This window comes from Dromiciops gliroides, chromosome 5 (assembly GCF_019393635.1).
Source record: "Dromiciops gliroides isolate mDroGli1 chromosome 5, mDroGli1.pri, whole genome shotgun sequence".
NCBI classification, from domain to species: domain Eukaryota; kingdom Metazoa; phylum Chordata; class Mammalia; order Microbiotheria; family Microbiotheriidae; genus Dromiciops; species Dromiciops gliroides.
In genome coordinates, this window is record NC_057865.1 from 189558576 (window position 1) to 190700747 (window position 1142172).

At 39.0% G+C, this 1142172-nt stretch overlaps 3 protein-coding genes across 4 annotated transcripts; 1 reads left to right on the forward strand and 2 right to left on the reverse strand.

Moving 5' to 3' along the window:
- The first annotated feature begins 316 nt into the window (after positions 1-316).
- Positions 317-152284, forward strand: NTF3 (neurotrophin 3). 2 transcript variants are annotated; one of them, XM_043968159.1, is made up of 2 exons: positions 317-532; positions 151174-152284. In XM_043968159.1, the coding sequence occupies exons 1-2, from the start codon at positions 515-517 to the stop codon at positions 151960-151962; spliced, it is 807 nt and encodes a 268-aa protein (XP_043824094.1). In that variant the 5' UTR covers positions 317-514; the 3' UTR covers positions 151963-152284. The 2 variants fall into 2 exon arrangements, with proteins under 2 accessions (XP_043824094.1, XP_043824095.1); XM_043968160.1 differs by lacking the exon at positions 317-532 and adding an exon at positions 6625-6726.
- Positions 152285-247078: 94794 nt separating this feature from the next.
- Positions 247079-765614, reverse strand: ANO2 (anoctamin 2). Its single transcript, XM_043967816.1, has 24 exons — positions 765594-765614; positions 764484-764825; positions 669656-669754; positions 637982-638133; positions 622295-622349; positions 617289-617340; positions 598458-598513; positions 591953-591994; positions 580346-580410; positions 501502-501636; positions 485265-485425; positions 480989-481071; positions 476538-476645; positions 391280-391354; positions 376323-376518; positions 350351-350462; positions 344397-344454; positions 343806-343906; positions 321814-321959; positions 283047-283199; positions 281178-281230; positions 278755-278936; positions 254166-254271; positions 247079-247518 (listed from the first exon to the last, which is right to left on the reverse strand). Exons 1-24 carry the CDS (start codon positions 765612-765614, stop codon positions 247246-247248), a joined length of 2826 nt encoding a protein of 941 aa, XP_043823751.1. The 3' UTR covers positions 247079-247245.
- A 57762-nt stretch (positions 765615-823376) lies between these two features.
- VWF (von Willebrand factor) lies at positions 823377-1037095 on the reverse strand. Its single transcript, XM_043968561.1, has 52 exons — positions 1036975-1037095; positions 1031423-1031480; positions 1030035-1030205; positions 1027140-1027242; positions 1024244-1024452; positions 1016792-1016916; positions 977372-977588; positions 973191-973313; positions 972199-972310; positions 970258-970304; positions 960327-960463; positions 958964-959102; positions 957504-957604; positions 952874-953069; positions 951137-951358; positions 941380-941620; positions 938315-938409; positions 933380-933540; positions 921323-921426; positions 918378-918516; positions 916297-916431; positions 912349-912495; positions 910788-910928; positions 910465-910578; positions 907325-907481; positions 902109-902267; positions 901113-901248; positions 891811-893186; positions 890085-890201; positions 889824-889964; positions 887210-887353; positions 884289-884453; positions 882798-882841; positions 881529-881706; positions 870516-870736; positions 868045-868237; positions 867157-867498; positions 864244-864443; positions 857240-857342; positions 856213-856287; positions 853366-853470; positions 849660-849865; positions 847011-847160; positions 841497-841607; positions 838336-838519; positions 837020-837060; positions 835962-836078; positions 831490-831588; positions 830780-830908; positions 829205-829244; positions 824286-824383; positions 823377-823708 (listed from the first exon to the last, which is right to left on the reverse strand). The coding sequence occupies exons 2-52, from the start codon at positions 1031478-1031480 to the stop codon at positions 823520-823522; spliced, it is 8457 nt and encodes a 2818-aa protein (XP_043824496.1). The 5' UTR covers positions 1036975-1037095; the 3' UTR covers positions 823377-823519.
- Between the last annotated feature and the right edge of the window lie 105077 nt (positions 1037096-1142172).

Genomic DNA, 1142172 nt, shown 5'->3' on the forward strand with positions numbered 1-1142172 from the left:
TTCTAATTTGGGGGTTTGAGAGAAATAAGAGAAACGAGGAGGCGCCTCTCTCTGCCCAGCCCACCCCCAGCAAACAAAGAAAAACAAAAGCACCTTGCGCCATTTCCGACTTAGCCTCCAGAAGCCCAGGGCCGGGTGCGCCTGCGGCTGGTGGGGGGCTGAGAAGGGGCGCAGCGTGGGCTGGAGGTGAGGCAGCGCGGGAAGGCTGCGCCGCGGCGCCTAAAGGGTTACTGCGCTGAGCACGGAGCCATCTGGCTGGGTTGGCTGGTTATAACCGCGCAGATTATGTTCTCGGGACTCAGAGTTGAAGGATCCTCTCTCCCAAATCGAGGAGCTACGCGCGCAGTCCCCGGGAGAGACCCGCACAACTATTTTTTTTTTTTAATTTTTTGAGTGGTGGTGGTGGTGATCTGTAGCTGTGGCAGCGGCGGCGGGGTGGGGGAGACTGAATGAACCCGCTCGTTTCCACTTTTCTCTTCATGTCGACTTCTCTGAAAACATTCACACGGATGCCATGGTTACTCCTGCCACGGTAAGGGACGGGAAGGAGGGTGGGCAAAGTGGGGGTTAAAGAGGAGGAAAGGGGTCCAGTCTCTTGGGGGAGATTGGGAGATTCCAGAGTGAAGTGTTGTCGGATGAGCTCAGCTGCTTGCTACCTCCAAGCAATTTGCCGACGCTTCTGTCCTCAACTCTGTACCCCCTTTCCCCCCAGTAACTCCGGTCTCTCCGAGCTCTTGGCTTCACTCGAGGGAAGTTTGGGTTTCGATATTTGGAGTTGTAAGGGGGATCACCCTCTCTCTGCCTCCCCCGCACACCCCTGTTACTTTCCACTTTCCTGAGTCCCAAGAAAACTGGTCATAAATCTGGGAAAGTGATCAGATTTAAGGGACCTGGATTGGAAGGGGTCTGGGGATGGTATGAGAGGAAGGGGATAATCCAGAAACACCCCTGTCCTTTTACTCCAGAGAAGTCTCTGCAGCATCCTGTTTAACAAAAGGTTTTTTTTTTTAAAGCAAATCTCAATAGCAGAGTAGGAGAAGCCGCTCTCCCACCCCCCACATACACACATGTACAATCCACTAAATCCCCTCCCCCCATGTGGCCCCATAACACCTCCCTCCTCCCCTCTATCTGGGATGGGGGAGGGGAGCAGTCTGTCTTTGACAAGTACAGTCATTTCCCAGTTTGGAGAAATAGACCTTCCTTTTCCTTAGTACCTGTAACTAATAACTCAGCCCTTCCTTCCCCTGAACACTTTCTCTCTTTGTGACCTTTGCTCCCAACAAACCTTGCAAGAATCTCTCTCTCTCTCTCTCTCTCTCTCTCTCTCTCTCTCTCTCTCTCTCTCTCTCTCTCTCTCTCTCTCTCTCTCCCCCCTCTCTCTCTCACTCACACATGCACCCACCTTTTATCAAACAGCCCCCACCTATCTTCTCCACCATACCCATGAAATTCCTCTTTTGGTCACTCACTCTACATTACCAACTCCTTGAACCCCACATCTGGGTCCCAGGTTTAGAAGATCCAGTCTGATTTCTGGAGAGTAGAAGGGCACTTGGGCCAAGGCATCCAGGACATCCAGGATGGTTACCATTACTGGTTCTCAAAGTCCTTCTAGGAAACTCGAGGCACTGTTCCTTATGTGGGAAGACTGGCAGACCCAAAGGCCCTGAAGGGATCAAGAAGGTTGAGGGGAGAGTAAAATAAATTGTACCTTATCCCAAAAACCAAAACCTCTAGTCATCCAAAAATTTGAGAGCTACTTCTGGATTGTAGGGAGAAGTAAAAGGAGCCACAGTATAGAGTAGGTGGAGTGGGGGAAGGGAACTGTGAGTGCCTTCAGTTTGGGCTGGGGGTAGACTGATCTGTAGAAGTTACTAAATGGTTCAGATAGTTTTGCTGAGCCATTTCATAAGTTGCCTTTAAAATAAAGGGACCTAAGGAATACTGTTTGGACAGAGGAGATGGGAGCGGTTGACTAAAAAAGGCTTTTTTTTTGGTCGGATCTGTGGGTATTCCAGATGGAGGGAACTGGGAAAAGGAAGACTGTTCTCTTTACCTCTGGTGCCTGGGCTTCTGGTCAGCGGTCAGCGACTGGGTAGAGAGAGCTTGGGACCTGGATGACACACTTACTCTTGGAGAGGAGAAATCTTCATGTGTTGGAAGTATGATTTGGGGTTAGGCTTTGGGGAAAAGGCAGGCTGCCCTCTCTCTGTGGAGAAAGAGGAGAAAGAGTTTCAGGGGTGGTGGTGGAGGGAACATGTGCTTTTCAGTAAAGATCTGTCTCCCACTCTGCAAGGATAGCAGGGGAGAGAACATCCACTTGTCCATTGAGGACAGAATTGGAAAGTTTCAACAGTTTTACTTCCACCCCTTTCCGAATCCCTACAGAAAAAACACTTAAACTTGCACCTTATTCAATTCCTTTGTGACTTACAACACAAAGAAAGCTGAGGGATAAAGTTTGGAGAAGGATCCAACTTCTACCTTGTTCTTTAACATATGAACCCATGTGAGGAGAGGAAATATAGGTATGTATAAATAAAATGTTGGGAAGCAGCAATGAATGTTCCTAGGGAATATCCATTAAGATTGTTGCCATTAGAATTTTGCGTGAGCACAGCTAGAGGATCTGGAAATGAACTGAGTGTGTAGGATCTATACGTAGAGAAGTGTTTGTGTGTCTATACAAGCTGTGTTAAGTGTGGGGAAGCTTATGGGGATAAAAGTACAAATTAGTTGAGTGAGTTATATGGGTAGGGAGAATCAGATATACATTAAGACTGGTATGTGTGTGTACATACTTCCTGGCACATAGTTAGAACTAATTCTAATGCTATTTGACTGTGTTTTGGAGGTGTTTGTAGGATGAACACATGTATAAAGAGAGGGAAAGCCAGAGTATATGGGACTGTAGGTGTAGGCCAAGGAAAAGGCTGTTTATCTTCAGGGAGAAAGGGGGGAGCAAGGAGAGCGAGAATTTGGAGCAAAGGGATAGGTTGTATCTGTCTGCCCAGAGAGGTTGTATTAATGTGGTGTGGGAGTAATGTGTGAGGGAAAAGTGGGCTTGGGTGCAGGGTTGTTTGTCTGAGGATTACCAAGGGGATGTGTGTAGGGGGTGGGGAAAGATTATGAGAAGAGCAGGTTGTAAACTTTATATGGAAGATGTGGATGATGTGTGGGGGTCTGGGTATTGGAGAATTTGGCAGGAATGGCATTGAGGCATTTGAGGGGTGGTAAATTGTGAACTGAGACAGATTCCTCTTGGAATCATGGAGGACTTAGCTGGGAAAGGAAGCTATGTTTCCAGTGAGATGACTCTTGGTTAGGATTAGGATGAGGGGCTCACATATAAGAGAAGGTTGTGCGGAACTACATAATAGACCATTTTGTGGAGGAGTTTGGGGAGAGGGAATAGTAAGAAATCTATATGTAAGATGTGAGTGGAAGAAGAGAGTTCATTTTCTTTTAGAAGAGATGCATGTATGTATAAGGAATGCTTATGAGTGCCCCACCATTAATGGCTATTCTTCAGATTTAACATATATCCAGTGCTTGCTGGGTAGATAGCAAAGTGTTAGAGGCTCTGAACATAACACAGTGTACCAGAGGCATTGTCTTTGGGGAATAATTTGACTACTACAGCTTTACCAAGAGGCCTAAGGATGGCTAGGTGACATATTGAAGGTTTTTTTCACTTTATAATTCTTTTTCTTTGAGGTGTTTCTGGTTATATGTACTAGGAGAACAAATTTTTGGCTTTGTGAAAAGAGCACTGTATCTGTTTCTCAAGATTCTGATGATAAGCATCTCTGTTTTGTTAAAGGAGCAAGGGTGGTAGCATTTCTTATGTGGGGAGAAGTAGGTATTTGTAATTTGGATGGCTGAGTACCTAGGCTGAAGAGAAGGTCTGGGATGTTTGGGACTAGTGTGTGGTGCCTCTTTTGGGGGGGTGGGGGAGTGGGGGTGGAGGCTAAAGAGGAGAAGAAGCAAAGTAAAAATAAGTGAGCTCAGAAAATGTTGATTTGAGATGAGTAGAATCTGTATTTGTGTGTTTGTTTGTGTCTGTGTGTGTGGGGGTTGTCCAGAGGTATATATGTGTGAACATTGATTGGGGTGATAAAAATAGGAGTGAATATTTTACCCAGACAGTTGTAAAGTGGGACTAAATTCTCATAAAGGAAACAGGGATGCTGTGTTTCTTTGGGGACTAAATTTGCTTTTGTTATGTTGTATAAGATGAGGTGTTGGTTAGATGAGGCAAGGTACAGTAATGGAAGGAACACTTCTTTAGGAAAATAGATTGTTAGCCCTGGAGTTCAGTCCCCAAAGTGGAGGAAGGGAGTGAGGCTGGTAAGGAGCATGGCACTGGGATAGCTAATGAGGTGGAAATCAGAAGAATGGGATGATAAATGTAAAAATGTATCCATGTCAAGGTATGTGATAAAGTATGTTTTTATGATTGCATATACCTGTGGTACCAAAAGTTGCTGGTAGTGGGAAAGAACCTGTGTTACCAGGTAACTTAAGCTATGCCAAGCCCTGATTGTATGTCTATCATGTATGTATCATGTGTATGTATTTGTATGTAGAAAGAGGAATGGAAGAGAGATGTGATGTCAAAAATGTATGATGTGTTTGAATGTGTGTAATAATAACCCTGTTACAGTGGAATTCTGGTGAATTTCTTTTTGAAAGCTTGAGGTTGCCTTCATACTCTCCCCTCCAGAAACATTGGATTTGGGCAGAAAAGTCTATCCCTCCTTTCCTTTAATAAAGATTTCCTGGATTAAGAGCACAAATCTTTTGTACCAAAAGGTGAAAAATGAAAGATGTGGAATAACACGGCAATCAATCCTAGCCAGTTAGAAGTGATTGAGCTCCTTTTATAATCCACACTGACAATAAAGTCTGGGTACCCATCCCATTTCCACTATTAATTCATTAACCTTGGGCAGATATTTTATTAAATTTTTCATGACTGCATAAAATTGTAATAAGCTAATCCTAGTTTAGTCAGTGACTTAATACACATTTATTAAGCCCCTACTACATGCTAAATACAATGGCTAAGCACATGGCATACAAAAAGAGGCAAAAAACCAGTCCTACTCTCAAGGAGCTCACAATCTAATGGAGACAGTAAGCAAACATGTTTACAAGATATATACAAATACAAATAAGTTATAGATACAATAAATAGGAAGTAAGTAAAAGAAGGTAAAAGAATTAAGAGGGATTGGGAAAGACTTCAGGGAAGTCAGTAGGCAGATACAAAGAGGGAGAGCATTCCAGGCATGGGGGACAGTCAGAGAAAATTGCTAGAACTAAGAGATGGCGTGTCTTGTTCACAGGACAGCAAGAAGATTAGTGTCACCACATCAAAGAGTGCATGGAAAGGATTGAAGTGTTTAAGAGGTCCTAAGGTTCCATATTCATGGAAACTTTTTGAGATTGTCAGAGGAAAGGTTTTATGAGTTGCCAGAATTGAGGTTCATTCAAAAGGCAGTGGAGAGTCACATGGTGGGGGGGAGGTGGCATGAGTAGGTTTTAATATATCACTAATAAGGAATTGTACTAGAGAAGCAACATAAAAGATTTAAGCAAAGATATATAACCAGAAAAAGAAGCACTGATTATGGAGGGAAGGGTTTCTAGGCTCCAGCATCATCCCCACCAAGTCAAGAGTTCTAGGAGAAGGTACCGGCACATTGAGTGAACCCCTTTGAAGGATTTATGGCTGGACGGAGATGAAACTCACACAGACTATACAGGCATGATGAGTTCCCATCTCTACTTGTAGAGGGAGTACCCATATTGGTGACATCACAGGGGCATTGAAGTATCAAAGGAAATTAAAGGCCATTACAGGAAATAACTTATTAGAGGAAAGATATTTCCCCCCTGTAAGTGCATAGACAATAATGCACCCCCCCCCAAAAAAAAAGTGACTTTGGGAGCATGAGAATGCTCTCTTGTAGTAGACCTATTTTGAATAAGAGAAGAGCCTATTCAGCTGTATCTAGTTGCTATTATTTTTTGTTTTTCCCTAAGGTCTGGTTGCTTGATAGGCAAAGTTTTGGCTGGTGAGAAGCATTGTGGGTGTCAGGTGTTGAATTGACCAATGAGTCATCTCTAATGAAGTGGGGGTAGGTACAACCTCTTCTCCTGTTGAAGTACTGGAGTCCTGGACCCTGCATTAGGGCCTAGCCTGCTGGTCCCTGAGGCAGTCCCTTGTGCTCAATGACCATAAATAGGCTTGAGCTGAGCTATATCCAGAAGGCACTAAACCAATTCTCTTGCTTTTCTTGGCGAGGTTGGGCCAATTAAATTGATTGGAAGAGGTCACTACTGATGGGTCTTACTTCCCCCCCTGGGCAAGATAGGCCAGCAGAGTTTAATTACATAACATTTCCCATCTCTGCGTTTTCATTCCCATATGTATTCAATGAACTGGCTTCTTCTCCTCCCCTACTTCCAGGATGGTTAATTGTAATTGAGCAGCCTGCTTTTTTCTGCAGACTTTTCTGCAGCTCTTTTTCTCGAGCTGTGCTGGGCTCCCTCCCGCCTGAGGATCTGGAGGGAACGTAAATCCACATGTTGGCTAGAAGTGAGAGAGGGGATCCAGGCTAACTCCCAAGATTTTTAAAACCCACCAACCTGCTCCAAGACGTTACCAGCTGCTGTTTTACTCATTAATGAGACAGGCAATTTCTCTGGCATCTGGTAAGTTGAACTAATGACCGCGGTTAGGGTTTTAGATTTAGTTTTATTTAAAATTGAGTTTGTTGGAGTAGAACCAAAACTTCCAGTGGAGGGAAGCTGAAGGCAGTGTGTAGTTGTACTGATAAGGTCTGTGCATGCATCATCTACGGGGATGGACACGTGTGGGGAACACTGGAAATTAAAGCATATTTATTTGTTAGTGGAGACAAGACAGAAGAAAAGGGGTGTGCAGTGAGATGGCATTTGGGTGTCTCAGTTTTAGTCACAGGGTGTGTGAGTGGGTGCTTGGTATAAGGTGAATTGTGTGGTTGTGTGTATTTTACAAGATACCTCAGTTGGGGAAAAAAGATATAATTATATGTAGATACACAGATATACACACATATATGTATACATGTTCACACATACATATACATACACACATGGCTGGAGGTAGGGTGAACATTGTGACAAGTTTTGGAAGCTAATTTCTTTTTTTAAACTGAAAAATAGTTAGCTTGATTCCTCTTTTGCCTTTATATCTTCCCTGTAAAGTCCCCAGGGGGTATTCCTCTCTCTTTCTTTCCCCTTGGCTGAATCCTCTCTTCTAAGAAAGGGAAAATTTAGACAAAAATGATAGAAACAAAACAAAATCCAACAGCATGTACTGCATTTTACATCTCTAGTCCCTCACCTTTCTGCTGAGAGGAGGGAAGGAAGTTTGTTTTAACAGCAGTTTTCTGGGTTTGGCATCAAGTATTACATTTAATCAGTTTGATTCCCTTTTTGAATCGATTCCTTTTGTTTTTCTATTCTCTACATTTCCCAACATAACATTCCCCACCTTATTCCTGTCCCATATAACAAAAAAATATAAAAGGAAAAAAGTTCAGCAAAACTAACCAGTGATTTCAAAAAGTCTGACATTATCTACAGCCTTCCATAGTCATAGTTTCCCACCCCACCTCCAGCTCTGTTAAAAAAGAAAAAGTGGGGAGGTGCCTTCTCCTGTCTCTTCTTTGAGGCCCAGCTTGGTCATAATTTCACGACATTCAGTTTCAACTGCTTTGTTGTTGTTCTTTCCATTTACACTGGTGTAGTCATTGTGTATATCCTTTGCCTAATTATGCTTACTTCCCTGTGTATTAGTTCATATATAACTTCCTATTCTTCCTCATAGCACAATAATATTCTATTACATTGTTTAATTGTTCGGCATTTAGTTTGTTTCCACTTCTTTGTACTACAAAAAGTTTTGCTAAAAATATTTTGGCGTATATGTGGTCTTTTTAACACTGACTTCTTTGGGCTATATGTCTAGCATTAGGATCTTTGGTTCAAAGAATATGAACATTTTAGTAATCTTTGCATAATTTCAAATTGATTTCCAGGTGCTTGGCCTAGTTCATAGGTCCAAAAGGGCCTTAGCAAGCCTGTTTTCCAAACATCCCCTTTAGCATGTATTTTTCCCATCTGTTGTTATATCTGATAGATTACCGTCATTGAGATAAAACCTCAAGGTTGTTTTGATTTGAATTTCTATTAGTGGTATTTTGGAGCAGTCTTTCATAGGATTGTTAATAGTTTTTCAATTCTTATTTTTGAGGATTATTTGTTTATATCCTTTTACCAATTATCTATTTGGAATTATTTTAATTCTTATATTTTTTTGTGTCAAACCCTTATATCAGAGATATTTGATGTAAAGTTGTTTTTTAAACTGCCTTTTATTGTTTTCATTTATGTTATTGTAATCATTGTATATGGTTTCCTGGATCTATCTTTGCTGTGAATCACTTAAAAGAAGTCTTAATAGTTATCTTAATTCCTTGTATCTTTCATTTCTTATGGACGAATAATCTATTAACATTTACATACCACACTTTGTTCAGTCAATCCCCAATTTACACTCGTGTTTCTAGTGTTTTACCTCAAGAACAAATGTTGCTGTAACTATTTTTATCATGTGAATCCTTTATAAGCTTATTTCCATGATGCATATATTAAAAGGCTAGTGTGTGTAAGAATTGTGGGAAGCTGCTTCTTGATATAATAGAAGAAATCCCTGTCTTGGGACAAGGAATTAGTGTTTTATAGGGAACAGAACACTGGGCTTGGAGGCAAAGAACCAAATCCAAGTATTTACTTTGAGACTTATTAGCTTTATGATAATGAGGAAGTTACTTACCTTCTCAGCTTCAGTCTTCTCATCCATAAAATGGGAATAATAGTACCTATGCTACATAATTCACAAGATCATGAGAAAAGTGCTTTGTAAACAGTCAAACACTATTTTTTAAGCAAATGTTTTGATTTGGGGGACTAGTATGTGAAGTTTGTGATCACTATATGACTGGATTCTGTGGGTGTCTGTCTAGTACCAGAGCAAAATGAAAGTTCTACCTTCTTAAAGAAGTCTATCCTGGGGGCAGCTAGGTGGCACAGTGGATAGAGCACAGGCCCTGGAGTCAGGAGGACCTGAGTTCAAATCCAGCCTCAGACACTTAACACTTACTAGCTGTGTGACCCTGGGCAAGTCACTTAACCCCAATTGCCTCACTAAAAAAACTAAAAAAAAAAAAAGTCTATCCTGATCCCCTTTAATGCTAGCCTCTTCCATCTCTTGGTCTCCTTTTTATCTTGTCTATATCTTGTTCATAAATATTTCCATGTTGTCTCCCCCTGTGAACTCTTTGAGAGCAGGGACTGTATTTTGCCTTTCATTGTGTATCCCAGTGCTTAGCACAGTGTGTGGCACATACTAGGTGCTTAATAAATGTAGTTGACTGACTTTAGTAAATACTAGTTGATTGACTTTAACTTTAAAACTGGACCCTACTGAACTCAACAACCAAGATAGAAAAGGAAAATCCTTTCAAATATTATAACTGACTTTACATAGTGCCTTAAGTATGTTATCTCAAAGGAGTCTTTCATTTAAAAGCCTTTGGAACCATATGCACATGCCCTTGATCTTGAACGAAAGCCTTTTCTTCTATTAAAAGATTATTTTTTTCTCACATGGTAGAATAGGGATTTCAGGTAGTCTACCTTCTGCCAAGAGTTGTTAGAAAGTTTATGGTGTTTTCTGGCTCTATCATCTCCAAACAATATAGATTGATGATCTGTCATTCTATCAAGGAAAATCCTTGGAAGCTTTTTATTAAAACTTGCCTATTTATAGCCAAAGTTCAACTAGGGAAGAGATAAAGGTTTTGTATAGGAATTTGGTGTTACCTATTGTGAGCCTTACTCATCCTTCAGGAGATTTGGCTCCCTAGAGCACTATGGCTAAATATTTTTTTTTCCTTGAATCCAGACTCCTTGAAGAATATGTTTCGTTAGAGTATGATTGAACTATATTCCCCTTGCTGTAGGCAGAGAGAAGGTGGTGGTCAAGTACTGGTTGTACTCACCAGTCCATTAGATAGGGAATTGACTGTAGGTCACTTCTTTTAGTACCTCAGTTTCCTATTCATGAAAGGTCATGGCCAAAAAGAAGTACATGAGACTGAAATAGTCAAACTTTGCATCTTCGTCCCATTTTGGCTACTAACCAGCAGTGTGACCGTGGGCAAGTCAACCTCAGTTACCTCATTTGTGAAATGGTGACAAGCTAGTTTATCTCTGTGGTCCATCCCAGCTCAGACATTTCATGAGTCTGCTGTTCTCCTAACCCTCCCTCCCAGAAAACGTGAATATGTCTTGTTCAGCACACCTCTTGGCACACCTGGAATTGGCCTCATTTCTTACCTTTGGGGAATGACTGAATCAAAGGAAGACAGGCATGAAAAGAATTTGCAGTGGTATTTATCTTGGGCCAAGAACGCTCACAACTTTGGCTCTGCCTGCAAAGTTTGCATGTGTACAGAGCTGAGAGGAGAAGGGTTTGGCCTTCTGGTAGTGAGTGGTGCTCACTGTCTTGCTCCTGTGTTTATCTTCTCTTTTCAGCACCAGTGTCCTCTTCCCAGGCCAGGCTTCCTGCCTTGTGGTAGTAGCTGTGTTGGCTTCTCTCAGCAGGCCAGTAGCTGACCCAGATTTACTCACAGGTCTCTCAAGTCCTGCTCCAGTCATAGTTCTCAAGCTCTTTTGCTTAAGGACTGTCACTCAAAAAGAAGAGCAATTCTCCTTTTACAGCAGGATAACCTGTTCCATCGGTGTGTTCCTTTTTAGTGTGCAAGAAAAATATTTATATTCTGTGGCTGCCTGCTGGCTGGCATGTGTCAGACCTGACTTAACTTCCTTTTCTTCTCTACTTCTCATTTTCCCCTCCCGTTGACAAGGGAAGCTGCCCTTTGTTTCCAATAGGGTTTATTGATTTAAGTCACAATTCTCTCCTTGTACTGCTAAAGATTTGGAGTGGGGCTTCTGGTTTTGATCTATGCTACTTCTAAGAGGTGTCAAGTCCCAGCATTCCCTAGGTCATTAGATGACATTCAACAGAATTTATGCGAGCACATATATGGTAACCCTGCAGTCTGTCTTTCCAGAATCCAAGAAAGAGGTTTTCTTTATCTATACTGCCTAGGTTTCCCCACAAACGGTTATCACAAGCAAAACATGGGGTGCTTATGGATCAGTTTTATAAAGTACTGGGAAAGTCCTCTGTAGGAGCAAGATCCATGTAATCATTGCAGCTGTGAGATCTAAGCAGCCTAGGTATTTGTGCACTCCCAATATGGCCTGGGAACATCAGAAATGCTGAACCAAAAAGAGGTTATGGTGATGCCCCAATTCCTAAGGTGTTCATAATGTTATGACCATTGGCTGCTATACCCGATTCCTTCTTCCACACTCTAATTGTGCCCCAGCTCCCCTTCCCCATCAATGCCATATGTAATTTGGAATCTTGCCTTTTTTGAAAGTAGAGGTATCCACATGATAGTGAATAGAGAGCTGGCCTCAGAGACAGAAGATTTATCTTCAAGTCTTGCTTTTAACATATACTGGTTGTTAAATGACAAGTTCTAGGGTGCTCCTTAAGACTAGATACTTCAGAGAAGATCGTGATCCATATTGGTAGAGGGAGTCTCCTCATCCAAGATTCCCTGTATCAATGCAGTCATAGGTTCAGTCTCTATTCCTGATTTGAAAGAGCATAATGCTGTAGAATTTCCATGCAATGAAGTTTTTCTCCCCCTTTACAACCAGAGATGCAGCCTGATGGATGACTTCAGAGTTGGCCATGTAGGAAGGATTCATCTGGTGTGGGTCTGGTTCTGTCTCACTTAACTACACTTTGTGCTTTGAATTTCCTCCATCAGTCACACTCAGAGCTAGGAGTTCATGCCAGGGCTACCACCTCCATTTTTAGCCTACGGTTCACCCTGATTCTTGGCCTCCCCTTTCCCTATTTCTGGCTCTTAATCCCCATCCCCCACCTTGGAATATATACAAATACATTCACCCAAGGTCTCTATATTATTTCTTATGTTCATGTTTGAAGTCCCTAAGCCAGCATACTTCTACCCCTTCTAACTAGCCCATTGCCAATAACATATGCTCAACATGATCGGTACCACTGGTCATACCCCTGATGTAGCCTTACTCCTCTAGTGTTATAAGACATATTTCTTGCACCTGTTTGGTAAAAGATGACTTGTTCATTTCCCAGCAAATCTCCAATCTAGTGGGGAAGAGAACTAGGTTTTCTTAAAAATCCAGCCCAACTAATGCAAACCATAATCTTGCCCTGGAAAGACAGCACATTAGCCGTGTGATCTTGGACAAATCGTCTTGCTTCTTTGAAATTGGTACTCCTCATTTATTTGTTTGTTTGTTTATCTATCTGTCTGTTTATCTATCTATCTATTTATTTTTGTGGGGCATTGAGAGTTAAGTGACTTGCTCAGGGTCACACAGCTAGTAAGTGTCAAGTGGCTGAGACTGAATTTGAACTCGGGTCCTCCTGAATCCTGGGCCAGTGTTTTATCCACTGTGCCACCTAGCTGCCCCCTGAGATTCCTTATTTATGAAATGATGTGATTAGACTAGATAAGCTCTATGGTGCTTTTCCGTTGTGAAATTATATTATCCTATGAAATCCTAAGACTTTAGGAAATTGGAGACCTCAGTGGTCAAGGGATTTATCCAAGATCAAACAGGTGGATGTATGAGAGCCTGGATTTGAACCCAAACTCTAGTTCTACTTCCAGTGCCCCTTCCATGGCAGCACACTGTCTTTCTCTAGTCTTAATTTGTTTAAATATAATTTGCCAGTTTAGCTCATCCTTATCCGTTCTCCCCCCCCCCCTCAGCCCCTCCCCGGCCCCCAGCCCTCTGATTTCTTCCCTACAGGAAAAAGCATATTTCCCTCTTATTGGCTATTGTGGTCTTAGACCAGCACAGCATTGCTAGGACTTAGTTGTCCAATTAGGAAAATGGGGCTACAATTTCTGCAGGATATACCTCGTATGATTGGAGTACTACCTTTCTAGGGATATTGTGCAGATCAAAAAATATCTCCAAAAGCCTTAGTAGTAAACCTTAAAGCCCTGTCCTAGGCATAGCTTAAAACTTCACTAAGACTTTTGGAATACCTAGTATAAATGCTAGCTCTTACTATTTTATTATTTATTATTAGAGGCCTTTGTTTCATAGATGATACCCCTGGCTTTCAGGAGGACATGAAGGAGAGGACCCTCATGGATGGGTTTACATTCGTTGGAGGGAACTTCCAAAATGTTCAGCTCACATGACCATCTGAGTGCCTAGATTAAAATATTTCCTGAAGTCTTTCCCATTTCCAAGATCATGAACCCAAAATAGAGAAACCAGTCACTGATTTTTTCATGCTGCTGGTACTTGGAAGCTAATCTGTTTGCCTCACATTGACCAGTTTGCCTCAGTTGACCTTCATTCTGCCAACTTTGCCAAACTCTCATTTCCATTCACTATCTGACATGTAGATGTATAGAAAGGAGGCAAAGTCCCCAGGATCATAAGAGTACATTCATCTCTCTCGGCAGTATCTTCAGGACTTCTCTGATATTTTCCTTTAGAGCAGTGGTGTCAGGCAGCATATTGACTTCGAAAACCACAAATTGACATTAGGTTGTATTGTATTTTTCTTTATTTTGTTAAACATTTACATTTTAATATGGTTTGGATATACTTGCTTTACCTCTACTGTTAGACTTTCAAAGTAAGCAACATTGACATTTCCTTTGGTGGATTTGGTGGGAAATGTTAAAAATGATTTAAATTCTGTCAGGTCAAGAACTTTATCTTTTTCTCTAACACATTTGGTTTTGGGAAAATCTATCATTTTGTATTTTATCCTAGGAAAATAATGTTCTCTTGCAACAATGACAATTAAGTTTTAGTTCAGTTTGTGTGTGTGTGTGCATGCGTGTGTTGTGTTAAAGAAATTTGAGATTTGTGTTTATAGGGTGAGGGAGAATTAAATCAATCTATATAACTTTTTATTATGGTACTATAATATTGGATGGAAAGACAAAAGTCATACATTGAAAAATCTATTTAGATTAATGATGTCTTCAAATACTTACATTGGGCTGGAGTGGTAGGTGTGTATATAAAGCCAAGAATGTTTCTGGACAGTGGAAATGTGTTTTGATTAAAGAGTGCTCATAGACCTACCTGAGTGGCAGTAGTCCATAAACTCTCTATATAAAGGTCTTAAACTCTATATAGAGAGAGTTTAAGGAGAAAATTTGATTTCATGTGTATTATATGTGTATGAGGTTAGAGTATGACTAGTGATATCAGATGGTTTGGACAGGATGGTGATATGAGGCAAAGGTTGTGAATATGCTCACAAATAGAGCAGTATCCTTTTCTCATTTCTCTGGCCAGAGTCTCCATGTCCTGTCCTAACTAGCTATTTGACCAATGTATGTCCTTTGTCATAATCAAGCAATAATAAAACTTCCTACCATGTACTACACACATGGGGATTAAGAAAATACAAAGATGGGGCAATGTTTTCATCCAGGGAGATTACATTCCAGTAGAGAGATAGAACATGTTTACAAATAAGTAAATACAGGATAAAAAGAAAGTAAATATAAAATTATTTGGTGATGCTGACAGCTGGAGGAATGAGGGAATGCCTCTTGAAGGAGGTGCTAAACCTTGATGGGAGCTAAGGGTATCAGGAGTCAGGGGAGAGAAAGGAAAGCACTCCAGGGAGGGAGTATATGGAGAGAATCCTGTGCAAAGGCACAAATGCAAGAGTGGAATGTTGTGTTTAGGGAACAGCAAGTGTGACAATATGACTACAGTGTAAAATATGAGGACTAATGATGTATCATCAATTTGGAAAATAGGCTGAAGTCAGATTATGAAAAACTTTAAATGTAAAACAGAGAAATTTCTATTTTCATCCTAAATGCACAAGGGAGCCACAATAGCCCCTCAAGAAGGGAATGAAATGGTCAGACTTGTAAATTAAGAATATCCCATTGTCTTATAGGGGAAGGATGATTTTATACTCTATTTTGGGGGAAGAGGGAAGAGACTGGATTTGAGCATGGCCCATTGGAGGTTGTTGCAATGGCCTAAGCAAGGAGTGATGAGGGCTTTTGAAGTAGGATGGTTGTGGTAGAAGGGAACAGGTTCAGAGACAGAAGTGTCAGAGATTGAGGAGGTAGACTGAATAAGACATGGCAGTTTATTAGATATGAGAATGAGTAAGAGTTGAGAGCTGAAGGTGGGGGTGACTCCTAGGATACAAACTTGGCTGAGTAGAAGAATGATGGTGCCCTTGATGGAAAATAGAAATTAATGAGATTAACAAAGCAGAAAAGAAAGTGCAGGATAGAATTTTGGGCATATACCCACACATAGATGGCAGAACATAGTTGGTGGTCCTGCAAAGGAGTCTGAGAAAGAACCATCAGATCAGGTACATAGGAAGAGAACCATGATAGAGCAGTGTCATGAAAACCCAAGGAGGAGAAAGCATCTAGGAGGAGAGGACTAGTAATAATGTCACGTTAACTAGAGAGGGCCAGAAGGATGACAAACCATTGGATTCAGCAATAAAGAAATCATTGACCTTGAAGAGATTAATTTAGAGTGGTGGGGATAGAAGCCAAATTCCAAGAGGATTAGAAAATAGAGGCAATAGCTTTTTCTAGGAGTTTGACTGTTGAAGGGAGAAGAGAAGGAGGATGAGAGCTTGAAGGAATGGCAGGATCAAGTATAGGGTTTTATTTATTTATTTTAATAGAGAAGAGCTAGGCTTGTTTGTAAGTAGCAGGAAAGGATCTAGTGGATAAGGAGAAATGAAAAATTAGGAAGAGAGAGAGAATAATTAAATGGGTAAACTTCCAAGGGAGATGGGGGGAGGGTGGTATTGACTGAATGAGAAACATTGATATTGATAGGAAAGGGCACCTTTTAGTCAGAGAGTGGGATAAACTAGGAGAGAGAAGTGGGAGGTGGTGAGGCTTCTACAGAGAGAGAGGTTGAAGGTGGCTTGAGAAGAAAAGGTTTGGAATGGCTGCTGTAAGGAATATGGTAGACAGTCAATCAGGGAAGAATACCACGATTGATGGGCCCAGTGGAAAATGGAAAAGGCATTTGTAGTGGACCTGGTCAGCTCAGTTGTTAACTTCCTTTGGTGTTCTGCAGCATGGTTGCAGCATTGGTGAAGACCAAGATTTCAGAGATCTAGCTCTGAGAAGGAACCTTAGAGATAATCTAGTCCAACCATCTCATTTTACAGCTTAGGAAGTTTAGAACCACGGAGTTGAAGTGACAGGGACCAAGATCACATGGCTAGTTAGCATCAGAGAAGGAATTTGAATTCCATCTCCCCAATTCCAAAGAGAGTGTTTGTTCAGGGTTAGTGTTTAGAGGTTACATCAGATGACAAGAGTCCTACGGGTAGAGAAAAATGTAAATTGGAACTAGTTAACTAAGGAGTCAATATTTTTAAGGGAGGAAGGTAAGCAGAGCAGGAGTAATGGTGTAGGAAAGCAGGGAGGAAAAATAAAAAGGAAAGCAGAGAGGAAAGTAGAGTGATGGGACATTATGGCGAGGATGGAGGATAGTGTGAGAAATAAGTATTAATAATCAGTATAGGGGCAGCTAGGTGTCACAGTGGATAAAGCACTGGCCCTGGATTCAGGGGGTCCCAAGTTCAAATCTGACCTCCGACACTTGACACTTACTAGCTGTGTGACCTTGGGCAAGTCACTTAACCCTCATTACCCCACAAAAACAAAACAAAAATAATCAATACATTGGGGGACCCAGAGATCTCCCCTTCTTTCTTAGCCCTTTTCCCCTCTACCCAAGGGCTAAGTTTTTCTTGAAAGTAAGATTAATCTGGGTCTAACCAGACCCAAGGTCACGAAAAGAATCTTGGGTGGCGATAGATCCTTTTGTCTAGATAGCCTAAGTATGATTACTGGTGAGATTAAACCACATCTATAAGGAAACTATTTTGCCGTGATCAGCTTGAGGCGGGGGTGGGGGTTGCATTCTGGGGTCTTATATTTTGTCTCTGATGTCATTCCTGGACTTTATTTTAATATAAACCACCTCTAGTCATGTCAACTAGTTAGACTTGAATGATGTCAACCAATTAGATTTAATTGCTATGTGATGAACCTTTTACAGTGGGAAGGGTCTTTGATCTGAGAGAGCTGATCATAGACTTCCTTTTATTAATAACCCACTGGCCTTATTAATAAAATTATTAAAATACCCAGAAACTATGCTTCCCATGTTTTTAATTGTAACTATAGGTTTAGGAGAGATGGCAGTGTAAGTTAGACCTAAGTGGGACTGGCTGAGAGTATGGCATATATAGTGGACAAAACATTGGCCTTAATGTTGGAAGACCTGGATTTGAGCATCAGCCTACTACATACTTACTACCTATGGAACATTAAAGAAGTCCCGAGCCTGGGTTTCCTCATGGACAGGGGGAAGGAGATTGCATAATGATCAGATGAGATGGTATGTTTTGTTACCATAAGTACCATATAAATAGAAATAGCCATTATTGTTATTATTACCATCTATTGATAAAACAGCTAAAAACTCATGCTCTGTGGAGAATGGAGATCCCAAGATGCACATGTTAAAATCAGAAAAGGAAAAAAATAGTGAGACTGAGAGGCTGTTTCCCTTTGAATTTGAGTTATTTACTGAGAAAAAGAATATTAAGTAGAATTGGTATGTTTAGCAGATTCTCTGAACAAGGCTAGATGTACATGTGTATATCCTATAGAACTGTAACAAAAGAGAAAACGTAATCAATAACCCGAAGACTAAAGGGATGTGCATTCAGCAATGCCCCATCACAGTATCGCTGCCGCTGAGTTTTCCTCATCAGTGTCCTCCTCTCATATGCTGGGAATGTCCATTTTTGAGTCAGTTACAGACTGCCATCTACTGTCCACTTCTGTCCAATGAGTCCCTCTTCCTCAATGTACTGCAATCTTATTCCACCATTGTTAAAACACACACACACACACACACACACACACACACACACATATTAATTGGTCCAAGAGATCATGCTAAAAACATCTGGGTCTTATTTATTTTGGAGGGTTTTTTAAAAATAATAAAACCTTTTGATTTTCTTTTACTCTGCAAAGAGAAGTCATTGAAAATGCATCTCTTTGTTTCCAAATGGTTTTTAAAGACGTAATGATTTCTTAAATCTTTTTTCTTCTTTAATATTACTATTTTCAAGACACTTGTTAGTTCTTATGGTGAATACAGAATTCAGTAATATATGATCTGTGACCACCAGGAGCTTACAGTCTAATTGAGGAGACAGACTGGCTGCATAGACATAGATGTAAATTCAAGAAACACTGGGTACTTAATAAAAGTACCCATTTAAGTGCAAGGCATTTATTATATACCTAATGTTTGTGAAGTGCTTTCCTCATAATAACTCTATGAAGCTGATTTATTGTATAAGTATTATTTTCATTTTTACAGAGATTCAGAGGTGAAGAGCCTCTTCCAGCTTCACCTAACTCTTTTCATGTAAAGGCAGGAATGAGAACTTAGGTTCAAGTCTTTCCCTCCTTGTTACTGCCCCCCCTCCCCCAATTCCCTTCAACAGGAGGTTTTTCCCATTTCCTCTTAATACTATTTCTATTGATTATTTCCAATTTATCCTGTATATAGCTTATTTGTATATAGCTGTATGCATGTTGTCTCCTGTGTTAGACAGTTAACTCTTTAAGAGTAGAGTCTATCTTTTCCCCAGCACTTAGCATAGTGCAGCTGTGATTTAGTATTAGTAATTAAATATTAGTAATTGTCTGAGCCCAGATTTGAATTCAGGTTTTCCCAATTCCAGTGTAACACTGGCACATAGTAGGTGTTTAATAAATGTATATTGACAGGCTGCCTCCAATCCTCATTCCACCATGCCATGCTTCTTCCTCCAAAGAGAGACAGACTTTAATTTAATACACAGGATCATGTACTTAGATCTCATTTTCTAGATGAAGAAAATGAGGCCCAGAGAAGGAAAGCAATTTGCTCAAGGTCACACAGGTAGTACATGAAAGAGCTGCAATTTGAAACCAAGTCCTTGAAATCAAAATCTAGTGTTCTTTCCTACTTTGCTGCTTCCAGGAAAACATGATTGATATAGATCAGTGGTGTTAAACATGAATAGAAAGCGCAAGTGGGGTATTGACTTGGAAAACAACAAATTAGTATTATTTGTGTAATATTTCATTTTATTAAACATTATGTTTTATGTTTATTATAATTATATTTTATTAAGCATTTCCTAATAACATTTAATCCAGTTTCACACTGAGCTGAGAGTTTGACATCTTTGGTATAGATGACAGATATATAGGAGTTTAGAACTGGGGTTAGCAAAATTCCTTGAGCAATCTGTTTGTTTGCTTTATGGTACATGATCTAAGAATGGGCTTATGTTTTTAAATAAAGTTTCCTTTAAAAAAAATTAAATGCCTGCACCCTACAGAAACAAATAGGCAGAAACCTATTTGCTGATTCCTGCTTTGGAAGATGAGAAGATCACTGAGCCACAGTAATCCGAGAAAGAAAGTTTTACCAGAAGACATGGGATTTGGTCTTATTTTCAAGATTGTTGTGTTTGCTAAGAGACTGGGATAGTATCTTTACAGTAATAAGCTTGTATCTGCTTTTCAATGGACCATTTTGACTACCAAAGCTTCTACTTTTGCTAGTCATTTTGTGAAATGATAATGCTCATAGCAGATCTTGAATTTCGGAGCACTTGGCTTCTGAACCCTCTCAGAAATTCCTTAGCTTGGCATTTAAGGCCCGTCATAATCCGGCTCCAGACTTATTTCACATTACTCCCTTTCACACATACTCTACATTCCAGACAAACTAGACTACTAGCTGTTCCCTGATCTCATCTTGACATCTTCTGCCTCTCTCTTCCTGCAGGTCTCCCGCCATGCCTTAAATGTATTCTTCCTTCTCTGCCTATTGAAATCCCTCAATTGTTTGAAATGCTACCTTCTTCATGAAAGCTTTCCCGATTCCCAAATACTTCAAATGAAATTGATTTCTCTTTTGACAGATGTTATGAGAATGTTTTGTTTAGATCTCTCCTTTGTCCTTGTTATATTTTACTTTGTATTATATACATGCCATATTGCCCTATATTAGATTGTAAGTTCCTTAAAGATAAGAAGTATTATTTCTCTTCTTTTTATCTCTGTTTTTTTTAAAGACCTTGGACATAATAGGCACTTAATAAATATTTGTTGAATTGAACTGGATTTTCTGTTATTAGTGCATACCCCATATAATAATAATATAATAGCTGGTATTCGTATAGCACCTAATATGTGCCATGTACTAAGCTAAACACTTTACAGACATTGTCTCATTTCCCTCCTCACAACAACTCTGGGAGCTAGGTGCTAATTATTATCCCCATTTTATAGTTGAGGAAACAGAGGCAAACAGAGGTGAAGTGATCTACTCAAGGTCACATAGCTAGTAATTGTCTGAGGCCAGATTTGAATTCAAGTTTTCCTTGTTCCAGGCCCAACCCTATCCCCTACACCAGCTGGCTACCGAGATCCTGCTCTGTGGATGTAGGAGAGGTAGTAGAGCGAGGCAGCCGTTGATTTTGCTGTTTCTTCTATTTGTACTTGGCCTTTTAAGATATCACAGGATGTACCCTGTGGTACCTGGATCAGAAACAGTTACAAAATTGTCTTTGGATGAATGAAATTCAAGTGGAGAGCAGGTGGAAAAGGTGGATTTTTGGGGTATTTCTTTCTACCTCTTTCTTTTTCCTAAATCGTTAAACTCCTGGAGGAGAGTATTTTATTGATCAAAAATATGTTGAATGACTTATGTTCCCCTATGCCTAGCATAGTACATTGCACATGATAGGTTGTTGTTAAATGATTGATGATTGATAGTAAAAGCTTAATAAACATTTGTTGAATGAATTATTCTTAGTTCCCTGTTTGTTTTGGGATGCTGCCATTCATGGGGTAGATTTAAGCAGATAATTTCACATCTCCAGGATTCTGTTTTTTCATCTGTGACACGAAGCTCTTAGACTGTATGATTTCTAATACTCCTTCCAGCACTAAATCCTATAATGAACATTATTTGAATTGACAAGTTCAAATAATTTAAACCTGAAAGGTATATTGGCAGTCAACTAGTTCAAATTCTCCATTTTATAGTTAAAGTAATTGACAGCTAGATTCATGAAGTGGCTGCCCAAATTCACATAGGCAGTTACCAAGAGAAACAGATTTTGAACCTAGGTTCTTGGACACCAAATACAGTGTAGTTTTGACTGAACCTTACTAACTAAATTTAGTCAATAGGACCATAGGATAATAATTTAAATGGGAAAGGACCTTATTATGTCATCTAGTCCAATTTTCCCATTTCATAGCTAATGAAAATGAGAGTTAGAGAAGGTAAGTGAATTGTGCCTTGGCCCCACAGGTCATGAGAGATTGGAAATTTGAACTCTGATCCTCTAAAGCATTGCTTTATGCTGCTTCATGTATTTATTAAGTGCTTGCTATGTACAGAATTTCCTTATAGATATGGGTTTAGTGTCTGACATAACTCACCCCAGGCTTCATGGTATCACAGAATTTTAGCAATGGAGTGGGACATTAGCAGCCATCTGCTCTTACCCATACCTGAAAAAGAATTACCACAATAGATTGCCTGAGAAGTAGTCAGTCATTAGCCTATGCTTGAAGACTTCTAGTGAGAAGGTACCATTCCCATCCATTCAATTTTTAGGTTACTTTTGTTTTTACATGTAATTTGAGAAAAAAAAAGTAAAATTCTAAATAAATGGAAAAAAAATGAAGGATGGACAACAACAAAAAGAACTTTAAAATATCATTTTTTAGGTTACTGTTAGGAAGTTTTTCCTGACTTCAATGCTAATTTAGCCTCTTTGTAACTGTAACAAGGCAGGAGGATTCATTCTCATGTTCGTGTATTTCCTCCTTAATTAATAAAAAACTTTATCATATCTCTCAACTAATCAACTGAACCAAGAGCTGCAGCCCACATTCATCAAATATTATTTTTTTAAAAATGCAGAGAAATTCCTTTCCCCAACGGTTGCTACTCATTTCTCTATAATCTCCTTAATCTCTCAGGATTAATAAAAGAAGTTACTGAATATATAATTTATTAATAATATAGCCAATAATAAAAACAGACATAATTATTTACAATATTTTAGCCATTTACCTAACATCTTCATTGTAACTGAAGATGGCTTCTCTTCATTTTTGAGTACATAGTCCCCCATCATTTATTTCATCCAAGATAATAAAGACTCCCCTTAGAAAAATGAAATTTACAGTGATTTCACAAAGAAGACATCACAATCTTCTCTGACTTCTCTAGCTTATGTCCAGGCAGGAAAATAACTTGTTAAGCTTTTCTCAAGTCACTAGTCTTAAAAAAAAATGTTTAATATTTTTTTCTGAAATATACCAAAGAAAATGAGAATTTCTATATAGATTGTAACACATATGAAGGGGATTGCACACATGAAACTATGAATCTCTATTATGTAGAGCTTGCTTTTCTCTTTAAGTACATAATAAATTCATCGTGTAACTTTCAATGCTATCCTGTCAAGCCATCACTCAACAGTATTTCTTTAGACTCCTCATAAAGTTCTCTTTATGAAATTTCTTCATAAAATAACAGTTGACAGTTCTAACAAGAAAGAAATTTCTCCTTGCATTCTTTCTATCTGGTTTCTCCATAGTTTATCGCACAGATCTTCATAGATTTAAATTAAGCCCACACATTTTCCTTCACTCTATAGGGAGAAGCCTCTCCTAAAATGATAGTTTAAAACATTTCCAGATCTACATGGCTATATTAGACCATAATTCTCCATATTGTCTACAAGTATAGCTTGAGACACTGTCAAATAAAATCGAATTCTAATATAATAATCCATGACCTACCAGTTTAGTAGCCATGTTCAAAAAGGAATTAGAAACCGTTATGCTAGATGAAGACCACTTTAGCTTTCTTTTCTAAATATCCACAAGCTACTCTTTAAAATAATTAATTTAATATTTAATTTTGTATTTAATAATTTTAATATTTAATAAAATTATCTCGAGAATTTTGCCAGGAAGATAAGTCAGTTTTCCTGGTTTACAATCTGAAGACTTTACTCTCCCCCCCCCTCCAATCAAGATATTAGCTCTTCTCCTTTTCTGCTGCACCTCTCCCATTCTCCACACTTTTTCAAAGTTACTTAATAATAGTGGCTCAGCAGGATCATAGGATAGCTATCGAGTTGTTGTTATTGTGTTATATATATATATATAAATAAACCTGGCATATAGGTAAATTCTTGCATGCTTGGAGCTAAGCTTTAACTCATCAAAAGCAGCTGAGTATTCTCTTGGTAAATCCTTGTTTGGATTTCAATTGCATATTACCATTTTTTATCTTATCTTTCCCATAAAAAATATCTTTTTGATAGGGGAAACAGAAGTAAAGTAAGAATTGAGTACTTCTACATTCTCTCATTTACTTTTATCTCTGTCCTAATGGTCTCAATACTGGTAGTTAGAAGAAGAAAGATAATACCTTACCATGTGTCATATCATAAAATTTGCAAAGCATGTTCACATACATCGCTCATTTGATTCAGTCTACGATAGTGCTTACGTAGGCTTATCTTGCTGGGTCTTCTTGATGTGGGGGGTTTACAGGGGCTAGAAAAAGCTTTTTCTTTTCCCCCATAGCTCAGGCTTTTCTTTTATATTTACCAGCATGAAAATCCCTCGTGTATATATTTTTATGCGCCTGTCTTTCAATGCCTCTCTCTATGTGGGTGTTATTTTGGATTGTGGTCTATTAGTGAGTCTAAGAAATCAAGTTTCAGTTGGGTTGGATTACTGGTGGGAAGACCTCAGCCAGGCATTCTAATCTTCTAACATTTCCCTTGTCTTTTTTGCTTTTGTAAAAATCAAGATTCATCTACCCACTCCAACCCAGTGATGTTTATTCCCCCTTTGGGGGGCTACTGTATAAGGTTACACTGTCTGCAGTAAGTTTCATGAGTATTCTAGAGGGCTACATGTCAGAGGCACAGTTGAGGATGGAGTTATTAAGACAGCTTTAAAAGTTTTTAATTTGGAAGACAAATAGTTCACATTTATATAGTGCTTTAAGATTGATAAAGCACTTTTCTCACAATAAACCTATGAGGTAGAGAAGTAGCAACATTCCTACCTTACAGATGAAGAAATTGAAGTTCAAAGACATTGTGTGATTTATCTAAATTCAAATAAACACTAAATGCCACAGGCAAGATTTTTTTGGTGGGGTGAGGTAGTTGGGGTTAAATGACTTGCCCAGGGTCACACAGCTAGTAAGTGTTAAGTGTCTGAGGCCAGATTTGAACTCAGGTCCTCCTGAATCCAGGACTGGTGCTCTATCCACTGCGCCACCTAGCTGCCCCCACAGGCAAGATTTTGAACCCGGGTTTTCGCTTCTTCCAAATTCAGCAGTTTTTACAATTCTACTATGAATTGTTTTATCATATGCTGTTTAGTGGTATAAGGAGAGACCTCAGAGATACTCTAACCTGACCACCTTATTTTATTTCAAACACAATTATGATTCCTTTTGCTTCTTATATTGGGCATATTTTCCCATTCTTCACCCTTCACAACTACTTTCTTATTGAATCATTCATTTATACCCATGAAAAATGATAAAGAAAAATGTTCAGTAAAATGACCTTTCCCATAACCTTCCCCTTCTTTCCTCCACTTCTGTACTGATAGGAAGAAAGTATATTTGTGTAGGATTAAGATTGGTCTTTGCGGGGCAGCTAGGTGGTGCAGTGGATAAAGCACCAGCCCTGGATTCAGGAGGACCTGATTTCAAATCCTGCCTCAGACACTTGACCCTTACTAGCTGCGTGACCCTGGGCAAGTCACTTAACACCCATTGCCCCTCGCAAAAAACAAAGAAACAAAAAGATTGGTCTTTGCAATTTATCAGAGTTCACATGCCTTTTATTACTTGTTTTAATTTACATTTTTGTAGTCCTTAGGTATAGCTAGGTGATACAGTAGATAGAGTGCTAGGCCTGAAGTCAGGAGAACTCTTCTTCCTGAGTTGACACTTACTAGGTGTGTGACCATGGGAAAGTCACTTAATGCTGCTTGCCTCAGTTTCCTCACCTATAAAATAAGCTGGGGAAGAAAAAAGCAAACCACCTAGTTGCCAAGAAAACTTCAAAGGGGGTCACAGAGTCAGGTATGACTGAATGATTAAACAAGTTCTTAGGCATATTCATCCCCTGGTTCTACTTTCTTTGTTCTGTGTCAGTTCATATAATTCTTCCTATAATTTTTAGAATTCCTCATATCCCTTATTAATTATACTATAATAATATTATTTTATATTCATTTGCCAAAATGCCACTTTGTCTCTAGGTTTTTACTGTCACAAAAAGTAATGTTATAACTATTTTGGTGTATATAAAATTTCCTTATTTTACACGAGAGGCCCAAGGACTCTCAGTGACTTTCAGGGCTATGAATGAATCTAAAACAAATCTGCTTGGCATGCATATGGCTACCAAACAACAAATGGAGGAGTAAGATAAGAATGATTTGTGTCCTCTTCTTTTCTTTCCCTGGGATCTTTAACTAATTGAAATAATACAAAACATGGGGTCAGAAGACGAGGTTCAGCTGAGCCTTTACAAAATACATTTTCCCAAAAATAGTTGAGCAAAATGCCTACTGAAGTGATCACAATTGATACTCTAGTACATATAATTGATTTTGGGTTTGGGGGTTGCTTTTTTTTGGTGAGGCAATTGGGGTTAAGTGACTTTCCAAGGGTCACACAGCTAGTAAGTGTCAAGGGTCTGAGGTCGGATTTGAACTCAGGTCCTCCTGAATCCAGGGCCGGTGCTCTATCCACTGCGCCACCTAGCTGCCCCCTCATATAATTGGTTTTTAAAACATTTTTGTTGCTTACCTATTCTTAATCCTAGGGATACATGTTTTCTTTAATCATTTAGTACCAACATTATCTTTTGATTTTGACCTGGTTTTTATTAAATGTTAAGTACTAGGGGAGGGAGGAGAACAAGCATTTATTAAGCACCAGTCATGGTTGGAAACTGGGACAAACAGCAAATAAATGACTTGCCCAGGGGCTACATAGCTAATAAATATCTGAGGCTATATTTGAACTCTTGTCTTCTTGGCTCCAGATCCAGTGTTCTATCCACTGCGTTATCTAGCTGCCTCATTTTGCCTTTATTTATATTATTGTATCACCTTATATATCATTCTTTTGGGAGCATTTTCTTTACCACATTATTTCATGTGAAGCTTCCCATGTTTCTCTTAAATATTCATAATCATTATTCCTTATGATGCAATAATAATTCATAGCTTTCATTTATCAGAATTCATTCTGCAATTTTACAATCAGTGAGTATTTTATAGTTTTTACTTATTGCATATATATATATATAATATTGCTATGAATATTTTGGATATATAGAACATGGGTTACAGAGTCATTGATAAGAGATAAAAGGAATTTTAAAGATTATCTAGTACAACTCCATCATTTTATGGATGAAAAACTGATCCCCAAAGCAATAAAGTGATTAGTATAAATTCACATAGCTACTAAGTAAAAAGAACAAGATTCAGGGGCATCTAGGTGGTGTAGTGGAGAAAGCACAGGCCCTGGATTCAGGAGGACCTGAGTTCAAATTTGACTTCAGAAAGTTGACATGTACTAGCTGTGTGATCCTGTGTTAACCCTCATTTCCCCACCAAAAAAACAAAAAAAGAAGAAAATTCAAACACGTTATCAAACTTAAAATCCAGTGTTCTTTCCACAACTCTACATTGCTTTTTCTTTTCTTGCTCTTATTAACCTCCTTGAGGTACCAAACTGGTAGTATAATATTTGCATAATTCCATATTCTTTTTCTGGAATTTGAACAAATTCACAGTTCTACCAGCAGTAGATTAATATCTGTCTAAGCTCCTGAAAAGTTGAATCCCTATTTCTTTCCATCTTTTAAAATTTGATGAGTATAAGATAACTTAGAGTTCTAATTTGAATTTCTCTGATTATGTGGTTTTTGAACAGTTTTACACATGATCATTGATACTTTGCATTTCTCTGGGAAAATCCATGTCCTTTTGCCACTTTGTATTGAGGAATAATTCAAAATTTAATTTAAAAAATTGTCAATTTAATATATTTTGCACGTCAGACTTTTAGCGGAGAGATTTATTGCAAAGCTGCACTGATTTTCTGTGTGCAAAAGGTTTTAATTTTGGTATAATCAAAATGTTCAGTTATCTCTTAATTTCTTTCAACTATATCAAAATGTGAATTCCTTCACAACTCCAAAGTTGTAAGAGATAGTTGTATTGTTTTTCTATCTCTATATTTCCTTTCTTTTCCTCCAAGTTATTCACTTGGCATAAAATGTGGCATATGTGGTTCAAATATTGGTATATATCTATTTTCTGCAAAAATTATTTCCTTTTCTCCAAATAATATTTATCAAATTAAAATTCCCTCCTTCATGGATTTAAATCCATAGATTATTTATGGAATATTCATGTACAATTGTAAGCCTTGCTTACCTAATCTACTTCAATTATGTAATATATACAAACATACATAAATATATGCACATATCACACATACAATATGTAATTTATATTTACAATATCTAATTTAATGTGGTACCGACGACATAGTTTTTGATGATTAATGATTTAAAAATATAACTGTTTATCAATGGCAACCTTCATTTCCTTGTTATTTTGTATTGCATTCTAGATGCATTAATTTTGTTTGTGCAAAAGCTCTTCCTTTCTCCTTTTTCATTTTCAAAATTTGTACCTTTGTGTTTATGTAGGAGTTACCAATTTGTTGATTCATTTTAGCTTTCTAAATTGTATCCTCAGGCAGTTGGTTGGTACAGTGTTACATCAGACCTGGAATCGGGAAGATTCATCTTCCTGAGTTGGAATGTGACTTCAGACACTTGCTACCCCTGTGACTCTGGGCAAGTCACTTAATCTTGGTTGTCTCAGTTTCCTAATCTGTAAAATGAGTTGGAGAAGGAAATGGCAAACCACTCCAGTATCTCTGCCAAGAAAACTCCAAAAATGAGGTTATGAAGAATCAGACATGACTAAATGACAAAATTTTATGTTCAACTTATTGTCTATCTTTTCCACTTTGGGGTTAATATGAAAGTTCAGAAAGAAATTTTCCTTTAAGGACTGTTTTATCTGCATACAGTAAATGTGTATGATTTGGTAGCTATGTTCTATAAAGTGGCTGCTAACACCGAATTAGTGAATACTGAACCATTACTCCTAGGGGAAATATAAGGTTAGGTTCTTATGAGCCTCTGGTCACAACATTTACTTTAGCATTTTCTGGAGCAACCTCATGTTCATCAGTGAATTTCCTCTTCCTTTTTCTGAATGTACCATATTGTTGATTCATTAACATTGAACTCATGGCCAACAGCACGATAACTCATGCCTGAACAAAGTTTTTCTTACACATGTATTTTCTCTGACAGGCAATTCATAAACTTCTTTGTGCTTAGGAACACTAGACCACACTTCAGCACTATGCTTGGGGGTGGGGAGGCATTTTAAACACTGAAATCACCAACAAAGAACGCCAAAATGCAAAAATTGTGGCACTAGATAGACCATGAAGTGGACACTTGTTTATAGTGTGGAAGCTGAAACAAGAGAGCAGAGCATCACCTTGTTTGACCTCAGTTGGGAACAAACACCTGAGGTGACTCCATTTTTTGCCACTCTGTGCATATCTTATGACTGACCATGACAGTGCTACAAACTGAATTTTGGTGTTACAAAGAAATTTTAGTGAACGGGTGAATTCACAAATATGGAATCTGTGAAAAATGAGAATCAAGTGCAATTTGATACATTGTCTTTACCATTATTTTATTTATTAAATATAATTATTTCTGTAATGTGTTTTTGATTAATTATTTGGGATATTGTTATTCTTCATTACATATTCATATTCTCCTTAATTAGGACAATTTTTATTTTCGATAGCCTACAAAGGATGACTTTAGTTTCTGGGCTTTTCCCATTTATTTGTATGCCTTTTTTATCCTAAAATATGATTTCTTTTTGTCAAGGTGACATTTGAGTAAGAATACTCTTTCAGTTTTACAAATTTATCCTGTGTCAGATCTAGTTTTTCCAACATTTCATTCGTAGCCATAATTTCATTCTTTAGTTTTGTGTTGATTTATCATTGTATGAAAGGGTATTGTATTGTCAAACTACAATAATTATTATTGTCAAAATATTTTAAATTTAATTTATCTTTTTATATACCTTTTAGATGCCATTGTACTTAATACATACATATTTAACAAAAATATTGTTTTGTTAGCCACGATTTTACACATAATATAGGTCCCATATTTTAGCCTTCTTGATAGTGTCTAGTTTTTAATGTTGTCTAATCCAAAATCATGTTGTTGTTTTTGTTTTTTTTGGTTTACTTCCTTGGATTTATGTGAAATTGAATAAATTTTATTTTGGTTATATGTCTTATTTTTAATATGCCTTTATTACTTAAATTTCGTTCTTGTATATTGTAAAAATTGCTGGGCTTTATTTTCAGTTTCTTTTTATACTTTCTATGTGAAAGTTTAAGTCATTAACATTCAAGGTAATAATCATTAAGTTTTATTTTCTTCCAAATCTTTTTACATTACCTTAAAAACATCAGTACTAGGTGTTTGTGCCTTGTATTGTTTGAAACACAGACATATTTACTCCTCTCTCTTTACTCCTCCCTTCCCCAAACCAAAACCCTTCTCTTTAGGAAAATCACTTTAGTGACTTTGGTTTTGATGGATTGGAGTGAGGAGAGACTGGAGGCAGGCAGATCCACTAGCAGGTTATTGTAACAGTCTAGGAGGGAGGTGATGAGGGCCTGCCCCAGAGTGGTGGCAGTATGAGAGGAGAGAAGCATATCTGAGAGATGTTGCAAGAAGAAATCAATAAGCCTTGATAACAGGTTGGATGTAGGCATGAGAGATAGTGAGGAGTCAAGCCTCTCATCTAGGTTGCAAGCCTGATCAACTAGAAGGATCATGTTGCCCTCAACAGTAATAGGTGATTAGGAGTGGAGGGAAGTTTTAGGGGGAAAGATAATGAGTTCTGTTTTGTACATGTGTAAAGTTGTCTAATGGGCATACAGTTCAACATAACTGAAAGGAAGCTGGATGTCAACCCAGAGACTGGGGCAGCTGGGTAGATTTAAGGATCATTAGCATAAGTAATTATATTAATGGGAGCTAATGAGATCACTAAATGAAGTAGTATACAGGGAGAAGAAGAGGACCCAACATAGAACTCTGTGGGATACCTCTAGTTAGAGAGGGTGGATGAGGATCTGGCAAAGGAGACTGAGAAAGAGTGCTTAGATAGGAAGGAGAAACAAGAGTGATGTTTTGAAAACCTAAAGTGAAGAGAGTATCAAGGAAGAGAGGGTGATCAACACTATCAAAGTTGCAGACAGGGCAAGGAGAATGAGGATGATGGGGTTGGGCTGGGTGATTTCCAAAAGTCCCTTCTACATCTGTCATTCCATGGTGCTGATACTAATTAAAGGTGAATTCCTCAGTCAAGAACTCAAAAAGACCACTGGATTTGACAACTAAGTGATCATTGGTAAGTTTGGAGAAAATAATTCCAGTGGAATGATAAAGGCTGGAAGCTGGATTTTTAGGGGTTAAGAAGAGAGGGAGAAGAAAGTGGGGTCACTTATGGTAGCTGGCTTTTCAAGGGGTTTAGACACAAAGGGTAAAGGAGACGTAGAATGATAGTGGGGGCAGTAGTGGATGCTTTTCAGATTGTGGAAGACATAGGCATGTAGTTTGTACATGGATTTGTAGGTGGTAGGGAATAAGCCAGTAGATAAGGGAGAGTGTGAAAATGAGTGATAGAGTAGGAATGAGAGAGGGGATAATCTATTGGAGGAGATGGAAAGGGATAGGATTGCTTTAGCAGGTAGGGAGAGAATATGAGGAAGGCTACTTCATCGTGTGAGATGGGATAAAGGAGAAGATTTTGGGAGAAATCAGTTATATGAGATTCAAATGGGAGAGGGGCGGAAAGAAATACCACTCCTGACCAACTTTCCCCTTCCTCTTCCCTCAAGGGACAGGTGCAGTAGAAGATGGAAGACCTGAGGTTAAAGGCAAGGTTGCTCCTATTGGACAGGAGATTCTTCATATCCCATTTGGTAGATTGGGCAGGCAGCAAGAGGTGGAAATTGCTTAGTGCTAGCGCAGATGGAAATTTTGCTTTGGGTCAGATGGGAGTTGCTTGGTCTGGCCTCTTGCCACCTTCTCTCAGGGGACACACTGTGCCCACAAGGAGACAGAAGGTATAAGGTCAGAGGAAGATTTGTCTCATTTTCTCACCCAAGAAAGCTGGAAATCTGTTTGTAGCTAGAAGTGGTAGACTTTATGCATAGGGGGTGAGAAATCTTAGGAGAATGAGGTTGATAACCTGGGAAACTGCAAGGATGGTACACTGCAAGAAACAGAGACATTTAGAAGAGGGTTGGGTTTGGGGAGAAAAGAGAATGGAGTATGATTGGCATCTGTAATACCAATTATAACTCATCTATTCCTGCTTATCCTGTTCTTCTCACTTTTTTCCATTGAGATATGAGAAGTGTGACTCTTCTACTCACCAGCCATTACCCTGGACTCCTATTATAACCAGGAAGAGATCTGGTGGGCAGGTCCCTGGGGAGCAGGGGGTAGAGATTTCAGGGTGGACCCAGGGGTGAATTTTGCCTGTGCAACTGCTGCTGGTACCTGGGACCTGATAGGTTATAACTACCCTGAGAGGACAATTGCTAGGGATAAGGGAAAGTAGTCAGAGAATTTTGAGCTATAATGAGTGAAAGGGGTTGGTGTGATTGTGTTGGAGATACATCCACAATTAGTTATAGAGGGAGGGTGAGATGCAAACCATTTCCCCACACTGTCATGGTTGATCACTTACTACTTGTCCTCAGGCTCCCCACTTTGTAGAACTTTTCCCAAGGAAAGGGTTGGGTTTCTTTTTTTAACAGCATTGTTAGGGAGGTTTTCCTTATATTGAGCTGAAATCCTTCCCCTCCCCCATTGACTTCTGCTGATTCCTAGTGTTTCCCTCTGGCACTAAGCAGAATAAGTCAAGTCCCTCTCTCTCATGATAACTTTTCAAATATCTGAAGACTTCTACTGGGAGACCATGACATTATTTCTTAAATTCTTACCTTCTGCTCTCCCACCTTGAGATGCCCATTAGCTTGTAGGTACACCTCTCAAATATAGCACACAGCATTGGAAATTATATGCTAAATGTGGCCTGACCTATACAGAGTACAGTCAAAGGAGAACTTCTTTCACTCTTAACATTCTGCTTCTATAAATGAAGCTCCAGGAATATTTGTAAAACACTATGATTTTTAGCATCCTCTGTCCCTTTTTCCTGAATGTAATTAAAGGTATCTTTAAAAAAAATATTTCCTGTCCTTTTTTTCAGATACATTTAAAAATCCCTTTGAAATCTTCATATCCTTAGGGATTCATTTTTTAAGTTAAAAATCCTTACTAGCATATAATGAACAGTAGTCTACATTATTCGAGTGGTTTACACATTGTTATTCTTTATTATCAATATAGATATAATTTAATTCCACAAAACACTGTTTAGCTGAATTTACTAATGGAAGCTTTATCAGGTTTTCAGAGTATAAATGGCCATGACTACAGATTTTAGCTGTGGTTCTCCATGCCAGCAGGAGGCAGTGTGGTAGAGTGGAAAGAGCAATGGCCTTGAGAATCAAGAGGCCTTGAGACAGCTTAGGTGAATAAAACACCAGCCCTGGATTCAGGAGGACCTAAGTTCAAATCCAGCCTCAGACACTTGTCTAGCTGTGTGACTCTGGGCAAGTCATTTAACCCCCATTGTCCTGCCCCCCTCAAAATAATAATAATAATAACAATAACAATAATAATAAAAGCTCATAGGTTCTGAGGTTGAAAGGAACCTGAGAATCAAGAGGCCTCTGGTTCTTCTACCTTTTCTACCACTACCTAGGTGTGTGCTCTTAGGTGAATCACCTCATCTCTATGGCCTTCAGTTGGCGAAGCTATAAAATGATGGGGTTGGGCTAGGTGATTTCCAAATGTCCCTTCTATGTCTGCCATTCCATGGTGGTGATACTAAATAAAAGTGAATTACTCGATCAGCAACCCAAAAAGCCTATAGAGAGCCAGGACTTAGATATAACCTGCTACATGGTCCAGATACAAACATGATCCAAGAACTCTAGAAAGCAAACACAGATTTCTTGAGCTGTGAAGAGTCAAATATTGGAGTGCTAAGAGAAATATGATCAGAGGGGACATCATTAGAGCCAATTGGGGTTCCTGAAAGACTGTTTCTGGAAGGATATCAGTTTTAGTTTGGTCATGTCCATTGGCATGGCCACTTTTATCAATGCACAGACCCGTGATCTGTGGGTATATGCTGAAACTAATGTAATTAGGGATACATTTTTCCTCCCCACTGGTAACATTTACTCAAGGGGTGGAGAGGTACGTGGATGAATTTGTTTAAGCATAGATCAATTTGTTTAACCTCTTAGCATCCAGTTAAGACAGGAAAGGGCCACATCTTTCTTCAAGGTGATTGTCCTTGCTGGACTGTAGGAGATGGCTCAAAACATGTCACTGACTATCCTAGGTCTTTTATCTTCGAGTAACAATTTTATCAGGGCTTTTACCCAAGGAGACAAGCATGAAATGAATTCTGCATAGTAGTTTACTGAAGGCTTGGCCTCCCATTAAGTTTGGTAGGGTAATTCCTTTCATTCACACATGATCTTGTATCTGTGGATCTAGAACTTATTTTCTTTTATATGAAAATCAGATAACCCAATTGCCCCTGCTTTCACACCTTCCTGACTATTATTTTATTTTGTTTGTAAAAAGTTTGTTACTTTTTCCCATTCTTTGGCTTCCTTAATCTCTTATTGACAAAAGTGAGTGGTCCCCATAGTGGTTCCTGATGTACTTGTGTGGTCAGCCCACTTTCTAATGTTCTATTAAAAAAAAAAACCTGAAAGTATATGGCAGCAAATGAAGGCATTTGGTCTCTGAAATGACAAACATGATTTCACAAATTTTGATGTGACAATTCCTCCTAAATCAATATGGGTGGCAATTCCCCATCTAGAAAATCAGAGGATTGGACAACATGATCTCTAAGGTCCCATCTGGCTTTGGATTCTATTATTTTCCTTACTCTGGATTTATTTTCTAGATTTATTTTAATGGTGGTCATGAAGCTGTGACCTGCAGGCAAATGTCAATGTTAGAGTAAGTCTTTAAAGACTAAAAGGACAAGATATTGTGTACAAATGAAGTTCCATTATATTAGTAATGCAACAGAAACACATTTTTATGCCCAGAATGAAATTCCAAGTATGTAATGAAATCCCCATCCGTAACAAATCTTTAGCTATGTCTGTATGATACCAGATGCATAGTCATAGAATTTTGGAGTTGAAAAGGGACCTCCTCAGAAACCATTAATCTACCTCCTGGAATTGATGTGTAGAACAAATGAGAGAATGGGTATGATGCACTTTGTGGAGGCGAAAGTGCTATGTAAGTGTGACAAGTGGTTGTTTTACGCTGTTATCACTGTTTGGAATGTTTTCTCCTTCTATTCCACTTCCTCTATTTAGCCCTTTCAAAATTTGACCATTCCCCAAAGAAGGTTGCCTTGATCATGCCAGACCAGAGTGATCTTTCCATCCTCTTAAAACACTTAGCTTATACCACTCATATGCCAATTGCCACACATGTACATGTTTTTATATATAGCTCCATACTAGATTATAATCATTTTGAAGTTGTAGACATTGAAGGTAGCTAGTTGATACAGTGGAACGATGGACCTAGAGTCAGAAATAGATGAGTTCAAATCCAGTCTCAAATGCTTACTACCTGTGTGACCTTAGTTTCCTCATCTGTGAAATGGGTGTAATAATAACATTTACTCCTCTTATGTTGTGATCAGTATAAAGTGAGATGATATTTATAAAGAGCATTGCAAACCTCAAAGTGCTATTTAAATGCTAGTTGTTCATCATCATTAATAATATGATTTCATTTCTTAGGATTCCCTGTATGGTCCAGCATAGTGCTCTGCTTATTAATAAACTAATCAAAAAAAAGGGAAGGGGCAGCTAGGTGGTGCAGTGGATAAAGCACTGGCCCTGGATTCAGGAGTACCTGAGTTCAAATCTGTCCTCAGACACTTGACACGTACTAGCTGTGTGGCCCTGGGCAAGTCACTTAACCCCCATTGCCCCGTAAAAAAAAAAATAAATAAATGAGCTAATCAGTGCTTAATGTTTGCGGAATTAATAGTCAATAAAGGTGATAAGTGCCCTAAGGTTTTTGTTACTTTATCAGCAAACTGTCCACCTTTCTGGGATGGAAGGGATAAGAGGAGAAAATGATTATTGTGTGATAGATGCATGGGTGTGGGGAAGAGTAGAAGTTGTATGGATAAAAAGTTATTGTCTCATTGGAGCCTGGTAACCAACAGTGTTATTGTGGCCAGAGAAAAGCAAGTTGTTTGGTTACTTGTTGATACATAAAGCATGAAATCCTGTAGGGAAAAGAATGTTAAAGTGATGACAGAGACCCTAGACCTGACTTTAATGTTACTGAGAAGCATAACACACTCGCTTAGCAATATTTATTTTAAAAAATAATTATGTAATGGATAATGGGGCAAAGTGTGGCATAGTGGGAAAAAAGGCAAGCCTTGGAGTCAGGAATATCTGGGTTGAGTTGTACTTTTGGCTAAAATGAGCTATATGACCTTGGGCAAGTAACTTAACCTTTAAGTGTCCAAAGTAACTCATTAAGATTGTAGATGACTTCAAAAGAGTTACAGCTCTGCATTAGTAGGGGAAATTTCCATACTGAAGAGGGTCTTCCCTTATGCAGTCCCAGGTCCAGTCTCTCTTCTCCCCTCCTGCAATAGTGTTATTTGACACTTATTAAGTGCATACTAGGGAAAAGGAATAAGCCTTTATATAGCACCTACAGTGGCCTTAACACATTATCTTATTAAATTCTCACAACAACCCTGTGAGGTAGGCACTATTGTTATCTTTATTTTACAAATGAGGAAATGATACAAATAGGGTTAAGTAACTTTCCCAGCTTCAAATAACTATTAGGTATCTAAGGCTGGATTTGAACTCAGGTCTTCCTGACTTCAGACCCAGTATACAGTGCCACCTAGTTGCCTATATTATACTATGTTCTAAGCATAATATTAGACAATAAAAACATGAAAAATGATACAATTCCTACCCTTAAGGGACTTATATCAATCCAAGTCTAATAGAAGGATAAAATATGAAGACAAGTAGCCATAATAAAAGTTACAGTGTTGTTAAGTGCATAGGAAATACAGAGTGTCGTGTTGCTTGAAATTTTTAAGATCACTCCTAGATGGAAGTATAAGAGAAAGCCTCATGGACAAGTGAGTCCCTGAGTACAAGCTCCTGAAAAGAGGAAATATTTCAGAGGCTGGGATGAGAAATCAGTCAATGAAGTGAGGGAAACTTTGTGCAAATATGCAGAAGTAGTGGGAGAGAGCAGAATTGATAGGGAAGCAGTGAGTGGTTCAGTTTGGAAGGCAAAATGCATAAAAAGCTGGATTAAATTAAATCTGAAAGATAGGTTGAAAGGCTTTGAATGCCATTTTAAGGAGTTTGTATTTTTTTCTAGTAGGCAATGAAGGTTTTGTCCAGCAGTGGAGCAATATGATCAGAGCAGTGCATTAACTGTGTTTTCTGTTTTGTACAATGATAACTCAATTAATTAATTAAGTTTGATAACCAAGTTTAAATAAAGTATCATCCTTATCCTCAAGTAGCTTAAAATCAAGTAGCTTGGAACCTTGGATGGTCTCTGGAACCCTCTAGGCTCTGATAGATGAGTTTTTGCCTTATCTTACCCAGGAGGCTTTTACTTCTTGGCCATTTCCAAAGCTAATGCACTTCTACTTCCATTGCTCTTTCTAGCTCCCAGTTATATGTGGTCTTCCTCTATGAGAATGTGAGCTCCTTGAGGACAGGGCTTGTCTCGTTTTCTTTGATTTGTGTTCCCATTGTTTAACACACTGCTGAGCACATGGAAACACCCAATAAAAATAATGAATTAATGATAAATAATTATTCATTCATTCTGTGCAGGCATATTTGGCTTCTACCACAGTTAGCACAATGCCATATACATACATACATACATGTGTATGCCTGTGCATACACATACATAAATGTGTATGTATATATAATGTGATAAGTGTTTTTTGAACTAGTGAGTACTTCCCCTTCCCCCCCAAACCTGGGGTAGGGTGATATATGATTTTCTTTCCAACAATCATGAACACTGGAACTTCTTTCCTATCTTTTTTCTGCAAGTTGTCATCATGACAGCCATTACAGGTATTAGGCAGGGCTATTCAATTTCTGCTTAGCAGGCCAGGTAAATTCCCATTATGCCAAGCCACTGGATGAGGCTTCTGGAGGTTGGAACTTTGAGAACAAATTATTAAGCTTGAGAGAGGTTAAAATGACTTCTTGCCCAGGGTCAGACAGATACTAGGTAACTGAGGCAAGATTTGAACTCAGATCTGCTTAACTGATCTTGATTAAAGCACTTAGGCCCATTGGGTTACAGTTTCCTCATCTGTAAAATTATCATAATTATCAGCAGTAGGATCTCTGTGGATAAGTGTGTGTGTGTGTGTGTGTGTGTGTGTGTGTGTGCATATGCGTGTCTGTCCCAGCTGAGTTTGCCTGTAGATAGCAGCTAAAAGCAGGATAGCTCTGTCCTTTGGACTGGCATTTAGGCTGGTCTTTTATAATATGGTGTTGGGGTTGTATGTTTTAGAAGGAAGAAGAGAGTGTGTGGTGAAACCTGTTTGTAGCTAAACTGTACAACTCCAGGGAGACTGGTTACTTGGATGGCTTTTCCTGTGTGACCCTGTTCAAGTTCCCTGTATTTTCTGTGGCCCTGGGGAAAGTTTTGCTTATTAGGTTGTTCCATAAGCTTCTTGAAGTTTTAGATGCGTGCACCAAAGGCCTGGGCAGTGGTGATTGTCACAAGAGTAGTAGTCATTGCATTCTTGACAGCAACCCATTCTCTTACATGTGTCCAAGTTTAAGGTTGTGAGACCCTGAGACAACTGAACCTAACTCTTACCTACCCCTTGTCAGTCAACTCCCATTTATTAAATACCTAAAATGTGGCAGAGGCTGTGCTAAGTACTGAGAACACAAAGAAAAGAACAAAAGAAAAAAAAATGCACACCAAAAAACAAAAAAACCCAAAAAGCAGTCCTTGCTTTTCAAAGAGCTCACAGTCTAATGGGATATGGAACATGCAAACAATTATGTACAAAGACTGTGGATATCTAAATAAACAAACGTGTCTGTATAGCCTTTGTACATATAGACAAAGACAGAGATGGATGCAGAGACACAGAGATGACAGGAAGAGACAGGATAAATTGGGGGTAGCCTCAGAGGCAAAGCACTAAGATTGTTTATCAGGAGCTTATAATCTGATTAGAATGATAAAAATAAGTATACAATAACTATAATGTATAACAATTTACAAAGAACTGTAATGCAAGAGAATATGTGTGCTATATGAAGGCTATAGAGTTCCATACGGGGCGGCTAGGTGGCACAGTGGATAAAGCACTGCCCCTGGATTCAGGAGGACCTGAGTTCAAATATGGCCTCAGACACTAGCTGTGTGACCCTGGTCAAGTCACTTAACCCTCATTGCCCTGCCAAAAAAAAAAAAAAGAGTTCCATAGGATTTGGGGGAGACAATGTGATCAATGTGATTCACTGAATTTGGAGTCAAGGATGTAGATTCAAATCCTAGCTCTCTCACTCTCTATGTGACCTTAGGCAAGTCACTTCACCTCCTTCTGAAGCCTCAGTTTCCTCATCTGTAAAATTAGGGTATTGGGCTGGATGGCCTCGGAGGTTCCTTTCAGTTCTAGATCTAGGGCTTATGGCTGATTCTTTGGACTTCAGGTTCATCCTGTGTAAAGTTAGGGGGTTGGAATGGACGGTCTCCTGAGGTCCCTTCCACCTCTAAATATATGACCTTGTGATTTGAAGAGTTAAGCAGGAGAGAGAATTTCTGCCTCAGTTAATGAGGAAGATGAAAGCTGAGATGCTACTTAATGTTTCACTAGTAGGGAAGATTTGGGAACCCCTGAGCTCTGACAATAGGAAACTATTTCCTCTAGGGGAAACACTTTTCCTTTCCACTTTTCTGTTTTCTCCTTCCCATCCCTTACCTCTGAGTGTTGTCTGAACGTCTTGAAACCCACTCTGGGTCTAACTCCTTGGGGCTTTCCTTTGTGTCTTTTCTTACAGCCTGTTTGGGGAGAGAGGTTGCTGAGTTCTGGGTTTTGCTTTTCTAAAGGCTTTTTTCCTTATTTAGTATTTCATGTGTTTCACTGTCTGGGAGCCTTCCTACACCTCCCTCTGCTCCTCCCCCACCCCTGAGGGCCCCATCATTTTTGTCCTCTCAGTGGCTGAAGCAGAAATGGTAATTTTGAAAGAACCCAGGAACTGATATCCAGGTCTCTGGGCTTCTTACCTTGAGTCAGAGCAGGTGTTACAGAAAGACCTCATAAATTTTAGGGCCCTTAGACCTCAGCTAAACTGTATTTTAAAGAGAAAAGTAAAAGGACTAGAAACCCACCCCTTTTGCTGTCAAATGAAAATAAAATTCCTCCTCATTCTTTCCTAGGAACACTAAAAATAAGTCGCTAGTTTCTAGTCCTTGGCATTTCTCATCTGATTGAATTCTTAAGTAAGTTTCAAACATAAAATTGTAGCATTTCAGAGATGGAAGGTATTTCAGACATCATCTAGTCCATCGACCTCATTCTATAAATGAAGAAACCAAGGCCTAGATACCTGAAATGACTTGTCCAAGATCACATAACTCTTGAAAGACAGGTTTTATCAGAATTATAAGTAACTTAAGTGGTTGTTGATAATGATCACTGGCATTGTTGGTTTTTTGGTTTTTGGTTTTGGCAAGGGATTAAGTGACTTAACTAGGGCCACACAGTTGGTAGGTGTCAAGTGGTTGGGGCCAGATTTGAACTCAAGTCCTCCTGATTCCAGGGCCAGTGCTCTATCCACTGTACCACCTACCTGCTCCTGGCATTGTTTTTTAAAGCTCTAAAGTTTACAAAGGATTTTGCATAGCTCTCATTTGGTCCTCACAGAAACCCCACAAGGAAAGTAAAACAAGTAGTATCATCCCATTTTATAGATGTGGATTGAGGCTAAGTGATTTGTCCAGGTCGCAGAACCAGTAAATGCCAGAAGGAATATCCAAACCTAAATATTCCTTAACTCCGAGTTCAAGATTCTATCTACTTTGCTACTCTGCCTCTCTCATCCAGCTTTTCCTTGTGGCATAAATCCCATCTAAAAATCTGTGGCAAGTGGTTAAAAAATCCAACTGAATATTTCTAGTGATAGGAAATTGAATAGCTCACAAGTGTGGGCATTCCATTTGGGGACTGCTTTAATTGTCGGAAGTTCTTCCTTGTACTGAATCAAAATCTGACTGCCTTTATTTCCCTGTAATTGGTTCTAGTTCTGACCTTTGGAGGCAAGTAGATTTCAAACTGTTTCTGTGAAGGAGAAGTAGGGGCCCATGAACTGATATTCTTTGGGGGAAGTCAGTTCACATTTGAAAGGAAACTTAAAAGAATGAGATTCTCAAGATAAAAGAGAAGCCATTCTGATGGGGAAGAAAAGAAGCCATCTAAAGAAACCAGTGCAGTCAGTCAATAAACATTTGTTAGGTGTCTACTGAATGCCAAGCACTGTGCTAAGTGCTGGGGATATGAAGAAGGTTAAAGTCAGTTCCAGCTCTCAGGGAGCTCTCGGTCTAATAAGACAGCATGCAAACAACTGTCTATAAACAGGTTACCTAGAGGATAAATTGTAAGTAATCAGCAGAAGGCAGGCACTGGAATAAAAGGGGATTTGGAAAGATTTTCTTTAGAAGGTGGTAAGGAAGCCAGGAAGCAGTTGAGGAGGGAGAACAATCCAGGTATGGGGAACATTAGTGAAAATGCCTAGCATCAGGATATGGAATATCTTGTTGGAGGAACAGCCAGGAAGGTAATGTTACTGGATCTCAGAATCAATGGTAGAGGGTAGGGCATAAGATAAAGGAAGAAATGAAAGGTGAAAGGGGGCAGGTTATGAAGGGCTGTGAATACCAAACAGGATTCTGGAAGGGAAGTGGGTTTAAAGGAAAAAGATATGTGTCATTTCGAGATACCTAGAGGACACCATGTTCTAAATATCCAATAGGCAATTGGTGATAGAGGGCTAAGCAGAAAAGAGGGTATGAAAGGTTTTTGTTTGTTTTTTGTGGGGCAATGAGGGATAAGTGACTTTCCCAAGTTCACACAGCTAGTGTCAAGAGTCTGAGACTGGATTTGAACTCAGGTCTTCCTGAATCCAGGGCCCATGCTTTATCCACTATGCTACCTAGCTGCCCCCAGTATGAAAGTTTTAAATATAAATCTGGGATTCATCTCCATAGAGATGACACTTGAACCAATGGGAGCCTATGAAGTCCCCAAGTTAGATAGTATAAAGATAGAAGAATGTCCAGGACAGAACCTTGGTAATGGGGATCGTGACATGTGTGATACAAAGGCATACTGATAGGAGAACCAAGAAAGAATAGGATTGTGTACTCACAGAGTGGAGAGCCTATCCAAGAAGAGAAGGTAGTAGTCTAGAGTATCAAATTCTTCAGAGACTGAGAAAGATTAAGAGATCTGGCAACTTAAGTAATCATCAGTAACTATGGAGAGGGTTTCCCCCCTCCCATTTAGTATTTGGTGTGTTTCCTAGCCTGTTTCAGTTGAGTGATGTTTGGAAGCCAGATTACAGAGGGTTGAGAAGACTGTGAGAAAGGGGGAAGTAGAAGAAACAGAATGGAGGTATGTTTTCCAATGAGGTTGGCTGAGAAGAGGTTGAAGAATATAGAATGATAAGATGAGAAAGACTTGAGAATGTTTATAAGCAACAGAGAAAGGGGGAGGGGAAGGTAAGGCAGAGGAGAAAGCACCAGACCAACAGAGACAAAAGAAAGACAGAAACGGAAACAAAGGGGAAGAGAGGAAGAACTTGTTAGTGGGGGAGATCTACTGGAGAAAATAGAAGAGGATGGGATAAAAGGATGGATTTTGATGAGAAGGGCATCCTTTTCATGTGAGATTGGAATAAAGGAGGAAATAGCAGAGGATGGGGTCAAGGGAGTTTTGGATAAGTAAATAGTCTTGATATTCCCAGTAAATTATGAGAAGAGGTCCTCAATTTAGGGTAGGAGAAGGAGGTGCCATGGAAGCTTACGGAGAGAAGAACAGATGTTGAGTAGGGAAGAGAATAGATTTGGAGTAAATGCATTTCCTGACTGCAGTGAGGGTCCAGTTGAGATTAGATAAAAACTTTGTCCATCCAGTCAATACAGGTGACTTCCTAAATACACAATCATGATACTGTCTTATAACAATAATGTCAAGAGAGCTAAAGCTCAGAATGAGATGTTTAATGAGGAAAGGTAAGGATTATAAAGGGTGCGTGCATGTGTATGCATATTGTTAGAGGTCTTAAAGAAAGAGTAACTGGTGGCATCCAGAAGGTAGAACTTTCCAAATCTTATTACATTCCTTTTTTTAATGACAAGAAGAATGATCTTTGGAGTGTAAAGGAAGAAACAAAACTGACTAATTGTGAGCTGATCCACAAGATAAGAAAAAAACATAGTAAGAAATCACTAAGGAACCTTTGATTAGTTCATGAAACCTGGTCCAAATGAACTACAAATTTAAGTACTGCATGAATGAGCAGATGTGCTTGTTGTACCATTGTCAGTGGTCTTTGAAAGATCATGGAGAACTAGATAGATACTGCAGAATTGGAGAAGAGCAGATGTCTACATTTTCAAAAGAGAGGAAAATACAGTCTGCAAACTATAGACCAATATGCTTGAAATCAATTTGAGGCAGAATTCAAGAACATACTGCATTTTAAAAGGAATGATTAGTGATCAATTAGAAAAGTAGTCAGTGATTACAGTCAGGATGGTTTTTATCAAGAACAGGTCATGCCAGGCTAACCTCATTTCTGTTATTGACAGGGTTACTAGAGTGATTGATCAGGGCAATGCCATAGACATTGTTTACATTAATTTTAGTGAAGCATTTGACAAAGTTGTACATGTGAAAAATGTGGAGATATACAAGCTAGACAGCAATGCAATTATATCAGTTCACAACTGGTTAAATTGCTATATTCCAAGAGTATTTTTTTTGGTCACCTTGGTAGGAGTTCTCTAGTGGGTGCATCAAGGAGAACTTGGTCTTGTGCTCCTTTAATAGTTCCCTCAATGATCAGGAGAAAGATATAAATGCCACATTTATCAGATTTCCAGATGACACAAAGCTGAAAGAGATAGCTATCATGGTGGATGGCAGGATCTGAATAGAAAATTTCCTGGCACAGTCTACACTATTTGATTGAATCCTGTAAGATGAAATTTCATAGGAATTAATGCAAAGTCTTATACTTGGGTTCAAAAATTATCTTCCCAAGTACAAGGTGGCAGAAGGTATAGTTTGAAAAAATATGGGGGTGTTAATGGTCTTCAAGTTCAGTGTAAGTCAACTATGTAATATTGAGATATTTTCAAGAAAAGTAATACAGTCTTAAGCTCTATTGAGAGACCTGGTGACTAAAATAGGAGAGGTATTGATTTCCACTTTGTCCTGATAAGACCATATCTGGAGTCTTGTTTTAACTTATGGGAATAACATTTTGGAAAGGGCTTTAATAATTTGAAGAGTGTTGGAGGGGAGGGCAATCAGGATTGTAAAGGGATGATGGAGTCTATTTTCATATGAGGGTCAACGGAAGAAACTGGGGATATTATCCTGTAGAAGAGAAAATGTAGGTGGAAAATGACAATGGTCTTTAAGAATTAGAAGGCTAGTCACATGAGAAAAGGATTAGACTTGGTCTGTTTATCCTGAGAACTAGGAACAATGAGTAGAAGTTGTAAAAATTTAATGCAGTCTTGGTGTAGTAAATTACTCCTAACAATTATTGTTCAGTCTCTTTTCAGTCATGTCAGACTCTTCATACCCCATTTGGGGTTTTCTTGACAAAGATACTGGATAGTTTTCCATTTTCTTCTCCAGCTCATTTTATAGATGGGGAACTGAGGCAAACAGGCTTAAGTGATTTACCCAGGGTCATTAAGTGTCTGAGGCTATATTTGAACTCAGAAAGATGAGTCTTCCTGACTCCAGGCCAGGTGCTCTATTGACCGTACCACCTAGCTGCCCCAATTCTTAACAACTAGAGTAATTCAAAGGTGGAATTGGCCAACTTGAGAGATAGTGGGTTCTCCCTCAGTAAGGGACCACTTATCAGTTATGTAATGGAAGAAATCTTATCTGGAGTGTGAATTGGATTAGATGGGTCTTTAAATCCCCTTTGAACTTGATTCTATGAAATTCACCTAACTGTACAAACATCTATCTCAAATCATTCCATTATATTTACAAGGACAGCAAGGCTTTTTCAAGTTCTTTGCTGAAATCTAGTTATATTTTGTCTCCAGTATTCCACCTGACCCGCAGTCCTTCTGGCCTGCCAAAGAAAAGGAAATTCAGTTGGTCTGGTATGATCTGATTTTGATAAAGCCATACTGGCTTTTATAGATAACTGTCTCCCTTTATAGATGCTCAAATACTATCCCTTTAATATCATGTTCAAAAAATTTTCTCTATCGATGAGTCATTCCCACTTGGTTATAGTTTGCAACAGTGGTGGCAAACTCAAATAGAACCAGGGACCACTAACCTATACATAAAGATCTCTGTGGGCCTCATGTTGACTTAGTTTTAAAATGTAATATTATCTGTGTTTTATTGAATTCTTATTTATTTTGGTAATCATTTCCCGATGAAATTTTAATCTGGTTCGGGCTGCACTCTGGAGTGTTGTGAGCCACATGTGGTCTGTGGGGCATGTGTTGGACATCTCTGGTTTATGGAATCAGACTTTTCTTTTTTGAAAACTGAATCATACATTTTGTGGTACCTGTTAAATTTTCCACAATCTTTTGTTCCCTCCGTCTTCCCTTATTATTTTTATTGTTGTTGTTGTTGTTGTTGTTATTGTTATTTTTGTGGGGCAATGAGAGTTAAGTGACTTGCCCAAGGTCACACAGCTAGTAAGTGCCAAGTGTCTGAGACTGGATTTGAACTCAGGTCCTCCTGAATCCAGGGCCGGTGCTTTATCCACTGCGCCACGTAGCTACCTCCTTCCCTTATTAAACAATATTAGTTCCCTTCACCAGCATATGTATGACATAGTGTTGAGTCCTCTAACCATTCTATGTACTCTCCTCTAGGCCTAGTTCATTCAGCTTCTCAACTTCTTCCAGAGTATATTGTTTGGAGTTTAGGACTAACCAAGACTATAACCAGGACATTATCTTTCCTACTATTGATGCAATCTAAGATTTAACCCACATTGAGCTTTCAATCCAGTGAAACCACTGATCCTTTAAACATGAGTTGCTTTCAAGCTATTCTCTCTTCCATCCTGTATGTGCATTTAAAAAAGAAAGCTACATATTGGCCTTTAAATTTTATCATTGCATTTCTTCTCTTTCCACTGAAGTCCTTCCCATACATCATCATGGCACAGAGTTCTCAGTTATAACTTGGTATTCCATCAATCTGAAGTGTTAGCAAAGCCTGGGAGGGCCCTGACGACGGGTCATTAGTCCTGTAGATTGTCTGTTTTCCAAGGACAAATCTAGATGTGTTTGAAGAGGTTAATTAGCAGAAAGTTGATTTCTAAATGATGAAGATTTTTCCTCTCCCCGTGGCAACCTTCAAAAATCATCTTCTAAGGAAGGAAGGAAACAAACATTTATTAAGCACCTACTCCATATTCAGGCACCATGATAAGTGCTTTATAAATATTATCTTATTATTTGTTCTTCACAATAACCCTAGGAGATAGGAACTATTATTATCCCCATTTTTACAGTTGAAGAAACTGAAGCAGGAAGAGGTTAAATGACTTGCGTAGGGTCATACAGCTAATATATATCTGAGGTCAAACTAGGATTCATATCTTCTTTTTTTGTGTGGGGCAATGTGGGTTAAGTTACTTGCCCAGGGTCACACAGCTAGTGTCAAGTGTCTAAGGGTGTATTTGAACTCAGATCCTCCTGAATCCAGGGCCAGTGCTCTATCCATTGCACCACCTAGCTGCCTCGGATTCATATCTTCTTAACTACAGGCTCAGTACTCTTAACCATTGTACCACCTCACTCTATAGGGTATGAAAAGAATATACCACCTGTTTGAATTTAGGAAATGCTTATATTTAGTCAACAATAAATATTTATTAATTCTTAATATTTGACAAGCACTCAAGATGAGGGTTCCTGAAATGCTGATGTATATTTTATTCTTGTTAATTTCAAGCATAGTTTCAGCCCCTCCATGTAGTTTTAAATTTAGACTGATTCCTCATCCAGCGGCCTTCTAGAAAATGAGGCTGAGTTGGATCCATAGTTCAGGTCCAAGTTTTCCAAGCTGGGGACCAAGAAAAGGCTCCAAACTGTGACGTTTTGGCAGAATCTGGGGTCAGAAGCTGTGCTCGGCAAGCTAAAAGTGGTCACTGGTATACAGGATAGGTGATGTAGTGCCAGGGTTAGAATGTTTAGTGGTGTCTAGAACAGAAACAGAGTCAGCTGGATAAGTGAGAAGAGAGTAGAGATATATGAGCCAGGGTCAATCTACAGAGTTAAACAATAGTGATAAAAATCTGATAAAGGGCTTACTCAAGTCCTTGCATTCAACAGCCTTTGGATCTTGACATGCTCAGCTTAAAGTGGGTAGTGCTCACCTGATTCCCCTGATATCACTGCTAAATAGCTCCAGCTGCCCCCTACATTATAACTCATGGCAATTGCCTGCCCACTCTAAGTGGCTTTGTGCAAAGATGGCCTCAATTCTTTTGTTCTATTTACTACTTATGCCTCTCACCTTTCTTGCAATTGCACATTTGAAAAGTATGTCATCTATGCTTTTGCCCAAATTGCTTATAAAAAAAATAATGAATTAGAATGAGGACAAAGCCCAGAGCCATGTAGCACCAAACTAGAAGTCTATGACAAAGCTGACATTGATTTGTTAATGATATTCTGGGTCTGGTTGTTCAAGTAATTTGGAATCCACTTAACATTATTGTAATCTATATTATCCCATCTTGTCCACAGGTATATATTGACAAATTTTGTCAAATGCCTTGCTGAAATAAGGGTATGTTGTGTATTATGCATTCCCTTCAATCTCTACACACTCTTTGTACCATTTTATTGAGCCTTACCATCGGTCTCCTTAGATGCAAGATGGTAAAATAACAGCAATAATAATAGCTAGTGTTATTATAGTATTTTACAAATATTCTTTCATTTTATGCTCACAACAGCCCTATGAAGTAGGTGCTGTTATGATTCCCATTTAACAATGAGGATGCCGAGGCAGACAGAAGTGAAGTGATTTTCCCATAGTCAGATAGCTAAGAAATGTCAGGAGGTAGATTTAAACTTGTGTCTTCCTAACTCCAGGTTCGGTGTTCTGGGCCACCAAAAATTGAAGGTTTATGTTTCTTCCTGCTTAATGTATGGGGAATTTTATATTCCATTCTGGCCAGCTAGGTTGCCATTTCACTTGGATGTCAATTAGACCCCAGCCCAGTAATCTGTGGGGAAATTTGTATTTTCTAAGTGAACCAGCGGTAACCCCTGCAAATTCAACTCAGTGGTTTGACTTACCTTTGAATCCTTATGGAGTATTATAACAGCAATATGGTATGCAACTTGGCTTCAACAGACCAAAGGAATGAAATTTTTTGAACCTCAACAAGTCTTATGACATTCTCCTACTCCCCCAGTCCCTAGTCACTCTAGGAAAAGGGTGGGCTTACAGACAGGCCTGGAAGGACCTCCCTTCTAGAGGTTCATTTCAGGTTCTCACCTGGCTTTTTTGGCTGTCAGAGTTACAGAGGGTCTGAGATGTAATTTTTGTCTTAGAGAGATGGGAGAAATAGAAAATCGATGGAAAAGCAAGGATATTGATAATACAGCTGATAGCTTGTAATTTTTTCAAACCATATCTAGCTGATGAGAAACCAAAGATTCTACCTTCATCACTATAGTAGAGTCAGTGAGTAAAGAGTTCTCTTAACTTTCTGTGGTATTTCACAGGGTGTAAAAACATCCATCTCATAGTTGCCACCTTTGAGAATCTAGCTAACCTGCCTGTAGTGTATATGTTGGATAAATTCCAACTTATACAATTTCCACTTATTATTGCCAGATTGAGCCCACCACCATGCTTGTGCTTTCATTTTGAATATTGCAAATACTTTTCAATCCCAGATGAGTGAATGTGAATATGACTTTTTAAATCTCTTCCCAATAAATCAATTTCTTCCCCCTTTCTACTTTTATCCCCTTGTCCAAGTCCTTTCATAATTTCTGGCATAATGACTTTGATGTGTCTTTCTGTATCTTGAAGGTGAGATCTCATAAGTTAACTCTTTTGTTCTGTAATCTGCATTTCTAAACGTATATAGCCTTAGATGCCATCGACTCACGCTGTCTTTTCCAATGTGTCTTCGTATTTGTTTCCACTTTAATCATAAGTAATAGGCAGCCCAGAGCTCATTGATTTCATCAAAAACCCACTGCATATGGTAGTATTTGAGCTGTAGTAATTTCAGGATTTCCTTAGTTGAAGGTAGGTAATAATTATAATAGCTGACACCCATCGGATACTTTTTCATGCATTATCACAGGTTATCTTTATAACAAGGCCAGGAGGAAGCTACTGCTGGCTTCATTATTTCCATTTTATCAATGAGAAAACTCAGATTAAATTACTTGTCCATTGTCACTCAGCCAGTAAGTGTCAGAAGTGGAATCTAATCTCAGATCTTCCAGACATTCTCCACTAGAGCACATTACCTCTCATAAATCCAAGTAAGTGCTTCCCAGCTATCTGGGTGGTGAGATAATGAAACAACTAGAGGTGTTGTTGGAAGCTTGTAAGGGACGGGAGGGGGGTGTGGGAGATGTGTAGAGACACATAATCTTAGAACTTGAAGCAGTTGAATTTGAGACTTGAACAGACTCTTAGAATTGAAAGGGAACCTAAAAGACCATTCAGTTCAACTTCCCATCCAATACAGAAATTTTCACAATAACATCTTTTTTTTTTTTTTTTTGTGAGGCAATTGGGGTTAAGTGACTTGCCCAGGGTCACACAGCTAGTAAGTGTCAAGTGTCTGAGGCCGGATTTGAACTCAGGTCCTCCTGACTCCAGGGCCGGTGCTCTATCTACTGCGCCACCTAGCTGCTCCCCCCTTCATTTTTGAAGACAATGATCACGTCATTCTTATCTAGGTTAAGCAATATTCATTAATATGATTTTCAGTCTCCTTCATGATCCTAGTTACCTTCCTTTAGATTTGCTCAGGCTAGTCGGTGTCCTTCCTAAAATGTGGAGACCAGAACTGAACACATTTGACTAAGGCAAAAAAAAAACAGGATTCTCCCTTTCTTTCTTCTTTATACTATAGACTTCTGTTAATGTAGATGATGGTCATATTAACTTTTGTGGCAATCATATTTTGCTGTTGAACCATATGAAACTAGGAGTTAGCAAACCTCTGAGCTCTTCATATGAACTACTTTCTGGACACATCTCTCCCATTCTATGGGGGTAGGTTTAAAAAAAAAAAAACTAATATGGATCCTAATAGAGAGATTTTGTATTTGTCATTATTAAATTTTATCTTGTTTCAGCACTATTTTTCTAGCCTCCTAGGATAAATTTTGAAACCTGATTCCATCATCCTACATTAGGTATCTCACTCTGCTTTGTGTAACCTTTAAATTGAATATGCATCTCCATCTACACCCAGGTTAGTGATTTCATGTGTCTCTCAAATGAGATTTGGCCAAGGACAGAGACCCATAACAAATCATGGTTGATTTTTTTTTTTTCAGGTTGACACGGTAGGAAGGGAATAATCACTGTTTTCCTGGGCAGTATTAGATTTTGGGTTCCCACCAATGAGCTAGAGAAGGATGAGAAAGTTTCTGAAGATTCTGTCCAAGTTTCAAAACTTACTATTCTTGAATGTTAATGTAATTAGTGCCAAACCAGAAAGACCGATGATTGGTCATTTCCAATAAGACTTGGTTATAGTCTGGTTATTGTCTGGTTGTCATGGGGGCATTGGAAAGTATAAAAAGGTCTTACAACATCCCCTCCCACCCAAAAAGAAAAAAAAAGCAAGCAACTTTAAGGTACACCTACTGGGTGCAATGGAAGGAGTGATATAACATTGTTTTGAAGGTATCTTCAAATTTTGTCCTTTTTTAAAAAAACCCTAACTTTTCTAATTATACTTCCTTAATTTGACTAATGGTTAATTTCTTCTTCCTCTTTAAACACTGAAGTGTAAAATTTTGCAAAGAGGTTCAATTCATATTTGTTTCCCTTGGTAGGCTGCAAAATTGAAACTGCTGCACGCACAATTAGTAGCATGGTGTCACTATCAAAACCTTCCCTTATTCCCTAATCCCCTCTCCTGTACTCTCCCCTACCTCACCTCCTTAGCATTTTCCCACCCTCCTACTCTTTCTTATTCTCCAGGGATTCCCAGAATTCTACAGAATATAGTCTCTCCTCCAGCTTCCAAATCCTTTCACATTTGTACATTTCCCCTCCTCCTCCCCTCCCTTGGTCGCCTTTCCTTTATCAATTTATGTTTTCCAGTTAGGAAAATCCTAGATCCTGCCTGGCAGCTATTCCACTTGGATTTATCTATGCGCTATATTGTAAAACTGTTCTCTCTGTAATGTAGAAATCTCTTTGATCCTTGCTCAGCTATATTTGTTCTCTCCAGCAGATGTTTTGAGTAGTTAGAGGGTTTTCTTCTTTCCATTTGCATGGTCTTATGCCCTTTCAAGCTTCTTACTTGCTCAGGATCTTTCTCCCAGCTGACCACAGGCCATGGACATCTGTCACAGATGTTTACCCAGCACCAGTATCACTGCTACCACAGCCCCACTCTTGTCTTAAATACATCATTTACATGGATAAATAAATGCAGTATGAATTTATCCTTCTGGTAGCCCTGGTATTATATGGTTAGTGAAAGGCAATGTGTTCTCTCCCATTTCTACACACGAAGGAATGGGGGTACGGAAGCAGCAGGGCCTACTGTTTGGGGTGCTGTTCAGGTTAAATTACAGAAAAAAATGATCCATTGGCGTCTTTTGAGAATTGTGCTATTGTTCTTTGGCATATAACTGCTATATGACATAGTAGAAGAGGAGGTGGGTTTGGAGTAAGTGGAGGTCTTTTCCTTATTACCGCTGAAACTTGGGGCAGATCATTTCGCCCCTTGTCTGCTCCTTGGTTTCTTCATCTTTACATTGATTTTGAACAATCGTTAAGATCCCTCTGGTTTTAAATACTACTGTCTTCTTCAAAATCGCCTTCTATCAAACCTATTTAAAATAGATCAGAGTGCTCAGGGGCCGTAGAAGATAGACACCAGCAAGAGTTAAGATGAAATTTTATACAATTTTCAGAGTATAAAACTCTTCATGATTTTACATAGGTTTTATATCCTCTAATCCAGTGTACTAAACTTTATCACGATTGAAGTGGGATTACAGTATGTGTGTATGTGTATGTTTATGTATGTGTATACACATATTTACAAATGTATTTGTTTATTTATATGAGTATTTATATAAATACAGTATTTATATGTTCATGCGCCATTGAGGAGGAACCAGCCAAGCAGGCAAGGATCCTTCTCTGGTTCAGTTCAGTCTTTTGTTTGTTTGCTACTTACCTCTGTCTCACTTACTCCTCAACAAACATTCTAGTTCTTGAACACAGTCCTAAGGAAGTTTAGAAAGGAGAGTACTCTAGAATGAATGAAAGAGACAGGACAATTGGGGAAGATGAAGGAAAGGGTGAAGTAGGTTGTACAGGGAAGGCTTTTGATAAATAGGGAGCTCTTTGTCACCTCTGCTCCCATTCTTACTTCACATTTCCAGAAACCGTGGGCAGACATCCTCATGCTTTAGCAAGAACATATTCTGAGCAGGTTTGCCTATTCCCATGTTGACATGAGTCTTCTCATCTGGTATAATTCCTTAAACTCTGCTCCTTATTTCTCTTTTGTACCCCTGTCTTTTTCCACATGTGAGCATGCTACTCCTTTTTTTCATGATTTCCATGCCTTGTAGGCTGCATGACATCTGTCTTCTCTCTCTTTTGGGTATGGAAGTACATGCCAAGTTACTCAGATGTGTCCCATGACTGAGCCAGGAGGCAGTGCCAAGAGGGAGAGCCCCTGGTCCAGACTCTAATCCTTTCTCCAATAACATTGTTAAAATGGTGCTGATAACACCCTAGTGTGGCAGAGTGGGGAAAGTCTTGTATTTGAAGTCAGATTACTTAGAGTCTAGTTTTGGCTCCTGACACTTGCTTAACTCCGTGACTATTATTCTCTGATCCTTGTTTAAGTTTCTTGATCTATAAAACAAGGATTTTCCCCCCTATCTCCTTTACAGAGTTTGCGGTAAGGAATTGCTTTGTAAATCTTTAAGTGTTAGAGAAATATAGGATTCTTCTGCTACTTATCTGCCACCTCACCACCAGAGTCTCACTTGTCATATCACACTCAATTCATTTCAAAAAAGCATTCATTAAACATCTACCATATGCAAGGGCTAAACTGGAGATACAAAAATAAAATGAAAAACAGCGTCAGCCCTCAAGAAGCAACTTTCTACCACAAACATTTCTGTGGATGAATAAATACATTATGAACTTATCTTTCAAATAGCCTTGAATACCGATCTCCCTGTCTTCCTTTAAGTCCCAACTAAAATCTTATCCTGTAAAGGAATCCTTCCCTAACTCCTCTTAATTTCAGTGCTTTTCCTCATTTAATTATTTCCTATTTATCTTATCTATAGCTTCCTTTGTATATATTTCTTTGACTTGTCTGCCCCATTGCTCTTTGAGGACAGGGACTGTCTTTTGCCTCTTTTTGTATCTCCAGAACTTAGCACAGTACCTGGGACATAGTATGTGCTTAATAAATGTTTATTGATGTAATTGATTTTACATCAGGACAGAAAAAGGAGGGAGGGAATAAGAATTCCTTAAGTACTTACCATGTGCCAGGCACTGTGATAAGCACGTTAGGCATATTACCTCATTTCATCCTCACAACAACCCTGGGAGGTAGATACTATTATTATCCCAATTTTACCGTTGAGAAAACAGAGGTGGAGCTTAACTGATTTGCTGAGAGTCACACATTTAATAAGTGTCTGAGTCTGGATTTGAACTCAGGTCTTCTGACTAGAGGCCCACTGCTCTACCCCCTGGGCTACTAGATGTCTCAGAAAAAAGAAGAGAGGGTGAGCAGAAAGATGATAGGGCTATACTTTTTTGGGGGGGGCGGGGCAATTGGGGTTAAGTGACTTGCCCAGGGTCACGCAGCTAGTAAGTGTTAAGTGTCTGAGGTTGGATTTGAACTCAGGTCCTCCTGAATCCAGGACTGGTGCTCTATCCACTGTGCCACCTAGCTGCCCAGGCTATACTTTTAATGTCAATAGAATGTGATGCTTGATTTATCAGTAATTTTTTAATCACTAGTGTTTGGAAACCCTACCTCAAAATCTTCAGTTTGGAAATCCCTGAGAACAGAAGATTTTCCCTGAAAAGTATAATTTTTTTTTGGACTGAAAGAGACATTACCACAATCATTTTACACATGCCTGTGGTAAGAACTGTACGTAACCCCCCCTGGACAGTCCTGGCACTTGCCTATCTGGAAAACTCTGGTAGCAAAGTTGATATCACAACTTCCATCCATCATTTAATTGAAGCTTCAGCAACTGCTTTGTCAACCTCATATGCTGGTTACATTGAGTTTACTGTGTGTCTGACTGGAGGGCAGGCTTTGCCTGAGATTCCTATTCAGCATCTCAGATGAGGGAGAATGATGAAGGCCAGATTTAGTTCCTGAGCACAAATACTTGCCAAAAGTTTTACCAGACTTTCTGAAACAGATGAAGACACAGCTGCCTCCCTAAGGGCCAAGTGATTTGGGTCCAGTTTACCCTAGGGCATGGCTGCTTAATCTGGGTTCTGTCCTGGACCCCTTTGGCAGTGTGGTGAAGGCTATGGAGCCCTTCTCAGAATAACCTTTTCAAATGCATACAATAAAGCACATAGGCGCAAAGCTTCTTACTTGTTAAGGATCTTTCTCCCCCCAATATAATTCTCCCAATTATATTGAAGTAGAATTAGCAAAATATATAGTTTTATCATCATTACAAATTATTACATATAAATATATGCATATATATATATATACATATACACATATATTTAAGTTCACAGACACCAGGTTAAGACTCAAGGGAGTTTTTTTTTCTTGTTTTTTTTTTTTTAAGTGAGGCAATTGGGGTTAAGTGACTTGCCCAGGGTCACACAGCTAGTAAGTGTTAAGTGTCTGAGGCCGGATTTGAACTCACGTACTCCTGACTCCAGGGCCGGTGCTCTAACCACTGCGCCACCTAGCTGCCCCTCAAGGGAGTTTTTGAATGACTGCTTTATCATTACTAATTCATTCCTACCTATTTTCTTTTTTTTTTCTTTTTCTTTTTTTTTTTTTAGTGAGGCAATTGGGGTTAAGTGACTTGCCCAGGGTAACACAGCTAGTAAGTGTTAAGTGTCTGAGGTCTGATTTGAACTCAGGTCCTTCTGAATCCAGGGCCAGTGCTCTATCCACTGCGCCACCTACCTGCCCCTCATTCCTACTTATTTTCCATGGAGGTCTGCCTCCATAGTTTAAAGCAGTGACCTCCAATTTTTTTCAGTCACTCCTAACTATCAGTAGAAATGTTTGAGCATGTACCCTCAGTATGTGTGCATATGTTTATTTATAAATCTCTAAGAGTCATAAAAATAAGGATAAGGACTAGACTTTATTTAGTGATTTCAGTAGTATTTTGTTTGTTCTTCATTCTCAAAGAGGACCATGACAAATGTCATGACTTGCACTGAATTGGATTTTAAGTGAGGGAGGGCTCCTCCAGAGCTATCTGCATCCAGTAACAGGATATATATCAGCATTAATGGAGATGGTGCTGGATTTTTAAGGTAAGTGGGGTTAAGTCACAGAGCTAGTAGGTCTCTGAGATGAGATTGAAACTCCAGGTCCTCCTGACTCCAGGAACAGTGCTTTGTCTACTGCACCACATAGCTGCCTGCCCCCTTTCAGTAGCATGGAGATCTCCCTGATGAAGATACTTCTTCTACCAGTGCAGGGCAGCACCTTCTTTGTAACTTATACTCTTAGAGAGTATTCAGATAAGATTTTAAAATTATTTATTGTATTTTACTTAGTAATGATTTGAAAAACCATTCTACTCTCATTAAAATTATTACTGATAATAGTAGGGGGCAGCTAGGTGGTGCAGTAGATAAAGCACTGGGCCTGGAGTCAGGAGTACCTGAGTTCAAATCCGGCCTCAGACACTTGACACTTACTAGCTGCGTGAACCTGGGCAAGTCACTTAACCCCCATTACCCCGTCCCCCCAAAAAATTATTACTGATATTTTTAGTTAGAGGAATGTGACTTTGAAAATGCATAATTATTTTTGAAAATATTTGTTTACCACTTTTTGATATAAGAATACATCGCAATTTTCTGAAAGCAAATGAACAAGGGTACTGTTAAGGGCTAAAATTCTTGCTAGTCTGTCTAAAATATCTAATGAGTGGTCGCCAATCAATTACAAGCTTTAGCAAGAGTTAGACTTTTAAGCATTTATTAAGGAGAATAAGAATTTGGTAAAGAGAGAGAGAAAGGCCTAGATTCCTATCTATTAAAGGGAGAGCACATTTCTAGCTCCCTTCTCCGCCAGCGTCCTCAGGAAAGAGACCCAGAGTCAGCGCCAGTCTCTTCCTTCCTCCTCCCACTAGTCTGCGTCACTTCCTCCCCGCCAAAGAAAAGACTCCTGGTCTTGCCCTCAAAGACCTTCGCTTCACGGGCAGAACTCTTCTACAGTAAGTATCCAGCAGGTGGCGTCATTCCAATCGTTACAGTCCCCCCTGTTGTTCCTCAAGAAACAAAATGTTTCCTTGACGGAACAGTAAAAACAATATAATAACTATTGCTAACTAATAATATGTGAACAACAATATAGAAAAGGAAGAGAGGAAAGTTTTGTCCAGAGGGGCGATTTTTTTTTGTCCTCATGAACCGACGCTTTGACATTAGTCCTGCAAAGGGAGGGCCTCTGCAGAGAATACATGTTACAGATGGTGTATATTATAACAGAAAGAGAAAAAAAAACAACAAATCAAAACTGTTCATTTAAAGTCTCTGAAAGTCTTTTCTCAGATGTCCTCTAGGTGTAGTCATGGAATGGAAGTCTTTTCAGGGGTTGATGTGTGGATGCTGGTAATCAGCCAGGAAAATTTCCTACAAAATTGAGCTTAACACAACTTTAAAATAGCTTTGTCAATAATCAAATCAAACAATGAAAGTTCTCAAAAACATGTCTAAGGGAATTCAGAATCTTAGTTGTTACACATGAAACATATAATAAAACAAAAATTGAACCATTCTTTAAAATTATAATATTACTATAGTCCCCCCCTTATGGAGGGTAATTGAGAAGACAATTGCTGCGATATTAATTATTAAAAATAAGTTTTTATCTTTGTTTCATCACTTTTTGCATCATCTGCCTAATTATCCTCATGCCATTATGAGAAATTCAAAAATCTAATATAATTGGTAACAGGTGTCAAGGCCAAATTCAACACTGTATTTATCATGACACCTGAGATAATTATGGGGGTTACCATAAAAGAACAGAGAAATGATGGGATGTGAGCATTCTCACACTTGAGCAATATGTACTGCCCATACAGTATGCCAGACTTAAAATAGGTGGATGGAATATATGTCCATGGCACCGAACATATTGGAGGAAACTGAGTCAGACTTAATCAGATGCATGGGATTGAGATGTCCATGGCATCAGGCATATAGGAGGGAGCATAGAAGCCAGGTGTAGAAGTGAGATGGGTGGGATGAATACTTCCAGCCATCTGTACAATATTGTGGGGAAAAAGAGAATAAAATATTAAACCAAGAGAATCCAACCTCAACATTAGTCAAAAGCCGTTCCCTCGGCCATACCTTGACTTCATGCATGTCTCCCCTCATGTGACAGTTCAGTGTCTGCTCTTGCATGTATTCCTCTTGTGATTGGATGGCATCTTGGCCAACTGGCATCTGATAACTCAGAATAAAGGCAATTAGTATCTTAAATGATAAGTTCCCATAATCCAAGTCTCATATGGATTTAAAAATTGAGGATAATAAATGATTGCAAAAAATGTGAATACATCTTGACTCAGAATATAATATATAATTATGCAACAATTTCAAATAATACCTTTTTTTACTTAGTATACAATTACTTTTGTGAAAAATCTGAACATATTTAAATATAAGTTAAAGCACAACAGAATCTCAAAGAAAACTTTTTTTTTTGAAAAAAAGAAAACTTTTACAAATGTTCCCCTCTTTTTTTTTTTTTGGAATATGCTTATCAAAAATAATACTTCTAGAATCAATTTATACTTGCCATGGCAACCAATTTGCCAGGGAAATGCTTTAAAGAGTTTGATCAAATAATCAGTTGAGAAAAAATAACAAAAACAAACAACTCAGAATATGGGAGCACAATACTCCTAGAATTAACAATGTATTATGAAATCAAAACCATGTTTCAAAATTAGATAGATGAATGAATAGAAGAAGATACACGTGGAACAATAAAAGACAATGAAATTCAAACTAGGGAAATCTAAATGAATATGAACTTAATATCAATAAGAGTATTATAAAATATAAACTGGACCACATGACTATAAAAAGCTTTTACAAATATTCTCTTTGTTTTAGAAACTAAGTATAAAACACAATCTCAAATGCATGAAAATCTCTACGAAAATAAACCCATACCATTAATTTAAAAATGTATATATAATAGCATAGAAATCCTATGTAACCTCTGAACTGATACTATTACTCTGAGTGAATTCAGAACACTTTTGATTCCGATATCTAAAATCCCCAATACTCATATCAATACCTTGCTGCTTACTTCTACATTTCTGTAAAATATATACCCTTCCATGGCAAAAGAATCGGAGTCTTGAACTATGTTGATGATTGTCATTCTTATTCGGCTTAAGTTTTTCTTCTTTAACCCCTCTATATTGTCTGTCAGCCTTTTCACCATACAAATGCTTTATAAGATTACTAATTAAAGACAAAAGCAGGTTAGCAAAATTAAGAACAAAACGAGCATATCTGGAATTTAAAGGGTTTTCTAAGGTTGTTTCAGAAGCACAGCCAGGCTGGGGAAGGGCTGAGCCTGAAGCAGCAAATGTAGTTAGAGAAAGTTGAGCATGCGCATTAGATCTTTGGACTTCCCGGGCCAGGGAAGCAATGGGCTTGGCCATGGGAGGAGTAGAGGGTGGGGTCTGGAGAGGAGGGGAGGGACCAGCACAATTTGAATCAGACTTGATTTTGAACTCAGGCCTGGATTCCTCTTCCCCCACTTTGCCTCCAGGTGCTAGGGGATTAAAAGCTTCTAGAGGGTGGGTCATTGCCTCCAGGCATGCAAAATTAGAGCAACAATTAGTGTTAGAACTGGGGAAAGCTGCCGGAATCTCTTCAGGTTTCTCTGAAAAAGCATGGTTGGGAGAGGGAGAGATATTTCCTTGTGTGAGTAAGTTGCTGGCTCTTTTAACAAAAATAAAAAGAAAAATAGAAAATCCACAAAAACAAAGCATTAACATGATCTTATCCCCCATTTGTCTGGTTAAACAGACTAAAATCAAAAATAGGGTAATTAGGGAGTTTAAAAGGTCCATTTGAAAAAATTTAAAGGGAAAACACAGCCAGTACACCAGTACTTAGCAGTTAAAGGGAGAGGGAGGGGAAATTTCTTACCCAACCAGAAGATCAGAAGAAGACTGAGGGTTAGCTTTCCTCTTCGTGGTCAGCCATCTGTTAAGGGCTAAAATTCTTGCTAGTCTGTCTAAAATATCTAATGAGTGGTCGCCAATCAATTACAAGCTTTAGCAAGAGTTAGACTTTTAAGCATTTATTAAGGAGAATAAGAATTTGGTAAAGAGAGAGAGAAAGGCCTAGATTCCTATCTATTAAAGGGAGAGCACATTTCTAGCTCCCTTCTCCGCCAGCGTCCTCAGGAAAGAGACCCAGAGTCAGCGCCAGTCTCTTCCTTCCTCCTCCCACTAGTCTGCGTCACTTCCTCCCCGCCAAAGAAAAGACTCCTGGTCTTGCCCTCAAAGACCTTCGCTTCATGGGCAGAACTCTTCTACAGTAAGTATCCAGCAGGTGGCATCATTCCAATCGTTACAGTACCTCTATGCATTCTTTTGTGTTATGGAATTCCCACTCTTCCCTCAGGTTGCCTCATGTATTTTAAGTGACATGAGACTTGTTGGACCAAATAAAGCTTAATTTCTTTCTTTTTATTTTAGCTGCATAAATAATTTATACTTCCTACATGCATGAAGTCACCAGTCATACCTTTATTTTGTCATATCCTGTTAATCAGCAACACTTAATTTGCTATGAACAAAGGGGGGAAGGGGACTGGGTGGAGCCTAGATCTTACTGATGTTAGATGAGTATAGGGTGTGTATGGTGTAATGATTGGAATAACGCCATCTGCTGGAGACTTACTGTAGAAGAGTTCTGCCCATGAAGTGAAGGTCTTTGAGGGCAAGACCAGGAGTCTTTTCTTTGGCGTCAGGAAGTGACGCAGGCTAGTGGGAGGAGGAAGGAAGAGACTGGCGCTCGGTCTCGCTCTCTTTCCTGAGGACGCTGGTGGAGAGTGGAGCTAGAAATGCGCTCTCCCTTTAATAGATAGAAATCTAGGCCTTTCTCTCTCTCTTTACCAAATTCTTATTTTCCTTAATAAATGCTTAAAAGTCTAACTCTTGCTAAAGCTTATGATTTATTGGCGATCACTCATTAGATATTTTAGACAGTTTAGCTAGAATTTTAGCCCTTAACAGATGCATGTTATATAGATGGTGTATATTATAACAATAGCAACATTATTCTCCTTTGAAGAAATTGGGTTATTAAAATCCTAAGATAGAAAGGGTGAGTGATTGGAATGAGCCTCTTTAATTTATTACATTAATTGTCAGAAAGACATCATTAGGCAAACTGTAGCTAATCATGCTGGATCCCTAATCTGGGTTGGGTTTAGAATTCATTTTACCTGGAAGATTGCCTTGTTCTGTGTATATGTCTTTACCCCCCCCCCCCATAAGTAATGAAACAACTATAGTTCATCAGGCACTTCGTTGGTTACTCAGATTCCAAACTCTTTTCTTAAGTCACAGGGAGTTTTGCAGGAACATTTTTCTCCTGGGTTTCTGAGATGCCTGAGCTGTTAGAGTATTGTTATCCTCTTCTTTTATAGGAGCATCTAAATTTAGTAGCAGATTTAATTCTTCATCCAGATGGCACACAGTTGGCTACAATGGGAGAGTGATTTTTCTGACAAGCCTCCAAAAACATGGCCCAAGTCCCATCTTTACCTGTGGGCAATGGATGACTGGCACTATTAGAGCTCACATCAGATCTCCTCTGCATACCCTACCCCTCACTGTCTTCCATTTCCTTTGGTTTCATTTGTGGCAGTTCTGGAGGAGCTGTAGAGCTGTAGCCTGCACTAACACAGCAGCCACATTTAGCTGGAATGATAGAGATAGTCCTTGAAGGGCTCGGATGAATTCCTCACAGTCCACAGAAGGGTAAGATCCAATTAGGAGGTGAAGCTTTGATACTCTACTCATTTTCCTCCACAAAATGGATCTGTAAGGAGTCACCTGCAGATCTAAATGATCACTCTCATCAGTCTTGCTTTGTGATTTCCTACCTTCATTTTCTGCCTCTTTCTCATTTGTCTCGAAATCTATTCCAGAAGCAATCTTTCTTTTGGAATAATTTCCCATTTATCCTTCTTTTTTTTCATAAGTTTCTGCATTGATGCCCTCTATTTGGCATTTCAAACTTTTGCAACTTTGCATCATCCTTATTACATTGTGCTTCTTGATATATGTCACTGTCTCTCTGGGTTTTAGCATTCAGCATCTTCCTTGCCTCTTTATTTATGCCCTCTTTATTTCTGCCTTACACAATTTTTTGTTTCCTTTAAAGCTCAATTCAAGTGCCACATTCTCTATGAGACCTTTACTGAAATTCTTGGTTGTTGATGCCTCCCCCTCCCTGAATTATCTTGTATAGAAATTTTATGAACCTATATATTTACATGTTGTGTACCCCTAATAATTATAGACTCCTTGATAGCACAGACTGTTTCTCTTGTTTTTGTGACCCCAACATAATGCTTTCTGGCACATAATAGGTGAATTATAGCTGGCTGATGATTGTCACCTTTCCAGTGGGCTTAGTGCCCTGACCTGGCCAATAGGATTAAAATGACATTTTTACCCAAATTAATTTATATATTCAACACCTTCCCAATTAAATTACAAAAATTATTTTACTGAATTAGAAAAAATAACAAGATTAATTTGGAACAATAAAAAGTCAAGAATATCAAAGGAAATGATGAAAAATGTAAAGGAAGGAAGGTTAGCAGTACTAGATCTTAAACTATGTTATAAGGCAGTAATTATCAAGATTATCTGGTACTGTCTAGGAATAGAAAGGTAGACATACAATTTACAGCAGCAAATAAATATAATAACATTGTGTTTGACATGTAAAGACAGGATTTAGGGATAAGAATTCATTATTTTGTTAGAAAAATGTTGGGAAAACTGGAAAGCAGTATAGCAGAAGGTGGGCATAGACCAATACCTTACACCATTTAGTCCCCAAAGCTTTTCCATGTGTCCCCCCAGCCCTTCACCCATGCTGCTGTTGCTCCCTCCACTTCTGTCTTTGCCATCTTCGCCATCTTCATTATAGCTGTTAAATGTATATTTTTTATCACAAAAGTATTTTATTATTTTCCAGTTATATATATAGTTTTCAACACTTGTTTTTTATAACATTTTGAGTTCCAACTTTTTCTCCCTCCCTCCCTTCCCTCCCCACTCTCCAAGACAGAAAGAAATCTAATATGGGTTATATATGTACAATCACATTAAACATTTTTCTGCATTAGTCATGTTGCGAAAGAAGAATCAGAACAAAAGGGGAAAATCTCCAAAAAGAAAAAAAACAACAACAACAAAAGTAGAAACAGTATGGTTCAGTCTGAATTCAGATTCCACAGTTTTTTCCTGGATGTGGAGAGCATTTTTCTTCATGAGTCTTTTGGAATTGTCTTAGATCATTGTATTGTTGGAAAGAGCTAGATCTATCACAGATGATTATCTCACAATGTTGCTGTTACTGTGTACAATGTTTTCCTGGTTCTGCTCACTTCATTCAGCATCAGTTCATGTAAGTCTTTCCAGGTTTTTCTGAAATCTGCCTGCTCATCATTTCTTACAGCACAATAGTATTCCATTACATTCATATACCACAACTTGTTCAGCCATTCCCCAATTGATAGGCATCCCCTTGATTTCCAATTCCTTCGCTACTCTAAATATTTTTGTACATGTGGGTCCTTTTCCCTTTTTTATAACCTCTTTAGGATACAGACCTAGTAGTGGTATTACTGGGTCAAAAGGTATGCACAACCCCATAGCCCTTTGGGCATAGTTCCAAATTGCTCTCTGGAATGGTTGGATCAGTTCACAATTCCACAAACAATGCATCAGTGTTCCAATTTTTCCACAGCTTCTCCAACATAAAATGAATATTCTTAAAGCACAGCGCTGACCAGGTCATTTCTCTGCACGTTGAAGATGCAGTGCCTCTCTATCACCTCGGGATGAAAATACAGATGCCTCAGCTTGGCATGTCAAGCTGTCCATCACAATTTGGCTCCAGCCTTTCTTTACAAGATTAGAGCACATTATTCCCTTCCTGTACTTTCTCTTCCAGCCAAACTGGCTTGCTTGTTGTTTCCCTTTCAGAACATTCCATCTTCACGCTACATGCCTTCACATACATAGGCTTGCTCTGCCTGGAATGCCCTCCCTTTTCACCTCTGCATCCTAGAATCCCTAGCTCCCTGCAAGGCTTGTTATTCAAGTTCTGGCTCCTCCTTAAGGCTGATCTAGTTCCCCTCGGTGCTCATGCTCTCCTTCCTCCACCCTAAGAAAATCATGCTTTACCTATTTTACATTCTTCTTTCTATGTAGGCTTTTTGAAGGCAAGGATTTTTTAATTTTTATCCTTTTATCCCCACATCCTACCTTTCTGTCCTGTAGTGATTAGCATGTAAGAGGTATTTATTAAGTATTTCTTGAATGAATGAACTTTATAAGGATGGCAAGGCATGCTAGAGTTGGGTTCCTGCATTTTTTTTGTTACTTGTTTGTTCATAGTTAAGTTACTTCCCCTTGCTAGATCTCAGTTTTCCTTATCTGGAAAATGAGAGGGTTTGATTGGATGATTTTTGAGGTCCCTTCTAATCAACATTTATTAAACACTTAATTTGTTCAAGATCCCATGGTAGATAGATAATTCTGGCTCCAAATCCTATGATTTAGGAAATGGAAAAATTTGAAAAGTATGCCAGGCTGAAACATATACCTGTAGGCATGCATGTATGCCAAATTCTTCTTCTCCTTCACAGGAGTTTTATTTTATTTTCAATTTGGAGATCCTTTTACTAGCATGGCTGGCTTAGGGCTTTGAGGGGACTCTAGAACTCTATGGGAATCAGTATATTAGTTTCTAGCTATCTGGGGAGGCAGATTTCTTTTTTTTAAATAATGAACATTTTTCTTTGAAGTTTTGAGTTCCAAATTTTAGCCTTCCTTCCCTCTCTCCCCTTCCCTAAAGTAGTTAGCAATCAGATATAGGTTATACATGTGAATTATGTAAAACATTACCATATTAATCATTTTCTTATGAAAACTTGAATTAAAAAAAGAAAGTAAGTGAAAAAAATAGCATGCTTCAGTCTGGGTTCAGTCAATATTAGTTCTTTCTTTGGAGGTGGATAGTATGCTTCATCATTAATTCTTTGGGATTGTCTTGGATTATATTGCTGAGAATAGTTGAGTCATTCACAGTTTTTCATCAAACCATATTGCTGTCACTATGCACAATGTTCTCCTAGTTCTGCTCACTTCACTATACATCAGTCCATATAAGTCTTTCCAGGCCTTTCTGAAGTCTTCCTGCTTGTTATTTCTTATAGCACAATAATATTCCATCCCCATCATCTACCACAGCTTGTATAGCTATTTGCCAATTAATGGGCATTGCTTTAATTTCCAATTCTTAACCACCACAAAAAGAGCTGCTATAAATATTTTTTTGTACAAATAGGTCTTTTTCTTTTTCGGGGGATGTCTTTGGGATATAAACCTAGCAGTGGTATTGCTAGATCAAAGGGTATGCTCAGTTCTATAACCCTTTGGCCATAGTTCCAAATTGCTCTCCAGAATGGTTGGATCTTTTCACAACTCCACCAACAGTAGATTTGTGCCTCAGCTTTCCCACATACCTTCCAATATCTAATATTTTCCATTGTTTATATTTGCCACTCTGATAGATGTGAGATGAAACCTCAGGGTTGTTTTAATTTGTATGATGAGTAGTGATCTAGAAAGAAATAAAATCTTGGGGACTTCTGGAGTGGAGCCAAGATAGTGGAAGAAAGGCTGTGAGCCCTTGAACTCATGACACGATCGCTCAAATAAAAACTTCGAAATAATGCCATAGGACAATACCTGGAGCAGCAAAACCCACAGAAGAATTTGCTGAAATCATCTTCTAACCAAGAACAGCTTGGAAGGTTAGAAGGAGGGAGCTGCTGTGCTGATACAGGAGTTGAGACCAACCCCAAAGTCACCCTGACACAGATCCAGTCCCAGGAAGTCCTCACCAGAGAAGGAGACCCCCAGAGCCTCTGAATCAGCTGAAGCACTAGTGTTGTCTGGAACTAAGCTTATAGTCTTCTGAGAGGGCTGAGCCCTGGGCAAGGGGGAGACTACAGGGGTCTATGCTGGTGCTGAGGCAGAACTTGGGTTTTTCACCCCTGCAGGGAACCAGGAGGTAGGCTTGAGTAGCAGTGGCACAGGTTGGGGAGGGTCACAGGCTTGTCAGAGCTAACAACCATAACACACAAAGCTGGGCTGGGATCATCTATGGACCAGGGAAAAGGGCAGGGAACAGAGCAGGCAAATGAAGAACCTGATCCTCCTTAAATCATACCACCTGGGACTTCTGAAGCTTGGGATACTGCAGCCTGGAAATAGTACCCCAATTTAAGGAGCTAAAAGTCAAGTAAAAGAAAGGCAAGATGAGCAGACAGAGAAAGGTGAGGACCCTAAAAAGTTTCTTCAAAGACAAGGAAGATCATGGTGCACCCTCAGAGGAAGATGTCAGTGTCAGGGCCCCTATATCTAAAGCTTCCAAGAAAAATGTTAATTGGTCTCAGGCCATAGAGGAACTCAAAAAGAACTTTGAAGATAAAGTTAGGTAGGTAGAGGAAAAAATGGAAAGAGAAATGAGGGCAATGCAGGAAAGACATGAGAAAAATTCAACAGCTTGAAAAGTCAAATGGAAAAGGAGGTACAAAAGCTCTTTGATGAAAATAATTGCCTAAGAATTAGGATTGAACAAATGGAAGCTAGTGACTTTATGAGAAACCAAGACACAATAAAGCAAATCCAAATGAATAAAAAAAATAGAGGGCAATGTGAAATATCTTCTTGGAAAACCTGCTGACCTGGAAAATAGGTCCAGGAGACATAATTTGAAAATTATTGATCTACCTTAAAACCATGATCAAGGCAAAAGCTTAGACATCATCTTCCAAGAAATTGTCAGGGACAATTGCCCTGATATTCTAGAAGCAAAAGGCAAACTAGAAATTGGAAGAATACACCAATCACATCCAGAAAGAGATCCCAAAAGGAAAACTCCTAGGAATATTATAGCCAAATTCCAGAGCTCTCAGGTCAAGGAGAAAATACTCCAAGCTTTCAAAAAGAAAGAATTCAAGTACTATGGAGCCCCAGTCAGGATAGCACAAGATCTAGCAGCTTCTACATTAAAGGACCAGAGGGCATGGAATATGATATTCCAGAGGGCAAAGGAAATGGGATTACAACCAAGAATCCCCTACCCAGCAAAACTGTGCATAGTCTTTCAGAGGAAAAATGGGACTTTAATGAAAAAGTGGACTTTCAGGTATTCATGATGAAAAGACCTGAACAGCAAAATTGACTTTCAAATACAAGACGCTAGAGAAGCATAAAAAATTGGATTTGGGGGACATACCTGGGGTCGTTCTGTGGGTAACTGTCTTGTGTCTGAGGCTGGGTTTTGGCTGGGATCCCCTGGGTCCAGGGTGGATGCTTTGTCCACTGTGTCACCTAGCTGTGCCATGATGACATCTTTAGGGATAAATTGAAGGGTGAGAGGAATGCACTTGGGGAGGGGAAGGGCAGAGGTGAAATCCTACATGAAAGAAACAGGAAAGGGCTTATGGAGTGGGGGAAGAGATGGGGGAGGAGCAGGGCAGTAAATGAATTTTATACTCATCAGAAAAGGTTCAAAGACCTTAAACTCATCAGAGTTGCCTCAAGGAGGGATTAACATGCATACCAAATTGGGTGGAGTAATCTATTTAATCTGAGCAGTAAATGAGCCTAACACTCATCAGAATTGGCTCAAAGACCTCAATCTCATCAGAATTGAGGGAAGGAAGGAATAACATACACACTCAATTGGGTGGAGTAATCTCTTTAACCCTGCAGGAAAATAAGAGGGGAAGCGAATAAAGAGAGAGGGGCAAAAGAAGGAAGGGCAGATTAGAGGAGGGGACAGACAGAAACAAATCCCTTTTGAAGAAGGATAGGATGAAAGAAGATGGGTAATAGAATAAATATCATTGGGAAGGGAATAGGATGGAAGGGAAACAGTTAACAATAGTAATCATGAAAAAGAAAAGGGGGAAAAATTGAACAAAAAATAATTATAGCAAATCTTTTTGGTGGTTAAGAATTGAGAATCAAGGGAATATCCATCAATTGAAGAATGACAGAAGAAGCTGTGGTATATGAGTGTAGTGGAATGCTATCGTGCTATAGGAAATGACAAACAGGTTGATCCCAGAAAAACCTGGAAAGACTCATGAACTGATGTATAGTGAAGTGAGCAGAACTGGGAGGACATTGTGCAAAGTGACAGCAGTATTATTCAGTGAGTAATTGTGAATGACTTAACTACTCTCAGCAATACAGTGATCCAAGGCAATCCCAAGGGATAGATGATGAAGCATACTATCCACCCCCATTGAAAAGACTGATAATAAGAGCACTTGTGGATTGTAACCTCGTTGCTCTCTTGTGGAGGGAGGAGGGAAGGGAAGGAGGGAGAAAAAATTGGAACTCTAAATCCTATGAAAATGAATGTTGAAAACTAAAGAAATAAATTCTCTTCATACTGAAAAAAATAGTGATGTAGAGAATATTTCATATAACTATAGATAGCTGTGATTTCTTTGTATGAAAACTACCTCTTGATATCCTTTGATCATTAAGCATTTGGGGAATGACTTGTATTTTTATAAATTTGACTCAGTTCTCTATATATTTGTGAAATTAGGCCTTTATCAGAGATACATGTTTCAAAAATACTTTCCCAGTTTTCTGCTTCCCTTATAATCTTGGTTACATTAATTTTGTTTTTGAAAAAAGTTTTTATTTAATATAATCAAAATTATATATTTTATATTTTATATTTATCTGTATATCTTATTTGTTCCTAAATTCTTTCTCTGCCCATAAATCTGATAGATAAAATATTCCATGCTCCCTTAATTTGCTTATGGTATTATCCTTTATGTGTAAATCATGTACCCATTTGACCTTATTTTAGCATATGGTGCGAAATGTTGGCCCATACCTAGTTTCTGCCATACTGTTTTCCAGCTTTCCTATCAGTTTTTGTCATATAATGAGGTTTCCACCCCCGCCCCCCCCAAAGCTTGGAACAATGGGTTTATCATATACTAGTTTACTGTAGTCATTTACTAGAGTGTAATTTGTACCTATTCTATTCTACTGATCCACTTTTCTATTTCTTAGCCATGATTTGGGAGGCAGATTTCATGGTGACAAAAGGAAGCTTGGTAGTTTGGGAGTTGTCCTTTTGTATTTTCTATCTAAATTCTACTTTTTATTCATTCCTTAATTCAATAGGTACAAAGCAAGCTATATCAGGATAAATTGCAAATAATCAAAAGAGGGAAAGCACTGCAATTAAGAAGGATGAGGGAAGACTTCTGTACAAGGTGAAATTTTAGTTGGGACTTGAAGCCAGGCATGTCAGTATTCAGAGTGGAGGAGGGAGACCATTCCAGGCATTGGAGGGGGCAGGGGGGCAGCCAGAGAAAATATCCAGAGCTGTGAGTGATGGAGGGTCTTGTTCATGGAATAGTCATGAGGCCACTGTTACTGGATAGAAGAATACATATTGGAGAGTAAGGTATAAGAAGACAAGTGTCTGAGGCCGCATTTGAACTCAGGTCTACCTGATTCCAAGGCAGGTGCTTTATCCACTGCACCACCTACCTGCCCCCTCTTCTTCCAGTTCCAACATTCAGTCATAAGATCATAGAAAGCATGGTCTAGTTCCTTAATTTTGCAGATATGGAAACTGAGACATAAAGTGGGGAAGTGAATTTTTTATGATACCATGGAGGGAGTATAGAATGTCATATAAACCAAGAAGACTGACACTGACAAATACTGTCTGTTCTATGGACAAGTCACTTAACTTCTCAGTGTTCTTGGCAACTCTCTAAGAAAGATAGTCATCAGAATTGATTGGCAGATCTTATTTGGAGTATTTTTTTCAGTTCTGAAACCATATAGAAATAAACTTTTGAAAGCCAGATAGCATCCAGAAAAGGACAGCCAGGACTCACTTGATATGAGAATCAATTAAAGGAATGGGAGATGTTTGGTTTGGAGAAGTTAAGATTTAGTGAGGTATATGACAGCTGTCTTCAAGTATACTGCTTGAAAGTTCATCATATGAAAGAGGGATTAGTCTTGTTTTACTTGGCAACTGAGAGCAGAAGTAGGAACAACAGTTCAGAGTTTCAAAGAGACCATTGTAGACTTAATGTAAAGAAAGACTCTAAAAATTGGGAATTGATGGATTCTTCCTCCCTGACAGTTTTCAAGAAAACATGGGATAACAGTGTTTCTGTAAGTACTCTGAGGTCCCTTCCAACTCTGAGATCTCCTGATTCCAGGTTAGCACATCAGCGTTCACCCCAGATTCTTTTGGGAATTTGTCCCAGAGGGTCCTATTTCTGCCATCCCCAGACATTACAGCAATCCTGAGGACCTCATGGAAATGGAACATATCTTCCTGACTTTCTTGATCTACATACTTTCTGTCTTCAGGGAAGTCAAGAAGCATCTCCTATGGTGGTATGCTGGTGCTAACCTTGATTTCCCTGGACATTTCTAACATGGGAAGAGCAGGGAACTTGGAATCAGATGGCCTAGTTTCAAGTCTCACATTTACCACTTGATACTTTGCAATTGTTGGAAAGTTGTTCAACTCTCTGAGAATGAGTTTCCTCATTGGATTAGGATTGTACTCCTAACCTCTATGGGTGGTTGTGAGGAAAGTGCTTTAGAGTTTACAAAGTTTTCATAAATCTGAGTTTCTGTTGCTTCCTTCAAAAGAGTTTAACAAACATTTATTCATGAGGACACAAATACGAAAGGAAAAATAGTACCTGTCATCAATGAGTCTGTATTATATTGAGGGATCCAGTTTGTAGATAGGTAAGTAAATACAAGATAATTTGAGAAGATAGAGTACATCAACAGTTGGAGGATTAGAAAAGGTTTCTTATTGGAGATAGTATCTAAGAAGCTGAAGATGCTAAGCTGCAGAGGCAGAGAGGAAGTCTGTTCCAAGTAGGGGAGATAACCAATGCAAAAGCATGATGGTAGGTGATGGAGCACTGAATTCAGCAACAAGGGGCCTAGTTTGATCAGTTTTTCAGTTTTTTCAGTCATGTCTGACTCCTTGTGATCCATTTGGGGTTTTCTTGGCAAAAACACTGGAGTGATTTGCCATTTCCTTCTACTGCTCCTTTTATTGATGAGAAAACTGAGACAAATAGGGTTAAAATGACTTGCCCAGGTCACAAAACTGGTATGTCTGAGGCCAGTTTTGAACTCAGGAAGATAAGTCTTTTGACTCTAAGCCCAGAGCTCTATTCACTGCACCACCTAACTGTAATAGTTTGATTAGTGTGGAGTAAATGAAGAGAACTAGTATGCAGGAATCTTGAAGAGAGAGACTGGAACCAGATCTTGGGGGACTTTAAATACCAAGCAGAGGGGTTTGTATTTCATCTTAAAGAAAATAGGAAGCCATTGGAGCTTCTTGAACAGGGAAGTGATATTGTCAGAACTGTGCTTTATAGGAATGTTAATTTTAAGTGAAGGATGAATTAGGAGGAGGAGACACTGGAAACCAATGGGCCATTTAAGGATTCTGTTGTTATTTTCCAAGAAAGGGCTTTAATTGTGTTTAATAGTCACCAAGTGAGTGAATAGAATATGATGGATTTGAAAGTGTTGTGGAGGTAGAATCTAAAGATTTGCCAACTTGTTGGATATGATGATGGGTAAGAAAGAAAAGAGAAGTAGGGGGTGATTTCAAAATTAGGAACTTGTGTGATTTGATAATGTAATTGAATTCCTTCCATGACCTGGGGAGTTTACTTGGCCAAGGACTACGCTCCCATAGCAGTCTCCCAGTCATTCTCCATGGGAGCTTTCTTCCTTATTCATCTCACTCCGAAATTGATAGAATAACAGCTGACCTTTATATAGCACTGTTATGGTGTGTGAAGCGCTCTTTTCCCACTAGTCCTCTGAAGCAGATGGGAAAGAATATGTTGTACCTACAACTGTGACTCAAAGACCTTATGTGACTTAGAATGGTCACATAGTTTCAGAGATTGGCTTTGAATTCAGGGATGCTGACTGGAATTATAATAACCAACAGCCAACCCTCTGAGAGCATATCATCTCATGTTACTATCAAATCCTAGTGAGCAATTTCAGTCGTTGGCAAAAAGGGAGAGGGAGGGAAGAAGAGAGGGGTGGTGGTAGTATTGAACTTATTTTTGTTTTTCTACTTGTAACACATGGAAGAGGGAGGGGGAGGATATTTACCATTTATATACTGCCTACTTCATGGCAGACACTGTGCTAACTACTTTACAAATATCTGTTTTGATCCTCACAACTGTGGGGGGTAGGTGCTATTATTATCCCTATTTTACTGAGGAGGGAACTAAGGCAAACAGAATTTGTGACTTGCCCAGGGTCACACAGCTAGGTAATGCCTGTGGCTGCATTTGTTTTTGTTTTTGTTTTTTAATTTAGTGAGGCAATTGGGGTTAAGTGACTTGCCCAGGGTCACACAGCTAGTAAGTGTTAAGTGTCTGAGGCCGGATTTGAACTCAGGTACTCCTGACTCCAGGGCCGGTGCTCTAACCACTGCGCCACCTAGCTGCCCCCTGTGTCTGCATTTGAACTCAGATCAACTTCAGGCACAGCGCTATATCCACTGGGCCACCTAGCTGCCCCCACCACTGGAGTTTGAGCAAGGGAATAACATGGTGCTTTAGGAATATTAATTTTGCACTGGGAATAAAGAGAGGAAAGACTCGAGGCAGAGAGACCCACATGAGAGATGATGAGGGCTTGAACTTAGGGTAGGAGCAGAGTAAGTAGAGAAAAAGTAAAGAAATCAAGTGATATTGTGGAGGCAGAATCAATAAGACTTGATAATTGATTGGATTCATGGGGTGAGAAAGTGAGGTCACACACTTATTTTAGATCATTAATGTGACATAAAACAAAAAAATACTTGTAACTCATTTTGTAATTTCTATTTAGAACTTGAATGGAAAATGTAGGCCATTTAGTTCAACCAACTCATCCCATAGATGGGGAAACTCAGGACAGAGGGATCTCAAAGGTAGGAAAGTGGAATGAACCAGTGTTCAAATCCTTGATCTGACACTTACTACCTCTGTGACCTTGGGCAAGTCATTCTATCCCTGTTGGCTTCTGTTTGGACCAAATTGTCCTGTAAGGTTCCTTCCAGAATCCTACAAGATGGAAATGGGCCTTGAAGTAGTCCAGTGGATAGAATGCTGGTCTTGGAGTCAGGATAAACCTGCTTTTTAATCCTGCCTCAGCTACTTAGCAGCTGTGTGACACTGGGCAAGTTAGTTAACCCCTCTCAGCCTTAGTTTCCTCACTTGTAAAAAGAGAAAGTTGACCTAAGAGCTCTTTTCCAACTTTAAAACCGTGGTCTTAGTAGCTTTCTACTCCAGCGAGACCTAGTGCTTTTTTCCACCTTACTCGCAACCTCTTTCTTTAATCTTTTCTCATAGCCTCAGCTCTTTCTGAACTTTAAAACCCTTTACACTATTCTTACAGGACTGCTTACAACAGCCCTTCAGCATTCATCATCCATTACCTATTTCTCCATCTTCTCTATATGTCTCTTTCTTTTAAGCCTAAGTTGTTTATCCATAACATTTTCTTTAGAAAATTTCATTTTCTTCCTCATCAGAATTTTTAAACTTTGCATTAACTAGAATTTCATTCTTGAGAGGTTTCTATCCTTCTTAGAATGACTTCCCCTATAAAATCTTACTCCATGTAACCCTTTCCTTTAGCCACTTGAAACTTGCTTTTCTAAACTTTACAGTAGGTAAATGAAAGTCTAGCCCTGGATTTTCTTTTCATCTTAGAATGTGTCACTCTCTCAACAACTCCATTTTTTCTGCTTCAGCATCCAGTTCCCCCTCATTGATGGTGAGAACCAGATCCAGAATAGAAGTTCCCCTTATTGATTCTTCCACATTTTGAAGGGAAATATCATTAAGTCAAGCCAGGAAATTTCCTTTACAGTGACTGACCTTGGTCTAATCTAGGGAGGCCCATACACACTTTCCATCCTACTGTGCTTCAGTTGAACAAGTGGACTGTGCAGAGGGTGGGAATTTAAGGGAGAAATATCCTTCTGTATTAATCACATAAGGAAGTCATTATTGCTTCAGGACATGCGAACTGTAAAGATTTTTTTAAAGTTCTGATTGTCCCAATGTGTCTTTTGTGGGGTTGCTGCTCTGTTCATGACCTTTTTGCCATCTAGGGGACTCAACTCTAGTCTGATATTAGTTTAATCACTTTAAAGAGAAATTAGGATGTGATTCAGTTTTTCCTGGTTCTCAGCTGTGGTCAGTCCTGCATGACACAGGATACCCAGATGACTTAGAATGATTAAAACAATGAAATTAAAATGTGGAAGAGACTTTTTTTTTCTTTGATTGATTGCACATTTCACTAAATCACATTAGGTCGAGTGGATCAATGATCATTAAGCTAGTTCTCTGACTCGGTGAGCATACCTCCAGCATGTAAGTCACTGGACCCACCACTCCCTTCTACAACATCATCCCTCTCCCAAGCTTCATCCCTCTACCACTTTCTCCCCACACACCAAAAGCAGTTCTTACTTCATCAGCCTGAGGCCCTGGGGCCCATAAGGATAATTGAACAAACATTCAGTTTAACAATATTTATTAAGTGCCCACTAAGTTCCAGAGATAGAGACAAGCAACACAGCCTGTGCCCACAAGGAGCTTCAGAGTTACACAAATAAGTTTGGCACAAGGAAAATTAAGGGTAAAGAAGTACCAAAGGGCAGCATCAGTTTATGCCCGATAGAGGTGGTAACAACTGAATTGAAGTTTAGAGGGAGACAAGTTTTCTGAAGGAGAAAACGCAGGGAAATGATCATTCCAGATATGGAGAGCAGCTTATATAAAAGCTCTAATGTGGGAATATTTATGTTAGGTTCAGGGAAGGGCTAGTAGGACAGTTAGACTGGCATGCAGAGTTTGAAAGGGTAAGAGTATAAACTAAGAATGGAATTGAGTACAACTCAATAAGCATTAAGCACCTACTATCTACAGAAAAGACCAACTATGAAAGAGTCACAAAAACAAAACAGTCCCCACAGAGGAAGATCCAAGTGTCAGAGGCAGCACATTTCCTTCATTCATTTTCTTTTTCTTTTCTTTTCTCTGCTCCTCTTCTCTCCTCTACCTTTTTTCTCTTTTCTTTCTTTTCTGTTTTTTTTTTTTTTTGGTAGGCAATGAGGGTTAAGTGACTTGCCCAGGGTTGAACAGTTAGTGTCAAGTGTTTGATGTCAGATTTGAACTCAGGTCCTCCTGAATTCAGGGCTGGTGCTTTATCCACTTTGCCACCTAGCTGCCCCCATTCATTTTTTTTCTGATAAAAGTATTTTATTTTTTTCCAGTTACATGTAAAAATAGTTCTCAACATTTGTTTATACAAGCTTTCCAATTTCAGATTTTTCTCCCTCCCTCCCCTCCCTGCCCCCTCCCCATGACAGCAGGTAATCTGATATAGGGATATAGGTTACATATATGTGTGTGTGTGTGTGTGTGTGTGTGTATGTGTGTGTGTATACACACATAATAACATTAAATGTATTTCTGCATTAGTCATGTCATAAGAGAAGAATCAGAGCAATGAGGAAAAACCTCAAAATAGAAAAACAACAGCACCAAAAGCAAAAGAAATAGTATGGTTCAATCAGCATCTATACTCCACAGTTCTTTTTTTTTTTTCTGGATTTGGAGATCCCCTTCCATCATGGGTCCCCTGGAATTCTTCTGTACCATTGCATTGGTGAGAAGAATCTAGTCCATCACAGTAGATCAACACACAATGTTGATGATACTGTGTACAATGTTCTTCTGGTTCTGCTCATCTCACTCATCATCGGTTCATGCAAGTCCTTCCAGGTTTCTCTGAACTCCTCCTGCTCATTGTTTCTTTCTTTCTTTCTTTTTTTGGTGAGGCAATTGGGGTTAAGTGACTTGCCCAGGATCACACAGCTAGTAAGTGTCAAGTGTCTGAGGCTGGATTTGAGCTCAGGTCCTCCTGAATCCAGGGCCAGTGCTCTATCTACTGCACCACCTAGCTGCCCCCTGCTCATTGTTTCTTGCAGCACAATAGAATTCCATTACATTCATATACCACAACTTGTTCAGACATTCCCCAATTGATGGGCAACCCCTCAATTTCCAATTCCTTGCCACCACAAAAAGAGCAGCTATAAATATTTTTGTACATGTGGGTCCTTTTCCCTTTTTTATGATCTCTTTGTGGAAAAGACCCAAAAGTGGTATTTCTGGGTCAAAGGGTATGCACAGCTTTATAGCCCTTTGGGCATAATTCCAGATTGCTCTCCAGAATGGCTCGATCAGTTCACAGCTCCACCAACAATGCATTAGTGTTCCAATTTTCCCACATGTTTCTCCAACATTTATTATTTTCCTTTTTTGTCATATTAGCCAATCTGATAAGTGTCAGGTGGTATCTCAGAGTTGTTTTAATTTGCATCTCTCTAATCAATAGTGATTTAGAGCATTTTTTTTCATATGGGAATAGATAGCTTTGGTTTCTTCATCAGAAAACTGCCTATTCATATCCTTTGACCATTTCTCAATTGGAGAATTACTTGGATTCATATAAATTTGATTTAGTTCCCTATATATTTTAGAAATGAGACCTTTATCAGAAGTACTGGCCATAAAAATTGTTTCCCATCTTTCTGCATCCCTTCTAATTTTGGATGCATTGCTTCTGTTTGTACAAAACCTTTTTAATTTAATGTAATCAAAATCATCCATTTTGCATTTTATAATATTCTCTATCTCTTGTTTGGTCATAAACTGTTCTCCTTTCCAAAGATCTGATAGGTAGACTATTCCTTTCTCTCCTAATTTACCTATGGTATCACCTTTTATGTCTAAATCATGTATCCATTTTGACCTTATTTTAGTATAAGGTGTAAGATGTTGGTCTATGCCTAATTTCTGCCATACTATCTTCCAGTTTTCCCAGCAGTTTTTGTCAAATACTGAATTCCTATCCTAGAAGCTCGAGTCTTTGGGTTTATCAAACACTGCATTACTAATGTCATTTGCTATTGTGTCTCCTGTGCCTAGCCTATTCCATTGATCCTCCACTCTATTTCTTAGCCAGCACCAGATAGTTTTGATGACTGCCGCTTTATAGTAAAGCTCCAGATTTGGTACAGCTAACCCACCTTTCTGTGCGTTTTTTTTTCATGATTTCCCTTGATATTCTTGACTTTTTGTTTTTCCAGATGAATTTTGTTATTATTTTTTCTAGATCTATAAAATAACTTTTTAGGTAGTCCGATTGGTATGGTGCTGGATAGGTAAATTAATTTAGGTAAAATTGTCATTTTTACTATACTAGCTCTGCCTACCTATGAGCAATTGATATCTTTCAAATTATATAGATCTGATTTGATATGTGTGAAAAGTGTTTGGTAATTGTGTTCATCGAGTTTCTGGGTTTTTCTTGGCAAGTAGACTCCAAAGTATTTTATATTATCTACCGTTACTTTAAATGGAATTTCTCTTTCTATCTCTTGCTGCTGGACTTTGTTGGTCATGTATAGAAATGCTGATGATTAATGTGGATTTATTTTATATCCTGCTACTTTGCTAAAGTTGTTAATTGTTTCAAGTAATTTTTGAGTTGATTCTCTAGGATTCTCTAAGTATACCATCATATCATGTGCAAAGAGTGATAGTTTTGTTTCCTCCTTGCCTATTCTGATTCCTTTAAGTCCTTTTTCTTCTCTGATTGCTAATGCTAACATTTCTAGTACAATATTGAATAATAGAGGTGATAATGGACATCCCTGTTTTACCCCTGATCTTATTGGGAAGGCCTCTAACTTATCTCCATTACATATAATACTTGGGGATGGTTTTAGGTAGATACTATTTACTATTTTAAGGAAAGCTCCACATTTTCCTAATCTCTCTAGTGTTTTTATTAGGAATAGGCACTGTATTTTGTCAAAAGCTTTCTCTACTTCTGTTGAGATAATCATATGATTTTAGTTAGTTTTCTTATTGATGTTGTTGATTATGTTGATAATTTTCCTAATGTTCAACCAGCCCTGCATTCCTGGTATAAATCCCACCTGGTCATAGTGTATTATCCTGGTGATCACTTGCTGTAATCTCCTTGCTAATATCTTGTTTAAGATTTTAGCATCAATATTCATTAGGGAAATTGGTCTATAATTTTCTTTCTCTGTTTTGGTCTGCCTGGTTTTGGTATCACCACCATATTTGTGTCATAAAACGAATTTGGTAGAACTCCTTATTCACCTATTTTTCCACATAATTTGTATAATATTGGAATTAATTGTTCTTTAAAAGTTTGGTAGAATTCACCTGTAAACCCATCCAGCCCTGAGGAATTTTTCTTAGGGAGTTCATTAATGGCTTGTTCAATTTCTTTTTCTAATATGGGCTTATTTAAGGATTTTATTTCCTCTTCAGTTAACCTGGGCAGTTTGTATTTTTGTAAATATTTATCCATTTGATTTAGATTGTCAAATTTATTGCCATACATTTGGGCAAAATAATTCCTAATTATTGATTTAATTTCCACTTCATTGGTGGTAACATCACCCCTTTCATTTTTGATACTGGTAATTTGTTTTTCTTCTTTCTTTTTTTAAATCAAATTAACCAATATTTTATATACTTTATTGTTTTTTCATAAAACCAGCTCTTAGTTTTATTGATTAATTCTATAGTTTTCTTGCTTTCAAATTTTTTTTTTTGGCAGGGCAATGAGGGTTAAGTGACTTGCCCAGGGTCACACAGCTAGTGTAAAATATCTGAGGCTGGATTTGAACTCAGGTACTCCTGAATTCAGGGTCAGTGCTTTATCCACTGAGCCACTTAGCTGCCCCTCTTGCTTTCAATTTTATTAATTTCTCCTTTAATTTTCAGGATTTCTGGTTTAGTATCTAATTGGGGATTTCTAATTTGTTCTCTTTCTAGCTTTTTAAGTTTCATGCCCAATTCATTGATCTCCTCTTTCTCTTTTTTATTCATGTAAGCAGTTAGAGCTATAAATTTACCCCTAAGCACTGCTTTGGCTACATCCCATAGATTTTGGTATGTTGTCTCATTATTGTCATTCTCTTGAACAAAGTTATTGATTGTTTCTATAATTTTTCATTTGACCCATTCATCCTTTAGAATGAAATTATTTGGTTTCCAATTGATTTTCAATCTACTTTTTCATGCCTCTTTCTTACATGTAATTTTTATTGAATAATGATCTGAGAAGGATGCATTTACTATTTCTGCCTTTCTACATTTGACTATGATGTTTTGTGCCCTAATATATGGTCAATTTTTGAAAATGTGCCATGTACTGCTGAGAAAAAAGTATATTCCTTTCCCCATTCAATTTTCTCCAGGCATCTATCATGTCTAACTTTTCTAGTATTCTATTCACCTCTTTCACTTCTTTCTTATTTATTTTGTGGCTAGATTTATCTAATTCTGAGAGGGGAAGATTCAGATCCCCAACTAGTATAGTACTACTGTCTAATTCCTCTTGTAACTCATTTAACTTCTCCTCTAAGAATTTGGATGCTATACCAATTGGCGCATACATATTTAATATTGATATTGCTTCATTATCTATAGTGCCTTTTAGCAAGATGTAGTTTCCTTCTTTATCTCTTTTAATGAGATCTATTTTTGCCTGTGCTCTGAGATAAGGATTGCTACCCCTGCTTTTTTTACTTTAGCTGAAGCATAATAAATTCTGCTCCAGCCTTTTACCTTTACTCTTTGTGTATCTCTCTGCTTCAATTATGTTTCTTGTAAACATATTATAGGATTCTGGCTTTTAATCCACTCTGCAATTTGCTTCCATTTTATAGCAGAGTTCATCCCATTCACATTCACAGTTATTATTACTAACTGTCTATTCCCCTCCATTCTATTAACCCCCTTTGTACTTCCCTACTTCTTTCACCCTATTCCTCTTCACCAACGTTTTGCTTCTTACCCCTGCCTCCCCCAATCTGCCCTCCCTTTTTATCACCCCCCTTCCCTTTTCTTTTCCCTTTTCTCCCTAGTCTTGTATGTTAAAATCGAATTTTCTATTCAGTTCTGGTCTTTTCCTCAGGAAGCCTTGAAAGTCCCCAGTGTCATTGAATATCCATCTTTTTCCCTTTAAGAGAATGCTCAGTTTTGCTGGGTAATAGCTTCTTGGCTGTAGTCCAAGCGCCTTTGTCTTCTGGAATATATTCCAAGCCTTGCAGTCCTTTAATGTTGAAGCTGCCAGGTCCTGAGCAATCCTGACTGTGGCTCCATGATATTTAAATTGCTTCTTTCTGGCTGCTTGGAGTATTTTCTCCTTCACCTGATAATTCTGGAATTTGGCTATGATATTCCTTCGAGTTTTCCTTTTTTTTCTCTTTCAAGAGGTGTTTGGTGGATTCTTTCAATGATAATTTTACCCTCTGATTCTGTAATATCAGGGCAGTTCTCTCTAATAATTTCCTGGAATATGGTGTCTAGGCTCTTTTTCTGATCATGGCTTTCAGGCAGCCCAATGATTCTCAGTTTGTCTCTCCTGTATCTGTTTTCCAGATCAGTTGTCTTTCCAATAAGGTATTTCACTTTTTCTTCTATTTTTTTTATTCTTTTGATTCTGCTTGACTGATCCCTGGTCTCTCATGGATTTCTTATCTTCTAACTGTCCAATTTTAATTTTTAAGGCATTGTTTTCTTCAATGAGATTATGCTCTTTTTTTTCGATTTGGCCAAATGAATTTTTTAAGGCATCATTTTCTTCATTGAGGTTATGCACCTTTTTTTTTCCATTTGGTCAGATGAATTTTTTAAGGAATTGTTTTCTTCAGTTAATCTTTGTGCTTCCTTTTCCAAGCTGCTGATTCTTTTTTCATAATTTTCTTGTGTTGCTTTCATTTCTCTCAATTGATTTTTTTTTTAGTGAGGCAATTGGGGTTAAGTGACTTGCCCAGGGTCACACAGCTAGTAAGTGTTAAGTGTCTGAGGCCAGATTTGAACTCAGGTACTCCTGACTCCAGGGCCAGTGCTCTATCCACTGTGCCACCTAGCCGCCCCCTCAATTGATTTTTAAAATCCTTTTTGAGCTCCTCCCAGAAAGCTTTTTGTTCTTGATACCAATTCATCTTCCCTCTTGAGGCTTCACATGTAGGCAATTTGGGAGTATTATCCTCATCTGAATTTGTGTTTGCCTCTTCCCTGTCAACACAGAAACTCTCAATGGTGAGAGTTCTTTTTTGTTTTTTACTCATAATGCAGCTTATTTTATTTTTTATTTTTTTAAAGTTGAGGTCTCCTCTGGGGGCACCAGGGTCCCTGTTTCAAGCTTCTTGTGCTGGGATATAGGGGCTGTGTCACCACCCTGGGCTTCTTGTCCAAGCACACTGGGATCAGTAGCCCTTCTGGCACCTGTCCTGTGGGTATCCCTCCAGCTGCCAACCTGCCCTCTCAGCTGGTGCAGGTGGGTTTCGCCACTCTTCTGCTGCACCACCGGCTTGTTGTGCCAGGATCCAAGGGCCTCAGTTGCTTGGCTGTGTCCCACAGCTTCCTGCTGACTTGCCCACCCCCCCCACCCCCCCACCCCCGCCCACGCTGCGCTGCAGTGAGCTGAGCCTCCCTTCTGCCCGAGTGAGACCGACCTTTCCTGAAGTCTTCTAAATTATCTCTGGTTGGAAGACTGTGTCTCTCTGTCTCTTTGTAGTTTCTGTAGTTTCAGAATCTGTTTAGAGGCTTGATTTAATGTTCTTTTTGAGGGAACAGAAGGAGAGCTCATGCAATTTGCTGGCTATTCTCTGCCATCTTGGCCACACCCCTCTGCCCCCATTCATTTTCAAAAGGCTTCCTGCTCCCCCCACCCTCCAAAAAAAAAAAATCCTTGAGGCAATTCAGAAGGTCTTTAAAAGAGTAGTTACTCTAGTTTATGCTCATCATCTGCAGAAAGTCGACCATAAGAGAAAACCTTCCTAAATCAGCTTCTGCTTGATGCTGAGATTGTTCTTGGACCCAGTTCTATGTTTCATGTATCAAAAGAAATATGGGGAACTTGGATAAGAAAGTAAAGAAATGCCATAGGAGAAATCGCATTATATAGGAGTACCTGGGTTCAAATATTGGAACTATTAAATGACATTAAGTCACTTAATGTATCTCAGACTTGGCTGCTTCTACTGTAAAATGAAGTACGTGCCCATTGGCCCAGTACTATTGCTACTGGTATTATACCCTAAGAAGACCAAAAACAGAAAGGGAAGTCCCCATATTCTAGCATATTCATAGCAACTTTCATGATGGGAAAAAAAGAAGCAGGAAACAAAATCATATTTTTGGCTAATTGCTGAAAAAAAAGTTTTATATGAATTTAATGGAATATCCCTTGAGAATGGGGATTATTTCACTCTCTTTGTCTCATCTGGTCCTTAGGAGAAGCTTAACAAATGCTTACAGAAAAATTGATTAGTGCAGTATAAGAAAAAAAAAATATGGAGAATTCAGTGACATTTGGGAAGATTTTTATAATTCCATGCATAACCTAGTAAGTAGAATTAAGCTAACGATATTCACAATGTACTCCAATGCAAAGGAAGACACCATTAAAATGTGCCGGAATTCAGATCAATACAGTGACTAATGTGGAGTATAAAGAATTATTCATAGTTTTGGTAGACTCCTGGTGCAATATGAGCTACATGCTGTTATAGATGGGGACTGGAACTTTCCAGGTGAGGAAATGCCCTCTGATCAGTCAGATTGCCACTTTCCCTGCAATTTAGAGTCTTAAAGAGTTACCTGAAACTCCCAAGGGCAGCAAGGTGGTGCAGTGGATAGAGTGCCAGGCTTCCTGAGTTTACATCTGTCTTCAGACACTTACTAGCTGAGTGGCCCTGGGCAAGTCACTTCATCTTGTTTACCTCAGTTTCTTCATCTGTAAAAATGAATCAGAGAAGGAAATGGCAAACTACTCCAGTATAATTGCCAAAAAAAACCCAATTTAGTTATGAAGATGTGGACACAACTGAAAAATGACTGAACAACAAAAAACATCCAAAGATTAAATGACTTGTCTAGAATTCAGGGTTACACAGCCAATATATGTCAATGTTAACATACATTGTTATGCACGCTCAGCATGTTGTTTTTCTTCCCCGTATTTCTTTTTTAAAAGAGATAGTTCTGTTGTTGAGGAGAAAGCTTACTGGGAAGAGACAACAATGTTAAATATCAGTAAAACATTTTAAAAATAATAAAATGAGATTACATTAGGTAGTCTCCCAGGCTTCTTCCTGCCCTAAATGTTGTGGATCTAAGTAAAATGATGATAGGGTTGAGATGTAGGGAACATGTGCAAGATATAAGGAAACACTTTGAAGAAATTGGATTATGATGAATCTTTAATGTAAAGCATTTCCCCTTCTACAGTTTCAGTTGTATTGAAGGCTGCATCATACCTTTTGGTAACATTCTTCTCTTCTGTGTAGGTTATAACATGATGGTTATTCTTATCACCCACTCAGCTACTTTGGGGTTTTTTAGGATGGTTTTGTTACAAGTGTTTGGAATGTGGGATTGTAACAAGAAAGAGCAGAGTGACTAAATGTTCTCCATCCGTTTCCACTGAGGTTAGGAAAAAGAACAAAAACATTTAATATGGAGCAGAAAGCACTGAAATCAGAGATAAGGAAGAACTTATTGACTTGAGAGATTTGAGATTCCATGGGGGGCAGAGCGGGGTGGTGGGGATAGTTCTTAGAATCAGAGACGCCTCTTCCCCTGAGATATTTAAGAATGAAATGGACCTCTTTGTTTGGGATAGTTTAGAGGCTGTCTATCCTGCCGACAAGGGAGTTGAAATCCAAACAGCTGTATGATCTTATCTGTGTCCATCATGAAGGATGGTTCTCTTTAACCAGTTCCCATAATTATACTGTTATCTACACAGTCATGATCTCTTCATTTAAATTGTTTTTTAGTTTCATGTAATCTTCCCCCTCCTGAAAAATTTGTTGTTGTTGGGCCATTTCAGTCTTGTCCAACTCTTTTGGACCCTCTTACACAAAGCCTAAGAATTCTGGGGTGTGCTGGAGCCATATTGAATAGGCTTTATTGTTCCATTTTCCAAATAAATATTTATACCTTGGAAGTCAACAACAGTACAAATCTGGCTCAGGTTTATTTATTTATTTTGGTGTTGATTGTCTAGACTTATAAAAGTGTTAATAACTAGCACAGATTCAATTTAACAGTGTGTAATCCTGGTTATTAAACATTTACTAGCATATCTCTTCCCAGGATCTATGTGGAAGGAAAGCTGACTATAAATAGGAGTTGAGGGCAACTTATAATTTAAATGAAAATAGCAGTTCTGAATTTTTCTCTACTGTTTAACATATTTTCACTACTGCTACTGTTGCTGCTGCTGTTACTGCTGTTGTTGCTGCTACTACTACTACTACTACCACCACTACCACCACCACCACCACTACTACTACAACATAGCTAACATTCATATAGCACTTTCTATGTGCCAAATATTATCAAATATTATTTCCTTTAATCCTCACAGCAACCCTGCAAGGTAGCTACTATTATTGTCCCCATTTTACGGTTGAGGAAAGTAAGGAGAGCAGAAGTTGAGACTTATTTGGACTCGGGTCTTTCCTAACTATCCATTATGTCACCAGTTGCTATTATTCTTACTACTGCTGTCAGTCCTACCTTCTTGAAGAAGACCAGTGACACCTTGGGGTGATGTCTTGATTTGGTTGTGGATTGGATTTAAATGAGGCAAAGTTGACAAAAATATCAGTCAGGGAGGGGATGTCCTTCAGAGTTTCTAGCCAGAAAGAAAACAAATACTATTTACACTCATTCTAAGCCATCACCTAAACCTAAACAATAAGCCACCTAGGCTTGGACTGGGAGCTATTATTGGCCATTCAATAAGAATAGAAGTGATGTGGGTTTGAAATGCAATGTTAGTATACTATTACTACTAATACTGTTAACCACTGTTACTACCACTGTAGTTATGTACGATTATTATTACTCCTATTGTTGCTATTACTGTTATCATGAATATAATTGCTATTACTTCTATTGCTATTGCTTCAGAGAGACCTTGAAAGTGTCCTTTTATCACTTCTTCTGACTACCACGTGAGTGCCTTCCTTGTGTGAGTTCTCAGTAAAATATTTTTTTAGGCAAGCATATGTTTGGCATTTGAACAACGAGGCGAGCCCATCAGAGCAGTGCTCTCTACAGTAGAGTTTGATTGCTTGACAAGTCAACTGGAGAAAGGACCTTGGTGTCTGCTACCTTATCTTTCCAGGTGATCTTAAGAATCTTCCTAAGACAATTCAAATGGAAGTGATTCAGTTCCTGGCATTTGGAATTGATTGCATGACATGGGAGATGCTGGTAAAGGACCACCCAGAGTGGTGTGCCCACATCAAAGAAAGCGCTGTGCTCTATGAGCAAAGCAGAAATGCAGTAGCTGAAAAGAAACGTGAGAGATGCAAATTTAGAGAATCCACCCCAAATGTTCATATGGAATATTTGTGCCTGATCTGTGTTAGAACATTCCAAGCTTATACTGGTCTGACCAGCCACAATTGGACACATTGTAACTTGACTCTAATATACTGATGTCATTTTGGTCCACTTTGAGAACAGAGAACAACCCATTACTACCACTGTTGCTTACTGCTTCTATTACCCCCACCATTACCATTATAGTTCAAAAGAACATTTCATATTGGAGTGGGGAAGGAGAGGAGGACAGATTTCACATTCTACTAGAATACTCTACTGGTGGCAGCTGCAAAGAGCTATTGAGAGAAGTGTGGGTTGAGAGAAGCAAAGCAAATTGCCAAGGCTCTGGTCAGTAGTTCCTTTTAAAGGCACTCACAGTGATTGCTACATAACCAATCAAAAGGCTTCTTTTTACACATAGTCAGCAAACTAAAACCAGTTACAGAATATTTACCAATACTACCAAATCAATCCAAAGCACTTTTATTTCAAGTCATTCTCCCAGAAACAGACTTTCTAGGCTCTTCCACTTGGGGAGTAACATCAGAGGTGTTCTGCACATATGGCAGTCTACCATTATCATTGTATGTTGATTTTAAAGATAAGAAAATTGAGGCTCTGAGATGTCACATGACTTATTTTAAAGACACACACCTAGGAAGTAACAGGATTGAGATCATCAGAATCTAGAGATGAGTCCTTAATGGTCATTCAATCCAACTCCCTCATTTTATAGATAAGAAAATGTATCAAGACAAGCTATTTAAATTAATTTCTTAAGATCACACTGATAATAACTAAGCTGGTATTGTAACCCAATTCCTTTAGCTAGTGCTCTATACCACACTGTTGCATAAGAATAAATGAGTCACAAGACATAGAGTGAGTGTTTTTTAGCATCTTTTAGGAAAAGCTTGGATTATAGTTAGATTGCAGGGGCAGGTAGGTGGTGAAGTGGATAGAGCACTAGCCCTGAATTCAAATCTCACCTCAGACACTAACTGTGTGACCCTGGGCAAGTCACTTAACCTCAATTGCCTTAAACATCCGGGGCCATCTCCAGTTGTCCTTACCACTGCAACCAGATGGCCCTGGAGAAGAGAGTAAGGTTGATGACCTTGCACAACCCTCCCTCACTTAAATCCAATTCAGTGCAAGTCATGACATTGCCTGATATCATGGCACTCTTCTGGAATGAAGGACAAACAACAAAGGTTTCCCCAAGAGAGTGGTTATAGCTAATGCTCCATTGTGATCTTAACTAGGAAAAAGCCTTCCTTTAATTTTGTGGAGTATTCTCTCTAGCTTGATTAATGATCTGGCATATACAGAGTAGGGTAACATGGGCTCCTTCAGGGCTCAGACCACTTCATTTTTCATTTCTGTGTCCCCAACACCTGGTATAAAGTTTGCATATAGTAGGCACTGAATAAATTATGACTTTGAATTTTATATTGGGGTCTTCAAGATGAAAATTTTAGACTTATCTATAATGTTTTAGGACTTTGAAATAATAATAAATAGTACCTAGGATTTTCAAGATGTGTGCTTGGGGAAAGGTCCCTCAGGTTAGCATGAAGTCACTGCAGGCTACATGTGGGATTCTCAGTTATGAGGTTGAGCCACAGCTGTGTGTAGTGTAGACTGGTTTAGGAGTCGGGAATTCTGATTTTTGCTGTCTTTTTCCCCATGGGGGTTGGCTAAATGCCAAGATTCTTCCAGTTTACTCCCTTTATTCTTTCCTCCCCACTCCCTGCCCCCACCATAAATGGATGCATCTAAAAAGATTCTTTTGATGCATTCAACTAGGGCCATCTATTAATCTTTTTTTTTTTAAGCCTCTAAATAGTGAACACACATCTCTGAATTCTGGCAGTTAGCGATGAGGTATGTTTCACTGTTCATTTACCAAATCAGAGTAAATGCATTTCCCAATTCACTACAGTGTGGAGACAAATGGTTTAAATCCTTGCCAGTCTTCTTTCTGTCATCCTCCTCCTTCCCCTCATCTCTCTTTGTCCTGCCATTCTTTCTCTCCCCCACTGGATTTATCACCTTCTATAACTCGCGCACCCTGAGAAGTAGACAGATGAATAATTTTTTTCCTCCTCTCTCAAATGCTGTCTTGCAGTCATTTGTTTTTGCTTCACTTCACCGCGCCCCCCCCCCCCCTCCTGCAACTTTTCTCTGATGAGATTTCCTCTCTGAGGGGATATTTTTGTCCTGTTCCCTGTTCACAAACAAATTCCCTTGGCCTTTTAAATCTGGTTTCAATCAGCTTAATCACAGCCTATTTAGTGATATCAACTCTGCCTTGATTTGTTCTCCTTATACACACTGAATGCTAAGTCTCCAGTACACTACAACATAGGAACATAGTTCCAGACCTTAGAGGTCATTTATTTAGTCAAACCTCCTCATTTTACAATTGAGGAAACCGTGACGCAGATGGGTTCAATGTCCAAGGTTACAGAAGTAGGAATGCATGTGTTTGATATGGAACTAGGTAAAACAGGCAACTGTGTGTCTACGTTTGTATAATGATCACTTATTTAGAACTGGAAAAAACCTTAGCGATCATATAATTTACACCCTTCTTTTTAAGGTTGAGGAAATGGAGATCCAGAGAGGTGGTCTAACTTTGGCCATGTCACATAGATAGTAAGTAATAGACCTGGGCTTTGAACCCAGTTCCTCCAATTCCAACACTTTTGCCACTCTACCATGTGGCCTCAAAATGTGTAGCAGGCAGATATGTGTGTGCATGTGTGCATACATATATCTATATAGAGAGTATTTTTAAACTTGTGATTTCAGAGTAATAAAGGTGTCAAACACTCGCCAACACCATGCTACCTCCCATGAGTATGTGTATATAGGGAGTGATTTAGCATTGACTAATCTCATGTGTAGTGTTTAAAGAGTAGTCAGTTTTCATCCTGGTACTTAATATAATATCTTACTCATACACACCTTCCTGAGTTTTAAGGTAATCTGTTTGTACATTTGGATATTTCATTATTAACTACTAAAATTGCAACCTCTCGTTAATTATTGGTTTTTAACACCCATCCCATTTCATTAAATAATACTGATTAATCGTATATTGTTTATTCATGACTGAAGAGAGAATGAGCAAGGCATTGAGAAAGGATGAAGAGAACTTTTTGGATACATATATGTATATGTTTGTTTATGTGTGTATGGAGAAAGAGGAGAGAGAGACCTTGGAGATCTAATATCCTCCCCAAGGTAAGAATGCCCACTATGCCATTTCTGACAGGTGGTCAAGTAGTTGTACTTAAATATTTCTAAAGATGGGGAAAGCAAGGAGTAAAGACTGAAGATCTGAATTCTGACAAGTATGGCGGAGGGGGGCATTTTGTTATTAACATGCAGAAAATGAGCTGTTTTGGTTTTCTGTCATGGCCAAGTCATTGTTAGCTAAGCTTAAAGTCCCAGCTTGTCTCTTCCATATAAGAAAAAAAGCAAATAGGCTCAAGTAATGTTCCTTATTCTCTAAGTTAAATGGTCCTTTTAAGAATGGAGGAAGGTTTTAATGTGAAAAAAAAGAAGAAAAATAAATGGGAGATGCAGAGGAGAATCCTGGACCTATGCTGGGATTTGGAGGGTTGAAGAATGTTACATGGGAAAGGAAAGACCACTAAATACTTAGAGCTAAGAAATAAGCACAATATGTTTCCTAATAAGAAAGGAGCTGGACTGTCCAAGGAAAAAGATAACAGTCCTCTGAGGAATGATATTATAGGTGCACTGGTATTTTCAGCTAAGAGATCATTCAGTATGGGTGGGAGAAAGAAGAGATAGGGGGAACTGGATGACTCCCTGTTCAGAGGTACTAAGATATATTTGTTGACATGATAGAAAAGTCTGTTTGCTGTCTGTGATAAAGAACTTCTCAAGATTTGTTAAACTCAAAGGCCAATACTTAATTCTATTGATTCACATAATAGCTAGTATTTATTCATACACTGCTTTATGGTTTACAGTGCATCTCACACATGTCATCTCATTTGATCCTCTCACCAACTATGAGAGGTAGATGCTATTATTATCCTTCTTTTACAAATGAGGACACTGAGGTTGAGAGAGATTGAATGACTTGCCCAGGGTCACACAGCTTAGGAAGTGTCTGAGGCAAGATTCAAACTCAGGTCTTCCTTATTCTAAATCCTGTGTTCCATCTACTCTGTTATCTAGTTGTCTGGATTCACCTAGGCACAATTAGAACCTGCAGAAAGAATTTAAGAGACATTGCTTAGCTGAAGCTATAGGGGCTCTTCACCTTCATCCATCCCTTTGTGCTGTGCCTGCCCTTATGCTTTGCCCAGGTTCAGATCAGAAAGTCTGATGTATCACTAGGAGGAAAAAGGTTCTTTATTCTCATAGTCCATTTGCCTATCCTCACAACTCTAGGGACAGTTTTTTGTGGAACTCTAGTCTAAGGTTTCTTATTAAATTAAAGGCACATATATGTTCATGTAAACATATATATACATGTTCATATACATAATGCATACATACATAAGTATGATTCTTTGACCTACCTTTATCTTTTTATCCGTACATCAACCCTTCCCAAAGTGCCTGAGCAGTAGCATTCAGTTAATACATTCTGGTAGACTAATTGACTAGTGTCAATATTATTTTCCATTTTGCTGTGAGGAGGTAGGATACCCAGAGTACAGGTACAAAATAAGTAGTTTTATTCCCACACATTAAAAAAAGGAAAGGAAAATGAAGCACTAAAGAATCATAAAACTATTAGAACAGAATCCAGTAATTTATCATTCTTGGTCTTTTTGTGAAGGCTGTTCATTAGCCATTTTATATTTCATCTCCACTGAGCACAGTCCAATCAACACCACATGGGCTCTTTCTGGTGCTCATTCTCTGGTGTGTGTGTGTGTGTGTGTGTGTGTGCGCGCGCGCGCGCGCCCGAGAAGCCACTTTCTCTTTTGACCTGTCTTCTACAATTACAGCAGTAGCCACTGCCCTGCTAATTAGGTTCCTAGTCTAAGAGGTCACATCTTGCAGCCTGGTGGGGAGAAGTGCACCACTACCACCACCTAAGTCTCTGGACAGCTCAGAGAGTTGTCCTTACACTTGCATACCTGCAGAAAGAGAGGTCTAAGGGCCAAAGATTACTCCTTTAGTGTCTTCACAGAGATCCAATTTAGCAGCCAATTAAAAGACTTGTTGTCACACAATACAACCTTTGAGTCATCATGGTCTAGACAAAGCAGTCAGAGTACATCTACATATATTTGAAGTAGGGAGCAACGGGCCTTTATCTTGGGCCTTTGTCTTGGCCAGTGACAGTCAGAACCCACCCTCAGCTTCCGTGAACTTATTTGAGATAACAACTAAGCATCCCCTAAAAGGGAACCTGGGGTGATGGGAGGGAGGGGACTGATGAGCAACACTATGATTTTATATAAAATCTTGGGCTAGAAACTGAGGACAAACCAAGAAACATCTTCAGAAAAAAAAAAGAGTTAAAAATGAATAGATGTCAAGGGGGCAGCTAGGTGGCACAGTGGATAGAGCACCGGCCCTGGAGTCAGGAGTACCTGAGTTCAAATCCGGCCTCAGACACTTAACACTTACTAGCTGTGTGACCCTGGGCAAGTCACTTAACCCCAATTGCCTCACTTAAAAAGAAAAGAAAAATGAATAGATGTCTTTCACACCATGACTAATGCAGAAATATGTTTAATATCATTGTACATATATAACCTATATTAGATTGCTTTCTGTCTTGGGGAGGGGGAGGGAAGGGAAGGAGGGAGAAAAATTTGGAACTAAAAATCTTATGAAAACAAATGTTGAAAACTATCTTTATATGTGACTGGAAAATAATAAAACACTTTTATGATTTAAAAAAAAATGACAGATGGCTTTGAAAATTGTTTCTGAAAGTGAAATTTGTACTCCAGGATCATGGCTCAAAGTAAGGGCTCCAGGCTAGAAAAAATGTGAGTGTACCTAGCAAGGACTGATAACAATATATTTTATAGGAGTGTTACAAGTCTAATCAAAGGGCTTTGCATCAAAAGGGATAGGAAAGGCAAATCACCAAAAACAAAACACTACTCAGGTATATCCAACAATCTAAATAATATGGGAAATAAGCTGAAACGTAGCATTAGCAGTGCCCAGAAATGAATTCACCAGAGTCAAATTCCACTAAAGGAGTGAGTAATAAAATCCATGGTCTCAGATATCTAACCAAAAAAAGCACAGAATATTACTAGTGAGGAAGATAAACTAGAGAACCTGACTCCTAAAGAAAAATTGACCTCCCAGGTATCACCAAGACTTGCTGGGATGAAGCTCATTATTGGAATGTGGCTCTGAAAAGTATATACCTTATCTAAAAGGAATAAGATAGGTGAAAGGGCTGGGGAGTGTGATACCACTTTATTTGAACAAACTGTACATATGTGAAGAAATCCAAGGACCAGAGGGAAAAAGCATCCATAGTGGAGAGCATTTGAGTGAATGTTGGCAGAAATAGAAACAGAACTGAAAATATCATTAGAATATACTATAGAACACCCAGACAAGGAGAGGAAAGAGTTTGGAGATTGGACCGTAAGTCTGGCATAAAGCAATGGGAAGTAGGCTTCAGTTGTCAGCTATCTGCCACTATTCCCTGTGTACCAAAATCTGAATAGCTAATAATTTCTTGATTTGCCTGAGTAATAATTTCATCCTTCAAAAGATGAAAGAAGCAGGAAAGGTGTCTTGTCTTCTGTAACTGATTCTCATCAACAAAGAGAACCTGATTGTTACATGGAAATAATTGGAACATTGGGGGAAGTGATGTACCATCTTGGAATTTATGATGGAGAGGAAAGCAGAATAGAATGACATGTACACTGGGGTTTGGGGAGAATATATGTCAAATAGTTCAGAATAAGTCATATCCTAATCTCTCTCCTGAGGTTGAGCTCACCATAACCAATTGCCTGTTGACATTTCCATCTACATGTCCTGGAAGCATCACAAATTCAACATGTCTAAAATAGAATTCATTATCTTCTCTCCTAAATTCCCTAAACCTTCAAACTTTCCTGGTCCCTACTGAGGGTGCACTATCATTACAGCTCTCCAACTTTCAGCATCATATTCAGCTCTTCTTTATCCCACCAATCTAATGAGTGGCTAGATCTTGTCAATTCTACCTAAATATGAGTTCTCACAGGCTTTCCCTTCTCTTTAACCAGAGACACCCTCATTTCTGTCATATTGTTGCAATAGCTTCTTGGCTTCTTAGTCTCTCTCCTCTTCAAGCTCTTCTCCATACAACTCCCAATACAATAACTCTGTTCCTCTTTAGCTCATGAACCTTTGGTGGCTCCCTATTGCTTTTATGATAAAGTGAAAAAACAAACAAACCCCTTCTGTTTTGCATTTGAAGCCCTCCAAAATCTGTCTTCAGTCTACTTTTCCAGGTTTGTCACATTATTCCCTTTCACACATTGTTTTGAGCCAAAATGGCATGTTTGCTTTTTCTTTACTCAGCATTCCATTTCTTACTTTCCAACCCCTTAATTTCTTAGTGCTCTATCCATCCTCAAGTAATTTTGTACATATACTTATCCATTTACTTGCCATATCTTCCCAGTACAATGTAAGTTCCATGAGAGCAGGTACAGTTTATCATTTTGACTTCGTAGCCACAACACAGCCCTCTGCCTTTTTCTCCCAACCCCCATTTTTTTGTTTGCATCTGTGATTTTGTGGAATATAGGGAATCTTCATCCATTAAAGCAATTCATCTACAGATGATAGTAATAAACAATTTCTTGGGGAACTGAGAAGTTCTGTGACTTACTCATCATATTCACACAGCTAGTATGTTTCAGAAGCAGGGCTTGAATATGAATCCAAAGCTTCCTGACTCCAAGACTGGCTCTCAATTCACTATGCCATGTTGTTGCTCAACATTGCTACTATGTAGTAGATATTTTTTAAGTGCTTAGTGGGATTAAAATTCCATTGGGCAAATAAATCCAGGTGGGATAAGAAGTTCTCAAGGAAGAAATTCTGAAGATACAAAAAGAAAGAATCTGGATGAAGAGAAAAAGAGAGTTATCTAAAAAGACTCATATGGATTCATTGGATACTCATAGCCCATATTCCATTTAAAATGATATGTACAAAGGATTGAAGCTAGAGTAAAAAATGGGGATGACAACTGAAGCATGGTGAAGCCTCATAAAAAAGCAATAGTTTTTAATAAACTTCAGAATGACATGAAGCTTGTGAAGAAAGCTTAGGACCAAAAAAAAAAGAAACTCAAATCTATATTGAACAAAAGATAATCAAAGAAAGGATAAAGCCTTTGCTTAGGGTGATGGGAAAAATAACTGATCATGGAGAAGTGATAGAGCTCTCTATGTCTAATGACCTTTGGTTTGTAAAGAACAGAACAAAGGTGATTAATAAGAAGGTGAAATTCAAGACAATTGGAGACATAGTATAAGATCACCTAAATGCTCTTGAGGTGATCTTCTGATAATGAAATAACTGGAAGATGGGATTATGATACCCTACTGATTGTGATGTTTGAAAGATAATACAGCAAGGGAGATATACTATGACAAATATGTCAATTTTTTAAAAAAAAAGGATCTATAAACTTTAGGTACTGAGCTTTACCTTTTAATTCTGTCAAAATTCTAGAATTAAAAGAATGGTCAGATAATCTTTAGAAAAGGAAGGATCCCCAAAAGCCAGGATGTCATTGTTTTGTTTTGTTTTATATATTTTTTTTTGGTGAGGCAATTGGGGTTAAGTGACTTGCCTAGGGTCATACAGCTAGTAATTGTTAAGTGTCTGAGACTGGATTAGAACTCAGGTCCTCCTGAATCCAGGTCCGGTGCTCTATCCACTGAGCCACCTACCTGCCCCGTTTTATTTTATTTTTAATTCAAACCCAGGTCATGGTAGATTACTTTTATTTATTTATTTTATTTATTTATTTATTTTTACCATTTTGTTGGTAGCCTGGTAGAACAAGGGACTGATATAGATATAGATACATTTTGCCTAGCAAGGCATTTGACAATTTTGTTTAGCAAGGCATTTGACAATTATGACATTTTTGTGAACAAAATGGAGAGGTACTCTAGACCAGAGGTGTCAACTACTCAGCCCACAATACTTCCAAAGTGCAGCCCAAACCATATCAAAACAAGTAAAAATGCAGCAGGACATAGATAATATTAATATGTGGTTTTCTAAGTCAATATGCAACCTGCAGGTATCCTTATTTATGGTTTAGTAGCCCTCATTTGTATTTGATCTGACACCACTTGGCTAAACAAAACCAGCAGTTAAACAGAATCAGAACCTGTTGAATAATCAGACCCAAATAGTAGCCGTTAATGGGACTTCAGTGGAGTACCCAAAGGATCTGTGCTTGAACTTATGCAGCTTAACATTCAAAGACTTGAATAAAGATATAAGGAGAATTTTTAGCTCATGACGTGACACCAAGCTAGTAAGTATCTAGAAAAAAGAATCAGGAACCAAAAAGATCTCATCTGGCTATAATTATTAGTTCAAATCTAGTAAGATGGAATGTATTAAGGATAAATGTAAAATCTTCTCTTAGCTTAAAAAAAAATCAAGTTGACAAGTACACAGTGGGCCAGGTTTGGCTACACAACAATTCATCTGGGGGGAGAGGAAGAGACCTAGGGTTTTAGTGGACTTCAGCCTCAATAAGCCTCAACAGTACATTAAGGCAATCAAAAACGTAAATCCATTCTTAGACAAGGTTAAGATGGCTAAGGAGGCCATAGTCCCACTACGCTCAATTATAGTCATATCATATTGGAAGAACAAGACTCAGTTCTGGATGTCACACTTTTGGAAGGATATTGATAAGATGATGAGCTTACAGGAGAGGGGAACATTGGTAGTCAAGGATCTCAGGCTCATGCCATACGGTCTCTTCCAGCCAAATCTATGATCCTATACACTGAAATGCAAATTCATATTTTTACTTTTGTTCACTTAACATTTTGTTTCTATCTCTGGTGCATGGCACATGGTAGGCCTGATAGTTTTCTTCCAGGATTTAAAAGGGTTTTATGTGGAAGAAAAAAATAATACTTGTTCTATTTGTCCCCAGAGGGCAAAAAAAAAAAAAAAGAATGATGAATGAAATTCCAAAAAGGCAGTTTTTGGTTTGATCTAAGGAAGAACTGCCGAACAATTAGACCTATCACAAGACTGAATGAACTGCCTTGGGAAGTAATGTGTTCACCCTCATCAGACAAAAGTAAAATGACCACTTGTTGATCATGATGTAGAAAGAATTTCTGTTGATGTGTAAGACCAGATAGCCTCTAAAGTCCCTTCCAGCTCTATGGTTCTCAATCGACTTCCTCTTTCTCCTTCTCCCCCTCTCCTATCTCTTCCTGTACCTCATCATTAATGGCTAACGTTTATGTAGTGCTTGAGTGTTTGAAAAGTGTTTTACAAATAATATCTCATTTTATTTTTACCACAACCTTGGGAGATGATCATAGTCATAGTCAACTATTCTTTATTCTCCCCATTTTATAGATGAGGTAACCGAGGGAGACAGATTACTTTCTAGGGGTCATACAGTTAATAAGTATCTGAGATTCAATTTGAGGTCAGATCTTAGTGATTCCAGGTCCAGGATTTTATCCATTGCCTTATGCTATGTTTCTCTCCCAAATCTTAGTACAATGTTCCTTCTTCTCACATATAGCTATATGTCAGCTGACTTTGGGGAAGGGGTGGAAACCCCCTCTTGTTGAACGTTAGTTAGTGCTTTAAGGTTGCCCTTTCCCTCTAAAGAGGAGATAAACCTTACCAAGACTGTCAGGATTCTGTGGTATAATTGGAGGGTCCTTCAGTAATAGTGACAGAATGGTGGTGGGGGCAGGGGGGAGGTCAGTATGTACATCTACAGAGAATTAACCAGTCTTAGAATTGGAATGGGACATAAAATAATCTATTCCAGTCTCTTTACCCAGTCTTGAGGTTTATTCAAAACAAAACAAAACAGCAATACTGGCAAACCTCCCCCTATTTCTTTAAGACCTACATAAGTGTAGCAGACTGTCCTCAGCCCTCCAAGTTGTTCCTGGTATTCTATAAACAGAACCAGTCTTTGTGTAGGTGAAGTAAATTAATTATGTGCTTGGCATACAGTCTGGGAGCAGAGTTTGGCTATGTGAGAGCTTATATGTATATGCCTACAACTGACTGATTGTTCATCTGTGAACACAATCCCAAACAAAATAAAAATTATATTTTTCATTATCTAGTTTGGGGTCTTTGTGTATATATTTAAATTAACAATGCCTTTGATTTTCGTTGTTTGCCCATGGAGAGCTTCCTGAGCCTTTCTATTAATTTCTGAAAAGGGAAGTGATCCTTAATTTACAAGTTCACATTTAAAAAAAAAAAAACTTTTCCTTAGCATACCCCCAAACAGGGAGCCACAGGGACCAGGATTCCGGAAGGAAAAACAATTTTCTCCTCCCTGTGATGTTCAAATACATATTTGAGCAAGTTGCCTACTCTTGGGGGACATTCCATAGCATAGTGTAATACCAAAAAATTAGAAAGTTAAGCTAAATGACTGCCCCAAGGGCCCAACTCTGAAAATTTCTATTGTTTGATAAATGAGTCCAATGAAATGCAGTAAAAAAGGGTTTTTTTTGTTTGTTTGTTTAATATTGAGCAGGCATTCAGAAGCACTAGAAAGAATCCTGGACCAGAAATTAGGGAGGCCTAGATTCTCAGTTCAAGTCCTGTCAGCAACCTGCTTTCCCTTTTCTAGATTTCTGCCTAGTCTGTCTGTAGTTTTCTTCAACTGGCATTGCGTTCTGAACACCATACCCTGGAGATGGTGTGACCTGGATATTCTGTGTGTGTGTGTGTGTGTGTGTGTGTGTGTAGATTCATGTGTGTGTATTAAGACACACAAACATACCTAATGTAGAACAACAACTGTTTCCTGGGGAACGGGGGGGGGGAACAGTATTTATTCAGGGAAAGACTTATATCCAGCTTTTCCAAACTCTGAGATCTGTTCTCTATGCACATTTACTGAATATAGCAGGATTGTCATCTTATTCCCAGAAGCCTTGCTTCTCTTAATGCTACCGAAGATCCCTTTTCTTTCCTTTTTTTTTTTTTGCTGTAACATCATACCATTAACTCATTGAGATTGTAGTCCCCTAAAAAAACATAAAAATAAAATAAAGCAAACCAAAAAACCATATTTTTTCCCCAGGCAAAATACTGTCTTATCTCCTGTTGTCTTGTACCTGTGAAGTCAATTTTTGAACCTAAGTATAAGATTTTACATTTATTCCTATTGAATAAAATCTCATTAGTTCAGACTTATGTTCTAGCCTAATGGCGGCAAACTCAAATAGAAACAAATTCCTGCAGGCTACATATTGACTTAGAAAAACACAAATTAACATTGTCAATGTTGCATTTTGTTTTTCTTTATTTTGTAAAATATATCCCATTACATTGTAATGTAGTTTGGGCCTACTTGGGAGTTTTGGGGGCCGAGTGTTTTGACACCTCCAGTCTAGCCTGTGAGATCTTTTTGAATCCATGATGTTAGGTCTCAATGCCCTGCCAGTCACCTGCCACTTGGGGCTCTATGTTCAACGGTTTTTTGCCCAAGATTTTGTAGTCTTAAGAAACAGCTTCTACATTCCGTCTCCTAAGAGTAGGTGTTTGTCATCTGTTTTGAGAAGTCTAGGAAAGTGGTCGGTTACATCTTAGATTCATGTGCCAAGGAGGCAGGATTACATAATGGATAGATTGCTGGCCAACAGAGGTCCAAATCCTGCCTAAAATACTGGCCAGTTGTGTGATGCTGTGCCAGTCCCTTGATCTCTCTGTGTCTCAGTTTCTTCATCTGTAAAATGAAGGTGGGTGGACTGGATGACCCTTTAACAAATTGCTGCTCTGTCCCCTGGAGCCAGAACCTTGTTAGATGATCTCTCACTTGATTATTTCTCTGGCTCCATTTCATGATACCTTGGAGAATAATCAGCTGCTTCCTCCTCAAATGCTTCAGCCCCTCCTCTTCAGGAAGAGCCTTAGGTTTTTGTTGTTTTTTACTTCAAATATACAGCGTCCCTTTTCTCCCCTTTCCTTTGCTCTATGCAATTCTATTCAACAACTTTGGGATACAGTTCAAGTTTTCCCCTTGCCACTGTAGATCATTTTCTTTTCAACCTTTTTAAACTGGAAAGCTGATTTCCATGTTTTTATTTGTAAGAACATTTTATTGACCTTGATAACATTAATCCTTTTTTGCCTCCAGGAGGGAAGTTACTCTGCATTTGGAACATAGATAGCACAGTCACTTGGCTGTGGCAGAAACACAGATACCTCATATGCAGTACAAATCATTACAAACTTTTCCATTCTCTCCATATTGAGTGAGATCCTCAGCTGTGTATTTTAAGCTGCTTGTGGATTTTTACACATCATTGCCTAACCACTGTATATACATACATGCATATATGTGTGTGTTCATAACTATACATATATATTATATTGCATTCATACAGAAATCCCATTATGCCACTAATCCCTCTAAATCTCTGTACCCTCTTTAATATTCTTTTAAATTGACAACCACCACCCAATTGCCTTTCCTGCCTCTCAAGGAATTCCTTTTCCTCTCTAGCATCTTCTTTTACCAATTTAGTTTACATACCTCTCTCTCTCTCTCTCTCTCTCTCTCTCTCTCTCTCTCTCTCTCTCTCTCCCTCTCTCCCTCTCTCTCTCTCTCTTTTTTTTCCTGTGGAGCAATGAGGGGTTAAGTGACTTGCCCAGGGTCACATACAGCTAATAAGTGTCAAGTGTCTGAGGCCAGATTTGAACTCAGATCCTCCTGAATCCAGGGCCAGTGCTTTATCCACTGTACCACCTAGCTGCCCCTACATACATCTTTCTTACTTATTTTTCAATAACAACTACCTTTTCCTCCTTGAATCATTCCTTTTCTTCGGGTCAATCTTTTATTATTTTATTGATTGGTGAGCACTTTAACATTTGTTAAGCACTTTACAGAGATCTCATTTGATCCTCACAACTCAAGATGGTAGGTGCTATCTGGTGTCTTTTGGAGATGAATAAACAGAAACAAATCAATGTTAAGTGACTTGCTCAGGGTTACCCTGGGATAGTAAGTGTTTTGAACTGATTTGAACTCGGGTCTTCCTGACTAGCTCTAGCACTGTGACACCTCAATACCTTCTTTTATATTAAGGCATTTTTAATTTGAGTTCTTCAATTTTTCCTTATTTTCCCAAATGTCCCTCCCTAAATTCAATCTCTAACCTTCTTTACAAGTTTAAAGCCATCAAAATCACCTCCACAGACTATCTCCTTATTCATCTTGAGGACTTCTCTCTTTTCCTATTCCTTATCCTACTACTTTTTCACATGGAAACTAAAAGCAGAATCTTCCTAATCTATGGTCCTTTGTATTATACTACACTGGCTCCGAATTTACCCTCTCTTGGCCTTTCCTCATTATTTAGCTGGGAATAAGTTGAGTTGAAGATCTAATCAGAGAACAAATATGAAAGTGCTTTGAGTGATATACAAATGTAAAGCTGTACAACCATGTTGATTCTGTTTCTACTCTGAAGTGATAATAGAGGAAATGCTGTGCAGTCCAGCAGACATTTATTCCACACCTACATTATGTAAGGCAGTATTCTAAGTGCTATAGATACAGTTTTGAAAATGAAACAGTTCTTAAATTCAAGGAGTTTATATTTTATGTTGGGGGTAGGTGGGTAGGGATACACATACACATAAAATTACACAGGTAATTTTAGGGGGCAGCTGAGGAAGATTAGGAAATGCAGAAGTGACACCTGAACTTATCTTTGAAGAAAGATAAAGATTCTGAGAGGTATAAGTTTGAAGAGGGAATGTATTTGGGGGATGACTAGTGCAAATGCACCAAGGGAAGAGATGGCATGCCAAGTTCAGATAAGAGTCAATAGCCTACTTTGGGTAAAACTATAGCATAAGAAGATGAGTAATGTGCAATAAAACTTTTAAAAATAGATTGGAGCCAGATAATAGAAGACTTTCAATTCCATGCTAAGAAATTTGTATTTTATCTTGGAGGAAATAGGTGGCTGCATGGTCATATCCATACAAAAGACCTGTGCTTTCGGGAGATCGTTTTGACATGTGGAGGGGTGAGGGGAGCTTGGACATAAGAGAGACTGGGAAGAAGCAGTTTAATTTAGGAGGCTCTTAAATAGTCTAGGCAATAAGTGATGTGGACAAGAAATAAAATAATCTGTACAAGTAAAGAGAAGAGAAGAGATGGAAGGTACGTTATGGAAGTCCAGTTAACAGAACTGATTAAATAGGTAACGGAGAAGGAAAAGTAAAGGATCAATCTGTGATTACAAATTTTGAGTGACCAGGAAGATGGCAGTTCCCTCAGCAGAAATAAAGAAGTTTTGAGTTGAGACAGGTTTATGGGGTGGGGGGAATGGTGAATTTCATTTTGTATGTGTAATGATGTTAAGTTGGAAATGATTTGAAGACAACCTATAACCAAACTTTATAGACTTGTTAGGTTCAAGCCTGTGAAGAAAGAAAAGTGAAGCTAGAGTAAGAAGTAATGAATTGAAGTGTTGGGGAGAGGGATTGAAGAATTGGCAATCGCAATGAAAATGAATAATAGATTTAGGAAGGATGAGTAAGAGGGGGAAATGTCAAAATAGGAGATTATCATCAGGAAGGGACACTTCAGAATTCAAGATTCAGGAAGTAGTACACCTATGAATGATATTGAGATCTAAGCTATGACAACCCTTGTGGAGGAGTGAATTTGTAGGTATGGGGAAATGAAGAAGTCAAAGACTTGAAAGTCTAATGTACAAGGAGACATAGTTGTGTTCATTGAAGTCCAAAGAATGAAGTGGGCAAATTGAACCAGATGCTGAGCTCCTTAAGAAAGTAGTGTTCTTCAGGAGAATATCATAGAACAACAAGGACCTAGGGGAGGTAATATTCAGGAACCTTAAAGGTGGACCTTAAAGGAGAACAGGGTGATGGTGACAAAAGGATGGTCTGGGACAGGTAGGAAGAAGTAGCGAACAAGTTTTCTTCTATTGGTTTATGTGACAAGGGACACCAAAGAAGGAGCAACCTGTATGGGAGAGGGTAAGCCAGGGATGTGTTGTCTTCTGAAGAACTAGGTTTCTGTGGGTGTCAGAAGATGGAGAGAATGTGAGATGAAGATCTTAGGATGAAGAAGACTGTAACAATAGATAGCACAAAAAAATAGCAGGACAGCAAAGGATATGGACTGTGGAATGGCAGGTCTGAGGTAAATTGGGACCAGTACATACAACTAAAAATTCTGCCACTAACAGGAAAAAAAAAAATAAAGGTTGAATACTGATGACCATAGTGGTGAATTTCAAAAATCACTGGTTGGGGAATCACAAGATCTGATTCAAATGTCTATTTGTATGACCTTAAGCAAGTCACTTCTCCCTGGGCCATAGTCTGATCATCTGTAAAAGGAGAGGATTAGATTATATGGCTTCTAAAATCTCTTGCAGCTTTAAATCTTATTCAGGTCATCAAAGAAGTTTATGAACCTTCCCTTAATAAGCAACTACATATTGTATTGCTGACTGGACATCAAATACATATCCATTTACCTCTCTTTGGGTGATTAATTTAGGTGTAGCATTTCTTGGAGACAAGAAATCTGTGATGAATGAATAAAAATGTCCATATATGCCCCCTGCTAGATCTTCAGTTAGAATACCTAATAGAGTAACTTGCCTGTTCAAAGGGAATGGAGGTCGAACAGTGTCCTGGGAATTTGTCCCAATAGCAAATGTGTATATAGTGCTTTAAAGTTAGCAAAGTACTTTACATATGTTATCTCATTTTATTCTCACAACAATCTTAGGAGGTAAGTGGTTTTATCCACAGAGGCAGACAGGTTAGTTAAGTGAGTTGCTCTTATTCACATAGCCAGTAAATGTCTGAGGCAAGATTTGAACTTGGGTCTTCCTGACTCCAAGTCCATCATTCTGTCCAGTGTACCACCTCACTATCTCATCAGATCCTGATCTTGAGGATCCAGCGAAAGCAATAAAATGGCTAGAGGAAGGAAGGTATAAACACATATATTCAATGCATATTTTGTATTTCTTGCAAGCAAAATGCTTTTGCAAAATTCATTGAAAGGCTGATTTAGTCTGTACCTCCTTCTGGAAGTGGGAGGGAATTATACTCAATCTTTGGGAATCCTTTTATCCCAATTGGAGGGCTCTAATAGAGTCCAAGTTCTTAATTCTGATAGTCATGTGGATAATATTAAAAAATATTCCTGTAGAAAACCAGCTTTTACTGATTTAAGACTAGTCTATAAGCACCATCAGAGCAGGTATCCAGCCTTTCCTAAACTGTTATCTTCCCTCAGCAGCTAGCATTTAGTTCCTTGAAAGTTCTATACTTATCGAATCATTTCTAAGTGAAAGAATGAATGTGAATGTTGGTCGCATGGAAGGAACTTGTTATTCTTATTGGAAAGTCACTTGACCATTCCTACACAAGGTGAGTTGATTCGAGGGATATTTAAGACTAGGGGAATTCCATGTAGAAAACACTTTGGTGCTTCATAGCCTATGAAACTTTAGAAGGAAATAATTATATTGAGCAAATATTAAATTCCTATTCTGTATAGAACCATCTCCTGAAAGATATACAAAGTTTAAATAAATCATGACCCCCCCCAATCTAATGGGACTGTTTAATTCAATTGAGTTGAAAGCATATTTATTGGACATATAGTATTATGCACTATGCTACCACCGAAGAGCTTGTTTTTCCTTCCTTGTACTTTATTGTGGCTTAGTTTGTTTTTCTCATTCTTCTCTATTCTACCCCATTCTCAGTTCTCAGTTCAGTTCACTCACTAGGCAGAGTTTCCAAGGGCAAGCAAGCTTGCTAATAGTTCTTCTTGCAGCCCTCATGCAAACTCACCCCACCTCTGTAGCAGAGTAACTACAAGTTATTAAGTTTGGGCACTCCCTCTTCTGGAGTTATTTAACTTGAGTCCAAGGTATGATTCTCAGAGAATCAAGATGAGAAGAGTATGAGGAATAAGTGAAAATGGCAAATATGGCAAGTGTTATAAATGAGCAAGTTTTGGTGATTTTTGAATATTATGATGAAAAAGACAAGTACAGAAGAGACCTAGAAGATTCCACCAGATTTTCAGAAACAAAATACTTAATTATTCAGATTATAGGCAGCTGGACTTAATGGCTGAAGTTCTAGAATGGATTATTAAAATAATGATTAGTAAAAAAAATAATGATTGGTAAGCAATTAGAAATGGTCCATTGAGAACAGGTAATACCAGAATAACCTCATTTCTTTTTTTTTTAAGTGTGGTTAAACTTAGAGATGAGAGATGTGCAACAGACATATAGTATACCTGGGAGTTAGCAAGATATTTGGGAAAGTCTCTCATGCTATCCTTGTGGATTAATTGATATAGTTAGATAGATTTCGAATGGATTGACCATAACTAGAAATATTTATCAAGCTTAACCCTTCCAAATGTGCCCTCAATTCATCCCATCAAGTCTTTTCCAGCAGATTTCCCCCCAAATCTTCAGCCATTCTCTACTTTTTCCTTTCCTGCTGCCTTCAAACATGCCTATAGCTCTCCCATAATTTAAAATTAAGAAAAGAAACCTTCACCACATTAAAAAATCCAATTAAATTTTCTCCTGCTATAACTTTCTTTCTCAGCAAAACTCCTAGAAAATGTCCTCATTTATTGTTTCTTTATTCGATCCACAGCCCTTTGCAATCTAACTCCCACCCTCATCACTCAACCGAAATTACTCTTTCCAAAGTTACCAATCATTCCTTAATTGACAAGTCTTATGGTATTTTTTCAATCCTCGTCTTCCTTGACCTCTCTGCAGCATTTGACGTTGCTAACCATGGTCTCCTCTCTGGGTTTTCAAGATACTGCACCTTCTTAGCTTTCTTTTTGTTTTTCTGGAATGGAGGATTCTGGGGACACTATTCTTGGCCCTTTATCTTTTCCCTTTTTCCATATCAAAATGTGAAGACAGACAGAATGCTTATCAGCTTTTCATGTGACCCATCTAAGAGGAGTAAGTGAAGGAATTGGAAACAGTGTCATACAAGGACCATTTGAAAAAACTGGGAATGCTTAACCTTAAGAAGACTTGGGAAGTATTTGTAGTGCTATCATTTGGAAGAGGGTATAGACTTATTCTTATGGGCAACTTGGAGCAGTAGGTGAGCCTAAACTCTCATCTGATGAATGGATGGGTGCAGAATCTCCTAGTCCATTATATCTAGGGTAGCTGGCCTCAGATCAGGACTATGCTTCATGCTCTATCCAGCTGTCTACTGAAGCCATCTTGCCATCTGTACTGTTACCCTATTAGTGCCTTTCCCTACTGCCTCCTCCCCTGTTTTGTGCATAGTAATCAAATGAATACTACCATTGCTTCTGCAGAGGTTATGCCATGTGACTGACTACCCTATGACTCCACTCACCATTCTTGTTGATTCCTCAGTTCCTCAGACCAGAATTCCTTCCCAGACATTGGAATATAAGATCTGTCATGATTTTCTATTTGTGTCCCCATTTTGAGCACAATCCTTGACACATAAATGCTTCATAAATTTACTATTATTATTAATTAGCAATTACAGAAGCAAATTTCAGGCCCATACACAGAAAAGCTCTTTGTGACACTCAGACCTCTCTAGAAATAGGATGAGCTATCTTACAGTGAGTTTCATATTACAAGAGATCTTCACATAGAGATTAGATGATCATTTTATGGGAGTATTTTAGCTCTATCTATAGTCAGTCAACTATAATTTATTGAGCACCTACTTTATGCCAGACACTATACTAAGGGATACAAAGGAAGACAAAGACATCTTTGCTATCAAAAAATTCACAGTCTAATGATGGATTCAGCATGCAAACAAAACATGATACACACAGGATAAATAGGGGGTTATCTCAGAGGGAAGGCATTGAGGATGACTGGGAAAGGCTTCTTGTAGAAGGGAAGAATTTAGTTGAGACTTGAATGAAGCAGAAGTGAGATGGGAAAGAGTACCAGGCTTCAGGGACAAAGGCATAAAATGATTGGTGTCAGGAGGACTGCAGAGTGGGGGATAGTGTCACTGGATGCCAGAGGATGCAGAGTAGAGTAAGGGAAAGCTAGGAAGGGGTGAGCTTGTGAAGAGTTTTAAAAGACAAGCAGAGAATGTCGTATCTGATCTTGGAGGTAATCAATCACAAATGACACAAGATGATCTATAATTTCCCTTCCCTCCCCTGGAAGAAGGAGATGCAGAGCATATAGTAGGAAAGAAGGACTGTGCTGCTAGTCATAAAGGAAGTTATAGAGACTGACTTGTCAGTAGTTGTGATCCAAAATAAGTCTTATATGCTTTCTGTTCTGAGGATCCTAAACACTAGAATTATCTAAGCCTCATACTGATTCATTTTATTTGAAGGTTATTTATTCAGTGAATTCTTCAAGGACAAGGTAATTCTTTTGGGAACTTGGACAGACTTTGAGAGATAGTGGAAGATAGAAGGGCTTGGCATATGATGGTCCATAGGATCACAAAGAGTCGGACATGAATAAGCAACAACAATTCTTTTGGGAAATATTCTCGTTTTACCTCCTCCCTTAACCACTTTTCATGTGTACGTTTGTGTGTGTATGTGTGTGTGTGTGTGTGTGTGTGTGTGTGCATGCATGTCCCCACCCAAAATAACTGCACTTCCAATGTAAGTGATCTAGCAGAAAGATACTTTCCTCATTCTACTACCCCTAGTCCTGAATCTAAGCCATGGGCATATAATGTTCTCTCATTCTAGCATTGCAATTTAAGAACCCTTTTCTTTTTCTTTTTCTTTTTCTTTTGTTTCTTCCTCCATGGAACCTTGAAATCTTCCAGGAGAGAAGAGAACTGAAGTTGAACTGAACATTTTGGCCCAGTCGAACCTCATCAGAGTTTTGTACCAAACTAGGCCTTAATATCCTAGTAATTTCTTTTCTTTTCTTTTCTCTTCTTTTTTTTTTTGAAGGCAATTGGGGTTAAGTGACTTGCCCAAGGTCACACAGCTAATAAGTGTTAAGTATCTGAGGCCAGATTTGAACTCAGGTCCTCCTGACTCCAGGGCCAGTGCTTTTTCCACTGTGCTACCTAGCTGCCCTCTTTTCTTTTCTTTTCTTTTCTTTTCTTTTCTTTTCTTTTCTTTTCTTTTCTTTTCTTTTCTTTTCTTTTCTTTTCTTTTCTTTTCTTTTCTTTTCTTTTCTTTTCTTTTCTTTTCTTTTCTTTTCTTTTCTCCTAGTAATTTCTATATTTGACCTCAAGACCCTTGTGAAATTTCACAAATTCTTTGTCTGTTAATCTCTGGTTGTCTTCATGTCTTGCCCCATAACCAAGCAAAAATGGAAGTTTCCATTTTATTCCCTCCAGCCCTGAGTTATTTTTATTCTCCCCTAGGAATTTCATCTTCTCTTTCATTCCATTGATGGTTGGGGTATGGTATAGAAAAAGAGCCTATAACTTATAGTCAGTAGTCATAGGTTTAGATTTCAGCTCTGACACTTGGTAGTTATATGACCCTGAACAAGTCACCAAATCTCTGTTTCCCTCTCTATGAAATGGAATTATTAATGCATACATTACCTTCTTCGTTAGGTTGTTATAAGGAAATTACTCTGTGAATCTCAAAGCACCTTAGAAATATGTTAAGCTGATATTACCCAAAAAGTCATACTTGGGAATGTACATAGACTACATAAAAAGTCATACTTGGGAAATGTGTATAGATTACAAGAGAGCCAAAACAAATTTTAGCCCTAGCTCTATTTCTGAAGGGGAAGACATAGGTGACACTATAGATCACTGAAACTAAAGTCAGTTTGAACCTGGGTTCAAATCCAGCCTCAGACACCTACATAGATGACTCTCAGCAAGTTCCTTTACCTCTTGGTTTTAGTTTCTTCATATGTAAAGTAAGGATAATAGTGCTAGATATCTCGCAGTGTTGTGAGGAGAAAATAAGATAATATTTGTTAAGTGGATTGCAATCACTAAAGCACTGTATAAATGCCAGCTATTATTAGTATACACTGGGAAACCATCTTTCCTTCTTGGTCCAGTAGACCTACTCCATAAAAAGGAAAAGGAATCAGACATATTCTATTTAGCATTAGAGAGCAGAATTAGAATCAATGGGTGGAAGTTACAAGGATATGGATTTCAGTTCAATATGAGAAGCTTAACAATTGGGATCACGATCATATATTTAGAGCTGGTAAGGACCTTAGAATCTTACAGATTAGGACATTGGCTCAAAGAGATTTAGAAATTTGACCAAGATCATAGAGCTAATAAACGAATTATATTAGAATTAATTTCTTTTAAGACTTAAGTCCATAAGCAAAATTGGTATTTGAATCAGGGTTCTCTGGCTCCAAATCTAGAGTTTTCCCTGAACTGCTGTCCAAATGTGGACTAGGCTACCTTGGAAAATAGGGAATTCTTTGTCCCTGGAAATCTTTAAGCAAAGGTTTAATGTTCACTTATCAAAGATGTCATAGTCAAAATTCAAGTTCTTGGTGGTGAGGTGTTGGGTGGGGATTATAGATGCAGTTAAGCTACATGGTTTGCCTTCAGGTAAGGCCCTTCCCACTAGAATTTTGAGGATTCTGTAACCATGAGGGTTAAGTGTATAAATTTTAGGTGATGTGCCTTTGTGACTTATTTTACTTTGTTATCTGAATTTCGTTTTCTGATATTGTCATTCTGCCCACCAGATCCTACCCTTAAAATCAGTGGGACCTAAAGAAAAATTGTTCAAGAAATTCATACATCTTTTTTTTCCCCCTTCCTGATTTCCAAGAAAAAAAAATTACCCTTAACTCTAAACAATAATAAAAAAGATCAGTGTTTAGTGGGACCACCACAAAAACAAACAAAGGAAAATCTGGCTAAGTGGATTCCTCTTCTCAGTTTCTAGTTTGCTAGAGATCTCTATCTCTTCCTTCATGGTACCTTTTTCTTTTTCTTTTCTTTCTTTCTTTTTTTTTTTTTTGGCAGGACAATTAAGTTTAAGTGACTTGCCCAGGGTCACAAAGCTAGTAAGTGTCAAGTGTTTGAGGCTGGATTTGAACTCAGGTCCTCCTGATTCCAGGGCCAGTGCTTTATCCACTGAGCCACCTACCTGCTCCTTGATACCTTTGAAGAAGCTGGGAATGCTCTTATTAAGTAGAGAACCTGCTCCAAAGTTGTTTGGGACAGCAGAAAGCAGAGAGGAGAGAGGAGTACCTGGCAAAGGACAGATTTACTTAACTTTCTTTTTCCTTTCTGCAAGCCCTTTGGGGGAAAAAAAAAAGAAAAACTCTAGGAATTGTACAAACAAAGTAATCACATATTTGAAGAGCTAATAAAAAATTTAAAAGGTCAGTAATCAATGCTTATTGAGTCACATTTAACCCAGTTCTTGGCGCGTAGTAAATGCTTGTTGACTAGGATTTACTTCCTTTCGTGAGGAATCTACCCTCAGTGTTCACCACAAGGGAGGTCTTTATCTGTAGGACAACGATACATAGATATATCCATATGTAGGTATGTACATATATAGGTACACAAATGTGTGTATGGGTATACGGCTTATTTTAAGCAAAGCCTTTACTTCATATGAAAGTTTAGATTTATGCAAAAATATGTTGGGGCCTGGAAATTGTCTTTACAAAAGTTTCACTATAGGATTCCTTTAAACAACAAAATCTCATCCTCTATTTGAAATATGAAAATTCTCTTCCCCTTTCCCCTCCCCTGCCCACTGCCTTGAAAAGATGAATTCACATATGGCATGGTGGAAAGGAGAGAACACCAAACTCAGTGTGAGAACATCTGGGTGTGAATTCTGCCTCTGACACTTGTATATGACCTTGGATGAGTTCCTTCATCTTATATCTTAGAGACCTCATTGTTGCAATTACTAAAACTGGAATCATAATGCTTTTCCTGTTGACCTCTGAGGATGTTGGGAGGAACGATGCTATGATGTGTGTGAGAGTAATTTATATATGGTAAAACACCAAGAAGAAAAAATTATATCAACTGTATAAATACAGATTCATGGAGGCGTGGAGGGGAAAACAATGTGAAAAGGATCTGAGAATTTTAATGTTCCTTGAACTGGGCTATTTCATTTTCTGACAGTGGGCATTTTCATTGGCTGTCTCCCCACTTTCATGTCTAGAACTTTCTCTTCATCTCCTGCCTTCCCTGGCTTCCTTCATGCCTTAGATATAATCCCACCTTCTACAGGAAACCTGTCCCAATTCCCCTAATTCTAGTGCTTTCTCTGTGTTGATTATCTCCATTTTGTCCTGTATAGAGCTTGTTTGTACATAGTGCTTTGCTTGTGGTGTCTCCTATTTGATTATAATCTCCTTGAGATCAGGGATTGTGTTTTACCTTTCTTTGTATCCCTAGTGCATAGCAGTGTCTGGTGCATTATGGGTACTTAGTAAATGCTTGTTGACTGATTGTTAGTGGATTGTAAATTTGATATAAGTCAATTGGGTGACATGTTTCATCAAATCTACAACCTTATAGAATCCTTCTGTAGGTACAGATCCACATCTTTATCCTGTACAATTCTTACCCATGCTTTTCTATCATTTATCCTAAAAAGAATTACAGAAGTGTGACACAGCAACCAGAAAACCGAACATAATCTTAAATTACATTAATTACAAAAGGATGGAGTCAGTAGTACTATTGTAGGTAGCTCTGGGTGGACCATATCTAGAGGATGCTTCCAGTTCTATGCATCTGATTTTAGGGATAACATTGACAAACTGGAGTGTATACAAAAGAAAGTGAATGGGTTAGGGAGAGAACTGAAATTCATGCTATCTGAAAACTGAAGAGATTGGACAAGTTGACCTCTAGGGGTGCTTGCTAGTTCTAAATACTGTGATCATAGGAGAATATTTGAAGGATCTGAGGATATGGAGCCTGAAGAAAGGCGGTGCGGGGTGGGGGGGGGGAGGGGGGCGGCTAGGTGGCACAGTGGATAAAGCACTGGCCCTGGATTCAGGAGGACCTGAGTTCAAATCCAGCCTCAGGTAGGTACTTGACACTTACTAGCTGTGTGACCCTTGGCAAGTCACTTAACCCTCATTGCCCTGCCCCCCCCCAAAAAAAAAAGGTATCAGGAAGCTATATTTGAAGTCTTCAAATACTTGAAGGGTTGTTATGTGGGAAGGGTTCAATTAACAACTGGAGCTGTCTAAAAGTGGGATGGGCCACTTTCCCCCTCTTGGAAGCCTTGAAGAGATGACTAGGTGACCACTTGTTGGGGATGATATACAAGGGATTCTTGTCCAGGTGTAGGTTGGTTGGGTTGGGATATGTTAGATTAGGATCCATGAAATTAACACTATAAAATGTGCCAAATAATATTTGCATTGCCTAAAGACTTGTGAGGAAAGTACTTTGGGAATCATAAAGCACCATCCAAATAAATGAACTTTGATTATTCAGAAGAACATTTGAGGAAATGTTTTACATAATTTTACATGTCTAACCTATATCTGATTGTTGACTGCCTCCAGGAGGGAGGACTGAGGAAAAGAATTTGAAACTCAAAACTTTACATAAAAATGTTCATTGAAAAAAAAGAACATTTGATTTGGAGTTGGTAAACGCATTTCAAATTCTTATTCTTTGTAATCTCAAAGTAGTCATTTAGGAAATCGAGGTATACAATGGTTAAGTGGGATGGGGGGAGGGAAACTAAATGATTTCTAAGGTTTCTTCCAGCCTCAAATCCTATAACCCTGTGACTATTGCCATTCGTGTGTAAAAGATGCATTATTAATGTAACTTTTTAATCCATTGAGTCCAGTCCTGATAAGTTCTAATAATGTGGGTACCATCCAAACATCTTGCATAATCTTCAATTGTTGATCAAGATTAAAATATATACATACGTAACCATATACACATACACAGACATATCAGGATACTATTGCCCAAAATTTCACCAACTTGAATTCATGCCAGAAGATGAATTCTCAGTTTCCTAAGATGTTTGAGTACTACCCCTAACAAAATAGTTGGCTCTACTTGGATGTCCCAAAACTCCACCTATGTTTCATTATCTGCCGTTGAATAAACTTTAAAACAAGCATGGAGTTTGTTTGACATTTAATTTAAAAAAAAACAAAAACAAACCATCTCTGGACCCTACAGACTTTCATATCTTCTTGAGGTTCTTGAATTGTTTCTGTTTCACTGAAATGTTAAATTCAAATAAACCCTATGCTTCCATTGCAAGTGGTTTCTGTAGCAGAGTCTGTATTCATAGGAACATAGCTTCAGAGCTGGCAGAGACCTCAGAGAGCATCTAGTCAAACACTCTCATTTTATGAATGAGGAAACAGGCCTAGGGAGATTCATAACTTATTAATCAGGTTAGCCATGCTCTAATCCTAAATATCCATTTCAACTGGAAAAAAGTCTTTACAGTAAGTGTTTCTAATGTGGTGTAGTGGAAGAAGGACTGAGTTTGGAAGCCAGAGGATGCCAGCTCTGTTCATATCTCATCTCCATTGCTCACTACCTGTTTCAACTTGGCCAAGTTAATTCCCCCCTGGGCCAGTTTCCTTACTGTAAAATAAATAGATTAGATGAGATGGTTCCTAAGGTTCCTTCCAGCTCTGTTTTCCTTTCTATCCAGCACTATGGTGGGCATATTTTTGCATGTTCTTGGGTTCAGATCTACCCCAAGGTGTTAAAATCCATTCATTAGTGCAGTGTTGCTGAGTAACTGCTAATATGCAACCTTGGCCTTGGTGCCACAGCAGGGTAGCACATCTCCCAATTATATCACATCAGTTGGCTCGTTAGTGGCCCATACATCATCAACACCTATCACCAAGAATGTTTTCCTTTAGCATATCCTTATTATTTTTTCCTTAATGCCATGATCGTTGATGTACATTTTAAAGCTCCTTCTTTGCTTAGCTCCTAGGCTTATGTTCAAGAACAAATGAAATCCTCAATTGCAGAATTGAACTGCCAGTGTGGTGGGGGAGTGGGTAGCTACCTTGGATGCTATTCTGCATTTTTATATCTCTGTATAGAATGCACAGGGCAAGATGTCTAGAAATGTAAGTTCTGGTTTTTGGCTTTGTCAGTAACTCTTTGGGCTGTAGTTTTTCAAATGTAAAATTAGGAAAGTACCCAGAAGTTAACTCAGCAAACTAAAATGGCTCCTTGTTATTTCTAGGATCAAATACAAAATCCTCTAATTGGCTTTTAAAGCTCTTCACAGCCTGGTGCTTTCATATCTTTCCAGTCTTCTTACACATTGTTCTCCTCCATGGATTCTACAATTCAGCAGCATTAGTTTGTTGTTGTTGTTGTTGTTGTTGTTTGTTCTTCCTCAAACTCAGTACACTGTCTCCTGATTCCATGCCTTTCCACTGGCTGTCCTCCATGCTTGGTATGGTCTTCTTCTTCATCTCTGCCATCTTGGTTCAAATACTACTTTGTGCAAGAAGCCTTTCCTAGTCTCCCCCAATACCAATGCCTTCCTTTTGAGATTACCTCAAAAATCATCTCTACATATCTTGAATACTTGTTTGCTTATGGCTTCCTTATTGGAATTGAGCTCCCTGAGGGTAGTCCTTAAGGGACTTGGTTTTTGCCTTTCTTTGTATCCCTAATGCTTAGCTCAGTGTCTTATAGTAAGCAGTTAATAAATGGTTATTGACTCAACAAAAGTCCTTTCTAACTCTCTGATGCTGCCCAATAGAAGGCCTGTGGATTGCTGCACATATCAATGCTGTCTCTCATTTTTCCTCTAGTTTTACTTCTACTATGTGTGAAAGAGGGATTTTAAGCATTGCTGGGTACTACTACTGTCCATATACCCATCCCCTCAATTCTATGTATTACTACTTCTTTCTGAGTTATAATAGCAACAGCCATAAAGTGGAGGACATGGGAAATTATTATAGTTCTTTAGCCGTTGTTGGTGAGTGTCTTGATGGGCAAGAATGCATTTTGATTGTAAAAAGGGCTTGGCACAATCCAGCTGAAATGCTTCTCTCTAGGTCTCTATCTGCTAATCCTTCTGCCTCAGTAGTTGAGTGCCTGCCAAAATAACCAGTGTCCTTCAGTATCCTCAGTGCTTAGCACAGGGCTTAGCACATACTAACTGTTTAATAATTTTTTTTCATTTCATTCATTCTGATTATGCTACATAGCTACAAATTATGGAAGCACAGTCTTTGGAGAATCAAAACTGGAGGTAATACAAAGGACAGTGGAGAGACATATGGTAGGTAGTGGTAGGCATATTGAGGACAGTACAAGAAATGGAATGAGAGATGTCATCTAGAAAAACATTTATAATCTAATCAGAAAGTATGTCTGTTTTGTATAGAGAATGAGAAATGGCAGTTCAGTGTCCTAAATGCTGCCCCAGTTCTCAAAAAGCCCTCCAGGGTGTTAGGGAGATCCTCAGTGGAAGATTTTATTGGAGGAAGGACCTAGATAAAATCACATAGAAGGAAAAGGTATGGATAGATTGTGTTCTCCTTTAGAGGGAGGACTTAAATCCATGAGATAATGGATTCTTTGAAATTTTGAGGAGTTAATAATCATGGCAGGGGAGAGTAGTATATTAAACAAACTACAACAAAAACTGTTTATTGGATTGGGTTGGATTATATAGCAGATAGAGAACTGGCTTCCAGTGTTATCAAGACCCTCTCTGGCAAATACTGATGAACCTAATGACCCTAGGCAAGTCATTTCAACTCTCTTAATCCTATCAATTACTGAGTGAGTAAATGTTGAGATCTGCATTGATAAGGGAATTCTTCACCCAGAGCTCCCTACATTGATGAAAACACAGACCTGGTTAGTTATAGTACTATTTTTAGCACCTTAATGTATCTGCATAAATGGTCTTCCCATAAATTTCTACTTCACTTGATCTTAACAATCCTATGAAGTCGGTACTACAGGAATCATTTCATTGTCTTGCCCACAGTCAAACAAATAATTATGTCAGAAGCAGAGATTGAACACAGGTGACTGACTAATGGAGAGAGTCCACTTTTTTTTTTCAGGGCAATGAGGGTTAAGTGACTTGCTTAGGGTCACACAGCTAGTTAGTGTCTGAGGCCAACTTCATGTAAATTGGAGATATTTGTTACACTAGGAGCTTAAATTAAAAATCAATTTCACAACTATGGAACCCTCCCTACTAACTCCCTCTTTCCTTATTTTATCCTTCTTGTTCTTTTCCTCTAAGACCAGATTTAGAGATGGCTGGCTAAACTAGGTTTTTGTGATTTCCAGGCTAGTAGCCAGCCTATACGAAGAGGAGAGGCTCATGGTAGAATGAATAATAAGCTGATTTGAGATCAGAAGACCTGTGTACGAATCCTTGCTTTGTTATTTACCTTTGGGATCTTGAACAGGTTACAACCTCTCTGGACCTTAGTATCTTCATCTGAAAAATGAGGTTCTTTCTAGTGCTGAATTTTGTGATGTTGATGAGAAGGAGCCTCTGATGCTGGCAACTAGACCATCAGAGACTGGCTTATAACGTAATAGAAGAATTTGCAACTGGGAATCAAAGATACAACTTTCCATCCTAGCTATGCAATTAATTGCACAGACCTTTATCAAAGCATTCACCTTGCCTGTTTCCCCAACTTTTCTGGTTGCAAAATAAGACTTCTTGGAAGAGGAATGGGAGCTGTAGCTGATAGTTCATAAACCCTTTCAGGATCTTAATAAAATAAGCCCCACTACTGATTATGGGTTTGGCAGGAACTGTGATCTGTGGGTGAGTCAACAGATAGGCCACAGCTAGTTCATGGTCAGAAGATGTGGGAGAGTTAGTTCCTTGAAGTAAAGTGGGTTGGCAATAAGACTGAGGATGAAAGATGGTGGTCCTACACCTTCCCACTACACTAATTTACCATCATAATATTTCCCTTCTTCCTGAAACAAATCTCTTTTGTATACCACCAAAATGAGACCTTTGAGGGTCCATATTTTGTTAAATCATTGAAGGTTTTTGATAGTATGTCTTAACACCTGTACTAAAATGATCAATTAAAGTTTTTCAATTACAGAGATTGGAAAATTTATAGACAAGGTTTTAAAAATACTTTTCTGGAAGAAAGAATATGGTTATGACATAGCCAAAGTTCTCTAAGGGTAGAAAGGTCATCTGGTCTATTGCACTGCATCTCAAATATCCCAGATAGATGACTTTCTATCCTTTCTTTCACTTGTGACATTTTTTTCCCTCCAGAAAAATTTTAATTTCCTTTCTGCTGTAGCTGGTCCTAGCATTTTAAAGAAATTTCTTCCTAGTGGTCAGAAAAGTTCTTACTCTTGTCTAATTGGGTTGCTTCTACCATAGCAAAAACCCATTCTCTTATGATCATAGGCAAGCTAGTAGAAACTAACATGGCCCTATAGAAAGGCTAAGAGGCATCAAAGGTTGTGTTGGGGAGGAAAAAGGGGGGGGGTGGGGAGGAGGAAGAGGAATGTCTGTGTTGTAGGGAGAAGCATTGGAAGTTAAAATGGAAAATTTTCTTCAGCTTTTACCACAGTGGGTAGCCCTAGGAGGAGAGGGGGAGCTGGAGAGAGGGGGATCCGAGGGGGGAGGAAAGACAATAGAATGCTGTGTTGCCTTGTGTGGTAAAAGCCGACTCTAAAGCAAACACTGTAACAAGCTTAGTCAGAGCACAGCTCAATTAGCCGCACTACTTAAAGAAGGGTCTCCCTCCCTGCAGCTGTTGGGAGGGGAAGGAAGGTTCATTGTGGGGAAGGAGGAGGCCGACCTGTGGGAACATTAAGGGAGAATTTACCAGCAAGGGACAGCACCTCTAACCCCATCCACATTAGGATTTCTTCAGATGAGGACAGAGACTTGGTTGGACTTTTGTGAGTTAGGGGAAAGGGTGGGGTGACCGGTAAAGAGGCGACCCCCAAACTGGAGTGCACACATTTCATGCAGAGGGTGACTGACATATGGAATATGTTACTGGGAAGGGTTACAGGCTAGAGGAGTGTCAAGGGGGGGGGGGGCGTGGGGAGAGACTCCAGAAACGACACAAGGCGGTTTCTAAACAAAAGGAACTTGAGACGGGTTGGAGAAATAATGAGAAATGCAAACTTGACCTAGAATCTCTCTCTTCTATCATTCAGGTTTTTTCACCCACCTGCCTGCCCCTACATGTTTCCATTTCACAGGGGACAGATCATGCTTAGCAAAGGAGCAGAGGCCATTGGAACTATGTGCTAAGCCTTGTAAATGAGAGGTGGGGGTAAACAGTACATCAGAGGCCTCCTCCCTCAATTATTGTGTTCTTGAAGGTCAAGGATGGATTGAGAATACCAATAGAAATGGAACCAGCGACTGAGAACTGGAAGAATTTTTTCCAATGAAGGGAAGGGAAAGGAAGGAAATCGGTATTTATTAAGCAACTACTCTTTATTAGGCAGTGTGCCAAACATTTTACAATTATCTCATCTGATCCTCACAACTTTGGACGTAGGTACTATTATTATTCCCATTTTATAGTTGAGGAAACTAAGGCAATCAGATTAACTGACTTGACGAGGGTCACACTTCATATAACATCAATCAACAAGAAGTTATTAAGTAACTACTGTGTGCAGACGCTAAGAGGCACTGGGGGGGGGCAGGTAGAAAGAACAAAATGGACCGGTCCCTTCAAAGATTAGTTGATTGATAAAAGGTGGAGTTTAAGCTTAGTCTTTTTTTTTTTAGCTTAGTCTTAAAGGGATCCTGTGAAGCAAAGGAGAGAAAACGGTGCTTTCAAGCATTGGGGACAGCCAGTGTTAAAGGCGCTGAGACAGGAGATATGGTATCATATGTGAGAAATAACAAGGTTGGTTTGGCTGGACCACAGTGCTGGAAAGGAAGTCATATAGAATAGCTGGAAAAGGAAGATCAGGGCTGGGTTGTGAAAGGATTTAAAAGCCAAAGAGAGGACTTTAAATTTTATCCTAGAGGCACTAGAGTGCTAATGGAGTTCTTTGAGTTAAGGGAGTGATGTGGTAAGACCTCTGTTTAAGGAAAATCTCTTTGGCAGCTGTGTGGTAGATGGAATTGGGGCCGGGGGTGGGTGGAGAGATGAAGCCAAAAGACCAATTAGAAGGCTGTTGTAAAAGTTTAGGTGAGAGGGGATCAACCTGTGAACTAAGGTGATGGCAATTTTAGTAGTGAGAAACTGAGGCCCAGAGAGTTGACTTATCAAAGATCACATAGGTAGTTAATGATATACTTAAGCTTAGTTAGAATGCATACATCCTAATTTGGGTGAGGAGCCCAGGGCTCTTTCCACTACACCATACTTCCTCCCACAGAAATTCCCAAAGTAAAGACCCTATCCTCAGCCCACTCCTCCCTAAACCATTGTTACCAAAGAGTAATGTGTAGTGGATTTTTTTTCCCTTCTTTTCTCTCAACCTTTTCTTTGGTGTTCATGCTAAGGAGTTAATTCCATGGCCTAAATTTGGGGAAAGAAGAAAGGGGAAGAATAGTTTTTTGGTTTTTTTTTAATCCGTTACTCATTAGCTGTGTGACCTTAGGCAGGTCACCTTCCTTTCCAGCATCTCATTTCAGTTCTCTGATCTCTGAAGTCTAAAGTTCAATAGTAATTTGTGAAGTCATTTTTTTCAGTCATGTCTGATTCTATGTGACCCTATTTTGAGTTTTTCTTGGCAAAGAGATTGGAGTGGTTTGCCATTTTTACAGATGAGGACACTGAGGCAAACAAGCTTAAGTGACTTGCCCAGGGTCACACAGCCAATAAGTGTCTGAGGTCAGATTTGAACTTCAGTCTTCCTGACTCCAGGCCCAGCGCTCTATCCACTGTGCCATCTAGCTGCCCATTATCTCGTCTTCTCCCTTTATTTTATAGATGAGGAAAGAATCTCTTCCTCATGAATACATTGATCATTATTATCAATAATGCTTGTTGTTGACTTGAAATTATTAGAGTTTTAAGGACAAGGAATATACCCTGTGTCATCTTTGTATACCCTTGTGTCTCATACTCAGTGTATAAATATGAATTAGATTGAATTTTTGTTATGTGACTTGCCTGGATTTTATCTAAAAAGTAATTCCTCAATAGTACCTTCCTCACTACAGTCCTGTAGTCCATGCAAATCTTATTATCTCCATTGTATAGATGAGGAAGCTCGAGGCACAAATTTCAGGGGACCTCTTCGACTAATAAGTACTGCAACCAGATTGTAAACCCTGGCCTTTCGGCTCCAAGACCAGTGTAAATGTGCACTTAATTCAAATTTGTATTGTTTTATGACTTCTCCTGTGCCACCGGGTGAGTTTGTGCCACAACATTGTCTTATTGGATCTAACATATGACTAAAATTAGATTTCACTGTTAGTGATAATGTTAATTATTTTGTCATTCTCTCACAAACCTAAAACATCCCTCTTCTGTTCTTCAGGCTTCCCCTCCCTTCTATTTTCCCAAACTCATCTCTTCTTTCTTTTCTTTGCTGGTTTGTTTACAAGTTTTGTGTAGCAACCAAGCTCAACCCAGTGTACAGGGACCCTTTAAGCATATAACCATAGCATCTGCATCCTGGAAGGGATCTGGTGAGATCAAAAGAGAGGATACATGTAAAATAACTTTGGAAACTGAAATGCAGAGTATAATGATGGGGATATTGCATCCCCATTACAAGGTAACTAGCAAGGTGTTCCTGGAAGTGATACTAGTAGATCAAGGTTTGAATCCCCATTCTGACACTTAGAAGTGAGATAGTACAGTGTAGTGTGATGGGAAAAGTTCAGTGAATTTAAAGTCATAGTGAGATAGTGCAATGTAGTGTGATGGGAAAAGTTCCATGGATTTAAAATCATGGGACCTGGGTTCAAATCTCACGTCTGCCACTTACTACCTTCTCTTACCTTTGGTGGGTCACTTAAGTCTTTTTGGACCTCATTTATAAACAAGGAAACTTAGACTAGATGGTGTCTAAGTCCCTTTCCAGCTACAAAGCATTAGAACCTATGATCCTGTGAGCTATGGCACCTTGGGCAGGAAGAATCCTTCAACTCTCTGAAACCTCAGTTTCCTCATCTGTAAATACTCAAGGGTTCTGTGATTTCATTGGAATAGGAATTCCCTCCACCAACGAAAATCAGAATCCATGTATAGCTTATTGTCATGGTCATGCCTCAGCTTTCTTCCCTCTAGGACCACCAGTCTATCCACTAAGGAATGTCGCTTTGTCTGTAAAACAGAGATAATAATACTATGGTTGTCTTTGTCTTACTTCTATAGTAAACTATAAGCTTCAGGATTGATAAGCTTAACTTCCTTCTCCTCCAGCACAGTGTTCTGCACCCTGGAGTTGATCGATAAATATCTATGAAATTAATGAATAAAAGAGTTAGGATTGTTGTGAGGTGAACTATTATCATCGCTATCATATTGAAGGAGGCGGTTGTTTGTCAACACAACATAAAGAAGAGAGATCTTTTTTCTTTCTGGGGTGTGCAGTCAGGTTGTAAGAGAATTTGTCCAGACTTGTCAGACCTGAAGACTCCTGCTGATTCTTGTGGGGACAAATGATACTACCAGAAGGAAAGCATTGCAAGGGATTATGAAGTCCTGGTCTAGAAACTTAAGCTTTAGGGGCATACATGGTATTTTAATCACTGCTGCCAATTGAAGGTAGGGAATTCAGAAGAAAGAGGTGGATTTGGGAAGTGAACAACTGGTTAAGAAGTTGGTGTCTGAGAATAAGCTTTGGAATGGAAAAATTCATGTAAAGTACTTTGTAAACTGTGAAGCATTATATAAATGTCAGGTTTTTTATTAATATTTTTCTTTCTGGACCATGACTTAAAATATAGGAATGACTAGGCTCTTAGCCAGGGATAGAGTGTGTCTAATGAAGACTGGCAAAAAACATTTGCCTGGAGTCTTGTGTATATGATCAAGAAGTCTTGAAAAGGGAAAGGGAGGGATAACATTGACCATATATATATATACTAAGCCAGAAACCAGAGAGAGTAGCAAGTACAGCATAGGAAGAATAATAGCAGAAGAGAGAAGCAGTAATTCACAAGGGACGGTCATCCAAGAAAACACATGGCCTCAGATGTCTATACCCAAGTGCACAAAGTAGAGATAATAACCAAGATGAACTAAAGATACTCACAGGAGGCAAGTTGAGCCTCAGATATCACTGCGATTTGGTAGGATTGGCTCATGCCTGGAAGGGTATACCATTAGACTCTGGGGATGCCCAAGTTGAAATGCAAACAGCTGTGCAAGAAAGGCAGCAGAGAATGCAGCTGCCTGCAGCTGTTACTTAGGCTCACAAATTCCCCTGCTGTTTAGGCAGTGTCATGGCGAGTGAACGTATGTTTCATGTGGTGGTAGGAAACTTAGCCACGAGGTGTTTGTGATGGGGTGTGTCAAGAGCAAAGTATTAAGTGTGTGGGGAACTTGAGCACGGGCACAGTTAGACTTGTGGTCACAGTGATTGAGTTATTAGTTGTTTGAGTCATAGAGTGAGAGGATATATAGCATGAATAGGAATCAGGGTGGTGTCTATAAGGAAGAGTGAAAATAAGATATGGCAGGGTGTGGAACGTGAGATGTAGAACACAGAATGCTAATGTCTGCTGAGTGAATTTAGATTTTGGAAGCAGAGGGATAGTGGCTGTGAGGCAAGGTGGAGGCTGGTGTGCTTTTAAGCACTGATTTAATTATCTCCAAGTCTAATGACCTCCAACATAGCCATTCAACTGGAGAATTTGAGGGAAAGATGATGGAAGAACCCTTTCAGCTGTCAGAGCTGAAGGGTACAGTTCCAAGACACTAGGTATCTTTGTACCTAGAAAAAGGGTGTTTGTTGTTGTGGTGGGGAGAGGGTACTAACCAGCAGAAGTCACATAAGATGACATAAAACTTAATGAATTATTGGAAACAGTGGAAATGAGTCCATAACATATGCCTCATTCAAAAGGAACAAAATGGGTAAAAAAAATGAAGAATATATAAATATATAAAAATATATAATTATTATATAAATAAATACATGTATAGAAATATATATACACATATACCTGTGTGAATACATATGTGTATATATTTTTCTATGTATACATACACATATTTTACATATGTGAAAATACAGAGTGTGTGTGTGTGTGTGTATATGTGTGTGTTCTAAGGAAATCCAGGAAGGAGGGATGAATCAGTTGTACTAGAGAGAATGGAGGGCAAAAGGGAAACAATTTTATTATGGGAGTGTACTGTAGACCATCTGGACAGAAGGGAGTAAGAGATGAGAAGTTCAGGAAAGAGGTCAAAAACTGGGCATGAAGACATCTATCTGGATACCTGCTGAAGCTCCTTCTGCCAAAAGCAGAGTGGTTTGTAAAATTTTAACTTAACCTGATAATAATTTCCAATTGAGATGGACAAAAGAAGCTACCAGAATATATCTTCTATTCTGGACATGATTCAGACTAGCTGAAGTAGAAACAATTGGAGCATTGAGGGACAGTTCCTATTCTATGTTGGAATTAATAAGAGAGAATGAAAGGAAGGCTAGGCACTGTCTGATTACACTGTAGATTTTGGGAGAGTGGATTTCAAAGGGTTCAGGAAAAAGGTAGATAAGATCATCAGGGCTAAAATTCTATAGGGCAAGTCAGTTCAAAAGAGGTGGAAAGCTCTCAAGAATGACATTCTGTAAACTCAAAGAGAAACAATTCTGCTAAGGAAGAAAAGAGTCTAAAGAGATTAATGTGATTGCAGAGGGAACTCATTGACTAGATTTTCGGAAGCAAAGTCAGATAACTAAGGATTAGTACAAAAGACTGGCATAGTTTTTAATAATAAAGTCACAAAAGTGTAAGTTAAGAAGGAGCCTTTGCCTTGTTATGAATACCAAGGACAATTAAACAGAGCTTTTTAAGCCATTTTGAGCATGAGAAGAAGATCAAAGAAGTGATATGACCATAGATTGAGGTGGATGGGATGATGATAACAGAGAAAGAACTACTTAACTCTTATTTTGCTTTTGTTTTCTTTGCCAAAGAGAATCATCTATAGACTGGGGAGAATGGAACAAAAATGGTTAGCAGGGAGTTTAAACCAAAGATAAGTAAAGTGATTATAAAAGACCTCCTTATTTACTGCCTTCTATGTGTTCAAGTCTCCAGAGCCAGAAAAACTAAATAGCAGGGTACTACTGAAAGAAATGGTGAATGGAATTGCTGAGCCACTGTCAGTGATCTATGAAAGATTTTGGAGAACAGGAAGTGGACCACAGGGCTGGAGAAGGGCAAGTGATTTCAAAAAAGGGAAGAAGGAAGAGGTCTGTCTGTACACTGTCAACTGGTGAGCTCATCTTCAATTTTTAGAAAATTTCTAGGATACAATACTGAAGATATGGGTCCTGGGCATTAAGAAAGTAAAGCAATGATCATTGAAAGCCAGCTTGGTATTATAAAAAACAAAACACCCCAGATTACAGTGATTTCACTTTTTTATAGGGTCAATAGATTAACAGAACAGAGATATGCTGTAGACATGCCTAGGTTTTTACAAGCATCAGATAAATTTTTTTTTGCTATACTTATTGATAAAATGGATGAAAAATAGACCAGATGTTGATAAAGTTTGGTAAATTCAGAACTAACCAAAGCCAAGGAGTCTACTAATGGTCTGATGTCAGCTTGGATGGAATCCATTAGTGTAATGTCCCAAAGATCAGTCCTTGGCTTTGTGCTTTAGAGAACTGATACCAGTGATTTGGAAAAACCTACAGTGGCTTCAGATTGGCAAATGTCCCCAAAAAAGAAAGACATAAGTGACAAATTGGATAATGTAGTGAAGATCCAAAAAAGTTATTGATGGGCCAGATCTAAAAAGATGAAATTTAATAGAGATAAACATAGCTAGGGGGAAAAATCGCCTTCACAAATAAAGGCAACATGATATTATGAAAAGATTGCTGGTTTGGGAGTTAAGGGAGCTGGTTTGAATCCCTGTTACTTGGTACTTCTGTAACCTCATGAAGATCCCTTAACCTCTCTAGGCTTCAGTTTCTTTACTTGTAGAGTGAGGGGGTTGGTATGAATGAGTTTCTTTCCAACACTCAGTTGATGAGCCTAATATAAAGAATGTGAGGTTAGCCTACCATTCATATTTCAAAAATATGACATATATTATTTAGTGAACTGGGAGTCCAACTGTTTACAAAGGTAAAGCCAATTGGATGAAGATTGTTATCCAGATTATAGTTTTCAGTTGATTTGTCTACCCATAGAGCCTGTCTCTTTATAGCTATATCATGAACAGAGACTGAATGTGTGGTGAACAAAGCTCAAAATAGAATAGGAGGAGGAGACATCAGTAGGACCTGGGGCCAAATCCTGGCTTTATTACTTGGACCTGCTGGACTTGTCTTACTGCCTTGAACCTCAGTTTTATCATTTTCATCAATTAATATTTATTAAGTGCCTACTATGTGCCAGACATTGTGCTAAATTCTGGGGATATGAAGAGGCAAAAGACAGTCCCTGCCTTCAGGGAGTTTACGGTCTAACAGGGGATACAACATACAAAACAAATATATACAAAGCAAGCTATGTATAGGATAAATGGAAAATAATGAACAAAGGGAAAACACTGGAATCAAAAGGGATTTGGGGAAGCTTCATGTAGAAAGCGAAATGTTAGTTGAGATTTGAAGGAAGGCAGGGAGGTCGGTAGTTGGAGTGTAGAAATACGAACATTCCTGGAATGGGGGACAGCCAGAGAAAATACCCAGAGCTGAGAGATGGAGTGTCATGTTCATGGTATAGCCAGGGGGTCAGTGTCACTGGATCAAAGAGTTTGTAAGAGTAAGGTATAAGAAGATTAGAAAGGTAGGAGGGGACTAGCTAATGAAGATCTTTGAATGTCAATCAGAAAATTTTGTCTTTGCTCCTGAATTTAATAGGAAGCCACCTGAGTCTCTTGACTTGGGACTGGGGGAGGGGGGGCGCGGCGGGGAACATGATTGCACCTGTGTTTTAGGAAAATCACTTTAGTGGCTCAATGGAGGATGGATTGAAATGGGGAGATACTTGAGGGAAATTTGGAGACTCCTTCTAGCTCTAAATCTATGATCTCATAATTCTATAATTAGGATTCTTCAAGTGACTATATATGAAGAATTAAAATTGCAGGTCACCCAAAGGGCATGGTGGCCTGCAGCATTTTACCAGTGAAGAGCTGCAAAGGGAAAGCAGATACAGGACCCTATCAAAGAAATATGCCTAGGAAAGGAAATGCATCTGTGATGTAGCAAGAACAGGGATTAACCAATGGAAAATTTATGTATTTCATTGGTATTATGCAATGGTGATAGACCTAGAGGGAGGCCTCCAGCGCATTGGACAGACCCACCTGCCATGTTGATGGGATGACATGGAGGTGAACATGATGAGAAAAACTATGGATCACAGTCTTGTGCTTTTAGAATACTCACATGAATGTAATCATGGATCCATAAAAGTATGGAAAGGTTAATACAAGTCAGCATATTAACATGCCAATCACCAAAAGTTAACGAATTGTTAGGCTGCTTTAAGAGACCCATCATCTCCAAAACATGGGATATGAGAGTCCTCTTGTACTCAGGTAGCTAGATGCCACAGTGGATACAATGTTGGACCTGGAGTTAGAAAGAACTAAGTTCATTTTTCATTTCAGAATTTTACTTTTCCAAATTACATGTAAAAACAAATTTTGATGTCAATTTAAAAAAAAAAACTTTGTGTTCCAACTTCTCTTCCTCCCTCTCTCCCCACCCCCCCCAAAAGTCCAGCAATTCAATATGTTATACATGAGTAGTCATGCAAAACAGCTGCACATTACCCAAGACCTAAGTTCAAATCTGGCCTCCAATATTTACTAGTTTATGTGATTCTGAGCAAATCATTTACTCTCTGCCTCAGTTTTTTTTTTTTTAATCTGTAAAGCAAGCACAATAATACCACCTACCTCTTAGGGTTATTATCAGGATACAATGAGATAATATCTCTAAAGTTCTTTGTAAAACTTAAATATATAGAGAGAGATATAAATGTGTGTATGTGTGTGTGTGTTACACACACACATACATACATACACACACACCAGTAGTCATCATCATTTGTTGTCATTGTTGACGTTGACTCTGTCCTGGTCATACCTGGGGTATTGTATTTAATTCTGAGTGCTGCAGTTTAGGAAGGATGTTGAGAAGCTAAATCATTTCCAGAAGAGGGAGACAAGATGTTAAGGTCATCATACCATATGAAGCTTGACCGAAGGAATGAAAGAAGTTGGGCTAAAAGAGAAGACTTCCAGGAGAGAGGATAGCATAGGACATAATAGCCACCATCTAGTGTTTGAAGGGCTGTCATGTCGAAGAGGAATTACTTATTCTACTTAGTCCCGGGATCCCAGACAATTGCAATAATTAGAGAAATAGATGAAAGTTGTAGCAAGGTAAATGAAGGTGCCAAATCAGGAAAGAATTGAAATGTTAGAGCTGTCCCAAATTCGAATGGACTGTCTTAGGAAATAGGTGGGTCTCCATCATTGGAGGTCTTCAAGAGGAGGCTTTTTTTTTTTTTGGTGAGGCAATTGGGGTTAAGTGACTTGCCCAGGGTCACACAGCTAGTAAGCATCAAGTGCCTGAGGCCAGATTTGAACTCGGGTACTCCTGACTCCAGGGCTGGTGCTCAATCCACTAGCTGCCCCAAGAGGAGGCTTAAAAAAAAAGTTACATAATAACTGTATTATATATTTAAAAGGAATAGTGTTATACACAATAGATTTGCAGTTTCATGTAAAAATATTTTTCTATTTTTCTAGATTGTGGAAATACTTGTTTTATTTCTTAAGTTCAGAATAAAATAAAGTTTAAATTATTTTAAAAAGAGGAGGCTTTGCCAAAGATGTTATAATGGTGATTTTGGTTTGCATGTGGATTGATCTAGATCAGGCATTTTGAGTCATTTTTGTGTCGTGAGCCCTTGGGGATTCTAGTGAATCCTATGGAACCTTTGTCAGAAGAATGTTTTTAAATGCACAGAATAAAAGACATAAGATAACAAAGGAAACCAATTATACTGAAATGCAATTATCAAAATATTTTTTAAGACATTTTATGGACCTCAGATTAAGAACTCCTGGATGAAACAGTCTTTGTCATCCCCCTAAATTTTGCAATTCTGTTCTTCTGGATTAAAGAAATGTAATATTAACCCATCTCTGTATGCTCATAGTCGATTTTTCTCCCCCTTTTTAAAGCTATACAGAAAGAAGAACTGTTAAGCTCCTCATATTATTCATATCCACAACCGTTGCTGTAATGAAGTTATTCTCTACATATAAAACCTCGCTCAGTGACTTACACCTATTAGGCCCATGACCAGTACTTGCTGACTTGAATGAAGGGCAATTACTTGTACTGGGGTCCAGCACTCTGGCATCATTAAATTGAAAAAGGGGAAACATGGGAAGGAGCAAACTGGGAAAACATAGACTCAGATAGGGTCAGTAGGAGATAAAGAAGAGGTTACAGCAAAATTCAACCTTGGACAAAGAACACAGTTGCAGGCCATATGTCTGTGAGGAAATGGTCTACAAGGCATCTGTTTTTGTTTTCTCTGTAGCTGGAACAATTAAATTTCAGCAGGAGGGATTTAAGTTAGATGAAGTTAGATATTGTGGAGGACTCCTTTAGTGTCTGCTTTTCCTGGAAAGCTTCTGGCAAGGGAATACTTAGGAAAGAGGCGGACAACAATCTCTATGGGGCTTTTATATTGCAATCCTTCCCAGAGGTAAGGAAATCGTCTAGGTGACATCTTTCTTTTAAAAATACAATTATCCACATATTTTATTTTATATTGCCCATATTTCCTAATATATTCCTTGATTCTTCCCTTCCCAGAGAGCTAAACCTTATAACAAAGAATAAAAATAAGAGAAAACAATTCAGCAAAACTCACCAACACATCAACTAAGTTGAACATTTTATAGAGTATTCCATAACCTGTAGACTCCTACCTCTGCAAAAAAAAAAAAAAAAAAAGGTGGAAATTGTCTTTTCACATCTCTTCTCTGAGGCCCAGCTTGGTCATTATAATATTATAGCATTCAGTTTTGATTTTTGCTGTTTGAAGTTCCATCTTCATTTCCATAGTCGCTATATGTATTTTCCAAGTTCTGCTTTCTTCATTTTGTATCAGTCCATATACAGTCTTCTCATGCTTTTCTGAATGATATTTTGGTACATTTGGGACCTTTTCTGTTGTCTGGGTGGCATCTCGGTGGCCCTTGAAGTCTGAGAATTCTGGGAAAGAACTATGGCTGATCCTAGAATGAAAGGGCATTGCTCTTGTTGTAGGATTCCAGAACTAGGGAGCACCTACTCAGGTCCTTCTTGGTCTGGAACTCTAGGAATCTTTGTTCTCTTATGGTGGGTCTAGTCCCTCAACTGTTCTGCTTCTCTACAAAGACATGCTCTTACTCTCCCTGCTAAGCCGCCTCAATAGAATTCTAGAATCTTAAAGTCAGAAAGGAGCCTTGAAATCATGTAGTCCATTCCCTAACTGCAGTAGCAAATTGTATGTTTCCAGTTTTGGAGGGGATTTCATGAACTGAATTTAATGTTAAATCAGAAATTATGAGCTCTTCTTTAGTCTATTAGAAATAATTCAGATTTTTGGCACTATTTCTACCCAGAGCAAGTCTTTTCATAGACTAGAGTAAGCTGATGGAAAACAAAGCAAAACAAAACAAAACAAACCTCTGTGTATGCATGTGTATTTGGAGTTTGTTTATTTAACACATCCAAAAACTAGAATAGTGTCAAGTACTTGATGTACCATTATAATTGGGTTACATTTTTTAATTGGCTTAGGTTACTACTTCAGTAGATTTCTACAGTACTCTAACTGATGGTTCATTACAGTTGCAGACAGTGCACTCACGGACTTGTAAGAGAGGAGCAGAAATAAACTAAAATCCATGCTGTGAATCATTTTATACTGGAACCTCCTGCTAGATTCCCATAAAGATATGTTTCCTATACTGAGTTCTCTTGTGCAAGAAAAAAAGGTGTCATCAGAGGTGCCAACAGGCAAATAAAACAGAATATTGCTGCAGTAATATTCATGAATTATTCTACAGTTTATGTTGTAATCATTTATTCATGTTATTTGGAGCCTCTTGGCTTTATATTTTGAGTTATTGTTGTGAATAATTCTGTATACATATATATACCTAAATATGCATACACACAAGCATACATGTAAATGTATGTGTACACACATATTTTATTAGATAAATAGAGCAAACTTAATGACATTCTGCCTTTCATCACAGGTTGTCATTCTATGTTACCTCCTCATCCCCAAGTACTTGTGTTCTTCCTCCCACTTCACCTCCAACTCTTAGAATAGCTCTTTTTAATGCTTAATTCAAGCATTATCTCCTTTTTTTTCCCCTTTTTTTTGGGGGGGGGCAGGCAATGAGGGTTAAGTGACTTATCCAGGGTCACAGAGCTAGTAAGTGTTAAGTGCCTGAGGCCAAATTTGAACTCGGGTCCTCCTGAATTCAGGGCCAGTGCTTTATCCACTGTGCCACCTAGCTGCCGCCAAGCATTATCTCCTAAATGAACTCTTACTAAGTCCTCCAGTTGTTACTGTCCCTACCCCTTACTTCCCCATATATTTGTCTGTTTACATGTTAATTTCCCCCCAGTAGAATGAAGGCTCCATGATAATAGAGACTAGTTTATTTGTTTTTGTATCTAGAGTATTTTTTTTTATCTAGATTATCTTTTTTTTTTTTTTTTTTTAGTGAGGCAATTGGGGTTAAGTGACTTGCCCAGGATCACACAGCTAGTAAGTGTCAAGTGTCTGAGGCCGGATTTGAACTCAGGTACTCCTGACTCTAGGGTCAGTGCTCTATCCACTGCACCACCTAGCTGCCCCATAGACTATCCTTTTTTAAGGGGAAGAGGGACCTCTGGACCTTATTACTATAAGGAATTTCCAGTAAGGAAACCTCTTCCACTGATGCAGAGGAGCACCTGTTGTCTTAAAGGGTTGCCTGGGTCACTAAGTGGTTAAGTGACTTGCCCAGTATCATACAGCTAGTATGTCACGGGCTAGACTTAAACTTACACCTTCCTAATTTCAGTGTCAGCTCTCTATCTATTGTGCCATGCTGCCTGTTATCCAGCACGTAGTTGTCCCTAACATATTTGCTGAGTTGAATTATTGGACAGCTCTAAATATTAGGTACTTCTTCCTCATGGTGAGCCAAAATTTGTCTGTGGATAGCTTCTCCCCATTCATCTTATCTCTCATACCTCTGGAGCCAAGTAGAGTAAGTTTATTTACACCTTCTGGATAGGAACCCCTTTGGGCTTTGGATTATTGGAAACTCCAAGGTCTTATCTCTATCCTCTAGACTTCCCAGCCCAATTAGCCAGTTTAGTTGAGGCTACAACCCACTCCAATTACTTACAGGATTTTTCTTGGCCTACAGTTGCAGTCAGGGATTTATAACCACTTCTCTGTTTCTAAATGTCAAGGTAGGGCAAGAATACCTCAAACTATTTATCTTTCCCCCCCAATTAATTTTGGGGTACAATTGATTCAGCTTTCTTACTGAAAAGCTATATATCATTCCAGTTGCCATTCTCTCTAGCCTTTCTGTTTCTTCATCAGTCATGGCTGGGTGGACAAATTAACATACAGAGCCTTGGGTAAAGGGATAATCTGTGCCAAACCTAACCTCTGACAGCATAAAGTTGAATTCAGGATTGGGCAGCAAAGATGGTAACAGAACCATTCTTTAGACATTTCCATGTGTTAAATCCCCACTTATCCACTGCTGTAGTTACTCATGAGCAGATTCTGACCAGGATAACTATTGACTAGTCCTTCTGAAAGTCAGTCTCTCACTGAGGAAAGCATGGTCTGGCTGACGGGCTGACCTTAGGTTCAGGACGGATGCCACATTTCTAGTCCCCTAACCGTGTCACATTATTAGGATGTTAGAGCTGGAAGGGACCAAAGAGACCATATAGACAGTCCCTTCTAGAGCTATGCAAACTGAGGCCCCAGAGAGGTAAAGATGTTTGCCTCTGGTCATACAATTGCTTGAATGTGTTTGACTCTCCCCAGCTATAAAGTAGACATGATTCACCTCCTCCAGGAAAAGCCCCCTTTGACTCATCACACTAATAAACAACCCTCAGTAGCTATACCCTTGTTCATATATTTCCTTCTGTTCCCTTGCATCACCTTCTTGCATGTGTGACCTAACTCTCCTAGTAGATTGCAAGGGGTCAAGTAGTATGAAATAAAGAAGAGGACTCGGGCAACAAGGAGTCAAGAACCCTGGATATTATTCCTGGCTCTGTCTCTCAATGTGTGACTTTAAAGAAGTCACTTCCCCTCTCTACTTCCTCTTCTGTTGAATGAGTGGCTTGGACCTAAAGATCTCTGAGGTCTTTCCAGCTCAGCTGTGTTTCTCTACAGAGCCTGGTGCAGATAGGACTTTGCACATACAGATAGCGTGCCTAGCTTGATGCTGATCACCAGTTGGGTAGAAGTAATTTAGAAAACTCTATTCTAGTAATTTTAATGTTGCCAATATTCATGAACAACACACTCCTCCAACAATTATCTGCCTGATTCTTATGCAAGACTCAGTTACCTGGGGCAGCTAGGCGGTGCAATGGAGAGTGTACTGGCCCTGGATTCAGGAGGACCTGAGTTCAAATCCAGTCTCAGACACTTGAAACTCACTGGCTGTGTGACTCTGGGCAAGTCACTTAACCTTCATTGCCCTGCAAAAAATAAAAATTAAAAAATTAAAAACTCAGTTACCTGGCTTCCATTTTAAAGGCACTAGTGACTCCTTATTGTCTGTAGGATCAGCCAATTAACAGGCATTGATTAAATGCGTGCTATATACAAACACTGTTCTACACACTGGAGATTGAAAGACAAAAAATAATAAAATAATCTCTTTTCTAAAGGAGCTCACATTTGACTAGGGTAAGATAAAATACCAATTTACCTAGTCCCTACCTTTCCAATCTTAATCTCCTTCTTGTACTCTAGAAAGCAACAAAGCTGTTCTACCTTACTGCTCCTCCCACACAACACTTCATATCTCCTGACTCCATAACTTTTCACTGACTCTCCTGCATGTCTAGAATGCCTTTATTTCTTTTCTTTGTCTTGTGGCTTCCTTCAGATGTTGTCCCAAATCCCACCTTCTACAAGAAGACTTTCCCAATCCCCTCCAAGTCTAATGCCTTCCCTCTGAGTTTATCTCCAATTTATCTTCTATATATCTTCTATGTTCGTAGTTGTTTGCATGTTGTCTCCCCTGTGAGAATATGAGCTCCTTCAGGGCAGGCGTCTCTTTGTATCATCAATGCTTATCATAGTTCCTGACACGTAATAAGCACTAAATAAATACTTGTTGTTGTTGTCCTCTGGCATTTTTTCCAGGCTTATTACATATTACTTTCCTTCACATATTCAACCTTTCAACCCAAGTGACTTTCCCTTCTCGATGGTCCTTGTATCCAACATTCTATCTCCCCTCCCTGTTCCTTATTGCCTAGAATTCATTCTCTCATCTCTTCCATCTCTTAGAATCTGTAGCCTGCTTCAAAGATGGATGAATTTAAGTGCCACCTTTGACATCAAACCTTTTCTGACCTGCCCTCTCCTTTGTTCTATATATTGTGCATTTACTTGTTTGTGTACACATTGTCTCCCTGATAGAATGTAATCTCTTTGAGAGAGCTTATTATACCTTGCCCATAAGTAAGTAGTTAAGAAATGCTCATTGACGACTTGAGGGCAGCTCTATTTTATCTTTGTCTTTTTATCCATAGTAGCTTCCTAATAAATGTTTTTTTATTGATTTGGTTGATTAATTGATTGATTGATTAATGATTATTGTCGAGGAAGGTCAGAGGAAGCTATGGAAATAATAGTAAAAATGATACCTATGATTTTAAACAAGTTTATGGAGGTTGAGGTAATTTAGTGTAGAGAAGAGATGACTGGATCTCAAAGTAATGGAGGCAGGAAACATTTATTAAAGACTGAAAGGTACCATGCTGAACCCTGGGAATACAAAGATGAAGTATGGCATGATCCCTACCCTCAAGAATCTATTGAGGGGCAGCTAGGTGATACAGTGGATAGAGCACCAGCCCTGGATTCAGGAGGACCTGAGTTCAAATCTGGCCTCAGGCACCTGACACTAGCTATGTGACCTTGGGCAAGTCACTTAACCCCCCCCCCAAAAATAATAAGCGATTGAAAATTTACCAAGTTTTTGTTGCTTTTTTATACCCTTTCTAGTATTCCCTTTCTTCCTCTCCCCCATCCCTGTGAATGCACACACGCAAAGACACATACATATCTCTAACTTAGGTTCTCTTATGATCCCTTGTCTTGACATAGTGGTGTTCCTGGGTTCTCAAAAGCTATGTTAGTATAGGAAAAGTTCTGGCAGATTCTCCACATTTGGAAAGGTTTCCAAATATAGGACTGTTAATAGCCTGTGTGTCTATGTGACTTTGGTGGTATATTTGTCTACTAGCTAGCCTAGTCAAATTTGCAGAAGCTTAGCACTAAAGTGGTGGCCACTGAGTTATGAATTTACTTCTGCAATGTCCATTCACAAAGACTATCTGCTGAAAAGTAGAGGGGTTGTGACTTGTTTTGGAGAAGGTGAACCCACACAAGGTGTAATCATAGCTCCTTAAGTATTAAAGTGCATTGTATACATACATGCATTTGTGTACACATGCACACAAAACACAAATACATCCACACACTTTCAAATTACTAAGAGGTAATACTCTGTATGATTGAAAGAGCTCTGGATTTGGAGTTAGGGAAGTTTGTGTATCACTGCCATTACTTCTGACTTCTGTGATTCTGAGAAGTTAGCCTCCCTTGACCTTGATTTCCTGATTAGCAACTTAAACTGATCTCTAAGGTCTCTTCCAGTTCTAGATTTCATTCTGGGGTTGTGGGCCTACCTTCTCATTAGATTATAAAGCAATACTCTCTTTCTCCAGCCCCCAACCCCTTTTGCATCTGGGGAGTTAGAAGCACAAAGTACTGAAGCAGCCTGTTTAATATTGCATAGAAGAAGGAAAGTTAGAGCATCACTATGGCTTGGACTGTGGCTGTAGCTTAGTTTGAGCATCAGAATAATGCACACAGAGGTTCCTAACCTGGGATCCATGGCTACATTCCAGGGAGGTCTCTGGACTTAAATGAGGAATAAGTTACGTCTTTATTTCAATACTTTATACGTTTAAAACATTCTGAGGAGTCTATAGGCTTTATCAAAATGCCAAAGAAGTCCATGGCTCCCCAAAAGGTTAAGAATACCTCCTTCTAGAACTTGACAAAACAATAACAAAATCCATCTGGAAGAAGAAAAGGCCTACAATAGGAACTCTTAAACTGGGTCCATCAACTTGGGTTTTTAAAAACTATTTTGATAACTGGCTTTCTTTTTTTAAATATTTTCCCCATCATATATTAAAACAATTTTTCAACATTTAAAAAAAAAGTTTTGAGTTCCAAATTCTATACTTCCTTTCCTTCCTCTCCACTTTCTGATAACTAGATTTTGGTATAACAGGTTTCTTGATAATCCTATGTATTTTATTTCATGCTCTTAAAACACTATTCTGCGTAGGAGTTCATAAGCTTCACCAGATTGCCAAACAGGTTAATATGGCCCATTTTAGACTGATTTGGGGTTATCAAGTCACTAAATATTCCTTCCTAAGTATTAGTGGGATCAAAAGTCCAGTCATCCTGTGGGGCACAAAGATGGCTCTGCCTTCTCAAAATCTAAATTAGTGAAGCTGAAACATCGACACACCTTATCAGGCTGAAAAGAATTTGAGTGTGGGCTGAGTTTGTTGTGTGAAGGAAGACATGGCTATACCTTGACTTTATCTCTTCAAGAAGATCATGCACCAAGATGTGAGGTCATTTTGATCCACATGAGTGGAGGGAGTACTCACACAAATAAATCACAGAGCCTTAGAGGATTGAAATGGGAAGAGTGTTGGACTTGTTTAAAGATTAAAGATCTGGTTTAGAAACTCAGGCCTTTCACTGATTATTTATATGACCTTGGATAACCTCTCTGAGCCTCAGTTTCCTCATCTGTAAAATGGAGGTGATAATATTTGTATTACCTAGGTCACTGGGGTGTTTTGAGAATCACATTAATGAAGTTGTTTGTGAAACTATTTCATAACAATAAAGTACCAAATGAAACTATGATTATTGTTGTCAGCATGGTAAAGTAGATAGAGAAAGGCTTCAAAATCTGAAAGACCTGGGTTCAAGTGTTACCTCTGACATATTGGCTGTATAACCCTTGGCAAGTTGAGTATATACTTATATACCTGGGATTGCATAAAATTTCTTGGGTGAAAAGCCAGTTCTGCTTACCAAAAGTGGCCCACTAGGTACTCGCATTCCATGCCCGGCTCCAAGCCAGCGAGCCGGGCTTCTTACCCATTGAAAGTTTGAGAATAGGTTGAGATCGTTTTGGCCCCAAGACCTCTAATCATTCGCTTGACCGGATAAAACTAGTGGAAAAAGTTGAAAAAGCCCTTAAAGACTGTAATTTGTAGAGAAAGATACTGACCTAAATTGATAGGAGGAAGTTTCCTCATGTAGGAATTCCCTATTCCATTGAAATCATAGCTTGTATCCCTGTCTCCATCCCCTCTTATTATTGTGTGCCTAGTTTTTAATGTGTTGTTAACCTTATTCCAATCTCAGCTTTGCCTCTGATGTGCAAGGAACCCTTAATGAGACACATTTTTCTTTTGTGCATAGATGCATACATATGTGGTGTATTGGATAGAGTGTCTAGCCAGAAGGCATGAAGACCTGAGTTAAGATTTGATCTCAGACACTTACTAGATGTTTGACCCTGGGCAAGTTACTTAACCTTGTTTACCTCAGCTTCCTCATCTGTAAAACAAACTGGAGAAGGAAATGGCAAACCTCTCTAATACCTTTGCCAAGAAAACTCGAAAGGGTCACAAAGTCAGACACAACTGAAAACAACTAAATAACAATAGTTGTATATTTTTATGTGAGATGGTAGAAGAGAAAAACTCACCCAGATCCTGTGAGAGGAAACCAGGAAAAGAAAGCAGAGCATTATTAAAGCTCTCAGATAGCGTTCCTCTCCAGCATCACCTGATAGGGCAGTTTCCTGGAGAGCATGCTTCAGGCCTGGAACAAAAACAGACCAGTTGCCAATACTTTCCTCTTATGAATGGAGGTTGATGCAGAGTAGGCCTGGGAATGAAGAGAGCCAGAGGTAGACTATGTTTGGCAAAGAGCTTCATTCCAGGAGCTAGGATCTAGGGTAGCCTCAGCCATTTGACTACACTTTCTATGCCCAACTCTCTTTTGGGCCAAACCCACATGGTTATAGTTGGTTCAGAGCCATACTGACGATGATGCTATGGCAAAGGCTGAGGAGAGGGCTTGGGTGTTGCCAAACCATCTGTGGTCTTGGTTTGGGAGGAATAGCTGGGATCAGGATGGAAGCCACGTTTAGGCTTGTGGGATTCCCTCTAGTTTGTAAAGCTAAAGATGAAATCCAGCATTCTTCCTTACTTCACACGGAGTCCTCTCTGGTCTGGCAAGGGAACAGTCTGTTATTACTTATATTATTGTTATTAATTAGTAGGCCTATCCCAATGCCTCACTGTGGCATGGGACTAAGCCGGGTTTTTCAAAGGCTAGAGCACAGTCTCACAAAGGTCCTACTAAGCTAGAAAAACTTGGACTTAGGTGGCTGTCGTTCAAGGCCCAACCTAGCTAAATTAAGAGAGCACCATCCTCAGCTGTACCAAATGATGACTGCTTTTGGTCATAGCTGCTCACAAGCTTATCTATTAAAATGTGGAGGGTTTATTATCTGCATTGGTTATGGAAGTGTTACATTGATCACATTTTACAATCTTGGAAGCATATATATGATACTATACAGTTACAAAGTTATACCTAGCAAACTAGGTGGTACAGTGGAGCACTAGACTTGGAGTCAGGAAGACCTGAGTTCAAATCCAGCCTCATTCATTAAAAATGGGGATGATACCCACCGCTCAGGATTGTTGTAAGGATAAAATAAATGTAAGACACTTTACAAACCTAAAAGTACTGACTACATAAATGCTAGCTGTCGTTTATGACTTTATACATGATTTATGTTGATGCTCACAACAATCCTGTGTGATATATAATACAAGCATTATTCTTATTTGCCCATGAAGAAGCTGAGACATAATAGTCTTGCCCAAGGTAAAATAGTGGAGACAGAACTTTAAGCCAGGTTGTTGGACTCTAACTTCCAGTGTTCTTTCCCCAGTGTTATGGAAACCATAGCATTGTAAAGCTTTTAAAGAGACTTTGGGGATCAACCAACATAACCTCTTCATGTTGTAGACCAGAAGAGGTAAAATGACTTTTCTGTTCTCATGCAGTTAGTGAGAGTGCTAAGACTAGAACCCGAGCCTCCTGACTCCCACTTGGGTTCCCAGTTATTCCCATAACTAAACAGCCTGATCTGAAGCTCTTGGGAGATGAATTCGATCAGAGCAGCTACACCTGTGAAGTTATAGACCCACATATAGAACATATCAGTGTTCAGAGACATGAATCAATGTTCAAAGCCCCAGTCATAAAAGCAGACATTATCTTGCACATACATGCGTGAACACACATTCAAAACTGGAGGCAGAAATGCAAACCTAGCATCTTTGCAATGAAACAGCTCTTTGAGAGGAATTTGAATTCTTTCCATGTGACCTGAAACAAATCACTCTATTTCCTTTCTTTGCTTTGTAAAATAGAGTCCAAGCAGAGACCAGAAATGGTACCCAATTCATTAGCGATGTTCTTCACTAGCCAACAGAGTAATAGCTCACAGTTGTACAGTCCTTTTCAACTTACAGAGCTCTTCTCTCACAACAACCTTGAGCGGTAGGTAGTTTGTATGGTATTATACCATTTTTAGATGAGGAAACTGAGGGCTAGAGGCATGAAGTTACTTGTCCAAATCCACACGGCTGAAGTAGTATAAGTGGGATTCAATCTGGTTTTTTTTCTTTTTTCTTTTTCTATAAATGCAGTATGTTTTCAATTACACAACAGTGCCTTTCAGACTGAGGTTTTGAAAGGTTAAGTGACTTGCCCAAAGTTATACAGTAAATAAACAAAGCTTTATGAAGTAAAACATAAATGAATATAATCCCAGAGTGAGAAGAAAGCTTAGAGATCTTCTACTTTGACCCTTACCAGAAGCAAGAGTCCTGTCTGTTACATCCCCAAGAGAAGTCATGCAAACTCTACATTGCCTTCCAGCTATCAATTATGTGGTGTTGTCTCCCTGGATGAAATGTAGATTCCTTGAGGATGGATGCTCTTTTCATTTTTTCTTTGTATTATAGGCATAGTGCCTAGCTAATAGAGTAGGCACAGAGCAAGTGTTTGGTGATTTATCTATTTTTATTATTTGATTTAATTTCATTCTAGTTCATTTTAAATTTCAGAAGATAAACTCTTGAGGGAATATGAAGGACCTGGACAGGGGAAACATGCTGGAGAACTTTTGAGTGAAGCCTAGAGAAGAATCAGAAGGGCCGATTTGGCCCCTGAACTAGAGATAGGAAAGGCAACCAGTACAACAGTGAGGGGCCTAAATCACATGCCACTCAATGGAGAGGATGGGCTCTGAGAAGACATCACAGCAGAGATAATAATTACCTTCAAAAATGAGAAGGGTAGGGGCAGCTAGATAGTGCAGTGGATAAAGCACCAGCCTTGGATTCAGGAGGATCTGAGTTCAAATTTGGCCTCAGACACTTGACACTTATTAGCTGTGTAACCCTGGGCAAGTCACTTAACCCTCATTGCCCCACCAAAAAAATGCAAAGGGTTATATCATAGAGAAGAGGAATCAGGCCTCTTCTTTTTTTTTTTTTTTTTAATAATTCGTTGCACCTCTAACTGTAGACCTCATTCTACACATTTTGTGTATCACACCTACACTGAAAAGCAGGAGACATATTCCATCATCAAATCCTCTGAAGTCATGATTATCAGAGTCCTGAAGTCTTTCTTTATTTTTCTTTTTTTTTGTGAGGCAATTGGGGTTGAGTGACTTCCCTAGGGTCACACAGCTAGTAAGTGTTAAGTGTCTGAGGCCAGATTTGAACTCAGGTCCTCCTGAATCCAGGGCCAGTGCTCTATCCACTGGGCCACCTAGCTGCCCCAATCAGGCCTCTTCTGCTTGACTCCAGAGGGTGTGAGGAACAGTGGCCAAAAATGGCGCCAGTCTCTTCCTTCCTCCTCCCACTAGCCCGCGTCAGGAAGTGACGCCAAAGAAAAGACTCCTGGTCTTGCCCTCAAAGACCTTCGCTTCATGGGTGAAACTCTTCTACAGTAAGTCTCCAGCAGGTGGCGTCATTCCAATCGTTACAGAAGAATATTTATTCTTGATATAAAGAATAATGTGTTAACAGTTCAAGCCACCTAAAAGGAGGATAGGCTACTTTGGGAAGCAAAGAATTTTTAGAATTACTAGAATATTTCAAGTAAAGGTTGGATGTTGAAGGAGGGGTTCTTTTTCTCAGACATCTAACTGAGCTTTTGTGATTCTTTGACTCGCCCTGCTTATTCCTAGGAGTTATAACCAGGACCAATTAGCAGATGTTACCGGAAAGCGGCTTTTGGCACCACATAAAGCAAAACTTCATAAAAGTTAGAGCTGCCCCAAAGTAGACTGGGTTCTCTTGCTAGATAATAAGTTCCTTGTCACCAGAGGTGTTCAGAGAGAGATTAAACGGCCCTTCTTAGGAATATGACAAACAGGGCTCATGCTTCCAGTAAAGATCAAACTCAATGTGTTCTAAGCTGCTTTCCAATTCCGGGATCATGTGTGTCTATGATTTACTTTGGAATCAAGTCCAGTAGCTCTTCTGGGAAGCAGTGCTTCAAATACTCCAAGAGATGGACCACATCTCCCTGAGTCATCTTTTCTCCAGGTTAAATATTCCCAGATCCTTCTGCCTTTGCATCGTAGCGAATGGTTTCAAGTACCCGCAACCTCTTGAAGGTGGAAAAGATGGTGACTGATCTCCATCACTTATAAAATGTGCCACCTAAAACTGAACACAATCCTGAATGCTTGATCTGACGAGAGGCTATCACTCACCTAGTTATGGACAACATTTCTCTTAATGGGGCATTAGATCGCATTGGAAATGGCAGAAGTTGCATTTGTGTAGCGTATTCCCAACTCCCTCAGTTATAGGAGGACAGAGAAATGCTAAAGCATAATCCTTTGATAATCCAAAGACTTTATTGGGCCAGTAGCTTCATTATCTTCTTCAGCTTTTCTCTCCTGACCCTTTCACTGTCTATCCTTAGAGAGATATAATATGCAGGTGGAGAAGGTTGGCACAGGAGGGAGGGGGGTATAGATTTGAGTTGGCTAGTGTGATATCTCAAAACCAAGCCCTATCCGCTTTTCTTTGTCAGGGCAGGATACCTGCTTAAGCAGGGACTAGGGTTTCTGGGGCCTCTGGGGATCTCAACACTAACCTCTTTCGCAAGGCTATTAGTTAACATAGCTTTGACATGTGCCATACCTTCCCCTTCTCATTGCCTCAGGGACAGAGGTGGGTAATGTTTCCAATAACATGAAATTCTTCTCCTAAGAGCAGCGCACTACAAGGTCACTGCCTTCAATCTCTTTCCCATTTCAGACTACAGATCACACAGTGGCTTTCCGGTCACTTGGCCAGGAAGGGATATTCTGGTCATCCCGTCCATATCTCGACTTCCAAATACCACCATTTGTCAAACAGACAGAGAGACAGAGAGAGTATATACAGGGGTATAGGCAGAGGTAAAGAAGACCCTCCTGTGATTCAATAGTGAGAGCACTGGGCCTAAGTTTGAATCCTAATTGCCACTTATCCTCTTTTTATTCTCTTTTTTGTGCATCATTTATCTTTCCTATAAAATCAGGAAAATGGCCTAGATTATATCCAAAATCCCTTCTAGCTCCCAATTCTCTGATCCTAGGATTGTCCCTAAATCTGCTTTCTTAGGCAGCTCCAGGAAAAGGCATTGCAGTAGAGCGGGGACTTGTCACACAAAGGTGAAAACAACTTGCAAGGAGAGAGACCCCTTAATATGATGTTTTATAAACAAGCTGGGTAAAACTCGGACTCAAGTGCTACATCTGACACATATTGGCCATGTAACCCTGGCTAGGTCATTTAAGTATTCTGAACAACTTTCTAAGATTGTAAGTTGCAAAGAAGTCACAGGTCTAATTTCTATCTGTAAAAGCATCCATATTTTAATGCTAAAAATCCCCTTCCCTGTGAATAGGCCAAGTGCCATGTATTACAATTGTAGCTCACATTTCAGTTGGGCCCCTGATTATCTAGAAGACTTCTTTCAATAATAATTCCAATGCTTCATACAGTCTCCCAGGGTTTCCCTCAGAATATCTAACATCAGTTTAGATCTAGAAGGGATTTTAGACTCCATCAAGACCCTCTACCCATTTTACAGATGAGGAAACTGAGTCACAGGGATATTTGGGGGGGGCAGGGCAATGAGGGTTAAGTGACTTGCCCAGGGTCACACAGCTAGTAAGTGTCAAGTGTCTGAGGCTGGATTTTAACTCAGGTACTCCTGAATCCAGGGCTGGTGCTTTATCCACTGTGCCACCTCGCTGCCCCTGATTTTTTTAAAAGTGATTTTTCCCCCCAGAGTCATATAGTCTGCATACATCAGAGGAGGGAATTGAAACTTCATCTTCTTTATTCTGAGGCTACTTCTCTGCCCTGTCCCTTTGAGGACCATTATTTTTTTCTGATGCAAGATGTTGATATACATTTTATTTAATCTGACCTCCCCTGCTCCTCCAAAAAAATCCAAGATGCTTTTACTTATGTCCTTAAAGAAGCAGGAAAACTCATTTCCCCTACTCTGGAAGGCATTTAACAACCTTGATTTCTTGAAGTCTCAGTTTCCTCATCCATGAAATGGGAATAATAATAGCACCTTACCTCACAAGGTGGTTGCGAGGATCAGATGAGATCACAGGTAACAAGTATTTGCCAACCTTAAAAGCACAATATAAATGTGAGCTATCATAGTAGGTCACAACTTCTCTGTGGACCTATATTTGGAATCCACATGAATGAATACCAAACAAGGCCTAAGTCCAGTTTTATCCTCGATGCTACAGATTCCTGTTGTGAAAATTCTTCTTGCCCTTTTAGTCCATTTGGCTTTCTCTTCATGGCTGTGTGAGTGTGGACATTTCCATCTTAACTTCCACTTTCCCTCATCAGACCTCTAACTCACCTCTTCCTCCCCCTCTTTTTTTGTTTCTTTCTCTGTCTCCTTCTGCTGTTGCTCCCTAGGTGCATGGATTTGCCTGGAGAAACTGCACGTCATAACGGCTCCTCTCTGTGGGTCCGTGGCCTATCCTGGATCTCTCCGTCTCTTTTCTCTACATTTCTGCATCTTCAAGCACCCTCTCCTTCAGGAGGATCTTTCCTCTCTAACCTCACCTCTTCTCTGAGTCTGTATGACCCTCTCTGTCTCCTCCTAGAGGCCACTTTCAAAGGTCAGCTCTGTTGTATGACCGCCATCCTGGCATTGGTGCTACAACTTCAAAGCTATGAACTTGACAATGAGAATTCACACCACATCCAGGGGATCTTTAAGAGCAGGAAATGAGCTTCCAACCTTCTTGTTCTTGGTATGGTGAAAAGAATGATAAATTTGGAGGTAGATGACCTGAGTTTGAATTCTGCCTTTAAATAGCTGAGTGACCTCAAGCAAGTGATGTAACTTCTCTGGGTGTTAGGTTCTGCACCTATAAAATTAGGGGTTTGGATTAGCTCTCCTCTAAAGTTCCTTCTAATTCTATAACTATACTCCGATCATCTTTATCTTCCACTTAATCTTCTCCCCACTTTTTTTGACCAACATACCTGTAGCCCTGTCTAGTATCAGGAAGAGGGGCTTACTGACCTTCAAAGGTTCTCTTCCAATTTGAGAAATATTTGATTGCAAACTTGTCCATTGCAACCCAATGAGAGGGTTATGATTCACATTTGCTTGGCTCTTTAAGGTCGACAAAGCACTTTCCTTTCAATAATCCATTGAGAGAAATTATCCCCATTTTTTAAATGAGAAAACTAAGACTCAGCTTAACCAATTGGTCCAAGGTCAGTGTCATAAATGGGACTGGAACTCATCTCTTTTTTGACTTGAAGACCAGTATTCTTTTCACTATACCAGGCTGCATTCACTCTCCCAACACCTCTGTTTCTTTGGATTATCTTTAGCATGGAACCAAGGTGGTAATGTTTCTCATGCCGAGAATCAACATGTTGTAGAGGAAAGAATATGGTCCTGGCAGTCAGAAAAACTAGGTTCAAAATTTGACCTTGAAATAAATTAGCTATAGGACTCTGGACTGACCACATCTCTTACCTTCACCTTAGTTTCTTATGTTTAAGATGGAGATAATAATACTTGTACTACCTAATTCACAGAGCTGTTTGTAGGGGAATATCTCTGTGCATGTGATTATTATTGTTGTTATTATTAATCACGTTGTTATTGTTGTTGTCATCTAGTCTTGGGCTTACTATATGACCTTGGTTTAATCACTTGTCCCTCTGGTTTAATCTTTTTGTAAACTCAGTAAGAGAGAAACACTAATACTTGCCACCACACCAGAGGTGTTATATGATTGAGAGAGATGACTTTTTAAAAGCACTTCATGCTCTTGGGAAAGGATGGTGCTATGGAAACATATAGCATTATTCATGAAAGTTCATATTCAGTTTGCTATTTGTTGCATTCCCAAGTCTCTTCCTCCCTTTATCCTTTGGTAAGTGTTTCCCTCCATGTTGGTTTTGGATTCATCTTGCCCCAGTGGATTAACCTACGTGTTTCTAGTTTGGATTTCACTGCGTTATTTCCATGCTTCTAACCCCCTATGGCTGCCCCAGTCTGATTGGTCTGTCCTCACAGATGTTTGCAACACCTTCCCATTGAGCATCATCTGTACATTTTAATTAATCTGCTGTTTTCTTCCCTCCCCTGCTTCCGGATCATTAATAAAGAGATTAACCAAAACCAGACCAATTCCCAGCAGACACACCACCAGGAAATCTCTCCCAACGCACAACATCTTGTCTTTTGTCAGGGCATCACATTTATGAAGTCCCATTAACTAGTTTCCAGCTTTCAGAATCTATGCTCAAAGCAAAGGTAATTTGAATTAATTCTGCAATTAACATCAGGAGGAAGAAACTTAGTTGGTTCTGTACAAAAGCCTAGATATATTTGATACATTCCTTTTTTGTGATGTGTGTATATGTGTATAAAGACATATATGTGTGTATGTATAATATATGTTATATATTATATATACATACTATACACACACACATACTATCTTTCTACACCTTCTGATTTAAAGCTTTGATATAGACCTATTCAAGCAAATGTTGGCACATAGTAAGAGCTTAATAAATATTGAGTGACTTCTGGATAACTAAAATGCTGATGATTTTTTTCAGGTGATCCCTCCACACCCTGTCCTTTTTTGGAAGTTTGTTTTTTAAACTTGTTCAGAGCTTTACATTTATACCTATTAAATTTCATCAGATTTGGCCCATCGTTCCAGCATGTCAAGATCTTCTTGGATCTGGACTGTATCATCCAGCATGTTTAGCTATCCCTCCCAACTTGGTGTCATTTACAGATTTGACAAGCATGTTTTCTATTAATTCATCCAAGGCATTGATAAAAAAAATGTTGAATGGCACAACACCAAGAATAGATCTCTAGGGCCCTCTCTTAGAGACTCTCCTTCCCCTCCAAAATTATTTCGACCCACTAATGACGTTACTCTTTGGGTTACTCCTATCACTAAGCCAATGAATACTCTCCTACCTAAGAATCCTCATCCTATCCCCATCCCTCTCTCTTGTTTACAATATACAATGCAAAACTTGCTTTACTTTGATTCAGCCAAGTATTCTACAACATATATAGCATTACCCTGATCTGTTAATCCTATCATTCGTCAAAAAAAATTACATTAATTTAGTATAGTCTGGTCTCAATGAGGCCATACTAGATGTAATTTCCCTTTTCCCTTTCTAAATGTTCACTAACCACCCCTTTAATAGTATCGAGTTTAAGGATTTCTAAAAACTTCTATAGCTTCAACATTCTGTGAATCCTTTCAATCCTTAGCATTCTTTTGAGGCCATATCCCTGCTTTTTAATTTTTTTCAAAGGATTTGACCCTCCCAGGTACAACTGGGTGTGTCTTCAGTGTCCAAAGAACACTCATTTTGGAGTTAGAGCACTTGCCATCATCATATCCTGACTTGGTGCATGCCATCTTCAACAGTTTTGAATTTATCCACTTTGGATTTCCATTTCCTAGTTTGTAAAATTAAAGGGATGGTTTCTTTGAGAAGTGCCGGGAATTAGCTAGACTTTGTACCTTCCTCAATACTAAACACAGTCTTCTATACACAATAGACACTTAATATTTGTTGAGTGGATTAATTTTTATGATATATATTCAGAATCCTGTTAATATTAAGAGATGAAAAATGGCAAGTCTTATCCTTCAAGGAGCTTACAACCTAATGGGAAGAGAATGAAGCATGTACACAGATGAATATAACTCAATTAGAAAATGTTCCAGCGAATAGGAAAGGTCAGAGAGACCTGAGAGATTTAAAGAGGAAGGGGTTATTTCTAGTTGGAAGGCTTTCTGGAGGTGATGTCACTGGGGCTGGATCTTGAAGGAGGAGAATTTCACGAAGTGGAAATTGGCTGGGGTGAGGTTCTGTTCTAAATGTTGAAGGGCTGTCATTTGGAAAAAGGATTAGATGTCTTCTGCTTGGCTCTAGAGGATTGAACTAGGAGCAGTTGGTGAAGCAGCAGAGAAGCAAATTGTGGCTTAATATGAGGGTGGATTTCCTAACCATTAGCACTAGCCAGAAGTGCAATGGAGGAAGTGAGAGACCTGCTGAGAAGGAGGAGGGTTCTGCTTGATGAAGACTTTTACTTACCAGGATTGGTATTCCGAGATGCCTCACCTCTGCTGGGCTCCTCTCAAATCTGAGCCTTGGTGATTCTCTTTAGAGATTTCTGGGGTCCATTCCAGCTCTGAGATTCAGCACCTGATTCTCTCACCTCTGTGAGGCTAGAGATGAAAAGAGGATATATAGTAGCACTTCCTTTATGGAGCAATCAGTGACTGAGGATAGGATTAACCTTCACCTTGTATACCTTCATGAGAGAGGGTATAGTGAGGTGGCTTGAAACCCTTAAAAGTCGTCTAGTGACCTGCCATCATGGAAGCTTGCCCCACCTGCGGACGTGATTATATTTCTATCCTGGAGCTAAGTACTAGTACAGCCTCTGGAAATAAAAATCTCGGTGAAATTTGACAATGCTGAAGACGAGCCAAATGCGGTTTTTTGGGGGGTTTTTTGAGGCCCTCTCAAACCTCCCTTCCTCCTTCTCCCTTCTAGTGCTTGCAATTGACTGGGATAAATTCTACTCCATCCTATTGAATCTAGGAAAAGATTTAGGTGTGTAGTTTGGACCCAAAAGCTATTATAGGAGAAGAGATGCTTAGGAGTATGTGTCCCATCTTTCTCATAATAACAATTCACATTCTTATGACTCAGTAGGGTTTCCAGAGCACTTTCCTCACAACAATGTGGAGCAGATTATTGTGGGGTTAGTATCCATTTTACAGAGGGGAAAACTGAGACTCGGGGGTAAATGAGTCCTCTGAAATCACAGTGCTAGGAAGTAGAAAAGCTAGGACCCAAGTCCAGAGCTTATGGTCTCAAGACCAATAGCAATACTTTTTAATAGCATAGACTCAGGCTACACAGACACAACACATACCAACTTTGTGCCTCTTTATGCCTTTTTTTTCTTTCAACCACCTGAACTGCTCTTTCAGGAAACCTACATGTATAGACCAAGCCAAGGAAGGATCAAAAATTGCTCTCTGGGGGTTATTTTAAGAGGTGGTTAAACCTTGTGTAGGAAGAAACAATGTGTAGGAAAACATTCTAATGTGGATAGAGTAGCATATGAGCATTGGTCAAGGTCTTAGAAAACCCAGAACAGGAGAAGTGGGCATTAGGGAGAATGTAAAGGGATTTTACTGGAGTCTTTAATGGGTCTTTATCCAATAATAGCCAAGAAAACTTGAGTAATGTTTTTTTTGTTTTTGTTTTTTGTTTCTGTTTTTGCTTGTGCCATACAAGAAAAAGACAAGGTTTATTAACCTTCACAAATCAGCCTATGAAAAGCCCATGATACCAGACAAGTAAGCAGAGTGGTCAATGATGCAGGATCCCTTCAGGTTCCTGCCTATCTTGAATTTATATGTAAGTGCTCCACGTAAAGGTTACCTACATGTGTCTTTGGGGAACTAACTAATTCTCCTCTGGGGTAATCCCACCTTTGAAGAAACATAGTAGAAATGTAAAAAAAAAAAATTGATGAATTAAGAGATTGAAAACAAAACACCCTGAGGTATCTTTTAAAAATCCAACTCAATGGCTACTTCCTCCAAAGAGCTTCCTACACCACCCAACCCCTGGGAAATTGGTTAGCAAGCATTTACTAAGTACCTACTGTGTGCTAGCTGAGCCCAAGCACAGGTGCCTGTGTGTGTGTATGCGTATATGCGTGTGTGTGTGTGTGTGTGTGTGTGTGTGTGTGTGTGTGTAACAACTTGGCTTCTCCAATTCCAGGCAGTATTTCAGGGCTCAAAGTACTTGGCATGTTCCTAGGCTCAAACAAGATATGCTAAGGGAACATTGCTGTGGTTTCTGGCCTACACAGACTTGCACAAGAGTTCAGATAGGAAGCTCCTGATTGCATTACTGATCCTAGGCTCTTTTCAGCAGTGACATTTGCACTGCCTGGAGCTCAGGCAAGGACCATTTTAATTCCCTACTTGGAAGACCGCCTTGTTAAAAGGAATGTTGCAAAGAAGTATCTGGGTTCAAGGCCCCATCCCTGCTTTTTTTTTTTTTTTTGATGAGGCAATTGGGGTTAAGTGACTTGCCCAGGGTTACACAGCTAGTAAGTGTCAAGTGTCTGAGGCCGAATTTGAACTCAAGTCCTCCTGAATCCAGGGCTGGTGCTCTATCCACTGCACCACCTAGCTGCCCCACCATCCCTGCTAAAGTCAACCATATGACTTTAGGTTAATGTTTCTGAGACTCAGTTTCCTTATCAATAAAATAAGGGAATTTAACTAGATTATTTCTAAAGTTGCTTCTACTGTGATATTCTGTCATTTCTACCACCAATTATTAGCAGAACCAGTCAAGTTTTGAGAAGATATTTTATCTTGGATTTGGTTCTGTCACACATTTGTTAAGTGACTTTTGGATGAGTCACTTCACCTCAACCAGGTGGCACAGGAGATAGAGCACTAGGTCTAGTCAGGAAGGCCTGAGTTCAAATCTGACCTCAGATATTTACTAGTTGTGTTATCCTGGGAAAGTTATTTAACCTCTGCCTCAGATTCCTCATCTATAAAATTGGGATAGGAATAGTCTCTCCCTCACTAATTTATTGTGAGGATCAAATGATGAAATATTTCTAAAGTGTTTCACACAGTGCCTGTTACAAAACCCCATTTGGGGTTTTCTTGGCAAAGATACTGGAGTGGTTTCCCATTACTTTCTCTAGTTCATTTTATAGCTGAGCAAACTTAGGCAAACAGGGTTAAGTGACTTGTCCAGAGTCACACAGCTAATAAGTGTTTGATGCTGAATTTGAACTCAGGTCTTCTTGACTCCAGGACCAGCACTCTATCTACTCCACCACTGATATGTCCTCCTTCACATAGCTAGTGCTTAACCAAATACTTGTTTGCTTTCCCTTCCCTGACCTTTAAATGTTTGGGCATCCCCACTTACAAAAGGAATGGACTGAAGGCTTAAGGTCCCTTCTCTCTTGGTTCTGTATAATGTTTCTCTAATATTTCAAGATTCTCTAATGGGCACTATTCATAAATTTCTGTTTGGGAAAAGAAAATGCCAGAATGGCAGGATGGATTCTCTGGGAATTTTATTGTCTCAACTCAACCTTGAGGAGAGTTCACAAACATTTAATTTCCTGCAAAATGGTACCCACACAACTAACAAATTACTGTGTTGTGATATTTTTTCCTGTGGAATGTCAGGAACACCATAGGCCTAAGGAAAGGAATATACACACATATGAGTGTGCACTTGTGCTCACTCATGCTCTCATTCCTCCCCCCCCCCAAAAAAAAATCTAATCATAGACAAAATAGCGGTGGAACAAGGCAAAATGTGGTAAGTGTATGAAAAAAATATAGAAACCAAGTTTCATCTGTGGGAATCACAGAAGGTTTCATGGAGGTAATATTTAAGATGGGTCTAGAAGAAGAGGTAAGATTTCAAAAAGGGTGGGGGCAGATGGACAGGAAAAAGAAAGAGTTGTGCCTCTTCTTTCAGTTGAGCAGGGCTTACTGTGATTCAGAACTCTGCCATCTTTGTGTAGGTTTCAGGTCTTTTCCCCTGATTGACCCACAGCATGGAAAATATCTTCCCTTCTACCCCCATACCCCCTCCCTCCCTCCTTTAATTGTAGCCCAAGCCTATCTCCTCCCTGAAGCTTTCCCTGATTCAGTGTTTCCATTCCCCAACTCTATAGTACCATATGGGGTGGGTCACCACTAGCAACCCAGTGTTACAATCACCTTTCTCTTATAATTACCGTATTTACGTGTATGCCATCTGTTGTTTGTGCTGTCTCCCCTGTTAGCCTTTAAGAGATTGTACCATGTGTATTCTTAATTCTATACCCAAAGCATTTAGCAAAGTAACCATGAAATTTGGCAGGTTCTCCATACATTTGTGCTCACAGACTCTCTGTCTAGGATAACTTATTTAGTTCTAATCCCGTCTGAAAGCAGCATGGATAAATGACTTTTCTAGGTCAACCCAAATTCTGTCAGGCAAGAACTCTCAGACCCTATCTCTAATGTGCCCTTGCTTTACCTGTTGAATTTCTTACACAACTTTCATAGCCCAACTCAAGGGCCACCTCTTCTAGGAGGTTTTCTCCAATTTCCTGCTGTTCATAACCTTTTCTCCTGCTGACCTTATATAGTACTTCACCCCACCCCACCACCTCTCTAATGCTCATAATTAACTTCATTTTATATCTTTTCCCCCTACTGTGCCCTAAGCTCTGTGAAATTAAGGGGTATCTTCTCTAAACTTTGTGTTATCCCCAGGACCTAATGCCATGTTGTGCATCCAGTGAGTATTTAATAAATGTCTGCTCAATTAATGAGTTAATGAATCTCTGAGTCAAACATAACCAACAAGATGGCAGGATTAGTGAGAGTTAAATTGGAGAGCACAGAACTGTGCTTATTGAGACTTTCACAAATGGTAGAATGAGCAACAAAGACCTTATTGATGGTTTTCATTTTTTACTTACTATTTGCATCTCCAGGTTGGTCATGTGTCTATCCATTCCAGTGTGATATAAGAAGGATCAAGAAGAACAGCACCTTGCTTCCATTCTATGACAAAATTAAGTGGGGTATACAGATTCAGAGAAAGGAGCAATATCTTTCTATCAAAAGGAATTGGGTCAGAAAAATAGGGTTTGGCTGCAAACTTTGCCACTGGGATATTTGCTTTGAGAAGATTACCTAACCTCTCCATTCTTCAGTTTCCAATATGATTTTGTTTAAATAATTGAAATTTGTTTTTTTTTCTTTCCTTCCCCTTTATGTCCCTACTCCCCTAAAAAATAGATAACAAAAATCTGTCCATCCCAAATCTCACAAGTGTGTTATATGGTCATAGAATTTAAATTGTATAGGACCTTACAGATTATTTAGTCCAGCCCTCTGATATTCAGATGAAGAGAGAAGGGAAGGGTACACACATTTATTAAGTGCCTACTATTTCCCAGACACTGTGCTAATAAGCACTTTACAAATATTATCTCATTTGATGAAGAAACTCAGAGCAAGACTGGTGAAGTGACTTGTGTGAAGTCACACAGGTGGTAAGTGAAAGCCAGGATCAGAGCCCAGGTCTTCTTATTCCAGATGCAGAAGGAGTGATGGCATTCAGAACTCTTGGAAAGAGAAAAGATTCTAATGTTTTAAGTTATCATCAAGATGATTTTTAGAAAAGTCTTCTGCAGAAGTTGGGGAGAGGGGATGAATGAGATGATTTCTTGGGGCATTTCTAGCCTCAAGAGCCCGCATCAGTTAAAATCCTTGCTTGGTACAGCTGTACCTTTGGACCCACCACACTCAGTCACTATAGACTCCATTAATCCTTGTGTTTTCCTTTTTTCAGATCTTACAGGTGAACAAGGTGATGTCCATCTTGTTTTATGTGATATTTCTCGCTTATCTCCGTGGCATCCAAGCTAACAACATGGAGCAGAGGAGTGTGCCAGAAGATTCGCTAAACTCCCTCATCATCAAGTTGATCCAGGCAGACATTTTGAAAAACAAGCTCTCCAAGCAGATGGTAGATGTTAAGGAAAACTTCCAGAGCACCCTGTCGAAAACCCCCCAGGGCCCAGAGGAGGGAGAACCCTTGAAATCAGACTTCCAGCCAATGGTTGCAATGGATACAGAATTGTTGCGCCAACAGAGACGCTACAACTCTCCCCGGGTCCTGTTGAGTGATAGTACCCCTTTGGAACCCCCACCCTTGTACCTTATGGAGGATTTTGTGGGTAACCAAGTGGTGGTGAACAGAACTTCCCGACGAAAAAGGTACGCTGAGCACAAGAGTCATCGTGGGGAGTATTCTGTGTGTGACAGTGAGAGTTTGTGGGTGACAGACAAGTCATCTGCCATCGACATTCGGGGACACCAGGTAACTGTGCTGGGAGAGATCAAAACCGGCAACTCTCCTGTCAAACAGTATTTTTATGAAACCAGATGTAAAGAAGCCAGACCTGTCAAAAACGGCTGCAGGGGGATTGATGACAAACACTGGAACTCTCAGTGCAAAACTTCGCAGACCTATGTCCGAGCACTGACTTCAGAGAACAACAAACTTGTGGGCTGGAGATGGATAAGGATAGACACATCCTGTGTTTGTGCCTTGTCAAGGAAAATCGGAAGAACATAAGTTGGCATCTTTCCCCATATATAAATTATTACATTAAATTATATGATATGCATGTAGCATATAAATGTTTATATTGTTTTTATATATTATAATTTGACCTTTATTTATTAAACTTCAGCGACTCTACAGTATATACTCTTTTCTCCCCAATAAAATCAGTGTGCTTGTCTCCCTTCAGGCCTCTACCATCTGTTAGACTGTGTTTTGTGCTCTTGCTCTCAGTAGCCTCTCTGTAAAATCTGTGTACACCAGTATTTTGCATTCAGTATTGTCAATGCCATGACTGTCATTTTAGTAAACATGTTAAAATCCAATGATTCCAGAGTTGTGTATAGACATACCCCTTATATACTTTTTCATGTTTAATTAAAAGAATTGTTATCTTCTCCACTGAAAGTGATGATAACCTTTAGCCTCCCAAGAAAAACTTCCATTCCAATTCTCCAGTTCACTGTCAAGGTCACATTTGTATATGTGTGCTGGGTCTCTTTTGCCAGGTAGAATCACCACTCTTTTCTGTGTTATGGCCCTGGGACCACAACAGGCAGCCTGGTGATTTTCATTTTAGGAGTTTTCTTCCCGAGCACGGTTGTTGTTTTGGGTTTTGTGTTGCCATTTTCGGTTTTGTTCTGTGACTGGTCTTCATGATTGCATTTCCTTTTAGAGTTTTAGGGGGAAAAAGAAATTAAACTGTTTTTTAATAGTCCTTTTGTTTTTGTGGCTGCTAGGTAGCAAGGCAAAGGAGCTTATGAGTATAATATATAAAAATAATTTAATCATAAAATATTATTTATTTGTGATCAGCTGACTTCCACCTACTGTTGCTCTCTTTTCAGTTCAACTTTACAATCACTTTGTAATCATCTGCTTTGTGATAGGCTCTGAGGATCCAAAGATAAAAAAATAATGGAGCAATCCCTGTCCCCTGGGAGCTTACATTGTTATTGGGGGGGGGGCAGGGGAATGTTCACAGATAAGTAAACATAAATATATCTATATCCCCTTCCTTCTAGATAATCTGTAGTCTTTGGCAACATCCGTATGTAGCTCATTTCTCCTTTGGGAATTTGAAGAGTAGGAACTCTCTGGGTGTTTGCTAAGCTATAGCACAGAGCCCTGCCCAACTTAGGAAGCAAACAGTGAGGTGAGAGTGGTACCGAACATCACTTAACAAATTTGGTGAAAGAAAATACACACAGAGATGGTGAAAGATCCTAAGTGCTACACTTGTAGATAGTGAAATCATGCTCTATTTTCTGTTTACAAGTGTGACTAGCTCTGGTGTTTCATGGTAGTTATGCAGTCTACCTGTGAGTGGAGAACTATAGAAGGCATAAAATCTCTGTGTATAATTCAGGAAGCAGGCTTGTTCCTTTACATCTCTTTTCTGTGTTATTGCCTGGATTCTATCATTATAATTTGCGGTTGTTTCAACTAAAGTCTTCCTTGTGATGTGAAGGTGATCCTGGGTTCACAGACTATGTCATGAAGAGCATAAGCTCTGGAAGTTCTTACTAAGAAGGAAAGACTTCATGTATGTGTACAGTAGCTTTACTTTCTAAGGACTAGGTCAGCTAGCTTCATAGAGGCTGATCACCAAAATATTGACAACCAAGTGATAATTTGATTGGGGGCTAGGGCCACTGCAAACCATGAAGACAATCTACTAAAGCATGGAACAGTTGTCATTTGTACCACACCAAGAAAATCAGAGGTCCTTGAACTAACCCTTACTACTTTAAGGTCTCTAATTTGCTATCTATACACAGCAGCATATATCATACATGGTTTATTTATAGCATATGACAGTGTAACGTACTGTTTGATAGGAATCTTTTAAAATTGGTTTGGGATGTAGCTTTGGCCTTAAGAATTTCAATGCTTGGGGGCAGCTAGGTGGCGCAGTGGATAAAGCACCAGCCCTGGATTCAGGAGGACCTGAGTTCAAATCCTGTCTCATACACTTGACACTTACTAGCTGTGACAATGGGCAAGTCACTTAACCCTCATTACCCCACAAGAAAGAAAGAGAGAAAAGAGAATTTCAATGTTTCCTCCACCTACCACCTAGTTAGTCTAAAACAGTATATGTTGGACTTCTCTTTTCCTGCATCACCCTTTAATGTCCCCCCTCCACTCCCCACCCCCACTACCCTATTGGGTAACAGTGCTTTTCAGGATTAGAATTAAGGTTCTGAGAATAAAAAACAGGCAGCATAACTTATCCAAATGAAAACCTTTTGCAATTATTTCTTCCACTCTATATTTCTTTAAGGCTACAAAGAGCTAGTATAAAGGGGAACAAAAGCAGAATCAAGATCTGAATTGATACACTTGCTGTTGACCAAAGCTATGTTTGCAGGTTTCTGTTGTGAGGATGGAGCAAGGGATTATGAGAGCTTTGATATGAAGGTGGCAAAGATTGGCTTTTACCAGGGCCTTCAGCTGGAGACAGCCTGTGTTTTTGGATGCTTCCTTGAGCCTGATGAATAGTAGTAGGATGCATGGAGAGGACGGCCTTGAGCACTCCCAAGAGCAGGTTTTGTGGCCTTTGGGCATGAACTGTGGAAAATTCAAGACTTGTGATCTTGTTTAGTCCAGGTGTCTTCAAGACAGCAGGATCCTGGACAAGTTTTAAAAAGGGCATCTGAGTTCTCCCTCTGGGGCCACCTCTGTCGTTACACAGCAGTCCATTAACCAGCATTCCTGCCCTATCCCCCACCATCATTTCCACCACTTAACATAAGTGGGAGGCAGGGCAGAACAGTGGCATTTAGGCTATTCCAGGGATGGCTCTCCAACCAGGCACTTTTCACATATTGTACCTAAAAATTTGTGTAAATTTTCTCCTTGGGACCAAGGCCCCACTGTCTGCCCAAGCATTTGACTTTAGACCCAAAACAAAGCTCAGACCCTATAAAACCCGTCCCCAGCAGCATTTCCCATGGGGGAAAGGGTGTGGATATCTTAAGCCCAACATGTCTAAAGCTGAATTCATTCTCTTTCCTCCCAAACCGTCCTTATTTCTAACTTCCCCATTACTGTTAAGGGTACCAACCATCCTTCCAGTTACCCAGGCTCACAATAAGTCTCATCCTCAAAGCCTCACTCTCTGGACCCCTTTTTTCTGATCAGTTACCAAGTCGATACATTCTACCTTCTTACATCTCTTTTATACGTCCCCTTCTCTCCTCCGACACTTCTACCACCCTAAAGTAGATCTTTCATCTGTCCTTAGCCTGTTAGTTGGTCTCATCGCCACAAGTCTCTTCCATACTCCAGTCTATCCTCTTCTCAGAAGTTTAGTTTATTTTCCTAAAGTGTGGGTTTGACCATGCTGAATTCAATAGACTTCATTTGCTCCCTATTACCATCAAGGTCAAATATAAAATCCTATTCGGCTTTCAGAGCCTTTCATTACCTGATTTCTTCTTACTTTTCCAATCTTCTTGCACTTTACTCTTCTCCCTGTACTTTTTGATCCAGTGAATCTCATCTTTGATGTTCCTTGAACACAACAATCCATGTCCTGACTATTTTCATGGCTAGTCCCTCATGCCTGGAATTCTCTTCTTCCTCATCTCTGCCTCCTGACTTCTTTCAAGTGCCTGCTAAAATCCTAGCTTCTTTAAGAAGCCTTTCCTGGTCCTCCATAACCTTGACATCTTCCCTTTGGGACTACATACAATTTATCCTGTATATAGCTGGTTTTGTATATATTTGTTTGCATGTTGTCTCCCCCATTAGACTGTGAGCTCCTTAAGAGCAGGGATGGTTTTTGCCTTTCTTTGTAGCACAGTGCCCGACAAATAGTAGGTACTTAATAAATGCTTCTTAACTAACTTGACTTGTATATTTCCCACCAAGATGAGAATTTGAATCAATATCCTACCTATGTGAGGGTTTTATAATGAGAAGGGATGAAAATGTTGAAGGCTCTTGAAAAGAACACAGAGAATTCAGTCTGGGGCAGGGAAATGAAGTGTTACCAGTTCCATTTCAGTGACTTTATTGGCACATCAAGGTATTCCAGCATTGCCAAAGTCAACATAATAAGCCTGCAGGTCCGGAGCAGTAGTTTTCCCAGCCCTTTAATGGGGCTTTTCTATCTACTGGTCCCATGGGCTACTTTTCTATGGGGAAGAAGTTAACTTCACTTCTGGTATACAAGGGAATCCAAGGTATCCAAGTTGGAAGTCTTCATCATTGCCCCTCTCCAACCCTCATTACTTAATGAGAGCTGCCCTTTAACACCTTCTTGGGATACTAAAGGAGGGTAAATGTGGGGCTATGGAAAGATCACTGAACCAAGAATCAGAAAGGCCTGTCTTGTGTTGCCTTCCACTCTGGGGGTTAGGATGAAATTATTACTGAGGTCCCTTTCATCTCCAAAGTTCTATAAATCTAGGAGTGTTTTGGAACAGGGAACAGTGTAAGTAGTACAGATGTTTGGACACAACAATCTATTAATCCTTAAGGTTCCTATATTTTACTTCACTGAAGTCTGGTTTTCTGATAAGGCCTTGTCATCTCCATAGCACTGGCTGGCCCAGTGCCCTGTGTTACCACCCCAGGTAAGGACTTAATCATAATGGAAATGTATCACTTGCCAACGAAGCAGGAGGTTAAAACACCTTAGCTGCCCTAAGGAGGGATCTACTCTTACCAAACCACCAGCCTGGACCCTTGTGGCTAACTTTTAATCCTACTCAATTGACACGTAGGAGAAGGTATTTCTAACCACTTCCCAATGGCGAAACCTAATATTTTGCTAGCAGTTTTGCCTAGGTGTTTTTCTGTTGTGGTTTTCTTTTTTTCACTCCTTACAAAAATTTATGGAAGAATGTTAGTAGGACGGCTTTACTTTTCTTAGTGTCCAACAATGTTTTCTCCAGGTTAGTATGTTGAGGTTTGATTTTTGAAAGGATTTTTTAGTCCCTTCCTCTTCCCTTTCCCATTTGTGTATGTGTGTGTGTGAGTGAGTGTTTTATAGTCCGTTTAGTCAATGTAAAAACCCTCCACTGAGGTTTTGAGAAACCATCTGCATTTATTTTATCACCTTTGAACATATGTTCAGGAATGAGATCTGTATAGCCAGTTTACAGCTACCTGGAGATTTGTCTGGCTTTACCAGGAAGACATATCCACCAGGTTGTACATTCTATGGGTGTGGGTGAGCATGCATGTACACACGTGCACATACATGAACATGTAAATGGGGACTGACAGTCTTAGAATCATTTTTACAGCTTTGCCATTCTGGGTTCTAGCTCTCCTTGAAATGAAGGCTATCTCTTTCAGAGGGAAATGTAGATTTTTCTAGAAGTCTAGAGAGAATGAGGAGTGGTCTGTAAGTCAATTCCCAATTCCCAGCCCTCCCTGCCCTCCCAGCGTTGGGGCTGTCAATGTGTTTTGTTCCAGGAGACTAAAAATATGCTAGGACCTCCAAATGACAATTTAAAAAACTGGAATCTCCCTCCTGTGCCCTCCTCTCCCCAATAACCCTTCCCCCACACCTAACTAAGCCCAAACCCGTTCCACAAACCCCACTCAAATTACAGCAGGCATTTAGAGTTTAATAGCTACTTTGGACATTTCAAAGAGCACCCGCATTGAACACCAGTTGAAATGGAAAACATCCGCTCTGAGGACTCAAAATTCTGAGCTTTTGTTGAGATCCAGATGGAGGCCTTCCAGGCAGGCAGGCAGGCAGGCAGGCAGGCAGAGAGAGAGAGAGAGAGAGAGAGAGAGAGAGAGAGAGAGAGAGAGAGAGAGAGAGAGAGAGAGAGAGAGAAAGGGGGGGGGAGAGAGAGAGATGGTGAAATCCATTTTGAAGAGCTGCAGGGTTTGTTTCCTATAGTATTTATCCTGTATTTGGTTACAGCCTATAGTGGGAGAATGAAAGAAGCCCAGATGTTGTGGGATGAGAGGAGGATGAGAGGGGCGGAGAAGTCAAATAGCTCAGAGATATCAAAAAACCATTTCTTTAGGAGTTACCTACTGCTTAAGGCTGATGAGTTTGGCTGACTTAGGTTGCTTGAGAGTTCAGGATGGATTCCCCATTTAATTATTCAAATCTCTGTGGCCAAAAAGATATACATATGTATATGAGTTTATAGCAAAGTTGGGAAACCCAAAAAAATAAGTTAGATTTTTTTTAAACTACAGAAATGTAGACGAGTGTTTCTGTATGTGCAACTGTGAATTTGTGTGCATTCATGTACACACATGGTGAGTATTGGTGAGTTTTTTGTTTCTTGTTTTGGGGGGATTTTTGTAGTTGCTTTGATATCCTAACCACTGGTGTGTTGCATTTTTTTGAGGAAAGGTAATGCTTTCAAAGAAAGCTCTCAAACACATTTAACCCTTAGGAGACTGAGTTGGTAGCCAGCTGGGGAGCATATGGAAAACAAACATTCTTGGGACTAGGATAGTCTGCTGGTCAGGGTTGAGGATTTAAGGAGGGGGGAAGGCAGCAGATGAATTCCACCAGTCAAGGGAATGAGAAGGGTTTCTTATGATTCTAATGAAGGATATGGGAAACCACCAGGTGGTAATGGAGCTTGGAGGGGAGTGGGGAGAGAGAGAGAGAAGAATGGCAAGGTCAAGCCTGGGAAGAGAAGATGAGAAGCTGAGGAACTAGGGAGGCTCTGACAGGGAACTGGCATTGGACTAAGGAGCCCCAGACTCCCTCTGAGTACCCTCTCATTGTGTAGGAGTCAGCCACACTGTGAAATCACATTTGGGTTTTTGCAGAGGGGAAGGAGGTAGTAAGCTGCATACAGGGGACTCATAGGTTTCCAGTTGGAAAGACATCAGAGGTCATCGAGTCCAACCCCCTCAATTTGCAGATGTAGAAAATGGGGCCCAAAGAGTAACCTAGGTCACACAGCAAGAAGCAGGGCTGGGATTATAACCTAGGTGTTCTACCTCTAAATCCCAAAGTTTTTTGACTCTCGTGAAAGCAATGGAAATACATTTATCTGGTAGAAATTCACAAGATCACAGACCTAGAGGTGAAAAGCAAGAAGGGAAAATGCTTTTTAAGCACCTACTGTGTGCCAGTAACTATGGTAAGTACTTTAAAAATATTATCTCATTTGATTTACAACAACCTGTAAGGTAGGTGCCATTATTATCTTCATTTTATAGTTGAGGAAACTGAGACCTAATGAAACTGACAGAGGTTAAGTGATTTACCTGGATCACACAGCTAGTGTCTGAGGCTGGATTTGAACTAGGGTCTTTCTGACTTCATGCCCAGCACTCTATGCTCTATTGAGATCCAGGGAAGTCAAATGCTCTGTCCAGGGTCACATGACAGGATGATAACCTAGATCCTCTGCCACCAGAGAAAGCACTATGTATTCTATTGTAACACACTGCACCCTCAGCATGATAGTAACAGACAATAGTAACAAAGTCAGAATTACTAAACTTTTATTTTGTTTTGTTTTGTTTTCTGTCAAGGAGTATGTTCTTTGAACTGGTAGGGATAGAATAAAAATCACTTTCAGACCTTTGAAATAATAAAAAAATTTCTCTCAATGAGTTCAAGTCATCAAGCAAGGACAAATTAGGCTACTTAAGAAAACTGGTAACTATGATTAATAAGAATCATTAACCATCTTTCAAAGTGGTCCTGCAGAAAGTGAAGGTCCATGGATTTAGAATATTTCATAAATCAATTTTTTATGTTATTTACTTTAAATTTTTTTCTCTTCCCTTTTTTCCTTTTCCTTTTCCTTTTTTCCTTTTTTTTCTTTTTCTTTTTCTTTTTTTTTTTGCTATAAGGTATGGTCCAGTGGTTAGAGTGTCAGACCTGTAGTTAGGAAGGCCTGAATTCAAATCTGACCTTACACTATTTTTGAACTGTGTGACCCTAGGCAAGTAACTTAACCCACTTCACCTCAGTTTTCTCGTCTGTAAAAGGAGCTGGAGAAGGAAATGGCAAACCACTCTAGAAACTTTGTCAAGAATATCCCCCCCCCCCCCCCGCAAAAAGGAATATCCAAAAATGGGGTCATGAAGAGTTGGACAAGACCAAAATGGCTGAATACCAAATGACTTTGGGAGAAGGGAAAGGGAGGAATATAGGGGGAAATAGAGGCTAAGTTATATCAATAAAAATCTGTTTTTTAAGAAGTGTTACAGCACTTGTCAAGTCGCAAAATAATGTAGAAAGAACATTTTATTATATTCACTACATTACATTTTATACATTCAGAGGACTTAGGTCCAAATCCCAACTGCATCACTTGCTACCTTTGTGATTTTGAATGAGGCACAAGCTCTTGGGTTCTCACTTTCCTTCTCTGAAAAATGATAAGGTTAGACTAGATTGCCAATGAAGCCCTTTCCACCTCTAAGAATCGTCTTGTGTCTGGAGAAGAGCTAAAGACCAAAATTTCAAAAGAGAGAAGAAAATTAAGTCATACAAACTCTAGGACCATGAGCTCAACTTGTATTCTCAGGAAAATCCCAGGACACAGTAAATGTGATTTGGGAGCATTTAGAATAGGTTAATTTCTGCATCGTTGGCCATCCCTTCCAGTCTCATATGTACCTTCTCCCATGACTTCTTTTTTTTTTTTTTTTAGTGAGGCAATTGGGGTTAAGTGACTTGCCCAGGGTCACACAGCTAGTAAGTGTTATGTGTCTGAGGCCAGATTTGAACTCAGGTACTCCTGACTCCAGAGCCAGTGCTCTATCCACTGCGCCACCTAGCTGCCCCCTCCCATGACTTCTAATATACTTGACCTGAAGTATCAGTTAGCCTGTCCTCCATTGGTACTTCCAGAACATCACTCATCACTCTAGCTTCCTTTGAGATTCATTCCATTCAGATAGATCTCCCTATCCAGATTCTAATGGTGAGTTATCTGCCCTTTCCCAATACCAATATTCAGTACCTAAGTTCATTTTGTTTCCATCCCCACTGTTATACTAGGGAGCTTCATTCCATATGTTAACATTCACTCAAGTATCCCATCCTCCTAATTCATCAGCCGCCATAATTCTCATGACTTACACCTTCACATCACCTCAGCCATACACAGGCAAGGTCACAACCATGCTCTTGGAATGACTTAGAAATGTTCTACTTCTGTTGTGATGAACAACTGTGAAATTCTTCTATCAGACATCATTTCATCTCTCCTTGTGCCTTATTCAAATTTTTTCCAAGATGAGTTCTTTCTGATCATCCATTGAACTCTGGCTGTACTTTCCTTTCTTCTCTTCCCTATTTTAACCCCTTTGTCCTGTCACTGCCCATTCCTTGCTAGCTTCAAAGCCTGGGTTGTCAGCACCCTCTACCTTCTCCTTTGTTATTTATGTACTACTGAATTGTGCTGCAGGAAGTCCCATAACTCTGTTTATTGGAGCCACTACAAATTTGTTATTTAAAGTTAATTGGGCTCTTACTGCCCCAAGGTAATCCTTTTATTTTCCCCTAAATGACTCTATTATATTCCTTACGATGGTTGTTCCAAACTTTTTCTTTTTTACATGTCTGTGTATATATATTTTTCCCTTCATAGAATACAAGTTCCATGAGGGTAGGCATTATTTTTATACAACACATACAGCAGTGTTTGGCACATACAGTGCTTGGCACAAGAGCTTAATAAATGCCTTTTGATTGATTTCCTTTTGGGGGGGGGGCAAGTTAACTAGACTGGTAGATCAAGGAATGCTGCAGACAGTAAACCTAGATTTTAGATTTTAACAAAGTACTTCACCAAGCTTCCCCTGTTATGTTTATGGACAAACAAGATGGAGATGTGGCCTAGGTGGAGGCAGAACTGGTGGAGTAGTCATCATTCATTGGTCTATATCAATTTGGATAGAGGCCTCTAATGAACTGTCCCAAGAATGTGTCTTTGGCTCTGTGATATTCAACATTTTCATTGGTGATTTAGATAAAAGCCATAGGAGGTATAGCTATCAAATTTGCAGATGAGATAAAACTGGGAGGAGTAGTTAATGCCAAGGGTATTATGAGACTCGAATGAGATAATAGATATAACTCATTTTGCTTTAAAACTAAATCAATTCTGGGGGTAGCTAGGTGGTGCAGTGGATGAGGCACTGACCCTGGAGTCAGGAGGAACTGTGTTCAAATCTCACCTCAGATACTACCTGTGTGACCCTGGGCAAGTCACTGGACCCCAATTGCCTTAAACATCTGGAGCCATCTCCAATCATCCTGATGTATATCTTACCACTGGATCCAGATGACTCTGGAAGAGAGAATTAAGTTGGTGACCTTGCACAGCCCTCCATCACTTAAATCCAATTCAGTACAAGTATTGAAATTACCCTCGAGAATAATGGACAAAGGACAAACAACAATAACAATGGAATAGTAGCAACTTTTTCATGTTCTCATTCCAATGATACTGAATAGAACATCAGTATCTACATAACAGAGTAGAAATGATCAAAGATTCTTTAAGACATTACCTGGAAGGTGAATAGCTTTGACATATAGGTCAGCCCATTGAACATGAGTTTTCTTTACTAGACATTATCAAGCAGAATCTGGATGACCACTGTTGGTGAGGCCAGATTTGAACTACTACTAATAAATAGTTAATATTTATACAGTAGCTACTATGTACTTGACACTATGCTAAGCACTTTTTTAAAAAAGCAAATATTGTTTTTATCACGTCCTTATAACAACTCTGTGAGGTATTATTATTATTATCTCTACTTTACAATTAAGGAAACTGAGCCAAACAGAGGTTAAGTGACTTACCTAGGATTACACAGCTAGTAAGTGACAGGCAGAATTTGAACTCAGGTCTTCCTGACTCCAAGTCTAGTGTTCTGACCACTGAATCAGCTTCCATCGAATCAACTTACTTAGCCTAGTAATAGATTTTGCTGTTCCAGAGGAAAATACAAATTAGAAGAAAGCTTTGATCTTGAATCCAGAGGTCAAATAAAAAGAAGCAATAGGCAGAGGCAACACTTATAAATACTTTGGTCTTCTCCAGGTAAAAAGCAAAGTGATCAAGGAGAAAGCCATAGTTATGCATATAGAGACAGATTTACTGGCATACTCAAATCAAAACTCAGTGGGAAGAATGCATCTAGAGCAATTAACACATTCATTATACCAGTCTCGATGTATACTCTTGGCATAGTCAAATGGATTTTAATGGGTTTGGAAAGTATCCAAACAAAAACCCATACAAAATTAACAAAGAATAGGGCCCACACAATTATGGAAAGACAGATTCTACAAGTACTGATAGACATTCTCAGATCACATGATAAACAGGCTGAAACAGGCCACTCCTAGAAATACCTCCAAGACAAACAGCCACTATTTTATATGCTCATGAGTGTAGAGTTGGATCCTAGGAACCTTAGGAATCATCAAGTCTAACCTTCCTATTTTATAGATGATAAAATGGAGGCCCAGAGAGCTCAAATGACTTTCCTGGGGTCACACAGCTAGTCAGTGTCTCAGAAGAGATTCGAACACAGTTCTTCCTGACTCGGGTCCAGTGCTCTCACCAGTAAACATTGCTACCTCTATAGCAACAATATAAACTGGCAATAGGCATGTCATGCACCTTAGGGAATATACCAATACATCCTTTAAATTCAAATGGAGGTCTTATGAAACATCTAAAACTCGAGTGGAACCAAAACCCCCTCCATCAGCCACACCCTAATGAATTTAACCAATTTGAGGACAAATTAACATTGAAGAAATGGCTTAGTTGTGGATTTCTTTATAAAATTTGGGTTTTATAATAGAGATACAAGATCAGATCATTACTACTAAAAATTATAAAAAGGTCATGATTAAGGAGCCAAGACTTACTAATTGATTCAAAGATACCATAGAAACTGTTCCAACCTATTATTATCACAGGTGGAAAAAAAAAAAAAACTTAGCATCTGCCAAATACCTAGAAAGAAATGATCAAATAGCTAGAAAGAATTGTACAAAACTATACAGCTAGCTATCCTTCATAATCTAACAAATGACAAATCCTATATTACAGTTACAAATCCCAAAATATTCTCAATAATTCAACAAATAGGGGCAGCTAGGTGGTGCAGTGGATAAAGCACTGGCCTTGGATTTAGGAGGACCTGAGTTCAAATCCAGCCTCAGACACTTGACACTAGCTGTGTGACCCTGGACAAGTTACTTAACCCTCATTGCCCCACAAAACAAAAACAAAAATAATTCAACAAATAAATTATACTGGAAATATAGTAACATCACAGGCAAAGGTTTCACCCACAATTACCTGGATATAGCATTAAGCAAAACATTTTTAATAGATGTTGTCATATTGAATACTCATAACCTCCAAACTATATTGAATGAAAAGCTCTCAAAATAGAGAGACCTAGTGGAAGAAGGGTAGCTAGACATCTTCCTGAATTCAAATCTTGCCTCAGATACCTAACAGCTGTATGACCCTGGTAAGTAACTTAACCCTGCTTGCCTCAGTTTGTCATCTGTAAAATGAGCTGGAAAAAGAAATGGCAAACTATTCTAATATCTTTGCCAAGAAAGCCCCAATTGGGGTCATGGAGAATTGTACATGATTGAAAAATGACTGAACAACAACAAGTGAAAGAAATCAGAACCATGGGGAAATGGGATGAAGTATATATTCCTGTGATCCTGACTGCTCCAGAAGCTGTCTTGAAAATATTTTCAGTGAGCCTGATGAAGGTAAACATATCCCAACACTCATATTTAGTTCCAAAAAGCAGCCATTTAATCAATCTATGCATTTCACATGGAAAACTGAACATTTCACATGGAAAAAAATAGTGACAAAGCAACTTGACCCAAAACTTCATAAAATTAGAAGAATAAATGAATAAATAAAAAAGCATTTATCAAGCTTTTACTATAAGGCAAGTCACGATCTACTCTCAAGGAGCTTACATTCTTATAGGGGAAGACAACACATTAAGAGAGTGGTGACCATACAGAAGTGTTTTGGTTTAGAAAGTCCCAGGGACAATGATAGGAGTCCATACAACAATTGATTGACACATCCTTTCCAGGAATTGCAGTGTTTATTTTATTATTATTCCAAGAGCTGCAGTTGCAAGGAGAGAAATTGGGCAGAAGAGTACATGAATGGCAGCATAGCAAGGAGACAGGCAGAAAGTGGAGCATTGGATCTCAATCAGGGGTAGGTAGGGTGAATCTTCACCAATCAGAAGTTTGTTTCTGGTAGGAAGAGGAGCATGGAATACAGAAACTTGGAATATTGAAAAATCATTATAATTGTCATTATAATTATTATTCTATGCCTTTCGTATGCATATCCAATTACATCAGATGACTCTAACTTGATTCTCTACTCAAGACAGCTCAGGAATATACCACAACTTTTATTCCCCTTGCAATTCTCCTTCTGATTACTTCCATTCTCTTCTGCAAGTTTACATCCCTTCATGCAATCCCTACATACAAGTCACCACAGGATTATAAATTAACAGTATCTCTTTTGTCTCAGGCATTGTGAGCACTTTCATGTGAGTCAAAAGTCTTCTACTAAATATGTAATCTGTGGCATTTAAAAGGTTCAAGAAACATAAGTTCTGGTTAGTCATTTTATTAATAATGCTAGCATTTTAATAAAAGAGGTCAGTGGCATTATCAAGTGCCAAAGATAATCATGGTGGCAAGCTTATATGCCCTTGGAAAAGCAGATGTTCCAGAGGATGTTATGATCAACTCTGACTGATTAACAAATAATGAGAGAGAATGAATATTACAATGAGGGGCAGGATCTATTTTAATGAACTTTGATTATGTCATTTACTTCTAAATTATCCCCAGACCTGGTCAAGCTAATCAAAGAATTTATCTGCCCAAACCTGAGTATAACACAATGGGCAAGAATTCACCTTAGATTAGACTCATTGTAAGATTGGATGGGGTCTGACCACTTTGAGGAGAAAGTTAGTTTAACCTTCAGAGACTGAGATTTTAAAATGAGCCCTTTAGAGAAATGGGGTACTCTGGATCTCCCCAAGTCATTAGTTTGTGTGTGTGTGGGGGGGGGGGGGGTTTGGTGTGGGATTTTTTTTTTTTTTGCGGGGCAATTGGGATTAAGTGACTTACCCAGGGTCACACAGCTAGTACGTGTCTGAGGCCAGATTTGAACTCAGGTCCTCCTGAATCCAGGGCCAGTACTCTATCCACTGTGCCACCTAGCTACCCCAGTCATTAGTTATTAATAAACATTTCTCTAACTTCTCTATTCAATTTACACACACCTAACCACTGTATAAACTTCATAAAAATCACTAGAATATAATTGTCAACTATTATCCACTGTTCATCACAGCAATGCATTTTAATGCTAATTCCCACTGTTATGGGGTATGGGATCCTTTGAGTTCTGGCAGGAAGTAACCAGGAAAGGTTAGAGAATAAATGGAGAAGGGGTTAAGATGTTTAAGTTTTAGGGTGGCTTCATCCCTTGAGTGTGCCTATCATATGGATACCTATATAATCCAAAGTTGTAGCAAAATATGATGGCTAATTCATATTCCTGTGTTAGGTTTCAATGAAAGATCACCTATGAGTCATAATTCCCTTGACATTAGGGAAGAAAATACATCTGATCTCTAGCTGGCAACATATCAGCAAAGTTGGTGTCTACATTGAGCTCAACCATCCTTCCCTGTGGAAATTGTCTGGCGCTCTATGTGACCTCCTTTTGTTGCTTGAGCATATGGTCTTCCTCCACCTCCTGCACCACAGTATCCATTTTCCATAACTGGTTAGTTCTCATTACTTTTTTAGTGTCCAAGTACTCCTTTTCCCAAAGGAGTCAGGGTTACTCTTGAGGATTTTAGGAAATCAAGCAAACATATATTAAATACCTACTATGTGCCAGTGACTGCACTAAGTATGATGGATTTAAAGGAAAAAAGTAAGACTGAGCAGGACAGCCCTGAAGGAGCTTATATTCTAATAAGGGATATAAAATGTATGTATATAAGTAGACACATAATATATATGTAATATGAGTTGTCCAGGGACATTTTGCCTGCTGTTTCTTAGTCATGATTTAAATTTGGTGGAGAGGATTCCAGACTACTTAAGGGGCAGAACTTTCAAGGGTTTGCTTTGAAAAGAGAGATATTCTTCATCATTCCTGCATCAAGAGAGGATACATACATGCATGCACGTGAGCTTGCATGTGCACGTATGTACATACATACATACATATATACAATTCCAGACTCTCTTTAGGGAGAGACCCATGTAAAGAGAGAACACACTTCTAAAGGCAGACATAGAGGGGAAAAGTCAGTTCATCAACAAATACATCATTTCCAGATTGCTGCTATGGGGACTTTGGGAAAATTTCCTCTTGGGTGAGATCAGGGACTCTCTTGATTAAGCTAAGTTATCTTTCTCCCAATAGGAAAGCTTCTTCACTTTGTGTCTAATTTAGTATATTCTAATCAGCTTAATTTCTCTGATTTCTGTTTACTATCAGTTTGGCTAAATGGATTTACACACTAGTCATTATTTATTGTAGTCTTTTGTATAGCAACCAACTATTGAGAAATATAAGCTTCGTGTACCCCTTCCCTTTTAAGGGATCGCAACCAGAACAATGGGCTTAAACCTATTTTTTTCTTCTAGACTAACAATATTAAGCATACCAGATAGATATCTTTTTAGGGTGGTAATGCTATCAGAGGAGAATAGTAGAGGCAGTCTTAAGGCAACTTTCAATCAGGAAATACAGTCTTCCATGAAGAGAGGCAGATAAGATTCTAGAGATATCTATTTATGCCTCTCTACAAGCTGCATTTAAACAACTCATATGAACATATGCATAATCTAGATGGGCAATACATACACCATTCCCATAAAAATATGTTAAAATATTTATGTGGTTACCTATCCTCATAGACTAAAGGCTGTAAATGGATACCAAAATATAACTGAGCATTAGACTTCAGTGATCCACACTAGTGAATCTGAGTCATCTCCTCTCAGATCTGGTCCAGGAGATACCTTTTTTGGCCAGAGGGTTCTTTCACTTTAGAATGCTTATTAAATTTTTCCAGATCATCAAACCCCAGCTGAAGGCATTGAGCCTTCTGTAGTTTCCTGGCAAGGATGAGGAAAGAGAGAGAATGATTGAAGGAAAAGATTGAAGCTCCCAGAAGAGACAAGAGGGGATTCAAATCAATTCAGGAGGCATTTATTTAATGCTTATCTCTGTGTCAGGCATTATACTAAGTGCTCAGAATAAAAAGGAGAGACTGGAAATTCTATGCCTTCAAGAAGTTTACATGTGATAGTAAAAACATGTATGTCAGGTGGACAAGTGGAGGGGTTAGTCTTGTCAAGGAGAAAATCTAGCTCTTCATCAGAAACTGAATCAAAAGAAGAAAGAATCAGAATGATAATAGGTTTGGAAGTATGGAATAGGGAAGAACAGAGAACTCACAAAGAGGGAACTCTATTTGCTTAATAAACGGGAGGTAAGGACATCAACTGAGAAGAAAAAGAGAAGAGGTTGTATAAAAGATTTGGAAAAAACAGGACAAGGTTGGGAATAGTGCTGTGGAGAGTATGATAAAGTCATTGGGGGAAGAATAAATAATTTGTGCTGTTCTAGGCAATAGCTGAGCTATGATGCATACAACAAACGACCCTAATTCTGTAGTTCTGTAGTTTGGAAGGGGGCTAATATGAAGTGTAGTTTTTCCAGTGACAAAAAGGGAGTGAAGGATCATAGGAGGCAGAAGTCTAGAAGAATAGGGTAAGTTCAGGACTTTTTGTTCTTGGCAGAGAGAAGGGCAAAACCTACGTACTGTGCTGGATGCAGGGTGAAGTTATCCCCTTTCCACTTTCTCCCCTGATTCATTACAGCCTAGTGAACTGACATTGCTACCCTCCAGGGCTCAGAGAGTCATCTCACCTTCAGGATAGCAGAAAAGAGGTCTGAGGGTAGGTCTGCTCCTTTAGTGTATTCATGGAGTTTGGGCCCAACAGGTAATTAAAAGGATCATCATGGCCAACAACAGGAAGTGATTTTAGTCTATGTATAACCTGAGTGGGAAAAGTACACCTCCATACACATTCCCAAGTAAGAACAAAAATATACAATAATCAAAGATGAATGATCAAATATTTTCAATTAACTGTCAGATAATAGCACATGATACCCCATTAACTTTTTCTTTTGATGCCTCATTGGACTTTGGAAGTAACCCAGAATTTTTGAAGGCTATGCCAGTGAAACCCAAATTCTGCAATGCCCTACCAAGCCAGAGAGATCTGACAACAGACCGTTCATCTGTCATTTGAAAACTACCCTTGTTGAGTTTGGAGAATCTCATTACCAGAAGATTGGCTAAAAGATCACAGAATCATGGATTTTAGAGCTGGAAAGACCCTTCTCAGTCACCCAGCCCACATTTTATAGAGGAGGAAACAGGCAAAGAAAGCAAAATGACTGGCCCAGGATCACAATAAGTGTCTGAGGGCCGCAGAAATAGAGATCTGGCTCCAGATCGATCACTCTACCTATCCATTTATCTATTTTGAGAGAACCACAATTCAAGAAATCATGAAGGCATGCATCATCAATCTCCATACATGGAACAAAGTACCAAAGAACTCTAAGGAAATCTTTGAAGCAATGCAAGGCAAAAATATTAGAGTATGCAAAACCAACCTCTGTGGGGAGAGAGAGAGAGAGAGAGAGAGAGAGAGAGAGAGAGAGAGAGAGAGAGAGAGAGAGAGAGAGAGAGAGGTCGAAAGGTCATTGCAGACTTGGGATTAAGGTGCTTCCTAGAAGAGGGAACATTTGATTTGGCATTTCAAGGATAGGTAAGGATGCCCCAAGGGGGTGGTGTTAGTATCACCACAGGAAGCGAATAATGACAAACCATTAAAGGTAGCAGCTGACATTTCTATAACACCTCAAGGTTCCCAAAGTGCTTTCTGTACACTATCTCATTTGATCTACAGCATCTCTTTGAGGGGGATGTGGAATAATTTCTAGAAGAGGAAGCTGAGGCAAGGTTAAATAAATGGCCAAGAATCACCTAGCTAGTAAGTGTCAGACTCAAACACTGTGTCCCCCTGACTCCATAGCTAGCTAAACTGAACTAGCTAGTACTCTTTCCACTATACCACACCACCTTTCTAGTGAACACATTCAGGCACAAGTTACTGTTATAGGATCTACATGGGATACAAAGAAGTATTAGTATGGTCTCCCCTACTTCCTTCAAAATTGGAAAACAGATAATCATGCCAGGTGAGCAGTTAGGTGGCACAGTGGATAGAGTGCCAGGCCTGGAGTCAGGAATATTTATCTTCCTGAGTTCAAATTTGTTCTCACTTGCTAACTGTGTGACCTTGGGCAAGTCATTTTAACTTTTCCTCAGTTTCCTCATCTGTAAAATGAGCTGGAGAAGGAAATGGCAAAACACTCCAGGATCTTTGCCAAGAGAACCCCAAATGGGGTCACAAAGTGCCAGACATGACTGAAAAACAACTGTACAACAAAAAAATCATTACAGATAGTGTATGTTAGGTGCCAAATGAGTGGCACAGACAGTAGAGTACTGGTATAGTTAACAGATGGCTCTTCAGAAAAATGTACCAATAGCATTTTTAAGATTAATGTGCATCATTAACATATTTCCATTACTTTCTTAAGTCTAGAAAGTCAACAAACCAACAAATCAAGTCCTGATTTGTAATGTTTGCCTATTTCCAAAGTATAAATACTCACAGGAAAATTCAACAATTGGCTTTCCTGATGGGTGGAGTTCAAAAGGAGAAATTACTCCAGGCAGAAGTGTCAGCAAATGGCTCATGGAGGAGGGGGTCTTAAGATGAGCTCTTATGGATGGAAAGAAATCAAATAGGGAGAGAGGAGGATAGTCCAAGTGAGGAGACTAGCACACACAAACATAGACAGGTAAAAATGTACTTATCATGTTAGGAAGAAATTAGATAGATGGAGTAGAAGATTCATGAAGATTGAAGCAGCCCAAAGGCAGCCTGGAGGGACAGGAGAACACTTGTGCCAGGGAAATCAAAGCACTGCCACCACCTTGATCATCATCTCTTCTCATACTTCTATGGAGACAACCCATGACCCTGAACCCAAGAATCCTAAGTATCTCAGTGCCCCCCTTCCCCTCTGCTTATAGTCCTGCCCGGCAACCATCATTCAGAAAAACAAACCTCATGTAGATGTGATCCAACATGGTTGTTGTTTATTTGTTGTTCATCCTTCATTCTCGACCAATAACATCAGGAGGGTGATGTCTTGCAAGAGGATTAGATTGAAGTGAAACAGGGCTGTGCAAAGTTATCAGCCTCACTCTTACCTCTAGAATCATCAGGGTCCAGCAGCAAGACATAGGTCAAGACGGCTGGTGGTGTCCCCCCGTGACCTGACAATTGCTTCTGCAGACACTGCAACTCTTGCCTCTGGAATAGTCACAAATAATGAAGGCCATAGAAAAGAAAGCTCTTGCCACCAAATTCCTTAGCAATGTCCAACATAAGAAGTGGATATGGTTTTTATTAGTGGAAGCAACATTTTTAATTGAATCTTATTTTTTCAATTAACAAGAATTTATTTTCTGTCCATCACACCTCCCATCTCACTGGAGAAAAGAAAAACAAACTCCTTCACAAAGAGCCACAGTCAAGCACAAAATATCCCCTCCATCGTTCACGTCCAAAGTTATGTGTCACATCCTGCATATTGAATCCATCCCCTTTCTGTCAGGAGATGGATAGCATTATTCATCATTAGTCCTCTGAAATCATGATTGATCATTGCATAGGTCTGAGTTCTTAAGCCTCTCAAAACTGTTCATTTTAACAATGTATAAATTGTGCTCCTGCTTCTCCCCAGCGGGAGTAGCATAAAAGAAGATGCATTACCATCTGTTTTACTGCTAACCCCAAAGGACTGTGGGATGGAGCCCTTCCATCTGACTTGTAGCTGAAATCTGTATGTGCTATCTCTCTCTCTATCAGAATGTTAGCCCTTTGAGAGCAGGGATTGTCTTTCTTTTCTATTTGTATTTCCTGGACTTAACAAAGTGCTTGGACCATAGCACTTGAAGGGATTTTTTTCATTCATTCATTCATTCATCTGACCCCTGCTTATAGTCCCACTTCTATCCCACCTCGTTACCATTTTCCTGGGTTAGTACATTTCCCTCCATTCCTTTGTCTCCCTTTCTTTCCATTCTTCAAATCAATTCTCAACTAAGCCTCTTACACATATAGTTATGCCACTCTTCAAGATGAAGAGGTTTGAAATCATCTACATAAAGTTCCAATCAGGGATGTGCTGAAGCCAGGTCACACTGTCTCAGGAGGATCCATTTTGAACCTTTATCCCGCAGAAGTTGGCCAGGTACAAATTAGGTCTTGATTTAGAGTTTTTTCAATTGTTTAGCCTTCAGAAAGTAATGGAGAAAATGTTAATAATTCAGATTAAATGTAATATTTTTTCCCTGGAGAGATGGTTATTAAATATTTACTAAGGCACCCCCAGTTCCAATTCCTTTGCCTGGCATTCAAGGCCCTCCACAAAATATTGACCCCTCTTCAGTCTGATTTTGTATTACATTTTCTTTGTGCATTCTGTAGTGGTGTAGAAGCAGGGCCAGATTAGAAACTCACAGATTATAAACCTGGTTCTAAGACCAAGATCACTTCAATAGGGTCTTCCTCCTCTTCTTCCTCCTCTTCCTCTTTCTTCTCTCTCCATCTTTATCAGCACCAGCAAGGAGAAGGAAGCTCTTAGTAATTAAGCCCATTTCTCTTGCTGCATTAATATTCCCTTTTCCCTTGAATAATCAAGATGCTACTCCTCCTTGCAGTCCCTGAGCAATCAAATCTGAGGAATAAAAAAGTTTTGATGTCTTAACAACACAAGATCAGAACTCCTGGTATTCTTATCATTCATGGACTCATCTGATTTAGAACTTGAAGGTGTGTCACAGGTCATCCAAGCTGACTACCTCATTTTACAAAAGGGAAAAATAGAGGTCCTGAGAGGCAAAAGTAAAGTATTGATGAATTTATTGCTAAGAAGTGTGCCAGGTCCCAAGGCCTGTGGTATGGGTTCCTAGGTCTCCTAGTGAGTGTCGGGAAGGGTCTGACTTCATCAGGGCTGGCAATCATCCTGACATGAAGCAGGGGTCTGTGTCAAAAGTTCAGGAGGAAGCAAAACAGGATAACAGGGAAAGGAAGCAATCTAGTCGGCCTCAATTATCCTAAGAATGAGACCTAGCATCTGGCTTCCAGGCTGCAAGAGGCCAGAAAGGGCAGTGTCCAGAGCCAGCCCACCAAAACAGTCATCCTGTTGGGGAATCTGGGGCAAGAAAATGCCCAGGGGGCTGCACTGAGCACTTGGCCAAAATCAGAGCAAATAAGGGGAAAGAGGGAACAGGTCTTGTGGGCCCTTGAGTCAGGATGGTTAGCTGAGCCAGAATTAATGATACAGTATGCTCACAGAAGCCAATAGGAGGAAAGGCAAGGCTTAAGTATATTTCTTCCTAGAGGCAGGTGGGTGGATAAGATGACTTATCAAGGACTTCCTGGAGATCCATGTATTCTTTATAACATTTCTCTTAGCAAGAAGAGGGAATAAGGTCTTTAATATACTATGTAGAAAATCTTGGGATGGACTGGCTTAGATGGAACTTGGTAGACAAGAATGCATCAATAAGAATAGAGTAGATTCAAAGTAAAGGCAGATCAATATCTAGAGAGAAATGAAAAAAATGTAAGCAGAACTATAATCTTAATCAGTAATACTAGACAGCTTGGTGGCCTAGTGAATAGCATGCTGGACTTAGAATCAAAGAGACCTGAGTTAAAATACTATCTCATGTCTTTACTATTTGTGTGAATCTGGCCAAGTAACTTGACCACTTTTAGTCTCAATTTCTTCATCTATAAAATAGGAATAATGATAAACTCCTACTCACAGGGTGGTCATAAGATGCTATTGTGAGGCTAAAATGAGATGATACATTTCATATGTTTTTCAAACCTTAAATCCAGTTATTGACTTTTATGTGATTATATAAAAAAATTAAGGGGTGGAAAAAAGGAGTATGCAGAGAGAAGAGGAAAGAGGAAATGGAATGGGGTAAATTACATCACATGAAGAGGCACAAAAAACCTATTACAATAGAGGGAAAGAAGGGAGGGGTTAGCATTATTTAAACCTCACTCTTATTGGATTTGGATCAAAGAGGAAATAGCATACACTTATCCTGAAATATACCTTACCCTGTAGGGAAGTTGAAAGGTAAGGGGAAAGGGGGGCACTGATAGAAGGAAGGACAGAAGCAGGAGAGGAAAGGGGAAAGAAAAGGGAAGCAGGGCTGATAAAAGGGAGGGCAGATTGAGGGAGGCAGTGATCAGAAGCAAAATTAAGTTGTATTTTACTTTATATGTCTATTGTATATACTTATATGTATACATGTTATTTCCTCCACAGAATGCAATCTTCCTGAAGCCAGGGACTATTTTCTTTTTCTTTGAGTAACAGAGGGTCTAGCCCAGAATGGATATTTAACAAATGCTTGTTGATTGATTGATGGGGCTGGCCATGGATGATGAACATAAAAAGGAAATCTAGAAGGATTTATTCAGTAGGTAGAAAGGGAAAGTTGAGAAAGAGGAAATCCAGAAAGTAAAAGATATGCAGAAGGAGTGGGTGTCAATAATGTCAAATGCTGCAGAGAGATGGGAAAGAATGGGGTTATAGAAAATGTCATTGGATTTGGCAATAAAGAGGTCAGTGGTGACCTTGGAGGTAATGGCTTCAATTAAGTGGTAAGGACAGAAACCAAAATCAAGAGTTTGAGAAATGAAGGAGAGTTGAAAAAGCTGAAACAAAAATGGTTTTTTTCAAGGAGTTTGGATATCAAAGAGAGGACATGTGAAGGACAACATCTTAGGGGATTGGTAAAGTCATGTTGTATTTTTGTTGTTATTGCTGTTGTTTACTTGTTTTTAAGAATTGGGGGAGACATGGGAATATTTGTTGGCATCAAAGGAGGAAGTGGTAGCCAAGAAGAGGTTTAAAGTTAGGGAGAAAATGTCGAGATGGCAGACTAGGGGCTACCAACCCAGCTGAACTTTCCCAACATTCCCCTCCAAACAACTTTAAAGTAACACCTCAGATCAAATTTTGAAGTGGCAGAGCCAATAAAAAGTCAGGGTAAGTTATTTTTATGGCCTAAGAGAACCTAAGAAGTTGGTAAGAGAAGTCTGTAACACTGGGATGGAGGTCTGGTGGAGATCTATTGTGAACCCACATATGTGGCAGCCATAGTAGCAGCAGCTTTGGGAGCTCTAAGCTCAGAGACATTGATGGGGTTAGACAACTACTCAGGAAGAAATGATAGGGGACTCTTTGCTGGCACTGGATACAACTGGCACTAATTGGTATTTCTATTGCCCATACACAGTTATGGGTTGCAGTTCCAGGGCAGAGAAGTGCTAGTGGTCAGTCACAAGAGAGCAGGGCCCCTGCTCATAGTACCAAAGCAGAAAGAAAGGCTAATGCATGCAACTTCAGGGGACCATGGACCCTTCCTCAGCAAAGACCAAAGCATAGACCAGGAGAGTAATGACCATAACACTCCACCAATCATGTCACCTTGAAAGCACTTGTTTTTTTAATAAACACTTTACTAAATTTTTGAGTTCCAAATTCTATCCTTCCTTTCCTACTTCCCCTACTCTCTCCCTGAGGTGGTAAGCAATCAGATCTAGGTTATACATGTGCAATTATGTAAAACATTAATATGTTAGTCATTTTGTATAAGAAAACTCAAAAGAAACATGAATGAAAGAAAGTGAAAAATAGCATTCTTTAGTTTGTGTTTAAACAATATCAGTTCTTTCTTTGGAGGTGGATAGTATGCTTCATCATTATTCCTTTGGGACTATATTGTATCATTGTATTGTTGAGAATAGTTGTCATTCAGTTTTTCATCAAACGATATTGCTGTCACTGTGTATATTCTCCTGGTTTTCTATATACTAGCTCATATAAGTCTTTCCAGGCCTTTCTAAAACCATCCTTCATGCCATTTCCTTTTTTAAAATCATAAAAGTATTTTATTTTCCAGTTACATGTAAAAAATAGTTTTCAACATTTGTTTTCATAAGATTTTTAGTTCTAAATTTTTCTTATTTCTCCCTTATCTCCTACCATCCAAGACAGAAAGCAATCTGATATAGGTTATATATGTACAATCACATTAAACATTTCCGCATTAGTCATATTGTGAAAGAAGAATCACAACACAAGGGAAAAACCTCAAAAAAGGAAAATAACAGCCCCAAAGTAGAAACAGTATGGTTCAATCTGCATTCAGAATCCACAGTTCTTTTTTCTGGATGTGGAGAACATTTTCTATCATGAGTTCTTTGGAATTATCTTGGATCATTGCATTGCTGAGAAAAGCCAAGTCTATCACAGTTGATCATCACACAACATTTCTGTTACTGTGTACAGTGTCCTCCTGGTTCTGCTCACTTCACTCAGCATCAGTCCACTTAAATCCTTCCTGGCTTTTTTCTGAAATCTGCCTGCTTATCATTTCTTACAGCAAAATAGTATTCCATTACATTCATATACCACAACTTGTTGAGTGATCAACTGGGGAGTTGATAGGAATTCCCTTGATTTCCAATTCTTTGCCACCACAGAGAGAGCTGCTATAAATATTTTGTACAGGTGTATCTTTTTTTTTTTTTTTTTAGTGAGGCAATTGGGGTTAAGTGACTTGCCCAGGGTCACACAGCTAGTAAGTGTTAAGTGTCTGAGGCCGGATTTGAACTCAGGTACTCCTGACTCCAGGGCCGGTGCTCTATCCACTGCGCCACCTAGCTGCCCCTGTACATGTGTATCTTTTCCCTTTTCTATGATCTCTTTGGGATAGAGACCTAGTAGTGGTCAAAGGGTATGCACAGTCCCATAGCCCTTTGGGCACTGTTCCAAATTGCTCTCCAGAATGGCTGAATCAGTTCATAATTCCACCAACAATTGCATGTCATTTCTTATAGCACAATAATATTCTATTATAATCATGTACTACAGCTTGTTTGGCCGTTCCCCAATTGATGGGCATTCCTTTGATTTCCAATTCTTAGCCGCCACAAAAAGAGCTCCTATAAATATTTTTGTACAAATAGGTCTTTTTCTCTTTTTGGAGATGTCTTTGTGATATAAACCTAACAGTGGTACTGTTATATCAAAGGGTGTATACAATTTTATGGCCCTTTTGGCATAGTTCCAAATGAAAGCACTTAAAACTTGCACACCCCCAGAACTAGCTCTAAAAACAGCAGTAAAAAAGCTTAAAGCCTTCCATTCCCACATGAGTAGAGTCCAACTTTAATATAAAGTTCAAAGTCAAGAAATAGGCTGGAAAAATAAACATACAACAAAAAAGATTTTGACAACCACAACAAAGCTACTATGGTGGCTGGAAGACAAAGACATAAACTCCAGAAGAAGACAACAGTGGTGAAAACCGGCTACCCAAAAGCCTTAAAGAAAAGTGCTCATTAGACCCAAGCCCAATAAGAATTCATAAAAGGGTTAATGTAAGAGGTGAGTGGTAAAGGGAAAATTGGTAAAGAAATGAGGTAATGAAAGACAATTATGAAAAGATAATTAACAGCTTGGTGAATGAGGTACAAAAAAATTACTAATGAAAATAACACCTTAAAAATAGATTGCCTAGTGGTAAGAGAGTGGTAGAAAAGAATTCTAAAAAAAACAGAATAGGACAAATAGAAAAAGAGATTACACAAAGCTCACTGAAGAAAATACTTCTTTAAAATTAAGCATTGGGTAAGAGGAAGCTAATGACTCCATGAGACATCAAGAAACAATAAAACAAAGACAAAAGAATGAAAAAGAGAAGAAAATTTGAAATATTTCATTGTAAAAACAACCTGAAATATAGATTGAGGAGAGATAATTTAAGAATTATTGGACTACCTGAAAGCCATGATCAAAGAAAAAGCCTAGATATCATATTTCTAGAAGTTATCAAGGAAAACTGATCCAATACCTTAGATCATGAGAATAAAATGGAAATGGAAAGAATCCACTAATCACCTCCTGAAAGAGACCCTAAAATGAAAATTTCAGTAATATTACAGCCAAATTCCAGAGCTCCAATTCAAAGCAGCCAGAAAGAAACCATTCAAATATTGTAGAGCATGAGTCAGGATCATACAAGATTTAGTGGCTTCCATGTAAAAGGGTTGGAATATGATATTCTAGAAGTCAAAGCAGTAGGATTAAAACCATGAATACCCTACCCAGCAAAAATGAGTATATTTTTTTCAAGGTAAAAACTGGAATTTAATGAAATAGAGAACTTTCGAGTATTCCTGATGAAAAGACCAGAGCTGAATTGAATATTTGACATTCAAACAGAAGATTCAAGAGAAGCATAAAAAGGTAAATATGAAAGAGTAATCATGAGAAACTCAATAAAGTTAAACTATTTACATTCCTATAGGGAAAAATAATACATATAACTCCTAAAAGGTATATCATTATTAGGGCAGTTAAAGGAGTTTTGCATAGGCAGAGGGCATGAATATGAATCAATTATGTTCGATGCTATCCCCACTTCAAAAAAAAATGGAAGAGGTGAGAAAGAGGAATGCACGTGGAAGGTTCATGGAGAGGTAAAATAAGGAAGATATCTCAACATAAAAGAGGTATCAGACTTGGATTATGCCCAAAGGGCGATAAAACTGTGCATACCCTTTGACCCAGCAATACCACTATTGCGCCTTTTTCCCAAAGAGATCATAACAAAAGGGAAAAAGGACCCACATGTACAAAAATATTTATTGCTGCTCTTTTTTTGGGTGGCAAGGAATTGAAATTGAGGGCTGCCCATCTATTGAGGAATGGCTGAAAGAGTTGTAGTATATGAAAGTAATGGAATTCTATTGTGCTGTAAGAAACGATGAGCAGGTGGATTTCAGAGAAACCTGGAAGGACTTGCATGAACTGATGATGAGTGAGATGAGAAGAACCAGGAGAACATTGCATGCAGTATCATCAACATTATGTGTTGATCAACTATGATAATCTTGATTCTTCTCAGCAATACAATGGTACAAGATAGTTCCAAAGGACTCATTATGGAAAAGGCTATCCAAATGCAGAAAAAAGAACTGTGGAATATGGATACAGACTGAACCATACTATTTCTTTTGTTTTTGGTGCTGTTGTTTTTCTTTTTTGAGGTTTTTCCTTTTTGCTCTGATTCTTCTCTTATAACATGACTAATGCAGAAATGTGTTTAATGTTATTGGACATATATAAGCTATATCAGATTACTTGCTATCTTGGGGAGGGTGGAGGGAGGGGAGGGAGGGAAAAATTTGAAACTAGAAATCTTATAAAAACAAATGTTGAAAACTATCTCTACATGTAACTGGAAAATAAAATACTTTCATAATTAAAAAAGAGGTATGCTAGGTAAAGCTTTTATAATGAAGGGAAATGGGAGGCATGGCAGACAATGCTTGATCCTCATTGGAATTGGAATTGGCATAAAGAAGGAAGAATGTGTGTGTGTGTGTGTGTGTGTGTGTGTGTGTGTGTGTGTGTGTACTCTCAATTTTTTATAGAAATGTGACTTACCTATTAGAGAAATAGGAGGCATAGGGGATAAGAGAAAGAGGTGGAAGTGATAAAGGGAAGGGCAGATTAAAGGAGGCAGTGGTTAGAAGCAAAATAGATTTTTGAGGAGGGACAGGATAAAGAGAGGGGAGAGAGAGAAAGAGAGACAGAGAGAGAGAGACAGAGAGACAGATGGACAGAGAGAGAGAGAGAGAGAGAGAGAGAGAGAGAGAGAGAGAGAGAGAGAGAGAGAGAGAGAGAAGAAAGTGGGATGGGGGAATCCATAGTAATCATAACTATGAATGTGAATGGGATGAGCTCACCTACAAAGTGGACATAGAGAGCAAAATGAATTATAAACCAGAATCCAACAACATATTGTTTATAAGAGATATACTTGAAACACAAAGACATAGAGAGTTAAAATAAGGGGCTAAAGCAGAATTTTAATATGGTTAAACTTTAATATGCTTAAACTAGAAAAAGGCAGGAGTAACAAGATCTCAGATAAAGCAAAAATACACCCAATTAAAAAATAATCAGGGAAATGACATTTTGCTAAAATGTACCATAAACAACAAAGTAATATTAAAAAAAAATTAAAGGCAAGTTTCTCAGAAAAAGACTTAATTTCTCAAATAAATACTGAGAACAGAACTGAATCAAATTTATAAAAATAAGAGCCATTCCTCAATTTATAAATGGTCAAAGGATATGAACAGGAAGTTTTCAGAAGAATAAATCAAAACTATCTATAGTCATATGAAAAAAATGCTCTAAATCACTATCGATTAGACAAATGTTAATTAAAACAACTCTGAAGTGCCACGTCATACCTATCAAAAGTAAAAAATGCTGGAAGGGATGAGGGAAACATTATGTACTTACATTAATGAAGCATAGGTGGAGTTGGGAACTAGTCCAGCCATTTTGGAAAACTTCAGAACTATGTCCAAATGGTTATAAAACTGTGCATGCACTTTGATCCAGCAATACCACTACTAGGTCTGTCTCCCAAAGAGAACAAAGAAAATTGAAAGGGACCTCTAAGTACAAACATATTTATAGCAGATATTTTCTTGGTGGTAAAGAACTAGAAACCAAGGGCATGCTCATCAATTGGGATGGCTAAGCAAGTTGTGGCATATGATTGTGATGGAGTACTATTGTGCTATAAGAAATGATGAGAGGGATGATTTTAAAAAACATGGCAAGAGCTATATGAACTCATGGAAGGTGAAGTGAGAAGAACCAAGATATCATTGTGCACATAAGAGAAATTTTGTAACAATGATCAACTGAAAGACTGGGCTATTCTGATCAATACTGTAACAATTGGAATGACGCCACCTGCTGGAGACTTACTGTAGAAGAGTTCCACCCATGAAGCGAAGGTCTTTAAGGGCAAGACCAGGAGTCTTTTCTTTGGCGTCAGGAAGTGACGCAGGCTAGTGGGAGGAGGAAGGAAGTGACTGGCGCTCGCTCTAACTCTATTTCCTGGGATGCTGGTGGAAAAGGCAGCTAGAAATGCGCTCTTCCTTTAATAGATAGGAATCTAGGCTTTTCATTCTCTCTTTACCAAATTCTTATTCTCCTTAATAAATGCCTAAAAGTCTAACTCTTGATAAAGCTTATAATTTATTGGTGACCACTCATTAGATATTTTAGACAGTTTAGCTAGAATTTTAGCCCTTAACAATATAATGATTCAAGACAATTCCAAAGGATTCATGGTGAAAAAATCCTATCCACCTCCAAAGAGAGAATGGATGAAATCTGAGTGCAGATTGAAGTATGATTTTCTCACTTTCTGTTTCTTGCTTTTAAAAAAGGCTAATATGGAAATATGCTTTGCATGATTTCATATGTATAATTGATATCATGTTGCTCACCTTCTCAGTGGGTGGGAGAGGGGTGGGAGGAAGAAAGAGAATTTGGAACTCAACATTTCAAAAGAAAAGAATGTTATAAATAAATAAATAAATAAATAAATAAATAAATAAATAACAAATTGGAAAAAACCCAAAAAAAGTTAGGGAGAGAGAGAGGGGATAATTGAAGGAACAAATTCCTAGAGGAAATGAGTGGATGGGATCAAGGGCACAATTAGGGAAGCTAGCAAGTAGAAGGGTAATCTCTTCTTCAGAGACTAGAATAAAAGAGAGAATGGTGGATAATGTAGTGATTATATAAAGTGTTAAACTGGGGAGTTTGCCATAAGGTGGCTTCAACTTTTTTTTTTTTTAGTGAAATATAAAGCCACATCCTCTGACTGGATGGAGGAGGAAGGCTATTGGAAAGTGACATATGGCTTTAGAAGAGAAAAGGTTGAGAGCAGCCTTTGTGGAGACTATAATAGAGGTTCAGTCATAAAACAGTCAAAGGATTGCATTGTAGTACTGATGTTCTGTTAAGATTAGACAATGTAAATTTGGAGTGGACTCAGTACAGTTGCGTGACTTTCTCCATCTTCATTCAGCAACATGGAAGCAGAGTCAGAGAAGACTAATAGTAAGAGTAATGCAGTGTTGGATTGTAGAATTTTTTTTTGGTGAGGCAATTGGGGTTAAGTGACTTGACCAGGGTCACACAGCTAGTAAGTGTCAAGTGTTTGAGGCCTGATTTGAACTCAGGTCCTCCTGAATCCAGGGCCGGTGCTCTATCCACTGTGCCACTTACCTGCCCTTGCATTGTAGAAATTAATGGAGGTCAAAAGGATAACATGGGAAAGAATGTCTAGAGAAGAATTGTTTTCAGAGAAAAGCTAAATTTCTATAATTACCAGGATGACAGAAGAGGTCTAACAAGGGTATATTGTTAAAAATAAAATAGGATAGGTGTTCCACCAAGCATAATGAATGGAAGGGGAAAAGTTAGATAAGAACTGGGTATGGATAGGGATGGTGGTGATGGTGATGGTGATGGTGATGGTGATGATGATGAGGAGGAGGAGGAGGAGTGCATATGAAGGAAGGGAATATGGTGGTCTGAGAAGGAAGTCTTTGTCTAGGCTACCTACAACTTGGAATCACAGTAATTTTTAGTGGATTCATGGTGAAGGAGATGTCATAACTTTTTCTGTAGTAAATATTATGTTGATTAGTTTGTTATTTTCTAGATAAAAAATAGAAATTGTGGCTGTCCATGCCCAGGGTAGGCAGAGGTAACCTGATGGAATGGCTGGATGGGGTGAATGTTGGTCTGCATTGACTTAAGTGACACAGTGGATAGAGCATTGAGCCTGCAGTCAGAAAGATGAGTTCAAATCTGGTATCAATATTCCTAGCAGTATAACAGTGGGCACCTAATCTTTCTCTTGATTTCTTTAACTATAAAATGGGAATAATAATGCAGCCATCTCCCTGTGTTCTTATGAGGATGATATGAGGCAATATTTGTAAAGCACTTAGCACAGTAACCAGCACACTGTAGGTGTTATATACATGCTACCTATAGTTGTTATTTAGAAATAGAAGGGTTAGGTGAGGTTTTACTCACTGATCCTTCAATCAGAACCTAGGAAAGCTCTGCACTAGAGTCAATCCCAGAGATGAGTGATTCTGTCCCAGTAAGGTGGGGTCTCTGAATGTCCAAAGGGTTGCTGCTCTAGGTGGTGAATTGGAAAGGGGGCCAGACAGATGGCAAGAATACCATGTCCTGTGAAAAAACCTGGTTTCAGATCCAGTGCAGCTCTTTATTACTTGTGTGACCACTGACAAGTTATTTTACCTCTCTGGGACTTAGGTTTCCCGTCTGTACAATGAGGGGATTAGACTATATGATCTTTAAAGTCCCTTCTAGCTCTTAAATAATACTTTGGTTCTATGCTCCCAATTTTCCTCACCTTGCTTCTCTCCATTGATGGATCCAAAGAGGAATATGAGCCAATCAATTCCTTGAACTAGGGCCTCATTATGTGGAGAATCCTGCATTGGTTGCCAAGGAGTGACACAGAGATAACGCAATGTAGTCCCTGAATTTAAGTAGTGGACAGAACACACACACATATAAAAAATCCAAAGATCTAGAATTGAGAAATTTTAAAACTGAAAGAGCTTGTCCAACCTCTTCATTTTATAGGTCAAGACACTGAGACAAGATCAGTGAAGTGACCTATTCAAGATTACAGAACTCTGAAGTACTAGAGCTATTGCTGGAACTCAAGTCTGCTGAGGCTTTCTACTGTATCCATAAATGAGGAAAATCTATGGGACATGTGGGTATTATTTAATGTAATGGAAATAGTAATGTACTGGAAGCCATGAGACCTGGGTTCTAACCTCCAACAGCAGAAATTGAGTTTATTGTGCTTCCCCCTGGACAAACTGGTAGAAGTGAGAGAAGAGTTGAATTATTAAATTATCCAAAAATGTGTTTATAAGGTTCATAGAGCTGATAAGGACCTTGAAAACTCATAAGTGGTTAGAGTGGAACAACCCCTTCAACTTTTAGGTAAGGTAACTGAGGCCCAGAGAACTTAAATGATTTGTCCAAGGTCACATGACTAACTAGTTATAGAGCTGGGACTGAAATCCAGATTTCCTTAACTCCTAATCCAGGGGTCTTCCTAGTTTACAATAGTGCCATTCAATGAAATGGAAATGATAGTCATGTGAGAGTAAGGTGCGCCCTTTCTCATCATGTACTTCTACCCATTGAGATTTGTGGCTATATCAAGGGACAGTAAGTGAGATCTCCATGGTGAGGGTGAGGCAATTGGGGGTAAGTGAAATGGGGAGGAGAGTAAAATCCAGGAAGCTAACAGCAAACATGTGCTCATTCTGTTCTTTATTTGCAAGAAGAGCAAGCAAGACTAAGATGTAAGCAGGGTCTTAACACCAGCTTATTGCAGCTTGCAGGACATTTAATGTTGTCTAAACATAATTTGGGGTGTTTACATGGGAGTAGCTACTGTGCCGCATATAGCTCTTGGAGTGTTCCATTCTGTGTCTCCTGAACTATGGAGGAAAAGCTGCTGGGATTGATTAAGAGTAAGCCATTTCAGACAGGAAATGTTGGAACTGTTTAGCTCTTTTCCTCCCTTCTGGCTGAAGTGAACCATGGGGCTCCTTCCCCTGTAGTAAATAGTAGAAAGAGTTTTGGTTTTGGATTCATGAGCTCTATGTTTGAATCCTTTCTACCTGTATGTATGACTGTGGTAAATGTCATCAAGTATGCAACATGGATAATTTTATTTGTACTATATACAACAAATTGTTGTTGTGAGAAAAGTATCAAAAAAACCCTATAGAAATGTGAGTGCCAGCATGGGTGGGGCACCATAGGAACCCTAGACAAGGTTAATGTCTACTGGTGGGCCACTTGGTGGTTTCCTGGAGAAGTTTCCAAGAAAAGCAATAGCAGTTAACACTTTGGGTCTAGCTGGCTTTGGTCTGTTTCTCTGCTCCAATACTACCTCCTACTCTTACCTGCCTTTTTTGACATGGATGTTAGACTAGTAACTTCTAGATTCCTACTCCAATGATTTATCATGGCATCAGGGTGATCCTGAGTTGTTAAAGGCTATGCTAGTGGAGCATGAACTGAAGTTGATTCTAACAAGATGGGAAGACCTTGAATATAAGCCTGGTGAAACCCTATGTTGTTGCTTAAGGATTAGCTTAATTTAATACAGAGAGGATCATCAACATTAGGTTGGCCCTTAGGTAAATTTTTATAGCTATGACAGTTATGATCTAAAGAAAAATACAAAATTAATTTTAGTCCCATATAGCCTTTCCCTGCACCCCCTCCACTCCCATTGGCAAGAGTTGCTGAGAATTGCATTAAAATGTTCACATTCTAAATGTGACTGATAACCAGTGAGTTGGTATGCTACTAGAAGAACTGAACCACACCAATATTGACATTATAACTCTACATGGAACTGGAAGACCTAAGGAAGTTTAAACTAAATGGATGGACGGCTCATAGGTTCTTCTTCGATGGGCAAATAAAGAGATTGACAAAGTTGTTTTTATCATATGTCCAAGGGCAAAAAGAAACATTATAATCTCCTTGAGAACAGGGACTCTTCTTTCATTTTTGTGTTCATTTCCCAGTGATTAATATAGTACTTAAAACTAGTGGAGACTTAAGAAATGTTTGTTGATTAACCAATTCCATGAAACAAAGTCATCTCATCTTGCAATCTAGTGGAAACTTAAGAAATGCTTATTTGTTAATTAATTCCATGGAACAGAATCATCTCATCTTGCAATCAGGGCTTATGATGACCATAAACAAAAAGATCATCATGAAGATTACAAAATTTGTTTCAGAGGATAAAGAAGCAGAAAAATTCTGCAAAGAATTTGCATAATCTTCCAGACTAAGGGAAAAATATGTATATCTATATCTATCTATCTATCCATATGTATCTTTTCATTTAAAGACTTCAATATGAAGGTATGGAAAGGGGGAGAATAGAAGAAAATATGTTGGAAAATATGACCTAGGTTTAAGAAATGAAAGTGTTCCCAGCCTAGTAGATTGATTACACAAAAAGCTCGGGCCTATAAACCATGAATACTTTGGTCAAGAAGAGCGTCAGAAGGTTCTGGTCAGGGTAAGCACTAAACAATTCATAAGAACTGAAACTAATTATATTCTGACAGAGAGGAAGTATTTATTGATGTGTGGATAATTCAGAATCAGCTGTTCTTGTATGGTGTACAAGCAGATCATCAGATAACAGGAGAAAATATCAAAGTCCGTAACAAAATGGAAAGATAAAGATGAGAAGACTATACTGCTTGCACCTAGCTACACACCCTAGCTCTGACTTGATCTATTCAAAAAAGTATTCATACTGAAAAATTGGAATATGGATAGAATGCAGGCATTGAATTCGTATTACCAGTATCTTTTTTTGTTTGTTTGTGGGGCAATGAGGGTTAAGTGACTTGCCCAGGGTCACACATACTAGTAAGTGTCAAGTGTTTGCGGCTGGTTTGAACTCAGGTCTGAATCCAGGCCAGTGCTTTATCTACGTACGCCCCTAGCTGCCCCTCACTATATCTTTTTTATTATATTTTATTATTTTTCCAGTTACATATTACATATAAGAATAGTTTTCAACATTTGTGTTTACACAGATTTTAGTTCCAAATTTTTCTTTTTCTCCCCCGCACTTCCCTCCCTTCTCCCCAAGAAGGAAAGCAGTCTGATATAGGTCGCATATGTACAGTCACATCAAACATATTTTTCTTTAGTCATCCTTGTGAAAGAAGAAGAGAACAAAGGAAAATCTCAAACAAGAAGGAAAAAAAAACTGTCCAAAAGTAGAAAGAGTATGATTCAATCTGCATTTTTAATTCACAGTTCTTTTTTCTGCACATTGAAAATATTTTCTATCATGAGTTCTTTTAAACTGTTTTGGATTGTTGCACTGCTGAGAAGAGCCAAGTCTATCCCCATTGTTCATCAAACAATATTGCTGTTATTGCATACAATGTTCTCCTGGTTCTGCTCCTCTCAGTCAGAATCAGTTTATGTAAGTCCTTCCAGGTTTCTCTGAACTCCTTCTCATTGTTTCTTACAGCACAATAGAATTCCATTACATTCATATACCACAATTTGTTTAGCCATTCCCCTATTGATGGCATTCCCTCAATTTCCAAGTCTTTGCCAAGACAAAGAGAGATCCTATATTATTTTTGTACATGTGTGGTCTTTCCCTTTTCTATGGTCTCTTTGGGATTCAGACCTAGCAGTGGTACCACTTGGTCAAAGGGTATGGACAGTCCCATAGCCCTTTGGGCATAGTTCCAAATTGCTCTTCAGAATGGTTGGATCACTTCACAGCTCCACCAACAATGCATTAGTGTTCCAATTTTTCCACAACTTCTCCAACATTTATTATTTTCTTTTTTTTTGTCATAGGTGTGAGGTGGTACCTCAAAGTTGTTTTAATTTGCATTTCTCTGATCAATAGTAATTTAGAGCATTTTTTCATATGGCAAAGATAGCTTTGACTTCTTCATCAGAAAACTGCCTGTTTGGAGGCAGCTAGGTGGCACAGTGAATAAAGCACTGGCCCTGGATTCAGGAGGACCTGAGTTCAAATCTGGCCTGCGTGACCCTGGGCAAGTCACTTAACCTTCATTGCTCTACAAACAAAAGAGAAAAGAAAAAAAGAAAACTGCCTGTTAATATGCTTTGACCATTTCTCAATTGCAGAATGACTTGGATTCTTATAAATTTTGATTTAGTTCCTGATATATTTAGAGATGAGGCCTTTATCAGAAATTCTGGCTGTAAAATAGTTTCCCAGTTTTCTGCCCTCCCTTCTAATTTTGGCTGCATTGCTTCCATTTGTATAAAAGCTTTTTAATTTAATGTATCAAAGTCTTCCATCTCGCTTTTCATAATATCTCTATCTCTTGTTGGACATACATTGTTTTCCTCTCCATAGATCTGAGAGGTAAACTATTCCTGCCTGTCCTAATTTATCTATGGTACTCACCCTTTATGTCTAACCCTTTAAGGTCAAACCCATTTTGACCTTATATTTTGTAAAGGTTTAAGATTTTGGTCTATTCCTAGTTTCTGCCATACTGTCTTCCAGTTTTTCCAAGCAGTTTTGTCAAAAGACTGAGTTCCTTTCCCAGAAGGGGGAGTCTTGGGTTTTACCAAATAGTAGATTACTATATTCATTTACAACTGTGTGTCCTGAGCCTAACTATTCTATTGATCTACCATTCTATTTTTAGCCAGCACCACATAGGTTTGATGAACTGCCACTTTATAGTATAGCTTCAAATTTGGTATAGCTAGCCTACCTTCCTGTGTGTTTTTTTTTTCACTAATTCCCCTGATATTCTTGACTTTTTGTTTTTCCAGATGAATTTTGTTATTTTTTCTAACTCTATAAAATAAGTTTTGGTAGTCTGATTGGTAAGGCACTGAATAGGTAAATTAATTTAGGCAGAATTGTCATTTTTATTATATTAGCTTGGCCTATCCATGATGACAATTTATATTTTTACAATTACAGAGATCTGATTTTAGTGTGTGTAAAAGTGTTTTGTAATTGTGTTCATAGGAGTTCCTGGGTTTGTCTTGGCAGGATAGACTCCCAGTATTTTATATTGTCTACTATTACTTTAAATGAAATTTCTCTTTCTATCTCTTGCTGCTGAGCTTTGTTGGTCATCTATAGAAATGCTGATGATTTATGTGGGTTTATTTTATATCCTGCAACTTTGCTAAAGTTGTTAATTGTTTCAAGCAGTTTTTAGTTGATTCTTTAGGATTCTCTAAGTATACCATCATATCATCTGCAAAGAATGAAAGTTTTGTTTCCTCCTTGCCTATTCTAATTCCTTTAATTCACTTTTCTTCTCTTATTGCTATAGCTAACATTTCTAATACAATATTAAATAATAGAGGTGATAATGAGCAGCCCTGTTCACCCCCTGATCTTATTGGGAATGCCTCTAACTTTTCCCCTTTACATATAATGTTTGCTGATGGTTTTAGATGGATACTGCTTATTATTTTAAGGAAAACTCCACCTATCCCTATGCTGTCTAGTGTTTTTAATAGGAATGAGTGTTGTATTTTGTCAAATGCTTTCTCTGCATCTATTGAAATAATCATATGATTTTGGTTAGTTTTGTTATTGATGTGGTTGATTATATTAACAGTTTTTCTAATGTTGAACCAGCCTTGCATTCTTGGTATAAATCCCACCTGGTCATTGTGTATTATCCTGGTGATTATTTGCTGCAATCTCCTTGCTAACATTTTATTTAAGATTTTTGCATCAATATTCATTAGGGATACTGGTCTGTAATTTTCTTTCTCTGTTTTGGCTCTGCCTGGTTTAGGCATCAACACCATATTTGTGTCATAATAGGAGTTTGGTAGAACTCCTTCACTTATTTTTCCATATAGTTTGTATAATATTGGAATTAATTGTTCTTTAAATGTTAGGCAAAATTCACTTGTAAACCCATCTGGGCCTGGAGATTTTTTCTTAGGGAGTTCATTGATGGCTTGTTCAATTATTTTTTCTGAAATGGGTCTATTTAAGGATTTTATTTCCTCTTCAGTTAACTTGGGCAATTTGTATTTTTTAAAATATTCATCCATTTCATTTAGATTGCCAAATTTATTGGCATACAATTGGGCGAAATAGCTCCTAATTATTCCTTTAATTTCCACTTCATTGGTGTTGAAATCACCCCTTTCATTTTTGATATTAGTAATTCGGTTTTCTTCTTACTTTTTTATATCAAATTATCCAAAGGTTTATCTAATTTACTGGTTTTTTCATAGAACCAGCTCTTAGGTTTATTGAGTAGTTCTATAGTTTTCTTGCTTTCAATTTTATTAATTTCTTCATTGATTTTCAGGATTTCTCATTTAGTATTTTGTTGGGGATTTTTAATTTGTTCTTTTTCTAGCTTTGTTAGTTGCATGCCCAATTCATTTATCTCCTCTTTCTCTTTTTTATTGATGTAAGCATTTAGAGATATAAAATTTCCCCTAAGCACTGCTTTGGTTGCATCCCATAGATTTTGGTATGTTATCTCATTATTGTCATTCTCTTGGAGGAAGTTATTGATTGTTTCTATAATTTGTTGATTGACTCACTCATTCTTTAGGATGAGATGGTTTAGTTTCCAATTAATTTCCAGTCTACCTTTCCATGGCTCTTTATTACATGTGATTTTTATTGCATCATGATCTGAGAAGGATGCATTTACTATTTCTGCCTTTCTACATTTGACTATGAGGTTTCTGTGCTCTAATACATGGTCAATTTTTGAGTATGTGCCATGTACTGCTAAGAAGAAGGCATATTCCTTTCTATCCCCATTCATTTTTCTCCAGACATCTATCATATCTAACTTTTCTAATATTCTATTCACCTCTTTAACTTCTTTCTTATTTATTTTGCAGTTAGATTTATCTAATTCTGAGAAGAGAAGATTCAGATCCCCTACTAGTATAGTTTTGCTGTCTATTTCCTCTCATAACTCATTTAACTTCTCCCCGAAGAATTTGGATACTATACCACTTGGTGCATACATGTTTAGTATTGCTATTACTTCATTATCTATAGTACATTTTAGCAAGATGTAGTTTCCTTCTTTATCTCTTTTTTTAAAATGGAAAGTTTAGTTTACATAAAGCATGCATTGTAGTGGCAAATAAGAGTTAGTCAGTACAACATCCTAAAGTAACTAATTTCCCCTCACCCCAGTTGATGAAATTGTAGTAACTATAAGGGGCTGGTAACAGAGACAATATGGTGTTAAGAATTTAAGAGTAAAGTGTTGACAATGTCCTACCTCCTTTAAGAGATGTGAAAAAGTCCTTTGATCAAATTTGATGGAATTGGAGTCCTCAGCTATGGCCCCCATGGCCTTTTCAATAGCCAGACATGTTCCCAAGGGGCATGAGGAGTTGAGAGAAGAGACAGCTCCCAGTAGTGTGAGCTCTTACAGTGGAGAAGGGAGCCAGCTAAGAAAGAGGAATGTAGCCCTTGAGAGGAAATCATTCTTCACTTCTTGGAGGGCTGGAGGAAAGGGATTTCTTTTTTATCTCTACCTCCATTAACCATGGAAACTTGTAGGGGAGCTACTTTTGCAGTAAGAGACATGCATAATATTCCATCAGGGTACAGGCATAGGAGCCACTGGAGGGATATGTCCAGCAGAAGTGCTGTGCCTAGGTGGAGCACTGTGATCATGCCACTATCAGAAGGAAGAAGAGGGAAAAGGAATAAACATTTAGTGTTTACTATATACCAGGCACTGTGCTAAGGGTTTTAGAAATCTCATTTCATTTGATCCTCCCAATAACCTTCCGAGGTAAGTGCTATTGTTATCTCCATTTTGCAATTGAGGAAATTGAGGTAGAGACAGGGTAAATTCTTTCCATTGACAAGAATATATGTAGATATAGAAGGCTACAACCCAGGTTTATGGGGAGAATTATTTTGTGGCTACTCCTTACCTATCATCTCAATGAAAGCCTTTGCTTTGTGTCCTCTGGCTGAATATACAAGGGACTTGTAGGCATTTGTAGGGACTTATAGGCTTTAGTTGGTTTTTTTGTGTGTGTTTGTTTTGTTTTGTTTTACTCGGCAATGAAGGTTAAGTGACTTGCCCAGGGTCACACAGCTAGTGTCAAGTGTCTGAGGCTGGATTTGAACTCAGGTACTCCTGAATCCAGGGCCGGTGCTTTATCCACTGCGCCACCTAGCTGCCCCCATGGACTTTAGTTTTAAGAGTGTGGCTCCACAGAGTATCTAGAATATGTGTTGATGGTACACTGGAGGGTGGTGATTGGAGAACTAGTGAGGGAGGAGCTGGATGGAGGATGGTGCACCATGATGACCAAAAAAGACAGATGGAATCACAACCATAGAATGTTCACTCTTCTAAACAATCAGAGAGTTAGCAGCTAGAAGCAACAGTGTTTATGTGTGTAGACTCATTTGTAAAACATAGCAGAATGGCATAAGATTATGAGTAGTATCAACTTTCAAAAAAATGAAAGGCAGTGCAGGAAAAAAAAATCGACAAGACCCAATGCTGTTATTGTTCTAGCTGAAGTTGATAATAGCATTTAATATTTACTTTAAAAATCATTTTTATCTCACTAGATTCTCACAGCAGTGCTGATATAGGTAAACAAAATATTATCTTATCAATTTCACAAATGAGGAAACTGAGGGCCAGAGAAGCTAAATGACTTGCGCAGGGTCATAGAGGTAGCCTTAATCTAATAGCATATATAAATGAAAATGCAAAGAAAAAAATAGATGGCAAATGAACCTAATTTGTCAGTATTTTTATCATGGATTGTTTTTATCATCCATGACAGTGTGACTGTCATTTTTGAGCTCTAACACCTCAGTACCCTGTGTGACATATGAAAAAATAGAAATGGTCCATAAGAAAATGAAGTTAGAAATAGTGAGTTGACCTTAACATGACATTGGAAGATTTGAGGAACTAATTTTTAAATTATCTCAAAAATGGGAAGATGCCAAAAGATTGAAAAAGTCAAGGCTGGCATTGTTGCCATCCCCCCAAAAGATGATTGAGATAACAACCACATTATGAATCCATCTGCCTACTTCATCTCTAAAAAATCTTTATGAGACTATCACAAACATACACACACATCCCTACAGAGTATCTGTGATGAAAAAATGAGAAATAGGCAAGCATTCATGGAAAATTATTTATAGCAGAATATATTTTCGTAGCCATATAACCAGGAAAGTATAAAGATACCACTGTTTATGGTTTGTTGATTATAAAAATGCATTTGACTTGAGACCCAAACTAAGCCTTGAAGACTGTTCTCCAACAAGATGCCTCCCACAAACACATTAACATCATGAGAAATCCATTTACACAAGCAACCACAATCACTCCATTCTTTAATGAGCCTCTGATGATCACTGTCAAGTGAGACTTAAAATGGGGAATTTGTCCTCACCAAAGTTTTTTGTCACTGTCATGGAAGATGTCCTGTGCAGCATCCAATGGAAGATACATTTCCCAGGGATGGTGAGGCCCTCCAGATGCTCTTGTTTATGGGTAACATTGAGTTGATTGTATCCAGCCTCAGATTATCATGGGGCCACTATCACTAATGAGATCCAGGGCCATTAAAAAGAGAATACCCTAACTACCCACAGACCAAAAACTACATTGATGAAAAATGCCTATTACATACTTAGATGGCAGTCTATTGAGTTAGTACAGAAGTACCTATATTTTGGACATCTACAATAATTGACCTAAATAGCATTCTTTAAATTATGCAGTGCTTTTAACTATCCCAAGTTGCTCTTGGACACAAAAACCCATCTTTTTTAATCCAATATTCTGCCAGTGATATACATATACACATATATAAACACAAATTTCTAAAAAATATATAAAAATTGAACAAATTATAGAAGCAGAATGATAGTAGGCATAAGTAGACTACAAAATATTACATGGCACAGATGTACAGGTATATAGGGTTCAGGGAGGACTAGAACCTCTGGTGTAAGGGCTTGCTGAAACCTTCTCAGTGCTACTTATTCACCTTTGGTGTTCACCTTCATCCAACTCTCATCTGTGGCTCCAAAAAACTATAGAATGTGCAGTGGCCACACTCTGGTAAACTCTTCCAGATGATGAGCTAATCCAGGTTAAAAGTGACTGATAGGCCTCAAACCTATTGATGAGTTAGGGGGTTGTCTACCCCATCCATGAGAAGTCTTCCCCTCAACAGAAAGGACAGATGAGAACAAATATTTTTTTTTCAATGGCCATTAATGCAGCTGAAGCAGGCACTGTGGAGCACACAGTACTTGGTCTGGCATCAAAGATGCCAAGGTTATACACTGCAACCTTGGCCATTACCAATCATCGACTTTGTCTTGCTACTGGATTTTGATGACTCAGGAAGAGAGAGTGAGGCTGACAACTTTGTGAAACTCTGTTTCACGTAAATCCAATTTATATGGAAGTCAAGAAATCACATGTAATATCACTGCTCCTTTTTGAAAATGAAGGACAAGCAATAACAAGATGGAACATTTATAAAAATTGACTATGTATGAGGGCATAAAGGCCTCACAAATACAGAAAAGCATAAATGTTAAATACACACATTTCAGACCATAATTCAATAAAATTACATTTAATAAATGACCATGAAAGCATAAATTAAAAGTTAAGTGGAAACTAAACAATCTAATCCTAAAAAAAATGACTGAGTCAAAGAAGAGATCATAAAACCAATAAATAATTTCACTAAAGAGAATGACAACAATAAAACAACATTCCAAAATTTGTGGGATGCAGCCAAAGCAGTACTTATGGGATTTTTTTTTCTAAATACATCAAAAAAAAAAGAGAGAGAGAAAGAGAAGATCAATGAACTGGGCATGCTACTAAAAAAAATTGAAAAAGAACAAGTTAAAAATTCCTAATAAAATGCTCACATGAAAATCCTATCAGAGATTTAAAAAAATGAAAGTAAAAAAATAATTGAATTAATATATAAAATTAGGTAGGAGCTGTTTTTGGTGGATAAAAACAATAAAATATATAAACCATTGGTTAATTTGATTTTAAAAAATAAATTAGAAAACAAAAATGAAAAAAAGGTGAATGTACCACCAATGAAGATGAAATTAAATCAATTATTAGGAGTTATTTTGTCCAATTATATGCCAGTAAAACTGATAATCTAATAAAATGGATAAAAATATAAACTCCCTAGATTTTTTTTTTGCGGGGCCATGGGGGTTAAGTGACTTACCCAGGGTCACACAGCTAATAAGTGTCAAATGTCTGAGGCCGGATTTGAACCCAGGTACTCCTGAATCCAGGGCCAGTGCTTTATCCATTGCACCACCTAGCTGCCCCCAACTCCCTAGATTAATAGAAGAGAAAATAGAATTTAAATAACCCTATTTTAGGAAAAGAAATTAAACAAGCCATCAATTACATACCTAAGAAAAAATCCCCCAAACCAGATGGACTTATAAATCTACCAAACATTTAAGGAACAATTAATTCTACTATATAAACTATTTTTAAAAATAGGTAAAGAAGGGGCTCCAAATCACTACTGACTAGAGAAATGCAAATCAAAACAACTCTGAGATAATACCTCACACCTATCAGATTGGTTAACATGACAGAAAAGGGAAATTAAAAATGTTTAAGGGGATGTAGCAAAATACTAGTACATTGTTGGTAGAATTTTGAAGTAGTCCAACCATTTTGGAGAACAATTTGAAACTATGTCCGAAGGGCTATAAAACTCTGCATAGCATTTGGCCCAGCAATACTATCACTAGGTCTGTGTCCTGAAGAGATCAAAGACATGGTGAAAAAAAGCAAAGGAAGGTGGCCTAGGCACAACCAGATCTAAAACTATATTATAAAGCAGCAATCATCAAAACTATTTTGTACTGCCTAAGAAATAAAGTGGAGGTTCAGTGGAATAAGTTAGGTACATAAGACACAGTAGTAAATGACTATGATAATCTATTGTTTGATAAATCCAAAGACTCCAACTTCTGGGATCCGGACTCACTATTTAACAAAAGCTGCTGGGAAAATGGGAAAGAGTGTGGCAGAAACTAGGCATAAAACAACATCTCACACTGTATAGTGTATAGTGGGAATATAAGGTCAAAATACCCTTTCCTACTAAAAATACTAGAAAACATTGGAATCAATGTAATTTTTCTTAAAATGATAGGTGGCATCAATCTAAAACAAAAAGCTTTTTTCTGCATTTATTGATATAATAATTTGATTTCTGTTTATCTTGTTATTGATATGGTTAGTTATTCTGATAGTTTTCCTAATATTGAACCAGCCCCAAATTTTTGGTATAGATCCCACTTGGTCATAATGTATATTTTTTTGGCATATTGCTGTAATCTCCTTACTAATATATATATATTTGGTGGGGGCAATGAGGGTTAAGTGACTTGTCCAGGGTCACACAGCTAATAAATGTCAAGTGTTGGAGACCAGATTTGAACTCAGGTCCTCCTGAATCCAGGGCCAGTGTTTTATCCACTGTGCCACCTAGCTGCGCTGGTTTCTTGTCTTCTTTCTATAGTTAGCATTTCTACTATAATATTGAATAAGTACTGGTGATAATAGACATCCTTGCTTTACTCCTGATCCTATTGGGAAGGATTCAAGTTTATCCCCATTACAGATAATGCTTGCTTTTTGTTGGAAAATCAAAACAAATATATATATATATATGTATGTATGTATATATGTATATATATATATATATCAGATCTTTTGTGATGGTAAAGAATTGGAGGACATTGAGGGTATGCCCATCAATTGGGAAATGGCTGCAAGTTGTAATATATAATTATGATGGAATACTATTCTACTATAAGAAACGAGGAGCAGGATGCTTTCAGAAGTACCTGGGATGACTTATATGAACTCATGCAAACTGAAGAGAGCAGAACCAGAACATTGTACATCGTAACAGCATTAGTGTAAGGATGATCAACTGTGAAAGACTTAGCTACTCCGATTAAGACAATGATCCAAGAAAATTCCAAGAGACCCATGATGAAAAATGCTATCTACCTCCAGATAGAGAACTGATGAACTCTGAATACAGATTGAACATACTTTTTTTAAAAAAAATTCTTTATTTTCCTTGCTTTATTTTCTTTGTGTTTTCTTTTGTAACTTGGCTTATAAGGAAATAGGTTTTGGACAACTTCACATGTATAACTGATATCAAATTGCTTGCTTCCAAGGAGGGAGGAGGGAAGGTGAGAATTGGGAACTCAATTTAAAAAAAAAGTTCATTAATTTTTTCACACTTATTTGAGAAATATTTAATTAAATAAAAATAATTTAGAAGAGTTAACAATTTGGTAAAAGAGGCAGAAAATACTGAAGAACACTAAAATTTTTGTTGGTCTTTTAAAATAACAAGCTTTTTGTTTTATTTATCATTTCAATACCTTTTTTGTTTTCTAGTTTATTTATTTCTATAATTTTAATATACTTTTTCTTTTCTGTTCATTTTACTTTGTTTATTTTTTGTTTTTCTATTTTGGTTTAATACATGGTTCCTGAGAGGGAGCTGCTTGTGTTAGTCTATATGTTCCAACTTCCCTCAGCCACTGGCTAGCTCAATGTTTCAAACATGGGATGGGAAAACCTTTAATGATTTGCCTAGTAGAGGAATGTTGAAATCACAATGCCTCGTAACAGAATTTTCTTTCAGCACTGTATCTGTGATTCCTCACATCAACACATATTTATCATGTCAACAAACTTTTAAGTATTTGTTATGTGCCAGACACTGTTCTAAATGTCAGGCATACAAATATGAAAAAAAAAAAAGAGAGACAATCTCTGTCCTCAAGACTCTTACATCCTAATGGGGAAAGACAAAAAAGGAGAGAAGGAAAAACTTGCATGAGGACATTATGACCAAGTAAAGAGAATAAAGAATGACTGGTCTGAGTTCTTTCTCAAAAGAAAGGAAAACACAGTGCCAGAGGGAACTGACAAAGTCCAAAGAGTAATAGCATGGCTGCTCTGAGATCTTCTTCAAAATGGAGGTTCCAGGAAAAGCTACCCAGTGGAAGAAGAGGGATCTTGGGATAGAGGGGGAAGGCTGCTGGTGTATATGGATAAAGTCTGGAGAGAATCAATATCCTGCACACAAGGGGGTGAATCTCCACAGTCTATATTGTACTGTGGAGCAATGAACTTGGGGAGTTGGGAGAGGGGAAAAAGTACTTATGTGAGGGAAAGGTAGAAATGTCTGAAGACCCAGGAGAAGAGGCAGGAGAGAAGTAGTATGAATGGGGGAAAGTTCTTGTTAAAGGTAGAAACCAAGAATAACTGAAGTTGGGGCAGCTAGATGGCTCAGTGGATAAAACAACAGCCCTGGATTCAGGAGGACCTGAGTTCAAATCGAACTTCAGACACTTGACAGTTACTAGCTGATCACACAGCAAGTCACTTAACCCTCATTGCCCCCACAAAAAAAACAAAATAAAACAAAAAACAACCTCCCCCCCACACACACACAAAAAAGAATAACTGAAGTCTAACACTGACATTAACAGGTAAAGTTCTTGTTAATACAGGCAGGAGTGGGAAATTCCAAAATACAAGATCTTTCCTCTGTGTCCATTTTCCTTCTATCTCTTGTTTTTTGTCTTGGGTGTTTCTGTTTTATGTTCTTCTCTTACAAGACCACACTCCAAGTTATTGCTGCACAAATGATGCAATCCCTGATTCCAGGACCCAAGGATGATAGGTTATATGGGCAAATTTATCCTCTCTATTACATTGACATGAACCATAACAGCATCCAACAGCAGTAGAAGCAGCAGCATCAAGAATGTAATAATTATAGGAGACTTTAATTATCCTTTTTCAGAGTTATGGCAACTTTTGCATGGGAATATTAAAGAATATTCACATTCTTAGCATCAAACTATACTTTAGAAAAAAGACTACATGCAAAAATATAAAATTTTACATTTTAAAATTCAAATCACCTTTTAGATAACTTAAAACCATAAATAAATATCAAAGAGATACAAATATTAATTATGTCCTTTACAGATTCTTGTGCAATAAAATGGTATTTAAGGAAACAAAGATAAATGGACAAATTTATGTGTATATATGTGCATATGTGCACAGAAACACAGTATATATGTATGTATGTATGTATACACACACAAAATACCTAAATGGACAGTAATAAAGTACAGTAATAAAGGAGGGGTAGACTAGAAAAAGGTAAAGCAAAGGATAGAAGTGAGCAAAGGTAAAGTTGGCTTCCTATGCTATTTTCATACCATATAGCATTTGCTGTCCAGATAAGGGTTTGATTTTGTAAGACTAGTCTATATTGTACTCTTCTCCCTAGACGCTCCTGATATCTACACAGAATGGTACTTAATCATTTCTTTATGGACAAACCAACTAAGATTATTTAGAGGAAAGACACAGACAGACAACAGAGCCAAAAACAGAAATAGAGACAGAAACAAAGACAGAAACAGAGACAGCTACACACAATGCCCCCCCCCCCCCCGCCTGAAACAGAGAGATGGGGAAAGACAAAGAGAGACAAAGATACACAAAGAGAAGAAGGATATGGTATACAATACAGATATTCATTTTTTATAGCACACTCTTTAAAAAATAAAATTTAACTAGTTACTGAAAAGAATTAAAGAAAGGTAAAATTTATAGGAAGATTTAAGAGATACAATATCTAAATAGAGAGGTGGTGTAGCATATAACTGGAGAGCTAGTCTCAGAGTCCCAAATACCTGGATTCAAGATTGGCTTTTCCCATATAACTGTGTGATTCTGGGTAGGGTATTTAACCCCTCAGCATTCTAAGGAATCTCTCTAAAACTACATTGCAGAACAATTGCTCATCTATATAGGTAAAAGATTTATCTCACTGGGAATCCCCTAATACCAATGAAGTTACAGGTTATTTTATTTTATTTTATTTATTTTATTTTTGGTGAGGCAATTTGGGTTAAGTGACTTGCCTAGGGTCACACAATTAGTAAGTGTTAAGTGTCTGAGGCCAGATTTGAACTCAGGTCCTCCTGAATCCAGGGCCAGTGCTCTATCCACTGCACCACATAGCTGCCCCCCAGGTTATTTTTTTTTAAAGAAAAATTTAGTTCTTTCTTATTTAAAGTCAATTTTTCATTCTAAACATGGTAATTTTTTTTCATCTTAAAAAGAAAAACATGAAGAAAAAGAGCATACCATCAAACTTTTCAGCCTGGCATTTAAAGCCCCCTATAATCCAGCTCCTCACCACATCTTTTCAGGCTTGCTGACCAATTTCCTTATACATACCATAGCCTATAGTCAAAGTAGATTATTGTTCATCAAACATGCCTATTGCTTCTTCATCTCAGTGTCTTTGCTTGTGCTATTCCCTTCATTTTCTTCTGTATTTCTCATATTGGTCACTTTCTCTAGGATATTTTTCCTTCTCTCATTTGTCTATCTGTATTCTACTTATTCTTGAAGGTTCCATCTCTTCCATAAAGCCTTCTTCTACTACTTTAGCCCTCATTGACCTCTCTCTTGTCTTACCTGAATCATCTATAGCACAATGATTAGCTTAGTTATCCTGTATACTGTCTTGTATGTTTTCAAATTTTTCCAGGTTGTTAGGGGCACTCTTTAGTTCAGGTTCCAACTTGGGATGAAATAAGGTCCTCATAGGACATTCAACATTTAATAAAAACATTAATTTGTCAGAAAGGATATTCAACAAGGATACTCCATCACTTAATTTAGGCAGATGGGTGCTATCATCTCCATATGGAAACATTCTGGTCAGCAAAGCAGGATGTGGTGACTCACATGGTCTTTGGACATCCACAAAGTCTGAAAGGCCCTGATCTCACCAGGGTGGACTTTTTAATGCTCTTAAATGACCAGGAGGCCATGTTGACATGGCCATGACATGACCAGGAATTTGTATCCAGGGAAGAACAGCTTTAGTCTTGGCTCCTTGAGGCCAATCAAGTGGTGGGGACAGCTTTGTTCTCTTTTAGGGAAAATTAGCCATAACTTCATGAGGGGGAGAAGGGAGGTGTATTACAAACTGGAAGATAGGGACAGCTAGGTGGCTCAGTAGATAAAGCACCAGCCCTGGATTCAGGAGGGCCTGACTTCAAATCTGGCCTCAGACACTTACTAGCTATGTGACCCTGGGCAAGTCATTTAACCCTCATTGCCCCACAAAACCAAAGCAAAAACAAAACAAAACAAAACAAACAAACAAACAAAAAACAACTGGTAGATAGTGGTGTTCTTGTCTTTACAACTAGACCATGGACTCCTGAAAGGTAGGACCATTTCATGTTTCCATATTCCTCATAGCTACTCATGGTCACATGGTGGTAGGTATGTGGTAAGCCATTACTTGTCAATTAATTTCTGCAATGATACATCTCATTATGAATAGGGTCCCTGTCCAAAGTATCCCATCAGGGTCCTAGGAGAGGGGATTGCAGCTGATAAGCTAATAACCTGCTATATCTCTTGACTGACTCCCGGCAACTGAGTCCTCTTGGCCCCCAGAGGTGGGTCTGGAGCACAGATGCCTTTGCATTTCTGGCCTTCAGATAAGATTAGAAGCTCTTTCTGTTTAGCCAGGCCAGCTCACCCTAAATGAGTGTTCTGAGAAATGCAGATGTAGGCTGGATGCTTTTTTGGTTTCAACCATTGTCTTCCAATTTAAAGACTTGGGGGGAAGGGAGAAAAAGGCCTCCAGAGAGATTTTTTAAAAAATTTCTCGCTCCCCCTTCATTACCTGATCCCCCAATATTCATATATACACCGAATGCTATCCCTGCCTTTCCTCTGCCTTCTAGACCCAGATAAGCAGGATTCTTGTTACTAAATCTGAATCTACCTTCCCAAGAGCTTTGGAGAGCTCTAATTCAGGTTGGACCACCCAAGATTCAGGTTGTGAGAAATGCTCAAAGCCAAATTATAGATTTCAAGCCAGAAGAGAGTTCAGACGTCATCTAGTACACCTTCATCCTTTTATGGATAAGAAGAGCGAGGTCCAAGGAATGGCCAAGGATGCTCAGTTAATAAATGCCAGACATGGAATCTGAACCTAGAGCCTCTGAATCTAAAGACAGTCCTCTTTCCACTATAATGCAATGCACAATTGAGAGCAAGGAAGCATGGGCTCTGGTCCATGATCCACCACAAGTTGTTTCACCTTAGATCTAAGTTACTTACCCTCTCTGACCTTTTCAATGATCTCTAAGTTCCCTTCAGGCTTCAGAGATTTCTGATTTGTTCAGTAGAGTGGGTAAAAACAAAAGAAAAGAAACAGTGATTACAACAACAACAAAAAAGAAAACGCCAGATGTGGAGTCTTAAAGATCTAAGTTCAAGGTACAACTCTGGTACTTACTGCTTGGTGACCTTGGGCAAGTCACTTGCTTCAGTTTTCTCATCCTTAAAATGGGCATTGTCATTTTTGAATCATGTCCAACTCTTCATGACTCCATTTGGGGTTTTCCTGGAAAAGGTACTATATTAATGACTCTTCGTGACTCCAAGCCTTGCTCTCTATCCACCGGGCCACTGAGCTGCCCTATAAAATGGGGATACTACTTACATACTCACTGTAAAGGGTTATTGCAGGGATCAGAATGAATTATGCTTGTGTCTAAAGTGCTCTGTAAGCCGTGATTCCATGACTGCAGATCACAATTCCCTCTTTGTTCATTATCAGCCAAACAAACCATCACCAGGTGACTAAGTTGCTGGATAATGATGTGAGCTTCTCTATCAACAGAACAGAGTAGGTACATGTGTAGTAGGTGGCCTGATAGGAATATTGATAATAATGATAACTAGAATAATACATATTATAATATATTATGTAAGATATTATATATATATATATATCATTTGTATATAGCAGTTTTTATTTTGCCTCACTATTAGACTGTGAACTCCTTGAATGTAGGAACTGTATTTTTTTAGTTTTTGTGTTTCTTTGTATCCCCAGTGCTTAGTACAGTGCCCAACACATAGTAGGTGCTTCATAAATTGACTTGCAAAATGCTTTACAGATATAATTTTAGTTTATCCTCACAACAACCCTGGGAGGTAGGTGCTATTATTATCCCCATTGTACAAATGAAGAAACTCAGACAAGCAGAGGTTAAGTGACCTGTTGGAGGAGACTGATAGTAAGTATCTGAGGCAGTATTTGAAATCAAGACTTCCTGACTGGAAGAAACCTGCTTATCTAAGTCCAAAGCAGAAGAGGGAAGGCAGGGGAGAATATTCTTCTGTCCAGCGCTCATTTACCTGTGCCATATCCATGTTGTTCAGTCATTTTCAATTGTTTCCAATTTTCTATGACCCCATTTGTTTTTGTTTTTTTCTTTTTTTGGTAAGACTACTAGAGTGGTTTCTCATTTCCTTTTCCAATTCATTTAACAGATGAGGAAACTGAGGTAAACAGAGTTAAGACACATAGCTAGTGTCTGAGGCTAGATTTGAATCCAGGAAAATGAGTCCTTCTGACTCCAGTGCCACCATTCTATCCACTTAGCAGCCCTCCATATCCATAGCAGTGAGTAATATAAGTGCTTTGATTGCTTTTGCTGTTATTATTCAGTCATTTCATTCATGTCCAACTCTTCATGTGGGAATAATCAGGGACAGAAATAGGAGTACAGAGACTGAGTTCTGGTCTCTGATCTATAATTAATTGTATTTAGGCAATGGTGATGCAGCTTGGGTAAAACACAGTAAGCCTAGGACAGGAAGAGGAACATCGTGGTGGAGAAACAGGCCTGTGGGGACACTGAGGACAGTGCATTGAATGCTTCACATAGTCATGGAGCAGTCTGGTTTGTAAATGAGACTGTTCTTTCAAAATACTAGTCATGCTATGAAGCAGTCTGCTGAAATATGCTATAGTTGTTAACACTGAGCAGCCCAATCTGTAGGGCCCTCTTTGAATGAAATAGACAGCATAGCTTCAGTCTACTTGGAAAAAGATGTTGAGAGGAGCATGAGTGACAATGTTGTACCTCCTCCAGGTAGGACTCATTGTGTACTTGTGTACAAAAGAAATTAGGAAAGATGACTGCACTTTTGGGAGATCCCCTTGGCAGGGCATGCTGGAATAAATTTTCAACATGTGCTTTACATCTCAGAAATCAGCAAACACTCCAAATTAGGACTTGAGTTATAGTTTTGTTGATTGTCAAGAAACAAGAAAGTGCTGGAGAAAATGTTAATGATGCTGATTAAACTTAGAAAGGTCACATGGGTACAGTGGTCCACACCATTGCCTGAGGGCCTAATGTTCAGACTTCAGGAAAAGGTTCTGAACTTTCACACAAGCCATCCACCATTCTTGGAGTGAATTCTCTCCTCAACTCTGCTTTTACAGAAATCTTCTGAGACTCATGTCAGGTGCTGCCTCCTCTATGATGTAATTATAAAGACTCAAATCACCTTGTGGATGATTTAGAATCCCCTCCTTACATATGAATAACTGATGTTTCTAAGAGGAATCATAAAAACATTTGGAGACTGGGGTCTTATTTAAAAAGCACAATCCATTTGGCAGGGAGAATTTGGAGAACTGTGACCTTGAAAGGGAAAGGTGAGTCACTGAGAGTCAGAAGGACCTTGTTTAATTGGATATAGGAACCTGAGTGAAAAACCAGACATAGGAACTCCAGAAGACTCGAAGACACACTTTTCTGGCAAAAAAGCTGCCTTGCCAAAGTGGTGACTATTAGATTTAGTCAGTTAGCAGAAGACTAGATAAGTGATTCCTGTTTAGAGAGAGAGAATTGACTTAATTGGCCAGGAGTTTCAGTGACAGCTATTGTCCTTCAGTGTCCCTTAAAGTTGGAGAGAGATAAAGGCTAACTAAAAGGGTCTGTTTCTCTCTGCTCCAGCAGGAGAAGGAGAAGCTGAGGGGAGGTAACAGCTGCTTTGTATTTCCTTGGGTTGATTGGTTCATTTGCCTGGCATGGAGTCAACCTGAACTGTGTTTCTGGCAGTCCTGTTCTGATTGGAGAATACAATGTCCAGGTGAGTGAGTAACTGGTTGGGCTGGTCTTTATAGCCCAGAGATAGCCTTTGAAGTGCTCTGGCTTAAAGGGAGGTGATATTCACATATTTAAAAAGCCCTTTGAAGGATGATTCTCAGTAGAGGAGAGGATTTGCCTAGGTGAAGAGTGGTGAGAAACAATAGACAAGCAGAGAAGCAGTTTTGTGTAGTGCCAGATGTTCCTGAATAGACCAATGAAAGCCTGAAGTCCAATTTGTAAGTTACCTTAAACTTATAGATTTTCTTCCCTCATGTGCTTCCCTGCCACTTTCCCATAAGTGTGTCCATTTCCCCATTAAATACTGAGTGTATTGGTTTATACATAGATTTTTGAGGAAGTTTACTGTTCATGCACTTTTTTGAATATATAAAGCATCTACGACATTATTATTCATTTGCCTAATCCTTAACTAAATTATTATTTTGACAACTTTTAAATGTTGTTATTGTGAATGGTTGGTTATGCAAATATCACATACCATAAATATCCATTTTAAGTGTCTGGTTGAATGAGCTGGAAATAGACTGGTAGGGGCTCAAGAGCTAGAAAACTTTTGGGATCTTGACACCAAGGGCTGAATGTATGACAGGAGTAACATTTACTATTTTTTTTCAGGGTAATGAGGGTTAAGTGACTTACCCAGGGTCAAACATTTACTATTAATACTGGGATTCATGACAGGCTTAGCTTCACAACTGGAAATGTTGCCTGCATTTTTATCTGAATATAACTTAGAACTAAGGAACAATTAAACTGGAAGGTCCCTGCCATATAGGCTACTTTTTGCCTAAAATAATAATAAAATGATCCTTGATATTGTGGAATATTAAAATATATAGTTGATTTTTGCCTGTCTCCTATGAACAGATGAGAAATTCATATTTAATCTTTCCTACAAAATTAATAAACAGATCAGAGAAATTATAATATATTTTATCTCCTACAATTTGTTTCCATATCTGTTCTCCTATAAAACAGATCAGAGAAATTAATCTCCTACTAACCAGATCAGAGAACGTGGCTACAAATCACATCAGAGACAGACAAAAATCATAATATCAATCTAATTGTTGTCCCAAGAAGAAATATAGCATGATCATGCTGGAGACCCCCTCCTCAGAAGGGAGCTCAGAGACTCCTTCTTTTTGAGGGTATATAAGGTGTTTTTGTCCACTGATTACAGGGTGTTGTTAGTTTCAATAGTACGATACAAAAATCAACCCAGAAGCAAAAAGCAGTTTGTCAATTTCAGTTATAACAAGTATGGAGGAAAAACAGAAGCATCATGATAAAATTACAGGATTTCAAAAAAGGGTTTGGCAAGGATGAGGATGCCCAGATGTCACCATAAGATAACAACTTACTATTCTGAGGGAAAAGAAGTCACTAGGTAAGGTCTTTTATCTGTTAGCTATCTGGGTTCAGTTTGGAGTTCAGTTGAAGAACATTTTGTTCCTATTAATCCAGAGTTTCATAAAAATACTTTTGGATAAGAAGGCATTTCCATCAAATCCAGGTGATTCATATATTCATATTAACAATATCTAATTAGTCCAGAGCACTAAGGATTGAAACTTTGCTATAACTAGCTCTTTTCCTAATTTATAGCTGAGCACACAAGTAGCCAGGAATCCTCAGGCTTGACATATTTCCCTGCTGCCCTTCAAATCTTCTACCCTTCTGGGGATTTGAGAGCTGAGAGGAGCTGTGTGCAAAAGCATGAGATTTAAAGTTGGAAGAAAAGATCTTGGTAATTCAGAAAAACTTGGAAAGACTTATATGAACTGATGTATAGTGAAGTGGGCAGAACCAGGATAATGTGCATAGTGACAACAATATTGATCAAAGAAGAACTTTGAATCACTTATTCTCCTCAATACAATGATCCAAGACAATCCCAAACCACTAATACTATTCACCTCCAAAGAACAAACTGATGTTGATTGAACACAGACTGAGGCATGCTATTTTTCACTCTTTCATTTTTTTTCTCTTGAGTTTTCTTATACAAAATGACTAATATGGTTATGTCTTACATAATTGCATATGTATAACCTATATCTGATTACTTACTGCCTCGGAGCAGAGAGAGGGAAGGAAGAATAGATTTTGGAACTCAAAACTTTAAATATAAATGTATTTTAAATAAAAAATATTTTTTGTCACGTGGTAACTTGGACTGGCACAACTCAGGCTAATCCAGTCATTCAGGTTTTGGATTGGAATGAGATGCTCATAGAACTTATGACAATTAACAAGAGAAACTTAATCAATAATATGGCAATTATAATGAAATATTATGGGAATACCCCAAAGAGATAAAAAAAAGAAAATGGCCCATATGTACTGAAACATTTATAGCTGCTTTGTGGAGACAAAGATGTGGAAATTTAACAGGTGTTCATCAATTTGGGAATAGCTAAACAAATTATGACAAATGTATTCTGATACTATTATGTCATAAGAAATCATGAATAGTAAATTTTCTGAGACTTGCATACACTCATACAGAGTGAAGTAAGAAGAATCAGGTGAAGAATTTATAAAGCAGTAACGATATTTTAAAGAAAAACAGCAAAACTTCAGAACTCTAGTCAATGCAATGACCAGAATACTCCTGAGGACTGTTGATGAAATATACTCCCACCTCATAATAGAAGAGTTATAGAAATGACATAATTGTCCAAGAATTCATTGAGAAGTATGATGCCAATCATACTTTTGAACATGCAGAGACATTTTAATAACAAATTTTGGGGTCCGTGCTAAGCATATAATAATATATAAAACTAGTGGGTGCCAGCTTCATTTTTAGTAACCTCATATAGATTTTTGGTTCATCACCAGGAAGGACATAATGGAATTTTACAGAGGGCAGAAGGGGAAAGTAAAGATTTACACATCAAAGAATATATAGCCTGGGCAGCTAGGTGGTGCAGTGGATAGAGCACCAGCCCTGGAGTCAGGAGTACCTGAGTTCAAATCCAGCCAAAGACACTTAACATTTACTAGCTGTATGACCCTGGGCAAGTCACTTAACCCCAATTGCCTCACACACATGCAAAAAACGAATATATAGCAGAAGGGGAAAAACACTAGGGGAAAAGCTGGATTTTACAGACTAAGTAGAACTCCACACTTAGTTATTTGACATGCTCATTTAAAGTGAATAAAGGTAATAGAGCTGAGCCAGAAATTCTCTTATCACTAACCAGTTTATCACCTGAGCTAAAGTTTGGTGTGTCAGCTAAATTCTGCAGGCTCTAGCTGGTGATATGAATTGCTTTCTCAAGCAAATGGCAGCAATATTCCCCTATGACAGATTTTTTCCTTTTTTAAAATAGTATTTTATTTTATTTCTTCCAATTATATATAAAGAGTTTCCAACATTCTTTTTTGTAAGATTTTGAGTTCCAACTTTTTCTCCCACCCTCTTTTCCCTCCCTGCTCCTGAAGCCAGCAAGCAATCTGATATAGGTTATACATTACAATCTGGTTAAACATATTTTCACATTAGTCATGTTGTGGGAGAAGAATCAAAACAAAAGGAAAAAAAAAAGAAGACAACAACAACTACAACAAAAAAACAACAAAAGTGAAAATAAGTATGGTTCAATCTGCATTCAAACTCTATAGTTATTTTTCTGGATGTGGAGGGAGCATTTTCCACCGTGAGTTTTTTGGCATTGTCTTGGAATGTTGTATTGCTGAGAAAAGTTAAGTCTACCTATGACAGAATTAAGGTGCAGAATTAGACATGCTTTTTTTTTTAACATGACAGTGTGTAGATTTTTTTGCTTGACTATGGTTATTGGCTAGAAGGATTGTTTTTTAGGGGTAGTGGTAGGAAAGGGAAACTGGGTTACTTAAGCATTGATTTTATTCACACAAGAGTTCAGAAGGAAAGAAACAGTATAGCTTTGTAAGTAATACTGAATTTGTTATATACTTTTTAAAAAAACAAGCTATAGATAATATTTATATCCTCTTTTTCTCTTCTATTTTGCATTTTAATATATTCTCTTTTGGGGGTATTCACTAATTTCAATTTTTTTAAAAAGCAATAAAACAATTCACACCCCATCTTCCACAGGGGTCCTTTCCTGGTGTCCTAATGATATGACCTTTTGTCTACTTTGCCTATATATTTTATGTACCCAGTCATTTATATCTTCTCTCTTTCTCCCTTTCCTTCTATCTCTCCCTTTGAACTCTAAGGTTTATTCTGGAGTCTATGATTCTATGGGAAAGACTTCTTGGAAAAGATACAATTTGGAGGAAAAAAGGGTGAGAAGGAACATGGTTTACCATGAGAGGTACTTGAGGAGATATTGTGCTTGGTATAGGGAGGTTAGAAAGGAACATTTAAAAAAAATTAGCTCTTTAAAATAGAAGTGTTATTCATGTCCCTTTACTGTGATATTCACTTATATTAAACCTTCCATTTAAGCAAAAAAATTAAAGCAAAACCAAGAGACAATCACTGTGTCTCGCTGTGTATGTCACATACCAGATCTTTAGCTCCCCACCTCTCCTCTGGGAGGAAGTAAATATGTTGGTCATTATAATTAATAAGTTGGGATTTTTGTTTTGTTTTGTTTTCTGGTGAGGCAATTGGGGTTAAGTGACTTGCCCAGAGTCACACAGCCAGTAAGTGTTAAGTGTCTGAGGCCAGATTTGAACTCAGGTCCTCCTGACTCCAGGTGCTCCATCCACTGCACCACCTAGCTGCCCCCATAATTAATAAGTTTGATTGAAAGATTGTGGTATTTTAGTTTACATCACTATGTACTATTTTCCTGGGTCTTCTTGCCTTTCTCTGCATTAATTCATATAAATCTTCCCATATATTTTTTTTCAAATTCCTCACACATTCTTATTCATATCCCACATTACATTCATATCCCACAACATGTTTGGCTGTTTCCCATTGGATGGGCATGTCTTCTACCTCCAGCTTTTTGCTACTACACAAAATACTACTGAGGATATTTTTTTATAGAACCTTTCTATTTTTTACCTCCTTGACATTAACACTCATTAGTGGGATCATTTAGTCAAAGATAATGAAAAATTAAGTGATTTTTCTCACCTAAATGCTCATTGGTTTCCACAATAGTTAGACTAATTCCTCCAACAACATTATATTATTATGCCAATTTCCTCCCAGCCCCTCCAACACTGATTGTTTAAGTCTTTATCATCTTTGGAAAGACTGAGAGGAACAGCAGCACTCTTCTCCTTCCCTAGGCTACTGGATTACTATGTCAGATGGGTCGTTCTCCCTTCTTTTCTCATTGTATTCTCAAAATACACTCCAAAAAGAAAAAAAAAAGATTGCCTCATTACTGATACTGCAAAATAATAAGATGTCCTGGAATCTTGTCTCTAATCACATTGCTAATCTTGTTGGACAATTCTACTGGAAACTCTAAATGTTTGGGGCAGAAGAACTGCAGCTGAGTAAAGGCAGACCCACTTCTGTGTTGTCTTGGAGTTTGTCAGCTGCTGTGTGGACTGGATCTTCAGGCATTTAGTTCAGTGCTGGAGCTGGGCCAATCTTACTGACTTGGGAAGATCAAGAACTGTCAGGATTCTGAGCTATGTGAAGTCACAGTCTTTTGCCCTTGAACTCATACCCTAGAGCCTAATTGTTATGAATTAGGCCTGAAATATTCCTCTTGTGTCTTTCCTTCATACTTAATTCAATCCAAACTTGTTACAGAACCTGAACAGGATGCCTTGGAAGGTGACCCTCAAGAAATGGGTCTGTGGAAATAATGTTGTTGTTGTTCAGTCATGTCCAACTCTTCATGACCCCATTTGGAATTTTCTTGGCAAAAATGCTTAAGTGATTTGCCATTTTCTTCTTGAGTTCATTTTATAGGAGAGGTAACTGAGGAAAACAGGGTCAAGTGCCTTGCTCAGCATCAAGCTGCTGGTATGCATCTGAGGCCAGATTTGAATTTGGGTTTTCTTGACTTGAGGCCCAGAACTCTATGCACTGTGCCACCTAGCTGTCTTGTGACAATGATATTTAGCCCTAAAACTTGGCTACACCTTTCTCCTCTTTTCTCCTCTTGCCCTGTTAATCTCTGTCCTTGGAGCCCCCATAACTGACTAGATGGTATCCTGTGATGGAGTTTCCTGTCCTAGAAATCATTTTGAATTAGATATATCAATTTCATAAATGAATTCTAACCCACCTTTACTCTCACCACAGGAATTCCTGTACTTGCCAAGGTCAGACTATCATTGTTTCCTAAGGAAGTTTAAGGTATAAATCAGTCCTCACAAAGAGGAAACCAAAAGAACCTAGAAACTACCTCAGCCAGCAAACATTTGATCTTGCCAAGAAAAGAGATGACATCCAAGGATAACACAGATTTAGATTATAAATTCATTTGTAAAATCTTACACAGGAGGATAATGGAAGATTATGAGCAGTACCACTTCATAATACCACAAGTAGTCATGTAGGGAATCCAAGCCAACAAGCATTTGTTAATCAACAACTGGAAAAAGGAAAAACAATCAAATGAAAATGGACTTTTTAACATCATAGTTTCTGATGTGCTCCATAGGGAAGTGGAAATGGCATAAGAGAAAATAAGAAAGGAAAGAAATAAGTATGCAGGAGAAAGTCTGTATTTTCCCCATTCTTGAAAAATACTTTTAATATATTTTGTATTTTATTAGCTATATGCATGCCATTGCCACTAGTAGAATGTAAGTTTTTCAAAGACAAGCTCCCCCTCATTTTTATCTTTGTATTTGCCAATCGGTTCAACTGTTTTTATATAGTCCCATTCAGGACAATGACATTCCTGTGTCTTTTAGTTCTTGGTGTTTCTTAAAGGACTTGTCTCTACATATCAGAGTGCACAGAGCTGGGGAAAAACTGGAGAAATGTAAAGGAAAGACCTACTTTTATAGCAGGGACCACATAAAAACAGTACAAAGAATGCAATTAAAAAGGGATATAAATGGAAAAAGAGGCAGGCCATTCATATATCGAAGACAAAGCAGAAGAGAAAGATAAGACAAATATGAGGTCCATTGGTATCCCAGCCAAGAGACTTAGAAGACATCCCTGAACATAGTGAGTGGAACATCTATGGGAAGACATGGTTAAGAGTTTTAGAGAATGGGGCAGCTAGGTGGCACAGTGGATAGAGCACTGGCCCTGGAGTCAGGAGGACCTGAGTTCAAATCTGGCCTCAAGACACTTGACGCTTACTAGCTGTGTGGCCGTGGGCAAGTCACTTAACCCCAATTGCCTCACCAAAAAAATAAAATAAAATAAAATAAAGTTTAAAAAAAAGAAAAGCTAGATCTATTTTCTCTTTTGAGATTGGGTTATTTAAGATCTCTTCCTGAACTTCTGATGCTTTGAGTATTATATTTTTGAAGCTATTTCTCTATTTCTTTTGAGTTCTTAGTTTTGTTAGCATATAATTGCACATATAGTATAGCATAATAGCATATAATATATTCAGATTTTTAAAATTCCCCTGGTTTTTCTGTGATTTCACTTTGTTTATTTACTATTTTTAGACTTATTTGTTGGTTTTTCAAATTGTTTTAATGCATATTACATATTCAGTTGATTCTCTTTCTGTTTTGTTAATGTATGTTTGTAAAACCAGCAATTTTGTTTTCTTTCCAAAAATGTTTAAAACTCTTTATCATTGAACATTTATCTTTTTTCATATATACTTAAACTCATATTTGCAGAGTAGATCACCCTTATCTGCCTCCTGAGATCCATTACTTTTCAGAACACATTATTCCATTTCCTTCTATGTTTTCTAGTAGGTACAGAATAGTCTTACATCATTCAAATGTCCTTTCCTTTATATTTGAAGATCTTTCACCTGACTGCTTGCAGAACTTATTTCTCACTTTAATTGTTAAGTTTAACCATTATGTGTCTGTAGTCTTCTGTTTGGCAGTCTTGTTTCTTTTTTTTCCTGGAATTTATTATGAATTTTCTATTGATATTTAATTCTTTTTGTTCAGAATTTCTGGGCAGTTCCCTTCAATTATTTCCTTCATTTTGTTAAGAGGTTGTTTTTTTTTTTTTCCCCTCCTTTCACGTTCTTCTGGGAGACCTATGATCCCTAGGTTGTCTCTACAACCTGTTTTCAAGACCAGCATGTTTTACTTGCAGCAGAAGCATATTTTCTTTTAATGGTATTTTTTCTTCTCTTCTTCTAGATTGTCCTTCATTTCTTTATAATTAAATGCCCTATCTGTTGTTCTCTTTTGTTTCTTTGGTGAGACTTGTAATCATAGATCACAGTTTTTATATTCTGCCCATTACGTTTGCTATAGAGGACATAAATTCTACTCTTTTTATTTTCATTTCTCTTTGAATCACTTAGGAATATCACATTATGATTACATGTTCTTCTCACATTCCACACAGTCTTCTGTTTCATTAAGAGTTGGATCATTTTCCTTTGTTTTGCTTTATTTTTTAATAGATGCCTGAACTCATTTACCAAATCTGAATGCCACATTTCCTTCTATTGTTACTGTTTTTCCTATTGAAATCTTAGATAATTTGTCTTTTTTTTTTCATCCTTACTTTCTCTATCACTCACTTTCTGATGCTTTCTGCTCTGATTGGGCATCTAGGCTTCCTCCCACACTGAACAGTTCATGGTCCACTAGCCTAGGTCTCTGCCCCAAGTGACCTTTTGTTTGGTCAGAACTGTATCCAGCTGGATGTTGTGCTCTTTCCCTCATTCTTAGTAAAGTACTGAACAAGTTATATACACAGTGTCCTGTCCTGGTTCCATGCTGCTCCTCAATGTCTTAGTTGTCTGGCCTGTCACAAACCTTTGCAGCACTGTTGCTACAGGTTTGTAGCCCGTGGGTAACTTTTGCTCCTGAGAGGCTCTATTTTCCTGGTAAATTTTCAAAGCCTGGATATGGAGTCTCCATGGTATTAGAGAGAGTGAGGGAGGAGAGCAAAATCTGGGGGATTTGTTATGAATCTGTGTTGTGTCCTTGGATCTGCCAATGTAGCTTTGCTTCTCAGTATTGTGGCAGTTGGGAGAGTGAGCTCAGCATCAGGAAGGATCAGTTCATGGTTTGGGGATGATGGTGGTATTTTACCTTCTTTTGGATTCTGGATTCCTATGCCATGGAAACAACTCTGGTTGCTTTATATATGGTACATAAATTTTGTTTTGGAAAGGTTTGAGAGGTCATGGGGGTCAGAGAAAATGTTCTACCTTGTTACTCACATGACCTTGAAGCTGTTTCTTTCCTGATACTATCATTCATGAGGCCTTATTGGTCTGCTTTGTTTATCATTTGATATTAGAGTACCAGACTTAATTAGCTTCTAGAACTGTGAATTTATTAAGGTTACATAGTAAGAACAATTGGTGTAAACATTGCCCCAAATTGGGGGCATGATCTCATAAAAGTACATACAAATCCCAGGGAAAGGTGATTTAAGCTTAGGGAGCACATGTGGCAAAGGGGTTACTCTAACTCCTTGTTTCTATTCCCTCCTTCATGAAGACACAAAGTTTCCCATAGTCATGGTATTCCTTTCTGCTGTCCCTTGTAGAATTCCAAAGCTGTTTTTACTCTGTGTGTCTAGTTTATCCTTAGCCTTCAATGAAAACACTTCCATCAGCTATTCTGGAGACACTGCTAGCATGCTCATGGAAATTTCCAAATATCTTAACCTTCTGGAGTTTACAAAGTCAGTCTCTGGTGGGGGCAAAGGTAGGAAAACAGAGCATGTGCTCCTTGCTCCCTCTCTCTCCAAGTAATATCCTGTCAGGGAAAAGGAAATAACTATACGGGGAGAGGAAGGAAATTTCCCCTTAATTGGTTGGACTGCTCTCTCTCTTGAGAGAGCCTGGACCACCATTCACAGAGTGTGACTGAGTCTTTTCACCCAATAACAGTATACTTTCTGTATAGCCTCATTTCATTTCATCTAATAGCTTTCACACCCTCCAGATTGATTAAGGACCTCGTTTAAGGCCATTGATTTATTGATTCAAAAGGAATGTTCTATCTGATAAGGAAAGCTAGAACATCATATTGGTTATTTTAATTGGGGTGAGGCATTGGATTAATTTGCTCAGTTGATTCCCTCTTATATTTGGAACAGTTTCTGTGCAGAGGAGATAACAGGTTTCAATGAGAGCTTTTGAATATTCAAATTCACCATATAAGTATTAAGAAAACAACAAGTTACCTTCAGCATGTATGTGTCTTAGTCACTTACAGGTTGTTGGAAAACCCCCATTTGGCTCAGAGTAAAAGCTCATTAGTGGCATAATAAGGATGGAGAATCCATAAAGCTTCTGGGATTCCATGAAGGGCTGGGATGTGACTCATACATTTCCTCAGGATCAGATTAGCCATGATAATTACTTTTCCCTGTAGGAAAAGGTTAGGGTGTTGGGATATCAAAGGGTAGGGAATTGTTGAAGAACATGGGGCAAAAACAACAACAACAAAATTGTCATGATTGGGACAATGCCAGGAAGTCTGAAATTCTCCATAAGTTGTAACGATTGGAATGACCCCACCTACTGGAGACTTACTGTAGCAAAGCTACACCATGAGGAGAAGGCCTCTGAGGGCAAGCCATGTGGTCAAGGTCCTTAGCATCAGGAAGTGATGTTTGTTCATAGGTACTGTCTATCAAGGCTACCAACCAATCAACTTGAGGAGCCTCCCATTTCTGGGAGGAGGACATGAAGTAGGAAGCGGACATGGATTCCTGACCTCACCATGGTGGGTTGGATGATAGGGTCTCTTAGAAATACTTAGATTTTTACCTTTCTCTCTGATCCTAATGTTCTGTAATAAATATTTAAACACTTAAATACTCTTGCTAAAGCTTATAATTTATTAGTGACCACTCATTAGATTTTAGATAGTATAGCTAGAATTTTAGCCCTTACAAAGCTATCTAGAAGAGAAGTCAATTTCATTTGGATTCCAAGTTTTCTGACCTTGGATCAGGGTTGAGTGCTCTATATCAAGTCAAAATTAGGCCACATTGCTGATTTCTTTGAAATGATCTCTTATTGGTTAGTGCTATATAAGGCTACTTTTGGGACTCAACCTAAATGATAATCCTGAACAGAAGGCTGAACAAATTTCCATTAACTTGAGTTTCTACAGTGATTGTACTTTAGAAATCAGGGTATGCAGAGATTGTCAACAATTTATGTGATGACACTGCTTTGTTTGAATTGAGTAAGATTAAGATAGAGTTTGATGGCTTGCCATTCATGTTTCCCATAATCCTCTGCTCAAAAATATGAGCAAATGCCTAAAATTCATCTAGGATGTCCAACCCTACTTTGAAGCCTATTAATACCAGAATTCTGGGTGGCAATCATTCATAGATTTCAGGTTAAGAGACTGGGACTGGGGTATATGGGACAAGACTTGTAATTTAAAGCATAGTCCCAGAAGTTAGCAGAGGATAGAAGCCAGTGCTCAAGTGGTTAGGAATCCAGATACAGGTGACCTAAGTGTTCACAACCAAATACTAAAAGTAAGCGCAAGAACAAAGTAATAGATGTAACCTAAATTCCAAAGGTTTGGTATTCTCTTTTCATTAGTGGAGATCAATGTCATGCACAGTGGGATAGAGTGTAGAAACAGGAGAGGATCAGCCTCTTCAAACTTTCTTTGAGTCCTGCCATAAATATTGTCGAGTATATGGGAAAATATCTTCTTGTTGATGGCTTCCTTGGTTTATTTTATTTTAAAAAAATTTTATTTATTTTATTTTAAATTTATGAAATAAAATAAGCATTTTCATAACATAGTAGGATAATAAAAAAGATGATTGCAACTGAAACTGCAAATCTATTATGTACAGTTTGCTATTCCTTTTAAATGTATAATAAATTTATCATGTAAATCTTCCTCCCCCCCCACTACTTTAAAGATGGCTACCATTAGACACAAATAGGTGTGTGTATACACATTCATACACAGGTATATACATGTGTGTATATGCTATTTGCCTCTAGAGAGAGAACTGATAGATGTAAAGAATAATTATACAGGGGAAGCTAGATGGCACAGTGGATAAAGCATGGTCCCTGGAGTCGGGAGGACCTCAGTTCAAATCTGGCCTCAGACACTTGACACTTACTATCCATGTGACCCTGGGCAAGTCACATAACCCCAATTGCCTCACAAAAAAAGAATAATTATACAAACACATACATACACGTGTGTATGTATAATCATTCTATATATGTATTTATCAGTTCTTTCTCTGGATGCAGATAGCATCTTCCTTCATATGTCCTTTATAGTCAATTTGGGTATTTAGAATAGTCAAAATGACTTAGTTGTTCAAGGTTGTTCTTAAACAATATTGCTGTTACTACATACAATGTTTTCTTGGTTCTGCTCATTTTGCTCTTCATTATTTCATGTAAGTCTTTCCATGTTCTTTCTAAAATCAATGAGTTTATCATTTCTTATAGTACAGTCACATACCACAACTTGTTCATCCATTCCCCAACTGATGGGCATCCCCACAATTTCCAGTTCTCTATCACCACAGCAAGCTTCTATGAATATTTTAGAACATATAGGTCCTTTTCTGTTTCCCCTAATCATCTTTGGAAATAAACCTAGTAGTAGCATTGCTGAGTCAAAGGGTATAGATAATTTAGTAACTCTTTGGGCATAATTCCAAATTGTTCTCCAAAATGGTTGGATTACTTCATGTCAACAGTGAATTAATGTCCTAATTTTTCCCCAACCCCTCCAACATTTGGTGCTCTCCCCTTCAATCATTTTAGCCAACCTGATAGGCATAAAATGGTATGTCAATGCTATTTTAATTTTCATTTCTCTAATCAATAATAATTTGGAGAATTTTCTATGACTATCAATTGTTTTAATTTCTTTATTAGATAACTTTATATCCTTTGACTCAGGATTGGGTCAAATTAGGGAATGACATTCTTAGAGAGTTAACAAAGTTCTTTATATATTTAACATTTGAGACCTTTATGTAAGAATCTGTCTACAAAATGTTTTCCCAGTTTTCTTCTTTAAATCTTACTTCATTTATTTTATTTGTACAACTCCTTTTTATTTTTATGTAATTGAAATTATTCATTTTATACCTCACTCTGCTATGTTTATTCATAAATTGTTTGCCTATCCACAAGTCTGATAAGTAATATGTTCTATGTTCTTCAAATTTTCTTATATCTATATCTAGGTCATATATACATTTTTACTTTATCTTGGTAAACGGTGTAAGATAAGTCTATGCCCAGTTTTCCCAACAATTTTTACCAAACCTGTCAAATACAAGGTTACTATATTTATTTCCTACTATAAATTGTATGTCTGCTTTGTTCCATTGATCTACCTTTCTATTTCCTAGCTAGTGCCAGGTAATTTTAATAACTACTGCACCTGGTACTACTAAGCTTCCTTCATTTATATTTTTAATTAGTTTCTTTGATATTCTTGACTTTTTGTTCTTCCACATGATTTTTGCCATTTTTTTCTAATTAAGTAAAATATTTTTTGGCAAATTAATTTGAATGGCATTGAATATATAAATTAGTTTAGGTAAAATTATTTTCATTATATTGGCCCTGCCTACACATGGACAATGAGTTTCTCCAATTATTTAAATCGAATATCATTTCTATAATTTTTTTCTTAATTTTGTTTATATAGTTGATGGCTTTGTTTTGGCAAGTTCACTCCCAGATATTTTATAATGTCTAGAGTTATTTAAATGTGGTATCTCTTATCTAGCCTTGCAGGGGTTTGTTTGTGATATATAGAAATGTTGATGATTTATGTGGATTCACTTTATATCTTGCTACATTGCTAAAATTATTGTTTCAACTAACTTTTTAGTTGTCTTTGAGATTTTCCAAATGTATCAATCATGTTGTCTGCAAAAAGAGTTTTATTACTTCATTCCCTATTCTGATTCCTTCTCTTTCTTTTTCCTCTCTTATTGTTATTGCTAAGATTTTAAGTATAATATTGAATAATATTCATGACAGTAGGCACCCTTAATTCCCACCTGATCTTACTGGGAAGGCTTCTGGCTTATCTCCATTATAAATAATGCTTACTGATGATGTTAGATACTTTTTTATCAATTTAAGGAAAAATCCATTTATACCTATACTTTCAAGTGTTTTCTATAGAAATGAGTATTGCATTTTATCAAAATCCTTTTGTGCATCTACTGATATAATCATGTTTTTTAAACTTTAATTATTTATGTAATTAATTATGTTAATAGTTTTCCTTATGTTAAACTAACCCTGTATTCCTGGTATAAATCCCACTTGGTCATAATGTGTACTCTTTGTGATATAGTGTTGTAATATTTTAGCTAGTATTTTATTTAGAATTTTTTCATTCTTATTCATTAATGAAATTGGTCTATAATATTCTTTCTCTGTTTTTACTCTTCCTGCTTGAGGTATTAGTATCATATTTGTTTCATAAAGAGAGTTTGGTAGGAGCCCTACTTTGCCTTTTATTCCAAATAATTTACTTAATATTGGAATTAATTGGGCTTTAAATGTTTGATAAAATTCACTTGTAAATCTGTCTGGTGCTAATGCTTTTTTCTTAGGAAGTTCATTTATGGCCTGTTCAATTTCTTTTTCTAAATATTCTATTTATATATTCTATATTCTCTTCTGATAATCTAGACCATTTATATTTTTATAAATATCCTTCCATTTCACTTTAATTGCTTTATAAGCCCAGTAATGGTGTTTCTGTTTCAAAGAGTATAGACATTTTATTTGAATAATTCCAAATACATTTCCAAAATGATTGTTCCATTGCACAGCTCCACTGATGGTATATTATTCTACCTATCTTCCCACAATCCCTGTAACATTGACTATTTTTAAAAATATTTTTGCCAATGTGTAGCATGTGAGATAAAACCTCAGGTTTATTTTGAGTTTCATTTCTCTTATTAGTGATTTGGAGCAGTCTTTTATGTGGTGGTGATTGTGAATGTTTTGCAATTCTTCTTTGAGAACTATTCATATCCCTTGACCACTTATATATTGGAGAATTATTATTAATCTTATTTATATTTATTAATTGTTTACATATTTTGGATGCCAAACTCTTATTAAAGAAATTCTATACAAAGGTGTGTTTTTTTTTTCCCATCCGACCACCTCTCTTTTTATCCTTAGGGCATCAAGTTATCTAATTTATGTTTTGTTATTGCCTTTATCCCTTCTTAAGTTAAGGATCCATCTTCTACTCATTTCTGTGAAATGTATATGGTCTGTTTCTTGTCTAATTTTTTGTGGTACTGTTTTTAATGTTAAGGTTGTGTATGCCTATAGAATGTATTGTGAAATATGGTAAAAGGTGTTAGTCTAAACCTAATTTCTGCCAGAATATTTTCCATTTTTCCCAGGAGTCTTTTTTTTTAATCCAAAAAGGATTTTCCCCCCTAGAAACTTTTTTCCTAGGAAAGTGGTAGTTTTACCCTTTATCAAAAGCTGTTATTGAGTTATATTGTTACTGATTCTCCCTTGCATAATCTGTTGGATTATTCTATTTTTAATCAATACTAATTAAATGAGTTTGGTGACCACTGCTTTATAATATAGTTTGAGATCTGAAAGTTATTTCTCCATCATTATTTGTTTTCATCATTTCTCCTTATATTCTAGATTTTATTGTCTTTTTAATTCAATTTTATTTTATTTTACAAATTTTCTCCTTGTACCCATCGAAAAGACAAGAAATAGGAAAGCCATAACAAATATGAAGTTATGCAAAACATATCTGCTTTACCATATTCAGAAAAAAAAAACAAGAAAAATAAAGGGAAAACAATACAATTCATTCTGCCCTCCAAGATCATCAGTTCTTTTTCTGGATTTATAGAGTGTATAGTATTTTTTTTACTATGAGTCCTTTGAAATTGCTATGGATTATTGTATTTATGAGAGTTGCTACATTTTTCATAGTTGACTATCTTGCTTACTATTTTGCTATTACTGTGTAAATTTTTTTCTCCTGGTTTTGCTCACTTCATTCTACATCAATTTATATGTCTTTCCAGGTTTTCCATAAATACACCTTCTCATTATTTCTTACAGCACAATAGTATTCCATTACATTCATATACCACAACTTGTTCAGTCATTTCCCAATGGATAGGCATCCCCTCAATTTCTAATTCTTTGCCACCACAACAAGAGCCATTATAAATATTTTTGAACATGTAGGTCCTTTTCTCTTTCTATGATCTCTTTAGGATACAAACTTAGTAGTGGTATTGTTGGATCAAAGGGTATGCACATTTTGATTGCCCTTTGGGCATAGTTCCAAATTGATCTCCAGAATGGTTGGGTCATTTCACAACTCTATTAATATAGCATTAGTAATTCTCTTTTCCCATAACTTCTCTAACATTTATTTTCCTTTTCTGTCATATTAGCCAATCTGATAGGTATGAGGTAGTACCTCAGTCATTTATATTTGCTTTCCTCTAATCAGTAGTGATTTAGAGAATTTTTAGGTGAGTATTGATAAACATTTATTTCTTCATCTAAAAGCTGCTTGTTCATATCCTTTGACCATGTATCAATTGGTGAATGGCTTGTATTCTTATAAATTTGATTCAGTTCTCTATAGATCTGAGAAATGAAGCCTTTATTAGAGAAACTTGCTGTAAAGATTGTTGCTCATATTTCTGCTTTTCTTTTAATTTTGGTTGCATTGATTTGTTTGTGCAAAACTTTTAAAATTTAATGTAATAAAAATTATCCATTTTACATTTTGTAATGCTATCTCTTTTTTGGTTACAAATTCTCCCCTTCTCCATAAATTCGATGAGCAAACTCTCCCATGCTCTCCTAATTCACTTATTCTATCACTCTTTATGTCTAAATAATGTACCCATTTTGATCTTATCTTGGTATACAGTGTGAAATATTGGTCTATAACCAGTTTCTGCCACATTTCCAGTTTTCCTAGCAGTTTTTGTCAAATAGTGAGTTCTTATCCAAAGTCTGAGATCTTGGGGTTTATCAAAGACTAGGTTAAAATTGTCATTTAATACTGTGATAAAAAGTTTTAACAGTCGGTTAGATAATGGAGAGATGCCAGTTTTTTTTTTTTTTAGGACCACCCTTTTGGGGTGGAGACCAACAGCAAGAGCTACGCAGACCAGTCCGCCTGCAATGCATGCCAGATTGCCTGCTGAGCACTCGACTTCCGGGGTGCGAGCTTAAAAGGCAAGGAGAGAATGGAAGTGGGGCTTTTTTTCCTGCTCCGCTGGTCTCCTGGCTGCGCTACACAGACAGACGCGGACTGGAGTTTGACTCAACCTGGCTCTCGGTTAACAGCATGTGCTTGACTCGGTCTCCCGTCCCAAAGGTGGCCTTCTGCTTTTGGTGAGTTTTATATGGAATATAGACTTAAGATGATTTGTATTGTATTTCTACTTTCCTGTCCTTCTAATCAACATTACCTTGTGACTACCATACAATAAAAGCTCTATCTAGAAAACCAGAAGCTTCTTCCATTTACTAGTCTGGGAGATAAATTAAGGAAAAGGTTAAGTAGGGTAGATTTATGATCTAATATCCAATTTTAATCTCACAATACTGTCTTGTGTACCTAATCTATTCTCTGATCCACCACTCTATTTCTTAGCCAATACCAGATAGTTTTGATAGTTACCACTTTAAAATATGATTTGAGATATGGTATGGCTAGACCACCTTTCTTTTTATCTTCTTCCACTGATTCCCTTGGTATGCTTGATCTTTTGTTCTTCCAGATGGATTTTGTTATGTTTTCTAGCTCTATGAAATAATTTCTTTTAGTTTAATTTGTATAGCATGAAATAAGAAAATTGATTTAGGCAGAATTGTCATTTTTATTATATTGGCTCAGCGTACTTTTGAATAATTGATATCTTTCCAGTTTTGATTTGACTTTATTTGTGTGAAGTCTTTTGTAATTATGTTCATCTGGTTTCTGGGTTTGTCTTGGTAGGGAGACGCCAAAATATTTTATATTGTATATGGTTATTTTAAATGGAATTTCACTTTCAATCTTTTGCTGCTGGGCTTTGTTGATAATATATAGAAATGTCAATGAATTATATGGGTTCATTTTATATCCTATAATTTTGCTAATGGTATTAATATTTAAAATAGTTTTTTTTATTAAGGAGGTTATTTATAGCTTCTTCAATTTGTTTTTCTAAGATAGGGTTATTTAAGTATCCTACTTACTATTCTGTGAATTTAGGCGATTTATATTTTTGTAAATATTCATCCATTTCCTTTAGATTGTCAGTTTTATTGGCAAATAATTGGACAAAATAATTCCCAATTATTAATTTGATCTTCCTTGATTCTAAATTCCCCCTTGTCATTTGGGGGGAGGATACTGGTAATCTATTTTACTTTTCTTTTTAAAAAATCATATTAGACAGTGTTTTATCAATTTTTTCATAAAACTAGCTTCTGGTTTTATTTTTATTTCAATGGTTATTTTACTTTTAATTTCATTAACTTCTTTTGGGGGTGGGGCAGGGTAATGAGAGTTAAGTGACTTGCCCAGGGTCACACAGCTAGTAAGTGTCAAGTGTCTGAGGCTGGATTTGAACTTGGGTCCTCCTGAATCCAGGGTCAGTACTTTATCCACTGTGCCAACCAGCTGCCCCCAATTTCATTAACTTTGTTGATTTTTCAGGGTTTCTAGTTTGGTGTTTAATTAGGAGTTTTTAATTTGTTATTTTTTTTCTGGTTTTTGTAGTTTTATGGCTAATTTGTTGATCTTTCCCTTTTCTTTAATTGATCTGTTTGGAGATGTAAATTTTTCCCAGGTACAACTTTGTATAAGTGTTAGCTTTTATGAGAATGATGAATGTCATCCCATAAATTTTGCTATGTTGTCTTATTGTTATTATCTTCAGTAACATTTTTGTTTCTATGATTGCTCTTTGACCCACTCATTATTAAAGATTATATTATTGGAATGATTGGAATGATGCCACCTACTGGAGACTTACTATAGGAAAGCTCCACCATGAGGAGAATGCCTCAGAAGGCAAGGCCATGTGGCTTTTCCTTGGCGTCAGGAAGTAACGTTTGCGTATGGGTACTGTCTATCAAGGCTACCAGCCAATCAACTTTTGAGGAGCCTCCCATTTTCTGGGAGGGGACAGGAAGGAGGAAGGAGGGCCTGTGCGGAGAGGTCTGTCTCTTTTTGGTTCCTGACTTCATGTTGGTGGTGGTGGCAGCAGAGGACTTCACAGGAAAATTAAGGAAAGATAGGATTGCCATGCTGTTGGAATTCTGTTCTCAATCTTTCTCTTTCTATCTTTCAATAAACCCTTAAAAACCTAAACTTGTCTTATCAGTGATTTTAGTCAGTTTCCCCCAAAACTGGGGGAACAGATTAGAACCCACATTTAGAATCTTAAATTACACAATTTGGCTGACCACGAAGAGGAAAACCGAATGTTCATCTTCTGCTCTGTTCATCTTCTGCTCTGTTCATCTTCTGCTCTGTTCATCTTCTGCTCTGTTCATCTTCTGCTCTGTTCATCTTCTGCTCTGTTCATCTTCTGATCTTCTGATTGGGTGAGATTTCCCCTCCCCTGTCCCCTTAAATTGGAAAGTACTGCCAAGTATCGGCTGTTTTGAATTTCAAATGGATTTTTTAAACATCCCAAGTACCCCTTTTCTAGCTTTACCTTCACTAATCAGAGAATGTTGGCCAGTTTGAATTTTTTTTTATTTTTATTCCTCTTTTTGGTTTTGTGGGGCTTTGTGGTGTGGTATGGAGAATTTGGCATGCTCTGGATAATATTAGGATAAAGATGATTCCCTGGTATTCCCCCTTAGTTAAGCTACTTATGGATTGGAATGAGGGAAAACTTAGACTAGATACAACCATGACCAGAGGAGGGCTTATCTGACTGTGTTTTATGTGGCATGAGGAATTATAGGAAGAATGGCCCAAATATGGGTCATTTGATCCTCAAACATTGAGGCATTTGCAAAGAACCCTAAGTAGATGTCCACCTGAACATTGACTTTATTGGGAAATCTGGGCCAGAGCAAGCGAAAATTATCATACTAAAAATATAAGACGAAGAAAATCCAGGCCCCAGCTTACATCTGAGTCTGCTTCCCAAACTGAAATAATAAATGATCTGACTCAATACAGACCCCAAATTGAAGACAAGGACTCTCAAACTGAAACAATTAACTGGCAGAAATTTCTAAGTCTACTTCAGGAGACTAATGAAAGACCAAATAGATTTTACAATAGACTTTGCGAGGCTGCGAGACAGTACACCAGATTGGATCTAGTAGACTTAAGAGATTCTCATACTGTTCTCAACACATTTGTTTTTAATTCACTTCCAGAAATCTGTAGATACTTTTTTATGATGCCCAAACTGGAGGACTCTCACAATAGACAGGATTAAAGAACTTGTGAATTATGTCTTTGACTCGCGTGAGGAAAGGCCAAATGGCCCTAAACAGAGTATCCTGGCACCTGCACTTCCTGGTCATGATTTGAATCATTCCAAGCCTAAGCTTGAAGACATGGCCTCCCAAACTGATACACCCAATAATACAACTCAATCCAAACCCGAGATTGAATGCAAGGCCGTTCAGACTGAAATTCCAAATGACCCAACTCTTATTCCCTCTCCCTCTACTTCCTCCATGCCAAAGAAAGAAAGAAAGAAAGAAAGAAATGATTCCCCTGTAGAGGAGACAGAGAAAGTAAAAATTTTGCCCCTTCAAGAGATCCTCACCCATGGTCAAAAGGGTACTATACATAAGCTCAGACAATACACACCTTTTACACCCAAGGATTTGGTTTTATGGGGACAAAGTACTTCTAAATTTGATGAGGATCCCACAGCAGTTATCAGGCAGTTTAGGGCAATTTTTAGAGCATATCAGCCCACTTGGAATGATGTTACTGACCTTATGGAAACAATATTGTCCCCAGGGGAAAGAGCAGATATAGTAGCTGCAGCAAACGGCCTGGAAGCCACGGGAAAGGTTGATATTGGGTGGCCTATTCAAGACTCTGACTGGGACCCCAATAACCCTAGGCATTTTGATATGTTGAAAGATGCAAGAGAAACATTGCTGAAGGCAATAGAATCCTGCATTAGACTGATAACTGGAAAAAATTTATAGATACAGTTCAGGGACCTGATGAGAGACCTAATAGATTCTATGACAGGCTGGGTAAGCATGCCAGGCAATATGCTGGACTAGACCCATTAGACGGTAGAGATGCCCATATTATCTGCTCTCATTTTGTAAACCAGTCCTTACCAGAAATTCAGAAATATTTTAAAAAGCAATGTACTGGCTGGAATAGTTTGAGTCCTGACAGACTTAAAGAAATAGCAACATATATTTATGAAGGAAATGAGAGAAGAAAGGAACAGACAGGACATTTTAGCTCCAGTACAGGAAACAACAAGGCAGCAAAACTGGACAATTGAAAATCGCTATCAACCCCCTAAACTTTGTGAATACTGCAAAAAACAAGGACACTTGAGAGAATGTAGGACTAGAAAACAAGAACTTAAGAGGGCAATGACTGAGAGCCTTTGGGAATTCTTTGGGGGAAGTTGAAATAATTTTGGAAACTTTTATCAGAAAGGAAACAACCGGGGTAATTATAGGCCTTATTACAGGCAGAATCAAAATGGATATAAATCTTTTCAGGGGGATACAGAGAGACAGTAATTGTGTAATTTAAGATTCTAAATGTGGGTTCTAATCTGTTCCCCCAGTTTTGGGGGAAACTGACTAAAATCACTGATAAAACAAGTTTAGGATTTAAGGGTTTATTGAAAGATAGAAAGAGAAAGATTGAGAACAGAATTCCAACAGCATGGCAATCCTATCTTTCCTTAATTTTCCTGTGAAGTCCACTGCCACCACCACCACCACCACCATGAAGTCAGGAACCAAAAAGAGACAGACCTCTCTGCGCAGGCCTTCCTTCCTCCTTCCTGTCCCCTCCCAGAAAATGGGAGGCTCCTCAAAAGTTGATTGGCTGGTAGCCTTGATAGACAGTACCCATACGCAAACGTTACTTCCTGACGCCAAGGAAAAGCCACATGGCCTTGCCCTCTGTGGTAAAAAGTTTTAACAGTCTGTTAGTGATAACACAGAGACGCCAGTTTTTTTAAGGACCACCCTTTTGGGGAGGAGACCAACGGCATGAGATATACATGCCAGTCCGCCTGCTAAGCAACTCCACTTCTGGGGTGCGAGCTTAAAAGGCAAGGAGAGAACAGAAGTGGGAGCTCTTTCCTGCTCTGCTGGTCCCCTGGCTGTACTGCACAGACAGACGCTGACTGGAGTTCGACTTGGCCCGGCTCGCGGTTAGCAGCACGCGCTTGACTCGGTCTCTCTCTCTCTCTCCCCAAAGGTGGCCTTGGGCTTTTGGTGAGTTTTATATGGAATATAGACTACGCTTAGACTTAAGACTATTTGTTTTGTATTTCTACTTTCCTATCCCTCTGATCAACATCACCTGGTAACTACCACACAATAAAAGCTCTAACTAGAAAATCAGAAGTTTCTTCCATTTACTAGTCTGGGAGATAAATTAAGGGAAAGGTTAAAGAGGGGAGATTTATGATCTAATATCCAATTTTAAATCTCACACCTCTGAGGCATTCTCCTCATGGTGGAGCTTTCCTATAGTAAGTCTCCAGTAGGTGGCGTCATTCCAATCATTACAGTATGTAGCTTTAAGTTGATTTTAATCAGTTTCAAAGGCCCTTTGTAGAATGCAGTCTGTATTACTTTATGATTTGAAAAGGATGAATTTAATTTATGCATTTATTTGTTATGTCTTTGTGCCCTAATTTTTCCATGCACAGCTGAGAAATAAGTATGCTCCTTTCTATTCCCATTCAATATTCTCCAGCAATCTATCATATCTAACTTTTCTAAAATTCTATTCATCTTATGTTCTCTCTTATTTTATTATTAGATCTAGGTTTGAGAAGGGTATAAGAAAGTCCCACATTAGTATATTTTATTTTACTTGTTTGGGTTTTTTGGAGAGGTATTGGAGATAAGTGACTTGTCCAGGGTCACACAGCTAGTAAGTGTCATGTGTCTGAGGCCGGATTTGAACTCGGGTCCTCCTGACTCCAGGGCCAGTGCTCTATCCACTGCACCACCTAGCTGTCCCCACATTAGTATATTTTTAATGTATAATTTATCATATATCTCATTTAACTTTTCCTACAAGAATTTGAGTGCTGTAATATTTGGTGGATATAAATTTAACATTGATATTAATTCATTATCCTTGAAACCTTTTAGTAAAATATAGTTTTCCTGATTATATCTTTTAGTTAGGTCTAGTTTTACTTTTTTTTTTTTTGGTAGGGCAGTGGGAGTTAAGTAACTTGCCCAGGGTCACACAGCTAGTAAGTGTCAAGTGTCTGAGGCCGGATTTGAACTCGGGTCCTCCTGAATCCAGGGCCGGTGCTTTATCCATTGAGCCACCTAGCTTCCCCTAGTTTTACTTTTGCTTGGTCTGAGATCATGATTGCTATCCCTACCATTCTTTTTTATTATTATTAAAATTTTAATTTTATTTAGAATGTTCCTCGTTACATGTAAAAAAATTTAAAGAAAACAAATTTTTTTCATATTGATTTTTTAAAACTTTGCATTCCAAATTCTCTTCCTCCCTCCCTCTTCAACATTCCCTATGAAATCAAGTAATTCAATATGTCATACATGTGCAGTTATGCAAAACATCTTCACATTAGTCAGGATGAGAAAGAAAATAGACAAAATAACTTTAGAAAGCAGAGCTAACAAATACAATTTTAGTTCAATCTGTATTCAGATACCATCAATTCTTCCTCTGTTGATGGTTTGCATTTTTCATACATCCTTTTAATATCATTCTGCTCTTCATTTCTTTCACAGTTACTATTGCTAACTGTATTACCCTCCATCCTATTCCCTCCCCTTGATATTTACTCTATTTTCTATCTTCCTTCACCCCATTCCTCCTCAAAAGTATTTTGCTTTTTATTGCCCCTTCCCCCAATCTGCCCTCCCTTCCTTAACTTCAACCCCACCATCCCCTCCCCCTCCCACTTTCCCTCAGGGCAAAATATATTACTATACTCACTTGAGTGTGTATTTTATTCCCTCTTTGAGCCAATTCTGATGAAAGTAAGGTTCACTCACTCCCCCACTACTTCCCCATCTTTCCCTCCACTCCATAAGCTTTTTCATGGTTCTTTTATGAGAGCTAATTTTCCCCAGTCCACCTCTCCCTTTTCCTTTCTTCCAGTGCATCTCCATGGGTCACAAAGTGTCAGACATGACTGAACAACTGAACAAAAACAACTTGCCTTCTTCAATCTATCTTCCCTTTTATTCCTTTCACAATTTTCTTAGTTCCTTCCCCTCTTATTTTCCTGTGGGATAAGATGAATATCTGAACCCAGTGCTCTCTCTCACTCTCGCTTTCACTCTCTCTCACTCTCGGTGTGTGTGTGTGTGTGTGTGTGTGTGTGTGTGTGTGTGTGTGTGTGTGTGTGTTTCATCCTTAAACCAGTTTACATTAGTGGAGGTCAAGCATTGCCCTTTCTACCCCTTTCCCCCCTCCATTGTACAAACTCTTCCCTGAACTCTCCTTTTAAGTGAGATCATTTTCACCATGTCTCCTTTCCCCTCCAATTTTAAATGAATCCTTCTTTCTCACTCTTCCATTATATTTTCAGGTCATCCCAATATAATAGAATCACACAAAGCCCTCTAAATAAACTCACTCTAAGATCGCTGTTGATAATAGAGTTCTAAAGGTTACATGTTATCATCTTCCAATAAAAAAATGTAAACAGTTTAAACTTCTTTAGTCTCTTATGATTTCTCATGTATGTTCACCTTTTCCAGCATCCCTTGATTCTTGGGTTTGAATGTCAAATTATCTATTCAGCTTTGATATTTTCATCAGGAATTCTTGAATGTCTTTTATTTCATTAAACATCTATTTTTTTCTCCAATGGGATTATACTTAGTTTTCCCGGATTGGTTATTCTTGGTTGTAATCCTAGACCCTTCACCTTCCAGAATATTATATTCCAAGTCCTTTTACAGTGGTTGATGCCGATCTTGTGTGAGGCTGACTATAACACAGTCTTTGAATCAAGTGTTGGATCATTTTCCTTTGTTTTGTAATATTCATAGATGCTTCAACACATACACTAGATCTGGAGGCCATCTTCCTTCTGTTTTTCTTGTAGAATTATGTGCTTCTATTTCACATCCTTTTAGGGTTTTTTTTTTCTTCCTGAGACACTTGGTGATTTTAGTCTCTTTTTCCTGTTTTTCCTCTAGTCACTTTCTGACTTCCTCACCTCTGATTGTGTTTTCCTTTGGGGATGGATCTCAAAGTGTCTCAGCCTTCTCCCATGATTATGAATTCATAGTTCACCAGCCTAGGTCTCTGCCCCAAATGACTTTTTTGGTGGTTAGAACAGATCCTATCTGGATGTTGTACTATTTCTCTCAGGTTTAGTGAAGTACCATACAGCTCACCCCTCTCCCCATATACATTGTCCTTTTCTTTGCCACTCTGTTTTTTCAGTTCTTTGGCCCAATGTCAGCAATGCAGAGCTTTGCAATGCTGGTTAGCTATGAGGTTGTAGCTCCTGCCACATTTTTTCTCCTAAGGTGCTGCAGCCACCTGGCTATCATAACAGGGCAACATTCCACAGCCTGGAGCTGGGTTCTCCATAATAATGGAAAGGTGTGGTGGGAAAGCATCATGTGAGGATAGGTTTTTTAGTAATCTTATGCATCAAGTCTTTGATTCTCCTAATGCAGCCTTGATGTTGGCAGCATGGGATGTAAGGAAAGGATGTTGAGTAAGCTCAGATTACATGAGCCTGAGTTTGAATTGTTTCTTTTTTGTTGTTTTGGATTTTTAAAAATTTAATTTAATCCTGTTTTTTGTTTGTTTATGTTTTTATTTGTTTGTTTTGCAGGGTAATGAGGGTTAAATGACTTACCCAGGGTCACACAGCTAATAAGTGTCAAGTGTCTGAGGTCAGATTTGAACTCAGGCCCTCCTGAATCCAGGGCTGGTGCTTTATCTACTGTGCCACCTAGCTGCCCCCTGTTGTTTTGTTTTATGTCATTTTGTTTTATCTTCTTTTGGATTCTCGATATGCTAGAGCATGGAGACTGTTGAAGTTACTTTATCTTTGGCACATCAATTTGTTTCAGAGAGATTTGAGAGGTCATGGGTAGCTTTTGTATCCCAGAAGACCTCGTCCAGCTCTTTATATGTTAGTTCTGTGTTCTCAGACTATGTACTGTTCTGCTACACGATAAATCTTTGTTATGTTAATGCACCATCCTTAGCCAGAAATGAAAGTCATCATGAATAGGAAGTATGTGTTGTGGATAAGAGGGTGGATGGAGCCAGAATCTGCCATTTTGAACCCTAAGTCATGAACACTCTTCTATATATTTGACTTAAAGAAAAGCATAACAGTTACTCCTGAGTGGACTCATTCTTCATGACAGAAAATTTCACTCCAGAATCACAATGAGCCTTGCTTTCTTTGGTCAATATTTATGAGGCACAATTCAAGGAAACCACAGAAACCATGAAAAATTAGTTTAGATTAATGTGTTTTCTCAAAATCATTGCCTAGTCACTGAAACTAATATTGGGTATCACTTGATATGTTTTTGATGGATCCCATTCAAAGTTTTAAACAAAAAAAAAACTACATAGTTATTCAATGTCAAAGAAAACTATTTGTTGTAAAAGCCAAGGCATGTTAGCTGAAGAGGAAAACGACAATGAAAATGAAAAACCTATTAAGTATTCAGTGAAATTAAGATCTCCCTAATGTATTTCTCATCAGGAATCCCACTTCCCAAATGGAATTTATCAAATATTTGCATTGATTTTAAGACTATCAGGAGGGCAAGACTGTGTTCTGTAAAAAGTTATCTAGCACAGAAATACTTTAGTTATGCATAAAGTTGTTGTGAGGAAATCATTTTGTAAATTTTAGCATTCATAGAAACAAGTTATTTTTGATGATAATAACTGGTTCTCTTCCTTTACTTCTTCCATAGCACTGAACTTCTGGGTTTAGGCTAGTCTGTAGAAGTCATGACAAAGCCACCAAGATAGGTGCTTCAGTGAAGTTTGGGAATGTCAGGGTGGGATGATATTTTCCTATTGAATGGGGGCTCAGAGCTGATTCTTATGGAGTAAATAAATACACATTAGCCACACTCACTTAGACTTTGCTGTCCTGGTTCTGCTCATTTCACTTTACCTCAGTTCATTCAAATCTTTCCGGACCTTTCTGAAATCTCCCTGTTTATCATTTCTTATAGCACAAAAATATTCTATCACCATCATATACCACAGGTTATTTAGCTATTCCCCAATTGATGGGCATTCCTTTGATTTCCAATTCTTAGCTACCACAAAAAAAAGCTGCTATAAATATTTTTGTACAAATGGGTCTTTTTCTCTTTTATGGGGGATGTCTTTGGGATATGAAGCTAGCAGTGATATTGCGGGCTCAAAGGGTATGCACAGTTTTAAAGCCCTTTAGATCTGTTCACAATTCCACCCACAGTCAATTAGCAGTTTTCCCATATCCCCTCCGACATCCAACATTTTCCTTTTTTTGTTATAGCCACTCTCAGTGTGAAGTGATAACTGAATTGTTTTAATTTGCATTTCTCTGATCAATAGTGATTAAATGCATTTTCATATGACTATAGATATTGATTTTTGTCCTGAAAATTGCCTTGATCATTTATCAATTGGACAATGACTTGCATTTTTATAAATTTGATTCAGTTCTCTATATATTTGAGAAATGAGGCCTTTATCAAATACTTGTTTCAAAAAATTCTTTCCTACTTTTATGCTTCCCTTATAATCTTGGTTACATTAGTTGTTTGTGCAAAAGCTTTTTAATTTTATATAATCAAAATTATCTGTTCTATATTTTGTATTGCTATCTGTCTCCTTTGATCCTAAATTCTTCCTCTGTCCATAAATCTGACAGATAAAACTAGTCCATGCTCTTTTAATTTGCTGATGGTCTCACCCTTTATGTATAAATCATGTACCTATTTTGACCTTATTTTAGTATATCATGTGAGATGTTGGTCTATACCTAGTTTCTGCCATACTGTTTTCCAGTTTTCCTAGCAGTTTTTGTCAAATAATGAGGTTTTGTTCAACTCCTTGCATCTTTGGGTTTATCATACACTATATTATGATAGTCATTTACTATAGTGTAATTTGTACATATTTTATTTCACTGATCCACCTCTTTATTTCTTAGCCAGTACCAGACTGTCTTGATAATGTCTACTTTATAATATAGTTTGAAATCTTGTACTGCTAGAACTCCTTCTTTCACATTTTTTTTTTATTGTTTAGATCTGACTTTATTTGTGTGAAAAGTGTTTTATACTTCTGGTAATACAGTTCTTGGGTTTGTCTTGGCAGGTATACTCCCAAGTACTTTATATTTTCTTCAGTTATTTTTTATCTTGCAAATTTGCTAAAATTGTTAATAATTTCAAGTAGTTTCTCTAGGATTTTCTAACTATAACATTATCTCATCTGCAAAGAGTGATAGTTTTGTTTCCTCATTCCCTATTCTAATTTTTTAAATTTATTTTTCTTTTCTTATTGCTAAAGCTAACATTTCTAGTACAATATTAAATAATAGAAGTAATAATGGGCATCCTTGCTTTACCCCTGATTGTATGGGGAAGACTTCTAGCTTATCTCTAATATGCTTGCTCATGGTTTTAGATAAATATTACTTATTTTTTTAAGGTAAGCCCCATTTATTCCTATGCTCTCTAGAGTTTTTAATAGGAATGGGTGTTGTATTTTGTCAAAAGCTTTTTCTGCATATATTGAGATAATTGTATGATTTCTGTTAGTTTCGTTATTTATATGGTCAATTATGCTGATAGTTTTTCTAATCTTGAACCAGCCCTGCATTCCTGGTATAAATCCCACCTGGTCATTGTATATGATACTTGTGATATATTGCTATAATCTCTTTGCTAGTATTATATTTAAAACTTTTGCATCAATATTCATTAGGGAAATTAGTGTATAATTTTTTCCTCTGTTATGGATCTCCCTGATTAGGGTATCAGCACCACATTTGTATCATAAAAGGAATTTGGTAGGATTCCTTTACTTATTTTCCCAAATAGTTTATATAGTATTGGGATTGACATAAGAACCTGTGTTCTCAATAGCAGAATAAAGCACACAACCACCAAAGTGAGCATGGGATTCACATTCCAGGATATCAGGGCAGTTATTCTTGATAATTTCCTGGGATATGATGTCTAGACTCTTTTTTTTTTTTCATGACTTTCAGGATGTCGAATAATTCTTAAATTATCTCTGCTAGATCTATTTTCCAGGTCAGTTGTCTTTCCAATGATGTGTTTCACATTTTCTTCTATTTTTTCATTCTTTTGGTTCTGTTTGACCAATTCCTGGTGTTTCATACAGTCATTAGCTTTGACCAAATCTAATTTTTAAGGTATAATTTTCTTCAATAAGCTTTTGTACCTCCTTTTCCATTTGGCCAATTTTACTTTTGACGGAGTTGATTTCTTTATTGGGTTTTTTCCCATTTGGACAACTGTATTTTTTAAGGAATTATTTTCTTCAGTCAATTTTTGTGATTACTTTTCCAAGCTGTTTACTCTTTTTTCCTAATTTTCTTACATAACTCTCATTTTTCTCCCCATTTTTTCCTTCTACCTCTTTTATTTGATTTTTTAAAATCCTTTTTGAGCTCTTCCAAGAAGGCTTTTTGGTCTTGAGACCAATTCATCTTACCTCTTGATATCAAAATGTAGGCATTTTGACAGTGAGTTTGTGTTTTGTTCTTTCCTGTTGCCATAGAAGCTCTCTATGCTAAAGGTCCTTTTCTGTTTCTTACTCATATTTTAGCCTATTTTGTGGCTTGTAAAGTTGAGGTGTACTTCTGAGGCACAGGGGCCACTCTTGAAAGCTACCTGTGCCGGGGGATAGGGTTCTGATCACTGGCTTTCTACTCTGAGGCCTCTGGGGCTTGCATATTCCTCACCTCTCTGGGCTTGCTCTCTGTGCTTGGATAGATTGGCCTAGTCTTGCCTGCCCTGTGGATGATTCTCTTGCTGGCAGTTTGCCCTCTTAGTTGGAGTTGGGGTGGGGGGGGTGTCTCACAGTTGGCCTGCTGAACCAGAACCAAGGGGCCTCAGATGCTGATCTGTGCTGTGGTGAAGAGCCTCCTGCTGACTTGCCTAGATACCTTTCATGCATGCTGAGCTGAGCTGTGCACTCCTTTTATCCAAGTGAAACAGACCTTTCCTGAATTCTTCTCAATTATCTCAAGTTGGAAGATTGTCTCTCTGTCTTCTTGTAGGTCCTATAGCTCCAGAATCTGTTTAGAGGCTTGATTTAATGTTATTTTTGAGGAAAACAGGGGAGCTCAGGTAACTTCCTGGCTTCCCTCCACCATCTTGGCTCCACTGGATTCCAATATTCTGATCCTTCTTCTTAAATAGGATCAAGTTAGTGGCTATCAGCAACATCTTGTGGTTACAATAATAATGAATAAGCTATCTGAATTTTAATCTACTGGATTATAAATTCCATTAGGGCAGGAGCCAATTTCATCTAAATTTACATCTCTCCTACCACCTGGAACTGTGCCTTCTATGCATTGTGCAACTAATTAGTATTTGTTGAATAAGTAAATTCTTTATTCTGTTTTATAAATCTTCCCTGCACAAGTGACTTCCTAATGTGGTGTTCTTCCCTCCTTCCCCACTCAAGGTACTCATTTACTAATAGGGGAGTATGAGATTTAATCCACAGAATATTAATTCAGTTCTTCCTCCTTCTTTCCTCTTACTTGTTATGATACCTTTAAATTTTAACCCTTTAGATTCTTTTAAAAATAGGATTTAGAATGAGAATAGACCCTAAAATCATCTAATCTGACCCTTCATGTAACAGATGGGGAAAATGATATGAAAAGAGGGTATATGACTTTTTTAAAAGTCACACCAGTTGAAAATGGGAATCAGAATTTAAAGCCAAGGCCTCAGAATACACATCCAGTATTTTTTTTATTCTTCCACATTGCCTTACTTGATGATTCCTTTTCATTCATTCCTTTCTCCCTTAATCCATTTTTCTCATTTTAAAAAAAATAGAGATTGATTTTTATTAATCAGTCTTCTTTTTAAAAGTTACTTTTTTCCCTATTTTTGAGACAGTTTCCTTATCTTTTCAGACTGGACGTGCAGCAGCCACTCAGAGGCCACACTCCACTGCTGATCTTCACGGAAGCTTTGCTCCACTGCTTCCAGCCTGGGCTGGTTTGTCCCTTCTTACCCAGCCTAGTCAAGCCCTGTTGCAGAAGCCTCATCATACTGGTTCCAGACTTAGGACAGTTTATCAACTTTAGCCCTACTGTAGCTAAAGACTTCTGAGCTTATTCAGTCCATCAGCCTCAGACTTCTATAGTAGCAGAAATTGTAGATGTGTTACCACACCCAGCTTAATCACTATTTTCTTCTTGTTCATTTGTTCAATCATATCCAACTGTTAATGACCTTGTAGACCATAGTATGCCAATTCTGTCCGTGGGGTTTTCTTGGCAAAGATACTGAAGATACTTATCATTTCCTTCTCCAGTGGATTAAGGCAAACAGAGGTCAAGTCATTTTCCCAGGGTCACACAGCTAGTAAGTGTCTGAGGCCAGATTTGAACTCGAGTCTTCTTAACTACAGGTCCATTGCTCTATTCCCTGAGCTGCTTCCGGCACATAGTAGGCATTTAACAAATGCTTGCTCCTTCCCTTTATTGATGATTAGATTCTGTTTTGTTAAATTTGTTATGTTGCATTGTAATTTAAGTTCCTTTGATTTCTGGAATTTTGTTCAATTTTTCTTCTCTAATTTCTAGTGCCTAGTGAGTAACCTTGGATTATTTGGAGTGTGGTTCAGGTGATCATTTATCTAGAACTAGAAAAGACCTGGAACTACACAGTTCAACTTCATCATTTAATAGTTGAGGAAACTAAGGTCCAGGAGGTTGTGACTTGACTAAAATCATACAATTATTAAACATTGAAGGCAGGGTTTGAATGCATGTCCTCTGAATACAGAGCTGGTGACTTTTCTATTGTACCATTCCTTAGATTGTGCCATTTGTAGATGAAGGCCCTGGCTTTTCCCAGGATTTGTTGTTTAGTCCTGAAATTCTGAAATGTAAAGGAATGTGATTTTGAGTTTCAAAAAGTAACTTTTTTCAGGAGGCAAATTATGGAGTCAGGAAGTATTTTGTCTTTCTATGTTCCAAAGTTATGCATTTTTTATTATAGTATTTCCTTCAGTGATATATACAATTTGTCATTCCCTTTCATAAACTATCTACCCCCCCCCTTTTTGTGGGGCAATTAGGGTTAAGTGACTTGCCCAGGGTCACACAGCTAGTGTCAAGTGTCTCAGGCTGTATTTGAACTCAGGTCCTCCTGAATCCAGGGCTGATGCTTTACCCACTGTACCACCTAGCTGTCTTATTTTCCTCCATTCTTAAGCTATCTTTGAGAATTCTGTCTTCCACATTGGTCACTGGCTTACATGAGATCCATGAGTTCAATTAAAAATATTGCCTTTTGCCTCTTGTTGCCATATTTTCTTCCACTTTGGAGTTTTAAGTATGCCATTCTCTTTTTCATAGCCTAGACTACTTTGGAGAGTTCTCTCTATCATGTGTTCTAAGTTGTCTTCGCTATTGCTTGTCTTCATTAATTTTGCTTTGAGAATTCTGATCGTTGACCTAGTTTCTATCCTAATATTTTCTTTCATAGAAGGTTTAGTTCATAATGGATATGGTGCTTTAGGGTTTGCAAAGAACTTTACATATATTATCTCATTCTATTCTTATAACAACTCTATGAAGTAGGTGCTGTTATTATCTGTTTTACAGTAGAAGAAATGAAAGCTGTGAAAGGTTAAGTGACTTGCCCAGGGTCACATAGCAAATGTGTTTGAGGTAGAATTCAAACTCAGATCCTTCTAAATCTAAGTCCTACCCTCTATCCACTATACCTGAGGTATGAAACTTGCAGCCCAAAGGCTATTGAAATAGAATTTGGAAAGATTTAACAGAGTAAGTAAAAATACAACAAAACATAGATAACATTACATTTTGAAACCGTCAATATATGGCCTGTAGAGATCCTTATGTTTGATTCAGTAGACCCATTTCTATTTGAGTTTAATACCACTGCATTGTAGCACTTTGCTGAAATATTTTTGAACCATTCTGTAATTTCTTGTTCCATGATCTTAGACAATTTGCAGAATTCCTTTTCTTAATGAGAATTTTGGTTCATTTCCCTTGGTGGTACATTTATTCTTTGTGTTATAGATGGGCTTAACATTTTAATTCATTTTTCTGATGTCTCATTATTTGCCTGGAAGCTAAACTTATAACTAGCCCTTGTCTCTTGGACATTTAGCCTTTTTCTTATATTTCCAGTTGCTTGCCTCTGGCTTTCTCCCTCTTAGTCCCTTCCCCTCTTCTACTGCTGTGGTGCATGCTTTTCTCCCACACAGAGCCCAAGGCTTGGGATCCTTAGCCCTCTTGATATAGGAGATATGGAGGCCTGGGTGTTTCTCTGGCCAGAGTAAACTCTAAAGAAAAATCTTTTCTATTTCCCTTCCCTCTAGACATGAAAGTTCTTTCCCTTTTAGATGGCCCCAAGTTGCTGCATCTTCCATTACCATGCCTGATACAGTTGTGCTCCCTTTATAGAAGGTCTTCTATCCCTTAAGGCACTTATGGAGGGTTCAGCCCAAGATGATATGATGGAAGGACTTTGAAACACACACCTGTGAGCTTTCTCGTATTGCCTTGATTTTCATGAACTGTGGGTAGGTGGTATAACTAGAAGCTGTACTTATTTGAGCTCTGTTATTCACACAGTTCTTACCTTGTGTTTCTCTCTTGTGGATTCAGCTTTAGTTTCTATAGATTTGATATATACTTTTGTTGTTTTTATGTTTGGGAGGAAGTCAAGGTGTTTATTACGTACTTACTATGTGCTGGGTGCAATGTTAAGTGCTGAGAATACAAATATAAGCAAGAAGAAAGACAATTCCTGCCCTACAGGTGTTCCCATTATAAGGGAGAGAGACAACAAATAAAAGAAAACTGAAAGGAGGGGAGGGGGAAGGGAGATAAAGTAGTCAGGGCACCTGAACACCCTCCTTAAATGGAGGTTTGGGAAGAGCCATCCACGGAGGGAGGGAGGGAGGGAGAGAGAGAGAGAGAGAGGGGGGGGGGGAGAGGGGGGGGGAGAGGGGGGGGGGAGAGGGGGGGGGGAGAGGGGGGGGGGAGAACACAGGGTAAAGTGTGAATTACAGGGCTAGAGTGACCTATCAGGAGGAAGAGTTTTCTGGGCATTGATAGAAAAATTCCACAGTGCAACCTGGAGAGGAATGAGACCTGGTTGGCCTGGGCACCCTCCTTAAATTCTGCCATCTTATTGATCACTTGCTCATTTGATATTGCTGCCCTCACTCTCCTCCCCACACACCCAACTAAGATATTTCATCAAATGCCTTTACTTTGAACTAAATGTGTTCTCCATCTGACTAAGGAAAGATAAGTACACTGGTGGGGGCTCATGGGATATGGTTTTGAGTTCATGTGGACTCACACAGTAAATTGAGCCTGGAACAGCCATGTCTAGGAAACCCACTATTCAGGTTGGTAGGGTGTTACTTCCTGGGGTTACAATAACAACAGTGAGTATTTCTTTTGCCTTTTATGGTTTACAAAATACTTTCAAAAAGTCTGTGAGGGGCAGCTAGATGGTGCAGTAGATAGAGCACCGGCCCTGGAGTCAGGAGTACCTGAGTTCAAATCCGGCCTCAGACACTTAACACTTACTAGTTGTGTGACCCTGGGCAAGTCACTTAACCCCAATTGCCTCACCAAAAAAAAAAAAATGTCTGTGAGGTAGACATAAAAAATTATTATTCCCATTTTACATTTAAAAAACAACAACTAAATGACTTGCCTAAGGTTACACAGCTATTAACATGTCCAAGGCAGAACTTGGAGTTCTCTTTTTAATACACTACACTGCTTCTCACTGAAAAGAATGAGGACCTGTGGTTATGGTGTTGAGTAATACAGAGGCCTGCGTTCAGAGCTCCATATCTGTTTTCCAACTGGCAACTTCATTTGGACTTTAGCATATGTGGCTCCTGATAGAAACTGACACATGTTTTCTCTGAGAAATATGCCACAGGCCAAGTGGAGTCCATTCTGCTGCAATCCAACTACAATGGGATGATGTGGGATGTGGGATCCAAGGTATGTCTCCATGTCAAGAAAATGCCTCTTTGCCTTAAGGGTTTGTGGCTTCCCTGCTAATGGAGACAGACATTCTGGCTGAGAAACTTCAGTCTTTTTGCTCCTTGATCTACCGAGGCCTACAGAATAGCAGAGGAAGGCAGAGGCAATAAAATTGTAAGGTTCCTGAAAGTCATGTGGCATACAGGGAAGCAGGCTCATTAAAAGTCAGGCCTGGTTTTAGCGCTGCTTTCTAGATGTTTAAGGCATCCTGAGGCGTGAACCCAAAGAAGAAGCAGGTTCCTTGACTGGGGTCTTGCTGGAAATCTCTTTCCACCAGGTTTAGGGGGCTGAGGGATAGGGAAGTGTACATCAGGGTGGACCAAGCATGAAAGACTTCTGTTTAAATCTTCCATCCACTCCTTCTGAGGTCTTCTCTGTATTCTAACTGCCTGGGTTTGTAGAAAGGAGGGGTGGGTGTTGGGGGCAAAGGAGGGAGGGAGAGAGGATGCAGGAGGTTTGCCAGATGTGTGAGCATGGTCCCATCCTGAGGAAACATCTGCTTTCCTTTGTGAAACACATGGCACATCCTGGATTATGGACCTTGCTCTCTGGCTCCCTCTGCTGGCACTCATCATTTCCAGAGCTCTGATGGGCAGTGGGAAGATCCCGGTGATGCTAGAAGGAGTCCCCCATGTCTTGGAGAATAATGACCATGGCAACTTTTGATTACGTTGCCTGCACTTCTCCCCTTCTTGACCTGGGATATGAATTAGAAGGAAAAATGAGACTGATATCACTGGACACTATAGCCCTGGGTTCGCTTGTCAATTTGACAAGGGAAAAGGATAAGAGGAAAGGGGCAAGAATTGCAGCATAAGGAGTATAAGTTAGAAATGGTAAAGGTAGGGACAGGATGCGAGTGGAGGGGGTAATGAAATGTTCTGTGAAAGCCTCTATCTGACTGGGTTGAGTTAGTTTCCATGCCTGTGGAGGCAAGGCATTTGACTCTCTGAAGTTCCTTCAGCATTAGGTTCCATCATCCTTTAAGATGAGATTAGGATTTGATGGTCAGCCACATAGCCACCATCTCCAAAAGTGATCTGCAGAGCAGCTAGGTGGCATAGTGGATAGAGCACCAGCCCTGGATTCAGGAGGACCCGAGTTCAAATTTGGCCTCAAACACTTGATACTTACTAGCGGTGTGACCCTGGGCAAGTCACTTAACCCCAATTGCCTTAAAAAACAAACAAACAAGCAAAAGTGCTGGGGAGATCAAGGGTACTAGTTGTGGTTTTAACATTCACAATCTGTGTGACTTTTAGATGAGTCCTTTGTACTCTGTGTTTCACTTTTCTAATCTGTCAAGTTAGATGGTCGAATTGGGTGTTTTCTGGGGTCCCTTCCAGCTCTAATAGTCTTGGTGGCTAAACCCTAGTCACTTCCCAGCAACAGGAGAAGATCTGATCAGCGTCTTTATACCAAAGGGCTAGTGATTTATAGTAGGAACCTCAGTCCAGGGTTATAGCTAAAGGCCTGGGTTGGAATCTCAGCTAATTATGTAACCATGAAAAAGTCACTTTGGCCTCTCTGAGTCTGTTTCCTCATCTGTGAAAAAGGAATTCTAATGCTTGTATTGCCTAAATAGAATATGATAAGAAAAGTATAATGTAAATTTGGATTTTTATTTATGTTTACCTCATAGGATTATAGCTCTTGGGTTTAATTTCAGAATTGTTGTTCCTTTCCTAGTTGCCCTTATATCATATCACACAAACAACTGTTATCTTTACCTAGGTGTATGGTTAATTATGAGCATTGCACTGAATATCCCTCATCCTTCCCTAAAAGTCCTAAAGCATAGTTCTCTACCCTACTCCTCACACTGATAACATATCCAAGTAGTCCTCTGGAGCTAGGCTGATACCTGCACCTAGCCTAGGGTAGCTCTGTACAGAGCATGGCTGCTAAGGAGTCTTCCCATTTTCAGTCAACTTGCTGAGCAGAGTCCCTAGTTTCTCAAGTCATTGCCTTTCCTTCTCTTTTCCTAGATCCTTAGGGAAGGGATTGGGTGGTAGAAAAAAAAAAACAATGTTTCATCACTCAACCAAAAAGCATTTCATAAGGACATGCTATATACCAGGCATTGGGAATCCAAAGTTAAAAATATAATAGTCCCTGTCTTCAAGGAACTTATATTTTATGGAGGGAAACATACACATATATAGTCACATGCCTCCAGGTAAATACCTCTGTTTTCTGGTCCGATGCTTGTGGTTACTTGGATATTCTCCTGCCAGTTGGAGAGCAGGAATCTCATAGAACTGTAGTGAGGTGGAGATGGAGGCTAAACTTTGCAGGGGATATAAAATCTGAGAAAGGAATCAGTGGGCATGTAGGATTGGAAAAAAGAGAGTGTAGCAAGCAAGGGAGGAAGTTAGTAAATATATGTTGGTAATCTTCAGTGACCAGAGAATGACAACTTGATCCCAGCCCTTATTTGAACTATCCAAGATCAATTTGGGAATGTAGAAACAGAAGGAAAACAGTCCAATCCCTGAAATTTTTTTTTCATTTCTCCTGTCATTGGTTCGACCCTCCCACCCCACCCCACCCAAAAAATCATACCTGTTCACTCATTCACTCTGATTTCTGTTCTGATAGGGAAGAGGAGAGGATAACAACCATTTCATCTCTGAATTGATGATAGAGGAAAGGAAAGTTGAATATGGTTTAATGAGCACCCTAGATATTGGGAAAACAGATTCCAGAAATATCAGAGAAATAGTAGGTAGGATCTCATGCTTTAGGGGAATTTGACCCAGCACAAGAGGAATAAGAAAAATGTTCTCAAGAAAGAAATTCTGAAACATGAATAGAAATTGAGTAAAGAAAAAGAGAGAGAGCCATCTAAAATACTAGTGTGGATGTTCAGGGAAATGACACTCATACGGAAGAAAGAAATAAGAGCAAGTAACTGAGGATAAGTAAAAACAAAAACCAAAAATCATAGCATGGTCCTTTAATAACAATGTGAGAAATTCTGAAGCTCTGAATGACCTATGTGACCAAGAGTACTGAAGATAAGAAAAAGGACTTTGTAAATTATGCTGGGGAAAATATGATCAACAAAGAAATAGGCACCACCCACTGATAGATGGGCGCAGTGATAGCAAATTATATGAGAAGGCAGAACTACTAGGTACATAATTTGCTCTTGTTTATTCTTTAAAGGAAAATAGAAGAAAAAAGTTTACAAGGATTTGAAAACCAAGATGAGTGAGGAGATAAGGAATACTTAACTGCATTTGAAGGGCTCTCCTACTTCATTCAGATGGCCTACATCACAGGGCCCTGAAAGAATTGGCATATGTATTTACTGATCCGCTGTTACTGATCATTGAGACTGTGGAGAATGGGAGAGGTGCCACAAAAAAAGAACATGTTGTTCTAATTTTCAAAAAAGAGGAAAAAGTCTGCAAATTGTAGGGCAGGGAGCTTGACTTTTATTATTAGCAAAATTCGAGGAGATGTTATCAAAAGGATGGTTTCTGAAACCAAAGGGAAGTGGTAATCACTAAGAGCCAACATTGTTTCATCCAGAAGAGGTCATGCCAGACATCTCATTTCCCTGCTTTACTAATTTGCTATGATGGTTAATTGGAGGGTTTGCCTAAATTTCAGCAAAGTATTTGAAATGTTATCCCTGTAGATTAGGTAGAGAGATTTTGACCAGATAATAATGTAATTAAATGGATTTGGAACTAGTTGAATGATTAGACCAAAAGTGTCACCATTTATGAATGGATATCAAAGGAAAATCAGTGTGTCCATGAAGTAGCTTAGGAATAGAAAGCCTACTCTGAGAGGGGCATCCATCCATCAAAGGAACCGACACTAGAGTAACAGAGGTGTTAGAATGACTGCACTCTTTGGGATTGACTAGCTGGGCTAACATGAACAATACCTTAACTTCTCAGTGTCTCAAACAACTCTCCAATGTGACAAGTTACGGACCAGATGTCAACCTGCATTGGTGGAAGGAGTTTCCACACATTTAAAGGTCTTTCACCAATGCAATCATATATTCAGACAAGAACAAAACAAAACTTAACCCAAAGTACCTGCTTCAAAGGGTTATTGTGATCATAAGTTTTATGAACTGTGCAGTTTATTTTAATGCAAACTGTAAGTATGATCACATGGGCAGGTCTAGAGGAGAGAATAGATTTGACTATGAATATATATCCTGTGGGACATGACATTCCATCCTCTCAATCCGTGTGCTTTTACTGGTTGTCTCCCATGCATGAAATGTTCTCCCTCTTATTCTTCACCTATTGCCCTCCCTCAAGGCTCAGTTAAAATTCTACCTTTTGTAAGAAGGCTTTTCAAGTCCCCCTCAATGCTAGTGCCTTTGTGATTATCTTTGATTTATCCTGTGAATATCTTGTCTGTACGTAAATGTTTGCATGTTTTCTCTCCCCATTAGAATATGGACTCCTTGAGGGCAGAGACTGGTTTTTTGTTGGTTTGTTTGTTTCTTTGTATCTTTCATGCTTAGTACAGTACAATGCCTAGTCCGTAGTAGATGCTTAAGAATTGCTTGGGGATGAATTCAATACATATTTATACCCTAAAGTTAAATACACATGACTGGTCTCTACCCTCATTTTGGCTACAGAGGGCAGAAAAGGGACCAAGGGGTAGAAGATTCAAGGATGTTCAACAAGTACTTCTGTGGCCTTTTAAGGCCATCCAGGAATTTTTCCTCCACATATGTGGCCACTTGTGTTCTAGGTATGCATAACCCTCCATGTAGCTTTGCATGCGGGGATAGAAGGGGGTGGGTGGTAGTGTCAGTATTGCGATCATATTTATATTACAAATTAGAAATGTTCTTGGTATTTATAGGTATGCAAATGGACGTATATGGTATGCTACATATCCATATTTATATGTATATATGTGTAAATGTAAAATATTTGAGGGAAAATGTTTTAGGTTTAGGAGGAATGCTTTAGCACTACTTCTCTTGGTATGCTTTTTATTGAAATTTCTTTGATGTATGTCCTATGGTGAAAAAGAGTAAACACATTGGTGGAGAGGTATGAGCAATGGTGGTTGTTGTGGTTTTTTTTCTTTTGTGTAACTGCAGATGCCCAGCATACTTTGACTGTGTGGGCTAACTCTCTCCAAGGGGCTCCAGAAGCTACTACTGTGATGGGAGTCACTCTACCAGAAGCTGGAGTACCTCCAATAATAAAGAAGATGTCAAGGAGTAAGTAGTTTTAACTTGTAAGTTCCCTTCTAACTCCTCAATTTATTATGAGCCGTCTATATTTCCATTTTCCCTTCAACATGTCCTGCTTGCTCAAACCTGTGTTATTTCTCAATAACAATAATTCATAATTTTATCATACATTGGAGCTGCCAACTCACTTTAACAACCTGGTGTAGGTGTTTTCATCCCTGTGTTGCTGTTCAGTCGTATTCGACTCTTTGTGACCCTATTTGGGGTCTTCTTAGTGGAGACACTGGAGTGGTTTCCCATTTCCTTCCCCAGGTCATTTTACAGATTGGGAAACTGAGGCAAACTGGGTGAAGTGACTTGCCCAGAGTCACACAGATAGTAAAAGTCTGAGGTGGGAATTGGATTCAGCTCTTCCTGACTTCAGGCCTGGTAGTCTATTCACTGTACCACCTAGCTGCCTATCCCCATTTTGCAGATGAGGAAGATCAGAGAAATTAATCAATGTCTATGATTAAACTATCAAGAAATGATGCAGCTGGGATTTAAACTTCAGAATCTCTAAGTTTGAAGGGACTTCCAATGTCATTTAGTCCAACTCCTGTCTACACAGGACCCTTCACTGCAGCATTCTCCTCCCACCCCCCAAGTAGTCATTTAGTACCTGAAGCAACTCATCCTACTTTAGGATAGCTCTGTCAGACAGTTTTTCAGCCAAATGAAACCTCAATCTGCTTGTGTGGATCTCCTAATGAGGGCTCTTCTAATTCCAAGTCCACTGTAGCATGTCATTTCTCTAAGACCATTAACCCTTTATGTACTTTAGTATACATAAAGTAGAGTAAACTTCCACTAGGATGTTATTCCACCAACAGCCCTCTTTCTGGCTTTTCACTTTCACGTGTTTTCTTGTTTTCTCCTTAATGTATTTTTGTTGAGCCAGTTAGAGACATTAGGTGAGGTGTGCCTGTATTTTTTTTTTTAACCTAAAGGAAGCAGGTACAGAAGAGACACATACACATCTTTTATGAAGACTTTTGTTTTATTATTTTCAACCTGTACCATAAGATAATAGTTTATCAGACAATTTGGAGAATCTCAATGAAATGGCTTTGCATTCTCACCTCCTCATGTCTAGGCTACCCGTAACAGTAAGACCCATAATGATTGCAGTGGATGAGGGGGAGACAAGGAAAGTTGAGTGTGACAGTGATTTGCTTGGGATGCTGGTACAAGACAAAGGGGAGGTCTGGGCAGTGCCATCAAGCTTTTACTGCTCTTCTTTCATGGCCTCGTCGTCTTCAGGGCTCCTGCTAAGCAAAAAAGGTTTTGGTATCTGAGAGAGGACTGGGGGGAAAAGGCTTCTATTATCTTAGAACTCTGGGCCTTATGGGGGAGATCCTTGCTGTTAGACTGATAAAAATGGACCAGTCTCAAGAGGGTCTGAAAGAAATCTAAGCTTCATGTTTCTGAGAAGCAGCAGGTTTGTCTCTCCTTTTCCCTCTCGGGTTTCCTCTTTCTTTTCAGTTTCAAGATCCTATAAGACAGGAAAAATATGGGCAGATGCACACATCCACCCCACACACCTCTATGTAGAAAATATGTGTGCTCTGATATGTATGTGTGTGTGTCTGTGAGTCTCTAGCTGTGGGTCCTCCACATTTGCGTCTGCCCCTGGTGTCTCTGAGCATCACACATCAGTGTGCTGGGAGGCAGAGGAAGCATAACTGCCCCTCTGACTCCTGCTGGACTGTCGAAAGCTAGCAGCCCGACTCTTGCGAGTGCTTCGATCTTCCCCGCTCTGAACCCTCTGGGAAGAGTCCATCAGCTTTAGTTTCTCATGCTCCTCCTTCAGGAAAAAGTCTACCAGCAGGCTCTTTTCCTTTTTGATCTGGTCACTGATGTCCTTCGGGATGTCTGGGATCATCCAGTCCACAAGGACACTGAGAAACATCACAAGGTTCTGCCCAAGACAAAAAAGGAGTTGGGGAAAAACAGACTTAGCATAAGGTGAATACTGGAGGGGCTTAAGGGGTGTGATAGAAAAGGCAAATTGGACCTTAGGTCTGACATTCCCAAGCTGTGTGACCCGCAGATGAAGCACTTTCCCTCTCTGGGCTTGTTTCCTCCTCCTTGCTGTCTGTGCCCCTGTTATTGGGCATGTGCACAGATGTATTTCTCTCACCCCTCTAGGATGGCCCTCCATTGACCTCTGATTCTAACTGTGGTCTCTGAGGATCACCATCTACTGTAGGTGGTTCCCTTGTGTCCTCTTATCTCCCACATTACCTTGGCCTGGTACCAGCTACTCTAGTCAATCCAGATTTTTTGCAGCTTTCCATTAATCTTCCTTCTCCACTATCCCTTAACCTCAGCATAGGATGTCATCTGGAACAATCTCCCACCTCCAGATTTCTTCAAATCTTTAGAGGGAAAGCTTTCTAACAAAAATAACAATGCTTACACTGCTGTAGAGTTTATAAAGCACTTTCATTTTATCTTCAACCCAACCATTTCAATTAGGTAGGATGGGTATTAATCCCACTTTATAGATAAGAAAACTGAGGCTCCAAGAGAATTGCTCATGGTCACAAAGCTAAGCAAAGATTTGAATGCAGGTCTTGAGACTCTAAGGCCAGTGTCCTTTACACTATACTTTTTTACCCTTCATTAACCCATCCTTGTGTCAGTATAATCCTGTACTCACCTTTCACCCCAAATACAGAGCAATAATCATAATAACTTTCACTTCTGTAGTTCTTAAAATATTCTGACCCTTCCTGTCTCTGTGACCTTTGAACACTCTAGATTCTTACCACACTAAGAAATTCAGTTACAGAGCAGGCACAGAACTGAATTGATATGATATTACCTCAGGAGGACTTCCCAAAACCAAATAATCATAGGTCCAAGTAAAAAACAGAAAATTTTTCTAAAATTAATTCTATGAAACACATTTCTCTGTCTTGTCTTCCTTACTGAACAATGATGAAAGGCAGCAATGGAGTCTCAAATTCTGTTAACTTAGGACATTTTTCTATGTTTAAAAATGCTATGTCTTATGTTTCTAGTCTTTTTCCTATGCAGTCACAAGAAGAAACCCCAAAGACCAGTTTGACTATAAGGGGAGCTCATCAACCAAGTCTGAGTTTAAAAAAATAAATGGGTATAGGGAATGGAAGCAAAGGTAAGTTACTGGTCCTTTAAGAAAAGGATCATCACTGATTCAACTATGAATGAGCTAAGTTTGATGGATACTAAAGCCAAAACAAGAGGATTTTTTAAAAGCTATTTTGGAGAAAATTATAATGTACAAAGGTGAGAAGGCAGAACTATTCAACACTTATTTTTGCTTCTCTTTTCTCTTCCAGGGAGAATGTAGACCAAAAATTGTTATTAAAGAGTAGAAATTCACTGTAAGGCACCATTTGATTTTCTTGATGGTCATCATGCCTAAACCAGTTACATGCTCAGGTACTGAAATAAAAGGTCAAATATCATAATTTTCAAAACAGGGGAGAAGTCTAGAAACTATGGGCCAATGAATAGAATGGTGAGTCCTCAGAAAATTGCAGAGCACACCACTCAAAGGACTGATTTGTGAACCTTTAGAAAGGCAAGCAGTATTCACCAGAATTCAGCACTACTTCTTCAAGAGCAGGACATATCATACAGGTCTTATTTCTATTTTTTAATGTCATTACTTGTCTGGTAGTTAAAAGAAATGATATAAACAGAATATTTTTAGATTTCATCTTTTTTACTAGAACATGAGGTTCTCTATGACATGCTTTGCTAAAATCTAAATTTGATGATAGTAAAGTTAGGTGGATCCAGAAGTAGTTGAAGGACTAGACCCACAAAAGAGTCCTTGAGTTGAAATGAATCAACAGTGAGACATGGAAGCTGAAAAAGCTAATGCCTTGTTCTAAAAGGGCATATTCTAATAAAAAAGGAACCACTTAGTTCTGGCATTGTATATTGCAATTATATATTCAAGCAAGAAAATCTAGTAACCATCATATTCATGGGAGGAGCTTATAGACCAACTGGATGGACATTAGAAATAAACAATCCTGGGGGCAGCTATGTGACACAGTGGATAAAGCACTGGCCCTGGATTCAGGAGGACCTTAGTTCAAATCTGGCCTCAGACACTTGACACTGACTAGCTGTGTGACCCTGGGCAAGTCACTTAACCCTCATTGCCCCACAAAAATAACCAAACAAACAAAAAAGAAATAAACAATCCTGGTCTAGGCATAGAATTATGACATAGTTTAATTTGTTGCTGTTTGGTTATTTCTCACTTGTTTGTGTCCAACTCTTTGTGGCCCCATTTGGGGTTTTCTTTGCAAAGATGTTGGAGTGGTTTACCATTTCCTTATCCAGCTCATTTTATGGATGAGGAACTGAGGCAAACAGGGTGAAGTGACTTGCCCAGGGTCACATAGCTAGTAAGCTTCTAAGACCAGATTTGAACTCATGAAAATGAGTCTTCCTGATTCCAAGCCCAGTGCTCTATCTACTGTACCACTTAGCTGCCCTACTTTAATAGTGGATTTCAATTATCCAGAAATAAGCTGGAATTCCTACTCTGTTCAAAACAAGAGCAACTAACACATTCTGGATATCTTGATGATAATTTCATCAAAAGTGGAGGAAGTGATAAGGGAAATTGCTATTTTAGATTTAATTTGGACCATCAGGGAAGAAGTACTTGGTGAAGTAGTAATAACATAAACATTAGGAATGCTACACCTTTAGAATTAATGGTAAAGGAGGTAAAACCATGAAATAGTTTGATGTGTACCACAGGTATTTTTAAGAAAAAAATCTCAAAAGGTCTGAGAGTCTCAAAGGATGCATGGGAAATTAGCTTGAGAGATAGAATGCTCCCAAGAATTGAATTTTGCATAATTATTATTATGAAAATCTCAGAAGCAATTTCAATGAAGAAAAAAGGGTAAACTTGTAACTGTCTGAATAGGTTAATATAAATGCAAAATCAACTAATTAGGATTGAAATAAGGCAAGCATATGTCAGAATCCAAGGCAAGGAACATATAATTAATTGAGTAGCATAGTACTATGAGAATAGTATAGAGATCAAAATGAGTTTGAGGTAGGTAATGAACAAAAAAGACATTTTTAAGTTCTTTGAGGCAGAAGGAAGATCAAAGAAGGAACATGACTTCTGCTGCTGGTGAAGAAAATATTGATAAGCACAGGAAGGCAGAACTACTCAATGCTTATTTTGCTTCTGTGCTTTCTGTCATGAATAGAGATCTTTCGATTAAAAAGAACAAAATAAAAATGGTCAGAGTTGACACCCAGTATAAGCAAGAAGATAGTAACAGACCCTGATGAGTTGTTCCACAACACCTAAGTTACTGAAAGAACTGGCAGACGTAATAAAATTGATAAGCTACAGTTAGTGATCATTGAAGGATTAGAGGACTGGACACGCATAAATCTTGTCTTATTTTTTAATAACAGAATAGAACTTGAAAAATATAGGCCAATGAGCTCGGCATTGGTCCTTCCAGATTTATAAAATGTAAAAAAATGTAAAGTTAAAGGGATATGAAACATTTAGAAAATGTGGTCATCTCTCAGAGAAAGTTTTATCAAGATAGGTCATACAAGACTAACCTCATTTCAGGGAAATGCAGTAAATATAACTGACTTGAGTGCATCAGAACATCTGATAGTCCCTCATGGTATCCTTATAGAAAAGATGGGGGCAATATGGGTGATGTAATAGTACATTTATATCTAGATTTGGACATGGTTAAATGACTGGACCTAAAGAATTCCATTAATGGGTAAATGTAAATTTGGAAGAAAATCTCTAATAGAATGTTGTAGGGATCTATCTTTGGTTTTGTTCTGTTGCTCAACATTTTTATCAGTGATTTGGACAAAGGTATGGATGACATGTAATCAAGTGATACAAAACTCAAAAGAATAGCTAACTTTTTTTTTTTTAAGTGAGGCAATTGGGGTTAAGTGACTTGCCCAGGGTCACACAGCTAGTAAGTGTCAAGTGTCTGAGGTCGGATTTGAACTCAGGTCCTCGTGAATCCAGGGCCAGTGCTCTATCCGCTGTGCCACCTAGCTGCCCCGAAGAATAGCTAACATTTTTGACAAAAGTGTTAGGAATCAAAAACGCTCTTCAAGGGCTAAAATTATGGGTCACATCTGGAGAAGATAAAATTTAATTTAAACTTAATAAAAACATAAAATTTGGGGGCAGCTAGATGGTGCAGTGGATAAAGCACCGGCCCTGGATTCAAGAGTACCTGTGTTCAAATCTGGCCTCAGACACTTGGCACTTACTAGCTGTGTGACCCTGGGCAAGTCACTTAACCCCCATTGTCCAACAAAACAAAACAAAACAAAATGTTTTAGGGGCAGCTAGGTGGCGCAGTGGATATAGCACCCTGGAGTCAGGAATACCTGAGTTCAAATCCAGCCTCAGATACTTAACCCTTACTAGCTGTGTGACCCTGGGCAAGTCACTTAACCCCAATTGCCTCACAAAAAAAAAATCACAAAAAACATAAAATTTGACAGAGATAAATGTAAAATTCTAAGAGGCAGGTGGTATAGTGGCTAGAAGGTTAGCCTCCAAGCCAGGAAGACATTCTGATACTAGCTATATGACCCTGGAGAAGTCACCTGAGCTCTAGGCAATGGTCTGAGGTTCTTGGTTGGAAAAAAGGTGCTAACTTGCATTGTAGAGGGAATTTCCTCACTTGGAAGTTTCCTATACCAATGAAATCACAGGTATGGTCCCTATCCCCACCCCAAATATAAAGTTCTATACTTGTGTTCAAAAACTAAACTTTACATACAGAATTAGACATATGACTAAATAATCATTCATCTGAAAAAGTTATGGGGGTTTTAGTGGACTTACAGATTAACATAAAACAAGTATGTCATACTGCCACCAAAGATTCTAATGTTAATTTCAACTTCATTAGAGGAGGCCATAGTGTCTAAACATGGGGCAGTTCCACTACACACTGTCCTGGTCAGAGTGGATTATATTAATTCCTGGAAACCACATTTTGGGAAGAATATGAATAAGATGGCAAGAGACCTGAAAGCCATACCATACAAAGACTTGGTGTTTAGCCTAGAGAAGAAAAGGAGGAGGAGGGGACTGAAGAACAGGATCGGACATGATTATTATATTCAATAGTTGAAGGGCTGCCATGGGGAAGAAGGATCAGACTTTTTGTTTCTAGCTACAGGGCAGGGTAGATCTAAGGGCACTGGATGGAAGTGACACAGAGGAAGATTGAGGCTTGATACACAGGAAAACTCCCTGATGATCAGAAATGTCTAAAAGTAGAATGGGCTGCCTTAGGGTTACCTAATGGGTTCCCTTTCACAGAAAATCTTTAATAAGAGGCTGAATAATCAGTGGTGGAAAGGTTGTATTAGATGGTTTGTTTTCAGCGTGGATCAGACATGAAGACCTCTCTGAGGCATCCTTCCAATCCTGAGACTTGGGGATTCTCTGAATTCAGTGAATTCTTGTACATGTATCTGTTTGAGAAGTTTTTAGGCATCCGGGGATGCACTAGATAAATATTATTTCACAGTCTGACTTTAAATCAGCTTGTAGCATAAGAGAAATATAACATTGGCAAAATTAGGAGTATCTTGGGGGCAGGGTGGACTGAGCAATTTTTCAAATATATCTCACCATCTCTTAATGGAAAGAATGGTGATCTTCTCTGAGTGAAAGACTAGCTCCTCTGGTTGCTGGGATATTGACGGGGGAGCACTGTGGGATACCTTAGAGCCCTCCAGAGACCCCTCTTCAGGGAGCACAAAAGCCTGGGGGAGTCAAAGGGAAAAAAAGGATCTGCCCTCTTGTACTCCTCCTTGCTTGTCAGATGCTGTGGATCCGAGTGGGAATCTGGGGCCCTCTGGCTCAGGGAAATTTCAACATTGCAACTGGAGCCATAGCTATTGTCAGAGATAAGGGATCAGGGGCTCAGATTTGCTATTCAGCCAAAATCTGGGCTTTCACAGCCCCTTCCTACCAGATGTCTCAGAGAGTAAAACAATACCAAAAGGAAGGAATGAGACAAAAGTGAAGAAAGAGTCAGGAACATAGCTTCTTTCTCAGGTTAGTGGGAGAGAGCGGTAATTTGTCTGAGTTGAGTTAGGAATCTTTTTCTCCCCTACTCCCCATTTTTAGCTCTCCCCTGTGTTAAGTGGGAAACCATCATTTCCCACCAGGCCACATCTGCCTAATTACTTGGCCTTTTACCTTCCTTCTTTTTTTCTGGGAAGTCCATTTCCTTCTGAAAAGCCTCCCTGATACTTCCTTATCTCCTCTGACTAAGGAGACATAAGACATTTCACTTGTGACCCAGAGCCCAGCATGGATGTGAAAAAGGAGGTAGTCAACACTGCTTTTCTTTATACTGGTTGCTGAATTTCCACTTGGCCAGTCTAAATTCATGTGAAACTCTGGGTCTTCATGGGGGAAGGGTGGGAGAGAAGACAGGGGAAGGGGGAGGCTTGTGTGTATGTGGTGGTGGTGGGGAACAAGGTTACATTTGATCCACCCAACTGACTTACCTGGAAGATGATGACAAAAGCCAAGCGGGCAGACAAGACAGACCAGTACTGTTTTGAAAATTCATATTGGTTTGGGGCCCATGGTGGCTCTCGGTAATCCTTAAATCTGTCCAGGGAGAAAGGTGAGGATTAACTCTGGAACAAGAATTGGGTGGAGGATAAATTCAGTGCAGTATTTCTCTGCATAAAACCCCCATGTAGAGACAGTGATGAGGCACTTTAGGAACACTTGCCTTTAATGAGCAATAATAATAGTTCACATTTATGGAGCACTATATCCCCAATAACCCTGTAAGGGAGGTAGTGGGGATATACTTCTTCCTATTTTATACATAGCCCCGGGCTCCCAGACTGCTGCCTGGAGAGGATTGCCATAGAGATGTCAAACTCCAGAAAGAAAGAATGGTCTCTATCCCTAGAAGATCTTCCTTTTGTGTGTCACATGGAAAGAAGGAAAACAGGTAGGGCTGAGCATGTGTATCAGATCTCTCAGACTCTCCTTCCTCTAGGACTTGTGTAGATTGTGGTTGCAGGATGGTAACAATGAGATCAGCTACTGGCCTGGCCTGGCCCCATCCTTCTTCCTCCTCAGGAGAGGAAAAGACCATGAAGAGACCGAGGTCTGACCCAGTTGCTAGCCCAAATTGGCCAGATCTTACTGATGTTGTTTCCTTCCTAATAGGGTCCCTCCCTGGTGTTATCATTAACAAATCTCTGGTAATCACTTAGATCCCTGTTGCAAATGGAGCTATGGGAAGAGGTCTAATCCCTTCTAAGAAAAGGGCAACATCTCTACTTCAGCATGTGGGAGGGAAGAGGACTAGACACTGACCCCATTTGGATTCCCCACCAACAAGAAAGATATAACCACACTCTTAAGAAAATGCAATTTCCTGATAAGCAAGGGAGTCTATAAGCATATACCATAATTTACATACTCCTATATCTAACACAGATCAACCTCTGAGGCAAAGGTTTTTCATGAGGATAAACCTGATGAAGGGAGCATTCCATGCCAATATCTCTTTGACCAACTTCATGTAGAGAGGTATTGGGGAATCATCTTAAATGTGAGCCTCTTATTTTCCCTTAAATCACCTTAAATGTGAGCCTCTTATTTTCCCTTCAATCACCATTTATTGTTATTACAAGGACTTTATGATCTAACATCTATTACAACCCTCCATCCACATAACCTCCAAGGGACCATTATCACATACGGATGAAGAAACAGAGTCTTGGAAACACTTATTTGCCTATGGTCAAACGCAACTATAAGAACTGGAGCTAGGATTTGAAAGCCACTTTCCTGACTCATTCTGCTGGGTACCTGTCAGGGAAAGAAAGTAGCATTCTAGTCCCAGTCTTCCTTGGGTATAAAGGAAGTACCTGGGTGGAACACTGGATAAAGTGCTGCCAAGAAGACTTGAGTTCAAATCCAGATTCAGACATTTATGCACGGAACCTGGACAAAACACTTAACCTGTCCCAGTCTTAGTTTTGTCATTTGTAAAATGGAGTTAATGGCATCTATTTTTCAGAGTTGGTGTAACAAAAAAATGACATATTTGTGAAGTGTTTTGCAAACCTAAAGTGCAATATAAATTTTGTTACCAATTAATATCATTATATACATTCTATCACATTCTCTTCCAGGACCCTCGGTAGGCTCCACCTCTCCCCGTTGCCTTGCCAAGGCCTGCACAGTAAGAAGAAAACAGTTGCTGGAGAAAGAATATCCTATCCCTGATGCCCTTGGGGTCACTATGAGGTGAAACCCTTAGAACAAAACCTACCTGAATTAACTCCTCAGTGATTAACAAATGTCTATCCCATCATCCCATCACCATCCTAGTGATTCTAAAGCCCTGAGTAACAATGTGATTCCCTTTCCAGCATTGGTTACACTGGTTCACCCATACCCTTGTTTGAATGCTCATGGTGGAGTAGTTGAAATATCCCTAGCATCCAATGCTTCTTCAAGACTTTTCCTCTACCATTATCACTTCATCCCTTCTCCTTTGAGGTCCATTCAATCCATATTTACCATGCATTCCAGATTCTAGTAGCTGTTATCTACTAACCACCTGCTTTCACTCACAAGTCTGTCTCTCAGTTTTTCTCTCCTCCCCAATTTCTCCTCTCATACTAGGAGACTTCAAAATACAGATTGATTCTCCCTCAAACACTCTAACCTTCTAGTCCCACAATGTACTCACTTCCCAGGATCTACTCCTCTACCTTACCTCAGCTGCAAACACATAGTCCCTTTATATTGCCATTATGTACAAACATTGCATTTCCATGTTTATGAACTGTATTCTTTTTATCAGTTCTATCCCCAGAACTTAGCATAGTCTGGCACGTAGTAGGTACTTAATAAATGTTTAGCAGATTGGATGAACTCTAAAATTCCCTTGTCTGAACACAATCTGTTTTCATTACATCTCCCCCTCTGCCTTGCAACCTGTAACCCTACTCTTAGTCATCACTGCAAACTCCAGTCTCTCCACTACTTGATTCTCTTTTAGGCCATCAGCCCCAAGCTAGCTGCATTCTCCTCTTTGCCCTATCTTGGTCCTTTGGTGAAACTAGTTCAACTTTACACTGTTCTTTTTTCTAGAGTTCCCTGTCCTCTTATTGCCATACTTGCCCTGCCAAGCTTTAGCCTTGGATTACATGTACTATCTACTGTCTTTACCCTTATCTACATGCTGCTGCTTTTCAATGAAACAGGAGAAATTCACAAAACTGCTGACTAGGTCCATTACAAATTTATATTACATACTCTCAAGTGGGCCCTCACTACAGTAAGGCAATCCTTTTACACTGCCCTAATTGATTCCCTATCCTACTCACCACAGTTTTTTGTCCAAATATTTTCTCCCTCCTCAAACCTCCTGTGGCCCTCCCTCCCCACCATCCTTTTAAGTGAGAACTTTGCCTCATATTTCACTGAAAAAATTGAGAACATTTCCTGAGAGCTCCATGTCCTCCTCTCTTCTTCAATGCACATCATTCAGATGGTTTCTGTCACCTTCTCCTCCTTCACCCTTTTCTCACATGAAGAGGTGGTCTTCCTTGCCAAGGCAAACCTGATACCATGAACAATTGATCTCATTGCATCTCACTGGCTCCATGAAGCTTTCCTCTAACTTTCCCATTCATGCTATTCTTTAATCTCTCCCTGTTGGCTGCTTCCTTATCACCTATAAACACACCCATGTCTCCTCATCCTCAAAGAATTCTCATTTAATTGATTACCACTAAATATTGCCTATATTTCTACTGGTTTTTGTAACTAAACTCTTAGAGAAGGCCATCTATAAGTGCTACCACTTCCTTTCCTTTCACTCTTTTTAAAATTTTGTTTTTAATGTTATCAAATAAAACAAGAATTTTTGTAGCATGGTACAATAAAAAGACAATTGTACATAAAACTACAAATCTACTATGCACAACTTGCTATTCCTTTCAAATATACAACACAATTATTATGTAATTTAAAAAAATCCTCCCCCCCCACCAGATAGCTACCCTTAGACATAAACAGGTATATACATATACAAATATATGTAAAATTATTCTATACATACTCCTATTAATTATTTCTCTGAATTCAGATAGCAGCTTTCTTCATATGTCCTTTATAGTTCATTTGGGTACTTATGATTGACCTTGAGTGAATAAGTTTTTTTTTTCTTTCTTAAAACAATATTAAGAAAAACCAACATTGCTGTTACTGTATAAAATGTTCTCTTGGTTCTGCTCATTTAACTCTTTATTATTTCCTGCAAGTCTTTCTATGTTTTTCTAAAATCATTGTGCTCACAATAGTATTCCATCACAATCCTTGTCTTCTTCCCTCATCAATCAACAGAAGCTACTCTCTCCAAAGTTACCAGTGGTCTCTTCATTTCCAAAGCTAATGCCCCTTTCTTAATCTTTACCATACTTGATCTTTTTGCAGCCTTTGATGCTGTTGATCACCCTCTTCTTGACATGATTTTCTAAAACTAATCTCTTCCGTTTCTCCTCCTACTTTTCAGTCATGGTTGACTCTTTGTGAACCTATTTTGTCAGTTCCCTTTGCTGAATCTTCAGGTGATGTCCACCTACTGTAGGTGCCCTCCAAGGCTCTGTCCTAGGCCCTCTCTATTCCTCTATGTTATTACAGTTGGTGATCTTACCAGCCTCCATAGATCCAATTATCATCTCTATGATGATGATTCTCAGCTCTACTTATCTGGCCTTAACCTCTCTTCTGACTTCCAGTCTCTAATCTCCAATTGATGAGTGGAAATCTTTAATTGGATACCCTGCAGATGTCTCAGCTCCACACATCCAAAACTAGATGAATGCGTATGCCTTCCCTCTGTTGTATATCTTCAAATTATTCTGTCTATATCTTTTTATACATAGTTGCTTGCATGTTTTTTTTACCCCATCAAATTATAAGGTCTTTGAGAGGAGGGACTTTTTTTGCCTTTCTTTGAATCCCCAGAGCTTAATACAGTGTCAGACAAAGAGTAGGCATTCAATAAATGGTTATCGACTTAATGTATATGAATTATTTTCATTAAGCCAAGGTGGAAAGGGGCCACCAAGTCAACCAACAAAAGTTTAGGAGCTAAAATAGCTAAAAGTCTGATGCCCCACCATGGTACTCCTGGGTTCTTGGAGTCTTTGCCAGTGGATCCAAATCCCCAGCAAGTTGTACCAAGCAGAAAAACATTTGAATAGAGATTTTGCCAGTGATAGAGAAGTCTAGTTACATAGAGAGAAGTTCATTACCACAAAGTTGATTATCAGGTGATGATTTTTTGTTTGTTTGTTTGCCACAGAAGTTCATGAAATTACCTAAGAGTTAGAGAGGCTGTAATCTGTTTTTGTGGAAAAAGCACCAACATAAATGACATAATGAGTCTTCTGAAATCTTAAAATTGAAGAAGTAGTAGAAAGACTTCTCAGATGTCCTGGGCTCTGCCATTTACTAACTGTGACCCTGAGCAGTTATTCTCGACATTCAATTTATTTCACTCCTAGTTTCTTCACCTATAAAATAAGGTCCTTGAAATAGTTGATTTTTAAGGTCACTTACAACTCCAAAATTATACATTATATGCCTTTAAGATTTTCTACTTCCAAACAAAGCTCTTAACCCAGAAATCTCTTTTCCAAATTCTTCCCTAGTATCTTAGAGACATAGTAGTGATCTGTTGTGTACTAAAGGACAGCAGGTACTATTGTGTTTGTAATCACCTTGGAAAATACAAAACCCATTTATCTTCTTTCCCCCTGTAAATTTGGAAGCTTCCTGACAACAGGGTTAATGTTTGTCTTTCATTCTGTGCACTTAGTACAATGTTCTATACCTTATGCTCTTTGTGATAGTTTACAAAGCATTTTTTAAGAGTAACCCTGAGAATTTAGTGCAAGTATTGTTATTCCTAGGGCAGTTAGGTACATAGAGCACTGGGCTTGTAATCAGGAAGACTCCTCTTCATGAGTTCAAATATGGCCACAGACAAGCTGTGTGACTTTGGACAAGTCACTTAACCCTGTTTGCATCAATTCCACATTTGTAAAATAAGCTGGAGAAGGAAATGGCAAACCACTCTAATATCTTTGCCAAGAAAATCCCAAATGGAGCCATAATCAGGCAGAAATGAAAAATGACTCATTGTTATTTCCATTTTTCTAAATAAGAAAAAGAGATTCAAAGAAAGTGACCCCACCCCAGAATGAATATTTAAATAAATTGATTGCCACAATTCATGACAACTAGATTTTTAACATGGTGACAATACCAGGGCTAGATTGGCATCTTGGATTCTTCTGGACCGCAGCCGCCTTCTCAGGCTATAGAGCGAGACTTCTCAACCAAAAGAAAGGTTGACCAATCAAGCTATGGAGTGCTGATTGAGAGTCAGCCACATTTGAATAACCACATTTCATAGGTTGTATACCAGAGTATAAAAGTACATACGGATAGGAGATCTAAGAGGTGTAATGAGAACAAAAGTACTGACAACAGAAGTGTCTGTCTTTGCCTTCTTCCCAGGACCCTTTAAGAGGGTTTGGGTCATTTTTATCTTTGGCTTGCAACCCACAATTCTTATGACTCATATTAAAACTGACCCATTTTCCCAGAAAACAGCCCTGTCAAATGCCTGAACTCACATATTTCTGAACTTCTTATCTTGAAATAATGACAAGTTTTGGGACCAGAAAAACTATACTAGTTCATGAAACTATTCTTGCCATGCAGTTCAACATGTTGCCAGTGCTCAGTAAAGGATAAATGATTCCCTAGAGGAAGAAGGGGTGGAGTGAAATGGGGTCACTGGTAGACCAATGCTTTGGGAGGAAATGACAAGTAGAAAGAGTACTGGACTTGGTTAGAAATCTAAATCACTTCACCTGCTATGTCCTCAGTTAGTCCCTCCATAAAATGGAGAAACTAGATGAGAATCAAGGCTGCTTAACTCTGTGTGTGTGTGTGTGTGTGTGTGTTGTGGTTATAGTAGCACGCTAGGGAAGCCCTTCTCAGAATTTTTTTTAACATACAAATAACATTCTCTGCATCCAGAGAAAGAACTGATAAATAGATGCATAGAATGATTTTATGAACACACATATTTATATCTAATTGTAGTCATCTTGAGGTAGGGAGAGGGAGCGATTTACATCTTAACCTACTTAGATATTTAAAAGGATTAGCAATAGAGTTGCAGTTTTGTACAATCATCATTTTTTGTTTTACTGTGTTATAGAAATGCTTGTTTTATGAATAAGTTAAAAATAAATGTACAAAATAAAACATAAAATTAGAAAGGAAAGTCATTATATTGAAATAATTATCAAAATATATATATTTTTAAAAGTTCATGAACCCCAGTTTTTAGAACCTTTTATCTAGGTGGCTCCTAAAATGCCTTTCAGTTCTCAAATTCTGTGATTCTGAGTTGCTAAGGAAGGCAGAGTACATTACAGCCCCAGAGTTTCACAGACTACAGATTAGGAAGTAATAGTGACTGACTTTTGCATGTGGTTTGGGTGGAGGCCTTCAAGAATGAGAACTAGCCCTAATATTTTCTCTCCTCTGAAGGATCCAGTTGTTGATTCCAGATCAGGATAAAAGCATAGGGACCTCCAGGCATCAGGGAAAGGGTAGAAGACACGGGGAGTGGGAGAAAGAGAGAGAGCCAGAGGTGGGGAAGAGATCATCTGTGTATGCACAGGGATATGGATGGGGGCCAAGGATTTGAGAGCTGTCACCCCGCCCCCCCCCCAATCCCTCCTCTCCTAGCAGCTGATTGCAGCTGTTGGTTAGCAAGCTTGGTCTGATACCCAGATGGAAAAAAGAAGCTTACTATAGCCAAGTCAAACACCATGGGATTCAGTCATGTCCATCTACTTCTGAGGGCAGAAATGCATTCAGCTCTGGACAGTCCTTGTTAACAAGGAGAGAGCATGGATAAATGAGTCATGGAATATTAAAGCTAGAGGGAACTCACCTCATTGATCTCCTAGCTCTAGACAGGTCCACATTTAAGCAATCTGAGGCAGAGAGGATGCTGTTTTCAAGAACCCTGGACAAGAGAATTCTACAAACCCCACCCCCCAACTTCTCCCAGGTTACTCCTACCCATCAGAACACTTTTTACTATACGGAAATCCTTGCTCAGATCTCTTCTCCTGCACCTAAAGTCTACTTCCTTTTATTCTCCATTACTCCTAAAGAAAGAACAGCTGGTCATTGACCTCAGTATTGTAGATATCTCTCTGTCCTGGCTTTTCCATGCTGAAAAAGAATCCATAAATAATCCAATTCTGGTCCCACCTCTCATGCTAATGTACCGCAGCCTTTGGCAAGCTACTTTGCCCACCCTGAGAATCTGAGAAATGTTCAGAATCTGAAAGATGTATCATAAGGCCTTGGGGGGGGGGGGCGGGTAACAGCACAATTTACCAGAAAGATCTACAAGAAAATAATACCATGCCAATGGGTTTACTCTGGGTTAAGGATTTATACGTTATGATTAAACATCAAACCTGGTAGCAAGGAAGAATAAGTAGCAAAGTCACAGATTATGTTTCTGTTTGCATTCTATTAGCAAAGTGAGTTGTTTGTCCAAGGACAACTTCTTCTCTGATCCCAGTACTTGGGAAATTAAAATTTTCACATGTAAATATCAATTTCACAATTAAAATTAACCCAGTGTCAGATTTATCAAATCTGTTCATGTTAATAATTCTAATCAAGTCAGAGAAACACACTCCCACAATTAATTTTGAGGCTATAATTCTACATAGATGAAAACATGACTAATGGATTTCTTTTTTTCACTCCTTTTAATAAGCAGGATTAATATTTTAGCTTAAGGTATATGTTATGGATAAATAGCTAGGAAGTGACTACCTTCTGGTAACAAATCAGAGAATTGGCCACAGGCTTCCTTGCCCCTCAAGGCTTGTTATTTTTCAAAACCAATTTATAAGCACACAAATGGGGCCACTTCAGGTCCTCCATGCTGCTAGCTGACAAGAGTAGAGTAATTCTCCCAACTTTGTAGACCGGAGTGCCTCTAAACTGTCCACAGACTGAGGCCATTCTTTTGAAAACTACAGAGATGACAGTAGCCTGTGTGGATTTCTAAAGTTCCTGTCTATCTATAATGGACAAACCTGATTGTCCCCTCTTGGTTGAGGGTCAGTATTGGAACAAAATGAGAAGCCCTACTTAGCTCTACTAGATCAAAGATTCTTAAATTGTGGGTGGAGACCCCATATGAGATCACATAACTGAATGTGGGGGTCGTGAAAAATTTGGCAACAGTAAAAGTTTATGTATACCTATTTTATATACCTATATACCCAGGGCCATGTAAAAATTTCTTAGGGGAAAAGGGGTTACCAGTGTAAAAAGTTTGAAGCCCTGCACTAAATAAGGCACCATTCATACCGCCCCCCCCCAAAAAAATTACCTGTCATCCGAGCAACATATCATGACTTCTTGACTTGCATGGTCATGGCACATCAGTTAAAACTGAAAGGACTTTTTATGCCTTTAGGTAACTAGAAAACCACATAAATATATCCAGAAGACCCCCAGGAAGCTGAGTCAATGAGACAGCCTCAACCTATCAAAGCTTATCCATGTTTCCTTGTCTTTTAGGGGGAAGGCCTATCCTAACCTATATGGGGGATAAGAGAGGGAGAAGAGTCTTGGTAGATAGTGATCCTATCACACCATTCCATTCCTCATTTACTCTCGCTTTTCAAGGGTGGTACTAGCAATCCATCACCTAGACATTCACCTACCCCTCTCCCCAGTAGCTCCTAGAACTCTTCTATGATGAGAGTAAATATAGCCCTTGCCATGGGCTCAGTCTGCCCCATTTTCACTTACATCTTGCTAAAAAGAACCATAGACAAGAAGTAATATCAATACTAAACATTCATACACCAAATGGCTTAGCATCAAAATTCTTAAAGAAAAAGTTAAATGTATTTCAGGAGGAAATAGACAGTAAAACTAGTAGATCTCAACTGTCCTCTCAGAGTTAGATAAATCTAACCATATACATAATACATGAATACATATAGATACATGCGTGTGTGTATACATGTGTATTCATGTATATGAAGTCAAGGAGATTAATATAATTTTAGAAAAGTTAGCTATGATAGATATCTATATAGAAAACTGGGAATAGAAAAGAGTGTACCCTTTTCTCAGTTGGATATAGCACCTTCATAATAATTGGCCATGTATTAGGGCATTAAAAAATTCCTAACCAAATGCAGAAAAGCTTGGACATTAAATGCACCTTTATCAGAATAATAATTACATTTAATAACAAGTAGATTAAGCATATAGAAGCATAGATTAGAGGGCAAATGGAAACTAAATAATCTAAAGCCTAGGGAATTAGTGGGTGAAAGAAGAAATCATATAAACAATGAATAATTTCATTAAAGAGAATTACAATAAGAAAATTTTATATCACTAAATGCACACATTAGTAAAAGAGAAAAAGAGGATAAGGAATGAAATAAGGATATCCACTATCATCAATATTATTCAATAATGTAGTGGAAATGCTACCTATATTAATAACACAAGAAAAAATCAAAGGAATAAAAGAAACCTAGAGAATCATTTGAAAACCTAGTTGAAACAATAACCAGAAAAATTGAAAGATATAAAATAAATCCATACAAATCATCAGCATTTCTATATACTACCAACAAACCCCAGCAGCAACAAAGAAAAAAATCCATTTAAAATAACTATAGACAATATAAAATACTTGTGAGTCTGCTTGCCAAGACAAACCCAGGGGCTATGTGAACAAAATTTCAAAACACTTTTTTTGGGGGGGGGCAATCGGGGTTAAGTGACTTTCCCAAGGTCACACAGCTAGTAAGTGTCAAGTGTCTGAGGCCGGATTTGAACTCAGGTACTCCTGAATCCAGGGCCGGTGCTTTATCCACTGCACCACCTAGCCACCCCCAAAACACTTTTTATACAAATAAAGTCAGATTTAATTAAGTGGAAAAATATTAATTGCTCATGGCTCAAGCCAATATAATAAAACTGACAATTCTACCCAAATTAATCTACTTATTGAGTTCCATACCAAACAAACAAAAATTATTTTATAGTTAGAAATAATAATAACATTTATATGGAAGAACAAGAATATCAAGGAAATCAATTAAATCAAATCTTAAGGAAGGCAGCCTACCAGTTCCAAATTTCAAACTATATTACAAAATGGTAATCATCAAAACAGTTTGGTACTAAGAAATAGAATGGTGGATCAGTGGATTGGTACACAATACACAGTAGTAAATGATCATAGTAATTTAGTATTTGATAAAACCAAAGATTCAAGCTTTTGGAGTAAGAACTAACTATTTAACAAAAATTCCTGGAAAAACTGGAAAGTAGTTTGGCAGAAATTAGTCATAAACCAACTTCTCACACTGTACATCAAGATAAAGTCAAAATGGATGAACGACTTAGACATCAAGGGGGATATCATAAGTAAATTAGAGGAGCATGGAAAAAGATACCTGTCAAATATATAGATAAGTGAAGAGTAAGAGTTTATGACATCACAGGATATAAAATAGATCATTTTGATTACATTAAATTAAAAAGATTTTGCACAAACAAAACTAATATAGCCAAAATTAGAAAGAAAACAGAAACCTAGGAAAAAATTATAGCAAGTTCTCTGATAGAGGTTTCAATTCTCAAATATATAGGGAACTGAGTCAGTTTTGTTAAAATTGGAGCCATTGCCCAATTGATAAATGGTCAAATGACATAAATAGGTAGTTTTCAAAAAAAGAAATCAAAGCACACAATAGTCACATTTTAAAATGTTCTCAATCTCTACTGGTTAGAAAAATGCAAATTGAAACCACTCTGAGATAATACCTCACAACTATCATATTGGCTAATATGATAGAAAAGGAAAAGGACAAATGCTGTAGGGGATGTGGAAAATTGGTATACTAATTCACTATTGGAGGAGTGGTAAACTAGTCTAATCATTCTGGAGAACAATTTGGAACTATACCCAAAGGACTATAAAACTGTGCATACCCTTTCACATAGTAGTATCACCACCAGGTCAAAGAAAAGAGAAAAGGGCTTATTTGCACAAAAACAATTTTTTTGCAATGGCTAAGAATTAGAAATTGAATGAATGCCCATCAATCAGGGAATGGCTAAACAAGTTGTGGTATATGATTATGATGGAATACCATTGTACTATAAAAAATGATGAGCCGTATGGGTTCCAAAAAACTGGAAAGACAATTGTGAACTCATGCGAAGTGAAGTGAGAATAACTTGGATATCATTACACATGTAATGAACACATTAACAGCAATATTATATGAATGGTCAACTTAGCTAATTTGATCAAGATAATGATTCAAGACAATTCCAAGAACTCATGATGAAAAACGCTAAACACCTCCAAAGAGAGAACTAATGATTGAAACATACTTTTTAACTTTTTAAAATTTGTATTTTTGTATTTTATTTACAACATGGCTAATATAAAAATGTTTTCCATGACTTCACATGTATAGTAAACAGCAAATTGCTTACCTTCTCAAGAAACAGTGGTGGGCAGGAGAGAGGAAGAGAATTTGAAACTAAAAATTTCTAAAAAATGATTGTTAAAAAAACTTTTTACATGAAATTGGGAAATAGTTAATGAAATAAATAAAAGTAATTTTAAAAAAAGACTATTGTGTTTCATGTATGGAATCACAACACTGACTCAGTATTAAAAAGAAAGGATTTATGAGCAGCTAGGTGGCATAGTGGATAAAGTACTGGTCCTGGTGAATCTAGGACCTGAGTTCAAATCTGGCCTCAGACACTTGACACTTACTAGCTGTGTGACCCTGGGGAAGTCACTTAACCCTCATTCACCCACAAAAAAAAGATAGGCTTTTGTTTCTAAGAGAAGGGTACAGTTAAGGAGCTTTGCAATTTCCTAAAGTTAATCCAGCTCACTCTTCTCCCCCTCTTTAATTCCATTCTAGGACCAAATCACTGCCCGTTTCTTCTATCCTGGGTGAAATATTGTGGAACAAATTTTAAAGTTGTTCATGAACTGAATGTAAGAGAGTTGGCTCTTGTATTCTCTATACCATTTAGTCAATTATTTAAGTGTAAAAATCAGTGTTTCCTTAAATGAAACTCAAATCGATCTTGTCTTTTATTTCTACCCATTCCTCCCAATTCTTCTTCCTTGGACTAAAAAGAACAAGTCCAATCCCTTTTTCACATAGCAGCCCTTCAAATATTTGAAGATAGCTATTATGTCTCTTTCTAAGTCTTTTCTAAGATAAAGGTCATCATTCAGCAGTGGTCACAAGAAGAAAAGAAAGGTTGTGGTAGGGTAATTCATGACGTTATGTCATCTGATATGAACATTAGGAAGGTGCACTATCTTCCTAGGATGTATAGCTAGTATACAAAGAATTAACAAGCCTGTGACTTGTTAATTTTTTAATGATATATTATAAACTTAATATGTCAAACAACAATACCACCAATTGAATGTACTTTGCAACTAGATTTAATAAGTGAATTTCAAATGATAAAATGCCATAATTTCTCAGTCACTCCCTTTATATCTTCATCAGGATACTTTTTATTTTCATTTATTACCTTTCATTTCTCACCTTCCATGGTCATTCCTTGTTGTGCATACTTTTGTTCTCTTTCCATTAGTCATCCATATTTTACTATGTTCCTCATACTTGTCAATCATAGTGGAATATATTACATCAATGGCATACATTAATGGAGTATAATCTATTTCCTCATTGTGGGGCAGTTAGGTTGCCTCCAGGTTTGTTTTATTAAGAACAATCACTATGATAAAGCTCAGAATAAGTTGAAGGCTTTTAAAAAACTATGCTGCGGGAGGCAGTTAGGTGGCACAGTGGATAAAGCACCAGCACTGGATTCAGGAAGACCTGAGTTCAAATCCAGCCTCAGACACTTGATACTTACTGGCTGTGTGACCCTGGGCAAGTCACTTAACCCCCATTGCCCCGTAAAAACAAAACAAAACAAACAAAAAGTAGAAACAGTATGGTTCAATCTGCATTCAGAATCCACAAACAAAAACAACAACAACAACAAAACAAAACCTTAAAAAAAATGCTGGGGAGAAGAAATCAAAGTAGGGATCAAAGATGGGATGATAAGAATGGACCAAGAAAAATTATCTAATGATTTAGAAGGCTAGAACAAAAATGGTTGAAAGGACATTTAAACACGAAGAGATTGTTAGGAGATAGCAAAGGACCCCCTAACTACCCTCAATAAGTCTTAGTGACCAGATAAACTGAAAGATAAGGTAGATATGACTGCTGAGTTAAAGACTTGGCAATCTTCAAAAAATCATAAATAATTGAAAAAATACTGCTTAACTCAAAGATAGCATATGACATATTCATTTTCAAATGAAAAGGAAGCAGATGGATGATAGGTAGGTACGTAGATAAGATAGAGATACACTGGGTGTAGCTAGGTGGTGCAATGGATAATGTACCAGCTTTGGAGTTAGGAGGACCTGAGTTCAAATCCGACCTAACACTTGACACTTACTAGCTATGTGATCTTGGGCAAGTCACTTAACCCCTCATTGTCCCACAAAAAAAAAGAGAGAGAGATACATGTACACATACATACATGTGTGTGCATATATATATATATATATGCCTGTATATTGTGAGGGCCAAAATTTGATATATGGAGCGTTATTTGGGTGACTCACCTTAATATTGGGGTCCCGGAAATATGAAGGACCCTTTTAGGTTTAACCTCCCCTCTGAACTGCCTTTTTTTGATATTTCTCCCAGGCCAATAAGAAAGGAGCCTCTAAGCTTTAGTTCACAAAAGGACCAGATTTTATTACTTGGGAATTAATTAAACAACAAAGGTGAAACTAATAAAAATCAAAGATAAGGAAATAGGAAAATAGAAATACAGAGAAATGCTCTTAACTCTAAACTTAGCCTATTAGGGTTTTCTGTAATTAAACTCACCAAACACCTGAACAGCCCACCAGTATAAGGTTGGTCACGAGCCACCGGGACTGCTGTCGCCACACCAAGAGCACAAACAGGCACCACCTGCGCAAGGGCCCAGAAGGAAAAAAAAAAAGACCGAGTCTTCTGGAAGCAGCCTGCCTTCCTTCAGCAAGTGTTCAATCTCCCCTCCCCCAAAAGGGGAGATCCTTCAAAAGCTGCCTTTCTTAGCTCAGTAGCATATGTAACCTCAGGGTGGGCCAGGTGTGGGCCCTCCCAAATGAGTTATCTTTACCACAAATAACTTTTTACCACAGCATGTATGTGTTGTATACACATATATACATGTATATATGTATGTATATATATTATATATATATAATACACACACGCATACACACATATTCTTGACTTCTTTTTCTAGAAAAAATAGAGCACATTATTGAATTGGTTGGTTGTTAGCATTTAGAAAATGAAGTCTCTATAAAAGCCAGTATGATTTCAACAGGAACAGATGAGACTGGAGTAATTTTCTTTGTTTGCTTGGCTACTAGTGTGGAAGATCAGGAAAATGCCAAAAGCATGACATACCTGGATGATAGCAAAGTATTAGAAAAAATCTCTTATGATACTCATGGACAAGTTGGGAGATATATGAGTTAGATGATATTAGGTAGATGAAGAATTGGTTGAATGATGTGACATAGAGTAACAGTATATCATGGATGCTAAGCTGTAAGGAGATCTATAATGATCTGACCTAGGGACCTATGGGGGACCTTTTCTGTTCAGCATTTTTTAATCAGTGACTTAGATAAAATCATAAAGTAAAATAAAACAGCTAATATATGAAACAACATAAAGTACCAAAATTGGCTTGATAGGCTGAGTCTGCTGAAATAAAGCTTAACTTTTAAGATTTGTCCTTTAAGATAAAGGAATAAATTTGTTGTTATTGTCATTGTTTTTGGTTTTTTTTGGGGGGGGGCAATGAGGGTTAATTGACTTGCCCAGGGCCACACAGCTAGTGTCAAGTGTCTGAGGCTAGATTTGAACTCAGGTCCTCCTGAATCCAGGACCAGTACTTTATCTACTGTGCCACCTAGCTGCCCCCAAGGAATAAATTTAGTATGCTAAACTTGAGTCCTTCCTTCTTCCCACCTTCTCCCTCTCCCTCTCTCTCTTCTTGCCCTTCTTTGTATCCACCATTCCTGGCATATAGTACTTAATACATGTTTATTGACTGATGTCAAAGTCAAGAAGGATAAAAATTCTTAAGGCAATACTAACAGAAGCACAGTGTTCAGAATGAGAGAGATTCTGCCCTAGTTAGAACACATTTGTACAATCATTGGCAAACTGGAGCGCATCTAGAATGAGAGAATGGATAACCACATCATAGAAATTGTTAAAACAACTGAAGATGATGAGCCTGAAGAAGACAAGACTAAGGGAAGACATGATAGCAGTTTTTAAGTCTTGAAGGAACTAAAAGGCTCTCATATGAGGGAAAAATAAAATATTCGAATTCTCCTCAGCCTGAGAGCAGAATTGAGAGTAATAAATTAGACGTGACAAGAAAACAGATTTCTCAATATAAGGAAGAATTTACTAATAGTTAGATCTGAACAAAAACAGAATGACTTTTGTGGGGAAGTAGTAGGTTGCCTCTAAGTGGAGGTAATCAAACATGTTCAAATTTTATATACTGTTAGTGAAACCCTAGAAGGGATTCCTCTGTAGTTACAGGTTAGACTAGATGAAGTGTGAAGTAGTTTGGAGATTCTGAGATTAGAGAATCTCTAAGGTCATTTATAGGTCTAGGATTGTTAAGAGAATCTGTGGTATAGTAAACAAAACACTGGACCTAGGGTCAGGAAACACAAGTTAAATGTTCTGGGCATGGGGCAGCTAGGTGGCACAGTGGATAGAACACCGGCCCTGGAGTCAGGAGTGCCTGGGTTCAAATCCGGCCTCAGACACTTAACACTTACTAGCTGTGTGACCCTGGGCAAGTCACTTAACCCCAATTGCCTCACTAAAAAAAAAAAAAAAGTTCTGGGCTTGACATGTACTTGCTGTTTCAGTTTCCTGATCTGGAAAAAAAGGGGACAAACTCCAGGTTCTGCTTAAGACCTCCAATGAAGTAGAACTCACCACCTCCCAAGGCAGCTCCTTTTGGAGAGTACTCAATTGTTAGGAAGTTTTTTTCCCCCTGAAATCCATCTTAAATTGACCTCTGCAACTTCCTTTTGCTCCTTGTTCTGTCCTCTGGGGCCAATGGAAGATTTTTAATCTCCCCTATACATGAAGATAAATATTATGTCCCCCTCTGCATCTTCTTCAGGCTAAAGAACCCAGTTGCTTCAACCCAATCCTCATAGGACACTCACAGTCCTTCACCATTCCATTTATACTATCTGGTTTTCACATGGTACTTATAAATTTTCCCTTCTTTCCTTCCCACCAACCTTGGTATTATTCAAGCCCAGAAGTCTTCCCTTCCATTTTTTCCAGTGCCTAAAATATTCGTTTCAAGGGGGAATCAAAGCCTACTTAGTCTATCGATATTGTAGTCACCTGGCAAAGGCCTCTCATGTAATCAATCCTGAGTCTGCCCTTGAAGCATTCAAAAGGCTCCTTCAAGAGGATAAAACATTTATTCTATGAACCAAAAACTCACAGAGTGATAGAATGGGATTGTGGTCTTACCCATAAGATCATATATTTAGAGGAGGAAGAGACCTAGGGACCAGCTCTAGCTTAATCCCCTCATTTCACAAATAGGTCAACTACGGCCCAGAGAAATGAAATGAGAAACTATCCAGTCTTGGGACAATGTAGTTCTATTTAATGAGCTTATTGGTAGACTAGGGAAAATATGCGAGAGATCCTGCGAGAAAGTGATTTTTATAATAATAATAATTTTATATAGCACTTTAAAGTTTGCAAAGCATTTTCCATATGTAAGTGTGTGCCCCTTTTAGACTTCAGCTAAGCTGAAGGCCCTCAGGGGCAAAAATAGAGACTGAAATATTGGGGTGAGGCTCTTTCAGGTGCAAATGAAGCATTCTGCACCTTATGAGATTCTTAGACTTTGAGTAATAATGCACATGAAAAGACCAGTAGAATCAATGAATGTGAACTTGCCTTCAGTGCCTTTGTCCTCAACCCCTCATTTTGATTAAGACCTATCAGAAATCTGGGAAAAAAATGGTTGGTCACCATAAATTGAGGTGTGGTAATTCACTGAGGAAACACAGCTCTGAACCAAGAAAATTGTCAAATAGTGGAGGCAGACAGACCTCAGAGCCCAGGCTCTAACCCTCACAGAATTATTTTATTTTTGCATTGTTCTTCAGTTCTGTCTCTTAATGATCCCATTTGAGGTTTCTTGACAAAGATACTGGAATGGCTTTCCAATTTCTTTCTTCAGCTCATTTAACAGATAAGGAAACAGAGACAAACTAGGTTAAGTGACTTGCCCAGGGTCACACAGTAAGTGTCTGAGGCTAGATTTAAACTCAGGTCTTCATGCCTCTAGGCAGAGCACTTTATTCCCTGTGCCACCTAAGTAAGCTACCTGATCCTCAGAGAGGAATCTGACAATGTTTGCCCTTCATGGAAGAGCACAGTGCAGTAGCACTTCAATCAAAAAAAAACACCTTAGATGAAAGAGCAGAGAAATACTGGACACTGGAGTTAGAAACAGCAACAGCCCACTTAAAAGGGAGTCCAATTGGGCTTTGAGAGGAGCTAACTCAGTATTACCACTCATCTGCCTATAGAAAGATAGTCCAGTCTAGCAACAGATTTTGGGCAGCTAGGTGGTATGACGGATTTGTCTTCCTGAGTTGAAATCAGGCCCCAAAGTGAGTCTGGGCAAGTCACTTAACCCTGTTTGCCTCAGTTCTTCATCTGTAAAATGAGCTTGAGAAGGAAATGGAAAACCATTCTGGTATCCTTGCCAAAAAAAAAAAAATACACAAATGGAGTCACGAAGAGTCAGACATGACTGAAAAGACTGAACAAAAGCAGCAGTTCCTTGTGATCACTGACACAGCTTTATGGGGACTCTGAGAAAAGAACATTGTGTAGTGCTGGAGGTTTTAGTTGCCTTGTTCATATGTCCTCCCTATACACGTGCCTCACTGCTATTGTACTTTAAGTTCATCCTTACTCTCTGTATCTTGGTGAAGAGAGTAGATCCCAGGCTTTTGAGGGGAATACTATGGTTCTTGCTATGCCATTTGAGTAAATTCCTTTTCTAAGAGCTAATTGAGTCCACTAATTGGTTATTAATAAGAAGTACATTGATAGGTGCAGCTAGGTGGTGCAGTGGATAGAGCACCGGCCCTGGAGTCAGGAGTACCTGAGTTCAAATCTGGCCTCAGACACTTAGCACTTAACTAGCTGTGTGACCCTGGGCAAGTCACTTAACCCCAATTGCCTCACTAAAAAAAAAAAGAAGAAGAAGTACATTGATAAGGATTCATGAACTACACTGTTAGGAATAGTTACCTATAGAATATGAGTTTTCAGTCACCCATATGGGTACCCAGATCTGCCCATATTAGTGCAAGTTGAGAGGGTTATTGAAGGGTGCCACACATCCATTATCTCACGGTATTACCAAAAAAATTGTAAGATTTGAGGCTCATAGTAATTTACCCATGATTATATAGCTAGTAGGGTTTAGAAGTAGGATATGAACACAGGTGTTACTGAATATAAATCCAACATATTACCTTTCTCTATTTAAAGGTGAGGATTGGAAGGATCATACAATAGTTTTAGATCTAGAATGGGACTTTTATATATAAACCTCCCCAATCCACCCAAACAACCCCACTAATCTTATGAACAAGGAAGACGGAGTAAGATCTATGCCATGTGCAATCATTAAACATTATTTTTAATAACATTTCAACTGAACTGTGAGCCAATTTAGGGGGTCTGTCTGCCTCATATGCTAAAAGCATGTGGTAGCTTAAAAATCATTTGAAGGGCCTCATTGCTATGGGAATTAATGCCATATTAATGTTAAATATAATCAGCTCCAATGATTTTAAACCATGTGAGCTTCTTTAAAAATTGTCTTCTGAAATTGGTCTTTAACAAGAAAAAGACAGTATGGGCAATTAGAAATTAATGAGAACTGTGTCAATCTGGCGGCCGATAAAGATCAGGAAAGAGAACACTAGGAAAAGCTAAATCTGTACATTTCAACAGGGAGCAGATGATCGGCAGCTCCAGGCTTGAAGAGAATATGGAAGCACTTAGGCAATGCAAAGAAACAGCCACCACCCAAAGTCTTCTTTCAGAATGGTGGAGCTCTGCTCGCCACCTCCAAACAGATGGGTGACAGTGTCTCTGGGGCCCTGTCTGGCTCAGAATCTGAGCTTATCCACTAGTGCAGGATAAAGGGGCCCATAAAAGGGACACGAAGCCCAGTTCCCCAGGGGACATCTCTCATCCAGCCTCCCTGGCGACACTGAGGTCCTTTGGCCTCATCAGATGCTAATCACGTCCTGTGTATTGACGTCACAGGACTGTTTATGGAGCATCTTTGCCAGCACACTCTGACTGCCACAGAAAATACTGTTCCAAATATGTTGGAATGCATCCTGCAGGATTAGTCAGAGAGTTTTCTATGTTGTTCTGCTATCTTAAAGATACCTTTATACCTGGTAAAGCTCAGTTAGAGCCCTGGAGGAACTTTTATTTGACCATGTTGATCACCAATAATAAGAAGAGTCAACACTTATCAAAACTTTTTGCTAAGGGCAAGCTTTTCATTTAGGTTGGATCTTAGAGAACTGGGGAAGGACAACCTATCTCCAGGCTATAGAAAGTTTTTCTCTTTCATTTTTGCATCATTTCTTGCTCTAAGACTATCCCAACAACATTCCAGGGAATTCAGTTCTGTCTTAATTACAATCCTCCTATGTATGTGATAGGGTAACTGAGGTACAGAGTTGGTAATTTTCTCCACCATTGCTAGAATATCTAATATTTAGATTAAATGCTAAAAGCACAAATCATAGACTCATTTAAACTTATAACATTGGAAGAAGAAGAAACCTTACAGGTCATCTAGTCTAATCTTTTTATTTCACAGACAAGAAAGCACCAGAGAGGGAAGATCATTTGTCCAAGATCACACAGAAGTGAATAATACAATCTCATTTGATCTTCCCAATAGCCCTCTGCTGAATTCCACTACCACCACTCTTTAGCACTCTCTGACCTGTAGCAGAACTAGAACTTGGGTGAGGCAGATTGGCTAAATAGAGCTTTGTCCAAGGTGCCCAAATACAGAGGAGGCATTTCCTCCCCTACATGGAGCTCCCAAAGAGATTTAACTCATAGTAGCAGATGTAAAAACAGACCACCATGATCATTGTCTTTCTCTATCCTACATCACTTGTCTAATATGGATATAACTTCCATCTGTCTGACCCTCATGTCTATTCTGAATACCCATAAAACTCTTTACCCCTCTGTAGTAGCACATTTTTTTTATAAAAATGTTTTTTTAATTTAAAAAATTACACAAAAATCTTGCAGAAAAGGTTTTTGAAACCCAAGGCTCTGTATATAGAGTCACATCTCTATTGCTAGTAATTTCCCTAAAAATTCAACTAATTCCAAAGTTTACTGCTCCATTCATGTTTTTTTCAGGAATTTACAAGTGAATTGAAGAGTGGAGAGGCACTACCTAGGAGTAGAAATCACTATTCTTAAGGCATGACATTATTTCCAGCAAAGTCAAACTTTATAGCTAAACCTAGCTTCCCTAAGAAACTCCCCAGCAAAGTTTTAAAAGGATGAGAAATAGAGCAGTGGTCAATAAATTGAAAACAAAATACAAGTAAGCTTCTTCATACAGCCCAGTACTATAGAAGAACATGGCTAGGAGCCCATGGTCTCTCTGGTCAGGGATGTGCCAAGGGGACCTGAAGTGAGATAAATCTCCAATAAATATGGCCGGAAACCAGCTGGAACTTAGCCTTGTGGTATTGGAGCCATCACAGAGGACAAAGGTAGGTCAGTGAACAAGGAAATAGAGGCAGCTCTATCCATGCTCAGTGTAAGACTTTGAGATCCTACAATTCAGTTCAGTCACTGACAGTAGTCAGAACTGCATCAGAATACAAAGCCAAATCATGGCAGGTCCCTGGCAGTCAGCCAATAAACATTTATTAAACATCTACCATGTGCTAGACACTGTGCTGAATACTGGGGATAAGAAAAAGAGGAAAAAAAAAAAACAAAAGAGACCCTGCCCTCAATGAATTCACAATCTAACAAAAGATACAAATAGCAAACAAATATGTGCAAACAAGATACACAGGATAAATAGGAAATAATTAAAAGTGGGAAGACACTAGAACTAAGAATGATTGGGAAAGGCTTCCTGCAGAAGATGAGATTTTAGTTGGATATGAAAGAAGCCAGTAAGTGGAGAGAAAGAGAGAGAGCATGGGACCGTGGGTAACAGTTAGATAAAAGCCCCGGAGCTGAGAGATGGAGTGTCTTGTTCTAGGATCAGCAAGGAAACCAGTGTCAATGGATTGAAATGTCTGTGACTGAGGATAAAGTGCAAATGGAAAGGGGTGGAGCATAGGTTATGAAGGGCTTTGGACAACAAACAGATTATGCATTTAATCCTGAAGGCAATAGAGAAGTTTATTGAATGTGTGTGTGGTGGGGGGAAGCGGGGGGAGGCATGATCTCTACTTTTGGCAGATCACTTTAGTGGTTCAATGAAAGTTGGATTTGAGTGGTGAGAGGCTCGACGCAGACAGATTCAACAGCGGACTATTTAATTCATCCAAATGTAAGTTGATGAAGACTTACATACATCAGGACGGTGTAAGAATCAGAGGAGAGGGGGCAGTTAGGTGTCCCAGTGGATAAAGCACGGGCCCTGGATTCAGGAGGACCTGAGTTCAAAGTTGGCCTCAGAGACTTGACACGTACTAGCTGTGTGACCCTGGGTAAGTCACTTAACCCTCATTGCCCCATCGAAAAATAGCTAGGTGACACAGCGGATAGAGTACTGGCTCTGAAGTTGAGAGGACCTAAATTCAAATATGACCTCAGACATTTACTTAGCTGTGTGACTCTGGGTAAATCACAACACCAATTGCCTTTTAAAAAAATCTGGGGCCATCTCCAGTCATCCTGACAATATATCTTGCCACTGGACTCAGATGGCTCTGGAGGAGGGAGTGAGGCTGATGTCTTTGTACAGCCCTTCCTCACTTAAATCCAATTCATTGCTAGTCATGACATGTTATGATCCTCTTCAAGAGTAAAGTACAAACAACAAAACAAATGACAACATGATACATCACTAAAGTCTCCTGCTCAAATACATGCAATGCCTTCCTATTCCTGATTATATCAAGTCTTAACTCCTATGCCTGTATTTCCAGGTCTCCCTAATTTGGTGCCAACTAAACTCTCCAGTTTTATCCCCCAACACCAAACTGCCACTTTCATATAGTGAAAATATATAAATATAGAGAGAAAATATATAATATATAGTTATAAAAATATAGAGGAAAAAATATAAATATACACATGTATATACACACGGGCATGTATAAATATATGTGGATAAGGCAGTTAGGTGGCACAGTAGATAAAGTGCTAGTCCTAGAGTCAGGAAGACCCAAATCCAGCCACAGACACTTAACTGTTTTCTTAAGTTTCCCCATCTGTAAAATGAGCTAGAGAAGGAAATGTATCTTTACAAGAAAACCTTAAACATGGTGACAAAGAATCAAATACAACTTAAATGAATTAACAATAACAAAAATATGGAGAGAAAATATACAATTTTTTTCTCCCTTATCCATTGATGTCATGCCATTTCTCATCTACAAGATTTGACTCTGGTTATCATGCTACTCCACCTGCCTGAAATGCCCTCTCCTTTTTGTGGGGATTGACCTGCTCTTACAACTTTGGGTTCCTAGAAATTCTGAGGACAGTGGTGGTCTGTCTCATGGTAAGCACTCAATTGATAGCTGCTGAATTTATTGAAACTGGGTTGTTTTAGGGAATGGCATTTCGTGTAGCTTTTCAACATTTTTTATTTGTTTATTTATTTAGAAGTTTTCCCCACCGTGCATATAAAAACAAATTGTAACATTGATTTTTAAAACTTTGTGTTCCAAATTCTCATCCTTCCTCCCTATTCCCCCTTAAGAACTCAAGCAATTCAATATAAGCTATACATGTACAGTCATGGAAAACATAGCAAACAAAAAAAAAACTTTAGAAAAAGGAACTAAGAACAACAAAAAATATACTTCCGTCTGTATTCAGGTACCATCAGTTCTTTCTCTGTAGTTGGATTGCATTTTTCATAAGTCTTTCAGAGATGTCTTGGATCATTGCATTGCTGAAAATAACTAAGTCATTCGCAGCAGATCATCTCACAATATTGCTGTTATTTTGTATACAGTACATTTCACTTTGCATCAGCTCATGTAAGTCTTTCCAGGTTTTTCTGATAGCATCCTGCTCATCATTTTTTAATAGTAAACTACACTTGCATAGTACTTTAAAGGGAGATTTCCTTGCAAAACAGCCATGAGGTTAATTATTACAACAACAATAGCTAACATTTATATAGTACCTTATACCTGACAAAAAAATGTTCTTCACAATAGCCCAGCAAAGCATCATCATCATCATCATTGTCATCCTTGTCTTACATTGCTGTGCTTCAAATTTTTTCCCAGTTACTATTGCTAACTTTGTTTCCCTCTATCCTATTCACTGCCCATGATATTTACTCTATTTTCTATCTTTTTTTTACACTATCCCTCCTCAAAAGTGTTTTGCTTCTGACTGCCCCTCCCCCAATCTGTCCTCCCTTCCTTCTCCTCTTTCCCAGATCGTCATGGTACTAGGGTCACCAGTTCTCTGAAGTCCCACCCACCTCCCTTATTCTCCCATCATCTACTTTGATCAAGAAGAACATTACCTGCAGAAAAGAACCTCCTGGTCAAACTGTGAGTTCTCTGGCTGTGTACCTTCCTTCAGCTGGCTGACATTGAAATAGGACAGAGTATGGTTGATGAAGCCATGAAGGGTTCCGTTGTGACTATAGGAGTATTGGTACACAAGGCGAGGAATGAAGTCGGAGGTAACAGCAATGACAAAGGCCTAAGAGACAAAACCAACTTGCTGTTGAATGATGATCTGGGATGTAGACAGAGGTATGTGACCTAGGATGACACTTGATTGCTTTGCTTCAGCAAACACACATTTCTAGGAACTCCATCTTGGGATTATTAGAACAATTCATGTTATAATTAATGTGAAGTGATTTATAAAATGTAAAATGGAGAGCATTACAGTGTTAAGAGTTGAGTGATAATGTTAAGTAATTTATATTAGGGGGTTGAGGAGTTAATGAACATTTAAGAAATTTGTGGTAGCATCACTCTTATTTCCTCAGTACTAATTTCCTGTGTATCTTTGAGAGGGAGCTTGGTGGACTGGAGTCAGAAAGACCCAGATTGAGATCTTGTCTCTGATATATGATCATGGTCACTCACTTAACTTCTCTAGACCTCAGTTTCTTCATCTGTAAAATGAAGGGGTTGGACCAGATGACTTAAAAAAGTCCTTTCCAGTTCAAAATCTTTGATGCTAGGGGGCAGCTAGCTGGCGCAGTGGATAAAGCAAAGGCCCTGGATTCAGGAGTACTCGAGTTCAAATCTTGCCTCAGACACTTGACACTTACTTGCTGTGTGACCCTGGGCAAGTCATTTAATCCCCATTGCCCTGCAAAAACAAAAAAAAAAAAACCAAAAAAACCCCAAACAAACAAACAAAAACACCTTTGTTGCTGTGGCCCTTTAATTTTTTTGAAATATGGGATTAAGAACAAAATAACATCTTATGTTCAGTATTTATTAGTTTATATAAGTACAGCCAATATTAGAATCAGCCTATGATGTTGGAATGCTCCTGTGTAATATATAGTAAATAGAAGTATTCGTTTTCTCATGGGAGCCAAGGGTACCAATGATACCATTCTTTAGTTTCTTTGTTGTATTCCTTCTTTATTTCTTAATTATTTTCATTTCTTCTCAAAATACTTTACCTACATTATCTCATGATAGATGTCATTCTGCCCATCTAATTTGGAAGAAATTGAGGCAGAAAGAAGGTAGGGGTTGGGTATGTACTAGATTTTGAAAACAAGGACTGTATCCTGCATCGGTGTTTAGCACACCATCTCAAATAAATACAATTGCTGCTTGATTGATCTTGAATGAATGAATGAATAAATGAACATGTATGAGAATATGTGTGAAAATATCTGCTAGGCAGACAAGTACTTCATTGCCCTCTTTCTTGCCAATAATAATGGGTTTTTTGCTGAAAGAATTTAGAAGGCATCTAGGTGGTGGCACAGTAAACAGATCATTGGACCTGAAGTCAGGAAGATTTGAATTCAAACACAACCTCAGATACTTCCTAGCTATGTGACCCTCAGTAAGTCATTTAATCTCTGATACCTCAGTTTCCTCATCTGTAAAATGGGAATAATAATAATAGTACTTACCTCCCAAAGTTATTGTGAGGATCAAATGAGATATTTGTAATATACTTTGTAAACCTTAAAGTGCTATGTGTTTAAATGCTAATTATTATTATTGTTGTTATTATTATTATTATTATAGGCTAGATGCACCCCCCAAAGTAGATTCCAATTCATTTTCTGTTATTTTATTCCAGTGAGCCAATGTAGATGCTTCTTAAATTCAACCTATTAGCAGCAAAGCTCAGAAAAGAACTGAGTGGTCTTCCATCTTCCATTTTCTGCACTTTTATGAAAAAATAGAACCAGAAACCAAAGAAATTTATGCTCTTGGGAAGGAAAATGAGCAAAGAGCTTTTAGTTTTGTTTTCTGAGCTAAGCTGTCTTTCCATTAAACTGGACAAGCAGGTTATAGATGCCATGGTCAGTAAGGAAACAGAAAAGAAGAAAGAAGTTTTTCAATCATAAAATAATAATGGCTGACATTGAGATGGTTCTTTTAGGTTTGTGAGTTAACTCACTTGATACTCTCAACAACTATATCATGTAGGCACGACAAGTATTATCTCTATTTCAGACATAGAGAAACAGCCTCAGAGATGTTAACTGATGTCCATATTGAGTGATATCCATAGTCACACACCCAGTGCATGTTAGAGACCTGCCAGAATTGATCTAGTGCACTTTCTGCAACCTCACACTGTCTCTCCTTATGTGACATATGATTCTAAATGAAGCTATGTTTACAGTTAGATAGGGAGGAAATATGGGCTGTTTCTGTTGCTGGAAAGACCTGTACTTTTCTGGAAGGCACTCGAAGGAAGGTCAAAGGTGTCATCCATTTATACACTTACATTGATAATAACGGAGAACTTTCCAATCCCTGAAAGAATGTCAAACCAAATTCCTGCAAGAAAGAAAGGGAAGATGCCAGGTAATTCTCATTGCTGGGTTGCTCTTTCTACATGTAGTATAATAGTAATTGGTATGAAAATGGTGCTGTTTAAGATCATGACTTACAGCTAATTCAATTAAAACAGACATTCATTTAATATCTTTACCTTGTGCCAGGCACTGTGCTAGTCGAAAGGGAGATACAGAGACAGAAACGAGCCTGACCCTATCTTCTCAACAAGTTTACATCTTATTGCATTGGGGGAGGTGGTTTGGAGAGGGGAGAAGAGGAAGGATAATTGCATGGATAACTGTCCTACATGGGAGAATGAGGTGCAAGGAAGAAAACTAGGAAAAATACTATAAGAAATCTGAAGGAGATAACACTTTCAACTGGGAGTGGGATGGTCAGGGAAGGCTTAGTGGGTCATAGGATCTATATTTAGATCTGGAAGGGAACGTAAGGTACTTCTCAGTGCCATGGGCAACTCTAAGGTTATAAATTGCATAGAAGGTGGCAATCTGCATTTTAGTGGGTGTTTCCTCACCTGGGATTTTCCTATGTCAGTGAAACCACAGCTCCCACCCCTATCCCTATCCCAGTGTTATAAAAAGAAGTATAGATATTGTCATGTTAGAAAATGTTTGTACTGCAAGAATTTAGTCTGTTGACCACCCAGAAGAATTGGTTCTGCATAGCATCTGAATCACAATTAACTTATTTGTAAGATGCAAAAGGTAATGTAGTCCAACCTCCTGCTTTTAGCAATGAGGAACTAAGGCAAAGAGGTGAAGGGATTGGCTCAAAGTCATACAGGTAGCGGGACAGGTAGGTGGTACAGTGGATAAAGCACCAGCCCTGGATTCAGGAGGACCTGAGTTCAAATCCAGCCTCAGACACTTGGCATTTACTAGCTGTGTGACCCTGGGCAAGTCACTTAACCCTCATTGCTCTGAAAAACAAAACAAACAAAAACAGAGTCATATGGGTAGGAAGCATCTTAGATGTGGGATCTGAACCCAGGTCTTTTCCTGATTCCTGTTTCACCTCTCTACCTACTATACTACACTGTCTCTAAGGAGGTGGTATGTCAGCAAGGCCTTGAAGGAACTTCAAAGGCAGATACCTGTCTGGGGTAGTCCATACTAGGGAAGGAAGATGTAATAAAGAAAGCTACAGGGGAACAGCTAGGTGGTGCAGTGGATAAAGCACCAGCCCTGGATTCAGGAGGACCCGAGTTCAAATCCAGCCTCAGATACTTGACACTTACTAGCTTTGTGACCCTGGGCAACTCACTTAAGCCTCATTGCCTGGCCAAAAACAAAAACAAAAAACAAACAAAACAAACAAAAAAAAAAGAAAGAAAGCTACAGAGACAAGATCAGAGTGGAAGTAGGGATTGAGAATAACCTGCACTGACTCGATTACTGAATATATAATGGGGAGAGATGAGGATGGAGAGGGAGCTTTGAGCTAGAATATGCACCAGAAATTTTCATTCAATCTTGTTAGAATTTGAGACCACACAGAAACACCTAAGAATGGGGGAGATAGGGGCAGCTAGGTGGCGCAGTGGATAGAGCACTGGTCCTGGAGTCAGGAGTACCTGAGCTCAAATCCAGCCTCAGACACTTAACACTTATTAGCTATGTGACCCTGGGCAAGTCACTTAACCCCAATTGCCTCACTTAAAAAAAAAAGAATGGGGGAGATAGATTTAAAAGCAAGGAGAGAGGTGGAGAGAATAGTCTTTGAACCACAGGAGGCAGAAGCTGTGCTAGTGGTGGGGAAAAGGAAAGATATCACACCTCATAGCTTGGTGACATACCTATGTCTTTGGTTCTCACGGCATCGGGACGTCTCAGCTCTGTGACGAACTTCTTGGCATCAAGCCTGACTTCAATAACATTGTTGAGAAGGGCAAACACTGGAGCCAGAGGAAAGGAGGCCACAAACAGGGTGACAAATCCAAATTGGATAACTGGGAGGGGAAAAAACAAACAAACCACAGCATCAGTTTTAAGCAGAAAACAAACAGCAATAATGATTTTATCCAAATATTATCTGGGTATGCTATGCCTCAAACCAATGGTTGTCCATCTATTCCTTCCTCTTATAATAATAATAATAATAATAATAATAATAATAATAATAATAATAATAATAATAAAAACAACTGACGTGTGTATAGATAAGTAGATGATTCAGTGATAAAGTGCTGGACCTAAAGTCAGGAAAACCTGAGTTCAAAATCTGGTCTCACACACATACTAGCTTTGTGATCCTAGGCAAGTCACTTAACATCTGTTTCTGCATCTATAAAACAGGGATGAAGATTAAATAAGATAATATTTGTAAAGCATCTTGTAAACCTTAAAGCACTACATACATCTAGCTACTATCATACAGCATTTTGTGGTTACAATAGACTATAAAGTATTGTCTCAATTGATTTGTAGAACGATCTTACAAAGTAAGAAGTACAAGAATATTCTCTCTACCATTCTTTGCATGACCAAATTAAGGCTCAGGAAGTTCAATGTCTAGCCTAAAGGTCTCATGGATGGCTGATGGCAGGGGTAGGTCTCAAATCCTTCTTCCTTTGAGTCCAAAGTCTGTGGCTCTTTCCACTACACACAGTAAGACTCCCTGTTTCCATGCTACACTTCCTCCCATACTAGGAAGCCACAAAGCCAAGTAACTTCAGGTCAGCCAATGGCACTTTCATTTGAATTCAACTCAACAAACATTTATCTTATGCTTACTTTGTGTAAGGGTCCAAACCAAACCGTGGGGATATAAATATGAACAGTGCCATAGTTCCTATCCTCAAGATACTTGCTGCCCACTAAGAAGGATACAAGGGAAAGTAGAAATAAGGAAATTTGAAATCCAGACAAAATAATCTTGGAAAATCTAAGGGAACAGGGAATGCATTCCATGCAAAGCCTTATATGTGATATGAGGAGATCTATTCATAGGACCTTCCCCCAGAAAGGTTATGACCTAATGGAGGATTATAGGGTTTCTGTCTGTCCTTCCAAATTATATAAGTACACTTACAAAAGATTGGCTCTGCATGAACATATGAATACTGGATGCAAGCCGTGAAGAACTCGGAAGTGGGTGGGAGTAATCAGAGAAGGAATCCCAGAAGCCCTAACTCTTCCTTTTGGGATATTCCAGGCTGTTTCCTAGGTTTTATAACTACAAGGGACCTTGGAAATCAATCAATCAACAGGCATTTATTAGGGACCTACCACATGCCAGGTGCAGAGGTACAAAGACAAAAATAAAAAATAAATAAAAACAATCCTTGCCCACAAGTGGCTAACATTCTATCACAGAAACAATAGGTACGCATATCAAATATATCCTAGTTCAAACTCTCATTTTGTAGATGAGCAAATTAAGGCCTAGCAAAGTGGTGACTTATCTGAGGTCACACAGATAATAGGTAGTAGAGTCAAGATTTGAAACTGACTCCTAAGCCTATAGGCAGCTAGATGGGGCCAGCCCTGGAGTCAGAAGGACCTGAGTTTAGATCCAACCTCAGACATATACTGGCTGTGTGACCCTGGACAAGTCACTTACCCCTGTTTGTCTCAGTTCTTCATCTGTAAAATAAGCTGGAGAAGTAAATGGCAAACTACTCCAGTGTCTTTGCCAAAGCCCAAATGGGGCCACATAGAGTCAGATATGACTAAAACAATTCAACAACAACAACAACAACAACCTGCACAATCCCAGCCTACAATCCCTCCTCAAGGATTGTATCTCCCAGCCAAGAAAAGAATGACCCTGTTTCCCTGAGACTGAAGAATGAATAGACACTCTGGAGCTCTTTACAACAATCCTGTGGATAGGCCAGAGGCATGAAGGCACAGGAAGTAGAATGTGTTGAGACATGACAGAAATGATATATAATAGGGGTGCTAGATATGAAGTGAGAGAGAAGCCCGGCTTTCCTTGTTGACATCAACTTATAAAATCAAACATGAAACCTTGTAGAGTGGGGTCAAACAATACACCAAAGCCCTGCCCATAGGTGGTTGGGGGTGGTGGTATTATTAAGTCATTTCAGTTGTGTCTTTGTGAACCCATTTGGGGGTTTTCTTGGCAAAGATACTAGAGTATTTGCCTTTTTTTTTTCCCTCCAGCTCATTTTATAGATGAGAACTGTGGCAAACAGGCATAAGTGACTTGTCCAGGGTCATACAGCTAATAAGTGTCCCAAGCTGGATTTGAACTCAGATCTTCCTGATTCAAAGCATATTTCTTTATCTATTGTGCCACCTAGCTGCCCCCTGGCAGCCTGAAAGGAGTAGAGAGGAATCATTTAGGGAAACTGACAATAGAGGAAAAATTCAGATCCTCTAGGTGGTTCGGGTAAAATACAGGCTGAAACAAGTGAGCATGTAGAAGGCTGGAGAATGAGATGCAGTGGGAAGAGGGAGACATCACCCTGACGGGGCACTCTGCCTTTAGTAGCCACACAGGCTTCTGACAAATGTGATTGCCAACCTCGGAATAGGGAACTGTGGATTTATTTGAATCCTGGCTTCGACATTTTCCAGCTGTGTGACCCTCTAGATGAGTCACTTCATTTCTCCAAACCACAGTTCTTTATCTGCAAAATGTAAATAAAAATACTTTTGCTATCTACCTCCTAGGATTTTTGTGCAAAAAGTACTTTATAAACCTTCAAGTGTTACATAGAGTTATTATTACTAATACCTGCCTTCACACAACAATGATGTGGTGTTAAATGTCTTAGCAGAGTCCTAAGGCTAACCCCTGCTCTGTGAGGGAAAGGGTTCTTTTACATTTCCATACTCCCTTAACAGAGCTGCAAGCACTCTCAAGCCCCGCTCCCCTCAGATGGTAAGTTCTGGGAATGGACTGTCTAGTTCTCTGATACTGAAAATATGGAATAACAATAACCTGCATAGAGAGGCATTGGGCAGCGGAGAAGTATCTAGACTTCTCATGAAGTGATCTGGGTTTGAATCCTACCTCACCTATTAGTTGTGTGCAGAGGGACTAGTTACTTATTCTCTCTAAGCTTCAACATCCTTTTCTGAAAGACAGTCATAATAATACTGAAACTGTGAACTACTGTGATATTATCATGAGAAAAGTACTTTGCAAATCATAAAACGACATAATTTTTTCTGAGTGTGTAGGGGGACTTCCGGTGAGGAATTTTATTTTTCGGATTCAGCTTCATGATTATTTCACAATTTAGAGCTTTAAATAACTGTTTCAGGACATTGAGAGGCTAAGTGACTATCCCAGGATTATACAGCCAGTCTATCCAGACCTTTGTCCAAGATCAGCTCTCAACGACTCCACCTGCTTCTCGTATTATTATGATATGGGCTAACAACTGGGCTTCAGTTTTTGTTTAAATAATTAAATAGAGATATACAGAATGCACAGTCACTAATCCTGTGCTCCATGGCGTGTGAAGAGGTGGTCTAAGCTTGGGATTCTGCCCACAAAAGCTTTGCCAGAGGAAGTATCATGTGGAAAGGCTCTTGGAACTATGAGGTGTGACAGAGACGGTCTGTCTAGATTGTAGGGGCTGGTATGACTTCAAAAGCGTAAGGTGGTCAGAGAGGATAGACTAGATGACCTCTAAGGACTCTTCTAGTGCTAACACAGGGCAGCTAGATAGAGTGCAGGGCCTGGAGTGAGGAAGACTTGAATTCAAATCCAGCCTCAGATACTTACTAGCTGTGTGACCCTGGGCAAGTCACTTAACCCTGTTGGCCTCAGTTTCCTCATCTGTAAAATGAGTGGGAGAAGGAAATGGAAAACCACTCCGGTATCTTTGTCAAGAAAATCCCAAATGGGGTTATGGAGAGTAGGAAACGACTGAAAAATGACTGAAAAAATGTCTTCCAAAAGGGCCATATGGTCAAATGGGTTAGCCTAGATGATTCCTAAGGACTCTTCTAGTACTAACATTCTATGATTCCCAAACCCCCTGGGCTATCCCTTCACCCCCCTGTCAGGGGTTCTGGGAGAAATTAAAGAAACCACAAATCCCTATTCCCTCCTCCTCTCCCCTGCCCCGCCCAGCCCCGCCCTTCAAAATGCTAGGATCCTCAAACTCTAAGAGGGAACATAGAGTGGGACAAAAGCCACTATATACTCACATATTTTATTCATACAAAGAAAATTGAAAGACAAAACCTAAAACAAGCAATTCTTTTTAATTACAGACATGAACTGAACACATTCTTCAACCATTCAGTGATTTTTGTCTTTTGTGTCTGTAGAACACATGTTCCCCCAAATTGTAATGTGCTTCATCACTAATGCTCTCATCAGTTGGGCAAAAGGGGCAGGTCCTTGGGTTCTCCTGCTGTGCAAGGGGCCCCCTGGCCTGGAACCATAAGGACCAAGTGCAGTGCAGCAGTCAGACTCCCCTTTATTTCATTGATCCATCTTATAGACCTGTGCTTACATACCCACCACCTCAGCAGCCCTAAAGAGCTATGATTTTGTTGGTGTGAATTACCCCTCTATGCCTTAACGGACAGTTCACAGGGAGGCAGCATTGTGTAGTAGATAAAATGGCATACTTTAGGTCAGAAAGACCTGAATTCAAATTTAGCCTCACACACTGGCTAGCTTGGCAAATCCAGCCTCACACTTGACTTCACTCAGCCTGAGTGCAAAATGAGGATAATAATCGCCCCTACCTACTAGGGTTGATTTGAGGATCAAGGGAGATAATATCTGTGAAACACTTTGCAAAGATATGGAAATGCTCAGTATTATTATTATGAGTTGCTATGGCTGAAAAATTCACCACCCTAAATCCAATCTGCTGATGAGTCTTTCCAGACTTGGCTAGGCTGATCTTCAGATGACAGACACACAATATTATCACCAGCTGTCCTTTCCTACTTGGTAGGACCTATCAGAGCTCATTCTCTGCTGTCATAACCTTTGAGAACCCCGAGTGATCTATACCCCATAATGACACATCAGAGTAAGACTTCACTGAAAGATATACACACTGACAAAAATTACTGTCACATCCACCACTCAACAGAGTTCATCTTGGTAGGCAGATCATGAAGGGTCTCGAGGACCTTTCCAGTAGAGAACATGCAGCTTCTGGAGGGCCACCTAGTAAAGTGCAATAGTTTTGAGTATGTGTACAGACTAAAGGGTGGGTCTGGCTAATTTCAGAGAGACTCATCAAAAGGTCAGTCACTATGTCCCAGACTTATTTTAGACCAAAACTCATTTAAAAAAAAGGTGTGGAGAGGAAGTGATCCTTTTGGTGGAAGAGAGCATTCATAGTGGTGAAATGAACAGATCCTCAAAGTATTGAAGACCTTAGGATACGTGGGTGATACCACCACAGAGGCACTCTCTGACCTCAAGTATGATGGGGGTTGTTTTTTTGTTGTTGTTTTTTGGTTTTTGGTTTTTTTAGTGAGGCAATTGGAGTTAAGTGACTTGCCCAGGGTCACACAGCTAGTAAGTGTTAAGTGTCTGAGGTTGGATTTGAACTCAGGTACTCCTGACTCCAGGGCCGGTGCTCTATCTACTGCGCCACCTAGCTGCCCCTCAAGTATGATGTTTTAGCTACTTACACAGTGCTGTGCCTCCCTGAGAACTGTCTATTAGGGCACAGAGTGGTCATTCACACCAACACATAAGTCACATGGTCTCTGCTGCCCTTACCAGCCCTTGGGACAGACTTGTTCTGAGACCATACTTCCTTGTTGGGGTGGGGGGGGGGATCTTCTGTAATCAATGGCACACATTGATGAGATGCCTGGCAGAAGTAGGAATGCAATTTTTCATTGGATAAACTGCATTAGCTCTTAGCACTAACTCTGGCCTGCTCAGAAGCACTGGTGCCTCTTGAGATTCTTTGATGGATAGTGGACTTTGCTGATATGAAACATACTGACAACCACAAGTCTAGCCACCACCATCTCCTACCACTGCCATTAAACAACTAACAAGCATTTATTAATAACCACCATAACTATTATATGACAGGTAGTTCAGTTATAAAGACAAAAATGAAAGTCCTTACCCTTGGGGCTTTATAATCTATTGAGGAAGACAAAATGAACAGAATATATACAAAATAAGTACAGGGTAATTTGGGGGGCTGGAGAATGGAAGAATGGTGCTACCTCTGATGAACAACTTGTGATAAATTATCTATAATGAAAACTGATGCTAAGCTATACAGATGTTTATACTGCAATATTGTAAAGAAACAACTCTGAAAGCTTTAAGAACTCTGGTTATTGCAATGACCACCTACAATTCCAGAAAATTGGTCCTGAAGTTTCTACCCACTTCCTGACAGAGAGGTAAGAGACTCGGTGCAGAGTAAGACATACATTTTGGACACAGCCAGTGGGGGAATACTTTTTGCTTGACTATGCATATTTGTTACAAGTGTTCTGATGGGGGAGGAGGGAGAAGATGGGAGGGATAGAAGATAAGTGCACGTTATTTGAAAAAATAAAAGAATCTGTGAACAGATATGTGCTATTATGATGCGACTTGTCTTCTCCTTTGTGACTGCCCAACTTCATCTTGGATTACATTTGCCAGACTTTAATTAAGAACCTATTATGGGTCAGGCACTCTGCTAGGTATCAGGAATAAACAAAGTCAATCTCTGTCCCCCAGGATCTTATACAGGCAGTAAACAAAATGAACACAGAGAAGGAAATACAAAATATATCCTTAGCAAATACAAAGTAATTTCCAGGGGAAGTGTAGGGAGAGTACTCAATAGCTAAGGGGCTCCAAAGAGATCTTGTACAGGAGGTGGCATTTGAACTGAGCTTGGAAGGAATATAGAGACTCTAAAAGGCAAAAATGAAGAAGGCTGCATCTGGGCATGGAGCAAAGCCCACGAAAAGAAATGGAAATGGGAAATGAAATGTCATATCCAGGGAATTGCAAGAAGGTCATTTTGACTAGAATTGAGAATGCATAAAAAATAAAAACAGACCAAATATGGGACAGACCCAGGTTGGGAAGGCTTTTAAATGCCAAACGGGGAACTTTATATTCTATCCTAGTGGCAATTGGGATTCTGCTCGAGCTTCTTGAGCAAGGGAGCAATGTGTGTTTTAGGAATAATATCAATGTGGCCGTGATGAGGAGGATGAACTTGAGAGGGGAGACATTAGTAGGAGGGAAAGTAAGTAGGAGGCTGTTGCAGTAGTGCAGATGAAACATGATGATGGCCAGAACTAGGTTGTTGGCTACGTGGGTGGAAAGAAGGGGAGGAAAGCAAGACATATGGAAGCAGAATCATCAATACGGGGCAGCTAGGTGGCACAGTGGATAAAGCACTGGCCCTGGATTCAGGAGAACCTGAGTTCAAATGTAGGCTCAGACACTTGACACTTACTAGTTGTGTGACCCTGGACAAGTCACTTAACCCTCATTGCCCCACAAAATAAAACAAAAAAACAAAAAACAAAACAAAACAAAAGAATCATCAATACTAGCCAACTAATTAGATATTTAGGGGCAGGCATGTGGTACAGTGGATAGAATGCTGGGTCTGGAATCAGGAAGACCTGAGTTCAAATCTGAACTCACTTACTAGGTATGTAACCCTGGGCAAATCACATAACTGTTTGCCTCAGTTTCCTGTAAAATGAGCTGGAGAAGCATATTATAAATCACTCCATTATCTTTGCCAAGAAAACCCCAAACAGGATCACGAAGAGTCAGACATGACTGAAAGTAACTGAACAACAACCACAAAGACCGAGACCTTCCCCAGACTCCTCAGGCTTAGTGCCTTCTCTCTGAAGTTATTTTCATATTTACTAAGTGTCACCCCATTTAGAATGTGAGCTCCAGGAGAACATTTACATTGGTAGAATTTCCAAACAAAAGCCAAACAAATAAAAGTGGGGTGAGTCATGATAATGGTCAAAATAAGAGAAGGGACAGAGAAATATAACTCAATGATATAACATTTATCCATAAACTTCCCCCAAAAGCCCAAATCAAAACAATTAACCTTCTGATGAAGGAGCATGTGGTTTTTTGGGTGGGTTTTTTTTGGTTTGTTTGTTTTCTTTACCTGCTGTGGCTCAGTAAGGGTAACAGACTCTACTGGTATGGATCAGAAACTGGAGATAGTGAATTCTCCATCTTGAACTACTAACAGTGTAAGGCAATAAATGAAGCTGATAAGCTCCTTACCATGAACTTTGAATTTCTTTCATTTGGGGGTAAGTTGCTGAAAGGAGACTGCTATAAACAGCCCATTAATAAAAATACAAGTAAAAACCCAGTAAGAGAGGATAAACAGAGTTTATTTAATCAGCCAGACTTTCAACTCCTGGGCTTTGCCTTCTAATTACGGGCAAGGAAAACCAAATGTGCTCAACAGTTACAGGACTGCATGAAGGCCTGACATGAAAAAAAATGTTCTAAAGTGCTAAATGACCCCATAAACAGGGAGCAGTCAAGGCTTTGACAAGATCCTCAGCAGGGACTCACAACTTCAGAAAGTTAGAGAGGACTTTGCAAGGGTCTGGAGAAAAGTTCATTAGCAAGCCAGAGAGCAATCTGGGAAATATTCCCCTAAGCAAAAGACCAGGGATTTTTTTAATCTTGGAGAAGAGAAGGCTGAGGGGGAATAGAAGAAGGACTCTAAAAATCATGGATGTGAAGATAGCATCGTGAGTCTAGAGGAGAAAGTACTATCACATATATAAAATAGCATTGTGTATCTAGAGAAGGGACCTCATGGGCTACTGAGTCCAATCTCTGATTTTATAGATGAGAAAAACAAGTCCAAGAGATTTTCAATCAATAAATATTTATTAAGCACACACTATATGCCAGACATTGTGCAAAGTACTAAGGATACTCAAGGTACTGATGACAGAGGAGAGATTCAAACTCAGGTTCTATAACTCCTGATTGCCTTCTATATATTGACACAGGGTTGGAGCAGGAAGGGATCTTAGAGATTGTCTAATCCATCCTCTCCTTTTAAGGACAAGAAAACTGAGGCACAGAAAGATAAGTAACTATACTATAGTCACACTGGGATCAAGAATCAGACCCAAAATTCAAACTCTGGGTTCTTTTCCTCTTCTTTTGTTTTAAACTATCCATTCTCCAAATGAACTGAAATTGAAATCATAATTTACTGAAGGTCTTGGAAGAGTCATTAAAAAGACTAGAATGTCTTCCTCAAAGCTCCTTTAAGAATAAGAGGGAGTTTCTCCATCAATCCTCTAAATTCCCCTACAAACACACACACAAACACACATACACACACACACCTTCCAACAATGGCATACATAAAAATATACACACATATATGTATACTGTATGTATATGTGTAAATGTGTATATGCGTAATCTTGACTACAGTTATGAAACTGAGCTTTCAGCTAGTCCAGAAATTCAAAGCTTTGCATCATAATGTGATATAATAATATTATACAATTTTATCTGTTCAGCCCAATTCTTTACCCACCTAATGGAATATGGCTGCATTGGGAAATGCTGCCAATTTTGACACAGAAGAGTAGGAGAATTCAGTATGGAGAATTCTTGGTTGTCTCTTCCAGACACAGAGCTTCCAGGCACAAATAATAAATTTTCCCTTTTGAAGTTACAGAAATAAGCTTGCCTCAGCTGCTCTGGGTAGGGGATAAGTGCTTCCTGGATTCACCAAAAGTTAGAGAAGGTTAGGAACTGGGAGATCTCTTCAGTCTTAACACTCCAACAACTTTTTCCTTCTATACTTATAGAATACCCTAAAGTTCATATATGTTGTTGTTGTTTAGTAGTTTCAGCCATCTTGGACTCTTTGTGACCCCATTTGGGTTTTTTGTTTTGTTTTGGCAAAGATACTGCAGTGGTTTGCCATTTCTTTCTCTAGGTCATTTTACATATGAGGCAACTGAGGCAAACAGAGTTAAGTGACTTGCTCAGCATCATATTGCTGGTAAGTGCCTGTGCCTGGATTTGAACTCTGGTCTTACTGACTCCAGACCTGGTGCTCTATCAACTCTGCCACCTAGCTGCCCTTTACCACGTAAGTAAAAAGATCATTCCAGATGATATAAGGGAAAAAAACCAAATCACTGAACTGGGAGTCAGAAGGCCTAGATTTTAATCCTACCTCTCCTACTACCTGAGTTACCTTGGGCAGGTCACTTCAACCTTTTGGGTCTCAGTTTCCTCCTTTTTCAAATGAAGTCTTTAGACTAGACGATGTCCAAGGTGCCTACTAGCTTTAAATCTTCATGATTCTCTGACTAGATGATCTCTTCTAACCACAAAATTCTATCTCCTACATTCCTAAGCTTTCTGAGGATCTTCCCTCCTTGAACTGATACCACTATAACCTCATCTTCATGCTTTGGAAATTAGTAAGAGGCAAAGTGCTGTGTGAAGTGGGGGTCAGCCTTGAAATCAGGAGGTCTTAGATTCAAGTCTTGCTCTGACAAATAGTAGCTACACTTCCCCGAGCAAGCCCCTTAATTCTCAGCCCTACGTAAATCTCTACCTCTCCAAGTTAAAGAAGAGTTCTTTATTTGCTTCAGTGGAGGGAGCTCACAGAGCCGTGAAATCACAAGTGCAGGACAAAAAAAAAAAAAAAGCAGTATTATCTTTAATCATGTATGTACTTTCCAAAGCATCTTCACAAATGCTAGTTGATCTCAAGAGTCAGTGTCTGGGGGCAGCTAGTTGGCACAGTGGATAAAGCACCGGCCCTGGATTCAAGAGGACCTGAGTTCAAATTCGGTCTCAAACACTTGACACTGGCTGTGTGACCCTGAGCAAGTCACTTAAACCCCATTAACCCACCAAAAAAAAAAAAAGTCAGTGGGGGGGGGGGCGGCGGTAGAGCTAGACCTATCAGATTATTACTTATTTCCAAGGTCTATGGCTATTGCTTTAGAGAATGTCAGTTATTATGTCCAATATTATGGTTTAAGACTAATATCTTGGGACAGCCAGGTGGTGCAGTGGATAAAGCACCGGCCCTGGAGTCAGGAGGACCTGAGTTCAAATCCGACCTCAGACATTTAACACTTACTAGCTGTGTGACCCTAGGCAAGTCACTTACCCCCCATTGCCTCACCAAAAATTAAAAAGAAAAATGAAGACTAATATCTTCCAGTCGACCTTTTAGTTTGCTTATCAGTTTAATCAAATAAGGGGTTCTTCATGTAAATTAATTTCGGTGGCACTGTCATTTGTAGTATATTGACTCTACCCAGTCATGAGCCATGAATATCCCTCCAGCTATTTAAGGTGTTCTTTATTTCTTTAAGGAAGACTTCATAATGGAATCTGGACACATATTTTGTGGGATTTGGTTGATTGAGCTCCAGATATTTCATACATTTTGTGGTTATTTGGAATGGACTTTTTATTATGCCTCCTGGATTTTTTCATTATTATAGAGAAACATTGATCTTTGAGGGTTTATTCTTAGTCTATGAATTTACTGAAGTTATTGCTTCAATTAGCATCTTTGCTGATTTCCTAAATTGTTTTATCTTCTCTTTATATAATTTATTATTATATTTATATTAATATAGTATATATAGTATATAATATATTAATGTATTAATTATATTTATATAATTTCTCTTGTTTTACCACTATTGCTAATACCTCCTGAGAAAATAATAGTGTGGGGAGTATGCATTCTTTTTTTACTCCTGTATTCACTGGGAAAACTATGGAGCTAATATGCATATCACATTACATATAATGTTTTTTTTCTGGTTTTAGACAGATATTATTTATGATATTAAAAAGGTCACTCTGTGTCTACTCCTTTCAGGGATTTTAGCAAAAATGTATGGTACTTTCTCAAATACTTTTTCTGCATATATTGAAATTATCATATACTTTTAGATGTTTTTGTTTTTAATATGGTTATTTTGACTTTCCTATTAATGTTGAACTATCTTTTCATCCCTGCTATCAATCCAACTGGATCATGATAAATGATTTTTTGGATCCACTCTATAGTCAGTTCTATAGAATTTTATTTTTAAAAATTTGAATTGATATTCATTAACAATATTGGCCTAAAATTCTCCTGTTCTTTATCCTTCCCTGGCATGGGTATTAGGATTATATTTGAAACCCAAGTTAACAATGTCCAAGAAAAAATGCTACAAATCAATTATATAGAAAACATACATTAAAAAAAAAACTTTGAGGTTCTACCTTACACCCCTTCCAATGGGCAAAATGGCAAAAAATAAAAGGAAAATGACATCATAGGGGATGTGGGAAAACAGGAATATTAATTCACAACTGGTAGAGCTGTGCATTGGTTTATGAATCCTGGAAAACAATTTGGAACTATGTCCCTTCCACCAATGTGCTTGTACTTTGACATTGAGATACCTAGTTCTATATGTCAAAGAGCTAAGAGTAAAGAAAGGTACCTACAGGTACAAATGTATTTATAGCAGCTCTTTTTTCATACTGGCAAAGAAAGGGTATCTAAAGGGGTTACCACCAATTGTGGAATGGCTGAATCAATTATATGAATATTTCTCCATAAGAAATAAAGAAGGATGGTTTCAGAGAAAGCTTGTAAGACTTATATGACCTGATGCAGAGTGAAGTTAGCAGAACCAGGAGAACAATTTAGATAGTAACAGTAGTATCCTGAAGAAAAACAACTTTGAAAGATTTAAGAATTTTCATCAGTGCAATTACTAACAATGATTTCATAAGATTGATGATAAAGAATGCTACTAATGCCCTAGCAGAGAAGTGATAAAAACAGGATGCTGGGGGCAGCTAGGTGGCGCAGTGGATAGAGCACCGGCCCTGGAGTCAGGAGGACCTGAGTTCAAATCCAGGATCAGACACTTAATACTTATTGGCCATGTGACCCTGGGCAAGTCACTTAACCCCAATTGCCTCACCAAAAAAAACCAAAACAAAACAAACCAAAACAAAAAACCAGGATGCTGAATGAAATGTACGTTTTTACATAGCCAGTGTGGAGATTTATTTTGCTTGATTATGCATATTGCTTAAAAAGATTTTGTTTTTCTTTTTTCCAGGGCGAGAGAGGTGAGAAGAGAAAATAAATGCTGAATTGAAAATATAAATAAATAAAAATCAAGAGGTTAGAGTAGAGACTGTCAGTTCACTATGAGTGACTAGTCGTATAGTTTGGCAACCAAAAATAGCCAACATGATCTTAGGTTTCTTTAAAAGAATACCAATGTATTACACAGATCTTGAATTGTGCTCTTGTCAGACCTCAAGTGGAATGTTAAGTTTTGTTTTGGATGCCACATTTTAAGAAGGACACTGATAATCTAGAGAATGTTGAAATGAAATGATCAATTGTTGAAGGGCCCTGAAATTATACCATAAGAAGACTGGTAGAAAGAACTGGACTGTTCAGCTCCAAGATTTAGCAAGGGCAGGGGCAGCTAGGTGGCACAGTGGATAGAGCACCGGCCCTGGATTCAGGAGGACCTGAGTTCAAATCTGGCCTCAGACACTTAACACTTACTAGCTGTGTGACCCTGGGCAAGTCACTTAACCCCAATTGCCTCCCTAAAAAAAAAAAAAAAAAAAAAAAAAAAAAGATTTAGCAAGGGCAGCTAGGTGGCAAAGTAGATAAAGCATGGGTCCTGGATTCAAGAGGACCTGCGTTCAAATATGACCTCAGACACTTGACACTAACTGTGTGACCCTGGGAAAGTAATTTAACCCTCATTGCCTCGCAAAAAAAAAAAAATAAAAGAAAGAAAGAAAGAAAGAAGAGATTTAGTGAGAATATATCTGTTTTCAAGTATTTGAAGGGCTGTTATGTAGAAAAGAGATTAGACTTGTTCTCTTTGACACCAAAGGCAGAAATAGAAGTAACAGGTTCAAATATAAATAATTAAAAATACCAATAATAAAATAATGTTCAAATCAGAACATTTAGGCTTAATTTTGGGATGGGAGAGAAAATAAACTTTGTAACCATTAGAATTATCCACAAATCAAAGTGCCATAGAAGGTAGTGATTTTTCCCTCAATGGAAGTTTTTAAATGATTGATGCCCATTTGTAAGGCCTGAACAAGGAAGCTGGAAGGGATTTGCTAATAATTGGGCCCAGACACTATGTACAAGTACAAGACCAGGAGGCATGACTGGATAGCAGATTGTAAAACACATATTTGTAATTCATATTATTGCATGTCCTTCCCTCAAAGGAGATTTTATTTGTGTGTGTGTGTATATATATATACACACACACATGTATGTATGTATACATGTATGTATATATATTAATAGCTATATGCATGCATATACCATATATATATGCATACACACATATTCAAATCTTGAAACATTATTTAGATTTTAATTAAGATGATGATGATGTTTCACAGACTGATCTTGAAGAAAACTGAGCCACATCTGTCCAGATATATTAGTACATATGACCACTGTACAATGAATTTACCCTAAGAATACACTGGCATCTTCAGTAGCTATATGGATTACCCCAGCCCCTATGAATTTGCAACTTGGATTCCTCAGGGTTGAGGTATTAAATATCCTGCCTGGAGGGTCCAGAACCAGATGAAAATGTAATTGGGAAATATTTAACAAAATAAATAAAAGTGTGATAGAACATACATAGTTAGTATGCAGTTTTCTAAATCGATATGCAGCAGCAGGTATCCTCATTTGTAGTTTAGTGACCCTGTCTCTATTTGAGCTTGCCACTACTGGTCCAGCGCATGACTGTTCCAGGTTCAAGGTATTTGATAAGTTCACAATTCTTTATTATTATTTTATTTATTTGTTTTTTGTTTGGGCAATGAGGGTTAAGTGACTTGCCCAAGGTCACACAACTAGTAAGTGTCAAGTGTCTGAGACTGGATTTGAACTCAGTTCCTCCAGAATCCAGGGCAGGTGCTCTATCCACTGCAACACTTAGCTGCCCTGAGTTCACAATTCTAAACCTATAGTTGATGAGTTTTTCTGCTGCAATGCTCTTGCCTCTGGTCAGTAGGAGGATACAGTTAGCTCAAAGCAAAGGCATATTAGCACCATTAGCCACAAAATGCATCCCCCCACAAACCTGAGGCTCCTTCTTGAATCAATAAATGCACATGGTGCTGTCAGTAGAAAGAGTAGACACAGGAAGAGAGGCACAAAAATAGACACCCCAAGACATGTGTGAGAAGGGACAATTTACACCTCCCCTACTACAGAGCTGCAGAGTCCCACATGTCCTCACCTGTTTCCACTGGCCCTTCTCTCTCCATTCCCATAGCACTGGATTCAGCTCTGAGCTCTACTCTGCCACATTCTACTACTTTTCTACTTGGTTCTAATCATTACCACCCTCAGTTTCAGTTTCAACTACATTATGGCCTAGAGTACTGTTGTGCGCTTGTGGAATGAAGTGGACAAGAGAAGCATTTACATATCATCCCCTGTGTTCCAGGAATTGCATTCAGCACTTTACAAGCATCCCTCAAGAACCCTGGGAGGTGGTGCTATTATTACACTCATTTTGCAGTTGAAGCAACTGAGGCAGGTAGAGGTTAAATGATTTGACCAGGGTCATGAAGTAACTGTCTGAAGATGCATTTGAACTCAGGCCCACGCCTACCCACTGTGCCTTTGATAATGACTTGGAGGGGCAGCTAGGTGGCGCAGTGGATGGAGTACCGGCCTTGGATTCAGGAGGACCTGAGTTCAAATCCGGCCTCAGACACTTAACACTTACTAGCTGTGTGACCTTGGGCAAGTCACTTAACCCCAATTGCCTCACCAAAAACAAAACAAAACTAAACTAAACAATAATGACTTGGAGCCAGATGAAGTCTTGGCTCTGGGACCTTTCAACTTCTGAGGAAAAAACTGGCTCCAAACTCTGCACTCGCTACTCTACTCACTGACTTGAACTGATCTGCAGCTGGACTCCCCTCTTGGGCTTCCACTGCAAGATGCTTTTGATAATCGACAGTGGAGAAGGGAGCAAAATTCCTCCCCCATCCCTTCCTGCTACTTTGCTATATTCTTTTGGTTGTTGAGTTGTTTTAGGTGTGTTCAACTCCCCATGATCCCATTTGGGCTTTTCTTGGCAAAGATATTGAAGTTGTTTGCCGTTTCCTGATCCAAATCATTTTACAGATGAAGAACTGAGTCAAACAGGGCTAAGTGACTTGCCTGGCTGAACTCAGATTTGAACTCAGGTCTTTCTGACCCCAGGGCTGGCACTCTATCCACTGTACCACCTAGCTGCATTCACCAGGAGAGAAAAGGCACTGAAAAGGGGCATTCTTTCTCTATAGCTGGCTCTCTTCTTAATTGTCTCAGAGTGTAGTCAGTATTCCTTTTAGTTCCTGCCCTCAAATAGATTACATTTTTTTTAAGTGAGGCAATTGGGGTTAAGTGACTTGCCCAGGGTCACACAGCTAGTAAGTGTTAAGTGTCTGAGGCCAGATTTGAACTCAGGTACTCCTAACTCCAGGGCCGGTGCTCTATCCATTGCACCACCTAGCTGCCCCCAATTTCCTTTTAAACACCACAAGGGGCATAGCTGAACCTCAGCCTGTCACCTTTATTCAATGACTCGTTCTAACTTACTGAAGGTTTTCAAAAAGAAGCTGGCTGACTGCTTCTCTGGTATGTTGAGGTGGAGATTCATCTTCTATGGAGGTTGGGCTGGATGGTTCAGGTCCCTTTCACTTCCAAGATTCAATAATTCTTCTTTCATCTAGATGTTTACACTCACTTTTCAGTTTGTTCAAGTCAAGTCAATAAGCATTTATTAAGCATTTACTATATGCCAGGCACTGTGCTGTTTTTTTTTATATTCAGTCATATCTGAGTGTTTGAGAGCCCATTTGGGTTTTATTGGCCAAGGTACTGTCATGGTTTCCCATTTCCTTCTCATTGTACAGATAAGGAAACTGAGGCAATGGTGTCAAGTAACTTGCCCAGTGTTACACAGCTAGTAAGTGTCTGAGGTTGGATTTGAGCTCAGGAAGATTAGTCTTCCTCACTTCCTGATCTAATGCTCTATCCACTGAGCCACCTAGTTCCCCTAAGTTGTTAGGGATAGGAATGGGGGGGGGCGGTAATGGAAAGAAAGGACTCCTCATCCTGAAAGTTCACACACTTCTAGATTCCTCATGTTAGAAGTATACTCTGGGGACAGCTAGGTAGCTCAGTGGATAAAGTACCTGCCCTGGATTCAGGAGGACCTGAGTTCAAATCTGGCCTCAGACACTTGACACTTACTAGCTGTATGACCCTGGGCAAGTCACTTAACCCTCATTGCCCTTCAAAAAACAACAACAACAGCAAAACATATTAGAGGGGGCAGCTAGGTGTCACAGTGGGTAAAGCAGTGGCTCTGGATTTAGGAGGACCTGAGTTCAAATCCGGCCTCAAACACTTGACACTTACTAGCTTTGTGACCCTGGGCAAGTCACTTAACCCTCATTGCCCCACCAAAAAAGAAGAAGAAAGAAGAAGAAGGAAGAAGGAAGAAGGAAGAAGGAAGAAGAAGAAGAAGAAGAAGAAGAAGAAGAAGAAGAAGAAGAAGTAGTAGTAGTAGTAGTAGTAGTAGTAGTAGTAGTAGTAGTAGTAGTAGTAGTAGTAGTAGTAGTAGTACTACAGTCTGTCTCTGCAGGTGGGCCACTTGCTCTGATTGACTGGTTCTTCCCATATACTCCACTTTATAGAAAGTGCACAGGCCAGCTAGGTCTTCATTCCTTTCCAGGCTCTACTTGTGACTCTTTGGACTTTCCCTTGCCTTTCTTCCCTTCCCCCTTTCCCCCTTCAGCTTCTTTTTCTGTATTATCTTCTCTCAAAAAATGTAAGCTCTGTGTGTGTGTGTGTGTGTGTGTGTGTGTGTGTGTGTGTGTGTGTGTGTGTAGAATCAAGGTGGGGTTGTCTGTATTTGGATTCTTAGGACTTAACACAGTGCTTAGCACATAGTAAGTGCTTAATAAATGCTTATTGATGAAAAAACAGTTCCTACTTTCAAGGAGCTATACCTCCTTTATACTTCCTTACATGGTTATTTAGGGAATTTCATAATTTTATTCAAGATTGTTGATCTACCTCCTTTATACATCTTTGGGGATCCCACATTTAATCAGACGAACCTCATATCTACAGTGACATCCTGCCACATATATAGCTCTGTTGTTTCTCAACTCAGGTAGGTCTCCTAATTTCTGGAGAGTGACTTTTTGCTTGGCCTCTGACCTCCTCATAAAAACATCTTGCAAACATCTGCATTCTAGGAGGTCATGGTTGGGACAGTTGGATGACTGCATTCACTTTAAGGTAAGGGGAAACAGAAAACCAAGTCAGTTATTCAGACAATTTAACCAAAGTCTCCTTCACCCTTAGTGAGCGGTAGATAAAGGGAGAGAGAGAACCATCATGATGGGAAATGAATCATCTTTTTCCCAAAATTGTTCAAGAATAGGAGACCTGACTTACAGTTCTGGTTCTGCCACCAATGAGCTCTCTGAGATTGGGTAAGTTCACTCACCTCTCTGGACCTCTCTTTCCTCATGTCAAATGGATCAAGTGGATTAGATGACCTTCAAATGACTCTCATTCAGTCCCAATGCTCTGTCTACAATTATATCCTTTCACTTATTTGCCATTAAAGACATGTTATTACAAATAACTATAGAATCATTTGTTGTTATTCATTTGTTTTTCATGTCTGACTCTTCATGTCTCCATTTGGGGTTCTACTGGCAAAGATACTAGAGTGGTTTGCCCTTTTCTTCCCCAGCTCATTTAAAGATGAGGAAACTGAGGCAAACAGGGTCAAGGTGACAGCTAATAAATGTCTGAGGCCAGATTTGAACTCAGAAAGATGAGTCTTCTTGACTTCAGACCTGGAATTCTATCTACTGCATCACCTGGCTGCCCTATATAGAATCAAAGTATAATAGAAATCATATAAGACTTAAAGTGATGATGATAATGTGATGGGATAAATAATAATAACTCAAATTTGTACAAGCCTTTAACATTTGCAAAGTTCTTTCCCTTTAACAATCTTGTGAATTAGGCAGTGCAAATAATGCCTATCTCATAAATGAAGAAACTGGGTCTTCAAAAAGTTAAGTGACGCATCCACCATCATACTGGTTTCTGATATTTATTAGCTATTCAAATCTATTCAAGTCATTGTTCACCCCTCTAAGTCTTAGTGTCAACAATAACAAAAAATAGGATTAAACCAACAATCATCCATTATTTACTAAATACTTATTATATGCCAAGCACTGTGAAAGGTACTGGGGATTCAAAGGGAAATGTGAAATATTCTCTGTTGTCATGGAGCTTATATTCAACCTGGTAGAGACTCTCTCTTTCTATCCACATACACACCTATATCATGTTTATATATCAATATATGCATATATCACATATAAATACATGCATATATACATTTACATGCATATATCATATTTATATATAACACATACACACATATATCATTTATATATCAACACATATACACACATCATATTTATATATCAATACATACATGCACATACATGCATACATATATACATTTGAGTGTGTGTATGTATACACACATGGACATACTTAAAAAATTCAAAACAGATGCAAAGTCATCTTGGAGGAAGGAAGCAATGGAAAGGGGGAGGCAGAGCCAAGAAACACCATGTGGAAGACAGTTCTTGAACTGATTCTTGAAGGAAACTAAGTATTCCGATGAGTAGAGGTGGGCAGGAAGTGCTCATACGAAGCCCCAGAGATGAGAGATGCAGCATCCCATATGAAGAACATCAAGAAAGACTGATTGAGGGGTGGCTAGGTGGTGCAGTGGATAGAGCACCGGCTCTGGAGTCAGGAGTACCTGAGTTCAAATCCGGCCTCAGACACTTAACACTTACTAGCTGTGTGACCTTGGGCAAGTCACTTAAGCCCAATTGCCTCACTAAAAAAAAAAAAAAAAGATTGATTGACTGGACCATAGAGTGAATAGAAGCCAAATAATATGGAAGAAAGTTAGAAAGGTAAGATAGAGGCAAGCTGTGTAAAACTTTAAACACCCAGAAGAGGAGTTTAGTTTATAGTTGATACAAGAAATAGCAGGGAATGACTGGAGTTTATATAGTAGGGGATGGAAAAATCACTTTGACAGGTATGTGAAAGATGGATTGCAATGGAGAGATTTTAGGCAGGGAGACCAAATAATACCTGTGGGAGGGGATGACGAACAAAATGGTGGCTGTATGAACGTAGAAAGTGACATAGATGCAAAATATGTTGTAATAGTAGAAATGGTCATTCATTTTCTCTATGCGCTTTCACTAAAAGGAAGTCCTGCTGCATCTAGGGGATAATGCCTGCCCTAGTTGAAACAGAATTTAAATAAGTTTGTAAAATGGCTATAATCCAATTATAAATAAAGAATCAGACACACAACCTGACATTTCTTTTCTTTTTCTTTTTCTTTTTCTCTTTTCTTTTCTTTTCTTTTTTTTTTTTGCGGGACAATGAGGGTTAAGTGACTTGCCCAGGGTCACACAGCTAGTAAGTGTCAAGTGTCTGAATCCAGATTTGAACTCAGGTCCTCCTAAATCCAGGGCCAGTGCTCTATCCACTGAACCACCTACCTGCCCTGGAAATTTCCTTTTGCAAAGGACTCAGGGACAATTAAGTTTCTTAACCTCTAATCTGTGATGTATTTCTGTGGGACTCCTTATAGTGTGCTTTGTGGTACCACTGCCACTGAAGCCACTTGGATGAGGTCCAAGAAGGGTCCACTTTGAACTAGTTCAAATTCTGCCCTTTAGCAAACAATTTATAATGCTGAATTTCAGAGGAGAGGACACACTTTGTGACAACACAATAGAAGAATTTCTTTTTTTGGCAGGCCTGGAAGAAGACATCACACCCTAGCAATAAATAGGATTTTGTAGCAGTCTCACCTCTGCCTCCAACTCCTTGTGTGATCTGGGGTAAGACACTTCTCTCTAGGCCTTCATTGATAAAATGGTAGTGGGTTGAATTAGATGAACTCTAATACTCTTTCTCCCATTCTAATAGTCTAGAAAAGTGTTGTGAAAGCCAGAATCTTATCAATGCTGATAATGATGCTTATTATTTAAGTATGTCTAGGGATCCTGGATCTCGGTCTCTCAGCCAAAGAGGATGAGAAACCTTGCTTACTTCATAATAAGTTTGTTGGAAAAGAGGGCTAACTTTGGAGATTCCCTTGTGTCTTCCCCCTTCAGGTCTACCAGACTAATTCTTTCCTTTCATGTTTCCTTCTGGCCAGTGAACCTAGTTCCCCATGCCACTGCAAACGTCCCTTGCATGATCCATTGAAGCCTCTCCCTTTGGTGCTACCTTAAGATTATAACCTGCCCTCCTCCCTTCTCCTTTCCAGCCAGGATCTCTCCGCTCCCCTGCCCCTGGTACTTGTGTTCCAGCTCAATTTAGAAAAAATGTAAATATAATACTCTTCTCCTTGCTTCCTTGCCTAGCCTCATGCCTTGTGGGGCCACTCAGGCTGACAGGTTCAGAGCCGAACAACTCAGCACGCTTCCTGTCCACATGGGTGGTCCAGATTGCTTAGCGAGGAAGCTGACAGCTGAGAGGGGAACACTGTCGGATCATGGTGTCAGGCACAGCCGAGGGAGCAGACAGCTTCGGTTTCACTGGGCTTGTCTTTGTTTGTGGCTTAGGCTTGAGGTTGGGAGGTCTACCCTGATCGAAGGAGGGAGGACCAGCATTGTCCCCCATTCTCCCTGCTCCATGTTATTTCTGTAGGCATCTTCACCTTGGAGACCTGAGTTCTTTTCTCAGCTCTATCCGTGGCTTCCTGGGTGACTTCAGAGAAGTGACTTTACCTCTCTGGCTTCCGACTGCCCAGCACTTGACTTCAATAATATAGAGATCTTTGTTTTCTACCCTCTTCACTTTATCAATGAGATAGTGGAGGTACACAGAAGTGATTTTCCTAAGGTCACACAGCAATTTAGTGGTAGATCTTGGACTAGCCCCAAAGCCTCCTGACTCCTCCAAAGCCTTTTCCACAGTATGTCAAACTGAGGTCACAAGCAAATCAAGATAGAGGCTGGAATATAACTGGCAAAATTCTGATTTCTGGACTAAGACATTTTTCGCCTTCAAATAGTCACCTCTGAATTCAAAGGATGCTTGGTGAGTAGGCAGATGTCTGAAGGAAGCAAAGGATGAAGAGAATGGGCAATTATCCATAATGCATCCCTCTTCAGGAGAGTATAGAGAAGTAAGCTTTTACTTAGGAAGTGTGAGCCCAGGCTTGATGAACTTCTACTGAGCTAGAGGGTAGGTCTAAAGGGCACTGTTCCTAATTGGAGTTCAGGTTAAATCCATGCCTCAGCAGGCAAACTAATTCTGTGATTCACTTCTACCAAAGACTTGAAGGATGGAGGAATTTAACAGACAGGAAAAGCTTTGCTTGGAAAGCCATTGTAGCCATTGAAAGTACCTCCAATTCTCTGAATGTAGAGAAATACATCTGATTCATTTTGTATACTCCCCAGTACCCTACACACAGTAGGCATGCAATAAGTGCTTGTTGAATCCAGTGGATCAATGAATGAATATATCTCTGGTGCAGAAGGAGGCCCCAATTATACAGGGTAAAGGAAAGTCAACATATTTTCTCATCTTTAAAATAGGAATTGTTGAAAGTGATTCCATGATTATCAGGGGATGTGGATACCAGGGGTTCAGATAGAATCAGATTTAAAGAATGCTAGAGCTGATGGAACCTTAAAGAAAATCTCTTCTCTTCAAAGTCTCTTATTTTACATTTAGATAATATGAGATGATGGTGACAAGAGTCAGAGTACTTGAGTTCAAATTCTGCCTTGCAAATGTACTGCCCATGTGACTTTAGCTAAGTCATATAATTTTGTTGGAGTTCAGTCTCTTCATTTGTGAAATGAAAGAACCTAGCTGAGCTTGTAGATCCTTCCTCCACTATGTCTACAGTATGATCTAGACTTTAAATCAGTAGGCCAGACAGGTAGAGTACAGTGGTGTTGGAGAAAAAGATAAAAAGCTAAGCCTGAAATAAGATAAGAAAGAAAAGATTCTCACTTATGGTTGAGCAACAAATCAGAAGCAATCCACTCAGTTCCAGAAGTTCTATAAACCCTAGGTTCTTAAACAGTGGGCTGCAACCTCATATGGGCTCATGTAACTGAATGTGAGGGTAGTGAAAAAATTGACAACAATAAAATGATATGTATACCTATTTCATATACTAAAACATCTCAGGAAAAAAGGGGTCACAAGTAGAAAGAGTTTAAGAAGTCCTGGTATAAACGAGCAAGAGACTTGGGGCTGCATTAAAATGTAAGACAGTGGAGAGGGTATCTCATGTCAGTGACCCTCTTCCTGAAAATGAGTTCAAACTTTCTGCCAAACGAGTTCTCCTAATTTCAGAACATGTGAAGCATTGGAAGGGTGTATGTGGGTGGCATGTCTATTTGACCACTTTCAGATATGTCCCTAAATCAGTTCAGAGACATGACTTCTGATGCCCAACCCTAACAATCCTCTTGTCCATGCAAGAAAAGGGACTAGGTGAAATTTCATCTTACCTGGGCATCACAACAAGATCTATGAAGAAGGATTCGATTTCCTTTCACTGTGTATATGCTAATGAGGGAATCCTTTTAATTACCCATATTGACACTAAGGTTCCAATGTTTGGGGTTGTTTCATAAGACTCAAGAGGAAAGCTAGAAAGGGGATGACTGGCATACACAGGGCAGGAAGACTGCTCCCCTTGCCCATCTCCTGGCCTGGTCTGCCTTTAGGGATAGGAGATAATTGCTATAACACGGCTCTTTCCAATGATCCCATTGTCTGAGCTGTCTAACCCTGAGAATATATCACCTTGAAGCTGCCCCCAGTGATGTTAATAACCTTCCTGAATTCATTCAGCAATGATTAACAAACTACCCCCCCCAAGTCACAACCCCATGCTCCTGAAACCCCAACTGTCTGTCTCATAAACTCCATTCTTTATCCCCTCCCACCCACTCCCATATTCCTGCCCCTCAATTCACTACCACCTCCCTACATCCCACTTTAAAGTTAGTCACCCCTCCCATGGTGCTCTCTGGAAAAAGTGCTCCACAGATAACACAATTTCTTTCATCTTAAATGTTTTCCTTTCTGACACCTTTCAACTTCTGTTAGTAAATGTTGGCTTCTTCCTAATGACACAACCTGACTAGCCACCACTTCCAGTAATAGTTTTCACTTTTACTCATACCCCCAGCCTCACTAGTCAAGTTGAGATAGTATTTTCTCCACATTGCTATTTCCAGACTCTTCCTCGGCTGTTTGCATATTATATCCCCTCCAGTAGACTATGGGTCAAGAGATAGAGCGTCAGGCCTGGAGACATGAAGACTTCCTGAGTTCAAATCTGGCCTCAGACAGTTACTAGCTATGTGACCCTGGGCAAATCACTTTACTCTGTTTGCCTCAGTTTCCTCATCTGTAAAATGAGCTAGAAAAGGAAATGGCAAACCACTGTAGTATCTTTGCCAAAAAATCCTCCAAAGGGGCCACAAAGAGTCAGACATGACTGCAAAACAACTGAACAACCACCACCACAAATAGACTGAGCTTCTTGAGAGCAGGGACTGTCGTTTTTCTTTCTATTGCTAGTGCTTAACATAGTGCTTGGCAAACAGGAGGCATTGAACAGATCCTTATGACTGATTATTCCCACTTCTAAATTCTTGTATTGCTAAATCCCACCTCCTAGTATTTTTTCATGTCAGTTTCTATGGAATGGATTTGCCCACCCCCCCCCTTCAATAAGCTATTGGTTGAAATCTCTTCTTTCTTTTCTAATCCAAGCTTTCCTTGAACCCTGAACCCAACTGAAAACGATTTTTCCTTCCTCAAATTTTTCATAGCAATTACAGCTTACACCTACTAGCTGTGTGACTCTGGACAAGTCACTTAACCTTGTTTGCCTCAGTTCTTCATCTATAAAATGAGCCGGAGAAGGAAATAACAAACCACTTCCCTCTCTTTTCCAAGAAAACCTTAAATGGGCTCATGGAATCCAACAAGATTGAAACAATGCAACAACAGTCTACCAAGGATTGACCTAACAAAATCCCTGTGAGGAAGGTGGTACAATTGTTACTCAGTCAGTCACCCAACCAGTATTTATTAATCTCCTATGTGCCAGACCCTGTGATAAGCCTGAGTGTACAAAGACAAAAGTGAACCCTGGAGGAGTTTACATTCTACAAAGGGAATATATAAAAACTATTCAAAAATAAATAAATACAGGGGCAGCTAGGTGGTACAGTGGATAAAGCACTGGCCCTGGATTCAGGAGGACCTGAGTTCAAATTTGGCCTCAGACACTTGACACTTACTGGCTGTGTGACCCTGGGCAAGTCATTTAACCCCCATTGCCCCGCAACGATAGATAGATAGATAGATAGATAGATAGATAGATAGATGATAGATAGATAGATAGATAGATAGATAGATAGATAGATAGATAGATAGATAGATAGATAGATAGATGATAGAAGGTAATTGGTAGGGAGAACTCTAGTAGCTGGGGTGGGGGGGGATAAAGGAATCAACTGATACTTGAGCTAAGCCTTAAAGGAATAAGGACTTCTTAGAGGTAAAGGTGAGAAGAGAGTGCATTCTGAGAAGCCTATACAAAGGCACAGAGATGGGGGATTACATGTTACATGAATGGAAGTACAAGAAAGTCAGTTTGATTGGCCCAGTGTTCACAAAGGGGAATCATGTAGAATACATCTGGAAAGGTAGGTTGAGATGGAGTGGAGTGGCAAGAGACAAGAGGCGGGTAGACTAATTAGGAGGTTACTTCAAACTTCCAGATGGAACCAGATGATATGGGGCCGAAGCAGTGTGGTGACCGCTGGAGAAGGGGAAAGATGTGATAAGGAGAAATGAAAAAAATCTGAGAATTGGATTAATATGTGTGTGGGGAGGGAGAGTGGAAAACTGAAGATGACTCTGAAGTGGCAAACTTAGGTGGCTAGAAGCCCTCATGAGAAAAAAGTAATTTTGGAATAGAGACACGTTTTGAGAAAGGGATGATTTATGTTTTGGAAGTGTTGACTCAGAGTCCCCCATGGTTATTCAATTTGTAGCATTCAATGGGCAGTTGATGATGTAGGAATCAGATCAGGAGTGAGACTAGGAATGGCTATCTCATAGGGGTGATAATTGAACCCAAGGGAAGTAATGAGATTACCAAGACAGAGAATGCAGAGGAAGAAGAGAATATGGTCCTGAAAAGAGCCTTGGGAGAACACCCACACTTAAGGGTGGGATATGCATGATGATCCAGCAAAGGAGATGCCAGAGATCTCAGAGAGATAAAAGAACTAACTATGAGAGAGAAGTGTCATAAAAACTCAACAGTCAACTGTTTCAGAAAGGTTAAGAAGGATAAAGATTTTTTTAAAATGTCAGGAGATTAGGCAGAGGAGATTGGAGAATGCAGTTTCTGTAAAAGCCAAATTGCAGCTGGGAAGTGAACGAGAAAAGGAGTGGAGAGAGTGAGTTAGAGGACAAATCACCAAATCGCTGAGGGTCAGTTTTCTTATCTATAAGTAAAATACAAATAGTAAATGCAGTTTTCAGGTTTAGAGTGATTAGGAGAAAAGAACTTTAGAAATCTTAATGGGCTAGAGAAATGGGTTGTTATTACTGACTGTGCAATCCTGGGAATGTTATTTAACCTAACAACAACAACAACAATAAACACAATAGCTAACATAACAGAATTTATAAAATGCTTTATGGTATGCCAAACATTTTATAATTGTCACTTTATCTGCACAACAACCCAGGGAAGTTGGTGCAATTATTTTCCCATTTCACAGATGACGGAACTGAGGCAGTCAGAGGTTAAGTGACTTGCTCATAGTCAATCATCTAGTAAGGGTATGAGGGTCACATCCTCCTGAATCCAAATCTAGTGCTCTACCCACTGGTCCAAATGAGACAAATATTCAGAGAAGTAACTTGAACAAAGTCATGCTTCCTCCCAGTCTCCCAGTTTTGTCACTTAATACGTCATTCTGGACTCTTCACTGTCTCTCACACCCCAAATCCAATGTTTTTAAGGCTTTTGCTTTTACCTTTGCAATATTTTTTGAATACGTACTCTTCTTTACTCTAATACAGCCATCACCCTGGTGCAGCCTGCTCCTGGGAATGTCTTGCCTCCTCAAGTCTCTCCCTAATCTAGTCCATCCTCCATTCATCCACCAGTTTCTAAAGTATTGTTCTCACCATGTTATTCTCATATTGAAAAAAAAAACAAAACCACTGGGTCTCTTTAACATCCAGGAAAAAATATAAAATCCTGTTTGGTGTTCTCATCCCTTTATGTCCTACCACTTTGGCCATTCCCCCATACAAACACACAGCTCTCCAGTCTTCTTACACGCTATACCCCTGACCTCCTATACTCTTTTAAAATAATTAAATAATTAATTAGTTACTTAAGAATTTTCCCCTCCTTACATGTAAAAACAAATTGTAACATTAATTTTTATAACTTTGTGTTCCAAATTATCTTGCTCCCTCCGAACCTCCTTAAGAACCCAAGCAATTTAACATAAGCTATACATGTGCAGTTGTGCAAAACATATCAAACAAACAAAAAAAACCCTTTAGAAATAGGAACTAACAACAAGAACAAAATATACTTCTATCTGTATTCAGATACCATCAGTTCTTTCTATGTAAATCAATTGCATTTTTTTCATAAATCCTTCAGAGTTGTTTTGGATCATGGCACCACTGAGGATAACTAAGTCATTCACAGCATATCATGCTATAATATTGCTGTTATTTTGTATACAGTACATTTCACTTTGTTTCAGCTCATGTAAGTCTTTCCAGGTTTTTTTTCTGATAGCATCCTGTTCATCTTATTTTTTTAATAGTAGACTACATTTATATAGTACTTTAAAGGGAGATTTCCTTACCAAACACCCATGAGGATGATTTTCGTAACAATGATTATAGCCAACATCTATATAGTACCTTATACCTGACAAACAATTTTCTTCACAATAGCCCAGCAAAGTAAGTACCATCATAATCATCATCCTCATCCTTATCTTACATTGTTCTTGCCTTTGCTTCAAAATTTTTTCCCCAGTTACTATTGCTAACTGTGTTTTCCTCCATCCTATTCGCACCCCATGATATTCATTCCATTTTCTATCTTCTTTTTCCCTATCCCTTCTCAAAAGGGTTTTGCTTCTGATTGCCCCTCCCCCAATATGCCTTCCCTTCCTTCACCCCTCCCCCCTTGTTCCCTTTCTTTTCCCACTTTCCTGCAGGGCAAGATACATTTCTATACCCACTTGAGTGTATATGTTATTCCCTCTTTGAGCCAATTCTGATAAATGTAAGGCTCATTCACTCCTCTGCTCCTCCCCCAAATTTCCCTCCACTCCATAAGCTTTTTCTTGCTTCTTTTATGTGAGATATTTTACCCTATATTACCTCTCCCTTTCCCTTTCAATACTCTCACCCCTCAATTTTATTTTAAAGATGTCATCATGGGGCAGCTAGGTGACACAGTGGACAAAGTATACTCCCTGGACCGAGGAGAACCCAAGCCCAAATCCAGCCTCAGACATAAGACGCTCACCAACTGAGCAACTGTGGACATGACACCCACCTCTGAATGCCCCACAAAATAAAATGATAAATAAAAGATAAATGCTTTACATATATCATCCCTTCATAATCAATTCCCCCCTGTGCCCTCTGTCTAAATAAATGTATTCCTGTCATCTGCCCTAATACTGAGAAATTCTTATGTGTCAGACGTATCATCTTCTCATGTATGAATGTAAACAGTTTAACCTTTTAACATCGCTCATGATTTCTTTTTCATATTTGCCTTTTTATGTTTCTCTAGGGTCTTGTGTTTGAAAGTCAAATTTTCTATTCAGTTCAGGTCACGAATTCCTGAAAGTCCTCTTTTTCATTGAAGTCCCATTTTCCCCATGAGAGATTATACTCAGTTTTTATAGGTAGATGATTCTTGGTTGTAATCCCAATTCTTTTGCCCTCCAGAATACCATATTCCATGTGCTTTTATCTTTTAATGTAAAAGCTTGAGCTATCCTGACTGTGGCTCCACAGTATTTGAATTGTTTCTTTCTGGCTGCTTGTAATATTTTCTCCTTGAACTGGGAGCTCTGGAATTTGGCTATAATATTCCTGGAAATTTTCATTTGGGGATATCTTTCAGGAGGTGAATGATGGATTCTTTCAATTTCTATTTACCTTTTGCTTCTAGAATATCAGGGAAATTTCCCTGATAATCTCTTGGAAAATGATGTCTAAGCTCTTATTTTGATCATGGTTTTCAGGTAGTCCAATAATTTTCAAATTATCTCTCTTGGATTTATTTTCAGTTGTTTTCCCAAGTAGATATTTTACTTTACCCTCTATTTTTTCATTCATTTGGTTTTGCTTTCTCATAAAGTCATTAGCTTCCATTTGTTCAATCCTAATTCTTAGGCAATTATTTTCTTCAGAGAGCTTTTCCATTTGGCTTTTCAACCTGCTGACTTTTTTTTTCCCATGAATTTCCTGTATCACTCATTTCTCTTTCCACTTTTTCCTCTACCTCTCTTACTTTATCTTCAAAGTCCTTTTTGAGTGCTTCTCTGGCTTGAGACCAATTCCTATTTTTCCTAGAAGCTTTGGATGTAGGAGCCCTGATGTTGCTATCCTTTTCTGAGGGTGTACCTCTATCTAACTTGTCACCAAAGAAACATATGGTCCACATCTTTTTTTGCTTCTTCATCTTGCCAGGCTATTTCTTGACTTTTAACTCCTTCTTAAAGTGGGGCACTGCTTCCAGGATGCACTGTCCCAAGCTTCAGGGGTTCCCAGGTGGATCAATTTAAGGAGAGGTAGGTTGTTCACTTGCCTGGCCTGTTCTCTGGTCTGTAAATAACCCCAGGCCTACTTGCTCTCCAACCAGGAAACAAAATTTGGTTTCACTAAGGTTGAAAGAGTTCTGGCAAGCCTTCACCCCTCCCCCACTGGGGTCACCACCACCACCACTCAACACTGCTTCCTTTTTCCTTGCATGGGTCAGCGCCAGCAAAGACACCTGCAATCTCTCCCCCTGGTCAACCTCTCAGCCCTCTCACCAGACCATGAGCTTAGTTTCAGAAGACACCAGCACTGCAGCCAATTCAGAGGCTCTGGTGGGGGTGGTGGGGTCTCTCTCTCTGGCATGGCCTGCCTGAGGCTGGATCTGTGTAGGCACTGCCCAGCTCTGGGTGACCAGCCTGGGGCTGGATTTGTGCACTGTGGCCTGGGTCTGGGTCTGTGTCAGCTCAACTGTGGGGTTGAGCTCCACTCCCACCCCGGTACAGCATCCCTTTACTTCTGACCTTCTAAGCCATATTTGGCTGGATGATAATCTCACCCTGTCCTTTTGTGGGTTCTGCTACCCCAGGAATTGTCCTATGGCATTATTTGGAGGTTTTTGGCTTGATCATGTGGGGAGGTCTGAGAGCTTACTGCCTTTTCTCTGCCATCTTGGCTCTACCTTCCCTCATGTACTCTTTGATCCAGTGACACTGGCATCTCTACTGTTCCATGAACAAAACATTCCATTTCTCTGTTCCAGGCATTTTCTTTCATTGTCTCCTATATCTAGAAGTCCTAATCTCTACCTCCTGACTTCCTCGGCTTCAAGTCCTAGCTAAAATCTTATCTTCTACAGGAAGCCTTTCCCAACGCCTCTTAATTTCAGTGCCTCCCTTCTGCTGTTTTATATCTATCCTGCATATATCTTGTTTGTAGATATTTACTTTCCTCTTTTCTCCCCCTGGTACTCCCCCCACCTTAGATTGTGATCTCAATGACTATCTTTTCCTTTTCTTTGCACCCCCAGCACTTAGCACAATGCCTAGAACATAGTAGGAGTTCAATTAATGCTTACTAACAATAATAATATTCTAATGGTCCTTTTAGAGATCACAGGATCACCAATTTTGAGGATTGTAAAGTGCTGTCTCAGACTTAAGTCTCTGTCTTAGTCTTCCTGCAGGATGATGATACACTGAGATATTTTTCCCTCAATATTTTTGTCAGTTGTGGAGGCTTTCTGGAGCCTTCTTAAATATAAATTGAGAAGACCCATTAAAGCAGTCCATCCCCAACAGTGTATGACTGATGTTCTTGCTATCTCCTTGTAGAGAGAGGAAGTCAATACAAACAAGTACCAAGGCCTTACTAGTACTTCTATTCTCCAGGTAAGCAACATGAATTGCTAAAACTTTTGTTTGCACACAATGGGTCTAAGTTTCACACTTCTTGGTGCTATCAATGTCCCTCTTGGACTGGTGATAACGCTTCTTCATCTCAAGTCCTGTATTAACTCCTATGTCCAAAATCATCTGTAGAACTTCATGGTCACAGAGTGGCATGTCTTGGGTAGCACCAATTGTTTCCTGGTATCAGAAGTAGGATTAGTAACAGTTCAGTGTAATACTCCATTAAACAGCTCCAACTTCTGCCATTGTCTCTGTAGGAAAATACTTGCAAATGACTAGCACATGAGTGCTTTGCCATCACCACCACACTTCTCAGCTTCATGTGTGTTGTTCAGTCATGTCTGGCAGTCTGTGACCCCATGGACCCATCGCATGCCAATGCTGCCCTTGGGGTTTTCTTGACAAAGATACCGGAATAGTTTGCTATTTCCTTCTCTGGTAAATTAAGGCAAATAGAAGTTAAATGACTTGCCCAGGGTCACACAGTTAGTGTCTGAGACCAGATTCGAACTCAGGTTTTTGTGACTCCAGACTCAGCAATCTGTCCACTGAGCTACCAGCTGCTTCATTAATCACCTGCTCTCTTGGCCAGTCATGTACAGAAACCTGAAGCAAAGAAAGTTGGTTCAATGGAGTGAAATTCACAAATGCTAATGGCATGCTGTATGGTGGAAGTCCCAGGCTCCCAGCTGTATTGCATCTACTTGCAGTCCAGTCCTTTGGTAATTGTATATAGCTTTTGCTCCTTCTTTAGGCATTACCATACCTTTGATGCCTTGTGGTCTTCTAAACAGTGCATCTGCATCCTAAACATTAGTATTTCCTGAATGGTAGTGAATGCTCCATGAATAGTGGGTGCTACCAGCAATCTATCATCCAGCTTGGGAATTATGAAAATATGTCAATGGATTATTTTCAGTCCACATTTGCATTTTGCTCCATACACAGTCTCAGTGACAGCCTACTTCAAAGCAAAAGACTTTGGCTTGTGGATGGAGTATACTGCAGGCTGCTCAGTCATGCTAGCAAATGCAACTGGTTTCATGTGGTTATCACTCTGTTTTTTGAAATTTTATAATTTATTATTCTACTAAGAAAAGTATAAAGTAGGAAGTTAGTGTCTTATAGAAATCAGTTCAGAGATTAGAAAAAGTGTCATGCGGCAGATTTCATTTTTAGCACCTTTGAATACCTGAAGTATTGAAGAGTTAATACAAAATAACAATACTGGATGTCAATTTATGGTAAACAAAGTGAAGTATGCAGCCCATGTAACAATGGTGCCATTTTGGACTTTTTTCCTAAAATCTTTTAAAAGTTTGCTGAATTTGCAGTATATAGATAGACCATGGAATGGAAATGGTTGAAAAACATGAGGAGGCTATATGATTCTAAGAAAGTTAAATTGACAGTCCAAAGGCATTGACTATACAGCACATGGTCTTATTCTCTCATGTCACAGTGTAGCCTCCATTGCTGGTATTATCCCAAAATCAAGAGCTTGCTGTATGCAACCCAATTCCATTCTTCTGCATAACAATACAGGTTATAATGTACCCTCTTGGTAAAGGATTGCTCCCAAGCCCTCCAGGCTGGTATCCGTATGAGGGCCAAATGTCTTGTTTGGGTCAGCATAGGCCAACAATGGTACATATGTGAGGCAGCTGACCAAGACTTTAAAAGCGTATTCACATCTGTCTATCCAATGGTCCTCAAAGTGCTTTGTTGGTTTGAGTGTGTGTGTGTGTGGGGATCTTTCTGGTTTTTTGTCTTTCTGCATCTTTGCCTCTTCAATCATATATGCTTCAGTGAGGTCATTCAGTAGGTCAGCACAGCAGCATAGGTTTTTTAACAAATTTTTGGTAGCATCTACTAAATCCAAGAAGTCCTCATATCTAATGACTCTTTAATAGCCAAGTCAAGAGTGGCTCTATCTTCTCTGAGTCCATGCTCACATCTGGTTGTGTTACAATGTAACCCACATCCTTGATAGGGGTTAGAACTTGTCAGATTAAATATTTAGACCATATTCTTTTAGGCAATACAACACTTCCTTAATATTTCTTTATGTTCTTCTAGGGTCTTCCTAAAGATGACAATGTTATTAATGTATACCAACACTTGAAGGTAATTCATGTCTCCATCTACTTTCTCTATCAATCTTTGGAAGGTGGCATGTGTTCCTGGGGCCTTGGTGCATATACCTGGACTGGTAAAACTCAGCTTGATGGATGAAAGCAGTTTTTATTAACTTTCTTTTAAGATAGGAATCTGGTAATAGTCACTGCACAAATCCAACCCAGATAAAAATATGGGCTTCCTGACAGATAATTGAGGGCTTTTTGAACCATTCAGATGATATATTGGTGCGCTCTGTTCCTCTTGTTCAAAGTCTAGTAGTCTAGACACATATTATCTTTCTATTCTTTTTTGGTACCATAACGATGGGAGATGCAGTCACCAGCATGTTCTTGAGATGTTCTCTGAGGTCATCCATCACAAAGCGTCCTTTCTAGATCTTTCCTCAAATGGTTATGAGTCAGTGAACTGGATCTTGTGACTTGTTATCTGTGTGCGTCCCACAACGCATTTAAAAACACACCTGTACTCTTGCTGACCTTCCACTTAAGTTGCTCCTTCTAAATCTGTGGCATGAAGAAATCTCCAAAATCAAATGTCTTAGGGTCAACTTCAGTGGTTGAAGACATAGAGGTGCCCTGGTGATGCTATTTGACTCTATCCTCCTTTACACCTCCTTGAAAGCTGCATAGATGGTCAAGATATAGATACCAGATCCCAGCTTAATGTTTGTTGTGTGCTTCTGGTGTTCAGAACAGATTGGAATTGTTTCCAATTGAAGCTCTCACTCTAATATCATATAAAAAATCTGACAAACCAGAACCATAAAGTCCATAACTTTGTTGACACCAGTGATATCTTTAGGAAAATTCCAAGATCATTTCAATGTATCCCAAGCTTGGGTACATTTGGGCTATATCAGTCAGTGCACTCAATCCTTCAAAGCCAAAATCTACAAGAGACCATATAAATATTTTCTTTAAACGTTTCTCATGAAATGACTGGAACATAGTGGTCCATTGTGCTCCACTGTCTGGGACAACAATTCAATCCACATTCTCAGTTTTCAGTCACCTCTGTGCAAGGTCCTAGGATTGTGGGTAGAAAAGAGCTACTTGGAATTGTGGATGAGGACATTGTAAGTGTTGGTAAGGAATGGGGTAACCTCTTTGCTTGACCTTACTTACTATTATCTGAAACTAGTCCTGTAGTCTTTGATAGTTTCTGAAGTACCAAGGTCCCATATTCTGTTCACAAACACATTTAGCCCATCTGAGCTGTAACAGAGATCAAGTCTACCCCCCCCCCGATCCTCCCCAGATGATTTTACTGTTTTACAATATTATATGTATGTAATTTATATATATATATATACATATAATAACAATAAATTTATAATCTGATGATATATTTTGTAATTTCAGATTAGGATACACCCAGCAGTATTTGAGCAGTATTTGGGCAGTTAGGTGGGACAGTGGATAGAGTTCTGGTCCTGGTGTCAGGAGGACCTGAGTTAAAATTTGGCCTCAGATGCTTACTAGATGTGTGACCCTGGGCAAGACACTTAACCCTGTTTGCCTCAGTTTCCTCATCTGTAAAATGAGCTGGAGAAGGAAATGCCAAACCATTCCAGTATCTCTGCCAAGAAACCCCTAAATGGGATCACAAAGAATTAGACACAACTGAAGCAAATGGAAAAATAAGAAGTCAAACTTTTTATATATATATTTGAGGCCTGTGTGCACTTACTCCAACTTGACATCATCCCTCATCCCAGCCATTACTGCCCCAGTTCTATTAATTTCTATAATTTAATATTCACACAAAGCACAGTCCAATGGCTTTGTACTTCTGTGCTGATATGTAAATGAAACAAATGTGAAATATGCATGACTTGGTGTTTGACTATCCCCAAAGCATTTTTTAAAAAGATTTCTGTAAGCACTTTTGCCATATCATTTTGGAATCTTGGAATCAGACCTCCCAAAAGTATAAAAGCATTTCCATTGAGGCATCTCATAAGCCAGTCCCTCTGAACTATGTTAGAGGCCTTCCAACCATATAGTGTCACCGACTCCCATGTAATTCAGGTTTCCATTTTTGTTCCCAGAAAGGGTATTGGGCCTCTTCTGAGAAAGTTCCTAAGTTGGTCCAGACGTGTTTCTCTTCCAAGATTTACTTTGTCTTATGCCTGCCACCAAGCAGAGCTTTTCTGCCTGATCTAGTTGGCCTTTCCTCCTTTTCACTTTGAGAAGAGGGAATTGGTTTTGTTCCAACACCGCCCTCCATGAGGTTCCATTGATTTGTCTTCCTGGAATCTAATGGGCCTGTCATTGAATTGTGTGTCTGATGTGACACTGACATCAGTCTCAAGGGAGATATCCTGCCTTGGACATCTAGACATAAGTAGAGGAACTCTTTGCCTGATGGAATATAGCCTCACCATCAATAGCATATGTGTTGTCTGTTGCAGTCAGCCAAGAATTTTCCTTAACCTCTTGAACAGATGAGAATCCAAATGTCTTTTCAAGCTTGATCCTCAACTGCTTTATTTTACTGCCCCCTTTGCTCACAAAAGTCATCATTTTATTAAAAGCCTCCTCTGCCTCCCATGAGTGGGGGAGGGAGGTCACAAAACAATGTCCAGTAACTATTCACTATCTGAATGTTTCTTTGGTAACTTGTTACATTCACATGACAGACAATTCATACAACACATCTGTAAGTAGTTAATTTATAGTCTTCTTGTTGAGAAAAGTCTCATGGGAATTAGTCCTTTTTAGTTCCTACTGTCATTACCAGGTAAAGTAATAGAAAAGAGGTTTCTTTTGTAATATTTAGAATGAGGGCATTTTTGGCAAGTAGAGGAAGCATAGTGCAGTAGGAAAAGTGCAGGATCATGCAGGATCAAAGAATCCAGGTTCACTACCACTATCCACCTACTCCTTGCCCATAAAAATAGGCCCTGCATTTTAACAAGCGATTATAGTGAGGCAAAACAAATGTATACACTGGCCATGTCTGAAAATGAATATTTCATTTCACACCTCTAGTATATAATAATTTCCCTGCCAAGTGGTAGGGGAAATAAATGTTTCATCAACAATTTTCTGGAGTCACAATTGGTCAATTCATTGATACAAGTTCCAAAGTCTGCCAAAATTTACATTACTGTGATTATTGCATAAATTGTTCATGTTCTGCCCATTTCACTCTGCATCAATCCATACATAACTGTTATTTCTCATGACACAACACTATTTCATTATATTATTTATCATAATTTATTCAGCCATTTCCAATTGATTGTCACCCACTTTGTTTCCAGGTTTGTTCATCTTTTGTGAAGATGGAAAGCTCTGCTATAAGTATTTTTCTGATATTTGGCTCCTTGTTCTCTTTCTCTGACTTCTTTGGGCCCTTGTAGTGATATTGCTTGATGAAGAGGCACATGAAGTTGAGTATCATTTTTGGTGTAGGTCCAAGGTATTTTCCAGAATGATTGGATCAATCATACTTCCACCCACAGTGAATTAGTGTGCCAGTCCTTCCATAGCTCTTTCAGCAATTTTCCTTTTCCTTTTATGTCATCTTTGCCAATCTGATGGGCATGAGGTAGAACCTCAGTTATTTTAATTAGCATTTCTCTTGTTATTAGTGATATGAAATTTTTTCACATAGGTGTTGACAATGTGCCTTTCTTCTTTTGAAAACTGTCTGCATATATACTTTGACCATTTATCTTGTGAATTATACACAAATACATCATGTATTCATACATGTACACATATGCTATATATTCATATGTACACATGAGTGTATATATATATATATATATATATGTATACACACACACATACATACTGGAATCAGGCATTTATAAGAAAAATTTGCTGTGAAATTTTCCCCCAACTAATTTTCTACCTTCAGATTCTGACTGGATTTTTGTCAAAACATTTTCAACATTGTGGAATAAAAATTGTCTTTTGCACCTATTATGATTATTTTTGTTCCTTGCTTGATCAAAAACTCTTCCCATGTCAATTATTATATGTTTTCTCCTTCCCTTCTCCCCTAATTTGTATATGTATGACTTTTTTTTTTAGGCATTTGGGGTTAAGTGACTTTCCCAGGGTCACAAAGCTAGTAAGTGTTAAGTGTCTGAGGTAAAATTTGAAATCAGGTCCTCCTGAATCCAGGGCCGGTGTTCTATCCACTGTGACACCTAGCTGCCCCTGTATGACCTTTTTATACTTATGTTATGTATCTATCCAACATAACCCACAAGTAGTCATGTAGTTTTTGCCTGCAGACCTCCAATATAGGGGAATCCCATTATCACCCTAGGCAGTCCATTGTACTTCTCAATATTTATGATTGTTAGTAAGATCTTCTTCTTGACATCAAACTAAAATTTGTTTTTTTTCTCAACTTCTACCCATTACTGTTAGTTCTGTCTTCTATATAAGGGTCCTTCAAACACTTAAAAAGCATATTTCCCAGACACTTTCTCCATACTAAGCATCCCCAGTTCCTGCATCTGTTCCTTGTATGACATGGACTTAAATCCTATCTTGGATTCCCTCCTTTGTACAGAGTCCATCTTATCAGTGTCCTTCCTAAAATGTGGCTCCCAGAATTGAACACAATATTCCAAATATAATCTGACCAGGGTGAAGTAGAGCAAGGCAATCATTTCTTCATCCCTGAAAGTTATATTTCTCAATGAAGCCCAAGATTGCATTAGGGTTTTTGGTTTGTTTTGGCTTTTATATCCCATTACTGATATATGATGAGTTTGAATAACAATGATCATAGAAAACATAGAATGGTAAAGCTACAAGAAACCAGAGAGATCATTAAACCAACCCCTCATTTTAAATGAGGAAACAGACCAAGAGATGAAGGGACTTGTCCATAGTCACACAGCTAGTTGGTAGCAGACCTGGTCCTTGATCCTGTTTTATTGCTTGAAGTTCAGAGTTCTTTTACGAATGGAATATGTGATCCTGAATGGGACTAAATACATTTGTGAACCTGAGCCTAATGAGTTATTTTCCTAGTTCCCACCCATGTTTTACCCATAGTAGGTGTATTCTTACTCATTTCCATATATTCAGGAGTCAATCCAGTATATGGCTCCAAGCTATAGTCCAGGTCCCACTGCTCAGGGTGCTTTGATTGTGCAGAGTCAGTTTCTCCGGGCTCTGTCTCATCCTTCAGCTTTCGGAATAGTTTCTTGAGTTTCCTGAGAAGAGAAATGGGCCTGTTACCTAAGGCTACATGTAAGAATAACAATTCATGTTTATATGGTGTTTTAAGGTCTGCAAGCTGGTTTCCTTACACAAACCCCATAAAAGGAAGGCAGAGCAAGCATTATTATCCCCATTTTGTAGGAGAGGAAACCAAAACTCTGAGGGGATAAGTGGTAATAAGTATTAGAGTCAAACTCTGAACTATCTGATTCTCTTTTCACTACATCTCACCGGGGCAGGGAGAGCCCTGACAGGATTTCTTTTTTTCCCATTTCACAGGAGAAAAAAAAAAAAAGGAAGGTGATTTAAGAGCTTTCATCATAGGAAAGATAGAAATGAATCCAAAGGCTGCCTTTAAAAAAAGAAGAAGAAAAAGGAATAGTGGGTGGGGATTGTCTTTAGCAAGGTAGAGATGTTCAGTCAGCAGTGCTTCAATTTTAAATGGTGGCCTAATAGAGTTGATGCAGGCTCTTTATATAAAACCCAAATATGGCATAAAGGACCTTCCTATCCAGATAGGAATTTAACTGGAAGACCTCTGAAATCTCTCCCAACTCTGACAGTCTATAAAACTGTTCCTTAGGAAGATTGTTCTAGCAAAGGCTGGAGTTAAGTTTAAGGTTGATTTCAATCTGCCTTGTGTGACTGTATATATACTTTGATCACTTTGTTTTTAAACTAGAACCTAGAAATTCACTTTTTCTCCTGTCTACTGCCTACTTTTGTCACCATCCCACCATATGACTTTGAATAGCAGGGTCCACTAATCAATCAATCCATCAAAAAGTATTTATCATGTTATTAATGTGTCAGACTGTGCTTTCTGGACACACAAGACAATAACAAACCCTTCCTTCAAGGAGCTTGCATTTAATGGGGATGGGGTGTTGGAAAAATACAAATACAAACCTAAGCATTGGATACAGAATTACTTGAGTCTCATTTAAGCTCTACCTGTTTTAAAAATATCAAAGAAAGGAGATGAGGGAACCTAGAAAAAAGGCTAAGAGGTGACTTGGTCATTCACGGAGTTGTGATGCAATCCATAGAGTCACAGGATGTGGGTTCAAATCCTGCCTCCGCTAATTACTACAACTGTAATCATGGGCAAGTAATTGAACCCCTCAGGGCCTCTGTTAACTCCTCTGCAAAATGAGGGGCTAGGATTACTTAATTATTAATATTCCTTTAAACTTTGAATACTATAATTTTATGATTCTACTGAGGATGATGAACTACTGAAAATGTTTGAACTCCAACCTCTGCAAACCACCTTCTTTTCTTTTCTCCTGCTCCCAGAGCCATAGCCCAGAAATCTAACCTTCAGCAGTAGAGATTTAAATTAAGCATAAATAAAAACTTTTTAATAGCAGTGTACACTAGATATGGGCAATTGCCTCCATCATATTTATCTTTCCTACCATTGCTAGACTTATTTCCATGATGTTGTATATGTTGTAATCCCCACCTTGCCCCCATCAGATCATAAGATTCTTGAGGGCAAGAATTGCATCATTTCATCTTTGCATCTCTAGCACCTAGCATACTTGTACAAAGCAGACATTTAAAAATATATGGTAAATCAATGTTTTGTTGAATGGTTTTCTCCAAAGGCAAGAAAGTTGCATGAGGGTAGGGACCCCATTTTATCTAAACTTTGTAGTTCATGGGGCAAGCACAGAACTCTGCATATAGTAGTTATTGTATGTATGTATGCATGCAAGCATGTACACACACACATATATACATGTGTGTGTATGTGGATTAAATTTATTTAAATGAAACCTAACTGAAAATTAAGAAGTTTCATTCCTGGTAGTCTTCAAAAATGGAAGAAAGTTTTTTTTGTTTGTTTTGTTTTTGTTTTCAAAAGGAGGCAGGAAAGTTGTGATATCAGCATTCCTTCCAAATGATAAGACTCTGTCATTCTTTAGTCTTCCAACACATTCAAAAATGAGTAGATATGGTGCTGGGGTCCTTTTCCCAGGCTCCTAGATTGGCTATACCATGCTAGGACCTGTTGTACTTAGGCAAATGAGCAGAATACTGAGCCCAATAGCTCTGCAGCATTGCCCCAGCCACTTGGCGTGTGTGTATGTGGGGGGGCAACACTAGCCTTCTTCCCTATGTGTGTGCCCTCCCTGTGTGGACCCTAACCACATGGTTTCCTAGAATTTTGGTTCATCTGTGTTCCCTGGTCATACATGTTCTCTCATACTTATGGGTAAGTGTATCGTGTGTGTGTGTGTGTGTGTGTGTGTGTGTGTATACAAATATGTAGTATATGGGGGTGGGGGAGGAATCTCTCCTGGTTCTCCTTTAAGCCTTCTGACCACTACTTCTCTGTCTCTTTTGTTGGATTTTTGCCCTTATTGTGCCCATTCAACGTAAGTGTCTTCCAAAGTTCTATTATTATTTTTACATTTTTTCCAATTACATGTAAAGATATTTTTTTGAGTTCCAAATTTTTCTCTCACCCTTCCTTCCCTCCCCCCTCCCAAGGCCAGCAAGCAATCAGATATGTCTTATACATTATAATCATGTTAAACATATGTCTACATTAGTCATGTTGTAAGAGAAGGATTAGAACAAAAAGAAAAAATGCAAGAGAGAATAAACAGGAACAATAACAAAAAAGCAACAACAAAGTTAAAATAGTATGCTTCAATCTGCATCCCACAGTTCTTTTAATGGATGTGGAAGGTATTTTCCACCAGTAAATCTTTTTGGCATTGTCTTGTATTGCTGAGAAGAGTTAAGTCTGTCATAGTTGATCATCCCAAAATGTTATTGATACTATGTACAATATTCTCTTGGTTCTGCTCATTTCACTTAACATCAATTCATATAAGTCCAAGTTTTTCTGAAATCCATTTACTTATCATTTCTCATAGAACAATAGTATTCCATTACATTCATATACCACAATTTGTTTAACCATTCCCCGACTGATGGGCATCCCCTAAATTTCCAATTCTTTGCTACCACAAAGAGAGCAGCTATAATATTTTTATACATGTGGGTCTTTCCCCCTTTTTTATTGATTTCTTTTGTCCGCTAAGGTTTCTGTCCCAGCCTATCTTTTCATCTTCTTTTATGCTGGTTCATTTGGGAATCTCATCAGCTCTCATGGATTCTAATATCATCCTTTCTGCAGGTGGATACTCAGATCTCCTTGTCTAGCTTTAGCCTCCCTCTTGACCTCCAGTTTTGCATCTCCAACTGCTTAGTTGGACCTCTGAACTGGGTGCTCCACAGACATGTTAATCTTAGCATGTCTAAAACTAAATCTCCCCATCTCCCAAATCAGTCTTTTTTTTTTTTGCTAATTTTCCTCTTACTATTAACAATACCACTCTCCTCCCAGTCATTTCAGCTTACAACCAAGGTGTTATCCTCAACTTCTCACTGTCTTTTCCTCATTCTCTATATCCAATCTGTTACTGAGAGCTTTCCTACTTTTCTAGTCTGCTTACATTTTATTTTCCCCCATGTGTTTTTTATGACCTTTTTTTCTGATCTTCAAATAAGATTCTAATATCCCAACTCTAAAACTTGGGATTTTGTTACCTTGTTTTTTCAATAAAGAAGATCAAATAATCCCTCTGATTAGAACTACTGATTCTCAGTTCAAAGAGGCCCAAAATTCCATCCATCCCAACCTTTATGGGAACAAGAATTTTCTCTCTAACAGCTGCCAAGTGGTTCTCATACCCACTAGGACTCTTGCCTATAGAGTCCTATACATTTTGTCTCTCTTAAAGCAGGCCAAGATTTTATTACCTTTTTGGCTGCCATATAACAATGTTAACTCATCCTGAGATGCAGTATACAAAAATCTCTCAGATACTTAGCCATACCTCTACCACTGAGTGCTTGTACAGTTGATTTTTGAGGCCTAAAGCATAAGACTTCACATTTATTTCTATTATTTTGTCTTCTAGATTTGGATAAATGGTTCTAGCCTACAAAGGAACTTTATGAATCCTGGTTCTTTCATCCATTGTGTTTGCTATCCCAGTTTGTCATAAAAGACAGGTGAAGGAGAAATGCAGTGAGTTCCAGGGACAGGCCTCAGGTCATAAAGTTAGTAAATGACAAAAGCCGAGACCAGGATCCAAGTCTCCCGACTTCAAATTGCCTCTATTTTTCATATTAATAATTACTTTGGGCTATAATCTGGGAAAGAGCCATATTTCCTTTATGACATATCACCTTTCTATTCTCTCTGCTTTGAGGAGCTGCCTAACAGGATGAGTCACTTAATTATGCAACTTTAAAAAGATAAATTCAACTCTTGTTTGCAAATAAAAAAAAAAAATCTTGGCTCCTTGGAGAAAAGAGCTATTCAAAAGTGGTACGAACTGTTTTTATGAGGTGTGGTTTTCCCATCATTAAGTCTTCCAACAGAGGCCCTATTGACCACTTGCCAGGGTACAATGAAGAGGGGATTCCTGCCCTTGTATGAATTGTTCTGCATCACCTCTGAATTCTCTTCCAGCTCTGAGATTCCATGATTCCAGGAACATGCTCCTTTTCAAGTGTGTTCTAGCAAAGGCTGGACCTGAGTTTGTAAAGACTTCACCTGTGGGAATTATGTGCATGCCAGGTATTGAGGCTACCTACAAGAGCTTTCTAAAGCTGGTCTGGCCAATAAAAGGGTTGTTCTAAGGGTAGCATTACAATCTGTACTCAAAACCTATTGTGCTTCAACCAGATATTAGAGCAACAATAATCAGATGTACAAGCACATGGAAAAGCAGCAAAAACAATTAGCCCAAGTTGTAAATAGCACAAGATTTGGTTCCTCCATTCTGCTTACCATACCCAAAGACTTCTCTAAAACATTCTGCCAATATATATTAGGCTCTGACCCCGAGCCTAATGGTCTGAAGCCCATGATGTTTACAATTATCTGACTGTCTGGACAGCATCTGCTACAGTTGTTTAAGGACATGAAACCAGGAAGATGCGTGAGTGGGGATAGTCTGTGAAGATTGGACACACCAGTAAGTTTTAGCTATTATTATATTCTCATTAGCTGAAGAGCTGCACTCATAGCACTTAATGACCCCAGGTTTATTGCCTCCCCTGGAACATTTTATTTTTCCATTTGGAGTTGAAAGTGGCAGCCACCATCTTCCCAGGCATCACAAGAACCAGACTCAGAACAGGCATGAAGACAGAGTGGACTAATGAAGAACTTCCCCAGAATGGGCATTGTGACTCTGCTAAAAACATAATCCCTAGTGGGCCAGGTTTGATGAGGGGCCATGGGGAGAAATAGAGGAGGGCAGATGAGATCGCTTCTCAAGGCTACAAAACCCTTCAATTTTAAATGGTGGTCTAAGAGAGTTAATACACCTTCTCAATGTTGACCTAGGAGGGTTCTAGTGAAGTGCTTTGGAACTTTGCCTTTGGAGATAGATAGATAGATAGATAGATAGATAGATAGATAGATAGATAGATAGATAGATAGATAGATAGAAAGAAAGAAAGAAAGAAAGAAAGAAAGAAAGAAAGAAAGAAAGAAAGAAAGAAAGAAAGAAAGAAAGGAAAGAAGGAAGGAAGGAAGGAAGGAAGAAAGAAGGATGGATGGATGGATGAGTAGATAGATATGTATATGCAAATATACACATATATTCTTTATTTATATGTATGTACACATTATTTGTGTATGTGTGTATATATGTATGTATGCATGTATAATATTTTCAATTAATGCCTTGGAGGAAAATATTTAATGAACCTTTAAGTGCTATATAAATAGTTGTTATTGTTGCTCACCATTCACCTGGGGGCATAAGTCTTGATATTTTCCTCAGAAATCAATCTCTTTATATTATTGTTATCTCTTGCATCTCTTTATGAACTTGTTCCTGTTTATACCTCATAGATTAGATTCAGTTAATAAGATTTAGAGCCCAACTGTGAATAAAATTCTGTCAGGTATAAGGTACTGTATAAATGTCATCTGTTATGGTTGTTTCAAGAATCAACCTCATGCATTTATTGTAAGGAAATCTCTCTTTAATGTAATATATAAATGTAGTTTACTATTTTAAAAAATGATGAACAGAATGCTATCAGAAAAACCCACAAAGACATACATGAGCTGATGCAACGTGAAATGTACTGTATACAAAATTACAGCAATACTGCAAGATGATCTGCTGTGAATGACTTGATTATAGCAATGCAATGATCCAAGACATACTCTGAAGGTCTTATGGAAAATGCAGTTCATCTACAGAGAGAGAACTGATGGTGTCTGAATACAGATTGAAGCATAATTGTTTTTTGTTTGTTCCTTTATCTGAAGTTTTATTTTTGTCTGTTTCTTTCACAACCTGGCTAATGTGGAAATGTTTTACATGACTGCTCATGTATAGCTTATATTGAATCACTTGAGTTGTTGAGGGGGAGGGAGAGAGGGAGGAAGAGAATTTGGAACACAAAGTTTTTTAAAAAATGATGTAAAAAATTTTTATTTACATGTAATTTGGGAAAAATAAAATTCTAAATATATAAAATTAAACAAAATATTCAGATCCCAAATTGACATTAGAAGTCATCAAGTGCAACTCATTTTACATATGCAGAAAAATAAGTAGAGGCAGTGAAGGGGACATGTTCCAAATCACACAGCTAATAAGTGTCAAGGGGTAAGCTGAAAACCAAGGTTTCCACTTTAAGGTCCAATGTTCTTTCCAGTACCCCACACATTACACCCTAGTGTATGTAGTGTATGCATGCAATAGCAGTAGTTCCAAAGTAAGGAGAATAGAAGAACACAGAAGTCCAGTGAAGATGTTTTATTTGTCTGATTTCATGTCTTCTACCTTTCCTGCTTGCTCTTTTTCATAAGGAATGACTTTGTTTCTCTCAAACTTATTATATAGGAAACAGGGAAGCAAAACAGAAAGGGGACAAAGGCCAATCTCCTATCAGGCTGCAAAGAATGACCAAGCAGGTAACCCTTCTTGCATGCCTGCTGTAGTGAAGCAGAAGAGGATAGGGTTGATGGGGAGAAAGTCTGGAAGCAAAACAAAGAAGCATGACCCCAAGCATCATCTTCAAACACACTGTCCTGACTTTGTAAATAGAGTCCACTGAACATAACAACCTGTTCCTGACAACTTAAAACATTATTATGAACATCTGCTATTATTTTACTCTATAATACGAGAAACTTTCAGGGCCCACTGAAGTGGGCAGGGATACTTTGCCCCTCCATTAAATGGCCTCAAACCATTGTTTTGAGATCTTGTGTCCAGTACTTATGGTTTTTCTGTCTCTTTCTCTGCTCTCAAGACTGTCCAGCACTACTCACTACCACCTAAAACAGCCTCACTTCCCCCTTTCAATTTCTTTATTTTCCATTCAACTCAATAAACACTTAATAAGCATCTCCAATGCTCAAGGCACCATGTGCCTCCTAATTTTGCGTAGGCTTGGCAATCAAGATAACATGCGCTTTAAAAGTACATGTAAAATGAGTGTAAACAAGCTGTGAGTATGGGGCCTGAGGGACTCCCTTATGAATAAAATTCATGAGTTTTTGGAATATACTTTGTGACATTTATTTTGTCCATCCAAGACCATTTTCCCCCTAGATCTTGAATGTGTCTACATAGATAAATTTGCAAGTTAGTGGAATTCAAGAGTCTCACTCCTCAGTACTTGTCAATTTGATTTCTGACCATATTACTCAAATAAAACTGCCTTCTCTAAAGTATAAAAAACAAAAATAATCTATCGACATATTCACTGCTCTTTATTTTTTCTCCTTCGGGATCTCTTTGTAACATCTGGTACCATTGACCACCCTCATTATCCTAGATAGTCTCTCCTTGCTAGGTTTTGGTGACACGTTTTATCTTGGTTCTTCTCAATCCAATTGGCCATTCTTTCAGTCTCATTTTCTTGATCCCTATCATTCATATCCCACCACCTAATTATGTTTGTGTCCTCAAAACTCTAGCCTTGACTTCTCTCTCTCTATTCTATCTCTTAATGACCTTACCAGAGCTTAATGACTTCCAGATCCCTATATCCACACCTGGTCTTTATTCTGATCTCCAGGACCACATCACTAACTAGTCATTGTCAATCCAGTGGTCCCACAGTTCAACATATCCAAAATAGAGCTGCTCATCATTTTTTTTTCTTCCCGAACCCAATCCTCTTCGAAAGTTCTCTGTTTCTGTCAGAGGTACTATTATCCTTGCAATCATCCAGCTTACAAACCTGTGGCATTCTCAAATACTTAGGTTCCTTCTCCACACATATCTGATCAGTTGCTAATCTTGGTTCTCTCTCTACAAACCTTTCTCAATATCATCCCTGGCTTTCACTCTCACCCCTGTTCAAGTTTCTCACCTCTTTGCTCAACTATCACAATAGCCTCCTAACAGCTGCAAGAGGTAAGGGGTAAGAAGCTAGGGTAGAAATCATAAAGAGGCAAATTAAACTTGCTATCAGGAAAAACTTGTAACAGTAGGGTCCAAAAAGTCCAAGGGGCTGCCTTGAGACTTGAGGATGTTCCCTCCTTGGAGTTTTTCAAGCAGAGGCTGGATGACCACTTCTTGGCTATATTATAGCATGCATTACTTTCTATATTGGTTGGACTTACTGGCCACTGAAATCCATTCTGACTCTGAATTCTGTGATTCCATGATCTCCTTGCTTCAGTTCTCTCCCTACTCCGATAAATTTTCTACACAGCTTCCAAAGTGATTTTTAAAAAAAAAAACCTTATATCTTTTGTTCTAATCATTTATTCTATCTGTTCTATTGTTCCCTTACTCAATTAACTCAGTGGCTCCTTACTTCTTCAAGCATCAAATACAAATTTCTCTGGTTGGCATTTTGAGCCCTTTGCAACCTGGACTCAATCTCCTTTTCTAGTCTTATTACATATTTATGTAATACAGTTTAATTTATGTAATACAGTTTAAACAACTGGTCTACTTACTATTCTTCCTACAGAATACTGTATCTCCCACCACCATTGCCTTTGCTTTAGCTATTTCCCACATGTGGAATTTAACCCCTCCTCACTGCTGCCTTTAGGATACTGAGTATAGGATTCCCTACTTCCTTGCAAGGCTCATTTCCAATGCCACCCTTGTACATGAACCTCCTGATCACCAACAGCTATTTCTTCCTTCCTGAATTTTCCCTGTAACCACTTTGTTATCTAACTATATATGTACATGTCTCCCCTCACTAAATTATAAATTCCTGAAGGGCAGAAATTATTTCACTTTTATCTCTATATCACCTAAAACCTAGTACCTAGTAAGCACTTAATAACCATGGGGTTTTATTGACTTTTACATAACTTATCTGTTTTAGGGGTGACCCTAGATCTGCAACAAGAAATGAAAGCAATGATCTTAGCTTTAATGATCTATAGACCCACCAATCCAAGTCTACCCTCTGTAATTTCAATAATAGTGGAGGATATTATCTAAATAGAAACCTAGAAGATGGCAAATTGTTTTTTCCTTTTTTTTTGTTTGTTGGGTTTTTTGGAGGGCAATGAGGATTAAGTGACTTGCCCAAGGTTTACATAGCTAATAAGTGTGAAGTGTCTGAGGCTGGATTTGAACTCAGGTCCTCCTGAATCCAGGGCCAGTGCTTTATCCACCGCGCCACCTAGCTGCCCCAGCAAATTGGTTTTTACTACAAGTTCAAAAGTCATTCTCCTCATTTATATGTGTTTTTCTGCTCAGATTACAACTGAAATTGGGGGTAAGACACCTTGTGGTCACAAGTGACAGTAACTAATTTAGATTTATGGGATAGAAAAGACTCAAAGTGTCCAGGTTAGAAGAGACTTTAGTAATAATTTAGTTCAATCACTTCTCTCTCTCTCTCTCTCTCTCTCATATATATATATATATATATATATATATATATATATACACACACACACACACACACACACATACACATATATATACACATATACATATATATATGGAAATTAAGAACTCAAAAGATAAAATAAGATGTCAAGTGTTGGGTAGCATATAATTCTACTTCTTTTTCAATATTCTAAAAATTACAAATTTTAAAATCTACAAATATACAAACTGTTAGTTAATAGTGGCTGTAGGCTTTAAATGAGCCTCAGGCGCCCGAAGCAGAGCTTCCCCTCCCCTCAGTTTCAGCTGGGATGGGGGGGAGGGGGCCTCTGAACCAGGCTAAACTGCACACAGGAAAAACAGGAGAGATGCCTTTGCTTTGTCTGCTCCCCGCCCCCCCCTCCCAGCTTGCAGCAGAAAGCATGGGGCTGGGCAGGCCCTGGGGGCAGCTAGCTCTGGTTTCACCTGAGAGAGAAAGTTAACAAAAAGGACACTAGAGACGCTAAGGGGAGCGACTGACAGAGCAAGTAGAGAAGATGCAGGGGGACCAACAAAGTGAAGGGGCTTGCAGTTAGAAGAGAGGGAGTGGAGCAGTGAAAGCACAGGGGAGCTGGAGTGAAGGAGAAAAAAGAGTGAAAGTTGGAATGGACTGGGGGCAAACCAGTCCAAGCAGCATACCCTCAGGCAAGAGGCATCAATGGCCCTTATTATATTAAAAGCAGACTGATAGTATACTTTGCATTTCTTTACCCTATCTTTTACATTGATTTTTATAAATAAACTCTGCTTTATTTAATTAAGAGGCTTCTTAATCTTTTGCTTATCAATTGGGAGGAGCATAGTGTGGGGGATTTTTATAAGCATCCCATATTAAATTAATAGCAGTCAGATAGCCAGACAATCAAACACCTACAGATTAGGCCCCCAGTCAGAATTAAGTCATTAAAAATATTTTTACATTTGAATGGTGACCCAGATGGCCCAATTATAATTTTTCTAAACTTGTACATTTCATATAGTTTATAATTTTTTCAGATTAATTATAGTTATAGTTTCTTGTTGTTGTTTTTTGCAGCACAGACTCTTAGATCTGGAAGAGATGTCAGAAGCCATTTAATATAATTCATATCTTCATAAGAATCCCTTCTATATAGCACCCCCCAGTGGTCAACACAGGAAACATACACAATAGTAGTTACCTCAAAAAATACCCATTTCACCTTGGGGTAACCTCTAGTTGCTAGGTAGTTTTATTCTTAAATTGATTGGAGCTTTGCCTTCCACTCCTTCAATCCACTGCTCCTAGTCCCACCTTTTATATTCAAGCAGAACAAGTATAATTCTTCTTCCCAAATGCTTGAAGATAACTATTATCCCTCTCATAAGACTTCCCTAATCCAGGCTAAACCTCCTCATTCCTTTAAATAAAACTAGTTGGCATGGTCTCCATTTTCCTCACCCGTCCTGGTCACTCTCCTTTCCATGCTCTATTACTTATGAATGTCCTTACCAAAAATGTGGTGCCTGAAACTGATTCTCAGACTTCCAGATGTGGTCTGACCAAGGATGTTCATCTCCCTCAAGCTGGACCTTACACTCAATATAGCCCCAAATCACATGATCTTTTCTGGCTATATCCCATGACTGGGACTTTCTCCCTTCTCATCTCCATTGCCTAGATTCCTTCAAACCTCAACTCAAGAAGCCTTCCCACTCCTCCTAATCTAGCACTTTCACTCAAAGACTACTCCTAATTTATCTTTTTTATATCTTGTTTGCATGTTGTCTTCTATTAGACCTATTAGCTCCTCAAGGGCAGGAAATGTTTTTGTTTTTGGTTTTGTTTTGGTGTTTTTTTTTTTTTTTGGCTTTCTTTGTATCCCCCAGCACTGAACATAGCATCTGGCACATTATAGGGTGTTTCAAATAATGCTAGTTGATTGACTAACTGACTGGATAAAATATTAAGCTTGTAGTCTATTTTAAAATCCAGTTCTTCTTCTAGACTACTAATTCCCTACTCTACCATCTTGTATTTAACTAGATTCAGGGTTTTTTTTAATTATTATTATTATTTCTTTTAGTGAGGCAATTGGGGTTAAGTGACTTGCCCAGGGTCACACAGCTAGTAAGTGTTAAGTGTCTGAGGCTGGATTTGAACTCAGGTACTCCTGACTCCAGGGCCCGTGCTCCATCACTGCGCCATCTAGCTGCCCCAGATTCAGTTTTTAACTCAGTGTTTCTACATTCAATTTCATTTTATTAGATTGGAAACAACTTTCCAACTTGTTGAACTATTGTAACGATTGGAATGATGCCACCTGCTGGAGACTTACTGTAGCAAAACTCCACCATGAGGAGAAGGCGTCTGAGGGCATGACGTGTGGCTCTTTGGCATCAGAAAGTGACGTTTGCTTATGGGAGGAAGAGGGGGCGAGGCTGGCGCTATCGCTCCTCTTTTGTCAGGACTCTGGTGGAGAAGGGAGCTAGAAATGCGCTCTCCCTTTAATAGATAGATGAATCTAGACCTTTCTCTTCACCAAATTTCTCCTTAATAAGTGCTTAAAAAGCCTAACTCTTGCTAAAGTTTACAATTTATTGGTGACCACTCATTAGATATTTAAGACAGACTAGCTAGGATTTTAGCCCCCTATACTATTTCTGGGTCCTCCTCTTAGCAGGGTGTCTTTACACTTAAGTAGACACCATATTTAATGCTTACTGGCTGACTGCCTCTGTCATCCAATGAGTTAACAATCTCTGCAATGTTAGTTTCAAAGTTAATAGAACTCTTGATGATCTAATCTAACTGATACCTAAGTGGGATCTCTTTTAAAACATCCTTAACAAGGGATCATCCAGGTTCTACCTGCACATCTCCAACGATGCATACATTGCCTGACTCATTATGCCTGTTATTTTTTTATGTTTGTTTCAAATCAGGAATTATCCATCTTAGATTTCATATTCTAGAGGATAGGGACCATCTGTTAGACTTGCTTTGTTTAATCATGATCAGACAATTTCTATCAGGGAAGGAAAATTTCTGACCGTAGGAGAGCGGGGGCAGATATTTTTATGTGTTATAGTTGCTGTCATTGGTGACTTTCTGTATGATATAATTTAAGTCCAGAAGAGGGTAACAAAGATGGTGCGGGAACTAAAGGCTCTATTGTATGATCAGAGGATCAGAGATGTGAAAGTTAGAAGGGATGTTGGAAGCCTTATAGTCCAACTACCTCTTACAAATGAAAAAATTAAGACCCAAAGAGCTGAATTGACTTTCAAGATGACAAATGTAATGAATATCAGGCATGGGATTTGATTCCATCAGGCCCTCTGATTCCAAATTTGGTGCTCTTTCTTCCATATAATGAAAGAAATGGGGATATTTGGGCTAGAAAAGAGAAGACAACTTAGGGAGGCTACTAAGCTATCCTCCAACACTGAAATATGAAAAATAGATTAAACCTTTTCTGGTTTTAGTAAGATACTTAGATATTTAGGAAACAGGAAAAGGACAGATTTTGGCTTGCTGTAAAGAAAATTTTCTTATTGGTTGGTGCTGTCCAAAAGTGAAATGGGCTGCTTCAGAGCAAATCTCAGGGCAGCTAGGTGGCACAGTGAATGGAGCACTGGCCTGGATTCAGGAGTGACCTGGATTCTAATCCGACCTCAGACACTTAACACTTACTAGCTGTGTGACCCTAGGCAAGTCACTTAACCCCAGTTGCCTAAAAAAAAAAAAAAGAGCAAATCTCATTGTGAGAGGTATCCGACTGGGTGACCAATTGACCAATTGTGGATGGAGGTAGAATGGTTCAGTGAGAAAAAAGCATGGCTTTGGAATCAGTCGGACCATCTCTGACATGGACAATATATATGACCTTGGGCAGGTCAAAACCTCCCTGGATTTCAGTCGCATCATCTGTTCAATTCAGTCAGTAAGTGTCTGAGGCCAGATTTGAACTCAGGAAGATGAGTCTTTCTGACTCCAAGCCCGGTTAGCTGCCATACTAACAATGAAACATAGATAATATTAATTTATGGTCTTCCAAGGCAATATGCATCCCATAGTGATATAGATGACCTAGGGTCATCTACACCAGTGAAAAAAGTTGAAGAAACCCTGGACTAGAGGACCTCCAAGATTGCTTCTAGCTCTTAGATTCTGTAACTCTGTTGGGCAAGTCTGTGTTAAGGTAGAGGCAGAGCTCAGTAGCCAAAAAGTAACCCTCCTCTGTTCTGGGAACAGCAGGAGATCTGAATGAATCATCAGGAAAACCCATAATATTCTTACTAAAATACCTGTTTCCCCACTATAGAGGAGTTGACTGCTTTCAGTTGCTGACGATGATGATAATGACAAGGACAAGGACAAGAATGACAAGATTTTCCTCTGGGACTTAAGAAGAGCATTCATTCTCTTTGGCTCTTTTCTGAGCCTGGAAGAGTGATTTAATTTCTTGAAGGGGAGAGGGATGTTCTATCACAATCCTATACCATGACTTGTTTAGCCATTCCCCAATTGATGGGCATCCAGGCAATTTCCAATTCTTTGCTATCACAAAGAGAAATGCTATAAAACGTTTTAGAACACATAGGGTTGTTTCTTTTTTCCCTAACAATCTTTGTAATAGACCTAGCAGCAGTATTGGCTGGGTCAAAGGGTATATAGGCTTGTGATAGAATGCTACTGTGCTATAAGAAATTATGAACTCAATGATGTTAGAAAAAACATGGAAAGGCTTGCATGAAATAATGAGAAGCAAAATGAGAAGAACCAGAGTAATATAGTAACAGCAATAGTTTTAAGAATGACTTTGAGCAAGTAAGTCATTGTGACTTTTATGAATACCCAAATTAACTATAAAGGGACATATGAAAAAAGATGCTATCTGTATCCAGAGAAAGAACTGACATAGATAGATGGAAAAGAATAAGTTTACACACACATACACACACACACATCTTTTGGTCTAATGGTAGCCATTTGTGGGGGAGGGGGGGGAGGAAGAAAAATAAATTTACATGATAATTTTATTTTGTAGTTTAAAAAGAATAGCAAGTTATACATAACAGATTTGTAGTTTCATGTGCAATCATCATTTTATTATACTGTTATGGAAATGCTTGTTTTATTCCATAAATGAAAAAAATAAAAATAATTTTTAATAAAAGAAAAAAAAATAAGGGGGAGAGCAGTGTTGATTAGGGAACTCTTCCTCAGGAAGTTCACCTAAATTGTGCTTTCATGCTGTATTGATTTTTGAGGGAGACCACAAAGACTCTTTTATATGATACATTTTGGAATGCACCAGTCTGGGGTAGCTCAAGCATAATCCAGTGTGGATTGAGCTGGTCCCCTTTGCCTTCTTAGAATATCGTCCTTATATACAAATCTGGTCATTTTAGTACTATCCCCCAAGCCCTTCACTGATTCTTATTTCACATATGTAATCTTATCAACTGTCGAGAGGGCAGAGTGCTTAATAAGATACTGGATTTGTTCTGCCCTTGATTTGTCCTATAGCCTTGGTTATATTTTCAATGTATATTTTCAATTCATATATATTTTCAATGATTCTTCTCTTCCTGCTCTGCCCCCTCCTCTCCCTCATGTAACTGGTGAGTTTAGGCTAATTTCAGAAAATGGCCTCAGTCTATACCTCTGGGACCATGCTTGGATCTTTCACGTATGACCTGTGGCTCCTACAGACCTCTCATTTCTGTATCAGAATATTCTATTACGCTAGACCCTATGAGACCTTCAGCAGTCATGTGACTCTGTTGGATAATGGGGATTGCAAATGTGGCCCTGGAGTCACATCACAGTGTATACCATTGAAATAATAGTGAATTAGAGAAATGTTTTCTTCTGGCTGACCTCAATATATTTTGTTGTAGTTTAGCTCACTTTCCCTTAAGATGAATTGCAATTGCTCTCTATCCCCTTGGTCATAACCCTTGAACACTTTGACTAAATCATTATTTCAATCTTCCCTTTTCTCTAAAGCACTTCATCCCTAACAGGTGCCAAGAAACTAACTTCCATAGAAAACTGATATTTTTTGGGAAAAATTTCCTTGTTTCCTTAATTCAAAACAATTGCCAAAATGCAGTCGACTTGGGCATGAAATATTCCAGAAATGCTACACCATTTAAATAGCCTCATTTCTTCCCTTCATTTAAATGTTAACAAGTTCAGTGAGACATGAAAAGATGGTGGCGTGACATAAACCAGGCCAAAGGAAATTAATCCCTGTCACATCTGTGTTTAGTCATACCCTGTGGGTCATGATATTAGGCCATATCCCTTTAAGACCTGGGAGATCCAAGATATTTGTCTCAATGACTCCAAATCAGCCAACCCATGTAAGAGAGAACATTTCTATACCGTGTTCTTTTAGCCCTTGATGGTGTTGGAAAAGTTCATCTCAAGGACCCTGCCCACTGGCTTGCCAGAGAGCAGATCAAATTGCTCAATCTATATCCAAGGTGGGCTGCTTTTCAACACTCGGGGATCAAGCTGTATTCCATCAATAGTTTCTCAAGTCTCAGGGGAAATCAAGGCTAAGCTCATATAAGAAGAGTGCCACTTTTATGTCTCTTGGGGCAACATGCAACAAGAACTATAATATTCATTGAATGGTACCCTGATCTTTTGCTATTAGCCTTTGCCAATGACATGCCTTTATTGACTTTTTGGCTTTCTTAAACCGAGTTTTTATTGTATCCTGCATAAAGAATGCTGAATTGGCTGTCAGATGCCTAGGGTGCAAATCCCACCATCTTGGATCCTGGATTCTCAGAATTTTAGGATTCTTACCAATCAAGTAGGAATAATATTTGTATTATTGTTGTGATGGAAGTAGTTCATAAACATAAAGGATTAAATAAAATGAGCTATGATTATCATTATAACTGGCTCTCTGGTGCTAGATTTCCTCTCTGCAAAAGCGTCTTGTATTAGATAAACTCAAGATCTTAAGAGAATAAGGTTCAGGAGAAAGAGTGATGGACTGGGACCTAGGTTCAAGGTTCAACTCTTACTATCTCTGTGATGTGAAGAAATCATTTCATCTCTGTGGGACTCAGTTTTTGTTGTTGTTGTTCGGTTGTTTTCCATCATGTCTGATACTTCGTGACACCATTTGGAATTTTCTTGGCAGAGAAACTGGAGTGGTTTGCCATTTCCTTCTCCAGCTCATTTTACAGATGAGGAAACTGAGGCAAAAAGGGTTAAGTGACACAGCTAGTAAGTGTCTGAAGCCAGATTTGACTCAGATTTTCCTGACTCCAGGCCCAGTACTCTATCCACTGTGCCACCCCATGCCTCAATTTTCATTTTTATAATGAGGAAATACTAGATTATCCCTAAAGATAATCAGATGCTTTCCAGCTCTGAAATTTGATGGCTCCATGAATCTTATTTGTACCTTCTCAGAGCTATGACATATATTCTCTAGCCTTACCCATTTCAGTAGGCTATAAGTAAACACTGACTAGGGTACATTAAATATACATACTCTTTTAGATGTGGTTAAGGTATATATTTGGGTAAAATCTAGAAAGATATGCTTATGGAAAGAGCACTAGATTGAAATTTGAATTGTAGGTCTGCCACAATAGCCGTGTGACCTTGGGCAACTCACAACCCATCTGGGGCTTAGTTTTCTCATTTGTAAAGTAAGGAAGTTGGCATACATGACCTCTTAGGTGACTTCTAGTTTTAACATTCCATGATTTTACTTCTACACCCTCTCTGTGGTAGACTGGCCATGATTCTACTGTCATATCCCACTAGTAGGTAGCAGAATGTTCAATAACTAGCAGCAGCTACTAGGTCATAAGAAAGAACTAGCATATGGCAAATATAGCTCTGACACAGAACAGAAAATATTTATGTAGATTTACTATGTGCCAGGCACTGTGCTTTACAAATATTATCACATCAACCCTGGGAGGTAGGTGTTATTATTATTACCATTTTACAAACGACGAAACTGAAGCCAAAAGAGGTTAAGTGATTTCTTCAGAGTCATACAGCTAGTAAGTATCTGAAGCCAGATTTGAACTCAGGCTCAAACTCCAGACCCAATATTCTATCCACTGCACCACCTAGCTGTCTGTTACAAATAAGCAAATGCCCCCCTATCGAGTCAGGCCATCTATCTCCTCTCCCCCCTACCCCCAGGGTCCTGTTGATGTGGTATGTTTCTAGAAGTCATCTTCCTCCCTCCCTCCTTCTATTGCTATGCCTTCCTTGCCTATTTCTTCCTTTAACCCCTACCTCCTTTAAGGCATCATGGAGGTCTGATATCAGTTGTGAACTTTGGCATAGGGATTTGGCCAGATTTGTGGGGGAAAAGGTCACCCTCTCTATTGATATAACTACATCTGATTTAGTAAACTATCCTAACATCATAAGATTATAGGTGTAGAGTTGGAATGAACCTTAGAGGTCATCTACATCAATGTCCTCAATATACAGAGAAGTTATGGGATTGATTAAAGGTAACCAAGTATGTGTGGTGGAGCAGGGTTTGGAACCCTCTGAGAGCTCAGTTATACCATGCTACTCACATCTTTTATAGCATTTCTGATCACAGAAAAAGCTCGGAGTCTCTTCCAACGTGGGGTTTTGTGTCTCTAGGTTTGTCTCATGTCCCTATAATCTTGCTCCAGATGCTGGAATTGCCAGCTACAGCTCTTTCTACATGAGACAAATTATTATTTTCTGTTATATTAACAGCCTATTATTAAATTAGGATTAAGGCTTTTAAAATTCTTTTTTCAGGGACCAGTCACTCTCTAAAGAACAAGGATGAGAGATGAAATTGTCCTAACCTAACTAGAAGACCCTACTTTTGTTTAGAGTATAAACAGAATCTAATCTAGATACATTCCAGCCCTAAAGCATTAAGCCCATGTCCCTGTACTCCTCCAGTGGATTTTAGGGTAACCCAGCTCAAGGAAAAAACCAGAACAGTCTGAGATTAATTTCTTTGTCCAGATTGCTGGAGGCAGCTGAGTCTCATGCTCAAGACTTGTTCTCAACAGGAGCTGAAGACTTGTAGCTCACCTCCTTATTACCAAGTATACCCCCTTGTTAATTATTCACCAATCAGGGTTGATTTTTCCTGTCAGGGATATTCCCTTTTCTAAAAATATTGTAGGCAGAAGGAAAGGAAAAAAAATTGAAAGTCAGAATTGGAAAGAGAGTTGAAATTGAGGTCATAGGACCAAACTCAGGTAAAATCAAGACAGAACAGTTGGGAAGAAGATATAGGAATGCCAAAGCTAGATGGGTGAGAGGGCAATCAGAAGAGACACCAAGAGGAGGCAAAAATGAGATAAGGCCAAATGCCAGTGGAACAGTTGAGTTAGGAAGGGTTTTGGACAATCACAGTATAAAATATGAGGAAAACAGAGTATAAATGAAAGGGCAATATATTTTCACAGATTCACAGAATCAGAGTTAGAGGGAAACTCAGAAGAAAATGACACTAAGCCCCAATTAGAAAAGAATCCCACCACAGGATACCTAACAAGTAATAATCTTTTTACTTAAAGATCTCCAAATAAAGAGAAGCCCACTACTTTTTAAGGAAGTCCAACCCATTTTTGTATAGCCCCAGACTGATTGGAGTGGGGAGAAACTTGAGACAGGCAGGCCCACCAAGAGGGTATTGTAATAGTGCAGGCAAGAGGTGATGAGGGCACACACCAGGGTGGTGGTAGTGTAAGAGGAGAGAAGGGGATGTTGTAAAGAAATATTGCAAGGCTGATATTGATAGACTTTGACAACAGATTGAATATTGGGGGGGGTATGACAGAGAGAGAGAGAGAGAGAGAGAGAGAGAGAGAGAGAGAGAGAGAGAGAGAGAGAGAGAGAGAGAGAGAGAGAGAATGAGGAATCAAGGATGACACCAAGGTTATGAGTGTTAAGGAGCAAGGGGATGGTGTTACCCTCTACAGTTACAAAAGAGGTAACAAGGTGGAAGGATTTGGCGGGACAAATAACGAATTTTGTCTTTGACACATCTATCTTCCAACTCAGGACACTTTTCTTGCCTGGAATTCTCTCCCTCTTCATGACTGCCTTCTGTCTTCCCTAAAAGCCTTCAAGTCTGACATCCCCTTAATACTAGTTTGTCTCTGTTGATTATCCCCAATTTATCCTGTATATATCTGATTTGTACATAGTGGTTTACATGCTATTTCTTCTATTAGATTTAAACTCCTTGAGAGCAAGGGCTGGTTTTTGCCTTTCTCATTAATCCTAATGTCCAGGATAGTACTGGGGAAGAGCTGAGGCATTGGAAAAGCCCCTGGTATTGGGAAACATGAACTTAGACAGATTTTGAGAGATAGTGGAGGATAGAAGGACCTTGAATCCTATGGTCCAAAAAGTCATTGAAGAGTCAGACACAACTGAATGACTGAACAACAAAAAAGCACTTAACACAGTGCCTGGCACAAAGTTGGCAACTGTTGATTGACTGACCTTCTTTCTACCTCAATCCAACCAAGAGAAGTCATACCTTAGTTATCACCATCACCCATAACTATTCTGTGTCTAAGGTCCAGAACTGAAATTTCTTTCTCTCATCACAACTTCCTATTCTATTATCTTAGCCCTTTAAAAATTCCTAGAAAAAGCCATGCGAGCTCATTGCCTTCATTTTCTCACCTCCTACTCATTTGTCTTTGTTTACTCAATGCCTAACATAATGCTGTGCATTTAGTAGGCACTTAAAATGCTTGTTGGTTTGAATAACACTTTTTGCTCTATTGTTTCTTGGTACCTCCACCATTCTACAATTTACAAATATCCCAAGTCTATTACGAATTTTGTTGACCTGGTAATCCAGAACACAGGAAGGTAGGGCTGGGGAGAGAGTAGAACTCCCTCAGGGAGCTAAGGATACTTCTCCTGTGACTGTGTGGATTAACCTCCACATTCTTTTAAAAGAAAGGAAGGAGCAGCGACAGCTTGAAGAGGTCCTGAAAATTCCCTAGTGCTCCAGCATCTTGATAATTAATCTTCCTTATGCACAAATCTGGTCATGTCAGTGCCTTGTCCTTAAACCTTCAATGCTTCCTGGTAAAAATGAGTTAGCCAGGCATTCAAGGACTTTCAAAATCTGCTTGTGTAGCTTCATATCACATTCTACTTTATACCACAGACTTTATACAACAATAATGCATACTGGATTATTCACTGTCCCAGTAAATACATCCTGCACTTTTCCACTTTTGTATCTTTGCTCAGGAGTGTGAAATGCTCTCCTTCTTACCTTATCACTGCCTGGTGTAATTCAAACTAAAAGAATAACAGATCACATTTATTTAACAATTTAAGGGTCTTACCAATGACTCTGTGAATTTGGTAGTCTGTGCATTAGTCCCATTTTATAAATGAGAAAATAGAGTCAGAGAGTTAAATGACTTGCCCAGAGTCATTTAACAACCAAGAAGTGTCCAACCAAGGACTGGATCCCAGGTCTATGGACTCTAATTCCAGTGCTCTTAATGCTATAAATATAATGATGCTTTTTGCCCACCTGTTAAGACCCAGATCAAATGCCACTTCCTCTATAATATTCCCTGATCTTTACCCTACCCAAGTTAGAAACAATTACTTTGGTTTTTCTGATTTAACAGAGCACTTTCTGTCCCTCTTAATCTCTTGCCAGGTCCTACATTGTTTACTAATTATTTATATGTCTTATTCAGCCTCTCCCATCCAGAATAATTTTCTTGGTTCTTCACCATTTTAAGTTTTCTGAGGGCAGGGACCATGTCTCATTTAATCTCTGTATCTCCCCTATTAGTCTCTGCATATAGTAGGCAATCAGTAAATATTATGAAAGGGAATCTGTTCAGCTTATTCTGTGGGTGGTCATCTCACCCCACAAAGATGTTGGAAAGACATGAGCTGAAAGGGTTGATACTTACGGGACACCAATCTCAAAGATGTTGTTCTGGATGAGTTGCTTCCCCAACATGATGATGCTGAGTTGAATGCAGAGCTCCATGAGGCAGCCCCCTGGAGCGCACTGTGAGGGGATACAAAGGAAGGTTTATGGAATAGGAGGTATAGAAACATAACTTCAGAGGGATGAGGAGGTCCTGCATTCCCTGGATATCTCCATGCATTCTGTGTGCACTCCACTAGGGCCATGGTCTCCACTCCCTGCCCAAATAAGCTAGGACTCCACCCTGGATCTGGACAGGATTTGCTCTAGGCTTTCACAGCCCCTTCTGGAACTCTCTAGCCATATCCCAGTAAGGGTCCCATACCTTAATCCACACTCCCCCCACCCACCCCTTCCCAGCTTCCCTTTATGCTTTATATTCCCCTTTTAGAATGTAAACTCTTTGAAAACAGGGACTATCTTTTGGTTTTAATTTATATTCCTAGCGCTGAGCATACCTGGCACATATTAAGTACTTGATAAAATATTCTTTCTTTCTTTCTATCTATCTATCTATCACCTATCTATCTACCTTTCTATCTATATGGAACGTCAGAGTAATGACACTTGCCTCTTCCATTCGGTAACCATCAAACACATAAACATAACTCCCAGGCCTCCCAACAAACCTGAAATTAAGAAGCAAAGGAATAGTTAGGGAAGGGAGAGGATAACCATATTATTATAAGGTATGATTCATATGTGAAATGACCTCCCTCCAATGTCAGTTTAAATATCCATGGGTAGAAGAGGGTAAGTATAGACCAATCTCAATAATAAGTAGATTAATCTGGGGGCCAGGAAGCTTTGGTGTGGTGCTGAAAGCACAAGACTTGAGGGTTGAAAGACTTGGGCTTGAGTACTGGCTCTGCTACTGGTTCCTCTACTTACAAGATGCATGACCTTAGGGTGAAGCATAATAAGAAAAATACTGGCTCTGGAGTCAGAGGTCATGAATTCAAACCTTGCCACCTTTGGCAAGTCACTTTCCAAGAGAACTTTCCTGTTCTTGGGTTCCTGAGCTATAAAGTGAACGGGTAGATTTGATGATCTATGAGATCCCTTCCAACTCTATATCCTATGAACTCTCTAAGACCAGCAAGCAGATCAGCTTGGAGTACCCGAATGGGGGAGGAGAGATGGGTGGGGGTGGTAACTGATGATGTGTAGTATGCTGGAAACAATAGGGAGCCATTACAACTTCTTGAACAAGAAAGTGGCATAGACAGATAGCTTTAGAAGGATTATTCTGGTGATTGTATGGAAAGAAGGGAGAATGGAGGCAAACCAAGAGTTCAACCTTTCAAGTGAGAGGTGATAAGGACCTGAACTGGAGTGGTGGTCATGGGAGGAACATATGGGAAGCTGCCCAATTAACTCTCCCCATGTAAAATTTGGCCCTTAAAGCCCTTATATCTCAATTCCTTCCGAAGGTATCAAGTACATGAAAATTTGAAGGTAGGGGTACAAACATCACAGGTAAGGGTATGTGACAAAGAGTTAACATAACTTTCAAGCACAAGTATGGTCATATAACTTCTTAATATGCTTCAGCAACTCTCCATTGCTCTTAGTATAGAATTCAAATTCCTCTATTTGGAATTAAAGAGTTTTACAATTTGGTTCCAGCATAGCATTCCAGGATGATAGCACATTACTCTCCCCTATGCATGCTATGAGGCATTTAGGTAGTTCAGTAGATAGAGTGCTGGGTCTGGAGTTAGGAAGACCTCAGTTCAATATGACTCTGAGCAAATCACTTAATCTTTGTTTGCCTTAATCCCTTGGAGAATAAAATGGCAAAAACCACTCTAGTATCTTTGCCAAGAAAACTCCATGGACAGTACTGGGAGGCTGTGGTTCATGGGATCACAAAGAGTTAGACACCACAGAATGACTGAATGATGCATGTGATTATAATCAATATTCTACCTCTCATCTCCCATTTCCATGTTTTGGCACAAGCCACGTCCCATGCCTGGGAGATTCTCCTTCTTTATTATGACTTCTTACAACCACAGCTCCCTATAAAGGCTATGCCTAGTTGCTACATGCTTAAAGAAGCCTTTCCTGATTTTCCCACTGGTTAGCCCCTCGCCCACAAATCACCATATATTGTTTTGTTTTGTTTTGTTTTTGGTGGGGCAATGAGGGTTAAGTGACTTGACAAAGGTCACATAGCTAGGAAATGTCAAGTGTCTGAGGCCAGGTTTGAATTCAGGTCCTCCTGAATCCAGGGCCAGTGCTTTATCCACTGTGTCACCTAACTGCCCCCTACCATGTATTGTTTTGTATAAATCCTGTACTGTATAATACCTGTACTATTCTCCCTAGTAGAATCTGAAGGGTAGGTCTGTCTCCCTTAGATATTCCCACATACTCAGTGCCTAACAGTCCTAGACACACTGGAGGTGCTTAATAGCAATAACAACTAACATTTATATATATATATATATATATATATATATATATATATATATATATATATATATATATATATATATAAAGAGAGAGAGAGAGAGAGAGAGAGAGAGAGAGAGAGGGCTTTAAGATTTGCAAAGAACTTTACATATTATCTCATTTGATTCTCACAACCACCATGTGAAGTAGGTGCTATTATTACTCTCATTTTTGCTGTTGTTGTTCTTTAGTCAATTAGTCATGTTTAACTCTTCATGAGCCCTTTGGGGATTTTCTTGATAAAGATACTAGAGTTGTTTGGTATTACCTTCTTCAGCTCATTTGACAGATGAGGAAACTAAGACAGAGTTAAGTGACTTGCCCAGGGTCAAACAGTAAGTGTCTGAGGACAGATTTGAACTCGGGTCCATCTGACTCCAGGCCCAGCACTCTATCCACTATGCCACCTAGCTGCTTATTCTCACTTTAGAGATGAAGAAACTGAAGCCTTGAAAGATTATGTGACTTGCCCAGAATCAATGTGTCTAAGGGAGGAATTGAACTCGAGTCTTTCTGACTCCAAAACTCCTATCTACAACAACACCTAGGTGCTCCATAAATGTTTGTTGACTGATTAATCTAAGGTCTTTTTCAACTTTGAGTTTAGGTGATTCTATCATCTCTCCAGGATTATTTTATTTCATTAATACATAAAACTAGTATGTATTCATTCCCAGACTACCACCCCTACCTCTGCAGCTTCCTCAACATTTTGACTCTTGTTTGAATCACTGAAGCCACCAAATATTTATTCTGTGCCTATTCTATGCAAGGCTCCATGCTTGGGACTACGGATGCAAAAACAAAATAAAAAGAGATCCAATCCAATCAAATCAAACTTACTGTACTGGGCTGGGAATAGAATACACAAGCAAGTAAATTCAAAGCAATTAAAGGAAGGAGAGAGTTAATAATGTTCAGGCTCAGTTTTCATGAAAAGCAGCATTTATTCCATCCCTCCTTAACTATGTTAACCAATAAGCTTTGTGGATCCTCTTTATTTAGGTTCTTTCCCTCACCTTAGCACCTAAGCTGCCTTTGTGGGACAACCCTAGGTTGATATTCCTAGTCAAGGTAGTGAGCCCTTTGAATTCTCCCATGGTCTGCCCTGCTTGTGCCTCTTCTTCCCTTAGTTACTAAAGTGAACCATGAAAATACTATCACTCTTGGCTGGAAAAATCAATTTCTGAGGGGGAAAAAAGGTAGGGGAAGTATCTGAAGTTCAACCTAGAAATTCCTAGAATCAGAATGAAAAACTGCAGTTCCTTATTTCTTATAGTATCTTCCTTCTATGTAATACAAAAGCTGGATGAGGAAGGTTTTATTCACTTTTCTGAACATGATCTTAAGTTTTTGGAAGAAAAGCTGGGCAGAGAGAGAGAAAGCATGGCCAGGATACAAAAGGACTGAGTTGGTGTTTTCTTTGCTTTGCATCAATGTCGGATGGAATGTAGACATTTTGGTCTCAAGCTCCATTCACAATGACTTGTCTGGCCTCCTAACTTTGTTGCCTTTGTGACATCCTGCCTTTAATTGGGGCCTGATTTTCAGCTTCCTACCTGAATCTTGATTTAGACTGTCTATTTCTCTCTCTCTCTCTCTCTATCTCAATCTCTCTCTCTCTCTCTCATATACACATACACACACACACACACACACACACACACACACACACACACACACACACACACGCACACATCCCAGTCTCCTCACAGAAACTGAGTCCCAACAGAAGAAAATGGTGCAAAAACCAGATCACTTGGGACCAATTGGGGAATAAGAGAAGTCTCATCTGTTAATGTAGCAGAACCCCAACACAGTTATTAAGTAAATGTTTGTCAAACAGATTAATATTCCTCATCCAGGCAGCCTTCTTTGTGTTGACATCTGGGGGCAGCAGAGGATAGAGGCCCTAGGAAGTGAAATTTGATTTCAGGCTGTCAGTGAATCACAAAGCAATGCAAAGATATCTGAACATTAGAATAAGCAAATGTATAGATAGAGGAGAGGGCCAACTGAAAATATGGGATGGAGAGTAGTTCAGTTTGACTGGAACTTAGAATAGATGAAGGGGAGCAATATGAGATAGATAATGGTGCAAAAGCAGGTTTCAGCCAGATTGAAGAGGGCCATGAATGTCAGGATCAGCAATTTATACTTGATTCACCAGACAATGCAGAATGAAAGTTTTCAAGTGTACAAATGAAGTGATCAGGAAAGTGCATTAAGAAGACAACTCAGACAACTGTGTGAAGGATTAGCTCAAGAAGGCAGGGAGGAAAGGCAGAACATCCATTAGGAGAACATTATAACCATCGAAACAAGAAAACAAACAGGATTAAACTACAGAGGTTGCATTAAAGAATGAAAAGGATAATTCTTGTTAGAGTAGAATAATAAAAACAGCTGACATTTTTATAGCTCTTTGATGTTTGTAACTATCAAAGCACTTTCTATACATTATCTAATTTGATCCATTATGAGGACCATCCTTTTTTTACAAATAAAGAATCTTACTGGAAGAGCAGTGGGGAAAATAGGTACATTAGTGCCATTTTGCCTATAAAGGTAACAATTTGCACAAATTTGTGTGTATACCCAGCTATCCTACTACTTGGTCTATACCCCCAAGGAAATCAAAGGAAGAGAAAAAGGATCTATAATGCACGAGAATATTTAGAGCAATTCTTTTTGTGGTAGCCCAAAATTGGACACTTAAGGGGCTTTCCTCCTGGTGAGGAATGGTTAAATGAATTGTGTTTTTTTGAGTTTAATGGAAATATTATTATGACATAAGAAATGAGGAAACAGACAATGTTTAACAATGATAACATGAAAGTAAACAACTTTGAAAGACTTTAGAATTCTGAGAAATACAATTAAAAGTTTGCATCCAAATCAGTGAATAGGAAACACTCACCTTACTGACAGAGAGATGATAAAATGCAGAAATAGATTTTTGGCCATAAAACTAGATGGCACATTGGATAAAGCACTAAGCCTGGAGTCAGAAAGGCCCAAGCTCAAATCTGGCCTCAGGTGCTTACTACCTATATAACCCTGGGCAAGTCCCTGAGCTCTATTTATCTCAGTTTCTTCATCTGTAAAATGAGTTGAAGTAGGAGAAGGTAAACCATTCCAGTATTTTTGCTAAGAAAACCCCAGATTGTTTCACAAAGAGTCAGACATGAAACAATTGAATAATAACAAAAAAGGGGGAGAACTTGTTGTGCCGGACTATGTGGCTATATAATGAAAATTTTTTTTAAAAACCTATTTAATTGTCAGGGTAGTGGTAATGATAGGCTAATAAAAATATTTGTTATTTTAAAAAGAAAAAAATTAAAAGGGAAAATTGAAACAGAGATTCAGTAACTTTTCCATGGTCACCGTCCAGGACAAATCAGAGGCAGGAGTTAAACCCAGGTCTTTCCTGACTTAAAAATCCATACTTTCCATTATGCTTCCTTTAAGTGGAACTGACACTATTTGTCATATTTGTCAACTGATTGGGTGTTGGAGGTGAGAGAGAAAAAAAGTCAAGGGTGATTCTTCAGTTTCAAGGCTGGCTGATGGGGAGAATGTTGGTGCCCTCTACAGAAACAAAGAGAACATTGTCTTACTTGAATCTGGGCAGTTCAGATATGACTATTCCCACTTCAAAGGTTAAGAAATTTAAGTGGTAGGCAGCTAGGTAGTGCAGTGGATAAAGCACTGGCCCTGGATTCAGAAGGACCTGAGTTCAAATTTGGCCTCAGACACTTGACACTTACTAGTTGTGTGACCCTGGACAAGTCACTTAACCCTCATCGCCTTAAAAAAAAGAAAAAAGAAAAAAGCAGGAAAGAAATTTAAGTGGTAAAGATTCACCACACCTTACTGTCTCTGCCCCAGAGAAATCAAGCAGCCATTTCAATACAACTTCGTATGATGAGGAAGACAGAATGGTAGGAAGATGGGCTGTCTCCACTCCTAAAGAGGTGGATGTACAGTCTGGTGGAGAAGTAAGGTGGACCACATTGGAAAATACTGGAAAAACATTTCTCTTCACCCTACAATGCCTACCTCCCTTTGAAAAAGGCCACGTAGAAAATTGGGGAATAGGCATTGACGAACTTCAGCAGGAAAGCTTTGAGGATGAGTCGCTCCTCGAAGGTCTGTTCTGTTTTCGGTACCTCTGTAAGAAAAGAACAAACATGAATGGGGTGGTAAGACCAAAGGGATACCCATTTCCTCTCTCTTTCTCTCTCAAACCCATAAGACAGCAAGATACAGAGGGAAGAAGGCTAAAGTCAGACTGGGGAGCTCAGTTTGAATCCTAGCTCAAAAAACTTTACCTATTTAAGCCTGTTTCCTCATCTGTAGCATGGGGTCACGATATAGCTCAAGAGATTCTTTTGAGGGAATATATGTATATATGTTTGTGTGTCTATGCATATATATGTGTGTGTGTATATATACATACATACATATATATGTATGTGGGTGTTTGTATTTATATACAAATGAAAAGAAATACTAAAAATTATGTTAACAAATGTTGTGCTCAAACCTGACTGAAATAACCTGTTCATGCTGAAAAATAGGGAATGGATAAAAGAAAAACAAAGAAAAGAAAATGACTAGTTATCAGCACATAATAAGCACTTGTTGATTTACTAAGGAAGGTTAATTGATATAAATCAATCACAACAATGAGGGGGATCAAGCGTTTAAAAACTGTCCCATCTAGCAAACTCTTAATCATCTTACCAAGTGAGTGGATTCAATAGCTAAGGGCAACACTGGTTTAGAGTGTAAACTTGTTTGTAATATCTTACTGAGGAGGATGGTGAAAAATTATGAAAAAATAGCCCCTCACAAAAATGAAGTGGAGGGGGAAATGTATGAAATATGAGTAACATAAAAAGTTATTGGGGTAGCTAAGTGGTAGAGTGCATAGAGTACTGAGAGTTAGGAAGACTCATCTCCCTGAGTTAAAATCTGGCCTCAGACACTTTTTGGCTGTGTGACCCTGGGCAAATCACTTAACTCTGCCTCAGTTTTCTCACCTGTAAAGTGAGCTAGAGAAGGAAATGGCAAATCACTCCAGTATCTTTGTCAAGAAAACTCCAAAAAGGGTCAAAGAGAGTCAGATACAACTGAAAACAACCAGACCAAAAATAAGTAACAAACAACATAAACTAGAGAGTTTTACCCAAAGGGACAAATTTTATCTCACACGTATTGTTAAGATTTGGTAGGATGAAGCCTATTACCAGAATACTTCTTGAATGACTATATTGAAGTAGGATAGGCAAAAGGGTAGCAACGTATATTAGGAAGGCATATACACTCAATCTCCCCCTCCCAGCCAGGAAATCAAAGGAGAAGCATTTGGCTGAAGAGATAACAATTAGGTGTTTTGAAACAAATCACATGCCTTCTACTGAGGCATGATAGAGAAGTGATGGAGAACTTCAATTAATACAGACATCTGCTAGAGTTATCCCTCTGCCAAAAGCAGGGCAATGAATAATTTCTTGACATGCTTTAATGATAATTTCTTCCTTTAAAAGGTAGAGGGAGCAACAAGATGAAATGCTATTCTGGATCTAATTTAGACCAGTAGTGAGGAACTGGTTACTATGGTAGAAATAATGGAACCCTAAGGGAAAGTGATTACTCCATGTTAAAGTTTGTGATAGAGGAGAGAAAAACTTTGCAGTGTGATAGATATGCTAGATTTGAGAGAACATATTTCAGAGGTGAAGAGAAAATATAAATAGGATCCAATCACCTAAAATTCTACAGAACTCAGCTCAGTAAGAATGGGATGCTCTTAAGAGTGAACTTCCAGGGCTGCTAGATGGTGCAGTGGATAGAGCACAGGGCCTAGATTCAGGAGGACCTGAGTTCAAATTCAGCCTCAAACACTTAACACTTACTAACTGTGTGACCCTGGGCAAGGCACTTAACCCCAATTGCCTCACAAAGAAAAGAAAAAAAAGAATGAACTTCCAAGGCAGGGGTTTAACCTTTTGGGGTCCTGTTAGTCTGTCTTTGGCAGTCTGATTAAAACTAAAGACCCCTTCTCAGAATGATATTTAAGCCCACAATAAAATACAGAGGAGTACAACAGAAGCAATTATATTGAAATAATTATCAAAATAGTTTGTTTTTAAGTTCAAGGACCCTATGCTAAAAACCTCTGTTCTTAGAATACAAAGAGGAAAAGAGGGGCATTTGAAAAATCTACTTTATAGATGTACAGGGAACTCACTAGTTAATTTGAATTTGAAGACAACATCTAAAGAAGATGAAAAGGACAGGTGATAGAGGTAAGTTAAAAAGAGAATGACTCGTGCCATGGCATGACCTTGTAAGAATAGCATTAAGAGTGCTAAAGATGAAAGGAGGGCAAGATGGCGGAGAGGAAGCAGCAAGCTGCCTGAGCTCTCCTTCTGTTCCCTCAAAACGAACATTAAATCAAGCCTCTGGACGGATTCTGAAACTACAGAACCTGCAAAGAGACAGAGAGACACAGTCCTCCAACCAGAGATAATTTAGAAGACTTCAGGAAAAGGTCGGTCTGACTCGGGCAAAAGGGAGGCCCAGCGCAGGGCAGCAACCCAGCGCCGAGGGGGTCGGGGCAAATCAGCAGGAGCTGCGGGCCACAGCCGAACAACTGAGGCTCCCGGAACCTGGTTCAAAAATCTGGTGGCCAAGAAGGACAGTGGAAAAACTTACCTGCACCGGCCGAGAGGGCCACGAACGGCGGGATCAGACGCCGGGGTCTGGCGCCTGGCTGGCCGAGCACAATCAGACAGGAAGTGCAGGACGGGGGAATTCCACACACCATAAAGGCCTCAGAGTAAAAGCCCGGTCACACAGCACCTATACACCTGCACAAGAAGCCCAAAACAGGGACCCTGGTGCCCCCAGAGCAGACCTCAACTTAAAGAATAAATAAATAAGCTGCAATAATGAGTAAGAAGCAAAAAAGAGCCCTCTCCATTGAGAGCTTCTGTATCAATAGGGAAGAAGCCAACACAAACTCAGATGAGGACAATAGCCTCAAATTGTCTACATCTGAAGCCTCACAAGGGAAGGTGAATTGGTCGCAAGAACAAAAAGCCTTCCTGGAAGAGCTCAAAAAGGATTTTAAAAATCAATTGCAAGAGGTAGAAGAAAAAATGGGGAGAGAAATGAAAGCAAAACAAAAAAACTATGAAAAAAGAATCAGCAGCTTAGAAAAGGAAGCTGAAGAAAACAAAGCCTTAAAAAATTCATTTGGCCAAATGGAAAAAAAGCTGCATAATCTCACTGAAGAAAACAATACCTTAAAAAATTCACTTAGCCAAATGGAAAAAAAAGGTACATAATCTCACTGAAGAAAACAATACCTTAAAAAATTCACTTAGCCAAATGGAAAAAAAGGTGCATAATCTCACTGAAGAAAACAATGCCTTAAAAATTAAAGTGGGACAGTTGGAAGAAAAGGAATCCATGAGACAACAAGAATCAGTCAAGCAGAATTAAAAAAATGAAAAAATAGAAGAAAATGTGAAATACCTCATTGGAAAGACAACTGATCTGGAAAACAGATCGAGGAGAGACAATTTGAGAATCATTGGACTGCCTGAAAGCCATGACCAGAAAAAGAATCTAGATACCATATTCCAGGAAATTATTAAGGAGAACTGCCCTGATATCATAGAATCAGAGGATAAAATCATCATTGAAAGAATCCATCGATCACCTCCTGAAAGAGACCCCAAAAGGAAAACTCCAAGGAATATTGTAGCCAAATTCCAGAATTATCAGGTGAAGGAGAAAATACTCCAAGCAGCCAGAAAGAAGCAATTTAAATATCATGGAGCCACAGTCAGGATTGCTCAGGACCTGGCAGCTTCAACATTAAAGGACCGCAAGGCTTGGAATATGATATTCCGGAAGGCAAAGGAGATTGGATTGCAGCCGAGAATCTATTACCCAGCAAAAATGTGCATTTTCTTTCAGGGGAAAAGATGGACATTTAATGACATTGGGGACTTTCAATCTTTCCTGTTGAAAAGACCAGAACTGAATAGAAAATTTGATCTCAACATACAAGACTCAAGAAAAGTTTAAAAAGGTAAACAGAGGGGGAAAAAAAAAAGTTACCCTATTAGGTTAAACTGTTTATATCCCTACACAGGAAGATAATACTCATAACTCTTAAGAACTGTAAATGTATTTGGGCAGAGAGAAGGACTTTATATAGAGGGTATAAATATAAATTGTCTTTGATGTGATGATACAAAAGAATTAAGGGGATAAAAAGGGAGTCTATGGGGAGGAGAGGAAAGGGGAGGTGGAATGGGATGAATTATATCATATGAAGAGGTGGAAAAAAACCTATTATAATAGAGGGAAAGAAAGGAGGGGGGAACATGGTTTCAACCCTATTCTCATTAGATTTGACTCAAAGAGGGAATAACATATACGTTCATTGGGATAAAGAAACTTAACTCACTCTTTTAGGGAAACAAAAGGGGAAGGGAAAGGGGGGTACTGAGAAGGGAGGACAAAAGCAAGGGAGAAAAGGGTAAAGAAAAGAGAGGGGGGTGATAAAAAGGGAGGGCAGATTGGGGGAGGCAGGGGTAAGAAGTAAAACGTCGGTGAGGAGGAATAGGGTGAAAGAAGTGGGGAAAAGTACAAAGGGGGTAAATAGAATGGAGGGGAATAGACAGTCAGTAATAATAACTGTGAATGTGAATGGGATGAACTCTGCTATAAAACGGAAGCGAATTGCAGAGTGGATTAAAAACCAGAACCCTACAATATGCTGTTTACAAGAAACACATTTGAAGCAGAGAGATACACACAGAGTAAAGGTAAAAGGCTGGAGCAGAATATATTATGCCTCAGCTAAAGTAAAAAAAGCAGGGGTAGCAATCCTTATCTCAGACAAAGTGCAGGCAAAAATAGATCTCATTAAAAGAGATAAGGAAGGAAATTACATCTTACTTAAAGGTACTATAGATAATGAAGTAATATCAATATTGAATATGTATGCGCCAAGTGGTATAGCATCCAAGTTCTTAGAGGAGAAGTTAAATGAGTTACAAGAGGAATTAGATAGTAATACTATACTAGTGGTGGATCTGAATCTCCCCCTCTCAGAATTAGATAAATCTAGCCACAAAATAAATAAGAAAGAAGTGAAAGAGGTGAATAGATTACTAGAAAAGTTAGACATGATAGATGTCTGGAGAAAATTGAATGGGGATAGAAAGGAATATACCTTTTTCTCAGCAGTACATGGCACATTTTCAAAAATTGACCATGTATTAGGGCACAAAAACATCATAGTCAAATGTAGAAAGGCAGAAATAGTAAATGCATCCTTCTCAGATCATGATGCAATAAAAATTACATGTAAGAAAGAGCCAGGGAAAAGTAGAATGAAAATCAATTGGAAACTAAATAATTTCATTCTAAAGAATGAATGGGCCAAACAAGAAATCATAGAAACAATCAATAACTTTATCCAAGAGAATGACAATAATGAGACAACATACCAAAATCTATGGGATGCAGCCAAAGCAGTGCTTAGGGGAAAATTTATAGCTCTAAATGCTTACATGAATAAGAAAGAGAAAGAGGAGATTAATGAATTGGGCATGCAACTTAAAAAGCTAGAAAAAGAACAAATTAGAAATCCCCAATTAGACACTAAATTAGAGATCCTGAAAATTAAAGGAGAAATCAATAAGATTGAAAGCAAAAAAACTATAGAATTAATCAATAAAACTAAGAGCTGGTTTTATGAAAAAACCAATAAAATAGATAAAATACTGGTTAATTTGATTAAAAAAAAGAAAGAAGAAAACCAAATTACCAGTATCAAAAATGAAAAGGGTGATGTTACCACCAATGAAGTGGAAATTAAAGCAATAATTAGGAAATATTTTGCCCAACTGTATGCCAATAAATTTGACAATCTAAATGAAATGGATGAATATTTACAAAAATACAAACTGCCCAGGTTAACTGAAGAGGAAATAAAATCCTTAAATAAACCCATATTAGAAAAAGAAATTGAACAAGCTATTAATGAACTCCCTAAGAAAAAATCCCCAGGGCCAGATGGGTTTACGGGTGAATTTTACCAAACATTTAAAGAACAATTAATTCCAATATTATACAAATTATTTGGAAAAATAGGTGAAGAAGGAGTTCTACCAAATTCGTTTTATGACACAAATATGGTGGTGATACCAAAACCAGGCAAAGCAAAAACAGAGAAAGAAAATTATAGACCAATCTCCCTAATGAATATTGATGCTAAAATCTTAAATAAGATATTAGCAAGGAGATTACAGCAAGTGATCACCAGGATAATACACTACGACCAGGTGGGATTTATACCAGGAATGCAGGGCTGGTTCAACATTAGGAAAACTATTAACATAATCAACCACATCAATAAGAAAACCAACCAAAATCATATGATTATCTCAATAGATGCAGAGAAAGCTTTTGACAAAGTACAGCACCCATTCCTAATAAAAACACTAGAGAGTTTAGGAATAGGGGGAGCTTTCCTTAGAATAATAAACAGTATCTACCTAAAGCCATCAGCAAGTATTATATGCAATGGAGATAAATTAGAGGCCTTCCCAATAAGATCAGGGGTGAAACAGGGATGTCCATTATCACCCCTATTATTTAATATTGTCCTAGAAATGTTAGCTTTAGCAATCAGAGAAGAGAAAGGAATTAAAGGAATTAGAATAGGCAAGGAGGAAACAAAACTATCACTCTTTGCAGATGATATGATGGTATACTTAAGGAATCCTCGAGAATCAAGTCAAAAATTACTTGAAACAATTAACAACTTTAGCAAAGTAGCAGGATATAAAATAAATCCACATAAATCATCAGCATTTCTATACATGACCAACAAAGTCCAGCAGCAAGAGATAGAAAGAGAAATTCCATTTAAAGTAACAGTAGGTAATATAAAATACTTGGGAGTCTACTTGCCAAGACAAACCCAGGAACTCTATGAACACAACTACCAAACACTCTTCACACAAATCAAATCAGATCTAAATAATTGGAAAGATATCAATTGCTCATGGATAGGCAGAGCTAATATAGTAAAAATGACAATACTGCCTAAATTAATTTACTTATTCAGTGCCATACCAATCAGGCTACCTAAAAATTATTTTATACAGCTAGAAAAAATAATAACAAAATTCATCTGGAAAAACAAAAAATCAAGAATCTCCAGGGAAATAATGAAAAAAAATTCACAGGAAGGTGGGTTAGCGGTACCAAACCTGGAGCTTTACTATAAAGCGGCAGTCATCAAAACTATCTGGTACTGGCTAAAAAATAGAGTGGTAGATCAATGGAATAGGCTAGGCTCAGGAAATGCAGTAGTAAATGACACTAGTAATGTAGTGTTTGATAAACCCAAAGACTCCAGCTTCTGGGATAGGAACTCAGTATTTGACAAAAACTGCTGGGAAAACTGGAAGATAGTATGGCAGAAATTAGGCTTAGACCAACATCTTACACCTTATACTAAAATAAGGTCAAAATGGATACATGATTTAGACATAAGAGGTGATACCATAGGTAAATTAGGAGAGAAAGGAATAGTGTACCTATCAGATCTTTGGAAAGGAGAACAGTTTTTGACCAAACATGAGATAGAGTATATTATAAAATGCAAAGTGGATGATTTTGATTATATTAAATTAAAAAATTTTTGTACAAACAGAAGCAATGCATCCAAAATTAGAAGGGAGGCAGAAAGCTGGGAAACAATTTTTGAGGCCAGTGCTTCTGATAAAGGCCTCATCTCTAAAATATATAGGGAATTAAATCAAATTTATAAGAATCCAAGTCATTCCCCAATTGAGAAATGGTCAAGGGATATGAACAGGCAGTTTTCTGATGAAGAAACCAAAGCTATCTATTCCCATATGAAAAAATGCTCTAAATCTCTAATGATTAGAGAGATGCAAATTAAAACAACTCTGAGGTACCCCCTGACACCTATCAGATTGGCTAAAATGACAAAAAAGGAAGATAATAAATGTTGGAGAGGCTGTGGGAAAATTGGAACACTAATGCATTGTTGGTGGAGCTGTGAGCTGATCCAACCATTCTGGAGAGCAATTTGGAATTATGCCCAAAGGGCGATAAAGCTGTGCATACCCTTTGACCCAGCAATCCCACTTTTAGGTCTTTTGCCCAAAGAAATCATGGAAGGGGGAAAGGGACCCACATGTACAAAAATATTTATAGCGGCTCTTTACGTGGTAGCAAGGAATTGGAAGTTGAGGGGGTGCCCATCAATTGGGGAATGGCTGGACAAGTTGTGGTATATGAATACAATGGAATACTATTGTGCTGTAAGAAATGATGAGCAGGAAGAGTTCAGAGAAACCTGGAGGGTCTTACGTGAGCTGATGATGAGTGAGATGAGCAGAACCAGAAGAACATTGTACACAGTATCATCAACATTGAGTGTTGAACTACTGTGATGGACTATATTCTTCTCACCAATGCAATGGTACAGAAGAGTTCCAGGGAACTCATGATAGAAGAGGATCTCCAAATCCAAGAAAAAAAAAAAAAGAAAGAAAGAACTGTGGAGTATAGATGCTGATTGAACCATATTATTTCTTTTGTTTTGGGTGCTGTTGTTTTTTTTTTTCTATTTTGAGGTTCTGCATCACTGCTCTGATTCTTTCTCTTGTAACAGGATTAATGCAGAAATAGGATTAATGTTATTATGTGTATATATATATGTGTGTGTATATATATATATGTATATGTATAGATATATATAGATATAACCTATATCAGATTACCTGCTGTCTAGGGGAGGGGGGAGGGAGGGGAGGGAGGGAGAAAAATCTGAAATTGTAAAGCATGTATAAACAAAAGTTGAGAACTATCTTTACATGTAACGGAAAAAATAAAATATCTCAAAAAAAAAAAGAGTGCTAAAGATGCTGGCAAAGAAGCTAAGGATAAAAAAAAAATGGTGGAAAGGTTGTAATTTTATTGGGGAAATAGGATAGGGCCAGAGAGCGTTAGCACTGTTGCTTGGGGGGAATGGAATAATAATAATAATCAATGACACAGAGAAAGCAGAGTAGTAGCTCAGTTCTGATTGTGCCTCAATTTTTTCTGCCGATGAGGATTATCTTTGAACTCTGATGGGCAGAACATATATGATTAATAGGGAGGTTATTCCTAAGAGAAGCAAGGAGATAATAAGAAAACACATTGTCCTTGAAAACTGTAAAACACTTTGAAGCAAAGGAACAATATTTTCAGGTACTGAAAGAACCCACAGATCTCATAGCTTTGCTGAAAGATTGTGAAAAGAGGAGATGTACCACATGTGTGGGAAAAGGACAAGTGACTTGATTTTTTAAGGGGAAGAGAATGATGTTTGACAATAAAAGCCAGTGAGTTTAAACTTTATTCTAAACATATACATTTTCAGAAGGTAGGTTAGCAAACATTTAGAAGAAGCGGTAATCACAAAGAGCCAGCCTCGCTTGAGCTAGAGCAAGTAATTTGAGATAAAACCTTCTCTTTTTTTCAGGATTACGGAATCATTAATATAAAGCTGTGAGGCACCTTCAAGGCTGTCCCATCTACCAACCTTCTCATTTTACAGATGAGAAAACTGAAGCCCAGTGAAGCTAATTAACTGGCCCAAGGTCACATAGGAAGTAAGCATCAGAGGTGGGATTTGAAACCAGACCTCAAATTTCAGAATCAATATTCTTCTCACTATGTCCCACCAGGAACTACTACGAGTATAATTTTCTTAGATTTTAGCTAATAAAGTCTTTCAGTATAGTTTTGTGGAAAAGAGACAGAGATGTAGTCTAGGCAATTAAATAGATTTGGAACTGTTTGAATAGCTGAATCCAGACTTATAGCAGTTATTAAATGTTTATTTGGAGGCCTCCAACAGAGCGCCTCAGGAAACTATCCCTGTGCCATTCATCAAAATAATTAATGTCTTTGGATACACACACGTGTATATAAACCTCTGCAAAATTATAAGCAGGACATATAGATGTATATATATCTATATCTATAGATAGATATAGATATATGTATATATATACACACACACATACATATTGCGTATGTGTGTATGTATATATACTCAGATGCATGTGTGTATAGATGTATATACACATAGATGTATATGTATATATAGGATGTATATGTGTATGAGATATATGTACATATAAAAACACACATACTCATTTTATAGCTGAGGACAAAGTGGCCTAGTTGAGATTTAAACCCAGGTCCCCTGACTAAATCTTTAGATGATCTCTAAATCTCCTTCACGATTATGTGATTCAAAGACTAAAACTTTGACTTAGTCTTTTAGGCTCCCATTCCCCTTCATGTCTTTCCCTACCTGAATTGCATTATTCTGGTGTTGCCAGACTTACAGGTTTGTTTTTTTTTCCAACAGATAAGTGCCCATGTCCCTCCCAGTGTTTTTAAAGCATTGCCTAGATTGTCCTGTGAATACAACCACTCCACTTCAGCTGACCACACTACTGATCTCATGCCACCTCATGGCTCTCCAAGTTCAGCAACATCACTGTGAATTGAAAATCTCTATCTTAGGGGTCTTTCTTGGGTCTATGAGCCCAGCCCTCTGTTTAACAGTGAGTATAGTTGATAGGCGACACAACTGGCATTACTTGAGTCAAATAGGTAAAAAAAAAAAATCCATACTCCTTCCATGAAATTCCCCAGTCTGAACTATGTAAGGATCTCCAAGCTGCTTAGCTAAGAAGAGCCATATGGATTGTAAGAGTAGGGGTGGAAAGTAGGGAGGTGAGGGGAATTAGGATATGACTACATCATTGTAATTCTATAGGAAATGAACTCAGAATCTTACAAAAATGAATGTTGAAAGCTATCTTTACATGAAACTGGAAAAAATACTATTAAGTGAAAAAATAAAATAAATTCTATAGGAAATAAAGTTGGGAAAAGTCCACAGTGGATTTATTGACATCCCTCAGCTTTGCAGTTATTTTCCTTCCTGACACACCCACGATAGGCTCATGAGATAGGAGAGCAAAGGCGGTCGATACCTCAGGATACTACAAATCTTGGCATCAAATGACTAAATTCAAACTAATGCTCATAACCACAATGTTTTTTCAAATAATCATTTGGGGTGATTATTTTATCTTAATAATTAACAGTTTGTCCCACTCTAGTTAACTGCTCCTCTCTGTTTACTTAGGTTACCAAAAGATCTAAGCCTTTTCCCCTCCCTATCTTCAAGTCCTGACCCGACAACCTCCCATCTGACTGATTTATGCTTAACTCATCAGACTTTCACTGGGCTGAGGACCCACAATGCCCTACAAAAGCTTGGTTACCCACTCATCTGGAGAAAAAGAACCTGCGTCCCAAGTGTCTACTGTTCAAAGACTTGGAAAAGCTAGCCATTGATCCCAAAGACCCTGTCCTGTCTTATGATTCTAAACTCAATTTCCCCCTTTGTTCAAAATGCGTGAAAAATCATCCCCTAAATGAATAAGGCAGGGGAGATGGCATCTTCTGGGTGGCCCTCAGCTACTGCCAGATGTGTTCAGAATTGCCAGATGTTCTCTACTATGTATGGCCACTGAATGAATGAATTTGCAAGATTTCTGGTATGGCTTGTATCATTCAGGTCCAAATGCTTAGCAACATCTGTCTACTGGTTTTACATGATTAATGTGGGGGACATTAGAATATTTAACCAAATTTATGTTGGTGACTAAGAATCTGGCCTGAGGGACTAAGTTATAAATGACTAAGCCCTGTGAATGGTCTTAGATTCAAAGGGTAGAGACTGGGGCATGGGGGTAGTGGCTACATTTTATTTCCTCCCATGATCCTATTCAAACTGGTCAGACCTAGATTTCCCAATTATTGCAGAGCAATAGGGAAAGAATTTCCAAACAGTTCTTTGAGAAGAGCATCTGGTTCTTTCAGAATGATTGTTCCAACTGGAAATCATGCCCTCCCACTCTGTGCTGATAAATCAAGGGGCTGCTTATTATTTATTGGTTTCATTTCTAAAAATCAAACGAGCTTAAGGCCCACAAAAGACATAAATAATGGGCATTGCCAATAAATAATCCAAATCCCCGTGACATACCACTAAATCAGAGGCATGCCCCACCTCATACAGAGGAACTCCTGTGTTTTGGGGGGAACTCCATGCCCATAGCCTTTGTTGGGCTCTCTGGGGAAGAAGGAAGGTTCAAGCTTTCCTAACATGGTGTGGGAAAATGGGGCTGCAGTCTGGGTTCCCTGTACTGTGGAAGAGAGGGAGGCATAGGCTTTTATAAGGAATATGGACAAAATTGCCTAGAGCTTTATAGAGCACTGTAGATCCCTAGACCTCCTCCATTATGATCCTACTCCAAGAGAACAGAAATCAGAAGTGAGGGAATGAGCAAAACATGATTGTACTGGCTGTCAGCACCTACTTAGTATAGGGTGAATTTTTTTGGACAACCTTTGCTCCATACCATTGGGTGGCATTCCTAAGAGTATCCAAGCCTGGTTCTGCAAAACAATACAGGTGATTTCAAAGACCAAGAGATATATATCCTATATCTTTCTGGAGAGACGCTAAAACTAGGCCCACTAGAGGAAATGGCCCACAGCTTTCTCCAATGTAAATACATTGTATTTACAGTCGTTATACATCGTAATTATACATTATATTTACAGTCATTTCAGTCATGTCTGATTCTCCAGGACACCATTTGGGGTTTTCTTGGCAAAGATACTGGAGCTCATTTTACAGATGAGGGAACTGAGATAAACAGGGTTAAGTGACTTGCCCAGGGTCACACAACTAACAAGTGTCTGAGGGTAGATTTAAATTCAAGAAGATCAATCTTCCTGACTTCAGGGCCAGCAATTGCTTTCCTGATAGATCTCCACTATTAGGGTGATAAAAAGAAGAGATGATCAGTTGCAAGGAAGAAAGGGCAGGATAACTAGGTGGTATAGTAGATAGGGCACTGAGCCTGGAATCAGGAAAACCTGAGTTCAAATTCAGCCTCAGATACTTACTATCTGTGTGACCCTGGGCAAGTCACTTAACCTCTATTTGCCCAGTTTCATCATCTATAAAATGAGAATGATAATAGCATTTACCTCCTAAGGATCAAATGAGATGATAATTATAAAGCACTTAGAAAAATAATAAGCACTATATATATGTTACTGATAATTATGATGAAGAGATGACTAGGAGCCTGGAGGAAAGGGCAGGATAACTAGGTGGCACAGTAGATAGAACACTGGACCTGGAGTCAGAAAGACTCAAGTCCAAATCCAGCCTCAGACACTAGTTCTGTGACCCTGGGCAAGTCACTTAACCTCTGTTTACCTCAGATTCCTCAACCACAAAGTGGGAGAATAATAGCATGTACTTCTCATGGTTGTTGTGAGGGGAAAAAAATTAAATATTTTTAAAATGCTTATCAGAGTGCCTGGTATATAGTAGGTGGTTAATAAATGTTTGTTTCCTCCCTTCCTATTAATAAAACCAATCAATCAACCAATCTCTCTCTCTCTCTCTCTCTCTCTCTCTCTCTCTCTCTCTCTGGTGGGGCAATGAGGGTTAAGTGATTTATCCAGGGTCACACAACTAGTAAGTGTAAAGTATTTGAGGCCAGATTTGAACTCAGGTCCTCCTGAATCCAGGGCCAGTGCTTTATCTACTGTGCCACCTAGATGTCCCCCAGGAAATCTTTCTTGACCCTTCCCTTTCTATACTATTCCTCTAGTAGGCCTCCACCAGTCACAGATGACGATGGATCAGCACCTTGAAGAGCCACAGGCCACAGTGTGGCAGTCGCAGCTCCTGAGTCGCAGCTCCTGAGTGACTTGTAACTGATAACTGCCGCATCCTGTGTTGTATCTACCCCATGAGGAGTAGCTGGAGTGTCCTCTCCAGGGTGCTGGCCTGGGAAGATCAATATGGAAAACAAGCTGTTGCCCATGCAGCAGGTTTTCCTTCTCCACGACATTGGTGGATCCAAAGGAGAGGCAGAGCCAATACAGTTTGGCACCAGTGCCACCGCAGGAGTTGCCAGAGGGATGTGATGTCCAACATCCAACTGCCTAAGGGACTCTGACTCCTGATTTTTCCTTGGGGTTAACTCCCAAAGCCTTTCCCATATATGGGTATAGCTGCAAGGCAGCGGAGGTTTAAAATCAGGGTTTCCTTCCCCTATTCCTCTAATTAGTGTCATATCAGGAAAGTCAGGTGGAAATGAAATACAAATCACTATTTCCCTCCTAAAATTATGTACACCAAATATGAATCCATGTGACGCACGTGGGCAGCTTTTGAAAAATTTCACATTCCAAAGAGACTGAACCCATGCTGATCCCTGGGTGATAAATACCTTAAGGCATCTCCTGCTTCCATAGAAACACCACTGCCACAAGGACAGAAGAAGCATTCCTTGCAATACATTCAGAACTTTGGAGGAGGGTTGTATCAATGAATTTAATAGATCAATAGAACAGTCAGGGTCCTTTTCCAAGTCCATATTCTAACTAATATCAGACCCAGGCTGTCCCTGGGGAGCAAGGTGAAGAAGACTCCTCTTGCCAGTGGCATATTCTAGGCATGCCTGGGTGGCTTTGGAGGAACCTGAACTGGAACCGAGTGGGAAGTCTGAACCTGTGTGGGTGAGTCAGTCAAAGAGCATGAGGTGCTAGCTCCCTTCCCTGAGGGCAGATCAAGCTTTCACAAACAGCAATGTTTCCTGACAGCGCTAAGGGCAGCCATCTGGTCTTATTTCTGTTTTTCTCTCTGTGTACGCTTGGGGGGGTGGGGCAGAGGAGGGAGAACCCACCACCCCTTTTCTCTCCCTATAATGTTGTTGTCTTGTTTGTGCTGTGGGGAGGGAAACATCCAGGCAGGAGCCAGAGAGCCAGCTGTGTAACCAGACAGCCAGCTGTGGGAATGGGGGACAGAGGGGAGGGTTTAAGGGTTCTCTTTCCACCCCCTCAGTTACTCTCTTCTTCCACCAGAAAATAGAGAAGAGACTCAGTCAAGAGGGGGTGGGAACTTAATACGTTTGGGTGTTTCTGGGACACACCTGTCAGGCCCAGCTGTTCTGAAGGGCTTCCTAACTGGAGGGAATCCATGGTCCCAAGGGCTGGGAGATGGGAGACCTGAACCTACTAGCACCCTGGCTGAATGCCAGGATTCCCAAAGCCTTCTGCTTAAACCACCCTGAGGCACCTGGCTTGTGAAGAAATGGGCTTAAACTGCAAAGGGATAGATTTAGGTTAAATCTAAAGAGGAATATATTTGCAGGCTAATGAACAGGAAAGAAGATGCTACCTCCTTACCCAAAGGGCTTTAAAAAATCTTTCAGAGACATCCAACCAGGAAGCCTAGGTCCTTCTCAAGTGAGCCAGTCCAAAACTACAATAAATGTAAGAAAGAAAACCCCCTAAAAACCTTAGTAGTGATCCATTAAGTTAAAGATTCACAGGTTACATGAGCCAGCCCTTTGCCCCTTCCATAGTCACAGGCTACCTTGACTCTGGAACATCCTACACAAGCTTTGACAGGTGAGATGAATTTATCCTGACTCAAAAAGCAGCCCAAATCTCCTGAGATCATCAGAGCACATGAAAGCAGGCATCCTTCTCCAAAGTACCTAAAGGCAGTCTAACAGAATGAGTCTTGTTTTGGATTTCTGGTGACACTATTGTGGCAAGGAACAGAAGGGATTGAGATTGGCTTTCATGGACCTGCCTTGAGCCAGACCAAGTATCTAGTCCAGCAAATTCATTTAATGGCAAGCTTAGAGCTCTTGGCTTATGCTGGCTTTCACTCCCTGTGCCATTTCACCTCCTGACTAACCCAGGCTACACCTCCTGACACCTTCTCTTGCATGGAGATTCTACTCTTTCTAACTTTCTGGTAGGAATGTTTGCCTAGACTCTATCGAACACATTAGTAGAATCATACAACACAAATCTTCCAGCTAGAAAGGACCTTAAGAGTACAACTAGTTCAATACCTTCAATTGATGGATGAGGAAGCTGGACTGGTTTTGTCTGACCCAGAGAGAAAAATTGAGAGCAAAGGGTGGACATTGCAAAAACACAGATTTGAGTGATGTAAGAAAAATATCTCTAACAATTAGAACTATACAAAAATGGAATAAGCTACCTGAAAAGGTAAAGGTTTGCCCCTCCCTGGATATCTTCATCCATTATTAAGAAAAAAATATTAATTAAGCACACACTAGGTGCAAGGCACTGTGCCAAGTGCTTTTTACAAACATTATTTCATTTGATCCTCACAACAACCCTGGAAGGTGGCTGCTTTTGTTATTGCATGTCCCCATTTTACAGATGAGGAAACTGAGGCAGACAAAGGTCAAGTAATTTGCCCAGAGTCGAACAGCTAGTAAGTGTCTGAGCCCAGACTTGAACTCAAGACTTCCCAGTCCCAAGTCCATGGCTTTATCTACTGTGCCACATAGCTGCCTCTAAGAAATGTTAGATTACCAGTAGTTTGGCATGTTGTAGATGCAATTTATGTTCAAGTTTGGGTTAGTTTGGATGCCATCATGTCTGCCCCTTCTGGTTCTGAAATTCTGTGAGGTAGAGTAACTTGACTATGTTTGGAGGTAGCCACTGGGATTTGCTGTTCCTCTGCTTTCTGGTTCTTATGTCCAACATCTTCTCCTAATTCTACCATCCCCTAGAACAGTTATATAAAACTCAAAAACAAGAGTCTCACTGTTGGCTGCAACCTGACTTAGAAAACTACAAATTAACATTATCTATGTTGCATTCTATTTTTATTTATTTTGTTAAACATTTCCCAATGGTATTGTAATCTGGTTTGACCAGCACTGGGGATATGACCCTGTGTTTGACACCTCTGCCTCAGAACATGCCTTTTTTTCTTTCAAAAGTCCTGTTTCTCAAAACAACTTCCAGTTTACCCAAATTTATTCTCCCTTCTCCGAGGGAAAGCAGGATGGTCCCACATGTGGGCTTCCTCAGGATGTATGTTCTTGATCAGACTGGGGCTATAATGAATATGGCTCCTTTTGTCCCCAGTGCTCTGAGTCCAATAAAACCTGGGCCACATTCAGACAAACACTTTCACCCTTCATTCTAAAAACACATATTGTCCATATTTGGAGGAAAATTAGATCCATTCATTTACACCCAGAGCCTTGAAACATTATTCTTGAAAAAGCTATTTGATGTCCCAGAAGCCACTTGTGTCTTTGGTATTAATTCTGCCTCCCACCCCCTATTTCTCTACTTATTAGTATTAACATAACATATTACTTTCTGCAATGAGTAGAAAATAAATCATATCCATGCCAGAAGACTAACACTGATTGATACTCTTAGAGCAATTCAGATGCCCTTGTTATCCCAGCAATTTTCAGCCAGAGAAAACCTAAGCATTGGGTTTAGAGCTCCCAAACCTGAGTTCTAGTCCAAAACTAGTTCAGATTTTGACTTTATTCACTGTATTATGACCTCAATTTTCCATACATATAGCTTTCTACTACAGGTTCGTGATATCTACAATTCCCTCCCTTATGACAAAACCCTGCTCAAAATCCACCTCCTGCAAGAAACCTTCTAGACATGAGCCTCCTGGACACTGGACATGTTTATATACTCAGTCACTTGTACTTATTGGTGTGGTACATTTTAAATGCTCTTCAGCTTTTTCTTGTGCTTTCTGCTTTATTGACTAAATTGTGAGTTCTTCGTGAGGATCACAGCTCACACTTCTTGAATGTTTTCTTAGAGACCATGCAGTGGGGGCACTCAGTGGAAGTTAAATTACTACTGTTTGAGCAACAGTGCTGATTAACCGTTCTGTTGCCACAAGCAAGGAGTCATATGTTCAGGATTCTACTCCACGGTTCTGTTCCTTGAGTATCTGTGTGACCTTAGGGAAGGTATTTAAACCCTCCCTGAGCCTCAATTCCTTTGCTTTTCCTGATGGAACTGTTTTAACCTTTATGTGTCCAAAGAGAATGAAAACTATCATTGTCTCTCTAAGAAAGAGTTGATAGCTTCTCTATAGCTTCCTTAGGAGAAGCCTTTAAAAAGGGGTTATAAAATAAGGGGGTGATCTGGATGAGAACTCTAAGATTCATAGGATGATATAGAGCTGGAAGGGACCTTAGAAATCATGGGAATCCAATGTCCTTATTTCTCAGATGAGGAAGATGAAGCACAGAGAGGCTAACTTGCCCAGAGACTGTAAAACATGACTAGCTAACATTTAACCCATCTTCCTGACTCCACTGATGTAGTCGTTCCTCTATGCCATTTTACGACTGTAATGGCCTATGAGTCTATATATTTGTATCAAATATTAAACATTGAGGTATTACTGTACAGTTATATCTGCAGTAGATTAACTTAAGCTTATTAATTTCTATTGCTTATAATTTCTATAAGCTTATTAGTTTCTATTGACATGGAGTCTTATAGTCATTAAGGTATTTTTACATACATAGATTCATAGGAACATTGATTCAGAGTGGGTAAGGGACCTTAAAAAGCCATCTAGTTCAGCCTCCTTCCCTTAACAGATGAGGAAGTGAAGCCTGGAAAGGATGATAGACTTGCTCATGGTCAAAAATGCACAGAAATACCAAGAGAAGGATTGAAGCCAAGATTTAGAACTCTAAATCTAACATATTTTCCATTATATTATTGGTCCCTTTTTCTTCATCATCATCTTTCATGACCTTTCTCCAGGTTCGAAATTATTGATCATGCTCTTCTCCTTGATACTTTGTTCTCTCTAGGTTTTCATGACACTTTCTCTTTCCTCCTAATTGTCTGACTGCTCCTTAGTTTTCCTTTGCTAGATCTTCACACAGATATCCCCCAACACGCTGTCCTGGCATCTCCTTTGTTTTCCCTCTATACATTTTGTTGGTGATATAATTAGCTCCCATGGATTCAGTCATCACTTGCTCAAAACTTACTTATCTAGTCCTAACTTTTCTCCTGACCTCCAGTCTTACATCTTCCACTGTCAATTGGACATCTTGAACTGGATGTCCTGAGACTTTTAAACACTCAACCTGTCCCAAACTGAACATATGCTCATTTTCCACAAGCCATCCCTATTACTGCCCTCTTACTGTCAAGGGAAACACAATCTTCTTTATCACCCTCACCCTAGTGTCATCCTAGAGTCCTCACATCTTCTCACTATCCATATTCAGTTATATCCATAACCAATTACAAAGTCCTGTTAAATTTACCTTCACAATATCCTTTTATATCAGCCCCCTTCTATCCTCTGACATCACTCCTGGAACAGGTCCTCATTACTATATGCCTAGAACATTCAAGGAAGGATTGATTTACCACCATCATACTAGAGGTTTGTATTAAAGATTGTGACAGTGTAATTATCACCGTTGGGTCAATGAGACATTGGTGATATTTTTCCCATAGACAATGGAGAATACTTTATACCAAACAGAAGATAAAGAGGAATCATGGGGAAGTAAAATGGATACTTTTGATTACATGAAACTGAAAGGGTTTTACACAAATAAAACCAATGCAGCCAAAATTAGAAGGAAAACAAAACACTGGGTGGGGGTGGGGGGAATTTTACAAGTTTCTCTGATAAAGGACCCCACAAATATATAGGCAACTGAGTCAAATTTATAGAAAAAAAATGTGAGCCATTCCCCAATTAATAAATAATCAAAATATTTGAATAGGGAAGTTCAGAAGAAATCAAAGCTATCAATATCACATGAAAAAATGCTCTAAATCACTATTAATTAGAGAAAATTCAAATCAAAAACAACTTAAGATACCACTTCAGACATATTAGATTGGTAAACATGATAGAAAAGGAAAATGTGAAATGCAGAAAGAGATGTGGAAAATTGGGACACTAATGCACTGGTGGTGGAGTTATGAACTAGTCCAACCATTCTGGAGAACAATTTGGAATTGCACCCATAGGGCTATAAAACTGTATACCCTTTGACCCAGCAATATCACTACTAGGTCTGTATCCCAAAAAGATTTTTAAAGAGAGAAAAGGACTTATTTGTATAAACAAACTTAAAGCAACTCTTTTTGTGGTGGCAAAGAAATGGAATTGAGAAGATGCTCAACAATTGGGGAATGGCTGAACAAGTTATGTTATATGATTATGATGGAATACTATTGTGCCATAAAAAGGAAGAGCAGGATGATTTCAGAAAAACCTGGAAAGACTTTTATGAATTGATGCAAAGTAAAGTGAGCAGAGCCAGGAGAACACTGTACACAGCAACAGCAATATTATAAAAGATGATTAACTGTGAAAGACAGCTATTCTCAGCAATACTCTGATCAAGACAATGATTCAAGACATTCTAATGAACCCATGAGGAAAATACTGTCTACCATCAGAGAACTGATGAACTCTGAGTGCAGATTGAGGCATACTTAAATTGTTTTCTTGTGTATGTTTTATTTTGCAACATGGCTTACATACAAGTATGATTTGTGTGACTTCACATGTATAATTGATATCATATTGATTGCCTTCTCAAGGGGGTGGTTGAGGATGAGGAGGGAAAGAATTTGAAACTCAAAATTATAAAAATGAATGTTAATTTTTTTGCATGTAACTGGAAAATATTTAATGAAAAAAATATATTAAAAAGAGAACAGCTTGTGGATAAGGAGGATGGAGGAAAGGAAGGGAGGGGAGGAAGGAGGGAGAGAGGGAAGGAGGGAGAGAGGGACAGAATATATTGAGAGAAAATAAAAACCTTAAAAAACAGAATTAGCCAAAATGGGGGGGAAAGTGTCCCATAACTGAGCTTTGTAAGAACAGCTCCAACAGCCATCTGATTTTCCTCCCAAAAACCTTGGCCTATCCTTTAAGGACCATTTTAATCTGACTCCAAACAACATTTTCAACTTTTTCTCACATTGCTCCTCAGGCATCATTTAACCAATCATCTATTGTTAAGACAATCTAGACTACTTAATCTCCCTGAACATGCACATTCTTTTTCACCTCTTTCTTTTTACCTCTTGTATTCATATTATTCCCTTTCTCATGCTGTTTCCCTGAGATATCCTACCCCAACACTGGGAGGCAATCTACTATGTTGGAGAACAGGAAGGGCATGGACATGAATCTCACCCTTAATACTTTTATAATCTTGGTTTTTAGTCACGTCTGGAGCATTCTGCATAATACTCTTCTAATTGGTGGAAAGGGTGCTGATACAAAAATGTATGCCTTTAGGGGGGCAAAATTGGTGAGAGAACTGTGAAAAAGAGAGACAGTCTACTTTTTCTCTTCCTTAAGAGAAGACACACATGGGTTCAGATTCTCTTTAAGACTAACTCCAGAATTGTGAGGAGAGAGCAAAAGCAAGAGTAAGAGAATGATTTTAGAAACTTGTAGACATGTAGGAGTAACTGTATCCTCACATGTCTCTAATTTCTAGCTTGCCTCCTTAGAAACTTCATGGAATTTTCCCCTTGGGTGAGATAGGGGTTTCTTTGATTTTGGTTTTTTTTGGTTTTTTTTGTAGGGCAATGAGGGTTAAGTGACTTGCCCAGGGTCACCACAGCTAGTTCTGTCAAGTGTCTGAGGCTGGATTTGAACTCAGGTCCTCCTGAATCCAAGGCCAGTGCTTTATTCACTGCACCACCTAGCTGCCCCCTTTTGTTGTTGGTTTTTTGTTTGTTTGTTTGGGCTTTCTCTCTTTGAAATGAGATATCTCATGCCCAGAAGGAGATCTCATTCATCCTCTGAATTTTTTTTCATATGTTCTCATCTATATAACTTCTATGATTTCTGTTTGCTACTTGCTTGGATAAACAGGTTTTCTCTCTCTTCACTATTGTGATGGTCTTTTTTGTAACCAGCATTTATAGGAAGGAATCAAATTGGAGCATGAAAGCTAAGGGCTTTTCTCCCCATTTTAAGGTGGTGGCAACAGAGAAACTAGTGGCTTTTCTTAACCAGTATATCCCAAGACCAGGGGATGGATATAATTCCAATTCCCCTCTCAGAGTTCAAGAATAGAGTAGCTAACCTTGAAGGTCTTCCCTTGCTCTCTTGAAGGCAATTATACAAGGTGACCTTGGTGAGGTGAGCAGGATTTCAGAGATGTCTATCAATGCCTTCCTAGGAGTTAGTATATGTACACATATTTAGACAACCCATGTAGGCAACACATTTTACATTGACATTTACACACCTTATCCCTTAGTATGGAGCCAGTCAATTAACATCTTTAAACTTCAGGTTCCTCATTATACAATGGTGATAATAATATCTCTAGTAACTACCTCTCACAATTTTTGATTGTCTCAAAAGAGATAATTGTGACAATACTTTGCAAGCCTTAAAGTCAGCTATTAGTATCTCTTCTTAATTCCTTCCTAGCATTCAAGCCCAACTTAATGGAGGATGTAGAGTCAGAGGATTTAAGTTCTGAGGAAGTTACTCAAGCCACTTAAATTCTATAGTCTTAGTTCTCTCATCTATAAAAATGAGAGGTTATGATAGATAATCTCTATGACTGTGTATCATATCTTTCTCCTCTGAATGCTTAGAACATTCTATACTTCTAAATACTTATCATTCTAATTGTAGTATATATATTTGCACAAAGGTCATATTTTTCCCTTCTAGATTATGAATAATTGAGAACAAGTAATATGTACTACTACTACTAATAATACTAATAGCTAGCATTTCTATATTGCTTACTATATGTCAGGCACTGTGCAAAAGTGCTTTACAAACATGATCTCATTTTAACCTAGATAGTGTTTTGTATATAATAAAACACTTAGTAATGGATGTTGAATGGGGTTGTAGAATGAATTCCTTCTCAAGGGGTGGTTGGGGGGCAAGAGGGAGGGATAATTTCTTCCATACAGAAGCAGGGTAGTGACCGAGTTACCATGAGAATTCTCTAACCCCGTATTTCTAGGTAGGTGTGAGCTCTTGATAGAAACAGACTGACTAGTTTTTTTTCTACTTGTATCCATAGTAGTTGGCATACAGTATGCACTTAATAAATGCTTTTTCCTTCAAATAATTTCAAAAAGGTTTCTTCAACACTTAAGTGTGCATGGCATTGTATCAAGAATGAAATAAAGTTCAACCCCTTGTAGATTTGGGTAGATAACACAAATCCATAACAGGCTGGGCAAAGCCAAGACACACAAGAGAAAATTTATGTCCTGAAAGCTTTCAAGAGTATGTGTAGTTCAGGAAAGATTTCAAGCATAGAAAATGTAATGAGAAGAACATTAGATATGAAGTCCAAAGGACTTGGTTTCTAATCCTGACTCTGCCATTTACTATAGTTGGTAAAATGTAAAGTCTCTAAGGGCAAAAACCTTAGTACTTAGCATGTTGCCTGGCATAGAGTAGGTATTTAATCAATACTCATTAAATTGAATTAAATTACTACTTGTGCAACCTTGGGTAAGTCACTTAACCTCTTCAGGATTTTTATTCCTTCGGCTATAAAATTGTGGGGGTTCAAATTAAACTTGCCATGATCACAATCAATAGTTAGCCTCAAAATCTTTTGGTTGCAAGTACAATGTTTTTTTTTGGCTTAACTAATCTCCAGAAGATTTAAAAATGGAACAAAATATTCCTTTGAACAAATGGAAAATGTATTTAATAATATACATTGAGGAAGGAGAGAATACAAGCAACATTCTATATGCCAAGGATTTTTCTGTATACCAAGGATTTGAAAACCCCTACTCCAAGCTATCTAAAGAACAGGTAGCACAGAATGGTAGTCTAAAAACAACAGTTCCAAACTCAAATGGTCTGTTAGGGAATCATGGCATTAACATCGGCTCATTTGCTAAAATCTGGGGAGGGTAACAGGTCTCTAGAATATTAGAAAGTGTGGATTTTGCGAATTGTTTTCTATTGAATGTGTTATGGAGAAGAACCTGTTGTAAGTGGCATAAGAGTCAAACACACAACTAACAAACAACCAATACTTGAAGTGGGATAAGATTAAATGGAACCTGCATTGTATTTCACATGCTATGGTAGAATGAGCACTAGACTCAGGAGTCAGGAGATCTGGTTTCTAATCACAGTCCTGCCAGTAAGTAGCTATGTAAGACCTATGTAAGTCATTTCACAATGGAATGCTAGCTCTTGACCTCCAGTGGCCATCTATTCAACCATCTCATTTTATGGATGAGGAAACTGAGAGGTTCACTAAGGCCCCAAGTCACACAAGTAGTGAGTTTCAGAAGTAGGGCTTGAACCCAGGACCTCTAACTCATCAGCACTCTTTCTTTTGGACCACTGTACACTGCCAATGCTTTGGACTCAGAATCCTTGATTATAAGAAATGAAACCATTTAAACTGAAATTATCTTGAAGGTATCTGTAAGTTCTATTACTTTTGCTGCTAAGCCACTTAATCACTTGTAAAATTGAGTATGTGATGCTGTAATGAGGTCCAAGCCAGAGGTCCCTGGCTGTCCATGCTGGTGGTTTCTCAAGTCCCTTCCGACTCCAGTCCATCCTTCACTAAGCAATCTTCCTAAAGCACAGGTTTCACTATGTCACCCCTACTATTCAATAACCTCCAGCTGCTCCCCATCACCTCCAAGATCAAGTAAAAAATCCTCTTGTTTGGTATTCAAAATCCTTTATAATCTGCTCCACTTCCCCACCTTTCCAGGGTTCTTTAACCTTACATATGTGATCCAATGACACTGGCCTCACTGTTCCTCACACAAGGACACTCCATCTCCTGATTCTGGGCATTTATACTGGCTGACTCCAAGCCCAGAAATGCTCTCTCTTCTCTCTGCTTCTTGATTTTCTTCGTCTCAGTTAAAATTCCACTTTCTACAGAAAGTCTCTCCTGATTCCTCTTATTTCTAGTGACTACCCTCAGTCAATTATTTCTCATTCATCCTGTATATACCTTGTTTATATATAACTTGGCATATTTTATCCCCTATAAGACTGTTCTCCCTGAAATGGGATCCATCTTTTACCATTCTTTGTATCTTCAGTGCTTAAATGCAGTACTTGACACATAGTTGCTACTTAATAGATGTTTATTGACTAAGTGAAACCATGCATGTAAAGAATTACATGCTACTTCTACCACTATGGTTACATCAGGATATGAAATTATCTTGTTTACTTCCAATTAGCAGTGTCCTAAAAGAACCAAGTCTCAGATCAACCATCCTATTTCCTTATATCTTTCTCTAAAATGTAAGGCATAGGGTCAGATAGGTGGTACAGTGGTTAAAGCACTGGCTTTGCTGTCTTGAGGACCCTTAGTTCAAATCTCATCTCAGACACTTAGTAACTGTGTGACCCTGGGCAAGTCACTTAGCCCCAATTTCTTTAAACTGGATATGGGGTCATCTCCAGTCACCCTGATGAATATCCTGCCACTGGTCCAGTGGAGGAGAGAATGAGGTTGGTGACCTCCCATCCGTCCCTCATTTAAATACAATTCATTGCAAGTCATGGTATTTGTCATGGTCTTCAATAACAAAGGACAACCACCAACAACAAACAGTATGGTGGAAAGACTGCTCCACTGAGAATTAGTAAACTTGACTTTGAAAACTGCTGCGGGGCAAAACACTGTATTTGAAGTCAGAGTAACTGGGCTTAAATACTGAATTTATTAAGTAGTTTTATGAAAATGACCAAATCACCTTCCCTAAGCACCATTTTTCTCATTTCTAAGTCAAGTGGTTCTCTTGAGCTCAGTGTTCTTTAGTTCTAACAATAATTCTTTTGGATGATTTGATAGATATCATCAGAATTTAAGAACCTTAACTGGCACTAGCTATTAGTACTCAAAGTGGGTCAGGATAAAGTAGGATCACATCATGGGAGCATTAGTGAGAGTAAACTTTCCAATCACTGAGTTTAGTGACACAATACCAATTTTGGTGAGCCATTTGGCTACAGCGCCATAGATCTCATCCAGGATGAGGATGACAACCAGGTTGATGATGACTGCTGTTGCTGTCACTGTCGCCCGGACATTGGAACGGGTAGCTTTGTTGAGAGACAGGGCAGCTGCGGTTGTAATTCGGTATACAATCACCCCAAAGACAATGGAGAATGTCAGTGCAATCTGTCAAGAAGAAAAACAGAAAGGATTACTCAAACGCTAGTTCTGCTATTTACGAACTATTGTAAACGTGGAGTTTCATATGGAAAATAAGAAGGTTGAAGTCGATAATATCTTAGGTCACTTCTAGTATTAACATTCTGAGAGTCTATGAGTAGGGTGTTAGGCATGGATAGAGTGGAGTGTGCACCAATGGATAGCTCAACCACACTGATGAGATAAATGATCACTGATGCATAAATAGGAATAAGAAAATGTGTAATTAATATGGAATTAATTATAAGATTGTCTTTCAGGCAGTTAGCCTGTATAAGTTCAGAGTTGGAGAAATCAATAGAAGCTGAAGTGATCATTCAAGTATTAACAAAAGAGTTAGGAATTAAAACTGGACTTTCAAAAATTTCAGAATTTAAAGAAGAAAGCAGAAGGCATTTTAGGCATAGAATAAACAATTTGAATAGAAATATAAAAGTAAGAAAAGCAGATTTTATTAAAGGGGGAGAAGGAATGGAGGTAAACCTAATTGAAGTAGGGATATAGGTTGGAAAGTAATAGGACATGTTTTGTTAAACAGGGTGAGTCCATATCATTAGACTTGAAACTTTTAAGATAGGAATAGGGAGCCATGGAAAGTTTTTGAGCTGGGGAGTAAAATAGGAGTGGGAAATTTGGAGGGAGGGACAGGGTTAGTCAGGGAAGAAAAAAGAAGGAAGCAGAATTTGTTTCTCCAGTTTTGTTCTTCAGTTTAAACAAAGGAGTACTTTGAGATTTCTCCTCCAAGAAACTATTTGAAATGAAGAGCTCAGATTTCTCCATTTGGTGCAGAAATCTCTTGCCGTGACGCTGACTTAAAGCTGCTGTTTTGAGAAGGGAAATTTTACCAGCCACTTGACCTCTGGGTGCCCTGTACTTCCTCTCTCTGGAAATTAAGAATAATAAGGGGCTCTCCCTGCCTGGTACCCCTCCCCCCAAAGCACACTCCCTCCCATCCCAAGGAAAAGTCATTACTATGTGTCAAGCACTGGAAAATGAGGAAAAGAAAGATGCCTCTGGACAGGACTAGTCTGAATCAGGATCCAATTTCTTAGCAAGCAAAAAATTACCCTGTGTCTGAGTTGCCCTGAACTAGATTAGATTTTCAATTTGCATCAGTCTAAAAAAGTTTTCTTCCTTGTGATACAGCTCCTTCTTTGAAAGGAACCTGTTCTAAGTCATACCTCTTTCCTTTAAGAGAATGATGGTGAAAAGCTAAATGGAAGACATTGGCCAAAGGAAAAGGGGAAGGGGCAACTGTTACTATCATTCTATTATTGTGGACCAAACAGGGGAGAAGAAGGAAAGAGATATGGTCCCTGGTGTGAAAGGCCATAGGGGATGAAGGGGGCACTTTACTGGGTGGTTAGAAATCATTCTGTCTATAACCAGGAAAGACAACAAAAGATTAGATGCAAAAAACATGGTTTTGGGAAGCCATTCTATGCTGATGAACTACTAGGGGTGGGAGAGAAATTAAAGATGGTAAACAGCCTTGAGGGTTAAGAAATAACTGCTATGTAAGTAGAAAAACCAGGATATGACATCACCACTCTCCAACAATGTAGACATTTTCACTTCCAATTCCTTTGGGGTTGTCACTGCCAGACAGTGAAGGCCTGGAAAATGTGGTATGAGATTATTTTCCCCCAAAATCACTTTTGCAGTGATGGTTCACGGTGGTTCTGATGAAGCAAGGGGGAGAGAAGAGGCTTATAATGGTGCAGGGTGATGTGGATCTGGGTCAGACAACAATGGCAGAAATATCGTTTTTGCCATGGGGATCTGGAGATCCCTAACAAGAGCAGAGATGGATTGACCTACATGCTGCTTTGCCTATAGCTTTTCCATTTTCTGAAAGTACACAGAAAGGACTAAGCTCTGCTCAGAAAAGCAAGACATTACATTTTATTTATTGGTGTGGTCCTCCCACGCCAATTCTTTGCTCCCTGTATATACTATCTATATTCCACCACTACCATCCCCCCCAAATAATTTGCTCTAAGATCTCCTAAAGCTCTCATTTTCTATACTTCTCATTTAGCATTTCATATATGCTGCTTTGGAACCACAGAATCCCAGTGTTGAAGAGGCTTAAAGAACATTCCCATCACTTAGAAGAACTTCATCTCAATTCTGGCTGTCATTAACTACATGCATGAAGTCTTGTCAGTTATATGTTCTAATTTAACTTCTATGAGCCTTCTGTTTTCCAAAATAAAATGAATAATGATACTTATACCATTTAATCTATGTCACAGGAATTTTTGTCAAGATCAAATAAGATTACATATATAACATAAAGACTCCATATAGAGTATATATAATGTAAAGATAGAGTGCTGGGCTTGGTGTCCGGAAGACTCATCTTTCTGAGTTGATATCTGTCCTCAGACACTTAGTACCTTTATATGACCCTAGGCAAGTCACTTATAACCCTGTTTGCCTCAGTTTCCTCATTTATAAAAATGTTCTGGAGAAAGAAATGGCAAACCACTCCATTATCATTGCCAAGAAAACTCCAAATAGGGTCATAAAGAATAAGACACAACTATACTACTGAATAACATATAAAATGTGAAGTACTTTGTATTCATTAAGTGCTATATAAGATCAACTATTATTTTTAAGGGACATTAATACAGCACAATTTCATCCCAAATTCTAACACCATTTTCAGATGGAAAAAAACCCCAAAATTTGCTTGAGTTTCTATAGCTTCTTAGGGACAAATTGGGATTTGAACCCAACTCTTTTTTATATCTTTGATAGTATTTTATTTAATTTTTTGCCAATTACATGCAAAGATAGTTTTCAACATTCATTTTTGTAAGATTTTGAGTTCCAATTTTTTCTCCCTCCCCTATCCTGAAGCCCGCAAGCAATCTGATATAGGTTATACATTATATTCATGTTAAACATATTTCCACATTAATCATGTTGTGAGAAAAGAATAAGAACAAAAGGAAAAAAAAACAAGAAAGAAGAAGCATGGGGCAGCTTGGTGGCACAGTGGATAGAGCACTGACCCTGGAGTCAGGAGGACCTGAGTTCAAATCTGGCCTCAGACACTTAACACTTACTAGCTGTGTGAACCTGGGCAAGTCACTTAACCCCAATTAGAAGAAGGAGGAGGAGAAGGAGGAGGAGGAGAGGGAGAGGGAGAGGGAGAGGGAGAGGGAGAGGAAGAGGGAGAGGAAGATGGAGAGGAAGAGGGAAAGGGAGGAGGAGGAGGAGAAGAAGAAGAAGCAGCAGCAGCAGCAGCAGGAGCAGCAGCAAGAACAAAAAAAATCCAACAAAAATGAAAATAGTATGCTTCAATCTGTATTCAGACTCCATAGTTCTTTTTCTGAATGTGGAGAATTTTTTTTCATCATGAGTCTTTTGGCATTGTCTTAAATCATTGTATTGCTGAGAAGAGCTAAGTATATCACAGCTGATCATCACACAATGTTACTGTTATTATGTTCAATGTTTTCTTGGTTCTGCTCATTTCACTCAGTATCAATTTATGTAAGTCTTTCCAGGTTTTTCTGAAATCTGTCTGCTCATAATTTCTTAGAGCACAATAGAATTCCATTACATTCATATACCACAACTTGTTTAGCCATTACCCAATTGATGGGCATCCCCTTAATTTCCAATTCTTTGTCACCACAAAAAGAGCAGTTATAAATATTTTTATATGTGGGTCCTTTCCCCTTTCTTATGATTTCTTTGGGATATAGACCTTGTAGTGGTATTGTTGGGGTCAAAGGTTATATACAGTTTTATTGCCTTTGAGGCATGGTTACAAATTTCTCTCCATAATGGTTGGATCAGTTCACAATTCCACCAACAATGCATTAGTTGAACCCAACTCTTTTGACTCCCAGTCCTGTGCTCTAATACTTCTGATCAATTTTTATACTGTTCTAATTTAAAATTAGACTAGGAACACCTTGTATGCCAGAATTATGACTTATATGCCTTTGTATTGTCCATTATATATAGTAAAGTTCATTGAAAAAAGCAGACAGTTTATGTTTATTGATAATAATCTCTCTTCCATCATGTAGTGACTTGCATCAACAACCACTAACAAAAGTATGGTGAAAAAGAACACAAGTACGAGATGGGAAGATCACATCTAGAAAGCAGGAATTGTAAGCTGGATACATATAAATAGCATGATATAGCAGTCAAAAAAGGTAATATCACTTTAGGCTACATAAAGAGAGGCATTGTATTTAGGAATAAAGAGTTGATACTCCCATTGTACTGTAGCCTGTTCAGAAGACATTTGAAATACTTTATTAAGTTCTGGGTCCCACATTTTATAAAGGCTATTGAAAAGCTGATGAGAATTCAGAAAATGGTCACCAAGATGGCAGATCACAAGATCATATCATATACACATTGACGGTGTGTTTAGCCTTGAGAAGAGAAGACTTAGGAAAGACATAATGACTGCTTTGTATTTGAGGGATTGTCAATTGTAATATGGATTATACTTGGTATGAGAGGGTAGAACTAGGAACTATAGCTACTACAAAAAGATTTTGAATGAACATAAAGGAAAACATTTCTAAGTATCAGAGTCATGTATTAGTGAATTAGGCTACTTAGGAGATAGTTGTTCCCCCTACCCCCCTCCCTGGAGGCAATCAAGAAACAGGTGGGTATCCACTTGTCTGGCATGTAATAGGAAGGTTTTTTTTTTTAAAGATATGGTTTGTATTTTCTAACATCTGAGCACCCTTTTGACTCTGATATTCTATGTGATTTTATTTGGAATTGAGGTACTAATATTGTTGCATCTAATTCATAGAGTTATGAGAAAATTGCTTTACAAATATTTGTGCTCTTTATAAAAGTGAATTCCTATCAGTATAACCAGAATTTCATACCACGATCTCATTCCTATGATGAGCAAATGATGAGGCAATAAAAATTTATATTTACATGGCACTTTAAGATTTGAAAAGCGCTTTTCTCACAATACACTTGTGTAAGTACTATTGTTCCCATTTTCCACATGACAAAACTGAGGAGGCATGAGATTTCCTCATTCTTACATAGCTAGTATCTGAGGCAGCACTTGAACCAATTCATTAATTCAACAAGTATTCATGAACTGTACTATGCACTGAGGATACAATAACAAACAAAAATAGTCCCCTAACTCAAGAAGCTTATATCCTATTAGGAGAAAACAAATTGGACTCATATAAGTTAACACAAAGTATTAAATTTGCAACTGAGAGGATCAGGAAAGGTGCCATGAAAGAGATAGTACTTGAGCTGAGCCTTGTTAAGGATTTTAATAAGTTGAAGTGAGGCCATAACACTTTCTTGACAAGGGGTAGAGTATTTGCAAAGGCATGGAGGTAGGAGATGAAACACTATTTATAGGAAACAGGAGTAGTGTTGTTTTGTTGTAGCATAAAGTAAGTTAAAGAGAGTAATGTATGGCAAGTCTAGAAAAATAAGATTAGGTCAAGTTGTTAATGTAAATGTCAAACATAGGATATATAGCTAAGGACTCCAGTTAAGATAGTGGCAAGAAAGGTTATGGAGGAGCTTAGTTCTCTCTTATATATTCCAACAATGAACTAAAAATGGGACAGATAAAATAATGATTAAGAAATCCAAAAGATTAATAGCAGTAAGCTCCTTCATCCGGCCTAGGACTACACCAAAAGATAGCCAGAAGCCATGAGTACTGCAAGAGGCATCCAGCCAGGAATGCCAACTGTAGCTCAGGGGAATAAGCAGAGCCTCAGAGGGGAAAAGAAATGGCTTAGTCACAAGGATTAAAAGATTACTGGGGGGAAATGAAGCAAGAGAATTAAAAAATATATATAAATATTATATAAAATACAATTAAATAATAGCTCTGGAAGAAAGAATTAGGAATATATATATATATATATATATATATATATATATATATATATATATATATATATATATATATATCAGAACAGAAAGTAGAAAACCTTACCCAACAAATAGACTTTCTGAAAATTAGGATAGCACAAATAGAACTTAATGGCACCAGAAGACAATAATTATTAGGACAAAATCAAATGAATGGAAAAACTGAAAGAAAATGCAAGGTATCTGCCATCAAGAACAATTGACCTGGGGCAGCTAGGTGGTGCAGTGGATAAAGCACCAGTCCTGGATTCAGGAGTACCTGAGTTCAAATCCAGCCTCAGACACTTGATACTTACTAGCTGTGTGACCCTGGACAAGTCACTTAACCCCCATTGCCCTGCAAGAAAGAAAGAAAGAAAGAAAGAAAGAAAGAAAGGAAGGAAGGAAGGAAGGAAGGAAGGAAGGAAGGAAGGAAGGAAGGAAGGAAGGAAGGAAGGAAGGAAGGAAGGAAGAAAGAAAGAAAGAAAGAAAGAAAGAAAGAAAGAAAGAAAGAAAGAAAGAAAGAAAGAAAGAAAGAAAGAAAGAAAGAAAGAAAGAAAGAAAGAAAGAAAGAAAGAAAGAAAGAAAGAAAGAAAGAAAGAACAATTGACCTGGGCAATGAGTTAGAAAAAGATGACTTAAGAATCATCAAACTCCCTTAAAACTATTACTAGGGGAGAAAAGCCTAGATACTTTATTTCAAGAAATCATAAATTAAAACAGCCTAGATTTAATAGAACCAAAGGATGAAATAAAAATAGAAAGAAGGCACCAGGAAATTTCTGAAAGAAATTCCAAAATGAAAACTCCTAAGTATACTAGAGTTCAAATGCAAAGATTTCAGGTCAAAGAAAAAAAAATACTGAACTATTAATCCCAATACTATAAAATATTTCAGAAAATAAGTGGAGTCCTACCAAATTCCTTTTATGAGACAAATATGGTGCTGATACTCAAACCAGGAAGAGACAAAACAGAAAAAGAAAATTATAGACCAATCACCCTAATGAATATTTATACAAAACATTTAAATAAAATACTAGCAAAAAGATTACAGCAATATATCATGAAGATCATACACTATGACCAGGTAGGATTTATACCAAGAATGCAGGGCTGGTTCAATTATTAGGAAAACTATCAGGATAATTGACCATATCAATAACAAAAGCAACAGAAAGCATATGATTATCTTGATAGATGCAAAAAAGGCCTTTGACAAAATACAGCATCCATTCTTATTAAAAACACTAGAAAACATATGAATAAAAGGAGCTTACCATACAATGAAAAGTATTATTTATCTAAAACCATCAGTGTTATCTGTAATGGGGATAAGGCAGAAGCCTTCCCAATACAATCAGGGGTGAAACAAGGATGCCCATTATCACCTCTATTATTTAATATTGTAATAGAAATGTTAGCTCTAGCAATAAGAGAAGAAAGAGAAATTAAAGAAAATAATTAATAAGGAAACAAAATGATACCTCTTTGCAGATGATATGTTATACTTAGAAAATCCTAGAGAACCAACTAAAAAGTTACACAAAATTATTAACAACTTTAGCAAAATTGGAGGATACAAAATAAACCCACATAAATCATCAGCATTCCTGTATATTACCAACAAAGTCCAGCAACAACAACTAGGAAGAAAAATCCCATTTAAAATAACTGTGGACAGTATAAAATACTTGGGAGTCTATCTGTCAAGAAAATTCCAGGAACCATATGAACAGAACTATAAAACACTTTTCACACAAAGTCAGATCTAAAAATTGAAAAAATATTAATTGCTCATGGGTAGGCCTAGCCAATATAATAAAAATGACAACCCTACCTATTAGTTAATGTATTTCATGCTATAGCAACCAAACTATCAAAAATATTTTATATATCTAGAAAAAATAATAAATTCATATGGAAAAACAAAAGCTCAAGGATATCACAGGAATCAATGAAACAAATGCAAAAGAAGGTAGTCTAGCAGTACCGGATTTCAAAATATATTATAAAGCAGTAATTATCAAAACACTGGCTAAGAAACAGAAAGGTGGATCAGTAGAATAGAATAGGTACAAATTACACTATAGTAATCTAGTATATGATAAACCCAAAGATAGAAGCTTTTAGAACAAAAACTCATTATTTGACAAAAACTGCTGGGAAAACTGGAAAACAGTATGGCAGAAACTAGGTATAGGCCAACATTTCACACCATATACTAAAATAAGGTCAAAATGGGTGCATGATTTACGCAAAAAAGATGATACCATAAGCAAATTAAGAGAGTACAGAATTGTTTATTTGTCAGATTTATGGGCAGATAAATAATTTAGGACCAAAAAAGATATAGAGACCAAAACAAAATGTAAATCATTTTGATTATATAAAATTAAAAAGCTTTTGCACGAACAAAACTAATGTAACCAATATTATAAGGAAAGCATAAAACTGGGAAAGAATGTTTAAAACAAGTATCTCTGATAAAGGTCTCATTTCTCAATTATATAGAAACCAAGTCAAATTTATAAAATACAAGTCATTTCCCAGTTGATAAATGGTCAAGGGATATGAACACCAGTTTTCAGACAAAGAAATCGAAGCTATCTATAATCACATGAAAAAATGCTCTAGATCACTACTGAGCAGGGAAATGCAAATTAAAACAACTCTGAGGTATCACCTCACATCTATCAGAGTGGCAAATATAACAAAAACAGAAAATATTGGATGTTGGAGAGGATGTGGAAAAACTGGGGTGCTAAGCCACTGTTGGTGGAGTTTTGAAAAGATTCAAACATTCTGGAGAACACTTTGGAACTATGCCCAAAGGGCTATAAAAGTATGTATACCCTTTGATTTAACAATTCCATTGCTAGGCTTATATGCCAAAGACATCCCCCCAAAGAGAAAAAGACCTATGTGTATAAAAATATTTATAGCAACTCTTTTTGTAGTGGCTAAGAATTGGAAATCAAAGGAATACCCATCAATTGGGGAATGGCTAAACAAATTGTGGTATATGATGGTGATGGACTGTTATTATGATATAAGAAATGACAAGCAGGAAGATTTCAGAAAGGCCTGGAAAGACTTGTAAGAACTGATGTATAGCGAAGTAAGCAGAACCAGGAGAATGCTGTGCACAGAGACAGCAATATTATTTGATGAAGAACTTTGAATGACTTAACTATTCTTAGCAATAAAATGATCCAAGACAATCCAAAAGGACTAATGATTAAAATACTATACACCTCCAAAGAAAGAACTTGATTGAACACAGACTTGATTGATTGAATACAGACTGAAGCATGCTATTTTTCACTTTTATTTTTTCTCCTTTATTCAAGTTTCCTTGTACAAAATGACTAATATGGTAATGTTTTACATAATTTCACATGTATAACCCATGTCTGATTAATGTTTCAGGAAGGGGAGAGGGGAGAGAAGGAAAGGAGGATAAAATTTGGAAATCAAAACTATAAAGAAAAATGCTTATTATTTAAAAGAAAGAAAAAATACTATAAGCAGATAGAAACAATTCAAAATCCAAGAACCATAGTCTGAATCACAGGAGACTTTGGGGCATCTACTATAGGGTAGGGGAAAGCCCCAAAATATTGCTATTCCAAAAGGCAAAAGATAAAGGCTATAAAATATAGAGCTGAATAGGAACATTAGAAGCCTTTTCAATAAGGTCAGGGATGGCTATTACTATCAATATTGTTTGGTCTAAATCTAGACATACTAGCTACACCAATAAGACCAGAAAATATATGTTGAAAGAATAAGGAGGAAAAAACTTAATGAAGCTTTCAGATGAGATTATAATCCATTTTAAAGAATTGTAGTGATAAAACTCAGATTAATTTGAACAACTAACAACTTCAACAAATTAGAATATAAAATATACCCTCCTAAATCATCAACCTTTCTGAACAATTCCAACAAAACCCAGCAAGAAGAAATAGAAAAATAAAATCTATTCAATATAACCACAAATGAACTTCAATAATTGGAAATGTATTCATTGCTCATGGTTAGACCATGCCAAAACAGTAAAAATGAGAATACTCTCTAAATGAACCTACTAATTCAGTGCTATAGCAAATTACCAAAAGATAACTTTATAAAGTTAGAAATAATAAAATTCATCTGGAGGAGTAAAACATCAAGAATCTCAAGGGAAAATATAAAAATAGAGGGAAATAAGGAGGCCTAGCTGTACCAGATCTTAAACTATAATACAATGCAGTACTCTAAAAACCTATATAGTGCTAATTAAAAATAGAAAAAAAATGCAGGGCAGCTAGGTGGTGCAGTGGATAGAGCATCGTCCTTGGATTCAGGAGGACCTGAGTTCAAATCCAGCCTCAGACACTTGACATTTACTAGCTGTGTGACCCTGGGCAAGTCACTTAACCCCAACTGCCTCACCAAAAAGAAAAAGAAAAAGAAAAATGGTCAGTGTGACATATTAGGAACCAAAATATAAAAGCAAATGAACATGGTAGCATAGGAAAGACCCTAATGAACAGGATAGCATATGGAAGAACCTAACCCCTGGGGTATAAAGATTCAACATTCAGCAAAAACTACTCAGAAGAATGGAAAGTGGTCTATCAGAAATTAGGTTTTATCAGCACTGTATACCACAATAAGCTCCAAATGAATTCATAACCTACACATTAAAGCTCACATCATTTGAAGTACAAATATGATGATTCAATAGTCCAAGAGAAATTAATGAAGTTTTCATATGACATTATAATCTATCTTAAAGAACTATAGAGACAAAATTAAAATTAATTGAAACAATTGATAACTTCAGCAAATTAGAAGCATATAAAATATACCCTCCTAAATCATCAACCTTTTTGAACAATTCCAACAAAGCCCAGCAAGAAGAAATAGAAAAATAAAATCTATTCAAAAGAACTACAAATGAACCTCAATAATTCTCCTTTTGTTCCAAATACCAAACTCCTGGAGTAAACTCAACATCTACCTTCTCTGCTTCCGCTCAAGTGCCCCAGTGGAACCCTACTGGAGGAAGAAACAGAAGTTTATTGACTATTCCATTCCCCACAATGGTTTTTTCAGAGCTTTTTTTTTCTTTATCTTCCTACATTATTCTCTCTACCTCTTTCTTAGAAGATAATCTTCCCTCAAATTTCATTAGGGGAAAAAGCCATCCATAATCCATCTCTGACTCTTTGACCTCCTTCCTCCTTTCAAGGCTCAGGTAAAATGCCATCTCCTTTAAGTGAATCTTGATGCAGTCATTCTTGGTGACTTAGTCCAAAATCATTCTATTTATTTTATTTATTGCACATTTCTGTTCTTGCCCAGGAGATCAAGACACTTGGAAGTAGATGCCTGGTGGTTTAGAGGGCAGTATATGCCATTTCTGATTCCTGCTGAAGAGTTTGTCTTGACCATATAACTGACTGGCTGGACTTTGACTAACAAGCTAGCCTCTCTCATCTTGAGAGATTGTAGAGAAGTAGAGGAGCACAGCAAAAAGGGATATCCAGAGGCAGCACCGTGATATCAGCAGTGATAGATTCCAAGACTGGTTCTCTGAGAGTGGACTATGCATGAAGCTTATGACGGTGGTTGGTTCATAGTCAGACCCCCCACAGGACTGTAGAAGCCAAGATGGTAAGGCTTTATTTCCTAAAATTTTCTACTTTGTCTCTTAATTTGGCAATTGTGACAAAAGGGATTATATATGATTCTGTATTGTATTTCTAATGCAGAGGAGGGAGGCAATCCTGGATCCCTCAAGAGAGAATTAAAATGGTGGAACTTTTTTTTTTTCACCAGGAACTCATTAGCAGCACAGAGAGAGGAAATTTATATAGACCCCTCTAGGTGATGAAAGAATGAGTCAAGAGTGGGCTGAACTAGACTGATATTGGAGGAGAGGTCTAACTATATTCTTTCCTATTAATTGCAATGGCTCTGTTTGAAAGGAAAACCACACCTTAGAAAAAGGAGGGACCAAGGAAGCACCTAAAAGAAAAAAAATTAGGCCCAAAGGTGCACTGGGCTCTACTCATGCAAATCTGGGGAAAGGCACATAAGAAGGAATGACATCCTTGTTCATCAGTGCAGAATAACAATACAACAACACATCACTACTATACCTATAAGTCCCGTACTTCTCTGTCAACTTGTACTCTTGCCCTGAATCAGGACTATCTAAGACATCCATCTGAGTCCTCCAATAAGTAAGCAAAGAACTGTAACCACAGTTCCCTTGGTATGCTCAACCCAAACTTCCCATAGGGCTGATCATCAAGCAAAATGTAAAAATTCTGTACCAAACATCTTAGCTCATAACTTGAGAGGTAGAAAACAGAATCTGATGCTGAATTGAACTCAGAAAGTTTGGTGATTTATCTGATTCCTAGAGAAGACCTGCGACCTGTGACCTCTTATGGTAACAGCATATCATAAAGCACATTAGTGGAATGAGCTGGCATTGTGGGAAAGAATCATTGTTACCATTGTACTTTTCATTCCCTGCACATGTGCCCCCCTTTGCACACTTTAAATCTGAGCTCCAAGTTCTGCTATTACTCTGCTATGTCACATCCTGCCTCTCTTTCCCTCCTCTAATATGACTGAGGCTTTAGGTATGGGAGAAGAAAGGTATAGAAGAAGAAAGAGACTTCCGGGTCTTGGAAAGTAGAAAGATTACAGCCACATTGGATAATGTTTATGCCTTATATTGTGAATTGTGCTCTTTAGTTATTAAGTCCTATTTGTTTACCTATCGAGTCCATTAAAAATAAACATGCTATGTACAGTACTACCATATTGACACCACTTTGGGGGAAAACCAATTCCATTAAGCCAAGCATAAACTTATTTAATGTTTATGCACGCACGCACACACACACACACACACACACACACCCTAGACCAACAAGTGGCACCCATAGAGAGAGGAGAATAAAGAAATAGAAATTTGTAATTCAGATAAATATTAAAAATTTGGCATTCAATATTGCCCCAGTGGTGTATGCCCCCAATAGTGACTATGGGACAATCAGCACCACCTGCTGGTTAGATGAGCATTTAGCTAAAGCCTGAACTTTAGTAGGGAAAATTGAAGAGAAGAAAACAAAGTTAGGTTCAAAATGATCATTTAAAATACAACCACACACACACACACACACAAGTTGACAATGAACTTTGCCACCTTTCTTCTATACTACCTTCTTGCCCCATGCTCCTAACCCCAATGATGCTCCAGGGAATGGGGGTAGTCCTAGACCTAGTAGAAACTGAAACTATTGAACTAAAATAGAACCTAGTCACTCAATAGTGTAGCTTTCTGAGTTACACATTTTCTTTTGCCATTTGCCTTTATTTTTTATCATTATATTTTCTTCAACTTTAAAAAAATTTCTTTTAGCTAAGTTTCTTAGTATATGTAACAGTTGTGAACATGTATTGCAAACCTTCCAATTTCCTTCTATTCCCACCAGTCTGACTTCCTTTAAGGAGATTCCTAGTAAGCAAATTTTAAAATCAAGCATCTTAACCAGAGTCTACTCTATAAATTTGTACCAACTCAATTCCTTTTAATTAGATTCATTTAATGTAGTATATATGCTTAGTACTGAGCTGAATTCCATAAGGGTAACAACAAAGTATATGACATTGTTTTTGTTCTCAAGTTGCATGAGGTGGGGAAGTCATGTCCACTCTGAACTCTTTATCTTATCTAGCACCTAGTAGCTATACTATATGTTTAATGTTTGCTGGTAAATAGATGAATGGATAATAATGTTGATAATGATGACAAGATGAAAATTCTAAGTCACAGCTGATGTAAGGTAGCAAAATTTTCTTAATGCCAGAATCCATTCTTTGAATGAGAAACCCTGCCTTCTTTTATTCTCTCCCCTCCTCCCCAGAAACTTCTTCAGGTTAACCTTTGTTAGCAGTTCCCTAACAAAGTTTACCATTCCCATTTCTATGCCTTTTCCCCAGGTCAATCACATACAGAAAATGGACTTCTTCATCATATGCCTTATTAAAATCCTTCTTGAAAATAAAAAAGGGTACATTCCTTAAGAAGCTTTCTTCAATTCTCCTAATGTGTTTATTTTCTAATATTTATTTGGCATACCTTGCCTGAATTTCTTGTCTGAATCATTTCATGCCTCAGAGAATCATGCAATTTTATTTCAAAAAGGCCTTTAGCAATCTGGTTAAAAAATCCTCATGGCATAAAACCTAGTTATTGCATTGGGTGATTATGACCCCAAGATGCTTCCTAACATGAAAATATAGTTGTTGTTTTAAATACCAGTTTCTCCTGGTGATGCTATATCATTGCAAACCATAATCTCTGAAGACTCAAATCAGTGACCTAAAAGAAACTGCAGAAATGCATGCTGCAACATATTCCAGTGATAACCTACTGTGGCAAAAGGTAACAAAGTAGCATTCAAGACTATATATGATGGGGAAAATGAATGGAAGGGGCAGTCATTTAGCAGTAAGGAGAAATAACAGATGGGCAACCTACGTACTTCAGTGGTACCTATGTAATGTAAAAATAATTAAGGAATTCTAGCACATTAGGTAGAGCCTCTATAGAAGATTTATGAGAAGAAAACAAAGATAAAGAAGGATGAAAAGGATGGACTATGATCTGTACTAATAGAGAAAGTACCTCTAAGTCTCCAGAGTGTTTAATATAATATTTTGCAGATAGTAGGTAAATAATAAAAGTATATTTTTAACTGAATTGGATTAGATTAAATTTTGTCTTCTTGAGAATGCAAAAATTCAAAGACATTACCATGAACATGATTGAAGCAAAATTCATCAAGTACCCAGGGAACCGGTCTTTCCAAGTCAACTTGTCATCATCGTCCTACAAGGAGATATAAAAATTAAGACAAACATCAGCAAACAAATCTGTGTGACCTGTTCACCCACATGTTAACAATTTTGAATTTAAAAATTATCTTGCATATAATTGTTATTTTACTAATTTCTTAGGTTTAATTTTTTTATTATGAACTTAACAAACTTGTACATCTAGCCCATCACCTCTCTATCAAGAGTTGTAAGGATGCTTCATCTCTATATTGTGAAGTCATGTTTGGTCATTACATCGATCAGATTTCTGAATTCTTTTAGAAGAAAGTTATTTCCCTTTTTATTATTGTAGTCATTGCATAAACTGTTCTGTTGGTTCTGCTCACTTCACTATGCAAAAGTTCATACAAATCTTCACATTTCTCTTAATCTATTTATTTCATCACACTTAAGATAATATTCCATTATATTTATATACCATAATTTGTTCCACTATTCCCCAAACGTTAGACACCTATTTTGTTTCCCAATATTTGCTGAAATGAAAAGTGTCACTGAATATTTTTGTACACATGGCTTTTTTTGTCTTTGACCTCCACTGGATAAATATCTACTAGTAACATCACTGAATTAAAGGGTATAACCCTTTGGTAATATAACTGATATGGCACTTAATCTACAAATTAATTCAGGTTGTTTTATTATATTGATACTTACCAATGAAATTAGTAATTACTTCTTCAATTATTTAAGATCACTTATTTTAGTAAGGAGTATTTTGTAGTTATATAATTATTTTATGTCTTGGTAAGTATGCTCCCAGATATTTGTATATTCTCTAGTTATTTTGAATGGAATTTCTTTTACTATCTCTTTTTTGTGATATATAAAAACATAATGATCTTTGTGAACTTATTTTATAACTTGCTACTTTATTGGTTATCAATTGTTTAAATTAAGTTTAGTTGAACCTCTAGGGTTTTCCAAGTAAAATGTCAACTTAATAGCAATATTTTTGTTTCTTATACCCATCTGCTTATTTCTATAATTCTATTACTTGTTTTATTTCTATAGCTAAAATTTCTAGAACCATATCAAATAAAAATGATAATAGATATCATTGCTTTATCCAAATTTTATTGGAAAAGTCTTTAGCATTTTTCAATTACAGATAATGGAGTTCTAGGTCTTGGTTTTACATCATATTACAGAAAATTACATTTATCCCTATATTTATACACACACACACACACACACACACACACACACTCAAATATATATCTTCTTTGGGTTCCAAGAATTTTATATTGCATTTAATTTAATTAAAAAAAAATTTCTGGGTTGAATTTTATCTTATTTATATTTGTCTATTTTGTTGGTTAAAATGGTTAGAGATATACAGTTTCCCCTAATTACCTCTTTGGCTGCATGCTAAAAGTTTTGGCATGTTGTCAGATCATTGTTATTTTCTTTAACGAAATTATATATTCTTTGTATGATTTCTTCTTTTGAGCCACATATTCTTTAGGATTATATTCAATTTTTCCATTTAGGTTCGAATATTTCCAATACCTTTTTAAAAATTATGTTTGTTACTTCACTGTAGTTAGTAAATGATGTGTTAAATATTTCTCCTTTTCTGTTGGTTTATGAATTTTTAATGCCCAAACACATGCTCAATTTTTGTAAAGGTATAATACAAGTCTCAGATATACACACACACTCTTCATTTTCATTCTGTAATCACCAGAGGTCTGCCATATCCAATTTTTCTAAAATTCTATTCAAGGACCTAACTTTTTCTTATATAGTATTTACTAGGTTTAAGATGTAAAATGGGAAATTAAAGACTCCAACTATTATAGTTTTGTGTATGTATTTTTCCTTGTAATCCAATTAACTTTTCCTTTAAGTATTTAGATACTACACCATTCGGTCCATATAAATATTGATAATAATTTTGTACATATGGAGCCTTTATGGATAATATAGTTTCCCTGTTTATCTTTTTTAACCATTTTTGTTTTTAACGCTGCCTGACATGAAATCAGGATTTTCCCCCACCCCTTTTTAAAAATTTGCCTGAGGTATAAACATTTTTACTTCAACCCCTCCTTTAAAATAACAGTATCACTCTTTCTAAACCATTCTGCTACCTGCCTCTATTTTCTGAGTTTATTCCAGTTTCATTAATGGTTATGATTACTAATTGTACTTTTTTCTTCCATAACATTCTCATAATATTTCTGTTCATGCTTTCCTTTACAAAGAATAAGGTCAGTAAAGAAAAGTAATGAAATTGACATAGTAATCTATACTTTAAGTTTATATAACTCTACTTCTCTGCCACATTATGTTTCACAACATTCACACCTTGATTACTGTTCTTACACTATCCTTGGAAGATGATATATGTGTTGAGCACTGTGTTAGATCCTGGGGCTATAAAGATAAAAATAAAACAATTCCTTGCTCATAAGAATTTTACATTCTATCAGAGTAGAAAAAATGTATAAATGTAAATAGAATAAAAAAAACATAAATGTAGTAGTAGTTTAGAGAAGAAAGGCATTAGCACTCGGGGGATAACCTTCAGGTAGTAGAAAGTTCAAAGGGGGGCCTTTTAAAAAATAGAAGTGTTACACTATGCACAATGGAAAGATAAGATATAGTTGGATATGGGGTGTTTAGAGGTAGTGTGTTGTTGTTGGATGAGGGAGTAGGGAGTTGTCCTATGGAGGGAAGTTTTGGAAGCTCCATCTACCTTATTGGTCTAATGTAGATAAGAGGAAGGAAAAACATGTGAATTCTAAGAGTGATTCTTGGAGGAAATGGGATTTGGGAAGGGATAAATTGGAAAGTATAGTTGAGAAATCAGAAGGGAAAAAAAATCCATTTGAGTTTCTTTTATGCACAGCCAAACTCCAAGACCATGAAAGCCCAGAGGTCTATGTGAGTTGGAGGCAGCATGAAGTGGTAAAAAGGACACTGCATATGGACTCAAAAGACCAGAAAATGAAATTCAGCTTTGACCTTGAACAATTCACTTTAGCTCTATAAGCTCCAGTTCTCATATGTATAAAATGGAGATAATACTACTTGTTGTAGGAGTACTATTTCTTAGTGTACTTATAAGGATCAAAAAAGATAATGAATGTAAAAGGGCTCTTGTAAAACTTAAAGCACTATATAAATGTCAATTGATATTAGGATGGCAGAGCCTTCTGACAAAGTGTTCCAGAAATCAGCACCATGAGTAATGAGCCTAATGCATTTTTTTAGTCCAGATGCAGCCTTTGTGTGCATAAATTACTCTGGGTGTGGGGACTGTAATTTAAGGTGGAGTTAAATAATTCAGGTTGTAGGGCCCTGTAAATTAACACACCTGCTGGGATGGAGGAGGGTGGAGGTATGAGCAAAGAGTCTTTGGATGTTTTATGCATTTCTGAAAGAGAGCTGATGCTTTTAAAACAAAGTCTGCTATGAGAACTTAGCTTTGAAAGCACAGCGTCAGAGCACCCCAAAATGTAAAGGCTGGAAAGAAACTCAGAAACAAACACAGATCAGAAATTGTCTCTTCAATACACTCCATACAATCAGTGTTGTAGGTTTGTGCTAATTAAGACCTCCATGGGTAGCATCCACTATCCTTCACAGTTGTCTATTCTAGTTTTAGATAGCTTTAATTATTAGAAAATTTGAGAAATTTGACTTCCTCCAACTTCTATCGACTGTTCCTAGTTCTTAGTGTCAACTTTATTCCCTTGATTCTAAATAAGGACACAATCACAGAATTTGGGAGTTGGATGAGAATCCAGTGGCTTCCTGGTCCAACCTATACATAAAAGAAATCTTCACTATGACCTGAAAAGTAGTCATCCAGTTCCTCCTTGAAGACATTCAAGGAGAAGAAACTCATTACCCTCTAAAACAGCCCATTCCACTGCTGGGCAACTCAGATTTTTAGAAAGTTTTTCTTACATGTGAAACCTAAATTTCCTTCTTTTTTTGCCACTTGCAACTTGTTCCTGATTCATCTAATCCCTTTTCCTTATGATAGCTATTCAAATCCTGAAGAGAGCTATCATGTATCATGTTTCCTGTTTTCTCTTTTCTAGAAGAAATATCCCCAGTTTCTTCAACTTAGCTTCCTGTAACATGATCTAGATGTCCTTTGCCATCCTGAATGCTCACCTGTAAACACTCCCCAGCTATCAATATCCTGCTAAAATTGTGACCCTGACAAATGAACACAAACAGTACCAGTATGATCTGATGATGGCTGAGTATGAGACTCTCCCCTCTCCATATACTTTGAATCTACTTCCTTGAATATATCCTGGGGCTACTGTAGCATTGGGGAGCCCCAATTTCTGAGTTGTTTTGAGCTTGCAGTCTACTAGAAAACCTTCAGGTCATTTTGGGACAACTTGCCATTTAACTTTGGCTTCTTTAACCTGTATATGGGAAGTTTATTGTTTGGACATGAATATAAGACTTTACTATTACCTTTAATAGATTTCATCTTATTTAGGGTCAACTACCCTGTTGAGATCTTTTTAGATACTGACTCTGACATCTGATAAATTAGCTATCTCTCCAAGTTTTATATCATCTATAAATATGCATCAGCAATACCATGCAATCTATGCCTTTCTCCAAGTCATTGAAAAATATGTTAAACAGCATATGGTTAAGCACAGACTTCTGGGGTACTCTACTGAATACCTTCTCCCACATGGACACTGAACAACTATCCAATGCATTACTACTTTTTGTGTTGTAGTAGAATGAGCACCAGTTCTGGATTCAAAGAACCATGGTACAAATCCAACTTCTTAACCTTACTACCTGTATTACCTTGGACAAGTCACTTGACCGAAGTCTCAGTATTCTCATCTGTAAAATGAATGGGTTGAATTACATGGCCTTTAAAGTCCCTTCCAGCTTTGCCTAGATCTATAGTCTTATATATTTGAAGAAAGTTATAATATATCTTCTAAGTCTTTTCTTCTTTTCATCCCAAGCCTATACTACCAATCTTCCAGTCCTTTCATCTTTCACCATCTCAATTATTCTTTCATAGGAATATTTCAGCCTGAGCTATGTCCCTCTTAAAGTATGCTTAATACTCAATACAGAACTCCCCAAATAGCCTCACTAGGGTAGAGCATAGGAGAACTATTATTTCTCTCATTCTGGATACTACTACTATTTTTAAAGCAGATTGGGGTCACATTAGCTTGCTTTGGCACATCTTTGCAAGTCCAGTAGGCAAAGTAAAATCCTTCCTCATGAAGAGGCTATCTTTTTCGTAAGAATTGCTATCTACACCTTCACGATTCTGTTGACTTTTCAAGTCCAAGTGTAATTTCAATTGAATATTCAATTTCATTTTATTTGATCCAGCCTATTGTCCAACCTGACAAAAGCAGTTTATCTGTCAACTGCCATCCAACATGTTAGCTTTTTTCTTATCTTTATGCCACCTACAAACATGAGAAACATGTTTGCTTTCTATGCTATCATCTAAGGTCATAATAAAAATGTTGGCTAACTCAGGGCCAAAGACAGCACCATGAGAACACCAACCAAGTCTCTCCTCCAAGTTGGCATTTACTCATTTGTGACTCCGCTGTCATCCAACTAACTGTAACTCTGGCTAACTATACCGACACATAGCCCATATTTTTTAACATGATGTACAAACATATTAAGAGGCTTCCAAATCATTTGCTGAAATTCACAGATCTATCAATTGATTACCTTGTCAAAAAAAAAAAGAAGAAAATAAAGGTAGTCTGGCATTATCTATTCCTGTTGAAGCCAGTAATTTTCATCTGACTAGGAAGGGAGAAGGATCATTCTAGGTGCTTTAACTGCAGATAGCTAGTGCTAATGTCATGTTTCACCTTTACTTTTCCTTATGTAAGAAATAGACTATGAAGGGTCATAAATCTATGACATCCTAATAAGGTCCATGATATCAAGGAGAAGGAATTAGGATTCCTCTGGTTTCCCCCATAGGACAAAAGTAGACACAATGTAAGGAGTTAAATTTTTAGGTTTCATGTCAAGAAGAAACTTCCTAACAGAGCTATCCCAAAGCAAAGTGTGCCACTTTGGAAGGTAATGAATTTTCCTTTACTGGAAATCTCAAGAAGAAAATAGATGACTACTTTTCAAGTATGTAATAGTAGAGGTTCCTTCAGGTAGGAGTTGGATTAGAAGGGTTTTGAGAGCCCTTATAAATCTCAGACCCTGTGATTCTGACCAAGCTTACTTAATATGCTTCACTTAAAATGGGAGAACTGATTAATCACATATCCAAATGAATGTCATCGATGAAGTGTCTATCGTGTTTGCACTGAATGTCATTTTAATATATGTTAATGTATATCACAAATCCTTACATATCACATTTCATTGATGTGAATTTAGTGTTGCTATGTATATGCTAGCATCCAGTGTTTTGCATTTATCACTGATAATTGCTTTCATGTCATGAATTCTAGTATTTCAACTTATGTATGCACTATTATTATATGCTTATGACATCTGTTTTTGTATGAACTATGTATTTATATACATATATATACCATATGTCATTTTGTATGCCATTGATATTTGTATTATATTTCATCAAATTCATGAGACATATTTTGATATGCAAAATTGACTTACATGATGTGATTATATGACCTGATGCATTGAATATGTTGCTTAAGTTAATAGTTAGTGGCATGCAATGCCATTGTGAATGTCATGTGTTAAGCACGTGAGTGTTTGCACCAAACCTGTGTTAACTGTGTTAACTGCATTAACCATGTGATTTGTCCATTTTGGGATGCTCCTGTGTATAATCACTGACATTTTTATGTGTTTCACGTGATTTGTAGAAACTGGAAATTTTTCACATATGGGAGGATGTGGTGATGAGTTAAAAGTTCTTTTAGGCTTAGCTAATCATTTCTTCATAAAAACCTAAGAATGTGGCTAAACAGGTAGAAGGGTTCTACTCCCTTGTCCTCCTCTGTGGCATCTCCCCAACCCTCAAGCCATCCCAGAAATCATCTTACTGCTTGACTGCTCACATAGCATGGATGAGAAGGAAGTCACCAACTTCATCCCTTTATCTCCCCTCCTCTCTCCCTCCCTTCTTCCTTTCCTCTTTCCCCTTTCTCCCTCTTTGCCTCCCTCCCTATCTTCTTCCTTCTCTCCTTCCATTTCTTCTGCCCGTTCTTCTTCATGAGAAAATCGGAGGGGTTTGGAATTGAAATAATTTAGCAGGCCTGGATCCCACAGTTGTTTGATGATAGTTGAGTGAATAACCCCTATATAGGTAATCATTAGGCATATACCAAGAGATATAAACCTAGTGGGAGATCAAATTCATTAATATAAGGGAAAGTTCACCCTAAGCTTTCCTTTGTGAGGGTTCTGATAGCCAAACTCTGACAGCCAAGAATTAGTACAAAAATTATTAAGCCTAAGAAAATCTATGTTTGTTTGTTTGTTTGTTTTGGGGCATGGCAATGAGGATTAAGTGATTTGCCCAGGGTCACACAGCTAGTAAGTGTCAAGTGTCTGAGGCCACATTTGAACTCAGGTCTTCCTGAATCCAGGGCTGGTGCTTTATCCACTGTGCCACCTAGCTGCCCAAGCCCAAGCCCAAGGAAATATGAATTCTATTCTTCATCCTAATGAGTTGGTGTCTTTTTGGCAGGGAGACAGACAAAAGGTAAATGGGGGGGGGGAGAGAGAGAGAGAGAGAGAGAGAGAGAGAGAGTGAGAGAGAGAGAGAGAGAGAAAGTTATTCTCTGGAGATGAAATGCCTTCTAAATAAGGCCATAGCAAAGAGAAAGAGGTTGGCCACTCCATAAAGGAAAGTAAAAAAAAAGTCAAGAAAGTTCTTCCCCTGCAGTGCTCTTACTGGTTTTCAAGCTGGACAGGGGCAATTATTCTTTTGGAAGGATTATAGGGGGCAGAAATGGATTTGTAAACTAAAAGAGTAGGGTGGACCATTTTTTCTCATGAGGATAACCCTTTAGCCATATTCAGCTGAAGTCAGAAGCTTAAAGCATTGAAAAGCTCCAGAGCCACCTGTCCATAGGAGCTACGCCCTGGCAGTGCAGTATCAGCACATGCCCAGTGAAGGAGCATCCAGCCAATTAGCATTCAGCTAAACAGAATCTAGCAGAAGAGTGACTGGTAGAGATATATCTGGTGGAACAGTGTCCAATAGAGATGATTCATGAGACTAGCAGGGGGCAGGCTCTATGAAAGAAGCATCATGATATCCCTAAAAGACATTAATGGCTTTGCAGCATCCAAATCATGAGATGTCTCTATATTTGTGTTTTGCAGCATACACTTGTCCCACTGTGCATGGACCATGGTCATTCCTACTGCCCACATATGGACCCCTTCAAGGCATACTTTACCTACATATTTTCTCTTTCAAACATTTGCTTTAGCTACATGTGTTCCCAACATGTGTGCCTTTCTGTGCATCTGTTCTGGATACATGTGTTCCCTATGTGTTTGCCTCTCTGTGCATATGTGTTGGCCATATGAGTTCCCAATGTGTGTGGTTCTCCACATGTTCCCCATGTATAATTATATTTCAGAGTGATGTGTGCATATATGTTTATGTGTACATGTGTGAATTTGTAACAGATTGTGCCTCAGGTTTTTGAAAGAAGCCTTTTATTGATACTTTACTTACCATGCCATTTCATTAAATTCTTTTGCTTTGAATGACATTGGTGGGGGCTCATGAGCTATGATTTTAGTAGTGACAGACTCACAGACCTTGAAGCTGGGATAGGTTTCTCTGGGGGACCTGCTTTATGATTTGGGGTGTTGACTCCAGATACTATAAGTGTCAGCTATCATCATCATCATACCATGACATCATGCAATTTCTCTTCTGTATTAGTCCACAAGATATAGGATAAGCTTTGTACAGACTGTAGATAGATTTTGAATGACTGGACTGAAAGAAGTATCCTGAAACAGGAAGTGTGCAGTGAAGGTTATTCAGATCAACAGCAATTGTTGAAGATAACCCAGAAATGCATGCATGAAGGAAGCTTTTAAAAAGTATTTTACCCTACCAAGGCAAATGTACAAATGTACAATCACTCTCTCTCTCAACTTAATTGTCATAGAGTTGCCAAGAATAATGAGAAGGTAAGAAATTTGCTCAGGGTGACAACTAATACAGGTGAGATCGAATCTGGGTTTTCCTAGTTTTGAGCTCGGCTTTCTCTATGATGCTATGCTGCTTCTCACTAATAATTATTGTAACACATTTAGATTTAGTGCTTTGTGCTTTTCAAAGTGCTTTCTTCACAACAACATTGTAAGATAGATAGGACATGCACATATACATGTGACAAATTAGATATGTGACATTTCCAGAAAATATCCCACTCTTGTGCTTCTGTATACATTACCTTGGCTTAGAATGTCCTGCACTCCTAAAATTTTACCTTTCAAAACCCTATCCACTGATTGGAGTCAGTTTAAATGCTACCTCCTCCTTTTAGCCTTCTCTGATGCCTCTGGTTTGAAGTGATGTTATTCTACTTTGAAACCTAACATTTCATTTGCATGTTTCTTAATACATTCTATCCTTTATGTTAGTTATTTCAGTTCCTGAGGTCAAGTATCTAAATTATCTTTATACCATCTCCTAGAACAGTGGGATATACTAAATGCACCACAACACATACAACACAATAGATTTTTGTTCTAATACATACCTGTTGAACATGTGAGTCAATGAATAAATGGTAAAAATTCTTGAACAAAATTGTAAAGTTTGTGTATAGGGCATGCATCTTTTGCAAACCACAAGAGAATTCCCGTTCAAATCCCAAAGGAGTGAACTAGGCTCTCATCCCATATCTTTACCTAAGGGGACAACACAATCACAACTAACACATAAACACATCAACCCTCTCCTCATATATCCCTGGGAAATCTCGCTCAGTCAGTCATAGTTGACAGAACTTAATAGCTCCTGGCAAAGAGCACTGTCTCAAATATAGCAAATGGCTGGCACATGGCCCCCTTGGATGGAGCCATATGTTGGCTGTGCCGGCTACCTCTCCTTAGAATAGAGCCCCCTAGGAAGAAAGTCAAGCCCTTATGGGCCAATATGCCCACCTACACATTAGCTGTCTCTAATGCCCTATGAAGAGGAAAAAGCCCCAGGACCTCCAGCAAGGTCAGTGTGCAAACAGAACAAAGAAATATGTAATTAATGGCTGAAAATCTCTAACAGGTCCCTATCCCATGAGGGATCAGGTATAGACAGATCTGTTAAGTTTCTGCAGTTTGTAATAATTTTACTTCTCTTTTTTGTGTTTCCTTGTTTTGGGCCTGGATTTGTGATTTTATCTATTCGTGTAGATATGCTACACCTCAGTAACTAACAGGAACAATACAGAAACAACATATTTAACCCAAGGGCTCTTAAATATATCTCTGAACTGAACTAGCATCTGGATTTCCCAAATGGTAGGAGAGAGAAAAACCCTGAAAAGCCTTGAAGAGGAAAGAAGGACCTTTATACTCTTTTTACCCCTGGCATATCGATATTGTTGCATGGTGATGCAAGTTGATTTGTAGGGATTCCTTCTTTTTTTTTTTAAATAAAGTATTTTTTTCCCGTTACATGTAAAGATAGTTCTCAACTTTTGTTTATATAAGCTTTCCAATTTTAGATTTTTCTCCCTCCCTCTCCTCCCTCCCCCCTCCCCTAGATAGAAGGTAATCTGATATAGGTTTTATATATATATATATATATATATATATATATATATATATATATATATACCCATAATAACAGTAAACCTATTTCTGCATTAGTCATGTTATAAGAGAAAAATCAGAGCAATGACGAAAAACCTCAAAATAGAAAAACAGCATCGAAAACAAAAGAAATAGTATGGTTCATTCAGCATCTCTATTCCACAGTTCTTTTTGTTTCCCCCTGGATTTGGAGATCCTCTGCTATCATGAGTTCCCTGGAACTCTTCTGTACCATTGTATTGGTGAGAAGAATATAGTCCATCACAGAAGATCAACACACAATGTTGATGATACTGTGTACAATGTTCTTCTGGTTCTGCTCATCTCACTCATCATCAGCCCACACAAGACCCTCCAAGTTTCTCTGAACTCCTCCTGCTCATCGTTTCTACACAACACAATAGTATTCCATTGCATTCCATATACCACACCTTGTCCAGCCATTCCCCAATTGATGGGCATCCCCTCAACTGCCAATTCCTTGCACCACCAATACAGAGCAGCTATGAATATTTTTGTACATGTAGGTCCCTCTCTGCAGGGATTCCTTCTTGAAACACAAAGGGGTCCTTGAGAGACAGATTAAGGGATTTCTAGAAAAGGAAGTAATTTTCTCAGGTATACACATCAGAAGCAAGACTAAAAGCCTAGTTTCTTTCCACCAAACCACATATACATACTCTCTCTTACTCTGTTTTTCTCTCTCTTCTTATCCCTCTCCCCCTCTTTTAATACTTTGAAATAGAAATCTTCAGCCCAATCCAGGACAATCTCAGAAAATCATAGATTTAGAGCTGAAAAAGGACTTAGAGAACATTTAGTCCAAACCCTACATTTTACAAATGAGAAAACCAGGCTCCAGAGAGGTTAAATTATTTGCTTGTCATACTACTAATAAGTTGGTAGAGGCAGGATTCAAACTCAGGCCCTCTGGCTCCAAATCCAATATTCTGTAATGATTGGAATGACGCCACCTACTGGAGACTTGCTGTGGAGAGCTCCACCATGAGGAAAATGCCTCAGAGGCATTGTGGCTTTTCCTTGGCGTCAGGAAATGACGTTTGCTCATGGGTGCTGTCTATCAAGTCTACCAGCCAATCAACTGGAGGAGCCTCCTATGGTCTGGGAGGAGACAGGAAGGAGGAAAGGGAGCCTGCGCAGAGAGGGTTGGCCTTTTGGGCTTCCGGACTTGATGGTGGTGGCGGCAGAGGACTTCACAGGAGATTTGAGGAAAGATAGGAATGCCAGGCTGTTAGAATTCTGTTCTCAATCTTTTTCTTTCTATTTTCCAATAAACCCTTAAAAACCTAAACTCGTTTTATCAGTGATTTTTAGTCAGTTTCCCCCAAACTGGGGGAACACATTAGAATCCACATTTAGAATCTTAAATTACACAATTCTAATCATAACACCATGCTGCTTCACTTAGTCCAATACCATAATTTTAGAGGTAGGAAACTGAGGCCTAAAATAGTTAAGTGACCTATACAAGTTCTCACAGTTAGAAAACCATACAATAATATGTCTTATACTTTCTAGAAACAGCTTTTCACAGGTTTGAGGGTCTAACAAAAATATTTATTTGCATTGGAGAACATTATAATAATACCTAACTAGGGGGAAAGACTGTACTAATTAATACAAGAACCTGAAAATTTTCAAATGTATTTGTGCATGTTCTTTCCAAAGATGTTTAATGCAAACCTAGTCATGCCTGCTCATCCTGGGAATTCTTCTTCATGTATTACCACAAGGTTACTACCAGGTTGCACAGGGACTCACCTAACATTCTGGTGGCCTTCTTGGCTTTTATTTGGGGGGCGGGGATAATATCACAAGGAGAATAGTGCCTAGTTGTATAATGGATATCTCTCACTTTTACCACATGACCAGTCCATTTTTTTTAATCATACATGTCATTGATGATATTCTTTATTCCAGGTCAACATAGTTCCTTATTTATTATGTGCTGTAGCTTACTCAGACTCTCTGGATTTCTCTCTGTTGCCCTCTGAGAGATCCTTATTTCAATTCTTTGGAGACTGTAATGTTCTATGATTTACAGTCAAGCAGCAATACCAAGAGAATATTGATATTAAAAAGATGTGATTTTTATCTCTGAAAGTTTGGAGTCATTAAAAAAGTTTGCAGGGCAGCTAGGTGGCACAGTGGATAGAGCACTGGCCCTGGAGTCAGGAGTACCTGGGTTCAAATCCGGCATCAGACACTTAACACTTACTAGCTGTGTGACCCTGGGCAAGTCACTTGACCCCAATTGCCTCACTAAAAAAACAAACAAAAAAAAAACAAAAAAAAAAAAGGTTTGCAATTTCCCAAAGTCAATTTAGCCTATTTTCCTACTATTTAGTTCTAGGCCCAACTCCTTTTCCATTTCTACTATTTGTCTAGGTTTTATACAGTTTCAATGGGTTATTGATTTAACTGGATTTAATATACTGGAAAATAGGCATTTCTCATTCATTTGATTTTCCATTGTTCTCTCCACATACCATGTTCATTTCTTCTATGTTCATTATCTCATTCCTAAAACCCATTCCTCACTCTCCTCCAGTCTTTCTAGATCCTAACTATCAAGTGCTAACTCTTCCCAAAGCCTTAAAAGCCTAACAACTCTTTCATAACAATATCTTCCTTCACTAATTTCTTTTATCAGAATGTAAACCATAGAAAGTATGGCAAACAGGGGGATCAAGGGGAGGGACTAAGATGGCGGAATGAAGCTGGAAATTTTGCTGAGCTCTTTCAACACACCTCCTCTACAACAATTAAAAAACACTAAAAATAAAGTCAGAAGAGGAAAGTGAACAAAAAGACATAGTGATAGCCCAGGATGACTTAGAAAGAAAAAAAAGAGGTACAGACCCTGGGATGGGGGCCGACCAGGAGTACAGTATGGCACAGGAGGCACTATCCGTGGCCTGTGGGGCTGAGGATTGACTACCCAGTCAGAAAAAAAAGATTATATAGAATCCCTGAACCAGAACTGAGAGCAGGAATTGTTGCCACTTTGCAGTTCTGTCACGCACTCTAAGTTGCACCTTCAGAGCAGAAAGGAATAGTTAAAGTCATAAAAGATCATTTGATCTACCTGTGTGAGAACTAGATCACAGACCATGAGAGCAGTGTCTCCCTGGATCACGTGACTTTGAAAGCCCTGAAGACTTATAAGCCAGCCTAGTGAGTTGTGAAAGCAGCAGAATAATATAAAAAATAAGCTTATGGAAGACATCCCTCCTACCCCCAAAGGTGAATAGAGGCCAACTCTAACATAAGTTCCAAATTCAAGAAATAGGCTGGAAAAGTGAGCAAACAACAATAAAAAGAACTTTACCATTTAAAAAAAAAATTACTGGGTCAGCTAGGTGGCACAGTGGATAGAGCACTGTCCCTGGAGTCAGGAGTACCTGAGTTCAAATCCGGCCTCAGACCCTTAATACTTACTAGCTGTGTGACCCTGGGCAAGTCACTTAACCCCAATTGCCTCACTAAAAAAATAAAAAAACAAAAAATACTATTACTGTGACAGAGAAGCTCAAGACATAAACTCAGAAGAAGATAATGAGTTAACAACATCTATGACATAGACTCAAAGCAAAAATACACACTGGACACAAAACCAACAAGAATTCCTAGGACTGAAGAAAGATTTTTAAAAAAAGCAAAAAAAAGTTTTTAAATCAAAGAAAAGGGGTAGAGGAAAAATTGGGGAAAGAAATGAAAGCAATACAAGAAAATTATGAAAAGAGAATTAATAGCTTGGTAAAAGAGAAAAAAAATAGTGAAGAAAATAACTCCTTAAAATCATAATTGACCAGAAGAAGAGATATAAAATCTTACTGAAGAAGGTAATTCCTTAAAAAATATAATTGTTCAAGTGGGAGCTAATAACTTCATTAGACATCAAGAAACAATAAAACAAAGTCAAAATCAAAAAATACAATGAAAAGTAGAAGAAAAATGTGAAATATTTGATAGGAAAAATAATTGGGCTGGAAAATAAACTGAGGAGAGATAATTTAAGAATTATTGGACTTTCAGAAAACCATGATCAAATAAAAGAGCCTAGACACCATATTTTAAGAAATTATCAAGGAAAACTGCCCAGATATTTTAGAATCAGAGGAAAAAATAGAAATTGAAAGAATTACTTCCTGAAATCCAAATTGTAAACTTCCAGGAATACTGTAGCCAAATTCCAGAGCTCCCAGGTCAAGAAGAAAATACTACAAGCAGCAGAAAGAAGTAACTCAAGTATCATAGAGCCATAGTCAGAATGACGCAAGATTTAAGAGCTACCACTTAAAGTAATGGAGAAATATGGTATTCTGGAAGTCAAGGGAGCAAGGGATTATAACAAATAACAACAGAACTTGCAAAAATGGGCATATTCATACAGAGGATAGATGAACATTTCATGAAATAGAGAACTTTCAATCATTCCTGATGAAAAGACCAGAAATGAATAGAAAATTTGACACTCAAACACAAGACTTAAGGGAAACACAAAACGGTAAATATGAGTGAGAAATCAAAAGAGATTTAACAAGGTTAAAATATTTATATTCCTGTATGAGAAGATCATACATATAACCCCCAAGAATTTTATTATCATTGGAACAATGAGAAGAGTCTACTTAGAGGGCATGGGTATGAGTCTATTATGTTGGAATGATCTCAAAATAAGAATAAAAAACTGAGAAACAGGTATGCACTGGGAAAGAGGGAAGGTGAGGAAAAATGGGGGAAATGTTGTGATATAAATATTATGATATGGCATGAAAAGAAGTGTTTTTACAATGGAAGGGAAAATGAGGACGGGAAATGGGCAATGCTTGGAACTTTCTCTGCTGAACTGGTTCAAGGAGGAAGAAATGTGTGCGTGTGTTTGTGTGTGTGTGTGTGTGTGTGTGTGTGTGTGTCCATAAACACACATAAATATACAGTGTTGGATATAGCAATTCATCTTACCCAACAGGGAAAGAAGAAGAGGAGTTAAGAGACAAGAAGCAGAGTAGATTAGGGAGGTTAATGGTCAGAAGCAAAACAGACTTGAGGAGGAGACAGGGTTAAAAAAGAGAATGGTAAATAGAAAATAATAGAATGAAGGGAAATATACAATTAGGAATCATTACCATGAATGTCAATGGAATGAACTCATTCATAAAATGGGAAAGGATAGCAGATGGATTAGAAACCAGAATTGAACAATATGCGATTTACAAGAAACACTCTTGGAACCAAAATTGCACACAGAGTTAAAATAAGGGGTTGGAATAAAATCTATTACACTTCAGCTGAAATTTAAAAAAATCAGGAGTAGCAGTCATGATCTGAACATTGTCTGAACAAAGCAAAACCAAAAATAAACCTGATTATAAGAGATGATCAGGGAAATTGCATTTTGTTAAGAGGTACCATAGATAATGAATTAATATCAATATTGAACATATATTCACCAAATGGCATAGCATCCAAATTCTTGAAGGAAAAGTTCAAGGAGTTACATATAATAAAACTATACTATTGGGGGAAATCAATTTAATCCCTCTCATAGACAAATCTAACCATAAAATAAACAAGAAATAAGATAAGGTGATTAATAGAATTTTAGAAATATTAGATAAGATAGACCTCTGGAGAATATCAAATGGAAATAAAAAGGAGTATACTTATTTCTAAGTTCTTCATGATCCCTTTAATCCAATGCTATAAACGTTTATTAAGTGCCTACTATGAGCCTTTTTAAAGAACATAGACTATGTATTATGGCACGAAACCTCACAGACAAATACAGAAAAGCAGAAATATTAAATGTACCCTTTTTATACCATAATGCAATTAAAATTACATTCAATAAAAAGCCTTTCAAGCACAGATTAAAAATGGATTGGAAACTAAATAATATAATCCTAGGGGAAGCTAGGTGGCTGGAGTCAGGAGTACCTGAGTTCAAATCCGGCATCAGACACTTAACACTTACTAGCTGTGTGACCCTGGGCAAGTCACTTAACCCCAATTGCCTCACTAAAAAAAATAAAATAAATACATAATATAATCCTAATGAATGTTGGGCAGTGGATAGAACACCAGCCCTGGATTCAGGAGGACCTGAGTTCAAATCTGACCTCAGACATTTGACACTTACTAGCTGTGTGACCCTGGGCAACTCACTTAACCCCAATTGCCTCACCAAAAAAAAAAAAAAAAAAAAAAAAGATTGAATAAGTCAAAGGAAGATCAGGAATGAGAAGACCTGGGTTTTCCAGGTCCTGCCATTTCCTATTTATGTGATATTATATAAGCCACTTTCCCACACAGGATGTAAGATTCTTACATGAAATGTTCGAACTAGTTTACATAGGAAGTCTCTTTTAGCTTAAGCACTCTGTTAAGTTACTTAATGGTTTCCTAATTTATAAAGTGGGTTTCATGATAGTTATGCTACCCTCAGGGTAAAATACGGCTTTAAATTAGTTATTACTCTTATCATGCAATTTAGCACTTTATATTATATTACTCTGCATTGTTAAGTTGTTGTATGTGCCTTGTTATTCTAGAATACAAGACTTGTGGGGGTAGGAGTATCATCTTAAATTATTTTATGCCCCTCACAGGACTTAACCTAGTTTTTGACATATAATAGTCATTAAATATTTGTTGATTGATTTTTTTTTCATTAAAATGATTTGCCTAATGTCACACATGAAGTAAATGATAGGGTCAGCATTCAAAACCAAGTTCTCTGACTCCAAATCCAGAGTTCTATCTACTGTCCCAGACCATGGCATTTAGTTTAATTCTAATGTTTTGTTTTGTTTTGTTTTGTTTTTTAGTGAGGCAATTGGGGTTAAGTGATTTGCCCAGGGTCACACAGCTGGTAAGTGTTAAGTGTCTGAGGCCAGATTTGAACTCAGGTACTCCTGAATCCAGGGCTGGTGCTTTATCCACTGTGCCACCTAGCCGCCGCCCCCCCCCTTTAGCTTTTTAAAAGCCGGATTTGAACTCAGGTACTCCTGACTCCAGGGCCAGTGCTCTATCCACTGTGCCATCTAGCTGCCCCTAATTCTAATGTAAATAACTTAATTTAGCCTTTCACACAAGAATGCTTAAGAGGTAGAATTGATGGGTTATTTAATTAATAAGTTATTTAACATAAAGACTTGAAAAAGATGTGCAAAGTATCAAGGTATTTTAGGCCCAAGGTTAATATTCTCATAAATATATTCTAATATTTGCAATAGTAAACAATGAGAAAAAAATCCCCAATCTCCTGAATGAATTAACTCTATCCATATGTTAATCTATTTCCAAGAAAATTAAGATAATTTGAAATAACTCCTTGGATGTTTATCTTTGGAAGATTTTGAAATGATTCTTCATAATTGTATTCATTTTTAAGCATCCAGCTGGCTAGATCTAGTTGGCTCCTTCCTTTATACCTACAAACATGATTAGCTCTCCCAAGACCTACATTTAAAAAACGAACCTTTCACCAACCTTTCTCATCCTTCAAGTTACTGTCTCATGTTTTTCTTCTCCTTCACTGTCAGACTTCTGGAATAAGCAGTCCACCCATTGCTTCCACTTCCCTTGCAAGTTGATTTATAAACTTCTAATTACACTTACTTGAAGCTGTTACCTCTAATGTCATAAATGACCTCCTACAATGATTTCTCTGTCTCCATCTTCTTTTGCCTGTCTGCAACATCAAGTACTGGTAACCACTCCCTCCTTTTTATAACATTGCAATCATGGTCTTATACCTCTGGACACTTCTTCCCCTTCACTGGTTTCACTTCCTTTTTCCATTTCTACAATGTAGGTAGTCCCAATTTTAATCTTAGCTATCTTTAAACTCTCTGATTTGGTAAACTAATATGCTCCTGTGGCTTCAAATAGAGGTGATTCTATCTACATGACTACTAGAGCTATATCTTTAGTTCAAGTCTCTTTCCAGAGGGCAAGAACCACATTTTCATTTGTATATCAAATATTTCCCTGAAACAAATGCCATCTTTTAAATACCAATATTCCTCTAGGAATATTCTCCAAAGGGTAATGGAGGCACATGATGAATATGAGAAGTCTACAGCACAAACCAAACTGTACATAGGAAAAGCATTCTAAAGAATGTAAACAAAGAACTGTATGCTAAAGAAAGATGAGTGAGGGATAAACTAGTGGATAATCTATATATACCATGTCATTCTGTGATGTCAAGAGGAGACAGAAAATAAATTAATGCATGGGTTGGGTCAAAATCAACACAGAAAGGGCAGGATGAGTTATTTAGCTACATCATCAGAAGGAATACTCACATCAGTGAGATCACAGACTTATTGGAGAAATGGAGTACTAGACAGTTTCATTTCAGTGGTTCATTAGCATCAAAAACTCCACATATCCAAAACAGAGTTCGATATCTCTTCCTTAAATCAACACATCTTCCTGAATTTGCCAATTTTCCTAGTCACCCAATCTCAATATCTTGGAATCTTTTTTGACTTATATATCTTGGGAGGCTTTGGGAGCTACCTAGTCCAACCTCCTTTTCTTCAGATGAAGAAACAGAGGTCAGTGGAGGTTAAGTGATTAATTCAGTACCGTAGAGGTAGTAAAAGTCAAAAGTGGGGTTTGAATTCAGATCCTCTGACTCCGGAGCTAATTCTTTTTCCACTGGCTCATGCATAATATCTCATATGATGAAGAGTACTGATTTGAGTCATTTTTAAGATGAATTACTGTGTGCAGTCAGCATAAGTCAAGACAAAACTAGGATAACAAAGATAAGAAGACACTGCATGAAATTACAAAATATCTAGTCTGACTTGTTCTCTATATATTTAAAAATATTATTTTTATTGCTAGTATTTTTACCTCAATATTTCTAAATATATTTCTTCCTATCCTTGGAAGCTTTGGATGTAGGAGCTTTGTCTTTGTTATCTTCTTCTGAGTGTGCACCTCTATCTTCCTTGTTACAAAGGAAACTTTCTATGGTCCACATTTTTAATGTCTGTTCATTTTGCTAGCCTATTTCTTGACTTTTAACTCCTTCTTAAAGTGTGGCATTGCTTCCAGGATGCACTGTCCCAAGCTTCAGGGAGGACCCAGGTGGTACTATTTAAGGAGAGGCAGGTTCTCCACTCACCTGGCCTATGCTCTGGTCTGTATCTCCAGGCCTACTTGCTCTTTAACACAGAAACAAAATTCAGTTTCACTTTGGTTGCAAGTTCTGGGAAAGCTTGTGCCCTTTCCTGACTTGGACCTGCTACTCAAGACTGCTTCCTGGTTCCCAGAAAGGGCAAGACAACCGAGTTCAGCCTCAGCACCAGCAAAGACCTCTGTTATCTCAGCCCAGCCAGCCCCTAAGCCCTCTCACCAGACTGTGAGCTGAATTCCAGTAGAAGCTGCTGCCATAGGGCCTGCCCAGGGTTGGATCTGTGTTGGTATAGCCACAGAGCTGGACTCCACTTCCACCCCAGTACAGCAGACCTTTCCTGCCATCCTTCTAAGCTGTCTTTGGATGGAAAATGTCACCTCATCCTTTTGTGGGTTCTTCTGTTCCAGGAATTGTCTTATGATATTATTTGGAGGTTTTTGGAGTGATCGTGTTGGATGCTCTGACTGCCTTTCCTTGCCATCTTGGCTCCACCCCCCCCCCCAACCAATGCCTATTTCTCCTTATCCTAACTAGAGACTTTGAACTTTACTCAGAAATTAATGAATTGCCAAATCCCATCAATTCTACCTCTTAAACACTTCTCACATCCATCCCCTCCTTACCATTTGCATTACTGCCACTGTAGTTAAAGTCCTTATCATCCTTTGCTTTTGCTGTTGAATTAGCCTGTTAGTTAGCTTCCCTTCTATTCTTCCTCCTCTTTAACAGGAACAAAATTTTAATCTTTGCTCCCATGCAAGTTAGGCTAGTTGTGCCTTTAAAAAGTATTGAGAATGGGGGCAGCTAGATGGCACAGTGGATAAAGCACTGGCCTTGGATTCAGGAGGACCTGAGTTCAAATCTGACCTCAGACACTTGACACTAGCTGTTTGACCCTGGGCAAGTCACTTAACCCTCAAAATCACTTGCCCCACAAAAAAAAAATTTTTTTTAAAGTATTGAGACCATCCTTGAGACTTGGTTTAGTCAAAGGACTAGAAACTAAGGTTGTTGATACCACTTCTTGGTCATATAAGTACAAAGCAGCTACAAGAAGTTCCAGGACATCCTGAGTTGTGGATCCCATTGGGCAACTGAGGCAAGGGAATTTGGCTCAGCTGAATCATCTTGAAATGTCCTCCTTGCCAATACTTTTAGAATACCCTTCTTCAATGACTAAGTAAATCTCATTTTTATTAACTGTTGAATGACCTGAAGTGTCACTGGACTGAGGCAAGTCCAGTCCAGAACATTCTCTAATTCACTCATTCAATTAAAAAACCACATATTAAATATCTACTATGTGTACTTGCAGTTTAGTCATTTTTCAATTGTGTGTCTGACTCTTTGTGACCTTATTTGGGGTTTTTTGGGGCAAAGTTACTGGAGTGGTTTTCTATTTCCTCCTCTGGCTCATTTTATAGTTGAGGAATTGAAACAAATAGGGTTAAGTGACTTGCTAGTGAGTGTGTGAAGCCAGATTTGAACTCAGGAAGATGAGTCTTCCTGAATGCAGGCTCCACACTCTTGTCTCCTGTGCCATCTACCTGCCATGGGGCATTACACTATGTGCATAACACTGTACTAGTAGACATACAAAATGTAGATAAAGTATATTGCATTTTCTTGGTTCTTACTATAATAGGGAAACAAATCACAAATACAGAAAGTATAATATGCAATAATACATGTGAAGTACATGAAAACAAAGTGTCATATGAAGAGGAAGATCGTTATCATCAGGTGAATTAGGGAAGACTTCATGAAGTCAATGTATTTTGAGCTGTACTTTAAAGGCATTCCATTTTGGGAAAGCATGAGCAAGGCATGGGCAGCTAGGTGGTACAGGAGATAAAGTACTGGGTCTAGAGTCAGGAAGACTTGCCTTCCTGAGTTCAAATCTGGTCTTATTAGCTGTGTGACCCTGGGAAGGTTACTCAACCCTTTTTGCTTTAGTTTCCTCGTCTATAAAATGAGCTGGAGAAGGAATTGGCAAACCACTTCACTATCTTTACTAAGAAAACCCTAAATGGGGTCATAAAGAGTCAGATACAACTGAAAGTGACTGAACAATGAATTAGCAAGGCACAGTGGTGGGCAAGTACAGTGTGTTTTAGGACGTGATTTCCAATGGTCTAGCCTAGTGGTAATTAGGGCCAGTTCTAGGGTGGTGGTAGTGGGAATAGAGAGACTGAAGATCAAAGAGATGTTGTGGAGATGATAGTCAAATAGATATGAGAACTGAAGCAAAGGGGAAAGGCATAACTAACTTCAAGATTATAAATATGGAAGACTGGGTAAATGATGACACCCCAGTCATAAATAATGAAATCACAAGGATCAAATTTAGGAGCAAAGCTAAATTTTGTACATTTTGAGTTTGAGGTACCAGTGTGATGTATAGGTAAGGATGTCCTGTACATAGTTAGGGCAATGGGTATGTAGTCAAACATAGCTTTAGAGATAATCTTCAGAGAGGTGGTAGTTGAAGCCTAAGAGACATGGAGAATATCTGAAGGAGAGAAGAGAGAAGAAATAGGGGAGAGAGAGAGAGAGAGAGAGAGAGAGAGAGAGAGAGAGAGAGAGAGAGAGAGAGAGAGAGAGAGAGAGAAGACAGGAACCTAGAACAAACACTTAAGGAACATCAATATTTATGGCTAGAGAAAGAAAATAATGAAGGGGCCAAAAAAGGAAAAGTCAGAGAGGTAGAAGAAGTAGAAATATGTAGTGTTGATATCTGTGCAGATCCCTGTTGCATTCATCTAATGCATTCTGATTCACAATCTTTTCTTTCTCAAGCCATTCACAGCCTGGCTAACAGTCTTTTACTCTACCTCCAAAGTTACCTTTCATACTCTAGAACTTCAATACACACAATATCTTATTATCTACAGTTTTACTCTACCTTAGCATTTAGATGGTCATATTTTAACCTCCAATTATCATTTCCTTATAAACACTCTCAGATCTCTATTTCCAACCTAAATTTCTCTCCTGAACTCCAATATCACATTAATTGCATTTTGGACAACTTCAGTTGGATATTCTACCAGTTTCTTAATCTCCAAAATGGAACTCATTCTCACTATAACCCCAGCCAATCACTCCTTCAAATTTCCTGATTTCTGTATGCTGTAATACCATCCTATACTAATCATTGCAGTTTTATAACCTCAAAGGCATTCTTTTTTTTTTTTACATCTTTTTTTTTTTTTTTTTAGTGAGGCAATTGGGGTTAAGTGACTTGCCCAGGGTCACACAGCTAATAAGTGTGTGTTAAGTGTCTGAGGCCGGATTTGAACTCAGGTACTCCTGACTCCAGGGCCGGTGCTCTATCCACTGTGCCACCTAGCTGCCCCCTCAAAGGCATTCTTGACTCTCCCTTCTCCCTCATCCCCAAATTAAGTTAATTACCATGTATTGCCAATTTTATTTCCACTATATCTCTTCCATATACCAATCTACCCTGGACTGCTGCAATGACCTCATCATTGGTCACCCTGTTTCTTGCCTCACCCTTTCCAATCTATCTTTGACACAGCTGTCAAATTAATTTAAGACACAAGTCTGACCATGTCATTTCCCTGCTCAAACATTTTTAGTAGATCCCATTATATTGGGGATAAAAACTCTAGTCTGAGATTTAAGACCCTTTACAATGTGGTTCAAACAAACTTTTATACATGTTTCATACTACTTTCCTCCACACACTCTGTCTTACAATCAATCTGGTGTACTCGAGGTTCCCCAAAGTCAGTATTCCATCTTCTGTCTGCATGCCTTTTTGGTGATTCTATCCATGAACAGAAAACACTCCCTGCTCTCCTGAGTGTTCAACTTTCTTCAAAGTCAAACTCAGGTATCACCTCTTCTATAAAACCTTTCCTGAACCTTTTCTTTTTTTTCTTTTTTTTTTAGTGAGGCAATTGGGGTTAAGTGATTTCTAAGGCCAGATTTGAACTCAGGTACTCCTGAATCCAGGGCTGGTGCTCTATTTCCTGAACCTTTTCATCCAGCTTTGAGTACTCAAACACCTTACCAGCTCCCTCAGCTGATTGCAGGGCTGGAGAATAGAGCACTAAACACCTCCCAAAGTATTCCTTTAAAGAGAGCTGGCCTGAACTCTCCAGCAAACTCCAGTTTCCACCTACATTTCTGCTTGGTTTGAACTTCAACGATGATGTGGGGCAGCTTAGTGGTGCAGTGGGACAGGCCCTGGAGTCAGGAGGACCTGAGTTCAAACCTGGCCCCAGACACTTGACACTTACTAGCTGGGTGACCCTGGGTAAGTAATTTAATCCCAATTGCCTCACACACAGCCACAAAAACAAAAAACAAACAAACAAAAAAAACCTCAACAAGACAATGAACATGATGCCCCCAGGCTGGGTATCCCCTGACACACCCTGCTTCTAACTTCCTTTAGTACATAGACTTCCTCCATTAGATTACAAATTCTTTGAGGGGAGTCTTTCGTTTTCTTATTTGTATCCCTAAATCTTAGCACAGTGCCTACCACATAATAGGTACTTAATAAATATTTATTGAATTGAGTTAAATCCTGCCCTCTCTCCTTCCCCACCCTGTGTTAATGTTAGTTCCCTGATCAAATTACCTTGCATTCACTTCTATTTTCCCCCCTCTCTCTGGACCCCCATTGCATCCACTGATAAATAATTTTACATATGTGTGTGTGTATACATATACATTTGTGATTAATGGTAGCCATTTCTATGGCAGGGGGAAGAAAAAAAAAGAAATGTGCATGATAACTTTATTATATATTTAAAAGTAATAACAAGTTGTACATAATAGATTTGCAGTTTCATGTGCAATCACCTTTTTTATTATACTATGATATGGGAATTCTTGTTGTATTCCATAAAATAGAAATAAAATAACCATTAAAAATAAGAATGTAACTTCCTTGAGAGCAAGGTGTACTTCATTTTTTTGAAACTGTACCTCTAGTGTGTAGCACTTAATCAATGTTTGATGAGTTGAGTTAAAGCCAAATGAAGAATGAGTATCCTTTCAGTAGTAGGAAGCTGTTAATAGTGTCAAAATCTAAAGAGAGGCAAAGGAGTCTGAGGGAATGGCTGTGTCAAACAGAAATAATGAAATCATGAGGAAGGACAGGGTTGGCTTGGTTCTGGCAGGTTGACTTTGAAGATTAAACTCCTCAGGGGGCATGTGTTTGTCAGAAAATTTTAAAAAGCACACTCTAGTTTCCCTTTCATGGAGAGGTTTTTGTTTCTTGTGAAAAGAAAAAGGAGCCTCTTTTCCTTTTGAGGAGATCCACCCTCTCCACTCTTTGCTTTTAGCTCTCTATAGTCTGACACTTCTAGAATTTTATGGGGGGCAAAGGACAAAGGGAGCAAGAGAAATATTTCAGAATGATGTGGGGAAGAAAGGGAAAGGGAGGTGGTTCTAAAAATAAATCAGCAGAATTTGGACAAGATACACAAGAGGGAAGGTGAGATGGAGGTAGGAGAGGAAACAGAACCCAGGGGAGAGAGAGAATATGTATACACACTTCTTTCATTCCATAAACAATCAATCCCCTTAGCCCCTGACCCATCAAGGCCCCTTTACTATGAGTTCCACTTTTTAGCCATGGTTAGGAAGGGCCTACAGATGGCCTGGCTGTCTGGGTAATCTAAGCTGGCAGGATTTGACATGTAGTTTTAAGGGGTGGCCTTGAAGATATCCCTGATGTTAATCTAGAAAGACTCTAGGTTTGGAACATTAGCTGAATATATTAATCTCCCACCCCACTTCCCTAGGCCTCCCACCCTCTACCTCATGGATGTGACAAGCTAATTTAACTGAAGAATTCTGAGGGTCTGTCTACCCAAAGCATGGGCCTAACACTTGGCAGATGGCTCCAAACTTGCCCTTGAGTGTGAGAGGATAAGAGAAGGAAAGGGAAAGAGATGATTTGGGGGGTTGTGGTATTAGAGAGTGAATCAGTCATTTCTGTCACAGGACAGAGGTTGGCTTGCCTATTGATCTCTTAAAGAGAAAAGGGAAAAAATATAAAGAAATGGATTTAGAGATAAGAAATAACTTCCTGAAGAGGGGGAAGAAACCATTGTGAGTCTATGGAATGAACTACTAGAATAAGTCGGGATACATATACACAATAATAGGGTAGGTGAAGATTATCTGAGATAGAATTTGTCTACAACTTAGGACTCTTAGAGCCCTTGCCAGTCCAAGAATTCCACCATGTCTGTGTCAGTGGTAAATGGAACACTGCCCATTCAGTTACAGACATAATGTACCTTAGTATTAATATGCTCTGTTGCAGATGACAACATCAGGGTCTAGCCTGGTTCATCCAATCATCCGACTGGAGTATGACCCATATGCTTTTATGCAGACTTGACTGTACAGTCATACAATAATGCCTTTTCCTCCAACCTTTCCATCATTTATACCATGCTATTCCTCAAGTCTGGTTAACTCTTATTTTGGGTGGTGGGGGCAGGACAATGAGGGTTAAGTGACTTGCACAGGGTCACACGGCTATTAAGTGTCAAGTGTTTGAGGATGGTTTGAGGTCCTCCTGAATCCAGGGCCAGTGCTTTATCCACTGTGCCACCTAGCTGCCCCCTGGTTAACTCTTACCATCTGTCTCTTCTACTGACATGTTTAAGCTGCAAAACATTGTTAGAAGAAATCTCAAATTCAAGTTGATCAGATTTGCTAAAATTTTGCTAGCTAACTTTAACTGAGCCCATAAAGCTATACTGCAATCCTGATTCTTCTATTAACTTTTTGTCACATTTCTTATAGCATCTGATGGAATTTTTTTTTCCTATAGCCTCCAAATCAATTCCCAACTTCCTCACTCTTAGAAGGTGACATTATATTTTGCATGACTTCATAATGGGTATTCTTTTTCTTGCCTTCTCAATGGACAGGGGAGGAATAGAGGGAGGGAGAGAAACTGAAACTGAAAATAAAATAAAATTGAATTTTAAAAAAGAGGACTGAGACCATTCAATGAAGACTCTCTCAACTGCCCTCTTCTAAATTCTTTCCTGTTTCCTTTCAAATCTCAGAAGGAATTTTAAAATTGTTTGTTAAATTTTATTTTAAAATAGCCCTCTTTGTTGAATTACCAACCACTTACAGCCTTAGTTAATCAATTATCCTTTCTCCATCTACCCATAAACTTCCTCTATCAATTATCCATCTCATGTATCTTTATGATTCTCTCCAATTGTTTTTTTGCTTTCAGCCTATAAACATATTTAGGTCCCCCCATCTTAAAAATAAAGACAAACCCACATTTATCCTGACACCTCTTGAATTTAACACCCCTAATCCCAGCTCAATCCTTTCCTTCAATACCAAATACTGGAAAGAATACTCTATACTTGTTATCTTCACTCTATTACCATTCACTCACTCCTCAATCCCCTGTAAATAGGCTTCTATCTCCACCATTCTAAGGAAACAGTACTTACTGGCCACCAACTTCATTAACAAATCCAATTCCTCCTTTTTAAAAAAAAAATTAAATATTTTCCTTTAAAATTTTGAGTTCCAAATTCTATCCTTCCTTCTTTCCCTATCTCCTCCCCCCGCCCCCACAATAAGCAATCAGATACAGGTTATACATGTGCACTTATGTAAAACATTACCATATTAATAATTTTATATAAGAAAACTTGAATAAAAAAAGAAAGTGAAAAATAGCATGCTTCAGTCTGTGTTCAGTCAATATTAGTTCTTTCTTTGGAGGTGGATAGTATTAGTCATTAGTCCTTTGGGATTGTCTTGGATCATTGTATTGCTGTAAATAGTTAAGTAGTTAAGTCATTCACACTTCTTCATCAAACAATATTACTGTCACTATGCACAGTGTTCTCCTGGTTCTGCTCCTTTCACTATATATCAGTTCATATAGGTCTTTCCAGGTCTTTCTGAAATCATCCTGCTTTTCATTTCTTATAACACAATAATATTTCATTATAATCATATACCACAGTTTGTTTAGCCATTCTCCAATTGTTGAGCATTCCTTTGGTTTCCAATTCTTAGCCACCACAAAAAAAAGCTTTTATGATTTGTACAAATATGTCTTTTACTCTTTATTATATAACCTAGCAGTGGTATTGCTGGATCACAGGATATTTATGGTTCTATAGCCCTTTGAGCATAGTTCCAAATTGCTCTCCAGAATGGTTGAATCCATTCACAACTCTAGCAACAGTGGATTAGCATCCAAGTTTTCCTACAGACTCTCCAACATCCAACTTTTTTCCTTTTCTGTTATATTTGTCACTCTGATAGGTGTGAGGTGGTACCTCAAAGTTGCTTTAATTTGCATTTCTCTGATCAATAGTGATTTAGAGCATTTTTTCATTTGACTATAGATATTTACTTCTTTGTCTGAAAACTGCCTGTTATATCTTTGAACATTTATCAATTGGGGAATGACTTGTATTTTTATAAATTTGACTCACTTTTTCCATATATTTGAGAAATGAGGCCTTTATCAGAGATATATGTTGCAAAAATTCTTTCCTAGTTTTCTGTTTTCCATATACTTTTGTTTGCACTGGTTTTGTTTGTGGAAAAGCTTTTTAATTTTATATAATCAAGATTGCCTATTTTATATGTTGTGATGTTCTCTAGATCTTTTTTCTTCCTAAATTCTTCCCCTATCCATAAATCTGACAGATAAACTATTCCATGCTCTCTTAATTTGCTTTTGTTATCACCCTTTATGTATGATTGGAATTGGAAGAATTGGAAACCAAAGGAATATCCATTTTGACCTTGTTTCAGTATATGTTGTGAGATGTCGATATGGTGTATGTAACGATTGGAATGATGCCACCTGCTGGACACTTACTGTAGAAGAGCTCCACCATGAGGTAAAGGTCTCTGAGGGCAAGACCATGCGTCTTTTCTTTGGCGTCAGTTTGCTTGTGGGAGGAAGAAGGGGGAGCCTGGCGCTCTGACTCAGGCTCTTTCCTGTGGACTCTGGCGGTGAGCGGAGCTAGAAATGTGCTCTCCCTTTAATAGATAGATTTATGTAGGCCTTTCTCTCTCTCTTTACCAAATTCTTATTCTCCTTAATAAATGCTTAAAAACCTAACTTGTGCTAAAGCTTATAATTTATTGGTGACTATTCATTAGATATTTTAGACAGACTAGCCAGAATTTTAGCCCTTAACAGATGGCTGACCACGAAGAGGAAAGCTGACCCTCACTCTTCTGATGTTCTGGTTGGGGAAGAAATTTCCCCTACCCTGTCCCTTTAAACTGCTAAGTACTGGTGTACTGACTGTTTCTTCAACTCCCTAATTACCCTAATTTTTATTTTAGTCTGTTTAACCAGACAAATAGGAGATAAGATCATGTTAATGCTTTGTTTTTGTGGATTTTTTATTTTTATTTTTGTTAGAAGAGCCAGCAAGGTGCTCACACAAGGGAATATAAATATCCCCCCCCTCTCCCAGCCATACGTTTTCAGAGAAACCTCAGATTCCAACACTTTTTTCAAATTCTAATGCTAAGAGATTCTGTAATTTTGCATGCCTGGAGGCTAGGAACCAACCTCTAGAAGCCTTTAATCCCCTAGCAGTGGAGGAAGTGGGAGAAGAGGAACCCAGGCCTGAGTTCAAAATCAAGTCTGATTCAAATTGCCCTGGTCCCTCTCCTCCTCTCCAGACCCCACCTTCTACTCCTCCTGTGGCCAAGCCCATTGCTTCCCCTGCAGGGAAGTCTAGAGATCTAATGCGCATGCACAGCGTTCTCTACCTACATTTGCAGCTTCAGGCTCAGTCCTTCTCCAGCCTGGCTGTGCTTCTGACTCGACCTTAGAAAACCCTTGAAATTCCAGATATGCTCATTTTGTTCATAATTTTGCTAACCTGCTTTTGTCTTTAATTAATAACCTTACAAAGCATTTGTATGGTGAAAGGAATGACAGACAATATAGAGGGGTTAAAGAAGAAAAACTTAAGCTGAATAAGAATGACAATCATAGCTCAAGACTCCGCTTCTTTTGCCATGGAAGGGTACATATGTTACAGAAATGTAGAAGTAAGCAGCAAGATATTGATATGAGTATTGGGGATTTTAGATACCAGAATCAAAAGTGTTCTGAATTCACTCAGAGTAATAGTAAAAGTTCAGAGGTTACATAGTATTTCTATGCTATTATATCTACATTTTGAAATTAATGGTATGGGTTTATTTTCATAGAGATTTTCATGCTTTTGAGATTGTGTTTTATACTTAGGTTATTTTTTTAAAAAGAGAATATTTGTAAAAGCTTTTTATAGTCATGTGATCAAGTTTATATTTTATAATACTCTTATTAATACTAAGCTCATATTCATTTAGACTTCCCTAGTTTGAATTTCATTGTCTTTTATTTTTCCATGTGTATTTTCTTCTATTCATTCATCTATCTAATTTTGAAACATTGCAAGATGGTTTTGATTTCATAATACAATATTAATTCTGCGAGTATTATGCTCCCATATTCTGAGTTGTTGGTTTTTGTTATTTTTTCTCAACTGATTATTTGATCAAACTCATTAAAGAATTTCCCTGGCAAATTGGTTGCCATGGCAAGTGTAAATTGATTCTAGAAGTATTATTTTTGATAAGCATATTCCAAAAAAAAAAGGGGGGGGGAACATTTGTAAAAGTTTTCTTTTTTCAAAAAAAAAGTTTTCTTTGAGATTGTGTTGTGCTTTAACTTGTATTTAAATATGTTCTGATTTTTCACAAAAATAATTGTATACTTAGTATTAAAAAAGGTATTATTTGAAATTGTTGCATAATTGTATATTATATTGAGTCAAGGTACATTCACATTTTTTGCGATCATTTATTATCCTCAATTTTTAAATCCATATGGGACATGGATTATGGGAATTTATAATTTAAGACATGAATTGCCTTTATTCTGAGTTATCAGATGCCTGTTGGCCAAGATGCCATCCAATCACAAGAGGAATACATGAAAGAGCAGACATTGAACTGTCACATGAGGGGAGACATGCATGAAGTCAAGGTATAGCCAAGGGAATGGCTTTTGACAAATGTTAAGGTTGGATTCTCTTGGTTTAATATTTTATTTTATTTTTCCTGACAATACTGTATAGATGGCTGGAGGTTTTGATCCCACCCATCTCATTCTTCACCTGGCTTCTATGCCCCCTCCTATATGCCTGATGCCATGGACATCTCAATCCCATGCATCTGATTAAGTCTGACTCAGTTTCCTCCAATATGTTCAGAGGCATGGACATATATTCCACCCACCTATTTCAAGCCTGGCATACTGCATGGGCAATATATATTGCTCAAGTGTGGGAATGCTCATATCCCATCATTTTTCTGTTCTTTTATGGTAACCTCCATAATTATCTCAGGTGTCATGATAAATACGGTGTTGAATTTGGCCTTGACATCTGTTACCAATTATATTAGATTTCTAAATTTCTCATAATGGCATGAGGATAATTAGGCAGATGATGCAAAAAGTGATGAAACAAAGATAAAAATTATTTTTAAAAATTAATATCGCAGCAATTGTCTTCTCAATTTACCCTCCATAAGGGGGGACTATAGTAATATTTTTAAAGAATGCTTCAATTTTTGTTTTATTATATGTTTCATGTGTAACAACTAAGATTATGAATTCCCTTAGACATGTTTTTGAGAACTTTCATTGTTTGATTTGATTATTGACAAAGCTATTTTAAAGTTGTGTTAAGCTCAATTTTGTACGAAATTTTCCTGGCTGATTACCAGCATCCACATATCAACCTCTGAAAAGACTTTCATTCCACGACTACACCTAGAGGACATCTGAGAAAAGGCTCAGAGACTTTAAATGAACAGTTTTGTTTTGTTGTTGTTGTTGTTTTTTCTTTTCTCCTTTACACCATCTGTAACATGTACTCTCTGCAGAGGCCCTCCCTTTGCAAGACCAATGTCAAAGCGCCAGTTCATGAGGACAAAAAAAAACGCCCCCTGGACAAAACTTTCCTCTCTCCCTTTTCTATATTGTTATTAACATATTGTTAGTTAGCATAGATTATTATATTCTGTTATTTTTTACTGTTTCATCAAGGAAATGCCCCGTTTCTTGAAGAAACAAGGCAGGTACTGTAACGATTGGAATGATGGCACCTGCTGGACACTTACTGTAGAAGAGCTCCGCCCATGAGGTGAAGGTCTTTGAGGGCAAGACCATGTGTCTTTTCTTTGGCGTCAGGAAGTGACATTTGCTTGTGGGAGGAAGAAGGGGGAGCCTGGTGCTCTGACTTAGGCTCTTTCCTGTGGACTCTGGTGGAGAGCGGAGCTAGAAATGCGCTGTCCCTTTAATAGATAGATGAATGTAGGCCTTTCTCTCTCTCTTTACCAAATTCTTATTCTCCTTAATAAATGCTTAAAAACCTACCCTTTAGGGGTGGCTAGGTGGCGCAGTGGATAAAGCACCCGCCCTGGAGTCAGGAGTACCTGAGTTCAAATCCGGCCTCAGACACTTGACACTTACTACCTGTGTGACCCTGGGCAAGTCACTTAACCCCCATTGCCCCGCCAAAAAAAACCCCAAAAAACCCTACCTCTTGCTAAAGCTTATAATTTATTGGCAACCACTCATTAGATATTTTAGACAGACTAGCTAGAATTTTAGCCCTTAACATGTGAGAAACTAGATACCTAGTTTCTGCCATACTGTTTTCCATTTTTCCAAGCAGTTTTTGTGAAATAATGCTTTGATCTTTGAGATTATCATATACTAGGTTACTAGTCATTTAATATAGTGTAATTCATACCTATTCTATTTCACTGATCCACTGCTCTATTTTATAACCAATACCAGAGTTTTTCTTCTTTTTTTTAAATTGGGGGAGGGGGGGGCAATATGTGTTAAGTGACTTGCCCAGGGTCACACAGCTAGTAAGTGTCAAGTGTCTGAGGACGGATTTGAACTCAGGTTCTCCTGAATCCAGGGCCAGTCTTTTATCCACTGCACCACCTAGCTGCCCCTAGATTGTTTTGATAATTACCACTTCATAATACAGTTTGAGATCTGGTACTGCTAGACCACCTTCTTTTGATTTTTTTCTTTGATTCCCTTGATAACTTTGAGCTTTTGTTCTTCTAGATAAATTTTGTTATTATTTTTCATCTCTATGTGATTTTTTTTAGCTCTATGAGATATTTTTTGATAGTTTGATTGGTGTGGCACTAAATAATACATTAATTTAGGTACAATTGTTATTTTTATTATATTGGCTTGGTCTACCCATGACCAATTAATATTTCTCCAGTTTTTTAGACCTGACTTTATTTGTGTGAGAACTATTTTATAGTTGTGTTTGCATAGTTCCTGGGTTTTTCTTGGTAGGTAGACCTCCCAGTATTTTATATTGTCTATAATTATTTTAAATAGAATTTCTTTTTCTATATGTTACTGCTAGACTTTGTTGGTTATATATAGAAATGCTGATGATTTATGTAGGTGTATTTCATATCCTGTAACTTTGTTAAAATTGTTAATAATGTCAAGTAGTTTTTTAGCTGATTTTCTAGGATTCTCTTCCTATATCCAATTCTTGGCCTGCTGTTCTATAACTCAATGACTTTCCTTAAGTCATTGTCCATTCTTAAAATAAACCCTCTCCCTTCGCAAGCCTGGCACATAAGTAATACAGCAATGGACAACTTAAGTTATCCAAATTTATTCTTATTCTTATTCTTCTCCCCCACCCTTTCTCTCTCCTTCTCTCTCTTCCTTGGTCTTTCTATCTGCCTGTCTCTCATCCCTCCCTCTTCCTGCTTCCCTTTTCCTCTCTTCCTCCTTCTCTCCTTTTGGCCCTCCCTCTCTTGCCTCTCTGCCAAATGCAGATTAATCTAATAACTCCTTACCTTACCTTGATGATAACTTCATCTATTACTATAGACTCCAATAAGGGAAAATTCTACCCCCCCAAAAAAAATGTCTGATTTGAACAAAAAAGAATTAGTTACTGGAATGGAAATAGTAAGAATCCCAAGAAAAATTACCTTTCTTAGAGTTTGTGATAGAGGAGAATTAAGCTGGGCATTCTGATATACAGCCTAACTTTTAGAATGATAAGCTTCAAAGGGTAAGGATACATACTCTTCTGTGGACTAAAAGTCTATAGGAGAAATCAGTTAAGGAAAGATGGAAAACTCTCAAGAATAAAATTTTGAAAACAAAAAGTGAAATAAGAGTTGTCTTAAAGGAGCAATATGGATACACAGGGAACTTGTCAATAGGCATAGATTTGTTGTTCTCCTTCATTCTCTCTCTCTCTCTCTCTCTCTCTCTCTCTCTCTCTCTCTCTCTCTTTTTAGTGAGGCAATTGGGGTTAAGTGACTTGCCCAGAGTCACACAGCTAGTAAGTGTTTAAGTGTCTGAGACCGGATTCAAACTCAGGTACTTCTGACTCCTGGGCCAGTGCACTATCCACTGCGCCATCTAGCTACCCCTCCTTCATTCTCAAGAGGGACTAACACGGCATCACTATGTTAGAATCAAGTTATAGTATGTCCAGTTGTGGCTCATCAGACCAGTACAATCTCAGAATGCTCTGGCATCAACAAGCAGGGTCAAAAAGCAAAACACAAATACAGATACTTGGCACAGTACTAAAGGAATGACGTGAGGAGTGTTGGAGCTCAAAATAGGGTGAGAGTAATAAGGAAAGCTAAGGTAAAAAATAATTTTTATTTGTTTGTTTAAAACTATATTGGACAGTGCAGCTAGGTGGCACAGTGGATAGAGCACTGGCCCAGGAGTCAGAAGGACCTGAGTTCAAATCCAGTCTCAGAACTTAACACTTACTGGCTGTGTAACCCTGGGCAAGCCACTTAACCCCAATTGCCTCACCCAAAATAAATAAATAAGCAAATAAACAAACAAATAAATAAATAATTTTTAAAAGCTACATTGGAAAAAAGGGAAGGACCGAAGAAGGACTTTGGTTTGGGGAGGAGGGAAAAATGATAATTTTCAATAGATGGAAGATAGAACCATTCAATTGTTAGTTTTTGTTTTTCTCTGCCAAGAAGAATGACCTTTGCATTGAAGAGTACAGAACAGAAATAGTAGGGTTTGGTTTTTTTTTCTTTTTTTTTTTTAATGATCACCTAAGTAGGTAAGGAGAGAATAACAGCACATAACTGCTCTTACTTAAAGCCACCTGACCCAAGTGAACTATATACTTGGACATAATGAAAGAACTGGCACATGCAATTAGTGAGTGACTGAATAACTTTTTTTTTTTTTGGTGGGGCAACGAGGGTTAAGTGACTTGCCAGGGTCACACAGCTAGTAAGTGTCAAGTGTCTGAGGCCATATTTGAACTCAGGTCCTCCTGAATCCGGGGCTAGTGCTTTATCTACTGTGCCATCTAGCTGCCCTCACTGAATAACTCTTAATGGTATACCATGGAGAACAAAATGGGTGATGCAGGACTGGAGAATGCAGGGGACAAGGAAGCAGAATTTTTTAAGTGCATACTATGGTACAAAGCACTATGCTAAGAGCTTTACAAATATCTCATTTATCCTCACAAAAACCCTGTGAGGTAGGTGCTATTAATATCTCCATTTTCATATTTGAGGAATCTGAGACAGACAAATAAAGTGATTTGCCCATGACCATAGAGCTAAGACATTCCTAAGGGCAAAATTAAGGCCTGACTCCAGGCCTACCACTCCACTTAGATGCATTGTCCTAATTTTCTAAGAAGAGAAGAGAATTCAATCTGTAAACTAGCAAAGTCAGTAAGTTTGACTTTGTTGGGAAAATTCTAAATTGAATCAATAATGCAATTGTTGATGGATATTTAGATATGGAAACTGATTACAAAGAGTTAGTCTAGCTTCATCTATTTAAAGTCATCCTATACTAATGTAATTAATATTCTTTTCTGCCAGCATTACTGTTTTTGACTGGTTGTTTCTGAATCAGTTGTCTGACAATTCATGACCCAATTTGGGGTTTTCGTGGCAAAGATACTGGAGTGGTTTGCTATTTTTTTTTCTTCAGATGAGGAAACTACAACAAGCAGGGTTAAGTGACTTGTCCAGGGTCACATAGCTAGTAAGTGTCTGAAGCTTGATTTGAACTCATGAAGATGACTCTTCCTGATTCCAAGCCCAGTGCCTAGATTTTTAGCAAAACAATTTCATACTATTCTTGCATAAAGACATGGGATATCTAACAATATAACCAGATGGGTTCAAAATTCGTCTGACAGTCACAACAAAAGATCAATTTAGAAGTTGTTGAATGGATAATCTCAAAGAGTAGATGTTAATGGCAAGATGCTAGCTTGGCAAGAGGTGTTAAGCTGAATGCTTGGCACTGCTGTGTTAAACTTTTTTTAATGACTTGGATAAAGGCATAAATAGAATGATCATTAAAGCTGCAGTGGAAATAACACATATCCTTGCCCTTAGTCAAGAGATAATATATACATGGGACCAAAAAAGCCTTATAATGAAAAGATAAATGCTTAATAAATATATAACTCATTAAAATAATAGCAATTTCAACTGGGTGGGGCATGAGGAGGAAGAGGGAGGGGAGTGAATTTCACTTCCCGTATCTTATTTCCTGTTTTAAAAATTCCCTCTTCTATGACACCTACATACTGGTGTAAAAGCCTCAGTTGCCCTCTATGCCAGGTCTTTGAACTTGTGACAAAAGGCAGTTCCTATACTTAGCTAGACAGTATTTTTATCATTTAGGGAATGGTGCCTAAATTAAGATCATCCTCTTCTTTTGCTACACAAATAAAAAAGGGTGGCTCAAGAACATTGGTGGGTGGTAGGGGAAAGAGGGAGGAAAGGAGGAGGGAGGAGGGAGGTAGGGAGGGGAAGGAGGGAAAGGAAGAAGGGAGGAAGAGCGGAAGGAAGGAAAGAAGGCAGGCAGGCAGGAAGGAAGGAAGGAAAGGGGAGGGATGGGGAGGGGAAGGGAGGAAAGGGAAAAGAAAAGAATTGGGGTATAGATATAAGCTTCTAAGAAAGGGAAGGTCAGAATTGTTGTTTTAACTATTACAGACAATATCAAGTTCTTTCATTCTAAGATATGTTTTCACTTGATTTTTTTTTGGGGGGGGGATGGAACAATAAGGGTTAAGTGACTTGCCCCAGGGTCACACAGCTAGTAAGTGTCAAGTGTCTGAAGCCGGATTTGAACTCAGGTCTTCCTGAATCTAGGGCCAGTGCTTTATCTGCTGTGTCACCTAGCTGCCGCCTCTAAGATATGTTTTAAGAATTACTAGGTTAGATACAAAATTGAGCCTTCAGATTATGAAAGTGTAGAGCATTAGAATAAGAGGACATGGAGGGCAGCTATGTGGCACAGTAGATAAGGCACCAGCCCTGGATTCAGGAGGACCTGAGTTCAGATGTGGTCTCAGACACTTGACACTTACTAGCTGTGTGACCCTGGGTAAGTCACTTAACCCTCATTGCCCCATGCAAAAAAAAAAGAAAAAAGAAAAAGAATAAGAAGACATGAAGAAGCTTTCTCTGAAGATCAGTAAAATAATCAGTAAATGTTGAATAATAATAATACATTTATATAGAGCTTTAAGTAAGAGGGACAGTGAGGTGAGTCTTGCCATTCCTAGGATCACTCATATAGTTAATTATCTCCTTTCACTAGTCCTAGATGAATGGAAAACATTCATGCCTCCTGGAGCCTTCTCTCTACCTCTGTGTTCAGTAGCCTGATCCAGAAGTCTGAGAACTGTGTCTCAGCATACATTATTCAGTGTTATAGGTGTGAGCGGGGGCATGTGCCACACACAACCTCCCACCTCCAGGAGGGACTCCTGAATCAGCACTTTCCAGCAAAAGCCCCAGAGGGATAGGCACAGCAGATGTGTTACCCAGACCTGTTCTGTGCTCTGGGCAACACAATGACATTTAAAGTCACAGTTCTTAGAAGCTTATGAGTGGCACTACTTAACAGATGTTAAGTGGGATAGCCCATCCAGGACAAGTTCCATCAAATATCTCAAATATTTAATAGGTCAGGGCCATGTCTAAGGTGGCCAAAATCCCTTTTAGGGTTTACCAGTGGAAGCTAGGCTCTGGCAGAATTGGGCTCAATCTTTGAGGGTAGTCTTGGTGCTGAGAATTCTTGAATGCAACATGAATACCCTACTTAAAGAAGTCACTGCTTCATGAAGCATCCTTTCCCACCAATGGCAAATACCTTTTTCCTATCTACTTTTTAATACCATGATTAAAAACAAACAAAAAAGACAAAAATACTTCTTCAAAGAAGCTTTCTTGAGCCCCCTCACTATATATAGTCAAAATGTATAGTATACTATATGTATCTGCTCATTTATATATGTATTTGTATGAATTTCTGATGTTTTCATCTACGGCTACCTTCTATCCTCATTTAGCTAATAGGTGCCAGAAATTGGGAACTGTGTTCCTATTGAGTAGTCAGTGTGCATTACACAATGTTGTTATAATATGATGATAGCTCCCTTCTTGCCTTTCTTGTAACATCTTATGCCATTATACTTTTCATTTTAGACTTTGTCTCAGAATTCTTTGCATATTTTTGTCACCATCCTGCCCCTAACTCCATTAGTTTTAGGGGTTTTTGCTTGCTTGTTTGTTGTTTGTGTTGCAGCAATGAGGGTTAAGTGACTTGCCCACAGTCACACAGCTAGTAAGGGTCAAGTGTCTGGGGTTGGATTGGAACTCAGATCCTCCTGAATCCAGGGCTGGTGCTTTATCTACTGTGCCACCTGGCTGCCCCCTGAGCTGTATTGTCAAAGGGAGTTTCTTCACCTGAGAGTTTCCTATATTAATATTAATGAAATCACAGGTCTATTTCCTACATTATATTTGGAGTCCTTCCAATTGTCATTCTTTTATTCTTCATTTAATGCTTCCAGAACTCTTTGATAAATAAAAACCAAAAACCTACCATGTGTATAATATTGTGTAAACCATAAACCTGAGTTACATATTTTTAAATAGCTGGGATTCAATGTGTTCTTGTTGGTACTATCTAATATTTGTTATCTGGACTTCTTGCCTGATTTATAAAGCATTTCCTCCAATATATTTGTGTTTCCAGTCCCATTCTAACTCAGGCTTTTGAGGGTCATCATCTAGGATCTGATTTCTCATCCTATCGCTGGGACGTGCTCCCACAGTCATAACTAGCATGATAGAAAGCAGGATGATTTCTACTATATCAAGAACAATAGTGACAAAAAGGGTCAGGTTAAGGATGGGAGAAGGAGGTGAAGTCTGGGCCATAGAAATATTCTGGGATTCTTTCCTCTGCAGCTCAGCTCAGGAAGTGAAGTCTATTTTACCTACTAAATTCTTCCTACCCTTCTGGCAAATAATTGCTCATGTCTTATTTGAAAACAATCATATCCATGGCAATAAAGCAACAATAAGCTGATTTTTTTTTTGTTAGATGTTGACAATAGCCAGGCTTTCCTGGCTAATATCAGCCTTGGGTATTGTGTCTTTAGCTGTGACATGTTTAAGTTAAGAGTTCACATGAAGAAATAGACAGCAAGGAGTACAGTCTGTTTTAAAGTTGTTCAGCTTGGATAAAGAGGTTTTTCTCTGGGGCTCAGTACCTCAATTGAGGTAAATCATTCGAGAGGACTTCCACTGGCTAGCCCATATCATGAATGGAGAAACTAAGGCAGTAAGTGGATAGGTGCCAAGGTTTTTCCCTTTCTTTGTTCTCCAATAATCAAAAATGTGAAATTAAAACCTTGGATCCCAGGATACTAACAGATATAAATAAATAATGTTAATTAATCAAAGGGGAAAGATCAGATAATTTTCAGTAATGTCAGAATGGGGAATCCATAGTTATCACCTACAATGGATCTCTTGCAGCAGGAGTTAGCAAGAGCTCTTGGACAAGTTGGTGTTAACAACCCTTGGTCAGCCCTATGGATTCCTGAAAGTTTGCTTCCCTAGCTCTATGTTATCCTTAAACCCTTAGCTCCTGTTCTATTTAGTTTCTGGTCGAAGGCATCTTTCAGGGAGCCCTGTCAGTTCTATTAGACTATAGGTTGCATGGTTTTAGAATGGGGCTTTTTCCAGAACCAGATGATCTCAACTTTCTTTCTATTCTAGACACATGGGTGTCACCCAGGGTGATTGAGGGCCCCTATCTTCTATTGGCCCTAGTTGGTGAGGAATAACTCTCATTGGGCAGGGCTCAAGAGCTAAGGCTTCAAGGCTATTTCCATCTGTGCCTTCATTTCCTCATTTGTCTACAGGGTAAAGGCAGAATTCTTGCATTTCTCTCAATTCTAATTACAGACTAAATCTCAAGGAACTAAGGTAGCAAAGCAATCTTAAATGTCATCTCACTGTAGATAAGTAAATTGTTGGGTTATTTGGACATGCCAAGTCCCTCACTGCAAATAGTCAAAAACTTGTCAGTGCCTGGGGAAATCAAGGACTCTGTAACATCCCAGGGAAAATCCATTTAAAGATACTGAAACAGTGAAACAGAGCACAGTGATGTGTCTCAATAGATACATGCATAAAATTTCTGCCAGGAGTAGAGCAGCTAGCCACATCTTATCTTGGAGGCTCTGGATGTAAAGGAAATGCTAGGAATATAAAGAAAATTAGACAGTGTACCTAAGTGTATAAGTAAGGTCTTCCTTCCTATTTCTTTTTTTGTTAGGAAATGGAATTGGATAGCCTTTCCACTTGAAAAAAGATTCAACAAGCAGAAGCTTTGCTGTTCAATTCAGTAGCAGCTTTTGGCTGAATCTGACCTTAGCTTATTCTATGATTTATCCAATTCTGGTCCAAGCAGTGTGTGTGTTCTGGAGAAGCATAAGTCAGGCACCTAGACTGTTATAGATATCCATGAGTCCTGTTATCTCCCAGTCTTTGCCAGTCATCATTCACTTTTCACTCCTCGCATTTTCACTATATACTTTCCTCTTACTCTTCTTAAATGTTTTATTGATATCTTTCTTATATAGTATGCATATCATGATATATAACTACTGCCACCACCACCACTCCCACCATAAAACCTTCCATTGTAACAATGGAAAACAGCTAAGCAAAACTGACTCATAAAGCAACTGTGTTTGACAGAATATACAACATTCTGTTCCCCAAATTTCCTATCCCACTAAGAAGATGAAATACATTTCATTATGTTTTCTAGGACCAATATTTCATCACCCACATTCCTATCACTATTTTGATTCATGTGATTTAATCCAGGACATACCTGCCCCCTTCTTCCCTTTATCTAGTTTCTTTAAACACTGCAGCAAAAATACAGTATTGTCACCTTCCACTTAATTCAATTTTCCTTTCTATCATCAAGAATCTAAAAATGCAGCATAGGACCTGCACCCTCTTCCACTTAGAGTTCTGTAAACTCATATATTCCCAACTGTCTGACATACAAGGTCATGTTAGATTCTTTGGGTTCCCACTCATTAAGGAACGAAAAAAGGTCAAACAATATTTTGGAATCTTATTGTCAAGCTATAAGTGAAAGCAAACAAAAGATATCTTTGAAGGGCTTTGAATCAAGCAGGGCTGAATCTGTATCAAAACAAACCTTTGTGTTCCCATATATTCCTGCGATATGTTCTAAGTACCATGGACCAGCCCTATGACTTAGCCAAATTCCATCTCTAGTGATTACCATCTGCTAATCCAGAGCATTTCTGTGGTTTCCAGTGCATAAGATACTGTGGTCCTGCCCTGCAGTTGTGATGCAATGCCAAAACTCATTGCAATAGCATTAGGGTTTTTCACTATGGAATATTAATATCTTAGAAAAATTGGAAGGAGGCAAATGATATCAGGAGTAAGAGTATGTTAGGATGTACCTTAGCTAGAATGTCTTGTTATTTAAGGGATGGGGAGAAAGGTTACCACAAACACTGATCCCATATAACCCATATCCACAATGAAATTGCAGTGACACTGCTAAGAACATAAATCCTGAGGATGGCATCTTGTGAAAGGATGTCTTATTCTTCATATCCTTTGACTGTGAGCTAGGTAGTCAGTGGAGCATAAAAATACACTGGACATGAAGTCAGACCTTTATGGTTCTTAATCCTGACACTGACACTTTTAGTTGAATGATCTTAGACAACTTCCTTGAATTCTCTACAGTCATATTACTCATCTGTAGGTGGGGTCATACTACATGTTATTAATGTCCTTTTAATTACATATTGTCCAGACAGGGGGTAGGTAAAGAGAAAGGAAAAAAAAGGTTCTTCTTAACTTGGTGGCCCCAAAACAAGTACAGTCAATTCCACATTTGATTTTCAGGATGTCAAGCATTCTCACGATTTTATTACAACCTCGTTTTCACTTTTGCATGAGAGACATAATATCCTCAAGTTTGTAGAGTGGCTGATATCCTACTAGACCCTTCATTGGTCTTGTTTGCCCTATCCTTGTAGAGTAAAGAGTGCCCTGTGCATTCATTGCATAGTTTCATTTTTTGCCATTAAAACTCAAGTTTTGGGTACCATTATGACCCCAACACATAGTGGAAGTCCTTTGAACTCTAAGCCTAAGTGTACAAGGTCAATTGATATGGTTTAGTAAGAAAATAAACATATTAGATAAACTTCATATCTGAATGTCTGCAGCTGCTGCCAGCAGCAAGTTTGGTGTTAACAAGAATCCACAAAAAAACCGAGAAAAGTATTTCAAGCTGATGTGTTCTTTACAATCTCCACCAGCTTTTAAAGACAGAATTTCAGAGGTGAAGCTAAGACCTCACCAGTCTCACACTAACAGCAAACTTCCAAAAATCTTAACCTTGGTTTTCAGAGAGTGTCTACAGTGGAAAGGTTTATAGCAGTATAGTATACAGTACTATATCCTCAAACCATCATCTGAGACAGTAGAACTAAGATTCTGATTAAAAATGTTTTAGTTTTAAGAATTGTATTTGCTGTAAAGTATTTATAGTACTGCAGATTTCACGTATTATAAAAAGTGAATATTGTATGAAATCAAAGGTTTTTTATTGATATGTCAGCACAAAAAATCACAGAATTCTAGGGAATTATGATCAAGAAAAATGTTTTGGACTTTACCACTTTTATTTTGTGTACTCTATTTTATGGGTTATTTTATGGTTACTGTGTTAGGAGAAATGTTTAATATTTGAATTAATTTATTATAAAGAGTTATATGCAAAAATTGTATTTTCAGTGGTCTCTAGAAAAGATTAGAGTTTTTGATGGTGACAGAAACCTAACTTCCTATTTCCCATCAACATTCATGTTTGGGGGGTAGGGTTTGCACCATTTTCTATGAATGTTAACATCACTAAAATTGAGGATTTGATCAAGGTAACCCATTACTTCTGTCTTCCTTATAACATTAAGTTTAGCATTTCTTTTCTTTTTTAAAAATTTTTTTAAAATTTAATTTAATTTTTTTTTTTAGTGAGGCAATTGGGGTCAAGTGACTTGCCCAGGGTCACACAGCTAGTAAATATCAAGTGTTTGAGGCTGGATCCAAACTCAGGTACTCCTGACTCCAGGGCCGGTGCTCTATCCACTGCGCCATCTAGCTGCCCCTAATTTAAGTTTTTTTTAAGTTTTTTTTTTTTTTCAATTTTAGAATTTCTAAGGCACTTTCTGCTACTTAGGGAAACATTAGCTTTATTCAAGGTAATCTACAAATAATTTAGAATGATAAAATATTACAATAGAATAAGAGGGATATTAGAGGTTATTTATTATAACAGACTCCCCAATGAAAAGATTCCCTTTACGACATCCATGATGAGTGGTCATCCAGCTTTAATGGCTCCAATATTGCATAATTTATTATCCCATCATTATCATCATCATTGCTAGAACATTTATACAGAGCTTTAAGGTTCACTAATAACTTTACATATGATATCTCATTTGATCTTCACAACAACCCAATGAAGTAGGTGCTATTATCACCTTCATTTTACAAATGAGGAAACTGTAACTCAAAGACTCTAAATTACTTATCTATCATAACACAATTGTTTCCCAAGAAGATTTGAATTTGAGTCTTCCAGACACCACAAGCATTGCCACATTCTACATTCTAAGGTAGCCTATTGTTGGAAAGCACTAATTGTTAGAGATTTCTTCTTGACAATAAAATGAAATCTGCTCCAAACTGAAACTTCTTCATTCTATCCTTTAAATGCTGAATACATATTCCTCTTTTGCATGACAACTACTGTTTTCCTTTCTCCCAAATCTTCTTCAGACTAACAAACAACAACAATTTCAACTGCTGACCAAATAATATGGTTTCTAGATCCGTCAATACCCCTCATTCTTTCTCCCCTGGAAATACTCTAATTTTAAAATACAGTACCCAGAACATGACACAATATTATATGATCAAGAAAGAGTACAATAAGACTATCACTATCCTTATTCAGGATACTTTCCTTCTATTAATATAGACACAGATCACAATAGCTTTTGAAAGCAACTATATCACTTTGTTAGCTCATATTGTGCCTGACATCAACTAAAACTCCTATTTCAGTTTCTAAATTAATTTAGTGAAGATTAAATAAACAGTTCTATCCATGTACAAGAAACTGTCAACTTATGAATGATTTTTCAACCAAAAGTTCAGTAAGAAGATATTTATTTATAAGGAAAATTCCAACAATTTCCAAGAAGAAAATTGGGTACCATTATGACCCCAACACATAGTGGAAATCCTTTGAACTCTAAGCCCAAGTGTACAAGGTCGATTGATATGATGAAGAAAAATGGATGTTGTCTATAGTAACTGGTGTGAATACATAGGAAAATGACCAAAAAGGCTTTGAATTTTTTTTTAAATGTACAGAAGATGGAAGCAATGATAGATCATAGGAAATGAATGAAAAAATGTGACACAATACTATTAAAATGGTGTCAGACTACTTAAACTCAGAATAAGTTCATGCTGATGATAAAAGGTAAGGACAAGCAACCAATTAAGGAAGAGACCAAGCCAAGATGTAAGAGTAACAGGAAGAAGTATAGCTCTTCACAATACAAGTTGCCAATACAACTGGTCAACAAAAATGTAGAAAATCCAAGGGGAAAAAAATCACAGTAAGTCATATTTCTGCCCAGGTCAGACTAGAGGAGAGATGGAGATATCTGGGGAAACTATAGATGGATTAGGAGCAGAAACATACTGCATAGAGCATTTCAGTCACAGGGACTGAAAGAATACTGGAAGTGTGCTCCAGAGAAAGAAGGATCAGACTCATTCAGGGGAGACATGGGGCATGACTTTGTGACAGATGTGGGAACAGGTGCCAACTGGCAGTTCTATTATTCATTAGATCTGAGTCCAGACATGGTGTTCAAGGGTGAAGATTGGTTATGAGCCCTAGATGTACAAAGGACAAGTTCAGGAGCAAATAATAACTATGAGACTCTGACTTTAGGAGCATAATGAGGCCTCAATTCCAGCATGCAGCCTAGAACGAAGTATTTATTTTCAATTAAAGGAATTCAGACCAGGAGGGTAGGTATCAGACTTTTCCCTGAATCAGACCATTTAAGGAGCCCTGAAAGCTTAAAGGTACCCAACTTGAGCTATTGCTGATATCATAAATTAACACAATTTTCAATACTTCAAGAAAGCAGCAGAGGACCTTAGAGGAGAAATCCAGTCTAAACATTCTCCCCCAAAATACATAGAGTCTAGCATGAACTCAAAGTCCAAAATTAGGAAGCCGGAATAGTAAGCAAACAAAATCTCATCAGAGATGCTCATGACACAACTATAAAAGAAGGTAATGACCCCAAAATATGTACAAGTAAAACCTCAAAGACAAACACAACTTGGCTATAAGTAAAACCAGAATTCTTGGAAGAAAAGAAGTAAGATATTTTATTTAAGAGCTAAATATCACTTTAAAATCAAATTAGATTGCTAGTGGAAAACCTGGGGAAACAAGTGAGAGCTACGGAAGAAAGATTTGGAAAGAGAATTAACAGCTTGAAAAAAGAAGCATAAAATATTAACTAATCAACAAACTCCCTAAAAACTAGAATTAATGAAATAGAAGATAATAATTATATGAGATATTGAGAAATAATAAAACTTTTTTTAAAAACTGAAAAAAATAGAAGGAAATGTAAGGTATAGGTATCTCACAGAAAAAGAAACTAGTTTGGAAAACAGATGAGAAGAGAAAATTTAAGAATCACTGGAATACCTGAAAGCCATGACCAAGAAAAGAGAATACATATCTTATTTCAAGGAATCATGAAAGAAAACCATCCAGATCTTTTAAAGTAAGAAGGCAAAGTAGAAGAAAGAATCCATTGGATACCTCCTAAGAAAACCCAAAAGTGAAAAACTTCCAGGAATATTGTAGCCCAAATCTGAAACTTACAGGTCAAAGGAAAGAATACTACAAGCTGTTGGAAAGAAAGATTTCAAGTACTTACAGGCAACAGTCAGGATCACACAAGATTAGCAATTACTACTCTAAAAAACTTGGAATTTTGTATTCAAGAAGATAAAAGAAATAGACTTACAACCAAAATTAACTTCCCAGAAAAATTAAGTATAATCCTACGGTGGAGGTGTGTGTGTGTGGGGAGGGCGGAGCGGGAAATGGATCTTTAATAAAACAGAAGACTTGGAAGCTTTTCTAATGAAAAGACTAAAGCTATGTAAAATTTTGAAGTTCAAACAGGAATTAAGAAGGACACAAAAATATAAATATAAGTAAACAATGACATAAAGAAATAAACAAATATATATTTATTACATTCAAATGTGGGAAAACAATATTGTGTTTCCTATTTACTCTATGATCATCAGATGAATAGTAGTTCTGTCATTTTGTTTTTATTCTGAAAAAAAAAAGAGAATGGGAAAAAAAAAAGACTACACTGAATGGGAAAAGGAAGAAGGATGATAAAATGCATTTTACATAAATGAGCTGTTTAAGTAGAAGTTCATAGAAATAAGGAGGAAAAGATGGGAAGAGTGGTTGACACTTGATCCCCACCATCATCCAAATTGGTCAAAAGAGAGAAAAATACACACATGCACAAACAGGTGGGGACAAAAATACATTTTGCTTAACAGAGAAATAGGAAAATAAAGAATGGAAGTGGGGAATGGGAGGGAGGATGAATTTTTTTTTGTTGTTGTTGTTTTGTTTTTTTTTTTTTTGCAGGGCAATGAGGGTTAAGTGACTTGCTCAGGGTCACACAGCTAGTAAGTGTCAAGTGTCTGAGGCTGGATTTGAACTCAGGTACTCCTGAATCCAGGGCCGGTGCTTTACCAGAGGATGAATTTTTAAAATTTTTTTCAAACAGAACAAACTCTAACTAAAGAAGTCATATTTCAAAGATAGGATTAAAAGAAAAGAAAGGGTAAGAACATGTTATTGGCTCTTGGTGAGGGAAAGAGAAGAAAAGGAGGGGAAGAGAAGCAAATTACACCAAAACCAAAGAACTGGTGATAAAGGCTCATTTCCTCTCTCTTACCACCCTCTTTCTTATAAAAAGGTATCAGGAGAAAAAAAGAGAGAAGCAAAAAATATGATAGGATGGAGGGAAATATACAATTAACAATCATAACCGAATGTAAATGGGATATATTCACCCATAAAATGGAAGAGGATAGCATAATGGATTAGGAATCTAACAATATGTTGTTTATGAGAACATACTTGAAACAACAAAGTGTACATATTTAAAATAAGGGGCTGAAGTAAAACTTATTGTGCATCAGTAGAAATGAATAATTCAGGGGTACTAATTGTGATCTTTGACTAGGTAATAGCAAAAATAATATTAATTAGGGGAGATAAAAATGGAAACTACATTTTGCTGAAAGATACCATAGACAACAAATTAATATTGATTCAGATCATATATGTACCAAATAGAATAGCATTTAAATACTTAAATGAAAAGTTAAATTAGTTACCATAATAATGGAGGACTTCAACTTACTGCCTCTCAAACCTAGATAAATCAAAACAAAAACAAAAAAGAAGTGAAGGATCTGAATAGAATTTTAGAAAAAGGTAGATATGATAGACTCCTTGAGATTTAATTGGAATAGAAAAGAATATAAATATCACTAAGCTATGCATGGCACTTTCAAAAGAAAATTGACTCTGTAATAGTACATAAGAACCTCACAAACAAATGGAAAAATATTTTATGAACCAAAATGCAATAAAATTATATTTAACAGAACATTGCTGATGGAATGATAAATTAATTGGAAAATAAATGTTCAATCATTCCAGTTATGTCTGACTCTTTGTGACCCCACTGGAGTTTTCTTGGCAAAGATACTGAAGTAGTTTGACCTTTTGGACTATAGTATGCCTTTTACTTTATTAAAAAAGGCATTCAGGGGCAGCTAGGTGGCACAGCGGATAGAGCACCAGCCCTGGAGTCAGGAGTACCTGAGTTCAAATCCAGCCTCAGACATTTAACACTTACTAGCTATGTGACCCTGGGCAAGTTACTTAACCTTCATCACCCAGCAAAACAAACAAACAAACAAACTATATATCTATGTATGTATATGTATACATGTATATGTATATATATGCATGTATATGTATGTACATGTATGTGTATGTGTATATGTATATGTATACATGTATATGTATCTAGGTATGTGTATGTATCTATGTACATGCATATGTATGTGTGTATATGTATATGTATATGTATGTGTATGAGTATGTGTATATGTGTGTATGTGTATGTGTATATGTATATGCATATGCATATGTATATGTATATGCATATGTATATGTATATGTATATATAAAACAAACAAAAGGGCAGAGAGATGGCTTCCAGGATTTTGATCTACCTCTTAGTTTCTCAACCCACCCAGTGACTGACTACTCTGCCCAGCATGATTGTTACTGAAGGGGCTTCCCTCATGTCTTTTGGCTATTCTTAATCTTTAAATGAGAAATCTCTACCCTAGGATGGATTTAAACTAGTAAGACATATTTTAATGCAACTTGTGAAGAATAATAGTAACCTAACCCTAATCTGTGATTAATAAAATTTTGCTATTTGAGGGACAGTAATTGATATTATCCTGAGTTTGTTTTCAGGAATGATTGTCAGAAACCTCATTTCACCAATAATCAAGCCAGTCGGTGGAAGTGAGATCTGTGAACTACTTCTGGTGGATATCTGTCCCTAGGGAATAGTTGAGGTAAACTGAGAGACAATAGTTATGAATTTGTTAGGCTAGCAGTAAACAATAAATTGGGTCAATGGCATCTCTATATGACCAAAAATTCTGAGTGAGGGTCTTTTAACCCTAGGAATGTCTTCTGATTGGTCTTACAGTACATAATTCAGACAACTTCTTGTAAAGGTAAGACAATTCCAATTAGTAGACATTTTAACCAGAAGGTGGGTTGAGTCAACTCAGTTCCTCCCCATTACTTCTTCATTGGGGTAAATGAGTAAATCCTCAGGTGATAGGATTAGTCTGCAGATATGGGTGTAGTCTGCAAACAGCTTAGATTGAATCAATTTGAGGGTGGTGGGTGAGGTTACAAAGGAACTTGCATTTAAATTTTTTTTAAAGTGCTGGGTGAGGTTTCAAAGTTGAACAATAGCAGGGTGGAGATACAAATTAAAATAATATTACTGAGATTCAAACAATAAGAGATTACCTGAGTAAAGGGTGGAGGTAATTAGAAGACAAAAGTTTGACCTTTAGGCAAGTTTCTCCAGAATTTGGGTGAAGGTTAAATAACAAGTGTAGCTCTCACCATGTGGGAAAGTACTAAGCCTATGCTAGCTTGACCATGTCATAAAAACAGAACTAAAATCTATTTTCAATTTTGCAATTCACCCTCTTTGATTTTTAAGATCCTCCCATGAATCACTTAGCCTGATTAAAGCTAGAAATCAGATTATGGTAAAAACCAACCAACCAAACAAACAAACAAAACCCCAGTATGTCTATCAATCAATAATGTTTAATAAAACTGAAGCAATGCTTTAAAAAGGAAAAATGCTGTGAAAAGGGGGCTAGTTTTTCTACTTCTTCTAATTCTGTAAGCCCTGTTTATGAGAAAAGGGACAAAAAAATTTCATCACAGATATTCTACTTAAATAGGACTAACTTGAAAGGAAATGGACCCCAAACCATCAATCTTAATCTTATAACCCTTCACGACTTGATCTTAGAGTAACTGATGAATTGGCAATAAATCTATAGTGTAGTATAGCAGTAAATTTAAATGAAATTGAAGGAATACACATAGCAAGCAGGAAATAAAATTAACACTTCTTGTAAATGATATGGTGATTTACATAGGAAATCCTGCAGAAAACTAAAAAAACAACAACTAAAAACAATGAAGAACTTTAGCAAAACTGTATAATATAAAATAAATCCACATAAATCATCAGCATTTATGCATATTACCAACAGGATCCAACAGAAAGTTCTAGAAAGATAAAACCCATTTAAAATAACCACAGACAGTATAAAATACTTGGTAGTCTACCAACCAAGATACACATGGGAACTATGTGAAGACAATTACAGAATACTTTTTATACAAATGAAGATCTAAATAATTGGGGAAATATTCATTGCTCATGAGTAGACTGACTCAATATAATAAAAATAACAATACTACATAAACTAATTTACTCATGCAGTGTCATACTATCAAGCTACCAAAATTTTACTTTATAGAGCTAGAAAAAAATAACAAAATTCATCTGGAGAAAGAAGTTAAGAATATCAAATAATTCCCTTATTAATGAGAAATGAGAAGGAAAAAGGTCTAGCAATACCAGATTTCAAACCATACTGATGTGGGATGGAATTTGGGGTCAAATTGATTGTGAGTTGTCCCAAAAAAATTAAAAACTCAGTGACTCAGTTTCCCAAGTTTCATTGCAATACTGTGGGTGACCACAGGGAGAGAACCAGAATAGTGGAAAGGTATCTTGAGAATAGTGAAAAGAAAGACAGTTATATTTATAGTATGGATAAATTGATTATCATTCTCATTAAAATAATCTCTACCTTAGGGAGGTACAGGGGAGGGCCTATTCTAATTTGGAGTTCTTGGGGTCCTAAGCCAACCCCCGAGGCGGGAACCTTTTTCAGTGGAGGTATGTTTTGGGGGGTTGTACGTCATAAGGTGAATCTGGGGACAAATCTGGCTTTTTCTGCACATGTCTCTTTCTGGTTCCCATGGCTAGTTTCAAAATATCTTCATTTTTCATTTATTTCTAGTCTAAGTTTCTATAACCTGTCAATTCCTTTATTGTTATAGTCTTAAGCCTTCATGGCCTAGCTCCCTCTGTTCCATTATGGGCACTGATTTCTGTGGGCAAGAGAACCTAGCATCATAACTTGTAAGTTATCCATTAACTGGGGTCTAACTAGCTTTTGGAGCTAATACCTGAATTAAAGCTTGGGCTTGGGGTTTTTCTATTAACCCTTTTTTTGCCTCCTACATCAATACTACAAGCCATAATCAGTAACACAATCTAATTCTGGGTAAAAAATGGAGAGGTTGTTCAGTGGAACAGATCAGGGACACAATACAAAGAAAAATACAAGCACAGTAGTATAGTGTTTGATATCACAAAGATCCCAATTATTAGGATAAGAAGTAGCTATTCAACAAAACTTCTGAGAAACTTAAAAAGTAGTCTGGCATATACTAAGTATAGACCAACATGACAAACCACAAAACAAGAAAAGCTTCAAATAGATACATGATTTAAATATATAGTGATATCATGAACAAATTAGAGGAGCACAGATGAAACAACCTATCAGATCTATAGAGAGGGGAAGAATTCTTGACCAAAAAAAGACTGAAAGTCTCAAAGGAGGCAAAGTGGGCAAGTTGGATTATATAAAGTTAATGCATTTTACACATTAAAAAGTAATGTAGGGGCAGCTAGGTGGCGCAGTGGATAGAGCACCGGCCCTGGAGTCAGGAGTACCTGAGTTCAAATCCGGCCTCAGACACTTAACACTTACTAGCTGTGTGACCCTGGGCAAGTCACTTAACCCCAATTGCCTCACTAAAAAAAACAAACAAAAAAACTAATGTAGATTAAATCACAAGAGAAGCAGGAAATTGGGCAAAATATTTCCAAATTCCTTTGATTTATGTCACATTTCTAAGATACATAGGAAACTACAATAAATATTAAATTAAAACCCCATTTCCTGGTTGATAAATGGTGAAATGTGAACAGATGGTTTTCAGAGGAGGAAATCCCACCTATCAATAGCTACATGGAAAAAAAAAAGGTCTAAATCACTAATAATTCAAAAAGTGCAAATCAAAACACCTCTTAAGTACCACTTTAAACCTATCAGATTGGTAAAATTGACAAAAATGGAGAATGCTAAATGCTATAAAGAAACTTTGGGAAAACAAGTACTTTAATGTACTATTTGTGGGCTGTGAATTAGTCCAGTGATTCAAGAAAGCTATTTGGAACTATACCCACAAAAGTTATTTAACTGGGCATACCCTTTAATCCAGGGATGTTACTACTAAGTCTGTATTTCAGAGATCAAAGAAAGAGAAAAATGGACCATATGTCCAGAGATATTTATAGCAGCTTTGTTTGAAGTAGCAAAGAATTAGAAACTGAGGGGTGTCCATCAACTGGGGAATGGCTGAACAAGTTTTGTTATATAAAGGTAATACTATTGTGCCATAAAATAATAAAGGCAATAATATTGTGCCATAAAAATGATGATGAAGATGGTTTTAAAGAAACATAGGAAGACTGAACTGATGCCTAGTCAAGTGAGAAGAACCAGGAGAAGAAATTATACAATAATAGTAACATATTATAAAGAAAAGTAACTATGGAAAGCTCTGGAAATTGAATCAAAATTACCAACTATGATTCCAAAGGATTCATATCTATCTACCTCCTGAAAGAAAGGTGATGGATTCAGAGTATGTACTGAGACATTATATTCATTTTGTACATGGACAATGAGGGATATGTCTTATTTGTTACATATTTGTGACAAGGATTTTGTTTTCTTGCTTTCCCAATGTGTATCGGGGCAAATGGGAAGATAGGAGAGAGGGAAGTCAGATCTTTGGAAAAAAACTAAAAAGGAAAGAAGATAAAATACAGATTCGAGGATATAGGAAATGTTAAAAACAAACAATTTTTGCACACTATGAAATTCTGAATTTTACCAAAATAGAAGAATTTTCCAGCTACTCTTCAGGGAAGATGTCTACAAAGACATGGAACTTTTGGAAGAAAAAGAGATCCCTCCTAATAATATGTTCTATTTTAAGGGCACCAAGAAACTGGCACAGATTTGGAAAATTTGACTAGAATATAATTTGCCTCAAGCAAGTGATGACTTTGAAAGATGAATGTGTGGTTGTGTGTGTGTGTGTGTGTGTGTATGCATACATGTATAAAGATACATATGTGTGACTCTTATTATTATTTATTCATACTTAGTGTATTAGTAATTAATATGTTCCTGACTCCTACTCAGGAACATGTGAGTTCAAATTCCAATTCTGACAATTATAAAATGTGTGACCTGGAGAAGTGCCTTAAACTCTATGACTCAGTCTCCTCATCTGTAAGCAAGCAAGTGAATAAATGAAAGAGTAAAGGAATGAATGTATAAATGAATGAATGTCATACACATGTATTATCTACTTCCAAGGATTGTGTGAGGCTCAGATGAGGTAGTGTATGTCAAGGACTTTGCAAACTTTAAAGTGCTAAAACATGTAGAAAGAGAGTGTGATGTAGCAGATAGAGACCTAACCAAAAAGAATTGGGTCCAAATCCTGCTTCTGAGACCTTAGGCAAACCATTTAACTTCCCAGTGACTCAGACAATTCTCTATGAGTTTAAGTTGTAAAGTAGCAGCCAATTTACAACCATAGATGGAATTTCCAATGCTAATGAGATCACAGAACTGGTGCAAGATAAAATAACAAAACTGTGTGCAAAATTCACAAAATACCTGTGAGCACATTCAAAGATTTGTACACATACAACTGAAAATGTCCTTTAAGTAAATAATTGTTTGAATAATTGGAAAGACATTCAGGGCTTATGGCTGAGCAGTGGCAATATATAAAAATGACAAACATGACTAAATTAATGCACATTTTTTTTTGTTATGACACTTATAGGAGGATACTTTATAGACCTAGATAAAATAGCAAATTTCATTTGCAGGAACAAAAAATCTAGACTATCCAGGGAAATGATTATGTGTGTGTGTGTGTGTGTGTGTGTGTGTGTGTGTGTGTGTGTGTGTGTGTGTGTGTATGTGTGTGTGTATATATATATATATATATATATATATATATATATATATATATGTATATACAAAAGGAGAGAAAATAATTATTAATAATGGATTTCTAGGGGAGACCCAGAGGTCAGTTTCAATCCTTTCTACCCCCACCCCAGAAAGTTCAGCTCCAGCAAATCTTGTTTGAGACAAACCCAAGGGAACAAAAGGAATATGGATTGATTCTTTTGTTTAACTCAGTGAGCTGATTAAACCACACCTAGGTACCAGGATCTTTGCCTTTGTCTCCAGCTAGGGTCTGTCTTATTAGGTCATATGGTAGAGTTCGTTTTAATATGGACCACCCTCAAGTCATGTCAACCAATGGAATTGAATGATGCTAACCAATTAGCTTTGATCAGTGTATAATGACTCACCTCTCTCAAAAGAGGATAAAAGCTTTGGCCAAGAGAGGCTTCCTTTCTCTTGGCTTCCTGGACCTGCTCCCATTGTTCAGAATGTTGTTGTTTGTTGTGCGCTGTCCCTCTTAGGAGAGTATAGGTTGTGTAGGTCTTCTGAACTCTCCTGGAGACCACATGCTGTCTCTCTGAGAGATAGCATCAGTCTTCTGGGGCTTTTCTCCAGCTTGTGCTAACTGCCATGCAGTCAATTCTTTACTGATATATATGATATTAATTAATAATAAATGCTTATTGCCAAAATGGGTGCAATAGCCATTAATATATAAATAACAATTTTTTTTAAGTTTAGCACAATCATTTTCTAAAAACACATTAATAATCATGAAAATTATTTGGGGCAGACTAAATAATAGAAAAGTAAAACACTGGAATGAAAGACAAATACTCTTCATAACTCTGAGTTTGGTGAATCTGCAAGCATAGCTAAGAGCCCCCTATTTGACAAGAATCTCAAGGAAAACTAGAAAGAAGTCTGGGAAAAATTGGTTTTAGACCAACATATTGTTTTCTAGGTTATATATGTACAATCATGTTAAACATATTTAAACATATTTCCACATTAATCATGTTGTGAAAGAAGAATCAGAACAAAAGGGAAAAGCCACAAGAAAGAAAAAGAAAAGCCAACAAAATTTTTTTAAAGTATGCTTTGATCTGCATTCAGACTACACAGTACTTTTTTTCTGGATGTGGAGAGAATTTTCCATCCTTTGGAATTGTATTGATTATTGTATTGCTGGGAATAGCCAGTAAAACAACATCTTAAACTATAAGCCACAATTAAAATGGATGTTACCTATGAACATCTTACTTTAAAAAATTAGATAACTAGATCTGGCATCTCTCACAGCCATTTTTGCCAATAAGTTCTTAACAAAGGATAGAGATGATTGTAAAGCATAAGAGAAAATTATAATTATGTGAAATTAAAATACTTCCACAAAAAAAATAATTCAACTAGGATAAAGACAGAAAGAAGTAGACTGGGAAGAAATATTTGTTTCAAATATTACCCTTAAGTACCTGTTAGCCAAGATATATAGAAACTAATGGAAATATATAAGAATATAACCATTTTTGTATAGATAAGTGGTAAGATGATATGAAAAAGTAGTTCTTGAAAGAACTGCAAACTATTAGCAACTATGGGGGGTAAAACTATTCCAAATCACTAATATAATAAAAGAAATAAAATCTGACTCACTTTACACTCAGGAAATTGTCAAAGATAACAAAAGGTGGAAAGAGTCAATTTTGGAGGGGCTGTGGAAGAATAGATAGACTAGGGCATTGTTGGTGGGACAATGAAATGACCCCCACCATTCTGGAAAGCAATTTGGAATAATGCTAAGAAAGTAATTAATGTGTCCAATATTCTTTGATTGAGAGATCCCACTCTTAGGAATATAACTCAAGGAAGTTGATGATAAAAAATCTCACATACTCCAAAATATTCATAGAAATATTTCTTGTAGTAAGAAAGAATTGAAAATAGAGTAGATGCCCAAAGATTAGGGAATGACTAAACAAGTTTGATACATATATGTAACAGAATATCAATGTGCACTAAGAAAAAATGGATATAATATATAGAGAGAAACATAGGAAGATGTATATGAACTGATGATACAAATTGAAGTTAGCAGTACTAGGAAAACAATATGCAGGATGACAACAATGGAAATAACAGCAACAACAAAAAAATCAAAACAGAGTGCTAGGAAATTATAATGACCAATTTTGGCCCCAAAGAAAATATATAAGGTGTTACTTCCTTGACTCTTTGCAGAAGTAGGAGATTATGGGTTTGGAATATTGCATTTAATATCACATTTTTTGACCTGTTTGTTTTTCTCAACATTTTTCTTTTATTATAAGACATGGGTAGGGCAGGGGGAAGAATATATTGGGAAATAAAGGTGGTATAAAAATAAAAGACATCAATAAAAAATGTATTTTAAAATAAATATACCAGACAGATGATAATCCATTGTGTTTCCAAAGACCTTCAGAGTGATGTAGGACACAAAAAAAAGAGTTAATAGAAAAACCTAAGACCCAAGCTCTAATTCAGATATGAGCTCTAAAAGAGATTCAGACCCCGGTTAATGGATAACTTAAGATTTGGGAAACAAGTTAGGGCCTGGGTTCTCTTACCCACATAAATCAGTACCCATAACAAGAACATACAGAGGCAGGTCAAAAATACCATAACAACAACAATGATATGTTGACAGGCTACAGAAATTAAAACTAGAAATAAATGAAAAATGAAGTGTTTTGAAACTAAGCATGGGAATCAGAAAGTGACATGCTCAGAAAAGGCCAAATTTGTTCCCAGATTCACCTTATGATGAGTAAACCCTCAAAACACACCTCCACTGAAAAAGATACCCACCTTGGGGTTGGCTTAGGCCCCCAGAACGCCAAATTAGGATAGGCCCTCCCCTGTACCTCCCTAAGGTGGAGATTATTATAATGAAACTGATCATCAATTTATCCATACTATAAATATACCTGTCTTTTCTTTCACTATTTGAGAGATACCTTTCCACTATTCTGGTTCATCTCCCTGTGATGACTCATAGTATTGCAATAAAACTTGGAAACTGAGTCACTGAGTCTTGTAATTCTTTTGGGATGAGTCATGATCAATTTGACCCCAATTCCATCCCACATCAAAGAGAACAATTCCACTAGATTTTTATTCTGGGAAACATTTGTACATAAGATACATCTACAGAAATTTACCCCGTCATCTGATTTTTTTTTCCCCTTTGGAAATATAAGGGACTAGGCAAAAGCTGGGCCAAGAACACCTGCGCTTTCTTTGGTTGTGCTAAAGAACCACAGACCTCTATCAAGGCCATGATCTGCACTTCGAGAAATTTCATGGTGGGTGGAAGAATAACCTTTCCTAAAGATTTTAAGGACATAGGAGGTATTGTCTAACATGTTTTTGGTGTGTTTGGAATTCAGACAAGAGAATGAAGTAAGGAACTTTAGAGTTTTCTTCTGCCCTAACAGCATTTTAACTTTAAGGCTTGCACAGAGGTGAGGAGAATTCTTCAATTGAAAAGGAACAATTTTAAGCTTTTTTGTGGGGAGAGGGAGAATGCAAAATATCTTAATAAAAGAACAAGGATTTGGGACTTCCAGACACTGATGTGGGTTTTCAGGCAATTATTCCCAGCTTAGGCCATAGCAGGACAATTTAACTCTTCTCCTCCCAGTTCTAGTTATTGGCAACCTTTCCATATAGAATAAGGAGCCTGGGCACCATCCAAGCCAAGCTGCTAACATCTGGAGAAAGGGGTGGAGAGGAGGAAGTGTGGGGAAAAAAAGGGAAATAGTAAAGGCAGAGTAAAAAGCAGAGGATGAAGAAAGCATAGCTGAATAGTTTGGTGTGAGTGGGAAGGAATCTTCCAAAGGTTGTACATTTGCAGCTGCTTGATTCACACTTAATACTACATATATAATTAGGATTTTCTTGTAAACTCTGGCTCTATTGTTGTTGGCCTTCCGGCTGCTTCCTACAAGGGTACTAATGGAATTTTAGAAAGTGCACCATAACTTTGGTTTTTCCTCTTCAATTCTAATAGCTTTTATTCCTCTAGTCCAGCCCTTTGCAATCTGTCTTAATTTAGGATTGTTTCTACTATCCAAGCCTCTTTAATTGCTATGGGGATATTCCATCTCTCTTCTTTCTGGCATTTAAGGTTCTGAGATCCCTTAGCTCCTTCCAAGAGCCAAATAGTACTAGGTCAATGAAGTGTCACATAGTTCTCTGAACCAAGAGCTGTTTCTCAACCATCATATTTTTCCTTCACAAGCTAAGAATGACGGGGATTCCCTCCCATCCCCTATAACCTCCTGTTTATCAAGAGCGATTAAGTTCCAAACGATCAATAAACATTAAGTAACCTACTATGTGCTAGGTCCTGGGTGTGTGGAATATAAATACAAAGAATGAAGTATCTTCCTACTTATAAAAGCACTCAGTCCAATGAAGGAAATTAGGAAGAGTCCTGAACTGAGTAAGAAGGTCACTCTCCAGACCTGACTTCTAGAACAACTTAACGGAACCGATCTAGGGCTTTCACTTTTCTGGACCAGTTTCATTATTGTGGAAAATGAAGGGATTGTATTAGATAATTTCTAAATTCCCTTTCAGCTCAAAGATACTATGATTTTGTACTGACAGTAATCCCAAGGTCTGGGTTCCTCATGTATTTTTCCCCTTCCTCAGAAAGATAGAGAAGTTTGTGAGAACATTCAATTCTATCCTTTTCTTTGTCTGTTCAAATCCTACTCTTTTAAAATGTCACATCTATTCTGTGAGTATTCTCTGACTATTAAATTCTACATGTGTTCTCTCTTCCTTGTGAATGATCTTATAGAGCATTTAGTGGCTCAGTGCTAGGCATGTAGACATTCAATAAGCTTCCTCTCTACCCTTACCTTTTCTTCTTTTTTATCCTTACTTTTTTCATGAATTCATTCATTTTGCAGGTTTAGCTACCTATAGTAATCTTTAATATCCATAACTCGAGCCCAGAACTTTTAACCATACTTTTATTTCTATGTTTCTAGATGCCTATAGAAATGTAGATTTTCAGAGTTGAGAGACCTCATGTCACCACAAAACTGGGTCTGAAAATATTCCTCTTTCAAAGAATTAGTTCACACACATGATCCAATTAAAAATTTAAGTAAGTTTTTATTTATTTGGCATGCAGAGGTAGGGCCAGGAGAAGAAGTCTAAACTTTATCTCCCAGGGAGGAACAGATTTATGGCATGTTCTTCAATCAGCGAGCACATAGAGGTATGGCTGGGAGAAGAGGTCTAAACTTCAACTCCCTGAACAAAGGAGAGGTAATAGTTTTATAGAGGAAAGAAGGGGGTGGGGGAAGAGACTCAGGACTGAAAGTTACAGCAGTTTGGAAAATGATGATGTTAGCCATTTGGGGAGTAGGATAAATAAAGTAATAAATATGCCACATTCCTAACTTGAGATTATCTGTCACTACCTGATCCTAATCCATATCATCATGCTGGCTCCCAACTAAGTTCATGTTATAAATTTCAAAGTGCTCAGCTTTCTGGGTATCTGTGACACATCTGCTTTGTTATCTGTTTGAACTAAGCAGTGTCTGGTGTAATTAACTCTTTTGCTTTTCCCAGGAAAGAGTAATCTCTAACTAAACCCCAGCAAGTTGATCAACCATATTTCTCCATGGTCAGAGTGTCTCCCTTAGGGTCAGAGTACCTGTAAACTGGACCCAGCCACTAGGCTGCTCCTATACCTCAGAAGACATCTGACATTCCAGGGTCACTGATGGTTCACTACCTAACCCAACAGGAAAAATGTAAATTTCACTCATAGGCCAGACCAATGGACCTGGAAGTTGGATGACCTAAATTCAAATCCAGCCTCAGATACATACTAGCTGTGTGACCCTGAATGAGTCACTTAATCTGTCTGCCTCAGTTTTGCTAACGTATAAAATAATAACACCTACCTTCCCCCAGGGTTAGTGTAAGGATTAAATGAGATAAACATATGTAAAGCATTTTGCAAACTTTATAGTGCCATATAAATGCTAGTTCTTCTTGTTGTTGTTATTATTATTACATAAAACCTAAATTTTTCCTCTTTGCAACTATTTCCTCTTATTTCTGCTCTCTAGGTTCAAAAAGAAGCAAGGTTCAGGTCCTATTCCATGTGATAGTCTTTCAAATACTTAGAAACAGTTATCATGTATCTCTCCCCCTTCCACCACCTTCACTCAGTTTCTTTTCTTTAGGTTAATATTCTCAGTTTCTTCATACAAATCGTTATATGGCATAAAGTCAGTATGGTACAAAGGAAAAGATGAACTGACTCTCCTCTGGACAAACGATAGCTTATGAAGGTCCTTCCCCCCAGATAGTAGGTGTCCTAGAACTGAAAACAATACTCCAAATGCAGCCTAAGGTAGAGAATGGTTGAATTGTTTTTACATATAATTTGGAAAATAAAATTCTAAACAAAAAATAACTTAATCTAACCATTCAGCTAGATATGAATCATTCTCATTTTACTATCATCTACCCAACATCTCTCCATATAAAAAACACAGAACCCATTTATGTTTTTTAAAGCCCCTAAGAACCATAGGGATGGAAATCCCCTCCTTTAATATTATCAGAAGTATCTAAAAGGAAAAGGTAATTTTTATCTACAATGGTAAAATACTTGAAGTTTATCCAATTGAACTTGTCCAGGTCCACAACACAGCTAACAAATATCTGAGCTGGATTTGAACTCAAGAAGAGGAGTTATCCTGACTCCAGGCCCAGTACTCTATCCAATGAACTGTAATGATTGGAATGATGCCACCTGCTGGAGACTTACTGTAGCAAAGCTCCGCCAGGAGGAGAAGGACTCTGAGGGCAAGCCATGTGGTCAAGGTCCTTAGCGTCAGGAAGTGACATTTGCTCAGTGTTCTAGCAAGGCTACCAGTCAATCAACTTGAGGAGCCTCCCATTTCTGGGAGGGGACCACGAAGTAGGGAAGCAGATGCTAGCAAGGGGTTTCTGTCTCTTTTTAGTTCCTGACCTCCGCCCATGGTGGTCGATGATAGGGTCTCTTAGAAATAGTTAGATTTTTACCTTTCTCTCTCATCCTAATGCTCTTATAATTACTTAAACATTTAAATACTCTTGCTAAAGCTTATAATTTATTGGCAACCACTCATTAGATTTTAGATAGTTTAGCTTAGAATTTTTAGCCCCTAACAAACCACCTAGCTGCCTAACAACACAACAACAACAGGGATTAAGCATGGATGCCCTCTTTTCTCACTAGTATTTACATACTTCTTTCTTTTTTTGGTGGGGCAATGAGGGTTAAGTGACTTGTCCAGGGTCACACAGCTAGTAAGTGTCAACGTGTCTGAGGCTGGATTTGAACTCAGGTCCTCCTGAATCCAGAGCTGGTGCTTTATCAACATTTTACATATGTCCAGAAATGCTAGATATAGCAATAAAAGGAGATAAGTAAAAAGCACAAATTATGGCAAGTACAAAATTATCCCTACCTGAAAAAAATGATTTTTAATTTAGATAACCCAGGGAATCAGAAAATTAATCTAGATAATGATTTTTTAAAATAATATTTTATTTTCCAGAGGCAGCTAGGTGGTGCAGTGGATAAAGCACTGGCCCTGGATTCAGGAGGACCTAATATTCAAATTCAGACCTCAGACACTTGACACTTACTAGCTGTGGGACCCTGAGCAACTCACTTAACCCTCATTGCCCCACATATACATATATATATATATATATATATATATAATATATATATTATATTATACACACACACACACAGATGTATTTATGTATTATGTATGTGTGTGTGTGTATTCCCCCAATAGATGATGACACTTGCTACATTAAGTAGCAAGATGCAAAAACAAAAAAAAAATCCATTGAAATCATTAGCATCTCTATAAAGCACTAACAAAAATTAGGAGCTGAAGACAAAAAAATAAATCATTTATAATATTGCAAAATGCATAAAGTATCAGAGAGTTAACCTTCCAGGAAAAAATTAGGACTTTTATCAATACAACTCAGTGAAGATAGGTGGGCCCAGTGGATAAAGCATCTGGCCTGGAGTCAGGAAAACACCTCTTCCTGAGTTCAAATCTGACCTTAGACATGTGTTAGCTATGTGACCCTGGGCAAGTCACTTAATTCTGTTTGCCTCAGTTTCCTCATCTGTAAAAAGATCTGAAGAAGGAAAGAGCAAACTACTTTAGTATCTTTGCCAAGAAAACTGCAAACAGTCATAAAGTGACCTAAAAATTTTTCTGAACAACAATAACAGAAACACAACTACAAAGAAATCTTTACAGAAATATAAGAAAAAGTAATGGAGAAAAATTAACATTACTCATGGGTAAGCTACAGCAATCATGACAATTAGTACATGACCTAAATTAAATAGCATTTAATTATACCAATCAAACTGGTAAGGGTTGCTTTTAGAACTAGAAAAAAAATAATAACATTCTTATAGATAAACAAAAGATCCAGAAATCTCAATGGAAAAATAAAGAGATAAAGCAGAAATTAAGGAGACATAGCATCCTTGTAGCTCAAATGATACTATGAAGCAGAAGTCACCAATGCTATTTGTTACTAGCTAAAAGAAAAAGAAAAAAATATCAGTGGTAAAGACTGGGTAATCATATCTAGAAGCAATTGAACATAGTAGAACAGTGTTCAATAACTCCAAATACACAAAAACCTAATTGGGAAAGTACTCTGAACTCCAAAAGAACTGTTAGAGAAAATAAAAGAATAGTTTGGGCAATAATTAAATATAGACTGGAAATCTTAAACAATGTACCACAATAAGCTTCAAATGCGCAAGCAATTTAAATATACATTTCTTTTAAGTTTAGAAGAAAATGGAAAGTTGATCACTTTTACCATGGTTGATGAAATTTTTAATCAAACAATGGATGGAAGAGGTCATAAAAGATAAAAAGAATTATAATTATATAACATTAAAAAGCTTGGTGTGTGAATGAAAATAATGCACCTAGAATAACAACAGAACCTTCCAAGTAGGAAAAAGCCTTTTTATCAAATATCTCTAATAAAAGTCTAATAGCTAAGTTATATAGAAAATTGACACGCATGTATAAGACAGTGAATAGTAGATAAGGAGTAAGAATATGAAAAAAGCTTTCAAAAGAAACATTGAAAATAATCAGCAATCATATGAAATATTGAATGCCAGTCACTGTAACTTAGTTCATTAGAATATAGTGCCCCTGAATAAGACTGGAGGAAGGTACAGGGAGTATGATGACAGGAAAAGGGGAGAGGAAGGATTGGTGGGCCAATTATAACCCTAAGGCATATGTAGTACCAGAGATCTGGGGTTTGAAGACTAGGAAGAGGGTAAAAGAAGAACCAGAGGGCTGGGTGAAGAGACAGTCAAATGGTGCCAAACTGAGTGATTCATGAGACTAAGTGATTTCTGCTACCGATTCTGAATCCTAAAGTAGAAAAGAACCCGAGAGAGTTCATCTCATTAGATACATAATCCGAACCATGAACCCCCTCAACAACATGTCCCCTAAATGGTCATCTAGTCTCTATTTAAACATCTCTAATGATAGAGAACTCACTCCTTTCCAAATCAGTCTGGAAAATCAGTAGGAAATTTTTCTTGATAATGAGCCAAAACTCACTTCCCTTGTAATGTCCCGTCATTGCTCCTAGTTCTCCCAGTGAGTTAAATTCACTACAGTGGGCTGGTTCTCTGCAGCATGGTCCTAAAAATTATATACCTATTCAATGGACCATATAATAGTGTGGATATAGCATTAGAGAAAGAAGAAACTCAAAGGCTAGGACCCTAGTGTAGGGAGGTTTAATGGGGAAAAAACCAAATAAAACACATCAGGTTCAAGATCTGGTTTTGCTTCGTACTAACAGTACCACTTGTTCAATTTCACTTCATCTCTTTAGACTTGAACTCTCTCATCTGTAAAATGAAATTGTTTGTTACACTAAATCTGGAATTCTTAACCTGGAATACAAAGACAAAGGAAAGTCAATAGATTTCAGGGGATCTGTAAAATTGGATGGGAAGAGATTTACAGCTTTATTTCACTATAATTGGCTTTCTTTGTAATCTCACATATTTTATGCATTTAAAAAACATTATTCTGAGAAGTAATCCAGAGGCTTTCCTAGCCTGCAAAGAAGACACTAAGAAGGCTAACAGCTCCTGTATTGGATAATCTCTAAGGTACTTTGCAATTCAAGCTTTCTCTGCTGCTATGACTAATATAAAAAACTCATATTATAAAGCACTTTGTGGGTTTACAGAGCATATACAAAACCCCTGTGAAGTAGGTGGTACAAGTATCATCATCTCCACTTTCTGATGAAACTCAGGCCAAATAGTAAAGTTAACTTGGGCGAAAATCATTCAGCTAGCAAACATCATACTTAGATTTAAGGTGTAAGCATAATGTTATTTCTATTATACCACAGCTTGTTTCCAGATATGCCTAAATAGGTTCCAAACTTCAGTAGGTGATCACAACAGAGAGGATAATAGAATCATAGATTTAAAAGCTGAAAAATGGCTAAATGTCTTATAGGCCACCCAGCATCCCCCCCCATCATTTTATAAACAAGGAAACTGAGGCCTCAAGAGATACAGTGACCTGCCTAAGGTCACATATGTGGTAAGTATGGGAGACAGGAATTTGAACCCAGGTCGTCTGAATCCAAATCCAGTAATCTTTCCACTGTGTCATGTTACTAGTTTTAAAACAATGGCAGTAAAGAAAACTTCTGCCTCCCAAGTATTTCCCATGTCCAACACAAGCAGACAGAAGTAGATATCCTTAAGCCTCCCTGGAAATACTATGCCCAGTACCAAGAGCAGTTTGCCTCTGTCTCGCCTCTGAAATGACTGCTTCATTTTGGAGATTCCAATACATTGGAATCAACCTGTTACTTATGTAAGGAGTGGAGGGAAGTGAGTGGAAAGGGTCTAATTCAAGGAAGAAATAAAAAAGGTGAAGAAACCATTGGTAAGTTCTTCCACTGCTTCCATAGAGAGTCTCTCCTGTAGACACAAAGACCAGAACACTTACACCATATACCTTGGAGCAACAGGAGTTAAATTTTTTGCCAAGTTCTTTCTATAAGGTCTTTAATAGAAAACTTTGAAGGGTTCTATCTCTCCATCTCAGGAGAAGAGGTATAAGTCTTTTTTTTTTTTTTTTAGTGAGGCAATTGGGGTTAAGTGACTTCCCCAGGGTCACACAGCTAGTAAGTGTTAAGTGTCTGAGGCCGGATTTGAACTCAGTACTCCTGACTCCAGGGCCGGTGCTCTATCCACTGGCACCACCTAGCTGCCCCGGTAAGTCTTTAAGATAAAAAAGTCTGAGGTGAGATGAGTTCAAAGAAGACTTGCAAAGGACCTTAAAAAAAGAAAGGCACCTCCTATAAAACTGACCAGCTTGGAAGTTAAATTCTCATTTGAGACCAATAAATGTGGGTCAAATTCTGGTTCTTCTCCTCACTTGATTGAGTGACTTAGATCAAGTCACTTTATGTCTCTGGTCTCCAATTCCCTATTGGTAAAGGAAAGGTTTGGACAAGTGGTCTCTAAGGCACCTTTCAGTTCTATATCCTGTGATCCTACATCTGAACCAGCATAGGCAGATAAAGCATGTTTCCTTTATAATCTGTTCCATTGATTAGTAGTTCCCAGAATATAGTCATTCTAAAGTTCTCCTGGAGAGAAAGGAAGGCTATTTCTTCTAGTTCAATTCTTAAAGGGGATAACTATTTTAAAAATTATATTTACAAAGATTCTTTTTGGTACCAAGTGCTGTTAATGCTTCCAACCAAGAATACTCAACATGAAGATCTTCACCTGAAACTAAATCACAAGCAGGTAGGTGGACTGGTTTCCTCTAAGGCACCCAATTCTGTACTTCATCTTATCTAATTAACTAGTGGTTGCAATGTATAGTCTTGGAGGGTGGGAGAACAAATGAGGTAAAGTATATAGGACTTCCTTGAAGAGAATCTCTGCGAAGTAAGATACGACAGAGAAAGGAACAGGGGGTCCTGGGTATCTTTGAGAATTGGGAACACCCTAGAGAGTTGACAGCATTTCTGTCCCCCTAACCCCTCTGGCATGACTCACACTGGCAGCCAGACCGCTTTGCTAATTCCAAGTTAACCAAATTCCTCTGTTGGACCTGGCCCATGAAAAAACACAAGCTGAATCCCTTTTCCACCATCAACTAGCTGGGGTCCAGGCTGGAAAAGTTCAAGAACTTTCACAACTCCTTCCTTCCCTTCAGGGCTCAGTTAGGCCCCCATTATTCCTGGGCCCCCTCTCAGACCATCCCTTTTCTTTTCCAGGTCTCTTTCTCTTGCCAGAGAAAGAAGCATAAGATGCTGAAACTGATGGAAATGAACTCAATTATTTTGACTAGATTGTCATGTGGATCAGTGCCCATTTTTTAATAACTCCATTTCCCTGGGCCTGCCTTCTTTTCTCTTTGCATTCCTTTTCTATCCTAAGTATTTTAGGGAAAGAATAGGGTGCTGTTCAGCCCAGAGGCAAAGAATGCACTAACTGAGCAATATGCAGGAAATCCCACTTCAACATTTCCCTGGCTCTGAGTACAATTGAATCAAATGTCAGAGAATTTCATCAATACTTCTGCTAGAGCAGGGGTTCTTAACCACAGATCCATGAACTTATTTTTTTCTAATAGCTTGACAATTGCATTTCAATATAATTAGTTAATTCTGTAATCTGATGCGTTTTGTTTTATGAATTTAAAATTATTTTGAAAAGGAATCCAAAGGCCAAGGGGGGTCTATGAAACAAAAAAAGGTTAAGAATCCCTCTGCAGAGTATTTACAGGGTTATTTTAGATCAACTTCTAGCATGTGGTGAGCAGAGTGTGAGGTAAAACAGGTTATAGAGTAAGGGAAAGTCGGCTAGATTTTTTTTAACCAGGAATGTAGCTTCAGGGAATAAATGAACTTTAAGAAGGAATGAATGTATGAAGGAAGGACTTTTTTTTTTTTAGGAAGGACTTTTTAAAGCCATTTATTAAGATCTGACTATATGTAAGCACTGTGTTAAACATTGGAGATACAAATAAAAATGTAAAACTATCCCATTTGTGAAGGAGCCTGTAGTATAATGGAGGAGATAGCATATATTGGGGAATATGATAGTCATCTTTTAGTATTTGAAAGACTGTCATGGGAAATGTGACAAAGAGGAAAGCCATGTGATACAGAGGAAGGCCTTCTGTATTTGGTTTCAGGGGATCAGAGTTCAATGACTCTGTCGCTTGGGTAAATTTGGGCAAGTCTCTGGGTCAGTAAGTCAACAAGTATTTATTAAGTACTTACTGTGTGCAAAGAACTGTGATAAACCCAGAGCAAAGACAGTCCCTGACCTCAAGGAGTTCACAGACTAAGGAGGAATACAAAATGCAAACAACTACATAAATAAATATAAGATACATACAGGGTAAAATTGGAGGTAATCTCAGAGGGGAGATAATCACTAGTAGTTTGAGGAAGCATGAAAGTAGATCTGCTTTGAGCTGAGTCTTGAAGGAAAGCAGGTAAGCCAGAAGGTGGCGACAAGGAGAGAGAGCATTCCAGGCTTGGGAAACAACAGCCTGTGAAAAATCACAGTTAGAAGATGAAGTGTTACATTCTTGGAACAGCAAGAAGGCCAGTGCTGCTGGATCATTGAGTATGTGTAGGGAAGTAAAGTGTAAGAAGACTGATGGGTGAAAAGGGGACAACTGGGGAAGGTATTTAAAAGCCAGACAGAGAATTTTTTATTTGATCCAGGAGGTAATAGGGAGCCACCGGAGTTTATTGAGTATAACTGTTCCCTTGCCAACTGAGATAGAGTGTTTTTCAAAAGCATTTTAAGAAAACCTGTTTTATTTATTTTTTTTAAACCTGTTTTAAATATGTGTGTATAAATATGGGTATATGTATGTATATATACATATATGTATGTGTGTATATGTATACACACACACATATATATGTATAAATGGCAAAAAGTGGTATAGTAGAAACTGGGCCAGGAACACTCAGGTTCAAAGACCACCTATTGAGTGTGTAATCCTGAGCAAAATTACTTAAACTATCAGGGCTCTAGGTACTCTCTAAAATTACAAAGTTCAGATATCCTGCATTAGATAGAAGGAATTTCCTATAACAATGAGATCATTGGTACAGTACCTATACATAGATAGATATTGTATGTATGTGTGTATGTATGTATACATACACATACACATGTACACACAAAATATATACACACACACAGAGAGACATATAAATGTATACATTTGTATACATGTAAAGGTATATAGATATGTCTATCTATCTATACATATACATATGAAATGATAGAATTAGCAGTCTTGACAGTTAGGATTCTAGGGTCCTATTCAAAATTTTAGAGCTAGTTACTTTGCCTCATATTTCCTAGAGGACAATACTGCTGATGTCTATGAATGTCACAAAGCCTAAAAATTATAAGGAGAAAAAAATTATTTGCCTGCTTGGGAGATGGGTTGACCCTAGTTTGCTCTATAAATTGCTTCCAGAAGAGAAAGTTATCAGAGAGACTTTCATAACTTTGCTGTTTGATCACTCCCTAACCTGGGACATATTCTTGGTTGGAGCTTAAAAAAAATGTTAAAAAAAGTTCATTTGTTCCACTGGATAAATGTTTGTTGAATTAAATTGGATGATTCCTACTCCTCAAACCAATTTTTATCCAAGAGATGAATTTCCTCATAGAAGAAGAGTTTATGGTCCATTCATTGCCCAAGAACCATTTTTTCCACATACGTAACTAGTTCAGAAGACCAAAAAGTGAATAAATCAGGGACAGAACCAAGGACCTTTAGTCTAATGTTCTCTCAACTGAACTGTTTCAACCTCCCACTGAAATACTAAAGTGATGGATTTAAAACATGTCGATGGATATGTAAGATGATAAATACAACCTACCCATCTCTACAGTGAGGTGAAGAGTCTCCTGGTCCACACTTGGCACATAGAACTAAAATAATGACCCCAGTGGTAAAGCGCTTTCATTAGATACATATTCAAGTATAGCAAAGGTCCCCGATTCTCTCAAATAAGCCAGAGAGAATGCCAAAGGGGGGCATGCCCAGAAATGCGAAATGGGTATAATATTATTGATATAAACTAAAACTGGAATAACCTACTACCATTTCTGCACCTAGAGGCAACTAGGTGATGCAGTGGATAGAGTAGTGGGATGACAGTGAGGAAGACTTGAGTTCAAATCCAGCCTCAGACACTCACTACGTGTGTGATCCTGGACAAATCATTTAACTTCTGTTTGCCCCAGTTTTTTCACCTGCAAAATGGTGGATAATAATAGCCCTTACCTCCCAGGGTTGTGAGAATCAAATCAGATACTTGTAAAAGCTTAGCATGGAACACTATATTAAATGTTAATGTTCACGTGGGTGATGGTGGTAGTGATAATGGTACCTACTCCTGGAGTATTTTAGCAATTCTGGAGGCCTCTGTTTATTGTTAATTTGCATAGGGTAGAGAGACCAGTCATTCACGCTGAGACCTCATGGAAAGAGCACTGGATTATAAGTGGAGACCAAGTTTGAAGTTCACTCTTTCACTAATGAATTGTGTAAAATTTGAACAAATCCCTTTCGTTCATGGTCTTAATTTTCTTTATCTATAAAATGAGGGGGCTGAACTAGGTGGGGCTGGCCAGGAAATTATCATCAAATTAAGAGACTTGGTGCATTTTTCAGGAGATAGTGGACCATTTCTACTCCTTCCATCCATAAACAAATGTAGATTTTCCCACAAGCCTCTATGTGTATTCAAATCCCTAATTCCTCTAGAACAAAGCAATCTGTGGTGATGCTTACTCTGGTTTTTCAGGGGAGGATAGTAACTGCAATGTAGAAAATAATCTACTCATAAAATGCCCACTTGCAAAATGAAAAGAGTTATAAAGAAGCTAAGACACTTGTTCTAGTACGGGCCCACAGAAAAACTATGTAGGGAGAAGAGGTGATGGAAGTGGTCAGGGCAGAGCAGATGTAAATCAGGCATTAGGGGTTCAACCGCATCATGATTTGTCTTTTGGGATGTATAGGTTGAAGTGGTATTGAGACAGTCACTGCCAATGACACTTCTCCTATGGAAAGAAGATGTTAAAACAAAGTGTCAAGTGTGACATTTGTATGTTAAAATAGACTTCTTTCTTCTTCACTCCTAAAACATACTTCAATTGAATTCTACAAGTACATATTGAGTATCTACTATGTGTAAGCCCTGTGCAAAATATTTGGAATATATAAACAAATAAAAATAGCCCCTTTCTTGAATTTAAATCCCTAACTTAAACATTAATGTATTATAGAATTGCCCAATGGTAGGGCTATAAGGAGCCTTATTTTTCAGTCATGTCTGAGACCCATTTGGGGTTTTCTTAGCAAATATACTGGAGTGGTTTGCTATTTCCTCCCCCAGTTCATTTTAAAGATGAGGAAACTGTCGGGGCAGCTAGGTGGCGCAGTGGATAGAGCACTGGCCCTGGAGTCAGGAGGACCTGAGTTCAAATCCAGCCTCAGACACTTAACACTTACTAGGTGTGTGACCCTGGGCAACCCCAATTGCCTCACTAAAAACAAACGAACAAAAAAAACAAAACAAAAAAAGATGAGGAAACTGAGGTGAACAGGGTTCAGTGACTTATCCAGGGTCACACAACTAATAAATGTCTTAGGCCATATTTGAGCTCAGGAAAAGGAATCTTTCTGACTTCAGGCTTGCACTCTATCCACTGTGGCCACTTTGCTACCCTTTAAAGGAACTTTAGGCATTTTCTATCTAGTCCAATCTCTATATTTTACAAAGATATTCAATGACTTTCCCAGGATCACAATAGTTGGGTTACATTTCTTGGCTTTGGATCCAGTGTTCTTTCTATTTTTGTTCCATACCAAAGGAAATGACTTTTAATGATACTGTAGAGTAGTATCAATGAAAGATATCTAGATACTATCTAGATTAATCTTTCATTTTAGAGACGAGAAAACCGAGACCCAGAATGGGATGCTAGCTTCCCATTTAGTAGCAAGTTAGTAGCAGAGACTAAAATCCAAGTTTCCTGATTCCCAATGTAGATATCATCACATATGGAGTGAAGGTGGGGACTAAACTTGAAACTTCTAACTTGCCTTCTTAATGGAGAAGGGCCCTTCCTGAGAAAGGAAATGGAAAACAGGATTTAGCTTTTCTAATCTGCTGTCTGCTCTACATTCCTTTGAGCCTAGCAATGTATCTATAAACCTTACTCTTAATCATGTTGCAAAATTTTTATATTAATACGTGTTGCTATTGATGCTTTGTTGTTGTTAAAAAGAATCTATTTTTTTTAATAAAAAGCACACATACATAGAAAAAATATGCTGTACTTTGCTTCTTGGACAATGATGCTTATGGGAAACCATTCAAATTTAGGCAGAGGAGAGGAAATAGCAAACCACTCTAATACTCCTGATACTATGACACATTTGGGGGCAACTCTCCCAAATTTCAAACATAATACCTAAATCATCTTTGCAAACCTGAACCAATAAAGTTTATACCAACCACCATTTTGTTTAAGTTCAGGGTTCTCAACCTGAGGCACATGAATTTTAATAAATAAATAAATATATATATATATATATACACATATATATGTATATATATATACACACACATATATATATGTGTGTGTGTATGTGTATATATAAGTGTATGTGTGTGTGTGTGTGTGTGTGTATATGTATATTCTGGAGGGCAGCACCAGCCCTGGATTCAGGAAGACCTGAGTTCAACTCCAGGTTCAGACACTTGACACTTACTAGCTATGTGACCCTGGGCAAGTCACTTATCCCTCATTGCCCCGCAAAATATATATGTGTGTGTGTATTCTGATAATTGGTTTCCTTTATGATTCTATGTATTTTATGTATTTAAAAACATTATTCTGACAAGGGGTTCATGATACAAAAAAGATTAAGCAGCCCTGTCTTCGATTTTAAGCCCTTATTCAGCAAGGACTTTGTCCATAAACTTTTGGGGTGTATAGAACATAAGCACAATTAAATTATGTAATTTATAATGGCTTTCAGAAATAGTGATCATTGATGATGGAATGATGGATGATGTTAGACTAATAATGACATAGATACCTGTCAGTCAAGTCCGATGCTCCACTCCTGTTGGACTGGTTACCAATTCATGACCCACTCCAGAAGGGACAGGACAGAGAATTGCCTGATGTTTCCATTCGAGATACCACAGTCCAAACTCCCAAACAATACTCATGTTCTTTCCCTGACTCATTGCAGGTCTTTGGCCTGGTCACTTCATAGTCCCACGCCTTTAAATAATCCAGATGGCAAATGGCTTATGGCAGTGTTGAGAGCATTAATTCATTCATGTTTATAAAAAAAAGCTAACTGCAATTCTTGGATGGGAACTGCTATATGCTAGAAGTGCAAATATTTGGCTGAGTACTTTGCCAGGGCAAATTTCCTGACATGAAAGATCTAAACTAAATGCAGATGCCCAAATTCATGATGATATTTATGGAAGTTGGCCTGGTAGACTGTGTGCCATTATAATAAAAATGAATTTAATGTCAAATTTCTACAGCACCAAAATTCTACCAACCTGAAATCAGACTCCCAGAATAAAAGAATCATAGGACCTGAGAGTAAGAAGAGACCTCAGAAACCCACCTGAAAATACTGTGGCAAGTGGTCATCCAACCTCTTCTTAAACACCTCGAAAGAAGTTATCATTTCCTATACAATTCTTCTCTTGTCCAGACTAAGCCTCCCCAGTTCTTTCATATGATCACATGGGATGGTGTCAAGACCCTTCGCCATCCTAGTTGCCATCATTTGGATGTTTTTCAAATTATTAGCATCTCTGCTAAACTGTTAACCAAAATTGAAAACAGTATACCAGATGTATTCTTAATAGGGCAGAGGACAAGGGGACTTTCATTAACTTTCATGGATAGGAAAGATCATAGGTTTCTCCTTACTAGAAGTCTTCAAGTGGATGTTGAAGAGTTTGTCAAGGAACTCTCACTCAGCTTTGCATTTTGTGCTTCTTTCTGAAAATGGAATTCCATTTTCTATAACTTACAGATAGGGGGGAAAAGCACTGAGAAAGAAGAGCAGAAGATGGTGGAAGTCTCCCTAAGGTCTCCCAAATTTTTCCTCCAAATACTTTAAATAATGTCTTAAAAAGAAATTCTGGAGTAGAAGAACCACAAAAGAATAGGATAAAACAATTGTCAGACCAAAGACAACCTAGAAACTTGGCAGGAAAGGTCTGTACACACCAGGGGTGAGAGTGGAATGGAGTGCAGTCTGTGCAGAATACATCCCAGCAAGATAACAGGAGGTTGGGATTCAGCAAGACTCCAGCAGGCCATGGGGATAACTGAAGTGTCATCAGCAGCTTTAACAGCTCTCAGCCCATAAAGAGTATTTGTGTCAGACAATTAATCAGAAGGAGATTACAAGGGTCCCATTCCTAGCAATGGGTGCAAGACTATTGTATTGCCTATACAAAGATCTGGGTCACAATCCTGGGGCAAAGAGAACTACTAGCAGATCAGAGCTTGAAGCTGGAGTGGGGATGCTAATGAAAGTTCCAGGGTAGGAGAGAGTGCTTATGGTCATGCACAGGCCAGGAGAGTAGTAAACACATCTCTACTTAGATCAAAGCACCTTAGAAGAACTTTAAAATTACTAGCTCTACCCCAGAAGTAGCTCTGAAAACAGCTACACAAAAAACCCTGAGCAGAACCCAACTTCAACATAACATTAAAAGTTAAGAGATAGGTTAGGAAAATGAGCAAAAAACAACAAAAAAAGAATCTAATCATAGAAAGTTACTATGGTGACAGAGAAGCTCAAAACACAAATTCAGAAGACAACAAAGTCAAAACTGCTAAATTTAAAGCCTCAAAGAAAAATATGAATTGATCTTAGGCTTCCCCTTCTCCCCAAAAAAAATTCTGAAAGAAATTAAAAAAGAGTTTCAAAAATAAAATAAGTGAGACAGAGAAAAATTGGGGAAATGAAAGCAATGTAAGAAAATTATGAAATAAAAGTAAACACTTTGGCAAAGGAGACACAAAAATACTGAAGAAAATGCATTAAAATACTGAAGAAAATAACATCTTAAAGAAACAGAAATCTACTGGGAAAAAAAGAACTTAAAAAAGAAGAATTAGACAAATGGAAATATTGTAGAGACATAGTCAGGATGATACCAGATTCAGAAGCTTCTTCTTTAAAAGGAACAGAGGGCTCGGAATATCATATTCCAGAGGGCAGAAATTACAACCAAGAATCACCTACCCAGCAAACTGAGTATAATCCTTCAAGGGAAAAATGCATATTCAAAGAAATAAAGGACTTTTAAAATGTTCCCCATGAAAAGACCAGAGCTGAATAGAAAATTTGATTTTTCAAATGCAAGACTCAAGAGAAGTATAAAAAGGTAAACAGGAAGGAGAAATAATAAGGGATTCAGTAAGATTAAATGGTTTATGTTCCTACATGGGAATATGATACTTGTAATTCCTAAGAACTTTATCATTATAGGGCAGTTAGAAAGAGTATATACAAACAGGTAATATGGGTGTAGTTGAATATGGTGGGATGATATCTAAAAATATAATATTAAGGAATGAGAAAAAGGAATGCACTGGGATAAGTGGAAAGAGAGTGGTAGAATGGGGGAAATTATCAGACACAAAAGAGGCATGAAAGAAAGAGCTTTTACAGTGAAGGTGAAAATTAATCCTTTTACATAAAGTTCAAATGGATTATTTATTTAAATTATATATGGATTACGATTATATAAAGTCAAAAGAGGGATTCTCCCATTGATGATAAGATCTAGAACAGGGTTTCTTAATCTGGGATCCAAGGGTTCCCAAAGGATCTGTGGATAGATTTCAGAGTGTCTTTGGGACTTTCATGGGAAATAAATTACATCTTTATTTTCATAAACCTTTGGTTTCCTGTCTAATCTTATGTATTTTATTCAATTAAAAGCATTATTTTATAAAAGGTCCTTGGCCTTCATCAGACTGCCAAAGGAATCCATTTCAAAAAATGGTCAAGAACCCCTCTTTCAGAAGCCCTTGTCTGCAGATGGCATTGAACTTATTGCATCAAACAGCATATGTAGAATACTATAGAATAACTATGTGAGATTTATAACCACTCAAAAATACAGCCTAACACAGAAAAAGAAGTGAAGAATGCCTATTGTAAAAATTATGTCACATAGTTGGATAGGAAAAGACACTGAATTCATCTATCAGTACATACATCTTTGACGGTCAATTCATATATACATGACTTGTGTCCAGAATTGTGCAGGAGGAAAAGAACATGCTGTATTGCATTTGGGGAAATGTGCTCTACTTTCAATAATCCAAAACAGCTCCCTGACACCAAAAATACAGCTTTCTAACAGTGTAACATCAGTGATGATACATGTCCATCATAAATCATGAACAAAGAATCAAAACAGCAGATTACCCAAAAGGCAATGGAGAGATGTATGGTAGGTTTCAGTAGGCACCAACATACTGCCAATGATTACTCATTACAAGAAATAAAATAAAAGATATTATCTAGAAAGCACATGCTTGGAAAAAAGAACACGTGAAGGTCTAATGGAGAGACAGCCACAGTGCTGCCCTGCCACTCATGGAAACTTAAATGAGCCACAGAACGGCCTTTAGTACCATGGGTAGGTCCTTTAGGGCAGATTTATGGAAAGACATTGACAAGAATCATATTAGATGAGAAGGAATGAATGGATTGCAGTCTCCACCACAAGAGCATGTGGCAACAGCTGACATACCTTCCATATAAGGTCCCTGTAATCATGGTATGGTGAAAAGAATACTGAAGGGGGGACAAGGAGACAGCCTCTGCCCCAGACTATGCCACAATAAACTCCAGTGCCTCTAGGACTAAATAGACAATCCTCTGTTTAGTTTTTAAAGCCCTTCATTGTTTGTCCCCTTCCTACCTTTCTGGTCTTCTTACATTTCACTTCTTTCCATAATCTACAATCTAGTGATCGTTTGGCTCCATCTTATTCTTTGCATAATAAATTTCACCTCCTGCTCCTGAAATCAGCTTCCCATATACCTGGAATGTTCTGGCTCCTCATTTCTACCTCTAAGTTTCACTGCCTTCCTTCAAGTCTCAGCTGAAGTCCCATCCTTTGCAAGAAGCCTTTTTCCAGTTTTCAATTAATCTTAGTGCCTTCACTCTGGGACTGTCCTCTACGTATCCTGTATCTAACTTGTTTGTACATAATTGCTCACAAAACAGGTAGTTTTCTGAGGAAGAAATCCAAGCTTTTAATAACCACATGAAAAAATCCCTTAAAATTACTAAAAATGTTGTTCAGCCATCTCCCAGTCATGTCTGACTCATCATGACCCCATTTTGGGATTTTCTTACCAAAGATACTGGAGTGGTTTGATATTTCCTTTTCTAGCTCATTTTACAGATAAGGAACTGAGGCAGACAAGATTAAGTGACTTTCCCAGATCACACAGTTAGTAAATTTCTGAGGCCAGATTTGAACTCACAAATATGAGTCTTCCCATTTCCAAACCCAGTGCTCTATCCATTGCACTACTGAACTGTCCCTATGACACAAAGTGTTTTAAACTGCTTTTTGAGTGATTGATTGATAAGTTTTAGAGATAGCAAGAGAGAGAAAGATAGTGGCTTTACTCAAGGGATTCAGTGAACAATGGGAATAATTCTCTAAGGCCTTTTAAAGGACATCCAGATCCTATCATACCTTTGCCCAAAAAGACAGAGAAAAACACTGAGAACCCCACCATCATCTTTCTCAGGGGCTTCCCTCTCTATCCCCTTTGTGACCGTCTCAGAGCTTCCTGTTGTTGCTGTCTTCCTTCTTGTCAAAAAGCAGCAGAGTCATGCATAATGCATTCCCATTGTGTGTTTGCTGCTGGTGCCAGAGGCATCTGCTGTAAATGTTTTAGCTACTTTAACTTTAGATGAGTACTCTTTTGAAATAATTGTCCCCGGGGTGGTGTGCTGCAACAGTAAATTAACACGCATCTCATCTGAAGTTCTCCTCTTGGCAAATGTTCTTCTAGTTTCAATGCTTCTTATAAAACATTCATTGAGCATAATAGAACAAGCAAAGCCAGAGAGTACCTGGAGGACAGGTCCTTTCATCCTGATAGGTTAAATGCTTGGGTGAAAACTAGTTCTGTGATGTAAATTCCAGGAATAAGTTAAACAGACTGTTATTTTTAAAGTCCCTTTAATGCTGGTAAGTGATACCTGCAAAGGTTACATTAGCATTCACACTTGCCACACAACAGCCTTTGTAATGGGCATCAACCACGTTGGGGATTCCTTTCAAAACAGTTCCTCCAAATTAATTTCTTCTATAGAACTAAATAAAAGTATCAGAACGAGAAGAGACCGTAACAGTCAACTCATCAAACACAGTCACATACAAATGAGGAAACTCAGACTACAAGGGGTTAATGGTCACAGAGCCAGTAACTGAAACCTAGGTCTTTTGACTCCATGTTCGGTGCTCTTTCCAAATGAATGGGTCATTCCAATGACTACTTCTTTCTCCTTCATTTAAACAGACATTTATTAAGTTCCTATGATGTGCAAGGAGTTAGAGTTACAAAACCAACCTAACTACCTACATGGAGCCCTCACCACCTACCCAGGCACTGAAGCTATAAAATTTCCAGGTCTTTCCATGTGTTTCATCAGTAAAATTTATTTTATATATTGGCTACCCCAGTTACAGTATGAGCTCCTTGTGGGTAGGGACTCAATTTCTTCTGTTTGTACCCCCCAGCACTTAGCACACTATTGATATATAATAAGCACTTAATTTTTTAAAATGCATTCATTTCATTTTTTAAAAAATGAAAAACATTCCCTCCCTGTAGGATTTTGCTATTGCCTTCTAATATAAAGAAATAATAGCTAACTAGAGAAGTATATACAAGGCAATTTAAAAAGGGGAGGAAGAAGGGAAAGGAGAAGGAGAAGGGGAGGGAGAAGAAGAGAAAGAGGAAGAGAGAGCAAGAGTAACAGCATGTACTAACAAGTATGAGGATCAGGAAAGGCTTCTTCTTGGAGGTACCATCTCAACAAATCCTTGAAAGAAACTGAAGATTTCAAGTGATAGAGAAGTAAGAGATGGAATACTGAATTTGGGTAAAAGTATATAGCCCAGTTTCACTAAAATGGGTATGTGAAGAAGGGGGAATATGAAGGTCCAAATAAATTGGGAAAGGTAGACTGGAGTTGGCTTGTGACAGTCTTTAAATGCCAAGTCAAGAGTATTTTATCTTAGAGGAAATAGGAAGACAGTGAAGACTCTTGAATAGGAGACGATACAAATGACTAGATATGATCATATTTGTACTTTAGGAGGATTATTTTGGCAGATGTGTGTGAGGAGGTTCTAATTAGGGAAAACAATCAGTTTTTAAAAAAACATAAAGAATAATGCATAATTTACATTAATTTGCATGTATGTATGTATTAGCTCTCCATGTCTTAGAGGGTATTAGGTGAATGACTATGTGTCCTCTGACAGAGTCCTTTCTTGGAAAATGTAAACTGGGGAAATATCAATAACTATAAATCTGGGAGCCAGAACCATGTACTTTTCTTTGTCTTGTTGTTTGCCTCTTTCTTCAAGGTGATAATAAAAAGTTCCTCAGAAGGAGACTAACATTGTTTCCTTCTCTAATTCACAAAAAAGGCAATTAATTCAGATTCAAAATTATGGTGTACATGAATTGATAAAGGAAGAGGAATCCATTTTCTTTCATTATTTTTTCCCCAAATCTATCCTCGTTCTGAACTTTCCTGGTTCCTCAAGTTTACATCAAGGCATTATCCTTGGCTCAATCTCCCTTGCCTCATGAACCAATCATGCTAAATCTTGTTATGACCAGCCCCCAAATATTTCTTATTTCCCTCCCCTTCCTTCTCCTCCCATAGCCACCACCCTAGTTCAAACTTTCATTCCCTCTTGTTTGGTACTGCAATTGTCTCCTAGTTATTCTCCTTGTTTTGAATCTCTTCCCTATCTGAGCCATCTTCTACATAGCTGCCAAAGTGATATTCCTAATGTGCAGGTCTAACCATGCCATTTCTGGACTTAATGAACCCTGATGGTTTTATGTTGCCTATATGAACAAATATATACAATCCCCTCTTTAACTTTTAAAGTCCTTTTACAAACCAACCCACTTTTCTAACCTTATGACACATTACTCTCCTCCTTGAATTCTATGGTCAACACAATGTGTCCTACTCCATTTATCATCTCCATAACTTGAAATTGTCAATGTCTCATAGGTGGAATGGATTCTCTTTCTCATCTCCACCTTTCAGAATCCCTTGTTTCATTCAAAATTCTACTTGTATCATTTTATACATGAAGCCTTTCATATGTTCTTCTAGGCTTCATATATATATAGTCTTTCTTGCTTCCCACCCAGCTGCTACTGTCCTCCTCCCCAAAAATTTATCTTATATTAGTTGTGAACATATTTTATATATGCTGATTTATAAGCACATTAAAGGAAGAATTGTTTATTTTATTTTTTTTTTTTGGTGAGGCAATTGGAGTTAAGTGACTTGCCCAGGGTCACACAGCTAGTAAGTGTGTAAAGTGTCTGAGGCTGGATTTGAACTCAGGTCCTCCTGAATCCAGGGCCGGTGCTCTATCCACTGTGCCACGTAGCTGCCCCGAATTGTTTATTTTTTATATCTTGTGTTTGTATTCTCCAGCCATCAGGACAGGGCCTGAATAAATACTTGTTCATCAATTAATCCAAGACTAACTGCTACTGCTCACCCTGATTTATAGAGTTACACAACATTTTCATCAAAATAATCATGTGGAGTAGGTGGTGCAAGTATTATTAACCTCATTTTGCAGATAAGGAAACGAGACCTTGGAAAAAGTTAAGTACTTACCCCAAGGTCACATAGGTGATCTCAACGATTGATGGGATTTAAACCTAATTCATCAGAGGCCAAATCAATCAACACACATAAGAATCTACTAAAATGCTAGGCACTGTGTGAGATGCTGGAAATATAAAAGATAAGACAGACAAGTTCTATCTAGTGCTAGTTTTTGGCCTGCATTGAGAAATTGTTGTTGTTTGTCTTTCATTCTCGAAGATGACCATGACAGATGTCATAACTTGTACTGAATTGGATATAAGTGAGAAAGGACTGTGCAAAGTCACCAGCCTCACTTTATCCCCCTGAACCATCTGGGTCCAGTGGCAAGATACATTATCAGGATGACTGAGGATGGCCCCAAATGTTTAAGAAAATGGGTTTAAGTGACTTGCTGAGGGTCACATAGCTAGTAAGTGTCTGAGGTTAGATTTAAGAGGTAAACCTTTTAGGAAGAAAGAGGTGAGAATCTCACCATATTTTGCTCTTGTCAATCTGTATCTGAAGTGTTCTATTCAGTTCTGGGAGACACAGTTAAGAAAAGACCTTGATAAGCTGTCCAGAGGTAAGTAACCAGGAGGGTCAAAGGCCTTGAGTCTATCCTACTTAAGGATCAGTTGAAGTAACCAGGGACACTCAACTTGAAAGAGAGAAATCTTGGAGAGGTATGAAAGCTGTCTTCAAGTAGTTCAATGGCTTTTATACAGAGGTTAGTCTTGGTCTTTTTTTTTATCCCAGATGGCAGAAAAAGGAGTGTTGGATAGAGATTGAAAATAGGTGAAATTTAAGTTTATATCAGGAAAACTTACTAATAGATCTATCTATATGTGGAATGGGTTGCCTTTGGAAATAATGGGTTTCCCCTACCTGGAAGTATTTTCAAAAAGAGACTGGATGATCACTTTTAGGAAATATTTTATTGGAAATGTTTTTTGGATGTAAGACTTGCTCAAGATGACTACTGAGATTTGGCTTTCCAACTTTAAAATTCAGTGATTCAGGGCATTCCCCAAGAAACCCTAGGTTTTTTTTTTATTAGAATTTACATTTTTGATCTAAAATAGACCTTTAGAAATCAGTATACAATCCCCTGATTTTGTATAGTATGAAAATGAGAATTCTCAAGTTCATAGAGAAGGAGGAGGAGGGAAGGAGAGGAAGGGATGAAAAAGGGAGAGGGAGAAGAGGGGTTTGAGAGAAAGTGGGGCAGAAACAGGCGGACAGACAGAGAGAGAAAGAGAATTAAGAGGAGAGGAGAGGAGAGGGAGAGAAGGCTAGAGAATAAAGAGGGAAGGAGAAGGAAAGAGAGAAGAAAGAGGAGAAAAAGAGAGAAAATGAACAGGATAGGAGTGTAGAGGGAGAAGAGAGAGGGAAAAAAAGGTGCGAGAGCAAGAGAGAGAGAGAGAGAGCGAGAGAGAGAGAGAGAGAGAGTGCACACACACTACTGGTAGAGCCAAGACTAGAGACTAGAATCCAGGTCTCTTAATTCCCAAACTGATATTCTTTACACTTTACCATACTCTTTCACTCCAAAAAGCATCAGTGGTTATGATCTTATTCCATTGCACAGCTATGGAATATAGGCAATGGGTAGAGTTAACTTGCCATGTGTGGTAGTAGGTGTAAATCCGAGGCCGGCCCAGGGAATGTAAGAGAGACAGTCAGGGTCACAAAATAAATATTGAGTCCTCTTCTGTGTTTATCTCAGAGCTACTTTTCCTAACTTATTTACCAATTTAAGCTCTAAAATGTAATCTAAACCCACTTTAAAGTGGCATGTAAATGTCTACAAGCAGGAGCAACATTTTTCCATCCAAAGGCAGATATACAGCCTGATTCATTGTAGTACTTCATTCCAACTACTAGAATCTTAGTGAGAACAGCAATACTTTCAGCTCAACAAATATTTATTGTATGAGGCTCTGTTTTAGGCACTAGAAAAACAAATTGAAAAATGATATAATCCCTGCCCTCAAAGAGCTTATATTCTCTTAAGGGGATGCAACACAGATGTAAATAGGTATACTTAAGGACGGTTAGGAAGGGTTAGGCCACTAAGAACTGAAAAGGATTAGCTTCACAGAAGAGGTGACACCCAAGTTGAAAGTTGAAGAAAATAAAAAAAATTCTCAGATGAGGAAAAAGTATATGAAAAGTTTGAGAAAATATCCCACAGTGGAGTGCCATGGTCAAACCTGGGCTTTGAGAATAACATTTTGGCAGCAGTGTGGAAGGTGGAATAAAGAGGGAGAGACTATTAAGGACAACGCTTAGGAGACAATTACAGTATCAGGCAAGGGCCTGAACTAGGGTTGTGGCTGTGTGAACAGAGAGAGGGAATACTTATGAGATATATGCCTGATATGCCTTTATATCATTTCTACTCCATAAAATTGGCAACAATGATAAAAAATGTCAGGGATTCAGATAAATAGGCACATTGATGCATGTGTTCTGTCCTTAAAATACAAACACACAATTAAAAAACAGCTTTCTTGATTCAGTCCCTTTTTTTAAAGTTATCATCTCAGAAATCCCTCTCTGCTAGGATCTGTCTTAAAAGGCAACAAGATCAAACACCCTCTCAAGGAAACACCAGAGTGGGGCAGCTAGGTAGCACAGTGGATAAAGCACTGGCCCTGGAGTCAGGAGGACCTGAGTTCAAATTTGACCTCAGACACTTAACACTTACTAGATGTGTGACGTGGGCAAGTCACTTAACCCTCATTGCCATTCAAAAAAGACCAAAAAAAAAAAAAGAAAAAGAAAACCCCAGAATGATCAGAAAGCCCCAAGGTGGGGATCTTAAAAGCCCCAGGGAGGGGCAGCAGACAGAAACCAGTACAGAAACCATAGGGCTCAGGTTGGAACCACCCAAGCACCAGGGATTCTGTTGTTCCTCACACAGAGGGTCCTGAGAACCATGTCATTGAACCACAAAAAATCAGAGGAAGGTTAGCCCTAAAAGCTATGGGTCAGCAGAAAAACTGAGGTGAGCAGAGGTGAGATTAAGCAGAGCTAACCAGCCTATTTAGTGTAGACCCCAATTCAAGAAACAAAACTGAAGAGACATGTAAATCAATGAATACACTTGAGAGTATAAAAATTATTGTAGATATAGCAGTCATCCCTCCCACCCCCAAAGAAGGAATGGCTAACTCCAAAACACATACAAGCAGGGATTCAAATGAAATATACTCTATTAAAAGGCAAGTATCATAAAATGAAAAAATGATATAAGATTCTCTGATTCAATGAAAGCAGCTACTTATTAGGGCAAATGTGAGTAAGCCAAATAAAATAGACAGTTTATTTATTTCAGGTCTAGGAGAATGTAGAACACTGTAAAAGCACACAAGATTTAGTCAAAGAACCCTTCCCCTTGCTACCTGAGTGAAATAAGGCAAGCCTCTCTGCGCCTCAGTTTCCCTATCTGTAAAGTTATGGGACTGGATTTGATGCTTTCTAAAGTCCCTTCCGCATATAAATCTATGATTCTTTGTAAATAGTTGGGGAGGCAGTATGCAGGAAGAAACTCAAGGTTAGGGTGGAAAGGCAGGGATAGAGAGGAATAAGAAGAGAGAGAGGGAAGATAAAGACAGAGAAAGGGGAGAATAACTCAAAAGTATTTGGAATTGAGAGAAAGATGAAAATAATGTCACTTGATGATTGCTTTTTGATAGACTTTTGTTGTCGCTCAAGGTAGTGATACTGAAAATGATGATTATTTTCCCTAAGAACAAATTGATAATTTCCAAACAACACAACTCTGAGCAAGGAGAAGGCCTCTCTGTCTTATACTGAAGTCCTATTGAAAAGAGAGCCTGTGGTTTGTTTTTTTGAAAAAAAAAAAACCACATTCTTTTGCCTTTGGCTTTGCATAATTTTACATGTTAAGATGGAGAGTTCCTAACTCTGAGTATGTAAACAGAATTAAAATTAATTCATGACAAATTTGAATTCAGATAGAGGATGCAGTAAGGGCAAATGTGAAAAACAAAATAGAGTTTTAGAAACTCATCATTTCATTCAGTCCATATTTGGCAGGAACAGAAACATAAATTCAAAGGGTTGGAGATGGATGAGAGTAGAGGAGACATACACCATTTATAGTATCTTTTTGAATGCCTAGCAAGACACCATTAATGTATGAAATGCAGCACAAATGAGAAACCATAACCCATAATCCTATATGTGGATTTTTCAAGGATTCCCAAGTAAGCAGCAGGATGCTAGAATTGGTGATGGCAGCTTAGACAGCTGAACTTTTGACTTCCTACTTTGGGCCCTTAGAGCCATTTTGTAGTGTATCTCCTGAAATTCCCACTGGACCTGGAAGCTCAAAAATTTGATGTAGGCAAGATGAACAAGGTCAAGATTGCCTCCCTTGCTTCCCCAAACATGTTCCCCTAACATACCCTCTACCCACCCTTCAGAGAGTGAAAAAAGGGCAATTGAGAGCAAAATGTTGATGAAAATATGACTTATGACCCCTTCCTACAAGTTTTGGCCACAGTGACAAAACAAAATGCTATGTTCTCATTTCATTTTACCTTATCAATGAGGAAGAAATTCATTTATCTCCAACATTCTAACCTTTCATTCATCAAGTAATTCCAGCAACAAGAACACAATATCGGGAAGCTAAAATTAGTAAGGACAGGGGAACCTCTGCAACTTACCTCATCATCACTCTCAGTTTTATCTGTTTCCATTTTCTGGACGAGGGACTTATTCTCTTTCAGCATTTTTTCTCGAACCTTAGTTTCATATTCAGGTCGGGAATGTTCCTAAAACCCAAAATAAGAGCAGAGGAGAAAGATGGTCATGAAGATTAAAGAAGAAGAGTTCTTAGCCACTGGAAAATAGCCAAACATAACAAATACATGAAAACTATGGTTCAGTAAGGTAAGCTATTAACTGTCATGGATCAATCACAAGGAGTAGGGACCAAAAACACAACAGAGAACATGGGAAGAAGGAAAAGACAGACATCTGTTGCCACACTGAAAACCAAACCTGAGCATTTTCCTTGGTGTAGTGCAGATGTTGAGAAAAGAAAGAGGATACATTAGCAGGTCAGCTGCTTCAAAAGAAAACCACAAGCTTTCTATCACAAACAGTTTAACTGAAAACACAAGAGCGGTGCTGGTCATCCCACCAAAATAAGCTTCTACCCAAAGCATGAAGATTCAATCATCTCTGGGCTAGAAGGCCAAAATACATATGGGTCCCTACTGCTTGCAAGTAAAACAGGTATAGCACAGCTGTTTGGGCTCCGTCGTTCTACTTCCCCAAGTAGCTAATGTTAAATGTCAAAAAGCAAAACCATCACTTGGTCAAACCTTTACAGTCAATGAGAACTACCTAAGTGCCACTAGATTGTGCTAAACCATGCAAAACAAAGAAGTACCAGATAGACAAGAAAATAGCAGTATCACTGAGCTGAGAAGTGAGGGGTTATTGGATCCTAAACCAAATGAAGGGCCAACTACCCCTCCCATTCCTTAACCCTGACAATGATTTGTTGAGATCTTTAGATCATCTCTCTCCACAAGGTCCCGGGTAATTATCTTCCAAAATGACTTTCATAAGCCCACCTAGTCAGCCAAGTTGTGAGCTAGAAGGGAAGATCTCAACAAAAGAGACAAAACACTCAGAGATGAAAAAATGGATTCTTTCTAGTTCTGTGGTTCCATTTTCCCTTGGGTGAGACTGTAGGAAATAGAATAATCACTGGCTATCCTTAGAGACATCACTGAAGTCCAAAATCTAACTGGATGGGGAGGGAGATATCTGGAAAAGGTGTGATATAGAAGCAAAAGTACTGAAAGTGACTTGTGAATACCTGGGTTGCAATTTGGCTTGAGGCCTTACTATTTGCATGACTTTAGAGAGTTTATTTATATATGTTTTTGTTTTTATTTTTGTTTTTTTAGTGAGGCAATTGGGGTTAAGTGACTTGCCCAGGGTCACACAGCTAGTAAGGGTTAAGTGTCTGAGGCTGAATTTGAACTCAGGTCCTCCTGACTCCAGTGCCAGGGCTCTATTCACTGTGCCACATAGCTGCCCGAGAGTTTATTTAACCTCTTGGGATTCTAGTTTCCTCATTTATAAAATTTAGATGGCTACATTCACTAATCTCTAAATTCTTTTCTAGCTCTAAACCTATGGTTATATGATGCTAAGGGTCTTTTTCCAAGACTGTATTCTTGCCCCAATCCCAACTTTCCAAAATTCTTCCCACTAGGCATAGAAATGTACATTCTCTATTTTCATGGCTACTTGATTACCCTAATGTTTGAAGGACTTCAGAAATCATAAAATCTAATCCCCTTTTTTTATAAATGTCAAGGGAGGTTAAGTAACTTGGACAAAATTACACAGGTAGTAATTACCCTGTTTTTCACTTGAAATAGCCTACTGTGTATTAGAGCTTTTTGGTACTGAACTCTTACCTCCTCCTTCTCACCCGAATTGTAAGTTCCTTAAGGCTAAGAACTTTATCTTCTCTAGACTGGCTATCTCCTTTATAGTACCCACCATATTCAACACACAGTGGTTGCTTATTAAACAACTGTTTTAAGTATCACAGCTGGGATTCAAATTCAAGTCCAATAACATGAAACACTGGGGCCTTTCCATTATAACATGTTGCTAGCATTAACTTTAACTTTCATCTCCTCCCAGGCTGGATCTTGTGTTTTAGCTGTGTAAATCTGCTAATAACTTATCTGGGGGCATATGTCCAAATTATATAGTAAGTGCCCCCTCTTGCCTTCATTTCAGGTCACTTAACTCTCTCCTAAACATTTCTCTGTTCATCTTTACAACCTGGTTCAAGACTCTACTTTTCCAAGAATTGACTTAGGCTACCCTACTCTATTGCCTGAAGCACATTAATGATGTCCTTTCCAGCAACATTATAAATTCCTTTAGTGATCTGAGGTCTGTCATATCTCTACCTTCTTCCCCATAATAGGTGACATAGGGACCTACACACACTGAACACTCTCCATAATATATGACTAAAATTACCCTGTAGAAAACCCCTAAAAGAAAGGGATCTTACTGGTCATATCTACCCAGTTCTCAATCCTTTTCAACTTTGGTCAGGCTTCAGCATGTTAAGGATTTCCTGTGATCAAATACTTTCAGAGATATCACCTAAAAGGATGATGACGGCAGTGGTGGTGGTTGTGGTGGTGATGATGATAACAGCTCACATTTCTATAATGCTTTAAAGTTTACAAAACTCTGTGTTTGCATTATTGAAAAAGTACTCTAAGTATTAACATCTCCATTTTGCATATAGAGAAACTGGGACTTAAAGACTGACTTGCTATTAAGTGCTAAGTATTACAGCCAAGATCAAGGTTCTAATCCTGGGTCTTCTATAAATACCTGTGTGACCTTGGACAAATCATGTGAACCTCAGTTCCCTTTTCTTTAAGGTGAAGGGATCGATCTAAATCAAGGCTTCTTCATTTTTTTTCCACTTATAACCCGCTTTCACCCCAAGAAATCTTTACATGACCATGGGTATACAAGTATATAAAATAGGCATACATAAACTTTTACTGTTGCCAAATTTTTCACAACCCCCACATTCAGTTACCTGACCCCATAGGGGGTCATGACCCACAGTTTAAGACACTTTGAACTAAATGATTTCTAAGCTCCCTTCCAATTCAAAGTCTGGAGGTGGTTTTTGGTTGCAGCTCTAACACTGGGTGACCTTGGGCAAGACACTTTGCTACTCTAGGCAAAGGTTCAAAGAAAGGTTTCTTCACCTTAAAAAATGAGGTAATTGGATTAAATGATCTCTGGATCAGCAAGAGACATCTGGATCAGTTAGGAAACCAAGAAGTAACTGATATATGTAGCTAAGGATTTCTTTGCCTCAGGTCACAAGAAGTACTCCAGGTCAATGGAGAACACAGAAAAACTGGCTTTCAGTTCAGAGCTTTATTAACTATATACCACTCACCATGTTTTTTTTGGTCAGAACATGGGAGTAAAGAAAGTTCTCCACTCATGTGACAGCTGCTTCAACATTTATAGCTGACCTTGATGAGCAGCTCCTGAATGACATTGAATCTCCCTTGTCTTCCCCCACCACATGTCACCTGGCACTGCATTTCCTTGACCTTTTTCTCCATCACCAATACCCTCAAAGATTAATACATGGTACCTGTGGCTAAGAGGAGCTGTGGAAACCAAAATAAACTGGGACAGCTGAGGTCCATGACTAGTTTCAGCCAGGAAGAAAGTCATCTTGGCAGAGTGTAAAGACTATTAGATTTGGAGTCATGGGAGGTACCGGGGTTTGAATTCTGGCTCTGTTAACTTATTACACATACCTTCAAGTTTTCTATTTATCATGAGCACCCAACAAAACACTAGATGTCTCATCAAACCCTGAAGCAATTTTCTTTTTAGTTTAATATTATTTGTTCTGGAAAACTTGTCTTTAGGAGAACCCACCCTTAACCTTTTTGTTCTTATCCCAGTTTCCCACAGCCAGAATTATCTGCCAGAACTTTTGTTATTCTTTCCATCACTGTTAAGGAAGATTTCCCTACTCTCAGCCCTACCCCACTTCCAAGATGGTGAAAGCAACCTGACAGGAGATACTTGGACATAAACATAGAAAAATTCAAGGAGAGTGAATACGAAAGTCTTTGAGAGACCACTTATAGACAGGTAGAGAGAACAGTGTCCCTTGGCTCCAAAGAAACAAAAGTCCTAAAATACTCTCTATAAAATTGGTGGTCTTTTAAAATGATTTGTATCTATGTTAATTAAGATTTATCTGATTCATTGCCTTTATTTTGATTGGGAGGCAGGGGGAGATGGGATTGGCAGGAAGAAACTCCAATTCAGGGCCACCACAAAAGCCCAGTGCTTTTCAGTGGTGCAATCTTATTTCATGGAAGATATTGAATTAGCTACATTAAAATTTGGCATAATATGACTGGTATTCTGGGGATATCTCACTCAGGAAGGCAAGCAAAGGCAGTGACCAAGAAGCATCAGTTGTTTCCTCTCCCCATCCCTCATTTCATCAAGACAGCAGAAACTCCCAGGGGAAGGCCATGACAAGGTCAAACAGATATGTAAGAAAACTCACTTCTTCCTCTTCTATGCCAGTCAGATCCCAGAAGTAGCCTAGTCTCATCTGCAGCCGCTTCCAGTTTTCAAGGAACATGGTGGCTTAGGGTGATGAAGTAAACAAGAGAGAGAAATAGACAGAAGCTCAGTTAGGCTTTTCAAGGCAATGCTTCTTTCTACCCTTGTGGTTCAAACTGGAGCCCTCCCCTCCCCTTACAACATTTAATTAATTCCTTTACTTCTAAGCAAGATCAAAACCAATTCCAAAGCAAATATTCCACATCTCCTCAAGTACCAAGATGTATACAAAGAATCTCTACTCTCCCCACAGTGTATGTGTATGTGTGTGTGTTGTGTGTGTGTATAAAAAATTCTATCCTAAATTATATAACTAATGAAAGAAAGAAAATAGCCCACTTATAATGGGATGATGACAGTGGACATAGAATGAATAAGAAGATATTCTAAAGATTAAAAGAGGTTCACAGAGTACCTACATTTATGCATTTTTACTATAATACAAACTCATGTTCTGCTTTTTGTTTGTTTGGTTTTTTTTGGCGGGGCAATGAGGGTTAAGTGACTTGCCCAGGGTCACACAGCTAGTAAGTGTCAAGTGTCTGAGGCCAGATTTGAACTCAGGTACTCCTGAATACAGGGCTGGTGCTTTATCCACTGCGCCACCTAGCTGCCCCCTTGTTCTGCTTTTTGAAAACTAATTTCATTTAAAAACATTCTAAGTATGAACAAACTCCATATGCCTAGAAATCCTTTTGCCCTTATCCTCTTGTGACTCAAGAAAGCCTCCATGGAACTATATGATCTGAGAAGTAGAAGGAATCTTAGAAATCATCTAATCCAACACCCACACTCCTCTGAGGTTACAGAGGTAGTAAATTACAAATTAGGAATGCACATATTTCTCACTACACTTTATGAACCTAATGATAAACTAAGCAGACTTTGCACCAGAACGATCAATGTTGTATTTGTATTTCCCCGGCTAGCTAGAAGAGTTCCTGGCAAATAATAGGTATTTAATAAATACCCTGTCTATCCATCCATCCATGTAATCCAGTTATGTGAAATGAAAATAATAAGAACAAAGACAATCATAAGGAAGTCCATAGTTTACAGCATTAAGGAAGTGTTTGTCACACCACATCTCAAGTATTATGTTCAATTCTGCGTACCACATTTTAGGAAGAACATTTGATAAGTCTTTTAAAGACAGACTGTAGAATGAATTTTATAATAGCAAATATGTTTAAGGCAGCTAAGAGATGCACTTGATAGAATGATGGGCCTAGAGTCAGGAACACCTGAGTTGAAATCTTATCTCAGATACTTACTAAATGTGTGACCCTGGGCAACTCACTTAACCTCTTTTGGTCTCAGTTTCCTCAACTGTAATGTGGTAAAATATGAAAGTTTTTAACAGTCGGTTAGGATAACTGAAAGACGCCAGTTTTTCAAGGACCACCCTTTTGGGGAGGAGATGAACAGTGCGCCTGCTGCGCATGTCAGACTGCCTGCCGGGTTTTTTGGACTTCCGGGGTGGAGAGAAGGGGAGGAGCCTTTTTGCCTGCTTGGCGGGACTCCTGACGGCGCCGCACAGACTCTCTCTCCAAAGGTGGCCTTGTCGGTTTGGTGAGTTGTTATAAGGAATATAGACTAAGCTTAGACTTAAGACGATTTGTATTGTGTTTCTACTTTCCTATCCTTCTAATCAACATCACCTTGTGACTATCATAGTCACCCTAAAAGTGGGGGAGACTTATTATGATTGTCTGCTAGACACAGGAGCCTCTAAATCAGTATTAGTAAGCAAACCAGATGCTGGGTGTAGACCTGTAGGATTTTTAAATGTAGTAGGAGTCTCAGGAAAGAGCCAGAGAGTGGCAAAATTGAATCCTCGCATGGTATCTATGGGGCCCTTAACAGTAGAACATTCATTTTTACTCATGCCTGATGCCCCTGTAAATTTATTAGGTCGTGATCTCCTTTGTAAGCTTAGAGCAACCATATCTTGTGCTCCAGATGGGGCTGTCTCCCTACAATTGCCAGAGGATACTGTTCATTTATTACCAATTTTACTTACAGAAGCTCAAGGATCAGCAGGGGAGGTATCCAAAATCCCCTCTGACATTCCTGAGTCTTTATGGGCCTCATCCCCTAATGAGGTGGGGCTCCTTAAGTCTGCCATACCTGTTACCTTTAAAGTTAAGGGGGGGCCACCCCCCTCCATTCCACAGTATCCATTGTCTAGGGAAGCAATAGAAGGGATCACCCCTATAATTGAGGCTTTGAAAAGCCAGGGTATTATTATTCCATGTCATCACTCTCCATGCAATACTCCCATTTTGCCAGTTAAAAAACCCAAGCCTGGGCCAGATGGTAAACCTGTTTATCGCTTTGTGCAAGATCTTAGAGCGATTAATAATTATGTTATTCCTAGACATTCTATAGTCGCAAATCCGGCTATGATAATTTCATCAATTCCCTATGAATCTACATGTTTCACAGTGGTAGACCTTTGCTCTGCCTTTTTCTCCATACCAGTACATGAGGACTTCCAATATTTATTTGCTTTTACCTGGAAAAATAGACAGTGGACCTGGACTAGACTCCCACAGGGATTTGTAGACAGTCCCACATTATTTTCCCAAATTTTACAGCAGGATCTGGCCTCTATTACCTTTAAAGCCTCCACACTAGTACAATATGTTGATGACTTACTTTTGGCCTCTCCTAATGCTGAAATTTGTCAGGAAGATAGCCGTCACTTACTGCTGGAGATGCACAAGAGAGGACACAAGGTTTCCAAGACAAAGGTACAATGGTGTTTGCCCCAGGTAGAATATTTAGGATTTATTTTGGCTGCTGGAACTCGCTCTGTCTCTTCTAAGCGAGTCCAGGCCATTCAACAGCTCTCTGCCCCCACTACTAAGAGGCAGTTGAGAGCCATTCTGGGAGCAGCTGGGTACTGTAGACAATGGATACCCTCTTTTGGTGAAATTACTAAACCCCTCATAGCTCTTACAAAAAGTTCTGTTCCAGACATTTTACAGTTGGATCCCCAGCATCTCTCAGCCATAAAAGAATTAAAACGGGCCTTGTTATCAGCACCTGCCCTAGGACTACCAGATTATAGTAAGCCTTTCACTCTCTTTGTGCATGAACAAAGGGGGGTGGCTTCTGGAGTCCTGACTCAGTCACTGGGGCCTAACCAACGTCCTATAGCCTACTATTCAATTCAGCTGGACCCTGTAGCGGCTGGAGTGCCACCTTGCCTTAGAGCAGTGGCGGCCACAGCGCTTTTGGTAGAAAAAGCCTCTGATTTGGTCCTAGGTAACCCTCTAACTGTGCAATGCCCTCACGAAGTGGAGGCTCTCTTACTACGTCACAGGACACAAGCCTTTTCAGATCAAAGGCTGGCTAAGTATGAAATAACCCTGTTAGGTAATGAGAATATCACTTTAAAACGCTGCACAGTTCTTAATCCAGCAACACTACTCCCTGATTTACCATTCTCGGGGGTACCGTTGCATGACTGTGCTTCTTTAGTTGATATGGCTGAAAAACCCCGTGATGATCTTTTTGATACACCTTTAGAAAATCCTGATCTTGTCCTCTATACAGATGGTTCCTCATTTATGAGAGAGGGAACCCGTTTTACTGGAGCTGCTTCCATTTACTAGTTTGGGAGATAAATTAAGGAAAAGGTTAAGTAGGGGAGATTTATGATCTAATATCCAATTTTAAATCTCACAGTAAAATGGATATAATAACTTCTATCTTGCAGAGTTGCTGTAAAGATCAAATGTAAAGTGTTTACCACATTACCTGGCACAGAGTTTGTGCTATAGAGATTATTCCCTCATTCTCTTCTCCTATAAATATTCAACTTTCAATCATTTATTTTTTTGTATTCTCTTAATATGCAAAATGTACCTTAAGTGCTAGGCACTCAACAAATGATTAGTGGACTGGCTTGAACTCTATTGAAATCAGCTAAATAATTCTCACATGGAAATTAAAGGAAAAATTTCTATACTTAACCTCTAAAGAAGACAGCACATGTATGCTTCAAGAAGTATTCATATTCTTGTCCCAAGATTTGGCAAATGGAGACAAATTTTTTTACTTCCCCACAAAAAAAGTTCTTTTCAGCACAGGAAGGAAAATGGTGAAAAATGAGGTAAAGGAGAGAAATATTAAGATACAGACATTCTGGTCACTCTAACCGTTTAGAAGCAAAGTCCCTCTATCAATTCTTCCAGAACACTACTCACCCCACAGGGCCATGAAGATGGAGAAAAAGACAGTGGCAGGATTGTCAAATAGGTGACTGGCCCGTGCTGTGCCACATGCAGTACTGAGGTTCCAATAGTCACAGGATTTGTCACAGAGTGGGCACATTGTGAAGGCATTCTGCTGGTCACACATCTCTTTGCTGTAGGGGACAGAGAGAGGCAATTGTTTTAAAACCAGTTCATGTGTGATTATACCTCAATGGTTTGTACAACCCAATTATATAACTTTATCAAACACCCCAAACATCTGTTGAACTTGAAGAGCTTATGGATCTTTATGGGTTGTGGGGCAGATTGGCCCAACTTTAGAAAAGCATTCTTACTTTTTAGTTCCTAAGGAAATAGTAGGAATTATTACTAGAGATGCTGTAATTAATGTCATGTATTTGAGCCTTGTGTAGGTCAGTAAATTCAACTTTCATATTACTATGCTTCATAAATATATTCCATCACAGGAGAAACTAGTCAATGAAATGTGGAGAAATTGATGCAAACCTATTCTATGCAAATCTATTGGAAAAAATAATTTAAACTGTCACTGATTCCCCTATTAAAGTAGAGCTTAGCACTAGAACTGTATTTTCCCCCAAATGTTGAACTTTTCATATGTGCTATCTGACTTGTGGTTTTAATAGAACCAATATAAATAGTAAGACAAACAAACTGAACTTAAAGTAGGAAAAGCTAGAGCAAAATTCAGGAATTCTGAGATGTTCCAGAAATTCATCTCACACCAAATTCACATCTAGTGAACATAGAACCCTCTTACTAAACAGCTACACTGTCCTAGTAAATAAAGAAAAGGTCTATCCCAGGAAATGGCACTTAGTCCATCTACCACCATCTACCACCAGGTCAAGCCATCAACCCCATGATATCATTGGTCCTCTTCAAGAATGGACAAACCACAGCAACAATGGTATTTCTGATTCTACTGTTTGTAGGTTTAATCCGACTCCCCAGAGCTAACAAATATAAAGAAAAAACACGAAAAGAAAGTATAGCCTATAAGCATCCTATAGGATTCTTAGGATATCACAATTTTTGTGTACTTATTCTTGGCTTCACTACTGATTTACTATATGATCATGCATGAGTCAATCTTGGTTGCTCAGAAAGCAAGGAAAAAAGCACCACTCTAGTGTAAAAAGAAAGAAGGGGATGGAATTTCTATTATTACTCATAACAAGGGTGTAAAAAGAGCATATACACATGGCAGAAGAGGAATAGGAAGTGAGCATCATATGAATGTCACTTATCTCACCTAGACAAAGGTGGATTGAACACACACACACTTACACAAAAAGAGTTTGGTGTAGAAATACATCAAACTTGAAAGGGAAACGTGGTAAGAGGGAGGATAATTCAGAAAAGGAAAGAGTTGGAAAAAACAAACAAACATCAGAGCTTTGGAGGGTAGAACCTAAAAAGAGAATTAAAAGGAAAAATAATAAAAGGTAAGAACTAGTGATCAGGGTCTGGGCAAGGGGAAGAAAAGAGGGGCATTGGAACAGAAACAGGCTGTTTCAGTTAAGGAACCTCTGGTACTAATCACTTTATCTTTCACCACCTTCTTCTTGATAAAAGCCTTGGGATAAAGTGCAAAAAAAAAAAAAGAAAGAGTATGAGAGGATATGATGGAGGGACATACAAAACTAATAAACATAACAGTGAATATGAATGATGTGAATTTACCCTTGAGAGAAAAGAGAATAGCACAATGGATTAGAGAAGCGGAGCACAACAATTTGTTGTTTACAAGAAAGATACTTAGTGCAGAAAGATGCCAACAGAGCAAAAATAAAGGGATAGAGAAGAACTTATATAAGTAAATTTTAGGTGAGTAAACTAAAAATGTAGGGGCAATAATCATGATTTCAGACTAACCAGTGCAAGGATAACCCTAAGGACTGATTATATTCACTTCCAGAAAGTAGCTTAAATCTTAGACTGCTTTATCAGAATGTACTTAAGCAAAACATTTTTATCAAGAAATATTTCCATTTAGGGACCACTCTCCCTACTGAAAATCAACAGTCCCAACAATTGTTTGACCTAACAGTTTTAATTGACTGATTTTTCTTCAGCCCATGTAAAAACACTTGGGGATGAAAAATGTGCAGTTGAACTTATTAAGGCTCTGTCACTTACCATTTTGAGTGCAAACCAATTTTGCTTCTTAATGAGACAAGAAACCCTCAAAATTTGACAGTACAAAGAAGTCAAGATTTCTAGACATAGTCCTCTACTTTCCATTCTGTTAACAGATGATGTTATGTATAAATACTATATATTAATACACACAGACATGCATACACAGGCACATATATAGAGAGAGAATATAACATAAGCATTGAATGGCATAGCACTTGAAATATATAAATGAAAAATTAGTCAAATTTCAGAAGAAATAGATAACAATACCACAAGAATTAGATAACTGGGCAATTACGTGGCTCAGTGGATAAAGAACCAGCCCTGGATTCAAGAGGACCCGAGTTCAAATCTGGCCTCAGACACTTGACACTTATTAGCTGTGTGACCCTGGGCAAGTTATTTAACCCTCATTTCTCCACCAAAAAAAAAAAAGAGTTGGATAACTCAATGTATCCCTTTCAGAACTAGAAAAATCTAACAAAAAGATAAGGAAGAAAAGAGTCAAGGAACTGAATAGAACTTTAGAAGGGGTGATGGACTCAAGATACAGAAAGAGGTAAACATTTTTCAGACATGGTCCCTGTTTGAATTTGTTTTGCTTTGCAATGATTACAAGGTGTGTTTTTTCCTCTTTTCCCCCTAAAAAGAGGTTGGAAGTTTGAAGGAAACTCACAATAGTGAAGTAAAAAGTGAAAAAAATAAAGGGAAAGGAAAAGGGAGACCAATGAAACTTTTTTTTAAAATACAGAGAAAAGAACACAGGAAGTTCAGAAGGAAGTACCAACATACAGGATATCATTGAAAGTAACATGTTCAATTTATTATATACTTTTTAAAAAGCAAGCTGTATGGGGGGCAGCTAGGTGGCATAGTGGATAAAGCACCGGCCCCGGATTCAGGAGTACCTGAGTTCAAATCCGGCCTCAGACACTTGACACATAACTAGCTGTGTAGCCCTGGGCAAGTCATTTAACCCCCATTGCCCCGCCAAAAAAAAAAAAAAGCAAGCTGTATGGAACAAAGATTAATTTTTTATATTCCATTTTGTATATGGAAATGTCCTTTTGGGGAGTTTAAGTTCAGAATAAAAAATATTTCTTATTTATTAAAAAGCAAAGAATTACAAAGAATTATTAGGCTTCAATTTCTCCAACTCTCCCCCACCCCTTGCACCCCAGCCAAAAACTATCTTCCAAGAGGTTCTACAATTAATAAAATGAATGAAATCATCTATCTTGACTACCCTAAGCTAGTGGCTAGGCGATAAAAAACAGTGTTCTTAAATTTGGAGATCAGCTTCAAAGAAACGATGGATTCCATGAAAATCAAATTTTGACCTGCCTACAAAAATGCCAGGAAAAAAGGGTCCTTGGAATTTTTAACCACAGCTATGCCTGCTATATAAAAGGGCAGTAGAGGGTGCTACGGAGCTCGGCTAGTAACAAGAGCATGGGGAGGGAAGTTGCTGCCTTAGTTAATAAACTGTTTCTCAATTGCCACATGCAAAGAGTTTGGTAGAAAAAGTAAAACCAGTCCAAGGAAATGCCCAGATGTCTCTTTCCCCTTTCCTTAAAACATCAATATTAACAAGAGACTAGAAGATTTGTTGAGAAATGAATCTGCCAACTAACAACTAAATTCCAGTCTGTCATGATGTTTGCAAAGGATTTCCTCATACGTAAAGGGAGAGTGTTGGACTGGAGGCTAGCTAGAATCTCTCCAAGCTCTGAGATTCTGATTCAACCAATTCCTGAGAGTAAAGAGATCATCTGTTAACAGAATGGAAAGTAGAGGACTATGTCTAGAAATCTTGGATTCTTTGTACTGTCAAATTTTGAGGGTTTCTTGTCTCATTAAGAAGCAAAATTGGTTTGCACTCAAAATGGTAAGTGACAGAGCCTTAATAAGTTCAAGTGCACATTTTTCATCCCCAAGTGTTTTTACATGGGCTGAAGAAAAATCAATCAATTAAAACTGTTAGGTCAAACAATTTTTGGGGCTGTTGATTTTCAGCAGGGAGAGTGGTCCCTAAACAGAAATATTTCTTCATAAAAATGTTTTGCTTAAGTACATTCTGATAAAGCAGTCTAAGAGTTAAGATGCTTTCTGGTAGTGAATATAATCAGTCCTTAGGGTCATCCTTGCACTGGTTAGTACAAGGGATCAGATCTTTCTACTCTAGTTCTACATGTGTAAAGCAAGAAGAATGAATATATACTGCTCTAAGAAATCAATATCAAATTGCTAGATAGAAAGCACTTTATATTTAAAAAAATTGTTATTAGTAAAATATAAAATTATATCCTTCCCCATGGAAAAGCCGAAAGAATATATAATACAAAAATTATTTTTATTGTGATCGTTGGAATTCATCAAGGAGAGGGCTTTTTGTTGTTTATTTTGCAGCAAGGAATTCACCTCTCATGATGTTCTGCCACTAAACAATATTTTAATGCTCTTGTTGCTGTTGCTATTGTTCAGTCCTCTTTGACTTTGTGACCCCCCCCCATTTGGAGTTTTCTTGACAAAGATACTGGAGTGGTTTGCTATTTACTTTTCCAGCTCATTTTACAAATCAGGAAATTGAGGCAAATAGGGCTAAGTGACTTGCCCAGGGTCATATAGCTAGTAAGTATCTGAGGCCAGATTTGAACTCAGGAAGATGAAATCTTTCTGACTCTAGGCCTAACGCTCTATCTACTGCCCCTCTTCCTCTCAAGCTTTTTGAATAACAAATGAAACCACCCCAGAACTAACATTTCCCCCCAGATAATACACATAATCGATAATCTTCATGAGTAAAGCATAGAGTTTGTTATAGGTATGAGCCCAAAGATATACTCTTCTACTCTAGTATATAATTGAAAAATAAACACAACAGAGTTTGCAAATGGCATTTATCAATAACCAAACTTCTGAGACTAACAGGGAAGAACTATAAAGCCAATTAATGAATTAGTCATCTCAAGCCACCGTATTGCTTACACGGGTAAAGAGAAGTGAACACAGATTATCCACATATTTTAAGCACTAGAACTTATTATTAAGGAGAAAAGAGGGGATTTGAGTATTTTAACCCAGATTATTTTATACTTTAGGCTCATCAAATAATTGTTTTATTCCTCTAGTTGTCCTTGCACACACAAACACAGGTGCTTAGCAGATGCTTGTCAAAAAACCTAAAGGAAACATGTTACAAGTGTAGAATATACACACATATCCAGGCAATTGCTATCTCACAAATCAAGTTTACTCACATAGGCTACTGAAAATTTACCATGATAATATGTGTAACCTCCAATCACTAGGACCTTCCCTATACGCCACACCCTATTCTCATCCTAAATCACTGGCAGAACTAAATGAAGATTCCGATGCTAGTAAACAAGTTGTTGTCTCTAAAGGACGTGGCTATATAACATATATGTTCATAGCAAATATAAACTGAAACTTTCCAGCTTCAGCAGTGACTTTTACATATCTTTCCTTCTGAAGAACTATGGCATAATTTCCACGTCCTAATATAAACCAACAGGCAGCTACCCCACCCATGTCCTGGTGCTTGGTGGTGTGGTGTTTTTTCCCCCATAAATGCACAGAACTAGATTTTCAATCAAACTAAGTTTCATAATTGTGAGGATCAACATTGGACAGCATAAACATAAAGTCATTGTTTCTGAAATGAGCATTTAGGCCATCTTAGGTCTACAGTAAGGGAGAAAGCCAGTATCTTCCTGGTTGACTTAAAAAAAATAATATTCTTTCTTATATTATTATTTGGTATGTTTCCCAAACACTGGGTCAAGTACCTTGTACATAAGACCCTTGTTTGGGAGACATTTTATATGGAAATATCTAACCCCCTTCCAGATATGAATTCCTAATATTTTCTCTAAGACATCTTGAAGTAACTTCCATCATATATTCCTATAATTTATATAATCATTTACATATATCCCAAAAGGTCTCATTCCTTTGCTTGGTAATTAACTGAATCTTTTAAAAAGTAACCCCTTTTCTGTCCTCCAGTTTACATTCTTCCCCTTCTTTAAATCAGTTAAAGGCCATTTCCTTTATGAAGTTTTCCTTGATTATTGCCATCTGTACACAAACCAGTCAAAATAATCCCAGATTTGTCACTAAACTCCAATGAAATCCTTAACTAGAATAGATCATCTTTGGATATTTATATAGATTACATATTTATTTGGTTTCTTTGACCTATTAAATTATAATTTCCATACATACTGTCTTAACTGTATGCCTCCAATAACTAACATGCTGAAATACTTGCTACTGCTATATACTCTTCTATGAAGGTCATGGAATTTGAAATCCATTCAAATTTATTTTCCTCTGAAACCCTTACATTGTTTTCTGGTGGTCCCCATTTTCTTGTCTGACTACCACCTCTCTTCCCAGTGATTATTCCCTTTAGCCCCATTTTTTTTTTGACAAACTACTAAACCCTTCTTCTCCAGGGACTTATGTTCCTTTTCAAGACACAGAATCATAGAATATCAATGTTAGATGGGACCTCACAAGTCATTTGTTTCAACTTCTTAAATGAAATTAATCTCTTTTTAAAAATCCCTCATGGATAATCACCCAGTCTCCATCTGAAGATTTATATTTTGGGGAGTACATTATTTCATAAAGGAGCTAATTTTTTAAAAAAAACTTTTGTTATACATTTAATTACTATCAACAAAGATAAATAAACATGCAAAATAAAGAATTAGAATTACATAAAATATCTAGTTTTTGACAAATTAGAAACAAAATAGCAGAGAGCAAATAAGAATTACTTTTGCTATGTGTCCCAAATACATCTTTAATTTTTGTTTTTTATATCTTTTTATGTTTATAATTACCCCTTTAAAAGTATAAGAATATTCCGTTCAGTTATTCTTCAATTGTTAAACATATAGTTTGTTTCCATGAGGGCTTTTGGAGGATATTAACAACAGATGTAACAAATAAAAGTGTTTGTAGAGCTATGAGTATTTTTGAATAGTTATTTTTTCTTCATAGGACATCTATAGGATACAAAACTAGCAGTAAAATTGCAAGGTCAAAATGATATGATCTGTTTTATTGCCAGAATGCTCTACAGAATGTTTGTTGTATAATATTAAAATGTTTTCTGCAACCCCATTTACATTCAATTTTATAATTTTGATATTCTAGTGGGAAAATGGTAGTACCTCAATTTTGTCTTGTTTTATTTTTCTCCAATATTGGGGAATTTGAACCTCTTTTCATTAGAGTTGCTTAGAGTTTAGGTTTTCCACTATAAAATTTTTTTATTCACCTCCACTGACCATTGTTCCAATGGGGCATACATATTTTTCATGCATAATTATCAGTTCCTTGTAGATTCATTCTGGAAAACAGATCTATTATATTTGATATATTTACTGCAAATATTTTCTTTTTCATATCTATTTCTTTTCTCATAATTTTGAGAATATTGGTTTATTTTTATAAAATTCATGTCTCTTTGAGTAATCAAACACTTCAATTTTATTTACAGTAATTTCTTCCATTTTTTTATTAATACAATGTTAGAGTAGAACTATAATACATCTAGGAATAAAGAATCTTATATTCTTCCTTGTTGAGGGTCAGTGTAGCTTCTTTGTATATTATTACCATTTGTCTTCAGAAATATGGGCCTTGTCTGGCAAACTGGGCCAATGGTCTTTGTATGCTTATGACTGTTACTTTTTTTATAATTCTGGATATTTTTCTTTTTACATAATCCAGCATATCATGTTCTGTTTCTTTTGTTTTTCTAAAATTTCTAGGATGTCAATAAACCTAAGATTGTTGGATTTGAAGCTATCATCTGGTCCTATCATTTGATTCTGTATAACATTTTGATAATTCAGTCATTTTCTGAGCTCAGGTTCTTTGCAAAAGATATATATTGCTATAATTTTGTTTTCTGCTATAAGTCTGTTGTTGGTTAAGTTAGTTGATTTTTTTCAGGTCCTCTATTTTATTTTACATATTCTTTTCTTCACAATTTCCTCCTGGTCTTTTAAAGTTCCTTGTTATCCTAACAAGTTTTCCCAATAATTTAATTTTTTTCTTACTTTTATCAAATGATTTTCTTAAAAGTATTAATTCCTGCTTCATTTCCTTAAAAGTTACAGAGTCCTGAGTCCCAAGCTCTGGGCTTACATGAACAAGTGGATTCAATATTTGGTGTTCCTCAAAAATCACCCTTTTTGACTTTTTTTGTTCACACAGAATTTCTTTTGGAATCCTAAGACTATGGCTCATGACTAGGTCTGCACAAATAAGGATAAAAGGGCCCCAGCTCTCATGCAAAACTCATGGTAACAATGAATACCAGATCCAAGACAGTTTTTATTTCACCCCACAGAGAGAATGCAGAAGTCCCAATGAATGACAGTAGTCTATAATAATCAAGACACTTTCCTCCTTTCCAATGAGTCCTACTTTCCACCCCAGGGGCAAATATAGTCATCCAGCTTCAATATACTAACCTAAATGAAGAGAAAGATAAAACAAAAAACTTGAAATTGTTAAGGAAGCAACCCCCTTCCCATCAACTGTAGAAGCAATAGCAGAGTCACATGCTCAATTCTTGGTTTAGGAACTGTCAATATTCCTCTATAAGGCAGAGATTCATGAATTCTCACCTTTCCTCCAGTAGGCTAGGGTTAAGAAACTCCTACCATTTGGACATGGGATTACCCTCCAACCCCAGAGATGCCAAATTTCAAGCCAAAAAATTCTGCCACTATCACTGGCTCTCCATAATTGCTATCTCTGGGGAAGAAGAGAGAGTAATTTCTGTATGAAAGGGTATTCTTCATCTCCACACACCCCCAATCTCCACCTCCGTTCATCTTGCTCCCTGATCTTTTGCTTCTGGTAGGTATTTAGCTCACCTTCTTTTCCCCCAAGTTCTCAGCTATACTATGTTTTATAGGCCCATTTTATAGCTTGATTTAATCAAATCATGCCTGAGACAATCAAATACACAGGAATATTTGCTACTATCCATGGGGCAGCTAGCCTAATAAACAGAAAACTGACATTGAAGGCAAGAAGAACTGAGTTCAAGTTCTATCTCCAACATAATATTAGCTGTATGACACTAGGCAAGTAAAAAATGACTGGCACATAGTAAGAACTTTATAAACCTTGAATGACAACCTATAGTACTCAAAGTTATAGAGATGATATTAAATTGCATTGGTAGAGGAAATTTTCTCACATGAGATTTCCCTATATCAATGAAATCACAAGTTTAGTCTTTATTCCTTAATCAATAAGGAACAATCAGAACCTTCTACAAAAAATCAAAGGCTAAAATAAAGGCTCATGTTCTACATGAACAATATTTGATGGAGATATTTACACCTATCAAGAGAACATAAATTTATTAAGTTAACCTCTTGGTTGAGGAGGGAACTCAATGGATCTATTTGTTTTTCTACCTGAATTGCTCCAAGTTCTTCAGGTTTGTTTGTTTTTCCTGTTTTCCCCTACTATTTAAAAAATTTATTCATACTTTATTTTGTTTATTTTCTATTTTGATTGATTTTTCTGTGTTTTTTTTAAATAAACGTTTTCTTTATATTTTGTGCTTTATTGTGTTTCTTTTAGGAGACATATAAAGACTCCAGCTCCCCTTCTGCTCTCATGGATGGAAAGCCAGCCCATTTCATTTTTGGAACAGAAAAGATACTCTCTCCTATATCGAATAGTTTGCACCCACTGGTACAAATTCTGCTCTATGAGGCTAAATACCATAAGTCTAATCACTGATTTACATGACAAACCTTCATATACATGAAGAGAGTTATCGTGCCCCACCCTCCAGTTTTGTTTTTGTTTTCTAGGCTAAACATCTCCTATTCCTTCAAAAGATCCTCATAAGGCATGGCCTCCAGTCTGTTGGCCATGTTGGTCCTTTTATTCTAGTTGTGTTTTCATATTGTCTTTCCTTAAAAATGGTAATTAGAACTGCACATAGTACTCCAGATGTGGTCTTATTAGAACCAATTACAGAGGAATTGTCATTTCCCTTGTTCTGAATATTGTACCCATAGACAGCTAAAAGGCTTTTTTTTTCCTTTATGTTAGTGGAGGTGGTGTTTGTCTGATTTTTTTTAATTATGCAAAGCTCAGGAAATATGTGAGGCAAAAATTGCAAAGTAGCTTTTGTCCATGCTTTCTGTCAGAAAGCTCTAGTCACCTATCTAGAGCAGGTGGGTTTAATCATGGAATTTAAGAGAAGTTCAAAAGGTTAGAGATTATTCAAGCTATACATACTATTGAAGTCAACTTGTCTACTTTCCTCCTACAGCTGCCTTTTTCCTGTGGCATGAAATAACTTCATGTTCACCCTTCTTCCTGTAAATTGTATAAGTCTCTAACCAAGATAAAAGTAATCCTCAGGTAATCTTAAATTTATCCCCTCTCTCATTAGCTATATTTTGTGATAAGATGTTGCATTTCAGACACTGCAGAAAAGTCTGCAGCCAACAGATATTTTGACCTCTTTTTGCTGATGTATATATGAAATTTGGGTCCTCTAAAGCATGGGGATAACCTCTTAAAGAAATGGCACCCCTCATCTTGACTAGCTGGGTTTAAAAAACTTTTAAAAATGTAACTTTATTTAAAAGAATACATAGTCTTATTCCAAGAAAATTATTGAGGGTACCACCCAGATCTCTAACTTGTTCTGCTCTATGTCCTATGGAATAGAGCCATCTGTTTCCTTAAATCAGCAGCCACTTTTCTTTCAATGGAAAGAAGACATACCCTTTTTTTCCCCAAAGAAGTTCTCCATTTTGAGCTTGGCAATAGAGTGTGTACCTTTGGAATGACATCGATCTGAACTAGAAGATTAAATATTGCTTCATTTAACTGCTCATTGTTTTGGGATTAAGGTAAGGAAGGACCTTTGAGGGCTTACGTCAAGGAGAGTCCACATTTGTGGTTGGATGGACCAAGTTTTTGAATAAACGATTCAAAAGAATTTTGGAAGTTTTATCAAGAAGTATCCTGAAACTGGGCGGAGCCAAGATGGCGGAGAGGAAGCAGCAAGCTGCCTGAGCTCTCCTTCTGTTCCCTCAAAACGAACATTAAATCAAGCCTCTGGATGGATTCTGAAACTACAGAACCTGCAAAGAGACAGAGAGACACAGTCCTCCAACCAGAGATAATTTAGAAGACTTCAGGAAAAGGTCGGTCTGACTCGGGCAAAAGGGAGGCCCAGTGCAGGGCAGCAACCCAGCGCCAAGGGGGTCGGGGCAAGTCAGCAGGAGCTGCGGGCCACAGCCGAACAACTGAGGCTCCCGGAACCTGGTTCAAAAATCTGGTGACCAAGAAGGACAGTGGAAAAACTTACCTGCACCGGCCGAGAGGGCCACGAACGGCGGGATCAGACGCCGGGGTCTGGCGCCTGGCTGGCCGAGCACAATCATACAGGAAGTGCAGGGCGGGGCATCTCCACACACCATAAAGGCCTCAGAGTAAAAGCCCGGTCACACAGCACCTATACACCTGCACAAGAAGCCCAAAACAGGGACCCTGGTGCCCCCAGAGCAGACCTCAACTTAAAGAATAAATAAATAAGCTGCAATAATGAGTAAGAAGCAAAAAAGAGCCCTCTCCATTGAGAGCTTCTGTATCAATAGGGAAGAAGCCAACACAAACTCAGATGAGGACAATAGCCTCAAATTGTCTACATCTGAAGCCTCACAAGGGAAGGTGAATTGGTTGCAAGAACAAAAAGCCTTCCTGGAAGAGCTCAAAAAGGATTTTAAAAATCAATTGCAAGAGGTAGAAGAAAAAATGGGGAGAGAAATGAAAGCAAAACAAAAAAACTATGAAAAAAGAATCAGCAGCTTGGAAAAGGAAGCTGAAGACAACAAAGCCTTAAAAAATTCATTTGGCCAAATGGAAAAAGAGCTGCATAATCTCACTGAAGAAAACAATACCTTAAAAAATTCACTTAGCCAAATGGAAAAAAAGGTGCATAATCTCACTGAAGAAAACAATACCTTAAAAAATTCACTTAGCCAAATGGAAAAAAAGGTGCATAATCTCACTGAAGAAAACAATGCCTTAAAAATTAAAGTGGGACAGTTGGAAGAAAAGGAATCCATGAGACACCAAGAATCAGTCAAGCAGAATAAAAAAAATGAAAAAATAGAAGAAAATGTGAAATACCTCATTGGAAAGACAACTGATCTGGAAAACAGATCGAGGAGAGACAATTTGAGAATCATTGGACTGCCTGAAAGCCATGACCAGAAAAAGAATCTAGATACCATATTCCAGGAAATTATTAAGGAGAACTGCCCTGATATCATAGAATCAAAGGATAAAATCATCATTGAAAGAATCCATCGATCACCTCCTGAAAGAGACCCCAAAAGGAAAACTCCAAGGAATATTGTAGCCAAATTCCAGAATTATCAGGTGAAGGAGAAAATACTCCAAGCAGCCAGAAAGAAGCAATTTAAATATCATGGAGCCACAGTCAGGATTGCTCAGGACCTGGCAGCTTCAACATTAAAGGACCGCAAGGCTTGGAATATGATATTCCGGAAGGCAAAGGAGCTTGGATTGCAGCCGAGAATCTATTACCCAGCAAAAATGTTCATTTTCTTTCAGGGGAAAAGATGGACATTTAATGACATTGGGGACTTTCAATCTTTCCTGGTGAAAAGACCAGAACTGAATAGAAAATTTGATCTCAACATACAAGACTCAAGAGAAGTTTAAAAAGGTAAACAGAGGGGAAAGAAAAAGTTACCCTATTAGGTTAAACTGTTTATATCCCTACACAGGAAGATAATACTCATAACTCTTAAGAACTGTAAATGTATTTGGGCAGAGAGAAGGACTTTATATAGAGGGTATAAATATAAATTGTCTTTGATGTGATGATACAAAAGAATTAAGGGGATAAAAAGGGAGTCTATGGGGAGGAGAGGAAAGGGGAGGTGGAATGGGATGAATTATATCATATGAAGAGGTGGAAAAAAACCTATTATAATAGAGGGAAAGAAAGGAGGGGGGAACATGGTTTCAACCCTATTCTCATTAGATTTGACTCAAAGAGGGAATAACATATACGTTCATTGGGATAAAGAAACTTAACTCATTCTTTAGGGAAACAAAAGGGGAAGGGAAAGGGGGGGACTGATAGAAGGGAGGACAAAAGCAAGGGAGAAAAGGGTAAAGAAAAGAGAGGGGGGTGATAAAAAGGGAGGGCAGATTGGGGGAGGAAGGGGTAAGAAGTAAAACGTCGGTGAGGAGGAATAGGGTGAAAGAAGGGGGGAAAAGTACAAAGGGGGTAAATAGAATGGAGGGGAATAGACAGTCAGTAATAATAACTGTGAATGTGAATGGGATGAACTCTGCTATAAAACGGAAGCGAATTGCAGAGTGGATTAAAAACCAGAACCCTACAATATGCTGTTTACAAGAAACACATTTGAAGCAGAGAGATACACACAGAGTAAAGGTAAAAGGCTGGAGCAGAATATATTACGCCTCAGCTAAAGTAAAAAAGGCAGGGGTAGCAATCCTTATTTCAGACAAAGTGCAGGCAAAAATAGATCTCATTAAAAGAGATAAGGAAGAAAATTACATCTTACTTAAAGGTACTATAGATAATGAAGTAATATCAATATTGAATATGTATGTGCCAAGTGGTATAGCATCCAAGTTCTTAGAGGAGAAGTTAAATGAGTTACAAGAGGAATTAGATAGTAATACTATACTAGTGGGGGATCTGAATCTCCCGCTCTCAGAATTAGATAAATCTAGCCAAAAGAAGTATCCTAAATGCTTTAGTTTTCTCACCAATCTAGAGGTCTAGACTTTTTAGTCCTGATCTTTTTAGCATGGGATGAGAACCTGGGATTTAGTTATAGACAAGTTCCTCTCCACTTATCAAGGGAATGTTGCCTCATGCCAATCCTATAACATACATCGCTAGAAGTTTCTGGACCTGAGATTAAGACTAGGTTTCAAATATTATAGCTTCACTAACAAATTCAAAATAACTGATTGCCAGATAGAGGCCTCAGCTGAGAAGAGATCTACAATGCAAGGGATGGTCCAACAAGGAGGGACTCTTTTGTGTCTCTGATTATTGAGAATCATAAGAGTGAATGAACTCCCACACTAGGATTAAGCCAGCCAGACATTGTATACAATTTTGTAGTGTGCCCTAGCACAGAACACGATGTCTTTTGACATGGACATATTACCTACAGGCAAATAATTGGTTTATCCTGGCTTACTGTGAAGCACTTGGCAAAATTTTGGTCAGGGACAAGTTCTAAGTAATTAAATAGGACCTATATCTTGGACTGAGAAAAGTCTAAATAATTCAGTCAGAATGCTTTGATCCAGACATGACAGAAAAGTCTGGATCCCTCAGGTATCCTGACCTTTCCTAGACATATTTTTCTTCACTGATTAATATATGTGTATATATAGATATATACATGTATGAGTATATACATGTGCATATGAAATTCCAATATTTTAATGCTTCATAATCATTACTTAAAGAATTGATGATGCCCAAATTGACCAGACATCTTTTATTAAAACTTTGAGTAATCTTGCTCAAACATAAAAATAATAAGTAGTTTTATTTCATGACACCATAGTTTTACAGATGAAAAAAACTGATTTAAAACCTTATCTATAATTAAACTCCCATGTGAATTCTCCATTGTGGCTTAACTGATTTGCTCAAATTCCCCCAAATAAAAATCCTAATTTCCTTTCTCCATGCTTTCTTCACACCATTCTACTCACCTTCCTATTCTTCCCCAAATCTGACTTATCATCCAAGTCCAATCATCTTCATAAAGTCTTATCAGATCATGTGACAAATACTCACTTAATGACTTTTAGCAATTACTTCTTCTTCCATTTCCTTGAACTCCCAATTAAACCTCTTACTGTTATTTACTTTTGCATGTGTTAATTTCTTTTCTCCCCAACTAAATCGTAAGCACCATATCAGTAGAAATTCTATCTTAAACTTCCCCAGGGTTTCTTGTGTCATCAAGGCATGAGGCAACTTCTGGTTCTAACATGGGTATATCTTTCAAATTCGGGGACAAAACAAAACATTATCCTTTGATGCTAACACTAATAAGAATTTAAATAAAAAGGATGGTATTAGCCACCTTCAAAAATGAGGTAATTTTGGAATGGGTGACAAAGGAAACTATAATATCCCCATTTAAGGAGATTATTGGGTCTTGTCAGAGAACAATGTTAAATTACTCAAATCCAAATCCACAAATCTAAATTTAACTAATGGAAGATAAAGCCTATCAAATACAGAATTGTTGAGCACAGAGTCTACTTCATAGAGGAGACCATGTCCCAGACCTAGGATACTTAAGCATTTTGCTGAATTGTCAGTGTCCCTATTCATCTAAGGTAAGGCAAGAAAGACAAAATACATCTGGGATGAAAGTATCTGGGATAATAGGTAAAGTGCAGGGCTTGGAATCTGAGGAGCCATAGGTTCAGATGTCAACGTTAATACTCATATGTATCTTTGAGCAAGTCATTTTGCCCTCTCAGATCCCCAATTTTATATTCATTAAATTTCATATATTGAACAATGCCAAACTATTTGTCAGCCTTGCTAACAATTCTGCTTCACTCATTTTGGTTGCATTTGTCACAAACCTAATAGCAAAAGGATCAGTAAGTAACTGGTCAAGAGCTGCCCGTGTGCACAATGCAGCTATATCCTTCAGTGTGAAGTGTTCCACTGAGATCTACCAAAATGGCTTTTAGTGTTCAGCATGTTGCCATCCTTCATTCCCTCTACTTCCATCCCAACTTGACTTCACAAGCTTAGGGGTGATAAGGATACTTTTACTACCAATTTCACAAAGTTGTTGTAAAGAAAGTGTTGTAAACTTTAGGTACGATGGAAATGTGAATTATTATGATAAAGGAAAACCAATTTGCTGACATCTGACACACAACTCACTCTCCTCTTAAGAGCACTTACCTAGGAATATCATCTTCTATTGTTGCACAGCCATAGAGGAAGACTATCACCCCAATTACTGAAGATGGAATGAGGAATGAAGTATATAAACCCAACCAAGCAAAATACAGGCCAATTTTTTCTCCAAAATACTTCCTGAAAAAGAAAAGAAACATATATTAATTAAAGATCCAATCATTTGCCTCATTTCTGAACATACATTAACAGGAATAAACAAATCTAAATCTACCTCTTTGAAAATTTTACTGATTGTTTGTAAGCTTGCCAAACGAGACAAATTTGATCCTTCTTCCACATGATCACCATTTAAGTACTTAAAAATTTATTTCCCACACTAAGTCTTGTGTTCTCCTAGCTAAAATTTTCCCATTCTTTCAACCCCTATTCATACATAATGGACTAAAGGTCCTTTACCAATCTAGTTATCTTTCTTTGCACATTCTCTAGTTCATCAATATCCTTCCAAAACTGGTACCCAGAAATGAGCACAATATTCCAAATATGATCTGACCAGGACAGAATATAGCAAAAAATATTGCCTTCTTTATCAACAAACACTTCTTAAATTAATGAGTATATGATTTGGGGGGTATACAAAAAATAACATATAGTCCCCTAAAGAGATTCTTAATTTTAAAGTGGTGATTGGATATGTACATGAATAACTATAATCCAAGTTGTTTTTCAGTCATTCAGTCCTGTCAACTCTTCATGACCCTATGGACCACAAAATGCCAATGTTGTCCATGGGGTTTTCTTGGCAAGATACTAGAGTGGTTTGCCATTTCCTTCTCCAATGGATTAAGGCAAATGATTTGCCTAGGGTCACACAGCAAGTAAGTGTCTGAGGTCAAATTTGAACTCAGGTCTTTAAGACTCTAGGCCCAGTATTCTATCCACTGAACCACCTAGTTGCCTTTAAATCCAAATTAGAATGTGGTAAGTTGATAAAGGAGTTTGTTTGAAAGTATTTTGAGAATTCAAAGAAGGGATAAGTCATTTCATTTAGTCATTTATTTAAAAATACTTATTAAGCACTAACAATAAAATCAAAAGATCAATTCTGGCTAAGAAGTTTATAAAAGGCTTCATGGAAGAGGTGGCACCATAACTTGGGTCTTGAATGATTAGAATTCTAAGTGGTAGAGATGTAGGGGATAGCTTCCAAGTATAGAAACTATTGGAACAAAATCATGGAGATGAGAAAAAGTTGGAGATTTGGGAAGGAGAGCACTCCAATTTTAATGTAGTATAAACTACATGAAGGGGAGTAGTATGAGATGAGGTTCAAACATACATTGGAGATAAATAGGAGGGCCCTTTAATGCCAGCCTGAGGATCTGTGACTTTGGCCAGTAGACAACAGTCAATGAAAGTTCTTAATCAAGTCAATGATATGATGAAAGTGGGTGTGTTAGGATTATTAATTAAAGAATGAAGAAGAAAAGGAGAAAAATGACAAAACTGGGAAAGAGAAGAGGAAAAAAGAGAAGAAAGGAGAAAACAGAGAAGGAGGAATGTCCAAAAAAAAAGGAGGAAGAGGAGGAAGAAAAGAAAGTAATTAGTAGCTAAGAGACTAGATAATCCATAGATGCATACTCAACACTTAAATCATGGAGTAGTCACAACACAGTATGGAAAATTATGACTCAACAATCAATATAAGCTCCTTTCTTCTTACCCCCACCCAATTAATTTCTTCAAAGTAAAATTAAATTGGATTGACAGACTTAAGTCAATATGTTTGCACAGTAAAAGAGAAACTGAGGATTGAATTAATAAATCTGGCAAATTTGGGACATTCTTAAAGCCCATTCAGATCAAGCTAATCCTCAATTACCCAAAATTCATTAATCCCTAAAATGCTATACAATTTCCAGTTACCTCTGGCTGCTTTCAACTGAGGAGCTTACACAGTGTAAAAGCTATGGAAAGACAATAATAAAATCCTAGTAAGGTATGTCCCAACAATTCTGAAAGGTTAGAGCCTACTCTGCTTGGTTTACATGAAATAATGACACTTGAGGAAGACTTTAAAATGGTAAGGTGGAAAAAATAAATAAAATGGCAAAGTGGAGGAGGAATTAAGGATAAGAAACTGGCCCTAGATAAATTTAAGCTGGTGAAAATTGACAGCTAAAATCAATATTTTTGCTCCATTTTTCTGTGCAACCTTTAACATACTGTAATGTCTGTATGCCATTTCTCCTTTGACTGGGGCTCTCCCTTTAGGAACCAACCTGTCCTACTCTATCAACAAACTTCCCTCATCTCTATCTATATCTCATTTTCTCAAGGTTTTGCTCTGTTAAGTAACCTAAACTGATAGACCAATCTGTGCCAAATGAGTTAATGCCTATTGTGATTTATTACATAACTTCTATTTAACAAAAAGCAGGATCAAATTTACTGGACTCTGGGTGCCCAAAGCACTTTGGTGAAGGAACAACTCATGTTAATATATCTCTTTAAGATTCATAAAGTCTTTAATAATCCAAATGGCTGACTCTCAAAAGAAGTTTGGAAATCTCAAACTTCAGAAGAAGCCAAGGAAAGGAGGCAAAATCTCTCCCCTAGATGGATATTAAATTGGTCCAACATGATGTGTTTTCAAAAGTGTGAACGCCCTGATCCAGCATCATTTGCCTTTGTAAATTGGCCATAAATTTAATGATTGGGTGAGTCAACATGGTGTAGTGAAAAGAATACCAGTAGGGAAAGTAAGATTCTAGCCCTTATATCACCGCTGACTGATTAAGTGTATCACCTTTAATAAGTGATAATAAGTGATTTACTCTCTCTGGCCTCTTCAGCTTCCCTATCTGTTAAGTAACTTAGTGTAAGGATAAATGAGACCGTAGTTCTTATGTGCTTAGGAAATGTAAGTGCCATTTGAATAAAATAGATGATCATTTTTCTGACATCTCTTCAGCTATCAAAGTTAAGATGACAAAAGTAATTTTCTGTAATTTTTCTCCTTTTCTCATTAGCTTTTAGAAAGCCTGTCACCAAACAGCTGAATGAATTTCCTTAAGTGCTTTAAAAATAATACTTTATGATCCTAGGATAATTTCAGCTGATAGCAAAAGCATCCAAAGATTCTCTTCAATTGAAGAGCATAGCAGAGTGGAAAGACTAATAGAATGGAAATTAGGAGAACTAGATGGCACAGGGGATAGAAGTCAGGGAGACCCATGCTCTTCAGTTCAAATCTAGCCTCAGATACTTACTAGCTGTGTGACCCTGGGCAAGTTACCTGACCTGGTTTGCTTCAGCTTACTTATCTATAAAATTAGATGGAGAATAAAATAGCAAACCACTTAAGAAAACTCCAAATGGGATAATGCAGAATCAGATATAACTGAAAAATAACTAAACAACAACAAAAGTAAGTCTCAGATATGCTACTTGCTAGTCATGTGACCTTGGGCAACTGCCTTAATCTCCCTGAGTCTCAGTTTCCTCAATTGTAAAATAAAGTAATTGGACTAAATCTTGAAGATACTCTATAACTTTACAGATACTCCATAATCCTATGAATTTAACACAAGGCAATTTGCTGCATTCAAGGCATTGCACTAAGTGCTGAGATACAAAAGTAGATGTAATACAGATCTTATGAAAGGGAATGACACATATACAAATATAACCCCAATTTTAATAACTCCATCTAAAGAGACTATAGACAATGTTACTGTACATTTTTTAATGAATACAATCTTGCATGGGAGGCAGTTTAATTATCACTCTGCCTACTACTAACTACCAAAGCTGGAGAAAGATGGTAGTAGATACTGAGAGAGAAAGGTCTAAAAGAACTACTTTCCTGAGAGAATGAAGGAATTAAATATCATGAGAAATCAGAATAAGAATTTTTAAGGAAATGAATCCATTAAAGAAAAAGTTGAACATGCTGAGAAATCTGTTGATAACTTCTCATAGTTGATTTGTGCCTTAGATACTGAACCATTGTCCTAAGTTCTTTCCTAATAGACTTTTCTGAAAAGGTGTGGTAGGATCTACTTTGAACACCTACAATATCTCTTAAAGCAATCAGCTAAATGCTCATAGTCATCAGAAGCACATTTGGGAGTTCTGGCAACTGTGATAATTGTTCTTATTAAATGATATTATATAAAAAATGTACATATACATGAATTGAATTTGACTGGATACTTTGTCACTAAACTTCTGTTGCTCATGATGAATGCAAGCAAAAAGACATTATGAAGATATTAATAGTAACTTAAGCCCTAACACCTGGATGAGGAAGCAGAAAACAAGTCTACAAGTGACTCAATAAAACCCTGTAAATTAAATCAATGCATAATTTAATATTACATGACTTCAATCCATACAAGATGCCCCCCACAAAAAACAAAGTTGGAGAATACAGTTCATAATCAAGAAATAAAAGAGTTCTACAGGACTTATAAATTGCATAAAGTCTCACGCTTATAGATCATGAATTCTTTCTTCAAGAAGACAGAGCAAAGCATTGAAAATAGAAAGCACCAAATAACACCACAATAAAGTTAAATGGACTATATCTTCACAGGAAACAACTGATACCTAATATGGGAGTAATTTCTGAATCAAATATATGTATAAAGTCAGGAAATCTACATGGGGAAAGATCAAACTCAATAAAAGCAGAAGGAAAATTTAAGAACTAAGAAAGTATGCTATGTAATTAAAATAGTTCCAATTTGATGTAGATAAACTAGCTTTCTTCACCAAAACTTAGGAAGAGAGCCATCTATGGAAGAAAATTGAACCATTAGGAGAGGAAAGAGATTTCTTTCTTCTATAAACCCCTACACCATTAGCCATATTACCTCCTCAATCAGGCAGTCAAGCACCAAGCATTTATTAAAACCTTACCAGGTCCCAGACACCATGCTATTCTTTGGTGACATGAAGACAGTCAAAAATATTCCCTATCTGCAAGGAACTTTCATCCTAATGGGAAAGATTATATATAAATATCTATGTATCTGCAAGATATAGAGTAGATATAAAATAACCTCAGAAGGAAAGAAATAGCAATAGGAAGATGGGAAGAGAGGATCATGGGCATAATTATTAATTCCTGAAGAAGGTGGTGGGATTTGCATTATTGAAGCCAGGAAACTAAGAGAAAGAAGGAAAGAAGAACATGCCAGGTATAGGGGAGAGTCAGTGCAAAGGCACAAAGATGAGAGATAGTGGGTCTTATGTAAATATCAGTGTAGTTGGATTGTAGAGTATGCAGAGGGGATAAAAGGTAAGAAGACTGGAAATCTAAGAAAGGACCAGTTTGTAAAAGCCTTTAAATGCCAAACAAAGGACTTCATATTTTATCATGGAAGTAATAGGGAGCCCTTAGAGCTAATTGAATGGGGAGGGGAGGTGATAGGTGACATTCACTTTGTAAAAATAATCTTGGCAGCAGAGGGGAGGATGGATTGGGGTAGAAAAAAATTGAAACAGAGAAAGACCAATGAGAAGGCTAATGTGACAATCCAGGTGAGATATACTATGGCCCTGCACCAGAGTTGTATCTATGTGATTGTAGAGAATAGACCATATGAGAGTTGCTACAAAGGTAAAACCAATAAGATGTGGTAAAAGATTGGATACGTAGAATGATCTTGAAGAGTCAAAGATGATATTGAGGTTGGGAGTCTATATGGCTGAGAAGATAATGGTGCCTTGAAGTTCAGAAGAGGAGTGGGGGAAGTGGGGATAAAAGATGAGTTCTATTTTATAATGTTGAATTTGAAATGCCTTTTAGGACATTCAGTTTAAGATGTGAAAAAGGCAGTTAGTGATTCAAGACTAGAGTTCCGGAGAAAGACAGAGGTCTGTAAAAATGGTTCTGTAATTGATCTCATGAAAGCAGGCAAAATCATGAAGTATGAAAATATAGAGGGAAAAGAGAAGATGACCCAGGACAGAGGCCTGGAAAACAACTATAGTTCACTAGCCTGACATGAACTAAGAACCAACAAAGGATACTGAAAAAGCTGTTGGGCAAATAGAACTAGTAGAAAGCAAAAAAAAAAAAAAAAACCTAGTAAAGACAAGAGGGTATTCAGAAGATGATTATCAAGCTTTTGGAACAAAAAGTCATTATTTAATAAAAACTTCTGGGAAATCTGGAAAACAGAATGGCAGAAATCAGGTAGCAACATCTCACACCATATACTAAAATAAGGTCAAAATGGGTACATGATTTACAAATAAAAGATGATACCATCAGAAAATTAAAGGAGTATGGAATTGTCTATCTGTCGGATTTATGGACAGGGAAATAATTTAGGACCAAAGAAGATACAGAGAATAAAATTAAATGTAAAATAGATTATTTTGATTATATAAAATTAAAAAGCTTTTGCAAAAACAAAACTAATGTAATCAAGATTACAAGGCAAGTAGAAAACTGGGAAAGAATTTTTGAAACAAATATCTCTGATAAAGGCCTCATTTTTCAAATAAATAAAAAATTGCATCAAATTTTAAAAATACAAGTCATTCCCCAATTGACAAATGGTCAAAGGATTTGAACAGGCAGTTTTCAGATAAAAAAATCAAAGTTATCAATAATCACATGAAAAATGGTCTAGATCATTATTGATCAAATAAATAAATGCAAATTAAAACAACTCTGAAATATCACCTTACACCTATTAGAATGGCAAATATAACAAGAATGGAAAATATTGGTTGTTGGAGGGATTGTGGGAAAACTGGGACACTAATCCACTGTTGGTGGGGTTGTGAAAAGATTCACCCATTCTGGAGAGTAATTTGGAACTATGCCCAAAGGACTATGGAATTGTGACTACCCTTTGATCCAGCAATTCCACTACTTGGTATATATTCCAAAGATATCCCCCAAAAGAGAAAAATAACTATTTGTACAAAATACTTATAGAAGCTCTTTTGTTGGTGGCTAAAAATTGGAAATAAAAGATATGCCCATTAATTGGGGAATGGCTAAACAAACTGCAGTATATGATGGTAATGGAATATTATTGTGCAATAAGAAATGACAAGCAAGATGACTTCAAAAAGTTTGGAAAGACATGTATGAAATGATGTATTGGGAAGTGAGCAGAACCAAGAGGAAATTGTGCATGGAGACAGCAATATTGTTTGATGAAGAACTGTGAATGATTTGACTATTCTCAACAATACAATAATCCAAGACAATCCCAAATGAATATTGATGAAACATACAATCCACCTCCAAAAAAAAAGAACTGATATTGATGGAACAGATTGAAACATCCTATTTTTCACATTCTTTCATTAAGTGACAAATATGATAATATTTTGCATGATCAAAAAAAATCGATCATGTGGGAAAAAAGAGTATTTAATGATTATAGAGCAGTTAAGAAGAATAAAGACCAAGAAAAGGCCTTTAAATGTAGCATCTAAAATGGTAACTTTGGAGAGGGCACTTTCAATGGAATGTTCAGGTTTTGTTTTTATTTAGTTGTTTCATTCATGTCCAACTGTCCATGACCACATTTGGGGTTTTCTTGGCAAAGATAGCGGAGTACTTTGTCACTTCCTTCTCCAGATCATTTTACAGATGTGGAAACTGAGGCAAACAGATTTAAGTGATTTACCCAGGGTCACACAGCTAGTAAGTGTCTGAGGCCAGATTTGAAGTCAGGGACTCCAGGATGGGCACTCTATCCACTGTGCCACCTAGCTGCCTCCAATAATGAGGTAGGATATTACATTAAAGTGGATTTATAGCAGATGAGAAAAGGATACATAAGCATCATATGTAGCCAGCTTTGTCAAGAAGTTTGAAATGAAGGGGAATATAGATATAGGATGACAGATAACAGGAATGGCTTCATCAAGTAAGGGGTTTTTAAGGATAGGGGCAACATGGATGTGTTTAAAGACAAAAGAGAAGGAGTTCTCCATAGCAATCAAATGGAGAGGCAATAAGAGAGCGAATGGGGATGATGGTGGAATAATCTGCTGGATAAGACAAGAGGGGATGGGATCAAGGACGTATGTTGAGGGGTTGCTCTTGCAAATTAGAAGGGCAACAAGGAAATACTAGGGGAAGATGTCAGTCAACAAGTATTTCTTTTTTCTTTCTTTTTTTTTTTTTTTGGTGAGGCAATTGGGGTTAAGAGACTTGCACAGGGTCACACAGCTAGTGTTAAGTGTCTGAGGCAGGATTTAAACTCAGGTCTTCCTGAATCCAAGGCCAGTACTCTATCCACTGCACCACCTAGCTGCCCCCCAAAAAAGTATTTCTTAAGTGCATTCTATGTTACAGTTCACTGAACTAAACCCTGAAGATTGTAAGACAGACAAAAAATAGTATCTCAAAAAGTTTCCGTCTTAAGGAGGGGGCACTACATGTAAGCAACTATATATAAACAAGACCAAAAAAAAAAAGAGTAGATAGAAGGTAATCTGAAAGGAAGGCCACTAACATGGGAGTGGGTGGAGATAAGGGATGAGGAGGGACATAAAAGGCTTCTAGAAAAAGATAGAATTTGAAATTAATCTTGAAGTAAATTGTGAAAACTAAGAGGCAGAGGTGAGGAGCACATTCCAGGCAGGGGGATTCATGCACATTCCAGCCTGAAGAAAGGCAGAGTTAGTTAGCAAGTTGTTTTGTGAAGCTGATTTGTAGAATGATGAGGTGATACTGCTTATTTAGGACAGCTAGAGATAGAGCTCCAGGCCTGGAGTTAGGAAGACCTGAGTTCAAATTCAGCTTCAGACACTTACTAGCTATGGGACCCCCAGCAGGTCATTTAATCATTTTTTCTACAGTTTCCTCATCTGTAAAGTGAGCTGGAGAAGGAAATTGCAGACCACACTCCAGTGTCTTTGCCAAGAAAACCCTAGAGTTATAAAGAGTTGGACACAACTGAAAAGACTGAAGAACACACTGCTCATTATGAAAGTAAAGTACAAGAAGATAGGAAAAGTATTAAGGGTCCAGGATGAGGAGGGTTTAAAATGCCAAAGAGACATCTTTATACTTGGTCCTAAGTTAACAGGATACCACTAGAGTTTGTTTAAGAAAAGAGTGATATTGTGTGGCCTTTCCTTTAGAAAAATCCATTTGGTAGCTGAGTGTGAAGAGACTTGAGGCTATTGCAATAGTCCAGGCAAGAGGTGACAGGTACCTGTGCTAGGAGAGTGACTGTTTAAGTAGAAAAAAAAGGAAATGTATAGGAGAGATTTGGGGAAGGATAAACAACAAGATATAACAATATATTGAATAATTCAGTGAGTATGAATGGGCATTTGGAAGACATTAGCTCATTATGAATAGAGACTGTTTCAGTCTTTGAACTTGAATCTCCAGCATCAAGCAGTGTCTGGCACATAGTAGACTCTTAAGAAATACTTGGATATTGAATGACCGAGCCTGAGATTCTAAGACTAGATGACTCATTGGCCATAACACTGAGTAAATTGAAGAATTAGAAATTATGGTACTTGATGGAACATGGGGAAAAAGAAAGCAAATATCAGCACTAGAGTCCTCTAGTGTGAGGGAAGGATATGAGGAGGAAAGAAATATTGTGAGCCAAGCACTGAACTCATGAAGTTCATTCAAGAATGTCCTGGGGTTTGATAGAAAATAGTCACTTGCCTGGCAGGAGAATTTCCAATGAATAAAGGCAGGAAACTGGAAAAGTTTGTGAATAGACAGAGGTTTAGCTTGGTGATCTGGGGTTGAGCAACAGAAAGGAAAAGGGAGCCCAGCAGTGACATGTCCAGCAGACACTTCACCCAGGGCAACCATCCAAGAGGAGAGAGCATATTTTAAACTCTGGAATTTGGAGCATGAGTTGCTTTGGCCATGCATGGCCAAGGCATACGCCATTGTACCACAGAACTTACCTTGTTACTCTCCCTTAGAAATAGCCTAGAATGCCAAAGCTGAAGGGAAATATTACCTTATGAGATAGTTAAGTACCCACCTGGAATTGTAAAGTCTGATTGAATTATTATTATTGAATTGATAGAATTATCTTGTGAAAATACTGCTATTACACTGACTTCGGTGGAAAAAAAAACTTATTATAAAGCATAAGCTGGATCAACAGTGAGACATGCATTTTTTATTAGTGGAACCTGTAGCATACCTGACAGTACAGGAAGTTAAGGCTTGAACCTGCTTATATTAAATGGGTCTGTTACTTCAGAGCTAGTGGACTGGATGATCAACTGATGATTTCCACCTGATCCTATGCATAGATAGACACAATGATATAGTTTTTAAAAAGTGGGCTTGAAAATTCTCTCTGCCACCTACTGCCTGTATAGCCTTGGACAGACCACCTCATTTCTTTGCATCATAGTTTCCTCATCTGTAAATTGATAAAGTTAGACTCTATGACTTCTAAGGTTCCTTTTGGCTCTCAAGCCTAGGATGCTTCAATAAGTGCCTCTAGCCTTATAATTGTAAATTACTTTTATTTAATCATTTCCAGCACTCTATAATTCAAATCCAAGACCTGACCAGCTAGAAAGGCCAGCAAACATTTGATCTCCTTGCCAAAGCAAAAGATATGGAGGCCAAGGACAACACCAGTTTTGAATATAAATTCATTTGCAGGATCTTATAGAGGAGTTTAGGGAATATCATAAGCAGTATCACCTCATAAAACAGTGAGAAACAATAAAGAGCAAAACAAGTTTATGGACAGCTTGGCAAGCAACCCAATTAAGCCAGATCATCCTGTGAATATTTAAGGATGAAATTGGAAGGAGAATAAAAAATAAAAGAAAAATGGAAAAGATCTGTGAATATATCTACAATTATTACATCACTCCCTATGCCTCACTTCTCCTGAACTTTTCCTTTATCCTCACTGTGACTTCTATTCCCTCCACTCCTCAGTAGTCTTTCAGGCCATCAACCCTGTTCTGGCTTCACTTTCTTCCCTTCCCAATCTTGAACATTACAAGGCCTTTACTCTAGAATTTCTTTCCCCAATACCTGACTTGTCCTATCACCTTTCCTAACTGACGAGTCCCAAACCTTGGATTGTTCCTAGGATCAGCCTCCTCCACTCCTACTCACTTGCAGCCAAATGCTGCCAGGAGAAGTTAAACACCTGAGATGATTGGGTCACATTCGTTATCTAATCCCAACTGGGTCATCACTGTCAGAAATCAATCACTTTATCCCTCCCTAATTGATTATCACATTTCCCACAGTGGCAATTCTAAACTTTCTTTTCTCTTTTCAAATCATCTCCTCCCCAAATCCCTCAAGAACCACTCCCCCACCCCTACACACACACACACTTTACTAAGAAAATAGAGTACATTCACCAGGAACTCCTTCTTGTCCCCTACTTTATATCCCCAAAGCCCTTGAAATCATCTTCAATTGTCTCCTTTACTTTATCTCTGACAAAGAAATCATGCTTCTCCCAGCCAAAATCAACTATTTGTATCACTAGTCCCATCCCTTCCTGTTATGTCCAACTCATTGCCCACATAATCATCCTCTCTCATCTTCAAACTCTCCCTATCTAGCAGCTCCATTCACGCTGCCTGCAAACCTGACCGGTTCTTCCCTATTCTTAAAAATCTTTACTTGAACCTACCATTAAGCCATAGTCTTATACATATCTTCTCTCTTTTATAGCTAAATTCATTTTCTACTGTCCTTGCCTCCACTTTCTCTTTTATTCACTTCTGAACCCTATGCAATCTGACTTCCTACCTGATCACTCAACTTAAATTTCTCCCTTCAAAATTACAAGTGATCCAAGTGTGAAAGACTTAGCTATTCTGATCAAGACAATGATCCAAGACAATTCCAAAGCCTCATGATGAAAAATGCTATCCATTTAATATCCATATCATGACAAAAATGCTATCTCCAGAAAGAACTAATAAACTCTGAATGAAAATTGAAGTATAATTTTATCTTGCTTTTTTATGACATGGCTAATATGGAAAGATGTTTTGCATGGTTTTACATGTATTATATTGCTTATTGTCTCACTGAGAGGGGCAAGGGAGGCTGGGGGGAGGGAGAGAATTTAGAACTCAAAATTTTAAAAAAAGAATTTAAAAATAAATATTTTAAAAAAAAACAAAATTACAAGTGCTCTCTTCATTGCCAAACTTGATGACCTTATCAATATTCATCTATTTTTCACTTCCCTGTAGAATTTTAAAGCATTGACCACCATCTCCTTCTGGGTACTCCTTTCTCCCTGGAATTTGATGATACTACTCCCTTTCTTGGTTATTCTTCTACTTGTTAAACTCCTCCTTATGATGCTAGACCATTATCTATGTCCTTTCCACCCTTTGAAAGCCATTCCCAGAAACTGGGAGATCTGGAGTTCCAGGCATCTACAAACACCTTTCTATATAGACACAGTGCTTCAGAGGTTTTAGTGGACAATCAGATGACTTCCTGACTGAATGCTACCAACTGCTGTACCAACTGCACAGGCAGAGGAGAAAAGAATTTTATTTTAATACATTAGTAATTTCTTCCTTTTAAATTTCTTCTTAAGTTGTGTTATTGGATTTTATGGTCCATGGTTGACTCACTGCATTCTAACCCAGAGCCTAAAATATTAGATTGACTTGTCTTGGGCCTGACCCAGAGCATTGGTAAGGATGATGGATGGTAAGGATATGGGTGGGAAACTAAACTGAAGTCCTGGCAGTGAGAGCTAAGGGAGCCACCAGAAAATGGAATGTAAATTGCTCAGAAGCTCAATGGAGGGAAAAGTAAGAAACTAATCTTTGAGGACTCCCTAGCCTTGAGACAAGCTTGTATAAGTAATCAACAAACATTTATAAAATGGCTAAATGCTAAGACTCTAGGAAAAATTGAAATAGTCCCGTCCTGTCCCTGAGGGGCCTTACATTCTATTGGTAGCTAACATGTCTATGTGCATGTATGTTATACATTATGTACACACGTGGTATGTGGTGCATTGTGTACATATACACATGTAAGAATATATGTAAAAATAAAGTCTTATACAAAGTAAATGTAAGGCAATATTCAGGAGGATGTCATCAGCATCTACTGCAAGAGGAGGTGGTGTATTAGGAACAGTTTCCTGTGGATGTTGGTCTCCTTCAGGAAGTCTTGCCTTACTAATGAAGAATATAAGCTTCTTTAAGGCAGAGACTGTTTTGTTTTTGACATTTTATCTCCAGTATCTAAAATAACCTCTTACACAGAGAAGGAACTTAATATCTACTGAATAGAATGGACTGAAGAGTTCTGACATCAGGACATGGACATCAGGAAGACAGGGCTTCTTTGGAGGGATTAGGACCTGGAGCCCAGAAAGGCAGTAAGAAGTCTAATAACTGTCATAATTACAACAGGGACAAAGCCAAGAGTTAGGTTGTGTAGTCCCTCTCCCCAACCCCATGTCCAGGTTTGGTTTAAAAATGAACTTGAGGGGCAGCTAGGTGGCGCAGCACCGGCCTGGCCTTGGAGTCAGGAGTACCTGAGTTCAAATCCGGCCTCAGACACTTGACACTTACTAGCTGTGTGACCCTGGGCAAGTCACTTAACCCCAATTGCCTCCAAAAAAAAAAATGAACTTGAAGCAAGCTCAGCTATCCTCATGATTCAGATGTGCTATGCCAGAGAGACTGAACTTATAGCCTCTGCCATTTCTTGTTTGTTCTTTATTGGCAAATGGTGTGTGAGAGGTAGGGGCTATGCTTGAATGACACTTCCAAGGCCAACATCCCTGAAAATACTGTTATATACCAGCATGACCATGGGAGGGAAGGGGATCCAAGACAAGTGCCAAAGATAATAATCTTTCCATGTTGTTTGCTCTTACATTGAAACACATTCACTACAACCACTTATTCTCCTACATGTGCTAGAATTCTCAGCACTACTTATACAAGCAATCTTTCTGATCCTATCCCTCCCAATAGTAATCAATTGTTCCCCTTCTATCCAACAGCTCTCACAACAGTGCAAGCTGCAGAAGCTTTCCACTAGTGACTGCACTGGTGCCTCCTTCTCTCCGCAATATCACAGTCTCCTGAAATCAAAAGTGGCACTGAAGCAGACAGGATTGGAGAGATCAGGTGAAGGTCAACATGAAGCTGACATGGCAGTCAGCTAACAACTTCAGCAGTCAGGAAGACTCACAAGTGAGAGCCATAAAATTAAGGGAAGGGAAAAGTTAGTTAATACAGGAAGAGTGAAGCAGATATGATGAATCTAGGAAAGACCTAGAGAGTAGAAGTGCAAAAGATTCAGAAAGGCAAATTTAAGCTTGATAAACCTATTTAAAATTAGAGCTGTACAAAAGTGAAATGGGCTACCATATGAATTAGTGTATTTTTCCTCACTAGAAGACTCTAAGGAAAGGCTGGATAGCTACTTATTTGGAACACTGCAGAGAAGGTTTTCTATGGGTTTGACTAGATGCTCTGTTAGATTTCTTGTCTTCCAACTTTGAGATTTTTTTTTTGTCTCTAAATCCTGAGTTAAGAATGCATTTTAAGGGCAGCTAGGTGGCACAGTGGTTAGAGCACCGGCCCTGGATTCAGGAGGACCTGAGTTCAAATTCAGCCTCAGACACTTAACAATTACTAGCTGTGTGACCCTAGGAAAGTCACTTAACCCCAATTGCCTCACCAATAAAAATAAAAAACAAAAACAACAACAACAACAACAAAAAAGAATGCATTGTAAACACCCAGCTTGGGTCTTCAGAACCAGCCATTTGGAACTTAGTAACTTACTCTGAGATTTTGAAGAGAATTTTTCTAGCATTTGGTAGACCCCAAAGTAACTGATCTAGTTTCTGGAAATCATTTTAGAATGGGTCTTCAGCTCTTTCTCCAACTGTTTTTTTTTTTTTTAAACAACCCATGCAATTCATTGTAGGTAGAACAGAAATTCATGAGAAAGAAGAAAAGTTAGGAATCTCTTTTAAAAAATGGGAAATGGACTCTCAAATGAGTTTAACATTTGGCTAAAGTCAAGCCACTGAAGTCAAGCAGTCTTAACTGGAAGCATGGGACCTTAATTAAGAGGCTTGGCATTTCAGATGATTTTTGGATATGGCTCTGAAGTTGGGGAGTAGGATAATTGATCTGTCAGTTCTCATAGGTAAATGAGAGTTTTCTTCCTTTTATGCCTTATATGACTACTCTCACAAGTGAGAGGAGAAGGAATTGGGAAGTAAGGTACAAGGGGAGCAAAAATGGGGGTGGGGAGAACAGAGGAAGTATACACAAACCAGTGAAAGTCTGGTAAGATTGCCTTGCATTGGAGGAGTAAGAAGAATCTGGTGGGAGGGTTGGGATGAGGGTGTAGCTTGTAAAAGTGGCTTCTAGAACATCCAGTGGCTCTTGCCCAGCAACAGCTTCATATGATTTCACCTCAAATACATTAGAAACATATGTATTAAATTCCTTCCTGCCCCCTTTCTTCATCCATAGAAAAATACATAAGGTCTTCAAAATGAAGAAACACAAAGTCTGGAAACTAAAATGTGTAGTGTGGTTTTGAACTTATAAAATTCTGGAAAAATAATGAGAGATGATTAACACATCTGAGAATCAGTAGAATCCAGTCTTGTCATTAATGTTCACAGCCACGAAAGTGATTGCAATAAGGTAGGAGGAATTAGGTGGTTTTCCTGAGGGGACTAGAGAAAAATACCCCCCCAATATCTTAGCACTCAGTTGAACAGCTAAGCTATGATAACATTCTCTTAAAGACTATAAGCCAATTGCAAAAATCACTCCACTTATGACTTTGGGAATTACTATTAAAGGGAAGCTGACCAGCTATGCTCCATCTTCTCAGAGTAGGACACAATGGTTTCCAGTGGACTTCAAGAAGAATGACCAGTTGTGATGCACTCAGAAGTGTTCAATAAAAAGCCTAGTACACAGTGGGTATTCAATAAATACTTCTTAAATTAAACTATTTATAATGATTGAGAATCAACGAATATTTATTGAGGACCCACAGAAGTAAAGAGAAATGTAGCATGCTTAGAAAGATTCTTCATCTACTCAGAACTTAGCGTAGTCCTTTGATCATAAAAAAGACATTTGGGGCAGCTAGGTGGTGCAGTGGATAGAGCACCGGCCCCGGAGTCAGGAGTAACTGAGTTCAAATCCGGCCTCAGACACTTAAAACTTACTAGCTGTGTGACCCTTGGCAAGTCACTTAACCCCAATTGCCTCACTAAAAAAAAAAAAAAAAAAAAGACATTCAACAAGTATTTTTGAAAGAAGCAGGGAGGGAGGTAAGAGGGAACAAGATACAGAGGAAGAAGAAAAAGAGGAAGGGATGAAAGGAGGCATAGAAAAAGGATGGATAGATGGATGGAAGGAAGGAAAGAAGGAATGAAGGAAGGGAGGGAGGGAGCAATCTAAAGAAACTTAAAATGTTTTTTACCCTCCGAGAGTACTCTTTGGAAAGATAAGATATACATTTTCAATCTCTTTTTTTTTTGGGGGGGGGGAAGGTTGTGAGGCAATTGGGGTTAAGTGACTTGACCATGGTCACATAGCTAGTATCAAGTGTCTGAGGCTGGATTTGAACTCGGGTCCTCCTGACTCCAGGGCCAGTGCTCTATCCACTGGGCCACCTACCTTCCCAAGAAACATTAAAGATACATTAAAAAAAAAAAACCTAATACCAGAAGACATGATAAGTGATGAGTGACAAATGAGCAGTATGGAAAATATGTCAACTGTTCTGGATTCCAATTTGTAATTAGGCAAGAAAAGTGAATAAACTGTCCATACCCCCTGACCTGGTAATCTCACTTCTGAGCAAATACCCTAAGGAAGTCAAAGACAGAAACTAAAATTGATTATATAACACAAAATATGCATAGTAGCAAAAAAAGCCTAGAAATTAAGTGGGTCCAATCATGGAATAGCTTTTAAAAAGTATGACATGTAAATGTAAAGGGATATTGTAATTGTAAAGCTTAAAATTATAAATACAAAAGAAATGTGGTAAAGCTTGAATGAAATGATATGGAGCAAAAATAAGCAGTTTTGAAATGTGTAGATGGAGTGATAATGACTCTAAATAATAGGAAAAAAACAATGAAGATCCTACAGAAGGGCAGAAAATGAAATAAACCTTCCGCAGTCATGGCAGAGAGGTTAGAACCTACTAGGGCAGATATTTATATCTTGTTAGACATGGTCTCTGAATTATATTTTTTCACTCCATTACTTTTTTCTGTCACAAGATAAGGTTCAAACTGAGGTAGAGAGTGAAGGATGAAAAAAATGTGATATGAAGACAAAAGGCATCATTAATACATCCTTTAAGAGAAATGTTTTTAAGGTGATCAAAGAAGGAAGAAATCACTTTTGCCTAGATGCATAGTCAGGGAAGGGCAGGAAGAGGTGGACTTTGAAGGAGATTGACTTGAAGGAGATAGAACTTGAATTAAGTAGTAGACTATATACTATACAAAGGAAGGAGCCATGCTTTACCTAAAATTCGTGCCACACCTTTTAAGGCAGAATGTTGTGCATAGAATAGACAACTAGTAAATGTTTGTTGAAATTAAATAAAACAAGAGGAATTTAGATGAAATGAAAAGATGGGTCCAAATTTGATCATTTGTTAGGGAAAGGGGAGGACATTTTATGGAAGGGAAGATGTCATAGTTCTCCTTTTAGACTAAATGTCTTAAGTGGTGAATGTCTGATGAGCATTTTGTTCATGCTCAGGCACTTGGTAGAAACATTATTGGGTAGTGAAAATTCTTCTGAGAATCAGGGGACTTGAAGGCTCTGCTTACTACCTATGGGACCTCAGGTACCTGTAAGATGAGGTATCTGTACTGGATGCTTCCTAAAGTCCCTCCCAGCTCAAAATACTTTGATCTTACATTAGTTCTAGGAATCAGACTACATAACCAAGGAAGTTATAAGCGTTCCTTTTTTTGGGAGATATTTAAAAGTAGAAAAGCCCCTGTTTCTCTTCTCCCTTTGGTTACATCTGTGCATACTCTTTCCTGGAGGCAGAGGGATGAATGAAATGACCTGTTCAAGGTCCCCTTAGCTATAGGACTCGTTCATTTATCAAGTATGGAAATTGGAAATTTGAAAATATAATGATGGTATCAGATATAGATATCACTCAGAAATGAGATTCCTATCACTTTCTTCTGTCCAGTAAAGATCCCTTCTCCCATTTCCATATTACCAAGTTATCCTATGCTGGAACCATTTAGGCCTAAACTTCTCTACCATATTTATTCTCATCTTCACAGTTCATCTAAAGGGCAATCAAAAATTTAGAGGAAGAAGGGCACTTAGAGAACATTGAGTCCAACTCCCTGATTTTCCAGATGAAGCAAGAGAAGATTGTGCATCCAAACCAAGTGTGGTCTTTACTGATGACTTCTAATCCCAAGATGCTTGCCTCAAACTCACCAATATCACTCTTCCTCTTCCAAATATGTAACAAAGCACCAAATGCTCCTTAGAACATTTATATTAATGTAAAAATGGGGGAAGTCTCTCTGTCTGATTTCATTGAACTTGCTGCTCTAATGAACATATGTTCTATATTTCACTACTTTAAGAGCTATGATTTATATAAGCATACTCTCCACCAATGGAAACAGTAACCCTTTTATGCCTTAGTCTTCATGAATTGCTATGGCCAAAAATATAATCATCACCTAGTGGTAAATACACTTATAATTGTTTCTCTGAGCTTCATATGACCATAGATTCAAAGCTAAAAAGGGTCACTTAATAGAAACCACTAGGTCCAACTCCCTCATTTTACATATGAGGAAACTAAGGCATGGAGAAGTTAAGTGACTTGCCTGCCCAGAGCCACAAAGCTATTAAGTTTGTCTATGAAAGGGTTCAAATATGTCTGTCTAGTATTTAATCTACATTACCTATGCTACCCTAATGAGTCAGTGCAGGGTACTTAAAGCCTTTTTGACTTCTTAATGTTGTTTAATCATTTAGTTGTGTCCAGTTCTTCATGACCTATGCACCATAGCACACAACTTTAGTCCATGTTTTTGTTTTTGTTTTTGTTTTTGTTTTTTGCAAAGATACTGGATTGATTTGTCATTTCCTTCTCCAGCTCATTTTACAGATAAGGAAACTGAGGCAAACAGGGTTAAGTCACTTGACCTGGAAGTGTTTGAACTCAGGTCCTCCTAACTCCACAGCTAGCACTCTACCCATTGATTCGCCTAGCTGGTTTGTTAGAATGTGCCAAATTTATGTTCCACTGGTGTAACCTTTGAGAATCAAAGTTCAAATTAAAGTTATGGGACAAAAGCATAAAAAATACTTTAGTAGAGAACTATATTGTATTATTATTGGATTTGTTTAGCTGACATCTCCAAGATTAGACTCTAGTAATCTCCACTAATGAGCCTCTCCTTATTTTTCCTTTATTTATCTTTCTTTATTTTTGTATCTCCTCAATTCCTAATACAGTATATTGTACATAGTGGGTATGTGATAAATATCTGGGCAGCTAGGTGGCACAGTGGATAGAGTACTGGGCCTGGAGGCAGGAAGTTCAAATCTGACCTCAGACACTTACTAGTTGTGTTAGGACACTTAAGTCACTTAACTCTGTTTGCTTCAATCTCCTTATCTATAAAAATGAGCTGGAGATAGAAATGGCAAACTACTCCAGTATCTTTTCCAAGAAAACCTCAAGATGGGGTCACAAAGAGTTGGACACAACTGAAGAATGACAACAACAAGTAAATATTTATCAAATGAACATTAGAAATAGATGCTTGTTTAGTGTCCTTAAAGAGGAAATGACTTCTCATTTCATAGATGACCCTATTCAACCAGCAGCTCTTCATTCTATTCCCAAAGCTCTCTATGGAAAGAGAGGCAAACTCCCTGGGTTATAGCCACTACTGCTTAATGTGTTCTGTTCTTTCTTTAATGTGAGAGGAGACATTGAGCAAATGAGGAAGTACTAGTTGGAAATAATTAGCCAGGCACATAACAATTAGCAAGACAACCACAGAGAGATAGTTAAGAGCAATTTATTCTGCTGCAAGATGAGACTTTGCTTGTAAACATGCCAGCAGGGAAACATTGCCAAACCCACTATCTGCTCTAAGGAACTGAAAGTTTTAAATCAAATGAAAGACAAACTATGCCAAACAGTAGGAGCTGCTCATACTTTGAAGGCAGCCCTGAACAAATATGTTCTTTGGAGAACTTTTGGAGAATGAGATCTTTGTGAACATTTACAAGATAATGATACTAGCTATTGAGAGCTGTTTTAGAATGTCCTTTCCTGGAAATTAAAAAAACAAAAAGGTACATGTAGACTGAAATGGAATATATCCACTGCAAAACTTAGTTGCCCCAAGGATTACAATTACAGTCCCTCTTTCTTTAGACAACCTTAAAACACTTGAAAACAAGTACCATGTTTGCTCAAGTGTTCTTTCCTCCAAGCTAAATATCTTTAGTTTCTTCAGCTGATCCTTATATATTACCTTAAGTCCTCTCACAACATGAGCTGCTCTCCTCTGAAACCACTTGAATTTGTCAATATCTTTCCTAAAATCAGACACCTTACAGCAAAGATAATACTTCAGATATTGTATGACTAGGGCTGAGGACAGGGCACCTATGAACTTATACATTATCTTAGGCATCTTGACTCTCCTAAGATAAAGGTAGGGATTTATTTTTACTTATTACATTTCACTATTTATTGAGTACAATCATGAAAACCCCATGATTTGGGGCAGCTAGGTGGTGCAGTGGATGGAGCACTGGCCCTGGATTCAGGGAGACCTGAGTTCAAATCTGGCCTCAGACACTTAACACTTACTAGCTGTGTGACCCTGGGCAAGTCACTTAACCCCAATTGCCCTGCAATAAAAAAGAAAACCCCAGGATTTTCTTTCATATTAAGTATTATTACTAGCTGTCCTAGATAAATTCAAGTCACCTGCCCCTGATGAAGTACATTAAAATGTCCTAAAACAAATAGCAGATATTCTGAGGCACAGTTGGTAATATCTGAGAGATAGTAGGAAACAAGAAAGATACCACAAGATTGGTAAGTTGCAGATATTCTTCCATTTTTTAAAAAAAAGAGCAGTCTTCAATCTATACACCAGGAATATAGTTTGACTTTTAGTCCTAGGAAAAATCTATAACAGATTGGGGGCAGAGCCAAGATGGTGTATGAAAGGCAGTGATTTCCCTGACCTCTCCCCCAAAATTCTCCAAATACCTTCAAATAATGCCATAGGACAATGTTGGGAGAAGCAGAATCAAAAAGGACAAAGTGAAATAATTTTCCAGCCAAAGACAGTTTAGAGGATCAGCTGGAAAGGTCTGTTGTATCTGGGTAAAAGTGGAGCAGGCTGAGTGGACTGAGGCCCAGCCCCAGAGAACCAGGCCTAGGGAACCTCTGACTTAACTGTGGCACCAGCTGCTTTGGGAACTCAACCCATGAATGGAGAGAGGAGCTCAGTATATAGTGCAGACCCACTACTGGAGCAGATAGCACTTCCAGGACCTCAGAGTCTTCAGGCACGAGCAGTTTCTTCTGAGGCTAGGCACACAGACTGTTGAGGGGGTTTGGTGGTTGGCCAATGTAAAGTGGTTGCAGCCTCTGCTGGAGTTGGGACAAAGCACCCAGGTTCTGATCCTGTGGGCAGACTCTAGTGGTCCAGTGGGGGAGGGGCACAGGCAAGCCAAGTTTCCAACCATAGAGAATCAGACATCTGCTTTCAGGTTGAGATGAGTAGGCAAAGAAAGAATTGTACTGTAGAAAGTTCTGTAGTATGAGATGAGGCTCAAACATACATTGGAGATAAATCGGAGGGCCCTTTAATGCCAGCCTGAGGATCTGTGACTTTGGTCAGTAGACAACAGTCAATGAAAGTTCTTAATCAAGTCAATGATATGATGAAAGTGGGTGTGTTAAGATTATTAATTAAGGAATGAAGAAGAAAAGGAGAAAAATGACAAAACTGGGAAAGAGAAGAGGGAAAAAGTCAACAGCTTGAAAACCCAAATGGGAAAGGAGATAGAAAAGCTCTCTGCAGAAAATAATTACCTAAGAAATAGAATTGAGCAAATGGAAGCTAGTGACTTTATGAGAAACCATGACACCAATGACACAATAAAGCAAATCCAAATGAATGAAAAAATAGAGAACAATGTGAAATATTTCCTTGGAAAAATAGCTGACCTGGAAAATAGATCCAGGAGAGATAATTTGAAAATCATTGGACTACATGAAAACCATGACCAAAATAAGAGTTTAGACAGCATCTTCCAATAAACTGTCAGGGGAAATCGCCCTGATGTTCTACAAGCAGAACATAAAACAGAAATTGAAAGAATCCACTGATCACCTCCAGAAAGAGATCCCAAAAGGAAAACTTCCAGGAATATTATAGTCAAATTCCAGAGATCCCAGGTCAAGGAGAAAATATTGCAAGCAGCTAGAAAAAAAAAGGAATTAAAATACCGTGGAGCTTTAGCAAGGATAACACAAGATCTAGCAACATCTACATTAAAGTACCAGATGGCATGGAATATGATATTGCTAAAGGCAAAAGAACTGGGACTACAGCCAAGAATCACCTACACAGCAAAACTGAGTATAATCTTTCAGATGAAAAATGGGACTTCAGTAAAAAAGAGGACTTTCAGGCATTTGTGATGAAAAGACCTGAACTGAATAGAAAATTTGACTTTCAAATACAAGACCCTAGAGAAGTATAAAAAGAGAAATAGGAAAAATAATCATGAGGGATATTAAAACTATTAAAACTGTTTCATTCCTACCATGGGAAGATAATTACTGCTAACTCATAAGAACTTTCTCAGTATTAGGGCATTTTGAAAGGAATACATTAAGAGGGTACAGGTGTAGAATTGAATATGAAGGGATGGATACTCTGTAAAGCATTTATTTTTTGTTTATCCTTGTTTTTTGTGGGGCAGGCAGGGTGTGGTGGCTTATGTCTAGGGCCCGACTTGGGCCTAAAGGCTTCTGGGTCAGGGCTGGTGCTTTGTCCATTGTGTCACCTAGCTAACTATGTTGACATCTTTAAAATAAAGTTAAGGGGTAGAGGAATGCACTGGAAGAAAAAGGGAAAAGGGGGAAGGAGAGTAGGACTGGGGAAAAGAAGAGCTCACATAAAAGAAAGCAGAATAAGCTTATGAAGTGGAGGGGAAGATGGGGAAGGGAGTGGGGGAGGAGTGAGTGGAAACTTACTCTCATCACAATTGTCTCAAAGAAGGAATAAACATACACACTCAAGTGAGTCTAGTACTATATTTCGCCCTGAGGGAAAAGTGGTTAGTGGATAGGAGATGGGGGAGGGGAGGTGAAGGATGGAAGGGCAGATTGGAGGAGGGGGGAGTAAAAAGCAAAACACTTTGAGGAGGGATAGGGTATAAGAAGATAGAAAATAGAGTAAATATCAAGGGGAAGGAATAAGACAGAGGGTAACACAGTTAGCAATAGTAACTGTGAAAGAAATGAAGAGCAGGATGATAGCAGAAGGGTGTATGAAAAATTCAAACCATTAACAGAGGAATAACTGATGGTATCTGAATACAGATTTAAGTATAGTTTTATTTGTTAGCTCATCTTTCTAAAGTTATTTTGTCTATTTTCCTTTACAACCTAACTAATGTGAAGATGTTTTGCATAACTACATATGTATGACTTATATTGAATTGCTTGATTTCCTAGGGAGGGTTGAGGAGGGAGGAAGAAAATTTAGAACACAAAGTTTAAAAAAATCAATGTGAAAAAATATTTGTTTTCTTTTACATGTAACTTTGGAAAAATTCTAAATAAAATGAAAATTAAGTACACACACACACACACACACACACACACACACACCAGATCATTAGAAATATGGGTGATGGAAATCCAGAAAGGGAAGTGGTAAAGATTGCGGAGTAAAGATTGCAGGGACTCACCCAAATTCTTCCAAATTCCATTCCAAATAACTTTAATATACTGCTTCAAAATGAATTATAGAGTAGCAGAATCAACAAAAAGATGGGGTGAAACAATTTTCCAGCCCAGTAAGAAAAATCTGTCTCATTTGGGTGAGAGTAGAGCATAGTCCAGTGCATGCCATATCTTACCAAGCTAGCAACAGGCCTTTGGGGTGACTATATTGATCACAGCTGCAGCTTCTGAAACTGTCAGTCTGCAAACATTAAGGGAGTAATATAACAGATAAGGATATTATATGGGACACTTTGCTGGCACTGGGTAAAGGACTGTTGAATTACCCATATGTGGTTCTAAGTCACAACCCCAGAGGAAGAAAGAGTACTAGCACACTAAAGAATGTGGCCTCAGGGGAGTGGGGACCCTGTTTATAGTTCCAGGGTGGAAAAGGATACTTATGATCACACACAAAAAAAAACACAGGCCCGGAGAGGAATGACCATATCTCTCCTTAGATCATAGCACCTTGGAAGAAATGAAAATTTATAGAACCTCAAGACTAGCTCTGAAAACAATAGCACAAAAAATCTGAAGGTTGTGACAGTGCTCCCTCCATTCTGGGAAAAGAGCAACTTTAATATTAAGTTAAAAGTCAGGGGCAGCTAGATGTCGCAGGGGCAGCTAGATGTCGCAGTGGTTAAAGCACTGGCCCTGAATTGAGGAGTACCTGAGTTCAAATCCGACCTCAGACACTTGACACTTACTAGCTGTGTGACCCTGGGCAAGTCACTTAACCCCCATTGCCTGAAAAAACAAAAACAAAAACAAAAAAAATATTAAGTTAAAAGTCAAGAAATAGGCTGGGGAAATGAGAAAAAAAAAGAACCTTACCATAGAAAGTTACTGTGGTGACAAGAAAGATTAAAACACAAACTCAGAAGAGACAACAAAATCAAAACAAATTAGATTCAAAACCTCAAAGAAAAAAATGTGCATTGGTCTCCAGCTCAAAAAGAATTCCTGGAAGAGCTCAAAAAAAGATTTTAAAAATCAAATAATATAAGTTTTTAAAAATTGGGAAAAGAAATGAGAACAATGCAAGAAAATCATGGGAAAAAAAGAGGTACTAGTTCAGTAAAAATAGGTCCAAAAATATTGAAGAAAATTGTACCTTAAAAATAGAATAAGCCAAATGGTAAAAGAGGCACAAAAATCCACTGAAGAGAAGAACTCCTTAAAAAGCAGAATTAGTCAAGTGGGTAAAAAAAGATGTAAAAAAACTCACTAAATTAAATAATTCCTTAAAAAGTAGGATTGTGCAAGTGGAAATTAATGAGTCTATAAGACACCAATACAACAAAATCAAAAGACTGAAAAAATATTAAAAAACATGAAATATCCCACTGGAAAAAAAAGTCACTTGGAAAACAGTTCAAGAAGATATAATCTGAACATTCTTGAACTACCTCAAAGCCATGATAAAAAAAAGTCTAGGCATCATATTTCAAGAAATTATCAAGAAAACCTGCCTTTATGTTCAGCAGAGGGCCAATATGTGCTCAGTGGTTTGGACAGAGAGGAAGGAAAGATGGCTATTTGGAAAACTGCATAATAATTAGCACTTCAAAATGCATTTCCCACAGACCATTGGTATGATGGCCAAAAAGTAAAACCACTGTGGAGGGGGAGGGGAGAGAGGTTGAAGGAAAGGTCATATTTGATAAATGTATACCTTTGCTGTTATCATACATTCATCATTTTTTAAAGTAGAAGAAACCTTAGCGATCCTTTTGTCTGACATTCATTTTATCAAAGCCCAGAAATGGAAAGTGACTACTCTAAGGTCACAGAACTGTGACTAAACTCCTCCATGATGTTTTATATTCACGCTGCCAAGATAGTCATAGCCTTTGCCAAATTAAGTTATGCTCTGGTCCTTTTTCTGGAATAGGAAGTGGGCTAAGACTTAACTATGATGTGAAGAAGTGTTGACATTAAGCAACCAAATCTCACTTACCTAGAATCTCCCTGCCCACCCCCCACACAAAGTTAAAACCATTAGCTACAAGATTATCCAATACAGTGAATTCCTGACTATGTTTGAAAACCCCAGTAACAATGGTGCTGTTACTTATAAACACAAATTGGAAAACTTTTCAACCAAATCTGAGCAATATTCCTGGGTGTTGGCATAGTCACAGGTTTGTGACTAAATGTTCTATATTTCTATATGTTTCAGTTTCATTTTTCAGGTGGGTTTCATGAGCACTCTCATTTTCATCATTCAGACTTCCATCCTGACATCATATGTGACCAAGCTCATGATTGGCCTGTATGAACAGCAGGGTAATGGCTGATCAGGCTGGTTATTGGTGTCTTACCGCTTATGGTCAATGCATGTATTATTTATTTAATGTTTTCATCACTTATGTAATGAAGAATCTTTGATAAATATTTTAAGTGTCTCTAGTTATTACTTGAATAATGAGATTATTATATAAGGGTAGTCCTTTTTAAAAGCACATACAACCAAAAAATATACTTTTTAACTACCATATAGCCAACTGTTCAGTTGTTAACCTCACCTCCACAGAAGCTGCCTACCAGGTATACACGGACAACTTCAGGGTTTTTTCTATTCTTACTTACATATGTTGATGGTGCTGCATTATTTAAAGTAAGGAGAAAAAATAGTTCTGGGAAGTTTAATATCAATATTTAAAATGTTTATATATTTTTTAAATCTGCCTTTATATTTTAGATCCAGAAGATAAAATGGACATTGAAAGAATCCACCAATTACTTTCTGAAAGAGCCCTGGATGAAAACTCCAAGGAATACCATAGCCACATTTCGAGGAGAAAATATCTTGAGCAGCCAAAAAGAAACAATTCAAATGTTGTGCAGTCACCATCAGGATCACACAGGATTTAGCATCTTCTGCATTAAAGGATAAGAAGGTTTGGAATATGATATTCTATCAGGCAAAGGAGCAAGATTTATAACCAAGAATTACCAGCCCCCAAATACTGAGTGTAATCATCCAGAGGGTTGGTGTGAATTGATACTTAATGAAATAGAAGACTTTCAAGCATTCCTGATGAAAATACCAGAGCTGCATAGAAAATATGACTTTCAAACACAAGGCTCAAGAGAAGAATTAGAAAGAAAACTCATAAGGGACTCAGTAAGGTTAAACTTTACATTCCTATATAGGAATAATTTTATACATGTAATTCCTAAGAACTTTATCATTATTAGGGCAGTTAGAAGCTGTCTACATGGATAGAGGACATGGATGTGAGTTGAATACAATGGGATGATCTCTCTTAAAAATTTTAAAATTAAGGGGTCAGAAAGAAACATGAACTGGAAGAAGAAAGAAGTAGAATGCAGTAAATAATCTCACATAAAAGAGACATGAAAGGGCTTTTATAATGGAAAGGGAAATGGAGGTGGTGGTGGAGGACAATGTTTAAACTTTACTCATTGGAATTGGTTCAAAGAGAGAATAAGTAAAAGGGGTGGGAGATAAGAGAAGGGGGTGCTAATAGAAATGAAGGAAGATTGAGGGAGGTAGTGGTAAGAAGCAAAACATCTATGAGGAGGGATAGGGTAAAAGAGAGAAGAGAGGAGAGGAGAGGAGAGGAGAGGAGAGGAGAGGAGAGGAGAGGAGAGGAGAGGAGAGGAGAGGAGAGGAGAGGAGAGGAGAGGAGAGGAGAGGAGAGGAGAGGAGAGGAGAGGAGAGGAGAGGAGAGGAGAGGAGAGGAGAGGAGAGGAGAGGAGAGGAGAGGAGAGGAGAGGAGAGGAGAGGAGAAGAGAAGAGAAGAGAAGAGAAGAGAAGAGAAGAGAAGAGAAGAGAAGAGAAGAGAAGAGAAGAGAAGAGAAGAGAAGAGAAGAGAAGAGAAGAGAAGAGAAGAGAAGAGGGAGAGAGGGGGAGAGAAGGGGGAAAGAGGGGGGTAGAGGGAGAGGGAGAGAGAGGGAGAGGGAGAGAGAATAGGATAGAGGGAAATACATAACTTTTCACAGAACTGTGAAAAAATTTATGGCAGATTTCTCTGATAAAGGCCTCATTTCTCCAACATAGAGAAAAGAGTCAATTTTATAAGACTACAAGTCATTCCCCAATTGATAAATGGTTAAAGAATATGAACAGGAGTTTTCAGATAAAGAAATCAAAGATACCTAAAGTCATATTTAAAAAATGTTCTAAATCACTGCTGGTTAGAGAAATGCAAATTAAAACAGCTTTAAGGTACCACCTCATACCCATCATTTTGACTAATATAATAGAAAAGGAAAATGCAAATGTTGAAGAAGATTTGAAAAAATTAAGACACTAAAGCACTGATCCAACCATTATGGAGAACAATTTGGAACTGTACATAAAGGGTTATCAAATTGAATATATCTTTTGACCCAGAGAGATTGTTTTTTAAGGAAAAGGATCCATATATACAAAAGTATTTATAGCGGTTCTTTTTGTGGTGGCAAATAATTGGAAATTAAGGGGGTGCCCATTGGGGAATGGCTAAACAAGTTGTGGTATATGATTGTGATGGAATACTACTGTGCTATAAGAAATTATGAGGGAGGTGGCTAGTTGGTGCAGTGGATAGAGCACCAGCCCTGGAGTCAGGAAGACCTGAGTTCAAGTCCAACCTCAGACACTTGACACTTACTAGCTGTGTGACCCTGGGCAAGTCACTTAACCCCAATTGCCTCATCAAAGAAAATTATGAGTAAGATGCCTTCAGAAAATTTTAGAAAGATTAACATGAACTGATGCAAAATAAAGTGAATAGAACCAGGAGAACATTGTACATGGTAATAGCAATATTATACAATGATCAATTGTGAATGACTTATTTATTCTCAGCCATGTAACACTCCAAGACAATTCCAAAGGACTTATGGTGAAAAATGCTATCCACCTCCACAGAGAAAGAATTGATAAAGTATGAATGCAGATTGAAGAACACTTTAAAAATGTTTATCTTTCTTTTTGGTCTGCATTTTCTTTTGCAATATGATTAATATGGAAATATGTTTTGCATTACTGCACATATATAACCAATATCAGATTGCTTGCCTTCTCAATGAGAGAGGAAAGGAGGGAAGGAAGGAGATTTGAGAACTCAAATTTTATTTTTTTAAGTTATTTTTTCTTTTTTAATAGTATTTCATTTTTTCTAATGTAAAGATAGTTTTCAACATTAATTTTATAAGATTTTTGAGTTCCAAATTTTTCTTCCTCCCTCCCCTACTTCCTCCCTAAGACAGAAACAATATATAGGTTATACAGGTACAATCGTATTAAACATATTTCCACATTAGTCATGTTGTGAAATAAGAATCAGAACAAAAGGGAAGAACCATGAGAAAGAAAAAGGCAAAGAAAAAAAAGCAAAAAAAAAAGTGAAAATATTATGCTTCAATCTGCATTCAGATTCCATAGATCTTTCTCTGGATGTGGATAGCATTTTCCATTATGAGTCTTTTTGAATCGTCACTGTAGTGCTGAGAATTGGTAGGTCTATCATAGTTGATCACTGCACAATGTTACTGTTAGTAAGTACAATGTTCTGGTTCTGCTTACTTCACTCAGCATCAGGAACTCAAATTTTAAAAAAAGAATGTTAAAAATTGTTTTTACATGTAATTGGGGAAAATGAAATATTTAAAAATACATAGCTGGGGGCAGCTAGGTGGCGCAGTGGATAGAGCACCGGCCCTGGGGTCAGGAGTACCTGAGTTCAAATCCAGCCTCAGACACTTAACACTTACTAGCTGTGTGACCCTGGGCAAGTCACTTAACCCCAATTGCTTCACTAAAAAAAAAATAAAAAAAAACATAGCTGGAGTAATATTCAGTGCTTATGGCTAGATCTTACCAATATAAATAAGAATGGCAATGCTATTTTTTAAAGAAAGAAAGGGAAGTATAAGGGGCAGTGGCACATTAGATAAAACACTTTACTTGGAGTCAGGAATCAAGTTCAAATGTGGATTTAGTTACTAGCTGTGTGGCCTTGGACAAGTCACTTAACCTCATTCTGCTTCAGTTTCCTCATCTGTAAAATAAGAATAGTAATAACACCTACCTCCCAAGGTGGTTGTGAGAATCAAATGACACATAACTGTAAAGATCTCAGCATGGTATCCAACACGTAGTCGGTAACACATAAAAATTCTACCTATCACCACCATCATCATTAATTTTTTTAAATTATTACAAAAAATTTTAAAAATAAAAAAATCATTACACAAAGTTGGCATGGCTCCATCAAAAATAGGTCATACCACTTAAATTAATTTCCTTTCTTCACAGGATTTTTAATATTCCTCGGATGGATATTCTGTTGCGATCATCCTCAGTTACTTGTCCTTACTTCCATCTTTTATACATATTTTAACATTTATTTTATTTTTTCCAGTTACATGTAAAGGTAGTTTTCAACATTCATTTTCATAAGATTTAGAGGTCCAAATTTTTCTCCCTCTCTCCCTTCCTTTCTTCCCCCCTCCATCCACAAGATCACAACCAGGTTATACATGTACAATCCACAAGTGTTCTTTTTATCAGTTCTTTCTATGGGGGTAAATAGTAAGCTTCCTCATTAGTTCCTTGGGATTGTCTTGGATCATTGCTCTGCTGAGAGTACTTAAGTCATTCACATTTGCTCACTGAATAATACTGTGTCACTATGCACAATGTCCTCCCAACTCTGCTCACTTCACTATACATCAATGTTCATTAGTCTTTCCAAGTTTTTCTGGGATCATCCTATTTGTCATTTCCTATAGCACATGACCATTCTACCACAATCATATAGCACAGCTTTTTCCATCATTCCTCAATTAATGGACATTCCCTTGATTCTCAATTCTTAGCCTCCACCAAGAGTTGCTATAAATATTTTTTGTACAATTTTTCCCCCTTTTCTCTTTTTTATGATTACTATTGTTAACTGTTTCCCTTCCATCCTATTCCCTTCCCCATGTTATTTATTCTATTATCCATCTTCTTTCATCCTATCTGTTAAGGGCTAAAATTCTAGCTAAACTGTCTAAAATATCTAATGAGTGGTCGCCAATAAATTATAAGCTTTAGCAAGAGTTAGACTTTTAAGCATTTATTAAGGAGAATAAGAATTTGGTAAAGGGAGAGAAAGGCCTAGATTCCTATCTATTAAAGGGAGAGCACATTTCTAGCTCTGCTCTCCACCAGAGTCCAGAGGAAAAAAAGCGAGACTGAGTGCCAGTCTCTTCCTTCCTCCTCCCACTAGCCCGCGTCACTTCCTTTTCCAAAGAAAAGACTCCTGGTCTTGCCCTCAAAGACCTTCGCTTCATGGGTGGAACTCTTCTACAGTAAGTCTCCAGCAGGTGGTGTCATTCCAATCTTTACATATCACTCTTCAAAAGGATTTGCTTCTGTCTATCCCCTCCTCCACTCTGCCCTTCTTTCTTTTTCCCCTATCTCTTTATCCCCTTCCCCTCCTATTTTCCTGCAGAGTTAGAGAAATTACTCCACCCAATTGACTGTGTACATTATTCCTTCCTTGAGCCAATTCTGATGAGTGTTAGGCTCATTTACTGCCCAGATTAAATAGATTACTCCACCCAGTTGAGTGTATGTGTGTTTAGTCCCTCCTTGAGCCAACTCTGATGAGTTTAAGGTCTTTGAGCCTTTTCTGATGAGTGTAAAATTCATTTACTTCCCTGCTCCTCTTCCATCTCTTCCCCCACTCCATAAGCCTTTTCCCGTTTCTTTCATGTAGGATTTCACCTATGCCCTTCCCCTTCCCCCAGTGCATTCCCCTCACCCCTCAATTTAACCCTAAAGATGTCATCATGGGGCAGCTGTGACACAGTGGAGAAAGCACTACGCCTGGACCCAGGGGGATCCCAGCCAAAACCCAGCCTCAGACACAAGACAGTACGATCCCAGGTATGGCCCCCAACTCCAATTTTTTATAGTTCTCTAGGGTCTTGTATTTGAAAGTCAAATTTGCCATTCAGTTCAGGTCTTTTCATCACAAATATCTGAAAGTCTTCTTTTTCATTAAAGTCCCATTTTTTTCCACTGAAAGATTATGCTGAGTTTTACTGGGTAGGTGATTCTTGGTTATAATCCCATTTACTTTGCCCTCTGGAATATCATATTTCATGCACTCCAGTCCTTTAATGTAGAAGCTGCTAGATCCTGTGTTATCCTTACTGGGGCTCCACAGTACTTGACTTCTTTCTTTTTGGCAGCTTGCAATATTTTCTCCTTGACCTGAGAGCTCTGGAATTTGGCTATAATATTCCTAGGAGTTTTCCTTTGGGATCTCTTTCTGGAGGTGATCGGTGAATTCTTTCAATTTCTATTTTAGCTTCTGCTTCTAGAATTTCAGGGCAATTTTTCCTGAGAATATCTTGGAAGATTATGTCTAAGCTCTTTCCATGATCATGGTTTTCAGGTAGACCAATAATTTTAAAATTATCTCTCCTGGACCTATTTTACAGGTCCGCAGTTTTTCCCAGAAGATATTTCACATTGCCCTCTATTTTTTTTATTCGTTTCGATTTGCTTTATTGTGTCTTGGTTTCTCATAAAGTCACTGGCTTCCATTTGTTCAATCCTAATTCTTAGACAATTATTTTCATCAGAGAGCTTTTCCATTTGGCTTTTCAAGCTGTTGACTTTTTTCTCATGTCTTTCCTGCACCACCCTCATTTCTCTTTCCATTTTTTCCTCTACCTCTCTAACTTTATCTTCAAAGTCCTTTTTGAGCCCCTCTATGGCCTGAGACCAATTCATATGTTTCTTGGAAGCTTTAGATATAGGGGCCCTGATGTTGACATCTTCCTTTGAGGGTGCATCTCGGTCTTCCTTGTTACTGAAGAAACTTTCTATGGTCCTTACCTTTCTCTGTTGGCTCATCTTGCCTTTCTTTTACTTGAAATTTAGCTCCTTAAAGTGGGGCACTGTTTCCAGGCTGCATTATCCCAAGCTTAAGAAGTCCCAGGTGGTATGAATTAAGGAGGATCAGGTTCTCCATTTGCCTGGCCTGTTCCCTGGTCCTAGATGACCCCAGACCAACTTGCTAGTCAATGAGCTTTGTGTGTTGTGGTTGTTAGCTCCAACGAGCCTGTGCCCCTCCCCCACCTGGGCCACTGCTACTCAAGCCTGCCTCCTGGTTCCCAACAGGGTTGAAAAACCCAAGTTCTGCCTCAGTACCAGCATAGACCCCTGTAGTCTCCCCCCTGCCCAGGGCTCAGCCCTCTCACCAGACTGTGAGCTTAGTTCCAAACAACACTGGTGCTTCAGCTGATTCAGAGGCTCTGGGGGTCTCCTTCTCTAGTGAGGCTTTCCTGGAACTGGATCTGTGTCAGGGTGACTGTGGTGTTGGGCTCCACTCCTGTCTCATCACAGCAGCTCCCTCCTTCTGACTTTCCAAGCCGTGTTTGGTTAGAAGATGATTTCAGCACATTCTTCTGAGTGTTTTGCTGCTCCAGGCATTTTCCTATGGCATTATTTGGATGTTTTTTGGAGAAATTGTGTCATGAGTTCGAGATCTTACTGCCTTTCCTCTGCCATCTTGGCTCTGCCCTGGAAGTCCATATATTTTAACAACCTAAGTTCAGTCAGTCAGATCTACATCAGTCTCTGTACAACTTCTTAACTTCTTTATCAAAATCATGTTTTTGTATCATCAACATTTAAAACTTGATAGTTTCCCTATCTTTCTTAGGGTAACTTCCCCCATTGGGAAACTACATATCTACTCTCTGAACTCTCTGAAATACATTCTTCCAAAATGTGTGGTACATAATAAATTATATTGGCCTTTCTTCTCCTTTTCTGTGATGACCTCTAAGTTGAAATGATCACTTCTTCCAAAGGTTTCTTTCCTTTGCCCCTGTTCTTCCCGCAGTAGATGTCTAGTCCATGGTCTAATCATGCAGACTTTGCTTTCATCTGGCTATGAAACAAAAATTCACCAAAATATTGGCTGATAATGGATTTAATTGTCCTCCAGGAATATTCATGTTTTAATAGGGGACTCCTACAAATATGTAGGCCTTCAAGAATCAAAGTAATGAATCACTAGAAATCAAGTCCCTTGATAGGCAATGGAGGGAACTATTTCTCTCTGGGGTTAAAGAAAGAGACCTCTACATTTCTCAAAGTAACCAAGGAGGAAGCTGCTTCTTCCTCCTAAGGTCAGCTCTAGAATAAGTTGACTTCCTGTTTGTTAATGTACAGCAACATCATTTTCCCCTTCTGCCTATTATTCTTTTGCTGGTTCTTGTTCAGTTTTAAGCTATTTTGATTTTTGCCTTTTCTTAAATTGTCACTAGAAAGGTCAGATGTGACTCCCTACACAGAATAATTCAATTTTTCAGAATCTTTTTCAGGTTTCTTCAGTGAATATCCCTAACTGATGAACAATTCACTAGGAAACTTTGCTTCATACCCTCTTCCTCATCAAGATGAAAGTCACACTGCCAATTTACTGTCTGAAAACTGGTATCTCTGATCCCTAAGCATGTTCCATCATGGCCAGAGTCCCACAGATGAACCAGACCTCACCCAGTGAAATCTGAATGTGTCTTCTGGGGCTAAGGGAGCTATTTTGCTATAGGGAACATGCTAAGGACCACACAAGCTGAACAAAAACACAAGAAGATAATGGATGAGATAAAATAGGTAGGTGATGAGATGAAAGCAAAACTGATTGAGAAAACCATAAACAGTCCTTGTTGAAAGAATGGATTTCTCTTAGGTGACTTGTCTTGGAAAATGGGTCAGGTCCAAATGTTTGATGACTTTGGGAACCAGAGGAAAGAAAAGCTATATTCAGTAATCAAGTTCAGAATTTTTGACTTTCAACTTATCAGAAGAATTGCAGGACTGCTGATCCTCTTTATAAGAGACCATGATGACCAGAAGGTATTCAATATCCATCAGTAATACATGAAGGAAAAAGTCCTAGGGAACCGTTATTCACATGATAGTGAAAATGTTTTGCAAAATCTGCTTGAAGGCACCTTGCTGTCCCTATCCTCTCCCTTTACCACTGGGGAACTACTAAAGTAAATTAAGACTTACCCACTGTGGAAGCTTCCCACCACCCATAGCATTAGCTATTATCCTTGTTACTTTATCAAAAGTCCCATCCAAGTGAATAAAGGCAATGTTGAGCCAAACCTCCCCCCCTCTCTAAATTCCCTATAACTGTCAAGGGCACCACCATCCTCCCAGTCATCCAGGACTACAACCCAGGATCACAGCCTCTCAATCTGTCTCTCCCCCCAATATCCAACCAGTTGCAAAGTCCTTTAAACATCTCTCATACACTCTTCCACCTATCCATTGATAGTGCTGCCACCCTAGTGTAGGCTTTCATCATCTCATGCCCAGACTATTGCAATAGCCTGCAGGTTGGTCCCCCTACCTCGTGTTCATTCTCCTCTCAGTTCTCAAATTGATCTTCTTAAAACTGCAAGTCTGACCATGTCACCTCTCACTTCAAGAACCTCTAGTGGCTTCCTGTCACTCACCTCCAAGATCAAATAGAAAATCCTCTATTAGGCTCTTAAAGCCCCTCATAACTTTCCTCTCCCACCTTTTCTGTCTCTCTACAGCTTAGTCATTTCCACATAGTCTGAGATCCAGTGACATTAGATTCCTTGCTGTTCCTTGAGCACAGCAATCCATCTCATGACATTGCATTCTTATTGGCCATCCCCAATGCCTAAGCTTTCCCCCTCATTTCCATCTCCTAGCCTCTCTCTATAAGTAATTTTTCCCAACCGTCCCTTAATGCTAGTGCCTTTCCTGTAACATAATGCTTTACAATCTTTCATTTGTATGAAGTTTGCATGTTTTCTCCTCATTAGACTATGAGCTCCTTGAGCACCAGGACTGTGTGTGTGTACACATATGTGTGTTCATGTACACGCACGTGAGAGAGTGCTGTTTTGGTTTTTGGCCTTTCTTTGTCTTTCCAGAGTTTAGTACAGTCAGCACATAGTAGGTACTTAATAAATGCTTGTTGACTTGCTGTTTTGATTTGATCACACTAATGCAGAAAAAATCCAGAGAAAAAGCCTGGCCTTTGAAATGCTAATTAAAAAGGAAGGCTTCAAAAGCCAAGGATGGAAAGAGACAAAAAGATTAAAATATTAGGGGAAGAAGCACTTGTTTCACTAGGGTTTGTTTTTTCTCTCCTATTCAAGTGGGAGTTTTGTTAACGAGAGTTTCAGAAATCTGGTTAGGTTCTTTGAAGGAATAACTATCCCTACCCACCATGATTATCCCCCACCCCCAGGATTATCCCCTGCCAAGTTTACTAATTGTTAAAATCTGTAACACAAGCAAATGTTTATGTTTCTTACAACAAGGTTTCTTACATTCAAGGTCAGGGGCAATTTCAGTTTAATCTGAGTCACTGGTAGATGAATCTGTTCTCTGCTCAGGGTATAATAACAAATAAGCTCTTCTGTTGAACTTTGGGTGAATTCACTCACCAGGGGTTATGCTGGGCCTTCAAAAGACATCTGTCACTTTTCCAAAGACCCTCTGACAGCCAGAGTGGAATGATCTCATAGTCTCAAGGGCCAGAACATCTTTAGTTCCAGGTGTGTGTGTGTGTGTGTGTGTGTGTGTGTGTGTGTGTGTGTGTGTGTGTGTGTGTGTGTGTGTGTAAAGAAATGGCATAGGTAGCAGGACATAGAGTGGGATAAAATGAAAGGTCCTGAAGGATCATGTGGTACAATGGAAAGATGATTGACTTAAGAATTCAGATGACATGGGTTCAAATTCAACCTCTGATGTCATTATTTGAGTAACCTTGAGTAAATCAAGTAATGACTTAACTTGGCTGAGCTTCTTCATTGGAAAAGGAGGAGAAAGGATCACAGATATGGCCTTTCAATTGTAGATCTAAGATACCATGAGAGCTGGTGTCTTATCCACCCTACCCTACCTCCCACTAGGCCATGAACTCCTCAAAGGAAGGGAACTTGCCTTTGTATCTATCTGTATCTATCCCAGAATCTTGCAAGTTGACCTGTAATAAGTGTTTATTGCCACATATTGTAGTATGTTATAATTTTTTGCATTGTGAAGGGAGAACAAAAGTGAGAAAATATGCAAGAGACCTGAAAAGACTATGAGGAGATATATAGATAAGTACCAGAGCTGGTACAAGTTTGGGTGTAGGGTGAACTCTTTTCTGAGTTGTTTGTATTTTCACCTCACTCATGATGGAGCTGAGCATTTTTAATGCTTATTACATCTTATTCACAGGTATTTCAATAGTAATTATCCAATCTCCTTGTGATCCCTTTCTCTAATTGCTTACATGATGTGCACTACACATTATGGGAAGTTCATATTTCCCATAGCATTAACAATAACTTATAGTTTTATAATACTTTAAGGTTTACAAATCACTTTCCTCACCACAAACCTGTGATAGTGCAAGGGTTATTATCATCTTCATTTTGCAGGTAAGGAAACTGAGATTCAGGGTTAAAATTATTTTCCCAAGGTCACAAAGCTGAGGTTCCAACCTAGGTCTCCTCATATGTCCTACCCTATTTCCACTATTACCATACTGACAACTTCATATTATTCACCTGATGTTTAAATAAACTATTGCCACTTTTCCCTAAAAAAGATACATGGTCCATACTTGACTGCCAGTGTTTACGGAGGGAGAAAAGGGAGGAGACATAATTGCATGACATGGAGATAGGTTGATAGTGGTAAACAAATTTCTTAAGACAAGTAATTTTGATATAGTTTCATTTTGTGACAGCAGTGGTCATGAATGCTGACATGTCCAGTCCTTGACCAGATGAAATCAGATTGAGCTGGTTTTCCCATCTTTAGTTAGTTCTCTGCTAGCCAAGTGCTAGATCCCTTACCCTTTACACATGTTGTATTGTTTGTTCTTTATTGTTGTGTAATTAACTCTGTGGTTTTTAAGAATGAATATTACTCCAAGGAAACACGCAAAAGTTGTGGCTCTTAAAGAGCATTTTCAATAGTTGATAAGAGATACTGTAGTGGCTGTTGGTATTGGATTATCAGACATTTCAAGGATCATTCAAGCCTACAATATAGAAAAATGTGATAAAAACATGCACAGAGAACAAAACCAGACTATTGCTGTAAAAATAGCCTAATTGTTCTGTATCCAAAAATATTTTTTAAAAAAGGAAAAGGACCTATATGTACAAAAAATATTTATAGCAGCTCTTTTGTCGTGGCAAAGAAATGGAAATTGAGGGGATACCCATCAATTGGGGAATGTCTGAACAAATTGTGATATATGATTATGAGGGAAAACTATTGTGCTATGAGAAATGATGAGCAGGATGCTCTCAGAAAAACCTGCAAAGAGTTACATGAGCTGATACAAAGTAAAATGTACTGTGTACAAAGTAACAGCAATATTATAAGATGATCAATTATGAATGATTTAGCTATTCTAAGCAATACAATGATCCAAGATATTTCTTAAGGACTTATGAAAAATGCTATCCATCCCCAGAAAAAGAATTGGTGTTTGAATACAGAATGAAGCATATTTTTTTAAATTATATTTTTCTTAAAGTTTTTTATCAGTTCTTTTTCACAACATGACTACTAACTTATATTGAATTGCTTACTTCTTAAAGGGGCGTGGGGAGGGAGGAAGGGAACAGATTTGGAACACAAAGTTTGTTTTTTTGTTTTGTTTTGTTTTGTTTTTAGTGAGGCAATTGGGGTTAAGTGACTTGCCCAGGGTCACACAGCTAGTAAGTGTTAAGTGTCTGAGGTCGGATTTGAACTCAGGTCCTCCTGAATCCAGGGCCAGTGCTCTATCCACTGCACCATCTAGCTGGCCCTGGAACACAAAGTTTTAAAAAGAGATGCTAAAAGTTGTTTATACAACTTATATAATTGGGGGAAAATAAACTGCTAAAAAAAAAACTACTTAATCCTCATAAAAAAGCAAGAACCTTTTCAAATCAACCTGTAAGAAACTTAGGAAGAAAAATGCTTGTAATGGGCAAAACAATACAAAGACTGGAGTACTAAAGATTTTAAAAAAGTAATTTTTATTACCTATGAAACTCCCCTTTTCATTCAAGGAAATACCAAAAGCACTGCCACAAGAAATCCAATTGATCTTGTAAGTACTAGGCATGACAATTAGATTATAAAATGTACGCCAAAAAATTAGTGGTAGAGATTATTTTTTGCTTACACACACACACACACACACACACACACACACACACACACAGAAAGTCCTGTCTCCATTAAGAGGATGATGAAGTCTGATAGATATGTTCATTTACTAAGAAGCAGATTTATCCAGGAATTATACAAATTCCCAGATGGAAATGGAATATTTAAGTACAGCTTTATACTATGCCAATATCATGAAAGCTCAAGAAATTTATCTAAGAGATGGAAACAAACATGTTTCAATGTCATGGGAACTTTTTGGATTTAAACTTTATTTAAAACTTATAGGTTATAATAAAGGCAAGATTTGGGAAAGTGAACTGTTTGTTGAAGATAAACCTAATATCCAATTTAATCTGATCTAATTTCATAAAGAAGAATTAAGGAATATGTAAAAGTCTTATGAACTCAATGCTGAATCATATAAAACAAGTAATTGATGAAAAAGGAAGAAATATTGCCAATTACAAGTTTTTAAAAATATAAAAGTTACAAGGTAAATATACCGATATATATATATATATATAAATATATATATAGTATACCAAGAAGTTTCATTATTTTAGTTTGTCCCAATTAATTTGTACATCTCTATATCTCAATTGATTTTTATGTGTCTATATCTCCTCAATATACCTGATATGCCCCATGTAAGCGAGGCTCAGAAACATGGCGAGACATGACCAGTGTACATCACAACCAAGATTTCCTATGGCCAGGATCTTGGACCTTCCCTTAAGAGCCACATTTGCCTAATTTTTCCAACTCTCCTGCCACACAGCTGCCATCCAACACCCTCCAAGCCACACACTAAAATGCCATGCAGAATTTTCCACCCTTTCAGAGCTTAAATGCCTTTGATATAATCCATGTGTTCCATCAGGAAAACAGACATTCATCAAATTTCCAAAATACACCAGATGTGATCAAAGTATTAGTGGCAAAGGGAAACTGAGCTGGGGGTGGGGGTGGGGGTGCAGAAAGGCAAAAGAGAGAAAGAAAGAAGAGTAAGAAGTAAGAAAAATAATGATGAGAATTGAATATCATTGGGACTGAATGGATAAAAAGACTATCAATACAGTCATGGTTCTAGTCACAGTCATGGTCAGTGAACATTAAAATGAGGGAAAATCCTTAAAAATCCTCTAATCCAATCTCCTTGTTTAGAAAAAAGAAAAGCAAAGGCCCAATGTGGGAAAGTGACAATCCCAGTTCCATGTACTTGAATTAAGCTCCTGTTAGACCAAAAGCAACTTCTCTATAGGGGGGAAGACAAATAATTCATAGGATATGGAGGCAGCATGGTATGGAAAGGGCATTGGTTTTGAATCTTGGACCTGCTACTTCCTACCCACTTGGGCAGTAATTTCCCATCCTGGACCTCAGTTTTCTCAACTGTAAAATGAGAGGTTGGATCTGATGATCTCCAAGGTACCTTTCTAGCTCTGACTTCTATTAGTAAGAGAGATTTTTTATTCTCTAACTTTAGTTTTATTCTGTACTTAACAAACACCAATAAACATGAACATTTCCTTATAAGAAGAACAGAAAAGGGGATTATATATGAAAGAATGAATCTCTTATGTGCATTTTGGGCTTTTTAAAAAGTATGTAATAAATTTAACAAATTAGTTTCAAAGCTGCCCTGATTGTCTGTCTCCATCTGAATTTCTTCTTTTCTCTTCAGTGTATTATTTTTAATCCTTCAATGACATTTTCCTTCTTTTCTTTTTTCTTTTGGCACCAATATCAATCCCAACTCCTAAACAACCCACAAATTTAAAACAAAACATTTTAAAAACATTCCTTGCAATAAATAAGCAAAATCAGTCAAAACAAATCCACACATTGGTAATATCCAAAAACACGTGTCTCGTTGTACACCTCTAGTCCACCCCCTCTCTGTCAAGAGGGCTAATTCTTCCAGAATTGTAGTTGGTCATTGCAATATTGAGTTCTTAAGTATTTCAAAGTCATTTTTCTTTACAATATTATAGTCATTGCATAAAATGTTCTGGTTATCCTCACTTCATGCTGTCTTAATTCATTTGAGTCTTCTCAGATTTCTCAGAAACCAACCACCCTTTTTGTCAACTCTTTTGGCATTATTCCATTATATTCACATACTATGATTTGTTCAGCCATTCCCCAATTGATAGCATGTCCTTAGTTTCCAGTTCTTTGACAAAAAACAAATTCTCCTATGGATATGTTTATATATATATATATATATATATATATATATATATATATATATATATATATATATATATATATAAATCACTTTTCCTTTTATTTTTCTTTCATCTTTTTGGGCTAAAGTCCTAGTAGTAATATAACTGGATCAAAAGGTAGGCACACTTTAATTACTTTCATGGTAATGCTTCAAAATGCTTTCTAAAATGGTTTAACCAATTTACATCTCTACCAACATTGCATTTATGTGCCTGCCTCCCATAGACACTCCAACAATTGTTTTTTTTCCTTTTTTCTCATCTACCAGTCTCATGGTTGGGAGGTAGAACCTTAGAGTTGTTTCAATTTGCATTTATCTTACTGAATTGCTGAATTTTCCATATGATTGTTGATACCTTAGTTTTCTTCCTTTGAAAACTAGCTGTTCATATTCTTTGACCATTCTCTCTTTATCTTTTTTTTTTTTTAGTCAAGAACTCTTCTCCTAATCATAGGGGTAAAAGACATTTCTTTCCTACTCTTCAAATGTTTTTTATGAATGTTATATGGTATGACATCTTAATCTAACTTTAATTTCTGTCAAACATCTTTCCAGTTTAGAAAGATTTCTTTTGGTAGAATAGTAACTGGGGTTTTTGGACATATTGACCATTATTTCCATTGATTTTAGTTAAATCTCTATGTTTTTCTAAGTAGACTTTCTGCAAAAAGTTTCTTTTTCTTCTTTCTGAACTTATTTTGTCATGTTTTCTTGTCTTATTGGTGTAGTTAGCACATCTGGGATGATATCAAATAATAGTGGAGATAATCAATATCATTACAATATGCCTAGCCTTTTTGGAAAGAACTCTATTGTCTCTGCATTACATGTAACACTGGCTTTTACTTTGAGATATATCCTATTTACTATACAATGGAAAGATATTCATTACAATTATTGTGTGTTTTTAACAGAAATGGATTTTATATTTTGCTTAGTTTTTTCTTCTGCATTTATTGATAATCATTATTATTATTGTTAATATGATTTATTACATTAATAAGCCTTCGTGTGGGAATCAACCCTGCATTCTTGATATAAATGCAATCTGTTCATAATATATACTCTTTTTGATATATTGCTATAAGCTCTTTGTTAATATCTTATTCAATATTTCTGTATCAATATTCATTAAGGATATTGGCCTATAAATTTCTTTTTCTGCTTTGTCTCTCCAGAATTTAGGTATCAAGACTATATTTATATCAAAAAGGCATTTAGTAGAATCCTTTCTTTCAATGTTTTTTTTAAAAGTTTATGCAATATTTTAATTGGGCAGCTAGGTGATGCAGTGAATAGAGCACCTGGCCTGGAGTCAAGAAGACCTGGGTTAGAATTTGGCCTCAGATACTAACTAGCTATGTGACCCTGGGCAAGTAAGCCTCTTTGTTTCAATTTCCTCATTGGTAAAATGAGCTGGAGAAGGAAATGGCAAACCACTCTAGGATCTTTGCCAGGAAAACCCCAAATGGGGTCACAAAGAGTTGAATATGAATGAAATGAAAGAACAACAAGAACAACAATAATGTTTGAATTATTCCTTCAATGTTTGATAAAAATAATTCATAAATAAATTTGGTCCTGAGGTTCCACCACCACCACCACCATCATCACTTTAGAATTCATTATGATTTGTTCAATTTCTGTTTTAGATATTGGGTTATTAAACTTCCCTGTTTCTTGTTGTGTTAATTTAGGCATTTTGGATTTTTATAAATATCCAGCCACTTTAGTTAGCAGTTTTATTGGATTATGATTGGGAAAAGAGTTTAAATTAATTTTCTTTGTTTCTTCTTTTTTCTCATGGATTCTTTTTTCAGTTTTAATATTAGCAATTTGGTTTTCCTCCCTCTTTAAAAATTCAGTTTATTTAATGGTTTATTTTATCTTTTAAAAGCTTCCAGTTTATTTATAACTCATTTTATTTGGTTGTTCAATGTTGTTAATATCTCCTTTAATTTTTAGAATTTAAATTTAGTGTTTAGTTGAGTTCTAAAAAATATGTTTCTTTTCTTGTTTTTTAAAGTAATTTTACTAATTTGCTGATTCTTTCTTTCATTTGTTGATGAAACTGTTTAGAGCTATATAGTTTTAAGATTTCTTTGGATACATTCCAAAAGTTTTAGTATGTTGTCTAATTATTGTCATTTTCTTTGATGATACTGATTCTATGATTTGTTCTTTGTCTTACTAATTGTTTAGAATTAAATTGTTTAGTCTCCATATAATTTAAAGCCTTTCTTTAAACACCCCTTGTTGATTATAATATTTATTGAAACATAGTAACTAAAGAATGTTTAATATTTCTGGTTTTCTGCATTTATAAGCTTTTTTGTAAAGATGACATATAAAGCTGAAAAAATGTCCACTCCCTTTTTTCCTATTAATTGATTACCAAATACCTTTATCTAACATTTAATTTCTTTTGACTTCTTCCAATTTGATCTTTTTTAAACAAATTTTTAGGTCTGAAAGAATTATCTTGAATACTCCCACTATCATAGTTTCCCTCTCTTTTCTACCTGTAATTGAATTATTTTTTCTTTTAAATACTTAGATGCTATAGGTTTAAGGGGCAGCTAGGTGGTGCAGTAATAGAGGGCTGAGCCTGGAGTCAGGAAGACTCATCTTCCTAAATTCAAATACAGCCTCAGACATTTACTAACTGTGTGACCCTGGGCAATTTACTTAATACTGTTTATCTCAGTTTCCTTACCTGTAAAATGAGCTGGAGAAGGAAATGGCAAACCATTTTAGTATCTCTGCCAAGAAAATCATCTAAAGGCGTCATGAAGAGTCAGACACAACTGGACAACAAAAAAAGTTACTTTACAACTAGTTCAATTTCATGTATCCACTAATTGGTGGAGTGGATATAGTGGCAGGCCTGGAGTCAGAAGACTCATCTTCCTGAGTTCAAATCTGACGTCAAACACTAGCTGTGTGACCCTGGGCAAGTCATTTAACCCTGTCTGCATAAATTTCTTCAGAAATGACAAACCACTCCAGTATCTTTGCCAATAAAATCCCAAATATGATCACAGAGTCAGACACAACTGAAAACAATTGAATAACCACAATGGATTTAGATGAATATATATTTAATACTGATATTATTTGTTTCTGTGAGACATAGCACAGCAAGAGTATATAGAGACCAGACCTCAAAGCTAGGAAGACTTGGATTAAAATATCAGTTCTGATACATATTGTTTGAGTAGCCCTGGAAAAGTCACTTAACCTTTCTTAGTGTCACAGGAAACTCTCTAATACCATAAGTTGCACAAAAGATACTGACTCACCAACTTTGGCAGATCGGGGTTTCCTCATCTGGTTTCCCTAGCTAAATAAAATCACAAATTGATTCTCTATCTCTATCACTCCCTAAGGTGACTTAGAGTATAATGTATTTTCCCTCTTTCTCTTTTAACTATATCCATTTTTGCTGTTGTTTTGTTTAATATCATGATTCTTAACCCTGGCTTTGAGTTTGCCTGAAACAATAAATTCCGCATCAGCCTTACATCTTAAATGTGTGAATCTTTTTTTTTTTTTTTTTTTTTTTTTTTTAGTGAGGCACTTGGGGTTAAGTGACTTGCCCAGGGTCACACAGCTAGTAAGTGTTAAGTGTCTGAAGCCGGATTTGAACTCAGGTACTCCTGACTCCAGGGCCGGTGCTCTATTCACTGCGCCACCTAGCTGCCCCAAATGTGTGAATCTTTATATTTGTGTTTCTTGTGAACAACATAATGTTTGGATTCTGATTTCTAATCCATTCTGTAATCCCTTTCACTTTTATGATAAGTTCATATCATTCACCTTCTCAATTATGATCACTACTTGTCTATTTCCCTCTATCTTATTCTCTTATGTTCTATCTTCTCCTTCCCTCCATTTCCCTCTGTCTCTGTCACTCTATCTCTTATTTTCCATCTCTAATTCTCTTTCTGTCTTTCTGTTGTGGGGAGATCTGTTTATTGGATGTCTTTTGATTGGTCACTTTTCTTCTTAACATTTGATGTCTTCTGTTTACTCATATCTCCAGCTTCAGTCCCTGAATCAGAACTTTGTGGCAGATCCAGGTCTGCTCCCTCCTGAATTCTTGGATGGGCAAGTGAAGATATGATTAGTCTTCTTGGATTCCTGTCATAAGGCTTCTACTTCCCTGGTGTATCTACTCTCAGAGCTCTGGTAGGTTTCACCCCCACCCATCCAACCCCATGCCCCAAATCATCTGAGTTCAGTGTTTTAGTTTTCAGAACACTTTGATGCATCTCAAATCAGGGTGTTATAGATTTCTGTTGTCGCTTGAGCTTCCCATTCTGAGTACTGCTCTTGGCCCTGCAATGATTGTCAGGGAACTACAAGTTTCCAACCCTCATAATGTTTCCTTCCCCCAGTTCACTGTATCTTAGGCTTCAGGTTGCCTTGCAAGCATCATTGATCTCAATACTTGCAGGCTGCTGTCTGGTTTACCTGCACTATCACTAGCTTTTCTGTAGCAACTCCTTCCTCATACAGGCTTCTGGATACCTTTCTACATAGACCTATTTTGGATGAAGAGGATACTTGGTAGTACATTGAATAAAGTACCAGCCTCAGACACTTACTGTGTGACTCTAGGCAATTCCCTTAACACCATTTACCTCAGTTTCCTCATCTATAAAATGAGCTGAAGAAGGAAATGGCAAACCATTCCAGTATTTTTTCCAAGAAAACCCCAAATAGAGGCATGATCAGATATGACTGAAATCAACTAAACAACAAATATTGAATAAAAGTGATTATACTGTTTTCTCTTTGAATTCCTTGATCATTTTCCTTTGCTGAAGTACACATGGGCAGTTGTGCTGTTCTGTAACTTTATACACAAATATATATTTTCCAAGTGACTCTTGAGATTTTATAGGATAATTCACACTGAATAGTCTATATATCCAATTGATGAACTCAAGGTGCTCAACCCAAGACAGCCCTAATCAGACCCCTATCACTGAAAATCCATCATTTTAAGAGATATGATTTGGAAGAGGGACTTGGGTTCAAATTATCACTATCAATGGGGACTATGACATAAAAAAGTGTTAAGGGCCCCTATGATCTAATCTGATCTTCTTATACAGATAAGGAAACTGCGGTCTTAAGAAATAAAGCAACTTACCCAATATCATACAATTGGTAAACTGCAGTTCTGGGATTTGAATTCAGGTCTGACAAGTCCATTGATTTTTCCATTTGTCTACACCCCTCAAGACCTTTAAGAACATGATAGATGCTTCAAATGATATGTGAAGGACTTCCAGCTTTGTGAAATATGACTCCATTTGAAATGTGATTGTCTCAACCCAAGAATTGTGTGCCAATTTACTATCATTATCTCATTATTATTACTTTTAGAATCTGACCATATCCAGTTTGATAAGTCATCATAACAACCAAAACCAAAATGGGTACCCACCAATCAGAGAATGCCTGAAAAAAGTTGTATATTAATATAATAGAATACTATTGTATTACAAGAAATGATGAATATGAAGAACTTTTAAAAATAGGAAGACTCTATGAACTGATGCAAAGTGACATAAGCAGAACCAAGAGAATGACACAATGATTAGAACAACATAAATCAAAACAACACTAAAAGGCAGCCAAACTCTGATTAATTAAATTCAATTAGTCTTAGTCCTAAAGAACAGATGATCAAAATTACTTTCCTCCACTTGGTAGGAAAGTCAGGGACCACAAATACATATTACTGCCAGATGCATTTTCTGTGCTGAATGGTTTTGCTTATGTATCTATGTTATAAGGAAGTGTTCAAGGGGATAAGGAGGGTATATGAGGAAATGACTGGTATAAAAACAAAAGAAATCCAATAAAAACTTTTAAAAGTAATTTCAGTTACAATTAGAGAAAAGAAAGGGGTCAGATAAATTCAAAATCATTTCAAAAATAGGACCCAGAAAAACAGCTTTACTAATTAATCTTTATGTTTATTAATCATCATCTGATGATGAGAACAACCTTTTTGTGAAAAGGTGATCAAATTATAATGAGCAAATAAGAATCTTTGGCAATTGCCCAAATGCAAATCATAATATTCATATATCCTATGCCTAGAAATTTAGAGCTAAAAAAGAACCTTAGAACCAATCTAGTCAAAGCCCCCTCCTCCTAGAAAAGAGGACCAAAAAAAAGAGTTTATGATATTTGCCTTATGTCATACAGATACCAAGGAACAGTCAGGATTTAAACCCATGGCTTTGACTCCAAATGCAGAAATCTTTTTGACTACATCAAATGCCTTTCAGTGCTTTGAGATCTTCCCAAAAGTGATATAGAAGGATCTGGTTCTTCCAGACTCAGATCCTATTAAATACAATTGGATTATTGCTACTTTTTTCCCTTCTTGCTTCTGTCTCTAAATTCCAGACCCACAAAATACTGTTTTTTTCCGCTTCTAAAACAGAGGCATGTGGCTATAGACAATGCTGGGGCGTGCCCAGCTAATTAAATTTAGCTATCTTGGGGTTGTTGTTGTAACGTGTGTCCCAACAATGTTATTCAATGCCTTAAAACACTCTTTGTTTATGTTGGTTACATACCCATGTGGTGTGGGTGGGGAACATCACTCAGGGGAATATCATTAGCAGAGACGGTAAGCTTTGAGATTGCAGAGACACGTGGCAAAGGGGTTGGCTCCCAGAGCTGAAATCTATCCATGGTAGCTATCCAAATGCTGGTCCCCACTCCTCAGAAAGAAGGGCCACTCCCTTTGTTTTTGCCTATAGCACTTGTCTTCCCCAGAATATGAAGTAGACAAAGGGATTCCTTATTACCACATCTCATGAAAGAATTGAAGTTCAGAGGATTTAAGTGGCCTGCACACAGGGTAGGAGGGGGTGACTATCACATTACATTATAGTTCAGGCCAACAGAGAACCATGAGGCAAGGCAAAGGGCTGAAGGTGCACACAAAGATGAAACACCCCACCCACACCCCTTTCCTCAGACTCTGACATCCTAGGACAAAAGTTAATGTTCTCAGTGAACACTAAAACTATACTAGCAACAACTTTTAACTGATTCCAGTGTTTGTTTTAGGAGATCCTTTTGGGAACTGAGCTGAACGTACTGGGGATCTCTACAAATAAGTATACAAAAAGGACTCTGCAAAAAAAAATTTTACTAGATAGTTCTATGCTATAGTTGACTTACTCCTGTTCAACCCAAGAAAACAACCCCGAAAAGAGAAGTCTTTAGATCTTCAGTAAGTGAGGTACCCTTATGTCACAAATGAGTTACCACTGGTTCTATGCTACAGAACCTTGGCTAGATGGTAAATATAGATTAACAACATCCCAATTGTACATTTTTTTTTTGCGGGGCAATGAGAGTTAAGTGACTTGCCCAGGGTCACACAGCTAGTGTCAAGTGTCTGAGGCCATATTTGAACTCAGGTCCTCCTGAATCCAGGGCTGGTGCCTTATCCACTGCACCACCTACCTGCCCCCTGTACATTTTTTTAAAAGTAAGGCTCAGGACTTGATACTTACTAGCTGTGTGACCCTGGGCAAATCACTTAACCCTCATTGCCCTGCCCCTCCTCCAAAAAAGGTTAGGCTCAGGGGGCAGCTAGGTGGGTGCAGTGGATAAAGCACTGGCCTTAGTTTAAGGAGGGCCTGAGTTCAAATCTGGCCTCAGACACTTGACACTTATTAGATGTGGACCCTGGGCAAGTAAGTCACTAAACACTCATTGCCCTGAAAAAAAAAATTAAGGCTCGAAGATTTAACTATATTCTTATAGTCATCATAATGGGTGGGATTTGACCCTAGTACTCCTTCCTGTATTTGCTCTTTCTACTGTTATAATTCTGTCTGTCTCCTCTCTGCCTCATTCTCCTTTCTTCTCCTGCCCTCTATCTCTTTCTAATACAAGAGTTCAAGGATAAATCTGAGTCCTCCTGCTTTTCTTACTTAGGCTTCTAAACTCTTCTCTTCACTCCCTCTTTTCCTCCTTCATTCCCCATTTCTCTGGAAACACTAAGGAATAGCCAGATAAGCCAGTCAACAATACACCATACATAGTCTGTTCCCATTGCACACAAAGCCCTGTATTAACTTTTATCCTTCAAATGTTTCATGACATGATGGATATTAATATTCATTCAACCAAAGCAAATTGCAACCCACTGATGCCTTCTCAGAGATCCACTATACAGAATATATCAGGCAATATAAAAATCTCACTCTCAGCTATTGCCAGTAGAATAATTGTGCTGTTCATCCATTATCCTTTATTTAGATATCACAGAATCAAAATTTTATTTTAATAGTATTTGATTTTTTCCCAATTGTATATCATAACAATCCTAAATGTTTGAGGGGATGTGGGAAACCTAGGATGCTAATCCACTGTTGGTAGAGTTGTGAAAAGATCCAACCATTCTGGAGAGCAATTTGGAACTATGCCCAAAGGGCTATAGAAATGTGCATACCCTTTGATCCAACAATACCAATGCTAGGTTTATATCCCAAAGACATTTCCCAAAAGAGAAAAATACCTATTTGTACAAAAATATTTATAGCAGCTCTTTTTGTGGTGGCTAAGAACTGGAAATCAAAGGAATGCCCATCCATTGGGGAATGGCTAAACAAGCTGTGGTATATGATGTTGATGGAATATTATTATGCTATAAGAAATGACAAGCAGGATGACTTTAGAAAGGCCTCAAAAAACATGTATGAAATGATGTATTGTGAAGTGAGCAGAACTATGAGAACATTGTAAACAGAGACAGCAATATTGTTTGATGAAGAATTGTGACTGACTTGACTGTTCTCCACAATACAATGATTCAAGACAATCCCAAACAACTATCGATGAAACATGCTATCCAGGTCCAAAGAAAGAACTGATATTGATTTAACACAGACTGAAGCATGCTATTGTTTCACTTTCTTTCATTTTTTTCTTTTAATCAAGTTTTCTTGTACAAAATGACAAATATAGTAATGCTTTACATAATCACACATGTATAACCCATATCTGATTGTTTGCTGCCTGAGGAAGGGGGCAGGGTAAGGAGTGAAAGAGGAATAAAAATTGGAACCCAAAACTATAAATAAAAATGTTTATTATTATCCTAAAATGGTAGGTGATTTGAGGATCACAAATTTAGAACCACAAGAAGCCTCAGAGGTCATCTAATCCAACCTCTTCCTCATTTTAAAAAGAAGTTATGTGACTTGCCCCAGGTTACACAGAGAGTAAGTGGAAGAGTTAGCAAGTTAGGAGTTAGGAAGAGTTAGGAACTAAGATTCTCTGACTGTAAATCCAGTAGCTTTACCACTGTGTTGCATTGCTCCCTATTCTACACAAGCAGCGTATGTAATACAATTTAACCTATTCTTTACGCCTCTGAGTCATAATAATGAAAAAACTCTATTATTCAGTATTACACGTCAATGTGAACCTGAGTATCCATACTAGATGCTGAAAGGAAGATAACAAAGATTTAGATTATCCCACTCATGCTCTCAGAGACCATATAATCTATTTAAGGAGACAGAACTAATACACATGAAAAACATTTAAAATTCAATGTATTAATGAATAGAAAATTAGTTCAAGAAAAAAGTACACAGTAACATCTCTTCTAACTCAACTGTATAATCACATATGTGATAAACATTTATTAAAAAATTACTATGTATAATAAACTTTCCATCAATCTCACCTATCAACAGTTGGAAAGGAAGTCAAAACTGCCAATCTAGATATAAAAAAATTCATAGATTAAAGTGGGGGTGGGTAGTGGGAGGTGGTTCTGCAGAAGCAAGATGGCAGATAAGGGAAGGGAACCCAGAAAATTGTCCCAGAATTCCCCTCCAAATAATTTTAAAACAATACTTCAAATGTAATTTAGGAGTGGCAGAGCCAACAAATGTCAGAGTGAGACATTTTTCCAGCCTAAGGCAATCCAAAAGATCAGGAAGAGAGGTCTGTGACACCAGAGTAGGGACAGAGGAAGACTGAGAGTGCAGCAGCAGTGGGAGCAATAGTGGTGGCCCTTGGAGACAGCTATGACAGCAGCAGCAGCTTCAGGAGCTCTCAGCCCAGAGACAGTAAGGGTATCAAATAACTGCTCAGAAAGAGATTGCAGGGGACCCTTTGCTGGCACTGAGGTGAAACTTGACATGTATCAAAAACCTGATTGCCCATATGCAGTTCCGGTTACAGTTCCAGGGCAGATAGGAATGCTTATGGTCAATCAGAAGGGAAGAAGAATTGGTCAGAGTTCCAAGGCAGGGAGGAATATTAGTGCTTGAAATGGTAGAGCAGTGACACAGTAACAGTTCCCAAATCAAAACGACTTGCAGTTACAGAGGAGCAGGAATCCTTCTTGGGTAAAGATGGTAGTGCAGACCAAGAGAGCAATGACCACACTCTCTCCAAAGCACAATACCTCAGAAGCATGAAAAAACTTACAGATTCCTAGAACTAGCTCTGAAAACAGCCAGTATGAAAAAGCCTGAAGCTTGACACAGTGCCTCCCCAACCCAGGTGAGCAGATTCCAACTTTAACATAAATTTCAAAGTTTAAAAAGTAGCATAAAAATGAGCAAACAACAACGACCACCACCTTTGCCATAAAAACTACTATGGTGTCAGGGAAGACCAAAACACACTCAAAAGACAAGAATGTGAAAACAGCTACCACCAAAACACTAAAGAAAAATGCTCATTGGACACATGCCCAACAAGAATTCCTGAAAAAGTTAGAGATATAAGAGTCGTAGATGAAATATTTGGGAAAGAAATGAAGGTGATTCAAGAAAACTATGAATAGCACATTAATGACTTGGTAAGAGAGACACAAAAAATAGTGAAGAAAGTAATACTTTAAAAATAGAATTGGCCTAATGGGAAAAAAAGGGATAAAGACTTACTGAAAAAACATAATTCTTTTAATATTATAATTAGGCAACTGGAAATTAATTGCTCCATGAAACATGAAGAAATATAAAAGAAAGTCAAAAGAATGAAAAAAACAGAAGAAAATTTGAAATATCTCATTGGAAAAACAACTGGCCTGGACAATAGATTGAGGAGAGATAATTTAAGAATATTTGACTACCTAAAAGCCATGATCAAAAAACAGAGCCTAAACATCATATTTCAAAATATTATAAAGGACAACTGCCTTGATGTCATAGATCCAGAGCATAAAATAGAAATTGAAAGAATCTACCAATTATCTCCTCAAAGAGATCCAAATATTAAAACTCATGAATATTATAGTCAAATTCCAGAACTCTCATGTCAAGGAGAAAATGCTGTAAGTAGCCAGAAAAAACAAATTCAAATATTGTGGAGCCAGAGTCAGGATCACAAAAGAATTAGCAGCTTCCACATAAAAGGAGTGGAGGGATTGGGATATAATATTTCAGAAGGCAAAATACCTAGTACTATAACTAAGAATAACCTAGCCAGCAAAGCTGAGTATAATCTTTTGGGGAGAAAAATATATTTAATGATACAGAAAACTTTCAAGTATTCTTGATGAAAAGACCAGAGCTGAATAGAAAATGTGACATTCAAAGAGAAGACTCAAGAGAAACATAAAAAGATAAACATGAAAATGAATCATAAGAGATTCAATAAAGTTAAAATGTTTACATTCCTATAAGCATTCCTGTATGGTAATATGATGTATGTAATTCCTAAGAATTATATTATTATTAAGGCAGTTAGAAACAGTCTACTGAAAGAAAGAGAGAGAGACAGAGAGAGACAGAAACAAGGAAGGAAAGAAGGAAGGAAGGAAGGAAAGAAGGAAGGAAGGAAGGAAGGAAGGAAGGAAGGAAGGAAGGAAGGAAGGAAGGAAGGAAGGAAGGAAGGAAGGAAGGAAGGAAGGAAGGAAGGAAGGAAGGAAGGAAGGAAGGAAGGAAGAAGAAAGAAAGAAAGAAAGAAAGAAAGAAAGAAAGAAAGAAAGAAAGAAAGAAAGAAAGAAAGAAAGAAAGAAAGAAAGAAAGAAAGAAAGAAAGAAAGAAAGAAAGAAAAGAAGAAAGAAAGAAAGAAAAGAAGAAACCATTTACATAGACAGAGGGTATAGTGTGAGTCAATTATGTTGGGATGATCTGCAAAAAAAAAAAGAAAAAATTTACAAGTTAGGAAGAGGAATGCACTATGAGAAATAGGAAGAGAGAGGTAAGAATGGGGGAAATTATTTCACATAAATGATGGTGGGGAGAATAGGAAGGGGTGGTAGGAAATGCTCGAATCTCACTCTCATTGGAATTGGTTCAAAGAGGGAAGTCAAGATGTATGCACTGGCAATTTTAAGAAAAAGAAAACAAAGCTATCTATAATCACATGGGGGAAAAACATGCTAAATCACCACTGATTGGAGAAATTCAAATTAAAACAACTTCAGGGTACCACCTCACACCTATCAGAAATAACAAATCCTGAAAGAATGAGGAAAAAGGGGCAGCTAGGTAGCACAGTGGATAGAGCACCGGCCCTGGAGTCAGGAGTACCTGAGTTCAAATCCAGCCTCAGACACTTAACACTTACTAGCTCTGTGACCTTGGGCAAGTCACTTAACCCCAATTGCCTCACTAAAAAAAAAAAAAAAAAAAAGAATGAGGAAAAATAGACACAGCAATGAAATGTTGCTGGAGTTGTAAATGGGTCCAACCATTCTGGAGAACAGTTTGAAACTATGTCCAAAGGGAGATATATATAGATAATGGTGTGTGCGTGTGTGTGTGTGTGTGTGTGTGTGTGTGTGTGTGTGTGTATTGTGCCTACTCCATGACCCAGCAACACCACTACTAGGTTGGTACTACAAAGAGATCAAAGAAAAGGAAATGACCTAGATGTATAAAAATGTTTATAGCAACTTTTTGTGGTGGCAAAGAATTGGAAACTGAGGGGATGTCCATAAGTTGGAGAATAGCTGAATGGGTTGTGGCATAAGATTGTGATGGAATATTGTGCTATAAGAAATGACAAGGAGGATGGTTTCAGAAAAACATGGGCGGACCTATATGAACCGATGCAAAATGAAGTGAACAGAATCAGGAGGTCATTATACACAGTTACAACAATATTGTAAGGATTATCAACTATGAAAGACTAAGCTACTCTGATTGATACAATGATCCAAGATGATTCCAAAGAACTCAAGATTAAAAACGCTATCTACCTCCAAAAGAAAACTTATGAACTCTGAGTGCAAATTGAAATAAATTTTCTTTCTTGAATTATTTTTCTTTCTTTTTTGTAACATGGAAATATATTTTATATGATTTCACATGAAATAATTTTAAAAGCCAATCAGCTTCACATAGAGGTAGAGGTTCATTCAGAACCAGGTAGAGGTTATTGATGTACACTTAATTCTAACACACTTAGTGACTGTCTTTCTAAATTTACATTGAAGTATTAGAAGGGGTAAAGAAATTGTAAGAACCAAAGACACTGATAACAAAAAAGAACAGCAAAGGAAAAGATAGAAAAATTGTAAAAAAGAAAACCTATGAACTCCAAAGCCATTCATTTAGAGGAAATACAATGTAACCCACTTCAATAGGTTGTGAGGGTTTTAATTCATTTATACCCCAAAATAACAACAAATGTTCATATTGAAAACCTATATTTGCCAATGGTGAGTTAAATTATAACTTATATTTGTATAAAGAGCTAGGCATGAAGTCAGGAAGACCTGAGTTAAAATCTACCTCAGAAATTTACTAGCTGTGTGATCCTGAGAAAATTACTCACCTTTTCCTTACCTCAGTTTCCTCATCTGTAAAATGGAAATAACAATAATGGTACCTAACTCCCAGGGTCATTATATCAAGCAAGAAAATAATTGTAAAGTGCTTAGCACATAGGAAGTGCTATGTAAATATTAGTTATTATTATTTTCCATGCCTAGTACTTTTTTTTTCCCCAGACTGACACAGCTAGTAAGTTTCAAGTGTCTGAGGCCAGATTTGAACTCAGGTTCTCCTGAATCCAGGTCCAGTATTTTATTCACTGTGCCACCTAGGTGCCCCCATACCTTAAAAAAGTCTTTTAAAAGTTCCTTCGGGGCAGCTAGGTGGTGCAGTGGATAAAGCACTGGCCCTGTCTTCAGGAGGACCTGAGTTCAAATCTGGCCTCAGACACTTAACACTTACTAGCTGTGTGCCCCTGGGCAAGTCACTTAACCCCAATTGCCACACACACACACACACACACACACACACACACACAAAGTTCCTTCATTAAACTAGTTCTAAGAGGGAGGCATCACAAAATATAAGCATCACCATTTTGCCAATGAAGAAACCTGTGGTCAGAAGGGTGACATTTGCTTACTCACATAGCAAAACTAGAAATTAAGCCCAGGTCCTCTGGATCCTATTTCATTGCTATTTCCATTATACCTTACTGCTTCTCAAATTGTAGTTCAGAACTTCTCCTTAAAATGGCAAGAGTCTGGAGTTAATTTCAGGGAGATTTCCATCAAAAATAATTCAAATAAATAACCATGAGAATAATCATGATAGCACTCTAGTCTCACTAGCAGCTACTACCTAAACCATGTACTAAGCTCCTGTCTCAAGGAACTTCACAAAATCTGGGTGAGAAACTAACAACCTTGGGGGCATAGGTGGTATTTTCATTAATACTGCTGACTGAAGGTAGGGGTTTCAGAAAAGAAAATCATTTTGGAGAAATGAATAAATCTACTTTTAAAAAAGAAAAAAAGGGTACCCAGGAATGGGATTTAAGGTGATCAGTAAAAGTACAGAAGAGTTGTCTTCTATTTTTTTTTTGTCTTCTGCTTTCAACCATTTATTCTTTGACCTAACAACTTTTCCAAAAGAGAAATATGCACCAAATAAATAGTAATTAAGATTAAATAAATGAGATAAGAATTAAAAAGCACTGCTTTAGTCCTAAGGGACTAAAGATTTAAGGGCTGTTAAAGAACCAGGAGAAGTAGAATTACTGAAAAAATATTATATCAATGAAATCCTATATAATAAGTGAATCAGTATCTAATTGAGAGGGTAAAAGAGTGGAACCACAGTGAAAACTCTTTTCAGTAAGGAGAAGGCATTTTAGTAAATTTAAGGAACATGGAATAGTCATAAAGAGGTAGAGAGATCCCACAGGAAAATATGAACATCAAATTAATGTACATATGACTAGTCATAAACACAAAGTGCTGACTTAAGAGTAATGTTGTAGAGGTCAATACAAAAGAAATTAATGGAAGAAAACAACTCCTTTGTAATTATGACAACCAAGCCTGACATTGGAGAAAAGCTATGCAAATGAACCTCCTCTTTGTTGAGGAAGTGAAGGTTTATGTATGGATGGATTTCAGACATACCCCCTCAGAATTAGTCTATGTGTTGGTTGTTTTTCCTTATCTATACTTGGTTGTTATTATTATAAAAAGAAGAAGGTATCACTGTATAAAATTGTGCTGTAAAAGAAAAAGACAGCAATAAAAAAAATTTAAGGGATTTGGACTTTTGGATCATGACTTAGATTATATTGAGTTTTCCAAACTGTAAGGTGCCAAGCCTAGTCAGGAAGACTTATCTTGCTGAGTTCAGATATGACCTCAGACACTTACTAACTGTGTGACCCTTGGGCAGGTCACTTAACCCTGTTTGCCTGTTTCCTCATCTGTAAAATGAGCTGGAGAAGGAAATGGCAATCCACTCCAGTATCTTTACCAAGAAAACCCCAAATATGATCATGAAGAGCTGGACACAACTGAAAATGACTCAACAATAACAACTCTAACATGAATACAGAGTAGAGGTTATTTAATATTGAAATTTCCTTCCTAAAGTATGCATATTTTATGAATAGTTTCAAAAACTGATAAATCAGTGCAGGCCTATGAATTTAGCATTATAATCCAAAGGTAGTCACTGCATATATGAAAAAGTTAGTTATAATAATAAACTTACAAAATCTTTTTATATATTTCTCAATTTTAAAAAGCATCCACCCTTCAAATTAAATGTAACAAACCAAATACTCAAATGATTATTATGGAAGTATTTACCATTTATTTGAAAGAGCTATTTTTAAATATGCTTATATTTATAACCCATTTGCCATGAACAAATAAATGTCATATATTCAATCATATGTTATCTGAACAAGAACAATTAAAAGACTTGTTTTGTCAGAGTTTGTTGAAACTAGCATTTGAAAGTTAAAATCTCATTTTGTTTTGCCTAGAGGTGAATAAACAATTCTGATTTATTTTGTTAAACTCTTATTTTTACTTCTGTTTTACTACTGTTAATATTTTATTTGTATAAAATGGGTTTTTCTGTTACCTTTTACAAAAATAAAATATCAATCTTCATTAAACAAGAATTACTAGTAGCAAAAAAGCAGCAGATTTTGAGAAAGCTATACCCCCAAAACCCACTAATCATATCAATAATGATATTATTTTGGTTACCATTTTGTTTAATATGAAAACTATAAAAGCAATGATATTTTTAGATAATAGAATACTACCCAAGAAAAGTATTTGCTTACAATGTTTTATAAAAAATTGGCAAGTGCTGTATTTCTGCTTTTATTTTTTTAAGGGAGGTGGAGAAGGTTGCATTTCTACATAGTTTACAGATCATTAGCTTATAATAAAGAAAGGATATGCTTTCAGCCAAGGATGAAGTAAACCTAATGAGTATTAGTAACTTGATTCAACAAGCATTGTTAAATGCCTAAAATAAGTGTACATGTCATGGATCTATCAAGCCTGCCCAAAGCAGGTATGCTTCTTAGCTGGATAACATGCCGAGTAATGCACTTGTTGACCAAGGACTCAGAATAATAGATTGACAGGCTTGTAGAAAGAATGACAGTGGTGGGGGCAGCTAGGTGGTGCAGTGGATAAAGACTTTGATAATTGATGTGACCACTCAATATGGAAAGGAGCCATTTTTGTCCATGCTGGGCACGGGATTGGTATGCAATTTCCATTCTTAGAATCCGGTGCATAACTATATTAGATTTGTGGTATGGATCATAAATGACAAAGTAATATTTTATAGGTTTTTAATTTTTAAAAAATGCCTGACCTATATTTGAAATAGAAGAAAATAAAGAACTTATTAAGTGGGCAGCTAGGTGGCACAGTGGATAAAGCACTGGCCCTGGATTCAGGAGGACCTGAGTTCAAATCCAGCCTCAGACACTTGATGCTTGTTAGCTGTGTGACCCTGGGCAAGTCACTTAACCCTCATTGCCCAACAAAAACAAAAACAAACAAAAAAAGAACATATTAATCACATGACCAAGCCACAGAAGTCATTCTCATTTTATTTTAAAGACCTAGATAATTGATGCTTTACCTTTATCCAGGATGTAGGAAAAACGTTGTTTATCCTTCATTTTCAAAGAGGACCAATGACAACATGGGGTGATATCTTGACTTGTATGTGAATTGGATTTAAGTGAGGTAGAGTTGCACAAAGGCATCAGCCTTACTCTCTATGCTTGGGTGGAGAAGTCTAGCACAGAATCTGGTACTTACCTCCCCCCAGCCCCCTGCACGCTCATCGAGCTGCTTTCCTAGCAAGTATAGTTAGTGACCACTATTATTCCCTAGTTCTTCATGACCAAGGTGGCAAGAGATGGGAGCTATACATTAAGGAGATAAACTTACTGATCTGTCCTTCTCAAAGGTTGAAAACACAGAAGGAAAATATATCTGAAAGAGGGAGCAGGAGTGTAGAGGAATTTAAACTTCAGGTTAAGGATTTTGTACATTTCCTAAATTCCATGATTGGCAGCCACTGAAAAATATTTGGAGACAAGTTAAGAAGATTTTTCGGTGGTTTTGGTGAGAAGTGATGAGGGTCTGAAAGAGGGTGATTTCTGTGAGTGGGGCAAAGAAAACCTATCTGAGATATTATGGAAGAAAAAAAAATTAGCAAAACTTATTTAATATGGACACAGAGAAAGTAGTGCCAGGATGACTCCAAGGTTATAAATCTAGAGGACTAGCAGGTTGATGTACTACCACAAGAAAAAATGGAATTTCAAAGAAGATAAGGGGGCGGCTAGATAGCACAGTGGATAAAGCACCTGCCCTGGATTCAGGAGGACCTGAGTTCAAATCCGACCTCAGACACTTGACACTTACTAGCTGTGTGACCCTGGGCAAGTCACTTAACCCCCATTGCCCCACAAACAAACAAAAAAAAAAGAAGAAGATAATAGTTTGGGAGAAGATAGAATTAAGTTGCTTTGGGGCATGTTGCGTTTGAGATACCTACAGGGCATCCAAGTAGAGATATCAGCCAGCATTTAGTAAATAATATAGGAATGAACTTCAGAGAATTAGCTAAGGTAATGGGAAGTTCTTAGTTAATTATTCTAAACAGGAATCAATTACTATGGTAAAAACAAAAGGGATAAATAAAACTCATTTTACAAAAATAAATAAATAACAGGGTAGAGGGGGTAGTCCAAAGGGATCAATAGTTCCCTCCTCAGCTTGAATTTTTAAAAAGTATGTGGGCCGAGTTCTATCTTCTTGCAAGTATACATCCCTTCTACAACAGACATAGGAGCATAGGAGCTTCTGGTAAGAAAATTCCCTCTAAAATTGTAGATCCTCAATTATTTTGTAAGTTATAGTCTTAGAAAGTCATCAAGGGGCTTTGATTAAGAACTGGGAATGACTTAACTATTCTCAGCAATACAATGATACAAGACATTCCCAAAGGACTAATAATGAAACAAACTCTCCACCCCCAAAGAAAGAACTGATATTGATTGAACAGACTGAAGCATGCTATTTTGCACTTACTTTCATTTTTTCTTTTAATCAAGTTTTCTTATACAAAATGACTAATATAACAATGTTTTATATAATTGCACATTTATAACCTATATCTCCTTGCTTGCTGCCTCATGGAGGGGGGAGGGGAGAGAGGGAAAGAGAGATAAAGTTTGGAACTCAAAACTTTAAATAAAAATGTTTATTTTTTTTAAAAGAAGCAAGTTGGTAATTTGTTCTTAGAGGGGACTGATGTTTGTATTATTTGCTCTTATGGATTAATAAAGTTTAATTGCATACATTGAAAAGAATACAGGGGCAGCTAGATGGCACAGTGGATAAAGCACCGGCCCTGGATTCAGGAGGACCTGAGTTCAAATCTGGCCTCAGACACTTGACACTTACTAGCTGTGTGACCCTGGGCAAGTCACTTAACCCCCATTGCCCCACAAAAAAAATAAAAATAAAATAAAATTTGAAAAGAATATAGAGTCCCAGGCTTGGAGTCTAGAAGACCTGAGTTTAAATTCAGCCTCCAAGACTTACTAGTTGTCTAGCTTACTAGGCAAGTCACTAAACCCCTGTTTGCTTCAGTCTCCTCATCTCTAAAATGAGGATAATAAGGGATAATAATTCTTTTTTTCTTTTTCTTTTTCTTTTTTTGCGGGGCAATGGGGGTTAAGTGACTTGCCCAGGGTCACAGAGCTAGGAAGTGTCAAGTGTCTGAGGCCGGATTTGAACTCAGGTCCTCCTGAATCCAGGGCCAATGCTTTATTCACTGTGCTTCCTAGCTGCCCCGGGATAATAATTCAAATGCACCTACCTGGCAGGGTTGTTGTGAGGATCAAATGAGATAATATTTGTAAAGCACTTAGTACTTTGTCTAGAACATAGTGAGTATTATAGAAATGTCAGCTCATGAATATTGTTGTCGCTGCTGTTTCCATTGTACTAGTTAGCACAGTTAACAGTAAACTGGCCACAGGTATGCATTGTGTATTATAGAAATAGTCTTCATTTTCCGCTTTCTTCAGCAGAAAGAAGGAAGGGAACAACAAACCTGAGTCCTTGGATGTAGTTTAGGACTGATGAGGCTTTAGCTACCTGTTACCTCTCGCCTTGTTAGAAAAATGGCAGATAAAGAGTCCCTTCCCTCAAAGATCAGGATCACAGGCCCTCTGCAACAACCAGATAATAGACTTGTTTTCATGACCATTGCACACTGAGAGGTTGCCTGATATGGTGAAAAGAACACTGAATTAGGAGGAAGGCTATTTAGTGTCTGTGGATATCTGATGATTTAAAATTTTATATATCCACATATAAAATAGGTATATATTATATGTGTGTATTTTCTATTATACGAGGTAATAGCAATATTGTAAGGATAATCAACTGTGAAAGACTTGGCTATTCTGATCCATACAAGGATCCAAGACAATTCTAAAGGACTCATGATGAAAAAAATCTTATTTACCTCCAGAGAGAGAACTAATGAACTCTGAGCACAGATTGAAGCATATTTTTTTCACTTTCTTTTTCTTGCTTGTTTTTTTGCAACACAGCTAATATGGAAATACGTTTTGCATGGCTTCCCATGTATAATGGGTATCATATTGCTTGACTTCTCAATAGGTGGGGGAGGGGCGAAAGGGAAGGAGAGAATTTGGAACTCAAAATTCAAAAAAGTGAATGGTAAAAATAAAATGTGTTCTGAAATAAGGTCAGGTTCTAGTAACTGCCACATAGTATGGTAGAGAGACCACTAGACTAGTAGACCTATGTCACTTAGTCCGAAAGTTTTCTTACTTTGGACAAATAAACCCAAGGTTTATTTGTAAACTAGGCAACAAACCTTGTTTCTATATCATAGGGTGATCATGAGGATCAAATGAGGTACCATATGTGAAATAGCTTAGATAGTATATGTGCATTATTATAAATATAATATGATATATTATTATACATACATAATATAAATATAATAAGAATCACATATATCAAATAACTATTATAAAGCATTATACAAATACAAAAGATTGCCATAATCATACATACCGAATGCTTCATCTCCACCCTCCCCACCCCACCCCCATTCATTCCCAAGCTAACCCATCCCTGAAACTCTGTATACTATTCCTTGTGATTTTTGTTTTTGTTTTTTGGTTTGGTTTGGTTTGGTTTGGGGTTTTTTGTGGGAAAATGAGGGTTAAGTGACTTACCCAGGGTTACACAGCTAGTAAGTGTCAAGTGTTTAGAGGTCAGATTTGAACTCAGGTCCTCCTGAATCCAGGGCTGGTGTTTTATCCACTGTGCCACCTAGTTGCCCCTCCTTGTGTTTTTTAATTGTTACTTTCTCATATCCTCATTCAGTTGTCCTAAAAGCCCAAATGTTGTCCCTTCCCATTGACTCTTACCTTTTCTTGTCTTTCAGCTCCACTCTTCACTTCCAATGAGAAGGCTAATGGACCTTTTTTTTCTGCAAACATTTCATTTTTCTCCTACCCTTCCTGGATCTTCTCTCAGTTCAGATTTCAAAACTCACCACTATTCCACAGTACTACTACTACTATCCTCCTCCTCCTCCTCCTCCTCCTCCCCTTCCTCCTCCTCCTCCTCCTTCTCCTCTTCCTCCGGAATAATAACTTATTCCATAAGCATTTACATTGCTCTTTAAGGCTTGGAAAGTGTTTTACACATGTTATAGGTATGATGAGTTTCCTAACATTATGGTAGCTCTCCAATCCAGATATAACTAGGAAAGTTTCCCTATAAGTACTTCCATGTACCTCTTCAGTCTCCTCTTCGAAGCAATAAAATCCCTTTCTCAAGATTCTTTATTCCTGGCCTATGGGCTATATGGGACACCAGTAACTGTTAATCATCCTTCTCCTCTCCCAACCCTCTATAAGGCCCCACAACAGATATTTTCTTTCTTTCTTTTTTTTTCTTTTTTCAGGGTAATGAGGGTTAAGTGATTTGCCCCAGGTCACACAGCTAGTAAGTGTCAAGTATCTGAGGCTGGATTTGAACTCAGGTTCTCCTGAATCCAGGGCCCGTGCTTTATCCACTGCGCCACCTAGATGCCTCCAACAGATGCTTTCTAACAGTACCTTCCTTGGATCCTCCTGGTTCTCTTCATATACTCCTCTGGACCACAGTAATTCTCCCTGTCTCCCAAAGGTAAGTCTCAAGGCCCTCCCTCAAGGAGCTCATCTGCTGTCTGAACAATGGCCGAACATTCTACTCAAGGTAATTCTGTAGGTGAGAGTTTTCTTGAAGAGTTCCAGACCTCTTGTTAAGGGGTTTCTACCAGGGTGAATTCCAAATCTTCCCTTCATCCTCATAAGACTAGGGACACAGGAAACAATCTAATTTTCAGTTCTGATCTTCTATCTCACTCCATCTTTTTTTGTCCAGCCAATAACCTAACTTCTGCTTACCTCAGTTTCTTCATCTATAAAATGTGGAAAATAGGACCTACTTCTTGTGTCTTTATGAGGATCATTCAAAACAATAATTGTAAAACCCTCAGCACTATGGCTGGTATGTAGTAAGTGCAATATAAATGTTAATTATTATGATAATAATCATCATCATTATCTAGCAAACACTTTAATTTAAGAGTACTAACCAAGCCTGAAAATTATTGTGCCAGAAACTGGGCTTGATGCCTCTTCCCCTAATCTCCAAACTACTTAACCTATCTGAAATTCACTGCCTCCAATTTCCAAAGTATCATTGGCATCTAGGTGATACAATTGATGGAGATCCAGACTTGAAGTCAGGACAACCTAAGCTGGGATACTAATGGGGTAATAATCATAGTACCTACCTTACAGGGTTGTTGTCAGGACCAAATTATAATATTTATAAAGTTCTTTGCAAACCTTAAAGGGCTACACAAATGATTTGTTGTTCTTGTTTAGTTGTTTTTAGTAGTGTCCAACTCTTCATGACTCCATTTGGGGTTTTCTTGGCAGGCACTGGAGTGGTTTGCCAATTCCTTATCTAGCTCCTTTTACAGATGAGAAACTGAGGTAGACAAGGTTAAGTGAATTGCCCAGGGTCATAAATCTAGTAAATGTCTGAGGCTAGATTTGAACCCAGGAAGATGAGTCTTCCTGACTCCAGGTCCAGCATTTTAACCGCTGTAGCATCTACCTGCTATATAAATGTTAACTGATTTTACTATCATTGCTATTTTTATTATAAGCAGAAACCTTCCCCAAGTCCTCTCTGCTCTACCCTCTATCTACCCAAGTCTTGTACAACAGGTTTTCTCCACAATAACTTTCAAAAAGGCTTCTCAGTTGTCATTTCAGTGGCCACCACTGTGTTTGCTATTTTCACCAATGATACAGACTGACTGAGCTTGGAATGAACATCAGGCAAATTAGCAATCAGAAACACTCAAATAAAACCATCCCTGACTGGCCTTCTATTGATTGATAGCTCAGCCAGTACCAGAGAAGGCAGGAAAGGAGGATGAATATTCCTACCTTCTGTTCTCCCTTCTCAATAATCCAGTACCAGGGTCCCAGGAAGCCTTGAGGGTATGACCATTAAAACTCTATCGAAAGCTTTAGAAAATTAGGGGGGCAGGGTTGGGCAGGGAGGAAAGGGAGCTATTCAGTTTACCTGTAGTCAACTGGCAAGTCAATTTCCCAGCCTAGGGCCTTGTAAAATTTTTTCACTCTCCTTTGTTACCAGAGAAGAAGTCTGAATTTTTTTTTCTTTTATGGAGTGTTTACAGTCCCTTAGTGTAAAATTTGGACTGACATTATACATATATTTATGCATTTCTGAGTTTCTAAACTTTTTCTGTCATCTGCTGACCTTCACAGGTTGTCTATGATTTCTTATGCCAGCCTGTGATATATTGAAACCGCCATGGGCAAAGTCCGTACTCCATTTCAGAGAGCAAACCAACAATCTATACAAAATACAGTCCACAAAGCAAAGCCAGGCAAAGGGAATCTAGGTTTGGGAGTCCTGGCTCCATTCCTAAGGAGTACCCACAGGCACAGGGTTTGGAGGGCAAGACAGCGGGGATTGTGTTGGCTCAAATCTTCACAATTTGCTTCAGATGTAGGCAACTAAGGGGTACAGTGGACAGTAGAGTGGGCCTGTGATCAAGAAGCTGTTGTTATTCCATTATTTCAGTTGTGTCTGACTTTTGTGACCCTGTTTGGGGTTTTCTTGACAAAGACACTGGAGCAGTTTGCCATTTTCTTCTCCAGCTCATTTTGTAGATGAGAAACCAAAGCAACTCAGGGCCAGTGACTTACCCAGGATCATCCAGCTAGTAAGGCTGGATTTGAACTTGAGTCTTCATGATTGTATCTAGGAGGTACAGTAGATAGAGTGCTGGACCTGGAGTCAAGAATACCTGAGTTCAAATCCTGCCTCCGAAACTTCCTAGTTGGGTGACCCTGGGCAAATCAATTAACCTCTGCCTGCCTCATTTTCCTCATTTAAAATAAGGATAGGGCAGCTAGATGGTGCAGTGGATAAAGCACTGGTCCTGAATTCAGGAGGACGTGAGTTCATATCTGACCTCAGACACTTGACACTTACTAGCTGTGTGACCCTGGGCAAGTCACTTAACCCTCATTGTCCCACAACAACAAAAAAATAATAATAAGGATAATAACAACACTTAACAGGTTGATGTAAAGTTCAAATGAGATAACATTTGTAAAGTGTTTTCTTTAAATCTCAAGTACTGCATAAGTACTAGTTATTATTATTATATAAAGAATCAGGGGCAGCTAGGTGGTACAGTGGATGAAGCACCAGCCTTGGATTCAGGACAACCTGAGTTCAAATCCGACCTCAGACACTTGACACTTATTAGCTGTGTGACCCTAGGCAAGTCATTTAACCCTCACTGCCCTGCAAAATCATCCTAAGGCAACATCATTTTATAGCTTAGGAGCTAGCAGAAAAAAAATGAAAAAAGGCACTTGCTAGCTATGCTTCTGCCTACTCAGTCTTTGAGCTCTGACATTTCCCTCAACAAATCATAAGTACCTATGTTTTGGGGAAGAGGCTTTCAAAATGGAATGTGTCAAAATGGCACCTGTATACTCAAATGCTCTGTTGTGGTTATGACAGAAGCAACCTAAGTTTTTCTTGGAAGAAGTTGGAAGTTGTCATATTAGAAGAGAATGGATAGTCAAAGGATAAAGATATAAAGCAGTTTGTTAAGAGTGAGATCCTGAGATCTTTGGTTCTTCCCTCAAAAGGATATCAATTTCTGACCAGGGTAAGCTGAACAAATCCCCATGATCAATCAATCAGTTAATCCATAAATATTTATTAAGCTCCCACTATATGTCAGGCACTGGCACTAGATATTGAAAACACAGATACATAAAATGAAATAATGAGCTTATATTCTAACAGGAGAGATGGCACAACATACATACATTCATACATACACACATGTATGTGCACATGTGTGTTAATATACATGCACATGCATTGTGGTGTGTGTTGTATGTGTGTATATGAATATACATGTGCATAGACATTAATATATTAATTTATGTTAATATATACTTAATTATATATGTTGTATTATTTTTAGTATATATGTATTTATTTAAATATGTACATAAACATGTGTGTGTGTATATACAGAATATAAACCTAATAAGGATCAAGTAGTTAAATACAAGGTAGTTTGGGAGAAAGGACACTAGCACCTAGGGGCTTCAGGAAAGGCTTTATGCATTGTGTTTGAGTCCTATCTTAAAGGAAGAGAGGGAGTCTGTACCAGAGGTAAGGAATACATTCCAGATGTGGGAGACAACCTGTGCAAAGATGGACTATCATATCTGAGGAACTAGGAAAGGTTACTTTGGCTGGATTGCAGAGAGCAGGAGGGTGAGTGATATCAAATGAAGCTGAGAAGACAGGTTGGAGCCAGATCTTGTAGGACTTTAAAAGCTGAACAGAGTTTGCATTTTATTCAAGCAGCCATAAGAAGCCAATGGAGTTGGTTGAGTAGGGAAGTCACGTGGTCACACGTGCACTTAAATTACTTTGGCAGCGGTGTGTAGAATGGGCTTGAGTGGAAAGAGACTTAAGGCAGGAAGACCAATTAGGGGACTATTGCAATAATCTAGGTGAGAGGTGATGAGGGCCTGAACTAAGGTGGGTAGTGAGCAGAGAGAAGGGGTCAGATACAAGATATGTTATGAAGGGAGAAATGGGAAGATTTGGTAACTGACTGAACATGTGGAGTGAGGGGAAGTGACAGGTTAAGGATAATACAAAGGTTACACACCTAAGAGCCTTGGAAGGATGGTGATCCTTCCTTAGAAATAGGCAAGTTTGGAGAGGGGGGGGGTGAATAATGATGCTAGCCCCCTGGGTAGAATTTGCAAGAATAATAATTGTAGGAATTTGTGGCCTTCTATGCTACATCACCCTGGCAGAGGGTTTTGAGTGGGGAAGAGGCAGAGTCAAGGAGCCAAATTACCCACTCCTCTCCACCCCTCAGGAAGTGGTGCTCAGGAAAGTGCGTTGTGTTCTCAGCATTATCTTTCATCACCTGTGAAGACTGATGGAGCCTGGACAGAATGTGGGAGTTGTTGCAGCTTGGTCTGAAAGTCCCCCAACCTAACAACTCCTACAGGAAGCAGAGAACAGGTCTTGGTGGTCTTCATCCACATGACCTGAAGGTATGTATCTTATTTGTGAGGGGGATGGGTAGGCTGAGGGTGACCAGATTGGTGCCCTATGCATAAAGAGAAATAAGCAAAACCTTTGACCTGCCCTACACCAGTTTTCCTTTCCTTCTTGAGCTTTGACTTTTGCGTTAGTGCATTATTGACATAATTTCATGCTTTGTGGATTACATGAAAAAATATGTGTTATTCCTATTGTTACCACCCTGAGGACTTGGGGCAGCTCAGCAGCCTCAGAAACGAGCCAAGAGAACCACATCAGTGTCTCTCACCACTTCTGCAAAGAGCAGATAAAATTAGACAGAAACCAGACCTTTGAGTTGCTATCTTAGGTTGACCCATTGTATTGCTGTTTATAGAAGTCGCTATCTAGAGGAGAGAGCCTTTTCATTTTTCTAAATACATTTTTTTCTAAATAAAATTTTTCTAATAAAGTCTTATTTCTTTGTGTGTCTGTGTTTGTGTCTTCTTCTCTGAGTAGTATGTGTAGTTGATATGGCCATGAGTAATGGGTTAAGCCTCAGACACACAGAACACCAAAAGGTTTCCAACATTGATTATGTTATCAATAGCTTTTGTACTTGGTACCGATTTCTCTTTCCCTGTGTTCTCAGGCACACTATGCCTTTTGGAGGTTACAAGATCCATGTCTGAGATAGCTTTCCTCCTCCTATCTTATATCCTTCTGGATTTTTCTTCTTTCCATCCTCTTCTAGTTCTCTCAGATTCAAGGCACCCAAAGAATACAAACACATTCTTTTTTGTTTGTTTTGGTTTGGTTTTGGTTTTGGTTTTTTTTGCAGGGCAATGAGGGTTAAGTGACTTGCCCAGGGTCACACGGCTAGCAAGTGTCACGTGTCACGTGTCCGGATTTGAACTCAGGTCCTCCTGAATCTAGGGCCAGTGCTTTATCCACTGCAGTGCCACCTAGCTGCCCCCAAACTCATTCTTAAGACCAACTTCAATGAAATAAAATCAGGAAAAGCAATTTTTCCCACTCAAAGAAATCCTATAGAGTAAGATAATGGCAAATGCCAGTGGTTTTTATATTATCTGTTGTTTTGGGTTATCTCTATTGATGCATTACAGGATCACCAGATTACAGGACTCAAGAGCTGGTTATGAACTTAGAGGTCATCTGGCTCATCCCCTACATTTTACATGAGAGAAAACTAAGGCAAAGAGACTTTCCCAAAGTCATACACCATTTACAAATCCAGGTAATGTCTTTCTTCCCTCAATTAGTATAACAGACTTCTACAGTCAGACCAATTTCATTAAGGATAAACAGAGAAAGAAGGCACTGCTTGGGCTAGCATGGAATCTGTCTTCATTGAATCAGCCTTGTTGAATCCATGGAAGTCCCAAACAAACAGAACCCAGAGGTGTGCGGTAGGGAAATGCACTTGAAGGGAACCCTTCTTCTCTCAAGAGCCAGGGGACTTCCAGCCAGTCTGCTCTTCACTCTGAGGCTCTGAGAAAACCACCCCCCACACACATACACCCCTTTTAGCAGCCCACAAGGCAGTGAATAGGAGGTTCACAGGGGACCTTCCCTCCCTACTTTCTGAACCACAATCTTTGTCTCTCTAGGGCAAATCTTGGCTGAAAGTTTCCATGGGGCTTTGCTACAGGTTGAGCTTGTACCCGGATACCTGGAGTTCCCCAGGGGAGCCACACTACCTCCACTGCACAGCATACACAGATCTGGTTTACATACTGAGGTGAGGTTTCTAAAGCCAAGGGAATATCTCAGCCTAGGGAGTCCTTTAACAGGGAGGAAATAGGACTGGGGAGGAGGAAATCAGCAGTCTAACAGTGCGACCTGCTGGGCTTTAGTTAGAGTGCAACCAGTTGGTAAGGACAGGGCAGCAGGGAGGCACACAAGCAGGGTTAACTCCTTTGCTGCCTTTGTCCTTCAGGGAAGAGTTTTAAAAGCAGGTAATTTTTTTTTAATGAAGGTCATGCTGAAGGTAGTTTCCTCATCTGGAAAATGAAAGAGCTGTATTGGATAATTTATAGGATCTCTTCTAACTCTGTCTATGACCAATCATCTATCAAGCAAGCAATCGACAATCATGTATTAAATAAACTCTTCTCACCATAACATAGCTTGAGTTAGGTCTTAACCAGTGGGAGAGGTAAGGTGGCTAGATATGGGCCTTTTAAAATGGATGTGAGATTTTCCTCCCTGAGTTCTTAATTATTTGATTTAAAATACTCCTGTTGGTGGCTGGCTAAGGAGGATGGATTCAGAGGGGGGTCCTGGAGATAAACTATTCAGACAGATTTTTAGGACCACCAACACACTCCTGGGAGATGAGGGATACTTAGGAAAGGACCTAGTTTTAATTACAATATTGATTCACATTATAGCCCCTTGTTTATAGTGATATTTTAACACCTGAAATGAAAATTCTGCTAATACCTTGGGAAGAGGAAACAAAACACCACATCTTTTGATCCTGAGGTCTCCAGGGTCTGATAATGAGATGGAGGCAAGAATAAATATGGTAAGACTCAAGAGAAAACTTCTTTGGTCTCTTTTTCTGGTTCTTCGTCCTAATGAAGGATGAAGGCTCTTTCCTAATTTCTCTTCTCTTTACTCTTAGTTTCAATTAGTGACCTAATCAGTTCCTCTGGAATAAATGATCAACTCTATGCAAATGACCCCTGTGTCTATATTATATATCCCAGTATCATTAGTTAGACACATTAAGCTGAATGTCCTATAATTCTTTTTGTCAAAACAAGAACTCTATCACCGAAAACACATCCTTCTTCTGAACTTGTCTTATTACATCTCACCATCTTTGTAGTGAGCCAAGTCCACAACCTCAGGTTATCCTCACCTTCTCACTTTTATTCATCCTATATATCCAATCAGTTACCAAGTCTTGTCGATTCTTATTTCACAACACTTCTCACAACCATCCTCTTCTGTCTATTCATCTATCCACCACCTTATTTCAAGCCTTCCCCGAACCTCACCTGGACTACTGCAATGAGCTTCTAATTGATCTTTCTGCCTCAAGTCTCTCCCACTCCCATTGATCATCCATAGCTGCCACTTCCTTAAGTTCAGGTCTGATCATATCACTCTTCTCTTCAGTAAAGTTCAGTGGTTCCCTATTTACTCTAGAATCAAATACAAACTCCTCTGTTTGTCTTTCTTGTCTCCATAACATTGTCCTGACCTACATTTCTTTACATTTGTGTGTCCAGTCACTAGAACATAGAAGAAAATGAATAAGTGCCTGTTGGTCTATTAAGCTGCTTTATACAAATCTGGGACACTTTGATCCCTCCCCGACTTCTTTTTTTGTTTTGTTTTTTTTTTTGGCAGGGTAATGAGGATTAAGTGACTTGTCCAGGGTCACACAGCTAGTAAGTGTCAAGTACCTGAGGCCATATTTGAACTCAGGTCCTCTTGAATCCAGGGCCAATGCTTTATCCACTGCACTGCCTAGCTGCCCCACCCCACCCCTTCCCCTGACTTCTTTTTATGCTTACTCCCTCCATAGATGGGGAAATGATAGGGAAAGGAAAGGTCAGGAGAAAGGATTGGGAGATAAATCACTCACTCTGCAGTAGGAGAGCTTAGGAGGGACAGAATGAAAGCCACAGAATTTTACAGCTGGAAAGTTGCATAGCTAAGAAGTGACAGGAGTAGGTCTTGCCACCAAGAAGTCTCATTCAAAATTGAGCCACATTATTACTTAATACATGGAGTAGGCGGGAGGGAATCTTTCTTTCTAGGGAACACAAGAAATCTTTTTTAATTCCATTCAGACATCCTTCAGCTTTTGTTTATAGCACAAAAGACCTTTTGAAAGACTAATCAGTGGCATAGACTTTGTGATTCATGGAAATCTGGACCTCACAAACTTCTTCTGAATAAATCTTTGGGTACCTTAACTCAGTTTTTCCACCATTCCTTTCTTGTGCTCCTTCGTTTTCCCACTCTCTCCTTCTTCCCTCTCCCACTTTATGGGATCACCTCCCCTTTTGCCTTCTTGAGTTCTGTAGGCCTGTACTTTCTCCTATAATGAATTTCTCTGACTCTGCTTCTTTGCCTCTAGTACTCCCCTCTGTTATTCCCTACCTTCCCACCCCCTTCCCTTCCTCTTTCCCTATTGCAGATGCTTCTTTCATTTCCAGAAGTACTTTCAGGTTCAGAGATAGTCTCATGAACCTTGACAAACAAGCCTTTTCCCCACCCCATGCACACACCATAGTGTCTTCCACTTTCACCCAACCCAACATCTCTCCTTCCCCCAAGTGATAACATCAGAAGCCTGAAGTAGCCTTCCCTATTTGGTCTCTGGCCCTTAGATCCACAAAGATTGTAGGAACTAATGTGAGGCAAGGGGTGGGGGCTACAGATGGCTAAGACTACAGCTTTAGCAGGGTGGACCCATGTCTAGACACAGAATCTTCCAACCTTTTTGTTCTAGAGAAACAAAAGGGCCCAGAGCAGGGATCCAGTCCAAAGTAAATTCTTCACCTGCAGGTGACTGCCTTCAGCGGCCAAAAAAGAAAAAAAGTACAAACTGGATCCAGTCACCTGCACCTCCCTTAGGGAAAGGGAAGGGCTGCATTGGTCAGTAGCTTTTGAAAATTATGCTTTTAAAAAAATGCAGGAAGCAGAGGGAGCAAAAACTGGGTGGCCACCTGGGATCCTCATTTAAAAATCAAAGCCCAAGAAGGGACTAGTACGATTCAGAAAACAATCTAGGAGGTTGGCAGCACCAGCTTACATCAAGATCCTTGCCCATGTATTTCTACCCCTTTTCCCTTCTCTTTTAGCACTGAAGAATATAATCTATTCCTGCAATTACTTCCAGAGGACAGAAAGTCCATAGTACTCCCATGGACAGAGTCCCACACTCAGTGAGCAACCCACAAAGATAAATGCCAATAACCAGTGGATGAAGAGTACACTAGCCCCGCTTCTCCATATTATCCTTCCTTCTCCTTCGCTGATTATATCACCTTCAAGAAATACAGCAAGATGAAATACAGGCTAAAAGATGAGAAAGATGACAAACCTCTTTTTGTGGATAACAATCCACATGAGATCTAGGCAATACATATGGCTCCTATGATTAATACCAGTCACCAATTAGCAGCTGAACATATAGCCACCTCATTGGGAGGACCATAGTCATCTTCAAGCACAGCTAAAGCCACAAACCTGGGAAAACATACCCAGACCCTGATCCTCAGGATACCACTTAAAGTTGCTCCCCAAGGGAAGAATGAACAGAGGAAGCATTTATTAAGCACTTACTATGTGCAAAGAACTGTGCTAAGTCCTGGGAATACAAATAGAAAAGGCAGTCCTGGCAGGGAATTGAGATCATATTTTAATGGGGGAGATAATGCATATCGAGGGTTTCAAAACAAATCAGTTGGAAAGGTCTCATGTTTTTAGGGTATAGCAGCAAAGTAGATGGCTATCCCTCTTCCTTAATGTCATTACCTCTGATAAAATCATATTGGTTTCTGCTGTTGAATGATTTGACAATGCCAAGAATATTAATGTCAAGAACTCTCTGAGTCTTCAGCAGCTGGGGCGATAGCACCTGCAGAAGTAGTTGTGTAACGATTGGAATGACGCCACCTGCTGGAGACTTACTGTAGAAAAGCTCTGCCATGAGGTGAACATCTCTGAGGGCAAGATCATGAGTCTTTTCTTTGGTGTCAGGAAGTGACATTTGCCGGTGGGAGGAAGAAGGGGGAGCCTGGCTCTCTGACTCGGGCTCTTTCCTGTGGACTCTTGCGGAGAGCAGAGCTAGGAATGCTCTCTCCCTTTAATAGATGGATGAATCTAGGCCTTTCTCTTTCTCTTTACCAAATTCTTATTCTCCTTAATAAATGCATAACAGTCCAACTCTTGCTAAAGCTTATAATTTATTGGCGACCACTCATTAGATATTTTAGACAGACTAGTTAGAATTTTAGCCTTAACAGTTGCCAGTCTGCATCTCCACAGAGGTTGCTTACCAGGATGAGGACTGAAGGCACTAGTCTGAAACCATTGATATTCCAAAGACTTCCCTTGTCTAGGGTCCTGGGCCATCTGAGGGGAGATTCAGGTCAAGGTGGTGGTGGTAGTTTCCTTATTTGGCACATGTTACCTCCTATGTCTTCCCTACTGCTTCAGCTACCCTGGCTTGCCTCCCCTATGTGTGGTAGTTGGTTGGCAATGAATCAGTTCTTTCTCCAAAGGAGTTGCTTGCCCAGATAATGGCTTTGAGAGTAGGACTGAAAGTAGAATCAGGGTCCTGGGTGGTTGCCACTCCCAAGGTTCCTTTGCTCATCTGCCCATTGGTAGCAGCTGAATGACAGTTGCCACTGGTAGTGGTGAGGAGGAAGATAGACCCCTTTCCCATGATTATTTCTCCCCCTCAATTCTGGCTGTAGAGGCTGGGCAGGAAGCAGTTCTGGTGGCCTGTTAGGACACTGATATTCTCAAGGCTCTTGAACCCAGAGACCTGAGCTGTCTCCACCAGGGTCGAAGGGGAGATGGTGGTGGTGGTGGCTTAACTTGCCTGGCATATGCTGTCTCCTGACTCTCCCTTAGGGTAGTTTACCAATTCAGCTAGTCTGGATTGCTTGAAATTGGGGGACATAGAATCAGAAGCAAAGAAAGGATCGTTTCCTGATGTCTGATCCTTCAGATACACCCTTCCAACTTTGGGGGAAGAAGAAGAGTTAGGTAGAAGTAGGGAACACCATGATGTGCATATTTGTATGTGAGTTTTCTATCAAGATTCATGACAGGATGTACGAAGGTGAAGATGCCACTGGAAATGGAAAGAGCATCTTTAAGCTGGGCACAGTGGGAAGTATCCTGGAAGGAACTCCATGCAGCCAAATTTATCTGTTCATCCTAATAGTATCAACTGCATACTAAACAAGGAAGTCTAACCCTAACGCCTCTTATCTGTCGATCCTCAGAAGCCAGCAAAGTGATTTGTATATAGTAAGGGCTTAAGAAATGTTTTTTTAAATTATTGTTAAAGTCTATTAAGTTAATCTCTTGCAACCTAAAAACTCATACATCACATCCTTGTTAACTGAGTCAAACTCCCTGAATCCAAGAAATTCAACCCAAAACTTGCTCTATGGAAGCCAAACCAGATTTCTCCTCCAGGTCTAAATTACTTAGGTCTCTCTCCCTACCATCTGTTGCACTCTAACATGTACTTTCAAAGAAGAATTATAGGCAGACTGTCATCAATTGCCAAGGTCTTCAATTGCCCAACTAAGTGATGCCATTGATATAGTGTTGGACCTGAAGACAAGCAGACCTGATTTCAAATGTAGCCTCAGACACCTGTGTGGCCCTGGCAAAGTCACCTAACCTCTGTTTGCCTCAATTTCTTCATCTGTAAAATGGGGATGATAATAATAGCTCTTCTCTGCCAGGGTTGTTACAAGGATCAAATGAGATAATATTCATAAAACTCTTAGCACTATGCCTGGCAAAGAACAGGGGATATACAGGTGCTTAATCCTTCCTTCCATCTGTGAAATGGGAATAATAATATCATCTACCTCAGTTGATCAGATGAGATCATAACTGTAGAGTGCTTAGCACAGGGGCTGGCGCATGATAAATGGGGTCACAAAGAATTGGACACGACTGAAATGACTGAACCACAATGCTGTTATTCCACAAAAACAGAACATTAGACCAAACAAGAATATGGGGGGAAATGAATTCCATGTAACAGAGCAGTTTATAGCCAGATCTCAATCTCTAGCTTGAACAGTTACTGCAAACCATCTGATCAGCATCTCAGGCCAACATGCCTATGGTAGATCTCCCAACATGGGGTCTGGTTGATGAATGACAGAGTCTCAGGTTTCAAAGGGACCTGAGTTTCCATCTATTCTAACACCTGCTTGAGCAGGCATTTTCTCCACAACATCCCTCACAAGTTGTCAGCCAACCTCTGCTTGAAGACTGAAGACTTCCAGAGATGAAGTTTTGATGTATGAATATTGCAAAATGGCATGGCTTAATGCTATACAATCAGGAATCTGCCAGCTGGAGCTTTGTCTACAGTAGCTGCCAGCACCAAAGTCATTCCACTGACCACCAAAAAACACAGAACAGGCAAATTTCCAGAAGACCCATCCACTTGGTAGAGTTTACCTCACAGGGTTGTTGTGAGGATCAAATGAAATAGTATTTGTAAAGTGCTTAGCATAGTGGCTGGCACATAGTAGGTGCTTAATAAATGATTGTTCCCTTCCCCACACACACACCTTCCCTTTAGGGCCAAAGAGAAAAACATAAAACATTCTTCTCTCCATGGGATAAAATTCACCTTCTCCTTCTGAAGGAGTCTCACTTTAACTATCAGATATTTCTTTTATCATCATCTACAATAACAACATCAGCAAATGTTTTCAAGCACTTACTTTGTGCCAGACACAATACTAAGCATTGTGGATACAAAGACTAGTCCCTCCTACACAAGCACAGTACAATGGCATTCTGGGGTATTCTTGTTCCTCTCTAGAAATTCTAGAACAGACAAAGGAAGAAGGGAAAAAGGCAAGAAGAAAGAATGTGGGCAGTTCAGATCCTGGGCTACAACATGATATGGTGAAGAATGGGGTGTCAGTCATGGTTTAGCCACCACCTTACTCTATGATTTAGACTTCAGTTTACTCATCTATGAAATGAGGGGGACAGATGTTTTCAAAGGTCCCTCCAACTCTTATAGTCTATGAATCCCTAACAGTCCTATTTCTCCTTCCCACACTAGCATTTTCAATTTTCTTTGCTGCTTCTTCCAAAGAAGAGGGCACTTCTTCCAGAGACAGGAAAATAATAGTTAGCCCATAGACAATGCCACACATTCAGTAAAAAATAAATGATACTACTACTACATGAGGGTAAAAGATTTAAGTAACTGGAGTTGGCACTATCCCTTCTAGATTTTCTAGATTCTTTTGGGGGGGGCAATGAGGGTTAAGTGACTTGCCCAGGCTGACACAGTTAGGGTCAAGTGTCTGAGGCCGCATTTGAACTCAGGTCCTCCTGAATCCAGGGCCAGCACTTTATCCACTGTGCCACCTAGCTGCCCCTTTCTAGATGTTTCTAAAAGCAACCCCAGATAATTTTAATAGCCTACCTAACCTGAGCAAAGGTACAAAACAGGACAATAATAAAGAAAGAACATGGAGTAGTTCCCTTTACACCTGGTCCAAAGCAAAAGTGCTGTCTCAAGCAGGACACTTGGACAGTGAGAGATAGAGTAGGATCTTTTAAACTCTTTATACTCACAACCTCTTTTTGCCTAAGAAATTTTTACATGACCCTGGGTATATAGTTACATAAAATAGGTATACATAGCCTTTTATAATTGCACATTTCACAACTCCCACATTCAGTTACACAACCCCCCCCCTCCACACACACACACACACACACATAGTTTAAGAAGCTTTGGACTAGATGACCTCTAAGGTACCTTCTAGATCAAAAGCTATGATTCTATGAATCAGGTAGGCTTATCTGATCTAGTTACCATTTATTTCCTCTATCCCAAAGCTTCTTAAATTCTGGGTTGTCATACCATATGGGTTTGTGTAACTGAATGTGGGGGTCATGAAAAATTTGGCAACAGGTAAAGGTTATGTATACCTATTTTATATACCTATATACCCAGGGTTGTATAAAAGTTTCTTGGGTGAAAAGGGGTTGCAAGTGGAAAAAGTTTAAGAAGCCCTGACCCAGTCCAGCTTCCTCATTTTACAGCTGAGGAAACTAAGGTCCAGAACAATTAGGGACTTTTCCAAGGTTATGCAGGTTGTAAGTAAGAAAGATAGGATTTGAACCCAGGTCATCTGACTCCAAATCCTGAACTCTTTCTACTATATCAAACTGTGGAGACATAACACCACCTGTACAGAATATAAAGAACATGTTTCTACATTCCCAAGAAACTTCTCCATCAAAATAAAGACAATGAGAACAAAATTCAAAAAGAGATTTGAAAACAAGAAATGTGTGGGGTTTTGAGCTCTAAATACACCTGGAAGTTTTTGTCCCATGTAGGACAGCTGGAGAACTGATCTTTGGGAAAGTATAATGAGCACAATCTGTTAGAAATTAAAGAGCATGGCAGAACTTTGCAGGACAGAGAATAGTGTTACTAACAAAATGGCAGGCACAGTTGGAGTCTTACCCCATTAGAAGGAGATTATACAGGTTTCTGGGAGAAGGGCTGCTTGCTGGTGAATAGTGTTCATTTCTATATACTCAGATACAAATTTTATCTGTTCCCATTAACTTTCAAATAAAATCATTCATGTTTTGAACTTTGTGAATATATGGGGAACTGGTGACTACTCTTGGGAATTTGTCAGATCCTGAAGCTCCCATATCATCTGAGTGTGGGCAACAATTAAGAGAAAAGGGAAGGGGCAGCTAGGTGGCACAGTGGATAAAGCACCAGCCCTGGATTCAGGAGTACCTGAGTTCAAATCTGGCCTCAGACACTTGACACTTACTAGCTGTGTTATACTGGGCAAGTCACTTAACCCCCATAGCCCCGAAAAAAATTTAAATTTAAATTTAAAAAAAAGAGAGAAAAGAGAAGGTCTCCTGAGTGTCTCCATGTTCTTCATGTCTGAAGGGTGATTCAGACAAAAGGGTTATATTTACACTATTTCCTATCCTTTACAGTCTCTATCCATCCCTCCATCACCATTGTTCAAACCACTCTGAGGACAGGGGACAAAGGAATAGAGAGTAGGATGATAACTCCCTCTGCCTAAAAATCCATTTGTTTGGGTATAGCCACCTCCCATGACAGCCATAGCCTAAGCACAACCATGGTTTCTACTGTCCAAGTCTTACCTGATGAGGTCAATAGGTTGAAATTTATAAAACACTCCATATCGTGCCCATTCTTGATAGAGGAGCTAAAAAAAAAAGAAATCAGGATGAATGAATGAACCAGGATCCCCAGAATTACCAATCTCATGGTTTTGTTCAGATCTACTCTCAAGACTACTGGGAGTACTGACCATTAAACAAAAGGACCAGACTCCTATTATATTAAATCATAGCAAAAGGTATTCATGAGTATTAAGTAACTAAAGCTACCTTCTCATCCCAAAGAATGTATGTAATTACAGAAGCTATGGGGCTCACTGTTTTATTGCCCTCTGGAAAGGTTCCACCCAGGCTTAATGCTCCCCTTCCTATAGTATTTCTTGGTTTAGCAAAATATCTAGTCCAATAAAATGACCCCCTAACCCTACCTTGATTGAGGTAAGACTAAAATATGGACTGAGCAAAAATAAATACTAGTAGAATAAAGAATAGGGAGAGCCCTGGACTTAGAAGTCCTGCGTTCCAGTCTTGGCTCTTATACTTAATAACTATGTGACCTTGGGCAAATTATTTCACCACTCTGAGATTCATTGACTTCATCATTCAAATGAAAGCTTTAGATATATGGCCTCTGAGGTCCCTTCCAACTATAACTTTCTCTGATTCTGTGAAAGCACAGACAATGTGGCATTCACAACAATGATTTCAAGTCTGGCTTAAGAAAATGAAAGATCATATAATAACAACCCCAGCAGCCAATTGTGCTATGCGGTTTTCTAGCTTCAAAAATACTGACAAGCACCATAGCTCATGTGCCAATAAATAGGGTAATTTAATAATGCAATATAAATTATTCATTACCTAGAAATCCATGCCTAACATGGTCACTGTTCCTTGATCATAGAATAAACTTTAACATGATTCTATCATTGATTATAGCAGGTAGTTTATTTCCATGTCTTTTTAATAAAATAAAAAAAAGAATTAGAGAAATCACTTTGTTTGGGTTTGTGTGTGTTGTTTATTTTGGTTTTGCATTGTTTTTTCTTTATACAGAAATCCAGTATTGTGTAATGGAGAATCAACTCTAGTCATAGCTTTTAGCTGACTTATTAAATAAGTATCAGTTCCAAATGACTCTATTCCTTTTATTAAGGGCCTTTTATCATTTCCGTGAAACCAAAGAAATTTCTGGCCTGGATATAGAATGTATATTATCAGAATGTCTTGTGACAACTGACAAAAAGAAACCCTCCCATGCCCTGCTGAAGCCCACAGTCGTTTTTATCCATCCCACTTCATAGAGGAGGAAATAGAGGCAGAGAGGAACCCCCCAAGCCACAAGCAAGGAGATCAGAGTTCAAGTGTTCTACTCTGTTATACTACAGAGTTCAGAAAGAGGGCCTCCAAGTCAGCTGTTCCTCCTCCTCTTCTCAAGTTGCTCATATAACACCATGTTTTCTTGGTTGCCTCCCAAGTGCAAATCACAGTCTCACTAGTACTCAGTCATGGCAATGATGTCAGATGGGGCCTAAAGGGAGGCAAATCTGCGTCACAAGAGAAAGATACTGCTTCCCTTAAGGGCCAAAGTGGCATTGGTGCCAGATACCCTGGCAATCTCATCCAAAACCAAACCGTCTTCACTTTACCCAACCACACAATCTGGGATAGGAAAGAACTCCTGTCCACCCTGAAGATGAAAATGTCAAGTTCCCTAAAAAGGCAATCATTGCACTAGACAGTGCCTAAGAGTCAGAGTTCAAATCATCTACTCCACCCCTAGTTTTGGTCCGAGATTCATGAGTCAGAGAAACTGGATTCAAACCAGGTTCAAGGTTCTGACATCCTCATTCTCTCCTGTGTGACCTTCAGCAAGGGCCAAGCTCTCCAAGACTCTGAGTCTTAATTCTCTCATCCATAAAATAGAGAGGTCAGAATAGATGATGTGTTAAGTTCCCTCCAGTTCTTAATCTATGATCCTATGATCTCAGATAGGCTTTTTCCCCTTCTCTGTTTTCTTAACAGCAAAATGAACAAAATTGTCCCATTCCATTATAAATCCCTTCACAAAAGCTGAAGGAAGCCACCAGAGTACTTAATGAAAGTGTTTTGTCAATGAATGAATGAATGAATGAATGAATGAATGAATGAATGAATGAATGAATGAATGAATGAAAAATAATTTATTAGAGGCCTTGCTAGATGTTAAGCACTGGGATAGAAAATGAGAGAGTCCCTGCTCGCTAGGATTTCAGACTATAATTGAGGAAGACAACTATTTTGTTTAGTTGTTTATCAGTCATGTCCAACTTTTCATGGCCTGATTTACATTTTTCTTGGCAGAGATACTGGAGCAGTTTGCAATTTCCTTCTCCAGCTCATTTTACAGATGAGGAAATGGAGGCAAAAAGATTAAGTGACTTGCCCAGGGTCATGCAGCTAGCAAGTGTTCGAGCCTAGATTTGAACTCGGAAAAATGAGTCTTCCTAACTCCAGGCCCTTACTCTGTCCACTTTACCACCTACTATAGGAGGAGGAAGAAAGATTTCAAGGAAACTACTGATAATAGAGCACACTGAAAATGCTTATAGGGCTAGAGATACCTTGCACTGATCTATATATACATGCATACATATATACACACATATACCTATGTATGTGGCTGTATGGGTAAATATGTGTATATGTGTGTGTGTGTATATATATATAAAAATATATATGTATTTATATATACCATACATGTATATATGCACAAATATATATACATATATATAAAGATATAGATACACACATATGTATACAGATCTACATATACATGTATATACATATATAATGCATGTATACATAGAATATCTGTCACATACACATACATATATGCATTTGAACATACATGTGTAATATACATGTGCAATACACAAGCAGACATAAGGCACTGGAATGATGACATATCATTTGCCCATTTTTCTCCTGCTCTGGCCAACTGACATGCCTACCCCTTCTACCAACCAGAGGGCAGGGAATTAAAGACTGGAAAGTCCTTGCCCTACATATTTAAACAGTGAGAAAAGAAAGATACTCTAACCAAGGAGATTCTAAGACATATAAAAAGGCTGATTGATGTGAGTGATTATGGAGACATTCTCTCTGGAATGGAAATAATGACTACGAGTCCAATAAGGGACTATCCAAGGAGAAGGAAATAGACAAGATAAACTTTCACGATCCCTTCCAGGCCAGGCAATCTGAGACTCTGATTCTATAGACTTAGGGTTTAGACCTGGAAAGGACTATAAAGACTAAGCAAGTGACCCTGGGAAAATCACTTAACCCTGTTTGCCTCAGTTTCCTTATAGAATGAGCTAGAGAAGGAAATTGCAAACCACTCCAGTACCTTTGCCAAGAAAATCTCAAATGGGGCCATGAAAAATCAGACACAACTGAAAAATGACTGGACAATAACAAATGCCCCCGCCCCCCCCCCCAAGGCTTACTACTTCCTTCCACAAAGAACTTTGGGCAAAATACTAATGTTTGGAATTATTATACCCAAGGGTGTAATAGCCCCAGATGGCACAGAATAAGAGGCCAGGACTGTTTATTCAGTAGTACCTAATGAAGCTAGGTGAAACACCTAGGTGTCTCAGTAGATATACTACTGGGCCTGGAGTCAAGGAGATCTGAGTTCAAATCTGACCTCAGACATTTACCAACCAGTGACATTGGGCAAATCACTTAACCTCTGTTTGTCTTAATCCATTGGAGAAGGAAATGGCAAACCACTTCAGGATCTTTGCCAAGAAAACCCCATGGACATCATGAAGAGTTGGATATCTCTAAACAGTTGAACAAAAATCACCTTATGAGTCATATAGATGTGGTGGAAAGGATGGTGCAGCAGAGCTCCATGGGAGATCAAGAGAAAGTTCATTTTAGTGGAAAGAACCATTAGATTTGGAGCCTAGGCTTTAATCTTAACTTTGCCATTTAGTTCATTTGAGCTTATCCAAGTAATTGTACTTCTGTGGGTCTTAATTTTCTCATCTACAAAATGAAAGGTTTGGACTTGAGGCCAGATTTGAACTCAAGAAGATGAGTCTTCCTGACTTCAGCCTTGTCACTCTTTCATGGCACCACCTAGATGCCCTTAGCTGGGAACCAAACTCGAAAACTAAAAGCACCTGTGCTAAAAATTTAAGTCCCTCCTGACATCTTGTGGCCAAAGGTTAGCAAGGTCTTGATTTCCTCACCTGTTAAGTGGGCAGCACTGAGAATGATTCAAAGGCCCATCAATAACAAGAAATCACAAATAATTTCATGGGGTTTGTGTTTCCTAAACCACCCTGGGAGCTCAAGTAGCCCTGGAATGCTGCCAGGGTAAATCTTACAGGGACAGCCATGCCCAGGTTGAGAAGAAAGAAAAAAGACTAGGGCAATTCAGTAGCTAGAGGGAGAGATTTGGAATTAAGAGAACTAAGTTTTCCCCTTGGCTCTATCCCTGTTGACATTTAGTGGCAAGTCAACTTTACCTGTCTAGAATTCAATTTTCCCATCTATAAAGTTGGGATGGTATTGTGAAACTGACTCCTGCTTCTTCATGCCTCTGAGAGAAGCTAAAAAGAAAAATGTCATAATCCATTATGATCTGCTTGCCAGAAAGGGGTCTGCAACAATTACAGGACTGTTTTCAACGTTCCTTTTGTTCACATCACTTTCCAATGGTGAGTTTCAGAAACTAAGTGAATATAGAAGGTGGAAAATCTGGGGCAAGGATTTAAATCCTGCCTGAACTAATCTTTTTTTTCCATTCCGTCAAACGCTATTCCTCAATTTCTCTGTATAAGTAATGGGTCAACGTCTGGGGGCTTACATATCCAGTTGACAGCGTTAATTGTGAACCTTTAAGCACTTGATGGAAGTTTAGCTCAATAGCTATTCCCTATTGAAGGAAGCAGAGGAAGTGCCACCAATACCCAAGTCACTCACCCCTCCCCCACTGCCCAGGCTTTGAGGCAGGGATAGCCCTATGTTCTTCCACTGTCTCTCTCAGAGGAGAGGGATCCTCTTCTTAATTGGTCTGCAAGAGGGTAACAAGGTTGCCTGTTCCCAAATGGAGCTGAGTCACTCAGATTATAGCAGAGCAGACAGGAAATGCCACTCACAGGGGCTAACCAGGTCTGCCTAGAATCAGGCTCATAACTTGAACTTGTGGCCCAGGGGAGACCACAGAAATAGAAGGCAGCTGGCAGGGATCAGAGGATGACAACAAATACTTAATGAACTGAATTGGTATCCTCCCATAGAAAAGCCAAAGGATTCCCTGTGTGAGGTAATAACTTTACCTCCCCCAACTCTGTAACCTTGTTGAATATCTCAAAAACTCTTAGGGTCTTTGAGTTGGGAAGTTCCTCCTTATTCCCAACCCAAATCCCTATTTGCTATGGTGATGTCATAGAATGTAACATGGCAATAGGTTTCATGGAATGTTAGCACTGGAAAGGACTTTAGGGATCATCTAACTCTAGTCCTTATTTTAAACATAAAGAAATGAGGATCAAGACAAGTTAAGTGACTTGCCCAAGGTCACACATGATTGGTATACATGGATGGCAAAGCAAGGAGACTAAACCAGTCTTCTGATTCTAATGTGCTCTTCTACTACAAAAAGCCTAATGAAAACAAAATAATTTGCCTCACACTTTGTGATATTCACTTTTTCTTCTTTGTTAGGAATCTAAAGTCCCCCTTTGAATAATTCCCTGATATAAGAGCATTTGATATTTGCAATACCACTGAAAGGAATAGATACAGTCAGTAAAATAGACTCAGTAAGAATTAACCACTCAATTACAGTCTCGTAGCTGGGGGAGACCTCAAAGACCTAGTCAAAAAAAGTCCCTAAATAACATAATTAGATGTTCAACCAGCCCTTGCTCTGATACTTAAAGTGAGGAGGATTCCGCTACCTCTAGTAGTGGCCCATTCAACTTTTGAATTGCTCTAGTCGTTTGGAAGTTTTTCCTTATGTCAAGCCAAGTTCTGCCTCTTTATACTTTCCACCTTCTTCTGGTTCCAAGTGGAACAAGCCTAATCCCCCTTCCACATGATAACTATTCATATAACCATTGTCTCTCTAAGTTTTTTCTCCTCCAGGCTAAACACATGCTATTCTGCAACCAATTCTTATCTCTCTTGGTCTCAGCACACTTAACCATCTTTGTCATCCTTCTCTGAGGCTCCTCAGCTTATCAAGCTTTCCTAAAATGTAGTGACCAGAACAGAATACAATACTATTATAGTCTGAGTCTGACCAAGGAAGAGTAGAATAGGACAATTACATCCCTAATACACTAAACAGTGCCTAAACAGGGTGAGGGTGGGAAGGTGCTGCTATATCTTGTTTTTGAGTCCTGTCAAATTTTTAATCCACTACAGGTCCTGGATATTTTTCAGGTGAATTGCTATCTAGCTACACATTTCCCACCTTTAATTCATAAAGATGGTGTGTTCCAACCCAAGAATCAGACATTACATTTATGTCTAATAAATATTAAACAGAACAGAACCAAGGACAAAGAACTGGTTGATTCTAGGAAGTCAACTCTAGGAAGCTGAAACTAGGAAGATCCCCTTTCTAGTTTACAACAATGTGCCCCAGTGACTGATTCCATTTAACTGTCATTAACTAACCCTCATTGCTCCATGTTTTTCACAAGGATAACATGAGAGATTTTGTCAAATGCTTTCTTGAATCTGCGTAAATTGCATCTATAGCATTCCCCTGACACACCAGTCTAACAACATTGTCAAAAAATGAAATGAGGTTAGTCTGGCAAGAACTGTTCTTGATGAAGCCATGCTGCCCCATTATCATCTGACCATTTATTTCGCTACATAGCCATCCCTCTAATAATGCAGTCTGGAAGTTTTACCAGGAAATAGAGTCTAACTCAGTAATTTATGGTTTGTGATTGCCACCCACTTTCCATTTTTGAAAACTGAAACATGTCTTCTCTAGTCCCAAACTCCCACAGTTTTTCAAATATCATTGATAGTGACTCAAGAATCATATTCACCAGTCTTTCAGCAGGCTGGGACTGTAGCTCAGAAGAGAAACCTGGGAATCATCTACAAAGAGATCATTGAACTCATGGAAGCTGATGAGATAACCAAGGGAAATTGGAGAGAGAGAAGAGAAGAGAAGAGAAGAGAAGAGAAGAGAAGAGAAGAGAAGAGAAGAGAAGAGAAGAGAAGAGAAGAGAAGAGAAGAGAAGAGAAGAGAAGAGAAGAGAAGAGAAGAGAAGAGAAGAGAAGAGAAGAGGAGTTAGTAGGTAAAACTGATCCAATGAAAGAGATAGAAAAAAATCTGTCAGCCAAGTAGGAGAAGATCCAGGAAAGAACAAAGGCACAAAAACACAGAGAAGAAAGAATATCCAGGATAAGGGTGATCAACAGTGTCAAAAGTTGCAGAGAGGTCAAGAAGGATGAGAATTAATAAAAGGCAATGAAGAGATCTCTAGTAAATTTGGAGAGAACAGTTTCAATTGAGGGATGAGGTCAGAAGCCATACAAAACAGATGCAAGCTAATTTTGTGGGAGAAAGGCACTAGCATCTGGGGATAATAGAAAAATCCTCATGCAGAAGGTGGCGCTTGAGCTGGGCTGCCACGAAGGGACCAAAAGACAAAAGGGAAAGAAGACTGCATTCCAGGCTTGGGGGACAGCCTATACAAAGACATGAAGATATAAAATGGAATTTTTCCTGTGTGAAACATCAAGAAGGAGTGTGTAGAGGAGTAAACAATGACCAGAAAGTTAGGAAGGGGCCAGATTGTGAAGAGCTTAAAGCATCAGACAGAAGACTTATATTTGATCCAATAGAGTTTATTGAGGAAAGGGGTTATGTGGTCAGCCTTGTACTTTAGGAAATCCTGTTGGCAGCTGTGTAGAGAACAGGCATGCAGCAGAGGGTTTACTTATGCGTTATACATCCTATTTTCCCCAATAGACTATAAGCTCTTTGATGACAAGGAAAGTTTCAGTTTTATCTTAGTTATCTCCAGGTCCTAACACAATGCCCAACACATTAAAAGCTCTTAATAAAAGACAGTTGATTAGCTAATGCATAAGAAGGATTTTAACAGCCAGAAAGGAAGAGGAAATACATTCAAGGCATGGCAGCTGGCCATGGAATGGAAGGAGGGTGCAGGTGCTATAAAGGAATTGGTGCTTTAAAAGAAATGAGAAAAGGGGGAGGTTACAGTAATCCCTGGATTGGGTCCCTACTCCTACCTCCAGCAAAGCCTCTAATCCTATACTAACATCATCCTTTACCTAGCTAAACACACACTTCCCAAGAAATACTACTGGGAACAGAGTACTTTTTCCTAGAATGATGATGGTCTGAGGCTGATCTTAAACTTTTCTCTTTCTCCCCTTGGAGAAGCAGGCTCCAAGAAAGTATCCACCCAGGCCAAGATAAAGGGGCTTTGGTTCAACTATCAATGAGGACTTGTGGGCCTGCATGTGTATATATAAACCAAGTAGATTCAGCACCAACAGGAACAGGCCCCTTTCTCCCCTCAGTAAACCTTTTATTACCTCTGTAGATAATGTATTTAGAATTTTCAATCCTGTCCTGGCTTCCCCTGCTACCTATCTTTTTTTTTTTTTAAGTGAGGCAATTGGGGTTAAGTGACTTGCCCAGGGTCACACAGCTAGTAAGTGTTAAGTGTCTGAGGCCGGATTTGAACTCAGGTACTCCTGACTCCAGGGCCAGTGCTCTATCCACTGTGCCACCTAGCTGCCCCTGCAACCTATCTTTTGCCCAGGGCTCCTCCCATCATTACCACATGGTTCATGGCATCTTAAATATTATTTTAGGTAAGCCCTCTTCAGGAAAGCAGACTTACCAGTTTTCAAAATCATCATCTCCCAAGTCAAACATAAGCAATTTAGGTATTATCTCTTGTTTTGGATTATTCATTCCCTGCCTCTCCTCTCCTAGGTCTGATAACTAAAGCTTGACTGAATTTGACTTCTGAGCAGCTAAATCATTTTTCACCAACAAATGTGAGAAACAGAACCTCAGATAGGCTCAGGTCACCAATATTCAGCAGGGAAGTCCTAAATAAAGCAGAGAGTCATAACCATCATTTAAAGGGGAAGAAAATAAAGGTAAAGAATGAGAAGACAGAAAATAGTTGGTATGAGTGAGGTGAGGTGGGATAAGGAAAGAGGAGGATGGAAATGCTTCCCCCTTTCCCTTTAAATCTGATCCGGGACTTTTCAGGAAATTAAACACTGAGACTATTAGCATCAGATAGAAAACAGATGAGGTTAAGACAAGGAAATACTACAGCAGATTCCCTGGGCAGGCAGTGAGGGGACATGTGTAAGCAATCTTAGCAGTATTTCTGGAAAAGACCTTTTATGTTTTTAATACTTAACACTTCATAACAAGGCCTAATAGGCAGGATAAAAAGAAACCTATTCAAAAGGCAACTTGGGGGATAAATGCTTTTCCAGACAACAGAGTTGGGTGGGGGGTGGGGAAGTCTTGGCCCCACCTCCTCCTCCTTCCCACTCTAGCCCACCCATTAGCCCAGTCACCCTCCCCCTCTCTGATTGGTTATGTTGGGAGGTCCCCACAAAATTAAGTAGGAAGATATTTTTAAGAATCTACTGTCGAGCTGCTGCAGGACGGGCCAATTTAAAGGTGGCAAACTATGGTGGCATCCTCCATGCCCCTTGAAGGTGTAAGGGAGGGAGTCTCTAAAGATTACCAGGAGTCTTGCCTTGTGCACCAAGGCTTCAGGTTCCTTTTGGAGGGTTTTGTGCCTGAAAGTGATTCTATCTTCCTATTCATTATTATTATTATTATTATTATTATTATTATTATTATTATTATTATTATTAAAATGCTTTTCAATTTACAAAAATCTACCTTTTCCTCCTCCTCCCCATTGAAAAGGAGAGAAAAACAACCATAGATAGTCAAGCAAAGCAAATTCCCCCATTGGCTGCTATGTTAGATGGATGGATGGATGGATCAATGGATGGACAGATAGATATAAATATATACATATATGGAGATATATACACACAGGCATATACCGTATATATAAACACACATGTGCATGTGTATGTGTGTTTCAAAATTCAGTGTGAGTCCATCACCTGTCAGGGGGAAAGGTAGCATTTTTCATCATGAGTTAAAGGTATCTTTTTATTATTATTATTATTTTTAGTGAGGCAATTGGGGTTAAGTGACTTGCCCAGGGTCACACAGCTAGTAAGTGTTAAGTGTCTGAGGCCGGATTTGAACTCAGGTACTTCTGACTCCTGGGCCAGTGCTCTATCCACTGTACTACCTAGCTGCCCCCTAAAGGTATCTTGGCTTCCAGAATCACTGAATTCAAAATTCTGAAGAAACTTCTGCTAATATCTAGTGCAACTATTCAACAAGATATGCCTTCTATAAAAGTCCCCAGATAACCTTTGGCAAGCTTTTTTCTTCTCACTACCAGTACTAGCATATGGAGGGGGCAGCTAGGGGGCACAATGGGTAGAGCACCGGTCCTGGATTCAGGAGGGCCTGATTTCAAATCCGGCCTCAGACACTTGACACTATCTGTGTGATTCTGGGAAAGTCACTTAACCCTAATTGCCCCGCCACCCCTCCAAAAAAGCATATGGAGTCCAAAGGGTGTGGCAATTTGTCAGAGCCACAGACACCCTGAAGAGAACATTCTTACCCTCCATCTTAAAACAGCAACTTTTAAATGGTGTCTAACAATCACTTTAAATACCTGGGGAAACATATAGCTGTTCTCCTTTCAAGGGCCTGTGATACAGAAGAAGGAGGTTTCCAGTACACCAGAGGGAGAAACCGAAGCCTAGCAAATATTTTAATGGTTCTTATATCAAGGCAATTGAGGAGTTAGGAAGACCTGTGTTCAAATCCTGGATCATACATGTAGTAGCTGTGTGATCTGGAATGTTTGTGTCTCAGTTTCCTGATATGTAAAGTGAGGGAGTCAGATCTAGTGGCTTCAAAGGTCCCTTCCAATTTGAAAGGTATGATTCTCTGACAAGCAATGTATATTTATTGACCACTTACCGTATTCAATGTTCTGGACAGGGCATTTTACAGAATATAGAATCCTTGCCTTCAAGGACCTTACAACCTAGATAAAATTACTAATCCCATACAAAGAATGTGGAGGAGCTAGAAATGAAAGCCTGAGGTCCTAATTTCCAGTATTTATCTTAATACATTATTTTCTTTTCTGGAAAGACAAATCCCCAGGCAAGGGAGTAAAGGTTGGGCAAAATAGTGAATACTGATGTATGAAGCTGTTTTGCTCTCAGTCAGATAGTTGGAGGAAAAAAGAGTGATCAGTTAAGACAATATCTCAATGTCCTCATTAAATTTTTTAAAGACTGTATGTTACTGAACAGCTATTGATCTGATTTTTGTAGAGGGAATTTTCCACATGGTAGTTCCAAACTGTAGGGTGAATGTCTCAACTCTCCATCTCCTCCCAGTTCTCCATTCCCTCATTGTTCCCCTGGGCAGACAGTACATCATCCCAAGTCTATATAGCCTTGTCTATAAAATAGGCTTACCTTTCTGTCATTCATGTCATCCTCAGGACCTTCATATTCACCCTGAAGAAAAAGGAAGACAACCAATGAGTCAAAGGGAAGAAAAGAGAAGAACTGATCTCCCAAGCCTTTTTAAAATTCTAAACCATCACCCTTCTGGTCCAAGTACTGGCTTTATCAGAAATATTATTTATTTATTTTTAAGTTGTCAATTTTTGTTGTTGTTTTATACCACCTTAATTTTCCAATACATTCTCCCTTCCCCAATCGAGTGTTTTTTTTATTTATAACAAAGAAAAAATAAAGAAACAAAGTTCAGCAAAACTAACCTACAATACATCAGCCAATTAGATCCAATGTTTCACACCCACAGTCCCCAACCACAAGAAATAAGACATGCATTCTCATGTGGGTCAATCTTGGTCATTTTAATTACATAGCATTCAGTATCAATATTTGTTGTTGTTTCTATTTACAGTGTTATAGACATTGCCTCTGATGTTTTCCTCTTCCTGCTTACTTTGCTTTATGTAAATCTTCCCATACTTCTCTATATTCTTGACCTAACTTGTTTAAATCAACACCATATTTTCTTAGTAGCACAATAGACATTTGTACTAATTATTAACTGACACTTCCCATTTATAGCATGCATCTATCATGTCTGTTTTCAGAAGAAGCTAATGCTCAATGATAACACTTGTTATAAATTTCTTTGACTTATATGAATTATCCTACTGTGTCCATGCATCATATCCATGGTTATGAAAAAGAATTTCCAAAGTTTTAAGGGAAAAGGAATTCATAGATGAGAAATTTCTCTGGCATCAACCCACATATCATGCACCCTCTTAATGAATCCAGGGTAAATGAGACTATCTGGATTACCCAAACATTCAACTTTTCTTCTCTTCCTTCTCCTCCTCCATGATCATCATTGCCTCCTTCCTTCCACCACCCAAATGACATTTAGCTTATCTTTCTTCCCTCCACCAAGTCAAAGATGATGAAAGAGAAAAAAAACTGAGGCCAACCTATTCTGATCCTTCTTTTGAAATGCGGGGCAAGGAAGAGGCTCAGTTAAATTCAGTGGATATTTATGTCTTCATTTGCATTGGCAACTGATGGCAAAAGTCCAGACATTGAGGGCAGCTTGGCTTAAGTGAATGAAGAAGCTAATCCCCTATTCAGGAAGATCTGGGTTCAAGTCCTACCTGTGACACATACTGATTTTATAATCCAGGGCAGGATATTTAACCTCTTAGTGAAATAGGCAAGTTTCTAAGACTGCAACTTGCTGAACAGTTGGTGATCTGGATAAAGGCAGTTTCCTCTTTGAAAGATCCCTATACCAATGATATCCATATTGGGAAAAGCAAAAGAAGTATTACAGAATTATCATGGATTCAATTATCCATGCTTTTTTGACTTATCATACAGTTTTTCCAGTCATTGTTCCCAACTACTGAGTGTCACTAGAAAAAATGTAATGAAATATAATATTTCATTTATATATATATACATATATATGTATGTATATGTGTGTGTATATATATATATACACATAATGAAATCAAGCTGGTTTCATCTACTCCCAATGAGTGATCAACTCACTGCTGTCATCTTTGACTCTGTCTCATACTTTGATGTGATTGGGCTAAACCTTTTCTTTTCTTGAGGCTACAAATGTACTCCTACCCCTCACATTTAGCTCAATTTCACTAAGAAGATTGAGAACATTAGATAAAAGCTCCCTCAAGATTCCCTCCATGGCTAAAAATTGCTAGAATCTTCTCACCCTGTCTCTCCTCCTCTTTTCTTATCTCTTTTTTTTGTTGTTTTTGTTTTGGTTTGGTTTTGGTTTTTTGTTGCAGGGCAATGGAAGGCATCATGGAAGAAGTTGTGTTGAGTTGGACATTTAAGGAAGAGATAACTTTGGGGAAAGGAAGAACAGAATGCATTAGAGGCATATGGAAAGGAGTGAACAAAGGCAAAGATGTGAAAAATCAAGTTATTTCCCAGGAGATTGTGAATGGGGATAGAATTTGAATTTTATTTAGTAGACAATAAGGAGCCACCGAAAAAGACTTTTGAACTATAGGAAAACTTACTGGGTAGATGTGTGATGGATGTTTTGGAAAAGGAAGAAATTAGAAATGGGAAGATCCATTATCTCAGATAATTGATAATGAGTATTCATGTTAGGATAGCAGCTGAAAACTGCTACCCAATGGGGCAATGGGGGTTAAGTGACTTGCCCAGGGTCACACAGCTAGTAAGTGTCAAGTGTCTGAGGCCGGATTTGAACTCAGATCCTCCTGAATCCAGGGCCAGTGCTTTATCCACTATACCACCTAGCTTCCCCTTTTCCTTATCTCAAAAAATAGGTATCCCTACTCTTTGTTAGGGCCAATTCCCCTCCTTGTACCCTCCTTTGATCTAAACCCCTAATGTCCCTTCCAGAACCTTGCTCCAGTAATTATCCCTTCCTCTTTCACTCTTGTCTCCCCACGCTGGCTCTGTCCCATCTACCTATAAAACACACTCAATTCTCTCCAACAACAACCCCCACAAAAACCCCTTCCTTTGACTCCTTTGCCCCATTAGCTACCATCCCTTCTTTACTGACAAAAGTTTTAAGGAAGTTGTCTTTACCTGATGCTCCCACTTCCCCAGTGCCCATTTTCTCCTTAAAACTGGCAGTTTGGGATTCCAGCACACCAATTTCCTGCTAGTGGTTTTTTTTTTTTTTCATTCCTCATTTCCCTTAACCTTGCTGAAATATTGACAATGGTGAATACCCCTTCTTTCTAGGTAGTCTTTCTCTTTGTTTCTTATTTACCACATTCTACTAATTCTTCTACCTCAATAAGGACTGCTTTTCTATCTCTGTCGCTAGGCTCATTTTCTTTCCAATTTCTTAAGTTGTTTATTCCCAAGGTTTTATAATTGCTTCTCTTTTTCTCTTTCCTTCCATCCTTTCCCTTAAAAATCTCATCCTCTCCCATGGCCTCAAAGATTTCATCTCACAGGTGACTCTCAAATCTATATCTCTAGACCTTACCTATCCTTTAAAGTACAATTATAGCCAGCAAGGAATTACTTAAACTGAATATGCCCCCCAAATATCATTATCTCCTCCCTCCAGTATATTTCAATTTCTGCCGCTCTGTGTCAATGCAACTACCATTCATATAGTCTTCTATAAGCTTTACTGCTATCTCTACTCTCCTCCTCTTTCAACTCTTATGTTTAGCTAGGTTAGCAACTATTATTGATTCTAACTCTGTGATATCTCCTCCATCTGTCCTCTCTACTCCTTTTCAGCTGCTATCCTAACATGAATACTCATTATCAATTATCTGAGATAATGGATCTTCCCATTTCTAATTTCTTCCTTTTCCAAAACATCCATCACACATCTACCCAGTAAGTTTTCCTATAGTTCAAAAGTCTTTCGGTGGCTCCTTATTGTCTACTAAATAAAATTCAAATTCTATCCCCATCACAATCTCCTGGAAATAACTTGATTTTTCACATCTTTGCCTTTGTTCACTCCTTTCCATATGCCTCTAATGCATTCTGTTCTTCCTTTCCCCAAAGTTATCTCTTCCTTAAATGTCCAACTCAACACAACTTCTTCCATGATGCCTTCCCTAGTCCCTACTATCCCTAACTAGCAATTGGAGAAGTCCTATCTTTTCACTCATGAACCTGAGAAAATAGAAGGAATATCTCTGGTTACTTATAATTCCAAGAATCTGCAACATTATTGATGTAGCTACTCTCTCCAATGATTCATATCTCAACCCACCCAAACCTTTTTAATCCAGCATGTTCTTATCCATGTCCTCCCATAAAGGATTAGGAGGGTCACCCAATTTATTGACCCCTTTCTTCTAGATATCTTGACATTACATGGATACCAAAGGGACATACAGGCTATCAGTTATCCCCTTGCTCTTGTTACATGATCAGCCTGCCTCCTTTTTCAGTTACATATATCTCTGATGATATCCCTTGCATTACTTACCTTCCTTAGCTGGTAATATGTTGCCGTCTGTTCACACTACCCCTCCAATGAACTCTGGGTAGCCTTCAATTTTAATTCCTTGGGGAGTATGTTTTCCATGACTTATTGCTACCAGAAGAGTATCATTATTTAAAAAAAAAGATTGACCTTTGTTTCAGGGAGAAAGTTTGGGTCATTAAAAGCATGATATAGTTTCCCAAAGCAATCTAACCCAATCTTCTTCAATTCTGGATCAAGTTCACTCTTCATTTGAACCATTCTTTATCCACTTGTTTGTTTGTGTGTTGTTTTCTCCTTTGGGGATACTTGTATAGAACTATTTTCAGTATGCCTCCCATTGAGGAGTCTATGCAGTGTTTAGAGGTTAAATGGCACCAACACAATGCCATCTGCAGACAATAACATCTGAAAGACTTCACCATCTATGGGAAATTCCTTTTCTATTTGGACTCTGTGCTAGATAGCTTCTGTGTTAGTGGCAAACATCTTTGACAAGCATATGTATCCCTGCTTTTATGCCTTACTTGATGCTAATACTCTGAAGATCAAACACAGTCACTTATGTTGTTACATCTTTCAAGGAATATTGCATGATTCTGACATATGCATATGTAACAGCTTATTGGAGGAGAGTTTTAGGTGGCATTTTGCTATACTAAATCAATTTAATTTGGGGTTTGGGTTTTTCTTTTAATAGTTATCAATAAGCATAATGATATCTTATTTTTTTCACACCTTTTGATCAATTGTGTGACTGTGGTATAGAATCCAATTTCTGAAAGTTTCCTATTTTCAATTCAAACTTCAATCAAGTATGACCTCAATCAGTGTATAGATCATTTTCACAAAGATTTTCTAGAAATTGAAAAATAAGCATGAGTCAGTAGTTATTCATATTTTTCTTGATGACCTGTTTTCAATAAATAAAAAGGTCTATCTATCTTTCCCCCCAAGCATTTGGTATCCTACATCTAGAGAATTAATCACTTAATGGACTCACAAATATATTGCTTCTAACACAGACCACCAAAGACTAGTCAAACCATTATTTCTTTAGTGCCATTTCTACATCCCCATGCAGCACATTGAGGACAGGGATGTTAAGATTCCAAATATGGTAGCACCAATAAAATTCGTGGAGAGCAGGATTTATTATGAACATTTCCAAGGATCTTTTCCATTTTTTTGGTCTTGTTCCTTTTCCCCTTCTTTGTTCAATCTTTGCATTCAGGATGATCTGGCTTAATTGTGTCTCTCATCAACCTTTTTATAAACATGGTTTTCCCCTCAGGTTCTCACTGCAGTATGGAATATATGGCTCATAATCTTCCACCATCTTCTTCATAAGATTTTAAAATTGAGTTCATCTTCTTAAGTATTGTTGCCCTTGGCCTCCATATCTCTCTTCTTGGCAAAGAGAGAGAGTATTTCTGCTTGAGGCAGTTTTTTAACTCTTTTTCAATTCTTCATTTTGGCAATTTATTTACCTCGTGTAAAATTCCTTGGGAAATATCAAAAATGAATGTAAATATCTGTTCTTTTAACTATTTCCCCTTTTTAGGTATTACTGGGTGTTTAAACGGGTTAGAATTTACCTGAATTCTATGCCACTATCCTCTCACTTTTGTTCTTTCTTTTAGTTTGGTATTGATTTTTATGTTTGTCCTTATAAGTCTGATTCTACATAAACGGTAGATTCTGAAACAACTCCCATATTGGTAACTGATCTTTTAGAGTATAAACAATTTCCTTTTCTATAATGGTATTTGGTACTTAACTTGTCCAGATCCTCCTGAAAATCTTCTTGAAGAAATTATGCAAAATATATAATTATGAGGCTGCTGTGGAGGTTTTGGCCTCAATCATTTCTAAATCCTAATCATATTTTCTGGCATAACTTTCATCAACAACCTCTATGAACATTTTTTTCATTGAAGTCCCTGACTATTAAATTGTTCATTGATTTGAATTGAAACTCTTGTATCAAGAACTTCTGTATCTTCATCTTTTGCGAAAGATGTTACTGCATATACCAGTATCATTTTCATGTTCTTTTTTTTTTTTGTCATTATGACAAGATGACCAAGTATTCCATAAAATGTTTTTCTTGTTTTCCTTGGATGCCCAGTAATACCAACTCCACTAATTTCTTGATTTGCCATTCCAATGAGTCATATTTCCATTTAGCTACAATTTATTTTTTGTATTTTGGCTTCACTTTAACTGAGAATGCCAAATATGGCAACATTCAGTTCCTCCAGTGGACTGGTAATTGCACAAGACTTTCACATTTAGAGTAACAATAATTAAAATAATATACAAATATACAAAAATCTTACTGAATTAACTTTTCAGATATTTTTATAGGGTTATTGTATGTGTGTCACATATTTCCGCTAATATCGGGGCCATGACTTTTCATATACCCATGTAAGGTAGTGCCTGTTTTTTTAATTGCTTCAAATTGTTTTTCAAATGATAGTGAATACCTACATCATGAAGTGGGTAGGCAGCCTCATAGATATTGTTTGCTATTAATGAATTAATACCTGTAAAAGAGGGAAAGACAAAGATGGTCAGTACCTTCAAGAATAGATTCTGACTAGTGTGAACTAAGTGATAGAGAAATAATATTTATATATCACATTATAATCCATGCATATTTATGTTGAATAAAGGTATGTGAAGCAGTATAACATTGAGGTTAGAGTGGAATCTTGAAGCCTTGGAGTCAAGAAGACATGCGTTCAATTCCTGCCTCCAACTGTTGGCCAGATGCTTAATCGTCCTTGTCTTTCCCTGAATCCTTCATAGCAGATTCACTTGAGGTGCTAGAACCATTATCCTGGACTTGTTCACAGACTTGTTCAATATCTATTGGCTGTATGAATATTATTCCTTTCAATGGTGTCTACATTATTTTAGATAATAACTTTTCAGGGGTAAAAGATCACACAGATAGCATTTACAAAAGGAAAGGAAAGAAGAGAGAGAAGGAAGAGGAGGAGAATAGGGAAGGAAAAGAAAAGGGAAGAGTAGAGAAAAAGAGGAGAAATAGAGGAGAAGGTGAAAAGGGCGGAAATTTAGAAAGGCAGAGAAGGGGAAGGAAATAAAGGACAAAGTCATTTGTGATATGCCCTGGGTGGAACCAAGATAATGAAGTAGGAATCAGGGCAATGATGAGCTCCCACCACCACCAAAAAATGTCATGCAAAGAGATCTAGAAAATACACCACCGAATCCTGATAAAGAAGTTTTTTAAAATGGTGTCGTTTTTTCAGCCCAAAACTACATAGGGAGACAGACAGAAAGGACACTGGGGATGGGGCCTGATGTGTAGCCCACCATGTGGGGCATGGAACACACTAGCACCAGGGGAAAGCTGTGAACTTGCGCAGGGGGAGGATCCCAGAACCATATCAGGCACTCAAGGACACATATCAGGATACCATAACTGGGATAGGTGAAAACTAGCAGCTTGGTTACCTACTACCCATTTCTTGATCACAAATGCAAGACATACTGACAAGAAAAACTGCACTCATCCTCCCCTCCACAGTAATGTGTCACAGATCCTAGGAGCAGAGCAGGATGTTAATTCCAGCCTCCAACCTAATCTAAAGTCTTCAGATAAATAACCAGGACAGCAATCTCATACCAAAAGGGAGCTGGGAGTTCTGTAACTCTGAACTAACAGAATTTCCCATATGGCTGATACTGGCTGAATCCAGTCTACTGTTGCTCAGATACGAACCTAGGCCAAGAACTTGGATAGTTCAGACCAAGGAGACAGCAATCACATTTCACCATGGATCATACCACTTTGAGAGTACTGAAAGAATGCAGGACCTGAGCCTGAGCTGTCCCTGAGCTGCTGAAACAACACTACTGTCATTACCCCCAATAAAGCAACAAAGAAGACCACCCAAGTCCTTCCCTACAGAAGTTTGTAGAATCTGGCCCTAACATCAAGTTCAAAATTGAGAATTGGGATGGAAGAATGAGGAAAAAAAGAATCTCATTACAAAAAGCCATTGTGCTAATAGGAATGTTCAAGACATAAACAGAAAAGAAGAGAATCATTTACAAGAAAAGCCTCAAAGGAAAACACATCTTGAACCCAAATTCAACTAGAATTCATAGAAAAGATGAAGCAGGAGTTTAATTTTTTTTCCTCAATGAAATGAGATTGCTAAAGGGAAAAAAATTGTAAAGAAATGAGAGCTATGGAAGAAAGAATTGGAAGGGGAATTAATAGCACAAGCCACAAGTTCTCTGAAAATTAGAATGGAACAAACAGAAGCCAATGACTTCATGAGACAACAAGAAATATTAAATTGAAGTCAAAGATTAAAAAATAGAAGAAAATATAAGGTATCTCATAGCAAAAACAACTGACCTACAAAATTTATCAAAGGGAAAAAATTAAGAATACTTGAACACTGTGACCAAAACAAGAGCTTAGACATCATATGTCCCCCAAAAAAATCCTAAAAGAAAACTGCCCAGATCTCTCAGAACCAGAGAACAAAACAGAAATAAAAAGAATCCACCAGTTCCCTCCTGAAAAAAAAAATTAAAATTTCCAGGAACATTATAGCTAAAATTCAGAGATAAAAGATCAAAGAAAAACAATGCTAAGGGAACCAGAAAAAAGCAGTCAGGTATAGAGGAGACACAATCAGGATCACCCATGATTTAGCAGCAACCACCATAAAGAGTCAGAGAGCTTGGAAAATTATATTCCAGAAGGCAAAGAATATGGTCTTATAGCCAAAAGTTACTTATGTAGAAAAACTGAAAATATAGATTTTTAATGAAAGGGAGGACATTAAGCCTTCTTGGTGAAAAGGGCAGAGCTATGTAAAAACTTTCAAGTTGAAACATAGGACTTAAAAGAAACATGTAAAGGTAACATAACAAAACAATGATAAAGGACTAAACAAGAGAAAAGTACTTATATTCTAGTATCTAGAAGTGAAACCTAAGGGAAGGAACCCTGATTTTAAACCTCCACTGCCTTGCAGCTATACCCATATATGGGAAAGGCTTCAAGAGTTAACCCCGAGGAAAAATCAGGAGTCGGAGTCCCTTAGGCAGTTGGATATTGGACATCACATCCCTCTGGCAACTCCTGCGGTGGCACTGGTGCCAAACTGTATTGGCTCTGCCTCTCCTTTAGATCCACCAGTGTCATGGAGAGGGAAAACCTGCTGCATGGGCAACAGCTTGTTTTCCATATTGATCTGCCCAGGCCAGCACCCTGGAGAGGATACTCCAGCTACTCCTCATGGGGTAGATACAACACAGGATGCGGCAGTTACTGGTTATAAGTCACCCAGGAGCTGTGGCTCCCTTATTGGACTGCACAGCCACACTGTGGCCTGTGGCTCTTCAAGGTGCTGATCCATGGTCATCCGTGATTGGTGGAGACCTACTACTACTAGAGGTGAAACGTGTTCCCTATGAACCCTATCATCATCAGGGTTCAAAGAGGGAGGTTAATTAGATGGGTGGTTCTGTTATATCTTGATAATTTTTAAAGAATAATAGAAAAGTTGGGGAAGAGAAATATAGTAGGAAAGGATAAGGAAGGTTAGGAAAAATTATTTCACATAATCAGGATGTGCAAGTAGATATCTATAGAAATATGGAGAAGAAGGTACGGGTGAGCAGCTGACACTTGAACCTCACTAATGTCTGAATTGGTCAAAGGAGGGAAGAATATACATATACACATGTGCATGCATACACATATAAAGAGGTACCCACACTCAACAGGGAAACATGAAGGAAAGGGAGAAGTGAGGATAAAGGGAGGGTATATTAATAGAGGAATTCTCTCCTAGAAAAACAAACCCTAAAGATGCTCAAAAATGTAGCTCCTTTAGAGTAGCAAAGTATGGTAATCTTAAGGGATACCCATAATTGAGGAATGACTGAACAAATTATGGTATATAAGTGTGATAGAATTCTATTGTGCTATAATAAAAAGGATATATTCAGAGAAACCTAGAAAGACATACAAACATACAGTCAAGTGAACAGAACCAAGAGAAAAATCTGTACAAAGATAACAGGATGGTAAAGTCAAGTCATTTGAAAAGAATTAGGAACTCTGAACAATAGAAAGATCAACCACAATTCCAGAAGACTAACAATGACACATGATCCCCTCTCCTGTTAGAGAAGTGAAGGATTGGGAACAAAAAACAAAGCATACCTATTTTTTTTTGATATGGCCAATGCAGAAATGTGTTTCACTTGACTATATGTGTTTGTAACAATGGTTTTGTTTTTCCTTACTTTTCAAAGATAGAAGGGAGAGGGGGGACCTAGGTGAAGAGGAAGGTGAGAAGGCAGTATTTGGTTGATATATTTAAAAAGTATTTTTTTAAAGATACATTTTTTTTGCTTTCCCACTATTCATATATATTCTTTGTCCTCATGCCAAACTCTGAAGATGAAATATAGGTGAGTAAGATAGGTGACTAGGAAGGGGCAGCTAGGTGGCACAGTAGATAGAGCACCGGCCCTGGAGTCAGGAGTACCTGAGTTCAAATCCAGCCTCAGACACTTAACGCTTACTAGCTGTGTGACCCTGGGCAAGTCACTTAACCCCAATTGCCTCACTAAAAAAAAGAAAAAAGAAAAAAAAGATAGGTGACTGGGAAAGGAGAAACTTGATCATCCATAGCCCTCTCTAAGGTACAATGGTGGATAGCCAAGATCGACTCTTTTAAAATTTATGCCCTAACCACCTTCCCTGTCCTCCAGTTTCTAAACCTAAATTCAGAACCACTGGAGTCACATTCAGTTATCTAGCAATCCTCTTCTTAGGATTTAGGAACCACGCTCTCTTATTCAGTTGGTTCTGGGGTACAAGGCTTGAGCACAAGAAAAACATGCTGCTGATCCCATTGCAAGATCATCACTAATAAAGTTCAGGAAGAAGGATAGCTGATTCGTATGAGGCTGTAGGAGGCAGTAGTCTAGGAGGGGCAATTATTCCAATGAGTTGAAAGCTTGGGTGGACTTAGAGCAAAGATATCGCCAGGCTATTAGGATGCCTTTTCTGATTTTAAGTTTCCTGTATATCATCAACATAAAACAGTGAGAAAATTGGAAGAGATTTTTTTGGAAAGAAGAAAGGATAGAGGAATGCTTGGGTTACTCAATGAACTACAGATTTGTGTTACTCTAAAGACTATAATTTCACTCTGAGCATCATTAATCAGTTCAAGAATGGTAACCACAGCAATGTGAAGCCACCCTACAATAATCAAGGGGAAGAGTCCCAAGTGCTAGCAAAGGAGGGGAGGAAGGGAGTTCAAAGTTTCCAAAAGGCTGTCGACATGGATAAAAGCTGAAACATCACAGGCTATCAGCTCCCCTACCTCTGTTCCCATCATCCCTCCCCACCACAAAGTGTTGCCATGGCAACTAGAGCCAGAAAATAACCAGAAAATCCATTTGAGGTCATCTCAAAACAGCAAGAAAGAGACAGAGCAGGTGGTTGGGCCACTTGGCCTTCCTCTGGTTCCCACTGTGTCCTCAGCATTATGGTACAATATCTGGGTCCAGATTGGCAATTAAGACTTGTGTCTTCCAATTCAGTTTCTCTTATCAATCTCTCCTTTCCTTTTCTCTTCTGTCCTTTCTCAATCAGATCAGGAGCTATTCTATAATTTGATATTCTGAGGAGGTTGTCTATGACACTCAAAAGTTATGTGACTTACTCAAGGTCACACAATCAGGATATGTCAGAAGCAGGACTTAAATCCAGTTCTTTACAATTTCAGGACTGGCTTTATGGCCATTATGACTTATTGCTCTTATCAACAACCTTTGGAAGCTAAAAAGGATCTGTCACAAAGTGATCTACTTCCCTAAACTCTCCCTACCACCCCATTCTTATTCCTTACCCTGCAGCCAAATCTTTTTAGTTGGAGTACTGTGAAGGCTTTTGGCATATTTGTCAAATTTGGCATTTGTGCCACATAATTTATCTCCCAACAATTTGCTGGGCTTTGTACTTTTTATGGATTTTTATAGGTGTTGCTCAGTCTTGAACACTCATAAACTTCCTGAGTGTCCTCTGGTTTTTTTCTGCATGCTTAATAAGCACTCGGGCCTCAGATAGGCATACAAAAGGTGCTCAATAAACATTTATTGAGTGTCCTTCTCTACCCTTTTTCCCCATGGAAAGGATCCCAAGTGTCCAGCTTCCTATCTTGTGGGTCAATATGATCCTGGTGACTATTTCATTAAGTTATGTCATTTTCCTAATTCAGACAAGTAAATACCCAAATCCCCAAGATCTACCCCAATGACTTTTCAGGGGGAATTCTATCAGTGTTTCTGAGCAATGTGGGTGGTAAATAAACCAACCACTTTCCTTAGTCCCTTGGTTTGTACCTCAAACTCAAAATTCAAGATCCCACCCTTAATAGAGTAGGAAATAAATTTAAAAGAAGAAAAAAATCAAATATTTTGAAAGGAGGTCTTCCTTTGAAAATAATTTTTCCTCCCTTTAAAAAAAAATGAACTAATTGATTCCATCATGTATAATCCATCTGGCCATACTAAGCTTTCTTCTTCAGGATCAGATCTAAGTTTTTTCCTCCCTACAACCAGCCCAAGGGATGCTCAGGCCCTCACCACAGGGTTCCCCTGGGGTGAGCAGTGGGAGGGGGGAAGTTTAAGCATACTGGATTGCCTGACCTGGGCCCCTTAACCTCAACTTATACAACATACTGGAATGGCGAATTCCTACCAAAGTTAAAGAATAACTTGTAGTATTAAAAACAGTTGCCTGGAAATCTAGGCAGTTGCTGGGTTGCACAATGGATAGAGCATTGGACTTAAAGTCAGGAAGATCTGAGTTCAAATCCAACCTTAGACACTTAACAGCTATGTGACTAGGAGCAAGTCACTCTCAGCCTCAGTTTCCCCCCTGTTAAATTGAGATAATAATAGAATCTACCTCCCAGAGATGCTGCAAAGATAAAATGATACAATATTTATAAAGTACACTGCAAAACTTAGAGTGCTATATAAATCCTAATTGGTGGTGGTGGTGGTGGTGGTAGTAGTAGTAGTAGTGGTAGTAGTGGTGGTGGTGGTAGTAGTAGTGGTAGTGGTAATAGTGGTAGTGGTAGTAGTAATAGTAAACTGAGGGGCAAAATGATTTACCCATATGATTATATATATACCCATACGATTATATATATATATATTTATGTATATATACATGTACACACACACATATATATATACACACATACATATACACATATTTGTGTTTGTGTGTGCACAGAAGAACCTTGGGAGGAAAAGTCCACAAACCTAACTTTTCATATGTATATTCATGGTTTAGAGCTATAATATATGCAAACCTAGGTATGTGCTTATATAGACACACATATAACCATGATTGTGATTTCAACAATCAAAGTAAATAAACATTTATTAAGTGCCTACCTTGTGCCAGGCACTGTTCAAGCACTAGGGACACAAATCAGAAAAAAAAAAAAAAGTCCTTGATTTAATCAGTGAAGATGTAATGAAGAGAGGACTGGCCTTTATTTAGCTAACATCGATGTAGCACTTTCTATGTGCCTGGCACTGTGCTAAACACTTTATATTATCTGATTTCATTCTCACAACAACCTAGTGAGATAGGTGCTGCTTATTATGCCCATTTTACAAATGAGGAAACTGAGGCAAACAGAGATTTTTTTTTTTAAATAACTTACTCAGGGTCACACAAGTAGTGTCTGAGGTCATATTTGAACTCGAGTCTTCCCAACTCCAGGCCTGACGCTTTATCTACTATGCCACCTAGCTATCCTGGCTTCAGTGTCCTACCTCTGGCACATACTTGGTCATGTGAATGAACATGGGCAAATTACTTAATTTCTCAGTGCCCAAAGCATCTCTCCTATAACAAATATGTGTGTATACAATATACATATTGTAGTAAATTTACTCATCTATAATATTCATTATCATCCCCATTTTACAAAGGAGCAAATTGAAGCTTAGCAAAGTAACTTACCCATGGGTTAGCTAAAAATCATGAATCTAGGACATGAACTGCCTCTCTATGAGATTCTAGAGGACAAACATGAAATATGATGAAAACTAGTTTCTGATAGACTTGCTACCTGTTTTTGTGCCTAATTCTATGCATGACAGGACTAACAGATAGGATCTAGGTGGTCAGAGAACTGAGAACTGGGTGTCGGAGGTTGAGGGAACAATTCAGAAAAGTGGATGACAACTGAGGAGCGATTGTATTCCATCGTGTCTCAGAGCTGGTGTTAGTCTTTGGGGTGGGATGGAAACAATCCTAAGTGTGGAAAGGAAGGAGTGTGGACCAAGAGTTGGCATTTGGGCTATTTGTAGGAGGTAGCTCTTGAGAGTGAGTTTGGCATGAGAAGGACCCACTGAATACATATGGGACTGAGTGAGAAAGTGGAAAATACAGGGATCTCAAAAAAAAGTAGGCAAAGAAGAGGACACAATAAATGGGCATGGGAGAGACGATGTGAAAAGGACAAGTGTAGGTGACATCCCTGGTTGCTTGTTGAGATCCAATTTGCTAGAGACTACTTACAGATCTTGGTACTAGTACCCCACATCCACAGAGCAAGAGGAGAGGTGATGAAAGGCTGCTAACCAAGATTTTGGCTTCTATAGCTTTTCTGAATTGGGCCTTTCTTAGCTCCAATTAATCTGTTTTGAGCAAAGAGAGCCTCGATAGAGGTACTCTGAGCAACAAAGTTATGGGTTCTGAGTGACTTTGAGAGTTTCATGACACTAGAACCTTAAACAAAAGCCTGAAAAACCTAACTTTTCACAGGTACTCTCATGGGCACCTTTATCTTGCTAAGGGTGAAGAAAAAGCCAAGTAGCTAAAGTTTACCCCATAACTCCCTTAGAGAATCTCACAAAATTGACAAGTGCCTTTTGGGTGACAGGGTCTAACAACCCCCTTCCCTCTGAGCCAAACTCAAAGGAAACTTTTATCTACCACACAGGTATTTAGAGGATGATGCTGACTTAGCTCCTGAAAAACCATTTGGTTTTGATTCTCCCCAGAATAGGTCCCAGCTCACCAAGCATTCTGCTTTCATCCCCATTCTCCAACCCAACAAAAATCTAAACCAGATCTGCTGCACTGTGCATTTAACAGAAACTATATTTACCCATCACCAAATTGTCTTGACGTGTGCTTAATTACTTAAATGCCTTTAATCCTGGGTCTTTTCTTCTAACAAAATGTAAACCAGTTCAGCTGGCTAAATGATAAACCAGATGTTTACAACATACAACTTGGTCTGGCTTTGGTCAAAATAATTAAGACATCATCTCCTGAGTGGAAAGGGAGGGGGCATCCAAAGCTTCTATTTGTTTAAGTGCTCTGACACCAAAAGGTCCATGAAAGGAGAGATCCATCAATCAGCAATTTTCTGTCCACTCAAGGTAACAATAGCTTCCATATGTAGGAATGAGAAGACATTTTACCCCCCTAGAAATGGTCAAAGTGGGGCCTCCATGCTTTCTCCGGCCACAGGACTTCAATGTCAATGAAAACAAAGAAATGGATATCTATCCCTTCCCTAAAGAGCCTCCTTCACCAAAAAAAGAAAAAAGCCTGGATCTGAGATCTTGTAAAATGTTTCTGCAGCCCCATACACTCCATTTAATGGATTGATCTTGAGATGTTAATCAGCCTGAAAAAACAATTCAAGTTTAAGAGAAATCAGGCTGTCACTAAGCACTTTTGAATCAAAATGTTTTCATAGTCATCTAATTCTAGACTCTTCAAGGCTACAAGCTCTTTCTATCACTAGAGGCATCACAAGAATCACCATATAACAGCATCTTCTCAGCCAAAGTTGTGGTAAACGTGAATGACTTTAAAAGGACTCTGGCTGGTTGCTATAGTTTATATAGCTCCACAGAAGATACAGAATGGGCCTATATAAAAGTCCCTCAATCGTCATAATTCTCCTGCCCTTTCTAAAGGACTTTGAGCAATTCCCCCCTCTCCTGGATCTCACATTCCCTCAGAAACTATTCAGTTCATGACTCACAGTATCCTGTGCTACATAGAATTCCATTATTAATACAAGCACAGAGATTAATTCTGCTCAATGAGTACTCATTGCAAATGTCAAATGTTGCACAAAACAGGGAAACCACATTTGCCAAAATCATTTGCCATTTTTATGAAGGATGTTCATGAAGGATCCAAATTTGCAGGGGGGAAGCTTATCTATATATTGTGCCTTGGCTTGTATGAAAAGAATTCACTTAAGCCCCTTGCCCAGCTATCTCCTGAATAAGATATAACCTCTCTCTTCAAAGTAGAATTCTCCTTGGTCCTGAGTTCTTATTGTCTATAATAAAGATTATCCAATACTTGGGTGAACACACCTTGGCATAATTCATTACACCTCTCAGACTTATTCTTTAAAAGGAGGCAGAAACCTAAGAGAAACAAGCAGTCAGATAGAATAAGAAAATCCCATCTACATCAGACTTGGAGAGAATCCTCTCTATCCACAAGGTCAGGAGTCATATGAAAGCTCAGAAATACTTAAGGGTCCCAAGATTTAGTTTTGACGATAGATAGGAGGAAAGGGATTCAGAAACTCAGCAAGAGAAGGTAGGAGAGGAGATAGTCACCTGATCTCATTCAGACCTGAAAAAAAGTCATTGACCACAACCTATTTAGTCACAAAGGAGAGAGAAAAACACGGATCTCTACCTTTTCTGGTACTGTGAGTCAGAAACTGTATAGTTTCTGAGTGAAGGCATAATCCTCTATGGGGGAAAGCTACTTCAAATCATCAGGAGAGGAGAGCTTTTATGACTACTGAGGATCCGTGATCTCATTCTGCATTTCCTTTGGGGTCAAATAAAACCTATTATATAGTCAATATCTTGTTAGCCTAAGTACATGTAGCAGAGATAAGAGCCTTCTTTTCGGGAGGAACACAAGCCAAGTTCTGATGTTACTTGCGGAACACTTGGGAAAAAACATGAGGTAAAACAAGTTAGTGAGTGGTCCAAGAGTGTATATAGCTCAGTTGTGTCAGGGGTCCAATGAACACAAAGGTTAAACTTTCCTGATTTTAATATATACGTGAACTTAAAAAAATATATGCCTTAAGTCGGCATTTTGCTCTACTGAGTTAAATTTATTTTTTATTATGAAGCAATAAACATATCAGTATCATTTATTCTCTGCACCTTTTATCATGTGACCATAGGGATTTGGTATGCCTTCAAAATTATTTTTCAAAAACCTACCTATTCCTTCCTGATGTGTTCAGCAAGGGCAATATCAATGTTTGTGTGGATCATTATTCTAAACATTTTAGAAATATGAGAAAGCAGGCATATTGATTGGTAACAACTGATAGCTTGTCAATCACTTTTTTTGGATAGTGGTAGGTTTTGAGTTTTTTCCCATTATTTTCTTATCAATCATATGTGTACTTTTTAAAAAATCTAAGTTAGAGGGCAGCTAGGTAGCACAGTGGATAAAGCACCAGCCCTGGATTCAGGACAACCTGAGTTCAAATCTGGCCTTAGACACTTGATAATAGCTGTGTGACCCTGGGCAAGTCACTTATTGCCCCACAAAAAAATAACCAAAAAAAAAATCAAAGTTAATTTGTTTATTTCTTGCATATCCATATTAGTTTCTTTTTCTTTTTCTTTTTCTTTTTTTGGGTGAGGCAATTGGGGTTAAGTGACTTGCCCAGGGTCACACAGCTAGTAAGTATCAAGTGTCTGAGGCCAGATTTGAACTCAGGTACTCCTGACTCCAGGATTGGTACTCTGTGCCACCTAGCTGCCCCTCATATTGATTTCTTTATCCAGTAACACCTTCCTTCTTCACTGGGAATATTTCCTTTTGTGCTTTCAAGATTTTGGTTCATAAAAGTCTCCTATCCCCCTCTCAGACTTCTTTCCCATGTAAAACTTTAGGCCACAGAGTCCTACTTTTCCTTAAACTTTTTGAAATCTACTCTTTCAAAATCTAAGGTGCAGGGGGCAGCTAGATGGTGCAGTGGTTAAAGCACCGGCCCTGGACTCAGGAGTACCTGAGTTCAAATCCGGCCTCAGACACTTGACACTTACTAGCTGTGTGACCGTGGGCAAGTCACTTAACCCCAATTGCCTCACTAAAAAAAAAAAAAAAAATCTAAGGTGCATATCAGACTTTGTTCAACTTTCCTTTCATTATTTACCTTGAAATCTAACACGAAGTGATCACTTTATCCCCAAGAACCCATCATGTCCACTTCACTAACTAAGCAAAGCCCTCCTGAAATTGGCAGAAACCAGGTCCAGTACAGAAGCTCCCTTCTTTCCTTCCTCTACTTTTTGAAGTTCTCACTAAAACAATCCAAAGAATTTTCAAATGCTATCATTTTAGTGAAGAGAGCTCCACTATGTGGCCTGAATGAACTGAAGGGCCCTCTTGCTTTGATACAATTATTTTTGTCTACTTCTCAAACTTTCTGCTTATTTCCCCCTTCCATCTAAGTAATTTATAGTGTACTTTTAGGATAATCCAATGACAATACTGGTTCTGTTTCTCTTTCCACTGATATTCACTGAAATACTCTATAGCTCCCCTCAACCCCCTGCCCCAGGAAGTCGATTTTAATTTCACAGCATATATTCATAATATACAGCACTACAGTCACCCCATCTTCTTCTATCAATTTTATTTCTTAATCTCATCATGAGTCCCATTCCACAGTCTATAATCTCTATAAGTTCAAATTTGCACACTTCCACTGGAATCTTTATTATGCTGTTTACCCAAATTTTTGAGGCTTGTATATAAAAACCATGGGTTTCTTGATTAAATTTTATTTCCTTTAAATTGCTGAGCATAAATACTGTTATTCTTCTCATATTATAGCTGCTCTGCTCTTTGGTATTTGGTACTTTGGTACTTGGTCAATACACATAGGGGAGTTTTCTCCCTCTAAGTTTCAAGTCCTTTTGATAATCTGATCAAGGGGCTCAAGGAAAATATATTTTTCTAGTCCCTGTTAGAGACACTCTGTCCCTAGACAATATTCCTACCTTTTAAGTCATGCTCCAAAAATCCCTATCCTATTTTCAGATACTTTCTTAACAAATCTACATATCTCTTCTAAATGACTTAATTTCTATGTGTATATATCCATTACAGTTAAAGAAAAAAACATCATCTATATACCCAGTTACCACATTTTGTCCCATACTCCATTCTCCCTAGCAATGGTTTTTCCCTAGACTCCTTCTTGTAGTATCATGTCCTGACACAAAAATCAGCAGAAGTTGGAAGCAGTATTCATAATTTAAGTCTTGGAAGGTTGTGCATCCTGTCACAGACTGATGACTCAGCAATACATAAGGACTCCGTATAATCAGGCTCATGTCTCCAATTAGCTATCTTAACAAAAAGTCATCAACCATAACTATTCATCTCTTCTTCCACTCATCCTTACTAGACGACCTCTATTTTGATACATCCAAGCATTTCCCAAGAGTTTCCCAATCTGTTCCAAATGTTCAGCACTACCTCTTCTCTTTCTTAACTACATGACAAAGATGAGGACACCATTAGATCTCTTCCAATTTTTTTTGCCCTTTGTTTTTACCTTGGAGTCCTTTCCCCATTCTTTCATAGTGGATTCATAACTGACCCAATGAAAATATTTGCCACAATGCTTGAAGGTGAAAAAACTTTAATTATGAGGAAACATTTTCTGGATTACATTTAGTAGAAGGATGTGATGTGGATAAGCCCAGACATAACAATATCAAAAATCAAGGATTTTAGGTGAACAAAATTCTCCAAGAATAGACACTTAAAAATAGGGGAAAGCATAGGCAAGAAGAAAAGAGAGCACAGTGAGCAGGTACCAGAGTAGTGTAATCAGACACAATGAATGAATGAATGAATGAATGAATGAATGAATGAAGCATTTATTAAAGACTTAAGATGTACAAAGCACTGAAGTTTTCAATAGCAATGGGAGACAATCATGCTCTCAAAGTGCTCACATTCTAAATCTCTCAAGTGCAGAATTCCGCTATTTCCAAAGTTATTGTTATTGCTGTTGTTGTTTGGTCATTTCCAGTCATATCTGACACTTTGTGACCCCATTTGGGATTTTCTTGGCAATGATGCAGGGGTGGTTTGCCATTTCCTTCTCCAGCTCATTTTACAGATGAGGAAACTAAGGTAAACAGGGTAAAGTGACTTGCACAAAGTCATATAGCTAGTAAGTGTCTGAGTCCAGATTTGAACTCAGGGAGATGAGTTTTCCTGACTCCAGGCCCGGTACTCTATCCACTGTGCCAACTAGCTGCCCCTTCAAAAGTCATAAACAAATTAAAATTATTTATACCTTTATATAATCTTACTTTCAGGGATAAGAAGTGAAGCATTAATAAAGTAAACACTTTGAAATAATGGCATACAGAAGGCTCAAGATCATCTGATTAATTTTCTAAGTCCCCATAAGGCCCTAAAGAAAGGGGATTCATGCTGTAGGTAAGTGCTGAAGTCATCTCCAATCATCTTGATTTATATCTTGCCACTGAACCCAGATGACTCCAGAAGAGAAAGTGAGGCTGGTGACTTTGCACAGCCCTGCCTTACTGAAATCCAATTCACTTCAAGTCATGGCATCACCTCCCCGATGTCATGGTCCTCTTTGAGAACACAGGAAAAACAACAAGCACAACCCCTGTGATGGAGTAGAAAAGTGCTTCCCAATCACATAGATTCGCATTCATCCACTACAACGAAAATTCTTTCAGTCCACAGCACGTTTACTACTAAAGGTTCTTACTTTTTAAAACCTATAAACTTAAAACTGGACCTCTCCTCCTATTGGATGCCTTGTTCTTTCATTTTCCTAGATCCTGGCCCCATGCCCTGAGCCACTGAGAGGTCAGTGCTGACATTATCGAGATTAGAGAAGTCAATGAGAGAACAAAATGAAGCTTTTTTACCAGTCGCCATAAATTTGGGGATGGAAAACAATGACTCCTGAAGTCTTCCTTTTAGTTCTAATATTTCATGAAATTCTGGAACAAGATGTAAAACAAACATGGGAACTGACATATAAATGCACACAGCCAGTAGAAGTCACACTTTTCAGAAAGTAAACTGCCTAAGGTTTCAATTGTCAAGTTTATTCACTACGTATGCCTAATGATGGGATCTACAAAGAAGACTTAGGAAAGTCTACAAACTGATATGCCTCTGAGCAGAGTTTCTAGGGCAAGTTATTGTTACCATAATCCTTTTTTCTCTACCATCCAAAAACGCAAAAATGACATCAAAGACCAAGTGGAACAAATTCTTTAGAACCACAGAAAATCGAGCTGAAAAGACCTTTGGATGTCATCTAGAATAAACCCCTCATTTTACTTAAACAGTTCCAGATTTGGTGAAATGACTTGCCATAGGTTACTTGATTAGTCCATGGCAAAGCCAAGCCTAGAACTTAGATTTCATCTGATTCCTAGTCCAATGATTCTTCTACTACATTTGTTCTTTGGAATTTTTCTCTGCTGGAGTTCTTGAAAAGGAGTTTTGCCTTTTCGTACTGAAAAAAGCAATGCTGCAGCAGAAGAATTAAAAGTTCTGTTTTTCTATTGTTTTCTAGCCCTATTCCATGCCCTTATAGCAGATACTCACACAAGTCTGAATAAAGGTTGTAATGAAAGGAAGGTTCAGACAAGCCAAAGAGTTGCAAGGGAAATTCCATTATATAACAGACAAATTGGGAGGGGGTAATGATTATTCTTATTGCAAAAAAAAGAGTCTTCTCTGATATAAAAGGATTTACTATTACATTGAAATGGGAGTTCCTTTGCACTTAATTGTTGGTTTATAAATATGTGGCTATATTTTCAGAACCAAAAGGCAGATCACCTGTTAATCCACATTGCTTTGCTGCAATGACTGGTTGGGCTTCTGTATTATAGCAGTGTCATAACAATCAGAAACAGCCTAGGAAATCAGCATAGCCTCACCATGGCCCACCCCACAGACTATACACCCTTGTTCTGGATATTATACTTCAGTTAGTACAGATTAAGATCACATTATTTTTTTTTTCAGACAGCCATGTCACACTGTTGACTCATACTAAACATCCCTTTAGTCAGGGAAGTCATAATCCCTAAAAGCCAAATCTTTCTCAAAGCTTGGAAACCATATGTAGAGGAAAGAGCACTAGACTTGGGAATGAGAAGAGCTGAATTTGAGTTCAGTAGCACCTCAGTGGAGGTGCTAGCTGTGTGACCCTAAAAAAAGATCCTCCTTTCTTTGGACCTCAGCTCCATCACCTGTAAAATAAGGGGTTGGATTTGATTATTTTTAAAGTCTATCATTCAATAATTTCATAAAATCATTTTTATATCCCTTCCAGACTTTCCCAGAAATTATGGTAGAACCTCTCAAAAATTCTCATTCAAATCAAGGGAATCTCATTACATTTGCATTAACTGAGTGCTATGGAATTCCTCAAAAGAATCCTTAACAGCAAAGAACCCCAGCATTTGCTATTACCCAGGTACTCTTCTGGGACTTTGTAGGAAATGGAATTCCAGGTTCTCTACAATCTGGCTCCATCCTACTCATTTAACCTTTTCTTGAACTATTCAACATTATTTATTTTTACGATCTCCACTCCCATCTCCATGTATTTGCCCATACCATCCCCTGCACTCAGAATAGATTTGCTCTGCCCTATCTCCATCCAATAAAAAAAGTTCATAATTTATGTATCACTTTGAGCTTTGACAAAGCACTTTGTTCATAATGACAATGAGGTAGAAAAAGCAATGATTATTATTGATACTTTATCAATGAAGCAACTGAGGCACAGAGAGATCAAATACCTTGTCTCGAGTCACCTAGGTTATAAAGTCTAGAACCTTCACTTCATTATTGGTTCAAGTCTCTCCCTTGTTCCCTGATCTAAATCTAATGTCATCACCTCCTCCACGAAACCTTCCCTAACCCGTACTCACCCTGCCTCAAAGGTGATAATGATCACTTTACCTTGATTTCACTTATCCTTTTCGTTTTTGTATTACACTGATTTATATATCTTATTATTGGGTGTTAAACTGCATGACAGTAGGACCTGAGTTTTATCTATCATTATATCCCTATCACTTAGCACAGTGACTTTTAAAACTTAGGTACTTGGGGCAGCTAGGTGGCACAGTGGATAAAGCACTTGCCCTGGATTCAGGAGGTACTGAGTTCAAATCCAGGCTCAGACCCTTGACACTTACTAGCTGTGTGACCCTGAGCAAGTCACTTAACCCTCATTCCCCTGCAAAAAACAAACAAAAAACACAGACACACAAAAACCACACACAAAAAACTTAGGTACTCACAGAACATCTTTTTCATGAATAAATGAATCAATTAAACAAGGTTAGGGGAAAACATCTCTAAGCAAATATGCCCTGACCTATTCACCTAGTCCAGCAGGAGCCATAGGAGCTTCAGTGACAAACAGTGTCACCAGGTGATAGATTTTCCTTATCTGCCATTTTCATTCTCTTCCTTAGAATGTTCTAGGAAATTAATTACGAGATCAAAATTCCAGAGTCTTAAAATGCCCTTGTATACACACTCTTATTCTGAGTGCCATACAAAAGTCAATCTAACATCATCAAATTCCTGTCCACCAGATACTTCAACTCAAATGCAAAGACTCATTCAATTACGGCCAATCTTATTTACATCATAGTAACACCTGATAAGTATGGAAAAGAAAATAATAAGGGATAATATAATGGTTTTCTAAAATTTGAAGGGTTGTCAAGTTAAAAATAGTATTGGTTCTATAATATTCTAGAGGACTGGACTAGGACCAATGGGTACACATTGGAGGGAGACAGAGTTTTACTTAATATAACCAAAAGTGTTCTACATTTCTAAAATTAGAAGGGGCTTTGTTATGAGCTAGTGAGCTTCCTACATCTATAAGTAGATCAGGAAAAAATGGTGGAGAAACACTTTATCTGAATGTAAATCTAGGCAATGGGGCAATGAAATATGAAAAGACATTCTTAGTTTATTGTTTTTCACCCATAGGCAAGGAAGAGGTAGCAAAGCACAATGGGAAAAGAAGTGATCTTTCTTACCTTCAAACCCCCAATGCTAAAGCATTTCAAAAATGTTTGCTGAATAGAATAAAATTCTTAAATGGGAATGGGAACTTAATAGGATCATTAAGGTTGAAGGAACATTCAAGATCATCTTGCTTCCTTCAAGCCTCAAATTACATGCCGCTTCCTACAGAACGCCTTTCCTAGTAGGTGTATTCCCCAGCACAAAGCACAGTGTCTTCCACATTGCAGGCACTCAATAATGCTTGTTGGATTGGATTGAATCTAGTCCAACCCACTCATTTTACAGTTGAGAAAACTGACAGCCAGAGAGATTAAGTGAATTACCTAGATTCACATAGAGTAAGTGGAAGATCTATGATTCAAACTCCGGTTCTCCAGCTCAAAATCCAAAGTTCTTTCCACTATACCCCAGTACAACACAATTGAGATAGGAGATCCCTAAGGTCTCTACCATCTCTTGATATTGTTGTTCTCGTTGCCGAGTTGTTGTTTCAATCACGTCTGACTCTTTGTGACCCCATCTTGGGTTTTCTTGGCAAGGGTACTGGCATGGCTTGCCATTTCCTTCTCCAAGCTCTTACAATTCTTTTATTCACATGTGCATATTCTTATTCTGCTATTGTGCCTGTTCTATCTGTCATCATCAGGGTTGATATAATACCACAGACTGCAAGCAACCAGAGGCCCAGAACTGTATCTGTCTAAAATGTTTCTTATCATCCACATAACACCATTGGAAAACAGATGGCTATTAAATAGACTTCAAAGTTACTGACAGCAAGAGTGAGCAAGAGGTGGAGGTAGGTGAGGGGTGGAGGTAAATAAAGAGAGAAGCAAAAGCAATTGTACTAGGATGAGAATTTGAGGAAGGGACAAAGGTCAGGGGAGCAGGGACCCCTGCAGGGATGGTATGACAGCTGGTCTTTTTAGGAAAAGCCTGTACTTTCTCAGCCTGTGCTGAAGCACCCATCTGTGTTTGTGTGTGGGTTGAGGGGGGCACAGGAGGAGTTGTTTGTTTTTGTTGGTTTTTTTCCCCCACCAACTGAGTTGTTGAAAGAACAGTATTTGGCCACCTTGGCGGCTCCATCAGCACTCTCGTCCAAGTGATGGTAAGCAAGTAGTACTCACCCATTGTGTTGTTGGCTCGAGAACAGGATGTACGTTTCAAGATTTCATGCACCTAAAAAGAAGGAAGACGGGAAAGCCATGAGACCAATTATCATGTCCCTGGGCAACACACAGATTTGAACAACACACACTGGGGATTGTGGAAAGAGGCCTGGTGAAACGAGGGGGAGGAGAGGGGAGAAGAATATGTATGCATTTTGACTGAGCCAGGGGAAAAGCCAAGCATATGTTGAACTCATGTACTGAACGCCAAACCCAATCAAACTTGAGTCCTTCGAGAGAACAAAGAATTTAACTCCCCCACACATTCCCTCCCTTTCACCCCACCTGGAAACAAATATGTAAAATACAACACACTGTCACCCATGGTGTATGCATTATGTGCACACCACTCTTTGGGATTATAATGGTAACCTCTTTAAAAAAAAAAAAAAACAATTTCTTCCAATTCCCCAAATTGGGAAAACACAGTGAATACCTATAAAACACCAAAAGAAGCTGAAGCAATGGACCATCTCTGAGAAATAAGACATAGGTCTTCTAGTAGGATATTGGAACTTAATGAAAGGAAAGAGATTTCAAGAGAGCAGCCCTTTCTACCACTCATGCCTGTGGACACTGGCACAAGTCAGCACCTGTACATATTGTGACTTGTTATTGCTCTCTGATGGCTTCCCCACATTAATCCTGCCTTCCCAGCTAGAAAACTCCTTGAAGGCACAGAGTTTGTTTTATATTTCTTATATATCCATGGTGCCTGAGAGAGGCTGAGAGCATAGTAGGAACGTAATAAGTAGGATGCCTTAAAATGCACGTATTGGGGATAAAAAAATTCAAAATAGTAACCACTTATGTGCCATATTCTAAGGCCTGAAGGAAGTAAAAATCTGCCTTTGGACATAATCTTTAAGTTCAGGAAGCATATAATTTAGTAATAACTAAAAAATAATGGAATCACAATTCTAGTACTAGAAGGCGACCCTAGAAGGACAAATGACCACAGGTCACACAGTGACAGAGCTGGGATTTGAACCCAGGTCATCAACTCCAACTCTATAATACTTTCAACTGAATTCACACTGCCTCCTGAGAGAACTTTAGGAAGCCCTAAAATTTGACCTTTTTAATATTTTCATGAAAATCTGTCATGGGTAGGAGAGAGGGAGAGATTTAGCATCCTATACTTCAAACTCATGTAGGGTATATGGGTAGGTGATGCAATGGAATACTGGGCCTGGAGTCAGGAAAACTCATCTTCCTGAATTCAAATCTGGCCCCAGATACTTACTAGCTGTGTGGCCCTGGGCAAGTCACTTCACCCTATCTGCCTCAGTTTCCTCATCTATAAAATGAGCTCAAGAACTAAATGGCAAACCACTCCTCTATATTTTCCAAGAAAACCCCAAATAGGATTACAAAGAGTTGGACATGACTAAAAATGACTGAACAACAAGAACATCACTAAACTGGTTATCCAGTGTAAATCTGTTATTCCAGGCTGATAAAGAGAGTCAAAGTAAGGGGATAACTGAGATAGGTGGAACCATAGTTCACAGAGTGCTGGGCCTAGAGTCAGAAAGACCTGAGTTCAAATTTAGCCTCAGGCACTCACTAGCTGTGATCCTGAGCAAGTCACTTAACCTCTAACTGACTCAGTTTCCTCATCTGTAAACTGGAGATATCATCCCCTACCTATCAAGGTTGTTGTGATGATCAAATGAGTTAACAGTGCCTGACACATGGTAGGTATTATATAAATGCTTATTTCCTCCCCCCAAAGGTTGTATTTGGAAGGACACAATCTGGCTGACTGATGGCCATTTGGTAGGGTCTGAAGATGGATGTTTATGCCTCTCTGCCAAGCTACTCTAAATTGCACTAAAAAATTGTTGTAGGATAAATAACTGTCTCACCCTGACCCCCACAAAGCAAAGGGTACAGGGAGGAGAAGTATATCCATCTTGCTATTTGGGTCAAAAGGAAGACAACTGGGGCAGGGGCAAATCCTAATCCTGTACTGAAGAATCTGTGCCCCACGGTAGGTCAAGGTGGGGCTGTGGGAGCAGGGCTGATGAATGAGCAGAACCTTGTCTCTCCAACATTGCTCACATCTTATATTCCAGCCCCAGAGTTAGTGGGAGTGGCACACAAATAACTTCCAGTAGAACTGGATCCAGCAGCCTTTAATTCTGTTTGTAATATGAGGCAGTAATTAAACAGTGATAATAATTAGGAACAGTATTTATGGGGCATTTTATTATTTTACAAGCATTTTGCAATTATCAGTTAATCCCCCTGACACCCTATAACTACCACCACCCCCTCACTCGAAGAGACATGCAAGGAACTCAAACTGCAGAGATATTTAAGTCACTTGCAATAAAACCAAACCAAAGGAATGGAAAATATATGCCTCTTGTCATAGGAATAAAAAAAGAAATACCCATAAAACAAGTTTGTTTCTTTCTGACAAAACCAATGTACCCTTGTTGTTGTTTGGTCATTTTCAGTCATGTCTGACTCTTTGTGATCCCCACTTGGGGTTTTCTTAGCAAAAATACCGAAGTGGTTTGCCATTTCCTTCACCAGCTCATTTTACAGATGAGGAAACTGAGGCAGACTTGCCCAGGGTCACACAGCTCATAAGTAACTGAGGTTGGATTTGAATTCAGGAAGATAACTCTTCCTGACTCCAGGCCTGGTTTTCAATCCATTGCATCACCTAGCTGCATACCCTAGATGAGTTCTAAATATATTCTCAGGGTAAAACTTCTCCAATCATTATAAGATGAATAAAAAAGCAGTCGGGGGGGGGGGGCAGCTAGGTGGCGCAGTGGATAGAGCACTGACCCTGGAGTCAGGAGTTCAAATCTGGCCTCAGACACTTAACACTTACTAGCTGTGTGACCCTGGGCAAGTCACTTAACCCCAATTGCCTCACTTAAAAAAAAAAAAAAGCAGTCAGAGGATCATCTTTTTCATTTTCTTGCCTCTAGGCATACCTGAAATTTGTACTGATGCCAGCAGGTCAAAGTCTAGTTCTTTATTATGACCTTAAATGACCTTTATGACTTTGAATAAGTCCTATTACCTCTCTGGGCCTCAGTTTCTTCATCAGTAAAATGAGGGCATTTTAACAGAAAAATGACCTTTAAGGTCCCTCTAGGTTGCTTTCTTGCCTTGCTGTCTCCACTGAGGCCATCTTCTTCATCTCTTCCCCAGTGGAAAACTACTAGACTCTACCTCTGGAACCACCTGAAATTTTGATGGGTTAGCTTTGGCTTTATCTTGCTGGGAATCAACTGCACTTCTTTACCATCTTCATGCCACGTCAAGGGCAATTGCTCCTCCTCCACTCTCTGATTTCCAGCTCCCATTCATATGGTAAGTTTCTCCATCAGATTGTAAGCTCCTTGAAGGCAGGGACCATCTTACCTTTATTTTTATTCCCAGCACTTAGTACAGTGCCTGATACATAGTAAGTGCTTAACAAATGTTTTCTAAATTTCATCTAAATCTTGGGAACTCCAAAAAGGGATAACTCCATCACTGTCTTCAGACAACCTCAGTCAGGTGTCCCTGTGTCTCACTACTCTAAGCACCAGGAGTGTCCTTTGAATACCCAAACCTTAGTCACTGCAACATTAGCTCCTTTCCAAGTGCTCAAGCAAAATGTATTTCTAACTTCCAGTTGATGACATTGGGCAATTTCATCCTACCCCTAGCATTCTTTTCTTCTTTTGTCCTCCCTTAGAAGAATTAATTCTTGAAGCGAATGAAAACAAAGGAGTCAGCAAATAGAAAATTGCACCTTATTAAATCATTTAAAGTTGTGTCCCTTGAAGGGAACCATGATAACAAATGCTTAGTAACCAACAACACTGGGCAAATGGAGATTCCATCAACAGACTCAAACTTGCTAAGGAACTATGGAATCTGAAAAGAAAGCAAATGCTTGTCATGCTAGAAGGGCTTCAGCCAAAGAAAGATCCACACAATTAGGCTTTCTATAGAGTAGTCTGGCTCTTGCTGTTGGATAAATATTTATTTCCAGGGTTTTCCATGATACAAATAGCCAAGAACTCCTTGGAGAGAAGACAAAAGGGAGGCAGAGGATGAGGGAAAGTGGCAAAAGTACTATATTGGTCATTGATTGGAAATGGCTAAACAAATCATAGTAGATAGATGTAACAGAATATTTCTATGTTAGAAAAAAGTATAAATGTGATAAAGACAGAATGTTTGGGAAGGCAGGTGAACTGATTCAAAGTGATGTAAGCAGAACTAGGAAAAATACACACAATGACTACAATAATGTAAATGGATAGAACAACAGCAAAGCAATTGAAATGGAGTACTACAAAATTATAATGTCCAAACTTGACCCCAAAGAAGACATATGGTGGGTATCTCCTCAACTTCCTTGCAGAGGTAGAGAACCAACTACTTATGCCAGACTTCTTTCAATGTGTTACTTAGTTTTGATGAAGTTTTTAATGCTTTCTTATAAACAATAACCTCTAGCAGATGGTAGAGAGGGATACATTTGGAAATGTAGGCAATATAAAAGCAAAAGCTATCAATAAAATTTTTAATATAATATTGAGAGCCAGGAGACTTCTGATCCTAGCAGTTACCACTAACTTATAATGTGGTCTAATCCAAGTTATTTCTAGCCTCTGGACCACGGGTTCCAAATGTGCAAAACAGAAGGTGGACCCAAGCTTACCCCAAGCTCCCCAACTAACTATGGACCATCTAATATTCTAGGATTCTGGGATTATCAGAATGACCCTAGGGAAAAGTATGCAAAGGGATAGTTTGCCTCCCAAACTATCAAGCACAGGGAGATTTGTTTGCCATCTCTTTTGCCACTGGGATTTACCTCACTGTTGCTTGGCAACCTCTAAGCAAATAGTGTCAGTCAGCAGGTAGAACCAAGCCAGTTGCTCTTCCCTGCCTTACCCCCAAACCCATTCACCTGCCAGCCACACTTGCTTACTTACAATGCGGCTCCTGGTGGCATTGTCAAAGAAGGTGTCCTTGTCCTGGATGTTGTACCTGTAGACACCAAGAAAAATGATTACGAACTTCTTTCATGCATGACACACTGTCCACAACATATCCTCTATGGCTGCACTGTGGCCAGGCAGAACACACAAGCTCAGAGTTGGAAGGTGCTTCAGAGGCTCTCTAGGCCTACCTGTAACCCATTAGTCATCTCTTTCACAACAGCAAACAACAAGTATATATTAGGCACCTACCATATATCAGGTACTATACTAGGACCTGGTGATACAAGTACAATGTACAAATAACAAAGAGAAAAATAATTCCTTCTTGCAATGAACTTCCCTCTACTGAGGGAAAGAAAAGTGAATGTAAAAATGTAATCACTATAAATGTAAAATGAATATGAATATATACAAAGGAATTAATTACGAAGGAATTTGGGCATTTGGGGGAAATCAAGAAAAGCTTCATGTAGAAATTGGTGCCTGATTAGCATTTTGAAAGGAGAGACTCTCTATGAGGCAGAGATAAGGAAGGAGTTTGTTCTAGGTATGGTAGATGTCCCCAACAAGGACATAAAGATGGGAGATAAAATGTCACATATAAGGAATACAAAGAAGGTTAGTTTGGTTATATTGCAGAATGCAGGAAGGGGACTCACGTCCAATGAGACTAAAAAAATCAATTAGAGCCTGGTTTTGAAAGACTTTAAAAGTTAACGGATGGGACAGATAGATGGCACAGTAGATAAAGCACTGGCCTTGGATTCAGGAGGACCTGAGTTCAAACCTGGCCTCAGACACCTGCACTTACTAGCTGTGTGTCCCTGGGCAAGTCACTTAATCCTCATTGCCCCGCCCCCCCCCCCCAAAAAAAAGTTAACAGAGGAATTTATATTTCATTCTGGAGGCTACAGAAAGCCACTGAAGTTGATGGAAGAAGATAGTCGCGTGATCATATGTATGCTTAAGGAAGATTACATTGGTATTGGTGTGTAAGAAGGACTGGAATGGGGAGAAACTGGAGGTATGGAGCCCTATTAGGAGGCTGTTGCAACAATCTAGGTGAGAAGTGTTGTGGGCCTGAATTCAGTGGTAGCTGTATAAGTGGAGAAAAGGAGTCAGATACAAGAGAGATTGTTCAGGTAGAAATGACAAAATTTGGCAGATGATTGGATATATGGTGTTAAAGAGAGTGAGGAGTTCACAATAATGTCAAAACCATTAACCTAAAACACTGGAACAATGGTGCTACCTTTGACAGAAATAGAGAGGTTTGGAAGAAAGGCAGGTTAGGGGTGGGGAGAGAAATGTTGTAAATATGTTGAAATTAAGATGTCTCCATGAGGATATATAATAGAAATGTCCAACATGCATTTGGTGATGTGAATCTGAGGCTCGGGAGAGAGACAGAAAGGGGAGAAGAGAAAGGAGGTAGGGACAGAGAAAGAGAGGTATGTCAAGGTGTAATATGTATAGAGATAGTTAAACTAGAGCTGATGAGATTTCCAGGAATGATGATAGATGGAGAAGAGAGAGAAGAGGAAGAGGAAGAAGAAGAGGGAGAGGAAGAAGAAGAGGGAGAGGAAGAAGAGGGAGAGGAAGAAGAAGAGGGAGAGGAGAGGAGAGGAGAGGAGAGGAGAGGAGAGGAGAGGAGAGGAGAGGAGAGGAGAGGAGAGGAGAGGAGAGGAGAGGAGAGGAGAGGACAGGAGAGGAGAGGACAGGAGAGGAGAGGAGAGGACAGGAGAGGAGAGGACAGGAGAGGAGAGGACAGGAGAGGAGACGAGAGGAGACGAGAGGAGACGAGAGGAGACGAGAGAAGACAAGAGGAGTTACATATAGTCCAAGATGTACTTCCAGGGCACCCAGAACTTTCCCCAACATGGATGTAGTGCTTCCAGTTAAATATAGGTGAGGAAATAAATTATCCTAGATAAGAACATCCCCAAATGACTTGTGTGTGCAGCACAAAATGAAGTGCCCAGACAAAGTTTCTCTAATGAGAGGGAGAGGGAGAGGGAGAGGGAGAGGGAGAGGGAGAGGGAGAGGGAGAGGGAGAGGGAGAGGGAGAGGGAGAGGGAGAGGGAGAGGGAGAGGGAGAGGGAGAGGGAGAGGGAGAGGAGGAGGGAGAGGAGGAGGGAGAGAGAGAGAGAGAGAGAGAGAGAGAGAGAGAGAGAGAGAGAGAGGTCACTGCTAACTTTGGAAAGAACAGTTTCAGTTGAAAGAAAAGGGGGGGAAGTTAGGTGGCACAGTGGATAAAGCACTAGGCCTGGATTCAGGAGGACCTGAGTTCAAATCCAGCCTCAGACACTTGACACTTACTAGCTGTGTGACCCTGGGCAAGTCATTTAACCCTCATTGCCCCACAAAAAAGGGGGGGGGGAAAGAAAGATGAAGTCAGAAGCTAGATTCCAAAGGGTTGAGGAACAAGAGTAAAGAATTGGAAGCAGTAAGTATATACTATTCCCTTTTCAAGGAATTTGCCTGAGAAAGGGAAGAGAGATGGAGGATAATAACTTGAGGGAAGAGTAGGAATCAGTTAAGGGAATTTGCTGCTTTTTAAGAATGGGGGAGATGGGTATATAGACAGTGAGCAAGTATCCAATTACAAATCTCATGTTTTAAAAGGATTATCTTCTAGTGATGATGGCCCACTTGAGTTTGGGTTATATGAATTTGTAATGTGCACAGTTGGCGTGGATGTGAGACTTCCTCCAGTTTTATTTAGCAGCTTCTCAGTAGGAATGGTGGGAAAGGTAAATGGTGGGTGTAATCCAGGGCAGAAATGTGGCCAGTCTTTGGAGAAAGGAATGCATTTACATACAACCCAAAATCTGTATCCTGAAAGTTAAGTTTGAGTCAAACTTCCTGTCCCTCATGAAATCATAGGATTTAGGGCTGATCATCTAATCTAAACTCTTTTATTTTATTTTATTTTAGAGACTGAACTAGAGAGGTCAGTGAAATCACCTGGCCAAAGTCACATAGTAATAAGTTATAAAGGGGGGGATTCAAATTCAGGTCCTCTGACTCAGACCACCTTCGGGAAACCCTGGAAGATCTTTGTAGGGTAGATACTGTCCAGAAGGTCAGAAGACAGCAGTCCTTCTTTTTTTTTTTTTTAATTTTTTTTTTTTTTTAGTGAGGCAATTGGGGTTAAGTGACCTGCCCAGGGTCACACAGCTAAGTAAGTGTTAAGTGTCTGAGGCCGGATTTGAACTCAGGTACTCCTGACTCCAGGGTCAGTGCTTTATCCACTGGGCCACCTAGCTGCCTTGACAGCAGTCCTTCTAAAGGTCAAACAGACTATCCTGCCCTAGGAGTCAATTTGATCATAACTATATAATAGTTAACACTTATTTAGTGCTTACTATGTTTTACAATTATGATCTCATTTGATGCTCACAACAACCCAAATGGAAGGGAGGAAGAAGCATTTTACATAACACCTACTATTTGCCAGGCATTGTGCTAAGTACTTAACAATATGATCCCATCTGATTCTCACAACAGCCCTGGGAGGTAGATGCTATTATTAGCCCCATTTAACAGATAAGAAGAGAGTCAAACAGAAGTTAAGTAACTTGCCCAGCTAGGACTGTTTGTCTGAGGCCAGATTTGATGTCTGGACTTCCTGCTTCTAGTCCCAGTGCTCTATCCACCTAAATGTTTGTTCCATAGACCCACCTAGTGGGAGAGGAAAGGTATGATTGTCATTTGTTTACCCTGAAACTTCAACCTGATTTACCTGTGTCTGATCCAGAGGCTGGTCTGACAGAATTACAACACAGTCAAATGAGAGACAAGATGGATAAAGCCTTGGGGTTACAATGAGTCACAAGAATGGAAGGGCTTGGAATCAGGTGCCTCAGGCTCAAGTCTTGGCTCTGATAATAGCCAAATAAGTGACTTGGGAAAGGTAATTTAATTTCTCTAAGCAACCATTTTGTCATCTGCCAAATGGAGATGATAATACTTATCCTGCCTACATCACAGGGGGGTTATGAGGATTGAGTGAGACAATATACCTTAATATACCTTTTTAAACTGTAAAGCTCCATGCAAATGTAAAGCATTGTTAACACCATTCAACACATCTCGCATATAGATACCACAGCCCTACTACATTTCAACTCAATTTAGAACCATGTTGATCCTGACTCTACACATCATGGTTACCCTTTAGATTTGAGGCTTCTGAGTTACGAGTATAAATGTTCTAAATTTCAGACATTTATTCACCATAAGTCATATCTTTTTTTTTTTTTTAGTGAGGCAATTGGGGTTAAGTGACTTGCCCAGGGTCACACAGCTAGTAAGTGTTAAGTGTCTGAGGCCAGATTTGAACTCAAGTACTCCTGACTCCAGGGCCAGTGCTCTATCCACTGCACCACCTAGCTGCCCCAAAGGGCTTACATTCTAAAGGTAAAGACAATATGGACATGTGTAAGTATAAAAAACTATGTAAAAGAAATACATGATAATCTTGAAAGATGAGACATTAGCACAGGACTAGAAAATGGCAAATGCAGAAGCTTGCTTCCTGCACTGAGTCCTTCAGGAAACCAAAACAATCTAAGAGGAGAAGAAGGAGTGCATTCCAGACATGGGGAATAGTGTGTACAATAGCAGAAAAAAAAAGAGATGAGGTATCAGGTATGAGGAACAGCAGTTTGGCCAATATGGCTAGACCATAGAGTAAATGGAAAGGAATTGTATAATAAAGATGGAAAGGTAACCTGAGGACAGGTTATAAAGACTGTTAAATGACAAATGGAAGAATTCAGAGCCATACCAATCAAACCACCAAAAATTATTTTATAGATCTAGAAAAAATAATAGCAAAATTCATCTGGAAGAACAAGAAGTCAAGAATATCAAGGGAAGAAACCAAAGTTATCTATAGTCATATGAAAAAATGCTCTAAATCATTATCGATTAGAGAAATGCATATTAAAACAATTCTGAGGTACTACCCCACACCCATCAGATTGGCTAATATAACAAAAAATGAAAATGTTAAATGTTGGAGCCAATGTGGAGAAACTGGGACACTAACAAACTCTTGGTGGAGTTGTGAACTAATCCAATCATTGTAGAGAAAAATTTGGAAATATGACCAATGGGCTATAAAGCTATACAACCCTTTGATCCAGCAATAACACTGCTAGGTCTATATCCCAAAGAGATTCTTTTTTTAAAAGGCTGAGCAGGGGGAGAACCTATTTTTACAAAAACATTTATAACAGCTCTTTTTTGGCGGCTAAGAATTGGAAATTGAGAGGACACCCATCAATTGGGGAACAGCTGAACAAGTTGTGGTATATTATTGCAATGGAATATTACCATGCCATAAGAAAAGACAAGCAGGATGATTTCATGGAGAAAAATAGAAAGCTTTATATGAACTTATACAAAGTGGAGTGAATAGAACATTGTACACAGTGACAGCAATACTATATGATGATCAACTGTGAATGACTTAGTTATTTTCAGCAATACAATGATCCAAGACAATCACAAAGGACTCATGATGAAAAAGCTATCCACCTCCAGATAAAGAACTGATGTTGTATGAATATATACCAAAGGATACTATTTTTCACTTTCTTTTTCATTTGATTTTTCTTATACAAAATGATTAATATGGAAATGTGTTATGATTACACATGTATAACCTATATTAAATTGTTTGCCATCTCAGGGAAGGGAAGGAGAGGAAGGGAGGGATAGAATTTAGAACTCAAAACCAAAAAAAAAAATTTGGGGAGAAAATAAAATATTATTTTTAAATGATAAATAGAAGAGTTTGTGTTTGATTCCAGAGGCAATAAGGGAGCTACTAGAGTTTACCAACATATGGTAGCCATGGTCAAACCAGCATTTTAGGAAAATTGTAAGATTGTTTTGATAGCTGTATGGAGAAGAGATTTAAGTCAAAAGAGACTTGAGACAGGGAGCCCAATTAAGAGGCTTTTCAAATAGTAAAGGCAACAGGTAATGAAGAGTAAGTGTAATGAAAGGATGATATGCAAGAAATGTTGAAGAGCTAGAAATGACAATATTTGGCAACTGATTAGGTATTGTCAGTTGGACTTCTTCCAGAACCAGTCTCTAGCCTATGTATGGCTGGAGCTTCACAGAATTGGCCAGAGACAGGTGTCAGGAATTAGAGAGAAAGTTTATTTTCTAAGTAAGGAAAAAGGCTTGCAAGCAAGGTGGAGGTATAGAAACATGTGGGGGCCCCACCCCTAGTGGGGGGAACCCAGGTAGTGTGGGGAGATCTCAATACGTATACTAGGGACTACTCAGTGAATTGTAACTCTAACAATGAGGGGGCAGCAAGCATGTGACAAGTTTGATTCACTTAGAGAACGCTCTTTGTCCAGTGTTTGTCTTTTACCAGAGAACACCTGGTGAATTGTGTGATTAGCCCAGAGGGTGAGATCATACAGAAGGTGATCGAGAGGGATTGTCGTCCTGCTAAGCTCAAGGCACAGCTTGCTTGCTGGAACTTAGCCCTGAAAACAGGGAGTCCAAATTTTACTTTGTCAGTGTGTAGGGGGCAAGGAAGAGTGAGTAATCAAGAATAATACCAAGGCTGTGAACCTGGGAGACTGGAAGGATGGTATTGCCCTCAGCATAAATAGGGAAGTCAGAAGAGAAGTGGGTTTAGGGAGAAACAGAATTATTTCTGTCACATGTTTGTGATTCTGATAAGTGAGTGTTCACTTTCCCTTACCCCAAACCAAGCCTCCATGTCACTCTCCAGTCATTTCCAGACCACATTGCCTTTACTCCAGCCATCTTCCTCAACCTTATTCCTAGCCTGTGTTCCTAGGTTCTGCTAGGTGGGATTTTTCTTCATCTTGCCCAGAACCAGGTTTGCATACCCCCTCCCAGGCATTTCCAAAACATCCTGTCATCATGTATAAATCTCTCTCAATAGTCCTGGTGTTTTCTTCCCTGGTCAGACCATAGGCAGATTACTGTTCCCGATTCTGGGCACCATGTCAGCAAGGACACTGAAATTCTTGCAAGAGTCCTAAGGAGGAAGGTCAGGATGGTGATGGAACTGAAGACTGCACCATACAAGAATAAGATGGAAAAATTAGGGATGTTTAGGCTAGAGAAAACTTACTGTGAACATGAGAGCCATCTGCAAGTATTAGAAAGACTATGATGAAGGATTTAGGGTTGGTTGTTTTTTGTGGGTTTGGTTTTTTTGCTCAGCCCAAAGACCATAAATAAAACCAGTGAGTGAAAGTTGAAGAGATTTAGATTCAAGTTTACTGTAGGAAACATTTCCTAACAATTAGATGCATCCAAAAGTGGAATCAGTTGCCTTGGAAGGTTCTCCCTCATTGGAGCTCTTCAGTGACCACTTGTTAAGTAGGGAGCAGAAAGGATTATTGTTCCAATATGGCTTAGACTGAATGTCTTCTGAGATGATTTTCCTGCTCCAAGAGTCTATGATTTTGTGTTGTATTCAACATATATTTACTAAGCAACTACTCTTTCCAAGACATCATTCATTGCTGTTGGGGAGATAAAGATTTGTAAGAAATAGTCCCTTCTGAACAAACATTTCTTGTCTGTAATGAGGGAACCTCAGGTCTCTCAGGTCCCCAGGAATCTGGTGCTGGCTGAGACAAGAAATAAGAGGAGTGACAATTAGCTGTGATAAAATGAGAATAAGAGACAATGTGATAGAGTGGAGAGAGCCAGCCTCAGAGTCAGGAAGACTAGGGTTCCCCTCCTGCCTCTGACAGACATCCTGCTGTATATGTATGACCCTGGGTGAGCCACTAAACCTCTTGGAGCCTGAGGCAATTTTCTAGGGCTTCAAGTTGTGGACAGGAGCTCCTCCCTTGGTAGAGGGGAGTGAATGCTCCTGACAATGAAGGATACTTTCTAGCTGTGTATATGTTGGGTGTGGTGTCTAGGGGAGGCAGATGTGGGGTATGTAGCCCAGTGGACATGGGCACCAGAGGGCATGAGCAAGAGACACAAATCTTCATAGAAATGAATGTCACACAAAAAAAGAAATGGTCCCTTCCTCATGGAACTTGACATCTTATATGATATTATTTAAGGTTAGAGCTGGAAAGTCATCTTCTCCAATCCCCTCATCTTACAGATGAAATAACAATAATAACAATAATAATAACAATTATTGTTATTATTATTATTCCTTTCTTCACAACTATCCTATGAAGTAGTGGTTCAATCCATCACACCTGCCTAAGACTCACAGGCTTTCATAGGAGAGAGTCAGCAGAGTGGCCAGTTATGCCCAAAGCAGAAGACCTTTAGTACACGTACATTTTAACTCTTAGGAAGAAAGCCTTGAGACCTAAATGGTGACAGCCAGTGACATCAGGAGACAAGGTAAGTGATGGGAGGTTCATAGCAAAGATACACCTGGATTTTGACTGCCATAGAGACAATGATACAATGGAGTCTCAATTGCTTAGTTACTATAATAGAGCTGCAGAACCTTGGGTATAATGACTCTAAGGCCAAAGCAGGAAAGTGGGGTCAATTATCCTGTAAGATGCAATTCTCTAGACTTAGCACACCTAGATTACATCAAGCCCTCCTTATTCCTCTAAGTTCGGTATTGGGAATCTATTCTCTATGCACCAGGGCTGCTTAGCAATGCAGATAAGGGCCAGTCATTCTATAGAGAAAAAGAAGTTACTCATGTAGGTTTCCCACCTCTGATATCAATGACCAGAGAACAGTCTGACAGCAACAAAAGAATTGAACCATAAAAGTACTGGGTACCTCTCTCTTCTACCCTCATAAACACTCATTATGATAATCCTACTGTGGCAGATCTCCTTCAATTTGATATGTGAGGATGATGGTGATGACTAACAAATTGGTGATAATTTCTGCAACATAAGATTTCACCTTACTCCATATCTCAGTGCAGTAATAGTACATGGCTTTGAGAATCCAATTCATACTTAGAGGGCAATTGAGGAATTTTCTTTTGTTGTTGTTTTGGTTTTTTTCCAATTGAGTAACTTTCAAGGAAAAAATCAAATCTATCAATAGTCATGTTTTTAAAAAATGCTTTAAATCACTAATAATTATAGATGTGCAGATTAAAATAACTCTGAGGTTCCACCTTATACCCATAAGATTGGCTAAAATGGCTGATAGGGTTGTGGGAAAGCCCGGTTAGTGGAATTGTAAATTAGTCTAACCATTCTAGAAAGCAACTTGGAATTATAGTCAAATGTATGGGTACATACCCTTTGTCCCAACAGTATTAGTACTAGATATATACCTCCAAAAAGATCAAAGAAAGAAGAAAAGGACCTATTGCTACAAAAATATTTATAGCAGCTCTTTTTGTGATGGCAAAGAACTGGAAACTTGAGGGGATGCCTATCAACTGGGGAATGGCTGAATAAGTTTTAGTATATGAATACAATGGAATGCTATTGTGCTCTAAGAAATAATTAAGGCAATGGTTTCAAAAAACCTGGGAAGATATGTATGAACTGATGCAAAGTGAAGTGAGCAAAACGAGTAGAACAATCTACATGATTAACAGCAATATTATATAGCTAATCAACTTTTAGAAACTTAGTAACTGTAATCAAAATAAAGATGTACTATAATTCCAAAGGATTCATGATGAAATATGTTATTCACCTCCAGATAGAGAACAGATGGAGTCAGAGTGCAGAATGAAGCATTTTTTCTTTTATTTCTTGTCTTTTAAAAATATGGCTAAGGTAGACTTTTTTTTTTTGCATGACTATGATGTTTCTAATAAGTTTTGTTTTTCTTGACTTCTCAATGGGAAGGGGAGGGTGGAGAAGAGAGAATTTGGAACTAGAAAAAAAAGAATTTTTAAAACTCTCTGTACTTTTAAAAAAATTGAAAATGGACTGAATTCATGATTTCATTAGTACAGGAAATTCCCAACTGATAAACTCCTACCATTACTATTCAGTAGCTTCTCTGAATCTTTTTTTTGTGTGTGGGGGACTATGGGGGTTACGTGACTTGCCCAGGGTCACACAGCTAGTAAGTGTCAAGTGTCTGGGGCCAGATTTGAACTCAGGTACTCCTGAATCCAGGGCCGGTGCTTTACCCAATGTGCCACCTCACTGCCCCCCGCTTCTCTGAATCTGAAGAGTCATATATAGCACCTAGAGATTAAGTGACTTGCCCAAGGTCACCTAGCCAATATATGTCACAGACAACACTTGAAGTCAGTTTTTCCTAGATCTAATGTCAGCTGTATATGCACTATGATAGGATGCTCCTCATGATTCACTCTTGTCCTTTCAAAAACATAACACTTCATTCTCATCATTTCCTCAATATCCTAGAAACCTTCATATTTAAACTTATCTGCAGAATCCCAACACTACTACTATTTTGGTGCTGTAGAAGCAACATCTCAACTCCTTTCCCCAGAACCAGCTACTTTTTTCTTTAAAAATCAATAAGAGGGGCAGCTAGATGGCGCAGTGGATAGAGCACCGGCCCTGGATTCAGGAGTACCTGAGTTCAAATCCGGCCTCAGACACTTAACACTTACTAGGTGTGACCCTGGGCAAGTCACTTAACCCCAATTGCCTCACTAAAAAAAAAAAAATCAATAAGAGACAGGGCAGCTAGGTGACACAGTGGATAAAGCACTGGCCTTGGATTCAGGAGGACCTGAGTTCAAATCCAGCCTCAGACACTTGACACTAGCTGTGTGAGCCTGGGCAAGTCACTTAACCCTCATTGCCCTGCAAAAAAAACACAATGAGAGGGGCAGCTGGTGGCACAGTGGATAGAGCACCGGCCCTGGATTCAGGAGGACCTGAGTTCAAATCCGGCCTCAGACCCTTGACACTTACTAGCTGTGTGACCCTGGGCAAGTCACTTAACCCCAATTGCCTCACCAATAAATAAATAAATAAACAAACAAGCAAGCAAATAGATAGATAGATAGATAGATAAATAGATAGATAAATGAATAAATAAACAATGAGAAATTCCTCAAAATTGAGTTGGCTCAGAACACTTCCTCATCACCTGAGTAAAAAAAGAGTCAGAAGGAGCTGAAGAAGCTAAAAGATGATTGGCTGATGGATCAAAATGGGAACTTCCTTTAGCTGATTCAACTCAAGAGGTTCTCAATGTCTGTCTTTGTTAAAAGAATATTCTTCTCCTGCTAAGGCTAAGTAAATCTCCTTTTGTTCATCATTGAATGACCTATAAATATCTCATTTTGTTCCAATATCAAACCTAAACTACCAGATAACTGTCCCAGGTCAAGCCTAGCTCAAAACAACTGACTTAACATTACAACAAAGTGAAGGATTGTACATTATTTATGATGCCTACCACAGTATCTTGCACATAATACTAAATTAACATTTATTAAATAAATAAATGAATGAATATATCAAGCTTCTACTAGGCATGGGAGACAGGATTGTATAACAGAAAGAATACTGAATTTGTAAATAGCAGACCCAGAATTCAATCCAAACTCAACTACTTGCCACTTGTGTGATCTTGGACAAGTCATTTCTTAACCTCTCGGGGTCTCAAATTCCTCATCTGCAAAATGAGGGAATTTTTTAAATGACCCCTAATCAGTCAAACTCTAAATTAATGGATTGAATTAATGAATCTAAAATTTATGATCACCTAATTCTGTGATTGTACCTCAGAGTCCTATAAGATTCCCAGGGAATAAGAATGTAATTCACAGAACACAGTAACTTTCACTATTTGCACATAGACTACACATGTAAGAGATGAAACATTTATCCTTCTCAGAGTCATCAGTTCTTCTACATCAAGCTCCTGATCATTACCTGGGCCACAAAAGGGATCTTATTTGGATGGCAGCTATGAAGTGCCTCATCACAAACCAATCGCTCAACAAATCATTTTGGAAGAGCCAGCTCTGAGCAATGAAAAGATAAATGAGCTAGAAGGTAAGAGAACTAACTGAATTTAACCTAGTCATGGCCCCATCCTGTACCTGAAAAGCCCTGAATTGAGTGACTTAGATTCCAGTTCTGTCATGGACCACCTATGTGACACTGGATGATTCAACCTCCCTGGGCCACAGTTTCCTGAGGTCGCTGACACTGGTTGTTTCCATTTTCATACGTCCTGCTCTTTTCTCAATCTTTCTGCAATCTGACTTCCAACACCACCACTTAAGCCTGCTGCCTCTGAAGTTACCAATGACCTCAGTTGTTAAATGTAATAGATGCCTACACTCTGAACAGAAACCTGGAAGCCCTAGAAGTTCCAAGTATCTCAATCTTTAGAGGAGAGCAGATGGTGATGCCTCTACTTTGGCAGGCCTTGCCATATTTTAGTTACCCTTCAGAGACTAATGAGCAAGGACTACCTCCACTGGATGCATATTCTGTCTGAGTTAAAGAGAAGCCTCAGGCAAACTTTCAGTAGGAGGAAATCTTGTTTGTGGGTAAGTGAAAGCTCATCAACAGTATCTACCTTCCATAGGCTAGAGTAGTAGGATTTAGGCCTTCCTCTTTCCACCATCTCAAAATAAAACTTCTTCATCCTAAACTCCTCCTCCACCACTTAGCTGATAACTGAAATCTTTCAGCAAGAGCATTATGCTATTAGCTTCAGGCTCTGGTTTCCATTAAATACTAAGGCTCACAGTTGGACTCTAAAATTCTGCTTTTTCTCCCTTGACTGCCATATTGCCACCCTGAGAGACCTCTACTCTGGAGCCCTTCTCTCCTAGCTGGTGACTCCTTCCCCTGGAACACCAATTTTGGAAGGACCTCAGCCATTGTCCCCATCCCAATGGGTCTTCTGTACCCTTTCTCCCTAACTGCTTTCCAGCTCCCCTTTATGTATCATTCCCTCCTCCCTGTCAATATGCAAACTCTTTGAGGGTAGGAATTGTCTCACTTGCATTTGTATCCTGAGTGCTTCTCACAATGACAGGCATCTAGCAGCACTTAATAAATTCCCTATCTGTTTATCTAAGACCTCAAGATGGTGATGGTTAAGCTAGTATCATTGATTAAAGATTGTGGGCATGAGGGCATTGAAAATAGGTTTTGAAAAAGGATGTTGGAAAAGAGCATGAACTGGCTGGTTCCTTGGACAGAGGGTCAATTAATGAGACTGGATAGAGAAATAAGGAGGGAGGCTGAAGGTCTTGTCACACACTTCATCTTATTCACAAGTTTGCCATATTTCTAAGCCATTCTAGGGGTTAAAACTGTCTGGAGAGAGTAAGATAGTATAGAAGCATAGAACTTCAGAACTTCAAGGGGCCTAAGAAAGCCTCTCATCCAACCCTCTAATTTTACTGGGAAACTGAAGCCCAGAGATATTTTAAGATATAAAACAGAAGCATCTGTGTATGAAAAACATGGAGCTGGACCAAGATTAATTAATTCATTCAATTAGCATTTATTTACCACATATTATACCCTGTGCTAAGACCTATGGATACAAAGACAAAAATATATCTACATTCTACTGGAATGTAGGGGAAATAATACATATGTAGAATATTAAATACAAAGTAGCTTCTGGGAGGGGAGAGGACTAGCAAGTGGGGGCATCAGAATAAGATTCCTATTGGAGTTGACAGCTGTGATGAACTTTGAAGGAAATGGGATTCCACTGGACAAAAGAAAAGAGGGAGTGCAATCCAGGCATGGGGGATGGCCTATTCAAAGGCATATATGTAAGAGCAAAAGCCATGTACAGTGAATGGCAAGAATGCCATTTTGGCTGAAACATAAAGTGGATAAAGGAAATGTACCATAAGCAGGGAACAGTAGGCTGGAGACAGACTGTGAAGGATTTAAAAACCCAAACAAAAGAATATTTATTTTATCCTTGAGGCAAGAGGGAGCCACTAGAACCCCCTGAGCAAAGAGAGTGACCTAGTCGGACTTGGAGTATAGGATTTTCATTTAGGTAATCGCATTGGGCATGGGGACAGGGGAAAGGAAAAGGGTAGATTTGAGAGGGGAAAGAAAGGAAGAAGGCAGGGACAGCAGTCAATAAGCTATCACAGTAGGCCAGGTGAAGGATAATGAAAACCTGAATCGGGGAGTAGTTGTGTGAATGGAGAGAAGAAGATGGATACAAGATATGTTGTGGAGCTAGAATTCACAAGATGTGGCAACTTATTAGGTAGGTAACTTCTATAGTCCCTTTTAACCCTTAATATTCCATTATTCTGAGTATAGGAGAAGAGAAAGGTGATGACGACTGAGAAGCTCCATGACAAATTTGACTGAGTTTTATGAAGAAGTTGGCCTTGTTGAACATATTTTGATTGCTCATGCATGACCCTATGGAGTATGTACATGTCCATTAGGCCATTGTTAAAGGGACAAATATCAACCCCTCTTTTAAGTTTCAGTGACAGTGATGATGTGGCAGGTGATTTGGTCGACCTGGGACTTCTTAGAAGGAGGGATCTTATCAGAGGATGATTCACGTTCCTTGAGTTTGGTCTTTGAAAGAGAAATGATAGATGCTCTTTGTTGTTTGATGTGGTGGTGGTTGTTGTTTTTTGCCTTTCCTCTTTAGTGCCTTTCTCCTGAGTATTACATGCAAATGAGATTTCCTTTACTTCTCACCCCCCAGCTTTGCCACTTAAGGTAGCCCACTGACTCTTAAGTGCAATGTCAATTGTGCACAAAAGCACATAGAACCTCCCATCATGCTTGCCCATAGTTCTATTAGCCCAGATCAGAGACAAGGGACCAAAGAGATGACTTTCCCAGCAATGCATTAGTAAGAGACAACAGTAGTAAGAGTTCTGAAGATACAGATGCACATGGCCAAAACTGCCTAAAAGCAAAGTTCATTAATAACATTCCTGAACCCAAACCTTCTCTGTAAAGGAAAAGAGGTCTTGATTTCCTAGGGATATTTATTTTATAGGCAGAATGTTCCCATAATCTTAGCTTTCTAGTCATAAGAGGGATATTTATTGAGCAGAGCCAACCTTTAGTATTATTGCCTTACAAGAAACCCCAATTTAAGAAGAGTTCAGGAACTTGACCTTCAAAAGATTTAAGGGTATATCTTGCACAGAATGGAAACCAAATTTAGAGCAGCCATAGAAAAGATATGAAAACATGTCATGGGAAAGCAAGAGATGGATTCTCTACAATCGCTTCTGACTTCATGCCTTCTCCAAAGTTACCAGAAATCTCTTAAGTGGTCTTTTTTCAATCCTCATTATTCTTGAAACTGCCAATCACCACTTCCTCCTAAAATCTCTCTCCTCTCTTGTTTTTCATGATACTGTTCTCTCTTGGTTCTTTCCCATCTGTCTGACTGCTCCTCAGTTTCCTTTGTGGAATCTTCATCCATGTCAATTCCTCTGACCATGGATAACCCCAAAGCAATGTCATGGCTCCTCCTTTTTTCTTCTTTTATACTTTCTCACTTGGTCATCTCATCAGTTCCCATGGGTTCAATTATCATGTCAATGGATTTAGCCAGTCTGAGTCTCTCCTGAGCTTTATTCCCTCATAACCAAATGTCTTTGGGCATCTCAAACTGGATATGCTAAGCACATCCAAAACAGAACTCATTGTCTTTCTCCCCAAACCCTCCCGTCTTTCCAATGGCCCTATCACTTTTCCTACTAGTTACCCAGGCTCAAAATACATAAGTACTCACAGATACAGTTTCTCCCTGGAGAAGGGGTAGGAGAGGTTTTTCATCTTGTTGTTGCTGTGTTCTGGTACTCTGGGCTGTAAGGGATAACTCATCTTCTGCAGAATATCATTGAACTTCTTTGCAATGGCACCTTCTGATTTGATCTCGTACATCTAGAGAAGGCAAAGCCATGGGGTGAAAAGGAAGCAAACAAAAGATAGAGAAATGAATCCTTTTTTCTGCCCCCCAACCTCATAAAGTCAGGATGCCCTGGTTGATACAGTTTAGGGGTAGGGAAAGAGAGGAAGATACTTTTAAAAGGGAGACATGTCCTGACTTTTCCTTCTATCAAGTGCCTTTACAAAGAGGCCTTAGATTGGGATACTAATGTACTCTTAGTGGAGTTGTGAACTGATCTCACCATTCCGAAGAGTAATTTGAAACTATGCCCAAAGGACTATAAAACTGTGCATATCCTTTGACCCAGCAATACCACTACTAGGTCTATATTCCAAAGAGATTTTTAAAGGGGCCTAAAATATTTATAACAAAAATATTTATAACAGTACTTTTAGTGGTAACAAAGAATTGGATATTAAGAGGATGTCATCAATTGGCGAATTGCTGAATAAGTTATAGTATATGACTAAAAGAACTATATTGTGCTATAAAACATGATGAGTAGGATGCTTTTAGAAAAACTTAGAAAGACTAACATGAGCTGATGCACAGTAAAGAGAGCAGAACCAGGAGAACATTATAAACAATAACAGCAATATTGCTGGATGATCAACTGTGAATGACTTCTCAGAAATACAATAATGAAAAATGCTATCTACCTCCAGAGAAAGAACTAATGATGTCTTAATGCAGATCCAAATATGTTTTTTAAGCTGTCTTTCTTTTTGTTAGTTTTCTTTCTTTTTTCATCTGTTTCTTTCATAACATGGCTAATATGGAAATATGTTTTTCATGACTGCACATTTATAACATATATCAAGTTGCTTGCACCTTCTCAGGGAGGAGGAAGGGGAGAAGGAAGAGATATAGAGGGAGGGTGGGAGGGAGAGAGAGAGGGAGAGAGAGGAGAGAGAAGGAGAGGGAGAAGGAGAGGGAGAAGGAGAGAGGGAGAGAGAGAGAGAGGGGGGGGGAGGGAGAGAGAGAGAGAGGAGAGAGAGAGAGAATTTACAACTCAAAATTTTTAAAAAGCCAAATGTTAAAAATTGTATTTACATGTAATTGAGGAAAACAATTAAAAAATAAAGATGCCTTGGTAATGATTTGCTCTCTTATCTATGCTAATCCAGGAAAAGAATAAAACGGCAACTCAGACACTCCCAAAAAGCTTTTAAAAATTCAATAATAATAAAATAATAGAATTTTAAAATAAAAGGGACTTTAGCAGTCGCCTAATTCAATTCTCTCACTTCACAGATGAGGCATGGAGACTTAAACTGACTTGTGGAAGCTCATACAAATGGTTAGTGACAGAACCAAGATTCAATTTCAGGTCCTCCAACTCCAAATTCAGTGTTCTTTCAACTAGCCCATCCTTCCTAGTTCCCATTTATACACTGCCCTAAGGTTTACAAAGCATTTTCCTAACAACTCTGCAGAGTAAGAAATGCTTGTCTTACTACTTCATATTTTACATATGTGGGAACAGATAGAAAACACCTTGTCCATAACCAGAGGGGTAATGAGTGACTGAGGAAGGATTTGAGCAGGTCTTCTACCAAAGCCCATTGTTCTTTTTACTATATCAAATTACTCCTATTTGGCTCTGGGCCTTTGTGATCCTTTTGGGAGCTACATATTAACCTTCTTGATTAGGTTTTTTCTTTCTATTACTTGAATAGAAACTATTACTCAGAGCAAGTAAACTCCCTTGCATTTTTGTCATTCACCCTTTCCTTCTATGTTAGATTGTAACTTCTTGCACATTGAAGGCAGTAAATTAATGCTAATTGCTTTTGCTATTAGAATGCCATCTCTTAAATCCAGGAGGATGGAAAGGGATGGAACTAACCTCGCAAGCCCTATCTGTTCCACCAGCTATCTGTAATAGCTCCCTATTAATACTAGTGACTAGAAAATAATTATTTTCATGCATAAACACTCATCTTCAATAATCCAATTATCCATTACTTTCCTAGTAAGAATAATCCTTGCACAGATGCCAAAACCAACCTTTCTCTGCACTGTATAAGTTTCTTTATGAGATGCTTAGCCTTAGAAATGCTTTCTTTTTCCCTCGAGTGGTCAACCCCAAATGTAGCTTGGCTACAGCCTGTTGTTACTGGGCCCACATTCAAAACCTTTCCAGCCTGCTAAGACTCACCAAAGTTCAAACTCTGCCAGTATCCTCTTTGTCAAATCAAGGTCATCTCCCCAGAAATCTGGTCTGTCATTCAGGGCTCTCCATGGTCTGGCTCCAATCTATCTCCTGAGGCTTGTCTCCTGCAACTCCCCTTCACACTCAAATTCCAGACAGACTAAGCTGTTCTGTGTCTCTTTCAGTCCTCTCCTATCTCTTTGGAACTGATTTCTCTTGATCTCTGTCAAAGCCACTCTCTTCCTTGGAGGCATCAAAGAAGGACCTCAGTGAAAAATACTCACACATACCCTTGATATAATGTGCATGTTCCAAGGATGACCTGTTTGACGGTGTAAAATTCTACTCACCCACCCCACTCCCAACACATGAGCATGTATTATCTCTGCAACCTAGGAATTATTTTGCAGATTGTCTCTGCAATCTGAGTCCCTCATTAGGGTTCTGTTTGGAGCCTTCTCTTCAGGTAATTTTGTTACAAAATGAGGAGACTGTCTCCTGACAATGTCCTGGTGGAATGTCTACCTGTCTGCTTTCCAATGCCTGGTTACATTTGATGTTAGGAACTTTCAGAGAGCATTTATTTCCTTCCATAACCTGGAATCCTCTCTTCCTCCATTTAATCTCTGGCAATAAACAGCCCAATATCATCACAATTATAATCCTAGATTCAGAAGAAAAACTCTTCAAAAGTCCCTCAACCTTCTTCAACCTCATCTCCAGGGTGGAGTTCAGAAAATGCTCAGAGATCCTCAGATGAAATTTTTTGTGTGTATCCTCTAAAGTCTTAAGGGTTACTCAAGTGTTCAACAATGAGCCTTGAAGACAACTGATCTACTGCTGAACCCAAAATCCTCCTCCCACCTGAAAAAAAAGTAGACAACCATAGATGGAAACAATCCTACACAATGTGCAGATGAAAAAAGTATAGTGCCCTGGGATAGAGAGGGTCTGGACTGAAGTAAGGGAGTTAAGAAGAAACAGAGCCAAGAATAATAATGATTCATACAGAAAGAGTGAAAACATTCACATTTCCTACATATATATATATATACATGTATATATACATGTATATATACATGTATATATATCATGTGGTGTATATGGTATATATTATGTATTAGTATGTATTATGTGTTTATTATGTATATATTATATATTAGTATATATTATGCATTACTATATAAGATATATTAATATATTACATATGATGTGTTAATATATATTGCTAGAATACAGAATGCATATTAATAATATATCATAAATGTTATTTTAATAAATTATAGGTGGTAAATTAATATTATATATCACTAAAACACACTATGTTATATGTATGTTATATTAATATTATATTACATGTGCTATATTAATATGATGCACACTGACTATTAATATTTCATGGAGTGTGTATTCTAGTACTGGTTAAAAGATGAAGAAACTGAAATTTCTTCTAATTTCTTCTTCTGGTCCTTTAGCTAGCCCAATATCACACAACTATTTACACACACACAAAAAAAAACATGGTTCAAATCCAAGTCTCTTTTGATTCAAAATCCAATGCTTCTGCCACTACTAGACACTAGAGATAACTTAAATGCCTCTCCTTGAAGCCCCTGTGCCCACAACTATGCCCAGAAGTTTACTTTAAGTACTGAGTACCATGATTATTATAAAACAGGAAAGAATATAGACTCTGGAGTCAGAGGACTTAGGTTCAAATACCACCTTCAACACTTACTACCTGTGTGACCCTGATGAAGTGACAACTTCTCTGGGTCTCAGTTGCCTCTTCTGTAAAATGAGGAAGTTGGAAGTTTCCTTCCTGCTGTAGCTCTGTAAGCATATGAGCTTTTCTTCCCTTCCACCTACCCATCAGGGAGTGTTAGTTTCCCAAAGGTGGTTTCTATTTTCTTTTAGATCTAAACACTGGTTCTGAATCATAGTGATTCCCTGAAGCAAGGCCAATGAAAGACCTTTAAAGAGAAAACAGAAAGAGAAGGAGATTTCCTGAGGCCAAGAATATGATGGGGGGAAAGAAAACACAGGAGTATAGGATCCCTTCCTAGAAGTTAAAGCACGTAGCTTCAAGATGAAGAATCATAAATTCAACTTTAAGGGTATGATGCAGACTCAGCTGTCTCCACCAATGTAATGCACAAACCTCTGACCACCTTCAGAATCAACACCTAATCCAAAAGAGGATGGTATGAGTACCAGTGGCAGACAGAAAAAGAACTAAGCATCCAGTATTGCAAAGCAGCTCATCAGAACCTACAAATATGTACCCCAAGTCTGATTCATTTTTCCCCAAACTCCCACCTGGGGGAGGGGGCAGTTTTTCTCACTGACAGTGGCTATGGTGAATCCAGATAACAACTGAAAGAAAAAGTGCCCCCAAGGACCTGGGAGGATAGAATTTTAAAATAATCAATATGTATTTCCTATAGTCCAATGAAAAAGATTAGATTTGGTACAAAGAGATGTGGGTTTAATGCTTGGCTTTTATCCTTCTAGCTATGTGAGCATAGGCAAGTCACTTAAACTTTCTGAGCATCATTTTGCTTTTCTATAAAATAGACATAATTGTACTTAAACTCACTGTCTCCCAGATTTGTTGTGCTGTTATTGAAGTAAAAATATCAAGGACATTAACATAAAATGGCCACTCCAAGCATAGAATTCCTTATAGAGAAAGTGTCTACTTTTAGTGTTGCTTGAGGAGAGCCAATTTTTAAAAGTTCAGAGAAAAGATAAGTAGAGCAAGATAAAAAGGACAAGGTGTCCTGAGAGGGATAAGAAGTTTCCAAATATGCAAATCTGAAAACACAATTAATAGCAATTCTGACAGGAAGAGAAGAGGAAAGCCATCTTAAAAGAACACTAGATACTCAGAGAATTCATTAATAAATTCAGATATTTTTAAGACAAGCACAAAATATGGGAGGAAGGGCAAGTAAATGAGGATAAATACAAGGAAACAACACTGTGTACTGTAATAACCCTGTCAGGAACAATAAAGCCTTGAATAAGCTGCAATTGGCAGGACCTGAAGACAACAAAAAGGGGTGTGAGTTTTTTTAAACTACCTTGGGGCTAGAGGAAGATCAAAGATGGGAAAAAAAATATTGCTCCTGATGGACAGGATGATGATACCAGATGGAATTTAAAAAGCTGAACTACTCAATTCCTTCTGGTTTTTCTCTTCAAAAAAAAAAAAAAAGGATCATTGGACATTGGACTAAGAAGGATAGAATAAAAATGGTGGTTTCATAGCAGAAATTTGAGATAAGTGAGAAGATAATTGGATAGCATCTAGCTGTCCTCAAAGGACTTAAATCACCCAGGCAGGAAAACTATCCTCCAGGTATTGAAAGAACTGGCAGATATATAATTACTGAGCTGCCGTCAATAATTTCTGAAATGTCATGGAGAACAAGAAGATGCCAAAGTATTGGAGAAAGGCAAATGTATCAATTTTCTAACACGGCAAGAGAATGGATTCTAAAATATATTGACCAGTGAATTTAATTTTCTGCTCCTGGTAACTTTCAAGAATATATTATAAAGTGATGGCTTTTGTGAGCTTAAAAAGAGATGCAGCACAGGTTAATCAAAAATAGTTCATGTTGGGGGCAGCTAGGTGGCACAGTGAATAAAGCACTAGCCCTGGATTCAGGAGGATGTGAGTTCAAATCCAGCCTCAGACACTTAACACTTACTAGCTGTGTGACCCTGGGTAAGTCACTTAACCCCATTGGCCCCACCCCCACCCCCAAAAAAGACTAGGTCATGTTGAAGATGATAGAGTATAAGGAGCAATCCAGCTGAACTCTCCCAGCATTCCCCTTGAAACAACTTTAAAATAACTTGTAGTGGAAGAGACAACAAAAGGTCATAGTAAGGCACTTTTCCAGCCTTTAGACAACTTGAGAAGTTGACAGGAGAGGTCTATGACACTAGAGTGGGGGGCTGACCCAGAATAAAAAGAGCAGTGGCACCAGCAGTGGGCCTTGGAGATGGCTTCAACAATGAGCAACTGCAGCTTCAGGAGCTCTCAACTTAGACACACAAAGAGGGTCATACAACTGGTTAGAAAGGGATTGCAGGGGACTTTTCACTGACACTCTGTACAGTTGGCAATAATTGTCAACTTGATTGCCCATAATCAGTTCTGGGTCACAGTTCTAAGTCAGAGAGAAGTGCTTGTGGTTGGTTACAAGGTAGTAGATGCCCTGGTCCAAGTTCCATGACAGAGAGGAGCATTAGCCTTGTAGCTGCATAGGAACAAGGTCCATTCCTGGGTAAAGTCCAGAGCACAGACAGGAGAGCAATAACAATACCTCTCCCCATATCATACCACATTGGAAGAACCAAAAACTTACAGATGACCAGAATTAGCTCTGAAAATAGCAGCACAAAAAAGCCTAAAGCTGGGAAAATTATTTCCTCATCCCCAAGTGAGTAGAGCCCAACTTTAAAATAGCCTTCAAAATCAAGAAACAGGCTGAAAAATGAGCAAACAACAGAAAAGGAACTTGACCATAAAAGCTACTATGGTGGCAAGGAAGATGAAGCGACAAATTCGGAAGACAAGAATGTGAAAATGGGCACAACCAAGGCTCAAAAAATGCTAATTGGATGTAAGCCCAATAAGAATTTCTAGAATTGTTAAAGAGATGAGTGGTAGAAGAAAAATGGAGGAAAGGAATGAGAATGATGCAAGAAAATTATGAAAAGAGAACTAAAAGATTGGTAAAAGGGGACACCAAAAAAAAAAAATACTGAAGAAAACACTGCTTAAAAAGCAGAATTGGACAAATGGGAAAAGTGGTAAAAAAAAATTCACCGAAGAAAATAATTCCATAAAAATTAGAAATTGGCAAATGAAAGCCAATGACTCCATGAAACTTCAAGAAACAATAAAACAGGGTTTAAAAAGAATGAAAAAATAGAAGAAAATATGAAATACATCATTGGGAAAACAAGTGACCTAGAAAATAGATCCAGGAGAGATAATTTGAGAATTATTGGACTACCTGAAAGCCATGACCAAAAGAAAGTAACCTACACATCACATTTCAAGAAATTATCAAAGAAAATTGCCCATATATCTTAGATAGCGAAGATAAAATAGAAATTGAAAGAATTCACTGGTAACCTTCTGAAAGAGATGCCAAAATGAAAACTTCCTGGAATATTTTAGCCAAATTTCAGAGTTCATAGGTAAAGGAGAAAATACTACATGGAACCAGAAATAAACAATTTGAATATCATAGAGCCACAGTAAAGACCACACAAAACTGAGTAACTTCCATGTTAAAGGAACAAAGGATTCTCCTACCCAGCAAAATTGAGTATAATCCTTTAGGGGAAAAAAATGATATCTGGGAGGCTGTGTAAAGTCACCAGCTTCATTCTCTCCTCCAGAGGCAGCTGGGTCCAGTGGCTAAATATACATCAGGAAAACTGGAGATAGTCCCAGATATTTGAGGCAATTGGAGTTAAGTGACTTGCCCAAGGTCACACAGCTAGTAAGTGTCAAGTGCCTGAGATGAGATTTGAAGTCAGGTCCTCCTGACTCCAGGATTAGTGCTCTATCTGCTGTGCCACCTACCTGCCCTTAACAGAAAAAAACTAGGATAGATGAAAATACACACTAATCATAATTGGGAATGTGAATAGGATGAGCTCACTCACAAAACAGTAGCAGATAGCAGAATGGATCAGAAACCAGAATCCAATAATACATTTTGTATGATAGACATCTTTGAAACTGAAAGACACACAGAGTTAAAGTAAAAAACTGGAAATGAATCTATTATACTTCAGCTAAAGAAAAAAAATGGCAGAGGTAGTAATAATGATCTTAGACAAAGCAAAAGGTAACCTAATTAAAGGAGATAATCAGAGAAACTACATTTTGCTAAAAGGTATCATAGACAATGAATATCAAAAAATTTCTCAGATATATAGGTAACTGAGTCTTATAAAAAATAAGAGCCATTCCCCAATTGATAAATAGTCAAAGGATATTAACAGGCAGTTTTCAGAAGAAGAAATAAAAGCTATTTATAGTCATGTAAAAAATGCTCTAAATCACTGATTAGAGAAATGCAAATCAAAATAACTCTGCGATGCCACTTCACCCCTATAAGAAATGACAAATGCTGGAGGATATAAGGAAACAAAGGTAAACAAATAGAGTAAATTAGTAGAACTGTGAACTAGTCCATCTTCTGGAGAACAACTTAAAGTCATGACTAAAAGGGCCATAAAACTGGCATATGCTTTGATCCAGCAATACCACTGCTAGTCTGTGGCCCAAAGAGATCAAAGAAAAAGAGAAAGGACCTACATGTACAAAAATATTTATAGCAATTCTTTTAGTGGAGGCAAAAAATTACTAATTGAGGGGATTGTTCATCAACTGGGGAATGTTTAACCAAGTTTTGGCATATGATTGTGATGGAGTACTATTGTAATTATTACTACTTTAAATATTACTATTGTAATGATGAGGGGTGGATTTTAGGGGGGAAATGGCAAAACCTATATGAACTGATGCAAAGCAGCAAAGAACCAGGAGATCATTTATGTACAGTAGCAACAATGTTGTAATGATAAGCAACTATGAAAAACTCAGCTACTCTGAACAGTACAATGATCCAAGATAAGTCCAAATGACTCATAATGGAAAAAAAAAAGTTACCCACCTCCTGAGAAAGAACTGATGAAATCTGAGTACAAGGTGAAGTGTAATTTCCTCACTTTTTTTTTTGCTTTTTTCTTTGTTTTTGTTTTCTTCAGTATGGCTACTATGGAAATGTTTTGCATGCTTTCACATGTCTGATTAATTGGCATCACTTTGCCTTCTCAGTGGGTAGCAGGGGTGGGGGGGGGGAGATGGGAGTGAAAGATAGAATTTGGAATTCAATTTAAAAATAAAAGAATGTTTAAAATAAATAAATGATTTTTAAAGAATAGGTCATCATAGGAAGATCTATATGAACTGATATAGAATAAAATAAGAAACTCCAGAATATACACAATGACCTCAACAATGTAAGATCACTTTTTAAAAAATCATCCTGGAAAACAAATAATGAAACAATACCTCTTTCTCAGGAAAGAGGTAAGAGATGACTCAGAGAGAATAGCATATGCACTGTCAGATATGGTCACCATATTGGTTATTTTTGCTTAATTAATTTTATGTGTTACTAGGGGAGGGTTCAATTCATGGGAGGCAATAGGGGAGGAATATAAAGAAGTGGCATAATGGAAAAAGTCACTAAAATTAATTTTAAAAGAACAAATTTGACAAACTGACCTTATTTTTTTAGACAGGAAAACTATACTTGGCGGTCAGGAAGATACTCAAGAAACAGTCTACTTAGGTTTCAGCAAAATATTTTTCTTAAGTCTCTCATGTTATCCTTTTGTGCAAAATGTGGAGATACAGCTAGATGTTAGCACAGTTTGAGCAAGGAACTGAATCCAAAGAGTGACTAAATTGGTAATAAATTAAGATGCAGTCTTTAGTAGACTGTCTTAGGAAGCTGTCCTTGATCCTCGGCTATTTAATATCATTATCAAAAAGTTGGATGGAGGTTTAAATGGTATGTTTGTCAAATATGCAAATGACATAAAGCTGGGAGGGACATCTAGCATTGCATGAGAGGGTCCAAATCCAAAAAGACCACCCAGGCTAGAAAAATGAGCCAAATTAAATAAAGATGGGTTTAAATAAGAACAAGTGTAAAATTCTACACTTGGGTTTCAAAAATCTAGACAGCCATTCCTGTGAAATAAACCTAGAGATTTTCATAGATAGCTCAGTGTGTTTAAAATGTAACATGGGGGCAGCTAGGTGGCACAGTGGATAGAGCACCAGCCCTGGATTTGGGAGGACCTGAATTCAAATCTGGCCTCAGACACTTCACACTTACTAGCTGTGTGACCCTGGGCAAATCACTTAACCCCAATTGCCTCACTAAAAAAAAAAGGAACATGGCTAGTGCTATTCTAGAGCGTATTTTAAAAGTCACAGGGCTCATTATGAGGGAGATCATAATTCTATTCTAGCCTGTATCTGGAGAACTGAACACGATACTCCAAATGAAGACTAGAGGAAGGAACTAGGACTGCTTAGAATGGAGAAGAAAAGACTAGGGGAGAAGAGGAAGACTATGAGAAATTTATTCCTAGGATCTGAAGGCTTATCATGTGGAAAAGAGATTAGATTGGTTCTGTTTGGCCAAAGAGAACAGAATCATGAGCCATGAACAGAAGATGATGAGGTACAGATTTAGCTCGATCTCAGGAAAAGCATCTCAGTGGCAAGAGTTGTCCAAAAGCAGAATAAACTACAAGATGGAAGATTAGGTTCTCTCTCACTAGAGATCTTCAAGAAACTGGATTACCAACTAGCTGTTGAAGGAATTTGGGGTTAAGTATGGAGTTCTTAACCTGGGATCCATGTGGGGATCAATGAACTTCGATGGGGAAAAAATTTTCTTCTTTACTTTCACTAATCTCTAACTGAAATTTAGCATTACCTTTAATTATTTAAAGATATTGTTCTGAGGAGAGGTCTCTGGGCTTCACCAGACTGCCAAAAGGGTCCAGGACACACACAAAAAATTTAAGAACCCCCAAACCACATGTTCTCTAAGCTCTTTTCCATGTCTTAGACTCTGTGATTCCATAAAATGTAAGGTGTTACACAAATGTGACATTTCACTGCCCCTTCTAAGAGATACCAGAGAAGTATAATGCATAGTTCTAGCCTTTGGAGAATTTCAAATCTAGTTGGGGGACATTCCAGTAGAATGTCAACTTGTTTACATTCCACTAGAATGTCAACTTCTTCAGGACAGGAATTGTTTTTCTCTGTCATCTTTGTACCCCTAGGACCTAGCACAGTGCCTTGCATGTAGTGTAACACTTATTAAATGCTCATTCCACTGAATTAGATAGTTAATATAGCAAGCAGTTATGTGATAAGTGGCAATTAAGTGGTAGAGAGACAATGACTGTATTTTCCAAATCAAAAATTGAAACACAAAATTTAGCAAAAGATAAATGATTTACAAAGCCTTATTTAAAAAGAACAGAGGCAGCTAGGTGGTTCAGCAGATACAGTGCTGGGCCTAGAGTCAGGAAGACCTGAGTTCAAATCTAATCTCAGGAATTTAACTAGCTGTATGACTCCAGGCAAATCATTTAACCTCTGCTTTAATCCACTAGAGAAGAAAACAGCAAACCACTCCAGTACCTTTGCCAAGAAAACCCCAATGGATGGTATAGGTGTGCTGTTGTCCAGAGAGTCACAGAGTCGGACACAACTGAATAATTTTTTAACTCAAGGCTGTCTCTCAATATCTGGAACATACTGAATAAAGATAATCAATGTTGTAAGTATTTAGAATGATTAAATTATGCATTGTTGTGGTCAGGAAGTCTTCTTAGAGGAGGTATGACCCGAACTGGTTATTTAAAAAGCATAAGCTTCAGATGGGTGAAAAGAGAGGGAATGAGGAAGGGAAAGGAAGTCACTTCTAGCCCTAGTTCCCTCACCTTCCACACCCCCAACATGTAACAGGCCTCCCCTGGAGGGAGGCCGCAGATGAATCTGTCTTCTAGTCAGTCTAAAGCTGATCTACACATCCTCACTGGAAATCCCCTACCTCTCCCAGATCTCACCCAGAGGGTCTGGACAAAAATAGACCAAACTTGGAAAGCACAGGAAGAACGATTCCAATGGTGGTCACCAGTCCTGGTTATTCTCTCTGCAGCTGCTCGTGGGACTGGCTTGGGGAGAGACAACGATCTTTCTTTGCCTGCTGACCCTAAAGCAGTCCCTCGGAACCAAAGACTCTGGCCAAGATTCACCTTTCCCAACCTTTACCCATCATCAAGGGGCCAGAGCGCTGCTGCACAGCAGGTTCCAGGAAAGCCTCCTCTTTCTTTTTTATTATTATTAATACAATCATCAGCAACAGCAGCATCATTATTACTGTTATTCTTGGCCATCAGAGAATTATGAACATCCCAAGAACAGTGAGACACATGTTTGCCAGCTGTTCCCCATTATGCCTTCCCTGGGTACATGATACGCCTTTCATGTGCTTAAAATCATAAATAATTTTTAAAGTATGTTGCTCTTATTTTTTTTTTAATTTCAGGATTCAAATATGGTTCTAATAAAATCCTGCTTTGACCTCATTGTCACAGTCTAAGGATTTTACTGAGGTCCTTTTTTCTTTCTTTTTTGCCCCTTGTGTCCCTAGGTCTCTCTACTCTGAAGGGGTGAATTCCGGAACCCATAACTACAAGTATCAGTGTGGTCTAAAGGCTGTTCCCTTTTCTTCTCTGCATTAAAAACATTTGCTTTCAGAGAGTACTGAGAAACAAGACCAGGATGGGGAGATTCTATATAGAGTAATACATTCAGCTCTCAATTATCTGTGGGTAAATTATCGGCAGGCACCTGAAAGCTCCTTGTCTCCTAACAGCTGGATCTGAGCTGACTGCCAGAGGAGTTGAGCCAGGAAAGGGTCAAAACCAGGAAGGAAAAATTCACGAATGTCCTTTTAGTGTAAATTGTGTGCTTCTGCTTTTATTCTCTTTTTAAATAAATTTTATTGATGTCTTGGGTTTTTTTTTTAAATCAACAGTTTTCCCTAGTATCTTTCCGTTGTACCTTCTCAATCAATTAATAAATATGTATTAAGTTCCTACTATGTGCCAGGCAATATTTTAAATGCTGGGATACAAAAAGTTACAAAAAAAAAATAGTCCCTGCCTTGAAGGAGCTTGGAGTCATTTTATATAACTAATAATATTTTTAAGGTAAGAAAAAAAGAAAAGGAGAGGAAAATCTGCAAAACTTCTCGATACATCACAAAAATCTGAACATATGTGCAATTTACCACACTCATGGACCTCCCACCTCTGCAAAAGGATAGGGAGAAGGTGTCTTCTTTGGAGCCATGATTGTTCTTTATAATTTGGCAACATTCACTTTTGGTTTGGGATTTGGGATTTTTTTTCTAGTTTGCTTGGTTTTGGTTTTTTGGTCACTCTTACCATTTACATTGTTATAGTCATTTTGTATATTATCTTCTTGGGTCTGTTCACCTCACTTTGTATTGGTTCATATAGATCCTTCCATGCTTCTCCCTATTATTCATATTCAGCATTGCTCACAGGACAATGCTTTACTGTTACATTCCACAATTTCTTTAGCCATTCCCCTATTAATGGGTATCGACTTTGTTTCCAATTCTTTGATATCACAAAAGATAGCTAAATGTTTCAGTATAGGAGACTTTCTTCTTATCAATGGACTCCTTGGGGTAGTAGAATCTCTGGGTCAAAGAGTATGGACATTTAGCTATCTTATTTGCATAATTCCAAATTGCTTTCCCAAGTGGATGCACAGATTCACCACTCTACCAACAATGTTCTAGTATGCCTATCTTCCCACAATTTCTCCAACATTCTTTATTTCCATCTTCACTAGTGTATAGAGTAGAGGTAAAACCTCAGGGATGTTTTGGTTTGCATTTTTCTTATTATTAATGATTTGGAGCATTCTTTGATGTGGTTGTTAATAGTTTTTGACTGTTTTGAGCAATGTGTTTTCATATCTTTTATTTATCTCTTGGGAAATACCTTTTAGTTATACATCAATGATGTTTTTATGTAAAATATATATATATATATATTTGTTTGTGAAGTGTGTTTATTTACATAAGTATAACGCTTCACATTCATCAGTCTCCTTGAAGACAAGGACTACTTAGATTTTGTCTTTGAATTCCTAGAACCCAGAACACAAGAGGCACTTAATAAAATTTCTAATTGAATTTAGCCCACCAAACTCCCAGATCTTTTAGAATGCTGACTCTTTCATCCAGTATTAGCTATCTTTCCCATCTTTCTATCTCTTATAAATCTGATAGGCATTCCTTCTTTGCTTTTATACAAGAAACTGCTAAAAATACTTTTAATAGCACAAGGACAAATACAACTTCTTGTGTCACTCCAAGAGAAGTCTTCCTCAAAGCTGACATTGATATAAGAATGTCTATTCTTTCTGTGTAGTTATTCAACCAGTTCTGAATCTAACTATACTATCAGGTAGCCCACATCTCTCCAAGTTGTCTATTATAATATCATTTTTTGAAAGTTACAAATCAAAGTAAACTCTATCTGTAACAATGCCCTAATTTGTCAGTTTAGGTACTCTGTCAAAAAGAAAATGAGGCAAGTCTGATATACCTTATTCTTAATAAAGCTGTGCCATCTTTCTCTGTGATCAATCACCATTTGTTTTTCTAGATGTTCGTTAATCATCTCCTAAATCCTATATTCTAGAATCATACCAAAAATTGAAGGCAAATTCATGGGCTCATAATTGGCATTCTCTATTCTCTTCCCTTTCTTCAAAATCAGGATGACATTCAACCTTCTCCAGACCATAGTTCCTCCTCCATTCTTCATGAGAATCCAAATCATTGACAATGACTCAACAATCATATTCACCATTCTTCTGATAGCCTGATATGCAGTGTGTGCTTAATAATTTTAATTCATCAAGGATGGCTAAGAAGGTTGTCTCTTATTATCTCCTTATTTATTTTGTATAGTACCTTATTTATCTTGTATAGTATCTTGTATTAGCCTTTTCTGTTTTGTCTTTTTCCAGTCCAAGCATCATTTTCCTTACCAGAAAAAAAAATCCAAGACAAAAAAAAGGTTGTGTACATCTGCCTTCATTCATTCTATTGTCTGTTTCATTATATTGCTCAATCCCAAGGATTTAATATCTCTCCTTAATGAAAAAGAAAACCGGAAAACATCTTTTTGTTATTCTTACATTTCTCACTAGGATAAGATCACTCAAAGTTTTAGTTCTCCTGACACTGTTTTTACGAAATCATGCCATGCTTTTGTATTTTAGGGTCCAATAGGAACAGCTGGGTGGAACAGTGGATAGAGTGTCAGGCTGGGAGTCAGGAAGATCTGAATTAAAATATGGCCTCAGACACTTACTAGCTGTGTGACCCTGGGAAAATCATTTAAAACTATTTGCCTCAGTTTCCTCATCTGTAAAATGAGCAGGTAAAGCAAATGGCAAACCACACCAATATCTTTGCCAAGAAAACCTCAAAAGGGGTCAAAAAGAGTCAGATACAATGGAAACTACTCAACAACAAATAGGAAGTTTTGTTTCATTTTGTTCTTCCTTACAGAAAGCCTAAATTGTACCCATATAAAATGTAGCAAAGTCACGAATAGAACACAGATCCTCTTATTCCAAATCCCTTCCCCACTGTATTACACTGTACTTCTAAATCTCCTACCCCTCCCATACAAGAGCCTCCATATTTTCAGGGCTGCATATGGCAATTTGAGGACTTCAATATTCCTAGACAAGAGGGAATAAATCCTAAGGACACTGGAAGGAGAGAAGAGCACCCATTGTCTTGACATTGTCCCTCTAATATGTCATACTCATTCCCACCCCTCTGCCCACCCACATCTCCTATATCCTCCGTGGCCAAGCCCAAGACCCACTTCTTCCATGAAACCTTCCTTAACCACATGACCTTTTTCCTGCTCTGGATTCCCATCACACTTTTAAAGTCTATATTCATAGGTCCTTCCTTGTGTTCTAATTGTTTTGTGTGGATTTTGTCTTCTCAACAAAGATTGCAAAGTCCTTTAGACAGAGACTGTATTTTATATTTTTGCATACCCAGCATAGTCACAAACAGAGTACTGAGCACACAGTGGGTGCACAAGTATTTGAGGCGTTGATTTTATCTGTTCTGTCCCATCTCTACAGTCACACACTCCCTGAGGCCTTATGAGGAGACACAACAACAGCAGAACACTGTCTGAAGCTTCCTGCTGGCAGCAGCCTCTCAGTGTCTTACGCATATAGTCTCTGGAAGGCTTGAGAAAAGAGAGCCTACATTTAGAATTACAATTAATCCTTTACATTGGTACTATATTTTACTATTTGCAAAGAATTTTCAAATCTATTCTAATATAATAATAACAGTTAATATTTGCATATCGCCTACCATGTGCCAGGCACTGTGCTGAGCACTTTACAAATATTATCCCATTTGATCCTCACAACAACCTTGGGAGATAGGTGCTGTTATTATCCCCATTTAACAGAGTAGAAAATGGAGGCAAACAGAGGTTTGACTAGTGTCTGGAGCAGAATTTCAACTCAAGTCTTCCTGATACCAGATATGGTACTATGTGTACTGGTCCCAGCTAGCTCCTTAATGAGGTAGACAGGATAGCTATCCCTAGGTTAAAGATGAGGAAACTAAGGCTCAGAGAGATGTGAAGTGACACAGGTAGTGACTCATATCCAGGTCTTCTGATTACAAGGCCAGTGTTCTTGCTACTGCATGACACTGTACTTAGACGTATGCTGTGAGTGCTAACAGGCAACCCAGAATCTATGACAACTCAGAGGTCATGGGGTGATAGGACTAGAGCCAGAAGGTATTTCAGAGCCCATCTGGTCCAACATCTACATTTTATACGTGAGGAGACTAAAGCCAAAGAAAGTCAAGTGATCCAAGGTCACACAATTAGTAACTGAGGTAGGATTTGAACTCAGGTCCTCTGTTCCCCATCTGTAACATAAGCTGGAGAAGGAAATGGCAAACCACTTTAGGATCTTTGCCAACAAAAACCTAAATGGGGTCACCAAGAGTCAGACATGACTGAAAAATGACTGAACAACATCTGACTCTGGACCCCAGTGTTCATTCCATTTTGCCACACTGGTGCAACTGTAGAATCATATTGTGATAATACACCCGTGGGTATTAAAAAAATAAAGAAACAAAATTGGCAAGGCTGCTGGGTGAATAAGCTCCAACTTTTGGAAATCAAATTCTCCTTAAGTCCTAGGTAGCATTTACTTTTTAAAAAGTCAAAACAGAATCCACATGCACACAAGCATGCAGAGTTACTTCATGCTCAGTTATATTGCTTTTAGCAATTCTATTCAATTACATTGTTTTTAACATTCAGAGCCTACCAGCCAAAAAGACATTTACAGAATAACAAAAGCTCAGGAATTAGTAGGGATCTCAGAGACCTTCCAGTCCAGCCTAACCAAGAATCTCTTCTACATCCCCAGCAAGAGGCCCTGTAGCCTTTATGTGAAGTTTTCTAATATGGAGAAAACTACATTTCCCCACAGCAGCCCATGGCACTTTAAGACAAATTGATATGGAATGTAAATCAGTTATTCTGCAACTTCCAACCATTTTTCTAAGTTCTGCCTTCGAAGCCCTGTCTGAAAACAAGAATGTTAGTTCCTGTCCTCTCCTCTTGAAATCTGGACACTTGGGACTCCCTGAAATCCCACTTAGGGCACCTCTTCATTTAGCAATGGCAGTACTCACTACTTAAAGGAAGTTTCCAAATGTTTAGAGTTTGCAGGAACCAGACACGGAATTCAGAAAGGCTGGGGCCAGTAGTATTGTAATTATGGCACTAGCCCAAGAGGGAAAGGGATACCTCAGGAGAATTAAGGAGGAGATACCAAACTCCACCTGCCATCTCTTATTTCTTCTTTTTTGTACTTGGAAGTTTTACTTATGCATTTGTTTGGTAAGTACAAACTTTTTTTCAGTAGTAGTTCCATCCTTTACTAGAATACTCCTACAAGGAAATACAGTAGAGTAAAACCAGTGGACATAGGATTCATGTTTGACAAGGTATGCAACATTTGTATCCCATTTCTCTACAGAGAGGAGAGAGATTATTTCACCATCTACCCTCTGGAACTAATGTTAGTCATTGCTTTCAATCTGAGATTGACTGCCCTTTAGTTTTATTTTTATCTACATTATTTTTGTTTGTTTGTTTTTGCAGGGCAATGATGGTTAAGTGACTTGCCCAGGGTTACACGGCTAGTAAGTAAGTGTCAAGTGGCTGAGGTCAGATTTGAACTCAGGTTCTCCTGAATCCAGGACCAGTGCTTTATATACTGCGCCAACCTAGCTGCCCTATCTACATTATTATAGTCATGCTGTCCACTATCTTTGCTTTGAATTATTCATACAAACCTTCCCCTTTTTTTGCTACTACAAAAGTTCTGTTATGAATATTTTGGTACATTTGGAATGTTTGGTTTTTGTTCTTTTTTTCTGTCTTTAACCTCTATAGAATACATGCCGCATAGTTGAACTAGGTCAAACAGTATGTGCAATTTGGTAACTTTTTTCAAATCATCCCAAGTTATTATTCAGAACCACTGAACCAATTCATAACTGCAGGAACACTGCGCCTGTATTTCCACAACCCTTCCCACACTATTGTTGTCTTTTATCATCTTTGCCGATTTGATGGATATGAGTTGAAACCTCAGAGTTGTTTTCATTTGAAATTTTCTTATTAGGTTTTTGGAGCATTGTTTCATACGTTTATGGTTAGCAATGCTTTTGAAAATCAGTTTTTATATAGCCTTTGACCACTTGGCTATTGAGAAACAACTCCCAGTCATATACTTAAGATACTACCCTATGTATCTTGAATAATTTTTTACCTAAGATATTTGGAGCAAAAAAAAAAAAAAAAAACCTGCCTGCCATTCAGTTTCAATTCTTAATCTAGTTGCATTGATTTTATAAGTACAAAGGCCTTGGGACAGTGGATAGTAGTGTTGGACTTAGAGTCGGGAAGACCTGAATTCAAATCCTCTGTCTGATACTTAGTGGTTGTGGGATCTTGGGCAAGTCATTTCACATCTCTAAGCATCAATTTCCTCATCTGCAAAAAGTGAATAAAAAAAGCACTAGCCCCACAGAGTTGTTATAAGGATTAAATGAGATAACATATGTATAGTACTTTGTAAATCCTGAAATACTATATAAATGCTACTAGCTATTATTATCATTTTGTAACCTGTGATCTCCACTATCTCCTTTTGGTTATGAATTCTTCCTCAGTTAAAGGTCTGAGAAGTACTTCTCTCCATTCTCCTCTGCTTTAATAACTTATCTTTTCATTTCATTTATCTATTTGAAATTAAGCCTCTTCCCACAAAAAAAGCTTTTCAGAGAAGCCTGCTTACTAGTGCAATTTCTTTTTTCAAATTATCTTCTCTTTATATATTGCATACCCTAGTAGAATGTAAGTTTTTTAATGGCACGATCTATTTTTCATTGCCTTTGTCAAATTAAGAAAATTAGCAAATAACTGATAGACACCAGCAAACTTGTTTAATGTCACTGCAACAATATATGTTTCTTTTTTGTTGTTGTTTTGGGTTTTTTTGTTTGTTTTTTAGCAATATATGTTGCAACCTTTAGGCTAAAACCAACTATGAAGTAAGGATTTGAGAAAGATATATTTATACATATGTACATGTGCATATATATGATATATGTTGTAGTACCTATAATATTCTCCCTATATGTATAGGTACACATATATGTATACAGTTGTTCAGTCATTTCAATCATGTCCGACACTTTGTGATCCCATTTGAGGTTTTCTTGGCAAATATAATGCAGTGGTTTGCCATTTCCTTCTCCAGATCATTTTACCAATGAAAAAAACTGAGGCAAAGAGGGTTAAGTGACTTGCCCAGGGTCACACAGCTATTAAGTGACCAAGGCAAAACTTGAACTCAGAAAGTTGAGTCTTCCTGACTCTCACCTAATTACATACATACATACACACAAACACATATACACATATGTATATATACATAAATACATGTATCTATACACATACATGTGTGTATATATCTATATACATATACATACACAAATATATATATCAGTAAGTCTAGTTATACATTCTCCTTCCTTTTAGCTTGTTAAAAATGTCTCCCTCATAATACTGGGAAATGGTTTGTGATATAGAAACAAAAGCATGAATAAAATAAATCAATATTTTTAAATCTTTCAAAGATGCAAATTAAAGCAACTCTGAGGTTTCACCTTACAGCCAGGAAATTGTTAGATGACAGAAAGAGGAATAGTCTATGCAAGGGGCACTCTAATACATAGTGGAATTGCAAATTGATTTAAAGATTCTAGAAAGCTATTGGGAATTATTCTAAAAAAGTAATTAAAATGCCTACATCCGTTCACTCATAGATACCATTGTTAGTTATATATAAGCCATACACATCCAAAAGAGAAAGAAAACCCCATATATACCAAAATATTTATATCAGCATTTTTTTATGGTAGAAAAGAGCTAGAAACAAAGGCAGCTTCATTTTTGGTCCACTAAAGTAGGAATGGCTTAAACAAATAACGATGCATGAATATAATGGAAAACTACTGCTCTGTAAGGTGTGATGAATGTGAAGAACACAGCAAAATAGAGAACATAAAGAATAATAGGAAAGTAATTAATGAATAAATTAACCTAAAATCACAACTAAATAATTTAAAATCAATTAATTAACCCTTAAATAGGCTATTAAAATATATACTTGAGTCTATTTGTCAATTTTGTTCCTTTCTTCTCTCTCTTTGGCCCCCTCTCCTCCCCCTTATGCTTGACAAACTTCACTTGACTTTTAGGGAAGAACCATTAAAGAAAACCAAAAAAGGGAACCCAAAACATTCTGCATTCTTTCCACCCTATTTAAATAGCATTTGGAATACATGCACCCATAAAACCTTTAAAGATATAAAACACAGTCTGGGCCCTCTCCACTGCTTCTCCATTAAAAACAAATGTTTGGGATTGGTTGTACTAGCACAACAAGGGAAAGCCCCCAGCAACAGCCAGACTTGTATGAACAAAACAATTATTTGTTCTATTGGGGAAAAGTTAATAATAATGAAAATGAGTCCATTGAGAAGGAGGTATTGTGAGGACTGAGCAGATACCACTTAAGGGGCTTACTCAGGGCTTTACCTCATCATTTCCCACCCAGGCAATCTCCTGGATCTTAAGATCTCCAGAAAATCATCATTTTTAAAAGATGAAATCAACTCTGAATGCACACTTCCTCTGATCATTTCCCACCCAAACTGAAGACTGCCCCTATGCAGGGTACCACCCCACCCCTACCCCCAGCTTCTTTTTATGCGTTGACTTCTCCCATTAGATTATAAGTTCCTTGAGAGCAGGAACTGTCTCTTGCCTTTCTATCCCCAGTGCTTAGCACAGTGCTTGGCACATAGTACCATAGTAAGTACTTGATGAATGTTGAGTAATTAACTATTCATTAACTAGATAGCAGCATCAAAGGCAAGAATCCACATGTTCTCCATCCTTCATAAAATTGGGGAACTTCTTCCTTTATGTGCCACAGTGACCAGAGTGGTTTCAGGTAGCATTTTAAAGGCTGAAAAAAACCTAAAGTGCATCTACACTACCATACACAAAGAAACACAGCTAGGAACAAGTAATTCAGGCCTTCTTATTCCCAATTCAGGGCTTTTTCACTGAAGTAGCAATATGATCCAAAATGTATGGCCAACAAACAGTTGTAAAAGTGGGGCTGGGATGGAAAGGAGAATAAGACAAAAGGGTGACTCCTATCAGAATTTCATGTGATACCTATTTTTATGTGGAAACACCTAATATCTTGTGCCCAGGGTCATATTAAGGGATGAATAGCTGATATTTCCATTATCACAAACTATGTTGAGGTTGAGGGTAGCACTAATACTGGATGGAGCTGCAATACTTTTAAAGTGAACTTAAGAATTGATCCTGATATCAATTATTTGTTCAGTTAATTAATCAATAAGCCTTTGTTGAATAGCTGCCTGTAGTAGGAGCTATATGGGCTACAAAAGAACTAACACTGTTGTAGAAAGGAAAGGACCAGCACCCAAGAAACTACAGAGGACAACAAAAGATTTGATGGTGTGATGCTGAGTATAAGTACAACTATGGCAGGTGGATGGAACCATAGTACATAGGGTTCTGGGCCTGGAGTCAGGAAGATTTATCTTCCTGAGCTCAAATCTGGCCTCAGACACTTACTATCTCTGTGACCCTGGGCAACTCACCTAACCCTGTTTGACTCACTTTCCTCATCTGTAAAATGAGCCGGGGAAGGAAATGGCAAACCACTCCAGTATCTCTGCCAAGAAAACTCTAAATGGGATCATGGAGAGTAGGACATGACTGAACCACCACCACAACATCATACGTATAAGAGCAGCTCATAAAAGGGAGCAATCAGTGCAGATTGAAGTAATAAGAAAGACTGAATGGAGAAGTGTGGCTTTGAACCAGGCCTTTAAGGATGGGTAGGCAGAAGGAGACAACTATTTTTGAACATGTAAATGTTGGAATTTCTTTTGCTTATCTATGCATATTTGTTATGAGGATTTGGTTTTGCTGGGGGTGGGGCAAGGTGAAGGGCAGAGAGAAAATTAATACTTGCTAATTAAAAAAAATAATGTTGAGGGCAGCTAGGTGGCACAGTGGATAAAGCACCAGCTCTGGATTCAGAGGGACCTTAGGTCAAATCCAGCCTCAGACACTTGACACTTACTAGCTGTGTGACCCTGGGCAAGTCACTTAACTCCAATTGCCCCACCAAAATTTTTTTTAAGTTCTTTTTAAATAAGTATTATTTGGTCAGGTGGAAAGGAACACTGTTTTCCAAATGACATGGGAACTCCAGACACAGGGAAGTGAAAGCTTTAGATAACGTTTTCTTCCCCCAAAGAGAAAAATTAGAGAACAAAAATATTCATCTTTCTGAGCCTCAGTTTCTTCATCTGTAAAATAAGAAGAGTGGGCAAGATCAATGGTATCAAACTCAAATAGAAACAGGAACCACTAACTCATACAGAAAGATCCCTGAGGGGTTCATGTTGATTTAAAAAAAAAAAACACATTTTCCAGTTTGATCTACAAATAGGATAATAGCACTATTATTTAGGAACGTCCAGTAGATAACACATGAAATAGGGGAAACGTATTACAAGCAACTGTACCAGTGTGGAGGTGGCTTTCAGCTGGGAAATTTAGCTGAGGAGAAAAAACCAGAAATATTGGCCAACAGACTGTTGTTTCCAGGGTTAGAATCAGAAGAAAAATCAGCATTCTTGTGAATTGTGGTTTTGTTTACACTTTTTGTTTTACTTGGAACTGTCCATGAGGATTCTTTATCTGATGGTCTCAGCTCTGCAGCACAATCCTTCCTGACAGACCCAGGATACATTACAAATAAAATTCAGATCTGCTTATGAAAATGCTACTATATGTCCATTAACTAATGCATCGAACCAAAGCAAGAGCTGTTACTCAAACTAGTGATTATCCTCAGGAATAAAAGTATAAGTAGACAAACCATGAATTTACTAATCAGCTTTTGGCACTAATCTTTGAACCAGGACATAAATGTTTTGGAGTATTCTGTGCCTTTCATGCATTCAACAAGCATTTCCCATTCCCTTCTCTCTGAGAAAATTTCTTTCTCTTGAACGAAATAAGTTGGAAGGAGCTCAGTGAGAATACCACCTACACCTATCTTTACATGCTGCACAAAGATTTAAGTTTTATATTGTAAGGTCTCATGCTAGACAACAAGCCTGAGCAATTAAAATGTGGTTGTTGTTCAATCATTCAGCCAGGTCCAACTCTTTGTCACCCTATGGACCATATTACGCCAAAACTGTCCATGGGGTTTTCTTGGCAAGATACTGGACCACTGTTTGCCATTTCCTTCTCCAATGGTTTAAGGCAAACAAAGGTTAATTGACTTGCCCAGGGTCACAAAGCTGGAAAGTGTCTGAATGTAGATTTGAACATAGATCTTCCTTACTCCAATCCCAGTGCTCTATCCATTGTGCTACCTAGCTGAGTGGAGCATTATCTACATATGTACAGAACAAGTCATCAATTACTCATCAGGGGTAAAGCCAGAATTACACTCGCTTGCCCTTGCCATCTACTTTATGTCCCCTGATCCCTGATGCTTCTCCATCAAACCAGATGCCCACAAGTCACAGAATCACAAAATGTTAACATTGGTATGCACCTTAGCTAATATCTAGTCCTCCAATCCTTCCCTCTCAATCTTCTGCAGCCTGAGCCACTTTCCCCACCAGGCACCATGATTACGCTAAAGCAGATCTCTCCCATGAAGCTTTGCAGCTATGTTTATAGACCCCGTGGCCTCTGTAAAGGAGATCCCTGAACAAACATTTCTAGGGCCATCTGTTCTTAGACTCTCTGCTAATTTCTGGGACATGGACCTGGTTGTATGTAGATTTAAAGGGCCAGGTCCATTTTCCTACCATGGATTCAGTATTTTGGAACTGAGAAACTTAAGAAGAATGAATAGGCAGAAACTGTCCTTTCTTCTATGCTACCCTTTGGGGACACTACAAACTCCCTACATGGTACCAAAAAAGGTATAATTACATGGTTTGCACCTAATTTAAATTAAAACTCACTCCTGACTATGTAGGAAGAAAAAGCCTTTGTTAAAAAGTTTCTAAAAATGCAGTTTTATTACATACTTACCCTGGAAATTAATAAATAAATACTCGCTGTCAATTAGCTTTTGTTAGCATGTAATCAAGAATAAATTAAAGCCAAGAGCATTTACAATCACTACTAGCCTCTGCATTGTTTGTATTCTGCTAAATTGTTTGTTGTTGTTTCTATTGTGTCCAACTCTTCATGACCCCATTTGGGGTTTTCTCAGCAAAGACGCTGGAGAAGTTTGCCCTTTCCTTTGCCAAGCTCATTTTACAGATGAGGAAACTGAGGCAAACAGGGTTAACTGTGCCACCTAGCTGCCATATACTATTGCTGAATTATCTTGCAAATAGGTTTTGCAAAGGGAAATTTTCTCATAGACAAATGATCACAAATTTTCAGTTTAAGTCTGGATGCTACTGTAGATTTCACTTAAGTTTGTAAATAAATGCACTTAAAAAGAATTCTCGGCAGTGGGCAACTCTGTCCCCTCTTCATTTTTTTTATTGCCTCTGTGTTCCCTTCTTCTCTGTCATAATAGTTCTCATTTTCATAGCATTTCCACATTGTGAGAAATTTTGTGAGGTATTATTATCCACATTTTACAGATGAAGAAACTGAAGTTCAAAAAAGCCTTGGAATCTTTTGATTCCAAGTTTGGTCCCCTTTTCACTAAACCACACTCCCCAGCCCCAGGGCACAGAGAAGAATGGGCCTAAAGAGAGCACACAGAAATAGATATCAAGGGAAGAGTCTCACACAAGAGGGAGAAGACGGAGGGACAAGAAGAGTTTTGTTTTGAACATGTTGACCTTGAGAGGCTGATAGGGCATCTTGTGGATATGTCCAGGAAATTATTCGAATCTTAAACTCTAGAAAGACCAAGGACAATAAGAACCAAAAAGGGACTTGTGAATTTGACCACTGATCTACTTCAGTAGAACAGTCTGTGGAAAATGGAGAGACAAAGATTGTGAATGAAGGCAGTTAAAAAAGAAGATCAGTGATGAAACAATGGAGGCAGGGACACATACTCAAGAATATGGTCTTGAGAGAGTTGGAAGCAAAATGTGCTATAGAGAGAAAGGTGCAGTAGATAACTGTTTTTAGTCATTTATTTATCCAACAAACATTTACAGAATGTTTACTGTCATGGGGGAAATCACTGATGGTGGGGGTCCTTAAGTATTCCTCTTTGAAGAATTACACCATCTCACACACAAATCCAATTAGAATAAAATCATCTTTTGTTTAGGTGCTAGAGAAAGGAGACCAAGAGAGAAAGAATTCTCTCCTCTCAAGGGGAGATGGTTCAGAGGCATAATTCTTTGAGATACCTATCTCCTCGAACAGAAGAAAGGCAAAAGTTTTTATAGATGGTAGATGGGATGACCACCTGACAAAGAAAACTTCCCTTTGGGGGTGGGGGAAAGCTTGAATGAGAAGTGGTGGTCCAGACTTCTGGAATTATCTCTTTCCCCTGGCACCAATCAGGCAGCAGCTACATCTAATAGGCTTCTCTCCCTTACTTCTCAAGGTGTGTCTGTCCTTTAGTGTAGCTGGCCAGTTTAAACTTTATTTATTTTTTTTTGTAGGTTTGGTAAAAAACGGAAGTTTTAGCTGAATCATTAGAGAGTTGAACAAATGCTACTGAAGCGGCTTTTGAAGGACCTCCTTTTTGGGGTGGAGTCCGTGACGAACTTCCAGCACACCAGCTTAAAACTGAGGGTGGAACGGAAGTTCAGTCTCTCTCTGGCTTTTCAGCTTAGCCGTGGTGGCACGTTTGGTGTTCGGTGCTGGTTCTTGGCCTGGAAGGCAGTTTGGGATTCAGTGAGTTTTATAAAGGAACATAGACTAAGCTTAGATCTAAGATTATTCATTTGTATTTCTACTTTTCCATTTCCCTAATTGGTATCACCTTTTGTTGTCTAATTAATTCCCAAACAATAAAAACTAATCCCTCACTGATTAAAGCTCAGAGGCTTCTTTTTCTTAGTGGTCTGGGAGATACATAAGGGAAAAGTTAAAGGGGGAGTTTAATGCTCGTATATTCAATTTTAAATCTCACGTAGGGCAGTAAGGGTTAAGTCACTTGCCCAGGGTCACACAGCCAGTGTCAAGCTTCTGAAGCCAGATTTTAACTCAGATCCTCCTGAATCCAGTGCTGGTGCTTTATCCACTGTGTCACCTAGCTGCCCCCTTAGTTTAAACTTTAATAGTGCCAGATACCTTGATATGTTCCAACCCCTTATCATTTTCTATGTCCTAGGTGTTGAAGGAGATGCAAAGATTAATGACAATTAGTGGTGATTCTACTCTTCAAGGAGCTAAAAAAAAGAGAGGGCAGATAAAAGTGATATTATGGGAAATAAAATTGACAGGTGGTGGTAACTGATTGGATGAGGAAAAATGAGGAAAGATCCAAGATGATTCAAAGGTTACAAGTATAGGTGACTGGGAAAGTGATGGTGCAATTACCAGAAACAGGAAAGAGTTGGTTTTATGGGGGAAATGGTAAGTTTAGTTTTAGGTATGTTGCCCTTGAGAGTCTGATGAGGCATCCATGTGGGTATGTCTGGGAAATTACTAGAAAATGGAATCTTGAGTTCAGGAGAGAGACTGGAGCCAGGGACAGAGACTTGGGGTCATGCATGGGGGTGATGATTGAAGTAATAGCAATACATGAGGCACTCAGTGGGGAAGTACATAGAGAGGGGAGAAAGAAGGGCAGAAAAGAACCCTAATGAAGAGCCCTTTCCCAGAAAGGGGAATGAAACAGAGATGATGCTAATTACAGTCCAAAAGGTGAAACTCCTTGAAACAAAGATAAGGACCCCACCTACTCACCATCTCCCAACAAGCCAAACCTTAACTTGGAAGGCAATGGACTCAGAAAGCCAGCGGCAGAGTCTTCCTGCCTCCTTCCTGTGCACAGTTGCTGAGTGTCCCTCACAAAATGTCGGCTCCTCTGTTGTTATTTTTGGAAAATAATCACTTCCTTCCAACTTTCTCCCTCCTGGTTAATTTCTGTGTTTCAAACGCTGTGATTCTGGACACATTAACTCAGATTTGTCAAGGTCTGAGATCGCCATTTTGTGATTTCCTTTCCATTTACTGATTTCCCTAGGAACTACTTAGTTAAGGCCCCGACCTCTGCCGGCCTGTATAATGTTCCTAGTTCTTTCTCTATATTCCTCATCCTGACCTTACCACTGCTGTTCTGGCACTCATCTCATCTCTGCACATGACAGACTTGTTCATTCCTTAACTGTGATCATTAAAGACAATATGATGCTGCTGCCACCAAGGCCAGTCCCTGGAAGAGACAGCTAGATTCTCCTCCCCTCCCTCTCTGCCTTATCAGTTTACCTAGCTACTTGGAGCTCTTGTGCATCTTGTGTATCTTGGGTAGATACATTTGCTTTAAAAGCCTACTTATTCAGAACCACAAGCTTTCCCTTGCTTATGCTGGCCCTACTAGGAAAACTCATAGACAAACAGAGAAGCTGAGACAGACACAGAGACAGAGAAAGGACTAGAAAGAACTTTTCTAAAAGCATGTCCTTTGAAGGGTGTGGGAACACCAGCTACAATTAGCACTTCATTATGGGTGAATAATTCTAATACATTATCATATAGGTAAATTCCTCTTTGCTTATTTGCCTAAACTCCTTTTACCCTTTGTTCACAAGAGATTCCTAGAATTGATCAAGGAAACATAGTCTATTAAAACAATACTTGAAAACACTATGCTACAAATGGAACTAGAGATGGGCCAGTACACATTCCCCTAGAGGGGACCACATGGACTAAGGATCCAGTACCAGATGGACCTAGAAAAAGAGATAGAACCTTGAAAGACCTGATAGAGGAGACACAGAGCTTTGATAAAAAGGGCAAGCATTCTAGAGATCACCTGAAGATAGGACAGGGAATTGGAGCTTCCGTCAGAGAAGGAAAGAAAGAAGATAGAAATTTTCTGCCTCACCTAGACTAAAAGAGATGCCCAAAGGGAAGGAAGTTTTCCCACTACAGGGAAAAGAAAAATTAATTGTACATATTCCCTTTTTGCTGATATTGTGAGTTATAGGGACAGTATAAGTCCCAAGGAAAGGTGGTACCTACCAGAAGGGAGAGGAAAGTTCTAATGATGATGCAGAGGCCTGTTCTACATTATTTTGTTGGATTAAATAAAAACTTGTCTCATACCCACTGTCTTCATAGCCTGAATATTTTCTGGAAAACTCAGAATACTTTGGGAATGAAATAAAATGAGCCAGATGCTGAATATTTAGCATTTCCCTGAGTGGAGATATGGGCTAGAGAGATATTGTGGGAGACGAGAGCCAGATATGAACATTTTCAGGGATCTTTGGGTAGAGGCATACACCATACTGACCATGTATCAGAGGCCAGATTCAAGGTCTATCATTGAGCAGTACCCGGGGGGGAGGGGGGGAGGAACAGGCTATATAAATAATTTAAGCACATCTATGCATATGACCTCAAGAGTCAAGACATCAATTCAAATCATCCATCCCTAAGGACCCTTGGGCCCACTTCTTAGCACTTCTGGATTGTTCTATGTGTCCTGCAGTTGAACTCTTTTATATATAGTCTCTTGTATAACTCAGAGGTAAGCTTCTTGAGAGCACAGACCATCATAATTTGTTCTCTTTATGTCCCTAGAACTTAGCACAGTGCTTGGGACATAGTAACTGATTTTTTTCATTCATTCATTTATGAAACCTTCTTTGAATTAGTTTATCTATCTCTGTTTCTTGACACCAAGTATACAACATTTAAATACACAATTTGTAATAATAAAGTTATAATGGCAAAGAGTATATATACAGTCATGGAGAAGGGGGTAGGATTTGGTTAGGAACAAAGAAAATAAAAACAAAGACAAGTGAGAAAAACAGAAAGATATGACAATTTCATAAATATATTAATCATCTAACCATCTTGATTACAGGTTACATAATAGCTTAGACAATACCTAAAATATAAATTGTAAATTCTAGCATACCTGATATAATGAGCACTTCATTAAAGACTCAAGTCTAATTGAAGCAGATATATATATATATATATATATGTAATATAACAGGGAAATCATGACGCCATTCTGACAGGAAAAAAAACATTTGAAGGCACAGAGGGATTGAGAGATGGAGGAACATGGAAGTAGCAAAGGTTATGGGGGGGAGTAAAGAAAAGAAGCTGGAAAGAAAGGAAAAAGAAAGTGAGGGAAGACTAGGTAAAGAATAAGGAGGGGAGAATAAGACACAGTTGGTGACAGGGGAGAGCTAGTAAAGGTAGGAAACACTGCTGAGTCTACACATACACATACCACATACATACATACATACATACATATATACATACATACACACACACACATCTACTCAAAGGATCATCCTGAGAAAGCAGAGTCACTGCTGTAGCCAGAGATTTGCTCACCTTCTTTTGGAGTAGAGGCCAGCAGAAAGGTAAAAAGAATACAAAAGTGAAAAAAAAAAGTGAGAGACCAAAAGAAAATCAGACATTGATATAAACAGAGGAATATAAAGGGAAAGATATGAGCAGGAGAGAATGACTACCAGATACCAGTAGCAGAAAGCCCTCGGTGGGGGAAATATGACCAAAAGAAATCTTGGTCAAGGGGAAATAGAGAGGGAAGCTAGCTTAAAAATAAGGATTCCAATAATAGAATGACTAATGGTCAATTAAGAAGCAATAGACTGGGGAATGCACTGAGCAATTAAAAACACTACAGACATACCCTCACTTAATCACTCTCCCCCCCCAAAAAAATTTTTAAATGACACTTTAAGGATCTGTTTAGTTAATATCATCTATTTATGTATTTGTTCAATAGTGATTGCTATCTCCATCTTCTCTTTATTTTGGCAGAATACATTCTCTGTTTTGAATTGTGAATACCTAAGGGCAGGAATCACATCTTTATAATTCTCTTTGTAAAATACTACCACTGTAGCATGCACAAGGAAAGCATGCATCTTGATGATGGTGATAGTGCAAATAATGATGATTCCCAGTGGTGATTGTGATCACCATGGTGGTAAGGACAATGGCAATGGAGATGTGGGTGATCATAGTGGTGGTGGCAGCAAGAGTGAGAGTCAGTGTTGATAGCTGTGCTGATCATAATGATTATGATTAGGGTGATGTTCTCAGTCATGATATTGAAGGTTATGGTGATGGAAGTAGGAATAGGGCCTTTAGCTTCATTAGTACAAGGAACTCTGCCCAAACTGGATGTCCCCTTGCTATCATAAAAATCCTTAAAAGCTACTGACAGACCCTCACCCTCAATAATATTTAATTAGCATATTGGTTCCCCTCTGGACTAGTTTCTTCTTACGTGTGAGACCTACTCTCAGTATTTGGTAGCCCATGTGATTGAAAAGGGCATGGATAATGGGGATATATGTTAGGAAGACTTAAGCAAAAAAGAACAGCAGCCTAAACTATCCCCATTCTAGAGTCCAGCTTCCCAGAGAAGTAGCTAGCAGTGGGGAGGGCCCAAATAAGGAAGAGGAGGGATAGTTCAATGTTTTGGGCTTCATTTCAAGCACAGTCCAGGCAATAGCTCTTCTTGCCCCCAGGAGAGCACCCAGAATAGTGACAAAGGACTCAAGTTGTTGTGTGCCACTAGCTTCTGGTATACCAGCTAACAGGCATCTGGGAAGAAGACCCAGCCACTATTCCCCAATCAGGGACACATACTCCATGTTCCCAGAGCCATGAGTATGAGTTTAATTCCACAGAGCCCACATCCCACTTGGCCTCATTTGACAAACCCCAACCCTCCCTCTGTCCAGCCCCCAGGCCCTCTCAGCCTAGAAGCCTGCCACACTTACTTTTTTGGTGGGGACTTTGATCTTCAGGAATTCAGCCTCTCGGGTCAGCACCTGCCATGGGGCGTGTATCCGGACAAAACTGGACCCCTGGCTCTTGTTCTGTAATGCACAGGATGGGGAAACAACAATGTGAGCATGAACAGGTGCTTAAGCTTAAAATCCCAGCCTTCCATTTCAGAAGCCTAGAACTAAAACTTGGATGTACTTCAGTAAGGGTGGGAAATGCAATGGTCTGGGAGCCAGGAGACCTATCTTCTAGTCCTGGCTCTGCCAATAACTAGCTGGAGACCACAGGCAAGTCAATTGACATTTGTGGATCTCACTTTCCTCCACAGTAAAATGAAGTCATTGGACCAGATTATTTCTCAGGTTCCTACCAGCACTAGCATTCCAGTTGCAAGATTTGGAATTAGAAGGGCTCCTAAATGTCATTCAGCACAAACCTCTCCTTTTGCAGACAAGGAAAGAGAAACTGAGAGACATTAAAAGAGTAGTTTACAGTCACATAGGCAAGTAAGTACATGTAAAAAAAGCCAGGATTTTAACCAGTGTGAAAGCAAGAAGGAATATTGAAGGTCATTTTGTATAACCTATACCTGAAGATGAATTCCCTCTACAATCCAGCAAGTCTCCACTTGAAAGTTTCCAGAGATTGAGAACTCATTCACTATCTCCCAAGGCAACCCATTCCATCTCATGAGAAACTAAAGGCAAAAATGGGCCAAATGAAGAGATTCATTTAGAAGTCCCCCTGTCTTCTTCCCAAGACTGGCTCAAATCCATGGAAACCCAGAGCTTCTCTTCTGGATCACAAGCTACATAATAAAGCACATGTTCATTCTTCTCCATCAAAATGGACTTAATTCAATTGAAATAAAAATAAAGCTTTATCTGTGATTTCATCAATGGGGGCCACCCTTACATCAAAGTCCATCTGAACCCCTCTCTACCTTGGTGGATGCCAAGTGCCACATCTTCCAGTGATAACTTAATTAGGTCTGATCAGATATCAGACATAGGAGCCTAGTTCCTACTCAAAGCTGTCCCTTCCAGAGCATAGATTCTGCTAGCACAGCCTCTAAGAACTTCTATATCACAATGAGGATACAAAGTAAAACTTTCTGAAATAATGAAATAAGGCTGAAGTAAATCTGTATGAGCAGATCTTCAACAATGAACAAGCTTTACTAATTCCAAAGTTTCTCCATAAATCACTGCAGCATACAACCAGAAGAATTCAAAAGACTAGGGGAAAAAAACACCCTTACAGAACTGGGAGGAAATATAACATTACACTGCAACACAGAAAAGCCCATCACACATAGTAGCATCTCTTTCTTTTCATTCCCTCCCTACCTTACCTCATATAAATCTCTTTTTTTTTTTTTAGTGAGGCAATTGGGGTCAAGTGACTTGCCCAGGGTCACACAGCTAGTAAGTGTCAAGTGTCTGAGGCCGGATTTGAACTCAGGCACTCCTGACTCCAGGGCCGGTGCTCTATCCACTGAGCCATCTAGCTGCCCCCCTCATATAAATCTCTTAACAAGCAATGGTGTATTTGAATAAGCTTATTTTGGTATTAGGCCAGTAAGCATATAATCCAATTTGATACAACAAGCATTGATTAAGTGCCTACTATGTGTAAAGCAAGGTCCTAGAGATAAAAGTGCTAAAGATAAAAAGACAAAGAATGAAAAACAGCTCCTATCCTCAAGTAGCTTACAGCCTTTTTGGGGGGGAGGAGTGGAAGGGGGGGTAAAAAGGGGACTGCAACATATAAATAAAAGTTTAATTACATTTTGGAAGTTAAAGTAGTCAGAAAAGAATGTTTCTTTCACCTTGGAGATATGGGGAGTGACTCTTTCAGAGATGGAGCCCTATAATCAATGCCAGAAGACTCTAGCAGAGAAAAGTTCTAGTGGTTCAACTGTTGTGAAATCATAGAAAGAGGAATATATTTGAAATTAATCAACATATGCGACACAGGTCCATTCATCTAAATTAAATCTAAAGAACACACCTAAGTCCAGTTGCATGGTTTCTAACAAAGATGGAAGATGACAATTTATTGGTAATACTTCAGAAGCTTTAGAATACTGTAGAACACCAGGCTGAATGGGGTCTTGTTGACCCATTTCCTCCAACAGTGTGCCTCAGGTAGACTGTAACAGCCTTTCAGTTTGGGCTTTATATTGAGGTTGATGAAGCACAGTGGTGAAAACTAACATCAGATTCCAGCACATGAATTCTAGTTCATCTGAGGTAAATGAAGATCTATGTTCCAAAACCACAGTGTCTAACAATCTTTGCGTTAAAAATAACTGGCACATAGCTGTAATTCTTGTATCAGAAGTTTGAAGTTGAACTAAGAAAACAACCTGCATGTAGTAGAGACCCATGGTTTTGTAAGCAATAACAAAAAGGAAATTTTTAGATGTTCAAGGGGAAGCTAGGTGGCACAGTGGATAGAGCACTGGCCCTGGATTCAGGAGGACCTGAGTTCAAATCTGACCTCAGACACTTAACACTTACTAGCTGTGTGACCCTGGGCGAGTCACTTAACCCCAGTTGCCTCACCAAAAAAAAAAAAATTTTTAAAGAGTAGTTCAAGCCAGTTTCAAAGGGAGCCTACAATAGTTAAAGAAATTATTCCCTTCAAATGATACTGTAAAACGAATGAGGCATCTGAACTATGCCTTCCTTGTCACCTCCTATAGAAAAAATAATTGCCGTTGGCAGGTTATGCATAGTAATTTAGTATGAATTGCATTCCTTACAATATTTCCAATATCAGAATCACTTCCAGGCCACCAAATGGAACTTCCAGCCAATAATTTTATGGGAATAATTACCAGATTTACACATGTAATTAGCCAAAATAACATGAGATCAACATCTGGAATAATGCAACTTCCCTTTAGAAGGCATCTTTCAATAGGAGATAATTCATGTTGATGGCCTTTCCACATCCTGTTTAAGGTAGAGATCTATGAGCTCTCTAAGTCAGTGATGTGATGTGGTTAGCCTAAAATGAGCAAGAAGATCTAATTTAAGAATTTCCAGCAGAAATAGAAGATAAACTAGGACCTGAAGTTGCAGGTGACTTCAAGTCTTCATTATCCAACATCACTTCTTCCAGGATTGTATAATGCTTATAAGCACTGCATGGGAGACTGCATACTGCCTACACGTTGACATAATTAGCCTTCTATTTATAATTAGAAAAGAATCCCACAAGAGGTGGCTGTGGAATTTTTGGACACCCAAGGAAATGATCAGGAATTCTTTGTAATTTTCCCCATGGCTCTATTTTGTTGGTGACATGGTGTTTGAGAGATACTGCTAAGGAAATATCTGTGTTGCTTCAGGGTCATCCAGAATTTTGTGAATAAGAATAGCTCTGACCCCTAGGTGAATAATAGAAAGTAATGATTTGGGGCAGTTTCATTTCACAAGTTCCCTCTCTTCCACCCCACCCCCTCCCCCATCAACAAAATGCAGTTCAGTTCCTTTGTAACTTCTGGCCACAGCAAGAAAGAAATACAAGAGGAAATTTAGTATACTATCCCATATTGTGTCTTCTCCACTATCCAAGGAGCTGAGACATAAATGGCTATCCCATAAACATCTGAAAGGATAATGAGGTTCAGGTGGTTGAGGTCACCACGGTGCTCAGAAAATTGGGAAGAGAATCCAGGTTTACAAAAAGAAATGTCTTCTATGTCAATTCTGTGCAATGGGAAAGTAAGGATATAATTGTCTATTGGCCATTCACCACAGCAAGATGGTTATTGCCAAGATGAAACTGGGCAAAGATCACAAAAATATTTTTAATATAAAGCCAGACATCAACAGTTTAAAAAGAAGAAACCACTGAGAAGATGTAAGAATAATATGTTCTGGGGCACAATTGCTTTAAAAAAATTTTAAAGTCAAGTTGTTGTTGTTGTTGTTGTTGTTTTAATGCTTCTTCAAGAAACAGTTGTGATATAGTTGAAAGAGCATTGAATTTATTATGAAAACCTGAGCTGGAATCCCGCTCTTCCATTTATTAGCTGTCTTACTTTGGGAAAGTCACCTAACCTTCATAAGATAGGGATAATAATACTTAGAATATTTATTTCCTAAGGCAGTGTGATAAGGATCAAAAGGGTTAATTGATACAAAGGATAACTACATGGCATCATGGATAGAATTCCTGGATTAGAGTCAAAAAGATATCTTCATGAGTTCAAATCTGGCCTTAGCTATGTGACCCTGGACAAGCCACTTAACCCTGTTTGTTTTAGTTTCTTCATCTATAAAATGAGCTGGAAAAGGAAATGGAAAACCATTCTAGTATCTTTGCCAAGAAAACCCCCAATGGGGTCATGAAGAGTAGAACATGACTGAAAATGACTAAAAAACAAGTTGAATAAAGCATAAAACATGAGATACATATCAATTATTACTAGTACAGACTCCAAACTTTAAAAACTCCCCAAGATTCCAGAAAATATGTTCAGGTACAAAAGTTCAACATCACAAAATTTTTCAAGTATGTGACAAAGAAGCTCAGTAGCATTTGCCTTTTCTCAAAGGAAAAAAATGGTGGAAGATGTAATATCCATTTGTCAACAAATATGATTCAACAAATATCTATTAAGTGCCTATTTAGTTTGGGTAGAGTAGAAATGAACAGAATGTGGTGATGTGATAGAAAAGGACCCCTGAAGTTCCAATCCCACATTTCTATTTCTTTTATTTCATTTGGATTCCTGAAGTGTTAATGAATAAGCAAGATAGAGAGCATTTATTAAGCACTTACTATGGGCCAAGTGCTGTGCTATGTTGTTGTTCATTCATTTCAGTCATGTCTGACTCTTTGTGACCCCACTTGGGGATTTTCTTGAAAGAGATACTGGAGTGATTTTTGCCATTTCCTTCTCTAGCTCCTTTTACAGATGAGGAAACTGGGGCAAACAGGATTAAGTGACTTGTTCTGGATCACACAGCTAGTAAGCATCTGAGGTCTGATTTGAACTCAGGTCTTCCTGACTCTAGGGCCAAGCATTCTATCCACTGCACCACCTAGCTTGTCCAATTTGTGCTGTGACTAGATCCAAAAAGGATACCAGTTCCCCACTTATGGATTCCAATTCCTCAGAAAACACTCTGAAATCTGCTGACAATTTCTTGTATTAATGGTATGAATGCCACTTCTAATCCAATATAACATCTGGAATCCTAGAATGTAAGGACTCCATGAAAAAAATGAGGATTTTAAGAGCAACGGAAGTTATGAATGGGTGATGAAAGCTGCAATAATACTCTCATCGGCAGTTGATAACATGAAATAGGCTGCTTCTATCCACAGGAAGAACATCAGAAATGCTCTTAGCTGCAGGCCCTGGATACAGGTAAACAGTTCAGAGTGAATTTACAGTTCCTAAAAATTTCACCTACTACTGAGTTTTGGGGCATAACTAGTGTATTTGAAGCTCCTGACCTCCCTTTTCTACACTCCCCCCCCACCCCCGTATATGAACTGGTTAAGAGACATCCTGCTTGATTAACTGCTGAAGTTCATACTCAATTTTATCCTTTAGAGCAGAAGCATGTTTCTACTTCTCTGGGGAATTGGTAATTGAAAGGCAGCATGATCATAGAGTCATATATTGGTGTAGAAAAGGACACAGAATTATCTATTCCAAATATCTCTATTTATAGAGAAGGAAATTGAGGCCCAGAAAAATGAGGCAGCTTGCTCAAGGTTCACCAGGATTTGAATCCTGATCTTATAAGTCATAATCCAGTAGTATTATCATTTTTATCATATTGGCTTAGCCTAACCATGAGCAATTAACATTTTTTCAAATTATTTAGACATCTTTATTTTGTAAAGTTTTGAAATTGTATTCATATGGTTCCTGTGTTTGTCTTGGGAGATAGACTCTCAAGAATTTTAAACTGTCCATAGTTATTTTAAATGAAATTTCTCTTTCTGGATTTTCCTGCTAGATTTAAACTATTCATACCCTTTGAATTAGTAATTCCACTATGAGGGCATACCCGAAAGATGTCAGAGAAAGAGGGAAAGGACCCACATATACAAAAATATTTTAGTAGCTCTTTTTGTGAGGGCAAAGAATTGGAAACTTGGAGGGACACTCATCAATTGTGCAATGGCTCTACATATTTTGATATATGAATGTGCTGGAATTCTTTTATGCTGTAAGCAATGACGAAGGAGATGTAGAACTACCCACTTCAGTTCAAAGAATTAACTTCATCAGTAAAAGATGTGAGGTATGGCTAGACAGAAATGTGTCTGAAAAAGCTGTGGAGGTTTTGTTGAAATGAAAACTCAATATTATTCAACAGTTGAGGGCAGCTAGGTGGGGCAATGGCAATGGATAAAGCACCAGCACTGGATTCAAGAGGACCTGAGTTCAAATCCAGACTCAGACACTTGACACTTTCTAGCTATATGACCTTGGGCAAGTCATTTAATCCACATTGCCCTGCCTATCTATCTATCTATCTATCTATCTATCTATCTATCTATCTATCTATCTATCTATCTATAACAGTGAGATATAGAAGCCAAAAAAGATAGTGCGACCTTAAGCTACTTTAAAAGATGCATAATGTCCAGAATTTGGGAGGAGAAAATCCCACAATGAGTGAAATGTTCTTTTCAGTTCTGGGCACTTCATGTTAATGAGGACATTGGTTATCTATAGAGACGGCAAGGATGGCAATCAGGACCATGAAGGTCTAGAGACTATACTATTTGAGGGGCAACTGAAAGAAGCCAGGGATGAGAAGATTTAAGGGGAAAATAATAGTTGTCTTCGAGTATTTGAAGAACCATCATTTTTATTGAAAAGGTTTTTTCTGCCTTTTTTTCTTGTTTTAATGGTGCAAGGTACACTGCAGGTATGTAATACTGCCAGTAATTAGGGTACAAAATATCTCACTCATTGACCCAAAAGGCTATCATGCAAAAGAAGGATTGAACTTGCTGTTTAGTCCCATAGGATAGAATAAGGAAGAATGGATAGAAGTTGCAAAAATGCAAATCTAAATTTGATATCAAGAAAACCTTCCTAAAAACCACCCCAAGATGGAATGGGCTGTCTCAATAGTCAATTGATTTTCCCTCACTGTACAGATGAAATGAATGAATGAGCATTTTTAAGCACCCACTAAATACCAGATACTAGAGATACAACACAAAAGTAAAATAGTCCCTGTCCTCAAAAAACATTTTTCTTAAATACAGGGAAGAGTGTTTTGGTCTAAAGATCCCCAGGAGTGGTAAGCATAACCACAGGACACTCAGCCACCACAGCCTTTTTCAGCAGCAGTATTAGTACTGATTTGGTTACTGTTGCCAGAGGAAGAGCAAGAGGTAGGAAGGGTACTTGGAGAACGGCACATGACAAAATTGCTAGGTAAGCCTTGTATTCCTGGTAGATGGTGGGATGGAATGTCAAGCATGGTGTGGGGCCAGCTAGATATGGTGGGTTACATAAGTTTTCATTCACTTGTCCACCAATTACAACAGTTCAAGCTTAGAGCAGAGTCCCAAAGCTGTGAGTGAATTAATTAGGGCAGAATAGAGGGCTAGAGAGATAGGGTCTGATGGTCCAGTCTGGAAGCTTGCTGTTCCAGATAGGGAGGAAAAGAGGGGACAGCAGCAGGGAAGATGGCAAGATGCCTATATAAGTTCTGGTTTCCTGGTAGCTGGATAAGATGTGGAGCATGAATTTCTTCAAACTGAGCATTTGGAAATATTGTGTAGGATATTTGTATTCATGTGTCAGTTGGGCTGGTGGCTTCTGAGGTCCTTTCCAATTCTAAAATTATGTAATTTTTTAATGTTCATCACAACAGAAATATGTTGGATGTTCACCATACAGCAAATGGAGTCAGATGCTAAGGAATCCTAACTTTCAGAGATGTTCATAGCATAATTACCCCCTACCAGAATCCTGACATCATTTTAATATCAAGCCTAATGGAAAGGGAAATTGAGAGTGGCAGGGTTTGACATCCTTCTTGGGTGGTAAATAACTACAATAAGATATAACCAACCACGAATAACCTCAAATTCAATAACCACATAGCCTCCAGCTAGGATAGTACAGCATCATTTTTTAATTCCTTTCATTACTTACTTTGAAAAAGGCCACACACACAGATAATTCAGTTCTATTCAACAATCATAAAGTACCCAGCACCACAAGACACTTTGTTAGGTACTTGGATATGAAAATGAAAAATTACCTACTACCTCCCCTCATGGAGTTTCTATTCTAGTAGGCAGACAAGACAAGTACATAAATGAGTATGACACAAGAAAGACTGTAAAAGAGGCAAAGGAAATAGCCAAAGTGCCCTACAAATTATTGAGAAGGGATAAGAGCTAAGTGTTTCTGATTAGCTTTTATCTTCTTCAATGCAGTTCCCATATTTTCTTTTTCTCGGTATCTTTTCCAATTCTAAATGTCTGCAATTCCATAATTCCTCCTTTCATTCCTTAAAACCCTCCTGGACACCAGTGTGGCATAGCAGAAAAAATGTGAGATGTGGAGTGGAAGGGCCTGGATTCCAATCCTGTGTGGAAATTTATTTTGATTTGGGGACCCTACCTTTAGGCTGAGATCAGAAAGCCTTAGGCCCTCAGGGTCTCTTCTGTGTGGGAGGTGCTGGTGCCCCTCCCCCTCTGCTTCAGCTGAGCCAAAAAGCCCTGTGGGCTGTACAAGACGCCACGTCAGACAGCTGGGGGAATAAAAGCCCCCAGCTCCCTCCGACCTGAGCGGAGCGATACGAAAGATCCTGGATAGCCTGTGCTGAGGCACGTGAGGCTGGAGTGCACCCCCCCCCCCCCCCGCCCCCACCAGCCGCAGCTCTGGCTGGGGTATTAGCTTGGTCTGTGGGGGCACAAGAAGCCCCGAGATTTGAGTGGAGAGTAGAAAAGGTATATATAGACCTGGGAGTTAGACAGCAAGGGGTTTGGACGGACAAGTCGAGGCAGAGAAGAGGTCAAGCGGCGGCTGACAAGATTAGAAAGGTTGGAGCATGGCCAACTAGAGATGGGCTACAAGGATGCAGGAGAAGATGAGAAGGACTAGGAGCAGGGAAAAGAGAGGCCGAAGGGCAGACCGAGGGAGCAGATAGACAGAAGGTCGGTGAGAGAGAAACAAAGGGTTCAGCAGTGGCAGTAAGGAGAGGAAAGTTAGAAGTAGGGGGATTTACAAAGTGAAAGGGTACAGGCAGAGTTAGTGGAAGTAGTTGAGCAAGTGAAAATACCCTGAGGCAGGAGGCAGCTAAGGCCCTTATTGTATTAAATGTCCAGGCCAGCAGGTAGGAAAGAGACGCAGTGGAAAGAGATGCACCGCAATGCAGTCAGGTTGTACATTTTATTTCCCTGTATTCTTAATTTTAAATAGTATCTCATAATCTCATAAATAAACTCTGCTTGGATTATTTAGTTAAGAGGCTTCTTAATATTTTGCTTATCAATTTGGGAGTGGAGCAATGTGGTGGAACTTTATAAACGGCCCATGTTAAATTAATAGCAGTCAGTCAAACAGTCAAAAGTCCCCAGATTAGTCCTCCACATATTAGTCCCCCCAAATTAGGCCCAGTCATTCAAAATATTTCTACACCTGCCTCTTCAGTTATTTAACATCTATGAGCCTCATTTCTTCATAAAAGGTATGGATTAAATCAAAAGTCCTTTCCACTTTTAATTCCTTGATGTTGTAAATTTCTCCTGTTATAAGGCAAATGTCACCAACATTCAAAGATTAAACTGAACAAAAGTTACAAATATTTATGTAAACGTTTATAAACTGAACAAAGGTTATAAAAATCACTGTCTTCTTCCTGCTGCCATTTCCTACTGTCTTCAACTAAGTGCCAGATTTTACATGGATCAAATCAGCACATGTTATATCCTGCCTGAACTTCTCTTCTTCCAGTTCTTTCAACTCATCCTCACAAGTCATCAGCTCAAGGCCCTTCACCAATCTGATTGCCCTCCTCTTAAACTATGGCACCCACATAAGATCTGACAAGGGCAGAGTAAAGTGGGATCAACACCTCCCTGTTCCTAGGAGCTATGCCCTACCTAATACAGTTTAAGGCTACACCAATCTGTTTTTGGGCAGGCTGCCACATCACCCCCTCCTCCTGATTTATGTTGAGCTTACAGTCCATCAAAACACCTAGATCCTCTCCGAACCAAGGATCTCTAGCAATGCATCATCCATCTTATATTTACAGAATTCATTTTTTGTACCTAAGTGCAAGACTTTACATTTATCCTTATTATACTTCTTATCAGATTCAGCCCAATGCTCCAGTACTTCAGTGTCCTTTCGATCCTGCCTTCATCATCCAGCTTAGGTATCCCTTCCAACTTTGTATCACCTGCAAATCTGATGACTAGACCATCTAAGCCTTTATCCAAGTCACCGATCCTTGTAATCTCCTTTCATCAGTGGATATATACACCTAATCTTGCAGTTACTCCTTTCTGACTTCTCATCCTGAGACTAGAAAATGACTAAGGGGAGGAAGTGGGATCAATCACGTTTGCATGAATCTGAACTATGATCAGATGAATTGAAGATACAATCCTTCAGGACTGTGAATCCATACACTGTGCATCTTCCATAGTAGGAAGAAAAGAATCTTTAAATTCAGAGTCTTGATTTTTCTTGGCACAGACTGACAAAGTAGGGAAACAAAAATTCAATAATCCAGGGGCCTTCAGTATCCATATCACCACAAACAAACATGTGGAGACGGTCAAACTGCAGCATAATAAAACTGTAGAATCTTTCTTCCTCTGAAGCTTAAAGCTTAAAACTTCACTAAGACTTTTGGGACACCAGAAGGATAGTGGAAAGAGGATTTCACTGGGAGCTAGATGACCTGGCTCTGCTACTTACATGTGACCTCGAGTATATCAATTAATCCACCTAAACCTCAATTTCCTCATCTACGAAATGAAGGGGTTATACTAGACAATCCTTAATATTTCTAAACTAATATTTATTAAGCATTTTAAGGTTTGCAAAGTGCATTGCATATGCTAGCTCATTTGAGCTTTACAACGGCCCTGTGTACTGATACTGCATTTATTATCATCCCCATTTGATAGCTGAGGAAAGGAAAGTCTCAGAGAAGTCATGTGACCTACTCCCCCGTTTACACAACTCATTTTGGAGGTGAGATTTCAAACGAGGTCTTCCTGACTCCCAATCTGGCACTCTATTTACTATCTCAAACTGCCTCTCCATGGTGACTTTTACTCTAAATACTGTGATGTCTATAACTGACAATGCCAAAAGCCAAAAGAACTCTTGAAGAAATAAGCCAAGACTAAAGGAAGTCAGACTGTGGACATAAAAATATTTTAACAAGAAGTTTTTTTTAAATACCCCGTTGTTCTTATATGAAGCTACTGATACCAGCTGACATAATGGTCCTATCACTGTGATGCTTTAAGGTGACAGACTGAATCTATCTGTAGAAGCTTGGGACAGGAAAAACAATCAGTCCGATATACTTTAAATAAAGACTTGCTCAGAGGCAGGGGAATGGATTAGATGGTTGCTGTTAATCCCTTCTGGCCTGAGAATCATGATTTCAGAATGATTATTACCATCTTTCTAAGAAAAAGTCTTCCTCTTCCTCACTCAGGGGGCATTTCTTCCAGCAGATGAAGACAAAGCCCGGTTTGGAACAATCTCCCCCTACTCGGCCAAAACATTCCTTTCTACAATTTCATCCTGTTGCTCCAAGATCTGCCTGTTGAGTTCACCCTTAAACACACCTCTCCCCTCTCTGTCCTTGGGACTGTGGTCCCTCCCCTTAGGCTTCTTTCAGCCGTCTGGAAGAGGGGGTGGTCAACAAGAATACTAATTAAATCTGCAGATGATAACAAACTGGGCGGTGTTGCAAACAGCACCAGAGAGGATGGGGAAATAAATGAGAAGGAGCCTTAGGGACTTTCAAAAATATGGGACAGGAAATAACAAAATGAGATTCAATGTGGAAAAATGCAAGCAACTCTATCTGGGGGAAAATAATCAGAAACATAGACACTGGAGGGGAAGGGGAAACTGGAAAAGAGCAGGGTAGAACTAAGGGCAATGATGGACAGAAAATACATGGGAGTTTAAATGGGAAGGATAGTAAAGAATAATACAGAGAGGACAGACAGAATAGCTAAAATATTTTCTTGATTTCCTATGATTACCAATCTTTAAGGGTCCAACTCAAATCCTACCCTCTCCATGAAGTCTGTCCTGACCAGTCAAAGCTACTTCCCACTCCTTTGAATTCCTATAGCATTTATTGTCTGTACTATTCATTTGGCATCTAATTGCTAGTATTGCCTTGTATCGTTGCTATCTTTTCCCATGTATATGTCTCATCTCTCCAACTAGATTGGAAACTCCTTTAGCTCATGAATTCTGAATTCTTTTAAAAATACTCTCACAGAACCTGGGACAGTGCAAAATATTTATTAGTTGATTAAGACACTATATTGGTTGAGCTAATTGTGAAATTAGAGTACTGGTATTAGGACAATGCCTGGCACATAGTAGGTGCTTAAAGTTTATTGCTTGACTGATGTAAAATCCTGCCACTATAATGATAAAAATGTGGGGAAAGGGGGACAGAGGAAGATAAAAATAAGAGGTTTTGTCGAATAAAAAAGTGTTAGACATCACAAGGACAAGCACAGATCCCCTAGTCCAGTCACCCAAGAAATTTGGAATCAATCCAACTATATTATCTTCTACTCTATGTCTCTCCATCTTCTCCATAAGAATACTACAAGATATTTTATCAAGAGCTTTGTTAAAATGTAGGTATAAAATGAGGTTAGTTTGGGGCATGCTTTGTTCTTGATAAAGCCATGCTGACTTTTTGCAATCACTATTTCCCTTTCTCAGATATTCAACAACCACCTCTTTAATGAATTAAACTGTCCAATAGATGGTTATATGTAACTGCAATGTGGGGGGACGGTAGGCTGAAATTGGACATAGAGATTGTCAAGTCATCTGCATAGAAATGATAATTAATCCACCATGACATCATGAAGCTACCAAGTGAGACAGACTAGAGGAAGAAGAAAAGAGAGCCCAGGACAGAGCCTGAGAATAGTCACCCTGAAGGAGTGTGATATGGATCATGAGACAGAAAAGGAGACTGAGACTTCTACCTGAGAAACAGATAGAAAGAGAAACAGAAAAGAGTAGTATCATGAAAACCCAGAGAGGAGAGAGCTTCCAGGAGAAGAGGGTAATCAAATGCAGCAGATAGGTTTTTAAAAAGACCAGGACTGGGGTAGCTAGGTGGCGCAGTGGCTAGAGCAACGGCCCTGGAGTCAGGAGTACTTGAGTTCAAATCCAGCTTCAGACACTTGACACTTACTAGCTGTGTGACCCTGGGCAAGTCACTTAACCCCAATTGCCTCACAAAAAACAAACAAACAAACAAACAAGACTAGGACTGAGAAAAACTATCAGGTCTGGTGATTAAAAGTAACATTGGAGAGTGCAGTTTCAACTGAGTGATGAGGCCATAAGCCAGACTCCAAATAAGTAACAAGTATGAGAACCAGAAGTGGAGGCAGCAATATGTACACAGCTTTTTTAAGGAATTTGACTGAGAAAGAGATGAAATATGTAGCACAATAGCTTTAGAGGATGGTAGAGTCTAGTGTGGGTGTCTGTGTTTAAAGATGGAGCAGGACATGTTTGGGGGAAGCTGAGAAGAAAACAGTTGATAAGAGGTTAATGATGGAGGGAAGATATTGCTTCTCAGATCCATGGGAGCTGGCTGAGTTCTTTGAGTCTTCTTGGGATGCCAGTACTCCCTGGAGATCCTGGGGACTACCCACCAGCCCACCTGTCCATATGTCTGTTCCCCATCCTCAGGCCTTCAAGGATGCACTGGAAGCCCAACTTCAGCTGGGTCAGCCCAATCTAGACTGCTTATGCCTCTGTGCAACAGTAGATCCCACAGCCCAGAAGGATCCACTGTTTTCTCATTCTTATAGTTTAAGCAGCAGTCACCTGTGGCCAATGCATTTGACTAGGTCTAGCAGAACAGCCTACCGAGTCATGAGAGGAAAGCTTTGTAATGTGGAAGATCCTCTTCTGCAGGCAACTGTAGCTAACAGCTTTGTGGCTCAAGACCATTGAGGAATTAGTGGAATCTGTAAGCTTGAAATGTGTTTTAACCTTCTTACCCTGAAAATTCCCTTCTTAACCCTTCCATCCTTAGAGAAAGCATACCTCAAGAGCGCTGAAGAACTGGACCATTTTCATGGCAACTCATGACCCTGTCCATATAGGAAGTAAAATATTTTGTGGTCCATCTGTAAGAAAATCTCTCCTAGAAGATAACTTCAATTCGAGTAACCCAAAGGAGGGTACTATCAGTGTAAAGACCAGGCTGAGACTTATATAAAAATACTTATCTCCTCCTCCATTAATATTATGGCAAGGATGGCCCTTGATGATACTACTACTAGACCCAGAAGAAGCTAGAGTTCTGGTTGAGAATCCATACTTCTCCCAGGAACTCATGGTCATACATTATATGAAACATTCCAATCTTCCCTTCCTGTGCCCTCCCATCCTGAGAAGAAACATGCCTTTGGAATAGACTGTAGCAAGGCTAGTCCTTGTTGGCACTACTAGAGTAAAAAGAAACTAGAATAACTCATACTGTTGAAAATACCTATTTGATATGATGATTCTTGGCCACACATTATATGAAATGGCCATATCTTCCCTTCCTGGCTTTTCCCTCCTAAGGAGAACCCTGCCATTGGAGCTAACTTGTAAAGCTTGGACTTTGATAGTACTACTGACTGGTCATTGTTATTTGTGCTCAAAGAGGACTAAAATGATATTGCTAAGTTGGGGTCAAAGTATAGTGTGTCTTACTGTGACCGATCAGACCAATGTGAGCCGGGAAAGCTCTACCAGAGATCAAGCACAAAAAGTCCATATGAACATTTATAATAGAGATGTCTCAAAATTTGTGCATCTCACATTTCTTTTGAGCTACTACAATTCTGCTTGGCTAATGAAGCACAATGCCTTCTCTGATTTGGGCACACCATGCTGGGCAGTCCTGTGCCACTGTCTCCCATGTTTCACAATTGAAAGTGTCCTTGTATCTCTTCTTTTGACTTCCATGTGAGCAATTGCTTTATGTGAATTGATACTACTACTAGACCCAGAAGAAGCTACTGGAAGTCAATATTGATGAGAATCCCTACTTATGGTCCTCATAGCAACACTTTATATGAAACACCCATATCAGCCCTTGCCCACCTCTCTCCTCCTGAGAAAAAAATTCCATAAAAGCAGACTATGGGAAAAACCAGCCCTTCATGGTACTATTAGAATGAGAAGAAACTAAAGCAATTCTTTCTGGTTGAGAATCCCTACTTTCTATGCTGACCGATGGCCATACATTATATAAAACATCACTATCTTCTCTTCCCAAGCCCTCTCTTCCAAGAGGAAACTATAGATGAGAGGACAGTGTAGAAATAAAATGACCAACTGTTTTCTGGCCAGTGTGGTTGCCTGCACAGAGGCAAGGAGATCACCTCCCCCATACCTGCTCCAGCAAAAAAAAAAATTAATTGTTTTAAGATCCCTCTAATAAAGATTACCCAAATTACTCAATGAGAAGCCACAGTAAGTGACTCTGCCCAGCCTAGAAATGCACAAAAACTAAGCCAGAAGCCCCAAAAGGAAAAGGTGCCAATAGCAAAATGCATGCAGGCATAAGTAAACAAGCTGGAAACCTTGAACCAAAGGAGACCAAGAAGAGACACATATATCATGTAGGGTTTAAAAGGAATCCAGAAGAGGCAATGATCAGTGCAGGCATGGCAACAATGAAACCAAGATATCCCAGGGTTCTTTTTTTTATTTTATTTTTTTATTTTTTCCAATTTAATGTAAAGATATTTTTTGAGTTCCAAATTTTTCTCCTACCCTCCCTTCCCTCTCCTCTCCCAAGGCCAGCAAGCAATCTGATATAGGTTTTACATTATAATTATGTTAAACATATTAGTCATGTTGTAAGAGAAGAATCAGAATAAAGGGAGAAATTTCAAGAAAGAATAAACAAAAACAATAACCAAAAGAAGCAACAACAAAAGTGGAAATAGAATGTTTCAATATTCATTCACACTCCATAGTCTGAATATGGAGAGCATTTTCCACCATACGTCTTTTGTCATTGTCTTGGATCATTGTATTGCTGAAAAGAGTTAGGTCTATCATAGTTAATCATCACACAATGTTGTTGATACTATGTACAATGTTCTCTTGGTCTATCCCAGGGTTCTAAAGTACCTACGACTCTATACTGAGATGCAATAAAAGCCCTTGAAGATTCAGTGGTTTGAACCTCAAAGATCCAGTGGAGCATAACCTCAGAAATATAGGTCAGCAAAAGAACTCAGGTGACCCAAGTTAAGACCAACAAGGGCCAATAATCCCATCCAAACACAGCAGAGAGCTAAGCCTGGTCATTACGAGTTCAAGGAGCATGGCCTGAGAGATGAGTAAACCAAAGAAAATAATAAGCACTGAAAAGAATGATTATAGGAGGATAGAGCCAAGATGGTGGACTACAGAACAAGACTCAGCTGAACTTTACCAACATTCCCCTCCAAACAACTTTAAACCAACATCTTAAATCAAATTTTGAAGTGGAAGAATGAACAAATGGTCAGAAGGAGACATTTTTCCAGCCTAAGACAACTTAGATGCACAGAAGAGGTCTATAACACCCAGGTGGAAGCAGGCCTGCAAAACAGCAGGAGCACCAGAGTTGGGTTTTGGAGGTGGCTGTGATAGCAGCAGCAGCTCTGGGAGTTCTCAGCCCAGAGATGATAAGGAGGTTGGATAATTGGTCAGAAAGAAATTACAGGGGACCCTTTGCTGGCACTGGGTATAGCTGGTGCTGATTAACAATTCTATTACCCATAAGCAGTTATAGATTGCAGTTCCAGGGCAGAGAGAAGTGCTTGGGATTGGTTACAAGAGAGAAGGAGCCCTCTTCACAGTTCCAGGACCAAGAGGAATGCTAACACTTGAGGCTGCAGGAGAGCAAGGGACCAAGTCACAGTCCCAGGGCCAAGAGTGCATGTGGCTGCAGGGAAACAGGGGCTTTTCTTGCATAAAGACCAAAGTACAAATGAGGAAAGCAATGACCACACCTCTACCAGGATAATACCACCTTGGAAACACTGAAAATTTGCAGGCTCCCAGAACTAGCTCTGAAAACAATAGCATAAAAAACCCTGAAGTTTGGAACAATGCCTCCCCAACCACAGGTGAGGAGAGCATAACCTTAACATAAAGTTCAAAGTCAAGAAACAGGCTGGAGAAATGATCAAAGAATGAAAAAAAAGAACTTGACCATAAAAAGCTTACAATGGTATCAGGGAAGAACAAGACCATAAACTTAGGGGAAAAAAAAACAAAACCATGAAAGCTATAAGCAAAAGCCTCAAAGAAAAATGCTAATTAAACATAAGCCCAACAAGAATTCCTGAAGCAGCTAAAGAAAGAGATATGAGTGGTAGAAAAAAAATTAAGAAATGAGAGTGAAGTAAGAAAATTATGAAAAGAAAGCCAACAGCTTGGTAAAGGAGGCACCAAAAGATACTGAAAAAAATAACAAACAGAATTAGCCTAACGGTCAAAGATGCACAAAAATCTACTGAAACAAAGTAGAATAGGACAAATGAAAAGGGAAGTACAAAAATTCACAGAAGAAAAGGACACCTTAAAAAGTAGAACTGGACAAATGGAAAGGGAGTCACAAAAGTTCATAGAAGAAAATAATTTCTTAAAAATTAGAATTGAGCAAGTGGAAGCTAATGACTCCATGAGACCTCAAGAAAAAATAAAACAAAGTAAAGCAAATGAAAAACAAGAAGAAAATGTGAAATACCCCATTAGAAAAACAACTGGGGGCAGCTAGGTGGCACAGTGGATAGAGCACCAGCCCTGGGGTCAGGAGTCCCTGAGTTCAAATCTGGCCTCAGACACTTAACACTTACTAGCTGTGTGACCCTGGGCAAGTCACTTAACCCCAATTGCCTCACTAAAAAAAGAAAAAGAAAAAAAAGAAAAACAACTGACATGGAAAACAAATCAAGGGGAGATTTTTTTCCTTTGTTTTTTTCTGGGCAATGAGGGTTAAGTGACTTGCCCAGGGTCACAGAGCTAGTAAGTATCAAGTGTCTGAGGCCAGATTTGAACTTGGATCTTCCCAAATCCAAGGTCGGTGCTTTATCCACTGCACCATGTAGCTGCCCCCAAGGGAGATAGGAGATAATAATCAAGGGGAGATAATTTAAGAATTATCGGACTACCTGAAAGCCATGATTTAAAAAGTAACCTATACATCACATTTCAAGAAATTATCAAAGAAAACTGGTCCTATATATTAGATCTAGAAGATAAAATGGACATTGAATGAATCCACAAATTGAATGAATCTCCTGTAAAAGATCCCAAAATGAAAATTCCTAGAAATATCATAGCCAAATTCCAGAATTCCCATATCAAAGAGAAAATATTGCAAGGAGCCAGAAAGAAGCAATTCAAATATCATGAAGCCATAGTCAGTATCAAACAAGATTGAACAATTTCCATGTTAAAGGAACAGGGGCCTAGGATGTGATATTCCAGGGGACTAAGAAGCTAGATTTACAGCCCAGAATAACCTACCCAGTGAAAGTTCATATAAAACTTCAGGGGGAAAAGGATATTTAATGAAATAGAGGGTTTCCAAGCATTACTGTTGAAAAGACCAGGCATGAATAGAAAATCTGACATTCAAACAGAAGATTCAAGAGAAGCATAAAAAGATGAACATGAAAGAGTAATTATAAGGGACTCAATGAAGTTAAATTGTTTATATTCCTACATTGGAAAATGACACATCTAACTCTTAAGAACTTTATCATTATTAGGGCAGTTGGAAGGAGTATATGGATATGCGTCAATTATGTTGGGATAATCTGAAAAAAGAAAAAAGAATGTTTGGGTAAGAAAGAATGATGCACTGGGAGAAGGGGGAAGGGAGAATTATTGGATTACCTGAAAGCAATGATCAAAAAAATGGGATAAAATTTTCTCACATAAGAGAGGTATACTCCCTTCACCCCCAGCAACCAACATGGCTTGCTTTCGGACCAAGGCCACGAAGAAGGTGGCATGGGTCATCATTGAAAAGTACTACACTCTCCTGGGCAACTACTCCCACACCAATAAACACATATACAAGGAAATCGCCATCATCCCCAGCAAAAAGCTCTGCAACAAGATCACGGGATATGTGACTTATCTGATGAAGCGCATCCAGAGAGGCCCTGTGAGAGGTATCTCCATCAAATTGCAGGAAGAAGAAAGAGAGAGGAGGGATAACTATGTCTCTGAGGTCTCTGCTTTGGATCAGAAAATCATTGAAGTGGACCCTGATACCAAAAAAAATGTGAAACTCCTGGACTTTGGTAGTTTGTCCAACCTGTAAGTTACCCAGCCCACAGTTGGAATGAACTTCAAAACACCATGAGGAACTGTTTAATGTTTACTTTTGCCTGCTTTCCAATAAACTTGAGACCCCCCCCAAAAAAAATAGAGAGAGAAGTATACAAGGTAGAATTTTTATAGTGAAAGGGAAAATGGGGGGAGGGGTGGCAGGCAATGCATGAACCTCACTATCATCAGAATTGTGTGTGTGTGTGTATACATATATATGTATGCATGTGTATATACACAAGACATAGAGAGACAGAGACAGAGAGAAAGAGAGACAGTGAGAGAACCTCAGTTGTATATTGAAATCTATCTTACCCAAAAGGGAGATGGGGGGGAAGGGGATAAGAGATAATGGAGGGTAAAAATAGAGAATGATAAAAGGAAAAGACACATAGAGTTAATATAAAGGACTAGAGCAGAATCTAATATGATTCAGCTGAAGTAAAAAAAATGGCAGGGGTAGCAATCATGATATCAGACAAAGCAAAAGCAAGAAATAGATCTAACTAAAAGAGATAATCCGGGAAACTACATTTTGCTAAAAGTACCATAGACACTGAAGTAATATTAAAAAAAAAAATTATTGCAGGATTCTCTGATCTCATTCCTCAACATATAGGGAACAGAGTCAACTTTATAAAAATGAGGTCCATTCTCCAGTTGAGGAGAATGTCAAAGGACATGAATGGGCAGTTTTCAGAAGAATAAATCAAAGCCATCGATTTTCATATGAAATAATGGTCTAAATCACTATTGATTAGAGAAAGGTAAATTAAAACAACTCTGAAGTCCACCTCACACCTATCAGAAATGGCAAATTGCTAGAAGGGATAAGGGAAAATAGGTACATCAATTAATAAACTGTTGATGGAATAGTGAATTGGTCCAACTATTCTAGAGAGGAATCTGGAATTATGCCCATAGGACTATAAAATTATGTATACGCTTTGACCCAGCAACACTGCTACCACTACTAAGATGACAGAAAAAGAAAAAAAACTATATGGACAAAAGTATTTATAGTACCTCTTTTTGTGGTGGCAAAGAATTAGAAGCTGAGAGAATGCCCATCAACTGGGGAGTAGATGAACAAGTTGTGGCATATGACAGTGATAGAAAACTATTGTGCTATAAGAAATGGCAAAGGGAGTGGTTTCAGAAAAATCATGGCAAAATCTATGTGAACTGTTGCAAAGTGAAGTAAGAAGAACCAAAAGATCATTGTGTACAGTAACTGCAATGTTGAAATGATGATCGACTATGGAAGACTTGGTTACTCTGATTAATACAATTAATCAAGACAATTCCAAAGAATTCATCATAAAAAATTATTTCTGCCTCCAGAGAGAGAACTGGTAAACTCTGAATGAAAAATTGAAGTATACATTTCTCACTTCATTTTTTTTTGCTTTTTTTCATGATATGGCTAATATGGACATAGGGTTTCCATGATTTCTCATATATATTTGATTTCTCAGTGGGTGGAGGGAAGGTAGGGAGGAAAGAATCTGGAACTTGAAAATTAAAAAGAAAAGAATGTTCAAAATAAATAAATAAATGATGAGATTTTTTAAAATGAAAAAGAATGATTGTAAACCAGAAATACTAAAAGATACAACTGAGAAGAAGAGAGCATCTCCATAACAACTTCAAGCAGAGACTCAAAATATAAAAACCAATTTCCTAGAAGGACTAAATGAATACCAAGAAATGAAAAAGATAACATAAAAAATAATATCTTTGAAGAGAAAGTAATAAACCTTGCCAAAGTAATAAGCCAAACAAAAATCAAAGACTCCATGAGACAGGAAGAAATATTGGAACAAAATCAAACAATTTTTAAAATAGAAGATAATATAAGATATCTGGTATCAAAAACTATTGGTCTGGAAAATATGTCAAAGAGATCATTTAAAACATATTAGACTTTTTAAAATCATATTAAAAAACAGGACATTATATTTTAAGAACTCATAAATGAAAATGACCTAGATCTATTAAAAACAGAGGCCAATGTGAAGATAGAAAAAAATTCACCAATCAAATCCTCAAAGGAACCTCAAGATGGAAGGTCCCAGGGATGTCATAGCCAAAGTCCAGAACTCCCACATCATAGGGGGAAAAAATTACTGCAAGTATCTAGAAAAGATTTCAAGTACAAAGAAACCACAGACAGGATCACCTAAGACGTGGCATGTTCTACTATACATTTAGCAAGAACTTGGAATACAGTATTTCAAAATACAAAAAATAGGGGTTTACAACCAAAAACAACTTAACCAGAAAAGTTGAATGTAATACTCTGGGGATGGAGCGGGGGGAGGGATTTTAATGGAAGAGAGGATTTTCAAGCATTTATGGTGAAAAGACCAAAGCTGAATTGGAACTGTGAAATACAAACACAATGGTCATGAGGAACCTAGAAAAGCAAATTTATTTGAGCAATTCAAAGGAGCTGTATCATGATGAAGAGCTAACAATTTTATGGGGGAAAAGAAACAAGGGTACCTACAGAACCTGCAGTTTCACTGGTATAGGGAATTCTTTCCTGGTGAGGAAATGCCCTCTACCAATAAGTCCTAGATAGATGTCTTGAAGGCACTAAAAAATTAGGTGACTTAACCAGTATGTCTCAGATATGGGACTTAAACATGTCTTCTTCACTTAGAGGCCAGCTTCCTATGCAAGTGTCACACTACTTCTAAACAGTTTTTAAACCAATTGCAGACTATCAACTATATGAAGACAGACTTCAGATCACTGTTTATATGTATGTATGTATGCATACGTATATATACGTATATACACACATACACACACATATATATGTATATGCATTCAGATCACAGAAGTGTACATTTAAAAGGCTGTGAAGTTTCAGTTCACAACCAGCAAACTGAAAAAAATGGAGAAAAATTGGAAAGAATAAATGTTATTAAGGCATAGGAAGAGAAATACACTACTGGAAAAACTGGAAATTGACCCAACCACTCAGAAATAATTTGAAATTATGAAACTGTCCATACCTTTTGACCACATGTCCCATTATTGTACTGTACCCTAAAGAGGTTTTTTAAAAATCAGTCCGTGTACACCAAAATATTCAGAGCAATACTTCTTATGACAGAAAAGAACTAAAAACACAGTAAATGAGCACTGATTGGGGAATGACTAAAAACTTTACTTGGAGAGCATTCTCTCCACATCTCTGTCCACTGAAATCTTTCAAAGCTCATTTCAAGTACCACCTCCTCCAGGAAATTATGCCTCATTCCCCCTAGTTGGTGCTCTTTCCCTCCTCAGAATGTACTTATCAGTATACTTTAAATCTGCCCCTCATTAAAGGTTCTTTTTTTGCTATTTAGACTTCTCTTTTGTCCTTATTACATTCTACTTTGCATAATTTTTATTTGTTCATGGATTGTATCCTCCATATTAGATTGTAAATTCTTTAAAAGCCAGAGCTATATTGTTGGGTTTTTTCCATAAAAGTATTTTATTATTTTCCAGTTACATGTATAGATAGTTCTCAACATTTGTTTTTATAAGATGTCTAGTTTCAAATTTTTCTCCCTCCCTCCCCTCCCTACCCTTCCCCAATACAGCAAGTGATCTAATATAGCTTATATATTTACAATCACATTAAATATATTTCTGCATTAGTCATGCTGTGAAAGAAAAATCAGAGCAAAAATGAAAAACCTCAAAAAAGAAAAACAACAAAAACAATAGAAATAGTATGGTTCAATCTGCATCTAGATTCCATAGTTCTTTTTTTTCCTGGATTTGGAGAGCATTTTCCATCATGAGTCCTTTGGAACTTTCTTGGACCATTGTATTGCTGAGAAGAATCAAGTCTATCATAGTTGATCAACACATAATGTTGTTGATACTGTCTACAATGTTCTCCTGGTTCTGCTCATCTCATTCCACATCAGTTCATGTAAGCCCTTCCAGGTTTCTCTGAAATCTGCCTGCTCATCATTTCTCACAGCACAATAGAATTCCATTACATTTATATACCACAACTTGTTCAGCCATTCCCCAATTGATGGACATCCCCTAAATTTCTAATTCCTTGCCAGCACAAAAAGAGAAGCCATAAATATTTTTGTACATGTGGGTCCTTTTGCCTTTTTTATGATCTCTTTGGGGAAAAGACCTAATAGTGGTATTGCTGGGTCAAAAGGTATATATAGCTTTATAGCCCTTTAGGCATAATTCCAAACCGCTCTCCAGAATGATTGGATCAGTTCACAGCTCCACCATATTGTTGGTTTGGTTTTTATTTTTATCTTTGGATATCAGTGCCTTGCATATAGTTGCCCTGGCTAAACTTTTATTGAATTGAATTGAAGAACTTCCTAAGATGTCATAGCCATCTAGGGACAAGGCCATGATGGCAGCAAAAGCATCTTCGACTTGACCTCACTTTCCTCCACTCTTTGTTAATTAGCATTCTTCCTGAACCTTAATAATCCAGAGAGAACAGAGCCTATACTTCCAGACAACTTGTCACAACACTTTTTAGAATGAGAAGAAATTGCATTATGGGTACCCGTTCTGTGGAAATGAAGGAGGCATGCTTTAGGCCACATGAAATTTCAAGTAGCCTAAAAATAAAAAATGGGGTATACCATTTTGGGTAGGCTGCTTCAAACACAGAATGCTCCTTTATATATGCCTAGCACAGAGCTTTGCACATTACAGTAGAACTCAATAAATACTGAAAAATGGAGAAGGGGCCAGTGACCCCCACCAATAACCTCCAACCAACTGCCACACACCAGGCAGGCAAGCCAGTCTAGCTGAAGCAACAAGACACCCTGAGGGATAAACAGGAGGTAGCATGTGCCAGGAAAATCAAACCACCACTTCCAATACCACCTTGACCTCCATCTCCCCTCAGATCCTTTTGGAGATGTGCCAGGATCCTGAATCCAAGAACTTTTGGATGAACAATGGCTCTATCCTAATGGTTCAATCAGAAGTTGATAGGATTTTATTAGCAAAAATGACATTAAAGAGGATGTGTTACCATCTGTTTTGCTGCTGTACCCTAAGGACCATAGAATCTTTCTATTTAACTTGTAGTTGAAACCTCCCACATGTGTTGTGTCCCCATTGGAATGTGAGCTTCTTGATTGCAAAGCCTACCTAACTTTTTGATTGTATCCATAACATTTAGCACAGTGTTTTGCACATAACAAATATTTTCATCATTCATGAATTTGGGAGTGAATGAATGAATGGTGATAGAGTCATCCTGCAAAATACAGGTACGGTAAATGGTCAGCTAATGAATACACAGAAAACTCAAGCTCCTCCATCAACTTGCTCTGTTTTGTCATCTGTAAACTGAAGGAGTTGGGTTTTATGATATCTATGGTTTCTTCCCATTCTTAATCCTAGAGAGCCAAGGTTTTTAGCCTTTTCAATATCATGGACCCTTTTGATACTCTGGTGAAGCCTACAAACCCCTTTTCAGAATAATATTTAAGTGCTTAAAAATACATAAGATCAAAAAGGAAATAGTTTCCAAAATATTGTCTTCAAAAAGTTCACAGACTCCAGGATAAGAACCCCTGCCATAGAAATATGCTGGAAACTTGGTAGGTAGAACTGTCCTCAGTAAACCCATACTCTTTGAAATAAAGAATCTCAAAAATGGGAGAGAGATCACTGAACTTATCCAAGTCCAAGCCCTTGCTCAAAGCATAAATTTCATCTAAAATATCAGAATTGTCCAACCTTTACTGGAAGACAACTTTGTACTAGCTAACTGACTGCCCACTGTGGTGATTCATTTTATTTGGGGCAGCATTAATTGTTAAGAAATTCTCTCTGGTATTGGGTTAAAGCAGGTCATTTCCATCTCAGGGTCCAGTACAGTCAAGCAAAACCCATAAAATCGCTCTTCCTCATGAAAAACCTTCAAATATTTGAAGCCCGAAGACAATGCAGTGTGAACAATAACAACAGAATGTCTGAACAGGTAGCCAAGAAGTGGGAGAGGAACTACTGTCAGTCGGTGAGGATGGGCTCCCCCAGAAACTGGATTTGAAGTATTCTTTATCCTCAAAACTATTCCCTTAAAAACCTACTGCCTTGCAGTGGTATTGCTAAGTCAAAGGGTACTCATGATTAGTGATCTGGAGGACATGGTTCCCAATTGCTTTCTAGAAAGGCTGGAACAATTCACAACTTCCCAAAAGATCAAAGAAAGAGGAAAAGGGTCTATATGTACAAAAATATTTGTAGCATCAGCTGTTTTGTTATTGCAAAAACCTGGAAGCTAAATGGAGTGGGGTATAGTGTCCATCAGTTGAGGAATGGTTAAATAAGTTATGGTATATGAATGTGATAGTATTCTATTGTGCTAAAGTGCTAAAAGAAATGAAGAAGGGGTGATTTCAGAGAATCCTCTGAAGACTTGTATGAACTGCTGCAGGGTGATGTGACAAGAACCAGGAGAATAATTTCTACAAGGACATTGTAGGAACAAATAACTTTAAAAGATTGAAGAGCTCTGAACAACCATAATTCCAAATGATCAATGGTCACCTCTTGAAAGATACATTTTGGGGCATTCATTAATTTGTTTTACTCGATGAAGCTTTTTGTCATAAGTTTGTCGTGTTTTTTCCTCTTTTTAGGAGAGGGGTTTGGAAAAGATGAATGCTTGCCTACTTAAAAAATAATTTTTAAAATAGTCTATTGTCCTGTTGGATAGGCCCTAGGGGTGGTGAGGAGGCAGAAGCTATATGAACCTCCAGTAGTCAATAAGCTAACCAACAAAGTGCCCATGTACTGCTTTTAGAATTCAGAGAGCTTCTCATTGGGCTATAATATGATAAGCAGCCTCACCTGCACATCAGACCCTGGCCAGACTGTCTACTGACCCAAGAGCTGTCTCTGTCCAGTCACAGCTGCTCCTAGGCTTGAGCCGCCCAGGCTGCCTCAACTCGTGCAAGCCCAAGTTTTGGCAGTACAGCAAGTCCTGCTCCTGGCAGCTCCCCAGTGCTATGTAAGACAAGCCAAATTTGGATCATAGAAAAGACCAGAGGGATCCTTCCCAAGGAAGCGGGAGGGCCAAGCAAAGGAGTTTGACCACACCATGTTCAATGATTGGAGCCTAGTGTCTGAAGAAATTATCTGATAAGTATTATACCCTGATATTCTCCATGACTTGAGACCTTGATCTTCACAAAATGATCGAAGAATGGAGGAAGAAGGGAGGAATGCCTTGAGGAACCTCTGATAGATTTGGAGAGTCTATTTTTAAAAACTAGATGCCAAGAATCAAGTAGAGGGAACTCAGGTATAAATTATCTGAGCTGTTTGACCACATGTAGATATGTGCCATATCCAGACCCCTTTTTAATGAAAAAGAATGTATGTCAGAAGATTTGTTTTTCATACCATTATTTGAATATTTCTTTTGACACATTGACTAACCCAGACAGAAGAAGAGTGTGGTGAAGTAGCCCATGCCTCTTTACTTCCACTGTACCTCCAGAATTAGGGCCCTTACCACCATTGAGGGAAGTCTGCCCTAGACAGACCCATTCTTCCTTGAGAAAGAGTCAGATGTATTTCGGGGAGAGGCCAAAAGGGCTGCGATGTCCCTAGTGACTTATTTGTCCCTTAAAGTCAATGGATATTATTTAAGCTTGAACTAAATATCTGGGCCTCCAAAAAAAGGGTCCAGATAGAAGCATGAAACAGATTTGACTAGAAACCAGATCCTGGGTCTGTTCAAATAAAGGAAGGCAAACACTTAAAAAACAATCAAAAAAGACCCACAAAAAAACATTACCTTAGAACTTATAACCAGAAGTAGAAGTTGTACCTATTTCCATCCAGTGTCATAGAACTATTAAAAAAATACTTCGGGGGCAGCTAGGTGGCACAGTGGATAGAGCACTGGCCCTGGATTCAGGAGGACCTGAGTTCAAATCTGGCCTCAGACACTTAACACTTACTAGCTGTGTGACCCTGGGTAAGTCACTTAACCCCAATTGGCTCACTAAAAAAACAAAAACAAAAAAATCTTCAGGATTCAAGCACTCAGATGTGCAGGAGAATGGAACCCTAGTGAACTGATAGTTCCCCTATCCATGACCACATTCTCCAGTACCTAGTATTCCTTCTTTCATGTTCATCAGTACACTGCACCAGAAAATTTTGGAGAGTTTTTTGTAATTAGGACTGATTTATTAAAAGAAATTATCTCATATCTGAAATAACGACTTCAAGATCTTGTCTTCATGACCCCTTTTGGGATTTTTCTTTGCAAAGATACTGTAGTATCCTTTGCCATTTCCTTCTCTAGTTCATTTTATAAATGGGGAAACTGAGGCAAACCAGATTAAGTGACTTTCCCAGGGTCACACAGTTAGAAGTATCTAAGGTTGGATTTGAACTCAGGACTTTCTGATTCCAAACATGGCACTTTATCTACCATATTTCCTAGCTGCCCTTCAAAATCTATACCGGTTTAATAATTATAATAATGACCTGCCTTGTCTCACAACTATGCAAGAAAGTAAGATGTTTGCAGATTTTCATATGTGATTTTATGCAAGTTACAACTTCCCAGGGCCTCAATTTCTTCATTTATAAAATGATGGGTTTGGACTAAACTATCTCTAAGGTTCCTTCAACTCTAAATCAATGATCCTATGATATACTCCTTGCTCTTCATTGTCACTTCCAAACTTTCTTACACTGGCATCATTAAGCAACTTCTTTCCCATTGAGGTTCACAATCATTGAAGTGTCAGTCTTGTTGAAGTCCTCTGCCAGCTTCTAGGTCACTCTCCTTCCTTTCTGTAGGAGCTCAGTACCTGAGCAAGTCATCCTCTCCACCTTAAGCCCTACCATCCTGCTCAGGGGCTTCAATATATATTAGTTTTCCCTCAAACAGCCTGGCATCAACTTCAATTTATCTGCCTCCTCAGGTCCCATGAGCTATACCTTCATCCCACTACAAACAGTCACAGTGGTGATCACCCCTTCAGGCTCCCCATGACTCACAACTGGACAACCATCATGATCTTGAAATTCCCCATAAGATCATCAACTTCTGTCCTTTCATTTATCCCTCTATGTCATTCCTCCTAACCCTATTCTTCATCCTCACCTTATCCTCTCAAACCCATACCATTTTCAGTCTCCCCAATCTATCTCCTCTGTTCTGGCTTCACTTTTCCTCCCTCCACAGTATGAATTCTATAGCTAAACTCATCAACAACTCATTGTCCTTTACCTTTGGATCCAAATCTATGTGTTGGTGTTGGTGTTTAGCCATTTTCAGTCATGTCCAACTCTGTGACCTCTTTTGGGGTTTCTTTAGTAAAGATACTGGAGTGGTTTGTCATTTCCTTCTACAGATCATTTTACAGATGAGGAAACTGAGGAAACAAGGTCAAAGTGATTTGCCCAGTGTCATGCAGCTTGTAAGTGTCTGAGGCTAGATTTGAACTTGTCTTCCTAACTCCAGGTCCCAACACTGTGCCACCTTGCTACCCCAAAAATTGTTCTCCTGAACTCCAATCTTGAATCACCAACTGTCTCAGGGACCTCTCCACCTGCATATACCATACCACTTCAATTTCAGAATGTCTAAAACATCTTCCCTTCCTTAGTATCGTGTCTCAATTGCAGAATTTGCTATCCTTTTAATAATCTAGTTCTGCAACCAGAGTTATCTTTGACTCTTCCCCCTTCCCCACACCTCCATATTCAATTAGTTGTTCAGTCTTGCTTCTTACTTCACATCTCTCCCATCTCTTCTCTCCATTCCAATTGTTACTACACAAATTCAGACCCTCATCATTTTTCATATAGATGATGGCAATATCTTCCTAATTGGCCTACCCAATTCTAGGTTCTCCCTTTTCTAACTCAACCTTCAGAAATCTTACTATGGTATGAATCTCACTATGCTTCTCTAGTCAAAAAATTTTAGTGGTACCATTAGCCTCTTAAAATAAAATATGTGATTGCCTTGCAAAAAATAAAGAGGGGGCAAGTGGATGGTACAATGGATAGAACACTGGCCCTGGATTTAGGAGGACCTGAGTTGAAATCCACATCAGACACTTGACACTTACTAGATGTGTGACTCCAGGCAAGTAACTTAACCCTGACTGTGTTGGAAAAGAGAGAGAAGAGAAGAGAAGAGAAGAGAAGAGAAGAGAAGAGAAGAGAAGAGAAGAGAAGAGAAGAGAAGAGAAGAGAAGAGAAGAGAAGAGAAGAGAAGAGAAGAGAAGAGAAACAAAAAAACTTCTCAGCCTGCAATTTAAAACTCTCTACAATCTGGCAACAACCTTTCCAGACTTGGCACATCCCTTCATGCATTCCATGTGCAAGCAACACATGCTGTCTAACTTCTCCCAAGGATCAGCATTCCATCTCCCAAATAATGCTTTCACACAGGGTATCTTTACCCTGTTCCTGGAATATTCTCCCCGAGGTTATGTGCCACCTCCTCTGCAACTTTCCCTGATCCTCCCAGATGTTGTTATTGCTCTCTTTTCTCAAATTACCTTGCATTTATCCACATACAAATCATACCTGCCCTTATGTAAATTAAGGTCCCTGGGAGAAGTGACTGCTTATTTTTGTGTTTGTAGCCCTAGAACCTAAGACAGTGACATGCACAAACCACATGTTTGTCAAATTCAGTGTTTCTCCACATCTTCTCTTCCTTGTTCCTTTAAGCAAATGTTGTGTGGTATTTTTTCAAGTCCCCTTACCATCTTGTTAATCATTCTCTGCTATAATGTGGATTTTACCTTCTAAAATATGCCACCCTATATTCCAGGAAAGGTCAATGTACAACAAATGCATTACTGCCTTCATTCTGGATACCAGAGAGAACTGATTCCCCTAACTTTTAGATTATTAGCTCTGGCTATAGAAACATCACTTCTCTGGCTGGGAAATGAGTGTAGTTCCCCCAACTCCTTTTTCGAACAATGAAGCCTGGTGTGACTGAAAATATAATCCAGCAGTTGGTGAAAGCACATTGGTCTTCTTGGTCTTCTGGCACAGCAAATTTCAGACTGGAAAGCCAAGAAAATCTTTCTCATTACCCCATAAAAGACCTATTTTAATGCATCATCATGATGGTGCAAAAAGGAAAATTTGGTCTTGATATAAGAAAAACTTCCCAACAATTAGAACTATCCAAAGGTGGAATGAGCTGCCTAAAGAGGTACTAGTTTCCCCCTCAGAGCTCTTTGAGCAAAGACTAGATGACCAATTGTCAGCTGTGTTATACAGATAACTTTTTTTTAATCTGGTGAAGCTAGAACTAGATGGTCATTAAGGTTCCTTCCAGCTCTGAAATTCTGTGATTCCATAAGTGGAAGTGACCCTGGGTTCTAAAAGACTGAACTGGTAGTGCTAAAGCAAGGACAAGGTCTTTCAAACTGAAAAGGTTTATAATACATGGTCCCAGCAATTCATGGGTCTGTTGTCCAAGAACCAGACTACCTAGTTACAATTAGTCATTAGGTCATGAATTCTTAGGCCAGGGAAAATTAACGAACAACAATATATAAATACAAAATTACCTTCAGTTCTCTGTGATCTTTTTGGCTTCTATATCAAACGGTAGCAGAGGATGGAACAGGGAACAGAGAACAGAGGGCAGTGATATGCTGGAGGCAGTCCATACTACCTGAAGAGAGCTGATTATTAAATTTTCAGTGGGAACCTTTACACTTTGTAAATCAGAACATGTAACAAATCAGGACTCCTTGAGGGCAGAGACTGTCTTTTGCCTCTTTTTGCATCCCCAGCACTTAGCACAGTGACTGGCACATAGTAGGCACTTAATAAAGGTTTACTGATTGATTCATAACAAACACTCACGGCATACATCCCCTCAGAAAACAAGAAAAAGCTTATCTTTATCTGGAAACAAAATCTTTATAAAAATATAGGCAGAACATAAAGAAGCGTCTGATGTGGATTTGAACTCAGGTCCTCCTAAATCCAGGGCCACTTTTCTATCCACTGCACCACCCACTTACCCCCTCTTTATTTTTTGCAATGCAATCACATATTTTATCTTAAGAGTCTAATGGTACCACTAAAATTTTTTGACTAGAGAAGCATAGTGAGATTCATGCCATAGTTAGATTATTTTTTGCCAGATCTCTGGAGGTTGAGTTAGAAAAGAGAGAACCTAGAAGTAAGTAGGCCAATTAGAAAGCTATTACCATCATCTATATGAGAGATGATGAGGGTCTGAACTTGTGTGGTAACAATTGGAATGGAGATAAGAGAAGATAGGATTTGAGTTGAGTCTTGAAGGAAGCCAAGAAAGGAACAAGAGGCAAGAAATCTGGGTTCAAGTCTCTTTCTTCCACTATCACATAAAACTCTATGACCTTGGCTGCAACCTTGAGGCAACTGAGTGATACAATTGATAGCACACTGACTCTGGAGTCAAAAAGACCTGAGTTCAAATTTGACTTTAGCTACTTAGCTAGTCAATTAATCTCTCCCTGCCTCAGTTTCCTCAAGTGTAAAATGGGGGGTCAGATTAGCACCTACTGGAAATTTTTTTTAAATGAGGATCAAATTAGATAATATTTTTAAATGCTAAGCATGGTGCCTAGTACATAGTAGGTATTTAATAAATACATGTTTTCATTTCCCCTTCCTTTGGGCAAGCTAGCTAGTAAAAATGTTAGTAACAACATGTCATGACCTGCACATAGCAGTGTAAGCAGCAGTTGTTGCTATGGTAAAATTCATAGGAGGAAAGGTGGTACTACCAAGGTATACCCCAATGACATGGGTACAAACACCATCATGGCAGAAGTAATATTAGAAAGCTACTGAAAATCTGCAGAAAGGCATTGGAATGCTTTATCAATTCCAAACTAGTACACACAACAGAAAATTTTAATTAGAGGCAACAAAAAAAATATTCAGAAAAGAATATAGAAAACCAAAACATATCAGAGCTTCTATATTCCCTTAATCAGTAGTTGGAAGCAAAAATCAAAAGGTTGAGACAATACAGGGAGTCAGAGTAGCACAAAGAGCAAATCTACTTAACATCAATTAAAATCTTTATCTGAGACACTTAAGGAAAGAAGAATCACTGAAGGAAGGTATGGGAAATTTATAATAGTCTATATGGTCGCAATAAGTCCAATACAATGAAAATTCATCACATGATCAAAGAAAACAAAAAGCTTTCATATCACTAACATAGTGAACAGGTTACATCAAGGGGGATGACAAAACCTCTATCATCTATGAAAAGCTTGAAAAGAATCAGCTACTAAAATGAGAAATTAATAGCTCATTGGCACCTAAATTTTTAGCAAAGAATTTTACAAGCTCCAATTATGACATAATCTTGATTATAACTTTCTTAATATAAGGCATCAGGTGTCTATTATCAAAGCATGAGAAAACCAGCAACTCCTCTAAGTGTATACCAATTGCATGTTTATGTCCTTTGTATAGGACATTCAGAACTTGAATCATATGTGTATATATAATATATAAATATATAAAGACTTGTAGGAAAAATATATATTGACTAAGAAATAAAAAGGGTTCTTCAAAAGCTCTCAAGTGTATAAATAGCAACTTTTAGTAATTCAGTAATTATTAAATAGTCAGCCCAAAAGCACTGACATTATCTTTGTTGGTTACCACAAAGCCTTTAACTCTGTTCTGCACTCATGACTTATTCACGTACTAGAAATATATAAAACTGAACCAAGTTTAGTGAGGATGCTTGAATATTTTATGCCCACATAGAAAACAGTGCTCTATTTAAAACACTCGACTAATAGAGTGTCAAAAACAATTGATATCAAACTTGGCAGTGAGACAGTTTAAATCCATTATGGTTTTCCTGAGCAATAAACCCATTATTATTTTTCCTCTAGAACTAAATATGACTTCCAAATTAAAGAGGGAATCAAACTATACCATCTTATTAATCATTTGATGTACATGAATAACACCGAGTTATATGGCTCAAACAAAGAAAAATTAAGCAACTCAACCTTATAGAATCTTTCATAGGGCCCATCACTCTAAGGCAACTACAGCAAGATTAATACTTCTTCACCAAAGAAGATTGCTAATTATCCTCAGGGCACATTATAAACAGCTTTGATAAACAGCTATAATTTTTTTGAATCAACAAACCTCACTTTACAAAACAATAGCAAAGGAACACAACACTGGATTTGTCGAATATAACTAGAATCAATATATTTCTAGATAAAACCTATAAAATGACTAGAATAAGAGAGTAGAATTCATAAGCATAATGACATCCATGTTAACTCAGCCAACAATATCTTGACAAAGCAGTGTTGAACAAGTGACTGAGATTTGTTAATAGAAATTAAGAAGTTGATGATGATGACCCAGATTCACATCATTGTCCCCAGAAATTACAGAAAGGTTATCCTTAAGGAGTCTGGACTTAAAGATCAGTGCAGATTATATTTTTAAATTCTGGAAATATGCAGCAAATATTAACATTTACTGTACAACTAGGAAGACACAATTAAGTAGCCAGAATTATACACAAGAAGCTCACTATTCTTTATAAACCAACAGAAGACAAATCCTCATACTTCAAACCACACTCCAAAATGTCTTTAAGAAGTTGACAAAGACCTTTAGGCCACTATGCAAGGACCAAGAACATCATTACACATGAAACTGTTGCTTACAGCTGCCTGAGTTTAACACTGATTCACAAAAATTTAAGAAAAAGGTTTTCAATATATGTCTCCCTACAAAATACTCACAATCACCAAATTCCATGGCATAAAGAGCTTGCAAAATATAGAGACCCGCCAGAAAAGCAAATATTTTAACTATATGGAAACAAGATGAAGTATATGTAATCCTATCTGATACTGAAATGGTTCTGAAGATGTTTTTAATGAGTCTATGTGATATGAGCTTACATTTCAATATTCTCATTCAATTACAAAAAGCAGTCACTTTATCCCCCTGTACAATAGTCCACAGAAAATTAAAAATAAAAGAAAGAATAGGGGCAGCTAGGTGGCACAGTGGATAGAGCACCAGCCCTGGAGTCAGGAGGACCTGAGTTCAAATCCGGCCTCAGACACTTAACACTTACTAGCTGTGTGACTCTGGGCAAGTCACTTAACACCAACTGCCTCACCAAAAACAAAAAAATAAAAATAAAAGAATAATAGTAGAATAACAATTTGTCCTCTGACCATTTCTATATGAACATCAGAAAACATGAGAATGATATGATAATGATGAAAACAATAATATTATATTAAAGTTTGTCAATTGTTTTATGTATATTTCCTCATTTAGTCAGTTAATTTCTTTGATCCTAAGTTTAATCATCTGTAAAATGAGGACAGCAATGACCTAAAAATAGGGGCCTGGACTAGATGACCTCTTATGGTCCATCATGGATCTAAGATCTATTATTCTAAGCTTTTCCTGACTAACCCTACCCAGTTCCTGTGATTCCATTCAGTCCAACCACTATCTTATGTCTCAATATATCATATTTCCTAATGTTTTAGATGTTTCATTCTCTGCCTTCCCCATTTGAAGAAAAGTTTTTTTTTGAAGACAAGTTTTAAAGGGGAGCAACCATAGCTTCTAATCTATATGCCTACTCTGCCTAGTATAGGGTTCTGACTTGCCAGAGTAGACATTAAATTGAAAGCATTAATTCATGACTAATAGTAGCCCAATAAAAGTGGGTTAGTGGCTGTTTGCAAAACCTACTTAAAAGGTGAGGTGGGACCCACATGTATGAAAATATTTATAGCGAATCCCTTTGTGGTGGCAAAGAATTGGAAATCAAGAGAATGCCCATGATTTGGGAAATGGCTGAACAAGTTGTGGTGTATGAATGTAATGGAATACTATTGTGCTGTAAGAAATGATGAGCAGGCAAATTTCAGAAAAACCTGGAAAGATTTAAGTGGACTGATGCTGAGTGAAGAGAGCAGAACCAGAACAACATTGTGTGATGACCAACTGTGATAGACTTAGCTCTTCGCAACAGTGCAATGATCCAAGACTATTCCAAAGAACTTATGATGGAAAATGTTTTCCACATCCAGAAAAAAAGAATTGTGGATTTTGAATGTAGATTGAACCATACTGTTTCTACTTTTGCTTTTGTTTCTTTTTTCTGAGATTCTTCTTTCACAACATGACTAATGCAAAAATATGTTTAATGTGATTATATATATTATATATGTATATATGTGTGTGTGTGTATATATATATATATATCAGATTGCTTTCTGTCTTGGGGAGAGGGGAGGAAAGGGAGGGAAGGAGAAAAATTTGGAACTAAAAATTTTATGAAAACAAATGTTGAAAACTATCTTTACATGTAACTGGAAAATAATAAAATACTTTTATGATTAAAAAAAAGGTGAAGTGTCCTAAAGGTTGAAAGAGTATAGAAGCATGAAGAAACATCAGTAGTATTCCTAGATTGTCCAAAATGATGCTTCCAGAAGGAACAAAGTCATTCATTGGGGTGGAGAAGGGGCACCTCAAAGCTCACTTTGTAAAGAGCAGAGACAAGATATGAAACATACCTAACACATGGAAGTCTTAGTAATACATTAAATGAAAACTAGTTCTAACCATCTAGAGAATTGTACACCAAAGTGACCAAAGTAGGGAATTTTGGACCACAGAGAAAGCAAGTTGCCTTTAAATAGGAACATTACCAAGTAGAAAATGCACCCCCAAGATGGAAGATTTTTCAGACAACGCCAATGGGGCAGAAGGAAGGTCTTGTGCTTGACAAACCATTAATAACCAGATGACAGGGTAACAATTAAATATCTAGAGAAAGACTCCAACAATGTTATACACACATTCCTTCCTGCTGGGAGGTTAGATGGAGATATTCAGGAGATGGAGCTATTCTGCCAGAGATCTGCTTGGGATAGGGAATGTGGACCATACTAGCCAGGAAGGGAATGTACTAAAATCCGTGCTTGTTATTTACTTTTGATGTGATTGTTAATGATAACAATAAGAACTCGGTTATGTAAGAATGCATTTTCTTCAAAGCATCCTTGGAAGGCAGGTAGGGTAAGTATTGTTGTCTTTAATTTTATTTATTTTTTTACTATTATCTTTTACAGATGGAAAAACTGATGACCAGAAAAGTGAAGTTATGAATATAGGTTTGCCGAGGTCAAATCTGGTGCTCTAGCCTGATTCTTCTGGCCACAAAGAGAAAGGTTAGGGATGCATGGGTTGAGCATGTGGATAAGAAAATTTAGAAGCATGCAAAGTTTGTTCCCAGCCTGCTTAAGTCTTCTTTTCCCATTCTCATCTCACTCATGGGGAGGTGAGTTGATTGATAAGAGCTTCTTAAAATGTAAATTGTTTTATCAGTCTTTTCATTTTAAGCAAGATAAAAGCCTTAAGCTAGAAAGTCTTCAAGAGGAGCTAAGTGGAGAGGTGCATAGAGTAGCCATCCTAGAATCAGAAAAACTCATTCCTGGGTTCAAATCTGACCTCACTAGCTCACTTTACTGTATTATTATTTTCATTTTTATTTTGGTGGGGCAATAAGGGTTAAGTGACTTGCCCAGGGTCACACAGCTAGTAAGTGTCAAGTATCTGAGGCTGGATTTGAACTCAGGTCCTCCTGAATCCAGGGCCAGTGCTTTATCCACTGTACCACCTAGCTGCCCCCTCTCACTTTACTGTATTTGCCTTAGTTTTCTCATCTGTAAAATGAGCTGGAGAAGGAAATGGCAAAGCACTCTAGTCACTCTGACAAGAAAACCCCAAATGGGTCACAAACAGTTGGACATGACTGAAATGACTCAACAACAACAAAACAAATCAGTCCTATAGAGGAAAATCAGAGACATTCTTATTTTGCTGTGGCACCTTCCTGGAATCCCAGAAATCACGCCACACAGTGAGGCTGCACTACTGTGCCATGAGTGGAAAGCTAGGGAGGGAAAGTGGGAGGAGAGGAGAGGAGGTGGGAACTTGAGGAAACTGAAGCAGTGAGAAGTCAAGTGAGTTGCTCAGGGTCGCACAACTAGTGAATATCTAAGGCTGGATTCAAACCTGGGGGAAGACTAATATTAGACTAAAGTAATATAGTCCCCAGTCTCAATGGCTTTTCCAGAGGGGGGAAAAACTCATCCCCAAAGATGACGATTAACTGTACCAGCTCTTGCCCTCATCTTCAGACAACACCAACTCTGAGTAACCATCCAGCTGCATTGTATGGGGGAAACTGGATTTGGATTTCCTTGTTCTGTATTCAGATTCTGAATCTATTACTTAATTAGCTAGGTGGATGAGCAAATTGTTTCATCTGTCTAGATGTTGGCTTTGTCCTTTCTAAAATAAGGATGTTGGAGTAGTTGATCCCTAAGAACACTTCTATCTATAAATCATCTGATTCCAGAGTGTTTTATTTCATATACATACAAACCTGTTCTTGTTCCTTGATTCTTGCTTTCAGGCCATCCCCAAATTCTCATAAGGACACCCTCCAGGGTCTCACCCTCCACTATGACCAACATTTGATCTTCCTGACAGAACTTCAGGTACTAACTGGGTCCCTTGCCTTGCCCCCATCCAAATGTCCTTGTTCTGAATCCTATTCTTTCAGGGCCTTTAGGAAATTACAGTTTTGTTTTTCTTTAATCATGTGGTCAACTCTAGTTTAATCCCAGATAACATTCTTATATTTTAACCTACTCAATTGGTGTTTTAACTTAAGGCTAACAGTGAATAATGGTGGAATTTAGCATGTAGATGGGACAAATATTTGGGATCAGTGGGGCTCTTCAGAGCCAACAGCATTCATTCTATAAACATAGGTCATATTACTACAGAATGTGCTACTTCTCTGCCCTTCTCCAAGGGACAAGGACCACATATACCAGGCAAGTCGCACAAGATTCTGATTTGCCTTATTTTACTAGTGTCTTATGGCTGATTGACTTTTTAAATAAATCAAATTTAATGACCACCAGCTTTGCATTCTTATTTGTAAGGCCACTGCAAGTTCTTTTATAGCCCTGAAAGAAGGGATAAAGAAAAAGTGGTGAGAACTAAAGTCTTATAGAGGCTCTCCCAGAGGCTGATGAGTGTTCTATTTTTCCTGAGAGTGCCTACAATGAACTTCTTAGACAACTTGCTTCTCCTCCAGCTGGTATCCCTTAGGATTTGAATCTCGGCCCTGCATTTTTTTCTGGACATATCATTCCAACAGCAGAAGGGATGAAACCAGACGACGCTCAGTGCAGATGACAAACAGATTTGAGACTTTGTGGACAAATGCCTGTCAAAGTGGCTTTGCACTGCTTGGCGCCCCACTCCCCTCTGTCCCTTCTCCCAAACCCATGGTCTATCCCTCTGGAAAAAAATTTTATCTCCTCAGGGTTGCTCCCTGGTTCAGAATATGAAGAGAGAGGGGGGAAAAGAGGAGAGGGGAAGTGTCTGTTGGAAGAAGGGAGGGAAGGAACATTAGAGGTTTGGGAGAAATATCCTATAGGTCCAAGCTAGACTAGGCTTTACCGAGCTATGAAGTCTTCACTGGTTGTTCTTCTGGGCTTTCTGTCAACACAATGAGAGAAATGAGGTGTTTCTGTCATTCACAGAAGATGTATGTCATTCTAAACAGAACCTCACTGGGGTACCAGGGCTGTTTAGGAGATATTCAATATTTAAAGAGACTTCTCATACAGTGAGTGGGTGGTGGAACTCTTCAGAGGGATAGCTGGCTCTCTAGGTGGCCAATTAGTAAGCTGGGAAACTCAGCTGAACCTGAGCCAGAATTCCATGACTACTAAGGTCCCTTCCAGGCCCATGTGTACTTTGGGGAGGATATCTCACTGACAAATCCCAGGAGCTTGAGATCTGGCAATTCTAATCACCTCAAGGGAAGCTCATATTTGACCCCAAATGTCCTATCCCAAAAGCCCAACCCCTGAAGGTTAATTCTGAGGAAACCATGCTTTCTTTTAACCATATCCACACCCCTTCTCCACCCGTTACCCCCACACCAAAGAAGGAAGTGGGGTATACTGGAGGGAACTCTGAGGCTGGAGTCACAGGAGCTAAGTTTTTATCCCTGCTTTGCCATTTTCTAGCTGGGTTACTTTAATTTCCTCATCTGTAAAATGAGTGTTGGTGGACTAGATGGTTTCTCAGGTCCTTTCCTTTCTAAAATCCTAGGATCCAATATCTAGTCACTTTCTTTATGACAACACAGGCTCAAATCCATCCATTGCTTTCTGTCTTCATACCAGCCTGAATTACTGCCACCTCATCTTTCCAACCTTGTTCCTCTCCCCCATTCAAATCACCTTGCACAAGCTGTTGGATTCTTCCAGTCAGCCCATGCAGAGTCCCACCATGGTATTTGTCTAGCTCCATGCACCCCTCCATTATGGTTACCCTTTCCCCTTCTGGATAAAAACCTGATACTTTTCTTCAAACTTCTTCATCAGTCACATGGCACTGTAGCTGCCCATTTTTGTGGCTTCCATGACTACCCTTCTCCCTCTACTAGAGATCATGAATGTTTCTAGGCACTCCCCAAGTTCCTAGTACAAGACTAGGCTCTATTTAGGTACGCAAGAAAGACCTGTATTATTGATCTACCATGTATCATCCACAATCTATTCAACCTCAGATACTCAGTTCCTTTATCTATAAAATAAGAGGCATAATCTTCCTATATGGCAATTGTAAGGGGGGTGGGGGGGGAAGCTCTTTGTAAAATTTTTAAAGCACAAGATAAATTTGAACTGTCTCATTCTCCCAGGAAATCATTCCAAGGGGCAGAAAAGAGGAGAGCAGACTGACAGACAGACAAACCTGCATGGGAAGGTGGCTCAGTGCCTAACCTTAGCCACACAAGTTTCCAATGTACCTGCCAGAGAATGCAGAGAATGCAAAAGCACTCAGCTGGCTTCAGCTTCTGTTCTTGGAGGGACCTCAATCGTGCTACATCAAAAGGCGTACCTCCCCATCAAAGGCTTGGACCAGATGGCCCCACCTCCTGAAACAGCTCCCCTCCAGGGAGTGGGGTCAGCCTCCGGAAAGCTGCCATCTGGGGGAGCCGCTGCCAGCCCCTTTCATCTCAACCCACAACAGAGATGAGATCAGGAGGACCTTCAAGAGACCATACTGACTTCACCCTATGGACTGAGCCCCAGGGTACCCAAGTTCCAAGGTGGAATGACCACTGAAAAGCAAGTTAAACCAATCTCAAAGATGCCAGGTCACCAGGCAGAATTTCCAGAGGGTAACAATTCATTGCTATTCCCACACAAACACCTGGAAAAGCACATAAATTCTGAGATTCCCTCATAGGTCACAAGACAAAGGTCCCAATGTGCTCTGGGGTGGTCTCAGTCCACTGGTTTATTGTACGGAAAGCTTCACAATCTTACCCAAGGTCCTCATGCTAGTGCCTGTCTCAGTTTCCCCTCCAATTCCCCTGATAGCTGTGTGGGGCTGTTAGAACAGTGTTTTATAATACATCTTAAAATTAATAAAACAATGTCTTATACTACTTCTAATGTGTTACAAATAACAACATCATTATTTCATTTTATAGATGAGAAAACTCAGTGATTTGATCCACTGCAATTACATATGAGGGTAGCTAGGTGACTCAGTGGATAGAGTGCTTGGCCTGGAGTCGGGAAGACTCATCTTCCTGGGTTCAAATCTGGCCTCAGACACTTACTAGCTGTGTGACCCTGGGCAAGTCACTTCATCCTGTTTGCCTCAGTTTCCTCATCTGTAAAATGAGCTGGAGAAAGAAATGACAAACCGCTTTAGAATCTTTGCCATGAAAACCCTAAGTGGAGTCATGAAGAATCAGACACAACTGAAAACAACTGAACAACATTATTACATATGAATGCTAGAGGACTAATTGTAAAATCCCCTGACTTCCAAGTGAAAATTCTCTTCAATTATACCATAGTTAGGTCCTTGAGTTCTAACAAATGGAGCACGCTCAAACTCTGGCAAGAAAATAATATCATTTTCTCCTGAGAGAATTACTCAGTCCTTAATATTCTTCCTTCTTTCCTAAGATCTTTTCTCTGTAGGATCTTCCCTGAAAGACAAGAACCCACTGAGTTTCTAGGAGGAGTCATCTATTCTTACTGCCTCCTGTTCTTACTACAGATTCAATTCTCGACCCCTTACAATTTGATTTCTGAATCCATCACCTGATTGAAGTCGCTCTCTCCAAGGTTATCAACAGTTGTCAAGGATCGAGCATTAAACTGCTAAATCAAAGAGCTTTTTCTCAGACCTCACTCTCCTTGACCTCTGTGTGTATTCAGTACTTCTTCTTGGCCATTCTCTCTCCACTCTTGCCTTCCATGAGTCGGTTTTCTCCTGGTCCTTCTACTTATCTGGCTGTTTCTTTCTTGTCTCTTGTTGCTGGTTCATCATCCATCTCCTTCCCCCCAAATATAGGTGTCTCCCAAGGCTCTGCACTGGGCCCTCTCTCATTGCTGCCATGGGCTCAATTATAATCTATACAACTAATTCCTAAAACTATATATCCAGGCCTCATCTCATCCTCCACCCCACCCCACCTCCTTTCTTCCTTCCCTCCCCCCCCCCTCTCTCTCTCACACACACACACACACACTAAACAACTCCCTGTGGGATATCTTTACTTAGGTTGCCCAGTAGAATCTCAAACTCATCACCGGCAGATAGGTGGTACAGAGAACAGAGGGAAGGACTTGGAGTCAGGAACACCTGAGTTCAAATCCTGACTTGGACACTTAATAGTTGTGTGACCTTTAGGCAAGTCCCTTAACACCTCTGTGCCTCACTTTCCTCACCTGTAAAATAGAGGTAATAATTATACCTACCTCACAAGTTTATTGTAAGGATTAAATGAGTTAACACATATAAAACACTTTTCACTGCATAGAATTACATCTGAATGATATTTATTAACTATTATTATTGTACCAAATGCAACTATCATCTTTCCCAGACTTTCTCCAAACCTCCCTATTTCTGTTACAGACGTTATCATCCTACCAGTCACTCAGGTTTATAATTTCAGAGTCATCACTGATTCTTCCTTCTCTCTTCATCTGTATTTAGCTGCCATGTCTTACTGATTTTTGCCTGCACAATATATTTTACTTCTCTTCACTCACCACGACCATAACCTTACTTCAGGACCTCACCAACTCTTGCTTAAACTCATGCAATAGCTCCCTAATTGGTCTCCAGCACCAAGTCCCTCCCTTCTCTAGTCTAACCTCTATACAATCAGAAAAATAATTATCCTAAGGTACAAGGTCAAGACATGCCCATGCTCAAAAGTTTTCACTGATTTCCTACTGCTGCTAGAATAAAATACAAATTCTTCAACCTGTCATTTAGAAGCCTCCAAATTTTGGCTACCATTCCAGATGTATTTAACATAATTCCCCTTTTAAAAATAAACATAATTCCCCTTAACACATTCTACTTTCCTTATGTCTAGGTATCCCCCAGGTTCTATCCTGGGCCTTTTACTCTTTATACTCTCTCTCTCTTGTCTATTGCATAAGATTCCCCTGGGTATATTATCATCTGTACATATGACTCCCAAATTCAACCAACCTGGTGTACTAGCTAGTCCCCAAACTTACCATTCTATCATCCACCCCTATTAATTTGAACAAACCATTGTTGCTGCCTAGAATGGATTCCTTACTCACCTTTGCTTCTTAGAATCCTGATCTTCCTTTGAAGGTAAATTGACGCAACACCTCAAACAAAAAAGTTACCTGATTCCCCCAATTATTCTCTCTTCCTCCTCAAATTTCTTCATTATTATTTTTACACATATATGTTACATCCTTCCCAGTATAATTTAAGTTATTTAAGCACCAAACACAGTGCCTTACACGCGAAAAACCTTAGTAAATGTCTGTTAAATTCAATTTAAAAGAATAGGTTTTTAAAAGAGGAATATTTTAGCTCATTACAAAGAAAAAAATATTTCTATCAAAATGATTAAATGACAATTATTTTATAGAGCAGTGGATTTGGAGCCAAATAGCTAACTTTGCCACTTACTGTGTGACCTTGGGCATATCTCTAGGACTCTGTTTCTTCACCTATAAAATAAAGAGGGCTGTAATACATAATCCTTAATGTCCCTTCTAGCTAGAAATCTTTCAAAATAAAAGCCTATGATCCCAGCTCACTTTCATCACCTCAAAACATAAAAAATGTGACAAATAAAGCAAAAAAAAAAAACCAAAACAATGACTAAAAAATGAGGGGAAAGAAATCTCTACCGTGATTAGCCAGCAGACACTAAAAAAAGAGCAGAAAAAATCCTCTTGAACAATAAAGAAGTACTATAAGGCAAGAGAATGTAAGGCAAAATCTCCAGAAGACAAGAAAACTCTGCATCAACAGAAACAACTAAAGAAAATAAAACTTGAATAACTCCAAAAAAAAACACCTAATGAAAAATTAATGGAAGAAATTCAGAGTAAGGTCATAACTTTTTTTTTTTTTTTTTTTTTTTTTTTTTTTAGTGAGGCAATTGGGGTTAAGTGACTTGCCGAGGGTCACACAGCTAGTAAGTGTTCTGTCTGAGGCCGGATTTGAACTCAGGTCCTCCTGACTCCAGGGCCAGTGCTCTATCCACTACGCCACCTAGCTGCCCTTTTTAACTTTTAAAGAAAGTTTTGAAAGGAGAACTTAGAAAACTTTTAGTAAAACAGTGAAATTATAGAGAGACTGAAAACAAGACAATTTGAAAATTCAGTGATAAAGCAAAAAATAGTATCACAAAGCCAAAAGAGAGCAAAAACTGAAAGAGTATGAGATATCTCTACAAGTCAAGGAAGCTGATATTGAAGACAAAGGATAATCTAAGAATCACTACATTTCCAGAAAATATAATGAAACAAAAATCCAGAGGGCTATATTTCAGAAAACCACATAAGGAAATTCCCAAAAGGTATTAAAACTGACAGAGGGCTTGGATATGTGTGAGAATGTACTTCTTTACAGAGGAATACCTAAGGACCCCCACCAACTATGGAGAAAGTAGGCATTTATAGGCTCCATAGGATACCAACAAAGCATAATCCTAAATTTAACTCACTCAGAAATGTATTTTCTAAGCTCTAGGAAAAAGAGAAAAGCATATGAGTGGCCAGGTAGAAACAAATTACACACCAAGGAATGCCCCTCTGAATTACCTGGGATAACTCATCAACAAATGAGAAATAAAAAGGAAAGGCTGGAACAAGATATATCAAAAAGCATCAGGAAGTAGCTTGTTCCCAAAAATAAGTAATCCTGCTGCAGTTGAATTTAATACAATTGGGTGGGTGAGTAGGGGTGGGAGTGTCTTTAACCTAAGGGCTTCTGAGCATTCCTTTTAAGGAAAACACTGTAGCCTGAATTTTGAAATTCAGACCCAGCAGACAAAAGAAAACTAAAAAAGAGAAACAAATCAAGGCAACTTAAAAGTCTAGGTAGTGCAACTGTGCTTAGATACCAGAATAAAAACAATATTGTCTCTTGGGAACCCCACATTACCATGGGCCATTTCGGGGACAAAAAAGGTATGAAGTGTGTAGTGTGATCTATCATCTCATCCTCCCTTGAATAGTCCCTTGGGGTCATGCTAAAGACCCTTTAGGTTCATGCCACCCATGGGTTTACCACTAACACCACCCCCTCCCACTGAGGTCATGGGAGAACCCCTTTAGGTTCATGCCATAGCTAACAGGGCTATAATACCCCCACTTTGGATACCAGTGCCCCAGAAAAGGAGAGGGGAAAGTTAGGAAAGGGATTAGTATGATTTAAAGGCAACTAGCGGGGCAGCTAGGTGGTGCAGTGGATAAAGCACTGGCCCTGGATTCAGGAGGACCTGAGCTCAAACCCAGCCTCAGACACTTGACACTTACTAGCTGTGTGACCCTGGGCAAGTCATTTAACCCTCATTGACCTGTAAAAAAAAAAAGGCAACTAGATGGCACAGTAGATAAAGTATTGGGCTTGGTGTTAGGCAGACTTGAACCTGAATTCTTTCTCAAGGTCCTTACCAGCTGCATGAACCTGAATAAGTCTATCTGCCTCAATTTCCTCATTTGTAAAATGGGAGTAATTATAGCATTTACCTCACAGGGTTGTTTGGAGGATCATTTAAGATAACACATGGAAAGTGATTTGTAAATCTTAAAGTCATATGTATATGTACATACACATACATAGGTAGATACCTACATACATATGTTGACCATTAATATTATATAAATTGGAGTACACCAGGTCATGGTCATTCAAACAAAGAAGCCAGAGTAAGATAATAGGGAGTCTCATAAACTATATTTATCTGGAGAGGGCAAGGAAAATATAGAAATAAAAATAGAATAAAGTGAGAGGTGGATGGAGCTGAGAAGAAGAAAGAGAGGAGGAGTGTCTAAGTCTGAGGGAAGAGGGAATGAGGGGATGGTTTCTAACAAAACAAGTCACAGCTGTGGTGGGGTGATTACCAAAAAAGAAAAAAGTAAACGGGATGTGAAGATTTACTGACTTGGATATGAGGTGAGAGGAGAGGAGGGAAGGAAAGAACCTAGATCAGATTGTTCTCAACAAAATAAGTTACTGATAAATAGTGATGATATCTTTAAAAGGATCATATAATTGAGTTTCATGGAGGGACAAAAACAAATTTAACATTATAATCTCAAATATTAATGGGATGGATTCAACTTTATACAATGAATTAGAAAGGCAAATAGTGATCCACACAAGAAGCATATTCAAAATATGCATTCATAGAATAAAGTTGAGAGACTGAAGCAACATTTATTTTGCTTTAGCTGAATTTTAAAAGCAGTAGTGTCCAAAATGATTTTAAAGAATGTAGTTGTAAAATGGATAGTATTGAGACAGGGAAATATATTAAGCTTAAAGACATCATGAAACAGCACCAATATTATATATAAATATATGTATATGTATATTTATAATCTAAGTACTGAAAGGAAAAGTTAACTGACTTACAAAAAAGACTTAGTAAAATAATTACTGAAGGTGATTTCAACAAATCTCTTTCAGATATGTGTGTATATATATATATATATATATATATAACAAATAAAAATAAATAATGGATATGAACAGAAGATTTACATAACTAGATATGATTGGCTTTTCATGGTTATTGAATGAAAATCAAGACATATTATACCTTCACAAAAACTTATCATAGGTCAGCATAATTAAGTTTTGAATAAATGCAAAAATATTAAGCTTCTCCTAAAATACCACAATATGATATAATTACAATCAATAAGGGAAATATGAACAAAAATAGCAAATTTAAATGGAGACCAAATTACAGGAACATAGAGTTCAAAGGAACCTTATCAGTAATCTAGAACAATCCTCTTCATTTTACAAATAAAAATTCTGAGCCTTAGAGAGGGGAATTGATTTGTTTAATGGTAAGTATTTAATAGCAAATCTGGGATTCAAATCCAAGTCCTCTGCTCTAAATCCAGCCTTTTTTTCCCCAACTGTACCATGGTACCTCAAAGAATAAGACACGGAAGCAATGATCAGATTAAAGATTTACCAATTTTTTTTATACTAAAGCACTCCTTAGATGAAAATGTATGGTTCTGAATATATATTAAAAGAGGAAAATAGATCTAATGATTTGAGCATGCAAGTATAAATCAATCAGTAATCACTTATTAAGCATGTACTATGTACCAGGCATTGTATTATGTGCTGGGAATACAGTAATAAAATAAAATAATCATTGCTCCAAGAAATTTCCATTCTATCTGTAGAGATAATATGTATGTGTATATGTATATGTGTATATATATATATTATAATATATAATATACATATTCTTATATATAAAAATATATAAGAATACAGATGATAAATATATAAAAAATAAAAATACCAAATAAATGCAAAGTGGTTAGTGAGGGCAGATACTAGCATCTAAGGATCATAAATGGCATTGTGTAGAACTTGGTGATTGAACTTTATCTTGGAGGAAATAAGGGATTCTGTAAAGAGAAGGGGGTACATTACAGGCATTGGGGAGGGGCTTGGGACTAGTGCAAAGGGAGGAGTGAGAGATAAAGTGCCATATATATATATATATATATATATATATGGAACAGATGTTATTTCTTTAGCAATTTTTCAGCCATGTCTGACTCTTTGTGAGGTTTTCTTGGCAAAGATGTTGGAGTGGTTTACCATTCTCTTCTCCAGTTATTTTATAGATGAAGAAATTGAGGCAAACAAGGTTTTGCCCAGGGTCAACAGCTGAGGCAGGATTTGAACTCAGAAAGAGGTGTTTTCTTGACTCCAGGCTTGGCACTCTATCCATGGTGCCACCTAGCTGCCCATAAGGAATAGCAGAGGAGGCCAATTTGGCTGGATCACAGAGGTAGGAGAAGGGCATTATCATGTGCAATGAAGGATCGGGAAAGTGTGAAGAGCTATAAAAGCTCAGAAGCAACTTAGATTTAATTCTACAAGAAATAGGCATTGGAGCTTATTGAGTAAGGCAGTGACATGATCAGATTAGAGTTAGAGAAAACCATTTTGGCAGCTGTGTGGAGGGTGGATTGGAGTAGAAAACTACTTGAGGAAAAGAGACCAATAGGAGGCCATTAGTATAGACCAGAGAGGAGATGTTGGTCCTAAGCCAGAATGGTGGCCATGTGATGCAAGACATATTATAGAGGTAAAAATTATAATATGTAGCAACTGAGTAGATATGTGGGATGAGTGAGAATTAGAGTTAACTTCAAGATTCTGAACCTGGAATACTGTAAGTATATACAGAGATAGAGAAAGAGAGGATGGGGGGCAGCTGGGTATCACAGTGCATAGAGCACCAGCCCTGGATTCAGGAGGACCTGAGTTCAAATCTAGTCTCAGACACTTGACACTAGCTGTGTGACTCTGGCCAAGTCACTTAACCCACACTGCTCTGCAAGGGAGGGAGAGAGAGGGAGGGAGGGAGGGAGGGGGAGAGGGAGAGGGAGGAAGAGAGAGAAAGGGAGGGAGGGAGGAGATAGGGAGAGAGGGAGAGAGAGAGAGATCGATCGATCATGGTACTTTCAACAGAAACAGGGAAGTTTGGTAGACAGGAGGGTTTTAGGAGAAACATAACGAATTCTGTCTTGGATATGTTGAGGCTGAAATGTCTGGGATGTCTGGTTTTAAATATTCACTAGGCAGCTGGTGACATAGAACTAAAGCTCAGGAGAGATTTCAGATGGATATATAGACCTGAGTCATCTGCATAGAAATAATAATGAAACCCATGATAGCCAATAAGATCAATAAAATCACAGAGAGAAAAATAAAGAGATAAAAAAAGGGGAGGGGAATTGTACAAAAAAAATATTTATAGCAACTCTTTGTGGTGGCTAAAAACTTGGAATCAAGGGAATGTCCATCAATTGAGGAATGACTGAAAAAGGGATGGTATATGATTGTAGTGGAATGGTATTGTGCTATAGGAAATGACAAACAGGATGATCCCAGAAAAACCTGGGATCATCATATGGACTGATGTATAGTGAAGTGAGCAGAACAGGGAGGACATTGTGCATAGTGACAGCAGTATTGTTCGATGAGCAATTGTGAATGACTTGATTACTTTCAGCAATACAAGGATCCAAGACAATCCCAAGTAACTAATGATGAAGCATACTATCTATCCCCATAGAAAAAACTGATAAAAAGAGCACTTGTGGATTGTACATATATAACCTGGTTGCTGTCTTATGGAGGGGGTAGGAAAGGGAGAGAGGGAGAAAAATTTGGCATTCTAAATCTTATGAAAATGAATGTTGAAAATTACCCTTACATGTAACTGGAAAAAATAAAATAAATGTTATATATATAAAACAAGAGTTTTTAAAAGACCTTAAAATAGGGCAGCTAGGTGGTGCAGTGGATAAAGCACCGGCCCTGGATTCAGGAGGACCTGAGTTCAAATCTGGTCTCAGACACTTGACACTAACTAGCTGTGTGAACCTGGGCAAGTCAGTTAACCATCATTGCCCTGCAAAAAAAAAAAAAAAAAAGACCTTAAATAGGCATTTAATGAGACAGAAAATTTCTGAGTATTTGTTGGAATTTTGAAAGTTCAAACACAGGAGTTAAAAGAAACATAAAAAGTTAAATACAATTAAATAATCTAGGGATTAAACAAGGGACCAGATAAGAATAAGGGGCTAAGGGGCAGCTAGGTGGTGCAGTGGATAGAGCACCGGCCCTGGAGTCAGGAGTACCTGAGTTCAAATCCGGCCTCAGACACTTAACACTTACTAGCTGCGTGACCCTGGGCAAGTCACTTAACCCCAATTGCCTCACTTAAAAAAACAAACAAACAAACAAAGAATAAGGGTCTAAACAAGAATAAACTGCTTACATTCTAACATGAGGAGGTTATACACATGTTCCCCATCATCACTGGTAGTCATAGAGAGCCTAATTAGACACAAGGCCTGGGAGTGTTTCTGTTCTGTCTTGATCTTCAAAGAAGAATGGAAAGTAAAGGAAGGTTGGGAAAATTTTTCTCACATACTTGGAGTGAAAAAACAGAAGTCTAAACAAACAAGAAGGAAGGTGTAAGGAGAGTGACTGACACTTAAAACTAAAACAGCATCGCTAGAGACACCTGGACTCCGACCTCCAATTCCCTGTAATTCGCCAGCTTTGTCCTGAGGGAGGTGTATTCTCAGGGTTAGTTTGCATTAATCTGGATTATACGATTATGGTGCTCTCTTTCCAGTTTATGGGAAAATCCAAACAGGGTCCTGTCCTACTCAGTTCTAGTGAATCATGTGACAATCTGGACTCCCTAAAACAATGCTCACTAGGCAGCAGTTCAGGAGATGAAAGGTTGCATTAAGAAGGACATTGATAAATTGGAGAGCATCCAGATGACAGAAACCAGGACAGAGGTCATGCCATGAGGTCTAGTTGAACAAATTGGTAGTTTAGTCTAGAAAGCATGGTATTGTGAAAGAACACTAAATTGGGGGGCATAGGACCAATTTCTATCTTGGATCTTCCATTTACTATTGGTATGGCCTTAACCTCACAAACTCATCTGAAAAGTAAGGAGATTGAACCAGATCATCTTTAAGGTGTCATCTAGGTCTCAATCAATAATCCCAAAGTACTAAGAGAAGACATGTTACCTCGCCTCAAGTATTTGAAGACCTGTTGTACAAGAAAGGGACTAGAGTTATTCTGCTTTACTCTAGAACTTATTAGTTCTAGAATTTTTATTCAAATTCCTAAAAGTTATAAAGAGGCAGATAGCAATTAGATATGAAGAAACATTCCCTAACAGTTGCTACAAATAGCTATCCAAAAATGCATTGGGCTTCCTCAAGGGGGCACATTCACCCTCACCAAATGTCTTGAGTGATGATTTGTTGGGTCTGGTGTGGAGGAGATACTTGTAGGTACAGATTCCAGAAAGCCCCTGTGATTCTGTGATTCTCTGAATTGAATAGCATTTCTTTGTACTCCCTGTCATCCGTGTTGAACATTTCACTGACATAAACACAGAGGACTCTGAAGCACTGGAGAAAATTCCTCACCCTGAACTACATCTGTCAATAGATAATAGAAATGGAATTAAAACTCCAGACCAAAAAAAAAAAAAAAATTGAATGGCCCTGAGAAATGCTGTGGAATTTCTTTCCCAGAAAAATGTTTAAGAACAGAAGAGGTCCCACCCAGACCCACTAGCTGAATCTCTCTTGGATGAGCTTAGGACAATTCTGCCTGAAGTCAGAAAGATAGGCATGACCTCAGGAGATGCCTTCCAGAATGAAGTTTCAAGGAGTCTAACTCCATCTACTGAAAAAATATTCTAAACTCAGACAAAAAAAAGGGTTCATCTGTGGTCATTTCATCTATCCCCCTGTCTCTGGGCAGGATGTCAAAAGCTTAAGAAAATAAAAATAAAAATAAAACAAACAAAAAACCTACCATCAGTATCCAAAAGAAAATACATAAATGCACAGACTTTCCAGCAGGAAGGGAGGAGTAAGTGTGTCTATCCTGCCACCTCTTGGCTCCTGGCGGGGGTAATGGAAAAACACGTCATCAGCATGGCTGGCTGCCTCACTAGCTGAATGTACCAGGGGCAAGAGCCAAGTCTCTGTGAAATGCATTAGATCAAACCCAATGATCAATAAAATCAACAGGCATCCCCAAAGCCAAAGGAGTGGACTTTCGGAAGGGGCAATCCCATCATTTCTCTAGGGGCCATACTCATTTTGGCAAGATCCACAATTCTAACCAGTTCAAACCACTACTGAAAACAAGTCAGAGCTTTTGACCAGAGAAGAGGCCAGAGTCAAGGGATTAATGATATAGCAATTAGGAAAAACAGGATTTCCCCCCACCCACCACTCCTATCAGAAGACATCCAAGCCAAGAAGGAGGTGTTTAACCAATCAGATTATAAAATCAAATAGCCATAGAGTTCAACTGGAAGTACATTCCTTTGTTTAAAAAAAAATCTATCTGGAACACTCATGGGCTCATTGTTCCATTCCATACTAGAGACTAAACCTATAGAAATATGTTTGCAGCAATAATGCACATCCCTGACCTGGTCCTACTGGAAAGTGGGGACTTCCCAGCCAGCTGAGTTAACTCTTCCAGATCTTTGGTGTGGAACACGGGGAAGGCAGACAATAGAAATATTGCTGAATTTGGAGGTAGGATTAGGTTTAAATGTTGGCTCTGCTATTTAATACATTTGTGACCTTGGGCAAGTCATTTAATCTTTCTAGGCTTTGGTTTCTTGCATCTGTAAAATGAGAAGGGTAGACTAAATCTCTGGGTTTCTTTTCAGTTCTAATATTATATAGTCCTATGCAGGCATGTGCTGGAGCCAGCTCAAAGAGGCCCCTGAGAGTCGATCATTAAATTTTCAGCACTGAATCAAGAAGTGCTATAAACCAGGGTTTGATATATTGCTTTGTTGATTTCTAGATTTAAGAAAATGATAGAGAAAATGTTAATAATGCACATTAAATTTAAAAGTGTGTTGTGTGTATTTTTTTATGGGGCAATGAGGGTTAAGTGACTTGCTCAGGGTCACACAGCTAATAAGTGTCAAGTGTCTGAGACAAGATCTGAACTCAGGTCCTCCTGAATTCAGGGCTGGTGCTTTATCCACTATGCAACCTAGCTGCTCCTGTGTGTATTTTTTTTTTAAAGAGCCAGTTGTTAACCATTTATCAGTACACCAATTCTCCTATATGAAGAGTCTTTATCTCTTGACCTTATTCTTCAAGGGAAAGCTAATTCCCTTTAAAATGCATAGATATGATTATGTCATTGCTTTGGCTCTTAGTTTTCAATGGCATAAAGCTCAGACCCTTTTGTTTAGTATTCAAGGTCTTCCAAAATCTGCTACTCTCCTACCTTTCCTGCTTTATCTCCTATTCTCTCATAATGGTTCAGAAAACTGGACTACTCTCGGCCCTATAAACATGCCCTGGACTGTTCCCTATGTCCATAATAAATTCCTCTTTCCTTTCTCCTTTTTCCCCAATTGAATTCTTACCCCGACTTGAAGTCAAGAAAACCTGGGTTCAAGTGTTACTTCTAATATGATCTATAGATATGGATAAGTCTTTTAACCTGTATCAGTCTCAGTTTCTTCATCTGTAAAAATGGGTATAATAGCACCTATCTCAAAGTTGTTGTGAGGATCAACTGAGATAAAATGCATAAAGTACTTTGTAACCCTTAAAGTACTATAATAAATGCTAGGTATTATTATTAAAGCTCAATACAAATGCTAACTCATCCATGAAACATTCCCTGATACAGTTAGTCTATAACTTTCTTCTCTTCAGACCTTGAAATTGCTTTTTTAATTCCCTTTAACTTACTTATCATCTAATGGTATGCCTAATTGTCTATGTATACATCATACAGAAATCACTCTCCTAAGATAATACTGACGTTAATTGTAAGAGGCAGGATTCAAAACCAGGTTCTCAATCCCCAAATCTGGTGCTATTTCCACTATACCACATTCTCCCGATTAAGCAGTTCCATTTGACATGACCAAGAAGATCTTCAATACCTTGATTGCTCTTCTCTTGATGCTCTCAAGCTTATCAACCAAACTACAAGCTTCAGTAGGGTAGGGAACTGTTCTTATCTAAACTTTGTATGCCAGAGTGCTTTGTACACAGTAAATATTGAATAAATGCTTGTTCAATTTTCAAACTGAATCAACATTTCCTAATTTCTTTTTTTTACAGGATTACTAAAAGGAATGGAATGAAAAAAACATTTATCAAACATTCATTATGTGTCAACCACTGCTCTAAAAATTAGTCATGCAAATGGAAAATCAAGACATTCTTTGTTCTTAAGGCACTCACATTCTAATTAGGGGAGAGAATACACAAAAGAAGGTTCACATTTATGTTCAGTTGATTCTTGATAAGGTCATGTAGTACTTGGTCAAGGAAAGTAATAGAGCAAGATTCTCTATGGCCAAGCCAAGAGCATCTTGGGTAGATAATGATCTCCTACCAACATTATAGTGGGTTCAAGGGTTAGAGGAGACATTTTTCTTCTTTTTTTTTTCTGGAATGCCTGCAGTTTTATTTTTTTTTTATTTTACATATAAGGTATTTTATTTTTTCTGTTACATGTAAAGATAGTTCTCAACTTTTGTTTAAACAAGCTTTACAATTTCAGATTTTTCTCCCTCCCCTCTCCCCTAGACAGCAGGTAATCTGATATAGGTTATATCTATATATCTATATACATATACATATATATCTATACACACACACATATATATATATACAGACATTTTTCTTCTTATAAGTTCACATGGAATTCTTTTTGATATAGCCTTGACTGAAAAAGAAAGTCTCATCATTAAAATTACATTTTTTCCAATATAACCTTTGCATTGTCTTTCCCACGTAAAACTTTTTGTCTTGGGGGCAACTAGGTGGCACAGTGGATAAAGCACCAGCCCTGGATTCAGGAGTACCTGAGTTCAAATCTGGCCTCAGACACTTGACACTTACTAGCTGCGTGACCCTGGGCAAGTCACTTAATCCCCATTGCCCCACAAAAAACAAACAAACAAAACCTAAAGTACTGGTCACTTAAAAAAAAAAATTTGTCTTCATAGCAACATTTAGTAGCTATGTTTCTACTAGCCTTCTTTCTATCCTTCCAACTTTAAGAAGCCTACACCTTACTTTTAAATAACCAACTACAACCCAGTCAACTTCCAGCTGCAAGTTCCTTCTCTGCTTGTTTCCTGAAGATTAACTAGACTGTTCTGTCACAATTATCATCAGTTCTTGGTATTTGTCATTTTCAACTTCACTTGCCTTTGCATTTCTATTACACTAATTCTGTTGATTGTGACTTTGAATGATCTGAAGCATTGACTTCCTCACACTAATAGTGATTATTGAAGTGTGCTTTTTAAGAGCTACAACTTTTACACCATTCCTATTAATATCTGTTTAAGGTCTATTTTATAATAAAAAATCTATTTTTAAAACCACGAAACTAAAAATGCCACAGAAGAGAGCAACAAAATATGCATACAGCAGGAAATACAAAACTCAACTTATGAATAACTAATGGTGGGGAAAACAGCTCAACCCAGTTTCTACTGGTCAAGGTCAGAGTTCTGAGTCAGATACTATCAGTAGAAGCATAAATGCATGACTATTGCTGACACAAAATGAAACATATCAAAGTTATTACTTGTCCCAAGTAATTTACACACCAATACAGAACTATCCAAAAATATAATACACTCAAGAAGTGGCGAGTCGTCCTTCCTTGATGGTCTTCAGGGAGAAAATGGATAAACATTTGTTAGGTATGTTATAGTAGGAATTCCTTTCATGTATGTATGTCTGCATGGATTAGATTTCTGCATAATCCCCTTCCAAGTCTCAGATTCTATAACTAGAAAAGGAGTCTGGAAGTGTTTATGTTAATATTTAAGTCATAATAATATTTACAGTATTTAGTCTTTATCAATGAGACCTATACAGTCCAGTCTCCTATACCTAAACAAAGTTAATATTCAAGACTAATGCTGCCTCTCCACTCCCCAGAAAGAGAAGACCCCAAGGTCTTAAGAAGAGATTGGCAAGGGGAGCAGCTAGATGGTGCAGTGGATAGAGTACTGGCCCTGGAGTCAGTAGGACCTGAGTTCAGATCTGGCCTCAGACACTTAGCACTTACTAGCTGTGTGACCCTGGGCAAGTCACTTAACCCCAATTGCCCCACAAAATTTACAAAGAAAGGGAATTTAGATGCCATCTAGTTCAACACCTTCATTTTCCATATGAGGAAACCAGGACTTGCTCAAAGTCACGGGTATTAAGTATCAGAGGTAAGATTTGAACTCAGGTCGTCTCCCTGAATTCTCTGCCTCTGAAACAATGCTGGGAGAAGGGTACCATAAGTATCATAAGACTCATTTTATAGATAAAGAAATAAGGGGGCAGCTAGGTGGCATGGGCAGCTAGGTGGCACGGGCAGCTAGGTGGCTCAGTGGATAAAGGACCAGCCCTGGATTCAGGAGGACCTGAGTTCAAATCTGGCCTCAGACACTTGACACATACTAGCTGTATGACCTTGGGCAAGTCACTTAACCCTCATTGCCCAACCAAAAAAAAAAAAGAAAGAAAGAAGGGCAAGAAAGGTAAAGTGCCTTAACCCAAGGTCACACAGATGACAAAACTAGGAGTTGAACCCAGATATTTTGATTCCAAGTCTATCGATCTTTCCATTATGCTCCTCTATGTCTTCTTTCAATTAAGCAACTGACCAGCAAGGTGGTGCAGTGGATAGAGCACCAGCCCTGGAGTCAGGACCCAAGTTTAAATCTGGCTTTTCTTATACACAATGCTTCCTCTTCACACTTCTGAAACTCAAGCTGTCAGCTAGTTCATGCCAAGGAAAAAGATTCTACTAACTTAATCTTCTGTTATGAATTTTTCATCATCAGAGCAGCAGCTCTCAAAATGACCACTTGTCTCAGGTTTCTCTCAATACCAGCAGAAAGATGCCAGGGTTGCGGAGCTGTCCAGATTTGCAACAAACTGCCTTGCATTTATTAAATACCTTAGTGTCCTCATCTATAAAAGAGGACTAATAATACTTGCCATCTCACAGAGTTATTGTGAGGAAGTTGTTGTTTTGTCTTGTCCAACTCTCCGTGACCGCATTTTGGGGTTTTCTTAGCAAAGATACTGGAATAGTTTGCCATTTCCTTCTCCAGTTCATTTTACAGATGAGAACACTGAGGTATACAGGGTTAAGTGACTTGCCCGGGGTCACACAGCTAGGAAGTCTCTGAGGCTGGATTTGAACTCAGGAAGATGATTCTTCCTGACTCCAAGCCCAGTGCTTTATCCACAGTACCACCCTTTGGCAAATCTTATGGCCCTATATAAGCATGAATTATGTGTACAGGTATTTGCCCTCATACAATCTGCTTCACCTTCCTCATGTGTTGATTGGTCTGGATACCAAGTGCATCACTGAAATCAATTATTTCTTATTGCCCGAATTGATTATAGCCTTACAAGTGTTGTTGTTGTTCAATTGTTCAGTCATGTCTGACTCTTTGTGACCCCCTGGATCACAACACAACAGGCCCTTCTATTCTTCACTATCTCCCAAAGTTTGTCCAAGTTCACATTCATTATTTCCATAACAATATCAATCCATGTCACCTTCTGCTGTCCCCTTTTCCTTTTGTCTTCAATTTTCCCCAACATCAAGGTCTTTTCCGATGAGTCTTCTCTTCTTATTATATGGCCAAAGTATTTAAGCCTCAGCTTCAGTATTTGACCTTCCAGTGAAGAGTCTTAATTAAATTCTTCAAGCATTAATTGATTTGATTTCCTTGCTACTCAGGGGACTCCAAAAAGTCTTCTTCAGCACCACAATTTGAAAGTGTCAATTCTGTGACACTGAACTTTCCTTCTAGTCCAACTCTTACAACCATACACTACTGGAAAAGCCATAGCTTTGAATATACAGACCTTTGTCTGCAAGGTGATATCTTTGCATTTTACTATGCTGTCTAGATTTGCCATAACTTTCCTTTTAAGGAGCAAGCATCTTTTAATTTCTTTTTATTTTTTTTTGGTGGGGCAGTGGGGGTTAAGTGACTTGTCCAGGGCCACACAGGTAGTAAGTGTCAAGTGTCTGAGGCTGGATTTTAACTCAGGTCCTTCTGAATCCAGTTCCTGTGCTCTATCCACTGCACCACCTAGCTGCCCCCAGCATCTTTTAATTTCATGACTGCAGTTGCCATCAAGTTACCCAGTATAAAACATAGGAAATTAATACCAACCAAGATGAATGAAAAATTCAAAGGTAGATTACTATACAATATGATGAAAACTTGATTAAGTTCCAAGAAAGCAATGAGGATCTAACCCAATGACCTATGATCTAGCCTGTCTCCCAGAGCAAAAGTTTGGTCACCCTTGGAAAATGACTAGTCTAAAGGTCTTATATAAATTTTGGCAGTCTGTTTAGTCAAGGTCATCCAAGCCTGTCATCAAGATTCATTATATATTATGTGTATTATATATACATTATATAATTATACAATGTATATTATATATGTATTGTATAATTATACATATATATTATTTATATATTATATAATTATACAATGTATATTATATATGCATTGCATAATTATACATATATTATTTGTATATTATATAATTATACAATGTATATTATATATGCATTGTATAATTATACATATATATTATTTATATATTATATAATTATACAATGTATATTATATGTACATTATAATAAGATTCGTTATTTCCTAAGTCTTGCATCAAGCAAATGGTGTCAAACTATGGAAGCCATGTCAGATTTTATGTTCTTGGGCTCAAAGATCTGATGGTGCAGATAGTGACTACAACAATGAAATTAAATGATTCATGCTTCCTAGAAGGAAAGCTATAGCAAATCTGGACAGCATACTAAAAAGCAGAGACATCACCTTGCTAACAAAGGTCTGTACAGTCAAAGCTATAATTTTTCCAGTAGTTATAAATGGTTGTGAGAGTTGGACTCTAAGGAAAGTTGGGCACCACCAAATCAATGCTTTCAAATTATGGTGCTGGAGAAGACATTTGAGTGTCCCTTGAACAACTAGGCTATCAAGTCAGTTAATGCTTAAAGAAATTAATTCAGGGTATTCACTAGGTCAAATACTGAAGCTGAAACCTAAATACTTTGGCCACATAATGAAAAGAGAAGACTCATTTTAAAAGACCCTGATGTTGGCGGGGGGGGGGGGGGGGGGCGGGGGGGGGGGCGGGAATGGAGGCAAAAGGAAAAGGGGACAGCAGAGGATGAGATGGGTAGTATCATGGAAACAAGGAATATGAACACGGACAGACTTTGAGAGATAGTGGAGGATAGAAGGACCTAGTGTGCTGTGGTCTGTGATCAAAAAAAGTCAGACACTACTGAACAATTCAACCACAACAACAAATCTGTACATAACATTCCCTGTAGGCTGCAAATGGATTGAGTTTTGAAAATGTAATTTATTTTTGTCTGGTTGCATTTCTATTTATTTTGTTAAATGTTTACCAATTACATTTTAATCTGGGTTTTCCTACACTCCAGAGTGTCATGGATCACGGGTGCCCATGGGTCATGTTTTTGACACTTCTGGGGTAGTAGGTCAAGAATCCTAACTTAAGGGGCAGCTAGGTGGCGCAGTGGATAAAGCACTAGCCTTGGATTCAGGAGGACCTGAGTTCAAATCCAGCCTCTGACACTTGACACTTACTAGTTGTGTGACCCTGGGAAAGTCACTTAACTCTCCTTGCCCGGCAAAAAAACAAAACAAAACAAAACAAAACAAAACAACAACAACAACAACAAGAATCCTAACTTAAAAGACCTAGATTCAAATCTCAACTCATTTGCTATGTAACCTTAGGCAAGGCTCAACATTGAACCTCTCTGTTTCTCAGTTTCATTATCAATGAATGAGTTGGATTCGATGATTTCCCTGATTCCTTCCAGCTTTGAATACTATGCATCTATGAGTAACAACCACCGGAATCTTCCTCCACCCTCCACAACATTCTGCACTGCTGACTGCCCTTAGTCATCCAAATGAAAATTAAATCAAGGGGAAATGGCAGGAAGCACATATGCTGATGTGTAAGCCCACCCTCAGCCTCCAAGGCTCAGCAAAGATGGATGAAAATGGCATTGCAAGTCATACTCCTGATGGGAAATGAAGTGGCCCAGAGATGTGGACAACACTTTCCTTCCCATCACTACTCAAGACCATGTTCAAAAATCTGGTTCTAATTTGCTGCAAACTTCCTATCACCAATACCAGCAGGATGAGAACACTTTGAATTTTTGCTCTACTATTTCATTCCCCTCCAGGCCCAGCCTGCCTTGGCCTCTTCTCAAGTTCATATTCACATGCTATGTAGTCTGGGCAACCCCATCGGTAGGGTTGACATCTCCAGTTGACATCTCCAGTGGTTTTCACTGCTTGGAAGCTGACAAAGGCAAAGGATCTGGCCTCCCCTCTCTGTATCTCTGGCCATGAGATGTATAATCATTCTGGGTACCCTCTGACTCATAAAAATGCTTATGAAGAAGGACTAGCACTTTAAAAGGCATCAAGCTTTTTCCAAGCTGTAGAGGCTAGGAAGTTTGCAGAGTATGGTGACTAAAAGGCCATATTAGGACCCCTTAGTTTCCTGTATTTGGTGTATAAATGACCAAGTCTGTATTAGGGAGGTAGCTGGCAGAACAGGCTGAGATCATTTATTAAAAATATTATTCAATTCAATCAAACAATTAAAAGTTAATTAAGGGGGCAGCTAGACGGCACAGTGGATAGAGCACTGGCCCTGGATTCAGGAGGACCTGAGTTCAAATCCAGTCTCAGACACTTAACACTTACTAGCTGTGTGACCCTGGGCAAGTCACTTAACCCCAATTGCCTCACTAAAAAAAAAAAAAAAGTTAATTGAGTATTTACTACCCGCAATGTACTTTTTTAAAGTCCCTGACATCACATCAAGGAGTTTAGAATTTAGTGGAATGGCATGAGGCCAGGGAAGAAAAATAATTACACAGACAAAAGAGAAACAACACTGAGTTAGAATCCAATGTAAAGTAATAGACACAAACTAGAGATCCTAATGCAAGGAACAAATGTGACTTTATATTTGACTACTAAGACTTGATAGGATGAGATCCATGACTCTGGATCCCAGGGACTAATACCTTATTAAAAAGGAATAACATAGGTAAAAAGAGGAAAGTATCATTATACACAAAGAAGATAACCTTACATGAAGAAAACTAGAAACCAGAAGTAAGAAGCAAGGTGGAAAGTATTGGATAAAGATCAACAAAGGTAGAAATAGAAATATGATATAGGGACCTGGACAGAAAAAGTTTGATGATGTGTTTGAGAAACATATCATAAGCCTGACATAGAAGGTAACTATAATAGACAGGAAAGATCACTATAGTAGTGACAGGAAATTTTAACTCTCTGAGCATATTTTGGAGTTCTTCTTCTGCCCAAAGCAGAGCAGCTAATAACGTATTGCTTTGTCTTAATATCATTTTATCCTTCAAAAAGTAGAAGAACCAATGGGAGCACCTTCTGTTTTGGAAATTATGAATCTGAGAGCTGGTACCAGAACCAAGAAGACATAGGTTAAAGTCTGACTTCTAACATATACTGACTATTTAATCATGGGCAAGTTGTTTAACTGCTCAGTACTCTAACTCTAAGACTATCAGTTTCAGAAAAGATTCCTACCTGCCTTCATGGTGCATGGTGCCTCCCTTGGCCACAGGATTCACCAGCAGAGCTGCTCGATTCTTATTTATCCTTGTATTTTATTTTCAAAGGAGAATGAACTATTATTAGACTATTATAACAACAACCACTACTACTAGTATTAGGCTATTAGATGACTGATTTTTACCAAAAAACCCGGTGAAAATTAACATGCATTTGTGAAACATCTATTTGGTACCAGGCACTAGGTTAGGTGCTGAGGGTTCAGGGAGAAAGAACGAAACAATCCCAACTTTCAAGATGCTTAGATTTTAATGAGTCACACAACAAGAATGTACATACAAAGGTCTATAGCATAAATAAAGAGCTAATACATACAAAGTAGTTAAAAATAAGGTAGTTGGGGAGGGAGAACATTAGCCATTGGGGAGGATCAGGAAGGTCTTCATGCAGAAGATGATACTTGAGCTGCATCTCAAAAGAAGAGGGAGAATCTATGAGGTGGATGCAAGGAGGGAATACATTTCAGGTAAGGAATGTCACTGGTACAAAGGGTCAGGAATGGCAATCTACTGTGTTATGTAGGAGGAAGAGAAGGAAGACGAGTTTGGATTGCAAGTTGCAGGAGAGGGAATAATGGCTAACAAGGCTGGAAAGGTAGGTTGTAACCAGGCTATGCAGGGTTTTGAAAGCTAAACAGAAGAGTTTACATTTCATCCTAGAGGATATGAGATGCCACTGGAGTTGACTAAGCAGGGAAGTCACATGATAAAATCCTGTGCTTAAGGAAAATTATTTCAGCAACAGCGTGCAGAATGAACTGGAGTGGTGATAGATGGGTCAGGGAGACCAGTGACAAGGCCATCCATGGCAATAATCTAGGTGAGAGATGATGAGGGCTTCAATTAATCTGGCAGCTGTGTGAATGAAGAGAAGGGACTGAATGTATGAGATGCTGTGAAGATAGAAATGGCAGCATTTGGCAGCTGACTGAATATGTGGGGGGGGGGGGTGAGAGAAAGTGGTAAGTCAAGGATAATGCCAAGGTTATGCATGTGGGAGACTGGAAGGATTGTGGTGCCTTTGACATAAATAGAAAATTTAGAAGGGAGATGGGTTAGAGAGGAAATATGAATTAAGTCAAATATATCGAGTTTCAAATGACTCTGGGACATACAGTTTGAAATGGCTAATAGGCAACTGCTGATGAGGGATTAAAGCTCAGGGAGAGACTGGGTATATAAATCTGAGTCATCTGCAAAAAGATGATAGTTAAACCCATGAGAGCCAATGAGGTTACCAAGAAAGTGAGTGAGAAAGGTCTAGGACAGAACACTTGGAATATTTATAACAAGGAATGAGGAGCCAACAAAGGAAATTGAGAAGGAGCAGACAAGTAGGAGAAGAACCCGGAAAGAGTAGTGTCAGAAAAATCCAAAGAGGAGGGAGTATCCAGGAAAAGTTAGGCAACTGTGTCAAAGGCAGCAAAGAAGTTGAGAAGGATAAGGTCTGAGAAAAGACCATCAGATTTGGCCATTAGAGATCATTGGTAACTTTGGGGAGAGTTGTTTCAATTGAGTGATGAGGTTGGAAGCCAGATTGTAAAAAGAAAGAAAAGAAGTAGAAGCAACAAGTATAAATGTCTATTTCAAGTAGTTTGACTATGAAAGAGAAGAGAGCTATAGAATGATGTGTCAGTGAACTTTGATACTACCAAATACTTTGAAACTACAGAATGGGAGGGGTGATATAAGATTGGAGGTGAGACTCCTGGTTTTCAAAGATGGGAAGAGAACCAATTCTGTAAATTATATGACAGTAAGTTTAACTTCAATTCCTTGAAAAATTCTAAAATGTGTTATTAAAGTGATGATTAGTGAACATCAAAAAGGAATATGGTGATCGGATGACGCCTAAATGGTTTTATCAAATAGGTCATGCAAATAGATCACCTCCTTTTGTATCAGGGCTTCTATCATAATCAAGGGATTGTTCTGAATGGATGAAATGAGAAAGTATTTACTATGTTCCTGGTGATGTGTTAAATTCTATAAATTAATCTAGATTTTTACCATAGCAGTTAACAAAATCTCTAACACTATTCTAGAGGACAAGAAGTATGGCTAGGAGTTAGATTTTAACCTGGTTGAGTAGCTGAATTCTAAGTGTATTTATTTATGTTCAATGTTCAAGATTCGATGTTAGCTTGGAATGTTTTTAGGGACCTGTGTCTGGCTCCCTGCTATGGATATAGCATGAATCAATGGTATGGAGAAAGACATCTAATCACTCCAAAGTAAAAAGTAATTAGCTGTGTCATTCTCTTTCTACTAGCATCAACCCCCACCCACCAAAAATTAGGACAAATAGTAAACTCCTTCATCACATGAAACCTCTCAATTCCAGGATCATTTGGTCAAAAGGGTGGTCTTTTCTTTACCGTGACAGCTCAGAGCAAGCATCATGACAATAATAACAGAAATAAAAATGATGAATGAAGTTAATGCCTCACATCTAAATTTGTAAAACTTTACCTCACTTGAACCTCACAACTATTCCATCAGGTAGGTGTTATAGATATTATTGTCATTTTTCAGTTGAAAAAACTACTCACTTCCTTTCTTCCTCTTACAAATCTCATCCATCCTTTTCAGTCTCCTTTACTGGATAATTATCCATGCCCTGCCCCTTATGTGTGGGTATGGTCATGCATGACAGAAAAATGACTGAACAACAAAAGAATATAAGCTTCTTGAGGTCAGAGGTTGTTTTCATTTTTGTCTTTGTACTCCAAATTCTTGAGGTAAGTGTAAATGATTCTCAAAGATGTAGAACCCATTCAGGAGTGGCAAGGGAGGAGAATTTCTCCTTGGAAAGAACATTAGCTTTTTTGATTTTAGGCTTGTATTGTTTTCTGACCTAGCCTCACTCTAAGAAATTAAATGACACTTTTTTGTGACCTGAAGAACTTCAGGTAATCACACTAGGAAATAGAGGTCTGATGGTAGAAAGAACAAAGACAGCATCAAAAGGAATTTAACTTTCTAAATGTGGATAGAAAGAAAAGTACTGGTGTTCTCAGGTGCTAAATCCCTGGGGCTCAGAGATTCCATTCCTTTATTTTTCCCTTTTTGTGCAGATACCATATGCCTGAGGGATATACACATCCAGCCCAGTGGTGATAAACTAGGAGTTCAATCTCACAGGCATTGAGTGTTTGGCAGCATGGAAAATTTTACCCATGTGATGGAATGAGGAAGGGGGGAGAGAGGCCTCTCGTGGATACTGAGCTAATTCCTCTAGTATAATAGTTATTCTCCAAACACATACAACTCAGCAAAAGGCCTTGGGCCAGACAGGAGTTTATTCTAAAACAGGGTGCCCAAAATGAGCATTGGAAGAAAGAATAGCAATACTGTTTAAGGTTTGAGGAATTTTACTACAAAAGACCCTTCACTACAATTGCACCCAAGGCAAGAACGCTCAGCTAAAAGGGAATCCTTCCTCAATTCACCCTCTCCTTCATTTCCTTAATCTGAGGCTGATTATGTTTGAGCTACAATGTCTTCCAAGATTCTCTCAAGGGGTCTCATACAATGGTATGTGATAAGATTTTTCACACGATTCTAATACTGGATGTGCAGCCCATTTCAGAATGCATCTGGATTACTGTGTTCAATTTGGAAGCAATATTTTAGAAAGGGTATTGAAAAAGTAGGGCTGTTCTACAACATTTGGGCAGCTACTTGTTATGAGGAAGGTTGGTGGCTCAGTGGATAGAGCTGAGCATGGGATAGGAACACTCATCTTCCTGAGTTCAAATCCAGCTTCAGATGCTTAATAACTGTGTGACCCTAAGCAAGTCACTTTATGCTGTTTGCCTCAGTTTCCTCATATGTAAAATGATCTAGAAAAGGAAATGACAAACCATTCTAATATCTTTGCCAAGAAAAAGGGGTCACAAAGAGTCAGACACAAACAAAAAATGACTAAATGACAACATCAAGATAATCTCAATAAAGTAGAGGCTGGTTGAAGAAACTATGAATATTTGGTATGAAGAAGACTTTAAAGAGGCACAACATTTGTCAATAAGATTTGAAGGATTCCTATATGGAAAGGCTTATTTTCCTTAGCTCCAGAGGGAAAAATGGGAACATGGGTAAAAGCTGAAAAGGTTCAGATAGTGCTTCAACATAAGAGAAAATGTCCTAACAATTAGCACTGACCCTAGGACAGGCTGCTTCAGGATGCATGATGATTTATTGGCAAGTCTCTAAGAGAGAATTCTTATTCATTTATAAGTTAAATTGTTGATGACCTTAGAGATACTTTCTAACTCTTGAGATCCTGGGAAATAAAACTTCTATGACTAAGACCTTCGAATGTGGACCTTTGCTCAAATTCTCTTCTCTGTTTCTTCACATTTATCCCTTATTTATGACCTGAATCCTCAAAATCAGAGAGCAAAAAGAAAAAAGAAGAGAAAGACAGTCAAGGGCAAGGGAGCAATAATGCCCATCAAAAACTTTTCTCAGAATCATTTTGAGCTGTTTGTAGAACATGGTACCTTCAGGTGAAAAGACAAACTCTTCTGATTAAAAATTCTCCATGGGTGCCTGTCACACACTAGGCAACCTGTACACTTTTTCCAATGGATCCCCCGACTCTGACTACAACAATCCAGCTGGGGGTAGAGATCTGTATCTTACCAAGTGTCCCTGAAATGTACAGAGCACACCAAACAGAAGTCTGAACTGAGACAAGAGGACAAGTAGACTGAGCTCAGAAAGAAGGTAAACAAACTGAGATGAGCCCTGGTAACATGTGAGGCTCCCTGAAAGGAAATTAGCACCCAGGGTAGATTAGAATCAGCCCCTTGGGTCATAGATGAGATTCCCAAGTGTAACACCATATGGGCACTTGCCCAGGTAGCTGGAGGTCTTTATGAAGAGAGGGGGAAGCAGAGAGGCCAACAAGGGGATTGTTCTATCATCAAAAAGTGTAACATATCCCCATAAGTGGGCACCCCTGCCCCATTACACATATCACAGGACTGATGGAAGAAGCAACATAATAGCTTAAAGTTCTTTGAACTACCTGAAGATCCCTAGATTCGATGAATTAAAGGGGGGACTCCTATAATTTTAGTAGGCTTCATCTTCAAAACAGCCTAGGGTTAGGTAAACCCTAAAAAAAAAAAAACTAAAAAAAATAGGGAAATCTAGGAGTAATCAAGGGCTAAAAAGACATGGGAAATTTGCAAACATGAGGCAAAAGACATTTGTCTAAAGCCACTGAAGGAATGAAGGCACTGACTAAGGGGCTTCATGAAGTAAGCCATGACTTTTTTCCATTGCTACATGTCTATGACTTCCCTTTTATAATATGGATTGGGTTTTGGTTAAAAAGAGGGACCAGTGATAATAACCTTCTGGTTAACAAAAATAGGCTTTAAATTCTAATGTAGAGCCCAGTGATATGGAGTCTAATTTGGGGGACAGCTGGGTGGCACAGTGGGTAGAGTACTAAGCCTGGAGCCAGGAAGACTCATTTTCTTGAGTTTAAATCTGGCCTCAGGCACTTACTAGCTGTGCGACTCTAGGCAAGTCACTTAACCCTGCTTGCCTCAGTTTCCTCATCTGCAAAATGACCTGGAGAAGGAAATGGCAAACCACCAAGCATACCCAAAATGGTGTCATGAAGAGTCAGACACAACTGAAAAACTACTGAACAACAAATTTACAGGTTAGGAAACTGATTCCCCAAGAGTTTAAGCAACTTGACTGAGATTATGAAGACAATAAAAAGTCGAGACAGAATTTGAACCCAAGTTATTTGACTACAAATCCTGAACTCTTTCCCTTTACCACATGATTTCTCATGTCCATGTATATCCTACAGTAAGTTACTAAAATCCTGCCCTGATTTGTGAAAAAATTTTCAGATATCTGGTCAAGATATTTTTGTGGGTCCTATACCAAGGTCCTTTAATGACAAATTATTTAACTATTACTGTTAGATGGGCTTTTCTTTACAGTAAAAGAGATAGTTTAGGTGAAAAGATAAATCTTTGCTTAGATTTAGAGAAGTTCCTTCTCTCTTCTCCAGTATGACTGTTGGTTCAGATTGGATAAGTTTCCTTTGAGCTTATAAGATCCATAATTATATGAGATGTAGCCTTACCAGCAATGTATCTTATATATAGTACATGTTCAGTGAATATGAGGCAGGGTAGTACATTGGGGGGCTGAAGGGGAGCACTGACTCTAGACTCAGAGAATGTAAGTTCAAATACTCTAATGATTACTATGTCTATCATTTAAGCAAATCATTTCACCTCTGTGGGCTTCGGCTTGTTTGTCTGCATAATAGGAGGAAGGGATATATTGAATGGTTTCTTCTAGCTCTGGATACATAAGCCTATAATGGATTTGTTGATTGACAGGATGACCTCTAAAATGTCTTCAAGCTCAAACGATCTGGAATAATCCCTCTAGTGGTCACTTCAGGTCATACATGAGCATCCTTGTTAGTAGCAAGATAGGGAAATTGAATTATTTTCATTTTACAAAAGAAACATAGCAAAAAGGAGATTAGTGATTGATGGCTTCCCCCCATCCCCCAAATCACACACTAGTGCCTATGGATTTCATGATGCTTAACTGGCTAAAACACACACAGACACAGAGGAAAAACCACACCCGGTAAAATGGGTGTGGAGGTTGCTGAGAATACTGAAACAGTCCTGCTTCACACAGAGCTCTAAGGGCTTGGTGCTTGGAGCTCTCCAGAACTCTCAAAAAAAATGTTTCTAAGGACCAACATCCCTCCTGCTTGAAGTCTGCCAGTTGATGGGACAGCTAATCCCTTTCCCTTTACACAGCGGTCTTCCACATAGCTTTCTGTTTCCTTATGAGTTGTGCTAGGGGAGGGAAAAGAGGGGGGAAAGGAGGGTAGGGGTGTTGTATGTGGATGTATTTTTCAAACTGCAGCTGTTTATTCCCCCAGATGGATTTAAACATTGCTCCAAATTCATCAGCATCTTCTTTGGAAGACTCCTAAATAGCATAATGTTCGGAAAGCCAAGAACAAGGGAGGGGGAGGGGGAGAGATGGGGAGAGGAAAAGGAGAAAGAAGGAAAGAGAGAACACAGAAGGGGAGAGAGGACATAAGGGAGGCAGGCACCCCCAAGATCTGATTTCATACTCTTGTGGTATTTACCCAAGGGTTCTGGCCTCTTCTAAACCTGTATCTCTTGATGCCCACAAGGGGGCAATCTGGTGTAATGGCAAAAACTCTGAGCGGGGACTCAGTTTCTGATCTTGATCCTGAGAAAATAAGTCCCCTACTCTAAGCCTCCCTTTTTCTCTCTGAAAGATGAAAGGGTTGGACAAGATAATCTTCTAAGGCCTCTCTTAGGTCTATGAAACTGAAGATAAAACTTTCATATGATTTTCCGTCTCTGGATTTTTGTAGAATCCTAGTGAATAAGCAGTGCCAAGGAATCAACTTAAACCTCTTGTTCTCATTCCTAATAAGGGCTGAAACAAGGCAAGGGGAAGGCTATAAAAAACAACTCATCTAAGCAAATGACTATGCCTAAGTATTCCTGAGCCCCTACTAGCAAGACTGAGCTCCCTTAGTTCCAAAATTTACCACCCCCATTATCAGTAGTATTTAGCATTTATTCATATAGGGCAGGGAGCCATTGTAAATACTTTCAGTTGAACAACAGAAGGTTTAGGATAAATTTGTGTTCAAGGTTTAAAGATCTGAAGACTAACTCCTATTTCTGCATTTGGAGGAGACTTGGCCCCACTTGTCCCACTTACCTCACTATCAGCATAGCCTTGACCAAAGCGATATGGACCTGATATGGAAAACAGCCCATCACAAAGGCAGCAACTATCCTCTATTCCTGCATTTGGCACCCATTCACTGCATCTGCCAGGGATTTAATTAGCATTAGGAATGTCTGTTTGGAAGTAATCAAGGCAAGAGGGTAGGAAGGTGGGCTCCTTGTTCTTGCACGTGAGACCAAAAGGAAGCCAAACAGCTGGGGCAGGTCTCTGTCCAGATCCTTTCCCAGCAGGTGGAATTTGTATCAGTCCAACATTCTCCTGGGAAGAGCCTGAACATCAGATGAGGCAGAAGTCCCTCTCGGTGGTGTAGAGGACTTCTTCCAATCCCATTCACCCCCAACCTCCCTTTAGGATGGATAAGAAGTCCATGCCAAGGGAGGCTACCATGGCAGGGAGATGTGAGCAACTACAAGCAGGAAGTAACAAGAGCAGATTCAACCTGGAAAAATGCAGTGGCTACATCTGGGGATAAATAATCAGAACACAAATATTCAGGTGGGAGGGAGATCCCTGGAACAGGAAGCAGGCAGACAGCAAATTGGACAGGAGCATGCAATGCGATCTGGTGACAAAGAAATTGCTGGGGGATTCAGGGGCTAGATGCACAGAGGTGATACCCTAAGGTGAAGGCAAAGGAAGTGGGGGGGGGGGTGGGGGCAAACAGCTGTTCTCCATTTCCCTAGAAGCCAGGACTGACTGGAATAAGGGTCCAGAACAACAGCAAGAGAGATTCTGGTCAGACACTGGAAAGAACTTCATTGCCAAAAAGCACTGGGAGCTGTTACTTGGAGAGATTGAGAAGTATCTGGAAAGGCTTTTGAAGACACAGGCCAAGTGCTTTCTGACCCAGGTGAAAGGGAATAGATGAGATGACCCCCTGACATCTTTTGTAAAAACCACTGAGGAGGCTATGATTTTACAGAATATTATGCATTATATCTTGACCTGGCCCCAGATGCAGGAATTAGTAGATGGAAGAACCCACTCTGGAGGGAAATAGTGAAATCCAATATCTAGGAGAAGTCACCTGATCTACCATGAGTCAGAAATGGAATTGGAAAAGAACACATCTATACAAGGCCTATTTCCTTCTCCTCAATTTCATAGAGCTAACTTTTTTTCCCTAGTCTCCCAACCCTAACCCAGATTTGAGTCTGAGACTGTACAAGGAAAAGAAATTATAAACAAATCCTCCCATTAGAACTGAGGAGAATCAATGAGATGGGGTATCCAATGGGCACTAGTTTGTAAGATAGGGAATGAGCAACAGAAAGAAGTCATCTTCTTGGAAATAACATAGGAAAAATCTTGCCTAGAGCTGTCTTTTATGTGCACAAGTCAACCTTCCACCCCAACCACCATCATAGCTTCTTTGACACATGGATGAACTACTTCAAAGAAATTCAATTTGTGCAAATCCAAATAAATCACCTAAGGACTCTTGATGGGATTTTTTAATAGACAATTCACAGAGTGCTTAAGGAAAAAATTATTTGATTTAAAAAATTTAGTTTCTTTCACCTTTTTAGGCACCCATGAATTTCTGTCTGAAACTACATCTAGTGATGAAGTGACTTCTATATATTCCTTTTCAGGCCACAAAATGTTGTAGTTCTAGTGATGACCTCAGACATCAAGAGCTTTGCTTACAAGAAATTTACTTTCAAGAGTTGTTCAATAGATATCATATCAAAAGTGTGAGATGTCCCATAGACCCATGATTATTCTTCTACCAAAGAAAGAAAGAAAGAAAGAAAGAAAGAAAGAAAGAAAGAAAGAAAGAAAGAAAGAAAGAAAGAAAGAAAGAAAGAAAGAAAGAAAGAAAGAAAGAAAGAAAGAAAGAAAGAAAGAAAGAAAATGACACCTAACACCAAAAATTAAACAACTACTGAGAGCATTCAAAACCAAGCCATATAGAAATGAATGCTTTTGTGAGGTAGAGGAAATAACTGTAATATTAAAGTGTTCACACAAAAAGCAACTGAGGTCCAGAAAAATTATAAGTGGTAGGAAAAGGGACTAGAACTCAGATCTTCTGGATCCTGACACAATATTCTTTCATAAGACTGTAGAATTCAGTGCTGGAAGGGACCTTCACAATCAAATTCTGCAGTGGAAAGTTCGATGAACTTGAAATCATAAGACCAAAGTTCAAATCCCAGCTCAGCCACTTAGCTATGTGACTTTGGATGAGTTTCTTAATCCCACTGCTCCTCAATTTTTTTTTTATCTAGAAAGAGGAAATTGAACTAGATAACCTCAAATTCCCTTCTATTTCTAAGTCTATGACCCCGTATTTGGGCAGTAGGCCTGGGAAAGGAAGAAGATACTGCCAACTTCCTTAAACTTAATCTGGGAAGTCTTCCTAGAAAAAGTAAGATTTAGGGACTTCTCAAATAACAGAAGAGAAATAGCACATAGGGTTGTAAAAATATTTTAACTAACTTGCTTGCCTAATTTGGGGGGACTAAACTGACTGGAGGACTTGACTGTGGGCTTTTGACTAATCTGTGGATGTTTGACTGCTATTAATTTAATATGGGCCATTTAAAAATTTCTCCACACTGCTCCCAAACTGATAAGTAAAAGATTAAGAAGCCTCTTAATTAAATAACCAAAGCAGAATTTATTTATAAAAATCAATGTAAATATAAGGGTAAAGAAATGCAAATTATACAACCTGTCTGCTTTTAATATAATAAGGGCCCCTTGCTGCCTCTTGCCTTAGGGTATGCTCCAGCTTTCTCCAACTTTCACTCTTTTTCTCCCTCACTCCAACTTCCCTGCACTTTCACTCTTTAACTTCTCTTTCACTACCGTAGTGATGAACCCCTAAAAACCCCCTTACTCCATACTGCTCCTTCCTCTGTCTTCTCCCCTCTTACTGTCTTCTCCAACCTCCTTGTACCATCTCCCCTTCACTGTCTCGCTAGCTCCCCTATACATATGTTCCTTCTCTCCCCTCAAACCTTGGGCTCTCTGTGCCCCCACACATGCCAAGCAAATCTGCTGGCCGCAGTAGGGCTGTGCCCAGCAGGGCTCGAGGGGTCCATGCCCCCTGCTGCATGCCTGGGACCTCCCCACAGGCTATGCTAGGGCCTGGAAGGACAAGCCTGGGATCTCCAGACAGCTCCCCTCAGGGCATCAGGAGCTGGGGCTTTTTTTTTTTTTTTTGGTCCAGCTCTGACCTGGAGTCCTGAAAAGCCCAGGGGATTTTTTGGCTCAGCTGAAGTGGAGGGGGAGGGGCACCAGCCCCTCACACAGAAAAAACTCCTGAGAGCCTAAGGCTTTTTAATCTCAGCCCAAAGGCAGGGTCCCCAAATCAAAATAAATAGCCACAGGGTAGAAGAGGAAGATACACCATTAAATTACTCAAGTCCCATAGAATACATAAGAGGAATCAAGACAAAAGGAGGAATAATAATTTTTTTCTCTTTAAATTTTTTTAAATTATAAAAACAAAGAGAACATTTCCACATAAAGGGGCAGAAAAAGAATTGTACAAAAAACAATTTCTATTATGCAAAACTTTAAGTGTTTAGTTAATTTAACATAATACTCACAATGCTCTTCTTGAATATCCCCTGCACTATTCTGACCCTCCTTCTGTATATATTTCTAATGTTTCATTGATATTCTTTTTTTTGGGGGGGTGGCGGGAATCATTATCACTGACCCTTTTCATTACCTCTATAACTCTCCCTCATAAAAAAACCACCCTCCTTTGTAAAATAGAGATAAAGATATAGAGAAATGATAGATAGACAAACTCAAACAAAACAAAACTACATATTGATCGTGTTTGAAAATGTATATCTCATTCATCAGATCTCTGCCAAAAGGTGGGAACCATGATTAATCATCTATCTTCTGAGAGTTATAATTGGTCATTTTATCATTTAGTATCCTTTGATTTTCCCCTTTCTGTGATCTGACTTCCAAGGCTAAAATTTGTTGTACTTGTGACTATTCCCTCCCTGACTCTTACCTTTCTTAATTTTCCTCTTCTATCACTATTCCTATTTTTCTGCAGAATTTAATTATTTCTGTACCAAACACGTGTACATGCATATGTGTTCCCTTGGCTCAGAGAAGAGAGTCATGAAATGTCTCCCCAACCCTTTTCCATGTTGACATTCTTTATATACTTTTTATATACTTATATACTTTATCCATGTTTGTATACTCTTCCTTTCATGTACCCCAATTATGATAAATAACAAGTCCCAGTTCCTCATTTCTTTTATATTATATTTCATGTTCCTTTCCTTTTCTTTCCTCTCTTAAAACTGACAACAAACCTCACTCAAGCCCTATGTTTGTCTCTCCTAAAACCTTTGAATACTGTGGAATCCTAGAGGGGCATCTATCTCTTCTCCTATTATAATGTAAGCACCTCATCATTTAGCCCCTTTCAAATGATCAAATGCACTTATCTTTCTAGGTTTCTTTTGTTTCCTGTGCTTACATTTCAAATATTTTATACAACTGTCATCTCTTTCATCATGAACACATGAAAGTCCTCTACTTTCTAAAAATCTATTTTTTCTTTTTATTTTGCAGAGTAAGTTATTCTTGGTTGTAAGCCTTTATCTTTTACCATTTGAAATATTGTATTCTAGGATTTTTTTCTCATTTGTAGTCATTTCTGCTACTCTTCTGTGATCCTGGCCATGGGTTCTTTGGTACTTGAATTCTTCCTTTCCATGATATTTTTTATTTCATCTAGAAGCTTTGAATTTTAGCTATGACATTTCTGGGTGTGTTCAATTTGAGGTTTCTTTCAGGATATGGCCAGAGATCCTATTTCTACTTTGCCCTCTGCTTCTAATTGTTCTGAACTTTATTTTGTGATTTTCTTAAACTATGGTATCTATTTGGTCATGGTTTTCAGAGAGTATGATGAACCTTAAATTATATCTCCTCAATATATTTCCCAGGTCAGTTGTTTTTGATATTAGATATATTTGTTCTATTTTTTTTCCAGTCCTCTGACTTTGTTCTAACATTTCTTGTTGCCTCATGGAATCACTGAGTTCTCTTTACTTCATTCTGTTTTTCAGACAGTTCTCTATTTAAAGCAAGGTTTTCCACCTCTGTACTAAACTATTTATTCCCTTCCCTTATAATATTTTCCTCAAGGACCTTACTTTCACTGAAGATCCACTTGTACTTGTTGCAGAGTTATACATCTCCTATGGGTTCAGCTTTTCTGTTGGCTTTTATCTCCAGCTTCAGTTTCTGGATTGAAGTTTTGTGCTACTGTCATGCTCTGCCCACTCCCAAGATCTTAGATGGGAGGGACAGACCCTGTTGATTCCATCACCCACATTTTTTAGAATAATATTCTAATGGGAATTCTAATTCTAATAGGATTCTAATAATCTTTTCATTGACAGGAGATGTTAAAGTCAGACATTGGAAATGAAACAACTTAAAAGTGTAATTTGATCATCAAAACATCAGGATTTCATAATCTCAAGTGCAAATCATTTTAAATTTGAGGGGCTGCATTGCAATACAGCAATATGTAGATTACTCTTGTTTTTTGCTCTTTTAATAAACTGACGGTAGTCCAATTTTAAAGTTTTTTCATCAATAAAGCATAATGCTACTAAATTTGATTTCCTTGTTTACCAAACAAAACAAAACAAAAAATTAACTATGCACATAATATGACCAGATCATTTTGAAAATGTTCCTCTAAGTAGGACCTCTTTACTTTTTATCTCCTCTGTGGTAAGATTTTAAGATTTTCATAATTACTTAAGAGTTCTCTTACATTCTTATGACTATTACTGCTTTTTTGAATAAAATTTGTTTTACCATCCTATTCAAAGCACCATAATAATTTCTAAAAGGATTTCTGCAATAGGATCAAGGGGATTAGAACAGCAAATCAAGTGGGAATTGGGCGAATCACACTGACTCCATCTTATGACTCAATTCTGGAGCTAGCTCAATTCCCTTTCTATTCAATTATGGAACTAGTTCAATTTATGTCTTGTGAGAAAACTTTATTCAACTGTAGGAATTTTGAGAAAACCTTATTCCATTGTTTGAACCTAGCCCTGTGTGGCTGGGAAGTTGGATCACTTCAACTTATTGCTTAGAGACCCTTAACTAAGGACCTAGGTTATGCTGACCAGAAACCTGGTCAGATCCAAAGATTGATGAAGACGTTTTCTCACAGTTATACATCTCAAGCAAACCATATGTCTTGTCTGAAAACTGGTCCCATACTGGTCAATCAAGTATTGTATTCATGTTGCTTTGATTGAATACAAACACTTTGGGGGGAGTGGGACACCTCTTTTTCTGATATCAGGGAATTGCACCTGGTTGCTCTCCCCTCCCAATCTGGAAAGTCCCTAATCTTTTCTCCAATTAGAAATAAAATTACCTAATTGTATATCCTGGTAAATTTCCTTTTGATTAATTGGTCTTATTTGATTAATTATTTTTAATTATATATTGTATAAAAATCTGTCTCTTCCTGTATTCAAGGTCCAGTGTCAAAACTGAGGAACTCTGATCCCAGATTTTTGGGCAATTGGCATGTATTGCTTAATAAATCAATATGCTCAGAAGCTCAAATCTTGGTTTGCTCAGTCACTTCATCTTTTTCCCACCACAGGATTACTGCTCTGTATGCCACTTCCATTGAACTTGTGGATGTGGTGACTAGGACCAGGTTCCACCCCCTTCCACAATCCCTGGCTTCTCCCTACACTCCTAAAGGTAGAATCTATATGGGTGTTGGCCTCTGCCCTTCCCTGTTTTCTTCTCCTTTATATGATCCAGCCAGGAGTTGGTTCCATCTCCTGTGGACCTGACAGAATCTAATGAAAAGTTGGAGATCACATTAGATTCAGGCTGCCTGCAGGTCCCCAAAGCAAGTGGACTAGCTCATTTTACTGGCCTTATTTCTTACTTAGGCTTGGAGTGCTCAATGATCAACCATGATTCCAGAAGACTAATGATGAAGAATGATACCTACTTCCTAAGAGAAAAGTAATGGATTAAATATGCAGAATGAGACACATGTTTGGGGGTATGGTCAATATAGAAATTTGTTGTACTTAACTATGCGTATTCATTACAAAGATTCTATTTTTCTTTTATTTTTTCCCTAGTGCTTAGGGATAAGGATTTGGGAGACAGGAGAGAGAAAAAGTAAATGTTCAGTAATAGAGAAAAATTTTTAAATAAAACTCATAAATTCTTGTGCCCTCCCACCCCCCAAATTAATACATGATATTTAAACTTCCAGTTATGGGCCTCAAGGATCTAAGTTGAGTTGGTCCTCAGACAAAAGACAAAGAGAACATTTCTGGGTCTACATTTGGAGAGAGAGGGAGGGAAGGAGGGAGGGAGGAAAGGCTAGAAGGAAGGAAGGAAGGGAGGGAGGGAGGGAGGCAGGAAGGCAGGATTAAGTGCCTACAATGTGCCAAGTCTTCCTGATTCTGGAGCCAGTGCTACATACCTGCCCTTAGGAGGACCAATTAGAACTGTGGCTATATTTTCATATATCATAGCCTTTGAGGGCCTAAAGTCCTATCCACACCACTATGTATCATCAAAGCAGGACTTCAGTGGAGGCCTCTGTAAAATTAGACAGAGAATTCTCTGTAACATAGATAACAGGGTCTTAAATGCCTGGGAGTGAACCAGATAGTTTATGGGTTCTTCACATTCAAAGATCTAAATTAATAAAACTATGATTGGGGCAGCTAGGTGGCACAGAGGATAAAGCACCAGCCCTGGATTCAGGAGTAGCTGAGTTCAAATCCGGCCTCAAGACACTTGACACTTACTAGCTGTGTGACCCTGGGCAAGTCACTTAACCCTCATTGTCCCGCAAAAAAAACAAAAATTAAAATTAAAAAATAAATCTATGATTTACTTTTCTAGAAGAGATGGCCAGGAATAGCTAACTACCCCTTGGAAATTCTGACTTATGGTCTGGGTCCCTATTAATTTATACATTGTGTTAAAGAGACTATCTCACACAAATGAGAGTTCACCCATATAGTCCAGGCCCAAAGTCTCCCCAGCCCCATGCCTTGATCAGAACTTATAAAAACATGACCCAGGCTGCTGTCACTATGTTTTGTTTGTGAAGTACCTCATTACTAAAGACCAAAGGCCCCAAAGGGAAATGGGCCTCACTTAGAGACTGCTGCAGGGCGACTGGAGCTAACACCAAACATTGCAAGAGACAGCCCAGTCCCTGGAAACCTAGATGTTGCCTTGCCTCTATGATTTATGACAAGTCTCTCAAACTCTCTGGGCCTCTCAGGAGCAAGCCTGTGAACTCTGCAGCAATGATAATGAAACATGAAATCAAAGAATGCTGAAACTGGAAGAGTTCTGAGAAGTTAACTCAAAGTCCTTTCATTTTAAAATTGGGGAAACTGGGGCAGCTAAGTGGCACAGTGGATAAAGCACTGGCCCTGGATTCAAGAGTACCTGAGTTCAAATCCGGCCTCAGACACTTGACACTTTACTAGCTTTGTGACCCTGGGCAAGTCACTTAACCCCCATTGCCCTGCAAAAAAAATTGAGGAAACTGAGGCTCAGACAGTGGTGGACAGGAATGCTTCACAGTAACTGCAAGGAAATTAAAAGAAATAAAGCACTGACTAACCATCAGGGACCATCTCTTTCAGATTTTCACAGGAATCAAAGTCAAGCTCATTGGCCCATAGAATATAATCCAATCTTTTCTCTCCCCTAGACTCCCACCTTTTTCTGCCTGAGTATAGAGAGAAGAACTAGAAACAATGGGTGGAGGGCCCAAGGAGGCAGCTTCAGGCCACTCTATGAGGGAAAAGTTCCTAATAATCAGAGCCATCCTGAAGTGGACCAGGTGGTAGGCTACCCCTAAATAGAGGTCTGCAAGCAACCACTAGTTGAGAGGGCAGTCAAGGAGATTCTTGTCCAGAGGCAGGCTGAACTGGAAGGCCCCTGAGGTTCTTCCTAAGTCCTAGATTCAGTGACTTCCCTTTTCCTTTTGGGCAAGGATTCCCAAGTGCCCCGTACCCAGGCTTTGGGGGCTCTAAGCCTACCCCAGGATCCAGTAAAAAAAAAAAAAAAAAAAAGCTGGCTTTTCCCAGATCCTGGCCTTTCCTGGCGATGAGCTACCTCTGCCTAAAGGCTGGCTATATACCACAGGCCCATTTTCAGGGTGACTTCCTGGACAGCCTTCTTGGGTTCTGTTGTTCTTGCAATGTCATCACGCCGGCTCCAGGGATTCCCCTACCCAAGCGCAAGCCTCAGGCCTTCCCAAAACAGTCTCTGAGGCTTTCAGAAACAGATTAATAACTGCTGCAAACAAAGCCCATTGATAATTTAAAATGTTTCCAGGGAGCCAGGATACAGCTGTCCAAGCAGCCTACAGCTGCCCTCTTACATTGGCCAATGTGGAGAGAAAAGATGTGTGGTTTTGTTTTATTTTTCCGAAGAACGTCCTCCAATTCAGGGCACTGAGTTTAAAAAACTGCTGATTATTGAAAATATTTGTTTTATCCCAAATTGTCACTAGCTAGCTATGGGACTTTGGGCAAATTATCCAGATTTCTAAACCTCAGTTCTTTCCTCTTTATAGAAGAATTTTTTACATTGTATAATGAAGGGATAGGATCAGGTAACCTTTAAGGTCCCTTGAACCTCTAACATATTATGTCTCTAATCACCTAAGCAAAACACCTTGGACATAGAATGGCAAACGCTCATAGATCCAGGGTCAGTGAGCAGAGTAGTGTCCAATACCTAACATTCCTGATCGTCTCTGTCCTCCTTGAAAGGGGAGGAGAGTATATGTTTCCCCCACAGAACACCAGGGAGAAACCAGATCCTGACATCTTTCCCTACCCTTTCACTGCCTCTGCCTATATTCCTCTTTCTACAAACAAAGCTTCTCTCTGCCCTTTCCTCTCAGTGCAAGAGGCCTGAAGGTTTTTGTGGCAACTCATCTCTCTTCCCCAGTTGGAAAATGAGGAGCTATTCCCTTTCTGCTTCCCCCTACACCCCAAGGGCAGAATGAGAGGTGGGAAGAAAAAGGTGCTACTATACAGGAAGTAGACAGGAGAATGGTGCTGTGAAGAGTAGAAGAGAGAAATAAATATATTCTAAAGCAATTCTAGAATGAAAAGGGACAGATGAGGCAAAAGGTAGTAGGAGTTTAGGTTTCCAAGGAGGAGGGGGAACATGGAGGCTGGGAAAATTCTACTTCCTCAGTGAAGTCTTCCCTGACCACTGCAGTCAATCTCTCCCTCCCTAGAACTCCTGTGACACTCATTTGGCACCTCCAGTATACTGCCTTGTGTTATCTATCCATGTATCAAGAACCATAGAACTGGCAAGAAACTTAAGAGTGGAAGGTCATGTCCAGCCCCCTCAATTTGCACGTAAGGAAACTAAGACCCAGAAAAGTGACCTTCCTGGCATGAGTGAAAAACCCAGACCTCCTTACCCCCAGTTCAGTCCTCTTCCCATCATGCCCAGACACTGGAACCTTACATGCAGCTAACAAAATCTGAGGAAAATCCATGCTCTGATTGAACTAGGGGATGTGTCAGAATTGTGCATATTTTTTCCTGGGTTCCAGCACCCTTCCCAATCTCCAGTGTTGTGTCAATGGCTATATAAGGGAAAGAATTCTCCTAGTACCTGGCATATAGTAGGTGCTTAATAAATGTTTATTGACCAAGAGTCTGACAGTTATCTTCCAGCCTAAAGACCTAGCATTGACTCCAAGCTTTGCTACTTATTATCCCCAGCACCAGTTTCCTCATCTGCAAAATGATAATGATAATAATCCTCATCCCTCATTGAGGTGCTGTGAAGAAAGCCCTTTGTGAACCTTAATGCACTGCAAAAATGACAGGGTATTTGTTTTTTTCAGTGACCTGAGTTTCTAAACACCAGTTACAGGGATCTATACCTGCCCCCCACACACACACACACACACTCCCTTTCATCCTTCTCCTGGGTCTATGATGATGTGAACAACTCTCCAATCCTACAGTGAACAGTGAATACATAGCAACATGTACAACACGGTTACCAGGGAGTGGTGGGCCGTGCTGGGAGCCAGAGCAAGAACCCACACACACACTCCTGGGGACTGAAACGCCTTGCAGGGCAGGGGGGAGAGGAGGAGTTGTGGTTACTGACAATTGACAAGAGGTCGCACATGGACAAACCCCAACAAAATTTAATCCTTCGACAGCTTCCTGTTCCTAAGAAGGTGCTAAAACCCCACAGGCCCACTTCCAGGCCTGGGATCTCTCTGATCCCCAAACTGTCTGTTCATGAACTAAGTATAAGTGAGACCCACATGGAGAGAGGATTTGCTGTGGAAACACATAAGTGGGCTGGGGAGGGTTCCTTAAGAGAAAGGAAAACATGGGGTTGGTAGATAAATCCACACTGCACCTAGCAAACAGAAGTCCCCCCGGCAAAGCACCCCTGAAACACTTAGAGACTCAGAACAGAGACAATCACTATCTATGGGACTCTCAGCAAGTCCTTTAACCTCCGTTTTCCTCAGTTTCCTCATCTGTAAAATGGGGATAATATAATAATTACCTATCTCCCGGGGTTGTTGTGAGAATCTAATAAGATAATATTGGTAAAGTGCCTAGCACATAGTAGGCTCTTAATAAATGCTTGTTTCCTTCTTTCCGTCCTTACTCTGGGCAAGGTGCTACCTAAGTGAACCCAGACAACCACATGGCTCCTACTGGTTAAAGTCCTCCAGAAAGAGATTTTGAGCCCCTTCCTTGTCTTTCAGCACACCCACTTTCCTTGTTAGGTTCATCTTCATGTCTAAATCCACTAGACCAATTCTAGTTCTTCATGTTTTATTCAATGGGGATTGCAAATAGTGGGTAACTACCTCCTGTAGAGCCCCCAATGAGAGACCTCACTATAGTTGTTCCTCACCTTTTTCTTTTTGGGGGTCAATAACACTTACTCTTCTAAACCCTCATTGCCACTAAAAGGCCTTTGAGCAAGAGGTGAAAATCTGCCCATGCCCGCCATCTAGCCTTTACCCTATGCCAGGTTTAAATGTTTTAAATTACCTTATCACCAATTCAGAGTAGCAAGGAGCCTGAAAGACCACTTGGTACACTTTGTACCAAAATAGGAATTTCTTCCATAATATAAAAAATGTTGGCTGGCTGACAACCAACAAGTGGCCATCTGGCCTCTATTTTAATTCATCAGAGAGAAGAAACCAACTACCTCCCCTTTCATTTATTACATGTCTGAATGAGTCTAATTGTTAGGAAGTTTTTCCTTTCACCAAATAGAAATCTGCATCAAGAGGCTAAATATGTATGTGTATACACACATATTTATATACTTATATATTTATATATGGCATACACATATTCTGTATCTCCTATCTCTATATCAAGAGTAAGAGAGAAAAAAATCTTTCTCTTCTTCTTCCTCCTTCTCTCCCTCACTCATCCTCCCCACTACCACCACCCCCTCACCTTGGTGGTCACCATCAAATCCAACTAATTAGAGGAGAAAACCCCAAAACTTAACTACAGAGAAAATTACATGTGTATGAATGGCTGGCCAGAGAAAAGCAGAATACCGAGGCAAACTCAAGCCTTGTGTATGGTCTGCATGGAAATAATTTTCTATTTTTCCTCGTAGTCCCTGGTTCCCATCTCTGAGGGTAATAGTTCTGTCCTATAGTGAGAGAGAAGCCATTTCTTTTAGGTTAACAGAACCAGGGTGTTGGGTTAAGAGTCAGAACCCCTGGGTCCCATTTCTGGCTCTATCCCTTGATCTTTTCCCTTAATGACAAGAGACAGAATGCCACAGTGGAATGAGCATTAAACTTAAGTCCTGTCTCAGAGTCTATAAATATATATTAATGACTCTACCCAAAATTTCTTATACTCTCTTAACTGCTAAAGCTGAAGGCCTTTTCTCTCAGTCCTCATTCCTCTTGACCTACCTGCTTCATTTGACACTATTGATCACCCTCTATGGCATTCCCTCCTCTCTGGGTGTTTATAACATACAACCTTTTCTCGGCTCTTCTCTTATCCCTCTGATTGCTCCTTCTCAGTCTCCTTTGCTAGGTTATTACCCATACATGATCACCTAACTATGGGCATACCCCAAGGCTCTTTGCTGGTCCCTCATTTCTTTCATTGTGTGACCTCATCAGTTCCAAAGAGTTCAATAATCATCTCTACACAGAACATTTTCATCTATTTATATCTATGGATATATCAATATCTATGGCTCTAACCCTAGGCTCTCTCTTGAAGTTCATTTCCACATCAGCGACTAGCAATTAGACATTTCAAACTGCATTCCTGTACACACCTTAAACTTACATCCAGAACTGAAGTCATCACTCCTCTTGCCACCCCCAAACCCCTCTCTCTTCCCAAGTTTCTCTTTCCCAAAAGGGCATCACCAATCTTCTCAGTTCCTAACATGTGTCATGTTCTCCTCATTCTCCTTCATACAGAATATCCAATTAGCTGCCAAATCTTATTGATTCTACTGACGGAACATCTCACTAACCAATCCTTTTCTCTCAATTCACACAGTCACCACCCTAGTTCAGGTCCTCCATCTCTTCCCTAGACTATCACAATAGTCTTCAAATTGGGCTCTCTTTATCAATAGCTAGTAAATATTTATATAGTGCTTTAAGGTTTGCAAAGTGCTATACAAATATTATCTCATTTTACCTTTGCAATATCCCTGGGAGTGGGGGTGGGGGGGAGCGGTCAGGGATAGGTGCTCTTATTAACCCTATCTTAAAGATGAGCAAACTAAGATAGAGGTCATATGATTTGCCCAGAGTCACACAACTGGTAAGTGTGTCTGAGGCAGGATTTGAATGGAGGTTTTCCTGACTCTACATCCCCTATTCTATTCACTGTACCATCTAGCTGCCTACTAGTCTCTCTCCACTTCAATCCTCCTTCCGCACAGATTTTAAAGTGATTTTCATCAAGTAGAGGCCTGACCATTTAACTCAATAAATGTCAATGGTACCTTACTACCTCTAAGATCAAATATAACCTTTCTTTGTTATTTGAAGCCCTTCACAAACTGACCTTGGTCTACTTTTCCAGGTTTATTACACTCTGCTTTCTTCATGCACTCTGTGGTTCAGACAAAATGGCCTACCCATTGTTCCTCCTTTACCACACCCCAGCTCCTATCTCCATGCCTTTAGCCATGGTTGTCCCCATGAAGGCAATACTGGCCAGAGCATTCCCAAACCACAGATGATTTAAGAACAGGGAGAGTAAAGAACACAACGTGGATGTCAATGCTGACCAAAAATCTAAGAGAATACTCCCTCTAAAACCCTATCCAGCAACAAACTGGGGTCTCCCTCCCCACCACAGTATGGTATATAACAAAACCTACCCAGTTTGACTGGGATCTCAAGTGATTTTGGAAAGAAGATAGGTGATTTTAGCAGAACAGCTGTCCTTGTTCAGTAAAAAGCTTTAAGGTAAGAATTCAAGTAATACCCTTAGTAAAACACAGAAACTATTCTTCCAATCCCTTCCTGTAAACAGCAGTTTGCTTTTACTCATGACCACAAAGACTAAAACAACAGAAATTCAATATATCATGGGATCTGTTGCCTTTGTTCAAATGTTCATTTGCTCTGAACATAGATTATTTAGACATCTAAAAGTAAACAGCATTACATCCTGTAAAGAATCACCACCTGGTAGTAAAAACAAAACAAAAAACAAAAACAAACAAACAAAAAAAAGCATAGCACTTGTATTTGACTCTGAGGCTTGGCATTTAGTAGCTGTTTAACAATGGACAAGTGACTTAACCTGCTCTGAGCCTCAGTTCTGTCATTCATAAAATGGGAAAAATAATACAAACACAGAATTTCCACCTGGGGTGGGACTTTAACAGCCATGCATTCCAACCTGTATCTGAAAAAAAAAAAAAAACTGGGTGTAACAAATAGTCCTCCAACCTTTTCTCAAAAACTTCCAATGAAAACCACCTACCTCTGAAGGCAACCCATTCCACTTTATGTTAGCTCTAGTAGTTAGGAAATTTGTCTTTATATCGAGTCTATTCTTGACCCTTTGCACATCTACCCATTCATTGCTCCTTGTTCTGCCTTGGGGGGCTAAACAGAATGTATTAGCACTTTGGATTCTGGAAGATGGCTATCATGTCTTAGCCCAAGTAATAGCTTCCCCAAGCTGAACATCCCTAATTCTTTCAACCAATCCTCCTATGACATGAATTTGATATCCGGGTTGACCTCCTCTAGACACTCTCCATTTTATCAATGTCCTTCCTAGAATGTGGCACCTAGAATTTAAAACAAATGTTTCTACCACATTGGAGTACAATGGTTCTGTCACTTCTTTATTCCTAGACACTCTTCTCTCTTAATGCCAGCTAATAGTATATTAGCTTTTTTACTATTCAGATAAATAAAGGCAGTAGGGCATAGTTGATATAGAGCTGGCCTCAGATTCAGGAAGACCTGGGTTCAAGTGTATAAACTACTAGCTATGCAACTTTCCGCAAGTCATTCTCTTGCAAGATGCTGATCTGCATTGGTAGAGAGTTCTTTATGCAAAGGAAACCACTAGTTCAGGCCAAAAAAAATCAAATATCATTTTCTATAATATTACTCCATGAAAAGGAAGACAAACTAGCTCTCCATTTTGGATATATGTTTCTCACCATATTAAACAAAGATTCTTCCATGCCCAATGCATTTAAAGAATTTAACATAAATGGATACTGTATTTCACTGAGGCTTTTTTTTTCTGCATCTATTGATATAATCAGGGGATTTGAGTTGCTTTCTTAGCCATGTCTTTAAGCATAATGTGGCCTTCCTGCTTGTCTCTCTTAACAGCATCATTTTTTCTGTCTGAATATCATATTTTACCATCATTTGTGTCAAAGACAGGATTTGCTATTGTCATACCTGAAATCATGATTGCAAGTCATGCTTTTTTAGAATTGTCTGCAGAACAATTAATTTTGTCATAGTCCCTCATTGTAACACTTTGTTTGTCTTTATGTTTTAGCTGCATGACTGCAAATTGTTGGGCTTTGATTTCTTATCCATTCTGCTATTCTCTTTTTTATTGGTGAATCTAATCTCTTCACATTCATGGTTAAAATTGTCTAGGCTGGATTTTCTCCACCAAATTCTGTTATATATTTTTTCTCCTGGTTTAAATCAGTACTAGGAAGGAGCATATTCTTTGTTTTGTTCACACTAATCTCATTTCAGTCTTCTAGAAAATCTCCCCCACCTTCCCATTATTCAGCCTTAGCCAAAATTCCTTGAATCTTCTTTTGTTAAGATGTAGATCAAACATCATCTTTTGTACGATCTTTCCTAATTTCTCTTAACTGCTCATTCCTTCTTGAGCCAAACTACATTGTATTTAACTACCACATATGTATGTATGTCACATTTATCTTATTTTTTTACTTTTATTTATTTGCCTTACATTTTTGTTGTATATATATATATATATATATATATATATATATATATATATATATATATACTTGTTGTCTCCCCCCATTAAGATGTAAACTCATTGTGAACAGGGATTGTTTCATTGTATATGTAGCCCTAGCATCTTGGCACAAATTAAGATCTTAACAAATATTTAATGATATATTCTCTCCCTCCCTTCAATCCTCCCTCTCTCTCACAGTTCCCTTTCTTATGCCATATAAGAGTACTACAGAATCCTCTCCACCCACACAGCTACAATAATCTCACCTCATTTTACATAACATTCATCTGTCATGCTCCTTTCTGAGAAAGATTTTCTTAGTTGATCCTATTCTTTACTCATCTCCTCTTCTAGAATATTCTATAATATGAATTCTATTCTTGGGCTTTACATAGTGGTACATTGACTCAAGGATGAGCATGTAATTAGGAAGACCTGAATTCAAGTCCTGCCTCTGACACATAATAGCTATGCTACCAAAAGTAAATTAATCACTTAACCTCCACTTACTCCCAAATAACTCTATAAGAACATCTAGTGAACTATATGAAAGAATGTTCTGAATAACTAAAAATAAGATAGATAAAAAAATCAAAGCAATATGGTTTCATTTCATATTTGCCATTACATTGGCAAAGACAAAAATGATAAATTTTTAAAGGGTTATAGGAAGACAGACACACTATTGGTAGATCTGTGAATTGATCCAACCATTCTGGAAAACATTTTGAAATTATATTAGTTCCAAATTGTAAATATCTTTTGACTCATGATAATACTAGTTGACATATACTCCCCATGAGGTCAAAGACAGAAGGGAAAGTTCCATACATACAAAAATATTTACATATGCATTTTTGTGCTTGCAAAAATGTGGGGGGAAAACATTATTATTCATCAGTTGGGGAAGGACTAAACAAACTTCGATTTATAAATATAAAGAAGCATTGTTGAGCTTTATGAAATGATGAAGATAAAGAATGGAGAGAAATTTGGTAAAAACTTAGATGAACTGAGTAAACAGGACCAAGTAAAATTTAGAGTAAATGGGAGCAAGAAAACTACACGATGACCACAATAAAAGTCCAAAAGTGAGCTAATTATCTAAAAAAAACAACCTTCCCTCTTCCTCATTTCCCTATTATTGTTAAGGGTACCACCATTGACCCAATCCAGGCATTATCCTCAAATCCTCATTCTCTCATCCTCCAAATCTAATCTGTTGCCAGGTCTTATCAATTCTACCTTTATAACGTGTCCCCGCCACTTTTCTGGTCTTTTTAACACCTTATACCTCACCCTCTTCTCTATATGCTCTTTGATCAAGTAACACTAGCCTTCTTTCTTCTCCCTGAACAAGACACTCTTTCTGTCCCACATTTCTCCCTCTTCATCTCTACCTCCTGACTTCCCTGACTTCCTCCAAGTCTCAGCTAAAATACCCCCAGCAGAATGGGTGGATGAGAACAATTTTTTCTAACATCTATGAAGGCAGCTGAAGCAGGTGCTACGGAGGGCTTAGACCTTGATCAAACATCAAAGATACCAGGGTCATCGACTGCATCCTGGGCCATCGCCAGTTGTCCCGACTTTTGTCCTGATACTAAACTTCAAGGACTCAAGAAGAGAGGGTGAGGCTGACAGCTTTGTGCAACTCTGTCTCACTTAAATCCAATTCACACATGAGTTAAAACATCACCCATGATGGTCCTCTTTGAAAATGGAGGAGGGGGGCAGATAGGTGGCAAAGTGGAGAGAGCACCGACCCTGGAGTCAGGAGGACCTGAGTTCAAATGCGGCCTGAGATACTTGACACTTACTAGCTGTGTGACCCTGGGCAAATCACTTAACCCCAATTGCCTCACCAAAAAAAAAAAAAAAAAAAAGAAGAAGAAAGAAAAAAAGAAAAGGAAAGAAAAGAAAATGAAGGATGAACAACAACAAAATGCCACCTCCTACAGGAAGCCTTTCCCAGTCCTCCTTTATCTTAGTGTCTGCCACAGATGGGAGGCCTTGTGAATGGAGGCTAATAATAACAACTATAATTTATGTAGTACTTTAAGGTTTGCATAATACATCCATAATTTCATTTGAATCTCACATGCCTCTCCTACAAATTGGTATAATAGTTGGTTGTTGATATGGGACTAGAGCTCAGGGAAGAGTGGACACAGCCTGAAAATATAGATTTAGGAATCAAAAATGATAATTGGATGCAGGTGATCTTATCAAATTTGCCAGAAAGAATATAGAAACTGAAGAATATCCAGGCTAGAGCCTAAGGGGATATCTATAGTTCAATGGGGGAGGGAAGAGTTGTAGCTAGAGATACGGCAAAGGAAATTGAGGGGTAAACAGAACTAAGAGAACAGTCACAAAAACTCAGAGAAGAGAATATTTTGACAGGAGAGGATAGTCGAAAGAATCAGAGAGATCAAGAAGGATGATTGAGAAAAATGCCTTCAGTAAGAGACCCTTCTAACACTGGGGTTTGCCTTTTTTTGGTCAAATTTCTTCAGCTCTTTGGGTCTCAGATAGTCCGTAAGGTGCCTATAGTCCTAAATGGAAATAAATCCCGTTTTTGCAGGTAACATCATTGCTCATTGTAACTAACAGTCTTTTCTTATACCTAAGGTTCCTCTTACAGTCTCTCTTGAACCTTTACCAAGGATCAAAAAGGCTCTCCAGGGTCACCATCCCCCATACCATGAGAGTAGAGCCTCTTATAATTTCTCCTTTGTGCTTTATAATACTTTGCTCTCCTAGGCATATAGAAGGTGCTCAATAAGTATGTATTGCCTTATCTCCTCTCTTTCCCCATGAGAGAGACCCCCAGACATCCAGCTCCTTACCTTGGGAGTCAGTATAATCCTGGTTACTAAATCATTAAGCTATGTCATTTTCCTAACTCAGACAAGTAAAGACCCAATTTCTTAAATACTGCCCATTAACATTTCATAGGGTATTTTATCAATGATCTTGAGCATTATGGGTAGACAATTGGCCAACAACAAAACAAAAAATCAACACCTGATCTTTAATGATGGACAATTTCTGAGATATAAATGCTCACACTGAAATTTTACCAATCAGCTCTCAAGATAAGTCTGGCACAGCACTTAGTTTTAGGGAGAAGGATGTTTCTTTATAAAGGGACAAAGATGGGGCAGCTAGGTGGATAAAGCACCGGCCCAGGATTCAGGAGGACCTGAGTTCAAATCTGGCCTCAAACACTTGATACTTACTAGTTGTGTGACTCTGGGCAAGTCACTTAACCCCCATAGCTCCACGAAAAACAAACAAATAAAGGGACAAAGATTTCATCATCGCAATTTTATTGGCCCAGAGAATTAAGGTTTAGACCATTAGAATTGTTTCCTCATGAGCTGAGGCATAAAAAATCCCAACAAATGGACTGGTATTCCTAAGATTTAGTGAAATTCCTACTACTCTATGGGAACATCTTTGTGACCCAGTACTATGAATTCAGGGACAGAGGGTTGCAATTGTGACCATTTGAATTAGTAAATTGTATCTTTTTCACCTTTATATTGTAAATAATTTTGATTTCTATGGTTCACAGGTCTGATTGAGAATGAAGACTTTTCAAATTGAGTCTTAGCCATCAAAAACTTGATTTGGTTTTTTTCTTTGTTTTGTTTTTGATCAAAAGCAGAACTTGTTATCTTTCCCCTCTAAAGCCACCCTCTTCTAAACTTGCCTATTTCTGTTCAGGACACTACCATACTTCTAGTCACCAGGTCTACAACCTTTCAGTTGTCACTCTCCTTCACCTCATATATCCAATCAGTTGCCAAGTTGAATCTACATTCACATTTCTCACCTCCCCCCCCCCTCTCTCTCTCTCTCTCCACTCACAAGACCACTGCCCTTATTCAAGCCTTCACCATCTCATGCCTAGACTAGTGTCCTAATTGGTTTCCCTGCCTTAAGTCTTTCTTCTTTTCAATCTCCCCTCCACATAGCTGCCAAAGTGATATCCCTACAGCACAGTACCTGGCAAGTATCAGGGTACTGCTAATTACAGCTAGGTGGCCCAGTGGATAGAGTGCTGGGCCTGGAGTAAGGAAGATTCATCTTCTTGAGTACAAATCTGGTCTGATATTTACTATCTGTGTGACCTTGGGAAAGTTACTTAAACTCTGTTTCCCTCAATTTCCTCGTCTATAAGATGATCTGGAGAAGAGAAGGGCAAACCACTTCAGTATGTTTGCCAAGAAAACCCCAAATGGGGTCATGAAGAGTCATATTATTACTAATTGCTACTGATTAATAAATAGTTTGTTGATTAATTGAAGGAAGTTGCCCTCCTGGGGGGATTATAAGAACTCAATTCCCCAAAGAGCCAATGAAGAATAAGGGTCCAGCTCCATGTTTAATATCATAATGATTAGTGTTAACCAAGAGTGAAATGGGGACCTCAGAAGAAAGGAAGATCTCCCCTTACTGAGAGTCTAAGGAAAGGCTGGATGATCACTCATTAGACAGTCTCTAAGGTCCTGTTCATCTCTAAAATTCTGTCTGCCAAGTTAAAAAATATAAGGGCAGCTTGAAAACCACCTCACCTTATTTTAGCCTTAATACCTTCACTAGGTGAGAATCCAGAGTAAGAATGGCTTTCTAACATATTCCTGAGGAAGAAACAGCTTGGGAGAAAGGAGAGGCCTTGACTTTGGACTTATTTCCTCTCAGCTCTTCCTTTGACCAGAGAATCCAGAGAATGTTGGGCTTCCTCTCTTCCCTTTCATGTTATAGAGATGTACCTGGCACCTGTGAGTATCAGGAGCCAAGGAAAGATGGATGTAGATCCATTGTGCTTAAAGAGAATTGGAGAAAATGAAACTTCATGAATTGGAAAAAAGAAGTTCCTGAAACCAGGATCTGTGAGTTATCTCTTTACCACACATGCCAGAAACCCTGAGGGTCATCCCCTCCCAGACTGATTCTTTTGTGAAGGCAAACCAAACCATCTTTTTGCCTCAAGTCTTACATATAGCCTTAAATCACTGACTGGGCATTGCCTTAGACAAACTGAGACCTGGGAAAGACCTTAACTTAAAAAGGCCAAGTTCTGGAGCAGCGAGGCGGCACAGTGGATAAAGCACCAGCCCTGGATTCAGGAGGACATGATTTTAAATCTGGCCTCAGGTACTTGACACTTACTACCTGTGTGACCCTGAGCAAGTCACTTAACCATCATTGCCCTGCAAAAAAAATAAATAAATAAAAGGCCAAGTTCTCCCACTGCATCCTGGGCCATCTCCGGTCACCCTGACATATGTCTTGCCACTGGACTCAGTTGACTCTGAAGAAGAGAGTGAAGCTGATGACTTTGCACAGCCCTGCATCACTTAAATACAATTAATTGCAAGTCATGACATCACCTTCCTGATATCTTTGGTCCTCTTTATGAAGGAAGGGTGAATAATAATAACACATGCTCTCTAAACTTGAGCCAACTTCCCCCTGGACTCTGTATATACTTGTGGGAATGTGTGTTGAGGCAACCAGGTGGTTTGATGGATAGAGAATGCTTGACCTGGAGTAAGGGAGACCTGAGTTCAAATCTAGCCTCAAGTACTTACTACTTGTGTGATCCTGGGCAAATCAGGTAATCTCTGTTTGTCTCAGTTTCCTCAACTGAAAAGTTGGGATAATAATAGCAGCTGCCTCATAGAGTTGTTGTAGAATCCAATGAAATGATATTTGTAAAGTGCTTAGCACAGTGCCTGGCATGCATGTAGTTGTTGTTTTGTCCTTCCTTTCAAAAAGGATCAATGATATCAAGGGGTGATTTGGATTTGGATTCAGTTGAGGCAGAGTTGCACAAAGTCATCAGCCTTACTCTCCTTTGCAAAGTCATTGAGTAGCAAGACAAAGGTCAAGATGACTGGGGATGACTTGAGATGCAGCTCTTAAGCACTCCATGGCCTTGACGTCTTGATGTCTGACCAAGCTCTAAGTGCTCCACAGTACCTACTTCAGCCAAATTCATAGAATTGGAACAAATTGTTCTCATCTGCTCACTTCACCAGGGGAAGGCTTCACATGCGTGGGGTAGACATGCCCCAAACACACCAAGGGGCTTGAGGCCCATCAGTCACCCTCCACCTGGTTTAGCCCATCTGTCAAGAGGGTTTTTACCAGGATATAACTCTATATTACACATGCTACAGCTTCTTGGAGACACAAGTGAGAGTTGGGTGAAGGTGGATCAATAGCAGTAAAAATAAAGCAAGAATTAAGTTGCTAATTCCATGGGACTTAAGGATAAATGCAAAGGGAAATAGGACAAGGCCAACAGACTCACAATCTTTTCTCCCTCACTTAACCTCTCTTCTGGTCTTTTACCAGGTCAGTTACAACAAAAAGACTGGAAATCTCAGGGTAATCCTTAGTTCCTCACTCTCTCTCTCATTCCCTACATCCATTAAATTGCCAGTCTTTCTGATTTTACCTCCACATCTTTTGTATGTTCTTTTCCCTTTACTCAAACAGCCACCTACATGGTTCACAGTTGGGCCATGGATTCAGGAACTGTGCTGGGAGGTATAAGCCAAAAGTGTGTAGAGGATATTCAGACTAGAATTCTACTCCCTATGAACACTCAATTATACATACTAACACAGTGTAGATGAACCAAAAGAATAAAATCCAAAAATGATTATAATTTGGCTTTGGAATACTATGCGACATTATATTGCATTATAGACTTATCACCATAATTGCCCAATTGGATATTGCATTAGATTTTTAAGATTTCTTCTAGTTCTAAATCTTATGATCTTAATAAGAAAAAGCCTGACTCTCTTGGGCACACACCAACAAGAGCAATGGAGGGATAACAACTTTTTCCATGAATATTTTCCACCAAAAAGTTATAACTCTTTGATGTATTTATGGTATATACTATATACCTTATCATTTTATCCTCCCCAATGACCCTAAATAAATATAAATATTATCATACCTGTGTGTAAATATTGATACATATAAATATTATAATCTTTACTTTATAGATAAAGAAACTGAGGTCAAGAGAGGAGAAACAATTTCCCCAAGTCTACACAATTAAAATAAGTCAGGTCACACACCCAGGTTTTCTGATTCCAAATACCAAGACTATCTCTTTTATACAACACAATGGACTCTGTTCATCTCTGCCTTTCAATCAAACTGAACTATTTGATGTCTCCTGTTCCTGTCTTTCTCAAAGAAGTTAGAGCTAGAGGAAACCTTAGAAAGAATCTAATATATAATACTGCCTCTCAGGTGCCTCTTCCTACATAGAATCTTCCTTGGTTGCTCCAGCTACAAATGATCTCTTCTTTCTCAGATTTCTTCTAGCACTTCAGACCTCTCCTTTGTTACTTAGCATATGTATGTAATTTCCCCATTAGATTAGAAACTCCTATAGGGCAGGGTCTGTGTCCCCCTCATTTGACAGATGAGGGAATGGAAGCCTAGTAAGTGACTTGCCCAAGGTCACAGAGCTAATGAGTGGAAGAGCCAGGGCTTGACCCTAGGATTTATGATTCAGAAGTCAGGGTTCATTGCACTGTGCCATGCTGCTTATACTCTTGCCACCTCCCATGTCTGAAATTGGCTCCTCTATATCTCCTGGAATAGCCATCATGAACTGGTACCTTTCCCCTCCTCCATCTCCCTCTTTAGTCTTCAGAGGAAAAGTAATAAAGTAAATCCTGCCATTACTACTGGGAGAAAATAAAACAATGTGACAAGTGACTACCCACTCCCAATCCATGTCACTCTCCATACCAAAATTCCTTTAGATTTGTTTTATCCTCCTATGACAAATAAAAGTTCCTTAAGCATAGGGACTATGTCACTTTTATATTTGTATTTGCAGCACCTAACCCGTTATCTGACTTATAGTTGGTGCTTAATAAATGCGTGGGGTTTTTCAATCATTCATCCCATCTTTTAAAAATATCTCCCTTCTTTCAGGGCTCCATAATGATAGTGACAAATATTGTGACAGTACTTTAAGGTTTACAAAGTGCTTTACATATTATCTCATTCCTTCCTCACAATAATCCTCTAAGTGTTATGATTTGTCCCCATTTTACCCATAAGGAAACTGAGGCTGGGAGGTTAAGTGATTAGTTCAGGGTAAGTGTCTGGAGTAGGATTTGAAGGCCAGCCTTCCTGATTTCAGGTCCAGCATTTTATCTGCTACCCTATACTGCCTGTCCAGTGCCATTTCCTCCATAGAATCTTCTTTGATTACTCTAGCTAAAAGGAATCTCTTCTTCCTCAAACTTCTCCTAGTACTTTAGGTCTCTCCTTTATTACTTACCGAAGTCTGCTTTCATCATGGTTATTAGCACGTGTGTATATAGCTTCCCCATAAAATTGGAAACTCCTTGAGGGCAGGGTCTGCGCCTCATTTTTTCTTTGTTATCCAAGAGCCAGTGCAGTGTCTTATACATAGTAGGGACTTAATAGATGCTTACTGAATTCAAATAAAATGAATTTGTGGTATGGACAAGAGAATAACAAGGTACACAGAGGTATATAGAGGTATAATCCATAGGATGGTATTGAGTTAAAGATGAGCTCCTACCTCACTCTCTACCTCTCATCAATGAAGGGCTAAGGTCAGCCACCCTTCATTTCCCCTCCTGACTCTCTGGACTTCAATACTATACCCTAGTGAGCACATTTCCTTCCCTCCCCAATTTCAAGTTCCTTTTTCATGTTAGTGTCTTTCTCTATTAGAATGCAAGCTCCTTGAGGGCAGGAATTCTCTTCGCTTATATGTGTATCCTCAGTCCTAAGCATAATGCCTGTCCTCTGCCTGCATACTGCCCCCCTCCCCAACCTTACCTCCAAGTCCTTCTCCAGCTCCAGCCCAGCTTCCATAAGGTTACGCTCAAACTCCTCCCTCTGCTCCTTCCTTTCCTCCTCCAAGGCATCCAGGGGTCCCATTTCAATCATCATGTCCCCCTGCCCAGCAGCATTGGGCTCCTTGCCCATCTCCCCATTGGAGATGACAGCCAGGGGAGCCCTGTGATGACCAGGAGAACCATGGCCTGGGGGGGCTCCCCTCTTCCGGTAGTGATAGGCTAGGACATAATCAACCTTCCTCTGGTTGTCGTGGAAGTGCATGCGGCTCTGGCGGGCCTCCGCTAATGTTGGCTCATTGGGATCAAGGAAATTATTGATAACCTGGCAAGAGGGAGAATAAGACAATAGGAACAGATGAGTGAAAAGTTAAATCACAACAGGGGTCTTGAATACATGGATAGCTAAATACAGAAAGGACACAGGGTATGTCCAAAGAGAGTCCCTTGGGGAGAAATCAGATGCCCAAGATAGGAATGTGAAATTCAAAACTGATTTAATCCCATTATCTACTCCTTATCCCGACCCCACACTGGCCTATTCAACTCCAACCTATATACATACCCTGCATATAAACATATATGCACACAAAACCACACTCACATCTGCACACACATATAAACACACACACACACACACACACACACACAAGTCATTCAATCAATACCCACTATATACCGAGCACTAAATTAGGCCACAAATAACAAATGAATATATCAGTATAGACAACATCAGCATGCATATGCGATACACAGAGTCACATACCCACATATATGCACACATATACAAATACATATGAAATAAATATGCGGTGATTTTGTAGGAGGGAAATCAGAAACTATGGGGATCAGGCAGGGCCACATAGAAGACAGTGTTTGATCTGAGTTTTGAAAGAAATTATGGTTTCTGAGAACCAGACAAGAGGAAGAGTGTATATTCAAGGCATGAGAGACACCTGTGAACACCCACTCCTGCATGCATGCACATATCTACATACTCACACATCCTGGTATCAGTCCACACACCAACTTTTATAACCCATCTGAGTGTACACACAGATACCTTTGCCATATACATGCACAGTATACTCACAGGAAGATTCTCTGGATCCATTTGAGCAAAAATCAATTCCTAGCTCTACCTTGCCTACTCCTCTGTGCCCCCCCAACCCACACGTGTTTACTTCCCACTATGCTCCTCACAACCCCACACCATCTTCCTCCTCTGCTTGCTAATAGTGAAGACCCTGGTCTTCAGAGCTGACACCTGTTTCTCTCACCCCGCCCCCTAGTTGTGGGAAGCTTCAGAAAGGAGGAGGAGGAGGAAGGTGGAAGCAAGGGAGAGACCCGCCTCCCTGCCTTTGGGTGTTTCCCTGTTTATTATTGTGGGCTTGGTACCCAGCTGCCTCAGCAGTCACCTGAGAGGTCACCTGGGCAACCAGATGAAGCTCTGAGCACAGGGGAGAGGTATGAGGGAGGCCTGAAGGCACCACTGTGAGAGAGAGAAAAAAAGAAAGAAACGTGCCATCTTCAATATAGGGAAGTAGAGAGGCTGCAGCCCCCAAAGTGGGGTCATATGGCCTCTCCATTTCTCTCCCTCTTCCTCTTGCTAATTCACCATCCTTTGAGAAGAAAGCACCCACCCAATGGAAAACAATGAGCCAGACAGATAAAATGATGGCCCCTCAAAATCTGGGCAGAAATGCCAACATCTTTAGAAGGGAGAGTTATCCTTGGGCTCCTTCTCCTGGACCCACTAGCTAAGTGACTCCCTGTAGGCCAAGGAGAGGAGTCCAAGAACATCTTTCTATTCCCTATTTCTCCTTCCTCATTAGAGAGATGAGAGCCTGTAGTTCTCCCCCATCCCTAAGTCAATACTCACAGTACTGCTGGTGGGACTCCCACCTAGGGAGTCATGTTGCTCAGGGGCTCTGTTGATTCGGCTCAACTGGCCAGGGGACAAAGGGGGAGGCACCGTGAGGTAAAGTCCACTGTGCTTCGGGCAAGGGGTCCCTTGGGTTACTGTTCGGGAAGGCAGCCGGCGTGGGGAGCAGGGGAGCCTGGGAATGTCTAGGAGAGGGGAGAGACCTGTGGAAAGTAGAGGGAAAGTCAGATAAATGGAAAATCCTGGGAACTCTGAGAGGGGAAACTCCAAGTCCCACAGGGAGTCTTAGTTAGATAGCCTGGGGGGAACCCCTAATCTTTACTTCTCCCTGGTTTGCCTGTCACCGTATCTCCTTAGTGAGACATTCACATTTTTAGGTGCCTGGCACATAGTAAAGTGCTTAGTGACTAGTTGGCTGGTTGGTTAATTGATTTCTCTGGGTGGATGATGTTGATGGGGATGGAATGGAAAAGTAAAGGATAGAAGGAGAGGAGACCTCTGGATTCCTAGTCTCTGCAGCCCTCCCCACCCTAGGGCTGACACTCTGACCCTGACCTGGTAAGCTCCTTCACGTTCCCAGTTCACACTAATGCTATTATCTTTGAATAGGAGGAGGGTAGTAGTTTCATCCGAGGGAGGGGTTAGCTGGGAATGCAGCTGGAGAGGCACCTTGAATTAGCTGCCCAGGGATTATACTTTAAACCCATCCCCCCACAGGGCCAGCCTAGCTAGTGTGGAGCCCCTCCCCTATTCCCAGCCCCTCTGTAATGCCCCAAGTCCTGCTCAGATCTGGCCAGCAGCTATAAGAAAAACTCCAGCAAGGCTCTCTGCTACCCAAGTAGAAAGAGACAGACAGGGAGACAGACAGACAGAAGGGGTTATTAGTCCAAGATATAAAGAGGTCTAAAAACAGTCCTGCAGTCTAGGAGAGGAGCATCAAAAAATAAATAAATAAATAATTCCAAACCTCTTTTAAATTGACTAATAGCTCAGCAATATTAGCCTGTCTTTTAAATTTCTTGCCATACAGTTCTCCTAAAGCTCCCCACTGAACAACACTTCGACATTTCAGAAAATTCAGGCATCTAAGGACAAGGGAAGGGGGAGGAGAACCTAAGGGTTGAAAAATCATAACTTTAGAGTTAGAAAAGACTTTCTAGAGAACAGCAGTGCCCCCTCCAAACTGCTAACCCCTCTTCTAGCCTGACCCACAGAGCTCTCATCTAGGAAGCCACCCTGGTAGAGGACACCACTATCCCTGACAGCAACAATACCAGCTATCAACCAACCACACACCAACACGGCTGCCAAGCCAGCTTGGCTCAAGCAGTAAGGCATCCTGAGGGAGACACAGGGAGCAGCATATCTTATACAGGGCAAACAACTTGACTACTATCTCCATCAGGAGGGGAGACAGCGTAGGACACTGTGCTCAAGAACCCTGAGAATATTACCATTCCCCATAGCACCAGCCTCAATTGCAGCCTAAGCCATCACTTTAGGGGAGGAACCTTTGTGAAGATTTGACCTTTGGCCTCTACAGATGCTTCAGCCCCCACCTGCTCGGCAGCCACAGCTATTGAAGATCTTAAAAAGAAAGTTCTTACTACCAAAGTCCTTTACACCATCAAGTGGCTCATTTTAGAAACAGTTCTTATCCATGGTAGTGACATCCAGGAAGATGAATTGCCTTGTGTTTTTTCACCGCCCTAAGGACCAAGGGGGCTTTCCATTTGACTTACAGATGAAACCTCCTACCATATGTTGTCTCCCCCCCCCCCCCCCGTTAAACTGTGACCTTCTCAAGAATAAGGACTGCCTTGCAGTTTTTATTTGTATCCCCAGTGCTTAGTACAATACTTTATGCAAATTAAGAGCTGAATAAATGTGGTTTCATTAATTCATTTAGTCCAGTCCCCTCCCTCATTTGCAGATAAGAACACTAGGGGGCAGAGAAAAGGGACTTGCCCAGGGTGGGTCACACTCTAAGTTAGTGGCAGGGTCCATTCCCCTAGGCTGGACTTCCCTTTCATCTCTCCCATGCCCCATTACTCCCTGAGAGGAATGTCTCCCTGCTGTTATCCTGTGATTTAAGAACTTCTCTTTAAAAACTTGAACACTCTGGTCAAAGCATAGATCAACCTTGACTTCAAAAAATTAAGTAACCAAACTTTCTATAGTCTTCGTTCTTATTCCTCTTTGAACAATGACATGATTTTTGCTTGTTGATGGCTGTTAAAAGCACAATAAGTTTTTTTTAGTTTAAAGAACATTGGAGACCATTTTAATAGCACTTTCCCTGGATCCTGTCTTAACTAAGAAATTTGGTGACCACTGAAAACTTGGTGGGGGTGGGGGGGCTGACTCCAGGAAGCTCTTTTGGGAAAGAGACCCCAGGCATCTTTTCTATAAGTAAGAGAAATGTTACTAGCACCCCCTGCTAAAAGCATGGCATGGGTCCCCAGGCAATCTTTCTAGGTCAAAGTCATGCTTAGCAAGGAGGTAGACTATTACTTATAGAGTCTAGCCCTCAAAATCCTGGCATGGGCAAGGATTGACTACCAACTCTCAGGGGGAGGAAAAGGAAAGAAGTTGACAGGTATGGGAGTATGAGCAAGAAAGGCAAGGGGGACAAGAAAACATAGTAATAAGATCATGGAGCTAAGTAGCTTGGGAACTGAGCCTGAAAAAGTGTATAGATAAATAGTGATAGGGATGTGGATGCTTATACCAGATAGGGATGGGGATGGAGATGGAAACAAAGACAGGGATGGGGATGCTTTGACCAGAAAGTAATGGAAATGGATATGGAGAGATGGAGAGATGGAGGTAGGGGTGGAAAGGAGGAGGGGAGAGATGATAGAGACAAAGATATACAATAGACGTTGCTCTCAAGGGGTTACAGTTTAATGGGAGTGATAAATAATACAAGGGAGGGTGAGATAAGTGTGAAGAATACATGCAGAGGCCTGACAAAGGTTGCTTGAGTGGGGCTTCACTACAGGTTGGGGCTGAAGTTAGAGGGTGTTAAATTGGCTTTTTACAGGCCAATAATGTTGGTGGCCCTGCCCCTCTCTTATAGTGATAAGAGAGGAGCAGAACCACCAACACTAGAGGGTCTAACCCCAACACCTCCATCGATATTGGGGAATCTGGAGCCAATTATCTCCTCTTCCTGAAGGAAACCTCAGCTCTAATACCCTAGATGACTCCCACATGAGCTAAATCCAGGTGGGAGTGTAATGATTGGAATGACGCCACCTACTGGAGACTTACTATAGGAAAGCTCCACCATGAGGAGAATGTCTCAGAGGGCAAGGCCATGTGGCTTTTCCTTGGCGTCAGGAAGTGACTTTTTCTCATGGGTGCTGTCTATCAAGGCTACCAGCCAATCAACTTGAGGAGCCTCCTATTTTCTGAGAGGGGACAGGAAGGAGGAAGGAGGGCCTGCACGGAGAGCTCTGTCTCTTTTTGGTTCCTGACTTGATGGTGGTGGTGACTGCAGAGGACTTCACAGGAAATTTTAGGAAAGATAGGAATGCCAAGCTGTTGGAATTCTGTTCTCAATCTTTCTCTTTCTATCTTTCAATAAACCCTTAAAAACCTAAACTCGTTTTATCAGTGATTTTAGTCAGTTTCCTCCAAAACTGAGGGAACAGATTAGAACCCACATTTAGAATCTTAAATTACACAGGAGCATGGAGATAAAAATAGCAAGTGGATTCTAATCTTTAAACAGTGAATAATGATGTCCTTCCACTTAGTTGTATACTGGAGGTTTAACATGCCACCTTTCTACCTCCCTTCCTCTCCTACCCCACCAATGGTCAATTCAAGGCAAGAGGTTGGGATGGTGAGGGCAATAAAAATAACCAGAAGCCCCATTAAAAGAATGACATTTCAGAAAATTCAGGCCCATGGGCCTAAGGTGGTACAGTGGGGAGAGCCCCAGACAAGAGTCAGGAAGACCTGAGTTCAAATCTGCCCTTGGTTACTCACTATCTGCATAACTGTGGGCAGATCACCTAACTTCTTTCTGCCTCAGTTTTCTTGAGAATAGAACTTACCTCCCAAGGTTTGTTATAAGGATCAAATGAGATAATATTTGTAAAGTGCTTAGTACAGTATCTGACGCATATTAAGTTGGTGTTTAATACATGATTCTTTCCTTCCTTCTTTCCTAAAGAAGATGAAACCCTATGAATTCTGAGAAATACACCTATAAATAGGGGAAAACAAACTACTTGGTCACAAGTTCTTAGTTTTAAGAAATACAGCCAGCTCTCAGTTATGTGTGTTGCTAAAAGAAAAAAATACCAACGGGCTGTGTGGAGCAAAAGTTCAATCCATCCCCCAGGCATCCCCTAGGGATCCCCCTTGCTACCTTATTCTTCCCAAGGTTTAAAAACTATAAAATATTCTGGGCCTCTAGGAACCAAAGGAAGTAGAGAGCTAGCAGTGATTTTATTTATCACAGAAACCTAGAACAATGGGAGTTCTGATTAACCTATCATTTCCCATGCTGTGGGAAGCCTTTTATCAGCTCCTGCTTCTACATACATCGATACAAACATCCTCACCTTCTTCTCATCCTCCCATTATTCTCATCCCTAGCCTCTTCAGCCCTATTCTTCCACTGTCTCACTCCTCCTCTGTCCTACCATTCAAATGCTTTTTTCTGCAATTCCTGCTTTGTTGTTAATAAGTTCCCTTTTATCCTAATCTCTTTAATTTGTGCTCATCAACTTCTTGGCCTGACAGAAACCTGGTTCTCCCCAGAAGACCCTGCATCCTGGTCACTCTCTCAGATATTAAATAATACTTCTCTTGTGTCCCCTGGAATAATAAGCCAGAAGGAGCAGAAAGATGCCTTGTTCTTCACTCCCATTTCCAAACTGTCCCTTTGCCACCATCTCTCAATAAACATCTCCTCTAAAGATCAGGATCAACTGGCCTAAACCTTGTTGAAGTCATCTAATAATCTCTAGATCAATCTCCCTTCTTTTTCAACTTTAATACCTGTTTCACTGTCTTTCTTTCCAACCCAATTCCTGCCCTTATGCTTGGGAGCTTTGATATACAGATTGATTTCTCCTTGACTATCTTGGTCTCCCAATTATTCAATCCCCTATATTAACACAACTTCCATCTTTTTTCTACTTCTACCATGCACAAGGATCATCACCTATGACAACCCTATCTCCATGACCCTTAATCCTCATATTCCATTCTATGATCACAACCTCCTATCCTTCCATCTTTTCCTCTTCCTCACTCCTGCTAAATATATTCTTTATATTTATTCATTATTCATCTCTTCATCTTTCAAGTCCAAGAGACTCATCTCCCAGTCCATTCATTATTATTGCTCTGGTATCAATCTTCTCCATTCACAGAGTAAATCTCATAACTGATCATGGACTATGCTCTGTCTTGTACCTTTGAAACTTTGGCCAATCTGCTGACCATGCCTTCCCAAACCTCAGCCCTAGGTTACGCCCACAAGTCACCTTGCTTAACTCCTGGTCATGCTGTTAAACAGAGCAGAAGAAGGTTACTAGATTGGTAACTCTGTGATGGGGAGGTAGGCACAAACATTTCAGGAAATCAGGAACACATTTCTTGAATTAAGAAGGGGCACTTGAGCTGAACCATGGAGGGATTTAGGGGTTTCCAGATGTAGAAGTGAGGAAAGAGAGCATTCTGTATAAGAGAGACAATCTATGTCAAGGGCAAGAGATGGGAGGTCCCAGGTAGGGAGAAAAAGTAAGTCGGCTTGGCTGGAGCATGGTGTATACTTGGTGAGTTAGGGGGCAGAAAAGAGTAATGTACACATTTAATTTACATATTAATATACATATTTAATGTACATCAGCCTGGAAAGGCAAGTGGAAGCCAGGTTGGGAATAGCTCTAAATGTCAAACAGAGGAGTTTATCTATATCCCAAAGGCAATAAGGGATCCCCCAAAACATCTCAAGCATGGCAGTACACAGTCAGAACTGTACTTTAGGAACACAGAACATCCATAGTGACTCCAGACCGTGATAAACCGGCCTGGGATGTCCTCAAGCTCAGAGAGCCAAGACAGAAGTGTCATGACCATTCGGCCAGTGACCACCCTTAATTATGGTGAGACATGGAGAGAAACGCAGGGCAGTTTTCCGATGTCCTCATTGCGGCAGGAGCTGCGGCTCCTGTATCCGACTGCACAACCACACTGTGGCCTGTGGCTCTTCAAGGAGCTGATCCATGGTCATTCACGACTGGCAGAAGCCTACTACTACTACCCTAGTCACCAGATGTGCTTCATATACAACTGCAACATATGTGATGTGTTGTAGGTAGCACGTTTTGTTACAGAGTATACTACGATGGTTGTTCTTGGGCATCACTGATACATATTGTATATTTATGCTTCCTTGCTATATGTCAACATGACATGTCACATGTGCATACATGTGATATATATCTTATATATAATTATATAATATATTAATATATAATATATTATAGATCTTGCAAATATTTTCTGTTTGTGTTTTTATGCACTGTTATCCTATGTGCATTTGATTGTGAACTAAGTATTCTTGCTGTTGTGAACAATTGTGGCATTTATAATGTGACTATGTACAATGCCATTAGAATGATTACACAAACTGACTGTTACGTATTCATTCTGGTGTTTCTTATGTTTCTGATGATTGCTTGTTATGTACAGTTTTGTGTACTTCATATCATTTGCTGTCGCTTCAAATTATTTACTGAGAAGGGAGTGTTGCTGTTGTTGTTGAGGCACATCTGACTCTTCATGAAGCCATTTGGGATTTTCTTGGTCAAAGATACCGGGGTAGTTTTCCATTTCCTTCTCCAGTTGATTTTGCAGTTGAGAAAACTAAGGCAAACAGGGTTAAGTGACTTGCCTAGGGTCACACAGCTAGCGTCTGAGGTCACATTTGAACTCGGGAAAATGAGTCTTTCTGACTCCAGGACTTGCATTCTATCCATTGCACTACCTAATGCCCTGAGAAGGGAACACAAAGAGACCAAAATAAAAAACAGATCCGGCTTTGTCTCCAGGGGAAAATGGGACACAAACTTTTTAATCATCTTCAACCAACCCAACCCTTTTAATTTGTATAGAATGGATTATAATGGGTGGAACCTGAAAGAAATTTCTTCACCACACTTTCACTCAGCAACTTTTCCCTTCAAGGAAGTAGAACTTTCTGGGAATACTTGTGTCTTCCAGGAAGTATGAAGAGAACTAAGACATAAAATAAATTTCTGACCAAAAGTCAGATGAGAGTTGAACTGAGAAGAAAAAGAAGAAGAAAAGGAGAAAGAAGAGAGACTAGTTCAAAGAGCAAAGAAAATCTTAGCCTGGGTATTTGCCACCTTTTGGTGTGAGCTGGATGAGGGAATGTGTACATACACACACATGTTACATATATGCATATTTATATACACACATGTATGTATATATATATTTTTTTGGTTGTTCTTTAGTGGTTTGATTGTGTCCAACTCTTTGTGACTATATGTGGAGTATACTATCTACGGGATTTTCTTAAAGATATTGGAATAGTTTGTCACTTCCTTCTCCAGTGGATTAAAGCAAACAGAGGTTAAGGGGCTTGTGCAGGATCAAATAGCTAGTGAGTATCTGAGACCAGATTTGAACTTAGAGCTTCCTGACTCCAGGCCCAGCACTTTATCCACTGAGTCACCATATTATGTGTGTACATATTATACTGTTTGCCAAATATCTTCAATTTGATGCCAGGTAGACAGTGAGCATGTATTGAACAATGCTAAAAGTTGAAAATACAAATACAATCAAACAATGGGAGAAGACAACACATAACCAGGAGCTAGAAAGTGGAAGGAGGGTGCCTGCTAAGGGGCAACACTGCTGGGGAGGATATAGAAAAGAAATTCTGGAGAAGAACTCAAATTATGAGTCAAGTATGGCTGAGGACTCTCTTGCAATACTGATCTGGGCTAGGAAATCACTACTCTGGAGATCAGGCATCAGGGCGTAAGCATCCATCCCCAGGGTCATTGCCAGTGAGGAAATGAAGAAGTCCAAATTAAAAATATTCAGAATGAAATTCATATTTTCCACATGTATATATGTGTATACACACACACACACACACACACACACACACACACACACACACTCACTCACACAACCTGATAAAGGAGGCCAAAAAGGGTCAACAGACAACCTAAGACCTGAGCTCTAAAAGGGTCTAATAGATAACCTATCAACTGCAGCTAAAAGGGGTTAACAGATAAACTAAGGCTTGAGTCCTTATCAATAGTACCTTAACAGGGAGACTAAATTATGCGTTCTTATCAACACTACAGCGACCAAGAGGGTTTGAGTCCCTACCAACCCTTACCATCAACAAAGACAGTAACCAGGGTTCATTAACCATTAATAGCTATTAATATTCCTAGCTGACAGGATACCTAGAAACCACATCTTAAGTTAAAGAGAGATTAAAAACACAGAGACCCTTTGGGTCTGACAAGTTTAAGCATGTCTTTGGGAACATGCACAGAAAAAGTCCAATGTGTCCTTAGGTTCAACTTATAACAAGTTAACCCCAAAAACACACCTCCAAGGAAAAAGGTACCCCACTTGGAGGATGTCTTAGGATCCTGGGAAGTCCAAATTAGGATAAAACCTCTCACAAGAAGGAGACTAAGATAATGAAGAGATAACCTACTTCTCTCACTATAAATATAACCATTTTCCTCTCCCTATTGGAGACACCTATCTCCTTTGGGTGCTTCTCCCTGTGGCCTCACAGTATTTTAATAAAACTTAGGAAACTGAGTCACTGAGTCTTGTAATTCTTTTAGGATGCCTCACGATCAATTTGATCAATTAAATTCATCATTACTACTACTACTACTACTACTACTACTACTACTACTACTACTACAACAAACCCACCTCCAGTGTGCCCATTTCTGTGGTGGTCACCACCTCTCTGTTAGTCACCCATGTTCAGAACCTCAGAGTTATCCTGGGTTTTTTCTTCCCTCTACCTCACCCCTCATATCTCCTTTAATCAGTTGTCAAGTGTTGCCAATGCTACACCCACAAGACCTCTTGGAACTCTTCTCTCACATGACTTCTAGCTTAGTTTCAGACCCTTACAACGTTTTGCCTAAAATATTGAAGTAGCCTCCTAATTGGTCTCCACCTCTGCTAGTCCCTCTCTTTCCAATCTATCTTCCACACAGCAGCCAGTTTGATATTCCTAAAGACCAGCTTTGACCACATCACTCCACTCCTTAAAAATCTACAATAGCCTCTAGGATGAAATACAAAATCCTTAGCCTGGCATTTAAAGCTCTTCTCCACACAGTGCCTACTAACAGCCTCTTCTTTATGCACTCTCCATTCCAGTCCAACAAGCCTCCTACCTGTGCCCTTTATGCAACATTCCATCACCCATGTCTATGGCTTTGTACAGGCTGTCCTGCATGTTAATGTAACCCAAATCCTAAAGTCCATTGGTATGGGACTCTCTCCTCATTGGTAGAGATCAATGTCCCATGCCTGTGTGAGGGATGGGGTGGAGTTGGTCATTCTCTTGACTATCTTCAAGTCTTTTTAGCATCTCTGGTCTGGCACATAATAGGCCCTATATAAATGCTTATTCCCTTCCCCTTCAGGCTCAGCAATTGTTTCAGGTGCTTCTGGCTTCCATCTTCAAGAGAGAAGATAGACAACACCAACATCACCTCAATCCGCTAAAAGTAGAATAAGACTCTGGGACATGAGAGGACCTGGCAATCTCCATCATATCTCTGATCCAGCTTGCTACACTAGTGCCTTCAGGGAATTTCCTCAGATAGGATCTGGGACCTTCCTCCTTGTTCCTTTGTCCCAGTGGGAGAGCTCCATCACTCTGCATTGTCTGGTATATATTCTCCTATGTATACTTTCACTGATTTCTGTTTTGCTACTGAATTAGATAAATGGGTTTCTTTGTTATTTAGCACATGTGCGTTGATTGTGGAACTGATATTTGATAGGAAAGGGGGTCAAGATGTAGAGCTTGGGGACCTCCTTTTCCCAATAATTACTAACAATCAGAAGTTTAGCTTGAAACTAACAATACTTAATGGGAACAGATATCTAGCCTAGTACCCTCTCTTTCTGAGAAGAGCATAGTAGCCTAGTTTCTGGCCCCAACCTTCTCCTCCTGGAGGGAAATAAAGTCACCCTTGGAGAAGGGCAAGGGGAGAAGAGGCTAGAGTGTCTATTCTGCCTCCCTTCAATCTGCACAATGACAGACACTCCTCACCCCTGCCCTTTCCCAGTCCTTTCTGCCACCCTGTGCCCCATAATTCCACTACCATTCATATTCCCTGTAGCCACTGGGTTGTAGAGAAGGGTTAGGATTTAAATAAGTGGGGAGGGGGGCAGCTAGGTGGTACAGTGGATAGAGCACCAGCCCTGGATTCAGGAGGACCTGAGTTCAAATCTGACCTCAGACAGTTGACGCTTACTAGTTATGTGACCCTGGGCAAGTCACTTAACCCCAAGTGCCTCACAAAAAATAATAAATAAATAAATGAATGAATGAAAAAAATGAATGAATGAATGAATGAGTGGGGAGGAAGGGAGAGGGGACTCCAGGGCTGAGAACAGTATGATCAAAGGCCAAGAATTAGGAATTAGCAAAGCATATTTAGAGGACAGTGGGATGGAATGATTGCCCCAATGCCTAGGAAGTCTTTCAAATAAAACAGTCATAATTTTTCTGAGCATAGAATGGATTTATCAATCTATATATCTGCCTCTTGACAACTAACATTTATATGTGCAAAGTGATTTACATATATTATCTCCTTTGAGTCTCACTGTTATGCTCATTTTACAAGGTGAAGAAACTAAGGCTGAGAACTTAGTCAACTTTTCCAAGGTCACACAACTAATAATCTGTAAATCTATAGCTATATTCATATCTATTCATCTAACTACAGTTTTATATAATACTGATGAGGAAGCTCTCCTTAGGATAAGCTACTGTGACACTTTAATATTTGAAAAGAATAATATTCATGAACTAAAATTTTCCCATTGTCTGGGTGCTTCACTTAGAGAAGTTATAATACTTGTCACACAGGTGATTCTTAATAAATATTTGCTTGATTGATTGAGGACGGGAAGAGGTAAAGAGTGTGTGAGCTAATGTTGTTCTGGTGGGAGTGAAAAGAAGAATACTAAATAATTCATGGGATGTGCTTCTTCCCCTTCCTGCCTGCTTCTGCCCTGTCTGGTGAGGCAGTTAGGGTTAAGTGACTTGCCCAGGGTCACACCGCTACTAAAGTGTCAACTGTCTGAGGTCAGATTTGAACTCAGGTTCTCCTGAATCCAAGGCTGGTGCTTTATCCACTACACCACCTAGCTGCCCCCTGACTAATTTCTTCTTACTGCCAGTGCCTCATAAAGGAACCATCACCTCCACTAGAACAGGAGGAATCTAGGTAATGGAATCTAGGAGGCAATTGGAAGTACAGGACTGGAAGCGAAAGGTTGGCTAGAAATGTAGATTTATGAGGTTCTCATTGAAGCCATTGAAAGTGGATTAAATAGGGGCAGCTGGGTGGTACAGTGGATAAAGCACCGGCACTGGATTCAGGAGGTACTGAGTTCAAATCCAGCCTCAGACACTTGACACTTACTAGCTGTGTGAACCTGGGCAAGTCACTTAACCCTCATTGCCTCACCAAAAAAAAAAAAAAAAAGAAAGAAAGTGGATTAAATAACCAAGGGAACGATCACACAGAGACTAAAGGCTAAAGGAGCTCCGAGCAAACCCATAGAAGAGGGGATTTTTTTTTAATGAATGAATTAATGAAGCATTTATTAAGCACTTACTATTTGTAAGACACTGTGCTAAGTGTTATAGATTGTTGTTGTTCAGTCTTACTGCACTGGTTTGCCATTTCTTTCTCTAGCTCATTTTAAAGATTAGGAAATGGGCAAACAGGGTTAAGTGACTTGCCCAGGGTCACATAGCTAATGTGTCTGAGGCATGATTTGAACCAAGGTCTTCCTAATTCTAAGCCCAGTTCTCTATCTGTTGTTCCACCTATATGCCTAAATGTTACATATAAAAATAGAAAAGTCAAATAGTCTCTGCTTCTCAGGGAGCTCACATTTTAATAGGGGACAGGATGCATATGGGAGATTTCAACTGCAAATCAGATAGAAAAATCCCATTGTCCTTAGAGTGCAGCAGCAAATCTGATGTAAATATTTCTTTGTTAAAGACATTTCCTCTGAGGAAATCATCTTGGTTTTGATTATGAAATATTTTCCCACTTGTTCATTCCAGTGGATTTATCTCATTACCTACCATTGAACAGACTTAGGTTGGGTCTTTGGGGGGGGGGGGTTGTTTGTTTCTTTGTCCTTTCTCACCCTCTAGAAAACAAAGACTTTACTCATTCTATGTCCTCCAGACCCCTCTGGGAGTCAGCAGTGCCTTTTTCTAAAAAATAACGAACATTTTTTAGTTAAAGTCCTGAGTTCCAAATTCTCTCCCTCCTTCCCTCCTTCCCCTTCCCCCTCCCCGAGACAATAAGCAATCAAATATAGGCTATACATGTGCAATTATGTAAAACATTTCCATATTAGTCATTTTGTATAAGAAAACTTGAATAAAACATGAAAGTGAAAAATAGCAAGCTTCAGTCTGTGTTCAGTCAATATCCATTCTCTCTTTGGAGGTGGATAGTTTGCTTTATCATTAGTCCTTTGGGATTGGCTTGGATTGTTGTACTACTGAGAATAGTTAAGCCATTCACAATTCTTCATTAAACAATATTGCTGTCATTGTGCACAACATTCTCCTGGTTCTGGTGCTCAAACCATCAAGCATATTAAGGCAGCTAAGTGGAAAGCATGCCTTCTCAGGAAGTTAGGAAGACCTGAGTTCAAATATAGCTTTAGATGTGTGACCTTGGGCAAGTTACTTAACCTCTGCCTCAGTTTCCTCATTTGTAAAATGGAAGTAACAATAGCACCTATTTCCCAGTGTTGTTGTGAGGATAAATGAGATAATATTTATAAAGTGCTTTGGGAAACCTTAAAGTGATATTTGCTGTTCAGTCACGTCTGATCCTGGAGTGGTTTGCCATTTCCTTCTCCAGATTATTTTACAGATGAGGAAATTAAAGCAAACAGGGTTACGTGACTTGACCAGAGTCACAGCTACTAAGTGTCTGAGGCCAAATTTGAACTCAGGAAGATGAGTCTTCTTGATTCCAGGCCTAGCGTTCCATCCACTGTACCATCTAGCAGCCCCAAAGTGTTATATAAATGCCACCTATTGTTATCAAGGAACACATCAATAAAATGACTGATCTGAGAAAGGGGGAAAAGTAGGAAAGCCAATCTTAGGGAAAAGAACAGGGTCTAAAGCTGTATAGTGTGGTGGAAAGAGATTAGAGGTATCTGGAGCCTAGAGAACGTTTGAATCCCAACTGCCATTTGTTACCTACATAACCTTGTGTAAGTCTCTTTCTTTCTATGTGTCTTAATTTCTTTGCCTGTAAAATGATGGGGCTGGACTAGACTAGTGATGTCAAACACAAAGAGTAATGAAGACCATCAAAATATAAATAAGGATCCTTATGGGTCACATATTGACTTAGAAAACCACATATTAAACTTTTTTCTATTGTATTTTTATTTATTTTATTAAATATTTCCCAGTTACGTTGCATAAGGGCAATTTATTATGATATATAAACACAGTATCTCTCCCAGCATCTATACACCACTACATATACAGTAGATACTAAATAATTATTAGTTGAGCTGAATTTAATTTTTCACACCATACAGATGAAACCAAGAATGGTTATACAAGTCTTTCCAGACATTAATTGTGGAGAGTAATCATTGCCAATAGCAACATTTCTGGAGGTATAGTAGGGAATTCACCCTTATCCAATCACCAGGATGAAGTGGCAGGAACGCATTGTATGTTCCATGGCCCACTGCTTTGGCCTAGGTCCCTGTTGGGTCATTTTTCAGTCACATTCAATTCTTTTTGAACCCATTTAGGGTTTTCTTGGCAAAGATACTAGAGGGATTTGCCATTTTCTTCTCCAGCTCATTTTACAGAGGAGGAAACTGAGGCAAACTAGGTTAAATAACTTGCTCGGGGTCACACAGCTAATACATATCTGAGGCCGGGTTTGAATTCACGAAGATGACTCCTCCTGATTCTACGACAGGCATTCTATCCACTGTTCCACCTAGCTGCCCCCTGGGTCCTTGCATAAGAATTCATTTGTTGGTTACTACTCCAGTTTTCCAGAAGCCTTCATGTGTCACCACCGATCAGTCAGTTCTAATGAAACAGATAATGATGCCATGAGGGAAGCTTCGAGGAAAAGATTGAATAACTGGGAGTTCAGCTCTTCCTCAGGGAGGACAATTTCTCTGACAACTCCCCTCTCCCTGGGCTCTGGAAATACCCTTCCACTGCGATGACCTTGCTCAGCTGCTAGCTCCAGATGAAGCTGTCTATTTGGCGCCTCCCAACTAGAAGAGCCAAGGTTACATAACTGAATCGGGACACCGGGGTTCACTTCTGGACTTGGTCATTTATTAGCTGTGTGGCCTTGGTTCTTCATCTGTAAAATGTGCACTATCCACCTGGCAGGGCTGATGAGAGGAAACCCGCAAGTACTCCATAACTGTGAGCTCTTTTATTATCCCCCTCCAGGGTGCATCTCTGGAGGCTTAATTCATTTCCAAGGACTCCTTTATCCTTTTATTACCTTCATCTCAGCTGCCCAGAGGAGCTTCCTTAGACTCACCAGATTTTTAGACACAGTGAAATAAGGCCAGTCATACTCACAGGACACAACCAAGAGAGTCCTCCTTTCCCCATCAATAACCCTTGGTACCAGATGATCTCAGATGCAGGAAATGACACTATTAGAGATTCATTTATTTAAGGAAAGGCATTGTGCTCAATTAAGATATACTTCAGGGGCAGCTAGGTGGCACAGTGGATAGAGCACCGGCCCTGGATTCAGGAGGACCTGAGTTTAAATCCGTCCTCAGACACTTGACACTTACTAGCTTTGTGACCCTAGGCAAGTCACTTAACCCCAATTGCCTCACCAAAAAAAAAAAAAAAAGATACTTCATAAATACCCCTGGGAGAGGGGGCACACCAGCCATTAGTCATCATCCACACCTTAGTGTTTGTAAAGTCTTTTCTAAATTGACAGCTAGCTGAGAACAAGGACCTAAGGAAAAGGATCTAGATGGTTTGGCAGTAGGAAGAGTTGAAAGACCTGGGTTGCAGACCCCACTCAATCATATGATTGTGGGTCACTTAGATGCTCAGTTTCCTAATCACCTTTCTGAGACCTGGATTCCCCATCTGTCAAATGAGGAGAATAAGATTTTCACTCCCAATATCAGTGGGTTATAAGGATCAAATGAAATCATGTATGCAAGACCTGTGTACTGGCCTCATTCCTCCATCCAGGAGTTCTTGGTTCCTATGAACTGGGTTCAGTCCTATAGACTGGACCCAAAGAGTCAGTTTCTCTCTTTGACTCTTTCCTACACCCCAGTTTCCTGAATGAAGTTAAGGTATAGTTTGTGTCTAGGTTTCCTCAAATTTGAGTCACAAGGTCACAAATCCTGCCCTGCTATTCAGTGCACAACAAGGCTATTTAGGTTTGGAACATCCTTTATTTCAACCACCATAGAAGATGCATATAAGCATCAAACACTTCACAGGAGTCCATGAACAAATACAGACACTTAGAACATCCCAAGAGCTCCCCTTTCCAAGGCAAATATACTGGGGGGGGGATTATTAATTCCTTTCACATCACTCCTGCATCGTTTGAGCAACTCAGGGTAACAATAAGAAAGAGTTGGCAAGGTCCAGCTCTCCTGGCCCCCATTATCTGAGTACCCCCTCCCTCTCAGCTAGCTGAGAGCCAGGACCAAAGGAAAAGAACATAGCACCTAGACAGTTTAGTGGTGAGAAGAGTTGATTCCCAGAGAGGTCTGAGCTTCAGAGAATGAGGAAAATCTTTGTTTTCTAGAGGGTGAGAACCTAAACTAGGGAAGACAGGTCACAAAGAACTAGAAAGTCTAAGTCTGTTCAATGGTATGGAATAAGATAAATGCACTTGGATGAGCAAATGGGAAAATAGTTCAACATCAGAAATCAAAATGATATTAACTCTCTATAATCTGGCTCTAATCCCAACTCATACCACATCCCTTCAACCAATTGTACTAATCTCTACCCCACCCTCTTCCTGCTCTCTCAAGTCTCTCTTCTTCATGCATGGTTGGAATGAATGTGTGTTCCACCCCTCACCATATCTTTACCTAAAGTCTCTCTGTTCCTTCAGGATCCAACTCAGGTACCACCACCTCCGTGAAGCCTTCTATGTAACTGCCTTGTCCTCCCCTCCCCAACACATACAGAGAGAGAGAGAGAGAGAGAGAGAGAGAGAGAGAGAGAGAGAGAGAGAGAGAGAGAGAGAGAAGCAGAGACAGGCACAGAGACCAGAGAGAGATGGGAAGGGGGGAGGTGATCCCACTCTTCTTTTTTCTTTTTTTTGGTGAGGCAATTGGGGTTAAGTGACTTGACCAGGGTCACACAACTAGTAAGTGCCAAATGTCTGAGGCTGTATTTGAACTCAGGTCCTCCTGAATCCAGGACCAGTGCTTTATCCACTGCATCACCTAGCTGCCCCGATCCCACTCTTCTTAATTTCTCATAACACTGTGCTGGACTCCTCTCACTTTCTCTCACATCAGCCTTTCACCAGAGTACTTACTATTCTTCACATACAACTTTGTCCATTTGTACTGACTGCCTCCCATCTTAGAATTCTCTGCTTCTTCCTTTCCCTGGCATCCTTGAAGATTCAGCTCAAATTCCACCTCTGCAGGGGGCCTTTCCCAGTCCTGCCGTCCCCATCCCCCCTTCTTCCCCAGGCACTCGCCTTAATGCTGAGATTGCCTTCCATCTAGTCTGAATAAATCCTGTATGTACAAAGTGATTTACACATTGTCTCCTCCAGTAGAATTCAAACTTCTCGAGATCAGGAATGGTGCTTTTTGCCTCTGAATGCATAGCACTTAACACAGTGCCTAGCATATACTTAGTAGTGCTTGGTGATTTTGTTAGTGTATGTACACTTTGGGAATTAAGAATATTAGACTCAGAATGTTAGACCTTGAAAGTCATTTAGTCTAACCTCATTTTACAGATGAAGATACTGAGAGACAAACTAAGAAAAATGTGCTAGATGACCAAGCTGCAATGACCTCCTATTAAACCAACTCCAAACTTCTCTGATTGACATTTTTTTTTGGTGAGGCTATTGGGGTTTTGTGACTTGCCCAGGGTCACAGAGCTAGTAATTGTTAAGTGTCTGAGGCCAGATTTGAACTCAGGTACTCCTGACTCCAGGACTGGTGCTCTATCCACTGCGCCACCTAGCTGCCCCTCTGATTGACATTAGAGCATCCAGGAACTAAATCAATAAAGCACCTACTCTGTGCCAGGCACTGTGCTAAATGCTGAGGATACAAATGTGAAAACAGAAAATCTCTGTCCTGGAGGAACTCACAATCTAGTGGGGGATGTTGAGAAATATTTAGGGGTCCCCTGTCTTTTTTGTTTGTTTTGGGTTTTTTTTGTTTTGTTCTGGTTTTTGTTTTGTGGGGTTTTTTTGTGAGGCAATTGGGGTTAAGTGACTTGCCCAGGGTCACACAGCTAGTAAGTGTCAAATGCCTAAGGCTGGATTTGAACTCAGGTCCTCCTGAATCCAGGGCCAGTGCTCTATCCACTGCACCACCTAGCTGCCCTCCCCACCCCCCCCCACCCCTGTCTTTTTTAAATTGTGAATTTTATCTTTTTGAATTGCCATATTTTCCAGAAATACTAGAGCCAGAGTATGCAGGAGGACCTGAATGTGCCAAGTATGATGCCCCCCTCTCCCCCCACCCCAGGCTGACATAATTTGTTGTTTGCATCCCAAACTGGACTCCCTAGTGCGTCCTTCAGAGTCAAGACAGGGGCTGGTCAGTCTGCACTAGACTGGGAAACTGCTGCTGTAGCTGGGACCCTTGGAGATAAGCAAACCATCCCATCTTCATGGTCTAGCAGTTCCCAATAGAAAGGAATGAGGTTTTCATCATTGCCTTGCTCCTCCCCTTTGGGAGGAATTTTTTACCTTTCCCACCTTTACTGCACCTTTCCCCCATCATGCCATGTCCCTCTAGGTGAAGATTTGTTTGGTTTTTTTCTCCTTCCTTTGTCCTCCAGTTATAAAAATGCTCATTTCTACCTGGACTGTGAATTCTTTGGTTCCACATGCATGTTTATTTCTCTTACAAGAAACCTGGTATTCACCGAAGTTTCATGGACTTGTGATTGCCTGTTGACAGAGAAGGCCATGCACAAAAGGAAGCTGAAAAGCTGGGGGAGGTGGGGAGCGGCAGGGAAGGTACCCATTGCAGGGGCATGATGAAGTCCGAAAAGTCCCACAGTAATGAAGCCAGGTGAGAAACGGGATGTTCTGAATGGAGCACCCCGTTGACATGGAGGTTGGGGACTTCGAGGCTCCACTCTCCAGAGGGGTGAAGTGGAGTCCCAAGGCTGACCGGACCTTGCAGGATGATGAAGTGCTTCCTGGAACATGGTGGAGAAGTCGGAGAAATCCCAAAGGAGCTTAGCCAGGCAAGAAAGAAATGTGTTTCATGAGCAAAAAGGGAAGTCATCAAGGAGGGTGGGATAGGTCATGTTTATTCAGCACTCTCCAGGGGAGAGAGTGTATCTGATAGCACTGGAAAGGGGTACTCTGGATGTAGAGCAGGGAGTATTGATCAGGCTTCATCGATATCCTCAAGTCCATGTGCTATGATTCCACAATGAAAGTTGTGAGCTTGACAAAGGGAAAAAGAAAGGCAGATGCGTGTAGACTGTAACTCAAAGGATTGTATAGCATATGAAGCTAACCAATCAGCCTTCTGACCCTCCCTATTTCCAGGAGCAACTGCAGTAGATAAAGACCTGGGCCTGAAGTCGGGAAGGCTCCTCTTTGTGAATTCAAATCAGGTCTCAGACACTTTCTAGCTGGATGACCCTGGGCAAGTCGGGGTCTTATGTCTGTTTCCCTCAGTTTCATCATCTGTAAAATGAGCTGGAGAAGGAAATGGCAAACTACTCCAGTATCTTTGCCAAGAAAACCCCAGAGGGATCACAAAGAGCCAGACACAACTGAACAACAATATTGTTTGGGGGCAACTAGGTGGCACAGTGGATAGATTTCTGGGCCTGGAGTTAGGAAAACTCACTTCCCTGAGTTCAATTCAGAGTAGCCGTGTGATCCTGGGCAAGTCACTTACACCTGTTTGCCTCAGTGTCATCATCTGTAAACAAGCTAGAGAAGGAAATGGCAAACCATTCCAGTATCTTTGCCAAGAAAACCCCAAATGCAGTCACAGAGGGTCAGACAAGACTGAAAATGAAGAAACAACAACATTTCCACAGATCTTCGGCCTTGTTGATGTGGGTACATCTTTCAGTAGTGCAGATCATAAATCCATCCATTCTTTTTAAATGACTCATAACATCCTCCAGTAAATCCTCCACTGAGGGTCAACTCACTATGCAGGAACACCAAGGCAGCCTGAACACTACCCAGAGGAAAGGGGAACTGTCTGATAGCAAAAGAATAAGTGTCCTCAGCATCAGAGCAGGTAATCCGTTGGTAATCTCTGCTCTCAGTTTGTAACCAGCCCACTTCCTGTTTGAATCATCCATCCCTCCAAATCATCTTTTATTCCACTTCCACCCACTCACATTCTCTTCTCTGTAGTCCTTTGAGAGTCTCACAATTTTAATTCTTTGGAGAATATAGTACTCCATAACTCACAGCCTATGGCATCAACTGGAGAATAATGATTATAAATGATGAGTCATTTCAGGGAAGTGGGAAAGGAAGGGAACAAGTATTTATTAAGCACTGACTGTGTACCAAGCACTGCTCTAAGGGTTTTACAAAGATTATCTGAGAGAAAAGTTTCAGGGAGAAGTTTGAGGCTACTAACAGCACTGTACAATTTCCTAAAGGCAATTCAACCTCTTCTCTTCCTCCTATTCAATTCAGAACCCAATTCATTATTCATCTGCAATGATTGTTCAAGTGATATGTACTGATAGATAGGCTGCCCACTCTACTGCATATCATAATCTGGACAACATGGCCAAATTCATCTGATTATCTTCTCTTTTCATAAGAGTAGATAATTAGGATGTATTCTTAGGAATTCAACAGGATCAGAAAAGAGGAAGGTAAAGTCTAAGATGGTTAGAAAGGTAAATGCTAATAAGAGACAATCAAAATCTACAGAAAAAAAGAATTATGGCCAAAGACTCTGGGTCTATTCATGCATGGTAGAACTATAATTGACCATTAAGAGCACCTTAGATACAGGGAGTGAGACTATATTCTTGCCAATGAACAAAGGGATCAAACAGGTGAGGAAAAGTGAGGTCTGTCTGATTACTCTCTGTTGTATTTACAGGAGGAAGACAGAATCTGAAACCTGTTAATTACAGGGTTGGGGGTGGGAGGAGGGGAGCAGACAAGCAAATTTAGGAGTCTCCCCAGGCTGCCTGCGCCTCTTAGGAAAAAGAGGTGTTTCCACAGCGAGTCAAAAATTCCTGAGAAAAAGTCCCTCTTGAGACACAAGAAATCTGTATCCTGGGGGATCTGTTGCATGACCTCCCTGAGGCAGGCCATGCTTCTCTTCCTGCCCAAGGTGGTTATCAATTATGTATACTGCAAATTCAAGCAGGTCTTCCATCTAGAGAAAAGGGCAAATGAGCTTAAGGAACATTTCTTTAGAATCTAAATTATTAGAGAGGATTATGAGTTCCTAGATAGAACGGAAAAAATAAATCCAGGACAGTTGTCAGAAAGCAAATGATTCCCATGGGGAAAGAGGGGAATCAAAATAAATGTCACCCAATGAAAAGGTGTGTGTAGGGAAGGAGGTTGGCAAACAGGCTAGCAAGGAAAGAGGGACAGAGACAGAGAAGGAAGGAGAGTAAGAGAGGGACAGAGACAGAGACAGAGAGACACACACACAGAGATTACTGAAGCTAAACCATGGATAAGAGATTGATACCTTGCACAGGATTATGACTTCTGGAAAAGCTCCAGCTTCCTATATCCCAAAAAACCTTAAGGAAAATCTGCAGGTAGTAGTAGATAGAAGTAATTCAGGTACTACCCCCAGAAAGGGAAGGTCATAGATGGGGCTTGTGACTCCCTGTTAATGAATCTGAAAGGAGGAAGGGTGTTCTCTTGCCTGCCTGAAATAAGTATCCGCAAAATGAGATCACAACTAAATTGTACAAGCTGTATCACTTTTCATCTTTGCATCCCCAGTGCCTAATACAGTGCCTGGAACCAGAATTGACTTGATTTCCTTTGATTAGCATGAGAATTATTTGAGTAGATGAAACATGCCAATGTGTTAGATGATTATGAAGTATTGGTTAAGAAACAGAACCTCTTGAGGGCACAGGTGGTGTGTATATCTATCTCTTTCCAGTTGAAGGCAATGGTTTGAAAAGAGAAGGGGGGCGGGGAGAATGTGAGAAATGAACACCTGGCTACATAGACAGCACATGAAAGAACAGGATTTGGTTTGTCTGGCCATCATCATCATCATCACTGATACTTCTATTACCTGTAAGGTAGGCAGCACAAGTGTTATTATGCCCATTTTGGTCCAGATTTGTGACTGCATCAATTCAATTCAATAATTCCATAAATATTTATTAAGTGCTGACTACGTGCTAAGCACTGTGCTAAGTATCATTGTGAGGGATCCCAATGTAGAATTTACCATCACCCATGTAAAGAAGCAGCATGTCTGTAACCTGGAATATTATAGCCTAGGGCACCAGGTGATTAAATGGTGGCTTAGGGTGTCACATCCAGTATGTACCAGAGGCAGAAATTGAATAGGAATCTTCCTGACTGCAAAGCTGCCTCTCTATGCACTGTCATGCTCCCTTTTCCCCATTTACACAGGAGAAAACTGACCCCCAAACCCTCAAAGGTGAAGTGAGATGTCTAGGGTCACATAGCTAGTAAATGTTAGATCTGAGACCCAAATCTGACCCCTTATGACCTCAAGACCAGTTTTCTTTACCATGTCCTCCAGTCTGATGACTTGAATAAGCATCCCCCATGGGAGGCTGGAGGCTATGTAGTTTGGCCAGACACTTGCTGATCTGATCAGGAGTACATTAAATTTGAATTTAAGTAGGCAAGGGAGAAAATTCTAAGCCAAACTATTAGATCTAATGTTATAGAGGATAAGAAATATGGCAAGAAAAAACAAGAACACAAAAGAGATATCTGGCAATCTCAAGTGAAAACATCAGGATAGAGAGTTAGGCTATACTTACAGTTTCAGATGTGAGTATTTATGTGTATATGTGTATGTGTGTTCATGGGTATGAAAAAATTGTATGTATGAGTGTATGCATGTGTGTTTATTGTGTGTACCTGTGAATTGCACAAATGTATGATATTCATGCCTATGCATGTCTGTATTTTGTAAGCATGTGTATATATGTGTTCATTGTGTATAGATATCCATATATATGGCTATATAGTATACATATACATACCTGTATCTGTATCATACACATGCATATTTATATGTCTATACCTATATATATGTACATGTATGCATTTTTTCTTTCTAATTTATCTTATTTTTGATTCATGGAACAAAACAAGCACTTCCATAATGCAATACAATAAAAAAGATGATTACACATGCAACAGCATATCTACCACGTACAACTTGCTATTCCCTCCAAATATACAGTGAAGTTACCATGTAAATTTCTTTTTTTTTTCCTTCTTCTTCCCCCCTCTCACTATACAGATGGCTACCATTGGACACAAATAGGTGTGTATATATACATGCACATACACACACATACACATACACAAATATATATGTTAAATTATTCTTTACATATTTCTATTAATTCTCTGGAAGCAGAATCTTTCTTCATGTGTCCTTTATTTTTAATTTGTGTATTTGTAATAGTCCAAATGAATTCGTTTCTGAAAGTCGTTCTTAAAACAACATTGCTATTATACTATACAATATTCTCCTGGTAAATGTATACATATTTATTTGTATGTATTTATGTGTCTATATGTGTGTATGTATGCCAATGTACTTAGTACTATATAGGGAACAGAGTGAACTTAATGTTAACATAAAAAACAAGTGTGATTTCATCAATGTGACTAAAATTTGGGTAATAAGACTCAGAGTGAAACACAAAAAATGAAAAGATAACAATTACTCCAAAGAAACAACTAGTAGAAAGAGAATGAAAGTCCCACTGATAAAATGTATGGAAAGGGAAGCTAGGTAGTGCAGTGGATAAAGCACTGGCCCTGGATCCAGAAGGACCTGAGTTCAAATCTGACCTCAGACACTTGACACTTACTAGTTGTGCAACCCTGGGAAAGTCACTTAACCCTCATTTCCACCCCCCAAAAAAGATGCTATCATAAGACATATGGAAATCCATGAACATTAGGTAATATTTCCATAGAAGTCTAGTATAGACCAACTTGCCATACAGAAGATATGGGCAATAGTTTCTTTACACACATCACAAAACTGGCCCAGAAGCAAGATAAAGTAATTATGGAAAAACCTTGACTCTCTGGAGAGCTCCTTCTTACATGACCAAAAAAAAAAAAATCAGAAAAACTCTTGACCTGCTTTGTTGACCATTTTATCTTATAGACAGAAGAAACAACAAGAGAAACTGCTACAGTGGGCTTAATTCTCACCAAAAAGGAATAACCAATTGAATAATTCTTTCATGTTTTCTTAGAGTTTATAATATTGAATAAAGGAAATACTAGGCAGGTATCCTAGACTTTAGGAAAAGAGATTTCAAAAAAATTGAAAGAAAAACATAGGGTTCAAGTGAAGGGAGGAAAGGGCAAAGGATGGAAGGGGATCCAAATGGGTACATGATTTAGACTTAGATTTCAAATCATGGGTGCATGATTTGAAACGTAAACAAATTAGAGTGGCGTGGAAGAAATTACCTGTCAGGTCTATAGATGGGAAAGAGTTCATTACCAAAGAAATGAAAAGGATCACAGTAGGTAAAAAAGGACAATTTTAATTACATAAAATTAACAAGTTTTTACACAAACAAAAACAATATGGCTAAAATTAGAGGAGAAGCAAAAAATTAGGGAGGGGGCAGAATATTTGCAGTAGGTTTCTCTGATAAAGTTCTCATTTCCAAGATGGAACTCTATCTATCTATCTATCTCTGTGTGTGTGTGTGTGTGTGTGTATAGTTCCATATATATATATATGGAATTTAGTCAAAACTATAAAAATAAGAGCAATTCCCTAACTGATAAATGTTCAAACAATATAAATAGGCAGTTTTCAGAGGAAGAAATCCAAGCTATCAATGGTCATATAAAAATGCTCTAAATCATTATTAGAGAAATACATGTTAATACAACTCTAAGGTACCATCTCACACTCATCAGCTTGACAAAGTTGACCCCCCAAAAAGCAAAATAACAAATGCTGGAAAGGCTGTAAGAAAACGGATACATTAAAGCACTGTTGTTGGAGCTGTGAACTGATCCAACCATTCTGGGAAGCAAGTTCCCAAAAAACTGCATATACTTTTTGACCCAAAGACACTACTGCTAAATATACCCATATGTATGAAAATATTTATAGCAGCTCTTTTCATTGTGGTAAAGAATTGGAAACTGAGGAGGTGTCTACCAATTGGGGAACAGCTGAAGTTTTGGTATATGAAAGTGATAGAATGCCATTGTGCTGTAAGAAATGATGAAGGTAATGTTTTCAGAAAAACCTGGGAAGACCTGAATGCAATGATCCAGAGTGAAATGAGAAGAACCAATAGAACAATGTATGCAATAACAACAATACCATAAAGACAAACAACTATGACTTGGTCACTCTAATCAACACAATGACCAACCATATTTCTAAAGACCTTATGATGAAACATACCATCCACATCTAGATAGAGAACTAATGGATTCAGAGCACAGACTGAAGCATATTTTCCATATTTTCTTTTCTTTTATTTTGGACATGGATAATAAAATAATTTGTTTTCCCTGACCACATATATCTGCAATGGCTTTTGGTTTTCTTGCCTGCTCAATGGGCAAGGAAGAGGAAGGTGAGAGGGAGAGAATTTGAAACTGAGAATAAAACAAAATTGAATATTTTTAAAAATATCCATTGTTAGGGAACTTGCTATTTATTTAAAGCATCTCATTCTAATTTTGGACAGTTGTAATTTTTAGAATATATCCTTTGTCTCTGAATAATGCCCACCCAACTGTCCTAGTTCCGTTCTGAGTCTGACAAAAGTGAGTCCCTTCCTATTTGTTTGAATCTTCTTAAATCCCTTTGCAAGATCATCATCCCTTTTCCACTCCATAACCATGACTGTTGCCCGAAGGCTCTGTCCTAAGATCTCTCCTCTCATCTCATATATGTTCAACTATCATCTTTCTACAAATGAGACCCATACTTCCATTTCTCATACTTTTGCTAAGCTCTCGTCCTGTCACAAACTTTTCACTAGCTAGATACCCCATAGGTAGCTCAAACTCAACATATCTAAAACAAAACACACTGTCTCCCTAGATCCACCACACCACTCCTTCAAATATACTTGTTTTTGTTCAGAGCACCAACATCTTTCCTCTTACCCAGTTTTACAGACTCAAATGTATTTTCTTTTCATCCCTTCCCTCTCTCTTATTCCCCATATACAATGAGTTACCAAGTCTTGTTGATTCTACCTCCAGAATATCTCTTGTATTCATCCCTTTTTATCCATTCATATAGCCATCACCCTAATTCAAGTTCTTATTGCCTCTTGTTGGTACTTCCTAATTGGTCTCCTTTTCCAATCAAGTCTTTCCAATCCATCTTGCACATAGCTGACAAATTGGTATTTCTAAAGTTTTGGTCTGGCCATATCACATCCATGCTCAAGAAGCTTCAGTGAGTCCTTTTGCCTTTAAAATAAAACACATATTCCTCTATTTGGTATTTAGAGCTTTTAAAAATCTGGCTCCAACATCCCCTTCCAGACTAATATCAGATTACTTCCCCCGATAAGCTCTATGTTCCAGCCAAATAGATCTATTTACTATGCCTTGTACATGCTATTCCAGCTCCTATTCCCATACTTTTGCTCAAAGGCCCTCCCTCTTCACCTCTGCCTCTTGGAATCCTTCAAATTTCAAGTGTCACCTACTATAAGAATCCTTTCTTGATTGTTATTGTTCAGTTGTTTCAGTCATGTCTGATTCTTCACGACCCCATTTGGGGTTTTCTTGGCAAAGATCCTTCAGTGGCTCCAGCTCATGTTATAGAAGAGGAAACTGAGGAAAACAGGGTTATATGACCTGCCCAGGGTCACACAGCTAGTAAGTGTCTGAGACCAGATTTGAACTCAGGAAGATGAGTCTTCCTGACTTCAGGCCCACACTCTACTTACCATGCCACCTACCTGCCCTCTTTTCTTAACTACCCCAGTTTTTAGTGATCTCTCCCACCATATCACCATAATTCATTTATATTTATTTTGAATATTTTGAATCTATTTGAATATATATCATTTGCATGTTTTTCCTCCACACCAACCCCATAGGAACAGGGTTCCCTCCATTTCCCAAAACAGGGATTAGTTTTCCCTACGAGGCGAAATAGCTGTTTCTGGGACCTGAGTATCTTCTGTCTCCCTGGACCACTTCCTGGTCACCTAAGGATGTACGAGTTACGGGCCCCTCTTACTTGATGGATGTCTGAGGAATGCAAGAGTCAGCCCACCCCACCCTACTGAAAAGATACAATTCCATGTGGAGACAAAGAAGGCAGAGACTATAGAAGTAAGTTGCCACTGTATCCTTGTTGCATATCTTTGTTAGGTTAGAGCTAAATGAATCACCTTTTGTTAACTGTTTGAAGACTTATGAGTGCCTCATCTCCTCCCAACAGTGAACTTTAATAATCAAGGTACAGTAGGCCTGCCTCTAACACCTCTCCCTCATAGAAGCTGCTCCCTGAGGAGAGACACTATTCCTTTTTTTCCCCTTCTATCCCCAGAATGTGGCACAGTATCTGTCACACAGTAAGTGAATATCAAAAGCTTTTCTGGTCCCTAAAGAACTTGAAGATAGCTAAAACATTCCCTGCCTCAATCCCAATCTCCCCTCCCCCTTAAGGATTCTCTTCTAAAATTCTACAATAAGTATCTTTGCTTTTTTCAACTGATGCTTATATCTTATTCACTCTTTACTGGACATGTTGCAGCTTGCCAAGGCCCTTTCCAAATGTGATTGAAGAAGGATGGGTGACGTGAAGAGTGAAATTATGATGATATAATTGTCAGTAATTCCAATGAAGAAGAAAAAGAAATGGTTTCTAATGTTATAAGTCTGATCCCATCAAAGCATGAGCTTTGGCCCAAAAGAAATAGTAAAGGGTGTTCAGCCTCTTGCTAAAGGACATGAGTGAACCCCTGTGCTTCCTCACATCATGATGGGGTATCATGTCAAGAAGACTGCCTACTGAGCTGAATCTCAGCAGATCTTAAAAGGCACTTGGACTTCCCATCTGCTTGGCACATGGAAATGCTGTCTTTCTCACCTCTTTCACAGAAACTATGTTAGCTGCTCACGCATGGTAGTGAACACATGTCCTTCCTGGGTAAGCCTAAGCTTGGACATTGGGAACATAGCTGCTTCTTTTGCTGGTGTTTGGTTTTTGTTTGTTTTTTTTTTTTTTGCCTGAGCAAAGGGGACTAAATAGTGATCCTGAGATGGACATGTTCTGTCTTAAAGGCAACCTTGTGAACTCAAGGGTTTGGGAATATTCAAAGCTTTTGATGACCTAGTATCCCCCCTACATGCACATACACATGCATGCATACACACACACACACACACACACACACACACACACACACACACACACACACCCCTTTCCAGTCTTCTTACACCCAACACTCCACTATGTATTCTTTGATCCAGTGACACTGACCCCCTTACTGTTTCTCAAACAAGACCCTATCTCCTGTCTTTGGAAAATTCTAGAATGTTCTTTCTCCTCTTCTCCATCCTCTAGCTTCCTTCAGGTCTCAGCTAAAATCCGACTTTCTACAAGAAGCATTTCCCAATCCCTCTTAATGTGAGTAGCTTCACCCTATTGATTATTTCCTATTTATCTTGTATATAGCATGTTCACATGTAGCTGTTTGCATGTTATCTCCCCTATTAGATTGTGAACTTAAGGGCAGTGACTGTCTTTTGCCTTTTTTGTATACCCAGTGCTTACACAGTGCCTGGTACATAGTAATTTAATTTAATAAAGGCTTATTGATTTTGTTCATCTTTTGTTTTCAAAGAAAACCAATGACACCACAAGGTGATGGGTGATGTCTTGACCTGTGCCTGAATTAGATTTAAGAGAGTCAGAGTTGCACAATTATTCATACTTTCTCTCTCTTCCAGAGTCATCCAAGTCCAGTGGCAGGATGAAAGTCAAGACAACTGGCAATAGTCCAGGATGCAGTGAATGTCCTTGGTGTTTTTAATGTCTAACTAAACTCTAAGTGCTCCACAGCACCTGCTTTTGTCAACTTCATGGCCTTTGGAACAAACCATTTACATCTGTCCATCCTATCTGGGGAAGTGTTCGCGTGTTTAGGGCAGACATCCCCCTAACTCACCAACAGGTTTGAGGCCTTTCAGTTACCCACAACCTAGTTTAACCCGTCTGCCAGGGTGTGGCCGCTGTATATGCCACAGCATCTTGCATCAACCAAAGAGAGTAATAAATGCTTCTTGACTGAATGACTGATAGAAAAAAATTTTCCGCAACCACACCCTTCTTGGAGGTAATCAGTGAAAAGAGAATATAACTAAGCCATGTGATGGTTTGCCATAAAGAGTTATGGTCTTTAAGGAAGTGGTTCAGATAGTGCAGAGCAGAACTAAGGTATTTCATATTTTATTGTTTTGAGTATCAACCTCCCAGGACATAACAATAAAAATTATGGGTTGTTGTTTGTGATATGTTCATGTGATTCTTTTGTATGATAACGATTCCTTTTGTGTGATGGAAATAAAGGGCTCTTGTATACCTGATCGACATTGTACATTAATTAAGTACTTTTCTACTCCCTTTAGTTTTTGAGGCAATTGGCATTAAGTGACTTCCCCAGAATCACATAGCTAGTTATTGTCTGAGGCCAAATTTGAACTTAGGTCCTCCTGACAGCAGAGCAGGTGCTCTATCCACTGTACCACCTAGATGCCCCATTTACTTCCTTTTAGAAATATCCTAGACATGAATTAAGCCTAAGATTTCATTAAGTATTCTTCCCTGTGGCTCTAGAATGGAGATATAAAGAGTCAGGAATGTGGCAAGAACCTGACTCCTCTCTTTAGAGGCCATGCTCCCCCAAAGACTCAGAGTGAACCTAGAATTGGCATTCCTTGTAGTGGGAGAATATGCCCCAACCTCCCTGGGCCAATGGTACTTGTTACATTAAAGAAACCATTGTGGGTTGGGGGCAGAGCCAAGATGGCAGAGGAAAGGCAGTGACTCTCCAAGCTCCCAACAAATCGGTCCACATACCTACAAAAAAAATGCCATAAGACAACTCCTGGAGCAGCAAAACCCACAAAAGAACAGAGTGAGACTATTTTCCAGTCAAAAACGGCTTAAATAGGTGGCAGGAATCATCTGCTGTATGGGGTGAGAGAAGAACTCAGCACATGGCACAGATCCATCCCCAGGCAGGCCACACCTCTGGTGCCTCATAATCTTCAGTGTAAGCAGCTTCTTCACGGACCAGTGAGGGGGTCCAGCGGTTGGCCAGGGAGAAATAGTAGGGAGTCTCTACAGGAGCAGAGGCAGGAGCACTGTGGTGTTATTCAGGAAGCAGATTTGAGTGGCAGTGGCCCAGTGGAGGAGGGACACAGGCACACCAAGCTTTCAACCAGAGAATCATATTTCAACAGATTTCTGCTTCCACGTTACAAGCAGGCCCATGGTTATTTACAGGCCAGGCAGGCTGAGAATGAGCCTAAATTGTACCACCTGGGACCCCCTGTAGCTTGGGACAGTGCATTCTAGAAGCAGCACTATGCATCAAGAAGGAATTAAAAGCCAAGAAATAGTCAGGCAAGATGAGCAGGCAGAAAAAGATGTGGACCATAGAAAGTTTCTTTAGTGGCAAGGTAGATGAAAATACACCCTCAGAAGAAGATAACAAAGTCACAAAGGCCCTACATACAAAGCTTCCAAGAAAAATATGAATTGGTCTCAGGCCATGGAAGTTCTCAAAAAGGACTTTGAAGATAAAATAAGAGAGGCAGAGGGAAAGCAAGAGAGGTAGGTGAAAAAATGGAAAGAAAAATGAGAGTGATACAGGAGGGTCATGGAAAAAAAAGTCAACAGCTTGAAAAGCCAAATTGGCCAAATGGAAAAGGAGGTACAAAAGCTCTCTGAAGAAAATAATTGTTTAAGAATTAGGATTGAGCAAATGGAAGCTCATAAAGTCAGTACTTTGTGAGAAATCAAGGCACAATAAAGCAAATCCAAATAAAATTTTAAAATAGAGGGCAATATGAAATATCTCCTTGGAAAAACAGCTGACCTGGAAAATAGATCCAGGAGAGATAATTTGAAAATCATTCAACTACCTGAAAACCATGACCAACAAAAGAGCTTAGACATCATCTTCCAAGAAATTGTCAGGGAAAATTGCTTGTATATTCTAGAAGCAAAAGGTAAAATAGAAATTAAAAGAATACACAGATCACCTCCAGAAAGAGATCACAAAAGGAATACTTCCAGGAATATTATAGCCAAATCTCAGAAATCCCAGGCCAAGGAGAAAATATTGCAAGATGCTAGAAAAAAGGAATTCAAATACTGTGGAGCTACAATCTGGATAACACAAGATCTAGCAGCTTCCATGCTATATGATATTCCAGAAGGCAAAGGAATTGGGATTACAACTAAGAATCACCTACAAAGCAAAACTGATTATAATCTTTCAGGAGAATAAATGGAACTTTAACAAAAAAGAGGACTTTCAGGCATTTGTGATGAAAAGACCTGAACTGAATAGGAAATTTGATTTTCAAATACAAAACCCTAGAGAAGCATAAAAAGATAAACAGGAAAAAGAAATCATGAAGTATGCTAAAAGGTTCAACTGTTTATATTCCTACATGGGAAGATAATACTTCTAACTCATAAGAACTTTCTCAGAATTAGGGCACCTGAAAGGAATATACTTAGACAAAGGGTACAGGTGTGAATTGAATATGAAGGGATTATATCTGTAAAGCATTTTTTTGTTTATCCTTTTTTTTTTTTTTGGTGGGACAGGAAGGGTGGGATGGCTTATGTCCGGGGATGGATTTCGGCTCAGTATCTCCTAGTTCCAGGGCTAGTGTTTTGTCCACTGTGTCACCTAACTGACCCATGATAACATCTTTAAAATAAAGTTAAGGGGTAAGAGGAATGCACTGGAAGAAAGGGAAAGAGAGAGGTAGAATGTGGAAAGGTGGAAAGTAGCTCACATAAAAGAAATAAGAAAAAGCTTATGGAGTGTAGGGGAAGAGGGGGAAGGAGTGGTAAGTGAGTGAACCTTACCCTCATCTGAATTGGCTCAAAGAGGGAATAACATACATACACCCAAGTGAGTATAGTAATATATCTTGCCCTAAGTGGGATGGGAAAGGGATAAGGGGGCAGAGGTGAAGGGAAGAAGGGCAGATTGAGGGAGGGGTCACTTTCAAGGAGGGATAGGGTGAAAGAAGATAGAAAATAGAGTAAATATCAAGGGGAGGGAATGGAATGGAGGGTAATACAGTTAGCAATAGTAATTGTGAAAGAAATGATGAGCAGGATGCTATCACAAGGACGGATAAAAATGCAAACCATCAACAGAGAAAGAACTGATAGTATCTGAATACAGATTGAAGTATAATTTTATTTATTTCCTCTTTCTAAAGTTATTTTGTCTGTTTTCTTTCACCTGACTAATGTGAAGATGTTTTGCATGACTGTTGTAAGGGGCTAAAATTCTAGCTAGTCTGTCTAAAATATCTAATGAGTGGTTGCCAATAAATTACAAGCTTTAGTAAGAGTTAGACTTTTAAGCATTTATTAAGGAGATAAGAATTTGGTAAAGAGAGAGAGAAAGGCCTAGATTCATCTGTCTATTAAAGGGAGAGAGCATTCCTAGCTCCATTCTCAACCAGAGTCCTGATGAAAGAGAGCAAGAGTGCCAGCCTCACCCCCTCTTCCTCCCACAAGCAAATGTCACTTCCTGACGCCAAAGAGTGGTATGTCTTGCCCTCAGATGCCTTCTCTTCATGGCAGAGCATCTTGCAGTGAGTCTCCAGCAGGTGGCATCATTCCAATTGTTACACTGTACATGTATAACTTATATTGAATTGTTTGATTTCTTAGGGAGGGATGAAAAGGGAGGGAGGAAGAAATTTGGAATACAAAGTTTTAAAAAATCTATCTGAAAAAGTTTGTTTTTATTTTTTACATGTAACTTGGGGAAAATTCTAAATAAATAAATACTTTTTTAAAAAAAGAAACCATTGTGACTGAATAGTGAATTAGCCCAGATTTTAAAAGAAAATTCACAAAATGATGTAAGGAGAATCACATAAGCAAGAATGAATGTAAAAGGGCCAGCTAGGTGGCACAGCGGATAGAGCACCAGCCCTGGAGTCAGGAGTACCTGAGTTCAAATCCAGCCTCAGACACTTGACACTTACTAGCTGTGTGACCCTGGGCAAGTCACTTAACCCCAATTGCCTCACTTAACAAAAAAAGGGATGAATGTTAAAGAATAGAAAGAATATATAAGGATAATGTTTGAAACATTAAGGCCGAAAATGTGCTAAGGCTTTAAAAAAAATAAAGCTACAGGCAACAAGAAAAGGAATTTTTTTAGTTATCTTCTGGAAAAGAAGAGAAAAAATATGTACGTACCTACCAAACATTACCCTTACATCTAGGAATGATGGTATAGTGTTAATAAAAGATACAATTCAAAACTATTCAAATGCTTTTATTTTTATTTTAATTTCCATCAAAGAAAATGATATTTAAATTAGAAAGGTTAGAATAAACATAATTAAAAATTGAATCAAAGCCCAATATGAGGGAAGGAAGGGGGCAATGATATATGTAGTAGCTTAAAATGGATGTCCAAGTCCAAAGAAATTATATTTGAGAATATTGTGTTCAGTTCTGGATGCCATATTTTAAGATGGATACTAACGAATTAGAATGTATTGAGGGAAGAAAAACGGGATGGTTGGCACAAGGATCAGACATGATACAAGGGAAAGAGCACTGACTCTGAAGTATGAGGATCCAAGTTCAAATCCATCTTCTGCAACTTGTTGAAACTTTGTCAAGTCAATTTCTCTGAGCTTCAGTGTCCTCTACAAAATGAAGGGATTGAACTAGATGTCCTCAGAGTTCCCTTCCCACTCTCAATATATCTTTCTATCCTTTCTAGCTCAAGACCTATGATCCTATGATCATCTCATGAGAAATGGTTGCAAGAACTAAGGATGTTTTAGCCTGGAGAAGAAAATACTTAGATGACATATAATAACTGTCTTCAAACACTTGATAGGTTGTCACATGGAAGATTAGACATTTTGAAGTGATAGAGAAGGCAGAACTTGGACTGATGAGTAAAAGTTAGGTGGTAGGAAATGGAGCAAGACAGAACATTTAGGCTAAATGTAAGGAGGAACTTCATCCTTAAACAATCCTCCTAAACCAATCAGTATTGTTTAAATAAGGAATTAGCAGTACCGGGGTAAAATCTCAAAAATGACAGAACATCTGTTTGAATCCAAAGCAAAGCATTCAACATAACAGTAATGCAAGTCTATGTTCCAACCACTGATGCCAAAGAGGTCAAAACTACTCCATTCTATGAAGTCCCACAACATCTTCTAGAAATAACACCAAAAAAAGATGTCATATTTATCAAAAGGGATTGGAATGCTCAAGTAAGAAATAAAAAGATAATTGGAGTAAGTCAAGTTTTGCCTTGGATACAAAATGAAGGAGGACAGAGAAAGTCAAGTTTTGTCATAACTTACTAGTCATAGCAAACACTTTTTTCAACAATCCACAAAATGACTCTACATTTGGACAGCACCAGATAGTTAATATCAAAATCAGATTGTTCATATATTTTACAGCCAAAGGTAGAGAAGCCCTTTACAGTCAGAAAAAAAAAAAAGACCTGGAGCTGACTGTGGCTCGTATCATAAGCTTCTTATTTCAAAATTCAGACTTCAAATGAAGTAGGGAAAGCGATCAGACAGTATAAGTATGACCTAAATAACATCCCTTTTGAATATGAAGTGGAAGTGATGAGCAGATATAAGGGATTAAATCTGGTAGGGTGCCTGAAGAACTATGGAGAGAGGTTTGCAATATTGTACAGGAGGTTGCAACAATAACAACAACCCAAAAAAAGAAACATTTTAAAGAAAAAGAAGAGCAAGAAAGCAAAATGACTGTCTGATGAGGCTTTACAAATAGCTGATGAAAGAAGAAATGCTAAAGGTAAAAAAGAGAAAGAGAAAGATATACCCAAATGAATACAGAATAAGCAAGGAGAGATAAGGTTTTCAGTTTTTGGTTTAATTTAATTTACTTATTTATTTAGAATTTTCCCCACTTAACATATAAAAAAACAAATTGTAACATCAATTTTTAAAACTTTTTGTTTCAAATTCTCTTCCTTCCTCTCTATCCTCCCTTAAGAACTCAAGCAATTCAATCTAAGTTATACATGGAGATAAGGTTTTCTTAAAAGAGCAATGCAAAGAAATAATAATAGAATGGAAAAGACAAGAGATCTCTTAAAGACAATTAGAGATATCAAGAGAATGTTGCATATAAAAATTGGCATGGTGAAAGACAAAAATAGAGAGGACAATAGAAGTTGAAGAGATTAAGAAGAGGTGGCAAGAATATATAGAAGAGGAGCAGCTAGGTGGCACTGTGGATAAAGTACTTGCCCTGGATTCAGGATTACCTGAGTTCAAATTTAACCTCAGACACTTAACACTTACTAGCTGTGTGACCCTAGGCAAGTCAGTTAACCCTCATTTCCCTGAGGGGGAAAAAAGAATATATAGAAGAACTAACCATGATGGTGGTTACTGATCTAAAGCCAGACATCCTGGAGAATGATGAGGAAGCACTGCTAAAAATAAACCTAGTGGAGGTGATAGAATTCCAAATGAGCTATTTAAAACCCTAAAAGATGATGTTGTTAAAGTGTTGCTTACACAATAAATTTGGGAAAGCAAATTTGGAAAACACAACAGTGGGCACTGGACTGGAGAAGATCAATTTATGTCACAATTCTAAAAAAAGACAATGTCAAAGAATGTTCAAATTACCAAACAATCGCACTCATTTTATATACCAACAAGTTTATGCTTAAGATTCTGCAAGCTAGGATTCTGCAAGATGTGAACTGAGAATTAACAGAAGAGCAGGCTGGTTTTCAAAGAGGCAGAGGAACTACAGACCAAATTGTCAACATTTGCTGGATTATGGAGTAAGCAAGGGAGTTGCAGAAAAACATCTACTTCTTCTTTATTGACTACACTAAAGCCTTTGACTATGGATCATGACAAAATGTGGCAAGGCCTCAAAGTGATAAGAGTACTAGATCATCTTACTTGTCTGCTGAGGAACTTGTATGCAGGCCAAGAAGCAATAGTTAGAATCAAACGTGGAACAAATGATTGGTTTAAGATTGGAAAAGGAATATAAAAAGGCTGCATATTGTCACCTTAACTTTTATGCACAGTACATCATGTTAAATGCCAGTCTCGATAAATCAAAAGCTGGAATTAAGGTTGTTGGGAGAAATATCAACAATCTCAGATATATAGACAATACCACACTGATGGCAGAAAGTAAAAAAGAATTAAGAAGCCTCTTGGAGAGGGTGAAAGAGGAGAATGTAAAAGCTGGCTTGAAGCTTAACATAAAAAAACTAAGATCTTAGCAACTGGTCCTGTTACTTTCTGGGAAATAGAGGGAGAAGAAATGGAAATATTGTCAGATTTTACATTCTTGGGCTCAAAGATCACTGCAGATGGCAACTGCAGTCATGAAATTAAAAGACGCTCCTTGGAAGTAAAGCTATGGCAAATCTGGATAGCATGTTAAAAAGCAGAGGTATTACCTTGCAAACAAAGGTGTATAGTCAAAGCCATAGTCTTTCCAGTAGCAATGTATGGCTATGAGAGCTGGATTGTAAAGAAAGCTGAGCACCGCAGAATCAATGCTTTTGAATTGTAGTGCTAGAGCAGCATACGCTGCTGCCTGACACCCTGAGACAACTTTACCACTACTAAATCACTATGGATGATAACCTACCTGAACTGACTCCTCAATGATTAATACATTCCCTCTCCATCCAAGTGATTCTGAACCAATGACTGCCATTATGCAAAGCCTATTCTTGGTCCCTCAGTGGTTACTCCATAATTCCCCTCTAAAAGGTGATACAATGGAGAGAGAACTGAGCCTGGAGTCAGGAAGACCTGAGTTCAAATCCAGCCTTGGACACTTATTATTTGTGTGTCCATGAGGACAAGTTACTCAATATCTATTTTCCTCAGTTTTCTCAATTGTAAAACATGGACAATAATATGATGTACCTCACATAATTATTGTGAGGGCCAAATGAGATATTTGTAAAAACACTTAGCACAGTGCCTGGAACATAATAGGTATTCTATAAATGGTTATTCCTTTTCCCTTCTCTTCACCCAATTTCCCCTAACCCAACCCACCAACTTCCTACTCTAAAGCTACCTACTTCATCTACTGTACTCTCTGGAGTACCTACTCCATAGGTAAAAAAAAAAAAAAAAAAAAAAAAACCTAGCTCATCTTATCTTTTTCCTTTCCTGCTCCTTTTCTCTCCTTATACTGTCTAAGACCTGGCTCCTTCCTCAGAGGAGTTTCCCCAGGCACCCTTTCCAGAACTGGTTGCACTTTCACTCATACCCCCAATTCACTGGTTGTGTTGCAGTAGCTAGAATATTCCTTGATTCCCATTGCCACTTCGAGGTTCTCACTTTACCATAAGTACTTAGTAACTGCTCTTGCTTTCCAGTTCATACAATCCATAGATATATCACCCAATCAAGATACTGGTGGTTGTTTACCAACCTTCAGGATACTCTCCTTCCTTTCTCTATGAATTCAGTGCCTAGCTCACAGTCTGTGTGTGCGTGTGTGTGTGTGTCTCTGTCTCTCTCTCTGTATCTCTGTCTCTCTCTGTCTCTGTCTCCCCAAATACTATTTTCATACTATGGTATTTTAACATACAAAATGATACTGCCTCAAACACCCTAACCTTCCAGTTCCTCCACTTACTCATGTCCCATGACTTATGTCCTCCACCTCAACTAAGCTATACACAGAGATGGTCAAACCCTTGATCTTACTATCACCCACAAATGCACCACTTCTATGTTTATGCACTATGAAATTCCTTAATCTGACCATAATCTTTTGTATTCTATCTCTCTCTTCTATGCAACCCCAAAACCTGTTCATCATCACTGTGACCTTCAATACTTCCACTCCTCTGAGGCCATCACCCCTAAACTGGTCATACCTTCCTCCCCTCCCCATCTTGACCCATGTGAAGCAGTCCAATTCTCCACTGTCCTTATCTCCAGAGTCTCTTGACTACTTATCTTATTGAAGGTCTTGCCTTGCCAAAATTAAGCCCTGACTTATTCCCACCATCTGCTGCCTCTGCTCCTACAAATATGCTGATGAATAAAGCTAGAAAAAAATCATCAAATTGTGCTAAGTGTGCTACAAACTATGTTACATAATCTAATCTGGGCCCTCACTGGGACAGGGCAATCATTTTACATCTCTTTAATCATTTTGCTCATCACATAGTTTTTTGCAAACTTTTTAATGCTTCCTCAAGTCTTTCATGACCCTTATACTCTCACCCTCTCAGCTGAGAACTTCACTGAAAAAATTAAGGCCATTCACCCAGAGCTCCCTCTTCTCCCTTCCTCCTCTTATATCACCAAGATGTCTTCTGCTACTTTCAATGTCTTCACCTCTTTTCACATAAAAAAGATAGTCCTTCCTCTTGCAAGGCAAACTCTTCTGTATGCATACTTGATCCTATTCCATCCCATCTTCTCCAGCAGATTTCCCCCTCTATCATCCTTAATCTTTACACTAATCTTCAGTCTCTCTTTCTATTGGCTGCTTTCTTACTTTCTATAAACAGGCAGTAAGGGAAAAAAAATTCTCCATCTTCAAAAAGACCTTCAAGTGATTAATCAATCCCTGCTTTTATCTCATAACTCTTCTCACTTTTATAGTTAATTCCTTAAGAAGGCTGCCTACAATGGGTGCTTTTACTTCCTTTCCCTTCACTCTCTCACCTCTCTGAAGCCTGGCTTCTAACCTCACCACTAACCAAAACTGCCCTCTTCAAAGTTACCAATGATCTCATAATCACCAAATCTAATTGCTTTTCCACTGTTGATCACCCTCTTCTGGATACTTTCTTCTCTCTAGGCTTTCATGACATTGATCTACCCTGGTTCTACCTGTCTGACCATTTCTTCTCAGTCTTTTTTGCTAGATCTTCATCTAGATCACTCTCGTTAACTATGGGAGGAGGTGGTGGAGGTTGTAATTTTTTGCCTCTAACTTATTTCACTTGGTGATCTTGTGAATTGCCATGAATCCAACTATCATCTCCATGCTAACGATTCCAAATTTATTTGTCCAGCCCTAACCCCCAATTTCACATTTCAAACTAGACATTTCAGACGTCTTAAACTCAGCATGTTTAAAATTCATTATCTTCCCCCCCCCAAAAAAAAACAACTCTCCCCTCCTTCTAATTTCCATATTACTGTCCAGGCTAACACCATCTTCCCAGTAACCTAGACTCTCAACCTAGATATCATCCTATACTTCTCATTCATTCTCACCCCCTATATCCAATCAGCTGCTAAGTCCTGCTATTTCTACCTATGTAACATATCTCACATATTCTCCTTTCTCTTCACTGCCATTGATATCCACCCTGGTGCAGACCCTCTTCAACTTATGCCTGGACTATCACAACAACCTGCTGGTTGATCACCCTACCTTGTCTCTCCCCACTCCAGTACATCCTCCATTCAACTGGATGGATAGATGGATGGAATATGCATTTATTAAGTGCCTACTATGTGTCAGGCACTATGCAAAGCACTGTAAAAATGTTATCTCATTTGATCTTCATAACAACCCTAGGAGGAAAGTACTATTATTATCTCCATTTTACAGTTGAGGAAAATAAGGCAGAGATTAAGTGATTTTACCAGGGTCATACAACTGTTTGAGACTGGAATTGAACTTAGGTCTTCCTGACTCCAAGCCCAACATTCTACCCATTGTAGCATCTTGCTGCCTTAAACCAATCAGCTGTCAATTTGATCCTCCTAAAGATTAAGTCTAACCTTATCACCTCTCCATCCCCTTCAATCAATGTCAATGTCTCTCTATTGCCACCAGAATCAAATATTAATTCTTCTGTTTGACTTTTAAAGCCCTTCATAACCTGGTCCCTTCCTACTTTTCCAGGCTTTTTATACTTCACAGTGCCCTATCCTCCAAACATATTCTGTAATACATTAACACTGCCTTCCAGGGCAGCTAGGTGGCACAGTGGATAGAGCACTGGCCCTGGAGTCAGGAAGACCTGAGTTCAAATCCGGACTTAGACACTTAACACTTACTAGCTGTGTGACCCTGGGCAAGTCACTTAACCCCAATTGCCTCATAAAAAAACAAAACAAACAAAAAAAAACACTGCCTTCCTTGCCATTCCTTCAACAAGACATTCCCATATGTCTGGAATTCTCTGCCTCTTCATCTCCACTTCTTTCCTCCTTTTGCTTTCTTTCAAGTCTCAAGAAAAGACTCACCTTCTGTAAGAAGCTATTCCTGATTCCTTTTAATATGAATGCCTTCCCTCTGTAGATTTTCTTCCATTTACCCTATATGTATCTTGTTTGTACAAAGTTGGTTGCATGCTGTGTTTATTATGCTATAAGAAATATTGAAGGGGATGGTTCCAGAAAAACCTGGGAAGACCTGTGTCGACCAATGTATAAAGTGAGCAGAATAAATAGAATGACTTGTATTCTATAAATCAAACAACTCTGAAGATCATAGAGCTCTGAACAACACAATTACCAACCATGATTCTAAAGGACTTAAAATGAAATATGGTGCCCATCTCTTTGTCAAAAAGGTCACAGACTCAGGATAAAGACTGGCATGTATATAGTTTTGGACATGGTCAATGTAGGAATGTGTTTTGCTTGACTATGCATAATAGTTACAAGGATTTTGTTTTTCTTTCTTTTTAATGGGGAGAGGCAGGAGGAAAAGAAAAACTTTTGTCCATTAAAAATAATTAAATTTCCACAAATGGATTCTTTTATTAATACAGAGATTAAATAAGGTCCCTATAAAACTCCTTCCAATTTCAGAATATTATAATAATGCAACTGATTTTTTTAATGTAGTCAAATTTGAAGGTCGCTATCAGGTATAACAGGATGCTTGAAAATGAATGCCTGCTGGTTTCAAGAGAAGAGTTCCCAGAATTTCCCTCTTCAAAACACAAGAGAGGAGATTGGTATCTCAGAGCCACTCTCTCTGTGCCATGCCTTTCTCCCCATGAGAAGTCTAAGGACTTCTTTCATGGTTTCCCTTCCCTTCCCCTTCCTCTAAATAAACTACCATCATATTCTTTAAAAAAAAACCACACACACAAGGAAGCTTTGTCCTGGTCTTGGGACTGGTGGGCCCTGACTTTAACTGACAAGCTAGCAACTCTTAAACCAAGGTATGGATAAGCCAAGAAGCTGTGGGGAGGAGAATAAAGGATAGCACTAAGGAATAAGAGAGTAAAAGCTGTCGGGGCATTGAGAAGCAGCCACCGCAGAGAGTGAGAGCCAGAACATGACACACTAGAAAGATGCTGTATTGTGAAAACAAGTTAGGACTTCTGAAACCAGAGCTGATGATGCTTCCTTTCTCTTCACCACTTTTACTTCTCTCTTTGAAGAGGTGGAGTTGATGCTTTCCCAAGGATAGAAAGCTCACCCTGCTTCTTAAGTTTGTTTGCCTTTCTGTGTTTAAACATTTACTTTGTTTCTTAAGCTACCAATTATTATAAAAGCTGTTAGAGTTGACTGGAGTCTGCTAACCTGAAGGATTTTTCCAAAATACAATCTCTAGATGGGGGTTCAGAGTTATTGATAGATTTTATAATTTCACGAGGTAGAAAGAATACTTGTACTAGGGTTTCTCTAGCCCAGGGCTTCTTAAAATTTTTCCACTTGCTACCCCTTTTTTGCCCAAGAAATTTTTATGTGACCCCATGATTACATCCACAGTGTAAAGTGTGCATATTGTATGTTCAGAACCAAGTCTGCTGTGATGCCCACATTCAGTTACAAGACCCCATATGGGGTCTCGACCCACAGTTTAGGAAGCCCTGCTCTAGCCAATGAATCAGCAGTAGTTGGAGTAGAACCTTGTGGGTGTCACTGAAGCAAGGTCTCTGCTTTTTTTTTCCCTGGCATTGGTTTAAAAGGAATGGTATGCACAAAGGTGAGGAGGCAAGGGAGCAGATGGAGAGAACATCACACTCAAAGAAAGGCGTAGGCTGGCCCACAAAATGTAGGGGCAAGTAAGAATAATTGAGAGTCCTCCCTTCTTATACACCAGGTCAGTATGGCAGCCTCCACCCCCTACTGCTAGACAGAAAACAAAAATATGTCCTTCTGGCCCAATAGAATATTCAATTAGCTAAACCATGGGTCTCCTATGGGATTCCTATGATTGTTAATTCAGTTCCTTGACAATGATCAAGACAACATAGTGAGTAGATACAAGAATACAACCACTTTAGATGTATATCAACTCTTGTGAATTATTAAGCTACTAAATCTAGTTTTATAAATCAGTTTCTTATAAGCATGGGCAATCTGAGCCAGTCTTATCAGGGCTTGATTATCCCTTAGGAAGCCGACCATAAAGACTCTGGACCAATAGAGGATCAGAACCTGAAAAAGGTTTGCCTTTTCTATCACATGGCAATATGAATTGAACAGCTTCACAAGAAGAGTAGCCCCAGGATTTAGTCATATCTAGTCCTCAAAATGGGCATTAAGCTCATTCATTTTGTTTTACACTTTACTACTTTTCTAGTATTTGTTCTGCTTTACTACTCTTTAACTAGAAGAACGCAAAGCATCATAGGAAAACAAAAACAACAAAACCAGTCTTATTTCACATTCCCATAAAACAATAAATACAAGAGGTCTCCTTTACTAGATCATTACCCTGCTCTTGCTCCTTAACATTCCCCTTGGAAATTGAGGAGATGCCCATCAATTGGGAAATGGATGAACAAGTTGTGGTATATGACTGTAATGGAATACCATTGTGCTATAAGAAATGATGAGCAGGCGGATTTCAGAAAAACCTGGAAAGATTTACATGAACTGATGCTGAGTGAAATGAGCAGAACCAGAACATCGTATACATAACAGCAACATTGTTCAATGATCAACTATAACTGACTTAGCTCTTCTCAGCAATACAATGATCCAAGACAATTCCAAAAGACTCATGATGGAAAATACTTTCCATATCCAGAGAAAGAACTGATAGAATCTGAATGTAGATTGAAGCATACTATTTGCACTTTTTGTTGGGTGTTTTTATGTGGTTTTTTCCTTTTTTCTGTTTCTTCTTTCACAACATGACTAATGTGTAAATATATTTTACATGATTGCACATTTATTACCTATATCAGATTGCTTTCCATCTTGGGGGAAAGGGAGAAGAGGAGGGAGGAAGAAAAATTTGGAACTCAAAATCTTTCAAAAATGGATGTTGAAAACTGTCTTTACATGTAATTGGAAAAAAATAAAATCCTATTAAATAAAAAAGAGAAAAGAGGAAAAAATACTGTGTTCCCTAAGACTCTGTCCTGAGCCCTTTTCTCTTCTTGCTGTATACATTCTGTTGGTGATTTCATCTGTTTCCATGAGTTCAATGATCATCTATTTTATATGCTTATATCCTTAAACTATATACCCATCACCAATCTCTCTTCTCAACTCCAGTCCCAATTCAATCAAGTCAAAGAATATTTGACATCTACAAAGGCTTGCTGTACATCTCCACCTAAATGTCTCATCAGCATCTCAAACTCAACAAATTCAAAAACAAATTGATTACTTTCTCCCAAAACTATATGCCTCCTCCAAACTTCCTTATTTTAGTTTTGGGCCAACACCTTGCCAGTCATCCAGGTTTGTAACCTTAAAGACATCCCTGACTCCTTCTCCCTGTCCTTCAAACCCTAATTATCAATCAATTGCCAAGTTTTGTCAGTTCTACTCAAACACCTGGACCCTTGACTCCATTCACATGCCCGTGATCCTAGTATAGGCCTTCATTATCTCTCACTTGCACTTTTAACTGCTCTCTTTACTTACAATTCCCCGCCCCCATCCTCATCCCTTTCAATCAGTCTTCCACCTAGATGGCCAAATAATCTTCCTAAGACCCAGGTATGGCCACACGTAAAGGACAGCAATTTATGTTGACTCTCCAGCCATCAATGTGACAAGCTTGTGCCACACATTCCAAGTTCCCAATCACTTTATAGAAAATACCTACAGAGGCCTACCATGAGGAAGGTATGACCTTAGAAAGAAACGATCTAACATTTTATATAAGGCAGTGCATTCCAGGACTTCCCCTGTGGTAGAAAAGATTCAACTGTGAGGGAAGAGGCAGGGAGTCAAGGGTCACTTGGCCCTGGGCTAACAGGCTCAAGCACCTCCCAGTTAGAAGAGCCCACCTTACACTGCAGCATAGATATCTTGGGGTTTAGAGCGACTGTGAGCTGGTGCAGCTTTCTCTTGACCTCATACATTCATTCCGAACCTCATCTAAAAAATAACTGAGTCCCTCAATGCCCACTTCCTTGGCTTTCAGAACCTGTAATTGGGTACACCAGCACAGAATGTTATTCACCTGCTCAAAAACCTTCCGTGACTCCTGACTACTTCTAGGATAAAATACAATCTCCTCAGTCTTTCATTTAAGAGCCTCCACAATATGGACCACGAGGAGTCTCTGGTTTTTCTCTTTGTATACCCAGTACTTGTCTGTGGAAGGTATTTCATAAATGGCTGTCTAATTGAATTAAAATGCTATGCAGAGGGGGCAGCTAGGTGGCGCAGTGGATAAGGCACCAGCCTTGGATTCTGGAGGACCTGAGTTCAAACCCAGCCTCAGACACTTTCTAGCTGTGTGGCCCTGGGCAAGTCACTTAACCCCCATTGCCCTGCAAAAAAAAAAAAAAAAAAAGGCTATGCATACTGTACTTCTTCCAGACTTGTTTCTTTATTTTCACTCAGTATTTCAACTGTGGGATCTATGTAAAAAGGCTGATAACTTTACAAAGCCAGAAAGTTTTCAGCCAATGTCCAACTTTAAGGAATTTTTCTACCCCTCCTTCCCCACTCTTAAAATGCAAGCATTTCCCATAAACATTTAATATATTAGTAATATTTTATTTTTACATCATCTCCATTTCAAAATGTCTCTCTCCTCTTCCCATAGCTGTCGAGAAAGCTCTTGTGAAGACTACTCCCCCCAAAAAAAATAAAATAAAGAGTAAAGGGGTGGCAATGGGAAGGAAGAAAGCAGACAAAACATTACAAGTCAGAAAGTGTATGTATTATTCTGCACCCATAGTCTCCCACTTCTCCAAATAAGGTAAATTATCATCTCTTCTGTGTACAAAAGCTTCGCATGGACTTTTGCACTATGCAAGCATCACACTGATACAAATCTGGGCCTAGTACTTTCAGGTGCAGATGAGCAGCAGATGGAGAAAGTATAAACCAAACAGAATAAAGCAAGCCATAAAGTAGCAGTCTCCTAAGCCCCTTTCTTAGGAAAATGGGAATGAACAAAAATCAACCACAGCAGCCAGCTCCCCAAATGGATCTTCAAGAATAGAAGTGCCTTGGAGAAGCAGTGGACTGGCTGTGACCTTGAAGCTGTCACTTCATCTAAGTAGGTCTCCAGTTCATCAGCACTATGATTCTGGGAAGGGAATTGTGTGGGGGCTCCTTTGTGTATTTCAGGACTAAAAGTAGTCACCATGACAAGCCAACATGATATAAGCAGAAGGAAAGGTCAGGAGTCTGCCTGTGGTAGTCGAGCCCACCCTTCACATTCCCACCAAGGGTGGTCATTCAGCCTCCACGGAGGAGAGAGCCCTTGGCCTTTAGAATGAAATCAGACCTTTTTCACTGAGACCTGTCTGGTCAGCCTCAATAAACCTCAGAATACAACGAAGTTTAGAAGCTTTTTCCACATAGCACAAAAGAGCAGCAATACTGTAATGAGAACTGAACCTAGGAAGTACCACATCTCCCATGGTCTTCTTTCTACCTAATTCACCCCAGCTGAGACAGAACAGAAAACAAGGCCAAAAAAGCCATGGAGCAGCAGCAGTTTTAGGGAGTTACCTGCCTCTGCCTAGGATTCCAGGATTGATTCTTGTACTCTCCCCCCCACCACCACCACACACACACACACACACACACACACACACTTAACCTGTCAGAACCTAAAATTACTTGAACAGGTGACAAGACCTTCCATTCTACAATTGTAAATAAAACCAGTCACAGTTTAAATGCAAAGGACCACTGGAGAACAAAGCCACCACACTGAAGTGTAAATAACTGATATTTTGGCCTCTCTGGGGAAAAGGTCCGACAAGGTGCGTGGATAGAATATGATCCTTGCAGTGTCTGAAAAGGAAGGAAGGATAGCACCGGTGAGGAGTTTGGAAAGTGGACAAGGGGAAGGAGAGCTAAAGCAAACTAGAAGAGCTTTACAATTTTCCCCTGGGGCCAGCAAAGGTCTCTGGGTCCCAAGAATCCCACCAGAACCCCATCCATTCTACCCATCCTTATGGGCTCTCCTCCAAGTTTTCCCAAGGCCCTGAAGTCTGAGGAAGGATAACTGGGGAAATCAAAGGAATTGCCGTGTCCCTGTCCCGGACCCTGTCACTCCACCCTCACTTCCCTGCAGTGCGCCTTCTCCTTCCCAAAACTTCTCCCCTGGAATTTTTCAAATATCCCCGGCTCCCCGTTGCCCAGCCAACAGTGATTGCTTCTTCCACCTGCTGGCCCAGATTCCGACTCCTCCCCAGCCCAGAAAGGAGAAAGTTCCCTTGATCCCCTAGCCCTGCACTCACCAGTCTGCGCTGTGCCCAGCGGACACTCACCATGCGCCGTGGTGGCCATGGTGCTGGACAGCGGGGTACTGGACTGAGAAAATCAGCTAGCCAAGCTGCGGGCGGGACTGCGCCGGTTTATCTCAGCGAAGCTAATTCCATCGCGGCTCAACCTGCTCAGGACCAGCCCGCCCAGCCCCAGCAGCCGCCGCCGCCTCCTCCTCCTCCCCTTTCCCACCCCGCCCCCTTCTCCCTTTTTCCTTCTGTCTTCCTCCTCTCTCTTCCCCTTCCCCTTCCCGGGGCAGCCGGTTCAGAGGGGCCATAGAAAGCCCCTCCTGCTCAGCACCCCAGGGCGCACAGACTCGGGCTTAGAGTACTTGGGCAGGGTAGGTGGTCCCCCTGGATGCTGGTTTATCCCCTCGGGATTGAGCACTGAAGTCTGCAAACCCGGAGAGGGAAAAAAGGAACCCTCCAGGCCCCTCCTCCGTGTTTGCTTCCTCCTCGCCCCCACCCCCCAACAGCTCAGCCCACAGTGAAATATTCTAGTTGATTGTAATCCATCAAAATCATCTGGATCATTGACCGCCTGGAGAGGCGTTTCTCACAAGGGAATAATAGCAGATTACCCTCTTGGGGCCCCGACTCAGATCCAGTCTCTGCACTGACCTGATCCTCTCTAGTGCTGAATAATGAAGTAGGAAGGGGTGAGGGGAGAAGAGGGAAAGAAGATGAGGAAATTGGGTGAATTACAAGGATAGGCTGGAGAGGAAGAGTGCTCGGTCTGCAAGAACAAAGTTAGGTATCAGGAAGACTTGTAGACTGTCAGTTTCTAAGACACTAGCACGTTGAAGGAAGTAGAGTGGAATCTCCCCATGAGATGAGATTGTCTGTCTCAGTGATGGCTGAAGTGCATGCCTGCCCAGAGAGTGTGCGAATGGATGAGATTGCAGCTAGAGATTCCTTTTCATCCTATGGAGTGTAAAAGCCCAAGATGCCCTAATAATTAAATAAGCTGCTAAACTAAGATCATCCATCTCATCATTGTGGGGATTCTATTCATGCAGATCAAAAGCCTCCTATCCTTTTATGGTTAGATGGTATTCAATGATTTGGGGGAGGCATCATCTGCTAGATAATCTTAAGGTTATATGTACCTCTTTAAACTTAGCTAGTTGACATTGAGGTCAGATCCATTTTTATATGTTTTCTATATAGTTTTTACTATAATAGTATAACCACTGAGAACCCATTATTACTTCTGCATTACCTTGATGCATTTGAATAGGACCTGAAGGAAAATTTTTATAATGGAGGTAATGGGGAAACTCCCCAGATCTACTGGACTGAGGTCATCCAACGGAGCATGTGTGGGGATGGTTTTGCATCCTGGCCCCTTGGTAAAGTACAGATATGATGAAAAGACTCCCTATGGGTCACCATGGTCACAATCATTGGAAGGACTATCAAAGAGAATTGGCCTTTGAAGCAGGAGGAGCAAGACCACTTTGAGTTTAAAAGAAGTAACTTTGGATTGTATTGCTTAGGACGCAAGCAGCCTGTCCCTTGAACTTCCAGCAAAGCGACCTCTCTCCTCTATTCCCCCTCCCCTGCAAGTAAGAGCATGTGCTTGAGAATGAATGTCAAGTCTTTAAGACCTCTTCTGCCCATATATCTTTTCCTGAGCAAAACAGTGGTGCTAAGATGGATGTTTCTGGGCTTACTAGCCAGCTTGGAAACTCAAGAGTTTGGGGTCTTCTGAATCCAGGAGATATTTGGCCAGAAGGAGGTGAATGCCACAATTTCCCAGAGGTGAGAAGATAATCAATGCCAGAAAGATACTAAGGATGAAAGAATAATAAAAAAAGAATAAACCATGCCTAAGCTTGCCAAGAGATTCAGACTTATTAATTGGGCCAGTAGCATAGGTCTGAAAGCAAAATATCTATTCAACAGTCCCAGGAGTCTCCCGAGAGTGCTTCCTAGGAAACAATAGAGGTGATGGGCTTCTCTGTGTCCTTTGAATGTCTCCTGTGTTTTCTTTGTCTGTTAGTGGGCTTCTATGAGTCATTTGTAATGAGAAAAGGAGAAAAAGGAAGAAGAATAAGAAATATTGCAATGTAAAAAAAACAAGAAGTAGAAGACCTGAAACACACTGGAGGAGAATTCTGACCCATGCCTGAAGAATAGAAGGTGGAAAAATGTGGAGAAGGAATGGTAAAAACAGATATTTTCTTCCTATAGATAATAGCTTTTTTCCCACAAGAAAGGGAGCTGGACCCCAACAGTAAGAAGCAGCTGATTCCATGTCAATCCATATATGACATCAGATAAGAAGTAATATAATAATAGTCAAAAAAAGAAAAGATGAGAAGTGGTGGTTGATGACTTTTATAGCAGTAACTATATATAGATATATAGCAGTAACCATATATATGTGTGTGTGTATATATATATATATATATATATATATATATATATATATATGTCTGCTGTCTTTACAATGCATGTATGCAGGATGTGACAAAGATTATCCCAAGACTTGCCAAAACTGATTATTACTATGCATTCCTGATGACCCCTGCAGAGATAAATGATACTCCTGAAGACAATGAAAACTTAGACAGGAAATAAATGTACCTATAACACAGGGAGTGTTTTATTTCATCATTGCTGCCAATCAAAATCAAGGGTTTCAAAAGAGAAAGGTAACTTGGGGAAGTAACCACTGGTTAAAAAGATGGTATCAGAGAATGAGATTTGGAATTATAGAACCTGACAAAATGTGGGAATGGAGACTTTTGGTCAGGGATAGAGGGTATCTAAAATAACAAGCATTGTTTAAATCCACGTTACCTTGAATCTTGCTAATATAACCAAAAATGCTTTTATAATTGAGAAGCATGGACCAAGTATGGATCATAAAAAGTAGGTATAATGTTAAAAAGCATAAAAACAATAGAGATGCCCAGAATCACAGGAAATCAGCTCCAAGAAAGGAGCCCTGCAATAAAGCCCATGGACTTATGTCTGCACACAAAAGCACAAAATATGACGAAGAAACAAGGCTGAAATTCCAAATAACCCCAAAAAGGTAAATTTGACCTCACACGTATGACTGAGATTTTGTGCTATGAGATCAATAACTAGAATATGGATCTGGAAAGGTATATCATATTCTAAAGCAACCATATAGTGAAAGAGCAGGATGAAGTAAGTAGCATTGTATATTGAAAAGATATACTCGTAAGGAAATCCAGGACTCAGAAAGGTGAGGTTTCACAGACAGACGAAAATCAGCAGTGGAAGTAACCGAAATGATATTCTCATCAAAGTATAGCATAGACAATCTCTAAAGAAAGTAGAAAGGAAAGAAGCAGGAGCCAAGATGACAGAGTACAAGCCAGAACCGAGCTGAACTCTTCAATTTCTCTCCAAATAACATTAAAATAATACCTTAAAACAAATTTTGGAGTGACAGTGCCAACAAAAATTCATAAGGAGACATTTTTCCAGCCTGAGACAACTTAGTAGGTCAACAGGAGAAATCTGCAGCACCAGGTTGGGGACAGGTCTGGAGTGCAGTACAGCCAGAGCACAAGCAGTAGGTTGTGGAGGGGTCTGCTACAGTAGTAACAGTTTTGAAAACATTCAGCCCAGAAATGGTAAAAGGGTTGGACAACTGATCAAAAAGAGATTAGGGGGAGCCCTTTGCTGATGACTGGCACTCATTAGCCACTCTATTGCCCATGCAAAATTATGGGTCACAGTTCTAGGGCAGAGAGGCTCAGCAGCAGAGTACCAGAGTACTGGCTAGGAGGGCAGTAATCATACCTCTCTTAGGATCCCACCATTTTGAAAACTCCTAAAACCTTACAGACCTCCCCCCACCCCCTGCAAAAAAAAAAATCTAACTGAAAACAGTAGCACAAAAAAGAATCCTAACACTTAGCACAGTGCCTCCCTACTCCCAGGTGAGCAGAACCCAACTTTAACATGAAGTTCAAAGTCCAGAAATAGACTTGGAAAATTAATAAACACACACATCCAAATCCACACAAAAAGAACTTGACCACAACAAAACAACTACAGTGGAAGGGAAGACCAAAATATAAACTTAGAAGACAACAATGTGAAAACAGCTACAAGCAAAGCGTCAAAGAGAAATGCTAACTGGACACAAGCTCAACAAGAATTTCTGGGAGAGTTAAAGAAAGAGCTAAGAATAGGAGAGGAAGATTTGGGAAAAGAAATGAGAGTGGTTTAAGAAAAGAGAATTAACAGTTTGGTAATAGAGGTACACGCAAAAATACTAAAGAAAAAAACACCTTAAAAACAAAATTGGCCTAATGGTAAAAGAGGCATAAACATTGACTAAAGAAAAGAACTCAGGGGCAGTTAGGTGGCAAAGTGGATAGAGCACTGGCCTTGGAGTCAGGAGGACCTGAGTTCAAATCTGGCCTCAGACACTTGGCACGTACTAGCTGTGTGATCCTGCGCAAGTTACTTAACCCCAATTGCCTCAACCCCCCCCCAAAAAAAAAACACCAAAAAACTACTTTAAAAGCAGAATAAGCCTAGTGGCAAAGGAGGTATAAAAACCCACTGAAGAAAAGAACTCCTTAAAAAGCAGAATTGACTAAATACAAAAAGAGGTACAAAAGTTTGCCAAAGGAAATAATTCCTTAAAAATTAGAATTGGGCAACCAGAAGAAAATTACTCTGAGACTTCACAAAATAATAAAACAACATTAAACAAATGAAAAAATAGAAGAAAATGTGAAACACTTCATTGCAAAAACAACTGCTCTAACCATTCTGGAGAACAATCAGGAACTATGCCCAAAAGTCTATAAAACTATGCATATTCTTTGATCCAATAATACCACTACTATGTCTATACCCTTCAAGTGATCAAAGGAAGGAAAAGGACTTATATGTACAAAAATATTTATACCAGCTCTTTTTGTGGAGGCAAAAAATTAGAAAATGAGGGTTTGCTCATCAATTGGGAGATGACTAAACAGAATGTGGCAAAGGATTGGGATAAAGTAGTATGGTACTATAAGAAATGACAGAGGGGTCGTTTTTAAAAAACCACCTGTCAAGATCTATATAAATGGATGAAAAGTGAAGTGAGAAGAACAAGGAGATCAATTGTACACAGTAATAGCTATGTTTTAATGATAACCACCTGTCAAATATTTGGCTGTTCTGATCAATACAAAAATCCAAGATAATTCCAAAGAGGAAAAAATGCTAGCCATCTCCAGAGAGGGAACTGATCAACTCTGCATGCAAATAGAAGTATAATTTTCTTACTTTCTTCTTTTGGGGTGATATGGCTAACATGGAAACATTATTTCCATGATTTCACATGTATAATTGATATCATATTGTTTTCCTTCTCAGTGGGTGGATGAATGAGGGAAGGGAGAAAAAGAATCTGGAACTCAAAATTATTTTTAAATGTTTAAAATAAATAACAATTTTTTAAAAGGAAGTAGAAATATGTACATTCTGGAAACAGATTAGAAACTTGACACAAAGGTATGAAAGAGCAGTGACAGGGGACCTTAATTATCTGGAAATCTGCTGGAGCACTCTCTCTCTTTGCCAAAAGCAGATCAGCTAATTATTTCCTACCTTACCTTAATGATAATTTCATCCTTCAAAAGGTGAAGGAACCAACAAAGGGAACTGGCAGTTGAAGTAGAAATTATGGAAACCTCTGAGGGAGGTGACCAGACCTCCCCCCCTTAAAATCTTAAAATTTCTATCAAGAAAAAGATTTTTTTTAATTGGGCATAGGCTAAAATGTACCCTAGGTATTTGGTGAACAGATTTAAAAGGCTTAAGAGAAAGGGTAAATAGGATCCCTTCGATGAAATTTCTATACCAAGAATCAGCCTCAACGGAAGGGAAAGCTCTGAAGAATGAAATTCGGAAGACATAAAGAAAAAAAACATTAAGATGAGGAAGAAAAGGACTGATAAGGATGCCCAGAGAACTCAGATTTTTTAAAAGGCATAAATCAAAAAGGAAAAGAAAGCAGGTATCAGAGGACATATAAAAAAGCATGTCATAGTCCTTTAAGAATAGTGTAATGAGTTCTAAAGCTCAGAATGATCTCAGGCTGGCAAGAAACCTGAAAGAAAAACAAAAAGGAGTGGGGTTTTTTTAAGCATTGTAAAGAGAAAAATCAAAGAAGAGAGAAAATGTGCTGCCCAGTGTGGATGGGATGATGATAATGGATGACACAAAGAAGACTGAGCTGATGGATTCTTACTTTGCTTCTATTTTCTCTGCCAAAAAGAGAATAATCTTTGCACCTGGAAAGGACAGAACAACAATGATTAATTGGAAGTTGAAACTCGAGATATATAGGTAGATAGCAAAAGAACGCCTAGCTGCCCTTGATGAGTCCAAGTCACTAGGCCCAGATGAACTCCTCTCCAAAGTACTGGAAGATGTGCCAGATATGACTGCTGAGCCACAGTCAATGATTTTGAAAAGATCGTGGAGAATAGAAGATCCACGGGGCTAGAAAAGGACAACTTTCCCAATTTTCCAAAAGCAGAAGAGAGTATATTATAGACCTGTAAGCTGGACTTCAGTGCATGCAAAAATTCTAAAATGTGGAGTTAAAATGTTGTTTAATTAACATGTAAAAATGATAGTGGTGATCAGGAAGATCCTGTGTGGTTTCATCAAGAACAAAATGCCAGACTAACCTTACTTCTTTTTTTTGACAGGGTTATACTTACTAAGCAACTAGGTAGCACACTGGATAAAGCACTATCCCTGGAGTCAGGAGGACCTGAGTTCACATCTCACCTCAGACACTTTTACTAGCTGTGTGACCCTGGGCAAGTCACTTAACCCCAACTGCCTTAAAATATCTGGGGCCATCTGATATCTATCTTGCCACTGGGCCCAGATAGCGCTGGAGGAGAGAGTGGAGGTTGGTGACCTTACAGAACCCTCCCTAACTTAAATCCAATTCATTGTAAGTCATGACATCACCCTGATGTCATGGTCCTCTTTGAGAACAAAGGGCAAACAACAACAATATGCTTAGTAAACTGATCAGAGTAAGTAAGGTTTGTCTAGATTTCTGCAGAGCAATGAACAAAATCTTTCCTGCTATTCTTATCAACCAGATGAAGGCATATGAGCTAGAAAATAAGATCAGTGGACCCAGAACTGGTTGACTGACTAGATCCAAAGAGCAGTCACTAATGGATTAATGTCATCTTGGGAAAAGGTGCCTTGTGTAAGACTTATAGGTTATATTCTTGGCCCTGTGCTTGGATTAAAAAATAATAATAATAAATGGGAATGGTCACCAAATTTGTATATGACACAAAGCTCAAAGAGACAGGTAACAGCTGGGTGAGAGTATCAGCATCCAACAATATCTGGAAAAGCTAGAACATCAGCTCACTTGGAATCAGACAAATTTAATAAAGATAAATGTAAACAATGGGTAATAGGGAAAATGAAACATAAAGTTTAGTGTGTGTTTAACCCCACCACCACCACCACAAGTAGGGGTAAATGTTTATATTGGGTTTAAATGTTTACCTGGCTTCAAAAATCCACTTCAAAAGTATTAGGTGGGGGAAGTATAACTGTATAGAAGCTCATGAGAAAACAGGTTTTAGTGGACCTCAAACTCATATTAATAAGAGTTGAAAGAACTGAAAATTTTTAGTGTGGAGAAGAGGCTTGAGTTGCTGAGGAACATGATTGTTGTTGCTTAGTCACTTTTCAGTCATGTCTGAGTCTTTATGACCTCTTTTGAGGTTTCTTGGCAAATATCCTGGAGTAGTTTGCCATTTCCTTCTCCAGCTCCTTTTATAGATGAGGAAACTGAGGCAGAGTTAAGTGACTTACCCTTGGTAGTTACACAGCTAGTAAGTATCTGAGGCCAGATTTGAACCCAGGAAGAGGAGTTTTCCAGGCCCCACACTCTATCTACTGAGCTACCTAGCTGCCCCTAAGGACATGATAGCTACTATTAAGTATTTGAAAGGTTGTCAAGTGAATTAGACTAATTGGATAGAGTGGCACCCTGGAGTCTAGAAGATTCATCTTCCTGAGTTCAAATCCAGACTCAACTATGTTACCTTGGGCAAGTCACTTAACCTATTTGCCTCAGTTTCTTCATCAGTAAAAATGAGGATAATAATAACACCTCCCAGGGTGGTTGTGAGGATCAAATATGATATTTGTAAAACACTTAGCACATAGTAGTGCTGGCACATAGTAGGCCCTATATAAAAGTTAGCTATTATTATTCTTATTATTTCTTTTTTTTTAATTTTTTTTGAGGCAAGTGGGGTTAAGTGACTTGCCCGGGGTCACACAGCTAGTAAGTGTCAAGTGTCTGAGGCTGGATTTGAACTCAGGTACTCCTGACTCCAGGGCCGGTGCTCTATCCACTGTGCCACCTAGCTGCCCCCTGTTATTATTTCTTATTCTTATTTTTTTTTTGCTTGGCCTCAGAGGAACAAATATCTCCAAATGGAGGTTATCACACAGGCAAATACCTGATTGACCTATCAGATTTTACCTTATGCTACCAAAACACAGAACATTCATGTTTAACCCTAAGCTCATTGCTATTAACAGTGTTTTACCTCTGTTGAGAGTGGGCAGAGGAATTTTCTGGTAATTCTTCACTCTACTTTATCATCTTCTAACGTAGATTCAGATTCTAACCACTGAATTTTAACTCTTGATTTATCCCCAACCCAGAGCTATGCAGTTTGGCAGGATGACTATATAAACTGTGGAAACTTATTTTGATTTGGGGACCCTACCTTTGGGCTAAGATTAAAAAGCCTTAGGCCCTCAGGGTCTCTTCTGTGTGGGAGGTGCTGGTGCTCCTCCCCCTCTGCTTCAACTGAGCCAAAAAGCCCCATGGGCTGTACAAGACACCAGGTCAGACAGCTGGGAGGGGGCCCCAGCTCCCTCCGCCCTGAGTGGATGTATCTTAGAGAAACCGGGCTTGTCCAGGCCAGACTCTGGCATAGCCCGTGCTGAGGTCCCTGGGTGCACAGCAGGGAGCACTGGCCCCTGGAGCCCTGGGTGTGATACGCACAGGAGGCTCGAGCGCAGCCCCCCTCCTCCTCCCCACCCGCCACAGCCCTGGCTGGCGGATTAGCTTGGTGTGTAAGGGGGTGCAAACAGCCCCGAGATTTGAGTGGAGAGAAGTAAGATATATATAGACCTGGGAGTTAGATGGTGAAGAGGAGGCTGAGGGACAAGATTAAGGAGGACTCCGGAGACTACAGACAGCAGGGGGGCTGACAAGATTAAGAGAGCAGAAAGGCTGGAGCACTAAGAGACAGGGGAAGGAGAAAAAGCTAAGAGCAAGAAGGGACCGGAGGCTGAAAGACAAGATTAAGGGGGCCTGACAAGATTAGAAGAACAGAGAGGACTGACAAGATTTTCAGAGAAGGACGCAGGAGAAGGCTAAAGGACTAGAGCAAGAGGCAGATGTATGGAGCTTGGGAGAGGCCAGAAGATTAAGAGAACAGAAGGACAGTGGAACACTAGGAGAATGGAAGGAGAGGTCGGTGAGAGAGAAACACAGGGGTTCAGCAGTGGCAGTAAGGAAAGGAAAGTTAGACGCAGGGGGATAGACAAAGTGAAAGGGGTTTGGAGTTAGTGAAAGGAGCTGAGCAGTGAAAGTGGAACATACCCTAAGGCAAGAGGCAGCAAAGGCCCTTATTGTATTAAAAAAGTTCCAGGCCCAGCAGGTGGAGACGTCTGGAGTCAGGTTGTACATTTTATTTCCCTGTATTCTTCATTTTAAATAGTATCTCATAAATAAACTCTGCTTTGATTATTTAGTTAAGAGGTTTCTTAATCCTTTGCGTATCAATTTGGGAGTGGAGCAGTGTGGTGGAACTTTATAAATGGTCCATATTAAATTAATAGCAGTCAGATAGCCAGTTAGTCTAAAGTCCCCAGATTAGTCTTCCAGTCAAATTAGTCCCCAAATTAGGCTAGTCATTCAAAATATTTTTACAAAACCAAAGAGACTTGGACAAAATAATGTGGCTGATACCTTAAGAAAGCACTACAGCTTGATGAACATATTCTACTCTCTTGCTGTGTAATCAGGGTAATGCTTTGCCTTCCTGTAGGCTTAAGGAAGGCAGCACATGAACAAATATAGACTCAGTTGCTACTACAGCACCTCAAGAGCCACACGTGCACCCACAAAGTGCACAAAGAGACCACAGATATGTCACATTCGGGCTCAGTTTTCTTGTCCATTTCCCCAACACGAATCCTTCCCCAGTCAAAGTATTCCTCCAATATAGCAAGAAGAGTCATTGAACCCTTTGCAAGACAAGGTATGTGACTTTATTGTGGGGCTGTAGGGGAAAGGGGACCCCTGTACAGAAAGGCTAAGAAGTGGTCCCAGGGAGGTCAACAGGAACCAAAGGCTTGGTTTCTTCAGCAGCAAGCAAAGGCAGGTCCCCTCCTCCATTGCTGAAAAGCTTCATGTGGTGCATTTCCGGGGGGAACATTGGCACTTCAAGGCATTGAAAATATCATGGTACACCACAGAGCCATTGGTGCACTGTAGGGGGACCCTCAGAGGCTCTATTTGAGTTGGAGAGCAGCATGAACACTGCTCTTGTACATCCTGGACATCAATGGAGTAGATGGCCTTGCTGGGACATTTACCCTAAAATTAGGAATATTTAAAATAAGGAACAAGAAGGGGTCAGGATGATGATTACAGCATCTGCAGACAGGATGGGTCATGTGGCCCATCCATTTGCTTTCAAGTAATACAATGCCTTTCCCAGGAAAGATGGGAAAACAACTACCCGATTTCTAAAGATCTCTGGGGCAAGGCTACAACCCTCTTCAACCATCCATTCCCATTGTTTAATAGGTCTGACCATTTGCCTCACTGAAGTCACTCTTGGGGCAATATTAACCTTGTTTTATCCTCAAGGGATGTGGAGAAGTGTTTGCCCCCACCCTCTTTAAATAACCTTCCATTGCTTTCAAGGCAGTTATGAGGCCTTCACTCCACCCTTTCTTGGGGACCCAAATAATTCTAGTTCCTTTAACTTTTCTTCATTTGACCATGTCTGCCCAACTTCTCATTTCCATTTTCCATATCCTTCAAAAGTTGTAGGCCTGGTTTTCAAGGGTGGTTCTCTCCCCACCCCCACCTGCACCCCAACCCCTATGATAGGGTGGGGATTTCAGCTGGATCTCTGAATATTACAACCCCCGCGTCCTTGCTTTACCTCACAATAATGAATATTGACTTCCACTTCTGACTTGCAAGGTCCAATTTTCACATACTGTAATCTGGCAGTGATATCTTTACAATCACGCTCGATACCTAGAGAACAGAGAAAGAGAGAGAAAGTTAAATCCTTGGCAAAAAGTTAGGCTGCTTCTGAACAGTTCTGTATATTTTTTAGATACAAATACCTTCACTGGAATGGGGCAAGGTAAATGCCTCTAATCACATGAATGAATGAATAAAGGGAGAAAAGAAAGGAAGGTAGGAAAGGAGGAAGGAAGGAAGGAAGGAAGGAAGGAAGGAAGGAAGGAAGGAAGGAAGGAAGGAAGGAAGGAAGGAAGGAAGGAAGGAAGGAAGGAAGGAAGGAAGGGAGGGAGAGAGGGAAAAAGGGAGGGAGGGAAGGAAGGAAGGAAAGAATAGGCATTTATTAAGCACTAACTATATGCAAATCCCTGTTCTAGGTGCTGGGGATACCTAATAGGGGATGAAAACACATATAGGAGATTCCAACTGTGTCAAAGGTCCTTAGGGCACAATGACAAAGCAGATGGTAGTGAATCTTCTTCAAAATCATTTCCATTGATAAGTGTATTTGTTTTCAATTGGGAACCCTGACAGTGCCAAGGACTTCAGTGCTGAGGGCTGAGAGGACAGGACCTGCATTAGCAGGTCACATCTCCACAAGGGCTGTTCCCTGGATGATGATTATGGAGAAGAACCTTTAATCCTTTTCAGTCACATTTGATTCTTTGTGACCCCATTTTGGAGTTTTCTTTGCAGAGATACTGGAGGGGTTTGCCATTTCCTTCTCCAGCTCATTTACACATGAAGAAACTAAGGCAAACAGGGTGAAGTGACTTGCCCAGGGTCACACAGCTAGTAAATGTCTGTGGGTAGCTTTGAACTCAGGTCTTCCTGACTCTAGGCCCTGCATTTTATCCACTAATAAGCAAATATAACAAGAAATCCACCTTACTCATAATTGAACTTGGACTCTGTCCCTGGGGTCCTAGGCTTTTTTTGTGTGTGTGTGAGGCAATTAGGGTTAAGCGACTTGCCCAGGGTCACACAGCTAGTACGTGTTAAGTGTCTGAGGCCAGATTTGAACTCAGGTAGGTACTCCTGACTCCAGGGCCGGTGCTCTATCCACTGCGCCACCTAGCTGCCCCAGGGTCCTAGGCTTTTTTTTTTTTGTTTGTTTGTTTGTTTGTTTTTGTTTTTGCAGGCAATGGGGGTTAAGTGACTTGCCCAGGGTCACACAGCTAGTAAGTGTCAAGTGTCTGAGGCCGGATTTGAACTCAGGTACTCCTGAATTCAGGGCCGGTGCTTTAACCACTGCGCCATCTAGCTGCCCCCCTAGGCTTTTAAAGTAGAGCTTTTGCTTTATCCTGTCCAGAAACAAGCCACCACGGAATTTCCCAGCCTTATCCAAACTATGTCCCCCTCCTCCCCTCTCCAATTCTACTTCACCTTTATGTATTGTCTATTCTCCTATTGAGCACAGGAATGGTATTCATTTGCTTGTTTTTATATTCCCAGGCTTTACATCAATGTCTGATGCTTAGCAAGCATTTGATCCATGCTTTTTATTCATTCATTCATTCATTTTCAATCATTTATTCAATCAATACACATTTTTTAATTTATTAAGCAGGTACTATATGCCAGGCACTATGTTAGCTTCTGGGGATATAAATGTTAGTGTAAGACAGTCCCTGCCCTTGTGGACCTTATCTTCTACCATATTCAGGGTCTCTGAAGCCATTTAATTTTGTAAATATTTGTTAAAAGCCTGTAAAAAAAAAAAAGCCTGTTAAAAGCTGTTCCCAAGCCTGTACCAGGCAATAGGGCAGACAGGAGACCTTGCATTGGACAGCTGAGCTCTGCAAGGTTGCCAATCTGCAATTTTATGTCTACTAGGACATTCTACTGGCCTTTGGAAAATTCAGGATTTCACATCCAATCATGACATATTCATCTGAGAATCTAAGAAGTTGAAATTTAATAGACACAAATGTCTCTAGTAGAGATAAAATGTCTTACCCTTGGTTTCAGAAAATCAAAAATTCAAAACTCATTCTGTACAGAAATGTAAAGTGAAGAAGATATAACTAAATATTTGATCATGCAAAAACTATGGGGGGAAATCGTATTTAGTGGACTGTAAGTTAAATGAGTTAATATGGTTGCTCCCCAAAAGTTAATTGAATTTAAGCTATATTAACAAAAATAATAAGACAGCATTTATATAGTGCTTTAAGGTTTGCAAATTGTTTTTAAAATATCTTATTTTGAGAAAAAGACCTATTTGTACAAAAATATTTATAGCAGCTGTTTTTGTGGTGGCTAAGAATTGGAAATCAAAGGAATGCCCCTACATTGGGGAATGGCTAAATAAGTTGTGGTATATGATGGTGATGGAATATTATTGTGCTATAAGAAACAACAAACAGGATGATTTCAGAAAGGCCTGGAAAAACTTGTATGAACTTATGTATAGTGAAGTGAGCAGAACCAAGGGAACATTGTGCACAGAGACAGCAATATTGTTTGATGAAGAGCTGTGAATGACAACTATTCTCAGCAATACAATGATCCAAGACAATCCCAAAGGACTAATGATGAAGCATACTATCCATCTCCAAAGAAAGGACCGATATTGATTAAACATAGACTGAAGCATGCTATTTTCCACTTTCTTTCATTTTTCCTTGTATTCAAGTTTTCTTGTACAAAATTACTAATATGATAATGTTTTACATAATTACACATTATAACCCACATCAAATTGCTTACTGCCTCAGGGAGGGAGCAAGGGAGGAAGAAAGGGAAGGAGAGATAAAATTTGGAACTCAAAATTATAAATAAAAATGTTTATTATTAAAATAGATATCTTATATCATCCTCACAACAAGGAGAGGGGAGGTGCTATTATCACAATTTTACAGATAAGGAATGTGAGACATGGTGGTTAAGTGACTTTTCCTGGGTAATATAGCTATTAAATGTCTGAGGCTGCATTTGAACTCAGTTCTTCCTTACTCCAGGTCTAAAACCAAGTGTACCATCTAGCTGCCTATAAGAGGACATTGTCCATGGAGGCCGGATTGAGGGTATTCTGGGTGATAGGCCTTCTCTACTCTATACTGGTCAGATCCCATTGGCCTCATTTTAAGAACATTGACAAATTGGATCATGTTTACAGCAGGGTAGACTGGTCAGTGAAGGCTCTGGATGATGATCATGACAGACAAGTTTCTTAGAAGGGACTCAAAGTGTCTAGCTTGGAGAAGGGAAAACTAAGCAGAGGGAACACAATAGCTATTTTCAAGTATCCGAAGAACTATTACATGGAAGAAGGATTAGACTGGTTCTCCTGGGCTTAAGGAGAAACTAGAAGCAATGGGTAGAAGTTTCAGAAGCAGATTTGGGGAAAAAAATTCTAAACAAAAATAGTCATTCAATGGTGGAATATATTGCCTCAGGAAATTAGTGATTTATGCAATGCTAAAAACCTTCAAATAGAGGCTGGTGGACCCACTAAAGCAAAGTTGAATTTAATGACCTTTGCGCCTCCTTTCAATTCTGAGATTCTACTTCCATTCAATAGTTCTAAATACATCTACCCCAACTATAAATAACACCACCCCTCAATATATGTGGTGGTAGCAACTGGGTGCTATTCTGGGCCTGGAATCAAAACCTGAAATTCAATTTAGCATCAGACAGTTTACTAGCTGACCTTAGAGATCATCTGGTCCAAAATCTTCATTTTTCCTATGAGGAAACTGAGGTCCAATGAGGTTAAGTGAATTGTCTATGGTCACACAGGTAGTGTCAGAGGGGATATTTGAACCTCAGTTCTCTGACCTGGTGCTCTTACCATTGGGCCATCCTATAAGACTTTCAAGAAGGTGACTCAGAAAATCTAGGTTTATATTCATAGCAATATGATCGCCTCCTTCTTTCTGTGGCTATGATCTCCCATCTGGGTTTTTTTTTCCCCCTTTGGGGTTTGATTTTAAAACAGCATAAACAAAAAACTCAATAAAAGTCTCTTGTTTTTGTTGTAAATAATTTCCTCTCTTAACTAAATAAATTATAGTGTTTATCCATGGAGAATCAAATGTCTCATGATTTCCTGACTTCCTTCTTAATACATAAATTCAGATGGGAGTTGGGGTGGGGAGGACAGAATAATAGTTTTAAGAATTTACTTCCCCAACTTGGTGTTTGGTTACAGTACTCATTGGGGCTGTCCCTGAGTTTGCCATCTTTAATTTATCATCTAAATAACGTGGCGGCAGCTAGGTGGCACAGTGGATAAAGCACCAGCCCTGGACTCAGGAGGACCTGAGTTCAAATCTGGCCTCAGACACTTGACACTTACTAGCTGTGTGACCCTGGGCAAGTCATTTAACCCTCAATGACCCACAAAAAAGAAAAGGAAAAAAAGAAGAAAAAGAATTATGTGACACTTCACAGTCTACAAAACACTTTCAAAACACACAACAAAAACAAGATAAGGATTAAATGAATGATATAAATGAATGTGATAGAAGTAGAGGGGAGGAAGTGACATCAGGAAAGGTTTCTTGGAAAAGGCAGAATTCAATCTAGAAAAATAGGGTTTCAATAGAAACCCAAAAGATGGGATTGGAAAAGCTCTGGCTTTGGAGTGAGGGGACCCAGATTCAAATTCAGGTTCCTCATTTATGACTTCATGTGACCTTCATGTGAACATGAGGAAGTCACTGACCTTTTCATCTACAAGTGACCAATAGGTGACTGTTAAGGTCCTTCTAGGTCTAAATCCATGATTTTATGAACACCCCCTCTAAAGGAGCAATGCTCCCTTCTTCCCACTTCATTTTGAAATGTCTTGAAGACTATGGCATTGAGAATAATCATACTCACATGTATCACAGCAAGTGCCTTGAATTTTCACAACTTTACCCTGGAAAGACACCACAAGGTCTCATATTAGGCACAGAGAGCACTTACCATCCAAACAATCAACTGGAGTTTAAAAGGATTTCCTCTGTACAAAAACACAATGGCAGAAGTCCCTAGGCCCAGCCACTGCCTCTGTGCCCGCTCTTCTGAATCCTTTTTCATCAAACCAGACGTTTTCCCCACCAGAAAAAGTGAGAAACATAGATAATCTCCTAGGGTTCGGTTTGGCCAATCTGGGTTGTTCCAATTTCACTTTGACCATCAAGGTAATAATTCCCAACCCAGACTAAAAACCTTTTGAGCCATCACCTCCCAACTGGGGTCACAGTCTCCCTCAGAGAAGCTTTTTATATCTGTAAACATCCATACATACATATGAACAAAGTCCTGGTTGCCTACAGTAATAATAATCTCACATTTATGCATCACTCCAAGCCTTACAAGGTTCTTTCCCTATACCTGCCATAGGGCTTTCATCTAAAGTAATTATGATAGTATAAAAAAACTCACTTTTGTTACTGTGTACATGTGAATTTTATGTATCATTCACTTTTGTATAGTATATTACTTTGAGCTTTACAACAATGCTTTCCTCACAGCCCCCTAGTCAGTGAAAATGTTATTGTCAATTTTATATACCACAGGATCATAGATTTAGAGCTGAAAAGGAACTAAGAGGGCATTATTTAGTCTACCTGGACTTTTTTTTAACAGACAGTTAACCTGAGGCCCAGAGAAGTTAATGACTTGCTCAGGGCCACATAGTTTTGAAGTATTAGAACAGGAATTCCTTCTCTAATAATCTTTCCATTACACTACCTTGAAACTCTCAGAAGGATAGAGCTGAGTTGCACAGGTTCATACAGTTAATAAGTGTCAGAATGAAAATTCGAGCCTGGTCTCCTGACAGCAAGCCCAGTGTTCTTCCACTATTCTATGCTGCTTAGAAAGGGCAGAGTTTGTCCCCCCAATGGCCTTAATGCCACACGTTTGTTCCTTATAAAATTGGGTCACTGGCATTGATAGGAAATCACACCTGAGCTGTGTTGACTTATGGTTCAAAAGAAGGAGCAGGAACACCCAGGGATGATCTTTTTTAAATTGAAAACATCTCTGTGTTGGGTGCAAAGCCATCTTTGTAAAACCACATATCTGTAAGTTGTTGTTATTAGTATTATTACAAAAGGCTCCTCACCAGGTTGGCTGCATGGTAATGAGTCTTTTGGTCTTGGAGACCATCTGTTGAGTTACAGAGAGACAGTGGAGAGAGCACCCCACTAAAGTCATGTCAGATCCCTGAAGTATTGTTATTATATGTATATGTATGTGTATGTGTATGTGTGTGTACGTATATGTGTACATGTGTGTGTATGTATATATGTACATATGTATCAATAAAAACTTCAAAAGGCATTTATTAAGCACCTATTATGCACCAGACGCTGTGGTAGGTGCTGGGGAAACAAAATAATTTCTACCCTCTAGGAGCTTGTTCTATATGTCAAAGATAGAACTCCTGTCTGAGTTCTTACTTACCCCATCAGCCAGACACTTCTGTTGGTTGAAGGGTGGGCACCCAGTCACTCTCCGTTCCCAAATAAATTCTCCTTTCTCACTGATCCTGCAGTAGTGGCTATCACAGCCATCCCGTATAGTCTCATTGGCCTAAAAAAGGGTGACAAGAAGTGAGAGGAGGAAAAATCTGAGGACGCCATCAGGGAGAAGAAGACAGCCCAACCCACAACCCTGGTTACAGCTGCAAGAGATAATCTGATGGAGAAGTTTATGAAAATAAATATGAGTGAAGGAAAATGAGCCCAAGCTTGGAAGTCAGAAGACCTACATTCATGTCCCTGTTGTATAACTAATTTGCTATGCAAACAACTATGTAAAGGTAGAGAAGTATGGGGATTGTTCTTTCCCACTTCACTGGGGTTAAATGAAGCCCAGAGAGCATGGTAGGTCATCAAAGACTAGACCACAGAATGCTCTGGTCACATTAGTTGGTTCTTTCTTTTGAAAGGCCCAAGTTTATTCCTTTCAGTTCAATTTTAAACAGAACATCTTGGACATGCTATAGTGGGAATACCTTCATTTAAGAGTTGGACCAGAAGACTGCTAAGATGCTAAATGGCTGATTCTTTTATTGAACCAAGTCCTGATCAACTATCTGAAAAAAAGAAGAGCCCCAAAGGGGAGCCAGATGAAGATTTGACACAGAAGTCTCAGGTTCAGTCTGTACTTACCTGTAGCGCCATGATAGTTCCCCTTCTCAGTTGGATAGTACAGGCAACGGGCAGACACTTTCCACAGCAAGATCCCTCTGCCTTCTCCTCCCTGTAACCCTGTGCACAAGATTAAGGCAGCTAGAGTCATGCTCCCTGAAATGTTCCAAGAGTAAAGTAGACCCTACCGGACTGGAAGCTCTATGGAGCAGGAATTATATTTTGTTTGTTCTGTGACCCTGGGCAAATCACTCTACCCCTTGATGCTCTGCGCTGTTCTCTTAAGACTGAGTTATAAGGGGGCAGCTAGGTGGCACAGTGGATAGAGCACCGGCCCTGGATTCAGGAGGACCTGAGTTCAAATCCGGCCTGAGACACTTGACACTTACTAGCTGTGTGACCCTGGGCAAGTCACTTAACCCCAAATGCCTCACTAAAAAAAAAACAAACAAAAAAAACAAAAACAAACAAACAAAACAAAACAAAACAAAAAAAGACTGAGTTATAGGAAAAGTGTGAACCTTGCATCAGTAGAGGAAGTTTTGTCCTCTAAGAAATACTTCCCTATACCAATGAAGCCACAAATCCAATCTCCATACTTGCCCCTCTCTCCCCCTGGATCCAACCCATCCACCAGGATTCTACCTCTTGCTATGAGAAACACTACCATTGGGAAGAGTATGATAAAAGAGATCATTATATTCATGATCCTATGACTCTCCAAACCATTATTCCCTTCCCTGGGCTCTACTTCCCTAGATGTTATTTCCCCCTATTAGAATGTAAGCTCCTTGAGGGTAAGGACTGTCTCACTTTTGTATTTGTATCCCCAGAACCCAGAATGGTCTCATAGCAGGGACTTCGTAGCTTCCTCATTCAATGATTCATTCATAGTACTGGGCACACAGCAGGAGCTGTATTGAATGTCAAATGAATGAATGAATGAATCTTGATTATTAGCAAGCTGGCATCATGAAAGGAATGAAAAGTGCTCCAAAAGAATCTCACAATGCAAGAAGATCCTGCTGGGAGTGGAATGAGACCAAAACCATCTGCTAAAGGGACAATGACCCCCCAAAATGTTTAATTGATCCCTAAGTCAGGGTAAAACATTGATTATCCTAGGCCTTGTGCAAATAAGAATCCAGTCATAAGGGGCACTCATTTTAGGTTTCTGGTGGCAAGAAGGATAAGCACTAGACAAATTTGTGAATTTGACTAAATCTGGCTTTGGCGCTTCCTTTCTTCTTTTAGTGCTTCTTCCTTCCCCTCCCCCACAGCCAGTTAGGTTCTCCCTGGTCTCTTAAAATAGTTCATCTGATGGGTTAATTGATCAGATTTGATATATGACACTGACACACAGAGAGATAAGATAAACTCTAGATAGCACTTAAAAATGTTTGGCGATGATTGATTGATGCTGGAGGGGACCTTGGAGATACCTGGTCCCACCACTTCATTTTACAGATGAGAAGACTAACTCAAGCACATTAAGTGACTCATTAAAGATCTATCTCCATCCTATGGTTCATCCCTGTGCCCTGAAATTAAACCATTGGAGATTAATTCCTTGTGGTCCCAAATTAACTTTGGTGTTGAAGACCCTATTAATATAGATACAGATTGTGTGTGTGTGTGTGTGTGTGTATTTAGAATTCGGCTCAAGCTAAAAATTTTGTATTCAGTTTGATGGCCTTTGGGGGGATGATGTGTAAAAGGGTAGAGAAAAAGGGGAGGGAGGATGTTTGAGAAAGGCATATGAATGAAGTATATGGGAAAAGAAGAAAAAGAATGGACGTAAAATGTAGGTGGGTTGAGACGATTAATTTAAGTGCTATATGAGACAAATAAGGGAGGTGACAGCAAGGAATAGAGTCCGGTGTAAACGAGGCTGATTTTCACCAGCTCTCAGACTAAGGGCATTATTGCTTGGTGAGTGTGGGGAGGAGATTAAGCAATGAACACTTCTTCACCTGGCCGGAGGTGAAGAAAAAGGGCTGAGATCTGAAAATGAGGCAGGAGGGAATCGAGGGAGGCCACAAGAGCAGAGGCGACAGCTGCTGAGTTTGGAGGAAGAAGGCAGAGGGAATTCAAGTCCCTGCCAGAGGGTGGGAAAGTTGAAAGGAAGGGCAAAGAGGTGAGCAGAAAAAGATAGAAGTGATTTTAGGTAAAATGAAGGGTAGGGAGAAAGGGAAGAAGAGGATGAAAAAGAAAAAAAGAGGTAGAGAAAGGGAAGATGAGGAGATTTAGAGAACAGAATAAAAACAAACAGGGAAGGGGGAGAGAGAAAAGCACGAAAATATATATTTTCAGTCTTGGATAAAGAAAACAGACGCTCCTGTCTTTCTCCTGCTCTGTTAAAGTGAACTCACAGGTGCACAATATGATTGAGGAATTTTTTTAAAACCAAGCTGGATTTCCAGGGTTATTCCTGATAGGGGGTATGTGTTCCATATGCTGTTCTACATGAAATAGGGCAGTACATAATGTGCTCAAACAGGAACCACTAAATCATCAGCAGTTTTATTCTCTTCCCTCTCAGGGGCAGCTGCTTCCCCCTCCTGCCGAGCAGCACCCCCAAACCGAAGCACAAAATATTTTTGTAAAAGTTTGCACAACCAAAACAACTGTCTTCCTCCCACCTACTCCAATCCAACCTACACAGTATCATTGGCTTAATCTTCCCGCAAAACCCTTTCCCACAAAACCTAGTGTCCCCCTCAAGTCCAGTCCCACATCACTACCTGCCTAGTGGACATTTCGAAATGGATGATCTGAAGGTGTCTCAAACTCAGTATGTCCAGCACAGAATTCATTGTCTTCCCCTGCCCAAAACTCTTCCCCCTCCCAATTTTCCTATAACTGTCAAGGGCACCACCCTCCTCCCAGTCATCCAGGCCCTCAGTGTCAGAATCATCCTCAATTACTCACCTTCACATACCCCATATATCCAACACATCACCAAGTTCTGTTGTTTCTACCTTTACATCTCTCATGTATGCCCCCCCCCCTTACCCCTCCTCTCCATTCGCATGACCACCTTGCTGGTTCAGACTTTCACCCACTCTCAATGACTATATCAATAGACTTCTATTGGCTCTCTCCGCCTCGGGCCTCTCCCCACTCTAATCTGCAGACACCCAGATGATTTTCTTTAAGAAAATGTCACCCTGAGGCAGCTAGGTGGCTCAGTGGATAGAGCACTGGCCCTGGATTCAGGAGGACCTGAGTTCAGATCTGGCCTCAGACACTTGACACTTACTAGCTGTGTGACCCTGGGCAAGTCACTTAACCCCCATTGCCCCACCAAAAAAAAGAAAGAAAAAGAAAAAAAGAAAATGTCACCACATCCCCAACTAGACCAACTCCAATGCTTTCCTCTTGCTTCTAGAATTCAATATATAACTACTAGCCCTTCCTACCTTTCCAGTCTCCTTACCTTTTAGTCTCTGCTTCACAGTTTACATTCTAGACACTCTGACTGACCTCTTACCTTCTACCTACATATAGTATTCTTTTTTTCCATCTTCATGTCTTTTCACTTGCTAGCTGTCCCCCATGATGGGAATGCAATCCCTTCTCAGCTATACTTATGACAACCTCTGATTTCCTTCAAGACTCAGCTCAAGTGAGTTTTTCCTAGTCTTCCCAGCTTCTAGAGCTTCCTTCACCCAAACTATCTTGTTTTCATTCTGTTTGCATTCTGCATGGAAGCACATGGGTCCACGCGGTTTTCCCTAGTAGAATGTAAGCTCTGTAAACATAGGATCTATTTCACTGCTCTTCATAGCTCCCACACTTAGCACAATGCCTGTAATGTGTTAAGTGCTTATTGATTGTTTACAGGTTACTGGTGGATGATGGTCTAGTCTACAACAGTTCCATCATGGCAGGAGAGGGATGCAACAGAATCCGAACTCACGGCCGCAGGGGTAAAAACTTCATGCCTCAGAATGCGACCATCTCATGCCAAGTCCTTGGAAGAAGCACCCCCACTGTCCCTCTCATGGAGTTCTAACCTACCCCTCTCACCTGGGAATAGGCTGCCTTCCCACACATGAGTCTAAATTTGAAAATGACTAGGAAGGGCAGCTAGGAGACAAAGTGGATAATGCACCAGCCCTGGATTCAGGAGGACCTGAGTTCAAATCTGACCTCAGACACGTGACACTTACTAGCTGTGTGACCCTGGGCAAATCACTTAACCCCCATTGCCCCACAAAAAAAAAAAAAAAGACTAGGAAAGAAGCACGTGTGCAAACATGAAGCATCCTGGTTCTTCTATCTCTTCCCTGGGGCAAATGGCTTTCTCACACACCAACTGTATCTGAGAATTGAGGTCTGTATTGGGAAATGACCGTGGATCATCTGTCCCCACCCAACCCCTGACCTCCTACTGCATGTAGTAAGCATGCTCATATGTGTGCATGCACGCACACGCGCGCTCACACACACACACACACATACGAGTCCCCTGGTCTTTCCTCTCTCACCTGGGGACAGGGCTGACAAGTAACCTTTCCACACACCAATCTATATTTGAGGACAGTCCCGCTCTGCAGGTTGCAACGGCAGGTAGTACATGGATCCACCATCAGGCTGCCCCCCGGCTGGAATGAAAACAATCAGACATGAATCTTTCTTTCTCATGACCAGATAGATACAAATGAGACCAGAACAAGCTTACTCCATCTCTTCCCTACATTATCTCAACCCCTTGCTCATGCTCCCAACTCCCTTCCTTTATCTCCTTCCCTAAAGAGGAAGGATGGTAAAAGTGAGAGCTCCTGGGAGCCCCAACCCCAACAAAAGCAGGTAAAGGTGGCAGGAAGTCAGAAAAGTGGCCCATCATGCACTGGGGAGGGGGGACCCTTAAGTGTACACAATGACTGATTCCAGATGAGTAATTGCAAGCAAATTTAAGCCCAGCCCCCACCATCCCACTCCCTGAAAGAAAGAACAGAACAAGAGGATGAGGGAAGAAGGAGTGTGGAAATAATGGAATTAAGGGTCAAGAGGATTTTGTTTTGTTTTGTTTTTTGCTTTTTGCAGGGCAATGAGGGTTAAGTGACTTGCCCAGGGTCACACAGCTAGTAAATGTCAAGTGTCTGAGTCTGGATTTGAACTCAGATCCTCCTGAATCCAGGGCCTGTGCTTTATCCTGGGGGGGGGGGGCAGCTAGGTGATGCAGTGGATAGAGTACCAGCCTTGGATTCAGGAGGACCTGAGTTCAAATCTGAGCCTCAGACACTTGACACTAGCTGTGTGACCCTGGGCAAGTCACTTAACCCTCATTGCCCTACAAAAAAAATAGTCCTGGTATTAATTTTAAAATACTAAGATGTGACCCTGAAGGAGAAGAAGCAACTGCCCAGACTGAGGCCCACAAGAGGAGGCTTGAGGAATAGGTTCCCAGGCTAGTTCTTCTTTCTGCTTTGGATCCATTACATGAGATTCTCTATGCCTTCTTAGCCCTCATTTTCACAGTTATGAAAGGCCATTGTGAGAACATGACCCCATTACACATACCCCAGAGCATGCAGCATCTTACCCTAATGATAGTATCATTGACCACACAGCCCTGAACAGGTTCTGCAGGAGGAAGAGAGAAAGAAGCAAGGCATTAGTGCTCACTAGCTGTGATTCTGCAAGGCATGTCGTCCTCTCAAGAGGACGGGAAGGAGGGAGTAGGAGATCTAGGTGGGGAAGGAATGGACATTTTTCTTCAGCCACCTTCCCAGCAAATTAGGGTTTTAGACTCGGATCTAGCTACTCTTTCTAGAAATGCCCCCAAATTATCTCTTCTGTCCCCACCAAAAACACTCAAAATATTCTTCCCTAGGGGGAAGAACACAGGAGTGTTGTTTCAGTCATTTCAGTCATGTCTGACTCTCGGTGACCCCATTTAGGGTTTTCTTGACAAAGATACTGGAGTCGTTTGTCATTTCCTCCTCTAGCTCATTTTACAGATGAGGAAACTGAGGCAAACAGTATTAAGTGACTTGCTCAGGTTCACACAGCTAGTAAATATCTGAGGCCAGATTTGAACTCATATCTTCCTGACTCCAAGTCCTATGCTCTATCCACTCTAACACCTAGCTGCCCTGGAATGGGGTAGAACTGTCAAAATGTTATGAACAAAGTACCTGATTAAACTAAGTCACGCTAATGCAGAAATAAGTTTAACATGATCGTAATGTATAACGTTTATCAGATTGTTTGCTGGCTTCAGGAGAAAGGGCAGAGGGAGAAAAATTTGGAACTCAAAATCTGACAAAAATGAATGTTGAAAACTATCTTCACATATAATTGGAAAAAATAAAATAGTATTAAAAAATAAACTATGTAACACTAAGATGTGAATAGCTTATATCTCTTCTCAGGGATATTTTAAAAGAAGAGGTTTGTTAACCTACATAAATGACAGTTTAATGATGGAATTTCAGACAATGTGAAACAGTTTCAGAAAATGCCATCATCCCAGTTCTTATGGTACCTGAAAAATAATGGGATATTTAGAGCCAAAGGCTATTGGTGCACATCCTGGCTCTGTTACTTATTGTTTGTGTGAATTTGGACAAGTTATTTACCTTCTCAATTCCTCAGTTTCCTCACTTGCCAAATTAAGGTACTGACCTCTCAGTTTCCTTCTAGCTCTGAGTCTATCATCCTATAATTTTAGAAACTATCATGATATTGCTCAGGAAAAAAATAGGCTATATTCAATCCTGGAGTGATGGAAAGGCAAAGGATGCATCATCCAGGAGAGGAAGGAGGAGGAGAAGAAGCTGGTGCACCACTTCCAACATACACACGCACGTGTGCGCACACACACAGCCAAACACTCCTGAGCTCAACCAAACTGACCACAACTACAGGAAGGGCAACATCCTGTGGCCTGACTACAGCTCAGCTGGAAGCCCATTGGGCAGGTAGGGACATCTAACTGAGGGCAGGAGACATTCCTCTGCTGGACAAAGACTTGATCCTTCACTCGCACACACTCATTGATGAGGCAAGGGTTCTCAGGGGAACTCCATTGTGAGCCAACCTGTGGAGTAGCAGAACAAGATGCATCAGTAAGTCTCTACGATACAGTTTTCTCACCTACAAAATGGCGATAATGACATGTGTCCCTCATATCTCATAGGATTCTTAGGAGGAAAGCACTCTGTAAACCCCAAAGTGCTAAATAAATGAGTTTAAATTATTTCAATGGATAGAGAGCCAGCCTCACAGCTAGGAAGACCTGGGTTCAACCTGACACACCTGGCTTTGTTACTCTGCATAAATCACTCACTAGGCAACCTTCAAAGAATATGAATTTCAGAGAAGTTGCTGACTTGCATAATTAGGTGAAATTTCATCATACAGACTTTCCTTATATCCATGAAATAAGGCCTATTCCTTATACCATATCACTAATTTTTATGAGATAAAAAGTAGGCCTATGGATTGGTAGCTACTAAGGCTCTGGTGATCACCTATTTTTGATAATAATACTGCTTGTGATTTTTTTAGTTGTTAAGTATCTTTCCTTCTTTCTTGAAAATTGATACTAATGACTAACAGGGAGGTTATATCCAAGATAAGTAAGGAGATAGTGAGAGAACCTAGCTCCCTTAATGAATTCACATCACCTGTCCCAGATAAACTACATTCTCAAGTCCTGAAAGAATTGACAGATGTGATTGCTGAGCCACTATAGGTGATATTTGAAAGATCTTGGAAAATGGCAGTGGTACCACAAGATTGGAGGACACTATATTATCCCAATTTTCAAGAAATGGAAAACAAGAGAGTCTATCAACTCTATGTCAGTGAGCTTGAGTTTGACTTCAATTCCTGAAAAAATAGTAGAACAGATCATGGAAAAGATAGTTAGTGAACATCTTCATAAGGAAATGGTGACTAAAAGAGCCAGCATGAGTTCATCAAGAATAGGTCACATCATACAAACTTCATTTCCTTTTTAAAACAGAATAAACTAGTAGAGAAGGGGAATGCTGTGGATATAGTTTGCCAAGATTTTATCAAAAATTTTTACAAAGCATCTCATACTAGTCTTGTGTAAAATATGGAAAGACGGATTAGATTACAACACACTTAGATGGTTTCAGGGCTGTTTCGATGGCTGGACTCAAAGAGTAGCTATACCAACGATAGAAGATGTCCAGATGGAATCTCAGTGACTGGTGATTGTCAGTGAGCTGTTTAATGTTGTTTTACAGGTGTAGATGTTACACTCATCAGTTTTACAGATAACAAAAAACAGAGAGAGAGACCTAGCACAGTGGATAATGGAATCAGGTCCAAAAGGATTTTGACAAGCTAGGTCATGGAACTGAATGTAATAAGATAAAATGTAATAGAAATAAATGTAAAGTCTTGCACTTGGGCACCAAAAAGTCAACTGCACAAGTATATGACAGAGGAAGCATGGATAGACAGCAGTTGTTCTGAAAAAGAACTGGGAATTTTAGTAGAATGCATATTCAATAATAGTCTGAAGCAGTAGCCAAAAAAAAAGCTAATACAATTTAGCTTCTAGGGATTAGAAAGTGATAGTTCCACTGTGCTCTGCCCTTGTCAAACCTCATCTAGAGTACTGCATTCAGTATTGGGCACCATGCTCTAAGAAGGAAACTGATAAACTGGAGAGTTTCCAGCTGAAGGCAACCAAGCTGGTGAAGGCCTCGGGTCCATGGTATATGAAGAGTTGTCATATGGAAAAGGGATTAAGTTTGTTCTGTTTGACCCCAGAAGGAAGAAGTGATGACTCAAGCAGGTTTAGTCTTGAGATCAGGAAAACATCCCTAAAGTTTAAAGCTGTCCAGAAATGAAATGGGCTATCTCCAGAGGTGGTGAGTTCCTCCTTCCTTGGATGTCATTGAGCAGAGGATGGATCACCACCAGTCAGGCAGGTAAGACATAGGATTCCTTGTTGGATTCAATGTGGAAGCCACTTGAAACCCTTTCTAACTTAAATTTTTTGATTCCATGATTTGTCAAGTAAGAGATCATTTGTAACTTTGGAAATAGGATAATATTTATTCTGTGCTGTGAGAATCAAATAAAAATGGATGAGAAAACACTGTTTTATAGTCATAAAGGGTTATGTAAATATTATCGTAAGCCAGTAGGGTCAAACTCAAATAGAACTGAGGGCCACTAAATGGCAAACAGCTTATTGACTTGGAAAACCACATATTGACATAATCTATGCTCTATTGTATTTTTATTTATTTTGTCCAATAGTTCCCAATTACATTTTAATGGGGTGGTTGGGCGGGAGTGTTGCTGCTGCTGACTCAGATTTGACACCTCTGGAGTAAATGAAACCAACACGAAATGCAGCTGAACTCAGATTCATTGCAAAGACCAGCCTTGGTCCTAGAAAACAGAGACTGAAATACTTTCCCTTCCTCTCAGTAAATCAGTGTAGGACCATACACACATCATGTTGGGTATTTGGTCAAATCGAATTGCTTTTCCATTTTGGGTCTTTAACAAATGCTATTGATGACTTTAATTCATACATCACAGTCATTTTCAATAAACCCCTGACCATCGATGAATACTCTTCTTTATAACAAAGAGCAAAACCAACTAACATAATGAATACAACTGATAGAATTTTATACCCACAGTCCTCTTCTTTGCTACTGAAACCTGGGAGGTAAATTTCATCATCTGATCTCCAGACCCATTATAATTATTCCTTAGTTCAACTTAATTCTCTCAATTTATGCTATTTTATTCATTAAATATGTTGTTCTTCAGTTTCTATTTACTTCATTCCTCCTACAACAATCAGCTGTACCTCCCTCAAACCCTGTATCCGCGTCACCCCATTGGTGTCAGCTCTATCTCACTGACACACTATTGGGAGAAGACCTAAGACAAATGACTGTTTTCTTCTTTCAGGAGGAACAATGGTAGTACCAGGTATAAAAAGGACGACAAGGAAGAAAGTATACCTGTCCCTAATCCCATCCCTGTGTTTTCAAACTCATGCCCAGACCTACATCCTTCCAATGAGTCTCTGAGTCACCCCGGAACGAGCCACCCTCCACCTCACAGGCTGATGGTAAGCATTTCCCGCAGCACTGGCCTTCCTGAGACACATAGGTGAAGCCCTGGAGAGAGAAGGAAAAGGGAACTGTGAGGAACAAAAGTAGCAACATGACATTCTCATCAATCAACAAGCCCATTAACTGTCTGCCATATCTCAAGCACTGTATTAGGTGTTGGGGTGACAAAGACAAAAGAGAAATAGTTCCTGCCCTCAAGAAGCTTACATTCTATCCAGCAAAATAATATGTGACTATATAAGTCATTTCAAAATATATAAAATATGAGTGCTTTTGACACGGTCAGATCCATGGAAGGCAAGAGGAAGTCAGAGAAAACCATGATTTGACAGTAATCATTATGATTGTTACTATCATCATGTCCAGAAATATTTATGAACCACCAACCCAGCTTGGACTATGTAACCTCCAACTTCCCTTTCAACTCTAAGATGCTACCCTCCCATTCAACTGAATTTGTCTTAATTAATTCATATGTTATCCTCACATTATGAATTACAAAGTTAATTTAAGGACAATTCAGTTATAGTGCTGCTCATTCCAATTAGTACAGCTAGCCCTAAGCTACTAGTCCTCACTAGTGCTAGCACTAGTGCTCTAGGTGCCAAAATCACTACTTAAAGATCCACCTTGCTATTCCTCAAATACAATGTAACTATTAATGTCTCTTAGTTTTTCCTATTCACCAACACTTAGAATGCCAGACCTCTCTTTTTTCTAACACATTCTTTGATCTCATTCTGAAATACCACCTACTGCCTGAAGCCTTCTCTGATCAATTTAACCCATAGCACTATCCCCTTTCTTTTAGTTCCCACAATACCAATCACTTGATACCTATCATATAATTTCTTGAGTTTCCAGTTAATCTTTTTGTGCCCTTTCATCTAATAGACTGTTACCTCTCAGAGGGCAGGGAGCTTCTCTTATACTCCTCTGTATCCCTACCTTAGTGTTGGACATTGTTTACATGGTTCTTAGAAAATGATTGGTTGTATGACCTGAACAAATAGAGAGAACATACAGACAACTGAACCCCCCCAAACATTAATGAATACACAGAATTATGAGTAACTGCTTTCACCACACACAAAGCATTAAGGGCTAGTAAATGAAGGGGAATTGCTAGAGTTTCACATTCAGATAGGATGATTTGACTGGGAGGAAGTCACAAAATTTCAGAGCTGGAAGGGAAATCAAATGTCACCTAGCTCAACTTGGACTTGAAACATGAAGCTTGTATGAAACATGCTCCACAAAAAGTTTCCAGCATTCTACTTGAAGAATTCCTAAGATAGGAAACTCGCTACTTTATTTCACTTTGGATCAAACAACTAATTGTTAGGAAATACACCTCCCTATAACTTCTACCCTTTGCTCCTACCTCTTCTCTATGAGACTCACCAGAGCAAATATTCTACATGATAGGTCTTCAAATATGAAAGGCTTAAAAGAGTATCCTATCTCTCCCTGTTTTCTCTTCCCCCCCCCAAAAAAAAATTAAATACCTCAGTTCCTCCAGCTGGGCAACAGCATTCCCTTTCAATTATTTTGCGCTGACTTATTGGTTTGATTGATGGGAGGAAGAGAAATAAGGCACTTGCCCAAAGTTACACCTTAGGCAACATTAGCTCAGTTAACACTTAAGCTCAGGCTTAAGTGACCCAGCCCTTAACTGCAAACTATACTGTTCTCTGATCTCTGGGTAGAGCAGTACATATAGCCAGTTTAAGTGTGTTGTTATAGACCCTGGGGCAGAGCTGGACTCCTTCATTAGCATCAGCAACATGAGGAATTAAACCTGAGACCAGGGTTAAAATATTAAGGAAGCTCTAAGTGCCACCTTTCATAAGGTCATGGCTTAGAGAAAGGTAAGAAAACATCAACTCAATCTGTTCCTTCAGAGATCCAGCCTGTTGAGAGTTCTGCAGAGCTCATTCTTCAATGAAAACTAAGTGGCCTGGTCTTCATTAGTATAACATTTAAAGTATCCTCTTTCATAAATGTCAAATGCCTGGGGATCCAAGATCCCTGGATTCTATTACTCTACTGAGTTCTGCAATCTTTATGTGGTAGAGGTACCCCAGCTCCACCACATCCCACCTAAGCATAGGCCTGGGGTAACCAAGCATTTGTCCATTTGCCTAAGATACAGCACTTTCCCAAGTGAGCAACCCTGACTAGTGGCATAGCATCATGGGCATATGCCTGGCCTACCTCTCCTACATCTCACTCCACTTCATGAACTCTATCGTACAACTGCACTGCCTATTGGACATCTTTTGACATAAGACGTTCCATCTCCCTTTGCTCCCATCTCAGCTCTGACCCTTAGAATCCTTACACTCCTTCAAAGCTCAAGTTAAGCGACACCTTCTATTGTTGTTTGTTGTTTGTCCTTCCTTCTCAAAGAGGACCATGACACCAGGGTGATGTCATGTCATGACTTGCACTAAATTGGATTTAAGTGAGGGAGGGCTGCGCAAGGTCACCAAATTCACTCTCTCCTCCAGAGCCATCTGAGTCCAGTGGCAAGATATACATCAGGACGACTGGAGATGGCCCCAGATGTTTAAGGCAATTAGGGTTGTGACTTGCCCAGGATCACACTGTCTGACATAAGATTTGAACTCAGGTCCTCTTGACTCCAGGGCCAGTGCTCTATCCACTGCACCATCTAGCTGCCCCTTACCTTCTATATGATGCCTCCTGACCCCCCCCCTCCAGTTTCCAGGGCCTCTTACCTTGGATTCCCTTTATATGGATTTTGTATCTGTTTCTCATGACCTGCCCCTCTACCCCTAATAAAATGTAGGCTCTGGGGCGGCTAGGTGGCACAGTGGATAAAGCACAGTCTTGGATTCAGGAGTACCTGAGTTCAAATCTGGCCTCAGACACTTGACAAGTACTAGCTGTGTGACCCTGGGCAAGTCACTTAACCCCCATTGCCCCACAAAAAAAAGTAGGCTCCTAAAGCAGAGATTATTTTGACTTTGGCTTTGTAACTCTAGCACATAGCACTGTACCAGGCACATAACAGGTGACCAATGAATGCATGCTGGTTAGTTTATTGATTGGCCTGTTATAACAAGGTTGTTCAGTCTTGCTGAGGAGAAATCTGCCCCTGAAAGAACAAAATGATAAAGATCATAGAGCTAGAGCTGGAAGGTACCTAATCCAACCTTCTCATTGTACCAATAAGGAAACTGAGGCCTGGGAAGGGGCCTAAGTGAACTGCCCAAGGTCACAGGGGCCATAAGGTAAGGGACAGAATTTGAAGCCAGGTCGTCTGCCCCATGCCCTTTTTTGGCTGTACCATATTGTCTCAGTTACCTGAGCAATGACGTCTTTGTGTGTGTCACAAGCCAAAGAAGAAGGACCCAGAGCTGTGCCTAGTCTCAGAGCAAAGTCCTCACTAGGGAGTGAGCAGCCACAGATGTTCAGAGGCACATGCATGCAGGATACTTTCTATTCTCCCCACACTCCCCCAGCCTTGGGACTCTCTGAGAAACTGCCCATTATTCTCCATATTAATGTGCCACTCCCTGGAGAAGATCCTGTGCTCAAGAGGCCTTATTGAACTGCACTACATCTCCTTGGGACTGATGAACAACCTCACTCTTGCCATGTGGGAAAAGGAGGAAGAGAGTGGGACCGTAATTTAACAAAGGTAGGAGACCTGACCCTTTCTAGACCTATGGCATCAGATCACATAGGATGCTGGAGCTGGAAGGAATGTTGGTGCTCAGCTAGTTTAATCCCTTCATTTAAAAACTAAGGACTAGGTCAAATAGATCATCTTCACCTTAGAGAATTTAGCAAAAGAACTTAATACAAGTGTTCTCCAAAGTCACTGAACAAAGTATGAGGATTGCTTTGTTGGGCTCATTGCAAAAATTCACCTTTTTCTGGCCAGTCATGGCATTTTTCCTCTCCCCATACTAAGGCCTCACTCAGACAATGCTGTTATCACCAATCTTGCCACTATAATCATTATTATTAACATTTATAAAGCCAATACAATGTGTATATGGTTCCTGTTGCCAACAGCTCTTCTCATAATATTATTATAAAATGCCACATAATAATTTATTTAAAATAACTGTACAGAGACCAAACTATCGTTTCTGTACTAGTTACTCTTCCTTGGATTTGGGATTTCCAGATAACACTTAGATTTGACTCAGAGAAGAGTCTCTCCAATATTGACTCAAAGGTGCAGGACCAGAATATCTTCTAGTATTCTTCAATCACTCAACAAGAACATTAAGCACCTACTTACTATGTACTGGGTACTGTGCCAGGTATTGGAGAAAAGACAAAAATTTAAGTCACTAATCTCAAGGTGTTAATGAGGGAGGGGATGGAGGACCTAGGACAATGAGTACAACCTATGAGGAAAAAGGTGCTTAGAATGGAAAGGGAAAAGGGGGTGTTCCCAGGTTTTTCCATCCTTTCCATTTTCTTTCTTCTATCTCCTTTCTGTTTCGTTCTAAACTAGTAGAGGCTCATACCTAAAATTCACTATTTCAGCAGATCCATGATTTCGGAGGGATGGATTCCACCACCATTGACATAGAACACAACCCCCACACATACACACACCTTAGCAAGCAGTTTCTATGAAATGTCACGGCCAAAAATGATCACCTGGCAAACAACATTTTCATATGTACTGGACATCCTGAATATCTCTTAGACATCTTAAACTCAAGATGTCCAAAATCAAACTCATTCAAGCCTTCTTTTCTTCCAAGATTCCTATTACTGTTGAAGGTAGTGCCATCCTCCCAGCCCCTTAAGCTCAATACCTGGGGTATCATCCTCGACTCATCACTCTCTCTCCCTCCCCATATCCAATCTGTTGGTTTTACCTTCATAACATCTCTCACACAGCACAGTGTCGAGCATGCAGTAGGCACTTAATAAATGTTTATTGACCATTGAGGATTCTCTCTGGACTTGTCTGTTCTGGTCTTCAGACAGTAAACACAGTTTATTGTGGAGCCTGCCCAGGAAGCCTCTTCAGCTTGGCAAGATCTGCCAGAGTTTATGCTCCCCTAAGGTAGCCTTTGAAAATTTAGAGTCTCATCCAAAGTCTCATGAGTCATCAGGATAGAACTTTAGTTCAGCTGGAATCCCATAACTGACTTGAAATTTGAAGAAAGACTCAAATAATGCTGAATATAATGGAATGATGGCCCGGCATTTCTTTCCCTAGACAGGGACCATCCATATCCCAGCCTTAATCCTTGCCCCACAAGTCTTCTGTGATTCTCTCCCTCTGGCCAGCACATCATGATATACTTCTAATGGTGGCTAAAGGCAAATGACAGTCAAAAGGATGTCAGACAGAGAAAACATACACTCAGGCTTTCCACTCAGGAGCCTTCTCTTTGTAAGGGTTTGCTGCCCCAGCCCAGGGTGCCCACCTGGTACCCGACTTACCAGCTGGCAGCTCTCATCACAGTGCTTCTCAGAACACTCGGCCACATGCAGGCCCACGACAGCATCCTCCATGTTGGTGCAGGTGCAGGTTTTGCAGCCTTCCTCCCAGAACTGCCCCACAGGATAGACAGTGCCTTGGTGCACACAAACCTGGAAGCAGAAGGTTTTAACTTGTTTCTACCTAGAATGAGCTGGAAGTAAAGATGGAGCAGTTCTGACCATCATGCTAGCTAAACTTCAAAGGTGCCAGACCATTAGTTTTAATTTACGGAGGAGACTGTTGTACTTTCTGCCTTTCCCAACTCTACTCCTGAAAAAGATGCAAAATTAACCCTATAGAGCAGTAGGCTCTGTGGTTACATACACTGTTTTGGTAGTCTTTCTAGTGAAAGGCAACCACATCAGGGATTCTGCCCTCAAGAAGCTTAGAGTCTAACTAGGGAGACAATATATTCAGGTGAATCAGTTAGAAAAAGATTCATTTGGATATAGTCAGACCACATCTCACTACTGTATTCAGTATTGAGAGTATTGTGTTCAAATTCTAGGTACCAGAATTTGGGAAGGGCATTGATAAATTGGAAAGTATCAAAAAGAAGGCAAGCAAGATGGCAAAGAGTCTTGAATCTCTGTCATAGGAAGATGAGTGGAAGGAAGTGAGGATGCTTCAACTGGGAAAGATGCAACTCATGGGAACATGATCATTCTTTTCAGGGTTTTTTATCACTCAGCAACCAGCACTGTGAAGATGGTCCTCTCTGGACTGGACTAAGCTGGTCCTCAGATAACAAACACAAACTGGCATATGGGAGAGGGCTTAGATTTGTCCTGTTGGGCCCCAGAGGACAGAACCAGGAGCAATGCATGAAAATTCCAAAGAAGCAAATTTCAGCTTGATGTTGGGAAAACTTCCTAATAATCAGAGCAAACCATAAGTAAAATGGACTGCCTAAGGAAGTGAGCATTTCCCTCACTGGCTGATTTAAGCAGACTGGATGGTAACTTTCTTATTCGTTTTGTTGAGATCAGGTATAGGTATAATTAGATGGCCACTGAGATCCATTCCAAAACTAAAATTTGGAGAACCTGTCATTAAGTAATCCATCAAATTGTTACTGAACCTTACTATCTGTGGGCAACTAAGTGGTGCAGTGGATAGAGTGCCAGTCCAGGAGTCAGGTAGATTCATCTTTCTGAATTCAAATCTGGCCTCAGACACTAACTAGCCGTATGACCCTAAGCAAGTCTTTTAACCCTGTTTGCCTCTGTTTCCTCAACTGTAAAATGAGCTGGAGAAGAAAATGGCAAAACACTCCAGTACTGAAGCCAAATTTGAACTCAGGTCCTCCTGACACCAGGGCTGGCATTCTATCCACTGTGCTACCTAGGTGCCCTGCAGTTATAGGACCTGGCTTTAAATACCTCATCTCCTTCTCACTAGCTGTGTGATCATGGATGAGTCTCTTGGCATCCCTGAGCCTCAGCTTCTGCATCTTTAAAATTAGAGAATTGGAATAAATGGCTTCCCAAGTGCCTTTCAGCTCTAGATCTCTGATCCTGTATTGAGGCAATTTCATCCAATTACGTAATCACATAGTCCCATGTATCCAATTAGTCCTTCAGAGCTATCCAATTGTAGATCAGATTTCTACATCACAGTGTAGTCAAGAGCATCAAACATGGAAGCAGAAAATGTGAGTTGGAGTCCTGGTTCTAGTACTTAATGGGCTGTGTTACTATGGACAAGTCAAACAACCTCTCTGAGCCTGTTTTTTTCCATCTGCAAAATAAAGATATTAACCTTTGCACTAGCTACCTCCCAGGGGAATCATGAGGGAAGTTCTTGTCGATCTTCATGTAGAGAGAAGAATAAGGATTGATCCTGTGATTTCATTGGTTTAGGGGACTTCCAGGTGAAGAAACACCCACTACCAATGCAGGTCAGCACCTTCTCTGTAATTTAGGGTCTTGTTGGAGAGTTACCTAGAGCGCTGAGAGGTTAGTTAGGTTACCCAGAATCATGCAGCCAAATTTGAACCCAGTTGTCTTCAATGCCAACTCCCTATGCTCTCTGCCATACTGCTCGTAAAGCTTAATGTGCTATCTAAATAAGTTAGTATTTTTGTATATTGGGTTCCCTATTAGTGGAGTTCAAACAGGATTGCTCACTGTTCATCTAATCTGTGGAGCAGGGCATCTTATTTTTTTTTTTTTTGGTGGGGCAATGGGGGTTAAGTGACTTGCCCAGGGTCACACAGCTAGTAAGTATCAAGTGTCTGAGGCCGGATTTGAACTCAGGTCCTCCTGAATCCAGGACCAGTGTTTTATCTACTGTGCCACCTAGCCACCCCAGGGCATCTTATTAATTGGTTCATGGGCTTGCCTCTTCAACTACGCTTAAATCTCCTTAAGGACAGGGACCCTTTCTTCAACTTGTTTATTCTATGTCTCCCACAAGAACCTAGGAGTGCTAAGCATATAGTAAGTGCTCAGAAAAAAAAAATCTGTTGGATTCAACTGAATTTCTATTTAAGGTATGGACAGAATCCAAAGGTCCTGATCATATAATTATCCTCAATTTGGAAACCAAGGAATCAAACAAAGACAGATTCTAAATATTAGGAACACAAAAAGCTACAGAGCCCTTACCTTGTCAGGGATGCAGGTGGTACTAATACAACCACAGTCATTAGTGATGGAGGAGGACAGGTATCCCAGGGGGCAGCTCACAGTGGAATTGAAACAGCTGCAAGCACACTCATACTCAGTACAGCATTTTGTCTTCCTGGGAGTCAGCGTCCGGTGTGGAGGGCATGAAGGGATAGGCTCATTTTTACACTCCTCCTCCTTGCAAGCTGAAAGGATAAACAAACAGAGGGGAAATGCCACTGGGCTCACCCTCTACTGGTGAGAATTTCACTCAAGGATAGCTGGCAATGTGATGATAATGTAAAGTCCAAGCAGAGAGTTTGCCCAGAATATTAAATGGGTGATGTCAATGTTCATAGGCCTCTCCAATTCAAAGTCAGAAAGAAACTAAACAGGACCTAAAAGAAGTTAAACTTCAGGGAAGAAAGGATTCTAGTCAAAATTACAAACATAAAATTGCCCTATTCCTTGCCCCCAACAATATCTCTGTCCTTTTGGGCCTTACGGAGATTCAGTAGTATCCCATGAAGCATCTCTATGACCCTGGAAGCACTTGGAACAATATATCCTAATAAGAATTCTTTTCAAGATGATCAGTTATTTCAATCTCCCTACAGAATTGCATTAAGTGAATTTGATGTTATTCATAGACCTATATTTCCACCTCCATATTACTGATCCCTTTTCCCCTCTTTCACTCCCTCTCCCTCCTTCTATATCTTCTATCATCTGTATAACCAATCTCTATGCTCTGACCCATCAAGTTCAAACCTGCTCTACAAATCCCATTCCTGTATGCCGTGTCCTGTGTCTACCTTCAAAACCAAAGATTTTCTTCTCCCACCACCCAAACATGGATTCTTTAGGAAAACCATTATCTGAATTAGCAGAGCATGGATTCTTCCGGGTTGGGAATTTCTATTCCCTAATAGATACCATTTTCTTCTTACCCTGGGTCTAAAAGATGCTTCCAGATGCTATCTGCATCTAGAGAAAGAACTGATAAATAGAAGTATCTATAGAATGATTTTACACATTATGTGTATGTCTAATGGTAGCCATCTCTAGGGGAGCAAAGAGAGGGAAGAAAAAAAGACATTTACATTATAACTTTATTATATTTGAAAGGAATAGCAAGTTGTACATATTGGATTTGCAGTTTCATGTGCAATCCTCTTGTTATTATACTATGTTATGGAAATACTTGTTTTATTCCACAAATTTAAAAAATAAACATTAAAATAATAAAATAAATGATGCTTCTAGTCCATAGAAGTTGTCATTGCAAATTCTCAGAGCGGTGAGAGAATTAATTCTTGATCCTGTATTTTAGATTTTATTTTATTCTGTAATCATATCCTATGTAATTCGGTGTAATAAGCCTGAGCCTCTTCTCCGTCTCTGAGTAAAGCAGCTTATGTGTGTTAAAGTTCAGCCACCCCTCTCTGAAGAGACAGCACTCGCTGCTAGTTAAAGAAAAACTCTGCTCTGGATACTCTCATCACACATTGTCTTAGCATTTCCTGCAAGATTTGTGGAGTATCCCTGAGAAGTTAGGACTACCTAACCTTGTCGAATCCTTAACAATTGAGGTAGACTAATCCAATTCCCCAGTGGCCAGTAAGCCTGCCCTTATCAGTAACCTCAGAACACCACCAGGACTCATAAAATTCACAAAAGCATTTCGTCTAAGATAGGAAGAGGTGGTCAGCATGCCACCAGGGGCTATGCCTGCTTTCTTTTATGTAACCAGTAATCTCTCACCTCTGTAAGGCTGGACAATTACATGATTTCTGTTCTGTTCTTTGCTCTATGGTTCTAAAAATATACTATACCCTCAAATTAGGGTCAAAGTCATTAGACCCATCCTTTATTATCAGATCACAGGCTTCTATTAACAAATGATATCTTGCTCAGAGAATTTCCCCAGTTTATCTCCTTGTTAAATGTCATTTGTGGCATTAGGTTTATCTGGGAGACAGAAAATGAAAGGGGGCAAATAATTGTTTCAGAAAGAGAATTTATCTCTTCCATCAGTCCCCTGGATGGGAGTCCACATATAACTGTAAAGTAAGTTGTATGTACCCCCTGGAAAATTCTAATTGGGGGGGGGAGGTCACTTCCCTTTAGAAGGCAATATGATGAAGGATTCTTGAGTCAGAGAAGCTGAATGTGAATCCTGCCTCTGATGCTTACTGAGTGCCCTTGGGCAAATCACTTTATATCTGTGGTCTCAGTTTCCTCACTTGTGAAATGAGGAGGTTAGACTAGATGATCTCTACAATTACTTCTAAAATGTCATCCTATGGTCCTGCTAACCTCTAGCAGGACATCTACAAAAACTTCTATCTATAGGGACAACTTTGCCCAAGGTTTTGGGCAGAGACATTTCCAAAAATAAGAAGGGGAGGGGAGGGGATAAAGTATTTTTTCGCAAAGATGAAATCATATTTATTTCCTAGGGGACAGGACATTAACATCCTGCCAGTCACTCAGGTACACAGCCTCAGAGTCATCCTTGATGTCTCACTCTCCCTCACCCCACATATCAGTTGCTAAATCTTGTCATTTCTACCTCCACAGAATCTCCCGTATGTCTGTATCCTTGGTACCACAAGCTTATCTTTTCCAGAATTATCTTGCCTGGAATAAGGCCCCCACACTATCTCCTAGACATGCCCACATCATGCTACAACATATGTGACCCTCTTATCCCAACTCTTCTTTCTTGATATGTTATCTTTCCCCATTAGAAAGTAAGCTCTTGGGGCAGCTAGATGGCGCAGTGGATAGAGCACGGACCCTGGAGTCAGGAGTACCTGAGTTCAAATCTGGCCTCAGATACTTAACACTTACTAGCTGTGTGACCCTGGGCAAGTCACTTAACCCCAATTGCCTCACTAAAAAAAAAAAAAGAAAGAAAGAAAGTAAGCTCTTTGAGGGCCAGGATTGTCTTGCCTTCTTGTATTTATCTCCATCATTTAACATAGATCCTGGTTCACAGGAATGCTCACTAAATAAATGCTCTATCATCTGTCTGTCTGTCCAACTATCTATCTATCCATCCATCCATCTATCTGTCCTTCTTTCCACCCACACAGTCACCACTCTAGTTCAGTCCCTCATTGCCTCTTACTTGGCCTACTGCAATAGGTTTCTAATTTATCTCCCAACCTCAAGTATTGGAACCTCCCAAACAGTCTACCAAGGAGTGAAGCCCCCACATCTTTTCTCTGTATAGGCCTTGACTGCATAGGAACGATTGGATCATCAGGAGACAGTGGAGGTAAGGAAGGTTCCTAGGAGTACATCAGAGTTAGGTAGGGTAAGGTAAGCACACAAACCTCCAGAATAAAATGACCCAAGCTTTCAAGAAACAGTTTGAATGTGGAAAATTAGCTGCATTTGGCTTCCCAATCTTCAGGATATTCTCTTGGCTTTGAACTTATTAATCAGCAACTAATTCCTATATTCATCTCAATCCCTTGAATGTCTAATGATCCATAGTTACCCAGATGTCTAATCTAGCCTGGCCTTCAGATGATATTCACTTTCCTTCTGTTTTGAAAATTATTTCTTCCACTATAGAAAAGGGTTAGCCTTCCCATAAATATACCCTGCTCCTAACCAGGAATTTCTTTAATTACTGGCTCTGGCAAGCTCTGTCTCACCACTGATGGCCCTTAGACTGATACAAAAGCCTTACCACAGACATAATTTGGTCTGCATTCCCCTGGGTTGGTCAGCACCGGCTGAAGACCATCTTCACAGTGAGGTACAGGGGGCACTTCACAGCTTCCTGGGTCACAAACTAAAGAAAGAGAAAAGGAAAGAGCTTAGTTAGCAGCACTAGGCAGCCATATCCTTAAGAAGTTCTAACTGGAGGCAGCTAGGTGGCACACTGGATAGAGCACAGGCCCTGGAGTCAGGAGTACCTGAGTTCAAATCTGGCCTCAGACACTTAACACTTACTAGCTGTGTGACCCTGGGCAAGTCATTTAACCCCAATTGCCTCACTAAAAAAAAAAAAAAGAGTACCTAGTCACGAACTTGTTATGGAAAAAGCTTTTTTGGGCAGCTAGATGGCGCAGTAGATAGAGCACCGGCCCTGGATTCAGGAGTACTTGAGTTCAAATCCGGCCTCAGACATTTAACACTTACTAGCTGTGTGACCCTGGGCAAGTCACTTAACCCCAATTGCCTCACACACACAAAAAAAGTTCTAACTGAACTTATTAGTAGGTTAGCACCAGATATGCAGTACCCAATACTGAAGGAAATAAAAATATTTAAATCCTGTCCCTAAGAAGACAGAATAGGGGGGTAGCTAGGTGGCACAGTGGATAAAGCACCGGCCCTGGATTCAGGACTACCTGAGTTCAAATCCGACCTCAGACACTTGACACTTAATAGCTGTGTGACCCTGGGCAAGTCACTTAACCCCTATTGCCCCACAATAAAAAAAAAAAAAGGACAGGATAGTCTAGCACTCAAGGAAAGAAAGAAAGAAAGAAAGAAAGAAAGAAAGAAAGAAAGAAAGAAAGAAAGAAAGAAAGAAAGAAAGAAAGAAAGAAAGAAAGAAAGAAAGAAAGAAAGAAAGAAAGAAAGAAAGAAAGAAAGAAAGAAAGAAAGAAAGAAAGAAAAGAATTACAGTGAAACTCATACACACAGTATGGTATTTGATTTTTTTTTTAATTTTAATTAAACTACCAATCTGGATTTTCCAATCATTTAAATAAAGGCTGGCTTGAATTTTACCTTTGTGTAATGTGGAAAGGAATGTGTGACTGGCCAAAGCGGGACCAGTCCTCAGAAGAAGCACAATATACTTTACCTAGTGGTACTCATGTGGAGCTTTGGTGAGCCTGCTTCTGAACAGGCATAACAGAAGGTCCCTTTCCCCACTTCAAAGCATGAATAGGTAGGTATTCTCTGAGTGTTTCCTATTTACTGATGAAAAGCCTTGTAACTGGCTGCTGAGCCAGAACTGAATGTGTATTCATTCTCATTCTCTCTCTCTCTCTCTCTCTCTCTCTCTCTCTCTCTCTCTCTCTCTCTCTCTCTCTCTCTCTCTCTCACTCTTACTCTTTCTCTCTCCTCCCCCTCTGCTTTCCCTCCTTTTCCCTTTTCCCTCCTTTAAGTTTGTGCTGTAAGATTCTAACAGCTAAACATTTTGTAGACTTCTTTATATGTGGAAAGTTCATTTTTATTCATGATTTTCACATTCATGATAAAATAAAAATTTTAAGAAATCTAAAGGAAGGATGTTGGGTGGACCCCCTATGGAGGATATATGGGAAGAAATGCACAAGAGCTACACAGGATGAGAAGGCATGGATGGATGAGGAGAGGTAGCATTAAGAGCTGGGGGAATTCAAAAAGTCTCTTGAAGGCATCTGCTCAATAATAGTAGTTTTTATTTATATAGTATTTTAAGATTTACAAAACACTTTCCTCACAAGGGCTTTGTGAGATAGGCAGAGCCAACTTTAATAATCTCTTTTTATTCTGACATCAATCATATTAGCTATTATTCTCAGCTTTTTTTCCACCCATAAAATTGATGAGCATGCTTGCTATATCTTCATCTAAGAAAATGATAACAATGTTGAATAGACCTGAGCCCAGGGAATAGTTCTAAGCAATTTAATTAAAGATTCAGGTTGAGAACAATTAATCAGCAATCTTTGGGTACAGTTGTTAAAAGACCAGTAAATCCCTTTAATTGTATAATTATATATATATACACACACACACATATATATATACATATGTATATATATACATATATATATATATATATGTATATATATTTAACATTATTATAATGTATATAACCTATATCAGATTGCTTGCTGGCTTCAGGAAGAAGAGGTAAGGGAGGAAGAGAGAAAAATTTGGAACTCAAAATCTTTCAAAAATGAATGTCGAAAGTTATCCTTACCTGTAATTAGGAAAAATAAAATAAAATACTTTTTTTTAAATTGTGTGATTATATAATTAATATTTCACTATTGTATCCACAAGGACATCATGAGAGACTTGTGTTAAATGCATTGGTGATATTAAATGTTACATCTGTAGCATCTCCCTTTATCTAAGAACTTAGTATAGCTATCAAAAAAAGAAAATTAAATTAGTTTGGCATGATCTCTTCTTAGTGAACCCATGATGGTTCACAGTGATCACCACATTCTTTTCTAAATGTTCACCAACCATCTGCTTAGTTATCAATTCCAGAGTTTTGCTAGGGGGCAGGCTTACTGGACTGTACTTTCTAGATATCAGACTTAGCAGTCTATAGTTTCCATAATCAACCTTCTCCCCCCCCCCCCCCGGCCCCACCACCTTATTTAGAAATCAGGACAACATTTATCTACTTCCAGTCTTCTAGCTCCTTTGCCTTTCCCTGTGATTTCTCAAAGCCAAGTCAGTGACTCTGAAATTACATCTGCCAGTTATTTCAATACCCTGTTATATAATTTATCAAAACCTACAAACTTAAACACAAAGCCTCAGTGAATTTATGAGAGATCATAAATTAAATACATACCACACTCATACTCTGGACAGCATTGGTCTGGATTCTGTTGCAAACGGGCTACTTCACAGGGACCACAAGTGGTGGCTATGGGCAAGGAGATAAAAAAAAAGAATGTTAAAAAAAAAGCCTGGCACAATTTGGAGAAGCTGTATGTTGGAACAGGGGATCAAGGGAAGCAAAGGAGTCTCTTTTTGTGGACTTATTGATGCACAAAATGTATATCCCTCTGCCTAGAATAATGAGCCCTTAAAATAAATATGGGGCCATGGGTCCAAGTCCTAGAAGAAATAATGCAGCAAGACTAATGATAAAGTAAATCTCTTGTGTTCAGCTTTCTTAGAACTCTGTGTTTATGAGAGGAAGGGTTTACTCTGAATGTGTTGGTTGTATATGAAAAGAGTGGTGTCCTTAGAATGTAGGTGAAGGTAGCAATACGTCAGCCATTGAGCTGTGAAACAATGACTATAACCCAGTCCCTGCCTTCAAGAAATTTACAGTCTATTGGTTGAAATGGGTGAGGAAATACAAAACATATGCACATACAAAGTAAATACACTGCAAGGTGAGGAGAGGCAGCATTAACAGTCCCTGGAAGGCATCTGCTCAATAAGAATAGTTCACATTTAGATAGCCCTTTAAGGTTTACAAAGCATTTTTCTCACCAAGGCCTGGTGAGATAGGCAGAATCAAGTTTAATGATCCCTCTTTAAAAGATGAGGCTGGGGGCAGCTAGGTGGCACAGTGGATAAAGCACTGGCTTTGTATTCAGGAGGACCTAAGTTCAAATCCCACCTCAGACACTTAACACTTAACTAGCTGTGTGACCCTGGGCAAGTCACTTAACCCTCATTGCCCTGAAAAAAAAAAAAAAAAAGATGAGGCTCAGAGAGGTTGCCCAATGATTCATTACTAGTCAGTGGTAGAACCAGGACTCTACCTTGTTATCCTCCCCCTCCCCAAGTCTAGTCCTCTTTCCAGCATACCATAATGCCATAGCCTGTGGTGGTATAGAAAGGGAATAGACAAGCAGACTCACATCTGGCTGTATGGCAAGGCTGCGAGGTGCAGTTGATCTTCCGATTGTTGAGACACATGCAGATCTGACAGGGCTGGCCAAAAGGCACCCATGTTTCCAGGTACTGTGTGAGAAGTGAGAAGCAGTGAGGTCATATGGAGTCAGACAGGGCACTGTTCTGTCTAATCTGGGTGATTATAAGTAAATTAATTGGGGGCAGCTAGGTGGCACAGTGGATAAAGCACTGGCCCTGAATTCAGGAGGACCTGAGTTCAAATCTGACCTCAGACACTTGACACTCACTAGCTGTGTGACCCTAGGCAAGTCATTTAACCCCCATTGCCCTATAAAACAAACCAAAAAAAAAAAGTAAATTAATTCCTCCTTCCTGTGGCTCAGTCTCCCCTTCAGAAAGTGGAAGCAATCAACCCCCCATAAACTCCTTAATAATTTTTCATAAAAGCTTGTCACACATATACCACTTTATAATTTACAAGGTAGTTTCCGCATCACAGCCCTGTGACATGCCATACCATTATTATTATCCCCAGGCCCTGGCCTCTGATATGTGACCCTTCACTTTTTCTTGCCTGGAGCTGGACCTCTAAGCCACTGCCTGACCAGTTCTAAACAATGTGCTTGTACCCATGTCCCCGTTATCTCCACTTTCTAACTCTGCCTCCCCTATATGTGAAGTCTCCCCCTATTAGAAGGCAAGTATGTGGAGAACAGGGTCCATCTTTGTTCCAGCTTGTATTTGTACTCTCAGAGTTTAGCACAGGAATCGGCATACAGTCAATGCTTGCTGGTGCGATTTGTGGACTAAAACACCAAGCAGCAGATGACCTCTGGTGAATTGCAACTAATAATTTTGGTCCTAAGGAACAGATAAGGAAACACTTTCCTCCTCTCAGTAGGGAGGGAGGGACTACAGGTGCAGATCTGGCTTTGCTTAAATAGTTTTCTTTCTTACAAGGAAGGAAGCAGAGGTATCTAAAGGATAAATGATTGACATAAAAACTAAAGGCAATGAAAAGCTTTTTATATAATGATTTGGTTGGACGAAGAAGAAGCCAGAGTGGGACTGGGAGGAGGAGTGTGAGAAGGGTCACAGAGGTGGGAACCATAGGCTGGGCTGCGATCACCTCCTAATAGGTTTCCCTGCCTCAAGTCTCCCCCATTTTCTACACAGGTGCCAAAGGGATTTCCCTAGAGTGCAGGTCCGACCCTGACCCCCCCAACACACACTCAAAAAAACTGCAGTGGCTTCCTATTCCCTCCAGGATCGAATCAAACGCCTCCTTTGGCATTGAAAGCTCATTACAATCAGGACCCTTCCTAGCTTACTCTGTAACCGCATTATTCTCTATCCACACACTCTTTAATCCAGACATAATGTTCCACTTGCTGTTCTTCACATACAATTAGGGGGTGCTGGCAAATGTTTAACAACCAGCCCTCTGAAAACACATGCCAGACTTTTAAGTTTGATCTTCTTTAATAACATTTTCTCCATCATTTTCTTAAGTCCTGACAACAGAAATCAAGCTCTTAATGTACTGTTTGCCAGTTTCTGAGGCATAAATATTCACACCGAAAATCTGACAGTTGGCTCTCCCAAGACCAAGCTGGCTCCAGTATACCCCTAAATACAATACTCCATATCCAGTTTCTAAACCTTTGCACTAGACATCCCATGTCTGGAAATGTTCTCTCTCTCCCTCTTTCCCTCCTTCCCACCCTTTCCCCCTTCCTCTCCTCTCCCTCTCTCTCTCCCTCCTTCCTTCCCTCCCTCCTTTTCTCTGTTTCTGTCCCTATCTCTGTCTTGCCCTCCCTTTCTCTTTTCCCTCCTTCTGTCTCTGTCTACCTCTGTCTTTCTGTCCCTCTATCTATCTGTCTGCCTCTCTCTCTGTCTCTGTCTCTGTCTCTGTCTGTCTCTGCCTCTCTCTCTCTCTCTCTCTCTCTCTCTCTCTCTCTCTCTCTCTCTCTCTCATACACGCACACTTCTAAGAACACCTCTATTCCTTCAAATAACACATTCTTTAAGAAGATGTTCCTAAAGGTTCCCTCTATTCCCCACTTACCCTAAGGTTAAGGTCTTCCCCTCTAAAATGATCTCCCATCTACTCTTTTTTTTTGGGTGACTTGCCCAGGGTCACACAGTTAATAAGTGTCAAGTGCCAAATTTGAACTCAGGTCCTCCTGAATCCAGGGTCGGTGCTTTATCTACTTTGCCACCTACCTGCCCCCTCCCATCTACTCTTTTTTTTTTAAGTGAGGCAATTGGGGTTAAGTGACTTGCCCAGAGTCACACAGCTAGTTAAGTATTAAGTGTCTGAGGCCAGATCTGAACTCAGGTACTCCTGACTCCAGGGCCAGTGCTCCATCCACTGCACCATCTAGCTGCCCCCCATCTACTCTTTTTTTTGTGAGGCAATGGGGGTTAAGTGACTTGCCCAGAGTCACACAGCTAGTAAGTGTGAAGGGTCTGAGGCTGGATTTGAACTCAGGTACTCCTGAATCCAGGGCCGGTGCTTTATCCACTGTGCCATCTAGCTGCCCCCCACCCCCATCTACTCTTAATGTATTTCACCACCACCTATCTATGTCCATATTGTATCTCTCTTTAGAATGTAAACTCCTGGAAGGCAGGAACTGTTTAATTTTTTTGTCTTTGTAGTCACAGCACTTAGCACAGTCCCTGGTATGTCCATAGCAAGTTGAGCTAAGGTTGGAAAGACAGATGGTGGGGGGAGACAGAGAAGGAACTGTGTAACCTGTGATTTGAATGCCAGGCCAGGGGACTTTGGTTTTATCCTACATAGTGGGAAGCCATCAAAATGTTTTGAGCCAGGGAGTGGTCTAATGAAAATGGTACCATAAGATTAATCCCACATCTTAAATTGTAAAAGGAAGAAACAGGAGAAGGAAAGAACAGTTAAAAGGCTATTGTAGTAATCCAGGCATGAGATAATGAGGGCCTGGACTAGACTGGGGACCACAGGAACAGAAAGGAAGTGATCCATTTAAGAGAGATTATGAAGAACTGACAGTATTGGGTGACTGGATCTGGAGAGTGAGGAGTGAGAAAGAAGAATAAAAAACGACCTTCTCTATGCTAATGTTTTTTCCAACCAAACAGGCACAATAAATGTCTAAAGGTACTAAAGAGAGCCCATCTTGAGGTCCAGTGGGCTAGGTGGTTCTGGTAGCCAGGCCACAAACGGCTAGATTCCAAGGACAGGCCAGCTTGGGCCATTTTCTGAGTCTTCTTTTTACCCTCCCTCCTTCTCCCCTCTTAAATCTACCTCAACTATAAAAAGACAACAAGCTAGAGGATTGGGGGGGGGGGTGCGGAATGAAAGTATCTAAGTTAAGAAAAGTAAAGATGATGGGATTAAAACACACACACACACACACACACACACTGGTATTATGAATCACTTAGATCCCCTTTCCTGTAGGTTTTTAAATTGCAAGATTTCTATCTTCCTAGACTAATTTAGGTAGCTCTCACCTGGAGATGAGGCAGAGTACATGTGCTCTGAAATACCCTCTGATTCTAGATATGCTACGACTTAATGTTGGTATTTACTGATGAGCAAATTCTCCAAGATTCCATCATGGGATAAAACCGTGCAGGAGGCTGGCAGCTTCCATCCCTCAAATGGGCCAGCAGGTGGCGCTCACGTACCAATCACAGAAGGGCCTCTCACTTAGGAAAGGAAACATCTAGTCCTCATCTGAGGTTCACAGCATCAATCAACAAGCATTTACTAAGTGCCTACTATATCCTAGATACTGGGAATATAGATATCCCAAAAATGATAAGCTCATTTCTCAAAGAGCTTATATTCTATAAGAATAGGTAAGATTAGCTAAGTAGATAGGAAAGTAGGTAGGTAGATAGGAAGGAAGCAAGGAAGGAAGATAGATAGATAGATAGATAGATAGATAGATAGATAGATAGATAGATAGATAGATAGATAGATAGATAGATAGATAGATAGATAGATAGATGGATAGATAGATGGATGGATGGATGGATGGATGGATGGATGGATGGATGGATGGATGGATGGATGGATGGATGGATGGATAGATAGATAGATGATAGATTCATACATACATAGCTACATTATCAGATCAATTTTGATAGATGATAGATCAGATAAATCATTGATAGGTACATGATAGGCTGATAATACATATACATGCATACATATGCATAGATGCATATGTATGCATAGATGTATATAGATGCATACCTACAAATGTAATAAATATTTTAAAACCTAACAGAAAAATAAAATCAGAAAGTCTACAAAGATAAGAAATATCTTTATTATGACAGTATGAAAAATGGGGTCAATTCTATCATTTCCATTTTATGGGAGAAGAAACCTCAGTTCAGATTGAATCATAGAATTTCAAAGTTTGAAAATACCTTAGCGGTCATTTAGTCCAATAACTGAAAAACTCCCTCAATGTGTAAACAGCCTGTCTATACTTGAAAACCTCACATAAGGGGGACAGGAGAAAAAAGGGTCTGTACAACCTCCCCTAGGCAGTTCATTCCACCTTTAGAAGGTTTTAATTGTGAGGACGTTTTTCTTTGCCTTAAGCCTAAATGTGTCTGTTTGGTGTTTTCAACTGCCACTCTTAGTTCTGACCTCCTGAGCTAGGCAAGAAGTCTAATTTCTCTTCCATATTCCAGCTATCATGTCTTCTTAATCTTTTCCAGGCTAATTTTCACCAGTTCTTGAAACAATCTTCCTATAAGATGGTCTTGGGGCCCTTTGCCATTTTAGATTTGGAACTAGATAAATAACCACACCCAAAAAATAAGAATTAATGAGTAAGGAGATTTTTAGTGAAGTGCTCAAGGCCCCAGAGTTATTCAATACTTTCATCAATGCTTAAAAAATGGCATGCTTGGCAATTTTTCAGATGACACAATCTTAAAGAGACAACTAATACATTCAAACTCAATTCAACAAGCCTTTATTAAACACTCACTGTGTACAAGGCACTGGGCTAAGTGCTGGAAATAGAAAGATAAAATGAAAATGAATGAAAAATAGACCTTACCCTCAGGAAGCTTACATTCTTCTGAGGTGATACAACATGTATACAGGTAAATAAATACAACATAATTTTTAAAAGGAGAGAGAACTAATAACTAGAAAGATCATGAAAAAAGGGTGGCACCTGAGTTGAATCTTAAAGGAAACTGAAGATTCTAAGGAGTGGAACAGTGTCAGAAACTGCCAAGAAGGATGAGATCTGAGAAAAGACCACCAGATGCAATTTATCATCTGTAACCTTGGAGAGGGAGTAAGTAGTTTCAGTCAAAAGATGGAGTCAGAAGCTAGATATCAAGGAGCTGAGGAGTAAGTACTAAGAAAGCTGAGCATACAATGGGTATATATGGTTTTGCTAGGAATTTCTCTGTAAATAAGAAGTAAGATATAGTAAGGTATTTATTTAAAATATAATGACTGCCGCCTCTCCCTTTTTCTCTATTTGTTCTCCAAAATTTCCCCAAATTCTTACTACAGTGCATGAAAAATGTCTACTATTATGTCCATTCAAGGCTGATCTCATGCCAATTTCCTCTCTTCCCAAGATTCCATTCTTCACCATAGATACTGAAGGTATCAGTGGGAGAATGTTTATATATGTAGTGTGATATGATTTGTTTGTTATGCTTTTGCTTTAATAGATTAAAATCTAGAATATTATTTATTTTGCCTCATCAAGTAAATTATTATATTTAAGATCATTAGTCAATATGGTCACCCTCCTTCAAATACTCCCCAGCTTATCAATATTATTCTTAATATGTGATGCTCAGAACTAAAAATAGGACTAAGATGCACTCTGACCATGGAAAAATATTGATTGTTATCACCTCACTAGTCCTGGATGCTCTAACTATGTGACCTATGAAAGCATCAATTTTGTCGACTCTCTTAGTACACACTGTGTTAACTCCTATGGAGCCTGAAATCCAACTAAAATCTCTAGATCCTTTTTAGACGAAGTGTATTCTAGCACCACATACAAACATCATACTTGTGAAGTATAAAACTTTACATTTATCTTATTATATTTAGTACAGTGTTCTAGCCTGTCAATATCTTCTTGAGTTCTCACTTTGTTTTCCATTCTGTTAACTCTCTTTCCTGGTTTTGTGTCATTTGCCCATATGACAGGCATGCCATCTCTACCTTTATAAAAATCATTTATAAAAATGTTAAATAGCATAGGGTCAAGCATAGATCCCTGAAACCCTCCATTAGAGAATTCCTTTGGAATTGACATTCATCCATTTGTGACTTTTCTTTGGGTCTAGCCATTCAAACCATTCCGACTCAATTTAAGTATATAACCATTTATCCCACTTCCATTTTGTCCACATGGGAAACTTTGTCAAATGATTTGCTAAAAATCTAGGTAAACTATATGGACAGAAGTCCCTTAGTATAACAATCTAGTCCAAAAAGAAAATGAGATTAGCTTGACATGACCAGTTTTCAACAAAGCTACACTGACTCTTATAATCACTGCTTTCTTTCTAGGAGTTCACTAACCATCCCTTTAAGGATAGATTCTAATATTTTGCCAGGAATAAAAATCAAGATCACAATGTCATAGTTTGCTGACTTCCTTTTAAAAAATTAGTACATTGGGGACAGCTAGGTGGCGCAGTGGATAAAGCACCGGCCCTAGATTTAGGAGGACCTGAGTTCAAATCCGGCCTCAGACACTTGACACTTACTAGCTGTGTGACCCTGGGCAAGTCACTTAACTCCCCACTGCCTTGCAAAAAAAAAAAAAATTTTGGTACATTTGCCCACTTCTGCAGTACCAATACCATCCTCATTCTCTCTTGGAGGGGGCAGAGGTAGAGAGGGGTTTAAGGCTGCCAGAGATGGGAAAGACCAATCAGCTAGATGAGATTCTCCCTACTGAGTCCAGGAAAAAGGTAAGAAAGCCTAATTAGGACCATAAGTTCTTACCTCATGATGTTCACCGTCTTCACTGATGCATTGGGTACAGGCTTCCTTGGGGACACATTTCCCCTCTAGTATCGCCTGCTCAGGGGCACAGAAGCAGCCTTCTGAGGGATAGTCCACACACGTGCTTGAGTTACCATCACAATTCTGAGGGCAGACCTGCTGGCAGTGATGGTACACCATGGAGGGTGGGCACTTCATAGCTATAAGAAAGAAACGCATTAAAACTCTCAATATCAACCCAGTTAACCACATGAAATATCAATAACAACGATTCTCATATCAATCATAATAAATCATGTTCACATGGCCCTTTGGGGGTTACTAAGCATCCTCATCACAACAAGCCAGTCAGACAGATAGCAATACCAGTATTATTTGTCCCTGTTTTACAGATGAAGAAACTGGGGCTCAGAGAGGTCCTTGCCCTAAGTCACATAGCTAGTAAATGAAAATATATGGGAAATACAGAGTAATGAATAATCTCAGTGGCACATACATTTTGCTTAAGAAAATATACTTAGGGGGCAGCTAGGTGGCGCAGTGGATAGAACACCGGCCCTGGATTCAGGAGTACCTGAGTTCAAATCCGGCCTCAGACACTTGACACTTACTAGCTGTGTGACCTTGGGCAAGTCACTTAACCCCAATTGTCTCACCAAAAAAAAAAAAATATATATATATATATATATATATATATATATATACTTACATCTTCTTTATATATATATATTATATATATACTTACATTGAATATAAATGTGTTTAATATTCTATAATTCACATAAAATAATAAATTTTTAGTTATAAAGATCAAGCATGGAAAGAACAAAAAAGTATCTAGCTTCCCCATTCAGTCCCAAGCTCAACTCTTTTGACCAGATCACTTATGTGCTGGGAAGTAACTTCCAGAGAAGGTTGGAAGTGGGGTTGATTTCAAAGGGTCTCTCTTTCTGCACAGTAAATACTCATGATATACTATTGATATACTCAAGCTATATACACCAAATAAGAAAATACTGTCAAATCACCCCCAAATCAGTATTTGCAGTCTGAATGCACCAGCAGATTGATTGAGTTCATACTATTAACATCAATATAAAATCAAAGACATCTGGACATCTGGAAGGAGCTTTAAAGTTCCTCCCATCCATTCATTCCCAACTAATTTAACCACAGAATAATGTGGGGCTTAAAACACATTGAGGAAATCTCTCAATGCTGATCCATGGAGCCAGGTATGGAGTGTCCTCAGAATAAAGGGAAAATGAAGCAAATTTTAAAGCAAAATAAAGAAAATAAATGCCAATTTCATAATAAAAAAATGCTACATGTAGTACATTTTTGAAACACACCAGATTTTATATTTAATTTTTTTTGAGAGGACCAGCAGCACTTTTACCCCTAGTATTGGGGTAGTTTTGCTTATTATGCAGAACATCAGAGATTCGTGGCTCAGTTTGTTTGGCAAACAGTGACCCAGTCTAAGCTCATCACTTTACAGATGAGGAAACTGAAACCTGGAGGAATGAACTAATTTGTCCAAGGCTATATAGCTAGTTAATGGAGCCAGACCCAGAACGTAGATCTCCTGACTCAGCCTAGTGCACTTTCTAGAACTTTCCTCAAAGATGCTTTCCCATTTTTTATCTTATTTTCCTCAAAATTTCTGGTGACTAGGTGACTTGTTGACTGGGATTATGATTAACCTTTGACAAAACAGGACACTGAGACACAGAGTAATTAAAGAATTTACCCAAAGTCAGCAAATCTAGAACATGGAACTCCTTAAACCATACAACCTCTATAAGTGAAGAACCCATACAAAATGGAGGGGAATGGTCTAACAGAACCTACATTGTCTTCTGGCTATGCCACCAAATACTTGAATTTTCTAAGAATTTCACTTGTGAAAGGTCTTTTCTATGTATGGAGTGAGGACAGAACATCTTAATATTGCATGTAGAAATAAGAGAATTTAAGTCATATAAGAGAGAAGAGGAGCAAAAAAACCAATTCTGCACAGATACAATTAAGAAAACTTTATAAGGTTAAAGTATGGCAAATAAAAAAAAATAATAAAGGTGTCCAGGATTGGACTTGATAGAATAGGGTAAGTTTCTTAATTGTTACCTGGAATAGTACTTCTGGATAACTATAATATAACCAGGAGATTTCTATCACAACAAAATGTAGTTCAACTGTACTAGGCCAATGCCTGAATATATGTGTGAACTAGGTAAGCCTAATTCCAAAAAACAACAAGAAAAATAACATTTTACATTTAAGTAGAACTGGGAAATTGGGGATGTCATTTCATCTTCATATCGGTCCTGAGGGGTGGATAATGGAAGAAGGCAATTTTGGGTAGTGAAGAATACTTCACTTGAAATCAAGAGACCTGGTTTGAATTCTACCACTTACTAGCCACAAGCTAGTCATAATCTCTCTGAGCCTCATTATCTTCATCTGCAAAATAGGGATAATAATATTTATTTGCATTACCTAAATCTCAGAGTTGCTGAGAAGAAAGCATCTCATACACCATAGAAGCACAGTGGATAGACCACTGGGCCTGATATCAGAAAGACCCAAGTTCAAATCTGACCTCAGACACTTATGATCTAGGTGACCTGGGGTAAGTCATTTAATCTCTGCCTCAGTTTCCTCATGCACAAAATGAGAATAATAGCACCTACCTCCCAGAGTTGTTGTGAGGAACAAATGAGATAATAATTGCAAAGTACTTGTCACAGTGACTAGCACATGGTCAGCACTGTGCAAATGTTAGCTGTTATTATTATATCAACATGAGCGTATTCAAAGCAAGCTATTCTCAGCACACAGATATGAGGGAACTGAGGCATATGCAGCCTGAGCGATCTTCCCAAGTTGTCCAACAGGAGCTGGACTCACCGCAGAAGTCTGTCATCCTCCAGTTGACACAGACTCCATGTGTCCGGCACAGGTGGGCATAGGAGGAAATCACCTCACACACTTGCTCCTGGTGACAGCTGTTCTGCTGGCAAATGGCGTAAAATGTGGTAGGGGAAAGGACTCGGTGGCACTCAGCAAATATGGAGGACATGAGGACCTGGCAGTGGGAGCTACTGGAGTCCAGACACTGTTCCTCTGCGACAGGTTCACATGTGGTGCCCGGGTCCTGGACTGTCCACTCCTGGATGAGTGCCTTGTGGTCTGTGGTGACTGTGCCATCCCTCAGCATGAAGTCGTTAGCCCCATTCTCATCACAAATCCCTAAAAGGAAAGAATGAGAAAAGATTGCACCAGCTTCCGCATGGACACAGCCACTGACGGGGGACCCCTGAATTCTCCATTTCCATTACGTTCAGAACAGATTTTCCTACTGTCTCCAGGTCTGAAGGGCCTAGAACTGTGGGAGAGTGAATGGATCAAGGTCACAGGTTAAAAGGTCCCAGATTGGGGCAGCTAGGTGGCACAGTGGATAAAGCACTAGCCCTGGATTCAGGAGGACCTGAGTTCAAATCTGACCTCAGACACTTGACACTTACTGGCTGTGTGACCCTGGGCACGTCACTTAACCCTCATTGCCCTGCCAAAAAAAAAAAAAAAAAAAAAGGTCCCAGATTGGGGGGGCAGCTAGGTGGTGAAGTGAATAAAGCACCGGCCCTGGATTCAGGATGACCTGAGTTCAAATCCAGCCTCAGACACTTGACACTTACTATCTGTGTGACCCTGGGCAAGTCACTTAACCCGCATTGCCCTGCCCCCCCCCCAAAAAAAGGTCCCATATTAAAACAACAAATAAACAAAATCTCTCACCACAGAGTCCATAGGTTTTGGAGGCAAAGGTCTTGGGGCTGAGCTGTAGCTGAAATTCATTGTTCTGTGGCGTGAATGTGAAGATGTGGTTCAAGTGGGAGAACCGGATCTCATGCATGATGGCCCCATAGGTGTTGACTTCCATATCTTCATCCACATAGGGAAGTGAAATCAGCCTCCCATTCACGGTCACCTGCTCAGGTAAGGGACAGAAGACAACGATCACATTGTTAGAACATTTTCAGGCTGGCAGAGAACTTTCCTCACCATTCTTTGGAGTAGGCAATGCTAGTCTTTTTTATCCCCATTTTGCAGATGAGAACACTGAGGCTCAGAAAGATTAAGCAACTTGCCCTATGTTTGCACAGTGAGGGAACAGAGCTGGGATTTGAACACAAGTTCCCAATCCCAAATTCAACATGCTTTCCCATTAAACAATGCTGCCTCTCTAAAATAGGTCAACCAGTGAGGATTTTTCAGAGCTTAATGCCACAAAAGAACCTGGTTCTTCTGTCCTCATTGCTCTTCATTTAGAATCCTAGTATTTACCAGCAACAAGTAATGGGACTACCAGACCTCTAAGATATTTGGGAAGTAAGGAAGAGGCATGTGAAGCATGCTACCTGAAAGGAAATGAACTGGAATATCAAGAGTGAATGTGAACCATGGCTTTTCCACCCACATGCTTGACTTTAAACAGAGTGAGGACAAGTTCCCTCAGAGAAAGTTGGGGGAGGGGCAGCTAGGATCACCAGCCCCTGGATTCAGGAGGACCTGAGGTCAAATCCGGCCTCAGACCCTTGACACTAGCTGTGTGACCCTGGGTAAGTCACTTAACCCAATTGCCTCACCAAAAAAAAGAAAAAGAAAAAGAAAGTTGGGGGAAAAATCTTATAATTCTCGATGACCCCAGAGAATGTGTAGGGGTATCAGGCCCCAGCACTTACTCCATTCCCAGAAATTTGCTCAAAGTATGGAGTAACCCAGGAAAATGCCTCAGTGCCATCTGGCATCTCCAAATATTACTCTTCTAATGATAATGATATAGAACGTTAATGTATGCGAAGCATATAACAAGCCTATGAGTTACGTGCTATGATTATCGTTATTTTACTGATGAAGAAATCGAGGCAGTCAGAAGTTAAATAAGTGACCTGGCATGTAATGGGCACTTAATAAATATTGGTTGAGGGGCAGCTAGGTGGTGCGGTGGATAGAGCACTGGCCCTGGAGTCAGGAGGACCTGAGTTCAAATCCAGCCTCAGACACTTTACACTTAACTAGCTGTGTGACCCTGGGCAAGTCACTTAACCCCAATTGCCTCACAAACAAACAAAATAATAATAAATGTTCAAAAAATATCGGCTGATTGATTGCTTGATTGACTCGCCCTAGGTGATTCAGCTAGTAAAGTGTCTGAGGCAGTATTTGAACTCAGGCCTTCCTTATTCCAGTTCCCATGTTCTATCCATGGTTCTGACTATCTTCAATTTGGATACAATAAGAAATAAAATGGTTCAATCTGAGAGGCTGGTAGAAGGGATGGGGGGAGCAGGAGGAGGCAGCATGAGGTCAACCTGAGAATAAAAGACATTGGGGTTCAGCAGTGCTGGAAGTATAAATTGTATTAGCCACATGTGTTCCCCACATAACCTCACTTAAATCCAATTCGTTGAAAGTCATGACATCCCCTTCCTGATATTATGATCCTCTTCGAGAATAAAGGGCAAACAACAATAACTTGGCAGCTAGGTACCACAGTGGATAGAGTACTAGGCCTCGAGTTAGAAAGACTCGTCTTCTTGAGTTCGAATCTGGCCTCAAATACTTACTAGCTGTATGACCCTGGGCAAGTCACTTCACCATGTTTTCCTCAGTTTCCTCATTTGTAAAATAAGGTGGAGAAGGAAATGGCAAACCACTCTTGTAGCTTTGCCAGGAGAACCCCAAATGGGGTCACAGAGTAAGACACGATTGAAACAAATGAACAACAGCAAAAAAAAGTCACTTATTCTGTGTGTTTCCATGCTGATATTATAGGTACTTGTGGAAGGGTGTACCCCAGGTTTATTGGGGGACTGTCTTGTTACTACTCTTCATGTTATGTTATCTCAAATACTTTTAGGGGCAGCTAGGTTGCACAGTAGATAGAGCACTGGTCCTGGATTCAGGAGGACCTGAGTTCAAATCTGACCTCAGACACTTGACACTTACTAGCTGTGTGACCCTGGGCGTCACTTAATGCCAATTGCCTCACCCAAAACAAAACAAAAAAACAAACAAACAATCAATAAATACTTTTACTTCTGGGGGAGGGGGAGGGAATGAGAGGAAAACATTTTGCCAAGCTTGTAGCCTAGGGAGTGCCCAGAAAGAACACCTCAAAAACACAACTCATCCAGTCAGTTCAGGAGGGCTCTCCCAGAGCCTCCACCTCTGCCCTAAGCCACCAGGCTCCTTTCAGTCCTCACCTCCATGTCACTGTGGAGCTGGATAGACAGGCCCTTGTGTTTGACTTCTACGGACTTCATGCAGGTGGGCTTCATCCCAGGGTTACAGACCCCATTGTGAAGGTTGATCTCCAGGTCTTGCTCTTTGCTTTCAAACAGGACATAGGAACAGCTGCCAGTCAGCTTGAAGTCCTGGCCATCAAAGGTCACGATGTGTCGGGTTGAGCTTCCCATACATACACCTAGGGAGAATGAAAGGGAAGGAAAGAGATGAGCTAAACAGAATTATTGGGGCACCTCACACACTCATATGGTAAGAAGAGCAAGTCTGGACTTGGAGTCAGAGGACCTCTGTTTGGGTCCTGGGTCTGCTAATTACTGCCTGTGTGACTGTGGGCAAATTATTTCACATCTCTGAATCTCAGTTTCTTCATCTATAAATAGTAGGTTGGACTGTTGTTGTTCAGTCATTTTTCAGTTAAGTCTAAGTCTTTGCGACTCCCTTTTGGGTTTTCTTGGCAAAGATATGGGAGTGACTTACCATTTCCTTCTTCAGCTCATTTTACAAATGAGGAAACTCGGGCAATTAGTATTAAGTGACTTGCCCAGGGTCCACCTAACTCTCCATACATTGGACTAGTTGATATCTAAAAATCTCTCCTGATTCTAATTCAATGATCCTAAGTTCTAAGGCCCAGTGTGCTATCTGGAGCTATCAAATCACTCACATTCCTACAACAAGAGACATATAGGTAAATAGAATGCCCAAGATCATTTAGTCCAACTTCCTCATTATACAGATGAGGCCCAGAGAAGATAAAGTCCCACAGTTAATTAGTAGCATCCTACACCCAATATAAGGGTGTGGATGGGCCTTAAAGATTTTTTAAAGCCGGGTTGGAAAGTTGATTATACTGCTAAAGAGAAGTATATTTTATTAACCTACCTCCTCCAAATTAAAATGTACAAAGTGAACAATTCACTCTACAGTAATGCCTGGGCTTAAGAAACAAAGCTGTGTTCCAGAAGCATCATGGATCATTGACATCATAAGTCAGCATGAGCTCATTCTGTGGAGAGTTCACCATAAGACAGATGTATTATATTGGCTGCCAGATGACTCATGGTACCAGTAGTAATTTTGACTTAATACCTTAAGAAGCCTTGCACCAAGGCATGTTCCTGAAGCCAAAACAAACGGCTGAATCTCAGCACCCTTTCCTTCACCTTCATTTGCTGTAATCAATACATTCTCAAAGTTCCTAGTACCATTTGCAAGTTCTAATTACCATGGAGCTGGAGAAAAGGATTCTGTGAAAATTCTTACACTGAGGCTAGTGTAGCCATAAACCACCCCAAAAGAAAAAGCTTAATTTTTCACTTGGCACACCAATACCCTGTCTACACTGGCAACTGAAAAGGAAAAGACAAAAATATACACAATACTAGCATCCCTGTCACTGCAACATCATCCTCCATACAATATAATTTTTATAAGATGCTGTCAACTAAATTCAGGCTAGAACATAAGGTTTTTTTTGGGGGGTGAGGCAATTGGGGTTAAGTGACTTGCCCAGGGTCACACAGCTAGTAAGTGTGAAGTGTCTGAGGCTGGATTTGAACTCAGGTCCTTCTGAATCCAGGGCCAGTGCTCTATCCACTGCACCACCTAGCTGCCCCGAACATAGGCTTTTTTAAAATTAATTTTTGATAATAAAATGCATTACTCTTATTTTAAACTCGATCTATTGCAAAGATTACAACATGCATTTGGATAAAAAAATCTACAAAGTTTGTCCAGAAATATCTGGGACAGACAGAACAAATGATCAGTGAGGAAAGAGAAGAGGTAAGTGAATTGGACTGCCTTTGGGAAATTTCATTTAATGACTCCCACATATACACTTCTCATGGACAAAGGTCAATCTTTTTAATACCAACACTCTACCAATGTATAAGCATGGCAGCAAGACACAGAAAACATGATAGTCTCCAAAAAGTTAAAAATGAATATTGTGATGGGCAATGGAGAGGCACATGGTGGGTATTCAATGTCAATGTTGTTGAGTCATTTTTCAGTCATATCCAACTCTTCATGACCCCTTTTGGGCTTTTCTTGAGCAAAGACACTGAAATTGTTTTGGTATTTCCTTCTCCAGTTCCTTTTACAGATGAGGAAACTGAGGCAAACAGAGTTAAGTGACTTGCTCAGAGTCACACAGCCAGTAAGTATCTGAGACTGGATTTGAACTCCAAGCCAGGAACTCTATCCACCTAGCTGCCCTAGGGTAACCATGAGGAACTTCAAAGAAGAAAGGGAGTAAACAATTTTATCAAGGAAAAGCATAATAGTAAAAGAACATTTTCCTACATGGCAGGGGGGAGGGACACCAACGGACAGCCAGAGAGCTCCACTGGTAACTTTGCAATGTCGGGACAAACTCAGGAGGGCCTTTACCACATTGGGTGAACACATGGGGAATTTATGAGAGAACATGGACAAAAATTGCATAGGATGGTCAGGTACATGTTGAGCTCTGCATCACTGGAGGGAACCCTTAAATAAATGATCATTTATTTGATTATTCAAGTATTAAATATAACCAACAACCAAACCAAACCTGGAAAAAACTACAACCAAAACCCAAATTTGAACCATTCATATCTTAACTAAATATGGAAAGGAAAAATAATTTAATATTACATATTTAACCAAATAAATCCAAAAAAATTAACAAAGTGTGTTTGCTTTGTCTGTATCCCTTTCTAAATCTTTCTAATACTCCATTATTTTTCACTTTGTTTTACTTTCCTTTTTATGTAGCTATAGCACAATAATCTGAATGGTTGGGAGAGGGAAGATAGCCAGATTGATGAGGTTACAGATCCACTGAGGCATTATTGAAGTATGATTTTAATATTAGGAGGTAAAGTATTAATATTTTGACTGCTATTATAGCAGGCCTACAAATTAATTTACAAAGTTTTAGGAAATGAACACAATTTTACTATTTTTGCTTGACCAAACCATAAAAAGGAGATACTACACCTTTTCTTCAGTTCTTTATTTTTGTCAAAGATCATTTTGAAATTGTCTATTGAAATGTGTGTATTGCATGTTGAACAGCATGTTCAGTCATTCAGTCATATCTGACTCTTTGTGACCCAGTGGACCATAGCATGCTAATACTGTCCATGGAATTTTTTAGGTAAAGATACCATGGTGGGGGACAGCGAAGTGACACAGTGGATTAGAGCTCCAGGCCTGGAACTAGGAAAACCTGAGTTCAAATCTGGTCTCAGATACCCACTACTTGTGTGACCCTAAGTAAGTTACTTAACTCTGCCTCAGTTTTCTCATTTGTAAAACAAGCTAGAGAAAGAAACGTAAGTAACTCCGGTATCTCTGTCAAAAAAAAAAAACAAATGGGTTTACAAAAAGTGGGACACAGTTAAAAAGACTGAACATTGCTATTTCCTTCTTCAGTCAAATAAAGGTTAAAAGATTCAACCGAGGTCACATAGCTAATAAGTGTATGAGGTCAAATTTGAATTCAGGTCTTCCTGATTCCAGGCCTGGTGCTTTTTCTATTGTGCCACTTAGCTGCCCCATACATTGTTATTATTATAAATGTGTATAGCTCTATCAGTTTCTCTCAATTTTTAAAGTAATATATTAAAATGCAGGTGGCTTTGAGGATTGGTCTTCTAATTAGCAATTTTGCTCCAAACATTCTCTATTTCAATTTTTTTCTTGATTACTTTGGGTTTTCAAGATATACACTTGCATCATCTACAAATAGAAATGTTTTATCTTCATTATCAATGCTTAATCATTTCTTTACATATCTTATTAATATTGCTAACATTTTAAAGACTGTGTCAGATTGGACTGACGAGAGTTAACAGACCTACTTTGCATCTGTTTTCAATGGATATACTTGCTTCTAGTGTGTCTCCACTGTGTATAATATTAGATCATGATTTCAAATAGGTATTTTTATCATATTAAAGAAAGAGGTTTTTATTTCTTTTTAGTGTATGAAATATAAATGAATGCTGTGTTTTATCAAAGGTTTTTCCTGCATCTAATGATATAAACATATAGTGTTTATTTTTCCTAACTTATATAATTTATTATATTGTTTTCCTAATATTAAACTATAATCGAATTATATGTATAAATCCAACCAAATTGTAAGAAGCATTTATATATCACTTTTAAAATGTTTTGCAAAGCATTTTATATACATTAACTCATTTGATTCTAACAATAGCCTTATAAAGTAGGTACTATAGGTATTTTTATTCCCATTTAACAAAAGAAGAAACCAAAGCTTAACAAGGCTAAGTGGCTTGCCCATGGTCACTTAGGTAGTGAGCACTGGAGACAGGATTTGAACTCAGGTCTTCCTGAAATCAAGTAGTATTCCATGCTTCCTCACAATGGTTACAATAGGTAACTTTTTTATGGTTGGTTTTTTTTTATTTGTTGTTGGGGTTTTTTTTTAATGTTCCTAGCAGGAAGCTAAGTGGTACAGTGGATAAAACTATGGGCCTGTAATCAGGAAGATCTGAGAAAAAAATCTGGCCTTTGACACTTACTAGCTGTGTTACCCTAGACCAATCATCTATATTCTGCCTGCCTCAGTTTCCTCAACTATAAAATGATAATAATGGCCTCTCCCTCTCAAAGTTGCTGTAAGTTGCATAAGTGAGATAATATATGTAAAGCACTTAGCAGAGTTCTTCCCACATAGTAGGCATTTAATAAATCCTTATTTACTTCTTTATGTACCAATATCTATTTAATATTTTACATTGATACACATTAATGATATAGTTCATGACTTTCTTTCTCAGTCTCATGTTTGCTGATTTAGGAATCAAAACTACATTTGCCTCAAAGAAGAAGTTAGGCAGATCTTCCTCTATGTTTAGGAATTATCTATATAACATAAAGATAACTTTATAAATGTGGTAGAGTTCACTTAAAAACCTCTTTGGTTCTAACATCTTTTTTCATGGCAGCATGTCAATGCTCTATGTGATCTGAGGCAGCACAGATCTTTTGGTCAAGAGAGATGGAGTCAGAGGGCCTAGATTCAAATCTTATCTCAGACCTGTGTGATGTTAGGCAAACCACTTAATCTTTCCAGGTCTCTTGTTTCTTCATCTGTCAAATGAAGGAGTTGTACTAAATGACCTCTAACGTCCCTTCCAATTCTAAATCTTTGGCCATAGGGTTCATCCTTCTAGTGTCTTCAAATCTTATTTGGATAATTTGTATTTTTGTAAACTATCATCCATTTCATTATAATTTCCTAATTATTACCAGGGAATTGTGTGTAGTAATCTCTGATGGTTTTCTTAACTTCTTTTGTCCTCATTGTGTTGTGCTCTTTTTTTTCTAACTTTGATTATTGGGGCTTGCATTCTTCTTTTTAAAGTTATATTAATGATCAGTCACATCAATTATAGAATTTTCAAAAGAATTAGGTTTTATTTATCATGTTAATTTTAGCTATTATCATGGTTCTTTCTTTTTTCTTTTTCTTTTTGTTGGTTGTTGCTTTGTTCCTTTTCTACATTTTTAAAATGCAGGTGTGATTTACTAAATTGCTTTTCCTTATCAACAAAGGGAGTGCTATAAATTTGCCTCTGAGTATTGACTGCTTTAGCTGCCATCTCATAGATTTTGATTTGTAGTAATTTTATTGTCATTGTCTTATATGGAATTTACTCTTTTATCTAGGCATAATTTAATTTTTTAAAATGTTAGTTTCCACATGGGTCTGTAACTTTTAGTCATAGTTTTTGTTTGTTTGGTTGGTTGGTTGGTTTGGATTTATTTTTCTTTATCTGCTCCTGGAATTTCATTAGTATAGGGAACTCACTGGTGTGGAAACTCTCTCCACCAATGCAGATTGGCAACTCATTTTTTTGTATCCCTAGGATTTAACATAGTGTTTTATACATTGTTAACACTTAATAAATGTGTTGAATTTAATATAGCATACTAATGTAGCTACATGAGGCGTTATCTATGTGCTGTGTCACCTGTATAGATTTTAAAAAACTTCCACCTTTTACTGCTACTGTTTGGTTTGCTTACTAAATCTCTTTCCAGGTTCAAAAAGGTCCAGGGTATGGTTATCTCAGAAACTGATAAAATTACAGAAATTCTCTTTCTTACCAGCTCACACCTTCCCCCATTATACCATACCTTCCTCCTGCCTGAGCCTACATTGAGGAAAATGACTCTCTTCTTTGGGTAAATTTACCCTCTCTCAATCTCAAACTATACACTTATAGGCTTAGACACAAATCATTGTAAATGGCCAATTTCAAATAGCATAGCAATGCAAGTAAGCATTTAAAGTAATAGATTTCCATTTATAGGCTGTTATGGCTACAGTAGGGTTTAAGCCTCTTTGCATTTTCTCCCTCTTCTCCCTCCCCCAGAATGATTAAAGAGGAAATAGGAAGTGACATAGCTGGATAGGAAAGGGCATTTGTAATTTTTCTGAGCAGTGTTCCCGGAAATTTTTCTACGTCTTGTGCATGTCACTACTCAATGCAAGGAAGTTCTTTCCAGAGTCAAAAATCTCAGAAACTTGGGGAACTTTGGGTAATGGCTTCATGCCAGGTCTTTCTACTCCATTAAGTTTCCATAATAGTGTTCCTGGGAAGAGGCTATCCTAAGTTTTTCTGGAGAGTTAATTCTAGATCATGATCCATGCCTAATAATTATGAATATATCATATTCCAAATCATTATTTGTCTTTTTTTGACAAGTCTGCCATGATACTAATTGATGTTCCTTAGTTTGCCATTTCTTTCTTCCAGTTTGCCAAATTTTTATCCATGACACTATAATACTGTAGTTTAGCTGTAATATACCTAGAAGAATTAAATTGGGTGTTTGTTTGTTTTTCCATGTCAGAGTCCTGTGGATTCTTTTAGTCAGGAAAGTCATGGGTTTAAGTACCTACTCTCATTTGTACTGGCTTAGATACAACGAGCAAATAAGTTATTTAACCTCTCAGTGTCCCAGGCCACTTTCTAAGGCTTTAAGTCACAGAACAGTTAATAATCTACATTGGTAAGAGTTTCCTTACTGGGAGTTTGCAATACAGATTCTTTCTGTCTCTCTTTGTCTTTCTTTGTCTGTCTCTCTGTCTGTCTGTCTGTCTCTCTCTCTCTCTCTATATATATATATAGTATATATACATACACATATAATGCATGATTACATTTATAAATATGTTTAATTATATATACATATATGTATCTAATTGTATATATTTTATATATAATCATGCATTATATGTGTATATAATATATTAATACACACATGCATATACACAAATTGTCACTTGTTTTTCATAACTCTGAAAGTTTTTTTAAAACAATTTCCTGAAATAGAGTGCTGATGTTCTTTTTATTATTATTATTTTCCTGAATGTCAGTAACCCTGGAATTGCTGCATTTTGACCTAACCAATATCTGTATATTTTCCCATTCTCTTAGCATTTATTTCCTGAGGTTTTTTTCCATTCTTTTACACTGTCTGCAATTTTTGTTTTTTACTTGTAGGAAACACATTGTTGTTTACTTCTGTTCATTTTTTCAGGTTTTCTCTTATGTTCTCCTTAATTTTTTCATAATTTATTTGAATATTTTAGCATCTTGAAATTCCAGCTTCAAATTTCCCCATAATTTTTTAATTCCTAGAAGTCTATTTATTCTTTTAATTATCTTACCCATGCATAATTTTCATTTAAATTGTTTAAATCCATCATTTGTCTATATAAGGATATCTTTTAGGATATCTTGGATGATTTCTTATCTACATAGCTATAATTTAGCTATTTCATTGTTCCCCAATATTTTTAACTGTGCTCGCACTTTTCATTGATTTGCTCATTTTCTTTTAATTAATTTTAGAGCAATGCCTGATCCTCCCAATTCGATGCTGGGTTAGCAGGAGAGACATGGAGGAACAACATGTCCAGAGGTGGAAGGAATCTTCCTTCTCCTTTTTCTCTCCCTGTGCCTTCCCTACATCTTGTATATGTAGCTACTCAATGCTAGGGAAATCCTTCCAATGTCAAAAAACACAGACACTTGGGAAATTCTTGGCAATGGCTTCATGCTAGCATTCCTGCTCCATCAAGTTTCCTTGGGGAAGAAGTTATACTGTTTTCCTGGATAGACAATTCTAGGTTCAGGTCCTTGGTTATTAATTTCATGTCATATTATAATTTTTCATTCCTTATCTTGTTTGATAAATCCACCATGATCATGATTGATATTCCTTGGTATGAAGTTTCTGTCTTCCAACTTGCCAAACTTTTTCTGTGTCATTGCAATCCTGAAGTTGAGCTAAAAATGCCAGGATTTGAAGATAGGACCTCTGATTCCAAATCCAGTGTTTTTAAGTAAAATATTCAAACTGCTACCCTAGAAATACTATAGTTACAGAATTAGAGAATCCTAAGAGCTGTAAAATCTTGGAGGCCATCCAATATAACCCCATTCCTAAATGAAAATCTCCTCTATAACCTACCTGACAAGTCAAAGTACAGACTTTGCTTGAGAATTTGCTAATGATGGAGAATCCACCACCTCCTAAGGCAGCCCATTTCCATTCTTTGCTAAGTGAATGTATGTTCAACTGTCTGACCCTAATCCTCCCTCTGCTCTGCACTGATCATCATGCCTCTGGCCTCCTTTCCTTGATCTTAGGACACATGTAAATACTCAAAGTCCATAAGCCCTTCCCTTGATTTTGCAGGTGCTTGGGCTTCTGATACCCAAACTTTAGAAAACATGTAGAAAGTGCCCCCCTACATATACACACTTTTTTTGATGGAATGAGAGCTCAATTTAGAGGGATTCTGATTTCATGATTTCCCTACCAAGATAAAGTTTGTAACCTTGAGGTTACAAGGCAAATGGAGGGGTGAATCAGGAAGAAGATTGGGGAGAATGAGCAAAGGGAGAATGGGGAGAGTAAAGGAGGCAATGACATCACTCTGCCCCAAAAATCTAAGTTTTGCTGAGTGAACAATGCAATAGATGGAATGTGGACAGGAGATCAATACATTTGCCTACCTACCATGGGGGGAGGTGGGGTTAGTTGGGGGGAGTAGTGTGAGTAGAGGGAGGAAGGAGAGGAGAAGTGTTAAAGGAGAAAAAAAATAAACCTGATGATTTAAGTCCTTTGTGTGGCCAAAAAAAAGAAAAAAGAAGCAGACTTTGTTCCAGTAATTTGCTGCAATAGGAAGTCACATCTTTATGAGTTCAAATCTAACCTCAGACACTACCTAGCTGTGTGACCCTGGGCACCCTGTTTGCCTCAGTTTCCTTATCTGTAAAATGAACTGGAGAAGGAAATGGCAAATCACTCCAATATCAGACACATCTGAAACAACTGAACAACAACAAAAATCTGGTAGAGATTTCATTTTTAATGTCGCTTATACCCAAATACTTCAAATAATAACTCAATGATTTTATGACTCTAGGCACAACCCATAAATTCTTTCAAGGGCCTAAGATATGAATTCAGGCCTAGTCAGTTAAGGAAAAATTTATTCTCCAGTGAAAGATATGTGAATTTTGAAAAACCATGAAAGAAACAGTTTGCAGTAACATGAGTATCCTAGCCTTTACCAGGCAGGATTCTCAAAGTTCCTTCCATCTCTAGAATTCAAAACTATGTTGTCTCCCCAAAAAACACTATAAAAAATACCTTTGTCAGGAAGTGATCAAAGGGCCTTTTAAATTGGCACATGGCCCTTGGTCTACAAAACAAAATGCCCTGGAGATAAACAGACAGTAGATAAGTATCTCTCTCTATCTATTTATTTATCTATCTATAAGCATTTATTAAGTTCCCATTATTTTCTAGGGACTTAGCTAGGTGCTGTGGATCTAAGTACAAGGATAAAAATATTCCCTATTTTGAAGAAATTTAAATCCTAATAGGGGACACTGTGGTATGTATGTATGTGTGTATATATATATATACATATATGTGTGTGTTTGTGTATTTATATATATGTGTGTGTATGTATTTATATACACACATATATTTATGTGTATATATACACATGTGTGCTTATATGTGTATGTACAACACATATTTATATGTGTGTATGCACACATATGTATTTTTATATACATATATACAGTAAATATAAAAAGAATATAAATACAAATTAGTTCAATACAAACTAGTTTGGGAGGAAAGATGCTAGCAGTTGGGGGTTGGGGGAATAAACAATGGCTTCATGTAGAAGGTGGTGCTTGTGTTGCATCTTGAAGGACTAGAGGAATTCTGTGAATCAGAGGTAAAGTAGAAATGAGTTTCAAGCAGCCAGGGAATGCTTCTTTCCTCTGTGAGCTATCCTCTCTTCTCCCTCCAGTTCATTCTCTTCCTAGCACCAGTCTAGCTATGTAGTATCACTTAAGTATACGGTTGGTAGTTTTCCTGACCATGCAACACCTACTACTATATCCCCAAGCCCAGGGTCTTCTATGCCCCTATTAAATGAGGCACAATGAGTCTACACTGGCAACAACCATGCTCACTATTGGCTTTAGAACAGTGTTTTTCCCCCCATCCTCCATTGGACATAATCTGGAAAGGCACCGTAAAGATGGCATATTGACTCAGATCACAGGATTAAGAACTCCATGGAAAGTACTTGGAGTTCAACAAGTCCAATTCTCTGATTATGCAGAAACTGAGACCTAAAGAACCAAAGTGACCTACACATAATCATACCAAAGGAAAAGAGGGGACAAGAGTGCTCAGTGAGTCTTGCCATAAACTAACCCTTCAAACCCTAGGATGAGTGAATATTAATGATGGAATGGTAGCATTGATGAATGTAGGTGAGGAGGAGAAAATTCTTTGGGCCAGACAGAGATTTTTTTGAAATGTATTTGCAAAGTTGTGCTAGAAGAGCTGCCATTTTATCTGAGCAGAAGTGGATGAAAAGCCATGAAACACAGACTCACAGGGGCAGGTCCAGCGACAACCGCAGGTCTCCTCTACCTTCACAGCAGGCTGGCTGTTAGGGCATGTGGGTCTGGGCGCATTCTCACAATTGATCCGATGACTCTCCATCACAGTCTGGCCATCTGGCAGACAGGTTACAGTATGGCACTTATCAGCCAACATCCACCGGTCCCCAGGCTGTGTGGGGAAAGAGATCCATATTCAGACCAGGGTAGAAAGTGAGGGCTGTTTGGATAGGACTGATATATACCAGTGCTTGCCCCAATCCACAAGCAAAATCCAATCTCCTCTTCCTTCCTGATTCCTTAGACATTATCTTTCTCTAAAAGGAGATGAAGGATCTGACTGGCTTGTTTTCTACAATGCAGCTTCCTGATCACCCAGATGCATAAAAACATCTCAACTAACAAGACCCCTAGGTCTTAGTGGTTTTCTGAAGACCACACAAGTCACCATACCCACCCTGGCCATAGTCTATTCTGATGATCAGACATTTTCCATATAGAGATAAGAAGGGCTGTGTCCACAGATGCTGCACACCACTTAGTACCAAGTACTTAGTACTAAGTAGCTTGGTACCATGTTGCATATCATTGCTGTTTTGGGGACAAAGTAAACTTCTTTTCATTAAATGTTCATTGTTGTTTGCCCTTCATTCTTGAAGAGGACTGTGATATTGGGGTGATGTTATGACTTGCAATGAATTGGATTTAAGTGAGGGAGGGCTGTGCAAAGTCACCAACCACCTCACTCTCTCTTCCAGAGCCATCTGGGTCTATTGGCAAGATATACATCAGCATGATTGGAGATGGTCCCGGATGTTTTAAGGCAATTGGGGTTAAGTGACTTGCCCAGGGTCACACAGCTAGTAAGTATCTGAAGTGAGATTTGAACTCAGGTCCCCCTGACTCCAGGGCCAGTGCTTTATCCACTGCACTACCTAGCTGCCCCTATTAAATGTTCAATGATTTGTGAGTGTATCATTCCAATTGTCTGCTTGGACCCTGGCTAGCAGGTCTAGCTAACCACCAATGAGAAAATGGAGACTGAGATCTAAATATAGAACCAAAAAATAAAAAAAGGGAAAGCAGGAGAGAAACAGGGAACAAGTCACAGGATCTAACAATAGGCCCAAGGATCAAAACATTGGTAAGAAGAGTAAGACAAAGATTTGAGTTATGAGCTACTCGAAAAGCTTCCCAGTGCGAACAATTTCTCCCAACACAAAATCCCAATATTTCCCTCAAAGTCAACCAAAAAGGACTTACTCTCTTTTGATTCCCATCTTCATCCAAACAGACTTTGGAGAAACCTGAAACAAAAACAAAGAAAGATCTCAACCCACTACCAGATAATAATTCTCGATGTGGACAGAGGTTCTTAACCTTTTTTTAATGTCATGGACTCCTTTGACAATCTGTCTAGTGAACCCTTCTAAGAATAATGTTTTAAAAATTATAAAGTACATAGGATTTTGAAGGAAACCAGTTATACAGAAATATAGGGTTTTTTTTTTAATTTAAACCAAGGTACAGAACCCAGGTTAAAAACACTTGCTCTATCATATTCAGTTACCTGAGATGAACCTCTGACCTGTACCCAATTGTACAACAGTAAATTACAAGGCTTCTGAATGTGAACATCACTGGTACTTCCCACCTTTACTCCTCCCCTATATCTTAATTGGGCTAATTAACTGATTCTTGGGGAATAAGATAAGGCATTTCAAACTGAGCAGGAATTCTAGGAGTGTGGTATAATAGAAAGATCCTTGGTTATTAAGTCAGAGTTAAGGGTTTGAACAGATGGCCCCATAACTTTATTATCTCTGTGACACTGGGCAAATTACTTAGACTCTGTGGATCTCACCTATAAAGTGAAGGGATTGGAATAGATGATCTGGAAGATTCCTTTCTGCTCTAACATATTATATATAACTCTATGATTTAACTGGGGAAATGATTAACATTTGATAGGATAAGGCAGTAGTTAATAACCATGACACGCCTTGTTTTCATTGTGTTATGTTAAAACCAGAAAAAATTAAAAAAAAAAAACATCTCTCTAATCTTACATCGAGTGACCATAATGAGAAAGTGAATGAGATTGAAGTTAATTCTAGAACCATTCTGGCTAGCCATGAGGCTAGCAGAATTAATCAGGAGTAAGTAGACTTTTCTCCAGGAAGAGGTCTCAGCATCTTGCTTGCCTGCCTATATTTCCTTTATTTCCCCTTCTCTCTTTAAGTTCCCTCCCTGGAATAGGCATGGATTTTCAGCATAAAAGCTTATTATTGGTTGAGAGAAGGACTGTATACTAAAGATCTGTTAATAGCTTCTTTGTAGAGTTTAACCTTTGCAGTGCTCCCACTTGGAGAGAACCTAAGGATGGCCAGTCCCATGAAATCATCTTAGATAGGAAAAGCAGTTCAAAGACGTGAGCATCCCATGTCTCTAGCATGGATTCTCTGAATAGAGGTCTGTATAGCATAATGGAAAGAGCATTGGCTTTGGAGTCAAGAGGACCTAGGTTCAAATCCTGCCTCTGAATTTGCTAACTGTGTAACCTTGTGAAATTTCCCTCATCTATGATTTGAGAGAGCAGGATTCAGGGACCTCCAAAGCATCTTCTAGCTATGATCTTATGACATCTCTGGGTTTCAGTTTCCAGGAAGATTATGGAGGTAGATTGAATAATCTCCAAGGTCCTATCTGACTCCTACAATCATCATGATGCTGGAAGAGTCAAAATGGACTTACCAGAGCATAGCTTGTGCATAAATGCGTTGTCTAAGACAACCATAGTGGAGAGATCTTCAATTCGCTGGAGTTCCATGATGTTGGAGGAGGAAGCTGTCCCTGCCAATCTCCTCACCTGCGATGTATCGTATTGATGGCCAATCGTGATGGGGAATACTGACACTCCTATAGTGAGTGGGAGATGAAAACACAGAAGGAAGGGAGACAAGAGGTCAGAAAGCAACCTACTGTGGATGGTCAAGTACCAAAGAACTGTTTGGGGGCTTTTGTTTGGTTGGTTTTTTAATCTGCTCTCTACATGGGGACTTTCCTTTTGTTTCTCAGAGATGGAGTACAAAAATCTTCATCCTACAATTTTCTAACTCTTATGACAGTACAGGTATTAGAGTTAGCTTTGATTCAGTTCTGCTCTCCCGTTAGAAACATTCTTGCCCCTAGAGATCTAAGGTCAACTGAATTTAACATGTATTTTTAAGTACCTCCTATGTGAGGGGTTACACAGTAAAGTAGAAAGAACCCATTTCTTGGATTTAGAAAACCCCGGTTCAAGGCCCAGTTCTGATAGATTCTTGTTACCTAATAAGCAAAGTGCTTTGTAAACCTTTAAATGCTATACAAATGGCAGATGGCTGGTTCCATCCATAATGAACAGAGGGGCTAGAGTGCTGGGCTAGGAGGCAGGAAGAAGCCAGTTCAAATCCTCACTCAGATACTTACTAGCTGAGTAAACGTGGGAAATTCACTTAACCTCACAGCCTTTGTTCCCTTCTATATAAAATGGGGTTGCTAGTAACACCTACCTCATAGGGTTGTTGTGAGGGTCAAAGAAGATATCTAAAGCATTTTGCAAACCTTAAAGAGCTATACAAATGCTAGCTATTATTAAATGAGCTATTATTATTAGGAAACTAGTGTAGCCATGGACTCCACATCTCTAGCTTCTTAGAACTGTCACCCCTGTATTTTCTCAGAACTAGTTCCACCATAAGAATTTATACTTTTCCATGTTTTCATAGGCTATATTTGTCTTATATGTGTGTGTTTTTTAATGTTTGCCCAACGATTGTCTCCAATTTGACCGAAATGTTTTCGCAGTGCTTCATGTAGGACTTTCTAATGAGAGGATAGGCAACAGTGGTACCTGACTGCTTTTCTCAGTACTATCAAATAAATTATTCCAATAAACAATCATACTGGTCATAGATAAGGCACATTAATGAGGAACAAAGAATGTTGCTTAAAAGGGGGAAGATGGTTGGAGAAAAAGTATTATGAGCAGAAAGCACCATCATCCTCTCACTCTGAAGCCCACTGCATTGCAAATAGTTCCCACAGTAGAAACCAGAGGGATTTGCAGAGTATGGAATAGAAGACATAACCCACACACCCAAGTTGCTAACAGTCTAAAGTGAAAAAGGGGAAAGATGCATGCATATGTGGGAAATACAAATACATATGTACTATTTGGGGGGCAGCTAGGTGGCAGAGTGGATAAAGCACTGGACCTGGAGTCAGAAAGACTCATTTTTCTGAGTTCAAATTTAGCCTCAGACACTTACTAGCTCTGTAACAATGGGTGTCACTTAGCCCTGTTTGCTTCAGTTTCCTTGTTTGTAAAATGAGCTGGAGAAGCAAATGGCAAACCACTCCAGTATCTTTGCCAAGAAATTCCCAGATGGGGTTATGAAGAGTCAGACATGACTAAAACATTACTTTATGTACATTGAATAAAATACACAACCAGATCTTATTGTTGGTCTACTCTGGGAACTAATAATGTCCTCTGATGCTTAGAATACAATTCTAATCCTGTGTGCAGCTATGTGGCCCAGTGGATAAAGCACCAGCCCTGAATTCAGGAGGACCTGAGTTCAAATCCAGATTCAGACACTTGACACTTAGCTGTGTGACCCTGGGCAAGTCATTTAACCCTAATTGCCCCACTAAAAAATTAAAATATAAAATTTAAAAAAATTTTAAAATAAGATGAACTGATACATTTCAAAACCTGAAAGCATCTCCATAATCAATAAAGAACTCAGAAAAACCAAGAGGAGAATAAAAAATTCTGATTGCTCAGGTTAAGGTTTGCAATTAGATGGACAATCGATAGAAGTAGTATGTATATGTAACCTATATGTATGCTTTGGTATGTATGCGTGCCTAGGTAGAGATAGATGTATCTTGAATGGACATCTTGGCTAAATGTTGGCATGTGTGTGCATATATGTGTGCGCATATATACACGTGTGTACATGCATGTATATGTATACATCTTGAATATGGACGATGAACTGGACCCAGAATTGAATAGGCGGAAGAGAGTAAGCTCAGTTCCCTTAGGAAATAGCAAAGTTTCTCTTTAAAACAAAGGCCCATCTTTTTACCATCATTACTCTTCCACCAATATCATGCAGCCATGAGTCATGGAATACCACAGTAGCTAAAGAGTTAACGTTGGGGCAATGGAGAGGTACATGGTGGATAGGAGTGGGCTATAGAATCTTAGCAATGAAGAATGACCCAGGAGAAGAAACACAAGTGAAAGTCATTGAATACATATATTATCAGAAAAGAAGGTCAAGCAATCACTTAGTGAAAACAAGGTATGACACAGGTTGAATCTGAATACTCCATTGGTGGTATCCATTTGATGATGAGAGATCTATAAAAAGCCCCTGTGTGTTGGACAGGCCCCCGTGACATACTTACAGAAGGACCAAGGATATCACGCAGAATAAAAAGGTATGGTTGGGTTGCATTACTGTAGAAAGACACTATACCAATCAGATCAAAGATCCATCAAAGGGATTATCTTGGTCTTACTTTAAGAGTATTTTCATGGTTCAATACTACATTAAACATTGAAAAAACCATTATCACCTCTCCTAGTGGGAAGGGAAGAAAAGAGGAACACTTACGGCTGGCTCTGGCTGCATCAGCTGCTGAATCCACAGAATCTATAGACATTGCTGTTATCAAGATGACTATCACCTTTGAAGCATCCGGCCTCGCACCATGGATTTCCGATGTGACATATCTGACAGCAAAATTCAATGCATTCCCTGAGGACAAAAAGCAGGCCCTACAGAGTCAATATTGGTAGCAACATTTCAAATACCATAGCCCTAATGTTTTTGTGCTGAGTATGAGAAATGATGTCTTTTGAACTTGTTTCAATCAATTAATCAGCCAGTATTGATTAAGCACCTACCACATACCAGAAACTGATCTTGTGGACTTTGAAAATTTATGTCAATAATTTATTTGCATTTTAGGTCCAAGAGCCTACTCTAACAAATAGAAACATCTAGACCCCATCATTTTTCCTCTTCTCTCCAATCTCCATATCTCATTTCTTCCTGAAAGGGGAAGAACTCCTTAGCCCCTGAATGGCTGATACAAATTCAATTAAATTTTAATTCTATTCATAAACTATTCAGTAAGTACCTATTATATGTAAGACACTATGTCCCCTCCCACTTGTAAGAGTCCATGGCTCCAATAAAAATCTATGTCCAGTTATGGGATCTGAATTCAATTAATTTGGTTCCGGTGTGATCATACTGTATCTAGAATTTCACAGACTCATAGAATGTCAGAGTAGAGAAAGACCTCAGAAATCATCTAGTCCAAACTGTACTTGAAACATGAATCCTGTGCTAAATATCCCCAAGGGGTTGTTTGGCACTGATAAAGTACCTCTGGTGCCAGGAAAATCACTCCCTCCTAAAGCAACCCATTTCATGTGGGAAAACTCTGTTAAGAAGCTTTTCCTTATGTTGGGATAAAATCTGCCTCCCTCTAACTTCTATCAATTACTTCCACCTATTGCTCTACCCTCTGGGGTCTAATCCCTCTTCCATGTGATAGCCCTTTAAATATGTGAAGGCCAAAAAAAAAAATATGTGAAGGCCTTCAAATATAGCATAATGTCTCCCCCTAAGATTTCTCCTCTCCGAGCTAAAAGTCCCATTTCTTCAAAGGAGTAACTGCTTTCCCCTTCAATTATTTTAGTCAAGTTTGATGGCTATGTCAGGGGGATGTAAGAGGAATTAATTACTTGTCCAAAGTCCCACCTTAGTTTCAGCAATAGGGCTCAGGTATCCCAGCCCCTAACTATGAACTACACTGTTCTCTGAATTCTCCATGAGAAAGGTAAATAATGCCTGTAGCTAGTTAGGGAGGGTGGTCACAGCCCCCAGCACAGAACTGGACTCCTCCATGAGCATTAGCAATATAAGGAGCTAAACCTGAGACCATGGTTAAAATATTAAAGATGCTCTCAGTGCCACCTTTCATAAGAATGTGACAGAGAAAAGTGAGGCAGCATCAACTCGATCTCTTTCTTCAGATATCCAGACTGTCTAAGGTTCTGCGGTGCCCATTCTACATCCTGTCTTTTATTGGTATTACATGTAGAACAAATCTCAAGTGCTTTTCTTTCATATAACATATAATGTGTGTACACATGCAAACACACATGTATATGCATATAGCCATACCTACACATATACACATGTGCATGCATATGTATACATGTGTGTGTCTCAGAGAGAGAGGTGGTGATGCTGAGAGTCTACCTATGTCTTATATAGGTAGTAGGTCCTAGTGAAATAATTGAGAATAGTATTCAAGAATCCTGGATTCCTAGTTTATTTTTCTCTCTCTCCACATATATACACAAGTGTACATGTATATATACACACATACATATATAGATTGTATATGTGTGTATATGTGCACACATGTATGTGTATATATATGAACACACACCCAATACATAGGTAGCCTCCTAACATCACTACCTCTTGCCACCTTTCTTCTCTATATCCTATTCCTATCAGCCTTCCAGTCACAGAAAATCCATAACTTCACTATCCAGTCTGTTTGACTTTGAGATGACTATATACTCTGTTTTCAAGATTGTCTAAGAAATCTTCATCCCTAATATATTTCATTTGGCAATCAAACTTCCTCCCTTTAAGATGTTCCAGAGGCTTTGTGATTTTTTTTCTAAGAACAGAGAGTATTCTCTCCATTTTGCGGATTGGAAAACTGAATCCCGTTGAGGTCACATGACTTGCCTCAGTTCAGGGATAGAACTAAAAAAACACTGATTCATCATCTCTCTTGGAATAAGTCCAGTTGAATGCAAGGGTAGAAACCAAGAAGACTGTTCATTAATATCATATGTTAGGAACTGAGAAATCCAAGACAATATTTATATTCTCAGGAATTCACTCTAAGTCAAAGAGTTGGGAAGAGATCAATATTCCCAGCTCCATATATCTTTTTTGTGATTACTTCTTGCTAATATGGTGTTTGGATGCTCACACTTCTCGTCTGTACAGCCATATAATTTAGGTTTCTAAAGAATCTTAAAGGATTTCTGGTATTACAAGTTAATTTTATAGATGAGGAAATTGGGGCTCAGAGAGGTTGAAGGACTTAACCAAGGTCACACATCCAAGTTAGCATCGGGGCTGAAATCAAAACCCATGTCTCCTGACTCTTTTGTTCCTACCCCATTACCTATTTGGCTGGGGCCCCCTTCAAGCTGCATAGGGTCCACAAGGCTCAGTAGGTATTCTTTATTCTGGGGTACATTCCACGGAATATCAATGGTGGTGATACTTCCATACTGGAGCACTGATATCTGAGTGGCATGAGGCCCTAAAAGGAAACATAGAACAAAAACACTGTGTCATACCTTAAGCCAGGTGGAACCAGTACCTCCAGAAACCCAAGTCCTGGCATCCCCCCTTCATCCGCCCTCATCCCATCCCCACTCACCCACATTAGCCTTCTTAATAAAGGCCTTGGCGAAATTCTTCATTTCTTCAAAATAAGAAGCTGGGACGTTGGAGGAGCCATCCAAGAGGAGAACTATGTCCAAGGGCTGAGTGCAATCTGTAAATAGGATGAGTACAATGTGGGGGTTAGTATGGAGAGAGTGGTCCTCAACTGCCCATATGGTCTGTCTACACTGTAGCTGACATTGTCTTCACAGACTTCTGTTCTTTGACACTGCATCCAGGCTAGGTTTGAAGGTAAGAAAAAAATAGATATACCCTTGAGACTCAGAAGTGCTCCAGCTTTTAGGGCATGGAGAAGTGTCCTGAGGACATATTCTATTCCTACTGCCACTAGTGTTGGACCATATTTCCTTGAAGAAAAGAAGACTACAACTCTACCATAGATGAAAACAGAGGCACATAGGCATGGGTGCAGGGGGCACAGATTGAGACATTCTTGGAACAATAGGTTTACAAGTTCTGAGCCTTAGTTGTTCATAGGGCAAAGCCAATAGGAAATACATTATTGAACTAATAAATGTGTGGTGGTAATAATATTATGGGGGGATGATCTTTGATAATATGAGAGTAGAAATGACCCAAGAAGAGGTCACGAGATTGTTGATTCAGATCTTTGAAATCATCTAAACCAAACCCCTAGTTTTACAGATGAAAAACTGAGGCCCGAGAAGTTAGGTGACTCACCCTAAGCCACACAGGTTGTGTCAGAGGAAGGACTGCAATCCAGATTCTCTGACTTAAGAGGCAGTGTTCTTTCCACTGTATCCTAATCAGAAGATAGAGATGACTTAAAAGTCCATGAGTCTGGGGGACAGCTAGGTAGCACAGTGAATAGAGCACTGGCCCTAGAGTCAGGAGAACCTGAGTTCAAATCCGACTCCTGACACTGTGTAAGCCTGGGCAAGTCATTAACACTGATGACTTTCAAAAAATAAAGTCCATGAGTGTTGCATAAACACTAAAGAAGAGTATGTCATAAAGAGTAATTAATGTGAAGCCAATAATTCTGGTGACTTAAGTGGCTCAACTTAAACAAGCTTATTTATATGCAAGCATATCTATGACTTAAACAAGAGAGATACATCACAACAACAGATAGTTTTCGGATGATCTCTGAAAGGCAACAGATAGGCAACCTAATTGGTGGATTGGCACAACTGAGATGTTAAAAGGATGATAAGAGGAAGTATTCCAGAAAGCATGGACTAGACTCACACATGACTAGAAAGCCCTGAGTAGGATTGAACAAAGCCTGTGCTCCCCTAGCAGATTTCAGGAACCCACAGTGACAGATCAAAGTGAAACTTTAGTGAAAGAAAAAAATATTACTCCATGAAATAAAATTGAAAGGATAATTCTTTGTTTTTCTCCAGGACCTTCCCTCAAAGAGGGTCAAACATTTAAGCTCACCTCCTGCATCTTTTAAGACATCTCTGTTGGGTTAAGAGGGCTCAGGCATGAGTCTCCCTGTTTTAGAAGGAGTGGAAGTTTGAGTTGTAGAAATTGAGCAATGAATGGGGGGGAAAAGGCTTTCTCAAAGTTATAGCACTACTCAGTGATGAAATCAGGATGAGAACCCAGAACTTACCTCCAACTCCCAAGCCCTCTCATCAAAATTAATGATGTTCCTGGCTCTAAATCCTGGAGCATCAATTAAACCCAACTTCCCTAGGTTTTCCCCTACAAAGGTAGAAAGATATTACCTAGGGCTGGCGGTAGTGTGGGCAGCCTTAGTCCTTCATCAGAGCAGCACCTCTGCAGAACCAGATCTGGAGCCTCCCAAGGGAGTCTGTCAAAGTCATTTATCATGATTGGAGCATTGGGCCGACTGATCATCTCCAGCTCACGGATGTCAGCTTGGGGGCCCACACCAATGGGGATCACCTGAACATCCTGGGGTAAACGTTTGATCTCATCCGTGGCAGGATTGCCCACTACCATGTATACTAGATGGGGTGCTTCCTTCCGAATGCCTTGGCTGGAAGAGAAGGTATTCTCAGAAAGGTATTCAAGGGCCTTCCCAGTGTTGGTCCTATTGCCGCCCCGATAGTGTAGCTGCTGTATCTTCTCTAGGATATGTCTCTTAGACTGAGTTTCATTGAAGGAGAACTCCACAGTCACTGTATAGGAGTACTGTATGATGGAAATGTGGATGCTCCCTTGGCTCACATCCATCCGTTGAATCACCTGCTCCATGAACTCTTTGCTCTTGTTGAAGTTGGCTTCACCTATTCTGTCTGAGCCTTCTAGCACAAACACTACATCCAGAATCATGTGTCTACTGTGTAAAGAGGTTGGGGAAGCCAAGAGTTGTGGACTCATAGTAACCTGTACTATCTGGGAGGGGATGGTAGCAACAGGGATATCAGGTACCAGGTCACAGAGGTAGCCTAGGATCTCATCCCGCCTTTGCTCCAGCTCATTCACACCACTAAGTAAATAGGCCTTGTTTTCTGGTGCTTGCTTCTCAATGAGACGAATCTGCTTAAGGCTGGCATGGGGCCCTAGGCCCACTGGGATCACAATGACCTTCTTCTTCTTCAGGCCTTGGACGTAGCGGACTATACTCCTGGCCATAGGAGGGGGCTCCTCACTGGCCGTCAGAAGCAAGGCAATCCGAGACGCTTCAGGGCGGTCAGCTTTGCCAAAGATATGGAAGAGGGTATACTTCAGGGCCTCACTGGTGGAAGCCACCTTGCCACCAGCATACTTCACAGAACTGGTGATCCGACGAAGCTCTGATGGCCGTTTCCGGTCCTTCAAGTCAATGTAGGAGTGGGTACCATCATGGTATTCCACCACAGCCACCCGGATGCGCCTCTGAGAGATGTGTAAACGCTCCATCATGCCCACTACATAAGCCTTCAGCACCTCAAACTCAGCCTCTGACAGCTTGGAGGAGCCATCCAACAAGAAGGCCAAGTCCAGCATCTTGCTACAGTAGAAGCTATGCAAGGGAGGCTCAGGAGTCTCTTCATCATATGCCATAGTTGGGGCAGCGGTTGTCAATGATGGGGCCAATTGCAGATCTCCTGGCTCCTGGCAGGCTTCACAGGTCAAGTTCACACCATCACAGTGGCTGTGGGGGAGAGTCAGAAATAGTTGGAAATGCTTAAGAATCTATGAGCAAGGGGGCAACTAGATGGCGCAGTGGTTAAAGCGCTGGCCCTGGATTCAGGAGTACCTGAGTTCAAATCCAGCCTCAGACACTTAACACTTACTAGCTGTGTGACCCTGGGCAAGTCACTTAACCCCCATTGCCCCGCAAAAAAACAAACAAACAAAACAAAACAAAACAAAAAGAATCTATGAGCAATCTCTAACTCAGTTTGTCCTCATTGTAAGCCTATTCCACGTATGAACATACTTTTGATAATATGTACCCCTCACATTTGAGGCAGCTACCTGGCAAAGTGGGAAGACTATTGGACCTAGAGACAGGAAGGCCCAAAATTGGAATTCTGCCACAGACACTTATAAGCTATGTGACCCAGGTCAAATCACTTAACCTCTCTCATCCTCACTTTCCATATGGTAAAATGAGGGGATTGGATTCGATGGCTTCCAATGTCCCTCTCAGTTATAAATCTCTGATCCCATGTTTCTATCCTTGTGTGCCCTTATCTAATCTGAAATTCCACATCATATACACCATGCCTCACCACCCCCATTAATACATACCAAACACCTTACTGATAGAGGCATCAAGGTTATCCAGTGGATAGAACCCTGGGCCTGGAAGATGTAAATTCAAATTCAACCTCAGACACTAAGTAGCTGTGTAACCAAGCAAGTCATTTAACCTCTGCCTGCTTCAGCTTCTTCATTTGTAAAATGATGATAATAATATTGTAAGGAATTAATTGTGATTTGGGGTTTCTAGGACCCCATCTTTGGCTAAAATTAGAAACCCTTGTGCACACCCATGTGTGCTGACCTCACACAGACACCTGCACGCCTACATGGGCCTGGCCAAATTATAATGAGGAAAGCCCCACCATGATGAGAAGCCTGGTGAGGACAAGTCAAGTGATCTTTGGCGTCTGGAACTCGTCTCTGTAGGGCCACTTGTTAGTTCTGTCAATCAGGCTGCCAGCCAATTAGTTTGGGCCTGTGTGTGGATGGCCCTGTTTTCTGTGGGAGAGGGGGCTTCTGGGAGAGCGAAGGGAGGAGATAGGACACTTCGGCACTTGTGAGAGAGGGAGAGGGATGCTGCGCAGCTGGTTTTCTTTGAAACTGCTGATTCTGGGTGGTGGTGAGTTTGCAGGTTGTATTTTTTCCTTCCCCTATTCCCTTTTCCATTGTCCCTAGCTTTATTAACCCCACTTGTGTTTTAAATTTGTTCCCATTAATAAACCCTGTTTTGTTTTTTGAAAGAGGCTGTTAATTTCCTTTCTTACCCCAGTATTATGGCTAGCCATCCAATTAACTCTCCTCATACTAAATTTGGCCCTTACAATATCACCTACCTCTCAGTTGTTAGGAAAATCAAATAAGGTATTATTTGTATATTGTTTAGCTCAGTGTGTGGTGCCAAGTAGGTGCTTTTAAGGCTAAAATTCTAGCTAGTTTGTCTAAAATATCTAATGAGTGGTCACTGATAAATTATAAGCTTTAGCAAAAGTTAGACTTTTAAGCATTTATTAAGGAGAATAAGAATTTGGTAAAGAGAGAAGAGAAGGCCTACATTCATCTATCTATTAAATGGAAAGTGCAGTTCTAGCTCTCTGCTCTCAGCCAGAGGTCCATAGGAAAGAGCCTGAGTCAGAGAGCAGGCTCCCCTTCTTCCTCCCACAGAAACATCACTTCCTGACGCCAAAGAAAAGACACATGGTCTTGCCCTCAAAGACCTTCACGTCATGGGCGGAGCTCTTCTACAGTAAGTCTCCAGCAGGTGGTGTCATTCCAATCATTACAGTGCTTAATAAACAATTGTTTCTTTTCTTCCTTCCTAATTAAACACCTGATTAAACATATTAAATTACATGACTTGTGAGGCAGCTGGGCCTGGAGTCAGGAAGACCCGAGTTCAAATCCAGCCTCAGACACTTAAGTTTGCCTTAATCCACTGGAGGAGGAAATGGCAAACCACTCCAGTATCTTTGCCAAAGATAAACCCGTGGACAGCACTGGCATGCTTTGGTCCACAGGGTCATGAGTTGGACATGACTGAACAACTAAACACCATAACTTGCATCCTCCCAATAAAAAAAAAAAAGTCTTAAATCATAGGAGGGAAAGCCTTAATCCCTTCCATGGATTAAAAAAGTTTTTCTATTTGGTCTATGGACTCAGTAACACACAGTGACTCAAAGTTAATTTATTTTCCTCATATGTCATATTAAATAAAAGCATGCCATTATAAACCAAACCCCATTACTACCATTTCCAAGGAATTACCTAAATCCTTTGGTTGTACTAGAACTTGTTTTTCATCAAATAATACACACACACACACACACACACACACACACGCACGCACGCACGCGCACAGACGCACATGTGCACGTGCACACAGGCTAAAGATTGGCAATCTTCATTATAGAGAAAAAGTATATGGTATTTCTTGTATTAGATTTTCAGAAGTATAATTTGGTAGTTATAATAATAATACAACTAATAATTCTCATCTACATCAAATTTTAAGGTTTACAAAGTATTGTTTTGTTTTATTTGTCATAACAATCCTGCATGATTGGCAACACATGTATTGGTCTCATTTCACAGACAAATTCTTTTGTTGTATTAGTACCTATCCTAGCTCCTAGCAACTGCCTGGTGTCCTGTCTCATAGATGTGAGACATTTCAGTCTAGGAAGCACAGGGGGGAAAAAAAATACCTGGGTGAATATCAATTCACAGAAGGAGAGACAAAAATCCTGACTGCTGCTTGCTACCCAGATGGCCTAAGGCAATTCACATAAACTGACGGATCCTCAGTTTCCTCATCAATAAAATAAGGATAATTGTACCCAGAGCAAAATTTAGAGCCTGGAGTCTGGTTCAAGAAAGTAAAGAGTCAAATCAGAAGTTAAGACCGTGAACAAACTTAATAGCGCCTTTGTTCTATGGACTGCCATGAGGCCTGTTGTGAGCCAAAGGTCAGACACCTGTAATAAGGATGAGTTCCCAGGCTCGGGGAAAATTTCCCAGAATTAAAGCCAAGAAATAATAGTAAGTCCCTCCTCTATAAGAACAGGCCCAAAGTTAGCAATGGGGAATGGGGGAAGGGGTAGTTAGATTCTCCTGCATTCACCTTTTCTCCCTTCTTTGCCCCCATCAATTCCCAAGGATCTCAAATCAGATCTGGAGCAGAGTTAACTATTCTGTCCCCATGAGTCATTATTCTGCTCTAGAACTCCTCAGAAATGAAGGAATTGAACTTTTCTTATAGAAAGGGGGAAAGCTAGGAAACCAACTTTGAAGTCGGACCCTTTGGCAATTTTGGAGCATTCTTCCACTTTGTATCCATCTTCCTGAGGTCTAAACTAACTGTGAAGAATACCTTCAATAAATCTTAAGTGCATAGGTTACTTTTGTGAGCATATGCCTTCCTTTTCTTTTCTCTACTCCTACCTGAGTGTTGATTTACCACAAAAGCATTCATTTGGAGTCATTTGCTACCAAATAGAGGAATTAAAGGAATAGGAAAACTAGATCAGTTCTTCTCATTTTAAGGAAAAATCCTACAAATTCAGGGAAAGAAAAATCCTACAAATTCATCATTGTATCAAAGAGGCAGAGTAGCAGAAAGAATACTGGAGGGGGAAACAGAAATCCCAGCTCTGCTGATTATTACCCAAATGGCCTGAGGCAATCCACAGAACCTTCCTAAGACTCACTTTCTTCATCTATAAAATAAGGAAAATAAAAATTGTCTTCTCCACCTGGAAAAGCTTTTGTAAAGAACAAATACATAAAAAGGGGGTTTTTTGTAAGCTATGACATATTGTACAGTCTTATGGTATTAAGTATGTGTTTATTCTGTTGGGTAGCAAGAAGAAAGTAAGACTAAAGGAAAATATATTATTATCTTGAATAATATAAGTGGGCATCAAATATCTAGATTCATTTCTTTTTTCTACCAAATTCTCATGTTATAAAAATTATAATATGACAAATTTAGAGTGGAAAAATGATTCTTCCCGCAAGCAGAATATTAAAAGAAAATGAAAACAATCTATTTTTCCTTACAACTGATAAGACCACTACTGATGAGAGAAATGCTAATTAAAACTACTCTGAAGTGGGGGCAGCTAGATGGTGCAGTGGTAAAGCACCGGCCCTGGATTTAGGAGTACCTGAGTTCAAATCCGGCCTCAGACACTTGACACTTACTAGCTGTGTGACCCTGGGCAAGTCACTTAACCCTCATTGCCCTGCAAAAAAACAAAAACAAAAACAACACAAAACAAAAAAACAACAAAACTACTCTGAAGTACCACCTGATACCTATCCAATTAGCTAATATGACAAAAAAAGGAAAATGACAAACATTAGAGAAGATGTGGGAAAATTGGAACACTAATGCATTGTTGGTAGAGTTGTGAACTGATCTAACCATTCTTGAGAGCAATTTGGAACACACGCCCAAAGGACATCCCAAAAGATCATTAAAAAAAAAAGAAAAGGACTCACATGTACAAAAAATATTTATTGCTGTTCTTTTTGTGGTGGCAAAGAATTGGAAATTGAAGGGGGATGCCCATCAATTGGGGAATGGCTAAACAAGTTGTGGTATATGAATGTAGTGGAATACTATTGTGCTGTAAGAAAATAATAGCAGGGGTGGCTAGTGGCATAGTGGATAAAGCACCGGCCCTGGAGTCCGGAGTACCTGAGTTCAAATCCAGCCTCAGACACTCGACAGTTACTAGCTGTGTGACCCTGGGCAAGTCACTTAATCCCCATTGCCCCGCAAAAAAAAAAAAAAAAAAAAAAAATTTAAAAAAAGAAATAATAAGCAGATGGGTTTCAGAAAAAACCTGGAAAGACTGTAACATAAGTGATGAAAAAATAACAACCCCCAAAACACCTGAAAATGAACAGAACAAGCATGATCCCAAAGAAGAAATATAACAATACACCTCCTGGAATATTATCCAAATTGTCAGCTTTTAAAAATTTTTTTTTCCTTTACAAATAAATCTTTTTGATATGGAATGGTTCTCAGGAAGGGGATGTGTGTGGAAAAACAAGGATATGCATACATTTTTGCATTTGTTGAAGTGGTTGAACTTGTTAATAGTGTATGGTTGGACTAAATGGCCTTGGAAGTTCTGTCCAGCTGGACAATTCTATAATCCTGTAAACAGGATGAGAGGAAAGTAAAATGGGCAATTTCAGGGCTATAGGTCCAACTCCATCTGGTTGTACACAACTGTCGTTTCACCTGTCCTTCCCACATGATCACAACCAAAAGGTAAGGTAGTAAGATCTGCTCTCGCTGGAGAGAAAGCATTGGTTGTTTTCAGATATGAAAAAATGACTTCACCACATAACTGTTCAGACTGTCACTAACATTTGCAGAAACCCTGCTGCTACTCTGCTCAACTAAAGAAAGATCAAAAGGCGCCAGTGCTCAATGAGAACATCAACCCCTTGTAATAATTCTGTGGCCCCTCAAGAGTTCCTACAACCTAGGAACCACTGGATTAAATTATTACACTATTGATGCTATTATTCTATCCAGTCATCACCTTTTGTCACCGGAGATTCCCATATGCTGAGTGGGATTGTCCCAAATACCAATTAAGCCCTTACTCTGTGGCCTGAGAAATCAAGGGACCTGTACTTTTCAAATGATCAGAGAGAAAAAGTCAACGTCCTAATCCCCTGGAAATATGACCCAGATCTGGTCCAGGATAGCATCATGAATGATTTTCCCAGTCTGCTTTGGAGAGAACATCCAAATCCTTATTAGGAATAAAATAAAAACCTCTATTAGCAATCCCTTCCGCCCGTTGCAGGGAAGGGCGAGGTATATGTCCTGTGTTTCATTGCCTTTCTTTTTTTGAGATCCCTAATCCCAGCCTCTGTTCCTTTTCCAACAGTTTCACTTATAATGGGAATGGAAAAGTCCAGGCAGAGATTCATTAGGAAGTTTGTTTCCTACATTCCAAGGGTCCAGAGTCCCTAGGATTTATTGCTATAAATCCTTGAGTTACATTACGTGAGTGACATGCTTTTCCTAGTTTCCCCCATTTCCTCTGGGTCATTGCTTTTAAAAACTCACCCAGGGCAACATTTGCTCTTGTATATACCAGATGGTGGGGCAGGAGCTGACTCTGGTGGTTGTAGGCAGAGCACAAAACCCCCCCCCCACCCCAGACAGGGTTGGTAAGTTCTACACGGAAGTGGCCGTTCAGCATTAGGGAGTGTGTTGAATGTATTGACATCTTAATGTATGTTTGGTTACTATGAGAATGGCTTCAGAAAACTCAGGTCTTTCTTACACTAGGAAATTGCACTGTATTCTGGGATGTGAAGCCAGGGGAGGTAGATATTGGCAGGGGGGTTAGGATCAGGGATCACTATACATAAGAATTATGCCATGAATTTCCAGTGGTATGAGTCACTTCCTGTGCCCATCTCTGATCCCTCCACCCAAGGTGTGATTACAGGGACAGAAATTCCTCCCTCCTTCTCTCTCTACACACTCATTCCCAGAAAAAGTCTGATCATCGTAAAATCCTTCCTGCAGTCCAAAAATGACATATTATGAACAAAAGAACTCCTAATACTATAGCGCTTAAGATTTACAATAGTGCTAAAACTATTATTATACAATTATTCCCCTTTTACAGTTAAGAAAATTAACAGTCGGAGTCAGCTAGGTGGCGCAGTGGATAAAGCACAGGCCCTGGATTCAGAAGGACCTGAGTTCAAATCGGGATCAGACACTTGACACTTACTAGCTGTGTGACCTAGAGCAAGTTACTTAACCCTCATTGTCCCTCCCCCCCCCCAAAAAAAGAAAACTGACACTCAAAGATATATTACTTATACATGGTCCTACAGCTAGTAAGACTCAGAACCAGGATTTGGACCTAGTGTTCCTAACTCCAAATTCAGAACTCTTTCCCCTATACCATTAGATCACCCCCCCCCCATATTCAATGAGAACTGTATCTAAAGTGTTCTAGATCCAGAGAAGATGGGGAAGGGAAAAAAGGATTTTAAAGATTTACTGGAAAGCAAAATTCAGAAACTTCCCATACTGATACCATCTAGTATTTCTGAATCTACACAGTTCAAAAGCTTACCTTATGTAATAATAGCATATTATACCTTTATAAAGGACCTACTATGTGCCAGGAACTGTGCTGGGTGCTTTACAATTATTATCTCATTTGATCCACACAACAACCCTAGAAAGTAGATACTATTATTATCCCCATTTAACAGATGAGGAAACTGAGGCAAACAGGGATTAAGTGACATGCCCAAGATCAAGTCACTAGTAAGAGTCTGAGGTCAAATTTGAACTCAGGTCTTCCTGTCTATAGGCCCAGCACTCCATCTCCCATACTACCTAGATGCCTGATTATGCTGGATTATGTGCAATCAAAACATTCCATTCCTTCCAACTACAAATGAAAGTCAATTATTAGTACTCCAGATAAAATGTCACTTTCCATATAAAAATTTGCCACTTTCCATGATGAAAAATTTTATCTAGCTCCATAGAGAGGACTGATGAACTCAGCATACAGATTGAAACATACTTTTTTATTTTATTTATTCTTGCTTTTGTGTGTGGTGATGGGTTTATTTGCATATCAATACTAAAGATATATGTTTTACATGATGTTCCCATACACAATTGATATCATATTGCCTGCCTTCTCAGCGAGTAGGAAGGGGGCAAGAGGAGAGAAGTTGGAAACTCAATGTTTTAAAAAATGAATGTTAAAAAATTTTAATGTAATTGGGAAATTTTTAACAAAACAATTTAAAATGTTTTTTTTAAAGAGTTTGTCTAACCAATATGCATCTACTTTACCAGTGTTTGCAGAGTTTGGGATCATCCTGGTTCAAGTAGATTCTCTTTCCTTGTGAAAAGCGCCGACCCTCCAACTCACATACAGGGCAGTCCGTGGGGTCAATACAAGTCTGTAACAGTTCATCCAGGATCTTCCCTGCCCAATACACCAATCATTTCATTAGGAGCTGTGCCTTACATTATACCCAGTGTAAATGACCCCAAACTAAAAGGACAAATCCCAAACTCAAACTCTGGCGTCTATTCTTGCCTCTTCCAATGATCAAATGAGAATCCTAGGGCTTATCTGCCTTACTTCTTGGTGCAGTTCATTTCCCCTTCTGCAAAACAGGAAGAACCGATTCCAGCCTAGCTCACCTTGTACCTTAGGACAAATATAACTCTATCTACACATCTCTAGAACACTCCGGAAGAATGATGCTACATAATCTAACGTGAGAATAAAAGGCAAGGTATGGGCAAATCAACCTTAGAACCCCAAACCTATTCTAAGCTCTTATTGAAATGACTTGGATTTGTTATTAACTTTATATAAAGAGAGAGAGAGAGAGAGAGAGAGAGAGATGATATAGATACCTAGAGAGAACTAGATGTGTAAAGAAATCTATATACATATATATATATATATATATATATATATATATATAATTTGGAGCTGGAAAGGAACTTAAAAGCCATCTACCAACCCCCCCCCTTAAATATATGAAGATTTTAAGTGGCTCGCCCAAGGTCACACAGGTAGAATGTTATAGAGACAGAGCTTGAACCTGGGTTCTCTGGCTCTGAATCTAGTGCCTGACATTCTAGAGTAGAACAAGGAGAATGGCTGAGAATACTTAATATTTAGTCATGGATCCAGTCTGCCATATTTAGATTCCTTGGCAAAGGATGGTCCCAGAGAAACCAGCCCAGGTAGTGTTAGCCCACACGCTAGCCTAGGACATTCTAGTCTATGACTCAATCGGGGAATCCCATGATACAAATGAGAGCAGTTACCTGGAGGGCAGTGTATTTGGCATCCTTCCACACACTGCACTGGACATGAGAGCGGCTCAGGGTGCTGGCATGTGATGGGGCAGGCGGAAGCACAACTGTTATAGCGCCACTCACACTCGTGGCCATTTTCTCGTTGATTCTTCTCCTCACAACTTTGCGCTGTTTAAAAGAGAAGAAATCCACAAATATCATCATTAAAGAAACCAAATGGTGTTGGGAATGATAGTGATGGTGGGTGGGGGTGGTAGAGGTGATAGTGGTGCTTAGGGGATGCTGGTGTTGATGATACCAATGATCATTATGGGGGAGATGATAGTAACGATGTGCTAATGTTGGTAAATGATGTCATATACAAGACACAGGCAGCCTCTCAGCGTCACTACCCCCTCACCACCTTTCCTCTCTCTATCCTATTCTTATGTTCCTTCCAGTCACAGAAAAGATATAATTTCACTCTCCAGTCTGCTTGACTCTGAGACCACTGTATACTCTATTTTCAAGATTTTCCAAGAAACACCATGGATATATTTCACTTGGCAATCAAACTGCCTTCCTTTAAGGAGTTTCGTGATTTTTTTTTTCCTGAGAACAGAGAGTATTCTCTCCATTTTGCAGATTGTAAAACTAAATCCCATTGAGGTCACATGGCTTGTTCAGGGATAGAACTAAAAAACATTGATTCATCATCCCTCTTGGAACAAGGCCAGTTGAATACAAGGGTAGAAAACAAGAATGTTCATTATTAATATTATATGTCAGGAACTGAGAAGCCCAAGACAAAATTTATTTTCTCAGGAATTCATTCTGAATGGGTATTGTAGCCCAGAACTTCTCTGGGTCTTTTACTTTTGTTCTTGCTCAGTCATTTTTCAGTCAAGTCCGACTCTTTGTGATCCCATTTAGGGTTTTCTTGGCAAATATTGGAGTGGTTTGCCATTTTCTTCTTCATCTCATTCTTTTTTTTTTTTTTTTGGTTTTGGTTTTGGTTTTGTTTCTGTGGGGTAATGAGGGTTAAGTGACTTGCGCAGAGTCACACAGCTAGTAAGTGTCAAGTGTCTGAGGCCAGATTTGAACTAAGGTCCTCCTGAACCCAGGGCTGGTGCTTTATCCACTGCGCCACCTAGCTGCCCCTTCCATCTTATTTTATAGATGACAAAACTGAGGCAAACAGGGTTAAAGGACTTGCCCAGAGTCATACTTCTAGTAAGTGTCTGAGACTAAATTTAAACTCAGGAAGATGGGTCTTCCTGCCTCCAGGCCCAGCACTCTATTCACTGTGCCACCTATCTACCCTAGGTCTTTTATACAGAACTAGAAATCACTAATGCTGATGGAGTAGATGTTCTGCAGTGACATTTCATCTTTTTGGGTCCACAAAGTCAATAGACCTTGTCCACAAAGTGAACCAAAATTTCATCTGAGTCACCACCAGAAAGTGACTGCTCTGACCCTCTCTCCTGGTTTTCCTCCTTCCTAACTGACCACTCCTTCTCTGTCTCCTCAGCTGGATCCTCTCCTACATCATACCCTCTAACTGCAGGTGTCCCTAAGGGATCTGTCCTGGGTCCTCTTCTCTTCTCCCCCCATACCACTCCACTTGGAGATCACATCAGCTCCCATGGATTTAATGACCATCTCTATGCTGATGATTCTCAAATCTACCTTTCCTGCCCTAATTTCTCTCCTGACCTCACATCTCCATCTGCTTTTCAGACATCTCGAAGTAGATGTCCAGTAGACATCTTAAAACTCGTATTCCCTCAACACCCTCCTGGGACTCTTCCTTCCCAATGCCCTCAGTCTCCCTGGATGCCTCACTATCTCTCACCACCCCCCCATCTCTAAGCTATTGTCAAGGCCTGTCACTTTTGCCACATCTCTCCAATGTTTCTCCTTTTCTCCTCTGCCACTGTAGTGCATTCTAGTGTAGGGTATCACCACATCATACCTGGATGACTGCAGTAGCTGCTGGTGGGTCTCTCTTCACTCCAATCCAGCCTCCATTTAAGCCACTAAAATGATTTTCCTAAAATGCAGGTCCAGTCTTGTCATCCCTCTCCACCTCCTTCTATTCAATAAACTCCAGTGACTCCCTATTGTCTCAGGAGCAACTACAAAATGCTCTGTTTGATACTCAAAGCCCTTCATCACCTCGTTCCCTCCTACCTCTCCAGTCTTAGGTGTCACTCCCCAACACGTACACTTCTATCCAGTGACACCGACCTCCTGGCTGTTCCACAAACAAGATGCTTCATCTCTCAGCTCTGAGTTTTGTTTTTTTCCTCTGGCTGTTCCCCATACTTAGAATATTCTCCTTCCTCAGCTCCACCTACTGACTTCTTGTAAATTCAAACTGAAATGCCATCTTTTACAGGAAGCCTTCTCCAATCCCTCTTAATTTCAGTGCCTTCCCTCTGTTAATTATTTCCTATTTATCCTGTATATAGCTTGCTTCATCTGGATCTGTTTGTATGTTGTTCCTTCCCCACCCCCACCCCCATTAGATTGTAAGCTCCTTGAGGGTAGGGATTGTCTTTTGCCTCTTTTTGTATCCCCAGCATCTAGCATAGTACCTGGCACATAGTAGGCATTTAATAAATGTTCATAGATGGTTTCTAAGCCTCTCTAAAACGGAAGAGAGAAACAGTACCGCCTTGAGTACTCTTTGGGGGAAGAAAGTCACATGAGAGAGTAAAGGTGTGGAAATTTATTTTGATTTGGGGACCCTACCTTTAGGCTGAGATTAGAAAGCCTTAGGCCCTCAGGGTCTCTCCCCCTCCTCCTCAGCTTCAGCTGAGCGATAAAGCCCCGTGGGCTATACAAGACGCCAGGTCAGACAGCTGGGGGAAAAAAAGCCCCCAGCTCCCTCTGACCTGAGCGGAGCTATCTGAAGGATCTCGGATAGCCTGTGCTGAGGCATAAGGCTCGAGAGCACCCCCCACCACCACCACCAGCTGCAGCTCTGGCTGGTGGATTAGCTTGGTCTGTGGGGGAGAAGGAAGCCCCGAGATTTAAGTGGAGAAAAGAAAAGGTATATATAGACCTGGGAGTTAGATAGGGGAAAGGAAGGAGAGACAGACTAGATAAAGAAGGACAGACTAGAGGACGGGCTGAGGACGGACTAGATAGACAAGACTCAGGGGTTCAGATGTACAAGAAGAGGTCAAGAGGCGGCTGAGGAGACGGCAAAGATTGGAGACTAGAGACGGGGCTACAAGGACGCAGGAGAAGACGAGAAGAACTAGGAGCAGGCAAAAGAGAGGCCGAAGGGCAAACTGACTGAGCAGACAGACAGAAGGTTACAGGCCTTAATACAAACCAGAGAAAGTGTAACGTGCCCTGAGGCCGGAGGCAGCTAAGGCCCTAATTGTATTCAAGAAGTTCAGCAGGTGGGAAAGAGACGTGGTGGAAAGAGACCTCGGGAAAGCAGTCAGGTTGTAATTTATTTCCCTGTATTCCTAATTTGAAATAGTATCACATAAATAAACTCTGCTTTGATTATTTGGTTAAGAGGCTTCTTAATCCTGTGCTTATCAATTTGGGAGTGGAGCAGTGTGGTGGAACTTTATAAACGGCCCACATTAAATTAATGAAGTCAGATAGACAAATAGTCTAAAGTCCCCAGTTTAGTCCTTCAGTCAGATTAGCCCCCAAAATTAGCACTAGTCATCAAAAATATTTAACAAAGGGGACAATGACCCTCTGGCATCCAGAACTAGACACCTCTTCTCTTCTTCCACCGCCCATGAATTCCAGTCCTGCCAATCCCAGAGTGGGGGACAGAATCAATAAACTGCTGTTATCAGAACTGGACTTGCTAACCACCTTGTGAGTGAGCAGCAGTGACCCTTCAGACTGAGAATGTTGGGCTTCCATGAGAGGAAATGAATACTTCTAGATATTCTTGCCTCTCTATAGTTGATCATACTCCTCTCTCCTACTTCTACTACCTTTCTGACCACTTCTCAGTCTCCTTTGCTGGATCTTCATTCAGGTCAAATCCACCAACCATGGGAGTTCCCCAAATCTCTGCCTTTTGAACGTCTGCCACTGGATGCCCCATAGGCATCTTCAAATTTAACATGGGCAAAGCAATATTCATTATCTTTCTCCTCCAATTCCTCCCCTCTTCTTAACTTTTCTATTACTGTTGAAGATACCACCTTCTTCCCAGTCATCCAAGTTAGCAACCTCAATTTCATCAGCAACTCCTCATTCTAACTCACCCCACAAACCCAATTTGTTACCAACTTTTGTCATTTCTAACTTTACAACATCTCTCAAATATCCCTTTCTTTCCACTCACATAGCCACCATCCTAATTCAACCTCTTATCATTTCTCACCTGGAATAGTCCAACAGCCTAATTGCCATCCCTGTCTCACGTCTCTTTCCACTCTAATCCATCCTCCACTCAGCCTCCAAGGTGATTTTTCTGAAGGGCAGGTCTGACCCTGTCTGTCTGTCTGTCTGTCTGTCTGTCTCTGTCTCTGTCTCTCTCTCTCTCTCTCTCTCTCTCTCACACACACACACACACACATATATTCAATAAGTTCTTGTAGCTTCCCATTACCTCCAGGATCAAATACAAAATCCTCTATTTGGCATTAAAGCCCTTCACAATTTGGTTCCTACTTTTCTGTTCTCACACTTTACCTCTCTCCCTGCATTCTATGATTCAGCTATACTGGCCTTCTCACTGTGGCTCCCACACAACACTCCATCTCCTGATTCTGCTTCTGCACTGGAATGTTCTCTGGCCTCACCTCTATATCTCAGCTCCCCTTGGCTATCTTCAAAACTAGATCAAATCTTGCCTTCTACAGGAGGCCTCTCTTCATCCCCACCAGTGCTTTCCCTAGGAGATGACCTTACATTTATATGATATATATCTTGTATGTAGATAGCTGTTTACCGATGGTCTTCCCCATTATACTGTGAGATCCTTGAGGATAGGACCTAGGTCAGTGCCAAGGGCCAAGGTTGGCAGCTCCTCTTACTTCTTTTGGGCTGTTGAGCTGAAGGAAAAGACTGCTTCTTACATCACTTTTCCCTTGATTTCCCCTAGTATAATCCGTGGTCTGGAACTAAAATCCTACATGCACACCTCTGAGCCTCTCCCTCATATTTTAATACCAGGAACATGATAATAAGTCAAAACTGAGAAGTCAGTTTCGACCTTTATCACACCATGAACTATATAGGGTGATGCTTACGGCACAACGTGTCAGTCCTCCAGTTCACCACTGTACCATGCTGGGCACACACGTGGGCATAGGCAGCAATGGCATCACAGAAGCAGGCACAGTCCCCAATGGATTCACAGGAACAGGTGTCATATATGCAAATATCCACATAAGGCTCTGGGTCCACCTATGGAAGATGTCAAATGACTGTGCTGAAAAGTACAAGCAAATCGTATGGGGAGCAGTATGGAATCATGACCCCTAGCTCTATCCTGTGGCCTTGGTGGGAACAAAGACTAGTGATTGGGGCAGGGGGGGGGGGGGAGAGGGGGAACAGGAGGTCTAGGACTGGAGAAGAAATGTGATCCAATAGTTAGAGGAAGGGAAATATGCAAAGAATACCTGGTTTGTGTTCTGAATCTGGGGGATAGTGCTGATTCAAGCAGTATTTCTCAAATGTTCTGGCCCTGGAACACCAGGAGAACATCCCCCTAACACATCTATCTATCTGTCCATCCATACTGTCCATAGTCAAGTACATTTTATCTGTATTTATATATATATATATATATATATATATATATATATATATATATATATATCCACACCAGTAATCTTCTTTTCCCTCTCCCCCACAGTTACCCTTTTCCTTTGCCTTCCTGATTTAAAAACTGACAAAGGTATCAAAGAAGCACAGGACATCAAAATACACCAAGAATGTCTTCATGATCCATTGGTCGAGAATTATCGATCTAGGCGGCAGCTAGGTGGCACAGTGGGTAAAGCACCAGCCCTGGATTCAGGAGGACCTGCGTTCAAATCCAGCTCAGACACTTGACACTTATTAGCTGTGTGACCCTGGGCAAGTCACTTAACCCTTATTGCCCCGCAAAAAAAAAAAAAAAAAAAAGAATTCTAGATCTAGAAATTTCCCTAAGTTTAGAACCTGAATGTTACTGTTAATGCTGATGATAGTTCATATTTATGGCTTACAGAATGCGTTCTTCACAACAAATACTATTATCCCCATTTTAAAGATGAGGAAACTGAGATTCCAGGAGGTCCAGAAACTTGCCCCAAAGTCACATAGCTAGCAAGTATTGGAACCTAAACTTAAATCTAATTCTTTTGACTTCGCACCCAGTATTCATTCCACTACACTACAGGATGGACATTTGGTCCACTTCCAGTTCACATGGAATCATGAAAGTCCCTTTTCTCCAGAATGGTACATTAAAAAAGAATACTAGATTTTGAGTTAGAGACCATGGGTTATATTGGGTGATGTGCTGGAGTCAGCTTGTACAGAATAATACCGATTGTTGTATTTTCGGTGTGAGTGTTTACAGTCAATGCTACAAATGAAAAATTGGTTTATTGTTTTGATGATTATCTAGACTTAAGAAAGTGGTGGAGAAAATGATAATTATGCAAATTCAACTTAAAAGCATGTCCTGTATATAGTCTATTTTTTCTAGGGGGCCATTTATTAAAGATTTACCAGCATACTTCTGCTTCTGTTCTAGGCTGATCTACCTGCTACCACAAATAGAATAGTCTGTGTAAAGCACTCCACAAACCTTAAAGCACTATAGAAATATGAGCGATTGGATCATTACTTGTGTGACCTTACACAAGCCATGGTACTTCTCTGTGTCTCCTTCCTTGTCTGTAAAATGAGGGGGGGGTTGGATTAAATTAGCCCTAAAGACCCATCCTAAAGAAAATATCCTATACTTAATTCTAGGCAACTCTCTAAGCTATGGCTCCTAACATAGAGTCCATGAACTCATTTTGGGGGGAAAAAAAGTTTTGATCATTGTATTTCAATATAATTGGTTTCCTTTCTTTTATTTTATGCAGTTAAAATAGGGGTCCATAGATTTCTCTACATTGTCAAAGGGGTCCATGACATGCATACACACAAAAATCCTTAAAAATCCCTGCTCTAAGACTAAAATTTTCAGAGCAGATGCCAACCTATATTGATAGGGGTAGTTTCCTCCTCAGGAATTCCCTTTACTAATGAAATCATTGTTGTGGACCCCTTCATCCCCATCCACCCAGAAAAGGTTCCTTCAGGCTCTAAGTCTATGATGGTATGAGTCTTTCCAATGAAGATCCACTGGACCATGAGACAACCCAGCTGTTTCAAGTAGATGATATGGATGGGTTAACATAGCAGCTAGATCCCTAGAATGGATTATCCTGATTTATTCCAGCCCCTTTCCATACCTTTCCATCTACTCCCACCTCCAATTCTAATAAAGAAGCCAGAGCTTTCTGTAAACCAGAAAACCATTTGGAATCTTGAAATTCATAAGACTTCTCTAGGGACTGAGAAGAATAATACTGATAAAGAAACTGGGAATTAGATTAATATCATAATCATAACTAGTATTTATATAGTGCTTTAAAGTTAGCAAAGCATTTTGCATATGTTCATTAACTTGATCCTCACAACAACTTTGAGAGGTAGGTGCTATTACAGATTAGGAAACTGAGGCAGGCAGAGGTTAAGTAATTTGCCCAAGGTCACACAACTATTAAGGCAGGTTTCAGACAGGATTCAAACTCGAGTCTTCCTGACTCCATGCCCAGAACCCTAGTCACTCATTCTCCCATCCTACCCTCCTCACAAGGGAACAGAAATGAAAAGGAAAATTATTATTTTGAAAATTTTGTGTCACTTCTTGAAATAAGTGAAAATATTCAGAGTCTTGGCAAATCTGGTTTAGAATAAACTAGAAGGGAGTGAAGAGATTTCGGAAGGGAACAAGCAGAAGACTAGAGACAGCAAAGAGAAAGACATTCTTCTGGTACTCGAAGGAAGATACTTAAATCCTGAAATCTGAGTCTGAATCCAAAGGAAAGGTAGATTCAGCTAAGAAAATGAGAACTAAGCAATTGTACAACAAAAACTTCTGGTTAATTATACATCTCTCTCCTCATGAATGGGTTGGCTCATCTCAGAAAGAATGCACCTACTATTCTCTTCACTCCCATGTGGGGGAAACCTGAGACACGAACAGAGGAGGGGCCCTGGCTCGGGGTGTGCAGGATATTCCAAGGGCAGAAGTCAGGATCTGAAGTCCCCACCTTGAAGTACTCAGGTCATTGTTCCATCCTTATAGTTCCTCTGCCTTAAGCTACCTCCCCCGGCTACTTACCAATTTGTTGCACTCTCGGAAGGTGTCACTAGTCAGGATCCTACATGAGGAATCCACCATCGTCTGCTTCATGACATTGTTTTGACAAATGGCAGGGGCACCATCCAGCAATACCTGGGGGACATTGAGGAAGAAGACATAAAGAAAAATGGTTGCGCTTAGTCCAGACTGGAGTGATGGGTATATTTCTGCCCCTTCTGCCACCACATCAATCCTCTCCTATCAGCATCTCACCTTCTATGCCTTAGATGAGAATTAGGGGAAGAAGAAGGCAAAGAATCAGGCTTCCCTGAGCTCAGCCAACAAAAACAAGTGCTACTCACTTCACTGGTGTCAGCACACTGTGGGTTCACTTTCCAAGAATTCCCAAAGTCCACTGGGCCCATCTCCAGCTGTAGGCTGCTGCTGGTGAAGTCATTGTTCTGGTTGCCATCAAAATTCCCACACAGACCACACACTCTCTCCTAGCAAAACAAGCATTAACAAGGTAAGAACACTGAATGGGGAGTGGGGGGAGGCTTTCTGGAGATGCTGAGCAGATTGTGAGGAAGTAAATAAGGCTTAGCTGGGGAGGGAGAAAGCAGAGATACAGGAACCAATGAGTTAAGTCTTACACTCACCTAGAATTCTCTCAGGGACAGCTAAATGGTGCAATGGGTAGAGTTTTGGGCCTGGAATCAAGGATGATTCATATTTTTGAGTTCAAATCCGGCCTCAGACACTTACCACCTGTGTGACCCTGGGCAAGTCACTTCACCCTGTTTGCCTCCATTTCCTTCTCTGTAAAACGAACTGGAGAAGGAAATAGCAAACCACTCCAGCATCTTTGCCAAGAAAACCCTAAATGGGGTCACAAAGCTAACTTAATAGAAGAAGTATCTTGAATTAGAGAAATGATACTCCCACTGTGCTCTCTACTGTGGCTTGTCCACACTCCATTCACTTCTTTTTTATCTTTTTTTTTTTTTTGCGGGGCAATGGGGGTTAAGTGACTTGCCCAGGGTCACACAGCTGGTAAGTGTCAAGTGTCAGGTACTCCTGAATCCAAGGCCGGTGCTTTATCCACTGCGCCACCTAGCCGCCCCCTCCATTCACTTCTAAACTCCACATCTTAGAAGGAATATTGACAAACTATGGCATATCCAAGGAGTCTCAAAGCCATGTCATAGAAGATAGAGTTGGAAGAAAAGAGGATCTTTAGTCTAGAAAAGAGAATATTCTATAACTCTAAGGTACTCAAAAGCTACCAGATGTTGTTCAGTTGTTTTTTAGTCCTGTCCAACTCTGTGATCCCATCTGGGGTTTTCTTAGCAAAGATTCTGGAGTGGTTTGCTATTTCCTTTTCCAGTTCATTTTACAAATGAGGAAACTGAGACAAACAGTTAAGTGACTTGCCCAGGATGATGTTTGAGGTCATATTTGAACTCATGAAGATGAATCTTCCTGACTTCAGGCCCAGCACTCTATCCATCGCACTAGTTAGCTGCCCCATCAAATAGATAATGGAGTAGATTTATTTCTCTAAAAGGCAGAGTTGGGCCAATTATTAGAAGTTACAGAGAAACAGATTTTCTTTGAATTTTAAGGAAGAACTTTCTCCCAGTTGGAACCATCTCCAAAATGGACTGGGTTGACCCATGAAATAGTGAGCTTCCCCATCACTGGAAGGGTTCAAGCACCTCCCCACGACCACCAGAAATGTTGAAGAAGAGATTTTTTATTGGGTAAGAGATTGGAATAGGTGACCTCTGTATTCTTTCCAACTCTGATTCAGTGATTCTATGAATGGGACTGGACAATGTACCCACAATCAAGGAAGGGCCAAATGAATGTTGGGAAAGGAAAATAGGAAACAGCAATGACAGAAAAGAGAGGGCCACTTACCTGATATGTTTGTTTCAGAATAACAGAGATTCCCATGTTCTTATCCCAGAGAAGGGAGATCCCTTTGCCTAGTAACAGGATGTAGTAGCGGCCTGACTCCACCACTTCAAAATGAGTCTCATCTTTCAAACGTTTTTTCACATTCACCTGATGGGGCAAACAGATAAGATAATGAAAGTGAGATGAGGATATCAAATTCTTTTCCAAGGCCCTTCCAACCAAAGTTTCAGAGAACCAACCATCTCTTCCTCAAAGTTGTTGCTCCTTTGCCCTCAGACCAATGACTGTCATATAGGGTTATTAAGGAAGAGGGGGAAATAGGAACAACCTTCTTCATAACATCAAAGATACTGGAAAAACAATTGAAGGGGCAGCCATACATACCACCACAAAAAGGGGCCTTCATAAACAAGTGCCATTTGAATTCATATAGCCCCTTAAACAGCTTTTAATGAGATGATGATAACATTAACACTGCCTGATAAGTAAACATATCAACCTACAACATAATTGTGTTAGTCTACCTACTTTCCCCATATTTTCCCAAATCCATCAAATGTTGTGCTGATAATATATCTGATGGTAAGTAGAAATATCCTGCACCAATACATGATAATTCTGTGAATTATATTTTAACAGAGAGCATGCCCTAAGGGAACTTCTACCCCAGGGACCTAATTGGTGGCTACCTCTGCCTAAACACTATTTCAGTAAAGCCCTATCCATACTTCACCTCACCTCCTCCTCTCTGTCACCCACCCATGGCTGTGCATATAACCTTTCCTCCCTACTCCTGCACCTAGTTCTTGAACTAAGAACCATAATCAAATCAGATCTGCCATTGTCTCTAGATGAGGTGTGTCATCTACCCATAAGGCTCCACTCCTCATTATAGTAACTTTCCAAAATGTCTCTCTCCTCTATAGGGGTTGTCTAAAATTGTCTTTGCTCTCATATTTCCATCTCCAGGGCTCTGTACAATGCATGAAAAATGCTAACCCTGACCCAGAGCAGTGCTTAATATTCTTTCACTCGCTATCATAGTATCCAAAATGAGATATTTTTCCCTCCAGTTTGTCAATATTTATTTCCTTAATTGAATTTTCTTGTCTTATTGCATTAGCCTGAATTTCTAGCACTCTATCAAATAATATGGGTGACAGTGAGAATTCTTGTTTAACCCCTGATCTTACTGGGAAAGCTTCCAAGTGTAAGGATGAATTACTACTAGTCATAATTCCTCCTTCATCCTGTTTTAGAAGAAAATATTATTAGTGGTTTGTTTGAATGATTATTTAGGTCTATCTACTGAAGGGCTTCTTAGGCCTATTTTGTACCAAGGAATCCTATGATCCTAATGTATTTTCTTGCCTACATTCATAATTGAAGGAAATTATAAATATGTTAGAGGCTAATGTAAATAAAGATTTTTTTTCCATCCAAGCATACAGCTCTCCTGAAATCTATCAACAGACCCACCCATCTGTGGATCCAAGGTTAAGAACCCCTAGTCTACTGTGTTGTGTCAAAGCTTATGAATGTGAGTCACCTACACTCACTTTTGACTTCAAAATCTGTTTGCTTCTGAATCTGCTATAAATGATTTCTTCAAAGCTAAACTGTTCAATCGGGCCAGTGCTTTATCCACTGTGCCACCTAGCTGCCCCCTACATTGCTACATTTTTTAAAGGAAATACTTTTGTTTGAAGCAAGAGAAATGAAAAGAAAAAAAAGAGTACTTGTCAGAGATCATGGAACTAAATTGGAAGGGAGATCATCTAGTCCAACTACTTGTATTCTGGTAAATGTTTAACAACCAGCTCTCTAGGAAAAGGTATGTATGTATGTATGACACATGCTTTTATATTTAATCTGCATTATTACATTTTCTCTATTATTTCCTTAAGTCTAGACACTCAACAAAATTAAGCCCTGATTCATAATATTTGCAAATGTCCAAAGTATAAGTGTTCACACTGACATTTTAACAATCAACTCTCTTGAGCTGGTATGAATTGGCTCCAGCACACCCCTGAAACCTTTTCATATTGCAGGAAAGGAAGATGAAACAGAAAAGTTAATTTGCCTAAGGTCATACAGGTAGTAAACAGCAGAGCCAGGATTTGAACCTGGGTCTTGTGACTCCAAACTCCTGTTATTGGGAAGTGCCTATTCAGATACAGGAGAACTAGAGCCTGTTGAAGGTCCCTTGCCACTCTGAAATTCTATGCTTATTATTCATCAGGGCTATCTTGGGCAGTTCTGTCCCTAAGATTTGCCCTAAAATAGCCATATTCTTCTCTGGTTGCTGTTAAGACCAATGTGATTCATTTGAAAAAAAAGGTAGATCTTGGTTAGGGTCATCTGTGGTCACAGATCAGACAGAAAGGAAGCAGTGGATAAAGCACTGGGTCTGGAGTCAGGAAGACCTGAGTTCAAAACCAGCCATAGACACTTTCTAGTTATGTGACCCTAGGCAAGCACCTCGACCCTAGGTGCTTATGTCAGTTTAACCAATCATAAAATATGGATATTAGTACCTAGCTATCAGGGTTGTTGTGAGGATGAAATGAGATATCTGTTAAAAGTGCTTAGCTGGGCCAGCTAAGTGGCGCAGTGGATAGAGCACCGGCCCTGGAGTCAGGAGTACCTGAGTTCAAATCCGGCCTCAGACACTTAACACTTACTAGCTGTGTGACCCTGGGCAAGTCACTTAACCCCAATTGCCTTACTAAAAAGAAACAAACAAACAAAAAAAAGTGCTTAGCTGTGGAAATGTTTTGCATGACTCCACATGTAAAATCTACATCAAATTTCTTACTTTCTCAAGGAGGGGAAAGAAGGAAGGAAGAGAACTTGGAACTCAAATTTTAAAAATATTTTTTTTTAATTTTGTTTACATGTAATTGAGAAAAAATTCAAATAAACAACAACAAAAAAGAAAAAAATTAAGTGCTTAGAACAGTGCCTAGCACATGGTTGTTGTTGCTGTTCATCCTTCATTTTCGAAGAGCACCAATAACATCACAAGGTGATGTCTTGGCTTGTGCAGGTATTGAATTGAAATGAAGCAGAGTTACACACAATTGTCAGCTTCACTCTCTCTTTCAGAGTTATCAAAGTCCAGTGGCAAGACAAAAGTCAAGATGACCAGTGATGGCCCAGGATGCAATGGCTGACCTTGGCATCTTCAATGTCTGATCAAACTCTAAGCGCTCCACAGGGCCTGATTTAGCCACCTTCATGGACTTTGGAACAAATTGTGCTACTCTGCCCATTCTACCAGGGAAAGTCTTCACAGTCTTAGGATAGACATCACCCTAACTCACCAACAAGTTTGAGGCCTGTCAGTTACCCTCAACCTGATTTAGCTCATCTGCCACATGATTTTAACAGGTTGTGGCCACTGTGTATGACACAGCTTCTTGGAGCCACAGGTGAGAGATGGGTAAAATATGGATAACAAGGGTGGATAAGAAGGCCTGAAAAGGGCTCAAAAGCCCTCACACTAGAGGTGCTAATCCTCCATGAACATCCCATAGACCTCCCCTCCCTTGGAAAACCTGAACACTTGACCTTTATTCTATTAGCAACACCATACCCTAAATTCATTAGCCCAAATGTAGTAAGACTATAATCTTGTAGTAAATAGGGGACTGGAAATGAGTTTATCAAATTTCCCTTGTTCATTGTTCAGCAGAAAACTACACACAGACTAGGAATGAATAAATGCTTCTTGGGATCATAGATCTTGATCTTAAAGGAACGTCAAAGTCCATTTGGTCAACCACCTTTGTTTTACAGACAATGCCAAGTCACTTTTCCAAGGTTACAAAGATAGTGAGTAATTAAGGTCTCCTGACTCCAAAGTCACTTTCCATTCCACTAAGATAAAAGAGCAAAAGATTTTTTAAAATCAAAAGAGAAATGATTGAGGTTGGTACTTACATCTCCATCAAACAGTTCGATCTCTCCCTCCTCAAACAGAATGGTGATCCGCTTACTGCACTTCACTGAGGAGAAACTGCAGTCTTCATTCTCCACTAGGATCCGAAAGGTTCCAGGGTTGTTGCCACAGTGGTCCTAGGGAGCATGGGAAATAATAAGAGCTCAACTTTTGGGGAGCCTTTTAGGGTTTATAAAATACTTTTCCCACAACAATTCTGTGAAGTAGATGCAGGTATACCCCCATGTTACAGATGAGGAAACTGAAAGGAAGAGAGGTTAAGTGACTTGCCCAGGTACATAGTAAATATCAGAATGAGAATCTGAACCAAGATCTGCTAACTTGAACACCAGTGCCATTTTGATTTGAAGAAAGTGTCCATCTCCCTCTTAGTTCCCACGACTATACTTCCTTCCTCTGACCATAAATCAGAAGATTCATGTGCAGATTATTCAGAGGTCTTTATGAATAGTAACAGCTGTGTGCGTGCATGCGTGTGTGTGTGTGTGTGTGTGTGTGTGTGTGTGTGGCGAGGCAGTAAAGACTTTATAGGTTTAATATATTTTGGTGTCATCCATAGGCTACTAGATATATTAAGACAAGCTTGTGCAATAAAGGAATGGAGTGTATTGTTTGTTTGATACATCTGTCTTTTTTTCTTTGAGTGATACCTACAAAAAGAGCAGCTAAGTGGCACAGAGGATAGAGTGCTGCACCTAGAGACAGGAAGACACCTCTTCCTGAGTTAAAATCCAGTCTCAGACCCTTACTTGTTGTGTGACCCTGGGCAAGTCACCTCACCCTGTTTGCCTCAGTTTCCTCATCTGCAAAATGAGCTGGAAAAGGAAATGACAAACCACTCTAGTATCTTTGCCAAGAAAACCCCAAATGGGGTCACAAAGAGTTGGATATGACTGAAAAGAAACTAAACAACAAGTGAACCAAAAGTTACCTTTGATAGGTACCTATTAACACAGTGTCTAAAATAATCTAACTACCTCTCTTAGCTATGAAGTATTTCAATCTTTGGGTCCAAGGTTGATTTGTGGTGCTTCCTTCAGCCCATCTCAATATTACTTCTGTTCCCAAGGACAAAAGCAATGAGAACAAATTTGTTTAAAGTTCCTCAAGAGAAAGTTATCTCACCACTATTATAGCGAAGCCTACCTTTCCTCCATGATTGCCTAAGATTCATAGGAATTTATGTCAAGGTCAAAGTAAAAGGAGAAGTTATCAACCCTCCACTCACTAGATAAGATTCTTAGGGCTCTTCTCACCTCACGGGGCAATGTTAGTGTTTCTGTTCCCCAGATCCCACCCCTCCTTCTCCATCCCCCCATGCCAAATATGCTGTGTTGAAAAGGAAATTTTTGGAAGGAACTAAAGAATCTTAGAATGGTAACAACTTACTGGGGTCATCTCATTTGTCCCTCTGCCTTCAGGGTGGACTATGTCAAGTCATTTGTAGAAACAAAAAGCATCTTTGAGTCATACACATTCCCAGGAAAATGTTGTTCACTTGTTTCAGTCATGTCCGACTCTTCACAACCCTATTTGGGATTTCCTTCACAAAAATATTCAAGTGGCTTGCCATTTCCTTCTCCAGCTCATTTTGTAGATGAGGAAACTAAAGCAAACAGGATGAAGTGACTTGCCCAGGGTCACACAGCTTTTAAGTGACTGAGGCCGGATTTGAACTCAGGTCTCCCTAACTCCAAGCTCTGTGTTCTATCCACTATGCCACATAGCTGTCATATCTTGCAATATGAAGCCATATTAACCATATCTTACAGATGAGCAAACAGATTCATTACAGCTTGCCTACATTCACCCAGGTGATATCAGAGCTGGAATTCAATCCCATGTTTTCTAAAAGTTAAATGCTCTTTCCAACACACTACATTGTTTGTCAAGGTTCCCTCCTCAAGAGATGGAAAATGGACCAGTACAAACCAGGCCATAGGATCTCTCTCTGCAGAGAGCAGCTCATGATCCTACATGAAAAGCCCTAAAATTACAAGAAGCACTTGCCTCTCAATTTGCACCCACAAACAAATATTCCTTTGTCAAGCCTAGTTCTTACCTGCACCAGAACATACTGGCATTTGCCTGGGAAGGTGTATTTGAGGCCATCGAAGGTCAGGTAATGGGCCATGCCGATCACTGAGCAGGTGGCATCGCACACCATGTCCGTACAGTCCCATTTTCTATTACGGCACACACTTGGGAGAAAAGGGAAAACAGAGGCAGCCCAGTGAAGTGAGAAACAACATAATGGAGCAGAGGGAGTGCTGGCGCTAGAGTTAGGAGGTCTTTGTTCAAATCCTATCTCTGACATTTACTAGCCACATAACCACAGGTTAATCAGTTCACCTTTTTCAGACCTTTATTTTCCTCGTGTGTAAAATGGGGCTAATAATCTTTGTACAACCTACCTCATGGGGCTATTGTGAAAAAAAAAATGCTCTGGGAACCTTCATAGGCACCCAGACCAGGAAGGCATATCAGAAGCCTCCTCGTTTTACAGATAGAGAAACTGAGCCCCAGAGTGGTTGTGACTTGCCCAAGATTATTCCAGTAGTAAATATCAGAGTTAAGGTTTCAACCCAAGTCCTTTGCCTCCAGAGCCACTGCTTTTTCTATCCCATCTTAAAGTGCTATGCAAATTATTATTCTAGCAGAATGTTGTTTTTTTTTAATAGGGGATAGTCATCTTTCATATTTGCATCCATAGCCTTAGCAGAGAGCCTCATCCTGGGTAATATAGTACATAAAGCACTGGGCCTGGTGTCAGTAAGATCTGAGTTCAGATCCAGCCTCAGATACTAGCTATGTGATGCTGGGCAATTCAATTAACCTCTCTGGATCTTGGTTTCCTCATCTGTACAATGAGAGGGTTGAATGTGATGGCCCCTAAAGTCCCTTTCAGCTCTAAGTCTATGATCCTATGTCATAAAGGCCATGAGTATGGCATCAACGGCTTTAAATCTAAAGGGATTTGTCTTCTGCCATTAAACTTTCCCAAGGCAATTTCTCCCAGCCTACCGCAGTCCCTATAAATTAAATGAATATCAGAAAGGCCTCAGACCTAGGGAAAGAAAAAGCAACACTAGAATCCTCCTTGAAATTGTAGTCACAGCCTCTCTGGGCCACCTCCCCATTGATGCTTAACACTCTCCAGAAGCTGACAGTGAAATGTATACAACCGGAGATGAGAGAAGCTTCAGAGAGGAAAGACCTCCAGCTCTCCTAAGGAATTATTCACTGTCCCTTTTTCGAGCCCAAAGCTCTCCATGGGGAAGGCCTTTCATCATGTACTGAGGGTGTAGAAGGCCAAAGAGAACTGTGAAAGGAACCAAGGACTGGAAGCTGGAACACCTGGTTCTATTCCCACTTTGGCCATAAACTTGATGGTTCCTTGTTGAGCAAATCATTTCACTTTCCTTGACCGCTCTATCCCTGTGGACACCATAACTCTTAGGATGATACTCACAAGATCAAGCATGCAAAAACACTGATGACAATGACTCTTCAGTACTTCAAGGATATATGGCTTCTTCATCAACTATCATTTCTGCATCGATGATGCAAAGGGCAGCCCCAGACCACACTTGAGTAGACGGCCTGGTCACCAAAAATCTATGTCCTCCAGAGCCTCTCCCTCAGGTCAGGAGCCTCTCTGAACTTATGTGGGTCTTTGGACAAGAACCACATCAGGCCAGATGCATTTGAGGCCTTTCCAGACTGGGAAGACCTGTCAGAGGTCTTCTCCAGCATAGATTTAGAGAGGCTAGGATTACCTCCACTGCACAATAAGGCATTGGAATGGATATTTAGACTAGGTCTTTCCAAACCTGGGATAATGGAGGCCCTGAACATGCATAGACCCCACTGTTTTCTTGGCTAATGCAACTCCTTCATACAGAGGATGTGAGAGAGCTTTCATCTGGGAGAATCATGATCATGTGTAAGAAAAGAACACAGGAGAGACTGTGGAGTATGTGGAAACATTCTGTAGCTGGTTCTGGTTGGCTAAATATATGGAAGAGAGGAAACTCATCGATTGGCTGTGGATGCATTCAAAACCTGGCTTTGCCTACTTTCTCTTGGGCCTCGTTTGTTCTTGGGAGATCTGAGGAAACTTTTCTACATGATGCCCAGCGAAAGGGGCAAAATCTCTGCCCTTCACCTTGGGAGTTTAGACATATCAGGAGAAAGAATCACAGAAATCTGGGCATCAGAGTCCAGGCAAAGGGCTGTGGTCAATCTAGCCATCAATACTCCCATGGAGCATTGGAACAACCTTTGGGTTGACTTTTGGGGATCTAGCCCAGCAGTAGCTAAGGAAAGAACTTGTCAAGTAGAGAGGCTACCTTTGGAAAGCTACTTGAAAGGATCAATGCTAGGAATGAATTGAGATAAGTTTTAAACTGACTCCCCCCAAAGACAGAGGGGAAAGGGGTTTAGGGGGAGAGTGTGTCCTTGAATTGTGAGGGAAAATGCTTTTTAATTGTTATAACACCTTTGAAGTAAATATCCCTTGTAAAAGTTCATTTATACTTAAATTATCTTAATTTTTGATGGAATAGGTGTACTAGCCCTTCTAACAACGGGGGCAAACACAACTGATGAGGTCTCAAGGCAATAGCAGAAGAGAAGGGAGAGTCCAATTCCTCAGTAGGCCCCTCTGGATGCTGAAAAGTGATCTACCAGGACCAGCTTTAAGAGACAAAGTCAGAGCACATGTACTTCACCAGAGGCCTGTGATATTTAGAGGTAATGAGGTATTCCTTAACAGTCTCTTGCCCTTTTATGGGTGATGAATCAGAGTCATAGAGAGGAGGAAAGATTTGCCTAAATTCCTACCATAGGAAGGTAGGAAGTTCCTGCTTGTCCCAACTCTCCTTCTTTTCAATTGTCACCACGATGCTTCCCATTTCTTCTCCCCTCCCATCCCCATTTATCTTCATTCCCTAAAGCCCCTTTCTCACACTCTCCGGTCTCCCTTATCCCCAGACTATACCTTACCAAGTATTACAGTCTATCTTCACTGTTTCTCCTGGGGCATATTCTTTGCCCTTGTGGAAGCAGGGACATCTTTCTAGGGCGACACATCTGTTTCCATGGCGGACCTAAAAGAGACAGAACCCAAAGGCTCTTGGTGGTTGACAATGACTCACCTGAAACCTCACCATGGTAGAATATGCCGCTAACCAATGCTGGAGCTGTGATAATGATGTAGCCTTGGTTTGGGGTGATATCAACTAAAGAAGGGGTACTAATTCAAGACTGGGAACTTTTAAAATAAAAATATAGGTTTATTCTAGCCATAGATTTCTCCACTCTAGGAATTGGATCTCAATCCTAGAATGAGGGGATAAGTGTACAAAAGGGTTTAGAATAAGGAGCCATTTCTCTGGGGAACCTGTGCTGGAGAATGGAATCAACACACACACACACACACACACACACACACACACACACACACACACACACCTCCCCCCAGACACATATACTTACCTCAGGATCAATAAGGTTAGGTCCCAACCCCCAAGAATTCAAGTCCAGACCAGGACAGATCACAGAGCCATAGACCAGAATCATAGCCTCCTAGAAAGTCACTGGAGGTCTTCATTTGGAGCTAGATGACCACTTCAGTTTGGGGTTACTTTCATCTTTCTTTTTAAATAGTATTTTGGGATTTGGGATTTTTTTAAGTTTTAAGTTCTAAATTCTATCCCTCCCTCCCTATACTCCCTAGCAATACAGTGATCCAAGACAATCCCGAAGGACTCATGATAAAATATGCTAGCCATCCCCAGGAAAAGAACTTATATTATCCAAATACAGACTGAAACAGATTATGGTTCTTTTGGTGTTGTTGTTGTGGTTGTTGTTCACGTATTCTTGTACAAAATGACTAATATGAAAATGTTTTACATAATTGCTCATGTATAACCAAATCTAGCAATCATATAGCATCTACTATGTGTCAGACACTGTGCCAAATGCTTTATAAATAGTATCTCAATTGATCCTTACAACAAACCCTGGGAGGTGGGTCTTATTATTTTGTAGGTGAGGAAACCAAAGCAAATAGAGGTTAAGTGACTTGCTGGTGGTCACATTGCTAGTGTTTGCAGACAGATTTTAAATCAGATTTTCCTGATTCCAGTCCCAGCTCCATCTACTATGCCACCAAGCTGCCTCTGAGATGTAGGAGCCAGCAGGAAACTTCAAAGTCATCTAGGCTATGACCTTCAGTGCATCATTTCACCATCTTGAGCTATCTAATTACCCCTCATTTTACAAATGTAGTGACATAAGTCCAGAGAAATGAAACTAGAAGACACTGGTCTAGATTCCAAATCTCCTGACTCCTAGTCTCTTAGGCTAGCATTCTTTTCATGCCAATAAAAGCACTACATAAATGTGTTAGTATGGTTATCATTATCATTATGTTTAATTAAACCACCCTGCCTCAGTTCCCTGAGAGTCCATTTGGTTTCTGAGGCTATCTCCCTCCCCACTCCAAATGCACAACTAATGATCACATTTAGTTCTGGATCATTAGTCACCCAGTCTTCTTTTCACTATTCCCATCAAGTCAGTCCAGTCAAGCCCCTATTAACAAGAAAGATGTTTGCTAATAATTTCACTTCACTGTGAGAGAAATCATCATTCTACTAGGACCGGGATGTCTTCTAGAATATGGATATTTTTATAACCAAAGCTTACTTTTAAATAATATATTAAAGCCTACAAAGCTCACAACAGCCTATGCATGAAAAAGGATAATTTTTGCATTTTGCAGATGAAGAAACAAAAGCTCAGAAGCAGCACTGAGAATGTGAATTTGGGTGACTAGAAGGAAGAAAGTGTCCTTGGCAGAAATAGAGCTACCCCTTCTCCTGCTATACTCTCCCAATTGGACCTCTAGCTCCTACCCTGGGGCCATGTTGATTGATGGAAGCTCTGATTATATCGAGCCAGTCCTAGTCACCCATATTACTGCTGTGCCACTAATGCTCATGTTCTTCCCCTCAGCTTTATGTCCCAACACACACACACACACACACACACACACACACACACACACACACACACACACACACACCCTTCTATTTCTTCTGGAAAGGAAACATCATTCAATTGTTTTAAGGCTCCACTGACCATGCCTATGACTTCCTCCTTCCCTAGCCACCATTTTTTGTTTCCCCATTAAAATAAGCTCTTTGAGGGTAAGGATTGTCTCTCTTGTTAAGGGCTAAAATTCTAGCTAGTCTGTCTAAAATATCTAATGAGTGGTCGCCAATAAATTATAAGCTTTAGCAAGAGTTAGGCTTTTAAGCATTTATTAAGGAGAATAAGAATTTGGTAAAGAGAGAGAGAAAGGCCTACATTCATCTATCTATTAAAGGGAGAGCACATTTCTTGCTCCGCTCTCCACCAGAGTCCAAAGGAAAGAGAGCGAGACAGAGCTCCCGGCTCCCCCTTCCTCCTCCCACCAGCAAACGTCACTTCCTGACGCCAAAGAAAAGACACATGGCCTTGCCCTCAAAGACCTTCCTTTCATGGTGGAGCTTTTCTACAATAAGTCTCCAGCAGGTGGCATCATTCCAATCATTACACTCTTTTTTATTAGTATCCCCAGGGTTTCGTTCCATGCCTGGCACATACTAAGCCTTTAATAAATGTTGTGTCATTCATTCATTGAAGTTCAGAACAGAGGTGAACCTTTGGAGGAAGGTGATGAGTAAAAATTGATAATAATAACAATAACAAAAGAAAGGTGATGAGTCTTGTTTGGGGCACATTGAGATTGAGATGGCTCCAGAACATCTATTTGTAAATGTCTAATATGCAGCTAGTGATATATGACTGATGCTCAAGAGAGGAACTAGGGTTAGATTATGAATTACAGGTGATCCCACTTTCCTCTCTCAAAGGCATTTGTCTTTTAAAAGATCATGGTGATTAACCTAAGTGAATCTCCTATTGGCATGATTTCTGTCAATTTGATAAAGAAGGAACTTCAGAAGGTATGGAAATTCTCTACTGTAATGGGGGTCTTGGCCAGTGGGAGTCCCATTCTCAAAGCACGTTCAGCTCTGCCTGCTGCTTGCTGCCAACTCTTGTGGCAGGAAGTCCGGATTTAGAAAGGCTGGGACCAGGGGCCACTCCTGATTCAGGAGCATGCACATGTATTCTGTTTGCATGTCCCTCACCACATTCAAAAAGAAGAACTTTTTGATTGTCCACTGAGTCAAAAGTCACCAACAGTCTAGTATTTTCTCTTTAGTGCCTGTGGCTGTGTTTGATAGCTCTGGAAAACCTGAATTATTCAATGTGAGGCAAGCTGAGCTAAGGATCCCCAGAGCTTTATGAAGGCTACTGAAGTGTTACTTAAACCATACAACTTAGGGTACACATACTCCTACCTAATGCAAGGCAAGGTCTACCTGGGCCCCCCCATATTTACTCTCTGATGAAAAGGAATCCCACAGCTAACCCGCTCTTCAGATAACTGGGTCAGAGAAGAGGAAGAGAAAGAACAGGAGAAGAGAAGGTGAAAGGAAGTCTAAGACAAAGGGGGAAAGGTTCCAGAAATATAAAAAATATACTAGCAACCACTAGTAGCAAAGAACTAGAAGGAAAGTGAGTACCTATTGATTGGAGAATGAAGAAAGAAGTTGTGATATATGAATACAATGAAATATTATTGCACACTTAAAAAAAAGACAAATAAGAAGAGAAATTTGGGAATATTTAAATGAACTGATGTATAACGACCATATAATGCAAAAGAAAACAACAAGCAAAGTCTTCTAAACAATGAAATGACCAATCCAGACTTCAGAAGACTAACAGTGAAACAGGCCCTCTGCTCCCTAGTAGAAAGCAGGTAGACTCTTGAGGAATACATTTTTCAGATATGACTAATGTGTTGATTTGTTTTGTTTACCTGTACCTATTCATATAGAAGGGCTTCTGTTGGGAGAGGAAGGAGTTACTAGGTAGTTCTAGAGATGCAAAAAAGAGCATCACTAAGACATTTTAAAAGAAGAGATAAAATAATACGCTCATTTTAAAATAAATAGTAGAAAAGAAAAAATGGAAAGAAAGGAGAATGGTATAATAAAAGATCCTAGAGCTTTTGCTTTCTTTTTGGAAAGGAGAAACATAATGAGTTATGTTTTGAACATGTTGAGTTTGAGATACCTATGAAACATTCAATCTGAGATGTCTAAGAGGTGATTCAGGCCTGAAGCTCAGGAGAGAAATTGAAAGAAGTAAGGAAGTTAGAAGGATAGGTGGGTTTGAGGAGAAAGATAATGAGTTTAGTTTTAGAACAGGTTGAGTTGGAGGTATCTATGGGACCTCCAGTTTGAGATGTCCAATAAGCAGCTGGAGACGGGAGACCACAAATCAGGAGAGAAGGTAGGGCTGGATAAATAGAATCATCTGCATAGGGACAATCACTGAAGTCATAGGAATTACAGAGATTTACCAAGTAAGATAATATCATTGGAAAAGAGACAAGATACAGAAAAGGGTACTGGGGAGTGATTAGACAGTTAAAAGGAAAAGCAGTAGAGAAAAGGGTATCAAGAAGAAAGTGAGGGGCAGCTAGGTGGCGCAGTGGATAGAGCACCGGCCCTGGAGTCAAGAGTACCTGAGTTCAAATCCGGCCTCAGACACTTAACACTTACTACCTGTGTGACCCTGGGCAAGTCACTTAACCCCAATTGCCTCACTAAAAAAAAAAAAGAGAGAGAGAGAGAGAGAGTGATTGGGGCAGCTAGGTGGTACAGTGGATAGAGCACTGGCCCTGGATTCAGGAGGACCTGAGTTCAAATCTGACCTCAGACACTTGACACTTACTAGCTGTGTGACCCTGGGCAAGTCACTTAACCCCAATTGCCTCACTAAAAAAAAAAAAGTAAGAAGAGAGTGATTAAGAGTGTCAAAGACTTCAGAGAGCTCAAGAAGGATGAGGATTGAGAAAAAACCATTAAATCTGGCAATTAAGAGATAATTGGTGATGTTGGATAGAGTCATTTCAGTTGAATGATGAGGTTGGAAGCCAGACTGCAAAAGGTTTAAAACTGAATAAGAGGAGAATAAATAAAAGTAGCTAGTTTTGCCAGTTTTATCAAAGATTTAACCAAGAAGAGGTAGCAAGTACTCTGATCAAGAAGATAAGGATGCAAGATTACTCCAAAGGACTCATGATGAAAAATGCTATCTGCCTCCAGAAGAGAGAACTGATAAATTCTGAGTGAAGATTGAAGCATACTTTTTTTAACTTTCTTTATTTTTCTTCCTTTTTTTCCCTTTTTTTCCAGTGTGGTTAATATGGAAATATGTTTTACATGACTTCACATGTATAATTTATATCATATTGCTTGCTTTCTCAATGGGTGGTTGGGACAGGAGGGAAGGAAGGAATTTAGAACTCAAAAAAATTTTGATGAATGTCAAAAATAAGAGGAAAACAATTAGAAAGGAGAGGTAACAGGCATGATTAGAACAAGTAAAAACGTTTTTAAAGATGAGGGAGACATGCATGAGTTGGTAGGCAGCAGGGAAGGAGTCAGAAAATAAGAAGAGATTAGAGAGTGGGAATGATAGTGAGGAATATGGAACTAGTTGGGGATAACTTGGACTATTGAAATTTTTTTGATAGCCATAACATATACCATCAGTAATAAGCATTTCATCTTCAATCAAAAAATATTGGCCAAACTGTCCAAATATCATGTATTTGACAAATGGAATTTGAATTAAGTCCTTAGTTTTAGTGATGTCTTTGTGAACTATATTGCATAATTCATATAAGTCACTTAACCTCTCTAAGCCTCAGTTTCCCCAGATTCAAAATGAGGGGAACTGGCCTAAGTGGTGTCCAAGATCCCTCGAAGATTTGAATATTCTGCTAGCGATAACTAACTTAGCCAGCTATACTCTGTCACCACCCTGTGGCGGAAACAGGTAATATTGGGAGGCCAAAGAACAAAAATTGATTGGTTCAGGAGTTTGCTTTGATTCAACTCAAAGGGCCATTTTTAAGAACCTTCTCTGTGCTGGATGTTGGGGATAGAAAAACAAAAACAAAAACAGTCCTTGCCCTCAAGTAGCTTACATTCTACTGGAGAGAAATAACATGTACACAAGAAATATAAAAGAAACCCAAAGTGACAATACAAAATAATTTGTTGTTGTTCAGTCATTTCAGACATGCCTGATTCTTCGTGATCCCATTTTGGGGTCTTCTTGGCAAAGATACTAGAGTGGACTGCCATTTCCTTCTCCAGCTCATTTTACAGATGAGGAAACTGCTGCAGAGTGAAATGACTTGACCAGGGTCACACAGATAGTAAGTGTCTGAGGCTAGATTTGAACTCTGGAAGAGTTTGGGAAGTACACTCAAAAACAAAATTCTGATAACACAAAAGATCCCAGTGAAATAGAAAATGGAAAACTGTTTATAGAGATCATTTTGTATGCGCAGGGAACACAGTAAACATCTTTTGTAAAGGCAAATAAATAGGAGATAAAGGCCAAAGCAGGTGACTAAGCAGGAACACTAGAAATGATCACAGATGCAATGAGATAATGTCAGGTATCCTAAATCTCACAGGAAGCCAAAGCTGGTGCTGAGTGTGATAAAAAGTGGTTTGTGGTGTTGTTTTGGCTTGGGGTTTTGCTATAGTCAAGATACATAGGACAAAAATAGAGGACACGGTGAAGATAAAAGACTTGACCTCACTTCTATTTTCTTCACCAAGGAAAACACTCCTTAGAATATAGGAAAAAAATGCTTAATGGGGGATGGAAGCCAAGATAAGTGAGGAGATAACAAGAGAGCATCTAGCTGTTTTCAATGAGATTGATTAATTCACCAGACTTAAGGAAGCCCTATGGTACAAAAGATACTGATGGCTGTGTTTGCTGAACGACTGCGGGTGATCTTGAAAAAATCATGGAGAATGAAGGAAATGCCACAAGACAAGGAATGGGTAGACATCCCAATTTTTCAAAAATGGAAATAAGATGTATTCTTAAAACTGTGAGACAGGGTACTTGGGGCAGTGAAAACAAGACTCAAGAAAGAGTGACATTGTTTGGGGGGGGTAGGGGGGGCTGAATGCTGATGTAATTGGGAAGAAGTGATTTGGATCAGGGTCCAAAGCTGAGGGATCCAATTAAAATTTGGGAAGCAGAAATCTTGAGAAATATTCCAGCATAGACTATTTGCCTAAAACTCCACCCCCCCATCTTCTTTTTATTCTAGAAGTCTTAGTGCTCCATTCCTGGCTGGTACTAATGTTCAGACAGAACCGAGAAATGGTCTCGAGACTATCAGCTGGGCTCAAATTGGAGGTTTCCATTGTGGCCACAATTCCAGCTGGGAACACATGACTTGTACTACAGTCACCATCCTACTCGTGCTTAAAGAATTACTTTCAGGGCAGCTAGGTGGATAAAGCACCAGCCCTGGATTCAGGAGCACCTGTGTTCAAATCTGGCTTCAGACACTTCACATTTACTATCTGTGTGGCCCTGGGCAAGTCACTTAACCCTCATTGCCCCACCAAAAAAAAAATTACTTTGCCTTTATTACTCTGGTTAATTCAATCAAAGCAAATTACAACATTAGCCTTGTCTTCTAATGATGAAAACAAACAATGATCCAATCTGTAACAACATGGACACCCACTGAGTATATTATAGCTACCTGTTGCTGGTGTACAAATCTCCCAGTTATCTGACATCTCTGAATCCATGCCAAGGACAAGGAATCCCCAGCCTACATCTTCATTTTATTCTTTTAGACCAGCTATCCACTCAGGATTAGGAATAATAAAATTATCATTGTGCTTATTAATATTTAATTACATTTATTCTCATTTGTCCCCACCAAAAAAACAAACAAACGACCTCATTGAGATTCATTCTGAAGGAGCCAGGATTCTTGGTTCCTATTCCAATATTCCATTAATCCAATATCCCAAATGATGCTTTAAAACCTCTTTCCTCTCTCCAAGCCGCATTTCCCTCCTCATATGGAAAGAACCATATCTTCTAGGGATTGTGTGAGAAGGAATAAAGCCATACTTAATAAGGACGTTAAGCCCTCAAGGCCAGATGCTAAAGGTAGCACGGAGCTCCTTGTCACCCAAGCCCCCACTTCATTTTTCTGTTTCTTTCACAGACCTGAGGCCTTCAGTCTGGACTGCAGAATATAAACACTTGAGGTCTTTGTACCAGGCAGCATCTAGCACAGTGCTTCACACATAGTGTCCAATAACACCTGTTAGATTTAATTTCATTGAAGTGCCACCCACTCTAAATGCCTTATATAAGGAATCAAAAACAAGGCTTCCTTTGGGCACCACAGGTAGTGGGCAAGTTCTATAAACATCATATTGCCCCCTGAAACTATTTCCGTTAAGTTTTCAGTCTTTTCAGAGGCCTTGTAGGGGACTATAACTCGGTGGAGAATTGGCAAGAAGTATTCCCTAGTGACTCCCCTGGCAAGTTCAGAAGGGTTGGGAAGTGGGAGGCATGGAACTCTTTGCAAGCCCTAAATTTCATTCTTCCTTTCAAAACCTACTTTACAAAATTCTAGTGGCAGATAACTGCGTGGCTAGGAATTATTAAAAGCCCAAGATAGTTTGGTGGGGCCCTCCCTTTCAAATCCCCAGGCATGCATCCGCTACTTCTATGCTGTAAACAAATAGCATCAGTGACATCACACAGGAGAGAAAAATCCAGGGAAATTGATCAGGAGCTCTTTGAGAACAAGAATCATTTCCTATTTATCTTTTTATATTCTCAGCACTTAGCAATCAAGCTTCATACAGAATCAGTGACAACAGTGTGCTTGGTGATGAGGGAGATGAAAGTTTAGATTAGATAAGATATAGTCCAAGACCTGTATGTTATCAAAACTTAATGGAAGAAGTGGATAAGACACAAACAGAGATAACCACGATAAGCAACCTTACATAAATGCACCAGAGAACTGCAAAGAAAGATGTGGTCTAAGGGGGAAAGTGATTGCTGATAGGACAGGGGTATGAATGAGGGGAGGCCGACTGCAAGGACAAGGTAGACTCTGAGTTGGACTTAAAAACTAGGAAGGAGGGCAGATAGGTGGCGTAGTATATAAAGCACCAGTCCTGGATTCAGGAGGACCTGAGTTCAAATCCAGCCTCAGATGCTTGACATTTACTAGCTGTGTGACCTTGGGCAAGTCACTTAACCCTCATTGCCCCACACAAAACACACGCACACACACAAACTAGGAAGGAATCCAACAAGTGAAGAAAGAGTGAGAGTATTGAAGCATAGAAAACAGTATTAACAAAAGCATAGAGGCCAGAAAGCTCAGGCCATGTTGTTAATTTTTTTCAAAAATCTACTTTAGGGGCAGCTGGGTGGTTCAGTGGATAAAGCACTGGCCCTGGATTCAGAAGTACCTGAGTTCAAATCCAGCCTCAGACACTTGACACTTACTAGCTGTGTGACCCTGGGCAAGTCACTTAACCCCCATTGCCCCGCACCAAAAAAAAAAAAGGAAAAGGAAAAAAAAAATCTACTTTAGGGATAAAGAGCGGCAAAAGAAGGAAGTACAGAGTGGGAGAGGGGACAGACAGGAGCAAATCCCTTTTGAAGAGTGATAGGATGAAAGAAGATGGATAATAGAATAAATATCATGGGGAAGGGAATAGGATGGAAGGGAAACAGTTAACAATAGTAATTATGAAAAAGAGAAAAGGGGGGAAAATTGTACAAAAAATATTTATAGCAACTCTTGGTGGAGGCTAAGAATTGAGAAACAAGGGAATGTCCATCAATTGAGGAATGATGGAAAAGGCTGTGCTATATGGTCTTGTGCTACAGGAAATGACAAACAGGATGATCCCCGAAAAACCTGGAAAGACTAATGAACACCGATGTATAGTGAAGTGAGCAGAGCTGGGAGGACATTGTGTGTAGTGACAGCAGTGTTGTTCAATGAGCAATTGTGAATGACTTAACTACTCTCAGCAGTGCAATGATCCAAGACAATCCCAAGGAACTAATGAGGAAGCTTACTATGCACCCCTATAGAAAGAACTGATAAAAAGAACACTTGTGAATTTTACATATATAACCTGGTTGCGATCTTGTGGAGGAGGGAGGAAATGGAGGGAAGGAAGGAGAAAAATTTGGAATTCTAAATCTTATGAAAATGAATGTTGAAAACTACCCTTACATGTAACTGGAAAATAAAATAATTTTTTTTTGCTGGGAAAAAAAATCCACTTTAGAGCCTGCAACTGAGCCACAAAAGAATGCAGGGAACTAATAAATATAAGGCTGGAAATAGTGTAACCAGATTATGGAAGGCCTTGAATGCCCAATAAGAAAGTATAAAATTCACTTAGTAAACAATAGGAAGCCACCCAAAATTTTTTTGAGCAGAGAATTGACATGAATTGACCTACAAATAAAGAAAGATTATTCTGGTAGTGGCATTAAGGATAGAAGGGCAGCTAGGTGGCACAGTATATAAAGCACCCAGGCTGGAGTCAGAAAAACTCATCTTCCTAAGTTCAAATCTGGCCTCAGACACTTAGTAGCTGTGTGACCCTGGGCAAGTCACTTCACCCTGTTTGTATCAGTTTTCTTATCTGTAAAATGATCTGGAGAAGGAAATGGCAAATCACTCCAGTATCATTGCCAAGAAAATCCCAAATGGGGTCATGAAGACTCAGATACAACCGAAAAACATGAAAGATAGGGCAGAACGGGTAGAGAGTAAAGACAAGAAGACCTGTTAGGATGCTCCTTCATTAATCCTGGGAAGTGGAAAATTGGGCTCATGTTAGGATGGAAGCCAAGAGAGTAGAGGAGATAAGAGAGGGATAGAGGTGGGAAATGGTGAAAAGGAAAATTTGACAGGACTTGGTAACTGAGTAAATATAAGGGAAGGGAAGGATGGCACCAGTTTTCCAACTGGTATAAAAGGTGAATGGTTGTCACTAATAAGCATTGTGAAGTCAGGAGCCTGGAACAGGTTTAGAAGGAAAGATAATAAACTCAATTTCGAAAACCTTGAGGTCTTATAAAAACAAATGTTGAAAACTATCTCTACATAGATACTAGAAAATAATAAAATACTTTATGATTAAAAAAAGAAAAAAAAGAAAAGTTTTTGTTGTTGTTGTTTTTTCAGGGCAATGAGGGTTAAGTGACTTGCCCAGGGTCACACAGCTAGTAAGTGTCAAGTGTCTGAGGTCAGATTTGAACTCAGGTCCTCCTGAATCCAGGGCTGGTGCTTTATCCATTGTGCCACCTAGCTGCCCCCAAAAAAGAAAATCTTGAGGTATTCTGAAGTTTAAGGTGCTGGTGATACATTATTGGAATTCAGAAGAGATTTCAGAGCTATAAATAAAGAATAAGGAGTGACCTGAATAAGGGTGTAAAGCCAGGGCTGTGAATGAGATTTCCAAGGTAGAGGGGGGAAAAGAGTCTAAGGATGTCATCATCTTAAGAAATGTCCCTATACCGTATTTAAGAAGAAAATGTAAAAATAAAGAAAAGACAGAGAAAGACTGCTTAGAAAGATAGGAGAATCGAGAGCCAGAATCAATACTCTGAAGTCTAAGTGCCTAATAGGAAGAAGTTGTCAACTATATCAAATGTTGGCTTTTTCTGTCTTGGTGAGGGTGGAGGGAGGGGAGGGAGGGAGAAAGATTTGAAACTGGAAATCTTATAGAAACAAATGTTGAAAACTATCTCTGCATGTAACTGGAAAATAATAAAATACTTTTATGGGAAAAAAGTTGGCTTTTTGGTTTGGGGTGGGTTTGGGGTTTTATTGGGTTTTTGTTGTTGTTTTTGCCCCTCATTACTCATCTCATGGAATCTTGGAATGTCATGATTGGAAGAGACCTGAGAGATCATCTCCCATTTCACCATATCCCCAAGCTCTAGCTGTTTGCCCTCACCAGGAAGATAAGGTGGAAAGAACTAGAGGGACCCATCAAATCCATTCCTTTCCCTAGCCATGATGAAACCCCATCTTACCATTCCTGGAGGGCAGAGGCAGCCGGAGACACAAGCATGGCTAACGCACTCCAAGTCATAGTTCTGACAGGTTTTTGCACATTCAATCCCTTCCGCTTGGGGGTTGTCAGCCGGACACACAAACTTGACCATGGGGGGCCGGCAGCTTAGGCTCCTTTTCACTTGGAAACAAAAAAGTCAACATTGCAGTTAGTATGGGTTCATGTGCCATTGCTGGCCTCATCCAGCCTGGTGCAAGATGGAAGATCTGCAGACTGGAAGATCTCTGAGGTTTCCTCCAGTGTTCTGTGATCCTGAACCTCAGTGGCTCTCACAGTTGGTTTGACTACATGACAACATTAGGTCCTGCCTCAATAGAGTAGCTAAGAAGACTCTGGCTAGGGTAGAACCTTACCTCAGTATCAGGCCAACCTTCTCTCTATGAGGTTGATCAGGGTCACCTTAAACAAGAATACACACACAGTCAATAAGCTCCACTACCTACTATTGCCTCAATCAGTTTCTTTGTTGGCTGATTGCAAAGCCTTTGATAATCTGGAACCAGCCTAACTTTTTTCAGATTGATTATACATCTTTCCCCTTCACAGACTCCATTATGCAACCAAACCTTCCTGTTTACTATTCCTTACACATGACATTTCACCTCCCATCTCAATGCCTTTGACCAAGCTGTCCATCATTTTTAGTTTGAAATCCCTCTTCATCTCTCCAACCTCTTAGAATTCCTCTGTACTCCAAAAGAGACAGCTAGGTGGCACAGTAGGTAGAACACCAGGCCTGGAGTCAAGAAGACTCATCTTCCTGAGTTCAAATCTGGCTTTAGACACTTACTAGCTGTGTGAGCCTGGACAAGTCACTTCACTCTGTTTGTTTCTGTTCCTCATCTATAAAATGAGCTGGAGAAGGAAATGGCAAAACCACTCCAGTATCTTTGCCAAGAAAGCCCCAAATGGGGCCATGAAGAGTTGGACACGGCTGAAAAGATGACTGAACAACAGCACCACTCAAAAATTCAGCTCATATCTCCAAGCTGCTTATACCCCCTCTCCAGATGGTTAGAGGCAGCTGGGTGTCACGGTGGATAGAGCGATATGCCCAGTCAGGAAGACTTGAGTTTTAATCCATCTTCAGACACTAACTGGCTATGTAACCCTAAGAAAGTCACCTACTCTCAGTTTCCTCAACTATAAAATTGGGATAAAAACCTACTTCACAGGGTGGTGGTGAAGATCAAATGAGATAATATCTGTAAAGCACTTAGCTTGGTGTTTGGCAAGTAGTAAGCATAATATAAATGTTTATTTCCTATTCTCTTCCAGGTACCACCACCCTCTCTCCCTAAAACTAAAGTGGATTCACTTTATATGTTTTCTAGTTCTCTCTCTCTCTCTCTCTCTCTCTCTCTCTCTCTCTCTCTCTATATATATATATATATATATATATATATATATATATATATATATATAAAACATATATATATAACATATATATATATATATAACATATATATATAACATATATATATATATAACATATATATATATATATGCTTTGTTCATTCATTCATATCGTCTCCCCTGGCTAGAAGATAATTTGAACTGTTTCATTTTTGTCTCTGTATCTATCCCCAGCATGCACATCAGAGGTGCCTACTTGATGATCAAGTGATTGACAACCTACTTCCCAAAGTTGTTGTAAACCATGTTGTGAACCATGAAACTCTCTATAGATGCTTCAGCACTTGAATAGATCCACAATCTCATGGGTGTGGGCTCTTACTCTACTGGTCTCAAGATCCCAAGCCATGAATGTTTTCTCATCCAGAGCAATGCTCTTGCCCATGTCCTCATCAGCCCTCCATAGGAGATCTACCCAGTGCCCTGAAGGAGACCTTCCTTCAGGTTTTCTAACATCCTACAGATACTAGTTTGCAACTTGGACTGTCCATCTGTCAGCTTTCATTTGCACTACATGCCTGCCCCACTTTCTTTTCCAGGCCTGTGTTTCCTGGATAAATGTTTTTTGTAACTTCTTGAGCATATCATCATTGGTAATAAAAAATTGTAATTTTTTTTTAGAACCAGAATGCATTTCTCCACTGTCTTCTGAGACACCTACTATTTTGACCCTTAATGACAGTGTTCTAGAATTTGCAAGTAGACAGTTTCACTGTGAGAATATTATTGTTGTTGTTATTTATTATTGTTGTTATTGTTATTATTTATTATTATTATTTTAAAGACGGGCCTTTGTGTCTAAGAGTAGCTTGGAAATATTGAAAATGATGTCTGATTTCCCAGCTGCAGTCCACTCTCATTCTCATTTTCAATTCTGGACCACACTTAATGTCCATCTGATAGACATAATGTCTATCCAAGATGAGCTAACTCAATGTACTGGCCAAGATAATAGACTCAATTACATTTACAATCTTCCTTATTAGATTGTAAGCTCCTTGAGGGCAGAAGGCCTGAAGGCTCTTTAATGTCTTTTGCTTCTTTGTGCCTGGCACATAGTAGACACTCAATAAATGTTAATTGATTGATTGATTGAGTTCAATGTAATGTCTACAATAGGCATTCTTCATTCATTTGGTTTTTCCTGCCTGGATTATTTGTCTGATCTCTTTTGAATAATAGTGTATCTCATTTAGGATGCTCTGTAGGAGATTGCTACAATCAATGCCATGTCACTTAGAAACCATAGCATTTAGAGACCACCATCTATAGGGAATAACTCTTCCACTTGGGCTCTGAACAGGTGATTATATGTCTCCCTGTTTTATCTCACTTAATATTGACATTAAGAGGGTAAGAATGATTGGGGGACATCATAAGCATTATTGTTTCCAAAAGGGGGGAAGGATAGGAGGAGGTCAGCAATTACTGATCTATATGCCTATTTTCTCATCTCCTTGATTAAAAGATGAGAAGAGGAAACGTTTGTAAACTATTTTCTGCATCAGACCACATTTATAGTCATAACAGATTGACTAAAAGGTATAGAAAATACAGTATATAAAATCCCGTGTTTATTGTTTTGGGTTTTTTAAGCACTAACAGCAAAGCAAATGCAGCCTTTTTAAAGGCTCTTCTAAAAAAAGTTACCTTTCAAACACAGATAAGGAAGATGCAAGATTGTTTGATAGATACAACGACAAAGGGAAAAGTCTCCTCTACCCTGGGATCAGATGGAGCTAAGGATATTTCCTTTGCCCTGGGAGTTTTTCTTTTGCCCTGGAATACTCCTGTCCTTAGAGGAAGCTAGATGGCTCAGTGGATAGAGCACTGGGCCTGGAGTCAGGAAGACCTGAGTTCAAATCTGAATTCAGACACTAACTATGTGACCCTGGGCAAGTTACTTAACCTCTGTTAAAATTCATCCACTAGAGAAGAAAACGGCAAACCATCCAGTTTGCCAAAAAAAACCCTATGGACAGTATGGTCCACTGGATCATGAAGAGTCAGATATGACAGAATAACTGAACAACAATACCTCTTTCCTCAGGGTCAGACTAAGTTGGAGCAGCTTTTCCTTCACCAAGACCATTGAGATTCCCCCCTTCCCTCATGACTGGTCTTAGTTAAAGCCCTTTCCTTGAAAATAAAGAGAAAAAAGGGCCTTTTTTTAATCCACAATTAAATCAGAGCTTGACCTCCTCTGGATGAATAGACCTATTTGAAATCTTTTGGGGGTGGCAGAAGATTAGAGAAAAGGAACTTTTTACTTTTTTATTTTTTTAAAAATAGCATTTTTTCTTTCTTTCTTTCTTTCTTTTTTGCAGGGCAATGAGGGTTAAGTGACTTGCCCAGGGTCACACAGCTAGTGTCAAGTATCTGAGGGCAGATTTGAACTCAGGTCCTCCTGAATCCAAGGCCAGTGCTTTATCCACTGCGCCACCTAGCTGCCCAGGAACTTTTTATTTCTATTTATCTCACCATGTTGAGGTCACTTTCTTCTGTAGCCAAGGCCTACCAGTCCATCCTCCTTTTTTTTCTTCTAAAAGCAACATGCAGTCAGACAGTCAAGCAATCAGGTAGCCAGAGCTAAGTATTTTTTTTGGTTGGTTGGTTGGTTGGTTGAGGGTCTTTTTTTTTCTCTCTTCTAGATGAGGTTATTTTTTTTAGCCCTTAGAAATCCTTTCATTTTCACTTTCATCTCTCAAGGGACCAGTGTATGGAGGTAAGATGTATGGCAATCAGACCATTATTTCGTGCTGGTCTAGGGCAGAGCCATACTATTCGCTTTGATCCAGCCATTTTGATCTCCTCTATGTGGGGAAATACACAGGCTGTCCCATAGCCAATCTTGAATTAATTACCTAGAAGACCTGTAGGAACTCCAGAGTATCCATTGCCCACCTTCTGGGAAACCTAGGCATGAGCTATGCCACCAGTATGTTAGATTTTCCGAGAGTCACACTAGTACAAGGAACCAAAGACGAAAAATTACCTTCTTGGGGTCAGCCCCCACTATTTAATCCAGTACATATGAGTACAGAGTCTTGGGGGGTCCTTGGTCACAGGTTATACTGTGATTTCACTAACAAGCACTAATGCAATTACACAGAAAATTCAGTCTCCATCTTTCCCCTCTGACAACCAAAAAGAAATCTTGCTTTTGTCTCAGTTTTCTGGACACAAAGAGGCACATGTAGCCACAAAGCAGACATGTTAATATGTTTAGGTTCTGGCCACCGATTACCCAGGGCTCAGAGCACAGGAGGTGTCCTTTGCTAGTTGATGTTACACCTCTCTCTACATTTCTGCAAGTTGGTTTACCAAGTTTCCTTGTAGAGCAAGCAGCAGGCAGAGCCTGTGGTGCCTGCTCTGAGGACTGGGCCTTCATTGGCCAGTTCCTCTATTACATGCAGATAATATGGTAAACGGGGGCAAACAAGGACACACTCGCTCATCACAGTCTAGCTGTACTCACTTCGAGAAGATGGGTGACTATTAAGGATGACATCTGGCAACAGGCCACCCGGAAGTCCATTGGTACTACAATGCATAAAGCCATCCTCGCAGTAGCTGCAGAAAAATAAAAACCCATTCAGATCCTTCCCAAAATGGAATAAGTAGACAGGTCATATGCAGTCGGATTTGTAACTAAGAGCTTGTCAAAATCTCCCCTGCAAAATCCACCTCTTCTCTAACATAAAAAAGCACAGGGCTCAAGATTGCACAGGAACCTTGAAGAAGAGCTGGTCTGAATTCCAGCCAATGGGACTTTGCAGATTGGGTTCAAAACGCTTCTCAGGCACAGGGGTTCTTACTTGCATCTGTCATATTTACTAATACCACACCCACTCATTCTCCCAAGGGTTTTTTGAGAAATGAATAAGTCAATGGCTACAAACAGACAGAAAGTTCTCATTGCTGGAAAAAAGAAAAAAAAATGGGATGGGATGGGATGGGATGGGATGGGATGGGATGGGATGGGATGGGATGGGATGGGAAGGGAAGGGAAGGGAAGGGAAGGGAAGGGAAGGGAAGGGAAGGGAAGGGAAGGGAAGGGAAGGAAGGGAAGGGAAGGGAAGGGAAGGGAAGGGAAGGGAAGGGAAGGGAAGGGAAGGGAAGGGAAGGGAGGGAAGGGAAGGGAAGGGAAGGGAAGGGAAGGGAAGGGAAGGGAAGGGAAGGGAAGGGAAGGGAAGGGAAGGGAAGGGAAGGGAAGGGAAGGGAAGGGAAGGGAAGGGAAGGGAAGGGAAGGGAAGGGAAGGGAAGGGAAGGGAAGGGAAGGGAAGGGAAGGGAAGGGAAGGGAAGGGAAGGGAAGGGAAGGGCAGGGAAGGGAAGGAAGGGAAGGAAAGGAAAGGAAAGGAAAGGAAAGGAAAGGAAAGGAAGGAAAGGAAAGGAAAGGAAAGGAAAGGAAAGGAAAGGAAAGGAAAGGAAAGGAAAGGAAAGGAAAGGAAAGGAAAGGAAAGGAAAGGAAAGGAAAGGAAAAAAAAGCAGACTTGTCTCCAAAAGACTGTGTATTGCATTGCAAAGCATTAGATAAAGACAAAACACAAAGGAAACACACAGTAAGCTAGGAGAAAGGACAGTAAGGAAAAATTCAGAAAGAGAATAGTTAAGCAGGAAGAACCATTTGTCCAGAAGATGTTCTTAGCCATTTCAGTCTATAAAACAGAATGACTAACGACAAAGGTCTGGGTTCTAGTGTTGGTCCTACTATAAACTATCTTGTTTGTCTATTTGCTATTCACAGTTTGTCCTTCATTCTCAAAGAGGACCATGACATTGGAGTGATGTCATGACTTGCACTGAATTGGATTCAAGTGAGGGAGGGCTGTGCAAAGTCACCAGCCTCACTCTCTCCTCCAGAGCCATCTAGGTTCAGTGGCAAGATATACATCAGGAATACTGGAGATGGCCCCATATGTTTGAGGCAATTAGGGTTAAGTGATTTGCCCAGTGACTTCACACAGCTAGTAAGTGTCTGAAATGAGATTTGAACTCAGGTTCTCCTGACTCCAGGGCTTTATCCACTGCAGTAACTTGCAACAACAACTGTAAACTATTTGAATGATACTGGCTACCCTATTGCAATAGCCTGTTGTTTCTGGGCTACATGAAATGGAAAAAGAACATCATATGCAGTCATTCATGTCTCAGACAGGACCCCATGAAGCACAGCAACATGTGTTTGGCCCATCACATTGTCTTTAAAGATTATAGTATTTTCCAATACATTTCATTTTTCTGGCCCCTGCCCATAGAGCTCAAATACTTCACCCAATAATAACAGCTAATAGCTTGGCTATATCTAGCACTGTGTGAGGTTTGCAAAGCACTTTGCATAAGTTTTCTCATCCAGTCCTCACAACAATCCTGTGAAGTACCTGCTGTAATTATCCCCATTTTAAAGATGAGGAAACTGAGGCTGAGGAAGGTTAAGAGACTTGCTTGAGGTTACACAGCCAGTTAGTGTCTGAGGCAGGATTAGAATTCAGGTCTTCCATGAAGACTCCAAGTCTAGCATTCTGCCTACTTTACCACCTAACTCTGCCTCTTTATCATCTCCTTCTGGGCTCGTCACATTAATTGAAGCCAAGAAGTAGGACCAAGTAACCAAGTGTGAAACAGAAACAGTGAGAGAATGGTTGCTGTTGGGCATAACTGACATTAAAAAAACTCCAAAGATTCTGTATTTCCAACCTAAGGCTCTGGTCTCCCTAAGTGATTGTAGCGAAGAATCAGAGGACCTATATGTGCCATTAACATGACCTTGAGCAAGCTACTTTACCTATCATAGTCTTCATTTGTGAAACAAAAGGAAGGACAGAAATAAGCATTTATTAAGTGCCTACTAAGTATTTTACAAATAATCTTATTTGATCCTCATAATAACCCTGGCAGGGCAGCTAGGTGGTGCAGTGGATAGAGCACCACCCCTGGAGTCAGGAGTACCTGAGTTCAAATCCGACCTCAGACACTTAACACTTACTAGCTGTGTGACCCTGGGCAAGTCACTTAACCCCAATTGCCTCACTAAGAAAAAAAAAAAAAAAGACAGCTTGCCTTCCCATAGGGATCTTATAGTTGGGGCAGCTAGGTGGCGCAGTGGATAAAGCACTGGCCTTGGATTCAGGAGGACCTGAGTTCAAATCCTGCCTCAGACACTTGACATTTAACTAGCTGTGTGACCCTGGGCAAGTCACTTAACATTTAACTAGCTGTGTGACCCTGGGCAAGTCACTTAACCCTCATTGCCCTGCAAAAAAAAAAAATAATAATAATAATAATAATAACCCTGGCAGGTAGGTTAGGTATTCTTATTATTCCCATTTTACAGATGAGGAAACTGAGGCAGACTGAGGATAAATGATTTGCCCAAAGTCATATAACTAGCTAAAACCTGACACTGGATTTGAACTATGGTTTAACTGACTACAGGCCCAATACCCTATCCACTGTCCCAGCTAGCTGCCGCTAGATTTGACTAGATAAACTCTAAGATTCCTCCTAACTGTGATTCTGGGACACTATCACTGGGCACTCACCACATGGTGTGATGGTCTGAGAAGATATCTTCAGGCTGAAAGATCTCGCCATCGTAATAACAGGGGCACTGGGCTTTGGGCACACAGTTCCTCTTCTCATCAGTGTATAGCCCAGGAGGACAAAAACAGCCCTCAAGGCAAACCTCAGTGCATTCCATGTCTGGATAGGAGAGGGAACGACAGCTCTGGTTGCAAGGAGTCCCACACTGCTGATACACCTGGCCCTCTGGACAGCTCAGTGCTGGAGAAGAGAAAGGATAGACGCAGAGTGAGGGGTCTGGTCTTGGCATTTGTGATGGGGGCCAGGGGGAAGGAATGGTCAATATGTACCCTCCTCCCCCAGATTCAGACATGTCATTACCAGCAGGCATGATGAATAAGCCCCCTCCCCAATCTGTATGTATTGACACTGTACCGCTTTCTACTATACACAGTTACCTTGTGCGTGTTGGTATGAATGAGAAGTCTCAAGATGCTAGTTTTATCATTACCTGGGTGCACTTGACACATGATTGGAAAGATGGGAAAAGAGAAAGACCAAGATAGGATTGCTCAAGGAAGCAAAGGGAGAAACTGTGGGAGGCAGAAGGGGAATGAAAGAGTTTAGCAGTGTAGCATAGACTTGGCCTCAGGGATTTTCCCTTGTAGTGCATCGAGAATAAATTAAGTACCAAAGTTTGTGGTTGTTCAGTTCTTTCAGACTCTTTGTGACCCTATTTGGGGTTTTCTTGTTTTCCTTCTCCAGAACATTTTACAGATGAGGAAACTGAGGCAAACAGGGTTAAACTACTTGCCCAGAGTCACACAGCTAGGGAGTATCTGAAGTCAGATTTGAACTCATGAAGATGAGTTCCTGACTCCAAGTACAATGCTCTATCCACTGTGCCACCCAGATGCCCTAAGCACAAAGCTAAGAATTAATTAATTGGGCTGGTAGCTGCTATTATAAAGGTGAAACTAGTTTATTAGGCTTTCCAGGTGAGCTAAATAACAAAGCTTTTTGTCTATATTTCACTTATCTGTGTCTAATTGAAGCCCTCAAATTCCTTGCTGTGGAAAAGTAACACCTTTACTAGTCACGTGATACCACTGGTCCATGGTTCAGGAGGGGAAGAATGAGAGGCAAATCTTGTAATGGCCAGAGAGCTGACCTGAGAATCAGGAAGACCTAGGTTCATAGCCTGCCTCTGATGACTGAATAAATCACATTGACATCTCAGAACCCCTCCCAGTAACTCCGAAAAGACCCCCAAGTTGTAGAGAAGATGCAGATATGCTTTCATAGAGGGAAGTTCCTACTATTAAGTAAATCACAAATCCAGTCCCCCCTCATAAAAGATCAGTTTAGCAACCAGATCCCTGACACACAGTCTATAATTTATAGATTCAAAAAAAAGGTACAACCTCCCAACCACTTCCTTCCCGCCTTGTACTGTCTGATGATCTAGAATGGGAGGGACTACAATGAAATGCTTTAAGGTTGCAGAGAACTCCAGTTTCCAACGGTGTGGCCAGGGCCAGGCCCTAGCATTCTGGGAAACCACAACCGTTGTGAAACTAGCTTGACCTGGTGTGTAGCAATCAGGCTAAGGAGATGCCCCTTGAGCAAACACTTTAGGCAAGTATAAACAGCAACAGTTTCTATTCATTAGCAGAGAGACTGCATCCTGGGGCAGTGGAAGAAAGTCCTGGCTCTAGCATTAATTAGTGTTATTTGAACATGCCACAACTTGGGACGCTCAACTGGGGTGCACTCTAATGTATATCAAGGTCATTGTGACTCTGAGGCCCTATGTGAATGTGAATACTTCCCAGGGTACTGTTATTTGCAATATAGTTTTGTTTTTTTCCCCTTTGTTCAGTGTGAAAGAGCCCTTTGCTTCCAAATTGGTCTTTTCAGGCTGGCTGAAACCCACAAAGAAAGCAACCACTTTTTGTAGCAAAATCAGGTTAGTGCAGCAGGGGAGTGTTTCCTCATTCATTCATTCATTCATTCAATAAGCATTTATTAGGCTCCTGCTGCGTTCAGAACTCTGTACTAAGTGAGGAAAATATAAAGCTTAATTAAGGCAGACCCTGTGGGGAAAAGACAAATATCCTATTATAATATTGCTATATTGGAGGAGACAGAATGTGTAGTGGATAGAGAAGGCCGGTCTCAGAGTCAGAAAATACTGGATTTGAGCCAGGAATGGGCTGGTAAATGTTTAACAACCAGGCTTGACAGAGAGGGCATTATTAACACTTTCTTAAATCTAGACAAATCTCCAAAACAACAAAGCAAGGCTTGGTTTTGAGTGCCAATTTCTGAACTGTAAATGCTCCTATTAAAAACTTAATGGGCATTCTGCAGATTCAAGCCTTAATTCTGACAAATATGAGCTGCTTGACAAGTCCCTTTCAATGCCTGCAGGCAACTCCTTAGGATTATAAATTGGGAAGGAGCTGCGGCTCTGCCAAGGTGAAGGGAATTTACCCCCAGATGAGTCCCCTGCCCCAGTGAGGTCACAGGTCCAGACCACACATAACCATATTCTATAACATTAGTTAAGTGTGTTAGTGAGGTGCCAAGTCATTATGAGGGTAAGGGAAAGTAAAGGGCAGTTTCATGGGGGAGGTGCCACTTAAGATAGACTTTATAAAGGTTGGGTAGGAATTCAGCTGGCAAAGAGGAAGAAGGAGGACATTAGCAACAATGCAACCCAAAACAGAGAGATGGAAGTATGTTTAGGGGACTAGAAATGACTCCTTTTTTTTTTCCTAGGGGGCAGAGTGTCTAGAAGAGAATAATGGGACATAAGGTTAGAAAGATAGGATAACATCAAATCATGGAGAGCTTTGACAGACAAATAAAAGGGTTCAAAATTTTCATAGGGGAAAATAGAGGGAGATCATTGTCAATATTCAACAAGAAATTCCCTAAGACACGTAGGAAAGTCTCTGCTAGGAATAAGGGGAGCCCTTTATTCACTCCTGAATGATCTGCCCTTCCTGACCTGAGGGAGCATGGTACAGTGGGAAAAGAGCTGGTTTGTGAGTCAGATGCCCCCAAGTTCAACTCTCAGCTCTGCCATTTGCAAATAGTTCGATTTGGGGCAAGTCACAACATCCCTAACCCTCAGGATCCTCATCTGTAAAATGAAGGTGCTGGCCTAGAGATAGGCTAAGATCTCCTCCAGTTCTATGACCCTCAAATCCTTTTAGATTGAGAATATAGGTTTACTGTTATCTGCCAGGTATCCCTTCGATTAGATGACCTCTATGCCCAAAGGGCTATAGAACTGTGCATATCCTTTGATCTGGCAATACCACTGCTAAATCTATATCCCAAAGAGATCAAAAAAAAGGGGGAAAGGACCTATTGTACAAAAATGTTTAGAGTAGTTCTTGGTAGCTAAGAATTAAGAATCAAAGGGATGCCCATCAACTGAGGAATGGCTGAACAAGCTGTGTTATATGATTGCTGTGGAATACTATTGTGCTATAAGAAATGACAAGAAGGATGATTTCAGAAAAAGCTGAACTTACATGAACTGATGCAAAATGAAGTGAGCAGAACCAGGAGAACATTGTACACAGTAACAGCAATATATAACAGCAGTATAATGAAGCACTGTGAATGACTTAGCCATTCTCAACAATACAATGATCCAAGACAATCCCGAAGGACTGATGATAAAGAATGCTCTCCACCTCTAGAGAAAGAACTGATACTGTTTGAATACTGACTGAAGTATGCTATTTTTCACTTCCTTTCATTCTTTTTTTGTCCAACTTTTTCTTGTACAAAATTACTAATATGGAAATGTTTTACATCATTGCACATGTATAACCTATATTGAATTGCTTACTCCATCAGGGAGGAGGGAGAGGAAAGGGGAGGGAGGGAAGGATAGAATTTAAAACTGAAAACTTTTTTAAATGTTTAAAAATTGTTTTAATATGTAATTTGGAGAAAAATAAAATATTATTTTTAAAACATTAGATGCGTTCCATGGAAGGGAAGGGACTCTTCCAACTCTGAGATCTTTTTGAATAGGAAATAGATATGACTTCAGCCTCTCCTATTCTCCATTCCTTTGAGTCTCAGGTTTAGCAGGTCAAAGCATGACAGGGACAAACTGAGATTCCTCTAAGAGACATCAGAAGTTGAGGGAAGGAGAGGAAAGGAAAGAGACAAGAGGGAAGGATTAGCTAGACACTGTGCTTTTAAGTACACTCTAGTCACAAAGAGAAAAGACACCTTCAGGTCTTCCTCAAGCAAAGTGAGAAACACTGTGTGACTCAGGGAACCAATGTTGCATCTCCTTCTTCCCCAATAAAACTTCTTATCCATCTCCATTCCTCACTTAGAAATCTATGAGGGGGGGGGCAGCTAGGTGGCACAGTAGATAGAGCACTGGTCTTGGATTCAGGAGGACCTGAGTTCAAATCTGGCCTCAGACACTTGACACTTATTAGCTGTGTGACCCTGGGCAAGTCACTTAACCCTCATTGCCCTGCCAAATATTAAAAAAAAGAAGAAGAAGAAGAAGAAGTCTATGAGGGGGGCAGCTAGGTGGCGCAGTGGATAGAGCACCGGCCCTGGAGTCAGGAGTACCTGAGTTCAAATCCAACCTCAGACACTTGACACTTACTAGCTGTGTGACCCTGGGCAAGTCACTTGATCTTCATTGCTCCACAAAACAAAACAAAAACAAAAACAAAAAAAAAGAAGTCTATGAGGGGTGCTCCTTCTTGGTGGAGATAAAGATGAGTATGATAGAGGACATGACAGGTTCAAAAGAGCAGGAAGATTCAGAGGAAAGGTTTGAAGGTATAGAAAAAGGAAGGCTGGTATTCCTGGATTCAAGCCACTGAAAGGTACACTTGTTCAAAGGTGTGCTCATGGACCTGTATCGGGGAACCACTAACAATTAGGGTCAGAAGAGCTCAGAGAGGGCGAGGTATTTTACTCCTTTCAAACTGCTTTCCCCACTTTGACCTCTACCCCAAGAGGAAAAAAGCCCATATGTACAAAATATTCATAGCAGCTCTTTTTTGTGGTGCCAAAGGTCTAGAAACTAAGAGAATACCAAAAATTAAGAGAGAATCAGTCAAACAAATTATGGCATATAAATATAATTGATATAGTGGGAAAATGGGGTACGGGTTGGGGTTGGGGTTCTTGGGAATTCCTCTTTAAAGAATTACACCCTCTTGCACACAAAACTTAGTTAGAACAAGGTGATAGTTTATTTAGGAGCAAGGGAAGGGAAGGGTGGGGGGAGGGAAACCATGAAAGAAATCCTTAGACTTTTCATGGGGAGATTTGGCATAAAGCACATGGCTCAGAGGTACCAAATCTCCTCGAACAGGAGACCGGAAGGTACTTTTATAGGGGACTGATGGGGGTGGCCCATCTGCCCGCGAAAAGTTCCTTTAGTGAGAGAGGACCATCCCCCCTGGTGGTAGCTGGGGGAATTGGGTGAGGAGTGGAGGACCATCCCCCACTGGTAGTGACTAAAGGAATTGGGTGAGGGTGGCTATGGATCCCTCTTCAGGACACAAAGGCCGAAGCCACACCCAAACTTATCTCCCCAGGATAAGGGAGACCTGAATGAAGGGTAGGAATCCCAAGCTAGCTCAGTCCGATTTGGTTCCTCTAGGCGTTATCTGTCCTCTGGTTTAGTTTCTCAAGGAGAAGATTCCTCGGTGTACCCCAGAGAAATTCTGGGGTGCTCTGTGCCCCATGACATAATGGAACACTATTGTTCAGTGAGAAAGGGAGAGTTTCAGAGAAACCTGGGATGATTTATATGAGCAGATACAGAGTGAAGTGAACACAGTCAGAGAACAATTTACATAATTACAACATCGTAAAGACAAAAAGCTTTGGAAGAATGCAATAACTAAGTACAATTTCAGAAAACTAATGATGAAGTGTGCTGAAAAGTCCATCAGCTCTCCTGAATGAGAAGTAAGACTCAGGGTGCAAGATGAGACATATTTTTTTTTGGACATGGCCCAAACAAGATTTTTTTTTTACTTGACTGTGTATTTGTTAAAAGAGATTTTGTTTTCTTACATAAGTCAGGAGGCATTAAGAGGGAGAGAAAATAAGATTTTTGTTCATATAAAATCATCTATTTGGCATTCAAAGCCCTTTGTAATGTGGCCTCTTATCTTTCCAGTCTTTTTACATCTTACATCCTAACACATACTCTGAGATTTGGTGACACCAGCCTCCTTGGTATCCCTCACACAAGATCCTCCATCTCCCAATTCCAGGCATTGTCAGTGGCTGCCCCCAAGCCTGGAATGTTCTCCCGTCTTTTCTCTGCCTCCTGGGTTCCTTCAGATCTCAGTTACAATTCTCCTTTTATAGGAAACATTTCCTAATCCTCCTTAATTCTAGTGCCTCCCCTTTGTCCAATTTATCCTGTGTGTATCTTAATCGTACAAAGTCATTTGCATGTTGTCTCCCCCTGTTAGACAGTAAGATTCCGGAGAGCAAGAATTATCTTTTTTTTTTCTCAAAGAATTACTTTTTGCTTTTCTTTGTACTCCCACTGCTTAGCACCTTCTTAGTGCCCCGCATGTACTAGACACTTAATAAATGTTTACTGACTGACTGACTGAATGAATGAATGAATGACTCTAAGGCCTGAATGTCCAACTGATACTGAATTAGAAACTAGGTTGATGCCAACCTGATACAAGAATAGCTTGCATTTTAATGCAAGATCTTATCGGATCTTCCAACTAGATTTTAAAATAGCTGCCTCAAACTATGAAATTAATGAACATTGACAATAGCTAGATTACTCACATCCAAGTCTTTCCTCGTGGATATCTGATATTCATGAGACGAAAGACAGTCTAAACTATCAGCCAGTGCTTTTCGCATCTGAATAGACTCCAAGAATTGTTCCTTTGTACTTAAAACATGAATATTCTGATTCACTGAAGAATTCTATAAAAACACGTAATTTGGACTCTAAATTCTAATTTATTTGACTTATAAATTCTAGGGGGAAGTATATCTTTCCCGAGTAATTAAACTTTTATATTTCATCTAAAAGAAATTTAGTAGGAAAGAAATGTATTAAGAAAGCCCACTAAGCTTTGAGAAATCATGCTTTGAGCAGAAGAAAGTTGAGAAGGGGCCAAAGACAAACAGGGCAATTTTGTTACTATCATGTGAGATTTAATATACACTTTAAAATCTATACCTAACGAAAGTTCCAAATTTCCCATACAATACTCTTTTCTATTAAAACAAACTCTAGCGCAGTGGATAAAGCATTGGCCCTGGATTCAGGGGGACCTGAGTTCAAATCCGCCCTCAGACAGTCACACTAGCTGTGTGACCCTGGGCAAGTCATTTAATCCTCATTGTCCCATCCAAAAAACAAACAAACAAACAAACAAAAAATAAAACAAACCTCTAGCCAAAACTCACCTCCTCCAGAAAGCTCACTTCATTTAAATTCATCTTATTCTGATCATTCCCCAAAACTTATTTACTCAACAAGTTAATGCTGAACAAACACTCCAAAAATTGGATATCATCTTCCAGTTGCTCTCTGTGTCTGGCCTCTCTAATTAGCTTCCTAGCTCCCTAGGGAAAGGAACCACAGCAGGTATTTCTTAATGATTGTTCTCCTTCCCCCCAACACACACAGAGCAATTTAAACTTGAGCTACTAAAGCTTAAAACTACACTAAGGGGCAGCTAGGTGGCGCAGTTTATAAAGCATTGGCCCTGGATTCAGGAGGATCTGAGTTCAAATTTGATCTCAGAAACTTGACACTTACTAGATGTATGAGCCTGGACAAGTCACTTAACCCTCATTGCCCTGCAAAAACAAAAAACAAATTAAAAAACTACACTAAGACTTTTGGGACACCCTATATAGTGTTCTGAGGAAGCTAGGTGGCTCAGTGGATAGAGCACTGGGCCTAGAATCAGAAAGACCTGAGTTCAAAACCAGCCTCAGACACTGCCTAGCTGTGTGACCCTGAGCAAATCACTTCACCCTGTTTGCCTCGGTTTCCTCATCTGTAAAATGAGCTGGAAGAGGAAATGGCAAACCCCTCCAGTATCTTTACCAAGAAAACCCCAAAATGGGGTCATTACTGAAATGGCCTGACAACAATAACATACAATGTTCTAAATATCCTGGGCATTCAATTGTTCAAAGGTCAAGTTATGGTGGTCACTGTTTGAGAAGTCACAAGATCATAGGATTCAGAGCTGACAGAGATGAGGAAACTGAGCCCCTCTCCCAAAAGCAAAGAGATTTACTACGATCCCACCTCTAGTAAATGGCAAAGTCAAAAGATTACCTAATCCCAAGATTCCCTCATTTTAAACTCAGTTATCTACAACGTATATTTTGGCAGTTCTTGGTCAGCTCCCAGGAACTCTCCAAAATCTTCATCCAGGGTCCAAAAAGGTATAAGAAAGACATTTTCTTCAGGCCATAGGCTGGTGAGCATCCAATAAAAATAGTCACCCTCTAGGGGGCAGCTAGGTGGCGCAGTGGATTAAGCACCAGCCCTGGATTCAGGAGTACCTGAGTTCAAATCCGGCCTCAGACACTTGACACTTACTAGCTGTGTGACCCTGGGCAAGTCACTTAACCCCCACTGCCCCGCAAAAATTAAAAAAAAAATAGTCACCCTCTAGCTTTAAAAGGTCCTACTCTAGCTACAGGAGCAAATACAATCACGAGGGTGAACACCAACAGGGAAATCTAAGATGACACTGCGAAAGAAAAGGCCATTTTAAAAGCAGATAGACTGACACCCAGGCACCAATTTGGGAGTCAGGACCCTTTTTCTTCCTTCCATCTCCTTCAGTTCTAATTCACTTTCCAATTTGATTCCCACATCGGGCACAAGGTGGCACTAGACACAGGGAATTGCTGATACCCAGGCAAGGCAAAGAAGTGTCATGCCTTTGACAAAAATGTCTTGGGGGTATCAAGTAAGCCTGAGAAAGGCCTCCGGTATATGGGGCAGATCCTCCTTGGGGGGGGTTAATTAAAAATAAGAATCCCTCAGAAAGAGAAGGTGTGGATGAGGCTGGATTTTATACCAATGAGAGAGACCCCACACTAATAAGAACATGGGATGCTCTGAAGTACAATTAAAGCAGGACGGGACAGTATGAAGCAGGGTGGTTTTACCAAGATTCCCCTGGAAGATATTATGCCTCCATTGTTGGTCCTACGGGTACATAGATGGAAAAAAAAAGTGACTGCTATTGAAATAATACAGTCCTCACTCCTGAAAGGCCCCACCCTCGGACTTTGATCCAATGAGAACGAGTCTAGGAAAATGGTTTAGAAAATATAAAAGTCCATACGCAAAGGGATTTCTGGGACTCAGAGCAAGAGCACCGAGGATTGCAGCAATTGGAGGTAGGAGGAATATATTTACTCCTGTGGCTGAGATAGGTAGGAGCAAAAGGGAGGGAAGAGGACAAGCTAGCTTTCATCCTGGCCTAGCAACTTTCTATGTCAGCAAATCATTTTTGTTGACCTAGGTGTTAAGCTCTGTTGTTTTTAAGCAGCCAAAGGACTTCAAGTGCTTAGCACACTCTAAATTTAGCATCCTGGAAAAAGCTCCAGTTACTCCACCTAGTTAAAACTCTGCAAAGGCAGTCATTGCTATTACTTGGATCCAGCTGGGAAAAGCCCCATATATATCACTCCTCAGTCCTCCAGGAAACTGCCCAGTTGGCTCCCTGCATCAGAAGGAAATGGTACCCACCGCAGAAAGCCTGGGCTCTCTCCACTCAATCATAATGCCTTTCCTGGCACAGGCTGAGGCATAGCTGGCCACTGCTGAGCACAGGCAGTCTTTCCCATCCGAGCAAGAGCAGACATCATAGTGGCAGTTTTTTAAGTAGGGAGCTGGGCTGATCACAGAGTGGCACGCCTCAAACTTGGAGGACGTCAAGAGAGAGCAAGACTCCTCAGCATATTTGGCTGAAAGGAAAGATAAGTAGAGAGCCTGATTAATGCTTTTTTTCCCTTGACAGTATTGCAAATGTTGAGCACAGTCATGCACAGGTATCATTCACATACAGACCTAATAATGTCAACTCTCAATTATACATGAAGATGGAGGAAACTGCAATCCAATATAGCAATTTATCCATAAATGGTAGAAGCTTTTAAAAGAATTGGGTTTTGAACTGCACTGTATATATACATGTATACACAGATGTACACATATATACACATATGTGTATATGAAATCCTCAGCTTGATACACCTTCTTAATAATAATATGATTCAGAATTGGGAAGGAACTTCAATATTGAGACCACATCCATTTTATAGATGAAGAAAATGGGACCCAGAGGAGGAAGTGATTTGTCCAACATCACAGAGGTAACAACAAAACCAAACTTGCATCGTGGTCTTCTGACTCATTCCACCATATCACACAGTCTCTATGAGTTGTTTGACCTAGGCTGATAGTGAATGGAATTTGTTTTCCTTGAGCCAATAAACATTGAGAGAGACGGACCAGAAGTTGTCGATTGGGGTGTGATGGATAAGGACTGTATTTAGAGTCAGCAGATCTAGGTTTGAGTCTTGGTCTTCTACTCAAACTGGACGAATCACTCCTCCCCTCCAAGCCTCAGTGTTCTGATTTGCAAAATTAGAATAATAGAATCACTGTACAATCTACCTCCTGGGGTTGTTGGGAGGAAAACATCCAGTAAAATCCCAAGTATCTCATACACACAAGTTATTCTCACTATCCCTTCATTTAAATACTACTCTATTGTTTCATTTTGGTGTCCTGTCTCTAGCAAGTCCCATGGAAAAGTTCATAGGATTCCAGATGTGGTGCTGTCAGAAACGGTGAGCTCAGTTTTGGATGAAGCTTACTGTGTCTGACATCCAAGGGACTGTTTGGCTAAGTTCCAAGAAGCGTGACCAATAGATGCTAATTTTTTTCAGCCACAGCAGTTCCCAAAGACTATCTTCTAAGATATGGACACTGGCAATCTCTGTCAATGAAGGGAGCCCCACTACTTGCAGATCACTGAAGTTCTTAAGTATTATTTTTATCATCATTATTATTATTAGATGATAGAACAGAGATGCTTAGACTGGGGCTCATGAATTTTTTACAGATAGATAAACTATTTCAAAGTAATTGGTTCCCTTTGCAAACCCCTGAACTTTGTAAAACATAATTCTGAGGAAAGGCTTCATCAGCCTGCCAAAGAGGTCCAGAACACAAGAATGTTTAAGAGCCCCTCTGTCAGAGGGAAGCCAATGCAAGATAAAGAATTTGCACAGATCATCCATCTAGAAAATAAACAATATGCAGATAATTAAGAGTTGACTATAAAACATGTGCCTCAACCCATTCCTCCTATTTGTACCCCAACTCCCACCAAGACATAAGTTCAATGCAAGTATTATACTCAATTTAAGATAATCACATTCAGTCACTGCCCAGTCTCCTGCCCCAATACATACTTAGCCGAGGGTTAAGATTACAGGGGTCGCTGTCCTGTTTCAACAAATCTTGGCAGTCTCCATTGAGTTTCCAGCAATTTCCAAAATCTTCCACCAAAGGCTCCACCAGGCCAGAAGGGGTGAGAAAGTCATCTCCTTTGTTGCCATTGTAATTCCCACACAGACCACAAGTTTTCCCAGAGTATACTGGAGACAGCTGAGGGGAGATAACAAAGCTGACTGGGAGAGAACTCCTCTTAGCAAGCAGCCATGATTTCATTTTGCTAACAATCGTTATAATCAAATGGCTTTCAGATTCAAAAATAAATCTAGATTTAATAAAAGGCAGCTGAACCTCGGGCTGCTGGGAAAAGGAGAGTTCTCTGCAGTTCATTTGCTCTGCCAATCTATTATCTGCCTTCAGAGCCTTGCATAATAGAACTTAGAGCTGGAAGGGATAAGACAAGGAGCATTTATTACAATAATAACAACAACTCCTGTGTATATAGTACTTTGAGGTTTGGGATGTACTTTCCTCATAATAACTTTATCAAGTAGATAGTGTAGATATTATTGTCTTCCATTTGTAAAATGAGGAAACCCAGGCCCCAAAGAGGAAATGCCTTACCCAAGGTCAGACCACTCATAAGGGTCCCCTTTGTCCAAGGGGCAGTTAGAGGGTGCATCAGGCAGAATACTGGGCCTGAAGTTAGGAAGACCTAAGTTCAAATCCGGCTTTGGGTATTTAACTAGCTAGTTGCAAGAACCTGGGAAAAACATGTAACCTGGCTACCTCACTTTCCTCAACTGTAAAATGGAGATGATAATAATAATGCCTCTGTCCCAGGGTGGCTGTGAGGCTCGCATGAGATAATATTTGTAAAGCACTTACCACAGTGTCTCTGGCACATGGTAAGCACTACATAAATGGTAGCTATTATTATTATTATCAATGAATGTTTCTTCCTTCCAAGTCTAGTGCACTTCCTCTACAACAGTCCCTCTCAGAAACAGAGGCCCTTCCTCAAAGCACATTACTTCCACATTAATCTTCCACAATTAACCCCACTATGTGGACTATGGTCCCACAACACTTATGAATTCATTCCATACTGAATTCATAGAATCATAAACCTCAATGATGAGATTATCTAGCCCAATCTCTGATTTTACAAATAAAGAAACTACCTGGGGGCAGCTAGGTGGTGCAGTAGATAAAGCAGTGGCCCTGGATTCAGGAGGACCTGAGTTCAAATCCCAACTCAGACACTTGACATGTACTAGCTGTGTGACCCTGGGCAAGTCACTTAACCCTCAATGCCCCACAAAAAAAAAAGAAAGAAAGAAAGAAAAAACAAACAAACAAACTACCTGGATCATAACTCTAGAGCCAGAAGGGGAAGGTACCTTAGAGGCCAATCTAGTCCAATCCTCTCATTTTACAGATGAGAAAACTGAGGCAAAGGAAGTTTAAGTGACCTGCCCAAATTCACACAGACAATAAGTGGCAATGACAGGATTGAACCTAGGTCTTCTGACTCCAGATCCAGCAATCTTTCCATATATAATACAACTTGAGTATCCATCGTGCAGTACACACTCAAGAATTCTTTGGGTAGACATTCTGTCCTTCCTAGTAGCCCATTAGCCCCTCAAGAGCGATGTAATGGTCTATGTCTCACTGTTCTCATCTCTGATGTGATACTTTTACTACCTTTCCAACAAGAGCTGCTGTGAGGACCAAATACAATGAAATCAATAAAACTTGAATAAATAGGAAATCTCACTCTCCTCCTATTTCTTTCCCATCTCCCCACAGCACCAAGCAGAGGCTGGGCACTGAGGACGCAGTCTTGCGTGACCCAGCTTCCCTCAGGGATCTCGAAGCAGCTAATAAGAACATAAACTCAGATCTACCAAACAAATCATATATCTGAATGGCCACCGGCATCCTTGTGGGGAGGCTGGAGACAGAAAACGCTGCTTCTCCCTAATTCAAGGAGGAGGGTTGAGAAGGAATAAGTGAAGCAGACATCAGGGAAATGAGTCTGGATGACTCACTCGGGTCAGGATAAACAATCACTTTAAGACAAAGAATAGAAAAACAATCCAGAGATAAGGGTGCCTCTCCCAAGACACATTTTAACCTTCCTAAAAGCCCCCAGTCCCCCTAAGAATGTTCAGACAAGAGGAAAAGCATCAATGAGCCCTCAATGGCTCAATTTTGAGGGGTGGGTGATGGAAACATGCTTGTGGAGCTGAAGAAAACAAAAGAAGGTGGTTAGCAAGGAAGCTAAGGGCGCCTGTCAAAAAGACCATCTGAGCTGCAAGCGAAGCCTCACTGTATGTATGACCACCTCATTTTATGGATGGGGTGACTGAAACAAAGAGAGGTTAAACATTTTGCCCAGGGGGCCACACAAGTAGCAATGTCTAAGGCAAGATTTGAATCTTAGTCTTCCAGCGCCCCATCCCAATGACCTGGGTGATCCATGATGCAAACTCCAACTTGGGAAACCTCTAAACTACGTCTAATTTCCCATCATCTCTGCCTTTATCAGTTTACGGCCACAATAAGCAGTTGTTAAATCTAAACTGAGACCCCTTCCCCACATTGTATGGATTGGGTTTTATTTGGCACCAGGACTGGGAAGAGCATCCGAGAAGGCTGACTCCTACTCTTGTGGGGATCCCACAAAACCAAAAGACTCCCCTGAGGCCCTGAGAGGCCCAGACTTAGGCCCAAGGGGATCCATTCTTGGGGTCCTTTCCAAATTCTAAGAGCTATAAATCTATGCTTCTGTGAAACATGAGATTAAGTTCTCCTCAGAGCATTACATAAAACAAGAAACCATCCCGAGGCAAAATGCAAAGTAATTGAAGCATAATTGTGATATTCCCTGGTTTTCCTTGTTATGTTCCCTTCTCTCACCTGAAATCTCCATTTTCATATCCTCTAAGCCAGAGGTTGTTAACCTTTTTTGTGCCATAGACCTCAGAATGTCTGGTGAAGTCTATGGACTACTTCTTGGAATGTTTTTATATACATAAAATAAAGTGCATAGGATTCTAAAGAAAACTAATTATATGGAAATATAGCAACGCATGAATATTTTTTAAACGAGTCCATAGAATGCAGGTTAAGAAGTCTGCTCTGGCATTCAATGCCTTTATGTTGGCCAAAGACCATTACATTCTTCTCCTTCCCTTCTTCTTCTTTGTAATACTCCCCACCCCAAACCAGAATTCCCCTTCTGTTAGTGGAAAAGCAAACTCTTCAAAATTCCATAGTGATATAATGCTAGACCAAGAGTCCAGGGTTTAAATCCTGTCATTCACACTATGTGACTCAGGGCAAGTCACTCAAAGTCTTTGAGCATTATTGCCTACTCACTATTTATTTTTAAAATTAGGAGGAAAAAATAGATCAGGTAAGCTTTGCAAATAAAGCTCAGGGAAAAATTCTTAAGCAGATCTCTTAGGCATAGGGATGTTCACAAAAGATAATTTTGGTCGAATGAAAGTGAAAGGTATCTGTGCTGAAACAAAATCAAATAAAAATTCAACAGAACTAAAACAAGAAAGGAAATTGTTAAATGAGGGAGAAATTGTCACATGAGATAACTCTGATATATAAATATATGACCAAGAGCAATTGCCCAAATAACTAAATAGCCAAGGAGTATGAACTAAATTCTTGAAAAATTGCAAACTATCAGCAATCATATGAAAGATTGTTCCAGATCCTCAATAATAAGAGAAATGCACATCAAAAATAGCTCTGAATTGTCACATCATATTCAGCCAATTGACAAAGAAATATAGTAAATGGTAGAGAGGCTTTGGAAAAGCAAGCACATTAATATATTGTTGGTGGAGCTCTGAAATGGTTCAACTATTCTGGAAAGCAAGAACTCATGCTAAGAAAGGGACTAAAATGACCAAATTCTTTGAGCCTATATCTCAAGGATGTCAAAGAGAAAAGTAAAAGGTCCTATATTCATCAAAATATTCATAAGAGCACTCTTTTTGTTAGTAAAGAACTGAAAACAAACCCCGTGGATTAGGGAATGGAAAACCAAATTGTGGTAAACATTGTGGTATATAATAGAACATTTTTGTTGTTCTTGTTGAATCGTTTCAGTCATGTCTGACTCTAATCCTATTTTGGGGTTTTCTTGGCAAAGATACTAGAGTGGTTTGCCATTTCCTTCTCCAGCTTATTTTACAGATGAAGAAACTAAGACAAGCAGAGTTAAGTGACTTGCCTAGGGTCACACAGCTAGTAAATGTCAGGCCAGCTTTGAATTCAAGAAGAATTTTCCTGACTCCAGGCCCAGCCCTCTATCCACTGTGCCACCCAACTGTGATAAAAGGTCACTCTATCCTTGGGGCTTATTCCCTTGGGACCCTCTGAATCCCTAAATCTGAACAATCCCAATAGTTAAATGAGAACAGCCAGAAACCAAAAGCCAGATTACAGGAAACAAGAGAATCCTGTTCTTGACTCTGGGAGTGTAGAGGCTGAGTGCAGAAAATGGAATTCTTTCCCCACCACACAAAGTCATTCTTGCTTCAATCATATAAGGGGACTTTTGTGAGGGCCCCTGGCTGTGGGAGATGAAGGAGGAGGCTCTCAAAGGGGACTTGCCTTCACCAGTAGCTTCCCACTCCCATCCCAGTCTATCTGCAGGTCCTCTCCATAGGTAAGGTGCACTGAGGCCATCACGGTCCGCTGGATCCTGAGGTCACCTAAAACAGAGTAGGCACCAGGATTTAGGCAAAGCAGGGTACAGAGGGCTAGGAAATGCAGATAGTGCTAACAATGAAAAAATGCAGCAGGATATAAGGAAAGTTGAGCACCCCAGGAAGGAAGCCAAAGTGAGCATGGAGTTTGGGGAAAACGAGAGGAGGAAGATATCTGCATTCCCACACCTTGCACCATCTCTCTACTGCCACAAGAGGGTGACAGAGGCTGCTGTGAATTAAGATTGACCTGCAGGGGAGCAGGATTTGCAATAGAATACTCATTCTTTCTGTAAAGACTAGACCTGTGATTTCATTAGTTAAAAGGAACTCCCAGGTGAAGAGACTTCCCCTACCAATGCAGGTTCGTCATCTTTTTTTTTTTTTCAATTTATAGTCTTTTCTACATAGATTTTTCTTTCTTTCTTTTCTTTCTTTTTTTTTTTTTTTTGGTGAGGCAATTGGGGTTAAGTGACTTGCCTAGGGTCACATAGCTAGTAATTGTTAAGTGTCTGAGGCCGGATTTGAACTCAGGTCCTCCTGAATCCAGGGCCGGTGCTCTATCCACTCTGCCACCTAGCTGCCCCAATTTATAATCTTTTATATAGTGTTGCCTGGGGCCCTGAGATGTCAAGTGATTTGCCCTGGTCCACATAGTCAGTGTGTCCAGCCTGGAGTCAGGTCTTACTGTTTTCAAGGCAACTCCCTATCTAGGACACCACACTGACACTAATTTTATTATAAACTTATATATATATATATATATATATATGTATATATATATATGTATATATATATATGTATATATATATATGCAATATACATGATTATAGGTATATGCATATACATATATAGGTGTAAATATTTTTAAATCTCAGTCTTATATGTATAGAGCTTTACAATTTTAAAAGTTCTTTCACAAAACAAGTTAGCTAATTTGATCTTCAAAGCAACCAGATGAGATAGCAACTCAGCAGGTTTTATTCAGTTGGGTTCTATGTCCCACTTTATTTATGACAAACTGGTTAAGGGATTTGCCTAAGCTTACATGACTAGTAAAGGACCAAGTGAAGACTAGAACCAGGTCTTCAAAAAAGCAAGTCTTCTTTCCACCTAGGCAACTAGGGGGCAAAGTGGCTGGAGTGCTGGATCTGGAGTCAGGAAGACCTGAGTTCAAATTCAGCCTTAGACACTTGACACTTACTAGCTGTGTGACCCTAGGCAAGTCACTTAACTCTCATTGCCCCACAAGAAAAAAAAAGCACAAACAACAAAAAAAAGAATATGGGAAGAAGTAAGCCATTTGTTCTGGAGGAAGAGAGAAGAAAGTGCCAACCCCACCCTTGAGATACAAGGGATGCTTACCTTGTATTAGGGGGATCTGAATGTCCTGTCCATCTAGTGAGACCAGACCCCCATGCTTCAACTTCACAATACTGTTGTGCAGGTGAAGGAGCCGGAGGGTGACCGAGCGAGTACAAACAGCATCTGGGTCATTGGCACACTGCAGAGAGAGAAAGAGGCGTGACAGGGTTTTTAACACACATACATATATACATACATGTATATATGCTTACTTATTTATATAAAGAAGAGCATGACAGTTACATATTATATAAATATATATGTATTTATATATTTATGCTACAATAGCCAGCACATGCCACTATCCCTAAAACTGTCCCCACTCAGGAACAGAAATTTCTCAACTCCCTAGAGAACCTAGCCCGACTTATCCGATTCCCCTCCCATCCCCTCCCACAATTTTTTTTAGGTCTACTGTCCATCACTGCTAGGGTTTTCCATAACTGTGATTAAACTCTCACAATCCTCTTTGGCCTTGGTTTCCTACGGAAAAGAGAAGAGAGTATCAATCCCAGGAAGAGGCCAAGTGTGTAACCATTTCGAGGCTCTGATTGTATCCTAACTGATCTGCCCTGTTTGGAGATTGGATAAACTAGATGACTTCTTCAAGTTCCTTTCAGTCAAGACAACAGGGATGGATTCCAGGCTAAACAAGAGGCTTAATGAAATCATGGAATCTCAGACATCAAGGAGACTTTGGAGTTCACCTAGCCAAACCTGAGGCAGGGGGTTAGATTTGATGACCTCTAAATCCATGAGCTTCTCTGAAAACCATGGGCTTCAGAGAATAGTGTAGATCTCATGATTTCCTAAATCAGTCCATTCCACTTTGCAAACACTTCTAATTGCTAGAGGTTATTCTTTAATTCAAACCAAAATCCACATCCCCATTATTTCCACACTCTGGTCCTAGTTCTTCCCTTTGGGCCAAGTAATCCTTCTTCCACATGAAAGTCTTTTACATTCTTGAAGACAATTATCATCAATTATCTGCAATAAGTCTTCTCTTTTATGAGCCAATCAGCTCCAGTTCCTTCGACCTCAGGGTATGGCTTTGCAGTCTCTTCACCCTTGCCATTCACCATTCTTTGGAAGGGTTACTGTTTGTCCTGGTCTTTCCTGAAATGTGACTACTAAAACTAAACACATTCACCCAAAAGGAATCAGTCTAGCCATAGTCTTACAATGAGACAATAATTCCCCTTGTCCCAGACACTATTTATCGGATCAACATAAAATAAAACAGGCGGAAAAGAGACGTGTTCCCCTCATATAAATAACGTCACTCTGTGCTCCCGCCTCCCCCAAAAGAGTGCCACTGGGAGCTACCTCCTCCCCCCACCATTCACAAAAGGCAGCTCACCTGGACGGTTTCTATGATAATGGAGAAGGTGTGATCTTGACAATCCCGGGCCAGTAAATACTGGCAGATCCCACTGAAGGTAAAGTACTTGTTGTCAAAACTCTTGAAATGAGACTGGCCAGTTACCAGACACTCTCCTGGAGGAACACAAAGGAAAGGAGGAAGAGGAAGAGAAGAGGAATTTTGACGGTCATGTAAAATGTGAAAGAGGTACAAGACGATGTTGGGAGTGAGTCAATTTTTCCACACTTCCAAGCCATCCTCAAAAACTTTAAAGAAACTGAATCAAACTGTTCTTGCATTCATTCATTCACCAAACCTCTGCCGAATGCAGCCATAAGCAGCAGAGAGTACTAAGATGAATGGCAGGAGAAAGAATCACAAGATCATAAGGATCAGAGGCACAGACCTCAGAGCCCATAAAGTCCAACCCCTTTATTTTACAGATGAGGAAACTGAGGACCAAGGAAGTTCAATGATTTGCCCAGTCACGTAGGTAAATATCAGAGCAGGATTTTAATCCAGGTCCTCTGGGCAGCAAGGTGGCACAGTGGATAGAGTGCCCTGCCTGGAGTTAGGAAGACTCATCCTCCTCAGTTCAAATCTGGCCTCAGATACTTAGTAGCTGTGTGACCCTGGGCAAGTCACTTAACCCTGTTTGCTTCATTTTCTTCATCTGTAGAATGAGCTAAAGAAAGAAATGGCAAACTACTCCAATATCTTTGCCAAGAAAACCCCAAATGGGGTCATGAAGAGTTGGACATGACTGAAAAATGACCCAACAACAACAAAATCTCTGACTCTGGAGGAACCAGTACTCTATAGGATGATACAAAATAAATGCAATACAAGATACATTGTGATAAGTTGCCATAAGAGGGGAGTTAAAAAGATCATTAAATCTTGATCTTAGAACACGCACAGGCCATGCGTCGTTGTCTTCAGCCCAGACCTTCTCTACTCTCCACCCTCCCAACTGTACCTCTAGAGGCCACAAGTGCCCAGAAGGAACTGAACCACTTAACTCTGAAGGAAGGAAGGAAGGAAGGAAGGAGCCAAGCATCCTCATCTTCCCCCTAGCCATCTTCTACCCTCTCCCCAAGCCTCTTTCTCCTCACTCCCATTTTCTACCTCTGCTCAAATAATTATAAGCAAATTAATATTACCATTGCCTCTGGACTTGGATGGGGGTGTGGGGGGCAGGACACAATCTGGATTTCAGGGACACAAAAGGACTGTCAGGGATTTGACAAAACGGAAAAGGATTGGGGGGGCGGGGCAATGAGGGTTAAGTGACTTGCCCAGGGTCACACAGCTAGTTAGTGTCAAGTGTCTGAGGCCAGATTTGAACTCAGGTCCTCGGTGCTTTATCCACTGTGCCACCTAGCTGCCCCGGAAAAGGAATTTTCTAACCCCAATTCAGATAGTTGTCTGGAGCCAAGCATCTTGAGTTCGTACCAGGAGTAAGTTGCTCAAAAGAAGACATAAAATTTCTGCCTGGGGCATTCTTTGGGCTTTTTAATTGGCTGCCTGACTGGGTTCGGTGGCTCACAGCTCTAAGCTATGCACTAAAAGAGCTGGCTATATTGTTCCCAGCTAGAAAGAGATTTTATTGTTGTTTTTGTTGTTGTTTGATGATGAGTCATTTCAAACGTACCCTACTCTCTGTGACCCCATTTGGGATTTCCTTGGCAAAGATACTGGAGTTGTTTGCCATTTCCTTCTCCAGCTCATTTGACAGATGAGGAAACTGAGGCAAGCAGGGTGAAGTGACTTTCCTGGGGTCACACAGCTAGGAAGTGTCTGAGGCCAGATTTGAACTCAGCAAGATGAGTCTTCCTGACTTCAGTCCCAGCACCTTATCCACTGTGCCACCTAGCTGCCCTTTATTGTTATATCCCGGGTAGGTGGTAAGAAAAAGTGGCAGATGGCCTGGAAAGACCAGTATGTGTTATCAGAAAGCAGCTCAGAGAAAATTATGCCCGAGGGTGAGGGGTGGGGAGAGAGAGAGTAGGGCTCACCATAATGACAGCAGCAGCAGTTATGGCCTGCCCTGCAGTTCTGGGTGCCACTGGGTAGCCCTCCTATGTGTAGACTTAAGATCCTAAGATCTATGATTCTGTATGAGTTTTCCCAACCATGCTCCCCCCTGGGCATGCTGATCTCTCCATCTGTGCTCTCCATGTACGTTCTCTGACCACAGTGGCTTCCTGGCATGTGTACCCCTTCATGCAGGCTCCCTGGCCACCAATGTTATCTTCATGGGAGCCTACAGATGTTTTCCCTAACCATGCATTTTCTATGTGAATATGCCTTCCATGCCACAGTTATCCAGGAGAACATGCACCTGATATATGCATAGGGAGACTTACTTTTGTCACTTTATTTGTTATACTCTTTCATAAATGTCCATAACTTTGAGCTAACGTGCCCTCTACTTGACTGATAAAAGTAAACCCATTAGTTTATGAGAGATTGTGAGCTAAGGCTTGGGTTAAATGCTGACCCTTAGAGTGCTTCAAACATCAGGTAGCTTTCTAGGGGGTCCAGGTGCTTCATTCATAGAGTGTTATTTTTAAATGTCCTGAATTTCCTTGAGTTGTGATTTCTGAACTAGGTTTGCAAGACTCAACAGAACCCATAACATAATTTCTGAATAAGGCAGAAAGGTGAGTATGACAAAGTACATCCCCAGGTATCTTGAATAGCAAGTAAACAAAACCATTGATAGGTAGAAGTTCTTGAAACTCCAAAAGAGAGCTCAGTACCCTTTACTTTCCCAACCTCCCCTATGAGATGATTCTCAGAACAACCTCACAATTCCCCTCTCCCCCCATCCTGTTCATATGCCCCAGCTGCCTTCCTACAGTTCTAGCCCCGTGGCTGCATCCTGGACCAATGAAAAGCTCAGAACACCATCTGGCCATGATCTCATCACGGGTGCCTGGGAAGTACCGACCTCAGCAACCTAAATCCCCAGCCCGGGCTGACACTGTCTGTGGGTTAAAAATTAAACCCTTTCCCCACCCCAAAATACTTCCTTAGGCCTACTCTGTTACTTTAACTCTCTCTACCCCTAACCCCCTGGCTCCCTGGGATTAATTTGCTGCCTGCCAGGCATACCACATACTAGGGGGCATTTGTCCATACTGGGGTCTCTGCCAGCATCTCCAATGCTCTCTACCCCTCCCCTTTGCTCAGGGCACTCCCTGCTCTAGTGTCTGAGGCAACTGCCCACAATAGATGCATTGAGGCAGAAAGAGCAGCCTGGAACTCTTCCCAATTTTCCTTTGTAGTGTTCCTTCTGTCTGTCCTCATCTTTGTCTCTAAAAGTGACACACTTTAAAGAAAAAGAAAAATATGTATACAGATTCCTTTTTCTCCAAAAATAATAACAGGTATATATATTTATCTATCTATCCACACACAAAAAACATACATGTGTATGTGTGTGTAAATATATATACAATGCTGTGGTTACAGTCTAGATACACACACACACACACACACACACACACACATATACACACTATACCATTTCCAAAAAAAGAAATGCCTTAAGCCCTAAAATTTAGGGATTGGAAACAATAGACTACATCTGAGGCCTGAGGTCCCTTTAAGAGATTGTCCTATAACCAGAAACATCCTGGCTTCCCTCCAGGGGCTAACAATAGGCCCTGTCAGGCAGCCAGGGAGTCACCAAGGGCAACAAGGGAGATTCCGTCTCTACTTCTGTTTAAAGCTGGATTCTCTTTGATGAATTGAGGCTGGAGTCTTTCTCACTGGGGCTCCACAGCCCTGTTAGTTTCCCTGTTTGGAACCCTCCAAGACCAAAAGACAGCCAAGGTATTCATCAGGTGTAAAAGCCAAAAAGCAGACAGCCCAGGAAACCTTAGGAAACAACCAACTCTTTTAACTGCCTAGAAACTTAGAAAAACCGCCCCCTTCCAAGCTTCTGCCTAGTCCTTTTTAGGAATAAGGGGAAGGACACCGAGCTTCCCCCTCGGATTGGGCCTCTAAGATTCATGCCACAAGGTGTAAGAGGACACACAGGTTCCACTCTCCTCTAGCAATAATGCCCCAGGTGCTCCCCCACTCTCCCAGTTACCTTAGGGAGAAGGAGGAGAGAGAAAGGAAAAAGGAGAGAATGAAGGAGAGGGAAGGTTACAAGGTCATTATCAGCACGGACTCTGGTGGAGTTCTTGACTGTAAAAATGAAGTGAGGGTGAAGAATAGGAGAAAGGAAGAAAATTCCAGGCTGGCTGCAAAGAATGCTGGAAGTGTTGAATGCAGTGATATGACTAGAAAAGCCTCCCAGAGAAGCCTTAGGAAACCAGTAATGTCCTAGACATACAAACAAGCCATTCCTGTCAAGTACTTTGGCCCCTTTGCAATGAGATGGGTGGGAGTTCCTCCCGGGTCCCTCTCCTTCTTCTGGCTATGATTCTTATCTAAAGAAGAAATTCATCCTCTTTCAACCTCTTACTGCTGCCCAGGAAAAGAGAAGTCATTAGAAGTCTTGGAAATCTCTGCTATCTAATGCCCTGGGCCAGTTTCCTGTTCAGACACTCAAGATTTAGGGATCCTAGAGTTGAGAAGAAGCAGAAATCTAAATATTGTGTTTAGCTTATCTCATTCAAACAATCCGTGGAAGAAGCTGGAACTGCAGGAAACCAGAGAGCCCCTGCTAATTAAGATGTTGTATTGCAATGTCACTGAGCAAGGCCCTTCGTTCGTTTGTCCCACCAAAGATCAGGGTCAGTTATTATAATGACATGGATTCTGCCAGGCTAACACCCATCCTCCTCCCAAACAGGCAACCGCAGAGGCTTCAGCAGAAGAGCCTCGGGGAATGAAGGGAAGGGTCATAGAGAATCATCCTCCACTAATCCCGGGCACACCAACAGATTGGTGAATAAACACGTGTTAGGATGGGGAAAGGGGTCTCACCTGCTGGATGAAAGCCTCTCCTTTCTACAGGATCTTAAAGTTTCTGAAGTGTTTTCAGAACTATCCTTTGAGGAAGGTGGTATTGATATTTTTACCCCCATTTTAAAGATGATAAAGCCAAGAGGTGAAGTGTCTTGTCTAATTCAATTCATACAACTAGTACACAGCATAACTGAGATGTAAAGACACTTCTTTTTTTTCTCTACATCCAGGGTTCTCTCCATTGGGCCATGATGGCACGTTAGCATTAGCTCTCTGAGTTCAAATCCCAGCTCTGTCGTTTTCCAACTGTGTGGCCATGGACAAATCACTTATCCTCACTGGGTCTTTCTCATATATAAAATAATTGCTATTGTTGTTGTTATTGTTATTATTACATAGCTAACATTTATATAGCACTTTCGATGCCCCAGGCACTGTGTTAAGCACTTTACAATTATTATATCATTTGATCCCAACAAGAATCCTGAGAGGTAGGTATTATTATCCCAACATTTTTGTTGTTGTTGTTGTTATTTAGTCATTTCAGTTGTGTCTGACCCTTCACCCCATTTGGAGTTTTCTTGGCAAAGATACTGGAATGGGGGGCAGCTAGGTGGCACAGTGGATAAAGCACCAGCCCTGTATTCAGGAGGACCTGAGTTCAAATCCGGCCTCAGACACTTGACACTTATTAGCTGTGTAACCCTGGGCAAATCACTTAGCCCTCATTGCCCCATTAAAAAAAAAAGATACTGGAATGCTTTGCCGTTTCCCTCTCTAGCACATCTTACAGATCAGGAAACTGAGCCAAACAGAGGGTAAGTGACTTTCCTGAGGTCATGGAGGTAGTAAGGTCCATGGCTGGATTTGAACTCAGTTCTCCCTGACTCCAAGCCCAGCATTCTTCCCATTATGCCAATATACCAAGCCTTTCCTAATCCTCTTTAATTTTAATGTCTTCTCTCGGAGATTATCCTCCCCCGATTTACACTTGTTTGTACAATAACTGCTGCATGTTGTCTGCCCCCATTAGACTATGAGATGCTTGAGAGCAGGAGCTGTCTGTTGCCTTTCTCTGTGTCCCCAGTACTTAGCAAAGTGCCTAGAATATAGTAGGCCCTTAATAAATGCTAGCTGACTGATGGACTGATTAAATTACACGAATAAATTGCATGATTAGGAGGAAAACATTTGCAAGATGTGTAGCACCATAGAAATGGGAGGTTTTTATTCCCAGAATCCATATTTAAGGTCCCTGGTTTTTGTTCCTAAGTCTCTGATTTAGTGCTCATTTATTTGAGTTAATTTAGTTTTTGTCCAAATCATATAATCCTATTGTTTCCCATATAATCCAACTAAGAAAATGTCAGCATCTGCTCTCAGCAAATGTACTGACTTCCCTATGACAGACATTTTTGTGAAACAAACACAAAGGGATAATGGATGGAAGGTCTTTAAAGTGTCCTATGGGCCTTTTACCTCCTTTCTATAAGGACCACCCTGATGTCATTTAGATCTCAGGAGTATATGGACACATGCAGGTGTTCATAGTTGTCACCAAGACTAGACGCATGGATGTTTTCATTAGAAGACATCTATTTATTGTTTAAAAGATAATGCTTTAGGCTTAAGGGAAGATGATCATTCAATCCAAAGAATCAGAAAGGACTAAGATGAAATTGAGGGCAACTAGGTGACAATAGATAGATTGCAGAGCCTGGAGTCAGGAAGACCTGAGTTCAAATATGGCCTCAGACACTAGATGTGAGACCCTGAGCAAGTCCCTTAATCCTGTTTGTCTCCATGTCCTCATCTGTAAAATGAGCTGGAGAAGGAAATGGCAAGTCCCCCCCCCCCCGCCCCAAATGGGATTACAAAAAGTCAGACACAAGTGAACAACAACAAAGATGAACTGTATGTGCAGTCAGGTGACAAGTCAGAAACTACAAGCAGTCTTGCATATGAACATAAACCATTGGCATTTGGGAGAAGTCAAAAAAGAGTGAATTTTGTTGTGGATTTCAGAGACATTGTTCAGTACCCTCGACTAAGAGACAATGTAGTCAGTTGAAAGAACTGGGAGCTGGGATATGTGAGTTTCAGTTCCAATACCACAACTAACTTGGCAGAGTTCTACCTTGGGCATGTCATGACGGTGCCTGACTTCTAGAAGTTTCTCCATAAATGTGACACTTCTCCCTGTCTCAGTTTACTCATTTCTAGTTCTAAATCTATGATCCTGTCATCTTGTGAATCTTTCAGGTCACTTCTTTTCTAAGTTCTACAATTCCAAAAGGGGAGTTTGGCTATCCAATTGCCAGAAATGCTGCTAGGATTAGCCAGAACTTGACTCACATGTAATTAAAGGGAGATGTTAGAACACATTGGAAATTACTCTGAAAAAAAAGTGGGAGGGAGGAGTAACAACTTCTCCTGGAGGGCTTCTCTCTCAACTAGGAAAGTAGGAGAACTTGGAGACCAGTACCCAGAATGCCCTCCTCAGACTCTACAGAGCTCTGGCTGAACCCAAATCTTGACAGTCTCTTCAGGGCTACTCCCACCAGGTCCCACCATCCCTGACACATTCTCTTCCTTTCCCTTCTGCCTCTACGCCATGCTCTTTTCCCCAATGTTAACATTTTTTTTTAATTGATGTGACCTAGAGCACATCAATCTCTATTTCTCTGAGATAGTTTCCTCATTTGTAAAATTGGGGTATGTTTACACTGCTCACCTTACGGAATTGTTGTGGGGAAAGAGATTTATAAATATTAAAGCACAATAGGGGGCGGCTAGGTGGCGCAGTGGATAAAGCACCAGCCCTGGATTCAGGAGTACCTGAGTTCAAATCCGCCCTCAGACACTTGACACTTACTAGCTGTGTGACCCTGGGCAAGTCACTTAACCCCCATTGCCCCGCATTAAAAAAAAAAAAAAAAAGCACAATAGACATTGATGCTGCTACATTCCAGATATATCTGATACATGAATTTCTCTTAGTACTATCTATTTCAAATGCAATGCTTACTGTGAGAGGTGGCATCCTTAGTAGGTAAAACTGGCCTTGTGAAGTTAATTCATGGATACTAGATAGATCCCAAGGACTGCTAGAGGGGGGAAATGGATAGAGTGCCCAGCCTAGAGTCAGGAAGACTTGTCCTTCTGTGTTCAAATCTGGCCATAGATACAGTAGCTGTGTGACCCTGAAATCACTTAACCCTGTTTGCCCCATATCTGTAAAAATGAGCTGGAAAAGGAAATGGCAAACCACTCCAGTATCTTTGTCAAGAAAACCCCAAATGGGGTCATGAAGAGCTGGACACAACTGAAAAATGACGGAAAGAAAGCCCCTAACTCTTCCCATATGAAAAAACCTCCCTCATCTCCAAGCTGATGCTTGAAATTCTGGTTAGAGGTGTATTCCTTTGGCTTATGACTGTATCCCATGTTAAAATGCAAATCTCCCTGGGAGGGAATAACATATTAAGCCAAATTAATCATTCATACCTCAGTGTGAATTCATTTACTAAATCCTTTCCTGAGGATATTTTTGAGGGGGGTCTGGGGATGAAGGAAGCTGGAAAGTACAAAAGGAAGCAAGGACTACATTCAAATATTACCTGCCCAATTTTGCCCAAGGCTAGATTTATTAACCTGCCCCTGCATGAAAACACACCTGTACACCATGCAGCCTTCCTCTGGAGCACCACCTTCTCTATCCTCTATCCTTCCTCTCCCTGACCCTTACACTAGTATTTCTTTAGTTTTACACTCCTTCTATCAACCTCTTCTGCAACGTATAGTCAGACCGCTGCCTAGAGGGCCTTGGCAAAGTTAAATGACTTGCCTTTGGTCACACAACCATCATGTGTCAGAGGCAGGACTCGAATCCAGGCCTTATTGACTTTGAGGTCAATGTTCTATCTTCAAGTTGCCGACAGTGTAACCATCTCTAATGATAGAAATTCCAAATGGGATTGCTTGGTGCTGTGGTTTCCGAAAATCTTTGGTCATGGCCAGTTCTTTTGATTGGATATTTAGAGGATTCTACTGTCTGCTTTAAGTACAAGGTCCCACAAGGTCCCTCACCCCTCCAAGTCTAGAATGTATGCTTTTTAAAAATGCATTTCCTGTTGACCCATCAGCCCAGAGGGTTACAAGTCCCTACAGCTCCACCCAAAGCTACACCTCTAGTCAAGCAAGCCATGGAAAAGACATCAAAGACAAAAACCCAACTGTATTCTCTCTCTTCTAATCCCTAAAACACCTAAGCTTTCTGAAAGGAATCCAGTTGTCCAATGGGATAAAGCAAAAACCCAAATTGAGTCCAATTGCATTTTCTCTATTAATCTCTACAGGACCGCTTTATTCCTTCTCTCTTCCCACCTCTACCCTGACTGCTAGAACATAAACCCTCTACTAGCCCAGAAGTGTTTATTTAGCCTTGCAGGGGGGGCAGCTAGGTGGTGCAATGGATAGAGCACGGGCCCTGGAGTCAGGAGTACCTGGGTTCAAATCCGGCCTCAGACACTTAACACTTACTAGCTGTGTGACCCTGGGCAAGTCACTTGACCCCAACTGCCTCACTTAAAAAAAAAAAAAAGCATTGCAGGCTTCTAAAAGTCCTGACTTCATCATTTAACCAGTAGAAAGAGGAGATATCTTTTCTATTCATGACCTGTAGCTGTAACAGGTTGTTGTTTAGTCATTTTTTCAGTCATGTCCAACTTTTCATGACTTTATTTGAGTCTTTTCTTGACAAAGATACTGGTGTGATTTGCCATTTCCTTCTTCAACTCATCTTACAGATGAGGAAACTGAGGCAAACAGGGTAAAGTGACTGACCCAGGGTCACACAGTTAGTAAGTGTATGAGGCTGGATCTGAATTTAGGAAGATGAGCCCTCCTGACCCCAGGATGGGTATTCCATCCTAGTGGCTATAACAAGAGATAACTCTATTCTCCAATTCAGAAAGAAATAGGTATGAAGAAGACCTACCAGGGCAATCTTCATTACTACAGATCCACAGGCTGTTTCGGCAAATGCTGTCAGGGAGGGAAGAAGAAACACACATTGTAAGTACAAGAGTACATAGCTGAATTCCAACCTCATAGCTAATGTTTCACTCCCAACTAAGACTGGCATGATACTAGGAAACAAAGACAGGAGAAGTTCTCTTACATAAGATCTTTCTTGATTCCCTTAGCTGCCAGTGCCCCACCCCACCCACCCCTTAAAAAATTACTTTATATATATTTTGTATTTATGTATATGGTTTTGTGTCATTTCCTCAATAAACGTAAGCTCCTTGAAGGCATTGCTGTCTTTTTTCCAAGAACCTAGCCCAGTGCCTGGAACATAGCAAAGTCTTAACATAATGCTTGTTGACCAACTGTCAAAAATTGATCCATTGAGAAGCAGACACCAGAGGAAACATTAGAAAGAGAAAGGAACAAAGAGAGTACATCAAAGGACTCGCTGAAATATACAGGGTGACCCAAAAGTCTTTGTGCAGTTTTAAGCGATTAAAGTTTTAGAAGTCTTAGTGTCAGAAGTAGCTAGGTGGCACAGTGGATAAAGCATTGGCCCTGGATTCAGGAGGGCCTGAGTTCAAATATGACCTCAGACACTTCACACTTATTAGCTATGTGACTCTAGGCAAGTCACTTAACCCTCATTGCCCCATGCAAAATAAAATAAAATAAAATAAACATTCAAATATAAATGCTGATAATTAAGGATTGAGGAAATTAAAACTAAAGTCTTAGTGTCATTTTAAGCCTTAATAGCTTAAAACTACACTGAGACTTTTGGGACACCCTATATCATGAAGAGGGAAAACCCCCAGGTACAGGGCAGTACAAAAAAAGAAAACATGGGAATGAGGACCCCAGAAAATAGTTAAGTGCCAAAGGACCCTTGGCAGGAGAAGAAGTTTACGGATCTCTGATCTCTGATGATTCTGGTATTATTAGGATTCCAGAATTCTTATCCCTAAAGCTTTTTGTTGTTGTTATTTTGTTTTGTTTGTTTTTGTAAGTTTTGCTGAGCAATGAGGGTTAAGTGATTTGCCTTGGGTCACACAGCTAGTAAGTGTCAAGTGTCTTAGGCCACATTTGAACTCATGTCCTCCTGAATCCAGGGCCAGTGCTTCATCCACTGCGCCACCTAGCTGTCCTCTACCCCTAAATCTTCTACCTGGTCCACATGAGACAGTAAAAAGAGAAGGCCTCTCTTAAAGAGATAAGAGAGAGAAGCCAGGGAAATGAAGAACTCTTAGAACTATTGAGAGATGGGTATCCTATCACAAATGCAGAGGAAGCTAATGGTCACCTGCTGACAGCTATCCAGAAGGGAAAGTGAGCAAAGGGAAAAGAACAGAAGAAAAAAAAAAAAAACCTGTGCTGGGGGTTAAAACACCCCCAGGATTTCAGGAAGAGCTGGAATAAATTGATGTGAAATGGAATGCGAAAAGGGCCCCTGTAGGGGCCTTTGGATTTTTTCCTCCACTGGATTCCATTGTTTCCTATTGCCTTACATGGGGTTGGTCAGGAAAAGGACCATTCAGGTAAGATACTGACACATCTCTGTTGACCAAGTTTTTGTTTTTATTTTGTTTTTTAAAGGCCTGAGATGAGAAACCAAACTTTCCGTTTGCATATGACAGTTTCCTTCCCAAATCCCCAGAACATATGAGTTTATTCCATTTTAGCCTTAGTCTGGCCACCAAATGACTTCTGTCTCCACCATTGCCCCCTTCCCAATTCTTATACTACCTAGAACCAGGTCCCCTAAGCCATCACACCTCACTAGCTTCCACTCTTCCCTAGCTTGTCCCCTACTCTGCCCCTTCTCTTTTCTCACAGGTCCTGTCCTCATGCAGCTTAAATAAAGGCCCCACGTCCATCTTCAGAGCTCATGCTCTTCCGCTCTGCCTACCATGTGTTGCAGTCCTGGGAGATGGAGGCGCCAGGAGGATAGTGTTTCCCAGAATGCACACAGGAACACTCTGAGCTTTCCACGCAAAGGCCATTGTCAAGCAGCTTCCCCTCTGGTTCAAGGACAAAACAGCAAAGTCTTACTAGTTAGATAATCATACTGTAAGTATGTGACAATCTTCAAAAGCCTTAGAAATTAGGGGCTTTAGATATCATCTGAGTCAACCCAATCAGTTTTATAGATGGAGAAATGGAGTCCCCAGCTGGGTCAAGTCAATTTCCCAAGGCAACACAAGTATTAAGAAAGTAGATCTCAGTTCTCGGTTTTCATAGGGTCTTTCTAAGAAAAGTTCACAAAGCATACATGAGTCTTGCTCATCATCATATCATCATCTGAATCTACAGAGAGAACAAGGACACTTATCCCTGTGATAGAAGGCTACCAAAGCATGAGGAGGAAAGGAGTCTTGTCCAAGATTACACCAAAGTAGCAGGGGTCCTAAGACCGAGGTCACTGACCACTTAAAAAAAGACTCCCCCCCCAAAAAAAATAACAAAATGCTTTCTTATTGTCAACTGCCCTTCTATCTGGGTCAAAACTATTTTCCAACTTAGTCAAAATGACTAAGTAGCTCCGGAACTCTTTGTAAAAGTCTTCCTTCAAATGCTAGCCATGAGTTTCGCCGCCTATTAGAAAAGACAAAAGAGTAAAACAGAAACACACGCTCCCTACACAAAGTTACCTTTGGAGCCTGGACCATTTCCCCTTTGTTGTCTTAGACAGAAGCACTTTCATTCACACCAACAACAGCAAAATTTAAAAGAAAGTACCAGCGGTATCCTGATCACGCTGCACAAGGGCTTTCAATAAAAAATAAAAGGCCTCTGATTTCAGGAGCAGGAGAACAAACACAAGCTGCCTTCATCTCATACCCCAGAACCAAAACCTCTGCCAAGAGATCTGATAAGTAAATAAAGAGATCAATCTATTACCAGGACAGCTGCAGCCATCGATGCATTGGTTCTGACAGACTTCATTGATGTGTAGGCTCTGACAGGTTCTGGTGCAAGGTGACACACATTCCTTATACTCCATGCCGACAGGACATGCTGGCCCTTAAGACAAAATATTAAATCAGCACCCCTTATCTCCAGGGCAATATCATGCACAATGCCTTTATAGCAGCCCCAGGCTTCTCCCGATTGTTTGTGGGACTTTGGTGACTCATCATAACTCAAGGCTCAATGTTTCCCCCAAGGTCACCCTGTTCTGCCTCAGTTCAGCTTTCCCATCTCTGACCTTGGATGTATCCACAAGAACCAGTTAAATTTCTCCTTTAATCCCCTACAGAGGGTGTTAATTCCCTGAACAACACAAATTTAACTGATCCCCATATCCTCACTGATATGGCCTTTGATTGGGCAGCAGCAGCGAGGATCACCAAGTCATTGCTGCTCTGAATTCTGTCACCACCAAGTTCACCCACTTGAGTCAGTCATTGGGACTGGCCCTTAAAATGAGATGGGAAGTGGCCAGAAACAAATTCTGAAGGAAGTAGAGGCCTGAAGAGAGTGTTAGAGAAAGATGTGGTCTTTCCGAAGGAGAGAGCACCACAGCTGCAGAGCTACGCCTGAGAAAGGGTATGGAGAATGAAGATGCATGGACAGGTAAAGGGAAATATACCCATGGAAGGAGAAACTTCAAGAGAAGGGACACATAGACTCAGTCCCTCCCTCCCCTCACAAAAGAAGATATAGAGATGCTGAGAGAATGATTGGCATCATTCCAATCATTACAGCAGCTAAAGAGATTTCAGATTGTACATTAGCCTACAGGGAATGCATATCCATGTAGATGCTAGGGAAGCACATAGCAAGAGGCATAGAGGGAGAGGAGAGGAGAGGAGAGGAGAGGAGAGGACCATCTGCAATAAGTAACTCAAACCCATCCCTTTCCTAGTCATTGATCTAAAAGGAAGAGGGGACCCACCAAAGAGGAGGGTTGTTTAATGTCTTCTGGAAAAGAGAAAATACTTATACACTTGGGAGAGGTCCAGCTCTTGACCTGTGAGCTATCGTCCTAGTCATTGTATTCTCACTATGGGGGTATAGAGAAGAAGAAGGCAGGGTTCTAACATGGGAGGAGTTTATAATTTAATGGGGGTAAGGAAAGAAGAGATTTAGTCTGATCCCATCACTTTACAGATAAGAAAACTGAGGCACAGAAAGGTTAAGTGAGAGAGATTGTTTTTTAAGACAAGGTCTCACTAGTTATAAGCTTCAGAAACAAGATTTGAACCTGTCCTCTGACTCTAGAGTCAATGCTGTTTCCGACATACTGTGCTACCTGTTGCCTGTTGGGAAATGTGACATAAACACTGCTTAAAACACCACTCTACTCCAGTCACACCCTTCAAAATAGATATCCTTTCTCCCTACTTTAAAAAAATTCTACCCACTTCAAGACTGAGGCAAGCCCAGCTACTAAAAGCCACCTTTTTCTCACCAACCAGCTATTGATTTTTTTTAAAAGGACTTAATTCACAAAGAGCAAAATGCATCATATAAATATTTATGTCCTTGTTGTCTCCATCAGTCTCCATACTAATTATGCTGCACTATAGATCTATCTCCATTGATCACTACCATGGAAGAGTATAAGATCTTTGAAGACAGGTACCTTACCTGCTTCAGGTTATTCTGCAAAATAATGATTACAGCTCCTTGTTCAAAAGGCAGTTAACTGATTTTGCTATTTGATAGTTATGACAATTAGATACTCAATGAGTAAATTATAAGAACAAAACATAGGATCTATGAGCAAAGATGGAAGGAACAGAGCCTACCTATTCCTCCTTTAGAATAGAAGCCTACCTTAATGAAGATAACAGATCTTTTCTCTTTTTTTTTTCTTTTTTTTTTCGGGGCAATAAGGGTTAAGTGACTTGCCCAGGGTCACACAGCTAGTAAGTGTCAAGTGTCTGAGTTCAGATTTGAACTCAGGTCCTCCTGAATCCAGGGCCAGTGCTTTATCCACCGTGCCACCTAGCTGCCCCCAAGATAGCAGATCTTAATATGAGTAAGTCATTATGTGGACAGTTTTGACCTACTCCATCTTCCTCTCCCCTGAGAGCAGTCAAGGCAGAAATAGACTCGAATTACAACAAAAAACATAGAGGTTGAATGTGAAGAACTTCCATAAACATCCCATTCACATTCAAAGTTACAATTATTATTTGTGAAGTGCCCTCTATCTTATTTTCACTCACAATTATCTTTCTCATCCTGTGTTTTTACCCTATCCCTGTTACCTTCATGGCAAAGAACTGGAAATGGGCAGGGATGCCCATCAACTGGGGGATGGCTGGACAAGTTGTGGTGTATGGTTGTGATGGAATGCTACTGTGCTATAAGAAATGATGAGCCCAGTGATCTTAGAAAGGCATGGAAAGACTTGAACAAAATGATGAAGAGTGAAGTGAGCAGAACCAAGAGAACACCGTATATAGTAATGGCAATATTGTTTTAAGAACAAGTATGAGCAACTAAGTCATTTTGACTATCATAAATACACAAATTAAAAATAAAGGACATATGAAGAAAGTTGCTATCTACCTCCAGAGAAAGAAGTGATAAATAAAATTATGTATAGAATAATTTTACATATCTACATATATAATCTGTATATATATTTTTGTTTCTAATAGTAGCCATCTCTAGGGTGGGGAGAGGGAAAAGAAGAAAAATGGGGAAAAAATGAAATTTACATGATAACTTTGTTGTATATTTGGAGGGAATAGCAAGTTGTACCTGGTAGATTTGCAGGTTCATGTGCAATCATCTTTTTTATCTTATGTTATGGAAATGCTTGTTTTGTTCCACAAATTGAAAATAAAATAAAATTTTAAAATAAAGATGTGAAGAACTTCTTATAATGGATTACTGAGAGAAGCTATGAGTGAATCATAATAAGAGAAGGACCTATGATGGAAGCAGTTGCATACACTTTAGAGGAAGGGGGGGTTTTCATTCCCACAATTCTGTGAGTTCTGTGATTTGTGCCATTGCCTCTGGGAATGAAACTTGGTCTGACAAACATCAGAGCCATAACCAGGAAGTGGGAGCAGAGGGTTGGCAGGGACCTTTTGGGAATTCTGGTGAGGAAGTTAGCAGTCTTTGTGGATTGATATGAGATTTTATTTGTTTACATTGCTTGGGGACAGAATGCCTCCTTAAGAGCTGGGTCTGTGTTTTTGACTTTTTTAATCTCTGTGACTGGCACATAGAAAGCACTTAATAATACTTGTTGATCAACTAATATGTTACAAGGGAAAACTCTACCCAGAGAATGCCAAGGGAATACTCAGAAAGAAGCATCTCACTAGGGTAAATGTCAAGTTTCTACAGTAGGAAGGACCCTGCCGGCCCACAAGAAAGATCACAGGAAAGAATGCATGTATCCAAGAGTGACCTTTAAAGAGCCAATTGTTAAATTTTCAGTGTGAGCATTTACACCTCAGAATTTGACACAACTGGAACAATTTCAGAAAAACCTGGAAAGACTTACACAAACTAATGCAAAGTGAAGAGAGAAGAACCAGGAGAATATTGCACATAGTAACAGCAATATTATATGATGATCAACTGTGAATGACTTAGCTAAGATGGTTCCAAAGCACTCATAATTTTAAAATGCTATTTGGCTCCAGAGAAAGAACTGAGAGGGTCGAAATGTAGATCAAAGCATACTATTTTTCACTTTATTTTTGTATGGTTTGGGAGGGGGTATCCTGTGTCTTCTTTCACAACATGACTGATATAGAAAAATGTTTTGCATGATTACACATATATAACCTTTATCTAATTCTTTACCACCTCAGGAAGGGGAAAGAGAAGGGAAAGAGGGAGAGAATTTGGAAATAAAAAAATTGTTAATGAATTTTCAAATTTGTTTTTATATGTAATTGGGGAAAATAAAATATTATTTTTAAAAGAATTTGGCAAATCAAATCAGAAGTTGGCTTATTGTTTTGTGATTTAAGAAAGTGATAGAGAAGGTATTAATAATGTAGATTAAACTTTAAAGGGTGTCCTATAAATATACCCCCCCACACCAGAGAGTCGGTCGTTAAACATTTACCAACATAGCACATAATGTGTCCCACTTGACTTACTACATTTGCTATCATGAGTCCAATCATTCAACACCATTCCCTGCTGGGCACAATTCCGGGCATATTCCAAGAAGACTGAGCAGGCACATCCTTCTTCCTGGGCACAGTGGCATAAGTATTTTTCACAAAGAGCAATAAAAGGCTCAGGATCCACCAGGGGATGGCACTGGGCAAACACTGAAGAGCTTTTCAAAATCTGGCACCGTTCTTGTAAACCCTAGTAGAGAAGCAAGATAATGGGATTAATAATCACAGACTCCTGGGCTCTCAGAAGTACAACTCATCCAGTGGGAGAGAATTTATTACCTAACAAGCATCCCATTACATATTTGAACAGCCCTAATTATATGTTTTTCTATATACTAAACCAAATCTACCTCTCTCTAATTTCTGCCCTTTTGTCCTTTGCAAAGCTAATAAACACAAGACAGTCTGAGTGATGAAGATGGTTGCCAAAACGAACTCCTCCTCTGCCATCTCACCTCCCCTTTTGGTTTCGCCAATAGATTTGTCCTTGGGATCATCTGGTGAAGTTAACTCCCATTGAATATAGTCAAGTAGGTAGTTCCTTTCTCAATTATGAAAGTAAGAGCTATCTACTGTGGCCTTGGCCTAAGATTAAAAATCCCAAGGTTGATGAGGTTTGTGAGCTACTAGAGATGTTGGTTATAGAAAAACAGTAGCCCTATTAATGAATTGTATCACATTATTAAATGTTGAGAATGTTATCACATTACTAGACACCTAAATGTACAATTAGTTATTAGCTTCAAGGACATTGTGTAGAAATTGATGAAATACATATATTTGTTCAATAAACATTAAACTCCTGATGTATATAAAACCTTGTACTTTCCACTAGGAGAGATACCCAGTTTAAAGCAAAATCCCTGCCTCAGGGCAGTCATAGCCTGTGAGGGGAGTAAGGTACCTAAATAAATACAAATAATGAAGGTTATTATGCAATAAGTGCATCAGCGAATTTAAAAACAAAGCTGTTGGGGCAGCTAGGGTGGCGCAGTGGATAGAGCACCGGCCCTGGAGTCAGGAGGACCTGAGTTCAAATCCGACCTCAGACACTTAACACTTACTAGCTGTGTGACCCTGGGCAAGTCACTTAACCCCAATTGCCTCACTAAAAATAAATAAAAATTAAAATTAAAAACAAAGCTGTTGGTAAAGTTAGCTGTTTTTATAGGGAGTTCTCAAGTGAAGAAATACCTCCTGCTAATGCACGTCACCAACTGTTCTGCAAGGTATAGTCTTAAACTAGTGATGTATTATTATCCACTTATGTATTGTTTATACAATATTACTAATTTGAATAAGGGAGGTGGTTCATGTATACTCAGCTTATTAGTGCCTGTGAACCCTGAAGAACTAAGAGTTACACAAAAGTGAGCCAAGAAGCAGCCCCAGCTTGGTATTAGAGAAAAAGCTCTGCATTTAGAGTCTAAAGACCTATATTCACACCCCACCTGTGCCACTTATTAGCTGAGGCCTCAGTCCCCTCATCTATAAAAGGAAGGGGTTGGACCAGAGGATCTCTAAGGTGCTTTTCAATGCAGCGGTCATATCCCATCCCAATCTCCCTTTTCAGATGCTACCTTGAGTCAGAGGACAATATTTCCCAGTCATCCTCTTAGGTAACTTGTGCTTTTTGCTTACTGTACTTGGAAATTCTGCCAAGTAGCATGCCACTGAGGCTCTGCACAACCTGCCCATTTGAAGGAGTCACACCTTGATCCCACCCCCACTTCCTGAAACAGGAGGTTAGTTCCCACCTTTCTGAAGAACATCCCTCAAGAGAAGCAAAACCTAATTAGAGGACAAATATTCACCCAATAAAGCCAAAGGGAGGTAGCAAAAACAAGAGCATCTAAATTGTAGAGGGAAAAGTAGGTGAGGGTAAATCTGTCTCCCAAGATAGAAAAGCAGGGAGGCAAAAAGCAGTTATTTCTCAGAGATGGATATTCATAAGAGGTATAGATGGATATTCATTCAGGTATAGCTTTTTGATAATCACTTGTGACCATTATCACTACTGTTTGGTGAAAAACTCTGTTCAGATGTTCTCAAATAAAGAATGTGTGAGGAATCCCTTGGGGAATGCCAGTGTGAAACCAAGATCCAGGCTGAGTAATCTGGACCTCTGCTTTCCTGACACCAAATAGGTGAAACCGGGCAAGCAAGGCATCCACATACATGTCTAGGTATCCATATACTTTTTTTTTTTTTTGCGGGGCAATGGGGGTTAAGTGACTTGCCCAGGGTCACACAGCTAGTGTCAAGTGTCTGAGGCTGGATTTGAATGCAGGTACTCCTGAATCCAGGACCAGTGCTTTATCCACTGTGCCACCTAGCTACCCCTTTCCATATACTTTTGATCCTCTACTTTTGAAAGCTGATATCTCTAACTTATTTTAGTGAACTAGATTAACATTAGTGGAAATAGAAGGGTTATTAATATCTATAGCATCCTAAATACATAAAAATAAGATTACTATGGATTGTGTTTTACAAAATGGAAAAAAGAAATACGCACCCAATTTAAGACTTCCTTAGCTCAGGGTTTCTAAGACCAAGGAAGACTCAAAAGGACTTCCTTAATTGGTGAAAATTCTTGCTCTAGAAGGTTTATAGGCATTCCTCAAATCAGAGTTCTCTTTGTTTTAAGTTTCCAGTAGTCTCTCCTGAAGAAGGAACTTCTGCCCAAGTTTTGAGGTGCCAAATCGGGGAGGTACAAAGGCAAGAGCTGAGACATGAGCAGATGAACATGCAGACTGGACAGTGAAAGGAAAGAAGATGGGCATAAGAGTCTACCAGTGCTAAGATCAGGCTGAACTAGCATTTGTGGCAATTGGTGAGAGTCAAGTCTCGTCAACAGCACCTTTCTTTCCCCTGTTTTCTAAGCTGGGAAATTTTCTACCCACACTTTAAATCTCAAGCTCTTTATTTTTAAAAACTACCATCCTACCTGGCCATGAAAGAAGGTGATGGGTGTGGAAGAAGGGAGAAAAGTGGTCACCCTCACCGTAAGGCCCATTGCAGTTTTCTATAACTTGTTTGACTATCTGTACTTCTACATTACTTGATACTGCTATTAAGCTAAATGGTCATTAACTGTGACTTTTCTAAGTCTATCAATTTATGATTTGAGACTGAAAGAAGGAAATCCCTTGGAAGAAGAGATTTCCCTGGTTTTTAATCAAGAATTGGGATGAGTCATTTAATCGAACAGTTTGCAATTTTAGAAATTTACTGGAAAAAAAGAAATTTACTGAGATATTCTAATGCATACCCACAAGACTGCATCTGAACCCAGAAAAAGAATTAATAAGGAGCTGAGCCAGTAGTAGAGAAGGGTTGGTATGGCTGTCCTTAACTGTACTCTATATCACACACCCACGCCTCACATAGCTACATTTCTTTTCAGAAAGATTATGGAGAATGGTTCTATTATTCTGGATTGGGGGTGGGTGAGGGTGGTGTTATATGTACTGTCTGCCTAATTAAGAAATGACTACAGTAATAAGCAATGGTGCCGGATTCCAGTCTCCCCCACAAAGTTGAAAATAGGCTGCAGACAGGTATTAATGAGGGTCAATTAGTTCCTATTCCAAGTGTTCCAAAATATATTTGAGTTTATAAGTACATATAGAGAGTGGCTGGTCTAGTTCCTATGCCCTCTTCTATATAACCTACATATGCATGAGATAGAAGAAAGAACTCTGGATTTGAAAACAAGGGATTTAGGTTCAAATGTTCACTCTGCTATTTACTACCTGTGTTACCCTGAGTAGGTCAGTTTCCTTATAAGAGGAAACTTTCCAGGCAACTCCCCATTTTCTCTCTTTTTTTATATTTTTATTTATTTATTTAATTTTGGCGAGGCAACAGGGGTTAAGTGACTTGCCCAGGGTCACACAACTAGTGAATGTCAAGTGTCTGAGGCCGGATTCGAACTCAGGTCCTCCTGAATCCAGGGCCAGTGCTTTATCTACTGCGCCACCTAGCTGCCCCACAACTCCCCATTTTCCATCAGCATCTCTGCTTGGTTTTGACTCCAGAGAACATCACATGTCCTAGTGCCTCACCTTCCCCTTTTCACTTTCCCTTTGCATATCGTCTTTCCCATTAGTCACATTGAGACCTGGGAAAGACCTTCACTTAAAAAGGCCAAGGTCTCCCACTGCATCTGGGGTCATCTCCAGTCATCCTGATCTACATCCTGCCATTGGACCCAGATGGCTCTGGAGGAAAGAGGGAGGTTGGTGACCTTGCACAGCCCTGCCTCACTTCAATCCAATTCAGTGCAAGTCATGACAGCACTTCCTGATATCATGGTCCTATTCAAGAATGAAGGACAAACAACAAATAACAACAACTCCATTAGATTGTAAGCTCCTTAAGGATAGGAACTGCCTCTTTTTTTGTATGTTTCCTCAGTACTTAACACTGTGGATAGCACATAACAGGCATTTAATCCATAGTTTGTTTGTTTTTTCAATTGAATTAAGAGGATTGGATAAGATGACCAATTCCAGCTATAAATTTTGTGATTCTATAATTCAATGATCCTAGTAGGAAGAATGAGGTTCTCATTGAAATGTAGCCCAGGGGCCCTCCCTCTAAAATCTTGATCCCTAAGCCCTATAGAAATCATTATAGAAGATTACTCTGATCATGCTCAAACACAGCAGGGTTCCTCTGGTCCAGAAGAGTGGATTCCCAACCCATTCAAGCAGGGTTTGCTTAACCTAAAGGTGGGTCAAAATAACAAGGCTGAGCAGTTCTCCATGTCTCTACTTCATACCACAACCCCTCAGGAAGCTATAGGAAGGCATAGCTTCTGCCCAAATCTAGACTACTCAAGGGTGTTAGTCCTCTGACTAGCTAAGATTTATTTGATCTACTCTTTGTCCCATTCACCAGTAAGAGTTGTTCATATTCAAACACTTAAAATAGGCAAGGGGCAGCATAAACAATGCTAAATTTAGGGGCATTTAGGGGCATTTAGGGGTGCAATGGATAGAGCAACGGCCCTGGAGTCAGGAAGACCTCAGTTCAAATCCAGCCTCAGACACTTGACACTTACTAGCTGTGTGACCCTGGGCAAGTCACTTAATCCCAATTGCCTCACACACACACACACACACAAAAACCCTCAAAAACAATGCTAAACTTAGAGTCACATGGTCTGGGTTTGAATCCATACTCTGTCACTCACTACCTTTGTAACCTTGGACAAATCATTTGTCTTCTCTGAGCCTCAGTTTCCCCGTAGGTAAAATGAGAGAGTTGGAGTGCAGAGCCTAAATAAAGCTTTACCTCAGGCATGAAAATACTAGAGGATACTGACAGCACCGTCCTAGGGGACACATCTATCTCCCTTTTCCTTTCCTCCTTCCTCTCTGTTGCTATATCCCAGCTCTCTGACCTCCAGAGACAGCCAGTCCTTCAACAAGGTGGAAACCTTGATGTGCCACAGAACTAGCTTCCCTCCCTTAGTGGCCACCGTCCGGGCTAAAGTTCCCCAATATCTCCAGCAGAAGTTAGAGAGAAATCTCTCTATGTCCAGCAGTGAGATTCCTACAGCCATGACACAGGTGAGCTCCCATCCTCTTCCTTGCTTCAGGGTTACCCCATACCCAATTATCATTCTGGAAGAATAAATGAAAGGCATTGTACTGAAAAGAGAAAATACCTTTCTTGTCCCAACTTCATTGGTCCAGATTCCTCCAGGAGAGGGCAGGATTTCCTCCTGGAATTCCATCTTTTTCTTTTTAATAAGTTCAAATCTCTCAGTCCTTGCTGGCATGGTACACCATAATGACAGAAGCTGAGCGGTATGATTATTTCCATCTTATCACGACACTTGGTCCTCAGAAAAGCAGCTCATCACATAAGGAAATTGTATTTTTATCATGTGGCTTAGGATATAATCAGTCAGCATTTATAGTTCCTGGTCTTCCTATTCTACTCTCACTCCTAAACAGACCTAAAGAAAAATTCAACAAAGCTACTTTCATAGGCATTTTCTTCTAGAAGAGAACAAGTTTCATTTTCCAATTAATTTCTGACGTGACTATTGAAAATGACTTGGGGGGCAGCTAGGTGGCGCAGTGGATAGAGCACCAGCCCTGGAGTCAAGAGTACCTGGGTTCAAATCCAGCCTCAGACACTTAACACTTACTAGTTGTGTGACCCTGGGCAAGTCACTTAGCCCCAATTGCCTCACTAAAAAAAAAAAGAAAAAGAAAAAAAAAGAAAATGACTTGGAATGAGTCCAGCACCACTACTACCAATCCCTGCCATAAAGGACAAAACTGAAGAACTAGGAGGGAAAACACTTAGGATTAGCTGAGATGAATTAACATAATTTCAAAAGGGCCCCAGTTGCCCCAGGTCCGAGGGTCCCCAAGCTCTACTCCAAATCAGGCCTTAATAATGACTTATCATTAGTAGAGATCCCTTGTGAATACTGCTCCAATGCCTTCCCAGTTCATAATCTGCCCTGCAGTCTATGTATACTGATGGGAAATTTTTAGCCCCTAAACTATCCTGCCCCCATGTAAAGGACATAAAATTAAGTCGAGCCTGCCAGGATATTAACACAGCAATGACAAACATTGAAGTCTGACAAAAGCCCCCTTGCCTTCCAAGGAGTGAAGCTAATCTTGTGAGTTCTTCCAAGGTCCCCTGAGATAAAATGAAGGGAATTTTCAAAGATCATTTGCCAGAAGATCCTGTGATAGAGAAGTTGTTTTCTTCAGAAATGGCAATCTCTCTTCTTAGAACAATGGCCTTGATGCACTTATATAGCCCAACTAACTAGGAAGAATATATGAAAGGCAGGGCAGCTAGGTGGTGCAGTGGATAGAGTACCGACCCTGGAGTCAGGAGTACCTGAGTTCAAATCTGGCCTCAGACACTTGACACTTACTAGCTGTGTGACCCTGGGCAAGTCACTTAATCCCAATTGCCTCACCAAAAAAAAAAAAAAAAAAAAGAGTACATGAAAGGCGTTGTGCTGAAAAGAGAAAATACCGTTCTTGTCCCAACTTCATTGGTCCAGATCCCTCCAGAAGAGAGTGGATTTTCCTCCTAGGAATCCTATCTTCTTATTTTTAATAAGTTCAAATCTCTCAAATGAATGGGGTTTGAGGGGGAGAACCTCAAAACAAAGAAGGAATGGAAATCTATATGCATAAAGAAGCCCCAGAGGGAATCCACGTGTTGTGGGCATATCACCACAGAAATTAGTATCAAAAGAGACATTTGTCAAGATAATTTGTGTTTATATAGCACCTGAAAGGTTACAAAGCACTCATCTTTCAAAAACCCTGTAAAATTCAAGTATCAGTAATCTTATTTTATGGGGAAGGAAACTGAGGCCAAGATAAGAGCAGTACGTCCCTCCTACTCCCAGAGCCAGTAAAAATCAGGACTCAAACCCAGCTCCCTCCTGACTCCAGCTCCAGCACTCTTTGCTCTATGTGCCATTGCCTTTCTATCCAAGCACATGGGTAGCTAAGTGGCCCAGTGGATAGAGCACTAACCCTCAGGTTGGGAGAACCTGAATTCAAATCTCACCTCAGACACTTACTAGCTGTGTAACCCTGGGCAAGTCACTTAAACTCCAGTCATCCTGAGTGTATCTTGCCACTGGATCCAGATGGCTCTGGAGGAGAGATGGAGGTTGGTGACCTTGCACAGACCTCCCTCCCTTAAATCCAATTCACTGCATGTCGTGACATCACCTCCTGACGTCATGGTCCTCTTCCAATATGAAAGACAAACAACAACTACACAAGCATGCATTTATTAAGTCTAGTCTGGGGATTATAATAACTGTACTGCTGTATTAAATTAACTGTACAGGGCTGTTTTGAGAATCAAATGAGATAATATATGTAAACCAGAAAGAGCAGAAAGATGCCACATGCCCTATACCAATGAAATCACAAGTGTGGCTATTTTTTTTTAAATACACTTTTAAAATGTTGGCTAGCATAGCTATTATGACCATTTCTCTCAACAAATACTGATTAAGTAAGTACACATTACGTGCAAAGAATAATGGGTGGCATGGAAATACAGAGTTTATATAAGGCATGAAGCCAAAGTCTAGAAGGTGATAAGACACATACCCAGATAACTAGAATACATAATGTTCTATGATAAGGTATTGGCAATCCATCAACAAGCATGTACCTTAGGTATACATAGAGCACACGCCCAATATCCTGCACAATGTGGGACGGGCATTACCATTGTCCTTTTCTCTGGGGGAGGTCTATTTGCTCTCCATGCATACGGTACCTACCATGTGCCAGGTATTGTGCTAAGCTGGGGCAGCTAAGTGCATAGAGTGGATAGAGTGTAGGGCCTGGAATCAGGAAGACTCATCTTCCTGAGTTCAAATCTTAATATCTATATTACCCCAGACAAATCACTTAACCCTGTTTGCCTCAGTTTTCTTATCTGTAAAATGAGCTAGAGAAGGAAATGGCAAATCACTCCAGTATCTCTGCCAAGAAAACCCCAAATGGGGTCATGAAAAGTTGGACACGACTGAAATGACTGGACAACAGTATCGTACTAAGCACACAAAAAATAGACAAAAATGAAACAGTCCTCACCTTCAGGGAGCTTACATTTTTGTTGAGGGAGGGATGTACATAGAAAAAAATGACACCTAAAATAAAGACAAGTTAATTGTCTTTCCTGGGGGATGGGGATAGGGCAGATGAAGAAGATACTAGCATCTCAGAGCAGGGTGCAGTGAGGGTAATCAGGAAAGAGGACATCTAGAAGGTAATACTTGAGCTGGGTTTTGAAGGAAACTAAAGAGATGGGGATAAGGAGGGACGGCATTAGGGGCACAAAAGGCCATCCAGCCCAAAGGCATAGAGTTGGGAGACAAGGGGTCATCTCTTCATTGCTCAAAGAAGAGCAAAATTGGGCAGCTAGGTGGTGCAGTAGATAGAGCACTGGCCCTGGATTCAGGAGGACCTGAGTCAAATCCTGCCTCAGACACTTGACACTTACTAGCTGTGTGACCCTTGGCAAGTCACTTAACCCCAATTACTTCACAAAACAAACAAAAAAAAAAACAGAAGAGCAGAATGGTCAAGTATAAGAAGAGGAACAATATATAATAAGGCAGGAAAGGTATATTGAGTCCAGGTTGTGGAAAGAATTTAAACAACAGGTGGTAAACACATTGTATCTTCAAGGGAATAGGGAGTCATTGAAATTTATTGAATATGGAACTAATATGGTCAGGCCTATGCTTTAGGGAAATCAGTGCAGATGACATGATGGTATGCTTAGAGAATCCAAATAATCAACTAAAAAACTACTAGAAACAATCAAAAACTTTAGCAAAGTTTCAGGTTATAAAATAAACTCACATAAATCATCAGCGTTTCTATATATGACTAACAAAGCCCAGCAGCAAGAGATAGAAAGAGAAATTCCTTTTAAAATAACTACAGACTGTGAACTGATCTAACCATTCTGGAGAGCAATTTGGAACCAAGCCCCAAAGGCCATAAAACTGTGCATACCCTTTGACCCAGCAATACCACCACTAGGTCTATATCCCAGAGAGATCATAAAAAAGGGAAAAGGACCCACATGTACAAAAATATTTGTAGCTGCTTTTTTTGTGGTAGCAAAGAATTGGAAATTGAGGGGATCTCCATCAATTGGGGAATGGCTAAACAAGCTGTGGTATATGAATGTAATGGGACACTATTATGCTTTAAGAAATTATGAGCTTGCAGATTTCAGAAAAACCTGGAAAGACTTACACGAACTGATTCTGAGTGAAATAAGCAGAACCAAGAGAACATTGTACACAGTATCAACAACAGATGATCAACTGTGATAGACTTAGCTCTTCTCAGAAATACAATGATCCAAGACAATACTGAAAGACTCATGATGGAAAATGCTCTCCACATCCAGAAAAAGAACTGTGGAGTCTGAATGCAGATTGAAGCATACTATTTTCACTTTTTTGCTGTTTTTTTGTTTGTTTGTTTCTTCTTTTTTGCAAGAGGTTTTTCCCTTTTGTGTTGATTCTTCTCCCACAACATGACTAATGTGGAAATATGTTCAACATGATTGTGCTGTATAGCCTATATCAGATCATTTGCTCTCTTAGGGAGGGGGAGGCGAAGGGAAAGAGGGAGAAAAATCTGGAACTCAAAATCTTACAGAAATGAATGTTGAGGGGGCAGCTAGGTGGCACAGTGGATAAAGCACTGGCCCTGGATTCAGGAGGACCTAGGTTCAAATCCGGTCTCAGACATGTGATATTACTAACTGTGTGACCCTGGGCAAGTCACTTAACCCTGTGGTAAAATTATTAGAATTTGGCTGACTCATTTGGGAGGGGCCACACTTGGCCCACCCTGAAGTTTCATATGCTGCTGAGGTCAGAAGGAGAAACCACTCTCCATAGGCAGTTTTTGAAGGGCCTCCCCTTTTGGGGGAGGAAGATCAGAAGCTTGCTGAGGGGAGTCTGGGTCTCTTCTGGAGCTCTCACTCTCTCTTCTTCCCTTCTGGTGGCAGGAACAGGAGCAGCAGCAGATGAGTCATTCAAGCCTGGCTGTAAACTGTGCTTTCCATTGAAGCTACAAGCTCCAGGTGGTGAGTTACTCTGCTCTTTTGAATAGACTTAGGTTAGAGCTAGGAGGATTATCCATGTTTCTTCTCCCCTATTTCCTTGTCTTTGATTTTATTAATTTCACCTTTGCTGTTTACTTTATTCTCCTTAATAAAACCTGATTCATCTGTGGAACAGAGGCTATAAGGCTCCTTTCTTATTGGCCTGGGAGAAATATCTAAAAAGGCAGTTTTGGAGGGGAGGGAACTTTAAACCTAGAGGTCCCTTATTATCTCTGGGACCCCAATATTTAGGCAAGCCACCCAATTAACTCTTCATATATTAAATTTGGCCCCCACAACCCTCATTGTCCCACCAAAAAAAAAAGTTGGAAACTATCTTTACATGTAATTGTAAAAATACTATCTAAAAAAGAAATGATGAGCTGATTTATTTTAGAAAACATGGAAAGATTTGCATGAAATAATGAAATGTGAATTGAGCAGAACCAAGAGAACATTGTATGCAGTAATAGTTATAGTGCTAGAAGAATAATTACAAACAGCCAAGTTATTCTAAGTATTATAAATACTCAAATCAGCTACAAAGGACCTATGAAGGTAGATGCTATTCACCTCCAGAGAGAGAACTGAGAAATAGAAGTATGTATAGTATGGTTTTATATATATTTACAAATCTGTGTCAAATGGTAGCCTTCACTAGTGCTGAGTTGGAAGAAGAGAGGGAAAGTTTAAAACTTTAAATGTACCAAGAAAATTAAATTAATTTTTAAAAGACATAAAAGAAAGCTTAAATAATTGGAGAACTACTAAGTTCTCATGATTGGGACATGCTAATATAGCAAAAATGGAAATACTATCTAAAAATTAATTTAATGTCATATTAAATTAACAAACTTACTTTACTGAACTAAATAAAATAATGACCCAATGCATCTGGAGAAACAAAAGGTCCAGAATCTCAGAGAAAAAAAGAGGAAAAAAAGTAGAAGGAAAGAATACTTAGTATCAGATATCAAATTATACTACAAAATACTGATCATCAAACTATTGTTACTGGGACAGTACATTGGTCTAGACATTCCTAAAAATAAATAATTTATTAACTATGCTAAAAAACACCACTAAATTGTCTATATCTTTTGATCTACCTATAGTACTAGTCATATCCACACAAAGGGAAAGGACCCATGTGTACAAAAAATTTGCAACAAGACTTTTTATTATACTAAAAACTTATGGAAATAAAAAGAGTTCCCATTTATTGGAGAATGTCTGAACAAATTATGGCATATGAATGAAATAGAATGCTATTGTTCCATCAGAAATGACAAAGAAATGGATTCAGAGAAAACTGAGAAGACTTATATGAACCTATGCAGATTGAATTGAGCAGAACCAGAAGAATAATTTATACAATGAATACTATAATCATGTAAAAGAAAACAACTTTGAAAGTGTTAAGAACTTTGATCCATGCAATGACCAGTCCTGACTTCAAAAGACTAATGATAAAGCAGGCTTCCCATATCTCTAAAAAAGGGTAATAGACTAGAGGTACAGAATGAAACATGCATATCAGACACAGCTAATGTGTTAATTCATTTTGATTGACCATACTTATTTGTCACAAGAAAAGGAGTCTTCTGTTGAAGAGAGGGAGTTGTAGGAAGGAGTGAATAGGTAACGACAGTGAAGAAAAGAAGCAGAAAGAAAGGAGCTTATTTTAATAGATAGAAGATAACAGAACAAAGTCCAGAAGGTGAAACAGACAAGCAGATAAGTTTTGTCAGTCATGTTAAATTTTATATTTATTTTTCTTAAAAATAATATATTTGAAAAAAAATATAATATATTTGATAGTTTTATGATTTCATATATAATCCTTTTTTGTGCTGCTTTCTATATTGAAATATCCACATTTGTGGATGTTTATTAAATTCCCAATTTAAAAGATAATTTTTTAAAAGTGTGTACCTATCTGAAGACCCACCAACAATGTTATCACAATATTTTTTTCTCCACAAACTCTCCTAATATTAGATTTTATCATGTTGTTGTTGTTACTATTGTTGTTGCTGCTGCTGTGATTAATAGGGTGTGGTAGTATCTTAAGTATCTTGTTTGCCTTTCTTTAGTTATTAGGGAACTTTAATGTGTTTTCAGGTGGTTATTAGTAGTTTATAGTTCTTTGAAAACTGTAAATTCTCTTTGACCATTGCTACGTTGGGTTACATTTTATTAGTCTTATTGATGCACATTAGTTCCTAATAGATTCTAGAACCCATACCTTCATCTGAAATAGTTACTGCAAATGTTTTCCCCATTTCTTTTCACTTGAAAGTTAATGCTTTTTGTTGTGCCACTGATTCCTTATGATTGAATCTTCAATGACTTCTTCCATTTGTCTGATTTACAAAAATGTCCCTCCTCTCTACATCTAAAAACAAGTAAATTATTCCTTGTTCTTCCATTTTAAAAAATAGAAAATAGTTCTGCATTCTTGAATAGCCCATATAAGCTTTAAGGATCCTTTTTTTAAATCAAATTTCAGAGTCCATAAAGAAAGTTTTACTTCAATATAGCCATACTCATTTACTTATATTTTACCTATGGTTACTTTTGCACTACAGTGGAAACTGTGACCCAACACTTCACAGTGTTTCTCAGAAAACTATAAATTTCAGCAATACAGTTATAACTTGACAGGCTCAAGTTGAAATTTTCCTGAACAAGAAGGACCACCCAAGCACTATTACCAAATACTGATTGGCTTTCAAAATTGGCTTTTGCTGAAGACTTGATGATGCTTCTTAATGAAGTTAATCTAAAATTACAAGACATAATAGCATTTATATGTGAAACACACTGCAGTAAATCAGTTCAATGACAACTAACATTGTTTGTACCAAAAGTAATGTCAAGCTGCATTATACATTTCCCATGCTATCAAAATTAAAGCAATAAGAGAGAGATCTCCATCCCCGTACAAATCTGCAGCAGATATATTCTCTTAACTCTCACTCTAGTTCCAGCAGCTTTTTTCAGACCTTGATTCAAGTGCAAAAGAAATTTCCATATTTCAAAATCCATTTAACTGTGCAGTTGAGGAGCTTTCACCTAATCTTTAATTGGAAGTGATTAATATACAATGTAATGACATGCTAAAAGGAAAATATCAAGAGAAGAATCTGGTAGAATTCTATAAATGCCTTCCAAGCAAATTCTATGTTCAATTAAAATCATATGCTCGTGGTCAGCTATCAGTATATGTGTGGAGACATTTTCAAGTATAAAACATATAAAAGCTCATTACAGATCAACATTAACACATGAACATCCTGATGGTAGTGAACACTAACTTTGAACCCCAATTAATCAAATTGTTATCCTCCCAAAAAAGAGTTCCATCCTTCTCATTAGTAGAACTATACTATTTTTAAAAAAAACATAATCAATTATTATACTTTTAACTTGATCAATAAAAAGTATAGAAAGTAATTTTCTCACTTATTACATAAATATCTACATAACACACTCCATTTTGGGGGCAGCTAGGTGGTACAATGGATAAAGTATCAGCCCTAGATTCAGGAGGACCTGAGTTCAAAATCTGGACTCAGACTCTTGACACTAGCTGTGTGACCCTAGGCTAGTCACCTAATCCTCATTGCCCCCCCAAAAATACTCCATTTTGCCTGGGCCCACAAAATTATTTTTTATCATAAATGTATTTTATTGTCTAGTTACATGTAGAACCCACAAAATTCTAAAACATTTATTATTTGTCACTTTACAAAAAAGTTTACCAATCTATAATTTAAAGAATTATCTCAGAGGTCATGTAATCAACCAGTCAACACGCATTTATTAAATGCCTATGTGGCAAGCACTATGCTTGGTGTTCAAGATACAAAGAAAAGCAAAAGATCATCCCTGATCTCAAGGACATCATGGTCTAATGGGGTAGACAACTTGCAAATAACTATATACAAACAAGAGGGAGAGAGAGAGGAGATATAGTATTTGTGTGTGTGCGTATATATACACACACACATATTGTGGTGGGAGAGAGAGAGAGAAAGAGAGAGAGAGAGAGAGAGAGAGAGAGAGAGAGAGAGAGAGAGAGAGAGAGAGAGAGAGAGAGAGAGAGAGAGAGAGAGAGAAATTGGCAGAGACTGTATAAGGACAAATTGGAAATAACCAACAAAGAGAAAGCACTAGCACTAAGGGGGAAAGAGAAAGGTTTCATGTAAAAGGGCGAAAATGCTCTCACTTTACAGATAAGGAAACTGAAGCTGAGAGATGTTAAGAGATTTATATATATAGTTCTCCTGGTTCTGCTCACTTCACTTTTCATCAGTTCATAAAAGTCTTCCCAGGTTTTTTGGGAACCATCTCCATCATTTCTTATGGTACAATAGTATTTCATCACATTTATATTCCATAACTTACCCAGCCATTCCCCATTCGATGGATGTCCCCCCAGTTTCCAAAAAAAGAGCTGCTATAGATATCTGCAGATGTATGGATCCTTTCCCTTTTCTTAATCTCTTTGGGACACAGACCTAATAGTGAGTCAAAGGGTATGTGTAGTTTTATAGCTTTTGGAGTATAGCTCCAAATTGTTCTCCAGAATGGCTGGACTAATTCACAGGTAGATTAGAGGATCCTTGTCCACCTCCTACACACACTGATGAGTCATATTTCCCAAAACAAGGACAAATCCCTCCTCTCAGAGATAGAGGTGTGCCCCCTAAGAACTTGGTGGTTATTCTCTAATGCCATTGGTTTGAGTCCCCCACTGTGCTATCCCCCAAGATTTTCAGGTAAGGATCATTTTAGTCAAACAGTCTTGAATAACTTTTAGAAAGCGGTGTTAATTAAAGGGGTACAGTAAAAACAAGCCAGAAGGGGCAGCTAGGTGGTTCAGTGGATAAAGCACCAGCCCTGGATTCAGGAGTACCTGAGTTCAAATCTGGCCTCAGACACTTGACACTTACTAGCTGTGTGACCCTGGGCAAGTCACTTAACCCTCATTGCCCCACAAAAAAAAAAAAAAAAAAAACTTTAAAAGCCAGAAGTCAGAAGTACTTGATGTGACTGAAGAGCCTAAAGCTATTGAAGAAACTGGAAAGACTGCCAAGGCCTCCCCTCTCCCACTCTCTCTAATTTTGCCCTGCCCTTCATGCAAGCACAGGACACTGATTTCCACAAAGGAAGGGAATCCCAAACCAGTGGGGCAACTAGGTAGTGCAATAGATAGAGTGTGAGGACTGGAGTCAGGAAGACCTGAATTCAGAACCAGCCTCAGACACTTACTAGCTGAGTGACCCTGGGCAAGTCACTTAACCCTATTTGCCTCAATTTCCCCATCTGTAAAATGAGCTGGAGAAGGAAACAGCAAACCACTCCAGTATCTTTCCCAAGGAAACCCCACAATGGGGTCATGAAGAGTCAGACATGACTGAAAAATGACAACAACAACAACAGCCCATAACAAGGGCCTTGGGACTCAGGTTACAATAGAAAAGAGAAGAAATTTGCCAAGTCATGGAACAAGGATTAGATCTCAGGAATCCTTAGTTCCACAGCCTAGACACCTGCTATCAATTTCCATCTCCCTCACTCTGCTTCTTAAAAATGAGAGCAGATGCACCAGACTGCAGCTAAAGAAAGCCAAGCCCCCTTGAAGAAAGCTCCTTATAGGTCTTAGAGCTAGAAGAACTTCAGAGGCCATTTGGGCCACTTCTCTTATTTTACAGAGGAATTTGAGACCCAGAGAGGTCTTGTTTAACATCACAACCGATAAATAGCAAGCTAAGATTTGACACTGTCAGGGCCTTCAATTCCAACCAGCGGTTTATTTGTTTTCCTTTACACCACTCTATCTTCTTAGCCCCTTGAAAAACCAACATGGGCAGGGCTCAAAACGATGGTAAACAAATCAGCTCATTCCCAACATTCTCTTTGCTTCAATTCCTGGCATGAGCTAATTTTGTCCATGGGGTGCTGGAGAGCTGATGAAAGAAAGAGCCCTAGTCCCTCCCATTCTCCCCTACCCAGTTCTCTGTCAAATGACACCATTACTTCATCCTACCCACCCCCACCCCCTGCTATACAGACCCAATTGTGGTCTAGTTCAATTATATTTTCAGATCATTTAAAATGGCCAGACCTCTTCCCTGGAGACTCTATTCTCAACCAAGGGGATGGGAGAGAAAACAGAGTGAAGCATATCTACTCCAAGACGGGCAAGGGGAAAGAAGGAAAAACAGTTATTGGAGACATGAAACTGAACTATTGTCTTTCTCTCCTAAACAGCTGACTCCATTGAAGGGGGCAGAGAGAAGGAGGAGGGAGGCATTCTTTGCACTGAAGTTAACAAAGAAAGATATGACTGTAATGAAAAGAGCAAAATTCTTCAGCCTGATTTTGCTGTAGCTACTGCCATAGGGGATCGGGAGGAATGAGGCTGACCCTGACCCTGAGGGAGGTGCAGAGGCAATGTTGTAGGCTCAGGAATTCTTACCCAACAGCAAGGAACTGCCCCATTGGTGAGCCAGGGATTGGGATATTAGGAGCAGAAATATCCTAGCAGGATGAAGAGGAGGGCTTCTGGTTCTATTTATGGGTCCTGCCCACATACATTCAGAAGACATTTGATCAGGCTCTCAAAGTCCTGCTGATATTTTGTTAATGACTGCCAGAGAAGAGGCCTTTTTTTAAAATTTATGGAATAAAACAAGCATTTCCATGACATAGTACAATAAAAAAGATGATTTCACATGAAACCACAAATTCATTATGTACAACTTGGAATTTTAAATACATAATAAAGTTATCACGTAAATTTGCTTTTTCCTTTTTTTTTCTTCTCTTTCCCCACTCCCCTGCCCCAGAGATGGTTACATTAGACACAAATAAATAAACAAATGAAAGAAAGAAAGAAAGAATGAATGAATATATATATGTGTGTGTGTGTGTGTGTGTATACACATATATGGGTTTATATATATATATATATATATATATATATATATAAATATGTAAAATTGTCCTATACATACTTCAATTTATCAGTTCTTTCTCTGGATAAAGATAGCGTCTTTCTTTCTATGTCCTTTATAGTTAATTTGGGTATTTATAATAGTCAAAATTACATTCATTCAAAGTCATTCTTTTATAAAAATTGCTGTTATTGTACACAATGTTCTTTTGGTTCTTCTCATTTCACTCTTCATTATTTCATGCAAGTCTTTCCTTGATTTTCCAAGATCATTAAGCTCATCATTTCTTATAGCACAGTAGTATTCCATCACAATCTGTGCTTATATTCCTGAAATGATTTAGGTACAGATCTACTGAACAAGAGAGGGATGGTCTAAACTACCTCAGCTTAAGGAATCTGGAGCTCTGTTTTTTCTCTCCACAGTACCTTAGGCCTTAATTAACTCAGGGCACTGTAGACAAGAAACCCTCCAGAGGGGTCAAGCAGGTTCTCCCTCTTTTGCTAAACTTTCATTACTGTTTCTGAAGGGAATTGTAGGAATTCTGTTAGAAGTCTAGAGTCAGAAGACAACAAAGCTTCAGGACCCCTTAGTTAGGAAACTCCTTCTCTGTTCTGAGCTATTGCCAATAAAGTGGCTCCTTCCATGTGACACCTCTTGATTGTGCTCCTGTCCCTACTGATCTTTTTATATGAACATGTTAGTTTTCCCTTACTAGATCCTAAGCATATTCTATATCTGTTGGTATCTCCCATAGGCTCCAGTCCACAGAAAACATTTCTTAAATAAATGTTTTTGTTGATCAATTTATCATCATACTCTTATCCACTCTGGTCTTCTCCCTCCTTAATGAAAACAAGAGTATTTGGATAAAGGATGTTGAGATTCTAAAGTAAGAGAGACAATGAGGTTGGAAATGGAAAGAAAGCCATTCCACTCACCAGTTAAGTGACTTTAAGTAAATCAATTAACCTCTCTGCTTCTCAGTTTCTTCACCTATAAAATGGGGACGCAACTTTCTATACCAACTCAAGGATAAAATGAGATTGTGTATCACAAATAATGGGTACCACATTACTTGCCTCCTCAATGGGTCAGGAAGGGGCTGATGGCAGGGAGATAATTTGGAACTCAAAATTTAAAGTGAATGTTTTTTAAAAGAATATAATTTAATATTTTCTATATATCCTCAGTTCCCAGTAAAATATGATGACATTGTAGTCATTAAATAAATGTCGTTGAATTCAAAGGAAATATACCCCCCCCAAAAAAAAAGATCATACGTATAAGCACAGAATAAATGTAAGCTATTATTATCTTTTAAAGATCTGGGCACAAAGGGACTTTTAAAGGTTGCTTTTAAAGTAAATCATATTGGGGGGTTTTAGGGACTCTTTTTAAAAATTCCAATAATCACCTACCTAGAACTGTTTCCCCTTAAGAGAAGATTCAGGGGCACAGAGTCCTAACAGATTTCTGTTCTGCACAGAATCCAAATTTACATCCACTGAAATCAGATCCGATGCTTCCAATAAAACACTTTACCTCCAAGGATGACAAAGAGCAGCTGGAGAGCTAAGAACCTGATTTACCATCTCTATGTCATAACAACATTAGCTTCTATCACTGATCCCACACTCAATCATATGAGTACAGAGGGAAATATTCTATGAGGTCAGGTCACCGGGAAGTAAGTAAAAGTTTGCTTTTCCTAGAGAAGAACATATAGAAAATCAAGACAAACCAGGAACTGGAGCCAGGCCCCCCAGGACCCATGATTCAGCACACACTTACTTGATATACTCTTGCGCCTTAGCCTACACAGAGTTTGCTTTATAAACTGTTGTTAAGGCAACTTATAGTACACATTGGGGAGCGGGGGGGTTGGTAAAGGAGAGGGATGCAGTGGGAGACAAATATCCAAAGTTTTAGTCCAGGCTCTGACACTAGTTAACAGTTTCACAGAATCACAAAACCTGAGATTTGGAATGGGTGTGCTAAAGCCAGATCCTACTGGCTCAGGTGAGCGAGTTGCTCAATTGTCGGCATGAGTATTTATTTACATTTAAGAAACTGGCAAACACTACAGATCAGGGCTTGTTTTATTTTGCTTTGTTGACTGTCTGGACTTAGGAAAGTGATGGAGAAAATGTTAATAGCACATTTTAAACCTGAAAATGTGTTGTGTTTTTTTGGAATGCTTTTTTTTTTTTTCTGGTGGGGCAATGAGGGTTAAGTGACTTGCCCAGGGTCACACAGCTAGTTAGAAGTGTCAAGTGTCTGAGGCCGGATTTGAACTCTGGTACTCCTGAATCCAGGGCCAGTGCTTTATCCACTGCGCCATCTAGCTGTCCCAACATTATGCTTTTTTCAAACATCACATCATTTTTTTTTTTTTTGCAGGGCAATGGGCGTTAAGTGACTTGCCCAGGGTCACACAGCTAGTAAGTGTCAAGTGTCAAGTGTCTGAGACCGGATTTGAACTCAGGTCCTCCTGAATCCAGGTCTGGTGCTTTATCCACTGTACCACCTAGCTGACCCCTGGAATGCTTTTTAAAAAATATTTATCAGCATGCTCCTGAATGAATACTGAATCTCTAGTCTAACCCATACCTGAACAAAAGTCTCTTCTAAAACATGCCCAATAAAAGGGCCATCCACCCTTGCTTGAATACTATCAGTGAAAAACAGCTCACTACCTCCCGGGAGATCCTATTTTACTTGTGGGGAGTTCTGATGGTTAAAAAGATTTCCTAGCACCAAACCTCAATCTGTCTCCCTGAAACTTCCACCCATTGTTCCTAGTTCTACCCTCTCGGGGAACCAAGCAAAACATGTTTAATATATCTTCCATGTGGCAGCCCTTCAGACCTTTGAGGACAGGTGGTAATCTCTCCTCTAATTAATCCATCTCTTCTCCAGAATACACATTTCCAATTCTTTTTTTTTTTATGTATAAGGTATTTTATTTTTTCCGTTACATGTAAAGATAGTTCTCAACTTTTGTTTATACAAGCTTTACAATTTCAGATTTTTCTCCCTCCCTCCCCTCCCTCCCCCCTCCCCTAGACAGCAGGTAATCTGATATAGGTTATATCTATATATCTATATACATATATATATAGATATATATACACACACACACATATATATATACACATAATAACATTAATCCTATTTCTGCATTAATCCTGTTACAAGAGAAAAAATCAGAGCAGTGATGCAAAACCTCAAAATAGAAAAAAAAAAAAAAAAGCACCCAAAACAAAAGAAATAGTATGGTTCAATCAGCATCTATACTCCACAGTTCTTTTTTTTTTTTTCTTGAATTTGGAGATCCTCTTCTATCATGAGTTCCCTGGAACTCTTCTGTACCATTGCACTGGTGAGAAGAATATAGTCCATCACAGTAGGTCAACACTCAATGTTGATGATACTGTGTACAATGTTCTTCTGGTTCTGCTCATCTCACTCATCATCAGCTCATGTAAGACCCTCCAGGTTTCTCTGAACTCCTCCTGCTCATCATTTCTTACAGCACAATAGTATTCCATTGTATTCATATACCACAACTTGTCCAGCCATTCCCCAATTGATGAGCACCCCCTCAACTTCCAATTCCTTGCCACCACGTAAAGAGCAGCTATAAATATTTTTGTACATGTGGGTCCCTTTCCCCCTTCCATGATTTCTTTGGGCAAAAGACCTAAAAGTAGGATTGCTGGGTCAAAGGGTATGCACAGATTTATCGCCCTTTGGGCATAATTCCAAATTGCTCTCCAGAATGCTTGGATCAGTTCACAGCTCCACCAACAATGCATTAGTGTTCCAATTTTCCCACAGCTTCTCCAACATTTATTATCTTCCTTTTTTGTCATTTTAGCCAATCTGATAGGTGTCAGGTGGTACTTCAGAGTTGTTTTAATTTGCATCTCTCTAATCATTAGAGATTTAGAGCATTTTTTCATATGGGAATAGATAGCTTTGGTTTCTTCATCAGAAAACTGCCTGTTCATATCCTTTGACCATTTCTCAATTGGGGAATGACTTGGATTCTTATAAATTTGATTTAATTCCCTATATATTTTAGAGATGAGGCCTTTATCAGAAGCACTGGCCTCAAAAATTGTTTCCTAGCTTTCTGCCTCCCTTCCAATTTTGGATGCATTGCTTCTGTTCGTACAAACATTTTTTAATTTAATATAATCAAAATCATCCATTTTGCATTTTATAATATACTCTATCTCTTGTTTGGTCAAAAACTGTTTTCCTTTCCAAAGATCTGATAGGTACCCTATTCCTTTCTCTCCTAATTTACCTATGGTATCACCTCTTATGTCTAAATCATGTATCCATTTTGACCTTATTTTAGTATAAGGTGTAAGATGTTGGTCTATGCCTAATTTCTGCCATACTATCTTCCAGTTTTCCCAGCAGTTTTTGTCAAATACTGAGTTCCTATCCCAGAAGCTGGAGTCTTCGGGTTTATCAAACACTACATTACTAGTGTCATTTACTACTGCATTTCCTGAGCCTAGCCTATTCCATTGATCTACCACTCTATTTTTTAGCCAGTACCAGATAGTTTTGATGACTGCCGCTTTATAGTAAAGCTCCAGGTTTGGTACTGCTAACCCACCTTCCTGTGAATTTTTTTTCATTATTTCCCTGGATATTCTTGATTTTTTGTTTTTCCAGATGAATTTTGTTATTATTTTTTCTAGCTGTATAAAATAATTTTTAGGTAGTCTGATTGGTATGGCACTGAATAAGTAAATTAATTTAGGCAGTATTGTCATTTTTACTATATTAGCTCTGCCTATCCATGAGCAATTGATATCTTTCCAATTATTTAGATCTGATTTGATTTGTGTGAAGAGTGTTTGGTAGTTGTGTTCATAGAGTTCCTGGGTTTGTCTTGGCAAGTAGACTCCCAAGTATTTTATATTATCTACCGTTACTTTAAATGGAATTTCTCTTTCTATCTCTTGCTGCTGGACTTTGTTGGTCATGTATAGAAATGCTGATGATTTATGTGGATTTATTTTATATCCTGCTACTTTGCTAAAGTTGTTAATTGTTTCAAGTAATTTTTGAGTTGATTCTCTAGGATTCTTTAAGTATACCATCATATCATCTGCAAAGAGTGATAGTTTTGTTTCCTCCTTGTCTATTCTAATTCCTTTAATTCCTTTCTCTTCTCTGATTGCTAAAGCTAACATTTCTAGGACAATATTAAATAATAGGGGTGATAATGGACATCCCTGTTTCACTCCCGATCTTATTGGAAAGGCCTCTAATTTATCTCCATTGCATATAATACTTGCCGATGGCTTTAGGTAGATACTGTTTATTATTCTAAGGAAAGCTCCACCTATTCCTAAACTCTCTAGTGTTTTTATTAGGAATGGGTGCTGTACTTTGTCAAAAGTTTTCTCTGCATCTATTGAGATAATCATATGATTTTGGTTGGTTTTCTTATTGATGTGGTTGATTATGTTAATAGTTTTTCTAATGTTGAACCAGCCCTGCATTCCTGGTATAAATCCCACCTGGTCATAGTGTATTATCCTGGTGATCACTTGCTGTAATCTCCTTGCTAATATCTTATTTAAGATTTTATCATCAATATTCATTAGGGAAATTGGTCTATAATTTTCTTTCTCTGTTTTTGCTTTGCCTGGTTTTGGTATCACCACCATATTTGTGTCATAAAACAAATTTGGTAGAACTCCTTCTTCACCTATTTTTCCAAATAATTTGTATAATATTGGAATTAACTGTTCTTTAAATGTTTGGTAAAATTCACCCATAAACCCATCTGGCCCTGGGGATTTTTTCTTAGGGAGTTCATTAATGGCTTGTTCAATTTCTTTTTCTAATATGGGTTTATTTAAGGATTTTATTTCTTCTTCCGTTAACCTGGGAAGTTTGTATTTTTGTAAATATTCATCCATTTCATTTAGATTGTCAAATTTATTGGCATACAGTTGGGCAAAATAATTCCTAATTATTGACTTAATTTCCACTTCATTGGTGGTAACATCACCCTTTTCATTTTTGATACTGGTAATTTGGTTTTCTTCTTTCTTTTTTTAATCAAATTAACCAATATTTTGTCTATTTTATTGGTTTTTTCATAAAACCAGTTCTTAGTTTTATTGATTAATTCTATAGTTTTTTTGCTTTCAATCTTATTAATTTCTCCTTTAATTTTCAGGATCTCTAATTTAGTGTCTAATTGGGGATTTCTAATTTGTTCTTTTTCTAGCTTTTTAAGTTGCATGCCCAATTCATTAATCTCCTCTTTCTCTTTTTTATTTATATAAGCATTGAGAGCTATAAATTTTCCCCTAAGCACTGCTTTGGCTGCATCCCATAGATTTTGGTATGTTGTCTCATTATTGTCATTTTCTTGGATAAAGTTATTGATTGTTTCTATGATTTCTTGTTTGGCCCATTCATTCTTTAGAATGAAATTATTTAGTTTCCAATTGATTTTCATTCTACTTTTCCCTGGCTCTTTCTTACATGTAATTTTTATTGCATCATGATCTGAGAAGGATGCATTTACTATTTCTGCCTTTCTACATTTGACTATGATGTTTTTGTGCCCTAATACATGGTCAATTTTTGAAAATGTGCCATGTACTGCTGAGAAAAAGGTATATTACTTTCTATCCCCATTCAATTTTCTCCTGACATCTATCATGTCTAACTTTTCTAGTAATCTATTCACCTCATTCGCTTCTTTCTTATTTATTTTTTGGCTAGATTTATCTAATTCTGAGAGGGGGAGATTCAGATCCCCCACTAGTATAGTATTACTGTCTAATTCCTCTTGTAACTCATTTAACTTCTCCTCTAAGAACTTGGATGCTATACCACTTGGCGCATACATATTTAATATTGATATTACTTCATTATCTATAGTACCTTTAAGTAAGATGTAATTTCCTTCTTTATCTCTTTTAATGAGATCTATTTTTGCCTGCACTTTGTCTGAGATAAGGATTGCTACCCCTGCCTTTTTTACTTTAGCTGAGGCATAATATATTCTGCTCCAGCCTTTTACCTTTACTCTGTGTGTATCTCTCTGCTTCAAATGTGTTTCTTGTAAACAGCATATTGTAGGATTCTGGTTTTTAATCCACTCTGCAATTCGCTTCCGTTTTATAGCAGAGTTCATACCATTCACATTCACAGTTATTATTACTGACTGTCTAATCCCCTCCATTCTATTTACCCCCTTTGTACTTTTCCCCCCTTCTTTCACCCTATTCCTCCTCACTGACGTTTTACTTCTTACCCCTTCCTCCCCCTATCTGCACTCCCTTTTAATCACCCCCCTCTCTTTTATTTACCCTTTTCTCCCTTGCTTTTGTCCTCCCTTCTATCAGTTCCCCCCCTTTCCCTTCCCCTTTTGCTTCCCTAAAGAATGAGTTAAGTTTCTTTATCCCAATGAACGTATATGTTATTCCCTCTTTGAGTCAAATCTAATGAGAATAGGGTTGAAACAATGTTCCCCCCTCCTTTCTTTCCCTCTATTGTAATAGGTTTTTTTTTCCACCTCTTCATATGATATAATTCATCCCATTCCACCTCCCCTTTCCTCTCCTCCCCATAGACTCCCTTTTTAACCCCTTAATTCTTTTGTATCATCACATCAAAGACAATTTATATTTATACCCTCTATGTAAAGTCCTTCTCTCTGCCCAAATACATTTACAGTTCTTAAGAGTTATGAGTATTATTTTCCTGTGTAGGGATATAAACAGTTTAACCTAATAGGGTAACCTTTTTTTTTCCCCCTCTGTTTACCTTTTTAAACTTCTCTTGAGTCTTGTATGTTGAGATCAAATTTTCTATTCAGTTCTGGTCTTTTCACCAGGAAAGATTGAAAGTCCCCAATGTCATTAAATGTCCATCTTTTCCCCTGAAAGAAAATGCATATTTTTGCTGGGTAATAGATTCTCGGCTGCAATCCAAGCTCCTTTGCCTTCCGGAATATCATATTCCAGGCCTTGTGGTCCTTTAATGTTGAAGCTGCCAGGTCCTGAGCAATCCTGACTGTGGCTCCATGATATTTAAATTGCTTCTTTCTGGCTGCTTGGAGTATTTTCTCCTTCACCTGATAATTCTGGAATTTGGCTACAATATTCCTTGGAGTTTTCCTTTTTGGGGTCTCTTTCAGGAGGTGATCGGTGGATTCTTTCAATGATGATTTTATCCTCTGATTCTATGATATCAGGGCAGTTCTCCTTAATGATTTCCTGGAATATGGTGTCTAGATTCTTTTTCTGGTCATAGCTTTCAGGCAGTCCAATGATTCTCAAATTGTCTCTCCTCGATCTGTTTTCCAGATCAGTTGTCTTTCCAATGAGGTATTTCACATTTTCTTCTATTTTTTCATTTTTTTGATTCTGCTTGACTGATTCCTGGTGTCTCATGGATTCCTTATCTTCCAACTGTCCCACTTTAATTTTTAAGGCATTGTTTTCTTCAGTGAGATTATGCACCTTTTTTTCCATTTGGCCAGATGAATTTTTTAAGGTATTGTTTTCTTCAGTGAGATTATGTACCTTTTTTTCCATTTGGCCAAATGAATTTTTTAAGGCTTTCTTTTCTTCAGTGAAATTATGTGCTTCCTTTTCCAAGCTGCTGATTCTTTTTTCATAGTTTTCTTGTTTTGCTTTCATTTCTCTCCCCATTTTTTCTTCTACCTCTTGCAATTGATTTTTAAAATCCTTTTTGAGCTCTTCCAGGAAGGCTTTTTGTTTTTGAGACCAATTCACCTTCCCTCGTGAGGCTTCAGATGTAGGCAATTTGAGGCTATTGTCCTCATCTGAGTTTGTGTTGGCTTCTTCCCTATCGATACAGAAGCTCTCAATGGAGAGGGCTCTTTTTTGCTTCTTATTCATTATTGCAGCTTATTTATTTATTTTTTTAAGTTGAGGTCTGCTCTGGGGGCACCAGAGTCCCTGTTTTGGGCTTCTTGTGCAGGGGTATAGGTGCTGTGTGACCGGGTTTTTACTCTGAGGCCTTTATGGTGTGTGGAGATCCCCCACCCTGTTCTTCCTGTCTGATTGTGCTCGGCCAGCCAGGCACCGGACCCCGGTGTCTGATCCCGCCTGACCCGTGCGTGGCCCTCTCGGCCAGTGCAGGTAGGTTTTTCCACTGTCCTTCTTGGCCACCAGATTTTTGAACCAGGTTCCAGGGGCCTCAGTTGTTCAGCTGTGGCCCGCAGCTCCTGCTGACTTGCCTCGACCCCCTCGGTGCTGGGTTGCTGCCCTGCGCTGGGCCTACCTTTTGCCCGAGTCAGACGGACCTTTTCCTGAAGTCTTCTAAATTATCTCTGGTGGGAGGACTGTGTCTCTCTGTCTCTTTGCAGGTTCTGTAGTTTCAGAATCTGTCCAGAGGCTTGATTTAATGTTTGTTTTGAGGGAACAGAAGGAGAGCTCAGGCAGCTTGCTGCTTCCTCTCCGCCATCTTGGCTCTGCCCACCCACATTTCCAATTCTTTCAATCCAATCCTTGTAAAGAATGTTTTCTAGTTCTCTCACCATCTTCATGTGTCTGGTCATACTTACTCTATGTCATTTCTAAAATGTAATGCCCAGTCCTGAACACAGAACTCCAGATTTGGTCTAACCGGGAAGAAGTACAATAAAGCTCATTCATTATAGATATTGCATCTCTCTTAATGAAGCCTAAAGATTTCATTACCTTTTTTGATGATCAATCAACATTTATCAAGGGCTTACTATGTTACAGGCTAAGTGCTAAGGAATATAAAATTTTTTAAATGAATACATGGATGGATGGATAAATAAATAAATGAAAAATAAATTTTTAAAAAGGAATATGAAAAAAGTAAAAAAAAACCAAAACACCTCTCTCTTCCCCCAAAGAGCTTATAATCTGGTAGGGGCAACAATACACAAACAACTAAGTACAAACAGGCTATATGTAGTATAAACAGACAATAATTAAAAGAGGGAAAGGATTATATTTAAGAAGGATTAGGATAGGCCTCCTAAAGAAAGTGGGATTTAAGTTGGGACTTACAGGAAGCTAAGGAAATCAGTAGGTGGAGATGAGGAAGAAGAGCATTCCATGAATAGGCCACAACCAGGGAAAATGCCCAGAGACAAAAATGGAGTATCTTGTTTGTGGAACAGCAAGGAGGCTGTTGTCACTGGATCAAAGAGTACTGGTAGGAAATAAGGTGTAAGAAGACTGAAACGTAGGAGGGGCTAAGTGATAAAGGGCTTTGAACACCAAACAGAAGAATTTATTTTTGATCCTAGAGGTGATAGGGAACCACTGGAGTTTACTGAGCTGGGGAACTTTAGGAAAATCACTTTGGTGTCTGAATGGAAGATGGATTAGAATAGGGAGAGGTGCGGCGCTCACTTGTACATGTAGAGGGGTTAGCCTTAATAAGAAGTAAGGCTACCTCTTCATGGAGACAAGGATGAAGGAGATAGTGGCACAAGGCATTTGAGGGATATGAGATGTGGAAGAGGGGAGAAGAGGGAGTTCCTGGCAAATAGCCTTAATTTTTTCAATGAAATATGGAGCAAGGTTCTCACCTGATATGATAGGTGAAGGCAGGAGCCATGGGGAGTTTAATAGTGATGAAAAGATTTAGAAGAGCAGTTGTAAAGAGTGCTGAGAAGAGTAACAGATTTCTGTTTTAAGGTGATAGGGAAGGAGAAAAATACCCCATAGCTTGAAGCATAAGGTATAGGCCAGAATGAGAGCAGGGAGCTTTTTTTTTTTTCCCAGGGAGGAGGGGGGCTGAGCAATAAGCATTAAGTGATTTGCCCAGGGTCACACAGCTAGTGTCAAGTGCCTGAGGTCAGATTTGAACTCAGGTCCTCCTGAATCCAGGGCCAATGCTTTATCCACTGTGCCACCTAGCTGCCCCAAGCAGGGAGCTTCTAATAGAGTTACATACCCTTAGCTCAGGGCAGATGGGTGGCACAGTGCCATCTCAGGAGTCAGAAAGAATCTTCATCCTGAGTTCAAAACTGGCCTCAGACACTTACTAGCTGTGTGACCCTGGGCAAGCCACTTAACCCTGTTTGCCTCAGTTTCCACATCTGTAAAATGAGCTGGAGAAGGGAATGGCAAACCCCTCTGGTATCTCTGCCAAGAAAATCCCAGAAGGGGTCATGAAGAGTCAGATACAACTGAAATGACTAAACAACCAAACCATTAGCTCACAAATTGTGGTACCTTAACAAGGAACTTGAAGTTACAGGACTTGGGTTCAGGTCCTAGCTCTGCTATATGACTTCAGACAAGACACTTCTCATTAAACTAGGAAACTTTCTAAGATTATAGGCTGGAAGAGAAAGTGCTGATCTGTATTTTCAGAGGACTAGAAGCCTGTGAGATTCCTGAGGGCTCTATATCTATGAATTATTAATGCTGAATTCCCTGGCTATTGCTAATTACAAACTATTTTGTATTTCCACTTGAATCAATGAATCTACACACAGCTACTTATCACCTACTGTGTGCTAGGCTCTGAGGTAGGTACTGGGGATTCAAAAACAAAGAGGGAGGACCCTACTCTCAAGGAACTTATATTCCATTGGGTGAAACACATGTACACATAGAAGCAAGTACAAAATACAAGGTCTCGCAAAAGTTTTGATGTTTTAAGCTTTAGTAGTTCAAATGATTAAAGTACTTCATGAGCTCTGCTTTAGTAGGTTAAACTTCTATGGCTTACAACTTTTCTAAAGACTTTTGGGACACCCTGTAGAGACAGTATAATTAAATACTTGAAAACTTCCACTAGTGAATGAATCATCCTCCCCAATATACTTACCTTCCCTTCACACGTTTACAGGAATGTCTTTGATGTAATCTGGGGATTCATTGGTTAATTGTTAAGGAATAAATGAGGTGTCTCCTTGTCTCCTGTAATAGAGATTTAAGTTTCTGGGTAGAGAGAATGATAGAGATTAAGTGGAAGCCCAACTTTCCTAGAAAGAAGTTAAGGACCAAGAAAAGGGGGACAATATTTAGTTGGAAGCTGGGTACCAGAGGAAGAAAGAACTCCACAGTATTTGGAGAAAGCCTCAGACACTTGACGCGGTCTAGCTGTGTGACCCAGGGCAAGTCACTTAAACCCTCACTGCCCTGCCAAAAAAAAAACCAAAAACCCCACAGTCTCAGGTTCTTTTTCCTTTCTACCTCATCCTACTGGTAGTGAAATAAATACAAAAAAAGAAAAAGGAGAAAGCTTCAAAATTACCAGAGATTTTCAAAGTCAGTAATAAAAAGCCCTGGCTTTTAATGACATGGAAATAGTTAGGCTGAAACTTCCTTGACTGTTTTCCTCTTTCACTGAGTCATCCTTTTCAGGCCCCACCTGAATTCTCTAGCTTCCTCTTCATTGCCAGAGCCCAAGATTAGATCTCGCTCCTTTCCTTTTAATCAGGAAGCAGAAGGAAGTCTTCCCCTTCTTTTTTCCTCATCCCTAGATCCCTGGGTAGCACATGCACTACTAGAAAGTTCATTTGTCTTGGCAGAGATAATGGAATGGTTTGACATTTTCTTCTCCAGTTCATTTTATAGATGAAGAAACTGAGGCAAACAGGGTAAAGTGACTTGTCCGGAGTCACACCATTACTAAGTGTTTGAGGTCAGATTTGAACTCAGGTCTTCCTGATTCCAGGCCTGTCACTCTATGCACTGTGCCACCTAACTGCCCCTTGTAGGGAAGGAGGAGGAGACCTAAAAATTCCAAAGTCACTTCCTCACAGTGGGCATGACACAAAAACATAGAACTAATTGGGAAGGGTTTCAGCTCCGTTGCTAAGGGATCCTCAACCTCCTGCTCCTCCAGGACCTCAGAGATGCCCAGTCTCATCTGACATCCCAGAGACTGCTTAGAAACAAGGGCTTCTAAGGCTTTCAATGCATCAACACAGTATTCAAAATATGCAAATCAAACACAGAATTCTGTGCAAAACAGCTTTGGTTTTTCTTTGCTGAAAGGCTAAAACAACCGCAAAACAATTACATTTCGAGCTAATGAGCTGCTCTAGACCTTGTTTAAAAGAACCAAGGCTCATTAGCCTGACAAGGGAACGTTTATTCCCAAAGGGAAAGTAGTAGAACTTCAGCTGTATTTACCTCTTAACGTGAGTTGGCTCTTCCCCTTGTTAGCTCTTAGAATGCTTCAAAGACATGAAGGAAGGGGGAGGCAAGGATTGGCTAAATGTATATTTACTTGAGCCTAAGATGCCACAATATTATCACCTTTTGAAACTCACTACAACCAGGTGTGTTAGATAGTGCAAATACTATGATTTCATTTTTACAGATGAAGAAATTGAGACTCAGGCAGGTTAAGGGACTAGTCCAAGCTAGTAAATGTCAGTCAGGTCTCCCAATTCAATACTTCTTTCATTCACTGCAGCCTGCTCCAGGACGTGATGTATTTTCCTTTAAAAGTACACTCTGTTAGGCAGACAACCTCTATATTCCAAGAGGACCATGGCATACTGGAGTGTAAAATCCCCGGGACAATACCTCCTTTAATAGGGCAGGCTTCTGAATCAAATCCCTAAGTGGAACTGAGCTGCTACAAATAGTTCAGAGGATAATTATTAATCACTTCCCAGGAGATTTCATTGGCTTTCTCAACCAGTTATGTGTTTCCTCTCTTGGTCAAATCCAATCCGATTGGCTCACATAGGGCAAGGCCTCCCTTCTCAGGTAAACAACAGGCTTCTAAAAGTTCTGAACAGGGAGGTCTTGGCTCATTGAGGGAGATGACCTAGTGTTTGGAGGCCCCAACACAGTCTGAAGTGCCAGAGACCCAACATTCCCCAGAGGATGGTTGTTAGGGACGCTAAATGCACCTTGGGGACAAAATGAGTAGTAGGCAAACAGCTGAAGTCAGTACTGACTGAAAGAGATAAACAACATTTTCCCTCTGATCTTATGTCTTTTGTTGATGCTAGGTGACGGGGAATTCAGTTCAATTCAAGAAATCTTTATCAACCTCAGCTCTAGTCCCCCTAGCTGCTAATGCCTCTCCTCATTCTCCACATATACTTAGATGGGAATGGGGGCAGGGTAGAAAAAAGGGAACAAGCATTTATTAAGCACTTACTACGTGCCAGGCTAAGCACTTTGAAAATATTATCTCATTTGATACTTATAAAAACCCTGAAAGGTGCTAATATTATACCCATTTTGCAGTTGAGGAAACTGAGGCAGACAGAAGTTAAGTGAATTGCTCCAGGTCACTTGGCTAGTAAATGTCTGAGTCTGGATTTGAACTCTGATCTTCTTGACTCCAGGCCCACTGGGCTACCTAGTTGTCTCTATTTATTTTGTTTTTGGTTTTATTTGGCTTTTTGTTTTTTTGCAGGGCAATGAACAGGCCCAGGGTCACACAGCTAGTTAAGTGTCAAGTGTCTGAGGCCACATTTGAACTCAGGTCCTCCTGAATCCAGGACTGGTAACTTTATCCACTGAGCCACCTAGCTGCCCCTGTATTTATTTTTAATGTATTCATTTTGCATATTCTTATAGCTGATGATGTATACGCATTGTCTCCTCTCATAGAATGTAAACTTTATGAGGAAAGGTACTTTCTTTTTTGCCTTTTTATACTCAGAGCCTAGCTGAATACCTGGTTTAATAAACACTTGTTGATTAATCAATTAATTGTTAAGCACCTACCATTTACAAAGTACTGTGATAGGTATTAGGGAAACAAAAAAACAAAAATAACAAGAGACAGTTGCTTAGCCCTCCAGGAATTGATATTCTACTGGAGGATAGAACTGCAAACATAGATAAATATAATGCACATTGTTGTTGTTTTGCCCTTAGTTCCCAAAGAGGACCATGACATCAGGCTGATGTCATAACTTGCAGTGAATTGAATTTAAGTGAGGGAGGACTATGCAAAATCACCAGCTTCACTCTCTCCTCCAGAGTCATCTGGGTCCAATGGCAAGATACACATCAGGATGACTAGAGATGGCCCCAGATGTTTGAGGCAATCAGGATTATATGACTTATACAGGGTCACACAGCCAGTAAGTATCTGAGGTGAAATTTGAACTGAGGTCCTCCCAACTTCAGGGCCAGTGCTCTATCCACTGTGCCACCTAGCTACTGAAGAGGGAGTGAGAGTACACTAATAACTGGGGAAATCAAGGAAGGTTCAAGGAACAAACGACTTCTAAGCTAATTCCTGAAGGAAGGGGAAAATTCATAGAGGCAGAACTGAAAGGGGATTATGTACAACAGCCCAAGTAATGCAGGGAGTTGGGAGATGAAATATTAACATTAGGGAAAAACTAGCAAAAGCCAAATTTGGCTGAAATAGCTGCATAAAGGAGAGTAATATAAAATCAGGCCAGAAAGGGAGGTTGAAGGCAGACTAGAAAAGGACACAATGCAAATGCCAGCCTAAAGAGTTTGTTTTTGATCCTTGAGACAACTGAGCTATTAAAGGTTTTTGAGCTCTTGAGTGGTGGGTTCAAGCTCATACCTAAGGAAGATTACTTTGGCAGCTGTGTGGAGAATGAATCATAGTGGGAAGAGTCTAGAAGCAGGGGGACCAATGAAGAGATTCTCACCATATTCCTAGTGAGGAGAGATGAAGGCCTAAATTGGAATGGCTACCATGTGAATGAGGAAAGCCCCTTCTTCCTTTGCCTCTCCATTCACCTGTCTTCTTCCTCCCCCCTTCTCAGTCCTCCTATAACTGTGTGACATTTAGTACCCCAGACTCAGAATGTAGGCTAACATAATCAGTCCTACAGCTAGGGATCATTATAAGTTAATAGACTTTTCTAGGCTCAAATGAGAACCTAGCCACCACTTGTAAGCCTTGTTTCTATTAGAAAACACATCTCGGGGTGGCTAGGTGGCACAGTGGATAAAACATCGGCCCTGGATTCAGGAGTACCTGAGTACAAATCCAGCCTCAGATACTTGACACTTACTAGCTGTGTGACCCTGGGCAAGTCACTTAACCCCAACTGCTTCACCAAAAAAAAAAAAAGAAAGAAAGAAAAAAGAAAAGAAAAGAAAACACATCCCAAGCTGCAGGCAACTGACTTGCAAAACTAACAACACCACAACCTGTTCACAAATGGGGATTTGTGATTGGCTTATAATCAACCCAGAATATTTCAGAACCCCCAGAGTTCAGGTGGTCAGTTTGCTCCAAAGACACCAAAAGGCTATCATTGAGTGAGTAACTAAGAAAGAGGAGGGCAGCTTGGTGGCACAGTAGATAGAGTACCAGGCCTGGAGTCAGGAAGACTCATCCAGCTGATTTGAAATCTTGTCTCAGAGATTTACAAGCTTTATGACCCTGCGCAAGTCATTTAACCATGTTTGCTTCAGTTTCTTCATCTATAAAACGAGCTAAAGAAGGAAATGGCAAACTACTCCAGTATCTTTGCAAAGAAAACCCCAAATGGGATCATGGAGAGTCATATACCATTGAAACAACTGAACAACGACAAAACAAACCAACTAGGAAAGAAACAAGCATTTATTAAGTGCCTATATGTGTCATAATAAGCCTCCATAAGACTCTCCTTCCTAAGGTTTGTTGGAGCATGTATAGGTTTAAGAAGATTGGATCAGGATGGAAATAGAGGGACTTGGTGAAGGACTATATTTCTTCTCCTTCTTTAAGCTTCTCTTTTTTTTTTGTGGGGCAATGGAGGTTAAGTGACTTGCCCAGGGTCACACAGCTAGTAAGTGTCAAGTGTCTGAGGCCAGATTTGAACTCAGGTACTCCTGAATCCAGGGCCAATGCTTTATCCACTGCACCATCTAGCTTCCCCTAAGCTTCTCTTAAAAGTCCTGAGGAAAGGATTCTAGACTGCTACTGAGTTGGTCACCCACTTTGGGCTATGTAACATGGATCAGTCAGCCTCAAGGATGCCCAAGGTGATATTTAAAAATTAGAAGATTAGAGAATGTTAAATCTGGAAAGGAACTTAGAAATTGCTTAGTCTACATTGCCTTGTTTTACAGATAAATAGAAATAACATAATGGAGGAAGAAGAATACTCAACTGGAAATCAAGGGTTCTCCAGTCCATGATCAGGAGTGATCATGTGATTATGATAGGAGATGCTTAAGAACAAAATTCTGACAACATGAAGAGAAATGACTCCAACGAGGAAGAAAAATGTCTGAAGAAAAGCATGGAACTTACCAACCAACTTGGATTTGAAAAAGAAATGTACAGAAGATAGAAACAAGGCCAAGTATTGGAAGATTAAAAATAAGAGAATGGCACAGTTCTGAAAAATTATGATAGGAATGCTAAAGTTCAAAATGAACTGAGGCCAGTGGGAGAAGTTATCAACAGCAAAAGACATTTTTCTTAGCTATTTTAGGGGGAAAAAAGGAGGATGTTTGTGGTGGTTAAGATGAGGTTAACTGGCAAAAAGAGAGAAGGGAGGGTTGCTCAATTCTTATCTGTTTTTTCTGCAAAGGAGAATGACCAATGCACTGGAAATAGCAAAATAAAAATTATCAACAGGGAGTTAATACCTGGCCAGCGCTATCCTTATTTCCTTTTTTGATGGGGCTACTAAACTAGTTGATGAGGGAAATGCTCTGGATATGTTTTGCCTAGATTTTTACAAAGCTTTTGATTTTAAAAAACCTCCTACTATTCTCATGGGGAGGATGGAGAGATATGAATTAGATAATAATACAATTGATTGAATTCATAAGAGGGTGGATGGCTTGGCTCAAAGAATAGTTCTTAATGGTTGGTTTAAAGTCACCACGAAGCAGAAGACCCCCAGGGGTTACCTCAGGGATCTGCCCTTGGCCTTGTACTCTTTAACATTTTTTTCAATGACTTGGATAAAGCTGGAGAGGACAGCAAATATAGTAAGTGACAGAATCAGGATCCAAAAGGATCTTAACAGGCGAGAGCATTGAGCTGAACTCAGATGAAATTTAATAGAGATGAATTTGCCCTTGGAGTAAAAATCAAATCCATAAACATAGGATGGAAGAGGCATGGTTAGATATCAGATGTTCTAAGAAGGATCTTGGGGCTTTAGTGCACTGTGAAGTTGGAAGCCAAAAAAAACCCAAATTCAATCTTGGGCTTCATCAGGAGGGCCAGAACTTAAAGGAATAGGGAGGTGATAGTTATGCTGTACTCTGCCCTCATCAGACTTCATCCAGAGTATTGTGTTCAGTTCTGGGCACCACAGTTTAAGGTCATTGACAAACTGGAGAGTGTCCCTCTGGGCAGGGAAACCAGGATAGAGAAGGACCTTGAGTCCGTGATGTATAAGGGTAAGTAGAGAGAACCTGGGATGTTCATCGTGGAGAAGAAAAGACTTCCAGGGGACATCATAGCTGTCTTCAAGTATTTGAAGGTCTTTCAGAGGAACCATTAGACTTATTCCACATGGCCCCAAAGGGCAAAGCCAGGAGCAACCAGTAAAATTTACAAAGAGGTAAATTTATGTTTGGTCATAAAAAATTTCCGAACAGAACTGCCTAAAAGGGGTATTGGCTACCTCAAGAGGCAATGGCCTGACCCTCAATTAAAAGTCTCCAATAGAAGTTGTATATCCACTTTCAGGGGCTGATACACTGGGGATTTCTCTCAGGCACAGATTGGTCTAGATGACTACTGAGGTCCCTTCCATTGCCCAAATTCCGTGTCAATAAAATCACACCCAAAAAATGTTAAGCACTGACAGTAGAAAGACTAAAATAAAAGACAGTGCCATTGAGAAATTCCCAATCTATCGGAAAAGACAACATACAAATATATCAATATAACAAAATACAGGCAGTTTTGACTATATAAAAGTTTTTGCACAAAACAAAATCAATTCAATTGGTACTAGAAGGAAAACAGTAAACTGGGGAAAATCATTGCAGCAGTTTTCTCTGATAAAGGTCTGATATCTGAGGCATATGGGGATCAACACGGACACATATAAGAACAATAGGGGGCAGATAAGTAGATAGAGCACCGACCTGGAGTCAGTAGGACCTGAGTTCAAATCTGATCTCAGACACTTACTAGCTGTGTGACTGTGGGCAAGTCACTTAACCAACTGATTACCTCAAAAAATAAAATAGAAATTTGAAATGGCTAAAGGCTATGAACACAAAGTTTTCAAAGGAAGAAATGCAGCTACCACCAACCATATGAAATAATCCTTCAAAATACTAATAATAAGAGAAATGTAAATTAAAATAATTCTGAGGTTCTAATGCACACCCACCATATTGCTAAAGATAAACAAAAAATGTATATGACCATTGTGTAATTTAAGATTCTAAATGTGGATTCTAATCTGTTCCCCCAGTTTTGGGGAAAACTGACTAAAATCACTGATAAAACGAGTTTAGGTTTTTAAGGGTTTATTGGAAAATAGAAAGAAAAAGATTGAGAACAGAATTCCAACAGCCTGGCATTCCTATCTTTCCTCAAATTTCCTGTGAAGTCCTCTGCCGCCACTACCACCATCAAGTCAGGAACCCAAAAGTGCGAGAGCTCTCCGAGCAGGCTCTCTTTCCTCCTTCCTGTCTCCTCCCAGAAAATAGGAGGCTCCTCAAGTTGATTGGCTGGTAGCCTTGATAGACAGCACCCATGAGCAAACGTCATTTCCTGACGCCAAGGAAAAGTCACAATGCCTCTGAGGCATTTTCCTCATGGCGGAGCTTTCCCACAGCAAGTCTCCAGTAGGTGACATCATTCCAATCATTACACCATTGTTGAAGTGGCTATGGTAAGAATGACACACTAAGGAAATATGTTGAACATAACTATACACGTATAATCTATATCATATGAGTTGCTCTCTTGGAAAGCAGGGAGGGGATGGAGAGAAAAAAATGTGGAACTCAAAATCTTATAAAAATGAATGTCAAAAATTATCTTTACATGTAATTGGGAAAAGATATAATATTATTAAGTGGGGAGGGGGGAAGAATGACACACTAATAAACTCTGAGTAGGGTCTCAAACAGGTCCAACATTTCCCAAAAGCAATTTGCAACTCTGACCCCCAAATGACTGTATCCCTTGTCCCAGAAATGCCACTAGTAAGCATATACTCCAGAGAGATTAGAAAAAAGAGGAGGGAAAAGCAAGTGTCCAAAAAAATATTTGTAGCAACATTTTTGTTATAGCAAAGACCTGGAAATTAAGAAGGTTCCCATCAATAGATGAATGGTTAAATTTTACTATACTGTGCTGAATTGTGCTCATATTATGCTATGTGAATATAATAGAATGCTATTTCACCCCAAAAAAATCATGAAAGAGATGAATTCAAAGATACCCAAGACAACTTACATGAATAAAGACTTAAGAACTATGACCAATGTGAATGTAGGACTCCAGAAGACTGATAGTGCATTTCCCAGCTTTTAGCAGAAAAGCAATGGACTTAAGGTACAGAATGAAACATACCTTTTCAGATATGGTCAATGTATGGATGTGTTTTGCTTGAGTATGCTTATTTGTTATAGGGAGGGTTTTTTTACAGGGAAGGAGGAGAGAAGGATAATAGTGATGGTGATGCAAAACAATGATGAAAAATAAGAAAGAGTCAATGGAACAGAAAAGAACAAAAGAAGGGGATGTGTACAAGCAGTCTAAGTATCAGAACTACTGTGCTAACTATAACATGTTTTTGTTTTTTACAAATCAAGCTATATGTAACCTAGATTTGTGATTTCATACATATTCCCCTTTTCTCTTCTTTGTATTTGGAAATGTTCATGTTTTTTGATGTGTGTTAAGTTCATAATAATAAAAAGAAAGAAAATCTAATTTAAGAAATAGAATAAGCTTTTCTAAGGTACTTAGCTGACACAGGGAAGCCTTCAGTCAGAATTATAGAAATGGATTTTTAGGGCTGGAAAAGGTCTCAGAGATCACTTCATCCATCCCCTCACTTTTTAAAAGTTACAATAGAAATCTAGTAAGAAATTTTGAATTGTCCAAGAGTACATAGCTAGATGATCATTCAATAATCAAAACATTTTTTTGAGTGCCTACTATATGCAAGGCCAAATTCCTACAAGACCTAAAGGAATGAGTTTTTAGTGATAGAATTTCAGAGATCATGATAAGTGCTGGTGGAACCATTCGAGTAGGGTAGGGAATTCCTGGGGGAAAGGACTTCCCAGGATTCCTCAGATCTTAACTCTTAGAGTTACCTGTTCCATACACTCAAAGTTCAGAATGAGAAGGAGAATTGGGTGTAGAGAATCTTAATAATGAGAGGTTTGGGAATGTACAGATAATATGGAGAGTGCCGTAATGGACTCATCAAGATAACGCTCCACTCTGTAATAGGGAGTATACAGTGTATAAGTATGTGGGTTGTATGTGGGTTGTGCTGGTAAATGTTTAACAACAATTTCTCTGTGGGGAAAATGTACACATAACACACATATAATCTTCAGTATTAACATTTTCTCCTTCAGTTTCTTAAGTCTAGATAATCAACAAAAGAATAAATCAAGTCCTGATATGTGGCTTTTGCTCATGTTTGAGTTATAAATATTTACGATAAAAATTAAACAATCTTTTCCTATAAGCCAGGATGATCTAATTCTAGTATATCACTGTGTATATATGTGTGTGTGTGTGTGTATGTGTATGTATATATTTGTATATACATACACACATAATATATATGACATCAATTTTGTTAATGGAAACATTTGCCCATGCCAGCCCCTTGCTTGATAGCACCTACCTTTTTCATCTCCACAGAAGAGATATTGCATGTGCCACTTGAAAGAGAGACTCGCTTACACCCATGCTCTGCACTGCGTAAGGCCCAGGAGTTGGCAAAGTTGTAGGGGTCAGAGGTCAAGGTACCTATGGAGCAAGGTTTGGAATAAAGAGGAGTCACCAAGTATCCCTGCCCCATTGCATCTTATTGTGACTCCTCCCTCTGTGTAAGTCTGCTTCTATTTCATCCTCCCATTTAACCATAAGCACTGAAAGGTGGGGTTTTGAGGGCAGAAATCCCTCCTTTATTAGGGGTAATCTCTGTATTAGATTCAAACCAATCTGAGGAGCACTTCAAGATTGGATATTACTAGTTGATGAAAGTTATGATGACAGCAAAACAATTAAGCTATGGTGGAAAAGAAGGTAGCATCAAAAGGAGAGAGAAGGGAAAGAGGAGAAGAGGAAGAGGGATGAGGAGAAAGAGAAGGAAGAGGAAGAAGAAAAGAAGACAAGAAAGAGAAAAAGGAGGGGAAGAAGAGGAGGAGAAGAAGAGAGAAAAGAAGAAGGAAAAGAAGGAGGAGAGAGAAAAGAAAGAAGAGGAAAAGGAGAAGGAGAAGAAGAGGAAGAGGAGAAGAAGGAGAATGAGAGAAGAAAGGAGAAAATTTAAGAATGATGATAAAGAGAAGGGAAAGAAAGAGAATAAAGAGAGGGGGAGAGATGAAGGAAAAGGAGGGAGAGGAGATAGGATAAAAAAAAGAAAGGAGAAAGAGGCAGAGAAAGACAAAAGGATGGGAGATATAGGGAGGGAGGGAAGTCTAGCAAAGCAGTATGATTCTGTGATGTGTCTGGTTGCTTTTCCTTTTGTTTTTCTATACGTTATGTGTGCCCTTGGGTAGGTCTTATATGATGGATATGCTTCCAGCTAGAAGAGGTCTTAGTCACAGTAAACATCAAAGAACTGAGAAATCATGATTCATCATTCATCATCACAAGATCATCAACAGCTGCATACCTGACAAAATTTTTTGAGCCCTTCCCTCTTCTCTCAGGCATCTCTGTATCAAAGGTCATGGGATGGTGGCAGTCAAAAGTCATAGGACCCCAATAATGACAATGAGAATTTAAACCATCCAATCAGTAATGCCCAGCAAGCTAGGAGGAAGGTAAGGAAGAGACTCCTGTCTACCATCATGCACATTAGTTAAACGATGCTTTCTGAAAATGGGGCCTTAAGGTTTAGGCAATGCCTCAGGCAATGCCAGAATGGAACAGATAGCATAGTCTATGGGTTGGAGGGATTGACCTTTCTTTTGAGAGGAGAGGTAAGACACACTGGATGTGGTAGCTGAGGGGAAAGGAAAATGAGGAACAGAAGATGTGGAGAGGCAATGGAGTGGTATGGAAAGGATACAGAACTGGGAGTCAATAGTCTGGTGTTCCAGTTTCAGCTCTGCCACTAATTTGTTGGATGTGCTTGGGGAAGTTGTTTAATCTCCCTGGGCTTCACTTTCTCCATTCACATTTCCCCATAAAACAAGATGGTTGAACTAGGTCTATAAAGTCACTTCTAGCTTGAAAATTCAGTGAAGTGAAACTACAATGAGAGCTAAGAATTCCCAAAGAGATCTTAGAGAATAATAATAACAATAACAACAACAACAACTTACATTTGTATAGTGGTTTCAAATTTACAAAACTCTTTCAATAACTTTGTTAAGTATATAGTGTAAATATTATGATGCCCATCTTGTTGTTGCTATTGTTCAATTGTTTTTTGGTCGTGACTTCATGACCCCATTTGGAGTTTTCTTGGCAAATGTACTGAAGTAGTTTGCCATTTTCTTCTCCAATTCATTTTACAAATGAGGAAGCTGAGGCAAACACAGTTAAGTGACTTACCTTAAAGACATGAAAAATGACACTTATAGAGGTTAAATGACTTCAGAGAATCTGTAAGTTGGAAGGGGTCTCAAAAGCCATTGAATCCAACCCATATCTAAATTCTTATTGCCTCCTGCTGAAGAGCATTCCAACTTTTGATTGCTCTAAGTGTTAGTAAATTTGTCCTTACAGTGAACCTAAATTAATTTCTCTGAAGCTCCCTTCTACTATTTCCCATTCTACACTCTGGGGACATGAAGAACAAATCTCATCCTTACTCTTCCCCATCACAGCCCTTCAAAAAGCTCACCTGATTCTTCTCTTCTTCAGATTCAATTCTTTCAAATGATGTTCCCATGGGGCTCATTTCTAGACCCCTCACCATCCTTGTAGCATTCCTCTCAACACACTTGATGTTGACAATGTCTTTCCTAAAAGATGGTACCCAGAGCTCTATACAACATTCTACATGTGTTCTGATTAGGACAGAGTCCACTGAGAGTCTGTCACCTCCCTCACTCTGGGCACTATGCTTCACAAGTATTCCATGATTACATTTGCTTTTTTTGACTGTCACATTATACTGTATTAAATGTATACATATTGAACCATTCCACATGTTGGTCCATTAAAACCATCAGATCTGGGCAGCTAGGTGGTGCAGTGGATAAAGCACCAGCCCTGGATTCAGGAGGACCTGAGTTCAAATTCGGCCTCAGACACTTGACACTTACTACCTGTGTGACCCTGGACAAGTCACTTAACCCTCATTGCACTGCCCCCCCAAAAATCCATCAGATCTTTTTCAAATGAACTGCTATCTAGCCTTGGTTCTCTTAACCTGTACTTGTGAAGCTGATTAATTGAACTCAGAAATAGAAGTTTACATTTATCCCAATTAAATTTCATATTATTAGATTTAACCCATCCTCCCTAACTTATGGTTATCTTTTTTGGATCCTAACTCTGTTATCCAACATGTTAGTCATAAGCTTCATGTCATCTAGAATTAGAAAAGCATGCAATCAATGCCTTCTTTCAAGTGATAAAAACTTGATACTCCAAGGGATCTGTGATATCATAAAGACAGATACTCCATCCAATGGGACAGATTACCCTATTATCCTGTGCCAACCATGTCCTATTATTCCATGTCATTCTTATCCATGGGACAGTTAGGTGGTGCAGTGGATAAAGTTCTGGGCCTGAAGTCATAAAGACTCTACTTCATGAGTTCAAATCTGGCCTCAGCTCCTTCTTAGCTATGTGACATTGGGCAAGCCAATTAACCCTATTTGCCTCGGTTTCCTCATCTGTAAAATGAACTGGAGAAGGAAATGTCAAACCACTCCAGTATCTTTGCCAAGAAAACCCCAGGGGGCGGCTAGGTGGCGCAGTGGATAAAAGCACTGGCCCTGGATTCAGGAGTACCTGAGTTCAAATCCGGCCTCAGACACTTGACACTTACTAGCTATGTAACCCTGGGCAAGTCACTTAACCCCCATTGCCCCACAAAAAACAACAACAACAACAAAAAAAAACCAAATGGGGTTATCAAGAGTAGTGCATAGGGACAGCTAGGTGGAGCAGTAGATAAAGTACTGGCCCTAGATTCAGGAGTACCTGAGTTCAAATCTGGCCTCAAACACTTGACACTTATTAGCTGTGTGACCCTGGGCAAGTCACTTAACCCTCATTTCCCCACAAAAAAAAAAAAAAGTTGTACATGACTGAAAAACAACTGAACGTCATCCTTATCTGCGTCTTCCTATAAATCCTCCAGAGCAGGCTCACCCAATATGCCAAAGATTTGCCTCTAATTCTCGGGATGCTGTGTGGATAGCAATGAAGCACGTGGATTCTCCATTGGTTTTCCTTCACTCTTGCCATATGACCAACCCATCTTCTTTTTCAGTCACGCATATTTAAGGCAGCATAATATAGTGGATAGAGTGCTGGACTTAGAACCAAGATCTTTGTTATCTCTTTCAGGGTTTACTTGGCAAAGATATAGTAGTGATTTGCTATTTATTTCTCCAGCTCATCTTACAGATGAGGAAACTGAGACAAACAGGATTAAGTGACTTTCCCAGGGTCATACAACTAGTAAGTGTCTGAGGCCAGATTTGAACTCAAGAAGATGGATCTTCCTGACTCCAGGTCTTGTATTCTATCCATTCCACCACCTAGCAGCCCATGTTCTATATGTGTCTTTAAAATGTGAGCTGATCACTGTGAAAGACTTGGCTACTCTAATCAATACAATGATCCAAGACAATTCCAAAGGGCTCATGATGAAAAAAATGCTGTCTACCTCCAAAGAGAGAACTGATGAACTCTGAATGCAAATTAAAGTATACTTTTCTTACTTTCTTTTTTTCTTGCTTTTTTATGAAATATGGTTAATATGGAAATATATTTCACATTATTTCATATGTATAATTGATATCCTATTGTTCACTTTTTCAGTGGGTGGGGAAGGGAGCAGGAGGGAAGGAGAGAATTTGGAACTCAAAATTTAAAAAGAAAAGAATGTTTAAAATAACTAAATAATGGGTTGGTTTTTTTAAAAATGTGAGTTAATTACCGGGTTCCCAGTACATTTATGTCAGTCTCTTTAAACACATTGTCCTTTTCTTTATCATCAAAATTATTTCTGTTGTATCTTTAGAATTTCATTTTTGAGAACTTCCTATCCCTGTTGGATTGGCCTCTGTAACATTTTAGATCACTGGACCATTCAATACTTTTTATGAATTCTTTTGAAATCTTCTCTCCCCAAATCCAGAATGCATTAAGACAATGCCCAGCTTTCTGCTCATTCTCTCTGACAAATTTTTTAATGGTGTGCCTTCAAAGTCCCCATCCTTTATGTCACAGCAACCATTTCCTTCCTCTTTGCATGTCAAAATTAGAGCCAAAATAGTGTTGCCTTCACTTCCTCCACATTTTGAAAGGTGAAATTATCATTATGATAAGCCAAGAGGTCACAAGCTTCTTTGCTTTTGGCTCAGAAACAGTTGCATAGATGTGTCAATAATAGTCCCAAACCATTATTATATCATTCCTCTGTGACAGGTTTATGATCTATTTCCTAAACACTTCAAACATTTCCTTCTTCCTTCCTAGTGGTCTAGGTGTTTCTTCCTATGCTGAGTCTCACTCAAATGTGCTCTCTACCACATATGCCCACCTGGATTTCCTCACTTGAGTCTATTTTCTTAATGCATATGCTATTTTGAAGTGAATCCATTCTGTCACACTTAAAAATCATATACCTTTTCAGAGCCTATTTGAGGCATGAATCCCATTCTATCAAATTTTACAGATACTTTATAATTTGATACATCAATTGATCTATGACTTCATCAATGTGGGAACTCCTTCCAATGGCGCAAACTGACATAAACATCACTGATTTCTCATTCTATGTGACTATTTGCATCTTCCTATAAATCCTCAATAAGATTTCCATCACATGTGCTGGAATCCTTCCTTGAAGTCTTTCGGCATCTGATGGGTACCATTGTGGTACTTAGACTTTTCCTCATTTTCACTACATGACCAGCCTACCTATTTACAGATCTCCTGGAGATCATTTAGGCTACTAATTCCATGCAAGTAAATGATACTTATGTGGTCAAATTTTCCTCCTTGTGTTAAGATCTACAGTTTGCTCGGTTATACATTTTTGGATAATCAACTGAGGCCATGAATATTTTTGCCAGCTCCCTACTTGGTTTTTGTTACTGGGAATTACTTAGGTCTCTACTGCTGCTCTTTTCCCTCAAGCATCAGAAGAATGAGTTGTACCATTAGATGTAGAGATAGAGGTGGAGGTGGAAGTGGAGGGAGAGGGAGAGGGAGATTGATACAGATACAGATGTAGACATAGATATAGGTATAGATGTAGGTGTGGATATAGACATAAGCATAGATACAGATAGAGATAAAGATAGAAACAGACAGAGATACAGTCGGCCACATATCTACACTATGTGAGTGCCTCTCCATATTTGTGCCCCTTTGCATATGTATCCTTCATGTGCACTCTTTCCCCCTGATGTTTATGTGTATATGTTGGGGCAGTCAGGTGACACAGTAGATATTTATCTTCCTGAGTTCAAATCTGGCCTCAGACACTTACTAGCTCCATGACCCTGGGTAAGGCACTTAACCATCTTTGCCTTAGTTTCTTCATCTGTAAAATGAGCTGGAGAAGGAAATGGCAAACCATTCCAGTATCTCTATTTCTTTCTTCCTTTCTCTCTCTCTTTCTTTCTCTTTCTTTCTTTCTTTCTTTTTTTGTAGGGCAATGAGGGTTAAGTGACTTGCCCAGGGTCACTCAGCTAATAAGTGTCAAATGTCTGAGGTCAGATTTGAACTCAGGTCCTCATGAATCCAGGGCCAGTGCTTTTATCTACTGCGCTACGTAGCTGTCCCCAACTCCAGTATCTTTACCAAGAAAATTCCAAATGGGCTCACCTAAGAGTCAGACACAACTGAAATGACTGGACAGCAACAACAAAATTCCCTTATATTTATGGGGAAAATATTTCATTTCTACTTTTCTTATTATTTCATAAAATATCTATTTTTGAACTAATATAGACTAGTTAACTAACAAAACAAACATATTGGGGAGGGGGCAGTGATTATCTATGTTTTGGAATGAATTACAGAACCACAAAATGCATTGAATCCAAAGTATCTTTTTATGAGGGACCATCATGTAAGTTGATGGATGCCCCCCCTCCCAGGTGCTTTAAAACTTATAGTTTAGAAGAAGTTCCCTCTAAGAGTGGAGATTAGGGGCAGCTAGGTGGCGCAGTGGATAAAGCACCAGACCTGGATTCAGGAGGACCTGAGTTCAAATCCGGCCTCAGACACTTGACACTTACTAGCTGCGTGACCCTGGGTAAGTCATTTAACCCTCATTGCCCTGCCAAAACAAAACAAAACAAAAATTTAAAAAAAAAAAAGAGTGGAGATTGAATGTAAGTCTAGGCAAAGTAGGTAGGGAAAATTTCCACAATGGCAGGACACTAGATTGAATGCTCAGGGACAGAAAAACAAATGCAGGATGCTCCTCAGGTTAATAAGGCAAATAACCTCAGGGTAGGACCATAGGGAGAGAAGACTGTAGAAAGGCAGCAAATGATGGCAAATAAAGGGCTACCCCTGGAGTCAGGAGGACCTGGGTACAAGTCCTGTCTCTAACAGACTAGTTCTATGCCTGAACCTGGGCAAATTAGAACTTCCCAGTGCCCCAGATATCTGTCTAAGATTCTAAGTCACATGTGAATTGCTGTCCTCCATCAGAGAGAAGTTTCCATACCAGAGAGTTCTCCAAACCTATGGAATCACTATTATATACCTCACTCCAACCACAGAAAAACTACTCCCTGCAGTTGTTCCTCCAGCCTTCCACCCCAGGATTAACTTCAGAGTTCTGAGTTCTAGCCTGGCATAAACCGATGGCTATTCCTTCACTTTAGGAGGCACTTTTTGCTCTCTCCAAGGTTGGAGTTGACTTTAACCACTTCCCTATAACCATTTCTGAAGGAAAAGTTAGCTCATTAAATCCTACCTTCCTGGGTTATAAAGTCATCTTCTGCAAAGTCATTGAAGTTGCCACATAGTCCACAGGTCCTATTGAAGTGTCTTTCAGGCAATAGAAGCTGGAAGTTCCCATCGGCATCAATCTTGGCCACAAAGCCGTAGACCTCACTGGACAACTTGTAATAACCAGCCTCCATTTCTAAATAGAGCCCTTTGGAGGCATAAGGAATGGAGATTCTGCAAAAGAATTCATCAGCTTTCCAAGTGACATGTTTATATCTCAGTCCCCACAACTGCTCCTCTCAACACCATTGCTTTTTTAAAATTTATTTTATTTTCAATTTATGGAATAAAACAAGCATTTCTATAATATGGTACAATAAAAAGGATGATGGCAAAGGAAACTGCAAATCTACTATGCACAACTTACTATTGCTTTCAAATATACAATCAAATTAGCCCTAGGGATGGCTACCATTATACACATATAGGTGTGTGTATATGTGTGTGTATGCATGCATGTATGTATATATGTAACATTCTCTACATACTTCTATTAGTCATTTCTTTCTCTGGGTATAAATGGTGTCTTTCTTCATGTGTTCTTTATAATTAATTTGGGGGTTTATAATAGTCAAAATAACTTACTCACTCAGAGTTGTTCTTAAAGTGCTATTGCCGTTACTGTATACAGTGTTCTCTTAGTTCTTCTCATTTTGCTCTTCATCATTTCATGCAAGTATTTCTAAAATCATTGAGCTCATCCTTTCTTAAAACACTGTAGTATTCCATAATAATCATATGCCACAACTTGCTCAACCATTCCCCACTTCCTTTCTTTTTTTTTTCCGGGGTGATGGGGGTTAGGTGACTTGCCCAGGGTCACACAGCTAGTAAGTGTCAAGTGTCTGAGGGCGGATTTGAACTCAGGTACTCCTGAATCCAGGGCCGGTGCTTTATCCACTGCACCACCTAGCCACCCCATCCCACACTTCCTTTCAACAAACATTTGCTAACCAGAAGCCCTCTGTTCCCTTGCCTTGCTTTGGGACTACAAACAAGGCATTTATTTCTCTTCTCTAAGGTTCAGTTTCCTCTTCTGTAAAATGGGAATGATAATTTTGTGCTATATAACTCACAGGCTTGTTGTAAACAAAACCTTTTGTAAACCCTGAAGTGCTTTACGAATGTGAATTATAAGAACCTCCTGTGTGCAGCATGACTCCAGGAGAGGAGCAAAGTTTGAATAAGTCATGGTCCCTATGCTACCACATAGAATTTGCTTTAAGTTCAGCCAAGTAAAACATCATGGATGCATTCTATTTGGCCCTAGAGGTTAGAACTAAGAGCTATGGACATTGCAAATTCCATAGAGCTATGGTGGAATTTGCGAAAAGGCAGACGTAGGCTTGAAGTAAGAAAACCCTTCTTAAGAATTGAAGGGGGGCGGGGGGGGGGGGCGGGCGGCTAGGTAGCGGCTAGGTGGCGCAGTGGATAAAGCACCAGCCCTGGATTCAGGAGTACCTGAGTTCAAATCTGGCCTCAGACACATGACACTTACTAGCTGTGTGACCCTGGGCAAGTCACTTAACCCCCATTGTCCCACAAAAAAAAAAAAAAAAGAATTGAAGAAGGGGGGCGGCTAGGTGGCGTAGTGGATAAAGCACTGGCCCTGGATTCAGGAGTACCAGAGTTCAAATCCAGCCTCGGACACTTGACACTTACTAGCTGTGTGACCCTGGGCAAGTCACTTAACCCCCATTGCCCGCAAAAACAAACAAACAACAAAAAAAAGAATTGAAGAGGGTCAAGGTGGAATGGAGGAGCTCCACATGTAGGGGGGTTTTCCTTATGAGGTCTTTAAGTAGAGTACCCTTTTCAGATACACTGTAAAGGTGATCTGCTTTCCTTTATGGGCTGGACTGTTTGGCTTCTAATTTCCCTTCTAACTCTAGAATTTTCTGATTGTGGATAGGGAGAAGCCACTAGTAGTAATCAGGAGACTAGCGTTCTACTCCCAGCTCTACCTTACACCATATGACATTAGACAAGGCTGGGTTCTACCATTAGTGAACCATGTGGCATTGAAGAAGGTATTTTTCATCTCTCTATCTTGGTTTTCTTGTCTTTAAAATTGGAGTGTTGATGATCCTACCCAAAGATAGCAGAGACAGAAAGGTCCCATCAATTCCAAAATATTCATAGCAGCACATTTTATGGCAACAAAAAGGAAAACTAAAAGATCTCAAGACCTAGAAAAAATTAAGAGCCCTCTGAATGGGGAATGCCTATAATAAATCATGTTAGATCAGTGCAGCATAAGAAACGATGAGTGTGACAAATTCAGAGAAACATCAGAGACTTTTATGAAGAGATGGAGAGTTAAGAAAGCAGCACTTAGAGAGAAAATATGCACTGTGGCCACAATAAATAAATGAAAGCAAAGCTAAAAGACATCAGATTTCAAGGTAAATGCAGTGGTTCCAAGGATTAAATGATGAAGCATGCTTTTCTCTTCCTGGTAAAGAGGTGGTAGACTCTAGGTGCAGGATGGCAAATATGCTTCTGATGCAATAGTTTAACTTTTCCTTTGTTACAAAGAAGGGTTGTATGGGGAAAGAAGTATTGAGAAATGATCATGGTGTCAAAGACAAAATTCATCAATAAAACATTTAATATTAAAAATGAGGGGGCGGCTAGGTGGCGCAGTGGATAAAGTACCGGCCCTGGATTCAGGAGTTCCTGAGTTCAAATCCGGCCTCAGACACTTGACACTTACTAGCTGTGTGACCTTGGGCAAGTCACTTAATCCCCACTGCCCCGCAAAAAAACAAAAAAACAAAAAAAAAAATGAATAGGCTGTTAGATTTTCTCTAAGGTTCTTTCTATCTCTAGAACTTTCTATGTGTCCTTCTTTGGCTTACCTTTGGTCTCCTTGTGTCACGGTGCCATTGATAAATAAGTGGATGTCAAAAAATTCCCCAAGATACACAGAGAGACTTTTCCTCTTGCCATTTTCAAAATCCCCTGAAACATTAAAAGAACCATTGGTTGATGAAAGATGAAATTTCTTGTTTTTCTTTAGGTTGAAATCATTCAATAAAGAGACCTACTTAGGGAATTCTTTGATCTGTATAGTATCAAGCACTTTCAGCTAACAGAAACCCTCCCAAGGAAGCATAGGAAACAGACACCTTGTAGTCATCTTCAGCTCTCTTTCTTGCCTCACCACCCCAGTTCCTATATCTTTTTTTAAAATTTATTAATCTAGCAGGGCAATGAGGGTTAAGTGACTTGCCCAGGGTCACACAGCTAGTAAGTGTCAAGTGTCTGAGGTCAAATTTGAACTCAAGTCCTCCTGAATCCAGGGCCAGTGCTTTATCCACTGTACCACCTAGCTGCCCCTTTTTATTTTATTTTTCCCCCAGCCCCCACATCTAATCACACCCAGCATTCTATCCAGTGCACCACCTAGCTGCCCCTGACAATCTAACAATTTGAGAAGCCCTAAAGTAAAACTGACTGGATGACCATTTGTTGGGTATATTGTAGAGGGCATTCTTGTTCAGATTTATAGTAGCTGGCCTCTGAGGTCCTTTCTAACCCTGAATCTGCTTCAAGGCAAAAATTGTCTCCTACTTCTTGGTATTCCCTATAATACTGAGCACAGGGGTGTGTACTTAGCAGATACTACTAATAATAATAACAGCTAACATTCACATAGCCTGTTTTACCAATATTACCTTATTTTATTTTTTCACCAACTCTGGAAGTCCCCATTTTACAAATGAAGAAACTGAGCCACTTGCCTCAGGGTCACATAGTAAATGTCTGAGGTCTGAGATCAGATGTCATCTTGGGTCTTTCTAACTCCAAACCCAGTACTCTATCTACTGTGCCACCTAGCTGCTTGATATTTAGTAAAGACTTGTTGTTGTTGTTGTCCTTATTGAGTCATTCAGTCATGTCCAAAGCCTTCATGAGCCCTGTGGGGTTTTCTTGACAAAGATATTGAAGTGGTTTGCCACTTTCTTCTCCAATTGTCCTCGTTTTACAGTTGAGGAAATTGAGGAAGACAGAAGTCCAATGACTTGCCCAGGGTCACACAGATGTCTGAGGCTGAATTTGAACTCAGGTTTTCCTGACTTCAAGTCCAGCACCTTTTGTGTTACCTTTGCTATCACTAATGCCTGTAAGATAAATGAAAAGCCCCCAAAATGGAGTTTCTGGGTAATTTATAATCAATGTATTAATTAGACTAGCTGATAACAACAAATTGATGGTCAGTGGTTTCTCTCAATAACTGAAGCAACCTAATGGAGACACTGAATGCCTTAAATATTTTTTTGAAAGGAAACACCCCTGACAGGAGAAATCAACCTGGTTGGTGAATAATTAATGAGGAGGTAGGCATATTGATAAGGAGGTGGGATAGTCTTCAACAGCTCCTGCTGAGGACATGGCTTGATCATGCCACCTCCAGCAATCTGGACAGAGGAATCCATTTCTACCCAGATCACTCCTTCATAAGCTGGGTCACCCTAAACTCTAATGGAGGGGTGAGAGGTTCAAGGGCATAGGCTTAATGCTTTAGGGCTGGAATTCACCTAGATTAGATTCTGTTTATACTCTAGACAGAAATAAGGTCTCCTATTTGAATGGGATCCAAGATTACCCAGCATGTTTCCAGTAGATTTGGGGCAATCTCATCTATCAGCAATATTCATCAGACTGACTAACTGACTTATAGGAGCCAGTCCCTGAATGAGGAAATAAAGAGAAAAAACCTCAGTCTTAATTTAATAACTGGTTATTAATATAATAGAAAAACAATTTCCTTCACTATAGGTAGTAGTCTCCTAAATGCTCCTATTTATGGGTTATATTATACTTGTTGCATCAAAAGCCAGAAAACTATTGGGCTTCCCAGTGAGATCCATATTTACTCAAAAGAATTAAGCTTAACATTCCATATGGGAAAAACAAAATGGATGAAGAATGCATAGGCCACAGACATGCAGTTGAAATGCCAGTCCATTGAGTTACTAAATCAAGACATATATCTGGAACAGACACAGCAACTGAAGAATGAGTTCAACTCAGAATCAAATAGTTGGAAAGAGACAGGATATTATATATTGCTTTTCATGATTCCAAGTTGTTCTATAGCATAATTTGAACATAAACTCTATATAGTTACAAGTCTTAGAGCACCACAATTCCCAAATAACCAAAGTTTCAGCTAACCCAAAAGTCAACAGAGGTAGATGTTAGGAGAAAGAAGGTGTCAACCTATTTCCAGTGATGACATCTGTTCAAGAAGTGGCATAGAGGGGGCAGCTAGGTGGCACAGTGGATAAAGCACTGACCTTGGAGTCAGGAGGACCTGAGTTCAAATTCAGCCTCAGACACTTGACACTAGCTGTGTGACCCTGGGCAAGTCATTTAACCCTCATTGCCCCACAAAACAAAAAAAACAAAACAAGAAGTGGCATAAAGAATATCTCTCAATCTTTAATCATTACCTGCTGGTAATGTTAAATAGGTGTAGTAGAAAGAATCTGGCTTCAAATTATGATTCTTCTACTTACTGCCTATGTTGTCTTGGGCAAATCATATCACCTCCCCATTTATAAAATAAATTGATCTCTATGATCACTTCAAGATCTAAAGTCTCTGATCCTATGACACCAATTGATATATCGTTTAAAAAACACTCCCTTCCTCTCACAACTGCTTAGGCAATCTTGTCTAAGCCAGCTTGCCCTTGGATAAGTCATTCTACTAACCCTCAACTCCTCCATTCAATACCCACTCACCTAAAATGGAGAAAGAGTGCTTCTGGCAGTCTCCAGTCAGGAGGTAACTGCAGTCTCCACCAAAGTTGTAGAAGAGGTCATCAAAGGTTTTGATGTGGTCATCTCCAAAAAAGGTGCAGCGACTGACTGACATCTGACCCTTCTTGCCTTCCACAAAGGAGGGAAAGGAAGCTGGGAGGATAAAACACAGGTCAGTGCTACAGGGCCCACCAACCTAAGCTGCATTAGACATGATGACACAGAAATGAGACTGGATCCACCCAAAACTGGACTTTGGAGTCAGAATTAATCAATCAAGAAGTATTTCTCATATGCCAATATGTGCCAGGCTCTGGGCTAAAAGACTGAGAGAATTGCTATGACTAGAAAAAGCCTTCCTCCTGTGGCCAGAATGATGAAGGGCTCCTCCAAAATTACTGAAGTTAGTATGTAGTAGGCGCTCAATGAATGGTTCTTCAATTGTTTGTTAAATCCAGATACTAAAGAGGCTGTTGGTTAAGTTTTGTTATTTTGTGCTATCCACTTACAGAGAAAGAACTGATGGAGTCTCAATGCAGATCAAAGGATGCTGTTTTTCACTTGATTTTTTTCGTGAGTTTTTTTGGTGGGGGTCTGTGTTTTCTTTCACAACATGACTAATACAGACATATGTTTTGCTTGATTGCTTATGTATATCCTATATCAAATTGCTTACTGTCTCAGGGAGGGGAAAGACAAGGATGGGAAGGAAAGAATTTGGGGACTTCCATTTTTCTTTAAAAAAAGAATTTTAAAAATGGTTTTTACATGCAATTGGGAAAAAATAAAATATACTTTTTAAAAGTTTTTCCATTTAGGCTTTGGACCCACCAGGTGTGGGTGCCTATAGAGCTCTTATTTCCTCTTAACAGTGGTGGAGTGAATGTGGGAATAGTGGATATGGAACAAGGCTGTAATACTGTGCTAGACCTAGCTCCTCTTACTGGAAAGTCCAAGGCTGGAATAGTGTGCTGGAGGTAGCTCCTCTTAGTGAAAAGCCAATTGTTAAATTTTCAGCATGAACTTTTACATCTTGGAAATTGGCAAAGGCTACAAATCAGAGTTTACTGTTTTGTTGATTTTTAGACTTAAGGAAGTAATGGAGAAAATCTCAATAAGGCACATGAAATTTTAAAATGTGTTCCACATACATTTTTCTCTCAGAGAGCCAGTTGTTAAACATTTACCAGCACACTGCTGAGCAAAGTATCTGCCAAACCACCAAAAGTCTCAAGATGGAGAAGAACACAGACAAAATAAGGCAACAAACATTTAAGTGCTTACTGTGTGCCAGACTCTATGCTAAGCATTAAGACAGCAAATAATTTAAATACTCTGTACCAGAGCAGAACAGAAATATCTTTCCTTACCTGTTATGAGGAGGCCCAGAGCAAGAGATATAAACTTAATAAGCTTAAGGCACATCATCTGTGAAGAATGCAGAGAAAGAATCCTGTCAGTAATGCTCAAGGTATATTGTCAGAATGTAGGGTAGAAAGGTAGGGTTTAGGGTAAGGGGAAATAAGTATTTTGGTTCTTCTTCTTCTCCTTCTCCTCCTTCTCCTTCTCCTCCCCCTCCTCCTCTTCCTCCTCCTTCTCCTTCCTTCTTTCCTCCCCTAAATGAAAGCTACCTGCTATTTGCCTTAAACACAAGTCCTATCAGAGCTCTAAACATGAGAGGCAGCTGTTGGTGGAAAGACTATTGGACTGGGAATAAAGAGATCTGGCTTCTACTCCTGGTTCCATCACAAACTAGTGGGGTGAGCATGGGTAAGTCATGTAACTACTCTGAACTCATCTGTCAAGCAAGGATACTAATAATTACATCACCTAGTTCATAGGGCTGTTGTGAACTATAGTTGTGTGCTATAAGAATAAGATGTTCAAGCTTGGCAAGAGCTAGGTGGTGCGGTGGATAAAGTACTGAGCTTGGAATCAGGAAGCCTCCTCTTCATAAGTGCAAATCCAGCCTCAGACACATATTAGATTGTAACCCTGGGCTTGCCTCAGTTTCCTTATCTATAAAATGAGTTGGAGAAGGAAATGGCAAACCACTTTTAGTATCTTTGCCAAGAAAACCTCAAATGGGGTCACAAAGAGTTGGACATAACTGAAAGACTGAACAACAACAAGAGCTCAGGATCCCTGAATCCATAGTCCAAAACCCCAAACCAGTGAAAAATATCCTCCCTGCTTTCTTTCCCATGCTAATCTCTTCTGGTGTTTTTTTTTTCATTATACTTCAGATTATAGAATCGTAGACTTAGAATTGGAAGGGACCTCAGAACTCACCTAGTCCAATCCCCTAATTTTATGGATGAGGCTGAGTCAGAATCAGAATGAATAAACATTTAAACACCTACTATGTGCCAGGTCCTGTTGCTAAGAGCTGGGAATACAAAGAAAGACATAAGACAGTCCCTGCCCTCAAGAAGGTCACAATGTAATGAGGAATACAACACATAAAATGAAGCTGAAGGGGGAGACAGGGAGGAAAAGGAGGTCACCCCCTGAAGGGGCCTGATGAAGACCAGCAGCCAGGGAGGAAAATTATCTAAGGAGGTAAGAATTTCAGTGTTGATTTCATCTTACAGTTTCTGGAAATCACAAAGTCCAGAAAAGCATCCTGGTGGGAGAGAACTAAGTTCCCTGAAAGGATCAGGTCTCCAATGTCAACTCAAGTGAGTTAGTGACTTGCCCAAGGTTAAGCAGGTTGAACTGGGATCAGCAGTGGAATGAGCTTAAAAATGTTTAGAGGCACAGTCTTTTTTCCAGAAGCCTAAAAATGTGGCCCATAAGTTTCTTGTATTGCCAATGATGAGTGTTGTTGTTGTTATTCAATTGTTGTTGTTTCAGTTACATCTGACTCTTCATAGACCCATTTGGGATTTTCTTCAAAAGGATACTGGAGGGGCGGCTAGGTGGCGCAGTGGATAAGCACCGGCCCTGAATTCAGGAGTACCTGAGTTCAAATCTGGCCTCAGACACTTGACACTTACTAGCTGTGTGACCCTGGGCAAGTCACTTAACCCCCATTGCCCTGCAAAAAAAAAAAAAAAAAGGATACTGGAGCAGTTTGCCATTTCCTTCTCTAGCTCATTTTACAGATAAGGAAACTGAGGCAAACAGGCTTATGTGACTTGCCCAGGGTCACACAGCTAGTAAGTGTCTGAGACCAGATTTGAACTCAGGAAGATGAGTCTTCTTGACTCCAGGCCCAATGCACTACCCACTGCACCACCTAGCTGTCTTCCCACCCCAACCCGTGAAGGCTACTCCTTGTTAAAATGTGCTATGATGTTTTAGAATCCTAGTGTTTTAGCGAGGGAAAGGAACATACATTTATATAACACCTAACTATGCAATGTTCTTTACAAATACTGTCTCGCTATGCCCAAAGGGCTATAGAACTGTGCATACCCTTTGATCCAGCAATACCACTGCTAGCTTTATATCCCAAAGACATCCCCAAAAAGAGAAAAATGCCTATTTGTACAAAAATATTTATAGCAGCTCTTTCTGTGGTGGCTAAGAATTAGAAATCAAAGGAATGCCCCTCAATTGGGGAATGGCTAAACAAACAGTGGTATATGATGGTGATGGAATATTATTGTGCTGTAAGAAATGACAAGCAGGATAATTTCAGAAAGGCCTGGAAAGACTTGTATGAACTGATGTATAGAGAAGTGAACAGAACCAAGAGAACATTGTGCACAGTGACAGCAATATTGTTTGATGAAGAACTGTGAAAGACAACTATTCTCAACAACAATAGTCAAAGACAATCCGAAAGGATGAAACATACTATCCACCTCCAAAGAAAGAACTGATATTGATTGAACACAGATTGAAGCATGCTATTTTTCACTTTCTTTCACTTTTTTCTTTTATTTAAGTTTTCTTGTACAAAATGACTAACATGGTAATGTTTTACATAATTGCACATGTATAACCCTTATCCAATTGCTTACCACTTCGGGGAGGAGGAAGGGAAGGGAGGGAAGGAGGGATAAAATTTGGAACTCAAAACTATAAATAAAAATGTTTATTATATAATTTTTAAAAGAGCCAAAAAAAAATACTATTTCATTTGATCCTCACAACACTACTGTGAGGTAGGTGCCTGGCATTACACACCTAGCAAGTATATGGGGCTAGATTTGAATTCCCATCTTTCCAACTCCAGACTGGGCTGTCTATCTACTGTACCACCTAGATAACCCTACTATTCATTGCTTCTCTAGTAAGTTAAGTACATACCCACATTGGCTGACTATATCTTTCCCTCAAATATAGATGGAAACCACTAAACTGGGATTTTTCTGATAGAAAAAAATGTATAGGTATATGCTGGGGGTGAGGGAGGAGGATGAAATGGATTATAGTTCCACTCAATTTTTATGCCTGCCAGGTTTACTTTGGGGAAAAGACAATGTTGAGTAGACCTTATTTTTGAACTAACATGGTAATTGATACTCAACAACTACATACAGGCCACAGGGAAAAGAACTGACTTCTCTCTAGGGATTATCCTGCCCAGGAGAGCTACGAGCAAAGGAAAAATAGGTAGTCAGAGAATCATGAGATCTAGATGCAGAGGAGACTTGAGAGATCAGCCACTCAAAGCCCCCCATTTTAGAAATAAGGAAATTGAGGCCTATTCTCAGTGATCTGCTGCCTGTCCAAAATTTTTGCTCACAAACTAACTAGCTTCTAGGCTATTTAAGTGGACCATGCTAGGAAATGCTGATCCATCTTCATGTGAGTCTATGTCAAGTAGTTCACATCATGTAAGACTTTTTCTTTTCTTTTCTTTTCGTTTTTCTGTGAGGCAATTGGGGGTTAAGTCACTTGCCCAGGGTCACACAGCTAGTAAGTGTTAAGTGTCTGAGGCCGGATTTGAACTCAGGTTCAGGTTCAGGGCCCATGTTCTATCCACTAAGCCCCCTAGCTGCCCCCCATGTAAAACTTTTTAAAGTACTTTCCTTGCTGCAACCTAATGATGCAAAATTCATTTCGTAGAAAAAGGAACAGAGACCTAGGAAGGTTAAATAATTTTCCCAGGTTCCCCATTTGAGGTATAACTCAAACCTGGGATTGAGAGAAGCCTAATGCAAAAACAGGTCATAGGATGGACGCCAAATGCAAATGTCCATGACTTTTGGGTCATCTGGTGTTTGCAATTATATGGGAAGCAGCTGTGTTATAGGAAGTGGAGCCTATATGGTACAGTCAGTCAATAAACATTGGTGAAGCACTGACTATGTGCCAAACACTGCACTAAGGGCTGGTGATACAAAGAAAGGTAAATTGTCTCTGCTTTCAAGGAGTTCACAATCCAATTGGGGAGACGACATCCAAGCATCTTTGTGCAAACAAGCAATATCCAGGATAAACAGGAAATCATTGACAGAGGGAAGGCACTAGAATTAAGGGAGATTGGGGAAGGCTTTCTGGAGAGGGTGGGATTTAGTCTGGGTCTTAAAGGAAACCAGAGAAACCAGGAGGTGGAGATGAGGAGGGAAAGCATCCTGGGCATGGGAGACAGCCAGTGAAAATGCCCAGAATCCAGAGATGGATGTCTTATTCAAGGAACAACAAGGAGGCCATCAATGCATCTAATGTCTAAGAGGGGTACAAGAAGACTGGAAAGGTGGGAGGGGGTTAGGTTATAAAGGACTTTGAAAGCCAAAATGGGGTCAGCTAGGTGGCACAGTGGATAGAGCACCGGCCCTGGATTCAGGAGGACCTGAGTTCAAATCTAGCCTCAGACACTTGACACTTACTGGCTGTGTGACCCTGGGCAAGTCACTTAACCCTCATTGCCCTGGAAGGAAAGAAGGAAAGAAAGAAGGAAAGAAGGAAAGAAGGAAAGAAGGAAAGAAGGAAAGAAGGAAAGAAGGAAAGAAGGAAAGAAGGAAAGAAGGAAAGAAGGAAAGAAAGAAAGAAAGAAAGAAAGAAAGAAAGAAAGAAAGGAAAGAAAGGAAAGAAAGGAAAGAAAGAGGATTTTATATTTGATTCTGGAGGTGAGAGGAAGCCACTCCAATTTATTGAAAGAGATGTGGGAGAGGAGAGTGACATGATCCAATCTGAGCTTTAGGCAAATGACTTTGGAAATGACTGAGGTAGAATGCTAGATTTTGAGTCACAGGACCTGAATTCAAATCCTAACTCTACCATTTTTTGCCTGTGTAACCTTTGACAAGCCACTTTCATTCAGTAGGCCTCAGTTACCTTGTCTGTAAAATGAGGACTGTGGCACAGATAACCTCTAAAATCCTTTCTAGTTCCATGAACCTATGATTGGAAATACTGGATTTAGAGTTAGAAGATTCCAAAATCTGGGGGCAGCTAGGTGACGCAGTGGATAAAGCACTAGGCCTTGGATTCAGGAGTACCTGAGTTCAAATCTGGCCTCGGACATTTGATACTTACTAGCTGTGTGACCCTGGGCAAGTCACTTAACCCTCATTGCCCTGAAAAAAAAAAAAAGATTCCAAAAATCTATACCCAGCTCTACTATAAAACCTTGGGCAAGTCATTTCATTAACATAACGTTCATTAGATAGCTACCTTATTCTCCCTGAGCCTTAGTTTCTCTGTCTGTAAATTGGGGACAATACTACCTATAATAACTGTTTCACAAGGGTGTTGTCAGGATCAAATGAAATAATGGAGGCAAAACACAGTTTAAACCATAAAACACTATATAAATGTGAACTATCTTTGTTGCTTGGGTTATTTCCACCATTGCACCCTGTAGGAAGCCCAGAGAAACAAGAACTAGACTCCTCTCCATCAGATCATTTCTAAATCTTATCCCATCTTGCCTCCTCCTCCTCCCTCCTTCCCCGTCAAGCCTCCTCCCCTCCCCAGGCTCAAGCTGAGCAGTGAGATCTTCTCCAGACAAACCATACCTTACCCTGGTGGGTCTCCAAGGCCCTCTAGAAAACAGCCTCCAAGATGATTGTAAAGATGTCCTCAGGGATCCATACTTCCCAGTTTGGGGGGGTGGCTAGATCAGAACTCTTTTGACTCTGAAATGTCCAGTTATTAAGCAGCCTAAGAGCCTCGGTCTTTATGCATGAAGTCAAAGTGTTGACGTCAGTCAGAGCATCCCCCACCCCCATCCACAATGGGGCCAACCTGCTTCTAGGGGGATTGGCCTCCTCTTAATTGCCAGAAGAAAAAAAAAAACAAACAATGGAAGGAAACGGTATTAGACACCCCACAGTGCTGATAAGACTTTGAAGAATTTGGTGGGAACCCTCATTGGCAAGCCTCTTAATGAGCTGAACTTGGCCTCTCCATCCTTTCTGCCTCCTGAAAGAACTCTAAGGAAGAGAAAGTAAGAAAGCAGGCAATAGCCAGGCAGAACCAGGCAGCAGATCAATGCCACTACTTCACCTGGCTACTGGCCATTGTAGGGCTATGGGTCCAGTAGGAAAGAAAACACAGAGACCAGAGCCAATTTGGCAGCTGTGTTCTGAGGGAAGTGGCTCGCTGACCTCTCCCCCACACACACCTCCTCCACCCCTCAACTGCACGTCCCAATCACAAGAAACTTATGGATAATTTGTGAGGCTTTTCCAGGGATAGAACACAGCAAAATTATGAGAAGTCATATGGTTCAGTGAAAAGAGTGTTAGATTTGAAGTCAGAGACCTGCATTCAAATCTTGATTTTGCTTCTTACAAGTTGTGTTAAGTAGGGAGAGTCCAGCTGGATGAAATTAGCCATTTTTCTTCAGTATTGTCCATCTTCCCTTTTAGCCCCATTCGTCTACTCCTTCCCTTCTGACCACTTCCTTACTCTCAAACCTATGTCCTATTCCCTTGGTGGCTGAGCATCTGTGAAACAGATCCCCAAGCACAAGGGGCTAGCCAATAAGGCCTGGAGCCTTCATGGAGTTCAAAGCTTGAAGAGACTTCTAAACATCATCTTCAAGTCCGATTCTTTCATTTTATAGATGAGGAAATGAGGCCAAGAAGGGTAAACTGATTTACCTGAGGTCATACAGCTAGTCAGAGGCAACTCATACCTTTTGTTGTTCATTTGTTTCAGTCGTTCAGTAGTTCTGTCCAACTATTAATATCATGTCTGGGATTTTCTTGGCAAAGGTATTGGAATGGTTCACCATTTCCTTCTCCAACTCATTTTACATATGAGGAAACTGAGGCATACAGGGTTAAATGACTTGCCTAGGGTCACACAGCTAGGAAGTATCTAAAGCCAGATTTGAACTCAAAAAGAGGAGTCTTGGCCAGCTAGGTGGTACAGAGGATAAAGCATCAACCCTGGATTCAGGAGGACCTGACTTCAAATCCGACCTCAGACACTTGACACTTACTAGCTGTGTGACCCTGGGCAAGTCACTTAACCCTCATTGCCCTGCAAAAAAACAAAAACAAAAACAAAAAAAGAAAGAAAGAAAGAGAAGTCTTCCTGGTTCCAGGCCCAGTCACTTAGCCCCTAAATCATTCCTTACCGGGACCAGAATTTAAGTTGCCGAACTCCAAATTAGATACTTCCAAATACAACTGTCCTCATCTCTAATATGGGTTAGGATAATAGCACCTACCTCCCAGGGTTATTGTGAAGATCAAACGAGATAATAATTGTAAAGCACTTAGCACAGTGCCTGACCCATAGGAAGCACTATGGAAATGCTAGCTATATTACCACACTTCAACTGTTGCTAATGGTAGAATTTCAAATACCTTGATAGGCACAATGACAACCTTGTGCTATTCAAGTCAATTTATTCAATGCAAAACACTGCTGGGTAATATAAAAACACAGCTTAATTAAGAAGAGTCTTTGCCCTCTTGGAACTCATGGTCTACTAGGGGATAGGAAACATGCACAGTTAACAGATATTACCTATCACTGAATGTAATTCTACAAGTCTCCCTCATTTCTCAAGGGCTTCAGTACCTGATTCACAGCCTTCCCCCTTCATGAGCCCTGTCCTCATTCTCAGGGATTTCAATGTATACATCAACATCCCCTCAAACAGCAAGACTTTCCAGTTCATCAGCCTCTTGTAACCTGCAGCTTCACTACAAGTAAACAACACACAGAGATGGTCTCACCATTACCCATAACTATTCTACTGCCATGACAGAGAACTCTGAATTTCTTGTCCTTAATCACAACCTTCCATCGAAAACTCCAAAACCCATTTGTCCTCCCTGAGACCTCTAGTCACTTCTCTCTGCTCCCCAACACCTGTTGCCTAGTTCCCCTCCAAAAAAAATATCTCATCCCAACAAGGCCCTCACCATTGCCTAATCATACTTTCATTCCTCCCTAATTGACCTTCTATCACGTTCCCCACCTGGCTGTTTGAAGCATCCTCAGATTGTGCTCACACCTGGAATGCTTTCTCTTCTAACTTCCACTGCCTCCTAGCATCTCTGGCTTCCTCCAAAGCATGACTCAGTTTCCATTCCCAATAGGAGGCTTCCACTAATTAGTGCCTTTCACCCCCTCCTCCTACCCAAATTATTTTATATTTACTGTTTTATTTTTATTTGTTTCCATGTTGGTTTCCTCCCATAGAATTCACTGAGGCCAGGAATAAAAACTGGACCTGTGATTAGTTGGGGGACAAATAAGTTTTTAATGGGTTTTTTTGTATGCATGTTATTTCCCTCTGGTAGAATTCCTTGAGGCCAGGAATAAGAACTGAGCCTGTGATTTCATTAGCACAGGGAGCTCCCAGATTGGGAAATTCCTTCTACCAATGTAATTTAGAGAGTTGTCTAGAACACTGAGAAGTAAGTGACTTGCCGAGGGACAAGAATGTCAACAATGTCATAAATGAGGCTGGAACCCAGGCCTTCCTGGTCTGAGGTTAGCTCTCTATAAACTACACCACAGTTTGGGGGGGGGGGCCAGACCAGAACTCTTTTGACTTCTCTTGATTTTTGTCTTTCTAATCCCAGTGCCTGACACAATGCCTAGCATATAGCAGGTGCTCAATGAATGCTTCTTGTTGTTGGGGTGGGGTTTTTTTGTTTTTTTTTTAGTGAGGCCATTGGGGTTAAGTGACTTGCCCAGGGTCACACAGCTAGTAAGTGTTAAGTGTCTGAGGCCGGATTTGAACTCAGGTACTCCTGACTCCAGGGCCGGTGCTCTATCCACTGTGCCACCTAGCTGCCCCTCAATGAATGCTTCTTAAATTGGGTTGAATTGAAATGAAAGCCTCCTAACTGGTCTCCCCATTCATACCTTCTCCTTCCTCCAATCCATCTTCCAGACTGCTACCAGAATAATCATAAAGTACAGATCTGACCATGCCACTCTTCTGTTTGAGAATCTCAACAGTTTTTTTACAACCTTTAAGGGTAAAATACAATAATTACAATTGCTAACATTTATTTAGCATTTGGTTTTCAAAATGTTTTATTTATTAATTCAATGGTTTTCTTTCAATTTTATTAATCTCTCCTTTGATTTTTAAAAATGTTTTTATGTATAGGTCTCAGTTTAAAGACCTTCTCAATCTGGTTCTAGCCTCCAATCTTTACAGATTTATGTCACTTTATTCTCCTTCACATTTTCATCTTGTAACTAAACTGGCCTATTTGCTATTTCCAAACTTAGCGCTCCATCCCAATGGTATACTAGTAAGTGTTAAACAACCAGCTCTCTGGGGGGGAAAATGTAACACACAACACACTTTTGTTTAATCTGTTATTGATATTTTCTCCACCACTTTCTTTTTTTTTATTTTTAATTTATGAAATAAAACAAGCATTTCCATAACATAGTAGAATAATAAAAAGATGATTGCACATGAAACCGCAAATCTATTATGTACAATTTGCTATTCCTTTTATATATAATATATAATAAATTTTATATAATAAAATTATTGTGTTAATTTCTTTTTTCTCCCCTCCCCCTGCCCTAGAGATGGCTACCATTAGGCAAAAATATGTATATACGTTTAAAATCATTATACAGGGGCAGCTAGGTGGTGCAGTGGATAAAGCACCAGCCCTGGATTCAGGAGTACCTGAGTTCAAATCCGGCTTCAGACACTTAACACTTACTAGCTGTGTGACCCTGGGCAAGTCACTTAACCCCAATTGCCTCACTAAAAAAAAAAAAATCATTATACATATATATATATATATTTAAGTGTGTGTATGTGTGTGTGTGTGTGTGTGTGTGTATACTTCTATTTATCAATTCTCCATCACTTTCTTTAGTCTAAACCATGGGCCAGCAAATTACGGCCCTTGGGCCAAATCCATCTAGCGCCCCATTTTTGTACTACTCCTAAGAATGGATTTTACATTTATAAATGACATTGTATTGCTTTTTCAAAAATAAAATTCATTCTTAGGTCAGACAAAAACAGGCTGCTGGGCTAGATTTGTTTCTAGCAGACTCCTGGTCTAGAACCAACAAAACAATAAGTCAGGCTCTATTTGTAGCTATTTGATCATTTCTAAGGCATAAACACTCACAGACAATTTGCCAATCAGCTCTCCTGCAGTTGGGAGCTGACTCCTGCATATCCCAGTCAGTCCATCTCTCACTTCTGATGCCTTTTTTTTTTTTTTGCCCAGATTGTATTTTCAAGCCTAAAAAATCTTGCCTCTCCTCCACCTCTTAGAATTCCTAACTTCCTTCAAGGATCATCCCAGGTGCCACCAGTCTCATAAAGTCTTTCCTCTTCCTCCTGGTTTTTAGTGATCTCTCCTGATTCAGTCTTTTCTTAAATTTACTTCTCTGTTTACATTATCATTCAATAGTATATCAGCTCCTTGAATGTAGGGACTATTTTTTATTTTGGTCTTTGTCTCTCCAGCCCCATCTACAATGCCTTGCACACAGGAGGTGCCTCAGAAATATTTGCTGAAATGGTTGATGAATTTTGAAAAGTCCCTCCCTTATACCACCCCACCACCCCTCTCTGTATCACACTATATTAGCAAAAACCTACTCCACCTACTCTTAAGGCTGGTCCTCAGAAAGCCTCTTAGTATTATGGAAAGAAAACTGATTTTAGAATCAGAAAATTTAGACTTAAATCCTGGCTCTGACACTGGATTTGTGAACGTGAGAAATGTATTTAATCTCCTGGAGCCTGTTTCCTCATTTTTAAAAGGGGATTATAATACTTGAACTCCCTAGTTCACAGGATCTTTGTAAGGAAAATGCTTTGTAAGCCTTTAGATAGATAGATAAATAGATAGATAGATAGATAGATAGATAGATATAGATACACACATACATATATGTGTATATGTGTATACATTTATAAAAATAAATATATAAATTATATAAATATGACTTATTATTTTTGTCCTTAGACTTTTTAAATTTATGTGCCCGGCTACCATCACTTTCCATTCCAGGGAAGGGAAGGAAAGGATGTTCTAGAATAATAAAGATATCAGGGCATCTAGGTGGTACAGTGGATAGAGCACCAGCCCTGGAGTCAAGAGGATCTGAGTTCAAATCTGGTCTCAGACACTTGACACTTACTAGCTGTGTGACCCTGGGCAAGTCACTTAAGCCCAATTGCCTCACAAAAAAAAAAAAAAAACACAGAAAAAAAAAAGAAATAGAATAATAATGATATCAACATGGTGGACTAGGTAGGTTTAACATGGTATTACTTTCCCTCTGTGTGCCTCATTTCTTCAGCTTTAAAATGCAAACAGCAGGGTCTATAATGTCAAACGTCATGTCCAGCTCCAACAGTCTATGATATTATAAGAAGGTGTAGAACTCGCCTACATAATTTCTTCTTCTTACTTGTTCACTGGAGTGGCCAACCAAGGCCTGTTCTTGTTGTTCTTCATTCCCAGAATCCCACAGAGGTCATGCTTCTCTCCTTTTCCCACTCTTTCCTTTCCCTCCTATCCCATATCTCATCTGCAGCATGGAACAAAAAGGCCTGGGTTTTGAATCCTTGCTACTGGGTGACCTTAGTTAAGTCATTTAACTTTTTTCTCCAGGCCTCCAGGGAATTGTACTAGGGATAGCTTAGACCAGCTCTGTGAGTATATCCAGTTCAAATGGTGCGGCCTCAAGTGCTCCTAGAGGAAAGAAAGCATTAATAGGGAGATTGAAGTAAAGCTTGGTAGTGAAGATTGAAGCGGGCTGTTAACTAGGCAGGATGTGGTCATCCCCAGCACACTAGTGCAGCTTGGAAGGTTGTTAGGAACAGGAATGGGGGAAGGAAATAAAGGAAACAGATGGGAGTATCCCCGTCTGGACACGTTGATCAGTATAGGGGACATGATGGCGCCACATTTATTGACAAGAAGCCCAGTTGAGTTATGAGGTCCAGCTAGTGTCCCAGAGAAGCTGAGACTAATTCGCGAATTCATCGTATTTAGTTCTGAAGAAAAAAAACAATTTAGAAATCATGGGATCCAATTTCCCTGATTGATTCAACCATTTCATTAAATTCAATAAGCGATGGCAGCTAGATGGCACAGTGAATAAAGCACCGGCCCTGGATTCAGGAGGACCTGAGTTCAAATCTGGCCTCACACACTTAGCACTTACTAGCTGTATGACCCTGGGCAAGTCACTTAACCCCCATTGCCCCACAAAAAAAAAAAAATTCAATAAGCATTTATTAAACTCCCCCATGTGCCAGAAACTGTGCGTGGCATGGAAATGTAACAATAAAAATGAATTTTTTTCTGCCCTCAAGGAGCTTACATTCTATGATATCACTTAAAAAATGAGGAAACAGGTTCAGTGACTTGCACAAAAAGCCTCATAGCTGGTAAGCAGTAGAAATGAGATTTTAATCCAGCTCTAATAGCTTTAAGTCTAGAACTCAGACCATTAAATCACTGCCTCCAGAGGAATGGGAAGGTCAAAGGGCAGGGAAAGCTTACTGAGTTTGTAAGGAAAGAGGAAAGACTTAGTGCCCAGAACTAGAATCAAATCAACATTTTTCTCTCCTTGTACATCCATCTCCACCAATAAGGGCTAATAAGGGCTTGCTGTACTATTTGTAAACCACTCTAAATTTCCTAACAGTGAGAGGTGAACAGAAAATGGAACGCTCTACCCCATGCAGCTCCTGTGTCACTAGATTTTTTGAGCTAAGACACATGAATACCAGGCATTTATTTAGATAACCTCTGAGGTTTCTCCAACTCTGAGATTTTGTTGTGTAAACATGTGGTGCTGCCCTGAGACTTTTTTTTTTGCAGGGCAATGAGGGTTAAGTGACTTGCCCAGGGTCACACAGCTAGTAAGTGTCAAATGTCTGAAGTCACATTTGAACTCAGGTCCTCCTGAATCCAGGGCCAGTGCTTTATCCACTGTGCCACCTAGCTGCCCCTGCCCTGAGACTTTTGAAAGATACCCATCTCTACCTCCTTCCCATCATTTTCCTGCTACAAGAAAGGAGGGAAGTACCAGGACCCAGAAGAATATAAAAAGGACAGAAAAAGAAAGAACATTATGATACCGTAAAAGAAGTATTATCTATAACATTTGTATTTTTACAGGGGCTTTCCAGGAACACAACACCTTAATAAATAAAAAGGAGTAATTAATGGTCAAGAAGTACATCCAGATGATTGACAGATTGATTTTTGGACTAGAATCCAAAAGTGAAGGTTCTTCCATTTCCATTCTGTCTTCTCATAGGTTATCTTTTCCAAGGAGATGTGATCTCCAAAGTAGAAAACCTCCATCAAGCATGTCAGACAATTTTCCAAGATACCAGAACACTTGACTGAGCTTCTGGACAGGAGGCAGGGAGAGGAGGAGATGCAGAGGAAGGCAAGGCAGGGTTAGAATTATGGCTACAACAAAGTTGGTACTTGGTAGTACAAGCATTGCTTCCCCCTACCACTCAACCACCCAGCCTCCTCTGGAAAATCCCAGGTAACCCCAGGCTACTAGGCATTTGCCTTATGGGATTGGCTTGCCCTAGGCATCTCAGACCCATGCTCTGGGCAGAGGTGAATGAAAACATTAGGACAATTGTCTTTCTTCAGAAAAGCCTGAGACTTCTCAAGAAGGAAAAGAGAGGATGCAGAGAACCCCTGGAAACTAAGCCTTCATGTCAGCTGCTTCCTCTTTCCCCAGCCCTTATCTCAAGTGCCCAAGCTTCTATCTGGAAATCACTACATAAGCCCAATGTATAAGTTTAAGGTCAGTTTATGAACTTCTCCCTTGATTCTTGGCCATGGGGGCCCCCTGGGATATGCCTTCTGCCCCATGTGCTTTTCCCAGAAAGTAGATTTGAGTCCAGGACAATGCTCAGGGTGTGGCTAGTGTATGATAGCTTTTCCCCAGAAAAGGCTTCTAAAAATGTGTGTATAGCCAGCCATGTTCCAAGACATCTGCAACTGCTCAAGTGAAAGTTCTGAGAATGCCCTTTATAATGGAAATTTATTGGTTGGCATAGAAGGGAAAAGGAAAGAAGAGGCATCTTCCATTGGAATGAGCATGGAATTGGAATCAAATCCCCTGGGTCCAGACCCTCCCAACCAAATACTGTTCAGCCTGGGAAAATCACTGAATTTTCCTGAACTTAAATTTCCTCATCTATATAATAGGTATAATAACATTTACCCTACCTACCTCACAGAGATTTTTGGAGGGATGGAGAAGTACTTTGAAAACCTTAGAACATTCTACAAATATGAGTTTGTTGTTACATGAATGAATGAATGAATGAATGAATGAATGAATGAATGAATGAATAGCACTTAAGTGCCTCCTGTAAGCCAAGCACTGTGCTATGTACTTGGGAATACAAAAAATGTATCTTCTCTGGGACTCAGTTTATTCCTGTGTCAAATAGGAGGTTTCAATTAGATGATCCTTTCCAGCTCTCACTCTAACTATCCTAACTTTAGGGAAGCTTTGGATGGTGGGCCATTATTTGTAGTACTTGTATGAGGTACCTGCTTCTGTGATGCTCCTAAAGTGAGGGAGAAGGTGATGAAGACTGTGTACAGTGTATTTGTTTGTGTGGTGGAGGAGGGGAGAGAAAAGGCCACCACTTAGGTGGTGTGATTGTTAATAACTGAAGTGGTGACCCTTATAATAAAACCACCAATGATCTAAGCCCAGGAAACAAAAGCTAAACACAGCCAAGGCCGGCAGTATGAGAAACAACAGACAACATTCCCAGCAGGAAACAAGGGGGTGGTGGAAGGGGAAGCACCCACTTTGAAGACTCTAGTTCCTGATTAAGCCATCACAATGGAGACCCTGAAATTAGAGAGCCAAACCCAAATCTCAAGTAAGGTTGTGGGTGAGAAGGGAATTGAATTTATATAGTCTTGACATGACTTCAGATTTATCCACATGAACACAATTGCCCAGAGCATGGTAACCAACATGTCACCCACATCTGGGTTTTCCCCATCAGGGTTGCAGGGTGAGGGGCAGCCATCTAGCTATAATCATACAGTTACAATCACACTGTTACTACTCACAACTCTTTCAGGGTGCTGAGGATAATCTTGGTGTGAAAGAGATATTCTCCTATTACTCAACATGGTCATTCCTGAGCCCCTACTGGTATGCTTCCCATTTACCCAAAATCAGTTCCCATAAGACCATTAACTTAAATATGAAACACTTACTTAATGATGCAAAAAAGCAAGAATATTCATAATATTTATTCATTAGATAAAAGTAAAAAAATATTCTTAACTTTCACTCAATTTAAATCAAAAGCAGAAATAATCAAATATCACAGTCCACCCACAAATCTTGGTCATAGTTTCCCATCAATGCATGCTGTATCCATAGGGGTTAATGGACACATACTTATAAACACTTAGCAGGGAGGCACATGATTGGAGTAACTCAACTCTGAACCATAAGCCTTGATATCCTTATTTATTTCAGTGATGATCTGAATCACACAAAGCTTCTTCTCTGCTAGCTACTCCTTTTTTGATTTTTACCCCTCTCTTGGGAAAAAATAATTCCTCTTTTGCTCTCAAAATGATATAACAATGACTGACTACCTTTTTTTGCCTCACCAGAGAGCTGAGAAAAAAATATTCTGCTTTCAGAGACAAGCAGTTGGTTGCCTTAAGTCAAGGAACTGCCAAGCTCCTCAGATCTGTATATATCAGAGGATTGCTCTCTGTCCCATTGAGTCCAAGCAAAAAGGATACAAAGCCTATCTCTGCTCTCTCTCTCTCTCTCTCTCTCTCTCTCTCTCTCTCTCTCTCTCTCTCTCTCCCTTTCAAACCAAAGAGGTTAGTAAAGAGTAAGGAGGCATTCCTGAGAGGTTTTCAGGGTCTCAGACTATAAATGGCGCCAGAGAGTAATAAGCTCCAACACCTGTCTACTCCAGATTCAGGATTCTGCTCTCCTCCAATCAGGATGCAGCTGACGCAAACTTTCTCTAGCCAATCAGCAAAGCAAGGTCTCTCTTTCAATCAGCTAGCTTCCAGGAGGAAAAAAAACAACTGTGCTGCAAAGCTTTCCTGTCACTTCAAGTCCATTCAGGTTCTGGCACTCTGTCCTTTGTAAGCGTCTTTTCTTGTAGCCTTCTATATCTTCTCAAATCTATCAATACCTCAAATCACAGCCTCCTGGTGGTTAAAGAATAAAACTCAAGAAATCTACTTGTATGTCAAGTATTTATCCTACAATCCTTAAATAGCTCAAGAGCCCCCACTGATGTGTTTATTTCTTACCAGTCATCAAGAGGATTTAATTCCCTAATTATAATTTACTCCCAAACCCTGTTTTCACCTTGGTTGGCATCTATGTGATACAGTGGATAGAGCTCTGGGCTTGAGTCAAGAAGCCCTGAGTTGAAATCTCACTTCAGACACTTACTAGCTGTGTAACCCTAGGCAAGTCACTTAACCTCTGTTTGCCTCAGTTTCCCCATCTGTACAATGAGGATAACATTAGCACCTACCTCCCATGGTTGTTGTGAGGATAAAACTAGATATTTTGTACAATGCTTAACACAGTATCTGGTACGTAGTAAATGCTAGTTATTTTTATAATTTTGTTGTTATCATTGCCATCATCATCATCATTATCTTCACTGTAACCTCCACCCCTCAGAACTTCCCCAAACTACCACCTCTGCTCTGGTTATTATTGTCTCTTTCCAATCTTGAACTCCTAATGAATCAGTTCAACTTGACACTTTATTCTCATCCCTTGCACCCTTAGCTTATCACCTCTCACACTTTACCAGACCCCAACCCTTGATTACTACCACCATTTGCCTCCTCTGATACTACTCAAATATTGCTGAATTTATATAGAGGAAATCACACAATGATGCTGACTGGGTCCATGACAAATTTCCATAACATAGTCTCAACTATGACCTCATGACAGCAAGACAATCGTTTTGCTCCTCCCTAATTGTTTTACTATTCCACTCGACACAATAACTATTCCAAACCTTTTCTTGTCTCCTCAAGCACTGTACCCCTCACTCATCTTCTTAGGTGGAAACTTCACTTCATACTTTACTAAGACAATCAAGACCAGCTCTTTCTTTTCCTCTCTTCAAGCTCTTCCTCCTCTCACAACCTCTTGACATCATTCACCATTGATTCTTCCTTCATTCCAGTCTGAATAGTAGATGACCCTTCTTCTCACCAGGATGAACCCCTCTATATGAACCCTTGATCTCATCCCCTCTGTCTTCTCCAGAAAATTGTCCTAATTATTATCCTTTCTCCCTCTTTTTCTAATAATCTTTGGTATCTCCCTATATTTTGGTTCCTTACTTGATGCCTAAAAACATTCCCAAGTCTCTGCCTGCCCTGAAAAAACCTTTACTACATCATCTTATTCCTTAGATCCTTGAGGGCAGGGACTGTCTTTTGCTTCTTTGTAACCCAGAACTTAGCACAGTACCAAGTACATGGTAGGCACTTAATAAATGTTAAAAGGCATCTATACTCAAAGACTCCTCTTCTTCACTCACTCTCTTCTCAATCCCCACATCTGTTCTGCTCAAATGTCCTATCACCATATTGAAACTGCCCTCTCCGAAGTTACAAGTAATTCAATGACCAAATTTAATGGTCTTTCTCAATCCTAATTCTTTTGATCTCTTGGGAGCACTTAACTATTGCTCCCAGACAGACTCTCCTCTGTGGATTTTTGACACTGCTATCACTTGGTTCTCCTCCCACCCATCTGATTGACCCTTTTCAGTCTCTTTTTCAGTCATCCTTGATGTCATACCAACTGTGGTATACCCCAAGGCCCTATCCTGTTTCTTCTATTTTCTCTATATACTCTCTCATTTGATAAACTTCTCAGCTTCAATAAGCTCAATAATCCTCTCTATGCAGATAAAACATGCGTACATATGTATACATCTATACATGTATCTATATCTATATAATCTACCCCAAATTCAAGAAACCACCCAAAGCTATAGCTCAAAGAGCATTCATTGATATGTTTACTTCTTATCAGTCATTGAAAGGATATAATGATAGATAGATAGATAAATGGATAGATAGATGGATAGATGGATGAATGGATGGATGGATGGATGGAGAGATGGAGGGATGGAGGGATGGATGGAGGGATAGATAGATAGATAACATATTCTCTCTCCTGACCTCTGATTCCTATCACCTACTGCCTATTGGATATTTCATAGTGGATGTCCTATACACATCTCAAAATTATCATGTCAAAACTGATTATCCTTTCCTAAAATTCACCCCTCTTCTTTTTTTTTTTTTTTTGCGGGGCAATGGGGGTTAAGTGACTTGCCCAGGGTCACACAGCTAGTAAGTGTCAAGTGTCTGAGGCTAGATTTGAACTCAGGTACTCCTGAATCCAGGGCCAGCGCTTTAACCACTGTGCCATCTAGCTGCCCCAATTCACCCCTCTTCTGAACTTTCTTATCACCATTCTTTCTCCCTATCACCTAAGCTTATAGCCTCAATATCATCCTCAATTCATCATTCTCACTCACTACACCTCTATTGCCTGTTTTCTTAGCTTTGCATTTGCTATACCCCATGCCTCGAATGCTCTCCCTACTCACTTCTACCTCTTGGAGTCCTTAACTTCCTTAAGGCTCAAAGAAGCTGTAGTATGCAAAGCAACCACAGCCTGGTAAAACTATCTCAGCAACTGGGCTAAATCAGGTTGAGGGTAACCAACAGGCCTCACACCCATAGGTGAGTTGGGGGGGGGGGGAGTGTCTACCTCAAACATGTGAAGATGTCACCCTGGCAGAACAGGCAGATGAGAACAATTTGTTCTAACAGCCATCAGTAGCTGAAGTAGGCACTGTGGAGTGCTTAGGGCTTTGACATCAAAGATGCCAAGATCATTCATTGCACCCTGGGTCAACACCAGTCATCCTGACTTTTGTCCTGCCACTAGACTATTGATTCTAGAAGAGAGAGTGAGACTGATAACTTTGTGCGACTCTGCCTCACTTAAATCCAATTCATGAGCAAGTCACTATATCACTGCATGATGTCATAGGTCCTCTTCAAAAATTAAGAAAAAGCAACAACAACAAATACCAACCTCTACAGCAGTCCTCTCTCCTGATCCCCTCAGATGTTTGTACCTTATGTTCTAGAGTCTGCATTGTTTTTGTTTTTTATATACTCATAGATATACATGCTATTTCCCATTATAGAATGAGTCTCATGAGGATAAAAATTGCTTCATTTTTGTCTTTATCTCCACAACATCTTCATATAGTGCCTGGTACATAAAAAGTGTTTAATTGATGCTTATTTGATGATTAATTAAAATATTTAAGGAAATAACATAGTACAAAGGTGAGATTGATTAATTTACTTAACCAAGAAATCCTACTCCACTTAAAATAACTCAATGGAGAATTCTCCATCATAAGCTTTTGAGTTAGCACTCTCCATCATAAGCTTTTGACTAAGTGTGAAAAGTACCTAGAATTACAGTGGAGTTGCACAGGAATTGTGGCTAGATAAACTAAGGAAATATGTCCATATCTCAAGGGTTGTCCATAAATTAATTATCATGCTAGTTTAGAAGTAGAATCATTCTAAAGGTTGGTGGTTCAGTTAAACCCATGAAAAAGAACTGCCTCAAGGAAGGCTTAGCTAGGGTGGTGAGTGGAATTATGAATCAATTTAGGGAGGATTAAAAGGATTGTCTCACTGTCGTGAGGACACATTTGAAACTATATCATGACTGAGAAAAAATTTTTACAGCCAGTGTTTCTGATAAAGAACTCATTTCTAAAATATATAAAGAACCAAATCAAATATATAAGAATACAAGTCATTCCCCAATTGAGAAATGGTCAAAAGATATGAATAGGCAGTTTTCAGATGATAAAATTAAAATTATCTACAGCCATATGAAAAAATCACTACTGATTAGAGAAATTCAGACTAAAACTACTTTGAGACAATACCTAACAGCTATCCAATTGGCTAATATGACAAAAAAGGAAAATGATAAATGTTGAACATGTGGGAAAATTGGAACATTAATGCACTGTTGGTAGAGCTGTGAACTAATCCAACCATTCTGGAGAGCAATTTGGAACCATGCATACCCTTTGACCCAGCAATACCACTACTAGGTCTGTATCCCAAAGGGATCATAAAAAAGGGGAAAGGACCCACATGTACAAAAATATTTACAGCTGCTCTTTTTGGGGTAGCAGTGAATTGGAAATTGAGAAGATTCCCTTCAATTGGAGAATAGCTGAACAAGTTGTGGTATATGAATGTGATGGGATACTATTGTGCTGTAAGAAATTATAAGCAAGTAGATTTCAGAAAAACCTGGAAAGACTTACATGAACAGATACTAAGTGAAGTAAGCAGAACCAGGAGAATATTGTACACAGTAACAGCAACATTGTGTGATAATCAACTGTGATAGACTAAGCTCTTCTCAGCTCTTCTCAGTGATACAAGATAATTCCAAAAGTTTCATGATAGAAAATGCTCTCCATATCCAGAAAAATAACTATAGAACCTGAATGTAGATCAAAGCATACTATTTTCACTATCATTGTCTTGTTGTTCTTTCTTCTTTCTTGTGGTTTTTTTTCCCTTTTGTTCTGATTCTTCTCTCACAACATGACTAATGTGGGGAAATGTTTAACATGGTTGTAATGTATAACTTATATCAGATTGCTTGCTGGCTTTGGGAGGGGGAAGGGAAAGGAAGGTGGGAGAAAAATTTAGAACTCAAAATCTTACAAAAATGAATGTTGAAAACTATCTTTACATGTTATCGGAAAAAATAAAATACTATTTTTTTTAAAATAGTATTTTACTATATCATGTAATTTGTCATGGACCCAGTCAGAATCACTAAGTGATTTATTGTAGCTAACTAAATGGATCTGAACTGATAATCTTGTGGGGAAGCACAACAGTAAGGGTTCAAGCTAATGGCATAAGAAAAAACAACCTTGCCTCCTCAGAGACAGCCCTAGAAATCTGAGAAGGAAATATAACATTGCTCCAATTCTTGAGACTTATCTGCAAGAGTGAGAGTTGTGATGAAGATCCTCTAAGATTATATAGATGATAACCATTTCTATACTATTAAACTGTACCCCTCCAGAATCAGATTTGGTTCCTTCTCATTTCAGAGTTTGCTCATAATAACACATTGTAACCTGCCTGTGAAAGTTCTTAGTGTTTAATACATTCTTGTTGTCTGAGTAACTTTTTCAGATAACCTAAGAATTCTTCCCCATATACGTAATCTAGTAGATCTACCACAGATTAAGCAAATGCCAACTTGATGAATTGAGGAAAAATTCCAGAAGGGAAGCCAGGTAATTCAAATAGCATAGCATAGAGGCAGGCATGGGAAAAGCAGGAAAGCAACTGGGGGATTAGCTAAAAACAAAGACGCCACAGAAGATTGGGTCTAGTTTTCCTAAACACAGGCTCTACTGGGATTGAGACAAATATTTGGGCTACCATCTCTTGATGGTGAATCAAATCTGGAAGATGTACCTATTTTTGTCTGTCACATCTATGCTCCTTGAGCTTTCACTGCTACAAAAATAACTTTTCCTTGTGGGGTTGGCATCTACAGAAGTGTAGGAAATAAAGGAGATTTACAATGAAACAACAAAATCATGATCCTGGCACTCTCTGATGTATTGGAAAGATTATATCCTGAAAGACCACACATAAGAAGAAAATTGTAACAGGGAATTCCAGCCCCTGCAGCAAATTCAGTTGATAAGAGAGGAGACACCTGCAATACAGATTGTTTCTGACTTCAGGCATTCCATACAATGTGGTCCCTCTAGCATGTGATACAAAATCAGTCTGCCCCAATCAAGTACAACCACATCAATACACTAGTGAGGAGAGGTGGACCTCAATCAAAGGAAATGATAGCAATGGGACCATCATGAGGGTGGTAGTCCAGAAGATAAAGAGGTTCCCTTCTTTCCTCCAAGTGCTCCAAAGATCTGCACCAGGATATTCCATGTTTTGTGGTCCTCCACTAGCCCTGGGTCATTTAGCATAAAAGGACCACCATGGAGCCCACCCCCTCACCCACAGTGATTCAAAGGCACAGGTTCAATTGTCCATTTTGTAACAATTTAAAACCACTTATTTATGGGTCCAAGGACCTTGAATGCTATTTTCTTACTCTATCCAGTAAGGGGCCACTTTGCTCTGGACTCATGAATCTGGCCTTCACCAGTCCTGGTGGAATCTGGCCTCTGATTAAAAGGGTTCCTTTGCTCACACTCTTCAGCTTGTTACACCACTACCCCAGTGCTCTGAGGAAAAAGTAAAGTTTAGGTTTTGGCTCCTATCTGAGGTGTACCCAAAGTAGGGGGAAGAAAGATATATAATGTACAATGTAAAGAATGTATGGGGGGGGCGGCTAGGTGGCACAGTGGATAAAGCACCGGCCCTGGATTCAGGAGTACCTGAGTTCAAATCTGGCTTCAGACACTTGACACTTACTAGCTGTGTGACCCTGGGCAAGTCACTTAACCCCCATTGCCCTGCAAAAAAAAAAAATGTATGGGGGCAGCTAGGTGGTGCAGTGGATAGAGCACTGTCCCTGGAGTCAGGAGTACCTGAGTTCAAATCCAACCTCAGACACTTAACACTTACTAGCCGTGTGACCCTGGGCAAGTCACTTAACCCCAACTGCCTCACTAAAAAAAAAAAAAAAAAAAGAATGTATGGAATATGAGGCAGTTAGGTGGCACAGTGGATAAACCACCAGCCCTGGATTCAGGAGTTCCTGAGTTCAAATCCCACCTCAGACACTTTGCACTTACTAGCTGTGTGACCCTGGGCAAGTCACTTAACCCTTGTTTCATCAAGGAAACATACCGTTTCTTGAGGAAACAAAGCTGACGCCATCTGCTGGAGACTTACTGTAGAAGAGTTCTGCCCATGAAGTGAAGGTCTTTGAGGGCAAGACCAGGAGTCTTTTCTTTGGGGTCAGGAAGTGACACGGGCTAGTGGGAGGAGGAAGGAAGAGACTGGCGCTCCGGCTCATGCTCTTTCCTGAGGATGCTGGTGGAGAGGGGAGCTAGAAATGTGCTCTCCCTTTAATAGATAGGAATCTAGGCCTTTCTCTTTACCAAATTCTTATTCTCCTTAATAAATGCTTAAAAGTCTAACTCTTGCTAAAGCTTATAATTTATTGGCGACCACTCATTAGATATTTTAGACAGTTTAGCTAGAATTTTAGCCCTTAACACCCTCATTGCCCCACCAAAAAAAAATTGAATAAATAAATAAAGGAAGAATTATGGAATGGGTAATGTATGGAAATGCTATACACAAAAGGTTCTCACCAGTTCATATTTTTAAAAAATACTTAACAGAATGCAGTAGCTTATAAATACTCTTATATCGAGAGCACAACGATAGAAATTTAAACACATGACAATACTGATCGGAATACTGGAACACAAAACAATTTTCTGGAACTCTAAATGAGCATTGCTACATTTCATTTTGACTCTGTACTACACAAACAGCTCTAAGTCTATGTCTTCTGGCAAGCCACACCAGGGCTTAGACCCAGTCTTCTGTTAGTGTTTGTCTTCTCACATAAAGAAACTCATCTTGTCACCAGTGAGCTCCAACCAATGGACTTGGATCTCCAGCCTCTTGAATTCATGTGATTGCCTCCAAGACATATCCTTTTCAAGATCATGCTTCCGTTGCCCATCAGTTGGGGAATGGCTGAATAAGTTGTGGTATATGAATGTAATGGAATTCTATTGTGCTGCTAGAAACAATGAGCAGGAGAAGTTCAGAGAAACCTGGAAGGACTTGCATGAACTGATGATGAGTGAGATGAGCAGAGCCAGAAGAACATTATACACAGTATCATCAACATTATGTGTGGATCAACTGTGATAGACTGGATTCTTCTCACCAATACAATGGTACAAGAAAGTTCCAGGGGACTCATGATGGAAAAGGCTCTCCAAATCCAGAAGAAAAAAAAAAAAGAACTATGGAATATGGATGTTGATTGAACCATACTATTTCTTTTGGTTTTGGTGCTGTTGTTTTTCTATTTTGAGGTTTTTCCTTATTGCTCTGATTCTTCTCTTATAGCATGACTGATGCAGAAATATGTTTAATGTTGTTATATATATGTGTGTGTGTGTGTGTGTGTGTGTGTGTGTGTGTGTGTGTGTGTGTGTGTGTGTGTAACCTATATCAGATTGCCTGCTGTCTGGGGTTGGGGGAGAGGGAGGGGAGGGAGGGAGAAAAATTTGAAATTGGAAATCTTATGTAAACAAATGCTGAAAGCTATCTCTACATGTAACTGGAATATAATAAAATACTTTTATTTAAAAAAAAAAGATTGGGACAGCTAGGTTGCGCAGTGGATAGAGCACCGGCCCTGGAGTCAGGAGGACCTGAGTTCAAATCCGGCCTCAGACACTTAACACTTACTAGCTGTGTGACCCCGGGCAAGTCACTTAATCCCAATTGCCTCACAAACCCCCCCCAAAAAAACCAAAACAAAAACAAAATGAAACAAAACAAAAGATCATACTTCCCTTATATTCTGGGGGAAAATACAGAGGAAACAGAGTTCCCCTGATGTAACTGTCATGTGGAAAGAGTTGCTATATAGCCTAGCTCCCCACCCTTACCTTTCCAGTGATAAGCTTGAAGAGCACTCACATAAAATGGATACCATTTTCATTAGACTGTGAGTTTCTTGAAGGCAGATTTTTTTGTCTTTCTCTATGTCCTTAGCACAGTATCTGGTCCATAACAAAGTTTAGTAAATAATAACAGTAACAACAACAAAGCTTAATAAATGCTTGCTGACTTGACAATTGAGGGTAGTTCACCCCCTTTTAAAGATACAAAGACTTTTTTTGCTGAGTAGTCAATAAGGGAATTACTTTTTCACACCCAAAACACCCTTCAGCACTGTGTCACATGCAGCTGGTAGAAGCCAGGAGCTTCATCAGCTCTGAGGCATCCGATACATGTGACCAGCTGGAATCAGGCAAGGAAACTCTACAAATGTTCTGTGCAACCCCAGGTTACATGTGTTTTTTCCTGTAAATTCTTTATAAAATATTTACTCAGTGCAAGGGAGGCTTTCTTTTAATCCTTTTGACATTTGATGGATACTTGTTAGTATCCTGTTTGCTATTCCTTCCTTCTCCTCATTACATGACTGACCCATCTCCTTTTCTGCTCATGCATGTCCTTAATGACATTTTTCAGGCCACTTTTAATACAGAAGTCATTGCTGAGAATATACTGAAGGCTGAATATTTCTTTGTATGTGGGTTTTCATTAATTTTTTTTAAAAGATCATGATCAGGGCAGCTAGGCGGCGCAGTGGATAAAGCACTGGCCTTGGATTCAGGAGGACCTGAGTTCAAATCCAACCTCAGACACTTGACACTTAACTAGCTGTGTGACCCTGGGCAAGTCACTTAACCCTCATTGCCCTACAAAAAACAAAACAAACAAAAAAAGATCATGATCATTTCTCAATAGACTTACCCCCTTGTCAATTGAACCTACTCTTTTAACAAAGAAAAACAGGGCGCAGCTAGGTGGTACAGTGGATAGAGAACCGGACCTGGAGTCAGGAGTCCCTGAGTTCAAATCTGGCCTCAGACACTTAACACTTACTAGCTATGTGACCCTGGACAAGTCATTTAACCCCAATTGCCTCACTAAAACAAAACAAAAACAAAGAAAAACAGCTAAGTAACCAGTTAGCATGTAACCAGCAACATAAGCTACATTCTCCATCTGTAGCCTCTCAACTTTCTATCTTTCTGGTCTCCTTTACTGGAACATGAGCCACATTATGCCCCTTAACTGTGAATGTTTCCCCAAAGTTCTGTCTTGCATGTGTCCCTCTACTTTTCTCTAATCTACCCTCTACTGTCTTTAATCTCTCTTGGTAACTTCATCATTTCCCATTAATTTAAATATCATATTCATGGAAATGACTCCCAGATCTACATATGAAGCCCCAGCCTCTCTCCAGAACTTCAGTCCTTCATCACCAATTGCCTATAGGGTATTTCAAACCAGATGTCCTGAAGACAGCTTAAATTGACAGTCTAAAACTGAATTCATTATCTTTTCCCCTAAATCCTCCCCTCTTGCAAACTTCCCTTTCTCACTCAAAGGTATCACCATTCTTCCAGTTCATAATATTGACAATAACCTGAACTCTCCCTCTCCCTCATCCTATATGTCCAGTCATTTGCCAAATATTGATATTTCTTCCTCTCATCTCTCACATTTGACCTTTTCTCTCCACTTACAGGGAGACTACTTTAATTCAGACACCCATCACCTCTTACCTAGATTATTGTTAGCCTCCTTCCTAATTGGTTTCCTTGCTTCAAATCACATACACACACACTCTCACACACTCCAGGCCTACTCATTGTTGAGAAAATGATTTTCCTTAACCACAAAAGTGACCACATGACTCCTCTATTCAACTGACTCTAATCTCTAAGATTAGCTGGGCAGCTTGGTGGCTCAGTGGATAATGTGCTGGGCCTAGAATCAAGAAGACTCTCCTTCCTGAATTAAATCTGGCCTCAAACACTTACTGGCTATCTGGATGAGTCACTTAACCCTGTTTGCATCCATCTGTAAATTGAGCTGGAGAAGAAAATGGCAAACCAGGGGGCAGCTAGGTGGCGCAGTGGATAAAGCACCAGCCTGGATTCAGAAGGACCTGAGTTCAAATCCAGCCTCAGACATTTGACACTAGATGTGTGACCCTGGACAAGTCACTTAACCTTCATCGCCCCACAAATTAATTAATTAATTAACTGATTGATTAAATGGCAAACCAGTATCCCTGCCAAGGAAACCCCAAATGGAGTCATGAAGAGTCAGACATGACTGAGCAACAATAAGCTCCTTCAAGAGGTGAGAGGCACCTTACTGCAAGCAACCCCCTTCTCTAAAAACATCACTGAAAGCATAAACAGAAGCATAGAAGCCAATCCAGGGAGGAAGGAGAGGAATCACCTTTCTCCACATGCCTATCTCCCACTTCATTTTGCTCCAATATTGCACAGCTTTGCCAATTGTTCTGGGCTTTATCTAACTCAGGCCAGTCTCTTGGTACTTTATGGTTGATTCTGGAATGAAATGAGACACCCAACAGTTAACAAAATAAAAGTTACTTAAGTATAGCTGTAGAAAGATATTTGACAAGGCTTGAGGGCACCCCTAGTTGATTCAGTTGAGTAAAGTTCCCTTGACTAAGCTGCCCATTGTTGTCCACCAACCAAGCATCAGAGCATGCCTAGTTATCCTTGTAACATTTTTGTACTTAGGCTACCAGGAAATGATGTGACTATCCTGAGACTTTAGTACCCTGAGTCAATCACATCTCGAGGATGATTTCAATATCTATATCTATATCTATATCTATAGATATATGTATATCTATAGATATAGATATAGATATATATAGATATATATATTTAATGAGACAATTGGAGTTAAGTGATTTGCCCAGGGTCACACAGATAGTAAGTGTTAAGTGTCTGAGGCCAGATTTGAACTCAGGTACTCCTGACTCCAGGGCCAGTGCTCTATCCACTGTGCCACCTAGCTCCCCCAATTTCAATATCTTTTAAAGAAAACTTCTCCACTTGCATGGGGGCAGGGTATTAGGCTATTGCTCCTTCCTACAATAAGGAACACTACCTACAGGCTGGGGGGCTTCCTCACTTTCTCCTGATATCATGAGGATATCAATGGTATAATGAACAATCCACCAGTTATCAATCTCTCTCACTCCATGAGCAGCCCATCTTTTTGACCACACATTTCTTGGTGACATCCTTCCTTCTGGCTCTTCACAGTTGCATATTCATTATGCGTTGAAGCCTGCTCTCACTTGCTTTGCCACCCTGCATTATCATCTGATTGATAATCATTTGTTAATCCTTCAGAAACTGTCATGTGCCAGGACTTGCAAAGATACAACAACTCTGGTAGCATATTGCTATTTTTTAAATGGGCCTTTTGTTTCTGGAAGAAGTTCAGTGTCTTTATAGGAGCTTTGCTATTCTACAAAGACAATAAAGCCCACTCTTCTCCTCCTCCTCTGATCTTCAGGCCCAAGGTTGTTCATTGCAATTAATCTGGATTCAGCTCTCTTTTCTCTTCATTTACACCATTGGAGTCACTTCACATATTGTTCTCTGGGCTCTGAAACTAGCTGTGTGACCATAGGGAAGTTACTTCTTACCTCTCTGGGCCTCAGTTTGCTCATATGTAAAATGAGGGAGTTGGCATAGATGACCTCAAAGACCACTCCCATATCTAAAAATCAATGACCTATGATGTCCAGGATGGGGGGTTTGACTTGCCTAAGGTCACACAGTTTATTGGTAACTTAATTAGAACCCAAGTTTTATCTAAATGTTTAAAGAAAAGATGAACTTCCTAAGGAGGGAGACACTGGACATTTTGGTGCAACAGTTCAAAGGCCACTAGGATTAGCAAAACGAGTGTATAGGACTGTAAGCCAGTTTATTTCACTGAAACAAAGATTCTGGACAGCAATGAGAAGCAAAGTTAGAGAGATTAGAGTGAAGGTTTTGCAGCTCAAGTCCAGAATCAGGCAGATACCTGAGTGATAGTGAATGAAATAATGATAACAACAACAACAACAACAACAACAACACACATATAGTGCTTACTGTGTCCCAGGCTAAATGCTTTACAATTATTATATCATTTGATCTTCACAACAACCCTGGAAAGTAAATGTTATTTGTCCCCATTTAACAGGTAAGGAAACTGAGGCAGACAGAAGTTAAATGACTTACCCAGAGTCACACAGTTAAATCTGAAATATGATTTTTGAACTCAGGTCTTCTCGACTCCCAGCCCTGCACTGTGCACTCTGGTGCCACCCAGCTCCTTTACAGATAGACTACTGAAATTGTTGTATGCTGCAGTTAAGTGTAAGAAGGACCAGATCTGATGTCAAAACACCCAGGTTTGAATCCTGGCTCTGCAGCTTATAACCTGCAAGACTTTAGGCTGCATGACTTACCTCACCAGCTTTCTAATCCACATTTTAAATTAAAGATGTTGGATGAGATGATCTCTAAGGAAACTTACAACTCTATGGTGCAACATTTCCCCTCCCAGGGACCTTAAAGTCATCATGGATTTCTGAAACAAAGTTAGAAGTATAATCTGATCATGCCCATACCCATGCCCCCTGCAGAAAAGATTCACAAAATAAGGAATTCTTTTTTTATGTTAACTTTAACAGAATTATATGATCCAGTCCTTTACCTTCTATACCTACATAGTAAGCTAGGTGTGATGGCTATCACACCTAATAATGGCCTCTAACTATTTCTAAAGAACTGTTAGCCTAGGGTTAGAAGACAGATTTCTAGTTCCACAGCAAGAAAAAGATGAGGTAGTGGCAGGTGGACCTGAATATATGAAACTCAGGAATTGGCAACAAGGAATAATATCCAGTAGAAACCATAAAACCCCTGGAGAGAGGGAGACAGAGGTAGGGACCAGAAGAGAAACTGATGTCCAGTCACAGATCTAGCACAGAGCAGCATGATAGCATCACCAGAAGATGGTGGCATCCCTGTAGCATCAGAAATTATCCACCTACATGTGTGCCTTGGCTGTATGTATTCTCTATATGTATTTTCCATGTGTGCCCTGGCCACATCTGTACCCTATGGGTGTGCCCTCATGAATGATCCCTATCTATGCCCATTCTTCTTCCCAACTGCTGCATGTCTATGGTAAAATGTGGCCTAAATTCTTGGAAGACTTCTATCACTGCTTTTCTTATAATGCTGTTTCATTAAATGTCTTTGTTTTGAACTAATTATATCTTTTGTCTGACCACAGACACATCAGTGGGGGCTCATGAGCTATAATTTTGACTGGATGTGAACCCATGAAGCAATATGAACCTGAAGAGTTTTAGAGAGGGTCCTATATGCAAAATAGTGTGCCCCAGGTGCTACACATAAATGAAGACAGATGATCAAAGATTCTTACTTCTAATCAGTTGGTCAGTCAAAAATCATTTAAGCACTTGCTACGTGCCAGGAACTATACTAAGTTTTGGGAGTTCAAACAAAGGACCCTCAAGGGTCCTATATTTGAATAGAAAAGACATATAAGTAACTATGTATATGCAAAATAAAGAGAGAGAGTAGATGGAGGTAATCTGAAAGGGAAAATGGGAAATGTCTCTTACAAAAGGCGAGCTAAGTCTCACAGGAAGACAGGGAAACAAAAAAGCAAAGGTTAGGGGCAAAGCACTGCAGAAATGAAGAAAGCCAGTGCAAAAACATGTGGTAGACTGGTGTAGTAAGATATACAAAGACTGGAAAGGAAGAAAGGGTCTTGAATAGCCAGGAAAACAAAGGAGCAGAAAGTGATTCATATATTCAGTCATACAGAGCAGCAAAAAACATGCAGAGTTTATGACTGTGCTAGCACTGGAAAGACACAGAAAACATAATAATTAAGAAGCCCAGACATAATGATGAAGCATACTATCCACCTCCAAAGAAAGATCTGATATTGATGTAACACAGACTGAAACATGCTATTTTTCACTCTCTTTCATTTTTTCTTTTATTCCAGTTTTCTTATACAAAATGACTAATATGGTAATGTTTTACATTATTGCACATATATAACCTATATCTGATTGCTTACTGCCTCAGGGAGGGGGAAGGAGAGGGAGGAAAGGAGGGATAAAATTTGGAACTCAAAACTTTAAATAAAAATGTTTATTATTTAAAAGGAAAAAGCCTTGACAGAAGCAAGCAAGGCACTAGGCTAAGCCTTTGCTGGGATCAGCTCCTTGACTGATGAGAATATTATGGCTTCCATGAAATTCTCTCTCATCCTAACTTGGGAGGCAAATATGATGCAGCCTTTGTGAAACTCAAGTACCAGGGATAACTTGAACCTCTGTCCTTGGGGGTCAAGTATTCTGGGATTATAGTAGAGCTAAATCAAGGTCTAGGAGGAGAGAAAAGAACAATGGAGTTCTCTGTGTATGTGTGTGTGTGTGTCTGTCTGTATCTGTGTGTGTGTGTGTGTGTGTGTGTGTGTGTGTGTGTGTGTCTTTCTCTCTCTTTGTGGGGGAAGGAGGTGATCAAGGAAAGGTTTAACATTAAGGAAAAGGGAAAGGAAAAATGAGATCCTTTCCCAGACTAAAGACATTTCCCAGACATGTATTTTCCTACCCTACCAGTCTCTGACAACCTATCTTTCTCAAGAGTCCAAGAAAGGAGCCAGGCACTCCCCTATTTAGCCTTAGGGACAAGACTACCTTAAGCGAAAACAAAACAGGCCTTTAGACCCATAGAATATCAGACTGTCAAAAGCCTTCAAAAATCTTCAAAATCATTTGATTCAGTCCCCTCATTTTACATATAAGGAAACTGAGGTCCCAAGAGGAGAATCAACTTGGCTAATGATATGCATTATTATATGTGTTGTGTTGTGTCGTGTCGTGTCATGTTATGTTATGTCATGGCATGGAATGTTATGTTAGTGGTAGGGTTCATATTAATTGATCATGTGACTTCAGGTACTAACCTACTGTTAATGGCTATTAAGGGGATCCCCTGAACTTGTCTCTTTGAGTTGCCATATTTCCCAGAAACACTGCACTCAAAGCCTGAAGAAGGCCCTAAATATATCAAGGACAAAGCTTCCCCTGAGTTGATATAATTTATTGTTGGACCCAAAGCTGATTCCCTGTGTGTTCTTGGGAGGCAAAACAGGTTCCAGCCATCTCTCCCAGGCTGGGATACTACTTGTGCAGCAGGGGTCTTCTACAAATAAGTGGACCCTCCTATCTTCATAGTTTAGCAGTTCCCAAGAGAAAAAGAATGTGGCTTTTGCCATCACCCTGCTACTCCCTGTGGTAAGATTATTGGAATTTGGCAGACTGATTGGGATGAGCCATACCTGGCCTGCCCTAAGTGATGTGTGCTGCTGATGTCAGCAGGAGAAACCTCTCTCCAAAGGCAGTTTTGAAGGCCCTCCCCTTTTGGGGGAGGAAGAGTAAAACGCTCGCTGAGGGGAGCTCAGTTTCTTCTGGAGTGACTTTCTTTCCAGTGATGCGAGCTGCAGGAGCGGATGAGTCCTGCGGGCCCTGGCTGCAAAGCTGTTTTCCATTGAAGCTACAGACCCCAGGTGGTAAGTTAACATACTAGCCCTGCTCTTTTGAATTAGCTGAACTAGAAGCAAGTTTGGGGATTGTATAGACTTAGGTAAGAGATAGGAGGATTATCTGTATTTCTTTTTCCCTATTCCCTTGTCTTTGATTTTATTAATTTCACCTTTGCTGTTTATTTTATTCCCATTGATAAAACCTGATTCGTTTGTGGAAAAGAGGCTGTTAGACTCCTTTCTTATTGGCCTGGGAGAAATATCTAAAATGGCAGTTCAGAGGGGAAGGAGCTTTGGACCTAGAGGTCCCTCATTATTTCTGGGACCCCAGTATTATGGTGAGCCACTCAATTAACTCTCCCTATATTAAATTTGGCCCTCACAGTTTGGCAAGCCACTCCTGTGGGGAGTGGGTTTGGTGTCCTACACCTTTGCTGCACTGTTCCCCTTCCCATGTTATGCCTCTTCCTGGTATCCCTTTCTCCATTTGTCCTGCTATTATAAAAGTGTAAACTTCTGTAAAAACTTCAAGCCCATTGGATTCCCATGTATGTTCATTTCTCTTGTAATAAACATGGTTTTCACATAAGTCTCATGATGTTGTGATTGTCTGTTGACATAACACAGTATAATTTCAAGGTCTCTGAAAAAGCCACAATGCCACTCTATGTAATATCTCCTCCATTGGATGGCTAATGCCTAAAATTTCACCATCACTATTTGTTAAAATGCAAATCTCCCAGGAGTAATAACACATTCACTTATTAGCAATCATTTATACCTCAGTGTAAATAATTTTATTAGACCTTTTTAAAAATTATCTACTCTAAAAGAGAATCCTAGAACTGGGAGGCAACCCAGTATCTATCTAGCCTAACTCACATCTGAAGCATGAATTTCCTTTATGACATCCCCCAATAAGGTCATCTAGCCTTTATTTGAATTTTAAAGGTGAAGAAATTAACACCCTGTGAATTGAAGTTATCCTGACACCAATCAAGATAGAGCCAGAGTGAGGTACCACCTCACACCTATCAGATTGGCTAATATGACAAAAAAAGAAAATGATAAATGTTGGACATATGGAAAATTTGGAACACTAATGCACTGTTAGTGGAGTTGTGAACTGATCCAACCATTCTAGATAGCAATTTGCAATTATGCCCAAAGTATTATAAAACTGTGCATACCCTTTGATCCAGCAATCCCACTGCTAGGTCTATATCCCAAAGAGATCATGAAAAAGGGAAAAGGACCCACATGTACAAAAATATTTATAGATGCTCTTTTTGTGTTGGCAAAGAATGGGAAATTGAGAGTATGCTCTTCAATTGGAGAATGGCTGAACAAGTTGTAGTATATGAATGTGATGGAATACTATTATGCTGTAAGAAATGGTGAGCAAGCAGATTTCAGAAAAATCCGGACTTACAAGAACTGATACTGAGTAAAGTAAGCAGAACCAGGAAAACATTGTACACATTAACAGCAACATTGTGTGATGATCAATTGTGATAGACTAAATTCGTCTCAGCTCTTCTCAGTAATATAAGACAATCCCAAAAGACTCATGATAGGAAATGCTCTCCACATCCAGAAAAAGAACTGTGGAGTCTGAATGCAGATCAAAGCATCCTATTTTCACTTTTTTTGTTGGGTTTTTTTGTTTCTTTGTTGTGGCTTTCCCATTTTGTTCTGATTCTTCTCTCACAACATGTCTAATATGGAGATATGTTCAACATGATTATACTGTCTAACCTATATCAGAGAGAGGGAGAAAAAATTTGGAACTCAAAATCTTACAAAAATGAATGTTAAAAACTATCTTTACAAGTAATTGGAAAAAAATAAAATACTATTTTTAAAAAGATAGAGCCAGAGTAATGGGAAAGTGGATGCCTCAAAGTTGGAGGTAAGGGGTCAGGAAAGGGGTATTAGAGTAGAAAGACTGAGGGACCCAGAAGTGAAATTCATCACTTTCCAGTTATGCCTGAAGCTGGCCTGGCTGGAAATGAAGAGAACAAACAGAATCCATTTTTGCTATCCCAGTATTTGGCTCTGCGTAACTCACCCCAAGGAGAACTCCTATACTTGGAAGATATTTAGAGGAAGTTCCTAGGAGCTCCTGTCTACCTGAAGCCTAACCCAGAGCAAAAGAGAAGGCCCTGGATTGGCTCTCATGCCCCTACCCCAAAATTTCCTGTGTAACTTTGGTTTCCGGACCTAGGTATTTATTTGGCTCCTGGCAGAGGATCAACTCTGTGAGGAAACCCTAATACAACTCCCAAGGAACAAAGTAAACAAATAGCCCGGGCCCAGAATACAAACAAGGAGCAGACTCAGTGACTGCAGCTGCAGCCACAAGCTCTCTGGGATGTTGCATTTAGACAGTCCCAAATAACAAGCTCAACCCCAGCCTAAGTCCCATCTCCCCACCCAATATTTTGACCATGGATACCTTTTCTCTGAATCTTCTCTCTCCCTTAGGGTCACCCTCAGGGACCATGACCAGAGCCATACCTAGCAATGCTGGCACCCAGGGCTGGCACCACAAAATATGCCCCAGAGCAATCTGGCAGGGACCAAGGAGGAGATGCCTCAGACCTTAGGATGCTAGACCCTATAGTGGAGATACAAAGACCCCAGGACACCTCTGAGAAGTCAACTGCAGAGGCCACAGATAGGGGAGGGAATAGGGTCCTACTGGGCCAAGAAATAGCCCACCTAGGGTGCAGCTGCTGGTCAGAAAGAGCAGCAGCATCTGGCAGCTTCCTATTTTAACGAATTCCTGTTGACAAGATGGTAAGTGCATTTATTTCAGTCAGCTAGAGAAATATAAGGGCTATCAGTACCCTATAAATGTTGGTGCCCTGGAGCAAAGACCCTGTCACCCCATTCAAGTTACAGCTCTGACTGCTATATCCTCCACACAAAGGGCAAAGTCAGATGAAGTCCAGTGATAAATCTGGCAGCTTACAAAATACATGAGGCTGCTCTTCTGGCCTTTCTCCCCAAGATATGTGGAAATCTGATGAGAGGAAGGAAGGGGCAGGAAAAAGGTTTGTTGGGGTAGTCAGTACCAGGGAGAGAGAGTGTCTACGATGCACATACAACTATGCAATTCCCCAGGGGCAGGGCCCGGAACCACAGAACAAAGAACTTTAGAGCTGGAAGAGACTTTAATCTAAAACCCTCATTTAATTTATTTTTCTTATTTTTCTTATTATGAATTTAACAATCAACAAGCTCAAATATTTCAACATGTGGAGAAAAATAAAAAAGAGAATTGTGTGTGAAATTGTTAGCTTAGGTTACCTAATTTGGGTTTTTTAATTTTTTATTTCTCCTGTGAGTTTTCATTTTTCATTTTATTTTTTCATGTTTCATCTTTAATTTTAGGAATCTCTGTCACTACCCAGTAACTCCTATATCCCCCATTCCAAGCAGAAGCACTCCCTTGTAACAAATTAGTAAAGTCAAGCAAAACCAAACAAGATGCTGACTTTGGAAAGTTTGCCCCATTCTGCATCTTGAGTTCATCACTTCTCTGCCAACAGGTTACATTGTAAGCTCCTTGACAGCAGTGAAAGTCTTGACTCTTTGTATCCCCATCACTTAGCACAATGACCCTCAAATAGTAAATGCTTAATAAATGTTTGTTGAATTGAACAAGTGGGAGACATCATTCATTATTAATCTTTTAAAGCTATGATGGTAAACCTCTCATCTGAGGCCAGGGGAATGACTTGTCCAGGAGTATACAGCTTGATAGTGGCACTCCATAGATTAGAATGCGGTACAATTCTCTTCTATCACATCATCTTGCTGCCCAGACACATTTACACACCAGCACATGCATACATGGATGTGTGTATTCAGGCATACAGTGTTGTACACATGTAAAGACAGGTACACACCCACCCACAGTGAACCATGAACATGCACAAGAAATTCCTTTCAGGAACTTCCATCATGCTGAGACTCCCTAGGGAACAAAGAGGCTTCCTGTACCCCACCCTATAACATAGGACAGCCCAGTGCTTACCCTGGATTCCCCCTTCCTCACTCTAGCATACTCCCACCCCAGTACAAGCCACAGCATGACACACTCTGGATCGCACTTGGTGCGAGGCATTCAGGCTGCCCAAACACAAGAGTAGCACAATGGGCCAATTGTAGGCCACTTCAGCCTCCCCTCATCTGCCCAGCTGGGGAGTCAGGGTCAGGCCCTGGCTCTACTTGGGACTTGTTCTAGTTAATGATAGGGATACAGAAACAGAGGAGTGAGATCAAAATAGTGAAGAGAGGAATAGAGTAAACACCAAGATGATAAAGAAGGGTGTTGTGGAACCCCAAACAGCTTGCATTAAGCAGTTCCAAAGAAGGAACACTCCACAGAGAGAAGAAACTGGCTTAAAAAACACTAAACACTAGGACAGGTTACCAAAGGAAGTAGTAAAGTTTCTATACCAAGATTTGTTTTTCAAATCTTTTCTATAATCTTTTTTTTTTTAATTTTAAATCTATTCCTAGTGTCTTAGGGTTGGCTTTGTAAAGGCTGAACTAGATGATCTCTCAAAATCTTTTTCAGCACAGGAAGTCAATGTTAAATTTTTCTTCTTATCTTTTCCCTGTTCACCAGTTTGGGGATGCATGTTATCTTGTAGATATTTGCATTGTTAAAACTTTTGGGGGGCACAAGTTGAACAGAGAAATAGGAGACCCAAGCCAACCATGGTATAACATAAGGCTTCTAAGTAAGTGAGATCCATTCTCAAGACAAATAGTTAAGAATTTCTGGAATTTGCCCTTCCAGCTTTGTGGGAATTGTCTCACACTGGCCAAGGATAAGGTTCCCACCAGGTCTCACCATGTCACTGCCTGTTCAGAAGCCTTCAGTGGCTTCTTATTACCTATAGGATAAATTAAACACCTTCACCTGGCATTTTAGACTTCCACATTCTGGTGCCAATCAATATACCTTGCCAAGACAACAAGCCAAGTCAACAAGTACTTATTGAACGTCTACTAAGTGCCTGGCATTATTCCTGTCAATTTCACATGATTCCCCTTTATGCACTTTACATTCTAGACAAACTAGATAACTAACTGTTCCCCAGTCTTGTCCTGCAGTATCCTGCCACCGTTCACTCACGGAAGTTGTCCTCCATATCAAGAATACACTCCTTCTTCATCTCAACCCATTGAAATTCTTCTCTTCCTTCAAGTTGAGCTAAGGTACCCTCTTATCTATGAGAACTTCCTGATCCTTTCAGGTAAAAATGATTTCTCCTTCCTCAAAATTTTCCCCCAGCATTTGACCCAAATCTTTCCTTCACCTTTGTTTTATAACAAATTGCATTCTATCTTGAATCATAGTGTTTGTGATATATACATATCATATATTACATATATAAAGCACTCTATATGTATAAAGCATTATTATATTTTCTTTTTATTACCATTATTCTATCTATGAAGTAAACTTTTATAATTTTTATATAAACATGTTTGACCTATGGACTAGCCCTGCCCCTCTTATCACCTCAACCCCTCACCAAAGATTCTGGGTAATGTTACCTAGTGATGATCCCAGGAGGGTAATTATGTCTCTTTGGCTCATTCACCCTCCCTTTCCCCTTCCCTCCAATTACTCCAGGAAAATCTTCTAATGCTTCCAGGGTAAATATGTAGATTTCCCCAAATGTGGATAAAACAGGTCCACAAATCTTATACAATAAGAAATTATGATAATGGAGATTGGATAAAGTACAACTTTTCTTTCACCACACAGGAAAGGCATAAGATATAAAAGGACTTGGGGGCAGCTAGGTGGCACAATGGATAAAGCACCAGTCCTGGATTCAGGAGGACCTGAGTTCAAATCCAGCCTCAGACACTTGACACTTACTAGCTGTGTGACCCTGGGCAAGTCACTTAACCCTCATTGCCCCCCACACACACACACACACACACACACAAACCAAAAACCCAAGATATAAAAGGACTTACCAGAGCTTTAAAACAGACACAGAAAAGTAAAGTACTCAAACAGACACCCCCTCCAGATGGGAGTTGCTACAGGAGCAACCCTTTTAATATTTCAGGGAGTTCTTCTTTCTCAAAGAGTCACACACAATTTCTCTAAGAGTTGTAATACTACCCTGTGGTTCAGAATCCCCAGAAGGTACATATACTTTGGAGGCTTTTCTTTTCTTTTTTTTTTTTTTGGGGGGGGGGGAGGGCAAGGCAATGAGAGGTTAAGTGACTTGCCCAGTGTCACACAGCTAGTAAGTGTCAAGTGTCTAAGGCGGGATTTAAATTTAGGTCCTCCTGAATCCAAGGCCAATGCTCTATCCACTTCGCCACCTAGCTGCCCCCGACTTTGGAGGCTTTTAAACAAAGTATTTCCTTGGTGCCCATCAATTTGAGAATGGTTGAACAAATTTTGGTAAACAAATGTAATGGAATACTATTGTGCTGTGAGAAATATTGAAGGAGATTAGTTTCAGAGAAACTTGAGAAGATTTATATGAACTGATTCAGAGTGAAGTGAGAAAAACTAGGAAAATATCTTATACAATAACAACAACATCGTAAAGACAAACAACTTTGAAACAACCAATCTGATCAATGAAATAACCAACCACAATTCCAGAGCACTGATGATGAAATGTGCTACCTACCTCCTTACATGGAGGTAATGGACCTGGCATGCAGATTAAGACATAGAGGTTTTGGATGTGTCTAATGCAGAAATTTATTTTACTTGATTTGCTTGATTATTTCTTTTTTGTTTTGTTTTGTTTTTTACTGAGGCAATTGGGGTTAAGTGACTTTGCCCAGGGTCACACAGCTAGTAAGTCTTAAGTGTCTGAGGCCGGATTTGAACTCAGGTCCTCCTGACTCCAGGGCCGGTGCTCTATCCACTGCGCCACTTAGCTGCCCCCGCCTGATTATTTCTTACAAGATATCTGTTTTTCTTTTCTCTCAACAGGAAGAAGGAAATAGAAAAGACCAGAAATTGGGGTTTGTTCAATGAAAAAATTAAATTTAAAAAAATATCTCCTTCTCAGCAGACTTGTACTGTCCATATAACACACCCTTTGTTCTTCAAAGAGGAAGATATGCAGAAAGTGTGTAAATTATCCTCTTCTTTTTCAAAGTATCATGATACAGGGCAGCTAGGTGACACAGTGGATAGAGCACCGGCCCTGGAGTCAGGAGGACCTGAGTTCAAATCTGGCCTCAGACACTTAACATTTACTAGCTGTGTGACCCTGGGCAAGTCATTTAACCCCAATTGCCTCACTAAAAAAAAAAAAAAGTATCATGATACATCAGGGAGTCTCCTTTCCAAAAAAAAAAAAAAGGCTGATCACTCAACTCTTGAACTTGGGAATTCTTGAACTTGGGCCTTCCCATACCTGGGAACTTTTGGTCTTAAGAAGGCTTAACTTGGGGGCAGCTAGGTGGCACAGTGGATAAAGAGCTGGCCTTGGATTCAGGAGGACCTGAGTTCAAATCCAGCCTCAGACACTTGACACTTGACACTTACTAGCTGCACGACCCTGGGAAAGTCACTTAACCCCCATTGCCCCACCAAAAAAACAAAAAACAAAAACGAGAAAGGTTAACTTTTTGATATCTGTCTCTGCCATTTGCAGAGGAAAGAAACTGCCTATGGGTTCCCTATCCCATCCCAAGAATTTAGATCTGCTCCACTATGCATTGTTGTGAGAATAAGAGAGTAGGTGCTGATCTCACAGTTTGGTGCTGAGAGACCATGGGGAGGGACAACTCCTACAACAGTCTGGTTCCCTGATTCTTAGTCAAGTAATTTTCCTGAGCTTTTTGTGTTGTATCAATCAAGGTACAAGTGAGCATGCCCACACTCTACAAGGGTAACCCTCAGATGGCTAGACTTTATAAGCTTATTGATTAAAGAACTCATATTGATCAACTGTGATGGACTTGGTTCTTCTCAGCAATGCAATGATCCAAGACAATGCCAAAAGATTTATGGTAGAAAATGCTCTCCACATTCAGAAAAAGAATTATGGAATCTGAATGCAGACCAAAGCATACTATTTTCACTTTTGTTGTTGCTTTTTTGTTATTGTTCTTGTTTATTTTTCTTCCTTTCTTTTTTCTTTTTGTTCTGATTAATGTGGAAATGTGTTTAACATGATTGTAATGTATAACCTGTATCAAATTCCTTACTGGCTTTGAGGGGGGAGGGAAGGGAGAGTGGGAGAAAAATGTGGAACTCAAAAAATATCTTTACATGTAATTAAAATTAAATTTTTACAAAAAAGAACTCATCTGATATCATTATCAGAATCTACTTAGCTCCATTCCCTTTATACTTGGGAGACCTCTTGTAAGAGCTTGTAAGACAGCATTTTGCTCTGCCAAATCAAGTGCTGTTTTTATAGTTGTAAGTTAGATAGGTGCCCACATGTAAAAATGTGTGAGTAAGACATGTTTAAAGGTGTAGAGGCAGCTCATTGTGGAATGGATAGATATGATCTGAGGACTGTCCCACCTCTGTGGAGATAAGAGCCAAGGACTGTGTCTGTGCTATCAGCAAGCTAACTCCAGAGCAAGGAGAGACAGGCCCAAGGAATGCCACCATGCCTGGGCACTCTTACCTCCATCTCCAAGAGGAATATTAAGTTAGAATTATATCTTTGTGCCTCCTTAAAATATTCATAGAATAGGGTAGGCTCAGGAAAAAGGATACTTTCCCAATCATCATTAAGAGGTGAGCTAATATTTAATTCCTTCCCACCAAATTCTGGTTATATAAAAAGATATCACAAATAGTGAATAATGAATAAATCCATTTATCCAAGCAAAACAAAAATCAGAGAAGTTACAGAAGCACAGAGGAATGACTTCCCACTAAGAAGGTCCTTTAGTACTAGGCAGCAATGGCAAGGTCTAGTCCCCAAAAGTCCAAATTCAAAGGGTGGGCCAAAAAATTAAAGAGATGATCTGGGGGATCATGACTCAGGATAATCTGTATCAGCTTCTGTCTGGCTAAAAAGTAAAGAGGAATGGCTTTCTACCTAGAAGGTATTTACATCTGTAAGACTATATAGCCATGGTGAAGGATAATCCATGTACCAGACTATGACTAGTTTTGTGTTTAGGAAGGGTACATAAGTGTCAAAAGTGTAGAGGCTTAAAAAAAAATTTGTGATCCAGAGTAGCTTCTCCCTTGAGTATGAAGAATTATTGATGGGATATTAAGTTTCTAGTGCAAATGGCCAGAATTTCAAAGACTTTTCCAAAGTAACTACCTATAGAGGACTTAATCAATAGGAGGTCAAAGAGGAAGATTATTCATATATATGTATTTATTTATTTACTTATACACATATATACATATAGATACACATATATAATGTTACATATAATATATGTATTGTATATTATATATTACATGTGTTATAATAACATATATGTATTAGATATTTGAGAGAAAGAGGGACAGAGAGACAGAGAGATGACCACAGGGAGATTTGATTTTGAAAGCTTTATGGAAAGATCGATCAGTGGCTTTTTAGAAATCTTTCACAGGTCATCTTTTGATGCATTAGAAGAAAGGGTAACAAAAGTTTATAAAATTGTGCATACCCTTTGACCCAGCAATACCACTATTTGGTCTTTATCCCAAAAAGATCATAAAAAAGGAAAAGGACCCACATGTACAAAAAAATATTTATAGCTACTTTTTGTGGTGGCAAAGAACTGGAAATTGAAAGGATGTCCATCAATTGGGGAATGGCTCAACAAGTTGTGGTATATGAATGTAATGGAATACTAGTGTGCTATAAGAAATAATAAGCAGATGGATTTCAGAAAAACCTGGAAAGACTTACATGAACTGATGCTGAGTGAAATGAGCAGAACCAGAACACTGTACACAGTATCAATAACATGATGTGATGATCAACTGTGATAGACTTAGCTCTTCTCAACAATACAATTATCCAAGATAATCCCAAATTCATGATGGAAAATGTTCTCCACATCCAGAAAAAAGAACTGTGCATTCTGAACCCAGATTGAACCATACTGTTTCTACTTTTGTTTTTGTTTTTGAGGTTTTTCCCTTTTGTTCTGATTCTTCTTTCACAACATGACTAATGCAGAAATATGTTTGATGTGATTGGACATATATAACCTATATCAAATTGCTTGCTGTCTTGGGGAAGGGGGAGGGGAGGGAGGGAGGGGAAAAATTTGAAACTAAAAATCTTATGAAAACAAATGTTGCAAGTATCTTTACATGTAACTGGAAAATAATAAAATACTTTTATGATAAAAAGAAATATGTTTTGGTTCCCATTTAACTATATGCTTGTATAGATATGACCAAGAACTCCACTTTTCTTTCCTTTTTACATATTGATTTGAAATAAAAGGTGGGAAAAAGGGAAAAAAAAGAAGAAAGAGCAAAACACACATAAGTATCTGTGATATTCCTGTTTTGTTCTAAACACTGAAGAACAGATTTTGCCATGGAACTGCTGATATAAAGTTGCTAAGATGACAAAGGGTGGCCAAGAGTAAAAAAAAACAAAACAAAACAAAACAAAAAAACCATGCAGACACTCAGAAATCTTTTAAAGGTCAAGAGTTACTGTCTTTTTCTGGTAATATAGACAGGCCAGAAAGGAAAGGACCAGAGGTGTGCCAAGGAAACAAAGAAGTCAGACCTGAATCAAGGAAGTGTGAATGACACTAAAATGTTATATCCACAGAGCACATGAATCAAGAGAACCCAACACCAAAGAAAATAGCACAACTTACCCTTATATGGACAACCACTTGATGACATTGAGACTCATTGTTTTTCACTCTGACTCTCCTCAGGTTGGCTGTAGTGGGGCACCTGCAAACCAATTACAAAGAAAAGGCACAATCTATTCTTTGGAATAAAATCTGGTCCTTGAAATGACTTCAGTGGGGCATCTAAGGGCAATACTGAATAGCATATGATCTTATTTGTAAAATGTTATTATAAGCACTACAGCCACAAAAAAAAACCCAGCAAGAATGGGGTGGTGGGGGGAGGCAGGAGGAGTTTTAAGAAAACTTGGTGAGATACCCAACTAAGGAAAGTCATCCCAAGGGCATATATGGAAGAAAGGAAAATAACCAGACAAAAAAATGGAAAAGATCTGCAAAAAAAAAAAAAATCTTAAATAATGACATCTTTACCATCAAGGACAATAGAGATAATATAATACATCTGAACTTAACATCACAGTCTCAGATGTACTTTTAAAAGAAGTAGAAATGGCACTAGAGAAAACAACAATAAGAAAAATCATTAGATTAAGCTAAGTATACACAGGGGAGACACAATTTTGAGGCAATTAAGGGCTTTATTCTGAAATTACCTGAAGGTGGGGAAGATATTAATTGCTATGGAAAAAATTTCAGATTTTATTATTGCCCTCAAAAGGTTGACCAAGATAATATAAATAGTCCCTGACTTTCTTATCTATATAAAATGTTTGATGAAGGTATTAGAAGGGAAGAGTTAAACCTTCACATGCAATATTCTATAGGTGGTATACACCTCTTACCACCTCACAATTAACTGAAAAATGTTAAAAATACAAAATGTCACTGTGCTTATTATTTGTGGAATATTAAAAGTATGTTATTCAGGGGCAGCTATTCCTTCCTTCTCCTAATTACATGACTGACCCATCTCCTTTTCTGCTCATACATGTCCTTAATGACATTTTTCAGGACACTTTTAATACAGAAGTCATTGCTGAGAATATACTGAAGGCTGAATATTTCTTTGAATGTGGGTTTTCATTAATGTTTTTTTAAAAGATCATGACCAGGGCAGCTAGGTGGTGCAGTAGATAAAGCACCAGCCCTGGATTCAGGAGGACCTGAGTTCAAATCTGGCCTCACACACTTGACACTTACTAGCTGTGTGACCCTGAGCAAGTCACTTAACCCTCATTGCCCTGCAAAAAAAAAAAAAAGTATGTTATTCAAAAAAGAAAAATCATGTGCATTAAGGACTCCATTCCAACAAGATGTCTTCAATGCATATGTCAAATTTATGCAAGATTATTTGAAATATTGTTATTTGAGGTTTTTATGCCTCGGTGCGCACTGGCCTGGGGCTCCACAAACCGCATGGTGCTCCACCCACTGGTTGTAGCCATTGCCAGGGCTCTGGCACCTCATGTCATCACCACTCGACAATGCCTACATGGGCCTGGCAAAATTATAATGATTGGAAGCCTAGTGAGGGCAGTCATGTGACAGTCAGAGTGGCCATCCCATTGGCTGGGGCTGTGTGGGGTGTTTTCTAGGTTTGGGGGAGGAGAATTGGGGATTCTAGGTGGAAGCGGGAAAGCGACAGGCATTTTGCTGCATATTTTCAGCTGATTCCTGGGCAGTAGTATTTTTTCAGGTATTATAATTTCCCTTTCCCCATTTTATTTCCTTTCCCTTGATCCTACTGATCCTGTTTCTGTTTTTTCTTAAGTTCATTCTTGTTAAAATAAATCTTGTTCTGTTTTGAGAGAGGCTGCCAGTCTCCTTCCTTGCCCCAATATTGTGGCGAGCCGCTTAGCTAGCACTCCCCAATTAAAAATTGGTCCCCACAACATATATAACCTATACCACATTGGTTGTTGTCTTGTGGAGGGGGGAGGAAAGGGAGGGAGGGAGAAAATTTTAGAACTCTAAATCTTATGAAAATGAATGTTGAAAACTACCCTTACATGTAACTGGAAAAAATAAAATAAATGTTTATTGAAAAAATTAATCACAATGAAGCCATGAAACAGGGAGCTATATGTGCATCAAAAGTGTCTGATAGATGAATGAATGGATGAGTGAATGAATGAATGAATGAATGATATTAATTAAAGTTTTACAATGACCCAGGCATTGTGCTAACCACTGAAGAAATATATACAGTTTATATTCTACATTAAGGTTGCAAAATATTAGCAACATGGAATTACAGAGGAGCAGTGGTATAAAGTATGTCTCCAAAGAAATGTATGACTAGAAAAAAACAATGGGCCAGACATTTATTGAAAGAAAGATAACCACTAGACTTCTTATGTGCTTTATTGGTATTCACACAATGTCAGGAGAATTCAAGGAAAGTCCCAAGCATATTGGTTGGGTCCCCAATGTAAGCAAAGTTACAGGAGGATGTGGACAAAAGTTACACAGAATGGGAATGCAGGATGGGTTGCAATCTGTATTGTTAGAGGCAATGTCAACATTTATGCTATCACAGGAGCATTATTACAAGCCCCTTGAGGTCAAGAACTATTTTATTTTTATCTTTGCATTCCCAGTATCTAACATAATACCCTAATCATAGGAGCTGCTTAATAAATGTTTGAGGCATTGAACTGAATTGGAAAAACTGAGACATAGAATGAGAGGAAATGACTCATCCAAAGTCGCCTAGTTGTAAGCAGAATGTTGATGTCCTGCCTGTCAATCAAGCCCAGTTTTTCATAAAACTGAGAAGTTCCAGCAAAGCAGAATTCATATTTGGAGAACCAGGAAAGAGAAGTGCCCTGAAAACCTAGAAAGTAGATAGACTCAAGGAGAAAATTATGATCAACAATGTCAAAGGTTGAAGAAAGGTCATGAAGTATCTGAATAGAGAAGAGACCATTTATTTTAGCAATTGAGAGACCACTGGTAGCTTTGGGGAGAGCATTTTTGTTAAATAATGAGACTCCAGTCTACCTAAGAATTAAGAAGAATGTGAATGGAAAGGAATTGGAGAGATCCACTACAGATGGCCTTCTCAAGGAATTTAGCCAGGAAAGAGAGCAGATATACAGGATAGTAGCTAATAGAGATAGCCAGATCAAGTCAGGATTTTTTGAGGATGGAAGAGGCATGGGCATATTTGTAGCCAGCCAGTAGACATGGGAAGATTAAAGATTAGAGAAAGAGTGAATATGAGAGAGGATGCAACCTGCTAAAGAAGATGGGATGGAATAGGATCAGTTGTATATGTAGAAGGGTTTGCCTTGACAAAAAGAAGTGCCACCTCTTCATGCAAAACAAGAGTAAAGGAGGAGATAATGGCAGAAGGGAGATGTGAAAGGATTGCCTTGGCATGGCCCATGAGATTATGTAACATGAATTTGTAGTGGATGCAATCACCAGTTTTGTGATTTTCTCCAGTTTCATTCAGCAGCATGTGAGTATGAGTGAAAGCAGATGGTAAGATTTTTCCATAGGATAAGGTAGAAAGGGACTCAAGCAAAGAAAACTGTATAAAATTGAATTGGTCCACCAGGTCAAAATGGGTCAGGGAAGAAAATGTTGCCAGTGCATGGAATGATAGCCAGAAGAAAGAACTGAGGAGTGGAGGGATTTGAGGTCACAGTGTGGATGAAGAACAGGGTTTGGAGTTGCAAAGCAAAAGGAGAAGTGGAATGATAACAGATTATGATAAGATAAAGAAATTTCAGAGTTCATGAACATGGATGTGGGAGATTTGTGGGTGACATTGAGATCAAAGGTATGACCATCTCTGTTAACAAAAAGCATCTGTAAATCTGTACAGTAATAGATCTCCACAGAGAGATAAAAATCTGTTTTTATAACAATCAAGGAGAATAGAGACAACGCATTTGGACTCTAATATCATAGTAACTTATGTACTACATGTAAAAGTAAAGAACCACAGATGGAAACTAAAAATTAAAGAAATATAGAAATAATGCTAAAGAACAAAGAAATGGAAAGAACAGTTGTGCTAGAGCAAGTGTATACAGAAAGGCTCCATGCTAGAGGTCACTCAATTTTGAAGATGCTGAGGGATTTATTCTCAAGACTTCTGACAGAAGAGAAACAGCAGATGTTGAAGGATGATAGAGAGCCAGGATCATGGAACTGAAGGAACATGCTCCTCATCTGGAAGCATCCAAAAGGAACATTACAGATTTTACAACTCCTGTACTCACTATCCAGAGGTAACTGAGTGGTGCAGTGAATAGAGCACTGGGCTTGGAATCAGGAAGGCTCTCTTCATGAGTTCAAATCTGGCCTCAGACACTTACTAACTGTGCAACACTGGGCAAGTCACAACCCTGTTTGCCTGTTTCCTCATCTGTAAAATGAGTTGGAGAAGGAAATGGCAAACCACTCCAGTATCTTTGCCAAGAAAACCCCAAAATGGAGTCATGAAGACTTGGGCATAACTGAAATGACTGAACAACAACAAATAGTAAACTTCAATAAACCCTTTTGGACTATACATGAACTGTGCATTGGATTTTGCTTTCCCTTTTTAGTAGCACAGAGGCGATGTTTACCAGATAACTATGCATTTAAAGACCATCTGCCGATAAATGTTGAGGAAGGGAAAGGACAGTCTGATCAACTCTCCCATCCTTGGAAATAACATCACAAACCTAGATGAATGTACAGGCCATAGATCTGGTCCATCATCACATATAACTTGGACATATGTTGCAACTGGACAATGAACTGGTCCCAGAATGTAGACTATGTTGCCTTTGGAAAACTAAGCAGCATTTTTAATGATGCTGAGCTTTTCCCTAAAATAAAAGCTTAATTGTTTAATATCAATATTATCCAACTGTGCTATATACCAGACACTGAAGAATTCAAGTCAACTGAAGAGCAATGGATTGTGAACATTTTATGATGTAAGCAAGCATCTGAGACAGCTTTATTCACTTCTCCCATGAAGGGTATGGGACATTCTCTAAGCTCAAGTGTATTGTTTTCCTCTAATGCCCAGGCACCTCACCACTCACACCAAAACAGTTATTGCACCAGGTTCAAGGTACTTTGCAAGTGTCCATACATTAAGAACTATAGCTCATGAGCCCCTACTAATTTTACTTTTTCTCTAGTCAGTAGAAGTTCAAAGCAAAAGCATTTAATAAAACAACTTAGTAAGAAAAGTCATGATTGCTCATTTCACACACACACAAATATGTTGCATATATGTATGTATATACAAAATAAATATAAGATAATTGGGTGGGGAGAACATTAGTAGCTAGGGGAGGAATCATAAAAAGCCTTATGTAAGTAGGGTGGCATTGGGCACACATATGTCATATATGTGACCAAATCACATGTGCAGAGGAGCAGTTCATACCTCCAAAACTGCAGCAACACTGACCAATATTTCTCCAGGAATGAATGAATGAATGAAAAACCATTTGTCAAGTGTTTAGCATATGTAAAACAGTGTGCTAAATCCTGGAGATACAAATAGAAAAGATCCCCTGCTTCCAAAGATTTCACATTTTAGTAGTGGGGAAAAATGAGATTTTAACTGCAAGTCAAGTGGAAAGAGTCAGTGAACCTTTGGGTGCAGCACTGGGCAGAGATAGTGCTGCATCTTTCTGTGTTGTTTCCATTAATAAAACTTTGTTTCTGACATGGAACCATTTGACTGTGCCAAGGACTTTGGTGGTGAGAACTAACTCTTCTGGGCTTCAAGTACCTGTGACTATGAAGGAGCGGGTTGTGAGAGAGCTGCTTCCCTCTATAACATGGGGAAGGCTAGTGGTCTCAGGAGCACTGCTATTCCCAAGGCTCTTGGGCTTAATTGACCATAGTGACAATTGGGCAGCAGTTGGTGGTGGCGCTGGTAGGATGGTAGGCTCCTTCTCCACAATGGACCTGCCATCTCATAGTGGCTGCTGGGGCATTGCTCTGCTGATCTTATGGTATGGGCATTATTCCACTGGTTCCATGGTAGGTATTGGCTGCTGACTGTTCCTCCCTGTTACCTGTTTCTGGGATCATCTCTTAGCCACAGTTACAAAAAAAATAATGGCTAGATCCTCTCCCCTTACTCTAAGAGAACACTAGAGTTATGCTGGTACATTTTTAACTAGCTTTGTGGGAAGGGATGGGGCAAGGGGTTGGAAATGGCTGGAGGGAAGGAGGAGTGAAGGTACCTACAATATACTTTCAAGTTTAATCTCCATTATTAATGTTTTCTCAATAGTTTTCTTAAAGTAGAAAAACCAACAAAACAAATCAAGCTCTGATTTGAAGCATGTGTTAATTTCCAAGGTGTAAAAGCTCACACTGAAATTTTGACACAGCTTTCCTGAGCCATTCCAACAACCCTTGGGGCAGTCTCATAGCTTTTAGCCAAAGCTACCACACCCAGCTAACAAAAATTAGGTGGTGTGCCCTTGGGCTAAGTTTAGGCTTTGGAGTTTGTTTGTTTTTTCCCCTTAGGTGTGCCATTACAGTTCTGTTACAGGTAACCAATTCCCAAGAACTTCTTTAGCTTAGAATGAAAATGAACTTGATATATTAAACCTCCCAAACTGAGCTAATCCATGTGAATATGATTCATGAACAAGGTGAGTACGCAGATTTAGGGGACAGAAGGAGGTTTGGTGAATAAGAAATGCAAGCAAGCTCAAGCAAGTTCACTGCCCTCCTTGTCTTCTTTGGAAGCTGATCTATTATTGTTGGTGAGGGGCAGAGTGGAGGGCAGGCTGTGGAGGAAGTTGGGGAAAAGGCAACATCATCGGAGCTTTCTCTGAAGGAAGCTGGTTTGCCTGGGATACAAACCATCCTCATCCATACCAATTATTCCATTACACATATTTTTGTTCATTCTCCAAAAAGACTTCATTCTCATCAGGGGTGATGTCATGACTTTAAGTGAATTGGATTTAAGTGAAAAAGGGCTGTGCAACATCACCAACCTTGCTCTCTCCTCCAGAGCCATCTGGGTCCAGTGGCAAGATATACATCAGGACAACTGGAGATGGCCCCAGATGTTTAAGGCAATTTGGGGTTAAGTGACTTGCCTGGGGTCACACAGCTAGTGAGTGTCTGAGGTGAGATTTGAACTGAGAGCCTCTTCAACTTCAGGCCAGTGCTCTATCCACTGCACCACCTAGCTGTTCCATCATATGTACCTGTCAACAGCCAAACTCTATGGTCATTTGGCTCTGCAATTCCTTTCAAGATTTTATACAACCAAAAAAAAAAGTTATATGACATCTCATACTACCTGCAAGCAGTGACCCCTCCCCAGCCCCACTTATTTTTCTCTTCCCTGCCCCATTTGTTTGCTAGAATCACCCAGTTCATTTTCTTAGAGTGAAATTGTATTGCAAAGGCTTAGTTTCCAACTAATCTGAGAACACTACTGATCTCAGAGATCCTTAAAATTAAGCTCCTGGACAAAGAGGCAAATGAGATATGCCATATACTGCTCACTTGCCTTTTGTCAACCACTGTTCCCCACTAAAGTCCCCCTACCTGGGAGAGACTTGGGATCATAGGATCATAGATTTAGCAGTGGAAGGAATCTTAGAGATCAAAGACTCCAACCCTCTCATTTCACAGATGAGAAAACGGGGCCAGGGAGGTGGAGTGAGTTAGTTCCTTACAGCCAATAAGTCCAAATCCTGTGCCCTCTCCACTCTGCTAGGCAGCCTCTATCTTGACCCTCTCCTAAAAAACACCCTTGTGGCCCAAGGACCTTATCCTATCCTAATACTCTCCTGGAGGGCAAAGAGTAAATGGTTTTTCCATCGTTGTTTGCCCAGCATCTAATTCAGTGCCTTGTGCATAGTAGTCATTTTAAAACTTAATAAATATTTGTGGATTTTAGTTGAATTGGAAGATAAAGTAGGAGAGAGGATCTTGGGGCCTGATTAGGAAGTTCAACATGTCAGGATTTTAGCCTATAGACCATAAGGCAATTTCTGAAGGTCTGGATAGGAGAAAAGTGCTTGCATTTGACGAAGAATAAAATAAAATAAAACAGGCAAAGTGCATGTAAAAGTTATTTTATTTTATTTTAAATTTAAAAATCAACAAAAACAATCAACAACAACCTTCCAATGGATCTCATATTAGTCATATGAAAACCTGTGGCTGTTGAGTTTTGTTTTCCTGGCTTGGGAACTGCCACCTGAGCCTTTGATTTTAAGCACTCCCTCTCTACCATACTTATTCTTGGCACAGCTTAGGTCCTCCCTCCCTCCCAGAACACCCAGCTGGGGAATGGGGTGGAGGGAAATGAGTTGGAGGCCAAGAGGTGGGAACTGAGTCAAGATTCTCTGCAGAAATGTGCCTGTGCTGGGAAGTACAGGGTGTTGCTGTGATTACTCCAAACATATCCTGGTCTGAGTGTGCCTGACCCAGGGCACGCTGGTGTATTCAATGGCAGGAAGGGCTACACATAGCAGAACAAAACAGACAACTGGAGTCCCACCCACCGCTCTGACCTCCCCAAGCCCCTCACCCTGCCAACAAAACAACATCCCAGAAGTGAAGATGGAACAGCCGCCACTCAGGCCTGGGAGTTCCAGGTCCCAGAGTACTTGTTAGCCATGTCTTCCCTTGAATGCTATCGCTTCCGGTAAGGATACCCCCCACCCCACCAACTTTTTAGATTCAGGCCTCCAGCACCCCCACCTGCCAAACCAATGCAATAGCCAGTTTGAAAAGAATTGACTGGTGAGACCAAAACCTTACCAAAAGTGACCTGATTTACTCCAAATTTATTCATTTGTTCATTTAACAAACATTTATTAAGAGTTTACTATCTATGTTTTTCACTTTCTTTTTCTTGCCTTTTTTTGCAACATGGTGAATATTAAATATGTTTTGCATGATTTCATATGTATAATGGGTATCATATTGCTTGCCTTTTCAATGGGTGGGAGATGGGCTGGACAGAGAAGATGGAATTTAATATTCCCTAGGCAAAATCTGTCTCTGGACCTTCTATAACAGCAGTCTACAGTTTTGTTACATTTGTCTGTCACATTATGAACTCTTCAAAGTGATTTCGCACATATTTTCTCTTGGCATCCTATAAGGAAGGTAGGAAAGGTATTATTATCCCCATTTAACAGACGGGAAAACTTGAGGTTCAGAGAGATTAATTCTGGCCCAAGTTCATACAACAGGCCAGTGCTATCTTTGTAACTTGAGCCAGATTTCTCAACAGCTAGTCTCTAGTGATTTATTCACTGTTTTATATATAATGGGGATAAGACAAGTCATAGGAATCAAGACTCCAAAGTCTGTTCCTGGCCCTTCTTGTTGACTAATAGTCAACAAGATTCTGAGCAAATGCTTCAATGTCTATCATCTAGAATCTGAAATCATAGAATGTTAAAACTAGAAGAGAGCTTAGAGGTCATCTATTCAAAGGTCCTTACTTTACAGGAGAAGAAACTTGAGCCCCACAAAAGCAAAATGAATTGACCAAATGTCATAAAAGTTAGAATGTCAATGAAGATTACTATTACAGTTACTTGCACTCAATAAAAGTGCATTGAATGACATTGATAGTATCGGCAAAATAAATCAGTATGTCTCTGTGTTGTATGATGAAAGACAATATGAAAACAATAACCTCAGTAATAAAAATGGCTCGCATTTCTATAGCAATTTAAGACTGACAATTCCCTTTTTGCAACAACCTACATGATAAATAATAAGAACTCTGTGCCTCATTTTGCTCATCCATAAAATGGAAATAAAACACTACCTACTTCAGATGGTCCTTTTGAGGAAAGTGCTTCATGAACTTTAATGAACTATGGAAATGTCAACGATGAATGTTAATGTTATCACTATAGCCTACAATTGCCATGGAGACACCACTCATCATCAGTCAGCCAATGATTTTTTTTTAATAACTGGGATTATGGGACTTTTTCACAGAGAATTCTGGGAGAAAGATGCTGGAAAAAGAAGAGTAAAGACACAGGTTTGGAGTTCATGAAGTATCATTTGTCTTGGGAATCATGTGGACGTGGAGGTTGGAGTATCAAGCCTAATTTTTATTCTGGGTTTGTGCTCCCTACTCTCTGCTTCTGAGGGACTAAAGCCAGTGATGGTGACTGCTAGCAGACGAGGTCATTGATGTACATGCAGAATGATATTTGATTGGTGTGACTTCTCCTCTCCTACCTCTGAGTTGCCCCTGTGGTCCCTTCTTCCCTGTGATTAAAGAGAATAGATAGGGGTGGAGTAAAAGGGCTCCTCCCAGATCCTTCATTTAAGGAGGTCACCCAGGCTAGCTATCTCTTCATTTCCCACTGGACTGTACTCCTCTAAACTTCATCATGCCCTAGAGCAGGGTAGTCTCTCAACCCTTTGCCTTTTATATGTTGTCTTCTCTCATTAGATTGTGAGCTCCATGAGGGCAGGAGCTGTCTTTTCCGTTCTTTATATCATTAGTGCTTATTTAGGATAGTGCCTGACATAAATATTTATTGACTGACTGATCAAAACCACTAACTTTATAACTGAGCAAGTTTTTCAAGATCTATTTCACCCCCCTTCCCATGAGGAATAAGGAAACTAAGCAAAAAAAAAAAAAGCATTTTCTAGGATCCACATGCACAAAAATATTTATAGCAGCTCTCTTTGTGGTGGCAAAGTATTGAAAATTGAGACAATGCCCATCAGTTGAGAAATGGATGAACAAATTTTGGTATATGAATATAATGGAATACTATTGTGCTGTAAGAAACAATGAGCAAGCAGATTTCAGAGAAACCTGGAAGGACTTAACATGAACTGATGCTGAGTGAGATGAGCAGAACCAGAACATTGTATGCAGTATCAACAACATTGTGTGTTGATCAACTGTGATAAATTTGACTCTTCTCAGCAATACAATTGTCCAAAATAATTCCAAAGGACTCATAATGGAAAATGCTCTCCAAATCCAAGAGAAAAAAAAACAACTATGGCATCTAGATGCAGATTGAACCATACTATCTCTATTTTTTTGTTATTTTTCTTTTTTGAGGTTTTTCCTTTTTGCTATGATTCTTCTTGCACAGAATGACTAATGCAGAAATATGTTTGATGTGATTGTACATATATAACCTGTATCGGATTGCTTGCTGTCTTGGGGAGGGGGGAGGGAGGGAGAAAAAATTGAAACTAGAAATCTTTTAAAAACAAATGTTGCAAACTAGCTCTACATGTAGCTAGAAAATAATGAAGTACTATTATGGGGAAAAAAGGAAAGAAATGATAAGCAGGCAGATTTCAGAAAAACCTAGAAAGATCTAAGTGGACTGATGCTAAGTGAAGTGACCAGAACCAGAAGAACATTATCCATAGTAACAGCAACATTGTGTGATGATCAACTGTGATAGACTTGTCTCTTTTAAGAAGTGCACTGGGGGCAGCTAGGTGGCGCAGTGGATAAAGCACCGGCCCTGGATTCAGGAGTACCTGAGTTCAAATCCGGCCTCAGACACTTGACACTTACTAGCTGTGTGACCCTGGGCAAGTCACTTAACCCCCATTGCCCCGCAAAAAAAAAAAAAAAAAAAAAAAGTGCACTGATCCAAGACAATTCCAAAGAACTCAGGATAGAAAATGTTCTACACATCCAGAAAAAAGAACTGTGGATTCTAAATGCAGATTGAACTATACTGTTTCTACTTTTTTGGCTTTTTTTTTCTTTTTTGAGGTTTTTCCCTTGTTTATTGATTTTTCTTTCACAATATGACTAATGCAGAAATATGTTTAATGTGATTATACATATATAACCTATATCAGATTGCTTTCTGTCCTGAGGAGGGGGGAGGGAAGGGAGGAAAGGAGAAAAATTTGGAACTAAAAATCTTATGAAAACAAATATTGAAAACTATCTTTACATGTACCTGGAAAATAATAAAATATTTTATGACCAAAAAAGAAACTATGGTAATGTTTTAAAAAGACATCAATAAAAACATAAAACTAAATTAAAACAAACAAAAAAAGCCTTTTCTATTCTGGTGGTCAAAAGTGCCAGGCATTAAGCAGAGCCAAGCAACCAACATACGAAGTAACTACAACAATGTAAATGTTGTATGACACCCTCCAAATCAAAAGTAAATAACACAATTATAAAGATCAAGCAGGATTTAAATGAAGAAATATGAGAAGTCAATCCCAATCTATCCCTTCATAGATGTGGGAGGTCCCCAGGTGTTACACATTGCACAAGTTTTTGGATTTTTTTCAATAAATAGATCAATTATGCTGATCTTTTTTCGTTTCTGAAAAATACTATTTGTCATCTGGGATGGTTCTCTGAGAGAGAAAATGATACTTGGAATAACTATGGTGATAAAAGAAAAAGAAAAAATCAATAAAAACTTTTTAAATGCCTGGAGTTGGCCACTATAGATCCAATGAACTGCTTTTCTTTTGTTCTTTCCTATGATATTGTGCTGTCTATTACCCTTTATATAAAAGAAATTTGTTTTTTAAAAAGGAAGGAAGGAAGGAAGGAAGGAAGGAAGGAAGGGAAGGGAAGGGAAGGGAAGGGAAGGGAAGGGAAGGGAAGGGAAGGGAAGGGAAGGGAAGGGAAGGGAAGGGAAGGGAAGGGAAGGGAAGGGAAGGGAAGGGAAGGGAAGGGAAGGGAAGGGAAGGGAAGGGAAGGGAAGGGAAGGGAAGGGAAGGGAAGGGAAGGGAAGGGAAGGGAAGGGAAGGAAGGGAAGGGAAGGGAAGGGAAGGAAGGGAAGGGAAGGGAAGGAAGGAAGGGAAGGAAGGGAAGGGAAGGGAAGGGAAGGGAAGGGAAGGGAAGGGAAGGGAAGGGAAGGGAAGGGAAGGGAAGGGAAGGGAAGGGAAGGGAAGGGAAGGGAAGGGAAGGGAAGGGAAGGGAAGGGAAGGGAAGGGAAGGGAAGGGAAGGGAAGGGAAGGGAAGGGAAGGGAAGGGAAGGGAAGGGAAGGGAAGGGAAGGGAAGGGAAGGGAAGGGAAGGGAAGGGAAGGGAAGGGAAGGGAAGGGAAGGGAAGAAATTAGAGGCTACTATAGGGAGCTAATTGGACTCATTAAACAGAACTAACATGATCAGCCCTACACATTAAAAAAAAAATCCAGTTAGAAAGTTATTGCAGGGGGTGGCTAGATAGCACAGTGGATAAAGCACTGGCCCTGGATTCAGGAGTACCTGAGTTCAAATCCGGCCTCGGACACTTGACACTTACTAGTTGTGTGGCGCTGGGCAAGTCACTTAACCCCCATTGCCCCACAAAGAAAAAAAAGAAAGAAATGAACCATCGAGCAGACAACAGAATGAATAACACTAATTTTCTGAATCTGAAACTAAACCCAAATATGTTTTTTTCTTTTTTTGTTTTGACTATGCCATGAGAATATTTGTCTTTTGTTGTCTAGAAAAAACAACTAGTATCACTTTGAACAAGCTCTTTCCATACTCTGGGACTCAGTTTTCCCATCTATAAAATGATTATCTCTGAGAAGCCCTTATAGGTCTAAAATTCTATGACTCATAAACTTCAATAATGTGAATGGGTCTGTGACCTTATTAAGGTGGGCACTTTCTCCAAAGGCAGCTAGGTGCAGACATCAAGAAGGACAAAAACTAAAAACATTCCAGTAGCTTTAGCAATGGCGATCACTGGGAGCAGCTAGATGGCACAGTGGATAGAGCACCAGCCCTGGAGTCAGGAGTACCTGAGTTCAAATCAGGCCTCAGACACTTAACACTCACTAGCTGTGTGACCCTGGGCAAGTCACTTAACCCCAATTGCCTCACTAAAAAAAAAAAAAAGCAATGGCGATCACGGGTAACCTGGGAGCCAGTAGTTTAGGTGGAGTGGTGAGAACTACTAAGATATTTAGTAGTGAAGGAGGTGTTAAAGAATGGAGGCAGTGAGTACAGATAGTGTTTTCTGGGAGTTTAGATATAAAAAGAAGAATAGGACACTAAATTGATGAGATGGAATGGCCAAATGAAGGGGGGTTGGGGGGCATGTTTGAAGGCAGTTGAAAGAGCCACTGAATAAGAGAAGTTGAAAATAAGCAAGAGAGGGGGCAGCTAGGTGATGCAGTGGAGAAAGCACTGGCCCTGGATTCAGGAGGACCTGGGTTCAAATCCAGCCTCAGACACTTGACACTTACTAGCTGTGTGACCCTGGGCAAGTCATTTAACCCTCACTGCCCCACCAACAGAAAGGAAGGAAGGAAGGAAGGAAGGAAGGAAGGAAGGAAGGAAGGAAGGAAGGAAGGAAGGAAGGAAGGAAGGAAGGAAGGAAGGAAAAGAAAGAAAGAAAGAAAGAAAGAAAGAAAGAAAGAAAGAAAGAAAGAAAGAAAGAAAGAAAGAAAGAAAGAAAGAAAGAAAGAAAGAAAGAAAGAAAATAAGCAAGAGAAAGTGAATGGTCACAGGGGCAAATTCTTCATAAGAGGTTTGTCAATTGTATTAGTTTCATTGGCCATGTTCTTTTGGAACACAGACTAGTGAGCCAGTTAATTATTTAATAAACTAGAGGAATACCCACCTATTTACCCCCATTGCACTTTTTTATAGTCAAATTAAAAGAAATTCTTGGGGATTTTGTATTCTCTACATTTTATGATCAATTATGAGGATTGTAAGGTAAGATCTGTTCAGGGAAGGCGTGGAAGTCCATTAAGATAGCAGAGTGAGAGGTCATGAAAAGCTACTGAAATTTCACCTCCTTGAATAAATGAGAATGCCAAGGGAGGGAAGGAGGGAGGGAGGGAGGGAGGGAGAGAGAGAGAGAGAGAGAGAGAGAGAGAGAGAGAGAGAGAGAGAGTGAGTGAGTGAGTGAGCGAGAAAATGACATAGAGTAAAAAAAAAAAAAAACAACCAACCTCAAACAAAAATAACCATCCATCCTCAATAAATTCAGTACCTGTCTCACAATTATTCTCTCTTCCCCAACTCCTGCCCTCATACTCAGGGATTTCAACATACATACTAACTATACCTCAAACATCATAACCATTCAGTTCCTCAACCTACTCACTTCCCATGACCTCCACCCCACCTTAGCCACATACAAAGATGGTCATATCATTGATCTTGCCATCACCTAAAAATATGCCATCTCCATGTTCAAAAATTCTAAAATCCAGGCAGCTAGGTGGCGCAGTAGATTAAGCACCAGCCCTGGATTCAGGAGGACCTGAGTTCAAATCCAGCCTCAGACACTTGACACTTACTAGCTGTGTGACCCTCGGCAAGTCACTTAACCCTCATTGACCCACAAAAAAAAAAAAATTCCAAAATCCTTTTATCTGACCATAATCTATTGATTTTCCTCCTCTTCCTTGTCCTTCCCTTAACCCAATCTTATTCTTCATAATACCATGACCTCCAATCTTTTGACTTCTCAGTTCTCTCCTAGGCCATTACCCCTGCACTCTCTTTTCCTCTTTATCCCTTGGCAAACCAGTTCACCTCTATTCTGCCTTTGGTCTGCTATGTCCCAGACTTTGGAAAGCTGAAACCTGAATACTTAAGCAGCTCCCAGGGCAACTGAAGCTCAGTTACCACTGTTCCTGGAGGAGAAGACATGGGTTGTAGGGAAAAAGATCACTTTTGTGGATTGTCTTGTGTATGATGTCCTTGACCAGAGTTGAAAATTTGAGCCCAATTGTATGGATGAGTTCCCAAACTTAAAAAAAAAATTAGCCTGTTTTCAGGGTCTAAATAATATTGCTATCCACATAACTTCTGACCACTTCCACCCCAACCCAATCTTTGCAAAATGGCCAACTGGGACAATAAGCAGTGTCCAATAAGGATCAATCAAAGGCCCAGGAAGAACCATCACTGGCTCTGCTGAGCCAGTTAAGAGCTCCCTAACATGTTCTGGTTCTCACCTCAGAAACTGAGTTTTCTAGTAAAGGGCTTTGTGTGTGTGTGTGTGTGTGTGTGTGTGTGTGTGTGTGTGTATGCGCGCGCGTGCATGCACGTGCACATGCACACGTGCAGACCTATTTGGAATTTATTGAGGTATACAGTGAGAGATTTAAGTCAATTTTCTTATTTTGGGGACAAACTGCTATTCAGTTTTACCCAGTGTCATGTTATCCTAAGTTTATCAAACATCAGTCTGAGTCTACATATCTGGTTTTGACCCTTCTTGGCTAACCTTTTCCAATCATCTATATTCCTATATTTTATCCAGATAGTCTTGATAATTATTGTTTTATAGTATAAATTTGTATAGTATAAATTTGGGATTTCTATTCCCCCATTCTCATTTTTTTCTTTAATTTCCATTGATATTATTAACTTTGTTTTTCATGGTGAATATTTATCATTTTACCTAATTCTATAAAATATACCATTGGTATTTTGATCAGTAAAGTATTGAATCTATAAACTAATTCATGTAGTTCTGTCATCCTTATTTTTAGCCTCACATAATCCTGAACACTGAACATCCTTTCAATTATTCTGTCCTTCCTTTATTTTCATTTTTTTTTATTTTAAATTAGGGGAGGGGGCAGCTAGGTGGCGTAGTGGATAAAGCACCAGCCCTGGATTCAGGAGTACCTGAGTTCAAATCCAACCTCAGAAACTTGACACTTACTAGCTGTGTGACCCCAGGCAAGTCACTTAACCCCCATTGCCCTGCAAAAAAAAAAAAAATTTAATTAGGGAAAAAAATTTAAACCATAAGTCAAGATATAATATTAGTTCTTCAAACTATGTGGATATGCTAGTCTTAACAAGATATGACATTTATGAGTTTGATTGTATGAAAATAAAAGCTTTTGCACAATAAGAATGGAGCCAAAATTTAAAAAAAAAAAAAAAAAGAAACAACCAGGGGAAAGGATTTGTATAAAATAGTTCCAATAAAAGTCTGTCATACAAAATGTATAAATAAATATACAACTTATAAGACTGAGTCATTCTTCAATTAATAAGTGGTCAGTGAATATGAATATGAAGTTCTCAAAAAAAGAAATACAAGCTGTCAATCATATTAAATATTCAAAATTTTAACAGGAAATGCAGATTAGAACAACTCAAGGTTCCACTATGAAACTGACAAAGATAATATACAATTACAATAATTGGGTTGAAATTGTATCTTGTTCTGATGTCCCTGACCACCACCACCCCAGTATATATACTAAATAATTATAAGAAGCTAGTATAAAGTAACAAAAGTAGGAAATAAATATGTAGTCACTTGCAAAAAAAAAGTATAAAGTCACTTGCAAAACCGTCTCATAAATTAAGGGAGAATAGAAGCCATTTGCAGACTACCTCACAAATTAACTGAGATCACATCCTGAGACTATATGCTTAATTAGAAGAAACCAGCTAGACCAGCTACAGAGATCCCTCAGTCCCACTAACTGCCCTCAATCTGTAAGCTGTACATTAGCTCCAAGTTTGAGCAATAAAACCAGCAAAACATTATGTAAATGAGGGAATTCTAAGGTGATGCAGATAACTTTGAGATGATGTTGGTATATTCATGAACTAAGCCTAAGGAATCACAGCTAAGAGTTAGTCCATGCCCTAACACCAAAACCCTATAAAAATAAGACCCCAAACCCCCACCCTTCTAGCACTCCTCCACCTGCTACTGGTCCATCCTAAGGGATTACAAGAGCCAGTGATTCCCAACCTGATTTACAGTTCTGTAAGTAACTCTCTCTGCCCCTCTCTGACTCCCATCTTTTCCCCACACAGCCTGCCTCCTCCACAACCCCATCCCCTCACCTGTCCCCATGACATCTGCCTCTATTTTTTCAGTACCTTTTAAAAGTATGATTAATGCATTACTCCCTGCTTGTTGCCAGTGTGGTTTTTCCAAAGAGAAGAATCCAAAGAATTGAACATGTTCTCCCTGATACAAAAGGGGACCCCTGGAGGTGGAGTCAATATGATAGAGGAAAGGCAGTGACTCACCTGAGCTCTCCCCAAAACCCCTCCAAATACCTTTAAATAATGTCATAAGACAATTCCTGGAGCAGCAGAACCCACAAAAGGACAGGGTGAAATAACTTTCCAGCCAAAGACAAGTTAGAGAGTTGGCAAGAAAGGTCTGTTGTACCTGGGTAAGAGTGGAACTCAGTCCAATACAGACCAGGCCAGCATAGACCTAGCCCCAGCAATACAGGAGCAGGCCTTGGGAACCAGTGAATCAGCAACTGCAGCACTGTTTCTGGAACTCTCAGCCCACAGATGGCAAGGGGGTTGAACACCTTGTCAGAAGGAGATTACAGGGGTCTCTTTGCTGGCACTGAGGCAGAACTCTGTTTCTTTGCCCATACTTGGTTCTGGATTGCAGTCCTGGGAGGCAGTCCCAGGGTGGGGAAGAGCACTAGCACACCAGAGCTTTCAGCCACAGTGGAGCAGGGACTCCCCTCACAGTTCAAGAGCAGAAAAGAGGGCTTATGATCCTCACAGACCAGAGCAGTAGTAAACATACATCTTAGATAATACCACCTTGGAATAACAGAAAACTTACAGGTTCCTAGAAGTATCTCTGATAATTGCAACACAAAAAATCTGAAGCTTGGGACAGTATACCTTCCACCCTGGAAACAGAGCCCTACTTTAACAAACAGTAAAAAATCAAGAAATAGACTGGGGAAATGGGCAAACAACAGAAAAAAATTCTGACCATAGAAAGTTACTACAGTGACAAGGAAAATCAAAACACACCCTCAGAAGAATAAAATAAAGTCAAAGTTCCTACATCCAAAGCCTCCAAGAAAAATATGAATTGGTCTCAAGCCATGGAAGGGCTCAAAAAGGACTTTGAAAACAAAGTGAGATAGAGGAAAAATTGGGAAAAGAAATGAGTGATACAAAAACATCATGAAAAGTCAACAGCTTGGTAAAGGAGAAACAAAAAGCAGGGGGGTGGGGGGTGTCCCTTTGCCTGTTCCTTCCTTTAACTCATAAACTGGAAGCTCCAGGACTGAGACTTATTTTGTCCTGCAGCTGTACCTGTTATGGATGAGTTTGATATAATGAATACAAAGGGGCTTCATGTCCCCTCCTGAAAAGGATTCCATCATTGTTGAGTCATAATAGATCAATATTCAATGGTGGTGAGGTAACTATAAAACATATATGCTATTATAAGGTCAATAGAGTTATGAATTGGTCCAATTCCTTTTGGGAAAAGAATGTGAAATTAAACAATGAATTACAAAAGTGGGCATACCCTTTTCCCCACCTTACATGTAAAAACAAATTATAACATCAATTTTTTAAACTTTGTGTTCCAAATTCTCTTCCTTCCTCCCTACACCCCCCTTAAGAAATCAAGCAATTCAGTATAAGTTATACATGTGTAGTCATGCAAAACAAATCAGACAAAAAAATCTTGAGGAAAAAGGAACAACAACAAAAATATATACTTCCCAACTGTATTCAGATACTATCAGTCCTTTCTCTATAGATGGATTGAATTTTTCATAATTCCTTCACAGTTGTCTTGGATCGTTGTATTGCTGAAAATAAGTCATTTGGAGCAGATCATCTTACAATAATGCTCTTTTTTTATTTTGCATCAGCTCATGTAAGTCTTTCCAGGTTTTTCTCATAGCATCCTGCTCATCTTTTTTTTAATAATAAACTACATTTATATAGTACTTTAAAGGAAGATTTCCTTACAAAACACCCATGAGGTTGATTATTACAACAACAATAATAGTTAACATCTGCATAGTACCTTATACCTGACAAAAAATTTTCTTCACAATAGCCCAGCAAGGTAAGTACAAAAGTGGGTATATCCTTTGACTACTAGGACTATACCTCAAGAAAAGATTTTATTGGCTTTCTTGTATCTTGCTAAGGTTGGCAGGAAAAATTTAAAATCTTTCTACAAAAATATGTCTATCAATACAATTTATAATAACAAAAAAATGAGAACCAAACTGTGTTATTGGTTTTGGACTGAAAAATTGGGATACACAAAAATAACAATATTATTGTACCTTTAAAGTGATGAATGTCAAGAATTAAACATAGAAAGATTTATATAAAATTATGAAGGTTAAGATGGACACAAAAAAATATACATGTTGACTATGATGGTGTAGTTACCTAACAGGAAAACAGTTCTATTTTGGAGTAGCTCTAATGAAGTATAGTCCCAGTTTTGTATGTTCCTTGGAAGGAAAAGGTTGGGACTGGGGCGGGGGAAAGTGAGGAGAAACTGAAACGAGAAGAATAAAGAAGAGTTATTCAGAGTTTTCCATGCTTGTCCTACTATGCATCCAGTCATGAATTAGAAGCACAACTGATCCCCACCTGATGGCTACAAACTGAAGAGAGTATGGACATACCTTGGAGATGCCACAAATTCCAGATCCCCACAATAAAGCAAATGTCTCAACAAAATGAGTCACATGAATTTTTTTGTTTCCCAGTGTATGTAATAGTTATGTTTACACTATACTGTAGTCTATTAAGCATGTGATAGTATTGTATCTTTTAAAAATCAATGTAGGGGCAGCTAGGTGGCACAGTGGATAGAGCAACGGCCCTAGAGTCAAGAGTACCTGAGTTCAAATCTGGCCTCAGACACTTAACACTTACTAGCTGTGTGACCCTGGGCAAGTCCCTTAACCCCAATTGCCTCATTAAAAAAAAAATCAATGTACAAGGGCAGCTAGGTGGCACAGTGGATAGAGCACCGGCCCTGGATTCAGGAGTATCTGAGTTCAAATCCGGCCTCAGACACTTTACACACTTACTAGCTGTGTGACCTTGGGCAAGTCACTTAACCCCAATTGCCTCACACAAAAACAAAAACAAAAACAAAATCACTGTACATACCTTAATTTTAAAATATTACTAAAAAATGCCAATCATCACCTGAGCCTTCATCAAGTTGTAATATTTTTGCTCGTAGGAGGGTCTTGCCTCCAAGTTGATGGCTGGTGACTGATCAGGGTGGTGGTTGCTGAAGTTTGGGGTGGCTGTGGCAGTTTCTTAAAATAAGTCAACAATGAAGTTTGTCACCTGAAATGACTCTTCCTTTCACTTAACATTCAAAGGCCATTGTAGGGTTATTAATTGACCTAATTTCAATATTATTGTGCCTCAGGGAATAGGGAGGCCCTGAGGAGAAGGCTAGAGATGGGTAACTGCCAGTAGGTGGAGCAATCAGAACACACACATCCATCAATTAAGTTCACCATTTTGGGGGTGTGGTTTGCAGTGGCCCAAGACAATTACAATAGTAACATCAAAGATCACTAATCTCAGATCACCAAAACAGATATTATAATAATAGTGGAAAAATTTGAAACATTGCAAGATTACAAAGATGTGACACAGAGGCACAATGTGAGCACATGCTGCTGGGAAAATGGCGTCATTAGACTTGCTGGAGTCAGGGTTGCCACAACCTTCAGTATCTGCAAAGCACAATACAAAAAAGTATACCTGTAAATGATTGTCAAACAAGAATAAAGGTGGACTGGGAGAAAACTAGAGCCAGTCAGAGGAAATGGTTAGTAGGCAAAAGCCCAGAAGAAACATTAGTTGCTGACCAAACAGGGATTAAGTTGGAGACAGTTGAAGGAGAAAAGAGAGTTGCCTAGACCCAGAATTGGATCAGAAGGTACCACAGGCATTTGGTGAGAATAAACCAAGTGCAATCCATAGCTCCTTTCTCCCCCTGCTTTCCCAGAGCAATGCTGAGGACATTTTGATCCAGGATTTTGTGATGTTTAAAATCTAAATTGTGGTCGCCTTAAATTAGAAGCTTCAGCACCAGTCTTCGGGCATTAAACTTTTTTTTTTTTTAGTGAGGCAATTGGGGTTAAGTGACTTGCCCAGGGTCACACAGCTAAGTGTCTGAGGCCAGATTTGAACTCAGGTACTCCTGACTCCAGGGCCAGTGCTCTATCCACTGTGCCCCCTAGCTGCCCCAGGCATTAAACATTTATTAAAGCATACAGGTATTCACGTGGAATTCAGAAAGTTAAGAAAAGGCCTATCTAGCCTAGAGTTCCAGCCTTTGATCTGAAAAGGCTTGTGTCTTATGATGTAGCAAGAAAACCTCTACTTCATGAGGGCATTCAATCATGAACTCTCTAGCAAACTGATTGTGGAAGCTTTTTATAGGTCTGGAACAGAGGCAGTCCTTACACACTGCTTCAAGCTGATTGGTTGGCGTCCTCCAAATCCATTGGTTCACTGAACTTGAAGGTGTTGTCAAGTTAAGTTCAAAGTCTAGCTTCTGAGAACAATACCTTCTTAAGAGCTAGCCAGGTGTGATTACAATCTAGTTAACTTTGAAGTAGGCTAATCAGCAGTCAATCACTCTCACTTGATTCAATCAGTTTAGATTAATCTCCAGGTGGGTCTTTAAGTATCCCATTATTTTATCACATCCCCCCCTTTGTTTCTTCTAGGAACAGATGTTCCTTGATGGAACAGTAAAAAAAATAATAATAATAATTAAGTCTTTGGAAGTCTTTTCTCAGTTCTCTTGTCTTCTTGGAGTGGTAAGATGTCATCAGGAGGAAGCTGGATTCTGGTCTGGAAAGCTGGGCTCTGGACTCTGGACTGGAAAGCTGGATTCTCTTCAGTTAAAGAACTTAAACAGTTAAAAGTTAAACAGTTAAAGAAATTGTTTGAAGATTGATGTGGGGAGCCAGCCCATATGAGGTGGGGAGGTGGAACTGGGGTTTGAGTCAATTAGAGTTTTATCTTTTTTTGGTAAATTCTGATTAATTCCAAGGATATGCTCACTAGACTTTGAACTCAGAGAGAAAGTTGAGAGGGGAGATGGGGAGTACCTTTTGGTACTTTTTCTAACCTAGCATAAAATGATACCTCAGCATCCATACTCATCATTCCCCTCCATTTTGCCTATTACTATTCTCTGAGAACAAATAAAACAAGGTTAATCCTTCTTCATGACAATCCTTCAAATGTTGTCATTATTGTTCAGTCATTCAGTCATATCCAACTACTATCCATGGGGTTTTCTTGGCAAAGATACTGGAAAGGTTTGCCATTTCCTTTTCCAATTCACTTTACAGATGAAGAAACTGGGGCAAACAGCACTGAGTGACTTGCCCAGCATCACACAGCTAGTGTCTGAGGCTGGATTTGAACTCAGGAAACTAGCTGCCCATAAAAAACCCAAGTATGACTCTATTTTTATCCCTATCAAATTCCATCTTATAAGAAGATGGCCAAAAAAAATCAGGAAACAAGATCTTTGTTGAAATCAATATGTACAATTTTTTTGAGGTGAACTTAGTAATGAGCTACTGAAATAACAAAATTTTAGATGTATAGAAGAAAAAAATATGGTCTGCTACAGGAAATCATTTGTAAATTTTGTCAGCTGCCTCCAAATATTTTCTTTGAGAGCAAACTATACATGTGTAAATAATTCTCACAAAAATTTTATGGAGATGAGAAAGTAAACATATAGGTCAATAGCTACTAATGTTTTTTTAATTTCTTTTTTCAGCAATAATGCTGTCAATAATTTCTTCTAATCAGTTGCTATCTTCTCCTTTCATGTATCTTGAGGACTGTTTTTTCACCACTTTAAAAAGTGGGTCACATCAAAAAAAGATTTGTTATATGTTGGTCTGGTCCAATCGCTTGTTCCTATCTTCATCTTTTGTGACATTTCTACTTTCTTATCTGGGAGTTCAGATGGGCTGGATGAAAATATTTTACTAAAGAAAAGCAGACAGCTCTGATCCATTTTTCATCCATTTGTTGTTCTTCTAGTATCACCTTTAAATCTTCTTAAGAAAATCTGCTTTAGTTAATGAATCACAATAATCTTTCTGCAGACTAATTTTCCCTCTACTAACTTTTCCCATTTTTATGAGACAAATTCTGCCTGTAATCTTCTAACATCATTCCCCATAACATAATCCAAATGAGTTTATGTTCTAAGTCAGCATTGCCTTTTGCTGTCATCTCTTCCCAACTAGATCAAAAGTTTGCTGGCTAAAATGGTGTCTGGCTTCCTTTTGGCCTCCTCTCTGTAGTGATTGGTTTAAATTAGTTAAATTTCTGCAGAAAATCCTCACAAAATGGATATCTTTTTCACTATCCACTTACCATTTTTTTTTTAATTCATAGCTTTAAAAAACAGCAACATGACATGGCAGATCTACTTTAGTTGTTGTAGAGGACAGGGAGGAGAAGGGAGATGGATTTTTCCAAGGACAAGTGCCAGAATTAGGATAGAGAACAGGGTATACAGTTGGGGGAAACACCTGTGAGTGTTTGCTGCAGAAATAAAATAGATATTTATGATTTCTCAACCTAAAGAACAAAGCACATAGAGATGACTCAGAGAGCAGAGACAGAAGGGAGGGTCATTAGGAAATGAGGGTAAAGTCAAATAAAAATACTTGTAAGAATTCCTGCAGCTTTAATGATTTGGGGAAACAATGCACAGAGTTGTGTAAAAATTATTGACTTTGGGTTATTGGGGGGAGAGGGGAAAGGAGAGGGCAGGTTGGTTTGGACTTAATATTCTATTAGCATAGAGAATTTTCCCCTGAGGAAACTCCCTCTATCAGTACAAATTGGTCTCTAGATTTACAATCTTAGAAAGCTGCCTGAGGCAGAGAAACCACTTTCCCAAGGTCATGCAGACATGTAAAAAGCTGCAGAGGCTACAGAGAGGTGTGATGTGATAAGCCAGAGCCAAAAAGCAAAAATAAGGAGATGTTTATAGGCTATCCAGGTTTTTGTACAGTCTGGGATATGAGTCCTTCACCAGATTTATGTAGTCAGTCAGAGAGGAAATGGATCTAGGGAAAGAGGAAAGATTATCCTCCTATGGAGGAAGCCAGGGAGAGAAAGAAAGTGCTTTGCCTGGAGAAAAGATGGTATGCCCTGTTTACATGATGAATGAAGATGTGAGGTTGAGAATAGAGAAGGATGAATTAAAGTGAATTTCTTCTCTACTTTCCATATCCTCAAAGTGGCTATACAGTACCCATAAGCCCTGAAGCAGAATATCCAAAAGATATGACAACCTTAAAACATGTAAAACAAAAGTCAAACACAGATATCTTAAGGCCCTCAAGTAGGCACCTTTGTTTCTCTACATCAGGTGTCTATCATGTTTGCAAGTTTTATGGGACATGATCTAGGTAAGGTTCAACTGCTTCCTCCCAAGTAAACATGTTATGCTCCTGTGAATAGTAATTACTATCTGTGTTGTGTTGAACATTTTGTCTCAGTACCTGTTTTGATGATATTAGGTGTTGACTAAAGTGAGGATGTCTCTCTCACATTCCAATAATCCTATCAGATCTTCCATGGTTCCCCCTTCCTTTAAAACTTGTTAAGGAAATATGTGTTTGAAATAATTTTTTTTTTTTGCAGGGCAATGGGGGTTAAGTGACTTGCCCAGGGTCACACAGCTAGTAAGTGTCAAGTGTCTGAGGCCGGGGGCAGCTAGGTGGTGCAGTGGATAGAGCACTGGCCCTGGAATCAGGAGTACCTGAGTTCAAATCCGGCCTCAAACACTTAACACTTACTAGCTGTGTGACCCTGGGCAAGTCATTTAACCCCAATTGCCTCACTAAAAAAAAAAAAATTTTAATTTAAAAAAAATTTTTTTTTAAATATCTGAGGCCGGATTTGAACTCAGGTACTCCTGACTCCAGGGTTGGTGCTTTATCCACTGCACCACCTAGTTGTCCCCAAAATAAAAAAATTATTAACCAATCCCCAAGTACCTCCATCTCCCTGTGTACTTGGCTCCATAGCCCCAGATAGCTCACACAGCAGCAGCTACATTGCCCAGCCACTAAAATGCTTTAGAGAGGAAGGAAAAATTTTATCAAGAAAGGACTAGACAGAGTCACAAGACCTAAATCCCTAATTCTAGTTCTGACATTTACTAGTCATCTAACTTTGGCCAAATCATTGAACCTCTCTTATCTTCAATTTCTACATCTATAAAGAGGAGAAAATAATATTTTCACACCCTGCCTCACAGAGTTGTTATGAGAATAGCATTTTGTAAACCTTGTTCTTGTTTTCAGTCATGTCCAACTCTTCCTGACCCCCTTTGAGGTTTTCTTTTTTTTTTTGGTGGGGGGATGGGGGGGGTGTTGCAGGGCAATGAGGGTTAAGTGACTTGCCCACTGTCACACAGCTAGTAAGTGTCAAGTGTCTGAGGCCAGATTTGAACTCAGGTCCTCCTGAATCCAGGGCCAGTGCTTTATCCACTGTATCACCTAGCTGCCCCTCATTTGGGGTTTACTTGACAAAGATAGTAGAATGGTTTGCCATTTCCTTCTCCAGGTCATTTTACAGATAAGGAAACTGAGACAAAGGTAAGTGACTTGCCCAGGGTCACACAGCCAGTAAGTATCTGAAACCATATTTGAAACTCATGAAGATGAGTTTTACTGACTCCAGGATTAACTCATAAAGATGAGTGTTCCTGACTCCAAGCCTAGAACTCTACCCACTGTGTCACCTAGCTGCCCCATTTTTAAACCTTAAGATGCCACATAAATAGGATATATTGTTAGTCGGTCAATTAGAGTCAGCTAGGTGGCAAAGTGGATAGAATTCTGGGCCTGGAGTCAGGAAGACCTGAGTTCAAATATGGCCTTCAAACATTTGTCTGCTGTATGACCTTGGACAAATCAATTAACCTCTGTTTACCTCAGTTTCCTCAACTGTAAAATAAGAACAATACTACTTCCCAGGATCCTTGTAAGGATCAAATGAGAAAACATTTGCAAAATGATTAGCACACTGCCTGACACATAAAAGGAGATAGATAGGTAGATTTTTTTTATTTTTTTTTTTGCAGGGCAGTGAGGGTTAAGTGACTTGCCCAGGGTCACACAGGTAGTGTCAAGTGTCTGAGGCTGGATTTGAACTCAGGTTCTCCTGAATCCAAGGCCAGTGCTTTATCCACTGCACCACCTAGCTGCTCTAGATAGATAGATAGATAGATAGATAGATAGATAGATAGATAGATAGATAGATAGATAGATAGATAGATAGATAGATGGACAGATAGATAGATATGCATAGATATATATACATACACGTATATATATATTAGTAGTAGTAGTAGTCAGTACTCTGAAACCACCCAGAGTCTACTGCATTCTACATAGGGTTTTTTTAGGTCTAAATTACAGTCTATGGGTATTCCCCAATCAACAGTTCTTTGTGAGGGTCTAAGTTTATCTCTGTACCCACTAACTAAAGAGCCATCATTATTGCTCACCCCCTACATAGCAATACAGAATGGGACAATTCTTACTAACTTCATGCCTGACTTAGTCCTGGCAAGGACTGTTTTTCCAACTGGACGAACAAAAATTTTTAAAGCCTATACTTGAAAATTCTACCCAGACATCCCCCAAGAAAGTAAACCCTATATTAAAAACATCCTCCTGACAAGAAGGGCCCAGGTTTACTTTGAAGGAATTACTTTTTCCTTGTCTTATTGCTTCCATACAGAGAATCTGGAAAGTTCAGAATTTGACACCCCTGCCCATAGGTTCTAATGACCATTTCCCACTACAAATGCCCACGTTCACAAGGCTGAAAGTATGAACAGTTCCATTTATGTGTCAAAAGAAACAAATAGAATTCATAACAGAGTCCACAGGAAAATAATTGTACCTACCAGTCTTATGCCAGCCCAGTGCTAGACATGGTAAGGAGCAAAAAAAACAATAAAGGGCACAATCTCTACCCTCAGTGAACATGCAGTCTAGTTACTACCAATTTGATGAATGCCCAGATAAATGTGCAATAAGGATCAGCAACCTAGACTCTTTTAGTGTGTATCATCTTTTAGCCAACATGAAGGAACATGTTTATGCCTGTTTGTTGATTCATCTCTTGAATTGGTCATACATTGGTAATAAGAAATATGAGTTACCACTAGACTAGGAATAGATAGCAAATTTAATGTTGGTGTACCTTCACTGCCTGAAGCACAGAATCCTCACTGGGATACCTGACTTGGACCTCTCTCTCTTTTATTCTTGTCCACAGTTATAACAAAATCCCATCCAGCCCCTCCATAGAACTGCCCTCACTCCACAACATCCCTCACTCTTCAGAGCTTTTTGCTCCCATACTTTCCTTCTTATTCTCTTCCTCTTTTTTCTACTTCCTCCTCTTTCTCCTTCTCCTACTTCTCCCTTGCCTCCTTCCTCCACTCACTCCTTTTCCCTCATTCCCAAGGGCCAGATTCTATTTGTCTTCCAATGGGGCAATTAGCTCATTTGATAAATTTATTGTATTATGTGCTTATGAGAGAAGGCTAGAAGAGCTTCTCAGGACCCTACATTCAGCACTAGGCCATAGACATACATCACAAAGAATTTCTGGAGATAATAAATATATATTATTTAGGTGGGGTTTTTTATCATTTTGTAGTTAGGAATGATGATGGGAAGGGATAAAGAAAGAACAAGTATATCAATCTATAATTGAATAGCTAAGCAATTAAACTAACTCACTGCATTGTATAGGAAGACATATGGGAGGGATCTGCAAGTTTATTGGAATGAGGAACTCCCAGTGTGAAAAATCCTTCTCACCTGTAGATAGCAGATCAAAACTTCATGACTTTCATCCAGGGGAGTTGCCTGGGCAATAGAAAACTTAAACTGAATTTCTCAAGATCACTCACTCAGTATCATAGGTGGAAGTTGAACCTAATTATTAATGATTTCAAACCTGGTACTGTACTCACTATATTATTCTGGCTCTGTAATATAATAATTTCCAAAAGTTAAATAGAATAAAAATAATATATAAATTAGTGCTGAGTAAGTTAGCCTAAAATCTCTCTGACTTAAACATAGGCATGCTTCTCTTCAAAAAAGTTACATTCTAAAATGTCACCAGTGGGTACCACCCTGGTTGGGAGTAAACACAGTTGGTACCACTAATTTAGGTAGTGGTGGTTGAATCTGAAACGGGAGTTCATCATTGCTTATCCCCCCCAATTCTGGGGAATACTTGTCATGGGCTCCAAAGCAGGCAAGCTATGTCCCTGGACCAACAGACAAACCCATGAACACCCCACTCTGACCTGCCCTTGTGGAGACACAAAAAAGAAAGAAAACCCCAGTCGCTAATACTGGGTTCCTACCAATATCCCAGTCCTTCCTGACTCAACCAAACTCTGTATTTATATACTCACTGCATATTCTATAGGTTGCCACATATAGACTGGTCTGATCAATGATACACCAGCTCTGTTCCCACCCACTCTAATAAATACCCCGGCAATAAAGCAATCCCAGCATGACAGAAGCATCCCAGCTGAATTTCTGATTTTATGTTGCCTTTCCATTGCTCAGGCAATGGAAAGTTTTGAGAGGTTTTGATCTTCTATCTTCAAGATAGAAGGATTTCAGGGGCAGCTAGGTGGCACAGCAGGTAGAGCCCTGGCCCTGGCCCTGGATTCAGGAGGACCTGAGTTCAAATTCAGCCTCAGACACTTGATACTTGCTAGCTGTGTGACCCTGGGCAAGTCACTTAACCCTCATTGCCTAGCTCAAAAAAAAAAAAAAAAGATATAAGATAGAAGGATTTCCTACTCTCAGAGTTCCCATTCTGAAAAAATTGCAGATCTTTCCCATACTACTCACCACACAATACAATGAGACACAAAGTATATGTAAGCCCTATTCTGCCTCAATGGGTCATGGTACCCCATTCTCCCAACTGTCCTAAAAATAGAAATAATTTTTAAAATGGTTCTTCTTCCTTAAAAGGTTATTGACTGGGGCAGCTAGGTGGTACAATGGATAAAGCACCAGCCCTGGATTCAGGAGGACCTGAGTTCAAATCCGGCCTCAGACACTTGACACTTACTAGCTCTGTGACCCTGCACATGTCACTTAACCCCAATTGCCTCCCAAAAAAAACAAAAAACAAAAACAAAAGGTTATTGACCAATTCAGTCCAACAACCATTTATTAAGTATCTTATCATCTATTAAGTTATGTGTGTGGCTGTGTGACCCTAGGCAGGTCATAAACTCTCACTACTCTTAAGAAACTCTCTGAGACAAAAAATTGCAAAGCAGACTTTATTCTGCATTGATGGAGGGATTTCTTCATCAAGAATTCTCTAAACCAATGAAATCACATGCCCAGCCCTTTCCCACCCCAAAAATAGTTCTAGGCACTAGGCACTGAGTTAGATAGGATACCATAATAGGAAGAGTAAAAAGACTGTCAGCAAGGAAGATATTTCCTTATTATCTTTGCTACTTGTGTTTGTGTCTGAATGGACAGATTTGAAATCCCAAAAATATCCATATTTTTAGAGAGGGCAGGGTTAGATAACCTTCCCATGTAGTGCCTTTTCACACTATGCTAACCACCCACCTACCTGTCCACATGGTAGAGTATTCTACTGGGAAGTGCTAAACAAATGAGCAGAATAATAACATGGATGGCTCATATTTACACATTACTTTAATGTTAACAAAGAGCTTTCCCCACAACAAACTTGTGAAATAGGTTGCACAAGTGTTACCATCCCCATATCACTTGACCAGACTAATGAGTATTTCAGAACTGGGACAGAAACCTAGGTCCCCTAGTTCCAAGTTTAGTGCTTCTTTTTTTTTTTTTTCCCACTATATCATGTTGTTTTTACAAGAACCTGGACTTTCCAAATAAGACACATATTGTAATGATGTAAAGGGGGTCACCACTCTGGCTGGAAACAATGCCAGTTCTCTTTGGGATTACAGACATTCCCTTCTCCCCCTACCCTCATTTCCCCACCATGCTCATGCCAGACCATGATGGCTCATGCCAGGCCATTGATACAGTAATTAATTGACAGCCAGTTGAGGTGTCCTAGCACCCTAGCCCTGCTCATGTGGGAATTGGACTTTCAAACTTTGATAACATCAAACTGCTTTGAGCAACTTTTTGAACCATGTCCTTTCCATGCTGAGAAGCTTCAGAATCCTAAGAACTCACTACTCCCGTATCAGAGGGAGCAGCATCCATAGTGGAAGACCTTCAGTCTGCAACCAGTGGAGCAGGTCATTCACATAGTTTGTTTCACAAGTTGATAGACCATCCAGTGGATTTAACAGCACAGGGCAGAGACATCCTGGACTTTCCACCTTTTATTCATGAAGGTTAGGAAGCATACTTTCTTTGGAAAGCAGGTGTTGAAAATGTCCGAGTTTATTTTTATTTCTTTATTCCTCTTACATTCCTATTTTGGGTAAATATCCTTTTGTATCACTCGGACCTCGACTGATTGTGATTCCAAAGGTAAATGAGGTTTTCTATGAGCACTTTGTTTGAATGTTGTCTCCTCTGTTATATTGTAAGCTCCTTGAAGACAAGGACTGTCTTTCTCTTCTTTTTGTATCCCCAGAACTTTGCACAGTGCCTGGCACATAGTAGGTGCTTAATAAATGTTGATTGATTGATTGAATATGGATTTAGACTTTGTATACCTGAAGTTAGCATTTAGGTGCTACAATACATAGTAAAGGCAAGTATTAGAATAGATGTTCTCTAAGGTACCTTCTAACTCTAAAGGGCAGCTAGGTGGTGAAATGGATAGTGCTCTGGGCCTAGAGTCAGAAAGACCTAGTCCCAGACAGTTACTAGTTGTGTGAGACTGGGCAAGTCATTGGACCCCCATCTGCCTTAGTTTCCTCAACTGTAAAATGGGGGTAATAATAACACCTACCTCACAGGGTTGTGGTGAGGAACAAATGTAAAGTGCTAAGTAGAGTTTGGCATTATATAAATTCTTGTTCCTTTCCCTCTCTAAGAGGCCAAGAATAGACAATCTAAAAGAAAGCACATTTTAACAAGGAATACCTATCACTGACATACCTGAAACCTAAGGTCTACGGTTTTAGGCCCCTGGGGGGGAGGGGGGGGAAAGGCTGCCCTTCTAACTTTTCCTGGGATCCTTTCACTGGGGGATCATAGGACAAGATACAGAAGTGCCCACAAAGACTGAAAGTTCAGTATGTCCTAAACTGGATCTTAATGGACTATTATATTCAGATTACTTTAATTTTAGGCACATAACTTTAAGGTTTCTGTGGATTTTATGAAAAGAACCATCCAAAATAGGTTGCAAAGCTATAGTGTGGAAGGGGGAGGAGGTTGACAAATAAAAATATATTATTTTCAAAGCATAGGGAAGATGTTTCTCAAAATGCCATATAACATATGCATGCATTTTAGCAGATATTTCCCCGCACCTCTTTGTATTTTTTCTCTCTTTGAATTTTTTAGTAGTTTATTTTTTCCCAATTACATGTAAAAACAATTTTTAACATCAGTTTTTAAAACTTTTGAGTTCCAAATTTTCTCCCTCCCCCCTCCTTGAAAAGGTAAGCAATTTGATATAGATTATACATACCTGAACCTCTTTTTTTTAATTCCATGTTCTTTGATGGTGAGTTTTTTTAAGGCTAAAGACTGATTGAGGAATTTTTTCTCCCCACTGTTTGTCTCTAACAATTGTTCTTCCTCAAAGGATCCATTTCAAATCCATCAAAGTAGACAGATGAAAAAGGGAAATATACAGAGAAGCAAAAATCCAAAATATAACCATATGTTTATGAAATGTATTTGTATATAAGTTGCACATGTCATAAGACCTAAACTACTAGCACATGGGGCATGGGTGTGGGTGTGTGGGTGTGTGGGTGTGTGTGCAAATAGTAAATGGTCAATTCAGAAAGTAATAACACATTTCACTTTTCAATTGATTCAACAACCTCATTGTTCTTGTTATTTATTTGAACTTATATTGGAGCCTAACAATTAGACATTTCACTACAAAGCAAAATTTTATATAAAATATCAATCTTAGGTATTACCTAAGGAGGTGTTTGGTTTCCAACTTAATTCAAGAGATGCTCTTGTTCTCAAAAAGTTTAAAGTTTGCTGCAAACCTGTAGCTTCCAAGGAAGGTTGTGGGTATCTATGATCTTGATGTGTCCAGATCTATGCAATCCTTCTGGAATGATTCCTTTGACTGATTCTAGCCTCTTTAGGGTACTCATTAAGTACTGAGCAGTAAGAAGAAGCTTAGCACCTTAATGATGTGACCATTCCTGCCTCCTTCTCAGAATAGAGAAGGCTAGAAGGAAGGACTGGAAAAATACACATAGGTTCTCTGAAATTCAGCCCTGTTGAGTTGGTCCCTGAACTGTCAACTTTGGGGATAAATCCTGGGAGATTTTATCCTGGAGACTCCCCAGTGACTGAACAATGAAAGAATTGTTTGAAGAAATAAACTCAAGGGGCAGCTAGATGGTGCAGTGGATAAAACACCAGCCCTGGATTCAGTAGTACCTGAGTTCAAATCCAGCCTCAGACGCTTAACACTTACTAGCTGTGTGACCCTGGACAAGTCACTTAACCCCAATTGCCTCACTAAAAGATAAATAAATGAATGAATGAATAAATAGAAATAAACTCAACTCCAGGTCTGGATTGTTTTCATTATATGAAGAGGATATAAAATATGCCCAGAGAATAATACATATTTTACCTCTGTTGTCCCCAATTATCAATTGCCCTATCTGAAACAATCAGAGTCTTTATGCATTGTTTATAGGGGTGGTACATAAGAAGACTAACAAAATTAGAATGTGTGCAAACTGAATCTATGAATAAAGAACCAAGGTAGAACAAAGCAGAACACCAATTCGGGAGGCCCTGGGTTGTCAACTGAGCAATCAGTGGTTCTCTGGATTGGTTCTTTATAGTGGATACTATCATAGCATATGGCAAAGGAAGATTGAAAGATTGTCTTCATCTGTTCAACTTGGGCAGAAATCACAAGAGATTTCTAACTTTTTGGCAGCTCATACAGAAAATGGTAACCAATATGAATAACTCAAAGATCCTTGTCAAGCAGGATTACCTCATTGTGTTTTGAGGAAATATTTGAAAAATAGGAGAGACTGCAACAGGTATAAATTAGGTTAGAGGCTACTGACCTAAAGCTATCTGTTAACATGTCAGTTTTGCCTAGCATCCATCAAGTATATGGGACACATAGAATCTCAGCAGGAAGTGAGTAGCAATTGTGAGAAGATAGAAGTTCTCATTAACTGGCCACCTCCAAAGAAGTATTTTGAACTGAAGACATTTCTGGGGGCTGGCAATTATTATCAGGGATTTGTGCCAAACTGTTGTCACAATAAACGTCCTTATCTTATTGGAAGCAATCACAATCAGAATGACAAAAGAACCATAGGATCAGGACCAGGGTCAGAAGCTACTTTGGACCCCTGAAAAAATTCTCTCTGCCCCTGTAACCTGACCAAGAATCACTTCAATAGCATTCCCAATAAATTGCCAGCCTCTTTTTGAATACTTCTAATGAGAGGAAACTCACTATTCCCTGATTCAGATCATTGTACATTTTTATATAACATTAATTGTTAGGAAGTTTGTTGTTGTTGTTCAGTAGTTTTTCAATAGCATCCCAACTCTTCTTGATCCCATTTGGAGTTTTCTTGGCAAGATACTGGAGTGGTTTGCCATTTCCTTTTCAAGCTCATTTTACAGGTGAGGAAACTGAGGCAAACAGGGATAAGTGAGTTTCCCAGGGTCACACAGCTCATACGTGTCTGAGGACAGATTTGAACTCATGAAAATGAGAGTTCCTGAAGTTTGTACATCAAACTTAAGTCTACCTCTATGTAATAAACTCCATTACCCTTTTTCCTACTTCTCTGTGAGAACAATTCTAATCATTCTTCTACATGACTGCTTCAAATACCTGAAGGCAATGATCAAATCCAGCTCTGATTGTCAGGCCCATTTTATCGTTTCCAGGATATCCCTACTTGCTTCAAGAGTTTTGTGTTCTTGTTATTTGGGGCATGTTTCACAGTCTTTTCACCATCCTGGTTACCTTCTCCTGAACATTCTCCAGCTTGACCATTACTTTCCTAAAATGTAGAAGTCATAACTGAACTCCAGATATGGTCTGAGTATACACTGAGTATATACTTTTGTTTTATTTGTTGCCATGATACACTTGACTAATATTGAGTAAGAGAAGTTTAACAAAAGAATCACAATTGAGTCATAACTAGATTTATGTCCAAACTCATAGTGATTCTGCCCTTAGAAGGGTAGTTACGAAATGGCTTATACTTATGCCACCAGTTAAGAGCAAAAATCTCTAACCATGGGCTGTGGGTTGAGCTGCCAGCTCTGCACTAGGAAAGATCCCTCTCTCTCATGTGGAGTCCATTATACCATTATACCACAAACAAAGAAACACTAGGTTACATGAGGATAGATTGACCATGAGTGTTTATGAGAAATGATATAAAACCTGGAAAATATATTCTTTTTTTTTTCTGAGGCAATTGGGGTTAAGTGACTTGCCCAGAGTCACACAGCTAGTAAGTATTGAGTGTCTGAGGTCAGATTTGAACTCAGGTCCTCCTGAATCCAGGGCCGGTGCTCTATCCACTGTGCTACGTAGCTGCCCCCAAAAATATATTCTTTGACAGAATAAATTTAAGAAAAATAGAAATGGAAGAAAGACTAGGGTAGGGAAGACTATGTCCATTGTTCCTCTCTTGACAAGCTGGTTTCTCTCCATGCTCTTATTCCTGGGCAAGCAAGTATACACAATAAAACACATAGTCACATGTACCTCTTAGCTTGTCCACTCAAATGGAAGTCATATCTTATGATCTTACCAAAGGAAATTGCAGATGCAACTGCAGATGCATCCTGAGATGACTGCCACATCTCCCTTCTTCTCTCCTTGTTCTTCTGAGAGTGCCACATTAACACCCATGAAAAATCTCCTCCTCAACTACATTCCGAGTCTCATATCATGTCAGTTTCCTCTCTTCCCAAACTGGGAAAAACTAAAAGTCCCAGAAGCCTTTGTGACTAGCCAGAACTTTGCCAGGGATTATTACAAAAAGGAAGATCCAATGTCTGTAGAGATGGAAATAAAATCAGTGAAAGAACAGAAAAAGATGATTTTGGTGGAAAATCTTAATGATAAATTAGAGGATTATCTGAGGAATAAAATGGTGCAAATAGATAACAATATCAAGGTGGCAGAAAAAAGAGCAAAACAAAATTTTAAAACTGGAAGATTTGAAATTCCTACAAATGAAGGCAATGGGGCTAAAGGAAAGAACTCAGTGAGAAAAAAAATGAAAATTGTATGAAGAAACAAAGTCTGAATACTACATTTTGGGAAATGACACAAGAAAAATTTTAATGTTGAAAAGAGATTCAAGAGAATCCATGTTAGCTTCAAAGAGAAGTCCCAAATTTATTCATCTAGCAATACTATTGCCAAACTTAAAAGCCCCAGCAATGAAAAGAGAATTTGATAAACAGTCAGGAAGAGCAAACCACATGTCAGAAAGCATGAATTTAAATCTTGCATAATTTCTTAACAAAGATGAGAAATAATTGCAGAAACTAAAAAGTGAAATACCAAAAGGAACTTGACCTTTACCAAAAAAAATCCCATCCTGGAAAATTTAACTTATCCTTCCAAATAAAAGATGAATTTTTAATACAACAAGACTTCAAACCTTTCCTATAAAAGAATCTGGGCAATTAGGTGGTACAATGGATAGAGAATTTGCCCTGAAGTTGGGAGGACCAGAGTTCAAATTCTTACCTCAGACATTTACTAACTGTGTGGCCCTGAGCACGTCACTTAACCCCAATTGCCTTAAACCTCCAAGGCCATCTCCAGGTATTCTGATGTATATCTTGCCACTGAACCCCGATGGCTCTGAAGGAAAAAGGAAGGTTGGTGACCTTCCACAGCCCTCCAATTCACTCCAAGTCATAACATCACCCAGATGTCATGATCCTCTTTGAAAATGAAGGACAAGGACAGCTAGGTAGCGTAGTGGATAAAGAACCGGCCCTGGATTCAGGAGGACCTGAGTTCAAATCCAGCCTCAGACCCTTGACACTTACTAGCTGTGTGACCCTGGGCAAGTCACTTAACCCCAATTGCCTCACTGAAAAAAAAAAAGAAAAAGAAAAAAAAGAGAAAATGAAGGACAGGGGCAGCTAGGTGGTGCAGTAGATAAAGCACCAGCCCTGGATTCAGGAGGACCTGAGTTCAAATGCAGCCTCAGACACTTACTAGCTGTGTGACCCTGGGTTAAGTCACTTAACCCTCATTGCCCCCCCAAAAAAAAAAGAAAAAAAGAAAATGAAGGACAAAGAACAACAAAAGAATCCATTTCTAGGCAGGGCCTTTGATGTGGAAATAGGCTACAAAGCAGAACCACAACAGAGTAGCCAATATTTTTTTTTCCTACTTTGAGGGTTTAAAAAAAATAAAATAAACATTTTCTTTTTTTCTTTTTTTTCTTTTCTTTTTTTTTTTTTTTTGCGGGGCAATGTGGGTTAAGTGACTTGCCCAGGGTCATACAGCTAGTGTCAAGTGTCTGAGGCTGGATTTGAACTCAGGTCCTCCTGAATCCAGGGCTGGTGCTTTATCCATTGCACCACCTAGCTGCTCCCTAAAATAAACATTTTCATTGAAAGTTTTTAGTTCCAAAATTTATCCCTCCTTTCCTCCTTCCCCTTCCCTCTCCCTGAGGCAGTAAGCAATCACATATGGGTTATACATGTGCAATTATGTAAAACATCACCATATTAGTCATTTTGTACAAGAAAACTTGAATAAAAGAAAAAATGAAAGAAAGTGAAAAATAGCATGCTTCAGTCTGTGTTCAATCAATATCATTTCTTTCTTTGGGGGTGGAAAGTATGCTTCATCATTAGTCCTTTGGGATTGTCTTGGATCATTGTGTTGCTGAGAATAGTTAAGTCATTCATGGTTCTTCATCAAACCACATTGTGACACTGTGCACAACATTCTCCTGGTTCTGCTCACTTCACTACACATCAGTTCATAAAAGTTTTTCCAGTTCATATAAATCTTTTTGAAATCATCCTGTTTGTCATTTCTTATAGCACAATAATATTCCATCACCATCATATACCACAACTTGTTTAGCCATTCCCCAGTTGATGGACATTCCTTTGGTTTCCAATTCTTAACCACCATAAAAAGAGCTGCTAGAAATATTTGTGTACAAATAGGTCTTTTTCTCTTTGGGGGGATGTCTTTGGGACATAAACCTAGCAGGACACATAAACTGTGAACCCCATCACCATGATTGTCTTTGGTCTAAGATGACCAAATGGCCATCTTTTTATTAATAACCTGCTGACCTTATTAATAAAATAGTTAAATTACTCAGAAACTATGTCTCTCAACTTTTTAAACATCACACTGTATAACTCTGGATAAGTAACTGAACTGCCATCTACCTCAGTTCCCTCAACTGTAAAATGGGGATAATAACAGCACCCACCTTCCAGGGTGGTTGTGAGGATGAAATGAGACAATATTTAAAGCTTTTAGCACAGTGCCTGGCACAAAGTAAATACATGTAAATGCTTATTCCTTTCCCTTCCCTACAGGATAGTTCAACATTAGAGAAATAATTAACATGATAAATTACATTGAAATAAAAATTTTTTTTAAATGATACCTAATGGAGTTGTGAAGTGATCCAACCATTCTGGAGAGCAATTTGGAACTATGCCCATAGGGTTATAAAACTGCATACTCTTTGATCCAGCAATACCACTACTAGGTCTGTATCTCAAAGAACTTTTTTTAAAGTGGGGATGGGAAGAAGGGGTGAAGAAATTATTTGTACAGGAATATTTGTAGCAGCTCTTTTTGTGGTGGCTAAGAATTGGAAATGGAGGGGATGCCCATCAGTTGGGGAATGGCTGAACAAGCAGTGGTATATGATTGTAATGGAGTATTATTGTACTATAAGAAATAGCAAGCAGGATGACTTCAGAAAAACCCGGAATGGTTTATATGAACTTACACAAACTGAAGTGAACAGAACCAGGAGAACATTGTACACAGTAACAGGAGTATTGTACAATGAAGAACTGTGACTGACTTAGCTATTCTCAGCAATACAATGAATGATCCAAGACAATCCCAAAGGACTCATCATGAAAATGCCACCTCCAGAGAAAGACAGACTAAAGCATACTCTTTTTCGCTTTCTTTTTCTTTCTTTCTTTCTTTCTTTCTTTCTTTCTTTCTTTCTTTCTTTCTTTCTTTCTTTCTTTCTTCCTTTCTTTCTTTCTTTATCTTTGTCTTTCATTTAAGCCTTCTTATACAAAATGACTAATATGGAAATATTTTACTTGATTGCACAAATATAACCTATATCAGATTACTTATCATCTCAGGAATTTGCAACTCAAATTAAAAAAAAAAAAAGAATGTTTAGAAGCAGCTAGATGGTGCAGTGGATAGAGCACCAGCCCTGGAGTCAGGAGGACCTGAGTTCAAATCCAGATTCAGACACTTAACATTTACTGGCTGTGTGACCCTGGGCAAGTCACTTAACCCCAATTGCCTCACATAAAAAATAAAAAAGAATGTTTAAAATTGTTTTTACATGTAATTAGAAGAAAATTAAATTTTATTTTTCCAAAAAAAAGTGATACCTAATGTTTATCTAGGACCTTAAGGTTAACAGTGTTTTACATATAGTATCTCATTAGCTCCCCACAATCACCCTGTGAAGTAGGTACTCTTTTTGTTTTGGTTTTATTTTGGAGGGTTGTGGGGGGGTTGTGGGGCAATGAGGGTTAAGTGACTTGCCCAGGGTCACACAGCTAGTTAGTGTCAAGTGTCTGAGGCCAGATTTGAACTCAGGTCCTCCTGAATTCAGGGCCAGTGAAGTAGGTACTTTTATTATCCCTATTTTATACATGAGCCTACCAAGTTGAGAGAACTTAAGAAATTTGCCCAAGGTCACACAGTTAGTTTGGGGGAATTTTTTAAGCTGGGTTTCTTGGGAGTCAGGAAGAACATCACTCACTATCAAGTCAGCAAGACTGGAGGTCAAGTAAAGTGAGCAGGCAAACTGAAAGGAATAAATATTTATTAGCACAATTATAAAGACTGTTTGCTGGTAGCAGTTTCAGCATTCTACACATTTGGCTTATTTACAAATTGTTCAGCTCTACTTAGAAGACAGCCAATCAGCAGCATTTGAATGGGATATAGTCTGACCCTATAGGAAAGTTTGAAAGGAAAAAGGAAAAGGAGCCTCAGAGAGTGAGAAGAATAGATAGTATCATGCAAACAACGAATTGGAGCTTGGACAGACTTTGAGAGATAATAGAGGATAAAAAAGCCTGGTGAGCTATAGTCCATGGAGTCCCAAAGCATTGGACATGACTGAATGACTGAACAACAACATAGGAAAGTCAGTCTGGAAATTCCCCAGTTGTGTGCTGGGTGCAACAGTTATGGGCTTGTGAGCTGCTAACCAGGGCCATGCTGGGTTATGTGTATTCACCCTGAGGGGATGGCAACAGTTGAGTCAGGTTTTGTTAATCATTCTACAAAAGAGTGGGGGAAATGGGACCATTTATTCAAGTGTAGTATAGTCTGCAGCGTAAGGAGGGGTGAGGGAACCTTAATGAAGTCAAATAGCACATTCAAACAACCAGGTTGTTTTTTTCTCCTCACTAGTAAAATGTCTGAGACAGGATTTGAACATGGGTCTCCAACACTCTAGCCACTATGCCAAGGCATATAATTATATCAAAAATGTGCGGAGGATAAGTCTTAGATAAAATTATGTTTTTATATTTTTCACTCAAAGACACTAAAAAGTATAGGAATGAAAAGTCCACAGGATCACAGAATCTAATAGTTGAAAGGGGAAATGGAGGAAATTAACATTTATTAACCACATACTGTGTACCAAGCTCCAAAGAGTGGTTGCAGGAAGCTAATGAGATAGTATATGTAAAGCACTTTGTTAACCTGAAGGTCCTAGATAAATGTTAAGTATCACTTTTTTTGGAAAATAAAATTTAATTTCCACCCAATTACATGTAAAAACATACCTCAGTTTCCCTAACTGTAAAATGGGAATGATAATATTAGCACCTTCCTTTCAGGGTTGTTGGAGGATCAAATGAGATAATAGTTGTACTCACAACAATCCTGAAGCAGAGAGAGGTTTAACTGACTTGCTCAGGGTATCAACAGTTAGTAACTGTCTGAGGCCATATTTGAACTTCGGTCTTCCTGACTCCAGGCTCAGCATCACCAAAGGTATTGCCGAAAAGTGGTCATCTCTAACCTCTTAAGAATGTGGGGAAACCCATAACCTCTTGAGGCAACCCATCCTACTTTGGAGTTGTTTTTTTTGTTTTGTTTTTTGGTTTTGGTGACACAACTGGGGTTATGTGACTTGCCCAGGGTCACACAGCTAGTAAGTGTCAAGTGTCTGAGGCTGAATTTGAACTCAGGTCCTCCTGAATCCAGGGCTGGTGCTCTATCCACTGCGACACCTGACTGCCCCACTTCTTTGGAGTTGTTAGAAAACATTTCCTTTCATCAAGCAAAAATCTGCCTCTCTAAAACTTCCTGTTGCACCTATTTCTACCCTCTGGGGGCAAGAAGAACAAGCCTAGTCCTTCTACAAGACTGAAAATTCATCAAATGAAGGTGGTGATTGTGTTCCACCTAAGAGCTTTTTAGACACCTCTTGGAGAATCAAGCTAAAACATCCTTCCATTGATTCTCATATGGCTTGATAGAGAGGACCTTCTCCATCATAGCTACCTTCTCTGGATGGAAACCTCTGCCTAAATATGGCACCTAGAACTGGACATTGCAGATGTGATCTAACAAGAGAAGCATTCAATGGAACCATTTGTTTCCACAGTCCTGGACACTATCTACCTCTGAGAGTGCTATGGAAAATAGATAATACGTTCATAAACTATAGAAAGCTGTATATACAAAAAACTGCAGTATATGACAGTATAGACTATTTAATGAGGGCCTATTCCATTCATGGCTATGTGCAGAACTGTGCTGGTAAATGATTAATAACTACTTCTCCGAAGATATATGCAATGTACATTTTAAAATTAATCTGAGGGGCAGCTAGATGGCACAGTGGATAGAGCATCGGCCCTGGAGTCAGGAGTACCTGAGTTCAAATCCGGCTTCAGACACTTAAGACTTACTAGCTGTGTGACCCTGGGAAAGTCATTTAACCCCAATTGCCTCACTAAAAAAAAAATTAATCTGCGTTATTAAAATTTTCTCCATCACTTTCTTAAGTCTAGACAATTGACATAACAATAAATTAAACTCTGATTTGTAGTGTTGCCTGATTTCAATGGTGTAAATGATCACTCTGAAAATTTGACAAACTACTGTTTCCAGCCCAATTTAAGGCAGCTCCAGCATACCCCTGGCTATGTTCTAGTCACTATGAAGGATATGTAAAACTGTCACATCTTTGCCCTCAAAGAGTTAATAGAATCAGAGATCTAAAGCTGGGAGAGACCTTGGAAGTTTTCTAGTCTGACTCCCTCACTTTACAGATGAGGAAAATGAGACCCAAGACCTGCCCACAGTCACATAAACAGTAAGTGGCAGATCCAGAGTTTGAACTCAGATCCTCTCACTCCATTTTTAGCATGCTTTCTACTAAACCAAACTGCCACATTGTTTATAATCTTCATTCAGCAATTGACATTAACATAAAAACTTAAGTACTGATCCAAGACAGTATCTAAGTGCCAACTTTATAACCTGCTCTTCAATCACCCTGTAGGATTGTAGAAAACTCTTCTCAACATCCCTTTGAGGTAGTTAGCATAAAGATTATTATTCCCATTTCACAGATGGGGAAGCTAAAGCTAAGAAAGTTTAAGTGACTGGCCCACAAATAGAAATAATCATTTGTTTGATAAAGGAAAAAGGTAGAGGAGGAGTTCTCAGGGGGAGAGATCCCTTTTGATCGAAGGGATGACAAAGGCTTCATGGAGGAGATGGAATTTGAACTGAGCAGGAAAAAGAGAAACAAGAAGGAGAGAGACATAGAAAAGGAAGTCTCTGTCAGGACAGAAGTTCAAGAAGGAAAATGTGGTTGACATCTGTGAAATGTTGTAAAAGTGGTCAGGTAGGATGAGTCCTGGGAAAATGCCATTTGAGAAGTCAATTAGGAGAATCCTGGTGCCTTCTGAGAGATCAATTCTAATCTTATTGCTCTTTAGGGTAATCCTTTGTGACTGGAAGATGAGAACCTATTAATGTCACATTTAATAACTGTTCATCAAATGAATGAAGGAAGGAAGGAATGTTTCATGTGTCTGGCTAATCAGAATAACTCCCAAAACTTGTATGTAAAATTTCCAACACTAGGAAACTGTAAGAGAATTAAATAAACTCTCTGCCTAAACTGGGGCTTTTCCAGAGTTAAAATAGATGCTCTGGGAGAACAAAGGAAAAGTTGGGGGTACAGGGAAGGGGAAGGGGAAGTGGAAGGAAAAGGCAATAAAGCTTGGAAGGGCCTTCAAATGACTTTTTATGAGACTTAGTGGTTTCCCCAGATTTTCCTCTCCTGGCTGATACTTGCTATATTGTCTCATATCTCCTCCTCCTCCTCCTCCTACCTGCCCACCCATAGCACTTCCTTGCCATTTATGAACAATTTTCAGCATGTTTTGACTCTTGGTTATATTTAGTTTAGTGCTTCATTATATCCTGCCCTGTCTTGTTTTCATCCTTAATTGTTTCTTGTGCAGATCTTAGTCATCACCATCATTATAAACCACAACAGCCAAGATGACTCTGACAGCTGAATGGAGGGTGGCCTAAAGTGGGCAGGATATTGCACTAGTTCAAGCTGAGATAGAGAGGACCCACACAGGATGGTGGCAGTGTCAGAGGAGATAAGGGAGCATATGCAAGAGATGTTATAAAGTTAAAATCAACAGGACTTGGTAACAAATGGGGGGGGGGTTATATGTGGTTTTGTGAGGGGTCAAAGAGAGTGAGGACGTTAGAATGATTCCTAGGTTCTGAGCCCAAGTGACTGGTAGGATGGTGGTATTCTCAAAGCAATAGGGAAGTTAAGAAGAAGGGAAAATTTGAGAAGAAAGAGAAAGAGGTCAGTTTGGGACATAATGAGTTTAATATAGCTTTGAGAAATACAATTCAAGGTGTCCAGTGGGTAAAGATCTGTGAGACTAAGAAGTCAGGAGAAAGATTAGGGCTAAAGGATTAAATCTGAGAATCATGTGCAAAGAGATGATAATGAAAACCATGGTAGCTGATGAAATCACCAAGTGAAATAGTATAGAGGAAGAAGAGAAGAGGGCTCAGGACAGAGCCTCTTCTGTGTGATAGGAGATGAGAAAGAAAGAAGGAGCTCTCGGGGAATGACCTCAACTTTGTCAGTGAAATCTGAGGGAAAGTTCTTAGCTGAGAGGGTGAGAGGAGAGTGACTTGAGGGAGGTTTGACCAGGAGTAGAAGGTTTAGAAAAGCTTCTGTGATGAGGTAGTGAGTAAGTTGGTTGTTGTCCTTTGTTCTCAGAGAGGACCAAAATAATATCACTGTATTGGGGTCAACGTACAGAGTGTCTGACTATGGCTGATCAGACTAATACAAGCTTTGAAGGCTCTTGGAAGGTGGGGTACAAATAGTCCCTGTGAACATTGGGAGCTTAAATTTGCACATCTCATTTCTTTTGTGCTTTGCTCACAAAGTACAGAGCATTCTTTGATGTGAGCACACCAAACTGGGTTGTTCTGTGCCAGTGTCTACAAAGTCTCACAATCAATTCCAAAGTTCTTCAGAGAGACCTTGAAAGTGTCTTTGTATTGCTTCTTCTGACCTCCACGTGAGTGCTTGCCTTGTGTGAGTTTTCCATTGAATAGTATTTTAGGCAAACATTCCTTCGGCATTCAAACTATCTGGCCAGTGCATCAGAGGTGTGTTCTCTGCATTAGAGTTTGAATGCTTGGCAGTTCAGCTTGAGAAATGACCTCAGTGTCTGGTACCTTATCTTGCCAGGTGATCTTCAGAATCTTCCTAAGACAATTCAAATGGTCTGTTTTACAACTCCTAACGTTTTCTGTCTCTTGTTTGGTCATAAATTCTTCTCTTATCCATAAATCTAACAGTTAAACTATTGCATATTCCCCAAATTTGCTTATGATATGACCCTTTATGTCTAAATCACGTACCAATTTTGACCTTATCTTGGCATTACAGTGTAAGATGCTGTTCTATGTCTAGTTTCTGCCATACTGTTTTCCAGTTTTCCCAGCAGTTTTTTTTTCAAATAGTGAGCTTTTGTTCCAAAAGCTTGGATCTTTGCATTTATCTATTATCTATTTGCATTTATTTATTTATTAGATCATTATGGTCATTTATTTTAGTATAATGTGTAACAAATCTATTCCACTGATCAAAGCCTTTTTCTATATCTATTGAGATAATCATATGATTTCTGTTGGTTTTGTTATTGATGTGGTCAATTATGCTGTTAGTTTTCCTAATATTGAACCAGCCCTATATTCCTGATATAAATCCCACCTAGTCATGGTGGATGATCCTCATGATATATTGCTATAATGTCTTTGCTAGTACTTTATGTAAATTTTTGCATCAATAGTCATTAGAGAAATTGGTCTACAATTTTCTTTCCCTGTTTTGGCTCTTCCTGGTTTAGGTATCAACACCATATGTGTGGCAGAAAAGGAATTTGGTAGGATTCTTTCTTCATCTATTTTCCTAAATAGTTTATGTGGTATTGAGATTAATTGTTAATAAAATAATTATTATAATTATGTAATAATTATAATAGCAAATAATTATTAATAAAATTAATGAGAGGGGGCAGCTAGGTGGTGCAGTGGATAGAGCACCAGCCCTGGATTCAGGAGGACCTGAGTTCAAATCCAGCCTCAGACACTTGACACTTACTAGCTGTGGGACCCTGAGCAAGTCACTTAACCCTCATTGCCCTTTAAAAAGAAAATGTGAGGGAAAGAATTTTTTAAGAAACAACAAAAAAAAAATGTTAAGAATTGTTTTAACAGTTGGGAGAGGGTGGGGAATATTATTTTTAAAATGGAACTTTTTTATTCCAATTCAATTTCCTTGAATGGTGCTGGTATATAATCCAGGTTTCACAGGCATACAACAATGAGGTCAGCATTGAGGCTCTGTATACCTTCAGTTTGATTTGCAGTCTAATACCTCTTCTCTCCCACATTTTCTAGAGCTTCCCAAACTAAAATTAGCTCTGACAAGGTGTGAATCTTTTGGAGAGGTATAAAAGGATTTCCTTGCTGCAATGAGAGCCCAGTTGAAATTATGTAACAAATCTGTAGAAGATTCAATCAGTACAGTTTTGTGATTTTTTTTCCAGCGTTTTTCAGCATCGTATGACAAAGAGCAAAGGTGGTAGAAGTACTCCAAGACTAAGCTTGTCAAGGTAATATCTTTGACAGGATAAGACAAAGTACTGGAAGAAGGGGGAAGTGTAGAGTTGGCCTAGTTCATCAAGGGGTGAAGATATAAGAAAGGAAAAGAGAGTAGCCAGTGAAGGGGTGGAAAAGAACTGAGGCATAGAGAGATTGGAGGTAATGGTAAAGATAAAAAACAGATTTGGGAGTTGAAAGGCAGAGGGAAAGGTAGAATGATAGCAGATTGTGATCAGATAAGATGGAACATTTGTGAGTGATGGTGATCAAGGATGTGACCATCTTTATGTACTTGAGATGGAGTGGAATAGGTCAGAGGAAATGAGTATGTTGAGGAATTGTAAGGTTAGGGTATTTGAGGAAATTTCAATATGTATGTTGAAATCCTCTAGTATGAAGACAAGAACTGGGGAAGAAAGACTGTGGGTCAGGCACTGAACTCATTGAAGAATGAAGGAGAGTGTTCTCGAGACTGCTAGCCAACAGCTACCAGAATATTGATTGGGTAGATAGGAGATATGGATTGAGTTAACCTCAAAGGAGGAAAGGTCAATGAGTGATCCTTCAACAGCTACCAGAATATTGATTAGGTAGATAGGAGATATGGATTGAGTGAATCTCAAAGGAAGAGAGGTTAATAAGTGATCCTTTCTTTTATGCTTTCTTTCTTCCTTCCTTTCTTTCTTTCTTGAGTCTTCTTGCACAAAATTACTAATATGGAAATGTTTTACATGATTGCACATGTATAACCTATATCAGATTGCTTACCATCTCAGGGAGGGGGAAAGGAAAGGGGGGAAAATAAAATATTATTTTTAAAAATCAGGTGGGTTGTATTTGGAATCTGAAATTATTTAGCACAGGCATCAAAATAAACATCAAGACTCTAAAATAACATGGATGTTTATCCCAGAATCCCAGATAATATCCCAAAATATTCTTCTAAGTAAATATCAATAAACAATAAATACCAGAGAAATGCACAATACAAAATATCATTTGAGGGGATACTTCAGTGACAAAATGTCCAAATTGCATGAAGAACATGATACATCCCCATCCTAAGAGTAAGTGAATATCCATAAAACAAAATCAAATAAACATAAAGTACAAAAAGTGCTTTTAATAATATTAATAGGCCTATAAAGAATAAACAAGTAAAATGATTAGTAAATGTACAAATAAACAATGAACAATAAAAGCAATGCTTATCTAACAGGCAGATGATGTTGCTATACTACAAATGCATGAGCAAGTAAATAGGACAAAATTATAAGACAAAATTATAATTCAAAATGCTATAATTAACATGTGTATCAGTAAACATGTATAATTACATGAAAGGCCCATTTATATCGGTAATCTCTAGTATTGTTGCCTGATTATATATGTAGCTTCTTGATATCTGTCAAAATTAACATTTCCTTATTTGTAGCTTGCTCTCAAAGCCTCTGGATCCTAGAAGGTTATCCATGTATGGAGAAATATTTCTCCCTCAGTACTTAAGAAACTATGGGGACTTTCTGGTTCTTGGTGGGGTATGCTTGTGCATACCTGTTGTTGCTTGTCCTTCTCTCCTGAAGAGGACCATGACATCGAGGTGATGTCATCATTTGCACTGAATTGTATTCAAATGAGAGAGGGCTGTGCAAGGTCACCAACCTCACTCCTCCAGAGCTATCTGGGTCCAATAGAAAGATATATACATATCAGGACAACTAGAGATGGCCCCAGATGTTTTATCATAATTTTAATATATATTTATATATTTTATATATATATGTATGTTTTATTATAATTGGGGTTAAGTGACTTGCCCAGGGTCATACATTTAGTAAGTGTCCAAGGTGAGATGTGCATACCTGATGAAATTATCAACCACCACTAAGTATGACATGTTATCATTTTTTCCTTCCAGAGGTAAAAAGTCAACGTAAGCAAGTTCTAAAGGTTTGCTAGTACATATGTTCTCTAAATTGTGACTTAAGGAGGCAGGACTTTTCACACACCAGCTACAAGTTTCACACTTCTTGGTGACATCTGATACCACTAAAATATGTTTCTCTTGACCTGTTTATCCAAAGTTTCCTGGTCATAGTGTGATATGATCTATTTAGCATTTAGTGCTTCCTGGTATGCTTCACTCTATTACATAACTCTAATTTCTGCCCTGTTCTTAATCGTAAGGTACCTTTGACTTACTACAATTAGAGTCCTTGAGCATCACTTGTTTGCTTCTTTTTTTTATTTTTTAAAATTTTAGTTGTGATATATAATTAAAATTTATACACATATCAAACAGATATAATATATACATATACACATATGACATGTATAATGTATATTTTCTATGTCATTACATTTAGCTATATCTAGATATATTTTAGTACCTATAACTCAGTATGTTAAATCCTTCCTCTTCCTTTTTTTTTATAAACAGGCAGTTTTCTTTTTTTATACAGGTAAATAATGGTTTTATAAATAATGTATACTTATCAATTTATGTAAATAATATATATGACAAATTTATTTAAATATAATTCCTATATAAATAAGACCTAAATAACTCATATATGCACAATATGTATATGTGTATATATAGATACATATATACATCCTGGACCCTTCCCAGAACACCCCTCCCTCCACCTTTTTTTTTTCAGGTTAACGTTTTGATTTATATTTTTCTATTCCATTTTCTATGCCTCCTTCCCTCTCTCCCCTCCCCCATTCCCAAGGCAGCAAACAATCCAATATTGGTTATACATATATGATCATGCAAAGCATCACCATATTTGTCACTTAATGAAACAATGTGAAAAATAGCATGCTTCAGTCTGTTCCATCAATATCAGTTCTTTCTTTGGAGGTGGATAGTATGTTTCATCAATATTCTTTTGAGATTGTCTTGGATTATTGCATTGTTGAGAATAGTCAAGTCATTCACAATTTTTCAACAAAAAAATATTGCTGTCTCTGTGTACAATGTTCTCTTGGTTCTGCTCATTTCATACATGTCTTTCCAAGCTTTTTTGAAGTCATCCTGTTTGTCATTTCTTTTTTTTTTTTTTAGTGAGGCAATTGGGGTTAAGTGACTTGCCCAGGGTCACACAGCTAGTAAGTGTTAAGTGTCTGAGGCTGGATTTGAACTCAGGTACTCCTGAGTCCAGGGCCAGTGCTCTACCCACTGCGCCACCTAGCCGCCCCTGTTTGTCATTTCTTATAGCACAATAATATTCTATCACCATCGTATACCACAGCTTGTTTAGCCATTGCTCAATTGATGGGCATGCCTTTGATTTCCAATTAGTAGCCACCACAAAAAAGAGCTGCTATAAATATTTTTGTACAAATAGGTCTTTTTCTCTTTTGGGGGATGTCTTTGGGATATAAACCTAGCAGTGGTATTGCTGGATCAAGGGGTATGCACAATTCTATAGCCCTTTGGGCATAGTTCCAAGTTGCTCTCCAGAATGGTGGGATCTTTTCACAACTCCACCAACAGTGGATTAGTGTCCCAGTTTTCCCACAATCCCTCCAACAACCAAAATTTTCCATTCTTGTTATATTTGTCATTCTAATAGGTGTAAGGTGATATTTCAGAGTTGTTTTAATTTGCATTTCTCTGATAAATAATGATATAGGGCATTTTTTTCCATATGATTATTGATAACTTTGATTTCTTTGTCTGAAAACTGCCTGTTCAAATCCTTTGACCGTTTATCAATTGGGGAATGACTTGTATTTTTTAAAATTTGATGCAGTTCTTTATATATTTAAGAAATGAGGCCTTTATCAGAGATATTTGTTTCAAAAATTCATTCCCAGTTTTCTACTTGCCTTGTAATCTTAGTTACATTAGTTTTGTTTTTGCAAAAGCTTTTTAATTTTACATAATCAAAAAGATCTATTTTACATTTAATTTTATTCTCTATATCTTCTTTGGTACTAAATTCTTCCTCTGTCCATAAATCTGAGAGATAGACAATTCCATGTTCCTTTAATTTTCTTATAGTATCATCCTTTATTTGTAAATCATGTACCTATTTTGACCTTATTTTAGTATACTGTGTGAGGTGTTGGTCTATACCTAATTTCTGACATACTGTTTTCCAGTTTTCCCAGCAGATTTTGTTAAATAATGAGTCTTTTGTTCCAAAAGCTTGGATCTATGGGTTTATCATATACTAGATTACTGTAGTCATTTACTATAATGTTGTTTCTATCTACTTCTATTCCACTGATCTACGTCTCTATTTCTTAGCCAGTACCAGATTGCTTTGATAATTACCACTTTATAGTATATTTTGAGATCTGGTACTGCTAAACCACCTTCTTTGGTATTTTCTTTCATTGGTTCCCATGATATCCTTGAACTTTTGTTTTTCCAGATGAATTTTGTTATTATTTTTTCTAGCTCTATAAAATATTTTTGATAGTTTGATTGGTATAACACTAAACAAATTAACTTAAGTAGGATTGTCATTTTTATTATATTGACTGCCTACCCATGAGCAATTAATATTTTTCCAGTTGTTTAGATCTTACTTTATTTTTGTGAAAATGGAATTTCTCTTTCTATCTGTTGTTGCTGGACTTTATTAGAAGTATATAGAAATGCTGATATTTATGTGGATTTATCCTGCAATTCTGCTAAAGTTGTTAATAATTTCAAGTAGCTTTTTAGTTGATTCTTTAGGATTTTCTAAATAAAACATCACATCATCTGCAAAGAGTGAGAGTTTTGTTTCCTCATTACCTATCCTAATTCCTTTAATTTATTTTTCTTCTCTTATTGCTATAGCTAATATTTCTAATACAATATTAAATAATAGAGGTGAGAAAGAAAATTATAGACCAATTTCCCTAATGAATATTGATGTAAAAATTTTAAATAAAATACTAGCAAATAGATTACAGAAATATATTGCAAAGCCCATATACCATGACCAAGTAGGATTTATACCAGGAATGCAGGACTGGTTCAATATTAGGAAAACTATAAACATAATTGACCATATCAATAACAAAAGCAAAAGAAATCATATGATTATCTTAATAGATGCAGAAAAGGCCTTTGACAAAATACAGCACCCATTCCTATAAAAAAAACACTAGAAAACATAGGAATAAAAGAATTTTACTTTAAAATGATAAGTATTATTTATCTAAAACCATCAGCAAGCATTATCTGTAATGGGGATAACCTAAAAACCTTTCCAATACAATCAGGGGTAAAGCAAGGGTGCCCATTATTACTTGTTTGTTTCAGTTCTCTTAGACCTTCAGCAGTAATCTGCTCTCACTGTTGGTCATGCACAGAAAACTGAGGAAAAGAAGGTTGATTCAATAAAACAATTCACTCCTACACTCTGAGATCCAGCCAAATTGACGTTGTCCCTTTTCTTCACTCATAACCTTGTGGAAATTTATTTTGATTTGGGGACCCTACCTTTAGGCTGAGATTAGAAAGCCTTAGGCCCTCAGGGTCTCTCCCCCTCCTCCTCAGCTTCAGCTGAGCGGAAAAAGCCCCGTGGGCTATACAAGACGCCAGGTCAGACAGCTGGGGGGGGGGGGGGGAGAAAGCCCCAGCTCCCTCCAACCTGAGCGGAGCTATCCAAAGATTCCAGATAGCCTGTGTTGAGGCATGAGGCTTGAGAGCACACCCTCCCCTCCCCACCAGCTGCAGCTCTGGCTGGCGGATTAGCTTGGTCTGTGGTGGCAAAGGAAGCCCCGAGATTTGAGTGGAGAGAAGAAAAGGTATATATAGACCTGGGAGTGAGACAGGAGGGGAGAGACGGACTAGATAAAGAAGGACAGACTAGAGGGCGGGCTGAGGACGGACTAGATAGACAAGACTCAGGGGTTCGGACGGACAAGAAGAAGTCAAGAGGCAGCTGAGGAAATGGCAAAGATTGGAGACTAGAGACGGGGCTACAAGGACGCAGGAGAAGACGAGAAGGACTAGGAGCAGGCAAAAGAGAGGCCGAAGGGCAAACTGACAGAGCAGACAGACAGAAGGTTACAGGCCTTAATACAAACCAGGGAAAGCAGAGGTGGCTAAGGCCCTTATTGTATTCAAGAAGTTCCAAGCGCAGCAGGTGCGAAAGAGACCCAGTGGAAAGAGACCGCAGGAAAGCAGTCAGGTTGTACTTTATTTCCCTGTATTCCTAATTTGAAATAGTATCTTATAAATAAACTCTGCTTTGATTATTTGGTTAAGAGGCTTCTTAATCTTTAGTCTATCAGTTTGGGAGCAGTGTGGTGGAACTTTATAAACGGCCCACATTAAATTAACGAAGTCAGATAGCCAAATAGTCAACAGTCCCCAGCTTAGTCATCCATAGCATCAGTCCCCCAAAATTAGCCTTAATCATCAAAAATATTTCTACAACCTTCCATCTCCATTCTTTGTGCCATTGCACTGACTCTTCCTCTCTCATAGAATGTGCTCCCTCCTTAATTCTGTCTCATAAAGTCCCTATCTTTCTTTACAATATAGCTCATGCTCTATCCTCTGCATGAAGGCTTTCCTAATTCCCCAATCTCTACTGCTCTTCTCCCAAACTCCCTTGTGTTTAACTAGTTTGCATATATTCATCTTTATTCTCTTTGTGATATAGATAGATATATATACATATACATAGAATGATAGAATTATTGGAATATGATGGCAAATTGAGGTCCAGAATATCAGTACAATCCACATTCTCAATGTTTATCATCACTCATTCATGGTACCCCACAAATTCAAGTGAAATAGACTCATAAGTAATAAATGATGAAGTCTTTGTCACTGTTCAGAGGGTCTGGGGCAACCTCCTACCTTGGACCCAACTCCTCCTAATGCCAGGTCAGATTTCAACTTCTGCAGAGGAAACAAATTGCATTTTCTTCACTAGCAATTCCTTTATATGTATGACCATTTAATCCACAATTTTAACAAGAGATGTCTCTGATCATGTCCAGATGGAGGTGTTCTTGGGTCAGACCTGCAATCCCTTGGCTCTCTACCTGTCCAAGGAAAGCAGTTTTATCCATCTATAATCCAATTATCTGTGCCCTCCTGTCCTTGAATGTTCACGTGCAGTATGACTCTTTTGCTTTGTTTCTGTGGACTATATACCTGAACAAGTCAAAGTTGACCCTTTCTATGCAGTAGTATTGAGATCCTACATCTCTGTTAGTATCTACCTCACCTTGGCTAACTGTGGCTATGACTCAAGGTCAATACCATGAACCTACATGGCAGGGCTATATATCAAGACTGTGTATGCTACAATCTGACTTTATCATTCTTCTCGGTTTCTAATGCACCTCTCTATATTAGTCTCCATAATTGAGAATACACTCCATGTATAAAATCCAAACACCTTTCTCCTTTGCACTGAACAGTAGAATTGATAAAAATAGCATATGCTCCCTGTGATGTCTGATCACCACCATATTGTATCTCTAGGTTTTATGAATGTGCATGTCCTATTATTCCACATTGTGTGGCCTTAAATCCTTCCACAAAGCCAACAGCCATTACTTTAAGCTTTCCATCTGTCTTTATCTCTTTGCTGACTCTAGTGCTCACCACTAGTATTGTGTATATGACATTTGGCTAATCCATGCTTCCCATAATTTTTCTCTTGGGTGCCATGTTTTCTATCCTGAAAAGATCTATAATTTTGGACCTGTACTAGCTCTCTGGAACAGGAAGTGTCTGACTTTGGCTTTACCTACATGAGAAATGCTTTCAGACTCAAATGTGATTCTCATTTTCTCTACGGGAAAGCCTTCTTTGTTCAGGAGAGGTCCCACTTTTCTTTTTCTTTTTCTTTTTTTTTTTTGGAGGGCAATGGGGGTTAAGTGACTTGGCCCGGGTCACACAGCTAGTAAGTGTCAAGTGTCTGAGGTCAGATTTGAACTCAGGTACTCCTGAGTCCAGGGCTGGTGCTTTATCCACTGCACCACCTAGCTGCCCCCAGAAGTCCCACTTTTCTAAACCATAAAAGGTTTGGTTTTTTTCCAGTTACATGTAAACATCATTTTCAATATTTGTTTTCATTGGATTTTTAGTTCCAAATTTTTTTCCCATGATCCCTTTCCTCACCCTTCAACAAGACAGAAAGCAATCTAATACAGGTTATATATGTACAATTACATTAAATATATTTCTGCATTAGTCATATTGTTAAAGAAGAATCAGAACACAAGGGGGAAACCTCCAAAAAGAAAAAAAAAACAGCCAAAAAAGTAGAAATATTATGGTTCAATCTGCTTTCAGAATCCACAATTCTTTTTTTCTGGATGTGTAGAACATTTCTTATCATGAGTTCTTTGAAATTGTTTTGGATTATTGCACTGCTGAGAAGAGGCAAGTCTATCACACTTGATCATCACACAGTGTTGCTATTACTATATACAATGTCCTCCTTGTTCTGCTCATCTCACTCAGCATCAGTTCATGTAAGTCCTTCCAGGTTTCTCTGAAATCCTCCTGCTCATCATTTCTTACAGCACAATAGTATTTTGCATTACATTCATATAGCACAACTTGTTTAGCCATTCCACAATTGATGAGCATTCTCTCAATTTCCAATTCTTTGCCACCCCAAAGAGAGCTGCTATAAATATTTTTGTATATGTGGGTCCTTTTCCCTCTTCTATGATCTCTTTGGAGATCCCACTTTTATAATCAGATCCTCCTACCTCAGAGGGTGGCTTAGAGACTATTTTCCTGGGTACTATTCCATTAGAAATGTTTGAATGATCAAATGGGTCAAGTAATTCTCAGGGTATTTACTGATCTCACCTATCTTTATGTTACTATATAGAAGGGATCATAAAAGCCTTAGGGCAGTGTAAAACTATTAAAGCACAAAAGTGCTCTAAGACTTTTGGGACCCCATGGATGACTCTGCAACACTCCAAGTCTTTCATATGGCTTTGCAATATTTTTATAATATCTTTAGTATCATAAATATCTTTAGTAATCATCTGAGTCTACTCCTAGTATAAATGGAGGCCTCTATAATTTTTGATCCCTATAAGATGACAATACATTTCAACCACTTCAGGTCAAAGTTCAAAACCAACATGAAAAACCTAATCACAACAGAGAATTAAAATAGCCTTTCAAAATAATAATAAAGCATAAATCCCAACAGTACAGAAAGCAGCAGACAAAATAAAAACTTTCAAAGACTTTTTTTGGGGGGGCGGGGCAATGAGGATTAAGTGACTTGCCCAGGGTCACACAACTGGTAAGTGTCAAGTGTCTGAAGCCACATTTGAACTCAGGTCCTCCTAAATCCAGGGTCAGTGCTTTATCCACTGCACCACCTAGCTACCCCTCAAAGACTTATTTCTAAAGATAAACTATTCACATATAAGGTTCAATAGGAGTTGATTAACCATGTTTAGGAGGGCCATGTTTGGAAAAGCTATTCTCCCCAAGGTAAGAGGTATGAGGGACAAACCTAATTCTTCTATAAAGTACTATCACCTCCACAAAAAGCTAGTCCTGCCCTAGCTCAGCTTGCATTTTCCCAAGGGTTTATCTTAGGTCTAGCATATGTGTATAGGTATGTGTATATATGCATGTGTGTGGATACATGTGTATGTACATGCATGTATACATATGTGTGTTCCTGCTTATTGGAAACTGACAAGTACTTACCTAGGTTCATGAGATTAATGCATTCCCCTTGTCCATGGACTTCCATATGGAATTGGAATCAGTGGCAGCTATTCCTCCCCCCTAAGCCTTAGTGCCCCACTCAAACAGAAATGAGTCTACCATTTCTTTAAAGGGATCAAAACTTTTTGCAAAATCTCTATCCTCACCAGCACTGAACCTATTGAACAAGAATTGTGTAACTACTGAATTTTCTTTGTATATAATCACATGCCTGACATAAACAATAATGTTGCAGGGAATGGGATGAGGGGAGGGACCCAACTGGAAGCTAAGGACATGATCAGGATTGCTCTTCTCCTCTTATCTTCCCAGAGTATTTTCCTTCAGCAATCTGAAGTGAGGTTGGCCTCACTTACATGCTTATAGAAAACTAAAGAGACTAGACTTCCCCAGTTCACACCAACTCCACCCAGCTCCTTAGAGGGCACTGATCTATACCAGTGAGAAGAGAGTCTTATACCAATATGATTTGGGACTGGAGTAAACAGCATAAACCAGTACTGACCATTTTGGCTACAGCAGTAACATGGAGGGGCCAGTAGGGAGGCCAAAAATTAGATGGAGCTTGATCCTGCTAACCATACTTCCTCCTGCATGACCTAAGACCTAATCTCTTTTATTCTGTCTTCCTCCTCCCAGAATCCTCCAAAGCCAAGTTTGAAGAGAATTCATCAAAATGGCAAATTCTGGGATTATATCTGCTGAGTCTCCAATTTCCATAGCAAGACTATCAAGTAGAGGTTCAAGGAAATTAGTTATATAATTTTAATCGTTCTAATTCTGTTTTGACTTATAAACTTACATATTTAAGTGAATTGATGTTGTAAGTTTACTATGAATATTTTAAAATTCTATATCTAGGGTATTCTACAACTGAGGCTCTCAGTAAAAAAGGCAATTTCTCTGAGTTCAGCCCTACCTACTTGTATGATCAAAGACTCTCCTCAGTCCTGGCTAAAATTATTGGGTTTCCTAAATGTAGTGTCTACTTTACTCCAAGCAATAACTTTCTCAGCACATTTCTTTGCTGACTAGAAAGTAGGTTGGGCTTCTCAACCTTCTTGGCTTGATGCTTCAATGTAACAAAGATTGCTTCAGCAATGTTTTAACATCTTTTTGTATCAAGTATATGGCTTATTTCTTTACTTTTAAAGGCAGGCCTTTTCTTTACCTCTGTTTCTAATTTCTTCAGCTAAGATAGCTCACTTTGAAGGTTTTCTACCTCAGGTTTAAATCTCTAGTATCTGTTTCAGATTTCTTCAGTATTCTCTGAACACCAAAGATTTCTGGAGAAGTTGGTTATCCTTCTTTAGTTGTTGATAAACTCAGGCTCCCTACCATCAATTGTTTCATAATACAGATTCTTAAATGCTACTCATGAATTCATTTAATAATAGTTAATGTGAGCAGTGATTATTAATGACCTATATCTTAAAGAGAGTCAGAGCTTCCGCCCTTCTTCCAAAGCCCTGACTTTTAGAGGTCCAGTTTCTCCTTCATAATAAGATTAAATAAAATCTTGGTCAGATTTATCCCAAGTTTACAAGGAGTCTAGGGTGAGGAAACTCATTGTGTTCTACTCAATCTTGGTGGAGACAGATCTTTTTGTCTTGATAGGCAGGCTTCTCTGTCCTGGGAGGGGTTCACTCAGCCCATCAATTGAAAAGGGCATATATTCTTTGAATTAATAGCCCAAGGCTAGGGGTGGTCTGATATAGCCCTTGATTTTAATTGAGCCTACTTCCAAATTATGTTAACCAATTAGATTTTCTTGCTGTTTGATGAACCACATACTGTTTTGAGGACATATAAGCCTGCCACCATGATTGGTTTTGGTCTGAGAGAGACAGACAATGACCATCCTTTTTTAAATAACCTACTAGTCTTATTAATAAAATTATTAAATTACCTAGAAACTATGTCTTTTATATTTTTAATCATTACACTAACATTCATATAGGACTTACTATGTGCCAGACATTGTGCTACTTTACAATCATATCATTTCATCCTCATAACAACCCTGTAAGGTAGGTGCTGGTAGGAAACTGGGGGAAACAGGGATTAAGTGATTTGGCCAAGGTCACACAGCTAGTAAATGTCTGAGGCCATATTTGAACTTGGGTCTTCCTGACTCCAGTCCTGGTATTCTATTCCTTGCCCATCTAGTCTACATTTGCAACAGAAAAGTTCTGTTTCTCAAATTGTATCTTAATTGTTTTCAATTAATAAAATTAATTCTCTCTCCATCCTGCCTCTCCTTTCCCATAAAAAAGAAAAAAGAAAAACAAACCCTTTTAACACATATATGTAATCAAGCAAAACAAATCCCTACATTGGCCATATCCAAAAAGTCTGCTTTTCAATCTGTATGAGCATGTTTTATCACAAGTCTTCTAGAATTGTAGTTGGTCATTTCATTGAAGTCTTTCAAAGTTTCTTGTCTTTACAATATTGTTGTTATTTATCAATTGTTCTCCTGGATTTGCTTACTTCTTTCTATATAAGTTCATACAAATCTTCCAATGTTTCTCAGAAACCATCCCATTCATCATTTCTTACAGCACAACAGAATTCTGTTACATTCACATAAAATAACTTCTTTAGCATTTCCTCAGTTGATGAACTCCATAATAGTTTCCAATTCTCTGACACCACAAAAAAAAAAAAAAAGAGCTCCTGTAAGTAACATTGGGAAAACTTTCCCTTTCTTCAGTGATTCCTGAAATGTATTCCTCCTCTTGGATAGTAGTAGTAGTAGGCCTCCACCAGTTGTGGACGACCATGGATCAGCGCCTTGAAGAGCCACAGGCCACAGTGTGGCTGTGCAGTCCGATAAGGGAGCCACAGTTCCTGAGTGACTTATAACTGGTAACTGCCGCATCCTGTGTTGTATCTAGCCCATGAGGAGTAGCTGGAGTGTCCTCTCCAGGGAGCTGGCCTGGGCGAATCAATATGGAAAACAAGCTGTTGCCCATGCAGCAGGTTTTCCCTCTCTATGACATTGGTGGATCCAAAGGAGAGGCAGAGACAATACAGTTTGGCACCAGTGCCGCCACAGGAGTTGCCAGAGGGATGTGATGTCCAACATCCAACTGCCTAAGGGACTCCGACTCCTGGTTTTTTCTTGGGGTTAACTCTCAAAGCCTTTCCCATATATGGAACCCCTAGGCAGGTTGCCTGCCAAGGCTAATGAGCCCCACCTGCCCGAAGTGACTGGTTTTAAGGCGCCAGTGACTCGCCTCTGCCCCTTCTCCTGTTAGTGAAAACAGTTCCAACACAAGAAGGCCAGGAGTTGGGCTTCGGTTGTCAGAAGCTATTTGAGACACACACCATTGGAGCATTTTACAGAGAGCAGGAGCTTATCCCCACTCCCACCCCAGCGTGACAAACCTTTGGATAAATATCCTGAAATATCATCCTTTTGGAATACCCAGCTTCCTTTAAGGCTCAGATCTGGTGCCTTCTCCTTTTCAAAGCCTCTCCTGAGTCCCCCAGTTGTATTGGTGGTTTGTTTTTTTGTTTTTGTTTTTGTTTTTTTTTTGGGGGGGGGGGGTTTACAGAGCCATGGGGGTTAAGTAACTTGCCTACGGTCACACAGCTAGTAAGTGTCAAGTGTCTGAGACCAGATTTGAACTCAGGTCCTCCTGAATCCAGGGCCAGTGCTTTATCCACTGTATTGGTGGGTTTTTTCTCTCAAATTATTTACTTATTTGTGAATGTGATATGATCCCATAGAATGTCAATTCCTTGAGGGCAGGGACTGAAAACCTAGTGGAGACATGATAGCTATCATTAAGTATATGAAGAGCCATCGTATGGAAGAAGAACCAGACTCATTCTGTTTGGCCTCAGAGGGAAGAACTAATAAATTTTTGAGAATTTGATTTAATCTTGATATCAAATCTAACAGTGGCCCATCCATGGAGCATGTGTAGAGACAGGCCTGCAGTTGAGTCCTCAGAACCCTCCAGAAGATAGATGCTCTGAGTGACACTTGTTATGGAGTGCTGAATATGTATCCTGGATATTTCTGTCAAGACATATAATTTGGCCTCTTTATAAAGGACATGTGCAAGTCAAGCCTTCTAATTGGTCCTTGTGTGTACCATTCCTCCACCTCCATTATAATGTGACTATCAAAAGAGTTGACCACTTGACAACAAAAGTTATGTATCCTAGCTTGCCAGAAGACACAAATTTTGAATGAATTGCTCAAACAGTATATGCTCAGGGTAAAGATTGTGATGTATAGAAAGTTTGAGAGACATAATTTCTGGGTAATCATTTTATTAATTATGGCTAGCAAATAATTAATAAAAGGATTGGTCATTTGGGTGTCTCTCATGAACCAAAGATGGATCATGGTGACCTATTGATACTTATATGCCTTTGGAAGAGTGGGTGTTCCTAATAGATGGCAATAAACGCTGATTAATAATGAGAATAATAAATATTATAATGAGAAACAAACCTATTCTAATGAGGGGCTAGGGACAATTTTTTTATTTTGGTTACTTACTCCCAGACCACCCAAGCTTTGGCCAATCTAGGCAAAAAATCTATGCCTCTTCCCAAGCCTGAGTAGAACACAACAGGCCAGAATTCACTCAGATTAAATGCTTTTTATTTTTTAATCAGAGCTAATTTTCCCTAGTTGGTCTGGGTCTGAACAAGATTGAGGAGAATATTAAAATCCAATCTAATTATCAGCCCTATTCTTCAGGCACTAATTTGACCTAGTAGAGAATGAGGAAATAGGAAAGGAAAAAATCCTGAATCTCCTCAATGTGAACAATTGGTTATTAATATGAGAAAAACAATCATTTTTCTCAAGATGTTATGACTCTGAGGCAGCTAAGTGGTGCAATGGATAAAGCACCAGCCTTGGATTCCAGAGTACCTGAGTTCAAATCCAGCCTCAGACACTTGACACTTACTAGCTATGTGACCCTGGGCAAATCACTTAACCCCCATTGCCCCTCCCAAAAAAAAAAAAAAAAGATGTTATGACTCTTCAGCAGTCTCATAAAGTATTTCATGTTTAATGTTAAGTGACAACCTTCTGAGTGTATAATGTATAACAGGTTACTATTTCATAATTATTTGTCAATGGGTGCCTATTTCTTTTGTGGCAAAGGAAATTAACTATAGTGATCAACTTTGTACATTGAATACCTTCTTGGAAGGTACTCTGTTAATCACTTGTAATAGAGAAGACAATGCAGATTGAGTCCATAAAGTAATACACTCTTCCTAGTAACAATATGCATGGAGGCTTGGTGAATCTGCTTCTAGAAATGCATGATGGAGGGCCCTCTCCCAATCTGATTCTTCTGACTTTTTTTTTTTGGCTTACTGCATGGTTATAAAAAGCATTATAGTTGGATGCTGAGTTAGAACTGAGTTCATGTATAAAATATTTGAATGAATGAATTTTCTCTCTTTTCTGGTGGGCAATAACTGCTGTGGAACTAACTAGAGGTGAGACGGGGGGCCTCAGGTTCTCAGGCTCTTCCTTTTACTTGGCTACCACATGGCTATAAACACAGGACATCTCTGTTTCTTCTGCCTTTGTGTTTATTCTTTTCTGATCTTAGGTTTTTAAAAGTGTCAGAAGTGGAATGGATCTGCTTACAATTTTATGAGATTTGAAAGATCAGAAGCATCAAAAGTCCCCCGAGCAACTGAAGCTGGTAGCCAAGTCCTGTTCCAAGAGTGAGCTGCTTGACTCAGCAGAGCCAAGATATTGAGTACTGCAAGCAAGAGTGACTATTCCACTAGTAATGCAATCCTGAGAAGTAACCTTGTTGTGGGGTGGAGAGGGAATGTCTTGTAAAAACAACATTAACTTTGATTCCACTCTCCCTAGGAAGAAAAATCCATAACTTGCTGTGTTCTGCCTCTGATACTCATTTCCCTAAGATCAGTAAAGAATAAAGGCAAAGAAAATAAGAGGAAGAGGGAAGGGGAAAGGGGAAGAGAGAGAGAGAGAGAGAGAGAGAGAGAGAGAGAGAGAGAGAGAGAGTTGTATGAATTCAGAGGCAAATGGCTTCCCATAGTTCTTGCCTCATTTGCTACCAAGGAAGAAAGAGCTTCAATTTTTTTATATGCACACTCAGTTTTGACCCTGTACCCAATTAATAAGCTTTTTATCACCATCATTAAGATGACAAGAAACAAAGGATACCTGTGCATGCTCTGAAGTGATGTAGGAAACCATCCCTCCATCTTGCATTTCCAGAAGCATATTTAGCAAGCCTCCACATGGATTGTTACCAAGTTGAGCATATTTCACATGTTGTTAGGAATGAGCCCTCATTGGATTGTGCCCCCTCTCTTTTGAGGACACCCTAGACATAAGCCAGACAAATATTTTTTGAGAAATTTGTCCCCAGATTTCTACTCTGAAATCAAGATACATGGAGTCAAAGACAATGCTTTCAAAAACAAAACAAAAACAAAAGCAAAAGGCAAGTTTCCCAAAGATTCAACGCAGTCTGCATGATCCCAGAATCAGGGCCTTTTTGAAAAATGATATCATTGTTTCTAGGTGTAAGGGGTCTTTACATAAGGAAAATCTTCCTAACAATTTAGGCTTAGTATATAACCTTTCATTAGAGTCTTCAAGCAAAGGTTGGATGACCATGGTTAAAACTACACTAAGACTGGGGTAGCTAGCTAGGTGGCCCAGTGGAGAAATAACTGGTGCTGATTTCAGGAGGACCTGAGTTCAAATCCGGCCTCAGACACTTGACACTTACTAGCTGTGTGACCCTGGGCAAGTCACATGACCCCCATTGCCCTGCAAATAAATAAATAAATTTGATTTGGGGGGCAACTAGGTGGCACAGTGGATAGAGCATTGGCCCTGCAGTCAGGAGGACCTGAGTTCAAATTCAACCTCAGACACTTAACACTTACTAGCTGTGTGTCCCTGGGCAAGTCACATAACCCCCATTGCCCTGCAAATAAATAAATAAATTTGACTTGGGGGGCCAAGTTTAGGTTTTTGTTGGCTTGGAATGTGTAGCAATTGTTTTCTGTTCTGAGGGTCTCCCCCTCCCAGATTGATATCTATGCAAAGATAAAGAACCATCTTTTGTCTCATTTCTTACCCAGGCTACAGTCATTGAATAGGTGTATCCTCAGACAAACTGAAACCTGGGAAAAGCCTTAATTTAGAAAGGCCACTGTAACGTGGACTATTGCCAGTTATCTTGACCTTTGTCTTGCCACTAGACTTTGAGGACCCTGGAGGAGAGAATAAGGCTGAGGACACTGCACAGCTTTGCCCCACTCATGCAAGTCAAGACATCACTCTCATGATATCATTAGTCTTCTTCAAGAATAAAGAAGGAACAATAATGGGACTATATGACACTCAATATTCAAATGAATCTGTTATTTCATCAACTGAGGAGTGTTTTCCAGTGATATAGATGGCAACCCATCCATGCCTGCCCATTCTGAGCCACTCTTGACCATAGTCTTCCAAAAGTTCAGCACAGGGGCCCCACCCAAATGTTAGAGCACTTCCATTCTTTCTCCTGACATCACAAGGGTACTAATAGAGTATTCTGGCAGTCCGCTGGTCATCCTTCACATTTGTCATGTGACCAGCTCATCTTATCTTGCCATCACATAATTTCTTTTTTTCTTCATCACATAATTTCTTGATGATATTTTTTATTCCTGTTCTTCAGAGTTCCACACTTACATTTGCAGTCTACTAATTCACACCATTCATCCCCTCCATCATTCTCTTTGTGTTACTCAGCTTTAGTTCTTTGGAGAGAGTGGTCTTCCAAATTGCAGTTCCAATACAACAATGCCAGCTAAATGCAAATATTGAAAAGAGAAATTAGAAGGACACAGAACATATTACTTATCAGACTTATGGAGAGGTGAACAAGTCGTGAATAAACAAGAGATAGCAAAGATAGGTGTAAAATGGATCATTTTGATTATATTAAATTTAAAAGATTTTGTACAAATAAAACAAATGTAGCAAAGATCAGAAGGAAAGCAGAAAATAGGGAGTGGGGCAGGTGGGATTTTATAGACAGTTTCTCAGACAAAAATTTCATGTCTAAAACATATAAAGAACTTCGTCCAATCTATAAGAATACAAGTCATTTTCTAATTGATAATTTCTAAAAGGATATGAACAGGCAGTTTTCCAGTAAAGAAATTAAAACAATTTATAGTTATATGAAAAAATGCTCTAAATCATTATTGATTAGGGAAATGCAAATTAGAACGACCTTGAGATATCATTTTACACCTACCAGACTGGCTAAAATGACAGAAGGAGAATGACAATTGTTGGAGGGGATGTGAAAAATTTGAGACACTAATTCATTTTTGGTGGAATTGTGAACTGATCCAAAAATTTTGAGAGTGATCTGACATTATGTTCAAAGGGTTATTAAACTACCTATACTCTTTGACCCAGCAATATTGCTACTTAGTCTATTTCTGAAGATAATCTGGGGCAAAGGAAAATAATCTATATGTTCTAAAATGTTTATAGCAGCTCTCTTTGTAATGTCAAAGAACCAGAAATCACAGGAATACCCATCAACTGGGGAATGAATGGCTGAACAAGTTGTGGTATAGGATTGTGATGGAATACTACTGTGCAAAAGAAATGATGAGCTCAGTGATTTTAGAAAAACATGGAAAGATTTGCAAGAAATAATGAAGAGCTAAATGAGCAGAACCAGGAGAACATTGTATACAGTAACAGTAATATCTTTTTTTTTTAGCAAAATCTTTTTAAGAACAATTTTGAGTGAATAAACTATTTTGACTATTATAAATACCCAAATTAACTATAAAGGATATATGAAGGTGATATCTGCTTCCAGAGAAAGAACCAATAAATAGAAGTATGTAGAAAATAATTTTACGTGTGTGTGTGTGTGTGTGTGTGTGTGTGTGTGTGTGTATACCTGTTTGTATCTAATGGTAGCCATCTTGGGGGGGGAGGAAAAAAAGAAATTTACATGACAATTTTATTGTATATTTGAAAGGAATAGCAAGTTGGGCAGAGTAGATTTGCAGGATCAAATGCAATTATCTTTTTTATTATGCTATGTTATGCAAATGCGTTTATTCCATAAATTAAAAATAAAATAAAATAAGATTAGTCTTTGCTTCCTTGGGCAGCTTGCCTTCCCAAACCAAGTTATTTAAAAAAAAAAAGCTTTTCAATTTCCCTAACACAATCCAGTCCACTTTCCTCCTGCTATTTAATTCTGGATCCGAATCATTGTCCACTTACAATGTACCTCAGATGTCCAACATACTATTGAACAAGTTCTATTGCATGTTAAAATCTGGGTAACAGACATTCTTCATCTACTTGGTCTTCCATATATGGATAGACAGACCAGCACCTCGGGTGTGGTGGCTTACTGAGCCCTATTCAGGTCTGTTGATCCATCTTTGAAGTCCACTTGTCACCCAACTCTCACCTGTGGCTCTAAGAAGCTGTAGCATATGCAGGGGCCACACACCAGTAAAATCTACTCAGGAGGCAGGCTAAACCAGGTTGAAGGTAACTGAGAGACCTCAAACCTATCAGTGAATTAAGGGAATGTCTACTCCAAACATGAAGGCTTCCCCCGGCAAAATGGGTGGATGAGAACAATTTATTCCAATGGCCTCAAAGGCAGCTGAAGCAGATGCTGTGGAGTGCTTAGAATTTTGTCAGACCTCAAAAATACCAAGGTCATCCTGGGCCATTGCCAGTTGTCCTCACTTTTGACTTGCCACTGCACTTCAATGACTCTGGAACAGGGAATGAGGCTGACAACTTCGTGCAGATCTGCCTCACTTAAATCCAATTCACATGCAAATTAAGGCATCATTCTGTAATATCATTGGTCTCCTTCAAAAACAAAGGACAAACAACACAGACCAAACTCCTAGTAATTATAAATCTCTTCCTAGAAATAGTAATGTGCTGGGGGTTGATGAAACCAGTACAATGTCATCTGCAACAAGAACATGTTCTCACCAGGACCCACAGAAGCTCACTATTAGAAAAACCTCATCATCCCACAAGATCCCATCAGCCTTTGTACTCTACCTAATTACCCCACTCTGTCCCTCTGAGCCACACAACTCTTAAACCTCCATTCCAGGAGGGAGCTCAACTTAGAGTCTACATTACTTTGGGATTTCACCATGTCCCTGGAAGGGGTATCTTCCTAGCTACTCCCCCCAACTTTACCCCTTCCTATTTTGTGTTGTCTTCCCCCATTAGATTGTAAATTTCTTGAGGGCAGGGACTGTCTTTTTTTTGTACCTGTATGTCCTTCACTTAGCACAAAGACTGGTACAAATAGGCACTTAACAAGTCTTTATTGATTGGTTAATTTGAACATCTGGAAGACCTTACCAACCATGGAGAATCTCTCTCAACCTTGATTCTGTAGTGGGTCTCTCTTTACAATGATTAATATCTTTAGCACATCTCCAGATGTCATGCCTCACCTGATGTTTATTATCAGAGAATCATTGAACAAGATTATTTCTAGTGTTTAACTTCCAACAAATGTTGAATAATCTTGGTGCATGTATGCTGTAAAAGTCATTTTTTATTCTACCAAATCAAATGCTTTTTATTTGTGTAATCAACAAATAATAGTACAACTAGATCTTAAATTCGTACATCTTTCGGTTTAATATGAAGTGGTAAAGATTTGGTTTATTGTTGAATATTATTTCTAGAATCCCTGTTCTTTCTCTACTAAAACTCTCATAGAAGATTCCTTCAATTCATGTTTAGAGGACTTTTTTTGTGTTGGGTATTTTTTGTGTGTGTGAGACAATAAGGGTCAAGTGACTTGCCCAGGGTCACAGCTAGTGTCGAGTGTCTGAGGCTGGATTTGAACTCAGGTCCTCCTGAATCCAAGGCCAGTGCTTTATCCACTGCGACACCTAGCTGCCCCATAGAGGACTTTTACAGATTTTTATAGACATGGGAAAGAAGACATATAGATCAAGAGTTATTCATATTTTCTCACCTTTTGGGGGGTATTGATAAATTCCAAGATTTTTTTCTGTGCCTTTGATATCTTCTCTTTCAGATCCTTTTTATCTATATTGCTTTCTCAACATCCTTCCAGTTGTATCCCTTCCAGTTTGAATCTCTTCTCCAAATACCTAAGTTGAATGAAACTTCTTTCCTTTGTTCTCCTTAGTGTCATTTCTATTTCCTCTATAAGCACATCTGGGACTGTGAGGTTAAGGTTAGGCATGGGACTGCTACAATCCTTAATTAGGAAAAGTTTGCTTCAATGTTTTGTCAATCTTTTCCATTTTTCTTCTGTTAGCAGTCCTTCCATTTTTATCCTCGAATATCCTTGGGTTGACTTTGCTTAGATTGAATATCTAATAATAATAATAATAATATCTAAGCCAAGCTTCATTTAAACTGCTTTTACCCTCCACTGTTCCTTTCTGCTTTATGAGACAATAGTGCTCATAACCTTCAATCATCCCCCCCCTTTTTTTTGCGGGGCAATGAGGGTTAAGTGACTTGCCCAGGGTCACACAGCTAGTAAGTGTTAAGTGTCTGAGGCCACATTTGAACTCAGGTCCT

Excerpts from the sequence above, each read along its gene's own strand:
- ANO2 (XM_043967816.1), bottom strand. The coding sequence starts at position 765,614 with ATGGATCCAGAGAATCTTCCT. Across the intron at positions 485,426-501,501 it reads ATAGAAGATGATATTCCTAG|CAAAGAGATGTGTGACCAGC; the intron begins GTAAGTGCTCTT and ends TGTCCCCTACAG. Across the intron at positions 254,272-278,754 it reads CAGGAGGTTCTTTTCTGCAG|ATTTAAGGATTACCGAGAGC; the intron begins GTAATGTTCTTC and ends CTCCCTGGACAG.
- VWF (XM_043968561.1), bottom strand. The coding sequence starts at position 1,031,480 with ATGATGTGCCTTAAGCTTATTAAGTTTATATCTCTTGCTCTGGGCCTC. Across the intron at positions 870,737-881,528 it reads TTGTCGCTGGACCTGCCCCT|GTGTATGTATGGGAAGCTCA; the intron begins GTGAGTCTGTGT and ends CATTCTCCCTAG. Across the intron at positions 831,589-835,961 it reads CTTGTCAGCCCTGTCCCCAG|GGTTACAGGGAGGAGAAGGC; the intron begins GTGAGAGAGGAA and ends TCTTGTGCACAG.